At 39.8% G+C, this 1,153,433-nt stretch overlaps 3 protein-coding genes, 5 long non-coding RNA genes and 1 other non-coding gene across 20 annotated transcripts; 4 read left to right on the top strand and 5 right to left on the bottom strand.

The window, feature by feature from the left end:
• Window positions 1-46,538: 46,538 nt before the first annotated feature.
• On the bottom strand, window positions 46,539-57,030 carry LOC134732675 (uncharacterized). Its single transcript, XR_010116102.1, has 3 exons — window positions 56,919-57,030; window positions 55,248-55,346; window positions 46,539-46,930 (listed from the first exon to the last, which is right to left on the bottom strand). It is a non-coding gene; the product is annotated as an uncharacterized lncRNA (long non-coding RNA).
• A 581-nt stretch (window positions 57,031-57,611) lies between these two features.
• Window positions 57,612-84,887, top strand: LOC129463516 (uncharacterized). The gene is made up of 3 exons (XR_008651201.2): window positions 57,612-57,749; window positions 58,769-58,960; window positions 84,838-84,887. It is a non-coding gene; the product is annotated as an uncharacterized lncRNA (long non-coding RNA).
• A 109,264-nt stretch (window positions 84,888-194,151) lies between these two features.
• On the bottom strand, window positions 194,152-234,235 carry RFC3 (replication factor C subunit 3). The gene is made up of 10 exons (XM_063619312.1): window positions 234,055-234,235; window positions 231,075-231,212; window positions 228,367-228,434; window positions 226,479-226,576; window positions 222,344-222,525; window positions 221,506-221,642; window positions 220,999-221,097; window positions 217,055-217,124; window positions 215,944-216,163; window positions 194,152-195,783 (listed from the first exon to the last, which is right to left on the bottom strand). The coding sequence occupies exons 1-9, from the start codon at window positions 234,139-234,141 to the stop codon at window positions 215,972-215,974; spliced, it is 1,071 nt and encodes a 356-aa protein (XP_063475382.1). The 5' UTR covers window positions 234,142-234,235; the 3' UTR covers window positions 194,152-195,783; window positions 215,944-215,971.
• Window positions 222,721-222,831, top strand: LOC129464301 (U5 spliceosomal RNA). Its single transcript, XR_008651528.1, has one exon. It is a non-coding gene; the product is annotated as a U5 spliceosomal RNA (small nuclear RNA).
• Window positions 234,236-369,196: 134,961 nt separating the features above from the next.
• On the top strand, window positions 369,197-931,521 carry STARD13 (StAR related lipid transfer domain containing 13). Of its 5 annotated transcripts, none has more exons than XM_055244120.2 (16): window positions 369,197-369,314; window positions 510,663-510,797; window positions 598,375-598,408; window positions 865,689-865,760; window positions 867,892-867,973; window positions 891,269-891,332; window positions 903,349-904,709; window positions 906,106-906,279; window positions 907,414-907,573; window positions 916,530-916,728; window positions 921,818-922,028; window positions 922,883-922,997; window positions 923,862-924,083; window positions 924,679-924,896; window positions 927,835-928,011; window positions 929,059-931,521. In XM_055244120.2, the coding sequence occupies exons 2-16, from the start codon at window positions 510,768-510,770 to the stop codon at window positions 929,174-929,176; spliced, it is 3,237 nt and encodes a 1,078-aa protein (XP_055100095.2). In that variant the 5' UTR covers window positions 369,197-369,314; window positions 510,663-510,767; the 3' UTR covers window positions 929,177-931,521. The 5 variants fall into 5 exon arrangements, with proteins under 5 accessions (XP_055100095.2, XP_063475373.1, XP_055100094.2 ...); XM_063619303.1 differs by lacking the exon at window positions 369,197-369,314 and adding an exon at window positions 505,858-506,211; XM_055244119.2 differs by lacking the exons at window positions 369,197-369,314; window positions 510,663-510,797; window positions 598,375-598,408 and adding an exon at window positions 683,771-684,141.
• On the bottom strand, window positions 693,633-748,955 carry LOC129463519 (uncharacterized). Of its 4 annotated transcripts, none has more exons than XR_008651205.2 (5): window positions 748,183-748,955; window positions 745,051-745,312; window positions 705,776-705,855; window positions 694,385-694,658; window positions 693,633-694,030 (listed from the first exon to the last, which is right to left on the bottom strand). It is a non-coding gene; the product is annotated as an uncharacterized lncRNA (long non-coding RNA). The 4 variants fall into 4 exon arrangements; XR_008651207.2 differs by having other exon boundaries at window positions 745,171-745,312; XR_008651206.2 differs by lacking the exons at window positions 693,633-694,030; window positions 694,385-694,658; window positions 705,776-705,855 and adding an exon at window positions 708,743-711,680.
• LOC129463518 (uncharacterized) lies at window positions 753,182-763,264 on the bottom strand. Of its 5 annotated transcripts, none has more exons than XR_010116099.1 (7): window positions 763,108-763,246; window positions 760,629-760,753; window positions 758,829-758,992; window positions 756,982-757,238; window positions 755,025-755,220; window positions 754,593-754,789; window positions 753,182-753,656 (listed from the first exon to the last, which is right to left on the bottom strand). It is a non-coding gene; the product is annotated as an uncharacterized lncRNA (long non-coding RNA). The 5 variants fall into 5 exon arrangements; XR_008651202.2 differs by lacking the exon at window positions 763,108-763,246 and adding an exon at window positions 761,799-762,223; XR_010116100.1 differs by lacking the exon at window positions 763,108-763,246 and adding an exon at window positions 761,799-762,223 and having other exon boundaries at window positions 754,609-754,789.
• Window positions 931,522-973,682: 42,161 nt separating the features above from the next.
• Window positions 973,683-1,023,762, bottom strand: KL (klotho). The gene is made up of 5 exons (XM_055244565.2): window positions 1,022,959-1,023,762; window positions 985,601-986,111; window positions 984,562-984,830; window positions 978,076-979,177; window positions 973,683-975,984 (listed from the first exon to the last, which is right to left on the bottom strand). The coding sequence occupies exons 1-5, from the start codon at window positions 1,023,760-1,023,762 to the stop codon at window positions 975,647-975,649; spliced, it is 3,024 nt and encodes a 1,007-aa protein (XP_055100540.1). The 3' UTR covers window positions 973,683-975,646.
• Window positions 984,479-984,939, top strand: LOC129463869 (uncharacterized). Its single transcript, XR_008651318.1, has 2 exons — window positions 984,479-984,632; window positions 984,718-984,939. It is a non-coding gene; the product is annotated as an uncharacterized lncRNA (long non-coding RNA).
• Window positions 1,023,763-1,153,433: the final 129,671 nt, after the last annotated feature.

Below are 1,153,433 nucleotides of genomic sequence, written 5' to 3'. Positions count from 1 at the left end.
TGTGAGGCTGAAGTGAGAAGATTGCTTGAGGCCAGAAGTTCAAGACCAAGCTGCCATAGCAAGACCCCATCTGTACAAAAATAAAATAAAATAAAATAGAATAAAATAAAATAAAATATCCAAGTGTAGTGGTATGCTCTTGTAGTTCCAGCAACTCAGGAGGCTAAGGCAAAAGGATTGCTTAAGCCCAGGAGTTCGAGGCTACAATGTGCCATGATTGTGTCACTGTACTCAAGCCTGGGCAACAGAGCAAGAACCTGTCTCTTCAAATAAATAACTTAATGAATGAATGAATAAATCAATAAATTTTTAAAAGAGGGGGGCTGATGTTTAAAAGATAAACTTCTTTTTATCTGGAAAGTTCACATATGTGAATTGCCAATAAAAAAACAGGTATTAGTGTTTTAGTTTGCTAGCTCTAAAATTATTGTAGGGGACAAAAAACAATCTTCCTTCTGCCCTTCTAAGTTCTCAGCTGGGCTCCATGTAACAAAAAACAGATTAACAAGAAAAAAACAAGTTTCTAATTGTTATTTTATTTATTTTTCTCTAGACAAGGTATAGCTTTGTCACCCATGCTGGAATGCCATGGTGTTATCATAGCTCAGTGCATCCTCAAACTTCTTGGTTCAAGTGATCCTCCCACCTCAGCTTCCTGAGTAGCTGGTACTACAGCATGCACCACCATACTTGATTCATTTTTAAAAATTTTTTGTAGCAACAAGGTATTGCTATATTTCCCAGGCTAAGCTTGAACTCCTGGCCTCAAGTGATCCTCCTGCCTCAGCCTCCCAAAGAGCTAGGATTATAGGCATGAGCCACCACGCCCAGCCAAATGAGTTTATTAAGATGTGTATTATGCATATAACACGTGGGAATGCCCAGAAATGAGTAACTCAAAGCAGTGGCCTAGAACTCTGGCTTACACAGTGTCTTCAACACAGAACAATAAACTTAAAGAGAAATGACAAGGTAAAAGAAAGGGACCCATGTCTCTAGGAACAGTAAATTGTGGAAATGCAAGTATAAAGGAAACTAATGGTAGCTAAAGGCTAAATAGTAAAGTTTATTATGTGGACTGCATTCTGGTATAGTCTCCAGGGTGATTAATTTTGTTCTTCCTGGTAGAGAGAGGAAGGACAGTTTTGTAAATGTAAGCCCTGCTTTGAAGCAAATAAAGGGAGGGCAGGGAGCTTTTCCTATATCTTCTCAATTGTCTCAACTTAAAAAAGTCTTTCTGTCACAGTGGCATATTTCAGGCAGAGTGTCATATTCTGCCACCCTTCACTGCGTTTTTGAACTACAACACTAACACACTTCTATGACAGTCTCTCACCAAATTCTTCTGGCATGTTTTCCAGTGGAGACATTAAAATATTGGAAGAAAGAAAATGAGGCAGGAGGAAGGGAAGAAAAAGGCCCAGAAGAATGTCAGGAACGTTATCAAGAGCTCCAACTTTGCCATCTAAATGTGCCATTTTTAAAATGTTAATCGTATGATGGACCACTTCAGCAGGAGGACTACTGTGAAAATAAGAAGGAAATGTTTGGGGAAAAATGAGTTCCAGGAAATATTCTTCTGCTTCTTGCACATTAAAGAACTCAGACCTACGGGACAATGATATTAAGAAGAGTTGCCTGGCTAGTTATTCAGGCTGTGATTTTGGAGCACGGTAAGCATAGCCTTAGGTGATAATAAACAATAATGAATGAATGTGTGCTCACCAGCAGGCACACAGAGTTGTGCCTTGGCTCGGAATGGAAGGATATGCAAGGGACAGTTGTACAAAGCTAATTTTTCTTTAGGGGATTCATTACAGTACAGCCTGTAATGAATACAATACAATAAATGTGCTCCAAGGAAGCTCTGGGCAGGTGTTAGGAATATTTGTCTTAGCACATCAGTCAAATTCAATTAGCTACTGGTGACCTCATCGCTAATTTGACTACTGTTGGAAAGAAGCTGAATTGTATATGGCAAGTGGGTATTTCCTGAAATGATAAAGCCATCATTCTCAAAGTATGTTCCCTGGACCAGCATCAGGATCACCTGGGAACCTGTTTAAAATAAAAAATGCACACACATACATACATGCCCCTGCTGAAGTAGAAACTCTAGGAATAAGTCCCTACAATCTGTGTTTTCTCATGCCTTCCAGTTGCTTCTTATGCTTGCCAAGGTTTGAGAACTACTGATGCAGAGAATTAAGACTAATTTTGGGCGTATAAGTAATTCCTCTATCTTTTCAACAACATGAATTATATTTGTGTTCTTTGAGATTTTTTTTTTTTACCTTTTTTACCCAAAACTTTCTATCCTCCTTTTCTTCTTTAGTTATATATAAGCATAATTGCTACTTTTTCTGAGAATTACAGCAGAATCCAAGGCACAAGGATAGTCATATGATTAGCCAGATAATAGTGGCACATACTAAGTGGGGCTATTGTTGTCAAGAAGGGTTCCTGGCCAGGGGTGATGGCCTACGCCTGTAATCCCAGCACTTTGGGAGGCCAAAGCACACAGATCACTCGAGGCTAGGAGTTTGAGACCAGCCCGGCCAACATGGTGAAATCTTGTCTCTTCTAAAAATACAAAAATTAAGTTGGATGTGGTGGTACATGCCTGTAACCCCAGCTACTTGGGAGGCTGAGGCAGGAGTATTGCTTGAGCCCAGGAGGCAGAGGTTGCAGTAAGCTGAGATCACACCACTGCACTCCAGCCTGGATGACAGAGTGGGACTCCATCTCAAAAAAAAAAAAAAAAAACAAAGGTTGTGGGGAGAGCCAAGATGACTGAATAGGAGCAGCTCTGGTCTGCAGCTCCCAGCGAGACCAATGCAGAAGGTGGGTGATTTCTGCATTTCCAACTGAGGTACCCAGTTCATCTCACTGGGACTGGTTAGACAGTGGGTGCAGCCCACAGAGGGTGAGCAGAAGCAGAATGGAGCGTTGCCTCACTTGGGAAGTGCAAGGGGTCAAGGAACTCCCTCGCCTAGCCAAGAGAAGTCACGAGGGACTGTGCAATGAGGGACTGTGCTATGAGGGATGGTGCTATCCAGCCCAGATAGTACGCTTTTCCCATGGTTTTTGCAATCCAGAGACCAGGAGATTCCCTCGGGTGCCTACACCACCAGTGCTCTGGATTTCAAGCACAAAACTGGGTGGCAATTTGGACAGACACTGAGCTAGCTGCAGGACTTTTTTTTCATACCCCAGTGGTGTCTGGAACCCCAGTGAGACAGAACCATTCACTCCCCTGGAAAGGGGGCTGAAGTCAGGGAGCCAAGTGATCTTGCTCAGCGGGTCCCACCCCCATGGAGCCCAGCCAGCTAAGATCTACTGGCTTGAAATTCTCACTGCCACCACAGCAGTCTGAAGTCGACCTGGGACACTCAAGCATGATGCAGGGAGGGACGTTCACCATTACTGAGGCTTGAGTAGGCCATTTTCCCCTCACAGTGTAAACAAAGCCACTGGGAAGTTCAGACTGGGTAGAACCCACCACAGCATGGCAAAGCCACTGTAGCCAGACTGCCTCTCTATATTCCTCCTCTCTGAGCAGGGCATCTCTGAAAGAAAGGCAGCAGCCTTAGTCAGGGGCTTATAGATAAAACTCCCATCTCCCTTGGACAGAGCACCTGGGGGAAGGGGTGGCTGTGGGTGAAGCTTCAGCAGACTTTAATGTTCCTGCCTGCCAGCTCTGAAGAGAGCAGTGGATCTCCCAGCACAGCACTTGAGCTCTGCTAATGGACATACTGCCTCCTCAAGTGGGTCCCTGACCCCTGTGCCTCCTGAAATATGGAGCTATGTGAAAAGACCAAACCTATGATTGATTAGTGTACCTGAAAGTAATGGGGAGAATGGAACCGAGTTGGAAAACACACTTCAGGGTATTGTCCAGGAGAATTCCCCAACCAAGCAAGACAGGCCAACATTCAAATCCAGGAAACAGAGAGGACACCACAAAGATACTCCTTGAGAAGAGCAACCCCAAGACACATAATCATCAGATTCATCAAGGTTGAAATGAAAGAAAAAATGTTATGGGCAGCCAGAGAGAAAGGTCAGGTTACCTACAAAGGGAAGCCCTTCAGACTAACATCGGATCTCTCTGCAGAAAACCTACAAGCCAGAAGAGAGTGGGGGCAAATATTCAACATTCTTAAAGAAAAGAGTTTTCAAACCAGAATTTCATATCCAGCCAAACTAAGCTTCATAAACGAAGGAGAAATAAAATCCTTTACAAACAAGCAAATGCTGAGGAATTTTGTCACCACCAGGCCTGCCTTACAAGAACACTTGAAGGAAGCTCTAAATATGGAAAGGAAAAACTGGTACCAGCCACTGCAAAAACATACCAAAATATAGAGGCCAATGACACTGTGAATAAACTGCAACTAATTTGCAAAATAAACAGCTAGCATCATGAAGACAGGATCAAATTCACACATAACAATATTATCCTTAAAGGTAAGTGGGCTAAATGCCCCAATTAAAAGACACAGACTGGCAAATTGGATACAGTCAAGACCCATTGGTATGCTGTATTCAGGAGACGCATCTCACATGCAAAGACACACACAGGCTCAAAATAAAAGGATGGAGGAATACTTACCAAGCAAATGGAAAGCAAAAAAAGCAGGAGTCCCAATCCTAGTCTCTGACAAAACAGAATTTAAACCAACAAAGTCAAAAAAGACAAAGAAGACCAGTACACAATGGTAAAGGGATCAATGCAGCAAGAAGAGCTAACCATCCTAAATATATATGCACCCAATACAGGAGCACTCAGATTCATAAAGCAACTTCTTAGAGACCTACAAAGAGACTTAGACTCCCACACAACAATAGTGGGAAACTTTAATACCCCACTGTCAATATAGACAGATTAACGAGACAGAAAATCAACAAAGATATTTAGGACTTCAACTCAGCTATGGACCAAGAGGACCTAACAGATATCTACAAAACTCTCCACCCCAAATAAACAGAATATACATTCTTCTCAGCACCACATAGCACTTATTCTAAAATTGACCACATAATTGGAAGTAAAACACTCCTCAGCCAAGGCAAAAGAATGGAAATCATAACAAAGAGTCTCTCAGACCACAGTGTAATCAAATCAGGATTTAGAAACTGACTCAAAACTGCACAAGTGTATGGAAACTGAACAACCTGCTCCTGAATGACTACTGGGTAAATAACTATATTAAGGCAGAAATAAACATGTTCTTTGAAAACAATGAGAACAAAGACACAATGTACCAGAATCTCTGGGACACAGCTAAAGTGGTATTTAGAGGGAAATTTATAGCACTAAATGCCCACAGGAAAAAGTGGGAAAGGTCTAAAATCAACACCCTAACATCACAATTAAAAAACTAGAGAAGCAAGAGCAAACAAATTCAAAAGCTAGCGGAAGACAAGAAATAACTAAGATCAGAGTAGAACTGAAGGAGATAGAGACATGAAAAACCCTTCAAAAAATCAATAAATCCAAGAGCTGGTTTTTTGAAAAGATGAACAAAATAGATTGACTTCTAGCCAGACTAATAAAGAAGAAAAGAGAGAAGACTCAAATAGACACAATAAAATGATAAAGGGGTTATCACCACTGATCCCACAGAAATACAAACTACCTTCAGAGAATACTATAAACAACTCTATGCAAATAAACTAGAAAATCTAGAAGAAATGGATAAATTCCTGGACACATACACCCTCCCAAGACTAAACCAGGAAGAAGTCGAATCCCTGAATAGACCAATAACAAGCTCTGAAATTGAGGCAGTAATTAATAGCCTACCAACCAAAAAAGTCCAGGACCAGACGGATTCACAGCCGAATTCTACCAGAGGTACAAAGAGGAGCTGGTACCATTCCTTCTGAAACTATTCCAAACAATAGCAAAAGAGAGACTCCCCCCTAACTCATTTTATAAGGCCAGCATCATCCTGATACCGACACCTGGCAGAGACACAACAACAAAAAAGAAAATTTCAGGCCAATACCCTGATGAATATCAATGCGAAAATCCTCAATAAAATACTGGCAAACTGAATCCAGCAGCACATCAAAAAGCTTATGCACCATGATCAACTTGGCTTCATCCCTGGGATACCAGGCTGGTTCAACATATGCAAGTTAATAAATGTAATCCATCACATAAACAGAACCAATGACAAAAAACACACGATTATCTCAATAGATGCAGAAAGGGCCTTTGATAAAATTCAACACCGCTTCATGCTAAAAACACTAGATAAACTAGGTATTGATGGAACATATCTCAAAATAATAAAAGCTATTTATGGCAAACCCACAGCCAATATCATATCGAATGGGCAAAAGCTGGAAGCATTCCCTCTGAAAACTGGCACAAGACAAGGGCATACTATGCCTTCTCTCACCACTCCTATTCAACATAGTGTTGGAAGTTCTGGCCAGGGCAATCAGGCAAGAGAAAGAAATAAAGAGTATTCAAACAGGAAGGCAGGAAGTCAAATTGTCTCTGTTTGCAGATGACATGATTGCATATTTATAAAACCCCATCGTCTCAGCCCAAAAATTCCTTAAGCTGATAAGCAATTTCAGCAAAGTCTCAGGATACAAAATCAATGTGCAAAGATCACAAGCATTCCTACACACAAATAATAGACAAACAGAGCCAAATCATGAGTGAACTCCCATTCACAATTGCTACAAAGAGAATAAAATACCTAGGAATACAACTTACAAGGGATGTGAAGGACCTCTTCAAGGAGAACTACAAACCACTGCTCAAGGAAATAAGAGAGGACACAAATAAATGGAAAAACATTCCATGCTTATGGATAGGAAGAATCGATGTGAAAATGGCCATGCTGCCCATTCAATGCCATTCCCATCAAACTACCATTGACTTTCTTCACAGAATTAGAAAAAACTACTTTAAATTTTATGTGGAACCAAAACAAGAGCCTGTACAGCCAAGACAATTCTAAGCAAAAAGGACAAAGCTGGAGGCATCAGGCTACCTGACTTCAAACTATACTACAAGGCTACAGTAACCAAAACAGATATATAGACCAATGGAACAGAACAGAGGCCTCAGAAATAACACCACACATCTACAACCATCTGATCTTTGACAAACCTGACAAAAACAAGCAATGGGAAAATGATTTCCTATTTAATAAATGGTGTTGGGAAAATTGGCTAGCCATATGCAGAAAACTGAAACTGGACTCCTTCCTTACACTTTATAGAAAAATTAACTCAAGATGGATTAAAGACTTAAACGTAAAACCTAAAGCCATAAAAACCCTAGAAGAAAACCTAGGCAATACCATTCAGGACATAGACATGGGCAAAGACTTCATGACTAAAACACCAAAAGCAATTGCAACAAAAGCCAAAATTGACAAATGGGATCTAATTAAACTAAAGAGCTTCTTCACAGCAAAAGAAACTATCATCAGAGTGAACAGGCAACCTACAGAATGGGAGAAAATTTTTGCAATCTACCCATCTGACAAGGGTCTAATATCCAGAATCTACAAGGAACTTAAACAAATTTACAAGAAAAGAACAACCCCATCAAAAAGTGGGCAAAGGATATGAACAGACACTTCTCAAAAGAAGACATATATGCAGCCAATAAACATATGAAAAAAAGCTCAATCATATCAAAACCACAATGAGATACCATCTCAGGCCAGTTAGAATGGCAACCACTAAAAAGTCAGGAAACAACAGATGCTGGAGAAGATGTGGAGAAATAGGAATGCTTTTACACTATTGGTGGGAGTGTAAATTAGTTCAACCATTGTGGAAAACAGTATGGTGATTCCTCAAGGATCTAGAACCAGAAATACCATTTGACCCAGCAACCCCATTACTGGGTATGTACCCAAAGGATTATAAATCATTCTACTATAAAGACACTTGGACATATGTGTTTATTGCAGCACTATTTACAATAGCAAAGACTTGGAACCAACCCAAATGCCCATCAATGATAGACTGGATAAAGAAAATGTGGCACATATACACCATCAAATACTGTGCAGCCGTAAAAAAGAATGAGTTCATGTCCTTTGCAGGGAATGGATGAAGCAGGAAATCATCATTTTCAGCAAACTAACACAAGAACAGAAATCCAAACACCACATGTTCTCACTCATAAGTGGGAGCTGAACAATGAGAATGCATGGACATAGGGAGGGGAACATCACACACCAGGGCCTGTCGGGGGCTGGGGGACAAGGGGAGGCATAGCATTAGGAGAAATACCTAATGCATGTGGGGCTTAAAACCTAGATAATGAGTTGATGGGTGCAGCAAACCACCACGACCCATGTATACCTATGTAAAAAACCTTCTGCACATGTATCCCACTATATATATATACTTTATATAATATTTATACTTTATATATATAGTATAAAATCAAAGTAGTTTAGCAAAAACCCAGTCTTCAAGATTGAGATCTGTTATCTTAAATCTGAATTTAAAATATTACTGTTAACCAATAATTTTCTCCCTTTAAAAAAAATATATATTTCCTATCTCTAACTGAACCAGACTAGAAGAAATGATAAACCTGCAGCAATAAACATCCTAGCATCCGGATTGTGGTTTTTCCACTTAGTCTGTGTATGGTATGCTGCTATAGCAAAATCTGTAGTTAGGTAATTTATAAAGAACAGAAATTTATTTTTTCACAGTTCTGGAACTGGGAAGTCTAAGATCAAGGCACCAGGAAGTTTGGTTGTCTGCCAAGGGCTGCTTTCTGCTTTTAAGATGGTACTTCATTGCTGTCCTCCAAAGGGCAGAAACAGTGTCCTCACACACATCTATTCATTTGCTAATTTGTTTATTTAATGAGTGCCCTAGTAAACTTCAGTGTTGACAAATCAGTTTATTTTCTTTTCTCTTACTTTTTCTTTTCTTTTTTAAAGACAAGGTCTCACTCTGTCAACCAGGCTGGAGAGTAATGGTACAATCATGGCCCAATGCAGCCTTGACCTTCTGGGCTCAAGAAATCCTCCCAACTCAGCCTCCAAAGTATGTGGGATTACAGGCATGTGACATCATGCCCAGCTAATTTTTTTTTTTTTTTTTTTGTAGAGACGAGGTCTGGTGATGTTGCCCAGGCTTGTCTCAAACTTGTAGGCTCAACCAGTCCTCCCACCTCAGCATTCCACAGTGTTGGGATTACAGGTATGAGCCACTGTGCCTGGCCTCTCTTACTATTTTTTAAGAACAAAGGCATTATTTACTCACATGGCTGCACATTGGCTTATTTTGTATAACTTTATCGAGATATGATTCACATCCCATGCAATTTACCCATTTAAAATACATCATTCCATATTGTTTAGTAAATTACAGAAATGTGTAACTGTCACTACAATCTCCTATTTTTTAAGGTATCTTTTTCTAGTATTATTTCACTGTCATTGCTTTTTATATATTAAACACATTTTGATATATTTAAAGTATTATTGATTTTGATGCTCAAATTGTTCAATTTCGCCATTGTCCCTTTCCCCCAGGCCTGGCAACCACTGATCTACTTTTTTTTGTTGTTGAGATGGAGTCTCACTCTGTCACCCAGGCTGGAGTGCAGTGGCATGATCCTGGCTCCTTGCAAGCTCCACCTCCCGGGTTCATGCCATTCTCCTGCCTCAGCCTCCCAACTAGCTGGGACTACAGGTGCCCACTACCACACCTGGCTAATTTTTTGTATTTTTAGTACAGGTGGGATTTCATTATGTTAGCCAGGATGGTCTCGATCTCCTGACCTTGGCCTCCCAAAGTGCTGGGATTATAGGCTTGAGCCTAATCTACTTCCTGTCTCTATAGATTTGCCTATTGTGGAGACTTCATATAAATGAAATTATATACTATGTTGCTTTTGCATGAATTCTTTAACTTAGCATAATGTTTTCAAGGTTCATTCTTATTTGTATCATGTATCAGTACTTCATTCCTTTTTATGGCTAATAGTTCATTACATGAATATGCCAGATTTTATGCATCCATTCATAAGTTGCTGGATATTTGGGTTGTTTCTTTTTTTTGACTATAATGAATAATGATGTTATGAACATTTGTGGGTACTTTTTCGCATGGAAACATGTTTTCAGTTGAGTATATACCTAGGATAGGAATTGCCAAGTCATATGGCAATTGTATGTTAACCCTTTTAAGGAACTACCAAAATGTTTGGCAAAGAGATTGTACCACTCTAGAATCCCACCAGCATTATATGAGCATCCCTACACATTCTCACCAACACTTGTTATTGTCTTTGTTTTAATAGCCATCCTGGTGGATGTGATGTGGTATCTCATTGTGGGGTTTTGTTTCTTTTGTTTTATATTTTATTGCTTCTCTGTTGTTCCTGTAGATCACTGTGGTTTTGATATGCATTTCCCTAATGATGTTGCACATCTTTTCTTGTGCTTACTGCCTATTTGTAAATCTTCTTTGTTGATTGAAAAGATTCAAATCCTTTGCTCATTTTTAATTGGGGTATTTGTATTTTTATTATTGAGTTGTAAGAGTTCTAGACACAAGTCCTTTATCATACATATGATTTATAAACATGTTCTCCCATACTGTTGTTCCCTTTTAACTTTCTTGTTGATATTGTTAACAGCATAAAGTTTTATAAATTCTGATGTGTTCCAAAAAAAAAAAAAAAGCATTCCTGACATCGTGATCAGTGGCCTAGCAACTTCTCAGACCACTGGGTCACATGGTCTCTTTCCTCGAACAGACTTCTACTTCCATGCCATGTGGGGCTGCCAGATTTAGCCGATAAAAATATGGGCCACCCAGTTAAATTTGAACTTCAGATAATTAACATTTTTTTTTAGTATAAGTACATCCTAGGCAATGTTTAATATATAGATACTTAAAAATTATTCATTGTTTATCTAAAAATCAAATTTAACTAGGTGGTCTGCATTTTATTTGGCAGCTCTAACTCCAGCCCTCTAACCCAGGGACAATGAACAGCATGAGTAAAGAGAAAGCTCTTTACTCTAAGACTTCAGCACACGTGTACTCTCCCTATGAAGTAACAAAAAGTAAACGGTATCTCTGGCGTTATCCTTCACTCTGAAAAGAATTCACAAATAGGTGGCCCCTGGAGGTGACGTAGTAGATGGTTCCCATCCCCTTCCTTGCCACAGGCTACCCAGTTGGTTTACTCGTTGCCCTGAAGCAAGGCAAGGCTGGGGTGCAGGGTAACTCTCTGTGTGTGCATGCGTGTGTGTGTGTGCATGCTTGAGGTAGAGAAGAAAGTGCTCCAAGGCCATTTTCTACTGTATTATTTGTGGTCAGTTTTTAGAACGCTCAGCTTTCTCAACCGTAAGAAAGGGAATTACCTCATAAGGCTTCTGGTGTCTCAAATAAAATATTTTTGAAAGTGCTTGGTAAACCATGATACAGTAGAAAGTGCATGGGCTTTGGCATCAAATAGACAACAGAATGAATTTCAGTTCAGAGACTTATAAGCTGAGCAAGTTATTTAAATCTCTGAATGAGTTTCCTCATCTGTGAAGCAGGGATAACAACACATACCTCCAACGCTGTTATCTGCAGAAATAATGTATAAAAAGTTTCAGGAAGTAAGGATGCACCACAGACAGTACACGGGCCTATATATTATGGGCTGAAGTTTTGGAACTTTGGGTAGTATAAAACTCAATCTCTTTTCCTGCTCCAGCTTATTAAGTGCCTATGATTTGATTTTAATAAGATCAGGGTCTGATTCTATTCTTTTAAAAGTAATTAAAGCCAGCATAGATTTCTTTTTTTAAATTTGCCACTCAGACTGCAGGATCTGATGCCCTCATTAATGATTTCAAGAACTACTTAGAATGTATTAGAGCAGGGTGGCCAGTTTAAATAATTTACAATCTGCTTAGATTACGCTCTTACATCCAGGATGGAAGAGAGTTTTGGAAGACCTGAGGCTGAGGGTATTTGATTTGAATAAATTAAGCAGGAAAAAAAATCTACATTAATTTGCTATGGAGTAATTGATATAATAATATATATTATTAATTTCCATTTGCAACTGGATTAACTATGTAAATATATACATGCCTTGCAGTGTGTCAGGATGACAGGACAGGTAGGGAAACGATTTCTGGTCCAGTCTACCTGTACAGATTTCTTGAGAATGATGGCCTTAACTATCAAGTTAACTACACAAAGCAATTACGTTGAGTTACCATATTGTATAGACACATGTTTAGCCATTAATTGGCTCATCCTCCTGCATCCAGTCCTCCTGAGTAAAAGGAATTTTGAAAAACAGATTAAGAATTTATGTCAGAGGTATATTCTTTCAGTGGAATCTACTATAAAATGCAATCTTAGAGAAAATCACACCTGACTTGTGGCTAATGAATATTTTCTTTTTCAGGTTCCAATTTTGGAACACTTACCCATTTTAGTTTCGTTTTTTAATGAGTTGCCTTTCATTCAACTCAGCAGGACAAAAAATGTAAACACAATGAGTTCTGAATGTTCAGATGTGAAGGAATTAAAAAACAGGCAGCCACACTACCAAAAACCTCAGTGAAAACTCTACGGAGAGCCCCAGAGTACTCATTAGTCCTTCATGCCACTATGAAGTAATGCAGATTTCAGTCTTGGCAATGCCACTATGTGACTTGAGCCATTTATTTTTCCTACTTTGAATCTTACAGCCTTAATCTAGAGAGTGAGGAAAGTGAAGAATTTGGGGCCTGTATTAGTTCGCTGGTGCTGCCCAACCAAGTACCACTGACTGGGTGGCTTAAACAATGAAAGTATAATTCCTCACCATTGCGGTGGCTACAAATCTGAGATCAAGGTGTCAGTAGGGTTGGTTTCTCCTGAGGCCTCTCTCCTTAGCTTGCAGGTGGCTGCCTTTTCCTTCTGTCTTCTCATGGTCTTTTCCCTGTGTGTGTCTGTATCCTAATCTCCTCTTCTATTGGACTAGGGCCGCCCATGTGACCTCATTTTATCTGAATTACCTCTTGAAAGGTCCTATCTCCATATATAGTCAAGTTTCTGAGGTACTGGGGGTTAGGATTTCAACAAAGGAAAATTTTGCAGACATAATTCAGCCCATAACAGGGTCTGACTCACCCTTCTCTCCAATATCAACTAACCTTGTATTAGTCACTTGTTTCTGATGTAAACAAAGTACCAACACATCCATTCTTACAGTTCTTGTGGTCAGAAGTCTGACATCAAGTGGGCAAAACCAAGTGTTGGCAGGGCTGTGTTCTCTCTGAAGGCTCTAGGGGAGAATCTATTTCCTTGCTTTTCAGAGGCCACACGCATGTGTTGGCTCATGGCCCCTTCTTCCATCTTCAAAGCCAGTAATATGGAACTGAGTCCTTTTCACTCCGCCATCTCTGATTCTTTCTTTTGGTTCCTTCTTCTACTTATGGGGTCGCTTGTCCTTACAGTGGACTGCCTCGAAACTGTATTTGTCTCTAAGAACAGCCATAACAACTTACCACAAACAGGGCAGCTTTAAACAACAGAAATGCATTCTTTCACTGTTCTAAGGCTAGATGTTTATTTATTTTACTTCTTAAAATTTCTTTTATAGAAGGCTAGAAGTTTAAAATCAAGGTGTTGGCAGGCCCAGGCGCTCTCTGAACACCCTAGGGGAGGATTCTTTCATGCCTCTTTCCAAGTACTAGTGGCTGCCAGCAATTTTTGGCATTCTTTGCTTGTAGAAGCATCCCTCTAATCTATGTCTCCATCTGCACATAGCACTCTCCATTTGCGTGTGTTTCTACATCCGAATTCTCCTCTTCTTATGGGAATACAAGTCACATTGGATCCAGGACTCACCTTAGTCCAGTATGACCTCATCTTGCCGTGTTTACATCTACAAAGGCCCTATTTTCAAATAAGGCCACATGCAGGTGGTTTCAGGTGGACATAAATCTGGAAGGAGATACTATTCAACCCAGTACAGCAACCTCAAATTCCATCTGCAGCCTTAATTCCCCTTAGTCATGCAATCTAATATATTCACAGGTTCCACAGATTAGGAGATAGACATCTTGGGGGCTGGGGTGGTGGAGGGATTCTTCTCCTTACCACAAACCTGATAAAGAGATCAGCATTTACTGTATCTCCAAGAAATCTGTATATTTTGTCCCACCTCCTAATGACAGTCCTCCTCTCACTAACCTCTGTTGTACAGTTTTGCAATAAGAGATACAGCCATAATTAGCACCTTGGGGAAATCACTTTCCTCAAGTAGACACTCACATTGCTGCTGTTCAATGTATGAAACTGATCACCAATCCATGATTCCTTAATGGTCTTTTCCTGCTTCTCTCCTGCGTCTCTCCTGCTGCTCTGTGACACTGCTTCTCTCCTGCTGCTCTGTGACACTGCTTCTCTCCTGCTGATTCTCTCCTGCTGTGCTGTGACACTCTTCACTCACCACCTCCATTTTTTTTTTCCCCAAGACAGAGTCTTGCTCTGTCACCCAGGCTGGAGTGCAGTGGTGCAATCTTGGCTCACCACAATCTCCGCCTCCCAAGTTCAAGCGATTCTGGTGCCTCAGCCTCCCAAGTAGCTGAGACTACAGGCACCTACCATACCCAGCTAATTTTTGTATTTTTAGTAGAGACGGGGTTTCACCATGTTGGCCAGGTTGGTTTTGAACTCCTGACTTCAAGTGATCCACCCTCCTTGGCCCCCAAAGTGCTGGGATTACAGGCATGAGCCACTGCGCCCAGTCATCACCTCCATTAATGACATGGCAGAACGTTTACTTTAGTCAGTTCCCTGTGCATAGAATTTCTTATTATTCCCACTTAAACTATTCTAGTTGATCATGAAAAAACCACATATTTCAACTTTTTCTCCTTTAAACTTGCCCTAAGTAGGTAGTAGACCACCTAATTCTGACACACAATCCATACGTTCATTATTCGTAGAAGCTGTCAGAAAATTGCTGCAACTTCTTGACAGTCATCCCATTGAGAGTTGGAGTCTGCATCCCTTCCCCTTGAATCTGAGTGAGTATATGATTGCTTTAGCAGAGTCATATGGAGGTGATCCATGTGAGCCTCACAAGGCTCAGTCATAAAAGGGTATGCCACTTCTGCCTGATTGAGTTGGGATGCCCTTTCTCATGAGGGCCTCTCTCAAAACATTCCCTCTTGGATCTGAGTTCCACGCTTTGAGAAGCCCAAGCCACATACAGAGGCCACACGTAGCTGATTAAGTCTCAAAGTCCCAGCTAAACTCATCTTCAGCCATCCCAGTGCAGGGGCCAGATATGTGAGCGAAAAGGTCTTGGAAGTGGATCCTCCAGCCCGCAGCCATGTGGGTCTTCCCAACTGAGGTTGTGAAGAAAATCTCCTTACTCAATATTTGATTTCTAAAGATGGCTTCTTGACCCCCTTCTGAGGAAGTCTCACTATCTTCTATAAAGATGCATTTCCTTTCTTTGTGGATAAATTTCAACTCATTATACTGAGGGAGGAAAGTCAAACTCAAAAGGGTACATACATAGGCTATCCATGATTCCATTGATATGAAATTTTAGAGCTGACACATTAATCTATGAGAATAGAAATATGATCAGTGGTTACTTGGAGAAACGTTTGTGATTATCTGGGAAGGGTCACAAAGGTGATAAGGAGTTGGAAATAGCCTATATCTTGATAAAGATGTGTTTTAGTCCATTTTCTGTTGCTTATAATAGAACACCTGAAACTGGGTAATTTATAAAGAAAAGGAATTTCTTACAGTTATGAAAACTGAGAAGTCCAAGGTCAAGGAACCACATCTAGTAGGAGCCTCCTTGATGGTGTGGACTCTGAAGTCCTGAGGTGGTGCAGGATATCACCGGGCAGTGGGGCTGAGCATGCCAACATGCTAGCCCAGGTCTCTCTTCTTCTTATAAAGCCACCAGTCCAACTCCCATAATAACCCATTAATCCATTAATCCATGAATAGCTTCATCCATTCATGAGGGCAGAGCTCTGATGATTCAATCATCTCTTAAAGACCCCACCTCTCAATACTGCCACATTAGGGATTAAGTTTCCAACACATGAAATTTGGGGGACATATTCAAACTATGGCAGGCTGTACATTACATGGGGGGGGGTCTACATTTTTAAAATGGATCAAATTATATTTTTAAAATCAGCATATTTCACTGTAAGTAAATTATCCTTCAATTTTAAACACTAAAAAGTATGTAATAGCCTGAAGTCTGAAGTATATAAAATATAAATCATTAGCTTTTATAAAAATACAGTTAGCTTGTAAAGAGTTGGGAGTTTACATGGTTCCCTCTGTTAGCACTGTGCCTCTTGGATTATCAATGGAAATTATGATTTACTGAGATAATTAATAGCTAAGAAATACAAATATTATCCTTTAAAATTTTTTAAATATGTCACTTTGCTCTTCAATCATGAATATAATTCCTGTTCATTGTATAAATGTTAAAAAACATAAAACAGCTTAAAAGCAAAAAACATACGTGATCTCAGTCACAGCCTTCGGGATAAGCAAATGTCTATGTTTTATTAGTATCAATCCAGAAAATTACAGGTGCACATGTTAGTGCGACGATACCACTACCTTCTTGCTATGTGCATATGTGTGAGTAGGGGGAGTGTATATTCAGAGATGTGTACATCAGCACAGCTCCGCAGCCCTGAGAATGCTGTCTAGTCAGGAAACTAATTTCACTCCATCCCACTGTGATCTCTACTTCAAGGGCACTGACGATCATTTTATTATTTGGAATCTGACCCAATGAGCCTTAACTGAACTTCACATTTACCCAACAATTCGGGGTTGATAGGTTTTCATGTCATCAGTTCCTCTTCCACACAAGAAAAATAAAAACATTAAGCTATAATTTTAAGCATCTGGGGGATGAGAGTAAGGGTCGGGAATGACCTCATTGTATCTGGATGACTTCTCACACATTTCCTGTTTCTTGACCACATCAGCTACTCAATTCAACACTACTATGCCTTAGCCAAGTTAATGTTGCATTGATCTTGATTTTTGTGTCCTGATGGTCATTTATGCAGATCATTCAGATAAGAAAGAAAATAATAATTAGTGAGCCCAGACACAAATATTTGATTTTCTAAAATTTTATAATTTACCTTATTGTAAGCCAGTAGCAACACCCTGCCTTAATGCCTGCTTGGTTTCTAAATATACACTCTGATATGATAAATACTGGGTCTACAATGTTAATACAAAATAGATGTGAGTGAAAAGGGATGCTGCTGTGAGAACACTGATGATGGAAATAAAAATTACTACTATAATAAGATGTCACCCATGGTTAACAGGTTAATAAAACACATCTCTTCATTTCAAATTGCATAAAGGCAGAACTTACTTGGATTCTTCCTCAGAATACTAGCAAACAGAGAGTGGGAAACAACATACTGATTTTTAAAATCCTGAATGTGATTAATTGTCCAGCATGTCTACAGAAAATAAAAACCTTAGATTGCACCACTGCACTGCAGCCTGGGCGACAGAGCGAGACTCTGTCTCAAAAAAAGAAAAAAAAAGAAAAGAAAAGAAAAACCTTAGCCATTGCCCACTGATAGTAGAGGAAAAGTAAGATTTAAAAAAATGTTTAGGAAAAGATCCAGTAACTGTGTGCAATGAAATATGAAAGAAAGTTTGGGAATGCCAGATTCACCCTAAAATGAAGAAGAAGGCACTACCTGTTTCATTGATTGTCCTTTTTATGTGTAGTCCAGCTTCCATAAAATCCCTCTAAAATATACTAGATCTAACTTATCCCTCGTCTCTTGTGAAAAGACCAATCCCTTAAACAAAGACTGCTCAGATTTCTTATTTGTAAAGCACACTAATAATACCTGCCCCGTAGGATTGTGCTTAGAGCACATTAATGAATACAATTTATTCAGAAAGTCTTTGTTGAGCCCCTCTGTATGCTTGTACTGTTCTCAGTCCTGAAGGTGTGGTGGTGAGCAAGGCAGATAAGATGCCATCTATATTCTAGAAAGGGCGGATCCGTGAGGAATGTGTTTGTTTGTGAGTAAAAGGATCCTCACCAAATAGTGGCTGCACAGCAGTGCCGGTCTAGAGTGCCTGTAGAGAGGCCTGTAGAGGGCTGTTGAGGTGGTGGCTAAGACTGGGGTGATGGCAGTGGAGATGCATAGGAGATATATCATGGATTAGAGCCAATGGGACTTGCTGATGGACTGGATGCTGGGGATAAAAGGTAGAGAGGATTCACAACTGACTTTTAGATATTTGTCTTGACAATTAATCAAGAAGGACAGAAGAAGGAGGAGGAGGAAGAGAAGAAGGAAAAAGAGAAGGGAAAGGACAGGAAGAAGAGGAGGAGGAGGAGAATGTTGTGTTGTTTCATAGTTTAATGATATTTTATCATTTTAAAAGCATTTCCAACCTATAATGGCACTCAAAATAATTCTGTAGGCAAATAAAACTGTTATCAAGTCAGGAAACCAGATAAATAGCATGCCTCCAATGTTGATGTAATGTAGGTACGTTTATACCACGTCCTGCAAATAGAATATTTGTAAAAAGCATCTAATTTCACTTTTACAGCATCCTATGAAATGAAAATTAATAATCACATTATGAAGATAAATAAACTGAGGCTCAGATAGATTAATTCACTTAATTCACTTGTTCAGCCTTACATAGTGAGTTGGCCATATCAGGATTCTATTCTCGGTCTCCTTAATGTTCTGCCCTCTTTCCAATGACAAGCATGCAAATTCCTAAAGCTTTTTTAAGTTCAATGATGGCATTACTTCCTTCTCTGAGTTAATAAAACCCATCCTTGGAAGGTTACCTGGGGGGAAGGTTGTTACCTTTGGCTGCTTAAAAAGGAGAGAGCAAGGCACTGAAAGAATGGGACATCCATTGAATGGGTCCACCTGGACAGAAGTGTGGTGGGAGAAGAGAAAGGCAGGGACATGAGCTTTAGGACACACTGGACCTAAGGCAGATTGAGACAGAACAAAGATGCTGAGAACCTGAGTGGGTGTGGGGCAGGAGCCAAGGAGCAGTTGTGTGCCCATAGGAAACTAGAGCAGCAACAACCGCTTCTTTTTATATCTCGGGTGAGCTCTGTTTCCATATATAACTAAACGGAAGACTTGGGGTCAAATATCTGAAATAGAGATTTTTTAAACATTCCTAATATGCCTCTGTTCAGAAAAGAAAAAAAAAAAAAAAAAAAAAACTCTGTCTAAACTTTACATTCAGATATACCATGGCCACATGAAAGAAAGCACTTGTGTTGACTTTGCACTGCTCCTGTTGGGTAATACTGCTTTGTAGTCTGTCCCTCCTAGGTCATTCACAACCAAATAACACCCCCCTTCTTTGTGGCTCAGGTTAAATTTCATATTTGCTTAAGAAAAACACAGAATCTTGGGAAATTTTAGCCTATTACACACATTAAGGAGGAACAGTCTATCTGCTTCTTATTTCTGTTAAAATACACACAAACTGCAGTGTGGGCAGCCAATGTTACCCTGGTGATTTCCTTCCCTCTGTTCTCAGCTAAAATTGTGCAAGGCTAATATGAGCACCTGAGTTCTACAAGACAGGACACAATTTAGAAAGGGAAGCTATTAGAGAGCAGGGGAAGGAATGGGGCCTTCCACAGGCTGAATGCTAACCAGATTAAAATGTGTGCAAGGAAATTATACTTATGCATTTTAATCTGAGGCAACTGAGCTGGTGCACATTTTCTTAGCTGAAAGGAATGGCGGAAATGAGCTCATTTGAGGAGTGTGGGGACAGTGGCCTCCACTCTTGCCTTCCCGCGCGGTCCCCTTACATTGCACAGTATCCTGCAGAATGATCATTTTTCTCCATCGTGGAAATAAGAGTTGCTTAAAAGGGCCAGAAGGTACAGCTGATTCCAAGTGAAGCTGACTCAGACTGACGGAGGAAAATGAAAAGTAAATGCAATTTCATTTCAGGTTTCTGAAAGCTATTTACAAGTGAGAGCAAAAAACACCATAGAAATCATGAGCAATGCAGTATGCAGTGTCCCCAAATAGATGATTAAGATGGAATGGAATCACTTAGTGACACCAACTGAATATTCAGGGACTGTCAGGGAGCCAGCCTGGAGGAGCTGAGATGCTGCCAAGCCGAGCGGGCCTGTGTGCCCTGGAAGAGGAGGGGTCTCTCTGCCTCTCCTCTTGGGTAGTTAGTGGTGATGTTGGGCTCCCAGCTTTGAAGCTTCCTAATTCAGACTTTGATTTGGAGGCTCTGCACTAGCCCCTAAAGGCATGAGCCTCTGCATTCCAGAAATCTGATGTCATCCAGGCACAGCTGTGTAGGAATTTTTCTTTTGTGAACCTTCCTTGAGCAATCTGGCTGCTATACCTGGGAGGTAGGAGAGCTTTTCTATGCCTGTCTTCTCTGTGATTATGTGAAAGCTCCTAATTCCAAAAGATTTCATCTACCCAGTAACAACTACCAACCTGCTTCCTTCTACTGTTCAACTTATTACTGTGTTTCCTTAACTCTGAGATGCACATTATTTTCCAGTTTAAAACTCTGAAATTGAGGTAGATCTTACAGTTGATATTGCCAACTGATATCTTGCAATCTATATTGTAGTATTTCTTTCCCACTCTTTTTCTCTAAACAGGGGTGATTGAATAAATACAGTATCCTAGTCAGGAAAAATGAAACTCTGCCTCCAGCCTCTAAAGGCCACAAAGAATGAAATTGACAGAAGTAAGTAGGAAGAGAGTGCCCAGGGCTGAACCCTGATGGTTCTGGGTCAAGTGGCCAAGACAAGTGGAGGTCAAGAGATGTGGCCCTCAGACCTCTACCGGACTATCCGTGCGGGCTCTGCTAATCTGTGACCACGTGGCAATTGTCTTAGAATAAGGGAATCAACCCAAATTTGTCCCTGTTCTTTATGTTGGTTTGTTTTAGCTTTTGCCATCATAGCTATACTAAAAGAATAAGGGTCTTTTTCTACACAAGAGTGGTGAGAAAAGCACTTCCCCTGTTTACTTTTTAATGTCCCTTTTAAATATATGCCCCCAGATGTCTAATATGCACATTCTTCCTGCTGCATAATGTGCCTGAAGCACTGGGTTTGCCAGATGCCTCCCCAAAGGAGCCCAGCATCCACATGCCTACCTCCCCATCGGCCCAGCAATGTCTGTGTCCTTCTGCCCCTTATTTCAGGGCTCTGTTAAGTGATTAAAGCCACTTGGAGAAATAAATGTAGGCAAAAAGGTTAATGGATCATAATATCTGCTTTACTTGGGTATTTGTATTTTAAAGGGTTCTTTGAGAAGTACAGCATCTTAATTAAAAATAATTGACTTTGAATTGAAGGATTTTTCAGGATGCAAGGAAGGATATTTAGGGTAAGAAGGATTTCAAGTACCCATCGAATCCTATCATGTGGGCACACACACACTCTGTCTGAGCCCAAAGGGTCTGGGCATCAAGAAATTTAAAAAGCTACTTATTTGCTCCTGGCATTTTCATCACAGCTTTGGGGATCCTAATAAGAGAAGAGTTAAAAAAAAAAAAAAGAAAGAAAAAGAAACCAGTTTTTCATTTGCAAATTGCTTACCAATTAGTTTTTAATGAACACTTTAGTCTTCTTTCATGATGACACAGGCTGAGGGTATTTACTCAATCTAACTTCTCCTCAGCTTAATGGGAGTATTTGACTAGTCTCTGTAACAGATTCATCAAAACAAATATTTATTCTGCTACTATATGAGAGACACTCTGCCAGTCACTGGGAGAGATTAAGGAATGTATAAGACATGGTCATGTTTTCAAGGCCTTACTATCTAGCTGGAGAGAAAAATTCACATGAGCCAGACAGAGAGCTAAATGACAGACTCAACACAATGACACACGGATGACACAATGGAAATGAATCAGCAAATGCAGCGTTGAGTATTTCGGGAGAAACAGTTTGCATAAAAAGCCCTTGGATGAGCTGAATCTGAAGGATGGTATTTGGGCCACCTGTTATCTTTATTCCCCTGGCGCCCTTATCTCCTTTGGAGAATTTTCCTCTTTCCATTCCATCTGGTTGTGGAAGCTGTGAGTCCCACATGGTATGATACCTGATTCAGCTTAGAGCAGACAGAATTCTTCACCCCTCTGATATAAAGAACGGCTCCAGGCAATACATGACTCAACCTGGGCCAATTGGAGCCCTTCCCTGCATTGACTGATTCACACGCCGGGAGGAGCTGTCCTCTTCTCTTGGGATCTCTAAACAGGGGGCTGTGAAGGTTTTATTGTTAAATGACATTCCTTTCTCATGGAGAAAGCTTCCCTGCACAGTGAAGCTAAAATTCGGGAGAAAACAGAAATGAGAGAAGAAACAGGGATGTTCCTGACATCTTTTGAGCACTTACATGTAGGTCCACCTTCTAGTTTTACAGGCCAATAAATCCCCTCCACATCTTATTCTTCAGACACTTGTATCCACCCCACTTCTGGAGCTCAGTTGTCTTCATGTTAGCCCACGTGATGTGGTCCCAAAGAATCACTAATGTTCGGTTCTTTTTTTTTCCAGTCTTTCATATCTGTGTTTAATTTTCTGTAGCTTCTATTGTTAAGTATTCAGATTCACTGATCTTTTCTTCTGCAGTGTTTAATCTGCAAGAATCCCATCAAATTTTCTTTTCAGATATTACTTTTTTAATATTTAGAAGTTCTATTTGAATCTTTAAAAAATATACATATTCCATTTATCCTCTCAGCATGTTTGTGTTTTTCCCTATACCTTGAATATATGCAGCATATTTATAGTAGCTATTTTTAAATCCTTGTGTGCTAATAATATCATATATGAAATATCCAGGTCTGCTTCTTTTGAATGAACTTTTTTTCCAATTACAAATCATATCTTCCTACTTCTTTACATTCCTGGTAATTTTTATTAAGTGGTAAATCTTGTACATTTAATATTGTTGGACTTTGGCATACAGCTAATTTATTTGGGATCAAGTTTGATTCTTTCAGCACTTTCTTTTAAGCCTTAGTAGGGCAGGTCTAGAGTAGCCTTTTGTTTAGGGCTAATTTAGCCCAATTATTCAGGCAACATCTTCCTGAGTAGTCTACCTGATGCTCTGTGTATTAGGAATCCTGTGTGAATTCTAGAATTATTCTGTCTACTGCTTTCTCTCCCAGCCTCACAGAGTCCTATACCTGTACTTGTACTTGATATTCAGCCTCACAGAGCCGTGTACCTGTACTTGATATTCAGCCTGATAAAGGAAAAACTTTGGCCGAATTAAATTTAAAATGGTTTAATTGAGCAATGAACGATTCGCGAATTGGGCAGCCTCCTGAGCCACAGCAGGCTCAGAGACTCCAGTGCAGCTACGTGGTGAAAGATTTATGGACAGAAAAAGTGACATACAGAAAACGGAGGTGAGGGACAGAAACAGCCGGATTGGCTACAGCTCCACATTTGCCTTATTTGAACATGATTTGAACAGTTAACTACATTTGATTGGCCAAAACTTGGTGACTGGCACAAGTGTAGGGTATAGTCTGTTTACACCTCCACTTGTGATAGTTCACGGTGTACAGAGAAACCTTTAAGCCAAACTTAAAATATGTAAGGAGGCGGCTTTAGGCTAAACTTGATCTAAAAAGCCAAAGATTCCAGAGAACTCTGAAGATTTCCAGGGCACGTCCTCTCTCTTTGTCTGTGTATATGTGTGTGTGTAGCTTTCCCTGCTCTAGGATTCTGTAAATACTGAAAATTCTAACTGCCTGGATTCTGAAGTCTACCTCCTCCACTCGGTAAGACCACTGGGCTTGGCTTGGGTTCCTACCCTGTACTATGCATCGAAACTGCCTTCAAACCTGGACAATTACAGGACTCGGTACATTTACTTCCCTTCTCTTGGAGTCATGGTCCTGCCTCTTGTTCAATGTTTGAAAGTTGTTATGTTCTATATTTTGTTTGGTTTTCTAGTTGGATATGGTGGAAGGCAAATCTCAGAGCACATAATCTTTCACGGATAAAATCAGAACTCCCAAACTCTAATTTTTTAAGTACTTTTTATCAAAACTTTTTTCTTGGCTGGGCGCAGTGGCTCACACCTGTAATCCCAGCACTTTGGGAGGCCAAGGCAGGTGGATCATGAGGTCAGGAGATCGAGACCATCCTGGCTAACATGGTGAAACCCCATCTCTACTAAAAATACAAAAAGTTAGCTGGGTGTAGTGGTGGGTGCCTGTAGTTCCAGCTACTCAGGAGACTGAGGCAGGAGAATGACATGAACCCAGGAGGCAGAGCTTTCAGTGAGCGGAGATCGCACCACTGCACTCCAGCCTGGGTGACAGAGCGAGACTCTGTCTCAAAAAAAAAAAAAACAAAACTTTTTTCTTCAGAAACAATCTATAATTTATACTTAGGAAAAAAATAAGATTGTGCCCAAATATTAACTAGTTTATGCTTATCCCACCCGATTCCTTATTAATATGCCACATCTCCCCACTTTCCTACTTGAACTGATCTCAGGAGCCTCAAGTTATGAAACTTGGTTCATCTGTCAAATGGGGATAATAATAAAAGTTTTCACAGTTTGTGGTGAAGATCAAATGAGATAAGTTATATAAAGCCTGGAATATAATAACTGTTCTGCAAAAGGCAGCTATTAGTACTACTGAATGAATCACAGAAAGTGGAAGTACTGATTTAGATGAGTGAGATGGCAAGATTAGTGGGTCCATTTCCCTAAAAATAAACACAGACAATAACACACAAACACATTTTCAGCATAGTTTCATTTGGTGATAACTTTCAGTCCAACGGGCCTTGTTAACTTCTTTACAAAAGTTCCTCAAGAGTTCAAAGTTTCACTGAAAATGCATACCATTCAGTATTTTCTGTTCTCTAAATCAAATTTCAAAATAATAATTAAAACTAAATATGAGTTGCATAATTGTTATTGCAAAATGATGCCATAAAAGCAACCAGTTCTGGTCATCTGAGTCCTAGGGATGTCGGAGTCTCAGAAGAGAGAGCATGGGAAGAAGGAAGGGTTAGGTTGGTCTTGAAACTGAATGATAAATTATAAAATTTGCACATCTCCTAAATCTTGAAAACAGAAGTAATAAAACTTGGTGTCTGTCTTTTGTAACTATTAAAATGCATTAATTACCTGTGAAACATTTTGTTCTGGATTTTGATTTCAAGATACCATTGCTCTCATTTTGAAATAGCGTTCCCATCAGATATTTGTATTGCTAGACCACAAGTATTCCTCACTCAGGAAATGATCGGTCTCTTTTAAATATTCAGGCCTTTTTATTCCTTTACAGAGCAAAGATTTACTAAGTATCTGCATATTCCAGATACTCTGCTCAGTTCTTTCACATGCTAGATTATTTATATTGTTTTCTTACAACATAGTCATTGCCATTTTATAGTTGAGGAAATTGGGGCCAAGAGAGGGGTTATGCTTTACATAAAATCATACAGCTACTAAGTAAAATTTCTAGAGAAATAGGACTGAGCTATTTATCCTTAAGGAACCCTTTCCTTTAGTTTCAAAAATATCTATTAAAAAATGAGGATGATGCCTCAGTCTCAAAAAGACCATGAAAACACGGGCTATAGTGGCAGATGGATGCCTTTACCAACGGTAAGAGAAATGGGAATGATGCTGCCAGCCCCTGGTGAGCTGAGATCAGTGAATTCACCCAGCATCTGATCCCAGGAAGACGACCTCAGGGGGTACTATGTTGCTTCTTCAAGAAGACTTCTGAAATTTTTCCCAATGTCTAAGGAATTAAAATGTGCTTTAAAGAAAGGGTAAAATTGAAGCATTTGACTTCCTATTTTGCTTCTATTTGCTCAGGAATTTTCCATAGAGGCTTGAACAAAGAATTTACTACAGGGTTTATATATTCATACAAATAACATTATTTCTCTAGAAGACTACACTCTTTGTTCTTTCAGATGCTGGAACATTTCTGTTTCCTCTTGTAGTTGGTTTAAAAGGATTTCAATGCAAATACATGGCAGCAAATATTCTGTAGTCTTCCCAAGCTCTTCCTTATACAATGAGTAAGAAAAAAACTGTGCTCCTGAACTTGGGTTCCCTGTTGCTTCCAGCAGGTGTAGGATTTGCCACTGCCAGAGACAAAACAGCTGCGCAGCATGAGTTCCTGCTGGAGAGATATACATTCTGCCTTCAGCCAAAGTGCGTTGAATTCACTGTGTGCTTTATGACCAGCTTTTCTGATTCTGCTATTGTAAGTTGTGATTTCACCAGCTTTTGCTTTGTTTTGTTTTCCTTTTTGATTTAGTTGAGGGGAAAACTTTTATCCCCCTTGATATGGCTTAGCATCACGGTTTTTGGTACATTGAGGGAGTTTGAAGTAATAGCTGAAAAGATTTCAGGTGTTGATGCCATCAGGGTGTTCTGAGAGGAACTGGTGAGGGAGCAGGGAGCCTGGAAATAGCCCTGCCCTGAAGTCATCCCCCAGGACTGCCCCTTGGTTGCGTGAGCTGTGCTGGAGTGGAAGACCCCATTATGTGGGGAGTCCCTGTATCTGGAGGGACTCTCTGGCAGTAGACCTGTGACCAAAACCACTCAAAGTAGAAACACACAAACTTATGCCTTCTTTCTGTATTTGTCTTAGTCCATTTGTACTGTTTTAACAAACTATCAGAAACTAGGTAATTTATAAAGAAAAGAAATTTATTTCTCACAGTTCCGGAGGCTGGGAAATCCAAGATCAAGGTGCCAGCGGGTTTTGTGTCTGGCGAGGGTCCAGTCTCTGCTTCCAAGATGGCACCTGAATGCTGTGTCCTCGCCTGGTGGAAGGTAAAAGAGCAAAGGCAGGAGAATGTTGTATCCTCACATGAAGGAACAGCAGGAGAGCAAAGAAGGTCCTACACTAGTTCCCTCCAGCCTTTTTATAATGCACTAATCCATTCATGAGGGCAGACGCCTCATGACTTAATCACCTCCCAAATGGCCTCATCTCTTAATACCACCACAGTGGGGGTTAAGTTTCAGCATGAATTTTGAAGAGGACACATTCAAACCATAGCACTATTGTAGGAAGTCAGCAAATACATTTTTATAAAATAAGCACACATTTTTCTTTACCCTTTATAAATTCTGATTCTGCCTGTGCCATGATAAATGATGCCACTGATATCTTCGTGGACTCCAATGGACTCACTTAGCCCACAGACAGACATCCTCTTTCTTCCTATGGTAGACTGTGGAGGCTGTGCTACATTAAGGAAATGGCCCATTGCTTTTTCTGTAAATAGAGTGCAAGTGCCTTTCCTGAACCACTATTGAATGAACATGAATGTTCCTCTTGCCACTCTAGCCATTCCTTTTCTGTCTCCTTTGCTGGTTCAGCCCCATCTCTCTGACCTCTAAATACAGGAGTGCTCCTGGGATCGGTCTTTGGCCTTGTTTTCTTCTCTATCCACACTCATTGTATTGTTGACCTGATCCATCCTCAGGGCTCTGAAGACCACTTAAATAGTGATGCTTCACAGATTAGTATCTTTAGGAGGAAGCTTTTTCATGAACATCAGACTGATATGTTCAATTACTTACTCACATCTCCACTTGGACATCTAATTAACACCCAAACCCTAACATGTACAAAGCTAAGTTCCTGATACTTTCCCCAACCTTTGCTCCTGCAATCCTCTGCAGCTCAGTAAAAGTCACACATGTTCTTCTAGATGCTCAGGTCAAAAGTAGTTAAGACTGACACTATCTTTCTTGCACACCCCATATATTATAAGCCATCAGCAAATCCTGACAACTTAGTCTTCAAAATGTATCCACCACCTGAACCCTTCTTACCAGCTCTACTGCTCCCACCTTAGTCAAGCAACCATCATCTCTCACTTTAATAAGCATGCAGCCTCTTAGTTTATCTCCATGCTTTCATTTTTGTCTATGTCGTTTGTCCAAAACACAGCAACAAGGACAATCTTATTAAAAGGTCAACTAAATCATGCCACTCCTTAGCTCAAGATCTTCTGATGGCTTCTGATCTCATGCAGAGTAACATCCAGAGCCCTTTCCATGAGCTAGAGGGTCCTACACGACCTGCTCTCTTTTCTCCCCATTGCACTTCTGACCTTTTCCCCTACTACGCCTGCTACTATTCCCCTCTCCCTCTGTTCCAGTCCATTAGCCTGTCCTGGTCACTATTTCCACTTCACAGTCATTGCACTTGTCTTTCTCTCTGCCTGCAATGCTCTTCCCCAGATATCATAATGGCTCCAAGTCCTTGCCCCAAGGCTTCATTCACATGTCACCTCACATGGAAATAAAGACCAACCAAATTAGAACAGGCCACAGCTGTTTACTCAGAGCTTGCTATAGCGATGAGGTCAGCCACCATCAACTTTGAGTTCTTCCATTTTGGCAAGAACACAAAGGCAGGCAGAGGAGTGGGAAAGCTTAGTAGTGGAAAAAAGGAAAGGCTTTCCGTACACCGGGATTGGAGGCTGTTGGTGTGGGGAAGCTGTAGGCAGGCTAACTAGGAGTGGGCCTCCCTATGGGATTGGTTAAAGCTGCATATTTGGCTTTCTCTGATTTGTCCTACATTGGAAGGGGGACAAAAATCAGGAAAACTGTCAGTTATTAATCAAGTCCTAGCCAATTGGGGATGATTATTACAGAGGTTATTGTTCAGCTTCCTGGACTGTTACCAAAGATAGTAGTCTGACTTCTTGTAAGTCTGACTCATAGGTGGCAGGTGGGCTTCCTGCGCTGTTTATTGTAGATGTCGATACTGGGGTTGTTTTCTGGGCAGCTTGCTGCAGATTGTGGCCCTGAGTTCTACTTTTTTATGTGGTCTGACCATTGTCCATCTGTATATTCAGTCTTTCACATCTCAGGGAGGCATTCTCTGACAAGCTCACCTAAAATGCCAACTCTCCCCCACTCCCTTACTTTGTGTTTCTCCTTAATATGAGTCACTATCTATATAGCTCATATTTTTCTATTTATCTTATTTATTGTATGCCTCTCCTACTAGAATATAAACTACTTGAGAAAGGGAATTGGGGCTCTTTTAAAAATTATTGTATTCTAATACTTAGACCAGGTCTATCTGGCCCATTATAGAAAGTCAATGACTACTGCTGAAAAGAGCAATGAAACATTTATTAAGAATCTATTATTAAGGAGGAGTTACACCAGTTAATAACTTTACCATGGAAAAATCTGACAGTCACCACGTTAACCAAGTCATCAAGATTAATGTCACCAGGAATGAGTCATACTGATATTATGTACACCTTGATATTAAGTGATGAGATCACCACATCTTTTCTGTGGTTTTCTTCCTCCAAACCCACAGCTACGATCTAATTATAAGAAAAACATTCTTTGGGAGGCCAAGGTGGGTAGCTCACGAGGTCAGGAGATCGAGACCATCCTGGCTAACACAGTGAAACCCCGTTTCTACTGAAAAAAAATACAAAAAATTAGCTGGGTGCGGTGGCGGGTGCCTGTAGTCCCAGCTACTCGGGAGGCTGAGGCAGGAGAATGATGTCAACCTGAGAGGCGGAGCTTGCAGTAAGCTAGGATCATGCCACTGCACTCTAGCCTGGGCAACAGAGCAAGACTACATCTCAAAAAAAAAAAGAAAGAAAGAAAAACATTAAACAAATCCAAATTGTGGCACTTTCTGCAAAATACCTAGCCAGTCCATCCAGTACTCTTCAGAAGTGTCAAAGTCATGGAAGACAAGGAAAGACAGAGAAAGTATCACAGATTGGAGAAGACAGTTAAATGCAATGTGGTGTCCTGGGTTAGATTTTGTAAAAGAAAAATGACACGGTTTTTCCGTAGAACACTGATGAAGTCCAAACAAAATCTACATAATATTGGTTAATAATATATTGTTGGTTAATAATATATTGTACTAGTGTTAATTTCTTACTGTTGATCACTGCATCATGGTTATGTAAGATATGAACATCAGGAAAAGCTGAAAGAATCATATATAGAAACTGTACTGCTGGGCGTGGTGGCTCAAGCCTGTAATCCCAGCACTTTGGGAGGCCAAAGTGGGCAGATCACGAGGTCAGGAGATCCAGACCATCCTGGCTAATCCAGTGAAACCCTGTCTCTACTAAAAATACAAAAAAATTAGTCGGGCGTGGTGGCGGGCGCCTGTAGTCCCAGCTACTCGGGAGGCTGAGGCAGGAGAATGGCATGAACCTGGGAGGCGGAGCTTGCAGTGAGCCGAGATGGCGCCACTGCACTCCAGCCTGGGTGACAGAGCAAGACTCCATCTCAAAAAAAAAAAAAAAGAAAGAAAGAAACTGTACTAATTTTGCAATATTCTATAAATCTAAAATTATTTCAAAATGAAAGATTTTTTAATTAAAAATACTTGAATGAGAGAAAAAGGAGTTACATTAGGAATTGGTAGGGGTATTTCAACTCCACAAAACCATTCCAAATGCCTTTATTAAACATCACAACGCACTGAGCATTGTTGAAAATGCTAGTGATGGAATATCAAATAAAATTAAGGGCCTGACTTACGGTCAGGTAGAAAGAAGGACACTATATGCTAAAGTTGCTGTGATTGGCAACTGGGCGAGAAAAGGCAGAGGCAGAGAGTTTAATTGCATGGAGACAATTGGGTACAAGTAGGGTCAGTATCAGGAGAGGCTTCTTAAAGAAGGTGATGCTTGGGCTGATTCATAAGAGATGAGTGTTTACCTCATGAGGAGGAGCTTGATTGGATGAAGGGAGATGGAAGAGCATGGAGGGCAGTACAGAAGCCCAGAGGTAGGCAAGACAACTTCACCCAGGAAGCATATAAAAGTGAGTGCAGAATACCTCTGACACAGCAATGTCCTCCACCAAGCTGCACTGATTTCTCAAGAGATATTTTCTCTGTTTGTTACACAACTTTAAAATTGATATTTTAGTCTTTTTTTAATTTTGAATTAAACCAATATACTTGAATCTCATCTTTAAAGACAGACGTGTCTAAAAGAATTCCAGTTACTCTTATATTTTGAAGTGTTTGTTCATAATATAAAACTAGCTCATAATTTAAATCCTTATTGTGTTCAGATGGTATTTAATTTTTTGAACGACATTACTGAGGGGCTATTTAGGAAACTTCCCATTGTCGAGGGAGTGAAGTGATATATTTTCTCGAATGGCATTTTTGAATGTGTGGGGTGAGTATAAATTTTGCTGGTTTGTGGTCCCTGGAGCTACCGAAATCTGGTCTGAAGTGTATTGTAAGTATATATTTTAATTTTTTTGTATAATGTCATATTGTGACATCCTGAAAACTCTTTCTGGCTGAGGAGAGACTGCCCTTCTTGGGACTAGCCAATTTTTAAAGATAACAAATAACCTAGCCAGGAGTATGTCTCTGATATACAAACTAATCAATCTAGAGCCATACCTCCTCTATCTGGTTTATCCACCCCAGGAGGCAATATTCCTCTGACTTGATCATCCCAGAGCCAGGTGCCAGGCAACCACAGACCACTGCTATAGCTCAAAGCCCACCAGAACCACCAGAATTATTCAAACGAGCCAATCCTAGACTGTTTGCCCTGCCACAACTTGCATTTCTTTCAGAAACTGAAAACTGTGGCCTATACCTTCCCCTTGCTCCTATTTTCTGCATCCTGAGGACCATGGTGTTTATCCCATGTGGCCGTGTCTGGTGCATGCTGTGCCTCTTGTTCAGTGAGGAACTGTATTAAAAACATTCTTTCAATGGAATTAGGCTCACCATGCTGTCACTCAGTCACCTTAATACGCTAAGACCTGGGCCCAATAAGTAGAGATCATTTATAAATCTCAATGGGATATAGACAACATTTTAACCAACTGAGTTTAATTCTGTTCATTGTTTTTGATTGTTATGGAATGCCAATTGATGCAATGAGAGTAGGCAATTATATCCCTAGTGATGAGAACTGTGAGAGGTGTGAGTTGAGTTAACCCCAGCCTGGTTTGACACAGGTCAGGTGAGCCATCACATAACAGGAGTGTGAAATGCTGGCTGCAAGGTGTATGGATCCTTTCTAGACCTGGGTGGGGGCAATGTGGGGAAGGAGAAACACTTGTACCAAGTGTCACAGAAGCCCTTCCTCTCCTGCTGCCCCATAGATGGGAAATGTTCTGTCAGTTTGTGCACTGCTAATTTGTATACAAGGAGGTCCCCTAATAGTATCAGAACTTCCTGTTTCCTTTGGCTGGAGCATTTGGGGCAATAAAGAACAATTCTCAAGACAAGAATGGAAGGCCACAGGAATTTCTGCTTCTATAGCCTGGTGATTTATTTGCTTTTGTTCTCCTTTGTATATCTCTGAGTTATCTGATCTCTGAGGATTAGAAAGGACATGGGGGCTGGGCATGGTGGCTCATGCTTATAATCCCAACACTTTGGAAAGCCAAGCTGGGTGGATGCCTTGAGCCTAGGACTTGGAGACCAGCCTGGGCAACATGGTGAAACCCCATCTCTACTAAAAATACAAAGAATCAGCTGAGTGTGATAGGGCACACCTGTAATCCCAGCTACTTGGGAGGCTAAGGTGGGAGAATCACTTGAGCCTGGGAAATCAAGGCTGCAGTGAGCCGTGATTGCACCACCGCACTCCAGCCTGGGCAACAGGAGTGAGCCCCTGCACCCCCGCCCCCCCAAAAAGAAAGAAATATAAAACGACCTGGGGGGTCTTAACTTGTGCTTGTATGCATTCTTTCATCCCACATTAATTTATATCCTTCATCAATATCTCAAGTGCTGCAATGATGATCATTTGATCAAGAAAGCAAAAAAAGCCCCTATTGACCTAGAATTTTCTGTAAGTGTCCAGCTAGATTATTATAAGTTATGTATCTTTTCATCACTGACCTTTTCCTTTGATGTTTTACTGAAAATTGGCTTGAGGCTTCAAATCATTTTGTACTGGTTTGAAAAAAAATTTCAAGTAATTAGTTGCAGTTTACCATCTATCAACTGCTATCCCCACTCAAAACAATTCCTCCTGCCCCACAGCCACTCCAATGGACAATGTCTTTCTCTTGGACCAGATGAGTTCTGAAATCCAATCTAGTGTAGCCATTGATTCATTTGGATAGAGAAGACAAGATTGAGAAACAATAAGTTAAAATTCCTGATTAGTGGAAAATCATTTATAAATATATCAGTGCTTTATTATAGTTGTTTAACAGTGGCATACTTAGCATTTTTATAGATTTCTTGAAGTACAACCAACACAGAGTAGACTGTACACATTTAAAGTATACAATTTGATAAGTTTGATATGTATATACACACACCCATAATCCATCACCTCCAAAGTTCCCTTATTCCTCTTTATAATCCCCGCCTCCCACCCCTTTCCACCCACTCCTAACCCCAGGCAACCACTGACCTGTGTTCTGTAACTATAGTTTAATTTACATTCTCTAGAATTTCATTTACATAGAATATATGCAGCATCTGCTCTTTTCTGATGGCTTCTTTTAGCATAATTATTTGGAAATCAACCCAGGTTGTTTTGTGTATCATTCCAACAGTATCCCAGTATACAGATGTATCACAATTTGTTTCTGTTCTGTTTCTATGGTATTGTTTGATTCATTGCTTTAGAAGAAGGGCCAGAATTGAAGTAATTCAAGTTCTGTTTATTTATTTGCATCTTCATAATCCCCGTCCTACTATTGTTTATGTAGAACACATGGTTTAAATGCAGAGACACTAATAAACACGGGGGTTGTACCAAAGCAAGCGTAAAAGATTCAGAGCCATTGTAGGTTAACATGTGTCACTGAGGCTGCAAGGTAAAGACTCTCTGTAAAACAGGAGTTCTCCCAACTAACTTCCACATAGAACACAAGGTTTATTTAAGGCTAAAAAATAAAATGGGCTAATTTGAACTGATGTGTGTGTGTACATGCATGTAAGTATCCACAAGTAACTATAGCAATTGTCTGGAACCTAAACCAACAAAAGCTATTTGGTGGGGGAATATCTTATATCTGACATTACTTAGAATTGCCAACCCATGGTGATAATAGAAAGGAAGCTGATTTTTAGTCACTTTGTTTTTTCTTGTTTTAAAATTCTCTACAGGAAATATACCCCCTTATTACCTGCTTCTGAGGTACAGTACTTCCACAAATCTATTCTCAGTAATAAATAATATACTATTTATTATTTATGAATTATGATACATCTATGGTTTTTAAACATATAATATACTAATAATATCAATATGAATCATTTAAAATTTCCAATATTCAACATTTTTTACATACCAATTGGCAATGTCATGTTTAAACCTAATATATTTATAACTAGTCATACTATAATAGTGATTATAATGGCAAATTTTATTACAGTAGGACTAACAAAGCTCATCTATAATGGTCTTATTATTTAAAGGTATAAACCAGAACACATAACTGCCTTCCTGCATGCCTCAGTGTCCTAAATAAAAGAGAAATAAAGCCAGAAGAAAAGAAAGAGAGCAAGATAGAGAATAAGAATGAGGTAGATATCACTTCTTCCGTCAATTTGCATTGCTGTCATCACAATGAAAATGTGCTGGTCTTTCATTTATATTTTTGTTGAGTGTCTTATTCAAATGAAAAGACTTTCAAATATGTGTAAACTAGAGTTTCTCACAAAAGGTGTTAAAATGTAGATTTTCATAGACATGAAATAAGAAAAGCTTTCTAGCTTCATTAATAGATGTAACTATAATTGCACATTGCCATTGGAATAAGAGGCAAAGTTAGCATCATTCTAACAACACCAAGGATCTGAACAAATCCATAAAGAGAGACTAATGTGACCTAGCCACAAACCAGACATCTAACTCAGCTGGTCAGTTAGTCTACTGGGGTGTCCTGCCTTGATAAATGTTTCCCATCCCAGTGTCTCTCAAATCTGGATTAGATGCACTGCTACATACTCACATAGCATCCTCTATTTTCACTCCTAGAATAAAATTATACAGTTGTATTGCAAAACCCTACTTATTTGTTTTCTTTCTCCAGTAAATATCAAGAACTATCTTCATTCATCAAAGTATCTCTGATGCAATACCTACCATGTAGCAGAGCTCAAAACATTCTTGTTAAGGAGAAAAATAAGTGTCTAACTTTTCACGAAAACAACTGAGCAGATGGTTTGCTATAACCCTTTTCCATGCAGGAAAGGATTTAAAGTGCTTGACTGACTAATGGTGGCTCAGTAATATCATCCTTAAGTCTAAAATAACATACATCACCAATCAGGAGTGCTTAAATCACATCCTACCAAACACTGTCATCACCGATAAATTTTTTTAAGGTCATATCTTTATTGAACTATATCCAGTTTGCTGAAGAAAAAAAAAAATACTGGAGGGAAAACAGATAGAAGGCAAGCTTTCTTTTTTCTTTTATAATTAACCATGAAGAGACACATTTGTTTGCCCAAGCATTCTAAATATTGCCTACAAGGTTTTTGGAATATTTTTCCTTTGAAATCATTTTTAAAAAGAAAAGCATTGCTTCTGAGAGTTATGAAATCTCAAAGGCAGTTACAAATTCATTTATCACTTCAGCGCAGGAAGATAAACAAGGGTATTGAGCAAAGACACTCCATTATGCTGTAGCAGAGCTACATTTTAGCTTTGACTTTGACTTTACTTGAGGATTCTGTGCTAATGGAAACATTGATCTTATTTCCAACATTGCTTTCCAGCATTCTCCTAAGATGCAAATGCCTCTTCAGCTTTTGTATTTGTCCCTAGGCATGGAGAATTAAATCCACCTTGTGGTTATGCATAAACATCACTGCCTATTGAATGCTTTTCTTGACCACCATGCTGATCACACTTCACAGCAGACAGCCAATCATAGCCCTCCTTAAAGTGTGCTGTAATTGTTTATATGTTTGAATAAGTGAACTGTAATATGTGTGAGGTTTCCTTCAACTCACATAGAATTTTCATACATTTGCTTGGATAGAATCAGCTCACAAGAAAATGAATTAGAGCCCTAAAAGCAGGAAATAAATCCAATAGCCTAAAGTAGTTTATACATATTTCTTCTGCCCTTTCAAAGAGAACTTAAAAGAATTCAATCTATCTTTTTTATATTAGGTCAATCTAATCTCTTTTAATTGAATTCAAGATAATTCAACCTAACTCTCTCCATTTACTATTATACTTCTGTTAGACAATTTTCCTCACGTACTTATTTGTTCCTTTAATACATTTTACTTACAGTCTTCCTTTAACCCGCTTAAAAAAGATACTAATACAAATATACTACAGCCCTACTATCAACAAGCTTGAAGCACAGTGAAGACATGCACAAAAACTGCAGTACAAACAGCCTATACAAGTAGACACTTAGACACAGGGTGTTCCACAAGCCTAGAGGAAAGCACAGAAATCTTGCAGATTGTGGGTTGGCTAGGTGTGCTGGCCAGAGAAATCTTCCAACAGGAGCTAATACTTGAGCTGTATCTAAAGGCTGAGTAGGGATTTTCTGTCTGGATAAAGTAGGAAGGGGAATACAGACAAAGAGTATCACATAGGAGGTCTTAGAGAGCACAGTGTGTTTTGAAAACAGGTGAAGCATGTGTCAGGAAAAGTTTGGAAGTTAGCTTGACATGTAACTGGGGACAAAAGCATGAAGGGCCTTGTATCCCTGCTGGGTAGTTTTGAACCTGATCTTATGGGGAATCGATGGTCAATGCAATATTTAAGCACAACTGGGACATATTCAATTTGCATCTTAGAGTGATCACTTTAACATAAACATATAGCAATGTTTTGCAAAGAAAATTTCTAGGGAACTTTGTATATTAAAAGTCATGACTCAAAATTATTTCTGTCAAATAAACTTTGGAAATGATAGGTTAAGCATACTTAACAATTTTTAAGACTTCTCAAAAATCTTTAACTTCCGTATCTTTGTTTTGTTTCTCCAAGAAAAAGAATATGCAACTTTTCCCAAGCCCATTTCATGAAGAAATCTTTGGATTTTTCTCTCACCAAATATCTCATGGGATTAAGGTTCCAAGTAGACACCTTGGAAAATGCAGGTGTATAGGATAAATTGGGGAGTTTCAATGAAGTCAATGAGATCATTTACAAGAATATTATACGAGTTCTATCAGGAGATTAACATTAGTAAGAGATTAGCAGTGGTAAGGGCATGGAAAAAACAAACCAAACGAAGTTCGGTTATAGGAATGGCAAGAAAGGCCACAATGGTCCCAGGCTTGGTCTGGTGACTCACTTTGATCCCTGAGGTATTAACTTCTTAGAGTCTCAGAACTTAACCTGCTGGAACTTTGTTAGAAGGGGCTACTTTAATCCTAAATTTAACATCTCCCTTTTTTTATCATAAGGAAATCGAGTTCCCAATATGACTGATTAGGATCAAGAATCATCAGCTCTCCATGCTTTTCATATTTTCCCTGGAGAAGAGCCAGGATGTGAATATTTATAAACACTGAATAATCACCAAACAAGGTATGTTTGTCTTTGGATTATATTTCTTTGCTGGTATTTGAATAGAGCTCCATGTGACATTTAGGGAATTGATGATGCTCTAATAAAACTAATGAAGTCCACTGTCAAGACTTGCTCTGAAGGAGCTGGAAAGCTGCCTAGCATTTTTATCCTGTCCAGCTGAGCTCCTGCTGATTTCCTGCTCTGCGTTGGGGAGAGAGGGCAGCACATTCCAGGCAAGCCTGACTGAGTTCGCACTGGGCACAATGCTTTTTCTCAGTTCAGTCTATGAGGCACCTAACGTCTTTTGGGAAGGGGATCAAGGGATAATTGTGTATTTTGGCTTTAGTAGAATTGTGCCATGGCTATGCAATTATTCCTTCAAGTGGCCACTTTTAGGAATATTGGGTGCCAAATGATTGCATATTGTTATAGTTTCTATTGTAAATATGTATATGAAAGGGCATTTAAAATCCAGTAGCAAACCACTAGTAAATTTCTGTGATTTTGGTTGAAATGATACACAATCTTTCTTTTTGAGCACAGTGGACACAGAAGGAATATTTTTCGGTGCTCTTCTTCCTGCTCCAAAGAGCCGCATCGACAGACCCATGTCAGTGATCTTACTCACTGGCCGAATAGGACTTTGATCCTGCCACAGTTAAGATCAAAGGGTTGAGATGCCTTTGAAACGACTCTCCACTCATGAATTCCACATTTGAAATATCTTGATGTCATAGTCTCCCGGCTGTTCTCTCTGCTCTGTGTTTTCTGGTAGCTTTCAATTTTCTCTGACAAAAATATTATTTTGCATAGTGTATCCCAGGCAGTTTCATTCATTGGTGGCAGTTTCTGAAGGGTGTTAATTGGAATATAAACCACTTTCCTTGGCTGTTAAAAATTACTGAAGGTCAAAGACAGTCAACTTACTCTATTCTTATGCATTTTCCATTCTGGTAAAAATGTTTGTGACTTACTTTTACTCAAGATTAGTAAGAAGGCAAGGGAACTATTATTGAGACACACCTGATTCACTTCAGGAGCTGCAATCTTCATACTAAAGGACTTAATTTGGTTTCTCATTGGGAAGGAATAAAGGGAGGGAGGGAGAAAAGAAAGGACTGTCTGTAAATGCTGAGAAAGGAAGTATAAGAACTAAGAAGCAAAAACATTCTAGGAAACAGCCCTTGTACACTAGGAAAAACATTTCACACTGTTATTCCATAAACCTTGAATCACTTAATTTTAGTCAATACATTAAAATGAGTATCTTCTCTACTTAGAAAAAATGCTCTTTAAAAAAAACTATCAATTTTTCATCAAAAAAGGTAAAGTCTTTAATTATTTTGAAATGTTTTACTTCATTTTCTGGATGATCATGGCTATACCTAAAAAAGAAACTGAAGCAAATAAGTGAATATTTTCAAAATTTAGCTGTTAATTAAATGGTTACACTTAGGAATGCTTCTCAGCCTCCATAGGTTAAACTTATTCTGGAGTCATTGACAAAAAGTGTGTGTTTCATGACTGAACATTATTCAATACCTGGATTAAATACAGCCTGTCTATAAAAATTTTCCAAGTTCCTAATCTACATAGGGAAAATTGTGCATGACCTATTTTGGGTTTATATTCCACCTGAGAGTATCCATAGATAAATACACAGATAGATATATAGATAGCATTAATTATACTTATTGCAAGACTGAAATGCATGTCTATGTCTATAGGAAACTACCTCTAGATGTTCCAAAACGGCAGGAATGAATCATTCCTACTTCTATCCCCTGTGCCTAAACAGAGCCTAGTACCATAGTAAGTGTTATATATGATAGGTAATTTATTTTTTAAACATGTAGTGAAATAAATGATTAGATATATTTGGTATGATCACAACTGTAAAGTTATCTTTTTATAAATTTTTGTCATAAATTTATAATTTTTACATTAAAAATATTACTACATATATTCCTACATATATTAGTCAATATATTAACACATCTATTAGTCAATACATTACTACATATATTAGTCAATATATTTATACATATATTGGATGTATCAGTCCTCTTTATTGTATGTCTGTTTTCCATCTGGAACCATATGGGGAGAATACATCTTCCTTGAAGGGTCTTTCTATGACTATGACATCAAGATATTTCAAATATCAAGATATTTCAAAGTTTTATCTCCATTAGCATGGAAAAACTGAATCATCTTTCCTCTCCTAAAATACAACACTTACAAATATTCTGAACTATTTTGGACACCTTAACAACATGAATACAAATTCTGAGCACATAAAATGGTGGTTTATTTTCAAATCCAAGCTTTTAAACTTTCAAAGTGTTGAGCTTCTCTCTCATTTCTTGTTTGAAGTAGACTTTAAGAAGGCAGAGTTGTTGAAACAATTAGAAATATTTTTACACTATCAAGGTGTGATATGAATTAAAATTGTTATGCCAAAGAAGCTCCTGAACTGTTTTCCTCTCTTTATATATAGAGAAAATAAGAATAATTTTTTAAAAGCAAAAGAAAATGATGATATCAGGAAAAGACCTGAGAGATTAAGATACACAGAATAGCTAGATAAATATAATAAAAACTTAGTAAAGATGCTGTGAACTGTACTAAGTAATACAGTAGCACTAACCTCATGTGACATTGAACACTTAAAACAGTGTTGTCCAATCTGAGCTGAACAGCAAGTATAAAAATACATATCGGATTCTGAAGATGTAGTGCAAAATAATATAAAATATTTTATTAACAATTGTATTACACTGAAATGGTAATATTTTGGATATATTGGATTAAATGACATATATCCCTTAAAGAACCATAGAATCATATTTTGTAAGTTAAAGGAAAGATGACGTACTTACATCTTAAAATATACATTTATTATTACAATTAATTTCATATATTTCTTTTTCTTCTTTTTAGTGTGGTAATCAGAAAATTTGAAGCTACACGTATAACTCACACTGTATTTCCTTTAAACAGCACTACTGTATAGAATCATTTTTTCTTTTCTAATTTTTGTTTAGTTTAAATTGGTCTTTAATTAAATGGACTTCAGCTTTTAAGCAGCACAGAGGCTTGATATTTTTAAATGCTTTTCTATTATAATATCCTCTGGATACATTAAAAGAAGCACATTTTAAAATTTATTGATAAGTTTGCAAGACAGCATATAAAACACCTACAAGGAGGAAAAAAAAGAAAAATGAGCTGAAAGCAAATGGGTGAGTAATAACCTCCTAACTCGAATCTGTTTCTGTCCTCAGGGGAAGAGGAGAGCTTGGGAGATGAGCCATTTCAGGAGGGCTGGGGTGAAACCAAACCCTGGAGCCACTCAAAATGGAGAAGCTAGAGGTGAGAAGTGCACTAGGTTGGGAGCCACGAAACTGACTATACTACAGTGAAAAAAATAGGCCAGGAAAAAAACCTACCTCCCAGAAAGAAATACCCTTCAAGGAAAATGTATTCTCCCCATATGGTTCCAGATGGAAAACAGACATACAATAAAGAGGACTAATACATTCAATATATGTATTAATATATTGACTAATATATTGACTAATAGATGTGTTAATATATTGACTAATATATGTATTAATATATGTAGTAATATTTTTTATGTAAACATAAATTTATGACAAAAATGTATAAAAATTGACATAAATAAGCCACATTGGGAATTTTTAAAAAGACGACATAATTACAGAGGTAGCAGAGACTATAAAATTCGGAAAGAATACTGTGTACAACTATGTGTCATTAAATTTTAAAGCTCAATTAAAAGATCAGAGGCCTAGCAGGAATAACTTACCAAATCAGGCTCAAAAAGAAATCAAAAGCCTGAAGAATCTTATAATAATTAGATAAATTAAGTCAGTAGTTTAAAACCTTCCCACAAGGAAAGCATCAAGCTGTGAGTCCTTTCCACCTTTTAAGGAATTAATTATTCTAATATTTTACATATTCTTTTAGGGAATTATGAAAAAGGAATCATTTGTAAGTCATTTATGAGATTATATTAACCTTGATCTCAAAACCTGGCAAAGACAGTATGAGAAAGGAAAGTTATGATACAATCTCACTCATTAATCTGCATGTGAAAATTCTAAACAAACTGTTAGCAAATCCAGCAATAAATTTTTCAAAACAAAATCCTCATCAAGTTGAGTTAATGCCAAGACTACATATCCTACAATTTCACTTATATGAAACTCTAGAAAAAGGCAAAACTGCAGTGACAGCAACAGATCAGAGGTCAGCAGGGGTCAGCTATCTGGGAAAAGAATCCATTGCAAGGAACACAGAAACATTACAGGATGTGGGTACCCTGTTTATGGGAGACTTTTCTTGTACACAAAAAAAACTCCTTTACAAAAAGAGACCTAGAGGAAAGATGGAAAGGGCTGCTGCTTGCCAAATCTGGAGAAATTTGAGCAACAAAATAGATATCAATAGCGACAAATTGCAATTCATTGAATAAAATAAGAGCCCATGAGATGATACTGATAATGAATGAATGAGAGAAAGAGAAGAAAAAGCTCTTTTTTGTAGCATAATTTTGACTAATAAATATTGTAGGTGTTATTGAAGTAGAAACCTCAGTATCTTGCAAATACCATTGTTAAAACTGATTGAGACAGGAATCATCAGTGGATGCTAAATCTAGGTGGAAAACACAATCTCAAGCATCTCTCCATGAATTACTTATTAATTATAAAAGAAGAGTTAGTAATTGTACAGTGGAACAATGGGACAGTAACTTAATCAAGTGATCAAAGTTAACATCAACAGTGAGGAGAAAACACATCCTGTCTTTGGACATGAATCTCCAGATGGATGCAATATCATTTATGTCACATTACAACAAAAAACAGGAACTATCATACAATCCCAAATCGAGAGACATTCTATAAAACATCTGGCATACATTCTCCAGAAGCATCAATGTCATTAAAAATAAACAAAGGCTGAGATTTTGTTTCAGAATAAAGGAGAACAAAAATACATCACGAACTAAATGCAATTTTACATCTTAGACTGAATCTTGTACAGAAAAATATGTTATAAAGTACATTTGGAGACAGTTGCTAAATTGGAGTATTGACTCTATAATAGATAAAAATATATCAACATTATATTTTCTGAATTTGACAGCTGAACACTGGTTATACAAACAAATAGCTTTGTTCTTAGGAAATACATAGTGAAGTATTGAAAGGTAAAGGGTCATATGTATGCAACCTACTCTTGAGTGGCCCAAAAATGATAATAAAAATATTTGAGAAACAGAATGCTAAAGCAAATGGGACAAAGTGTCAAAAATTAGTGAATTTGCTAGAGATTACAAGGGATTTCTTCATACCGTTCTTGCAATGTTAAGTTTAAATTTATTTTAAGACAAATTTTTTTAAACTTACAAAGTTTATTATATACTAATATCAAGCAATCTCCAAACCTTATCATTGAATAGAATAACCAAGGTGCAGAATGGCATGCCACTATTTATATAAAATAAGGTGGGTGTGTGTACATATACATTCATACATGCACATACACAGGTACATATTTTCTTGGATATGCACAGACTATCAAAAGATAAAAAGAAATTGGTAACACTCTTGGTCTCTAGAGAGAAAAATTGAAGATGAGAGGGAATCTTCGCTTTACAGCCTTTGATCCTCCGGAAGTTTAAATCATCACTCAATCCAAATAATAAATAAATGGGCAAAGATGTGAGTGTCTGACAAAGCCATATATTGGTAAGAATGTGGAACAGTGACATCTCTCATATACCACTGAAGGAGAACAGAGGAAAGGAAGGTGTGTGTTCATGGGGAGCAGAGACAGCTTTGAGATATGAAGCAACAGGCATGCCAAGCCTCAGGGAACTGTTCCTGTCCGTCAGGTCAGAGTTCTCCCACCTTCAGGTCCTGGGAGACTGGGAGATAAAGGCAAATTTTCATTTATTCATTCGACAAATGCTGTTGTGTGTTTAGACCCAGGGAAGCACAATCAAATCAACAAGAGGCACACGGCCTTCTTCCTTTCTCCTCCTCCATGAACCCTTCTCTATCTCCTCTGTGGGCACTTTATTGTGGCCTGTCTCTGTCCTCAGGGATTTAACCCCATTTTCCTTCTCTTTCCACGCTAGGAATAATGTCTGATATTTTACAAGTCAATGACATCAAGTCCATACATTAAACGTTTTCTGGACATCTCTGTTTACATATTCCATAGCTACTTCTTGAGGAAATAAAACAATTTTGCCAATGCAAGACCCCTCCATACCAATACAGAAGAGAGAGAGAACAATTTAAGACCAAGTAACTATTACCCCAGGCATATGTGCATGTAAAGGTAGCAGGGAAGTATCTACAGTGCCTGTACAGAATTTCACACAAATTTATTTGTAAAAGTAGAAGATAGAACAATTACAGTTCTCTTATCTCCATGAGAGACAAGAAGACACACCTGTTGTGTGTGATTGTCTAGGTATACCCCGTGAGAGGCTTCTAAGTTCATCATGGATGTGTGTGTTTACAGTCTCAAGGGGCGGAAGGCTTATGATCTTGCCTTGTGAAATCCAAGGTCAGATGTTTTATGGGGACCTTAGTGTTTTGAAGGAGATACCCTAAGGAAGAGAACATGGAGGAAGCAGTCACTTCTCTCCTCTTTGCTAAAGAAAATGTGATCATCTTGCACTGACATTTAACAGCTTGATCAGTTTGTCCTTCCATTCCACAAATGAATTATTTCCTAAACTGCAGTCATCTCGTTTGCCTCCAGGGTCAGCCTTCTCCTTCCTCTGAATCCTGTCCCTCAGCATGGCAGTGAATGGCCCTGCCAATCCAACAAGTCTCTGCCCAAGTCACAAATGAAGACATTACCTTTGACTCTTTCGACTCTATTCCAGATTCAAGTCCCCTCTCATATGGCATTAGAAATTCCTGGCATTGTACCTCCTCAATATCTATGAAGTTTGTCTCTTCGCTCTGCCCTCACTGCCCTATGTAATTTGGGCCATAGCACCTCCTTTCTACTCTGGTGTCAAGAGCAGCCCATTCTCTGGCCTCCCTGTTTCCAGGCATGGGCTCCATAGGCGTGAGGGGGGTTGCAGCAAACAGATATGGAAGCAGGAACAATTTGTGTTTATTTCTTTTCATCAAAAGAAAGATTTAATAGAAAATAGAGCCATAAAAAATGATTCTTCAGTGCCCTCCTTGTATTATTTTACCCATTTCTGAACTTCTCCATTTTAGAAATAAAGCATTCTTTATTTTACTCCCTTTTCACATTTTACAACCTATTTCTTCTCTCTCACTTTTCTGTTCCAGGTAACGTTCACCCAAACCCAAATATTAACAAGAATGTAGAATATCCTAAGATAACAGACAGTAATGTGTGGATTTCATTTGGCCAAGTGCCATTCCCTCTGGGGTCACTGTTGGCAGCTTCTATAGAATGGGAAGGTTCATCCTGGTGCAGCAGAGTCCCCAGAATGGACCAAGACATTGGGCTGTGCAGTAAAGACTGCATTGGTGATGAACAATAGATGAGACAGCCTGTAGAATAAGAAAGGAGCTTTCGGGATTTAAGATGTAAAATCAGTTAGTGTGTCGCACATTTGTTTGTCTCTCCACAATTTGCAAAGCCCTTATTAAGAGAGCAGACTTTTTTCCTTGGAAACGAATTTGCCAAAGGCTTGTACAATTGGGAATGCACTGGGGCACTGTTGGAAGGGAGATTTGGGGAAGGGGGTGATGAAGCAGTGAACAGCTATGGATACAAAGGGGAACAGCAGCAAGGCAGGCAACTGGGGAAAAAACGATATGATGACTTGGGCAAATGGCTTGAGCCAGGTTATTTCTCGCTTTGCTCATTTTTTGGCTATGTAAGCAGATGCCTGTGGCTGTGATTTGGTTATTGTTGTTGTTCTTTAATCACTTATGGTTAAAGAACCATTTGGTTTCTGAATTTCAAGCCCTGGTGGGAATTCCTTCAGTGCTCCAAGTGAAGAGAGGAAATTGGGTTGTTGTTTTTTATTTGAATCCTTTAAATCTTATAAGAAAACATGTCATGTAGTTGTAATTTTATGGTGTCATTCATACCGCTATTCTGAAAGCTGTGTTGGTGTTTCCACTGCAAATCAGTCCTTTTATAGGTTGATATCTGTCAGGAAATACTCTAGGGATGGAAATGTGCCACCAACATACTTTTTGGTTCACCTGCCGCAGAGCTTAATTGATATAGCTACTTTTGCTTTTACTCAGTTTTTGTCATTGAAAAAATAGAAATATCAAACATAAATATTTTTAGCCTAACATAAAGCAAAAAACATCCCTTCCTCTGGCACGTGGCACTCTTTTTCATCTTACAGAAAGAGGAAAAACAAGTCCAAGAGTAGTGTGTACACCTGTCACTTGTTCATACAAAAGCCAGGTGAGACCCCAAAGGTGACAAAATTACAAGGTGCTCTGTGAAAACCACCAGCTCTGTCTCTTCAGGACTCCACGCACTGGATCAAAAGTCGGGTTATTTAGCAAGAACAGTAAATATTCTGTGTGTATATTTAATGATGCATCCACCTTTCTCATATTGAAGATATTTTCCTGACCCCTTCCTGGGACTCACGACAGGGGTGCTTCATTTACTCAGCTGCCGCCCTCAATCCTTGTGGGAGGGAGTGTGTGTAAGCGAACAAGGTGGGAACTGGAGTGCATGAGCACTGGCCATTTCAGCGCCGGCGGGATCAAACTCCACTGACTCAGACCCACTACATTCCACCCCTCACAGGAGGGAACTCTTAGGTAAGCAGGTGCAGAAGCTGGAGCAACCTCTTTTGGACACTGACAGGAGCAAACTTCATGCATGCCCTGCAGCAGTGTCCAGGCAGGGTGCCTGCCACTCACAAAGCCCCAGAGGGCATGTCACGGTGCTCTTTTAGCTCTGCTGTTCCCAGGCAGCTTAAGTGTTAACAGCTCATTGGGCTCTTTGCCTTTTCATATGAGGCGGCTGACCTCTGCCAGTGAAGGCAAAGGGCCAGTGTGACAGCCCTCTGCACTCGTGGCTCCCAAGCTTTTGTCCAGCATCAGGGAAAAATGAAGTCACATGATCAAATTGAAGCTGGTAAATGCAGGGGATTTTATTGCCAGTGAAAGTGGCTCTTAGCGGGGAGGGGAGCTGAAAAGAGGATGAGGTATGTGGATAATCTTCCTCTGAAGTCCGGCCATCTTCAGCTGATTCTTCTCTGAAGTTATGCCATCAAGCTGTCCCTCTGAAATCAAGCCCGCTTCTCTCCAACGTCCAACCATAGTCCCTGATGTCCAGCTGCTTCTCCCCTCTGCCAGCTGATTCTGGGGTCTTTATGGGCACAGGATGAGGGGCAGGGTGGGCCATGGGTAGTTTAGGAAAAGGCAACATTCAGGTGGGAAAACAGGGAGAGAAGTTGTCACTTTGGGCCACGGGTTTCAGGCTTTTCAGATTGAGAGCTGAGTTTTGTCAGAGACCTGCCCTTTTCTCCCTAGAATTTCTCTGCCCCTGTCCCTATGAATATGAGAATGTCCTTATGAGTGCTAAGCTCTCCTAATGTCCTATGAAGACATCAGAATCTCATGGATAACTGCTTTTGGTGTTACTCTTTGTTATCTAAAAATATGTTTTTTCCCCTGCTGATACAGATCTTTAATAATAGTGATTTATGATTTAGATGCCTGAAAGCTATTCTAGAAGGAGCTCTGAAAGAAGATTTATTTCACTTGCTTTCATAAACAAGTACTAAACTACTTGGAACTTCAGTTTCCTCATTTGTGAAATGCCAGTAATGATAGGGCTTTAATTTATCTTTATTTTATATAATCTTAAGTAACACCTGTGTATGATAAAGTGAAAAATATTCAAATAGTACATAAGGAGATGCAAAAGGGGGAAACATATCTCTTTTACCCATCTGAATTCTACTTCCACCATTTACCCCCCTCCCTAATCCAGTCTCTTATGAGTCCTTCCAGAGTGATGCCTTGCTGTGTATATTTGTATATATATGTGCATATAAGGATACATGCATACGTATATGTCCTTTTTTTATTCCAGACATTTGCAGAATATTATAGGATTTAAATTAAAAATTAAATTATCCTAGTTCTAATGATTCAATTTCTTCTTTATATTTTACTCTCTTCAGCTCTTATATGCTAAGGAGTCCTGACATTTTTTTTAAGTAGATATCAATCATCTTTTACGTGGGAGGGTGTTTCTTTCACCAAAGAAATAAGTTTCTGAGAGTGTGTCTCTCAAAAATTAGAATAATGCTACACTCTGTGCACACCAATGACACTTGATGAAAACTGTGTAATGACTGAAAATACAGGTAGAAAATATTTTGGTTGTGACATTCTGATGTAGCTTTTTTGAAGGTAGCTACTTTGACTACTAATTTTTAAAATTTTGCATGCCAATATTAATTTTGCACAATTTTTCACACTTGCCAATTTAACATTTTTTCCTCTAGAAGACTCTTCATTATTTTTGATAATGATTTTTATGTCTTTCCAACAACAACCAATTCTCCAACACCAACCAGGTATCCCATAATTCAATTTAATTCTGACATTCACTGCACAGAGATAGAAATGATCCTAAAGGTTAAGGGATCAGTCTCACAGACTGCCCCACTCCAGATGCCAGCTGCAAATGGGAACCCTAGACTACTCACACTTCTGAGCAGCCAGCTACATATTTAGGTGTTTCCGGGACCCCCTCTTGGGTTAGATAACTCACTAGAATGACTTAGAAAAACACTACACTTACACTCATAGTTTTATTTTAAAGGATACAACTCAGAAACGGCCAATGGAAGAGATGGATAGGACAAGGTATGGGGTGAGTTGTGGAGCTCCCATACCCTCTCCGGGCAAGCACCTGGAGGTATTCACCAATTTGGAAGTTCCCCAGATGTCATTGTTTAAGAGTTTCTATGGAGGCTTCATTATGCAGGCATTATGATTAAATCATTGGCCACTGATGATTAAACTCAATCTCTAGCCCTTCTCCTTTTCCCAGAAGTTGAGTGTGGGGCTGAAAGTTCTAACCTTCTAATCACATGGCTCATTTTTCTGGTGAGCCACTTAGAACTTCAGTTTTCTCACTGTGATATGCCAATAACAAGAAAACCTTAATTTTTCTTTATTTTATTTAATCTTAAGGTCATAGCTGCATATGATAAAGAGAAAAAAATTAAAATAGTATGTAAGGAAATACAAAAGGGAAAAATCCCTAATCTGAGTGTAAGACCTCCATCATGAGTAATCTAATTAACCATACAAAAAACAAAAAACAAAAAACACTCTGGCTTGCATGGTGGCTCACTCCTCCAATCCTAGCACTTTGGGATGTCAAGGCAGGAGGATCACTTGAGCCCAGGAGTTTGAGACCAGCCTGGGCAACATGATAAAACTCCATCTCTAAAATAAATAAAAAATAAATTAGCCGGGCATAGTGCTGCATGCTTGTAGTCCCGGCTACTCGAGAGGCTGAGGTGAGAGAAGTGTTTGAGCCCAGGAGTTCTAGGTTGTAGTGAGCCGTGATCATGCCACTGCACTCCAGCCTGGGTGACAGAGTGAGACACTGTCTCAAAAATAAATATATAAATAAATAAATAAATAAATAAATAAATAAAACAGTCATCACTTAGGAAATTTCAAGTGTTAGAAGCTCTGTGATTTTTTAATATCCCACAACCATATTTTTGCTATGACCAATTTTCATTTTCTTTAAGAAAATTATGGAGTTGGTCATTCTCTTAATTTAAAATACCACCAACAGATATCAAATTTATAATCATGCATTGGTCTGGTTTTGGACTAGTAGATTCACCAATTTATTTATCAACTTCTCCACTTAACACTAATAGAATACTATTACTTTTTTAGTATGTTGATACATGATGACAAGTCTTTCCTCTTTTTCAAAATTTTCTTGATTATGTTTACATATTTAGTCTTCCCAATGGGATTTAGAATCAGCTTGACAAATTCCATGAAGAATCTATTGGAATTTGGATTTGAAATGCATTGAATTTATGGATTATTTTAGAGAGACTAGACATTTTTTATTTTATCTTGGTGAAGAGGTATAATATTTTAAACAGAATTCTAAGGTGGCCCCAAGAGTCCTGCCTTATAGTGTACATGCCCTATATAAACCCTATTCTTTGAATACTGGCAAGGCTTGTGCATATGATGGGATTTTACTCCCATGATTATGTTACCACCTGTGGTAAAAGGGATTTTGCAGATGTGGTTAAGGTTCCTGATCAGTTGATCATGAGTTACTAGAAAGGAAGATTATTTGGAGGTGGGCCTGATCTAATCAGGTGAGTCCTTAAAAGAGACAAGAAGCAGCAGCAGGCACTCTTCTGCAGGCCTTGAAGAAATAAATTGCTGTTGTGGGCAGAGGGAAGTCACATGACAAGGAACTGAGGTCAACCTCTATGAGCTGAGTACAGTCTCTGAACTCACAGCTATAAAGAAGACAAAGAACCAGTCGGGCTCAGTGACTCACGCGTGTAATCCCAGCACTTTGGGAGGCCGAGGCGGGTGGATCACCTGATGTCATGGGTTTGAGACCAGCCTGGCCAACATGATGAAACCCCATCTTTACTAAAAATACAAAAATTAGCTGGGTGTGATGGCACGTGTCTGTAATCCCAGCTACTCAGGAGGCTGAGGCAGGAGAATGGCTTGAACCTGGGAGGCAGAGGTTGTAGTGAGCTAAGATTGCACCACTGCCCTCCAGTCTGGGTGACAGAGCAAAACCCCATCTCAAAAAAAAAAAAAGAGAGACAAAGAACCACAAGAATATGAATTTTGGGAATCACCTGAATGTGCTTGGAAGAGAACTCAGAGCTACAGAGGAGAAAACAGCCTGGCCAACACCTAGATGTTAACCCTGTGAAACCCAAGGCAGACAACCCATTTACACCATGCCCTGACTTCTGATCTACTGAACTGTGAAATAAAAATTGGGTGATGTTTTGAGCCACAAAATTCGTGGTAACTTGTTATGGAGCAATAAAAAATAAATACGTATACCTCTAATGTTGGTAGGCACTTCTAAGTTTTTTCCTTAAAATATTTCCATATTTTTTAAATCTATTTTTAAAGTTTTAAAACTTTTATCACTAGTGGGAACGAGATGTTTTTATTTATCATGTAATTAATTAGTGTCACTATAGAAACTAGTGATGTTAACACTCGTGATGTTTTAAGTTATTCTGGTATCTGGCCACCTTGCTAAGCATAATCATCTTATTCAATTCATTTTCTTTTATTCTTGCCAATATTTATACATATTTATTCATTTTCTCATCTTACTGCACTAGCTAGAATTTCTCATATAACATTGAATGTTGTTGATGATAATAGGCTTTCTTTTCTTATTTTATAACCTAAAGGGAGCACACTTAGCTCTTCACCATGAATTTCGATATCAGTTCTGGATTTCTGGTAGACACTTTTTATAATATTAAAGAAATGATCTTCTATGCTACTTTGGAAAAAGGTTGTTTTTCTGTCATTTGAAATCATGGCTAGGCATTCCTTTTTAGCAACTATTGAATGATTTTTTGTGCTCTTTTGATCTGTTAATGTAATGAATTACAATGGTACGTTTCTCATGTTAATGTTTCTTGAATTGACTAAACACTTCTTGGTCTTTTAACACATTGTTAATATTTTATTTTGAATTTTTACATGCACTTTTATAAATTAGAATGGCATAGAGTTTTATTTTGTGGTGCTGAACTACCTAAAATACACGGCTAATGGATTAAAATCTTCAGATATACAAATGTATACTAATTGATTTCTCAACTGTATGAACTTATAAACACAAACACAGATTCACAGTTTAACAGGTAAACCCCATGGGTGCAAACTCAAATGTGTACAGGAACCAGGCAAATATACATAAGTGAAGCCACTTCAGTAGGTCTGTGTACAGTGGACAAGGGCTAGACACTCTGGCAGAGAAGCCCATGATCCATCTAAAGAGAGCAGCCTCCACTTAGGTCCAGGCAATGACTGCTGGCGCAAATGTGACTACAGTGTTGCCAGATCTACCAGATATTTAATTAATTTCTAAGATTTGACCCAAATGAAAAAAGAAAATAAAAAGAAAAACCACCCCCTGGGCCTTGTTTGTAACTTTTGAATTAGGCAATCAATTTTAGGATTAACATAGTCATGCACATAAAAAAAGTATCACTTATTTCTTTAGACAATCAGAATAAGAAGAAAAAAATTATGTCCTGTGAACTTTCCATCAATAAATAGACCAGCAAACATCTTTAATGAGTCCCCAAGAAAGGCAGATTCCTTTAAAAATTAAAGTGCAATTTAAAATGTAAGAAAGCAAAGATGCTTCTGAAAGACAATAAGATCACTGAAGAGTACTTGTTAATCAGATTTTTACGTACAGTGATAAAAACGAACATCTCAAATTACCTCCAGATCTCGTAACTAGCCAAATAAACCTAGACAGGACAATGAATCATTATTTTTTGCCTTAGATGGAAACTATAATTTTCTCTAGGTTAAAAGCACAAAGTTAGAAAGCAGAAAACTTCAGACATTTTTGTAAAACAGAAGCATATCAGCTACATAACTCTTGGTTGATATAAAGTTCACACCTTCCAAAACCAAAAAAAAAAATAATTATACATACTCTCTTGAGATCTATCTTCTGCTTTTACAGGATGTAATTAATATGCAACCCTTGCATCCCTCAGGCATATCTACTTGGGGACAGCCACAATACAGGGCTAGTAACAAAGGCAGTGGTAAGAAAAGGTAAGGAAAAAAGTCTAAGGTTTTGAGTGCCCACCTACATACACTGTCACACCGACACATATACACACAGGGATATCATTGGCAAAGTGGACTCTCAAGTCCCCTTCCTATTCCCTAGAAGAATCACAGAGAGCTCACATATTCAACTGGGCCCCATATTACTTTTCTTGCCGAAGTCTAGAGTGTTGCTCTTCCATCCATTATCATTAATTTGGCACTGAAGCTTCTGTGGATTCTGTGGTCCGCTCAGCTCCTGCTCTGGAGTTTTGTGGAATGGCATTTTGAGAAATGCTATGGCAAAGGTAGGGCCTTTAAAATTATGTCAGCATTGTCTGTTCCGTCTCTGTGGATAATGTGCCTTCCAATGTTACCGAGAGTCCTAGTCCAATGACCTCTTTGTTTTCAGCTATCAGTTGGATTTATTCTGATCCAATAGGTGCATGGTGTAGTAGTTAGAAGATGTCAAGCTGCAGTAACAAATACACCCACACTAGAAACTTCTCTCTTGCTCTTTTTTTTTTTTTCTTTTTGAGACGGAGTTTTGCTCTTTCGCCCAGGCTGGAGTGCCGTGGCGTGATCTAGGCTCACTGCAACTTCTGCTTCCTGGGTTCAACTGATTCTCCTGCCTCAGCCTCCCGAGTAGCTGGGATTACAGGCGCCCACCACCACGCCTGGCTAATTTTTCTGTATTTTTAGTAGAGACGGGGTTTTATCATGTTGGCCAGGCTGGTCTCAAACTCCTGACCTCAGGTGATCCACCAGCCTCGGCCTCCCAAAGTGCTGGGATTACAGGTGTGAGCCACAGCGACCAGCTGAAACTTCTCATTTGTGTGATGAGTCCTGGGCGGCTCAGCTCAACGAGGGCTGTCTGCTTCTTTCACGGCATCAAGCTGGTCATGACCCTGCCTTCTCTGTTGCCTGTCTCCCACAGCCAGCCAAAACGGGAAAAGAGTAATAGAAGAACATGGGTGGAAGATGTTTATGCCAGGCCTAGATACGACAAACGTGACTTCTGCGCACATTCCTTTAGCTATAATTCAGTCACGTGGCCATACCAAACTGTAAAAGAAACCGGGAAATAGGTTCTAGCTGAGTGCTAAGGAAGCTGGCAGCAGAAACAGATGTAGCTAGCAGTCTCGGCTACAGATGGGATGAAATATTATCTAGACCAACAGCTGCTGGGTACCCCATAGAAAAAATAGACCCTCTTTCTCTATAGATTTTTTTTCTCACTTTCCATTTTTGGTAATACTCATCCCACAGGTTAAAGGACCAAAAAGCTGTCTTTCAATATGAGCCACGTATTTCGTATGTTATAGCATTTGGGCGCTTGAAGCCTCTGCCAGTCTCCTGCCTCCCAAACGTAGATCCGTTCCCGCTACATTCAAAGCATGGAGACTACAGAAGAAACTTGACCCATGATCTCTGTCCTTCGGACGTGTATAGTTAAGTTTCCAGAAAAAAGGGAGACTCATTATATTGATAGACAGGATAAAAGTGATCTAAAAGTACACTATTAAATCTCCTCTCGTTATAGAAGAGGAGAAGCAATGTATCACTGGGAAGTTCCTGATTCATCGCCATATGCACAGCATGCATGAGTGGTTTAGGGATAAAGAGAATAAACTGTTGAGGGTTGACTATATTTTTATCAGAAACCAATTTATTAATTGTATAACCAGTGATTTTAGATACAAAAAAAATCTCAGGCCTAGAAAGCTTGTCAGTACGCCATTTTAATTTTTTTCTTTTTTGTCCTCTAATTTTCTCTTGTGACACACTGGATGAGTGAAGAACTCATTAAATTGTATTGCACTTTTCATCTATCTTCCTTCATAAAATAATGAAATCAAAACTGAGAATTACCATGGTTAGAGAAGGGCCTGTGATGAGTGCAGGGAAATGGTTTATGTCTAACAACTATTTAATCAAAGCGTTACCAAGATCCATCTGTAGATTTAAAAGAGATTTTCTTCCAAGTTTTGCTGTATTGAAATGCAGTGCAAAACTCTGCATTAAACCACGAATTCTCCAAATTCAATAAAAGGAAGTGTAAAAAGATATTTTCTTCAAATGCCTCCAGCTGGCCATCTGCCCTAATCACATACAGGCCTCAAAATTGTTTTCTACTGGCAATAATAGGCTCTATAAAGAGTATTACTGTGGAGTGATTTGAGAGACTGTGGAGAGTACTGTGACCTCTCGCCTCGGTGGAGCAGAGCATGCCTGGATGGGAATACAAAGTTAGAAACCAAGAGAGAGGCCGACCGACCCTTTGGTGTGCGGGCTCCTCTTTAGCTGCTATGGCACGATTCTGAAATCTTTCCGAGGAGCAAGGGAGAGCTGATTAGCTGCTGGTCTCCTGCCCTCTGAGGGCAACCCCACACAGCATAGATGGCGGTGCAATGATTGCAATAATTCAACAAAGCAGGAACTTTAAAAATAGCTTACCTTCAGCTGCTGCTCCAATCATGGCATTCACTGTGCAATCCCACGTGGCCACGCTCGGGGCAGCATGGTGGGTGAGCACTGTGAATCTGCACAGAGCTAGGGGAAATAGAGGCAGCGAGGAGTGGGGAATGCAGTGAGGTCCCCATATTAGTCAGATAGTGTTTCTTAACTCCTGCCTTGCTAAGGAAACTGCCCTAGAGCAGCCCAGCCCCTTGCACAGTCCAGATTGATGGCACAGAGGAAAAGGAAACACTTATAGGAGACAGCCTTTTAAAGGAGGGGAGAACACATACCTTGGAATTGAAAAATCTAGGTTCATGACACAGATATGCCCCTCTTACACGCTTCCTGCTACCCCCCAGGGATGCTAAATAAATTACCTCCTTGAGCCCCAGTTCTCTCATCTGTGAAGGAAGAATTACAGCAACATGTACCATTCAGGAATGCAGTGTGGAGTGATTGAGATGTCTTTGAAAGGGCTTTGAAAACAGCAAAATGACATAAATATTATTAAGTGATATTAAAGAACAGAAAAGAAATTCTACACAGAGATCCTAACATGGGGGTCTTATTTCTTTAGGGAGAAATAGCATTATCAAGCAATTTGAGAAAAATGAGCAAGTAGATAAGAAATGTAAAATCATAGGATAATGACAGGAGTGGTTCTCATTTACCTAGGCACAGATGCACACTTGTATATGCATGTTAACTTTTCAAAGTGCATCCTTTAAACAGATACTGGCAACAACTGTGGAATAGAGCAATCCCCGCACCATGCCCCACAATTGTGTCCATAGAACACATTTATTGTGCCATGCCCTGCTGCATAAGCCTGTATGTGTTGTGAGGGGCATGGCATTCTTACAAGGACACAGCGAGGTAGCCGCTGGTATCATTTTCCCTTTAGAGACAGGGAAACTGAGGCTCAGAGAAGCTAAGAAACATGTCTGAGGTCATTTAGGTATTTAGTGCTTCAAGGCAAGCTAAAAACCTAGTGAAACAGCCTACACGACTGTCTCAGTGCAAGAGCTGAGGTTCAGAGACCAAAAGGATTTTCTAAGGTGACTCAACTCATAAATAAAGGAATATTCAATACAAAAACATGAGTCTTTTAACTGCTGGTCCAGTGATCAGAGATAAAATGTTGGAGCGAAGAAGGGTAACAGACTTGCTCTATTTCTTCCCTCAGTTAAACATTTTTAGGTAAAAATGATTGATTAGAAGAGTTAAACATTTACAGTGTTATCTGTATTGACTTGGATAATTTAGGGCCTAAAATTGAAAGTCATGGAAAGATCTGAGTTGTATCAGAAAACTTGGCTGACTAAGATTTATATTGCAGGCACTACCCCTTCTTCCACATTCATCCTCGTTCTTGATTATTCTCTTGTTCTGAAATCTGCTTCTTTTAGGCATTTGGGTTAGCAAATTTTGTCATGAGCCAAAATCCCTGCAGCTTTTCCCCCTTGGTTGTCTTTCCCCCTGGCTAGCCTGTCTCATCTTCTTATCAAATTCCCAGACAAATGCACAGCTAGCTCAGCTCTTATTTCACTGGGACTTAAGAAAACTGTTTCCTTCACAAGAGAAACTTTTTAGCTAATTCCAGAAAAGCCCCTACCCCATCACAAACTAACTCCCCGAGTAGTCAGGGCTGTCACATCTTTTTGTCTGCTAAAGGCAGAGAAGAGAGAATATGAGGGTCCACCTATCTCTCCGTCACAGAGGATGAATGATCTATGCCAGCCTCTCTCCTGCCAAAAATAAATCAGTCACTCTCCACTTGGGTGTCCCTGAGTTGCCATTTCTGCCTGCCATGAGAAAGGGTTCTGCGTCAGTACCGGGAAGACTCAGACTTGTGAGTTGGGAGACAGTGTGCCCTAGCAGAACAAGCACACAGGCTTGGAAACCTGTCAGTAATGGTGCCCACTTGCAGAGGTGCTGAGGGAAACAGGAGACATGATCTACAAGAAATGCTCTTCACTGTTCTGGTCTCAATAGAAGGGGGCTGGGATTGGCCTGAATTCTAACCCACCATTTAATAACTTTGATACCTGAGCATGTCACTTCATTTTTCTGATCTTCAGTGTCTTCTGATTGTTCACTTCAACAGTTAAACATCCAACTGAAGGCCAGAGTTAATTCAACAAATATTCATGAAGTTCCTATGATAAGCAAGATCTATGTTTGCTCCCATCAATACAGCAGTGAGTAAACTGCACCCTCTGGGCTCCAATAGAGATTATGGTCTAGAGACAGGCATCTATAAAAAGGAGGGCTAAATGCTTGACCATAGGGTTATTTTGAGCATTGGATGAGAAAGGGGAAAAACAGTACATAGGCACTCAATGTACATTGTCCCTGTGTTTAATCTGCTGAAATTTGCATATATAACAATCAGGTCAATTTCAATAGCTTCAATAGAGTCTTACCTGAAAGCTTAGTGAGCTCTCCTTATGAGGACCCTCTTATTTAAGAGGATCAAGGACCCTCTTCATAAATTGTACAACATTAAAAACACACCTGAACTTCTGGACTGCGCTTATCCAAGTTGACAAATATGGGAACACCTAATTATCGCATGGTGCTCTCCATTTTCCCTTTGGCATATCGAATCCTTTTGAAATTTGACAAGTAGCTTGGGCTGTTCAGAGGGAAGAAGCTATCAAAGTTCAAAGCAATAATATTCTGGCAGCTAAAATAGGTTGCAGTGACCTCACAATGGCATTTTAGCAATGGCCCTGCAGGAGGCATTCAGTAATGGGCTACTTGGGCTAGACCCTCTCAGCTAAAGGATAGGCCTAGTCCAGTAAAAAATGAAAAAGGAAATAGAGGCAATTTTCCAAGTAATTCAGGAGAAAAGCACTTTCATCTCAACTCTCAAGGTACAGTAATTGGCACAAATCTTTGGGCCCTGGCAGTGGAGACCTGGCCATTGGAACCAAGGTGGAGTCACTCATGCAGGAAACGTGGAGTGTGGGCTGGGAGTGGAGAGGAAATCATGGGGAGGAAGGCACATTCTTGTTTCTCCTAAGGTCTGGATGGGGCTCCACCCACTGCATGGATTTGCCCCTCTTCCAGTTGCATATGACCAACTCAATGCTCCAGTTTTGCTGACAGAACATATCTAGTTATTTTAATTCATACAGCATTTTTCCAGTCATTACTTTCTTCACTTTAAAGTCAGCAATGGAGTTATTTCTGAACCTAGAGAGCAGTGAGCATGCAAAGTCAGAGAGGAGGGCAAACAACTCACAGCAATCATAATAAAAACTCTGCAGGAAAACAGCATCCTCCCTGGGCTGCCAACCAGAATTACATCAAATAATTTTAAAGGAACTAGGAATTTATTGTCATTAGTCTTCCCTCCCTGTGTGTCTCTGGCAGGATGTTTACTTATGGCTCAGCCTGAGTAATTGCACCAATTCATTAAAAATGAATAAATAAAACCCCTACTTGGTGACTGCTTTATCATTCTGAAGCCCAGCCTCCAGGAATAATTTTGCCAAGCTGAACACGGGCAGAAAAGGGAGGTGCTGATACAGTGCCCAGCTCCTGGCTCTGTCTTTTCTGGGATATACACACTCAGTCACTTCAGATAAATCACAAGGAATTGTACTTTAACCAATGAGTAGCATGTTGTATGGGGAAAAGTATGGATTTAGGACACAAGGAGAAGGATGCTAAAAAAAAAAATGACTTCGATTACTGTGTGATTTTTGATAAATTATCCAACCTCTCTGAATTTGAGTTTCTTTACCTACACAATGGCTGTTGATGAGTATTACTTAGTTAACATAAGGGAAGCACATATCACAGGGCTAGAGAAAATATTTGTTCTTAGTAAATGTACCTTCCTTCACATTAGTAAATAGACCTCTTTCTCTTTCCTCTTGTTTTCTAGGGCTTGCTACATAGACCAGAACTACACCAACACGCTTTGATGCTAAAGCAGAATTTGGTACAAGGTGGCTGTAAGTCAGATCTCCTGCTAATTGTGTGAAACTATTTATGTTTATTCATCCAAGCAGCTGGTCTTTTGAGAGAGATGCAACAGACCAAAGAACAAAGACAGAAGCTCCAGAAGCCATGTTAGGTACAGTTTCCCTTAGCTCCTACTCCTCTTTCCTCCACTTCCAAGTAGTTGAGCAGCGTTAAAGCAGAGGTATAACACAGCTCTTATCTTTTTAGTCTCTCAATTTTAGACCCCCCAGTTGGGTTACTGTTAAACAATAAGGTTAACTCTGCAACCTGAGGTGACTTCTTTTATTTGTTTTGCTATTTGTTTATTGTAAGTCAAGTGATGCATATGAAAAAAATGAAAACAATACAGAAAAGTAGTGTGAGGGAGAAAGTGAAAGCCTTCTAAAGACCAACTTCCTTCCCCTTCTGCCAAAATGCTGACCCCATACACACAACAGATTTGGAGCCTGACGTCCAGACTGAGGAAGTGACATATTGAATTGCATGAATTGCGCTTCGTTGGAAGCCAATTTTACCATTCAGAAGAAGCCCAGGGTTGTGATATTTGGTGGGAAACGGTTCTAATGGAAAGTGAATTTTAATCTTTATATTGGCTGAGTCTGCTTGAGGGGACTTGATAGCCACTTCTGTCACTCCTGCATAAACCCGTGTGAATATACCTTTTGGTTCCATTGCAAACAAATTTAGACTCTGTAGAAATTACCAAAGTATTTTTATTATGATATATTAGTTAATAAGGTCTTTCTAACTCCTAAATTTCTTATTACTTTTTTTGAGAGTTACCCAGTAAGAATAATAGCTATCACTTTTTCAACCCACATGATACTCCTCAATTAACTGAAACAGTAAGTTAAATAGTTTTCCAGTCCTTTAAGGATGGTCAGCAAACAACCAAGGTGTTAAAAGAAACTGCTTGAATTCTGTATTTATTATTCACATTTAATGCATACAAAGAAACTCCAGCAATCGTCTTCCTATGGATTTTTCGTTCTCCCTTTTCCCTCTTGGCCATGCTTGTCAACTTCATCCTACTCATGAGATTTCTCCCTAAAGCAAATTCAAAAAGATGAAAAAAAAATCCTACTAAAAAATCATCATTGGTTTTCCATTACTCACAAAAGAAAGTCCAAATGCCTATCATCCAGGCCTCTTTAGCCTGGTCCGATGTACATTTCCAGATTCTTCTTCCCTTAATTGCCTACATGGATGTAGCACAAGTGGGGCTGCTTCCACAACACTCTCCCAGGATCTTTGCCTCTAAGTATGGACTCTGGTGACTTATTCTATCCACTAAGACTGATCTTCACTCATCTGCCTGAGATATCTTATTTATCTGTATCAGAAATAAAAATATTTTTTTAAAAAAACTACAGAAGCAAAGTGACTGTAGCTACTCCTGCTTTGAATGATGGTGTGGGGATAAGATGCGAGATGTAGCATTGGCAACATTCATATTTGAAGAAGACAGTCCTATCAAAGCATTTGAGCTCAGATTAGGAAAACACTGTTTATTTCAAGGTTTTGTGCTGATGAAGTATGCAGTCCTAAAACAGAAATTTCGTGGTTTAGTATAGTCATAAATTACTTAATGGCGAGAATATGTTCTGAGAAATACATTGTTAGGTGATTTCATCATTGTGTAAATATCATAGAGTGTACTTATACAGACCTAGAGGGGAGAGCCCACTATGCACCTAGACTGCATGGCATAGCCCATTGCTCCTAGGCTGCACACCTGCACAGCATGTTGTACTGAATACCGTAGGCAATTGTAACACAATGGTAAGTATAGGTGCATCTAAACATAGAAAAGGTACAGTATACATATGGTATAAAATATAAAACTGATACACCTGTATAGTGCAGGTATATCTAAGTCAGCTTAGAATTGAATTTTGGGTAAGGTCTGTAGTGAATTGTTCTACAAGGCCTGGGAGCCTTTTGTTGTTTTTTGAGAGGCAGCCAAGGTGCAGTGGAAAGGGGAGAGCTTTGAAAGATCAGCAAGGACTTAAGTGGAGAGACTGTCTAGAGAAAGGCCCATTAGGGAATGTGGCTGAAAGACTGTTCATGACAGAGCTGTCTAATATTTCCTGTCACATTACCTGCAGTGTGGTATGTACGGTCAGCCTCTCCACCTTCCCAACATTTTAGTAAAATTTACCCAACTCCCAGCCTACTGTGTGTGTAACTTCAGAAGAGAGAAGGAAGAGTCAGGGGCTGGCCAGCAGGACAACATGGTGTGGAAGGGGAGAGCATGTCCTAGGCAGAGCTGCTCAAGGGACAGCAAGAATGCAGCAGTGGTTGGGACCCCCGTGAATCCCCGGAGTCAACAGAAATGATGGTAGTTTCCCTTTACATATGTAATGGGCATAAACCAGTTTGAGTTAAATCTTAAAAACTCATGATAGTCCTGGAAAACTAAAGGACATGGATCATAAGCAAGAAGGTCATATGTGGGCAAAATATTCACTCCTGAAACTCCAACTGAGAGATCACATTTCCTACAAAGTAAAAACAAAAATTAAGGGATGATGGAAGGAAACAAGAAGAGAGCATGGAAGGAACTGCACAGCTGCAACGAGAAGAGGTGGCAGCTAATAGACACAGTATTTCATGTGATGACCCTGTCAGCATAGCCTGATGAAGCAATGGTGCACTGCCTGCAGCAGCTCCCTTCATAATCCCTGCACTGGGCTTCCTTCCCATCACTCCCCTATCCCCACCCATGTCAGAAAATCCCCAGGCGTAGCAGTCCTTGTTGTCAAGGAGAGGTTTTTGGCCTGGCACAGTGGCCCATGCCTTAATCCCAATGTTTTGGCAAGCCGAGGCAGGATGATCACTTGAGCCCAGGAATTAGAGACCAGCCTGGGCAACATAGTGAGACCCCACCTCTACAAATAAAAAGATAATTAGCTAGGGGTGGTAGTGCATGCCTGTAGTCCCAGCTACTCAGGAGGCTGAGGTGGGAGGATCATTTGAGCCTAGGAGTTTGAGGCTGCAGTGGGCTATGGTTGAGCTACACTGCACTCCAGCCTGGGCAACGGAATGAGACTGTGTCTCTAAAATTATAATAACGATAATAAAAATAACAATAATATGGAGAAGTTTGGGAAGAAGGAGGGGTTCCAGAGCTATAAAAAGTTTCTTGCTGAGGTTGCCCAAATGTATTTTCTCAATGTTCTGCTATTTCAAGAAATGCTCAAAAATTCTATGGATGTTTGCTAAAAGAGAACTTTTGAACTACTGGGCTTCACAATAATGATATTCCATCCATATTTTCCTTCATATAAAGTTGGTATTAAATATGTATTTAGGGACAGGTGACTCCAAAGTCTTAGTTGTGATTACCCTGTGAAGAGTATAATTTTTCTAATCAAAACTGACATTTCAACTTAAAATTGGAATTCTTCTAAATTTTCATATACAGTTTCCCTAAATATTTCTCCATTAAGTTGTTATAGACTATACATTCAATCAGAAATTTCTTTTGACCATTTCTGTGCATTTATCTTTTAAAGTAATATGAGTCTGGAAGCCTAGGATCATAGAGTTCAAAGGGCCCATAGAGATTACCTAGTTGACACCTTTCATTTTATATATGAGGAAATCAATGCCCCAGAGGTAGGGAATTAAATTTTACCCTTCTCACTATATTATTATCTTTGGGCTTAACTAAAAATAATAACCTCTCAAATAGAACCTATAAATTCAAAACCACTCAGTACTTGATACAGTGGTAATTCATGAGGATGATGACAATTTTATTTTTAGCCCCATTCTTCACCCCTCCTTATGGTCACACACTTTGACATGTGACTTTTCAGTTTCTCCCAGGAAAAGGATGGAGAATATTTCCCTGATCCTTCAAGTTTAAGTTTAGCCAAGTGATTTATGCTGTTCAATAAACTGAGGTGGAAGAGACAGTGAGGGAGCCATATGCAAACCCAGACCTTCCAAGGTCTGTGGGTTTCGGCTTGCTGTCTGGGGCCATGCCCATCACAATGAGAAGAACATTTCTTTTCTAAATCATTGATCCAAGGAAGATGAGAGGCACATGAAGCATGGCTATCCCATGCAGCCCACAGATGTGCAGTAAGAAGCTGAGCTGCCAAGCAACTTGGGCTTAAAGTAAAACCACCCAGCCGAGCCCAGCCATCCTGCTGATATATAAAACAGTCATAAATGACGGTGGGTTTAAGCCAGTGAATTTGAGTATACTTTGTTGTGAGCAATAGCAAGCCATACAATGATGACTCATTCATAACCTCCAAATCTATTTTGAAATTATTGTTAACAGCTTTTAATTGCAACATGGCTTATTTTCATTCCATGTTATATACATTCTGGGCTGAATTTTACCCAAAATCAGTTAAAGTGCTGTACTGAGTCATTCCTGTGCTCAAAAACAAATGCTTCAGATTCTTCCGAGTGCCTGAAAAACAAGTTTAAGTTCCTCAGTCTTGCTTTGAGCCTTTGCAGATTAGCTCTCACTGTTTCCTACAGGTTTCCTGCCTTCAGCTGGACCTCCCTGGTGTGTACGTGTATATAAAGTATGGATTTTGGAGTTATGCGTGTGAATTAAAATATTGGGTGTCCTCACTTTATTGTCTTTTAATTTTGGGCAAATTCCTTCACCCCAGCCCCAAGTCTCATTTTACTTGCAACGCAGAGCCAATTACACCTCTATCGTTCAGTTACTACGAAGATCCACCTAGGTGGCATATGGAAAAAACCTGCCTTAGAGCTTAGCTTTAGGCAGGAATGAGGGTAGGGAAAGAAGAGAGAGCAGCTATTCCCCTTTTTCCTTTCTTCCTGCCTCCACTCTTGGAGGGTAATACCCTAAATCCCTGCTCTCTACCTAGGAGAGCATCAATAGTAAAACTCACAGCCTCTCTGATGCCCACGTTCCTCACAGAGGAAAGGGCAATGTTGAATGTTGCTAGAATCTGGCATCCATTGAACCATTCTTTTGGTGGTCATGGTGATGGTGCCTACAGCCAGACCAGGTGCACATTTCCTTTTTCACTCTCAGTATTCTGTCAAACACGAGCCTGTTATTGAGAGGTAACTACTTCACTTCATTTCCTGCCCCTAAATGAATATGTAAGACATTTTGAGGTCCTCCTTCCTCCAGCTGAGTGGACACAGAAGTTTTGAGTCCATTTTGCAGGTCCAGTAGGATTCAGAGTAGAAGGTAAGAAGCTTATTTCAGCCTTGACTCTAAGACATGGTGTCCAATCCAACTCTCTGTTCCATTCAACTACTTTCTTTTGTGTATGATCCACTGGTGAGCACTCAGAGAAGAGGGCTTCCTTTTCCCTCTTCTTTGCATCTCTCTAAATTCAGCCTGTTCAAAATCTAGCTGCAATTGTGGTCTCTGATTCTTTGCCTTGAAACTGCAATAAGCCTAATCTCTCTGTGTAATTCATGTGGCTTTTGTATAATTAGCTACGTTTTCATGTTGACATATTATCTCCTCTTTCAGTTGATTCAGCTGATTCTATATTTACCTTTATCAAGGCTAACATAGCGCCTGTCCCAGGTAAATGTCCACAAAATATTTAACTTATTTATGAATAATCTTTTCATGCCTATTGTCCTATCCAAGAACAGACTATACAGATGAACTTATAAGTGACCCTTGGCTTGGACCAGTAATGTTGGTTTGTTATTTTAACTAATATTAGAATTAAAATCGCTCACCTATTGCACAATGGCCTGTGTTTGCTGCTACCTGTCCACGTTTCTTGGTTCTCTTCTCCATCCCTGTTGCCCTGCCTTCCCTACCTCCCATCACCACCATATAGACGGTACATCTCCAGATCCTGAACTAACATAGTTCTCTGATCACACCTCTTTTTTCCCATCTTCCTTAATCTGCCCTGCCTTTAAGGCAATTTCCCTTAATTGTTGATTTATTTAATTTCGTGGGGCCTATGAATTGACCCTCCAAGCTCTGGTTATTTATTTCTTCTGCTATACTTTCCTTAAGTAGAAAACAAGTAAACCTCTGATTTTTGTTTGTTTGTTTGTTTACAAAGCAACTAAAATTTTGCTAGCTACTAAAATTTAGTAGCAACTTTCTAGTAGACAAAACAGTCTATAGACTTTCGGGTATGTCTATAGACAATCTCTGTACACTGACTAGCTGCTGAATGTAATGCTAGGTAAATATTGACCAGGTTGGATTGCATAGGATTAACATAAACAGTGATTCTTTTGCAAAGAAAGACATGGAAATTGGAACACTAAACTTTAGCAGTTGCCAAATGAAGGGTCTCAGGAATCTGAAATGCCCTCTCCCTGACTCTGTCAAGAGGCTCATACTAATACAAGCACCAAAAAATAAAAATTTCTGTCAAATTGATGTTTGATCTTGTAGACTAGCTTGTGCTTGACCTGCAGTGGTCAGTAGAGCGTGACATTGTAAATGGAGGACAGCAAGAGAGGCTGTGTACCCAAAACCTGAAGCAAAGGCTGTGTTTGGAAAATACAGGATGGAAAAAATATATCACCATGGCAACAAATTACTTTTATATTCACATAAAGCAAAAATAGATCTCTCTCTCTCTCTCTTTCTCTTTCTTCCTCTTTGAGAAGCACATATTTTAACGTGCATGGAAGATTAAAGGTGATATGCAGAAACAGCTGCATGAATATATTTTCATTTTTCTTTATTTAGTTTATACTAATGTTGGTATCAATCTGAAAGGCAGAATTTTGATTTGAAAGTATCTCAGTTTCAGAGAGCAGGAGCAGCTTAGGGGAGAAATGTATAATTTAGTCAAAAGCTCTATTTTGACTTAATATAATGATGGCAGAATTGAACTTATCAAAACAAAATGTTCCTGGCATCAGTCACCAGGAAAAATAATATTCCTTCACGTATTTTTTCTTTCTATTTGAAAAGCCCCAAAATGTTTTGCCCCTCCTTTTAGCTAACAAAGAAGAATTCTTCAGTTTAAATTACATGAAGGTAAATGATATTTTCAGGAGTTACTAGATCAGGTTCTTTTTCTTTAAATTCCCAAGAGTTGTTGCACAGCGTGGTGACTGCTATGGAACATTGGTATTGAGTTTCAGGAGAAATAAGGGTGATAGGATCCAGTTCCCCCCAGCAGAGTTCTTGGATGTCAAGTCCTGATAAATCCCCACCGCCTCCTGTGTCCAAGCTCTCTACTGGCTTAATTGGGTAGCACTAACTTGTCCCAAGACAGTGGGGAGTGAGACCTGTAAGTCAACTAACATAAGGTAGATGTTTTTGATGATACATTTTATCACATTTTGTTTCTCTTAAAACATTATTTTCAACACTTAACGATAATCCTTATTTCCTTTGTGACATCTAAGGAAGATATCTCATAAGTTTCTTCCCAAAGCCAGCAAACTATTTGACCAACCCTGTGAAACCGTCACTTCGCGTAAAACAAAAATGGCCCAATATTAGCAGTTTCATAAGGTTTTAGCTTAGTAGGTATCATATCCACTATAATGGTCATGGGACTACCCCCCAAATCACTGAAGTTATTGATGATTCACTTCAAATTCATCACCATCTTCTTTTTGCTTTCATAGATGAGAGGTGAAAAGCCTTCATGTTTAGCGATCAGTTGTGTTTCTAACCATCTGACTAGGTATAGCCAAATCTAAACTCATTATCACCACTCCCAATCTAGCAAGCTTACTTCTGGAATGTCTGTTTCAGCAATTGGCACTCTCACAGAAAAATCTGGGAGCAATCCTCAATTTCTCTCTCTCTTTCCTTCAGCTCTCAGCACTTACAGTCACTGAGTTTCATCAATTGCAACCTTCCTTTCTCAGCCTCAACAATACTGACTGCTGCTATAATTCAGGACTTTATCACACCTGCATTAGTGCACTAGTCACACAAGTAGTCTCCACACTTGCATCTCCTCATACACAAATTCAAATTCCACTACTGCCAGAGTAACTTTGCAAATATTACAAATCTAAATATCCTTCTCCTCATCAAAAACTTCATGTTTCCCTATTGCCTAAGGATAAACTCTCAATAGCTAATTGTACCCACCTGGGAGCACCACGTACTTTTATTGTTGGCTTCATTGGCTTATCCTGGCTACCATCCCTGGAATAGCTTACCTCACCCTATTCCATCTTGCCCAGCTTGGAAATCCCTAATCATCATTTAAGGCCAAACCCAGGGGCCATGAAAACTTTTGGTGGGAAGAATGAGCTTATTTCATTCGTTTATAGTTTATTTCTATTTCTTCTGCCTACTTATAATCTTCATTTATTTTATTGTAAGTTTTTGGACACTTTCTTATTTATTTACAACAGCTTATTCGATATATTTTGTGAATGTGTTTTTCAATTTTATTTACATTCAGATATCTATAGAATATACTTGTATATATAGTATGGCTTAGGGATCAAACTATTTTTTTCCCAAATAGAGTTACTTGTCCTGAAACCATCTTTTCTTTATTGTTCTGATAAAAGATTTATAGAAATTTTCTAATATTTTTCATTGATTTCCTCTGTCTACATAAATCAAACTACATCATTAATGCTTTAAAATGTTTTTTAGTATTTGATAAAACAAATTCTTACTACTTGCTCTTAACTATCTAAATTTCCTTGACTGTTGTCCTGCATCTTCTCTTCTAAGTAAACTTTAGAATCAGTTTTTCAAATTTCATTTGGGTTTTAATTAGAATTGCTCTCGTGTATAGAGTAATTTGTTGAAAGATAATTATTTCCCCCAGTCAATTTCCTTCAGAAAAGTTAACTGACCATAAATATGTCAGTTCATTTCTGTAGACTGTTATCACTCTGCCTTGGTAACTGTGGCTTTATACCAAGTCTTGCAACCTGGTAGCATAAGAGCTGCAATTTCATACTTGTTTTTCAAGAATGCTCTGACTTTTCTAGCTCACTTGCATTTTTATATACATTTTAGAATCAGCTTTTTAATCACTTCAAAATGCCTTATTAAATTTTGATTGGGATTGTATTGAATTGTTCAACTAATTTGAAGAGAATTGATATTTTGACAAAATTGAGTCTTTCAACCCACAAGTATGTTTCCATTTATTTCAGTCTTCTTAAATGGTTCTTAGTAATGTTTTGTAGTTTTCAGTGTAGAAATCTTGCAGTTGTTAAATTTATTGATTTTTTTCCTCACAGCCCTACATTTTTTAATGCTATTATACATCATGCTTTTAAATTTCATTTATATTTTTATGTGAATAGTTTATAGAAATTCAATTGATATATTCATATGATACAATTTGTCTTCTGTGATCTTGCTGTATTCACTTATTAGTCTTAATGTTTCTTTTGCAGATCTCTCAGGATTTTTTACCAATACAACCATGTGATCTCTGAATAAAGACAGTGTGTGTGTGTATACTGCATATATATGACATATATACATTTATATACTGCATAATGAATTTATACAATGATAAATAATGTAATAATACAATTCATTTTTCTATTTATTTATTCTATTTCTTACTTCATTAGCAAGGACCTCCAGGGCAATTTTGAATAGAAGTGATGAGAATGAAACCCTGTCTAGTTCCTGATTTTAGGGTAAAAGTGTAAACTATTTCACCATTATATATAGTTGTGCTGTATGATTTCTGTAGACATACTTTATGAGACTGAGAATCTTTCATTCTATTACTGATTTTCTGGAAGTTTTTTTTCTTGTATCATGAATGGGAATTGAATGTTTTCATTTTTTTTTCTATACCTCTTGAGATAATAATATAATGATTTCCTTTATCAGTTGTTCAATGAACTATGTTGATTGGTTCTTGAATAATAAACATATTTTGCTTCCTGAGATAAACTTCACTTACAATACTGTATTCTAGGTGTTTAAAAAATATTTTATTCATTATATTTATTATTAAATATTTTAGACATCATATTATAGATTTTAATATTCAATGGTTAAATACTTTAAATATAGTTCAATTTATTAAATTTAACGTGCTAATTATTAAACCTTTTAAATTGATTATACATTCAAATAGTATGGAATACTTATTAAGTATTCTATTTTTATTTTTATTCAAAATACTTTTTAAAATATTTTCCAAGATGTGATTGTTTATATTGCTAAGGATTTTTGCATCTGTATTAATGAGACACATTTGTCTCTCTTTTAAAAATGTCTTTGGTAGTTTTCTAGACAAATAAGAAAATGTTGTTCCTGCCTCTTTAATAATCAGTAGAGTCTGTGGAAGATTGGCATTGTTTCTTTCTTGAATGTTCCTTCGAATTTACCATTAACGCCATCTTTTGGGGACAATTTTAATTAAAATTTCAATGTCTTTAATGGATATGGGGGTATCCAGACTTTTCATTTATTTTTGTATCCATTTCGTGGGAGTTGGTAAATTGCTTTTAAAGGAACTTGTAAGTTTCGTTTATCTAATTTATTGCCATAAATTAGTTCATAATATTTTGTTATTATCATTTTAATATCTAGGGGATCCCTGGTGAAGTCCTCTATTTCATTTCTGATATTGGTAATTGCGTCTTCTCTCTTAGTTTTTTCCTTGATTAATCTTGCTGGGGGTTTATCATTGTTATTAATGTTTGCCAAACCTACTTCTGTTCTTGTAGATTTTGACTTTTGTTTGCTTGTCTTCTCCACTTTTAAAGTGTATTAAATTTGGACCAATAGACAATGATATATTTCTCTATTTAGATATTCTTTAATTTATCTCAATAATGTTTCATAATTTTCTGTGTAGAGATCTTGTGGCCATTAAATTTATTTTGTATTAGTTTTTGTTATTATATGTGGTATCTTTTTTATGATTAAAACTTATTCCTGATGAATTATAGAAATACAAATAATTTGATATTATTAACATATATAAAGTGATGTTGGGAAACTCACTTTTAAATTCTTGGTTTATCTGTAGAATTTTTGGGTTTTCTACAGGCACGATTTTGTGATTTGTGAGTAATAACTTTTATTTCTTTGTTGACAATCTTATACATTTACTATCTTTGCATGCCTTACTGTTTATATTAGAATTTCTAATAAAATACTGAAATAAATGACGTTAGTAGACATGTTTGCCTCATATCAATCTCAAATGGAAAGTATTTACTATTGCACCATTACCGATGATGTTTACTAAAGGTTTTGAGCAGATATTTGTTTTCAAATTGAAGAAATCCCCTTTCCCTCCTAATTTGTCAGAGGAGTTATTTTTGAATAAAAACTTGTAGAAATTAAAAACTTAAATAAAACTTGAGAAGGAGGGAAACTTATGCAAGCGTGGAGAAAGGGTGTTATGTGGAGAGAAAACAGTCCATGCAGGCCCTGGGATGGGAGCACACCTGAGATGTTTGAGGAACAGCAAGAAAACCATGGTTGTTGGAGACACATGGGAATCAAGAGGGAGCAGGAGAACATGATGGAAAAAGGATGGGGATTGGGAAGGACAAGATATGACTTTTGTATTAATACAAGCATTGAGATTTCTCTGTTGCTAATAGGAGTCAAAGATAGGAGGGAGGCAGAAAACCTGAAATCATTCAATACCTCTATTTATAATACTAAAAGAGTCAACATTGCAGAGATGTCCCCAAATTAATCCATAGATTCATTGTAATACTAATAAACATCCCAGCAAGGTTTGAGGGTAGAAATTATAAGCTTATTCTAATATAAATACGAAATTTGAAGACTAGCCAAAATCATCATGAAGAAGACCCATGTGGAAGCACCTCCATTGCCAGAAATCCTTAAAGCAAGGTAATTAAGACAGCACAGTGATGATGCAAGGATGAAAATATGAAAGAATAAGCCAGAAGAAAATGGCCAGAAATAGACCCACACATACAGACATTTGGTTTGTTACAAGAATGCCTCTGCAAGGCTGTAGGAAAACAATGGTCCTTCCAATAACTGGTGTTGAGCCAGGTAGGTATCTGTGTAGGAACCTACTTCATACCATTCCCCAAAGCAATTTTTGATGAATTGAAGTCAAATTAAGAAAGACGGCCGGGCATGGTGGCGCGTGCCTGTAATCCCAGCTACTCAGGAGGCTGAGCAGGTAAATTGCTTGAACCCAGGAGGTGGAGGTTGCAGTGAGCTGAGATCGTACCATTGTACTCCAGCCTGGGCAACAAGAGCAAAACTCCCATCTCAAAAAAAAAAAAAAAAAAGAAAAAGAAAGAAAGGCAAAATCATAAGACTTTTACAAGGCTACATAAGAGAATATCTTTATGACCTTGGGATATGCCAGGGTTTTTTAAAACGGGACAAAAAGCATTAACTATAAAGGTAGAAATTGCCTTTAAATAAGTCATTAAAATAAGAACTTTTGTTCATCGTAAGACACCCTCAAAGACTGAAGCATATATGTATGTATATATAGATATATATAGACAGAGAGACAGAGAGAGAAAATATATATAGTGTATGTATATATCTCCATACAAATGTATATATAATATATATACTTCCATATGTGTGTATATATATACTCTTTAGTCTTTTATATATACATATATATATATTTATATCTCCTAGTACCATTTACCCTTCTATGTGTTTATAACTGATTTGATTTGTATCTTTTCACTGATTTTTTTTCTTCATAGGCTATGGTGTTCAAGGTAGCCTTTTGTTTATAATAGTAATTATTATAATAAATGTGACACTTCTAGTAACATACGAAGCATTCTATTTCATACACTTTTGGATATATTTTTGGATGAGTATACTAAATATGTTCTTTTTACAGCCCTTCATTTGTCAGCAAATTATTAACAATTATTAATACTGGCGTATATTCAACCTCAATAGCTTAAATAACTGAAAAATTATTTTTATTTTTATTTTTATTTTTTTTTTTTTATTTTTATTTTTTTTTGAGACGGAGTCTCGCTCTGTCGCCCAGGCTGGAGTGCAGTGGCGCGATCTCGGCTCACTGCAAGCTCCGCCTCCCGGCTTCACGCCATTCTCCTGCCTCAGCCTCTCCGAGTAGCTGGGACTACAGGCGCCCGCCACCACGCCCGGCTAATTTTTTTTTGTATTTTAAGTAGAGACGGGGTTTCACTGTGGTCTCGATCTCCTGACCTCGTGATCCGCCCGCCTCGGCCTCCCAAAGTGCTGGGATTACAAGCGTGAGCCACCGCGCCCGGCCTGAAAAATTAGTTTTAAATGGCACCTTCAACTCTTGATGTTTTCTTCAGCCAGGTCACTCCTTCTCATAGTCTTCTTTGCTTCTGTCAATCACGAGCAGCACATAGTCTGGTTGAAAGACCACAATGGTCATGCCAATAAAAAATGATCATTAAAATTAAAGGCTTCTGACTTTTTAAAAAATCATCTCTTTCTCTCCCTGCTTTTGACCTCTTCCTGTCCATCGTTACTCCCAAATGGCTGCTGCTTATTGGTTTCTTCTGAGCATAGCTTTGATAAATGGGACAAAATCATCTTTTTCTTTTGCCTCCACTTCCACAATTTGATTAAAATTCTGAAGATTGAATAGGGATTTTTTGAATGACCATCTATCATACACAAGATAACCTTGCTATTAGTAGCAGGGTGAATTCATTTGTTTCCTTTCATTATTATTGCTTGGCTGACTAAATAAAAGCTCTTTGGTTACAAATTGTTCCCTATAGAAAAAAGAAAATCAGGACTTGTTGAAGTAGATAAACTGAGATGATAAATTGTATAGCATGTGATGTGCTTCTCTTTAAAAAATAATAATAATGTGCCTATTTGTGTCATTCAGTCAGCAAAGATTTTTAAATGTTGGCTACGTATCAGGCAACTGAATTATGTGTTGGGAATATAAAGTCAAATAAGACACATTCCTGCCCTCAAGGAACTTACAGTCTAATGAAGAGTTGAAATAAGTACATAAGTGGTTATATTTTACTTTGGTAAAAGATATGATAGAGAAATAATAAATAAATAAGATGGGGCCAGTTAGGAAAGGCTAGATGATGAAAAAGGGGAGTAGAGAGATGTTTCAATCACACTATATATTTTCAAATAGCTAGAAGAGAGGATATTAAATGTTCCCAACACAAGGAAATAATAAATATTTCATATAGTGAAGACGCTGATTACCCTGATCTGATCACTATACATTGCATGTATCAAAACATCATTATGTACTACACAAATATGTACAATTATTATGTGTTGATTTATAAATAAAAATAAAAAACTATTTTCTAAAAACAACAGAGGGGTGGTGGATTCTTGGTAGATGCCACATATAGGACCGTGGTGATGAGTTTATGTCCTAAGATGAGAAGAATGACTATTCTAAAATATCCTATCACTGGATGTTATTAAGAAATGGCTTATATTTTAGAAAATTCTTTTGCTAACAGAGAAAGATGGATTGAAGGGGAGGTCAGACTGGAAACAAAGAAACTGGCTGAAAGATCCAGGTGAGAATAATAAGAGTGTTATACTATGGGTCTGGAAATGGAGAAGCAGGAGGAGCAAAATAGATGTCACAGTAAGTTAGCACAAGATTGTGCTAATTTATTCTAAAATGCTCCTAGGCTTCAGGTTTGCTAGGTGAGGGACATAATAATATGCTGGGAATTGGGGTGGGCATGATACAATCAGTTTCAGACATGAAGAATTTGAAATACCTGTGAGACAACCAAGTGGAAGAATTTAGCAGACTTGAATAAAGACTTGGAATTCACTAGAGTAATCCTGACCAAAAATCTAGGCTTCTGGAGTTATTTGCATGCTGCCTAATAGTTGAAGCCCTGGATATTGATTATGTCACCCAGGAGGGTGTGAAAAGTAAGAAGAGTAGAAAATCAAAATGGGCCCTAGGGAGCATCTGCTGTTAAGGCCTGAGTCAGAGAAAGAGGAACCCCAGAGGACCACAAAGGAACAACCAGAGATGCAGGAGAATCTAGGAGACAGCTATGCCATGGAGATAGGAAGGGGAAAATTAATTCTCAAATATTACACAGGCCAAAAATCACATCTGACTTTCAAACAAAATTATGGACCAATAGGATTGGGGGATGCAACTCATTAGGTTTGGAAGTATTCGGGGTTGCTGAAAAAAGATGTAGAAAAGACGCAATTGATGAGAAAATAGGAAATGGAAGAACAAAAACAACTTGTTCAATTAGGATAGCATGAAACAAATGCAATTCTTTATGCCTGATCATTTGGTAAATTGGATAAAAGCAAAAACATTTTTGATCTTAGAACCATGAGGGAGTCTCAGGGCCTTTGGTGTCCCCGCCCTTTCTCTTTTAGGCAGGTCAGGTATTTTCATATCTACATATAGACACGTTAACTGAGGCTCACAGAGTGATTCATGTGATATTTAGTTAGGTGTAAAAAACATCACCCAATACATCACAATCAGGCCTTTGCCTATCCTTTTACCTCTCCTATCAGAAAAGAAAATACCGTTTACTGGTAATGCTTGGGAGCCTGCGCCATCTTGCTTGTTAAGTTTCAGGCCTCTTTCTTTTTGCATGCAAGCTTTAATTCTGAACTTGGAGAATTTTGAATGAAAACAGCCATATGTGACAAGGGTCATAAATGAATTGTTTATTATATCAATTCCTGGCTGCAGTAGAGACTAGGTTTTGTTGTAGTAAAGTAGCTTTCAAGGCTTTTTTTTTTTTTTTTTTTTTGGTTTCAACAAATCATCTTTTTTTTTTTTAATTATACTTTAAGTTTTAGGGTACATGGGCACAATGTGCAGGTTTGTTACATATGTATCCAAGTGCCATGCTGGTGTGCTGCACCCATTAACTCATCATTTAGCATTAGGTATATCTCCTAATGCTGTCCCTCCCCGCTCCCCCCACCCCACAATAGTCCCCAGAGTGTGATGTTCCCCTTCCTGTGTCCATGAGTTCTCATTGTTCAATTTCCACCTATGAGTGAGAACATGTGGTGTTTGGTTTTTTGTCCTTGAGATAGTTTACTGAGAATGATCGTTTCCAGTTTCATCCATGTCCCTACAAAGGACATGAACTCATCTTTTTTATGGCTGCATAGTATTCCATGGTGTATATGTGCCACATTTTCTTAATCCAGTCTATCGTTGTTGGACATTTGGGTTGGTTCCAACTCTTTGCTATTGTGAATAGTGCCGCAATAAACATACGTGTGCATGTGTCTTTATAGCAGCATGATTTATAGTCCTTTGGGTATATACCCAGTAATGGGATGGCTGGGTCAAATGGTATTTCTAGTTCGAGATCCCTGAGGAATTGCCACACTGACTTCCACAATGGCTGAACTAGTTTACAGTCCCACCAACAGTGTAAAAGTGTTCCTATTTCTCCACATCCTCCCCAGCACCTGTTGTTTCCTGACTTTTTAATGATGGCCATTCTAAATGGTGTGAGATGGTATCTCATTGTGGTTTTGATTTGCATTTCTCTGATGGCCAGTGATGATAAGCATTTTTTCATGTTTTTTGGCTGCATAAATGTCTTCTTTTGAGAAGTGTCTATTCATGTCTGTCACCCACTTTTTGATGGGGTTGTTTGTTTTTTTCTTGTAAATTTCTTTGAGTTCATTGTAGATTCTGGATATTAGCCCTTTGTCAGATGAGTAGGTTGCAAAAATTTTCTCCCATTTTGTAGGTTGCCTGTTCACTCTGATGTCAGTTTCTTTTGCTGTGCAGAAGCTCTTTAGTTTAATTAGATCCCATTTGTCAATTTTGGCTTTTGTTGCCATTGCTTTTGGTGTTTTAGACATGAAGTCCTTGCCCATGCCTATGTCCTGAATGGTATTGCCCAGGTTTTCTTCTAGAGTTTTTATGGTTTTAGGTCTAACATGTAAGTCTTTAATCCATCTTGAATTAATTTTTGTATAAAGTGTAAGGAAGGGATCCAGTTTCAGCTTTCTACATATGGCTAGCCAGTTTTCCCAGCACCATTTATTAAACAGGGAATCCTTATTCCATTGCTTGTTTTTGTCAGGTTTGTCAAAGATCAGATAGTTGTAGATCAAGGCTTTTTTAAAAAAACCAACAGAAACACCCCTTATAGTTAAATAATATAATAGAAACAATATAGAAAATAGCATTCCAGGATATTAAACAATAATATTTATTAATATAAATGTACTTTATAACATATTGAAATTATAGAATATATTTTTTCATTGTATTTTTTAAAGTCACTTCATGAAGTTGTTTCAGTAAACTCAAACAATTTAAAATTGAGATTATATCAGAAAGTTGAAGATAAATGAACCTGCAGCCAATATCTGTCATGGCTCTTGCTTACATAGCTTGGAGAGAGTCCATATTCACACAGATAGGGAGTTGTAAATGGTGATTTTTTTTTTTAAACAACTTGCCTTGCATTATCACAATACTCTCTGCTTATACAGAGGTGGTTAAGGAAGCACTACACAAACATGAATCCATTTGATGGGACAGGATAACACATCAGTTGATTCCAATGTCGAAGTGTGCTATGTAATACATTTTAAGAAGCAAGTTGGTGTTATTTCTGATTTTGAACAGTGAGAATATATTTAAACATAATTTATAGTAAATTTCTGTCAGATCCCTGGAGTACATAATCTTTTGTGTAAAATAAAGCCTATTCAGGTCTTATTACAAGGTCTACTAAGCCAGGGTGGAGCAGTACTTTTTAAAGTAATAGAAATTTTTATAAAACGCTTATTGTTTTTAAATAAAACCTCTATTTCAGAATAGTTTTTTTTTATTTACACTAAAGTTGGAAAGGTAATAGAGCATTCTCATATATACCCCACATCCGATTTTCCTCATTATTAACATCTTCTATTGCTATGATAGATGGACGGCAGTTAATGAACCAAGACTGTGCATTATTATTAGCTAGTCAATATTTATTCACTCATCATGCATTAGTCACCGTGTCGCCTTAAGTTCCTCTTGCTTGCAACAGTTTCTCAGACTTTCCTTGTTTTTGATGACCTTGACAGCTTTGAGGAATACTGGTCAGGTATTTTGCAGAATGTCCCTCACTTGGGATTTGTGATTTTTTTCTCATGATTACATTGGTATTGTGAATTTTTGGAAGGAAGCCCACAGAAGTAAAGTGCCATTCTAATCACATCACAATCAACAGGACTCATCACTATTGCTAACCTTGACCACCTGGGCAAGGTAGTGTTTGTCAGGCTTCTCCTCTATTAAGTTACATGTTTTTTCTCCCTTTTTCGTACTGAACTCTTTGGAAGGAGGCCACCATGTGCAGCCCACACTTAAAAAGTGGAGAGTTATGTTCCATCTTCTTAAGGGCAGAATATGTACAGTAATTATTTGGATTTAGTCTACACGGGGCATTTATTTCCTCTCCCCCTTTTATTTTTCTAACCTTATTTTTATTGCTATATAATTGTTGTACATATTTTGGGGGTACATGTGATATTTTTATACCTGTATACAATGTGTAATGATCAAATCAGGGTAATTGGAATATCCATCACTTCAAACATTTATCTTTGTGATGAGAACATTATGAATCATCTTTTCTAGCTATTTTAAAGTATAAAATACAATGTTGTTAACTATAGTTATCCTACTCTACTAATACTAGAACTTGTTTCTTCTATCTAACTGTATTTTTGTACCTCTTAACCAACTTCACCTCATCTCTGCTCTCCCCGGCTTCCCTTCCCACCTCCGATAACCCCCATTCTACCCTCTGCTTCCATGAGATCCACTTCCACATATGAATGAGAACATACTATATTTGTTTGTGCCTGGCTTATTTCACTTAACATAATGACTTCCAGTTCCATTTATGTTGCTACAAGTTATAGGACTTCATTTTAATATTCCATTTGTATATCTACCACATTTTCTTCATTCATCCATTGATGAATACTTAAGTTGATACCATATCCTGGCTATTGTGAATATTGCTGCACTAAACATGGGAGTGCAGATGTCTCCTCAATGTACTGATTTCCTTTCTTTTGGATGTATACCCAACAGTGGTAGTTCTATTTTCTTTAAGAAACTCCATACTGTTTTTCATAATGCTGTATTAATTTACGTTCCAACCAACACTGTGTAACAGTTTCCTTTTCTCTCCATCCTCAAGAGGATTTATTTTTTGTGGTTTTTAATAATAGCCATTCTAACTGGGGTGAGATGATATCTCGTTGTGGTTTTGATTTACATTTCCCTGATGACTGGTGGTGTCAAGCATTTTTTCATACACCTGTTGCTTATTTGCATGTCTTCTTTTGAGAAATGTCTATTCAGGTCTTTTGACCATTTTTAATTGAATTATTGATAGATTTCTTTATTTCGCTACCAAATTAAGTTCCTTATATATTCTGGTTATTAGTCTGTTCCCAGATGGACAGTTTGTATTCCATAATTTTCTATATCAGTATGAGTTTGTGAATTTTTATTTCATATGTTTATAATCCAATACTTTTTTCACTGGGAACCCTTTCAGCTAGTTCCTATGTTCTTTGGTATACCCCATCATTGTGGGGGTTTTCAACTGCTTTTTGGCACTTTCTTATTTTCTTGCAGCACAAATTAGTCCAAGTTCATCTTGAATATTTCCTGTCCTCGTTCTACAATCAGTCGCTTCTCCAAAGAACCTTGGTTCATTTTATTAGAGAATAATTATCAGAAACCAAAATCTGGGTGCTATGTAGGATCTCTGCTCCCAGAATATCATTGCTTCTAGGCCCCCTTTGCTGACAGGGCAAGAAAATATATTTGTGGATTCTACATGCATATACATTAATTTAAATTAATTTAGTTTTTGTTCAATTCTAGTATACATGTGTAGCGGTTTCAGAATCATTAATCCACATACCTGTTGGGCAACAACTTTATAAGCCACAGTGCAGTGCTTCTGTGTGCTTCTTTCAGCCTTTAGTCTCATAGATTCCAGTCATTGTCAAAGTTACTTAGGTCAGCACCTTTACTCCTATGCCCCTCAGTGAGCTTGTTTCATACATTTGTAATACAGTGAGATAATTTTGCCACATTCTATATTCAATCCTGGGATTTCCAGACCTCTTAAGAGATGTTTAAAGATTTGCATAAATTACTTTTTTTGCTGTAAAGTTCTATGGGTTTTGACAAATAGATATGGCAAGTATCTACCATTACAGTATTATATGGAATAGTTTTACCAGTCTAAAAAAATTCTTTATGCTCAAGTATCTACCGTCACAGTATTATATGGAATAGCTTTATCAGTCTAAAAAAATTCTTTATGCTCATGTACTCAACCCTTTTCCTTTCCCCTGTGAAACTTCTAGCAACCACTCATCCATTTACCATCTCCATAGTTCTGCCTCTTCCATATGGTCATGTAATTGGAATCATATAGTGTGTAGCCTTTTTAGACTAGCTTCTTTCACTTAGCAATATTAATTCAAGATTCATCCATACCTTGGCAGGTTTTATAGCTCAGTCTTTGCATTCTTGAACAGTTTCCACTATATGAGCATACTAGAGTTTGTTCATCAATTCACCTTTGAAGGACGTCTTGGTTACTTTCAGTTTGAGGTGAGTATAAATGAAGTTGCTATAATCATTTATACGAGGTTTTTAAGATTTCAAATCAGTTAAGTAAACATCTAGTAGCATTATGTTGCTGGATTATATGGTAAGACAATGTATAGCTTTACAAGAAACTGCCAAACTGTGTTCTAAAGTGGCTGTACCACTTCTCATTTACACTAGCAATGAATGAGAGTTCCTCTTCTTCCACATCATTGCCATCAATTAGTATTATCAGGGTTTTGTTGTTGTTGTTTTTGTTGTTGTTTTAATTTTAGCAATTCTAAAAGGTATATAGTGATATCTCATTGTTGTTTTAATTTGAAATATGCAAATGATAAATGAAGAGGAACTTTTTATATGTTTATTTGGCCCCTTTATTTCTTCTTCAGTACAGTGTCTATATTTTTGCTCATTTTTTAATTAGTCTGAGCCTTTTTCATTTTTAAAATCTACTCTGATAAATAAAATAATTTGTATAGTTTTCCACTAATTGACACTGCATATTCTTACTTTCTCAAAATTTGGAGAATTGTTCTCAGATGTACTTGAGGTGGTCACTATTCTCTTATTTTGTAAAGTTAGCAAATACAGTCAGGTAAGAATCCTTAATTCATGACAAAAATAAAGACTCAGGGACCATCATTCCATACTGGAGAAGAGGTAGAGGTTAGGTAAGGAAATAGAGTTGTTTAGCAGCAGAGAAAACAGCAGTCTGGGCCCCAAATGCACAAAGATGTGACTGCTTATGGGCTACTTGTGAGAGCCAGGGCAGTGTGTCCACACACAATCAAAGTGAGACTGGAGATGAGCAAGTGGAAAACAATGTTCTTCATTACTACAACAGTTTGCCTTAAGTCAAGTAAATAAAAAGAAAAAAAGAAGCATATCATGTGCTAACTTATTTTCTAGGCACTTTCATGATCATTTCCCCCAAATGAAAGATTTGAAGCTTGTTTTGCTGCCAGGGTGATTTCTGCAGCCAAGGGTGCAAATTCACCAGACCTTGGCCAAAAATCAGTGTCTTCTTTGGATACCCTCAGCTCTGTACTCTTATTAGCCATGTGTGGTACCCACTGTTACCGCAAGTCCTGTATCTCTGCCCTTAGAGCACATGGCCTATGGGAAAGAACAAAATACAGATCTCAATTTCCAGAATTACTATGCTGGAGAGACAATCAGAGGTGCCTTTGAGTCTTCCACTGGGATACAGCCTAGAAACAAAAAGAGAGGTTGCGGGTCACCTGATGTCAGGAGTTGCAGACAAGCCTGGCCAACATGGTAAAACCCCATCTCTACTAAAAATACAAAAATGAGCCAGGCGTGATGGTGCTTTCCTGTAATCCCAGCTACTCAGGAGGCTGAGGCAGGAGAATCGCTTGAACTAAGGAGGCAGAGGTTGCAATGAGCCGAGATTGCACCACTGCACTTCAGCCTGGGCAACAGAGTGAGACACTGTCAAAAAAAAGAAGAAGAAGAAGGAGAAGGAGAAGGAGAAGGAGAAGGAGAAGGAGACGGAGAGGGAGAGGGAGAGGGAGGAGGGGGAGGAGGAGGAGGAGGAGGAGGAGGAGGAGGAGGAGGAGGAGGAGGAGGAGAAGGAGAAGGAGGAGAAGGAGAAGGAGGAGGAGGAGGAGGAGGAGGAGAAGGAGAAGGAGAAGGAGAAGGAGTTGAAAATGACTTTTATAGTCACCAGGTATTACACCCTATGAGACGCAGTCTTCACCCCTCCTTTTAGTATCTCCCACAAAATATGTTTCCAAGCCTCACTCATTGCTAGGTATGCCATACTATCTCCCTTTCCAGATGTGGCTGCAAAAGTAGAGAAGACTGGGCAATATTCAGCGGTTTCAATGAAGGTAGAAATAAATCACCTCCATGACACTGCACTGATTTTTATCTGCTGAGCTTTAGCCATGGACTGTTCCTTCTGCCAGGAATGCTCTCTCTGGTGAGCCATCCAAATGCTGCCATTCTGGGAAAAATCTGAACAAATCTCTCCTCCTTTAAGATGTCTTTCCATAGGGATCTCTCAAATTCCAAAACTTTTATAGAACTTGCAGTTTAACCTTTACTGTAGTCTATTACTTATGTATATATACACACTCACACACACACACACACACACTCTGCAATATTCCATATGTGTTATCTTTGCTCTTTTATGAGACAGCAAGGAGTCTATGACCTTTACAGAGTAAAATAATTTGTGTTATTTTCTATATCATCCTTCAAAGCTGATACGGATTTTACTCACAATAGGCACTAAATGAATAATATTAAGTAAATTTATTCTTAGTATTCAGTCCAGAAATCACTGTGGCCATTCTTATGCCCTTCTGCAAGGTAGGTCCCATAAAGCCTCCTGACATTTTTCTATTTCATGCACTCTTTATGTATACATTTATCAAGTACCTATGACAATGTCATATTATTGTATTATATGTGTAATACATTAGCATCTAATACACTGTGATAGATGCTGGAGATAAAATGATATATAACGTATTGTCCCTTCCCTCAACAAGTTCACAATTTGGGCTTAACGGGCCATAATGTGGTACCAAGTAGAGCTAATATTGCCAGCTACATTTCCAGGCTACCAATTTTATTATGAATCTTGCAGGTAGAGAGTTCGGTGTCCATTTGGAGAAGCACAATGTGAATAGATTGTGACAGGGACTTGCAAACATCTGGTAGACGCAAGCAGAAATGAAAAGCTCTCATTCCTACTCCAAAAGATAAAAATACTTGGTAAAATACAACAAAAAACATATAGTTGAACTTAATAGCAAGAAAGAGGAATCTTCAGGTGCTAAACATGAGAAAAGAACTCCAATCTAGGAGAAGTGGAGTTGTCTATCTTTGAGGACTCAACATACACTGAAGCACCATCCCAGGGCTGGAAGTGGAGGTTGTGGGCCCAGAGATAAGGGAGAAGCTGTAGTTGGACTCTGTGCATAGACATAGACCTCAAGAAGGGACTGTAATAAAGGTAAACTAAGATTTGAATATTTTATACTGTCTTGAGGATTTTGAAAAAAAAGTTCAAAAACATAATTTATAAAACAAATTGAAGTTGGCTACATCAAAAAGTATTACCATTTTTTTTTTTTGCATTTCTGTGATTATTAGTGAGGACAGAGTCCCGCTCTGTTACCCAGGCTGGAGTGCCGTGCTGCGATCTCAGCTCACTGCCAACCTCCGTTGCCCAGGTTCAAGTGATTCTCTTACCTCAGCCTCCAGAGTAGCTAGGACTACAGGTGCACGCCACCATGCCCAGCTAATTTTTTTGTATTTTTATTAGAGATGGGGTTGCACCAAGTTGGTCAGGCTGTTCTTGAACTCCTGACCTCAAGTGATCCACCCGCCTCGACCTCCCAAAGTACTAGGATTACAGGCGTGAGCCACTGCACCTGACCAGGAATGCTATTTTTTAAGTAAACACCAAGAGAAATTCTTACATAACTATTAAAGACACATATATATTTATTGAATCATTACTTATAATTGCAAAATATTAGAAATGATCTAAATGGCCAGCTGCTGAGACATAGATAAATACAACTTGGTATATTCTTGTGATGAAATGCTGCCGAGAAGAACCACAGCCCACTGACTGTTTTTGTCAATAAAGTTTTATTGGAAGACAAACATGCTTCTTCATTCACCTTATAGCCTATGGCTGCTCTTATGCCGTAATGGCAGAATTGAGTAGTTGCGACAGAGACTATGTAGCTCACAAAGCCTAAAATATTTATGATCTGGCCCTTTACAGAAAATGTTTGGTGACTCTTGCGGTAGAGCAATTGAAGATAAATGTTACTGCATGAACAGATTTCAAAAATAATCTTGAGTGAAAATTACAAGTATTCAGAATGATGCACACAATTTATTTGATTCCTATTAATTTGTAAAACAAACAGAACAGCAGTATAAGTTGGTTATAGAAACTTTCTTGGCAAAACTTTTATAAAAACTCAAAGGTAAAAATTTTCATCTAACTCATGATAGTAGTTCCAATTCTGAAGTGAGAAAAGGAAAAAGAACTGAAATGATCACAAAAGAGAGTTCAGCTGGTCTGAAGGTTTTTTTCTTCTGTTTTCTTAAAATACATTTAAAAGAAACTTAAATATATCAACTTTGTTAATTCTGCATACTTGATATTTGTTATATTTTCTCTGTTCTATTCTATATTTTTTTTAATAAAAAAGGGGAAAGATCATCTTAGTAGGTTCCAGAAAGCCTGGATTCTATCTCAGAGATGTCAAGGCTTGGCTCATACCCACCTGGCTGTTGCCATTTAAGTGTACACCAAGCCCCTTCCAACTCCCAGGACTGACATCTCTTTGGCTAGCAGATTTCTCTGGCTTTCTCTGAACCCGATCAGTCTCTGCATATAGTAGGCTGAAGTGTCAAGTATTAATTTCCACTCACCCACAAGACCTTTCTCAATGGCTGAAGAGAGTTGGTGTGTATGCACTCAGCAGGACCAACAGTGAGAGAACCCTGAGGTATGTGTCCTGTGTTGCTTCCCAGAGTTCCCACCCAAAGGAAGTCGGTTGCATACAGTGAGAATGTATTTGATATTATGTCCAGTACTGCCTCTTTTCCCTTTCCCCTACTGGTGTTTCCTGGAATTATTTTCCAACTATTGCACTCAAATTCTTGTCTCAGCATCTGTTTCTTGGGGAATTCAAACTAAGACAGTCATTTACACTTTATAAAATAGGATCACACAGTCGTTTCCTCAAAGATCTAGAAGCAGAAACACCATTTGGTCCAAAAATCCCATTACAGGGTATATGCCCAAAGGGATATAAAGCACTGTGTTTTAAAAATACATGCATGTGTATGTTCATTGCAGCATTATTCTCAATAGCAAAGACATGGAATGGACCCAAATGCCTATCAATGATAGACTGGAAAAAGAAAATATGGCACATATATACCATGGAATACTATGCAGCCATAAAAAGGAATGAGATCATGTCCTTTGCAAGGACATGGATGGAGCTGGAAGTCATTATCCTCAGCAAACTAACACAGGAAAAGAAAACCAAACACCACGTGTTCTCACCTATGAATGATAGTGAATGATGAGAACACATAACATTTAGGGGGAACAACACACACTGGGGTCTGTTGGAGGGTGGAGGGTGGGAGGAGGAAGAGCATCAGGAAGAATGGCTAATGGATGCTGGGCTTAATACCTAGGTTATGGGGTGATCTGTGCAGCAAACAACCATGGCACATGTTTATCTATGTAAAAAACCTGCACATCCGGCACATGTACCCCGGAACATAAATAAAAGTTGAAGGCAAAAAAAAAACCTGACAATAAATAGCCACTTAATATCTTTGGAATAGCTTACATAAAAAGACTGATAATACCAGAAATATGCTCACATATAATTTCTATAGTTATATCTTTGTGAAATAGGTTGGACAGGGCATATAATTTTCTGTTTTACAGGAGAGGAAACTGAGGGCTGAAGAAGTTATCTCCCACCACCACCACCAACAAAAACCAGAACAAATAGAATTTGGACTAAGTTGCAAGACTTCTGACTTTCAGGTCGAATCTTTCTATTGTGTTCTTCTACTTGAGGACATCATTCTCAGCCCTCCATTTCCACTGTGTAAATGTAGGCTATATTAAGAGACCTTGAATCTGTAACAAATGGTGCCACTTTGATTTTATTGTAACTGCCTTGGAAATAGTCACACATGTGTCCTAAGGGGGCTTTGTCTTTGTGTTCAGAGGACTCTGGGGTTTTCCTGAGTGCCAGCTGGTGAAAATGCTTATTTAGTCTACTCTTCGTGAGCAACAAACAAGGTGCAAAGGCTCCCAGTTTCTGTAGGAAAATCGCTGGTGAAACAGACTTTCTTCCAGTCTCCTGTCTCTAAGTCGCCAAGGTTCACCTTCAAAGGGTGGCGTGTCAAGCTTTGTGAACTAATTGCTTTAGCTTTGAGGTGCTGCAGCTTGTTAAAAATTCTTACTCCTTATTGATTCCCTGTGGCTTTTCAAAAAGAAAGGACACTTTTAATCCAGCATGTGAAGAACCTGTGATACAATATCATCAGGAGTTGAAGGCAATCAAAGTCCAGATTTCAAAACCCATTGCTGCAAAATGTTTACTTGTCAGATCTCATTTGTTGACAGTGTTGAAACGTGCGTAATTTCTTGCAAGGCAGACTTTTAAAATGTGAGGACAGGGCAGTAATGAAGAAAATTTGTACGGTGGGTGAACTGTGAGCTGGAGTGTTTGAGCTTGACCTGGTAAAGTCAACACAATGCCGGCATTAGTATTCAGAGGAAATCTCAGCTCCTGTGAACAAGCTGCCATGCAGTCAGTTTGTCAAGATAAAACTTCAGAGCCTTGTTCTGTGTCTCTTCTCTCTAATAACCAGAACTTCCAAGACAACATAAGAGGCAATTTCAAGGATATTGATGACAATCTTCTTTCTGAAAGGGTTGCACTGAATATACTGGCAAAGTGCTTAGTCAAGCACTTTATAATTTACAAAGTGTCCTCTCTGAATTTTGCTGTTCGGTCCGTACAATCATTCCTTGGAGTTGAGAACATTTTTCAACAATGTTGGGTACTAATTATTCTACTGATTATTAAGTACCTTATGCATGGAAAGCACATGGAAAAACTTTTGATTGATTGGCTAAAAACAAGGCAACCTAAGCTTTGGGAAAAGTCTGGCCGTCCTTCATTCTGTGAACTTACTCATTGATCATTTAGTTAAGTTACCATCTAATCCCCATGTTCTTAGCTACATTTGTAAAGAGTAAATGCTGGGCCAGGCATGGTGGCACACCTGTAATCCCAGCACTGTGGGAGGCCGAGGCGGGAGGATCACTTGAGGTCAGGAGTTTGAGACCAGCCTGGCCAACATGGTGAAACCTCGTCTCTACTAAAAATACAAAAATTAGCCAGGTGTAGTGGCGCACACCTGTAATCCCAGCTACTCGGGAGGCTGAGACAGGAGAATCGCTTGAACCCAGGAGGCAGAGGTTTCAGTGAGCTGAGATCGCATCGCTGCACTCCAGCCTAGGCGACAGAGCCAGACTCCATCTCAAAAAAAAGGAGTACATATGCCTATTGCACTAGAGCTGGCTTTAGAGAGGTAAGGTGTTGACTCTAAGTAGTGGTTAAGGGGCACGATCAACTCAAGATAACCCTTCATGGGTGACAATAAAATCATTATACCTTTGTCTTTCTGTAAATTCACATTTTTATCTTAGTCATCATTACCCTAGCAGAGAATTTGTCAAAGTGTATTCCAAAGAGCTTTATGGATGTCAATGGGTATGACTTGTTTTTTAAAATAAAATTAAGGTATCAAGGCCGGGCGCGGTGGCTCACGCTTGTAACCCCAGCACTTTGGGAGGCCGAGGCGGGCGGATCACGAGGTCAGGAGATCGAGACCACGGTGAAACCCCGTCTCTACTAAAAATACAAAAAAAATTAGCCGGGCGTGGTGGCGGGCGCCTGTAGTCCCAGCTACTCGGAGAGGCTGAGGCAGGAGAATGCCGTGAACCCGGGAGGCGGAGCTTGCAGTGAACCGAGATTGCGCCACTGCACTCCAGCCTGGGCGACAGAGCGAGACTCTGTCTCAAAAAAAAAAAAAAAAAAAAATTAAGGTATCAATAAGTATGATTTGCTTTTTAAAATAAAATAAGGTTAGTGGTCAAATAAGTTTGAGAACTGCTTGTTTAAACAAGTTTAAGAATTGCTGGTGTAGGCCAGGTGCAGTGGTTCACACCTGTAATCCCAGCACTTTGAGAGGCCGAGGCGGGTGGATCACTAGGTCAGGAGTTCAAGACCAGCCTGGCCAACATGGTGAAACCCCATCTCTACTAAAAATACAAAAATTAGCTGGGCGTGGTGGCATGTGCCTGTAATCCCTGCTACTTGGGGGCTGAGGCAGGAGAATCGCTTGAACCCAGGAGGCAGAGGTTGCAGTGAGCCAAGACCGCGTCACTGCACTCCAGCCTGGGTGACAAGAGCAAGACTCCATCTCAAAAAAAAAAAAAAAGAAAGAATTGCTGGTTTAAACTAAGTTGAAAATTTCTCAATGGTAGGATTCTGCAGAGCATTTAATGGACTCATATATATTGTACTCTCCAGAAGAGATCATAGATAGTAGTGTTTCTTAAACAAACTTACTCATTAAGCTCCTTTACCTGGATCATCTCAAGGACTGGCACTCCACAGAATACAGTATGGAAAATACTAACTGGGTATTAGAAAAAGATAAAATTTCATTGGCTTCTCTTAATTAGGTCTTTATCCCCATGCTAATAAATTTGGTAACTTTAGTTTATCCCTAATGTTTTCCCTTTTTTTAACTTTTTTTAAAATTTTTTCAGGTAGAGTCTCACTCTTGTCACCCAGTCTGGAGTGCAGTGGTGTGGTCTCAGCTCACTGCAACCTCTATCTCCTGGGCTCTAGTGATCCTCCCACCTCAGCCTCCCGAGTAACTGGGACCACAAGCGGCACCACCACGCCCAGCTAATTTTTTGTATTTTTAGTAGAGACGGGGTTTCGCCATGTTGCCCAGGCTGGTCTTGAATGCCTGAGCTCAAGTGATACGCCTGCCTTGACCTCCCAAAGTGCTGGGATTATAGGTGTGAGCCACCACGCCTGGCCACTTTCCCATTTTTCTATGAAATTTTCCTGGAAAAAAATATAATTTACTTGCATGTTGGTTTGTCCAAGAAATTGAGATCTTGTATCCTTGCTGCTATAGAAATTCATGCCACTCTGCAGGGTTACAAAGTATTGAAGAGGAAAACTGAGAACTCAAAATGCTCATTTCCAACAGTAGTATTTTTCATTGAGTCCATTAAGTTCCTAAGCTGTAATTTGAATGTAATAAAAGTATAATATACATGTCAGACATTTTACTCCCTGACAAACCAATGTGCATAGAAAAAATATTTGTGAGAAAATAGCAGACCAAAGCTAAAGAAGAGAAAGTAACAACATTATTGTATTTCAGGGTGGCATAGGTAGTTGTATTTATTAAATACAAGACAAATAGGTACCAGGAGATGAGTTAGATGTAGGAATACAGATGGAAATAAACTTCCATGGTCCCCATTCATCAAATTTATTGTCCTCTGAGAAAGACACGAGTTCATCTGATCATTACAGAGGAGATGAGTGTTTTGAAGGAGAAGCACAGGGTTTTGTGGATGTGATTAGCAGGTGGACCTAACCAGCACAGTGGGTCAGGGAGGGATTTTCTCAGGAAATGACATTCAGGCTGGAGTCTGAATCTTGAGCTCTGAAGTAGGTGTCAGGACATTCAGAGCAAAGTGGATTATATTTGCAAAATTTCACATGCTAAAAGATGAGAGAAGTCCACTCAGTAGCAAGTTGTTGTTTGGAGGTCCTCAGAATATGTCACAGCTTCTTGATTCCTGCTTACCTGCCTGTAAGAGATATTCACTATCCAATCAATTGTTTATCACAGACCCTACTATGAATGAGATTCCATAGAGGATACAAAGGATGTGTAATACACTTCAAAGTAATTTAAGGCTCAGGAGCAAGCTACGAATGAATGAAGAAAATAAGGCAAAGACAAGTAAATATTCAATGTCATTAAAGAGCACGCGGAATATAAGAGATGGTGGTGAAACTGGGTCAGTCCACTCAATGGGTCAAGTTGAGGCCATATGTCAGGGACACCTGCAAAGCCCTGTCCAGGTGCTTACAGAAAACAGACTCTAGGATATTTCAAAATGTGCTAGGTACATGCTAAAACAGAACCACTGTTTAAATGCTGAAGATAGTTTCTATCTGATAAGAGGTGGTGATCCAATACACCTCTAGAGGACTGTCTTCCCTTCTTAAGTAAAACCCCTTTCCTCGGCCTTTTCATTATAAAAATGCAATAACAATAATATATAGACATCTTATTTAAATCTCATAATACCAGTGTGAGGAACATACCGTCTTACATTGCTTCATGATAGAGATACTTCCTGAAAAATGCACTATAAGGCAATTTTGTCCATGTGTGAACGTCCTTGGGTGTACTTACACAAAGCTACATAGGATAGCCTACTACACGCCTATACTATTTGGTATAGCTCCTAGGCTACAAACCTGTACAGTATGTTACTGTACTGAATACTGTTGGCAATGTTATTTATGTATCTAAACATAAAAAGGTGCAATAAAAATACAGTGTTACAATCTCATAGGACTACCTTGTCATTGACCAAATAGCTCATGACGGTATTATTTTTATCATCCTCACCTTACAGATGTGACTGCAGAGAGGTTTATCAACTTGCCCAAGGCCATATCAAATTTGGGACTATAATCCTCATTTACTAACTCTAGAACCTGCTTCTCTGAGTTTCCTGAAGTAGCTTTGACAAATTATCTCAAACTAGATGCCTTAAAACAAGAGAAATTGATTCATAATTGTAGAGACCAGAAGTTCAAATTGAAGGTGTCAGCAGGGCCAGACTTCCCCCAGAGACTCTAGGGAAGATTGTTTCTTCTCTCTTCCAACTTTTCCAACTTCTGTGGCATCCCTTGGCTTGTGGCCACATCACTCCAATCTCTGCCTCCAGGTTTACACTCCCTCCTAGTTGTCTGTCCTCTTTGTGTTTCTTAAAATAACACATTTCGTTGGATATAGAAACCACCTGTATAAGCCAGGGTGATCTTATCTGAAGACCTTTAACTTAGTTATATTTGCAAATATCCTTTTTCCAAATAAAGTGACATTCAGAGTTTCTAGAGAAGTGGACATAGACCTATATTTTTGGGGATCAACATTCAACCCACTACTCTGCCCTTACCCAAAACATCATACTATTCAATTGGTGATGTGGTCCAGGCAGCTAAAACTACTTTGTGGTACAAATGTAAAAGATTGTCTATGCTGGAGGCAGACAGCCCAGTTAGCATTTAGGGGAAAATGTGTTTTGTCTAAGGAGGAGATGGGGATGATGGGGAAGATGCTATGGTGTTTATTTCCCACTGTGATTCCCATAGCCACAGCTGGTGGGAACATTTTCAAAATCAACCTTGTGAAACTCTGGACAAAAACAGAATGATTTAGGGATCCAGGGCTCAAGTGAGGTGCAAGTTTGGGGACTATGCACTACTTCTGAATGGAATCCACACCCATCTGGCTCACAGAAGAACCACTGTTGTGAATCACATTCTTTTCATTATAGCTGATGATTGATAACTGCTTTTAAAAAGTCTAGGCTTTGGAATACCCATTTTCTATCTCTTCTATTTTTCATGAGCTCTCTAGACATACTGTCGTCTCCTCTGAAAACAATAATGGTATTGCCTCCTTTATAAATACACATTTTACTAGTTCATGTTTCGTGATTTGTCACATTATGTAGATTGTGAGCAGTAACTAGGGTAATGGACATAGCACAGTTGAGCCTCAGAAGAAGGGCTAATTTGTGTACAGTGAGGTCAGCAGCAGGGCAAACAGCCCTAAAGTTACTGCAGCGATTTCATCATTTGAAGGACAACAATGATGGTCAAGACCAGCTTGAAGGTGGAGGGCAGAGGACAGAAGGTGGCTCTTTTCATCACCGCACACTTTAACATGTAGTCCATCGTAAATAAAGTAGATTATCACATTTTTCACATTTCACAAACAAAATTGCCTTTTATTTTGGGTGGTTTATTTCCTCTTTGGTGAGGCTTTCATATCTTTCCTGTGGCTTTCGTATCTTTCCTCCTGCAATCTCAGTGTTGGCCGTGATAACATGTTCACTTTCTCTTCATTAACCATCATTCCACAGAGAGACATGAACACAGAACAGAGACAAGTCAGGGAAGTCCATTACAGAAACAGAGGATGGAGGAAATATCAAACAAAATTAAAATGTCCCTAAGTAAATGCACGCTGCTCTATAGAGCATTTCGAGGTTAGTAATCAGGCATGTGAGTAGGGAAAGGTGTGTCTGGAGTCTCTAAGTTTTGCTCTCACTAACACAGTCTTTCATCGACGGTAATTAATTTGGTGTCCTCACTGCAGAGCGTGATTCTCAGAAACTACAGTATTTTACTGTTTAGGTAGTTTTAAGTTTTATAAATATAACACAAACTGTTCCTACAGACTTGTTTTCTGAATTAAGGTTTTGCTTAAGTAGGCAAGAGCCATCCTGAGCCTTCATGTCTGCCAAGAAATATTAGGTTACACAGAGTCTCCTATTTGACCTTGGCATGTTGTTGGCAATAGCCTTAGATCTTTTTATCTTGTCTCTAGCAAGAAAAGAAAAGAAAAACGAAAACAAAATAAATATCTCAGCTGTTGCAAACTTTATGTTAATTTACTTAATATAATATTGTAATTATAATTGTAAAAGTAATATATACTTACTATGTGTAACTTAAAAATAAAGAAACATGGAGAATAAATTGAAAAATCTGTAATACCACTACTCAGTGGTAACCTGTGGTAATAAGATTTTCATATATTTTTGGTAGTAATATTTTAAATTTATATATGTATATACCATTTATTGAATTCTTGCTATGGGTAGGACTAGTCATTTGACAAAGGATCTCTCATATAAATTCACAAAAATGTTCTATTAGACAAATTCTATTCCTCTGATTTTATAATGACATCCTGATGCCCAGTGAATTTTCAGAGAACCTCAACTAAAAAACAGTAAAAGTGTCACTAGAAGAGTCTAACTCCAAGCCTCATGCTTCTAACCTGTGCTTCATTGTGTCTTATGTATGTATCTATACATACATACCTACATAATACTATTTGGAACTTAGAATCTTTTATCATGATTTTCATGATGGCAATCACAAGCATTTCCCTCTGTTATTAAATATTCCCAGAAAATGTTATTCTGATGGTTGGACAGTATTTTATTGCATGAGCATCTCAGATTGTAATATTGTAATGCACATCAGTGAACATAAATATTTGGCCTCTGATTGGTTCCTTAGGATATGCCCCAGAAGTATATTGTAAAAGCTGTGAATATTTGTCAGACTCTCAACATTTATTCTGAAAGGGTAGGACAGTAGCTTATCCATTATTAAACATTCGTTAAGCCAAAAGCCATTCACTTGGGGTGTGGGGCTGGGGGTTAGGTTGACAGGAAGCAAGAGGAGAGAAAAGAACAGAAAAATGGGGGAAAGCTTCTGCGAAGAAGTAAAGGAGACAGGATGAGCTGGGCCCCTGAGGCACTGATATGTTCATGGCCTGTGTTTTTGATCTCCCTTCTTCGGGAGATCCATCAAATCTTCCTCTACATATCCCCCCTAGTAGCTCTGGCTAATTCTCAAATTAGGATTTGAAGTGGCACGAACAGTCTAGAGAAAGGAGAGGAAGTTTGGGAAAAGGATCCTACAGAGAAAACAGGAAAGTTACCACCTGCCTCTGCAAGCTCTTGCTGCCTGCACTGGCCACGCCATCACTTTGTACAGCCAGAAGAAGGGCTTGCCTGACACTCCCAAGCCACTGTTCATGACTCCTCTGGGGACCATTGCTGATGAGATCACTTTCTTTAAGACAGGTGTGGCCAGATGGTCCCATTCCTTCTCTTTTGCTAAAATTCTTACAGAGGAAAATATTTCACGGTATAGCCTTTATTTGTCAGCCAGGTCATTAATCTTTACTGTCAAATTCACATTATCCTAAGGCTTATTCTTCCACGGGGTTACTGAGATGCAAGCCTTCCCAAGCACTATTTCCAATCTCTGGTCTCTATGTTCTCAGTCACTGATATCTGGCCATGGGCTTTCTGACTGTGCTGTCTTGAGTGTTCCTCTTGTATCTGCAGCCTGCCTCCTAACTGCAGTCCCCTTAATTGTCCCATAAATATGGCCATCCAGAAATGAGTTAGCAGCTTTGCTGTCTGGTATCTTCTTCTCCTTTACCCTGGAAACCTAGGCCTCTGCCCATATGTTTTTCTTTGTGTCCTTTCAAAAGCTAGTAAATGACATCATTTGAGTCATCAAACAAACAATATTGAACAGCTGTGATGTGCCAGCCATTCTGTTATTCTATTTCTGTTTCTAGAAATAGATAAAAGAAGAGGTCATGATTCCTGCCCTCAGGAAATGTTTAGTGAGTCAGAGAAAAATACAAATAAATAATTACAGTAGGTTTGTATAAATAAATTACTAGACATAGGCCCAGGGTAACATAGAGAAGCATCCAAATTAGATTGGGAAGTAACGGAGGCTTTGCCGAGGAAATGGAAGGAGTTCTGAATGATGCACAGATGTGAAGTAGGAGGAGAGGGAGAAAAATGTGTCCGTGGAAGAAATGACAGCAGGGGAGCAAGCAGGGGTCTTTGAGACCATGTGTGTAATAGGCAGGGTGGCCAGATGTAGCAAATAAAAATCCAGAACACCCAGTAAAGTTTGAGTTTCATATAGACAACAAATAATGTTTTACTGGAAGTATAAATACATCCCATTTAATATTTGGAGCATACTTATACTAAACCATTATTTGTGATTTATCTGAGATTCAAACTTAATTGGGTGTCCTGGATTTCGCTGGACCACCCTGAGTTGATAGGGAATGGCTAGTGATGTATGGACTGCAATAAGAAGTGAATAACGGAGTGACCATAGGACAAGGGGGGAGGATCAGATCATGAAGAGCCATTTAAACGTGGCCCCAAAAGCACTAGAGATCATTGGCAGATTTCAGGCAAGCAATAATGATCACATTTGGATGTTCAGGGTCACCTGGGTCTCCATCTGGGGCATGAGTGCAGGAGGCCAGTCTGCTGGGGTGCCCTAGGTGAGAAATAAGGGTGTGTGAATTGAGGCAGTGGGAGAAGGGGAGCCTGCACCTCCCAGGGCTATTTGTCATTCTCCTTCTGTGTACTGATTTTCCAGTGAGGTCCTGACAGTTAACCTATAAGAAGAACTGCCCAAAACACCTTTGATATTGACCAGAAATCTTAGGTGAAGGATGCCCAGTCCTTGTAGGTGAAGAATTCACTGACAGTAGAAGGAAGGTAGGTTAACACTGGCTGCGTGTCAAATGGGCCTAACAAGGCAAATTTAAAAAATAATTACAGTGCATTTTTATACATATAAGGTCAGGCATGGGCTCAAGTTTCTGCAGAGAAGCTAGACTTGGGCAAGACTCTTCAATTATCCTTTGAGGTACCAGAGCCCCTGATCTTATGGAGTGTGCCCAAGGCCATATATCTGTTCAGGTTCAGAGACTGGCCTGAAGACCAGATCTTCTGACTGAGTGCCCTTTCAATACCATCACTTGATTTTTGTTTTTGTTTTTGTTTTGTTGTTTTTTGATTACTGATATAGTTTGTATATTTGTCTCCACCCAAATCCCATGTTGAAATGTAATCCCTAGTATTGGATGTGGGGCCTGGTGGGAGGTGATTGAATCACAGGGGCAGATTTCTCATGAATGGTTTAGCACCATCCCCTCGATGGTGTCCTCACAACAGTGAGTTCGCACGGGAGCTGGTCATTGAAAAGTGTGTGGCATCTCCCCTGACACTCTCTCTCTTGCTCCTGCTTTCACTATGTGACCTACAAGCTCCCACTTTGCTTTCTGTGATGAGTAAAACCTTCCTGAGCTGTCCCCAGAAGCTGAGTGATGCCGGCGCTAAGCTTCCTGTACAGCCTGCAGAACCATGAGCCAATTAAACCTCTTTTCTTTATAAATTACCCAGTCTCAGGAATTTCTCTATAGCAGTGCAAGAATGGCCTGACACAGTTAGCCTAGGTTGACAAAAAACAGCAAATGGGTGCAACGTATAAAGCCATACCTTGGTGGTAGAGGAAGGGGCAGGGTGGGTCATTAGGAGATGAACACTATGTAGTGCCAGAGATCACTGTCTGGTGGAGACCAAAATGGACAAGGCTAACAATAAGCACAATTGGGCCTGAGATAAATGTTCTGGATGTAAACAAATTGCCAGGAGAGCTGAGAGTGGGGAGACTCACTGGGAGTGAGGAGACTGAGAATGATTTCATAGTAAGAATGCAGTTTATGCTGGGGTCTGCAAGATCAGGGGTCTATGGCAAGGGAATCAAGAGGAAGCCAAGAGCTATGAAGTCTTTGCTGTGTTCAACATAGTCATTTGTGTCTAGGTTACAGGGGCCTTGAGGGAAGAACTGGGAATAACGGGTGTTGACGTGTGGAGAGGTAACCATTTGCAGAGTCTTGGAAGCCCTTAATAAGGAGTTTGGCCTGTATTCTGCAGGCATGAGAAGTTATCGAGTTTGTAAGCAGGGAAATAACCTAATCGTAGTTGTGTTTTAGAAGGAGAGCAGAGACCACAGGGTGGAGGTGGCTTACATGTGGGAGGAATTTAACACAAAAGACATTTAAATAAAGTCACTGAAGCAGATCAGGAGTGTTACCAAAGGGCACTCTGTGGATCTCTGGGTCCCTGAGCAGCAACTTGGGGTGAAAGAGGCTCTCAAGCATGTCTGGAGACACAGAATCTTATGTCTTTCTTGTATCTCCGAACCTATTTAAATGCAGAATTTTTTAAAATAATAGTTCTGTGGAACTAATATAAGTGACATTTAAAATAGTTAATAAACAGTAATGAATAAACACCAACTAGTCAGAATGAATGCCAGCATGGCCTTGGAGACCCTCTGCAATACCAGGCATGTCCTAGATCATGGAGGCAAATGGGAAGTGCCAGGTAATGATGGGGGTAGGGCAGCCAGGATGCAGAGGGCAGCCAGGATGCAGAGGGCAGCCAGGATGCTCATGGTATTCATCCCTGCAAGTAAGGTCAAGTTGCTGGTGTCAACATTATGGTGGGTTAAAAACATACTTGACATTCAGAGCTTTCCACAATCTTCCCAGAAGCCACATCAAGCCTTACCTGAAACCAGACATCATCCCACACTCTCTCTATAATAAATAAGATTATTTCCTGTTTCTGAAAAATGCCTTCTGTTTTCCATCTCTATGCTGTTGCATAGAGTACGTTTCCAAAGTATGTTCAGAAAAACTCCAACTCTCGGGGCTGAGACTCATCCAGTTTGATCTGGTACAACCATGTCAGTTGTGAAAATACTGGAACACATCCATCTCAGTTTGAAAAGCTCCACTGGATTATAAGAACAGGAGCAAAGTGCAAATACCTCCAGAAATCCCCACTCACTTGTTTTCCTCACTGCTCCTGGGGCATGGGTCTATGACAATTCAAAAGCTACAGCTGTACTCCCTAGATGGGACCCTGCCATTACACTCCAAAAGGCCTGGCCCATTCCCACCTCAGGGCCTTTGTACCTGACGTTTCTTTTACTTGCGATATTCAATCACCCTCTTCCAGCAGAAAATTCTTCGTGCTCTGGCATTTAATCTGAGACCTATTTTGATGTCTTAACTTCACTCTCACCTCCTCAGAGCATCCCTCTCTGATCTCCCTATCCATGGAACCACCTGCATTTTATTTGTTCTTTCAGTCTATTAATTTCCTTCTTGGCATTTATAATAATTTGGAGTCTGATTTTGTTAGTATGATTTTTTTAAAACTCTCATCTCTACTAGGATATAAGATTTATAAAGACAGGTGCAGCATCTGCCTGGTTCACCATTGTATTCCTAATTTCCTACAGCAGAGTATGGTACAATAGTAAAAGTTCAGGAACAACCTGTAAAAGAAAGAGAAGTAGGCAGACCAGCTGCCACCTGGCCAGCCTGGGAGACTGGCAAGACTGGAGAAGGACTCCAGGCTTTGAGGGGTTGCCCTCCTCTCCCCATCTGTACACCATCCACGGTGTACAGAAGACCTTCACGTCTGACTTCATTGAGTTCTGGGACAATCAATGCAGTGGGCTTGCGCTTGTGCTAAAGACCAGCCATCACAGTGACATATTTGTCTAAGTGAACTTAGAGCTTCCGGGCCTCACAGTTATGTATTTGGCTTTCAAAAGAACTATTCATCCTTTAAAGCAGCAGAATTGGGCCTCATTCTTCCAGGTTACTCCAAAACAAATGGCGCCCATTTCTGTGCACATTGGTAGAATATTCAGTAGTCGTAAGTAGTACTAAACAGGGCAACATGCACACCAACCACACTGCTCTGCATCCTGAGCAACTTCATCCCATGTTTTATTTCGCATTGCCATAATGGTACCTGTTATATTATAAAATTAGGTGACATTACAAAATATAGGTCCTAAATAATCCAATTATGTTTTTCTCCTCTCTGGCATAACTAATACTTTATAACAATAAAGAAGAAAAGAAATGTAGCCTTGATCATCCAATGAGGCTCTGGGAAAATTGATGCAAATAAATTACTATCTTCAGCTTTTTACCATAATTTTTTGACATAGTCTTCGGGATGCTTCAGAATATTAAGAGAAAGAAATAAATAACCTACACATTTATACTCATCTTTGAAACCTGTAAAAAACTCACCAATACAGTTGTATATATACAGAAGCATAACAAAAGGACATGTTTAAATATAGGTAAGTAGATAAATAGATGATAGTTGATGATGATCATGGATAGATAGATGATAGATAATAGATAGTAGGTAAATGTTAGATGATAAATGATGAGATGATGATGGAGAAGATAAATAGATATATACAGACAGACATTAGATCTCTGCATAGATCTAAACATACAGACAGAAGGAAAGGAAAAAAGCGAGATGTACAAGATTATATCCTATTCACAACTAACACACATATACAACTTTACAATTTATTATGTTCTAAATTTTCTCATTTGATTATCAGGACATATGTGTGGATACTTAAAGCAGGGATTATTTTCCTGTTTTACAAACAATCAAAAACAGCCTCACTAGACATCTAGTGCTTTACCCAGCTTCACACAGCTAAGAGTGGGAAGAGCCTCCTGGGACTCCACACTCTCCTTTATGTGTTCTTGATACAGAAGTTCTAAGAAACAAAATCCCTGAACTACATAACAGTCGTGCATTTAAGGTTTGGGCATATGGAAATACTTTTTGGTATGAGATAATGTATTTTATTTGTAGGTTAGAACATCTCCTGTAGCATATGTTTCTAGTTTAGAAGAGTTTAGGGAAATTTATTAGTTTGGGCTTCAGTATTCCTGAGATGATGTACAATTTGCTGTGTTCGTCTGTATTCACAAGCTGCCATCAGGAAATATCTTATAACAACGTGAGCCCAGAAATCACTGCTGTGATTACGTCTGAGATTAAACTAATACTTAGGACTTTAACCTACCCTTCCTAGAAATCCAACCACTAATTTCCAATCCAATGTTCTGATTTTTATGTTTCAATATTTCTGATGTATTTTTAATTAACCTCAGTGCAAGAAAGGAAAATACACTTTAATCTTTTCTCTTTATTTTGTGTCCTCTGTGTGCCTTTCCAAGAGGAGGCAAGATAGAGGGGGATTTTTAACACATTGGTGGACACTGGCAGAGAGGTCTGCATTTATTTAAAGAGTTGAATGGCAAACAAATAGATCAAAGAAGAGGAGAAATAGTAGAGATTTGGTGAATGATACAGTTGTTAAACTTTGTTTTTTTTTTTCTATTTGAAGAATGCTGTAATTTATATTTTGAGAGATGCATTATTAACCAACACTTTATAGATTAGGCTCCTCCTTAAACGTTTGGAAAAGTTGGGGCAGTGATAGAAAGTTGTTTAGGAGATGCTGCATTCTCCTGCACATGGCCTGCACGTGGGCCTCCTGAAGCCCTTGAGACATCTGGGTGGTCCGTGGGGCAAATTTAACTGGTTTAGCCCAGCATCATGAAGTTATTTGGCTGCGAAACCTATTTCTTGAGGAAAACCCGTATTAGCCGTAGAATATACTTTTTTTTTTTTTTTTTTGAGACGGAGTCTCGCTCTGTCGCCCAGGCTGGAGTGCAGTGGCGCAATCTCGGCTCACTGCAAGCTCCGCCTCCCGGGTTCACGCCATTCTCCTGCCTCAGCCTCTCCGAGTAGCTGGGACTACAGGCGCCCGCCACCACGCCCGGCTAATTTTTTGTATTTTTAGTAGAGACGGGGTTTCACCGTAGTCTCGATCTCCTGACCTCGTGATCCGCCCGCCTCGGCCTCCCAAAGTGCTGGGATTACAAGCGTGAGCCACCGCGCCCAGCCAGAATATACTTTAAGCTACTTCTTAAAGTACATTCATGTTTAAGTTCAATCACTTGCTTATGTTTAAATTAGCCAGCTAATTTGATAATTTTAAAACTTACTGGGCAACACTTACGTTGAGCAAAATCAGTGCTTTTGAGAGGCAGGGTAAGGACTAGTCAGGAGGGAGTGAGATCAGGATTAGGTTTATAGTCAAAGTTAATAAAAGATTTATTTCCCTCTCACGCTCTTCCTTCAGGTAACCACCTGTTTATGATGTAGATATACTCTTCCTACCTGACAGCTAGTTGCATTGTAGCAAATTTTTTTAGCTGTTTTCATTCTACTCTTTCACTTGTAGCTTGTACTAGCAGCATAAGGAAAAAAATACCCACAAATATCATTGTTAAGCAGAGTTAAACCTTTTTTTTACAAGTCCTCCATCATTTATCTCTTGCAACGGCTTCCTTAAACTTGGTTAGTTTGTAGAATTTCACACATTAATCTTCCTGTAGCTTGCTTCTGAGAAGGCTTCATTTCTCCTTCTTCACTCTTCTTCATTAACCCTATAATGTTTCTGTCTTGGTAGCTCAGTGATGTAATCATTCTTTCTGAAACCATTTCTAGACACTGGAGGGGAAATTAGCACCATAAGATTTAGAGTTTTTGCCACACACACGGCCATGTAGAGAGGCTGCATGAGAAATAGCCAAACCAAATTGCTGAGCCCCATTCAATTGGTTTGAATCTCAACTTAAGTAAAATGTTTGCTGGAGAGACATCAATATTAAGCTTAGTGATGAATTTTGAAAAGAGGTAACAGTAAGCAATGGGCTTTGCTGTGGATTGAAGGTTTGTGTTCCCCTAAAATTCATATGTTGAAGCCTTTATCCCCAGTGTGATGGTATTTGGAGATGAGGTCTCTGAGAATTAATTAGGTCATGAGGATGGAGCCCTCTTGAGGAGATTAGTGATTTTATAAGGGGATTCAGAGACCTGAGCTCGCTCTCTAATCTCTGCCTTGTGAGGACATAACCAGAAGATGGCTGTCTGTAAACCAGGAGGTGGGTCCTCAGCAGACAACTGATCTGCCAGCACCCTTAATCGTGGACTTCCAGCCTCCAGACTGTGAGAAATAAATGTTTGTTGTTTAAACTACCCAGACTATTGTATTCTGTCATAACTGCCTGAACGAACTAAGACAGGCTTCATGAAAATGGAAGTAGATTGTGATAAGTTGGCCCTATCCTCAAATTTTGCACATAATGGCCTGATTAACCTCAAATCATAGTCAGATTATCATAGTCCAAGCACTGTGAAGGAAGGCCTCTGTGGCCTGGAATACAAAGCTCATGGACATTTGATGAAATGACCATCACTCAGGGGTCTTCTATGTTCTCAAAATGACAAAAATTTACATTTGTGAATGGTGATCTTTTTCCTTACCTACACTTATGAAACTCTAATAATTATGCCCTCTATTAATGTCATGTAAATGTAGATATTCCATCTTTTCCCCCAAAATCTGTTTACTAAAATGTATATTTTGCTTGAGAAACAAAGATAATGAGAGGTTATTCTTTTTTACCTTAACTCTTTACAAGGTTGCTATCAATTTTTTTGGTCAATTATTTTCTGGATTGGGAGCTAGGTGAAAGGAAATTACAAATTTTAAACTATTTTCTTAGTGCCATACTTGACATTCCTTTAAAATCTTGTTTTTAGAACATGCCTGAGGTCTTCTCATCATCTCAGATTTACAGAGTTATGCAACACCTACCTTTTAAACTTAAAAAGGAACAAGTAAAATTCTCCAATTAGTAAAACTCTGCTTAACACTGTATGTATTACCTAACACTTATAATTCTCCAAGTAGGTTTTTAGTTTTATGCTTCTTAAAAATTTATTTTAAAATGTCACGTCAAAATTCCATTCAATTTTTAAGCAAAAAATGAATAGACTAAAGAGAAGTATGAAAAATTAGGGAACTGGGCAAACCAAAAATGTCTGGAAATAGAACTGACTTGTTGCATTTGTTCTCTGTAATTAGATTTCAGTTTCTTCTTTGATTCTCGGGATTCTAGCTGACTTTGGGAATTATGTCATCATGAAGGCTACAACTTTATAGGGATAAAGTTGTAAAATGGCAATCATTTTTGTTCCTCAAGAAATAAGCAAATAAAACAAGATACTGTTTTCCCAACAGTTTTCTTAAGACTATACTTATGACATCTCTAAAATTTAAAAGATTTTTCTACTCACTGTTGAGAAGACGGCTTTAACTTTTCTCATTATCTAGGAGCAACAATTTCAACCACAACATTGCCATTGAGTCACTATTAAAAGGCTTCCAGGAGAAATGACTGGGTTTTCCTTTTATTCACTGTGCTTTTTGTTTTTTAAAGAGTAACACCACACTCCAAAGAGGAATTTTTTTCTTTTATATTTCTCAAAATCCAGCCTAGATCTAGACCGCTAAAAATTCAGAGCAACAGAATATTCCCAAATCCCTCCTACAGGATAATAAGGAACATCCATCCATTCTAAAATAAATACCTTCCAAACAGTCATATAGGAATTGTAAACTATGAGCTAAAATTGTAGATAAATTTTCCCCCAAAATTATATATTTAATTTCTTCTAAACTTTTTCTTCTTTTCAATGTGAGCTAACGACTTCAAAGACAACTGTATGCATGTTTATTCTACACAGTCAAAGAAGAGTTTACTTAGCCAATTTTTTATAAGAGCAGATTTATGGTTTCAAATATGTGAATGTCTCCCCATACGAAGGAATGAAATATCTTCTAGGTAGCTTCTGCGAACAGATCTGCGACCAAGGGCTGGAAATTACAAAGATATTCTGATAGGAATTAAATTGTGATAGGAAAAAAAAATCTTTCCAAGAATTTGCTTAGGAAGATACTTTGGGAGGAGTGAGATCCTGTCCCTCATGATTTTCAAGGAGTGGCCCAAGCAAGAATGCCACACAGGTTTTTCTTGAGTTTTTATTGGAGGCTGGAGAAAAGGGCCATCATCTCCCTTTCAGCTAGGACCAAAACATTCATTTCTCATATCCAAGGTTGTGGTTGTTAAGAGGGTGATTTGAAGAGATCACCGGGGAAAGTAGTGGGATTTCTACTTAGCACCAACTCTGTATGTGAACAATATTCTTTATTCCTACTTACTTAATCAGCTCAACATTCCTGTGAGACAGATATTACAGCAACTGCAGATGAAAACCTGAGATTCAGAACTGGCTAAGATATAGTCTAATAAAATTGAACTTTTTCCCACTTTCCAAAAATTCCTATTTCAGATTCCAAAGTATGTGTTCCTTCTACACATCATATGGTTCTGGTATTCTTTCTCTGCCGTTGCTTCCATTATCAGTAGTCTTCAAGATCAATTTAGAAAGAGATTTAAAGAGTACTGCTTTTAGATAATTTTTCAATAAAAATGAATCCTCAAGGCACATGTCATTCCCTTCTGCTTCTTGGGAGCTGGTTACCATATTTTAATGAGGATTGTGCACTTATGTGTTCAAGTCTATTGACTGCTTGCTGAGAAAAATATTCTCCAAACATAAACAAGCTAAACCATGAGCTCTTTTCTCACTTCAGAATCTCTTGTGGCACCAAGTACAGTGCTTTACATTAGTAGGCATTCAACAAATGAATGTTCAATTGAATCCAATGTTATTCTTGGGAGTGTTTACAACATATGTAAATGGAACAATTACATGCCTTAAAGCCAATGACTGTGAATCTTGACTTCCAATTGATAAGCTATATGCCACCTTGGAATAGTTATTTAAGCTCTCCGGATCAAATTCCTCAGCTATAAGATAATGATAATAATATCTCCCTTTCATGATTATTGTGGAAATTAAAGATAATTTATGCAAAGAATCTAAGCTACTGCTTATCACATAGAAGTCACTTAGTAAATAGCAGCTATTATTATCTTTGATTTGTCAACTTGTTATTATATTAAACACCTGTATGGGTTTGAAACCATAGAGATTTGCCAGTGGTTCTATTAGGTGATTTACTCTAAACCTTTCCTTTATTCCAGAAGGCTGCCTGTGGATACCTTTCGAAAGGTAATTTCTCCATTTAGTCAACTAAGGAAGAAATTTTTCTAAGAAATGTGAGAAAAACAAAATCCCCTTGGTTTAAAAAAAAAAAAGTTATTTACAGCTGGGTGCAGTGGCTCATGCCTGTAATACCAGCACCTTTGAAAGGCCAAGGCCAGCGGATCACAAGGTCCAGAGATGGAGACCATCCTGGCTCACACAGTGAAACCTCGTCTCTACTAAAAATACAAAAAATTAGCCAGGCATGGTGGCATGCACCTGTAGTCCCAGCTACTCGGGAGGCTGAGGCAGGGGAATCGCTTGAACCAGGAGGCAGAGGTTGCAGCGACCCGAGATCATGCCACTGTACTCCAGCCTGGGCAACAGAGCGAGACTCCATCTCAAAAAAAAAAATGTACTTATAGTATACCCGGTGATATGCAAAGAGTACTTAAATGTGACCTCTGCCATTAAGAAACTAACATTCTAGTTAGAATGACAAGACCAAAACCCATTAGAAAAGAAAACCAGAGAGTGATTTACCACCGAAAACTTTTCTATTGATAGGAGCATGACAGAGTTCCAAAAAAAAAAAAAAAAGAAGAGTCATCAGAGTGAGCTGGAGACATCAGGGAAGTCTTCAAGAACTTTGGCAGCCACAGGTAGAAGTTGTATGGCATGGAGAGGAAGAACCACATGAGGAATAAGTGAAGAGAAGAGTAAACATGTAGGTGGAAACCTTGGAAGAGCTTACGGTGAATACCAAATTAGAGGAGGAAATTGGGTGAATGAGATGGGACCATCTTATAGAAATATTTTGGCTATAAAGAGAAGAAACCTAACACTGGATTAGGTTAAAAGAGAGAGAGAGAGAGAGAAGAGAGAGAGAATACATTGGCTCTGTTAAGCAGAAAGTCCAGCTCTTGCTTCAGGCAAGGCTAAATCCAAGACAGAAAAAGATGTTATCAGAGCTATCTCTTCTTCTCTCAGCTCAATTGACCTGTGTGTTGGCCTCATTCTTTCCTAACTACAGACGCTTTCTTTCATGTTGCCAGGGAACATGGCTGGGGCAAGCCCAAATTATCAAGTTAGAAGCTTAGAAATTTTGGTGAAAGGAGTATTTCTTTATTCCACTGGTTTTCTAAATATGGTTTGCAGACCCCTAGAGAGTCTCTAAAACCCTTTTAGGGATCCACAGGTCAACACTATTTTTATAATAATACAAAGACATTTTTTCCTTTTTCATTATATCAATATTTTTACTAATAGTGCAAAATCAACATTAGCTAAAACTGCTAGTGCCTTAGCCAGAGGCACCAAAATTGTACTAGCAGTCATTTTATTCCTTACTGCTACACAGTCACAGTAAAAAATTTTAAAAATCACTTTTATTTAAGAACATCCCTGATGAAACAGTAACAGTTATTAATTTTATCAACTCTAAAATCTAAGTACATGAATTTTTAATATTCTATGGAATTAAATGGGAAGTGCACTGTACTAGATTTCTCCAGAGAAACCAAACCATAACGATGTGTGTGTGTGTATGTGTGTGTGTGTGTGTGTGTGTATATATAGAGAGAGAGAGAGAGGAAGAGAGAGAGAGAGAAAGCAGAGAGAGACAGGCAAGTCCCACGATCTGTAGTCAGAAGCTGGAGAAATTCTCTCCTACCTGGAAAGGTCAGTCTTTTTGTTCTATTCAAGTCTTCAACTTATTGGATAAGGCTCACCCCCATTAGGAAGGACAATCTGCTTTATTCATTCTACCTATTTAAATGTTAATTTCATCCAGAAACACCCTCACAGAAAAACCCAGAACAATATTTGACCAAATATTTGGGCACACTGTGGCCTAATCAAGTTGACACATAAAATTAATCATCACGTGCACCTAAAGCACTTCTACTGCACGCCACAGTACAATCACGTCATAAGGAAAAGCACTAAGCCAAATGTTTGAGTTGCGAGCCACATTTGCATGGAATACTATTTTAATTTGAAAGAATAACCAATACATAAACTATTGTTATTCAGACTTGAGTACGGTGCTTAATGTAAATGATAAATGTTTAGCTTTGTAATTGCTGATTTTGGAAAACATGTGTATTAGTCTGTTCTTAGGCTGCTATAAAGAACTGCCTGAGACTGGGTAATTGATAAAAAAAAGAGGTTTAATTGACTCACAGTTCCGCATCACTGAGGAGGCCTCAGGAAACTTACAATTATGGCAAAAGGCACCTCTTCACAGGGTGACAGGAGAGAGAATGGGTGCAAGCAGGGGAAAATGCCAGGCACTTATAAAACCATCAGATCTCATGAGACTCACTCATTAACATGAGGGCAGCATGGGGGAAACTGCCCCCATGATCCAATTATCTCTACCTGGCCCCACCCTTGACATGTGGGGAAAGGTGAGATTTGGATGGGGACACAGAGATGAACCATATCATTCCACCCCTGGCCCTCCCAAATCTCATGTACTCACATTTCAAAACACAATCATGTCCTTCCAACAGTCCCCCAAAGTCTTAACTCACTCCAGCATTAACCCAAAAGTCCAAGTCCAAAGTCTTACCTGAGACAACACAAGTTGCTTCTGCCTATGAGCCTGCAAAATCAAAAGCAAGTTAATTACTTCCTAGATACAATGGGGGTACAGGCACTGGGTAAATACACCCATTCCAAATGGGAGAAATTGACCAGAACAAAGGGGCTACAGACCCCATGCAAGTCCAAAATCCAATAGGGTAGTCATTAAACCTTAAAGTTTCAAAATGATTTCCTTTAACTCCATGTCTCATATCCGGGTCATGCTGATGCAAGAGGTAGGCTCCCATGGCCTTGGTCAGCTCCACCCTTGTGGCTTTGCAGGGTACAGCCCCTCTGTTGACTGAATTCACAGACTGGCATTGAGTGTCTGAGGCTTTTCCAGGCATGCAGGGCAAGCTGTTGGTAGACTGATAATTCTGGGGTCTGGAGGGCAGTGGCCCTCTTCTCACAGCTCCACTAGGCAGTGCCCTAGTGGGGACTTTGGGGGATCCAAACCCACATTTACTTTTCACACTGCCCTTGCGGAGGTACTCCATGAAGTTTCCACCCATGAAGCAAACTTGTGCCTGAACATCCAAGCATTTCCATACATTCTCTGAAATCTAGGCAGAGGTTCCCCAGCCTCAATTCTTGACTTCTGTGCACCTGGGTAAGCCACCAAGGCTTAAAGCTTGAACTCTCTGAAGCAATGCCCTGAGCTGTACCTTGGCCTCTTTAGCCACAGCTAGAGCTGAAGCAGCTGGGATGCAGGGCACCATGTCCCAAGGCTGCATGGCGCAGGGGGTCCCTGGGCTCAGCCCACAAAACCATTTTTCCCTCTTAGGTCTCTGGATCTGTGATGGAAGGGGCAGCCATGAAGGTCTCTAACATGCCCTGGAGACATTTTCCCCATTGTCTTGGTGATTAACATTTCACTCCTCATTACTTATGCGAATTTCTGCAGCAAACTTGAATTTCTCCCAAGAAAATGGGTTTTTCTTTTCTATCACATCGCCAGGCTGCACATTTTCTGAACTTTTATGTTCTGCTTCCTCTTGAATACTTTGCCACTTAGAAATTTCTTCTGCTAGATACTCTAAATCATCCTTCTCAAGTTCAAAGTTCCACAGATCTCTAGGACAGGGGCAAAATGCCACCAGTGTCTTTGCTAAAACATATCATGAGTTACCTATGCTCCAGTTCCCAAGAGGTTCCTCATCACCTTTTGAGACCACCTCAGCCTGGACTTCATTGTCCATATCACTATCAGCATTTTGACCGAAGCCATTCAGCAAGTCTCTAGGAAGTTCCAAACTTTCTCACATCTTGTTCTGAACTTTCCTACGTTTTCCTGTCTTCTTCTGAGCCCTCTAAACTGTTCCAATTTCTGCCTGTTGCCCAGTTCCAGAGTCGCTTCAACATTTTTGAGTATCATTATAGCAGCACCCCACTCTCAGTACCTATTTACTGTGTTAGTCCATTCTCATGCTGCTATAAAGAACTGCTAGAGACTGGGTAATTTATGAAGAAAAGAGGTTTAATTGACTCATAGTTTTGCATGGCTGAGTAGGCCTCAGGAAACTTAATCATGACAGAAGGCACCTCTTCACAGGGCAGCAGAAGAATAAGTGCAAGCAGGGGAAAATGCCAGATGCTTATAAAACCATCAGATCTCATGAGACTCACTCATTAACATGAGAACAGCATAGGGGAAATCACCCCCATGATCCAATTACCTCTACCTGGTCCTACCCTTGACACATTGACATTTGGGGATTATTACGACTCAAGGTGAGATTTGGGTGGGGACACAGAGCCAAACCATATCAACATATATGTTGCATTATAAGCTTGATGGTACCCCAATTTTCAGATGAGGTCACTGGTGATGTTAGTAAATGTGGTTTAAGACATCATAAGATGAACACGTCATCATTTAGCAGATATGCATATCTTGATGAATGTATACTTTCCAAATAATCAGTGCATTTCCAAATGAAATCATGAACATGTAAAAGATCTGTACAAAGTGCCAACAGATTTTATTATAGCTGAGTACAAAAAGTTCACTGATATGGGTTCAGATTTCACATTGCAACTAACCTTTAAGAAACTGCCACTTGTCAAGTTTTAGTATAGTCTCAAAGAATAATATCCATAATATCTATAAAGACTATTAAAATGATTCTCCCTTTTCCAACTATACATCTGTGAGGCCAGATTTTCTTCATACACTTCATCCATAGCAACATATTTTATGAACTGCATGTGCAGTAGATTTGTTTATTAGGGTAATTATTAAAGAGATTTACAAAAATATAAAACTATGCAATTTTTCTCACAAAATATTTTCATTTTAGAAAAGTTACATGCTTAAAAGTATGTTATTTATGTTAACATGTAAAGGGTTTACTATTTTGTATTTAAATGAAATAATAAATGTATTTATCATTTTTAATTTATAATATGGAAATGTACAGATAGAAGCCACATTAACAAAAGCTCTTTGGAGTCCTCAGTAACTTTAAAGAGTACAAAGAGTTTCTGAAAGAAAAAAGTCTGGAAACTACTGCTGTATACCAATGTCCCTCCAGTAATCCCAGGGCACATTCCAATTAGACTGCCTGAGTCATGTGTCTTGACAGTGGTTGAGCTGGTTTGGATCACGGGAACACTTATTTGATAACGATGGAAGGAAAAAACAGTGCTGTAACAAGTCTCTCCTTAAAATGTGGGGTGTTATTAAAAGAATAATGGGAAAGTGCTACTGGGAAGGCAAACACAGCAATTGTACTCTACAGACAGGGATTCTCCTATTGGCCATTTTAGAAACATTCCCCAAGCAACATGAGATTATCCAAGTGGAGAGAACCAGAGTCAGAGCCATTTCCTAGGCCGACGGAGCAGCGCTCCAGATGAGATACTGAAGGTTTGAACTCAAGTGCTGGCAGTGCGATCAGAAAGCAAAAGGCATATCACAAAGAAACCATAAGATTCTCCATCTGGATATATAGAAGATAAATGGAAAGAGGAAGCAAAGATGACTCCAAGATGTCCTGCCTTAGAAAGGGATACAAATGCGGTGTTTGCAGGTAGCAGGAAGGAGGTACTGTTTAAAATAATAAGTCAAGAATATACCATCTCATTAGGAGTGTTTGCCCTTTCTAAATTCATGTCAGGTTCATCTGAGCATGAACTAGTTGAAACCACATGGTGATTATCAGGCAGTGTATATGCCTAAAGGCATGTAGTGTTATCATTTGCCAATCTCTCTGCTTCCAAGAGAACAGATGGGGTCTGTGGGTCTGTATTTTAATATCACTTGAGAAATTAAAAACATCATAATGCCTCACTGACTCAACTTTAGCGTGAAGAGAGATGCACAGAGCCTCGCTACCCAGACAGGCCATTTTCAGTTCATTGGAGTTTCCTCGAGCTGTGGGCTCAGGCCAAGAGCTCCACTTTGTGCTCCCAGAAGTTAATCCTCTCCTGTCAAGTTTGTTATTATTGTGTTTTTTTTTCTATATATATTTATCTTCCTTAATTTGCAAACTGTATCTAAGAATCAGAATCCCTCGTTAGGATATTTTGAAGTCTCATGAGTTAACATGTATGAAGTGTTAAGTACTATATGAATATGGAAAATCATAAGGACATAACGTTAACCCTAGGGCTCTATTTTTGTATCTTTCTTGCCAATGGTTTTCCCAATCACACTACAGAATTAGAATATAATGGTTAAAATGGAAATAATAGTATGAAAGAATATGAGGCAAAGGCCATAGAGGTGAGCTGGGATCAGAAAGCAGGATATTAATCAACAATGCAGAGAAATGGGAGAAGTCTGATCCACAAGGCAAGAGCTGACAAGGCTAACAGATTAGCCAGGATCTGAGGAGGAAATAGGTCTCAGAAACTCAAGATGAGAGGAAGAATAACAATAACAAAATATATTATGCCTGGGAGCCCTTTGGCTCTGTGACAAGATTTTGATCTTTCTGAGATACTGAGTTAAGTCTTCTGGTTGTTTCCAAGGGGTTAATCTGAAGTTTTTTGTACTAGTTATGGACTGTTGCTGTTGCATTTGCCCCCACTGTTTCCTTGACTATCCAGGGCAATATCTTCTCATCTCTTGGCAAAAAGAAAGGAATACGTGGAAATTTGAGCATGTGCGTGTGGGTGGGGCAATGCAATTACATTCTCAACTGCTAACTTTAGGTGCACAACTGAAGATTCCTGCACCTTGAACTTAAACAAAATGATTTAAATGTATTTTTAAATGGCTGATTACTGGTATTTCTCAAGGGTCAGTCTGTGACTTCACAAAATTCTTATGTTGAAAGATTTTCATCCCGTGTTTAAAACAAGCAGAATAGAGAATGGTGATGGCAAGTGAACCATATAACCAACAGTTTCTAGGGCTTAAACATATGTGTGACTAAATGGGTTCCACATCCTTGCATTCTTTTCTTCACCTAAAAGTAGATGCTCTCAGAGCATTATCAACAGCACACTCATGGTCATCACTCATTGATCAAAGATTTACATTTCAAACATGTAATGAGCAGTGTTAGTAAGGAATTGTTACTTAAATGGCATAGCTGCTCACTTTGTTCAATATTACAAATGTAGGGATTTGCAAAGGATGTGTTTTGGATTGAAATAAATTTAGCACTTTTAATTGCACAAGAAAAAGGATGTCACTTGTCACAGAAAGTAGAAGGGTAGTTTATATATAGAGTTCATAACAACCAAATGAATAGAGGACACAAATACACAAAATACATGATCTTGAACGTCTGCAAACAAATTCCTATCAACCCTTTCTCAGGTTGCAATGTATGAGAATGGATAACCCTGAGAAAGTAAGCAACAAAGTGCTTATGCTCTAGGGCCAAGCAGCTTGGAGTCAAATCTTACCCTCTACCAATACTGACTAGAAGCAGGTTAATTAATTTTGGGGGGCTTTGTAAAAGACATACCCTAAATTGAGAGCCAATGACTCATGCCCTTGTATGTTTACCTCCCCTTGAAAGCTTGCTTCTGCCCAATAGAACCTGTGAATTTGCTTCTAACCAATATAATATGGTAACAGTCAAGGGATTATTCAGATGTCATTAAAGTTCTAATCAGTTGACTTTAATCAAAATAAGAGAATCTCCTTCTGGCTTCAAAAAAGAAGCAAGCCCCCTGTGAGTTCTACAGATTCAAGAGAATAAATTCTGCCAACAGCCATGTGAACTTGGAAGAGGACTACAAGCCTAAGATAGAATTTCAACCCCATCCAACATCTTTTATTTTTGACTGATACATAGTAATTGTACATATGTATAGGGTGCATGTGATATTTGAACACATGCACACAATACATAATGATCAAATCATGGTAATTAGGATATCCTTCACCTCAAATAGTCATCATTTCTTTGTGCTGGAAACATTCCTAATCTTCACTTCTAGACAGCTTTGTGAAACCTTGCAAAAACCATGTAGGTAGGCTCCTGACCATGTAAATGTGAGATAGAAAATATGTATGATGTTTTAAGTCAGTAAGTTTGTGGTAATCTATTAAATAGCAACAGAAAACTAGTACAGGCTTCTATTTCCTGTAGGCTAGAAATAAAAATAGTACATACCTTATGCCATGTTATGAAGTTAAAAGAAGTTAACATATGTAATATGCTTAAAATAGAGACCCTAGGTCTATTTCTGAGGCAAGATGCCTCAGAAACTTGCAGAATCTAAGGCAGGGCTTATCCCTGCCCATCAATGAAAAATGAATACTAAATTAAATTATGAAATGTTATTAATAAGCATACTAGTTCACATGCTATTTTTTGTTAAAGGCCTTGACTAAAATCATGGAAACTACCACATATTGACCTTGACAATCAAAATTACGAAATTCTCCCAATGATTATTGATGGGAGCCACTCCAAGGGTGTTTCCTATGCTTCACTCCATTCATCAAGGCAGAAACAGCTGTGCTTTGTGGCACCTTAGCAGTCAAGGTTTCATCTCATTGGAACAGGCCAACTGCTAAAGGTGGGCACCAGACTTCTCAACATTTTCTCCAGGGAATTTAGAACCATTGGCATTCCAATTCAATCTACTCACTACATCAATTGACTACAAGTATACAGCTAATGTGATAAAAAATATTAAGATATTAATTACCCTATCATTCAAATAGCAGGAGGATCTATGAATTAGTAGCATGTACCCCAAAACAACAATAATGGTGCTGATATTTAATTCTGCTCCTGTATTTTTTATAAACTTATTATGGTATAAAACTACAAGAGTTTAATCAGCTATCACAGGGAGTCTGTAAAAAAGGGTGAAACAATTAAGAAGAGTATGTGAAATATGGATGAGCCCACTGCCATTGATGTTGAAACCCTAAGTGCATAATGTACCTTGAAATAATAGCTAATTATTATATTAAAATGTATTATTATCAAGATCTAAAGTTTTAAGATAACACAATCAGAATATGTTGAAGAAAAAAAACTAAATATTTCCGTTCATCTCAGACTTAACGAAATTCCATGAAACACTGGGAAAGGTTGGGATACTTCTTTGGAGGTTTTCCACCAAATAGCGATTTAAAGTCACATACCACAAAGAGATAGTTACCTTTCCTGAAACAGTAATCATAGTTCAAATAATTGCCAGAATACACTATGATACCAAACTGAAATGCATGTCTTAGCAAATATTACTATAAGAAACATAGCAAATTTGCTGAAGAAACATGTATCAGAGCTAATTATGAATTGTGAGGAGTTTGCCACTGAACAGTTAAAGAAATGCATGGGTTTTGTATATGTTTCAGTTTATAGTACTTGCTAGATTCTTTCAAACTAAAATAAAAGGAGAATTCTGGATTTTTTGAACTTCAGGAAACACTATAAGATGTATTACATAAGATGTGCTAGATTATCTTTTAAAAGAAAATAATTTTTAAAAACAATAGTTATAAAAATTCCATGTAATAGTATCGACTACTATATGGCAGCTTTAAATAAACTTTAAATAGGTTATGAATTCAGTTACATATACAGAACCACAAATGACATTCATTTACTACATCCCTTAGTTGAGTCAGGAAAGCGCAAAATGCTAATGATACCTCAATATGACTAACATCATTGAAAAGACTTTAGAATATAACTTCTGGTTATGCAAACCATAGCTTTCAGTAAAATAATATTCCTTCCAAGTACAACTAGCAAAATCGTGTAAAATTTAAAAAATTCTATTGCAAGCATCATACCAAAAAGCTAGAACTTCAGGTTCAAATATTCCAGACAAAATGGAAGTGCAGAGAAGTAAAACTAAAAATGTTTTCTGCTTTTTCTCTTTGAGGTATTTGCTGATTCATGAACAGGGCAAGACTAGAAGCTAAAAAGGCCAGAAGAATGTGCAGGCCTGCAGGTTGAGAAGCTAGGCAGAACTATCAGCAGTCTCATTGCGTTAGGGAGACAAAAATTTAATTTCAGAGCTCATCAAGGACATGAAGTCCCAGCAAATACCCTGGTTCTCAGATGCAACTTTTGAAGGACAACATCCTGGGAGTAAACTAAAAACAGTCATGGCTTTTAAAACACTACAGTCCAGTCTAGACTCATTTCTATCCCTGATTGGAGTAAGGTGATTTTCCCCTACTCTAACTGCCTACCATAACCTAAAATTAATTATTTCTATGAACATATTCTTCTGGTCATACAAAATGTCTAGCAATAAATTAAAAAGTATGGACTGTTCCTAACACAAAGAAATGATAAAGGCTTGAGGCAATGGATACCCCAATTACCCTGATTTGATTATTATACATTGTATGCCTGTATCAAAGCATCGCATGTACCCCGTAAATATAGACAACCATTATGTACCTGTAAGAATTAAAAATAAAAATTAATAAAATAAAATAATATCTTCAGTCTTCAGGCCATTAGTCATTATTGTTACTAATATTAGTTACTAAAAAACAAAAATAAAAGGCAAAAAAATTACAATGCATACCAACAAGCATTATTAAGAAAATAAAATAGGATATGGAAACAAACCAAGTGATGCAGGCATTAGATTTAACAAACACACACTTTAAAACAACTATAATTAAGGTACAAAAAATGACAAGAGAATTTTAGAGAAAAAGTAGACTATATTTTAAAAATCAAATAGAAATTTTATCTAAAATTGACAATTCAACAGATCATTAGATTGGGCTCACCTGAACAAATGATATTACTGAACAGGAAGATAGAAAATATGCAAATTAAAGGAGAATAAAAACATTTTAAAATGTATAAAACAACATAAGTTATGTATGGGAGCAATACACATGATCAGTGTCCTCAATTGACAACACAAAGAATGAGGTGGAAGCAATATTGAAGAGATGTTTGCCTATAATCTTCAAAATCGGATGGAGGCTGTCAACCCATATATTCAAGAAGTTTCATAAACACTAAGAAGAAAAAAAAAAACCTTAAATCTACACTTAGTCACATAATTGCAAAACTGGTAAACACCAAAGATAGAAAAATCTTAAAGATAGCCAGAGAAAACAGGCAGCTTCGAAGAAAGAAAACAAGATTGGGCTGGTTTATTGACAGAAACAATGGCAGTTAAAAGACAATAAAAGCATGTATTTATGGTGCCAAAAACAAAGTGCCAAACTAGAATAATATAGCACTTGAAAATACCCTTCAGAAACAAAGCTAAAATGAATATGCTGCAGACAAATACAAATTAAGAAAATTCACCATCAGACTTTCCTAAAATAATTACTAAAGGAAATTCCTCAGGCTAAAGGAGAACATTCCTAAACAGAAACACAAAATGCAAGAAGGAATAAAGGGTGGCAGTGTTGTAGAAAAAAACCAGGTTCTTTTTTTTTTTTTTTTTTTTTTTTGAGACGGAGTCTTGCTCTGTCACCCAGGCTGGAGTGCAGTGGCGCAATCTCGGCTCACTGCAAGCTCTGCCTCCCGGGTTCACGCCATTCTCCTGCCTCAGCCTCTCCGAGTAGCTGGGACTACAGGCGCCCGCCACCACGCCCGGCTAATTTTTTTGTGTGTTTTTTAGTAGAGACGGGGTTTCACCGTGGTCTCGATCTCCTGACCTCGTGATCCGCCCGCCTCGGCCTCCCAAAGTGCTGGGATTACAAGCGTGAGCCACCGCGCCCGGCCAAAACCAGGTTCTTGTCATACGACCAGAAAGGATTAGGTGCGCAGAAACATAGAAGGGTGATTAAAGAGGAATGTATTGGGCAAAAAGGAAAAAAAAAAAAAACCTCTCAGGAAAGTGAGATGGAGTCCTGCTAACAGGCCCGCCTCCTCACAGACTGATTCCCAGGTTACTACACCTGCTGAAGAGAACAGGCTCCTCCCCTGCTTAAGGCAGGAATTCCCCATAGCTCCATCCACTTCCCTCAGTGCGCATGTCCAGCTCCCATCCACTGTGGGCATGCCCTGACAAGCCCTGGGCAGGTTTCCTCATCTGCACAAAAGCATCTGATGTAAACACTTGTGGGATGGGTCGGAGATTCTCTGGGGACCCCTTTTTATCTGCCCAGGCATTTGGCTGTCTCAGCAGAAAGTTGTAAATATGTGGATAAGTATAAATTAAAATTGGCTATACAAAACAATAATAGTAACGTGCTACAGAGTTCAAACGGTAATAAAAATATATGATGGCAATAATGTGAGAGGCAGAATGTAGATGAATGGAGTTAAACTATTGTAAGGTTTCTAAACTATTGTAAGGTTTCAGCATGATCAGAGAATTGATTAAAGTAATTTTATTAGACTACAATAAGTCAGGGTAAGCATTAAATAACAATAAAATAAGGTATGACAGACAAGATAATAGAAATTGAAATAAAAACAAAAATATTTTATGACTTCAACAGAAACATTATAGTAAGATAATGGCTATGACAACAGCACGATGAACATACTTGACACACTTGGCATACACAGAATGCTATGCACATCAACTGCAGAATATGCATGCTTTTCACACGCACATGTAACATTTACCAAAATTAGCAACATGCCGGGCTATAAAGCAAATTTTTGAAGAACCAAAACTATCCAGAGAATATTCTCTGCTGAAATCATCCCTATGTGTCTGGCAATGAGGCAATATAATCTTAAATTGTTCCATGGATCAAATTTTTGAACCTGATAGTAAATATAGATATAATAAAATTTGTGGAGTGCAGTTAAAGCCATACTTAGAAAAAAAATTATAACATTTGATTAACATATTAGAACAGAAGAAAGATTCAAAATTAATGATGTGAGAATTCAATTTAGGAATTTAGATAAAAATTCAACAAACTAACTCTCCCCCATAATAAAAAGTAAGGCAGTAGGAAGAAAACAATAAATTAGGAATAAAAATTAATGGAGTAAAGTCCAATTATTCAATACAGAAAATCAGTAACATTAAAGTTTTTTATCAAAGTATTAATAAAATGGATAAACTTTTAGAAAGATGGATCAGAAAAAAATAGAGTGAACATAAATTGCTGATAACAGAAATATACAAAAGAAGCACCCTCTCAGATCTTACAAATATTAAAAAGACAAGAGGAAATTATGACAATTTGGTTCCCTGGGGTGTTTTCTCTGACACCAACAACCTATTCTCTGATTCTCTAGATACTAACTGGGTGTCCAAAACTTCAATCCAATTCTGACACTATCTACCCAGAGTTAGAACAAACTCCATAAAGTAAGGGGCTCGACAGGACAAGACTGCTCCCGCTGCAGACACCAGTTTCAAGCCCTGAGCCACCCGTACTTCTGATCAATCAGCTGTAAAGCAAGTGTTTCCACCACCCCTCCTCGGGTTTAATACTTTGCTAGAGCTGCTCACAGAACTTACTTATTTACACTTTTAAACTTACATTTACTGGTTTATTATAAAGGATACAATGCAGAAAGAACCAAATGGAAGCAATGCACATGGCAAGGTACAGAGCGAGGGAGTCACACAGAGAGAGCCTCCTTACCCTCTTGGGTGCACCACCTTCCAAGCACCTTGGTGTTGAGAGGTGACAGCATGCTGGCAGTCCTCACAGCTCTCGCTTGCTCTCGGTGCCTCCTCTGCCAGGGCTCCCACTTTGGTGGCACTTGAGGAGCCCTTCAGCCCACTGCTGCACTGTGGGAGCCCCTTTCTGGGCTGGCCAAGGCGGGAGCCGGCTCCCTCAGCTTGCAGGGAGGTGTGGAGGGAGAGGCGCGAGCGGGAACCGGGGCTGCGCCTGCGCGCGGCGCTTGCGGGCCGGGTGGAGTTCCGGGTGGAGTTCCGGGTGGAGTTCCGGGTGGAGTTCCGGGTGGAGTTCCGGGTGGAGTTCCGGGTGGAGTTCCGGGTGGAGTTCCGGGTGGGCGTAGGCTTGGCGGGCCCCCTCCACTCGGAGCAGCTGGCTGGCCCTGCCGGCCCTGGGCAATGAGGAGCTTAGCACCTAGGCCAGCGGCTGCGTACTGGGTCCCCCAGCAGTGCCGACCCACCGGCGCTGCGCTCGATTTCTCACCGGACCTTAGCTGCCTTCCCGCGGGGCAGGGCTCGGGACCTGCAGCCCGCCATGCCTGAGCCTTCCACCCCCTCCATGGGCTCCTGTGCGGCCCGAGCCTCCCCGACGAGCGCCACCCCCTGCTCCACGGCGCCCAGTCCCATCGACCACCCAAGGGCTGAGGAGTGCGAGCGCACGGCACGGGACTGGCGGGCAGCTCCACCTGCAGCCCAGGTGCGGGATCCACTGGGTGAAGCCAGCTGGGCTCCTGAGTCTGGTGGAGACGTGGAGAACCTTTATGTCTAGCTCAGGGATTGTAAGCACACCGATCAGCACCCTGTGTCTAGCTCGAGGTTTGTGGATGCACCAATCGACACTCTGTGTCTGGCTGCTCTGGTGGGGCCTTGGAGAACCTTTGTGTCCATACTCTGTATCTAACTGATCTGATGGGGACTTGGAGAACTTTTATGTCTAGCTCAGGGATGGTAAACACACCAATCAGCGCCCTGTCAAAACAGACCACTGGGCTCTATCGATCAGCAGGACGTGGATGGGGCCAGATAAGAGAATAAAAGCAGGCTGCCCGAGGCAGCAGTGGCAACCCGCTCGGGTCCCCTTCCACCTTTGTTCTTTCACTCTTTGCAATAAATCTTGCTACTGCTCACTCTTTGGGTCCACACTGCTTTTATGAGCTGTAACACTCACCGCGAAGGTCTGCAGCTTCACTCCTGAGCCAGCGAGACCAGGAACCCACCAGAAGGAAGAAACTCCGAACACATCCGAACATCAGAAGGCACAAACTCCGGACATGCCGCCTTTAGAACTGTAACACTCACCGCGAGGGTCCGCGGCTTCATTCTTGAAGTCGGTGAGACCAAGAACCCACCAATTCCTGACACAGTGTGTTCACCCACCTGGAAGCTCTCTGAGCCTCACTGTCAAGAGTTTTTACTGAGCCCGATCTCCAGCTCCCTCCCCTCCACTCTTCCCAGAGTGTGGTGGATGTGCCTGAAAGTTCCACCTCTCATGTCATTTCTACCCTGAGTCACCTCATTAGCACAGACTCAGATGGGATGGATAAATTGGACTATATTTAAATTAAGAATATTTGTTCATCAAAATATGTGATTAACCAAGTGAAAAAACAAGCCACAAAATATATATTCATGTATTTTAAAACTACAAATTAATATTATAAAGGTAAAATCCCTTGAGAAAAATAGGCAAAACACCTGAGCATGCCCTTCATGTTGAGGATCTACAGAATCAATACATACATGAGAAGATGCTCAATTTTATTAATCATCATTACAATTAGCATATCAAAACCATTAATATGATACCACTACACATGCACCAGAGTGGTTAAAAAGAAACTAACTGAAAAATCCCAATTGTTGGCAAGAACCTGAAAGATTGAAGAGCTTATTACACTGCCAGTTGGAGTGTAAATTTGTATAATCGCTTTGGAAAACTGTTTTGTTGTAGCTACCAGAGTTGAACACATGCATCCCCAATGACCCAGCTTTCCACTCTTCAGAAGCACTCAACAGAAACGCATACATTTGTCCACCAAAGGATATGCACAAAAATGTTGATAGTAGGTAGCACTGATTGTAATGGCAAAAAAACCTGAAATGTACTGAATCGTGATATATTCATACAATGGCATACTATTTGGCAATGAGAATGAAGTAATCACAAATGTAAGACACAATGTTGACAAAAACAGAAGCAAAATCGTATATACTGTATGATTCCACTTGTATGAGTTTCCAAAACACCAAATAAATGGATTTTTAACACCATAGTGTTAAAAATCAGACAGGACAACATTTTTAACATAGTGTTAAAAATCAGAATGGTGGTTATCCCTGGGAAATGATGTTATGCTTCTTAATCTGTTGCTTCTTCGTGGTTTTTACTTTGTGAAAAATCATCTGGTTGATTATTACGATTTTTATACTTTTCTGAATGTGTGTCAAACTCCAATAAAAAGTTAAAATAGATATTTATCATTTTTAAAAATGGGATAGAGCATATTTCCTTGAGGAAGTGAAGAATATGCCAACATAGTTAATATGTAAACTTGCAATTACTTTATATTTCATGGCTTTGAAGGCATTTTCATTTGCAACTTTTACTTTTTTTTTTTTTTCAGTTGAGCTTTATCTTGAGCAGTGGCTGTGAAAATGCCAGATCCCAGCTACTAGAATATTCCTTAGGACATTTGCAAACATCCTTGGACTTAGTGGGAGGGATTTGAGGGAGAGAAGAAATACGTCTAAACTAAGTCAGACAACAGAAACTGCAGTTCAGCCCATGGCTTGTTTCTCTTCCTGATTGATCTTCTGGATAAGCAAGCGCAATGGGACATTGTCTTGTGACCAAGGGCAGAAAGCAGCCACCCCTCTGACTGTACAGAGAGCTGAGACACTAGGAGAGCCAGATACTCCACAGGCACCCCATAAATGTTAATGGCTAGTGGTTTGGAAAACAATGATAAGAGCTACCTGCCCTGAGGAGCACATTAAAGGAAGAAATTTCATTGCTCTCAGGCAGCCACTTAGCATTTTCCAAGTAGCAAAGTTAATCTAAAATACAATTTCAGTTAGATTAATTTTAGATAAGGAGTTGGGCTACACCTTTTCAAAACTCATTTTCTAAGTTACGTGATTATCTTCTTCTGTGTATTTCTAATCTGTGTTTCTATGTGCATGCTACATGGTAATTTTGCACAGGAGCAAAAAGTACAGGAAAAGTACAGACCAAGAGTCAAAAGACAGAGGCTTTAGTCTCGGACTTGCCACATGCTAGCTAGGTGACCTCAAGCAATTAATTCCTTTGACCTTTCTAGGCCTCAGTAATTCATTGGTAATATAAGAGGTCTCAACTACACAATTTTTTAAAAAATTGTATATATAGTCATGCATCTCTTAATGACAGAGATACATTCTGAGAAATGCAATATTAGGCTATTTCATCATTTTACAACATTGTTGAGTGTACTTACATAAACCTAGATGGTATAGCCTACTATACACCTAACCTTTTGCTCCTAGGCTACAAGCCTGTACAGCATGTCACTGTACTGAATGCTATTGCCAATTGTAACAGAATGGTGAGTATTTGTATATCTAAACATATCTGAACATAGAAAAGGTACGGTGAACATATGGTATTGTAATCTTATGGGGCGACTCTCACATATCTGATCCCTCGCGTATCTGAAACATTATATGGTACATGACTGTATTTAAGATGTACAACCTGATGATTTAGTATACATATACACCATGAAATTATCACCACAATCAAGATAACATAGTCATCACATAGTTTTGCTGCTGCTCTTAATTTTTTGTGGTGAGAACGTATAGGATCTCTCTTAGCAAATTTTAAGTATACAGTATGGTAGAGTTTCCTATGTCAGCTATACAATTTCTAGGGTTTCTTCTAGTGCTAATATTTTCTGTTAACCAAACCTCCAATCCTCTAGCACCTGTATTCATTCTTTATGGATGCCATAACTGTACCAGAAACTGAATGGCTCACAGCAACAGAAGTTTACTGCCTCACAGTTCTGAAGGAAGTCCGAGATCAAGATGTCGGCCGGATTGCTTCCTTTTAAGGACTGTGAGGGGAAATCTGTTCCAGGGCTCTCTCCTGGCTTCTGGTAATTTGCTAGCAATCTTTTATATTCTTTGGGGCTTGTAGATGCTTCACCCCAATCTCTGCTTTTATCCTCACGTGGTGTTTTCCCTGTGTGTGCTTCCAACTCTGTGGACAAATTTTCCTCTTTTTTCAGTCATATTGGATTAGGTCTTATCCTAATAGCCTCACCTTAACTAATTTCATCTTCAAGGACCTTATTTCCAGATAAAGTCACATTCGCAGGTACCGGGGTTTGCAACTTTTATGTATTTTGGGGGGTAAAAAAATTCAACCCATAATAGCATCCATGGTTATAAATAAATAGTAATTTGGTCTAGGAAAATTACTCCATACAAATCCACCCCTGGTATCTTCTGTAAGTCCAATCTAGGGGTTAACGGCCTTGTCTCCCAAAGCCACTGTGCCCACCTGATAGTGACCCTCACCTGCCACCTGGGTTACCTGTTATTATGATCTGCCCATTGATTGCACATCCCAGATTTCATAATAATTACCACCTGTGGCTTCCACACCTTGGGGGCAGTATGCATAAGACCAAGGCTTTCTGCTTCTTCCTGCCTCCTTCACCTGCGCACACACTGCACCTGTCATACCATCGCTCTCATAAGGGAAAGATGAGACCAGCTCAGTGGACCCAGAGCCATACATAGCTCCCAGCATGTCATTCAGGGGACCTGCCCGTGCTGTTCATGCAGCAGCTTGAGCTGTGAAACAACAGTTTAGGCCCAGCACATTTTCCCCTACCAGGTCATTCTAACATAATTATGTAGATTCAGCCATAGATTTAAATTTTGTCAAGTCTTCTTAAGACATTGTTGGTTGGTTGGTTTTTTTGTTTGTTCCTAACAGACCAGGTGAAATGCTAATGCCGTGTCCTCTTCCCACAAAGTCAATCAGAACATGCTCATGAGTGACAGGGTGAGCAAAGGAACAAAAGTTTCAGAAACAAACCAAACAAGGTTTTATATTACATCTTTTTTATTTAAAGGTGAATTATGGTGAAAATCTAAGTTGTCTCATCTTACAAACTTCCATAAATTAGGATCAATGGAAAGTGCTACTATCAGCAATTATGTGAACCACTACAGACAGTAAGTTGATTATGAAAGAAGAAAGCCTAATTTTTAATTAGAAAGAAAACTTCAATTGTGCCCAACACTTGTACTCACAAGTCAGGCATGAAATGACTTCAGATCAGCAGCTATTTAATTTCATCCAATCTCTAGCAAGTAGCCTGGGATATTATTTGCAAGTACAACTTTTTTGCATTATGGAATGAGAGCCCGAATTTCCCAAAGAACAAACATGATGTATTTTTGGCATCACTTCAATGTCAAAGAGACTTTTGGGAATAACTAGGAAGTTGATGGCATTTTTACATTTTCCAGTTACATTTCTAAAACCTCAGTTGTTTCCTCATAATCATTTCCAGAATCTCAATGGAAAGTTTATTTAAAACATTGTCCCTACCCCTTTGACATTTGAAAAAAAAATCTCAAGGCAGAAAACAATATATTATAGCATTTCAAAGGAAAAATTGGCATATTTTTGGAACTTGACATGATCCAGTTATCTGGTAACCAAATAAGACTGTCCAAACAAGGAAGTCAGCCAAAATATCCATAATGTACAGTTTCAGGCAGTCTTCATGACAGGTTCAGCAGGGTGTATCACAATGTGAGCAGACCATCAGGAATGGGGGGATTCGGCCACCCAGGCTGATGGTTCCCATGACGAGAGCACTGGGTATAGGACATGGGGCTTGGGCTGCAGTCAAAGGCTCCCAGGCTCAGAAGAGATGCTTATAGGAGAAAGGCAATACCTTGCATTTAGAAAGAAAAAAATAGTAGGGAGATTACCAAAAACAGATGCTTGGCATAGGAAAACAAAACAAAACAAAAACAAAAAGAAAACCAGACAGACTCAATGGCAGAAAATGAAACACAAAATCAGGGCTAGGCAAGAGGCAAGACTGATGGCTGCCGAGTCCAGGTGGGGTCAGCATAAAGACCAAGGTTATAGTAATAAGCAACTGGGAATCTGGGACAACAGCTATAGAAAGAAGAGACTAGAGACTCCCAGGCCGGGCTGTCAGAGGATCTGGTAGTAACTGATTCAGACCTCCAGCGAAACAAGAGAGGAACCCAAGCCAAGACACACAGTCATCTCAGAGCTTGGAAAGCCCTCTGAGCATTTCTCTTTTTAGTTTCAGTTGCAGTTGCTTCCTTCTCCCTCTTCCTGTCTCATCACGTGCCCTTATCACCTTCTTTCTATCAGTTATTGTCTTTTGTTTTTGTTTTCGTTTTTGAGACAGGGTCTCACTTTGTCACCCATGCTGGAGTGCAGTGGCACAATCTCATCTCACTGCAGCCTCAACCTCCGAGAATCAAGCCATCCTCCCACCTCAGACTCCCAAGTAGCTGGGACTATAAGTGCTCGCCATTGCACCCAGCTTTTTTTTTTTTTTTTTTTTTTGTAGAGATGAGGTCTTGTTATGTTGCCCAGGCTGACATACTCCTGAGCTCACGCCATCCTCCTATATGCTCTTTTCTTTGTCCTTTGGCTCTATTATTAAACATTTAATTTCTCCATCCTTTCTTTCATTTCCCTTTTTTTCCCCACCACCTTCTCCCCTCTCTTTTAGCTCCCCTGCAGTCTCTGTCTGCCTGTCTCTCGCCCTCCCCCATACCATTCATCTCCCTCCCCCAATCCTGCAGTCTCCTGTTACTCTCTCATTAAATTACATATTTCTCTTAATTTAATGTAGTTAGCCAATGAAACTTTAAAACTCCAAATTTTAACTTTAAAAGAACATCTTTAGCTGTTTATATTTCTTTCTCAATAAAAATATAAATGCAAACAAATTATTTTCCTTTTACATGACTTGGGATTTTTTTTTTCCAAACCAGTCAGTGATCCTTAATAGGAGAGGGGAAGAAAAGTTTCTCCCTTCTTATTTTCAATTTCATAAGTCATCATTTGAAAATGGATCACTAACAATGAAATACTTTGTACATTATTAAATTCTATCATCTCGTTGATTTATTATCTTTGTTACACAGAGACAGAGAAGATGAGAATCTAACCTACTATTATAAATGGTAACAATTATATTCACCTAAGCTAGGGTTTTTTAAAACATCACAGTTAAAGGGAATGAGCATCTAATTCAATAACAGCAGCGGCTATAGAAGCCATGATAACAAAAAACAATCACTAAGCCAATAGTATAAGTTCTTGGGATAAATTGTTTCCACGGCACTGACCAGCAGTTCATTTTAACACAATAGGAGCTCACTCCCAAACAATGTAGAACAGGTAAAATGTGGTTATTGCACATTCTTTGTTCACCCAGATCTCTATGTGTTTTCTGACCTCTAATACTAAAATTGCAATTGAGGTCTGTATTCTGCATCATCAGCTTGGCATTAGCAAGCAGGAGAAGAAAAAAGAAAGACAACCACAGATCTGAAGAATGTATTGTTTGCCATAAGCATTTGCATCAATGAAGCTGAGCAGCTGTCTCAAAGCTCTTATGATATCACCATCTGTAACTCAAAGGGAAAAACCAGTATCTCAGATTTTTTTAAAGGGTAAAGAGGGTACAATTGTATTTATTAGGTGTTCAAAAGCTTTGACAAGAGAGGCCTGTCAGATGTTATCAGCATGTGCCAGTTGGCATGCAGATTATGGACATACTGTCCATTTAGGCTGTCAGTCTACAAGTCTCAACCAATGTTTGCAAACATGCACAGCAAAAGCCAGTCATTGTTGTCACAATATCAGGAATATTGCTCAGGGACTGATGTCCTCACTGTTTAAAACTTATATGGCAATATACTTTGCAAGAGAAACAGACATTTCAAGAAAAAATACATAGACTAGCACTGGATGTGGTTTATGCACGTGGACCATACATTATTTTACATGACTATCTTGATAACATAAAAATTTTCCTACTGTTAGGCCGGGCGCGGTGGCTCACGCTTGTAATCCCAGCACTTTGGGAGGCCGAGGTGGGCGGATCACGAGGTCAGGAGATCGAGACCACGGTGAAACCCCGTCTCTACTAAAAATATAAAAAACTCAGCCGGGCGTGGTGGCGGGCGCCTGTAGTCCCAGCTACTCGGAGAGGCTGAGGCAGGAGAATGGCGTGAACCCGGGAGGCGGAGCTTGCAGTGAGCCGAGATCGCGCCACTGCACTCCAGCCTGGGCGGCAGAGCGAGACTCCGCCTCAAAAAAAAAAAAAAAAAAAAAAAAATTTTCCTACTGTTTTTGCTTTAGAGTAATTCTTTCTCTGTACTTTCCCTTCTCTGTTTGATAACCTCAATCCTCATTCCTTCCTTGTGGGCCCAGTTCTACAGTTTCATGGAATTTCTCATATTGCTGATAAAAAGCATTCCATAAAATTCAGCAGACTAACACATTTTAGTACTTGCATGTAATTTTATAATACAGAGATATGAAAGAAGATCCCAATAAATAAAGGCATACAAAAATGGTTTGGGAGGGAAAACTGTTTTATAAAAGATATCAATTCTTCCCAAATATATACTGCAAGACAATTCCAATGAAAGTCACAAAGAGTTTTCTTCTCCTTTTGGAATTTCTGAAAAAATTATTCCAAGGTATATTACGAAGAATAGATAGACAAAAATTACTAACATTTTTTAATGGCATTAAGGAATAATTTCTCTACAGCAAATTAAAATGTGTCCTTTAGCTACGAGAATTAAAACTAATGTGATGCTTGAGCTAGAATAGACAGATGAACAATGGAACAGACTATTGAGATGGTAAATTTCACGCTGGCAGAGTCCACATGTGTTTTATTCATGACTGTTTCATTCATACTGATATCTCTGCAGTGCTTGGAACATAGTAAGCATTGGTAGAATTAATGAACTAGCACAACAAAGGCAATATAAATAGTCTCAGAATACAAATACACACACACAACATATGAGAAAGATTCCACCATCAGTGAATGAAAAACAAATGTGTATTCAAAAAGTGTTGAGAAAATTGTCACTTATGAAAATAATATGCTGTTTTAATCATCACCTCACAGAATACGTGAACAGAATTTGACTTTATAATGAAGGTGTTAAAAAGAATTCATTAAAAAAAGCAAACATAGGTGACTATAAATTTGATCTTTAGATTGCAGGTAGGAGACTCTTAGAGGAAAGGGAGGAGGACTTTCCATGTTTAAAAGTAATGTCAGATATCACAAAGGAAAATGTATTTCCACTACCAGACTTCAGGGCCTCTGTATGGTCATGTACCTTATACACAACACAAACTTCTAAGGCAGTCATTCACAAGGAAATGGCACCCCCTGGAGGTAACATTATATCTTTGTTGGACCCCCACACTGTGACAGTAATTTTGGTCTCCTGTTCGCAAGATTTTAGAATTTACACATCGCATGATATGAGTCTACACCATGGAAAAAGGTAATATCTTGTCTCACACTCAGCCCCCAGATGGCTTAGATCAGTGGTCTCAAGGCGTTGTCCCCAGACCAAAAGCATCAGCATGACTGTATCCACACCAGACCTACAGGGAAACAAAAACTCCAGGGTGGGGACCCGCTCCTGTGTTTAACAGCCCCTCTAGGCAATGCTGTTGTGTGCTAAAGTCTGAGAACCACTGGTTTAGATGAAACGAACTACCATCCACATTACAACTAAATCTACGACTTCTTGGTTCAACTCTACTTTCATCGCCTTTGTGAGCAGCATGTAACATTTTCACACCCAGTGGTCATTTTCTCCCACTGACAGCCCTTCGGCCCATCAGCTCTTGAAAATTCTATGTTGATCTGGATATTCTCACTATGTTGCTTTCTGGGAAATTTTCTACAATTTAATATGTCCAAGATCCAGGATCCATAAATCAAAGGTGAGAACATTAATAGCATCTAAGTCCTACATATCATGTAAAGACACATTGAAACACTTCAACTCTAAATTTGCCCCAATCATAAGCTGCCACTAAAAAAAAATTCTAAGAAAAAGGGAAAGAAGGCCGGGCACGGTGGCTCACGCTTGTAATCCCAGCACTTTGGGAGGCCGAGGTGGGCGGATCACGAGGTCAGGAGATCAAGACCACGATGAAACCCCGTCTCTACCAAAAATACAAAAAAAATTAGCTGGGCGTGGTGGCGGGCGCCTGTAGTCCCAGCTACTCGGAGAGGCTGAGGCAGGAGAATGGCGTGAACCCGGGAGGCGGAGCTTGCAGTGAGCCGAGATTGCGCCACTGCACTCCAGCCTGGGCGACAGAGCGAGACTCTGTCTCAAAAAAAGAAAAAAAAAAAAAGGGGGGAAAGAATGTAATACATCACCTAGACGCCTTAGAAATATATTAAGAAATGATAGATTATGCCAAATGATGGTGACCATTTTCCAAAAGAACTAAAGGAAGAGAGAAAGGCAGGGATCATACTGATTATAACAGGCTTGAGGTTTATCTATCCCTACATTTTGTCCCAAGCTGTTCATTTTATCACCAACATCAATATATACATAATTAGTAAGAAAACTTCCAGATCATCAACAGGAAAGTATTTGAAGGTCAGGAGTTGACAATTCACAGAAGAGGAGATTTAAAGATCTATGTGATGATTAATACTGAGTGTCAACTTGACTGGATCGAAGGATGCAAAGTATTATTCCTGGGTGTGTCCCTGAGGGTGTTGCCAAAGGAGATTAACATTTGAGTCAGTGGACTGAGAAAGACAGACCCATCCTCAATCTGGGTGGGCACCATCTAATCAGCTGCCAGCATGGTTAAAATAAAGCAGGCAGAAGAAGTTGGACAGAGCAGAATTGCTGAGTCTTCCAGCCTCCATCTTTCTCCCGTGCTAGATGCTTCCTGCCCTCAAATATCAGACTTTAGGTTCTTCAGCATTTGAACTCTTGGAGTCACACCAGTGGTTTGCCAGGGGCTCTCAGGCCTTCGGCCACAGACTGAAGGCTGCACTGTCAGCTTTCCTACTTTTGAGGTTTTGGGACTTCAACTGCCTTACTTGCTCCTCAACTTGCAGATGGCCTATTGCGGGACTTCACCTTGTGATCGTGTGAGTCAATACTCCTTAATAAACTCCCCTTTATATATACATCTATCCTATTAGTTCTGTCCCTCTGGAGAACCCTAATACAAGCTGATAGATGAATTAGCTAATAGATGAAAGAATTAAGTCTCTTTAGTAATAAAAGAAAAATAAAGCTATACAATTCAGTATTTATTAAATAGAGATTAGGAAAAACAATAACACTCAATGCTAAAAATATAAGTATCAAATTATCACAAATATTCAAAAGGAAAGTTGGCAAGCTACGTTAAGAACTTTAAAATGCTTAATCTTTCTGACTCGAGAATTTATTCCAGGTCTCTGTTCTAAAGAGATGAACAGAAATACCCACAAAGATTCATAAAAATGTTTACCTTAATTTTATTTCTAATAGCATAAATTGGAAAGGATCCAAGTGTCAAATTATAATAACACAGGGAAAGGTTCAGAAAATTACTTATGAAAATGCAGAATATTGAATTGAAAATATATTATGAGTTCAACTATATAAAATATAATAAAATGTTAGCAGTGTTCGTTTATAGAGAAAATTATAGGTAAGTTTAAATTTTTTCCATATTTCAAAATATTTTGTAATGAATTAAAATGACATGACATTTACCAGAAAAAGAAATTCCTAAGGACATTACATGAATATCACATTTGAAATATTTGGGAGCTATATGAAATTATACGATCTTTCTTAATATCTATAAATCACAATAACCTTTAGTAAGCTTTATCAACATGATTATTCCATTAAATTTAGTGTTAATTAAATCTCTATAAAGTATAGTTTTTCCATTGACTTGCAATATGAAGTCAGCGATGTATTTAGATGGCAAAACTCTTCTATTACCTATAATTAAATTTTTTTAAAGCCCACAAGTGTACTGACTGTGGTTGGAAAAGAAGAGATACATCAAGTACTCTGGCAATATTCTGTGAGCCATCATAGCACTTTCTTCTTCTCTTGACACCTCGTCAACTCTCTAGGATAATTTCCTTATGACTGGGAATGTCTGTCAGACTTCTCTTACCTTTCGTGGTAAATTTACAGTGTCAAAAAGGTAAAAGGTAGTAACATATTTTACCAACAACTAGGTAGCCCTCCTTTAAATCCTTTTAATCTATGGTTTCAAATAAAATCTGAAAAAAAAAGAAAAAATTATTCGTCCATTTCAGAATGGGCAAAGGCAAAATAGATTTTGAAACTTTTTGGCATAATACTGTAGAAAAAAATTGTTTTAAATGGAATCCCAAATCAGGGCCAAAGGTGGGCATATTCTTCTACAAAGAATCCCAATTCTATTTTCTAGGGCAACTAACCCATTTCAGATAGTTTTCACTTCCCCCCCAGACATTGGGTCTCTTCATTCAAACGCAGTATTTGCTGTAACAGACATATACCTGCCTAGTTCACTGAATGGCGTACAACTGATCAACACTGTACAGGTTTAAGCACAGGCAAGTTGCTATTGGACTTGTATTAAGGATGTGGATACAGATGTAAAGCAAACACCAGAGAAAGTATATTCAGTAATCTAGTACACATCCACCTATGCAGCCTCTTCTAGTTAGAGCTGGGAAGAGGCAAGGTGAGCTGATCAATGTAATAAGGCACAGCGAACACATTTAATTTAACGAGCAGCATATTTAACTCACCTCATCATGCCCAATTTTTGTATACCCGTGAATATCAAGCTCAGAGCATGGCATTTCCTCCGAGTGAACTCTCTCTAAGCCTCTGACTTCTGGTTTATGAGAGGTGGGCAATCCTGCCATCACTATACAACTTGATTGGAAAATTTAGGACTCACATTTGTAGCAGGTATCAACCTTTACAACCATGGATACAACTGCATAAATACATAAGTGTATGTCCCTATTTTTGCGTAGTACTTGCATCTCAAGTTGTCATTTCTGCTACTGAGTCACTTTCATGATTGACTTGGTCTTTCTTGGATACCTACTCAGTCTTGTCTCCTCACCCCTTTCCTGAGAGAAGTGGTTGGGAATACTAGGTAAGCCCACGATCCCGACCCTGCCTGCATTCAAATACCAGCAGTTACTTCACTGTGGTGGAAATTTGAACAAATTATTTTACTTCTCTTTTTTCAGATTCACCCTCTGTCAAATGGAGATGATAATAATTGTCACCCACCTTACAGGGCTGTTTGGAAGACTAAATGAGTTATTAGATGTTAACAGTGCCTTGCCCGTGGTAGATGTTAGGAGAATGTTAGCTGCTGTTCTTACTGCTGAATTAAGTCCCTAGAGCTTCTAGTCTACTGTCATATTGGTCTTTCTCATCTGAAACTCCTCCTTGGTATTATAGGGCCACCCACTGCTGATGTAAATCAACCTATTTTTCCCTCAGTGGCCTTTGTTCCAGGCAGGACCACAGAAGACACCCACACACCAGGCCTCTCCTAGTTCCATAGCTCACCCTCAGCCCCTTCTGAATTTACAAGAGTTGCAGCTGTGAAAGTTGTCAGAATCAAAATGGAGTCACTTGTGTCAAACCCTGGCAAAATGGAGCCAGGGCCGTGATGGGAGGGCTCTCACACAGGGCTGGCCCAATAACAAAAACTGTTACAAGAAATTTTTCCAAGCCTTAATTGCTACATGAGTCACACGTAGACAACTAACAGCACAAAGAGAGTTGGCCTCTTAAACAAAAACACTCACCAGATCCACTGTTGTGCAAGCCCGTTCCAAGGAAACAGCCTGCTGTGACTTTAAGATGACAAGTTTTACCTAGCAATGCCACCACTGACCAATCAGAGCTCACCAGCTCCTGGAAGACATCACCAGAACCAATGAATTTTCTTTCACAACAACTTGCATAACCCCCTCTTTCCCCCAATAAAACCCTAACTTTCCCTTTGGTCTTAGGACTTATGAGAGGCCATCCAGGTCTGGGCATGTGCCCCAAATTGCAATTCTATCATTTGTGTATTCCCAAATAAAACCTTTGGCTTAGAGATTAGTCTTTACATTCTTATTTGATACTGATAGATACAACAGTGTCAGACACTCTGCAGTCTCATGTCACTTCAGGATTTCAGGAGATACATGGTGGGGTGGGGTTCATTCCATAGTCTCTTTCTTGGCCTAAAATGCTGCATCATCATTTTCTATTTCCACCCTACTGACATACATACATATATAAGTATATGTGTGTGTGCATGTGTGTGTATGTGTATGTGTATATATATATGTATGTGTGTATATATATATATATATATACACATACTAACTTAATTGTGGTAATCATTTCACTATATATATATATACACACATATATATATAGTGGAATGATTACCACAATTAGGTTAGTTAACACATTTATCACCTCACCCATGACTAAGTTAGTTAACACATCTATCATCTCACCTAGTTATTTTTTTGGCTTTTGTCTTTTGGTGATAACATTTAAGGTCTAATTTCTTAGCAAATTTTAAGTATACAATACAGTATTGTTAACGATAGTCACCATTCTATATATTAGATCTACAAAACTTATAAAGAAAAGTTTCTACTCTCAGAACAACATCTCCCCATTTTCCCTTCAACCCCCAGGCCCTGATAACCACAATTCTACTCTGTTTCTCTTAGTTCAAACTTTTTAGAAGTCAGATTATATATTGTTATTTCTTTGTCTATTTTACTTAGCATCATGCCCTCAAAATTCACCCACGTTGCTGCAAATGTCAGGATTCCTTCCTTTTCCTGGCCAAATAATGTTCCATTATATATATATGAGTGTGTGTCTGTCTATATATATATATATACACAGACACACACATACACACAATGATGGCATACATATATATAATATATATATATATATACACACACATTGATATATATGCCAGTAAATGATGGTGTGTATATATATAACCATTTCTTTATCTGTTCATCTTGCTGACTACATCTGAAGCAAGCTTTTTATATATAGGGCCAAACAGTAAATGTTTCAGGCCTTGCAAGCTTTACCATGTCTATTACAACTACTCAACTTTGTCATTATAGCAGGAAAACAGCTATAATGGCAGTAAGTAAATGGACATGGCTGCTTTCCAGTAAAGCTCAATTTACGAACACAGTCAGCAGGTAGGATTTGACCTGCCAGGCATAGTTTGCCAACCCTGATCGAGAACAGAAACTCATTGAGAATGAAGATTATACCTGAATCTTCTTACACAGATAATTCGCCACCTTCCATTCATAGAAAACCGGTAATGTTTGTATAAAAATAAATAAGTGAAAAAAAGAATAAGTGAATGAATATGCTTCCACCTAATACATCTACACTTGTCTTTTAAAATCAGTTATCTGGCTTTCAGAGGATTTGATTGCATCTTTTAGAGTTTAGGGCTGTAAGCACACTTCCTCCTAGGTTTTCTACAAGTTATATTTAGTCTCTTTTTAATATGATTTTCAAAACCTTGTCAGGGCTGAACCAGAACTCTAAGAAAGCGCTGAGCCCTGGTGCCAGCCCTGACAAAGAAAGCTTTTGGATCTTGGGAAATCGGCTTCCATCAAGCCTTCAGAGATAACTCCAGCTCTAACCCGAAGGAAAACCAAGGAGTCACACAAGTGAATACCACAGACACATGGAACTAAACTTTCTCTGGCAGCCTGGGACACCTTGGGACTTAGAAAGCTCTCCTTGGTGTAGAGGCCAGGAAAGACTAAAGCACCTTCAGATTTTAAAAGGCTGCGAATACCAACTAGGAGTGACAGAGCCAGGTGTCCACAGACCCTGGTTCCTGGCCTCTCATCGTGGCATCAGCCTGCCTCACCTCCTCCTGTGGTTGTCTTTCCCCATTTACAACCCCATCCATAATTTGAGTTGTTGTTCAAGCCGTATGTTCAAAATCCCCAGAATCACAGGGCATCAGCCCTAGTCAATATCACCTCTTCATTCATTCCTGCAAGTGACCATGTGGCCTGAAGACCCCTGGGAACCAGGCCATCCCACTTGTTCTGAATCCACTAGTTTTCGTGTTAATATCCTCACCCCCAACTATGCACCAGCCACACTACAGCCAGGAGCAAGGATGACATTCAAACTGCCAGTCACGGTCTCCAGCCTTTTGTGGCTATTCCTGGCATTTTTGGGGCCCAGCTGCAGATGGATGACCCCCTCCCTGTGTCAATAAACCTAAGTAAAGGAAAGGCTTCAGGGTGCCTGTCTAGGAGCCTTTCTCCTAGCAAGATTGGCTGTCTCTTTGGTCTCTCTCATCTCCTCTCCTAATAGCTAAAAGAACAAAATCAGATTACAGTGCAATAGCTCTATCTTTATGTCACAGAGAATACACATCAAGGGTTATTATTATTTAGTTCTTTAAAAACTGTCATTTTCCAGTCAGAGCGAGGGCTTTTTTGATTCCCTACTTAAGACGAAAGCAACCTCTTTCCTCTTTCTCTACTTTTCCTAACGTGTTCTTAAACTTTAAAAAATGGTCCCGTTTATCAATTCCCTGGGAGTCTACGCTCAATAACATTCCAGTAGTCATTTATTGAACACTTACTGTATGCCAGGCACAATACTAATGGCTTTACATATATCGTAAGTTAATTCCTGCAACCCTAAGAGACACCCACTGTCACCTCTATATTACAAATGAAGAGACTGTGGGCCAGAGAGTTAAGGCATTTGGTTTCATATTCCACAGCCTATAACTGGCTGAACTGGGTTTGAACTCTGGCTCTACAGAGTCCTCATGCCTAATCCCATGGCCTCTCTACTTAACTCTGCCCTTTCCTATGAGTTCCTAGTAATATATTCAAGATTATTTGACTAGCTACTTTTTCATAACAGCACAAACCAGAAAACATATTTTTCCCAAAGGTTTTATGGCAAGATTTTTTTTATTTATTTGAATAACTACCACCAGTCATTATTAACTGTTGTTTGCCCAAAAAAAGACCATTTGAACATTTATTAATAATATCAACAGGTAAATTATCTAAAGTTGTAACATACTTAAAGAATTAACATTCTTGATGATAATTATCACAATATGATGAGATATGACAACTCGTGGTTATTAAGTAAATATGATGATTATCTTGGGTCCTTAAATTGAATATTTCCTGAGCATAGTTTGGAATTCATAGACACAAAAAAGAAAATTCAAATATTTTCTTTCTAGGATGATGGGAAAGTCCTAAAATTAGATTGTGGTGTTGATTGCACAACTCTAAATATACTAAAATTCATTGAATTATACACTTAAAATGGATGTTATGGTATGTAAATTATGTTCCAATAAAGCTGCTTTAAAAAAAAAAAGGAAAGAAAATACAGCAGTAAAAAAAAAAAAAAGCAATGAAGCTGAGGCTTCTAAAGATTGCTCTCTTTCCTAATTCTTGCTTGTGGATGATGCCAGGCACCACTTTAAACAGGTAATAAGTGTCATTTTCACTCCATCTTCCAGCAGACCTCTGGGCAGGTGTTCCTATCCCTGCCTGACAGATGGAAAGAAGAACATGCTGAAGTTTACCTAGACCTGAGAGAAGGAATCAGGAGGCAAAACCAGATTTCTCTGACTGGACTCCAAACACCATGCTGTCTCCTATAATTCCCTTAATTCTATATGCCCATACTACACCTTATTTAAAATTAGATAATTAGTTCAAATCCTTGTCTACTTGGCATTTGAATGAGCAACCCCTTGAGAAACCAAAATGTGTTTGAAGTCTGGAGGAACAGATAAGCAAATCAAAATCTCAAAGAAACCCCAGAGGGTGTCTTTGTTCCCTCCCAGGGCTCCATTCCAGGGTGCACTGGGAGGGTGCTGTGTTGCTGCAAAGTCATCTTGAAAGGCTGCACCATCAGGGATCCTCAGTGGTGTCACCTCAGCCTAAGAAACACAGATGCCAAGCTGCTGATGCTGCAGTTTATGTAACAAATGCAATCTCCTCCCTAAAAACAGCAAATTCATGTCATGAGTGTATGTTTCATGCAGGGGTTGAGACCCTTCCCTAGGAACATGTAGGCACAGGAACTCAAGAAACTGTCTTTTGACCTCTGACTGTGTCCATTTACATTTGTTTTTCCCTTAGTTTGGAACACGCTCCCTAACCCTCTAAGTTGTGTGTCTTCAGTTCTCTCCTTCAAAGCCGTTGCCCTCAGGAAGACTTACTTGACTCTTGGGCAGTCCCAAGCAGGTTACGGAGCCACTGAGTGCTATAGAGCTGGAATTTCACTCCTGACAGCACTTAGCCGCTGCTATAGTAGATGTGAGCTTCATTGCCTAATGAGGAAGGAAACATGTCTGCCACATTCACTCCTGAATTCCCAACAGTTAGTCCAGCACAGGGAAAATAGTAGATGCTCATTAAATAATCACTGAATGAGTGAAGAGCCTAACTTACTTGATACTCAAGATTTCAAATTTTAGTTTTGTTTGGTCTCAGAGAATGCAGTCACCTCTAAATTGTTTAATCTGAGGGGGATGAATATATGCAAACAATTATAACGCCATGTGGTAAGTGCTATAACTGAGGCATATACAAAGTACGTTGGAAACATAAATTTGCTCTCTATATTCACTTTAATTAAAATAAATAAGACTCATAATATGAACCAACTATGTAGTAGGGAAGATTTAGTAAGATAAAGACTCGTTCAGTAAGATAAAGACATGCTACCAATACTTCATGATCCCAAGAAGAAAGATTCTGTACCGGTGTAATGAGCTGAGAAAGTAGCTCTATTATTGCATTAAAAATGTTTGGTTGGCTGGGTGCAGTGGCTCACATCTGTAATCCCAGCACTTTGGGAGGCCAGGGTAGAGGGATCACTTTGAGGCCAAGAGTTTGACATCAGCCTGGGCAACATAGCAACATCCCCCTCAATCTCTACAAAAAAATTTAAGAATTAGCTGAGTGTGGTGGCATGCACCTGTGGTCCCAGCTACTTAGGAGGCTAAGGCAGGAGGATCACTCGAGCCTAGGAGGTCCAGGCTGCAGTGAACCATGGTCCTGCCACTGCACTCCAGCCTGAGAGACAGAGTGAGGACCCTGTTGCAAAAAAAAAAAAAAAAAAAAAAAAAAAAAAGTGTGCTTGTACAAATTCTAAAACCCACACATGCAGGGGTGAACTATTGACTATTGCTCCTAAAGAGCTGTCTCCCCACCCCAACTCAATCATCCAATCAACAGGACGTTTGTTTTGGAAGAATAAATTTCTTGAGAGGGTATGTGGTTGGAAGTTACTGTGATGGAACTTTTTTAATCCTTGTGGAAGATTCTCTTTCCAGGTCAGGCTTGTCCCGGAACATTGCTTTTTCCCCGTAACATGGGGGTGCTGTAAGGATGCTAAAAATTTACTGAGGTTCTGCCAAACATTCTCTCCCTTCAATCCAAACACGTCATTCCAGAAACCCAGGAGTGAGTCCCTGTGAGAGGGTGCAGAAAGGAAGGTTGATTAGGGAGACTTAGGCAGGAACAAGAGTAAAATTTCTAGGGCATCTTTTATATGCCTGCCACCATATGAGCAGTATGACGTGTATAGTTATGCTTCATCTTTAAACAACCCAATGAGGTTATGACTCTCATTTTACACGTGAAGACTACAACCCAGGTTAAGTATGCACAATTAATAAATGATGCATCTAGTATTTTCTCTACGACCGTTTAGACTCAGAGGCTTTCTTCCTCAGCCTGTATCCTCCATGTATATCTGTTTTCCCCCTGAAATCTGCCACCAGGATTAACAAGAAGCAGACATGACTCTTTAATATAATTTTGACATTTTTCAGAAAAGTTACAGCAAAATGACATTTGAAAAGCATACACACAGACATTAAATAATACCAAAAGTTTAAAGCAAGCAGAATATTTTTGAGAATCATCTAGGCATTACATCACTACTTTCAGGAAAAAAAAAAAAAGCAACTGGTTTATTCACTTTTCTAGGTGATCAGTTCACATCTCAAGCATATTGATTCTCGTAACCACAGTACAAATATAATTGGTGTAACAGATTTATCGAGCATCTTAACTTAGAGTAAATGTCTTGTGAGCATATGCATAATAGCTTTCTAGAAGAGGAACTTCAATATCGGCCAAAGAAATAATCACTTACAGAGAAAAAAAGAAATGCATTGAGCAATTCAGCCTAACTACCTTCAGGGTTTCCATGACAACCACAATTAGCACCATTTAAAAACAAAGGATTTGGTGGTGCAGAATAGTAGTCAAATATATGTCTTCTAATTTATTTCTACCAATTAGAAATACAAAAAGATAATTGAAAACACTGCTTTGACTGCGCTCATGCATGTACTGCAGCATTTCTGAATGGGTGAGGCAATCACATCGTTAACATAAACAATATTGATTGTCTGGGATGACTCAGACAAATGTCCTCCAGAAATCTCATCTGATCACTTACCATCACCCCAAATCAATTGCTCTCTATAGAATAAAGAAGAACGGACAAGGTCTTTGTTCCTAAAAGATCAAAAGGTAAAAAGGATTCCCTTGATAAACCTTCATTTTTGACAGGGTGATCACTTCGAATTACAGAGGTTAACTAAAGGCAAATCAAAAGCTGTCAGCATTTCATGATGAGGCCCATAAAAACTTTCTGATCGCCGTTTTCTCTTGACTTTGCTTTAGAGAATGTGGAAATATGGCCACATCAATTCTGAGCATATAAACTTGGCTGTGATTACTGCCTGCCTTTGGCTGAGTCAGCATGAAATCACAGCTCCAGAGTAACGGGATGTGACAGCCTCGGCCTTCCTGTCGGGCTGTTTTTGTCGCAATGCCCTCCACTGTCGGCAAACTGTGTACATCAGCCTTCTTTATTTGGTGCTATTATTTGAGGTTTCTTGCAAGTCACAAGTTGATTTGCTCCCCCGGTTTTTTCCTGTGGACAGGGAGGCGGCAACATTTCTATGTCATTTTGGTAATAATAACAGCTACCTTGTATTAATTACCCAACAGCATTTTGCAAGCATTCTCTCATTTACTCCTTACAACAATGCTATGAGGAAGGTATTATGTTACATGCGCTCATGTTTCTGCTCAAGAGACCTCACTCCAGAGAAGTGACAACCCTGAATCCCACAGCCAGCCAGGGGCCATGAAAGGGTTTGAATCCTAGCAGCCTGGCTCAGGACTGGTACTGTAGCGAAGGTACTCCAGTTGCTGAGGTCAGAAACCCTAGTAATTCTCCAATCCAAATAACTGTTGTTAATAGCGCATATTCCACGCAAACTAAGGCATCTGCAGCATGTCCGTCTGAAATTTATTTTTTTGAGAAAGTATTGCCTTGAGAGGCAGAATGATGCAGTGGAAAGAATAGAGCCACAAGGACCTAGGTTTAAGCACTAGCCCTGTCACTCACCTGCTCAATGAACTTGGGCGAGCCTCTGGACCTTTCTGAATCCAAGTTTCCTCAACTGTAATAGGAACCCTGTAGAGGTGTAGGAAATTCTAGCAATGGCATGTGTTATATACTTAACAGAGAATGGGTACTCTGAAAATGAAGTGGATAATGATTCTGAGTTTCTTAAAACCAGATCCTTCAGATTCATCTCTGACACCGCTTTACTGGCTGCCCCAACAAGTGAAGGTTTTCTGGCTTTTTCTTTTTTTTTTTTAAACAAAATTCAAGTGGATTGTCTGTGTGCTTGGAAAGCCGCTAGTGGAGCAGATGAAAGGGTCTCTTTTCATTTTCAAGTGAGAAAAATCTCACACAGACACCTTTATACAGAGTGTTATCAGGAAAGGTTTGCAATCCCAGAGAGCCTGTCATTTTCTAATGAGGAAATTTTACAGTCATGAAAAGGTCAACTTACATAAAACAAGATGGTTTGAGAAGGAAATGAAATGGTGTCTGAGCCATGACCACCAGGTTGTGCTTTGCCCAGCATGTGGAGGGTTGAGAAAGGGCCTTATGAGGCGTACAGAGAGCAACTGCGGAACCAAAATGGCACTGCTGGCAGCATTAGCTTAACTCTAAGGAAACAGGAGCGCTCTTTAGATCCTAATTTATTTAAAGAGATCCTGAAGAGGCCCTGGAAACAGCAGCGTGTGCTGCAATATTAAAAGGATGCTGCTGAGATTCCGGGTCCTAAAATTAGTTCTTCAGACTAACCATCCTTCCGTGCCTCAGATTATCTTCTGGAAACTAAGGCTCTGGCTTATTTAAAAGTCTGCTCTGTTTCCAATAAAGAGGCCCACGAGAAGCCAGGACACTCTCTGGACTAGCTTACCTACACAAGGGCTATACTTGCATTCTGTGAAATGAGGGGGCTGGCAGGGAAACTGCCTTTGCCTGTGATAGCGTCTTAGGACTCAAGGCCTTTACTGGGGAAGTGTGGATCCTGGATGCCTTGCAATCCATTCACATTTTAAGCAAATGAAAACAGGAGCTTATGTCTAAGATCTCACCCTTCTTTTCTGAGTTTTAAAGTTTCAGGAGCTTGAAATTTAGCACATTAATATTTCTGAAGTCTCCTGCACTCATTTAGAAATTGCATCTTTAATTTTAAAAAAGTCAAAATAACAACTCTGACATATGTTGGGTGTTAAATTATGTCAGTAACCTTGCAAATGTGGGAAGTTATATAAACCAAAAATGCGTTTGGCAAATGTAATTAAAACATTTAATGCACATACATACACGTGCATACACACACATATACACACATATACATATGCATACATGTACATGCACACTCATATGTACACATATACACACATATGTGTACATGCATATAAACATGCCCATGCTTATATATACACACATGCCTACATGTACACAGACACACAGACATCTACGTACATGCATTTGTGCAGCTGCTCCCTGTGAGTGGCCTTGGGGAATCATCACTGGTGCTATTAGCCAAACATCCATAAGTATTATGAGACAATATTTTGCATCATGACATTTCATCTAGTTGAAACCCAGATGGTTGTCAATGCGGAATGCTTTCTACCCAGGTGAAGTCTGACTTTGTGTGATCCAGTCCTCTTTGAGACATCTGTTTCTGTCACCGAAGGCCTACAGTGATTTTTGTCTAAAGTGAAGATTGAATAGAATAATATACAAGCAAAAGGACCATTGGTTTCTTTTTTTCTTTCTTTCCATCTCTAAGGGGATTTTCAAATAATCTTTTTCAGATCCTGGGTCTTAAGGAAAACAGTTTTGGAAATTGCACCTTTCAGTTTATGGCAGATGGTAGGAGTGGTTCCAAAGGTCAGATGTGCACTATACAACATGCAAATGGCAGGCACCTGCACCCCAAGCATCTCCAGCAAGCAAGCATGTTCCTCACAAATGTCTACCCCTGATGAAGCTCTGTCATTTAGAAATATAGTTATTCCCAGCTGGGTATGGTGGCTCACCCCTATAATCCCAGCACTTTGGGTGGCTGAGGCTGGTGGATCACCTGAGGTCAAGAGTTTGAGATCAGCCTGGCCAACATGGCAAAACCCCCATCTCTACCAAAAATACAAAATTAGCCAGGCGTGGTGGAGTGCGCCTGTAGTCCCAGCTACTTGGGAGGCTGAGGTGTGAGAATCACTTGAACCCCAGAGGCAGAGGTTGCAATGAGCCAAGATCGCACCACTGCATTCCAGCCTGAGTGACAGAGACTGTCTCAAAATATATATATATATATATATAGAAATATAGAAATATAATTATTGTCTCACAATGTTAATATGAATCATTATGAATAATTTTAGTCATTGTTTTCTTTTTCAATCACACTAAAATAACAACCACATAATATTTATAAAAGTAGCCACACAGACTTCCATCTCTCCTACCCAGTTCTGACTGTGAAACTATTCTGATATTGGAAATTAGGGTCTAGGAAGTTGAAAGAAAAAGAAAACAAAATTCTGGCGTGGGCATGAGGAACATTATGGAAATCTACCCCAAGGACAGCAGCATTTTCCTTCTTCATTGCTAGTAGATATTCTGATTAGTGGGTATATTTATTTTCTTCTGTAATAATAATTATAACATGCAGAGCATGTTTTCAGATTAAATAAACCTTATGGTCCATGCACTGAACAAGGTTGGAGTTTAATAGGACAAATATATAGAAAGAGATATACACATATATACAGTTGGTAATATCAAGAAAAGGGTGCAAGTGTACTGGCATTTACAAACCTCTTCATTTTATCTCCTGAATTCTCTGTTGGCAGCATCATAATTCCTCCAGTAGCAACTATGACAGCCAAACAAAGGATTAAGGCTGTTTGTCGAAAAGCAGCAGCAGTTGAATTCATAAGCAAGAGAAATTCAATATACTTGTAAATGCCTCTCACAATAGAAAACAAGGGAGATAAAACATGCAGAAACAGAACTATTTATTTCTCTAAGATTACTTGAATTCTAAAAGTAAGTAAGGAAGGCTTTTTATTTGGTGTTTGGAAGGTGCCATCTTGGATTTTGACTACATACAGAACAATTCTTTGTGTTGTTATCATTTAATATATCATAAAAGAATACCAAAATGAGTTGTGGAAGATTGAAAAAAGAATATTCCACTCTTCTAACACAATTATTTTCAGTTTTGTTTGCTCTTTCTCAGTCATTTTCATATTTTATACTTATTCTTTGCATAGCTATAAACATAGAACTGGTGAATTCTTGCAAACTACCTTATTTACGAGATCATAAATTTTGTTCAGATTTCTAAGAAGACTGTAAACATTATAAACAGCTGCATAATGTTATGTAGAATTAATAAATGGGATTGTCATTCTTAATTATTATTTAGCATTGGACATATAATTTGTTTCCAATTTATTCTTATACATAATTCCACAATAAATATCTTCATACTAGCAGCTTTTTTCTTCTGCTGAATTATTTTCTCCACACTAAGTTTCCAAGGAGGTGAGATTCCTGGACTAAATGGCATAATACTTTTTGTGCTTGACTGACAGAGGCATACTGTTTTCTTAAAATATTGTTCCAATTTACCTTGTCATCAGCCATGTGTGTGCACAGGGTGCCCACGTCTACATTTTTCTGGTAGTTCGGACATTTTAGGAGCAAAGTGGAGGAAGAAGGAGAGTATGGAAGAAGGAAGTTTGCATGAAAGGATAATAGTGGATGTTCACTAAATGTTGGTTGGCAGAATGAATGGATAGATAATTACTTTTCAAATGCTCATCTTCCTTGGAAGAAAAAGTAGCCTAGAATAAAGCATTTGTCTAACACAATGAGTGGTTCCATTTTTCTTCCAAAGCTTGACTCAACAGTACAGAAAGCAGTGGCTTCCTATTAGCTTAAAAGTAGAAATAAGATGCTCTTTTCAATGTGATTTATATTATTATAATTGACCATGAACCGCCTTAATATCACTATCATAAGGACAACACACTTTTATCATCACTTCCAATCTTTAACTAAATCCATTTGTAAGGCAATTAGCTGTCTACTATTGATTGGCCATCTGTTTCCCCAGTAATTACATGAGCATATCACTTAGCAACGGGATGCACTCTTCTTTCATATTTTCATAAAATTACATGGTTATGGTTTTAAAGCAAGAAAATAATGAAGTCTTCTGTTATTATAAATACATGTATAGTCACATGTTCTATACACATATATGTGAACGGGTGTGGCTGCCTGCTCCTTTCCTCCCTGCTGCCGTAGTAAACATGGAGGATATTTGCCTTCCTTGGGATATCTCATAACAGCAACAGTAACTACCAGAGATTGAGGGTTCACTATTGACAAACACTGAAACTTGCCAGAATGTCATATACGATATTTCACTTAATCCTTCAGCAGTCCAATAAGCTAGGTGTTTTTATGTCTAACTAGGCAGTGTCATCTCATTTAAAGATAAAGAAACTGAGGCTTAGAGAGAGTGAGTCATTTCCCTAAGGTCATATAAAAAGGGACAGAAATGGGATTTTAAACCAGAATTATCTGCTCAAAAGTCCATGTTCTTAGCTTCTGTGTCCTTTGAGCTTATCACAAAATTAGTTCATTTACTACTCAGGCAACTTGGTGTTTCATGAACAATTTTACTATTATTCCCATGGCTATGAAGAAGAGATTCCGCAGTGCCTCTGGCTTTCTCTCTGAATTCTGGCCTTACATAAGCAGCCCCATCTAGATTTTTCTCTGCTCCTCCTTCCCCCATTCCCCCAGTGGCTAGGCACTCTGAGCTCAGTTAGAGCCTTTTGGGACTGCTTTGAGTGCTGAGAAGCCTCCCAGCTCCTAGGTGGAATCTGATCTCCTTATCCAGGGAGTGTATTCATAAAATAACTAGTTACTAAGTTTATATACATACACTGATACTTTCACTGGCCTGCTTTATGCTGGACAGACACAACTGGGTGACCCACAAACATTTCAAATTCAAATGGTCTAAAGCTAAACTCCTTTGTCTTCTGATCCTCTTTATATCCTCAGGCTCTCCCTCTCCCAGTGTTCCCTGTTTCTGTGAACAGGACTAGTAGACACAGATAGACTCAGTAGCATCTGCTGAGTGCAATTTATCTATGATTTCTCTCTCTCATCCACCCACACACCCAGTTATTAAGCTAATTACCACTCCCATCCTTCCTCTTCCCTTCATCCCTAGGCCACCCTCATAAAAGTCCCCAAGCCGATATTCCTGCACCCACTCTTGGTTACGGCAATCTCTTCTGTGACAGCACTGCAGCGGGAAGGACCTTTCTAAAATCCAATGTCTGATCTTTTTCTCCCCTGCATAAATACTGTATGATCCCACAGCGTTCATAGAATTAACTTTCAATTCCTTTCTCAGGTTCACATGGCCCTTCATATCCGGCTTCTATATGTCTTTCCAGCCCCCTCTCCAGAGATGAATGAATCCCCTATATTCTAGCCACACTGCCTCTCTTCTCATTCCTCAATTACAGCCTCTTCCCTCCAGGCCACTGCCCTGATGTTCCCCAGGCCTCCTTTGCCTAACTACCAGCTCTTTCCAGCTCAGTAACTTCTAACCTCTAGGTAAACTTCTAAAAGGCAATGTGAGAAAAGCTATCAGATTGGGATGGTTAATTTTATATGTCAACTTGAGTGGACCTGGGGTACCCAGACATTTGTGAGAACATTACTCTGGATAAGATTAACATTTGAATCAGTAGACTATGTAAAGCTGATGGCCTTCCCCACTGTGGTGGGCCTCAATTAGTTGAAGACCTGAAGAGAATAACAAATGTTGATCCTCCCACAAGTAAGAGGAAACTCCTGCCTGACTGCCTGAGGTTGGACATCAATCTTTTTCTGCTTTTAAACATTGACTAGAACTTTGGCTCTTCTTGGGTCTTGGACCTTTGGCTTTCAGGTTAGAACTTATGTCATTGGCTCTTCTGGTTCTCAGGCCTTTGGAGTTGAATGGGATCTAAACCATTTGCACTTCTGAATATCCAGCTTGCCCAAACTATAGAGTCTGACACTTCTTGGCCTCCATATTTCTTGAGACAATTCCTCATATTAAAGTGTGTGTGTGTGTGTGTGTGTGTGCATGTGTGTGTATCTCCTGTGAGTTCTTTTTCTCTGGCGAACCCTGACCAATACACAGACTATTATAGAATACAGACTAGCAAACCCTGACAATTGCCCTCCTTCTCTGCAATCATAATAATTCTCCAGCCAATTTTGTGGAGCTGATGATCTCCGTGAGAACTAGGGTTCAAGCTTTCTACATCATAGAGAACCCAGTGAGCTGCCTCTGAAATCATAGATAACCACAGATCTTTTGGCACTAAAGTTAGAATTTCCAAAAATTCTAGGGCTCTATGTCACAAAAGCCTACTCTATGGCTCCTCAGTGTGATGCTCTGGATGATTTCCAAATATTGAAACTCCAAGTCTGCATCATGTCTCTCTCTTCTAATAGGTTGTTCAGAAGACATTATCCTTTTAAAACAACTACCAAACTGATTAATTTAGCACTGTGTTTTGTTTTGTTTTGTTTTTTTCAGATAAATGCAGTGCAAATTATTAATCTTCTTAATGAAAATATTTTGGGGAATTCTTTGAGTAGTTTAATACTTTAATACCCTTTCTGACTTTCAGCATATCCTTAAAAAGAAAATAAAATTTTGTTACCTAGAATTCTTTATTTCGAATACATTGAAGACTTTCTATTACAAAAGATGTCAGGGAGAGGTGACATATAACATGTATATCCTATGAAAAAAAAGAAAGAATTTTTTAAAATATAATGCGCTTATTCCCAAATACTTTTCAAAGGTTTGTAAAAGGCCTTGACTTTAATGTTGAAATGTGACAGAAGAATTATTTCTGATTACATGCTTTCCTTGCTATTTAACAAGGTTTAAATTGGATCACTGATCTAAAATATTCATTTTGAAAATTACTTTACAAAAAATTAAAAGATTAATAGTTGGTGCTTTCAACTGTGGTCTTTAGAGACAGCCAAATGGTATTAAAGCTTGTTGCTCATTGTCTTTTTGTTCTAAATAATATCTATTAGGATGATTAGTACCAATATTTAAATTAACCAAAGAAGCAATTTTAATTCTGTTCTTCTAAAATGAGAATGAATTAAATCCACAAGAAGTTTTTCATTCTAAAATTTTACATAACATTTAAATGATGTCTTCTTCACTAAAGAAAAGTATTTTCAGGTATAGATTTAAGTGTAATTTTTGAAATAAGCTACATTCACAATTCACTTTTCATTTATTTAATTTGTCTTGGGAAGATTTAATTTTTGATGCGTAATAACTTGGGGTAATCAAATATGTTCTAAAATTTATTATTTTTAAGAACAAATGGCAAACACAGCAATCTAGGATTTCTGGTCCTGGTTTAGGTGTATAAAGATTGCAACTCAATTGTTTCCACTTCTAAATAGTCTTCCATTTTCACAATCCAAAAGCAAGGGTTTAGGAATAGAACATATGACCCAAAGTCTCTACCCCACAAATGATTAGAACTAGAACTCAGTAAATGGTTAGCACTACAGTGGTATGTGAGCAATGGAAAAATACAGATCACAGCTAGTGGCAGTGGCTCACGTACGTAATCCCAGCATTCTGAGAGGCTGACGCAAGAGGATCATTCGAGCCCAGTGAACTCCTGGGCAACATAGTGAGACTCTATCACTATAAAAAAAAATTTTTTAATTAGCCAAGCATGGTAGCATACATTTGTAGTCCCAGCTACTTGAGAGGCTGAGGTGGAAAGATCACCTGAACTCGGGACATAGAGGCTGCAATGAACTGCACTCCAGCCTGAATAACAGAGCAAAATCGCTTCTTTGGTTAGTTTAAATATTGGTACCAATCATCCTAATAGATATTATTTAGAACAGAAAGACAAGGAAGAACAAACTTCAATACCATTTGGCTCTCACTACAGACCACAGTTGAAAGCATTAACTATTAATCTTTTAATTTTTTGTGAAGTAATTTTCAAAATGAATATTTTAGATCAGTGATCCAATTTAAACCTTGTTCAACAGCAAGAAAAGCATGTAACAAAAAAATAAAGATCACAAGTGAACCAAGGAAAAGGAGTAGCCCTTTCATAAAAGGGAATATATGCAAATGAAAATAAAAGTCAACAGTTAAACAGACTACAAGATGACGGCTGAATCTATTAAAATATAATTTGAGACTTGCGTCTTCATGGAAAGTGATGATCAGAATAGGTAGTGTCTACATGAATCTTAGAAGTCCATATTTAGTCATATGGAGATTCTGGGTATCTCCCGGAAAGCTGGATCCAATGTTACTGAACCTACAACTGGTCAAACCAACATTCTTACCTTGAAGGTCAGTGGACACAATGACTGGGGACTTTCTTATAAATCGGTTTATTAAACTACCAATCAATCTCTCTTGATTTACTATAAGCCAAATAAATAAGTATCACACACTACAGAATGACTTCCAATTTAGATTCACAGGGAGAATTTTAAGATGCTGTGGCAATAAGAACAGAGCTGAATTACAGCCTAAGAACTATGTTTTGAGGATATGATCAATGTGACACTTACACAAACAGAATCATTAATCAATCAAACAACAGATTAAGTAACACTGTATGCATAGCATTATAAGTGGTGCTAAAATATAAGCCACAATCCCTCAAGGATATTATGATTTTTATGTTAAAAACAGAAGTAATTTGTGAAAACAAAATTCGCTACATGGCACATCATAGAAAACTAAGCACAGAAACAGTTCAGAGAAGAATAGTATCAATATGCCTTTAAGACTTCTTCCTATTAGCACATAAATATGGATTGTCTTACCAGGTCAGACATTTATCAAAGTGGGCTTTCCAGTCACTGTTCTTGGTTTATTTGTTTTTTGTTGTTATTTTTATTTTTTGGAAATGACCAGATTTGGTGAAGAATGTTACTGAATCATTTGAGTTCAATATTAATATAGTCACAGGAAATCCAATAAATAATATTTAGAGTGCACTTACTAGGTGTAAGACACTGAGCTTCATATTGTAGCAATCATCTGTACCATGAACATTGACTATTATAGGGGAAGAGGTTGTGGGAAAACTGCTTCAGCCCTGAAGACCCTACAGTTTCCATAAAACAAGAATGTAGATATTGTTATAAACTCATAGATGAATTATTTTCTTGCCATTTAGATTTTTATTTTATACTTAACAAAAGAGGTCTTTCAGGCTTAGATTTTTGCCTTATGACACTCATGCATGCAATTAAAAAAAAAAGGAGAACAGAAGTGAAAGAAATCAGCAATGATGTTTTTAAGGTAAAGACAATTACAGCACAATTGTCACCTGGCTATCTGTGATTGTAGGCCTATCTTGATTTCAGAGATGTTAAAATGTGAAAAGCAACATAATAACAAATAACATGCACTCGTATACCCAGTAGGTGGCTTAAGATACGGAACAATTTCTAACATCATTGGAGCCACTGGTATATCCCTCTCTGGTCACAGCTCTCTCCTTTCCACCATAGATAATTGCTGCCTTCAATTTTGTATTTATCATTCCATTGTTTTTCTCTACAGTTTTGCTAAGTATGTACCCCAAACAACATATTGTTGGGTCTTATTTTTCAACATACTTAGGCTCTGAGAAGTCTCACCAGCTGTTTAGGCCAGCATTGCCTCCCCAGCCATTTGGCCATGGGGAATGTGTTCAGTGCAACCTCCATTACTTTCTGAGGAAACGGTGTTCTGAGGAAGTCACCTGGGAGACGTGGGCCTGTTAAATGTGGAAGAAATTGCGGCGAGGGAAAGGCGGGCAGGCAGATTGAGGCCAGATTGTGGAAGGGCCTGAATGGCACGTGAGGGAATCTGGACTCTATCCTGACGCTGTCAGAGCCATCTGGTCCATTTTAAAGGATGTGACATGATCTGGCCTTGCTTCGGGAGGGTTCCTCTGACACCAGGAAGATGGATAAATGTGAAGAAAGACTGGAGGTAGGAAAACTAATTAGAAGAGAGTTAACAGTAGCCTAGTGAATGATGATAAGGCTCTGAGATGGGCCAGTGGTAGAGTTAAAAAGAATTTACAGGGGCCAAGGGAGAACACATGTTGGGACACTTACCAAGACTGGTGACAACTGGGAGTGAAAGAAAGATGCTCAGAAGAAAACTCAGGGTTTGAGCTTTGGCAATCAAAAAATGAGTGGTGCCATTAGGAAGAGAAAACAGGAAAGTCAGGCAGAACAACTGATTTTTTAGAAACTATATAGTTTTGAGCATGGAAGAAGATGCAATCATCCATTTAGTCAATATTTTCTAAGTGTCTACCACATGCCAGGAAATGTACTAGAGGCTGGGCATACAGTTATGAGAAAGACAAAGTCCCTAAGGTACAGCAAATAAATAAGAGTTAAAATTGACCATAAACAATTTTAGTATGTTCAAATTCAAACAGCACTTCAGAAATAAGTATTTTAAACAAAGGGATATAAAAGAAGCTGGTACTGAAACAGCCTTGTGGGCACACACACATAAATTCAGGGAAGAAAACGATGTTAGTGTAATAAACATGGATGTTTACAAGACACAGCAGGAAATAGATACCTGTTTCTTTGCATAATTTTGGACACAGGTGCGTAATTGGAAGGCAAAATGAGATACTGAGTTTCTGTTTCAGTCTTGGAAGATAACCAATTAGCATCAGAGTTATCACCAAGGAAAGACAGCACAGGGGCCAAACAAGGGGACTTCAGACCCCAAACCATTTCCCATAAGAGAAAGGTGACATAATGAACTAAACCTAACTAATAATGCTCCAGGGAAAGTAACACTACCGCAGGAAAGGTCTGGGCCAAAACTCAAGGAACAAAACATAGAGGCATTTTCTTGGTTATGCATAAATATGTGAATCCAAGGAAAAATGTTTGAGGACATCTAGGGTACATAGAGTGGTTGCTGGAGCCTGCTTGTGAAACCTATTGTAAAATTTTCAGTTTTATGAGCTAGGTATGAAACACAGATGTTATTTTAAAATAAGTTATATAAACTTACAAGTAAATACATTTCACTTAAAACAAAAGGTAATATACACTCTAAACTTATCACGAGTTATATTACATTGTACTATGACCTATGCTTCTGAGATTTTTTTTACACCTACTGTTTCTGTATGGCGGAAATACTTATAATGGAGTGTGATTGCACATTTCCACCCAACTTCACCTTCAGGGACATCATGTTGCTATCTAGGAGTATTTACACCACAGAAATTGGCAAATGCTACAAATCAGTGTTTGATGCATTGCTGATTGCCTAGACCTGAGAAAGTGACAGAGAACTTTCTCTGTAGTAGGCTGAGCAAGATGGAGAGAGAGTAACTGGGTTTCGGTCAAGAGCTTGGCAGGGGTTGGATTGTGCAGAGCCTTTCAGGCTACAGAAAGGAATCTGGATTTTATTCTTGGTGGAAAAGGGAGTTATAGTAAGGTTGCAAGCTTGTCCAACCGGTGGCCCACATGCCACATGTGGCCCAGGACGGCTTTGAATGCAACCCAAGACAAATTCATAAATTTTCTTAAAACATTACGGGATCTTTTTGCAATTTTTTTTTTTAGCTCATCAGCTATTGTTAGTATATTTTAAGTGTGGCCCAAGACAATTCTTTTCTTCCAATGTGGCCCAGGGGAGCCAAAACACTGGACACCCCTGGAGCAAGGGAATGACAGGATCTAATTTACATCTTTTAAAACTTCCTCTGGTGGTTCTGTGGATAATGGACTGTCAGTTCACAAAAGTAGACATAGAGGGGCTACTATAGCCTTTCAGATGAAAAATAATGTTGGCTTGGACGGGGAAGAGTGTCAACAGCAATTAAGAAGAGTAAATGAATAAGGGGTAAACTTTGGAAGTATAACTGATATGCTTGACATTATATGCAACTAAACTATCTGATATACACAGTATAATATTATTAAACTATAATCATTAAATGCTCTTGAATAAAATAAGGAACAATTATCAATAGGCTTTACTGCCAGATGCAAATCCTTTTTTACCACTGATTTCCATATAATTAATAAGAAGTGACATGGACAATGATCCACTAGTTATTTCACATGGTCCTTCACATGCTAATCCTTATGAGACCTGAAAATCCCATAGTACGTCACCTGCAAAGATAGCCCCATGTTTCTCCACCCACATTCATCCTGCCTTTTCAAATTGCTGATTCTCAAACTATGGCAGGCAGACACTTGCTTCTGATGGAATCACACTGGCTTCAGATAGGGTCAGCGTTATGCTTGAACAAGGAAGAAGACTAATTCTAATAGGACCTATGAATCTCACCATATTCCATCAGCCTCCAAATATATTCTCCTTATTTCTTCACCCACGTCACCCTATCTCCTGCCCATATATTCACCATTTTTTTAACCTGACCTGATATTCCGTCATCAGTGTTATTCCACTGTAGCAGCTTTTGCCTTACGCGTGGGATGGCAGAATAGTAATTTTTAAAATGTACCCATAGCAGGGCAGGAGTCAGAGTCTAGAGTGGAAGTGGATATTTCTCTTCTAGAAATCATCATGCTTTTTTCCAATAAGCAGCTTTAAATGAATTAATTTATCACATTTTAGAAGCTGCAAAAGAGTCTGATCATGAGATTTTGTTTGTTTTTTTGTTTCTTGTTTATTTTTATGTGTTCTTTTTATTTATGCATAATAGACATAGTTTGGGGTACATAAGATAATTTAATACTTTCATGTAAAGATCAAATCAATGTACGTGGGATAGACATCATTTTAAATACTTTTCTTAATGCTAGAAGCATTGGAATTATTCCCTTATAGCTCATGTGAAATGTAAAATAGATTATTATAAACTATAGTCACCCTACTGATCTATCAAACACTAGGTCTTATTTTTTCTATCAGGTCATATATTTGTACCAATTAATTAACTTCTTTTCAACCTTCCTTCCTCTCTATCCTTCCCAGCCTCTGGTAACTGCCAGTCTACTCTCTATCTCCATGATATCCACATTTTTAGCAGACATATGTGAGTGAGAACATGTAATATTTGCCTTTCTGTGCTTGGCTTATCTCATTTAAAATAATGACCTCCAGTTCTATCCATGTTGCTGAAAATGGCAAGATTTTATTTTTTTATGGCTGAATAATATTTCATTGTGTATATATACCACATTTTTTTATCCATTCATCCATCGATGGGCACTTAGGTTGATTCCATTTTTGGTTATTGTAAATAGTGTTGCAATAAACATGAGAATGCAGACATTTCCTCAAAATGTTGATTTACTTTCTTGTGGATACATACCCAGTAGTGGAATTCCTATATCATATAGTAGTTCTATTTTATTTTTGTGAGGAATTTCCATGTTGTTTTCTACAGTGGCTGTACTAATTTACATTTCCACCGACAGTGTATAAGGGGTACCCCCCTCTCTACATCCTCACCAGCATCCATTATTGTCTTTTTGATAAAATTCATTTTAATTGAAGTGAGATGATGTCTCACTGTGATTTTGATTTGCATTTCTCTGATGATTAGTGATGCTGAGCATTTTTTCATATACCTGTTGACCATTTGAAAGTCTTCTTCTGAGACAAGTCTAATCACATTTTTTGTCCATTTTCAATTGGATTATTACATTTATTTATTTATTTTTTTTTTTGCTATTCAGTTGTTTTAGCTTCTTATATGTTCTGGTTATTAATACCTTGTCAGATGGATAGTTTTCAAATATTTTCTCCCATTCTGTGGGTTGTCTCTTTGTTGATTGTTTCTTTTGTTGTGCAGAAGCTTTTTAACTTGATATAATCCCATTTGTCCTTTTTTTGCTTTGGTTGCCTGTGCTTTTGAAGTCTTACACAAACAATCTTTGCCCAGATCAATGTCTTGGAGTGTTTTCCCAGAGTTCTTTTCTACTAGTTTCATATTTCAGGCCTTAAGTTTAATACAGGTCTTTAATACATTTAGTTTTTTTTTTCTATATGGTGATAGACAGAGATAGGAATGTAGTTTCATTCTTCGGCAGATAGTTAACCAGGTTTTTCAGCACCATTTATTGAAGAGACTATCCTTTTTCCATTGTACATTCTTGGAAACTTTGTCAAAGACTAGTTGGCTATAAATGCGTGTATTTATATCTGGGCTCTCTACTCTGTTCCATTGGTCTATGTGTCTGTTTTTACGCCAGTACCATGCTGATTTGGTTACTATAGGTTTGTAGTAAATTTTGAAGTCAAGTAGTGTAATGCCTCCCACTTTGTTCTTTTTTCTTGAGATTGCTTTGGCTGTTTGGAGTCTTTTGTGGTTTCATATATATTTTATAATTGCTTTTTGTATTTCTGTGAAGAATGTCATTGGCATTTTGATAGGGATTGCATTGAGTCTGTACATTTCTTTGAGTAGTATTGTCATTTTAACAAGATTAATTCTTTCAACCCATGAACATGGAATATGTTTTCATTTTTTGCATTCTCTTCCATTTCTTTTATCACTGTTTTACAAGTTTTCTTGTATAGACCTTTCACTTATTCAATTAAATTGATTCCTATGTGTTTTATATTCTTTGTAGCTATTCTAAATAGGATTTCTTTCTTGACTTATTTTTCAGATTGTTTGCCATTGGCATATATAAATACTACTAATTTATGTATGTTGGTTTTGTATCCTGCAACTTTACTGAATTTATTTATCAGCTCTAACAGTTTTTGGTGAAGTCTTTAGGTTTTTCTAAGTATAAGGTCATGTCATCTGTGAACAAGGCTAATTTAACTTCTTTTTCCCAGTTAGGATGCTCTTTATTTTTTTCTCTTGTCTAATTGATCTAGCCAGGACTTCTAGCATTATGTTGAATAAAAGTGGTGAAAGTGGGCATCATTGTCTTTTTGCAGATCTTAAAGGAAAAGCCTTCAATTTTTTCCATTCAGTAAAATGTTATCTGTGGGTTTGTCATATATAGGCTTTATTACCTTGAGGTTTGTTTCTTCTTTACCTAGTTTGATGAGGCTTTTTATTGTAAAAGGATGTTGAATTTTATCAAATGTGTTTTTAGCATCTATTGAAATAATTATATTTTTTAAATCTTTGTCTGTTGATGTGATGTATCACATTTACTGATTTGCGTATGTTGAACCATCCTTGCATCCCTGGGATGAATCCCACTTGATCATGGTGAATGATCTTATTAATGTATTGTTGAATTCAGTTTGCTCATATTTTGTTGAGAATTTTTTTGCCTCTATGTTCATCAGGGATATTGGCCTGTAATTTTGTTCTGTTTTTTTTTTTTTTTTTTTTTTTTTTTTTTTATTCTTATTGTGTCTTCGTCTGGTTTTGTTATCAGGGTAATGCTGGCCTCATAGGAGTTTAAAGTATTTTCTCCTCTTCAATTTTTTGGAAGAGTTTAGTTTGAGTAGAATTGGTGTTAGTTCTTCTTTAAATGTTTGGTAGAATCCAGCAGTGAAGCCACAAGGTCATATACTTTTATTTGATGGGAGACTTTTTATTACAGCTTTGATCTCATTACTTGTTATTGGTTTGTGGAGGTTTTTAATTTCTTCATGGTTCAATCTTGGCAGATTGTATGTGTTCAGGAATTTATTTATTTCTTCCAGCTTTTCCAATTTGTTGGCCTACAGTTGTTCATAATAGCATAACAGTCTCTAAGGATTTTGTGTATTTCTGAGGTCTCAGTTTTTATGACTCCTTTTTCATTTCTGATTTTATTTACCTGGATTTTCTCTCTTTTTTCTTAGTATAGCTAAAGTTTTGCTGATTCCATTGTTCAAAAAACCAACTTTTTGTTTTGTTGATTTTTTGGTATTTTTTTTAGTCCCAACTTCGTTTATTTCTCCTCTGATCTTTATAATTTCTTTTCATCTATTAATTTCAGATTTGATTTGTTCTACCTCCCTAGTACATTGAGGTACATCATTAAGTTGTTTATTTAAAGTCTTTCTACTCTTTTGATATGGGCATAAATTGCTATAAACTTTCCTCTTAACACTGCTTTTTCTGTATCCCATAGATTTTGGTATGTTTTATTTAAATTTGCATTTGTTTCAATAAATTTTTAAATTTCCTTCTTAATTTCTTTATTGAGCCATTGGTTGTTCAGCAGCATGTTGTTTAATGTACACGTTTGTGTAGTTTCCAAAATTCCTCTTGTTAATTGATTTCTTGTTTTATTCCATTGTGATCTGAAAAGATTGACATGGTTTCTACTTTTTTGGATGTGTTGAGGCTTGTTTAATGGTTGAAGATGTGGTTTATTCCAGAGAATATTTTATATGCTGATGAAAAGGATGTGTATTCTGCAGCAGTTGGGTGAAATGTTTTGTAAATATCAGTTAGGCCTATTAGGTTTAGTGTGTAGTTAAACTCTGATGGTTGACTTTTTAAAAACATTTTGTCTGAATGATCTGCCCATTATTACAGTGGAGTATTAAAGTCCCCTACTTCTATTGTATCATAGTCTATTTCTCCCTTAGATCTATTAGTGTTTTTTTAAATTTTTAATGTTTATGAGTACATAGTAGGTATGTATATTTATGGGGTACATAAGATATTTTGATACAGGCAATTATTAATGTTTTTATATATACCTGGGAGCTCTGGTGATGGGTACATAGATATTTATAATTGTTGTATTTTCTTGGTGATTTGACCCCTTTATCATTTTATAGTGAACTCCTTTGCTTCTTTTTACAGTCTTTGATTTGTAGTCTATTTATCTGATATATTATAGATACTTCTGCCTTTTTTTGGTTTCCAGTTGCCTGGAATATCTTCTTCCATTCTTTTACTTTTAGTCTATGTGTGCCTTTATAGATGAAGTGACTTTTTTGAAGGCAGCATACAATTGGGTCTCGTTTTATCCCTTCTGCCACTCTATGCCTTTTAATTGGAGAATTCATTCTATTTACATTAAGTGTTACTATTGATAATTAAGAACTTACTACTGCCATTTTGTTGCTTATTTTCTGGTTGTTTTCTAACTCTTTTCTTTCTCTTTTTTTTTCTTACTCTTTTCCTTTATGGTTAAGTAATTTTTTTCCCTGGCAGTATGTTTTAATTCATTGCTATTTATTTTTAGTGACTCTATTATAGGTTTTTATGTTATAAGTACCATGAGGCTTACCAAAAAAATTTCATATATATAACAAGTTATTTTTAAAGAGTTGACAACTTATCTTGGATCACACAAAAAATAGAAACAAAGAATAGAAACAAAAAAATTCTACAATGTAACTTCGTTCTCCCACATTTTGACTCTTCTTTGTCTCAATTTACATAATTTTATACTGTCTATCTCTTAACTGGTTGCTATAGCTATTATTGTTTTTGACATATTTGTCTTTTGAGTTTCAAACTACAGTTATAAATAGATTGCACACTATAGTTACAGTATTAAGAGTATTCTGGATTTTTACATGTACTTAACTTTACCCATGGGTTTTATATCATCAAATTTTATTTTTGTTTTTCTTTTCTTTTTGTACATTAAGTTTTTTGTTTTCTTTCAGGTTGAAGAACTCTCTTATAATTTCTTTTAAGATAGTTCTACTGGTGGTGAATTCTCCCAGCTTTTGTCTCAATAAGACTTTATCTCTCTTGCATATTTGAAGGATAGCTTTGCTAGATACAGTATTTTTGGATGAGAGGTTTTTTTCATTCAGCACTTTAAAAATGCAGTTTCACTCCCTGCTGGCCTATATAGTTTCCATTGAGAAATCTGTTGCTAGACAAAAAGAGGCTAGATCCTCTTTATAGGTTATTTGCTTTTTTTTTTTTTTCTTTTGAGACAGAGTCTTACTCTGTTGCCCAGGCTGGAGTGCAGCAATGCAATCTCAGCTCACTGCAACCTCTGCCTCCTGAGTTCAGGCGATTTTCATGCCTCAGCCTCCTAAGTAACTGGGGACCATCACTCCTGGCTACTTTTTGTATTTTTAGCAGAATCAGGGTTTCACCATGTTGACCAGGCTGGTCTCAAATTCCTGACCTCAAGTAATCTACCCTTCTTGGTCTCCCAAAGTGCCGGGATTACAGGCATGAGCCACAACACCTGACTAATTTGCTTATTTTCTTTTGCTGCTTTTAGTATCCTCTCTTTGTCCTTGAACATTGAGAGTTTAACTATTATATGCCCTGGGGATAATCTTACTTGGGTTGAAACTATTTGGTGTTCTCTGATGTTCTTATACCTGTATATTTACATCTATTTCAAGATTTGGAAAGTTTTCTTTTTGTTTTAGTTTGAACTATTTTATACTTCTTTTTTTATTAGAATAGAAACGTTTGCAATCAGTCCTTTTTAAAAATTATATATATTATATATATATATATTTCTTAGTTTCAATACCTTTTGGGGTACGAGTGGTTTTTTTTTTTGTTAAGCAGACAAATTGTACAGTGGCAAAGTTAGAGATTGAAGTGAACCTGTCACCTGAGTAGTGTACCTTGTACCCAATATGTAGCTTTTTATTCCTTTCACTCCCACTCTCCCCCATTCTGAGTCTCCAAAGTCCATTATACCACTGTGTATGCCCTTGCATACCCATAGGTCAGTTCTAAATTATAAGTGAGAATATATGGTATTTGGTTTTCCATTCCTAAGTTACTTCACTTTGAATAAGGCCCCCACCTCCATCCAAGTTGCTGCAAAAGACATTATTTTTTGTTCTTTTTTGTAGCTGAGTAGTATTCCATGGTGTATATATACCACATTTTCATTATCCACTCTTTGGTTGATGGGCACTTAGGTTGGTTCCATGTCTTTGCAATTATGAATTGCGCTGAAGTAAACATATGTGTGCAGCTGTCTTTATGATATAAGGACTTTTTCCCCTTGTATAGATATCAAGAAGTGGAATTCCTGGATCAAATGGTAGATCTACTTTTAGAAACTGAGAAATATCAAAACCTTTAAGAAATATCCATACTGTTTCCCATAGAGGTTACACTAATTTACATTCCCACTAGCAGTGTATAAGCGTTCCCTTTTTACCTCATCCATGCCAACATCTACTGTTTTTTGACTTTCTAATAATGGCCATTCTAGCTGGAGTAAGGTGGGATCTCACTTTGGTTTTAATATGCATATCCCTGATGATTAGTGATGTTGAACATTTTTTATATGTTTTTTGGCCATTTGTACATCTTCTTCTGAGAAATGTCTATCATGTACTCTGACCACTTTTTGATGGGGTTATTTGTTTTGCTGATTTGAGTTTCTTATAGATTTTGGACATTAGTCCTTTGTCAGATATATACTTTGTAAGTGTTTTCTCCCACTCTGTGGGTTGTCTGTTTACTTTGATGATTATTTATTTTACTGGGCAGAAGCTTTTTAGTTTAATTAGGTCCCATTAATTTATTTTTGTGTCACATTGGCTTTTAGGGTTCTAATCATGAATCATTTGCCTAGGCCAATACCCTAGAAGTGTTTTTCCTAGGTTTTCTCCTATAATTTTTATGGTTTCAGGTCTTACATTTAAATCCTTGATCCATCTTGAGTTGATTTTTGTATACGATGAGAGATAGGTGTCCGGTTCATTCTTCTACGTGTGAATTATCCAGTGTTCTCACCATTCATTGAATACATGTCCTTTCCCCCATTTATGTTTTTTTAATACTTTGTCAAAGATCAGTTGGTTGTAAGTATTTGGCTTTATTTCTGGGTTCTGTGTTCTATTCCATTGGTCTATGTCTCATTTTTATAGCAGTAACATGCTGTTTTGATTATTATCACCTTGTAGTATAATTTGAAGTTGGGCAATGTGATACTCCCAGATTATCCAAGAACACCTGTGTTCCACTAGCAACCTAGGTTCCAGACAGTCTGCGCTCAGAACCCAAAACTGCCCCAGGCCATAAGCCTTCCTAGTGGTGACAGCAACTGGAGCTTTTAGGCCACACTCCTCCCAGTCAACCAACAAAGCTGGGATATCCAGCTCCTGTACCCTTGGCTGAAGCACACTTCCCACTTGCCCCTCAGTTATGGCCAAGGCTTTGTCTCCACTCGAGATTACATCATGAATCACAGTTGGAAGCTTTTCTCAACCTATGACTGTCACTTGAGTTAGCTGGCAGACTTCCACGAGGTCTCCTGTGAGGTAAGATCAGGAACAACTTCCCTCCATTCCCACTGGAAACTGGAAGTGCATGCAAAGCACATCCTGATGCCACTCCTTCTCATACACTCCCCACCACTCACTAAATCAGCTCCAGTACTGGGTAGGGTTATGGCCCTCCCCCATATCCTGGATTGCCAGGCTACCCAGTGGAGGTCTACATCCCAGAGGCAGCTTATCCCCCTCTCACACTCCGGGGACTTAGAGTTTGTCACCTTGCTCATTGTGTAGGGTGCTGCTTCTTTCAAAGGGTCTGTGGTTTGTTCTTGTGTTGCTTATTGGAAAAAGTTCACAGTGTGAATTTCTACACACTTTTGTCTTTCCAAGTGGAAGAGACATGCTAGCAATGCCTTCAAGCTGCCATCTGGGCCCTTTGGAAAGTTGGTTTTTTGGTTTTTTGGGTTTTTTTTTCCTTTCAGTAACCTTTCTACCCCTTGCTCTTGCTGAACTCCCTCTTGAACAGCAATATTTCTTAGATTTGGCCTTTTGATGTCATTTTCTATATCCTGTAGGTGGTCTTCATTCTTTTTTCTTTTTTCTCTCCTAACCATATTTTCAAATAATCTGTCTTTGAGGTGACTGATTCTTTCTTCTGCTTGATCCATTCTGCTGTTGAGAGCCTCTAATAAATTTTTCAGTTCAGCAAACGTATTTCTCAGTTCCAAAATTTTTGTTTCTTTTTTATTATTATTATTTCAATCTTCATAAAATTAGTCTGATAAATTTCTGCATTGGTTTTCTGTGTTATCTTGGAGATTGCTGAGTTTCCTTACAACTGCTATTTTGAATTCTTGGTCAGAGAGCTCACATATTGCCTTCTCATTGAGGTCAGGCACTGGTTCCTTACTCTGTCTATTGAAGAGGTCATGGTACCCTGCTTGCCCTTTTTTTTTTTTTCTTGTGAAGGTATGTGTATGTCTTTGTATTAAAGAATTAGTTATTTATTTCAGTCTTCTTTGTCTGGATATTTTTGGTTTTATTAGATATATTTTCTGAGAGACTCTTCAGTGCTAGGTTGTTGCTTCCTTTTTGGCTCTTGGTGATTCCTTAATCCAAGGTTCACCTAGGCTCTAGTAAATAATTGGGGTACTACCTGTCCCAAAAGAGGGGATTCCAAAAGGGATATCCTGGCAGTGTGGGAAGGCTGGCTAAGGGTTCATGCCCAGGGGTCCTGTGGAATGTACCTCCAATGGTGTGGTGCTGCTGAACAACCACTCTGATTTGGCATCTCCTTTGTTTAAGTTACAGATCAGAGTTTCCAGGGCTGGGGATGGTAGTCCCACCTCCTTCCCTTCTCTCTGCCTGTCCTCAGTGATATTCTCCCTTCTGGCATTTGACATGCTTTCCATGAGTTAAGGCAGGGACAGGTCTCCTGCCAAGGCTCCCAAGATGGTGGAAAACCTGCTTGTCCACCTTGATCTCACTTTTTTGAGTGTAGAAATTGTGAATGGAGGGAAATATTTTGTGACTTGGTGCTGGACAGGAGGGGCATTGCTGACATAGAAATTCAATTATCTTACAGCCTTCTCAGAGATTTTTCATTTCTCTGTGGCCCCAGGGACTGTCTCCTTTTTGTACTTGAGTTGAGATATTGCTGGTGATAATCTTGGTGCTGTCTATTTGTTTTTTATTTTATCTGAGGGAGTGAGGCCATCTTGCTTCTACACTGCCCTTTTGGAACTGCCTGAAGTTTGAAAGTAAAGAAAAAATGTCCATAAGTGAAAGTGTGATTGGTGGTAATGGCTGGGAGTTGGGAGACCCAAAAACACTAACTTGAGAATTATAGGCCTCAGATGTTTGGATGAGATGAGGTAAAATCTTAAGTGGAAAGACTGATGGGGATATCAAAAAGAAAATAGCGATAGAATGAAGTAGGGAAACAGAAATGAGATGGCACCAATACCCAGCTTTGGAATACTTCCAGTTTTATTTGGAGCAGAAAGAATATAAGATGTTTTCAGGCTGAGGCTGCCTTTCTTTAAGTCTTAAGACCCTCCAGTTTCAGTTGGATGAAACCTTCTATTAACATATGAGGGACCCACATCCCTTATTCTGGCTCCTGGAGCTCTGCCTTTCATGTTCTCTCTTGGATCTTTTCTTCAACTTTCCTCTAATTTTTGTCTCAGTGAAGCTTAGCTTACCTGCTTCATTCAAGGCCTAAGGAACAGCAAATTTCTGTATTTCAGATGTCTCAGCTATTTCTCAAAACTAAATTAATACATTTATAGGATATAAATTGTTATGATGGTGGAGTTACTGGATTTTTAAAACATTCATTTGACTTGCTTGGATAGTTATCTGACCAAATTGGTTATTTTGGTATTAGGTAGATACAGTTGAATAATGTTATTAAATTATATCTAATCTGCTTTTTTTCCAGGTTGAATTGTCCTGATATATTTAAATTCTGTGCCTAGAAATTATTTTCTAAGGTCTCGTTAATTTTCCTTGCATTCCTGTGAAAGTTCTCACAACTATTCTTACTCTTAATATATGGGACATAGGACTTTAAGCACATTTATATGATGCAAATATATATATATATTCTTGATGAATATATGTGTGTTTATGTGATTATATGTGGTATGTGCTTACAAATATATATTTGACATTGTAGAAGTAGAGCATCTGGTATTTTCATCCACATGTTTGATATTATATAGTTGCTATAATCCAACTGGCTGTGTGCTTAGGTCACTTTTGTTGTTGTTGTTCATTGATGGGTGTAATATGCAGAAAATCAAAAGATTTGATGTAATCAAGATAAAATACATCTATCATTTCTCCTTGATCTACCATATTAGATTAGCTTAAAAGGATTTGATTTTATGTAGGACACATTAGTCATTATCCGCTAAGTACCTTCTTGTCTTCAAGTTATTTGCAAATTTATTGAATCAGGGTTTCTGCCAGTATTTTCTTAAGCATCCATGTGAAGGTTACTTGTCTGCTCTGCTTGTTATATGACTCCTGACTTCATTTAGTCCTCTACTGCTGACAGATTTCCCTGTTAACACCTCAAGATAAAACCTTTAGGGAACCTGGCATATGAATAAAAAGAATGCATTAAAACCAGGTTGGTAGAGTTGCTTCTATTATTAGAATTCCTACTATGATTTTCTGCCAGTATTTTGAAGGCATAATGAATGCTTAAAAATACCATTGCCACTCTTAGTTGTATATTTAATCAGGCTTAGCAAGCAAGATTTAAAAGATGCTTAGTTTATTATTTTTTTACAACCACTGAACGTGGTGGAGTCTTCAGTTATTTTAAGTAATGATGACCTAGAAGGACTAAAAAGATAAAAATTATTGAAAATTATAACATTTTTCACCTTGTAAGTGAATTAAATTATATGTAACACAAAGTTTATGTTATTTCATGAGGTATGTGATTGATACCCAATAATATTCTGTCTCCTAGCTATGACATTTGCATTTTTTTAAAATTAGGTTAATTTTACATATTGATATATCTAGAAGAAAGCATGGTATAAAACGAATAGAAATGGATTAAGGAATCCCATTGGCCTAGTTTGAATCTCAGCTGGCCCACCTACAAGCTGTGTGACCTTGGACAAGTAACCTAAGCTCTTAGAGCCAATGTTCATCATCAATAAGACGGTGAAGCCGTCTCAGTTTCATCATCAATAAGATTACCTATCTTAAGACTTTGTAGTAAGCTTAAAGGGGATGATGTAATTAAGCTCAGCACAATGCCTGACACAAACATAGTAAATGATAAATAAACATTAGGGTCCAAAGATTCATAGGTTTTCGGAAGAGAAGTGGGAAACTGCTAAACCGTTTCAGGGCAATTGTTTTGCTCATTTCATGACACTGGGTCAATACAATAGCATCCAAATCACCATTGTGAGGTGTCTGGGATATAATCCCTTCTAGTCTGATGAAGTCAGATTAACATTGCTATTATCAGATAAGGCAGAACTACCCATATAGGGTAGTAATGGCACATACATGAGCTCTGATATTGCTTCTGGGCATGGATGGAAGCAAATTTAGATCATCAGCACAAATGGAAAATTGGTGTAGGCTCTGGCCAAATGACTGAATTCATAAATTAACATCATTTGCTACATAATAGTTCTATTGAGGTGACACATTACCAAGGGTTATGCAAGCCTCAAGTCAAAGCTGGGAGCCTACCCACCCCACACAGTTTACATACTGAACCTCAAAACCCTCAGAGACTTTAACAGGTGGTCGTAAGGCTGCTCCTGACCACAAAGAGAGTCATTATCTCCATTATCACCAATATACTAATAAATACATATATAAAATATATAGGGTCCATGAAGTCAGGACCCTTGAACCTATTGACCACCAATATATCCCTAGCACTCAGAAAAAGAATCTAATCCGTAGTAGGCTATCAAATATCTTTGTTCTCTAGCTTCATCCATGTTGACACAAATGACAGGATGCTACTCTTCTTTATAGCTGAGTAATATTATATTGTATATACATACTGCATTTTAAATAAACCAGGCACAGGCCGACAAATACTGCATGGTTTCATTCATATGTGGCATCTAAAAAGGTTGCTGTCATAAAAGTAGAGAGTAGAATAGTGGTTACCGGAGGCTGGGGAGAGGAGGGAGCCTGGGGTAGGAGGAGAGGGTGGTCAATGGTTGCAAAGTTATACTCAGCAAGGAAGAAAAATTTCTGGTGTTCTATTACATAGTAGGGTGATTATAGCTAATAACAATTTGTGTATATTTCAAGATAGCTAACAAAGAAGATTTTGAAAGTCATTAGCACAAAGAAGTGATAAAGGTTTGAGGCGGTAAACATGCCAACTACCCTGATTTGATCATTATACAATGCACACATGCATTTACACATCACACTACCCTCTAAACATGTACAATTATTATGTGTCAACTATAAAGAAAATGTTAAAAATAAATTTTTAAAAAGGGTATTTGTTTACTAAATTTTCAATTGGCAAATTTTTGAATTATCAACCAGCCTGTGGAGTTATTGAGCTAAAAAAATCTTACTAAAGGTTAAAAAGTAGCCCAGCCCTGTTGGTTCAACACTTACGATTTCTAAATGTTCCTCAAAATATCTGTATATTATTCCTTGCCTTACTAAGCACAGTGTAGTGAACATAACTGCATCGTTCAGTGATGTGTTGGATCACTGAAGCTTTGGGTTATCATGCTAAGTCCAGTCTCATCTTTCAGCTGCAGATACAAATGCAGGAAAAGTAAGAGTTGGAATGAAGAAAGTATGATCTTGTAATACAAATTTAAGATTTTCTTTAAAGGGCCGGGCGCCATGGCTTACGCCTGTAATCCCAGCACTTTGGGAGGCCAAGGTGGGTGGATCACAAGGTCAGGAGATCGAGACCATTCTGTCTAACGTGGTGAAACCCCGTCTCTACTAAAAATACAAAAATTAGCCAGGCATGGTGGTGGGCGCCTGTAGTACCAGCTACTTGGGAGGCTGAGACAGGAGAATGGCGTGAACCCGGGAGGTGGAACTTGCAGCGAGCCAAGTTTGTGCCACTGCACTCCAGCCTGGGTGACAGAGCAAGACTCCATCTCAAAAAAAAAAAAAAAAAAAAAAAAAAAAAAAAATTTTCTTTAAAATAAATATTTACTATCAATGAATGTTTTCATCACAGATCTTTTTTTCTAAATCCCTATCGAGAAAAATATCAGTATTTTCCAGGAATCTGCAATATGAGACCTGGATAATTTTTACGATACAAAATTTTCATTATCACTAACAGTTCTTTTATTCCAGAAACTGTTTGTGAGCATCTATTGTATACACGAATATCATTCATTTTATCCATCCATAGAGTCACGTAGCATTGTGGCTACTCGGCTTCTGCACTTGAGAAATAGAGTCATAGATATTTAACTGCAATTCAATATATCATAAAATTACAATCTTTATAACAATATATAATTACAGGAAACTGTGGTTAACTAGGAGTGACTACTCTGTTTAGAAGGACTTCCCAGAAGAGGCACCATGTGAGGTAAGTCTTGAAGGATGAGTAAGAGTTCACCAAGACCAAGGCCACTGTGTTATAAAACTCCAAGGAGCACCATTCACATTGTATGTAATGGAGCCCCCTGAACTTGTGTGCCAGTGGAAGAAACCCTTTGTATATCAGTTAGGACGCTTTCAGATGCAAGAAAACAGGATACTACAGAAAGTGGCTTAAATAATGATGTTTTTTTTTTCTTTTCTTTTTTCTTTTTTGAGATGGAGTCTTGCTCTGTCGCTCAGGCTAGAGTGCAGTGGCTCACCGCAACCTCTGCCTCCCAGGTTCAAGCGATTCTCCTGCCTCAGCCTCCCAAGTAGCTGGGACTACAGGTGCCCACCACCACGCCCGGCTAATTTTTTGTATTTTTGGTAGAGACAAGTTTTTGCCATGTTAGCCAGGATGGTCTCGGTCTCCTGACCTTGTGATCCACCCACCTCGGCCTCCCAAAGTGCTGGGATTACAGGCGTGAGCCACCGTGTATGGTCCGGTTTTATTTTCTTAAAATCTAGAAAAAATGGTTCTAGGGTAGTTCAGGCATGTGGCTATGTCTATCAGGCTTTTTCCATCATTTCACTTCTGTCCTCAACATGCAGCTTCTATCCTTGGGCCTATCACTGTCTGGTCAAAAGATGATTTCTGAAGTCTCAGGTTTACCACATTCAATTACAAGAAGAGAGTCAGGCAGATGAGAAGACTCTCCTTGAATGTCTTTTTTAAGCTTTTTTTTTTTTTAAGGGAGAAAAAGTCCTCCATGGCAGTCACCCAGAAAATCTACCTGTATGTCTCATTGGCCAGCAGTTATCATATGACCATCATTAGTTGCAAGGGAGAAAGGAAAAGCAAGTAAATAATATCTTTAATCTCAATTGTGCGACTCAGTGTCTACTAGAAGGAAAAAGATGGCTGGTGGAGCTCTGGGGTAGGCAACTCACAGTGACTCCAGACTATTTAAAGGTTAAAAAGGGATTATGACTTTTGGTCTCCAGAACCAAACATTCTGACAAATACTAAGGTTATTTTGTTTGTTTCTTCTAAAACTGCACTTGAGTGTTAATAATTTCTAGTAGATAATTATTTTTCCTTTTACTTTCTCAAGAGTAGTATGCTTCAGCTAAACATTCTGTTTTATTCTATCAAGACACCTCTGAGGTCAGTATAATTATATTTAATTTATATTTGCAGAGGTGGGCCAAGAAGGAGTTAAAGTCAAGCAACACAGCTAGCAAATAATTAAATAATGAAACCTAGATGGCTGGGAGGGGAGGAGGGGGGTAAGGGCTGAGACATTACTTAATGTGTATAATGTACATTATCCAGGTGATGATTACAGTAAAAGCCCAGACTTTATCACTATGCAGTATATGCATGTAACAAAACCGTATTTGTACTCCTTAAAATTATGCAAGTTTGTTTTTTTTTTTAAGAAAGCCTGGAATTGGTTCATGGTATTCTATTAGATCAAGTTTTTTTCTATGATGTCTCAAATATTTATATTTTCATAGTATGATATTATTTTATGATGTGATAATATAATGTGATACCATAATAGAATTCCATACACTAGAATGAAGTTTGATAGTATAACATAGAGTTAAATTCTGCCACGTTTCAAACTGACTAGTGCAGCCCAAGGCCGACTAATCAACTTTGTGGGCATTTTTCATTACAGGCTCAAAGGTAGCTCCGTTCAATAGGGCGGTCTTTGTTCCAGGAGCCCACTGTGCCTCTTCCCAGCATGGTGCAGTGCCTGAGAGAAATAAAAGAGTTGGCTCTCACACTAAGAGGTCGAGGAGTTCAGGAAATGACCTGGGTATGAAAGCAATGGAGCATAGGAAAATGATCTTGAAAAGCAAGAACTGTACATTCCTTGGACTCCTTTCTCTTTTTCTTTCCTCCGGTCTGCATCTGTCCACATGAAATAACAAAATCACCAGCAAGTCAAAAGAACATATTGTGCCAAGAGATAAGATGAGACTTTGGAAACCCATAAGAAGCTCAGATATACTTCAGCCCTGGGGAAAGAGACTGCATGGGCCATTTGAAAACTGAGATGGACTCTGTGCTCAAGATCAATAGATTTAATATTCGATAGAGTGGCTGCGGTCGCCATGGTGAGCAAGCTCTGGATGTAATTACAAGGTTCAGCTGGATGGATTGCTGGGAGAAATGCTTTATGAACAAAACAGGGTTGCTACCCTTACACAGTTCATCTCCAGCATATTTCTGCCAGTCAGAGACAATTCAGAAGACAGTGCATTTGAAGGCATAGTAGAAACGAGAATAACTGGGTCACTTCATTCTGGGGCTTTCAAAGACTGCTCTTCTAAATCAGGCTAGATTCTAAACAGCTCCCAGTATCTATAGCTATAATTCAGGACTGTGGCTAAATGTTTACCTGACCTCATTTCCCAATTTGAAGAATTAGCTATTAGACAAGTGTGAAAATAAAATTTCTCCAAATCAAGCACACTTTGGTCAGCGCAGAACCCAATCAAGTAGAACTCTGTAGCATGCATCTAAAGAATGGGAGATGTCGAGAATAGAGTTTGCCTAAGATGCTATCTTGTATCCTTGAAAACAGTGAGCTGAACAAGGGGTAGAATGTCATGTTTCCGAGTTATAGGTGGTTCAGTACATTTTGATCATGCAAATTATCCATTTGTATAGTTGCTCAATAAATGATGTTTCAGGATAGGCAGTTGAGCTTTTTGACCATGCCATATGCACTCTGAATATTCAGAGATTATTCAAAGGCTACACATTGGTGACAAACCCCAGACATAAAGCAAATGGAGGAGGTGGCTTGTTTTTTTTCTTTTAAGTTCAGGGGTGCAGGTGCAAGTTTGTTACATAGGTAAACTTGTGTCATGTGGATTTGTTACACAGATTATTTCATCACCCAGATATTAAGCCTAGTACCCATTAGTATTGTTTTCCTGATCGCTCTCCTCCCACCCTCCACGCTCTGAAAGGCCTCAGTGTGTATTGTTCCCTCATATGTGTCCATGTGGCTTTTTTAAACATAACTTTTTATTTTTGAAAGAATGGTAACTTCTCATTCCACTGTTAAGAAATAATACAGAGATCCATGTACCCTTTGCCTATTTCTCCCAATGGTAATATCTCACATAATTATAGCACAATGTCACAACCAGGATATTGATAGTGATATGATCCTTCAGCCTCATTCAGATTCCCCCAATTGTTTTATGTGTGTGTGTTTGTGTGTGTGTGTGTGTGTGTAATTTTAGTTATATATAGGTTAATGTAGCTACCACCACAATCAAGATGCAAAACAGTTCCATCACTTCAAGGGTCTGTCATGTTGACTTTGATGTGGCATTTTAATAGCCTGTAAAGGAAAGGTAAGAAATATCTCACTATTTCAATGAAGTGGGAAAAGCAAACTAACAAAAATTATGCAAATTTAAACACTCATTTTCAAGTTCCTTTCATTTTCTATGTCCATATCCTCTCCTAGATTGGACTGCTACAAAACATAATTAATCTGACTTCACAGAGTTCCAATATTTTTGCAGGGTCATTTTAAGGTATATAGTTGGTTGTTAATCAGTTACTTCCATTATAACACACATGACCCATCAATTACATGCCTGGGTATTTATTTTAGAGAAATGAAAAGTTACGTTTGCCCACAAACCTGTCCACAAATATTCACAGCAGCTTTTTATGTAGTTGCCAAAAGTTAGAAGTAACTCACATGTCCTTGAGAGCATGAATGTGTAAACAAACCGGAACATCCATGCAATGGGGTACTACTCAGCAACAGAAAGAAATAAAAATGGATACAAACATCAACTTGGATGGATCTCAAGGGCAATGTGGTAAGTGAAAAGAGCAAATCAAAATATATCCTGTATGATCCCACTTATAAAACATTCTCAAAATGACACAATTAGAATGATGAGAGATTAGTGGTCATTCAAGGTCAGGACTGGGAAGAAAGTGCGAATATAAAAGAAGTTTTATGGAGTTTCTTTGTGGTGATGGAACAGTTGCTGTCTGAGGGCTGCTCTGACAAAAACACAAAAGATTGGGTGGCTTAAACCACAAACATTTACTTCTCACATTTCTGGAAGCTGGGAATTTCCAGATCTAGGAGCCAGCAGGTCCACTGTTGGGTGAGGTCTTGCCTCCTGTTTGTATCCTCACATGGCAGGCATAGAGACAGTGAGAGACAGGAAGCAAACCCTTTTCTGTCTCTTCTCATAAGGGCACTAATCCCATCATGAGGGCTCCACCCTCATAATCTAATCACATTCCAAAGGTCTCACCTCCAAACACCATCACACTGGAGATTAAGGCTTCAACAGATGCATTTGGTGGGTTTGGGAGGACATAAACCTTCAGTCCATAGCAGTTATGCATCCTGACTATGGTGGAAGTTACAAGAATCTACACGTGATACAGTTTTACAGAACTATATACCCCCCTCCCAAACATGTTTGCATATAAAAAACAGGTGAAACTGGAATTAGGTGTATAGTTTAGTTCATAGCACTATGTTATACTGTGCCAGTTTTCAGGTTTTGATAATGCATTATGTTTACATAAGATGCTAACATCAGGGGAAACTGAGAATAGGATACAAAGAAATTATCTGTTCTACTTTCATAGCTTTTTGGTAGTCTAAAATTATTTCAAAATAAAAAATGAAAACAAAACAAAAAAATCCCCCCAATTTCTAGAGAAGTTGGCTAAGATTCAAATAGGTTAAACAATTTACACCTATTTTTAAAACCCTCAAGCCAGTAAAAGGCCAAACTGAGATTTGAGCTCCAGGACTTCTGAGTCCAAATTCAGGGCTCTTTATACCACAATGCTCCTATTAGCCATGCGTTTAGCTTGAGCAGATAAACATTCAAGTGACAGTTGAAGGTCATTTAAGTAGATAGAAGAACATGTTCAAGGTCAGGAGGTAAACAAAAGCAAGGAAAGAAAGCACAAACCATCAAAGCCTGATGGGTAGAGGAAAGCACAGGACTGAGAGAACTGGAGCCATGGAGGGGACAAGAACAGAGACAGAGGGAACGAGAAGGTGTAGGTTGTGAACAGGATATCCTGATTTGAAGATGGAGTGACTCTTGGTGATGATAGACCCTCGAAATAGCCCCCGAGAGGAGATGAGTGGATCCTACTGAAAGTAAAGGTCTGAGTATGAAATGGTCAAGGAATTGCAAGGCCTGAGAGTCAAGTGAGTGGTCCATTGGGATATTCAGGTGAGCCAGAATGATGCAAGAATGTGATGGACAGGAAGATGAAGCTCTATCCCTCCTCACAGTATAAGCATCCTGGGGGTAGGTACTGTGCTTTATTTATCTTTGCTCATCACAGAGCCTACAACAATGCCATGGACTTAGAGCGCCAATGATGTTTGCTGAACTAATGAATGAATATTCTCATGCCCTAAGAACCTGAAACAGTTACTGACTCTTATTTAGACCCTATTTTCCCATGAGGGAGTAGCTTTGGTTGATCAGCATGAACCAAACTAACCATTAAATTCCATCTAAAAATATGTTAATATCGTTTTTCATAACAAAGATGAAACATCTTACTAAATTTTGTTTAAACAGTTATTTTAAGTGTCATATATTATAAAGTAAATATTAACCCATAGAGTTCTGACTATCACTAACATCTTTTTTTTTTTTTTTTTTTTTTATTGAGACTGAGTCTTGCTCTGTCACCTGGGTTGGAGTCCAATGGCTCAATCTCGGCTCACTGCAACATCTGCCTCCCAAGTTCAAGCAATACTCCTGCCTCAGCCTCCCGAGTAGCTGGGACTACAGGCACCCACCACCACATCCAGATAATTTTTGTATTTTTAGTAGAGATGGAGTTTCACTATATTGGCCAGGCTGGTCTCGAACTCCTGACCTTGTGATCTGCCCACCCCTGCCTCCCAAGGTGCTGGGATTACAGGCATGCGCCACCGTGCCCAGCCACTAACATCTTATAATGTGTGCACATCTGTATGCGCACACCTATACACACCCATTTCCATTCAGAGAATTGGAATGTAAGGTGGTATTCAGAGCTGATCTACCATGGTCTCGATTCTAGAGTTGTGCTGTCCAATACAGTAGCCACTAGCACCATGTGGCTGTTGAGATTTAAATTAAATAAAATTTAAATAAAATTAAAAATTCAGTTCCCCGTTTGCACTAGCCACATATCAGAGGCACAATAACAGCCTGTTGCTAATGGTTACCTTATTGGATGGTGCAGATATAGAACGCCTTCATCATCTCAGAAAGTTATATGGAATAGTAGTGCCTAGAGCAACCCACAATGACTCACTAATTCGTCTTTTCTGACCCTTTCCTACCTCCCTCACACCATACTGTCACCTAAGTTTAGTACTCTACTTCTCAATGGGCACCTTACATCCAAAATGCTGCACTTAACATTTATTAGATTACTTTTCAGCACAATTACATAAGCTTTGACTATATTAGAATCCTGTTGTCTTTTACATAAACATATCAGATTTTATGACTATTAATACGTCATAATATGTGTTTAATATGGTAAGAAGTGTGTCAGACAGAATAACAATGCCCCAAAGATGCTATGTCCTAATTCTCAGAACCTATAAATACGTTTTATATTACACGATAAAGGGGAATTGAGGCAGCAGACGGAATCAAGCTTGCTAATCAACTGATCTTGAATGGGAAAGATTGTTCTGGAGTATCCAGGCAGTCCCAATATAATCACAAGGTTCCTTAAAAGTGGAAGAGAAGAGGAAAAGAAAAGTCAGTGTCAGAGTGATGCAATATGCAAAAGACTCAAGCCATGGCTGGCTCTGAAGATGGAAGGGGCCATGACCCTAGAAATGCAGGCCATCTCTGGAAACTGGGAAAGGCAAGAAAACAGATTCTCTCCTAGAATCTCCAAAAAGGAACAGAACCCTGCCAACACCTTGGTTTTAGCTCAAAATCAGCATGGACTTCTACCCTCCAGAACTGTAAAAGATAAGCGACTTTGGGAGGCCGAGGCGGGCGGATCACGAGGTCAGGAGATCGAGACCACGGTGAAACCCCGTCTCTACTAAAAATACAAAAAATTAGCCGGGCGTGGTGGCGGGCGCCTGTAGTCGCAGCTACTTGGAGAGGCTGAGGCAGGAGAATGGCGCGAACCCGGGAGGCAGAGCTTGCAGTGAGCTGAGATCGCGCCACTGCACTCCAGCCTGGGCGACAGAGCGAGACTCTGTCTCAAAAAAAAAAAAAGATAAGCGATACGTAGATTTAAATCGCTAAGTTTGTCAGTAATTTGTTCCAGCAACAGTAGGAATCTAATAGAGAAGTTTCCTAAAAGTCAATATAATTGATGTAACTTTTATTTATTTAATTTAATTTTTTATTTATTTCTTTTTTATTTTGGTAGCTGTGGGGAAGTAGATTGTAAAAGTATTAGTGATACTTTAAGTCTTGGAAGTTTTTTGTTTTAGTTTCTGTTTGTTTTTATTTTTTCCCCTAAGACTTTGAAGCTTCAAGATTGGCCTTGTAAAACTTTGTGGGAGTGAATGGAAGAAAGGTTTGCAGAGGCAGAGAGCAGGCCTTGAGCTGAGTATCCAGGCACAGAGTAGCTAATGTAGTACAGTTGTTTGCCTGGAAACGACTGAGGATAAAATTAGCTAGCCTATTTTGCTTCAGGAAATGGGCAAGGAAATGACATAATCTTTAAGAACAGTAGAAAAGGAAATTCATAATTTATATTAGTGAGTAATTTCATTTATAATAGCAATAATACAATTGTTCTATTGTGTCTAGTCACTGAGATTTATGTTATCAGATGAGTTTTAATCTCCATATGTCATTTTTTTGGTTTAATGTGTTTCTGCAGACAATAAACATAAGAAAATAAAGCACTGAATTTCACATCAAAGTAGTAAACTAGGTCTAATGTATTTGGGATGGGAAGAAATTTGTAGGGACCTATGCTAAAATACAACCTAGAGTTCTCATATGTACCAAAAGATTATGATAATGGTAAGTGCTAAGAAATTACTTCTAAACCTTCTGAAAATTCACACACTCATCGCCTTTTATGCTTGCCTGAAATTTTCACATTATGAACTGACAGGGTTTTCTTGAAGCTTTAAAGGCCAATGTTAAAATGCAACATGGAATTGAAAAAAGTAGGAAAGGCCAAAAATGAATAAACAAAGGAAAGGTTTTGACAGGTGACAGAAGAAACCAAGCAGCAGATAAGCTCATGGAAGCTGGTATGGAAATTATAGACAATTTCTTGGTCAGTTTTTTTCAGCAAATCTATTCTGAATGAACCTGCCAACAGCTCTGAACATCCTGTGTCCACTCTCAGAGCCTCTGAGACCCGCTACATTCCATCTCTTCAGACCCATGTGTCCAGCTGCCTACCACACACCTCAAACTCAACATGTCCCAAACTGAACTGTTCGAATTCCTTTCTACCCCATACCTGCCCCTCATCACATTTTTCCTGACCCAACCATTCAAGCTGGAAAGCTCAGTGATCCTTGAAGTTTTCCTTCTTCCACCCCTCACCATTTCCAGCCCATCACCCAATCCTCACCATCCCTCCTCCTCTGACCTTTAAGGTACACGCACTTCACATCCATTTCCAGAGCTCATTTCCAAAGCTCGTTAATCTCATGGGTTCTTGTGGAAACTGTAATTGGTCCCTCCTAACTAGTCCTGTCAGTGAAAACGATGTATAACCACTGGACATCGCTCAAATTATTTTATTTAAAAATATTTTTGTATGCTTGTTATCTGAAAATCACTGTACAAAGACACGTCCCTTGATATCAAAAAGTTCTAGTGGGATCAGGAACAATAAATAATACAGAATAATAAAAATAACTGCAGTTACTACTTATTGAGCATCTTTTATATTTTTGGCATTGTTACAGATGCATATATTGCCCCTAATAATCATAACAGCCCTACAGGCAGGAATTACACTCATTGTATAGCTGTAGATATGGAAAGCTCAGAGTCAGAGAAGTTACTAACTTGACAAGATCTCACAGTCCTGAGTAGAAACCTGAATTTCTTGAGGGCAGAGGTTGTAATAGTATATATTATATAATATTGTAATAACCTATATTTATAAATATATTTAATATAAACGTATTATAATCCATTATAGTGAAATGTTTATAATCCATTATAACAACATATTCATATATTATATAAACTATATTATATAATAATGTGATAAAACCTTTTCATTTTCTTTTTAATCTCAGAATTTAAAAAATTCAAAGTGCCATATATTATATATTATATATAAACTTATTTTATTATAATCTATTATAAAATGTTTATAATCCATTATAATACAATGTTTATTATATAAACTATTATGTAATAACATAAAAGCTTTTCATTTTTATTAATGCCAGAATAAAAAAAAAATCAGACAAAGTAGTGGCTGGCTTTATAGATAATGACAGTCTAAGTCAGAGGAAAGCTATAGCCTGTAGAATGACATTCATATTCCTTAAACAGCTTCCATATCAAAGTGTCAGATTCTTCCTGTTTATGTTTGTGAGCTCTAATTCTCCTTAATATACCTTGGTCCTATCATCTCTTACTGCTCTTACAAAGAAAATGCATGCAGTTAATGAGATTTTCTCCATAGGAGCACTGTGATCATTTAGTGAAAGAATGTCTGTGGACTGCCTACCACAGAGCCTGACAAAGAGTAGACCCTCTATAAGAAACAGTCAATACAGCATAATGGCTAAGAGAGTGGGCTGCATAATCAGCTTACCTCTACTCCTTAATGCTGTGAGACTTTGGCTAAGTCACTCAACCTCTCTGAACCTCAGTCTTCTCACAGGTAAAAATGTGGCTAATAATAATGCTACCTATATCATGAAGTCCCTATGAATCCAATTGGATGATGCATGTAAGCACTTAGCCTGATTTAGTAAGCCATCAATAAATAGTAGCTTTCAGCTGTTATCTTGCCTCCTCCCCAGGAAAGCAGAATTGCAATAAAAGTGTTATAGTGAAAAGAGAAATCAGTGTCTGCTTTTCATCCACTGCATTTATATAGACACCAGACTTTTTTGTGAAAAGCGCACTGGTTTATCAACTGAACAGAAAGAGAGCAAACCATGGGATTTGGGAGCTCAGAGAGAACATTAGCTGAAATCTAGCTTGATCTGGCCAAGTTCAGAGATAAGACAGAGGTTCATAAAAGAAAATCGACTTTCCAGTGCTGCAAAGCTTATTTAAGGCAAACCCAAGAGGAGATTCCAACCTCTCGTTTATAATCCCATGCTCGTTCAACTACGAAAAAACTATACACATTTTTGGAGGTCAGTTCAATACCTTCTCATGTGTTAGAAATTCTAAAATAAATTGCTAGTCACATTGTTCCCAAATGTCTAAGTGATTATATTAATTTAAATCAACTATCTATGGCTCAGTTTTTTAAAATTCAAGTAAAAGGGAATTTATATACTACTAAACGCATGTTTCCAAATTACTTAAAATGGGTTAAGATAAAAATATGAATACTCTCATTGAATTAAAGTTTTTAAGATTAAGTGAGTTTTATAAAACCACTCAAATTCAGAAAGCAATGAACATTGATTAAAATAAGGATTGTCAACAAAAACTTTGAAAAATAAAGTGAAGATATTAAAGTTAAGTCGGGGTGCTTTTTGCCTTCAGGGAGATTCCATCTGCTAATTCCCTGACAGGACAGACTACGGAAGCGCTTCTCTAGCAGCTGTACCTTCAGCTGTATCACCTGGGAGCTAACTGTTTAAACTGTTTGAATATGCTGAGTATGCTCATTTATTGGGTAACTATTGATCAAAACTTCCTTTACTCCAGGCATAGTGGTAGGAGTGGGAACTGAAATAATAAAATAAAATAAGGTCCTTGTCTTCAAGAATCTTTGGATACAATAGGAGAAGCAGACAAGTGATTAAGAAGCTGCAATCCAGGATAATGGATATCAGTAGTTAACGCTTAGGATAATCAAAATCAATAGCTAACATTTATGAAACACATACTATGTGCCCAGCAATATACTAAACACTTTCAAATTGTTTCACAAAACCCTCTCAGAGGACTGCCATGATTAGCTTCAGGAAACTGAGGCCAGGACTCTGCTCAAAGCCACCAAGATAAAAAGCAGGACTCAAACCTGGGTCAGCTGAGCCCACATCCTGTCTGTAAGTGACAGTTGCTCCATGAGTGATTGACAGGGAACATATAATGTGTAACGGCACCCCCAGGAGAAGCTCCTAACCCAGGCTTGGTGGATCAGTGCCCATTTCCTAGAGGTCCCCTGAGCCTTGAAACCTGAGGTGAATTGGGATCGTGCTGGTTGGAGGAGGGTAAGAAAGACCTTTCAAGTAGGCAAGTGAGCGAAAGAGGACTCGCCTTCCCACTGTCCTAAGGACTGTTATGTGGCCTTCAAGTCCCTTCTTGGTTTGGCCCAGCCTCAACTCTTTATCACTGTCTGCTCATAGGCTTCTGAAAAGTTAAATGGAAAGTTTCACATTTTTCAGTTTCTTTAAAAGACCAAGTTTGCTCTCCCTGCTGGGTCTCTGGGCATGCCATTCTTCTGCCTAGATTACAGCACTACTCCTGGGTAATGCTTAGCCATTCTGCAGGTCTCAGCTTACATATTGTTTCCTTCAGGGAATCTTCCATGAGTTCTCTCCAGGCCCTCCCCAAACTGGCTTTCAGGTCCCTATTATGCACCCTGTGGCCCCCTCTATTTTTGTCATCACGGCAGTAAGTACGCTAATAAATCCACCTTCAAACATCTGCCTTCTCTATGAGACTCCATAACCTCCATTAGCAAGGTTTGTTTTATTCATCACTGTATTCCCAAAGCGTGGCACAATGCCAGGCACATAGTAGGTGCTCAATAATTATTTGTAGAATGAATGAAAAGATCTAAGTGTATGGAGTAACATCCCCATCTTGTGGCCTTTTGGAGGATGCTGGGTAAAGTCTTAATCCCCTGCTGCATTTTCAAGACCAAAAGCACAGGTGGACCTTCAAGATCCTTACTCCACGCACTGGATAACATTGAAAAAAAAAAAAAATGGGATCCTATCTCCAAGTTCAATGTTTCCCATGGTTAGTTAACACAAAGCAGGAGAAATAGTTGGAAGGGAATCAACCTGAATATATGGCTCTAAACAGAAGTGAGGCACTTAAACCAGACAAGCCAGTTGCCTTGTCTACTTCCATTATGGAGCAAAGGGTTTTATTTAGGTTTACCATCTGGAAGGTCATTTTCCAGGTATATATTTCCTCATGGACTGAATCATTCTCAGTTGGATTTACAGCCTACTTCCAACCATAGAGCTCAGATGAAAGGAGAAAGCAGACAGTTTGGAGAGGAAGCACCCAGCTGGTGGCCGGGCATGGTGGCTCATGCCTTTAATCCCACAACTTTGGGAGGCCAAGGCGGTGGATCACTCGAGGTCAGAAGTTTGAGACCAGCTTGGCCAACGTGGCAAAACCCCATCTCCAATAAAAATACAAAAAATTAGCCAGGCGTGGTGGCGCATGCCTGTAATCCCAGCTACTCAGGAGGCTGAGGCAGGAGAATCGCTGGAACCTGGAAGGCAGAGCTTGCAGTTAGCCGAGATTGCACCACTGCACTCCAGCCTGGATAACAGAGTGAGACTTTGTCCCCCCCCCAAAAAAAAAGAAAAGAAAAAGAAAAAAGAAGCCCCCATCTAGTGAGTGGCATTGTTGGCCCAGTGTCCCCATCATGCTGCCTCTGCTGTCACAGTTGCGTTTGTTAATAATTGAGCTATGATTAGTTAGTGTGTGGTAGAATAGAATGATGGCATGTTGTTATTTAGCTCATTTTGTTATGGAATAATCATAATTAGCATGCAACTTCTCTCTTTATGTGTGGTCCAGAAGAGGATGGTGGCGCATAAATTAAAGTTATTCCCAAAGTGGGATGCTTTGAAAATGTTGCAGAGAAAGAGCAATAACATTAAAGTTTTATAGCGAGATTAGAGTTAGAGTGAAAATTTTTATATACAAAAGCATTAAATTTTGACGGACAAGTCTATTCATCCCCAAAATAATAATCTACAACTTCAGAATCTTAGACTATTTAAACAGGAAAGGTGCTTAAAGGAAGACTAACTCTGATTAAAATGAATAAACATTTTTAAAGGACTTTGACCTCCCCAAAGTAATTATTTCAGGCAGTTACCGAAGAATTTCCTGTGAGCCATGAACTAAGCACATCACACAGACTATCCTATTTACCCTCATCAACAACAGGGGCCTGGTAAGTAGGTGTTTTCACACCCATCCTAAAGATGAAGAGATGGAGCAAAAGAGGATGAAGGGTCTTGTTCAAAGTCTCATCGTGAGTAAACGGTGGACCCAAGATTCAAGGCACCAGAATCTAGAGTGCCTGCTTTCATGTCCCTTTGCAAAACCAAAAGTTAAACATACCCTCTCTCTGTCAGTTTGTTACCCTAAAATGTTTTAAAGATGTATTAAAGTTATGGCCTCACTTCTCAGACACTCCATGGATGTCTTCTCTGTCCCTTTGCCCAACAGAAATTTCTGGTGTAATAATAAGCCACAGTGAAGTCAAAACAGCAGAGTATTTGGAGTTGAAAAACAGGCGCTTTGGAATAGTTTAATCTTCCACTTTATCAGGTCACTTAATCTTCCTCGAACTTTTCTAAATCTGTAAAATGGGTGCAACATCTATTTCACACAGCTGCTGAATTTCATGAAATAATATCTTTAAAAGGGCCTGGGACATGAGGATTGCTCGAACATTTGTTGGTTCTGACTCAATGATTGTCCCTGGGCTCCACAACCCCCTCTAAAATTGGCAACACCTCCTCCACCCCACTGCATATAAGAAGCCTGGAGGTGTAGAGTTGGTCACTGAGACATTGGATTGATAGGATAAATTTCTTTGCTAATATTTGAAACATTCTGGAGGACCCTACTAAGTCCAGAGAAATCTTTTCCCTCAATTTTGTCTCCTAAACAAACCAAATCTAGCCCTTTCTAGTCACAGGCCTAGGTTGTTTAGCCCAACTTTAAAAGTTAATTGGCTCTTTAAGCCATCATTGAATGTAGAGGAAACATACAAGCCCAAATGAAAACATTCTTCATTTATTTTTCAGATAGAAGCAATCACCAATGATTCACTCATTCATTCAACACCCTGCAAACATTCAAACATTTATTGAGTGCCTACTATGTATTTTTGGGGGGGTTTTTTGGTTTCTTTTTGGTTTTTTTGTTCTGTTTTGTTTTTTTGTTTGTTTGTTTGTTTTTGAGAGGTAGTTTCACTCTTGTTGCCCAGCCTGGAGTACAGTGGCGCCATCTCAGAGTACCGCAACCTCCACCTCCCAGGTTGAAGTGATTCTCCAGCCTCAGCTTCCTGAGTAGCTGGGATTACAGGCATGTGCCACCATGCCTGGCTAATTTTGTATTTTTAGTAGAGACGGGGTTTCTCCATGTTGATCAGGCTGGTCTCGAACTCCCAACCTCAGGTGATCTGCCTGCCTTGGCCTCCCAAAGTGCTGGGATTACAGGTGTGAGCCACTGCACCCGGCCATTTATTTTTAATAAAATATAATGCCAAGTGTTCAGAATATTTGGAGATTGGTAAAGTTTATATAAGTTGTAAATATTTTTACTCCCTCTTTCAATCATCTCCCAAGAATTAAATTCCAAGAGTGATGATTTACACTGTATGTGAATAGCACAGACGTGTCTGAACTCTCCAAGCTGACGACCTTCCAGCACTAATAAGGCCTTCTCCCCTCCAGTGCCTTTGGTAATGGGCATCTCCCTTTCCAATTCAGCCACTTACATCATATTTAAGATTATGAATAAGTTTTCATTACCGCACACTCTGCCCTTTGTCACAGCCCAGGGACATGAAGTTGAACAAACAAGTAGATATTAGGCAAGTGTTCTCTTATCTCTTGCCACAAAGATAAAAGAAAAAAATTGAAGAAACAAATGAAACCTCCTGTCTGAACATTAATAAAAGAATTAAGAACCAAAAGACTTTGAAATACCATTGTAAACACTGACTACTACTAAATACTACTTGGTACAAGCAGGTATGCTTTAAGAACTCTAACTGAACCACAGTCTCTAACTGAACCAAAATCTTACATGTTTTGCTTTTACTAATCTGTAAAATAGTGGGGATACCGGCCCTTCTGCTCATCCAGAGGTCAGGGAGACTGAGTGGCAAAGGTGCCGAGCCAAGTGAAGAGAATGGCCCCAGTGTTACATAAATGTTACTACATGGTTTAGGCTCCAGAAATCTCTTCTGCCTTCTATATTGTTTGTTTTCAGAGAATGGGAGAGGCGATAATGCAAGGTAGAGGGATGTGGCGAGCAAAATAATGGCCTCCAAAGATGTCCACGTCTTGCTCCCTGGAACCTGTGAATATGTCACCCTACATGATGAGACGAACTGTGCAGATGTGATTAAATGAAACATCTGGAGGTGGGAGATTATCCCAGATTAGCTGGCTGTGGCCAATGTCATCACAAGGGTAGTTGGAAGAGGGCAGCAGGAGGGCAGCAGAGTCGGGAGGTGGGATGATAAAAGCAAGAAGTTGGAGGGATACGAGGAAGGGATCATTAACCAATGACTGCAAAAGGCCTCTGGAAGCTGGAAAAGGCACAGACACGGATTCTTCCCTGGAGCTTCTGGGAGCAACTAGCCTTGCTGACACCTTGACTTTAGCCCAGTGAGAATGACTGCAGACTCTGAGCTCCAGAACAGTAAGAGGATAAATGTGGGTTGTTTTGAGCCACTTGATTTATGGTTATTTGTTATGGCAGCTATGTAAAACTAATGCAAGTACAAAGCTGTGTTCTCTAGTTACAAAGACCAAAGGACTGAAAATCAGAACACTTTGGTTCCAATTTTGTCTCTGACATTACTAGCTGTGTGATTTTAAATAAGTCACACTGCCTCTCTGGGCCTTGATTTACCATATACCAGAGGGCTCCACTAGTTAACTCTTTAGTGCCTTCTAACTCTGAGGGTCTACAGGAGACACAGTGTGAAAAGCACAGAGACACTTAAATCAATATCCTCCTTGTCCTACTGATGATATTCTCAATTTTAATTTATATTCTCCTTCGCCTATTATACCTCAAGCAATGATAAAGCCAGATAATAAATTCCAGACATTGGCACTGAAGACATAGAGGCATATTAAATGCATTTATAAGTCCTGGGATCTGTTTGACGAGTATACAAGATTTTTTTGGAAAAACAAAACAAGAACAAACAAACAAAAAACAATGGTGCTACCTTAGGTAGGTTTATCTTAGAGAAAGACCTTAGTTCTAGCCAGACATATGGGCCGGCTGTTCCACTGCACCCACTGAGTGTTTATCTTCTCCACTCCTGTGCAATAATTTTAATAAAAGTCCTGTAGCAGCCCTCACCCCAGGTGGCGAGCCAGCCCCACCTGTCTCTCTTCCTGACAGACTGTTGAACATGGATGCCTTCCAGAGACAAAAAGTCATTATTCTGCCTTCTCAACCTTTCTGTTTTTGCTCCAGGTAGCTGTTGCAAAATGCTGTATACTTAGAAACATGATGTCAGCTATTTCTTATTTTGCCATCATTGAGATGTCATGTGACTTGAATTTTCCAACAAAATAGATCACTTTTCACACCTGTCCCCATTCTGTACACACAAGAGAAAATTAAACGGATTAAAGGGATCCTGCCAATTTATGTTTCATTTCTTCTGAATAAACAAGCCCACCCAGGCACCTGGCACTGGAAGTGAGCTGAAGACAACCAGGCAATGCTTTGCCCTTCACCAGTTCCATCCAAATGATTTTTTATGAAGCTGAGCTGTTCATTGCTTTCAATCTGTCAGATTTTATCAGGATTTTCACCAAAATCAAAACAGAATCCAAACTATTCCGAGCGCATCTTTAAGAACTAGATTCTAGGTACTTAGCAAATCTGACAGTAGCACACTCATGGTATTTTGTCCATTTGACCAAGGATTGCTCGTTCCCTTTGTGGAACCACCAAACAAGGATAAGCAAGTTAGATTCCTATACTTCTTTCTCCGAGACTTGGAGAGGGTCAGGTTTTTCACACTGACCGTCTTGCTGAACTTGCTCAGCCTCTGAAGGCTTAAGTAATCCAATGGAGGCCTTCTAGAATATGACTTGAAGTTAAGAAGGTCATAGTCATTATTTTAGCATATTAAGACACCGAACATATGCCAGGAAAAGATTAACTCTCACAATGTGAAAAGGTCTGAATAACGAAGTCCTTGTCTCTCTCCCCACTTCCCTGCAGGATTTGAAGCACCCACTTCTCCTTCCCCTTTTCCTCCCAGGCCAGCCCCATCCAGTAGCAAAACTAGATGAGGAAAAGAAAGGCAAAGAACTCACACTGGAGGTGAGACAGAAGGGAGAACTTTGGGAACAGATGGCACAAGAGACATTCAACAATATCTGTCTTTGCAGATAAACATTAATCTTCCTGAAAAGGATTGTATTTTCTATTGATAGAAGTCATTCCATTTTTATATTTTTTAGTTTCTTCTGTGAAAAAAAGCGGTTGAGTAAACAAAACAACGATCATGCCCCCTACCCCTAAAAAAAATATATCTACACAGTTTTTTATACATCTCTCAATTTTTTGTGGTTCCCTGTCCCTAGATGGAAATCAAATGTTATCCATGAATCAGTCTTGTAAAGGTCAAGGCTCTTGGTTACAAGCAATGGAAACCAAATATCACTAACTTAATGAAGCAGAAAAGGCATTTGCCGAAAGGATATTGTGTCATTAACTCAATCAGCAAAAAGGCCAGAGAATCCAGGCTGAGAAAATGGGCAGGACTGGAGTAGAGTGAACAGCAGGGAGCCAGGCACATTTTGTCAGGAAGCCACCTCTGGTGACCACCACTGTTGACAGTAAGAACTCGGTGTCACCACCACCAGACACCTCCTGTTCTTGCCTCCAGGATTTTGACACTAGCCACTGCCCTTGCTGGATTCCACACTTATTCTCAAACTAGCACCCAGAAGCACTTCTCACCTGGCTTTGTATCACTGGAACTTTTGAATATTTAAGCCTAGGCAATGGACACATATTCCAGGAGCAGGGGCCACGGGAAAGGAGTATCTGGCCTTTTTGTTACCTGTGGAGGGTCTTGACTTTGAGTCATCCAGGTTCTTGACATTTTGAACAAGGAATTGGACAATATTCACAAACAAAGCAACAAAACAATGAAGCAACAAGAGCACAGAGCTATTGAAATCAAAGTACACTCCCGTACACTCGACAGAGTGGGAGCAGGCTCCAGCAAGCCACTCAAGAGCACTGGTCACAGAATTTTCTGGGGTTTAAATACCCTTTAGAGGTTTCCTACTGGTTACTTAGTTACATCCTATGTAAATGAAGCAGTGGCCCACAGCCAGTCTGATTAGTTGTGATAGGTGACCAATCAGAGGCTGAAGTGAAGTTACAAGGTTACAAGTGAAGACTTGCCCCATGACCAGCCTGATTGGTTGCAGGAGGGGACCAATCAAAGGTACTTTCCATTTTTCATCTGTGAGGCAGTGCAAAGTCAGTAGCCTCTTATCCTTTTGTAACTTGGGTGTGGAGAGGTGGGGTTTTCCTTCTGATTCAGTTCTAGGAAGTCAGTGTGAATCAGCCTTCGGTTCCCTGCCTCCAGACCCTATTTTCCTGCCTCAATTTCAGCTTCTGTAATGGGAAGTGAGGCCTCCCTTCCACCAAGACTCACATTTTAAAGGTCTCTGCACAAATGGAAGGGAAGGGTGTTGGAGCTTGACTTTCCAAACAATAGCCGATGTCCTGCACAGGTCCATGTATCTTCGTACCTGATATCCATGTAATTCTTCACTTAAAAACACTTATGCCTCGTATGACGCAACGTTTCTTAAGCAATCAAGCCATTTTCAAGCTCTCCCAGCAAAGGAAGGCAACCCTAAGCCTTGTCAGTTACTGCTTCCAGCTCAAAGTCTAAGAGCCCTGAGTGATGTTATTTTCCTCTCTATTTCTGTTGGATTCCACCTTAATATGCTGTAGCCAGTGGCCTGAAATGTAAAGTTAACCAACAAAACTCATTTTTTAAATGGCATAGTAGGGAGTAAGGAAAGACAAAGAAAATTAGTCAAAATATACCAATGTATACATGACATGATAAAGAAGGAAATATGAGTCCTGGGGTTGTAGCTGATAGTTGTGATTTCTCCCCGCTGCTGTACAATTCATTTTCCTTTCATCTTCAGCCAGCAGAATAACTGGTGTGGGGTCTTTAGCTCATGGGTGACACAAACCTTCCTTTCCATCTGGGAGATCACAGCCCTGGTGGGTCTGGCCTGTAGGGGGCAGCTGTAGTTTTTCATTAATTTTTACCACTTGATAAAGTAATAATAAGGATGCTGCCCAGGGAATCATCTACACTCATTTATTGGGTAGTGAGGCCCTATTTCCTCCTGAAAGTCAGAATCAATCATCCCATGATTCTTATTTTCCCCTCTTCTCTCAGAAGCATGAGTGGCTTAAAATGATTAAGCTTACTTTCCAATTCTTCTGAAAACTGTTAGTACATCCTCTGGAAGAAGCATTTGTCCTTGCGGTACTAAAATGACTAACAGAATCATAGGGAGAGAAAGCAAGCTTTATAGGTGGGTCATTAGCTTTACCAGGTAGAGAATCAATTCCCATTTCCAATTTATTATTCCTGGACATGCACATCTCTGAGTATGGAAGAAAGAGTACCGTATTTCAGTTGACAGTTTAGAGTGTATTCTGGATTTTGTAAAATCGGGTACTGGCACTATTATTAAGTATTCCATTGTCCATTGCACTATTCCATAAAGCTAACTGCTTCTAGTGATGGGGATGGGATGAGATCAGGGAACTCCAAGAGTATTAGCATTGCCTTGTTTCTTTCATTGCACTTAAACTTCCAGTTGGCCCTTCCTACTGTAACAGTCCTTCCTTCGTAGGTCAGGAAACTTATGAAGACATTTGCCAATTACTCAGGAAATCTATTCCAATTGTATAGAATATGCACACTTATGTATACATATATAATATTTATATGTTCACATATGTACAAGAACAAATAACCATGTTCAAAAACATGATTATTTACCCTAAACTGGACCTTAATTATTATCTGGCTTTTTAAATACCTGTTCCTCCTGGTAGGCCTTAGTGGAATTTCAGAAATTAGTCTAGATTAGAGCCATTGGAAAATCTTCCCTTGGAATATTTAGGTATTTCCTTTTTCCCAGGGCCCAGTTCCCATGGTAAATCGCTACCAAGAAGGCTTTTAAGGAAAAACCAGTAGGAATATAAAGAGTATCCCCTTGTGACTTTCTATCGGGCTTTTTCAGAGGGGGCTCAGACCTGCCTTTACTCAAGGGGTTCCAGCTTTTTGATGTGGCTCAGGGCTGAGAATTGTATGAGGCACAATGACTCTCCATTACATAAGCTCAAGTCAGGACTCTTTGCAACACCTAGAGATGGTTTTATTTCTTATTTGAATTCATTAAGAAAGCTATAGTGAGCTTCCAATCAAAGAACTCATGATCAATTATCCACCTCAAACTGTATGGATCACACCCTTCCAGCTGACCATGAAGGTAAGCACGCCACGTTACCTCTCCCAAATAACTGCTGTTACTTGCTTGGGTCTCTGGGTCCTTCCCATTGAGTTTATGAGACCATTGCCCCTGCAGCAGTTCCCACTGGCATCTCTGCCTACAGAAAAAACCCCTGGACCACATCTCAAAGGTGCTCACCTCAACAATATATTTGTCAAAGCCTTGGTGAAGACAGTTCCTTCTAAGACCTCTTGGAGGATGTAGTTAGGGGAACCACACTTGATTAGCCAATCAAGAACTATTGTCTCTGGTAGACATAGTCTATGCTACACCAAGTTTCATTTTGTTTTGTTTTTTTGAGATGGAGTCTCGCTCTTGTTGCCCAGGCTGGAGTGCAATGGCGTGATCTTGGCTCACTGCAACGTCCATCTCCTGGGTTCAGGCAATTCTCCTGCCTCAGCCTCCTGAGTAGCTGGGATTACAGGCATGAGCCACCACGCCCGGCTAAATTTTTTTTGTATTTTTGGTAGAGACAGGGTTTCTCCATGTTGGTCAGGCTGGTCTTGAACTCCCGACCTTAGGTGATCCACCCACCTCGGCCTCCCAAAGTGCTGGGATTACAAGTGTGAGCCACCGCACCTGGCCACACTGAGTATTTTCTGACAGATAAAGTTTACTTACTCTACACCTTTGTAGAACCTAGGTTTTATTCAACTAGCCAAGTCAACAATGAGAACTATTTCTTGCTGTTTGGTCTAGCACATCAAATCCAGAATCTCTAGGATGTAAGCCTACAATGATAAATGGGTTGATTTATAATTGATTGATTGATAAATACATTGATCTATAATTATGCTTTTCCCTCCTTGGTAGAGCTTCCTCAGAATTCATTTCCCTGTAGATTTTGCTCATAAGAATTTAGCAAAGTCCTATTACTCTTTTCTTATGCCAGCTTTCTCCACCTAGGTTTGCCTTTGTAATTTCTCAAGCACCAACTCCTCCATCACACACACTCAATCCATGCATTCCCATTCCAGACCTAGAGCTGTCACTAGAGAGGGTGAGCACAAAGGAACAACTTCTTACAAGGCAACTCCCTCAGGCAAAGGTACCATGCAATAAATTCCCCTTACTTTCCCAATTTCCACAATCATTGTAGAAATATTTTTTTCATATTCTTTATAGAACTTTCAGGTGTTTTGAATTGAGAGGATTACTGTGCACTGTGAAACCACTATATCCCTGGAAACCTCTCCAGCAACAACTGATGCTGGTGATCACACTCCTATTTAGAAATCCTCCTTCTATGCTTCTATGTCTTCATTCTTCTAATTTTGGATCTTTGTCCAGTTTCTGACTGTTCCTCACTATTCCAAAATGACTTTTTTCTTCTCTCTTCTATTTCCATAGTTTGAGCTATAATCAATCGATTATTTTCATCAATACATCCCTAGGCTTTACCCCTCTTTACATCTCAAAATTGCCTCTGCAACATCATACGTCCAAGACAGAACTCCCCTTCCTCCTGCATAACTCACCATAGCTCAGGTTAGGTTCCTGGAATCATATTTGAGTTGTCCCCTCCAAATCTCATGCTGAAATGTGATCCCCTATCAAATAGCTCCATAAAGTATCTAAAATCTATCCCATTTCTTAGATTATATCACTTTCTGCTCAACAATTTCCAAAGGCTTCTCATTACCCTAAAGAAAAAAATTCTATAGTTTGAAAACTTGAGACTACTGGTGACCTCCTCAACTTACTCCCAGCCCCATAACTCTCCAAACAGATCTCCAGGTCACCCCTTGACCTCCAGTCACACTCCCCAACATAACCACAAGTTTCCACTCACTCTCATATCCACCCTTCATGAGCTCACTTCAGCATCACTGTTCATGCTATTCCATCTTCCAACTCCTAACCCTCTACTCTCAGCTGAACTAACTAAAGAATCCAAGAACTGAAAGACAGAAGACAGAACAAGAGAAAGAGGATACAACAATTAGATGCCAGTCATGTTCTTGAAAGGATATTCTAGGTAGGCCTAGCCTTTCCATTCTTTGGTTAAGTGATACGGTTGGATGATTGTCCCCTCCAAATCTCATTTTGAAATGTGATCCCCAATGCTACAGGTGGGCCTAGTGGGAGGGGGTGTTTGGGTTAGGGAGGCAGATCCCTTAGGAAGGTCTTGGTGCTGTCCTCAGAGTAATGAATGATTTGTCATTCTATGAGTTCACAGGAGACCTGTTTGTTTAAAGGAGCCTGGCACCTCCTCCCTCGTTCTCTCACTCCCTCTCTCACAATATGATACTCCAGGTCCCCCATCGCCTTCCACCATGAGTGGAAGCTTCCTGAGACCCTCACCAGAAGCCAAGCAGATGGTGACATGTTTGTACAGGCTGCAGAACCAAGAGCCAAAATAAACCTCTTCTCCTTATAAATTATCCAGTCTTACGTATTCCTTTATAGCAGTGCAAATGGACTAATACACTAAGTCAGAGAGAGGAGGGGGCAGAAATGACAAAAACCTCTGGATAGATGTTTGGGAGACTGAGAGTAGAGGAAATCTGTGCCCCATGCCCAGTAGAACTCTGAAAATTGGCAAGATCCCAGGGTTCTCAACCTCACATACAAAGAGCACAGAGTACTTATACAGCAGGGCAGTAACAAATCTGGAACAAGGGACTTAGTGGTTTCATGGAGGGCCTGTGTATCCATGCAGTATCAAGAAAGAGAATGATGTCATTGTACCAGGGAGAAGCCAACCACATGGACAGCATGAACAGACTCTGTACAGAGACAGAGAGAATTCTTACGGTTGGAACCAGGAAGACACAGCAATTACCTGTGTAAAATGACTCAAGACTGATGGGAATGAGAATGGCTCAGCTGATGCAGGTGTGGTTAAATGACACAGACCCACAGAACACATGGCTCCACTCAGTACCTGAATATTGCAAAGCCATGGTGCCTTCTCCCAAACACCCTCCCTCCTTCCATAAATGCAACCTAGGCAGGGTAGGGAAGAGTGGTATGTGCATGAAGATGAACTGTCTGTTACCTAGCAGAGTGAGGACCCCAAAAAGAAATTAAACCCAGAGGCAGAAATAATAAAAACAGTATTTTCTTAACTGCCTGATTTTGTGCATGAGATTCATATCTACGTATGTGCATTGCGTATATATGTATGTATTGTTTTCATTCATTATATTACTAATGCAGTTAAAACTATTGTGATGAAAAATTGTCTATCAGTTAAAAACACTTTGTGACAGTCATTCCAAAGACTGTACTTTCAGGCACAAACATGCTAACCAACTAACCAGCAAAACAGATGCATACATTCTCTGTGGGAAACACTATACGTAAGGACCTCCAGAAAATTATTTTCACAACTTTTCTTAGAAATACATGTAAGAATTAATTTATTATAAATAATAGAATCTGACAGCATTGGGAGGCAATTTGCAAATTCCATTCTATGATCAAACAGTGCAGCTGGAAACTTGGGAAATGGACTAAATAAGATGGCCTTAGAGGTGACTCCAAAACAGCAACCCACATTATATTTTTAGATCCTGATTTTCCTTCTCCTTGTATAATCTGGGAACATTTAAAATGTCAATTGCAGAAAGAGATCAGATCAAAATACTTGAAAATTTAAGACGCAGCTATAGAAGATATGTTTTTCAATATGTATATTAAGATATATGAATATATCAAAATATAGAATGTCAAAAATACATGAATATGTAATACATACATATTACATTTATATGTATATTTTAACCTATAATGTGTCTTGCTTTTAAAATATTTTGATATGTGTGTGTATGAATCAGTGGTAAACATACTGATTTACATAAAATCATTGACAAAAGCAGCTTATTAATGTAGAAAACCAGCAGAAAATAGATGAACGTATCTAATTTAAAGGATGGGAAGCATTAATGGAAAAAGTTGCATAAAGACATTGAAGCTGATTCAAGTCACAGGAAATCTCTAAGCATTTTCTTCAAAAATAACTGTTAAATATATTTCATTGCAATTATACTTCACAACATGTTCATTCTCTGTCCCTATGGGATTCCATTTTGCATAGAACCTAAATAAAGTGTCAGACCAAAAAAAAAAAAAAAACTTTGCTGAGATTGGATTTAATTACCAGACCTAATTTTTCAGTATGACACTCAGCCAAATAACTGAGAGAAAATGCTGACTGGGCTAGAGACCTGAGCGACTTAGCTAAGTGGAAGGGAAAACATTTTTGATTAATTGAAAGGACAAACACTTCATCTTAAAATGTCTAAAGGTGAGACATATAGTATAAATCTATAATGCTGTTCAACAGCATTGTTTTGATAATCCTGTGAATTACTGTATCATCTGAAATTGCAAGAAGCATATTTTCACAGGCAACTTTCTACACCTGAAGTAAAATTTAATGTTTTTTAGAGCTTCCAGAATAGGCATTTCTATTGCTCATAAAAACAATTTCTTACATTTTCAGGGTTAGTTTTACTGCAAAGGGTATTCTGCAGTAAATACCTGTAACTGGTTGCAGTACTTTGGTATGGCAGTGTCAGTACAAAATTGTTAAGTGAAAAATCATTTTGGGAGCCCCTAAGTGGAGGTGTGTATGTTCTCACAGGTTGAACTACCTCCTTACTATTGAAGTGCAGTGATTGTATATGCTATTTCAAATGCAAAAATGTGATCATTTTTCCATTTGTTTTTTTTGAGATGGAGTTTTGCTCTTGTCGCCTAGGCTGGAACAAAGTGGCATGATCTCGGCTCCCTGCAAACTCCACCTCCTGGGTTCAAGCGATTCTCCTGCCTCAGCCTCCTGAATAGCTGCAATTACAGGTGCCCACCACCACACCCAGCTAATTCACCATGGCTAGCTAATTTTTGTATTTTTAGTAGAGACGGAGTTTCAGCATGTTGGCCAGGCTGGTCTCGAACTCCTGACCTCAGGTGATCTGCCTGCCTCGGCCTCCCAAAGTGCTGAGATTACAGGCATGAGCCACACACCCAGCCTCCCTTTTCAAAGTCATCCTGCAATCAGCAACAATTAATATGCTTGTAAAATATAGATCACTTTACTGATATTATTAATTCAACACCGTATTAAAATAAAGTTTATCATCAATGCTCTAAGAAATCTTGAAATTGACATGCAACCTCTATTTTTATATTTTAAAAATCTTTTTCCCCTTAGTACTTTTTAAGGACAACGACATGAAGCTTTAACTAGTATATTTCACTTTTATGCCAACATATTTTAAAATGTTGTGTGATCTGTTCAAATATGTTTCTCAGCTGTGCATGGTGGCTCTTGCCTGTGGTCTCAGCTACTCAGGAGGCTGAGGTGGGAGGATCATCTGAGCCCAGTAGTAGCCTGCAATGAGCTAGGATCATACCACTGCACTCCAGCCTGGGTAACAGAGCAAGACCCAGTAAAAAAAAAAAAAAAAAAATATATATATATATATATACACACACACATATGTATGTATATATATATATACGTATATATATGTGTATATATATATATTTAAGATGTTTCTTAAGTAATGAGAGAGCGGAAAAAAAGGATTTGGCTACTTTAAGACATCTCTGCAGGACTTGCTGGTTTTATGAAAATGAAGTATCGCTAACCAGGAGGAAGTTATTTAAAGGGACATTAATTGGCGGTTGCCAAAGTAACCTCCCCTGATTGGAGGAAAATCATGACAGGGAATCATGCTGCAGTCAGAAATATAACAGGGCTCATTTCCCTTTCTTCTTTCCTTGCCTTTGCCTGCAGGGAAAGAACAAGGAGTTTCTCTCTCCTCATGGCTGCCTGGGACACATGCGGAGTCGATTGTCATGTTAAAAAGCCGAGGGATAGGCAAAAACACATCCAAAGCAGGCAGCCAGAAGGAAGAGGAGTCTGGGGTCCAAGTCACAGGCACACTGGAGGCAACTGGGAATGCCTCCTCTGCAGAGGGGACAAGTAAGGAGCAATATAGTCACTGATTCAAACATCTGGAGCACTCGAAGGTAGATGTCTTTAAATGTGTTTGTGCAGTCATGGAGGGCAAATTCTACCCCTCCAAGCAAGTGAGTGTGTGGTGGCCAAAAGCCTCCATCCTGCTCCTTCCCTTGGTTTTCCTGAGTCCCCATTTTGCTACTTCAGGTTTCTCTCCTGGCTTTTTTCCTTCTCAAAAGAAAAAAAAGTGCAACACGCTTAGTCTCCTCCGGCTGCCAAAACAAAATGCCACAGGCGGAGTGGCTTAAACAACAGAAACATATTTTTCTCATGGTTCTGGAGGCTGCAAGTCCAAGATGCACGTGACTGCAGGGTTGGCTTCTCCTGAGGCCTGTCCCCTTGGCTTGCAGACGACCACCTTCAAGCTGTGTCCTCACATGGTCTTTCATCTATGCATGCTCCTGGTGTCTCTTCCTCATCTTATGAGGTTGCCAGTCCTATTAGATTAGGGCCACACCCTTATGACATCATTCAACCTTAATTACCTCCTGAAAGGCCCTATCTCATATTCATATTGGTGGTTAGGGGTTCAACATATGAATTTGGGGGTGAGGGGCTCATAATTCAGTGCATAACATGCCCAGACAGAAGTGAGTCATTTATCCACCATTACGTATGGGATGGCAACTTTATTTTTTATTTCAAACTGTAAATATATGCACACACATATATATGTGCATCCTAATAATGCTTTATTATAAAAATAATTCATGTTCCTCAGAGGGAAAATTTAGACAACAAAAAATAGGAATTATCCATAGTCTGCCACCCAATCACTGCTAAAATTATGCTCCTTTTCCTCATGACTTTTCTGAGTATATTTCTAAACTCGTCATCTCTATACATAGTCACTTTTATATACTGTTCTCTTCACTCATTAAAATGTTTTGATATTATTTACAATCCTTCAAAATATTTAATGACTTTATACTTTTCACCATAATGTTATGTCTAGTTTTCATTATTGGGCATTTAGACTGATTATCAATTGTCTCTATTATAAGTATGTTGGGTTGGTTTGTTATTAACCAATGCATTTATTATCCCTCAAAATTCTTGTTTTGGCTCGCAATTCTCTTTTAGGCCTTTAGATGTTGCCTTGGGGAAAAGATGATACGCAGATTTAGAGTTCATGCTCAGCTTCCAAGTTTTATGATGGAGTTTTGACTCTCACAGCAAACATGAAGCAGAAGGTCATTTTTGAGTCTCAAAAGCCTGACTTTTGAGTGTCAAATAAAATCATGGTGTATTTGTGGCATTTCGTTTTTACCAGGAACAATAAATTTGAAAGGATGTGAAAACAGTCGACATAGTTCATCCAAAGTCCCAGAAGTCAGGGAGAGAAGGATGCTGTGGCCACATACGACTGAGTGTGCATTCAGCATTTGAGGATGTGTATACTGTATGTTGTGAATGTAGTTTCAAATTCAGGGACTGCGATGCTACAGTTGAAAGAAAAATAGATGTCCAAGAAACAGAATTAGAAAAATAATTTTGGGGATAAATTCTTTCTCTAATCTTTGATAGCCTACCATGTTCATTTCCACTTAAATAGATAAATATCTCATTTTTCCATGGATAGAACAGAGATAGCTAATTGTCCATCTAAATATTTATTTTCCACTTTTTCTCGATAAGGAAAAATTAATCAGTGCAATCACATGCCCCACTGTTCTCCAACCATAGGTATGACCGTGGGACCAAATTCTTGCCATTGAGAAATAAGTAAAAGTGTATCAGGTGCCTCTAGGAAATCTTAAAAGTTTCCATCCTGGAACATGAATGTGATTATCTGGGGCTTCAGCTGCCATCTCAGAACATGAGGACAAGTTCATGCTCCTGGGCTTGTGCAGTGAAGAGTAGGAAGGGGCCTGGTTACCAACAATTTTGCCAAGTTGCCAGACTAGTCCCAGAATTGCTTTTACCTGAGGAAAACACAATTCTGTCATGTTTAATCTACTGTTATTCTTTATTATGGGTTTTTCTGTTATATGCAGCCAAACCTAACCCTACCAAATACGGTGTGGTACCTGCTGATTTGGAATAGCTGAGAATTAAGTATTCTCAAGCTATAGTAGGGGAGCAAGACACAAAACAGAGGACTGTGAAGCTAAAAAGAAACGGAGAAGTCATTTGGCCAAGCTGCTCTATTTTGTAAACTTGATCAACTCTCTCTGGATTAAGGCTGGTCATCCATAAAATAATGTCCACATCTCAGCTTCCGGGATGGTTATGATCTGGTCCCTTCCGCTCCATCCTTATTTCACAATATAGAAATTATCCTCAGGAACTGTCAACTCATGTTAGTATCTTGATAAAACATGCACATCATTTCCCCATGTGTTAATTATGTGCCAGTCCCTCTGTTAAAAATACGCTTTCTCTGCTTAGCCATTTTGCTCAAAAATTCCCTTTTTGATGAAAGCTGTTTACCTCCAAACTCCCAGACAGGATGATCATTTTCTCTTCACGCTGTCTTTAAGATTTATGTGTTTTTATATTATCGGACTCAAACATGTAAATAAAGTCAGCATCTAATGCAATATTATTTATTTCTATATTCCTAGTACCCAGAACAGAAATATACAATAAGTGCTGAACAACTGTTTGTTGAATTGAATCACATTTCACATTAGGAAATTAAGGACTCTGAAAAGGTTACCACACTGGGTTTTAACAGAGCAAAGAGAGCCAAGATTTATATCAAATGTTCAAACGAAAGAGGAAAAAATGAAGCAAAAATATTAATTTTAATGTTAGCCCCACTAACACTCCCCAGTTTTTCATCTTCTTAATTCATTGGGCTTAAACATGAAGCCTATGGTCAGCCAGAGATGCTGATTGCCTTGGGAGAGCATTGCTCCCATCTCCATGAGACCACACTCTGCACTGAGCTCTGCTGGCTTGTGTTTCCTTGAGGTTCCAAGGGCAGGCAGCTTAAATGTCATCCCCAGAAGAATCTGCAGTGAGTCAGAACCATACATTCCATATGTCAGCTTTGAGTCCATTCTGTACGAAGAGCTGAAAATGTATCCCCTATTCTATTTTCTGTCCAAAATTATGTCCAGGCATACTGTCCAAGGTAGCATGTCAGAGATTCTGCAATGAGATTGGACGCTATCTTGAAGATATTCCAATAACCAAACGTCTATAAAGAGACGCCTCTTATTTGAAGACAATTTCCTGCTATTATTAAATTCCAAGGAATAAATTTACATCCAAAGATTAGATTGCTTTACAAGTTTAAGTTCAAAGACATGAAAATCTAAAAGAACTGAAGTTTGAAATAAAATTCTCTTGCCCCATGTATTAAAATTCAAAGTACAAAGTCCACTTACAAAACAAATACCCTTCCCCTTCATATCATCTTTTCCGCGGCTTAGTTGGCAGGATTTGCTGCCTAGGTAGAGTTGAGGTTCCTCCAGTAACCACCTGTCTCTCTCTGGAATGGGTCTGGAGATTCCAAAGCCTCTCACGTCATAGTAATTCAATGCCCAGTCTCTCAGGAGCCTTACTTTTAAAGAATCAAAACAGCTAACAGGACTCACAAAATTACCACACCCCTTTGTCACACTCACCCAATTTAGAAAGCCAATCTTCTACGCATAGGTCAATTATTCCAGGCAAAATTGCATTTCCAGAACCAGGGCTACCAGGATCCCAGTAATCCTGGTATCTGAGAGAAAAGGAAAATCTTTCTGGAGTCAATCTCAACAGGACGTCTCTCATTCAAGACCAATTGTCTGTATTCCATGACTTGCTTACTTAAGCCCAGTGGAAAAATATTCTCCCAGGAATACGTTTATTTTGCATTTACCATTTACAATTACATTTCCATATCAGTTTTTTAACTTTTATTTTAAGTTCAGGTATACATGTGCAGGTTTGTTACATAGGTAAATTTGTGTCATGGGGGTTTGTTGTACAGATTATTTCATCATCCAGGTATTAAGCCTAATACCCATTAGTTATTTTTCCTGATCCTCATCTCCTCCCACCCTCCACCTTCTGGTGGGCCCCAGTGTCTGCTGTTTACCTGTCTGTGTCCATCTGTTCTCTTCATTTAACTCCCACTTATAAATATGAACATGTGGTATTTGGTTTTCTGTTCCTGAATTAGTTTGCTAAAGAAAATGGCCTCCTGCTCCATCCGTGTTGCTGCAAAGGACATTGAGACTGTTTCACTTCCTTATACCATATATGAAAACCAACTCAAGATGGATTAAGACTTAAATGTAAAACCCAAAGCTATAAAAACCCTGGAAGACAACCTACGAAATGCCATTCTGGACATAGGAATGGGCAAAGATCTAACAGCAAAGATGCTAAAAGCAATTGCAACAAAGGCAAAAATTGACAAATGAGATCTAATTAAACTAAAGAGCTTCTGTACAGCAAAAGAAACTATCAGCAAACTAAACAGATAACCTAGAGAATGGTAGAACGTTTTTGCAAACTATGCATCAGACAGAGGTCTAATATCCAGCAACTATAAAAAACTTAAATTTACAAGACAAAAACAAGCTCATTAAAAATGGGCAAAGGACATGAACAGACACTTTTCAAAAGAAGACACACATACAGCCAACAAGCATATGAAAAAAAGTTCAGCATCACCGATCATGAAAGAAATGTAAATCAAAGCCACAATGACATACCATCTCACATCACTCAAAATGGCTATTGTTAAAAAATCAAAAAATAACCAGTGCCAGCAAGGTTGCAGAGAAAAGGGAATGCTTATACACTGCTGATGGGAGAGTAAGTTAGTTCAACCATTGTGGAATGCAGTGTGGCACTTCCTCAAAGACCTAAAAACAGAACTATCATTCCACCAAGCAATCCCATTACTGGTATATACCAAAGGATTATAAATCGTTCTATCATAAAGACACACACACATACGTTCACTGCAGCACTATTCACAATAGCAAAGACATGGAATCAACCTAAATGCCCGTCAATGGTAGAGTGGGTAAAGAAAATAAGACACATAGACACCACTTCTTTACATTTCCATTTTTGTGGGAAAAAAATTCCATCTGTTTCTTGTGTGCTTGCTCAGAGCATTAAGAAATATAAAAGCAGATCAACTTAGAAAAAATGTTAAAAGTTGATTGTGCACACTAAGAACAGTTCTCAAACTGGGAGACTTCAAACTGAAAGTAGTAAGAAGCCTCAAGTAAAGCAGCCACAGTGCAGATTATAAAGCACAAAGGAGGAGTATTTTAACCTTTTTTTTCCTTGCCTGTTGTATATTACCATCCCTTTTAGGGAAGTAGAGTTGTTTAAGCTCATTTGTCTCTAGTCAGTTGTTTTGATTTCAACTGAGCCATGTTCACAAAGCTTACGTTTTGTGTTTCAGTCATGCTTAGAGCTAGCATTATGGGGAAATCAGGATGACCTAAGTTTTGACTACGTGGTTATGGGTAGTTGGCCCTGGGGTATATCTAAACTATGGCCTTGGTTCTTCCTTCTTTTTTAATAGTATCATTTCAGGCATTTCTGTCTCCTTGCAAACTTGAAATAGACAACTGAAATAGCAGCAGCCAGTCCCCAAAATCACTGTGGGTTCTTTCTTCCCATCAAGCATACCCAGAACCTCTATTTCCATTTTCCTATAGAATCTTAGGTTTCTAAGCCCTTGATGGTGCCCTAAATTCAGTCTCTAATCCATGCCACACCTGCACCATCTCTCAGGGGCAGCCGTTCTTAGTCCTGTGCCACAGGGGCTATTTCCACCATCTGTAGCTATGGAACTACTTGGGACATGAAACCCATCTGCTAGGAAAGACGTCTTCATTCATAATTTGTCTTAGCTGAAGAATCACCACTAATAGATTCCTGCACTAAAGCAATTTTGTTGCTTCTGAAATTAAATTTCTGATGCACTGGCATTTAATTTCCCTGTGCTAGTCCCCAACCCCTTTCAAGAAGGCTACTTCAGTTTCTTAACAATTTAGTCTACTTCTTAAACCAGTCCTTTTTCTTCTCTACTCTATATAAGAGCTAATGCTGCCTGCAGGAACTGAGTGGCTCCCTTCCATTTACTTTGTCTTTGCTTTCTGCCCCAGGCAATTATTTTTATAACTACTCTGGATTCATCTGTGAGGTCTACCATAGTAAGAGAGAAGAAATCAACAAGCTCTCTGTTCACTGTTCAGATTTTGTCTACCATATTCTCAATGACATGGATAATCTCCCCAAGAGATTCTTCCATCAGACAGTTAACAAAAACCTGAACTTGGTCTCTGATTGTCACATCTACATTTCTTCATATCTTTCTACTACCTACCATTAAGATCCTAATTTCATAAATTCATCAACTAAGGTCCATAAGTTCTCTCAGAGTAAATGCAATGCTTATATCTCCTCTGTGATGATTGTGTCACACGGAAACTAACATAAGAAATGCTTTGACTATCGCTTATGCATTTTCTAAGTCTGTCCAGATTTCTACAACTCCTTGGTACAGCTGTTCCAGTCTTTAAGTAGTAGTTCCCCAGTTGCTCCAAGTGAGGTCCTGTGGGTTTAGAAAGTCACCTCTCAGTGACTTGGGTTTTCTTGGGGTTATCATCCTAGACTTCTCTCTTGGGTTCCATACACCATTTCCTTGGGTTCCGTACACCATTTATGATTTAGTAACAACAAACATATATTTCCCTCTTTAAAACCAGTTAGAATTTAGGTACCTTTTTCCGCCCCTTGTATGTTGGTCTAGCTCCATTTTCAAAGTACCTTTCTCCCTGTACTCTTTCTTAAAGTGAATAAATAATCTCTTCCTCCAGCCTATCCTGCCTACTTTCCTTTATTTATCTTCCTTTATTTCTGGATTTAATGGAACTGAAGTACCATCTTTTAACCACTTTAGTTTTTTTCTTTTCTTGAGCAAATGGGATAATTGGAGGCAACCAGTTCCAGGCACAGAACACTTTGATATCCTTGTGTTTGGGTTTCTAATAATGTCATTTAGTTGATTTTCTGTCTCAAGGAGATAGCAATTTCTTTCTAATAAGAGTCCACATCTCTTATTTCCTAATTAAGTCTAATGCACATCTATGGTGAAATCACAATTTGGGTCTCAGATAGCAAGTCAGGGTTAGAACTTAAGATATTAATGTATTCAGAGCCAATTTGGGATTCTATAATGGGAGAGGGAGTCTTACAAGTCTGTGGAAATGCCACATGAAAGGTTAGCAGGTGCCTTCACAGCCCTCCTTGATCCTCAAAGAGGTCTTCTCTTGAATCTGGAATACCCAATCTAGATTATCTAGCTGGTCTTGGTACTAACCATGTAGACCTAGAGCCCCTCTAGTGCTCTGTTATACATGCAGAGCTAGTTGCCTTGCAGTTTAAAAGTGGCAAATATTCTTCTGACCACCAATGTTTAAAATGCCTGTAAAACTCTTCTCTACAATGGAATCTTGTCTCTTAGGACAAGGTTGGTCTGTGCATTAAGCTAAAGCAGTCTCTACCTGAAGCACCCAACACAGCTAAAGGACTGTGTCTTATTTTCTCACATGAATTGCATAAGTCATAGGTTGCGGTCACCTGCCAAGCTTAAAATTCCTCATGACAGCCAGAGCTTTCTTCCCAGTCTACAGAAGTTCAAAGCCAAATGCAAACATGTAAACATCTGTTTGGCCTAAAATAAGTCTCTATAAACTATTTTAAGTCTCTTAAACTATTTTAAATAAGTCTCTATAAACTATTTTTAACTATTTATATATTTAAATAAGTATAAACTATTTTAACTATTTTAAGTGTATTATACTCAATACACTTATTCCCTAAAGTCCAAGACCCACATTTGTAGGCCTTGGATGCACAAAAACTTTCTCCTTCCAAACTTTCTCTTTTATTATTATTTCTCAATGTTCCTGGTGAATATACCAAATTTTGAGGTTTCTGAGGGTTACTCCCCAATAAATGGCGCCATTATTCTATACTCTGCTTAGAACAAGTTGAGATCAACAAACAGATTCAAACAGTGGGAAGCCAAAATATAACCTGTTATTGATAGAAATCAGGCCAGAAGACATGGTTTTAGGTGGGGGCAGTGCTAGACTTTAGGCCTCCTTGCAGGCAAGAAGCCTGACTACTTACACGTAGGCTCATTCCCAACAGAACAACAGTTGGAGCCACATCAAGTAGTTTCACTTATTCTTCTCAAAGGTGACAATTAAATAAAATACTCCATCTCTCTAAGAGCTGGATGAATAAAGACAGGCCTGCAGTAACACTATTGAAGCTTACTTCCAGGAAAGAAAGATTAGAAATGGGAAACAATTATTCCTGGATGACAAAAACTTACAAACAGTTAAAATCTTTGCTTATTGGTTTTTATATTGAAAGTAACTTTCCTCAAGATATTTGTGCAATTCTGATAGTGCAATACTCTCATAATTAGTTTTCAATACCATGTTGCACCTCAATTTAATAGATCTCATTTGTGGAGTATCAATGTTTCACAATATCAATGTCAATTCATTTTTTATAAAATTTGATATCTGAAAGCCAATTTTAGAATTCAGTCTTCAACTTCACAGTTTGGGGAATGGATTCATACTTAGGTCTGTTATTTAAATGTCTGGGTATTCTTTTCCCATAAGATTGTAGACCAGATTACTCCCAGCCAAATAGTTTCCTAACGAGCCAGCTGCAGAATGTGTGAAGTAGATCATATGTGTGTGCAATGCTTTAAGAATGACCTTACACAAAAAACAGTCACTGTTTAGATGGGTTATACAGTTGACCCCTGAACAACATGGGTTTGAAGCGCATGGGTCCATTTATATGTGGGTTTTGCCTCTGCCACCCCTGAGAGAGCAAAGCCAACCCCTCCTCCTCGACAGCCTGCTCAACACAAAGACAAAAAGGATGAAGACCTTTATAATGATCCACTTCTACTTAGTAAATATATATTTTTCGATAGTAAATATATTTTTTCTTCCTCGTGACCTTCTTAATAACCTTTTCTTTCCTCTATCTGACTTTATGGTAAGAATGTAATATATATGACATACAAAATACATGTTATCTGAGTATTTCTGTTGTTGGTAAGGCTCTGGTCAACATTAGTCTATTAATAGTTAAGTTTGGAGGAGTCAAAAGTTCTACGTTGATTTTCAACTGTGACGGGTTGGTGCTCCAACCCCCGACGTTGTTCAAGGGTCAACTATATTATAAACTAAGGAATCCAATCTTTATAAGGTAGGAGATGGGGGTAGAGAAAAATTAGTAGATTTTCCCTTGGATGACATGAACAATTCAAAAATCATTTGCATGTATCTCTATGTAACTATAGCAGACGCTTGTATTATGGACCCAATTTATCAACAAAGCATTATGCTATCAAGCCATAAGAATCAATCTAGTTCATGATGTTAATTTCTCATTCCATGGAAGGTTTTGGCTTGCTTTTGAAAGAAATTCATGCTGAATCACGCAATTAGTAAATTTAAGTTTTATACCCTTCCAACTGAATTTATGAGGAAAAAAATCCAAAAGTAATATTAACTACCACTGAATTGTCTTAGTCATGTTTTCTAATTTTGATCAATGTATATTAAGCTTATTGACTTCTTTTCAAAATTAAAAAACAGTTGTGACTCTCATGAGCATCAAGTTTTCAAATTCTTTATTAAAATTATCATGTACAAAACTAACTTAATTCAGTGATGTATTTTAAATATCTGTGCTTTGATCATCATTAAAAACAGCATAAAATGAGAGTTTGTCCTGTAAGTTAACTGTATTTTCAAAACAATACTTATGCTTAGATATACTTTTGCTAATGTTTGTTGTTCTAAGTCAATATATATTGTACTCACTTATGAAACTGACATTTGCAAATTGTTTTGCTATTCTGACAATTTTTCACATAGTAAATATTAATTTTACAAGAACATAATTTATTTCAATTTAAAATCAAAGCCTGATTAAATTTTGATGTTTTGTCACTGTATCAATTTAAAAAATCATCTTTCATACCTAATCATAACCTGTTGTATGATGTTTCATAATGATGTATTAAGCTGTAGTCCTTCAAAATAGATACATTTTATTATAAATTAAAAATATCCTTTACATCTATAAAGAAATATGCATGCTCAATTTTTCTTGAACCATATAACCCTCTCTTACCTCTCATTTTACACCAATTTTGATAAAAGGGTTGGTTATTAGAAAGTTTATTTTTCTCATCTCCACAATTTAAAAACAAACAAAAAAGTGTGTAAAATAATAGCTAAAACTGGTGAGAAATGGAAAATGCATACCTATGTAAAAAAGATAGCCACTCCGCAATTCAAATTAGTAACATAAAGATCAAATTTAATTTTTTAAGAAAATCAAGAAATGTATGTTTTTGAAGGATTTCTATATTTTTAAATATTGACAATTAATAATTGAAAACAATGTGTAAGCTAGCACTATGTAAATCAAAGAAAACAGACAAATGTTAACACGTAATTAATATTCTCAACCCAGGAGCCAGTTGATTGTTGAAACAGAAACCTGAACACATCATAACTCTAATACTTTTTTGTTTGTTGGTTTGTTTTTTTTTTTTTGAGACAGAGACTTACTCTGTAGTCCAGGCTGGAGTGTGGTGGCGCAATCTCGGCTCACTAAAACCTCTGCCTCCCGGTTCAAGTGGTTCTCTTGCCTCAGCCTCCTGAGTAGCTGGGATGACAGACACGCACCACTACTCCCAGCTAATTTTTTGTATTTTTAGTAGAAACAGGGCTTCACCACGTTGGCCAGGCTGGTCTCAAACTCCTTACCTCAACTGATCTGCCAGCCTCGGCCTCCTTTGGGATCACAGGCATAAGCCACTGAGCCTGGCCTACTCTAATACTCTTTAGTGGCATCCTTTCTCACTTAAAAAAAAAAGAACTGCAATTGTCCTACAAGGCTCTATGTCAGTGATGGCCTGGAGAAGGGTTATACCAGCTCACAAGAGCTGACTGTTGTATTTTCCATTGCTAGCTTGAAATTGGCCATGGTGAGAGTGTTTACACCAGAAAAATTGCAAACACTACAAATCAGGACATTTTATTATTGATTTTTTTCCCTAGAGAGCCAGCTGCTAAACATTTACCAGAACACCACTACCCTACATGATCTATCCCACCTCACCTAGATGTTAGCTCAATGTTCTCACCTCATCTTTTGCCACTTTCCCATTTGCCCAACCTACTCCATCAGCATATTCCTTCCTGCTTCAGGTCTTGCATATACTGTTTAGTCTGCCTGGACTATGTAAATTACTGTCTAACACATTCTATGTAAAACAACAAACCAAAATTCTCCACCTCCACAGCACACATGACATACAATATTTTATCAGTTTATCTATCTATCTATCTATCTATCTATCTATCTATCTATCTATCTAATCTATCTATCATCCTGCATTCATCTCTTTGTGATAGGATGTAAACTCCACAAAGGAAACTGATGTCAATTTTGTCCTGCTGTATCTCCAGTACCTTAAAAAAGCCATGGCAAACAGCAGGTGCTCAATAAATATTTTTCTGAACAAATGAATGGATACAAGTTGCCCTTAGTGGTCTAAATCTAAATATTTACATTTCTATCTCTTTTTAATAGAAATCACTTGCCATGTTGAGTATGAAGAATTACCAATTTTTAAATGCACAAATAGCTATATTTTGAATGACAACCATGCTTTTGGTTTAAATCTCTTATGCTCATCTGAGTATGCCTAACCATGAGTCCATCTAGTCTGCCTGTTATGGTTCATTTGATGACAAATACAGGGAGAGATGAAAGCAACATCCATCTACGAGGGATAAAGGCCAGAGCTTGACAAATGACTGTCAAAATGGAGAGAGGGGTCAACTTAAATGGTAAAAGTTCACACCTGGTATCTAGAAGAAAAGTAGTACCCTGACACAAGCAATAAGCTAAGAGAAGTAGCTGGTTTAACTGATGCTGGTGAATTTGTTTTAGATAAACCAAAATTAAAATGGCTGATGGTTGTATTAGGAAAAGCACTTCATGTCTGGACGTGGGAATCATCAACACATGTACTCTTTTTGAACTCAAAACCGAGTTGCCTCATGAACAGAAGTAGAAAGGGGGAAGGAGCATAGGAAAAGACAGATATTAAGCTGGTCATTGAATAAAGAAACTTAGGTAGAACCCCAGATAATCCTCACTGCTGTAGAACATGGAAAAGAATCAGAAAAGATGACATCGAGAAAGGAGCAATGGGAAAGGTCTGGTTTGGGCTGGAAGAGATCAAAAGCTCAGTGTGGAACATGTTCAGTTTGAGATGTCTCTGAAGTATCTGTGAACAAAACTCAGATAGGTGTTTAGATGTATAAATGTGAAATTCAGATAAAGTTTGAGCTCATATAAATGGAGTTAACAGCTAATAGATGGTATATGAAGCCTTGGGCATGTATAAGGTCACCCAGGGAGAGAATCTTATGAGCAGCAGAGAGTCGAGAATAAAGCTATATTCCACATTTGATGGCTTGACAAGAAAAAGCTTGTAAAGTGAACAGTCAAAGACGTAGATGAAAAAATACAAGAGAATATTTGTCTCAGGGAAACCATGGAAAAAGGAGATTCAAGAAAGGGCAACACATATTGCTGAGGTCAATTAAAAGTTCACTGGATACAGAGCAAGAATTCACTGGATGGAGATACACACATACATACATCCCTATCTTTTAGACCAAATTGTATTTTTGAAGTTATAAGAAGGAAAACCAGATTAAAATGGATTGCAAGCTAAGAAAATGTAGGAAATATGAACAGAAAACACTTCAAAAATGTGTAAAGAGTAGAAAGAGAGGGTGCAAGATGAGGATGTGAGATATATGAATGATTTTTTTTTAAAAAAGAGATACTTGACCATATTTATAAAATAATGAGATAGAATTTCTGCTTCTGGTATGGCTGACAATCTTCCAGTAGATAACAACTATAAGCTTTGAACAAACATAAAAAGCAACTGCTGGAGGAGGAGGTGAAGCAAGATGGCCAGATAGAACTCCCTAGAGATTATCCCCGTCCCCCACTGCAGGAACACCAAATTACTACCCACACAAGAAAGCACCTTCGTAAGAACAAGAAACCAGATGAGTGATCACAGTACCTGATTTTAACAGTGTATTAAAGAAAAAGGCACTGTAGAAGGTAGGAAAGACAGTATTGAATTGCCTACACACCCCTCTTTCATCCTCCATCAGCTGCAGCATTGTGCAGAGAGAATTTGTGTAGGCCAGTCATGATGGCTCACGCCTGTAATCCCAGCACTTTGGGAGGCCGAGGCAGGTGGATCACCTGAGGTCAGGAGTTCAAGAGAAGCCCGGCCAACATGGTGAAACCCTGTCTCTACTAAAAATACAAAAATTAGCCGGGCGTGGTGGCGGGTGTCTGTAATCCCAGCTACTCAGGAGAGGGAGGCAGGAGAATCGCTTGAACCTGGGAGGCGGAGGTTGCAGTGAGCCAAGATCACGCCACTGCACTTCAGCACCTGGGCAACAGTGTGAGACTCCGTCAAAAAAAAAAAAAAAAAAAAAAAAAAAAAAAAAAAAAAGAGAATCTGTGTGCATCGGAACTCAGTGCTTCCCTGTTACAGTGGAGAGCAACACAGGGCAGAACCCATAGAGGGAGCATTTAGACCAGCCCAAGCCACAGGGGAATTGTCTATTCCAGTGGGCAGAAATTGAGTTCCAGCTAGCACCATCATCATGGGCTAAAGCACTCTAGAGTCCTAAATAAATTTGAATAGCAGTCTAGGCCACAAGACTGCGATTCCTGGGCAAGCTCTGGTGCTGTACTGTGCTTGAGTCAGCCGACTTGGGATACACAAGACCCAGTGAGACACCAGCCAGGGCAGCCAAGGGAGAGCTTGCATCACCCCTCCTCCAATCCCAGGCAGTACAAATTGCAGCTGCAGGAGAGACTCCTTCCCTCTGCCTGAGAGGGGAGGGAAGAGTAATGAGGACTTTGTCTCGCAACTTGGAGACCTCCTCAGCCACAGTAGGATAGCATACTTGGTAGAGTCCTGAGGGCCTCATTCCAGGCCCTAGCTCCTGGATGACCTTTGTAGACACACCTGGGCCAGAAGGGAACCCGCTGCCTTGAAGGGAAGAACCCAGCTCTGGCAGAATTCATAATCTGCTGACTAAAGAGCCCTTGGGCCTTGAAAAACATCAGTTGTACCCAGGCAGTATTTGCTGTATGTCTTGGGTGAGACTCAGCGATGTTCTGGCTTCAGTTCTGACATAGCACAGTCCCAGTGGTAGTGGCCATAGGCATGCTTGTAACACCTCTCTCCTAGCTCCAGGCAACTCAGCATGGAGAGACAGAAACTCCATTTGTTTGGAGAAAAGGGAAGAGAACAAGAGTCTCTGCTTAGTAATCTAAAAATTCTCTTGTATCTTACCCAAGACCACCAAGGCAGTATCTCTATGAGCCTGCAACAGTCACAGCATTACTGGGGTGCCCCCTAATGCATATATGGCTACAGTAACCAGACTTAGATCACAATACTCAATTCTCTCTGAATACTTGGAATGCCTTCCCAAGAAGGACAGGTATAAACAAGCCCACACTACAATAAATACCTAACTCTTCAATGTCCATACATCTATGAACATCCACAAGCATCAAGGTCATCCAGGAAACATGACCTCACCAAACAAACTACGTAAGGTACCAGTGACCAATCCAGAAGTGACAGAGATATGTGACCTTTCAGACAGAGAATTCCAAATAGCTGTTTTGAGGAAGTGCAATGAAATTCAAGAATAGAGAAGCAAGTCAGAGTCCTATTAGATAAATGTAACAAACACATTGAAATAATTTTTAAAAATCAAGCAGAAATTCTGCAGCTGAAAAATTCAATTGGCCCATTAATAAGTGCATCAGAGCCCTTTAATAACAGAATTGATCAAAAAGAAGAATTAATGAGCTTGAAGACAGGCTATTTGAAAATATACAGTCAGAGGAGACAAAAGAAAAAAGAATAAAAAAGAATAAAGCATGCCTACAAGATGTAGAAAATATCTTCAAGAGGGCATATCTAAGAGTTACTGGCCTTAAAGAAAAGGTAGAGAGGGATATAGAGGTAGAAAGTTTATTCAAATGGATAGTAACAGAGAACTTCCCAAGCCTAGAGAAAGATGTCAATATTCAAGTTCAAGAAAATTACAGAACACCAAGATTTAACCCAAATAAGACTATCTCAAGGCATCTAATAATCAAACTCCCAAAGGTCATGGATAAAGGATCCTAAAAGCAGCAACAGAAAAGAAACAAACAACATACAATGGGGCTCCAATATGTCTGGCAGCAGATTTCACTATGGAAATCTTACAGGCAGGAGAGTGGCATGGCATATTTAAAGTGCTGAAGGAAAATATATTTCATCCTAGACTTATATACTGTGAAAATATCCTTCAAATATTTAAGGAGAAATATAGACTTTCCCAGATAAATAAAAGCTGAGGAATTTCATCAACCCTAGGCCTATCATACAAGTAATGCCAAACGGATTTCTTCACTCTGAAAGAAAAGAATGTTAATGAGAAACAAGAAATCATCTGAAGGTACAAGACTCACTGGCAATAGTAAGTACATAGACAAACACAGAATATTATAACACTGTAATTGTGGTGTGTAAACTATCCATATCTTGAATAGGAAGACTAAAAGATGAACCTATCAAAAATAATAACTTTTCAGAACATAGACAGTATAATAAGATATAAACAGAAATAACAAAAAGTTAAAAAGCAGAAGGGATGAAGTTAAATTGTAGAATTTTTATTAGTTTTCTGTTAGTTTTTGAAATTAGTGTTAAATTGTCATCAGTTTAAAATAATGAGTTATATTATTTGCAAACCTGATAGTAACTTCAAATAAAAAATCCTACAACAGATACACAAACAAGAACAAGCAAGATATTGAAACACACCACTGAGAAAATCATGTAAGTAGGCACGCAAGAAGGAGGGAAGGAAGGCCACAAAACAACCAGAAAACAAATAATAAAATGGTTGTAGAAAAAACAACAGTTAGAGAGAGAAGAACAGCAGAAACTGGAAGGGAGCCAACAACTGGAAGGTGGGCAGAGCACTAGAGTTTTTCATTTTTAGGGCATTTAGCCTGAGGGCAGGCCAGTCATCACTAACATGGGCAGCTAAAACTCTTATGAAAACTTTACTGTCTTACTGGATTAAAGAACCAGAAGACTAGGGGGCAGCCACTGCTGCTAGAAAATGATAGGGGCAATCCTTTAAAAGAGAGAACATGAGAGCTTGAACCCTAATCCTGCAAATACATTCTTCTGTAATCTCTAAAGCCCAGGTCATTCATAACCACTGGATACTATTCACAATTACTCAACAAAGAAGTAGAAAAACATGATTAATTATCAAAAGAAAAAGACAATCAACATAGAACAACCCCACCAAGTGGGAAGCTTAACAAGGAAGATGGGCAGCTTCTCTACTGTATTAGAATACAGGTTGCATAAAAATGTAGATATAGTTAACAGGATGCATACAAATGAGGATATGGTAACATAGGATGCATACAGATTTGGTTTTGGTAGCTAACAAGAAGTTAAAGTTATTTGCTCCAAATTAAGTTTTGAAAAAGGCATTGTGGAGACTTGATCAGAGAAACATATGTTCGTTGGGCAGTGTTGACAGCCCATTTCTTAGTTGGTAGCTGTGAATTTATTAGAGTGGCACCCATGATCAGCTGGATCCAGTTTCTCACCTGCAAAACAAGATCATAATGTCTAGTTCAAAGAGTGTTAGGAGAATTAAATGAGAGAATGCCTGTGAAGAATCTACCATAGTGCCTCACATAAAGGTACTTAATGTTATTCTAGAGAAACTGTGTGAAGTTCTTTCCATGCCTACATCTAGTAATTATTTTGCACAGCTGCTCTTCAGGAAGTTGCTTAAGTTTCCGGTGCTGCTATATTAAAGAGAAGCTAACTTCAGTGGGCAACCAGCTAATTAAATAACTGCAAAAGGCGCATAAGCTACTAAGCCACAAATGTACCATATAGTGTTCGTAAATTGGCATTAGGCTGCAATTTGGATAGGAGCTGCAGTTTGTGGAGACCACTATTTTTGCAAAGCTACAGAGAGGAAAGTAATTTATTGTAAGTCTTGTACACTATAATCAAACTGATAGAGAACATCTTGTGATAATGCTCCAAATTTCCATAGAAATTGTAAACAGGAAAAAAAAACAGGAGCAAATAGCTAGAGAAATCTGTTCATCAATTTGAAAAATATGAGACGACTATGTTTTACTTGGGAACAAGGTACAAAGAAAATTGCTGCCAAGAGTTTTTTTTTTTTTTACTTTTTAAGGAATGTGTTTTGTGATTGAGTGCTATAATTTAGAAATAACATTTAATGTACTATTACTCAATTCTGATAAATCTCATAGTGTAAAACAGCACTTAAAACCACAAGTTTCTGTTGTGATGTATACTGCACAACTATAAATCCCATGAACAAAATTTTAATTTATATAAAACATAAATAGATTTTTAAAGAATGATATAAAACACTGATTCACACATGGAAACCAGGGCCTTAGGTTAGAATCCTAGCTTCAAGACTTATATTGCCACTAACTGTTAATGGGCTTGCCCTCCCACTGTACAACTAGAAAACTGGACAAAACATATAAAGCAACCAATAAGGTCAACTCTACCATCACTCTGGCTTTCTGCCTGGAAGAAAGTGGCTGCGGGGTGGGAAAGAAAAACCTTCCTTCCCACCCTACATTTGGCTGCAGGGTAGGAAGGAAAAACCCAGGTAGAGAACTGTGATAACACTGAGTTGAGGAAAAGGAGCAGAATTCAGAGAGGCTGAGGTGGCTGCCTATGTTGGGCAGAGATCCGGAAAGAAGGGAGTTACAAAGAAAAGCACTCCTACGTAAGAGTTGTCTTGTTATCTTTGGTTGATTACTAACGCACAAGTTGCAGATACAGTCTGGATCCACTGGACAAAGAAGGTTTACATCCTAGGTGGGATGGAGTAGGATGGTGAAAGATTAGATTGTATTACGTTACTCAGAATGACATGCAATTTAAAACTTACAAATTATTTCTGGATTTTTCTTTTTTTTTTTTTTTCCTGAGACGGGCTCTGGCTCTGTGCCCCACGCTGGGGTGCAGTGGCATGATCATAGCCCACTGCAGCTTCAACTTCCTAGATTCAAGTAATCCTCCCACCTCAGCCCCGCTAGCAGCTGGGCCCACAAGCACATATCACTACACCCAGCTAATTTTCTATTTTATCATTTGTAGAGACAGGGTCTCAATATGTTACCCAGATCATCTTGGACTCCTGGTCTAAGCAACTCTCCCGCCTCAGCCTTCCAAAGTGCTGGAATTACAGGCATGGTCACCACACCCGGCCACGTAATATTTTCAAACTGCAGTTGACCATGAGTAACTAAAACCATGGATAAAATAAAAAATGTAAGCTGAATAATTTCCAGAGCTCCCACACGGCTGGAAGATATTTGAGTTCTGGTGACCCAGAATGGTTATACCTCAATGATCTCCAGGCCATGCAGCAGAGACCCCAGAAATACCATGCCCCTATTTTAAAGCAAAATTAGGACTCAAGACTACTCCAGGCCTACTCTAACAAAGTTCACAAACAAGCATGAAAAAGAACAAGCTGATAATCAAATACAGTTGACCCTTGAACAACGCAAGAGCTAAAGGCATAGACCCCTATGCAGTCAAAAACCCCTGTATAACTTTTGACTCCCCCAAAATGTAATTACCAATAGTCTATTGTTGACTGGAAGCCTTACCAATAACACAAAGTCAACTCATTTTGCATATGTCTTATATACTGTATTGTTACAAAAGCTACAGAAAATATTGAGTGATATGGAAGAGAAATTACACCTACAGTACTGTGATACTTCAAGATGAATACACTGTCTGAAATGGAGGGCAACCATAGCTTTAGACCTCAGTCTGTAAAGGTACTTTAAAGCAATTTAACTTTTTCTTACGTCATGACTTTTCTCTTGAGAGCACTTCCAGCAGCACCAGCAACCTCTGTATCGGTCTCATGGTGTTATTCAAGACTTATGTTATTGCACTACACATGGTGAAAGATACTTCAGAATGGCAAGAGGTCACTTTTATTGCAATATGCAATTTACTGGAGAGACAAACTGCTCACTCAGAGATATTAGCACTACATGGCATTTTAAATGAATACAATACTTAAGCTCACTGCAATAGCAACAGGAGGTGGCTACAAAAGTATTATGGCAGCATAGTATGTACTGTAATTTTATGCAGTTATGATTTAATACTGCACTCCCCAACCTTTTTGGCACCAGGGACCAGTTTGTGGAAGACAATTTATCCATGGACTCCAGAAGGCTGGAGGAAGGGGTGGAGGGGGATGAAACTGTTCCATCTCAGATCATCAGGCATTAGAGTCTCATAAGGAGTACATAACCTAGATCCCTCACATGTACAGTTCACAACAGAGTTCCCACTCCTATGAGCATCTAATGCTGCCGCTGATCTGACAGAGGTGGAGTTAAGGTGGTAATAGTCTCTGGTGCTCACTGGTCACTCACCTCCTGCTGTGTGACTCCAGTTCCTAACAGGCCACAGGGGGCTGAGGACCCCTGAATTTTACATTTGTTTACGTTTCTCTTGGCTGTGAATGGCACCATGGATGGTCTGAGTTTGTGAAAGTTTTGATAAATTTTAACTTTTTATAATAGATTTGTATATATTTTATCAGTAAATGATGAAACAGAATAGTAGCTACACACATTTTAGGCATTTATGATGTACCTTTTTAAAATTTTAAAAAATATTCCTAGGTTATGCATTTTTCTATGAGTATTTTCAAATTAAGTCTCAAAAAAATTTTGTTTATTGAAAAAAAATCTACGTATAAATGGATACACACAGTTCAGACTTGTGTAGTTCATGCATCAACTGTAATTGTCTGCCAAGACAAAGTCCAACAGTTTTTTAAAAAAACACAAAAACAGAATTCAGACACTTGATAATGTAACATGACAATGTAATAATGAAACAAACAGAATCCAATCCAAATTAATGCACATACAAAAAGGCAAGAAATCTGACCCACAACCAGGAAAAATATCAGTCAACAGAAACAGATCCAGAAATGACAGATATAATAAGCAGACAGACTTCAAAAGAGCTATTATAAATATGTTCAAAAGATTTAAAAAGAAACATAAAAACAATGAGAAATATAAAAAAGCAGCAAATGAAACTGCCAAAGCTGAAAACTTGAAGGAAACTATTCAAACTGTAGGACAGTGAGAAAAAAGCTAGGAAAAAGAGAGACTCTGTGACTTATGCAACACTACCAAATAGAGATGTAATTAGTCTTAGAGGAGGAGGCAGAAAAATACTCAAAATCAATTTTTTAAAATTTAATAAAATACATAAACCCATAAATCAAGGAGTGCAACAAACCCAAAGTAGTGTAAAGCAAGATGAACACATACACAAATCGCACCAAGACGCATCTTACTCAAACTGCTGGAAACTAGTCATAAAGAGAAGTTGGAAATCTTAAAAGCAGCCACAGTAGCAAAATAAAATTAAAAATATGATGACTACATATCTCTCTTCAGAAACAATACAACCCTGAAGACAAAATACAGATGGGGAAGAAAAACTGTCAAACTACAGTATTTCATCTGTATTTTCTATTTTGAAAACATCTGTATTTTGTCCATTGAAAATGCTTTCCAAAAGGAATGCAAAACAAAGACATTTTTAAGCCAAAAAACTCCTAAGGTAATTCACCAGCAGACCTGCTTCACAAGAAATGATAAACTTTTTCGGGCTTTAAAATAAATGATGCCAGATTGAAATCTGAATCTACAAAAGCAATGAAGAAATGAATCAGTGGATGGCTACTTCTACTAATGGAAACAGGAAGATATTGGGTGATTTCCCACTACAGTTAAGTACAGAAGTGAACAAAATTGTCAAAAAACAACCAATTCAGTATACTGAAGCTTGATTAAAGTCAAACAACAAATTGAAGAATGTCTATTATTTCAAAACTGATCAGCTGCAGGTAAAAATGGCAGCAACATTATGACCCTCTATGCCTGGTGATACAACCATACACCTGTCACTTGGCCAGTAAAAAATGTAGCTTTATAAGTTTAGGGCTGGATGCAGCCAGAGCGGTGGACTTGATTCAAGGTTGGGGCAGGAAAACTCATTGCTTTGCTGGATAAAAATGGCAGACTTGGTTCAAAAAGGATGGGGAAAACCCATACAATTGCTTTGCTAGCCCTAAGTTGCAGGCCTAGTTCATGGCCATTGACAGACAAATCAGAAATTAAACTGAGAGATCCTAGAAGTGGAAGAACCACAGAGGGGTTAAGCTAAGCTCACACATACACCTGACGGATGGCTAAACTAGAAAATAAAAACCAAGGGGGTACTGAGGACTGGTTGCAACCTTGAATGCATTCCTCATTCCACATGTAGTTCAGTTGCCTTGTAGACTCATGATGTCTAAGTATAAACTCTGTTCACATCATTGGTTGGTCACTAAACTACACAGACAGAAGGATAAAGCCAGGCTAAAATAAAAGCAACTGAGCAGAAACATCAGTGACTGCACAATGCGGTGGAGACAAATCACACAGCTGACATCTAAGCAATCCATGAAATATAAAAAAGAAAAACCATCAGGAGGAAAAAACGTCTGAAAAACAAGAGAATCCTAAGTTGCTAAAATATATTACCTGAAACGTCAAGTTTTCAGCCAAAAATTACCCAACAGGGAAAAAAGAGAAAGTGTAACAGTACACAGGAGAAAAAGCAGCCAAAAGAAACTGACTCTGAGTGGAGCCAGATGTTTAACAAATACTTCAAAGCAACTAATACAACTCATAATAATCTGATTCAAGAAACTCAACAAAGCCCAAGTAGGAGAAATAGAAAGAAAACTACATGTAGATATATCATACACTACTAAAAGCCAAAGAAAAAAGAAATACTGAAAACAGCAGAAGAAAATTGGCTCATTATGTAAAAGGAAACAACCTCAAGACTACTGGCTAACTTGTCATCAGAAACAATAGAAATCTGAAGGCAGCAGAATGACATATTCAAAGTGGTAGGGGTTTAAAACACCCAAATCAACCAAGAATTCTATAAATGGTAAACTACATTCCAGAGAAACAAAAACTGAGAAAACTGTTAGCAGACATACGCTATAAGAAATACTCCTACCATGGAAACGCTAATCAAAAGAAAGCTGGAGTGTCTACATATATATTGGAAAAAATAGATTTTCACAGCAAGGAATATTACTAGAAATAAAAAAGGGCATTTCATACACATGATCTTAGCCAAAAGACAGAGAAGCAACTGGGCACTTCATAATGATAAAGGAGTCAATATATCAAGATATAACAATCCTAATATGCAAGTACCTAAGAACGATCTTCAAAATGCATGAAGTCCAAAACAACTGAATTAGATGCATAATTATAGAGGAAGATTTTAATATTTCTCTCAGTAAAAGACTAAAAACTAAGAAAGACAGAGGAGGTGTAAAAATATATTTGGAAAATCCCTAAGGACTTTGGAAATCGAACAACACAATTCCAAGTAATCCGTTGGGTTAAAAAAAAAATCACAAGTGAAATCAGACAAGTTTGAACTAAGTAGAGATGAAAACCTAAAATATCAACATTTGTAGGAGAATGTTAAAAAGCTTAATCAGTACTCAGGGTGAAATTTATAACTTTAAATTATATTAGAAAAGAATAGTCTAAAGTTAATTATCTAAATTTCCAAGTTCATAACCTAGAAAAATAAGTAGAGGGAAAAAGTAGAAGAAAAAGTCATAAAATATAAATGGACAACAACATAGAAAGTCAATACTATAGGAACAACAGGAATTCTCTTATATTGCTGGTAGAAGTGTAAAGTAATACAACTTTAGGAAAGTTTAGCAACTTTTAAAAAGTTAATGTTTACAATATTGTATGCCCAGTCATTGCACTGTTATGTAGTTACTCAAGACAAATAAAAACCTGTCCACAAACAGACTTACATGTAAGTATTCACAGCAACTTTATTCATAATAACCAAACCTGGAAACAAACCAAAGATCCATCAACAAGTGAATAGGCTTTAAAAGTATATATAAAAATACTGAACAATAAACATAAACTAGGTGAAACATTCAACAATATGGATGAATCTCAATAATGAGAGAGAATGAAGTACTACAAAAGAATGCTTACAATATCTGATTCCATTAAATTCTTGAACTGGCAAAACTCATCTATAATGACAAAATCAGTGATCATCTGGGCCAGGGTAGGGATGAACTGACTGCAAAGGGATATGGAGGGAACTTTTTGGGGTGACGGCATCTATACCTTGTTTGGGATCGTTGTTTCACTGGTCAAAAATCAAACTGTACCCTTAAAATGGGTATATTTTATTTGATAAATCATACTTCATAGTAAAGGAATTGTTCGGAGTCTGTTACACAAATTTGCCAAGTAAACCCTTTGGTCCATGAACCGAAATATTTAATTAAAAAGGGCAGAGCTAATGACAAAACACAAAACCTGTTCAAAGAGTAACTACTACAGTAACATACCTTTCTCCAGAACTTCATTCTGAATTTTCTTCAAGAGTCTCAAGTACTTAAATTAGTGAAAACATGCTTATTTCTTAGTACCGACCTAATACTAATCTGAACCACTGAAATAAAAGTTGGAAATCTGCAGCCTCAACAGAAATGGTATCTGCAATTTTGTCCATGCCAAGAATTATGTTTCAGAATGAATTCTTACATTTCCTACAAATATATAATTATTCATTGAGAGAAACTAGAATTAAATATAATGACGTGTCACACAATCATGTTACCTGTGGCAGAAAATGGTCATCTGGATAAATGAAAATAATCTTTGCTTTCTAATGTGTAAATCTCCTTTAGCAGGTGAGAGATTAGATGGAAGAGAGTAGGAGGATCAACAATGAATACTTGAATAACACATGTTTAAAGTAAATTAAAATCATTTCTTAGACTCTAAAGTCTCTAAGTTATGTACAAAACTACACACTTCAATAGTATAGGAGAAATTATTTAACTTAGAGGATGATTAATAGTTCACAGAGAAGTTATTACCAAAAAAACCCACAAATACGACATGATTAAGTACAGTTAATTTACCCACAGCTCTTTTAAAATAAGCTATATGTAAATACTGATACTGAGAAATCTTTGCAAGAATAACTGATAGAAGTCAGAACATCATGCCTTCCAATCCATCCTCCATGAACTTCTTATAAAGTGCCATGAATTTGGCCACAAACGCTTCCAAGTGATAAATGGCTTTGCTACCCAGCTGTAGACGATGTTCATAATAAGCTGCCATTTGGGCCACCTCCCCTTTCAGTTGTCCATCACAATTATGTAACAGTTCTGAGAGAAGGCCCTAAAGAAAAATAATCAGTAATTTAAAAATCATTAATAAAAACAGCTAAGTATGCCTTATTTCTCCCATTCACAGAAAGACTAAAGTTAAACATACTCTCTTTTATATATGTGAGATCTTTAATTTTTTATGTGAATCAACGACCTTCATCCAAGAGAGAAAACTTTGGGTACTTTTTCCGTGACGTAAAAATGTGGTGGGTATCAACCACATTCTAAATTCCAAATATTTAACTGCACAAGGTGCAAGGATATAAGTGTAAGGATGCTTTCTGCAACACTATTTATAATAACAATAATAATTTGTAGACAACCTAAAGTTCCACCAATGGAGGTCATGTTCAGAAAAACTATGATACGGTCACACAACAGAAAACCATTCATCCATTAACAGAACAAAGTAAATCTATACATATGGTCACGACACAACATCCATATTAAAGCGTAGAAAACTGAGAAGTTTTGTGAAACCACATATATACACGTACTTGTTTCTACGTGAATAGAAAAGAGGTCTGTTAAAAGTGGTTACCTTTGTGAAAATGGAAGGGTGGACCTTCACTTTTTTCTTTGTAGCCCCACCCTCCATCATCATCCCTGCACCTTGGTATTTTCTTTACAGCACTTACAACACTCTGAAATTCTCTTACTTCTTTATTTGTTCTCCTTTTCACACCACTAGAATATAACTTCACTTTAGGCAGGCCCTCCTTTCTTTTCTTCAGCATTCCTCTAATAGTGCCTGGCACACAACAGAGGTTCAGTAAATACGTGCAATTAATGAGCTGAAGAGAAAGAGGTGATATCTTGATACTGCAAAAAGCCCTATGATCACACACCCAGTGTCCAAATTTTATAGCAGTAAAAAGTTCAAGATCTGAAATTGGGTTACCTTCATTATTATCTCAGGAGGAATACAATGAGTTAGAAGCTCATACAGCCTTCCACGAACTTCAAGGAGCCTACATAAAACAAAGTAATTGATATTTTGTGAAGAAAATAAGGGGTAATTTTTCTAAGTTCCCACTGTATGGTTTTACTTTATGAATTAACAAACAATCCAATACAGAATTAACTTTATGAACTAACTTTATGAATTAACAAACAATCCAGTAAGAAATAATAACTGTTTCTTAAACAGTTTATCATACTTAGGATAAATATACGGAGGCTTCTCCTAACTTCAGTTTATTTTTGAAACAGAACATTTTCAGAACTCTTTTAAAATGAGACGTCTATATTCAGGGTTCCTAATTATATTGAAATACCATGAAAATACTAGATAGAAATTGAGACTTCATGAATAGCGAGGGTTGAGCTTATTCACACCATGGAATTTAACAAACTTTAATGACATGTCAAGAAATATGTTTTTCTTTTCTCCTGATAGATACCTGAAACATCCAGAAAATGGTCATGAAAAGATGAAAAAGTCAATTACATAGGTGACAAAAGATAATATACACATGAAATGTAATATAATGCCACTGCCTAGATTGCACAGTAAAAAGGCAATATGGAAGGGATACAGAGCTGTCCCTGTCATAAGAGGGGCGGCACAAAGGTTTACAGGTAAGCACGGAAACAGGCTAAGTCAATAGGAACATTCAAACCTCTGAGTCCTTCATTCTAGGCCCATCTCATATTCTAGGGAGGGAAAGGGGAAGAGGAGGGAAATGTACATATGATGTTTTAAAATAGAAAAAACAAAAAAAAAAAAGAGAGAGAGAAAGTTCCAAATATACATATCTAAAAGGGAAAAAACTTCTGAACTTTTACAGTACAGATTTATATATATTTATATATAAAAATATATATTATATATTTAAATATATTTATATATGTGTGTGTATATATATGTGTGTATATATATATATATATATATATATATATATAAAACAGTACAGATGTTCCATACTTCAGATAAATCCAGGTAGTGATTTATAAGAATTCTTAAAAAGCAGAAGTCAATCCTAAGATATCAGGAATATGAAGCCCTGGCACATTAAATCTTAAAAAAAAGTGGGGAAAAAAAAAAGGAACTAGCATTTCTGGGGCACCTGCTATGTGTAACACTTGAGACAAATAATTTAACTCAGTACTTACACTAGCTCATTTATTTCAGATGAAAAAACTAAGGCCCAGATAGTTTAAGTAACTGACAAAACTGACCACAGCAAAGCATGATTTAACACAGATCTATCTTTCTTACTCCAAAGTCCACACCCTTTCCAATGTCTGTGAAAGTATTTAACACCTTAATTCTGTACTAGGTTCACTGCAATACATTATTAATTCCCCACCGCAATGATGCTCTTTTACTGAAACAAACCTGAAGTTCAGAAAGGTCAGGCTTCCATCAAGACTCATGTATTTGAGCCAGCATTTGAATTCAGGCCTGATTCAAAAGCCTGTGATTTCTCTGACATCCCAAGAATAAAACTTGATTATTAAAGCATGAATCATAAAAATAATTTCATATGGTATGAAAGTATTTTAATATATGCATATAGCTTATCTCTGAAAAGTTGATTCAGGATGTAGTTACCTATACAACTGAAGTAACTATACTGTGTGTAGTGCATACATGTTAACACACATCTTGTGTTAGCCTTGAGTTAACTTCTAATATTACTGTTTTACAAAATTAATATATTCTACATTTACCATGTCTGTGTCATTATTTCCTAATAGCTTACAAGTGATTAAGAGTACAAACTCTTCTGTCAGAGAAACATGGGTATCCTAGAACTGTCTCTATTATAATAATGGAATGTCCCTGAACAAGTTACTTAATCTCCATAAAAGTCAGGGTTTTATTTTTTATCTAAAAAGTTAATATTTTTCTCATAGGTGTGTTACACCAATTAAATAACATGGTGTAAGAGCTGACATAATCATTCATGAATTAGCTGCTATTCAAATTAGAAAATTATGACTGTTCTAAGAGAGATCAAATGAAAAATCAAGACCACAAATATTCCAGCAAGACAAAGGAGTCAGAAATCAGAAGTAGTCATTTGCGATTGTGTAGCCCAGTGATCAGAAAGATACCAGACTTCCAGGATTTCTGGCCAGCCCCAAGGCTTTCTGGAATTGAGCAAAATTTCTTTTTATGTAGCACAATGGTATCAATTCCTACAATTGTTAGGTTGAACAGGAAACAGGAGCACCTCTTCTTGCACAAGCTCATTTATAAGCCGTCAAAATGTGTTAGGAAAACCAGAAGAAGTTTGTAATAGCAGCTAGAAGAATTAAGCAAAGGAATAATCAAGTAGTTTTAAAAATGCATGTGATAATTATCAAACATTACAACATCAAGTACCTAAATCCCTTAAAAGTAGGTAAGTTCTACTACTATCAATTTTTCTTCTTTAATATCAGAACAAAAACAAGAAAGTCATCTTCAGTGTAGAAATATTTTATAAAAGTAAAAGGCACCTAAGACATGCTTTATTTGAATTTTATCTCTTTAAACGGTGAGGTCTCTTTATTGATAATCAACATTTTACAAAATAAAATGAACATATTTTTCCTAAAGATGAAGTTTCTTTTCTAATGAGACTACTTATAACATTTGGTACTTCTTGGAGAAAACTATCAATTTCTTCAACTAAAATAATTGAATTCTGAGAATTCAAAGCAAACTTAAATGAAATACTAAGTACTCACTATGTATGATTCACTATCCACCTCCACCAATCTATATGGTAACCAGGGAATACATGTTACAATACTTTTGAAGAATTTCTTACAAAAATTAGAATTCATCAGATGTATCATCAAAAGGAGAAACATGGCATATTCCTCTATTATTTTCATTAGACCAAGGAAGAGTAAGCTCTATTGGTTGCAGTCTATTCAGTCTATAGACTGAACTCAATCTATTCTGAACCCTAAAATGACCAACTACCCTCTGTAAGGTCCAAAGATCATTTCTCAGTTCAGAAAGCCAACAAGGATATGAGACTGTGCTTTAGCCAAGTCTGAGGAAACTTCTCCATACTCTCCAAAGTTAGTGAGCCTTAACATCATCATTGTTTATTTGGAGGAAAGCAAACTGTGTTTCTCAATCAAAGCTGCCATAAGTCAAACAACTAGCGGCTGAGGTATTTTCAGAATGGTCAACCTACCAATAATAGACCTACAGAAGTAATGGAAACAATTTTGCAGCAAATGTGTCAAAAAATACTTCCTGGGTAAAAATGGTATATACACAATGCTATCCTTAGTAGAACGCATGGTCACCTATAAGCACAGGGTTTTTTAGTTTTCAAACCATTAATAACTCTTTTGCTCTTTACAACAAAGGCACAAGTACCCTTGGTGAGGCAATAATAATATCTTCAATATACAAATGAAGATAAAACTCTAAAATGAAGTCATCTGATCAAGAACACTTAGCTAGGAGTTCACGACAAGAACTAGAAGTCTGACTTCTAGTCTGGTGTCTTTCTAGCATGTGATGCATCACCAATTACCAAGTTTTACATTGTCCTTTACTAGAAAGCTACCCACATTATCTGTAGCTTTGGGTTGTATGTTAAGTAATCTGCGATCCTAAAAGGAAAATTAAAATTAATATAAATTCCACTTTTACATGATCACAAGTAAGCCATGATATTACAGCTTAATAAAAGCAATAATATCACACACCAACTATTCTGAACCACTTAATTTCTGAAGTTAAATGCTACATTTTCCTTAAAAGGTTAATACATAGATTCAGGATTTAATTATAATTCAAAATGACATGGTATTAGCATAAAATAGTTAACATGTGTCCCATGACATCTTGATAATGAAACCTTTACTGTCATCATTTTATACTGGTACCTTTGTGGAGTTTGCTGACTGACAATAGCATTTGCAGTCTCCCTCAGATACACCTCCCAATCTGTCTCAGGGATTTCTTGATCTGCAGTAAAAGGATATCTACACGACAAAAAGACAACACAAGAAGTTAAACAGAAGTGTGCTGATGTCCTAAAACAGGAGTCCCCAACCACTGGTGTGTGCTGTTAGGAACCGGGCTGCACAGCAGGAGGTGAGCAGCGGATAGGCCAGCATTATGGCCTGAGTTCCGCCTCCTGTCAGAGCAGTGATGGTATCAGCTTCTCACAGGAGCGCAAACCGTACGGTGAACTGCTTATGCAAGGGATCTAGGTTGCACGCTCCATATGAAAATCGAATGCTTAATAATCTGAGGTAGAACAATTTCATCCTGAAACCATCCCCCACCCCTGCCCAATCCATGGAAAAACTGTCTTCCACAAAACTGGTCCCTGGTGCCAAAAACGTTGGGGGCCGAAGTCCTAGAATGTAACTACCCCTTCCACTCACTGTTGCACTCTGCAGGCTTCACACATAAGCAGGGCTTTTCTGAGATTTCTACAAGACTTCTCTGCAAGTCTATGAGCCAGTTGTGAAGGAAGATTTAGACCTTCCTTCTTGCACACAGTAGATAACACGTGGCAAATCTACAAATAAAATTAACAAAAATGGGCAATCCATTAAAAAGCAGATTAAGATTAATTTCTGTTGATATCTTCCTAGACCTTTATAACTGTATTACTCTCAAAATTCTTATAAGTGAAACTTACACTAAAAGTAACTTACCACTCTGCATCTAACACAATGTTACATATTATCCCTACTTTGCATGAAATCTCCCAAAATCTATTAAAAGCAGGAAAGATATTTAATATGAGGAATCATAATTTTTGCTGATGGCTGTTAAGAATGATAGAGAAAAAATATATCTATGTATATATATTCATATTAATGTTATTTCAAATTAACTTTAATTCCCTTCCTAGGGACTAGGTATTCCCACATCATCTCTGTGTAAAATCTATTTCCTCAATATTCCAGCCTCCTTATAGCCAACTAAATCAGCTTGAGAAAGAAGACAGTAAATAACTAGCCCTTACCTAGTTTAGTAGAATTCATAATACCTACTTGTTCAAGGTAAAGACGGTTTAAAGGGAAAAACACTTTCTATATATTGGCATCTGGTATTTACAACCATACGCTTTGGTTTGTTCATATATTAATGCTTTGCATCCAGGTCTGTAGATGCTTTTGAATTACTGATATGCTTCCCTTCTTTAATAACAAGCATACAGTATTCAGAGAATCTGAACTGATTTATTTTTCAGAAAAGTGTAACTTGACCTACATCTTCAATGCTGGGAGCAGGCACACGAACCGCCAAGCACCTACTACGAATAGGTGGGATCACTTTAGATGTAGAATTGCAGCACAAGATCAATCTGCAGGTAGACATATATTTTTCCATGGTTCTTCGCAAGGCATGCTGAGCATCTTTGGTGAGTTTGTCAACTTCTGTCAATAATACCACTGAGTCAAAGAGAAACAAAATAAACTTTAACTTGAGTTCACTCAAACTTTAACTTGTCTCTTTCTTCCTTCTCATTATCCAGGGTGAAATCCCAAATAATAAGCCTGATATACTACTCTTCCCATTGGCAAAGATAAATTAAAGTTATAAGTATGGTAAAATTACTTTATTTTTTATTTTAAAACGCTACAATCATACTCCAGTTTCTCTTCAGATCATATAAATCTTTCGCCTTTTACTAAAGACTTCTATAGAGAAGAACAGCTCTGAGTTTTTAATATTGTGAGACCTTGCATTGGCAGGGCTAGTAAAAAAAAAAGAATCTATAATCAAACAAGACCAAGAAACACCAGGCTAAATGAAGTTAAAAGGTCACTTTGTAGTAGAAATCATTGCAACCTTTATTTATATGCACTAAAATTTACCAAGACAAGGAAGTACTGTGCTGCATTTCCCCAAAATAACTTTACTCAGCAGCATATTTCTGTGGTACACCTTAATCTAAAATATTAAATTCCAAGGAATAGATTTTGGAAAACAGTGGTGCAAGAGATGTAGGCAACAAGGCATAAACATATCTGGCCACCATAAAGTAAGATTCCATCTGACCACAATCACAGATCAGCCTTAACATAGTTCAGGAATAATGTATAGACAGAAACTGAATCCAGTATTGTATTTTTCATTATATTAACAAATTATTTCTAGAAGATGAACTGGCAGCATGTAGTATTTAGATCTGCCTCATAAAAATAAACAGAACAACTAAAGATTCCAAGACAAAGAACCCATGAACATCATACAGAAACCAGGCAACAAGCTTTACCCAAGAACCCCAAGCATGAGCAAGTGAGAACAAGCAACTAAAACTGGAAAGGCCCACATAGTATCAGCAACGGTGTGGGAGGAAGATTTTGACAGACTTTATGACAGGAAAAGCTCAAAATCGCCCACGGGAACATACTAGAAACCCTGGTGGGGCCAATTTGAAAGCAGCAGTTGGCCAGGCACAGTGGCTCATGCCTGTAATCTGCCTGTAATCCCAACATTTTGGGAGGCTGAGGAAGGCAGATCCCTTGAGCCCAAGAATTCAACACTAGCCTGGGCAACATAGCAAAACCCCACGTCTACAAAAATACAAAACATTGCCGGGCATGGTGGTGTGCGCCTGTAGTCCCAGGAGACTAAAGTGGGAGGATTACTTGAGCCCAGGAGGTCAAGGCTGCAGTAAACTGTGATGGCACCACTGCACTCCAGCTTGTTACAACACAGTGAGATACTGTCTCAAAGAAAGCAGCAGTCTTACCGAGGTGGGAGATTCAACAGAGCCCAATTTATGGGTGAGAGCAAGGGAACCCTGATGCAGTAAGGTTTGACAGAACAGTAGACTCTGAGAATACCAAAATGAAGCTCCCTACTAAGACAATGTTCCAGGTGGCTGTGGCTGGTGCAGTGGCTTATGCCTGTAATCCCAGCACTGTGGGTAGCCGAGCTAGGAGGATGGCCTGAGGACAGGAATTCGAGGCTAAGACAATGCTCCACAACGAGAAGAAATCCCAGACCAAATTGACAACAGGTAAAAGAGAGACAAAGGAAAGAATCCCAATAAAGGTGACAAAAAATAAGATAGGGAATACAGCTCAGAATGCAAGGTCATTTATTTACTTTATTTTTTTATTTTATTTTTTTAGAGACAGGGTCTCACTCTTTCACCCAGGCAGGAGTGCAGTAGCTTGATCATGGCTCACTGTAATCCCAAACTCCTGGGTTCAAGCAATCTTCCCATCTCAGCTCCCAAGTAGCTAAGACTACAGGCATGAGCCTAATTTTTTTTTTTTTTTTCCCTTTGGCAAGACCGGGTGTTGCTGGTCTCAAACTCCTGGCCTCAAGTAAAGTGTCATATATTGTTTGTCACTTTGTAAAAATAATACAAGAGGTAGCTGTAGAGCCCCAGACCTAGAAAAAACTCTCAGGCCTTCCTCTCCTTCCCAAGTACAGGAAAATTCACTTTACTTTTAACAAAATGACCAACACAAAAGGATCATGGCGAAATTTAAACAGTTATGCAAGAAAGACGAGCAGAGGAGCAGAATAACATCTTTATGGATATGAAAGAGTCAAAGTATTTCCTAAACTGTTAATTAATAGTTATTGTTCTTTTTAAGTAACAGTAAGCTTCATGTAAGAATAGGTTAATTCAACTGTAATTGGGTGGTAAAATATTGTTCGTATTTTTAATGACCCTACAACATTTCACTTTTAAAGGTTTGTAATTGCAATTAGGTATTATTAATTTTGATTAAAATTTTAAATTTCAACTAAATTTCTTATAATAACTGATGTTCAACATTTCTCAATATTAATAACAGATTGAGGATAATGGCACAATATTTCCTATATTTACATATACATATCATTATTTTGTATAGTGATGTTTGAAACAGTGACTAAGCAGTACTTGGTAGGCAGAAAACAGCGAATTCAACATGATAAGTGATGTTTACTCTAGAAATGCAGGACAGTTTTGTTTTGCCTTTTGTTAGAGATACAGTCTTGCTCTGTCACCCGGGCTAGAGTACAGTAGTGCAATCACAGCTCACTGCAACCTTGAATTCCTGGGCTTAAGCAATCCTCCTGCTTCAGCCTCCCAAAGCTGGGATTACTAGCATGAGCCACTGTGCCTAGCAAAAGTTTTAATATTAGAAAATTCAGTAATATAACCTATGATATTAATGAACTAAAGAAAAATCATAAAAGCACATTCACGGATGAAAAATAAGCATGAGACAATATTTAACACACATTTATGTTAAAGACACTCAATAAAATAGGAACTTGAGAATATTTTCTTACCATGATCAAATATATATACCTCAGACCAAAATCCAGCAATTAATTATGGGGAAACACTAAGGCTTTCCTTCCAGAGTCATGACATGGACATCTGCTATCTCTATTACTATTAAGCACACTATTGGAGGGTTGGCCAACATAATTAGAGAAGAAAAAGTATTTAGAGCCATAAAAATTGGAAAAAGGAAAAATAATTTACAGATTATATGAATATACATCTAAAAAAAACTCAAAGAAACTATCAAAAGACAATTACAAACAGTAAGAGAATTTAATAACATACCAAGATATAAAAGTAGAATGTTAGTAACTCACATATATAAAACATTCAGAAAATATACGACTCCATATGTAACAGCAAAAAATAAATTCATAAATGTAAATTTATTCTGAAATATGGAGACTGAGGAAAGAAATCAGCTGAGAGTATGTACAGGGAATTCACAAAACAATAAAAATGAGCAATAAACAAAGGAAAAATTTATCACACTCACTAAAGAAGAACAAAACACTATCTTCTCCACTCAAACCGACAAAGATTAAAACGAATTATCTTCAGTGTTGGTAAATGTCACGGAGAAATGAGCACTCCCAAACACTGCTATTGGTAGTATAAATCTATACACTCTTTCAGATAGAGAATTTGGCAAAATACATCAAAAGCATTAAATGATGGCATATTTATTATCACAAAAATTTCACCAGTAAGAATGTATCCATATACATAGAAAAAATGCCTGGAAGGTAAAGTCTAAACTGTTAATAGTAGTTGTCTCTGGATGGTGGGAATATAGCTGATACTATTTTCTTTTTTATCTAAATATTTGATAATGAACATATGACTTGGGTCATAAGAACAGTTATTTTAAAATCATGTAATTTCTGATTTTAAATCACGTATTTTTATTCATCTTGTTCTAAAATATCAAATGGATGGCACAAATAATCCTCTTTCACATAAAATTCAATTCCATTAGACTATAAACTCCCAGGAGCCCAGAGATCATGCTTCTCTCTTTTTCACTTTCATAACTCAAAAAAAAAAAAAAGAGCACTAACGCTAGGCAGCTTCATAAAAAGCAGTCTTTTGATCACCTACCTTTAAAATCCCTTTGAGAGTTTGTTTCAAGTTGCTGTGATTGTGCCACTGTTTTCAACATCTCCTGAATGACTACTCGGTCACTATTTCCAGCATCACTACACAAAACAAAAATAATGGTATATAGTATGCCCTTAATATTGTTATTATAAGGAAAATGTTGAAGTTCTTAAGTGGTCAAAATTTTAATCAAAATTAATATCACCTAACTATAATTATAAGCCCTTTAAAAGTAAAAAGTTTTAGGGTCATTAAAAATACTAACAATATGCCAATTGGATTAACATCACTGAAAACACTAAACATGTTCTTACATTGTTTACTGTTAACATAAAAAGAGCAACTACTAATAATTAGGTAACAGTTTAGCAAATAGTTTGACACTTCCGTACTGACTACAGAAAATTAATACCTAATTATAGCTAATTTCTCAACTATCTATAATTGTTGAAAATACAAAAAATAACTCTTTGAAACAGAAATTCAATCCCTATTCCTCTTCCACATCCCCAAAATAGCAAAGATCTAAGAGAGAACAAAGAGAAGTCTGCTCCCAGCACTAGAATGAAACTGATTCAGAGACTCAGTAAAGCAATGAGATAAACAAATTGAGTTTAAGACACAAAGTCAAAACTCCGTAAACTGATGACTTAGTATAGGTATTGATCTGTCATTTACACCAATATTATTGCTTTGGCACTTCAGTCAAGGACCTCTCAAACCAAGAGAAGTCAATTTAGGCTGAATGAATGTTAATTTCAATCACCCCGAAAGCAATCGGCTTATTCTCCAATTGGTTATCTATGCTTCAGAAGAACTCACAATGAGAAAAACAGGTCAAAGCAGTTAACTTTATTTTCTCAAACAGCCACTAAGTTTTCCCAAGTCACCACTATTATTATAGATCAATATACCTACAGTGTTGCTCTTCCGATCATTTTCCTAGCCAAGAATCCAAAACATTCTCCATTTGTCTCTGGAATTAACACTCCCTTTGTTTCTATGATCAAACCCATTCCCAACAACCTTATTTCTCTTCGTTTTCTTTGAGACGCCTAGAGAAAATAATATTACCTATCTGTTAGGGTTGTTTTAAGGATTAAATGTAGTAATACAGGTAAAGCTTCTTACAAACTGCCTGCTACTGAAAACAACATACACATTAGCTTGTAATGCTATTCCTCCTGCTCCATTCAGTCTCCTCGCTCTCCCTGAAATGGATGTTCACTCTTGCCTCTGTGCCATTGCCCATGTTGAGGATGCCTGACAATATCCTCAATTCTGTTCTCCTTTAAGAACTCATACAGCCCCACCGATCATAGCAGCTTACCCAATTTAGCTCCCAGAATCATTTCTACACCACTTAATACTTAACAGCTATTGCACGAGTTTTCAATGCCTCTCCAACAAGTTCCTAATCTTATTATTGCATGATATAGAGAATAAAGATATTGGTTGGTGAACTATTATAATGCCTCTAATCAAGAAATTTAAACAAAGAGAGTGACAAAGAAAGATTTGGCAACCCAAAGTCAATTTCTGAAATATTTACTCCAAACACTGTAAACTTTTTAGACACACTGCTCATGAATGAGCCAACATAATTAACAAAAATTTACTGACAATACATGTACTGTGTGTGTATCAATGAGCTCCCTAGAGCTAGAAAAGGTAAATATATTGTTGAAAATATTTGACACAGAAGGCAAAACAGGAAGGGCTCTAGGATTCCCATTTCAAGCAGGGCAGCTCCACTTTAATCTGTTTTATAAACTGTGCTTCCACACATATCAATTTATTTCAAAAAAGGGTTTCAATCTTTTAAAAAAAAGAAAGCCCAAAACCAATTTCTCTAAAAATGCTTAATTTCTATATAGTAGTAACTTACCTAGGATTAACTTCAAGGTGGTAGTTACTTGCAATGGTGCTAATTTCAATTTTTTTTTTAGATGGAGTCTGTGGACAAAGATATTTTTAACATTTATTTATTGCCTATTTCCCCACTCTTTTGTATTTTCATTGGTTTTCCTTTTATTATACAAAGTAAAACTCGAGATAACCACCATTCATGTTTTAACTTTGTTAATCCCACTCTTTTCTCAATGTGCAGATAAACATGTTTTTATATAAATTGGGTCAATCACACATCCTGTTTTATTTTGACTACTTTTTTCTTTTCCTTATCTACATAAATCCCCAAACCAAATCTGTATACCACCTGAAATACAGATCATTGCAAAGGATCTGTTCCTTCAGTCTTTTCCATGTTAACACAAAAATAAACATACACAAATATATTTTCATGGAGTGTCAATGTTTCTTGTAAAAAATAAAAATTAAAAAAACCAAATCATACACGTCTCTGTGTTTTGCTTTTCCTACTTTATATATCTTGGCAATCCCTCTCCGACAACTGGCACAGTGTTATAGTCACACAACCAACCTATGGCATGTTCCAAAGCTGGTCATACTGATGGACATTTTGTTTTCTGAACTCAAACAATTCCACAATTAACATCTTTGTACATATGTTGCATATACTGCTTTCATTTCTATGTAAGAGATTCCCAGTTTTCTGGATTGAAGGGAATGTGTTTTCTAACTTTAATATCATACGTGTGTGTATGTGTGTATGTATTGACCAGTCTGCTTCATAAAACAGTTTAATAATTCACTTTTCCACTGGCAACACTCTTCCCCAACATTCCCCATCTACAGTAGGTTTTATCATGCCTTTCAATTTTTCAGTTTGGTGAGTATATAATAGACTCACACTGCTTGACTATCACAAAGGTCAAACATCCTTACATGTGTTTAATGCCACTTATATTTTTCTCCTGTGACTATTTGTTACAGAAGAATCTATTTTTCAGTTTTCTACCAGATTGCCTTTCTGTTGCCAATTTGTAAAAATCTCTTATTTATACAATCCTTTCAAATATTTTGTGACAATCTTTTTCTTTTGATTTTATGTAAAATTTCTATCATAGCAATTTTTCAAATTCATATATCCAGGTATCTACTTTTCTTCTATAGTTTCCATGTTTTCCTACAAAAGGTTTTATTGACCCAGGAGCAATTCATATAGTCTAAAAAATTTTACTCCAAGATATTTAGTGTTTCATTTTCACATTTAAGTCTTTAATTCATCTGGAATTTATCTCTATAAATTGTATGTCATAGGGACTCAACTTTGTTTTCTCTGGATAGATAACTAGCTATGATGACACACTCTGCTGGCTCATCCTCTTCCACTGATTTGAAATAGAACCTCTATCACATTTATAAGCTCTCTTTCCAGTTTCACTTGTCTAATTCTCTATATTCATGCCAATATAATACTGTTTTATTTACAATAGACATACAATATGATTTGCTATATGATAACACAAGCCCTACTTCACTAATCTTTTTTCATAATGACTTAGCTAGTCTCGGAAATGTACTGTTCCATATGGATGGACTTTAAGATCATTTCATACAATTGTAACAACCACTTGAATTTTAATTCGAATTTCATAGAAATTTATAGTGTCACCTGCGGCAAACAGATAATTTAAAATATTAAGCCTCCCATCTGGGAACATGCTGCAACATTCCATTTGATTGGCTGTTTATTGTCCCTCTATAAGATATTAGTTTCTTCTGACACATCTACACCATTTTTGTTAAATTTGTCCCTATATATTTTATAAGAATTTCCACCACAACACACAACCAGCATCTCAAACTCAATGTATCTAAATATATGCTAATCAACACTAGCCTAAAACCCAGTTACCTTCCTGAAGATTCTGTTTATAGCACTACCATCCACACTCAGCATATGATTTTTTCAATGCCTAATATGTAAAGACATTTTACCAGAAGATATGAAGGATATGAAAATGAATATATGTTCTCGACACACAGTCAAAACAATCTTGTCAAAGTAAAAGATGTATAAACTACTACAACCAAAGCAAAACAAAGTAAGTACTATTAAAAGTACAAACTACAAGTTGTAGAAGAAAAGTTAATTCTAATGGGGTAGGAAAAGGAAGGATACATTTCAGCTAGATCTTAAACATCATCCATAATGGAAGAGCATAAAAATGCGCTACATGGTATGAAGCTGGACATCTTGGCAAGGGCAAGATCACAGGAAGCCTCTCAACATCCCAGAGTTGCAGGCCTCCTTTCCCAGTCAGTCAGTTGCCCACTCTTTACCAAGTCACTTGATACCATGTTTAACATTTTTCTCAAAATCATTCTCTTTCTTTCCATCCCCACTACTGCTCTCAGAAAAATGAAGTTTGGAAACCTGAGTTCTAATTTCAGCTAAGACATTATCTTATTAGGTAATCTGAAATTAATCTCACCCTCTACATTTTACCCCAAACCCTCTGTTGCTCTTATTTCCTATCTAACATAAATGGCTTTGCTCTGGTTATAATAGATCCATAATCAGTAGCTCTCAAATCCTGTGCCAAGACTACCTGTGGATTCTTATTTAAATCATACATTAGGAAGCAACTGAGTTGGGGGGACATATATGACCAAGACTGAAAGTCCCTGCTATAAATTACTTTCAGGGCCTCAAAGTGAAATGCTTACTGTGATGGTCTGATGTTCGATTCTCAATTTTTCCACTCCAACACCATAAAGTTCACGTAGAATACACATAATTCTTGTCTTTTTTCCAGCACCTGATGGTCCATACACTAACAGATGAGGAAAGTCACCACACTGAACCTGAAAAAGAAAGAACAAGGCATTTTTCCCTAGTCAAACTGAACTGCTCTAGGTAGAACCAAACTACTTTTTAAGTATCAAATATTTTATGTGTCTACCCATGGAACTCCCAGTTCATGAGTAGATACACCCAAGCTTTTATATATGTGTAAAACTTGGAGTTTCATGGGTAGATATACAAAATATTGTGTATCTTATATATATATATATACTGAAATGTTTACTATTCACCTGACACTAATTTTGTATAACTTATATACGTGACAGCACATGCAAGATACAAAACTAAATGCTAGAAAGCAGGAACTCCCAAACCTGACTACCAGAATCTCCTAGAAAACTTTTTAAAATAAAGGACTGACTGATGAATAGACCCTATTATCCATGAGATTAGGATTCTGTTACTCTGAGATTCATGCCTTTCTTACTTCAGGCTATTAGAAACAGTCCCTGTGATAACAATTCAGTGCATTTGGTTTCTTTGGAAGGTTACTTGTGAGATAAACGAAAACTTCATAGGAGAGTGGGGACGCGAAACAGAGAAAGCAAGGCAGCCAGTAAGAGTGTGTTGTCAAGTTGAATGCCTCTAGGTATCTGTGTTTGATCCTGCTAGGGAAACTCTTAAAGCCAACATAAACACCCACCAGAGTGTTAACCCACCCAAAGGGTGGGGAAGCTACAGTATGATTATCTCTGATGAGTTCTTTCTTGAAGCCTGCTTAGGAAAGTGGATGGGGGAAAAGAAAGAGCATTAATTCCAGGCATTTCAAATCTGCTATGAGTGTCACAGAGAGAAAAGCCCTCAGGCAAAGTACAGATGTACAAAGTTAGAAGTCAGTCAGTCTGTGTGCACTTAAAAGCAAGAGGACTGGGTAGGGCACTAACAGTATCTGCTGATCATGAGTTTTGCAAAAGCTTTTCAGGTGTTTCTGATGATCAGTCTGGTTTGGGAACCAGTGCTATGAAGGCTATAAAGATGAGTGGGTGACAGACCTTAGCCTCAGGAGCGTAAAATCTTGTAAGGGGAAGTTCTGTAAATAACTATTACTGAAAAAATGGAATACGTATCTTAAGAGAAGCGCTTATTACAATGAATTTTAATACTTTGTAAACTCAGCCATCTCTGTCACTGAAAAGTCTCAAGGAAAAGAACTATTCAATCTAACACTGCCTGGAAAATGGCAGGTGTCCCACAGATACTGACTTTGTTTTTTAAACTTCAATCTAATCAAAAATAAGGGTTATGCTTTAAATATTTCATAGTTTGATTAAGCTGCAAATAAAAGAGTAAACAGGTAAACATTTCTTAAAAGCAAATTTAACACATAAGACCATTATATTAAATTGATGTCCAAAATATGCATTGCAAATTCTGTACAACAAAAAGTGGCCACAGAAAATAAAATGTATTCTATGACTAGGAAAACTGAAGACAAAGCTATTGATGGAAAATGTAATTTGTCTATAAATGATGGATACTGCAGTAATTTATTTTAAATTAGTATACATGCAGTATCAATAAAGAGACCAAGAAAAACCTTCAATCTCACAATACTATCAACTAGTTTAATGACTTTCACATGTACAGTCTTTTCTTATTATTTCTTATTTTTAAGAAGCACTTAATTAAATAGTATCTGTAAATCTAAGAAAGGTCGGTAAGGGAAAACCAGGGTATTGGGCAAAAACGTTTCCATCAGCATCATGTATTAATTTGAGGTCCTTAAAAGGAGTGGATAAATGTCTTCCACAGACACTAAATAACTTATTCTCCTAAAGATCCTTCTTTACTCTCTACTCCCTGGAAGATTCAGTTCGTTCTCACAAAATATTGCCATTAGGCACTTTTATCAACTACAACAGACAGAGAGGCATCAGGATAGAGGGGAGAGGATCTTTCACAAAGCTCTAATCTCAGCCAGGCACGGTGGCTCACGCCTGTAATCCCAGCACTTCGGGAGGCCGAGGCAGGTGGATCACCTGAGGTCGGGAGTTCGAGACCAGCCTAGCCAACATGGTGAAACCCCGTCTCTACTAAAAAATACAAAAATTAGCCGGGCGTGGTGGCGGGCGCCTGTAATCCCAGCTACTCGGGAGGCTGAGGCAGGAGAATCGCTTGAACCCGCGAGGCGGAGGTTGCAGTGAGCCGAGACCGCGCCACTGCATTCCAGCCTGGGCGACAAGAGCGCAACTCCGTCTCAAAAACAAAAAACAAAAAACTAATCTCAGGAACGTCCTAATACAATTTATTTGAGAATTAAAATGATCTTTGGAGTAAACACATATTTACAACACTTTACTTGTAAATAACAACACTGACATCGAGAAATCTTAAGCCAGGTAGAAAGTAAATCACATGGTGTCACCTCCGCTCAAAATGCTCCAACGGCTTCTCATCTTATTCTGAGACTGACTGGGTCTGCACCCCCAACTCCATCCCAACACATACACCCATCTCCGATTACCCTTCCCGCTGGTTCACCACTATCGGCTACACCGGCCCCCTGAGGTTCTTAGAATATGCTGTGCACATCCCTGCCTGGGAATTTTGCACTTGCTGTCCCCTCCTGTCTGTTCCACTCTTTGCTCGGATTTATGTATTTATGACTTTTCAATTTCCTTCAAGTCTCGGCTCAGATGCCGCTTCTCAGTGGAGCTTTTCTTGTTTAAAAATACAAGCCCGCCTCCCACACCTTTTCCCCCTTCCCTGTGTTATCTTTCTCCATAGCACTTATCACCTTCCAATGCGGGCAGGAGAAGCACTCACTGCTCCTCAGGGGAGCGCGAAACTCCGAGCCGGGGGGCCTCCCCTCTCCCACGCTCCCGGCCCCCGCGGACTCACCAGATTGCGCAGCTGGGCCGCCTGCTCCTTGTGATAGTCCAGCCGTCCCAAGGAGCAGGGCCGATACTTGTCCACCCAGAGGCTCATGGCAGCTCGAGTTCCCGGGGGCCTACGCTTGAAAGTCCTGCGCGAGCGCGCGTCCTCCCCACAACACAGAGACAAGCTTTCCCGCCAGCTCCAAATCTCGTGACGTCACTACCGGTCGCGGCCACGTAAATGATTTAGGACGGAAAGGCTACGGGGGCTGTGTGCAGACAAAATCAGCCGCCGCGTCGATGCCATCTAGTTCTGAAGTTCGCTGCTTTATTTATTTTTTCTTTGTTCGCACTGTCTATTATATTCTAGAAATTATCAAGCGGAATTGAAAATGTGGTTCTGACCCTCTTGGTTTCACATCCAGATACCTCAGAGGAGACACTTCCTTTCATTTATTCATTCTTTCATTCACTTAATTCATTAAACAAAAATTTACTAAATATCTGCTAGGTGTGGAACTCTGTCCTCGGCACTAGAATATATACATCTCAGGGTTTCACTCACTTGGCAGGTACCCAATAAAGCTTAATTGGATAAATCGCTTGAAAATGTCTGATCTTCACTATCCTTTGTTACTTGTATTCCTCAATATTCTTATTGGATTAGAAGCAAAAGAATCAAGAGCATGGGAAAACTACCGAGATGTGGCCTGTAGGGGAGAAGATATGTGTTTAATATGCATTCTAAGTCTAGAATATTTGACAGCCCTCCAATTAAAATGTGTGGAAGCATCTGAACCCCTCAGGAAAATATTCTGCATATGAAGCTCATATGCAGCTTTTGAAGTTCTCTTCAAATAGTGCCTCTCAAAATGCACTTTACTCATTGTACATAATATTAACTCCTTATTTAATTTATGCTTTTATGTATTATTGAGAACCCTAAGTCCTGCCATTTGATTGCAAGGTCTTACAGGCAGGAAATGATTTCCAAACATACTTAATAACCTTTCACCAAGGTGCCTCTTACTCATTTATTAATCAATAATTTATCATGCTCTTCTATGAATCGTCATATTACATGAATTACTCCTGCAGGTAAGGTATTATCCACACCACCAAGTATAAGATTTAATCCTTGTTCTCGAGACACTTTCTATAATAAGCCTGGAAGGCTTCTGCCTCAGGGCCTTTGCAATTACTGTTTCCTCTTCCTCGACTATGTTTCTCCAGAGTCAGCAGAGTTGGGCCCCTCATTTCCTTCAGGATGTTGGCTCAAGTATTATCTCCTCACTGAGGCTTCCCTGACCACCCTATTTAATATTGCAAAAAAGCTTCATCTTCTTTATGCTTCTCTCCTTTTGAATTGAAATGGAGGAAGTGTTTGAAATGAGAAGGTAAAGGAAATCAGAAGCAGGGATACGGAATTGTGATCTATGTGGATATCATAATCATAAAGAATGATAATGGAAATAAGTACTGAGAGGAAGAAAGAGAAGAACCAAGTGCTAGAATGATCAATGATTTGGCAAGAGTGACCATAAGCATGACAGACAACTTCAATAAGGAGGAGTGGTTGATGGTAGAGGCTGAAGACATGTGCTTCAATGTTGTTTGGGGGTTCTGAGGAAGGAGAAATAGTGTGGTGGCCCAGGAAGTCCAGTTAAATTTGAATTTCAGATAGCTTTTTCATATGTCTATAGCAAAATTTATTACAAATGATTTTTTTCTCGTATAAGTATGTCCCTGGCAATATTTGAAATTGTAATAAATATTGCCGGGGACATACTTACACGAGAAAAAAAATCAGCGTTTATCTGAAATTCAAATGTAACCAGTGCCCTATATTTTATTTAGCAATTTTACTCCAGACTCTTGAATATATGGGATATGAGAAATTGCTACAGAGGAAGTAAAGTCCTCAGGGTTGGTAAACTACAGCTGCAATCACTTTAATGTTTAATGACTCTGGCCCTTAGGTATCTTAGCTCTTTTTTTTTTTTTTTCTTGAGGTGGAGTCCCACTCTGTCCAGCCCAGGCTGGAGTGCAGTGATGTGATCTCGGCTCACTGCAACCTCCGCCTCCTAGGTTCAAGCGATCCTCCCTCCTCAGCCTCCCAAGTAGCTAGGGTTACAGGTGTGCACTACCACGCCCAGCTAATTTTTTGTATTTTTAGTAGAGACAGGGTTTCACCATGTTGACCAGGCTGGTCTCGAACTCCTGAGCTCAGACAAGCCACCTGCCTCGGCCTCCCAAAGTGCTGGGATTGCAGTAGCGAGCCACCACGCCTGGCAATCATATAGTAATTGTAAGTTTAATTTTTTGAGTAACTGCCATACCGTTTTCCACAGTGGCTGCACCACTTTACGTTCCCATGAGCAATGCAAAAAGATTCCAATTTCTCCACATCTTCACCAACCAACAACCTTTTTAAATTTTACTCATTCTGGCAGGTTTATGGAGGAATCTCGTTATGATTTTAATTTCCCTAATGATTAATGATGTTGAGCATCTTATTAATGATTAGAATATTCTTTTGTAAAGTGACTATTCAAATATTTTTGCCTACTTTTATTAGATTGTTTATATTTTTCTTATTAATTTCTTTCCTTTTTATGCATGTATTTTAAATATCTTTTTCCTACATGTGGCTTGGCTTTAATCTCGGTTAATGGTGTCTTTTGATAAATAGAAGTTCTTAAGTTAAATATAGTTCAGCTTATACTGTTTTACAAAATCTTTACCTACTCCAAAGTCTTGAAGATGTTCTTCTGTGAGTTTTTCTTTAAGTTTTATGGTTTTGCGCTCACATTTAGATTTTAAATCCACTGGAATTTATTTTTTTTGTATGCCACTATACAAAAAAATGTCTAAAAGGTCAAGATACATTTTTTTTCCATGTGGATATCCAGTTACACCAGCAGTGTTTATTAAAAAGACCTTTATCGACTGTACTGTAGGGTCACCTTGTCATAAATCATGTGACCTTAAATGTGTGGATTTGTTGCTGAACTCCCTGTTTTGTTCCATCAATCTATTTTTCTATCTATGCACAGGTACCACACTGTCTTGATTACTATAGCCTTATAATAGGTCTTGGTTTCTGGTAGTTTGACTTTTATTCTTATTCAAGATTATCTTTGCCAGTTTTTGTCCTCTGCATTTTCATATAAATGTTAGAATCAGCTTGTTAATATTGCAGAAATCTTGGCTGAGATTCTGTTTGGTATGGCTAGTTACAGGGAGTTAAGTCCATATCTGAACTTTGTGGATTTCACCTTGTTGATCTTCAAAATCATAAAGTATAAATTGTTCCACTTGAGCATATTACATACCACCTATTTTACTTACGCTTTTATATACGCAACTACAATTCTGAAACCAAAAAAAAAATAACTTTACTTTCTGTATGATTTAACTGTGATATATATTTAACACATCTTCAATTACCCTTGCTACCTTCTTAAAAGGTAATATGTTAAAACTGAAAATACTCATTCATAAGCGTTTAAAAGGAAATTTTATTTTAAGTGAAATGGCATGAAAAAAACAATTAAAACTTTAAAAACATAAAATGTGATTAAATATCCTAGGGGCAAAAAGACAGGGCCTTTATTCCTTTGGGTCTTTGTTTCTCTCATCACTGATGTTATTACCATCTTGATGTTTGAAATATGACTAATCTATGGCCTCTGAGAGACAAACCTTGAACACGGGAGACCCCATGGTGGAGCAAAGTGAGAGGATGACCCAGGCGACAAAGACCGAACAAGCTTGGAAAACCACCAGTCCAGGCAGAAGCAGGAGGATTACTGTCTTCAAGAAGATAAAATTAATACCTGATATGCTTGCACATACTGAGATGAGATTTACTCCTATAGAAAAGAGTTTAGTAATAAATTAGGAAGCTGTGTGTTAAACACTAAGTCAAAGACGAAACAAGACAATTACTAATAGCAGAGTACATAAAAGGTACAGAGTTGTTCCTCCGTGTTCACGAGGAATTGATTCCAGAACCTCTGCAGCTCACCAAATCCATGGATGCTCAAATTCCTTATATAAAATGATGTAGTATCTGCATATAGTCTACACACATCATCTTGTATACTTTAAATTATCTCTAAATTACTTACAATAAGTAATGCAAAGAAAATGCTATGTAAATAGTTGTTATTGTTTTTTATTTGTATTATTTATTGTTGGTTTGTTATTTTTTGTTGTTGTTTTCTGAATATTTTCAATCTATGTTTAGTTGACTCTGTGGATGTGGAACTGGGATATATGGAGGGCTAACTACATAAGGAATATATAATACATGAGAAAGGAAATTTTATAGCATATGATATGGCTCAACTGTGAATAATATTTACATAATCCAAATAATGTAAACATTATGGGCTGGGCATGGTGGCTCACATCTGTAATCCTAGCACTTTGGGAGGCCAGGAGTTTGAGACCAGCCTGACCAACATGGTGAAACCCCGTCTCTACTAAAAACACAAAAATTAGCCAGGCAAGGTGGCGTGCGCCTGTAATCCCAACTACTGAGGAGGCAGAGGCAGGAGTATCACTTGAACCAGGAAGGTGGAAGTTGCAGTGAGCCGAGATCGTGCCACTGCATTCCAGCCAGGGTGACAGAGCAAGACTCCGTTTCAAAAAAAAAAAATTATGTATTTCTGTAAGAAGAAATTATAATATAAAAATAGGGGGAAATGAGAGGAAAGGAAGTGTGTACAGTTGTGAGAATGGAATTGTATGAGAGGTGAGACCTCATCTCCATAGAAAGAAATTGACAGCTAAGCAAGCAAAGTCAAGAAGTAGTAGTATTAGCATGTTATTAAGAAACATGGAATTGACACCAGAATACACGTGTGTGCATGCATGCACACACATACACACGTGCACAAAAAGAGTTGAAAGCATTTTCTTGGCCGGGTGCAGTGGCTCACGCCTGTAATTCCAGCACTTTGTGAGGCCAAGGCGGGTGGATCACCTGAGGTTAGGAGTTCAAGACCAGCCTGGCCAACATGGTGAAAACCCTGTCTCTACTAAGAATAAAAAACTAGCCAGACGTGGTGGCGGGCGCCTGTAATCCCAGCTACTCAGGAGGCTGAGGCAGGAGAATCACTTAAACCCAGGAGGCAGAGGTTGCAGTGAGCCAAGATCGTGCCACTGCATTCCAGCCTGGGCGACAGAGTGAGACTTCATCTCAAAAATAAATAAATAAATAAGAATGTGTTTTCTCTGGGAAGCAGACATGAAGTGTCAGGGCAGAGACCAGGGGCAGAGGATGTCATTTTTTACAACAAGACTTGTGGAAATTTTTGACTCTTTTACTTTGATAAAAGTGAAAGGTAAATTAAAAAATTTTAAAAAGATTAATTCAATGTGAATCTGAGGAAAATACTAGTCTCTACTACTGCACATATTAAAGTTATTTATTTCAATGTTCATAACAAGATTTCCAGAGGACCCACCTACCTATTCAAGGAAGTCAGGAAAGATTTTTTTGAGGAAGTAACACTTAGAATGAGGCTGGAGCAGTAGAATAGGCCAGGAAGAGAGATGGAGAGTGTATCTTAGGATAAAGGACCAAAAACAGCATAGTCGTTGAGTGGGGAAATGGCTGGACTTCTACTGAAAGACTTGCAGGACCTGAGAGCAGTGCCCATGGAGGAGGAAGGAGGAGATGGGCTGACAGGCCAATGAAGAGACACGCTGGGCACTCTTCTAGGTTTTAGTAAGGATTTTCTGGTCTTCCTTTGGAGTTTCCTCATGTTATCTCACAGGTAATGTAACAGGATTCAGCCGTTTTTTCCCAGCTTCAACATTCTACAATTCTAAAACTCTGAGCAGTTTTCCCAGGGATTTTGCATGGGATTTTGTAATAAAAATCTCTCTGGCTGGACTCAGGAGAAGGTTCCACCCTGGCCCAGGCTTTGTCCCTGCCTCTTTGATTAACTTTGGGCCAGTCCCTTTTTCTGCTAGGTCTGAAAGGACTCATCGGCAAAATGCAAGGTGGCTCTAGATAACCTCTCCGTGCCCTTCAAGTTCTCACACTATCACTTTGCTATTATTCTCTGTGCCTTTGCCAAAAAGAATACCCAGTTCTTTAAAATATTCGCACTTTTATGTGAAACTCCTACCTTGCCCAGGATCTTTAACAATTGCTTAACATTCCAATTTTGTAGATATTTCTATAAAATGGAATAGCTATACCAATAAATGCTAGTTTTAGCAAATGGGACTTGTAGACAATTGGTCTAAGATGAGGGACCATCAAATATTACTTCAATCACTTTTTTACAAATATATAATTTGATTTCTTTCTCTTAGAAATTAATAATTAAAATGTTAATTTTATTGTAAACTTGATAATTTTAGAAGCATAATGCTTTTATTATACTCAGCAGCTCACTAACTAGTCAATTATTTGATGATTTTTCTGATTCCCATATATCTTCTGCATCCTTTTTTAACGAAATGTTTCTTATAATTATTATTATTACCACTGACCTATATTCTGAAATACTGCAGGCTTTCAGTGTTGTGGAACAATCTGGCTTGATTTAGATGCATCTTTGTTTATTCCGTGGGTAAACTGGACAGGAAAAAGCCATTCACTCACCTCCCGATTACTAGACACCTGATGCCTAGTAATGTGCTTAGCATTGAAAGTAGAAATCAGAGTAAGTTTCATGTACCAATAATAAAAGAACTTTAACTTATATCTCTATTAATAATTAAATGATATAAATTTTTACTCTAGGCATTCAAACTGAAATCTAGTAGGATTAGAACACAGACATGTAGAAATGGAGTCATTTGTGATTTGACAGAATCACAGCAATATGAACATAACAGGACTATTACCACCAGACTTTTCAGTCCACTGTCTCACCACTGAGCCACTGTGCAAGTCCCTGACTGATAAATATTTAACTATTGCTTGTGTTAATGGCTAATGCCAGACACTGAGTAACCACCTCCAAGTTACATTTGCTGCTTTTTCTACAATACTCGAGTTGGAAATTGTTCTACTTTTTTTCTGGTTATAAGGCAACAAATGTCCATTGCAGAAAAATTGAAGGAGAAAAAACAGACAGGTATATATTTATCTATATTTATATTTTTTAATTTATTTTCTGTTTTTTGAGACAAAGTCTCCCTGTGTTGCCCAGGCTGGAGTGCAGTGGCATGATCTCAGCTCACTGCAACCTCTGTCTCCCTGATTCAAGTGATTCTCCTGCCTCAGCCTCCAGAGTAGCTGGGATTACAGGCATGCACCACCACGCCCAGCTAATGTTTTATTTTTAGTAGAGACGGGATTTTGCCATGTTGGCCAGGTTGGTCTCGAACTCTTGACCTCAAGTGATCCACCTGCCTCGGCCTCCCAAAGTGCTGGGATTACAGGCATGAGCCACTGTGCCCGGCACTTTATATTTATATTTTAACCTGCAGAATCTCTAATGGATTCAAGTTAGCTTGAGCCCCGTATTTGCTTATGCATATGATAAAGAAATCTGGGATTCCAGTATCATTGCTATTGGATTTCCAGAGTAAGAAATCACTGAATCTATAATGAATGATTGAATAATGAATATATGTCTATAATGAATATATGATTATTTATATGATGATACATAAAAATGATGAATACATAATTCTATAATGAATCTATGATCATTTTCAAAAATATTTCTGTCCAGAAATCTAGGCACTATACCAAAACAACTTTTGTCTGCTTAAATGGCTGCTACACACTCTATGTTACTTTTTCATTTTGTTGGAATTTGCATAACTATATTGCTCTCTCTGGGATTAAAAGAAAAATTTACTTTTAGATTATCTAAAATCGTATTCCATCAGATTTACACATTGTTCTCTGTCAGTTGTAATATGCCCTTTGTATCAAACTCCCTGCAAAAAGTCAGAACCTGAAGCTTTTAAATCCCTTGGTTTCTATAATTACCTCTTGTTCAGAGTTGCTTTCATAATTTTGCTTGCTTTCATATTTTGTTGCTATTACTGTTTATAACTGCCTCCTACCACATATATAATAGTAACAATACTCTCTCAATCACCTTTCTTCTGTAAAAATTCAGAATAATACATATTTAATTAGGAGATCTCTAAATAGTACCTTTTCTCTGAAAACTATAAAGATTTTGTTTTAAAATATATTTCAATAATGAGTAAGTGAAGACAGTAAGGATCAGAGAAAAGAGTGAAATACAGAAAAGAATTCCAGTCAGCCACAGAAAACTTCAGAACTTAATTATAATGTTCCTCTACAAAAGGGCCACCCTTGAGTACTATCAATGAGTAAATCAGTTTATGCATACCATGAGGGGGATGCAAGATGAATTAGACACAGGCTCTGTTCTCAAGGAGCTTATGGAATGATAAGCATATATGCAAATAACTCTCATGAAAGCAGTAAGTGATAAATGCCTTAATAGAGCTTCAAACATTTTTATAGAGGTTCAAGTTCAATTACAGTTTGACTGACTTGGAAAGGCTTCATGGAGGACCTAGCATTTGAGCTGGGTTTTGAAGGACACATAGGTAGGGTTACAAAAGCCATCCCAAGGGAGGATATTACTGGGGTAGGAGATTGTAATGAGCAAAGACGCAAAGGTGTCAAAACACAGAGCAGGATTTTCTTATGGTAAAAAATATAAATAAAGGAGAAATGGCAGAGAAGATGGGGAAGAACATTTAGGGCAAATGTTAGGATATGTTTAAATGGCAATTTTTAATGAGTTTGCCTTTATGCATACACAAGAAGCCATGGGGGGAATGATATGTCTTCTTGCCCATAGGAAGAGTTTAGTAAATACTTGTTGAATTCAATGGTGACATCTGGTTATAGGAAGATGAAGTGTGTGAATAGACACAAATAAGATATGGGGAGTGAGATATTAAAAATAAAGAGACCTGCCCGAAGATTCACAATTAATAAGAATTGACTGAGATTCCACCCAGAGACTAACTCCAGAGTCCACCTGCTCTAGCACTATGTACACACTGCCTGCCCCTGGCTGTAGTCATACCTCATGATATTGAATACCATGTTCTAAGCACTTCACCTGTGTTATTTTAGCCTCCCAATAATTCTATGAGGTATGTACATCTCTTACAGCTCAAGAAACTGAGGAATAGAGATTTAAAATTGTCTAACAAGTGATGGAGCAAGGATTTTCAACCAAGTCAGTCTCAATTCCAGAACCACTGGGCCGACCTAACCACTGCATACATCCTCTCGGGCTGTGCCCCACGCCTTGACACATCATAGTTCCTGACTCTTACCCACCAGTAATACTGAATGACTTTTGGTTTCCAGGAAACTCCAGCTTGCTTATATTTCCATCCCTTAGTATATGATGTTCCCTCTTCCTTTACTTCCTTTCTGCTCTCCACCCATCCCATACTGTAGTTCCTCTATGACACCTGCCTTGATGCCCCCAAGCAGGCTCAGATGGTTTTTCTTTATGGTTTTTGCATCTTCTACAAACACCTAATATTGCTATTTCTACATTGATTTGTAACCAATTATTTTTTTCCGTTTAGCTTCTTTAGAATATATGTGTCTCTATGCCTTGCTTAATATCAAGAGCTTTTTAGAGACACAGATTCCCAGGCCTTACTCCTGAGGATTTTAATCCAGTGTGTCTAGAATGAAGTGTAGGTATCTGTCTTTTTTAAAACACCACAGCCTTTCTGACCTGTCACACAGTTGGAGAATCACTGCATTATGTTGTCAGGTTCCTTGAGGATCATCTTTACAACCCTAACATCTATTACGGTGCCTAGAACTGTCAGGGCTTAATTCATATTGAACAAACACATGAATAAATGTGGGGTTTGATTGAAATAATAATAATAGAAATAATAGAATAATAGAAATAATAATTGTTTGATTAACAGGAATAGGGAAAACCAGAAGAGGAATTTATTGGGGTATGGAGAAAGTAATGAATCTGGTGTTAGACTTGTTGCATGGAAATATTCAGCAGGAAGCTGAGAATGTGGAAATATTATTTGGGAGATGTAGAAACATTATTTGGGTGAGGTCATGAGTGAGCCTGGGAAGTTGAATACATTTCCCAGTCACCGTACACAGAAAACAGAAATGGACTAATAGTTGAACCTGGGGAATCCCCACATTTAGAGAACATGAAGGATAGAAGAAAATAATACAGCAACTAATACTACCACACCGACTGACAGCAACAATCGTGGTAGTAACAGTAAGCATGAGAGTCACTATTTTAATGGAATACCTAGTCTTTGGAAGTCTTGTTAGGAGGGCTCCATACACATCCACATTAAATCTTCATAGCAAGCCTAGGAGCTAGGTCATTTTTAGTCTTACTTCACAGATGAGAAAACTGAGCTTCAGAGAAGTGGATCAACATGCCCTAAGTCATACACCTCACCATAGTGGAAAGGCTGAGAAGAAGATGCTAGATTTAATGAACTTCAAGGGACCAGTTTGAAAAATATGATAGAGCAGAAACCAGACAATGAAGTGTCTTGGTTGAGTGGACTCTAGAATCTCTGGCACCCCTGCCCCATGTATTCATTCAAAGCCATTATATGTGTTTTGTATAGAAAAAGGGGTCCTCCCAAGACTTGAACAGAGAAATAAAAGCATATAGATAAACTGCAGACAGGAGCATCAAGAGATAACTCTCCTCAAAGAAAGCAAGACCCTAGCATTACAAGTCACAGCCAGGGGGCTGAGAAGGCATTTTCTGAACAGCAGCAAAACATGGTGGAGGTCGTATAACTGAGGAGCCCAAATCCCGGCCCCAAACCTATGTGTGATCTTTCAGGTCCAACCATGGCAATGGCAAACACCTTGGCGGGTAGGTGCCAACAGTGGGGGTGAGGGTGGAGGAGGGAAGCTGGCCTTCCCACACCAAGCTTGGCACACAGGCAGCACATCACAGCCTCTGAAAGGAGCTGAGGTCAAGGCCTCAGGCTTTGGCCGTCCTTTCTCTTATGTATATCCGCCTTGGTAGCCCAGGTGCCTCTATTCAGAGGCATCTTTTGATGGGGAGAGCCTCCAGCCAAGCCCCTCCTCAGGTGCCTCCACTGAAACTTCCTTAATGGGGGTGAGGGGGAGAACCTCGAGGAAACTTTTCTCCACTCTGGCTCAGTACCCCTTCTCCCTTCCCCTGGCTCCTGGGTCCGCTGAGCAGCAGCAGCCTTTGTTGGGGCACCTTTGACAGGGAGACAGTCTGCTTATCTGTGCTGATCCACCGGAGTCCTGCCTAGCAGAATTCCACAGGGAGAAAAGGGACATTTTGGGGAGGGGAGGGCAGAATGTACTTCTGTTTAGCTTCTTGGTGAAATTATGGCAGTAAAGGCTTGACTGGGACTTTCCTGTTGGCTTCTCATCTTCCTCCACGACCCTGACTCCTGGCAGCTCTGCCCTCTCCAGCTCAGCTTAGTCTGATGATAACTTGCTCCCCAAATTTGGAGGATGTATTGCACATTACATGCTCCAAAACACCTAGGAAGCAGCAAGGGGAGCAAAGTTCCAGCTCATGAGGGTGTGGAAGAGAGGTTCCATGAAACACTAGGCTTCTTGTAGCCTATCCAGTGGCATTTGAGTATTATGAGTATAGTGTCATTAATGTATCAATGTGAAAGTGTGACATCTTGAGTCCCACTGTCACATTAGGCTGGAAGACTACCTAGGGCCATACAGCTTGGTCCTAGAAAGGAAAGGGGCCTCCTTACTGCGTCTTCTGGAGTCTCCCTGAATGAAACAGAAGGCTATAGCTTTATTCAGGCTAAAAAAGACGCTGTCCTAGACTCTTAGACTGCTAGGTTGAGCAAAATTGGTTTGCCTTTCAAATGTAAACATCCCAGGGCTTGCTGCTCCAGCTGTTCATCATCATTTGACAGCTCCAGGGGAGTTAAGGCAGTGCTTACTTTCAGTTATCCATGGCTTCTGCGAGGCAGAGCTAGCACGAACAATTAAAAGGTAGAAAAGAGAACCCTTCTCAATCATTTCTCTCAGCCTTCTCCTTAAAAGGAGCAACATTTAAATCATTAGCATTTTGCTTCCTTTCCTGCCTCCCACCACACATCTGGTTGTAGCAATAAGCAGTGACCAGGTGAGTTCTGCAGCCATGTCCATCCCTTTCTTAGGGTAGGTGGCCGAGATCTCCACTCTCACATTCCTGCCTTTGTTACTTCCTATTTCAACCATTTTACAATTTATCGTGCTAAATGTTAAGTGTCTAACAACCTTAACTCTTTTTGTATTTGGCAGGATATGCATAAATAAATACACAGATAATCAATAAATTGCCAATTAAGAAACAAAACAGCAAATAACATGGAAAGGACAAGGGTGTGGGTAATTTACCACCTTGGTAATGATCCCTTTCAGAAACAGGAAAAACATCACCACTTTTGACGGGAGGGGCTCTTCTTCTGATGTGGAACGCTTTTTGTATTTGTTTTTGTTTTTGTTTTTGAGATGGAGTCTTGCTCTGTTGCCCAGGCTGGATGCAGTGGCTCTATCGAGGCTCACTGACTCCCAGGTTTAGGCTATTCTCCTGCCTCAGCCTCCCAATTAGCTGGGATTACAAGCACATGCCACCCTGCCGGGCTAGTTTTTGTATTTTTAGTAGAGACAGGGGTTTCACCACATTGGCCAGGCTGGTCTCAAACTCCTGACCTCAAGTTATCCACCTGCCTCAGCCTCCCGAAGTGCTGGAATTACAAGCTGATGTGGAGTTATTTTTTATTTTTTATTACTTTTTTTTGAGATGGAGTCTTGCTCTGTCGCCAGGTTAGAGTGCGGTGGCACAACCTCGGCTCACTGCAAACTCTTCCTCCCGGGTTCAAGCAATTCCCCTGCCTCAGCCTCCCGAGTAGCTGGGACTACAGGCGCCTGCCATGATGTGGAGTTTTTAAGACCACAATAGTCTGAAATGTCCCTGAATCAAACTAGCCCTCCTCAGAAATGAGCAGGTTGTGACTGGAAATTCAAGAATCTGTCTAGAAAGAACACACTAGAGAAAGTCACTGTTGTTACTATCGTTTGGTTTTGGTTTGGTTTTCTTTTGAAATATACAAAGAATAAGAGCAATGAGAAGGGAAAGTTAAGCAAAAAAAAGCAAAGAAATTTATAAAAGATGGATTCATCCTTCTTATATCTAACAGTTTAACTTAAGAAGCTAATCACATTTGTCCTCGTCTATAAAAATGCCATTTAAAAAATGTATAATTGTTCCCAATTCTTATACGGTTATAGTTAAGGAAAGACCATGAAATGTGCAATGCATCTGTATCCAGTGTGCTTATCTTAGCTTTCATTTGAACAACTTTATTTTTTCTTCTCCTTAGAGCTGCCACAAGTAGGGGTAGAGCCTTTGATTAATGATTATTAATTTAACTAACAAATTAGATTCATTATTAGGTCAAATAAACAGGTAGATATAGCCTGAGGCTCTCCTGTTACTTTGTGTTTCTACACAATGAATTGCAACCTAACAGTACGTAAACAAACCAAAATCTAATGTGGGAGTATATTTTTTCTAACAGATCATAGGGTCTCAGCCAATCACAAGCAGTCAAGCTTCAGCCAGTCACAGGCAGCCAATTGATCAGACCATGTTCAAATGACAAGCACCTAGCTGTAACCAATCAAGCTATTTCTGTATTTTACTTTCTAGTTCAGGCTATAAAAACTCTGCCTGTGTTGCCCAGAAGAGCCCTCTGAGCCTCTTCAGGTTTGAGTACAGCCTGATTCATGAATCGTTTAATGCTCAATGTCTATTAAATTTATCTTGTCTAAAGTTTTCTTTTAACAAGCCATTAATGGAAACAGAAATAAGAAGAAGATAGTTTAAATGGTTTGAAAGGTACACAATGTAAACATAAATGCAGCTATTTAGACATTAAGAATTACAAAGAATTTAGAGAGATTGTAAATCTTTTGACTTATTTTCTACTTAAGATTTCCACATTCTGATTTGCAATTTAGAGATTCATTGTGAAAATTATGAAGTCACCAATTTAAAGATGAAGGTGTACTTTTCTCAGTTTGTATCTTATTAACTAAACAAGACAGAAGATCCTGACCGGTAGGGTGGATGAAAAGATAAACACATTGGTGCTAAATTAAGTTGTTACCTCTTTGTCTCAGCCTTCCTTATCCATCTCATTGAAGGAAAACTCAACAAAGACTTAAGGTATTTTAGGGTTTCTTAGCAAACAAAAGAGTATTTTGTATTGTCTTTGACTTTTAACTTACCTGCTCTGGGTGATCAAATCTAAGAAAAGATACATTTGTTTTAAAGTGGTATTAGTGCCATCAATTCTCATTTTTCCTCTAGAGTGAACATCCGAAGAGTGGATTTTTAAATTTTTTCTGTTTGTTTTGTTGTCACCATCACCTGCCCTCTGCCCTACACCTCCACGTGTCCCTACACAGCAATTACAACCTGAAATGTCATCAGGGGTTGGGCAAGCAAGGGCGTGATCTAAATTTTGAGAGAATAAACAGGAAGAGAACACAGGAGGTTTCTCTTCACCAAAAGCAGGTGGCCCCCCAAGCAGGATGCTGGCCCACTGGTAACAGATCTTCGAGTGTTTTGAGAAAAGCCCCAGTCTGGATTTTTATATCTAATTCCCTGAGAAAATCAATGACACCATGCAGGTCAACAGGACACTTCCACGGTCCAGATTCAGCCTGTACTCCTTGGCTGACTGACTGCTTAAACCTTGTAACATTTCGTTCAAACCTTCTCAGAAAGAGAAGAAACAGTTTTGACTCAAAATTCAAATCATGTAGTATTACGGCTTATTGCTTGATTCTTGAAGGAAATCTTTGGTGCAGGTAAAAGCTGAAACATATGACTAACAGGATGCTGAGGAGGTCATTTTGACTGTCACTAATGCAAATGTCCCCTTTTAGTACCCTGGAGCCTCTGACAGCTGATAAACAATTATCTGAAAGCCTGTCACTCTGGATAACAGGTTAATGGGGCTTTGCTTGTTTTAGTTTTACACAAATGTGTGATATAAGAAAATACATTTATTCATATTTTTCACATTTGAAGATTAACCAAGTTTTTCTATTAATAATACCTTGGCCACAAATGATACTCAAAGATAAAAAGCGAAGCACATCTGACCATTTAATAACTTATTTCCACGATAATCTGTTATATGGAAATCAATTCTCTGTTCCATTCCTGGAATGAAAGGGCTCAAAAATCCCTTTAGTTTCATCTATTTTAAGAGATGCACAATATGTTTTACAGCCAGTAGTTATAATCCTGTGAAATATGAAAGGTTTTTACACAAACAATGTGATTATACAAGTGAAAGTACAAGAATTAGTGGTGACTTCTAACAGAATCTATTACTTTTCTTTCTATTCCTGGTACTCTTTTCTTATGTTTTTACAAATGTTCTAATAGTTCTACATCCCTCTTACTTTCCAATTTAGGAATGATTACATCTTGTAGGAACCACTTACCTATAGAGGGAATTTTGAATTGTCGTGTCCTCTCTTATGATGCTTTCGAATATTAATCATTAGAAATGTAGTTTCAAATGGCAGTCTATTCATCAGCTTGAGGGCACCTCTATTTTTAGGTAGTTTAAAGAGCAATTAGTATCATGAAATTTACTCATAATATTGCTATTAAGTTTTACAAAAAACAAAGTTCCTGCAATTTCTATGTAGCATTTCATTGGTAAAACTAGATGCATTCCAAACAGTGTTTCTTTTTCTGAATAAAACAGCAACTATTCAAATTAGAATATGAATTATTTTATGGCCTACAATTAGCCTGGTTCATCTAATAAAAGAAAGCTAATTTAACAGTAATTTACATTTACAAACACACGTTTTTATAAAATGTTTTATTTAAGAAAACTGAAAACCATGGCCATTAGAGCAAGAATAAAGCAATATTGGCAGGCACTGATATTATGAGACCCTTCTAGGGTAGGAATTCTGCTATGAAAACATATCATAAGCTGGGTGTGGTGGCTTATGCCTGTAATCCCAGCACTTTTTGAGGCTGAGGTGGGCAGATCACCTGAGGTCAGGAGTCCTAGACCAGCCTGGCAAACATGGCGAAAACCTCTCTCTACTAAAAATACAAAAAAAATTAACCAGGGGTAGTGATGCACACCTGTAATTCCAGCTACTCGGGAGGCTGAGGCGGGAGAATCTCTTGAACGCAGGAGGTGGAGGTTGCAGTGAACTGAGATCATGCCACTGTATTCCAGCCTGGGCAACAAGAGTGAAATACCGTCTCAAAAAAAAAAAAAAAAAAAAAAGGAAAGAAAGAAAGGAAAAGAAAACATGTCTTAAAGTGTATAATGGCTCATTAATTACAGAATTTTATATTTCACTTACGTAAGGTAAAAATGAGTGATCCCGAATAGCAGGTGACTCTCCAACATGCAGTCCCACAGAATCACAAGCTCCTTTCAGTCTGCGTCTCTGTCATTTTCACACGTGGTTTCCAGGTGTTGCTCATCTGGAATGGAGTTCAGAACATCCTACCCCAAGATATGGCACCTTGGAATATTGCATATTTTAGGCTGAAGGAATCTGAGAAGTGTCATATGCAGGAAAAACTCCCTGACCTTCCCCTGGAGCAGATAATAAGACCCCCATGTGAGAGATGCCCTCTCCATACCCAGAGAAAAGGAGCAACGTTATCTCTGAAAAAGGAGGGATGCTGAGAGGAATCTGAGTGAATAGGCCTTTGTGAGGTGTCTCCAGATTACTGCTCTTAGTTCATTCCCCTTTTGTCCCATCCCATTTTTCACAACACTCCACTCTTCATCACACCTTGTATAAAAATGCTTAGGCTTAACCTTTTCTTTGGGTCTTCCTTTCCTTGTGAAGGCTCCCGTGTCACAGATAGTGTATATGAAATAAATATGCATGCTTTTCTCCTATTAATCTGTCTTTGCTTTAGTCACAGTCAGTGAACCTAAAGTGGGCAGAGAGAGAAGTTGTGTTTTCCCCTTTCTACACCTGTATCAAGTCAATGGACAGGGAAAAAGCATGGGGGATCGCGTATGGAAAGTTTGTTTGGGCCAGGACTGGTAGTAGCATATATTACATCCCATTGGCTAGACTTAGTGATGTTTCCACACCTAATTCAAATAGAAGTTGGAGAAAATAGTGGGACTACATGTTTTAGAATGAGAGAGAGAGCTTAGAGAGCAGGCAGCCAACCTCTGCCACATCAAATATTTGTGATTATTCATAGAAAGCATGAGCTCTGCAAAGATTTGTTAAGTGCTCCATGAGAAATAAAACAACTAATAGAATACTAGATTTATCATCAGAAAATTCAAGAATGTGCTTGTTTTTTGTTTGTTTGTTTGTTTTGAGAAAGAGCCACACTCTCTCACCCAGGCTGGAGTGCAGTGGTGCCATCTCGGCTGACCGCAACTTCTGCCTGCTGGGTTTAAGCAATTCTCCTGCCTCAGCCTCCCAAGTAGCTGGGATTACAGGTGCCAACCACCACGTCCGGCTAATTTTTGTGTTTTTATTAGAGACGGGGTTTCACCATGTTGGCCAGGCTTGTCTTTAACTCCTGACCTCAAGTGGCCTGCCTGCCTCAGCCTCCCAAATTGCTGGGATTGCAGGCATAAGCCACTGCGCCCCGCCGAATGTGCTCGTTTTAATACATAAGCACTGAATTTTAGTTAACATTAGAATGAACTTAATAGATCATTAGTAAGTAGCCCCTAGTCATATATAAAAGTATGTCTGTATACCCAGTGACCATTTTCTAGAAGAAAGGATTGAATTTTAGACCAAACCTAGCTTTTCTTGAGAGCCCTTGCAATCCAAAAATGAACTAGCAGACAACCATACATGAGAGACACTGACAGTCTGTGCATGAGAGAAAAATGCTTTATCATTAATTGCATTTTTATTGTGCCCGGCACTGTGGAAACACTTTGCCTCCATTGTGGGTAGATATAAATTGTACAGATTAAAAAAACTGAGGTTTGGAGAGGTCAATTAAGGTCACATAAACTAATAGTGGGCAGAACTTGATTGCAAACTGAGGTCCATCTGTCTGTAGAACTCAGGTGCTTAATTACTATATTATCTTGGGCATTCAACTCAAGCATATGTTCACTTCCAAGCATAAATATTCTATTCAGATATCCTATTTTTTTAGGGGCTCCAGAAACACTCCATTGCTTCATTGTCTTGATAATTCTTATCTTCATATAGGTAAATCCTTTTTTTTTTTTTTTTTTGGCATCATTAGCCTTCAGGTTTAGGATAAGCCGGGTGGAAACATTCCCGTTGAGGTGTCAGTAGGGTTGAAAAAGCCATGGTCAGGTAGAACTGAGAAGCCCATTATGCAGGAAATAAACATAGCTTAAAGAAGAAAAACAACATGGGAAGCCCGTAATTGTATCAAGTACAAAATTATGATCTTTTTCCAAGTGGTTTCCTTGGGTGTCCCTCTCTGGCCAAATAACACTAGGTGACGGCCGTACCAAAAGTTGCCTGACACACACTCTCCAGTGCCCGGACAAGACACAAACTGCTCTCCTGGTCTTGCTACTCATTTTCCCTTCTTGTCTCACCTTCATGGGTTTGAAGACAGAATTTAGTCCTCTGTCGTTTCTTGCAGATTAATAAGCCCAATTTCTTTGAAGCAAGATGGAATAATGAAACAAGTTTAAAATCTAATTTCTTGAAGGGTCTAAGCCTTTTTTAAGGTTACTCCATTCTAAATCCTACTGGATGTTCAACCTAGTAAGAAAGACAGGAAGGAAGATCTACAAGGCTTCATAGGAGACTATATTCCCACAAATAATCCTACTTCCTTTGAGCAGACTTCCTCGCCTTTTCTACCTACCAATGCTGGCCTGATGTACATGATGATTTTTGTCTTCTTACATCTACTGCCTCCTTTCCTTTTCCACTCTAGTTCAAATCTTTTTCTTATGTACATAAATTATGTCAATACTTTTAATTGCTCCTCCTATCTCAATTCTTACTACTCTCTGAGCATGTTTTGAATTTTCTATTCATATAATTCTTAGGACTTCAATGACAGCTTCCCAATGTCTGCTGTTCAAAATCCCATCTATCCATTAGGGAACAGTGCAAAGACATCCCCTTTCATAAAACTTGCCCCCTTGGCAAGCTCATGTCTCCTTTGCTTCTTAGGACAATGTCTGTGTAGCCCATGTGGTACTTAACTCATGCAACTTTTTATCATAGTGGTAGACAGTGTGAGGAATGCCTGCTAAGTGCCAGGCATTGCACTAGATGATGCATGGTAGGTCCAGTGATGGAGTAAATGTGGTCCTTTTCTTCTAAGGGTTCACTCTCGAAGGTGGATTCTCAGTGGAGAAGATAGCAAAGAACCAAAAATGAGATAGCAGAGGACCCACACCTGTATTGAGATAGAGATATTTATCCTAGATTCGATTAGCTTAAAGCTTCACTATATCCTTGCTACTCAAAGTGTGGTATCTGGCAACATCTGGGAGCTTGTTAGAAATTCAGAATCTCAGGCCCCACCCCAGCTTCCTGGTCTGTGTTTTAACAATATCCCCAGATGATTTTTATAAACATTAAAGTTCGAGAGACATTATCCTAGGTTAAGAGAGATTCATGTTAGTTCAGGATTATTGTTCTATCTATATAGAATTTACACTTTGTGTGCATGTTTATATCTTTCGTATATATACATAAACAAACTACACAGGCTGTATGTACAGATATGTGTAAATACATATGCATATATATACTTTATAATTATATATATTATTCATTTGTTGGTATAAAAGCAATTCTTTTAAATATTATTTTCTTTCTTTTACATCATAGATTATGAGTTAAATTTTTTCATACTTTTCTAAGGGGAGAGTACCTAAATCAGGTGGACCCACAGACAATTTCAGGTAAGGTTTAGATTCCAGAGAGTCCTATGAATGAAGCAGCATTTTTCACAGAATGAAGCCTGAATTGTAAATGTTCATTTTAGGTTATACCCCCTACTGGTAGAAGCACCAGGAGAGAAGTTGTGAAATGTATCTATAAAGTAGTACCATTTGAGGTGGGTCCTAAGTGATATACATATATGTAAAACCCTCACAGTAAGGCCATAAACATAATGGTAGGAATGATGATGTCCCGAAGTAAATTCGAGTTCTAAGAATGAGAAAAAAGGAAAGATGAGATGTTCAGTAGGCAACTGTGCACGTCTGCCCAAACAGGCACAGCATGAGGGTTGGGGGAGTTGTTAGAAATGACTGGAAAACTAGGCAGGTGCCAGGACAAAAGATCTTTTGCACCATTGTATTCAGATGATGTGATTTGTTTTTGAAAAAAATACAACCTAGAAGTTGTGTGGATGGAGGATGCATTGGAACAAATAGGTGATAAAGCTGGGAGAGCAGTTAGAATGTCTTGTTATGAGATGGCGTGAGCCTTTTCTAAGACAGTGGAACTAAGAGGAGATATTTAAATGAGAGTTACAGAATTGTTACATATGGGGGTGAAGAGAAGTAACTGTCAGGAATATTTCTAGAATTTCTTGTTTAAATGACCGAGTAATAGTAAAGTTATGTACTGAACTCTAAAAGATCAAATGAATTTTAAATATAATAGCTTTTAAATGTTTACTTTGTATATCATAAATTTAATATATAGCCTAAGCCCTTAGTGGATGTTGTAAACACTGAAGAAAATGAACTATCAACCTCCCTTCTCTTCTAATTTCACTTTTTTTTTTAAGAGACATTCTCACTCTGTGGTCCAGGCTGGTCTTGAACTCCTGGGCTCAAGCAATCCCCCCATGCAGCTGGGAACTACAGGTACATTCCACTCTGCCTGGCCCTACTTTATCTTATATTGGTCATTTGAAGTTTAATTTTCATATGACACATTAAAATCAAAATATTACAGCACCACTGAACAAAGAACAGCTATGCCAAGCAATCATTTCAAACAAAATTTACTTTTACTTCCAAAGGAAATGGTTACTAAATGATAACTTTTTTTCTCTAAGAATATTATGTGTTATTAAATGGGACACTAGATTTTCCCTGGGCCCCAAGGTAGCTCAGATTTTTTTTTCCTGAGTCTTGAGTTGTCACTATTGTTCCCTGAAATAAAAGCTTTATTGCAGCAAAGTCTACAGAACCTTTTTTTAAGATCATTCAAAGACTACTTCCCAAAGATACAGATTATAGCGCCCCACAGTGGCCTGCAAAGTAACAAGATGTCTTTTTCTGCAAACTTTTCCATACCACAAAAGAAAGCCTATTTATAACAATATACAACAGTATTTGGACTGGCATAACGAATGACCAGAAACTTGGTAGTGTAAAACAACAGAAAGGTATTCTCTCATGTTTTTTCTGAAGGCCAGAAGTCTGAAATCAAGGTGTGTACTGGGCTGCTTTTTCCGGAGGCTCAGAGAAAGAATCTATTCAATGCCTCTCTCCTAGCTTCCCGTGCTTGCTGGCAATGCAGCATTCTCTGGTGTGTAGAGGCATCACTCCCATCTCTGCCTCTGTCTTCACGTGGTCTCCCTCTCCGTCTTCTCCTCTGTGTCTCTGTATCAAATCTCCCACCCATTTCTCTTACAAGGACACTAGTCATTGGATTTGGGCCCTACTCAAAATCCAGGATCGTCTCGTCTTGGGATCCTTAACTTGATTATATCGGCAAAGACACTGTTTCCAAATAAGGTCACATTCACAAGTACCGGGGTTGGGACATGGACATAATTTGGGGGGCCGGGGAGACACAACGTAACCCTTCACAGCAAGCTTTACTTGTTATTACTTCTAAAGGAAGTAGTTACTAAAACCAAGCTTTTGTGCTGCCCAGGAGGCCAGGGACAATGAGACTGGAACTTGAATTCATTGATCTAACTGTGAACCTAAGAGGAGTAGCAGAGCTCTATTCAGATGAGTGCTTTTCTATCCAGAGTTCTTTCTAAAGTGTCTCTGATGGAGAGACCCCTTTTTATATTTTTTCTACATGCTACATTCTTCTAGTTAAAAATATTTTTTCATTCAATAGTTTAAAATGGGTGAAGTTTTTTAGAATTGTTGAATCATCATTACGCTTTTCTTTCTCTTACAGCAATAAATCAAAGAAAGACAAAACGTTGCCTATTTTGCTTGCCCACTTTTCCTCTCTTCATTACAACTTTATTCACTAGGTGACTTCATCCTGAAAATTTCCACATTTTCAGTTAACTTTTATCTACAGTTTCGAAAGAAGAATCTCTAAACCATAAAAAAGGGCAAAAATTATCTGAAGTTCTTCGATGTATCCATAAAGCAAATGTGTGTATCTGCTTGATAGCTAAATAATGTTAAATGCATCACTAAGACTAAACTTTGATCTTGCATTAAGAATTTTAAAATTCCTTTTGACAGAATTAAAATCCTTTTGACAGAAATTTGAAAGCAATTTGGATGTTAGTAACTTTTGTCTATAGTGCTCTCATTAGTAGCTTACAATAACATGAAACACAATTTTATATTGTAAGCAAATATTGCCAGGCGCAGTGGCTCATGCCTGTAATCCCAATACTTTGGGAGGATGAGGTGGAAACATTGCCTGAGCTTAGGAGTTTGAGACCAGCCTAAGCAACACAGTAGGACCTTGTCTCTACAAAAAATACAAAAATTAGCCAGCCATAGTGGTAGGTGCCTGTGGTCCCAGCTACTCGGGAAGCTGAGGTGAGAGGATGGCTTGAGACTGGGAGGCAGAGGTTGCAGCGAACCAAGATTATGCCACTGAATTCTAGCCTGAGTGAAAGAGCCAGAACCTTTCTCAGAAAAATAAATAAATAAATAATGACTGGTTAAGAATGTGAATAGAAGCCTGGCGCCATGGCTCACACCTGTAATCCCAGCACTTTGGGAGGCCAAGGTGGGCAGATCACCTGAGGTGGGTAGTTCTAGACCAGCCTGACCACCATGGGAAAACCTCGTCTCTAATAAAAATAAAAAAATTAGCAGGGCATGGTGGCACATGCCTGTAATCCCAGCTACTCAGGAGGCTGAGGCAAGAGAATCGCTTGAACCTGGGAGGCGGAGATTTCAATGAGCCAAGATTGTGCCATTGCACTCCAGCCTGGGCAACAAGATAAAAACTCCATCTCAAAAAAAAATAAACAAAAAAGAATGTGAATAGAGATGTTTGAAATATTTGGAAGAATTTAAATGTAGATTCTACCTAACTTTTTTTAAAAAAATTTATTCTTATATTGTATAGTTAAATTCACTCCAAAATAGTCCTTGAGCTATTACCCACTTGAGCTAAGTACTGTTTCAGGATACTATGAACAGACAGACAAGTTCCCTTTTTCGTGGAGATGTCATTCTAGTAGGACAATACAGACAATAAATATGCAGCAGGATAATTTCAGATACTGATGAGTGCAATGAAGATGATAATATAAGATACTGTGATTGAGTGTGACATGAGCGTAGGGTGAGAGATGACTGCTTTAGCTAAAGTAGGTACAGAAGCCCACCCTAAGAGGATGATGTTTGAACTGAAATTGAAGGCTGAAAAGGTACTTTTAATACTGCTAAAATGGCTCAAGTTATTAGGGAAGAAATATTCATCTACTGTCACATGAAGCATAAGCAGTCTAAAGAAAGAAGGAACTATGTCAAGTGGCTTCAGGACAAGATTTGAAGCCAGAAAATTTATTCTGAGCTGATGATTCATCAGTGACCTGATTTCACCTTATTTATTTGGCCAGAAACCAAATGGTATTATTCCAGACTCAGGTCCGTGTTCCTCTACCGAGATGCAATTTTCTCCCATCAATTCTGGCTGCAAGAGAAACATCTCAGCAGCAAATAGCTGGAAGTAAAGGCTGAAACTGAAATTCTACAGAACGCTTTCTCCAACCCACCGTTACTCCCTTTTTTGTACCCACAACCTGTACACAGTTTCACATGTGATCAAGTATTTTGTGGTTCCTGAGGCTTGGAGGGGTGGATCTAGAAAAGCCTGACAGTAATGAGAAGATTGGGAACAGAGCCGGATTTTTAGTAGAGAAGCAGGGAGAGGCATTCCAGTTAATTACCTAGTCTCTCCGTGCTATAAAAAGGTTGCCTGGATAAATCAATTCAGCAGAATACCTACCTTAAAGTTATGGCCAAGTTTTTATTTTGTGTTGGAGATCAAGTTTCTCTTGGAGTCCAAACTAATGGTCATCATTACTAGTATTTATTAGTTCCCTTTCTTCTTTCTGTTTTTTTGTTTTGTTGTGTTGTTGTTGTTGTTGCTTTTGCAGAATCTCACTCTGTCACCCAGGCTGGAGTGTAGTGGTGTGATCTCGGCTCACTGCAACCTCTGCCTCCTGGGTTCAAGTGATTCTCCAGCCTCAGCCTCCCGGTTAGCTGGGACTACAGGTGCGTGCCACCACATCCAGCTAATTTTTTTGCATTTTTAGTAGAGATGGGTTTCACCATGTTGGCCAGGCTGGTCTTGAATTCCTGACCTCAGGTGATCCACCTGCCTCGGCCTCCCACAGTGCTGGGATTACAGGCGTGAGCCACCGCACCCAGCCCACTTTCTCCTTTCTTTTGTAAAATCAAAAACTGAGCTATAATTTACATGCTATAAAATGTGTACAGATCACTCAGTGTTGACAGATGTATACATCTATATAAATGCCACACAATGAAGATATCAACTATTGCCATCACCTTAAGGGTTTTCTTGTGCTTCTTCCCATTCCATTTCTATTCCTCTATCCTCCATTCCAAGAATACTGATCTACTTTCTATTACTATAAATTTTTCATTCCTAGAGATTCATATAAATTTAATAATATAGTATGTGGTACCTTTTTCCTCTTAGCATGATACATGGAGATTTATCAGTGTTGCCTTTGTTCACTGAGAAATATACCATTGTATAGATGTACCACAATTTATCCACTTGCTTCTTGATGGACACTTGGATTGCTTCCAATTATTTGCTAATATGAATAAATATGTTATTAATATTCCAGTACAGGCCATTTGTTTTCACTTTTCTTGAGTAAATATCTGAGAAATTGCTGTGTTGTAAGGTTAAGGGTACGTTAAACTTTGTAAGAGACTTCCAAATAGTTTTCCAAAGTGGTCAAACCATTCTGCATTCTCACCAACAATGTATGAGTGTTCCAGATGCTCTTATCTTTACCAATATTTGGCATTATACATTATATACATATATATATTTACATATATGTATACACACGTATAGCCATTTGATTGGGTGTGTTGTGGTATTGCACTGTGATTTGCATTTTCATTTCTCTAATGACTAAGCATTTTTTCGTGCTTATTGACCATTCATATATCTTCCTTTGTGAAGGGTCTAGTCAAATGTTTTGTGCACTTTAATTGGGTTGATTCTTTTTATTGAATTGTGAGAATTCTTTACATATTGTAGATACAATCCTTTGTGAGATAAATGTATTGTGCCTATTGTCTCCCAATATGCAGTTTGCCCTTTCATTTTATTAATGTTAATTTTCAAAAAGCAGAAGAGTTCCCTTTTCTGTTATGTTGCTATTTTTTACTTGTTTTTTTCTTCTTGTCATCTACCTAATTTGTGAATATTAGAAAACTAAATATACAATTTGCAGTAATATGTATTGCTAAATATTTAATGGTAAAAAAAAAATTGTCCTGTAGCATTGAAGGAATGTTCAATATTCATCACTGCCTGTATTCATTTTATTAGTTTTCTATAGCTGCTGTCACAAATTACCACAAATAGAGCATCTTAGGATGACATATTTATTATTTCATAGATGTGTAGATAAGAAGTCTTATTATAGCATGGTTCAGGTGGTTCAGGTGGTTCAGGTGGTTCTCTGCACACAATAGCTTAAGGCCAAAATCAAGGCATTAGCAGGGCTGCATTCCTTTCTGGAGGCTCTGGAGGTGAATTTTCCTTCAAGTTCATCCAGGTTATTGGCAGAATCCAGCTCACTGTAGTTGTAGAACTCAGGTCCCTGGTGCCTTGCTGGCTGTCGACTAGGGGTCATTCTCAGTTTCTAGGGGCTGTCCACATATCCTGGCACATGACCTCCTTTCAAGCTTACAGTGGTGGGTGGGGCAGGGGGTCTTCCTCAAGGTCTCCAAGGCCCTGAAGAGAACATAAAATTCTGCCTACCATGCTGCGAAACCAATATCTATACTACCAGTGAAGGGAAATAGATCCAGCAACAGTTTGGAACTAGAAATCCTAAGAGTATGTTTACATTAGAAATTGGGACACCAGTCCTATCATAAATAATTACACCAATGTTAAACATTAGCTTATAACTTAAGAGATTGTGGGTGAGGTATAAGTTATAGAGATTCTGCATCAGTAACTTATCAAATTGTCACTTTTTCCCTCTTTTTTAATTACTGTCATATTGGGTATAAGAAAGAAAATTTTTTTCTTTTGCTGTTTTTTCTTTAGCAATTAATTTGAAGGATACTCTAAACAATTATTTATTAATAATTTGTGTCTGGAAATCTACAGCCCTAATGAATCTGAGATGTTTATTGAGAATTTGCTAACACTGGTAATGTAAAGAAATCGTAACAGCCACAGGAACTAAAAGACTACAAATGATTCTTCCTCTTTTACCCTTTCATCCTGTTCTATATCCTTTCACCTATTTGAAGACTGATATAGGATAGTGAAAGGTACAAGAAAATATATATGGTGTTTTCATTGTTAAGTTGCTGTATTAGTTGGCTAAAGCTGCCAAAACAAAATACCACAGACTGGGTAGCTTAAACCACGGACACGTATTTCCAAGTCCAAGATCACGGTGCCAGTGGCATTGTTTTCGTCTGAGGCCTCGCTTCCTGGCTTGCAGATGGGGCCTTGTCGCTGTGTCCTCACATGGCCTTTTCTCTGTGCATGTGTGGAGAGAGAGGGCTCTCTTGTATCTCTTCCTCTTCTTATAGGTATACTAGTTCTATTGTATTAAGGACCCAACCTATGACCTCACTTAACCATTATTACCTGCTTAAAAGCCCTATCTCCAAATATAGTCACATTGGGCATTTGGACTTGAACCTATGAATTCAGGAGGGGACACAATTCAGTCCATAACAATTGCTTTAATGACATTTTTATAATGAACAAATGACAAATTGAGGTTACGGTTAGATTGTGGCCCCTACTCAGATAAAAAGATATGTTGAAGTCCTAACTCTTATAACTTGAAATGAAATCTTATTTGGAAACAGAGACTTTGTAAATTATTTTTCAAGTTGGTTCATGGCCTTTACTTTAATGACAACATAAGGTGGATCTTTAATAATCTATAAGAGTAAATCATTACTAAAAAACTAATTCATATTACTTTTTTATTGTGGTTAAAAAAACACAAAACATGAGATCTACCCTCTCAACAAATTGTTAAATGTGCAAGACATTAGTTAATTATAAACACAATGATGTAGAATAGATCTTTAGACCTTTTTCATCTTGTATAATTTATACCCATTACATAATTCCCTGTTTCCCCAAAGCCCCAGCAATCACATTCAACTTTCTGCTTCTATGATGTGTTAGGCTGTTCTTGCATTGTTATAAATACCTAAGACTGTGTAATTTATAAAGAGAAGAGGTTTAATTGGCTCACTGTTCTGCAGACTGTACAAGCATGATACCAGCATCTGCTTGGCTTCTGAGGAGGCCTCAGAGGAGCTTTTACTCATAGTGAAAGGCAAATGTGGAGGAAGCACATCACAAGACAACAACAGGTGCAAGAGGAAAGGGCAGGTCCCAGACTTTTAAACATTTAGATCTTGTGTGAACTGCACAATAACTCACTTATCACTAAGGAGAGCTAAACCATTCATGAGGGATCTGCTCCAATGATCCAATCACCTTCTACTAGGCCCCACCTCCAACACTGGGAATCACATTTCTACATGAGATTTGGAGGGAACAAACATCCAAACTACATGAGATGAGTTTGACTACTTTGGATGTATCGTGTAAGTGGAAACATGCAATATTTGTCCTTCTGTGACTGGCTTATGTCACTTGCCATACTGTCATCAAGGTTCATCCATGTTGTAGCATATGACAAATGTAATGGTTAATTTGACTGGGCCATGGGATACCTAGACATTTGTCTAAGCATTATTCTGGCTGTGCCTGTGACAGTGTTTCTGAATGAGATTAACATTCGAATCTGCACCCTGGGTAAAAGAGACCACCCTTCCCAATGTGGGTTGGCCTTATCCAATCAATCGAAGACTTGACTAGAACAAAAAGGCTGTTTCTCTTTCTCTCAAGGTAGTTTTTAAATTTTCCTTTTGGTTTCCTCTTTGACTCATTTAAGAATAAATTTCCACATACTTGTGAATTTTCCAGTTTTATTTCTGCAGTTGATTTCTCACTTCATTTTATTGTGTCCAGACAAGATACTTGTTATTATGTCAAACTTCTTAAAAGTGTTTGTTTCATGACCTTACATGGGACATGTCCTGGAGAATATTCCATGTGCTTGTGGTAATGTGTATTCCACTACCATTGAGTGAAATGTCTGTTTGGTTAATTTGGTCTATAGCATTATTCAAGACTTCTGTTTCCATATTGATCTTTGTTCTCAATGTAATATTCATGATGAAAAATGGTGTATTAAAATCTCCTACTATTGTGATACCGTCTTTTTCTCCCTTCAGTTCTGTCAACATTTTCTTTGTATATTAAAGTGCTGTGATATTGCATACATATAGATTTAAGATTTTTATATCCTCCTGCTAAATTGGCACCGTTATCCTTATGTAATGATCTTCTTTTCTCTTGTAACAGTTTACAACTTAAAGTCTATTTCGTCTGATATAAATACTGCCATATCTGCTCTCTTTGGTTACTATTTGCATGGAATTTCTCTTTGCATCCTTTCACTTTTAGCCTACATGTGTCCTTCAACCTAAAGTGGGTCTGTTGTAGACAGCATATAGTTGGACCTTGATGCTAGTCATTCAACTACTATATGTCTTTTAGTTGAAAGTTTAATTTACATTTAAAGTAGTTATTGATACAAAAAACTTATTATAACCATTTAAATTTTTTTGTGTCTGCCTTGTCATTTTTGTCCCTCTTTTTCTCTTGGCTGTCTTCTTTTGCATTTTATTGATTTTTTTAAAGTGCTATTATTGGATTTCTTCCTTATTTCCTTTTGTGCATCTTCTACAGGTATTTTCTTTGTGGTTACCATGGCACTTTCATAAAGCATCATATAGTTGTAACAAACTATTTTAAGTTGATAAAAACTTCCATAGCATATAGAAACTACAATTTTACTTCCTTCTACACACACTGATGTTATTGATGTCACGAATTACATGTTTTTGTATTGTGTATCCATTAGCATACTTTTATAGTTTTATATGCTTTGTCATTTAACTTCTGTACAAGAATTTAAAGTGATTTAGGCACCACTGTTACAGTATTACAGTGCTCAGTATTTGTCTATGTATTTACCTTTATGAATAAGCTTTATACTTTCATATGTTTTTGCATTGCTATTTAGCATCTTTTCATTTCAGCTTGATGATCTCCCTTTAGCATTTCTTGTAAGACTGCTCTAGAAATGATGAACTCTCTCAGCTTTTGTTTATCTGAGGAAGTATTTGTCTCTTTTTACTTTTGAAAGATAGTTTTGGCAGATGTATTCTTGATTGGTAGTATTTTTTCTTTTAGCACTTTGAATGTATTATTCCACTCCTTTCTGGGTTGCATGGTTTCTGCTGAGAAACACACTGGTAGCCTTGTGGGGTTCACTTTATGAAACAAGTTGCTTTTCTCTTGCTATTTTCGAATTCTCTCTTTGTCTTGACTTTTAACAATTTTATTATAATGTATCTAAGAGTGGATTCCTTTGGATTTAGGGATTTAGGCATTTAGGGTGATCCTATTTTAGGTTGTTTGGGTTTTTAAAATCTAAATGTAAATTTCCTTCCTCAGATTTGGCAAGTTTTTAGCCATTATTTCTTTATATAAACTTTCTGTACTTTTCTCTCTCTGTTTTCCTTCTAGGACCCTCATAATGAGTGTGTTAGAAACCCCACAAGTGCTTAGGCTTTCTTAACTCTTTCATTCCTTTTTTCTTTTTCCTCCTCTGACTGGTTAATTTCTAATGACTAGTCTTCAAGTTCACCAATTCTTTCTACTGCTTGATCAGATCTGCTTTTGAATTCATCTAGTGATTTTTTTTTGAGACCAGTTACTGCATTCTTCAGCTCCAAAATTTCTGTTTGGTTATTTTTTACGTTTTCTATTTCTGTGTTGAAATTCTCATTTTGTTTATGCATCATTTTTCTAGGCTCATTGAGCATCTTTATGATGGTTATTTTGAATTATTTGTCATATGATTAATATACCTACATTTCTTTAGGATCAGTTTTTGGAGATCTATTTTGTTTTTTTGATGGGTTATATTCTCTTATTTCTTCATATTTATTGTAACTCTGTGTAGGTATTCATGTATTTGAAAAAAACGGCCACCTCTGCCGGTTCTTATGGACTGGCTTTGTACAGAGAAAGACCTGTACCAGTCAGTCATGCTAGAAATTATGGGGCCTCTTAAATTGTTTTTGTGTGTGTAACTTTTCAGAACGTGTGCTTGTACATTCCTAACTAGGGAGATTTGCCAGTTTCTTTTTTTCATCAGTTTTCAATCTCTTGCTCCCTCTGGTGTCTGTCATTCAGGTATTATTAGCATTGGGTTTTTTAATAATTAATTTTTATTTTTATTTCACTAGTTTTGGGGGTACTTGTGTTTTCTTTTAAAGAACTTACATGGCTAAGTTCTTTATTGATTTCTGAGATTTTGATGCACCCATCACCCAAGCAGTGTAAACTGTACCCCCAATGTGCAGCCTTTTATCCCTCACCTTCCTCCCGTTCTTCCCCTCAGGGTTCCCAAAGTCCATTATATCACTCTTATGCATTTGCATCCTCATAGCTTAGCTCCCAGTTATAAGTGAGAACACACACTATTTGGTTTTTTATTCCTGAGTTACTTCACTTAGAATAATGGCCTCCAGCTCTATCAAAGTTGCCGTAAAAGGCATTATTTTGTTTCTTTTTATGACTGAGTAGTATTTCAGGGTGTATATATACCACATTTTCTTTGTCCACTCTTTGGTCAATGGGCGTTTAGGTTGATTCCATATCTTTGCAATTGCAAATTGGGCTGCTAGAACCATGCATGCACATGTGTCTTTTTCATATAATGACTTGTTTTCCTTTGGGTAGATACCTAATAGTGAAATTGCTGGATTGAATGGTAGTTCTACAGTTAGTTCTTTAAGGAATCCATAGTGGTTGTACTAATTTACATTGCCACCAGCAGTGTTCCCTTTTCATCACATCCACACCAGCAGCTATTGTTTTTTGACTTTTTACTCCTGCTTGTAGGAGTGAGATGATATCTCATTGTGGTTTTAATTTGCATTTCCCTGATAATTCCACTGTTTATACAAAACGTAAATTCTAAATACATCTTCCTCACTTTGTTTTTACACGCATTATCAGGACTAGTAGTTGGCTTTCTTTCAGTCTCTTTTTTTTACAAAGGAGTAAAGTTCTATCATTTCAAAAGAGTAGAGAACAAGAAACCACAGATGCAGCTGTGCTCGGGAGCCAAGTGATCCACTCCCATGTGCTAGCCTCAGCCTGTGTGGTATAAATGTATGCAAATTTCCAACATGTCATCAACCTTTGAGGTCAAAACTACAGTGGCAAATGGTTAATCCATACAGGCCCTGGGTGGGGGTTATAGTAATTAAAGCTAAGCCTTAAATGCCAGTAAACATAGGTGATGGGACTACGTTCAAATTATACCAAGAAACGGATAGTGTAGCGATTTGTGGGATAGCTTTCTAAATTACTTTCATCAAATGATACTGGATTCCTACAAGATAAATCCACCCTGAACATTATTTGGAAGATACCAGCACTCAATATCATGCATTAATACTAATTTCAAATAAAAAATTAAAGAAGGGAAAGTAAGCACATTTTAGAAGAAAATATGTATTATTTAGGAAGTATCTGAATTTATGGAGCAGTTGAAAACATAATGCTTCAAGTGCATTCGAACATAAAAGCAATGATTTCTGCCTCAGTCAGATGTCATCACGAGAAGCCCCCTTTTGGTGTATGTTCTTTATTAGGAAGATTCATCTTCATGCCAATCAATGCCACCAGTTGATTTTAAACTCCATAGTAACAGTATTAACTATTAGGAATATGAAGAGTAGCAATAAAAATAATAATTATAGTAAATGTCTGCTTAGGGAAAATTTTGAGCTCCTTCAGGAGTTTGATTTCTTCTTTGTCTCATGGAGGCAAATTATAATGATTGTTTTGTCAGTTGCTACTGGAGATCTTTTAGCTTCATACCACATCAGCTCAGAGATCCCAAGTCTGTCACTCACTTAATGTTAATTAACCATTTGGGGCCCTGCAGGGAGCTGCTGTTTTCGGATTCCTTCCACTGAATTATATAGAATAAAATTCAGTGTTCCCTTGACACAGTACTCCTTTAATCCCACAATGCTCTGGGGTAATTTTAAATCAGATACATTGAAAAGATATTAACTTTTACAAGAATATTGTACAATTAAAACTATGTATGTAAATCTAAGAGATTGGAGGAGTCTACATATACTGAGTTTCTTATTTAACAATAACTGATGATTTTTATATAATTGAGAATAAATCTTTATCAGGTGATGAGACTCATAGAGGATAATAGGTCAATTATTATGGTAATTTTTAAAATCTCTTCTATCGTATCTTGTAAGCCGGTGAATAGCTGTGTAGAAACAAGAAGAAGTAATATAGGTCAAATGAAAAAAAGAAAAATTTCTAGAAATTCTTCTCTCGTTGGAAGCTCTGTAAAAACAGTGTCTCTCGTGTTTATCACTACTGTGTCTCCTGGCACAGTGTGTGACATGCAGTCACGCAATAAACAACTGTTGAATGAAGGAAAGGCATGATGACTATCACAGAAGATCTTTCTACAGTCATTTTGACATCATCTTACCTTGGTGCTTTTATTTCCATCTGCACATTTTTATTATAGTACGAAATGTTTTTAATGGGTGAAAAAGGATGAGTATAACTGTTTCTCCATTAATTGTACATGGTATTTTGGAACAACATTGTGCTAGGGGTCAGAAAGCTTCTGTTGGGATGGTCCCATTCCTGTCATGATGTGACCTTGAACTACTCAATATGTGCAGTCCAGTTGTCCCATTGACAAAAATGCAGAGAATCACATCTGGCAAGATTTTATTACAGATGAAATTATTTTGATAGCAAAATACAATCATGAAATATGCACACTGGGATTAGTAAGAGAAATATTAAACTATGTTGTGTTTATACAGTACTCTAACATTTTAAAAATTCCTCCATTTTTAATCACCTGATTTGCTGATAACAATACTACCAAAAATGTTTAACTTTTCCATCAAATACAAATATATTAGCCTTGGTCATCTAAAACAAAACATGGGCATTTTCTAAGCTTCATTTAAGTATAATTTATACATCATACAGTTCACCCATTTGAAGTGCAAAATTCGATTTCTTTTGGTAAATTTTCAGTTACAGAATCACCACAATCCAAATTTAGAACATTTTCATTGCCCCCAAAATATCCCTTGTGCCCTCCCCCTTTCTACCTCCAGCTCTCAAAACAGAAAAACAACAAATACTATTTTAGTATAAGTATGTTCCACATGTTGAAAGGGACATACTTACAGTAAAACATTTTTTATTATTTGAAATTCAGATTTAACCAGACATCCTGTATTTTATCTGGCCGTCCTACCAAAACATAGACTCTAAAATAATATTTTAAGAATTGTTTTTGGAAACATGCTTATTCACAATCTCTTTATTGGTAACCCAAAGTATAGTTTTATATGATGGCTGACCAATGACTTATGGTTTTACAATTTTTGCTACATAAATTACCATTGACATAACCAAGGAGATCTACGAAAAACATGTTTCTAAAGAAATTAACCCTCACGTGCTTTTCAGATGTGAATGCAGTTACCAGAGGTCTTCAGGCAGGCGGCCAGGCTTGGTGCTGTGCTGTGATGCTACAAAAGTTTCTGATTTTCTCTGCTGTACCCTGAGGCAGTACATTTTCACTTTTGGCATTCTCTAGGCATTTGTGCATTTTAGAATTAGCTGCAGTGCACTGTATATTTGCCCCATCTAGTGAAGGTGTGCCCCTCACTCAGTGGGGAATCTGTTCAGGGACTAGTACGTGTCAAGCCACATGGAAATCACAAAGAAGAGAGCTCACTCTGCTTTATTCATACGCCATGGTATTGGAGACCTGAGCTCTCAGGCTGCAACTGTTTAGTAGCCAGAGACCCATTTTTTATATCAAATAGAAGGTCAATTGAAACATAAAATTTGGGTTTGGAAGACTACTCTAGATAAATATGAGGTGAAGAAGAAGAATATTCTATCGTGGGTTCTCTTTAGGTTTCAGTTTCTATCACGTGGTGTTTTTTTTTTTTTTTTTTTTTGACGAGTCTTATTCTGTCGCCCAGGCTGGAGTGCAGTGGTGTGATCTCCACTCACGGCCACCTCTGCCTCCCGGATTCAAGCGATTCTCCTGCCTCAGCCTCCAGAGTAGCTGGGAATACAGGCGCCCGCCACCACACTCGGCTAATTTTTGTATTTTTAGTAGAGACGGGGTTTCACCATGTTGGCCAAGCATGTCTCGAACTCCTGGCCTCAGGTGATCAACCCACCTTGACCTCACAAAGTGCTGGGATTACAGGTGTGAGCTACCACACCCGGCTATGTGGTTCTTATTTGTTTCTCTGATTCTACAATCTCAGCCTAGTCATTCAGTCAATCTGTCCACAAATACTTCTTGAGGGTAGGATTTGAGGGTCTCCTCTCTGCTAGCTGGTAGGGTAGGGATACAGAGGTTCAATGATTGTGTGTGTCTAGGTAGCTCAGTGCCTGGCAGCATGGGCACTCAATTCACATGGCAAACTCATGTAGCAGTGAACGAGACAAAACCCGCTCTTGCCTCGATGAGCTTGCAACCCATTCTATTGACCATTCTCAGAAACGTTTTGAAGCTCAGTGGAGAAAAACAGGCTACAATAATCTCAGCAGTCCTACCTTTTCCTCTACTATAGGCTCTTGCTTTCATTGTGAGTACTAAAATCTCTTAATTTCCTATTATTGATCCCTGGCTTGAACGAGAAGCCAAAATACAAAATGCTTCTTCCTAAGCTTAGAAGTAGAAGATACTACTTCAGGCTAGAAGAGTCAGTCATGGTTTCTCTGAAGAGAGGAGAAATGTACAGTTTGCAGAGAAGGCACTGCAAACAAAAACCCAGAGGCAGAAGAGGCTGAAATCAATAAAAATATGATTTTGTGCTAATATGAGGCATAAAGTGCTTTTTAAAATCAGTTGAGCATATGTGTGTGGTTTATTTCTAGGTTCTTGTTCTATCCCATTGATGTATGCATTTATCCCTCTGCCAATACCACACCATCTTGATAACTGCTATATAGTAAATCTTAAAATCAGGTACATTGATTCCTCCAACTTGATTCTTCTTTTTCAAAATCTTCTTACCTATTCTAGGATTTGTGCCTTTCCATAGACATTTTAAAATAAGCTTGTTTTTGTCTATAGAAATCTTGCTGAATTTTGATAGGAATTGAATTAAATTTATAGATTAATCAAAGGCTAAAATGCTTATATATGTACAAAATCAATTTCCCACCTTGAAACCCATGATAAAGTTCCCATATTGACAACACACACACACACACACACACACACACACACACCCCACACACAAATTCTATGACAGTTGGGCATTGTTTTTTCATATAAAGCAAGGAAGACTGCAAAACCCTCTGCAACAGGAGTGACCCTTTAACGCTGGTTCAAATAGGAACTAGAACAAGAAGTGAAGTTCTATAGTGAGATGCAATGCCACATCCTAGGTTGAATGTCAACATAAGGAGCCTCTTATCTCAGCAGGAGGTTACAGCTGATAGGGTGGCCTGACTCACTTTGTGGCGCGTTATCAGTCAACCTGAGCCATAGAAGCTCACTTCTAATTTTCCTCAGACTGAGGAAATAATTTAGAAATGGCAATTTTCTTCATAGGCTTATAATTTTCTTTGCATTACATGGAAATGTCATTTCAATTGGCTTATGATAGAGCAGTGTTTTGACACTTCAAATTCATGAATTAAAACAAAACGAAGCAAAACTTGGACAGTGGCAAAGCAGCACATTACTAAATTTACTGTTACAAACTAATGCAAGCTACTGGCAGCTCAGCTCTATGGCTGTCTAACAATCTTATATGATTAGTATTTTATTTTAAAATAATTACTAGTATTATTCAATATTTAGCTAATATATTCTGTCATAAAAATGGCGTTAGATTTGTGGGAGTGTAAAATGGTGCTGCTGCTATGGAAAACACTATAGAGTTTCCTCTAAAGGTAAAATATAGTATTACTGTATGATCCAGCAATCTTACTTCTGGGTATATATCCAAGGGAATTGAAAGCAGGATCCCAAAGAGATATCTGTATACCTGTGTTCACTGCAGCATTATTCACAACAGCCCAGAGGTAGAAGCAACCCAAATGTCCATCCACAGATGAATGGATAAAAATAATGTGGTATATCCATACAATAGAATATTATGCAGCCTTCACAAAGGATATCCTGTCACACATTACAACCTAAATGAACCTTAAGGATATGATCCTAGATGAAATAAGGCACTTGCAAAAAGACAAGTACTGTATGATTCCATTTATATGAGGTATCTAAGATCCTCAAACTCATCAGAACATAACGTAGAATGATGGTTGCCAGGAGCTGAGGGTAGAGAGAAATGGAGAGTTGTTATTCAATGGGTACAAAGTTTCCCGTTTGCAAGATGAGAAAATTCTGGATATCTGTTACATGACAATGGGAATATAGTTATCACAACTTTACTAACATTTTATGTTATGTGTTTTTTAACATTTTTTTTTAAAAAGGACAAGAGTAGTCATGCTGAGACCAAATACATCCTTACTCATAAGAAAAAAAATTGAAGGTTTAGCTTTTAAAGCTTGTTATCTCCATATAAATGAGTCTTGTTGTAGACTGGACATGGACTATTTCCAAATTTGCATTGGAGATTGATGCTAAATATGCATCACTATGTGCAAAGCTTAAAAGGGAGAATTATTTAAAATAGATTAAATGATGTGGAATAAAACTTCCAAAAGCTGTAATTGAAAGTGTCAGAAACATTAGCTTTGCAACAAGTAACATTTAATCACATAGATTATACAGAAGCATAAATTTTTGTAGGTTGTTTTCTTCAATCAAATTTACATTTTAATCTGCCAAGACTGTTCATCACTTTTGACTGTCTGGTACCAAGCAGCTTGTCAGAACTTATAAATGCAAACTGCCTGCATTAGGAATAGGACTTCTCCTTTAAGAACTAAGATAGTGAAAGTTTAATTAGAATACTTCAAGATCGCAACTGTCTGAGTGTAGTGAGATTAATATAAAGGGCATTTTGTCTATCTGCATTTCTTTAGTTACTGAAATTATAATCATTTAAAAATTATGATCATTTATGCTCACAAAATGGTTTAATTAAGGTTCACTAAAATGTAAAACTGTTCAAAGTTGGACACTTGCAAAATGAGAGTATGACAGGCAATACGCTGTTGCTGTCAGAGGAAGCTGTGAGATGCACATGAGTTCTCTTCAAAGGCTGGATTGGGAGAGGATACTTATGGCCACTTTGGTGGGTCTGCTAAAATGAGAGGGTTCCAAAGAGAAAGAAACCCCATATGTCTGCAGGCCTCAGCAGCTCCCTCAGTGTATGTATTAAATCCCAATTCCTGGTCGGGCACGCTGGCTCACATCTGTGGTTCCAGCACTTTGGGAAGCTGAGGGAGGCAGACTGCCTGAACTCAGGAGTTCGGGACCAGCCTGGGCAACATGGTGAAACCCTGTCTCTACTAAAATACAAAAAATTAGCCAGGCATAGCGGCATGCACCTGTAGTCCCAGCAACTCAGGAGGCTGAGGTAGGAGAACTGCTTGAACCCGGGAGGCAAAGGTTGCAGTGAGCCCACTGCACTCCAGCCTGGGTGACAGAGCAAGATTCTGTCTCAAATAAATAAATAAATAAATAAATAAATCCCAACTCCTCTTCACAGTTGTCCAGGGAATGTATTTTCCCTATGAGCAGAATCTGAAGCAACCCTTCATCTTGATTTTCCCAGTATCACAGAGAGCTGCTATCTCAATAAAATACAACTGTGTGTGCTTGTTAATATCACTGTAACAAACTGTAGTTTGTAGTGTATGTATTTATTTATACTCTGTTTTATGACACAAATGCCATCAGGTACAGTACAAATGTCACAAGGAAGATTAGTTAAGAAATGAGGGTGAATCCATGCAAGCACAGAATCTTCCTAGAATATGCATTTTTGGCCAGCAATGACAGTGACCCAGATAAAAATATTATAATGATTAAACATTTACCAAACCATGAGGATTATACACTTCCCCCAAAACACCTCAATGGGTTTGCATTTGTTTACATGGAGTGACGGAACAGAAGATGTGGCATAAATTGCTCCTGTTGTTATTTGGTGCGTTAGAAAGCAATGCCTTGGGAGTAGCCAGTGAGGAGACCATCACACCACCACTGTAGTGTGACAGGTCCCCCATCAGGTTGCTTAAGGGTGTACATCCACTGCTTGAATTACGAAGGCCAGGCAGTGAGCCAAGACCATGGTGCCCAGCTGAGGAGCAGGTCTCCCTGAGAACCCAAACATCCCAGAATGTAGGTGGGAACATACCAAGGAAAATATTCTCATTGCAAATACGCAGTAAGCAAATAGCCAGAAAATTAGCTTAAAAGCAGCTGAGAGATGGGTGATGGGGGAGATCTCTGGAGTTGTGCTGCTGCCACCCAGGATTGCCCTGTATATAAGTCTTAATAAACTCATCTACTCATCAAGCTGGACTCATCCAAGTCATTCCTTAGTCTCTTGGCCCCTTCCCAGTTTGGAGGTGGGGGGAAATTACAATCCCAGGTTTTTCTCATAACAACCACCAAGCATGCACTGTGAATCTACCACTCATGAGACATCATGTTACTCAGCAAGGAGTCCAAACATAAAGAAAATCATCCCTGTACTCCACACAAAGAAATATATACCCAAGGAATTAGATTAAAGGTGTTATGAAGACTCGAAGAAAGAATAAATTACTTCCTGTTAGAAATGATTTCATATAAAGCCCCACTATTATTTTTACTACTGGGAATCTACCCATATGAGGTCAAAAAATATGGTACTTATGTTTTATGAACATAAAAATGGTAAAAGCTCCTTGAGTCCATGCGAATAATACAGACTGAAAAATCCATTTACTTTAGCCTAAGGGCAGGATAAATGTTATTCATAAGTTGATTACCGTGTGGTGATTGTAAGGGAGACCAGGAGAGCATAATTAGAATGCAGAATTCTTTGTTATTAAACATTGCTCTCTGGTTCCCTGTGCTCAAATGATCCCCTACGGCTCAGATGAGGATGAATGAGTTAACCAGATGGCATCTATCAGTAAAAATATGGCTCAGTCTTGGTAAGAGCAGGCTTGCAGGTGAACATGAGGGTGGTTGAAAATGAATTCAGTCCTGGTTGCCTTGAGTCTAACATGTCTATGGGCCATCCAAATAGAATTGTAGAGGAAGAGATTGAATATTGCCATCCAAACTTCAAAGTGGAGATCTGGATAGGAGACACAGACTTTGGAATACTAAGAATAATTAATGTTGCCACAGTGCAAGTAGATGATATTAAGAGTTTACAGCTGCCAGAAGAGGTGCTGAATTTAAGGAGCCATAGCTTTTGCATGAGGAAGAAAGACAAATGGTTCAAGAGTGGCATGAAGGTCGGGCTCGATGGCTCACACTTATAATCCCAGCACTTTGAGAGGCCAAGGTGAGTGGATCGCTTGAGCCCAGGAGTTTAATATCAGCCTGGGCAACGTGGTGAAACCCCGTTTCTATTAACATACAAAAAATTAGCTGGGCATGGTGGCACACGCCTGGAATCCCAGCTACTTAGGAGGCTAAGACACGAGAATCACTTAAACCCAGGAGGTGGAGGTTGCAGTGAACTGAGATCATGCCACTGCACTCCAGCCTTGGAGACAGAGTGAGACTCAGTCTCAAGAAAAAAAAAAAGAAAAAAAAAGAGTGGCATGGAGAATACAAAGATTACTGAGATTAAATCTCAGCCTGAATCTACTCGAGGCTGGAAGAATAGACCAAATCCATTTAAAAGGGCCAATTAAGATTCTGTGTCTTCAAAGGGATGCCAGCTTTCAGTTCAGGCAAGAGGTGCAAGGGATTATCAACAAAGAAGTTAAAGATGTTGATACTGTCTGGATGTTTGTCTATACCTGAATCTCACATTGAAATGTAATCTCCAGTGCTGGAGGTGGGGCCTGGTGAGAGGTGTTTAGATCATGGAGAGAGATTTCTCATGAATGGCTTGGGCCATCCTTTTGGTGGTAAGTGAGCTCTCAGTCTGAGTTCACACAAGATCTAGTCTTTTAAAAGTGTTTGGCACCTCCTCCCACACACTCTCTCACTTGCTCCCACTTTGCCTTCCGCCATGAGTGAAAGCTCCCTGAGGCCTCCCCAGAAGCTATGCAGATGCTGGCACCATGCTTCCTATACAGCCTGCAGAACCATGAGCCAATTAAATCTCTTTTCCTTATTAATTACCCAGTCTCAGGTATTTATTTATGGCAATGCAAGAACAATTAACACAGATCTCAAAGATTTCATTTACTGTATTAAATGCTCCAAGGTCTCAAAGAGGAAAGTGGGGAATGAAATGGAAGGGAAGAGAAGGAAAATTATATAATGGATTATATAATTTTGAACCAGGTGAAAGAATTCACACAGTGACACGTGGCATGAGATTATGAGAAAGAAAAGAAGCCCAAAGAGCTTATAATACTTTGAAAATAAATGTGAAGCATGGTGGAATTTTCCAACCTTAATATTGCCAAAAGACTTTGGCCCAGCAGGTCCAGTCTAAAAAAAGGCACAGTTCTCTCTGGAAGGAATTGATCATTTTGCTTGATTGAGAGCAGGCCAAGGGACTTGTATCTCAGGTGAGCAACAGTAAGATTAACTTGTTTTCAGGACTCCCACAAACACTAAACACAGCAGCACCCCTCAGTGGATGGGAGACCTCCATAGAAGCCACCAACAGGTGGCATTCATAAAGGTCTGTCACAATGTCAACATTCCCTTCTTTTTCTTCTCCTTTATTTTGTTCTATAATAAATATTTATTGAGAGTTTATAATTCCAAGTAGCTGTCCCGAGGCTTGAAGACACAGAGATAAATAAAGCATATCTGCTGCCCTCCAGATGCTCAGAGCAAAATTATGCTAGTAGTTACATCAATCAAGAAAAATTCTATGAGACAGCCATGAAGACAAACACCTGCAACCTGAATATATCAGAGCCAGTCTGATATCAGACATCAGCTCTTGATGCATAAAAATTTTAATAAAAGTTGAGAAATATCCCTTGGCACCATTCTTCACATATTTCCTACGACTGTTGTTCACTGCTGTCAGTATAACATTGCCAAGATAATCAAGTCAGGAAAGGATAGTGAAAATGATGTCAGTGATAGATTTTAGAAAACATACCTGTGTAAATATTATCCCATTTATTGAATTATCATTGTATATGAGCAGAACTTGCCAGTTCTGTTAGCATCTACTCTGTAGTCTGACCTGTCCTCACCAGGTGAGGAGGATCACTTGTCCTCTATGGAGGCCAGGCCCTTCTACCCCTCATTGTTCATGCCTGCTCTATCCTCCGCCTGCTGTCTTCTCAACTGACAAGTGTCAGTGAAACAGTTCAATCTAAGGGCTGGTTTTGGGTCCCATCACAAAACAGATCCAGCCTCCCCTACTCCTCACGATCCACAGTCACTTCTCACCAAAATCAAGTTCTCACCAGCATATATTGCTCTAGCCTAGCAACTCAATAAGAGGTTTCAGCCCTCATTACCAGGGCACACAGTACATTGCTATAATTTATTCATTACACCTTATTGAGTGCCTGCTAAGACCTGGGAATTCAGCATGAATAAGACATGGTTCCCTTCACTAAAAAACTGAGGAAGGGAAAACAACAAAATATTCTCTGAGAGCTAAAGGGATTGCTTAGAGAGTGAGCATGAGGCATGGACAAAATCATTTTATTTCCTTCTTTCATGGTACAATAAAAGCCTGGAAATAGTTAATAGCTAATGATGTAATCTTTTCTCTATCACCGTTGCCAGAGGAGCCTGGTGACTCTAAATCAAACTCTGTTTGCATAAATATTTAACATGTATAAACATAGCATTCATTCATATAGTAATCATACAAACAGGGACATTCAATTCTGAAACTAGCACATAGGTCTACATTTCCTGCAGATAAGAGGGGATTACTGCATTCTCATCGATCCTGCTTTCCTTCAATTATCATTCTTGTCCTGGTATAGAAACATTTGTAATCATTTCCAAAATATCGGATTTAAAATTTGGAGGCCAAACTGAACACAATATTCTCCAGAGTGAAATATAATAAATGGTTCAACCTAGCCACGGCAAGTAGTAAATAAAGAACCCAGTTCATAGGTTCATGGTACAAAAGATTTAATCATTTATTGTCTAAAATTTACCTTAATTTTTAACCTCTCTTCCATCAGTCCCTGGCATGTGGTAGGTGCTCAGTTACTGTTCATCAAACAAGAATGTGAATGAATGAATTTGTTAGAACAAAACTAAATGTCAGCACGTCCAACTCTCTACCTTTTGCGTTAATCCTCTCTGACAATGAGGCATCCAACTCTTTAAAACGATTCTAGTTTTCCGTTACCTTTAAAAACCATGCCGGACATCTTACTGTAATTGTGGCCAACAAGGAGACCATGCATTCTGGTCTTCCAGTCTAGTCTTGATGTTAAGTATTCTATCCTCTTGTCAGATTGCAAATTACAATTTTTGTATCAGGATCTATGATCACTGTATATAAATTATAGCACTGCTTTTGTCAACCCTAAATAACAAAATTCATAAAATATAATGAAGTTTAGAGTTTAATTTAAACTCAAAGTTTGAGGCTGGCACCCGGGAACATAGATTCAAGTTGCCTGGAATGTATCTTTGGATCAGCAGCAGTTACAAGTGGATTTTTAAGGAAAAAAAAAAAGAGGCAATTCCTAAGTTGTTTACCAAGAACTTACACTAAAATAACATAAGCTGTTGATTGGCTAGTCATTGTTTTTTGGACTACAAATTTCAGGGATATTAAGACAATACATGAGGTAGCTAGTCAGCAACAAAATGCCTTTGAACAATTGCGCCCAGACATGGGTGCAGGGGCCATGACTGAAGTCTCATACTCGTCTCTCTGGATCTGCTAAATTTTGCATACCTTACATAGCTTAGACTGCTCTGAGCTTTTAAACTCTTTTTCTCATTTTCATACCTAGCCTATGCCTATCACTTTTGCTTTCCTTCCTTTCTTTTTCATCTTCTAAAACTTTGGAAGAAAGTCAGGAGAGAAGCTGACTTCATGGGTGAATGCAGCAGATGGCAGGAGAAAGAGATTATCCCACAGCTATCTCGAAAGATAGTTTTTGCAGTGATCCTCTGTAGCACTGAACACGACCTGGCTGTGCAGGGAAATGGGGAAACTACCTGTGGAGCCTCCGGGCCAGGTGCTCTTTTGGAAAAGGGATAAGCCCCAACAACATAAGAGTCCAAGAGTCAGCCCAGAACACCACTCTGTTACTGTATAGTTGCAGTAATGAATGCTGTACTCCCAAGCCATGGTCCTTTTTGAATTCCCCAGTAGGGCAATTCCAGATCGATAGCTGCATACCAGGATACCACATGACTTAAGTCTACGGGCTTTGGCAACATTTGATTTGGAGATGTAGAGTAACAGGGATTATCAAGACATTGCTAATCTGCAGACAATGAACGACACGAAAAGCACCAATTAATTTGAGGATAATTTTAAAGAAATTTCTTTCTACAGTCACCCTGCCATGTGGTTCAGTTCATGTTTTTTAAATACGTGTAAATTGCAAATGAGTTTCCACACGTCTCTATGTCACCTCAGCAGGAGACAAACTCTTCCAGGTTCTTCAGGTTCATTCCAAACAGCCTGAGAGTAATGGTCTCATATCTGAAGTGACAAAAACTAAATTTGCAGCCTGCCTAGGACCTCAAGGTCACACTCCTTGGGAACTCATTTTTTCTTTGAGATATAATCAGGACATATTTTATTCCAAAATTACAACTGTGGACACAGGTTCCAAGAGGTGACAATACTCGTCCAATGTCACTGAGGTAGGTAAAGTACCCAAACTCAACCCACACTTGCTGGTCACGTTATCGGTTCTCTCTCTATTTTCAAACCCAAACTTGTTTCCTATGATCCTCTTGTCTCTCCCAGGAGGAGGGGTTACAAGGATAAGGGCAAATAAAGAAAGATTGCAGGTGAGAATTTCAATTAGAGTGAGAATTTCCTCAAATTTAGAAATACCTAGCCTCTTGAATAAACTAAAATAAAATTCAAATTCTGACATTTTGACCTCTATAAACTTTCTCTTTAAGACAAATCTACACAGTAGGTAGTCAGAGTTTTATAAACATCAGAGGGTTCCGAGCAGATTCTGTCAAAGTATTATTCTTTTTAAACCACCTATTTCCTGGTTTGTAGCACGGTGTTAAAATGATTGATTGGACAAATAAGTTCATCGTGGTTGAGAAAAAGCAACGCTTACTCAGCCGAACCAACTACAAATCATACATCATTTTGTAGCATTACCTCCTTTGCCTGTTGTAAGAAAAGCCAAAATAAATAAAAAATAAAAACCCACGCACCCACAGTTCTTAATGACAACACAGGGAGAAATGGGTGGGTGATTTTTGCATCAATCAAATGCTGCTGTTTTTCTTAGAAAAAATTCTCAACACGAAGGTCTCTGGAACAGTGAGCTGTGGGCTAGATATCTCATTTCTCCTTTCTGGGCTACTTCCAGCAACATTTCCAGTAGTACAAACACATCTTTCATCCTTAATATACTTACAACCGAAGATGAAAAAAGCACCATGCACTGCTACCAAGATACTCACAGCATCTGTCTTGGAAAGCTATTGAAGTAGCTCATGGCTTTAGCCGTGTCATGTAGAAGAGTTTGCAAGTCGGTTTTGTACACATTCATTAAGCACCTATATTTTCAGAGTGTGCAGCAGAAACACAGAGATGAATAAAACTTAACACAGCCCTTATAAATTTTATTTTACACTTGTAGAGATATGAGAGCTAGTCAGGAAGAAGTGACAACCCATTGTGATAAATGCAAGAACAAGTGTGCACCCAAGAGACAGAAAAGAGGTCCTTGGAGGCAGGGTGGTGGTGAGCACCTACTTAGAGAGCTCAGAGGAGGCTACCCAGAGGAGATGACAGCAGAACAGGACTTTGAAGAATCAGTAATTCTCATAAGAAAGAATTTGGCTGCAGGCGGTCTGGGCAGAGGGAGCCACATCCACACTGGCATACAAAGCCAGGAACAGAAGCAGCTGGAGCTTGCTGGAATCTAAAGGAAGAATGCAGGAGGTCAGTTGCAATAAAATGGCAGGGAGACAGGAGGGAGCATTTTTAAAGTGGCATGAAGTACTGAGACCTTTGTTTATGCACGTCTTCCAAAAAGGAGCTAGAGGCAGACATTTTCCCCCAACTAAATATACATACACATTTTTCTCTAAGAAGTCTGTCTGTCAGACTCAAGGTTAGCGTGGCCTAGCAATTAGAGCATTGGCTTAGAGTCAGGCAGATCTGAGTGCAATATCTGATTCTTCCATGTGAATTCTGGCAAGTTACTGTAAACCAAAAAGTGACTGAAGCAGACCTCAATCTATCAGAGGTTTATTTTGCCAAGGTTGAGGATGCACCCAGAAAAAAGCAACACAAGTCACAATAGCATCTATGACCTCTGCTTTTTATAAAGATTTGGGGAACTTCAACATTTAAAGAGGAGAGAGCAAGCGGGAGGGGAAGAACAAAAAGGAGGGGGGTAGGCAATGAGGCAAGTGATTACATTCTAATAAGGCTCTGATTAGCACTCAATGAATCTACATTTTACACATAGAAAGGAGGGAGTGAGGGAATGTCAATTATGAATTCTTCTCGTGGCTCGGTAAATCTACATTTTCCATAAGATAAAGTAAGCATGTGAAATTACAGCTATCTGTTTGGGAACAAAAGGAAGATAGTTTTTGCATGGCTCAGTTACCAAGTTAACTTTCCTTTTAGCATAGTGAGTTTGGGGTCCTGAGATTCTGTTTTTCTTTCACATACTTAAACCTCAATGTTTCCATTTTTCTACCTGTAGGATGATTGCTATGGGAATTAAATAACACGTAGTTACCAGTGTCTGGAGAGTGGTGTCAAAACACAATAACCACTGCTGCTGTTATTATTTTTTATTGGCAGTGTCTTAGCATCATATTCCTTTAGTGTCAATTGAATAAATGAGCCATCTCATTATAAATCCTTCCAACCACGGCCAATGACAAGCAGGTTGGATATCAGCAAGCAAGCAGCACCTCTGGGAGCCTTGAGATGGGCCAAGAAGAGAAACCACAGGATCCTGAAAGTAGAGAGCGTCCTCTTCCCAACTTACCCCATTGCCTGCCTCCAGTGGGAACTGGGCGGAGCAGCCCAGAAGGTTAGAGTTTTCACATAAACTCCTGACTGTGCATATGGAAATGCGGCCTCTCCTATCCTGGGGGCATGCTTGCCTGGGAAATTGGGAGCCAGGGTTGTTAGGTCATCTTCCTTATGCGGCCCTCTGCAAAGGCATTTGGTAAAGCCTTGAGCCTGGACTCCACAGAGCACAATAAAAACAGCTTGATTAGCAAGAGCTGAGAATATTTATTCCCTCCAGAAATATTTTCTTAAACAACCTGAGCTATTTATTCAATCTTGCGTCTTAGAAGCAAATTAGATGTTGAGGTGAAAGTACCCTGATGAGAATATCAGAGCTGATTTCCCACGAAGGAAGGATTTCTTCAGAGTAGAGAAATGGAAATGCCTTAGGCTCCTGTTTCAGTATGAGAATCATATGTTTGTGGATGAGAATCTGTTATCTATGAGATTGCTCTGGAGTTTTTATACTCCTTACTTCCATAACTTCTATTTTGAAAAGATGCCAGTCTTATTAACTAGAGGATACATGGATGTCTGTCAGAGATGAAAATGCCTTTATCACATCTTGAGTACATTCTGCATTGCTAAAATGTATATCTCAGGCCGCCTCTGCCAGTCTTTCCTCATTACATTCTGGGGCAAGGTTTTCCTACTGTCCTCGCAGGCACAAGCTAGAAGCATGAGGCTACTGAGGAAGGCCAAGATCTAACTCCCAACTTCATTAAAGGTAACTAACGAGTTAAATTTCATTGCTTAGCTACCAAGTCTTCACCTCCCTTGTCATAAACAAAGGACAAGATTTTGGGAGTGTTTCATTAGTGTGCAGATCTATCCTCGGCATTGTACAGAAAGCTAAGAATAAACTATACTCTTTACAATTAAGAGTTTTGTAACATTGTTGCAAGAGGGAAGGTCACGGAAATTAGCATGCCAAATCAAGAGCAAACAATAAAATCAAAGTAATGTAGAATAACTGAAATAGGTCAGAATATAAAACAGAGTCTCCTGCTGTGCACCTTAGTATTTCTGAAATCGCAACTATTAATTTTATTTCACTAAGCCTCAGTTTTCTCATCTCTAAGATAGGGGTCAACCTCACAGGAAAGTCATAGGATCAAGCAAGATCACGTATGTAGACGAGTGTTTTGTAAGCTTCAAAGCACCCCCAACGTTAGGTATTATGAGTGCCAAATTCTACAGTATAGACCTGATATTTCCCGTTACGTTTTTCTAACATGATGACCACTGAGTTATCAGTGATATCTAGCTTAGCAGTGTATCATAACACAAGATATAATGGCTGAGTAATGCGGAGAAAATCTATGAAATCTAGAAAATGCATCGCCAAATTGGATTTCTCACTGCATTTAGTCATATTCTTATGATTTCGATTTTGAGTCCCTAAGATACAAAATATTCTTGAGAATTTATGTTAACAACTCAAAATATAACACATCATTTTTTCAAGCTATTATAAATTAGCTATGAACATCATTGTAAGACAATAGCTTTAGAAGATCCCAACTGGCTGCAGTGGCTCACACCTGTAATCCCAGCACTTTGGGAGCCTGAGGCGGGCAGATCGCTTGAGCTCAGGAGTTTGAGACCAGCCTGGGTAACATGGCAAAACCCCATTTTTACAAAAAATACAAAAAATTAGCCAGGCGTGGTGGTGTGTGCTTGTAGTATCAGTTACTCGGGAAGGCTGAGGCAGGAGGATCGCTTGAACTGGGAAGCCCAAGGCTGCAGTGAGTTGTGATTACACCACTGCACTCCGGCCTGGGCGATAGAGTGAGAATTTGTCTCAAATAAATAAAAAATGAAAATCCCAAAACAGAAATATAGGGAGAGTGGTCACATTAAAAACATGATTTGCCCATAAGGATTTTACTTTGTTTCAGGACTATTTTTGAAAAACAGGGTTGATTTTTCAAGTACTGTATAGAGTAATGAAGGATCATGAGCAAGTTTCAAATAAGACCCTAATACTAGTCATGCAGATTTGCACCTGCATCCATTTATACTCAAACGATGCCATTTGCATGCACAAATTGAGTAATTAAGCAGCTAACTACAAGATCAGCAAACGTAAATGCTTATTAGCCCATCAGCAAATTGGTGCTCATAAAAAATTTCCAATCATACCTTATAGTCCAATTTCTTTTCACCTTGCAAATATTGGCAATATTCTTATACTCCCCAAGGTTCCAAGATTTAAAAAACCTTGGGTTTTTAAAAAAAAAAAAGAAAACCTCCCTGAAGTGTTAATTCCCCATGAAGTTTCCAGAGTTTCAAAGATTGAGTTTCCAATATTAGCAAAAATGATTAATTCTCACAAAATACAATGTTGTACAAACATGTGTATAGTGCACACAGGTACATACGTGTATATTATAGCTAGATATACACATACATACATATATATACATACATATACACTATGTTTTTTAATTGAATTTTATTACTAAAATAGATCTTACTACTTTCTCATTTCCTTATTTTTCAGACTATAAAACTAAGAACCAGAATAAGCAAACACCTCTCATTAGTTGTGCAGCTAACTAGGTTTGGTTCTCCTTCTCCTGATTCATTCATGTTAGCTTCTTTCCTCTTAGGGAATAAACTTTCTTCTTGGAAAAGGCAGAATACCTGAATAAGCCAGAAAGTAAAAATCAATATATGCAAACAATTTTCCAAAATTATTCAAATAAATTTTTCCTTCTTATTTTTTAACGAGATAAACAACTTGAAAATCTGATATCATGTGATGGTTGGAACAGAGTTGAGCAGTTAGGGGAACTGGGATTGTCAGACTTTATGGACATGTGGGTCTATAAAATTTCAAATAATGTGTTTTCAGCCTTTATTTTGCCAAGTAAAGATATTTAAATAAAACTACTATAATTCACTAATGTCATAATTTCTAAAAGAAAAAATATTTTCTTACAAAAAAACTGAAAAGATACGATCTCAGAATAAAGGACTATCTTATGAGTCAAATAATTTTAGTTTTATATAAAACTATGTAAATGAAGTTTACATAAACACCATTTTTTCAATCTGTTTTGGGCAACTTAGGATGTTCTTCCACATGTTGAGCCAAAATTGACCTTCCGAAAACTTTCTCCCATTCTCATTTGTGTGTCCCGGAAGAAATGCTAGTACCGGTGTGGTACCAGTTGTGTACAAACAAGTCCAGTGTCAGACCACTGGATTCTTAGACAAGCACAGCATGGTGGCAGAGACAACCAATGTTTATAAAAAGAACCCATGTCCTAAAGGACAAAGAGCAGACCAAAAGATCTAAAAGACATTACTGAGGATTTCAAAACACTTCTGACAAAATTCCATGCCAAAGACCAAATAATAATGCCAAATAATCATGTCACTATGATTTTTAAAGTGATGACAAAAGCAGAACTACTTGAGCACTGTGTCACCTATGAAGTAATTTTACACTTATTATTTAATATATTATTGATTACGTGGGGGACAAAAAATATCTTCTCCTTCTGCTCCAAATGAACTTTTCCTTAAGTTCACTGGCTGTGGCCCCGTAACAAAAGAAAGATTAAAAGATGAAAGCATATGAATTTATTTAATATAAGTTTGACATGACACACAGGAGACTTCATAAGGAAATTAACACCCAATGAAGCAGCTGAACCTGGGGGTTGATTTGCTAGCTTTGATGAAGAGCAGAGTCATGAAGAAATGTGATAAGACAAAGGGTGTGAGTGAACTGGAGGGAACTTGGCAAGGCCTGTTGGTTCAGAGTCCTCTCCATGCCCCTTCGTCTTTGGAGACAGGGATGCTCCTTCACTGTAGGTATAGGGGAGCACCTCTCACTCACAGGAGGGTCTTCTGACCTGCCTCAGGGGAGGAAGCTGGGGGAACTTCAGAAAGTCCTTCCTGCACATGCCGTTTCTCAAATTTTTTCAGCTTAAAACATTCACTATGCCAAGGTGTCATATTTTAGCATAACATGTCCTGAGCCATCACATACATGTATGATAATATTTATGTATATTATTTCTCATATTATTTATGTATATGATTTTACATATTTGATCACTATTTTATGTTTGGAGTCAAATCAGAACAATTGTATAATAAAAATTACAGGATACAATGGATAGAGTTAAGTGTACACTGATAGAGGTAAAGTGAAGTTCATGAGAATCCTCAGATATCATAGATTTTAACCCATGTGTCTTTACTCTTGCTCTTCTTTCTGCCCGAAATGACCTTTATCTCTAGAAATGCATGAAGGGCCTAATTTCCAGGTCTAATTCATTGCTTTTTCAAACTCATCTCGTTTGTGCTTTATACAGAAAAGTATTATTGCACCTACTGTTGGGTTTTGTTTATGTCTGTTTCTGAGTCTCATTAAATATTGTGACCCGCAAAGTGACTTACATACCGTAATTACTCAATAAACTTTTTACATAGGATTATTAAGAGAAGCGCAATATTTTATAGATTTCCTGGAATTATTTCTGGAGGAGCAGCTAAATGTGGACATTTGAATTGTTACCTCAAATCAAATATTGTGAATTGCATAATGCATCATCACCTTCCAAAACAATTTTCCCATTCAATTTTCTATATCTGTCAAGATATGATCGATCCTTCTCCATGCCACGCATGTCTCCTAAAGGGGAGGGGAGGGATATTGCTACATCTCCAGTGCCAGGACAGAGCTTTGCAATTAATAGGCACTCAAAAAGTAATTGTTGAATAAATAAAATCTTAAAACTTTGGGGTATTACTCAAACAGTGTCAACTGTATTGATAATGTTTAGTTTTACGAATGATGAGTACCTGATGTTTGCCATGTTACTTTAAACCATTTTTTGTAAATCTGAAATATTTCAGAAATTTTTTCTTGCGGTAAAAAAGCATAAAATTTACCATCTTAATTTTTTTAGTAAAAGGCAAAATATTTATTCCATCTTATATTAACCATTTTAAAATTTTATTTTATCTTAAAGTTTTTGATATATACATGTGTGGGGTACAAGTGTAATTTTGTTACATGCATAGATTGCATAGCGGTTAAGTCAGGGCTTTTAGGGTATCCATCACCTGAATAATGTACATTGTACTCATGAAGTAATTCCTCATCACTCATCTCCCTCCCACCCCCTCATACTTCTGAGTCTCCATTGTCTGTCATTCCATTCTCTATGTCCAGGTGTACATATCTTTAGTGCATTTTTTATCTTAACCATTTTAAGTGTAGAGTTCAACAGTGTTTACTATATGCACTTTCTTGTGCAACCCATCTCTGGAGCTTTTTCATCTTGCAAACTGACACTCTTTATACCTGATGAATAAACCTTCAGTCACTGGTGACCACCATTCTCCTTTCCATTTCTGAGTCTGATTCTTTTGGATACCTCGTATAAGTGGAATCAGAAACAGAAAGGAGAATGGTGGTCACCAGTGACTTTTTTTTCTTTTTGTGACTGGCTCATTTCGCTTAGCATAATGTCCACAAGTTTCATTCATGTTATAGCATGTGATGAGATTTCCTTCTTTTTTAAAGGCTGAATAATATTCTACTGCATGTATATACCACATTTTTGTAATCCACTCATCCAGCAGTGGACATTTAGGTTGCGTTCACCTCTTGGCTATTATGAATACTGCTACAATAAACACGGTGGGTCAGAATAAAGTTTTTCAAAACCTAAGCTCATCTTTGACTTATGTGTTATCATGTTCTAATTATTTTCTCAATCTTTCTTCTGTCTCTGCCTTCTTTTCTCATTGACATTTCTTTCAATTTGGTTCAGCTACTCACTGCCTCAGATCTGGATTACTAGAACAGTGCGCTAATTTTTCTCTCCCTCTTCCATCTCTTCTTACTTAATCAGTTTTTTACACTGCCCTCCAATTGACGTTCTTAAAACTGCCACATTCATCACATTAATCTCCCAGTGACTCCTCACTCTGGAAGGAAGTAGGGCCTGAATTATAAAGTCCTCATCTTTCAACTTCATCAATGATTCCTCCTAATCTTTGTTTTTACCAGTTGCTAGGGTTCCACTAGGCAGGGAGAGCACAGAGAAGTGGCAGAGGGAGGCCCTGCAGAAAGGGGCAGGTGAGACCAGACATGGTAGCTCATGCCTATAATCTCAGCACTTCTGGAGGCCAAGGAAGGCAGATCACCTGAGGTCAGGAGATTGAGACCAGCCTGGACAACATGACAAGATCCTGTCTCTACTAAAAAAATACAAAAATTAGCCAGGTGTGGTGGAGGGTTTACAAATCCCAGGTACTTGGGAGGCTGAGGCAGGAGAATCACTTGAACCCAGGAGGCAGAGGTTGCAGTGAGCTGAGATTGTGCCACTGCACCACTGCACTCCAGCCTGGGTGACAGAGTGAGACTCCATCTCAAAAAAAAAAAAAAAAAAAAAGGAGGCAGGGGAGGGCAAGTGAGCTACTCCCTCAAGGAAGATGCCAAAGGAATTGTTTAGAAATATCATTTGAGAACCCATTAGGCTGAGATGGCTCCAGCATCCTGGCTTCTTATGTAAGCAATTCAATGTAAACAGTAAAATAAAACTTAAGCTTAACCAATCAGAAACAACCAACTAACCTCTAACTAGGAGGATTCCACTTTAATCAATCAAATGTGTTCTTTAACTTGCTTCTGCAAACACCTCATAAAAGTTTTCCCTGCACACCCGCTCCATGAAGCCCAAACCACTTGAGATTTGGTGCTGCCCAATTCATGAATCACTATCTCCTCAAATAAACTTTAAAATTTCAGTGCACCTAAGTTTATCTTTCAACAAACTGTAGTCAGGATTTTGGGTTCCCAGAGTAAAGCCGGTGAAACACATTTGGGGTGAAAGTTAAAGCAAAAGAGGAGGATGAGCAAAAGGAGTCTCTCTCACACACACATACACAATGACGAAGTAGAGAGTCACAGGACTGGGGATAGAGAACGAAGTCACATCCATTTCCAGTTAGTCAGTCAATATTCCCAGTATAAAACCAAAGGCAAGAAACTAAACCGGCTCATCCAGGAGTCAGGAACAGGGAATTCAGAAGTCTCAGAGAGGGGAGCAAGGTGTGACTGGTTGGCGTGTTCCACCTGCCCTTGTTCATCTGATCCTAACTTGTTTTTAAGTAACTTCTATGCTTTAAACTGCTGACACATTATATTCTTATGTATGTGGTTTTTAAAAGAATAACCAAAAAATCTTCAAATAAATACAGATACATATACATGAATGATCTTTCCCATAATATTAAAAATTCATTCCAAACATAAACTTTAATGCTGCATAATATTCCACCAAATGTATTTAATTAGTCCTCTATTTATTTGCATTTATGTGAATATCTTTGTGCATCATCTGCTTATTTCCAAAAAGGTGGATTCCTAAAAGTAGGCCTATGTGTCAATAGATTCAAACAACTTTGAGATTCTTTACACATATTTTTCAATTTCCCTCATAAATACATACCAATGTACAAGACCTTGGTTCTCTAGTCTTCCTAACTCTGAGCATTGTGAACCACTACTGTATTTACCATCCTAACCTCATGCACAAATAAGATTAGGTAAGAGAGTAAATTTGCACAAAAAAGAACAACCAAGATGAATAAGCAGAACAACTAGCCACAGAGAAAACAGATGTAAATCAGAAGATAGAAGGGAGTTTTAAAATTTCTTGTTGATATCCTCAGAGAAATATAAGAAGATATTGAAGCCATAAAACAAAACTGCAGGCTGCTATCAAAAAGGAGCAATGCTAGAAAAATATATTCCTTGGTAATTAAAAAATATTATTGCCAAAATGAAAAATTTAATAGAAGTACTGAGAAAGATGTGTAAACCTCTCACAAGGTGTAAACCTCTCGTAAGGTAGAGCAAGAGAAAAAAATGGCAGAAGGTTATCATAGATGGTCTGGCCTTTCTGAACACTGAAAATAACAATATAGCTTTCAGACACTGAGCTGGGAGAGAAGGGATGGGAAGGTGAAGTATAAGAATCAAAAATGTCCATCTCTTAAATCAATGGGTGGAGAAAGTTGGCAAAGCAAAGAAGACAGGATAACACATATTACTTAAAGTAGGAAAGGTGTGAAACAAAAGTATCTGTAGACAGGTCTCAGTCAATTTAGAAAGTTTATTTTGCCAAGGTAAAGGACGGACCCGTGACACAGCCTTAGGAGGTCCTGACAACACGTGCCCAAGGTGGTCAGGGTACAGCTTGGTTTTATACATTTTAGTGCAATGGCACAATCGTGGCTCACTGCAACCTCTGCCTCTTGAGTTCAAGCAATTCTTTGCCTCAGCCTCTCAAGGAGCTGGGATTACAGGCGCCCACCACCACGCCCAGCTAATTTTTTTTTTTTTTTTTTGTATTTTCAGTAGAGACGGGGTTTCACCATGTTGGACAGGCTGGTCTTGAACTCCTGACCTCGTGATCCACCCACCTCGGCCTCCCAAACTGCTGGGATTACAGGCATGAGCCACCGCACCTGGCCCAAAAATTCTTGAAGAGAGCCAGAGGCCAAATTCAACAGATGAAATACTTAAAAAGTATTCTCTAGCTTTCTCCCAACACATTATGTATTTGACATGAACATCTGATGATTTGACCCCACCTATCAAAAAAGTCATTCTTTTCTTCTAAGATATTAAGGCCCATAAAATTATTCAACCCCCACAATATTCAGATATACATATTTATTCTATGAATTACTCCTCTGCAGGAAGAAAAATCTTTGCCTGAAACAAACATCTGTTGTCTGCCTATACAAAGCTATTCTCCCATTTGTTCAATTTAGTGAGATCATACATATAGGAACACTTTTTGTTATGCATTTATTATGGTTATCCATATTACAAGCAATGCCCCAGAGTCTCACTGTCCAAAGTATTGAGGAAGAAATTACATTGTGGCTGCCATTGTATTCTAATCACACATATATTTGTATATTTTGGAAGAGTGTTCTCTTGCCTGTTGTCCAGAGGTCTCTTTTTTTATTTAGCCATCTTATTAAGTGAAATGGATAATTTTAAAAAGAATCGCTGTCTGCTAAAAAGAGACTATTCTGGTAGAATGGGAAAGTATGTTGCCTTGAAGAGACAGTATTGCATCCGAAGGCACCTTGCTTTATGCCCCAGGCAGCTTGCAAGTGTTGCCCTCACACAGCATCTCCTCTCTCTCCCATACCTGAGGCACAGACAGAATGAGAGAAAGAGGTGGGGCACGGTGGCTCGCACCTGTAATCCCAGTTCTTGGGGATGCCAAGGCGGGCGGATCACCTGAGATCAGCAGTTTGAGACCAGCCTGGGTTACATGGCAAAACACCATCTCTACTAAAAATACAAAAATTAGCCAGGTGTGTTGGTGGGCACTGTAATCCCAGCTACTTGGAAGACTGAGGCAGAAGAATCGCTTGAACCTGGGAGGCGAGGTTGCAGTGAGCCGAGATCATGCCACTGCACGTCACTGCACTCCAGCCTGGGCAACAGAGCAAGATGACATCTTAAAAGAAAAAAAAAAGAAAATGAGAGAAAGAGAAAAACCTAAGTAATCAGCTCCTCTGCTATTTCAAACAGGTATTTGAAGGTAATCAGAGTTGTTCTAGAAACTATTGATAGCGAAAGGTTCATCTCAGAACCTCCAATGACTACCTCCTCTGCTGCAGGGGCTAAGAAACACAGATGCTTTTCAGTACAGCATCCCTTCTAAGCTTACTCTTACGCTGAATCAAAACTAATGAACTAAATTTACAGAATTGTTTTAAAGAAAAAGTGCACATGTAAGCAATCCAGAGGATCACAAATGCCAGTGAACACGAATCTTTGCTAAGGCATTGGGAAATTCCTTTCTTCTTTGTTTCAAAGACTAAGAGAAGGCTTAGTTCGGAAATGACACTTGAAAAGAATGGCAAAAAGCTTTTGTTGTCATCCCCCTCCTTGTCATCTCATTGACTACACGGCCATTGTTCCTTCCTGGCAGCCAGTGGGAGCCAAGTTTGTTATATAATCTGGAAGACTTTCGAGTGTTTTAGATTAGGTATAGATAGAGGCTAGTTTTTAAAGTGATTTGTTGAGTTTGAGCTTCTCAGCTTCTTTAATATGCCTCTGGAACACAACGGTGCCTGCAGCTAGGTACTAGTAGGTATCAATTAAATTTTACTTCCAGAAAAATTTTAATTAAATGAGAAATATCTGAGAAGAGTGAAATTTGGAATACAGATGTTTCTACCAAAATTGGTACCTAAAGCATTTCAGTCGGCAAATTCCTCTTGGGTTTTTTTGTTTTGGGTATTTTTTTTTTTTTTTTTTTTTTTTTGAGACAGGGTTTCACTCTGTTGCGCAGGCTGGGGTGCAGTGGCACAATCTCAGCTCGCTGCAACCTCCGCTTCCCAGGTTCAAGCAATTCTCCTGCCTCAGCCTCCCAAGTAGCTGGGATTACAGGCACCCGCCACCACGCCCAGCTAATTTTTTGTATTTTTGGTGGAGACGGGATTTTACCATGTAGCCCGGGCTGGTCTCCAACTCCTGACCTCAAGTGATCTGCCCACCTGGGCCTCCGAAAGTGCTAGGATTACAGGCATCAGTCACTGTGCCCAACCAATTTCTTTTGTTTATTCACTGCTCCCCCAGTTAACCCTTTCTCCAAGATCAATAAATTACGGACTCTTTTCACCAGTGTACTCTGGGAATAACTTCACTTACCACAAATGCAGTGCTCTGTGAGTGCTCACCATGATTGAACAAAATGTCAGCAAACCACCTTGTGTCAGTAGACTGAAAAAACAACAATAACAAAAAACTCCTAAACCTACTGCCTGTGTAGCTTTGAGTCATCGTGAATAATTTTAAGAAAATTGGCTAAAATGTCTCTTAAGAGAAGTATGGTATCAAGATGGCAGCAGTAGTACTTTGGTGTCCATTTCTGGGAAATTTCACTTGGGTTACAAAGTTGCACAAGAACTGTGTGGCTATAACCTCATCAATCTCATTTTTGAAAAGAACAGGAAAGCAGCACTTCCATCTTTTTATGGAGTTCTAAGAAGCTATACTATTAAAAAATGGAGAATTTTATATACCAATTCTGGAGAATTTGTCTTGAATCTGTGAGAAATATTATGCTTTAATTTTTAGGACAACAGCATTCTCCTCTGATAATTTTTAATTCTCTCACTACTGTCACTAAAAATAATTTGCATAGAGAGCTTAGGTTCATACTCTATCACTTACTAATGCCCATGCAGGGCAGGAAAAACAATTGCATATTTTAATCCTTTTCTTTTCTAGCCAAAGAAGGAAGGAATGTTTAAGAGAATGGGCTGGAGGCTGGGCGCGGTGGCTCATGCCTGTAATCCCAGCACTTTGGGAGGCCAAGGCAGGGTGGATAACGAGGTCAGGAATTCAAGATCAGCCTGGCCAAGATGGTGAAAGCCCGTTTCTACTAAAAATACAAAAAAAAAAAAAAAAAAAAAAAAAATAGCCGGGCGTGGTGGCAGGCGCCTGTAATCCCAGCTACTCAGGGGGCTGAGGCAGCGAATTGCTTAAACCTGGGAGGTGGAGGTTGCCGTGAGCTGAGATCGCACCACTGCACTCTAGCCTGGGCAACAGAGTGAAATTCCGTCTCAAAAAAAAAAAAAAGGGAATGGGCTGGAGTTGGACTGACCTGGTTCAGCCCATGGTTCTGCAGCTTACAAACTGTGTGATCTTGAGCATGTGACCTAACCTCTTTTTGCCTCAGTTTCCTCATCTTCAAAATGAGGACTGTACTAATACCTATGGTATAGACCAATTGGGAGCTAAACAATATAATACCTGAAAAATGCTTAGCTAGATTCCTGTTCCTACTGTTATCATTTAATCATTTTAAAATTTTTTTCTCATCTGTGAAAAGAGGATAATTATTTTGACTAACTTACCATGTTGATGTGAACATAAGAGGAGATAAAACACTTACCACACAGCTTGGTACCTAATATGCCCTCGATAAATAGTAGTTATAATTTATTACAGTGACTTTTCAATAAAACAGCAGATATAATTCCAAATATGGCTCCTTCCCAATGAACTTCAGAAACACTGCCCTCTAGCGACACATCTTAAACCTCCTCCAAGGTTCCCTCAATTTTAGAAGCTGGTTCTAGCACCATTGTTTCTGGCTTGCTGATGAAATAGTCTCGCCCAGTCCTTTGAAGGTGCACTTCGAAAAGATTGGTCACGGCTGGCCTCTGCTGCGTGCCCCAGGCTCAGGGAGCTGGATACCAAAGGAAAGAAAACACGTTGGAAACATCAGCTCTGTGTGTTCTTGGGTCCTAACAAGCCATTTGCTTCTTTCATGTTGTCTCAACCATGAACACCGTGTTTCCTTAAGCAAAATCAACCTGAATGTTAATGAAAAATCAACACAAAAAAGCACAGCACAAATAATTAGCTAGGGCATTACTTCACAAAGTCACAGGTGGTCAGATCATCTTAGGGGGTAGTTAAAACAGCTGGCCGGGCGCGGTGGCTCACGCCTGTAATCTCAGCAGTTTGGGAGGCCGAGGCGGGCGGATCACGAGGTCAGGAGATCGAGACCATCCTGGCTAACACGGTGAAACCCCGTCTCTACTAAAAATACAAAAAATTAGCCGGGTGTGGTGGCGGGCGCCTGCAGTCCCAGCTACTCGGGAGGCTGAGGCAGGAGAATGGCGTGAACCCGGAAGGCGGAACTTGCAGTGAGCCGAGATCGCGCCACTGCACTCCAGCCTGGGCAACAGAGACTCTGTCTCAAAAGAAAAAAACAAACAAACAAAAAAACAGCTAATAAGGAGCTCAGGCAGTTAAACCCCAGGTCACCTGTAACTGGAGGCCAGAGGAGAAGGAGTGTCTTAGCTAAGCCGCAGTGCACTGGGGTGCTGCCGAGACCACTGAACCCCAGTGGCATTCGTGCGTTTGTGAACTAGAACAGAAATTGCTCCAAAACGTGCTGGGCAGGCTGGCCCTCATCTAAAGAGCAAACGAAGAAAGGTGATAAATAGTGTCCTTTATACCATTCACCTGAGTGTCATCCATAATATTTTTATAGTCTTGCTGCTTTTTGCAGGCAAGCAGATTTGGGGAAATAATTTCTCCAGCTTTAGATATTTAGTGCATTTCCCAGTTTAGTGATGACCTTCAGAATCTTTTGCTTCAATTACCTAGATAATACAAGCAAAATGTCCAACAGTAGAGATATAGAAGGAAGTCAGGCCTCAATTGCCTATATTTCTATTTCTACTTTGTGCTTGACCTTTCAGTACCAGACCCTGGTCTTCAAATCTCGGCCTCGTCTTCATTTCTTCAACAAGCCTCGGTTGACCTCCTTAATGAGGTCGGATTTTCTAGCAATGTTCTCATTGAACCAAGCATCCACTTTCTTAGCACTTACTTACATTACATTATATTTATATGGCTGATTACTTGATTAATGTCTCTTTGGTGCACTTGACTGTAAGCTCCATGAGAGCAGGGGTCCTGTCTGCTTTTCCTAACACTGCATGCCCACACTTAGCATAAGCCTGGCCCAATGCAGATGCTGAATAAATGAAGAAGGGGAAAAATCACTTATTGCTGATATTTAATGACCCCCAAAGCTAAATCTGTTGCTGAACAGAAATGGACGTGGCCTATGCTAAAGGACCTTAGCACCCATTCACTGTTCGTCTGCATGCTGGTTAAAAATGACTTTCTCACACAGATCAGAGGTTCTCTTAGGGGGGAAAATGAGAACTATACTACAAGAAGAGGAAAAGTAATACCTCACTCCTCTTTCTCTCTAAAACCAGATTCCACTTAGGTCTTATGTCAGAAGGTAACAACTTAATCTCCAAAAGTAAACTTTGGATTGGATTTAAATGATCAAAATTCAATTTTATATCTGTGGCATAAAATCAGGTGGGATACAAGTTTTAGAAAAAGGATAAGATGATTTTGCTACTTCCTTCTATATTTCTATTTTGTTGCATGATCATGGTCTTTAAAAAATCATCTTGCACATGAATTTCAATTGAAACAAAACTTCTTATCTGGTTTGGGGAAAAAAGCAAGATGTGAGCACTTCTATGTAATTATGTAAAACAACCTCAGAAAATGTAAAGTCAAATTAGGGTTTTCAAATTAAATAGAAAGATAAGCTTTGTGAGTAGAGGGAAACATTCACTGAGGAGTCTATTTTCCCTTTTAAAGTTAATTAAATATTGTTTTATTTTTTATTTTTTTGAGACAGTCTTGCTCTGTCACCCAGGCTGTAGTGCAGTGGCATGATCTCGGCTCACTGCAACCTCCGCCTTCCAGGTTCACGCGATTCTCCTGCCTCAGCTTCCAGAGTAGCTGGGATTACAGGCGCCCACCACCACACCCGGCTAATTTTTGTATTTTTAGTAGAGACAGGGTTTCACCATTTTGGCCAGGCTTTTCTCAAACTCCTGCCCTTAGGTAATCCACCCACCTCGGCTTCCCCAAGTGCTGGGATTACAGGCGTGAGCCACTGCGCCTGGCCAATTAAATACTGTTTTATGATCTAATACTAAGATAATGGTACATACAGAACAAATTGCTTTCAGGTCAGTACCCAACATACATGGAAGTCAGGTTTCACTGCATTGATAGAGGGAAATGGGAAAATGAGGCACAAAAACATAAAAAGTAACGAAGAGTTTCAAAAAATAATCCTCGTGTCAAGAAAATATCCATTTGTTTCCAGATTATGCATTACAGGATTTCAGTCTTAGGCTCGTCCTTTCAATTTACAACAATAACATTGAGCCAAAGCTACTCTTCTCTGTGTAGTCGAAAATTCATCAAGTATTTTTAAAATGATAACATAGAGTGGAGAAATTAAAAAAATGGCTCTTTTTCTGAAGGCGATTATATTATATTTCTATGAGTAACATGTTACATTTGTTATTGTAAAAAGGAAATGACTTCTTACTCTACAAAAAGAAATTATTTTCAGAATACTTTTGTATAAGAGAATTAATTTGATCTTCTCTCATCGGCGGGTGAAAGGGGACATGGAAACAAACAAACACACACACACATATATATATATATATATATACACTATATATTTAACATTAAACGTTCTGATACAGTGGCATAGTACAGTGTATTTTGGAGGGCTACAGTGGATTATGGAATTTGAAAAACTACTTCCTTCTGCCTGATGAAATATTTGTAATGGAGTCAGGTAAAATTAAGGGGGCAATTAAACATCTGACAGCAATAGTTTTATAGGTTTTGTTTGATTTAAGGAGTACAACGACAGTCAGGTTATCATAATCTAGTGGTTGGAAGTTAGCTTTAAACACTCTGGCAGCCATATCTCCTGAAAAATGTTCTAAATGGGCTCGAAAAGCCATGAGCTAGATAGACTTAGGAGTTTTAGAAAAGAAATCTCTCTCGGTAATCAAGGCAGGACCTTGTACTACACTGAGCCCCATAATATGCTGGTTCCTGAAAGATGAGATTCATGTAATCACTCATGGTCCTTCTTCTTCAGTGTGTTCCTCTGTGAACATACACAGAATGAGAGTTCACTATGGTTCTAGCATTCTATCAGTCTCACATCTTAACATGAGTTCTAAGATCATTGTGCCATCTCAACAGTATGCATTTTATTTCTATTTTTTACTACATTTAAAAAATCTTTATAATGTGATGGGTTTTTGGATACAGTTAGGACTTCTAGGACCCTTATAACCACTGTTTGCTAAGCTGCATATATGTCCAATCTGCCCTTTGAGACTAATGGCCTTAATTACATTACTGATGTACTTTACAGATTAAGTGAAATCACCTCAATATAATGACCTTAGCTCATTCATACCTGGCATGTTCTGAGTAATGTGGTTACTTTCATTTATATGTGAGTGTATATTTTACATTATCATTATCACCACATCTTAGCCCATTAATCCCTAGTGTGGTCTTAGGGAAATAAAAGGAAATATGGGAAGGTTCAGTGCTGATAAAAGAACTGAAATTAAGGTTCCTACAAATGTAATGGTAGACAGATTCCTGTTTCAGAGTCAGATCGACAAAAAATAACTGAGGGAAGAAGATAGAATTGGCATCAAAGAAGTAAAATTACAACTATTTGCTTACCCTACACTGGCAACAACAGTTAAATTTGAGTTCTTTCCAGTTCCCTAAAGGACCAGGCTTTCTCTTGGTTACAATATGCATGGATGTATTCCTAAAAAACTGTATAATCTAAATTTTTACAAGACTAAATGTATCACAAATACACGAAGGAAGTAGTTCTCTTTCCCTCCTAAAAAAAAAATAGATAATGTGACACTCCTATGTCTCTTGTGTCTTGCAGTTAGTTCTATAGTATGTCACAAGGAATTTGTTACTACTAATAGCTAAAGTATCAAGGTTTGTGAATTATTTACTTTAAAAAAATGTTGAGTGTGTGCAAGATTTTCCCTACAATAAAATCACTTTTATTAATTTCCATTTGACCATGCTTCCTTGAGTGAGACAGAAAAGGATGACATTTCAGCCATTATATTGGGAATTGTCTTAATCCATGGCCTAAGTTTGCCAAAACTCAAGTGGTTGATTTGTCAGTGTGCTATTTATAATCATGGTGTGATAATTAAGTGATTGTGATGTTTCACTAGCCCCACACAATTGTTTTCAGTTTTGTCAAGATCTAGGTCTGCTCATGGGGGTGTTGGGTGTGTGCACACCAGCACTCATGTGCATCGAGGTGGAAAAAGAGACTGAAATAAATATTATTAAATAATTACGCACTCTTTAACGTTTTTAAACTCGCAGAATTCTGATACCCAAGAGATGGTTAATTGACCATAAAAATAAGTCTGTGCTTATGCCTATCATACCATCTGATCATTCTACAATTGTAATTGCTTGTTGACCTATCTGTATCTCTTGAGTTCCTTGAGGATGACAACAGTGTCTTACACACAGAACACACCCAATAAATATTTGTTCAGTCAACTTCAATAAACATTATTTTTAAAAATATATAAAATGTGAATTTATACAAAAGCCAAATAGGGAGTCAATTAACTTTACAAATTCCTTGACAGATGTGTGCTTAAAATTATCTTAGAAAAATTCGATTTGAGGAGTCCACCCATTAAATGGACTTTTTTTTAGTTAAAAATTGTTTTATTTTCTTCTTTCTTTCTTTCTTTCTTTCTTTCTTTCTTTCTTTCTTTCTTTCTTTCTTTCTTTCTTTTTTTTGGAGATGAGGGTCTCACTATGTTGACCAGGCTGATATCCAACTACTGGCCCCAAGCGATCCTCCCATCTCGGCCTCCCAAAGTGCTGGGATTACAGGTGTGAGCCACTGCGCCCAGCCGATTCTTTTTTTTTAAGCCAAGCATATTTGTACTTACTCTTAAGGAATTTCAAAGTCTTTACTAACATCAATTCAATTTAATTCAACAAAGTTTGTTGAGTTTCTACTCTGTGCAAGATTTTAGTATATGTGCTAAGAAAACATGATGAACTAGACATACTTCTTATTCTCAAATATCAGATGTGCAAATAAATAATTGTAATATAGCATGAGAAGGGTAGTTATATATATACGCACATATATATACATACATATTTCATATGTATACATACATATATGCAAAATATCCAGTTATAAAGGAGGGAAGATCAAGCCTACTAAGACAAGTTCTGGAAGTTTTCCTGACAGAAATGACTTCTTAGCTGAAGCTTCAGTGATGAATAGTTGGTGATTAATGAGCAAATCACGGGGAAGGAGAAGATAATTATCCTAGGAAGATAGCATAGCGTCACAAGAACAAGCACAGAGACACGGAACATCATGGATGGAGACAGATGTGCCAGGGGAATGTGTTGAAACATGTGGTTAGAGAGGCAGGCAGGTTGCAGATTATGTAGGGCCCACCCAGCATGACATTCTGAGGAGCTAGCACTCAATTCCACAGCCAAGAGTTCTAAGCCTAAAATGAACACAATTAGATTTGTGTTTTTAGAAGTCCACCAATGTGGCAGGAGGATGACCAGAGAATGAGAATTGTCCTGACACTTATTTTACAAATGATAAGGCAGGAACTTTAAATAATGCCAGACAGTGCCACAAGAAATACAGAGAAAGAGGTAGACTTAAGAAAGAGTCATGAAGCAAATCCACAGAACTTGGAGGTGAGTAGTGATGGGGTGGTGATGAGTATTACACCCGGCTATTAGCATCTCATTAACACTTCTTAGATCCCCTAGACAAGTTCTTCTGCACTTCAGCATCTCAAAATCACCTGAGGAGCTGTTTAAAACCTTCAAGCCCAGATGCATGAAGTCAAAAATCTCTGGAAGTGGGAGGCCATGTCATTGTGATTCCAATGTGCAGTCAAGGCTGAGAAGTACTGGTGTAGATGAAGACTCTTTCTCTAAGTTATTTGGGAGGAAAACGAGAGCTTAAGTGTCCCATCCAAAGTCACAGATAATGGGAAATAAAATCCAAGCCTCCCATTTCCCAGCCCAGTGCTCTGACCACCAGATTGAATTACACCTAAGAACATCAGCAGATCATTAACCAGCACTGACGAACCAGGTCCATGACATTTATTCATCCACACTCCTGTGTGCCCAATGCTAGCAGAAACTGACCATACTAAGAGATAGCAGATATTTTACTTCTTGAGATGATGATGTTGGTGATGATGACAAATTGCTTAGAAAAACATAATACTCCTAAATGTAAAGTCAAGGAACATGCAATGCAAGATATAATTAATGCTAGAAGCACTTGCTGAAAGAGCTACAAGGAGTTCAGAAAAAATGAGAGTTAACTCTGGAAAATATCGTTCAAGGAGGAGACAAGACTCAGCAGAATGTAAACTTGACATTATGAGTATTTCAAAAGGCAATGAATGACATTTCATAATCTTTCACTAGCAATCCAATTAATTCTGACAGGTATGCACATAAGTTACTTAGTATTGCTTTTGCTAGGGAAGATTTAGTAGATTCAGAGGGCGCTTATTGCCCTTGCACAACTTTTAGTCATAAATCAAAATGTAGATACAGTCATTTTATTAACAGAAGGATTGGGTCAATTGGAGAAAAAATCCAATTAACAGTGAAGGAAGATGAGTTATTAATAAGTTCATGCAGTTGTGAAGAATACCTTCAAAGTGTTTCTTCACACAGAGTAGATAATCTGTTTAACTGGCATAGTGATAATATTCACTGTGCCTACATGTAAATATCATGAAAGTACAAATTTAATACTCAAGAATTTATCTTGAGAATCTAAAAAGACCAATTTCCTGTAATATTACAATAATTCATCATCCCATAACCATCATTCCTTCATCCCCCTCTCCTTTGTATGTACATTGAACATAGTTTCATCTTTCCTGTGATACTATCCTCATCTTTTGAGTTTTAGATGTCTAGGTACAATCTACTGCCTTGTCCACTCCCACAAATACCCACTCCTGTTGGGGGAATCCATGGTGAGTGGTGAAGAGCATGGACACTGGCCTCGGACTACCTGGGTTCAAATCCTGGCTCTATCATTTACTAGCTAGATGATTTTGAGTAATTTATTCAAAATTATTCAACCTCTGTGTGTTTCAGTTTCTTCATCCCTAAAATGAGAATAATAGTGTCTACCTCAAAAGATTGTGGTGAAGATACTTCCATCAGTTAAGACTTGCAAAGTGCTTATAACAATGCCTGAATACAATATGTACTCAGTAAATATTGGTTATTATTAGAGTGTCCTGTGCTAGCAGGTGTTCAGTCAATATTGCATGGAAGGGTTGTTGAGAGACTGATGCTATAGAAATAAAGTGAAAGATAAAAGCATAACAACATAGACTACAACCAAGAAGTCTTGGTCTTGGCCAGGCGTGGTGGCTCATGCCTGTAATCCCAGCACTTTTGGAGGCCAAGGAGGATGGATCACCTGAGGTCAGGAGTTCAAGACTAGCTTGGCCAACATGACGCAAACACTAAAAGTACAAAAATTATCCAGGTGTGGTGGTGTGCACCTGTAATCCTAGCTACTCAGGAGGCTGAGGCAGAAGAATTGCTTGAACCAGGAAGGTGGAGGTTGCAGTGAGCTGACATCGTGCCACTGCACTCCAGCCTGGGTGACAGAGTGAGACTCTATCTCAAAAAACAAAAAGTCTTAGTCTTTTTCCTGATGAACCTCATACTTGGAGTAAAATTCTAGAGAACTTCTGTAACTTCTCTTTGACTTTTGTAGCTATAAAATAATGATGTTAGTACTTTTTTACCCTCTTCAAACTGACATTAGGATTAATTCTATAATATTTAGTTTGCTGCAAAAGTAATTGTGGTTCAAAAGTAATTTCCTTTTAATGGCAAAAATGGCAATTACTTTTGCACCAACCTAACATTATAGAGTTAATATTTTTGAAACATTTGAAGGTTGTGTTTTACAGGTACAAAATATTATTTTTCTCAATATCTCAATTTCTGTCCAAAGCTTTCCAGAAAGAACAGGGAAGTATTTCTGATGGAATCCTCAAAGAGCTGAATACCACATTCTTTGTTCGACTTGGCAGATTTGGAGCTTCGTGGGTGCTAATTGTCTAATATTAATGCACACAGAGTGAAGACAGATGCAGGCCCTATCAAGAGACTGTGGTGGAAGAACAAAGGATTGTGACAGTGCCTTTTAAGGAAAGTGGCGTTGTCCTGCGCTATCTTTTAAAATGCCCGAATAAACCGGCATATGTCTCATGATATTCTTACCTATGTCAAAGCATTAAATTGATGTCTCGTTGAATTCAAAGGGGTCCCATCCCTAAGCTCAATGTCTTTAAGAGTGATAAACCCAAGGGCTGTGGAAGATATTCAGTGCACAACCCCAGGGAATAAAAATGTATGTCAAACACTGATTTATTAAGTAATTTCTGTGAAAGCTGCACCTAAGTGATACATCGCGGGGGCTGAGTTATTGGCGGAGGACATCCCAGGCCACGTGGAAGCATCCCAAGCTTCTTGAATTTACAACTCGCTGAAAGAAAGAGGGGCAAGAGCTGCTGAGAGAAAACCACCATTCCATTTAGGTGATTTGATAAATTGTGATTTGTGGCAAGCACTCTTTTCAAAGCCACTGTGTTTTGTTTTATGAGTTCTTGCCTTTGCCTGTGACATGGAACCACATGTTCTCTGAGGAGGCTAAGGGAGGGCTGCCGGAGCTCTGTGTCTGCCTCCAGGATGCAGAATGGCCAAGTGCATTTTCCACAGAGTGGCTTCTTCTCCATCAGATCACTGTCACTCTAGCCCCTGATCTAGACCCCAAATCTGTGAAAACGGATATTAAATTATTCCAAATGACAGTTTCTGTATGATTTCACTTCAAAGGCTTTTAAAGCTAAAAGGAGCCTTCGAGATCATGTAGAGACAACCTTCTCATTTTATAGATTAAAAAATGAAGGCTCAGAGAAATGATGAGCCTTGGCCAAGAACACACAGCCAGGCCCTGGTTAAGTCAGGACTGGAATCCAGTGCCTCAGACTTAGACCAACACCCTTCCCCTGCTTGAGCTAATGTCTGCATCACTGAGGTTGGATTATGCTAATGCATACTGCCCTTTGCTTGAGTGCCTGATTTATTACCTAAACACAGATTAGGACATTTGGAAAACTCAAACACACAAACAAACAAACAAAAAACAACAAAGGAGTGATGTGCTAGGCATTGTTGCTTAAAGTTATGGACAAAAAGCCTAAAATGCAGGCTGCTCTTAAATAGGCACAGAATAGGCCAGGTGCAGTGGCTCACACCTGTAATCCCAGCACTTTGAGATGCTGAGGCGGGCAGATAACTTGAGGTCAGGAGGTTGAGACCAGCCTGGCCAAAATGACAAAACCCCAACTCTACTAAAAATACAAAAAAATTAGCTACTCGGGAGGCTGAGGCAGGAGAATCCCTTGAACTCAGGAGGCGGAAGTTGCAGTGAGCCGAGATCGTGCCACTGCACTCCAACCTGGGCAACAGAGCAAGACTCTATCTCTGGCGGCGGGGGGTGGGGGGGGGAGGGGGGGGAAGGCAGAGAATAATATGATTAAATGGGTTGATTAAAAAGTGTTAGTTTTCTTGGGAGATCCAGGCAGGTGGATCACCTGAGGTTAGGAGTTCGAAACCATCCTGGCCAACATGGTGAAACCCCGTCTCTAATAAAAGTACAAAAATTAGCCGGGTATGGTGACAGGCACCTGTAATCCCATCTACTCAGGAGGCTGAGGCAGGAGAATTGCTTGAACCTGGGAGGCGGAGGTTGCGGTGAGCCAAGATCGCACCACTGCACTCCAGCCTGGGTGACAGGAGTGAGATTCCTTCTCAAAAAAAAAAAAAAAAAAAAAAGTGTTAGTTCTCAACCAGGTAACATAGACCATGCTAGAGTGAGCAGTAAACATACTGTTTGCAAAGATTTCCAACTCATTGGCCTTATCTAAAATATTTACAACCTATTTCCAAATCTTGTGTTATTTCACTCACTTTCTTATGATTCAACCAGAAGCACATGCCTAGTCAACCACAAGTATTTCTTTCATGCCAATTATGCACTGTTTAATATAATTCTCAGTGGTAAGCAGAATACCAATTCAAAATTTCAATTGGTTTGAAATACAAATGCAAAATTAGCTGTTAAAAAAGCAACTTTATAATATCCACCTAAGATTAGATGTGTGTCCAACACAGAGTGCTTATTAACATAGAACATTGACTTTGTTTTCTCTCCTTTTTCTTTCCCACTTTCTCTCTATATAAATATTTATGCTCACACACACACACAAACATATCTGTGTAGGTACATATGTATATATAGATATAGCTATTCACATCAAGTCGTATGTGTTTGTGTATATGCATATATATCATATACTAGGGCGTGTGCTTGTGTGTATTGCAATAGTCCCATCAAAGTGGTGAATATATAGGTACACAGACTGAGTACGCTTGGAGTTTAGTACACTGGAGAAATTGATAGATATATACATATGTATATGTGTGTATTTATCTATCTCTCTACCTATCTATAATATCTCCCTTGACCTTGTCTTTGTTCCTGGAGCATAAAGTAGCCAAGGCACCAAAAAGTAAACTTTTCTTTGATTTTGGAATCTTAAATCATTAAAGCTATTCAAAAGCTTGGAAATCTTTGAATGGAATAATCTCCCAACAAATAGTGAATGAAAATGCATGACCAAATGTCATTGCTGTGTAACAGACCACAAAAATAAATCTTGAGTCTAATCAACTTTTATTTAAGTTCACATCTTTCAGCAGCAAGTTCCAGTTTTCCTAAACCATTTGCCTTCTGATGCTTAGAATTACACGAAGCGAGGAGATCGGCTTCATATTCTGCAGGGTGGTCTATTGTAGAGAATGAGAACGGAGCTGTTGCAGTAATGGGAGAAGGCAGCACCTACCTGAACTGCTTCAGAGACTTCAATGTTTGTCTGGACCAATGTTAATATCTGGAATTCAACTGGTAATAAATTATTTATGCGGATCCTTTTAAAACAAACTAAACAAACAGAATCTGTTTTTCCTCATTGCATAAGTAATTTTATAGGGAAAAAAGACTGACTTTCTATTCACTTTCCTGGATTCCATAACTGACTCTTTGAAATAAACTGACAGGCAGATTAACGGGAGAAAAAATATACAAACTTATTAATTTTTAATTTCACGTGCATGGGGATATCACAGGAAAATAACATGAACACCCAAAGAAATGGTGAGGTTTGGGAGCTTGTATACCATCTTAATAGGGGAAGAGGTGTGGGGAGAGGTAGGTCAAGTGGAAGAGAGCAAATGATTTTTGAGAAAGAAGAATGGGCTTTTAGAAGCATAAATATGATAATATGATCACTTGTGACAAAATTTGCCTAGGTGTGGTGTCGATTTCCAGTGTCCCCCTTTTTTTTTTTTTTGAGACAGTGTCTTACTGTGTCACCCAGGCTGGAGTGCAGTGGTACAATCTCCGCTCACTGCAACCTCCGCCTTCCGGGTTCAAGCAATTCTCCCTGCCTCAGTCTCCAAAGTAGCTGGGATTACAGGCACCCACCACCATGCCTAGCTAATTTTTTTTATTTTTTAGTAGAGACAGAGTTTCGCCATGTTGGCCGGGCTGGTCTTGAACACCTGACCTCAGGTGATCCGCCCTGTCCGCTCTTTTAGTAAGTGTCAATCTTCTTCTGTTGATGAAATTCCCAGGGAGGGGATTAATGACAATGGAGTCAGTTTTGAAGGATCTGTCTTCAGGCAGATAGGAGAGTTCAGAGAAAGCCTCTCATTGCATTTGCTGCTTTTCAAGTGCCCTCAGCTCAAAGTAATAAATAGAGTTGTCCCTTGGTACCCCTGGGGATTGGTTCCAGGATCCTTGTGAATACCAAAATTCACCAATGCTCAAGTCGCTTGTATAAAATGGTGTAGTGGCCAAGCACAGTGGCTCATGCCCATAACCCTGGCACTTTGGGAGGCTGGGGCAGGAGGGTCACTTGAGGCCAGGAGTTTGAGATTAGCCTAGGCAACATAGCAAAACCTGATCTGTACAAAAAAATTTTTAAAAACATCTGGACATGGTTGCACATGCCTGGAGTCCCAGCTACTCAGGAGGTTGAGTTGGGGGAGGGTCACTTGAGCCCAGGAGATCATGGTTGCAGGGAGCCATGATTGTGCCACTTTACTCCAGCCTGGGCAACAGAGCAAGACTTCCATCTCTTTTAAAAAAAAACTAAATATACATACACACATTATATATATATATATATACACACACACATATATGTAGGATATTTGCAAATACTATACCATTTTATTATATTTATATATACACATATATACACACACATATATATACGTGTGCATGTGTGCATATATATATATATATGAAATATATGAGTCCCTGGAGAGGGCCCCACCCTGGAGCTGAAAAGCCTAATGCCTTGGTCCAAAGTGAGAGCTTACATCCAGGTTTCCCCATTTGAATGTGCCTTTTCCAGAATCACCCATGGCCCACCCCATAAAAACCCCAGGCTCAGCCAGCAGAGAGGAGGATAAGTAGTTGGATATTGGAGACTATGTTTGGATGTTGGAGAGAAGCAACCTGATTTCAGAGGGACAGCTTGATGGCATAGCTTCGGAAACGAATCTGGCCAGACATGGCTGGACTCCAGGGGAAGATTATCTTCCCACTTTGTCCCCTTTTCAGCTCCCCTTCCCACTAAGAGCCACTTTCACTGGCAATAAATTCCCCTGCGTTTACCATCTTCGGTTCATTCCTGCAACCTCATTCCTTCTGGATGCTGGACAAGATCTTGGGTGCCATGAGTGTAGGTGCAAAGGGCTATCATACTGACCCTCCACTGAGCTGTTAACACTTAAGCCACCCACAGGTGACAAGGCTAAAAGGGCACTGTAACACTCCTTCTGAGTCTACAGGAATCACAGGCACCCCCACCCCCAGATGCCACCACAGAGCTGTTACAGAGTTTGCACTTGCCAGTGCCCAAAAACACTCGCCCTGGCTCCTGCACCTGCTCACCTGCCTGCTCCCCCTCCCATGAGAGGTGGAGTACAGTAGGTCGAGTGAGTAGAGTTTGCTCCTGCCAGTGCCCATGCATTCCAGTTCCTGCCCGTGAAAAGGTCAGGGAAATATCCTGCTTCATTAGGACCCCAAAATCACTACACTGATGGGAAAAGTCAAGCCAGGAACTGCTTAGGGCCAACCTGCCTCCCTTTCTATTCAAAGTCATTCCTATGCTCACTTAGATAAATGCATATCTGACTGCCTCCTTTGGAAAGGCTAATCAGAAACTCAAAAGAATGCAGTCATTTATCTCTCACCTACCTATGACCAGGAAGCTCTCTCCCCACTTTGAGTTGTCCCGCCTTTCCAGATGGAACCAAGGTACATTTTACATATATTGAATGATATCTGGTGCCTCCCTAAAATGTGACTGGACCACCTTGGGCACATGTTGTCAGGACCTCCTGAGACTGTGTCGTGGCTTGCATCCTTAACTTTGCCAAAATAAACTTCCTAGATTGACTGAAACCTGTCTCAGTTATTTTGGGTTAACATGGGTGTGTACGCATACATAGATATATATATATGTATGGTAATAAAATGGTATAGTATTTGCATATAATCTACATACATCCTTCCATATACTTCAAATCACCTCTAGATTAGTTATAATACCTAATACAATGTAAATGTTGCAAAAAGAGTTGTTACAGTATATTAGGTTTTTATTTGTATTTTTTTAATTATTGTTTTTTTGTTGCTGTTTTCTCTTTTTTGAATATGTTTTGACTTAAATTAGCTGAATACTTGGATACGAAACCCATGGATAAAGAGGGCTGACTACATACCACAACAGTATATTCTGGGGTAGTATATCCTGAACTCCTTGACAGTCATACTTTGGGGTGGCATATTCTGGACTCCAATAATACATATTTATTTCCGACTAACATAAGACACTAATAAACAAAAACAGAGAAATAAAAATAACTCATAATCCCATCACCCACAGGTAAATACCATTATGTATATAGTCCCCAGGCCTCATTTCTTTTTTCCTAAGAAGGAAACGTGTACCACATTATATGTTTTATAACCTGCTTTTCTTATTTCTCTCCATATATAGAAATATGCTGCCTTTACAACATTTTCAATATCTGCTCCATATTCCCTTGGAAAGATGTATGCTTTTATTCTACACATCCCCTTATGCTGGACATTCTGTTTAGTTGCAATCTTCTAATAGGATAAGCAATGCTGCATTGAACTTCTTTGTAGGTAAATATTAGGACATATTAATCATTTATGCTTTTCCTTAGGATGTTTTAGAATTGTTGGTTTTAAAATATGCTAATTTTAATCCTTTTGGTATTTCCAACCTGCTTTATTTTTTATTTATTTATTTTTTATTTTATTTATTTATTTATTTTTTTGAGACAGAGTCTCGCTCTGTTGCTCAGGCTGGAGTACAGAGGCGTGATCTCGGCTCACTGCAAGCTCTGCCTCCCGGGTTCACGCCATTCTCCTGCCTCAGCCTCCTGAGTAGCTGGGACTACAGGCACCCGCCACCATGCCTGGCTAATTTTTTGTATTTTTAGTAGAAACGGGGTTTCACCGTATTAGCCAGGATGGTCTCAATCTCCTGACCTCATGATCCGCTTGCCTCAGCCTCCCAAAGTGCTGGGATTACAGGCATGAGCCACCGCGCCCGGCCTCCAACCTGCTTTATTAAAAGGCAATACTAAAGTGAAATCTCACCCATACAGTCTACATACCATCACTCCTCTTTAGCCACTTTCTATTTCACAATGAACTCCTACATTTTCCATACAGCTACTTTGAACTCTAAATAGGTTCATCATTTCTCTCAATACTGCCAATGCTGGTTATTATTATTTTGTTTAATCTTTGGCAATGCAATAGTAGGAATTCAACAGAGGGCATTGCAATATTATAAGTCCTCTTACTAAATGGAGCATTTAATGAGTACTTGCTCCTCCGAATGAGCATCTGTCGTGGGACAAGCCTGTGCTACACGTTGGATATGAAGGTGGATGTGATGTGGTCACTGCCTCCAGGAAGCTTTAGCTTAAGCTAAAGGCATTAAGCTCCCAAGGATGAAGTAGTAGGGGTTTAAGCAGAAGCTGTTTTAAAGAGGCTGAGTGCAAAATGTGTGGTGAGCCACAGGACCATGTGTATTCAAATGTATGCCGTGGGCTGCTGCTGCTGCTGTTTCATATCGCTTGGCACTGCTGAGAAGGCTGGCAGTGAGACTCGTTAAATTTGTAATAAATTGTTCATTTCTGTATAAAGGAACAATGGAACAGCAATTTTTCTTTCCTAATGTTCAGTTACCACTGTCCTTTATGTGAAACGATAACAATGGACTCCCTCCCATCAGCATCTTGGAAACACTCTCCTCCTGTGCAGACCACTGGGCTGTGGTTGTGCAGCAGAGCAGACATGCTCATTTCTGTCGTCAGGTCACCATGTTCCCTGCAGGTGTGTGGCTCATCGTAATCCTCTAAGCTTGCACTTAATGTTTTTTTTTTTGCAAGATTAAAAATGCACGTGTAGCACACATCATTAATCCCCAATGTCAGTTAACTGAACTGTGTGTGTATTTATGCAGCTGCTGACTCCTGAGACACCCACTTGGAAAGAAGACAAAAGTTCTGAATGTACCTTTCTGTAATTCAGTAAACATACAGAGTCCAAATTTTAAAAAAAATAAGGATTTTTAATTCAGCGGCCTTGCCAAGGGGGGCAGTGGCCACAAACACACTTGTTCATGAAAAGATCTATTTCAAGTATTCTCCTGGAAGCAAGAACCAGTATCTGGAATACAGGCAGCATTTGTTCTTTAAAAAAAATTAAAGTTTTACAAGAATGCAATGCTATGTACTCATTAAAAAAAATTACAAGTAGAAAAATCTGGAAAGAATCCATTTTGTGCTGTGTCTTTCCGACTGGAGGTTGTAGGTGGTAGCACCTCCCCTGCCCTGGAGGACTTCCCTGCTCCACCCATCTGCTCTAATCCCATATACTTCCTGCCTGGAATCCTCCTGAAGCTGCTTCCATCTTCTACCCCACTTCCTCTTGCTAAGCAGCATAGTAACTACGGTTCACATCACCTCCACTATGTTCATCATTCTGTGAAGTAAATAAACGTGGAGGAAAGGCCCCATTACAGAAGATGAGGTGCAAAAAGTGCCACCCCAAAATGTGGCACATTGACATACTGAGTGAAGCACGCTGAGGGAAATTGAGAAAACCTCAGAAGCAGGACAGTCTCTCCGACCTTTTCCCACCCCTTCTCCCCTACAGTGGGACATAGAAACTGAAATTCCTCTTGTCCCTCTCTCCCCTGAAGTGGGCCATAAAACCTAGGAAGGTTACCTCTGACCTACTCCCACCCTCCTCCCCTGAAGATTCTCATGTGACAGGTGTCTTGTCCTATAGCTGGAGGGAAGTAATGTCGCACAGAGAGGCCAAGAGGAATCCGAACAAGCGGGCCTTGCCAAGTACCCCCTGCTTATTACCATTTCATCATATCCTTTTGCCTCCAGTCATACTTCTGCATGACTGTCCATAAAAATACACATTTTTCCCTGGGTCTTGGAGTCTTCATTACTGAAGGTGCCTATGTCACTTAAAACTTGCATTAAATAAATGTGTTATGCTTTTCTCTTGCTAATCCTTATTTTGTTATATGGGCCTCAGCCATGAACTGTGAGAGATAAAGAAAAGATACTACATTTTCTCCCCTACATAGATGAGGAAGTTGCAACTCAGCAAGAATCAGTGACTTTCCAAGGTCCCATCTTTTCTGAAGGATGCTCCAGGCACCCTGAGTGCACACGCAGGGAACTGGGAGGCCACAGCTCACTCTGCACCCAAACCTACAGGAAGAAGTTTCTCTAGGAACCAGTCAGGGGCAAGTTGTGGGACTCTTAGCAATAACCTCTGCTGCAGGGTGGAAGCAGCTTCTGCCTGGAAGGCCAGGGGAGTAAGGGAGGCTGAGTGAGTTTCCCCTCTCCACCAACTCGCCCCACTCTGTCACCACAGCTCCAGTTGTCTCTTTCAGTTCTCATGAAGAGCTTCCAGGTACATGTTAGCTTATTCTCATTGTTTATAAAGTCTGAGGTGACAGGAAGTCTGTTGATTGTGAAAGATCAGATCCATAATCATCAAAACATACGTGCCTTGGCGATGTCAGTGTGTGAGAGCAGTACCGTTCTTTCACATATCCTCCTTCTCTAAACCACCCTCTGTTTCACAATGAAGAATTTTCTATATGGCTGGTCTGGACCCTGTATGGGTTCATCATTTCTTGTTTTACCCACTCGGCAAACATTTATGGAGCCATTACTCTGCTGGAGGCTGAGTTTACAAAGAGTCAAATATAGCAACATCTCTATCTCTCCCTTTCCCCCTTCTCTTCCCATGGAGAGCTCACAACATAACAGGTTCTCCAACTTTCTTCTTCCTGGTTGAGCTGAGCCATTGCAAGTCCCAGGCATCCCAGGGCCTTACCTGGGACTCTACACACACTGATGAGTGGGTGGAGGCCGAGTTCTCTGTTGCTGTGGACACTACTCTACGTGGGGCTGTAACACCTGCAGGGAAAAGGGATGGGGTGTCCTGAGTGTTACTGGGCTGAGCCACCTAGGAAGGCTAGAGGCTGGAGAGGAGCCATTTCAGCCTGGGTGGCTGGTGGCATTTGTGGGTAAAACTTGGGTGACCAGCAGTATGCAGAACAAATTGCAGAGAAGAGTCAGCCCTCAGATTTCTGATTTGTTAGCCTGCAAAAAGATGGATAGCTACTCTCACCCCTCGTATTTGTACCTGTAAAATCATTTAACCAGCTGGCTGTCTTCCACACTTTCTCCCTCTCAGTCTCTTTGCTACAGGGAAGCCAACATAGCCTAGAAATGCACCAAGCCCTTCTCAATACTTCCATGGGCTTCTCACCACAGTTAGAATAAAATCCAGCTTTAAACTGGACTACAAGGGCCTGAGTTACTTGGCCCTCAGCCTCCATCCCATCTCCTAACACTCCTCTGTCTCCCTCTCAGCCACTTTGGGTCCTTGCTGCCTTCAAGCACTCCCATCTCATTTTCTTTGTCCAGTTCCTCTTCCCTCTAGATGTTCTTGGTTGGATTTAGAACTCAATTCAGATCTCACCTCTTCAGAGGCTCTTTCTGACCACTACTGTTTAAGATAACACTCCCTGCCTCCCTTTTCCTCTTCCCCTGCTTTTCAAAAATATATTTCACAGATTTATCTCTACCTGATTCTATTCTATACCCATTTATTGTTTGTCTATCATACCCACTAGAATGTAAGCTTCATGAGGGCAGGGGTCTAATCCTAATCACTGTTCTCTCTTCAATGCCCAGGATAGTGCTTTCACAAAGCAGGGGATTGATAAACATATTTTGAATAATTGTGTGAATTAACTAACTTGGAAATGCTGTCAGGCTATATTAAAAAACATAAGTCCACTAACAGATTTGGATTTACACATGTGATCAATTACAGAACAATCCAATGAGCACACGTGCTGAGCTAATCCAGCCACTGATTTTACTTTATCTCCAACTAACCAATTTAATGAGATTGTCTTAGTCTGCATGTGTTTCTATAAAGGAATACCTGAAGCTGGGTAATTTGCAAAGAAAAGAGGTTTATTTGTCCATTGTTCTGCAGGCTGTACAAGAAGCATGGCACCAGCATCGGCATCTGGTGGAGGCCTCAGGCTGCCTCCACTTATGGTGGGAGGTGAGTGCAGAGATCACCTGGTGAGAGAGGAAGCAGAGGGACAGGAAGAAGCCAGGCTCTTTTTAATAACAAGCTCTCATGGGAACTAATAGAGCAGAAACTCACTGATTACCTTGAAGATGGCACCAGGCCATTCATGGGGGATCTGACCTCATGACGCAAAAACTCCAACATTGAGGATTACATTTCAGTCTGAAGTTTGAAGGGTCAAATATCCAAACTATAGAATTAACTAAAACAATACTAGGAAATTAATTAAGTTTTTGACAGATACTAAAAAACATGGCTTACCATGTGCCATGCAATTAAATAATGGCAACTCAATGTGTTGTGGGATGCCAGAATGGCTTCCCTGAGGAAGTAGCATCTAGGCCAAAGTCAAAAGTGTGAGGAGTTATCCAACTTAGGAAGAAGAGATGAGCCTTTCAGGAAGGGAACAGCACATGCAAGGGCCCTGGGGTGGCTTTCAGTTTAGTTTATTGGAGAAAGTGAGAGAAGAGCCTGTGTGGCTAGGTGAAGAGAAGGAGTAAGACAGGAAATGAAGCTGACAAAGCTGGGAAGACCCACACAAGCCTCACACAAGCCCACTGAGAGATGTAAGAAAGGTGACGTGATCAGATTTGCTTTTTTAAACATCTGTTTTTATGTAGGATGGAGGAGAGATTGGAATACGGCAAAACTGGAAACAGGAAGGCCAATTAGGAGGCTACTGAAGTAATTAAGATATCATGATAGTTTGGACTACTGAAGTGATGCCATAGATGGAGAAACACAGTAGATTCCAAAAGTGATTCAGAGATAAAATAGGCTGTGTTGGTGACCAGACCTGAGAGATCAGGGAAGAAGGAGGTATCAGGAATGGTTCCTATCTGTTATGAGTTGAATTATATGCCGTCTCCAAATTCATGTGTTGAGGTTCTAAGTCACATCAAAATGTGACCTTATTTGGAAACAAGGTTGTTGCAGATGTAATTAGTGAAACCAAGATGAGATTATCCTGGAGTATGGGGGGCTCCTAACTTGGTATGGCAGGTACTCTTATGAAGGGGAAATCAGAGCACAGACATGCACACAGGGAGAACACCCCCCCACACATGAAGGTGAAAGCAGAGATAGGAGCGATCTTTACCAGCCAAAGAATGCCAAAAGATTGCCAGCAAACCCCTAGACACTAGGGGAAAGGACTGGAGTAGATTCTAACAGGCCTCAGAAGGACGCAACCTGGCCCACACCTTGATCTTGGACTTGAGGCCTCCAGAGCTAAGAGACAATACATGTCTGTTTTGTGAGTCTATTCAGTTTGGGGTATTTTGTTACAATATCCCTAGTTCAAATGAGTACACTCTCATTTTTCCACACCATGACTCCCCACAGGTTCTATGCTAAAGAACAAGGGACAGGCTGGAGATACCTTTCTTCAACTCCATTACCCCCAAAAGCCCGTCCCTACCAAAGACCTTCAGAAAGATTGAGAAATCAAAGGCACAGAGTAGAGAATAACTCATCTATTCATCCATCCATTTGTCTAGAGATATTCACGCAACTATTCTGTCTTTGGGATCTACACTGTTTCAAGTACTGGATGAAACTTGAAGTATTATCCACTTATATGAAAAAGAGAGGCTGGGCACGGTGGCTCATGCCTGTAATCCCGGCACTTTGGGAGGCCAAGGAGGGTGGATCAAGAGGTCAGGAGCTCAAGACCAGCTTGACCAATATGGGGAAACCCCATCTCTACTAAAAATACAAAAATTAGCCAGGCATGGTGGCACATGCCTGTAATCCCAGCTACTCAGAAGGCTGAGGCAGGAGACTTGCTTGAATCCGGGAGGCAGAGGTTGCAGTGAGCCAAGATCGCACCACTGCACTCCAGCCTGGGCAACAGAGCGAGACTCTGTCTCAAAAAAAAATAAAAAAAACAAAAAATAAAAATAAAAATAAAAATAAACAAAAAAGAGGCCCTTGTTTGAGGGTGGTCAGTAAAATTATAGCCAAACTCTTGAATTCAGATGAACAATAAGAAAATTTGGCTGACCTTCAAAAATGCATTACAAATAGTAAAGGCTATTATTGTGCAAAGAACTTTCCAGAGAATGTGGTAATAATCCCATAGTTTGAATCAGAAGCTGTTTTGCTGGACAGGGCTTTCAATAATACACTTTGGGGAGCAATCTTAAATAATAAAGGCAAGTAGGCAGGGCAGGATGACTTCATTGTTTCCATCTTCATTTTCTCTAAAAGCTCCTTGTGGAGACTTCACTACATGGGTGGCCAAATTACAACCACTGAATCACACAGTGGAAGATGAATCAAAATGTCATGATTGTTCCTTCTACTCCTATTTCTGACTTTTACTTGCCAACCTTATCCTCTGGACATTTTTCTACTTAGCATTTGCAGTTAATCTCCATTTTGCAAAGTTTTCTCTTATCGTCTTTGTGCTTAAACTGCAGGAGTGTTAATTAAGATACAGAAGCTACAGACAGTCCAGGTTCACACATCTTTTGGTGTCACCATAGAAAGTAGGCTTTCAGGTGCAAGCTGCCAAGACATTTGCCCGGTTCCCATGTGTTTTAGTAAGTATTACTTTACATGGTTAGCAGGAAATTAGCAGCAAGATTATCCTCACATATTTTCTTTTGAAATGTGTTTAAGAACTGAGTTTTAGTTTCCTGGCAACTTTTAAATTGCTTCCTAATCTCTTTCTGCAATTTCAAGTGTCTTACTGTATTGGAGGTCAGAGCCAACCCTAGGGTTGCTAATTAGCACAAAGCAATGAATGAGAAAGCTGTGAAAAGGCTGTCCTCTTCTAGCCAAATTGGCTTTTTATCAAATATTCATTGATGTCTGATCAAGCCAAAACAGTCTGCACCTAGGAGAATGTAGACATTGGTCCCATCAGAGGGGACCAAGTGCTTATAGAGCATGGAAACTCAAGCCCGTCTTTATTTTTCTTAGGTTCATCACAGAGGCACAGGGCTCATAAGACACATGGGCCTGCTGTGATACCTCCAAAAATGCCACATCCTGTGGCTCTCATATTGAAATGGTTATTTCTGCCTAGAATTCAACTAGTGCTTGGTTTAAGGGTTTCAGATTGTATAGCACTGTATACAGAACCGTTGAGGCAAGAAATCATTTCTCAGGTAAACTTCTTTTCTGGGAAGACTTTCCACAATCCATTGACCTTTCCATCAAATCCTAGTTCTTTTCTTCTTTAAAATCCTGAGCCTATCAGTCAGATTTCCAGCAACGAAAGTCCTTTTCGTCCTTTTCTTGCCCCCGAATACAAAAATACAGAGATTCATCAGATAGAGGGCATGAGGGAGGCCACAGTCCTCAGTAAGCAAAATGAACAAGAAAAGAGAAAGTTTTGAGTACACAAGTTTTTTAGTTTGATCGCTTTGTTGTTGTGTTGTCTTAAGAACTGAAGAGGCTACAATGAGTTGTTTTTATTTATTTATTTTATTTTATTTTATTATTTTTGAGGCAGAGTTTCACTCTGTCACCCAGGCTGGAGTGCAGTGGCACAATCTCGGCTCACTGCAACCTCTGTCGCCCGAGTTCCAGCAATTCTCCTGACTCAGTCTCCGAGTAGCTGGGATTACAGGTGCCTGCCACCACGCCTGGCTAATTTTTGTATTTTCAGTAAAGACAGGGTTTCACCATGACGGCCAGGCTGGTCTCAAACTCCTGACCTCAAGTAATCCGCTTGTCTCAGCCTCCCAAATTGCTGGGCTACAGGCATGAGCCACCGCATCAGTGAGTTATTTTTAAGTTGAAGAACTACAGATAAGGTACTGTAATTGCTGCATACAGCTGTGGGTTTCAATGTCTGTTAAACTTTCCATTCCCTTCTTCACTTCTCCCAAGCACAGCCAATAAAATAAGTCTCACACTTGTCTCTGGACCCTCATAAGCTAAGGAGGAGGAAGACAGTCAGGATCCTGGAAGCACATGGCCAGCAACATTGAGGTGTATCTGTTTCCTATTGCTGATAGAACAAATTATCACAACTTCAGCAGCTAAAAAAAATACACAATTATTATCTCTCAGTTGTGGGGTTAGAAATCCACATTTACTTGGTTGGTTTCTTTGCTTTCAGTCACACAAGGACAAAACCAAAGTGTCAGCAAGTTAGGCTTTTGATTCAAAAGCTCTGCGGCAGAGTCTGTTTCCAGGCTCACTCAGGTTGCTGGCAGAACTCTGTCCCACCTGGTTGCAGGAAAGAGGTTTGGATTATCTCTCTGGAGATTTGATGCTTCCAATCTCTTTGGCTCTCTCTTTCAACTTCCTGTCTCTTGCTTTCCTCTTCTGCTGCATCTCCTTGACTGACTATTCCACCTTTTTCTTCTGCTTTCCGGGTGAGGTGTCAGAGCCCTGGCACCGGGAAGTGGTCAACTCACGGGTTGGTAAAAGGAATTTACCCACAACAGTATAGGTTTGAAAAAGGAAAGTGTATTAGGAAGAATGTTGCAAAAGGGTGCAGTGGGGTGCCTCGGCGAGAGGACCGAGCGCCCCATGGTGGATTTTCCTCAGGAGCATTTATAGACCTTAAGGCGGGAGCTTAGGGTTGTAAAGTTAGTTTCAGCATGGAATTCCAGAGACATATACAAATTTCAGTTACATATAAAACTTGAAAGAGGCCTGGAATCAGATGCTAACTTTAGATACCAGGGAAATTTGATTACTTCAAAACTCCCAGACAAGGAGTTTTGCCTCCAGGTGTCTTGTTTGATGGCCACCAGGTGGTCTTTGCTCACTTCTAAATTACTCAGATAAGAAGTTTCTGTCTCTGGGGCCCGTTCAATGGTCACCATATGATTTTTGCCCTTCTCATTGCCTTTAAGGGTTTAGGTGATTACAATGGGCATACCTGGATAATCCAGGATAATATCCCTATTTTAAGGTCAGCTGATTAGTAACCTTAATTACATCTGCAACATGTCTTTGAAGCAGTACCTAGATTAGTGTTTGGTTGAATAACCATGGTCTTTCAGAGATAATTTAGAGTCTGCTACTATATAGAATATAATGGGGGCATGACCTTGGGCCATCTGCACATAACACGTTGTTAAACTAATTCTTCTGCTATCTTGGAGTATCAACAGAGGCCTCAAAAATTGAGAACAAAATAGTAGGTGTCAATACCCCAACATGATTTGTTGGAGACATGTTAAATATTACAAGATGCATTTAGTCACCATTAGTCCATCACTTATTCCAGTACAATGAGCCTCGAATTCACTGGTAGTGAGGGCTGTTTGAGAGGGTGTTGTCAGTGTGCTTTGCAGGCTGAGTATACTAGCATGCCCAATGAAGGCGTGTCTGGAGTTGGTCCCTGCCAGTGGGTTCGTGGTCTCGCTGACTTCAAGAATGGAGCTGTGGACTTTCATGATGAGTGTTACAGCTCTTAAAGATGGCATGGACCCATAGAGTGAGGAGTAGTGAGGTTTATTGCGAAGAGCAAAAGGACAAAGCTTCCACAGCATGGAAGGGAACCCAAGCAGGTAACCACTGCTGGCTGGGGTGGCCAGCTTTTATTCCCTTATTTGTCCCCTCCCATGTCCCATTTCTGTCCTGTCAGAATGCCCTTTTTTCAATCCTCCCTGTGATTGGCTACTTTTAGGATCCTGCCAATTGGTGCATTTTACAGAGCGCTGATTGATGCATTTTACAGAGCACTGATTGGTGCATTTTATAATCCTCTTGCTAGCTACAGAGCACTGATTGGTGCATTTTTACAGAGTGCTGATTGGTGCATTTTACAATCCTAGCTACACAATACTGATTGGTGTGTTTTACAATCCTCTTGTAAGACAGAAAAGTTCTCCAAGTCCCCACTCGACCCAGAAAGTCCAGCTGGCATCACCTCTCAAAAGGATGAAGCACGCTTCCTTCTACCTGAAGCTGAGGGAATGGGGTTTCAAGACAGCCACTCAGAGAGCTTGACACTTATTCCCTAGAATTTGAGGACAGCAGAAACAGATATCTGATGCAGGCCTCAAGAGTCAAGGATGTGACTCCCTGGCCTAGTGGAGAGGGAAATTGCCACAGCTATGTAAAGGAATAGACCACTCCAGAGTTTGGTGAAGCAAGGAAAGATGCTTTGGTTTTCCCTACAGCTGATGGTAAACCTATGGGACAGAACAAGTCTTGGGTCTTTTTAAAAGGGTCTGTGCCCAAGATCACCTCCTAAAAGGGAAGAGAAGGCCCAGCAGAGGAAGCCGGTGATTGAGGGTAAAAAGTATCAGCAGCCAGCCAGAGGGGGGAATATAGAGGAATGATCTCCCGTCACTGGGGAGATGGTCTTCAGAGAACCCCTAAGCAGCCCACAAATAATTAGAATTTGGACACTGCCACATTCAGAAAACACCAATACCAGATCACAGCCATATCAGTTAAGGGGAGAAAAAACTACCTTTCTCTCCCATCTTAGGTTCATGGCTGAGGCCCTTATAGACAAAAGACAGATTAACAGGAGAAAAACATACAAATTTATTTAATATAAGTTTTACATGAGGCCAGAGCCTTCATAAGGAAATGAAGACCTAAAGAAATAGGTCATAAAAACAATTAAGTGTTTTTATGCTAAGTTGGATGAGGAGTAGAGAGTCATGTAGAAATATGATAGGGCAAAAAGGGTGTGAGCGAAGGGTAATAAAAGGGAAACTTAGCAAGACTTGTGTCTGCAGATTCCTCCCTGTGTCCCTCTGTCTTCAGAGATTAGGATGTTCCTTTCTCCCCAGGTATAATGAGGACACCTCTCACATGAAGCACGATCTCAGCTCACCGCAGCCTCTCCCTACCGGGTTCAAGTGATTCTCCTGCCTCAGCCTCCCAAGTAGCTGGGATCACAGGGATGCGCCACCACGCCCGGCTAATTTTGTATTTTTAGTAGAGACGGGGTTTTTCCATGTTAGTCAAGCTGGTCTCAAACACTCGACCTCAGGTGATCCACCCTCCTCAGCCTTCTAAAGTGCTGGGATTACAGGCGTGAGCCACCGTGCCTGGCCTCTAGTTTTTAAATACGCAGTCTAAGAAAAGGAGAACAAAATGACTGCTGTAGTTATTTCCAGCAGAGTCATTAGAAAATGAATTGTAGTTTTGTTATTGAGCAAAAGGGGCTCACTGCCCTATGTGCTAGAAGCCAATGCTATGACACAGGGTTTTTGAGAAAAGAAAAGCTTTATAACTTTTTCTAAAAAGCTTTATAACTTTTGAAAAAGAAAAGCTTTGTAACTGTTGAAACCCGTCTTCACGTTACCTTTTCCCATGCCAACGCTACTTTTCTCTATCTGCTAAGAAGTGCAGCTCTACTACTGCAAGCATCCATTTCGGTCTCACTCCCATCCCCAGTGCTAAAGGACTCTCTAAGAGAGAATGTCAGCACAGTTTTGACAGAAACACTCTAACAGTGCTGGATATTCCAGAAAAATTAACTCTGGGCAAAAGAACATTGGCATCAAAGTAAAGCTCAATTTATACACCATGGCAATTTTTGATAGCTATAAACCTGACATGCAAATAGAATATTTTATGGCATAACACTACGTTTACATTAAAGTGCTTTTTAATAGAATATGTAATTTAGAAATATAAAAGTGCATCTTAATTGCCCACAAATGAGATTTTAAAGTACTTAGAAGTATCAAGAATATAAAATGCAAGTGATTAGATAAATTATGCTGTGAAAACTAACACTTAATTCAAATGTCAATAATTAAATAAAGAATAACAGTAGTATTAAGACAAAACTCTGTAAACTGTGCGTAAAGCCTGTCTTGTGACTTTAAGTTATATCTTATATAGGCACATTGTCACTTTTATATTTAATGCTGTCATTGCGCATGGTGTGGGATCATGCAGGTGTGTGTCACAGAGATTTGGGATCGGTAGACACCTTTGTCACTTCTTCATACTCTTCCTCACCCATTATTCAACAAAACATTGCCATTCACAGATCTCTTGACTTTACTCAGCACAGGTCATGCTTTTTCTAATTTGTTCATCACCTTACCAGAACCTGTCTTCCTCTGTTTCACCTGACCAGATCAACAGCTTAAGGTTAAAATCTATGGGGCCTTTCACAGCATCTGTCTCTTGCTTTGGCCCCATCAGGCTCATCAAACTTCCCCACTGCAAACTTTTGCGTCACCATTAAGTTCAAAACGAGTGAGCCAGCAAAATTACAAGCTCACGGACCTGTGGTCCATCCTGGCCACTGGATGTTAATGATGGTTTTAAGTGATGCTATAGAATGATTATATTCAAATAATGTCAATATCTAACGAAACCATGTTGTGCTACAAAGCAAGATTGGGACAACAATTTTAATAAATGCCTCAAAAGAAGACTATAGGGAGCCATGAAAGACAGGAAAACTCAACCTACTTTAGGGGGTCTCAAAAGCTTCTCCGAGGACAGGGCATCCAATCTCAGACCTAGAGGATGAATGAGTTGCCCAGTATGAAGAAAAAGAACATGTTAAGCTTCTAAAGTAAGAAGAAAAATGGAATGAGGAACTAATAGACTAGTAGGGGTGAAGAAAGAGGGGGAAAGAATACTGAGCTAAAGCAAGAGAGGAACAGACGTGGCACATGTCAATTAGGGAGTGGCAAGAGTAAAAGTGAAGAGAGAGTTTCGAGGCCATTATAATAATTGGGGCAGAAATGATGTTGGATTGGACTAGGATGGTGGCAGAAGAAAAGAGAGATGGACACTTAGAAATACACATAACCCTGTTTGATGATCAATTGTATATGGTAGGAAGAGGCATTTATTTCCTACATTGTTGTAGGAAATAATGTATATGGTGGTCCATTTTTAAGACAAAGTGCTTTAAATAGGCTCGGGCCTGCAAACTATGGAAAAACAGGATACATTATGCCCCTGCTTTAATAGCTGGTGCCTGTTTGTCATGGACCCCTTAGTTACCCTCACCTGGACCAAAAAGTTTAGTCTAGAATGAAAGTGTACTAGCCTGCAAAATAGCTGCTTTATCTATTCTTATCAGCTTGCCTGACTACCTGGGTCATAACTCAAGTACTTGTAAAGTCCCGGAGCTGACCATCATTGCAATGCATTATGGGCTGCAACAAAATGCAGCAAGACAACCCTAAAAAAACACCTAAAAGCCCCAACCCAATGACCAATAGGTGACGTCCGGGAAGATTGTAACCCCATAGTACTCAGCCTATGAGGAACGGGGGAAGGGACTTGTGCACTAGGGGATAAATTGCTTGTTGTAACCGTACTGGGTGTGCCTGCCCATCAGACACCCGATCTTGTAAGACCGGTCATTAAAAGTCTCTGCTACTCTCTATATCTCTAAGTCCATTCCTTGGGTTTAGATGGGTGAGCATGTTTCTCACGTTTCTGACCTCCACACTTGGGTAGAGGGCAGCACCATTTACTGTGCTGGTGGTCATTAGGAGAAAATGGAGTTGCTGGGGATGGGAGGAGGAGATGAGTTTTAGGCTTAGTGAAATTGATATTCCTGTGAAGTATCCAAGCCGCAGTGTTGAGTAAACCACTGGCCTGGGGCTCAGATCCAAGATCTGGAGTGGGAATGCAAATTTTATGGTAATTAATTTAAAGACCTTATGAGAAGCCATCAGGAGAGATGAGGTTCCCTAGTGAGAACATATAGAAAGAAATATATTTTTTTTTTAATAAAGAGGGTCTCTGGCCAAGCCTTAAGGGGCTCCAGTACTTAAAAGTTGAGTAGAAGATAACGTGTTAGAAAAACTAGAAATAGTTTTGAAGGATAACTAGTGTGGTACTGTATCCCAAAAGCCAAGGAGATGCAGAGTAGCAAATAAAAGAAGTCATCAGAATAGTCTAATAAGTCAGCACAGGGCGGTGGCCCACACCTGTAATCCCAGCACTTTGGGAGGCCAAAGCTCAGAAGTTCAAGACCAGCCTGGCCAACATGATGAAACCCCATCTCTACTAAAAGTACAAAAAAAATTAGCCGAGCATGATGGTGCACACCTGTAGTCCCAGCTACTCTGGAGGCTGAGGCAGTAGAATCGCTTGAACCTGGGAGGCGAAGGTTGTAATGAGCAGAGATCACGCCACTGCACTCCAGCCTGGGCGATAGAGTGAGACTTGGTCTCAAAGAAGAAGGAAGAGAAGAAAAAAAGAATAGCCTAATAAATCAAATGAAAAAGGACTAAAAACATCTTTATGATTTAGGGACGTGGAGGTCCTCGATGACCTTAGCCAGAGCATTTAGAGAGTGACTAGCATAAGCGTAGAGTTATTAGTGCTTGAGGGCTGAGGAAGCTCAGAGTGTAGACAACTCTTCTGAGTAGAGTGACTAACTGTCCAGTGTTGCCCAAGGCAGTGCTAGTTTGGCCTGTTGTCCTGGAAAAACAGCTCCCTCTTCAAGTCTCCAACGTGGCCTGGTTCAAATGAGAAATTATGCATCACCTATATGAAGGGAAAGGAAAGGGAGGCAGCTGGAGGAGAAATTGGCATGGCATAAAAATCCTGAGCACTGTGATACAGCAGGGTGGCGGCATGGAGCTGTGAGTGAACCCACATTTGAAGGCAGAGAGCCCTAAGTACAATTTTTAGTTCTACCATTTATTGGCTGTGGGAACTTGGTCAGGTTTATTTAAGCTCTCTGAGGCTAAAAGGACTCAAATTTCAGGGTAGAGTAAGGATTTTGTGTAAAGTGCTGACGTATCATGCTCAGCAAATATGAGTTCCCTTCTTTTCATTCCCTCTAATTTGTTCTTTGGCCCATGTTGTAATGGTTCTGCATCGTTTCCTTCCCCACCTTCTACTCCCCACTGCTCCCCTCTTCACCCTCAAGTATGTCACACCCTTTGTGACAGAGGAAGTTCTTATTTCTATGTTTCCAGTGAAGCACTCTGTGTGTGTTAACATGTCTCTCTCTTGAAAATAGTTGGTGACCTTGACTCCCTGCTCCATTATCCTAGCTGGGAAAATGTACTGATGCCCAACTCATTCATGTCAGTACATTTCAACTAGCACTGACTGTCGCCTGCACCCCGTGCTAGAAATGCTGAGAGATTCCACTGAAGTGTATGATATGATTCTTTTTGTCAAGAGCAGTCTCTTTCAGACAGATAACAAACTGTTCATAACATTCTTACTACTTCTATTCCCACTACTTCTGCAGCTCGCCACCATTTATGGAGCACCTTAGATACCCTGGGCTAGGCCTCTAGCATATGTGACTGAAAAGTTTTTAGCTTGTGCAAGGTATTGTTATAATGATTCCATTTTACAAATGAGGAAAACTGAAGTTTTTGTTTTGTTTTGTTTTGTTTTGTTTTTGAGACGGAGTCTCACTCTGTTGCCAGGCTGGAGTGCAGTGGCACAATCTTGGCCCCCTGCAACCTCCGCCTCCCTGGTTCAAGTGATTCTCCTGCCTCAAGTAGCTGGGACTACAGGCACCTGCCACCACGCCCGGCTAATTTTTGTGTTTTTAGTAGAGACGGGGTTTCACCATGTTGGCCAGGATGGTCTCGATCTCTTGACCTCATGATCCACCCGCCTTGGCCTCCCGAAGTGCTGGGATTACAGGCATGAGCCACCGTGCCCGACCGAAAACTGAAGTTTTAAGAGGTTAGGCAAACTGCTCAGAATTGCAGAGCTCAGAAGTATCTAAACTGGAGTCTGAATTTTGATCTATTTGATCCAAAGCCCTTAACCTTTCCATTTCTCAACAAAACAAAAAACAAATGAAATGTCATCTCAACGCTTTACAATTTAGACAATATGCCATTTATAGAGATTGTTTAAAACTTTTCATTAGAAAACACAACAAAATCAATTTATAAAAGGGTAGACTTGACTCTTATCATGGGTCCAGATAAACGGTGCACCATTAAAAAAGTCAAAGTGTGCACTCACTGAGCCAACATTGAGTGCTAGGAGTACCTGCAAAGCCTAGCAGGATTTTGGTCAGGACATTTTTTGCGGGTGACTGTCTAAGATGGGCAATGTGTTCTACCACTTATTAAACTAGAAATGCTCTGCAAGGATTTGATTACAGATTTCCAGAGTCTCTTCCCTCCTCAGCATTGACTGTTTAAAGCAAAATTTCACTTAAATGCCCTTGAAGTCAAGTTGGACAGATTCAGTCCTGCTATATTCCAATAGCTCCATGCTCCCTCGACATGAACTCTCAGCTTTACAAGCACAAACAGGTGCTCAGGGTTCAAAACGACAGAGTTCACCGCAGTTTCCCAATAGCACATTTTTCGTTTTCAGTTCCTGTCTCTAGCACTGAAATGGCACAGCCTTTAGCATGATTTAAAGAGCCTGTTTAGAACCTAGCTGAATAATATTTGACTTTCAACACTGCTGAAAGGATACTTAAAGCACAGACCTGGCAACTGTGTCATCTTCTGCAAATCAAGGTTGATTAATAACAAAATCACCTCGCCCTGGCATCCTGCCTTTCATCTGAGCAAGACCGAAGCTATTCCTGGAAAAAATCCAGCTGTCTTTTGCCACAGTGCTGAGGCATGCCAACCAACACAGCAGGGGCAGGAAGGAAGGACAAAGTTAGCATTTGAGTTTGGGCTGTGGGGAGAGAGGAGACAGGATTGCAACTGGTCCTTAAAAAACCCAGTGTGAAGGTTCTGTACGGTCAGGGCCCAGGGCTGACATCATGGGTGGGGCCCTCATCGTGCTTTCTCTGTCCAGCCAAGCTGGCACCATTTTTATGGGCGAGCCTTCCTTCTGGAAATTGTTGCTATCATGAGTGGGTGTGGTTTCAGGCACTTTTCCCGCCTTTCTCCTGAAAACAAGTAGGTTATTCTTCTACATGAGAGAGTTCAATCTGTGCTCCATGGAAACTTGCCATGGATCTAAGGACTTTTGAAAATGTGGAGTTTAGACTGTGGGAATTTTTGTAGAGGAATTTTTTTCCTTCACAATTTACATGAAGAGGAAAAATATTCTGTCACTACTTTCTCCTAATTTTCACCTCACTGTGTCTTACAGCATTGCTGCCTACCTAAGAACGCTGCAAGAATGTGCTAGAAAGTAGTAAAACCCATGCAAAGAAGATGTTTTGTGTTGTACTTGACATATATTGGACTCACTTGTATTGCAGTGCTTTCAATTAAATGTTTTCTTTCATGGCTCTTATCATATTTGTATCCATCTGGCCATTTGTGTAGCTTTTAATATTTTTCTACCCCACCAATCTGTAAGTTCCTGTGCCGGCAGGGCCGTTACCTGTCAAGGTCACACCGTACAGTTCTAACAGTGATTGTATTTTCTGGCATGTGATTATGTATGTGCATTTCATATGGATATACGCTAACTCTATCCTTCAACCACCAACCCCTCCACAGGCTCAGAACTTTACAACTTGGTTAAGAGTATGGAAAAATATTTAAATCTGGAAAGCTCAATCTTCCAAAAACATTGAAACCTTTTTTAAAAATTGCCTTTAGACATTGAAATTTAAAAAGTTTAAACCCCATCTTTGGACCAAGAAAGAGGAGGTTGGCTTTTCTTGAGCAGACTTACTGATGATCTTGATATAACTAGAAGTGATCTGAGCATTCCAAAGGATGTTGTAGATAAATTTACTATGAGGCAGTAGAGAATTTAAGGCTTGCTACCATCTCCTTGATTTGCATGGTTTTACTTTCAGAACTCGAGCCAGTTGTTGAGTCAGAGATCTGTATTATAGTTATAGTTAAATCACCACTTCATCCAAGAGTGGGTGGCACGTTCCTCCTCAGAATAGAAGAAGCAAACATCAAACTCTATCAGAATGCACAAGTGAACTACTTTACTTAAATATAAATCGGATAGTTTACAGAATTAGAGATTTCAGGCAATGGAAAATCATACTATAAAACTTAGCAAGACAGAGGATAACATTGTTTCTGTTAGAAGTCTGCTATGTTCTAAAAACTTGCAAATGGCAACCTTACTGCTGTGTCCTCATGGAATCTTTTACATGTATATTCTCATTTACTCCTCAGGTCAACTGTTTAAGATGGGGACTATTAATCACATCTTTTCAAGGGAAAAGCCAAGTCTCAGAAAAGTGAAATAACTTAAACTATGGAGCTAGTGTGTAAAGCTCTAATGGAAACACATAATGGCTTAACAGGGGTGATTATATTGACTTTAATTCATTTCTGTCATTTTGTCTTCTTATCACATATATAACACTTCAGCATACAAATAAGAAAAAAAAAACTAGTCTGAAAATTGCCTCTAAAAGCATAATGTTGAAGATTTGGGAAAATAAAACATAGTAGTTAACGTAAAATAGGCACTTGGAAGCAAGAGGTTGCAATTCTAACTCTAAAACGTTTTTCCTGTGTGACACTGTCAGAATCAAGTTAGGACAGGGCTGTGTTATTATGTCCATTTTGTGGATATTCAGCTTCAGTGATTTTTTTTTTTTTTTTTTTTTTTGACAGAGTCTTGCTCTGTCACCCAGGCTGGAATGCAGTGGTGCAATCTCAGCTCACTGCAACCTCCACCTCCCAGGTTCAAGCTATGTTACCATCTATTAGGGACTAAATTGTGTCCCCTCTAAAATTCCATGTGTTGAAGCCCTAACCTTAGGGTGACCATATATGGTCATAAGCTTTTCAAAGAAGTAATTAAGGTTAAGTGAAATCATAAGGGTGGGGTCCTAATCTGATGAGACTGGTCCCCTTATAAGAAGAGGAAGAGACACCAGTGTTCTCTCTGTCTCTCCATGCTTACAGAAAAAAGACCATGTGAGGACACAGCAAGATGGTGACCATTTGCAACCAGAAACCAACCCTACTGGCACCTGGATCTTGGATTTCTATCCTCCAGAACCTATAGAAAATAAACTTCTGTTCTCTTCTTTTCTTTCTTTCTTTCTTCTTTTTTGAGACAGGGTCTCACTCTGTCACTAGGCTGAAGTGCAATGGCACGACCTTGGTTCACTGCAACCTCCACCTCCTGAGTTCAAGCGATTCTCCTGCCTCAGCCTCCCAAGTAGCTGGGATTACAGGTGTAAGCCACCATGCCTGGCTAATTTTTTTGTATTATTAGTAAACATGGGGTTTCACCATGTCGGCCAGGCTGGTCTCGAACTCCTGACTTCAGGTGATCCACCTGCCTTGACCTCCCAAATTACTGGGATTACAGGTGTGAGCCACCTTGCCCAGCCTAAACTTTTGTTCTTTAAGCCTCCCAGTCTGGGGTATTTTTCTGTGGCAGCCCAAGCAGACTAATACACAAGCCAATTAATAAACACTAATACTATCTAAAATTATTCCACCATTCTAGAAAATTATTATTTTTCCATTAACCACAGTCATTGCTTTGTCCTGTGACAAAAAAGCCATGTAGCTGGAAGCCATCTGGGTGGCAGTACAGAATTAAGAGTCACTAGAAATTAAGTCCATACTCTCCCTGGAACTCAAATTCTACCAAAAAATAAATTTTAAGTGAAAGTCTAATGGAAGGAAGAAGAACATTTGGAGCAAGTGTGAAATCAACATTCTGCTCCAGGTAGGCGCCATTTGATAGGGAGTGATCCTGAGTGCAGGGTTGGGGAAAGGGGTGGAACTTTCCTTTGCTCACAGAACTGGGACTAGAAAACAGTGATTAGGAAAGAAGTCAAGTGACTGATAAGTACAGAAATGGAATAGCCCTTGGGAGTTTTTGAGATTGCCTTTGTTTGAAGAAAAGAAGAGCATTTTCTTCATATTGGTATGACAAACATTGTATCTGCCAACTGGTATTTACTGGAAGCCCACCAAGTTCATGATTCACACCTGAACATTCCACATTCTTTAAAATTGTAGTGCACCCTTCATAACTATACATTTAGTATTTTTATAAATTAAATTACAATTTAATTGGAACATACAATATCAAAAAAATTATCCAAAAATTAGAAATATTGCCTAATCAAATGTGCTACTTGTCTGGCCTTCCAAAAGAAAGCACATGAGGAACTAAGAAATAATTTTTTCTTCTTATTTGTAGAGTCTAATTCAAAGTTATTAGCTCAGCACAGTAAACATACGCACTAAAGACTGGGTGAACAATGGCAAATAAACTTTGAAGACCAAAGCCTCTTTTACAACTAAAAGTAACATTACTGAGCTTTCTGCAGGATTTTCTGGGTAAGTTTTTCTGCATGGCCAGCCCCAGCAAGGCCCCGAATGCCCGGTTTGCTACTCTCTAATCTTGTAACTTCTCTTCCCATAATAATGTGTAGCTTGTAAGGCCTCAGCTCAATTTTCCAGATGATTTCAGAGACAAAGAATTGCTGATTTGTTACACTAATCTTGACATTTCAAATTACAACTGAAAACAATCTTCCTTAATTAGTCATGTTCTTTCTGTTGAAAATACCAGATATTTGACATATTTGTTTAGCAAATATTTCGATTTTCTGGTCTTTAAAGTATGGTCTTTCAGTCCCATGTTGATATTCACATATTAAATTTTTAGCTTGCCCCACAGCGAAGATGCAAATATATATGTGCATATGTATATTATATATGTACACATACAGTATATGAATCTACAACCATGCTTGGGGAAAACAATGTATAATATGAATATTATATATATTCATACATATATATATATATAGATTTATATATATGTGAATCTACAACTATACTTGGGGAAAACAAAGACTTTATCCAGGCTCACCCAGAATGGTTATGAGAAAGTGAAACATTCTTTTCTTCCCTTAATAGGCAAATACATAGTTTAAAAGCTACCTCCCCAAATATGGGAGAATCTTTAGAGAAGGTGTTAAATCACAATAGCATTAAATGTACATTTACCATCAAGTCTTTTGCAATAAAAGCTGACATTAAGTTTGTCTCTACAATATTTACTCAAACACTGATTACCCAGGCTTTTATGAATATATGTTTATTTCTGCATTTCCATTTCTCAGCTACCTTTTGTATTTTAAAAATTACATAATTTATAGAAGAAAATTGTAGGCTCATAACAAACAAAAAGGCTTTCGAAATGGCTAGCATTTGCTCCCAGCAGAGAAAGTGAAGGAATAGTTGCTGTATCCTGAGCCACCGCTCCTGGCCCAAGTCTTTGTCCTGCTGAAGTGGTAAATTCTCCCAGAAACACAACACGAGGTGGTGCTGTTGTATTTATACTAAACCAGCTGCCAGCCTGGCCACTTAGGCTGTCGGTTTGATCTGAAAGTGGTAGGTGTGTGCCAAAGGCATGGGTTTTGCATATGTAAATGTTTACAGTGTAGTCCTCCTTTCAGATAAGAAAAGATAAATAGAAGAAGGAAGAAGAGAGTAAGTTTCCCCACACATGGAAGCTTCTGGAGAAACCATCTTAAAAAGAAAAGATAGTGTATGACAGTACAAATGGGTTCCTTTTGTTACTAAATTATAGGAGCATGGAAAGTTAGGGCTAGAAGAGATAAAATATTATCTAGCCCATCTCCCTATCTTCAGACAGGATTTCATTTATAAATTATCAGCCAGTTAAACTTTTTCTTTCGGTTTTAAAATTTTCCAGGGAAGGAGATGCCACTTGCTCCCCCAGCAAATCAACACTCCCTAGTGTTGGGAAACTGTTGTGGACATATGTGCCCCTCCTCTTGTTCTGAATTCAGAGGGCATGGGAAGGATTTGATCAGCAGATGTGCCTAATGAGTGAGAAGCACAAAAAAAAATGGATTACAACTCAGGGCTCTGGATTCCTCTCCCTCACTTGCTTAGCTGGGACAAGGTGGGCCTCAGATTTTGCATCTGGAAAGCAAAGAGATTGGACTAATATCAGTGGTTTCCACAAATGGCTGGATCTCAAAATCACCTGGGAAGCTTTTTAAAAAAACACAGATTCCAGGGCCTCACCTATAAATTTGCTCAGTCAGAAAATCTAGGGCAGGGCCCAGAAATTGAACTTAAAAAAAATCCACAAGAACTGTTTTCCTTGGAAAACATTTTTCTTGTCTGAAGACATGGAAATTAGCTAAAAATATGTAGGCAGGCAGGCAGCCCAGCACAGATCTAATGACTGGTGCGTAGGTACCATTAGATTAAATAACTCTTAAATCCCATTTGATTTTATGATTTTACAGGTATCCTTAAAACAAAAGCCCTTGAAAAACAAAAGTGCATTATCCCAGATGTGAAGAATATCCTCTTGAATTGTATTCCCAATCCTTTGAGTAATCTGTAGTATGGATTTACAGCAAGACGTTTTCTAAATGTTTCAAACCCACGAAATTGAGAAGTCCAGGAATATTATTATAGTAAAGAAAATCCGATAAATTCCTTGCGTTCAGTCCGATGCCTACAAGCCATTCTATTTTCCGGTTACTGTAACTATGAATTAGTTGACAGTTAGGAAAATAGTATTTGGACTCTTTCACTTTCATTTTTATAAAACTGGAAAGTTAAAAAGCTAGTCAAGCACTTGGCCCATGTATAATTAGATAAGTCACATACTGGCAGACTGAGCTGTATAAAAGTTACCTACACAGACAAAAATGTCTCTAAAGTCTCTATGTAAAACTTTGGCTTTCTGACTCTGAGACTGTCTAGTATCAATGTGAAATTCAGTAACAATGCAATTCAGATTCTTATACCTCAAATGTCTCATTTGAAAGAATCAGGTAATTGAAACATCATTTGTTTATTCTCGTTTATAGTATCAAGGTAAATAATTCTGCCTTCCATTTCCCCTTGCTAATGTAATGTGACCTCAATGTTACATGTTACTAAGTAAATCAATTAGGAGATTTGGCCTGTGTATGTGACTCTTGCAAATGGGTAATTACACCAGCAAATAGAAACTTATACACTCTTTGCAAGCCAGTCTTGAAGTCACTTCCAAATAGGTGGTTCTTATTATTTGTACTTTAAGAGCCATTTACAGGTCTAATTAAATTGTTTCTCAAGAATATAAAGATCAATGTTTCCAGCCTCATGAACTGAATATATAAAGAATGCATGAGGCCTAAATTAGCATTTAGTTTATTAAAATAAATCAGTGTTGGAGCTGAAATCCATTAAATGACTTTAAGTAATCTGTCTGTTAAACCTTTCAAACCACCTCTCAAAATCTGGCCCAGCTACCACTATTTATCAGTTACAAATTTCCATGTTCCTCTGCTGCTCAATCATGCTGTACTGAATTGTCTCTGAGATCATGTCTTGTGATTCTCATATAGTAATAACATCTGCATTTCCTGGATTTTCCATGAGCTGTGTCATCCTTTCAAGATTGTTCAAGAACACATTTGTTCCTTTTATCAGAAGGACAGCAGCACTGCAATCTTTTCCTACCAAGAGTCCCAAGCCCCAGTGGATAAAAATAGCCTTGTGTCCTTTGGAATGCTCTGAACCACTTGGGAAAAAGAATGCCTGTCGTCGAATCACTGTCATTTGTAATGTCCTCTCCAAAAGAAAGCCAAGGGGGAAAAAATGCTAGAACTATTTGTGACCTCATGAAATACAAAAGAAAATTTACTTAGAACAATACAGCTTTTCTTTATTGTATAGTCCCCACTTCTTTGAACCACACCAATTTTTGGTACTGAACTTGGTTCTTGTTGTGTACAGGCTCTGAGCATGAGGAAATCAGTTGATGTCTCAGTAGTTGGTGCTCTGATAAGCAGATAACCTGTTTTGAACAAGGTTTGTCTGCTTTCACTGTCATTACCACTGCTGTCTCCCAAGGACTCAGGATGCCTTCTCCCTGGAGACAGAAAACTTCACTCCTTATTTACCCACAACCCCTATTCAGTGTTGTTATTGAACTGTGGACTACAACGAAAGATTGCAATTCTTCACTTGGCTCTGTTTTAGTTTTGTCCTTAGTCAAGGTACCGAACTTCCCTGAGCTAGAGATACCTCATCTATAAAATGGAATTAATGATTCCAAAAGATAAAGCAATCTTTGCTATGGACTAAGTGTTTTTACCCTCCCCCCAACAAATTCATATGTGGAAATCCTAAGCCCTAAGTTGTAGTGATATAGTGACAGTGATATTGACATTATTCAGATTGTACCCACTTATATGCACCCATGTGTGTGTACGTGTGTATGTATTGAGCTCTGTGTTAGTCCATTCTCATACTGCTATAAATAACTTCCTGAGACCGGGTAATTTATAAAGGAAAGAGGTTTAATGGACTCACAGTTCCACATGGCAGGGGAGGCCTCAGGAAACTTACAATCATGGTGGAAGGGGAGGCAGGCATGGCTTACATTGTGGCAGGCAAAAGACAGCCAGCAAGAGCAGGGGAAACTGCCTTATAAAACCACCAGATCTCATGAGAACTCACTCACTATCATGAGAACAGCATGGGGAACGACCCTCATGATCCAGTCACCTCGCTACCTCAACACGTAGGAATTATAGGTCCCTCCTTCAACAAGTGGGGATTACAATTCGAGATGAGATTTGTGTGGGACACAGAGACAAACCATATCAAGCTCCATGCAATTTTAGCACAAGTATAGATTGTGTAGCTAGCCAAGTTACACAATAATTCCATCAGCACAAGGATCCTTCATGCTACCCATTTACAGTCAAATCTACCACCTCTCTCTCCCCCCCAAACTTTAGCAACCATTAATCTGTTTTCCATCTCTATAATTTTATCATTTCAAAAATACTATATAAATGGAATCATTCAGGATGAAACCCTTTGAGACTGGCTTTATTCACTCCGCATACTTCTCTTGGCATCCATCCAAGTTGTTGTGCATATTCGTTTTTTACTGTTACTGTTCCAAATCACCACAAATTTATCTAGTTAAAACAACACACATCTGTCTCACACATTTCTTCTCTTTTTTATTGTTCTCAAAGTCAAAAGTCTGGGAACAGTGTGGCTCAATGGGGCCCTCTGCTTAGAATCTCATAAAGCCTAAAACAAGCTCAGTGTTCCCTCTCAGAGACTTGGGATGAATCCACTTCCATGTTCATTCAGGTTGTTGGACAAGTTCAGTGTCTTGCAGCTGTAGAACAGATGTCCCCATTTCCTTGCTGGTGGTCAGCTGGGAACTAATCTTTGTTCCTAGAGCTTGTCTACATCCTTTTTATACTTTTTTATTTTTTTATTTTTTATTTTTATTTTTTGAGATGGAGTCTCGCTGTCACCCAGGCTGGAGTGCAGTGGCACGATCTCGGCTCACTGCAAGCTCTGCCTCCTGGGTTCATGCCATTCTCCTGCCTCAGCCTCCCGAGTAGCTGGGACTACAGGCGCCCGCCACCGCGCCCAGCTAATTTTTTGTATTTTTAGTAAAGTCGGGGTTTCACCGTGGTGTCGATCTCCTGACCTCGTGATCCACCCGCCTCGGCCTCCCAAAGTGCTGGGATTACAGGCATGAGCCACCGCGCCGGGCCAATCCTTTTTATGCTTAATGTGGTGCACCTCCAGCAATCGCAGATAGGGTACGTCTCATGCGTGGGCTCTCTCTGACTTCTGCTGCATCTCTCCCCGACTCTAGCCACAGAAAATTTTTTGCTTTTAAGAGTTTCTGTGCTTAGACTGAATCAACCTGAAAAGTCCAGAATAATCGGCAAAGACCCTTTTGCCATGTAATAGGGATAGAGAGTATACATCTTTTGTGGGGAGGTGGGAGCATTATTCTGTCTACCACATTGCATGTATCCACAGTTTGTTTCTTTTTTGTCGTTGTTCATTAGTGTGCCATGGTATGCATGTAGAACAATTGGTTCACCCATTTACCCATTGAAGAACATTTCAGCTTTCTCCAGTTTAGGGCTAGTGTGAATAAAGATGCTATGAATATACTTGCACATGGTTTTACGTGAACATAAGTTTTTTTATTTCTCTAGGATACATATTCAGGAGTGCTATTGCTGAGTCATATGGCAAGGACATTTTCAGTTCTATAAGGGGAAACTGCCAAACCATTTTCCAGAGTATCTGTGTCATTTTACATAGCCACCAGCAATGTATGTTTTCATTTGGAAATCTTTTACTTCTTTGGTTATGTTTATTCCTGGGTATTTTATTTTATTTGTAGCTATTGTAAATGGGATTACTTTTTTGGTTTCCTTTTTAGATTATTCAGTGTTGGCATGCAGAAACACTACTGATTTTTTGTTTTTGTTTTTTTCTTCTTTTTTTGACAGAGTCTTGCGCTTTTTCCCAGGCTGGAGTGCAGTGGCGCAATCTCGGCTCACTGCAAGCTCTGCCTCCAGGGTTCACGCCATTCTCCTGCCTCAGCCTTCCAAGTAGCTGGGATCAAAGGCGCCTGCCACCACGCCCGGCTAATTTTTTGTATTTTTTTAGTAGAGACAGGGTTTCACCATGTTAGCCAGGATGGTCTCAATCTCCTGACCTCGTGATCTGCCTGCCTTGGCCTCCCAAAGTGCTGGGATTACAGGCATAAGCCACCGCACCCGGCCCCAACACTACTGATTTTTATATGTTGATTTTGTATCCTGCAACTTTACTGAATTCATCAATTCTAATAGCTTTTGTTAGAGTCCTTAGGTTTTTCTAAATGTAAGAGCGTATCATCTGCAAACAAGGGCAATTTGACTTCTTCTGTTCCAATCTGGATGCCCTTTATTTCTTCCTCTTGTCTGATGGCTCTAGCTAGGACTTCCAGTACTATGTCCAATAGCAGTGGTGAAAGTGGGCATCCTTGTCGTGTTCCAGATCTCAGAGGAAAGGCTTTCAGTTTTTCCCCATTCAGTATGATACTAGCTGTGGATCTGTCATACATGGCTTTTATTGTGTTCAAGTATGTTCCTTCTACACTCAGGTTTTTGAGAGTTTTTATCATGAAGGGATCTTGAATTTTATCAAACATTTTTCAGCATCAATTGAGATGATGTTGATATGCTGTATCACATTTACATATGTTGAACCATCCTTGAACCCCTGGGATAAATCCCTTTTGGTCATGATAAATGATTATTTTAATGTGTTATTGGATTTGGTTTGCTAGTATTTTGTTGAGGATTTTTGCATCTATGTTCATCAGAGATCTTGGCCTTTTGCCTTCTCTTTTTCTGATGTGTTTTTGTCTGGTTTTGGTATCAGGGTAATATTGTCATCAAAGAATGAGTTTAGAAATATTTTCTTCTCTGTTGTTCAGAATAGTTTGAGTAGGATCAGTATTAGTTATTCTTTAATGTTCGGTAAAATTCAGCACTGAAGCTATTGGGTCCGTGGGCTTTTTAATTTTTCTGGGAGATTTTTATTACAGCTTTGGTTTTGTTACTTGTTATTGGTCTATTTAAGTTTTGGATTTCTCCATGGTTCAGTCTTGGTAGGTTGTATGCTTGTAGAAATTTATCCATTTTTCCCAGGCTTCCCAATTTATTGGCATATAGTTGCTCATACTAGTCTCTAATGATTCTTTGAATTTCCATGGTAACAGTTGTAATGTCTCTTTTTTCAGCTCCAATTTTATTTATTTGGCTCTTCTCTCTTTTTTTCTTAGTCTGGCTAAAGGTTTGTTCATTTTATTTATCTTTTCAAACATCCAAATTTGTTTCATTGATCTTTTGTATTTTTTAATTTCAATTTTTTTTTTTTCTGCTCTGATCTTTACTCTTTCTTTTCCTCTACTATTTGGGTTTTCTAGCTCTTTAAGATGCATCATTAAATTGCTTATTTGAAGTTCTTCTACTTTTTTGATGTAGGCACTTGTTGCTATCAACTTTCCTCTTAGTGCTTTTGCTGTATCCCATAGGCTTTGGTATGTTGTGTCTCCATTTCTATTTGTTTAAACAATTTTAAAATTTTTCTTCTTAATTTTTTCATTGACCAATCAGTCATTCAGGAGCATATTGTTTAATTTCCATGTGTTTGTATAGTTTTCAAAATTCCTCTTGTTATTGATTTCTAGTTTTATTTCATTGAGGTCAGAGAAGATACAGAAGACTATTTCAAGTTTTTGGAATTTATTGACTTCTTTTATGGCATAATATATGGTCTATAATTGAGAATAAACTATGTGCTGAGGAGAAGAATGCGTATTCTGTAGCCACTGGATGAAATGTTCTGTAAATATCTATTAGGTCCATTTGTTCTAGAGTGCAGATTAAGTCCAATATTTCCTTGTTGATTTTCTGTCAGATGATCTGTTCAATGCTGAAAGTAAGCTGTTGAAGTCTCCAGCTATTATTGTAATGGAGTCTATCTCTCTCTTTAGCTCTAATAATATTTATATATATAGGTGCTTCAGTGTTGGGTGCATATATATTTACAATTGTTATATCCTCTTGCTGAATTGACCCGTTTATCATTATATAATGACATTTTTAGTCTATTTTACAGTTTTTGTCTTGAAATCTATTTTGTCTTATATAAATATAGCTACTCCTACTCTTTTTTGGATTTCCATTGGCATGGAATATCTTTTTCTATTCTTCTATTTTAGTCTATATGTGTCTCTACCGGGGAAGTATATTTCTTGCAGACAACAGAGAATTGGGTCTTGTTTTTACATTCTATCCATTCAATGATGCTACAACTTTTGATTGGAGAGTTTAGTCCATTTACATGCAATGTTATTGTTGATAAGTAAGGACTGTTACTGCTGTTTTATTTGTTTTCTGGTTGTTTCTGGTTCATTTCTTCCTTCCTTCACTCCTTCCTTCCTTCCTGTATTTCCATTTTAAAAAGTGATTTTATCTCATGGTATGTTTCAATTTCTTGCTTTTTATTTTTTGTGTATCTGTTGCAGGATTTTTAATGTGAGATTACCATGAGGCTTGAACATAACATTGTATAACACATTATTTCAAACTGATGACAACTTAACTCTGATTGCAAAGCAAACACACAGACAAGCAAAGAGAAAAGAGATTATCTATTCAAACTTCTTCATTAGCAGATGAAAAACATTAAATCCACAGACTTATCTTTATCTCTTTCTTGATGTACTATGCTTCTACCCCTTGCTCAGTCAAGAGCCCTTTTCCAAACTACCTCACGCTTTTTGTATCAAAATCAGTCAAGGAAATGTATTGACTTCATTCCTTTATGGTGGTATTTTCTGACAATGACCTTCCTTTAGTCCATTATTTTATGGTTCTTATGCCCCTGCCCAACCCTGTCTCCCTGCTTTTTGTTACTTCTCACCTACTTGTAAGTTATGATCCTTTCTCGTGAGCCTAGTCAGTACTTTTGTTGTAAGACAGTACAGACTCATTTTTTTCTTCTTCATCACTGATTACATATTAGCATATACAAGCATCTTCTTTTTAACAAAACAGCTTTTTTCACAATCCCCACTGAATAGTCAGGAAGAATATACAAAGTCCTAGATCATAACATTGTTTAGAGTGACACAGAAAGAATTCAGAATGTCATTTGGGTTAGATTAGACACAGAGATATCTCTTTATATTCTAAATGCCAGTGTTGCAGTTTCATATTTAGGCAAGTAGTCACTGCAGAAATTTTATGATTAAATGGAATCAAGAAGATTGTCTGAGTATTGCTATTGTTTTCTTATAAGCATGCTGTTTCTAGATTGATCCCCAAAACCAAGACCCACTTTAGGCCTGCTCCTGAAGACTCCCAAAGCACATACAATAAGTAATAAGTTATGTGTGGATGGAATAAATTGGTGCCCTGAATGATGACAGCAAGTAGCCTAAGATCAGATATATGTATTTTTATATTACGGATATCTATAACTCCAAAGATGTTTTTAAAACCTGATCTAAGAGCAACTCAAGGGAGTATGATCAAAAACTTCCCTGGGGCTCAGAATTACTCAAAGAGCTTAACAGAAACTAACATTGAAATTGTGTTGGCAGGCCGGGCGCAGTGGCTCAGGCCTGTAATCCCAGCACTTTGGGAAGTTAAGGCAGGCAGACTGCCTGAGCTCAGGAGTTTGAGACCGTCTGTCCAACTTGGTGAAATCCTGTCTCTACTAAAAATAAAAAAATTAACTGGGCATGGTGATGCACACCTGTAATGCCAGCTACTCAGGAGGCTGAGACAGGAGAATCGCTTGAACCTGGGAGGCAGAAGTTGCAGTGAGCTGAGATCGCACCACCGCACTCCAGCCTGGATGACAGAGCGAGACTCCATCTCAAAAAAAAAAAAAAAAAAAAGAAATTGTGCTGGCATCTAGGAATCTGCATTTTTACAAACTTCTCCAGGTAATTCTGCTCTTCAGTCAAGTAGGAAATCAAAGTCCAGCTACAAAACAAAATAATTAACTTTCTTTCAAAAACTTCTTGTTCTCAATTTATGTTTTGACAACTGGTCTCTATTTTTACTATCTTAAAGTGGGAAGGAGGAGGAGGAGAAGAAGGAGAAGGAGAAGGAGAAGAAGAAGAAGAAAGAAGAAAAAGGCCCTGAATGCCTTCCTAGGTCTCCAATGTGATACTAGTTGATATTACAAAAATTCATTAAAAATAGGACAATACTTCCTATCTGAAGAACTTTTTTCTCTTGTTGCACATTGCACAGCTGTATAGAATCAAGGGTTATGAATTGAAACATTTGACAGCCACAGAGGAGAGAATGTCCCATGATCCACCCAAGCCAAGTAGCATTAAAAGGAGTTTTGTAAGAAATCATTCACTAATTCAATAAATATTTATTTTCTTACATGTTCAATGCACCATTCTACATGTCGTGACCTAATACATATAGTTTTTATCCTAACGGAGGCACAGCCCAGATAAGAATTCGGTTCAATAAGTAAGTAACTGCAAGACAGTGGAAAGTGTGATGCTCGAGGAAGGACAGAGTGCCATAAACATGTACAGCAATGTCTTAGTCAGGAATCATTTGGATGCAAATAACAGAAACCCGCTAACAGTAGCAGAAATTGGTAATTTAACACATGGGTACAGGTAATGCTCACATAACCCAAAGATTAGGAAGTGGAGCTGTAAGGAGGTATGGCGTCTGGTTGTTGTTATTTATCTTCCTGAGGATACATGATCTTGCACATTTTCTTCATTCTGGGCATTTTTTCTCATTCTCTTTAGCCTGGTTTTTAGGTTTATGATTATTAATTCTCCATGCTCCACAATGGCACTCCAACTGAGTTTATCTGTCTTCCAATTTTTAATACTAACTTAAGATGGATTATTAGTTTCCAAACCAAATTCCCAGGAGAGAAGCAGACTGGCCTCTTTCAGCTTTGCACCCATCTGGGCTAAGAAAACACCTCAAATTAGGTCTATTTTAAAGGATGCCTTATAATGATTAGGGGATTCAGGGATAGTATCCTAGATGAAATGGCAACTAACTGAGACTGGATAGAGATAATATTATCAAATCCTATGGGGGAGGGGCATAGCACCTTTGGAGCACTGAAAGAAGTACAGGATAGCTAGAACTTCGAAATGGTGGGAAGAGGGAGGGGACAATAGGTTAGAAGCTGAGGTTGGAGGGGAAAGTAGAAGCCAAATGACAAAGGATCTGGAAGGCCATGCTAAGGGGCTGGGCTCTAGTGAGGTGGTCCTCCTTGATGTAAACTTCAGCAGGAAGAATGTCCCTACTCCTCAAATCACATCCTTCATACAGCTATGCCAGAATATTTAGGTTTGGTTTACGGCCATATGGCTTTCTCTCCTGTCTCTTGCTGTAAGTGTCCTTTTTTGGGCCTTTCCTGGATCTTGCTTGACATGCAAGTACATAGAGTCATGTTTTTTCAATAAATGGAAACATGTTTAATTTATATTACTTTTCTAGTGATGCCCAACATGTCTTTAACTTCTTTGATGTGCACACACAAAATAAAAGCCAAGTCCCTTGGTTGAGCCACATATTTTTATTTCCAGAAAGGGATATAAATAAAATGAAAGATAAACTGGGCATTAGAATAACTTATCTATTTTCACTTTTCTTTAAGATTTGTCCTCAAGCATGACTAGGAAGGTCATAATGTGACAATTTGGAAAATCTCATTTCAAAACAATTTTCCCAAAAATAATAAGGGAAAATAAACACTAAGATAAGGGACACTGACAAAAGAAATGCCAGCTCAATGACTTGAATTTGGCTTTCACAACGCATTTTATGCAGGACATTCCTGTATTTTGAAATGTTTTACGACAATCCCCACTCCAAGCTCATTTGTTAAACCACGCAGTTTTTTCCAGGCTGTTTCTTCACATCCATCAATTGTGGTTCCAGAACTGAAAACCTGTAACTGACTTCCTCCCACTAGTTCCCTCTCTTTCATCTGCTTGAATTTTCCTTTTTGTGTTTCTGATTACACTTTCTCATTTTCAAGATTCAATAAGCCTTGCTTAGAACTAACTGCCTTACTGAATTCCTTTTCCACTAGTTTCCGATCATTTTAATTCTGGACTGCTGAAAGGTCATTTGCTGGAGTCAGACCAGATATTCAACCTATCTCTAAAAACTGACTTGGAAAAAATAAACAAGTTGTGTGACTTTAAATGGCAGCCCCCTTTCTCGGACCCAATGTCATTGATGTCCTTTTCTTTCAGAGGCTTGAGACAAAGGCAAAGTCAGGCTTACGTAGGAAGTTTGCTACTTTGAGACAAATGAGGGTACAGTAGGTGGAGAGGATCCCCTAGAGGACAGCATGTGTGATTGTCACGTCTTTGTTCTCTGAAGCAAATAAACACACCAACTGTGGACTGTTTTCTAAGAGTGTGGTTAAATACACATCTTGGGGGGGCTGAGTGGGTGATTACTCTCTGATTTCTGTCTGACTCCCTGCTTAGGACATAGAAAATAAAAGTTAACTAATTCTCAGGCAAAATGCCATTCTTTTTTCTTGGCGGATCCTAAAGGCCACTGTCTTTAATAATTTAATGTGAAGGGTCAATTCCAGATTAGAAAATATGGTTCTCATTGAAATTTTAACTTGCAAACTTTAAGAATTTGAATTCTAGCAGATACTTTTTTTTTGACTGCTTGACTAAATTTTAAGGCTCTAGTATATTGCAATTTTCCTTAGCAAACTTTCTGGTGCTGGCTCAAATCTATCATTGAGCTGACTTCTACCTAAACTGGCACTTCATGAATAATTCATGCTTATGGAAGTACGAAGTCCATAAAAAATTATTATTTTTTGCTACCGACTTGAATAGCCAAGATACTTGTCATCTCTCAACATTAATTTTTGATGGCTTGTTCCACGAATAACAAAAAATGAAGCCAAAGAGGCTGAAAGGACAATAATAACATCTCTTTTTGTACCTGGAGATATACAACTCCAGTTTTCTCTGACACACAAATTAGCATCTCAGAGAGAAGGAACCGTGGCACCAAGGGATGACAGATCCCAAAATGGTAACACTAAAACCAAAATGCAATGAATATTTTGCCATTAAACAAGATAGGTTCTAAATAGATTAAATGTTTATTAAACTAAATTAATATTTTTAAATAGTTAAAAGATTTAGAACTTAAATCCCAGTAAAATTTCTCAGCAGTTAGAACCAAAAATAAATCCAAGTCCTTATAATTACCTATAAAGATTATAGTTTGCAAAACAAGCCCACTGATTTTTAGAGAAGGGAGAAAGAATAGCCTTAACAATCCTCCACATTTTCTAAACACAATTTTGCATTAAGCAATCTTCTGGACCTACGTGAAACTTATTCATCAGAATATTTGCATTTTTATTTTTTGCTCTTTTTATATATCTTGTGACTATATAATATACCTGATGTCAGAAGAAAATTCTGCTTTGTGTGGTTCACAGCAACTTTTCCCCAGAAGAACTTGCAGGACTTTCTAGATCTAATGTGTATAACCAGCAAGCTTTCTGTTACATTGTAAAGTGGAATAATATGTAAACAACATTAACACCTTTTTCACTCATGCACCCAGCTGTATTTTCATTTCCTTGATTTATTAGATATAGTGTTCACTTTTATGGTCTCCATTGTCTGAAAATAAAAAGACAATATAAAAACACAGAAACAACATTATAGAGTTTTTCTGTCTTCTAGCTTCTTTATTTAATTAAACCAGTGCTAAAATGGATCATTTAACTATTAGCAGCTTCTCGAAAAATATAAATAAATACATAATTTTTTTTCTGTCTTATACTAAGTTGTAGATCTTGTCATGCTGTGATATATACTCTTCTCCAGGGTATGATTAAGGAGTTCCTTCATTAAAAAATTAATTTTTCCAGCGTGAGATCACCAAGATGGTAAAACAGAAAGTAAATCATGGCTGGGTGCAGTGTCTCATGCTTGTAATCCCAGCAGTTTGGGAGGCCAAGGCAGGCAGGTCACTTGAGATCAGTAGTTTGACACCAGTCTGGCCAACATGGTGAAATCCCATCTCTTCTAAAAATACAAAAAATAGCTGGGTGTGGTGGCACACCTGTAATCTCAGCTACCAGGAGGCTGAGGCAGGAGAATCACTTGAACCCAGGAGGCGGAGGTTGCAGTGAGCTGAGATCACACCACTGCACTCCAGCCTGGGTGACAGAGCTAGTCTCCGTCTCAAAAAAAAAAAAAGAAGATAACCCATTTATCGCCCCCAGAATATGAAGAACTGCATACCCATCCACAGTCAAGTCTCTCTATGGGAGCCTCAGGATGTAGGCAGGAGTTTGTGAAATCACAGTGGAGCCCAAGACCTAGGAGAGTTGTTCTGAGACTACAGACTGACACCTAGGTGGCAGATCTACCCTGGCACACTTGTTTCTGGGTTCAAGCCCATAAATAGCCTAGTCTCCCAAGGGGCTTGGTTATAGCTTCATTTAGCTTTGAGTCTACAACCAAAACCATCTGCTCAGGCATCCAGAAGAAATCATGCACACTAATGCCTTGGTGGAAGGAATCGTTGGTTGGCAGACTGACATCAGTCTCAGCAGTGAACCTGAAAATTGTCCTGAGGGGCTGCCCCAGGCTTCCCCAGCTGAGGTCCCAGCTCAGAGCTACAAGAGGACCCAGAGGGAGTCGTAAATCCTCTATCACCTATATATCCCTGCCTCAGGGTTTGAGCCTCCCTGATGGGCTCACCAACCTCTAACCCACAGTGGATCTCAAGGGGACCCAGTGTCAGCTCCAGCCCCTCTCACTGCAGTGAGGGAACTATCCCATCTGTGCTGAGATCTACTGGGAGATATGTAACTACCTGCACCAATGACATGGGCTCTCCAGTCTCTGTCCTACAGCAGATCCTGAGGGCCCAGTCTCAGCTCTGGCCCTTCTTGCTGCAGTCAGGTAACTATCCTGTCTGTGCAGCATCCTGGTAGGAGACAGGTGCCCCTCTGGGACAACAAGACTGGGCTCTCTGGCCTCAGCCTCGTAGCAGATCTTGAAGGGGCCCAGTCTCAGCTCTTGCCACTCTCACTGAAGTTGGGGAACAATCTTATCTGTGCTGAGACCTGCTGGAAAACATCTACCTGTATGGGCAAAAAAGAGATTTTCCAGCCTCTGTTTCACAGGAAACCTTGAGGGGCCCAGTTCAGCTTCAGCCCCTCCCGATGAAATCAGAGAATTATACCATATGTTCAGAGAACTGTTGGAAGATGCATCTTTGTCTAAGCCAATGTAACAAGCATGCCATCCTCCATCCAGAAGAGATTCTGAAGTGGTAAAGTCTCAGCTCTGGCCACTTGTGCTGCAGTTGGGGAACTATCCTATGGTTGAGAGAATTTGCTGGGTGATGCATACCCCTCTGAGACAAAACAAGGCTCTCTAGCCTCTGTCTAACAGCAGATATCAAAGTGGCCCAGTCTCAACTCCAGTCCTTTTCACTGCAGTAAGGGACCCATTTTCTCTCTGCCGAGACCTGCTGGGAGGGATACATGTCTAGGTCACCAGTACAGTCTTCTGGACTCAGGTCCCTAACCAGCACTCCCATACAGCTCCAGTACTTCCCTGGGTCTTTGTCAGGTCCACGTGGGCCAGAAAGCTACATCAATCTTGGAGCCCCTGTGAGACTTGCAACAAGCCTGGACTTAGAATATCTCCAGTGCTGAGACAGCTGCAGTGGTCAAAGTCTTGGGGAACAAAACAGTCAATTGCCCTACAGTCCCTTGAAGGCCCTCTGAAGAAGGACAGACAGAAACAAAGCTAGATTACAAAGACTAAAATAAATACCTGATCCCTCAATGTGCAGACTTTTACAAGCATGAAGAACATTCAGGGAAATATGACCTCACCAAACCGACAAAATAAGGTGCCAGAAGGCCAGGTGTGGTGGCTCATACCTGTAATATCAGCACTTTGGGAGGCCAAAACAGGAGAATTGCTTGAGCCCAGGAGTTTGAGACCAGCCTGGGCAACATAATGAAACCCTATCTCTACAGATAATTAAAAAAATTAGTTGGGTGTTCTGGCATGTGTTGTGGTCCCAGCTACTTGGGAAGCTGAGTCAGGAGGAAACGATATATGTGTAGTTTGCTTTCTAAATAAGTAAATATGCGTGAACAAGGTACCAGTCATAGACACAAATGTAAGAACTAAAATTATAAAACTTTTGGAAGAAAACCTAGGAGCAAATCCTCCTGACTTTGTGTTAGGCAAGGGTTTCTTAGCTATGCCGCCAAAAGTGGCAAAAGTAATAAATAAATGAATAAATTGGACTTCATCAAAACCAAAATATTTTGTGCTTCAAATCATCAAGAAAGTGAAAAAACCACAGAATGGGAGAAAATATTTATAAGTTTTATATATAATAAAAGACTCGTATCCAAACTATGCAAAGAACTCTTAAACTCCGCAATAAAACCACAAAAAACCTATCTTGCAAATGGGCAAAGGATTTGAATAGACATTTCTCCAGAGAAGATACACAAATGGCCACCAAGCGCATGAAAAGAGGCTTACCATCATTATTCACTAGGGAAATGCAATGCAGTGAGATCCCATTCACAGCAACGACGAAACAAAACTTCACACTAAGGGCCGGGCGCGGTGGCTCACGCCTGTAATCCCAGCACTTTGGGAGGCCGAGGCTGGCGGATCACGAGGTCAGGAGATCAAGGTCATTCTGGTTAACACTGTGAAACCCCGTCTCTACCAAAAACACAAAAAATTAGCCGGGCATGGTAGCGGGCACCTGCAGTCCCAGCTACTCGCGAGGCTGAGGCAGGAGAATGGCGTGAACCCGGGAGGCGGAGCTTGCAGTGAGCCGAGATCGCGCCACTGGACTCCAGCCTGGGCGACAGAGCGAGACGCCATCTCAAAAAAAAACACAAAACAAAAACAACAACAACAAAAAACTTTACACTAAGGTGGCTAAATTAAAAAGAGACAGCTAACAAGTGTTGGAAAGGATGCGGAGAAATTGGAAATTTCACATATTGCTGGTGGGAAAATGAAATGGCACAGCTATTTTGGAAAAACAGTTTTGAAGTTTCTCAAACTGTTACACATAGGGTTACTACATGACCCAGCAACTCTCCACTCAGTAAAACCTCAAAAGAATTTAAAACATACGTCCACACAAAACTTTCTCCCTGAATGTTCGTAACATATTCACATTAGCCAGAAAGTGGAAACACCCACATAATCAGTTGGAGGGTACATAAACAAATAGTAATGGAAATTTGTTTGTGGATTAACGGCTGTGCAGTGAAATTTTATTTGGCCCTACAAAGTAATGTGATACCTGTTACAACATGACGAACCTTGAAAAAATTATGCTAAGTGGAAGAAGCCAACACAAAAGTTAATGTATTGTTATGATTCCATTTATATGAAATGTCTGGAATAGGTGAGTTCATAAACACAGAAAGTACAACAGTGATTGCAGGGGTTGGACGGAGGGTGGTATGGGGTAAGACTGCTAATGGACATGGGGTTTCTTTTTGGGTGATGAAAACTTTCTAAAATTAGCAATGATAGATACAAAACCCTATTAATATACTAAAAGCCACTAAATTGTACTCTTTAAAATGATGAGCATTTTGGTATGTGACTTATAATAAAGTAGTTATTTTTACAAGTTGTGAATAAGGAGTCCAGTTTGGGTGGCGGGGAAACAGGGAAGCAGGAATGACAAAGAAGATGTGATCAAATTCTCTGCAGGTCTTAGAATCTGAGATTCTTTTTTTTTTTTTTTTTAGAATGCTGTTTTCATGTTCTATGTTCCTCCACTGGACCTAATTTAATGCATCCAAAGCATAAGAAGAAAGGGTCCTGTTCCCAAGTACCAGGGAAATTGGGCAGTGCTTCCAGAAGACATGAAGAAACCTGCAGCAGGTTCTACTCTGGATTTTGCACAAGATTGTGGTTCAAGTCAAGGTGAACCCCAGAAACTAAGAAAGTCAGTCCACTCAAGGGAAAATGCTCAACTAGGGAGGAGATAAAGTTCATTTCTTCTGTGATTTGATTTTTTTTCCCTTGCAAATAAAAATCACATTCATTCAAAATCAAAGACATTGAATTAGCTGCATAAGAAGTCATGGATAATTTATTAAAGATATAGAATCACACAGATAATGGCAAGTGTTGGTGAGGCATTGGAATAACTGGAATTCTCAAACTTTGCAGATGGGAGTGAAAAATGGTTCAGCCTCTTGGGAAAACAGTTGGGCCTTTTTTTATGAACTTATTCATACACTTAGTGCATGACCCAGCAGCCCTACCTTTAAGTACTTATCTCAGATAAATTAAAACATATATTCACACAATAACTTGTATGTGAATTTTTTAGGGTCTTTATTTCTAATCACCCAAAACTGGAAACAAATATCCTCAGTTGAGGAAAAGATCCCTCACTGAGGAAAAGATAAACAAATTGTACATTTGTACCATGTGATACTATGCACCAGTAAAAAACAATGAACTGATTTCTGCAACAAGGTGGATGAATCTTAAATCCATTTTTCTAAGCGAAAGAAGCCAGACTCAAAGGGTTATATACTTATATAAGATACCACTCATATAAGATTCTTTTAAATACAAAACTACAGGGACAGAAAACATATCAGCACTGGCTAGGGGTTAGGGTGGGAAGAGGGGTTGACTACAAAGTACAAAAGACATTTGGGGCAATGATAGAACCATTCCACATCTTGACTGTGGTGATGGTGACATGGCTGTATACGTTTCTCAAAACTCACAGAAAAATGCATGACTTTTACTACATGTAAATTATACCTTAATACAAATATGGGAAAAAAATTCCAGTGGACTTACTCGCTTTTAAAGACAACATTACTTGATTATGTGGGCCTGGAACAATAAATGAAAGTGTTAGTTTATGATCAAACAAAATGCTGTTAATAAAAAATCTGTGAGATTTCTGAAAACATATATATATTATATATAATATATAACTACATATTTTACACACACACACACACATACTTACATATAACATCTGTAGGTAATTTTTTTTTTTTTGGGACGGAGTCTCGCTCAGCTGCCCAGGCTGGAGGGCAGTGGTGTCATCTCGGCTCACTGCAACCATCTCCTGGGTTCGTGCGATTCTCCCGTCTCAGCCTCTCGAGTAGCTGGGATTACAAGCACCCACCCTCATCCCTGGCTAATTTTTGTATTTTAATAGAGATAGGGTTTCATCATGTTGGCCAGGCTGGTCATGAACTTCTGACCTCAGGTGGTCTGCCCACCTTGGCCTCTCAAAGTGCTAGGATTACAGGCATGAGCCACCATGCCTGGCCTTCTGTAGGTAATTCTAAGTGAATCATCTGGACTTGCTTCAGATAGAGAATAATTTTGGTTAAACTAGGGCTAAAAATGATTTACTGAGTTTTTCCTTTGGATAAACATAATCATTGTACTTAATCAGAAAACGTTATTAATACATTGCTGAGAATGAAGAATCACAAAGATATTTTTGTTTATTTTTATCCCTGTCACAAAATTCTACAAGTCTCTGCAAGCATGTTACCTTTTTAGTTATGTTCCAAGGAAGGAAAAAAAAAACCCGAGGTAGAAATTTTTAGTCCTGAAGTGACATTAGCAAAGATTTCATAAATTTGGGTGACAGATGGTATATGGTATTTATGAGCCCAGTTGTTGAATGCTTACAGAGTGACTCATGTTGTTTATCCAAGGGGAAGAAATGGCATTATCTTGTTTAAAACGTTGCCATGTTGCAGAGAGACTACAAATGTCACTCAACCTTGAGCCTGTCTCCTTTCTGGTTGTATTAGTAATAGGCAAAGTTTCTTTTGTTCAAGTTATTTACCACATCTAAGTCTTTTAATGTAGCTTTTATATGTTGGGCCAAATGTTTATTCCAAATGGAAAACAACTGAATTGTGTTTGCACGAATATGTTTTAACCTATTGTTCGTCATGTGTAGAAAGAGTGTCCGGGCCGGGCGCGGTGGCTCACGCTTGTAATCCCAGCACTTTGGGAGGCCGAGGCAGGCGGATCACGAGGTCAGGAGATCGAGACCACGGTGAAACCCCGTCTCTACTAAAAATACAAAAAATTAGCCAGGCATGGTGGCGGGCGCCTGTAGTCCCAGCTACTCGGAGAGGCTGAGGCAGGAGAATGGCGTGAACCTGGGAGGTGGAGCTTGCAGTGAGCCGAGATTGTGCCACTGCACTCCAGCCTGGGCGACAGAGCGAGACTCCGTCTCAAAAAAAAAAAAAAAAAAAGAGTGTCCGTATACATGGATACATTTATTAAATTTGCTTACATATTGTATTTGGATTTGAGTAAACCAGACTTTTCATGTTTTGGTTTCCCTTAATCAAAAAATAAAATTCTATTAAAGTACAGGGAAAATAAAGAAGCATTTAAAAATTCATGGATTTTGTATAATTGGTAACAATACATGTGGTAGTGTAGCAGAAAAAGAGTTTTAGCAATTCTTAGTCATCACAGTTTGTAGATCAAATATTACATATATGATGATGATGTGATTCAAATTTGGAACTACAGCTGGTGACTGCTGAACGTTGCCTGTGGCTTATGAGATATTTTGGAATAACACTATTACAAGTATTTTGGATGCATTTTTTTTCATTTTCACTATTAGTTTTGATTGCTGAGGCCTGTAACAGATTTAAACTGAGTGGATTACAAGCCTGTAAAGGTAAAGAAGGCAGGGAATTCCCAGATCTAAAGTTTAAGTTTTTGGGAGGAAAAGTGTTCAGATGAAGAGCAAAGATAGCAAGTTTGATGTTCAAGACTGAAATTGGAGCTGAGGTCTTTGGGACATGGGGTTTTTCCCGTCACTCAAGAGTCTGGGCATTTTATTTAAGGAGAATCAAAGTGGAATCCATGCATGTGAATCTGATGGTGGCTCCTCTGGCTGTTCTCGCCCTGCTGTGCAGAGATGAGGTGGTCTGTGGAGAAGCTCTTGGAGCCTGCGGTGGGGAAAACTGCTTTATGGAAATGAGGTTGTCATTCTTTGATAATAGCAAAGATACCCAGATATTTCATGTTTAAAAAACTCCAAACAACAGTAAAATTTGGTTATTTGTCACTACCCTACACTGCTTCAGTTCACTCCAGCATCTTCACAGGAGCTCTCTGCCCTGGCCTGGAGTCAGAGGAAAGAACAGTGTTGCTGGAATCCATGTAGCTGAGGCTCAGCTTGATTTTACCTTCTTTATGGATGCACCCTAGTGTGTGTGAGTATGGCAGCGAACCAAATTCAAAATGAAGGGGAAAAAGCCAATTTGAGAGCCTTATACTAATAAGAACATGTATTATGAGAGATTCCTGGCAAATTGTATTTTATTTCTAAGATGTCACTTCCCCATGGAAGAAAATTGCATAAGGGCTCTAGGTCTGAAATCGAAGGGTTACCACATATTTTTGGATGAAATGTTCTGAATCCCACTCTGTAGAGTCTATTCAGACCAAAGTTAAGGGCCACGTTATTTACCATTTACCACCCAGGCAAGGGAAATCCAGCTTTCTCCTTGGGGCAGCAGATCATGATTTGATGGTGGACCTGCAATATTTGCCATCCTATGGACTGGCATGGTTGATCCAGATTATCTAACTGAATGGATGGGAGTGCCCTTTCTTCCTAAACACTCATGTGGGCACTGCTCAAAGCTGCCTGATACCTGCTAGACCAAAGAAAGGAATCAAAAACCCATTCCATCCCTGAAAAACCAACTAAAGTCAAAGTGTAACAGTTTTAGCTATAATAGTAAGATCAGAATTCTTATTCTGCCATAATCTTAGAAAACCAGGTCAATATCTTGATTGCATCACTAGATTCTGGGTCATGTCTGGTATACGAAGAAAGAGCAGTGTAAGTTCAGTGTGCTCAGGGATTGAGCTCTGCCAAAAGTACCAAGTGAAAAAGAAATTCTACACACTAAGGACTCTTGGGGAAAGAGAATGTTTCTCCCTCACCTAATAAGCGCTGCTTCTCAGGCATGGATAGAAAACAAATATCACCATTTCCTGTTCCATAAAATGAAGATAATATAGGATGTGGAGGAGGATAAACTGGCTGGGTTGATGTATATACACCCTTAGCATGATATATAGCTAATAGTAAGTGTTCAAAAAAGGGTAGCTCTTTCTATTTCATTTTTCTCGTTAATGAAATAGAACACAGCCAACAACTTATTATGGAAAAAAGCATTAGGAATAAAGAAGCAAAGTGTATGTAATTCCTTGCTCTATCTTTTGGCATTTTGTTGACTTCAAAATTAGATGAGTCAATATTAACAGGGTTGCAGAATTATAAAATTTGAGAGTTAAAAGGCACCTTGTTCATCTGCTTATTGGTTTATTGGTACCTAGTATGTATTAGAAATAGAGATGTAAAGATGACTTAGACACTGCCTTGTGCTCCAGGAACATACACTCTAAAAGGAATGACTTGCAAACAATGTTAAAACAAAGAGGAAATACAGTGGAATAGACATGCAAAATGTATTAGGAAAGCATTGGTGATGAAGACTTAACTCACTGAAGAGGTGAAGTCCTGGTTGTTAGGGAAAGCTACCTGGAGTCTATAAATTATGATGGTTGATTTAAGTTTTTATCTACAGCTGGTTAGCGAGGTATGGAATTTGTCCAGTGTCATGATAGGATGGGTTCAGGGCTATTGAGAAGGCCTGGTGAGCTGAGACCAGGAAAGGCCCTACTCAGGAAAGCAAGGAGTAATCCACCCACTTGCAGCTGTTGGCGTCTGTAAGGCAGAATTGAAGATCAAGACAAAATAATATCCAAAGGACAGATATTATCTCAGAAAGTATCAGTACTAGGAATTTCAATCTAGTACATAAGGCACAGGGATTGTGGGAAAATAAATAAATATGAGGTAGTGGTTCTGGGATATCAGTGCACTCACAGCCAGACTCTAGCCAGTGACTGAGGAAACACAACATGAAATTCACCTCCTGGAAAGATCTGAAAAAATTTGAAAGGAAATCCCAGCCCCAGCTAAGAGGGCTGTGGCTTAGCTCAAGCCTTAGAGGGTCACCAGGGTAGATGGCATTGCATGCAGATGTTGTAGTGTCAGGAGCAGGTTGGAGCCCCTGCTAGGTACTGGGCCAACAGTGTAAGAATGCGGAGCAAGTAGGGAAAGCACATACTCTGCAGCTGTCTGTGTGCAAGCTGATGCTCTGGGTGCACCTAATCTCAGCTCTTGATGGTGGTATGGATTAACCAACTGACCGGTTGCTTTCTACTTTACTTCATTTTCAATAAGACTTAAGCTGACAATCAGCATGGCTAAAACCCATAGACCACTCAGATACTGATAGTTTATCCAGAGTTGCTGTTTGAGCTTAGGTTGCATCTCCAGCTTGTATGTAATGGAGACAATTTATGTGGGTGTCTCGTGTATGATGGAGAGACATGTGATGGGAAATTGGGGCACTTGACACTTCTAGGGGATAATGAAGTAGTATCTTGTGAAATCCGATGGTTATGAATACACCTTTAAATCTGAGTTCTTAGAGGCCTAGGTCAAGAATACCCAGAAATTAATAGGCCTACATCAGAGCTTGCACACACTGGAAGCATGACTGATTTCTGCTATTCACGAGCACTCTACCACTTGCCATGCATGGTGTGTCACAGCTACTGTGGGACCAATCTGCCTTCCTGCAGTGGACAGACATTCTCCTCTCCCTCAAGGACATGGAAGATCAGAGAATTTGGCTGAGCCACTCATGGGCTGAGGCTCGCACAATCTCACATACAAACATACTTTTATGCGCCAAAACTGCATACTTGCTCCTGGAATGTGCATGCTGCTGATCATGATTATCAATATTAATACAAACTATTATTTTAGTGACTGCGTCTATGGCAGGTGTGATGCTGAGTATTTTATGAATATTATTTCCAATCTACGTAACAACCTTATGATTGAGGTAGCACTATTAGCTATATATTTTTTTATAAATAAACCATGGCTCATAGAGGTTAAACAAATTTTCCTAGAACATAGAACTGGGAAGGGACTAAGGTTTTGTTCAAATCTACTTCTATTGGATGCAAAGCCAATGCTATCCCCACCACCATCCTGTGTCTATATACCTTTGTCACAGGGCCTACTGCACTTCCAGGCAATTCCTGTTCTGTACCAAGTTGTCATTTAATGAATTTAAAGACATCCTTCATTTTCTGACATATCTAGCAAAAGGAATCAGAAAAAGGAGGGGGAGGTTAAACAGAAAAAGTCCAGTGAAATAGCACATAAAACCCCCTATATATATTATGAATATATACATTACCTGTGTGAGTGGAATGTAAACCAAAAATAAAATTTTGAGGCCCCACCCAACCATCTGAATGGACTCCTTCCTCTCAGTTAGGGCACTCCAAAGTTAACCTGAAGGACGGCTCAGGCCATGACGGGAAGTGGGGGTCAAACATGCCTCCTCATGCCCTCTTCTCTTTTGGAATTCAGGAAAAGCCGACCAGCATTGACATCAACACAGACCTTAAGTAGGATGAGAAATATTTACAATCAATTCTTTTTGAAGCCTGCCACCTGGAGGCTTCATCTGCATGGTGAAACTTTGGTCTCCACAAACTTCTTTAATGCAGACATTCTTCTCTATTGATAAACACTCTTTCAACCAATTGCCAATCAGAAATTGTTTAAATCCACTCATGACCTGGAAGCCCCTACTTTGAGTTGTCCCGTCCTTCCAGATGGAACCAGTGTAAATCTTACATGTATTCATTGATGTCTCATGTCTGCCTAAAATGTATATAACCTAAGTGTACCCGGATCACCTTGGCACATGTCATCAGGACCTCCTGAGGCTGAGTCACGGGGACATTCTTAACCTCAGCAAAATAAACTTTCCAAATTGATTGAGACCTGTTGAGAGGTGAAGCCAGCAGGGCTTCTGGATCAGATGGGGATTTAGAGAACTTTTGCGTCTAGCTAAAGGATTGTAAATGCACCAATCAGCACTCTGTAAATGGACCAATCAGCACTCCGTAAAATCGACCAATCAGCGCTCTGTAAAATTGACCAATCAGCAGGATATGGGCAGGGCCAAATAAGGGAATAAAAGCTGGCCACCTCAGCCAGCCGCGGCAACCCGCTAGGGTCCCCTTCCGCCGTGTGTGAGCTTTGTTCTTTCACTCTAAACAATAAATCTTGCTGCTGCTCACTCTTTGGGTCCGGACTACGTTTATGAGCTGTAACACTCACGGCCAGCGTCTGTGGCTTCACTCCTGAAGTCGGCAAGACCACGAACCCACCTGAAGAAAGAAACTCAGGACACATCTGAACATCTGAAGGAACAAACTCCAGACACACCATCACTGTAACACTCACCACCAGGGTCCGCGGCTTCATTCTTTTTTTTTTTTTTTTTGAGATGGAGTCTCGCTCTGCCGCCCAGGCTGGAGTGCAGTAGTGTGGTCTCTGCTCACTGCAAGCTCCGCCTCCCAGGTTCACGCCATTCTCCTCCTTCAGCCTCCCGAGTAGCTGAGACTACAGGCGCCTGCCACCACACCCAGCTTATTTTTTGTATTTTTAGTAAAGACGGGGTTTCACCGTGTTGGCCAAGATGGTCTTGATCTCCTGACCTCGTGATCCGCCTGCCTCAGCCTCCCAAAGTGCTGGGATTACAGGCGTGATCCACCACGCCTGGCTGGCAGCTTCATTCTTGAAGTCAGCAAAACCAAGAACCTCCGGAAGGAGTCAATTCCGAACACACTGTCTCAGATACTTCTAAGTTCACAGCCAGTTATACATGCACGTACATATTTTATATACACACACTGTCAAAAATTATAAAACTTCAAAAGCACTGGATAATAAGTTGAGGGGCTTAATAAAATTCTGTGGTTCTCTGAAAGCAAAGAAAATGTAATTTTTCACAAGAATGGTCTCAGAAGTAGGTCTCCAAGGCAAGGAATCTTGCCCTACCTTGTTCCTTCAATGCCATTGAGCTGTTGGCGTAGAAATGCAGCCACCATCCCTGGAACAATTTACTTCACAGAGGATTCTACAATACGGGGCAAACCACTATGTAAAACTCAGATGTCTTTTACTTTTTAGAAGTGCCTATCCTGCCAAGGAGAGTATTTACTATTCCCACTTTTGAAAATGTTCCCTTTTTGATGAAAAATGTTCAAAGCTAGGACAAAGCATTCTTAATTGAAATAATTCAGGAAAAAAATAGCTCCGGGTGGTGGGCGTTGAGAAGATGCTTGAAAAACTGCAGAAAAAAAAAAATCCAGAAATACAATTTTAGTATCGTTTTTTCCTATTTTTTTTTTTTTTTTTTTGAGACGGAGTTTCTCTCTTGTTGCCCAGGCTGCAGTGCAGTGGCGCGATCTCGGCTCACTGCAACCTCAGCGTCACCGCACCTCCTCACCACCCCCCACCCCCCGCCCAGGGATCAAGAGATTTTCTTGCCTCAGCCTCCAAAGTAGCTGAGATTACAGGCACGCGCCAACACATCCAGCTAATTTTCGTATTTTTAGTAGAGACGGGGTTTCGCCACGTTGGCCAGCTGACCTCAGGTTGTCCACCCGCCTCGACCTCCCAAAGTGCTAGGATTACAGGCGTGAGCCATCGCGCCCGGCCCTTTCCTGCCCTTTAAAAATCTCTTTGTTGTGTGGCCGAGGCAGCTTTATGGGTTCTTTATGAGAAGTAAGGGGGAAACCTGAATGACTGTTTTCTTGGTAAAAGCTAGAGCTGAGTGCAGATGCAATCTGTTATCACTCAGGGAGCCAGGGCAGAACGATATATTCCATTACATGTCCGCAGCTGCGTGGGATGTAACGGTTTCTGGTGTCAGAGGTGAAGAGCTTCGATTTAAGGGAGACTTCTTGCTGCAAGATTTGCTACAAGGAGTTTGTGAACTTTTTGATATGCGTATTTCCAAGTATGTAAGACCCAGAAATAGAAAATTCCCCACTGGAAAAATTCTCACAGATCATAAACAGCCCAGGAAGGCTAATAGCCGGAAGGGTACTCCTCCCCATCCACCTTTCTCCCACCCTACCCGCAAGACACACACACACACACAAACATCAAATACATATATTTGGGGAAGACAGGAAGTGTATGCTCCAAATATAGAGAGGGCTTGTGCTTATGGTGGGACCTGATTGGATGGACTTCTGTGTTCTCTGTCATTCTGTGAAAGGGATCTTCCTCTTTGACCTCTATCCTATTAAAAATTTGTGTTTTCCTGCTAAAAAATTTTGTTTTCTAGCTTTTCTGAGGAGACAGATTATACGCTTAGCACAGTAAAGATAAATATAGCACTTCCTGAGCCACCGAGGAGAGGAATTTTTTTTTCCTAGAAAATAAACAAACCTGAGTGTGTGTGCAACTGGATTTTTTTTCTTCTCCTAGCTGGAAGGTGTCATGTTTAATGAGTGGCTTTAACCGTTTTTTGTACCCAAATCCACACCTTCATGCCTGTACCTCAAGGCCTCCAAGGAAATGATAATAAGGCAGAAAATACCAGGATGGCAATAATATATGAGATCAGGGATAGGATTCTTTTTCTTATGAAGTCAGGTGAAGTGGTTCTGTCTGAAAGGAAGGACTTCAAAATGTGGGAGGGAAATACAAGGAATTTCAGAAAAATCTGTTGAATTTTTAATAATCTTTCAAATCCCTCTGAGCAGGGAACAAGGTTACTTTGCATCCACAAGGACAGCAACTGCAATCTTCCCAGACCCTAAAATGTTACAGTCAGAACCTTCACTCTGGGCCAGAAGGCCTCTGCAAAACTTCCAGAAGAAAAATCAAAAGTAATTTTAAAAACCTTCAGAGTGAACTGTAACATCCACATCTCCACACAGACTGAGTTTCTGATCATGCAAACAAACACTATTCCACTGTTGACTTCATTTTGGAATCATCAGATTGTTATCTTAATAATAAACAGTTTCAACTAAACCATCTCTTATTCAGATTTTTGCAACAGCCAGTGCAAAAAAGGACACACTCTCTCTACATAGGACAAATACATCTTTCTTAGACTTTAAAAAGAATTTCTTCAAATTGTTTGCAATTAAATACTGTTCAGAACAATACAAGAAACTCTGACCGGGTTCTAGAAATACTGAAAATCAAAACACCAAGAGTGAACCTCTTTGATCTAGGGATTCTACAATTAAAGGTTCTTGAACTATAAAAGATTTATGATCGTTATCAAACATGGCAACAGGTAGAATTTGATCAGAGAAAGCCATACAGATACATCTACTTTTGTAAAATCCAAGGACGAAGGCTTTAATCGGGTGCTGCAGCCATGGAGATGGGAGCTCAGTCTCAAATCCATCTCCCTGACCGACTAAAACTAGGGGTTTATATAGCAAGGAAAGGATGTAACAATGTGTAAGAAAATAGGAGGGGCAAGGAAGCAACCATGATAAATGAGGGGTCAGACATGAGATGCCTGACCCGGTGAGTTTTAGTTCTTTGGCACTTTTTCTGAGAGACCTGAAGGTTGTTTCCTGAGGTAGGAACTCAGATAAAACAAATGTAAGTTTCAAGCTTTAAGACCAGGGGTCAATTTGCAATTAAATATTGTATTTTTATCAAACAAACAATGGCAATGGTCCCCAACCTTTTTGGTGCCAGGGACTAGTTTCATGGAAAACAATTTTTCCATGGTCCAGGGGTGGAGTGGGGGGTTTATGGGGGGGATGGTTTCAGGATGAAACTGTTCAACCTCAGATCCTCAGACATTAGATTCTCATAAGGAGCACACAACCCAGATCCCTCGTGTGCGCATTTCACAGTAGGATTTGTGCTCCTATGAGAATCTAATGCTGCTGCTGATCTGACAGGAGGTGGATTTCAGGCGGTAACACTTGCCCACCCACAGCTCACCACCTCCTTTGTGGTCTGGGTCCTAACAGGCCACCAACCCCTGATCTATAAGATTATTGGGTCAATTTCAAGAAGACACTCCAAGTGTTCAACTTCCAGTGCAGCTCATGGCATCTTCAGAAGGAGCTTTTTCAGGGTCATCACTCTGGAGAGATAAAAGAGTGAGCAAACTAGCTTTTCTGTGTCTGGTGTGTCTTGGACTTTAATAGAGAAGATTAAACTTTTTAGAAGCAATTGTATCTCTCGTAGCTGCAAATAACCTTGAGAGCTCTCTTGAGAGTAAGGATCTCAGCCTTTACTGAGGAGAGATGTTCATTGGCAATGTCAGAGATGTTTTCATGTTTCAGCTATAGGTTTAGTTGTAGTTACACTTAGTTCTACTACCTTAACATCCATGGTAAAAGTTCTGAGTGGGGAACATTATTTCTCCTTGCCCTGAAGACTGGGCCCCATAGGAGGAGAGTGGACAGGCTTCCAAATTCCTTTCCCATCCTGCACCCTTCTTGGTCCCCCCACTGTATCCCTTCCCTCTTGGAGCACTCTTGCTTTGTCTTCTTAGCCCCCAACTTTGCTGGTCAGATGTCCTAAGACCCGCACTTGGCAATCTTGTCTTATCTCTACCCACTCCTTGAAAAAATTTATCCCATGGCTCTGCAATTTAGCAGCTCCTAGATCCCATCCCCACTCTTCTCAACACAACAGTGTGGCTAAGTGGAGGGCCCTGCAGTCACACTGTCTGGGTTCAAAACTCCATCCATCAACTTGCAGACTGTGTGACTTGTACAAGTGACTTAACCTGTCTATGGGCCTCAGTGTCCTCATCAGTAAGATGGTGATGCTGATAGTGCTTGAGGTTATTTTGAGGAATGTGTGCGTTAAATGCATGGAGAACACTTGGAATAGCACTGGGCATATCAGATGTGCTCAGAAATGTTAGTGGCTTTGGCTGCTACTGCTGCTGCTACAATTTAAGACATCTACCTGAATGTCTTGCACGCACCTTGAAACCAGTATTTCTTAATGCAATTGTGAGCCAGGTAGATAATACATTGTGTCATTTAACCCGCACAACAGCTCTCAAAGTAGTATTCCAGTTATCTGACCATCTACCGCTTCATAACAAACAACTCCAAACGTGGTGGCCTTAAACAAAAACCATTTTATTAAGCACATGAATTCCCTGAGTAGGGAATTCCAACCAGCACAGGGAGGGTGGCTGCTTTGTCACCATGTCTGGGACCTCAGCTGGGGGTGATGCAAGCAGCTGGCAGCTGAAATCAACCAGAAGTTTCTTGACCTACATGTCTGGCACCCACAGGGGACTACCTGAGAGTTGGGTTTGGCTGAGACTGTTGACCAGGTCACCCACACGTGGCCTCCCCATGTGACTTGAGCTTCTCAGAGCCTGGCAGCTGGGTTCCAGGAGGTAGCATTCTAATGAAACATCTGGAGAGTAAGAGACAGAAGACAGAAGCTAAAAGACCTTTTACGAGCTAACCTCGAGACAGAGCATTGCTGCTACCATACTTGGTTGGCTAAAGCAATCACAAGCCTGCCCAGGTTCAAGGTTAGGGAAAATAGACTTCACCTTTTATTGGAAGGAGTGTCAACAAATGTATGATCCTTTTAAAAAATTGCTACAGGCAGGTATCATTATGACTATCCCTCAATAATGAAGAAATAGAAGCTTAAATGGATTAATACACAGTAACTTAAGGAAGGTGACATATTTAGAAGGTGGACGAATCCAGATGTGAGCTCAAGATTTTATGTTGAGCATAAGTTTATTCTTATTTATTCTGCTAGGCACTTTACACAGTTTCAATATAAGAACCAATGTCTCTGTTCAATTATTAAAAATTCTCAGCTGTTTACCCTTGAAATATTGCTGATCTGCCAATTCTATTCTCATTTCAAGAATTCACTAATTCTCTCTTTAACTAGATCTCAGTTAAAGACCTTTTTAAATTTGTTTCAAGAATTTCTAATTACTTATTTTTCATATATACCTGTTTATGTTTCCATTCTGCTTATTTTGGCTTTATAATTTTTAAAAGTTTTTAAAGTGAGTTTTATTCCTTTCTCTCTTTTGGAACTCTAAACTCAACTGAAGAACATATCAGAATCCTATTAACTAGAAAGCTCTTGTCAAAATGCATCTCCCTCATTTTCCTCCTTCCTATCCTCCCCTACCCAAACAATAGATTTAGCCAGTTACAGATAGATCCCAGACATGTTTATTTTAGAAGTGCTTCTGAGGTGATAATGATCCACTGCCCATCCATCTTCCCCACCCTCTTTCTGCTGACCCACCCTCAATGCACACACTCCACCCAAGTTTGGGAATCATCACTTTAAAACATAAGTTAAAAAAGTATCATGCATGGTAGGTCTTTATTGTGTGTGTTTGTTTACTACCAATCCATCCCAATACCAAGCAGTGCCATTTCCAATTATACTGGAAATGTGGATTCTTTGGGGTCATATAGAACATACTGCCTGAAATTTGGGGAGACCCAGATACAACCACCACCACCTTCATCCTCAAGTAACTAAGCTATTTCAGAAAAATGGAGGAATTGTGATGGAAAAGCAGAGATTTCGCAGCCCTAAGCAGGACCAAAATGGGATGGGTGCATGGCAGGTATGTTCCAAGGCTCGAAGTTAAGTCAACAGAAAACCCAAACACACTGTTATTCAACAGAGGCCCTAAGTGATCAAGGAATAACTTGAGGCACTGGGCACTAGGAGGAAGAGATACCAGGAGAACAAGAGAAGGTTGTGGAAGGGGCAGTGGTGGGGGAGGGGGAGGAGTTCCTCCTTAAAACAGTTTAACTAATTGGTCATACTGCTACCGGTGGAAGGTGTCCAGGTTCTTGACAACTTGAACAAAGAATTGGACAAAACGGGTAAACAGAACAAGGAAAGAATGAAGCAATACAAGCAGAGATTTATTGAAAATGAAAGTACACTCCACAGGGTTGGAATGGGCCGAGCATAGGGGCTCAAGAGGCCCGTTACAGAATTTTCTGGGGTTTAAATACCCTCTGGAGGTTTCCATGGGTTACCTGGTATATGTAAATGAAGAGGATGTAATTGGAAGATTTCATATAAATTGCTTTTGTTTTTTAAAAAATCAAATCAGGACTGAGCATGGTGGCTGAGGCCTGTAATCCTAGCACTTGGGGAAGCATATGTAAATGAATACATACATAGGAATTCCTATGTAAATGAAGAGGATGAAGTAAAGTTACAAAGTCATTTACTTGGTGTACGCCCTATGTAAATGGTGAGGATATTTCCTATCATCGCTGAAGTGTTTCCGTTTGATTTAGTTCTAGGAAGTCAGTGTGAATCAGCCTTATGTTCCCTGCCTCCAGATCCTATTCTCCTGCCTCAATATTGTTTCTTGGGGGCGGGGGGGCGGTGGGCGGTTCTTACTGCCAATTTATAAGACAATCAGTAGAAAAAAAAATTTGCCGATCACCTTTTAACGTATACTCTGCATTTTAAAAAAGAATTTATTTTTTTTTTTGGAAGAAAGCAAAAGTCAGACAGGTCTCAAAACCTTACATACCCATCCTGAACAGCATTCTTCAATTGATAGCAAATAACTGCTTTTCTAAATTGGACTCAAAATATGACTGGAGATTTTTGCCCTAACTAATATGCAGCGGTGTGCTTCTTTATATAAATCTGATCAATAGATTCACTGATGAAATGTCAACAGGTAATGGTTTTAATCACAAAGAGATTCACTGTAAATTTTTTCTAAATAGCAAGTTTCTTTAATAAAGTATGATTTTTGTTTTTTTGTTTTTTGTTTTTTTTGAGACAGAGTCTCGCTCTGTCGCCCAGGCTGGAGTGTAGCAGCACGATCTCGGCCCACTGCAAGCTCTGCCTCCCGAGTTCACGCCATTCTCCTGCCTTAGCCTCCCAAGTAGCTGGGACTACAGGTGCCCACCACCATGCCCGGCTAATTTTTTTATATTTTTTAGTAGAGACAGGGTTTCACCATGTTAGCCAGGATGGTCTCCATCTCTTGACCTCATGATCTGCCTGCCTCGGCCTCCCAAAGTGCTGGGATTACAGGCATGAGCTACTGCGCCCAGCTGATTTTGTTTTAAAGACAAGGTCTCACTCTGTCACCCAGGCTGGAGTGCAGCGGCGTGATCTTGGCTTACTGTAGCCTCCGCCTCCTTGGCTCAAGCAATCCTCCTGCCTCAGCCCCCCAAGTAGCTAGGACTACAGGTACGCACCACCACGCCTGGCAGATTTTTTGTATTTTTAGTAGAGACAGGGATTCACCATGTTGCCCAGGCTGGTCTCGAACTCCTGAGCTCAAGCGATCTGCCCTCCTTGGCTTCCCAAAGTGCTAGGATTACAGGTGTCAACCACCATGCCCAGTCCTGATTTGATTTTTTAAAAAACAAAAGCAATCTATATGAAATCTTCCAAGAAAACAGTAAATTCACAAAGAACAGTATTCTAACATTTGCTCTTGAATCCATTGTTTAAAAACATTAAGATAATTTATTTTTAGAGTAGTTTTAAGTTTCCAAAAACGTTGAGCAGAAAGCACAGTTCCATATACCCACCTCCCTCACCTTCTCCCCTCCCCACCCCAGGTTTTCCATTAACATCTTGCACTGGTGTGCTACGTTTGTCACAACTGATGGACCAGTGCCAAAACATTATTACTAACAAAAGTCCATAGTTTGCAATAAGGTTGTTCTTTGAGCTGTACACTCTCTGGGTTTTGACAAATGCATAATGACACATATCCACTATCACAATATCACACAGAATACTTTCACCTCCCTAAAAATCTCTGTGCGCCACCTATTCACCCCTCCCTCTCTCCCACTGAACCCCTGGTAACCATTAATATTTTTTACTCTACCTATAGTTTTGCCTTTTCTGGAATGTCATATAGGTGGAATCATATTTACTGTAGCCTTTTCAGACTTGCTTCTTTCGCTCAGCAGTATGCATTGAAGTTTCCTCCACGTCTTTTCGTAGCTTGACAGCTCATTTCGTGTTCAGAATTGGTGGGTTCTTGGTCTCGCTGACTTCAAGAGTGAAGCTGTGGCCCCTCCCCGTGAGTGTTACAGTTCTTAAATGCGGCAGGTCGGGAGTTTTGTTCCTTCACATGTTCAGATGTGTCCGGAGTTTCTTTCTTCTGGTGGGTCTGCGGTCTCACTAACTTCAGGAGTGAAGCTGCAGACCTTCGTGGTGAGTGTTACAGCTCAAAAAGGCAGCATGGACCCAAAACCGGAGCAACAGCAAGATTTACCACAAAGCAAAAGAACAAACCTTTCACAACAGGAAGAGGACTCAAGTGCCCCACCACTGCTAGCTCCAGCAGCCTGTTTTTATTCCCTTATCTGACCCCACCCACATCCTGCTGATTGGTCCATTTTACAGAGTGCTGATTGATCCATTTTACAGAGAGCTGATTGGCCCATTTTACAGAGAGTTGATTGGTCCATTTTGACAGGGTGCTGATTGGTGTGTTTACAAACCTTGAGCTAGACACAGAGTGCTGATTGGTGCATTTACAATCCTTTAGCTAGACACAAAAGTTCTCCAAGTCTCCACTAGATTAGCTAGACACAGAGCACTAATTGGTGCCTTTACAAACCTTGAGCTAGACACAGAGTGCTGATTAGCACCTTTACAATCCTTTAGCTAGACACAAAAGTTCTCCAAGTCCCCACTTGACTTAGGAGCCCAGCTGGCTTGCCTAGTGGATCCCACACCGGGGCCTCGTTGGGCACCACACGCGCACTCCTCAACCCTTAGGTGGTCGATGGGAAATGGGCTCCCCGGAGCAGGGGGCGTGTCCATCAGGGAGGCACTGGAGCCCACAGGGGGACAGGGGGCAAGGGGATCTCAGGCGTGGCAGCTTCAGGTCCCCATCCCTGCCTGGGGGAGGTGGCTGAGGCCCGGGGAGAATTCCAGTGCAGCATGGGCTAGCCAGCAGTGCTGGGGGACCTGGTGTACCCTCCTCAGCTGCTGGCCCAGGTGCTAAGCCGTTCACTGCCGGCGGTGGCGCCGGAGGGCACTCTGAGTTCGGGGCGCAGAGCCTGTGCCCACCCGGAACTCAGGCTGGCCTGCGATGGCTGGCGCAGCCCCAGTTCCCTCCCACGCCTCTCCCTCCAAACCTCCCCGCAAGCAGAGGGAGCCAGCTGCGGCCTTGGCCAGCCCAGAGAGGGGCCCCCACAGCCCAGTGGCGGGCTGAAGGGCTCTTTGACAATGGCCAGATATGGCCACAGTGGACACCAAAGTCGAGGAGGCCCCGAGGGCAAGCGAAGGCTGCTAGCACGTTGTCACCTCTCAATTTCTTTTTATAGCTGAATAATATTCCATTGTATAGATGGACCATAGTTTATTTATCTGTTCACCTACTGATGGACATATTGGTGGCTTCCAAGTTTTGGCAATGGTGAATAAAGCTACTATAAACATTTGTGTGCCTGTAAGTTTTCAATTCATTTGGGTAAATACCAAGGAGAATGATTGCTGGCTCGTATGGTAAGATTGTATTTAGCTTTTTAAGAAACTACCAGGTGGCCCATTTTTTAAGCCTGTCTTTTAGACTTTCTAATGTAGAAGGCATTTTTTACAATTCCCATCCATATACCAAAAAGAAATCAAAATAGAGAACAGAATCAAATAGGTCACCACACATTGCCCATTGAAGAGTAAAAAAGAATAACTGCGGCCGGGCGCGGTGGCTCACGCTTGTAATCCCAGCACTTTGGGAGGCCGAGGCGGGCGGATCACAAGGTCAGGAGATCGAGACCACGGTGAAACCCCGTCTCTACTAAAAAATACAAAAAATTAGCCGGGCGTGGTGGCGGGCGCCTGTAGTCCCAGCTACTCGGAGAGGCTGAGGCAGGAGAATGGCGTGAACCCGGGAGGCGGAGCTTGCAGTGAGCCGAGATCGCGCCACTGCACTCCAGCCTGGGTGACAGAGCGAGACTCCGTCTCAAAAAAAAAAAAAAAAAAGAATAACTGCAACGTCTGTTCTTTCTCAACAAAGGAGATGGTGAAATGGCAACATTGCGACGATGAGAGCACCGCTGGGATAGCTCTTCCCCAAAATCGGCCCCAATGCCCCACAGCTCCCATACTGAGTAGTCCCCTTCCACCTTGAATCTGGGATAGCTTTGGGACCACTTTCACCAACAGAAAGTAGCAGAAGTCATGTTGTGACAATTCCAGGCCTAAGCCTCAAGATGATCTGGCAATTTGTTTAGTACTTTGGGGAAACTTGATCTGCCATGTGAGAAGTCTGGCTATTATGACAGAGAGGCCATGTGGATACGGAGAGTGAGAGGGAAAGGGAGGAGGAGAGGGAGAGACCCTAAGGCCACAGAAAGAGAAAGAGAGGCCTATTTGTCTTAGTATCCCAGCTGAGCCCAGTTGAGCCCATTTTCCTGCCATCCCTGCCAAGGCAAGGACATGCCAGTGAACCTTCTTGAAGGTTCCAGTGCATCAGTCCCCAGCTGCCTACAATGTTAGCAGATAGTATATGGAGCAGGAGAATCATTCACTTGGGCCCAGTCAACCTAAAGAACTGCTGAGATAATAAGACAGACATTTTAGCTACTAAAATTTGGGCTAGTTTACTATTCACCAATGGATAACGGAAACAATCAGCTGCACTGTTTTTCCTTCATTTCTTTATTTCCCTGTATTTGCCAATTTCTCAAGTAGTTATAAAATTTTGTGGTTGAAATAAATGTAATTCAAAAGAAAACTTGCTGATTTTTATTTATTTAATTTTTTTTTATTTTTTTATTTTTTGAGATGGAGTCTTGCTCTGTCGCCCAGGCTGGAGTGCAGTGGCGTGATCTCAGCTCACTGCAAGCTCCCCCTCCTGAGTTCACCCCATTCTCTTGCCTCAGCTTCCCGTGTAGCTGGGACTACAGGCGTCCGCCACCGTGCCCAGCTAATTTTTTGTGTTTTTTTAGTAGAGAAGGGGTTTCACCGTGTTAGCCAGGATGGTCTTGATCTCCTGACCTCGTGATCCGCCGCTTTGGCCTCCCAAAGTGCTGGGATTACAGGCATGAGCCACCGCACCCGGCCGCTTATTTTTATTTTAAAATTTTATTTTAAAATTTGTGGTGGTGGTTGTCTCCAGTGATTTCTATCCACTCTTGTTTTTGGGCCCCCAAAGCCTTCCCAGCAGTGTGTGCTGCTGTGGTCACGGGTTGCCACGTAACTGTTCGTAGCTAAACGGATTCCCTTCACTCCCTCTGTTGCACTTGGGAGAACAACATGAGATGTGAAGGTGGCCAATTTATGTTAACTCTCAGCTGTATGCTAATTATTGACCAAAGCATCCCCACAGATGGCCTTAGGAAACATAAATAAGAATGCCTAGATAGCTCAGATTATGGCATGGTCAGTAAATATTGCAGTGGGGAGCAAGGTTAGTAAATATTGCAATGGGGAAAGTTACAGTGAGCACCGTACAAACTAAAAATCCACAAAGTATAACATTGAAAAAAAAATTATACCTTTGAGAAAATATAATCCTCATAGGAAAAAGCACTGTATCTAAATCTAATTTTTTTCCCAAAAGCTAGCCTTATTAACACATTAATTTCACTCCATATATAATGGACATTGTACCTCTCTCAGTTATTAGCTTTCTGGCTATTTACTAATTTATCCAACCAACATTTCCTAAGTTCTTTACAGGTGCCAAGCATGGACTGTGCTAGAAATAAATGAGAGAGAGAATTTCAGAACACCTGTAGCAATTTACTGTTTAGTGAGGTAGACAGACAAGTGATAAGAAATCAAAATGCAGTTGAAATATTGTAGTAAGATGGACCAAAATAAGAAATAAAGGGTACTCTATGAGAAAGGCAGTGTGAGAGGCTAAGGGAAATTTCCTGGCATGAAAAGATTCAGATTGAAGCCACGTTGTGAGAGATCCAAGGCCAGGCCTAGCGTGCTCTGGGTTTCTGTGCACAGCCTTTGCTGGGTTCACCAGCCAGGGCAAATATTAATTGAGCATTGTTTGCAGGTCTCTGGCCTGGGTTCTCAGTGAGTCAGCACTCTGTTCACTCAACAAGGGTGAATTCCCCACTCACAACATGGGATTTCCCGCCCAGCTGAAGCTCATGCAGTAGCTCAGGAAGAATTGCACTAGTCAGACTGTTCAAACCACAGTTTTTCTAATTTTAGTTTTGCATTTTGACGTAGAAGAGACTCATGCAGTCGCCTTGTTTTGCATAGATCTCCACCCCTGCTGGGACATCTCTCCTGTATTCAGCAAGTCAATGAAACTTTCTTCCCCTCAGTTCCCGAATGCAGCTCCTTGTCATAGCCCTGTTGTACCTTTTGCTTTTACTTTCCATGGTTCAGTCTTGAGATAAGGTAGCAGCACTGCAGTATTTTTCCTATTACTCAAACAGTATTTCCTTTTCTCCCCAGTGGGCCTTTCTCATGCCTTTTTTTCATTTATCAGATTTGAGAATGTTAATGATGCCATGGGTTCCACACCACCCCTTCCAAGGAAGGTCACCCCTTCCACATGAGGTCATCAGTCATGAGGTCATCACCATAAAGAAGAGAAACAAGGGTTCTCAATTTCACTACAAAAGTATTGGGTACAGCTTCTTCATGAAGTCCTACCTTGGCCTCTTAGCATCCCAAAAGACAGTTTCTTTTTTTTGAGAGCCTCGCTCTGCCACCTATGCTGGAGTGCAGTGGCACAGTCTCAGCTCACTGTAACCTCTGCCTCCCTGGCTCAAGCGATTCTCATGCCTCAGTCTCCTGAGTAGCTGGGATTACAGGCACACACCATCACACCCAGCTAATTTTTTTTTTTATTTTTAGTAGAGATGGGGTTTCACCAGGTTGGCCAGGCTGCTCTCAAACTCCTGGCCTCAAGTGATCTGCCTACCTCAACCTCCCAAAATGCTGGGACTACAGGCTTGAGACAGTTTCTTTCAGAGACTAATCTCCTAGGATTATTTTCCACCAGGATGAAACTCAAAATTATGTAGTCCAAAAGTCAAAAAATGATGGCCAGCAGGACAAATTTGAAAGGCAGATAGATTTTATTTGGCATTCACAATGTTTTCAAATATTTTGAGTAAGTTACCCACGTATGAAGTCTAGGAGATCTCACATAAAAATCTGAAAGTCTAGCTTCTTCTAAAACAGCAGACAATGGGACATAATGCAGCCCCCATTCCAACTGCGAATCAGCTATCACCGAGTGACAGCCATGCTTGGACACGTGAGCACATGGTCTCCATCTCCCCTTAGCGCCCACCCAGCGAACTGCACTCTGCACTCCGAGCCCTTGCAGGTAATCAATTTTCCATCCCTAAACTAGTTCAATTCCCTCACTCGACAGAAAAAGCAACTGAGACCCAGGGCTGGGAGCAGTGGCTCATGCCTGTAATCCTAGCACTTTGGGAGGTCGAGGAGGGCTGATTGCCTGAGCTCAGGAGTTCAAGACCAGCTTGGGCAACACGGTGAAACCCCATCTCTACTAAAACACAAAAAATTAGCCAGGCATGGCGGCCTGTGCCTGTAATCCCGGCTACTCTGGAGGCCGAGGCAGGAGAATTCCTTGAACCCAGGTGGCAGAGGTTGCAGTGAGTCTCGATTGCGCCACTGCAGTCCAGCCTGGGCGACAGACTGAGACTCTGTCTCAAAAAAAAAAGAAAAGGAAAGAAACGGACTGAGACCCAGAAATACCCTAAGAGTTCCCTGGGCTGAGAGTTTATTATCTGTACAACCAAAACCAGATCTTGAACAAACACGGGTCTCTTTGCAGCACTTTCTACTTCCAGGTGCTGTCTTTCCCTCTTCTTCACATCTATGACTAACTGCTCACCATGGTGAACTGCTTCAGGCTCCCGTCCCAGCAAGGAGGATAGAATGAACAGCATCAAGCTCTATGCAAACGGTAATCAGGACTTAAGTCTTAACATTTTGATTTTAAGAGGTTTAATTATTTTGACTTGGCTATATATTTTTTCTACCCAATATCCCTTTTCTGTGTCACATTGTAATAGGTGGATAAATACACAGGTGAGAAAGCAACAGGCAGATGTTTTCCTGGTCATTGTATGTCTGTGTCCTGTAAGAAGGTGTGGGCTTCCTCCTCACAGTGACTTCTAGTTACCTTGATGGGGAGAGTCCACTTGAAATATTATGTCAATATCACAGATTGATTTTATAACACAGATGCAGTAGATTTTCATTTTACCCTTGATCCTGGTGGAACATGGTTAGCAAACATTATTTTACATTGTACACTGATAATCATGAACTTCATTCCAATAAAACCTCCTGTCAGCTCTTATACAATAGGCACTTTTCTAGGTGGTGAGATGAAGCTTTATAAATTACTCCCTCTCACTAGCCTGAAACAGTAGTATAATTCCAAAAGATAGCCTTCTCTCTTATCTCAATATGTTGGTGCGCTGTTCATCGTCTTACTTGTACCTCAGGAAGCTAATTAACAGAAGAAAAATTGTCTCTTTTATTTTTAATGAATAAGAGGCACATCTCAGCAAAAGTGTGAAAACCTTCAATTGGCTCGAACATTTTATAACCTTTTTCTTCCCCTAAGGGGTGCCCAGGACCTCACAATGAGGTGCATTGTGAGCCTCATGCCAAGGTTAATTTGGCACCTCTGTCACAAAGAGCATGTGCAGACTCTTGACAGGCTTTCAGGGAAGCCACGTCCCCCATGTGCTCTTCTGGTTTCCTCATTGGTGTTCGGGAAGAGGAGGCTGGACTCCTCCCGGGGAGTGGGGTGCTATGACAGATGAGAATTTCATGCAAGAAAATAAATCCTGCACATTTCATGTACTGCTTTAAACTTAAAGACCTCTTTGGACCTGAAATTGTAAGGTAAGGAGTGCTCAGCCACAATTCTTGAACTTTGAAACTGTGAGTGTAATTTGAGGACGCTCCTTAAAACTCTTTGTTGTTTAATATGAAACTCTAACATGCTGCCTAAACTCCTGCCTTTAGGAATAACAGCTCACTGTCAAACGTGCACGCACAGCTCTGACTTAAAAGGAAAAGACTCACCACTGTTTAAAAAATAAAAAGTCTTCCATAATGAAACGGTCATGTAGATTTGTTGTACTTTTACACATGTGTGGAAGTGTCCAGATGGACTGGGTTTTCTCTCTGCTCTCTGTAAATCAGTATGCTTCCTAAAAATGGGATCAAATTATCCTTGCCGGTTGAAAGTGGGTCTGGGTGCAGGTCCAATCCCATGGAGAGAAAACACCAGTGCAGTTGTAACCAAATGGCAGTCCCAATCTGCAGGACTTTATCCTGAATGTCGCTTGGTGCTTGCTTAGGCATGGGAGGGGATTAAACTCCACTGCTACAACTTTATTGGCACTGCTCTGTAAGATGTGAAAAATCCGTTGGGATCAGGTGTTCGTGTGTACAGGCCAGTTTCCTGTGATTGTGGCAAATTAAATTGGAAAGTTGAAAGTAATTATAGTACATAGGAGCCAGGGATTTATCAGACATAAAAGGAGGTAGAACAAGTTCAACAATATAGAAGGCAATTATTTGTCTAATGTTAACAAAATCCGATCTTCCTGTAGAAATGTACAGGACGTTTTAATGTTTTTGTTCAAGTTTGATCTGCCTCCTAAGGTGGAATACTCGATGCTTTTAGCTAGCTCATTGATCGGTTCCTAAGACGGCATCACTGTATAATATTTCTCTCTCACTGGGGAAAATAAGATGTTGAGTCTTCTTTTTGTGCCCTAGAGAACTTAAAAGAGAAGACGTAGATGATAATCAAGCTGCATCTGTTTTCTTAAATCTTTGTCCACATGTTCCTACTCTCCTCCTTTGCCTTTATCAGATATACAGGGACTAAGTTAATTGTTACTTCCCCTGAGATCTCCAAACCCTCACTGTACCTTTTTCACAGAGAGCACCGATCTGCATCCAGATCTCCCTCCACAAAAAGCAAATCATATTCATGCTCCATATCCTTTCTCATCCCTGATAGGGGCTTATACTTCCATGTAAGTCCCCAGGGCATATTCCCATGACACGGGTTCTCTCCTACCTACATATTGAGTAGGTGAACCCCAAAGAACATCCTACCTAAAATCTGAGGGTGCGGCAGTAGTGGAGTCTTAGCCTGAAAACTCTCTCCTCCGGACATTTTCCTTTCCAGAACTAAGCCGCTGCACCTGACTTTAGGTATTCTCGTGGCTTTTTGCTTTGAACCACATGACTGATTAGCTGCGCACAGATTAGGGTAGGTACTCATTCACTCTTAAGGATTAGAATATTGAAGCTACCTTTGTCCTGGAGGGGAGAAAATTTCCCCAGCAGGCTTGCCATGAGCACTGTGGGGGTCTCTGGAACTGAGAGTGGCTCTCTGAGGGTTTTGCTCTTTCTCCGGTCACTCTGTTTCTTGCTAATCTTGGCACACATTTTAAAAATGGCTCTAGCCGAAAGGTGAAGGTTCCTAAGGAAGGGAAGCTGGGGCTGTTTACTTCATGCAGCCAGGAGACCCAGGATGTAGGCGTGAAGGATAGTAGTGGGCTTGGATTAGCATTCCAGTGTGCCATTGCCTTACTGAAAGAGTTACTTTTTAACTTGACAACATTTCTCCACATCTGCATCCAAATACTATGTATGTGAGGATAAATATTTGAGCAATGTGTTAGTTTCATTAACCAGACACGACGTCAGAGCCATTCTCGGCAATTTCTTTTCTTGTTTTAATAAAATGAAAAGGAATAATGGGGGGGGGGGATCTAAAATATGTTACCGTGTCAATTTAGAAAAAAAATCGCCAGAAAAAAATGTCAAGATTTCTCTATTTCTTTTACTAAAGATGACACTTCCTTTATTGAAAGATTCACTCAGGTTCTGGTGGTTTTCATCTTTGACAGTCTGGGGTCTTTCCCTTGTGGCTGCACTCAGACCCTGATTTCTCAGCATAGGAATGCCTGGGGGACAGTCCCCAAAAGGTAGACAAAGGCACTGGAATTATAAACTCAAGGAATAAGATTATTCCTCTTCATTGGTCTTACTGCTATTCCTATTCATTGGTCTATGCTAAGAACCAAATCCTGATGAAACCACAACATTACAGAGCTCACATTTAAAGAATATGTCATTTGTCTGTGGAGCTAATTAGTTTCCTTTATTTTTATTAGTTTTACTTTTCATTTTTTATTGGATGAATGAAAGGCTGAAGAAATAGCTGAAATTAACTATTATGATTTCATGTCCCATTTGAAGAATATTTCATTGTAGAAATTTTCACTAAGATTAGGTGGGAATGCAATTCTACATGAACAAACATAAAGAGATGCAATTAGACCGTTTTATTTTAAACCCTAAGACAGGGAGGAATATGATATTTAAAGATAATAATTCTGGCCTGGCACGGTGGCTCACGCCTGTAATCCTAGCACTCTGGGAAGCCAAGGTGGGCAGATCATCTGAGGTCAGGAGTCGGAGACCAGCCTGGCCAGCATGGTGAAACCCTGTCTCTACTAAAAATACAAAATTTAGCTGGGCATGTGGTGCATGCCTGCAATTCCAGCTACTCGGGAGGCTGAGGCAGGAGAACTGCTTGAATCCGGGAGGTGGAGGTTGCCATGAGCCAAGATCGCACCACTGCACTCCAGCCTGGGAGACAGAGCGACTCTGTCTCAGAAAAAAAAGAAAAAAAAGGAGAGTAAAAGAGTTAATAATTCTGGGCCTGGCTCAGTGGCTCACACCTGTAATTCCAGGACTTTGGGAGGCCAAGGCAGGCAGATCACGAGGACAGGAGATGACCATCCTGGCTAACGTGGCGAAACCCTGCTTCTACTAAAAATACAAAAATTAGCTGGGTGTGGTGGTGCGTGCCTGTAGTCCCAGCTACTCGGGAGGCTGAGGCAGGAGAATTGCTTGAACCAGGGAGGCAGAGGTTGTAGTGAGCCGAGATTGTGCCACTGCACTCCAGCATGGTGACAGAGTGAGACTCTGTCTTAAAAAGAAAAAAAAAAAAAAGAGTTAATAGTTCTGACTGCTTCCATCTATAGACAAGAAAAAAACTAATGTATATATTCTGTCTTATCTAATGTGGTATACTAGGCAAAATCACGTAAGGTGTGACGTACTACCTATATGCCTGGTGTCAACACTTAGAGGACTCACAAAGAGTTTATTGGCAATTTTTAGGAGCTTTTTGCAACTCTTATGCACCTGCCCTCTCAGATGGCCACAAATGTAGGCCATGAACAGAGGCAAGCAGTACTCACAGCCCTAGAATCACACTGATTTTTAAATAATAGTAAAATAGGTCAAAGGGAAATAACATTGGGAAGCCTCTAAGGATGGAGCAAGAAAATAAGAACATAAGAATATTAAACATGTGTGATATTCTTGAATTGATTCTGTAGAGATGCCAGAGGATGGAGAAGTCAAGCCATTTCCTTGAGAATCAATCAACACAAAACACTTGGAATAAAATGCATGGATAGCATCCTAGCTTCATTTGTCAGTGCTTAGTTCAAGCAGGAGGTTGTCGCCCACTGGGGTCTTTGAACCACTCTAAAAGGAACTTATACATATGCTTAAATTGTCTTAAATTGGCAATATTCTAAAATAGATTATTAAAGGAATGGCTTGTAAGACATCCAAAAGAGATGCCAATGGATCCTAGAATTCAGAACAGATTCACTAAAAAGGAAATTATCAATATGTCATATTGTTTTGTTCTTGTGTTACTAGCCTGTAGATGGATAGCATGTTATTTAGTCGAAAGTAATTTCATCAAAGCAAATTGGTCAACGTGATAAATTGGTTGCAAATAATTATTTCCCATCATTATATATTCAAGTATGGGTGATCAAACATGAAACAGCTTTATAACACTGTATCTTTAAATATTGTTTAACAGTTTTCAGAACTTTTATTTTTGTCATTATGTATAATGAATTCATCTTCAAGTAATTACTTTGTATTGTGAAAAGCTTGAACTAAGGAATTGCTTAGAGGATAAGCTAAGAATTTTTAAAATTTTATTTAGTTCTTTATTTTATTTTAAGTTCTGGGATACATGTGCAGAACGTGCAGGTTTGTTACATACGAATACATGTGCCATGGTGGTTTGCTGCACCCATCAACCCATCATCTAGGTTTTAAGCCCTGCATGCATTAGGTTTTTGTCCTAATGCTCTCCCTCCCCTTGCCCTCACCCCATGACAGGCCCCAATGTGTGATGTTCCCTTCCCTGTGTCCATCTGTTCGCACTGTTCAACTCCCACTTATGAGTGAGAACATGTGGTGTTTGGTTTTCTGTTCCTGTGTTAGTTTGCTGAGAATGTTGGTTTCTAGCTGCATCCATGTCCCTGCAAAGGACATGAACTCATTCCTTTTTATGGCTGCATAGTATTCCTTGGTATATGTGCCACATTTTCTTTATCCAGTCTATCATTGATGGGCATTTGGGTTGGTTCCAAGTCTTTGCTATTGTGAACAGTGCTGCAATAAACATATGTGTGCATGTGTCTTTATAGCAGAATGATTTATAATCCTTTGGGTATATACCCAGTAATGGGATGGCCGGGTCAAACGGTATTTCTAGTTCTAGATCCTTGAGGAATTGCCACACTGTCTTCCACAATGGTTGAACTAACTTAGACTCCCACCAACAGTGTAAAAGGGACAAGCTAAGGATTTAATAATAGGAGCAAATTATTTGAAATTGATAGAGTGTTTGAACTATAATTGTGACTTACGTATTATTTTAGGCTTTTAATTCATTGTTAAATTTAATTGTATTTATTTAATTATTTAATTGTATTTATTTATTTAGAGACAGGATCTTTCTCTGTTTCCCAGGCTGAAGAGCAGTGGCCCAGTCATAGCCCACTGTAACCTGAAATTCCTAGACTCAAGTGATCCTCTTGCCTCAGCCTCCAAAGTAGCTGGGAATAAAAGTATGCACCACCATGCCCAGCTAATTTTTTGTAGACAGGAGGTCATGCTATGTTGTCCAGGCTGGTCTTGAACTCCTGACCTCAACTGTGCCTCCTGCCTCAGCCTCTCAGTGCTGGGATTACAGGTGTGATCATGACCATCCTATTTTAGGATTTTAAAACAACATATATATTTTACTGGAAAATAATGAATGCAAACCAGAAAACCAATTTTAAACATAATCTTATTCAAGAAGGGCTAGCCTATGATTGCACATTAGGGCATGGTAGGCTTCCATATGGAAGATATATTGTCTTTTAACTACCATATGGTGATTTGAAACTATCATAAATTTAAAGCAATCCATCAACTGTTGGACATTTGCATTATTTTAATTAATTGCTGAACAGTTAGATTGTTTCAATTATTCTACATTATAAGCAATGCCTAATAGGAATAACCAGCTGGAAAATAATTAGAAATAAAAAATCAAACTATTGAGGGAAAGCAATATATGCACAAAATATATAGGGTGCAAAATGGGTGGCAATTCAGACCAACTCTGAAAAAATACCTATCAGCATTATTCCCTTTTAACTAGACCGTTGTTTTGACGAAATTATCTTTTTAACCAAATTGCTTTTTGTCAAATTGCTTTTAGGCAAATTGAATTTGGGCAAATTAATGGGAAACAATAGTTCAAAGAAATGCAATAGACAAAATACATTTGAACTTCAGTGGAGCATTTTTGTAAATCCTTCATGGTATCATGGGCGACAAGATGAAGAAATATGGGCCTAGCTAATGCAATTAGGCAGACTAATAACTAGTTGAATGAACATACGTAGAGGGTGCTTATAAGCAACTCGGGAGAGGGGATGTCTGGTGACTTACTAAAAACCTTGTTCTTGGTCCTGTCCTGATAAGCATTTCTATCAGTGTCTTGGATAAATGCATGTTTAGTAAATTTCTGAATATAAAGCCAAAAGGAAGAATGCAGTTATGTGACGACAGCATCAAAATGAAAACAGATCTTAACAGGTTGGAATAATGAGCTCAAGCTACCTAGGTCTAAGTAACTGTGACAAATGTAAGATTATTTATTTTGGTTCATAATCATAAGTGCACAAGCCCTCATTGGAAGAACTTGTACTTATGAAATAAGACTTTAGGATTTTAGTTGATAGTAAATTCCATATGTTATAGACAAAAACATGCAACGTGATCTTTGGTGACATTCTCCAATTATGTTCGTTCAATGAGTTATTAATCTGCCTAGTTGCATTAGCGCTGCCCATATTCTTAATCTCATCTGCAATTGTACCATGAAGGATTTACAAAATGTCCCACTGAAGTTCAATGTGATCTTTGGTGACATTATTAGAAACACAGAGGAGGAATATAAGATACTTGGCATACTATATGCCAAGCCCTGTGCAAGCCATAGCCTGTGTCACAGTCCCATGCCCATGTGGCTTTCCTTGCTTGTGAATACATATGTAATCCTTGAGCTACCCTCAGGATCCTGCAGCCCAAATGATCAGCCAATCCAGATGGTGATTCCAACACTTCCCACTCCAAAAATTCTATTTATTTAAATGTTACTCAGGCATTTGTGGGTAAATATGGAGAAGGTGGTAGTAGTTGGCCTACCAGGGCCGGAACAATCTTCGAATCTGCACAAGTGTAAAGAATAATGATTAGATTTTGTAACAAAGTACATTTGGACAGATAGGGCTCTTGAGGGACATACAAGAGTAGGATAAGAAGAATATCCTCTTCTGGCCGGGTGCGGTGGCTCATGCCTGTAATCTCAGCACTTTGGGAGGCCAAGGTGGATGGATCACGAGGTCAGGAGTTCAAGGTCAGCCTAGCCAAGATGGTGAAACCCAGTCTCTATTAAAAATACAAAAATTAGCCAGGTGTGGTGGCAGGTGCCTGTAATCCCAGCTACTTTGAGGCTGAGGCAGGAGAACTGCTTGAACCCGGGCAGCAGAGGTTGCAGTGAGCTGAGATCACACCACTGCACTCCAGCCTGGGTGACAGCGTGAGATTCTGTGTCAAAAAAAAAAAAAAAGAACATCCTCTTCTTATCATAGCAGTTAGTGAGCATGGGTAAGATTCCAGATGGAGGTGAGCAAGTGGTGGAAGTCCCAAAGGACCACTGGCGATGGTGTGCTACACACCAATGAACCCAGGCATGAGAGGCTGGAGAAAGCATGAGCATACTCTGAAAAGGTTTAAAGACTCAGGAGGGGATGAAAATCAGAGAAACTGGCCTCTTCTGTCTGTCCTGGACGGAACTACATTTATCTACTTAGTAGAGGTTTCTGCATTCCTTTTTTATTTGTTTCTATGAGGGTCATTTCCTGTGTCTGTGTTCCTTTACACCCATCTGCTTCTGTTGATTATAGGCTGAAGGCTGAGTCTTTAGTCCTATTCTGCAAGCCATTCTCAGTAGGATGTGCTTTCCATTGCTCTTAACCTGGTGCAACAGAAAATAAGGCAATACATGGCTATGACTTAGAGCACAAGTTTACATTGTGATCCAGGACCTGCCACTTGACAGTTTTGGGAAATGCATTTAACTTTTCTCTGTCCGTTTCCCCATGGGTAAAAGTAGAGGTAATAATAGTATTACTTGTCAGGGTTGTTAAGACAATGAAATAAAACAATATGTGGTAAACTACTTAGCACAGCTGGACCATTCAATGAAAATTTTAATTGCTATTGTTGCTGTTTTTAGTTAGCCTCTGTGCCAGCTTTCTTCACTCCCTGAAGATGAGCAAACACCAATATAAAGTAGCACGTGATCTTCAGGGCTAGATGCAATTATGAGGACTAGCCAACCATCCCTGTAACAAAAGGTAGGACCCAGTCAGCTTTAACAAAATAGGGCCTTCAGAAGGAAGATGAAGGACTAGCAGTGAGCGTCATCTTTCACTCATCTTCTCACTCAGGGTTCCAGGAGTGTTCTCTTTAGTCTCTATCTGTAATCTACTACCTTGGGCATAGAGATTACCTCTTGGGCACATGGGAGCACAATCCTATTCCTGTTCTGTCACTACTATACAAACAGAAATTCTTCTTTTCTTGGAATTTTAAGGGAATACTATCATAAGCCTCTATGTGCTTGCAATCCAGTTTGACCAACTGTCAACTCATAGCCACCCTCACCCATACTCTCCCACAATGCCCACCATCAGGTTGCTGGTGAAGTGAAACTAAGACATTATCATTTCGTTTATACACATATTCAAGTTTGTATGTTTAATAAAAGACCTAGGACTTGGTTTTAGCAGTTCAATTTTTCCTAGAGGTCCATTTTTTAATGGATATTTGCCATTTTTAATAGATATTTGAAACAATTAGGTAGGTGCAAAGTGTTTTAGTTCAACAACTGATAAAAGAAAAACTTCAGCCGAATTAAATTTAGAACAGTTTAATTGAGCAATGAATGATCCCTGAATTGGGCAGCCTCTTGAACCACAGTAGGCTCAGAGACTCCAGCGTAGCCACATGGTGGAAGAAAATCTATGGACAGAAAAAGGAAAGTGATGTAAAGAAAATGGAAGTGAAGGACAAAAACAACCAGATTGTTTACAACTCAGTGTCTCCTTATTTGAACAGGGTTCAAACACTTGGCTACATTTGATTGGCCAAAACTCAGTGACTGGCACAAGTGTAGGCTATGGCCTGTGTCTGTTTACACCTTCACATGTTGTGGTTCATGATGTACAGAGGAACCATTAGGCTGAACTTAAAATATGTAAGGAGGCAGCTTTAGGCTAACCTTCATTTAACATGACTCTTCAGCATCCATTAAGAGGGATGTTTTTGTAACAGACCACGTGAAAAACATTGTTACCAATGAAGAGTATTCAGGATCTTTTCACATTTTTACATCTCTGAAATTCAGATACATTTTACGACTGACAGCAAGTGATAGTTTAATTGACAGTGTTGTTTTTCTTTCTTAATGATACGTTATCTAATGGTGCATCTCACACACAGAGGATGGTGTCTTAGAAGTGAAGAGATGCAATAGTTGAGAAGATAAATGGACACATTGTCACATACACACAAATGCACCTAAAACTACTTACTTAATTGCCTACATGTGCATCTATATGAACTAGGAAATGAAAGTAATTTAAAGTAAAATGAGTACATGAGTTCTGAGAGAGCAAAGTAGATATTTTCGAACATTTTTCTGAAAAACCAGATGAAAACCATATAGACATTCTATTCCCACAAAGAGATAAAAACCACATAGGCATTCTATTCTCTTCCAACAGGTACAGCAGCCTCCCTACCATGGAGGGTAAAGCTTGAGATTCTCAAGATAATGCTGTTTGTCCCTCAATAACATTTCCGTAGTCAAACTGTCCTTTCCATATCATCGCTGTTGTCTGCACTTATCATCATGTCTTCCAGAAGCTTCTTAAACAGAGATAACAGAAATGGCAACAATGAGCAATGTGGTCAGAGAGGAAAATATATGTGGTTAATAAGACATTTTCAAAAGTGCTAAGTTATATATAAGGGAAACATCTATTCAGTCTACATAATGTTTGGTGAACATTCTTGGGTTATTTGTGGTTAATGGAAGTAAATTCCGTCTTCACAGCATTTGTCCCAAAGTTCGGGACCTAAAATTTATCCATCTATTCATCCATCCACTTTTTAAATATATGTGGTTAATAATACATTTTAGGCCGGGCGTGGGGCTCCCGCCTGTAATCCCAGCACTTTGGGAAGCTGAGGAAGGTGGATCACATGAGGTCAGGGGTTCGAGACCAGCCTGGCCAACATGGTGAAACCCTATCTCTACTAAAAATACAAAAAATTAGCCAGGTGTGGTGGTGGGCACCTGTAATCCCAGCTACTGGGGAGTCTGAGGCAGTAAAATCGCTTGAACCAGGGAGGCGGAGGTTGCGGTGAGCCGAGATCGCGCCACTGCACTCCACAGCCTGGGTGACAGAGCGTAACTCTGTCTCAAAAAATAAATAACCTGGGTGCGGTGGCTCACGCCTGTGATCCTTGCACTTTGGGAGGCTGAGGCGGGCAGATCATGAAGTCAGGAGATCGACACAGTGAAACCCTGTCTCTAACAAAAATACAAAAAAAAATTAGCCAGGCGTGGTGGCATGTGCCTGTAGTCCCAGCTACTCTGGAGGCTGAGGCAGGAGAATGGCGTGAACCTGGGAGGCAGAGCTTGCAGTGAGCCGAGATCATGCCACTGCACTCCAGCCTGGGTGACAGAGCGACACTCTGTCTCAAAAAAACAAAAACAAAAACAAAATTATTTCCAGCCTATGAAAGTAATTTTATATGATAAGTTCTAATCAATGTATTAATAACATTAAAACAGCAATGCAAAATGAATTCAGAGAAACGTTGGCTATTTCTCCTGAGATCCATGGAAGTGATCTAGAAATTTTCCTCCATTTAGAGATTAGGAAGCATGCCATAGCATTCCCAGAGATTCTGTAAGAAGGCTGGGGTCAAAGGAATGTGTAGACATTACCACATGGCCTAGTCTCATGTTAGCAGCAGCTTCTCTTTCTTCAGGGACAAGTCAGAGGTCATTTTGTGCCTCGGTTCATTCCAGGTCCCTGTGGTCAAGCATGGATTCTACTGACACGTGCAGCCCAAGAATTTACACTGAGCCAGCTGAGTGACATTGACTTAGGACCTTCCCCCTTGAGACTCTCATTAACCCAAAGTTACGGCACTGAGGAGAGACCCCGGGAGAGAGTCAGAGCTTGGAGTCCATTTCATTTCTAGCTTAATGTTTCCCTCTTCTCTCATTTAACATCAGCCTTTTCTGAATGGCTGCCTCTGAAAGCCAGAAAGCTTTCAGTTGATTAAACATTAGTTCACTTCATTATTGGAAGAAAAATAGGAAAGTCAAAATAAAGATGCACGTTCTCCTATAAGAGAAAAAATTATCCTTGGTAGTAATTCCTCCATTGTCTGAAATAATCCTATTAGGCATTGTCTTTCCATCAGAATTAACCAGCACAAAGCAACTGGTAGGAGAAGGGAGCTGGTGAAAGAAAATATTGCTGTCATTTAACTGCTCGTCGAGAGAAAACTTAAATGGTCTTATTTCTCAATTAAAGGTACAAGAGTAGCCATTAATTCTTGACCGTAACAAGATTAAATATCTGTGTATTGTTTTTGCTTATGTTCTGTCCTCAACTTGCTAGCCTTCTGCATGTCTTGTTGCATTTGGTCAAAAGTTGATTTGGATTTTTTTAAATTAAATACTTCTTCAGAATATGAAAAATGCCACAGAGCCACTCCTTTGAAAATTTATTGCATAAATTGCATAAAACGTCAAGGGATTCAGGTTTTCTTCAGTTCAGTCACCACTCAACAAGAAAGCATTAGGTAAAACATGATCAAGAACTTCCCTTAAATAAGAAGCAGGACTTTACCTTTGAGTAACCTGGATTCTGTTGTTGGATGCTTCCTTGATAGGCCCCTGACCCTGATATGTTCACCACAGTAACGGGGTCTCCACTTCCTGTGTCCCTCCTTCGTTCTCGTCATTGTGACGTTTGCAATACAGTTTACAAAACGTTTCTCACACAGGACCTCCTTTTATCTTTTCTGTCAGGATGAGTAAGGTAAGTAAAAGAGTCAATAGTTTTTGGCCAGGCATGGTGGCTCACGCCTGTAATCCCAGCACTTTGGGAGGCCAAGGCAGGCGGATCACGAGGTCAGGGGATTGAGACCATCCTGGCTAACACGGTGAAACCTCGTCTCTACTAAAAATACAAAAAATCAGCCGGGTGTGGTGGCGGGCGCCTGTAGTCTCAGCTACTCTGGAGGCTGAGGCAGGAGAATGGCGTAAACCTGCAAGGCGGAGGTTGCAGTGAGCTGAGATTGGGCCACTGCACTCCAGCCTGGATAACTGAGCGAGACTCCATCTCAATAAATAAATAAATAAATAAATAAATGAGTCAATAGTTTTTTTAAGTTTGGTAACTGAAGTTCAAAGCAGGCAACTGACTTGTGTCAATTTCAACAAGAACAAGAAATGAAGCCAAGAGTGAAATAGAAATCTGTGAGATTTCTTCAAGGTGAGAAAGAGCATTGCTAAGTTTCATCACATGCAGCAAGCTGTGAATGCATTAAAAGGCATTTTCACCAAGTCCAAAGACAACACAGTTCTGTAAGTTTTCAGAGAGAAAACCCTCAAGTGAAAAGTACTATTGATGCGGAAACTCTGCTGCCGATGTATTCTGTCAAGCTGTGACACCAAAAACTCAACAACAATTGTAAAAACAAAATAAGTACGTCTGCTACTAAACCCTATTTAGCGTAGTGTTGTATGTGATAGTGGACCACAAAAAGGAAATGGGAAGAGTGAAAAGAGCCTCCCCGAGCAGGTTCACTGGATGGAGTGGAAATGTGAAGTTGAGAATTGAGTATCTCTTCAGCATCCTACGTTTCCCCCCTCAGATCCTGAGTGGCAACTGGAAAGGATTCGTGGTTACTTGGATCTAGGAAAATCCTGTTCTGTCTCTGATGGGACTAAGACAAAGCACTCCTGTTTGTGCAACCCGGCTTGCGTTCCTCCCTCCCTGCAGAGGAAGCATTTGGATGCTTCCCTTCCCCTTGGAAGTTGCCAGCCTTTCTTTAGAGTGATGAGGGCAGAACTGGTCATTATGGAAAGTGTCGGAGGAACGGTGCCACAGCATCAGGTTCAGGCAAGTAAGTCAGAAGCTGAACTCATTAAGAGGCATTTGGAACCCGGTGTTTCTTGTTTTCCTGTTGGAGAAGCTCTGAACTCTGAGAGTGTCCTAATCCCTATCTGAGAGAGCCTTTCTGACTTGCTCCCTCCTGCTCTGCTATCCACCTGACCACTCAGTGTCTATTTTTTTCTGACTGTCATAGAACACTTGGGCAATGTAGAAAACAGTAAAACACAAGTAAAATTCCCTTATAGTCATACTTCCTTATTAGATAACCTCTGTTAACATTTTGTATGTCTTTGTAATTCTTTTCCTACTATTTTAACATAATTGATCCCAAACTAAATATAATCTGCACTACTCTTACTAGCTAAATATATGACAAAGGCATTTCCTTATATTTTTAAAATTCATCATAAACATTGTTTTTATTGATTGCATACTATTACTATTTCAACTTTTTTCATATACAAAATGTAATAAACTATACCCTAGCAGCTAAGCATTTCATTTTCTTAGAGAATTTTTATTTTTCAAAATGCTAATATCATTTTTTGTCAATGATAATTTTTGTCCATAATATTTTTGGATCTTTTAAGGTATCTTTAAATTTTAAAATAGTTTTAAGATTTCTATCATTGAAAGAATATCGTTGACCAGGCACGGTGGCTCATGCCTGTAATCCCAGCACTTTGGGAGGCTGAGGTAGGAGGATCACTTGAGCTCAGGAGGTTGAGGCTGCAATGAGAGATGTTCTCACCACTGCACACTACACTCCAGACTGGGTGACAGAATGAGACCCTATCTCCAAAAAAAAAATGTAATATTTTTTGATATTAGAAAATTATTTCCTAGAAAGGTTGCATCAATTCAAACTATGTTAGCAGTGAATGGGAATAAATACCTCACCTCACTCTCACCAACACTGAATTTGATATGTTCTCAAGACTGTACTAAGTTTATAGAGAAAACAGTGTCTCATTTTAACTTGCATTATTGTTCACTGCTATGGAAACCAAATTTTTTGGGGGAGAGGGTATTCATTAACTTTTTATATTTCCTCCTTGGGAAAATTTTATGTCTCCTTAAACATTTGACCAATGGGGTTGTAGCCGTTTTCAAATTAATGGGTGTCAGCTTTAAAAATTATTTTTAACCTTGTGTGATCTTTTATCTCACGGCAAATAGAGAGGGGGTATAGAGCATGGTGTACTCCCTGCTCCCACAGATTTTTCTTTGTTATCTGCAGTCTGATAAAGAGGGGGAGGTTTGTTTCCAATAGAACTGGATTGGCTTGTGACCAGGGCTTGAAAATGGCAGAACATGAAGTTAAAGCGCAGGTGTTTGATTTGTAGAGAGTCACAGAGAAAATCAGATGTAACTTGCACCTTGACCAGGAGCGCACTGCACCTGGGCCTCCAACAAGGCTGTTTGGGAAAGGGGTGGTAACGTATCCATCCTGGTGGTCTTTCCATTACAACATTTTCAAAACAAAGCACATTTGTACTTCATTTTTATACAACCTGTAAAGGGTCTATATACAATCAAATTAACAAAAGTGTAATGACTCTAAACTGATTGTGAAACCCAGATAGACAGTTTGGTGGTTGGGCAAGAAGCAAATAACTTTTTTTTTTTTTTTTTTTTTTTTTTGAGACAGAGTCTTTCTCTGTCACCCAGGCTGGAGTGCAGTGGCATGATCTCGGCTCACTACAAGCTCCACCTCCCAGGTTCACGCCATTCTTCTGCCTCAGCCTGCCGAGTAGCTGGGATTATAGGCGCCCGCCACCACGCCAGCTAATTTTTTGTATTTTTTAGTAGAGACGGGGTTTCACCGTGTTAGCCAGGATGGTCTCCATCTCCCGACATCGTGATCCGCCCGCCTCGGCCTCCCAGAGTGCTGGGATTACAGGCATGAGCCACCGCGACTGGCCGAAATAAATTACTTTAATGATGACATATTTGTGAACCTATATGTATATTAAAATATAATCATATATATATATATATTTTTTTTGCCAGGAGATCATATTCCTGGTTCTTCCCCTCCTTATCCCTTGCCCTCCCATACGTAGATACACATATATATATACACTCCCCAGTTGATATGGGTTGGCTCTGTGTCTCCACCCAAATCTCACCTTGAATTGTAACAATCCCCATGTGTTAAGGGCAGGACCAGGTGGAGGTAATTCGATCAGGGGAGTGGTTTCTCCCATGCTGTTCTGTTGATAATTAGTGAGTTCTCATGAGATCTGATGGTTTTATAAGCACGTGGCATTTCCCCTGCTGGCACTCATTCTCTCTCTTGCCACCCTGTGAAGAGGTGCCTTCTGCCATGATTGTAAGTTTCCTGACGCCTCCCCAGCCATGCGGAACTGTGAGTCAGTTAAACCTCTTTTCTTAATTACCCAGTTTCAGGTAGCTGTTTATAGCAGTGTGCGAACGGACTCATACACCAGCAGAGTACCTACACACACTACAGTTTTTAGGACTAACAAAATCGAGTGTATGTCAGATCTGCACTTGCCTTCTTACTTCCTCTTCCCTTGGCTGGTCTCACAAATCCTGCATTTCAGGTTAACCACCTGGGACGGTAAACTACCGATGTCTGCTTCTGCTTCCAAAGGAGAACCGCAGTGAAAGGCAAGTCCTCATTATCTCTTGTCCTGTATCCTCGACATTACAATTTATCCTCCAGTTTAGGTCACTGCATATCACCAAGTTCAGCCCCTATCATGATAAGTGGCATTTGTTGGTAATACTATGAGGTCCTATTCTTTGAGTGATGTTCACGGAAGAAATCTAAGGCATAGTGTTTCCAGATATAATACAAGCCACCCAATTAAATGTGAATTTCCAGGTAAATAACAAAGAATATTTCAGTATAAGTATGTTCCAAATGTCACATGGAATCTATTTATAAAAATTTATTTGTTGTTTATCTGAAATTTAACTTTATACGTATGTCCTATGTTTTTCTTTGCTATATTTGGCAACCCTACCAAGAAAGTGAGACCATTAGGAATCTAACAGCACAGGCCAGGCACAATGGTTCACATCTATAATCCCAGCACGTTGGAAGGCCAAGGCAGGAGGATCATTTGAGGCTAGGAGTTCAAGACCAGCCTATGCAACATAGTGAGACTTTGTCTCTACAGAAAATAAAATAAAGAATGTAGCCAGACATGGTGGCTCTCACCTCTATTTCCAGCTACTCAGGAGGCTGAGGTGGGAGGATGACTTGAGCCCAGGAGTTTAAGTCTGCGGTGAGCTATAATTGCACCACAGCTCCAGCCTGGGCAACAGAGGAAAATCACTCCAGCCTGGGCAACAGAGGAAAATCTTGTCTCTTGAAAAACAAACAAACAAACAAACAAACCCATAGTACAAATCAAGTAGTTACTTAGTGTCCTACCTCCGTGACAGTACAGAGAGAACCACCCCCAAATGTTACTATCAAAGGAAATAACTGTACTTCACCAATGGTCTGCACCTGGTCAGTAGCAGCAAGGGAAGGCCAAAGGCAAATAAGTCAGAAAAAACGTAAGATTCGGCAACTTCCCTGCTGACGTGGAATTATTGTAATTAGAGAGATTTTTAACAATTGGAGAAATGTTAACATTTAGAGAAGTTCTAACTGATGGAAATATCTTTTTAAATAGTGAAAACTATGACAACTAACACAGATAGTAGCACTATTTCAGAAAAACAGAATCTCACTTACTCTCATTGACATAACAAAACATGAATTCAGCTAAGAAAACCCCCACAAGTACAAATCAGTAAAAATAAAAACCATGGTTCTTCTTGTGCTGGAGTGTTGTTGGGAAGGCCCTCGTGAGCAGAGCGTAGCTGGCCTGGCCACACCTGCCTACCTGGCCTCTTCTCTCCTCCCTCAGTGTTCCTCTGAGGACCTCTCAACTTTTCAAACTCTCTATTCAAACATGGCATTGGCATCTCTGCAATTTAATGAAGATTGTTATCAAAGAATAGCATGTAAAACCATATCAGGTATGATTTAAGCCCATGAGTAATCAAGATTTAAATCCTTTATTTTGGTTGTAGACATAGTTTCCCAGCTTGTAGCATTAGACAGTTTGAATTTTCTCATAAATGGCATAGTTGAGGGGTAAGGGAGAGACAGTCTGGCTTAGCTCAGAATGTCATTTTCTTGGAGAAAAAACAGCTGCAACTGATGCCTGAAAGATAAATGTTAAAACATGGGCTTCCCCCAAAATATGAGCCTGCTGACTTCATTTAGCATGGGTTTTCCCCACGCACCAAGCAAGCAAGCGAGCAAGCAGTTCTGTAGCAGACACCAGCTGGGTGTCTTCCAACTCAATTCAGTTCTGGTGCTATCTGCTTGGAGAGAGTGTTAGGTCCCATAGGTTCGGGGCTCAGTCCCACAACTGCTCCGACTTCCAATGCCAATCAAAAGCCACAGGTTGGCTGGGTGCAGTGGCTCACGCCTGTAATCCCAGCACTTTGGGAGGCCAGGGCGGGTGGATCACGAGGTCAGGAGATCGAGACCATCCTGGCCAACATGATGAAACTCCATCTCTACTAAAAACACAAAAATTAGCCAAGTGTGGTGGCATATGCCTGTAGTCCCAGCTACTCAGGAGGCTGAGGCAGGAGAGTTGCTTGAACCCAGGAGACAGAGGTTGCAGTGAGCCGAGATGGTGCCACTGCACTCCAGCCTGGGCAACAGAGCAAGACTTCATAAAAAAAAAAAAAAAAAGAAAAAACCCTGGTTGTGACCTGTGCTTCTGACCAACAGGCTATAAATCGGAGTTCACATACCCACCTTTTCATGTTACATTAATTTGCTACAGTGGATCACAGAACTCAGGGAAATGCATTTACCAGTTTATTACAAAGGATATTACAAAAGGACTCAGAAGAACAGATGCATAGGGATATGAGGAAAGGGGCAAAGAGCCTCCATATGCTTCCTGGGCTTGCCACCCTCCAGGAACCGCCACGTGTTCAGCTCTCAGGAGGCTCTCCAAACCCTACCCTCCATGCGTTGTAATGGCAGCTTCATTCTGTAGGCATGATTGATTAAATCACTGCCCACTGGTGATCAAGTCAATCTCTAGCACCTCTCCTCTTCCCAGAGATTGGGGAGTGGAAGTGAAAGTCCCAGCTTTCTCTCTAATCATGCCTTAGTCTTTCCGTGACCAGCCCCCATCCTGAAACTACCTGGGAGCTGCTAGCCATGGTCTTAGCATACTAAAAGACATCACTTTGAAGATTCTAAGAATTTTAGTAGTTGTTTCCAGGAAAGGAGAACGAAGACCAAATATATATTTTGCAATATCACAGTCCCTGGTATCTTCAGCTGGTGAAGGATCATTGGGATGAAAAGTGAAAGGTATGTTGAGAAAAAGATACTCCAGACTAAGAGTCAGAAACTGTCCCTAAATTGACAAGTGATTTAACTCTTTAAAATTTGGATTTCTTATTTACCAGAAGAGGAAAATACTAACTAATCTATCTCAGAGGGGTTATGATATAGAAACAAAAACATTTTGCAAAGTTAAAAGCACCACATAAACAAAACAATCATATTTATACTCACCCATGTTCATGGCATTATTATTCGCAATAGCAAAAATGTGGAAGCAGCTCAAGTGTCTATCAATGGACGAATGGATAAACAAAATGCGGTATGTCCATACAACGGACTGCTCTTCAGCCTTCAAGAGGAAGAAAATCCTGACAAATGCTATAACATGGATGAACCTCGAGGACATTATGCTAAGTGAAATAAGCCAGACACAATAGGACCAAAATTGTAGGATTCCACTTAAACGAGGTACCTACAGTCATCCAATTCAGAGAGACGGCAAGTAGTATGGTGGTTGCCAGGGACTGGAGGAAGGGGCATGGGGAAGTATTATTTAATGGGTACAGTTTGGGATCATGAAAAAGTTCTGGAGACGGCTGATGGTGATGGCTGCATAACAACACAAATGTACTTAATGCCACTAAACTGTACACTTAAAAATAGTTAAAATCGTGTATTTATGTAATGTATATTTTGCCACAGCCAAAAAATACAGTATACACCATAAAATAGGAAATCTACTTTATAGAAAAACACCCATAATTATCAGAAGTAATAGTAGATTTACTAGTGTAAGTGGTAGTATGAATGGGTAGGTTGAAAAAAGCGCTCACATTAATTGGGTTTATGTAGAAGAGTGAGCACAACTACTCACTGACGTACAAAGTGAGGAGGCAAGACCGCCTTTGGACAGTTACATCTAAACACTTTGAAGGATGTTAACGACACTAAAGGAAGTTTATATACCTATGTTATAAGAATAAGTTAAAGAACTACATCCGTTTCTCTATAATTCATCCCAAACATGTCCCTAAGTTCAGGAAAAGCTTAGTATATTTGCATATTTTCTACACTTTGAACTTTAAATCTGCAGTTTCAGATACCAGACTAAGTTAAGTCCTCTGCTGCCTGTAATACCTCCTGTGCTTCCAGTGTTCCCTGATGATTCTGTAAGGTCTGTAAGAACAGGGATCGTGTTGACTCCTTCAACACTGAATACACAGTGCCCAGCACAGGGCCTGGCACTTACTAGATGCTCAACAAGTATTTGTTGAAGGAATCAGGTGTCGGGGGACAAACGGTGGAATCCTATTTTTGTTTTTTGTTTGTTTGTTTTTTTGAGACAGAGTCTCACTGTCTCCCAGGCTGGAGTGCAGTGGCACAATCTCGGCTCACTGCAAGCTTGCCTCCTGGGTTCACGCCATTCTCCTGCCTCAGCCTCCTGAGTAGCTGAGACTACAGGCGCCCGCCACATGCCCAGCTAATTTTTTGTATTTTTTAGTAGAGATGGGGTTTCACTGTGTTAGCCAGGATTGTCTCCATCTCTTGATGTCTTGATCCGCCTGCCTCGGCCTCCCAAAGTGCTGGGATTACAGGCGTGAGCCACCACGCTCAGCCTAGAATCCTATTTTAAGAACATGTTAGAGCACATAGGCTTTGTGATTCTATCGCTCCAGTGGTGGACATGTCCTACCATCTGTAAGCTCAAGATCCTCTGGAGAACTGCAGGATTCAGGGTGCTCTGCTAACAGTACCTGGGGCAGCCACATCAGGAAAGAGTTTGTCCAGCCACAGTTGTCCCTTGCAGGTAAGTTCCAGGGATCTCTGGTTTAGATGAACAGATTTAAGGATCTGAGTATTCTCTTCTCATTAGAAGTTCACCCCCATGGGAATATGAATTTCCATAGGAATCTAAATTATTTTGAGGACTCCCTGTGTTACACATCCATAACAAAATTCTTAGAAAATCCAGGAATGACCCCAATTCCCATTCCTGGTTTAAGATTCTCTGGCAAGTTAGGTCACTCTGGCTCATGTCCCTACTAAAGCTGCCATTAATGTCTACAGGACCAATGAGGAACGAGAGCTAGACCTAGTTTAACCAGACTTATTGGGAGAAACTCACAACCTAATTTTTTATGAGAAGGGTCCATATTTTCAATTTTTTACAATATTTTTAAAGCAAACAAAAAAGTCTGTGAACCAGAAGCTTACCTGAATATATTAAACATCGTAGAAAGCTTTCGAGACTTTTAGATATTTCTTAGATTGATCTTCCCTTTCTTTCCTTTCATTCTTCTTCCATTCCATCTTCTCTTTCCCTCCCTTCTACCCCTTTTCCCTTTCTTCCATCCATAAATATTTATTGAGAAGCTACTATGTCCAATGACTATTTCTAGCACTGGGTACAGAACAGAGAAACCAGACTATATCAAATCAGAGTTTAGATTCTGTTGAGGTAGGAGGGGAGACAGGTAATAATAAATTTTAAAAATCATTAGAATACATAGTGATAATTGCTGTGGAGAAAAATGAAGCCAGAAAGTGGGATAAGGAGTAGGGGAGAAGTTGCCCACTTAAGTAGAAAGGTGGGGAGGGGCCGGGCGCGGTGGCTCATGCTTGTAATCCCAGCACTTTGGGAGGCCGAGGCGGGCGGATCACGAGGTCAGGAGATCCAGACCACGGTGAAACCCCGTCTCTACTAAAAATACAAAAAAATTAGCCGGGCGTGGTGGCGGGCGCCTGTAGTCCCAGCTACTCGGAGAGGCTGAGGCAGGAGAATGGCGTGAACCCGGGAGGCGGAGCTTGCAGTGAGCCGAGATTGTGCCACTGCACTCCAGCCTGGGTGACAGAGCGAGACTCCGTCTCAAAAAAAAAAAAAAAAAAAAAGAAAGGTGGGGAGGACAGCAGGTGCAAAGGCTCATGGCTGGTGTGGACCAGAGTGGTGGCATTGTTAGCTTACTTAAATTCTTTGCCACTGAGAACCTCTGCTTCTAATATTTTTCCCATTTTCAAGCATATTCTTACAAGTTTCTCTGGGGTCAGCTACAATATTTCCCTGAGGATTTCAAACCTGCAATGACAGCAGCAGTTCTGGGAACCAATTCCAGAACCTCCTTCTGGCTGTTGCTATCCTGTGCTCATATAAAACTTTGCCAACAATTTGCATTTGTGAATTCATTCATTGATGCATTTATTAAATATCTACTATGTTCCAGTTACTATATAGAATTCTTGGGAGTCAAAGATGGAAAAGACACAGCCTCTGTTTTCCAAACGGCTTACATCTAGTACTAAGGAACAAAAATTATCATAAATAGGTGAAATAAAGTGTCTCTGGTCCAATAAAAATATATACAAAGGGAATTAAATGAGGGAGTGATCACTCATACCTGGAGAGATTAGGACTGGAATGGACTGGGAGGGGAGAGACTAAAATTAAGAATGCATTAATTTGAGAGCATCACCATGATCCACAAAGTCACCGTTTATTATGGACTTGCCTGTCATTAAATTTTGACTGTAGTATATTGGCCTCCTGGATTGATGTATTGGAGCTGGTCATAGAAAAATACCATCAATTCTTGCCAATAATTATATTTTTCCTCTGAAGGAACTATTCATTGTCTCAGCTCTTATTTCAGTTGCATAATATTTAGCCAGAATTTTAGTCCATGCAATTCAAAAGAAAAGTTTATTATTGTTGTTTATGTCCATCCACTAAGGAATAACATTTACATTAGAGTTAACCTCTCACTAATAATTACTTCTGAATTTAGAAAGACATTAGGAATTAGGTCTGCTTGTCCCATTAAAGTCAATTAAAAGAAAGAAGGATTCTTGGCTTGTATTTCTAAAGCATTCAGATTTGTAAAATGCCATGCAGTTATTTTGTGTATCTGGTTCTTAACACACCTCCAGGGGTGAGGGACGGGACTAGCAGACTCAAAAAACTCAAAAGAGAGAAATAAGTCACACCATGAGTTGCGGCTTGTCAAGGGCCACAGAGCCAGGCACTGGAGAGACAAGACAAGAAGCAGCTAAGTCTGAGGCTGGAGTATTATTCTTTCTATCAAAGACTCCTTCCATTCAGTCAGCTACAGAAGACCCAGTGCTGTGAGAAAATCAGACAGAAGTGTTTCCAAGACTTTCCATGTCTGACTAACCAAGGTAAAATCAGGAACTAACCTAACAGCTTCTGCACCATAGCAGAAGAGTTCGCAGAAACGTACCTGTTTTACTTTTTAATAGATTATATTTTAACACTCTTTATCTTACTCTATTTGAGTTTTTGAGATGTGATTCACATTCTATAAAAGTCACTCTTTTAAAGTGTACAATTCAGTAGTTTCAGTATATTCCCAACATTGTTAAATCACCACCAACAAATTCCAGAGCATTTTCATTATCCCCAAGAAGATGCCAGCCCCCATTAGCAGTCAGCCCCCATTCTCCCCTTCCCCAGGCCCTGGCAACCACTAATCTACTTTCTGTCTCTATAGATTTGCCTATTTTGCACATTTCATATCAATGAAATCATACAGTATGTACCCTTTTGTGTTTCGCTTCTTCACATAGCATAATATTTTCAAGTTTCATCCATGTAGTAGCATGTATCAGTACTTTATGCTTTTTTATGGTTGAGTAATACTTTTATTCTATTTGTCAATTCATCAGATGATGGACATTTGGGTTGTTTACTCTTTGGGCTATTATAAACATGCATGCACATGTTTTCATTTGTCTTCTGTACATACTTAGGAATGGAATTGCTGGGTCATATGGTAACTATGTTTAACTTTTTGAGGAACTTTCCCCAAAGTGGCAGCACCATTTTACATTCTCACTAGCAATGTATGAGGATTCAATTTCTCCTCATGTTCACCAATGCTTGTTATTGTCTGTCTTTTTTATGATAACCATTCTAGTTGCTGTGAAGTGGTATCTCATTGTGGTTTTGATTTGCATGTCCTTAATGATTAATGCTGTTGGAAATCTTTTCATGTGTGGGTTGGCCATTTGTGTATGTTATTTAGGGAGATGTCTATTTAAATCATTTGCCTTTTTTTAAATTGGGTTACTTGTCCCTTTGTGGTAGAGTTGTAAAGATCTTTATATATTCTGGATGTTAATCCCTTATCAGATAAGTGATTTACAAATATCTTCCTCAATTTTGTGGTTTATCTTTCACTTTCTTGATAGTGTCCTCTGCAGCACAAAATTTTTAATTTTTATAAAATCCAATTGATCTTTTTTCTGTTTTGCTGCTTGTACTTTTGGTGTCATATCTAAGAAACTAGTGCCTAATTGGCCACAAAGATTTATTCCTCTACAGTTTGTTCTAAGAGCGTTATAATTTTATCTCCTACATTTAGGTATTTGGTCCATTTCGAGTTAATGTTTGTATGTAATATAAACTAGTTTTCCAACTTCATTCTTTTGCAAATGGATATTCAGTTGTCTCAGCATCATTTGTTGAAAAGGCTATGGTTTCCCCCATTAAATGGCATTGGCATTCTTGTCAAAAATCAACTGACCACAGAGGTATGGGTTTATTTTTGGATTCTGAGTCCTATTCTATATGTCTATGCTTACTGCCTCTACCACACTGTTTTGATTACTGCGAGTTTATAATAAGTTTGGGAAGAGGGGAGTTTGAGTCTTGTAACATTGTTCGTCTTCCTCAAGAGTGTTTTGGCTATTCTGTATCACTTGAATTTCTCTGTGAATTTTAGGATCTGCCTCTCAATTTTTGCAAAGCACATGTCTCAGAATTTGATAGAGTTTACATTGAATCTCTATATCAATTTGAGCAGTATTGCTATCTTAACAATATTAAGTTGTTCAATCCAAGAGGCATGAGATATCTCTCCATTAACATGCATCTTCTTAATCTCTTTTAGTGATGTTTTATAGTTTTTCCACTGTAAAAGTCTGGCACTATTTTTGTTAAATTTATCCTAAGTATTTTCTTCTTTTGATGTTATACCTTATTGTATATTATGGTCATTTTTAATGTATCAAAAATTAGAAATATAAGTAGTATCATTAAGAAACAGATATCACTACCTATTAGATACAGATATTTGACTGACACATTGTCTCATTGAATCTACTCTACAACTTTTGGTAGTTGCTATTACTATTCCCAATCTACAGATAAAGAAACCAAAGCTCAAAGAAGTTAGGGAACTTGCCCAACATTTTTTCTCCTAAGTAGTTTATTGAAATTAAAACCAGATATAACTGACTCATTAATTTCATGTGTATGTCATTAATGAAAATATTTTTGTGCTCCATTATATTGGCTTTGAAGACAATAATGGTTTGGGAATTCATGTGTTTTTATAGCCTATAGAATTACGAAGCTGTTAAGAGTTTTACTTTTTGTACCCATATAAGGAGTAGATTGTGAATAAAAAATTATAGAATAACTTTCAATGATGTTTATTGTTTAGAATCTAGAGATTTTGATTTATTAAAGTCCATGTGTGACTTTATCACATATGCAATCATCAAATTGTGGCTTAAATTCATCTTCACCAAAATTTGAACTTGATACTAAGTTAAACTTAGTATCAAATTATCAAAATTCCCGCCTCTCATTTCTATGTTGTATGAATCTAATTATGCTGAGCTGAAGCTGAGGAGGGAGAATATCTGTACAAATATCATAACCAAAAATTCCCAAATGCTGGGGCATTTTGGTCAGTTCAGTTCAAGAAAGATTTCTTGAGGGCTATGGTTCTGGTTTTCTATTGTTTAGAACAAATATTTGATGGACTGAAACAATAAGCATTTTGTTATAGATCATAATTTTGTGGATCAGGAATTCAGGCAGAGACCAAATGGGCGGTTCTGCTCAACGTGGCACTGCTCAACATGACACTGTTCTTCTGCTCAACATGACACTGTCGTTCATGCAAGTCACTTGTTGATATTCACCAGACAGCTGATCTGGCCTGAAGGGTCCAGGATGGCTTCACTCACATGCCTGATGCCTTGGTGGGGAGAGAGGAAGGTGAGCTCAGCTAGGCCCATTCTCATTTCCTCTCTACTTTTGCCAGCAGAGTGGAAGGACTTCTTGCAGAGTGGTTCAGACTCCTAGAGAAGGGGTGAAAGGTAGCATAATTCCAACATACTCTATCAGGCACAGTAGTCACAGTCTGGCTAATATGCACAAAGAAGGGAACTGGAGCCCACCTCCAGATGAGAGTAACGCCAAGACATTTACAGCTATTGTTAACCAGCCATGAAAATCTTGTGCCAGACATGGCATTAGGCTTTGGGGAAACAGAAATTAAAAAGACACTTTCTCCTTAATCAAACATCTCAAAGTTTAATGAGCTGTTGTTAGAATGATCAAATCATATAATTTATTGCCCAAACTAGATATTTTTAAGAATGAAAGGGGGTGTAAGTAATTATTATGCTTGGATTAGAGGCATGAAGTGGGACTATCCCATGCAACCTGGAATGATGATCGTGCTAGTTTTTGAACACATTGAAATGTAATACTTCAATAGTGATAAAAAGCTTAAATTATTTTTCTTTGATGTCTTACAACTCCTGTAGTGCATAAATTTTCATGTTTTAATGAAAGTGGGTTGGGGAATAATCTGAGACAATAACTGAGATACCTGTGGGAATTAAAAGTAGTTAATTTTTAAAAATCACAATTTTTTATTAAGAAGAACAGATCTCAGATCTGAAATATTATGTTTCTTGCTACATCCCTAACTTTTTAAAGTGTGATAAGGAAGTTGCTTAGTAAAGCTTTGTGATAAAAGCCAGTGTTTGTGGACATGAACAAGCTCAGAATTATCCTTGATATTATCCACCTTGTCTTAGTCCATGAGTGTTGCTATAACAAACCACCCAAGACTGGGTAATTTAGAAACAACAGAAATTTATTTTTCACAGTTCTTGAGGCTGGGAATTCCAAGATCAAGCTGCCAGTAAGATCAGTGTCTGGCAAGGGCCACTCTCTGCTTTTAAGAAGGGCTTCCCCCAGAGGGGATTGACACTGTGTCCTCACATGGTGGAAAGGCAGAAAGGGGGCTCTGGAGATCATGCTAAGCTTTTTATAAGAGGACTTACTGCATTCACAGGGGCAGAGCCCTTGTGGCGTAATCACCTCCCAATAGGCCCACTTATTAACATCATCTCTTTGGGAGTTAAGTTCCAACATAAGAATTTTGGAGGGACACACACATTCAAATCATACCATGCACACCTTCATTTGTGGCTTCTGTTTTATCCCTCCAGGACCAATTACTGAATTTTACTTTTACACAAGTTCTTCTTTAAAGTTTAATAATTCAATTCTCAGATCTCTCTAAGTTAAAGGGCCAAAAGGCTTGTGACTTTAAAAGGGAATGTTTTAAAAATTGGAGTCATGTCACATTCAGGTGTGGGACCAAATAGGCTCTACCGCCAAATAAAAAAGTGACTGTTTGTCACTCTTCATCCCCAGTCAGAAGCAGTTGAGGCTGCAGTTTGTTTTATGTGAGTGTCTGGATTTGGCACTCAAGTGGCTGAGAGTACTTCCTGTGAGCCAGGAAAAAAGGGAATATGAAATTTCCCTGGCCAAATGTTTAGAAGGTATGACAAATACTAAGAATAAAACTTTAGACAAACTATATTTCACAATGACTATTAATTTTTATTTTTTATTAACTGGGATGGTTTTGGTTTTATTTTTATTGCTTCCAACTGTCTTTAAAGTCAGAGTCACTCACAGCAGTGGAATGTGCTGGCTTCTTTCTATTTGCCTGAGAAAAAGATTTTGTTACTTCTTTACCCTAATTACCAAGGTCAACTTTTTTTAATTCAAAAGTTAAATTACCAAGCCCTCATCTCTATTTTAAAGTGTTTTGACATCAAGTGTTTTGAGGAAAGGTAATGGATGGAGATAGTCATTAAACCAATATTTATTTTGAACCTATCATGTGACAGGCTCTGGCTTAGGGTAGGAGATATTACAATGAAAACATGTTGACAAGATCCCATTATGATGTTTATATTCAGTGTAGCCAGCGAAATGACAAACTAGTAAATTATAAACACTAAAAATGCATATTATATTAAGTATCTCTAATGAAATACACAAGATGACGTCATGGAAAGTAACTGGGGAAGGTGGGAAGTAGAAGGTGATTAAGACTAGCAGAGAAGGCCTCTCAAAGAGATCATATTTGAGCTTAGACCTGAAAAATGAGAAACGGAAAGCCAAGAAAAGTCGAGAGAAGTGCGTTTCAGACTGAGAAAACAACAGCTATGAAGGGCCTTTCACCTAGCAGTAAATATGCAATAAACGTGTGTTAGCTAACCCGGGCCAAACTCCCAAAACAAACAAAATACAGTAACCACAATTTTGCTAATTATCTGGACTCTAGAGTATGAAGATCCTAGATAATTTGTTCAAATTTGGTCCAAGTCTCATTTTAAGAGCATCATAGGCTGGGCGCCGTGGCTCACGCCTGTAATCCCAGCACTTTGGGAGGCTGAGGCAGGCGATCACCTGAGGTCGGGAGTTCAAGACCAGCCTGACCAACATGGAGAAACCCCGTCTCTACTAAAAAAAAAACAAAATTAGCCAGGCATGGTGGTGCATGCCTGTAATCCCAGCCACTTGGGAAGACTGAAGCAGGAGAATCGCTTGAACCTGGGAGGCAGAGGTTGTGGTGGGCCGAGATCGCACCATTGTACTCCAGCCTGGGCAACAAGAGCGAAACTCTGTCTCAAAAAAAAAAAAAAAAAAAAAAAGAGAGAGAGAGAAAAGAAAAAAGGAGCATCATAAAACTATTGCTAAGAGAACACAAACTCTTTGGTAAGTAGCTGTGATTTGGGGAAAGCCACTTCTCTTTTAAATTATAAATTGACAAGATTGAACCAGCTGTTCTTTGATGTTTCGAAAGCCCTAAGGGCCTCCTTAATACACAGAGAAGGAAGCTGAGGCCTAGGCAAGGAGGAAAATTCAGGAGGTAACATTGACTTAGAAACTACTGCATGGGAATCCTTTCCATATTGTGCCACATTTCATCCTTCCAATATTCTGGACGAAATAGCAGGATTCCTGTATTCCAAACATGAAAAAGAGTAAAGTAACTTACCTAGTCTGCATAGCTGGTAAGTGGCAGAGCTACGATTTGACCCCAGATCTACTGTACTAGAACCCAAAGTAGTAGGTAAGAGCTTGGACTGCAGAGTCTGAGAGACATGGATTCAAAGCCTCTGCTCATCCAGCTAGTGAACCTCAGTAAGTCAATTAATTTCTCCGAGACTCAGTTTCCACCCTGGAAAATAGAGATCATATTGTCTACCTCTTACCTTCCTTAGTTACCTTCCATAATGTCATCTTGTGTATTTTGTTAGAAAAACTTAATATAATATGCCTTTCTAGTGTTTATAATGTACTTGTTTGTCATGTAGGCTTGTTTGTCATGAGGCTGTTGGAAAGGTTAAAATAAAACTCAGCTTATAAATATGCTTTTGTATCATTTCTCCAAGGATGCACAGCACATAGAAACAGACCTTAAGTCTCCTATATCCTAGAACAGAGCACGTATCATTGTCCTATATGAGATGAGACTATGTTAAAAATGAGTATATTCATTCACTGAATACCTGATTATTTAATTGTATATGATTTGATTATATATGTATTGTATACTTATACACAACAATGTAAATATTGAGGAATGAAAACAATAAAGAGAAGCGTCAGCTTATTTTCCATATATGTCAGAAAAAGCTTTTAGAGCCTATTCTGCCAAACACTAAGGCAGAATTCAGTGGGACCAAAACTTTTGCTAGATCTTTCCCACTTATGGTGTCTCGAATACATAATCACATTATGAACAGGGATTCAACAACCTAGATATGTCAAACTCTTTGCTCAAGGTCCTTCAAGATAGTTTCCAACTAATGGGACTGTCATTGTTAGTATTAAGAAAATAGGATTTAGGTGAGTATTTGAAGAATTTGATCAATTTATGGAGCCAAACTACATGAATCAGTTTAAATATTTTATGTGAGATAGGGAGGAGGCAGGGAGGGGAAGGGGCTGCTGAATGACCTCTGTTGACCTGAACTACTAGACAGTCATTCAGGACAGCGTACTACTGGGAAAAAGGCACAGTGGAAGCTGTTTTCTTAGCCCTAAATATTAAATATATGCTTTTTCTACAATGAAGTAAATTATAGAAATTACTAGTATGATTGAGATAAATGTTTTGGGAGATAAATTTTTTTTGAGTCCCATGGGATGTGGATGTAAAGAAAAACAATTTGAATTTCTGTGCGATTCTACCTTTCTTCCAAGGAGATCAAATCCTTCCACATGCCATCAAACCCTTCTAAGGCAGCTACAGGCAGGGCCCTTTTAAACTGTAGACATCAAAGTTAAGGAGGAACTAGTCCAACATTAGTAAAATGCAGATACATTTTAAGTTAATTTTTGGAACTGGTGGAAGACTTCCTTAAAGGAACATTTCCTTTTAAATTTTTTATTTTGTATTTTAGGTGGGCTGCATACTTCTCTATGTAATTGTTAGATACAAAAGGAGAAACCACTGTGTATGAAGTAATTTCTTTTTATCATTAATTTTTGTACTAATGAATTTTTAAATTTCTCATAAAATATTACTCTTTCAAAAAGATTTTATTTAAAATCTAGCAAATAAATAAAATACTGTATTATGCAACACCTTTCACTTTTTAAAAGAACTTGCATGTAACATTTCACTGATTTGAATTTTGCAGGAATGTAATATCTTAACACTCTCCTCCTATCCTTTTGCCAGAATTTCAGAACAGTTACAGTTGACCTAAATTTCATTTAAAAAAAAAAATCAAACTTGTGTGTGATTTCAAAGCTGCAAAATGACGGCTTTGATGCCTGTGTCTCATCCTTATGGCAAAGCAAAATTCTCTGTGTGACATCACAAACTAGCCAATAACAACTTTATCCCCAGAGACACCATGCCTGACTTTACCTATTGCTGAGGTCTGCTAGAGCTTAGGCAAGTGCTGAGCAGCCCACAGCCATGCTGGGTGGGAATTTGCAGAACTTCCCAGAGTCCTTGGATTCCTTTATACTGAACCCATGAGTGCTTAGTGTCCTCTCCCCCACTTACCTGTGTATATCCCAAGGCAGAATGTTTTTCCCTTTCAGGGACCACTGATAGAAAGGTTCAAACAAACAAAAAGAGCAACAGGATATTTATTTTACCATGTCGCATGTTAAGATCTTATATGAATACCATGGAGATTATTTTCCTTGGCCAAAAAGGAAAATGAGTTGGGTAAGGACTAGTTATAGTCCAGTGTAGTTATTTAATGAAAAAGAACAGGACCTATTTTACAGTCAAAAGCATGCACCTGGGACATGCTCTCTGAGTATGTGCAGTCATTACAGGTTTTACTCTTGCAATTGGACTTAACCGGATTAACTGATTTTGCATTTGCTTTGATAAGCTTTTTGTCCATGTTAAAAACATTACTATCTCTGTGACAATAGCCTGTGTCCCTTATTACTCAGCTGTGTTTTCTGGGTAATATTCTCCAGCTAAAATGTCACAGAATTCTTAACTAGTTGCAATAGTTGGCAGAAGGGAAAGAAAAGGGAAATTCCCTTGGTGATGTTGCTGCTGATACACGCAAATAAGATCCATCCTAAGTGACACCCTGGCTTAAGGAGAAGTTGACCCCCACAGGCATTCCTGTTTTCAAGCTTTTGGACAAATCAAACAGCCCCAAGAGCAAGCTCTGCCACCCCTCTCTAAAGCCACTTGCTTCTATCTTTAAGAGATAGAACTGAGGGCCAACACTTGCTGTACACATGGCTAAACAATCATTTTTTTAACGATAATAAATTCCTAACATGATAATCCCTTTAGACTTTGGCTGCCCAAATTCTACTATAGGTTGGTTATGTGCATGTGCTGCCCTCCTTCCTACTCCATAGTTAAAAGAGCAGCAGCTTACAATGAGGAAAGTGGTATATCCTTGACTCCATGATCTGTTTCTGTGTAACAGAACACGCCTCACTTTTGTGGCTTGAAGACACTATTTACTCACAATTCTGTGGGCAAGCGATTCGGGCTGAGCTCAGCTGGGTGAATCCACCTATAGACACATCATCTGGTAGCTTGGCTGTCTGTGAATTGTCTAAGATGGCCTCACTGATGACAGTTGATGCTGGCTGTTAGTGAGGCCTTTCTCTTGCTGTGGTTTCCAGTCCTCAAGAAGGCTAAGCAAGGCCTTTATACATGGAGGTCTCAGGGCCTGCAGGACGGCCAAAATGAACACTGCAAGACATCCTGTAATGGAGGCTTGTAGATCACCCACCTTCACTTCTGCCACATCTTATCAGTCAATGTAAGTCACGATGCCAGCCAAGGGTCAAGGGGAAGGGAAAGAGACTCCCCCTCTTAGTGGGAGGAAGGGCGAGGTCACATTGCAAGAGACTCCTGCATCCATCTTTGGAAGCAATCTACCACAAAGAACTACTACCAAAGTATTTGTAATAAAACCACAGCAAGATTCTGCCCAGAAAGAAAATTTCCGTGTGTTTTAACTTACTATTTCTGACTTGAAGGTTTTGTACTCTAATGATGCAAGTCTATCACATGCATATTGTTATACTGGAGCCATCTCAACATTTGAGTGTCATTATTCCTAGAAAAGCCCATATTTAAGATCTGTCCGGAGAAACTCCCAGGGGAGGGAGTGGAGCATTTCAGGAGCTTGCTCATTGGTTTAGTTATGCTTTTTTGGAACAGAGACTCACCCACAAGTAGTTGCTAGTGCGTTTTTGTTTTATTTTGTTTTGTCAATTATAGGCTTGGAGTGGAAGAACAGCTGGAAGTAGAAAGCTGTCAGCTCTAGGAACTGACCTCCCTCCCTCTTTCATGGCCCCATGACGCCTCTTCAACTCTCTCTGCCTCTCATCGTATCTCTGTCTCCTCTCTACCAACAAGCGCTTCCTAAACTTCTGTCATCTCTGTATGTGTATGTGAGTGCTGCGTGTCTCCGTGTGTGCACTGTGCAAAGTACCCAACTCATTTTCCTGGCATTCGGGAATCGGGCACCACTCACATCTCTGCCTATGTGATGCCACCCCCGAGGGCCAGGGCCCTTCCTGTTGTAGGTAGCTTTTGCTTGCTTGGACTAACTTTATAATAATTATCTGAATGGACTATTATTTTCTCCATTTTACAGATGAAGAAATTAGGCTAGAAAGATGTTAATGTTGTCCCAAGTCACACACCCAAGAAATGGCCAGACCAGGCCTGAATCCAGTACTGTGGGGCCCCTGGAGCTCACGCTTTTAACCCTCTCCGATTCTCCCGCACTGCCTTGTCTCGCACGTGGGTGGTCCATTCTTGTCCTTAAAGCTTCTCGGCCATGCAGGTTCAGCTCCCATCCTTTTGTAAAAGTTTGCCAATTGGGAATTTCCCTGTTGTTTCATAATTTTAGTTAAATCCTCAAAACTGAAGCTAACAAGTAGGAAGAGTCCTCAATTTTTTAAGGAGAATCTGGAGGAGCCGCCAGATATCTCCTACCTGCAGCCCTTGCTCAGAGGTGTCCAAACTGGAGTTTTGAAGCTTAGCCCATCTCCCCATCCAGCCTCTCTCAGCAGATGTCTAGAATCTCCTGGGGGAAGCAAGGAGGGCATGGAGAGTTCAGTGATGCAAGAGAGTAGTCTGAGTTAGGAGAGTTGTTGGGGAAGTTTAAGAAGTGTGTTAGGCCGGGCGCGGTGGCTCACGCTTGTAATCCCAGCACTTTGGGAAGCTGAGGCGGACGGATCACGAGGTCAGGAGATTGAGACGACAGTGAAACCCCGTCTCTACTAAAAATACAAAAAATTAGCCGGGCGTGGTGGCGGGCGCCTGTAGTCCCAGCTACTCGGAGAGGCTGAGGCAGGAGAATGGCGTGAACCTGGGAGGCAGAGCTTGCAGTGAGCCGAGACTGCGCCACTGCACTCCAACCTGGGCGACAGAGTGAGACTCCGTCTCAAAAAAAAAAAAAAAAAAAAAAGCGTGTTAAACTAAGAGCTGCTCACCAGCCGCTTAGACCAGGTGAGAGAGGCACTGGGGGGAAGTGAGGATGACTGGCACCCCTTCACCAGCTGAAAGTATGCTGACCTGCAAAACCAAACTGAACCGGGTGCGCAGCAGGAGAGTTCCTGACAAAGAACTTTCTCCAAGGCTAATTTCCTTTATTGTATCTCGTGAACAAACTGATCTCAAGTCTATATTTCTCAAGTCACATTCCCAAGATAGCGTCTGGTTGACTCAGCCCTGACTTTATTCTGGGCCACACTATGAGTCTCCAGCCAGTTGTTGGCTTGGCTGCTGGTGCTGAGTGCCCACCCCTAGTCTAGTTGGCTGTGGCCAGGACAGGGTCAAATGGAACCAAGGACAAGGCCTGAAGGTCATTCCTTTTGAAGGTGTGGTGGGCAGGACGCTTCCCTTATGGAGGCAAAACAGGCAAATACGCAGCGTTCTTTTAGGCATCAGGGACTGCTGAAGATTTCTGCAGGAGGAACCAGAGAAGACAGTCAAGCTCTTCCTAAAAGTCCTCCTCCATCTGTGTGTGTGTGTGTGTGTGTGTGCACTATGTAAAGTACTCAACTCATTCACTGGTATTTAAGAGAATCTCAAGGTACAGCAATGCATTTTGTGTTATACATGCACGCATATTTGTGAGAAAGCTGTATGGCTGTCCTTTCCCAAGCAGCTGGAAGCAGTGATCCAGCTCTTGCAGGCCTTCAGTGCAGGGTAATTGCTTAATAAATATTTATTGTGCGATAACTCTGTCCTTTTGTGTGAGTTCACCCTGACCTCTTGCCTCAGTCCAAACCTGGCTTCCTTGATCTCAGCTTTATTTGTTCTGAAGCAAGTAGGGAGGTTTTTTTTTTTTTTTTTTTTTTTGATGTTTGTTTGTTCCCAGCATTCCTCTGCAGTATCTGGGGATCTCACAGCCCCCACTGTCATCCGGCCTTTGAGAAAACACAGGGCGGTAGACAGAGCAGGAGACGCTGGAGTCAGCCAGATGTTACTAAATCCCACCTGCGCCACTTACTGGCTGTGTGACTCAGGGCAGGTTGTTTAAGGCCTCTTGGATGTTTGAGATCAGGAAACTGAATTCCAGAAAATCGAGCAGCTGGATCTTGTAAGCTTCAGCTGATTAACTTGTAAACGGGGCTCCTGGGAGTCACCCCTTGGAATGTTTGGAAGGCTTCAAGAAGAGACAAGTTTCTGCAGGGGGCCTGGAGCCCAGGAAGTGCCTGATCCTTTTGAGTGACCAGACCCACAGCCGTCCCATGTTCCTCTCACAGACTTCTCTCCCTGGCTGGAGCTTTGCTCCAGGCCCACCGACTTTCGCTCAAATTCTGTCTGTCATGGAACTTCTCAATCATCTTTCTTAAATTGACTGCTGAATGCAGCCTTCTCTCTGCATTGCTAATCACATCTCCCTCACTTAAATATTTGTTAAATCCAGGTGTTTATTTTTTGAGCTCCAATTTATTCACATTCCCTGCCTCCCAAGATTTACCCTCTAGACTGTTATCCTTCTCTCCTAGGTAAACATCAGAAAAGATTGTCTCAATCACCCTCATCAATTCATTAATTTAGTGATTCATCCAACTACCCTCTTGCCAGTACTCTATATCAATACAACGTTTTTCAGTAGGGTGATGGGAAAGAAAAGAAGGGAAGGCACAAAGATGAAAAAGACAAATTACTATTTTCAAAGAGACTAGAGTCTAGAATGAGCACCACCATTGGTAGATAATAGTTGTATCTATCATTGTTATGCAATAGTTATAGCTTAAAATTAACACTGAGTCAGTATTTCTTTTTCCTTTTTACATTAGCATGACAAAAATATCACAATCCTGTTCATTTCTATTCTAGTAGTTTGTATGGGACAGAGCAGACCAAAACTTTTGCTACCAAAAGTTATACGATCCAGCTGCTCGATTTTCTGGAATTCAGTTTCCTGATCTCGAACAAATGAGAATAATAATCAGTATATCACAGGCTTCTTCTGGAAATTAAATGAGAGAAAACAGCCATCCAGCATGGTTCCAGGAGTACAGTAGACACTCAATGAAGTATGGGCTTGTTGGGGCTCAGAAAACAATACCCCAAAATGAAGACCTCAGAAGTAGTCTCAGAAGCAAAACTTTTTCTCCGACCTTCTCCTGCCCTCTTGTCTCTCAATCCCATTCTTTCCCAAAGCTAGCCATAGAAACTAGAATCACTCTTCCCCAAGGAGGGTCATAGAAACCAGAACCCTCATTCCCAAAGCTAGCCATAAAACCTCTAAGTTTCCTTCCACCTTTCTGTGTAAAAACTGGCCATAAATAAATTACCTGGGCTGTGTGTGGTGGCTCACACTTGGAATCCCAGCATTCTTTGGGAGGCAAAGGTGGGAGAATCATTTGAGCTCAGGAGTTTGAAAGCAGCGTGGACAACATGGTGAGAACCTGTCTCTGTTTAAGAAAAAGAAAAAAGAAAAGAAATTATCTGACTTACATTGTTTGACTGTAGGCCATAAGAACCCTATTCTAGAGAGCGTCCTGCCCCCATACTCAGAAGGAAGGAATGCGTGCTCATAGAGGCCAAGCAGGATCTAGACACACAGGCCTTGCTGGGTTTCCCCACTCAGTCTATCAGCATTAGATCATACCCTTTGTGTCTAGTCCCATTTCTACACGGCTGTGCATACTTTGTTGAACCTAAGCCTAAAGATGAACAATTCCCCCCGTGTCTTTGGGTCTTCATTCTGAAGGCTCCTGTGTATACACATTAAATAAATGTGTATGCCTTTTCTCCTGTTCATGTGCCTCATGTCAGTGACCTTTGAACCTCAGGAAGGCCAAGAGATCCCTCCCTGCTTCCTTTATATTAGAAAAGGAGGAAAAAAGAAAAACAATTCCTATTCTCCATCAACTATCACTGTTTTTCCCTCCCTTCACTCCTTGATCTGAGATTGGGATCAGTCCCAACCAGGAGATTCTCATATATACTCACTTCCTCTTGGTACCTTAAGAGCTTTCCTCAAATTGTATTTCTGAGCAGGGACATTTATAAGCCTGCATAGAACTGAAAGATCTCCTGTCTGAAGAGTCTCACAAGTAATTGATAGAATGAGATTTATTTGACAAATAACAAAACCATCTGCCAAATCCGTGATTAAATGGCAGGGACTCTGGGTCCCTTGTGCTTAGTGAGGGAAGGAAAGAGGTGGTATGTGTTCAGTGAAACACTCACTGAATGGAACTCCAGGCTGGAGGGAGAGTGAAGAGGGGAGAAAATACAGTCCTTGCTATTTTCCTTAGCTGATTCATAATACATTAACACCCTCATTTACATGGCCTATTAGAAGTTATTTATATTCTAATTACAGGCTATTTGAATATTGCATTTGCAGTCTAATTACAGGGTTTAGGGAAAGCTCATTTGTTTTCAGAAAGGATTCTGTTTAAAGACAAAGATATGGGCAGCTTGCAGATATGGGCAGCTTGCAGAAGCTCTGGGCACACCACAACCTGCTGTGTAGAGATCACAATGAGAAATGGTGCCTAAGACATAGAAATCACTGACACCCTTGTGGACCTGTTAAGGGAAAACTAGGCAGAAGCACAAGGAGAATATCTTTCTCTATTACTGAAAACAGCAACCCATGGTAGATTGTACACCTGCTTTAGGAAGCCAGCAATGTGACTCACTATCCCCAGGCAAATTCCTCTAGAAGGTCTCCTCTCACCCATTGCTCTACCCAATGTCAAGAGAAAAACCCATTGACAAGTACAATTAACAAAGTTTCATTGGGCAACGAATGATTCATGAATCGGGTAGTCCCCACCACCCCCAACTAGAATAGATTCAGAGAGACTCCATGTGGCCATATGATTGGAAAGGATTTATGAACAGAAAAAGGAAAGTGATGTACAGAAAATGGAAGTGAGGTACAGAACAGCTGGATTGATTACAGTTTGGCTTTTGCCTTATCTGAATGCAGTTTGAACAGTTGGCTGCGTTTGGCCAAAAGTTGGTGATTGGCACAGGAGTAAGTGACAGTCTGTTTACACATCCAGTTAGGTTACAGTTCACTACGTACAGAGAAACCATTAATCTGAACTTCAAATATGTAAGGAGGCAGCTTTGGGCTAAACGTAATTTAACACCAGGGAAACTGGATCATTCCCTTCTTTCTGCTTCCATGGTGGTACCCACTAGGAGAATTTTTCTATATTACAATAACTTACTTACATATCCATTTTCTCAACCAATCAGGACTTCCTTGGAGGCAGGACTTTATTTTCCTGCAGACAATAAACTTCACAAGGGCAAAGACCACGGCTGTTCTTGTGCAACTTTGAATCATCCATCTCCCAGACAGCCCGGGCAGATAGCAGATGCTTAAGGCCTGGGACCTGCTTCTCCTTCAGTCCCACATGGCCTTGGTACAAGTATTCCCTTGACTGAATTCCACCCTAATTCTTCTTGAGAGGCCTCTCAGACCACTTGAACTTAAGCAACCTCCTCCTGTTACTCTGCAACTCTTCATCATCTTACCCTTGTTATGGCTTTGCAGCACTGGTCATCATCTGGCATTATCTTATTTGTGCATTTGTTTCTCATTTCTTCCTTTCTTTTCCCCTTATGCTGCAAACTAGTGAGAGCAGAAAACTTTTCACTTTTATTCACTACTTTATCTCCAGCCCCTAGAAAAATGTCTGGTTCACAAATATCTGCTGAAAGAATGAATTTGTAAATTGAGGTCATTAGATGCCAAAAAAAAAAAGATTAGCTAAAAAAAGTACATAAGTGAATGAATGAATAAATAAAACGAAACCACAAGTTTGGTTAGAAGTTTAAAACTAACAGCTTTGAACAAAAAAATTATAAACCAAAAATAAAATTCTAAGACTCCCAAGTGACTGATGGGCCCTCCCCTCAGTCAAGGGCATTCCAAAGTTAATCCAAAAAACTAGTTCAGGACATACTGGGAAGTGGGGGTCAGACATGCCTCATTATACCTTCCTCCCTTTAGAATTCAGGCACAGATGACCAGCACTAACATCAAAACAGAGACCTTAAGACTGATAGAACAGACTTTTTAAGTCTGAAAAGAAACATTTACAATCTATTCTCTCTGAAGCCTGCTACCTGGAGGCTTCATCTGCATAATAAGAACCTTGGTCTCTACAATCCCTTATCTTAACCCAGACACTTTTCTATTGATTTCAGGTCAACTCTTTCAACCAATTGCCAATAAAAAAAATCTTTGAATCTGCCTATGACCTGGAAGGTTCCCCTCCTTCCAGTTGTCCTGCCTTTCTAGAAGGAACCAATGTATATCTTACATGTATTGATTGATGTCTTATGTCTCACTAAAATGTATAAAACCAAGCTGTAGCCCAACCACCTTGGGTACATGTTCTCAGGATCTTCTGAGTCATGGCAAGAGAAGTTGCTGAGCCTCCAAGTCTCTCCTTTGTAGGAGAGCCACGGCTGTGTCATGGGCCATTAGTCACTCATATTTGGCTCAGAATAAATCTCTTCAAATATTTTACAGAGTTTGACTGTTTTCATCAACAGAATAAAAGACAGTATTGGTACTATGATTGAAGCAAATCAAATGACTAAAGAAATCTGGAAAATTGAGTTCAATAGCTGATGTTTTATGAATTTTTTTTAACCTGTTAATAAAGTTGACTCTGTAAAAATTAAAATTCAAAACTCAGACCCATTTATTTTACATTTTATAAGAATTTTACTTAGCAATGTAATTCAAGTCAATTTAACTCCTCTTTTTAAATTATTTCCTTGAAGCAAATTATCTGGGTTAGCATTAATTGTAACTTCCTTGAATTTCTTTCCATAGGATAAAATGTATGAGTTGATTAGAAACTATTTTTCAGTCTTTGACAAGGTAATTATCATAGCCCTTGAATGAGCTGCAAAATAATAAGTGTTAACTGCTAAGAAGCTTGATAGAAAATGCCATGTTAGTTGAAAGTTGGATCACATGTTGGTCTGCAACACAGATTGGTGAGCCCTTGAAATAAGTTCCCAATGAGCACAGAGAGAAATCAAAATAATATTGATATTCCAGATCTTTCCAGTTACACAATGGAAGCAGCATTCTTCAGAGGGCTATGTGTTAAAACATACCCTGTGGCTCTTTATCCTTCTTACCACAAGTGTTGTTCTCATTTACCCCCTAGGCCAGAAGGTAGCACTTTGAGGGTATGGGCCATGGAAATGACTCTTTCAGCTCCTAAGATCAAAATAAATTTTGTTTCCTGTAATATGGTGGTGGAAATGTGGAGGCCTCTTCCTCTCCTTCAGGCCACCCGACTTTGTTGAATGGCTCAGAGTTAAGAACATGGCCAGAGAAGTCCCACTCTCTCCATTTAAAGCCATGCTTCAGTTTACCAGTCGTAAGACCTTGATTAGTCATTTACCTTCTCTCTGTGTCTCAGTGACCCCTCTTTCCAGATGATGACAGTACCTACCACAGAAGTTTGCTGTGGGGATTACATGAAATTATAGTGTCTGGCACATAAAACACTCCAAATAAAGATGAGTAAGGGTATTATTCATTCCTTCAAGGTGCTTTCAAGAGTAGTGCGTTGCCCACAACCTAGATTGAACTCTACTTCCAAAAGGAGGCAAAATCTGAGTTTAGAAAAGATAACACCGCTGACATTATTACATAATAACACTCCAGGGGATTAAAAACAATTCTAAACCTTAGAGGTCTCAGAGGTCCCTGGAACCAGCTCCCTGGTTGTGTAAGTGGTATAACTTGGACCAAGATTGTGATAATCCAACAGGACCATGGATCCAGGGTCCTGATGACCCAGCCAAGGTTTTTGACAAAGGAATATAAAAGTAGCAATAATGCTTTCTTGTTGTGACTCATTTTTTAAAAATAGTTTCTGGGTAAAATAGCAAGTATAAAATAAAAAAGCAAGTGCAATTATCTCCTATTCTTCTGGAGATACAGGAATAGACTTCTGAGAAAATTATCACCTTAGCGTCCAGTTGAGCTTCAGACTTTGAAACAGGAAGAAGGTTTAGAATTTCAATTTCTTGAATAGTTCCATAATTAGGGTAACCAAATTCCCAGTGTTCCTGGGAGAGTCCCAGTTTATGCCTATTGCCCTGTTGTCCCATCGCATTCACACTCCATTTCACTGTCCAAAGTATCCGGGTTTGGGTAATGAATTTTACACGTTCCCTACTCAAAATGCAATCACAGCAAGAGTCATGGCGAGAAAAGTTGCTGAGCCTCCAAGTTTCCCCTTTCTAGAAGAGCAGGGACAAATCCTGTTTCTTGTGTTCTTTAAAATAGAAGACTAAAGAGAAAGCAAGTGTAAGGGGCTACAAGAATCATCACAATCAGCCTTACTACCATATACTGAGCAGCATTTACTATATTTACTGTGAGTGATGATCTCTGCTAAATTCTGCTATGTGCTTTTTTTTTTTTTTTTTTGAGACAGAGTCTTGCTCTGTCGCCCAGGCTGGAGTGCAATGGTATGATCTCGGCTCACTGCAAGCTCCACTTCCTGGGTTCAAGCTATTCTCCTGTCTCAGACTCCTAAGTAACTGGGATTACAAGTGCCCACAACCATGCCCAGCTAATTTTTTTTTTGAGATGGAGTCTCACTCTGTCGCCCAGGCTGGAGTGCAGTGGCGCAATCTTGGCTCACTGCAAGCTCCGCCTCCCGGGTTCACACCATTCTCCTGCCTCAGCCTCCCAAGTAGCTGGGACTACAGGTGCCCGCCACCACACCTGGCTAATTTTTTGTATTTTTAGTAGAGATGGGGTTTCACCACATTGGCCAGGCTGGTCTTGAACTCCTGACCTCAAGTGATCTGCCCCCCTCAGCCTCCCAAAATGCTGGGATTACAGGTGTGAACCACTGCGCCCAGCCTGTGCTAAGTGTTTTTTTTGTTTGTTTGTTTGTTTTGTTTTTGAGACAGAGTCTTGCTCTCTCGCCCAGGCTGGAGTGGTGCAGTGGCGCGATCTCGGCTCACTGCAAGCTCTGCCTCCTGGGTTTACGCCATTCTCCTGCCTCAGCCTCCCAGTAGCTGGGATTACAGGCGCCCACCACCATGCCCGGCTAATTTTTTGTATTTTTAGTAGAGACGGGGTTTCACCGTGTCAGCCAGGATGGTCTCGATCTCCTGACCTCGTGATCCGCCCGCCTCAGCCTCCCAAAGTGCTGGGATTATAGGCATGAGCCACCACGCCAGGCCTGCTAAGTGTTTTTATATCCATTTTCTTACAACTCTTTGAGGGTAGGTATTTAGTTTTCATTTATTAGGGAAACTAAATCAAGGATATAGAGCAGCACATGGTAGAAACCGGGATTTTAACCCTGGGCAGTCTGGTGCGTGGTCAGTGCCCTGCTCTGCTGTGCTGTTCTTTTGTACATCCTGTACATGAAGTGGAGGGTCCACAGAGTGGGCACTTTAAAAGGTTTCTCTGAGCCTAGGGAAGCATTTTCTAAAGCAAACTCAAGAACTGGGTTTACTTCTTAAGTGATCCATATCCACTTTGTTTGGTTCTTTAATATATGGTTTAAAAATGCCTTTAAAAAGACCTGAATGAGTCTCAAATGTTCCTCTTTGGTAGTATCTCCAAAGAAGAGCTGGTGCATAGCTGCCTCTCCCCTGCCTTTCACTGCTGATCTTCCACTGCCAGGCATCTGCAGGGGACATTCTGGGGAAATGACAGAGCCAGAGCCTTTGCAGCCAACACAGAGCATGTCTTCTGGTTCACCACCTCTATCCACCCTTCATTTGCAGCGACACCACTTTCCCTGGAGGCCAATGAATGTTGTTTTTCTCTCTGTCGGTGGGGTAATTCAACCAAGCAAGAGAGAAGTAGGAGAAGAAAGCTATGTGTGTGTGTGTGTGTGTGGTGGCGGGGGAGGGCGGTGTTTATCAAAATGCAACAGTAATTTAAACTATTCAGTTCTGGTACAACATAGAAGCAGTGTAGTGACCTCTCAAGGCTCCTTTCAGGATTTTGGACGTAAGAAAGAAGAATTTTGATGACAAAAAATGGCTTTGAGGTATCTATTCAAATCTAATAACTTCTGCAAAAAGAAAAAAGATAGCTTGGGAATAAAATCTCTTTTAGATGTCTATTTATTTTGTAAATCAAACTTTGAAAACACCCTGGGGCTATGGGTTTAGAAATGGTTCCAAAGTTCTGGGAAACACGCCCTGATGACAATGAGAAATATTCTATGCATTTACTGAACAGCTTCTCCCATTGGATCATGAAGGCATACTTTAACTGTGAGGTAACTGAGGTTGGGTAAGTCAATAATTCATGGGGTGATCTGCTCCTTAAAGAAGTTCTGACATGTCTTTGGCAAAAGTTTTCAGATGCTATGATGCCACTCAGAATTCTTAGCTCAGGGATATAAATCAGGTTGTAACATGAATAAGGTATGTAAGAAATCTTTCCTTCTGTTATAAGGTAAGAGAAAAATGAGGTTATTTAAACAACCCATGTTTATATGATGGCCATCTTTTAATAAAAATTCTTTTCAATACATTAAAAATGATCATTGAATCCTCAAATGTAGTTTTGTCCTCTGATAGACAAAAGAGTAGTGTCTAGACTGTCTGAAGAATCCATGTGACTGAAAGATAAAAACAAATGTGGTCTTGTTGTCATCTCTGTGGCCTTCTGAAAGCCCAGTGTACAGAGGTCACACAGGGAGCCCCAAGAGGGTGGTCAGGAGAGAAAATCAGCCCTCCACTGTGCCTACTCATTTAATAACACCGCCCTGGGCAGAGAGGCAAGACTGGGGGTGCTGTTTGCAGATTCACATCACCTTCTCCCTGTGACCTTAGAAATCATGCTAAATTCTTCCATTCTGCAATTGCCTTTCACATAAAATTGTTGAATAAAAAAACTTGGAACCAGCCTGAGAGGAAAGTACATAATAACATCTGCCTTTTACTTTTTAAACATTATTCAGAAGATGCAATCAAATATAACCTAGTTGTTATGTGCAGTGATTACATTTTAAGAGTTATGCCAATCATTCACGTAGAGCTAAACACAAAAAAGGAAGCTGCAGATGCAATCTGTGAAGGACATTTAGCAGCAAATGTGCATTTTCTTCCACTTTTTTTCCTGCAATTTAATATCCACTAAACTGCAGAGAATGACTAAGTATATATGTATATCTTTAGAAGCCAGTATATGTTGTTTCTTTGTGTTAGGCATACCTGGAGTCAATCTTGTGACTAAGGCAGAGGGGAGATGATCTACAATTCCATTTACAAGAATCTGATATGAGGCTCTAGCATTCATTTAGAACTTCCATTTATGTACCATAAAAAAGAGGATATCAAGTGAATAAAGGAAACCATCAAATCTTTTCTTAGCACTAGGCAGCATTTGGATGACAAGAGGAATTTAGAAGGTGAGGGCTTTCTAAGTGCCCACAAGGGTCAAATGCAGTAAGTGGCATGCTGAATACTACAGCCAATATTATCAAGCACTTTTTATCATTATTATTATTTACAACATACCCCTCTTAGTAGGAATTAAATAAATTTTTGGAGAATTTCAAGATAAGTCCATTTAACAAAATAAAAAATAACAGCCTGATCTAGTGACACTTGTGCCCTTTTGAAGTGATAGCACTGACATTTTCTAGCACTAATGCTATGTTTATTCAGGTCTTGGGTTATCATTTCATTGATCATTATTCAGTTCCATGAATGATCACTGTGCTCTTGAAAGAAATTATGTCTTGCTTATTGCCTCTTAAATAGAAATGAAAAAAAAAAGAATATAGAACATCATGGCATAGTGATCAATCTGTAGAAAAACAAAGAGACTTTATCCTTATAGGAAAGTAGGTAGCCAATCGATTTATTTCCACCTGAAATACATTTTTCTAGCAGAGTAAAACCCACAAATAAGAAGGCTAGAAAATAAAATATATACCAGTGAAGAGAAGTGGTCAAGTTTGGTGATAACTTTGTGAATATCTTTTTTCTACAAAAGCACCAAAAGCTTTTGCTCCCACTTTGATTCCAACCCATTTTCTGAACTTAAGGGATACTTCAGAGCAAAATCCCTTGAATACATCCAAGTTGCTATAAAGACATGTAGGTACAGTATAGACATAGTGGAAAGGAAGTTGGCTTACCAATGATATTCTGAATTTATATCAAACTATAATTATATAATTCTGGAAGAATACCATAGACTCATTCACAAGGTTCTACATAAAATATTGGGTCAAAGTAGTGCTGAATATTGGTGATGAATTGGCTCACTAGGCTAGAATGTACCGGAACATTTTCCATAGGGAGCAAGCAAGAGGAATGGCTCAGGAAATGTGATTTTATGAGAGCTCAAGAGTTCATGTCTTAGCCTACCCTCAATTACTCATATGTGTTCTTTGGCTTTAAGTAAATTGCCTACAGTGTGTTGATTATATGTATTAACTATAGATGGATAGTACCACTATCAACTTGTATCATTGAGCACCATTTGCTAAATAAAGCTAGTAAATGCAAAGTAATGATTCCATTAAATGGCAAAAACTGGCTTCCTTCGACAACACTACGATCAGGAATTTTTATTGTGACCGTTACCTGATAAACTCTATTTAAATTTTTATGATGGGTGATTTTCTTATTTCAAATTAAGTGGAAGTACGTTACCATGAAGCATTCTTTCTTCCCACTATTGTAACCAAAATTTTTAACACAAATTACTTTTATGTGCTCGCCAGATATCATGAAAACATTTTAACCTGATCTCTGAATATGGTATTTTGAATACTAGAAGCTTTTGTATTTACATAGATATTTAAGGAAATAAAGTAAAAAATCATAGCATATATTAATAGCATCTTGTTGTTGTACTCCAGAAATCTAAAATTTCAATTAATCAAATTCAACAAATATAACTATCATAGACATTTGATTAAAATAAACAAACACAAATCTTCTAGGTTATTCCCTAGTTTCAGCACTGTTGAGCCCAAAGCTCATAACTGCATTCGCATGTCTTGTACCATGAGGTATAGGTGTCAGCATTAGGGCCTGGAATGCTCAGCACTTCTGTAATCACCAAGAAGATGAAACCATATCTGTTATACATGATTTACCAATGTAAGAACATGAAGAGACTATTCTAAGTGATTTTAGAAAAGAAAATGGAAATCATACTCTTAAATATCTACCTGGTTTTATGAATACTCTAGACAATTTTGGTTTTAATTCAGCACGATACTTGATTATTTTGAGAACTGGATAAATGGTTTTAGACAGATAGGTGTCAACCTGCCATTTCTTCAGAAGGAAGGAGGGTAACATATTTTGGAAGATCACTGAAAGTACATGTAGTGTTTATAAATCCCTAGTGCTTTTATTAGTCAAAGATTATTGGGTAAGAAAGAGGCTACCAAGTAAGTCTTGTTGTAAGCTCATAAAACTGTGTGATTTATTTAATGCTTTCCAGGGCTGGCCAGAGCACTGATTATTTCCATCAGTATATAATACACACTGGGCTGACAGCAGAACTTGGGATCTAATTTACAAAGACTGAGTTTGTTTACTTTTTAATGCAGGCTCATATCTCAAAGGGATACATAATGAATGCCAATGAGTTAATTATTGCTTAAGAAGATCTGAATCTTTCTACCTCAGTAACTATACCAGTAAGACAAGGACGGGAAACGTGTTAGAAGAGAAAGAAATGTCTTTCTTGCATCTACCACATGAAGGCCAAGGAGATGCTGAGGGAAGGTGAAGGAGGATTAGGATGGTGGGACTCATGGACTCTCGGTACCGAAGGTGTACAAGAAAACTTGTGTTTCAGTAGGTGGCTCTACCGGCTAGCGCATATCCAGCACTATGAAGAACAAGATACAATTCCACAGACTTGGGTCTTTACAAAAATTCTTCCTCTTTATTTAATTTTTCCTACCGGTAACTCTTGGATAAAACTATATTAGCAAGTTAAAGTAGGTATAGGTCACTAGGGACTTGGTGAAATGCGGTTCAGAGCCTAATATTGCATCTTGGAGAATGGCTACGTTGAATCTCTGCACGCAAGGTATGCAATCTACACCTCTGAAGGGAAAATCAGTATGTGGTGGCGGCAGCAGGCCAATTTAGAAGAAGTATCAGCAAATTAATTTTTCCCTAGGCTTAAAGAAAAGCTTTCCTAGGGGCTAGGAAAGTGGTGAAGAGGTAGGAAAGCTGGCCAAAAGAGGGTCCCAGGGGCCTCATTAAAATAGGCAGAGGGAAAGGAGTGTCTGAGGATGCAAAAAAATGAGAGGAGCTGGGACCTAGTGGCTAATGAGGGAGGGACGCAGGGACCAGGAATTTGCAATCTGGATCAGCAGCTGCTTTGCTGAGTCGCTCTGGGAAACACTTCATTTTTCTATTCCTCTTGCACTTTGCTTTAAAGCAAGCTACTACACCTACTTCATAGGGTGGCTGTGAGAAACAGTCCATAAAAGCAAGCTTGAAGACTTTTGTAAATATACAAAAATTATGTAAATGTGAAAGAATAACAAAGACTATCGGAACATATCATATAAATTATATCAGATTCAATAAAAGGCTTTCATTTGCCTTTGACGTGCACTTTATTTTTTTATATTCATAAACCAAATGATATTGAGCTTGTATTACTCATCTAGAAAACTGCAAACTTGAGATTTCTGCCACATTAGAAGTAAATTAAACATTTACAACCGGAGATACTGTTTCAGATAGAAAGGGGTCAGGGAAAGAGGCAATGAGACAATATTGATTTTTTGTCCAGCTATTCCTTGGCTCTTGACAGTTCAAAAAACGATGTTAAAATTCAGCAGTATTTCTTTTCTGTTTGCTTTATATTCTTACACATCTAAAGACACCAGCTTATAGGTTATATGCTTATAACAAGGAATGCCATATAGTCTCATGCATAATTCTCAAATTTATCTCTAACTTAATTTAAAATAGATTTAATCTCAAAACTTAGTGTTTTTTCTAGAACACATGCATATTAATTTCTAGACAAAGTGAAAGCCCAGTAAAAAATCCTTATGAATCATTAGAATATTTATGTTAAGGCCAAGCCACAAATTTGGCTCTATCTAGAAATCTCTAACAAACAAGCTAGAATCTAAAAGACATATGGCTGGCAGCATTGTATTCATTTCTAAACAAGACAACACATAAGAGAAGCTCTTGGCAATTTTATTATTAGTTTAAATGGAGATACACTTTAGAGCTCTCTTCCAGAACAGTCTAAGTAATAGTGTCCACTAATTTCCAGTTAAAGTGTTATTTGTTGATTTGCTAATGAGCTGACATTATTGTTGTCTTACCAATGAAGTATAGTTAAAAGTGAAATCAGGACTTCTAAACTAATATCTGCTTTCCTATGGTGTTTGGCCCGTGGAGTTGGGGTAGCCTCATGTAGAAGAGGAGTTGAACTGGGGACCTGGCCTACAACCCAAGACATACAAGAAGTAGAGCTGTCTATTTATGCAGCTAACACACAGGCCTCTGCCTTCACAGACAATCAAGCTCAACATAGCTAAGAAGCTGCTGGCGACCCTCTTTTTGAAAAGATCCCACAGTAATTGTAATCACGTAACTGCCATCTGCTATTGACCATTGGCACTGAGCAAATATCATCTCATGTAACCCTCACTACCATCGTAGCTATTTCCATTTCCAGTTGACAGAGAATGAAACTCAGGGTTGGAACTGGTGAAGAGTGATGCAACTTTCCCAAGATCAAAAGCCAGTAGGAGACTGATCTGGGATTTGAATGCAGGTCTATCTGATTGAAAAGTCTCTGTTCATCCCCTACAATGCGGTGCCTCCCTGGGGCAGAGGAATGCTCAGCCACATCAGTCATTCCCATCTGCTGTGCCACGGAGGTTCAGGTGCCTATTAGAGCGAAAGAAAGAGTGTATCAGGTGTACCTTCTTCTTAGCCTTTCTACTTCAGTCCTTCAGAGAGATTTGGTTTCTCTAAGGTGTCTCTTGCTTATACAGAATGGATTGAGCTTTGTCAGATTCAATTCTGATTATGTGAGATTCTTGCTGAGTGAAGCCAAAGCTAGTTACTTTAATGCCTATTAGAACAGGTTCCTTACAATGTAATTCTGAGAAAAAGAAGGACCCATTCTGACTCGTATGCATACCTGAACTTGAATTTTGATGTTGGTCACAAGAGTTCTTTCTGACCTGGAGGGAACAAACACGACTGGATGAAAAGTGACTAGGCTAGTTATTAATACTAATGAATAAATTAATTAGTAACAGGTACAGAGCAGAAAGAATAGAGACAGGGCCATCCCTAGTTCAATTTCTGGGATAAATAAAAGAAAAACATTAGAAGTATATGTGTCCATGATGCATGTGGGGTGTGTGTGTGTTTTACAAGAGAGAGAGTCCAGGAATGAAAAAAGATATATTTATCCCAACTCATTACCTTGTTCAATCGAAAGACGATGGTCTTAGAAATAGCCTAAAATTAGGTTGCAGTGAGCTGAGATCGCACCATTGCACTCCAGCCTGGCAAGATAGCGAGACTCCGTCTCAAAAAAAAAAAAAAGAAAAAGAAAAATAAAAAGAAATAGCCTAAAATTATGCAAAATAAATCTAGGCTGATTTACACTATAGTGGTGGGACTTTGTCCAATACCTTCGATGTTCATCTCACTATTGTGGTTGCTGTACGTCAGAAAAGGCAGAAGCCCTACAGTGCAGCCCTGGAGGATGGGCCATAAATAACACATGTACATAAATTCAGGGCTAGGCCAATGGGCAGGCTTGGGTGCTCACATTCAGAAAGGACCACGGAGGCCTCTCCACCTTTTGGACCATGTCCATGGACATGAAGGACAATCTCAACCTATCTTGAGGCAGAAAAGAACATAATTTTTTTTTTTTTTTTGAGATGGAGTCTTGCTCTGTCACCCAGGATAGAATGCAGTGACATGATCTCAGCTCACTGCAACCTCTGCCTCCCAGGTTCAAGTGATTCTCCTGGCTCAGCCTCCTGAGTAGCTGGACTTACAGGTGCCCGCCACCACACCCGGCCAATTTTTGTATTTTTAGTAGAGACAGGGTTTCACCATCTTGGCCAGGCTGGTCTTGAAGTCCTGACCTCGTGATTCACCCACCTCAGCCTCCCGAAGTGCTGGGATTACAGACGTGAGCCACCGTACCCGGCCAAGGACATAATACATATGTTACAGCATAGATGTACCTATCTACAAGTGGAGAGACTAATCCTACCTGGATGTTGAAGACAGTTACCTTACAATACAGCACTATGCTACATACATAGTAACTACTTACATAATGTTTGCTAATGAAAGAATAAATAAATACCCTTTATATCTTTCAAAATATGACTAATTCTGCTACTTGGGAAAGTCAATGCCAAGCTAACACTCTCTAGATTTAAGCAGAAAATATACAATAAAATACTAGCGTTTGTGATTAAAAGCTGGTTTAATGATCTGAAAATGATAAAGGGAACAATGATTGATGAAGACTGAAGCAGGTTTATTCTATTTCCCTTTATGAGAACCAATTTTGTAACTATACTATTCTAAGTTTTATGGATTCGTCAGTCCTGATGGCCATAATTTTTTTTTTTTTTTTTTTTTTGCTAGTGCAGGACAAATCTTGTCTAGTGCAGGACAAATAGGCAAACACATAATCAAAAGTGTAGACTTCTCAACATGGACCCACAGATAGGTGGGCCTCCACATTCCAGATTTGTTATTCTCAATTTGGGATGTGTGTTGGATTCATTCATACTCTTTCTTACAGTAATGACAATGCTCAGCCTGCTGGCATATAGCACCACTTGCAAAGATGAGGAAGGGGAGTGGATGACATGTCTCTTAGGTTGGCTTCCAAGAGTAGATAAAGATTATATAATCCCACTCACAGAAAAATACTTTCCTACACTTTCTAAAATAATATAGTCACTTGCAGTAATAGCTTTCTCTGGAGATGCATGTAATAACAGCTTTATTTTCTTTATTTTGCTTATTTTTATTGGTTTGGTTTTCATTTTATTAGATAGATGGATTAGAGAGATAGATAAGGGAGGTGAAGATTTCACCAACAATTTTCTCAAATATTGGAGGTTCAGCCCATGCATTTGATCATTATGCATTATTATCTTTTCTATAATTAGATTCACGTATAGCTAAAGATGAGGTAGAAATAATAGAATGGTTTGAGAGATGGAGGTCAAGTGTGAGGTACTGAAGGAAGACAAAATATGTGTAGCTGAGAGGATAAAAACATTAGATAGTTTGACTTTGTCCTTACACTAATCTCCCATTCCTCCCTTTCTCCTCCTCTGTCTTTGGAGGGATCACAACTGTTTCTCAAATAGCTACTCTGTGTGTGTATGCATGTGTGCAGATGTGTGTGTGTGTGTTTCTGATGTAGCTATGGTCTATAGACAATGCCAAGAGTCTCTCATATAAAAGTTTTATATTTACATTCATGAGAGGCAGAATAAAAGGCCAAGTCAGAACAGAATAATTTTAAATTGGATTTTCTTAGTGACGCTGGGAGAAATATACATTTAAGAATTCTTTTGTTGGGAGGCCGAGGCACACAGATCACGAGGTCAGGAGAACGAGACCATCCTAGCCAACATGGTGAAACCCCGTCTCTACTAAAAATACAAAAATTAGCCGGGTGTGGTGGCGAGCACCTATAGTCCCAGCTACTCGGGAGGCAGGAGAATCGCATTAACCTGGAAGGTGGAGGTTGCAGTGAGCTGTGATGGTGCCACTGCACTCTAGCCTGGTGACAGAGTGAGACTCCGTCTCAAAAAAAAAAAAAAAAAAAAAGTACCATTAGGTTAATTATCTTTCTAACCAAGAGAATTAACCTAATGTTTAACTGTGCTCTCAAACACTATTGTTGATTTTCTGTGGAAGGCCAGATGCCCAGGTTTCGACTACTTCTTTTTTATTTTATTTATTTATTTATTTTTGAGACAGTCTCATTCCGTTACCAGGCTGGAGTGCAGTGGTGCAATCTCAGCTCACTGCAACCTCTGTCTCCTGGGTTCAAGCGATTCTCCTGCCTCAGCCTCCCGAGTAGCTGGGACTACAGGCATGTGCCACCATGCCCAGCTAATTTTTGTATTTTTAGTAGAGACAGGGTTTCACTATGTTGGCCAGGATGGTCTCAATCTCTTGACCTCATGATCTGCCCGCCTCGGCCTCCCAAAGTGCTGGGATTACAGGCGTGAGCCACCGCACCCGGCCTTGACTACTTCTTAGAGTACTGCCAAGGTCATCCTTCTCCTTCAAGACAGGCTGGGCTTCTACCTCTGCCCTCCTCTCTGAGAAGATGAGTTCTCATTTCTTTCTCAAGCATGAAGAGGCTAAAATATCTCTGACCCTATCCCTCCTCCGCTCACTCTTGTGCCCAGGCTTGCTCTGACCTGATTCTCAGAAAAGGCTCTGCTCTGCCCCTCAGAAGGGACAGGAAGCAAAAGAACTGCCACTGCTGCCCTCAGGATGGCATGTGGGAGGGACTCTACCTCCCACTGCTTCCGAGGTGCCCCAGCCAAATAGGATGACATCCTCCTTGTACAGATTCTGACAGCTTGCAGTTGTTCTGCATGGAAGGAAGTACCACTTTTAGGCACCGACTCCTTGAGCATATTATGAGAGGAGGCAGCTGCAGTGAGGTGGGAAGAACAACTAGTCAGTCACCCACATCTGACACCTGACCAGCTGGGTGGCCTTGGGCAAGTTGCCTTGGATTAAGTTATCTATAACTAATCTAGACAAACTGCTGGCAAGATAGAAACTGTATCCAATTACCTATATCCAAATAATGACTCTCACTTGCTATTTAACAGACATTGTTGAATAGCTATCGTACTGGCCTTAGGAGGCTCAAAGGAAGTAAAAGCTGCATCTGAGTGTCCGTTGTTCTTTCATAAATGTTGGTTGAGTGTGTGCTAGATCTCCAATGCTGGGCAGGACATTGGGTAATTAAAGATGTGAGGAAGACCACTGCCAACTTCAAGGAACTCTTGGTCTAAGGAGATAGGGAAATAAATAAATAAATAAATGCTCACAGTGCTGTTTTCAGCACCATGATGGTGATGAGCACAGATGGGATTCAAGCGCTGAAGAGCACAGAGGCAGTGCCTCACTCTGCCCGCAGCGGGGCCCACAAGTGTCCAAGATCACCCTTACGGACATTTAGTCAGTATCTTAGCAATGCATGCATCAGTGGTTCATTCGTTTTTATTGCTGATTAGTACTGCCTTGTATGAATATACCACAATTTGTTTATCTGTTCTCTTGTTGGAGGACATTTGGGTTGTTACTAGTTTGGGTTGCCTGAGTTTTTTTCCAGCTCGTAACTATTATGAATAAAGTAGCTATGAATATTCTTGAATAAGCCTTTTTGTAGGCGTACATACTCATTTCTAGGAGCAGATTTGCTGGAAGGTGTAGTATGTATGTTAGTTTTACAAAAACACTGCCAAACTTTGCCAAAATGGCTGTAATTTATTTTACATTCTTCAACAACACATGACAACTCCAGTTATTCTACAACTCTCTGATACTGGGAGTACTGTTTTATCAATCTCTTCAACATTCTGCCATTCTAGTCCATGTAAAAGGCTATCTTGGTGTCTTTAACAGCATTTCCCTAATAATGAATGGTGTCGAGCATCTTTTCAAGAGTTTATTGGGTCTTCTTATAGCTTCTATTGTGGTCTTTTTTTTACACTTTTTTTGGTTGTTGATTTGATTGTCTTTTTAGTATATAGACAGGTAGATGTAGATAATTAAATATTTGTATGTATGTACATACATACACAGAAAACAAATATTTTCTTCTGGTCTGTGATTTGCCTTTTCAAAAGCAGACTTTTTTTTTTTTTTTTTTTACTTTCATGAGGTTCAATTTATCATTGTTTTATGTTTAGGGCTTTTTGTGTCTTTTCTAGGCAAATTTCACCCACTTCAAAGTTGAAAAGTATTTTGTATTATTTTTCTACAAAATTTGTGGTTTTAAGTTTTATGTTGGGGTCTCAAAATAATGTTTGTGGATGTTATGACATTGAAAATAGCATTAAAACATTTTATATCTCATTTTCAAGATGTTTCTGCAATATTATTCTTTAAATGTGGTAAATTATCTGATCGATCGCACGGATTGCATTTCTGACATAAAATCCATTTGGTCAATTTATTTTTATTTTATTTTATTTTACTTTTGAGACGGAGTCTCCCTCTGTTGCCTACACTGGAGTGTGTGGCACAATCTCAGCTCACTGCAACCTCCGCCTCCCAGGTTCAAGCAATTCTCCTGCCTCAGCCTCCTGAGTAGCTGGGACTACAGGCGTGTGCCACCACACCCAGCTGATTTTTGTATTTTCTTTCTTTCTTTTTTTTTTTTAGACCGAGTTTTGCTCTGTCGCCAGGCTAGAGTGCTGTGGCGCGATCTCGGCTCACTGCAACCTCTAACTCCCTGATTCAAGGGATTCTCCTGCCTCAGCCTCCCGAGTAGCTGAGACTACAGGCATGCGCCAACACGCCTGGCTAATTTTTTGTATTTTTAGTACAGATGGGGTTTTACCATGTTAGCCAGGATGGTCTCGATCTCCTGACCTCATGATCCACCCGGCTCAGCCTCCCAAAGTGCTGGGATTACAGGCGTGAGCCACCACGCCCGGCCTTTTTTTTTTTTTTTTTTTTTTTGAGACGGAGTCTCGCTCTGTCGCCCAGACTGGAGTGCAAGCTCCACCTCCCGGGTTCACGCCATTCTCCTGCGTCTGCCTCCCGAGTAGCTGGGACTACAGGCGCCTGCTAGCACGCCCGACTAATTTTTTTGTATTTTTAGTAGAGATGGGGCTTCGACATGTTGGCCAGGCTGGTCTTGAGCTCCTGACCTCAGATGATCCACCCGCCTTGGCCTCCCAAAGTGTTAGGATTACAGGCTTGAGCCTGGCCCATTTGGTCAATTTATTATTCTTTTTATACTGTACTGGAGTGATTTACTAGATTAAAGATTTAGATTTTATGTCTATGTTCATGCAGATGGTGATCTTTATTTCTAATGTCTTTGTCAAGTTTTGGTAATAGGGTTATTTTCACCCCATAAATGAGTTGATAAATATTTCCTCTTCCACTATGCTCTGACAACATTTGGTGGAAATGGTTGATTTTTTTTGTTTGTTTTTTATAAGGTTTGATAGAAATTGCAAGTGCAGGCCTCCACGGTGGCTCACACCCATAATCCCAGCATTTTGGGAGACTGAGGCAGGCGGATTACCTGAGGTCAGGAGTTGGTGACCAGCCTGGCCAACATGGTGAAACCCCATCTCTACTAAAAGTACAGAAATTAGCCGGGTGTGGTGGTGGACACCCGTAATCCCAGCTACTCAGGAGGCTGAGGTAGAAGAATCGCTTGAACCCGGGAGGCGGAGGTTGTAGGGAGCCAAGATCAAGACCCTGCACTCCAGCCTGGGCGACAAGAGTGAGACTTCATCCAAAAAAAGAAAAAGGAAAAAGCAAAAAAAATGCAAGTGCAACCATCTGGGCCTGCAGTTTTTCTTTGTGGAAATGTTTTGAATTCTAAATTCAATTCTTTTAATATATATAAGCTTCTCAGATGTTTGATTTTTTTTTAGTGTTTTATTAAGATGAGTTTTTCAAAGAGTTTAATTTTATCTATTATCAAATTTATTAAAAGAAACTTATATTTTCACTATTTTTGGATATGCAGCAATAATTCCTCTGTTACTGCTGATGTTAGTAATTTGTGTTTTCACTTTTTCTTGCTAAGTGCTTACCAATTTTATTATTTTCAAAAAATTGTTTGACTTTATTAATTTTCTTTACACATTTTCTACTTCAGTTTTATATGATCTTTTTATTTTCACTCTTCTACTTTAATTTAGTTTGCTCTTCTTTTTCTACCTCTTAAGATCGGACTTACTGGTTTTACATCTTTTTTTTTAATATAAACATTTAATGTTATAACTTTTCTTCTAAACACTTCTTTTTTTGTTTTGAGACAGAGTCTCGCTCTGCCGCCCAGGCTGGAGTGCAGTGGTGCAATCTCGGCTCACTGCAAGCTCCGCCTCCTGGGTTCACGCCATTCTCCTGCCTCAGCCTCCGGAGTAGCTGGGACTACAGGCGCCCGCCACCACGCCCGGCTAACTTTTTGTATTGTTAGTAGAGACGGAGTTTCACCGTGTTAGCCAGGATGGTGTCGATCTCTTGACCTCGTGATCCACCCGCCTCGGCCTCCCAAAGTGCTGGGATTACAGGCGTGAGCCACCGCGCCCGGCCCTTAAACACTTCTTTAACTTCATGTCACGAATTTTAGCATACTGTATGTTTTCATTATTATTTAATTCAAAATATGTTTTAAGATTTCTAATATTTTCCTTTGGATGTATTCTTTGATCCACAGGTTATACAATGTGTTTTTAAATATCCAACTATTTGTGGCATTTCTATATATTTTATTTTTTATTTTATTTTGTCTATAAAAATATTCGTATATTCTGTTCTATATGTTATATAATTGTTATTTCTATATTGTTTCTTTTTATTTCGAGATGTATTATTTATATATTTTATTGTCATTTATTTTTAATTTAATATTACTCTGTAAGATTTTAAGTGTATGAAATATGTAAAGACAAGGTTTATCTTGGTGAATGCAGCATGTGTACTTGAAAAGAATGCATATTATGGCTGGGCACGGTGGCTTACGCCTGTAATCTCAGCATTTTTGGAGGCTGAGGGGGGTGGATCACCTGAGGTGAGGAGTTTGCGACTAGCCTGACCAATAGGGTGAAACCCTGTCTCTACTAAAAATTCAAAATTTAACCAGGTGTCTTGGTGGGCGCCTGTAATCCTTGCTGCTGGGGAGGCTAAGGCAGGAGAATCACTTGAACCCGGGAGGCGGAGGTTTCAGTGAGCCGAGATAGTGCCACTGCACTCCAGCTTGGGCGACAGAGTGAGACTTTGTCTCAAAAGAAAAGAAAAGAAAAGAAAAAGAATGCATATTCTGCATTTTTGGGTATACTGTTTTTTGAATGTCAATTAGGTCCTGTGGGTTGATAGCATTTTGCAAATTTGCTGTATTCTTTACTGTTTGTGTCTATTTGTCTATTAGTTGTATAAATAACAGAAAGAGGAGTGTTAAAATCTCCAATTATTGTCATGGATTTGATGAAGAACATACCACCCACTCTTTTTTATTTTCTTTGAGACAGAGTTTTGCTCTTGTCGCCCAGGCTGGAGTGTAGTGGCACGATCTCGGCTCACTGCAACCTCCGGCTCCCTAGTTCAAGAGATTTTGCCACCTCAGCCTCTTGAGTAGGTGAGGTGTGCACCACCACGCCCAGCTAATTTTTGTATTTTTTAGTACAGATGAGGTTTAACCACGTCGGCCAGGCTGGTCTCAAGCTCCTGACCTGAAGTGATCGGCCGACCTCGGCCTCCCAAAGTGCTGGATTACAGGCGTGAGCCACTGCAACCGGCCTCTAACATATTTACATCTAATATTATTATCGATATCGTTTGGCTCAAATCTATCTTCCTATTAGTTTTACATTTGTCCCATCTATTTTGTTTGTTTTTTACTCTTCTTACCCTTTTTTCACTACCTTTTTTGTAAAATCAAAAATTTTGAGTATTCTTTTAAAATTCTCTGTTGGCTTTTTATCTACACCTATACTTTCAGCTATCTATCTTTTTAGTGGATGTTCTAAGAAGTACAATAATGTAGTCTTATCAAAAAAACTATTAATTTAAAATTAAATCAATTAAGTTCATTTGAAGTAAAATCAATTATTATACTACTTTACTTAAGAAGCTAAGACAAACATGGGGCGCAAACATGTTTCCTTATCTCAGTTTTCCCTGCTGTTCAATGATGGAAAAATTCATATTTTTTCTCCAGCTTTACAGTATGCTAGAGAACAGAGCCAGTCTAGTTTGCAGTGTCTTTTATTAAAGAGAGTATTATTTTGTCTGGCAAACAAGTAAACTACTTGGAATCTTCCCTGTTCTGTCAAGCTCGGTTTGGTTCTTTGTTAGGGCTGATTGAGTATAGTTTTGTCTTTAGTTCTAAGTTACGTCCCTTATCTGAGGTGTGGTCTTTGCTTATAGGTTGTGGTGCTTTTGGGGTCTGAACGAAATGCCCAAGGTTCTCAGAGATGCTTGCCATACTGACTGTTCCAGAAATCTGTCTTCTAACTTTACATGGCTTCTAGTATTTCATGGTCTTCTCTCAGCCCTGAAGCAATCATTTTCTTTTAGGACTCATGGAATTTTTTCCTCTGAATGCACAGTATATCCCTTGGCCATGAATCCACAAAACACACACGCACAGATTCTTAAGAGTCCCAGCTCTCCTCAGAACCCTCCTTTTCAGTACCCTGCCCTGAGAGTTCCAGATGCTTCTGACGTCTTGCAGTCTGATCTTAGCTTTCTCAGCTCAGCAAAAACACTGCGCACTGCTTGGGCTCTGTCTCCCTGCACTGCAGTTCAAAACATGCCCCCAGCAAGAAGCTAGGACAAACATGGGGCTCATCTGACATTTCCTTACCTCAGTTCCCCTGCTGTTCCATGGTGGAAAGAGTCAGTTTTTTTCTCTCCAGTTTTATGATATGCCAGAGAGCAAATCTGGCAGCAGTAACTGTATCATAGCTAGAAGAGGAAGTCTCACAATTTATTTAATTTGTATCCTCAATATCTGGCTCATAGTAAGGAAGCCATCACTGTAAGATATATGGGGCATGTGTGAATGGATGTATGTACATTTGGATTACTGAAGGGATGGGTAGAAGAAATCTGTTAAGTCTTTTCTCAACATTATTTTTTCTCCTTAGCACTTTTCACAGTCTAACATACTTTATATTTTACCCATTTTAAATTTTGTTTTGTGTTTCACTCCCACTAAAATGCAAGTTCCATGAGGACATGACATTTTGTTTTTTTCACTGATTTATTCAATGACTGACATATAAAAGTTGCTTGATAAATATTTGTTGTTAGAGTTGATTGATAGATTTTTCAGGATGATCTAGCATACATACCATTACAGAAATTCGATAATGAAAGTCTAACAAGTATAAAATCCATTAATGGAGAGTTAATACTTTTATGGGAGAGTCATTTTAGAGTATCCTGTCATTTTTGATTAGCAACTAGAATGCTCACTTCAGCAACACTAATCCTTTTTCTGTTCATCATTTACATATGTGAAGCTTTCTCCTGCCTTAGAAATTTTGCTGTTGCATCTTTGCTTTTTGCAAGGATGGTTCCCTATAACATTCAAAATGCAACTCCAATGTGTCCATTTCAGAGAGGTCTTCCTGCTCTAAAATAGGACCACCTATGCCACATTTCTGTCATAACACCATGCTTTAATTTCTCGAGAGAACATATCCCTCTCTATTTTATGTTTACATATTCATCGTCTTATCTGCCTTCCCAGGTGACAAGCTCTGTGAAAGCTGGAATTTCATGGGGGCTCTTCGAGGTAAAGCCCAGCCCCTATACCAGTGCTTGGTCCTCAGTAGACACTCAAAAAATCTTTCTGGTCATAGGCAGAATTCTAAGATGGCCCGATGATCTCTACCACCTGCTGTTACTACTATGATTATGTTATCCAACATTTCAAAGGTTCTTTGAAGATGTAATTCAGGTTACTAATCAGTTGGGTTAAAGAAAAAAAGATGATATGGGTGAGCTGACCCTAATTATTTGAGTCATTTCAAAGCAGATAATTTTCTTTTGCAGCACAGGAGAAAGTAAAAGAGATTCAAAATACAAGAAGGATTTATTGTAGTACAGTGTAAGTGTAATGTTTCCTGAATATAACATTCTGTTCCTGTGCCCTTGATAGTAATATAAGGGCTAAGTCAAATGCCTCTTTAACTATTAAGTAGTCTCAGATATCACCTCTTTGCTGTGCAGTTTACAAGCACTGATTGCTTATGTACGGGAGGAGGGAACCAAATCTATTGAGTGCCTAATATACACTGTACACGGTACCAGGCACTATTAACTCGTTTAGTCATCACAACCACCTTATAGTGTTATTGAGTCAGCCCATGGTCACAAACTAAGTGATCAAACTATGATTCAGCCCCCAGGCAGTTTAAATTATTTTTAAAAATCAAAACCAAATCAAAACAAAAACCCAGGAAAAGGAGGATAAACTAAGAATAAAAGCACGCAACGCTTATAGTTCCATTTTAAACCATGCTAATGGCACTGATAACATAGGGTGCTGTTCCACCTATTGACAGATGTGCCCTATCTTCACATCTGGATTCATAGTTCCTTAGGGACACTTACTCCCTACCCAAGTCCCCTTGCCTGATCCATTTTCCTTATCACTCAGGTCACAAAAGACACATTATTTCCTCGAGGAAACTTTTCCCGACCTGTCCTTTCTTCCAGACCCATGTGAGATCCTCTTGTTATGGATTCTGATTCAATTAAAATAAAGACTATTTTTCTAGTTATGTATTTTATGATTTAATATATTGATAATTACTTAATTACTACAGCATAAACAAATTTAAGGGCAGAGGCTGTATCTATCTTTTTCAGAAGTGTATCTTCAGAGCCTAACCATGTATGGCTTGTGGTAGGCACAATATAAATACGTAAAGAGAACAAACAAATACCCAAGTGCCTAAGACAGTGTTCGCCATGGGTAGCATGGACTTTTCCCATGCCTTGTCCCCACCATAGCTGAAAATATTTTCTCCTTAGTGACCGAATACATGCATGGGTAGAAGGCTAGATGGATAATTCTCAAAACTCTTCCAGTCTAGATTTCTGAGTTTCACATTCAAAGAATGGAAAATATGCGGAAGAGCAGAAAGTCTTTGTTGTTGTGTATTATCTGCTTCTTGCTGACTACTAAAGCCACCAGCACACTACTGTCCCTAGAGATCTCACTTTAGGTGAGGGTGCTAGAGAGGGTCTTTCTTTCTTCTTTTCTTTCTTTCTTGTTTTATTTTTTCCCTTCTCTTCCCTTCCCTGCTCCCCTTCCCTTCTTCCCTTCTTCTCTTCTTCTCTTCTCCCCATTCCCCTCCCCTTTTCCCTCCCCTCTCCCCTCCCTTTCCCTCCCCTCCTCTTCCCTTCTATTTTTCTCTCTCTCTCTCTTTTTCCCTGTCTTCCTTCCTTTCCTTCTTTTTCTTTTTTAAGCAAATCTAATTCTGTCAAGAAATGTGTCTTTAATACGCTTTGCCTGGATTCCTGGACAGAACTGGTAAATGTTAAATAATACAACACAACATAAATAATACAAATGATACAAATAATGATGGTATGACATTCTCAACATCAAGCTGATTCATTTAAGGACTGGCAACATTAAGCATTATTCCAAAGAAATTAAACACTTGGCGATACTATAGGTATGCAATTAGTATTACTTGGTCTGAATAGTACTTTGAGCCCTTGAGTAATTTATTTTCCCATGTAGTTATTTCCATCTGAGGTTAAATACAAACCACACTGAAAGGCTTCTTTGGGTGCAGAGCGATGCTATTGGAAAGGAACCTGGATGTCATGATGATATCTCTAACACTGGATTTCCACGGCACCATGCTTTGCAGAAGCTTAATTGTGGTGTTGTTTTAAAGACAGATTTGTGCCAAAGATCTGGCATGTTGCAGAGGATGCCAGATGGTCACCCTGGAAAGTTTCTTCTCAGTAACAGGTGGGCTGTTCCATCTCACTATCCAGCCCAAGGCACAACCCAGTTCTGTCTTAGTTCTTTGCTATTCTGGGAGCCAGTTCTCAGCAGAGAAGCACTTTTCCAACAATGGAAAATACTTTTTTTTGTAAATCAGTAGTGCCAAGCACATAGTAAGCACTCAAAGATAATGCTTATGGATCTTTAAGTTTAAAAATCCATTATGTCCAGCCCAATTTTCCTCTGAGTATCAGCAACCAGCTGTCCACATTCAGCATCTCCTCCTGTACCTCTGCTACTTAGGAGCCAAAGCAGAACCATGGCTTCTGCCCCCAATCCCCGACCCTTGCCTTAGGCCAAATCAACTCCCACCCTCAAATCCCCCCCGCCCCCGCCCCGTCTCTTTAAATGACACCACCACCCACTAAATTGCTCCAGGCAAAAACACAGGGGTTTTTGCGGATTGCTTTTGTTCCCTGACAACCCACTTAAATTCATAAGTAAGTTCTGTTGACTCTACCTCCAGAATATATCTCTAACCCTATTCTCTTGTTGATTCAATTGTTGTCCAAGTCAGCATCCTCCCTCTCCTAATTGGCCTCGTTCCCTCTATTCTTGTCCTTTAAAGTCCCTTATGCGCCTGGCAGCTTGGGGGAGCCCTACCATGTCAACTGGATCCTTTCATTCCCCTGACAGTTTTCAAAAACATTTAGAATGAAATCCTACTTGTTGGTCCAGCCATAAGGCCCCGTGTGATCGGTGCCTACCTAAGGAGAACCCTATCTTCTTCCCCTCTTGCACTCACTCACCCCTCCCCAGCCCCATAGCTTTGTCTTTGACCCACTAGCACACTGAGCGAGCACCGGGCTCACGCGCCTGATGCTTGCTGGCCTTGCTGTTTGAAATGTACATCTCCCAGATCTACTTGGGAGCCTCTACTTCTTGAAAATCACAGGTCAGGTCAAACACCACCTTGTCAGATTGTCTGACCTCCTTGGCTCGCAATCACATTACCCTGTTTTATTTTTTTCATGGCACTTGATTATATTTAAAAGTATTATTTGCTCATGTATATGTGTTGCCTGTGTCCCCCACTAATACAGAAGCTCCTCGAGCTCTGAGACTTTGCCAGTCAGTGCAGCACCCCTGACGTGCAGAAGCGTGGACACAGAATCCACCCTCAGTGAACACCTGTGGCCCACCAGCTGGCTGAAAATGCAAGTAGGGTCAACATTGGTCTGAAAGGGACCAGGTAATTTTCTGGGTCCTGAAACTCTGAAACTTTTGAATAGCAATATTTGGCTGCAGTCAATCACAGACGGTGGGAAAGACTCTAATTCCAATTTTCGAAGAAACACACACATACACACACGGAGAATCTATCCATAGAGATACGGTCCATTTAGGCAGCTTTGGGTCCTGCTGGAGCACTGGAGCTCTGATTTTTAAGCGAGCTGGTTGCCAAGGGCTCCACCTCAGGAAGCTGGAGCACAAGGCATCCAAGTGCCCCTCTTCAGCCAGATCAGCTCTGCTTTAATCTGCTTTAATTTTAAAACATTTAATTGGCTTCCACAAAAGGGGATATCTGAAAGCTAGGATCCCTTCACTGGAAAAGAATACAACTGACTATGTTCATGTGCACTTAGAAGTCCCCATCTGAACACCCTAAAACAGAGCTGAGGTGTGTTTCTTTGTCATCTCATGCTTCTCCCCTGCCTTCTGCTCCCACTGTTGCTGCCTGGGTTGAGATCCCCACATCCGCACTTTTGGCCCTAAGAGGACCTGGAAGGTCTTTTGTGTCCTTTCCCACCCCTTCTGATAATCCCTTCCTCACCCTGCTGCTAAATTAACATTTCTCCACCAAGCACAAATCTGAGCTTGTCACTACCGGAGTGGCCCCCAGGTCCACTGAAATCACTTTATGCTCAAAGCCTGTCCTGTCAGGACCTTCATTATCTCACTCCTTCAAGAGCTTGACAGCCTGCAAGCCTCCAGACCAGCCCGCAAGCTTCCAGACCAATGATTCTTGGTTATCCACTCAACATTCACCAAGGCCTGACTTTCTCCTTTCTGGGTGCTTCGCTAAGCCAGGCCATTCCTGCTGCCGTTCGCCCTTCCTCTGGGACTCACCAGCTGGAACTTACCTCTTCTCCCTTCCATTTCCTCATTCCTCACACCACCTTACTGCACCCTCAGGGAGAACTTCTCCCTCTAATTTTGTGCCCACAACTTTGTTTGCACTACTAAGGTGACACTAATCCCACTACTTTGCTCTGTGGACTATAGCTTCAGCCTGTACTCGTGGGGAAAGACAAAATTTAGAGCAGAGTTTCAGGTGTCACTTCAACTCACTACTGTGTAAGCTTAGACTCCCCCTTTCTGAGCCTCATCCACTTTACCTATAAAATAATATGTAATAACATCTTCCTCTCAAAGTTGCTGTGAGTATTGTGATAGATATGAAAACAATTTGGAAACCACACATGCAAAGTATTTTTATTCCTATTGGCTGCTTGAAGGCAGGAACCATCCTATTCATTTTTGACCTAACCTCCATCTCCAGTGCATGCCAGGATGTAGCAGAGCACATTCATTTCAGTATAATTCTGAGAAAAAGAGAAAGGACCCATTCCAACTCAATACCACAATTTGAACTTTGAAGTTGCTCAAAAGAGTTCTTTCAGATCTAAAGAGGAAAAAATGACTGGAAGACGAGACTTTAGGCGACTTATTAACTGTTTTTACTTGCATAACAGATTATTTGGGGGGCCACATGAGCCTTTGACAGGGTATCTGTGAAGTTAGAACAGTCTTCGGTCTTTTGTGTACTCTGAGCAGTCCAGGCGACAGGAGTTTGCCATTCTCTGATATTTTCTGCAACACATTAAACAGAGTCTACTCCATTCTAAATTTGCATGGGGACCAGGAGCCCTTTGAGAGAGAGAGCTTGAGTGAGACCTTGGGTTGACACGTACAGGGCCGTCTGATGGCCAGGGTGAATGGGTATATTCCCAGAAGGGGGATAGATAAGAGAAAAAGGAAACAGGCTCCCTGAAGTGATGCTTCATGGAGAAGTCTTGAAGGATGGTGTGGTTTTTGCAACAAGGTGTGGATGAGGCAGGGAGTAGGGGCTTCCAGGAGACTGTGCCCCTGGCTTTCTTTCCCATCTTGAGCGTGATCACCATGTCTGATGATCAGACCGGTCAGATTGTGCCCTAAACAAAGGCACACACACATAGGAAGGCATCATTCACATTGTAGGTTTGTGCACACTTTCTTCGCAATTTTCTGCCAGAGGAAAGTCAATTGTCTTAAGGACTTGCCTAATTCTTACCAAGGCACTGTTGGAAAGTCAAGTGTCTTAAGGAAGGGGTGACTTTCCTAATTTTTACCAAGGCACTGTTTAGGGTAGGGGAAGCCCTGGCAGGGACCCCTGGAAGAAGAGGGTTGTCTATAGTGGAGAGAACTATCACATTAGGAGCCCAGTAGTTCTACTTAAGTTCAGTATCTTAGTTATTTTAGTCCCTTAGAACCTAACACAGCACCTGGTACATATTTATTCAGTAAATTGGATTGATCAATGCCTATGGGTTTTTAAAGTTTTATCCAGGAGGCATCACAGATCTCATTTGTTCTTTATTCCTTTTCTGTTCTCTTCCCAGACTTGTGGTTTTTTCACAAGGTGATAACATTTTCAGCAAAAAAAATATAAACTTTCCTTCAAGACACAAATTAGAAAATATGGTGGTGTGGTCCCCGGTGAGGAAGCCATCCTTCCAGGCCCAGATTTTCCTGCCCTATCTCCATTTCCAACTTATCATAAATACTTTCCTGACCCCTAAAATGCAGGACCCTGATCAGGTTAGTTAAGAAGTTTTTATTTCAAGCCTGCTGGGCTTTACAAAGGACTGCATTTGACTCTGGGCATGGATTCAAAGTCCTCTTGAATAAATGACCTGCTTGTCTAGCTGTCAAAATGTGGACCTCACTGGCACTCTAAACTATAGCCCTGATTCAAGTTTATGTGCCAGAAACGGAACTTCTGTCTTTCAAATTCAACAAGGTCTTCAGACCATGGCCGCCTTGCACAATATGGACCTGCTATTAGAGCAACTAAGGGTATTTACGGTTTATTCAAGTAATGTAGTGCAAAGAATAGGAGGTTTGAAAGCCTGGCGAGGAGTAGAAGAATTGACTTCCATAAATCTAGGGCCCTAAAAATACCTTTTTTGTTCAAGCGTTGGAAAGAATTTTGTCGACCTTTCTGCTTCACTGGCATTTCTTTACGTTTTCCTGGTAACCAGAGACAAGTTGCACAATCGGTGTGGCATTTGGCTCCTGATTCTGGGGGAGAGGGAGCGCTCTCTGCTCTTTCAGCAGGCCCAGCACAGTGGAGCGCGGAGCATTCAGCACTGGGGGAGCCTGCCAGCAGCTGGCCCTGCCAAACTAAACAGGAATCAGCGCGGACAAAGGGAAGATTATGTGGTGGAAAAAGGATACCCCGAATTAAGGCAGGAAAGCCACGTCAATTATATTTGGAAGCGGTGTCTTTCCCCCGGGTTACAAAGCCATCTCTCTAAGAGCTCTGAGGATGTTGCTGTTTGACCGAAAGCTCACCCACAAAAGATCAGTGGGTGGAGTTCAAACAAAATGCTTTTTCTCTTATGACTTCCTGTGGATCTTGATTATCTCGCCACAAGTCTTTCTGCCACCACTGTGCCCTTCCATGCACGCTAATCACAGCAGGAGGAGGACAGGAACGCGGGCCAGGAGCGCGGATTCGGGGGCGTGAGCAGGCGGCCCTGGCAGGGACTCTCCGCGCAGTGGCCCGCGGTGGGCTGGGCGTGCTGAGCACTGCGTCCCTGCTTCAGTCCTGATCTCAGGGGAAGAAAAACAAAAACAAAACAAAACTCAAACCCACAAAACACCTGGGATTTCCCGGCCACCAGCCCCAGTGAGTGCCCCCACGGGATAAGCTCTTACTGGCTCCTCCTGGTGGCCCCAGGCTGACCTCTGCAAGGTCACTGTTGGGAGTTGAAGGCAAAGCGGCCTGGCCCCCTGCTGGTGATACCCGGGCTGGACTAAGTCTCCTGGGGACACATGGAGGCTCACCGCAGGCGCAGGAGCGGCGCGGGGCTGGGAGAACTGGCAAAGCCACCTGCGGTGCTGTGCCCCAGGAGTCCATGATTCTTCTCTCCTCCTGTCTCCTTTTTCAAAATGCAAAATAAAATGAGGAATTTTATTTTTAACAATAAAAGTAACAAATATATCATCACCAAGATGTTTAGATGTTACTATTACTGGAAACAACTTGCCTTTTTTTCTCCTTAAAGAAGCAAGACTTTGAAGCTACAGTAAGGCCCCACCTTCATCCCTCCCCTCCCCAGAGTGAACCTCCTTAAATTTGTCTCTATTGTTCCCACGTGGTTTTTCTTACTTTTTCCATGCATAGTCTTATTTAAATATGATCTTGCATGGTTTTTAAATTTATGTAAATGATATCTTTTAAATATCTTTTTACAATTTACATTTTGCACTTAACCTTCCACTTTAGGAATTTATCATTGTGAATGTTAGTAAATCTAGCTTTAAGATTGTTTAATAAACTTTTCAATAAAAACAATTATTTTTTAAATCCATTCTGTACAGGAGCATGACTTTTTTCCCCACTTTTTTAAATTACAAAGAATACAATTAGCATGTTTGTACATTTACACTGGCACACATGCCTAGTGTATATGGGAGTAGACCCTAAAGAACCTAGAAGTAGAGGCCGAGCGCGGTGGCTCACGCCTGTGATCCCAGCACTTTGGGAGGCTGATGCAGGCGGATCACCAGGTCAGGAGATCCAGACCATCCTGGCTAAGACAGTGAAACTCCATCTCTACTAAAAATACAAAAAATTAGCCAGGGGTGGTGGCATGCACCTGTAGTCCCAGATACTCGGGAGGCTGAGGCAGGAGAATCACTTGAACCCAGGAGGCGGAGGTTGCAGTGAGCTGAGATTGCGCCACTGCACTCCAGCCTGGGTGATAGAGCGAGGTTCTGTTCAAAAAAAAAAAAAAAAAAAAAAAGAAACAATGATAGCTGACAAACTCACTCATGATTTTAAAGACCATGTTTTTGCTTTTTGTTATTATTTTTATTATTAGTGCATTCTGTAACTTCAGTGCTTTAAAATTAAAAATCAAAATCAACCAAAAATTTCACATATATTGGGACACTTAAAAATGTATAAATCAGTTGCGGTAGGCAAAACAAAAAAAAATCGTCCCCCAAATATCCGCTTTGTAATCCCTGGGACCTGTGAAATGCTAGGTCACGTGACAAAAGGAATTAAGGTAGCAGATGGAATTAAGGCTGCTAATGAGCTGACCTTAAATAAAAAGATTAACCTGGATTATCCAGGTGCACCCAGTGTAAAGGAAAAGGTCCTAAAATGCCTGGGAGAGAGGCAGAAGAAGCGGTCTGAATGATGCAGTGTACCAGGGAGTGCAGAGGGCCTCGAGAAGACTGAAAGGTTAAGGAAGTGAATTCTCCCTGGCGCCTCCAGAAAGGAGCGCAGCTCTGCCATCGCCTGAATTTCAGCCCAATAACACCAGTGTTAGACTTTTGATCTGTAGAACTATAAGACATTTGTGTTAATTTTAAGCCACTAAATTTGTGGTAATTTTTTTACAGCAGCAAAAGAAAACTAATACACCAGTGGAAATTAAAAACTACATAAAATAATAATGTTACATATCAAAGCTTTTGAGATTCTGTTAATGCAGTAATTATAGAAAGTAGACAGCCTTAAAATGCCCATATTGAAAAAAATTTCAGATAATAAAGTATACAACCCAAGAAGTTAGATTAATAACAGAGTAAATACAAAAAATGGAAGAAAAATCATTAAAGGAAAAGCAGAAATTAATGCAATAGTGAAAATAAAGCTAATATTTTTAAGAACTTATAATATCCTGAGAAATGTTCTAAATGTTTTACACGTATTAACCCTTTTCTTTCTTACAATAACCTTATATATAGGTATTATTATTGCCTTTTTTCTTTTTTGAGACAGAGTTTCACTCCTGTTGCCCAGGCTGGAGTGCAATGGTGTGATCTTGGCTCACTGCAACCTCCACCTCCAGGGTCCAAGCGATTTTCCTGTCTCAGCCTCTTAAGTAGCTAGGATTACAGGTGCCCACCACTACGCCCGGCTAATTTTTATTTTTAGTAGAGATGGGGTTTCACCATGTTGGCCAGGCTGGTTTTGAACTCCTGACCTCAGGTGATCCACCCACCTAGGCTTCCCAAAGTGCTGGGATTACAAGCATGAGCCACCGCACTTGGCCTGTTGCCTTTTTTCAGTTGAGGCATCTGAGGCATGAAGAGATTAAGTAACTTGCTCAGCTAGTAAGTAGAGAAATTGGGGCTCAAGCCCATACATCAGACTCTAGAGTCCATGTCCTTAACAAGCACATTAGTCATCTAACTAAACAAAAATGCAATAAAGAGAATCGACATCCCAAAGTTGTTTCTTTCAAGAGACTACTGAAATAGAACTATGGCCTGATATATCTAGAAAAACAGTGGAAATAAACAATATTAGGATTGGTAAAACAACATAACTACCCATCAGTAGCAACGTTTAATATGAAAATATTATGCACGGTACTCTATTAAGAGATTTGAAAACTTTGACAACCAGACGTTTTCCTAGAACAGCGCTATTCAAAGTGTGGTCAGCTGACTGATCAGCAAATTATTTCTTGCCACTCTGCCACGAAGTAAGTACAGAAACTGAGAGTAAGTGCTTAAAACCTGTTAAAGCATTTTTTTTGTTACCCTGCTGCAGCATCCAAGCACATAATTTTGTGTTTTACAAAAGTGTTGGTCTTTGATAAATTTAGAAGCTCTGTCTTAGAAAACTACAACTTAAAACGGACTCAAGAAGAAAGAGTAAATAAAAAATAAAACAAGCCTGGATGCGATGACTTACTCCTGTAGTTCCAACACTTTGGGAGGCTGAGGCAGGAGGATCACTTGAGCCCGGGAGTTTGACAGCAGCCTGAGCAACATTCTGTCTGGATAAAATTTCGTTTTCTTTTTCTTTCTTTTTTTTTGAGACAGGATCTGGCTCTGTCAGCCAGGCTGGAATGCAGTGGTCCTGTCATGGTTCACTGCAACTTGAAACTCCTGAACTCAAGCCATCCTTCCACCTCAGGCTCCCAAGTAGCTGGGACTACAGGCTCACACCACCACACCCAGCTAATTTTTTAATGTTTGGTAGAGATAGGGTCTCACTGTGTTGCCCAGGCTGTCTCAAAATCCTGGACTCAAGCAATCCTCCCTTGGCCTCCCAAAGTGCTAGGATTGCAGGTGAGAGCCACACCACCCAGCCAAATTTGGTATGTCTTTGGGCAAAGATCTGTGAGTAGAAAACTCTCTATATTTTTGTCTGGACTGGTCTATATTTCAACCATACTCATAGTTACTGTTTAGTTAAATACAGAGATCTAGCTTTTTAGACATTTTCTTTTAGCATTTTTTTTTTTTTTTTTTTTTTTTTTTTTTTAAAGACAAAGTCTTGCTCTGTCCCTCAGGCTGGAGTGCAGTGGCACAATCTCAGCTCACTGCAACCTCTGCCTCCCAGATTAAAGTGATTCTCCTGCCTGGGCCTCCTGCATAGCTGAGATTACAGGCACACACCACCACGCCCAGCTAATTTTTGTATTTTTTTAGTAAAGACAGGGTTTTGCTATGTTGGCCAGGCTGGTCTCAAACTCCCAACCTCGGATGATCCTCCTGCCTTGGCCTCCCAAAGTGCTGGAATTACAGGCATGAGGCACTGCACCCAGCCTCTTTTACATTCTTCAGTTATTCTGTTCTTTTCTAGCCTCCAGTATTGCTTTGGAGAAGTTTGCTATTGATAAAATATTTGTTCTTTTTCTTTCTGGTTTCTCCTAAGATCTTCTCCTTGTCTTTGGTGTTCTATAATTTCACTATCATGTGTCTAGAAGCAAACTTCTTTTTATTATGCTTGGCATTAATTGTACTACATGAATCTGAGCATTTATGAATTTCATAAATTTTAGAAATTTCTGCCTCTCAGATCCCTATCATTTCTTTCTGACATTTCTGTTTGACATGTATTGCTGATTTTCATTCTACCCTCCACATTTCTTAACCACTTTGTTTCTTGGTAGTCCATTCTGCATAATATCCTTAGACCTATTTTGCCATTCACAAATTCCTGCTTCAGTTCTGACTTTGTTATTTAATCTGTCAATTTAATTTTTAATATAATGATTCCTTTTTATTTCTCAAAATTTTACTTGGCTTTTTATCTACCTATTTTAATTTACATAATTGTAAGAGTGTCTTATTTCTTTGGGTTTTATTTTTGGTACTTTTAATCCTTTTAAAAATTATTATTTTCTCATCTGCCAGAATGTTACGTTATCTGGAATTTTAGGAACTCTGAATGTGGTATTGCTTTGTCTTCTTTTTCTACTGGTGGATTTTTTTCTTCCTAAAGTTTTTTAAATGGGGTTTGTGGGATCACACACAGGTCTGAGGCTGAAATAACTTCCGTGAGATTTTAACTATGGGAATCCAGTGAAAAATTTTTAAAAATAGTTTTTCAAAAATGTGTTTACTTCTGCTTCCAAAATGTACTCTTACATTTATCACTTGGCTGAGATCAATTTTTTTTAATTGACCAGGTTAGGGGAGTTCCTGATATTTAGAAAGCATCAGTTTGTACTCTAAATCCATAAGGCCCATACTTACGAATTCTCAGAGTAGAATTTTCATGCTTCTACCTGAAGCCTAGCAATGAAGAGAGCAATCTCCTTGTCTTCACCCTGTGCTGTTTTTCTGGCTTACCCTTTTGTTGTGTGTGTATCCCTCATAAGTCCCAGCATTATGTATGTTAGGGGTTAGGAGCTTGTTCAGTTTCAGCCTTCTGTTACCAAAACACCACAGGTCCTGCTGCTTGCCACACAGATAACCAATGCCTGAGACAATGACTATTGCCAAGGAAGAAGGTTTTAATCATGTGCTGCAATGGAGGAAATGGGAGATCAGTCTCAACTCCATCTCCCTGAGGGCTAAAACTTGGGGTTTATATAGCAGGGAAGAAATGCAACAATGTGTAAGAAAACAGGAATTAGGGAGGGGTAAGAAAGCAATCCTAATGAATTAATGGGTCCAGTATCTCATTGTCTGGATGGGGTGATCTGGTGAGTTTTGCTTGTTTGATACTTTGAGAGGCCTGAGGGACCCTTGGCCAGAGGGATCCTTTCCCGAGGAAGGAACTCATAAAACAAATATGTTTCAAGCTTTAAGACCAGAAGGATCAATTTCTATGTTTATCCCAAAACAACTGTCTATGGCAGAGGTCCCTAACCTTTTTGGCAACAGGGCCTAGTTTCATGGAAGACAATTTTTCTACAGCCAGGGGTTGGGAACCATGGGGATGGTTTCAGGATGAAATTGTTTCACCTCATCAGGTATTAGTCAGATTCTCATAAGGAGCACACAACCTAGATTTCCCACATGCACAGTTCACAACAGGGTTCATGCTCCTATGAGAATCTAATGCCATCAATGCTCTGACAGGAGATGGAGCTCAGGCAGTAATGCTTGCTTACCTGTTACTCACCTCCTGCTGTGCCGCCTGGCTCCTAACAGGCCACAGACTGGCCCATGGCCCTGGGTTTGGGGACCCCTAGTCTATGGGACTATTGGATCAGCTTCACCTCCATCTTGAATGTGTCTCAACTGCTGTCCTTAAATTGACATTGACACCTGAATTGGGTTAATAAACTGCCCCCCACCTTCTTAAAGTAGCAAAATCAGGTCGTATCTATGTGCTCTGGCTTTCTTTTCCTGCTTTGCTTTTGAACCTTTTTCTTTCAGTCTTCTGAGCTCTGCTAGGCGTTTTTAAAATGCTTAAAAACATTACTAGGTGTTTTGGTGGCTCATGCCTGTAATCCCAGCACTTTGGGAGGCCAAGGCAGGCGGATCACGAGGTCAGGAGATCGAGACCATCCTGGCTAACACAGTGAAACCCTGTCTCTATTAAAAATACAAAAAATTAGCTGGGCGTGGTTGCACACGCCTGTAGTCCCAGCTATTCGGGAGGCTGAGGCAGGAGAATCGCTTGAACCTGGGAGGCAGAAGTTGCAGCGAGCCGAGATCTTGCCACTGCACTCCAGCCTGGGCGACAAGAGCAAAACTCCATCTCAAAAAAAAAAAAAAAAAAAAAAAAAATTACTAGGTGTTTGTCACAGGAGGTGGTTCAGATTATATCATCCCCAGTATTGCTGAGCCAGGTCCTCCTATTCTCAAGAACAAGTTCCCAAATGCCCACAGCCACAGCAGAAAAAAATATTTTTCCATACGACTGCTTAAAGCCATTCTCTCTGAAAGGAACCTGGGGAAAGTGCTGTCAGTAAACTAGAGATCGCGGCATCTTCAGGAAAATATCCAGGGGCCAACAGTTTTGGGCCCACCGCAACACTGCCCTCCAGGCTGTGCTGTCCTTCACAGGTCTGGGCACACAGTCAGGCCAGGGATCTCTGGAACATGGTGAAAGGAAGGACCAGGTAGGCATGGCGAGGAGCAGCAGAAGTGTGGGGTACTGGAAAGAGATCTGCAGTCAGAACACTCAGGTTTAATCCCAGTCTTGGTGTTTGGGAACTGGGTAACTTTGGGCAAGTCACTTCGCAGAAATTCAGCTTTCTTGTGTGTTAGATTAGGTCAAGGCTTTTTGCTTTTTTAAAAATATGTTTTATTTTGAAATAGTTTTGGATTCACAAGAAGTTGCCAAAAAATAGTACACAGTCCCCATGTACTCCTTTTTTTTTTTTTTTTTTTTATACTTTAGGTTTTAGGGTACATGTGCACAATGTGCAGGTTTGTTACATATGTATCCATGTGCCACGTTGATTTCCTGCACCCATTAACTCATCATTTAGCATTAGGTATATCTCCTAATGCTGTCCCTCCCCCTCCCCCAACCCCACAACAGTCCCCGGAGTGTGATGTTCCCCTTCCTGTGTCCATGAGTTCTATTGTTCAATAGGTGGGAATTGAACAATGAGGTCAAGGCTTTTTGAATACTCCCTCCCATAAAGCATTTTCTTCAAAGAAAGCCTAACATTAAAGCAGATCAAAGTAGAACTGCTCTGCTTGAAGCGGGGAGGGGTATTGCCCCCTGGCTCCCACCCTCTCCTACCCCCAGGAAATCCCTGAGGCACTTCCACAAAGCCCCAGGGCTAGCACAGTTTGATACGCTCAGGTTCACCTTGTAAGGGTTTGATGTGAACCTTCTCTGAGTTGGCATCAAGCAAAACAGCAAAACAGCCAATAAAGAGTCATTGAAAGTGATTGCATTAAAACATGGTTTCTATGAGGACCAAAAAGTACCTTCCAGGTTTCCTAGCAACAGAAATCAAGGTCTGCTGGCCACAGCAGAAAAAAAAAAAAACAAAAAACATTTTTTGAAACCTGGAAGAAAAACGGTTGAATTTAACCCTTATCCTCTATTGTGATGCAACAGTAGAAATGATCATAGGGCAACCGCGTTTTAGCCCTTCCACCTCAAATCTTCCAACCCGTGAGCTGCACGTGTCATCACCCACCAAAAGACAAGAATAGTCGAATTCCCATGTCATTGAAAAATGAAAATAACATTTTCCATTGTTTGATCCAAGTTTTGCTTGAGAAAGGAAAGGGATGAGAGAAGTAATGTGAGCACTTTTCCCTTTCATACCATAGTACGTAGGAGAAGATATGCAAACACAAGTTTTAGGATCTTCTTGGTCTCTTTATTCTTCTTTAAAATGAGCATTATCTCCTCATTTTACAGATTAGAAAAATTTATTCAGAACTTAATAGCCCATCTACAGTCACACACATATGAAATGGCAGAGACAGGAGAAATAAGACTTTTTTTAGAGAGCTGATTTATAATTTTTGTGAAGGTATTGACAGCCATACAGTGTTTCTGGTAAAAAGTGTATATCCCTTTTCTTATTTTTTCCCTACTTTTTACTTTGAAAAAAATTAAGCCTGCATAAATATTAACAAATGGAATAGGAATACCGTATACCTTTCACCAAGATTCACAAATTAACATTTCACCCATTTGCTTTCTTTCTATATATATGTATGTATGTGTTTCTGTGTGTACATACACATGGATCTAAAACAGACAGATATGAATATTTATGTTGTACTATGTAGTTACTGAAGAGCTAACACTTTCTTCTATATAACCAAAATACCATTAACTATTCATAAGAATTAAATACATTGATTACCATTTTACTCAGGCTATATTTAAATTTTTTGATTGTTTTAATACTATCTTTCATAGATTTAAAAAATCCTGGGTCAAATCAAGATTTGCACTTTGCTTTCTGTTGTTGTTGTTTTTGGTCTGTTTGATCACTTTATCAGGAGCAGTATTCTCCCTATTCTGTTTCCCATGACATTCACTTTCTTTGAATCCAGATCAGTGTCTTGAAGAATGTTCCACATTCTAGATGCGTACGATTATTTCTTCATAATTTGATGCAGGCTCTGGTTTTTAGCAAGAAAACTACATAGGTGATATTGAGTACTAATTGCATCCCATCAGGTGGCAAATAAAGTCAGATGGGTTCCCTGTGGGTGAGAGCAAGTTTGATCATGTAGTTTTAAGATGGTGCATGCTGGATCTCTTTGGTATAAACAGACATTTTCCATTTGTAATTCGTAAGTAATATGCATTGAGAAACTCTGTGACCATGTGAACACTCAGTTTCAGAACAACATTTCAGCTAATGGTTGTAATCCATCATTGATCTTAATCTTGCCTTAATCATTTATTCATATCGAGAAGTATAAAATGGGAATTTTGTTTGAGTTATATCAATTCATTCCACATTTATTAGATGGCATTATGTTTACAAAGAAGTCTTTCTCTGTCTCTCCCTCTCACTCTCTCTCTCATAGCGCTAGTTCAGTAGTCACTGTAAACTCTTTAAATTTTGCTGCTTTTGACCTAAATTTCTCCTCAAAAAGGGCTTCTTGTGGAAAATATTTGCTGCTGGCAGGCATGGTAATTTAGGCTCATTTGTCCAAGGTGCCTTCCAGAAGCTTAATGAGGAGGAGGATAGAGGCAATTCACTTCACCTAAGCTCCTAGGAATGAAGTTTTCTTTTATTAATAAGGAAATTGATAAACAAGGTTATTAAGTAACTGATGAAACTGAGAACTGGGAAAAGTGTTAACAAAAGAAATAAAAGGGTAGAGATTGTTTTTAAGGTGTTACTGAGATCCTCAAACTGCTCATTTGATTTCAGGTTAAGAGTTTCAGATGTTCTTTGGAAGCCTCTGAGTTCTATAAAGTAAATAATCTAGTTCCAGTGTTATAAGTATAATTAGTGCAAAGGGAGTTCATGGAACACGTGAAAAGTTTTAAGGCTGGGATGTAAGATTTCTTTACTGACTGCTTTTCAAATAAACTAATGAGGGGAGAAATAACCTTGGTTTGGGTTAGGATGCCTAAAATAAAACCCAGAGCAATATGATATGGTTGAGGCTCTTTCTCAAGGAAGTTTGGAAGAGAAACCAACTGCTGGATGAATTTTTGTTTTAATTGAAGCTCTCACAATTGAAATTCCCTCCTTGTAGATATCACTCCCAAAAGTTTCTTACATCGTGGCAAACCATAAATATTTCTTTAGTGTTATAAAGGAATGAAAGCTCTTGATATGCAGATTTCTCTTGAACATAAATTTTTTAGGAAACATTTAAGGAGAGTCTACTGCCTTCTTGGCACGAATTTACAAGTTAGTGATCCAAAGATGAAAAATGCCCAGCTCCCGCCCCATGGCATCTCCAGAATTTCTGTTTATAAGTTTAGGGACAGTAATTTAGGAGCTAAGGGATTTGTCATGAGGCTGTTTGCATTTCAAGTGAAATTAGTTTTAAGAAGATTATATGTTATAGATTAATTTTTAAAACTAGCAAAGTTTTATGAAGATGTCTTTGCTCATATTTTGCATAAAACTGAGAAAATATCAGTTGTATTAATATTAAAATGGCAGAGAAGAGTTACTGATGGAAATTATGAAAATACTAAAACTTTTTCTCCCATATTGTATTATACCGTTTCTACACTTGCAAATCTTGGTCTAAATAGGAATGATAGATGCATAAACAAATAATTATAATAAAATATAGTGTTAATGGGATAGATTAATTTAAAAAGGGTCATTTAGTACCCAAATAGGGCTAAACGTTCATTTGAGTTACAGCCTAAGAGCACAACCACGAGATTTTCCCTTCAGAGACAGTTGAGAACAGTTTGATTCAGAATTTGATACTTCTTTTTATCCTCAAATTGAATGTTCCTGGAGAACATTCACAACCATCAAACCAGACTCATCTCTTACTGTGCAATACGAGGGAATACTAAGTTCGAAGGGAGCCATATGAGTAGGACATAGGATACCAAATCTCTAGGAGTAGAAGTCAAGAAACAGTCAGACTACTGGCTTCGCAAAAAAGGACAATGACATTAGGGTAGAAGAGACCATGAACACCTTGATGGCTATGTCAGGAATGTCCTAAAGGCTGGGGTCAGGTGGCAAAGATGACATGATTAATAAGCTCTTGAAGAAAATTTTTAGAGCAAATAGCATCATTCAGGCACTCACTTATTTTTCTGTCAGTACAATATATCATAGTTCAAATCTATCAAATAATAGCCATCAACATTTATCCAACTTCTGCCTAATTAGATGTTGCATGTCTTGAAGACAAAAGTGCAATCTTTTTTTTTTTTTTCTTTTTTTGAGACGGAGTTTCCCTCTTGTTGCCCAGACTGGAGTGCGGTGGCACGATCTCGGCTCACCATAACCCCTGCCTCCCAGATTCAAGTGATTCTCCTGCCTCTGCCTCCCGAGTAGCTGGGATTACAGGCACGTGCCCCTACGCCCAGCTAATTTTTGTATTTTTTTTTTTTAGTAGAGATAGGGTTTCTCCATGTTGGTCAGGCTGGTCTGGAACTCCCGACCTCGGGTGATCTGCCTGCCTCAGCCTCCCAAAGTGCTGGGATTAGAGGCGTGAGCCACCGCGCCTGGTCGCAATCTTATTTATCTATATTTCACCAGCACCCACTGCTCTACCCAACACATAGTAGAATAAAGGTTGTATGATGAAATGAGAAAAGTCTTGATAATTCTCTTAACCAAGAATGTAGAAACACATTAGAGTAATGGTTAGTAATAATATAGATGTTGAACAGCAAAAAAAAAAAAAAAAAAAAGAGAGAGAAACCCAAACAATTCCATTTAAAATGGGCAAAGGATTTGAATAGACATTTCTCAAAAGAAAACATATAAATGACCAACAAGTATATGAAAAAAATATTCAGTGTCACTAATCATCAGGAAAATGCCAATCAAAACCACAAGATAGCATCTTGCCCCAATTAGAATGGCTATTGTCAAAAAGACAGGAAATAACAAATGCTGACAAGGATGCAGAGAAAAGGATATTCACACACTGTTGAGAATGTAAATTATAATAATACAGCCATTATGGAAAAAAGCAGGGAGTCTTCTCAAAAAACTAAAACTAGAACAGCAGTACTATGCAGCAATCCCACCACTGGGTATTTATTTAAAGGAAAGGAAATCAGTATATCAACAGATACCTGAACCCCTATAGTTATTGCAGCGTTATTCACAATAGCCAAGATGTGGAACCAACGTAAGTGTTCATCAATGGATGAATAGGTAAAGAAAATGTGATATATATACACAATGGCATACTATTCAGCCACGAAAAAAGAATGAAATCTTGTCATTGCAGGAACATGGTTGGAACTGTAGGTCATTATGTTAGGTGAAATAAGCCAGGCACAGAGACAAATATTGCATGTTCTCACTCATATATAGGAGCTTAAAAAGTTGATCTCATGGAGGTAGAGGGTAGAATTATGGTTATCAGAGAAAGGGAAGGGTCAGGGAATGAAGAGAGGTTGGTTAATGGATAAAACATACAGATAGAAGGAATAATTCTAGTATTTGGTAGCACAGTATAGTAACTGTAGTTAACAATAATTTATTATATGTTTCAAATTTGGCAGAAGATTTGAAATGTTCCCAACACAAAGAAATGATAAATGTTTGAGGTGATAAATGTCCTAAATGCCCTGATTTGATCATTAAACATTGTATGCATATATCAAAATATCACATGTACCCCATAAATATGTATAATTATTATGAATCACTAAATATATATAACGCACGTGTGTGTGTGTGTGTGTATTGATGACATTTCAACTATACCATATATATTGTGGGTACAAGACTTAAACCATGACATAATGGAGAGTGTTAGAATAAGCATTTAATACTTTTTTTTTTTTTTTTTTTTTTTGAGACAGAGTCTCGCTCTTTCACCCAGGCTGGAGTGCAGTGGCGCAATCTCGGCTCACTGCAGGCTCCGCCCCCCGGGGTTCACGCCATTCTCCTGCCTCAGCCTCCTGAGTAGCTGGGACTACAGGCGCCCGCCACCGCGCCCGGCTAATTTTTTGTATTTTTAGTAGAGACGGGGTTTCACCATGTTAGCCAGGATGGTCTCGATCTCCTGACCTCGTGATCCGCCCTCCTCGGCCTCCCAAAGTGCTGGGATTACAGGCGTGAGCCACCGCGCCCGGCCTATTTAATACTTTTTATAAGGATAAAAATATAATTTGATGATTTAACCCTTTCACTTGGGGCGTTTTGCCTATCATAGAAGTGATCAAAACACCAAACAATTAGCCTTTGAAACAAAATGAAACAAATATAACTTTTCAATTCTCTATGCTGAATCTATACCATTACCATACACAAGCAATCCTTAATGACAATAGCCACCAGCTTAATAAATCACAGCTGAGAACAAACTATGAAATCACATATTGGGTAATGATTCCCTGATATCTCCTGGACGTTAGTCAGTTGGTTCATATCTGGAACAGCATCTGATTTCAAACTGAGGCTACAAATCCCCAAGATCCAATACAATTTAAACAGTAAACAGCACAGAAATAAAGAATGGGCTCTTCTTCTAATGCTAAGCTTCAGGACAATTAGCAGAAATCCAGTTAGAAGCTGTGGTTCTTTGTTTGTTTTAACAGAGCTGTCTTGCAATAATTTTTAAGGGAGTATTTTAATGCGTGATTAAATCACAAGATTTAAAACCTAGCCATTTCATAATTGCTAAAAACCATGCCATGCAGACCCAAGACTTTTCCAAATGGCTGATTTATTATTCTGCAATAAACCATAACTTGGTATTTAGTTCCCCTGAGTGAATCCATTCTTTAGGTACACAGTAAGTCATTTTGTAAAAGTAGATTTCATCCATATGTGCACAACCCATGTATCTTAGATTGAAGATTTTCACTTTATTTTTAGAAAGACTTAGGTATAATTTAAATAAGGGTATCTTTTTCTATATTAACACATTTTATAATCTTATAAACTCTGTTCTCATTATAATTTAAATTTTCTCTTTCAAAAAAGCATTTAAGCCTAGTGATCCATTTAATTTTCAACTCCTACTGTCCTTATCTGAAAAACATCGTATTATACCAGTGAGACAATGTGGATTGCTCTAGCTGACATGTTCTCTAGATGGTTCACATAGTTAGGTCTTAGTAGATAGAGTTTTTTGTTTTGTTTTTACTTTCTAATAGGCTGTAATGTACATTTATTTGCCCAAACTTCAACACACATAAGCTGTCTTTTAAAGATAATGAAGTAACCTTCTCTCCTAACCCCAATAACCATGCATTCATTGAAAATCATTTTACTGTTACCTCTGAAGTACATCTATGTGAAGAAGTGGGAATGGTAAAATGTTTTTGTTCAATGTCAGGTCTAAAAGGTAAACCTAAAACAGTTTGGAAGTTTCTCAGAAAATTAAAACTAGAATTACCATATGATCCAGCAATTCTGCTTCTTGATATATATCCCAAAGAAACAAAAGCAGGGATACAATATTTGCGCACCTATGTTCATAGCAGCATTATTCACAATAGCCAAAAGGTAGAAGCAATCCAAGTGTCCATAGACAGAGACACGCATAAAGAAATGCAGTACACACATACAGTGGAACATTATTCAGCCTTAAAAAGGAGGAAATTCAGACATATGCCATAACATGGATGAAACTTAAAGATATTCTCCTCAGTGAACCAGTCACAAAGGACAAGTGCTGCATAATTCTGTTCATAAGGTGCTTAGAGTAGGCAAATTTATAGACAGAAAGTAGACTGGTGTTTGCCAGGGCTGGGGAGAGGCAGGAATGGGGAGTTAGTGTTTAATGGGTTGAGTTTTGGTGTGAGAAGGTAAAAAGTTCTGGATATGGATGATGGTGATGATTGCACAATAACATTAATGTACTTAATGCCACTGAACTGCACACTTTAAAATCATTACAATGATAAATTTTATTATGTATATTTTACCACAATTTTTAGAAAATAATTTTAAAAAGTAACCCAAATATTTTAATAAGGTCTAACAAACTTCAAAGTTCACAGTTTTAGTAGATCATCGTCCTAAATCTTTTGCGAGATCCTGTGATGCAACCAGATACGAGATGATTCATTATGGTAGAAAAAGCCTTGGCAGAGCAGGCCCTCTGAACAAGACCTCTGGTGGCATTTAGCTGGCAGATCCGGCTGAATCCAAAGCCTATAAAATTCCAGCAAGTTTCAGACATAACGGGTATCTTCATGGCTAGATAGAATAACACCATGAGGATTAGAAGTAGGTGCTATTCATTGGAACGCCTGTAATCCCAGCACTTTGGGAGGCCAAGGCAGGAGGATCATGAGGTCAGGAGATAGAGACCATCCTGGCAACATGGTGAAACCCTGTCTCTACTGAAAATACAAAAAATTAGCCAGGCATGGTGGTGGGTGCCTGTAGTCCCAGCTACTTGGGAGGCTGAGGCAGGAGAATGGCGTGAACCCGGGAGACGGAGCTTGCAGTGAGTCAAGATCGTGCCACTGCACTCCAGCCTGAGCGACAGAGCAAGACTCCGTCTCAAAAAAAGAAAACAAAAACAAAACAGAAGTAGGTGCTATTGGAAGAGCTTAGGCAACTGCCACCAGGGGACTATGTCATCTCTAGGTAAGGGAGATGGGGACTGATCCCGTCTCTAGAGAGATGAGATGTCCTGTCAGGTGAATCCTGGCACAGAAATCCAATGTAGATATTGGGACCTGTGTAGGGATGCAGCAATTTGGGAGGGATTGATCTCAGGAACAAGGAGAAACTATTATTGGTATTTAATACCCCGGTCAAAGAATGTGTTTTCTTAGGATTGAGTATGGCCTCTTAATTTTTCCTTATCTAAGGCAAGACTGGCATGGGGCTGAATCTGGGCATACATGTCCTGTGGGTCTCCATTATTCCAGAAAAGAGAGTCTCGAGGTTATGAGTGAAAAAGCTCATAGTAAGTTCTGACAGTTTAAAAGTAAACATCTGGCAGGGCACGGTGGCTCACGCCTGCAATCCCAGCACTTTGGGAGGCCAAGGCAGGGATCACCTGAGGTCAGGAGTTTGAGACCAGCCTGGACAACACGGTGAAACCCCATCTCTACTAAAAACAAAAAAATTAGCTGGGTGTGGTGGCAGGTGCCTGTAATCCCAGCTACTCAGGAGGCTGAGGCAGGAGAATCACTTGAACCCGGGAGGCAGAGGTTGCAGTGAGCAGAGATCCTGCCACTGCACTCCATCCAGCCTGGGTGACAGAGCAAAACTGTGTATCAAAAATAAATAAATAAATAAATAAATAAATAAATAAATATAAACATCTTCCACATCTTCTACTCCATAATCTGGCTGAATTGACATAATTGTCAGCCTTGGCTCATAGAGACACATATATCAGATCCTCAGCCCTGGCATATTGACCTAGTGCATCCATTGAGCATCTCTGGAGCTCTTCCCACCCCTCTCCTAGGTGCCCACCTTCATTCCTGCATCCCAGTGGTCTTCAGCCTCTCCCCATGATATGCTGGGCTCTCATGTCCCTAACCCAGCCCTCCTGCCTTCTTTATAATCTACTCCAGCCTGTTGTCCAGAATTATTTGAGGGAGCTTGGGCTTTAGGTCTACATTACCCTCACTCTGTAGAAGGTACTCAATAAGCATTTGCTAAATTACATTGAAAACTTTCACATCAATTTAAAACTATTTCAACTCATTAAGTTACTCAAATTCTCAGTATATGCTTGTGTCAGAAAATTGGATTGGGAAGGAATCAGGAGTTAGTTCTTAATAAGCCCTATGATCTTAAGCAAGTATTTAACCTCTTTGTTGCACTCCTTATAAAATAAAAGAGTTTTTTAAAAGCCCTCAAAAGGGAACTTTCCAGGCTTATATCTCATTCCTCATTGTGTAAGACTAACTTAGGTCAGGATCACAACTATATATCTGATCTCTGCAGTATCTCATTCTCCTGTAAACAGTTGACTCCTGGCAAGGGCATGAGGCCCTAGAATTCTCTCCCATTGCTGACCTCCTAAGCAATGCAGTGTCTCCTTCTGATCATCTTAGGACTCCAGATCCTCCAGATCTCAGGTCTGAAATAACCTGTTGAGTCTATTTTTTTATGGCTAAAACAAATAAAGATATTATACAATATAGTAACTTGAAAACTGATACAAACTAAAGGATAATTTTTATTCTTTGAATACCAAAGGGGATTTGACTCATATGCACGGAAAACCAAAAACTTACATTTTAAGGAAGAATTTTAAAATCGATCCACTGGACCCAAAGCCAATGTAAAGCAACAAACCATTTGCTTTTGTTGCTTTTAAACTAAAATGACATGAACTAATTCTAATTGCGTTTTGAAGAAAAAAACCCACTTCAGCATGAATGACAAATTGTATGCCAGATTTCAGCTTCCTAAGATTCAAAACCATGTTGCTAAAAAGCAGGTTGCCAACAGATCTTTAATTACTAGCATTAGTGCTGCGGTCATACAAGCCTCTAATAGGTAATGCATAATATGAATATAAAATACATAATTAATATAAAATTCATATTAGAAGAATTTTAATTAATGAGTGAACATCACTATTGCATTAGCTTTGTTGAGTAGGTCAAAGCTTAAAGCTGTCCAAATAATAGATTTTTATGTTTCTTTTTTTTTCCTTCCATATTTCTCAGGGCAAGAAATTAATTTTGTCCTGTTCCAATGTCACCACTAGACCAATGAGTGTCGTGTGTAAACCCTAGCTGCAGGGAGCTCCCCAAATGCACAGCCATGTGTGGCTCCAGAGAAATGAGCAGAATCCCTTTTCTCCAAGGATATGATTATACTGGGATATCAAGTAGATTATTTTTCTCAGAAAATAAGGAATGTTAAATTTGTTGTGATGACAGTGATGAAATGAGGCTTAGAAATAAAATGCCTCTCCCTTCTGTCATGCCTAACTTATGTGGTCATAGATTCCATTTCAATTTAGAAAACTTTCTTGTGCATAATCCGGGGAGTACAATGCTGAAAAAGACAAGAACTTATATTATGGCAGGGGATAAATGATCCCATCAAGATAAGCTGATATATGCATATAACACATGAAAATACACATTTTTTACTGAAAATGAGTTTCCAAACTAGCATTTCATCCTTTTTTTACATGATAAATAAGTTAAAGTTCCAACAGACAGAGTTTTCTTTAATAAATGTGACTTCAGATAATCACTATTAGCTGGACCTTCCTATTGGAAGAGTAAATGGATGCATGAGAACAACAGGCCTGAGTCCTTGCAGACGAGGATTTTGACTGAGCATCTGCCCTTGCCTTGCAGTGAAACTGCAGCTCTTGCATGGGTAAGGTGAGAATATGTAGGAGAATGCTACTGGCAAGAGCCAGGCATGTCTTAAAAATGAAATGAAAGCAAAATTCCAAATGTTATTAGAATATAACAGTTGCATATGTTAAATTTTAAGGGACTCTTTTCCATAGTATTGCTCTGTTATACAAGTATGAGGAGACTTTTAAAAATTGCAGGTTGGAAAATAATAAGTTTAAATTCTCAAAGTGTCTTCAAGATTAGATATGTTAAAAAAAAACCTTTTAAATTCCTTTTTTTAATTATACTTTAACTTGGTATTTAGTTCCCCTGAGTGAATCCATTCTTTAGGTACACAGTAAGTCATTTTGTAAAAGTAGATTTCATCCATATGTGCACAACCCATGTATCTTAGATTGAAGATTTTCACTTTATTTTTAGAAAGACTTAGGTATAACTTAAATAAGGGTATCTTTTTCTATATTAACACGTTTTATAATCTTATAAACTGAAAATGAGTTATAATATCTAGGGTACATGTGCACAACATGCAGGTTTGTTACATATGTATACATGTGCCATGTTGCTGTGCTGCACCCATTAACTCGTCATTTACATTAGGTATATCTCCTAATGCTATTCCTCCCCCCTTCCCCTTCCCCACACCCCATGACAGGCCTTGGTGTGTGATGTTCCCTTTCCTTTGTCCAAGTGTTCTCATTATTCAATTCTCATGTATGGGTGAGAACATGCGGTGTTTGGTTTTTTGTCCTTGCGATAGTTTGCTGAGAATGATGGTTTCCAGCTTCATCCATGTCCCTACAAAGGACATGAACTCATCCTTTTTTATGGATGCATAGTATTCCATGGTGTATATGTGCCACATTTTCTTAATCCAGTCTATCATTGATGGACATTTGGGTTGGTTCCAAGTCTTTGCTATTGTGACTAGTACCGCAATAAACATACGTGTGCATGTTATAGCAGCATGATTTATAATCCTTTGGGTATATACCCAGTAATGGGATGGCTGGGTCAAATGATATTTCTAGTTCTAGGTCCTTGAGGAATCGCCACACTGACTTCCACAATGGTTGAACTAGTTTACAGTCCCACCAACAGTGTAAAAGTGTTCCTATTTCTCCACATCCTCTCCAGCACCTGTTGTCTCCTGACTTTTTAATGATGGCCATTCTAACTGGTGGGAGATGGTATCTCATTGTGGTTTTGATTTGCATTTCTCTGATGGCCAGTAATGATGAGCATTTTTTCTTTAAACCAACAAAGATCAAAAGAGAAAAAGAAGGCCATTATATAATGGTAAAGGGATCAATTCGACAAGAAGAGCTAACTATCCTAAATATCTATGCACCCAATACAGGAGCACCCAGATTCATAAAGCAAATCCTTAGAGACCTACAAAGAGACTTAGACTCTCACACAATAATAATGGGAGACTTTAACACCCCACTGTCAACATTAGACAGATCAACAAGACAGAAAGTTGAAAACGATATCCCGGAATTGAACTCAGCTCTGCACCAAGCAGACCTAATAGACATCTACAGAACTCTCCACCCCAAATCAACAGAATATACATTCTTCACAGCACCACATTGCACTTATTCCAAAATTAACCACATACTTGAAAGTAAAGCACTCCTCAGCAAATGTAAAAGAACAGAAATTATAACAAACTGTCTCTCAGACCACAATGCAATTAACTAGAACTCAGGATTAAGAAACTCACTCAGAACTGCTCAACTACATGGAAACTGAACAACCTGTTCCTGAATGACTACTGCGTACATAACGAAATGAAGGCAGAAATAAAGATGTTCTTCGAAACCCATGAGAACAAAGACACAACATACCAGAATCTCTGGGACACATTTAAAGCAGTGTGTAGAGGGAAATTTATAGCACTAAGTGCCCACAAGAGAAAGCAGGAAAGATCTAAAATGGACACCCTAACATCACAATTAAAAGAACTAGAGAAGCAAGAGCAAACACATTCAAAAGCTAGCAGAAGGCAAGAAATAACTAAGATCAGAGCAGAACTGAAGGAGATAGAGACACAAAAAAAACCTTCAAAAAATCAATGAATCCAGGAGCTGGTTTTTTGAAAAGATCGACAAAATTGATAGACCGCTAGCAAGACTAATAAAGAAGAAAATAGAGAAGAATCAAATAGACGCAATAAAAAATGATAAAGGGGATATCACCACCGATCACAGAAATACAAACTACCATCAGAGAATACTATAAATTCTTTATATGATGATACTAACGTATAAATGATTGGTCAGAAAAGTAGAGCAAACTACCAGATTTAGTTTAGAGATTAGTAAGCAAAGAGGATGGTCTGAAAACTCCCTTTTACTTAAGAAATCATATGTGTCTGTCTCTTACACTAGACTAGCTTATGAGTACTGAAATCACCAGCACTTGGTTTATTGTAGGTGCCCAGAAAATTGCTTGTTGAAAGAATGAGCCTGGATTTCTCTGTATTGTTTCTTACAACTGCATGTGCATCTACAGTGATCTCAAAATTAAAAGTTGAATTTAAAAAATAAAAAAAAAGAAAGAATGAGCCTGTGAGTTAAGTGAGGGGGTGAATAAGTAGTAAGCAAGTGAGTGAGTGAATGAATGAGTGAATAAGGAATGAATGAAGATGTACCAGGAAGTACATTTAACTCTAAAGGAAGTGACCTTTGAACCTCAAATTGAAGATGAGTAAATGTTTCTTAAATCCTGTTTGACATAACATTTGCGATGTGCCCCTTACTTCCAGCCAAGTGCCTTCTCAAGATCCACATTTCAATCATGACAATGATACTAAAAAATAAACAGTCACCTTCTTTATTTTTAAGCAATTCTCTTTGAATCAACTTTTAATTATCCTGAAGGAGGAAACCAGTGGTGCAGATAATCCCCAAATCTCTTTTAGGAATGCATTAGGTGATGGCTTTTTTATAGTTTGCCTTCTAATTATGTTTTGATTAGGTTTATATTATAGTTATTGAGAATTCCCTTACCATAGAGGATAGCAGGTCAGGCAATCCATAAACACTGTGAGTAAAGCACTGAAGTTGGCTGGAACTGACCCATACCTTAATCTAGGACCTTCTATTAGAAATCCATTGTGCTAAGCACTGCAAAATTTCAAAAGGGTTCAAATTTTATTCAGTGGTAATCATTGAGAATCTATTAGAAGGTAGGTACTTTTTTGAGGCCTGTAGATACAAGAAGGAGTAAGATATAGTCTTACACAATGAGGAATGAGATAAAAGCCTGGAATTTCAAGAGACCACTGCATAGCCAGCAAGATGTGCATATGTGACTTTTATCAATACAAAGCAGTATGTGCTAAATGATAAATGGGTAGAGAAGATTTAGGGGAATTCTCTAGAGCAGACTGTCCAATAGAAATATAATATGAAACATATATGTCAATTTAAATTTTCTAATCTTCAATTTAAAAAGGTAAAAAAGGAGATGTTGATTTTAATTATACTTTTTATTTAACCCAATATAGTCAAAATATTATTTCAACATGTGATCAATATAAAAATTGTGAGATTTTTATACACTTCTTTTTAGACTATATCTTCAAAATCTGGTGTGTCATTTACACTGAAAGCACATCTCAGTTCAAACTAGTACATTTCAAGTGTGTAATCACAATTTGTGGCTGAAGACTACCTTGTTGGGAAGCACAATTCTAGAGGTTTGCTTCTCAATTTATAATCTGGATTCAGACGCATTGGCTGGAAAAATGTTAGAAATGCAGAATCTTATGCTCCATCTCAGACCTAATGAATCAAAATCTGCATATTATCAAGATATTCAGGTGATTCCCATGCACATTAAAGCTTCAGAAGCACTGGTCTGGACAAGGAAAAGGTGTGAATGACCATCTGGAGTTAGGAATGCTGAAGGAATGCTTACGGGCCAGCCATGATTAGAATGTGTGAGAGGCTAGAACTTAAGGGTGTATTGATTGTTTATAAGGAATTTGATGAAACTTATTAAATCTGAGTCTCTGTTTCTCAATCTTCAAAATGAGACAAAGCTTGCAGAACTGATCTTAGGAGTAGAGATAAAGAAAGCTCCTTAATGTCTGGCTCCTAGACGTGGGGCTTTACATAATTCCGCTACTGATGGGCCATAGTCAGATGAAGACTCCAATGTTGCACGATTTTAGCTACAAGGGAAATGCCTGAAACTAAGACAATTTTTTTTTTTTTTGAGACAGAGTCTTGCTCTGTCCCCCAGGCTGGAGTGCAATGGCACAATCTTGGCTCGCTGCAACTTCTGCCTCGCAGGTTCAAGCGATTCTCCTGCCTCAGCCTCCCAAGTAGCTGGGATTACAGGCGCCTGCCACCACGCCCAGCTAGTTTTTGTAGTTTTAGTAGTAAGACAGGGTTTCACCATGTTGGTCAGGCTGATCCCGAACTCCTGACCTCAGGTGATCCACCCGCCTAGGCCTCACAAAGTGCTGGGATTACAGGCGTGAGCCACCGTGCTTGGCCAACTGAGAGAAAATTGAATAGGGGTACTCACAAATATGACTGCTGTCACATACCACTATTTTGTATGATTGGCAGGAGTCTCCAATAAGAACCAATGTCAGAACAGGTTCACCCAAGTTAGGATGGGGCAGGGAGTTTCACAGGGATTCACGCAGGTGCTGGGATTCACTTATCAGGGTCATAAGCTTGCTGTGATCACCCCTCATCACAGTATGTTGCAAGACTTTGGTCATATAGTTTAACAAGACATTAACAAGACAGGAAAAGATCAGATCACTGGTCCTTGTGCTTTTTTAACACCTGGCTCTTTCACTAAGTTGGGATGCTGGTTAAGACACCTTACCAGATGTCAAACTATGCTAGCCTGTCTCAGAATATTATCCAGCCATAAGTAATGGTATTGAGAATTGGAAATCCACTAGTATTTTTGTTGGAAGATTAGTGATCCTCCCCTTCTTCTAGAAAGGGCCATGTATCAAGAATGTCAACCATCACCAAAAAGAGGCTGTAGTTATGTAGAGTCATGCGTGGGGACACACCAGAGCTTTGTGAGAAGGCTAGAAGTCAAAGTGGCTAAGTGAAATAAGCAACTTAGCAGGAAAGGGCGATAACCCTGGGATAATGGAAATATCCTGGTTTTGGAGTCTCAGGATCATGAGGTTCTTGTTTTAGCTCTGCCATACTAACTAGAAGTGTTTTCTTAACTCAGAAGTTTAATCTCTTGTGGCCTCAGCTTCTGCATACACAAAAATCAAGGAGCATTGATATGTGAATCTCTTGGGTCATTTCCAGTTGTGTTTTTATTTGATTTTTAAAATTGCATTATATTCTTATTTCAGTAAAACATATATGTATCATAAAATTTACCTTTTTAATCATTCTTAAGTGGCATTAAATACATTCACAATGTTGTGCATCCATTACCATCACCGGTTTCCAGAATTTCATCTGCCCATACTAAAACTTCATACCCATCAAACAGTAACTTTCCCTTCCCTCTGCCCCCAGTTCCTGGAAACTGCTGTTCCTCTCTCTGTATATAAAGTTGCCTACTCAAAGTACTTCATATGAATGAAATCATACAATATTTTCCTTTTATATCTGGCTATGTAACTTAGCATAATATCTTCAAAGTTCATCCATGATGTAAGATGTGTCAGAATTTGAATTTCTCCCCTTTTTATGGCTAAATAATATTCCATTGTATGTATATATGTATGCTACATTATTTTTGTTTTTGAGACAGAGTCTGGCTTTGTCACCCAGGCCAGAGCACAGTGGCACAATCTCACCACACAGTAACCTCCGCTTCCTTGGCTCAAGTGATCCTCCCACCTCGGTATGCCGAGTAGCCAGGACTACAGGCATGTACCACCACACCTGGCTAATATTTGTATTTTTTGTAGAGTCTGGGTTTCACCATGTTGCCCAGGCTAGTCTTGAATTCCTGAGCTCAAGCAATCCACCTGTCTCGGCCTCCCAAAGTGCTGAAATTACAGACATGAGCCACAATACCTGGCCTATAATTTTTTTTTCATTCATTTGTCAATAGACATTATTTCCATCTTTCAGTTATTATGAATAATGATGTTATGAGCATAGATGTACAGATACCTGTTTGTGTCCCTGCCTTTAATTTTTTTAGGGCATATACTGAGAAGTGGAATTGCTAGATCAAATCGTAGTTCTATCTGTAATTTTTTGAGGAACTGCCATACTATTTTCTATAGTGAAAATAATTTTATGCTCCCACAAGCAGTGTGCAAGGGTTCAATTTCTCCATATCTTTGCCAACACTTGTTATCATAAGATTCAGCTGTTTAAAAGTGTGTGATGCCCTCTCTCTTTCTTGCTCCTGCTCTGGCCATGGCACCTCCTTTGCCTTCCACCATGATTGTAAGTTTCCTGAAGCCTCCCCAGAAGCCAAGCAGATGCCAGCATCATGCTTCCTGTACAGCCTGCAGAACCATGAGCCAATTAAACCTCTTTTCTTCATAATTTATAAATTATCCAATCTCAGGTATTTCTTTATAGTAATGTGAGAATGAACTAATACAGAGGGCTACTATCAAAAAGGAAAAGAAGACAAAATAAAATAACAAGTGTTGGCAAAGATATGGAGAAATTGAACCCTTGTGCACTGCTTGTGGGAGCGTAAAATGATACAATCACTATAGAAAATAGTATGGCAGTTCCTCAAAAAATTACAGATAGAATTACGATTTGATCTAGCAATTCCACTTCTGGGCATATGCCCTAAAAAATTGAAGGCAGGGACACAAACAGGTATCTGTACATCTATGCTCATAACATCATTATTCATAATAACTGAAAGGTGGAAATAAATGCCTATTGACAAATGAATGAAAAAGAAGTATCATAGGCCAGGCATCGTGCTGAGCGAGACTCTATCTCAAAAAAAAATTGTTGTGATGATTAGTATTGGTCATGGATAGATTCTTTCTGTTTGGGTACAGTGGCATGTGGTTTGGAGATATGAGTTGCTACAATTCACTGCAATGGTTCCTGAACAGGAGAATTCATGCATCGGCTGATGTTTTTTGGCTTCTGGGACTAACCGTGCCTTATCAAATATCAAGAATGGAAATAAGGAAGTGGACCAAGGTAGTAACTTAAGACTGCCAGCAGCTGACTGAGGCTAGACTAGAAGGACAGAGAAAACCCTGTTGGTCAAAATACAGGGAAAGTGTAGACTAAAATATTGGAGCCACCAAAAAAAAGGTCTAAGATGGAGTTTTGCAAAGACTGGGAAGACGCTGAAAGAAGTGGGAAATGATAAGCATACTTTGGTCCTAAATGAGTATGTCAGTCAGACTTAGTTCGGGAGGATAATCATCCTTGCTTGGCATAAAATTTCAAGTCTCAGGCAGATGAGTTAATCAGGGTTGAAAGGTTCACACCACTAATATCGTTTGTTTCTATGTTCCCTGTTTGGATTACGATAAATCTGTGACTATCACTGAGTTTATGAATTAGTAAAGGTGACTAACGTTGACAGTGTCTGTAAAGTAAGTCTACTGACTTCTACAGCTCATGTCAGTTCTAAGTAGCAAAAGAAAACTCAGAGCAACTGCAATCATTTTCCTAGTGTCATTAGGTCAATAATATTAGTTTTGAACAGCCTTCCAAACATGCAGTTCACAGAGAACCTTTGGGATTGGGACAGCGGATCAGAGGAGATGAGGTGGAGAAAAGTGCCTATGCTCATCCCTAATGTCTTGACTTTCAGGAGAAATTTGGTGGAAGCTGAAATTGGGCAAGCGATATGAGAAATGTGATTCCACTTTTTGTCAAAATCTCATCTCTGTTTTATGTCAATGAGAAACAGATGCATGTTAACAAAGCTCTCTTTGAAAATAAAAATATTTCCCATAGCTTAGTTGAAAATTTTGTGAAAAAGTGGTTAAGTTGATGGCCCATCTTGGGGTCCTCTGGACATTATACCTTATCTGCTGTGTTGTACCAAAGAAAAGTCAAAATATGATTTATGTTCCAGAACAACTCGGGAGGAATTATTATTTTTTTGTGTCAAAGTACTCCAAGGCGGCCGGGCGCGGTGGCTCACGCCTGTAATCCCAGCACTTTGGGAGGCTGAGGCGGGCGGATCACGAGGTCAGGAGATTGAGACCATCCTGGCTAACACGGTGAAACCCCGTCTCTACTAAAAAAATACAAAAAATTAGCCAGGCGCGGTGGCGGGCGCCTGTAGTCCCAGCTACTCAGGAGGCTGAGGCAGGAAAATGGCGTGAACCCGGGAGGCGGAGCTTGCAGTGAGCCGAGATAGCGCCACTGCACTCCGGCCTGGGCAAAAGAGCAAGATTCTGTCTCAAAAAAAAAAAAAAAAAAAGTACTCCAAGGCAAAGGTGATAACAAATATCAAAAATAAATGATTTGATGATGAAGAGCTATGTTTGATTACAACCGTGCTTGGCATGTACATATTAACAGCTATTTGTAGATATACTCACTGCAGTATTTTAAGGACTGTTAGCATGCTCTTAATTCTACCTTCTTCTGTTGGGCACAGAGTACGTCCCAAAACTTGGAGAAGAGAGGGTTTTTTACCCATGTTTGAGGACGCTATGATTTCAAATTTTCAGAGCTACCCACCGTATGATTCCAACTACTCATCTCTACTAGGCAACATAGAGTGAATAAAAGTAAGAACAGGGGTCAGAAACATTCCCAGTTTGCATTCTAACTCTGTCACTTAAGAGGTGTGTAAACTTGGGCAAGTTACTTAGCCTTTTCCATCTTTTTTTTTTTTTTTTTTGAGATGGAGTCTCGCTCTGTTGCTCAGCCTGGAGTGCAGTGACGTGATCTCGGCTCACTGCAAGCTCCGCCTACCGGGTTCATGCCATTCTCCTGCATCAGCCTCCCGAGTAGCTAGGACTACAGGTGCCCGCCACCACGCCCAGCTGATTTTTTTGTATTTTTAGTAGAAACGGGGTTTCACTGTGTTAGCCAGGATGGTCTCGATCTCCTGATCTCGTGATCTGCCCCCCTCAGCCTCCCAAAGTACTGGGATTACAGGTGTGAGCCACCATTTTCATCTTTAATTGTTTATATAATGATAGTTTGCTGTGCTGTTTCATGATAATGCACAGAGTTCCTAGTACATAGTAGATGTTCAATAAATGTAACCTTCTTTTATTGTTTTGTTAAGTTTAGGAGTATATATTCACCCAGTCTTTCATTCTACAAATAACTGCTAATATATACATGCCAAGCACTGTTGTAATGAAACATAGCTCTTCATCAAATAATTTATTTTCGATATTTGTTATCACCTTTGCCTTGAAGTACTTTGACACAAAAAATAATAATTCCTCCCGAGTTGTTCTGGAACATAAATAAGTTACCTGGTATTTATAATATTTACAATATTCATAGCTTAACATTAAGTATGTACAGTCTATGTAAACAGGATGAAGAGTACATAAATTGAAACACCAGTTTTACAATGCAACAAAAATAAAATCCCTCTGAGGACTAACAAATTCAAATGAATGTTGCTGGACAAGTCTTATTTTTATATAGAATGTAATACAGTTAGTCTATTATAATAATTAACTACCAAGACAAATTATAGAGTTGATCTTGGGCCCACTGGGAACTCATTCCATCCTAAAAAAAAATATTGATTTGAAATTCTTTAAACATTTTTATTTAGAATTTTATAGATCTACTATATTTAGATCTGGGAATGTATGTATGGTGGGAAAAGTCTTGGGTGATTGTCTACACAGATTTTCTTCTATAACTGGTATATTTTAGGACCAGAGTTCTAATAAAGGATTGATAAATACTGATTACTGAAATGTTCTGACTATCATCCTCTGTTCTCAAAAGCTAAATTATGGATAAAATAAGCATGAGAAAAAGGCTAATTTTAAAACTAATTGTCCAGAAAATTTTCTCACTGTGGTTAGGACATATTTAATAAATCACATTCTCCTTATTTAAACTGGATTAGCAAATACTGAATTAAACAGAAGAACATAAATATATGTCTTCAAGACAACTGAAACTATAATTTTGTAAGAATATTCCAAATCTTTATGGGTTGGGTTTCTTAAGTAGTCATTTAATTCTTATAGTTTTGATACTTTTTTGTATTTTCCTGGGAGAGAGAAACAAGTATATATGTATGTATGTTTTCTAATTCTGAATAATCACACTATACTAAGTCTATCTTGCTTATAAATAGAGATAAAATGTTTGCCAACCTGGCCTTGAATCATGTAGATTTTTGAATAGATTTTATTTTTTAGAACAGTTTCAAGTTTACAGAAAAATTAAGTGGAAAATACAGAGTTCCTATATACCCTTCTCTTTCTGCTGCCCTCCACAATACTGCTCATTTCCTCTATTATTAACGTCTTTTATTCGTGTGGTACATTTATTAAAATTGATGAGACAATATTGATACATAATTAACTAAAAGTCCATAGTTCATATTAAGGTTTATCCTGTGTCGTGTGTTCTGTGGGTTTTGACAAATATATTATGTACCCACCATTATGGTATTGTACAGAATAGCTTCACCTTCCTAAAAATGCCCTCTCCATTCACTTATTCATCCCTCCTTCCCTCCCCACTAAGCCCATGGCAACCACTGATCTTTTTATTATCTCCATAATTTTGCCTTTTTCAGAATGTTATATAGTTGGAATCATATGGGGTGTAGCCTTTCCAGATCGCCTTTTTTTCACTCGGTAGTATGTATTTAAGGTTCCTCCATGACTTTTTGTGGACTGATAATCATTGAATAATTTTCCATTGTGTGAATTTACCATAGTTTATTAATTCACCTACTGAAGGACATCTTAGTTGCTTCCAAGTTTTGGTAATTCTGAATAAATCTGCTATAAATACTCACATGCAGTTTTTTGTGTAAATATAAGTTTTCAGTTCATTTGGGTTAATGCCAAGGAGTGCTACTGCAGGATCTTATATTAACAGTATGTTTAGTTATGTGAGAAATTGTCAAGCTGTATTCCCAAGCAGCTATACCATTTTGCATTTCCATCGGCAATGAATGAGACCACTTGTTACTCTACATCATTGTCACATTCAGTGTTGTGTTTGTGATTTTAGTCATTCTAATAGATGTGTAGTGGTATTTCATTATTGTTTTAACTTGCAGTTTTCTAAAGATATATGATGTTGGCAATTTCTCACGTATTTATTGGCCATCTGCATGTTTTTTTTTTTTTTTTTGAGACGGAGTCTTGCTCTGTCTCCCAGGCGGGAGTGCAATGGCGCGATCTCGGCTCACTGCAAGCTCCGCCTCCCGGGTTCATGCCATTCTCCTGCCTCAGCCTCCCGAGTAGCTGGGACTACAGGCGCCCGCCAACACGTCCGGCTAATTTTTTGTATTTTTAGTAGAGATGGGGTTTCACTGTGTTAGCCAGGATGGTCTTGATCTCCTGACCTCGTGATCCGCCCGCCTCGGCCTCCCAAAGTGCTGGGATTACAGGCTTGAGCCACCGCGCCCGGCCCATCTGCATGTTTTCTTTAATGAGGTGTCTGTTCAGATTTTTCCCCATTTTAAATTGAGTTGTTTTCTTATTGTTCAGCTTTAAGAGGTTTTTTTGTATATTTTGTATACCAGCCCTTTATCATTTATGTTTATCTATAATATATAAATTATATATATATATGATATTTCAATAGCTTTTTGAGTATAAGTGGTTTTTGGTTACATAGGCGAATTATACAGTAGTGAAATCTGAGATTTTAGTGCACCTGTCACCCTAGTTGTGTACATTGTACTTGATATATAGTTTTTTATCCATCACCCTCCTTCTGAGTCTCCAATCTCCATTATACCACCCTGCATGGTTTTGTGTACCTATAGCTTAGCTCCCACCTATACGTGAGAACATACAGTATTTACTTTTGCATTCCTGAGTCACTTCACTTAAAATAATGGCCTCCAGCTCCACCCAAGTTACTACAAAAGACATTATTTTGTTCTTTCGTGGCTGAGCAGTATTCCATGTGTATATATACCACATTTTCTTTATCCACTGATTGATGGGCACTTAGGTTGATTACACATCTTTGCAATTGTGAACTATACTGCGATAAACATACACATGCAGGTGTCTTTTTGACATAATTGTTTATTTTCCTCTGAATAGATACTCAGTAGTGGGATTGCCAGGTCAAATGGTAGAATTACTTTTAGTTCTCTGAGAAATCTCCATACTATTTTCCAGAGAGGTTGTACTTGTTTACATTCCTCCCAGCAATTTATAAGCATTCCCTCTTCACCACATCCACACCAACATCTATTTTTTTTTGATTTGTTAATAATGACCATTCTGGCTGGAGTAAGGTGGTATCTCATTGTGGTTTTAGTTTGCATTTCCCTGATGATTACTGATGCTGAGCATTTTTTCATATTTTTCTTGGCTATTTATATATCTTCTTTTGAGAATTGTCTATTCATGTCATTTACCCACTTTTTGATGAGACTATTTGTTTTTTCTTGCTGATTTGTTTGAGTTCCTTGTAGATTCTGGATATTAGTCCTTTGTCAGGTGCATAGTTTGCAAATATTTTCTCTCATTGTGGGTTATCTGTTTACTCTGATGATTATTTCTTTTGCTGTGCAGAAGCTTTTTAGTTTAATTAGGTCCTATTTCCTTATTTTTGCTTTCATTGAATTTGATTTTGGGGTCTTAATCATAAATTATTTGCCTAGGCCAGCGTCCAAAGGAGTTTTTTCTAGGTTTTCTTACAGAATTTTTTATGGTTTCACGTCTTAAATTTAAATCTTTAATCCACCTTGAGTTGATTTTTGTCATATGGTGAGAGAGAGAGGGATCCAGTTTCATTCTTCTACATGTGGCTATCCAGTTTTCTCAGCACCATTAATTGAATAAGGTGTCATTTTCCTAATTTATGTGCTCATATGCTTTGTCAAAGATCAGTTGGGTATATTTGACTTTATTTCTAGATTCTATATTCTATTCCATTGATCTATGTATCTACTTTTATACCAATACCATGCCGTTTTGGTTACTGTAGCCTTGTAGTATAATTTGAAGTCTAGTAATGTGATGCCTCCAGATTTGTTCTTTTGTTTAGGATTGCTCTGGCTATTGAAGCTCTTTTTCTATTCCATATGAATTTTAGGATTATTTTCGTCTAATTCTGTGAAAAATGATGTTGGTATTTTAATAGTAATAGTACTGAATCTGTAGATTGCTTTGGGAAGTATGGTCTTTTTTATGATATTTATTCTTCCAATCCATGAGCAAGGGATGTATTTCCATTTGTTTGTGTCATCTGTGATTTATTTCAGCAGTGTTTTGTAGTTCTCCTTGTAGAGACCTTTATATGCTTTTCAAAGATTTTTTTGTCTTGTCTTTTCATTATCTTAACAGCATCTTTCACAAAACGGAAGTTTTGAATTTTTAATGAAGTTCAACTACCAATTTTTCTTTCATGGATTTTGCTTTGGCTTTGTATCTAAAAAGTCATCATCAAATCCAAGGTTACCCAGGTTTTATCCTATGTTATTTTCTAGGAGTTTTATGGGTTTGCATTTTCCATTGAGGGCTATAATCCTTTTCAGATTAATTTTTGTGAAAGATGCAAGGTCCGTGTCTAGATTCATTATTTTGCATGCAGATGTCCAGCATCATTTGTTGAAAAGACTGTCCTTCCTCCATTGAATTGTCTTCACTCTTGTCAAAGATCAGTTGACTATATATGTGTGGGTCTATTTCTGGGCTCTCTATTCCAGAGTTCATTTTGTTAGAAATAACTCCTATTATTCACTAGCTTTTACTTCATAGCATTATTGGTTATTAATAATTCTGTTAATCTTTTCATTCAGATAAAATTTACATACAGGAAAAGGCAGATCCCTTCCCCTTTTAATACCAGATAATACTTGATTTTTTGAGTGCAACAATGTGAAAGAATGGAATTTTATACTATGCTATTTATAGCTGAGGGAAAACCTTTTAAACAGTGAAGGCCTGTCTTAAAGTGAACTTATTTCTCTGTAGAGTAGAGGTGGTCGCTATCATGATTATCAGCAACACGATAAAACACGATGTAGTTGGATTCGACTAAATTTAGTTTGAATCCAAGGTCTGTGCTGCACAAATCTGTAGTACGTTATGAAAATCACTGAATCAAGAATAAGTTTCTGCAGTAAAGACATGGACATAATTAGGCATACTAATTAGGATTGTAGTAATGATTAAATGACAAAAATGTTTTTAAAAGGACTATTGTGAAATGTGAAATCCTAAATAAATGTTAGGTCTTGTGTTTATTGAATCATAAAACTTGAAGGGAGTTTTTTAAAGATCAGTGCATTCTGCTGTCACCAGACAGCTAGTGGCTTTAAACCGGAAACTAAAGCATTAAGTTATTAAAATCACTAAGAATGCCTTTATAAAGACTTCCAGGGAAGAGGATTTTACAAAATTTTATCAAACTGTATTAAGGTCTGTTACTATGAACATACCTTATTATATGGTTTTAAAATGTCTAATTAAATATTGTAATATTTCTAATTAAAATCCCTCACACTGTATCATTTTTATCCTATCTATCTTTAGTGAAAAAACTAAGTTTCCTCTCAAGTTTTGTAACTGAGAAGAAGAATATTTGGGGAATAAATTACTGAGATGGGCATGTGGATGACTGATATGTGGTTTTTGTTTTTCTTATTGAGAAAATTAGCCAATCAAAGGCAGATTAATTTATTAGTTATCAGCCTTCGAGAGAAGCATTAAGCTGGGCATGGTGGCTCACACCTGTAATCTCAACACTTTGGGAGGCTGAGACAGGAAGATTGCTTGAGCCCAGAAGTTTGAGACCAGACTGGGCAATGTAGCAAGACTTTGTCTCTATTAAAAAAAAAAATTACAAGTAGCTGGGCATGGTGGCACACTGCTGTAGTCCCAGCTACTTGGGAGGCTGAGGCAGAAGAATTGCTTAAGCCCAGGAGTTCAAGGCTGCAGTGAGTTATGATGGAGCGACTGCACAGCAGCCTGGGTGACAGAGTAAGACCTTGTTTTAAAAAAAAAAAAAAAAGAGCAGAACCAACAGTAATTTTAAAAATATTTAAACCCAAAATAGCCAATTGGTGTAGAAACTGTGTTTCCTTAACTGGCCTAATTGTATTAATCCACTAGTTCATTAATTCATTCAACAAAGAGTTAATGAGTAATATTGCTCCCTATAAAGCTCCCTCTGGGCTAGTTGTGGTAGTAAAATCAAAATAAATTGAAAAAGATGTGTCACCTCGAGGTCTTTGCAGTTAGAGTCCCATATAGTTTTTTTTTGTTTTTACTACAGCTTATATACATTACATATAATTTCTGAACATTAGGCAAGTGTCTGGCATAGAGGGAGAGAGGCATTGCAAATTTCTTGTACATTAGTCTGTACAAAAAATATCGCAGACTGGGTAATTTATAAAGAAAAAGAGGCTTATTTAGCTCACAGTTCTGCAGGCTGAGTTCAATGGCATAGCCCTGGTTTATCTTGAGGGCTTTTGTGTGGTGCCACAGAGACCAAAGGGGAAGCACACAGGAGCAAAGAAGAGGAAATCTGAGCGGTGTCCTGGCTTTACAGCAACTCACTCTCAAGGAAACTCATCTATTCCCCTAAGAACTAATCCAGTCTCACAAGAGTGAGAACTCATTCACTGCTGCAAGAACAGCAGCAAGCCATTCATGGGGGATCTGACCATACAACCTAAACACCTCCCATAGGCCCCACCTCCCAACATCACCACACCAGAAATCAAGTTTCAACATGAGTTTTGGTGAAAACAACCATATCCAAACCATAGCACTTGGCCGTTTCTATGTCTATTTATTCTTTTCCCTTTCCCCACAAAATGTAAAATTTGGCCAATGTGGGCAGGATATCTGAAAATTGATGAAGTCATTTACATGGTAAAATAATTTGTCCAAATTATATTTTAGACAATTATATTTTAGATAAATTATATCAGGATCTTTGGGGTTCATTTTTACATATTATAGGCATATATGAATATATTTAAAATATGTAGGTATGGCCGGGCACAGTAGTTCAAGCCTGTAATCCCAGCACTTTGGGAGGCTGAGGTAGGCAGGTTACAAGGTCAGGAGTTGGAGACCAGTCTGACCAACATGGTGAAATCCCCGTCTCTACTAAAAATACAAAAATTAGCCAGGTATGGTGGCATGTGCCTGTAATCCCAGCTCCTCAGGAGTCTGGGGCAGGAGAAGCACTTGAACCTGAGAGGCAGAGGTTGCAGTGAGCTGAGATTGCACCTCTGCACTCCAGCTGGGCAAAAGAGTGAGATTCTGTCTCAAAAAAAAAAAATGTAGGTGTATATATCATCACTGTGAAACTGATTTTAGGTTGAGAGTATAACAACAAATTATGCTATTTAAGTCTGCATCCCTAGTAAGTAAACAATTCAAGCAAGTTGTGGACACATTTCAACTATATTTTGTCTCTTTTTCATTTATTTTCCCATATTTCTTCTTCTTCCAAGATAGGATCTTGTTCTGTTACCCAGACTAGAGTGTAGTGGCATGATCATGGCTCACTGCAGCCTCGACATCCCAGACAGTAGTGATTCTCCCTCCTCAGCCTCCCAAGTAGCTGGGACTACAGGAGCCTGTCACCACACCCGGCTAATTTTATTTATTTTTTTTGTAAAGACAGGGTCCCAGTATGTACCCCAGGCTGGTCTCGAACTCCTGGGCTCAAGTAATCCTCCCACCTGGGCCTCCCAAAGTTTTAGGATTACAGGCATGAGCCTGACCTATTTTCTCATATCTCTAAATACAGTGGGGAAAACTTTTTTTAGTCAATCTAATTTGAAAGTACCTATAATATGATAAATACTAGAAATAGTCTAATTGATGTCTAAATCTCCAAAATCCTCCCCATGAGATGATCCATACTTTCACTTACTGTGTTCTCTTATGTGTTAAAAAGTTTGTCGATTTTTATATTCCACATCAATATAACAAACTTGATGGCAGTTTAGGAAGAATAACATTTACTACTGAAGATGTACTCTTACAGTGCTTCACGCTAATTATAGATTTCTGCAGCATACAATGAAGCAAGACACATCTGCATCTCCTCACACTCAGCGCCCCTATACACCTCTCTTCCATTGCTTTCCAAACTTCTGTCATTATTTTAGGCAAGGTTCATGATTTTTGTCACGCTCCTGTATCATCTATACTATTGTTCATTTGTTAAGGACAAGCTTCAAGCTTTCTTTTTAACTTTATCTTCAGCTAGTAACTCTGAAATCATAGTTTTATGTGCTATTTTTGAATATATTATAAAAATACCTGTAAAATTTTTGTTCATGTTCACCAGTGTACACAATATGTTCTGGGAATTAAATGCCTGAAGACAGGGTCACAGGATACTGGTGGTAAGATAAAGGTAACACCCACCGAGAAGGTCCTATGAATCTAGATACTTCTTGAATCCAGTTTCCCCAGTTGAACAAAGGAACAAATAATCGATTTCTTTATAAAATTTAACACTATTATGAGATGATTTATAGATTTTCTGCTTATACTCCCTGGAACATTCTCTGCCTGAATGCCTATTTACTTTAAAACATCTACCAACAAAACCTTAATATCTGTCACCATAATATAGTCTGATTGTTATCAGAAATGTGCAGTGGATTTTCAGGAAAACTAGGTGTTCTTGTACACCCAAGTGTAAGCTTTTGAGCCATGGAATTTGTGTTATCTGCCTAGTCCACCAGGATCCCTAGCCTTATGGAGACTTTAATAATATTGTTACATATTTTATAATGGAATAAATACTTTCATATTTTGCATATATACAGCATCAATACAATGGTGCATGGGCCTCATACTTTTAAGATCTTTAAATAGATAGGTTGGCATGTATGATATCAGATACTTAATTAGAGAACATGTTTTCCATGGACTTCTAATTTTTATGTGAATCCAAATAGTAACACTTTTTTCTATATAGATATCGATTATAATTTATATTTTTAATGTTTATAGTGTATCAGCTGAGATGTTTTCTTAGGTAAATGCATTATCTAGACATCTCAGTAGTTGTCTGGGGCTACAGTAGTCTAGACTGTTCCCGTAATTAGGGAAGGAACCCACATCACCATCACCTTTCATGTAGGGCCCTAAAGGATCACATTTTAACTTGTGAAAGAGATCAGAGGCCACCAAGCCATGATTTCTTAATTGTTATAATAAAGTAGAAATAAGACGTATATCCTGGGTCATCTTGTGCATTAAAGTTGTCCCTTGATGTCCGTGGGGAACTGGTTTTAGGATCCCCTACAGATACAAAATACTGAAGTCTCTTATATTAAATGGCCTAGTATTTTCATTCAACCTATGTGCATCCTTCCATATACTTTAAAACATCTCCAGGTTATTTATGATACCTAATATAATGCCTATACATCACTTAATTCTTGTGGATTCAACATAATACTTGGTGTGTATCCAGTTCCGTTTTTGCTTTTTGTAACTTTGTGGAACTATTTTTCTGAACATTTTTATGGTTGGTTGAATCCATGGAGGTGGAACCCCTTGGATACAGAGGGCTGGCTGCATTTAGAACATAGTATAAAAGATATTTGAAAAAATAGTTTGTGTTCCAATGCCATTTGAAAACATTAGTTGCATTTGATAAAAGAAACACTTCAAACAAATTAAAAGAGTTTGAGTAATGAACAAGTCATGGATTGGGCAGCCTCCAAGCCAGAGCAGGCTCAGAGTCTCCAGTGCAGCCACGTGGTGGAAGAAGATTTATGGACAGAAAAAGGAAAGTGACATATGGAAAATGAAAGTGAGGTACAGAAACAGCTGGATTGATTACATTTTGGTGTTTGCCTTATTTGAACATGGTTCGAACAGTTGGCTACATTTGATTGGCCAAAACTCAGTGATTGGCACAAGTGTAGGCTACAGTCTGTTTACACCTCCACTTGTTATAATTCACCATGTACAGAGAAAAGTTTAGGTTGAACTCAAAATATGTAAGGAGGCAACTTTAGGCATTTAACGCATTATAAGTAAGAAACTTGATTTAACGCATTGTAAGTAAGAAATTCTGGTACCTGGAAAGGGAGACTAGGGACAGTTGATGGTTGACGATTAGGATGCTACTATGCAGGCCGAAAACAAGAAATCTTGCAGGTGCTTGCTTATTGAAGCAAATATATAGTTCTTTATCTCTGTTTCTGGTGTTCAATTTAATTAATATTTACCAGGCTTTGTTGTTTCCCACACACTGCTAACTTAAGGTCCTCAGGACATTGGCCTAGCAAATTCCCTGGTTAATTCTTTCACAGCTATCCTTGCAGTGGGGTTTTCTCAGTACCTCCTCTGCTCTGAGAAGCCCACACACTCTTGAGTCCCAGAAGAGACATGGTTTCAGGTCCTCTTAAATATTCTTCACTTCATAGCATCCAGTTATACATATAGTCAAACAGCAAGCAGTTATTTCTGTGACTGGCAGGCACCTGGTACAAAGCAGACTACATCTCATTCCTGGACCCTGCACAGCACACTCACCTCTTGGAAAGAAGGACAGGATATTGAGCCTGCTCTCCTTCATTAGAAACTGTTCAAGTTTCTTTATCTGATGAACTTGAATATAGAATATAGAATAACTGCTGGCAAGGCAATGATGGGGAAAGAGTGTGGCCTTGCAGGCTCAGAAGACTCAGAAGTATGGACCAAGTCCCTTCCAACACTCTGACTCTTAGACTTGAGGATTTGAGTTATGTAACTAATATATAGCATAAGGTATGCAGAAAAATACAGGCATTATAAATAGCTACTGCATTTAATTTTTAACTATCTACACACTACATATTTTGTTCTCAAAAGCAAAATAAACTCAAAATAAGTTGAATTGAGATACTAATTTTATGGATTGAAAGACCTTCGTTTACTTTGTGAGGAGTTCCTCACTTTGATAATTGTGACAGGGCACAGCATGAATTAAGTTGCCAAGCCAACTTAAAATAAAGGTAATTCTACTTGTCATTCTCAAACAAATGAAATTCATTGTGATGGAATCTCAGTTCTTTGGAGAGCAGGAGATGTCTTCCCCTCAGGAGTCTGACACATGCCCAGTAAATTCAAAACGTGCACAGGAGGAGCCGTCAGACACCAGACTGGGAATTTCTGCCAATCCATAGGACTAGAGTCTTTACCAAAGGATTTCTCCTCAAGGATACCCAAGGTGCAGTGTGATGCCTCCAACTCTCAGGATACCAGATGGTATGAACATGGGAGTACTTGAGGATAATATTCATATTTCCTCCCTCAAGCCGTATCCTTCTGTATATCTTTCAAATCAGAACTTCAAAGAAAAATCCAAAACATATCATAAGCAAAAATCCAACACAATATTTTTTTCTAACCTTGACTAAATAGACTTTGCTGTTGGTAGAGAACTCCATATGTGTGACATGACAGACGCTTCATTTGATCAGTCTGGAAAAGAGTGAAACAGTGATGCTTTTGCACAGCTGCCCCTCCGTTAAACGCATCTAAACCTCAGTCAGGAGCTTTCTTCCGAAGTGAGCAAACTGTCTGTGGACTAACAAAGAAGAAAGATTTGCATTACCAAGACAGTCTCAGTAAACAGGTTGGAAGTAAACCAGAAAAGAGCAAAACTGAACAAAAAGCAATCCACCTAGTAGTGAGTTGTTAGCGAATTACAGTAGGAATGATCCTTATAAATGTTCCAATGATGATTCCTATGCATTTCCAGTTTAAATATAATGCTCTTGCCAAGAAAAGTAAGGGTTAAAAGTTCATTAGTGAATCTTTGAATGGGGGTCAAATGGGTAACATAAATTACAAAGTTTAAATCATCTATGAGTGTCCTGGTATGTTCAAAATTTTGCTTATTAATATCCAAAGCATAAATGGTATGACTACACAACTGATAGAAAAATCAAATCCCCAAATGATCTAACTTGTGCATGAGAATGAGTAGCTAGTTTTTAGAGATTCTGACTTCCTCCCCCATGCTCTTTCATAAATGCCTTTATTGATACACAGTGGCACATGGAAGCCCAGCTTTAAATGGGTCAGATGAGAAACAATATTCATTACTTTAAACTGGATGTACTTAGAATATAGCCACACACTGATATTTCCCTTTGGATCATAATTTTTTTTGTATTTCATTAGTTTTTGTGGTACAGATGGCTTTTGGTTATGTGGATAATAAGTTCTTTAGTGGTGATTTCTGAGATTTTAGTGCACCGGTCACCCAAGCAGTGTACACTGTACCCAATATGTGGTCTTTTATCCCTCATCCTCCTCCCACCCTTCTCCCCAAGTCCCCAAAGTCCATTATATCATTCTCATGCCTTTGCTGGTTAGTAAATTTTTAACACGAACAAGCATAATTCTCCTTATTCATTTTATTTTATCTATACCTTAAGCTATTGATCAAAAGGAAAATTAATATTTGTCTGAAAGTTAATAAACTACTCTGTTACCATTTCATCATAACAATAAGTCAAAAAAGTCAATCAATTACAATTTAAATTAATAATGAAATATTAGTGTAATTACCACTTCCTAACTGATGCGGGTCTTTTTTTTAACTTTCTTTCTTCGGATTGAGATGTTACCTCTATATGCAGAAGATTTCTTTCTGCTCACTTTCACCTCATTTAACATCTTTTCCCTTTAACTTTAAGCCCTAATTATTATATAAGATTATTAAAACCTTAAAATTTCTTAAAGATTGATCTCACAATTGAACATAAAAACCCTCCTCTAATTACAGATTATTTACTTATTTATTTGGAATAGAGCATTTAGCCCAGGCAAGGGGTTAGATAAGGCTTACTGCAGATGAGTTTTTCTTGTTAATTTACATAAGGTCTTCATGTTACAATGGTTACGTATTTTTACAGCTCATATTCAATATTGCCAAACTGCTCTTCGAAGTATTCAACCAATCTACATTTTTATCAACAAGGTATGAGTAGGAGGTAGCCCTGAAATTTACACTGTCCTTATTGCTTTTTCACGAAGAATAACATAGTATAATATCATATACAAGATTATTTGATATCTCTAAACTAGCCATTTAACAGACCATGCATATAAATTAATATCTTCCCACTTCAATACTTAAATTTTCTAGACATAAGCTTAAGTAAACTCTGCCTTGGTGTTATTTGCACTCAGATCGGAATGGCCAGTCTACCCACTGAGAAGTTCTCCTATGAGTCTTCTCCTGTACTGTCATATTTGTGAAGCCACTTTTTAAGAGGGTAATGGTTAGTGGTAGTTTAAAAAAGTATAAGTTTTCTATAGGAAAACTCAGTTGTCTAGCTTACTATGTCATTAGAATAATTCTGTCCAATATAAAGCTCAAATGTATAAGCCTACTTTGAATTTGATGTACACATATAGTTAGTAAATCTTTCTGAAATGTAGGTTAACAAATCTCTCTTGGATAAATACATAGCTAAATGTAAATTCTATAAATTATGTTGAGGCCTTATAAATATACTGAATAAATAACTTTATACCTTTAGTGTGTTCACTGTTTAATCCCTTGTTTATAACCTGGGACTTTCTGATATAATCAACAACCCAAGAAACTAATTCTTAATTATTTAGTGTCCAATGGCAGGCAGAAGCCCTATGCAGTCAGGGAACATCATGGTAACAACACTGGATTAGATGTCAAGTGAAATTAAATTGATAGCTTACCTCTGTTACTACACTATTTCTCCTAAATATTTGATATCCCTGGGACAGATATATTTAAGAGAATCTTTAGAGCTCTTCCTTCCAGCATTTTGTTAACAAATAATTGCCACAGGAGAATGCTAAGTATCTTACAGAATTTTTCAAAAGTCATTTGACCCAAGTAGTCTAGGTAGTACCACATCAGGGTACTCAAGCATCATAAGCATTTCCTCAGTTGATTCCAGGTCTTCCATACCTGTTTGCTACCTCTCCACAAGTCCAAGCAGACTGGTGTCTTTATCTTGATTTACTGTAACTACCAAAGCAAGATAGCAGTAGTCCCTGTAGAAATACACATGGTGATGAAAGGATTTACAGTGCAGAATAAGAAGGAACTACTTCTCAGCGATAATGCCTGTTTGGCAGAGTAAACTTAATTCTCCTGTTATTTTCTCCTCAACACCTAATCCTTTAAAATATATTGACTATTAATTTAAACAACAGAAAAAAAATCCCTAAATACCATTATCCATAAAAACAATCTTTTCATTTTCTAAAGAAGAAAAGCAAACCCACAAACACTTTATTAATGGTGACATATGGCCCAGTGAAGTCCCAAATCATTTACATACAGACTTCTAAGGGAAGCATCAGTGGCTATAATGGAGGATCTTCTGGCATGAAATGGGCAAACAGCATTTTGATCCAGCTATTTTGACATGGAGATGTTTTGAATTAAAACATCTTAAAATTTTTTAATTTGCTTTTAAATTAAAATTACATGCTTAAAATTACAAGTGTTTCAATAAGTATACTGACATAGATGAATTTTTGCGGAAAAGGTATATTACAGAGTGAATTTCATGAAATGAATTTAACTACTAGATGAATTGTCTATTCAATGCACTTGAACCATTTTCACTTTTTGTTCACCTTCATTTTTATCTATCTAAAATGCTCCAATGCTATCATTTTTCTGTAAATTAAATAGGGGTTTGATTCATGGAAAACTTTTTGCCCATATCAAGTTTTATCAATTATAGACAAGAATTATCAACTACAATTCTACCATTATAAATGTGTATGCTTGGCCATTAATTATATGAAATTTCATTGTATATGATCTAAATAGTACCAAGCTTTGATTCTTCTGTCAATCTGTGTTCCACAACAAATGACACCTTGTTACTGTTTTAGTTGGTATAAGTTCTATTTTGTGTTTATTACTTTTACTAAGATCTGATTTTCCCTGGGCCACTGTTGTTTTCACAAAGACGTCATGATTCTTTACTGTCCTCTCGAGGTAAACTTCAGCCATTGTAAGTTTTATTTTGTTGTTTGTTATTTCTATCAGAATATTTGTAATGAATTTTAGACAAAAAAGTTGGGCCTTTGTATTTATTTATTGGAGCAAAGGGTATTTGAGGTGAGTGTGAGTATCTAGTAGGGTCAAAGCATTCTGCTTTAGCAATACGTATTTAAACCAGGACCAAGCGAAGCTTCAACAAAGCTTTGGAGAAAGGCTGATGAGTTGGGTAAAGCACAAGAATTGCACTATGAGAATATTAGAAGAGCATGCTGTGACTTGTTTAAGGTGTAGAGGAGTAAGAAATTACTGAACCATCAAATTAGACACTGGAAAGAAGTGAAAACTGAAGCCAAAATACAATTATTTAGTATGCGTGCTAGAACCTATGTAATATAGTAAGTGATGGCAGGCCTGCTGTAAGCTAGATGAAATAGGAAACTGACTATGGAAGGATGGAATTTAGACACAGCAAGGATCACATAGTAATAGCCTGCACCTGAGAGCAGTGAGCCCCGTACTGCCTAATTCTATAAAAGACTTGCAACTGGGAATCTAGGTTTCTCTGACTTACCAAATTTCTCACTTCTCTCTAATAGATTTCAAGAGGCATGGGAAGCTGGCTGTCTATTCACTGTGTCCTTGATCATGTGATCGTTTACACTTCTTCTTTGCAGGTTTCACAAAAATGAAAATTAGAAAAGCTTTAAAAGATGAGAGAGTATGTTTACCATAGGATGAAGTACTATGATTGTAATGAAAGGGAAAAGTCCTTGCTTATACAGGTTCTTCACAAGTGCCAGAAACTATGCTAGAAAGTAGACTTGTACAGAAAACTAGACTTTGTCTCTGAGTCTCAGGCAGTTAGAGATATAAATAAAGCAGTTCCTTCTTATCAATGGTGCATACATTCCAAGATCCCCAGTGGATGCCTGAAACCACAGGTAGTACCAACCCCTAAATATACTATGTTTTCTTCCTATATGTACATACCTATGATAAAGTTTAATTTATAAATTAGGCAGAGTAAGAGATAACCAACAGTAACTAATAATAAAACAGAATAATTATAACAATCCTGCATACTATGTGAATGTGGCCTCTCCAAATATTTTATTGTACTGTACTCACCCTTTTCCTTGTGATGATTTGAGAAGATAAAATGCTGATGTAATGAGATGAAGTGAGGTGAATGTCACAAGCATCATAAGATAGCATTTAACACTTATGAATTGTTTATTTCTGGAATTCCTCATTTAATATTTTTGAACAATGATTGACCACAGGTAACTGAAACTGTGGAAAGTGAAACTACAGACAAGGGGAAAGCTAGTGGATTAAGTTATTTTACAGATATAGGTAGAAGTGCTTTAAAAGCATAAAGGAGAAAGTAATTAATTAGGCTTGGGAAAGCTTTCCAAAGAAGGTGACATTGATTTCAACCTTGAAGGATGAATAAGTAGGAAGGTGTTCCTTACAGTAGGAAGAGAATAGCCCTAGGATTTGTTGGATCAAGTTCCTGGCCATTGGCTGATGTTAATGCCAGTAATCATGCCCTTCTGTGAGATATGTTTCTTACCTCTTTGGAGGCAGAGTCCTGGGCAAGGTGAGTGATCTGTATGAGCCTATAGGTAATTGATGTTCTTCTCTTAACTTATGGATTAGAAGGCCCAAATTATCCATCAAAATGGTATGGAAAGGTCACAAAATCCATGGTAAATTTGCTTTCCTTCAGGTTTACCAGTGTAGCCCTCTATTTAAAGTTGCCAAATATATTACACATTTTATCAAAATACATATTTTTTCTTTTTAAATTGATTTATATCTTATTAACACATAGTTGTAGATGTTTTTGCAGTGTATGTGATAATTTGATATATTCATATCATCAAATTTGGGTAATTGAGATCTTTATCACCTTAAATATTTGTCTTTTCTTTACTCTAGAAACATTCAAATTGTTCTCTCCTAGCTCTCTAGAAATGTACAATTGATTAATATTAACTGTAGTCACTGTACTGATATTTGTGCCCATTAATCAATCAGTCTTCATTTTTCCCCCTCCCTCTACACTTCCTGGCCTCTGGTAAGCTCCAATCACTCTCTATCTTCATGAAATCCACATTTTTTTAATCTCCCATATGTAAGTGAGAACCTGCAATAGTCATCTTTTTGTGCCTAGCTAATTTCACTAAACATAATGACTTCTGGTTCCAGCCATGGTGCTGAAAATGACAGGATTTCTTTTTTTTTTTTTTTTCTTTTTTTTTTTTTTTTTTGAGATAGAGTCTCTGTCCAGACTGGAGTGCAGTGGCGTGACCTCGGCTCACTGCAACCTCCACCTCCTGGGTTCAAGCCATTCTCCTGCCTCAGCCTCCCGAGTAGCTGGGACTATAGGCGCCCGCCACCACACCCGGCTAATTTTTTTGTATTTTTAGTAGAGACAGGGTTTCACCGTGTTAGCCAGGATGGTCTCGATCTCCTGACCTCATGATCCACCCACTTCAGCCTCCCAAAGTGCTGGGATTACAGGCGTGAGCCACCTCGCCCAGCTGGATTTCATTCTTTTTAAGGCTGAATAATGTTCCTTTTGTAGGTATACATTTTCTTTCTCCATTCATTCATTGATGGACACTTAGGTTGATTCCATATTTTGGCTGTTGTGACTAGTGCTGGAGTAAACATGGAGTGTAGATATCTCTTTGATAAGTTGATTTTTCTTTTGGATACACATCCAGTAGTGAAACTACATATGGTAGTTCTGTTTTTAGCTTTTGGATAAACCTCCATAGTCCTTTCATAGTGACTCTACTAATTTACATTCCTACCAACAGTACACATGGTTCCCCTTTCTCCATACCTCACCAGCATCCATTTTTCGCTGTCTTTTTGATAAAACCATCTAAACTGGGATAACATGATATCTCCTTGTTTTTGATTAGTATTTCTCTGATGATTAGCGATGTTGAGCATTTTAAAATACACCTATTGGCCATTTGTATATCTTATTTTGATACATGTCTGCTCAGATCTTTTCCTTTTTTTTTTTTTTGAAATGGAGTCGCACTCTGTCGCCAGGCTGGAGTGCAATGGCATGATCTCTGTTATGAATTTGAAGAATTAATATTGTTATGACAAGCAGCTCACAGATCCAATTCAACCCCTATCAAAATACCAGTGATATTCTTCACCGCAACCTCTGCCTCCTGGGTTCAAGTGATTCTTCCACCTCAGCCTACCAAGTAGCTGGGATTACAGGTGCACACCACCACACCTGGCTAATTTTGTATTTTTGTAGAGACGGGGTTTCACCATGTTGGCCAGGCTGGTATTGAACTCCTGATCTCAGGTGATCTGCCTGCCTCGGCCTCCCAAAGTGCCGGGATTATAGGCATGAGCCACAGTGCCCAGCCATGCCCTTATTAAATCAGATTTTTCGTGTGTGTGCTACTAAGTTGTTTGAGCTCCTTATATATTCTGGTTACTTATCCCTTGTTGATGGATAGTCCGCAAATATTTTCTCTCATTCTGTAGGTTGTCTCTTCACTTTGATTCTTTCCTTTGCTGTGCAAAAGCTTTTAGGCTGGATGCAATCCCATTTGCCTATTTTTGCTTTTGTTGCCTGTGCTTTTCATGTCTCATACAAAAATGTTTTGCCCAGACTAATGTCCTGAAGCATTTCCCCAAAATTTTCTTCCAGGAGTTTCATAGCATCAGGCTTATATTTGAGTCTTTTATACATTTTTATTTGATATTGGTACATGGTGAAAGATGGGGTCTAGTTTCACTATTTTGTATATGGTTATCCAGTTTTCCCAGCACAATTTACTGTGGAGACTGTTCTTTTGCCATTGTATGTTTTGGTGCTTTTGTTGAAAATGAGTTGGCTCTCAATGCGTGGATTTATATCTGGATCCTCTATTCTGTTCCATTGGTCTATGTATCTGTTTTTATACCACTACCACACTGATTTGGTTACTATAGCTTTATAGTCTATTTTGAAGTCAAGGTAGTGGGTTGCCTCCAGCATTGTTCTTTTTGCTCAGACTTGCTTTGGCTATATGGGGTCTTTGGTGGTTCCATACACATTTTATGATTTTTTTCTATTTCTGTGAAGAGTATCACTGGTATTTTGATAGGGGTTGAATTGGATCTGTGAGCTGCTTGTCATAACAATATTAATTCTTCAAATTCATAAGCATGGAATATCTTTTCATTTTTTTGTGCCCTCTTCAATTTCGTTCATCAGTGTTTTATAGTTTTCCCTGTAGAGATCTTTCGCATCTTTGATTCAATTGATTCCTAGGTAACTTATATCATTTGAGGCCAAAAGCAACACATCTAATTTTTAAAAATCAAACCTTAATAAAAATTACCTTAGCAATATCTTACTACATTAATTCTTAGATCCTCCAACAGCTTATGCTAAACATAATTTTACGTTGGTGGCAAGGGTTTCTTTGGTTGTTTGGCTGTTTTTTTTCCCCCTCAACTAATGCTAGGAAGTTGTCTGTAATATATATAATTTTGCTTTTAATTATTAATTGATATTTTAACATTTTATATAGCATATTTGTAAAAATGTTTTTAATCAACCAATTTAGGTAAGGTCATTCTTTTCCCCCAAAATGACCACCGTTTTGCTATATACACTATTTATTTGACAAACATAGATTGAGGACCTACTTGGTACTTTAGGGCATATGAAGATGAATACGACAGGACCCCTAGACTTTAGAATATTTAGTGGTATGTACATTATTTATTTGAACCTATTTAGAAAATATGCGAAGTTAAAAATATATATATAAATTACCATATAATTTCAGATGAGAAACGGACTTATTATTGTTTGTGGGGGAGTCCAGGAAGGTTTCCTGAAGGAAGTGTCATATGACCTGAGCTTAAGTGTTAGACAGACATTGAACATGGGGGAATGGAAGTTATTCTAGGCAAAGAGAAAAATGTGAGGAAAGTCATATAGGTACAAAGATGTAGGCAGCCAGACTGGAGAATCAACAGAAGTTAAGTCCTTTGAGGACATGGCCATAAAGAAAATTATGGATGATAGAAATAAACTGTTCTAGTTTTTTTAAAGGCAGTAAATAGCTAAAATAAATGTGAAGATTTGACTTTGGATCTTGTAAATTTTGATCCCATATCTTCAAATATTACCACACCATATACATTCAAACAATATTTACAATGGATCTATATCTCACATGAAAAACGGGGCATTTAAATGATGTTCAGAATCAACCAAGTAACATTCAAGAATATAACTCATTCACTATCCTCAGCAATGGAGATGTTATCTCAGATATGAATATTTTGAAAAACATGAAGTGAAATAAGCTGCCAAATTTTAAAAAAGATAACCAGTTCTTTCAGGCTAAGAAAACTGAAGGCCAAAATGTGTTACTTTTTACTTGCGGCTACAGTTTAAGCAGAAAGAAATGACAGCACATTAATCATATTATGTAGTAAAATAATGGCCCTAGGGTGGGGTCATTATAAATGATGACATCTTTGGAACTGTTTGACTAATGCTGTAAATTATCTCTGTGCTGTACTAAGTGTTAGAGTGTAATATTTTTTATATCTCTGGGTTGCAAGGGATTAGCAATACCTTTACAAAGCAACTAATTTAGGAAGATTTAAAATGAAGAGCAGACTGAAGTTATTCATGGCTGTTCATGGTATTAAACTTGATACATTGGCAGAGGCAGTAAAGAATTTCAGGCAGGTACACTGGCACAGATCTTTAAAATCCAATTTGTAACACATATCTAAAGACACAAAGATATTTTTTAAAAAGACAAGAAATGCGATAGAGGAAATGAAACATTTCTAAGTAACACAATGAGAAAGTAAGAAGATAGACTATTCCTAAAAGTGATCACAGGGATCATAGAGTCTATCAAGGAAAAACATCTTCAATTTGGAAGTAAATAGTTGCAGAATGAAAATAATAAAAATTCAAGCAAATAATTTTTATTAGTGTGACCATAAAAACTCCATGTTTTTTGCAAAAATTTTAAGCCCTAGAACAAATCCTATAGACTTGTGTTTTCTTTTTTTTAACCAAAATCAACAATGTTCTGGATTTCCTCTTCATGCAAGGCTAACATCTATCTGTTAGAAATCCAGAATAAAAAATAAAAATCATTCCAAGTTATTTGGATTAATACTTTTATAAGCTTATGAATTTTTATAGAAAACTAAAAGAAATGAAAAGGTTAAAGAGGTAACATAGACAAGATTCTTACACATTTTTACTGCAATGCTGGCAACAGTGGTCTCTGAGAGATATAATACCTTTATAAAGCTTAGTAACGCCAACACTGAAGGCATTTAAAAAATATGCCATCATCAGTCCAAAGAATGTAAGTTGGCTGGCTATTGTCAACAGATTGCAGAATAAAGAGAGATGGAAATAAACCAAACACAAGATTGCATTTAATTATGTGAGGTGTTATTTGAAGGGCTCTGATTTTGTGTGCCTGCAAATCCTTTCAGTTTAACCAAAGCATAACAACAAATACCTGAAACTTACCTGAAAATATCACTGACTTTGAAATATTTTTAAATTAAAGATGGGCAATGAGATGTTTTAAGAATGTAAAAATGGTGGATAACTTGTGAGCTTACAAATGAATTTTTAAGTTATGTATTCTGAAAGGTGGTTTTCTCTGCTCTGTTGCTGCCAAAACCCATTCAAATTCATTTTGCAACAATGTCTACGATGCTGAAACGGCTCCTTTATTGTGACCCACGGGATGCAAGACTGATTATGTACGCTGTCTAGATTTTGAGGTGGCATTTCCTATGTCATTTTGCCATCCTAGATTCTGTTGATAAGGGGAAAAAATGAACCCAAGTTTTTCCCACTTTGAAGACTAATCCTTTTCCCTTTAAAATAATTTACTTCGTTTTCTTAGGATATTATGCTTTCCAGCAGTCCATATAAGGACAGTTTAACTTTTTAAAAAATTTAAACTTACAACCTATGTATTTAAGTTTTCAGACCAATTTGAAGTTCCACTAGATAAAAACAATCGTTTAAAGGTAAGAACTAATGTTGCACTAATATTTAGTATCCTGCTTGTAAGTATAAGACAATAGTGTGGGGTAGCTATGTGGACACCCATAGGGAAAAAATACAAACCATCCTTAAAATATTACCTACCATGTCAGCAACAGTTTTTTTTATTTCATATTAAGCTCTCAGAACCTGAAAATCCAAATGTCTTAGCACAGCTGCTACACTACAAAATACCACAGACTAGATGGCTTAAACAACAGGCATATATCTCATAGTTCCAGAGGCTGGGAAGTCCAAGATCAAGGTGCTAGCACATTTAGTTCTTGGTGAGGGCTCTCTTCCTGCCTTGCTGACTACTTCTTGCTGTATCTTCACATGGCAGAGAAGAAGCTCTAGTGTCTCTTTTCTTTTTTTGAGATGGAGTCTCACTCTGTCGCCCAGGCTGGAGTGCAGTGGCATGATCTCAGCTCACTGCAACGTCCACCTCCCGGGTTCAACAGATTCTCTTGCCTCCACCTCCCAAGTAGCTGGGACTACAGGCGCATGCCACCGTGCCCAGCTAATTTTTTGTATTTTTAGTAGAGATGGGGTTTCACTATGTTGGCCAGGCTGATCTTGAACTCCTGACCTTGTGATCTACCCGCCTTGGCCTCTCAAAATGCTAGGAGTACAAGCATGAGCCACAAAGCCTGGCCTCTTCCTTTTCTTATAAGGACACTAATCTCATCATGGGGGATGTACCCTCACAACCTCATCTAAACCTCATTGCCTCCCAAAGACCCCAAGTCCTAATATCATCACATTGGGAGTTAGGGCTTCTATATATATGAATTTTGGAAAGACATCAATATTTAACACCAACTATATAAAGTTTGAAGTTCCCTTAATTTCTTTATTCTCCAACTTTATTCCAATTCTTTCAAGTCTAAGGTATATCTGAGTTTTATGTATTACATATAAATAGAACTTTTAGTTGAATAAAATAGGTGGTACTTTTGGGAAAACAAAACATAACATTATTAAAAACTCATTATAAATAAATGTAGCAGGTTAATGTAGTTTAGAAAATAATTACATAAAAGTATTAGTCTTCAAAAGCATTTTCCAAACTTTTCCTCTAATTTTTTGACACAGGGAAAATGAAGAAACTGAACAGTCTTTGCTAATCATTTGAATTTTTGGGGGGAAAATAGAGAATTCAAATGACAGATTTGTTAAAAATTGTAATATAAACCTGCCTATCATATGCCTAAAAACATGAAATTGAAAAGTCAACTATTCTTACTTTTAACACTGTATTGTCTTCAATTCTCAGGATATGTACTAATTTCCAGATGAGTGACTTGGTTAGAAAGGGATGACACTGAATCTGAGGATTACTGATGACAAAAAATAAAACTCTAATATTGGGAGAATTCTGTGCATGATAACAGCAGTAGCCTTATATTAGCAGACAGAGTACTACTATAATCATTTTATTATATTTGTCAGAATAAACATTTAGAATTATATGGGAGTCACTTCTTATTGTATTTATAACCATTTTCAGGCCCTAGGATAGCATAACAGAAAGTAGAAAGTGAGAAGAATCAGTGAAACATTAGCTTCTGAGCAGTGTCAAAATTTTTGCCCCTTTTCCTAAAGAAAACTTAGTAATTCCTTTCTATTTCTTTCACTTCTTTCCTTCATTTTTTCTGTATCCTTCTTTCTTTCCCTTCTTTCTCTCTACCATACAGATAGGCTGGTATTTTTTTTTAATTTCAAAAAATAAATACAAATAGTTCAAAGCAAGCTGGGAAAAATACCTTACCAACAGGGCCATATTTTAAAAGAAAGTATATAAATGTGCTTTAGTAAAGATATTATTTTTAAATTTTATTTAACAAGCATTTATTGTCCCTAGTACTTTCTTGTTTTTAAAATATTGACTTATTTAACCTTAACCTGTGAGGCAGATATCACTATTATCATCCCCAATTTCTAGATAAGGAAACTGAGGCATAGAGAGGTATGTACCTTGCAGGTACCTTGCTCACAGTCACAGAACAAGCAAGTGATGGAAAGAAAGATTATGAGTGAAAAAAACCTTGGGAGAATTTGGAAACTATTTTTTTCCTCTTAAAGTATTTTTGTTTCTGTTCTATAAATGAGATTGTATTTCCACCTTTATTACAAAATGACTTTTTACTACATTTGGCTTTTTACAATCTTAAATGGTTTTTATTCTCATGAAATAGTTTATTGGTTTAAATGATATGGCGGCTTACTCCCTTGTGCTTCTCTGTCATTGCCCTTGAGAACGTTCTGATGCACAGAAAATGAAACTCTCACAGCTATAATTTCAAGTTAGGGACCATGGTCATACCAACATCTCGTTCTCCCTAAATTCTCTATGGCCTCTGAGGAAACCTTCTATAGGTATACCTTCCTGCCTCTTAGCAAGGGTTTATACTAAACTCCTGTCTCTTAGCAAGGACTTATACCTTGGCTTACTAAATGAGTGGTGGGAGTGGAAGAGAAAGGATTAAATCACTTCTACAAAGGTCTCACCCTTTCCAAAGTTTCCCATTCTGAGTTTTCAATAAGTAATAAAAACAGTTAAAAAATCATTTACAGAGCACCTTCTATGTAACACATACAGTGATAGTACTAGAAATATCAAGAGAAACAAGATACAATTACTGTCCTGCAGGAAATATGGCAAATAATGAAATACTAAATCTTAGGAAGAATGTAAATTCTTCACAAATTTCAAGAAAGTGAGCAATAATTTCCCTGAATAAGATCATCTAAAAACTAATGGCTGCAAGATTTTTAAAAACGTATTTGTAGAATAACATGAAAATTCAAGAGGAGATTTTTTTCCCAGATTTATACAGGAGTATTATGCTACTTGGAAATAATACTTTCTTGGAAATCATCACAAGTCATTACATTGCCTGGGTGAAGTCTGAATTTAAAAAATCAAGTTCAATGTACATAAGCTTCTAAAACAAAAGCAATACATTATCCTAATTTTAAAGAAGAGAAGGAGGGAGAGAAGGAAGAGGGACTAGAAGAAGGAGAAGAAGTGGGGTGGGGAAACAATATTCTTTCAATCTAAGGGGTTAAAGGAGCAACAGTAAGGATTTCTTTACAGAACACTTCTTGTCTCTTGTGAATTTAGTACACTCAATGGTGCCCTACAGATTGAATGAGAGGTGGAATGATATCATCCAGCTAGGTACTATTTGATGAATCTGCTTTTTTCAAACTGGTGAATCACCAAATGGCTGCTTCAAGTAAAAAGTTGCATGCTTGACTAAACCTCATCTCTACAAAAAATACAAAAATTAGCCAGGCATGATGGTGTGTGCTTGTGGTCCCAGCTACTTGGGAGGCTGAGGTGGGAGGATCGCTTGAACCCAGGAGAAGCCAAGATCACACCACTGCACTCCAGCCTGGAAGACACAGTGAGACCCTGTCTCACACACACACACAAAAAAAGTTGTATGCTTTCCTTACCAAAATGAATTAGGCCCTCCCTAAGTCTCTAATGCATTATTAGGAAGATAATTTAAACATGTGAGAGAAGTTGGTAATCCACCATAAATCCAGAATGTTTAAAATGATTTTTATAAAAGTAAGTTTTAGAATAGGAATAGAAATGTGAAAAGTAGGAGTAAGGAAAAGACAGTGGGCAGTGGCTTATGTCTGTAATCTCAATGCTTTGGGACACTAAGGTGGGAGGGCCACTTGAGGCCAGGAGTTTGAAACCAGCCTGGGCAACTTAGTGAGACCCCCATCACTACAAAAAATAAAAAAGAATTAGCTGGGAAAGGTGGCGCCCCTGTGGTCTCAGTCACTCAGGAGCCTTGGGTGGAGGATTGCTTAAGCCCAAGAATTGGAGGCTGCAGTAAGCTGGAATCACGCCACTGCACTCCAGCCTAAGTGACAGAGTGAGACTCTGTCTCTTTAAAAAGAAATTTTAAAAAAGTGAGAAAGGAAAAGAAAAGAGAGGCGGGAAGGAAATGAATAAGCATTGAAAGCATTCTTCATGAATATCTGAACCCTATTATAAAAAAGAACAATTAAACATCATCTTGATTTTATTTTACCTTACCTTATGAATTTTTCCATAAGAAATCTAATGTATTGAAAGTCCATTACATTGTGCAAAATGCCAGTTTCAACAGTAAACATAACAGCGTTAACCTTTGTGTGTTCCTACTTTGCCAGTTCTTGCTTCACTAGCTAAAGAGCCCTGTGTCTATGAAAGCTCCACAGCCATGGCTCTGCCATTTATTTTTCTGAAGAAGAAATATTATTATCTCCAAACCTGGGGCCTCAGGAATACCACATCAGACTACAAAAATGGGTCAGACTATAAAAATGGGTCTAATACTAACAAGAGATTGAACATCATAGAACAGTGGGCAAAGTCCATTTACCTAACTTATTTCATGTGATTCTCATAATTCTGATGTTAAGTACTAAGACCTTATTATTTCAAGTTTTTAAGTGAAATAACTGAAGTTTGTGGAGGATCAGGGACTTTTCTAGGTTCATTTAACTAGTGTCTAGCAGGACAATGCTCAACCAGTATTTCCTAACTCCAGGTTGTTTACTCTTTCCATTAGATCACCATCCCATTCTCTCAAAAATCGAACTGAGGTTAGGTTAGACTAGAGAGGAACGAACAGCTGTTTGGGATGATCAGCAGCTTAGAGAATAGCATTAGAACTTACAAGAATGCACCCAGGGTATTGAAATTTATTATAAAAACAAACCTCCCAATTACAAAATAATTTCAGAATAAAAAAGGTTTACACCTAATAAGGCCATTCTCTTCTTTCCTAAAAACTTCATGAAAAGTTAATGCAGACAGTTGGAGCCTTTTAGCTCCTCCGCTGGTCTGGCCTCTGACTAAAAATAAGCCCTCTGCCCTGCAGAAGCTTTGTTGAATCCCAGCAAGAGGTTAGAGAAATAGCAGACATGGGCTTAGCTGATTTGATGCTAGGCTAAGAGAAAAATCCAGGCTTAAGGTCTCTGATGTGAAAAAGAGGAATGGATTGAGAGGGCACCTAACACCTAGTTTCAGTTCAGATACTAACTAGTTACATATGACCTTAAACACATTTTGAAACCCTTTATGATTACTTTCTACATCCTTTCTTAGTTATCTCAGAACATGACCTAGTGCGGAGTTTCTGACACTGTGATCCTTAGACTACCAGCCTCAGAATCACCTGGGGGTGTTTGTTGTTAAATGCAGATTCCTGGGCCCTACACCCAGACCTACTAAACAAAAATGCCCTGAGATGAACCCAGGAAAACCAACGTATGCTTTCAAAGTTTGCACGCTTAAAATTTGCCAAACACTAGGAGGGCTTTTGAAATAAATTACACACAATTTTGTTCCTAACCCCAACATTTACTGGAAAATTACCTCACCTTTACCTCTGCGGAGTTTGCAGCCCCAAGCCTTTTCTTCTCAGTCACACTCAGCCAGCTCAACCTCTCTGGACCTCACTTTTCCAACCTCTAAAATGGGTATGACAACATTCAGCACATCGAGTGGATATGAAAAATAAATGAGATTGTGCATTTATATCTTCAATGGGCCTAACAATTTATAACACATAACAAATAATAAATATTAGGTAACTTTACTTTGTAATAACAGGCCTTAGCATAATGATAGCAGATATTTGATACTTACTATACATCATACCTGGCACATTCCATGTATTAATTCATATAACTATCATAATAATCCTATGAAGAAGGCACTATTATTATGCTCAGTTCCTCTAGAGAGGAAAAGTCTGAGGCATGGAAGGTTAGATAACTTGCATAGGGTCACACAGACAGTAGGTGATGGAGTCACAAGCCCTCTAAGCGAATTAGCTACAAAATTGAGAATTTCTCTTTTAGAATCACTGCCACCATCACTGCCTTCAAGAAATACATGGCAGAGCTGCATCCCACTTAGAAGCTATGAAATTGGGGCCAGATTATTTTGATACATACCACATTTTGAGATACATTGCCAAATTAAGAGGCTAAAAAAATTACATCTCCTGAGTATTTAATGTTCCTCCCTATATAAGTATTATACTGTTTTAATTATTACAGCTTTAAAATATGGTTAAATATCTATTAGTATTGATTAGGCCAGATACCCGATGGTGAAGAGAAGATATAATTGAAATTCATAAACTCATGAAAGGGAGAGGCATTTAACATATTCACCAAACTCTTAAGAATAATATAATGATTATGTTAAAAATAGAAATCTTTTTAAAAATTTGCTCTGAATCCTGAAAACTAAACTATAAATTCTAAAATTTTGATATAATTATTGGGAAAATTTTAATTAAAATAATGCTTGCAGCCAGGCACGGTGGCTCACACCTGTAATCCCAGCACTTTGGGAGGCTGAGGCAGGTGGATTATGAGGTCAAGACATCGAGACCATCCTGGCCAACATGGTGAAACCCTGTCTCTACTAAAAATACAAAAATTAGACAGGCGTGGTGGTGGGTGCCTGTAGTCCCAGCTACTTGGGAGGCTGGGGCAGGAGAATCACTTGAGCCCTGGAGGCGAAGGTTGCAGTGAGCCAAGATTGCGCCACTACACTCCATCCTGGCCACAGAGTGAGACTCCATCTCAAAAAAAAAAAAAAAGTGCTTAGTTTTATAATTGCAAATAAATATTTAAAAATTCTACTCAAACTATGATCAAATATAAAATTACTATTGACATATTGGTATATTTCCCATTAATCTCCTCATGAAAAGTTATTTTTGTTTTGCTTATATACTTATACTCACACTATTTATATACATTTATGTCCTATGTCATTTAACATAAAATTTATAAGCATTATTCCTTATAATCACATGCTACTTAAAATTACTTTAATAACTGCATAATATGCCTACTTCTGAGTTGTAAGTTAAACAATTACAACTATGATTATTTTGACTAATCTCCTACCTAGGTGTTTAGGTTGTTTCCAATTTTGTACATTTATGAATGAAACTGGAATTCATATTTGCCTCACCCAGTTTCAGGATTATTTCCATTAAAAAAATTCCCAGAAGTATAATTGCTAGATCAAATGCAACTCTTTATATCAATAAAAATTATTGAATTATCCATTTCAAAATGCTTGGCAATGTATTTTTAATATGTACTAAAAACAAAATGTTTAATTTCTTGAGTATTTTGTTTAATCTTCTATTCCTATATCTATATTTTAGCTAGTAAAGGATAGCTTTAAAATATGGTTCAGTGTCTACCATAGCCTGTGTAATTCATTTCTCTCCCTTTCAAAATATTCTGTGAATTTTTGTGTTTTTAATCTTCCAGATAAACTTTAGAATGATTTTAAGTCAGAAAATCAAACTTTCACTATAATTTTTACTAAAATTGTGTCAAATCTCTAATTTGGAGGTAACTGACATTTCGAAGTATTATTTTTGACATATGGAAACATAGTTTGTCTATTATTTATTTCTATTTTTAATTCTTTCAAAGCTTAATCACTTTTTATTCCTATAGGTCACAAATATTCTTCAGTAAAGGTATTCTTAAAGTTTTGTTGCTATAGTGAATGTGCTTCTCCTTTCATTCATTTCTTAACAGCTTTATTGAGGTATAATTTACATATAAAATTTATAGTTTAAGTATGTAATTCAGTGATTATTTTAGGTAAATGAGTTGTTCACTTGCACCACAATCTAGTCTTAGAATGTTTCCATCACCACAAAAGGATTTTACCTTCTGTTGGTGGTTTCTGATTTATCTGTTACAGTCAAAGAACATACTTAATGTGATTTTATTCCTTTTAAATATATTCAGATGTGTTTTATGTCCTAGAATATGGTCTATTTTGGAGGACAGTCTATGTGTGCTTGTGAGGAATGTGTATTCTGCTTTTGTTTGGTGGATAGAGGTCAGTTAGGTCTAGTCTACTGATTATGTTGTGTAAGCGTTAAGTGATACAAAACATATCCTTGCTAATTTTATATCTACTTGTTCATCAGTTATCGAGATTGGGGTGTTGAAGTCTCCAATTATTATTATCTATATCTGTCTTCAGTTCTGTGATTTATTGCTCCATGTACTTGGGGAAATCTGAGGTATATATATATAACTTTTCTATTTTCCTGTTGAATTAACCCCCTTATTATGAAATGTACCCTTTGTCTCAAGTATTTTATTTATTTTTGTCTCAAAGTGTATTTTGTCTAATATTAGTATATTGACTGAAGGTCTTTAATGGTTACTGTTTGTATGATGTATCATTTTCTATCCTTTTAACTTTCAGACTAAATTTTTGAATCTAAAGTGTGTCTCATGGCAACCTGAGGTGGCTCATGCCTATAATCCCAGCACTTTGGGAGGCCAAGGTGGGTGGATCACCTGAGGTCAGGAGTTCAAGACCAGCCTGGCCAACATGGTGAAACTCTATATCAATAATACAAAAATAAGCCAGGTGTGGTGGTGGGCACCTGTAACCCCAGCTACTCAGGAGGATGAGGCAGGAGAATCACTTGAAACCAGGAGGTGGAGGTTGCTTTGAGCCAAGATCCTGACACTGTACTCCAGCCTGGCTGACAGAGTGAGACTCCGCCTCAAAAAAAAAAAAAAGAAAAAAAGAAAAAGCTTATCTCTTGTGGACAGCAGATAGTTGGATCTTGCTTTTCAAAATCCAGCCCGACAATCTGCCTTTTGGTTGCTGTATTTAATCTATTTACTCATAATGAAATTACATCTTAAGCATCCCTAATCTGAAAATCCAAAATCGAAATTCCCCCAAATCCAAAACTTTTTGAGTGCTGACATGAAGTCACAAGTTGAAAATTCCATACCTGACCTCATGTGATGGATCACAGTCAAAATGCAGATACACATTAAGTTAATGTCTCCAAAGAGACCCTCCCAGTCCCTTTCAGCTGTGAAGTATCTTTTCCACACATGCCCCAGATTTCCTCATGCAGGCACATCCACAAAGGGTAATAAAATGGCACATGTCAGGCAAGACACACCAATGGCAGGTTATCCGTGATGCCCTACATGAGGCCAAGACCTACATGCCTTACTCATTATGTTGTTTTGTTTTGCTTATTCTCTTCTCTGTGATATGCTGTGGAAAATGTAAAAAGATCTGCAGATACCCTTATGAGTAACAGTAGTAAAGAAAAGAGGAAGCATTTATACTTATCTATAGCACAGAAAGTCAAGCTGTTGCAGAAACTGGATGGTGGTCTAAGTGGAAAATGTCTTATAGAAGAGTATAGTGTTGGAGTGACCACCACATATGACCTGAAGAAAGAGAAGGATACATTGTTGAAGTTCTATGCTGAAAGCGATGAACAGAAGTTAATGAAAAATAAAAAAGCAATGCATGGAGTGAAATATGAAGTCCTTGAATGTGTATTGAACGAATGGAACCATCAGTGTCACAGCGAATACATGCCACTTAATGGTATGCTGAACACGAAACTTGCAAAGATCTGTCATGATGAACCGAAAATTGAAGGGAACTGTGAATATTCAACAGGCTAGTTGCAGAAATTTAAGAAAATGCACAGCGTTAAGGTTTTGAAGATTTGTAGTAATGAACCATTTCCTGATCATGAAGCAAGGGAGAAATTCACTGATGAGGTTACCAAGGTCATCACTGATGAAAATCTGATACCAGGACAGGTCTGTAATGCTGATGAAACATCACTGTTTCGGCATTATTGCACCAGAAAAACACTGACTACAGCTGGTGAGACAGCTTCAATAGGAATTAAGGATGCTAAGGACAGAGTAACTGTTCTGGGATGTGCTAATGCATCAGGCATGCATAAAGGTAACCTTGCTATGATAGACAAAAGCTTACATCCTTGTTGTTTTCAAGGAGTAAATTTCTTACCAGTAAATTATTATGCTAACAAAAAAGGCATAGAGCATCAGGGATATCTTTTCTGATTGGTTTCACAAACATTTGGTACTAGTGGCTCTTGCTTGCTGTAGGGAATCTAGACTGAATGATTAATGACTCCAAGATTTTGGTACTGCTTGATAAGGATTCTGCTCATCATCCAGCAGAAATTCTCATCAAAAATGTTTAGGTCATGTATTTTACCCTAATTGTGACTTCATTAATTGATCCATGTGACTAGGGTGTCCTTGGATCAATAAAGAATAAAATATAAAAACAGTTTCTTGATCAGCATGCTAGCAGCAGTGAACAGAGGCATGAGTGTGGAAAGTTTTCAAAAGGAGTTTAGCATGCCAAGAATGCCCATGTTTGGAATACAGTGACAAATACACAGTTGTGCATGCCTGGCACAACCTCTGGGCCATAACTGTGTTCAGTAATGGTGATGAACAAGGTGGTGCCTTTGAAGGTTTCTATATGTCACATGAGAAAAAAAATGATGTCTGACCTCCATACATATACAAAAAAAATACCTTCAAAGTCTGGCAGTAAAATGGAAGAAACAGATGTCACGTAAGTTTTTACCAGCAATAATGCAGCTCTAATTATTCATTCATTGATCCATGGGGAAATAGCCAAAATGTTTCTTAATCAAGGTGATTATGATAATAGTGATGATGAAGATGATGTTAACACTGTGGAAAACGTGCCTATAGATGACATGGTGAAAATGTGTCATGGGCTTATTGAAGGACTACAGCAGTTTATTTAGTATCCCCAGATGGGTTAGAACATGGATTTTTAGATTTTAAAATGCTGGGCTTCACCCTCAGAGTTTCTCATTCAATAGATTTTGGTCAGGGGTCGAGAATGTGTATTTCTAACAAGTTTCCAGGTTATGTTGATATCATCCTGGGGTCCACACTTTACAATTCAATAACCGAGTATACTTATTTTTATGAGAGAATGTGTATTACTTGATTTCAGTTTATTCTCAATTACACAAAAAATAAATGAGGACACTTAATATTTTGAAAACATAAGATGGTAGAATGTGTAGCTATAGCAACACATCTAACTGAACTATTACTCAGTAACCAAAAAAACTCAATACATTCTCCAAAGCAGAAATCAAGATGTCCTTTGCTGAACTGTATGAAGTTTTTGTGTTTTATTTTAATTAACCGACATGCTAAGGACAAACATTTTCTCGAACTTATTTGTTCTATAAATTGTTAACACATAAGTTTAAAAATATTTATGTGGTAATAATTATCAGTCATCTTTTCTTTTGATTACTGACTGCTTTTGTGATTTAAAAAAGTACTTTTCTATCCAGAGATTAGATATTCACCAGCAATTTCCTGATTTTTGATTTTGTCTTTCTTTACATATATCACTTTGTTCTACCTAGAATTTATTTTGATGCATGTATATTTTACTCAATTTTTAACTAAAATAAATACAATTATTTTTATACAGAAAATTCTTTGGGCATATTATATTCAGGGCATTGTAGTAAATACTCTCAGTGTTTATAATTACCTTTGTAAGATGCATATTAAAACAGCAAACATTATTGAATTCTCCAAGTTAGTTTTATTTTATAGCATGAGGTGGTATAATCTTCTTAAGCATTCCTGGAAATATTTAAAAAAAAAATCACAAACGTACCACACATATCTAAAAATCTAAGTGTGCCAACTATATACCTTTGATGTTTCCTGAGAGTCCTGAGTTTGCAAAGTCTTACCTATATAACAACATTCAACTGTGTACAATTTTGTGAATCAGGCATCACATTTTCCACACGAGTCCACTCCACAGAAATGGCTTCAGTCCATTTCATCAAACTGCTATGTTGTGTCAATAAGCTTTCTATGCACTATTCCACTTTTAAGAACTGATGGCCCTTGTACATTTGGGTTTTTTTCAACCAACAGTTGCATGCTAAGAACATCTTCCCAATTCTGTTAGAAGACTGAAGAGGAACTTGGTCAGTTTTTCAGCAGTCAGCCGTGTCCTCTTGTTCTCATTTCTGTTTTCTTCCTCCAAAAAAATCACTTCCCCTACCTTTGGCGCATTTATTTTTCTATGGTATATCACTGCCTAGTATTGGAGTTGTTTTAACTTTTTCCTTCACCTAGCATTACTTATCAACATGATAGTTACATTCCCAAAAACTATATTGTAAAAGAAAGCAGGGATGAAATATTTAAGACCTGATAGGAAAAGCAGGTTTAGGAGATCAGAGTTATAGTGAATCTAAAATAAAGGCTGATGGCTCATTAAATAAATCAACTAATGGCATTTTAAGTATTTTTAAATAGAAAAATTTGGCATTGTTCAATAACTAGTATTCCTTCTTCCTAACAAACTTTTTATTTCCTTAACCTTCTAATCATCTAAGATTCTTAGGAATACGTTTTTGCTTCTTGTGAACAAAAATTGTTAAGAAATATTTTTTCTTGGATCTTCATGAACAGTGCTTTTAAGTTTTATTATTCAATTATCTTATTTAGCTTAGGAAAATTGAAGAAGAAAATGCCAGTGCACTGTGATATAGTCTTAAAATCCTTCTAAATGCATTGTTTTATATTCACAAGAACTTAATGCCAAAGCATAAATGACCACAGCAGAACACTGCTCTACCCTAAAGCTTTCACATCCCAATTCCTTTCCTTTGGCTTATGTTGTCTCAGTTTTCTCTATTTCTCTCAAGGTTACATTACAAAATTATCTATTTACACTTGCTCTTCCATATATTTTACCTCTTCTTCTCAGGGCCCTATGTTTTGTTGTAATTTTAAAAATTATCTTCAAGAAAAATTACCCAATTTTTACAAACATAGTATCCTAAATTCCCACATTTGTGAAAAAAGTACAAATATGTAAATACATATATGTAAAATTTTGTACAGTAGGAATGTTCATTGGGGAAACATTATTGAAACTGACACAAAGTGTTTAACAGAAATTTGCTTAAAGGGATCAAATTTCATCTGGCATAGGAACATATTTAAAACAGTGGGGTTGACAGAATAGCTACATCTGTGTCACCCAACCATCAAGGCTGACAAACTAAATCCAGTTGTTTAGTAAAGTTAATGACTAATTCTGAGCAATACATGGCCAAAAGAATAAGAAAACACTGTATCATAAGAGCTGAAAAACATCTACTGGGAAATGACTATTTTGTGAATACTTAAAAGCCATATAAATGTACTATTATATTTTCATTTTTTCTAAAGTATTATAATTGGCAGGGCTCAAATTAGTATAGTAAAGTTAAATATATTTCAACATTTTATTAAACATTTAAAATATTTTATCCATATCAAGTATCAGGGGCTTAAGATGAGCTATTCCAAAAAAAGTATGATCTACATCAATACTCTCACTTTAAAAGAATTATTATAATTTATCCATACATGAAATATAAACATTATTAGAACATGTATTAGGCTTAAATTGATTACAAATAAAAAATATTAATCTTGCCTGTAATCCCAGCTACTCAGGAGGCTGAGGTAGGAGAATCACTTGAGCCTGGGAGGTGGAAGTTGCAGTAAGTGGAGACTGCACCACTGCACTGCAGCCTGGGCGACAGAGTGAGACTGTCTCCAAAAAAAAAAAAAATTAATCCGACAACACAATAATAAATAAATTTAGCTCATCACAAGGGAGCATGGTCATTAAAATGAGTTTAGCAGAATAGTCAATTCAAACTTATTTCCAAAGACTAACTTAGTATAAATTATAGGTAGTTTGAGATTTAAAATGTGGCAAACCAAAAATAGGACAGTATAAAGGCTAGAGACTCAAATACCAATGAATGACAAAGAAAAATTGGCCCAATACTTAGTCAAAATGTGACTATTAGTACTATTAGGCTAAAATTAAAAGTATTAATAAGTCTATTGATTATAGCAAATAAACCGCCAAAAAGCTCTAACAACTAAGACCCCTTTAACAGCTGAATCAACTTAATTCTTCTTAGACAAATGCTTTTCGCCACAAATATTCATTATACATCCATTTACATATTATGTTCTTAGAAAATAAGAGAAAAAAATCAGAAAAGGAGGCTTCCATATAATAATAGGAATTATTTTTGAAAGAAAATCTGATGTGGGAATCCTAATTACTGTATCAATTTCAAGAATTGGTTGAAAGTAAACTACAGTATCATTTCATAAGAGTGTTTACTGATGAAATTAGCCAGGATAAATTGTAATGTTAACAGCCATAATAAATAAACGTCATAAAATACTAATTACTTTTAGTCAACAAAGTAAGGTTATTTAACAACTGTCTTAGTCCATTTATTTTTCTATAAAGGAATACTTGAGGCTGGGTAATTTATAAAGAAAAGAGGTTTACTTGGCTCACAGTTCTGCAGGCTGTACAAGAAGCATGGTATCAGCAGCTGCTTCTGCTGAGGGCCTCAGGCTGTTTCCACTTGTGGGTGAAGGTGAAGGGGAACCAGCATGTGCAGAGATCACATGGTAAGCGAGGAAGCAAGACAAAGCAGCAAGAAAATCGATAGGAGGGAGGTGCCAGGCTCTTAACAACCAGCTCTGACAGGAACTAATAGAGAACTCACTCATTATCACTAGGAGGGCACCAAGCCCTGTGTCAGGGATCCACCCCCATGCCTGAAAACATCTCCCATTAAGCCCCACCTCCAACACTGGGGATCAAATTTCAACGTGAGATTTGGAGGGATCCAACAAACCAAATGATAGCAATAATGCTCCCAAAATACAGCAGGTATATGAAATATATAGCATTACTAATGAAGTGTGCTTTACATCTTATCTGCCTGCTTCATTAGTGAATTTATTACAATATAGGTTTAAAATAAGGCAAAGAACATTCACCTTTCGGGCCAGGCACAGTGGCTCACGCCTGTAATCCCAGCACTTTGGGAAGCCGAGGCAGGCAGATCACGAGGTCAGGAGATCGAGATCATCCTGGCTAACACGGTGAAATACCGTCTCTACTAAAAATACAAAAAATTAGGCCAGGCGCGGTGGCTCACACCCGTAATCCCAGCACTTTGAGAGGCCGAGGCGGGTGGATCACCTGAGTTCGGGAGTTCGAGACCAGACTGACCAACATGGAGAAAACCAATCTCTACTAAAAAAAGTACAAAATTTTAGCCGGGCATGGTGGCACATGCCTGTAATCCCAGCCACTCAGGAAGGCTGAGGCAGGAGACTCACTTGAACCTGGGAGCAGAGGTTGTGGCGAGCCGAGATCGCACCGTGACACCCCAGCCTGGGCAACAAGAGCAAAACCCCGTCTCAAATACATAAATAAATAAAACAAAAAAATTAGCCAGGTGTGGTAGCACACGCCTGTAGTCCCAGCTACTCAGGAGGTTGAGGCAGGAGAATCGCTTGAACCCGGGAGGCAGAGGTTGCAGTGAGCCGAAATCGGGCCACTGTACTCCAGCCTGGGCGACAGAGCAAGCCTCCATCTCAAAAAAAAAAAAAAAGAAAAAACAACAACAAAAAAACCAAACCATGCACCTTTCCCTGATTTAAATGATTCATCAGTAATTATCCAAATACATGGTACTAGCCTATTAGGGAAATACCATGGTTTTAAGAGAGTTGTTCTCAACCTTTTTTTTCTTCTTTTCATGAAGGCCCATTCAGGCTAGAGGAGCAGAGGGGGGCAAACTTACGTCCAGTAAACAAAATAGCAGTGATTTAAATAAAATTGAGACCAGAAAACCGACTGCTTTCTACATTTTAGGAACTGATTATCATAAACATAAACTTATCTAACAATAACTGTATTTCTGTTTGTGGCAAGCACAAAAGTTACAGTGTGCAGCACACTTTAATCACTGTGTGATTTAATTACTGTGTCAATGAAAGCAGTGGCACAGTCAGAATTTGACAGCATTGAGTAAAGTCCTGCTGAAAAGATGAGACAAGTTCTGAGATGATCATTTTTTATAACGTAAGCACTGTGTACATTTATAAATGGCATGGTGGGGATGGGAGTGGGCTGGGGGTAGAGAATTCCGTAAAACAAGGGAACTTGAGGAAATGCAAAAGACTGAAAAAACCTGGAATCTTCCAAAGGGTAAAATTAGTACGTTTGTTTAAACTATTTTGTCCTTAATTTTAGTCATTTCTAACTTAACAGCTAAAGAACAATTTCTTTATAATAACTGAAATATTTAGTGTACTTGGTATTACAGCACCCTCTATCACATGATCATATACAGAATACATTTCTATGAACTGGTTGCTTTAATCTGTGAACATTTATATAGCTCTCTACTGGTTCTAGGGTTTAGTTTACTACTTCCCATCCACGGAGTCAAAAGTACTATACTAACTTGTGCAGGCTTAGTATCACCAGTGTAATTTAGTACCGTCTCTCCTGCAATAGCAAAAAGCATTATTGACAAAGCAATCCTGAACTCTAAATTATTCCAGGTGTGGTCCTAGTACCAACACCATCAGAATCACCTGAGATTTTATTAGAGCTACACTAATCCAGCTGTATCCCCAGACCTTCCCTCCCAGTTATAACCTCTGGGGTTGAGGCCCAGCCATCTCTTTTAACAAGCCTTCTAGAGAATCTGGATGCATGCTCCAGTTTGAGAACCACTACTATAGGAGAAATACAATCAAAGAGTCAAGTTAACATGTGCTATCTAAATTCTAAAGGAAATTTGTTTCACTGTATATTTTGATCTCCACAGCACCATTCCAATAAAACATTTAAAACAACGCTGTTAGTGCTCCAAGATTACAGGAAAAAAAAGAACTCATTATGAAAGGAAAATGTGTTGATTTTACTAACTTTGGGGGAATTATTTTTCCTTTCTCTGATTATCTAAAAGAAACATGACATGCAAACGGATCTACATTGAGCATTTCTGAGGCTACCTCTCTGAAACTTCCATGGCCTATTTTAAAGCAGATTACTACATTCTGCTTCTCGATGGGTTCCTAACACATACACAACAGGCTTTTACAACAGCGCTTTAATAGGCGAAAGGAAACAAAAGCTTTTACAGCAGAGGCCAATGTAAGCCACAAAGCTCGTGCCATCTTCCTACCAGGCAATTAATACAGGGTCCCAGACCTCAAAGATTAAAGAATTGATATGGGGAAGACTGAGAATGACCCAGCAACAACGCATAAGGAAGCAAAAAATAAAAGGACACTGTTTCTTCTGGACTTCAAACTAGGGAAAGAACCCAGTTTCCGCTCCATTTTGGGTTTGTAAAGCTCCTCCTACAAGCAGCTTCCGCTTCAGAGTCGCCACAAAGTCCCTCCCACGCGGGAACTCGGCGGGGCGGGGCGGAGACTCGGTTCCCTCCCAGTCCAGGGCGGGAGAAAGGAAAGCAGGGGCTGCGGTTTCTCTGGAAGGTTCCGAGAGAAAGGCGCGTGCCACCTCCGCGGGTGGCAGGAGACTCGGCACCAGATGGCGCTGCCGCACCGAGAGCCAGAGCCTGGGCAGCTGGGGAGACGGGAAGAGGCGTCACCGGATCCCTTCCTTTGCGCTCGTTGCCGGAAATGCACGCCGCAACCAGCCTCTGGTCCCGGATATGAAGACTTTTGGAAGGTTCCCTCGTGAGGGCGGGGCCAGAGCCGGAACCGAACGGCTACCGACGGGCCTCGGAGCGGAAACCCGGGGCGGCGCCAGCGGGCCCTCGTTGCTGGTGCACGCGCCTCGTCTTGGTGGGAGTGCGAGGGGCGGGGTCTCGCCGTGCGCTTGCGCACTTTGGGGACGTAGGCGCCGCCTGTGTGTGCGTCTTTTTCCATGTTTGCACGTTTGCTAGGCAGGCAAGGCGGAAGTGGTGGCGTAATGGGTTTTGTTTTAAATCCCGCCCACGGGGTTTGGGTTTCTGGCTGTGAGTCAGGTTTCTGGAAGGCTTTATGGAAAATTAATGATATAAGAGGTAAAACTGGATTTGTACTGTTTTCTTAGTCCTTAGCGATCCAAACGCAGTGTGGGTGCGGTCTCAGTGCTAAGATGGACCCAGCCTTCCCCTCTAAATCTTAGTGAACCGGCTTGATCCTCCGGTCTGTTCATCTTTAAGTGTTTATTCTGAGAAGGTAGGAGTGTCACAAGGAATAAAAAAGGCACGCAAACAAATAAACTACTCGTGTGGAACCAAAAACATTTTAAAATTATTTAAGAAAGCATGTCTTCGTGTTTTTTAAGCTTTTTAGCAAGCGATTCTCTTAAGGAGTTGTCTTAGTTTTTAATTTTTGTCGATACACAGTTTTATATTCTGTTTTGTGGTGTGGCCTTGGTGGTGTGGCCTTGGTCTTTTATCAAATTTTAAAGGAAAGCCTCTTGTGCAGATGTGTTCCAAAGGAAAATTTTGTCATTTTTTCACTTAAATTTTAGAGGACCATAGTAGTTTCTGAAGGTGCGTTGGCTTTGTTTTTAGATGCTGCAAGGAAACAAGTAAGGTGTGTTGCAGAAATAAAATCTGTATGAATCTGCATCCGCTCTGTTTAATTTTAAACTAATTCCAAAAATGTCAGCTGTGCAAAGTGCTCAGTTCTCCTGGAAAATTTCTTCAGCCTTGGTAAACACTTTTATCTGGATTTCAAAGCTCTTTGCAGTCCAGGGCCTATATAAAAACAATACTTGTAAAAGCCAGAGGGAAAGGAATACAGGCGTTTAAGTAGATATTTTGAAAGAAACAGCAGTGGGCCAGAGGATATAAGAAAGATTGTCCGAAATTGCCAAATAAGTGTATTTCATTGTTTTTTGCTAAAACCTTTTGATAGTCTGGGTAGTTGGTACTGGAAAAACGCTGCTGTGATGTGAGGAGTACCATGGCACCTGTTTATGTAAAAGTTAAGGGGATATTGCAATATCATTAAAGATTGGTCAGAAATAGTGCAAGAAGGAGGCAAGATATCCAAAGGGGAAGAAAAGGGGAAAATGTTGGAAGATGCTAGAAAACACGTGAAAGAGGTCAGAGCTGAAGCTGTAATAGGTCTTGAAAGAGTGATCTGGAAGATTGCAACATAGCTTTTAGACCCTAAAATCAAATGTATGGAATATGGAATCAGTTTATTTCATCATTGCATACTTCAGCTTTGGCTATATCCCATTTAGTTGCTTACTTTTTTTTTTTCGACTTTCCCATCTTTCTCTACATCGTATATAACCAACCTTAAATTGGGATTGCTTCATTTTGCTACCATTATACTATTAAGTTACACTAGCATAGCTCTTCACAGTTTAAAGAGTACACATATATTCAGAAATAGTGGCATTGACTCCTTTGCAAGTATCCTCAATTCTTATCCCTCACTTTTAGCACTTGCCCGGCAAAACTCAAACCATGGATGAACTCCTGCATGCGTTTATCTTTTCTGAGCTTGGACCCAGCCTGTTAACTGTTGGGTGGACTAGTGTGATCTCACACCTAAATTGGCTCTGCATATTGATCAGCTCTCCTACTCCTTTGCTCTACTGACTTTTCCCTTTTCTTCTGTAATCCAAATATCTCATTCTTTTCCCTCCTCAAATTATCAACTTCCTTCTCAACTAATGACTTTGCCTCACACTTTATTGAAAAAAGAATTGTGAGCATAAGCCAAGAATTTTTGTATATTCCCACCATCGAATCTATTTGTGTCTGCACTCATCAAACATCCTGGTATAGTAGTCGCCTTTATACATGGTTTTGCTTTCCATAGTTTCGGTTGCTCACTGTCAACCGAGGTCCAAAAATATTTAATGGAAATTTTCAGAAATATAAATTTTAAATTGCTAGAAGTTCTAAGTGGTGTGAAATCTCATGCTGCCCCTCTCTGTGCCTCCCAGAACGTGTATCCTCCCTTTGTTCAGCATCCGCTATCAGAGGTATCAACTATCACCATATCACTGAGCTTGGATTCAAATAATCTGTATTTTCCTTAATAATGTCTCCAAGGCCCAATAGTAGTGATACTGGCAATTTGAATATGCTAAAAGAAGCCTTAATGTGCTTCCTTTAAGTGGAAGGTAAAAGTTCTCGACTTAAGGAATCACGTAAGGTCACTGGGAACCAAGTGGTTGGTAAGAATCAGTCTTCTATCTGTGAAATTATGAAGAAAGAAAAAGAAATTCGTGCATAATATATTTAGGGTAGGGTACTCTCTCAGGTTTCAGGCATCCACTAGGTTCTTGGAACATATCCCCTGAGGCTAAGGGGGAACTACTATAGTTTAAAAGGGTGACAGGTCTTTTTATCAAATGCCAACACTTGCTATTTTTAGTCTTTAGTTTTAGCCATTAAGTGGGTATATGTTCAAAACTTTTGCCCATTTTAAAACTAAGTTGTTTGTAATTGAGTTGTAGGAGTTATTTCCATACTATGCATATGCCTTTTTTGTCGGAGGTATACGTTGTGAATATTTTTCTCCCAGTCTGTGGCCTGCTTTTTCATTTTCTTAATAGTATCTTTTAAAGAGCAGCTTTTGTTTGTAAGTTGTATTTTTGTAGGGATTTGTATATATCCAAATATTCATTGGCATAAAGCTGTTCATAAAATCCTCTCATTTCTAAGATTCACAATATATCTTATTTATGTTTATGATCCACTTAATTTTTAGTATGGCACAATAACAGTTGATAGTCATATTTTTCAGAACAGAAATCCTGTTATTCTGGTAGCATTCGTTAAAAAGATTATCCTTCATTGAATTAACCTTGGCACCTTTATTAAAAATCTGCCGATCTTCTGAATTTCTGTTCTATTCAATTTCATTGATAAATATGTCTGTTCTTAACCCAATCCCACACTGTATTGATTACTGTAGCTTTATACGTCTTGAGATCAGATAGTGGAAGTATTTTTTCCTCAAAATTACTTTGGCCATTCTAAGTCCTTTGCATTTTAATATAAATTTTTAAATTGTCATTTCAATTTCTAAAAACATCTGCTGGGAATTTGAATGGGATTCTGTTAAATTTATTCATCAGCTTGGAGAGAACTGACATCTTAAAAATACTGAGTTTTCCAATCTATGAACATGGCATATATCTCCTTTTATTTTGATCTTTAATTTCTGTTTGTAATTTTCAGCATACAGGTATTGCACATACATTGTTAAGTTTCTTCCTACACATTTCATGGTTTTTATTCTAAGTGTATTTTTTTAGTTTAAGTTTTCAGTTTGTTGAATCATTTTATTTTAGTTCTAGAATTTTCTTATGTATAGATTCTACATCTCTAGTATTAATAAATTCAAGGCCGGGCGCAGTGGCTCACGCCTATAATCCCAGCACTTTGGGAGGCTGAGGCGGGCGGATCACAAGTTCAGGAAATCGAGACCATCCTGGCTAACATGGTGAAACCCCGTCTCTACTAAAAATACAAAAAATTAGCCCGGCGTGGTGGCAGGCATGTGTAGTCCCAGCTACTCAGGAGGCTGAGGCAGGAGAATGGTGTGAACCCGGGAGGCGGAGCTTGCAGTGAGCCGAGATTATAACACTGCACTCCAGCCTGAGCGACAGAGCTAGACTCCGTCTCAAAAAAAAAAAAAAAAAAAAAAAATTAAATAGTTTGTGCCCGTTAACTCCAATATTTGGATCATCTGTGGATCTTGTTTCCATTATCTTTTTCTTCTGTTTCCTGGTATGCCCAGAAATTCTCTATGAAATGTTGTCTTTGTTTATGAAAAAAAAAAAAAAAAATACTGGGCTCTGAGTGGTGTTTTTTACTTTATGGAAGTATTTATAGGATTTACTTTTGCTTCTATTAGGAAGCTAGGCTAAGGGCAGACCACCTTAATCTAATATGGAAGTGAGATTATTTCAAACTGGTTTTCAGACTTGGTTAGGTCTGGTCTATTTCAGGTTCTTTCTTACTCCTGAGGTGACCCTTTCTGTATCCCAGCTAAAAGCCAAGGTGTTAGGCCTTCCCTCTTTCGTGGGCCCTGCACCCCCTATTTTATTTTCTCAATCAGTGGACTCCTGAAAGCAAGCTCTTCTCAGCTTCTCTGCTTCTTAGTTGCCATTATCTGTGTAACTTCTCAGCCTCTGAAACAACTTCCAAATTGATGAATAAGGTAAGGAGAAAAAGAGAGTCAAATATGGGCAGAATTTTCCGCACCCTTCTTTGGGATCTTGCCCTCTCAAGATCCTTTTTGTATTTTACTCAGATTTCCCTAGTTCTTCACAGTTCAGAGGCGGAGTCTATTTTTTAATCTGAGAGTCTTTATGCTAATAAAGATAGGCTCATTTTTCTGAACTAGTGTCAATACTTTTTGTTTCTAAACATCAGAAACAACACAGAAGACATGGAAGTGACTTTCCGTCTTACTTCTAGAGGTGTTTGTGGGGCCTCCTGGCAATGATACCCCCTTGCCACAGATGGGTTCCTAGGCAATGCCCTAGTTCTCTTTAGAGTTGGCCTGACTCTGTCTTCTGTATGGGGAAGCACCCTCTGTTCCTTTTGCTGAGAGATCAGGGTAGTTCTGTTTCCAGGCGAGCTAAACATGACTATGCTGTAGCTGTAAATTCAGTCTGTCACCTTTGGTGCTCTTAAAATACAAGCATATGTTCTAGTCAAGCAAGAAGAAATACATCTTTTCTTTTCTTTTCCCTTTTTTTTTTTTTATGCCAGTGAAGAAATACACACTTCCTGGCCAAGCCCGAGAGTGGATTTGATTTTTTACTGTAATTTCAAGGAATAATTATATAAAACATTGCCCACAGGTCTGTGAGTGTACTGTAGGAAGATCGAATGATCAGGACTTAATCCAAGACCCCTCACTTTCTGCATGGGTGTAATTGAGCAAATTATTTAACTTTTCTGAGCCTCAGTTTCCCTAAAGTGTCAAATAAGATACCTACTTGCCAAGATTGGGTTTTAAAAAGATTGTTTGTAAAATGTCTGATACATAATGGGTTCTTTATTGTTTTTAAAATTATTTATACAAAAAGACAGTTTTAACTTCAAGGGGGAATGTTAGTAATAACTTGTCTGCGTAGCAGCAGTATTTCGGAAGCCACAACATTTCCAGCTTTCTGCTCATCACTTAGTTTGTTTTATTCAGTAAACATTGATTGGACTCCCACTAAATGCTGAATGCTGCACTAGGATGCAAAACCAGCGAAACAATAACCTTTCTCACAGCTATGTAAACAACTTGTTCATTTTATTGAAAGCCATGGTCAGAACTGTTCTGAAAGTTTTCTCATCTATAGTGTTCAAGTCGTGGTATTTGCTCTCTTGCTGCTATTTAATGAATCCTGAAATTGTTTTTGTAATCTAAAATAAAATTTTTACTATGATAAAATAACCTAAAAGAAAATCTGATTAAAAAGTTTATTTACTGTGGAATAAAATTTAAAGCAGCTCTAATATGAATAGCAAGGGAATTTTGTTACTAACAAACCAATAGAACAATATAATGAGGCAGTTTCACTAAGACTGTATGACAAAATGGAACCTGAACTCTGCTCCAGTGTATTAATAATTAGTGTGACTTTTACAGAGATTGGAGGATAGGCTGTCATCAGACATCACAGGGAAGTTCTGTTCAGTAAGCTGGCAGAAGCAATTTCTTCTTTCTTTAAAGAGGAAATCCAGGTGGTTTTACAGTTGAGTGTTCATTAAAAGAGGTATCTACCAGTTTTTCCCTTTTAATTCTGCTGTTCAGATTGTGCTAGCCCAGAGAGAGTTATAAATCCCTTGAATATAGGACATTGGCTTCAATTTTTATTGTCACCTCTCATATACATCCCTAATGTAATTTTTATCCTACCAAGACAGCATAATCATTATGCAGTAAATATGGACTGAGTAATATTACAACATTCTCAGATTCAGGAGACTCTCCCATGATGGGAAAATATATTTCAGAATCAAATACTCTTATTTCCTGAGCTTCGTTTTCTTTATTTTTTTTTATTAGTTTTCATTTTCCTAACTTATAGAATAAACAAATGCAGCTTGGAACAGTTAAAAAGTTTCTTACAGTTATTGATGATAAAACAGTCCAAATGATGTTACAATAAGTTTCATAAATTCCTGGCTTTAAAAATACGTATGATGTAATGGCATGTTAAATAATGGCCAATACAATTTAGTTGTCTTATTTGCCATTTCTGTTTTGCTTCACCATTTTGCCATTTTATTTTCCACCTTTAAGTCTTCAGTACTCTTAACTGTATCGCTGAGGATTGACAATCCTATATATTTAATTTACATGCACACACAGAAAATGAAATGTCACATCTAGAGTAGCTTTCCCATAACCCAGCTCTATTCATGTCCCCAAAATCACTGATGCTCTTATTCCAGATCATGATGAGGACCAACTGGAGTGTTAAGTCTGACCTCTGTGTGTTCTATAAGGGATCACTCAGTCCTTTTCCATTCCAATAATTTAAGTATAGATGTTCGGACTGTCATCTCGCCTTTTATAATATGCTTAGATGGAATCAGTGAAACAAATGTGCCTTTTATTTCCCTGAATGGGGTTATTGTAAAGAAACAAGAAGCCATAAATAAGGGGGCAAAGTTCCCTTTATCCCCAAAACACAAATAGTCACATTTGAGGGCTAGAACATATTTACTTCAGCTTTCGTGATAAGAGAATGAATGTAAGTTTTTTATGTTCAAAATAAAGTTGACCTTGGTGCAAAACAACCAATATGTTCTAAGAACTTTCTCCTCCTTTGGAGCAGGCCTTTGTTATATCTCTAATTAATATAAATAAGTTATTTTGAAAATCAGAACAATTAATTGATGTTTTTCTTTCTCATCTGCTCCTGGAAGTTGTATTTTTAAGTTACTAAAATACAATTTTATCTTTAATTGATTGCCTTTGATTCTCTGTGGTAAAACTTAAAATACAAAATATCTTTTACTTAATTGTATCAATTTGAAATTGTTATAGTTCAAGAATATTTGTATGTAACTCTTCTAAACTTCTTTGAAATCATCAATATTAAGTTTAAATGAAGACTTGGGGCTAAAATTTCCAGTCAGTGCTTTTTTCACTTTTGCTTTTATTTTTGGCTAGTCATATGCAGATTTATGTAATGAAGAAAACCCATTTGGTTCTCCTTTTTTTTTTCTTTTTGAGACAGAGTTTCGCTCTTGTCATCCAGACTGGAGCACAATGGCGTGATCTCGGCTCACTGCAGCCTCAGTCTCCTGGGTTCAAGCGATTCTCCAACCTCAGCCTTCTGAGTAGCTGAGATTACAGGCATGCACAACCACGCCAGGCTAATTTTTGTATTTTTAATAGAGATGAGTTTCACCATGTTGGCCAGGCTGTTTTCGAACTCCTGACCTCAGGTGATCCGCCCGCCTCGGCCTCCTAAAGTGTTAGGATTACAGGCGTGAGCTGGATTCTCTTTATACTAATATATTAATATTTTTAAATAATTTTATTTGCATAGTTAACCTTCAGAAATATAATCTTATAAATTGTTCTCCACTATTACAACATATGGTCTGAAATCATAAGGCTTAAAAGACCATTGTGGCTGTATATGAACATCGTCTTATTATTTCAATTTTTCAATATTTACTATTTGAATTTTAAAAACACATTTGGAGGCAGGCCGGGTGACTCACTCCTATAATTTCAGTGCTTTGGGAGGCAAAAGCAGGAGGATCACTTGAGACCAGGAGTTCAAGACCAGCCTGGTCAATGTAGCGAGACCCTGTCTCTACAAAAACTAAAAAAAATTAGCCAGGTGTAATGGCAAGTGCCTTTAATACCAGCTACTGGGGAGGCTGAAGCAGGAGGATTGCTTTAGCCTGGGAATTTAAGGATTCAGTGAGCTATGATCATGCCAGTGCACTCCAGCCTGGGTGACAGAGCGAGACCCTGTCTCTAAGAAAATAATGATGAAATAAAACCAAACTAAAATAAAACACCTTTGGTGATCAAAGGATACAAAATTTTGGTTAGGCAGGAGGAATGAATTCAGGAGATGTACTGCACAACATGGTGACTACAATCAATACTAATATACTGCATATTGAAAATTGCCGAGAGTAGATTTTAAGTGTTCTCACCACACACACAAAAATAAGTATTTGAGGTCATGCATATGCTAGTTAGCTTGATTTAACCATTTTACAATGTATACATGTTTTAAAACATCATATTGTACACCATAAATATATACAATTTTAATTTGTCAATTAAAAAGTAAATGATAATAAATACATAAAATACCTCTGGTTTTGTTTTTAAAGTTTTAGAAAATGCCAATATAGTTCTATAATTTATCTTGAGAGTTTACAATCACTTTTAGTTTATAAACTTACATTGTCAAGCCCTTAGGCTTTACTGGGGCTGATCTCACTAACCAAAAATGTCTTCGGAAAAATTATTAATATTTAAGAATATTCTTATATTTTGTGTCAATTTTCAAAATGATTGTAGTTTAAAAAAATTTTTTATTGATGTGACAGTCATTAATTAACTTGAACTATTGCCTAAGGATAGTCCTTTATATATGAAAAAAACCTCTTTAAAAAAATTTTTTACAGGATTCTATAAACCTGGAGAGTAATCCTAAGAAAAATTATCAGAAGAAAGGAATTTGTAGAACTAAAACTGCAAACATCCAGAATCTTGATGGTGTGCCAAGCCAAATGTCAACTGGAACTCAACCAAAAACTAAAGTAAGTTTTAGTTTTCTTACATATGCCCCTGGTGTGAGTGTCCTGCCCTGTTCATACCGTGTAATTCACCAAGGTAAAAACAGCACCATGTCCAAAAATTATCTATTTTTCTTGTTTGTTTTTTCAGACTTAACATTAGCATGAACTAGTGTTTCATTACAACATGAGAAAATTTGTAATGAGAACATGTAAAGTTGTTAATATTTATAAAATTAGAAAAAATGCTTTTGCTGAAGGTAAAACGGTTAGTCCATTGTAACCATGGCAGTGGATTGTACACACTTCATCTCTTCATTTTTAGTAAAAACTTATGCTGCAAATGCAAATTTCCTTGAAATATGTTTAAAAAGTCTCCCTGTCAGGTTAGTTTGTCTCCCACTGTTTGGAGATCCAGAAAAGAGGCATAAGAGTAGGAATCATATCTAGGAAACATCAGCTACTAACATTCAATCCACTTTGTTTAGAAAATTGCCTTTGTTCTACCAAGCTGAAAATAATATACAGAGTTTTGTTGTTGCTGCATTTTGGGATATATTTTTAATGAGGAAAAAATTGACCAACCTTTTCTATAGACGTTTTACAACTTTTCATTATATTTATAACTTTTTTGAATCTGTTGGGCAACAGGGGTACCTTAATGGCACCGGTTCCGGGTTCTTCTCCCCTCCTTGACCGGGCACTGTCTGAACCCGCCAAAGGAGGGCCAATCAGAAAGAAGAATCTCCCGCCTTCCCTTGGGCCTGCCCCACGTAGGCCCAAGGGATATAAAACCCAGCACACCAGCAGCCCCCTCCCCTCCCTTCTCCTCTCTTCTCTTCCTTCTCCTTGCGTGGTGCCGCTCCATACCTCCAATAAAGATCTCTTGACCGCGACCGATGTAGTTTGGTCTCCGCCTGGCCCCTTTCAGAATCTTTAAATTTTTTTCACTTTTAAAAAATTGAATCTGAAAGTAGGCCTTCATAAATCCTGACCAGTGTTAGATATAGAAGGATTTTTTTTAATTTATTTTTATTTTTATTTTTGAGATGGAGTCTCGCTCTGTCGCCCAGGCTGGAGTGCAGTGGCGCAATCTCAACTCACTGCAAGCTCCGCCTCCCGGGTTCACACCATTCTCCTGCCTCAGCCTCTCCGAGTAGCTGGGACTACAGGCACCCGCCACCACGCCCGGCTAATTTTTTGTATTTTTAGTAGAGACGGGGTTTCACCGTGGTCTCGATCTCCTGACCTCGTGATCTGCCCGCCTCGGCCTCCCAAAGTGCTGGGATTACAAGCGTGAGCCACCGCTCCCAGCCTAGAAGGATTTTAAGTAATAATTTGCAAGATTGTATACAGTTGTTTATAGTTCTTGATTTTATGATGCCTTGTCTGCTTTACAATGTAAAAAAGTAATAATAATTTTACAAATAAATATGAAAGGCAAACATCATGTGTCCTCCTGACAGTAAACAAGAGAAACTTTAAAAATTACCTAGAAAGGGATAATTTAAGAAATTATCAGCAAGATATGGGCAGGGTTAAGGTAAATCAACAATTCTAAAGTGTTGGTGGCTCAGCAAGATCTTTGGCCTTCACAGAGAAACACAGCCACAACCAAACTTCTGCCTGACAGAGAAGAGGCTCACAGAATAAATAGCCAATTTCTTCCTCCTCCCATCTTCTAACCTCCTCCTGGGACTTCTTGCTGGCTGAATCCATGGAGAAGTCAGGAGGAAAGGAGCTCAGTTGATCCATTCTTTAGAAACTGTGCCCCACAGAACAAGGTGGAAAAAAGCAGAGCGTAGTTTCAGATGGTCAAGTGGAAAATATTCAGCATACGTGATAATAAAATAACATTGTTAACTGCCGTGATTGAGCATGGAGTATGTTCCATGCACAATGCTAAGCTCTTCACACACATTGCCTATTTCATCCTTACAACAGCCCTACAAGGCATTACTACCTTAATTTTCTAGAGAAAAAATCTGATCTTCACAACATGGCAAAGTTACCAGGGTAGCTATTCATGTTGTGCTGAATTTACAAATGAGAAGACCAAGGCCTAGCAAAGGTAGGTGACTTGCCCAAGGGGGCAAAACCAGTACTAAGTCTGGGTCTCCATGCTGTCTGTCACTACTAATACACAAGGGAGCTTTTGTAATGCCTTTATAAAAAGGTAATGCTTATTACCAAGCAAAATAAGGCAATCTGAAAAGGCTACATACTGTATGACTTCAACTGTTAATACATGAAAAAGGCAAACGTAAGAAGACAGTAAAAAATCCGTGGGTGCTGGGGTTAGGTGGAAAGAAGGATAAATAGGCAGAACATGGAAGATTTTGGGGGGAATGAAACTACTGTGTGTGATACTATAATGGTGAATACATGTCATTCTACATTTGTCAAAATGAATATACAATAGAATATACAACACCAACAGTGTACCCTACTGTACAGTATGGGCTTTGTGTAATAATGATGTGTCAGTGGAGGTTTATTATTTGTAACAAATGTACCACTCCAGGGTACAGTGGGCCATGTTGATGATGGGGGTGCTGTGCATGTGTGGAGCAGTTGCCATATGGGAAATGTCCGTACCTTTCTCTTAATTTTGCTGTGAACCTAAAACTGCTCTAAAAAGTGAAGTTTATTTTGTAAAAACATTGCTTTCAGTTAAAAAAAGAAAAATATAGCACATCTTAATTATATTTACTGTGATCCACATTTTGTTTCTTTTTGGTAAAGAATGCCTGATAAATAGTATTAAACTTCTACACAAGAGTTCCTACTTGGAACATTCCTCAGCCCGAGAAGAAAGTATTTATTAGATATTTATTGAGTTTCTTAAAAATTAACAATGAAAGTTAAAAAGGAAAAAGCCATTATCTTTCGTTTAATGCTATAATTCATTGCCTATTGCCTCTTAAGGGAATGTAATTTATTAAAGAGGCATTTGGGACTTGCCTTAGCTGCCTTCCTAATAGTATTTTTTTTCTCTTGTTTCTTTGTTTTTATAGTAAGCTCTTAATTATCCTTGGGTAGATCATTTCTTTCCAAATTAGCTCATTCATGATAGGGACAGAATAACTTTATAAATTATTGTGTAAAAACAAAGGGAATATTTAATTTTCTGGTCCATTCACAAAATCATAATCTGTCAATTCTTAGTGGCACAGAGAGTGGAGAGGAGAAATATATATCCTCAGGTGTTAATACTGACATCTACCTATCCTCTAAACATCTTTTTCTATTACCTGCTTTCACTACCACCATCTATCACAGGCATTCCTTCCAAGAAGGTAAGTTGTAAACAGGCAGCGTGCAAACTGGGGCCCATGTGGCAGAGGAACCTATTTGATGCTGTTCTAGCTGTGAATCTTTAGGGAGATGGACAATAGATTCTGTTTTTCTTGCTGTTTTCCTATTCTAGAGAACAACTTTTAAAGTGTCAACTCACTTCTAATTCTTTCAACTATCATGAACTCAGAAGCTCCCACAGAGAACACTTGCCATTGGCTGAATTTCTGTCAAGATAGAAAACAAATTCTTCGATCTAGTGTACCTTCATTCATCTGACATTATTTTCTTAGTTTCACAGCCTACCCTGCATGACCCTATTTCAGCCATAAATTACCTGATATGTAAAATTCACTGCCCTGTAGAACATGTCTGAGGAACATGTGCTCGTTTCTGAATCTAGGCCTGACTGCCAAACAAGTGACTCTGTGTTCCTGACAAATACTGAGGGCATGGGCTCTCCCAGCTTAAGTCAGTGTTCCCATGGGGCTAGGACTGTGCGTTGGTTGGAGATGAGACAGGTGGGTGATGGGTCCTGAGTAATGCTTATCTATCCTTTCAAGGCCACCTGTGCTCAGTGAACTTCTTAGACTCTAATTGGAGAAGCTAAGTAAGAATGAAGGACTATCTGGAGGCTTTGTAAGAGTTGAGACCTACTGCAGGGGATAGAGATTTGGCGGATGAGCCTGTACTTTAGCTGGAAAAGCCTGTACTTTAGCCATGGAAATACGGGAGAAAAGAAGGCCCCGGTGGTGAGGGCACGGTGGTGGGGGGATCCTCCTGCCTCATGTTACTTCTTCCTCGCCATTATTTCCTGCATGACAATCACATGGATCCCTGCTTGGGATGCACAGTGGGGAAGTTCTGAGGATTTCTGCAAGAACAAAGGGATCAGAAGTGTATGTGAAGCAAATCCTCATGGCAGCAGCTGTGGGGAAGGCAGAATGACCTTGACCACCAGGCTGAGGCAGCACTACCCGAGGGGCAAGCTGAATGTACACAGTGGTCCAGCAGATGGAAGATAGACTGGCCGTTATTGTTTAAAAAGAAAAGTAACGTCTTGGAGAATAAAACACAGTACTTTATATTGTGTTTATGATTAAATTATGATGAACTATTGTAGGCTCTTTAGGTCCGTACGTCTTCTGCAGCTTTGGGGACTGTTTGCCAGAACTAATACCTACTAAGCCATGTCTCTGTAAAACAGCATCTGTCTCAGGAACACAGCCCAGTTGTGTGGGTGAAAATATGCAGTCACAACTGCATGTGGCCACTGCATTCTTTAGGCCCTGACTAGATATATCCACCCATGAAATCACCCCAGCTACCAGCCAGACATATTTCTCCTCTGAATTATTAAAGAAGTACTTTTAAACATGGCATTTCTGAAAAATTCAAGGCTTTCGTTCTGGTTTGTTTTATAGCCTTTACTGATCACACATTTCCTCTGTCTTGAATGGATAACAGCATCGACTATTGTAATAAATTCTCCACTCTGCAGACCTGGGCAGCCCACACCTGTGCCAGAAGTTATGCACCAGATGGCAACTGAAAATGATTGGACATCTATGAGAAGAGGATATTTCGAGAAAATACACATTTACAAGTAAAGCAAGATAAACGTTTTGCAGTGCTCTTAACACATTTGAACAAGTCAGTCTGCAAATATTTATGGAGTGCCTTCTCTGTGTAGACCTTCAATAATTGCTGTTTTTGTGTTGAGTTGGCTCTATGCAGGAAATGGAAATATTACGAATACTTCATCTCTTACAAAAAGATGGGAGAAATAATGATTTCCTAATGTTTCAACGTCTCTCCACTGTTGATTTTCTGTGTTATGAAGTCGAAACAGAGATTAAGGGATTAACAATCAACGATGCTTTCTGTGGCTTTTTAAATTGGTCATTACTAAAAAAGTTATTAAATGACACTTGGTAAAGCACGTCAAGATAGGTATAGGAATCACAGCAATGAGATTTTGCAGTGGGGAAGAAATTGGGTTCAACTCTAAATGCAGCATGGGCAAGTTGGAATTTATAGCCAAGGAGGAGGGTGGAGGCCAGTGGATAAAAAAAATTACCAACTGGGCACAGTGGCTTACACCTGTAATCTCAGCACTTTGGGAGGCCAAGGTGGGTGGATCACTTGAGGTCAGGAGTTCAAGACCAGCCTGACCAACATGGTGATGGGGTTCCATCTTAAAAAAAATAATGAAAAGAAGAGAAAAAAGAAAGAAGGGAGGAAGGAGGGAAGGAAGGAAGGAAAGAGAGAGAGAGAAAGAAAGGAAGGAAGGAAGAAAGAAAGAAAGAAAGAAAGAAAGAAAGAAAGAAAGAAAGAAAGAAAGAAAAAATAAATTACCAAGAGGAAATACCATCAACGGGAGTGAGAGTCTGCCTAAACCCACCCAAGAGGATTCTTGGTGAAGACAGGCCAGGGTAATCAGACATCATCACCTGGGGGCTGGTGATGCATAATGAACCTAATCAGATATTGAGGGGCATCAGGTATGCAGGCTTGTTAAGCTGATTTAGCAGGGTTCTTGCCAAAGTGCTCAGATGGGCCTAGGAGGTTTAGATGTTTGGTCAAGCAGAGAATCTTTGTCATCATGTGCCTTGACCTTAAGTGACTCATGGAAGACAGGACCCATTGGAATGGCCCAGCTCATGGGCAGGAGGATCTGACCAGGTAGTAGAAATAGATTTGGTTCATACACAAATAGCAGAGTCTTACAGTCTGTAAGTCTCCATCTTACAGACTGTAAGTCTGATGGAGTCTAAAGTCTCCATCAAGGTATGCAAAGTGCAGAAGTGACTGTGAATTCTGGCCATAAATATCAGCATCTTGAAGTTCAGGTTCTTTAGTGATAACACAGCTGTTCCTGGAGAGTGAGTGTGACAGGTGAGTTAGCAAACTGTGCCACTTGCCTCTACTCAGCACTATCATCCTTGCCACCCTCCCCAAACAGCTGTCACCTCTTGGGAAATTTCCTTCTCTACAGTTAAGACCGCAGGACCATAAATTGGTGCCCCACCTCCCCTCCCACATTTGCATAACAAAAATGAGGTCTCCTGAATCTTTTTAGTTTTCAAATCATTTTGCTGGAGAAAACCTGAGAGGCAGTTTGGCATAGCTTTTTGAGCTGCGCAAATGTTATCTTGGTGCATTTCAGGAGTAGCCACAGGTAGGCGGCTTTCTAACCCTTCGTATTGAAATTAGATTGCTGTCCTTACTGTTGAGGAATACAAGCAATGAGTCCAAAGTAGAAGGGCAATTCGATGGATAAATTTATACTTTAACACTCTCAGAAGTAACTGCATTTTTAACAGATCCTGTCTTAGCCCAAGTAAATCTGGGATGGGGGTAATTTTGGCAGTGTAACAGTAAAATGAAAGCAAACCAAGTAATGCACAAGAAACTGTTTCAGAAATGGGCGCAACACAGGCTGACTAGCCCTGTCTTAGAAGTCTGTGCTCCTGGAAGTTGTTTCTGCTTTTTCAGAGCCTTTTCCTGCCCCCAACTTCTAGTCTCACTGATTCCCTAAAAGCTTCAAGATTGTTTTTGTTGTTGTTTGTTGTTGTTGTTGTTTGTAAATAATGAGTCCCAGAAGCAGATGTAGAGGATGGAGAAAGAGTGTGGCAGGGAGCAGCCAGTAGGTAGACAGGACACAGAGACAGGGCAGGCGGTTCTCAGTACAGTCTGGTTATTGTGAGGCAGGTTTGTATACATGATGGATTGACAATGGTTTGTTATAAACATGTCTGTGTATGGATTTATTTGTCCGAAAAATATCAGAAGTGTAAAAAGAATGGCAAATCACAATTGCAAGAGTATGTTCAGCTGTTGATGGCAAACGCCTGGAAAATCTACAGCCCCATTGCTCCCTTAGGCTGGATTGATACTGGCTATGAACTTCCTTCAAGAAAAACACAACCGGTTTGGCCATCCATTTTTATTAACTCCACATTATCGGAGGAACCTTTATGCACTCCCTTGAATATCAGGACTAAATTTGTTTCACTCCATGTAGAACTGTCTTACTGGATGTAATTTTCCAGAAAGTCAATTCTGCCTTCAGGGCCAGTAGGAACATCTGTGAATATTCTGCCCCTGTTCTGCCAACTTTGGTTTAAGTCTTCAGACATCATTTTAGGAATAAGGAAAACCAATTTTTTTTTTTTTTTTTTTTTTTTTGATAAGGAGTCTCGCTCTTTCACCTAGGCTGGAGTGCAGCGGCGCGATCTCGGCTCACTGCAGGCTCCGCCCCCGGGGTTCACGCCATTCTCCTGCCTCAGCCTCCCGCGTAGCTGGGACTACAGGTGCCCGCCACCTCGCCCGGCTAATTTTTTTTTTTGTATTTTTAGTAGAGACGGGGTTTCACCGTGTTAGCCAGGATGGTCTCGATCTCCTGACCTCGTGATCCGCCCGCCTCGGCCTCCCAAAGTGCTGGGATTACAGGCGTGAGCCACCGTGCCTGGCCGGAAAACCATTTTTTAAAATTTCTAACGGAATAACTTCAGGACCAGCATACTTGCTATATGAGTAGCATCAAGTTCTTACATCTGTCCTCCAACAAATGAGGGCCAAGGAACTCTTCCTTGGTTGAGGTAGAGGTAGGCAGAAGGAATTGGGTTTTAGCTGTTCAGCGGTGATATTAATGCCCATGAGACAAGAGGGCAGGATGAGCTTGAACAGGGTAGGGGGAGCATTGTGATAAAGACCTATGATGCAAAGTGAAAGTTCAGCATTGCCCATCAAGCTGAGCCCCATAGGTAATTTAAAATATTTTAGCAGCCACTTTAAAAAGAGTAAAAGGAACAGGTATAATTAATTTTAATAGTATATTTTATTGAAACCAGTATATCCCAAATCTTACCATTTTTGACATGTAATCAACACACAAAAATTGCTGACGTATTACTTTTTTCTTCTTCCTCCTTTTTTTTTTTTTTTTTTTTTTCTGAGACAAGGTCTTGCTCTGTTGCCCAGGCTGGAGTACAGTGTTGCAATCATAGCTCACTACAACCTCGAACTACTGGGCTCAAGTGATCTTTGCTCCTCAGCTTTCCAAAATGCTGGGATTACAGGTGTAAGGCACCATGCCTGGCCTGATATGTAACTTTCTTTGGGGGGTTCTAAGTCCTCAAAATCTGGTTTGTATTTTACACTTATGGCACATCTCAATTTGGACTAGCCACATCCCAAGAGCTCAGGAAGCATTTGTGGGCCGTGGACAGAGAAGCTGTAGGTGGTAACCCAAGAGGAAGGACTTTATGATGACCAAAGCCATTTATTATTGTTTAATCAATAAATAGATCATCTTATAGAATCTAAGTCAGAGAGCATTAAAAAGAATAATGAGAAAAAATTAAGCAAATTAACTTTGGATATGGATTCCCAAGAAATAGCCTGGCAAAGGAAGATTTATTTGACCAGGGTAGAGTTTACTGAATAGGCTTCAGGTGCATGTAAGGGGATACTTTTTTTACTTTGAATTAAAATATGATGGTGGAATTCATTCAGAAATGTTCTCAGTGTTCTTAAGTAAGAAAAACAGCTGAAACTGATATGCTTAATTACTGCCCTGGGTTTCAGTAATACTGCAACTATATATGAAATTTCAACTATATAGGAGATTATATATAATTCATTATATTATGAATTATAATGAATTATAGATAATGAATATATATTATGACATAAATATATATATTCATATATATGAATTATATATACATTATATATTATATATAAATTATATATATAACACTTCTAAGAGTGTTACATATACAAAGTTAACATGTGTGCGTATGTGTGTGTATATATATATATAAACTGCTTTGCTAAGAGTGAAAGTCATATGCATGCCTGGGTTACTGTCATTGGCTAACAAAAGGCTATACTGTGGAGATGAGCTATCAGATAAAATCCATCATCACAGGGCATCACTAATTGTCAGAAACTTGCTCCCCAGGTGGGCAACAGAGAATTAGTGGAGATGAGGAAGAGGTGTCTTCCTGTTGGGAGCATCTTAGATTTGTTTTATCAAAACATTTACTACCCATCTCTACAGCCTTCAGCCCATTACTCTCATTATGTATTTAGTGTGAGGACATGTACTGCTCAATAATTAGTTTTTTCCCTCACCGTGGGCTTTCAGTGGCTTCATAAAAGTAATAAATGGTTCTTCTTGGACACCCAAAATAAAGATTGGCAGGCAATTTAAAGTTAAGATTTCCCAGTGGAACCATCTCTACCAACAAGCTCATACACTGACTTCTATATTCTGAGAAATGTTAAAATAAGGCCAAGATTTTTATGGTCCTCACTTTCTAGTCCCCAGAGGCTTTCCTGTCCTTCATTTCTCCTGTGCCGGCCATCTCTGCACTTTCCCTGTTGTGTCTCCTTGGAGAACACAGACAAACGTGGATGCTCCTAAAATCCTTCATTTCAAGAGGCTCTAGGTTTTGCTGAGACAATTGTTTATGAGAGAAAAATTACTTTCTTGGGAAATGGCTTAGGAAGACACAAAAACATTTTTACACCAGAAGACAGCTGAATTATTTGGCAGCATATCTTGTAAATCAGCGCTCTCAGAACCTTGTATAAATAGCCTGCTCTGCAATACTCCATGTAATTATAATAACTCTTCGTTAGAGTAAAGGGTTTTCTCACACATCGGAGCTTTACCACAACCTTGTGAGGGCATTTGAAAGATTCCACTTTTTTGATACAGGAACTGAAGCCAGAACATTTGAATAATTTGGCCAAGGTCACACAGCTGATATTTAACACATCCAGCATCTAGTACTCTGGCCTTTACATCATCTCCTCTTCTACATCTTTTTAAGTGGTGTTTTCCAGGCCACATAACCCGGAAGCGGTAATTGTAAAACCACACGCTTTCCGAGGTGCCACTCCCATTTATTCAAACTCCATCTACAATTTCTGCCCACCAGTTCTAGAAGCCTTGGGTTCTTTTTCTCCCTAGGAATCTTGGTGGGAGTGGGGTGTCGGGCGAGAGGTCCACATATGTCTAAAACTTGGATTTGTAGACTGCATCATGGCAGGCTCCCTTTTTATTTGTTATGACTGTTTGGAATCCATGGTATCATCTGTCACTGTCCATATTGTGGTGCAGCTGAAGCCCTCCAAAGAGCCTGATGCTGCCCCTGTGTTTTGCTCTCTCACTTGCCTGGTCCAGCCAGAGGCTGTTCTAGCATGCAACTGCAAAGGTAACTGCAGAGGAGGACCATGCCCTTGGCCCCGCCCTACCCTCCAGCCTCTATTGTGGCACCTACTGTTAAACACTGCCCTCAACAGAGTCTTTAAGGAAACTGCTCTTTCCACTTTTACTCACTTTCCACCGCCACCCTCTCTCCCGGACCAGCTCACAGAGGCTGAGCCAGATGCAACTGGTAACTAGATAACTAGGTAACAAGCCCAACAATTTCTCCAGCAGCACCCCGTGGCCATCCTTTCTTTCGATGAGTTATTAGGGTCCCTGAGTATCTTTAGATCCTTCAAGCAAACAGACCCTGCTGGGCCTACCCTGCTCCTCCTTCCCACAAGCCAGACACATCTCTCATTTAGATCATTAAGCTAAGACCTCTACAATTCCTCCCAAACACTGTGTCCATTTTCTCCATTACACTTTGTGAACATCTACTGAATCATAGCCAGATTTTTCTGCCTGAACGTCAAGGTGTTTTCCTAACTGTTTATTTAATCTTATTATCTTCCATGCCCCTCCATCTACTGATGTCAGAGAGAATCATGTGTGTAATGGGTATTTTCCATAAATATCAATGGGTTAACTTAGTTAATTACAAGCTACAGGTGACAGATTAGAGGCTGACTTTCTCAGGCATATTTCTAGATATATTTTATTAGAGGTTAAAGTATTTTTCTCTCAATCTACAAAGCTGTTATTTATTATCAGTGTCTTTTTCATCTTGAAAATTCTCTGCCTTGTTATGTTACGTGAATAAAGTTGTTAGCAATGGATTAATGGGGCCTTCATTATTAGTGGGGGAAACAATAATATTAACAGCATAGCACTGTGTTGCTATTAAACCAGAATGCAAGTTGAACAAAAATCTGCTCAGAAGCTCATAATCTAAGAAAGGTTATAGTAATTTAGATCTATTCTATAAAAGCATACACAGAGACTCATAAATACATAATGGCATGGCATGAAAAAAATCTAAACTTTGTGAGCATGAGTGCAAGTATAATAGTTTCATGCGCTACGGAATTTAAAAATTAGTCATGAGAATTGCATCTTCAGAGAGGATATGGCCAGGTTAAAAACAAATCAGCACTCACTTCCTTTTTGGGAAAACTTCAAGAGGGAAATAAGATTTCCAACACCTCTATACTATGAGGAGGAAGAAGTTGAGATTCATGGAAGCCAATGAATCACATATGTCTCTCCTCCCAGATTTGAAATCAATTGAGAAATATGTATAGCTATCAGGAAGTGAGAAAATAAACACTTTATTGCTGATAAAGCTAAATTGGAGACCATGCCTCAGACCCCAAGTGTCTTCTTATTTTCTTCTACTTTTATCCCAAATAGAACTCAGTGATCCCAGGTGAGTCAGCTTGTGTGGGAGAGAGAGGGGCTGAGCAAGGATCATCAAACAGTTCTCGAAGGAGAAAGACAAGGAGAATAAACCTCATATGCCTGGTGACCTTTTACCCTATCTCACTCATCAGATAAGGCAACAGTCAGCACATTTTCTGTAAAGGGCCAGATAGTAAATATTTTAGGCTTTGAGGCCATGTGGTTTTGGTTCCAACCACTCAACTCTGCTGTCGTTGCATGAGAACAGCTGTAGACAATATATAAACAAGTGACTGTAGCTGTTGTTATTATGTTACTAGGGTTGCCATAACAAAGTACCACACATTGGGTGGCTTAACCAGTAGAAATTTATTGTCTTACAGTTCTGGAACTAGAAGCCTGAGATCAAGATATGCACAGGGTTGGTTTCTTCTGAGGACTGGGAGGGAGAATCTGTTCCAGGACTCTCTGGTAGCTTCTAGTGGTTTGCTGGCAATCTGAGCTTACAAGAACCTGGGCTGAAGCTATGGTTAGAGTGAAAAAACGGCCGAGCGCAGTGGCTTATGCCTGTAATCCCAGCACTTTGAGAGTCCGAGGCAGGTGGATCACCTGAGGTCAGCAGTTCAAGACCAGCCTGCTCAACATGGTGAAACCCCGTCTCTACTAAAAATTCAAAAAATTAGCCAGGCGTGATGGCGGGCACCTGTAAACCCAACTACTCAGGAGGCTGAGGCAGGAGAATCGCTTGAACCCAGGAGGCAGAGATTGCAGTGAGCTGAGATCACACCACTGCACTCCAGCCTGAGCGACAAGAACAAAACTCCACCTCAAAAAAAAGAAAAAAAAAAAGTAAAAAAACATATTAAATTTTAAAAGCACCTATCTTTGCTCTAAGGACTCTAACACTTCTCTAAGACTCTTAATCTTGAAAGCTTTTAGTTATGCATTTTAACAGTATTTATTACTTCTCATCTTGTAAGAAAAGCAAGCAAGGCTGATTTGCACTGTAAAATTTTGCTCACGTATAATAGGATTTTTAGGGCATGTAGATATCACTTTAATCAGCAGTCCTCTTTTGGCACTTAATTTCCTAAGATTGATCTTAGTCTTTAGTTTCCAGTGGCTTGCTGTGTAACCTTTATTTACAAGATTTTATGAGTCAACTGTTAATTGGGAAGAGTGGTCTTAAGGGACATGCCACCCCCACCACACTTGCTTCTGGAATACATTCTCCAAAATCTGCTCAAATATCAAGCCACATTACTAAAAACAGCCTTGTGTCTGCTTCCTTATTTCCAAGTCTCCATCCACATTGGCTTCATGGATTTACAATTAAACAAGTGCCTCTGAGCTTTAATTAATGGCCAATTTTTTTTTCTATAAGAGCTGTGAAAAGAGCATTTCTGCATCTTTTGTGAAGCTTCTGTTAAAGACCCGATTTTATTACATGGGGCTAGTGTATAAAGAGCTAGGTTATTAGTTATTTTTAAACTTTAGTGATAGAAACAAGTAATCTCTCCTAACAAAGTATTTCCTTCAATTAAGATAACCATGGTACGGAACTTTTTGATACCCATTTTGCTTTGCCTTTTCAGAAGCTCAGAGACCAGTTTTGTACTTGACTCTAGTGGGGAGACTCAGCCTAGGATTTGCAATACAACTTCCTCTTCCTTCACTTTATTATTTGGATCTTTTAGTTTTTAATTTGCTTTAGTGGTTTCATTACATAGTGCCTTTTATTGCAAAGAGACACAAAAAATTTTTAAATGTAAGTAGGATACAAATAATACATAGTAAATCGTTGGCTCTCATCATCACTTTGTCCAGGGGAATTACCCTCTAATACAGATCTTTGTGACCTTAGCTACCTTTTAATGCCACCTCAGTTTACAGTGACTTTTTGTTTTCCCTACAGATTTTTAAATCAACAATTCCTGTACTGAAATGTTATGTTTGTTAAATAAATAAATACATCTTGTACTGCAGAAATACAGCAGCTTTTTTTTTTTTTTTTTTTTTGAGACAGAGTCTTGCTTTGTTGTTCAGGCTGGAGTACAGTGGTGTGATCTTGGCTCACTGCAACCTCTGCCCCCAGGGTTCAAGCAATTCTCCTGCCTCAGCCTCCCGAGTAACTGGGATTGCAGGTACACTCCACCGTACCTGACTAATTTTTTGTATTTTGAGTAGAGAAGGAGTTTTACCATGTTGGCCAGGCTAGCCTCCAACTCTTGGCTAGTCAAGTCATCCGCCTGCCTCAGCCTCCCAAAGTGCTGAGATTACAGGCATGAGCCACTGCATCTGGCCAACATCAGCATTTAAACAGAAAAAAAAAAAAATTTAGGTGTCAACTCAATTATCTTTGAAAGAATTTAAATGAAATAGAAATTATTTTAATTAGCTATTAGGATTATTTGGCTTGTGAACTCAATTTCATTTCAGTACAAAAATGTATTTATTGACTCAAATAATTTGGAAAACCAGGGCTTATCAGGCCAGCTTTAGATATGACTAGATTTAGAAGTTCAAAATAATTTTCTCTGCTTACTAAACTCGATGTTGGCTGCATTATTGGGCAGGCTTTCCCCACAATGTGGCAAAAATGACCAGCAGCAGTTCCTAGTTTATGTCGTACTGGCAGCTGGAATTTCTAGTAAAAATAAAAATAAGAAGTCAGTTTTTCAATAGCTCCAACAGAAGACCCAGGGAGAGCTTTTATTGGCCTGTCTTTGATCATGTGATCATCCCTGGTTGTGATCACTATGAATGAAAAAATCCAGTACTTTATTGGCCAGGTTTCCATGATGGCAGCCCTAGAGCCAGGAGTCCTAGAGCCCCACCTAAAGCACTTGGACTCAGAATGGGAAAAAGCTCCTAAAGAGATTCTGGGCTGAACAAAACACAGGTTAACTATGTCTCTCATTGTGTTTCCATCCCTTGGCTGCCCAGTATCCATATGAGCATTCTTTCCATTTATAAAATTCTCAAAGTGGCCCTTGCAAATATACCTCTACCGGAAAAATTTCCCTACCTTCACTCTAAAGGGAGACTGTGCTTAGGCTCATCCAGTTACTGCTTTCAACTTCAGTTCCAGAATCTCTAAGTTATGACATTTTTTTTGGTTGGGTCTAAATGTAGCTCATCGTGGCTTGGCAACCTCTGGCTAAAGGATAAATTTAGCACTGCCACTTCACAGTGGTAGAAAGAAACTGCCATCACTGCAATAAAACTTCCATTTGGAAAAGGAGAGAAGGACAACCACTAAAGATTGATCTCAAGTTCGTCACAATGATCTCATGCTGCTGGGCAAAGAGAGCAAGGACTCTCTGACCTGGCAGTGGAGGGAGTTCTTTGTTCAGGAATCTGGCTGGCCCTTCACTGCTTTCTGGGAGGAACTCCCTTTCCTATTGTCCTGCACAGCTATGTGTCAGATGGACACTGGGAAGTTCCCGTTCTAACAGCTAGAACGTTTTAGTTCCTCTTTCCTGTGGGTATGGGTTTGGGCGCTGAAAATTTGCCCTATGAGGTAGGCATTCTCCGGTCTGTTTGCTGAGCCTTCGCATTTCACTGGCAATGCCACAGCCTCTCCTGACAGATTTGTTGGCTGTTGCTCTGTTAATTTCTTGGATACTCCCTACAATGGTAACAAAGCCAGAGCTTTTGTGGAGTCATGGCCCATCGGCCTGATTCCAAACCTCACTGATTCTCCCTCTTAGCAATCAGCCTTCATGCTCTACCCCTCTCCCTAGCCATTTGGGCCTCACGCTTGGAGGCAATGGGCTGAAATCACACAGATCCTAACCCCTCAGTGGTGGAATTCCTAGGGATGGCTTTTGGAGTAGAATTGTACCTGCTCTCTTTGAATGTACAGCAGCAAGTGTTTGGAACCCAGATCCCTAGTTGACCAGGATCCCAATCTCTTTTCCCATTATGTTTCCTGCTTGTACTAAATTTAGCATAGGGCAGAGATTTACACATCCTAAAGGCCAATGGTTATCTGCTGTTGGCCATTTTGGAGTGCCTGGAGCAGGCAGAAAGGATGACTCTTAGGAAGGACCAAATCCCTTTTCCTCTCTCCTTCTGCAACTGCCAGATTAGGCTGAAGGCCATTCCATTCCTGTATGGTCTTACTGAAAGCTAAAAGAAGTAGCCAACACCCTCCAAAATTCTGGCATCTTTTTCCTGATTCCATAAAACTTGACATTTACAGTCCAGTCATGCATTGCATAATGATGTTTCAGTCAACAACAGACTGCATCTATGGTAGTGGTCCCATAAGATTATAATAACATATTTTTACAGTACCTTTTCTATGTTTAGATATGTTTACATACACAAATACTTAACCGTTGTGTTACAGGTGGCTACAGTATTCAGTACAATAGCATGCTGTACAGGTTAGTAGCCTAGGAGCAATAGGCTATATCATATAGCTTAGGTGTGTGGTAGGCTATACCATCTAGGTTTGTATAAGTAAACTCTAGAATGTCCCCACAATGACAAAATTGCCTAACGATGCATTACTCGGAACTTGTTCCTGCTGTTAAGCAACACATGGCTGTATATGATTTGAGTTCTTATACACACTGAGCATCTTTTATCTGGCTGCTTTGCTGTCAACAGCATTTGCCTTTTTCCCTGGAATGGGGGAATCCTCCCTCTCACTTCAGCTTATCCAGTGTCACATTTTAAGGTCTGTCATTTACAACACTCCACTTCCAGCTATCAAATACTGTATTGGTTAGCGTTCACTTCAGTGCAAATAATATAAATTCAGCTTATAAAAGTTTAAATAGAAGAAATTTCTTGGTTTCGCTGACTAGAAAGGCCAAAGATGCAATTGTCTTCAAGCATGTTGGTTACAGAGTTCAGTATTATCAGTACACATTTTTTTCCACTTGTCCCTACTATCTGTGTTGGCTACTCTGTAATTGTTTTTCCACTTGTTAGCAAAGACAGCCACCAGCAGCTCCAGGCTGCATCCGCAGAGTTAGCAACACAACCAAAATTGTAAATACAAATATTCCTTTGTTGGCCTGTCTGAGCCACCTGACCAGTTTTTTAGGAATGTAGTACTATACTTAGTAAGTTCTGCAACACATGCCAACCTCCTCTGGATCCAGAGAGTAGGATCAGCCACTTGCACTGAGAATGGCAGAGGAGTGGTTTTCCTGAAGAAGATGCTAAATCAAAAAGCCTGTATTCCCTACCTTAGGCAAGTGACTTTAAAGTTGGGAGGCAGATACCTAAACATACTTTAGTCTTAGTTACATATTATCATATAAAATTGACCCTTGCACAACATGGGCTGGAACTGCACGGGCCCACTTACATGTGGATTTTCCTCCACCTCTGCCACCCCTGAGACAGCAAGACCAACCCCTCCTCTTCCTCCTCCTCCTCAGCTTACTCAACAAGAAGATGATGAGGATGAAGATTTTGTGATGATCTGCTCCCACTTAATCAATAATAGATATATTTTCTCTTCCTTATGATTTGCTTCAAAAAAATTTCCCTAGCTTACTTTATTGTGAGAATACAGTATATAATACATACAGCATATAAAATATGTGCTTGTCAGCTATTTATGCTATTAGTAAGGAATGCAGTCAACAGTAGGCTGTGTTAGCAGTTAAGTTTTCTTGGGGACTCAGAAGTTATGCTTGGATTTTTGACAGTGTTGGGGGTCAGCACCCCTAACATCTGCCTTGTTCAAGGGTCAATTGTAATTATTGAACACATTCTTTCTATAGCACAGTGATTCTCATACACTTTGGCCTCAAGAGCCCTTTTAACCCTTCAAACGTATTAAGGACCCCAAAGAGCTATTGATATTGTGAGTCCTTAATATAATGTTTACTTTATTAAACATTGAATCAGAAGTTTTAAAATTGTTTCATAATTTTATTTAAAATAACAATAATAATCCCAAAAAGTTAATGTAATTAGAATATTTTAGTGAAACATTACTATATTTTCAAAACAAAAAAAATTATTGAGAAGAGTTTCACATGTAAAAAAAACCCGGTTGCTTCATTATTATTTTTTACACTTTTGCAAATTTCTGTAATATCTGACTTAATAGACAGCAACTGAATTTTTATATCTGCTTCTGCTTTAGTTCATAACTACGTTGTTTGTTTTGGGTGAAAGAGAATCTGGCACTATAGTTACATAGTTGGAAAAAGGAGAAGTATTTATTTTATTTTATTTTATTTTATTTTATTTTATTTTATTTTATTTCATGAGACAGTCTTACTCTGTTGCCCAGGCTGGAGTGCAGTGACAAGGTCATGGCCTTCTGCAGCCTTGACCTCCCAAGCTCAAGCGATCCTCTCACCTGAGCCTCCTAAGTAGCTGGGACTACAGGCACATACCACCACACCTGGCTAATCTGTAGAGACAGGGTCTCACTATGTTGCACAGGCAGGTCTCAAACTCCTGGGTTCAAGGGATCCTCCCACCTTGGCCTCTCAAACTGCTAGAATTACAGGTGAGAGCCACCAAACCTGGGCAAGAAGTATTTTAATAGCCTTTTTAGATAATTGTATATATTCTTTTATACTATACCAAAACTCAACAAGTGGTAATTTCTACATATGTAGAATCTGAACCCATACCAATGAGCTTTTCATATCCTCTTACATTAAAATCCATTGGTCAAATTTGCCCTTCGAATGTATCTTTTACCTATGGATGATATTGTATCAGCATGTCTTGGTTGTTTGGAAAATATTGGTACACTGAGTTATGCAGATCTTCCACTTGTGACACACTTGATTATATGACATCAAAAATACCACATCCATTTGCATCAAAAGCATTTTCAGAAAAGTCTCTAAGTCTTTGGAAGCTGTCAAGCTCATAGTGGTGAACGCAGATTTTCTAAGCTTCCAATTTTCTCTTGAAAGCTGGAATTATGTTGTTGACAAGAAAAATTGTCAGTGATAGGCTCACTTTATTAATTTTTGAGAAAATGTCTGCCAAACACCCACATCTGAGTAAGTATAGTTTGTTAGTTGTTCATTCAAGTAAAAATGGTCCTTCACAAAAAAGTACCTGATTCAACTTGCAACTCAATCACACATGCTTTTCCTCAAGCATTTTCCTTGCAAAATGCAAGGAAAGTGCTTTAATGCTTCTTTCCTGTGTTGTCACACAGAATATTAAAAATATGTACTCAGGCATTGAGATTTAAGAAAACAAATTTTTACTGCTTCATCAAAACCTTCTTAAGTGAAACTTGCACTGTATTTTTCCCCGACAGTGCATGTCACTGAAGAGTACAGTGACTACGGGTACAGTTGGGGGCCACTGCTTTGACTTGTGCTATAACACCAATGATTTTACCCAGCCTTGTTTTTGTACCATTAGTAAATGTTTCAACATGGTGAAAAAGGCAAATGACATCTCAGTAATATAAAGAAAATAATTTTGACCTTGCAAAACCCCAGAAAGGGTCTCAGAGATGCCCAGGACTCTGCAGACCACACTTTGACAACTGTAGCTATAACTTGTAAGAATTGAAATAAATGTATTTAGGGAGGACCCACCATAAAATGACCCATGAGCATGAGGTGCTATTTTGGCTTGGCCATTGTTTTTTATCTGTCATCTTTGTCACTGTAACAATGCATGTCAAACTAGACTTCGAAATACTTTGTTCTAAATTTTCATGAAAGTTGGGGATAAAAAATTTAACAAAAGATGTAGTTAAATCAGAAGACATTGCTCTTTGGCAGAATTGTTTGCCAGACAAATTTGAAAATTGTCTTTTCTTTCGTTTTGTTAAGAATTATTTAAAAGGATAATATTAATGTTTTGGTATTATATTTTATATCTGTGCAAAACCATATATAACTTTTCTGGCTTATAATATTTAATGTCCTACTATATATAAAGATTCATTTTTGTGAAATGACTTTTTTAAAAATGTGAGTTAGGCCGGGCGCTGTGGCTCACGCTTGTAATCCCAGCATTTTGGGAGGCCGAGGCGGGCGGATCACGAGGTCAGGAGATCGAGACCACGGTGAAACCCCGTCTCTACTAAAAATACAAAAAATTAGCCGGGCGTGGTGGCGGGCGCCTGTAGTCCCAGCTACTCGGAGAGGCTGAGGCAGGAGAATGGCGTGAACCCGGGAGGCAGAGCTTGCAGTGAGCCAAGATTGCGCCACTGCACTCCAGCCTGGGCGACAGAGCGAGGCTCCGTCTCAAGAAAAAAAAAAAGTGAGTTAATTCTATATGAATTTTTAATTACTTATTGTATTATATACTGAATTATTTTTTAGTACTAGAGAAACCTGAGGATGGATTCCAGCCATACCAATTACCAACTAATGAATCTTTAATTTTTACCTCCCTTATCCTCAGTTTCCTTATTTGTAGAACATTTGGGACATTTTTCTAAGAATGGTGTAATGGTATAATAAATGTGAAACTTAGTGCTTTGCTGACCACATTGAGGACACTCAATAAATATTTATTTTCTTTCTGCCATCAACTTACTATTCCCAGTCTCTACTTACAAGAGCAACAGGCACTGGGTTGTAAACTCACAGAGTTAGGACAGGGAGTGTTGGGCTCCTTTATTCAGTTCTCACTGCACACCCAAGCTGCTATGAGTTGTACTTGGGAAGCAGGCTTTCTTTCAGGCAGAATAATATGCAGGCTGTAGCTGAAGGACTTTTCTGCAGAAGTAAGACCTTTCCAGCAATGTCTCAAATAGAGCAACTATTGCTGCCATCTTCATGGTGTAATTTATTTTTTATAGGAAGATATGAGGCAGCACGCAGTGGCTCAGGCGTGTAATTCCTGCACATGGGGAGGCCGAGGCAGGTGGTATTCTTTTTATTTTTTATTTATTTATTTTTTTTTTTTGTTATACTTTAAGTTCTAGGGTACATGTGCACAACGTGCAGGTTTGTTACATAGGTATGCAGGTTTGTTACGTAGGTATACATGTGCCATGTTGGTGTGCTGCACCCATCAACTCATCATTTACGTTAGGTATATCTCCTAATGCTATCCCTCCCCACTTCCCCCACCCCACGACAGGCCCTGGTGTGTGATGTTCCCAATCCTGTATCCAAGTATTCTCATTGTTCAGTTCCCACCTGTGAGTGAGAACATGTGGTCTTTGGTTTTCTGGCCTTGCGATAGTTTCCTCAGAATGATGGTTTCCAGTTTCATTCATGTCCCTACAAAGGACATTAACTCATCCTTTTTTATGGCTGCATAGTATTCCATGGTGTATACGGGCCACATTTTCTTAATCCAGTTCACCATTGTTGGACATTTGGGTTGGTTCCAAGTCTTTGCTATTGTGAATAATGCTGCAATAAATATACATGTGCATGTGTCTTTATAGCAGCATGATTTATAATCCTTTGGGTATATACCCGGTAATGAGATGGCTGGGTCAAATGGTATTTCTAGTTCTAGGTCCTTGAGGAATCACCACACTGTTTTCCACAATGGTTGCACTAGTTTACAGTCCCACCAACAGTGTGAAAGTGTTCCTGTTTGTCCACATCCTCTCCAGCACCTGTTGTTTCCTGACTTTTTAATGATGGCCATTCTAACTGGTGTGAGATGGTATCTCACTGTGGTTTTGATTTGCATTTCTCTGATGACCAGTGATGATGAGCATTTCTTCATGTGTCTGTTGGCTGCATAAATGTCTTCTTTTGAGAAGTCTCTGTTCATGTCCTTTGCCCACTTTTTGATGGGATTGTTTGATTTTTTTCTTGTAAATTTGTTTAAGTTTTTTGTACATTCTGGATATTAGCCCTTTGTCAGATGGGTAGATTGTGAAAATTTTCTCCCATTCTGTAGGTTGCCTGTTCACTCTGATGGAAGTAAAGCACTCCTCAGCAAATATAAAAGAACAGAAATTATAACAAACCATCTTTCAGACCACAGTGCAATCAAATTAAAACTCAGGATTAAGAAACTCACTCAAAACCGCTCAACTACATGGCAACTGAACAACCTGCTCCTGAATGACTACTGGGTACATAACGAAATGAAGGCAGAAATAAAGATGTTCGCTGAAACCAATGAGAACAAAGACACAACATACCAGAATCTCTGGGACACATTTAAAGCAGTGTGTAGAGGGAATTTATAGCACTAAATGCCCACAAGAGAAAGCAGGAAAGATCTAAAATTGAAACCCTAACATCACAATTAAAAGAACTAGAGAAGCAAGACAAACACATTCAAAAGCTAGCAGAAGGCAAGAAATAACTAAGATCAGAGCAGAACTGAAGGAGATAGAGACACAAAAAACCCTTCAAAAAATCAAAGAATCCAGGAGCTGGTTTTTTGAAAAGATCAACAAAATTGATAGACCGCTAGCGAGACTAATAAAGAAGAAAAGAGAAGAATCAAATAGACACAATACAAAATGATAAAGGGGATATCACCACTGATCCCACAAAAATACAAACTACCATCAGAGAATACTATAAACACCTCTACATAAATAAACTAGAAAATCTAGAAGAAATGGATAAATCCCTGGACACAGACAACCTCCCAAGACTAAACCAGGAAGAAGTTGAATCCCTAAATAGACCAATAACAGGCTCTGAAATTGAGGCAATAATTAATACCCTACCAACCAAAAAAAGTCCAGGACCAGATGGATCCACAGCCGAATTCTACCAGAGGTACAAAGAGGAGGTGGTACCATTCCTTCCGAAACTATTCCAATCAACAGAAAAAGAGGGAATCCTCCGTAACTCATTTTATGAGGCCAGCATCATCCTGATACCAAAGCCTGGCAGAGTCACAACAAAAAAAGAGAATTTTAGACTAATATCCCTGATGAACATCGATGCGAAAATCCTCAGTAAAATACTAGCAAACCGAATCTAGCAGCACATCAAAAAGCTTATCCACCAGGACCAAGTTGGCTTCATCACTGGGATGCAAGGCTGGTTCCACATATGCCAATCAATAAACGTAATCCATCATATAAACAGAACCAAAGACAAAAACCACATGATTATCTCAATAGATGCAGAAAAGGCCTTTGACAAAATTCAACAGCGCTTCATGCTAAAAACTCTCAACAAACTAGGTATCTCAAAATAATAAGAGCTATTTATGAGAAACCCACAGCCAATATCATACTGAATGGGCAAAAACTGGAAGCATTCCCTTTGAAAACTGGCACAAGACAGGGATGCCCTCTCTCACCACTGCTATTCAACATAGTGTTGGAAGTTCTGGCCAGGGCAATCAGGCAGAAGAAAGAAATAAATTGTATTCAGTTAGGAAAAGAGGAAGTCAAATTGTCCCTGTTTGCAGATGACATGATTGTATATTTAGAAAACCCCATCGTCTCAGCCCAAAATCTCCTTAAGTTGATAAGCAACTTCAGCAAAATCTCAGGATACAAAATCAATGTGCAAAAATCACAAGCATTCCTGTACACCAATAACATACAAACAGAGAGCCAAATCATGAGTGAACTCCCATTCACAATTGCTTCAAAGAGAATAAAATACCTAGGAATCCAACTTTCAAGGAGAACTACAAAACACTGTTCAATGAAATAAAAGAGGACACAAACAAATAGAAGAACATTCCATGCTCATGGATAGGAAGAATCAATATTGTGAAAATGGCCATACTGCCCAAGGTAATTTATAGATTCAATGCCATCCTCATCAAGCTACCAATGACTTTCTTCACAGAATTGGAAACAACTACTTTAAAGTTCATACGGAACCAAAAAAGAGCCTGCATTGCCATGACAATCCTAACCCAAAAGAACAAAGCTGGAGGCATCACGCTATCTGACTTCAAACTATACTACAAGGCTACAGTAATCAAAACAGCGTGGTACTGGTACCAAAACAGGGATATAGACCAATGGAACAGAACAGAGCCCTCAGAAATAATACCACACATCTACAACCATCTGATCTTTGACAAATCTGACAAAAACAAGAAATGGGAAAAGGATTCCCTATTTAATAAATGGTGCTGGGAAAGCTGACTAGCCATAGGTAGAAGGCTGAAACTGGATCCCTTCCTTACACCTTACACAAAAATTAATTCAAGATAGATTAAAGACTTAAATGTTAGATCTGAAACTGTAAAAACTCTAGAAGAAAACCTAGGCAATACCATTCAGGACATAGGCATGGGCAAGGACTTTATAACTAAAACGCCAAAAACAAAGGCAATAAAAGCCAAAATAGACAAATGGGATCAAATTAAACTAAAGAGCTTCTGCACAGTAAAATAAATTACCATCAGAGTGAACAGGGAGGCCAAGGCAGGTGGTTCTCTTGAGGCCAGGAGTTCAAGACCAGCCTGGCCAATGTGGTGAATTTTTATTTTTATAGAAAAATACAAAAGCTAGTCAGGTGTGGTAGTGGGTGCCTGTAATCCCAGCTACTTGGGAGGTTGAGGCAGGAGAATTGCTTGAGCCCGAGAGACAGAGTGACCTGAGATTGTGCCACTGCACTCCAGCCTGAGCAACAGAGCAAAACTCCGTCTCAGAAAAAAAAAAAAAAAAGAGAGAGAGAGGAAAGAAAGGTGATGTGGCAGGGTTTTTTGTTTTTTTTTAGGTTGTTGTTTTTTTTAAGACCATAAATATTTTTCTGATAGTTAATACTGTTTTTCCTTAAAAAGCAAGCATTTCATAATTATTATATGCAGACTGAAGCATTATTTGAGAATCCTTAATACAAGTTGGTTATCTCCGTTGTTTAAATTGAAAAACAGTAAGAGAATCAATGTCTGCATATCATGAGGAGTTAGAAACTGGAGTTATGGTTAGAATTTTCTATCTCACTGCTTTACTTCATTAGTGATGCTGCCCTCATGATAGAATTCCTGCTGTAGTTTGTTCTACTTCAATAATACTTGGCAGCTCTTGATTCCTTTTGCTGCTAAATATATAAACAAAATGTTAGAAGTCATCACAGTCTGAGGCAGAAAGGATTTCATCAAGCACTCAATTGATTGTGTCTGAAGAAATAACAACCCAAAGAGCACCCGAAATGGATTTATTTAGCAGCAAGAAAAATTTTTCATTGCACATCTTTAATACATTCTGTTCAGGTGCATCAAGGCTGATTATTAAAAAAGAACATAGTGAAATGATATGAGACAGGCATCAAATGGCATAGAAAAACTTTTATATGTATAATGATACAGAACTGTAGGAAATTGTCAATCTCATTTTCCTTCTCTGCTGGTTTTCTAGTCCTTAACGTTATTTCAACTATGTTTTTAAAAATTGTACAATTAATTTTAGACGTTAAATAATGTAAGTTAGAATCAACCAATAATTTGATTTGAAAAGATGGCTGGCCAGGATTTCAGCAGGCCTAGGTACTAGTCCTTACTTTCATTCTAAATTTTTCTCAATCCATTGTTATGGACTGAGTGTTCGTGTCCCTCCTTCCCAAATTTATATGTTGAAGCCCCAACCCACAATGTGATGGTATTTGGAGGTGGGGCTTTTGGGAGGTAATTAAGGTAGAGCCTTGAGGGTAGGACTTTCATGATAGGATTAGTATTTTTATAAGAAGAGGAAGCGTGGCCAGGCACAGTGGCACAAGCCTGTAATTCCAGCAGTTTGGGAGGCCAAGGTGGGAGGATTGCTTGAGGCCAGGAGTTCAAGACCAGCCTAGGCAGCACAGCGAACAACAACAACAAAAATTTGCCGGGCACAGCAGCCCGTGCCTATAGTCCCAGCTACTTGGGAGGCTGAGGCTGGAGTATTGCTTCAGCCCAGGAGTTTGAGGCTGCAGTGAGCTATGATTGTGCTACTGCACTCTAGCTTGGGGAATAGAGTAAGACCTTGTCTCTTAAAAAAAAAAAAAGAAGAAGACGAAGAAGAAGAGGAAAAGACTGGAGCTCCTTTTCTCTCTGCCATGTGAGAATATAGCAACAAAGTGGCCATCTGCAACCCAAGGAGAGCTTTCACCAGAGGCCAACCACATTGGCACCTTGATGTTGGACTTCTAGCCTCTGAAACTATAAGAAATAAATTCATGTTATTTAACCAGCCAGTCTTCGGTATTTTGTCATGGCAGCTTAAGTTGACTAATACACTTGTTCAACCCACTCAACTTTTTTCAACCTCAGTTTTATCATTTATAAACATAAGATTATCAGATTAAATAATTTCTGAGGCTCACTCTGTGCTAAAATTTGTTTTTGTTTTTGTTTGTTTGGTTTTTGAGACAGAGTCTTACTCTGCTGCCCAGGCTGGAGTGCAATGGCGTGATCTCGGCTCACTGCTGCTTCTGCCTCCAGGGTTCAAGAGATTCTCCTGCCTCAGCCACCTGGGATTACAGGCATGTGCCACCACACCTGTCTAATTTTTGTATTTCTAATAGAGATGGGGTTTCACCATATTAGCCAGGCTGGTCTTGAACTTTTGACCTCAGGTGATCTGCCTGCCTCGGCCTTCCTAAGTGCTGCAGTGTACTCAAAATAGTTTTGTTGTGGTAGGAAGAATTTGAGACTATTTCAAGATTCCTCTCTCAATATTTCTGAAGCATTGCATATGCAAATATGCAATATTGAAAATATGAAGGAGGTACAATGTATGCCTTCTTTACTATTTTATAACTTGGATCATAGCTGAATGTACTCTTTACTTTTGATTCATTATTATCTTTCTCTGTACCATTTTAGCATTTTTTATTTAATACAAGAAATATTTGTATCTCATCTTGCAGATGTTATTTCAAGTTGTCATTTAATATGTATAATTTGGGCCCATTTAATAATAGCATTTAAACTCATTCAATCTCATTGATTATCTTTTCTACCCAAAGCTAATCTTACGTTTCTTTCATTATATTAGTAGAGGTCCTATTACCTTATCCCTTGCCTATTACAAAAATGCAAATATTTTAAAAAGTCGAATTCATGACCCACTGCAATATTCTGAAATAAAGAGGCTCTAACAATCCCTAATGTAAAGTCATTAGAGGAACTTGAATTTTGATCTATTTAACTCTCACTCATATCATTTCCATTAAAACCTTTTTCATCAACATTGGGATAACACTTTGACCCAGAGTGTACACTTAGCAGAGGAGAATTCCAAGTTCTTATAATTGAAGGTTATCAGTTGTCATGCTGTGCTTCTAACTATTTCATATTGACTTAAGACTCAAGAGTAAATGTGTTATTTTTCTCTGTTTGCAAAGAACTAGATGCTTTTAAAACTTCAATTTAGACACAAGGAAGTATCAGTAGCTTCTAGTTTGTCTCTTTGAAATCAGTTCTTGGTATGACAGTTCTTTTTTATTAGCCACTATTGTAATGTCTTAGATTATGTTATGCTAGTAAAAAGTTGGTTGTTACTGATGCACATGGTGAAGGAACTCATTTCATATTACAGAGTTTTGCATGTCTGTGTTTATCAATTCCCATGATACTAAAGTAACATAGTAGAACCACAAAAGTAATTACGTATTTACGGAATCATTATCCTTTCAGTGTTGCGAGGGTTGTATATGCCAGGACACTCTCACACGTTTAACTCCACCTTCACCAAACCTGATACTCCCTACAATGAGTAGGGCTCACTAGACCTATGAGAAGACACAATGGTACTTGGCACTTGGTGGATGTTGAAAGTACAGTAATAGCTCTAAACAGACAGGGAAAGACTAATAGTGATTTTTTTTTTTTTTTATTATACTTTAGGTTTTAGGGTACATGTGCACAATGTGCAGGTTTGTTACATATGTATCCATGTGCCATGTTGATTTCCTGCACCCATTAACTCGTCATTTAGCATTAGGTATATCTCATAATGCTGTTCCTCCCCACTCCCCCCACCCCACAACAGTCCCCGGAGTGTGATGTTCCCCTTCCTGTGTCCATGAGTTCTCATTGTTCAATTCCCACCTATGAGTGAGATCATGCGGTGTTTGGTTTTTTGTCCTTGCGATAGTTTACTGAGAATGATGTTTTCCAATTTCATCCATGTCCCTACAAAGGACATGAACTCATCATTTTTTATGGCTGCATAGTATTCCATGGTGTATATGTGCCACATTTTCTTAATCCAGTCTATCGTTGTTGGGCATTTGACTAATAGTGATTTTTAAAGCAGATAGTAGATAGAATAAATAAATCAGCTAATTTGGCCACCAAATGAACTTGACAGGTTTGTATATTGAAGAGGAGAGAGAAATAAGTAGAGCAGGGTCAAGATATCTAGGAAGAGTGACTTCGTGATTTAGCTGTGATTTAGAAGTAAAGGCTCATACTACCACCTGTTTACTAAATATTTTTATGAACTTTGGAAAACCTTTCCCACTTCTTTATCAAGATAGAGACTTCCCAAGGCTGACATAATCGTAGCTTCAACTCTGTTTGCTGATAGAGGAAATGAAATTTCAGGCTGAGAACAGCCTTATACACAGTCCTTTAGATGACTGATACTACTCAGAGAACAAAATACACATTCAGTCTTCATGGAAAGGAAGTAGGCTGTGTATTTTTGGTTACATCCTAATATTTAGCACATAACAACAACATACATTTGCACATGGAGGAGCACAGCAGATCATTTTTTTCAGGATGGTAATTAGATTAATGATTTGGGAAACTTAAAGGTCTTGAGATGTGATGGGACTCATCTGAGGTCGTGCTAATTAAGCTAACCCTGTCTTTTATTCTTTTCAAAATTTGGGAGGATCCCCAAGGTCTATTTTCCTTGCCATAAAGAATAACCACAAAGCTGTGAAAATAAGACAAAACAGATTTCTCTTACAAAATTATCTGTTTGTTATATACTTGAGGTTCAGTTGAGAAAAACAGTACTTGTAGGATAATAGCAACAAAACAGAGAGCAGCTTATCACATAGCCAAAATTTATCCGGAAATGGAACTATATAAGGATTTTCAAAACTCAAAGGTCTAATAGAATTTGAAAATTTATCATTTGATGTTGAGACAAAATGGCATACATTTTTTCTTTGTTTAAAAACAGCAATGAATATGTATAAACTGTATCATCACCATCATAATTATCATCATGAAATTTAAAAGTACTCTTCTGTATGTGTCCCTGTTCAAGTGTTATAGAAAAAGAGTTAAACATGGAAGCCATTTGGATGCTTGATACTTGAAAACATACTATATGTGCCAATGCATACAGGTGATTCAGAGGAATTGATATTACACAAATGTCTGACCTAAACAAATATTTATAACATGTATAAGAAGAGAAATTGCGTAATCAAGTGGGATGATAAGTTAGGGAGAGAATTGTATATTAAAAATGATACCACGAGGAAGTTTTTACCATGATTATATTATGGAAACTGACCAATTATTCTAAATAAATTAATAATAATAATAGTAACAATAATAATGAGGCAATGTTAGCTGCAAATGTATTTGCTATTGTAAATACACTTTATTTTTTAATAAAATAAACTGAGTTTATTTTTAATTTATAAAAGAATAAAGTTTATAATTCATATGTAAATTCTATAATGCATACGTAAATTATAAAATTGATATTATAAATTATATTATGTCTATATTATAAATTATATAAGTATTATAAATTATATTTAAATAAGTAGAAATTATAAAATCATAAATTAAAATGATCATACATATATTATAAAAATAAAATTATTTAAATAATTATATAGTTAATATAATTATATATTAACATATTAATTATATGTTAACTATATATAATTATAATTATATTAACTATACATAATTATAATAATCATATATTAACTATATATAATTATAATTTATATTCACTATACATTATAATAATTATATATTAACTATATATAATTAAATAATATAATTATATACAATATATAACTGTATATAATATAATAATTTAATATAACTATATATAATTATAATAATTATATAATTATATGTAATCATATAATTATATATTATAGTATATATAATATATAATTATATATTATAGTATATATAATAGTACATTATAATTGTATGTTAATTATGTAATAATATAATCGTTATATTATACTTGTCTGAATAAAAAATAAATTATATTAAATGTGGAAAGATTATTAGCTCAAGATGAAAATTGATTTAAATCATCCATTATAAAAGAGGTATGGAAAACAGAGAGTAATACAAAACAATTCAAAACCATGCTCCTCTTCCTCCTTACTAGCTTTATTCAAAGAAAATATATACATGGCAAGTATTTGGCAAATATTTCCATCCTGTTTAGAAGATTGGAAATCTGAGACACAAATATTTAAATATTTTACTCAAGACTAATAAGAAAGTAAGTGATCCACATGAAGAAAGTGTTTAAGCTTTCCTATCCTTTAACTTTAGTTCATGCTGCCCCTTGTAAATGTTTATCATTTATCTTCAAGGCTTTCTCGAATAGTACCATGTATAGAGGAGCTCATATTGTTTGATAAGTTAGCATTTTCTTAACAAGTCTCTAATATAAAAGATAAGTTCAAAATTCCACAGTTCCACTGAACCGTCCACTTAAAATAGTTAAGATGATAATTGGCTTAAGTGATGTCCAAGAAAGCGTAATGTGATATAGAGTTCTGAATAGTTTTTTAATTGACAGGTACAATTACAAGAATGGATGAAATTGGGAAGTAAATTGGTTTCTGATATTATTCTCATGTGTTGTGTGTTTTCTGAAGTATTTTTATGGTCTACATGTAGGAGCTAGAAGTATCTGGCATTACTGCACTTGACAGCCAAGCTCACAGTGAGACCGAGAACTAGCGGAAGTGTAGGCAGGAAATGGAGTCACTGAGTCATGTCATGGGAATGCATGTTTAGTGTGCATTGATAACATTCAGATAGACCGCACTGTTGATTTTGGAAGACTTGTCGTGGGAACCCTAAGTAGAGTCTTTTGGGGGTGCATTTGTTTTTATGTTTTCTACTGTGTGTAAGTGGTTTTGACTAGTTATTTCTTTTTTTGGAGCAGCAGCAAAGAAAACCGTGACATCGTGACCTCTATAGAGTGCATCATATAATCTCTCTGTTTGGCAGTTGTCCTAAGTGGCCAACTGGTCATTCTCGTTGTGCTAGCTACATTGAAATTGAAAGAAAAGTATACTGCTCTTTTGGTCAAAAAGCTATTTTCCTGAAGCCTCCATCCAGTTGCATCTGGACTATAATCTTAAGTCAATCCTGTTGACCACTGTTCTATCTTCAGCAATCTTCTCACTGGTAGTAGACAACGACCCAACGCAGTGTGTCAAAAATAAGCTGGGAAAGCCCATGCAGAAAGGGTGGGGGAGGTAGAGCAGGAGAGCATTAAACTCTGATTGTTCTGATTATAATTCCTTTTCACGCCCATTCCATCCTCCAAGTGGTGGTTTATTCATTCAAATCAACAAATATTTATGGGAGGCATGCTAAATGCAAGGTACTGCATTTAGGGGCTAAGGACACAATAATAAATCGTGGCTCTCCTGGAATTTAGACTAGTCAGGTGAGGAAACAATAAACTAAGTAAGTAAAACGTGTAGTGTGCTTGTTAATGGCAATAAGTGCCCCGGGTGGGGGTGGGGTCAAAATACATCAGAAAGGGGATGCCGGGTGGCCGGAGTGAGGGTTTGCAGTTCTAAAATGGTTGTTTGGTGAATGTTGCACGGAGAAGGTGGCATTTAAGTCAAATGGAAAGGAATCGTCTGCTCTCCTTCTACACTAGACCTGGAGTTCAGAAAGAATTGGAGTGCTTTCTGTCCCAGTTTTAAAGGGAACTTGGAAGTGAGCAGCTAACACTGGGTAATCAGATATCTTGATGAACACAGGGTTCCCAAAGTGGTTTTGCCTTTTTGGGTTTACTACTCTGTCTGATGAGAAACCTGCACCAAGTCATTTAGGGTCTCATCAGAAAGGTCATTAAGCTGGCACCAACCTGTGGATTTTTTTCATAGCTGTTTTCCACTCAGCTCTACCTTTGACCTTGAATGCAGCCGGCCACTTTCTGTGAATGTACAAGTTTAAGTGTGGGGTTGAAGAGTTAGAGATTGAGTAAATCCTAGATTTGCATTTTCTTAACTTTAATATTTGTCTTCTTTTGGATATGCATTGTTTTATACAGTTGCTCCAGAAAATAGCTAATTTTTAAAAAATTAATAAACTTTAAATTTTAGAGCAATTTTATGTTTACAGAAAAATTAAGCAGAAAGTACAGCATTCCCAAATACTCCCCATCCCTACAGTTTTCTCTATTATTAACATCTTTCTTTAGATGTTAATATTCTGTATTATTTATTACTAATATTCCCTATTATTTAGATGTTAGTATGCCCTATTATCTGCATTTGCTATGATTGATGAATCAGTATGATACATTATTATGAAGTAAAGCCATTGTTTACATTAGTGTTCACTGTGTTGCATAGTTCTACCGGTTTTGACAAATGCGTAAGCAGCTTTACTGATCACGTGAGATCACTTCTGTGTTCATTCTGGGACTTTGGAGGGGTTGGGATAATTGAATGTGATACATCAGGCCCCAGACAAGATCCCTGAATCTACAGTAGGGGTTGCGTCAGTGTCTGAGGCTTGGTTCCACAAAGAGGCTCTGTTGTGATAATGGGTTTATGGTTCCTAAAAGTCAGGTGATCATGGCAAACTTTTTAGCTGTTCCACCCCTAATCACACACAATGCTGATTCCCTCTGGAAAATTTAACCTGCTTGGAAGTCTGTACATCTCCCAGCACCACAGAACCTTGTTGGACAGGAGGATACTTCAGAAAATCTATGCAGTAAGAGATGCCTGTTCTTTTGTTGTGTCATATTTGAAGCAGTTGAGTAGTCAAAAGTGCACTTAGCATTTGAGTGACTTTGGCAATTTAACCTCTGTGAAACTCAGCTTTCTCATTAAAAAGAGACATAATTGTTACCGGAAAGGGGTCCTGATCCAGACCCCAAGAGAGAGTTCCTGGATCTCGCACAAGAAAGAATTCAGGGTGAGTCCGTAGAGTAAAGTGAAAGCAAGTTTATTAGGAAAGTGAAAAAATAAAAGAATGGCTCCTCCATAGACAGCAGCCCCAACGGCTGCTGGTTGCCCATTTTTGTGGTTATTTCTTGATTATATGTTAAACAGGGGTGGATTATTCATGCTTCCCCTTTTTAGATCATATAGAGTAATTTCCTGACGTTGCCATGGCATCTGTAAAATGTCATGGCCCTGATGGGAGTGTAGCAGTGAGGATGACCAGAGGTGACTCTTATTGCCATCTTGGTTTTGGTAGGTGTTGGCTGGCTTCTTTACTGCAACCTGTTTTATCAGCAAAGTCTTTATGACCTATATCTTGTGCTAACTTCCTATCTTATTCTGTGACTTAGAATGCCTTAACCATCTGGGAATTCAACCCAGTAGGTTTCAACATCATTTTATCCAGCCCCTATTCAAGATGCAGTTGCTCTGGTTCACATGCCTCTGACACAGTACTTAACTCAGAATCAATGAAATAAGCTCTACGAAGTACCTAGATCTAGTAGACATTCAGTAAATGATAACTGTATTATTACAATATCGTCAGGCCTCTGAGCCTAAGCTAAGCCATCATATCCCCTGTGACCTGCACCTATACATCCAGATGGACTGAAGTAACTGAAGAATCACAAAGGAAGTGAAAATGGCCTGTTCCTGCCCTAAGTGTTGACATTACCTTGTGAAATTCCTTCTCCTGGCTCATCCTGGCTCAAAAGCTCCCCCACTGAGCACCTTGTGACCCCTGCCCCTGCCCGCCAGAGAACAACTCCCTTTGACTGTAATTTTCCTTTACCTACCCAAATCCTATAAAACGGCCCCGCCCCATCTCCCTTCGCTGACTCTCTTTTCGGACTCAGCCCACCTGCACCCAGGTGATTAAAAAGCTTTATTGCTCACACAAAGCCTGTTTGGTGGTCTCTTCACATGGATGCGAGTGAAAATATCCAACTCTCATCATTTCACTACCAGAAGTTCTTGCATTTAGGTTCCTCAGAAGAATCCTCTGGGACAATAAATTTTAAACCTTGTTCCTCAGAACTCTACAGCTCCTCATCACATTATGTGATGTTTAATGGAGAAACAGATTACGCTGGACTCTAGATTTCCATTTTATTATTTATTTCTAAGGTTGTAATGTGCAAATAAAGTTTAAAAACCATTTATTTTGAGACAGAGTCTTGCTCTGTCGCCCAGGCTGGAGTGCAGTGGCACAATCTCGGCTCACTGCAAGCTCCGCCTCCTGGGTTCACGCTATTCTCCTGCCTCAGCCTCTCCAAGTAGCTGGGACTACAGGTGCACGCCACCACGCCCGGCTAATTTTTTTGTATTTTTAGTAGAGACAGGGTTTCACCGTGGTCTCGATCTCCTGACCTCGTGATCCGCCCGCCTCGGCCTCCCAAAGTGCTGGGATTACAAGCGTGAGCCATCGCGCCCGGCCTAAACACCATTTTTTAATGAGAAATGGTTTTAGACAGCTATCCTTGATTGTATTTTATAAAGTCTACAACAGAGCAAGGCTATGTTCTTGTACTTTCTTTTCAACCTCCAAGGTCTCACAGATCACTGATGAAATGTACCATATAGACTCTTTGGAATTTTTGCTAAATCCTTTCATTGGATTTTAAGAAGAAAAAAAAACAAAGAAATGAACAAAACAATCATCTTGAGATTTTCCAGATTAGAACATGTTCTGTCCTAATACATGATATGGGATTTCTTTTCTTAATGGACTCCTCCGATCTTAGACAATCAAATCATCAATGTTTTCAATTTTATATTAATGTCTCTTAAGCTAACTCAGCCCTCGCATTCATTTATTCAAAAATACTTGTTGAGTGTCTACTGTGGTGCCAGGTACCAGGAATACCATGGAGAAATGTTTTCCGTTTTATACCTGGCATTTTTCCAAGGTCTGTTATCCTTTCAACAGTTGAGTTCAGCATAGAACTTGCATTTTAATTTTTATTACAAACAGCCTGCCCATCTACCACTGGCACATTCTCTAGCATGTCATAAGCATGTCACATGGCCACACAGTATTGAAACGGGAGACTTCCCTGATTCCCCTTGCAGGATATGATATGGGTATGGCTCGTCTGTTCGGTTGCCCACTGCTCAAACCCCTTGTGAGAGGAGGAGCACACAGATGGGCAGGTGCAAAGGCCAGGGCGAGCACTTCGGGCTCTGGCCCCATGGTAGTGTCTAGTGGTGGGTGCCTGTAACCTCAGTGTTACAAAGGTCTTTCAGCTTGGCCACCCGCAGACGTCTTGTTAATCAGCTCAATGGACCCTCTGCCCTTTCGCAAAGGCAGAGGGCCAGTGTGACAGCTTCCGGTATCCTGAGCTCTTATCCAGTGTCCCGGAAAAATTGGGTCACACACGGACTGGAAGGATGAATGTGAAGTTTTATTGAGTGGTGGAGGTGGCTTTCAGTGGGATGGATGGGAAGCCGGAAGGGCGGGGGCTGGGGGGGATGCAGTGGGAAGGTATCTTCCCCTGGAGTTGGGCCACCTAGTGGCCAGAGGCGAAACTCCTCTTGCACCACCCCCAGCCAAACCTCTCAGCATCCAGATGTTTCTCTCTTTCTCTGCTGCGTTATTCCATTCTCTGTCTGCTTGCCTCTTGTGTCCTCACCTGCTGGTCTGCTCTGGAGCTTAGCGTTTGGGGTTTATATGGGTGCAGGATAGGGGATGTGGCGGACCAAAAAGGAGCGTGGAAACAGGAATATTTGTTCTCATTGAGGGCCATGAGTATCCAGGCTTGAGGGTTGGACCTTTGCCGGGGAACCTCCTTCTTCTACCCGGTATTTCCCTGTCTCTCATCCGTATCAGTATAGTACATACCTACTAGCATCCTTCAATTTGCTATTTCAAATTAATTCCCCAGAGCAAAATAAGCATGTGGAATTCCTTAAAACACATAAAAAAACAAATTTTTGAAATCAGGTTGTAAACTATTGTCATTAATTCCATTTATAATTGTATCAGATAAAATTCTTTTCGTGGTTATTTAAACTTATGTGAAAGTTTAAAAACAATTTACTTAATGAGTAATATTATTTATGTCACAACCATTGCTTGCTTAACATACAGTTCTTCCTTAAGGTCAAGGTTATCGATCCATTTGATTTTTTTCCTTTCAGCAATGTTCCAATTTTGAAAATGATCTCAAAAATGATTTCTATCCCTTTTAGAAGAAGGAATACAATGGGTTACATTTCTGGTCTGGTAATTCTCTGAGAGTCTTCATGCAAATAATGAGAACTAGCAAAATGGGCAGAGATAAAGAAAAGAAAACTTGAAGTGATTAACCCCATGGTGTGTCGCTGTTTCTTGAGCTTTTCAAATGCAAAGGCACCATTGTTCAGATTAATAAAATTAGCACATTCCATTTTGGCCGTAGAAGCTGAATAAGTAAATTACTTCATACTTTCAACTAAACTCTAATTTAAACACTTTGAAAAGAAAGTATAAAAGGAGGTTTAATAGGTACATTGTTTTCAGATGTCTATATCCTGTTTTTTATTAGTTGATTGGACTTGACCCACATAAAAGCAACATTTAACTTCTCTAAGTCATTTATTAGACATTGGTCAGAGAAAGAAAATGAAGAATAATATGATGGCTTCTTAGCTTTTATTATAACTAATAGAAAAATATCTGAATACTGGACCGCTAAATTAATTTTTAACTTGGTTTACCAAGAGACAACTTTTAATAACATAAAAGGCTTTACTATAGTGAGTTGCCTTATGGAAGTTAAAAGAGAAGACAGAAAACTATAAAGTCTGTATGACTACATATAGATTATATAACTTGATGTTTATTTTCCTGAAATGAGACTTGATCTTTTTATTAGCAATTCTAATCAATTGATTAATCATTGACCAGAAGAAGAAAGCTAATAATAAAATATGCTCGTATGAACTAGTTTATTAATAGTGGGGGAAGAGATGTGAATACCTTAGAAAGATATTTAGAAGCTAGAATCATTTAGGCAGGGTGTGAAATTAGAAAGAGATAGAAGAATGAAGTGTGACTCCCAGCAGAGAGTACACAGCAGGAAGAACAAGTCCAGTCAGCAGGGTGTGTTCAACTTGAGTGTAATGAATTTGAGGGTCTTGAGGGTTAACCCAATGGAGGTGATTGTTGGGGAATTAAATATGAGTCTCAAATTCAGGTAAAGAAAATGTGTTAATAAGCATGACTTAAATGCTTTAAATGTGTTAACACAAAGTCATATATGATCACAGCATAGAGAGGGATGAATTCTGTGAATATCAAAGAAGGCTACAGGAGAAGTTTGTATTTGAACTTGAAAGATAGATAGGATTCCAGTAGTTGGAAAGAAGAAAGGATATTCCAGTTTAGGGCAATTTCATGTGCCAAGATTCAAAAGGTTGAAAGTGTTTGTATGATCAGGAAATGTCTGGTAGAAGAAAAAGCATAGAATTCATGAAGATAATGAGTATTCATGCCCAAAAGGAAGATCATTGCCTAGTAATCTTTTGATCTCATTCTTAAAAATCTTCATTCTATTCTCGAGGGGCAATTGGGATCCAGTGAAGATTTTTGAGGAGGAAAGAAATAGATATTGGAAATAATTTGTTGCAGACAGAAGTAATTGGGTTTGATTGTTGATTTTATTTGTGATTGGCACAGAAATACAAATCAAAGATAATATTGAGGCTTCTAAATTGGAAGGGTAGAGTTGATGAAGGTGCAATTAATTAAGAAATAAAGCACCGAGGAGAAGCACGCCTGGATGAGGGGACTCTTGAGCTGAGGCGTGGTAGACCTCTAAGGTGGCCATCTGGATGCAGCTCTGGAATCGTGCTAGTGGAGATGGAGATTTGGCAGCCTGAGTCTTCAAAATCAAGATAACTGTAGTTAGAGGAAGGAGTAATGAGAAAGAAGAAGATTAAGGACAGAACCTTAAGGAATATGTTCACTTAAGGGAGAGGCAGAGGAAGAGGAACTAGAGGGGAAGGCTCAGTGACCACAGACACCCACACAAGAACCAGGAGAGGGCAGTAGCATAGAAGCCAAGGAAGAATGGTATCACCAAGGGAAGGAGAGGATTAGATGCTTTGAAGCTATCCTGGAAGACCAGCACTGAGAGAACAGACCTTTGGAGCTCACAAACACAAGGACATAGCTGAGCAAGAGGTCACAGAGAGAATATTTTTCATTGAGTGATGGGCTGTATGCCAGATTGCAAAAGGTGAAGAAGTGACTCTCAGATGGATCACACACTGCAGCATAAGTATAAGCTTGGTGAAGTTTGTGGATGATAACTAAAAGAGAAAGTAAGATTGAGGAACGTGGCTTTGGAGGGCAAGGCAAGCAATTCATTGAGAAAAATCTTGTGTATTAAGGAGAGTAAGGGCATTGCAATAGACCAAGGTTAACACTTTTGAACAAGGAAGATTATGAAGGTGCCCAAATTAAAAGCATTCTAATGATGTGAGTGCACCGGGATCTCATGAAACTCTCATAACATGCTTCTATCCCTAGCCCAGAGTCTTGGGAATGTCTCTCCCCCTTTTAGAGCATTTATCCTACAGCTTCATTCTGAAACTTTTCCCCTTTCTTTTCTTTTCACAGACTATTCAAAATATACTAATGTCTCCTCATTTATAAGGCATGTAGTCAAAGTAAATTTGTATATTTTTAACTTTTGGATTCTTTTCCATGTCTATGTGTGAGACGATAATTGTGAAAACTGGACTAACTAGATCCCAGGGAAAATGAAAAAAGCATATCTTTTACACATATAATGATAGTAACAAAATCAACAACAATAATAAATACAACTACAGCAACAGCATCAGCAGCTGCTAAGATTTTCCTTACTTTGTGCTAAAAGAGTCCTAAGAGCTTTACATGGATGATTTCATTTGATCTTCACAACAACTTTGTGATGCAGGCTTTATTAATGTCTACATTTTCTAGATGAAGAAACCAAGAAGGCTCAGGGAGGTCAAGTTGCCCAAGGTCATAGAGCTTGGGAGTGCTCAAACAATATGACAGAGACCAATAACCATACTTTCTAAAAGGTCATTTTTTTAATAATAAATGGTTATTCCAGGCTATGGTGAGTTTAGAAAAATGATTTGGCTTGAGTAACTGATTTTCCAATAGAAAATGTCATATTTTCAATGATGCAATATGGCAGGTGGCACAATTTCTTGTGGAGGAAACTTTTTAAAGGTCAAAGAGCAACTGCTCTCCTTATGTCATAAAAGTTCTAACAGGTCACTGTGGAGGTACTGTTTTGAATGCACTGCTTTTCTTTCTGCAGGCAAAAGGCAGGCAGTGTTGAAGTGCAAGAGCTTGTGTTTTGGAAGAGGAGTTGTTAGGGGAGAGGAGTGGCTGTGATGAGGCAAAGAAGTGTGTCAGTAAACAGAATAGTGGAGGACATAAGCCATGCAAATCACATACTGGAGAAAAGCATCAATAAGGAAAGATGAAAAGAGGACAGTAGTGCCCACTTCTCTGTGGTTTCACTCTCCAGGGTTTGAGTTTACAGTGGTACAGTACAATAAGATATTTTCAGAGAGACCACATTCACATAACTTTTATTACAATACCTTGTTTTAATTGTTCTATTTTATAATTAGATATTGTTGTTAATCTCCTACTGTGCCCAATTTATAAGTTAATTTTATCTTAGGTAGGTTCATATAGGAAAAAACATAATTTATATAGGGGTTGGTACTATGCACAATTTCAGGCATCCACTGGGATGCCTGAAATGTATCATTATGTAGGAAAGAAAGAATTTGAAGCTTCCAACTCTGCAGCTGCCCTCTTCTGGGTTCCACTTTAGCCCCTTTACTTTTATTACTTGGCAAGTGTATGGACACTGAGAAACCCATTCACATTCTATTAGTGGCTCTTGAAGGCACTTTAGGAGTCTCTGGGTCCAAATCCCAAGAAATAACTCCAATGTACTTCTTTCCCTAGCGTCACTCTAGGTCAGGGCTGATCTCAAAATGCAGGAGAAAGCAGTTAGGAGCACTCTGACCGTGATTTATAAGCAGTTCAGTCAAGGGTGGTCTACAGTGAATGGTTCCCATCTTCAGCACTCTGAATTGCACACTTTGTGCATTCCACATTTTGATTATCTTCAATTCACCAAAGTACACCTGATAATTAATTCATTTTATTTTCGCTCAGTCTAATTCTTATTTTCTTCTTGCATCTCTGCATGGACCTTCTTTGGCCTTGAAATAATTTGAAATTGAAGGGTTGTATAATTTTCTGACTTCTTGGAGTCTTTTTTGAAAGTCAAAAATATTTTAAAAACAAATGTTTTTGGTAATTTGACTTCTAGTACTATCAATGATGGTACCTTATATTTGTATAGGCATTAATAAAATGCAAAGGTATTGCATATCTATTACCTCATTTTATCTCAATTTCAAGTGATAATGGGGATTCTGTCCCTCTGGAGGATCAGATTCTCAGCTCTTTTTCAGGGAATTAGCAAGGCCCAGCCATTTCCACAATATCTTCATGTAGCGCAAGAAAATTTTCGGGGCTGGAAATTACTTTATAATCTATGTTGTTCTTCTTTAAAACATTAAGTCTTATTTCTTTTCTAATGAGTTTATGCCAACAAAGCATTTTTTTAAGTTTGAGGGCTAAATATTGTTGTTATGTTTTACATATTGACATAATTTCCTAATTTCTTGGAGAGTTTTTTGAAAGTCAGAAATATTTTGAAAACAAATGTTTTATACTTTATTTTTTTTTTTTTTTTTTTTTTTTTTTTTTTTTTTTTTTTTGAGACGGAGTCTCGCTCTGTCGCCCAGGCTAGAGTGCAGTGGCGCGATCTCGGCTCACTGCAAGCTCCGCCTCCCGGGTTCACGCCATTCTCCTGCCTCAGCCTCTCCGAGTAGCTGGGACTACAGGCGCCCGCCACCGCGCCCGGCTAATTTTTTGTATTTTTAGTAGAGACGGGGTTTCACCGTGGTCTCGATCTCCTGACCTCGTGATCCGCCCACCTCGGCCTCCCAAAGTGCTGGGATTACAAGCGTGAGCCACCGTGCCCGGCCAAATGTTTTATACTTTAAACTGGTCTCACTTCAAAGATTTTTGTAACATCATGGAACATTTCACTTTGGTAATTAAAAATGCCTTTGAGTTTCAGAAGAACTAGACAGTAATAAAACTATTAGCTGTCTACTTATTTTTGACATTCACTTAATTCAGGTCAATCTGAATGCATTTCCACTAATTGCGTTTGCAATTTACCAACTAGGAGTTTGAGAGAAAATATTCCTAGGCTTAATTTACAAATCTGTCAAAATAATTGATTTTGAATAATAGAGATCAGTTTCTCAGTATGTGAATCTGCTATTTTCTTCTTCCTGTATTGCAGTAGTTTACTTATTCTAGTTGTTTCAAATATTAGCTGGTAGTGTTAAAGGTTATGAATGATTGGATGAAGTGTCTCCTGAAATTGATGTTTTGAAATTTAGGTGATCTAAGACTTTGAAATTGAGCATAAATTTAGATACTTAATGTATCATCTTATGAAATTACCTTACCTCTATTTCTTGGTTTATCTTCCCTAACTGCTGCTCCCATACTTAGAAATGACTACGTAATCACCTGAGCAACTGATTCATCTTGCTCACTGCTCAGATAGGGCCAATTTATCAAGACAGGGGAACTACAATAGAGAAAGAGTTTAATACACATGGAGCCAGCTAAATAGGAAACTGGAGTTTTATTGCTACTCAAATCAGCCTCCCCCAAACTTTGGAAGTGAGGGTTTTTTAAAGGTAGTTAGGCAGGTCAGGGCTAGGGAATGGATGCTGCTGATTGGTTGAGGATGCACTTGGGTGTCAAAAATGATTTTCCTGCACTGAGTTTGCTTCTGGGTGGGATCTACAGGACAAGTTGAGTCATGAGTCACATGTCCACGTGTATTCATATGGTCTTCAGAAATGCAAAAGTCTGAAAAGACATCTCAAAAGGTCAATTTTAGATTCTACAATAGTCATGTTATTCATAGGAGCAACTGGGGAAGTTACAAATCATGTGACCTCCAGAACAATGGCTGGCAATCATTTAACTATGCCTATATCTTAGCAGAATTCAGGCCCCTTTCATAATTCTAAACTGTGACCATGTTTTAGTTTTATAAAGACAGTTTAGTTTTGGGAAGCGGTATTATCATTTAAACTGTAAACCAAATTTCTCCCAAAGTTGGCTTGGCCCACATCCAGGAATGACCAAGGGCAGTTTGGAGGTTAAAGGCAAGACGGAGTTGGTTTGATTGGGTCTGTTCCACTGTCTTAATTTTCTCACTGTTATAATTTCTGCAAAGGTGGTTTCAACCACATCCTAATTTTATGCAAGTTATTGAACCCACCATATTGGAATTTTTTAATCATAATTTTTACACTTTATATAAGTCTGAAATACTAAGTGACTTTTATTGGGCAAATGTCTCATTACATTTTGTTTTTCTAAGGAAAATCATATACTTTTCATATAGCCATGATTTTGTGGCTGAAACGCCAGTGGTTTGGTCTAGGTCCCATTGCTTGCAGCACAGAAAGCCAATCACAGAGAGTGTGAGTATTGCCAGGGAAGAGGGCTTTTTACTCGGGTGACATCAGCGGAGGAACAGGAGAGATCAGTCTCAAATCCGTCTCTCTGATCAACTGAAATTGGGGGGTTTATATAGTGGGGGAAGAAATGTAACTGCAAGTGTGGGAAAACCACAATTAGGGAGCTGTAAGGAAGCAATCATGATGAATAAGGATTCTGGCGTCTCATTGTCTGAATGGAGTGATCTGGTGAGTTTCCATCCCTTGCCTGAGGGTTGCCTTCCTTAGAATCTCAGATGAGACAAATGTTAAGTTTCAAGTTTTAAGACTGGGAGGGTCAATTTCTACGTATTCAAAAACCTGTAAATATCATTTCTATGTGGAAATTGGGCCAATTTCAATTTTTGGAAATTCTTAAACTTCCTGAGATATGGTGAAAATTATCAATTATTTTCAAATTAGAATTTTCTTCCAACTTCTTTAGTAATTGCTCATTTATTTATTTGGCCCTGACATTAAATAGATCTGTTATGTTCTAATTTTAATTGACTTCTGAGGCTACTTACCACTGTAGGTTTGGACCACATGGTCTTAGGAGATCCACAGCTGTTCTAGATTTTTATCCCTAGTTAAAATTCATTCCAGATTTTATTATCTTAAAGTTCTCTAGGTGGGTTCTTGTTGATTATGTGCCCTCCAACTCCCAAGGATTTGGCAACCTTGACTCACTTTAGAATTTTGTGACTTCCTTGGCAGGTGAAGTTCTATAGGGAAATGCATACTGAAGGTTTTACTGAATTCAAATCCAGACTGTAATCAGGAGGGTGGTCCAGGGTGTCCCCAAATCAATGCAAATCCTTTAGTCAGTGTTATTATTCTCCTCCCTCCTACCTGATTTTCTGCTTCTCTCCTATCTGCTTAATTTTTAAGAAAAGATAGACAGACTTTAAAATACAAACTAATCTGAGGATTTTTCCTGAAAACTTTCTTTGTTAGATTATGGCTAGACTTCAAACTTCAAGTTGGATTCTAATTACATTTTATATATTGGCCTAGTGTACCAAACAAAAGAACAGTTAAAAACATAAAGCCTCCCTTAATCAAGTTTCCCTAATCTTTCCTTACTCACCACATTAAAAGATGCATTTTTAAAAATTGTGCTTTTATCTTTGATAATTATTTATCAACAAATGTCATGTTTATTTTTAAAATTCTAATCAATTATATATTATCAGTAATCAATAATTACAATCAATAATTGTTAAACACGGAAGAAACACTTAGAACCTCATCACAGCATGAAAATTTTAAAGATTAAAAATCTATCTTTATATACTTATTTTTGTTGTAGAAATATAAATTGGTGATCAACAAAATGCTTTTTATTGATTTTCATTACATTAGGATAAAATACTGATGGGCAACGGGAATGGATTTTAAGAAAAGGCACCTGTTAAAAACTGTTAAAACTGTTAAAAACAAGCTTGTTAGTGGATGTTTTCATTTTTTATTGTGAAAATTTTTAAACATAAGCAAGATTAGATGGAAGAGTAGCTATGAACCCTCACGTACCCATTATCTAGCTGCCACAGTTACTGACTCATGCCAATACTGTTTGATGTACACTTCCACCTACATCTCCCTTACCTATATTATTTTGAAGCAAATTCCAGTCGTTGTGTCAATTCATCAGTAAAATTGTAGTATATATCTCTAAAAGATAAGGACATTTTAAAAACATAACCACAATGTCATTGTGATACCTACAATTATCAATAATTTTTAGTATCATCAAATATCCAGTCAATGCTTATATTTCTTTCTTTTCTTTTCTTCTCTTTTTTTTTTTTTTTGAGACGGAGTCTCGCTCTGTAGCCCAGGCTGGAGTGCAGTGGCGCCATCTTGGCTCACTGCAAGCTCTGCCTCTTGGGTTCACGTGATTCTCCTGCCTCAGCCTCCTGAGTAGCTGGGACTACAGGCGCCTGCCACCACGCCCAGCTAATTTTTTGTATTTTTAGTAGAGACAGGGTTTCACGGTGTTAGCCAGGATAGTGCTTATATTTCTAACCCAGATTTTTTAAGTTTGTTTAAGTCAGAGTTCAAATAAAGTCCACACATAAAAATTAGTTATATGGCTCTAAAGTCTTTTAATTTATGGGTTTGACTATTTCTCTCTTTCCACCTACCCCTCCTTCTCTCACATTCACACACAACCTCAAGTTTTCTCTCTCTTTTAATTATTTTTCCTTACTAAATTATTTGTTGAAGAAATTAGATTGTGTTTTCTCTGAAATTTCACACAGACTGGACTTTCATGATTGCATTTAACATATTCCTTTATCCTCTGTGTTTTCTATAAATTGGTAATTGCATCTAAAAGCACAAATAGACTGTGGTTCAATATCTTTAGGTAAAACTACTTCATAAATGGTGCTGCCTTCTTTCATTAAGAGACATCTAATATCTGGTTATTTCTTTTTTGTGATGTTAGCAGCTGGAGCCAATCGATGCCTAGAACCATTATTTCCTCAAGAATTGCAAATGGTAGTACATAGAATTAGTGAAGTATATTTGAATTAATCATTAGTATATTCTAATTAATGATTCTACATTTATTAACTTCTCCCGTCTACTGTTTGGTTATGTCTTGGTACAATTCGTATTGGAAAGGAAGGATTCATGCTTGATTCTTTTCATTTACCATTTTTCAAAATAATGACCTTGTCCATTGAGATCCTCTAGTGGTGAATTATTAGTTGTTATTGCTTTTAGTGTCACTAGAAACTAATGGATTTAAACATATTTGATATGCTTTAAACCATTACTGGTAATATGGTTCTTTTTCTTAAAGTTTCCCATCTTTGGTCAATGAGAGCCTCTTGAAGTTGGATCCTGACCCTAATAAAAAATTACATGACCCCAGTAATTATTAACAGCTTCCTGGATTTTACATATGATAAGACCTTTCAGGATCATCATAAACATTTTCTATTCCTGAAATTAGTCATTTCTCCAAGGAGTTCTCTTTCCTTTTAGTCAAAATGGAATTTTGAAACCACAATTGGGGATTTCATTGCTACTAGACTAGTCATTGTTTCTAAGCCTTTTCATTGGATAGATAGAAGAAATGTACCTGTGTGTATGAATGCATTTTTAAAACAAAATAATCATGAGTTTATATTCATGATTTCAATTTAAATTTAGTACTACAGAGTACTACACTGTACTTCTCTGCTGTAATCATATATCTGTCTTTTCTTTTCCCATAGTGATAATCCTGGTTCTCAAAAAACACTAGGGTTGGTAGAATATCATATAATAGTCATGGTTTTATGCCATGACGTATGCACACGGGTTTCAGAATGATAAAACCAACACTATTACTACCCAACATAAGTACCAGAAACAGTTAATATTCATTTTTGCAAATCACACCAACTTCTTCTCTGTGTGGTTATGTCACCAACTGGATACATATTTAGCTTAATTTAGTTCACTTTTATTTTTTATGGATTTTTAAAAATTTAATATTGTTCTATAATTCTGTAAGATATTAATGGTTCTAAACTCAAATATGTAATACAAAATGAGTCCTAGCTTCTATCTCTATTCCTTCCACCCCATTTCCTTGCTCTTTCAATAGATAGCCATTGAAAACAAGTTCTAGACCATCCTTCTATTGTTGTTTTAAAATTATATATAGCGTATGTGTGTTATAAATACACATACGAGTATTCCTTCTGTCCTAAACTATAATACACTATACAGTCCTTCTCTCCCTCTTGAGCTTTTCATTTAAGAATTGTATTAGTTCGTTCTCACATTGCTGTAAAGAAATACCTAAGATTGGGTAATTTATAAAGAAAAGAGGTTTAATTGGCTCATGGTTCCACAGGCAGCTATACAGGAAGCATGATGCTGGCATCAGCTTGGCTTCTGGGGAGACCTCAGGAGACTTACAATCGTGGCAGAAAGAGAAGGGGGAGCAGGCATCTCACATAGCGAGTGCAGGAACAAGAAGAAGGGAGGTGCTACACACTTTTAAACAACCAGATCTCACGAGAACTCACTATCATGAGAACAGCACCAAGAGAATGGTGCTAAACTATCCATGAGAAATCCACCCCTACGATCTAGTCACCTCCTTCCAGATGCCACCCCCAAAACTGGGGATTACAATTCATCATGAGATCTGGGCGAGGACACATATCCAAAGTATATCAACAATACATCTGAGTCAACTCCATAGCAGTACATAGAGATAATCTTTATTTCTTTGTTCAGGAATGTTTATTTCTTCGTTCAAACACCTTAGCACTCTATGGCATGGATATGCCATAATTTATCCAAGCAGTCCTTTGCTGACATACGTTTGACTCTTTTAGGTCTTTTGTTTTTACAAATAATGCCACAGTGCAGTATGCATCTGTCTTTTTGCATTTTTGTCTCTGCATTTTTGGGAAAGGGAAATGAATGCATTTCTGGATCTAGGGATTAATACACAGGGAGCTCTGCCAGATATTATCAAATTCTTCTTCATAGGGGTTATGCCATGTTTGCATTCCCACCAGCAGTGCATGAAGTGCCTCTTTCCTCTTGCTAAAAGAGAATGCTATTAAAGTTCTGGCATTTTGCTCATCTAATAGATGAGAAATGGAATCTCTGTGTAGTTTTAATATGCATTTATCTTATGAGCAAGACTGATAATCTTTTCATATGTTTAAATGCCATTTGCATTGTGATCTACTTTTCTGTGAATCATTATGTTCATTTCTATAGCCCATTTTTCCACAGAGCTGTTGGATTTTTTCCCTACTTATAAAATCTCTTTATAAATTAGGATATTAATTTTTTGAATGGGATATATTTAACAAATATTATTTCCCAATTTGTAATTTGACCTTTTACTTTATTGTTATTATTATTTGAGACAAGGTCTTCCTCTGTCACCCAGGCTGGAGTATACTGGCATGGTTACATCTCACTGCAGCCTCGACCTCCAGAGCTTAATCAGTCCTCCCACCTCAGCCTCATGAATAGCTGGGACTACGGGTGCATGTCACCATACCTGGATAATTTTTCTATTTTTTGTAGAGATGGGGTTTTGCCATGCTGCCCAGGCTGGTCACAAACTCCTGGGCTCAAGTGATCCTCCTGCCTTGACCTCCCAAAGTGCCTGGATTACAGGCATGAGCCACCATGCCCAGCCTGACCTTTTACTTTACTTTACTTTTTTAAGTGGGTGATGGTAGAAATCAAGATGGATGAAATTTAGATCACATTGGACACATTGAAAAAAAAGTAATGTCAGTTTTATTAAAATATCATATTTATAATACACCAGAATTTGTATCCTTTCTGACCTTTAAGTGCATGTTCAAACATTTTTAATATCAATGTTAAAAAATATATAATGTAAAAAAATATTTTGGGTGATACCCGAGGAAAGAGATTTGAAAAATTTAGGTCCTCAATAGTAATTTTAGTGGTTTGGCACCTACAAAAGAGCCTGGGCAGGTATCAGGAAAAACAATATGACTCTGTGGTGTGAAGGTATTACTCAAACACCAAGGGTTTGGGCTAGGTCCTGTTGCTCACTGCATAGAAAGCCAATCACTGAGACAACAAGCATTGCCAGGGAAGAAGGCTTGATTGGGTGCTGCATTGGATGGGAGATCAGTCTCAGATCCATCTCCCCAGCCAACTAAAATTGGGGGTTTACACAGTGGAAAAGGAATGTAGTTACATGCAGGAAAACACGAATTGGAGGGGCAAGGAATAGGAGTTGGTAAACAGGAAGCAGGTGGTCAGTTAGGAAAACAGGAATTGGAGAGGGGTAAGGAAGCAGTCATGATGAATGAGGGGTCTGAAGTCTTACTGTCTGGATGCAGTGACCTGGAAATTTCAGTTCCTTAACAATCTTGGAAGCCTGATGGTTGGTTTCTTGAGAAAGGAACTCAGATATCTAAGACAAATGTAACTTTCTCAATTGTTAAGACTTGGAGGGTCAATTTCTGCGTTTATTCAAAATAAACTAAAACATAAATTCTATTGGATTATTGGGCTGGTTTCAGTACCTTCTCCCCATTTCTCAATCATGGGGAATCTGGTCATTGATCTTTCTGGCTGTTTCATGTGGGGGAATGGTGTTGTGGAATAATGGGATGAGGAATGGAAATGTGACACCTGTAATTCAGTTGTTGTGTCTAGACTCCAAAAGGAAGAGGATATAAGAAGGCACGTCTGACCTCCCATCCCATCAGGCTGGCAATTCAGTTTTAGTTTTTTCTGGGGTCTCCTTGACCATAAGTAGGTTCACTTAGTCATCATGGAGCTTAGGATTTTATTTTAAGTTTACATTCCTCAGTTCTTTGGCAAGATTTGCCAGAGGCAGCATCAATAGCTAAATTTTTATTTTGTCCCATATTATTGTTGGGTTGATGTGGCTACCTGCCCCAGGTCTATCCTGTCCTTTAATGGGACCCCTGTGGCAAAGTGACTTAGAGTCAAAAGACTTATAGCCAAGTAAACATTTTAGGCCAGACAGGATGGAGATGGGCAGGCACTCATTAACCCTGAAAACTCTTTAAGCATTTTAAGGGCCCAAAACCAAAAGCTGAAAAGTAAGTTTGTAGAATTGAATCCTGGTCTTAGATATTGACTTGTAGCAATTAGCCATACAAAACATAAGCATTTTGTTAAACTCATTTGAATTAAAGAATTTACAGAGGTAACATTTCTTAATTTGTCAGCTGTTTGGGCATTGTGTGCCCATCCTTGATTTGGAATACCTGAACTAATTTTATCTGTCAAAATCGGCTCCTAAAATCTCATGTGCCCACCTCTTTTACAGTAGTCCCTGGACCTCAAAGGATTGAATAGCTTTAATTTCTGGCCCTGTGTCTCACAAAAGCAACTCATTTTGGTGTCACCTTTTCCCAGGTCTGAAGACAAGGTATTGACTGGTGTCAGTGTTCAAGATTTAGCAGGAGTCAGTGTCTTTTTCAGACCCAGAAGTCAAAAGGCTTCATTAATAGGACATTTATTCAAGATGTTAAAAGGCTCAAAATACTTGATCAAAATAGCTAATATGTCACAAATTAAAACACTGTTATTTGGTGTCTACTGGTTATTGCCTGCAGTACTTTAAACCGTTGTATTAAAGTAGTGAGGTTACTTCTTGCACATGTCTAACTGTTAGCATTCTAGTGTCCAAAAGCATCAAAAACACAGGTCCTATGCCAAACTTATCAAAGCAAGATAATTAATTTTTCTCTCCTTCATTACAAAAATGGTAATGGTAAATATCCGTTTTAGAAATTTAGTATGAGGATAAATTATCTCCTTTTACTTAAATAATGTACAACAAAACAGGGACAAAGTAAGAACAAGTGCACAATAATTTCTTTTTAGCTATTTTAAAGAGTGTCACACATTGCTAAGATTGATTCTAGATATAGTGCTGAAAACTAATTAGGTAACTTTTACCACTAGAATCGTTACACCAGTACAACACTTGAAAACATTTTGTTTTTAAATATATATATGAAGGTCCAACAGTGATAAAATGCTTGGGATCAAAGATCACTAAAAATCTCATTTTTTATTATTATTCAATCCAGATGGATTCTACTTAATTATAATAATGGTAAACACAATTAAAGTAATTTGAGGGAAATCCGAGTCAATATAATTTTCTTAAGGACAAGGCCAATCTTTGCTGAGTATGAAAACTTTGTACCCATATCACAATTTTTCTCATTACCTAAAGGAAAAGATCTGAAACCAATAGAAGTTATTGATCAAAATGAATTACCTTAGAAAAAACACCATTTAAACATTTCTACTCTCACCTATTTTTCTTTTTTTTTTTTCTTTTTTTTCTTTTTGAGACAGAGTCTTACTCTGTTGCTAGGCTGGAGTGCAGTGGTGCCATCTCGGCTCACTGCAACCTCCACCTCCTGGGTTCATGCGATTTTCCTGCCTCAGCCTCCTGAGTAGCTGGGACTACAGACACATGCCACCACGCCCAGCTAACTTTTTGTATTTTTGGTAGAAACGGGGTTTCACCATGTTGGCCAGGATGGTCTTGATCTCTTGACCTTGTGATCTGCCCACCTTGGCCTCCCAATGTGCTGGAGTTACAGGCATGACCACTGCGCCCGGCCTACTCTCACCTATTTTTCTAAATAACAAAATAAATAATGTATGATTTATGTTTAGAACTTGTAAAAATAAGTCTTTTATTTTGAGGGAGGAGAACCTTGATGCTCTTGTAGCTCTTTAGATTATCAGAGGTAAGCAAAACCAATCCAGTTTTAAATGGCTGGTATGCTTTATTGTATTTTGGTGGCTTGACAAAGGTAGCTTAGGAAGTTTAGATAAATAGAGCAAATGATGAATTGTTGGAAATGCGTAGGACCCAAAATGAGTATTCACAGAACCAATTACAAGCTTTCCATTAGAAACTAAGAAAATCGATAGTTTAATATAAATATATGTAAGTAGAAATTTTTGTCAATAATAACATATCTTCTTTGGTGCATTTTACATACAGAATTATATATTAACTAGAATTCTTATTCTTAGTGACCTTAAGAATAAACTGATATTCTTTGGGAAGCAAGAAAATCCTGAAACATCTGTCAAATATCAGTATTTTACAGATGAAAACCATTCCACAGTTTTTAGAAACATGTTTCCCCATATCATAATCCTTTCTTAATTGGAAATGACCCAGATATCCAAGGAGCATCAAAAATAATTTTAAGATTTTAAATTATACACAAAGTTTACCTATAAGCACGTATCCCTTTTATATGCACTCATTTATTTTTTAACAGTTTGTCTAGATTTCTTCTGAAAACTGAGATATTAAGCAAAACTTATTATCATTTCAAGTTACTTCCTTGTAAATAATTTTTAATAGCCTATAAATATTAGATATTTACCTAAGCAAGAACCTTAAAGTTAAATGCAGGGGGATTTTTGCCAATAGCTCAGAGGATTCAGCTACTTTTATTAAACCAACAAAAGTAAATGAGTCTTATTTGTCAAGAATGAGTCTTATTTGTCAAGTCTTATTTGTCACACAAATGGAGATTGTTTTAGTTTTGGCTGGGCTTATAGTTTTATAACTTTCTCTTCCAAACTCTGACGTCTCAAAATATCCAGCAGAGACAAATACGAAACCCAGACAAAAGTGTATGCTGCCAATTTCAAAGCATTTTTATGTTAATTTTATCAATAATTTTAAAGCCAGCTGGTATATTAAAGATCTATTCAAGTCACAGGAACTTGAAAAATTCTTGGACTTATTTGTTTAATGTACAAGCATTCTTTCACTTATAAGTCAATTTGTTGCCAGGTAAAAATAATATGTAACATCCAGACACATATATACACATAGAAAGATCCACTAGCTTTTACCTCAGAATTCTAGTCATGAGATAGCAATATAAACTCAGCAGCTTGCAGACATGTTCACATGGTTAAACTCTGTTTGCTCCAATAGGTAATTCAATGAAGGCTGTGTACCAAAATTTTGGGTAAAGCAGTTTCCATGGCAGTTTGATTTTTAAAGGGAATATCTCCCCAGAGTCCAAAGAACACTGGGGCCACACCACAGAAGAACATCATGTACTAAGTAGCTTGACTCTGGTTAGAACAGCAGCATAAAAGCCTGGATACGTGGAACTCCATTTTGCTTTCCCATTTGACCAGAAAATGAGGCCCATGGAGAGGCCAAACTTCTCCAGATTCCAAAGAATACTGGGGTGAGATGGTGTTACAAAAGAATATCAGTTTATCAAATTCTCCCATAACTAGAGGGAACACACACATATAAACAAACAATCACCAAAATGCAATCCAACTGCTGCAACAACAAACAAGTCCCAAGAGTGTCCAAACTCAAACAATTGGGGTGCTTTCCTCTCTCAGTTGGTTGAGCTTGTTTAACCTGCAAACAGAAATTCTTTTGGAATTTCCCAAATTGAGAGGAGCAGATCCTGCCGTCTGGGCCCACAAAAGACACTCACCCATTTGATGCAGATGCAGGTGACAAATGTTAAAAACCATTCTTCCTAGGCAATCAGGAACATGGTTAGGGCTGGCAGTGGCAGGGCCAGAGAGAGACTGAAATTCACCTACAGCTAAAAATGGGTGGACAGCTGCTTAGAAGGGCTTCTGAGACTCTCCTGGCCTATGGCAGTGAAACATAAGCAATGCATTACTGGTCCAGGAACCAAAACCTCTTATTGAAACAGCAGGGGTTTGGTCTGGGTTCATTTCCTATATACACAGAAAGCCAATCACTGAGATGACTGTTGCTAGGGAAGAAGGCTTTATTCAGGTGCTGAAGTCTGTCAACAATACTCTTTACTGGCAATACTCATTGTCTCAGTGACTGCCTTTCTGTGCAGCATGCAACTGGACATACACCAAATTTCCGGTGTTTCAGTAACACATACATGGCTTCAAATGTGATTTCTGACACTTACTAGCTCTGTAAAATTGTGTAAATTACTTGACGGCTTTGAATGTTAGTTCCTTGTTTTTAAGAATGTGGCTGATATTTACTATTCTGGACTTTGTGAGTATTACATGAAGCCCCATTATAGGGCCTTCATAGATGATAGTGCTTCTTATTTTCCAGACACCAGATTCATCTCTCTGAAGCAGGATAGTATCCTACTCCTTTTTTGTATCTCCTGTGTCTAACACCATGCCTGGCACATGAGATGCCCCCACTTGATAAATGATGAATCAACAAGCCAACTAGCAAGTTCAAGGACAACTCAGAATCTTAAGTATTTTATGCCTAATTTTTCTTATAACCTATAGTTTTATTTCAGTGTATGTTTATGAGGCATTACTCCTGATAGAGTTCCTGAGGCCATGTCAGGCCCTTTCAAAGAATACCTAAACTGCCTGAGAGGAGGCTAAATTAGTCTCCCCAGATACCTTTGAATCAGGAAGGAGCCAAAGATATTCTAAAATATAGACATTTTCGCATTCCTCTGGGTCATGGCTGAGACTAAATTGGACCTCAGGCCTAGGGAGAACACACAGGATGAATATTAATTTGTCTGCACATATTCTTTTAAATGTTAGACCTGCTTCTAAGCCATTGTATTTCTTGGGTGTGTTTTTGTTGCATGATAAATTGCTGCATGTTTTGGTGCTCAGTGGTGAACAAGAAAACTGCATTGAGCTCCATAGCTGACATAGGTGCATGTCAGTGATTCTTAGTGCAGCAATTTTGCTCCCTGCCCTCTACCTGCTCTAGGGAACAACTGGCACTGTCTGGAGATATTTTGACTTGTGACAACTCGCAACTGAGGGGAGGGTACTACTAGAACCTAGTTGGTAGAGATCTCTAATGTTGCTAATCATACCACAATGCATGATGAGACAGCCCCCTCCACCACTATGATAAATTTTTCAGCCCCAAATGTCAATAGTGTTAACACTGAGAAACCCCAGTATATGTATTTCTTTTATGATTGAATTTTGAAAAAATAATTATAAAACCTATGATGTACCCTCAAAAATTAAAAATTAAAAAATGAAAAGCATAAACAAGAAAGAAGAAACAAATGGACTGCATGCCTGTATCAAAGCATCTCATGTACCCCATAAATATATAAACCCACGAGGTAACCTCAAAAATTAAAAATAAGATTTTTAAAAAGAAAAATAATTATGAACTGATGACAAAGTTCTAAATAAAAAAGACTTGTTATGAAAAGCAAATTTTTTAAATGGTTAACTTGACACTTGCGCAGATCATACATAGAAAAGAAAGGCACCATCTGTTTGAAAATTTGATGAAAGGCAAGGGGAGTAGACTATGTAATTTCACTCACCAGGCTTTTATTTTATATTAATAAATGAATTCACATATATAGATACTATATCTGTCTCTGCATAATTGGCTTTATATAAAGTACTTATAAAGAAAGAATATTCTTTCTACATATTTCTCCTAATTTCTTATTTCAGCTATCTAGGAAATAGTAAATTTAGTTTAGAAGTATCTATAATGCAGCTTGGCAGTTTAACGCTGCAAATATTTGTGTCCATTTTGAAAGGATCCTTAAACATTTCTCAGGAAGGCCATTTTGTTTTGCTTTAAAAAATAAAAATATGTTTGTCTGCATTGCGGATGGGCATGAAATCAGTTGGCCATGTGACTTTTTTCCCCCAAGGAGCCAAAAAAAAAAAAAACCAGGGAGCCAATATGACTGAACTGTGAATGTATCTACTCTGGTAATCAATTACTTCTGAAACACAGCTATGCAAGTCTTATATTTTAGAATGGAAAGAGCCCTCTGAGGGAGTATTAGGTATTCCTTCCCATTCTGGAAGTAAAACTTGCATTGTAAATGTAGCAAATAAAAAAGAATTGGGAGTTTATTTAAATAGATCTGTGGCTTAGAAGCTGAGGATTAAGCATTGTGAATCAGCCATGCTGTAATGCATTTGCAGGAACTGGCTGCTGCAGCCTGCAAAGCTGGTTTTACATTGTGCAGAAAGACCTTTCCAGCACAACTCACAGCAGATCTCTCTGCTACTCTCTATGTGGCTACATGGCGAGGGCAATTTCATACTCTTTGTCTTTTCCTATGAAAAAAATGAAAGTGTTTTGCTTAAAATCTTATACATATCTTAATATCATTCCAGCAGTAGTTCCTTAAAACCTGCACAGCTCTGGCTACCCATATGCAGAAAGCTGAAACTGGATCCCTTCTTTACACCTTATACAAAAATTAACTCAAGATGGATTAAAGACTTAAATGTAAGACCTAAAACCATAAAAATCCTAGAAGAAAACCTAGGCAATACCATTCAGGACATAGGCATGGGCAAAGACTTCATGACTAAAACACCAAAAGCAATGGCAACAAAAGTCAAAATACACAAATGGGATCTAATCAAACTAAAGAGCTTCTGCACACCAAAATAAACTATCATCAGAGTGAATAGGCAACCTACAGAAAAGGATAAAATTTTTGCAATCTATCCATCCAACAAAGGGCTAGTATCCAGAATCTACAAATAAATTAAACAAATTTACAAGAAAAAAACAACCCCATCAAAAAGTGGGCAAAGGATATGAACAGACACTTCTCGAAAGAAGACATTTATGCAGCCAACAAACATATGAAAAAAGGCTCATCATCACTGGTCATTAGAGAAATGCAAATCAAAACCACAATGAGATACCATCTCACGCCAGTTAGAATGGCGATCATTAAAAAGTCAGGAAACAACAGATGCTGGAGAGGATGTGGAGAAATAGGAATGCTTTTACACTGTTGGTGGGAGTGTAAATTAGTTTAACCATTGTGGGAGACAGTGTGGCAATTCCTCAAGGATCTAGAACTAGAAATACCATCTGACCCAGCAAGCCCATTACTGGGTATATACCCAAAGGATTATAAATCATTCTACTATAAAGACACATGCACACATATGTTTATTGTGGCACTGTTCACAATAGCAAAGACTTGGAACCAACCCAAATGCCCATCAATGATAGACTGGATAAAGAAAATGTGGCACATATTGGATAAAGAAAATGTGGCACATATACACCATGGAATACTATGCAGCCATAGAAAAGGATGAGTTCATGTCCTTTGCAGGGACATGGATGGAGCTGGAAACCATCATTCTCAGCAAACTAACACAGACACAGAAAACCAAACACCGTATGTTCTCACTCTTAAGTGGGAGTTGAACAATGAGAACACATGGACACAGAGAGGGGAACATCACACACTGGGGCCTGTCGGGGAGTGGGGGGGATGGATAGCATTAGGAGAAATACCTAATGTAGATGATGGGTTGATGGGTGCAGCAAACCACCATGGCACATGTATACCTATGCTAAACCTGCACATTTTGTGCATGTACCCCAGAACTTAAAGTATAATAAAAAATTTAAATTAAACAAATAAAAAAAGCTGTACAGCTCATGTCTCATGAACATCCTTTCCCCTTGTCCCTACCCTGCTTGAAGTAGATTATTTGGGATATCTGAGATCAAGTGACCAGGATCTTACTTCTGGTTCTATCATTAGTCTATGTATGAGATTGGACCAATCTTAAATAATGTGTGTCAATTTCCTCTTAATTAAATGGGATAATAATGCCTACTCTCACTATTTCACAGAATTTTTATGAGCAATTAGTACCTTTTTTAATTTTCCTCTCCCTCTCCTCTAATATTATCTCTTTGCCAGTGTCTCTATTTCACAGTTATGTACCCAATACTGTTATGTACCCAGTAGGTACTATGGGAGTACCTGGTAAATATCATTCCTTAAATATTTGTTCAGTGAAATGTAAGTTATTTCAGTTATTTATATTTATTTCTGCCAATACTCAGAGTGAGGGGGATTCCATGTAAACTAGACTTGCAGTGACTTAAAAAGCCAAAATGTTGAATACATCTCTCAAGCGAATCTAAAGGCAGAGAAACCATAGCACCTCAACTTTAATTCTTAAAATTACTGGAGTTCATTTATTATAACGGGAAGTGGCCGTCTAGTGTGAGTTAAGAATGGGACATTGGAATCAGGTAATCCTGGGTTGGGTGCAGGTTCTGAAACTTACTTGTGACATTGCATAAGTTTCCTGAACTATGTAGACTCCAGTTTTGTTTTGTGTAAAAGAGGAATAGTAATAATATCTTCCTTATAGTCTTATTCTTAGGGGAAAAGGAGAGAATTTATGTAAAGTGCTTAGTCCAGTGCTTGATGCATAGTAAGCATGTATATTATGGTAGGCTAGCTGTGGCAACAAGTAGGTCCCCCAAATAAACAACACAACTACAATAGTTTGAGGTATATGTTCTTGGTTAATAGGTGGCTCACTTTTGTGCAATATTCAGGAAGGTAAGTTCCTTTTTTCTAATGGTGCTGCCTTCATCTAGGGCCCTTGCTGTGTCACTTTCTGCTCTCACTCCGTTCGTGAGAAATACTCATATGGAAAAGAAACAACAGAAGGTTACTGTCTTAGTCCATGCTGTGCTTCTAGAAAAGAATACCTGGAACTGGGTAACTTATAATGAATAGAAATTTATTTCTCGAAATTCTGGACGCTGGAAACTTGATCTGGGCAAGATCAAGGCATTAGCATCTGGTGAGAGTCTTCTTGCTTTGCCATCCCATGGCAGAAAGTGGAAGAGCAAAGAGAGGATGAGAGAGAGAGTGAGAGAGGCAGAGGAGGCCAAAGATGGCTGAACTTGTCCTTTTATAAGGAAGCCACTCCTATGATAACAAACCCACTACCATAATGGCATTCATCCACTCATGAGAGAAATAGTCCCCATGACCCAAACACCTTCCATGAAGCCTCACCTCTCAACACCTCCACATTTGAGGTAGAGTTTCTGACTGACACATGAACCTTGGGGGACACATTCAAGCCATAGCAGTTGCTATTACAAGGACTGTCAATAGATTAATTGGATGAAGGGAGCAGTAAAAGGTAAAAGCTAAAGATAAAATGTTTCACATCAGGGGCCTGTAGAGATACCAATTTCTTTAATCATAATCGTACGCAGGAAGATAAGTAGAATGGAAAGAAAAATTTATAAATTCTGATTTAGAATATTGAATTAGATGTCCACAAGAATATCTTCTTGGGAGAGGCTTCTGGACATTTGGAAATGTAGGATTAGAACCGGGGTCCTGGGAAGTTCAGGATGGTAGTAGCTTCTGTGGGAGCCATTCACATAGAACTAATGGTTTTATCCTGTGACTAAATGCAATTGCTAAAAGATGTTGCATCAGTTTTATCTTGCCTTATTCCTGGCACCTTTGCCATGTGGTTTGCTTAAGTAACAAAACTGATTATTCATTAGAATTTCCCAAAATGTGACTGGACCTAAAGAGGACAGCAACTTTCTGTTCTTTCTTCCGTTCTTTCCCTTGAACAGCAATTCAAAAAATGTCCTTAAAGCAAGCCTGGGGATGAGACATAATATCAAATATATATACCATCTATAAAGTGAAGATAATAATGACATCATGAAATTGTTGTGAAGATTAAGATAGGTGGTACAGGTAAAGTGTCTAAGTGGCTGGCACATGGTAGTTCTCTCATCCTATGGACTCATTTCCAATTGGTCACCACGCCATTATTATTATGCCCTTATCCTAAATATGCAACCCAAAGACAACCAACCTAAAAAAAATGTAATAAGTGTCCTCATTTTGCTCTGAAAAGAGACTTAATGCTGTGCTTAGACCAGAGGTCCCCAACCCCTGGGCCATGGACAAATACCAGTCCATGGCCTGTTAGGAACTGCGTCGCACAGCAGGAGGTGAAAGGTGGGCAAATGAGCAAAGCTTCATCTGTATTTATAGCCACTCCCCATCTCTTATATTACCGCCTGAGCTCTGCTGCCTGTCAGATCAGCTGCAGCATTAGATTCTCATAGGAGTGCAAACCCTACTCTGAATTGCGCATGCAAGGGTTTCTAGGTTGTGCCCTCTTTATGAGAATCAAATGCCTGATGACCTGTCACTGTCTCCCGTCACCCCTAGATGGGACCATCTAGTTGCAGGGAAACAAGCTCAGGTCTCCCATTGGTTCTACATTATGGTGAGTTATATAATTATTTTATCACATATTACAATGAGAGAGATGGATTACATCCTATTATTAGGATGTAATAATAATAGAAATAAAGTTAACAATAAATGTAATGTTTTTGAATCCTCCCCAAATCATCCTCACCCCCTCACCCCCACCGTGGTCCTGGTCAGTGGAAAAATTGCCTTCCACACACAAGTTATATCCTTGAGAAAATATTGATTTTTATTTGATATTATGTAGACCACTGGTCAGGAAGAATGCCAAGTATGTGTTTCCCTTCTGGATTGGGGTTGTCTTAAATTTCTTTGGGGCTTTAAAGACTTTTGATTTCACAGGAGCCCTATTCTGACTCTTAAAGTATTTTGTATTCATGTTGCTTTTTGTGCTTGGAAAGCAATTTACAAATAGCAACTAATAACATAAAGTTATGGTATTTTTCTAGGTTAGTTCACTTGTTTTGTTGGGATTTAGTCTATATTTACTGTTTTTTTAACTTCAATCTTTAAACTTTTATGGATGTTAGTATACAAATACATTAAAGTTGAGTAAGATACAATGAAATACAAATAAATAGTAAGCACATTCATTTCATGGGTGTAATATTGAGGATGTAAGTCTGAAATACTTTCTAATTACTGTCTAGGAGCTTAGCATTAAAATATTAGAAGGTCAATGGTTACTGAACTATATGACCATCAAATAGTGTGAAGTCTGGGATTTACCTTGAAATAAGCCAGTAGGGGGCTGAGAGAGAATATTGAAACTAAACTAGTCATATGTTGATATTTATTGAAATAAGAGGTGGATGCAGAGTATTTTATTATACTAGTCTCTACAGTTTTGTCTGTATTTGAATGTTTCAAGTTTTACTCTTTAATATTTTAAATTACTGGAGAGTTAGAGTCCCATCATAACCATATTGTATGTTAATTATACCTCAGCAAAGTTGATTTAAAACATTTATTTTACATTAAAAAATAAAACCTGTAATATGTATCTCTTGTAAAATCATAAATGAGAGAAAATTAGGATATACTGAGCACTGTTTAAGACTGCTCTGTCCTAAACAATGCGAAGTGCTTGTGGTAAGTTTTGTCAACTAATCCTCATACCAGCCACATGAAGTAGGCATTATTAGCACTGCATTTAACAAATGAGAAAACCTAGGCTCAGAGAGATAAGAGTTCCTCAGTGGGGACTCTGGAATCATACAATAAGTGATTGGAGGGTTAGAGTCCCATCACATCATATTATTATATTTATTCATATATATATATGTATATATAATTTTCACTTTTTTGATAATATCTACTACATTAACGAGATAGCATATTTCTAAGGAAATATACTAGTGCATGTATCTCATTAATGTAGTAGACATTATCATTACATGCACTGGTATATTTCTTTAGAAAGATAATATGTAACATACAGTGTAATTGGCAGATGTTTTTTCCTAGCTAATCTGGAATGCTTCTTAGCGTAGTGCATGTCATTTTTCTAGGTAAGCCAGTCAGTCCGTAGTGGAGCAAATGAGGAGATTGATATGAGTTCGGATTACAGAGGAAAGATCCTGTAAGTCCCATCCTGAATGCAATGGTAACCTATCAGGGACTTTTAGGCAATGGGGAGGAACATCATCTGATGTATTTTGAAGATGAATGATAGGAATACCAAAGTAGAAGAAAGAAGACTGGCTGGGCGCGGTGACTCATGCCTGTAATCCCAGCACTTTGGGAGGCCAAGGCAGGTGGATCACGAGCTCAGGAAATCGAGACCATCCTGGCTAACACGGTGAAAAGCCATCTCTACTAAAAATACAAAAAATTAGCTGGGCGTGGTGGTGGGCGCATGTAGTCCCAGCTACTCGGGAGGCTGAGGCAGGAGAATGGCACGAACCCAGGAAGTGGAGCTTGCAGTGAGCTGAGATTGCACCACTACACTCCAGCCTGGGTGACAGAGCGAGACTCCATTTAAAAAAAGAAAGAAGGCCAATTAAGAGACTGCTGTAAGGCGGGCAACAGATCATGGTAAATGGTAGAAAGGAAATAGCAATGAAGATGGTAGAAATAAAGGCTAGAAGAAGAAAGTGGGAGATTTTAGGGGAAGCACAGTTGACAGGACTTGATAATACGTTGACTATATGAACTGAAGGAAAGAGGAATCAAGGAAGCTTCCCAAATTTTGGCTTGAGGCTGTGCTTTTATGGAGATGGGAAAAACCTAAGGTTTTAATGGCACTTGTAGTTTGACTTTCCTGCCGGACTGGCAGTGTCTTGCAGGCAGGCACTACACCTCCTCATGTGGTATCTAGTACATAGCAGGCATTCAACAATTTTTCTTTTTTTCTTTTTTTTTTTGGAGACAGAGTCTCGTTCTGTTGCCCATGGCATGATGTCAGCTCACTGCAACCTCTGCCTCCCGGGTTCAAGAGATTCTCCCACCTCAGCCTCCCAAGTAGCTGGGATTACAAGTGCCCGCCACCACACCCGGCTAATTTTTGTATTTTTAGTAGAGACCAGTTTGTGCCTGGTTGGCCAGGCTGGTCTTGAGCTCTTGACCTCAAGTGATCTGCCCCCTTCAGCCTCCTAAAGTGCTGGGATTACAGGCATGGGCCACTGTTCCCAGCCTCAACACATTTTTTAAACAAATAAAGAAATGCTCAGTATTATTATACAATAATAGCATAAGATTAGTGCAGGTCTCCACTGTTTCAATGGAGGCTTTAAAGGGCAATGAAGCATGGAAACAGATTCCTTCCAAACATGGACCTTTGTGTCATCTCTTATCAAATAAGATTTTGGAGCGACATATGTGTTACAATAATCGACTTGTATAAGTGAGAATATTTTGCTCTTCATTGTACGTATCTTAATGCTTTAATGAAAAATCTTTTAAAAATATTATTGAAACATTCAAATAAAGACCGAACTGTAGAGACTAGTATAATAAAATATCCTTTATCCATCTCCCATTTCAATAAATATCAACATATGACTAGTTTTGTTTCATCAATATTCTCTCTCAGCCCCCTACTGGCTTACTTTGAAGTAAAAATCCCAGACTTCATACTAGTTGATGAGTATATAGTTCAGTCACCATTGGCCTTCTAATGTTTTAATGCTATGCATATCTATATATATATATATATATATTTTTTTTTTTTTTTTTTTGAGACGGAGTCTTGCTTTTGTCACCCAGGCTGGAGTGCAATGGCATGATCTCTGCTCACTGCAACCTCTGCCTCCCGAGTTCAAGCGATTCTCTGGCCTCAGCCTCCTGATAGCTGGGATTACAGGTACACGCCACCATGCCTGGCTAATTTTTGCATTTTTAGTACAAACGGGGTTTTGCCACGTTGGCCAGGCTGGTCTCGAACTCATGACCTCATGATCTACCTGTCTTTGCTTCCCAAAGTGCTGGGATTTCATGCATGAGCCACGGCGCCCAGCCTATGCATATATTTTGACACCCAAAAAGGATAAAGCACTACTTCCCACCAGGTTACATGAAGTGGGGTTAGCACACTCCAGACCTCCAACTATGTTACCCTAGTGAGTTCTGTATAGCTGGTCTCTGCTTTCTCTAACATTTCTTGGCACTTCTGAGGTAGGAGGCAGGACTTGACTCTGGAGGCAGGTCTTGGACCCTGGACCAAATTGAAAACTAGCTAAAGTAGGGACAGGGCAGAAGCAAATTTTCAAAATATACATCCACCAGTGTGCAATGTCAGTTTACCATTACCAAGGCAGCACCTGGAGGCTACGTACCCTTTCCATGGTAACAACTGGGCAACCTGGAAGTTATCACCTTTTTCTAGAAATTTCTGCATAATCTCTTCCTTAATTTGTGTATAATTAAAGGTGGGTATAAATCTGACTGCCGAACTGCCTCTGAGCTGTTCCTCTGGGCACACTGTCTATGGAGTAGCCCTGCTCCACAAAGACCAGTATCCCTGTTGTTGCTGTGCTCTGCCACTTCAATAAAAGTTGCTGTCTAACACCACAGGCTCACCCTTGAATTCTTTCCTGGGCAGAATCAAGAACCTTCCCAAGCTAAGCCCCAATTCGGAGGCTTGCCTACCCTGCATCACTTCCAGAGATTTACAAACTATTTACTTATTCAGTTAGACACCAAATATGTATTGACCGTTTAAATGGAAAGCACTCAACTAGGCATTTTGAGAGATACAGAGGTATATGATGGGACTCTAACCCTCCAACAATTTAAAATATTGCGGCGGTTGATATTGAGTGATCGGGTGTCAACTTGATTGGACTGAATGATGCTAAGTATTGTTCCTGGGTGTGTCCATGAAGGTGTTGCCAAAGGAGATTAACATTTGAGTCAGTGGACTGGGAGAGGTGGACCCACCCTCAATCTGGGTGGGCACCATCTAATCAGCTGCCAGCATGACTCGGATAAGGCAGGTAGAAGAAGGTGGAAGGAGATGACTTCCTGAGTCTTCCCACCTTCATCTTTCTCCCATGCTGGATGCTTCCTTCCCTTGAACGTCAGACTCCAAGCCCTTCAGGTTTTGGACTCTTGGACTTTTACCAGTGGTTTACCAGGGGCTTTCAGGCTTTCAGCCGCAGACTGAAGGCTGTGCTGTTGGCTTCCCTATTTTTGAGGTTTTGGGACTTGGGCTGGCTTCCTTGCCCTTCAGCTTGCAGACGGCCTATCATGGGACTTGACCTTGTGATCGTGTGAGTCAATACTCCTTAACAAACTCCCCTGCATATATACACATTTCCTGTTAGTTCTGTCCCTCTAGAGAACCCTGACTAACACAAATATTAAAGAGTAAAAGCAGCATGCAGACTAATAATGTGGTATATGATCTGTAAAGGGTAAGTGAATGGTACAGAAAGTAAATATTTCAAAGATTGGGGAAAGTGAGCTGTTTGTTTTTGGTCGGGATGAACAAGAAAGACACCGTGGCGGGGGGAGGATTCAAACAAATCTTTAAAGAGTGTTGACATTTTAAAGGTGGACTTCATACCCAGGAAGACGGAGTAACATAAGTGCAAGGCAAATGGCAGAATAAACGAATATATGTAGAGAGAAATGGTTGATAGAATAGAACAGATTGGGCAGAGTGCAGGGTTTGTGAGAGAGAGGTGCGAGGGAGGCTGGAAAGTGTTAATATGGAGAGAAGAAACATTCAAAGTTGTTTCTTCATTGTGGTTGCATGTTTACAATAAAAAAATTGAGAGAAAATCATATAGTTCCATTTTATGGCAAAGCAAACTGTGTGGAGATCCTTGCTAACTAAACTATTCCGGACTTTTGGCCGGGCGCAATGGCTCACGCCTGTAATCCCAGCACTTTGGGAGGCCAAGGCGGGTGGATCACGAGGTCAGGAGATCGAGACCATGCTGGCTAACAAGAGTGTATGGGCAACTTATGTTCTTTAGAGGATAGATTTTTTTTCTGGTTCTACTTGCCATTCTACAAAGTGCATCTATTCCCAGTTTTAAATTTTGCATAAATATGCAGATCATGACAATCAGAAACAAAGAAAAACCAGTATTACAAACATCTTGAATCCCCTGTAAAAAAAAAACCCTACAAGATAAAAAGCCTAAACTATAACCTATTTTTAAGCAAAAAACCATAATAAGCAAGAATACTGTCACAAACTAACAAGTATAAATAATACTTAGGATTCCTAGTGGGCAAAAATACCTCAAGAGAAGCCTCTACTACTATGGAAAAGGCACAAATCTGAAATAAGACCTAATACAAACCTGAGTCCCCACTGAGGAACCCTTATCTGTCTGAGCCTAGGTTTCCTCCTTTGTTAAATTGAGTGCTAATAATGCCTACTTTATGTGGCTCGTATGAGGATTAGATGACAAAACTTAGCACAAGCACTTCGCACTGTTTAGGACAGAGAAGGTGCTCAGTATATCCTAATTTTCTCCCATTTATGATTTTACAAGAGATGCATGTCACAGGCTTTATTGTGTTTAATGTAAAATGAATTTTTAAATCAACTTTGCTGAGGTATAATTAACATACAATAAACTGCACATATTTAAAGTGTACAGTTTGATAAGTTTTAACACATGCCAGCACCCAGGACGCCATCACATAACTAAGATAATGGCCATGTCCAACACAGCAGCAGTTTCCTCACACCCGTTGGTGATCTCTCCTTCCTCACAACTGTCATCCCCAGGCAACCACGGACCAGCTTTCTGTCACAGTACATTAGTTTGCATTTTCTAGAATTTTACAAATATGGAATTATACAGTATGTGCTCTTTTTGTCTTGTTTATTTCACTTATCCTAATTATTTTGAGATTCATGTATGTTGTTGCTTATATCAATAATTCTTTTTATTATAGAGTAGTATCTCATTGTATGAATAGCACACACATTTATATCTTTGAGCAGGCTTAAAGTTGCCAGAATTTCAAAAATGATAATATAGCTTTATAAGAACTGGCAATTTTAGTTGAGTGCAAGAAAGATGTTGTTCATTTTGGTCACCTTTTTTTTTTGTTTTTGAGTTGATTGTACATGATGCTTTAGAAATCTAGAAAAAAATGTAGCATATTAATGACTTTTATTATTTAATTTGGATAAGAATTTCTCTATTCAAGATATGAGTTGTCAGTTATTTTTAAAAATAAGGGGGAAACATGTCAATATTTAAAATTTAAGAAATATGAACAAGACAAAGGAGGCAGTAAAATATCAGCCTAATTCCATGGCCCAGAAACAATCTTTCTTTATTATTTATTTATTTTTTTTTTTTTGAGATGAAGTCTTGCTCTGTCGCCAGGCTGGAGTGCAGTGGCACTATCTCGGCTCACTGCAACCTCCGCCTCCCAGGTTCAAGCGGTTCCTCTGCCTCAGCCTCCTGAGTACCTGGGACTACAGGCGCCTGCCACCACGCCCGGCTATTTTTTTTTTGTATTTTACTAGAGACAGGGTTTCACCATGTTGGCCAGGATGGTCTCGATCTCCTGACCTCGTGATCTGCCTGCCTCGGCCTCCCAAAGTGCTGGGATTACAGATGTGAGCCATCATGCCTGGCCCAATCTTTCTTTTTTGCTGTTGACCTTCATCCCATAATTAGAATCCTCAAAGGAATAAAGAAAGGGGAAAACAGAAAAAAATAGTTGAAGACATAATGGCCTAAATTTTATAAATTGGTTGAAAAAACCCACAAAACTGGAAAGCTCAATGAACTCCGAGTGTAAGAAATTTGAAAATTACACTAAGAAGCACATTATAAAGGAATTACTCAACACTAATAATAAAGAGATCATCTTAGTTCAGCCAGAGGAAGACAGACATATTACATATACAGAGGAACAAAGGTAAGAATGGCATCACATTTTTCTTTGGAATCAATGCAGGCCATTGGAGCAATAAGTCTATGTCCTGAAAAAGAAAGTGTCAAGCTAGAATTCTATATCCAGAAAAAATATATTTCAAATAAACATGAAATAATGACTAGTTTACACATACAAAATAATACAAAATTTAATACCAGAAGACTTGTTCTACAATAAAGGTTAAAGGAAGTCCGTTAGGCAAAAGGAGCATGGTATAATATGGAAGCACGAATCTGCACAACTTGGCAGTTCTTAAAAAGTAAACGCACCTATCATACGATTTCACCTTCCCAGTTCCATGAGAAAAAGAAAATATCTAGACAAAGAATTGTCCACAAATGTTCATAGAAGCTTTTTTGTAATAGCAAAAACCTAGAAACAACCTAAGTGTCCATCAGCAGACAAATGAGTAGACAGATTGTGCTATCTCTGAATAATAGAACACTACTCAATAATAAAGAAGAACAAACTAATTATACATGCAGTAATATGAATGAATGTCAAATGCATTATGTTAAATGAAAGAAGCCAGGAAAAATAGAATAAATGCCATATGATTTTATTTATACAAAATTTTAAAGAATGCAAACTGATCTATAGCGAGAGAAGGCACATGCTTAGTCATTTGGGTGCTGGAGGTGGGAGGGAAAGAAAGAATGGGAGAGGTGGAAAAAGGGCATGAGGAAACTTTTAGAGGGAAGAGATGTTTATTACCTTGATTGTGGTGGTAGTTTCATGGATATAGTACATCAAAACTTATCAAATTGTACACTATATCTATGCAATTTATCTTACATCATTTGTACCTCAATAGGTTGTAAAAAATGAAAAAAAGACAGCAAGATTAAAATAATAATAATAGTCCAGGCACAGTGGCCCATGCCTGTAATCCCAGCACTTTGGGAGGCCGAGGCGGGTGGATCACGCTGGTGGTGTGTGCCTGTAATCCCAGCTACTCAGGAGACTGAGGCAGAATTACTTGAACCTGGGAGGCGGAGGTTGCAGTAAGCCGAGATTGCACCACTGCACTCCAGCCTGGGCAACAGAGCGAGACTCCATCTCCAAAAAAAAAAAAAATAGTAAACATGTTGTGCAGATTGTTCCTCACTCAGAAGTGCCCACAGGAAGAATGGGGTCTGAAATCCAGACACATTTGTCAGTAGCAAGAAGAGGCCTTTTGTAATCCATCTACCGAGAAAGACAGAGAGAAAGAATATATAATTTGTTTCCCAACAGGAATTGCTGGATTCTAATTTACATACAGACCCTGTCTGTGTTAGCAGCAGTCTTGCTGAATCTACATGTTGTCATCATCATATTGTATTATATTTTAATTTTATTTGGAGATAAGAAGAAGCACCTAGTGAGACTAAAAGAATTGCTAAACTTAAAAGTTTCTCTACCCAGGAGAAACCAGATTATAAAAGATTCCTTGCTGAAAACATGAAAAACGCTAAGTAGTTGAATTTGTTATGCTTTTATAAACTACATATTTCTCGGGAGGCTGAGGCAGGAGAATGGCGTGAACACGGGAGGTGGAGCTTGCAGTGAGCCAAGATTGAGCCACGGCACTCCAGCCTGGGTGACAGAGCAAGACTCCATCTCAAAAAAAAAAAAAAAGCTATATATTTCAACTTTAAGTGATACCTTTTAACTTCCTCTTATAAAAGATAAGGAAATGGGCACATTAACACCTTCTTCAACATCCCCTTCTTCGCACTTTTTGAGTTTTGTTTTTATATAATTATTTTGACATTGTCAGAATAAAAACCTAAATAATGGTGTGAATGATAATTATAGAAACTATAACCATGCAAGATGATGGAAATGCTGTGATTCTATATTTAAATGAGTTTGATGCTCACCACCTGTTCTTGTATCATGGCTTTTCCATGTCTTAGTTAAGTTTTCATTTTTTATCTTCCCTTTAGTAGTTTTTGTTATCAAAATCTTTGTATTTTTAAGGAGTTACTGCTATATACCAAATGCTTATGTTACCCTCAAAATTCGTATGTTGAAATCTAACCCCCAATATGATGGTATTAGGAGGTGGGGGCTTTAGGAGGTGATTACGTCATGAGAATGAAACCCTTATGATGGGATCAATACTCTTGTAAAAGAGGCCCCAAAAAGATCCCTGCCCCTTCTGCCTTGTTAGATCATAGCAAAAAGATAAACCGGGAAATGGGCACTCAACAGACACCAATTCTGCCAGCACCTTGATCTTGGACTCTGCAGTCTCCAGGACTGTGAGAAAGTAGTTTGTTTATGAGCCACCCAGTCTATGAGACAGGTGTATTGGATGTTTCCTGAATTCTTGCACTCCTAATATCATCTATGTGTTGTTTTCAGGCTTATAGAATAACTTAAATGGGCAGACAGTTTTTAATTCCAATTCTGTTTCCCCCAAATCTTTGTAAATGAAAGTTCTTTTCTGGCTTTGAGGATTTTCGTCTGGATGCCTGTATGATTCATCCTTTAGAGAGGAATATCAGTGATGCCACTGAAACTTGGCATTGCTTGTATTAGATTTTCTGGAGGACAGTGGGACCCATCAAGCAACAAATAAAGTGGCTGTTTATTTCACAAAAGTTCCGTTACCGATGGAATTATCTTTGTGTTCTGATTGTTGATTGCTTCTTCAGGAAAGCCAATTTTCTGTATGTTGGATTTTCTTCTTCCATATCTATCCTCTTTGCCACAATCATTTGACGTCCTGCTTGCTAAGGAATAACAAGAGCCTAAGGCTTGGGTGGAAATGCACTGGGGCAATTTGTTTTCTTGTCACAAACACTCTGTCACCAAATCTTTTAGTTCCTTTGCCCTGGGGGCAAGTCTTCTCTCACTTTTGGACATATTGGCAAAGTTCTTTGGTGGAGAGCCAGATAGTAAATGTTTTAGGCTTTGAGAACCTTACAGTTTCTGCTTCAACTACTCAACTGTGTCATTGTAGCCTGTTACAAACGGAATTGTTTCCCTCATCTTAGTCCATTCTCACAATTCTGGAGGCTGGGAAGTCCAAGATCAAGGTACAGCAAATTCAGTGCCCGCTTTCTGGTTCATAGATGGCGCCTTGTCCCTGTGTTCCCACATAGTGGAAGGGACAAGGTAGCTTTCTGGTGTATCTTTTACAAAGGCACCGATCCCATTCATAAGGGCTGTGCCATATGGACTGGTGTCCTTAGAAAAAGAGAAGGACACAGGAATGAACACTTACAAGGAGAAAAGGCCATGTGAGGACACAGCAAAAAGGTGGTCATCTGCCAGCCAAGGAAAGAGGCCTCGGGAGAAAACAACACTGCTGATACCTTGGACTTCCCAGCCTCCAGAAATGTAAGAAAATTAATTTCTGGCCGGGTGTGGTGGCTCACACCTATAATCCCAGCACTTTGGGAGGCCGAGGGGGGCAGATCTCTTGAGGCCAGGAGCTCGAGACCAGCCTGGCCAACATGGTGAAACTCCGTGTCTACTAAAAATACAAAAATTAGCTGGGCATGGTGGCTCATGCCTGTAATCCCAGCTACTTGGGAGGCTGAGGCAGGAGAATTGCTTGAACCTGGGAGGCAGAGGTTGCAGTGAGCCGAGATCATGCCATTGCACTCCAGCCTGGGCAACAGAGTGAGTCTCTGTCTCAAAAAAAGAAAAGAAAATTCTGTTGTTTAAGCCAGCCAGTCTGTGATATTTTGTTATGGCAACCCTAGCACGCTGATACATATATAGCCTGAAAGCAGCCATAGACAATACATAAACAAATGCTCAGGGCTGTGTTCCAATAAAACTTTATTCATGGACATTGAAATTTGAATATCATATGACTTTCTTGTCATGAAATATTATTTGTTGTTTTTTATTTTATTTATTGATTTATTCATTTATTTATTTTGTTGAGATGGAGTCTTGCTCTGTCTCCAGGCTGGAGTGCAGTGGTGCAATCTTGGCTCACTGCAACCTCCGTCTCCCAGGTTCAAGTGATTCCCCTGCCTCAGCCTCCCGAGTAGCTGGGACTACAGGTGTGTGCCACCATGCCCAGCTGATTTTTTTTTTTTTTTTTAGTAGAGATGGCGTTTCGCCATGTTGACCAGGATGATCTCAATCTGACCTTATGATCCACCTGCCTCATCCTCCCACAGTACTGGGATTACAGGCATGAGCCACCGTGCCGGGCCGCTTTTTTTTTTTTTTTTTTTAACTATTTAAAATGTAAAAATCATTCCCAGCTCACAACAGAACAAAAATAAGCAATGAGCCAGATTTGGCTGGCAGGCTCTTGTTGTAACTCTTGTTCTAGAAGGCAGTTTGATTCATACTAAAGCCCGGTAAATCACAAGGCTTTGTCTCAAGATCTGATACTTGATTATTCCCTTCTGTCCTTCAGCCTGGCTTCACTTCTGGGTGTAAAAGGTAATATGGGGCATCAGCCTGTCTCAGCCCCACCTCCCCTGACTTCCTTTTGTGTTAGAGAACTACACATAAGGGGACTCCCTGCTTCTCTCAAATTCTCTTAGTACTGGTTTTCCTGGTCAAAGGATCGATGGATAGACTTTCCACTGTTGTGACACTTACTTTTGGAGATGGTTGCATCCTGTTCAGAGTCTGAGGCTTGTGTCTGCTCTCAGCATCCTCCTGTTGGCAGACCTTTCCACCGTAAATGGCTTCTGTGTGTCACAGTCTGTGGTTTAGGCTTATGGCCATATTCTGGTTTTATTGTTGTTGGAGACTTGGGTTTTTTCCTCCTGTTTTCCATTATGTTCCAGGGCTTTAAGCAACTGGGGTGAATTAAAAGTTCCTTTACTTACATATCTTTGGACAAAAGCCAGCCAAATCCTTCTGGACAGTTGGGAATGTGTCTTTTATTCTCTGCCTTCCCAGAGTGTAGGCCAGGGCCTGGTGCAGAGTAAATATCTACTGAGTCACCAGTCTTCTCACTCTTCCTTATTAAACATTTCCTTGCCTCCTCTACTCTCACACATGCTGCCATCATCTCTTCTCTGAATGTCTGCAACAGCCTCCACACTGGCCTCCTCTAATCTGGCCTTGCTCCCCTTCATTCATTTTCTACTTTTAGCAACATGATCTGATTATATCACACATCTGAGCATGCCACTCTCTTGCATAGAACCTTTCAATAGGAGCTCTATATTCTTAGGATAAGCTCTAGAGCCAACCACATAATAGTCATTCAATAAATATCTGTTAAATGAAAGATTGTAGGGAATCAGAAGCCTCAGGTCATAAGAAGGGGCTGAGATAGGCCACTGAGTTATCGTATCTCCTTTGGCAATTTATTAAATCTTTTTTTGCCTCAATTTTTCTGTCTATAAGTAAATGCCTATGGTGATAAAGCAAAAATAAAATAGTGGATGAATATGTTAGTTCATGTCTTCCAAGAGTAGATATGAACATAGGATTAGATGTGCAAGAGATTTCTTAGGGAAGGTAGAAAGGAAAGTTGGGAAGAGCCTCCAGACTGCAGTGGATGCCTGACACCCACGGAAGGAGAGAGAGAAGGAGGGTTCTCAGACCACAATACAGTTCCAAGAAAGTTTAGCCTGATCAGTGGAGAGTCCCAGAGCCAAACCCATTTATAGGAAGTGTCCCACCTCTCACTGGAAACAGTCTGCGTCAGTCCTCCTGCCAAGTTCATTCATCGGGCAGGAGCACCCTGCAGAAGTGTGCTCTTCACATCAGGAGGATGATGGATTGACAGGGGCAGAAGCACCCTGTAGCAAAATATCTGAACAGTGCATTCTTATAGTCTCCACAAGTAGAAAGCCCTTTGAGTTTTTAGGAGATGAGACATTAAGCAAACGCACACACACAAAAATCATCTTTCCATTATTCAAGGACTGTCTGTTTAGCTTGTGGGTCTCACATCATGAACTATCAGTTTTGCTTTTTAAGCCTTTTCTTTCTGCTATGTACCTTTTATCTCTTCACTACTCATCAGCACCTTTGTGCAGAAGTTGCAAGAATAGAGAAGCAACAACTCAGACCATTCTTTTCAAATGTTGAATTAGCAGGGCCCCAAATCCTCCCTGTTACACACTCTTTTTTAAAAACACTTTTCATGTTTGGAGAATGTTTTTATCTTCTTTTTAAAATGGTAGCATGTAGCAATGTGTTTTGTCTAAAAATGATGTTAAACTATGTTTTGATCAATAATAGTTTTAAAGGCCTAGACCTCCATTTACACAGATAAAAGAGTGGCACTATGTTATTATTACTATCTCATATACTTCATCTCTTATTGGGATTTCCTTAAACAACTGGCTTTTCTGTGGCTTTCAAATTCAAAATGAAAAAGGATGCTAAAAAAGAAAAGCCAACATCACCAGTGTTTTCTCTATACTTGAAAGAAAACATGTTCTTAAGAGTCATTTTTATTTCTTAAAGCACATAGGATTTATTCATGAAGTTACTTGAGCTGGTGCCAGAGAAAGGAATAGACCATCCAACATCTGACATTTTCCAGGGCGATGTGTCCAGAACTTGGTGACCCAGTTATTCTCTATTGGCCTATATTCAGCTGAACAAGCCAGGGCCCAAGAGGCATGAGGCTTATGAAGCATAGCATGTTTTGTTGTTGTTTTTGTTTGTTTTGTTTTTAGCCAAAAACTACTCTTATAAAGAAAATGAAGCATTAAATAAAATATGTCACTATAATCTTGTATAATCTTGAAAGCTGGCACTATTGAGCTATGAAAACAAGACTAAAGGCCAAGGCAAATATGCCTATGAAATACTCAAACCCAGTGGGATGTTGCCCAAGGAGGTCTGCCATATGGTAATAGCCAACCCAAGCTCTTGATCTGGATTTCTTGCTACGCACACCTAAAAGTGAGGTGGCGGCTGTGAATACTGAAGGACAAAATTGGAATGTAATAGAATGACCCTTTCCCGTAGTTTCTCTGTTAGGCAATATATTTTAAAGTTAGAGATGAAACCAAATATAATAGTTGAAGAGAAGACATTTTCATGTTGATATACATCGATGTTCCAGGTTACACATTTGTTTATTATGCATAGATTAAGCATATCAGGTGCCCAGTCTAGGCCTCCACGTTATGGATGAGAGATGGTATACAAGTTTTTACATTCTTATGAGGTCTATATTACTACCTCCATTTTATATGTAAGGAATCTAAATTTCAGACAATGAAGAGTTGCCTAAGCGCATGTAACTAATAAGAGTTGGATTCAAGACTCAAACCCAATGTATCTAATTCAGAAACTCAAGTCTTTCTAATATACGATAATGCCTTAGGGAAAACAGAGAGGGAGAAATATTAATTTCTAGTACTCATATTTGCATGAGGACAGAAGACAGGTTTGTGAAATAACTAGGGACTAATTGGAGGCAGTGTTTAAGCGTGAAGCTATAGTCTGAGTACTACAACAGTGCAGCAGAGGAAAACACTGTGTTGCCTCTCAGATGGAAAATAGGTTTCCCCTGACACCCACCCCCACAACTTCCCCCAGCTCCAGCTCCAGCCCTTCCTTATCTGGCCTTCATACCCCAGAGAACTGAGAGTCCCTCCCATGTGTGCCCCGCAACTATCAGCTGCCCACCATGGCCAGACTGTCATTATCCACACCCTCCTCATCTCCTTCTCCAGCAGGCCCCGTGCCCCTGGGTCCATTCCAGAAACACTGTTCCCTTGTATTTTCACCTGTGTTCTTGACTAGCTCCTTCTCCTTAGGCCCTGAACATACTGAGATCTCCTGATCTCCTCTAAATTATGAAAGCCCTCCATCAAACTGCCTCCTAAGGCCAGTACTTTTGCTTCCTTCTATCTTTCTGATTGAGTTTCTTGCAGTTAAATTATTTCCCACTTATTCCTTAATTTATTTTATTCTAATTTCTATCTTCTGGCTCTTGCCAAGGTCACTTCATAATTACCAACTTTCAGCGACTTCAGAGGTATCAATTTTCAATCCTTTTCTATTAACCTATCCCTGCTGGTTAAAGTCTTCCCTTTTTTGTCATATACCATATCACTTTCTTCTCTGGCTGCTCTTCTTCAATTATTACTTCAACTTCACAAATACTATCCTGCCAAGATTTTTGCCTTTACCTCTCTTATTCTCAGTATAACCACACTTCCCTTAAACAATCTCAGCATCTTTTACAGCTGCATCATCACTGATATTCCACATTCCTGAGCTCCAGCTTCTCTATGCAGACCCAACTGAGTGTCTCATAGTCACTTCAAACTCAATGTGTATAAAAGTAAAACTCCTTTTCTCATGCTCCAAACCCCTGTACACCTCCCCTGTTACTCCCTTTGTCAACATGAACCAGGTGCTCACGCCAAAACCTGAAAACCATCCAAGACGCCCTCTCTGTATACATACTCTAGTCCGGGCCCTATGTTTCACCTAGTCATGGTTTATGGCAATAGTCCCCTGACTTGTGTCTGATCTCTTCCTCTCCACCCCCAGTCCGTCCCTCATGTTTCTTCTAGCTTATAAAACTTACATCGCTGGCCATCAGAGAAATGCAAATCAAAACCACAATGAGATACCATCTCACACCAGTTAGAACGGTGATCATTAAAAAGTCAGGAAACAATAGGTGCTGGAGAGGATGTGGAGAAATAGGAACACTTTTACACCGTTAGTGGGACTGTAAACTAGTTCAACCATTGTGGAAGTCAGTGTGGCGATTCCTCAGGGATCTAGAACTAGAAATACCATTTGACCCAGCCATCCCATTACTGGGTATATACCGAAAGGATTATAAATCATGCTGCTATAAAGACACATGCACATGTATGTTTATTGCAGTACTATTCACAATAGCAAAGACTTGGAACCAACCCAAATGTCCAACAATGGTGGACTGGATTAAGAAAATGTGGCACATATACACCATGGAATACTATGCAGCCATAAAAAATGATGAGTTCATGTCCTTTGTAGGCACATGGATGAAGCTGGAAACCATCATTCTCAGCAAACTATTGCAAGGACAAAAAACCAAACACCACATGTTCTCACTCATAGGTGGGAACTGAACAATGAGAACACATGGACACAGGAAGGCGAACATCACACACTGGGGACTGTTGTGGGGTGGGGGGGGGAGGGATAGCATTAGGAGATACACCTAATGTAAATGATGAGTTAATGGGTGCAGCACACCAACATGGCACATGTATACATATGTAACAAACCTGCACATTGTACACATGTATCCTAAAACTTAAAGTATAATAATAATAAATAAATAAAGTTCCATTATCTCTAAAAAAAAAAAAAAACTTACATTTTTAGAGTCCTCATCACCACAGAAATTGTTCTCAACACATTAACATAGTAAAGTATTTTATTATCTAGCCCACGTCTGTCTTTTAAACCCTATCACTTTCCACTCTTTTCTATAACTGATATTTCAGCAATTCCAAAATACCTGCATTTCAGCCAGGCATGAGGGCTCATACCTATAATTCCAGCACTTTAGGAGACAGAGGTGGAAGGATTGCTTGAGCCCAGGAGTTCAACACTGGCCTAGGCAACATAGTGAGACCCCATCTACAAAAAATAAAAAAATTATCCAGGCCTGGTGGCATGTGCCTGAGGTCTCAGCTACTCAGGAGGCAGAGGTGGAAGGATTCCTTGAGCACAGGAGGTCTACACTGCAGTGAGACATGATTGCACCACTGCACTCCAGGCTGGGGAACAGAGCAAGACCCTGTCTCTTTTAAAAAACAAACAAAAACAAAAAACAAACCTCACCTGCATTTCCCCAAACAGCCATGCTTTCTTCTGTTCCTTTCTTTTGTACACGTTGTTTCTTCTTCCAGGAAGTCCCCTCTCCCTGTGTTTTCCCAGTGAGCATATTCTTCAACAGCCATGTTAAATATTACTATCTGTAAACCTCCCCTGATTCTCTACATGATGTCCACTACTTCTGCCTTTTGTGCAACCATTATGTCTTGTATATCTAAACAAAAAACTTACAATCCTACAGGACTATAAGATTGTAACCTTTTTGTTATAGAGCTGTCTTCTAGCCTAGACTGTGATATCATTCAGGGTCCATAACTAAATTTCAATAACACAACAAAAAAAGAAAACTACAGGTTAATATCCCTAATGAACATAGATACAAAAATCCTCAACAAAAATAAGCAAACCAAATTCAGCAGCACATTAAAAATATCATTCACCATAATCAAGTGGAATTCATTTTAGGGATGCAAGGATGGTTCAACACAGGAAAATCAATAAACATGATATATTATGTTAACAGAATGAAGGACAAAAATCATACTATCTCAATAGAAGTATTTGATAAAATTCAACATCTCTTTATGATAAAAACTCTCAACAAATTAGGTATAGAAGGAACATGCCTCGACATAATAAAGGCCATACATAACAAGCTCACAGCCAGCATCATTCTGAAAGGGAAAAAGCTGAAAGTTTCTCTCTAAGATCTGAAACAAGACAAAGGTGCCCACTTTCACCACTTTTATTGAACATAGTCCTGGAAGTCCTAGCTAGAGTAATCAGGTAGAAGAAAGAAATAAAGGGAATCTAAATGGGAAGAGTAGAAATCAAGCTGTCCCTGTTTGCAGATAGCATGATCCTTATATATAGAAAACCCCATACTTCACACAAAAAAACTATTAGAACTGATAAATGAAGTAAAGTTGCAAGATACAAAATCAACATACAAAATCAGTTGTATTTCTATATGCCAATAGTGAAGAACCTGAAAAAGAAATCAAGAAGGCAATACCATTTTCAATAGCTAAAAAAAATTACCTAGGAATAAATTTAACTAATGAAGCAAAAGATATCCACAATTAAAACTACAAAAAAATTGAAGACGCAAAAAATAGAAAGTTATCCTGTGTTCATGGATTGCAATAATTTATATTGTTAAAATGTCCGTACTACTCTAAGCAATCTACAGTTTCAATGCAATTGCTAACAAATTACCAGTGACATTCTTCACAAAAATAGAAAAATCATTCTACAATTTGCATGAAACCACAAAAGATCCTGAATAGCCAAAGAAATATTGTGCAAAAAGAATAAAGCTGGTGACACTAGACTACCTGACTTCAAAATATACTACCAAGTGTCAGTAACCAAAACAACATGGTACTGGCATGAAAACAGACACATAGACTGATGGAACAGAATCAAAAATCCAGAAATAAATCCATAGATCTACAGCCAACTAATTTTTGACAAAGGTGCCAAAAATACAAAATGGGCAAAGGAATGTCTCTTCAATAAATAGTGTTAGGAAAACTGGTTAAACACATGCAGAAGAATGAAACTAGACCCTTTTCTCTCACCATAGACAAACATCAACTCAAGATGAATTAAAAACTTAAATGTAAGACCCCAAACTACAAAACTGCTAAAAGAGAAAACACAGGAGAAAACATCCATGAAAAATATCCTACACCAGGATTTTTTTGGATAAAAACTTCAAAAGCATAGGCAACAAATGCAAGTATAGACAAATGGGATTACATCAACCTACTTTTTTTTTGGCACAGCATTTTAGAACAATAGAACAATCAACAAAGCAAAGAGACAGCATACAGAGTGAGAGAATATATTTACAAACTATGCATTTGATGAGGGGTTAATATCCAAAATATATAGGGAACTGAAACAACTCAATAACAACAACAAAAACTCAATTAAAACATGGGCAAAAGACCTGGCTTTACATTTCTTAAAAGAAGACATACAAATGGCCAAGAAATATATGAAAAAATGCTCAACATTTTTAATCATCAGGGAAATGCAAATATCACTTCATTCTGGTTAGAATGACTATTATCAAAAAGACGAACAGTAACAAATGTTGGTGAAGATGTGGAGAAAAGGGAACACTTACACATTGGTAGGGGAAATGTAAATTAGTTCAGCCATTATGGAAAACAGTATGGTGGTTCCTCAAAAAAATTAATAGAACTACCCTGTACTCCAGCAATTCCACTATTGGGTATATATCCAAAGGACATGGTATCAATGTGTCAAAGAGATATTTGCCCTTTTGTGGTTAGCACAGTACAATTCATAACAGCCAAGGTAAGTAAAGAACCTAAAACCCCTCAGTGGTTGAATGAACTTAAAAATATAGTATATATACACAATAGAATACTATTCAGCCATAAAAAAGAATATTTTGTCACTTGTGGCAACATGGACGAACCTGTTAAATTATATTGAGTGAAATAAGTCAGGAACAGAAAGATGAATACTGCATGTCGTCATTTATATGAAATCTAAAAAAGTTGTTCTCATAGAAGTAGAGAGTAGAATAGTGGTTACCAGAGGATGGGAGTGTAGTGAGGAGGGAGAATAGGAGAATTAACAATAATGTATCATATTTGGAAAAAGTTAGAAGAGAGGGTTTTGAATGTACTCAGTAAAAAGAAATGATAAATATTTAAGGTGCTGGATATGCTATTATAATCTGATTTGCTCATAACACAATGAACACATATCAAGACATCACATATCCCATAAGTATGTACAATTATTATGTATCAATAAAAATTTAATAATAATAACGATAATTTAGTTTAAAAAAGAACTCAATTTTATTCTAATCTAGTCAGATTTTCAACAGCATACATAACCTCTTTCACTAACTTTAAGGTATTCTAAAAATTAATTGTGCTTATTATCTCAATCAGTTAATTCTGTATTATAATAAATTCTGCATTTAACTGCTTTCTAATGGTGTTTATATACATATATATCTTATTTCTCTCTTATTTTCAGAATTAAAGAATTCTAAGGATAAAACTTGTTTGATTTTAAGCTAATTAACACTCCTATCTCTCCATTTTTCACAGATCAATCTATTGGCTTTTCAGTCTGAGCTTCTGTGTGTCTTATTGAGCATCTTAGAGCGTACTATTTATGTTATTACTATCTGGTAACTGTAATCATTAATTTTCAATCCTTCTAACAAAATCTAATGAAAAGTCATATGACACATGTTTTATACTCTTGCACTGATGCTTCCAGATAACATGACATTTTCCAGAGGAATGTGTAAGGAAGTGGTAAGTTAGGGTTAATGAGAGCCAGAGTACAACTCAAGTCTAATGTTCAAGTTGGAGCAGGACACTCAGCAAAGGATCTAAAGGGAAGAACACAAAAAGTCTGAGCAAGTAGGAAAACGGAAGCCCATACTTCAGTTTCATGATTGGGAAAGGGCTAGCCAGAGGCAAGGAGAGCACCTGGAAGCCTCCATCCCTGTCTAGGTGTTGCAGCAGCATCACGCTCAGCTGCTGGCTTGCACACAGGCTTCTGGAAGAACCTGTCTTGGATAGACGGACTAGTCAGTATTTGCTTAGGGCATATAGTTGTACAAGAGACGGAGGTTTTTAGGTCCTTGTGGTTTCTTGCATTTCTAGAAAACTTGCTTCAAATATTTTTCCAGATGCAAAATTCCTTGGATCCTTGTTTTAGAATGAATCTATTAACTAAACTGGATCCAGAAAAAGTCAATAATCAGTTTTGTTTTTCAGAAACTTCACATTAAATTTAATGAATTCCTTTCTTTGTTCATGTATTAATTTCTGGGACTTGGCCCAAATCCTGTATAAAATATACACAGAAAGAGAGAGAACAAGTAGCCTCTTTATGTAAACTAATCAAGAAGGAAATGAAGCCACCCAAATGTGGGCTATGCCATATGTGATCTATGATAAAGAGCAAAACTACAGTCATGTTTTTTTCCTTAAATGTTAACTGTAAAACATAAAGTCCTTTTTATTAGCACCAGATGTCAAGAATGCTTATTAAAATGCTATGGTTTATTAAATAGCATCATTTTAGACTCACTGAACTAGTAAAGACTCATGTTTTTGCATTAGATTAAATGTCTAAAATTCTGTATTACTCCTTCTATTTCAAATATATGAACGCTAATATACATATACCAAAATTTATATTTAGCAACAGAGAGATTTATGTATCATAGGTGAAACTGAAATATTTTTCAGTCCACAAAAGTGGATTTTCATTTTACTCTTATGTATAAAGTTTATTGAGATTTTTATATAGCAATGAAAATAAGTATTACAGATTTCAGATCTATAGGAAATCAGGGAAGGTTAAACAAAAATAAAAAGTATATTTAAAACTCTATCTTTTTTAGTGATTTTGGTTTTTTTTTTTCTTTTTTGCTTTCATCACATAGTTATATGTGAGGAAATTGTGATCTTCCCTATCTCTTCCCTCCTTCTAGCTAAGAGTCAGTACGGCCTTTTCTCAGCCTGAGTCAGGGAAAGAATAGCTTTGATAATTAGACAGAAATCACTATATAGAATTTTTGCAGAAATAGAAAGTTTTGGGAACTTTCCTGCAAGGCCATGCTTGCAATATTTTGAATTCAAATTTAAAGGGAATAGGGAGAATTTAGTATGGCAAATAAGGAACATTATATTTGCATTTTACCTCTTCATCAACTGATAGTTTGGTTAACCTCTTCTTTAAGACTGTCTTGTCAAAATGACACTGCAATTACAGATTACAGTGCTTTGAAATATTTTATTTTCTTTTTTTAAACCCTATACTTTTTATGTATAATTTGTACATGATCTATTGGGTAGCTAACATGAGGAGTGCTATAATTTGGAAGTTTGATGCCTCAAAACTCATGTTGAAATTTAATTTCAATGTTGGAGGTGGGTGTCTAATGGGAGTGTCTGGGTCATAGAGGCAGATCCCTCATGAATAGATTAAAGCCCTCACTGGGGTTGAGGGGTGAGTGAGTTCTCACTTTATTAGTTCTTGTGAAAGCTAGTCATTAAAAAGAGCCTGGCACCTGGCCCCTCTTCTGCTTCCTCTCTCTCCCTGTGATCTCTCTATGTACAAATTCCCCTTTACCTTCAGCCAGGAGTGGAAACAGCCTGAGGTCCTTGCCCAGTTTTGAGCTGTTTGAGGTACCAGAATTGTGAGCCAAATAAACATACATATATATATACATGTGTATATACATATATATATGTGTATATATATATCTTCAGGTATTTCTTTGTAGCAACACGCAAACAAACTAAGACAAGGGTGATTTAGGAAAAGGTTATTTGAGATATAATTCACCTATAACAGCCGGGCGCGGTGGCTCACGCTTGTAATCCCAGCACTTTGGGAGGCCAAGGCGGGTGAATCACGAGGTCAGGAGATCGAGACCATGGTGAAACCCCGTCTCTACTAAAAAATGCAAAAAATTAGCCGGGCGTGGTGGCGGGCGCCTGTAGTCCCAGCTACTCGGAGAGGCTGAGGCAGGAGAATGGCGTGACCCCGGGAGGCGGAGCTTGCAGTGAGCCAAGATCGCGCCACTGCACTCCAGCCTGGGTGCCTGGGTGACAGAGCGAGACTCCGTCTCAAAAATAATAATAATAATAATAATAATAATAATAATAATAATAATTCACCTATAACAAAGTCAGCCATAAATTACTTGGGCCAAACTCAGTGTGTAATACATCCCATACACTTGTCCAAGGAAACTAACTTTCTAGTGGTAATCTAGTGATTAACTTTTTCTACTCATTGTTACTTAGAGATTATCCAGTAATATTCAAATCAAGGTTACCACTGAATATAATCTATTGAGTTTGAAACCAGCAGGTGGGTTCTGAATAAAGTCAAGGGCAGATAATAAAATAGCTTCCATATTTACATAAGAATTTATTTACTCTGGGATTTTTATCTACTGCTTTTGGTTTTAAAGGTTAACATGAAGGCATTAGGAACAAATGGACCCTTTGTTTTTCAGGAGCAGCAGGTGTTGAAACTGCTTTATAGTTTGACTAGTACAATAGTAGTTAATGTATTCATTGACTTGATTGATCATTACAAGCCCTAAGGGACATAGCCTCCCCCAAAAAATTATCTGGATGTTTTTATGGTTACCTAGTGCAGTTCTGTATTTTAATCTGTCATATTTGGCTGTGTGGGCAAAGGATACATTACTGGGTACATTTGTTTCAAAAAACAATTGCATTTTATATCCAGCCTTATCATAAAATAAATACCTGAGATGTTTTTAGACTGTCTGCATGAACATAGATTTATAACTACTATGGCTTTGGAGGTATTACAAAATTAACACTTTCTGGGGGAGCTCAGCAAATGAGGCAAATGACTTTTTAAATTTTTTACTGTTATATTATTATCATTTTTGGAGACAGGATCTCACTCTGCCACCCAGGCTGGAGTGTAGTGGTGCGAACACTGGCTCACTGCAGCCTCAACTTCCTGGGTTCAAGTGATCCTCCTCCCTCAGTCTCTCTAGTGGCTGGGATTACAGACATAAGCCATCACACTGGCTAATCTTTTCTATTTTTTTTTTTGTAGAGACAGGATCTCCTCATGTTTCTCAGGCTGATCTCAAATTCCCTGCCTCAAATAATCCTCCCACCTTGGCCTCCCAAAGTACTGGGATTACAGGCGTGAGCCACTGCACCTGGCCTGCAAATTACCCTTAAATGTACCTCAAAGGAATTTACTGCTAATTAAGAAGGAACTGAAGCCACCCAAATGTGGTTTATGCTATCTGTGGTCTGTGATAAATGACAAAACTACAGTCATGTTTTTTCCATGAGAATTATCCATGAGATAATTCTAATAGTTATCCATGAATTATCCATGAGATAATTCTTAAGTTCTAGGGTTCCTGGCTCTCCAATATAGACCACTTACCTGCTCCAAGCCACCTATACAACAGAAAGGGTCAAGCACCTAGCATAGTGCTAGAAATGTGTGTATCTATATACTGACTAAGCACTCAGCAAATGTTTAGTGAATACAGTACCCAGAGAAAACCCACTGGTGGTCGAGAGACACGTAATCTAACTATACTGACATCAGTGAATAAGTAACATCATTTCACATCTGCTCCAAAGTGTACGCTTCCTTCATATTTATAGAGCTAACTATAATCTCAGGATGGTTAGATGAGTATGAATAATTATCCCCCCAATAGTAGCAGTTTTCTAAAATTATCTATCCATAAGTCACATTTTGGATCTTAGAGATATCTTTTTTTTTTTTTTTTTTGTAACTGAGTCTTGCTCTGTTGCCCAGGCTGTAGTGCAGCGGCACAATCTCGGCTCAGCTCACTGCAGCCTCCACCTCCTGGGTCCAAACGATTCTCCTGCCTCAGCCTCCCAAGTAGCTGGGATTACAGGCGCACATCACCACGCCCAGCTAACTTTTGTATTTTCAGTAGAGACGGGGTTTCATCATGTTGGCCATGCTGGTCTTGAACTCCTGACCTAGTGATCCACCCATCTTGGCCTCCAAGAGTGCTGGGATTACAGGCGTGAGCCATCGCACGTGGCTGAGATATCCTCTTAATGTGTTATATTGCTAAATTCTAAAGAGTTTCTATTTGGATTCCAAACAGAGGGGTTTGAAGTAGGAAGCAGCAGGAGGTTCAACATACAGGGTTGCAATAGAGTGTGTGTTCTAGTAGTTTATTTTTTGTGGGGGGGGACCCTTTTTATTAATTGTTATGAAATTCATGTAACAAAATTTATCATCTTAACCATTTTTTTTTTTTTTTTTTTTTTTTTGAGACGGAGTCTGGCTCTGTCACCCAGGCTGGAGTGCAGTGGCGCAACCTCAGTTTACTGCAAGCTCCGCCTCCCGGGTTCACGCCATTCTTCTGCCTCAGCTTCCCTAGGAGCTGGGACTATAGGCGCCCGCCACCGCACCCGGCTAATTTTTACTGTACTTTTGGTAGAGACGGGGTTTCACCGTGGTCTCGATCTCCTGACCTCGTGATTTGCCTGCCTCAGCCTCCCAAAGTGCTGGGATTACAAGCGTGAGCCACTGCGCCTGGCCCATCCTAACCATTTTTACATGTACAGTTCAGTGGTATTAAGAACATTCAGATTGTTATGCAACCATCACCACCGTCCATCTCCAGAAGTCTTCATCTTATAAAACTGAACTCCGTACCAATTAATCAATAACTCCCTATTCCTTCTTACCCTGGCCCCTGGCATCCTATGATTTTAAATGAAAATTATTATGTTAAAATATTGCTATATAATCCATAAAGAAGAATATGTTCACCATCACATTTATGGATGTTTTACAATTAACGTATTATAGAAAATGGGTGTTATGTATTTATTTTTTGCCTCATCGATTTTCCTGGGAAATGAGGGCCCCTATGCCTCTGCTTCTAATGTTTCATGTACTACTGAAATGGTAGATACATGAGGGGCTTATTTTTAAATATCTCTAACATCTTTGAACTTCAGTAATATTTTTCAAATATTTTTCATTTTTCAAAACATTAACTTTTGTTGCTTTAATTTCAGATAATTAGTTTCTCCTTTTATCTCATCATGATACCTCACACTTGAAATGTTCATATTCTGTATACATTTATATATTTATCAAATTCAAACTCTGCATACCTTTTAAATATTCTACATTTAGGACAAGATAATACTTGGCCATACTTTTGTCAAATATTCTCTCTGGAATTCCTATTTCAGTTGGGTTGCATTGATTTATTTTGAAATCAAGCAATCTGACTTTCAGTTCTTGTGCCAAGGATTATTTATTATTGTTATTATTAATGTATGAGTAGCTCTGTTAGCACTCCATTTCAAGGTGTGGTTGAGAAAGCATACTTTTGTGTTTTGTTTCCTTTTCAAGCCCTGAGGCTTGAATTTTTCGACAGCAATTGCTCTTAGCTCGTAAGTGAGAATTTTTAAACAGCTGAAATGGAAGAATTCTACTGGGTTATTTCTAATTTATGTGATTGTCAGAACATTATTGTATTTAGAAAATAATGCTTAATATTTTATTATATTCAAGTAACACAACTTATTTTACTTTCTAAGTTTACTCTATTTCTTATTCCAGGTCAAATAGTCATTAAATATATTTGCTTCCAGACCAAGTCAGAACCACTGATACTAGTTTAAAAATATGGAGGGATCTTTTCCCCTCTGTGTGTCACAAATGTCTGACGTTGCATCATTTACTGAAATGAAATGAAGTTCATTTATTGGTGTTTATTGTCAAATGATGTCCCTTTAATATGTGAATATCCTTGGGAAAAGTGGATCTTATTGTCACTCATCAACTCTTTTGTGGATTTGCTTTTTCCCAGGGCAAGTATGAGCACAGGCATAGAATATTGGGAGAAACACAAACAATGGGATGGGAAGGAACTGTGGTATCAAGGACAAAGCTTTAACTGCATCATCATTTTGCCTCTTTCCTGACTGATTCTTGTAGAGTACTGTGTACCTGATACCTTGAAAAAGTTAATAAACATAAGCATCTGTTTTTCCGAATTTCCTTCAGAATAATCAACCAATATTTATTGTATACATTTTCTCTGCTACACATGGGGCTCAGGACATCCCCTGAATTTTTGTAATTACTCCTCAAAGCAACCCCATTTTACTGATGAGGAAATGAGGCTTAGAGAAATGTGGTCTCTTTTTTAAGGTCATACAGCTACCAACTGTCTTTCTGATTGCTAAATATATTATCTTAACCACAAAACTGTGTTTATTCTTAGAGTAATGAGGAATCATTGGAGGATTTTAAGAAGGTTGAAGTGATCACATTGATTTTGAAGCAATCACACTGGCTGAGAATAGATTGGAGAGAAATAAGACTAGAATTGGACTAAGAAGTTAGGAAACTATTGCAATTTTCTAGATATTACCTGAATGTTGCCCAGGAGGTGGCAGCAGGGATGAAAAGAAGTAGATGGATTCAAGCAACATTTGGAAGTAGGCTTCAGCAGGATTTAGTGAGGACAGGAAGAAGTCAAGGGTGATCTTTGAGTTTCTGATTTGAGCAAACAGGTAGATGGAAAGACCATTCACCAAGACAGAGGGAACACAGAAAGGGGATCTGTATGTGTGTGTGGACAAGGAGGTGGAGGAGGAGGTGGGAGGGGAGGGGAGGACGTTGAGTTGTGGACACAGAGTTTGAGGTGTCTGATGTGAAATGTCCAAATGCAAATGTGCAATCAACAGTTTGCTCTTGGCCCGTCACGGTGGCTCATGCCTGTAATCCTAGCACTTTGAGAGGCCGACTTGGGTGGATCGCTTGAGTTCAGGAGTTCGAGACCAGCCTGGCCTTGGGTGACAGAGTGAGACTCTATCTTAAAAAAAAAAAAAAAAAAAAAAAAAATTGCTGTTTTCCTAGAACTCAAGGAAAGAGACCTAAGTTGGAGATCTAAATCTGAAGGTTATCAGAATATGGATGGAAAGTAGATGAGATCACCCTGGAAGAAGGTGCAAAGTGAGAAGGGAAGAAGGGCCAGCACCCATCCCTAACAAGACAAAATAAAACTAAAGTAAATGAAATCAGCATATAAGAAGGGCACAGGCAAAAGGAGAGCCGACCAAGAAAATGATAAGGAACAAGCAAAGGGGTGGAAAAGACAGCAGGGACAGCATGGGATTCAGAAGCAGAAGGATAAAGTTTCGGAAGGGGGGAATAGTCAGCTGAGTTAGGGCCTGTGATGTCACTGAGAGACACAGTGAGGCAGGGCCTGGCTTTAGCACTGAGGAGACTATTGGTGGCACCAGGGCCCTGGAGCAGTGGATTAAAACTAGACTTTAGTCTTCCTCTCAGTTACTAAATAGAGACACGGTATCATGTAAATCTTTTTTTTTTTAGCCTCGTTCTGTCGCCCAGGCTGGAGTGCAGTGACACGATCACGGTTCACTGCAACCTCTGCCTCCCAGGCTCGAGAGATCCTCCCACCTCAGCCTTCCAAGTAGCTGAGACTACAGGCACATGCCACCACGCTCAGCTAATTTTAAAATTTTTTTGTAGAGCAGGGGGTCTCACTATGTTGCCCAATCTGGTCTCGAACTCCTCGGCTTAAGCCTGGAACTCCCAGCTAGGCCTGCTGAAATGCTGGGATTACAGACATGAGCCACTGTAAAAGGCCTGTATTGTATAAATCTTTACTTAAGTCAGAGAAAAATAAATTTAATGCATCTTCCCCATGAATGAGTATTTTGATGACTTTTGTGATTCCTGATGATTTGTGTAGTTCCTAAAATCATTCAATCTTCATGCCTCAGTTGGCATTTTATTTTCATTTCTGGAGGCCATTTGGTTCTAATTTTACAATCTTATTTTTTATCTCAAACTCAATATTCTTGACAAAAGTGGTATAATTTTGAGATATTAAGAGTGATACTGTTTTTTTACAGGTGCTCTCTGATAAGAGACCCAAAGAAAGAGCGGGTAAGTCTCCCTGAGAAAATGTTTTCCTGTTTATGTATAAAAGTTGTTTGGAGAGCTTTGCCTCATCCTATAAATTTAAACATGCCATAAGTGTCGCTGAATTATGGATGCAGAGTTGATGGATACAGTATATGTTAAATCAGAATATGACCTGCATTTTGAAAATTGGAAAAGTTCACTGGGTTTTCTCTAGTCCTCATGCAGCCATGCTGGCAAGTTTATCTCCATTTTGTAAAGTTGATTTTACACAGAAAGAAATTGCTTTGCATAACCAGTCTTTATCTTGAAATGTATCTTATAAGTTAAGTAGGAATTAAATAAAAGATTGCACCTTTACTGAAACATCTGCTTCGAAGGTAAGGCCTCTCGAAAATAAGGCATATATATGGGTAGTGATTTATTTGTATAGCTTTTGTATTTGGAAATGTTCTGTATAGATCCGAATACTTGACAGCTTTATTTGTGGAATTTCTTATTTTAATGACTATGTAAACTAACAGCTAACCACTCTTGAATCACCACTTCTTACCAACTCTTTAGCAGCTGTTGTTGTACTTTTCATTTGAACAGTCATTATGGATAAGACATTCTGAAATCTCCACATCAGTCCTCACTTCATATCGTCATTTACATACTTATACATAGAAAAGAACCCCTTCAAAGCCATTTATGTGATTCCACTGTGTGTATTCTTCATATCCTGTAGATAGCGTATTGCTAGACTTGAAAGTTAACACTTTTCTTTGACTTTATATCTTTAAAGTCCGATTTTGAAGTATCTTGACAAATAATGCCTCTAAAAGCAATAGTCTGATGCTACCCTTATCTGCATCGGTGCCAGCATTATTTGCATTATTATACACTCATTTTTCTATAATCTGTTGAGAACCAGTTTCAGTTCATTATTCAGACACCCAAGATCTCAGCTTCACTTGTGCTTAGGATGAGCATTGGATCTCTGGGATATAGTCATCTGCTGTTCTTCCAACTCTTGGGGAGATTTGCAAGGAGGCCTTTATACTGGGCTTCCAGGCAAAAATGACTGGCTAGAACTTTGTCAGGAAAATGTCTTTAGTGAGTGTGCTGGGCCTATCAGCTTTCCCACTAAACAACCAAGCAGAATTTGTTCTTGCCATTCTGAGAAATGCTTGTAGCATCAAATGTGCATAATTTTTGTCCATGACCACTTTTATATTTCGGACTTCAACTATATATAACCCTCAACCACCTGGCAGCTAAGTGGGAAATAAGCACAGACCTCTTTTAAAATCATATGAATGTGTCCAAATAGTAAATTATGACATAAGTAGAACCCTCTGTGCTTCGTCTCTCTTGTTGAAATTCCAACTTGAATTAAAGGAGCTGATACTGCATTTACATCAGCAAAGAATGTGCTTCACTTCAGAAATGACCAAAAAAGGGATTTACACTAATGAGCAGCCTGTGAAGCTTTTAGACAATCAAAGTATTTCCCCTGGAGATTTGATAACTAAAATAATAGGTCTATTTTCTTCATTTCATAAGTATATCCAACTTATTATAGCAAAAGAATATTTTTCACCATGTAAAAGTTACAATCAAGAAAGTAGGAAACAACCGTAGTTGACTTCTGGATGGAAATGACAAGGACTTTTCTAACAAATTAAATCTCTGTGAGGAAGTTCAGCCACGGAGGCTCTGAAGTGGTATAATGGTCCTAGATTGGATGTGGAGCTTACCTGTGGGTCTTCAGGTATCATGCACGAGCGTTCAGTCTACCACAGCCTGAATATTTAGCTGTTTAACCACTCTGTCGTTCAGTGCTTCATTTTGGCAGGGGAAAAAAATCGAATAAGCAAGCAGGCCAGAAAATCTAGAAGAGAGTCAAATCAGTTTTCACATAAATATTTATGGAAAGCACTCTGGGAGAAGGAAATACTGGTGAAGGATATCTGAGAACAATTTTTCTGAACATGTAAATCAAAGGAGAATTATAGAAGCCTAATTCCAATTTCCATGCAGATACAAAGCAGTCCGTAAGTTTGGGTTTTTTAATTACAGTCATCCCCCCTTTTTTAACCTCATCTTTCAAATTAAATCATTAATAATTTAAACTTTTGATGCTCATTCCTTTCTGCTGTTTGTAAAATGTAAAGTCAACTGCCCTCGTTCCTAATTTGGCTTTCCATCATTGCTTCTTGATTGGAACGTCCAAGAGCTTTGCTGTTTTAGCAGAGATATGTAGCAGGACAAGCCTCAGACAAAACTCCTCAGACACCGAGTTAAAGAAGGAAGGGGTTTATTCGGCCAAGGGCATTGGCAAGACTCCTGTCTCAAGAGCCGAGCTCCCCAAGTGAGCAATTCCTGTCCCTTTTAAGGGCTCACAACTCTAAGCGGGTGCGCGTGAGAGGGTCGTGATCGATTGAGCAAGCAGTGGGTACGTGACTGGGAGCTGCATGCACCGGTAATTAGATTGGAACAAAACAGGACAGGGATTTTCACAGTGCTTTTCTATACAATGTCTGTAATGTATAGATAACATAACCGATTAGGTCAGGGGTCGATCTTTAACTACCAGGCCCAGGGTGTGGCGTTGGGCTGTCTGCTTGTGGATTTCATTTCTGCCTTTTAGTTTTTACTTTTTCTTTCTTTGGAGGCAGAAATTGGGCATAAGACAATATGAGGGGTGGTCTCCTCCCTTAATAGAATTTGGTAGTCAGACTGAAGGGGCCCCTCCATATACAAAGATGGAAGGCGGAACGTGATGTAGCAGGAGGATATGACCCTGACCCACTGTTGACCCTTGTGAGGTGATTTTTTCTTGTGTTCTAAAACTGCCTGATTCACATTTTCCTCTGGTCTCAGTCACTGATGGGGGTAAAATGTGAAACCCAAAGTAAAAGAGATTCCAGCAGAAAAGCACAGGCACAATAAGGTGGTTTAAAGGCCGGTCATTATTGCTTTCACTACAGATTAAGAGAGAATGCCACTCTTTTCTAGGCAGTTTAAGCTGTCCACTGGGACCAAAAGATCTCAGCCCAGTGATGAAAGAAACATCTACTGTAGCAACAGTGGAATAATTCCTCCCAGTTTATGCCTATTATGCTGTGGCCTTTATTAGATAAAAATTCACAACAGAAATGAATGTTATATATTATAATATAGTTTGCTTAATGGAATGAAAAATTAATTTATTTTTGAAGAGTAAGTATATACCTAAATATACACATACTATAAAATTAACCCAAGTAGTGATGGTTGACTTAATTTCTTTTTTAATTCCTCTTCTCATTGTATGTATTATCATTTCTTTAAATGTGTAAATAGGAGATTAAAGCCAAATTACTGTGTTGTTCACTGTCAAGAATATTTGAATCTCACATTGATGTACCATTCTTAGTGCACAACATACTGTTCATTTAAAGATTGTAAAAAAATTTTCTTTGGTGTAGAAAACAGTTTTAAAACCTAAGGAAAATAAAATCACATCTGAAGAAATCGTATTTTTTTCTCTGAGTAATGCCACTAGGGCAATAGGGACAACTCTTCTTAGAACAGTTTCAAAAGGCGCTTCACGGACATAGCTGTTCATCCTTCCTCCAAGAGCTATAATTACTTCCCGCCTTCTCAGCTTCACTGTGCTGTGGCATTTTGTTAGGCACATTATCAAGAATAGAAGGATCTGTCAGGAACAGAATTTCACAAGAGTTAGAAGTATAGAGTATGTAGGAAATCAAAAGTACTAGCCAAATCCAATTATTATGAAGAAAATCATGTACTATATGGAGTGTAACTATTCTTCTGTTTCACTAGAATTTAATTGTAGTGACAAATATCTGAGCCGAAGAGATTTTTGGTACCCTTTATCAATTCCAATATGAAATTATAACTTCAATTTAGTTAATTAAGTGTCTGTTGAACATTACTATGTCCCTTGCACTGTGCAAGGCATTAGCAATACAACGATAAAGTGAGATAAAATTATCCCTCCTTCAAGAAGCTTGCCTAAATTAAATTATCTCTCTAGATTTTTCCAGTGAAACCAGAGCCTTTCGAAAAGTAAATTTATAACTATTTCGTGAAATTTACAGTAATTTAGTAAGATTTTTAAATTGTGATTTCCTATGGCTATATAAATAGAGAGACAATTACCGTTCTGTAGTAATACGGCCACATGAGGCAAAAAGAAAGCATCAAAGTGTGCCAAGAAGAACCTTAGTTTTATTTGATTTTAATTGGTGGGAATCTCTATCTTGAAATGCAAGTGCCACATAAAGCTTAAGAGCTTTATAAATCTAGTTAAAATACAATCTTTCCCTCCATAGTTGAGATGTGTCAGCTTATTCCCTTGAAAGTTATTCTGAGTACTTAGTTATAGCTCTTGCAGGCTGCCAACTTAAATACAGACAGGGAAAAGGAGAGTGTTTTCTATCCACCGTTCCTACCTCTCGCAGTGGAATTCATGGACTTCTCCTGGGCAAAATTCCCCAAACATCTACTGAAGAGCCTTGAGTAGCAGAGAAGTCAAGGAAGCTGCCCCACTAACAAATATAAAATTTATATTTGGCCTTAAGATTTCAGGCGACTTCAGCATTGCTGTTCGGTAACTCAGCTTGGCTGTCTCCTTCTCTTGAAACCTAAATGCCACCTGTTTTAAAAATCCTTCTCTGCTCACTCTAGCTGAAGAGGTTGACTCCTTCCCCAACTAGTTCCTATGGCTGCAATCTCCATTTCTTCAGAGCACTTGTCAGAACTTAGAGTTTCCTTCCTTCCTTCCTTCTTTCCTTCCTTCCTTCCTTCCTTCCTTCCTTCCTTCCTTCCTTCCTTCCTTCCTTCCTTCCTTCCTTCCTTCCTTCCCTCCCTCCCTCCCTCCCTTCCTTTCTTCCTTTCCAATAGGCTAGAACGTCCATGTCTTGATCACTCTTTTATCCCTTGCTCCCAATAGACTGCTGCCATACAACAGGTGCTCAAAAACATTTGCTGACTAAATGACTCCTAAACAATAGCTTTTATATTAATAAAGTTAAGTGCCACCAAGAAAAGTATATGGAGCAGGAATTTCTCGTGTTTATCTGGTGGCTTTGTGGCCCTCTTTGCACATTGCCAGATACCCCAGTTTGAAGAGAGTAATTCCAAGATACTAGAGGAATACAGATCCATATTGACTGAGAGCTTTCATGAGCCAAGAAAGCATTATGAGACTTTGACATTCTTTATGTATATTCATTCATTCAGTCCTCAAAATAACCCTATATCATTGGAAGTATTGTCCTCACTTTGTATGTATAAAACAGTAAGGGTCAAAAATGTTAAATTGCTCAATGAGTCTCTAAGTTGGAACTTAAATTGCGTTTTGTTTGATTGTTTGATTTTTCTTTTCTTTTTCTTTTTTTTTTTTTTTTTTTTTTGAGACAGAGTCTTGCTCTATCATCCAGGCTGCAGTGCAGTGGCATGATCTAGGTTCACTACAATCTCTGCATCCTGGGTTCAAGCGATTCTCCTGCCTCAGCCTCCCGAGTGGCTGGGATTACAGGTGCACGCCACCATACCCAGCTAATTTTTGAATTTTTTAATAGAGATGGGGTTTCGCTATGTTGGCCAGGCTGGTCTTGAACTCCTGACCTCAAGTGATCCACCTGCCTTGGCCTCCTAAAGTGTTGGGATTACAGGCATGAGCCACTGAGCCTGGCCTCTTGTTTGATTTCTAAGACTGTGTACCTTTCACTAAACAAATACTCTCCAAAGAATATCGTGGAGGGCTGACTATTGACTAAGTTGCTACTGCTTGTCCATCCACAAACTTCTACTACTGTGTGTGGATTCATAAATTTATTGAGTGGGCACTGTGACTCATTACAAGGAATGCATAGAAGAAAAACAGTGCCTTCCCTGAAGGAACTCATCACAAATGGGGGAAGAGAATAAGGAAATACACAGAGGGGGCAAATACACAGCCATTTTCTATGATATTTCTGCTGTTACTCAGAGGGTGGGCATGACAGGGACACAGGCCATATTTTTAAAATCAAGGAAACATTATTTTTATGATTATAGTTAATGAACCCTCCTTTGAGTGTTCCTTGTAAATACTCAGTGTTCACAAGGGAATGCTCTCTGAAAAACAAAACTAAAGAACGCAAGAGGTGTGATCTCTGTTTTAGCAGAGATGTAATATGGTAGTCATACTGAAGGGGCCCCTCCACATACGCAGATGGAAGGCGGAACGTGACACAGCAGAAGGATATGACCCTGACCCACTGTTGACTCTTGCGGGGTGATTCCTGGTGATTCTTTCTTGTGTTTTAAAACTGCCTGATTCACATTTTCCTCTGGAACCCAGTGTAATGGAGATCGTTGCTATTGTCGCTTCTAGAGAGTCTTTGAAGGAAGCTAGACCTGAACAAATTCTAACTAAAGACAAAGCAGTTCCTGGTTTCTCCCTTTTGAGGTCTTCTGGGAGATAGGAGCAGTTCTTCTAGAGGATGAGAGACCTTGAAAAGATGAGATTATGACCAGAAAGCAGAAAGTAATTGCTATACTTAGTAGGAACTTTGTTGGCAACAGAGAAAGAATATTAGGTTAAAAGAATCCTTCTTTAGTATAATCAATAATTTCTTCAATCAGAAGCACTGAAGCATCAATTTATTTTGTTGTTCAAAGACATTTGTTGTAAATAATAGACGTTTTCTGAAAAACATCCTTTTAATCTTCTCATCTGTTCCATGATTTGAAGGGAAAACAAAAATTGTCTATTCAATAACATGATTTTATCTTATTGTCTGAGGTTTAAAAAATGGGTCTCTCTACTTTTATTTATGGCATATTGTTTTATTTATATGAATTTAATGGTGAAAATAAAGTATTATTTCATATTTTAGATTCTATAGTATGCCTACGTCTTCTAAATCGTTTTGAGATTGATTAATGTTTATTTTTATTGTTCTTGAAACAGCAATCTCTGTAAAAAGTACATTAAAGAAAATACAAACATTAAAAAGCAGCCATAATTTTTGCTTCTGAAAATGCCTTTTATAAGTATGTTATGTGCAAACATATAATCTTGGAAGTACTATTCATACCCTATTATCTGCATTGTGATTTTCACATAAATAAATAGAGTACCATAGAAAATTTTAAATCGCCTATCGTACTGACTGCAGTATTGCTAACAGATAACTTTGAAATACATTAATATCTGGCAACTAATTCAGTCTTTGGAAATACCGGTAGATTTAAATGACTTCTTATAGACTTAGATTGTTTTGTGAAGCTGCCCCATCCCCCAGGCAACCGCATAATTTTCCTGTTGAGAATGTGGACCCTTTCGTGAGGGACTGGTCTAACCTAAAGAGCTGAGCAGATATTAACATTTTTCTAGAAATTAATTATTGAATACTATTCTATTAAATCCTGTTAATTCGTGTTCTAACTTTTTCTAACATCTTTTCTCTAAGAAGAAAAGAAAGATTCCAAAATTATATTAGAATATAGGCACCATCAGAAAAGCTCGCAAGTGACTGTGGGTCCTCTTTTCTCCTCTCTCTCCCAGCATCAGAACCTTCCAACCAGAACCGCCCGTACTGCAAACAAGGCACTACCTCTCCTCCTTTACTTCCCAGCACCTTAACCATGCCTATTTTTCCTTAAGCATATCCTGCTCTTCTATACCTCAGAGACTTGAAGACAAGGTGTTCTTGACTTCTCTACCTGGGTTACTCTGATTCAGATTCACGGGGCCAGATCAGAGGCCAAGTCCTCTGCTGAACTTTCCCTTGATCCCTAAGCAGAGTGCTAGTCACAAGATAATTTGTAATGGCTCCGTCATTGCCCCTGTAACATTCTGTAATTTCTATTGTAAACCCCATGGAGGAAGGTACAACAGTTTACGTTCTTGGTATCCCTGGCCCACCACATGTTAGACCTTTGATATATTTTTTGAATGAATGAAATAATTATTTATATTTATGACCACGCTGTGAGGTAAGCAATATAACTATTATCTTGATTTTACAGAAACTGAGGTTAATAGATTTTAAATGGTGTGTCAAATTTTGCATGTCTATTAACTGGTAGGCAAAAACTAAGACCAACACTTTAATAAAATAAATTTTCTAGCATCTAGTATTGGGTATTGCTTATTGTTTTGCTTTTGTTTTCAGAAAAATTTTCCCATGATTCAATTTTAAGCCTAGTTATTTTCAAAGACATATATTCCACAACAGTGCCATCTAATAGAAATATAAGGTGAACTATGAATGTGAGCCAAATATGTAATTTAAAATTATCCATAAGTTTCATTAATAAAAGAAACAGGTGAAAATAATTTTATTAACATTTTATTTAGCCCAGTGGCTCTAAAATATCATTTTAACATATAACCAAAATAAAAATTATTGAGATTTTGTATTCTTTTTTATAATAAGTATTAAAAATCTGTGGTGTATTTTACACTTAACAGCACATGTTAATTCAGACTAGCCATATTTTTAATTAAACAATGTTTTATCAATGCAGTTCCATGTTACATACATGTGATCATTTAATACATTCATATAATTTGTAAAGAACAAATAGAATAATTGGAATATCCATGACCTTAATTATTTGTCTTGTCTCTATGCTAGAAATATCCAAATTATTCTCTTCTAGCTATTTTGAAATATAGAATAGATTATTGTAAACTATAGCCACACTACTAATCTAGAATAGTAGGTCTTATTTATTTCTTCTAACTCTATATTTGTACCCATTAATCAACTTCTTTTCATCTCCACCTCCCTTCTATCCTTTGTAGCCTCTGGTAATCACCAGTCTATTCTCTGTCTTCAGGAGATCCACTTTTTTAGCTCCCACATGGGTGAGAATGTGCAATATTTGTCTTTCCGTGCTTGGCTTATTTCACTTAAACTAATGACCTCCAGTTCCACCTATGTTACTGAAAATGACAGGATTTTTGTTATGACTGAATAATATTCCATTGCGTATATATACCACATTTCTTTATCCATTTATCCATTGAAGGGCACTTAGGTTGATTCCATATTTTGGCTATGTGAATAGTGCTGTAATAAACATGGGAGTGCAGATATCTTGTCAACATATTGATTTTCATTCTTTTGGATATATATCCAGTGGTGGAATTGATGGATCATATGGTAGCTCTATTTTTAGGCTTTTGAGGAACCTCCATGCTGTTCTCCATAGTGTACTAAATTACATTTCCACCAACCTTATGCACGAATTCTACTTTCTCCACATCCTTGCCCGCATCTGTTATTGTTGCTTGTCTTTTAAAAATGTATTTTAATTTTTAATTTTTCTGGGTATATAGTATGTGTATATATTTATGAGATACATGAGGTACTTTGATACAGGCATGCAATGTGACATAAGCACATCATGGAGAATGGGGTATCCATCCCCTCAAGAATTTATCCTTTGAGTTACAAACAATCAAATTACTTTTCATTTGAAAATGTACAATTAAGGCCGGGCGCAGTGGCTCACGCCTGTAATCCCAGCACTTTGGGAGGCCGAGGTGGGTGGATCACGAGGTCAGGAGATCGAGACCATCCTGGCTAACATGGTGAAACCCCATCTCTACTAAAATTACAAAAAATTAGCCAGGCATAGTGGCGGGCACCTGTAGTCCCAGCTACTCGGGAGGCTGAGGCAGGAGAATCACTTGAACCCGGGAGGCAGAGCTTGCAGTGAGCCGAAATCGCGGCACTGCACTCTAGCCTGGGCAACAGAGCAAGACTCCATCTCAAAAAAAAGTACAATTAAGTTATTATTGACATAAATATACAATTAAGTTATTATGGCACACCCTGTGGCACTATCAAATAGTAGGTCTCATTGATTCTTCCTATATTTTGTATCCATTAATCCTCATTTCCTCCCCTGCCAGCACCCCACTATCCTTGCCAGCCTCTGGTAACCATCCTTCTACTCTCTATGTCCATGAGTTCAATTGTTTTGATTTTTAGATCCCACAAATAAGTGAGAACATGGAACGTTTGTCTCTCTGTACCTGGCTTATTTCACTTAACATAATGATCTCCAGTTCCATCCATGTTGTTGCAAATGGCAGGATCTCATTATTTTTTATGGCTGAATAGTACTCCACTGTGTGTATGTACCATGTTTTCTTTTCTTTTTTTTTTTTTTTTTTTTGAGATGGAGTCTCGCTCTGTCACCCAGGCTGGAGTGCAGTGGCACAATCTCGGCTCACTGCCACCATGCCCGGCTAATTTTTTGTATTTTTAGTAGAGACGGGGTTTCACCACGTTAGCCAGAGTGGTCTTGATCTCCTGACCTCGTGATCTGCCTGCCTTGGCCTCCCAAAGTGCTGGGATTACAGGTGTGAGCCACCGCGCCCAGCCTCCTTTTATATTTTTAATATTAACATCTTATCAGATGCATAGTTTGCCAATGTATTCTATAGTTCTGTGTGTTGTCTTTTTGCTCTGCTCTCTCCTTTACTGTGCACAAACTTTTTAGTTTGGTGTAATCTAATTTCTATATTTGTTTTGTTGCCCATGCTTTTGAGGTTTTATCAAAAGAATCCTTGCATAGACCAATGACATGAAGATTTCCCCTATGTTTTCATTTAGCAGTTTTGTTGTTTTGGGTCTTACATGTAAGTCTTTAATCCATATTAAGTCATTTTGTGTATATAATGATAGATAATGTCTAGTTTTATTCTTCTGCATGTGTTTATCCAGTTTTCCCGGAACCATTCATTGAAGAGGCTATCTTTTCCCATCATATGTTCCTAGTGCCCTTGTCAAAGCAGCGTTGGCTGTGAATGTATGGATTTATGTCTGAGTTCTCTATTCTCTTCCATCGGTCTATGTGTCTATTTTTTTTTTTTTTTTTTTTTTTTGAGACGGAGTTTCAGTGTTGTTGCCCAGGCTGGAGTGCAATGGCACGATCTTGGCTCACCACAACCTCCGCCTCCCAGGTTCAAGTGATTCTCCTGCCCCTGCCTCCCGAGTAGCTGGGATTACAGGCATGTGTCACCATGCCCGGCTAATTTTGTATTTTTAGTAGAGATGGGGTTTCTCCATGTTGGTCAGGCTGGTCTCGAACTCCTGACCTCAGGTGATCTGCCCACCTCGGCCTCCCAAAGTGCTGGGATTACAGGCGTGAGGCACCACGCCCGGCTATGTGTCTATTTTTATGTTATAGACTAGCCACATTTCTAATGCTCAATACCTGTATATAACTACTGGCTACCATTTTGAACAGCACAAGTTGTTGTTTGGTTTGACCCTTGTGAAAAATAGTATTGGGTGAATTTATTTCAAGTGCAAAAAAAAGGGAATATCTTTATGGCATGGCTTGTGAAAACTGGTGAGCCACCAGTGTGGGTTATATTATCTTTCCCTCCTTAAATCCTCTTGACTTAAAATACTTGTAGGGATTATTGGTTTCCTTAATGGATTTAATGAAAGCACTCCTACCATCCTCTGTAATCCAAAATATTATTTTTATGTTTTATATTTGTTAGCACAAAACTGAGTAACATTCTTTTTGGAGGCAGAAAATATGGGCATTTGGGATAGAGAGGCCTGAGTTTGAGTCTAGGTCCCTGTCACTTAACTAGCCTTGTGATTAAGAGCAAGGCACCCATCTGTGTACGTCTCATTTTCCTCGTCTATTAATATGGATAACAACATACCTATTGGGCATAATTATTATTAGTGTTAAATGAGATAATAATAAATGGAAACTTTTAATTTTGGTGCCTGCACATGATCAATACATAGTAGCTATTACTTGCATTGTTATTATTGATAATAATTAGTTCTATACAGAGCTGTCATAACCACCTCTACCTAAAAGTTATATTTACTGAGTACCCAAATCATGCATGACAAAGCATTTTAATGGTGAATACAAGTTCATAAACTGAGAATAGAAGAAGCCAAGGTGTTCTAACTTTATCTAAAATGTCAAAACTCATTCTTTATATGTAATCTTGAGTAAGACACATTCCATTGTCTCAGATAGAAAACATGAAGAATGTTTTGTCATAATAATAGGAGTACTGTAACCCCTTAATACAACACATATTTCATAAACAGTTTTAAAACAAGTAAGTACACTCTACTCTTCTGAAAGGAAATGGACAGATAGCAAATACAAATATTTTCAAAAACCAATATAATGCCTTAAATGTAATAAATAAAAAGAAAAATAATTTATAATTAAATGATAATGTATTTAGTATATAATGCTCAGCTTGACCACATTAGAAGATATAATGAAATAGCCCAATGCTTATAATGAATAGTTTTGGATTTAAAAAAAGTAAGAGCCAGGCACGGTGGCTCACGCCTGTAATCCCAGCACTTTGGGAGGCCGAGGTGGGCGGATCATGAGGTCAGGAGATTGAGACCATCCTGGCTAACACAGTGGAACCCCGTCTCTACTAAAAATACAAAAAACTAGCCAGGCGAGGTGGCGGGCGCCTGTAGTCCCAGCTACTCAGGAGGCTGAGGCAGGAGAATGGCGTGAACCCCGGGGGACGGAGCCTGCAGTGAGCCGAGATCGCGCCACTGCACTCCAGCCTGGGCGACAGCAAGACTCCATCTGGAAAAAATAAAATAAAATAAATAAATAAATAAATAAATAAATAAATAAATAAATAAAGTAAGAATATGAGAAGTGATTTTGCAGAAGAGTTTCAGGTAAGTGAAAGAGTGGAGGTAAGGGGGAATTAGAATTAAACCAGGGCTGAGATGAGTAATAACCGGCAGACTTGTAAGTGTGTGATAGAAGGCAGAATAAAATAACCTTAATTAAAGTCAAGATTAGATGCTAAGACAAGTTGTCACTGTCAATGTGGAGAAAATGAGAAAGTCTGATATTCTTGCAAATGAGCTGGACTTTATTTATGTATGATGTCACAATAATTAATTTTGTGTTATAAAATAGGACAGGATAGAAACAATGCATCACCAAAAATATATATGCATTCTTGAAATTCCACCACGTCAGTGCATACGTTTTGTCTCATATGTAAAGACATTAGAGATCATTTTCTTCCATAGGCCACAGAAAAATAAGGATGGATTAGGAAAAGAAAAATAAAGATGGATTAGGAAAAGGAAGCTTTACTACAAGAAGCTCTAGAGAAGTTGTACAATTTATGGAAGTAGTATTGAAAAGCCTAGATAACCCAAAACTAAATAAATGGTTTAAACATAGACTACCAGAGTCAACATTTTAAAATAATGGCTAAATGAGAATATATATATTTGGACACAGTAAAAACAACAATTACAGTAATTAGAAATGCAGGCTACTTCTGATGTCTTAAACTGGTGGTCCCAATACCATGAATGACATCATCCTTGGTAACATGTCCTGTGATGGTGAACAGCTCTTCACAAAGTTATGAGCAAACTTCACAGTCTTCCCACCATTTCCATGGTAGTGTCATTGCTGGAAAATTGAATATGTATTAAAACCATGTAAAAGCTGCTTTCTGTCTGTATGTAAAATAGAATAAGGGTCTAGTCTCAGAGAAGCTCAGATAATAACTAATGTGGCAGTAGATTTGGCAATCATGTAGAATGCAGGGCACGTCTTCACTGTCCAGTCCTGGTTTTCAGGATTGTCAGAATATGACAACCGGCTACTAAGTTCTAGTGGAAGATCCCAATCATTACAATAAACAGAAATGTACCTCCTTGTTTTTTCCCAAATGCACACATTCTAGAAGGTGTAGCATCTCCCTTGAGAACCATTGTCTTAGAGAGAAAGAGCACCCTGGCCCTTCGGGGCACTAATGTAGCAGCATAACTTAAGGTTGGGGTCCCTCCTGGGATGGGGCTGAGCACACATTTGCTACCTGTTCCTTCAACTATATGGTGCCTACCTTGGCATGCCAGGTCTGACAGTTCCTAAGCACTTCAAATGCTTGCTGGACACTATGCTTGTTGGTGGCTTTGAAAGAAGCTGTTTCCAAGTAGGAGGCAGAGGCAAGGTATTCATGATGCCTCCTCAACTTGTGAAAGAAAGCACCGTGAAATAAACGCATATACACCATTTGAATGGTTTTCCTTTTCACTAAGCTCTTGCATAAAGTGAGGCTACAATTTTTGTTCATCTTCTCAGTTTTAATTAGATTTAAAGTCTTCAAGTATCTATTCTTAGCATCAACATTCACATCAAAATCAGTCTGTCATTCAGTAACAATCAGCAGCTCAGAGTAACAAACTTTCAGATACAGAGTTTTAATTCACTTTTTAAAGTCATCTTTTAATTGTGGAAGCACTTTCTCTGCTGGAAAATTTACCGAAGGCCAGCTTGTCAGACTATGTCTATTCCGAATAACATTGCAAGTTTTCTCAAAGTTAGAGTTGAGCTGCCTAATAAGGTACAAGCTGAATTGGACTTCTACATGTAAAAATACATGCTTACCACTACTGCTATGTCCTTTTTTTGATGAGCACTTCCATGGCTCCTCATTACCCACAGGATGAAATCCAGAAAATTTGTCTGGCCATTAAAGATTCTAAAAAATCGAATTGCCACTCACTGCCCCGGACGCTGCCAGAGAAACCTTACCTTGCTTCCTCCACCAGCCGCCTGCGCTTTTCTTCTCACGGGTGTTGCTTAGGCCAGACACAGGAGACCCTGGGCTTGCAATTGAAACCCTACTTGGTCACTTTAAATGATTTCACTTCCAGGATTTCTTTTTTCATAACTACAAAGCAGAGGGCAATAATGTGCACAGAATGCTTAGCACAGACCCTGGTGCACGATAGTTGTTTTCAAAGTACTAGTTCGTTTCCCCTCCCTTTTAAGGTCTTCATCTCACAATCCTGAAGAGCACTGTCTTTGAAACCAGCCCAAATTCCACCTCTGTAAAAATTTCCCTGAAGATCTCAGCTGGAAGTAATCGTTCATTTATTAGATGGAGATACTGGCGAGAGAAGTTAAATAGCTCAGAACTTTATAATGGGTAATGAAAGAGCACAATTTCAACTTAGGTAGGTGGGCTCTGAGTCTGGGGTTTTTGTTTTTTGGTTGTTTTGGTATAACAGAGTTTTTTTTGTTAAAGATTTTTCTTTATTTGTGTTATTATTATTATACTTTAAGTACTAGAGAACATGTGCACAACGTGCAGGTTTGTTACATAGGTATACATGGGCCATGTTTGTTTGCTGCACCCATCAACTCATCATTTATATTAGGTATTTCTCCTAATGCTATCCCTCCCCCAGCTTGCCACTTCCTGACAGGCCCCAGTGTGTGATATTCCCTGTCCTGTGTCCAAGTGTTCTCATTGTTCAATTCCCACCTGTGAGTGAGAACATGCCGTGTTTGGTTTTCTGTCCTTGTGACAGTTTGCTTAGAATGATGGTTTCCAGGTTCATCCATGTCCCTGCAAAGGATATGAACTTATGTTTTTTTATCGCTGCGTCGTAGTCCATGGTGTATATGTGCCACATTTCTTAATCCAGTCTATCACTGATGAACATTTGGGTTGGTTCCAAGTCTTTGCTATTGTGAATAGTGCCGCAATAAACATGCAAGTGCATGTGTCTTTATAGTAGCATGATTTATAATCCTTTGGATATATATCCAGTAATGGGATCACTGGGTCAAATGGTATTTCTAGTTCTAGATCCTTGAGGAATCGCCACACTGTCTTCCACAATGATTGAAGTAATTTACACTCCCACCAACAGTGTAAAAGCATTCCTATTTCTCCACAACCTTTCCAGCACCTGTTGTTTCCTGACTTTTCAATGATGGCCATTCTAACTGGTGTGAGATGGTATCTCATTGTGGTTTTGATTCGCATTTCTCTGATACCCAGTGGTGATGAGCATTTTTTCATGGGTCTGTTGGCTGCATAAATGTCTTCTTTTGAGAAGTGTCTGTTCATATCTTTTGCCCACTTTTTGATGGGGTTGTTTGATTTTTTTCTTGTAAATTTGTTTAAGTTCTTTGCAGATTCTGGATATTAGCCCTTTGTCAGACGGATAGATTGCAAAAATTTTCTCCCATTCTGTAGGTTGCCTGTTCACTCTGATGGTAGTTTCTTTTGTTGCAGAAGCTCTTTACTTTAATTAGATCCCATTTGTCTATTTTGGCTTTTGCTGCCATTACTTTTGGTGTTTTAGTCATGAAGTGCTTGCTCATGCCTATGTCCTGAATGGTATTGCCTAGGTTTTCTTCTAGAGTTTTTACGGTTTTAGGTCTAACATTTAAGTCTTTAATTCGTCTTGAATTAATTTTTGTATAAAGTGTAAGGAAGGGATCCAATTTCAGCTTTCTGCATATGGCTAGCCAGTTTTCCCAGCACCATTTATTAAATAGGGGATCCTTTCCCCATTTCTTGTTTTTGTCAGGTTTGTCAAAGATCAGATGGTTGTAGATGTGTGGTGTTATTTCTGAGGCCTCTCTTCTGTTCCATTGGTCTATATCTCTGTTTTGGTACCAGTACCATGCTGTTTTGGTTACTGTAGCCTTGTAGCATAGTTCGAAGTCAGGTAGCGTGATGCCTCCAGCCTTGTTCTTTTGGCTTAGGATTGACTTGGCAATGAGGGCTCTTTTTTGGTTCCATATGAAGTTTAAAGTAGTTTTTTCCAATTCTGTGAAGAAAGTCATTGGTAGTTTGATTGGGAATGGCATTGAATCTATAAATTATCTTGGGCAGTATGGCCATTTTCATGATATTGATTCTTCCTGTCCATGAGCATGGAATGTTCTTCCATTTGTTTGTGTCCTCTTTTATTTCGTTGAGCAGTGGTTTGTAGTTCTCCTTGAAGAGATCCTTCACATCCCTTGTAAGTTGGATTCCTAGGTATTTTGTTGTCTTTGTAGCAATTGTGAATGGGACTTCACTCAAGATTTGGCTCTCTGTTTGTCTGTTATTGGTGTGTAGGAAGGTGTGTGATTTTTGCACATTGATTTTGTATCCTGAGACTTTGAGAAAGTTGCTTATCAGCTTAAGGAGGTTTGGGCTGAGATGATGGGGTTTTCTAATTATACAATCATGTCATCTGCAAACAGGGACAGTTTGACTTCCTTTTTTTCTAATTGAATACCCTTTATTTCTTTCTCTTGCCTGATTGCCCTGGCCAGCACTTTCAACACCGTGTTGAATAGGAGTGGTGAGAGAAGGCATCCTTGTCTTGTGCTGGTTTTCAAAGGGAATGCTTCCAGTTTTTGCCCATTCAGTATGATATTGGCTGTGGGTTTGTCATAAATAGCTCTTATTATTTTGAGATATATTCCATCAATACCTAGTTTATTGAGAGTTTTTAGCATGAAGGGATGTTGAATTTTGTCAAAGGCCTTTTCTGCATCTATTGAGATTATCATATTTTTTTGTGGTTGGATCTGTTTATGTGATGTATTACATTTATTGATTGGCATATGTTGAACCAGCCTTGCATCCCACGGATGAAGCCAACTTGATCGTGGTGGATAAGCTTTTTGATATGCTGCTGGATTCAGTTTGCTGGTATTTTATTGAGGATTTTCACATCAATGTTCATCAGGGATGTTGGTCTAAAATTCTCTTTTTTTGTTGTGTCTCTGCCAGGCGTTGGTATCAGGATGACGCTGGCCTCATAAAATGAGTTAGGGGGGATTCCCTCTTTTTCTATTGATTGGAATAGTTTCAGAAGGAATGGTACCAGCTCCTCTTTGTACCTTGGTAGAATTCGGCTGTGAATCCATCTGGTCCTGGACTTTTTTTGGTTGGTAGGTGATTAATTTTTGCCTAAATTTCAGAGCCTATTATTGGTCTACTCAGATATTCTACTTCTTCCTGGTTTAGTCTTGGGAGGGTGTATGTGTCCAGGAATTTATCCATTTCTTCTAGATTTTCTAGTTTATTTATGTAGAGGTTTTTATAGTATTCTCTGATGGTAGTTTGTATTTCTGTGGGATCAGTGGTGATATCCCCTTTATCATTTTTTTATTGTGTCTATTTGATTCTTCTCTCTTTTCTTCTTTATTAGTCTTGCTAGCAGTTTATCAGTTTTGTTGATCTTTTCAAAAAACCTGGATTTATTGATTTTTTGAAGGGTTTTTCGTGTCTCTATCTCCTTCAGTTCTGCTCTGATCTTAGTTATTTCTTGCCTTCTGCTAGCTTTTGAATGTGTTTGCTCTTGCTTCTCTAGTTCTTTTAATTGTAATGTTAGCATGTCGATCTTAGATCTCTTCTGCTTTCTCTTATTTCTCTTTGCAATAAATTTCCCTCTACACACTGCTTTAAATGTGTCCCAGAGATTCTGGTATGTTTTGTCTTTGTTCTCATTGGTTTCAAAGAACATCTTTATTTCTGCCTTCATTTCATTATGTACCCAGTGGTCATTCAGGAGCAGGTTGTTCAGTTTCCATGTAGTTGTGCAGTTTTGAGTGAGTTTCTTAATCCTGAGTTCTTATTTAATTGCACTGTGGTCTGAGAGACAGTTTGTTGTGATTTTTATTCTTTTACATTTGCTGAGGAGTGCTTTACTTGCAAATACGTGGTCAATTTTAGAATAAGTGTGATGTGGTGCTGAGAAGAATGTATATTCTGTTGATTTGGGGTAGAGAGTTCTGTAGATGTCTATTAGGTCTGTTTGGTGCAGAGCTGTGTTCAAGTCCTGAATATCTTTGTTAACCTTCTGTCTCATTGATCTGTCTAATGTTGACAGTGGGGTGTCAAAGTCTCCCATTATTATTGTGTGGGAGTCTAAGTCTCTTTGTAGGTCTCTAAGGACTTGCTTTATAAATCTGGGTGCTCCTGTATTGGGTGCATATATATTTAGGATAGTTAGCTCTTCTTGTTGAGTTGATCTCTTTACCATTATGTAATGGCCTTCTTTGTCTCTTTTGATCTTTGTTGGTTTAAAGTCTGCTTTATCAGAGACTAGGATTGCAACACCTGCTTTTTTTTTTTTTTTTTTTTTTTTTTGCTTTCCATTTGCTTGATAGATCTTCCTCCATCCCTTTATTTTGAGCTTATGTGTGTCTCTGCACATGAGATGGGTCTCTTGAATACAGCACACTGATGGGTCTTGACTCTTTATCCAATTTGCCATTCTGTGTCTTTTAATTGGGGCAGTTAGCCCGTTTACATTTAAGGTTAATATTGTTATGTGTGAATTTGTTCCTGTCATTAAGATGTTAGGTGGTTATTTTGTCCATTAATTGATGCAGTTTCTTCATAGCATCGATGGTCTTTACCATTTGGCATGTTTTTGCAGTGGCTGGTACTGGTTGTTCGTTTCCATGTTTAGTGCGTCCTTCAGGAACTCTTGTAAGGCAGGCCTGGTGGTGACAAAATCTCTCAGCATTTGCTTGTCTGTAAAGGATTTTATTTGTCCTTCACTTATGAAGCTTAGTTTGGCTGGATATGACATTCTGGGTTGGAAATTCTTTTCTTTAAGAATGTAGAATATTGGCCCCCACTCTCTTCTGGCTTGTAGGGTTTCTGCTGAGAGGTCTGTTGTTAGTCTAATGTGCTTCCCTTTGTGGGTAACCAGACCTTTCTCTCTGGCTGCTTTTAAAACTTTTTCCTTCATTTCAACCTTGGTGACTCTGACAATTATGTGTCTTGGGATTGCTCTTCTTGAAGAGTATCTTTCTGGTGTTCTCTGTATTTCCTGAATTTGAATGTTTGCCTGTCTTGCTAGGTTGGGGAAGTTCTCCTGGATAATATCCTGAAGAGTGTTTTCCAACTTGGATCCATTCTCCCCATCACTTTCAGGTACACCAATCAAATGTAGATTTGGTCTTTTCACATAGTCCCATATTTCTTGGAGGCTTTGTTCATTTCTTTTTACTCTTTTTTAATCTAAACTTGTGTTCTTCCTTTATTTCATTAATTTGATCTTCAATCACTGATATCCTTTCTTCCACTTGATTGAATTGGCTATTGAAGCTTGTGCATGTGTCATGAAGTTCTCGTGCCATGGTTTTCAGCTCCATCAGGTCTTTTAAGGTCTTCTCTACACTATTTATTCTAGTTAGTCATTCATCTAACCTTTTTTCAAGGTTTTTAGCTTCCTTGCGATGGGTTAGAACATGTTCCTTTAGCTCGGACAAGTTTGTTATTACCAACTTTCTGAAGCTTACTTCTGTCAACTCGTCACAGTCCTTCTCCATCTAGCTTTGTTCCATTGCTGGCGAGGAGCTGCAATCCTTTGGAGGAGAAGAGGTGCTCTGGTTTTCAGAATTTTCAGCTTTTCTGCTTGGTTTCTCCCCATCTTTGTGGTTTTATGTACCTTTGGTCTTTGATGTTGGTGACCTACAGAAGGGGTTTTGCTATGGATGTCCTTTTTGTTGATGTTGATGCTATTCCTTTCTGTTTGTTAGTTTTCCTTCTAACAGTCAGGTCCCTCAGCTGTAGGTCTGTTGAAGTTTGCTGGAGGTCCACTCCAGACCCTGTTTTCCTGGGTATCACTGGCAGAGGCTGCATAACAGCAAATATTGCAGAACAGCAAATATTGCAGCCTGATCCTTCCTCTGGAAGCTTCGTCCCAGAGGGGCACCCGCCTGTATGAGGTCTCTGTTGGCCCCTACTTGGAGGTGTCTCTCAGTTTGGCTACACGGGGTCAGGGACCCACTTGAGGAGGCAGTCTGTCCATTCTCAGAGCTCAAACACCATGCTGGGAGAACCACTGCTCTCTTCAGAGCTGTCAGACAGGGACGTTTAAACCTGCAGAAGTTTCTGCTGCCTTTTGTTCAGCTATGCCCTGCCCACAGAGGTGGAGTCTATAGAGGTGGTAGGCCTTGCCGAGCTGCAGTGGGCTCCACCCAGTTTGAGCTTCCCTGGCTGCTTTGTTTACCTACTTAAGCCTCAGCAATGGCAGACACCCCTCCCCTTGCCCAGCTGCAGCCTCACAGGTTGATCTCAGACTGCTGTGCTAGCAGTGAGCAAGGCTCCGTGGGCGTGGGACCTGCCGAGCCAGGCATGGGAGAGAATCTCCTGATCTGCTGGTTGCTAAGACCATGGAAAAAGCACAGGATTTGCGTGAATGTATCCCATTTTTCCAGGTACAGTCTGTCACGGCTTCCCTTGGCTAGGAAAGGGAAATCCCCTGACCCCTTGTGCTTCCTGGGTGAGGTGACACCCTGCCCTGCTTTGGCTCACCCTTCATGGGCTGCACTCACTGTCCAACCAATACCAATGAGATGAACCATGTACCTCAGTTGGAAATGCAGAAATCACCCATCCTCTGCATCGATCACGCTGGGAGCTCCACACTGGAGCTGTTCCTATTCGGCCATCTTGGACAAAGATCTATAACAGATTTTTTTAAACAGCCTTATTGAGATATAGTTTACAATTCACCCATTTAAAATGTATAAATCAATAATTTTTAGTATATTCACAGAGTTTTGCTCCTATCGCCATGATCAATATTAGAATATTTTCAGCAGGACAAAAAGGAAATCCCTCACCCATTAGCAGTCAATCCCCATTTCCCCCTCAATCTTACCACCTAGTCCCTGAAAAACCATGAATCTATTTTGTGTCTCTATGGATTTGCCTATTCTGGACATTTTGTATAAACAGGATCTTACAGTATGTGGTCTTTTCAACTAGCTGCTCTCTCAGCATAACATTTTCAAGGCTCATTCATGTTGCAGCATGGATCCATACTTTATTTCTTTTTATTCTGGAATAATATTCCATTGTATGGTCATACTACATAGAGATGATCTGTTCATCAGTTTGTGGACATTTGGGTTGTTCCCACTTTTTGGCTACTGTGAATAATGCCGCTATGAACATTCATCCACTGTTTTTTGTGTGGACATGTATCTATTTCTTGTGGGTATATACTTGCCACAAGAAACAAATTTCTTTCGTTAGTTTTCCTTCTAACAGTCAGGTTAGAAGGAATGCTGGGCCCTGTGGTAATTCTGTGTTTAACCTTTTGAAGAGAAAGCCAAACTATTTCCAAAATTGCTGCACCAGTTTAAATTCCCAGCAGCAATGTATATATGTTCCAATTTCTTGACATCCTCACCAACACTATTATTTGTCTTTTTTATTATAGCCATCCCAGTGGATATGAAATTATTACCTCATTGTGGTTTTGATTGGCATTTTTCTAATGACTAATGATGTCAAGCATCTTTTTCTGTGCCTATTGGTCACTTATGTATCTTCCTTGAAGAAATATCTGTTCAATTCCTCCTTTATGGTCACTTTTTAAAGGCCATTTTAAAATTGGGTTATTTGTCTTTTTAAAATGTTGAAGTATAGCTATTCTTTATATAGTCTTGTATGCAATTCCCTATCAGATATACTATGATTTGCAAATATTTTCTTCCATTCTTAGAGTTGTCTTTTAACTTTCTTGATGATGTCCTTTGGATTACAAATTTTTTAAATGTTCATAAATTCCAATTTATCTGTTTTTTTCTCTTGTTGCTTATATTTTTTAGATTATGTCTAAGAAGGCTTTGCCTAACTTAACCCAAGATCATAGAGATTTATTCCTATGTTTTCTTCTAAGAGTCTTGTAGTTTTAGCATTTACATTTAGGTCTGCAGTCCACTTGGAATTAATTTTTGTGTATGGTCTAGAGAAGGAATCTGACTAATCTTTTGCATGTGAATATCTAGTTCCAGCATCACTTGAAAATACCATTTCCCCCCTGTTGAAATGACACTCTCATTGAAAAAGAACCTGTGATTTAATTTTAAAATAGCCTGTGTTCTTGTCATTTCTACTCCCTGTCCATCAGAAACTACAGACTACATCCTCATCAACTACATTTTCTTCCTCAATCACATTATGCTCCTCTATACTTCCTTGTTATTCTGCACACTTCCGGTCTATCTGGAATACAGTTCCTTATCTCATTTGCCTGCCAAACTCCTACTCAATCTTACCACCCTTATGACTAGCTCAAATGGAATCTACTTTGTCTAGTCTTTGTGGCTTTACCATCAGCACATTATATAGTTTTTGAAAATATTTTACTTTTCTTATTAGATTGATATCTAGTGATTGATAATTCCTCTGCTTTTTCTTTTCTTTTTAATTTTCCCATTTTCTTTCTTCAAACACCTGGCATAGTATCTAGCACAGAGTACACACATGGATATAAATCTATTGAACTGAATTAATGAAAATGGCCTTGGCCAGGAGTTTCAGGGCCTATAAGAAATTCAGAAATATCTTAAAGAAATCAAGCATTCAATAAATATGAAAGGTAATACAAATGAAAACTGCAACCCACAGCAAAAACATGATCATTTTCTTATTCTTCTGATAAATTTCCTAGAGATTTATCATTGCTATAGCACTGTTAAGAGCAGAGAAAGTTAGTGAAAATTTTATAGGCTGATCAAACGTTATGTGAGCTAATGCACTTTTCTAATCTATCTTACAGATTGCGTTAGTAAGAATATTTTTAAATCAATTTTCTTAATGACTATCTCTCGCTTAGTTTTTATAGCTTATTTAAAGAAGATTAAGGATGTTTCAGCTGCAAATCCAGAGGCACTTTGGATGTATAAGCTTTTGGCCTTTATTTTTAAAACTGATTTATAAAGGTGTTTATGAAACCAGCATTATACACAACGATCTGAAATTGAGGTCTGCGGAGTGCTGCAGCAAAAGACAGAGATAAAAATGAAATGAGAGGAAGACACTTTTTCAAAGCTCGTGTTTAATAACAAAAAAAAGAACATCTTCATTTCCTAGTAAAATTTTTCTTTAATTGATGTCCTATGAATTATGGAATAATATATACTTGTAGAAACCAGTAAAACAATATAAAGATATATAAATTATAAGTTAATCATTTCCCTCTTACTCCTACTGCCACTGCCCAGCAACCATGCTTGACAGGTATGGTTTTTTTTGTTTTTGTTTTTGTTTTTGAGACAGAGTCTTGCTCTGTCGCCCAAGCTGGAGTGCAGTGGCGCAATCTCGGCTCAGCGCACTGCAAGCTCCGCCTCCCGGGTTCACGCCATTCTCCTGCCTCAGCCTCCCGAGTAGCTGGGACTATAGGCACCTGCCACCACACCCGGCTAATTTTTTGTATTTTTAGTAGAGACGGGGTTTCACCATGTTAGCCAGGATGGTCTCGATCTCCTGACCTCGTGATTCGCCTGCCTTGGCCTCCCAAAGTGCTGGGATTACAGGTGTGAGCCACCACGCCCAGTGACAGGTATGTTTTTATTCACAATCATCTGTTTTATAGACATTGATATACATACAAATATGTCTCAGATGTCTATTGCCATGTAACAAATTACAGGAAAATGGGGAAGCAGGGGGCTTACTGGCAACCATTTTTACAGGCATTCTACCCCAATGATTCATATCTAGAGGTTGGCTGCTTTGTTGTTTGCTCTTGATGAAATGGAAGCATGCTATAGACATTACTATAAAATGTTTTCTAATAAAACAGGATTAATAATATTGATCCTAATAATTCTATATCCCTTTAGCCATTTTCTCCCATTGATAATGTTTTGCAGAACTAGAGTACAGTATCACAACTAGGATATCGACATGGACACAGTCAAGATAGAGAACATTTCCATCACCACAAGGATCCTCCTGTTCTGTTTTCTGTAGTCACATCCACTTCCCTCCCACCCCCATCTGTCCTTAACTTCTGGCAACTACTAATTCTTTTCTTTCTGTAATTTTTCTTTTCAAAAATGATATATAAATGAAACATACAATATGTAACATTTTAAGATTGGTTTTTTCCCTTCAGTCTAATTCTCTAGAGGTTCATCTAGGTTGTTGCCTGTATCACGCTCATTTCCATTTATAGCTGAATAGTATTCTGTGATGTGGACTCACCAAAGTTTGCTCAACCATTCACCCACTGAAGGACATCCAAGTTGTTTCCAGTGGGACTAGCATCAATAAAGCTGCTATAAATATTCATGTAGAGGTTTTTGTGTGAACATACGTTTTTCTGTGTGATAAATGCACAGGAAAACAATTGCTGGAAGAAATTTCTGAAGTGTTTACCAGATTGACTGTAACATTTTACATTCCTACTAGCAATGTCAGAGGGATATAGTTTCTCTGCATCGTAGCCAGAATTTAGTGTTTTCACTATTTTTAAACTTTAGCCATTTTAATAGGTGTGCTATAATATCTCATTTTGGTTTTAATATGCCTTTCCCTATGGACAATGCTGTTGAGCATCTTCTTATGTATTTCTTTTTTTTTTTTTTTTTTCCCAGAGGGAATCTCACTCTGTCCCTGAGGCTGGAGTGCAGTGGTTCAGTCCTGGCTCACTGCAACCTCTGCCTTCCGGGTTCAAGCGATTCTCCTGCCTCAGCCTCCCGAGTAGCTGGGATTATGGGTGTGTGCCACTGTGTTCAGCTAATTATTGTATTTTTGGTAGAGACAGGGGTTCTACCATGTTGGCCAGGCTGGTCTCGAACTCCTGTCCTCAGGTGATCCACCTGCCTTGACCTCCCAAAGTGCTGGGATTACAGGCATGAGCCACCGCACCTGGCCTCGTGTGCTTATTTTCTGTCTGTACATCCTCTTCAGGGAAATGTCTGCTCATTTCTTTTGCCTATTTTCTAATTGGATTGTGAGGTGTTTTTTGTTGTTGTTGTTTGTATATTTTTACTTTTGAGTTTTGAGTTCTATTATACTCTAGATACCATTCCTTTGTTGGCTATGTGGTTTGGAAATATGGCCTCCCTCTCTGTAGCTTTTCATCCTTTTCACATGAGGTTCACAGAGCAAAAGTTTTTAATTTTAATGTTTGTCAATTTTAAAGAACCAACTCTTTGTTTCATTGGCTTTCTTTATTGTTTTTCTATTTTCAATTCCATCAACTTCTGCTCTCGGTCTTTATTATTTCTTTCTTTCTGCTTGCCTCCAATTTATTTTGCTTTTTTTCCCTAGATCCTTGAGGTAGGATCTTAGATTATTGATTTGAGACTTTTCCTCATTTCTAATGTATGCATTTAGTGTTACAAGTTTCCCTCATGGCTTTAGCTATGTCCCACGAATTTTGATATACTGTATTTTTTCTCATTCTATTTAATGTATGTTTTAAAACTTTTCCTGAGCCTTCTCCTTGAGCCATAGATTATTTAGAAGCGTGTTGTTTAGTTTCCCAGTGTTTGGAGATTTTACCGTTACCTATCCGCTATTAATTTCTAGTTCAACTACATTGTGGTCAGAGAAAACATTTTGTTTTATTTCAGTTGTTTTAAATTTGCCACGGTTTGTTTTACAGCCCAGGAAGAGGCCTCTTCTGCTGTTGTTGAGTGAAGTGTTCTATAAATGTTAATTATATGCTATTAGTTGATGGTGCTGTCAAGTTCTTCTATATCCATGCGCATTTTCTGTCCTCTTGTTCCATCAGTTGTTGAGAAAGTGTTTAACTCCAGTTATAATTGTAGATTTGTCTATTTTTCCTTTTTGTTCTATCAATGTTGCTTCACATATTTTGAAACTCTGGTTTTTGACACATACTCATTTAAGATTACTGTGTCCTCTTGGTGAATTTACCCTTTTACATAGTGTCCTTTTATGACTCTCGTCATTTTTTTGTCACCGTATCCAACTCATTTTCATATTACTATAGTTTTTTCTTTCAACTAATGTTTGTATGGTATATTTTTTCATTATTTTACTTTCAACCTGCCTGTATCGTTATATTTGAAGTATGTTCCTTATAGACAGCATAAAATGGTTCTTTGTAAAAAATCAATTCTTTCAATTTTTGTCTTTAATTAGTATATTTAGATCCCTATGTTCAATGTAATTATTGATGTTAGAGCTTAATTGTGCGATTATAATTTTTGTTTTCCATTTATTCTGTTTTTCTCTTTTCTTTTTCCTACATTCTGTGTGTTACTTGAAAATATTTTAGAATTCATTTTGCTCTTTCTATAGTGTTTTTGAGGGTATCTCTTTGCATAGCTATTTTAGTGGTCGCTCTAGACATGACACCATATTTCTATGACATTGCAGTTTACTGGTGTCATTTTGCTAGTGTGTGAAGTATAGAACACTTATCTTCCTGTACTTCCCTTTCCTCTCCTCCATTTTTATTATGGAAGGTAAAGTCTTTTCTCAATTTACATTTAGAACTTAAATATTTTCTCAGTTTACATTTAGAACCACATCAGACAGTGGCATAAGTTTTGTTTCAACCATCAACGGAATGTGGAAGACACAAGAGGAGAATGAAAGTCTTATCATATTTACCCATATTTTTGGTTAACATGATTTTCCCTCCTTCCTTCTTTCACTATTCCTTTCTGTTTAGAGAATTTCCTTTAGTCATTCTATTGGGGTAGGTTTGCTTTTGGCCAATTCTTTTATTTTTTCTTCATTTGATAATGTCTTTATTTCTCATTTATTTCTGAAGAATATTTTTGCGGATACAGGATCCTGGGTTGACGATCCATTTCTTTCAGCACTTGAAAATTGTTGTTTTTCCATCAAGCCATGAGAAGACATAAGGAAACTTAAGTGAAAGAAGCCAAAGTGAAAAGGCTGCATATTATATGATTCCACCTGTTTGGCAGTCTGGAAAAGGGAAAACTATGGAGACAGTAAAAAGATCAGTACTTCTTTATTTTTTGAAAATTTTCTTTCCAAACAAACCTACCTCTTTCTATGCTTGCCAAAATCAAGAGCTCTCTTAACTTGTTTCTCAGTGGGAGCCTCTTCCCACCTTCCCTTTGTTTCTTGGGAACAGCAGCCTCATCATTGCTGAAGTGCTGCCCACGGAGCAGCCTGCCTTGATGACTGGATCTTATAAAGATCCAGTGGAAAGTCAATAGCAGAAATGCATTTGAGCAGGCTATGGTGTCTCTAGAGAGTGGACAATCAGATGAAATCCCAGTTAAAAACATGGACTCTGAAGTGAATCAGTCCACTTCTGACAAGTAAGAAAGGAAATGGGAGAAAGTACAACAGCAAGGGTGGAAACAGTTTCTGCCTGTTGTCTGTCCCACACATGCCTTTTATTATGGAGAATGGCACTTATTTTCCCTGACAGGAGCTTACTCTGCTAAGGAATTTTCTAAATTTAATTTAAAAGGCTGAAGATGTCTATTAGGTTATATATAATGAAATAAATCATATAGTAAATCTTGCTATGTCCCAATATTGTGAAGAAGTCAAATATTACAAGTCAGAAATGTTGCCATAAAATAGATGAAACCATAGGGACTGTAATGGTAGGATTAACAAATTAAACAGCTTCTTTTAAAAACTGCTTTAAAGCCTAAAAGTTTGCATGGAAATTTTGAGTAGTTGAAATTGGAAAGCCATGATTAGGAAGAAATGTCAAATTTCTAGAAGTTATAATGAAGTGAACCGCATTCTTCCTTTGGCTGATGACTGGTTGTCGTGCTGATGCTTGGGTTGAGGCTGGAAGAGGCCACCTCCTGCACAGCCTGACATTTAGCAGAGACTGAGGAGATTGTCTGCCAGAGGACAGAAACGTTCTGTATGGTTCCAGAAAAAGATGAACGCGGGGCAGTTTGTGATTTCATTATACCATACTGTGTGAGGAGCGCTTAAAAGAGAAAGATGAAATTATTGTGTTGAAAGGGTCTAGTTCTCAGTGCAGACAGTTGGTTTTAACCATCCCTCACAAGTGGTTTCCTTTTGTAGGAGAAGGCCCTTCTCCAACAGGGAAGGGGCCAGGAGGTCAGGCACTCTGGGTGGGTCCTGTGGATGGTGAGAGAAATGACAAGTACTTCTTTGTTACCCAAAATGAGGAGATAAAGCCTGATGGCTGAGAACCTGTAAACATTGGCCTCGTGGTTGGAAATACATTTAGCATCCTAACTTTAATTCTCCTGGGATGTTACTGTGATCAAGCAAGATGTCCCCATTCCATACTATTAACCTCTTTGCTCACAATGAGCCTTTTGAAGAGAGGGTGTATAGCACCTACATTTTTCTGCTTCTGCTTCCACTTATGTGACCATTAGCATCTTCCATGACACCAATAAAATGGTGGTGGTAGATTATCCTAGAAGATTTTCCATAAATCATCTGACAATGACCTAACCTAGTCATCTATCAGAAATATATTCCTACAAAGAAGAGGCACACACAACCACTGATTTTTATTAAGCTTGCATTAAGCACTTACCAGAAGACAGCAATAAATTAGTAATCACCCCAGTGTTTTCCAAGTGAAGTGGCAGATTAGAGGAATTCTGACATGCTATACCAAATATACAGTACGTGGTGTGCAGCACAGACCAGGGGAGGGAGGATAAAGAGATTGCTAAAGAACAAAGACAGGAAAAATTGAACTGGAAGGAGAATGTGCTGGGAAAAGCTGTGACTCTAAAGGTTGACATTTGTGTATAACATAAAGGGAAGTTGAAATACCACAGTGTCTTCCTTTCTTGGTAAGGTATTTGCACTTCCAGTTAAGACTGGTAAATATAAATGAAGAAATCTTATTCCCAGAAGGATGTTAGTGTGTCCTGACCTGTCATGTTCTGAAATGTATTTTCCTCTATTTGGTCAGGCAGGTACTAGGCTAACTTCCACTGCCCATAACCAAGCTCTGAACATAATATCCGAGGTGGGGAGAAATGTACCCTCACATGCCAGGGATTTTTTCTGCCAACAGAGTGGAAAAGGCAGTAGAAAAACATACTTAATACATTTCTCTGCCCTGTTGAATCTCTAATGCATAGCACAAATTTTCACCCAGCAAGAACATTATGCATGATGACACGGAGAAAATCTGCAACCTCTTCTCTCTCATTTGGTAACTTAAGGTCCCTTTTATTTATTCTTTCACTCATGGTACAGTGCTCAAAGCACAGCTGCTAGCACCAAACTGTTTCAGTGTGTACTGTAGCTCCACCACATGCCACCTGGGTGACCTTGAGTAAGTTACTTGACATCTCTGTGCCCTCAGTTTTCTTATCTGTAAAATCGAGACGATGATAGTAGCTGGGTCTTAGAATTTTATACAGAGGAAATGAGGTAACATTTGTAAAGCACTGAGAACAATAGCTGGCACATAGTAAGTGACATATAAATCATACAAAAATGTTTTTGAGGGCCTTTTATTTACCAGACACAGGTCTAGGTATTGGAGATACATAGAGTGTAAATAAAACAAAGTCTTGACTTCATAGAGCTTTCTTTTTAGTGGGGAAACTAGGTGATAAAAACAAGAAAATATGTAATATGAGTTAGGGTGATGGCTGTCATGGAAATATCAAGCAAAAGAGAGGCAGGGAGAGAATGAGGTGCAAAGTGAGGGCTGGTTGCTCTTGGTGGAGGCTGGTTCGAGAAGATCTTTTGGATAAGGTAACATTTGAGCAGAGATGTGAAGGAAGGAGGGAGAAAGCTATCCAGACATCTCAGGAAAGAGAACATTCAAAGCAGAGGGAACATCACTGGCAAATGCCTCAAGGTAAGAGTAAGCCTGGCCTTTTAGATGAAGAGCAAAAACAGCCAGAGAGAGGTGAGGGAGGTGGGACAGGAGGAGAGAGAAGAAATGGGTTGGGATGACATCAGCCATGGCCAAATCTTTTATGCCCAGGAAATGGGCTTAATTCTTTAGTTTAAGGAGAGCATAATAATTAGCTTTTTCCAAGGATATACATTGTTGTACCTTTGTGTCACAAGATTTTAGTTATTTTAAAATAAAGGCATTAAGTAGAAGTAACCCAAGCATCCACCCACAGACAAATGAATAAGCAAAATGTGGTGTATACAAACAATGAAATATTCAGCCTTAAAAAGGAAGAAATTCTGCCACATGCTATAATGTGGATGATCCTTGAGGAGATTATGTTAAAAGATTATGTTAAATGAAATGAACCATTTACAAAAAGATGAATACTCTATGATTCCACTCATAGGAGGTATCTAGAAAAGTCAGATTCATAAAAACAGAAAGTAGAATGGTGGTTACCAGGGGCTGGAGGGGAGAGGAAAGTGGGGAGTTATTGTTTAATGAATATAGAATCTCGCTTTTAGAAAATGAACCATTTCTGGAGATTGATTACACAACCATGTGAGTATACTTAACACCACTGACCCGTACCCTTGAAATGATTACGATGGTCAATTTTATGTTATGCATGTTTACCACAATTACAAATTTAAAAAAATAAAGCTATCACACGGATTCACCTGCATATTACTAACACACAGGAGTAAGGCACAGGCAATGGGTAGAGAATGCCTGCTCTGAGGGTGTACCACAGAGAAAGAGACCACAAGAAACGACAGCCAGGGACAACTCCCATTCTTGAGGCTGGCTTTCATTTCACATTGAGATTAGTAAATGCAAATTACTCAATCAGCTCATGAAAATACATTGCTACAATTATTCCCAAATCCAGACTCTGTGAGAATAGGGGTAACATGAAGGGGCAATGACTTTACTGTAGCTTTGATGGCTTTCTGACAATGGTTTCTTGCTACCACCAATATCCCTGAGTTTGCTTTGCAAGAATTGCCACCACCACCCAGGCAGTTAAGGCAATGTTCTAACTCCCAGGCCAAGCTTTTCTAAGCAGCTCCTGGCTGTGACTTGAGCATGAATGGAGAAAATAACAAGATTCATTTAAGCTCAAAAATAAGGATGCTGAAGACCCTCTGGGATATGTGTGTAGATTATATGCTTTTAAAAATACCTGCTGTGACAAAAAAAAAAACCATAATTTCCATCGAAAATAACACTTTCGAATAGTATGTTTTACAATTATGATTAATTAAGCTGTTCCTACCTACTATTGCCCAGAAAAAAATAAGAAGAAATGGCAAAATAAAAACCAAAACCCAAAATGCAAACAGCAGGAGCAATACTGTGCACGCATTCCATTTTGGTGGGTATTCTACCCTCATGGTACCCAAAGCGCTTTACCTCTCTGACTACAGTTTCATTCAGCCACAAACTGCAAGATGGAACACCTAGGCCTTCCATGCTGAGGGGACAATGACTGTGAACATGGCCAGGGCAGAAAAGGAGCTAGTGACAGGCCTTTACAGCAGACTTGAAGGAGGCCTGCATTTTGGAGACCACCCTGCTGACCATCTGAGTTAGAAATACAGATTCAGAGACCACATGCCTTTAGTCTTTGTAGCCAGAGCATAACAGATTATTTTACATGCGTGCTGCTGGACAGTGGGTTAAACTGGCTAAACTTTTACATTGAGAATCCATATTCTGAGCTGCTGTCTCAAAGAATGAACTACTACATCATTACCTCCGCTCAGTTAAACTGCCAAATTTCCTTGAAGTGAATTTCTGTGTACAGTCAATCCTCCGCATTCACAGACTCAGTATTTGTGAATTCATCTACTTACTAAAATTTACCTGTAACCCCCAAATCAACACTCAGTATGCTTTTACAGTCATTTGTGGACAGGCCCAGAGCAGTGATGCACCTGTGCCCGGCTGAGGTCCCACAAGGCGATGCTCTGCCTTCCTGTTTCAGCTCTCTACTATCAACAAGGGTCCTTTATGGGTCTATTTAGAACCACAGTTTTGCATTTTTGTGCTTTTGTTGGTTATTTCACTGCTTAAAATGGCTCCCAACCAGAGTGCTGAAGTGCTGTCTAGTATTTCTGAGTGCGAGGAGGCTTGGATGTGCCTTACAGAGAAAAGGTAAGTTTTACAGAGAAAATGGAAGTTTTGTTCAGGCATGAGTTACAGTGCTGTTGGCCATGAGTTCAACATTAAACAATCAATAACCTAGATTAAACGAGGCATCCTTAAACAAAAACACACAAAAAAACAAAGTTATGTGTTGATCAGTTAGTTGACTAGAAGCTTGCAGGAATCCTAACTCTGTATTTCTCCTAAGAGCAAGAGCTCCGTACTCTAATTCAGTGTCCACAGCAAATTTATAGAATGTAATCACCATAAATAGTAAGAACTGACGTATTTTGAAAACTCCGAGAAACATTTATGCTACCTAATTAGTAAAACAAGTATAGTATCTAAAACAAGTGGTTTTTTTTCTGCAAAGTATTGTTCTTCCGCTATGTCAGTGGTCAAACATGTTTATATGTATTAAATCACAGCTTGGAAAGCCCTTGTTAGCCTTAGGTAGTATTTCAAATCTGTTTGGTAACAATATAGAGGAGTAGTTAAGACTATGGGTTTTGTTATTAGATAGATTTGGGTTCGTCCTCTTGCTAGTTCTGTGAATGTCATCTTCACGCCGCTTGCTAGATGGACAAGTTGTTTAAGTTGCCTGAAGCTCAATTTTTCTCATATAGATAAAAGGGAATAACAATAGTTCCCATCTTGTAGGACTTCTGTAAGGTCTTAAACAAGATGACACACAAAAATTAATAAACATACTTCTTGGCACGTAGCAGTGCTCTCTACATGTTAGCTATTATCATTACTGTTTTCTGAGTCTAGTTCAATGTAAGATTTGGAGGGAAACTTGTCTCTGAACTGTTCCATGTGGAGTTTGTGGTTGGGATATTTGAGGAAATGGAGGAAGCACAAAATGATGACATAGAATGACAAATTTTGAATCCTTTTCTGTTTACCAACCTTGCTGGGGTGGGCTATGCCCATATCTTTGTATATATCATTCGTTCCACAGATATTTGTTAGCACACGGAACTATGGAATGGAAGGCTGCTATATTACTTATTAACACTTATGTTAATTGTCTAAATCCACTGAGTTAGACCTGGGTCAGTCTATCTGCAAATACATTACAAGGAGGACCATATTTAGATAAGTTCCCTGAAGTGGAAACTACAGACTTCAATGATTCTCAGAGCAGAGATCATGTTGCTCTGTCCTCTGATCTCTCTTGGATTTCTCAAACTAGTGTTCTGAGCCATGTGAGCACAAGGAATGGCTCCTGGCTTCTCCCTGCAGGCCCTGTGTGTGTGAGCACCCACAAGTGAGGGGCTACGAGGGGCTACACACTCAGCCCCACCCAGCAGAACCTGATGCACTTAGCAGCACAGAGGGGCACGTGAAGTGTGGAGGAAAATAAACTCACTAAAGCAGTGGTTCTCAGGTTCTCAGCCTGCTTTCTGGCTTACCCTTCCCAAGGGATATGATAACCTACTGATTAGTACCAGTGACTCAGATGGGCATTAATTCTTAAGGAGGAGGCAGGGATTGTGTGCACTGGGGTGGGGACAGGGGCGTCAGAATTTCTCTGAAGTGAATGTAGTTTGAAAGAGTCCCAGAAGGCTGGGTGTGGTGGCTCACACCTGTAATCCCAGTACTTTGGGAGGCCATGGCGGGCGGATCACTTGAGGCAGGAGTTAGAGACCAGCCTGGCCAACATGGTGAAACCCAATCTCTACTAAAAATACAAAATTAGCTGTGCGTGGTGGCACATGCCTGTAATCCCAGCTCCTCGAGAGGCTGAGGCAGGAGAATCACCTGAACCTGGAAGGCAGAGGTTGCAGTGAGCTGAGACCATGCCACTGCACTCCAGCCTGGGAGACAGAGTGAGACTCTGTCTCAAAAAAAAAAAAAAAAGTCCCAGAGGTGATTCTGACATCCTCCCCCACCACTCCCTTTGGCATGGTGTGACAATTCCTTCTCACATTACTGTCTGGTGAGGGAGAAACTTACATGTTCCTTGTCATTTCACAGAATGTTTGGTTCTAATTCAATGCCCACATGTGGTGTTTTTTCTACCCCAAGATCTTACTTTATTGTTTAGAGTGACTTGTTCTTAGTCATGCCTTTAAGTAGCTTAAGGGACATATCTTAGATTCACTCTCTGGAACACTACCTATTCCAAGTCACCAGCCATGCATTCTAAACAGCAGAAATACTCCTCTATAAAAGCATTCTGCCATTTCTGTTTAAGGCCCTTGATTTCTTCCATTAGTCAGTCTCTCTCTCTCTCTTTTCTAACTTTAACAAAAGAGCATTTTACTTTGCTTTTTCTTGTTTGTGGGAAAACACATCCTGTTTGGATTCTTGCCTGTTAAAAAAAGACTTTAAAAGGCAATAATATGGTTGAGAAGAGATTTATGCCAGCAGAAATCCAGTTGCTGTTTTGACCTCTTTGAATCTGCTTCTTATCAAGATGTCCTTTGTAATACCATATAGTTCCTTCATCTGTATTCTAGGAGCCATTAAGACGTCTTTCCCACTACCCATGAAAAACTTATCTCATTATTATCTATTTCAGCTACGCAAAACCAACGATTATCAGCCTCTTCTGCGTATTACTACTCATCAATAACACTAGCTATTAAACTAATGATGAAAGGTTGCGTATGACTCAAGAGGTCTGAAGAGAAACATGTAATAGAACAGTCCTATTAATAGCACCTAGAGTAATGGAAGAATCTAGAGGAGAAAAAGGATAAAAGTTTGACCAGAATTTATATAGGAGAGTGAACTGCTGAACTGCAATTGATTTTTTTTAACCCATATAGCAAGTGAAGGTTCTGGGTATTTTGATTGCCATTGTGGAATATTTTCTATGTTCATGAGTTTTAGGAGGGAAAAATGCAGAATAATACTGTTTTCTATAACTTGGCACCCAAATGGACTGCAGATTTATTGAGGGACCTTGACCTTAGACAAGATGTCTATTTATGCAAGGATAGTGCTTTGTAATGATGTCATGTTGGGATGCGTACTTAAAGTCATGTCTAGGTTTCACCTCTTATTAATGACAAAATTTATTACAAAGTATTTCCAGCCTATTACATTTCTTTTCAAAAAATACCATGCTATCTACAAGTGAATGAAAAATGAGTCTTCTGAAGTATCAAAATTATTTTTAATATTAGCATGGCTATCCATGATATAAAACAGTTTTTGGGATGATTTATTCACTTGCCTATTTGCCAAACCCTTGGCCTCTGCTCAAATTAACCTAAAAACAATTAGTTTAGGAAACCCTTAACTCCACACAATCATTCCTAAGTGTAAACACAAACTCTGTCATTACTGCTACACCAAGTGTTTTGAACTCTTACAGCTCACAAAGAAGCAAGCCACTGAAACAGGAGAGTTCCCTGATCCCCCTTGCAGGATGTGCGGCAGGGGTGTGGCTTGCCTGTTTGGTCATCGTTGTTGCTCAAACTCCTGACAGGAGGGGGAACGCGCAGATGGGCAGGTACAGGAGCCGGCAGGTACAGGAGCCAGCAGGTACTTTGGGCTCCGCTCCTGCAGTAGTGTCTGGGGTGGGTGCCTGTGGCCCCAGTGTTACAGTGCTCTTTTAGCCTTGCCATCCTCAGACGTCTTAATGTTAACCAGCTCAGTGGACCCTCTGCCTTTTTGCAAGGGCAGAGGGCCAGTGTGACAGCTTTCTGTATCCCGAGCTCTTGCCCAGTGTCCCAGAAGAATCGGGTCACACATGGGCTTGAAGGATGAATGCAGGGTTTTATTGAGTGGTGGAAGTGGCTCTCAGTGGGATGGATGGGGAGCCGGAAGGGGGGATGAAGTGGGAAGATGATATTCCCCTGGAGTTTGGCCATTCAGCAGCTGAACTGCCCTCCGGCCACCCCCAGCTGAACTTCTCTCAGTGTTCAGAAATTCCTCCTCTTCTCTCTTTCTCTGCCATGTTGTTCCACTGTTCATCTGCTTTTCTCCTCATCTCCTTATCTGCTCGTCTGCTCATCTGCTCATCTGCTTCTGGAGCCTGGGGTTTGGGATTTATATGGGTACAGGATAGGGGGATATGGCAGGCCAAAAGGCAACTTTTTGGTCACAGAAACAGAAATGCCTATTCCTACTTAGGGTCAGAGGTCTCCAGGCTTGAGGGTGGGGCCTTTGCCAGGGAACCGCCCTCTTCTAGCCAGTATTTCCATCTCCTGTCCATTCATCACCAAATCATTATTGAAGAGAATGCCCTTACATTGTTTCTGAAGGCTATTTCATATACTGAGTAGTCTTGCTGCTGTAAGAGCTGAAATTTTTATGCTGTGCTCTAACCCTAATTTTATCAAGAACAGAAGAACTACACAGCTTGTTTCTAAAACTATGAAAGATTACTTCTTTCAAATATTCTTTTCTACATTTTTCTGGTGTCGTTGCTATCTTGGTGACAGTGATTGTAAACACCTTCTGTGTGCAAAATATTATGGGAGATGTACAATTTGAATATAAGGGCACTATCCATCTCACTACATATAATTTAATATTTTCATAATTATCCAATATTTATTCACTTTATGAAAACAGATTTATTTGTACTGTCAGGCTTACTATAGGTCTTGATTGCATTTCCAAAAGGGCCTGTCATTTGGCAGCTACAGTTTAATGCTTTTATTCGCAATTTGTAGAAGACATGTAATAACTACTCATCACATTTTGGGATGTCATAAAGGTGGGAAAGACAACAGATGTAAAAGATAATGGAGTAAGATTCAAAAATACTTTGATGTGTTGGAACAAATGGCCTTAAACCCACAAAGATGAAGTTTAATGGGAAAAAATATAAGAGCATGAGAGTCATCTGTGGGCCTTGTTGGCCATGAAAGATAATCAAATATTGGGCTGTGTATTTGTTCAGGTCCTCCAAGAAGCTGACATCAAGATGAAAGTAAATTTGCAAGGATTTTATTGGGGAAAATGTCTGAGAGAGAAAATGGAGAGGGAGCTGGGAAGAGATGGGAGAGCCATCCAGCCTTGATGCAAATCTGATTCCTAGTGAGGACAGACAGGAAGGAAAGTTGGGTAAAAGCACCCTGGACTATCCCAAAGTCTAATGGAAGTCCAGCCAGGCCGCTGGTGTCTTTAAGCCAAAGTTGGCCTAAAGTTGAACAAGTTCTCAGGCTGTCAGTGACAGGCTGCCTTAGGAAGCCTGCGGCAGTTGATCATTGTCTACAAGTGGCTGTTGGGAGGCTTGGCTCTTTGCCCCAGTTTTATGGGTGCAAATGAAACAATGCATTTCAGAGTGTGGCAGCTGGGGCCAATAGTCAAGTAGTTGAAAGTCTGCAAGGTGCATTATCAAGGTACACAGGAGCCAGTGCGTATGTAATTTGGCTTTTCAAAACTCCATCCTAGTTTTCCTTAGAAAATATTTCAGAAAAAAAAGTTTATATACATAATTCAAAACTAAATAAATCTGAGATCCTGAAACTGCAATCCTGTTTTAGGATTTCTGGATTCAAAATAGTTACTGTTCACTGAGAAGATTTTTAAGATAAAGAACGAAATTCTGTTCTTTGATGGAGGGGTGTCCCAGGGATGGAGGGGTGTCATGCACATATATTACTAGGGAATAATGATTGTTTCATATTCCTTTTATTTCAAGGATCTACAGTCATTCTCTTTTTGATGCTTAAACTGCCAACTTTGCCAGTGGGAGCCCTGTTAATGTTGGCTCCTGAGTCATTTTGACATACCACGTTAATCTTTGTTTTTAGCTTGTAGATCTTTTTTTAAAAACCAATTTTACTGAAGTATTATTTACATGTACTGAAATGCACCCATTTTAAGTGTAAAGCTTGATGAGTTTCAACAACTATATCTCCCACATCACAGTCAAGAATAGCCATTGAAGACGGGCTGGGCGCGGTGGCTCACGCCTGTAATCCTAGCACTTTGGGAGGCCGAGGCGGGTGGATCATGACATCAGGAGATCGAGACCACCCTGGCTAACACAGTGAAACCCCGTCTCTACTAAAAATACAAAAAAAAAAATTAGCCGGGCGTGGTGGCGGGCGCCTGTAGTCCCAGCTACCCGGGAGGCTGAGGCAGGAGAATGGTGTGAAACCAGGAGTGGAGGTTACAGTGAGCCAAGATTGCACCACTACACTCCAGCCTGGAGGACAGAGTGAGACTCTGTCTCAAAAAAAAAAAAAAAACATAGTCATTGAAGTGATATCTGTACCCCCATGTTCATTGCAGCATTATTCACCACAGGCAAGATACAGAAACAACCTAAGTGTCCATCAAAGTATAAACGGATAAAGAAAATGTGGCATATATATATATTCACACAATGGAGTATTATTCAGACATAAAAAAGAAAGAAATCTTGCCTTTGTCACAACATAGATGAACTTGGAGGACATTATTCTAAATAAAATAAGCAACACATACGAAGACACTGTGTGCTCTCACCTATATATGGAACTCATAATAGTTGAACTCTGAAGCAGAGAGTAGGATGGTGGTTACCAGGGGATGAGGAGTGGGGGAAATCAGGGAGATGTTAGTCAAAGGGTGCAAACTTTCAGTTACAAGATTGACATGTTCTGGAAATCTAATATACAGCATGGATGATGATGGATGTGTTAAATTTGATTGAAATAATCATTACACAATGTATATGTATATCAAATCATCATGTTATATACCTTGAATGTGTTCAATTTTTATATGCTGGTTAAATGTTTTTAAATTAAAAAATGAATAGTCATCCACAAAATTGCCTTGTATCCCTTTGCAGTCATTGCCCCCTCAATCCCAGCCCTAGGCAATCACTGACCTGTTTTCTTCCACTCTAAATTCCTTCTGCCTATTCTAAAATTTTATATTAATAAATCACATAGAATATATTCTCTTTAATTGATGCTTGATTTGTAAAAACTTATTTTAATGCTTCTTTTTTTTTTTTTTTTTTTTTTTGTTGAGACAGAGTCTCGCTCTGTCGCCCAGGCTGGAGTGCAGTGGTGCAGTCTCGGCTCACTGCAACCTCCACCTCCCGGGTTCATGCCATTCTCCTGCCTCAGCCTCCCAAGTATCTGGCACTACAGGCACCCGCCACCACGCCCAGCTAATTTTTTTTTTTTTTGTATTTTTAGTACAGACGGGGTTTCACTGTGTTAGCCAGGATGGTCTCGATCTCCTGACCTCGTGATCCACCTGCCTCGGCCTCCCAAAGTCCTGGGATTACAGGTGTGAGCCACCGTGCCTGGCCTAATGCTGTAGAGATTAAACTGTATCATTAAAAGTTTAAAAAAATTTGTACCCTTTGACTAACATCTCCCTGATTTCCCCTACTCCCCATCACCTGGTAACCACCATCCTACTCTCTGCTTCAGAGTTCAACTTTTATGGGTTCCATATGTAAGTGAGAGCACACAGTGTCTTTATATGTGTTGCTTATTTCATTTAGAATAATGTCCTCCAAGTTCATCTACGTTATGACAAATGGCAAGATTTCTTTCTTTTTTATGTCTGAATAATACTCCATTGTGTGAATATATGTATGTCACATTTTCTTTATCCATTTATATCCATTAATGTGGTGGTAGCTTGCTCCTTTTTATTGCTTGGGAAATACTTTTTTTCTATGGATAGATTATAATTTGTTCATTTATTCACCTGTTGACAGACTTTTGGGTTGTTTGTAGCTTAAGGCTATTTAAATCTGCTATGAATGTTCACATGAAGGCCTTTGTATGGATATATTTTTCATTTCTCTTGAGCAAATACCAAGGGATGGAATTGTGAGTTATATAGTCATTATGTAAAGAAAACTACCATACTACTTCATAGAGAGCTTGTGTCATTTTAGATTTTCTCCAGCAATGTATGAGGGTTCCAGTTGTGGTATATCCTCACAAACACTGGTGTGCAGTGTTATCTCATTGTGGTTTTAATTTATATTTTCCCGATACTGATGATATTGGGAATCTTTAATGTGCTTACTGATTATTTGCATATCTTCTGTTTTGAAGTTACTGTTCACATCTCTTTTTTGTCCATATTCCTTGTCTTCTTTAAAATTTAGTTGATTTTTTTATATATTCTGGATCAATATCTTCAGATATATGTACTGCAAATATTTTTCCACTCGGTGACTTGGCTTTCTACTTTTTTAACAATGTCTTTCAAAGAATAGAATAATTCCATTTTGATGATGAAGTCCAGTTGAGCAATTTCCATATAGTTCATGTTTTTGTGTCCTAAGAATTCTTTTCCTGCCCTCAAAATCTTGATGATTTTATCCGATGTTGTTTTCTGAAAGTTTTATAGTTTTAGATGATACTTTTGTTCATTTCGTGAATGTTGTAAGGTAGCGTCAAGAATGATTATTTCCCATATAGATATCCAATTATTCTGGGATTAATATTAGCTCTAATTATTACAACAGGACAGACCTAAGGCTGACTGTGAGATTTGTGAGGAATAGCCTCTGTCTCCTCAAAGGAGAGTTAGCAAAAACCAGGGCACCTCCCCTTGACCCTGTAACCACTTCCCCAATTCCTCTTCAATAACAGGCAGTAAAGGAGATCACTTATTGCCCAGTTGACCATACAATTTGGTCAACATATTTGCTATGTTTGCTGCTTCTGTCATCTGAATGTTTATATTGCCCCAAAATTCAAATGCTGAAATCCTTATCCCAAAGATAATAGCATTAGGAGATAGGACCTTTGGGACGTGTTTAGCTCATGGGAGCAGAGCTCTCAGAAGAGGCCAGAGAGAGACCTCTCATCGTTTCCACCAGAGGTTAAATTGAGAATGCTGTCTATGAGGAATTGGGTCAGTCACTGAATCTGCCATTATCTCAGTCTTAGATTGCCCAGCTTCCAGATTGTTAGAAATGCATTTCTGTTATTTATAAGCCACCCAGTCTATGGTATTTTATTATAGCAGTCCTGGCAGACTAATACAGCTACCAATTCCTGTGAATTTCTCTCAAAACCCATTATTTGTCCCATGAGGCCCTTGTCCTTCATTTTCCAGAAAGCTACATCTCTGTCAGCATCCCATATTCCTCACTAAAACTGTCAAACTTTGTGAAGGGCCTGAAATTTTACCCTCCTTGCAAACTAACAAATTAGCCTGCCATAGCTTCAAGATGTTGGCAGAAGATATGAGTCTCCTGGATCAGAGACAAAGGACTTTATTACTCACGGCAATAGCAGAAGCCACAGTGTTGCCATCTGCACTGTCTCCCTGAGCCCCAATTCCCACAGAGCAATACTGGCACATGTAGTGCATTGTGGTTCAAGAGAGAATCCTGAGTTCAGTGAAACTGGAGTTATTATAATGGGCAGTAAGTGTGCCTGCCCCTTGCTCCTGAGAGATACACTAGCTCTATCTGCCATGGCTGTTGGCTATACAAACATCTGTGAAAAAACAATAGTAAAAAATAAATGCAGTCAATGTCTGTTTATAAGTCGTCTGGAAATGTAAGAGAAAAATGGAAAATTGTTGCTCAGTACTCACAGCTCCCCATGTTGTTCTTTCCTGGCTTCATGGAGTTTCTTTCTATGAATCCCAATGGACTCAAGGAGATCCTCTACAGATCTCTGTAGCTTCTTGTCTGCACAGCTCCCTACTCTCCAATTTTCTGGTCTCAAAATTTCAGTCATTTCAGCTTCCCCTTGACCGTCTCCGTCTTCTCAATTTAATATGATTTCTGTGCTTTTGCTGGAGTTCCTCCTCACGGGCCCTCAATTCAGAAAGTGCTTCCAGGCAGAAAGCTGGGGGTGATTATAGGGCTAACCTTATCTATTTCCATTCCCTCAGGGATCCTGTTTCTGTGCTACCTCCTATGCTGTCTGAAAACCAAACAGATATCTCATCAATTTTGTCTGCTTTTTTATTGTTTACAGTGAGATTATGAGTCCAGTATCAATTACACAATTACCAATTCTACCCAAACATGGTAGAATCAGATATCCCCTTTTGTTTGGTTTTCAGAAATTTTGGGGGCAGTTGTTAAAAATCATTAGGCTTTAAGTTGTGTAGACACAGAACTAAAATTAATTACATACTTAAAGTGGGGTAGAATAATATAACAGTTATAGTGAAGCAAAAATGTTTCCTTTTCTATGTGTGCTTTTGTGTAACAGACTGCAGTTTAAAGGTGCCATTTGGGGAGCGAACTGGGTCAGTCTGTCTGCACCAAAGCCAGTAAGGTGAATGAAGAGTCACTAGAAAAGCATTACGGAAGTCCTTTTTTGAAAATACAACTCATTTTTAAACCTTTGAGGAAATGTCAGATTGACTTCTTTCATGTGCTCATCTACTTCTTAGTAAATGTTTTGGTCTTGAAGAGAAGAACATCTTGGTTGGACACCGTGGCTCATGCCTATAATCTCATCACTTGGGGAGGCTGAGGCAGGAGGACCACTTGAGCCCAGGAGTTCAAAACCAACCTGGTCAACATAGTGGCACTCCATCTCTGCAAAAAAATTTTAAAACTAAAAAATTAGCTGACATGGTGGCACATGCCTATAGTCCCAGCTACTCAAGAGGCTGAAGCTGGAAGATCACTTGAACCCAGGAGTTCGAAACCAATCCTGGTCAACACAGTGAGACCTCACCTCTACCAAAAAAAATTTAAAAATAAAAAATTAGCCAGGCATGGTGGTGAGCACCTGTAGTCTCAGCTACTGAGGAGGCTGAGGCAGGAGGATTACTTGAGCACAGGGATTCGAGGCTGCAATGAACCATGATGGCACTGCTACACTCCAGCCTAGGTGACAGAGTGAGACCCCCATCTTTAAAATACAATAAATCAATAAATAAATTTTAAAAAGGAGTACGTATTTCTTCTTTACTAGGTCAGGACTTGCCATCTTTATTAACTATGAAAATAGTTAATAAACTTATTAATAAATAGTTAAGAAAGTTATTAATAGTTAACAAAGTAATAAAATAGTTAATAGTTGGTTTCTAGCATAGTCTCACTTGTTTTGACAGTTAACTCAGGACCAAATTAGTAGAGTGGGAAAAATCAAGGGAAGGGTCTGTCATTCATTTTACCAAGTCTTTTTTCCAAAATCAACCAAACGCAGCATAGTTAGGGTGGTCTGGCTTGTTTCCCACCTCTTCTCATCTTTAGTATTTCATGCATCTTCCTCTTTTATTTCCACTACAACAAGGGTGCATCATTTAAACGCTTGCATTTTATGATCTTATAAAACCAATTAATAGAATTATAAATATTATAAATAGATTCACCCAAAATGGATTTAAGCTGGTACAAAGGTCTTTATTATTCATTCACTAGATGACTAAATTTTTCAGACCACTCTAAAGTCCATTTTACCATAGTTAACAAAACACTACTATAAATTGTCCTTTTAGTATCATTGTCAGTTAATGTCAGAAAATTAATAGATATTTTAAAAATCATCCTTATTTTGAACTGTAAGGTATTATGACTGACAAATAGAGCACAATAACTCTACCAAAGGAAAATCCAGAAGTTGTTTCTCAACCTCTAAACTAAGCTACTCTGCCCACCCATGTGTTAATTACCTTCCCGAAAAATGAAGCTAATCCAGCCACATCACTCCACAGCTTGAAGACTTCTGATGGCTCCCTGAGTCCTGATGGATAAACTAAAACATTTTAGAGAACACAAGGCCCTTTACAATTTCAACCTAGTTCTAACCTTCAACCCCATTCTCTGCTATTGCCTCACCTTAGAACTCGATCACTCTGAAATCACTTTATCAGGTCAGAAGGGCTTTTCACAATTCCATGCCTGCTCTCAGGCCATTGCATCTGTCTACAAATACTCCTCTGAATAACTCTGCCTGCTCTGGCCAGCATTGTGTGGTTTTTCCTTTTCACATCTTTCACACCTCTGTGCCAGTGGAATATACTCGGAATACATCCCTGGCATGTTCTGTACCTTAACCAGCTGGTGCAAGAGAGTCTGGTTAAGATAATTCTCCAAATTTTGATGCTTTAATCTGCTATCATGTTGATCTACAATAAGTCGAATAAGAAGATAATCCCACTTTATAAAAGAAAACTGAGGTTGTGAGACTTTAAGAAACTTGCAAGTACCAAAAGATTGAAGCTATCTACCGATGCCATAACCCATACGCAGCCCACTACACCATGCTGACATTGCTTTTGGTAATCACGTTGCTGCCTTTTTAGCTATGCTAGTCAATTCATTTTTTTTTTTTATCTCCAAATGCTTAATCTAACCTGGGTTTTTGCAACCATTCCTGCTTCCCAGGAATGCCCTACCCTAGAGTTGCCTCTCTTCCCAGCCACAGTCAGCTATTTTGTTTTTAATTTTTCTTATGTGTTAGGTGAGCAATGCTTCATAATATGCAGTAGTGGCTTGTGTAAGCATTGGCAAATAAATTTTTCAAACTACTCTTATCCATAGCCAAGAGCAAACACTTAAGATTTATCTCTGAAAAGCCAGGCCAGCATTTAAATCTGGAGTTCAACAAATGCGTCTTTGTTTCAGTTGATCTTGACATCAGTTATAAAAGTTCTTAGGCATCTGCCAAGAGTCTTTGCCATATTGTACCTTACAAGTAAGAGACAAAGGGCTTTGGAGTAATTAAACAAAGCGCAATTCTACATTTTGTTTACTCAAGACTCTATCCTATATTTTTCATGCCAGCAATACTTAAATGGAAGTTAGTTGAAAGGTGACCCACATGAGGCTTAGAGAATTAGACTCCCAGTCCACACTCAAAAAAGTGTTTCTACCAGTGCATATTAGGGGATATTAAGAAGATATTTCTCTTCTTAATTAGGCAGAATACAATGATGTGATAGAATAAAGGCAGAACTTGATTACCAGGCCGGGCGTGATGGCTCACACCTGTAATCCTAGCACTTTGGGAGGCTGAGGCAGGCAGATCACCTGAGGTCAGGAGTTTGAAACCAGCCTGGTCAACATGGTGAAACCCCTTCTCTACTAAAAGAACAAAAATTAGCTGGGCATGGTGGCACGTACCTGTAGTCCCAGCTACTTGGAAGACTGAGGCAGTAGAGTCACTTGAATCCAGGAAATGGAGGTTGCAGTGAGCAGAGATAGCACCACTGCACTCCAGCGTGGGCGACAGAGTGAGACTCTGTTTCAAAAAAAAGAAGTTGATGACCACATTCATTCCACCTCATCAGATCAAATATGAAGATATGGCCCAATCAACATGGCATCCTTCACATCCAAAGGCAATATGAGTGTCTTCCTCCTCTATAATATTTTCCCATCCACACATCCAGCCTGCTGGGCATGGGGTCACCAGGCATGAACACTTAGCAAAGAACGCACATGGGCAAACACAAAAAGGTTGCAAGAAAAACAAGGTGGAGAAGCAAAGCATATTATAGAACCCCAGGGGCCCTCTGTGCATTTTAACTTCTGATTAATAATTGTGAGCTAGATTATGAATCTGCAGGATGTCTATACAATCCTAAGCAACTCAGCTTCTCTCTCTGTTTCACCACCTACAAAACGAAGAAGTTGAGGGAAGAATTTACACCACAGAATCAAGTAACAGTGCTGCTAAAGCCCTCTGCAGCAATAATATTCTAGGATATTATATCATGAAGCTTTTCCAAAAGGCAGTCCTGTTACTCTTCTCTGAGTTCTTTCCAGAAAATCATAAATATTGCAGATCTTTCTTTGGTATCCCATCAAGAGGCCTCTTCCATGTGGCAGGAAGGTGTTTCCTCTGAAGCAGGGCAAACTCTGAAGGCCATGGGTAGTCCCACTGAGAGATTTCGAGAGATCACAGCCCCACGCAGAGAAGAGTCATCAGTAATGATATGGTGAGCCCCTTTTGACCCACAGCTGACAACATATGGCTTCTGCTCCCCAGCTGATTTCCTGAGCTGTCCTAAGTGTCTTTACCCAAACACTCCTTGTTCCATCATTTATGAAGCCCACCTAATGGTCATTTATAACTGATTCTGTCACATCCATAATAAGCTGCCTAGATGTATTAAGATTCTTAAGAAATGTTTCCAAATTATATGTTAAAGTAATATGTGGTGTGATTGTCTTGTGTATCAGCCTTGTGTATACTGGGGACATTTATCTCATTAAAGCAACACTGCTCTTGCAACCTTGATTTACAGTAATGTTCCTGCTTGCAAAACAAAACACCTTGAGTCCAATTTTAAAACAAATTGCACACATTTTAATCAGCCATGATTTTGGTAAATGCAGTGAATGTTAAAAGACAGAACATATAACACATGATCTGCTTATTTTGAAGGGTTTGGTCTTGCTGATTGTCAATATCGTTGGCTCTGCTTTTCGCTACCTAGAGCACACAATCACAATGTTAAACCTGATCTAAATTGTTTTCCATTTCTTATGATGCAGTCATTTGTTTTAAAATAAAATGAAGTTGTGTATTCTTGGTGAATTTTCTTAACAATAATTAATGACGTTTTCTTGTTGTATTTTGGCGATAACCCAGACTCTGATGTTTTCTAGTCAATAAGAAGGGAAAATCCTTTCTGTGACACACATACTTTAAGAAGTAACCAGCTGAATTATTACAAGAATCCAAGTGCTGCCTGATAAAATCAGTATGTCCTGGAAAAGAAAGACAGAAGTAGGAACTAGTCCACGAAACTGCACCTGAAAATACGATATATAAACTCATCTAGAGGAGAAAAGGCACACAGAGATTTTTAATGATGCATCTAGAGTAGTTTTCCTTCTGGCCCAGTGTGCAAAATGTAAAGAATTCTTGCATCTTAATGACGGATAGGGTTTTCTAGCCACTAGTATGATATTCACCAGAGATAAAGCCTGCATTATTCTCTAAAGGAGCTAGAATGAGAGCTCCCCCTGGACCAGGAATACCAACACTGTCTTCATACTTGACCATAGCATTCCTGACACAAAGTGTGTGTCCTGAGTTATATTTCCAAGAGTGATGATAGATTTGCATTCATTTATTTTTGCCCTCTTATTTCTTCTTTGTAACAAATGATACAAATTTATGAAGAGGTTGGAGCTCCCAGTGCCCTCTGTCATTCTCAAGTAGAACAAAGCTTGTGTTGCAAAACAAGATAGAGCTGGTGCTCTTGGAATTCTTAGTAACTTCTAACAAAGTCAGGTGTTCCAGGGAGCTGGGAAGCAAAACTCAAGTTCTATTAAAACACAGGGTTGATGGTAAACATATCCTAAGGCAATTGACCCATGTCACTCTTGGGCAAAGCAACACAAAAGCCAGAGAACACTCTTTGGTTCAGATTTCAGAACTGAAGTTAATCTCAACAATTCTAGCTCTTATACAATTATCAAAGATGAGAATACTACCTTTTTTTCTTATATTTATTAATAGCTTGCATACATTTGCTCATAAAGTGAGTACTAAAGACATACTTTTAATTGAATTTTCTGGATGTTTTACCTTTTCCAGACCCTAGCATCTTTTCTTCTAATCTAGATTTCACAGGCACCAATGATGGTATGAAATTTTGCTGCTGAAAATGGCCTCCATATCTTTATTTTATCCTTGCACGAAAGAAGGGTGGATCATTCTCATTTCTGTTTCTTCAACTGATATTTTAAAATAAGATGAGAAAATAAGTCAGACTTCTAGCAGTGTAGCTTTAAAAACCCTTTGAATTACTTCCAGACTTGTGAAGATACTGAGGTCAAAATTACAGGATATTCTTGCTTCCTAAGCATAATTACAGATTACCTTACACTCAAACATAATAAATGAAGATAAATGAGATGAAATTAATATAATAAATTCATTTTAATTGCAATTGGCATAATTATTAGATTATATGACCATGTAATATAAGTTTAATGGAAGTAAACTTTTAAATTTTATTTATGCACTTAGGAGTAATTAAATATGAATGAACGATGTGACTATAAGAGAATAATTAATTTCTCAAGTGAATTAATCAAGGGTGTTTTTAAAATGTACTCTGTAGTTTACAATAGAAAAAAGATTGTAAACTCACATTATTGCAGTATAACTGGCCAATAAATAGCTGAAAATGGTAGGTGATGGAGAGGATGCAGTGAGAAGCAATTCGCACCTGGCCTGGCCCAGCTCACTCCCTCACTCCTCCACCAGAAGGCTTCTCTGCTTTCCTCCCACCATAGCTCTCTCAAATGATGGGAAAAAGGACCCCTTTCCCTCCTCAAACTGTTCAATCAGTGGGTTCATTCTTCCTTACATACCAGTTTCACATAACTTATGTACTGGGTGTTATCTTAGGAGGACCACTAACCTCAAGGGGCTGGGCGCGGTGGCTCACGCCTGTAATCCCAGCACTTTGGGAGGCTGAGGCGGGCAGATCACCTGAGGGCAGGAGGTTGAGACCAGACTGGCCAACATGGTGAAATCCCATCTCTACTAAAAATACAAAAAAATTAGCCAGACGTGGTGGTGGGCACCTGTAATCCCAGCTACTCGGGAGGCTGAGGCAGGAGAATTGCTTGAACCTGGGAGGCGGAGGTTGCAGTGAGCCAAGGTTGCACCATAGCACCCCAGCCTGGGCAACAAGAACGAAACTTCATCTCAAAAAAAAAAAGAAAAAAGGAGGACCCCTAACCTCAAGGACTGAAGGATTGATGAGGCAAAGATGTAAAGAGTCAGCGAGGTACTAGGAGCTCAGGACACGGAAGTCACAAGGCGCCAGCAGCAACAATGACGCAATGCTCAATGCCTCCCATATAAGGCTACTGAGATTAGGTTTGATCTTAGAGTCTAGGACAGATCTCAGCCTGCCAATCTGAGTAACGTTGGTGTGGCTGCCAGGCTGCAGGGCAGAGAACCAAGTAGGTAATTTCAGGTCCATAGGCTTGTGCAAGTCAGAGGACAGGGCGTGTCTACAAAGGGGAATTAGCAATGCAGGGCAGCAGCTTACTGACTTCCAAATAGATGACAACGTTCTAGAAGAGATGTGACTTAGCTGAACTCTGAAGCCAGCCTCCTCCTTTGTGGGTATGTACTCAGCTTGGGCCCCAACTTCCATAGGCTTTGAGCAACAATCCCAGCAGCTAAGGAGCTCCTCCAAATCCACACAGAGCTGCCTCTGCAGGGTGCGGCCTTGCGGTTAGACCTGTGCGTGACTGCACTGCCCTGGCCCCTTAACTCTGCTCATCCACTGAGATATTATGCCTCTGCTGGTGGATAAAGGCAAGCACAAACTGGCCCCTTCTAGGCAATCACTCTTGATCTCTGCCCATTTGCTCTAAACCTGGTCGTTTTTGCTCAGTTTTCCTTTAGTTCTCAGAACCTCAGTCTTGATGTCTGTTTTCAGTTCCTACTGTTCACCAAGCCATTAGATTTCTCTGGGGCTTGGTGGACCACAGCTTTCAACCCCTGTTGGCTCTGTTCACCTCCTAATTTTAACGCCTCTGGTGGTTGGGGAAGAGAAACTCTATGTTGCAGTCCCCACCTTATAGAAAGGCACCATTGAACTCTAGCTCCCCTCATACCCTTCACTTTTGTCCTTTTCCCCTTCCCAGCTTCTTAGCCCAGGACACTCATGTGCTTACAGAGGAAAGACTACCATATGGCCGATGCATCTGAAAGCAATAACTTAACTGAGGCATAGCCCGAGAATGACCCTGTGGTCTAGGGAGAGTGTGTGTTTGGAGTCCCAAGCTAAAGAATCTGGGAGCGCAATCTGGAGTTTCACTCCTTATCCATGAAGGACATCTGGACCCCAGACTCATCCTTTGAAACAGAGGCTATCCAGGGGATAGAGGCCCTTGGTGCTGGGTTAATTGGAGGTTGCTACGTGGAAGGTGCTAAGTGAAAATGTTATACTAACATCAGGCTTTTTACCATCAGTAGCGGTTCTCCTGTCCAGCCTGCTGCCACTGCACTGTCCCTGTCTGTAAATTCCCCAATAAACCTTATATCTCATTCACTCTCTCCAGATCTCTTCTTCAACCTCTTGGACTCGTGCCATCCCTATTGGAGTCAATAGGGGTCCAACATAGCAACCACTTAAACACAGAGTGGGGAGTAGAGGAGAGTGCATCCTCGACTGTGGGCTCCTTTGGACCAGTCACCATAGTTTTTTGTTTTGTTTTGTTTTGAATCCCCAGCACTTAGCACAGGGCCAGCAAAAATGGTCACAGACTAGAACGTTTCTGTTCATTGTAACCCCATGATAAAGCACAACCATTTTAGTCAGTTTCACCTGAGATTCCCTACTATTGAGATGAAAACATTATAGACAGCTGGTCTCGATAGCGCACTTCTGTAATCCCAGCAATTTAGGAGCTGAAGTGGGAGGATTGCGTGAGGCCAGAAGTTCAAGAACAGCATGGGCAATATAGCGCAATCCAATCTCTAAAAATAAAAATAAATTAGCTAGGCATAGTGATGCATACCTCTAGTCCTAGCTACTGGAGAGGCTGAAGTGGGAGGATCACTTGAGCCCAGGAGTTCAAGGCTGCAGCGAGCTATAGTTGCACTACTGCATTTCATCCTGGGCAACAGAAACCCCATCTCTAAAGAAAGAAAATTAGGTGACATGTCCCTCCACCTGTCGACCCAACCAAACCAAGATATTAGCAGGCTATGCAGAATTGGCAAAGAAGGTTGTAAAAATCCCTGTCTGTTCTCAGCCCATCAGCCACCTCGAATTTTAAAAAAGGTTAAATTAAGGTAGAAGAGTGAGGAGGGCAGGTCTGTTCTTGGTGGAGCAGTCAATATGCTGGGCTTCCTGTCACCCCAAGTCAGATAAGGGGCCCCCAGGACTCCAGTGCCACAAGAGAACCAGAGAACTTGGCGTATATTTTCTGGACTTTGGAGGGCCCAGGAAATGGTGCCTTCTGGGAACATAAAGGCAAAAGGCTCTGCCTTGGTCTACCTGCCATGATGAGAGAACAGAAAGAGACACTAGGAGGAAACCCCTCCTACTAATGGCAGTGGGCACAGGTCCCTTACTTCCAGGCTGCACGTGGACCCCCGCCAGAGGAGGTCACCCTGAGAACTGCCTGTTGGGACCTGGATGGGGGAGGCCACCACACACCCAGGACTGAGAAAGAAACCCAGCAATGTGCCCTCCTGGAGAAGAATCAGCCTTGGGAATTTACCATACCTGGAGGGTGCCCATATGGAGCTCATGTGACCCGCTAGCTCGGCATCTAAGACATTTTCTCTTCCTGGAGCCCCTGAGGCAGCCAGGGTGATCTAACAAGAGCAGGGTAGGGGAAAAAGGGAAAACTGAAGAGCAAGAAAACCTTGACTCTTGGATCCAATTTGAAGCTTTTTATAATTACAGTGGACTGGATATTTCAATTACGAAAATGAGGTTGTCCTTAGGACCAAATATGACCAGGTTACTTTTAATTAGCTGTGTGAATCAAAGAACCGTGGCACTTGGGTTTTCATCCAGGGTGAGGAACAAATGGTTCACAGGGAGGGTTTCAAGACAAAATGTTGAAAAAGAGAGTGAAGCTGCTTTGTGTTTGCATGCAGTTGAATTCAGCTGATATCAATGTAGCTGATGAATAAATAATGAATTGATGAGCAAATGAATAAACGCAAGCAAGGAAATAATTGCAAATTTAGTATTATTACTCTTATTACTCAATCTGACTCACACATTAGGCATAAGTTTAAGCTTTTTAAATTTTATTTATTTTTATTTAATTTTAATTTTTTTTTTTTTTTTTTGAGACAGAGTCTTGCTCTGCTGCCCAGGCTGGAGTGCAGTGGCACAATCTCGGCTCACTGCAACCCAGATTCAAGTGATTCTCCTGCCTCAGCCTCCCACGTAGCTGGGACTACAGGCATGCACCACCACGCCCAGCTAATTTTTGTACTTTTAGTAGAGACAGGGTTTCACCATGTTGGCCAGGCTGGTCACAAACTCCTAACCTCAGGTGATCCGCCCTCCTCAGCCTCCCAAAGTGCTGGGATTACAGGCATGAGCCACCACGCCCAGCCAAGTTAAGCTTTTAGAATCTAGTTATCTGGTTTACCCTTCTCATTCCCCTTTATCTCTGCTCTTAAACAGGTAAAAATGCTGGTCATTTTTTTTTTTTTTTTTTTTTTTTTTGCCATTCTGGGCAAATACTCTTTTCCTCAGTTACCAGTTCCTCTGGCTTTTGCTTTCCTATTTTTCTGAACAATTTTACTTTTTTCCTGTGCTCACAGTTTAGGGCTGTACCAAATAGGCACTTTGCCTTTTTTTCATTTTGAAAACTTTCTTACTTTGACACTCTATGGATGCATCTAAGAGCAATTTCCCTTTCTGCTTTCTTTTTTTTTTAATATATATATTCCGTACCTTTCTTCCAAACTAAAAATCTGGATTTCCAAGGTGTATTGAAACTATTATCAACCCAGATATGATTCAGGAAAAAGATTATGTATATTCTTTGGAGTCTCTTTCTATTCTCTGCCATCATTTTGGTTCCATATGTAGGCCATCTGCTCTCTGCTGGTTTACCACCCATGCTCTTCCCATGGAGCCCTGGGCACATTTAACTAAGTCCCTCCTTGCTCAGCATGCAGTCTTTTTTGAGGGTCGAGGTGGGTGGAGTAAGAATTAAGGAGATGGGCAGGATATGAGTACCACAGTGGATGAAGAGATCAAAGAGTTTGAGGACTACATTTCTGTAGAACACGGTGGGTGTAATTAACTAAATCATTAGAGTAGTTTCAATACTCTGTACTTTGAGTCCTTATTCTACAATTCAAATTAGTATATTCTATTTTTATGCTAATTCACTGTTGTACTACTCTACTTCCAGGATTATTTACTTTTGTGCTACAGTACATAACTGCCACATTTTAAAGTTCATTGCAGCTTATTAATATTAAATGACATGATTCAAAAGCATTTGCTTCCTCGGGCCAGTGGACACAGAGTACTCTTAAGATGCATTGAAATATGGATTGGTCAGTGTTTAACAAACAGTACTGAGTGGTTTCTGTGATTTAACAGTCAGCTTCCCGGACTCTTAGCTTGGCTGGCAACATGACAGTACTTTAACCATTGGTTTAGAAACCGAAGAGAAGGATTTCCCTTCAACAGTCACCAAGTAGTAAACAGCAGGGTTAAAGCTAAAGGAAGAGGCTACCTAGTTGTTATTATTGGTTGTTAGACTCAAAGCAATGTCACCGTTCCTTTAATCTGAGTACAGCCTGTGATCAGACCTCATTGTACGAGACACTGTCCTTAAGCCTTTGTTATCTTTGCTGTAGAGCTGGGCTAGCCAACCAAGTTGCTCTCCCAGGGATAATTTATCTTGCAGGTGACACATTAAATAGAACCACGCAATCAAAGTTTGAATTCCAGCCTTGTGTTGTCTTGGTTGGTCAGGCTAAATTAATAATCGAACTTGGTGCCCTTGAATGAGCTCCCTGCTGTATACATTTAGCTGGCCAAACCGCCTCCCCTCCTCCGACACTCCACTTCCTCACGGATGAAAACTTCTGGTAGAAAAACAAACTCATAAAGGAGAAAAGTACCAGGTGCATGAGACATGGGGATGACTAGAAAGGGAATGTGCATCTTCGTGTTTCTTTTTTTTTTTTTTTTTTTTTGAGACAGTCTCACTCCGTTGCTCAGACTGGAGTGTAATGGCACAATTTCAGCTCACTGCAACATGTGCCTCCCAGGTTCAAGCAATTCTTCTGCCTCAGCCTCCCAAGTAGCTGGGATTACAGGTGCATGCCACCATGCACAGCTAATTTTTTTGTGTGTGTGTATTTTTAGTAGAGATGGGGTTTTGCCACGTTGGCCAGCCTGGTCTCAAACTTCTGATCTCAGGTGATCCACCTGCCTCAGCCTCCCAAAGTGCTGGGATTACAGGTGTGAGCCACTGCACCCAGCCGCAGCTTTGTATTTCAAATCAAACACTGACTGTGTGCCAGTTACACTGGTCCCTGCAGAAGCCATTGCCAGGCCTTTTTTTTTTGACACAGGGTCTCAGTTTGTTGCCCAGGTGGGAGTTCACTGCAGCCTTGACCTCCTAGCCTCAAGCGATTCTCCCTCCTGGGCCCCCCAAAGTGCTGGGATTACAGGCGTGAGCCACTGTGGCCAGCCTTACTGCCAGATTCTTCTCCGTGTGTAGTATTCCGTGGTAAACGCTGCCTCAAAGGAAGATTAGGCTACCTATGTGGCATGTCTGTGAGAAAAAGAAAGGGAAATAGTGGGAGAAACATGAAATGTCTTATGAGGGAATCTAAATAAATTTTGAAAGTTTGATTTCCAATATTTTATTTTTCAATTTATAATGGAAGCTGTAACTAGATGTTACCCACCATCCCAGACCAGCCCAGACCCACTAGGCCAAAAATATTTAAAGTATGTAAATGCCAATTATGTTGCATATATAAAAGAAGTACTGCCTGGAAGCTAGATATCATGGAATGATACTGAAGGCAGTTAAGTTTACGTTGTTCACTAATTATAATAGTAATAGCTAATATTTATTTAGCTATCAATAGAATAGCTAAATCAAAGGAATACCATTTTTCTATAATGCTTACCAATGGAAGAACATTTATTTCTTATCAGTGTTACCAATGTAATCATGTTTTTCTGTAATTTCAAACATAAGATAGCCTATTTGTTACTAATGGAATCGCATATTTCTATAATTTCAAATGAGGCCTAGGCTGTAGCCCATATATGTAGAGTCTCACAATTTCTACTCTCTTAAATTATGGCCTTTTAGAGTTCTTGAATCCATGTTTATTTGTCTACTTAACATTTGTGTGCTGGATGCTACAATACAATATTGAGCAGAATCAGGGTCCCTGCCTTCATAGATTTCAGAGTCTACTGAAAGGACCAACAGTAAACAAATAACCACATAAATAAACTTAAAATTACAGTTGATATCAGTACTAAGTAGGAAAAGATACATGGCATCCCGAGAGTTGATATCAGTGATCTGCCCAGTGTGGGGAGGGTCTAGGAGAAGTGGCATTTCAGCTGACAGTGGAGAGTAGGAGTTACCTGTGGGGAGGGGACAGGGCACAGCACCACAAAAGCCCTAGATGCCAGGGAGCTTGGGCACAACTTCTATAACCGGATTGACTTAACTTGAAATGTAATTTGCTCAGAAGAAATTAAAATTAAAATTCAGGGCAAGTGACCTGAAGTTACCCAACAGAACGCAGAACATCAGATAATTCCACTAAGAACATTCAATTCCGCGTGACTCAGCGCTTGCAAGGTACGCCATGCTTCATTTATGATGGCAGCGTAGCCTGGTCTCCTGGTCTATGCATTAGCGCTAGGAGCCAAGAAGATCTTCAGCTTATGGAGTTCATGTGATCATGCCCATCTTTTGTGGCCATGGACAAGTCAGTTCCGTCTCTGTAGGAAACTTAAAGACAAGCCCTAGAGGGGCAGCTGTGGGAAATTATTGGATGGTATTTTGACTTTGATGTATCATTATGCAAAACCATATCGAGGAATGAATTTTTCATATTCCAAGAAATAATATTGAAAACACTTGAAAGTAATTAAAGAAGCAGATCCTTAATATACGATCAAGGAATTTTTTATCTTTTAATTTATTTTTATGTTTTTTTTTTATTTTTGAGAGGGAGTCTTACTCTGTCACCCAGGCTGGAGTGCAGTGGCACGATCTCGGCTCACTGCAACCTCTGCCTCCTGGGTTCAAGCGATTCTCCTGCCTCAGGCTCCCGGGTAGCTGAGATTACAGGCGCCCGCCACCACGCCTGGCTAATTTTTGTGTTTTAGTACAGAGGGGGTTTCATCATGTTGGTCAGGCTGGTCTCTAACTCCTGACCTCAAATGGTCAGCCCACCTCGGCCTCCCAGAGTGCTGAGATTACAGGCATGAGCCACCGCGCCTGGCCAAGGAATTATAATTTCTAAAATTCTATGAGCGTTTTCTTCTGAGTGCTTTTCTGAATATGTAATGTACATGCCCATATGTATATAGCCTCTCCTGGGTCACACCCCTATTGCCTATTAGCATAAGTCAACTGTGAAGTGTTTCATAGGCGTTTTGTAGGGGGTGGGGAGCAAAAAAATTCAATGGTTAAATAAATTTAATGAAGACTGGAGTAAGCAAATAGGCTTTCTTACTGCCAAAGTGGTCAAAGTGTTTAATATTTTTATATTAGTCTAAATTGTAAAATTCTGATAAGGTAATATAATATTTGGCATCTACTAAATTTATTTTCTCAGAGGACATTTTTTCCCTCAACTATACGTTCCTCAGAACATAGCATTCCTATATACTCATAGAGGTGATCTAAAATGAGAAAAAAGGCAGTCAGTGATATTTTTGCTTCTAGAATTTGTTCCTACCTCATTGCCTTTGTGACTATGTCTACAATTCTGGGCCAGGCCTGTAAGACCATTCACTGTCTGGACTCAATCCAATTCTGTCTGCCATGCTGTGCCCCCCTTGCCCCTGCACTTTCCTCTCCAGACACAGTGACCTTCTCCTTCTCCCTCACCCTGAACACACCCCCCTTCCCCACCTGAACCTGGCACGGGTACCCTCTGGTTGGAAAGGCCCGGCCTGCTCTCCACCTCTCTCTGCCCAAGCCCTACTTTGGCTTGTCAATTGCCTGTTTATTCTTCAAGGTTCAAATAGCTTCTTTGGGAACTTTGTTCTTTCTTCTCTGACAGCATTAACACCATTGTATTCTCTTGCATCTGTTTACCAGATCCTTTCCTGCCTCCCCCTTTGACTAATTTCTTGCTTCAGGGCCAGGGCAGAGAAAGTGCTCTCGTTTGCATACAGTCTTACCTAAGAGAGCACACAGGAAACGTCTACACCAACTGGATGAACTTGAATTTGTGTGTGTGTGTGTGTGTGTGTGTGTGTGTGTGATGGTAGGGGTATTCTCCACCGGTTTTTTTTGTTTTTTTTTTTTTGAGACAAAATCCCTCTCAGTTGCCCAGGCCGGAGTGCAGTGGCGCAATCTCAGCTCACTGCAACCTCCGGCTCCCGGGCTGAAGCCATTCTCCTGCCTCAGCTTCCTGAGTAGCTGGGACTACAGGCACCCGCCACCACGCCCGGCTAATTTTTGTATTTTTAGTAGAGACAGGGTTTCACCATGTTGGCCAGATTGGTCTTGAATTCACCACGTTGGTAAGGCTAGTCTTGAACTCCTCACCTCAGGTGATCCGCCCGCCTCAGCTTCCCAAAGTGCTGGGATTACAGGCATGAGCTACTGTGCCTGGCCTCCACATTTTAAGTAAAATAAATAAGTCAAACTATAAAACATCTGTCTGATAAGTAACTCTTCTCTGTCTCGCATGCATTTATTTTATCACACTTATCAGAGTATTAAAATTATGTGTTTTTATGAGTCATGTCTGAGAACATTGTCCTTGAGTGCAGGGACCTTATCATATTCATTTTTCATCCCTAGCACTTAGCATAGATCTTGGCATTTAGTAAATGTCCAATAAATGATGCTCAAATTAAATGGAATCAAATCTTGCTCAGCTCTTTGCTGCCTTGTCACAATAAAGTGACTAAGCAAGCATGTGAACCCTGGGATCAGAATGCCAGGTGTGAATCCCAGCTCGTCACCTGCTGTGTGACCTTGGGGAAGTTAACTGAACTGTTTTGTTCTCTGTTTCCTTATCTGTAAAAGAGGATGTGAATATTGTCCACCTCCTGGGCCTGTTGTGAAGATTAAACTTATCTATATTTGCATCCATTTCTACATCAGTATTATCTATTTATTTTAATTATACAAAGTGTCTTTCTCATGCCTTCCCAGTGAGAGAACAGGCAATTAAATGTTGTGATATACAAACAGAAAACCTCCTACCCTTCTAAGTCCTATTAAATGTCAAATCAGAGATGGGGTCATGTCAATAAAGGAATTACGAGAACAAACATGAAAGTATAATTTACATTATGCATTATAATCCTTCCAATTAAAACCCCCATTGTAAAAGGATCTGATTTCTAACCTTTTAAATATTGTTATATGGCTTTTATGAAAAATTCTGCGAATGTCAGGAAAAAAAACTATAGGGTGTGTTTTGAATGTGGACTATTTTACAAGGTGCTTTCAAACATATGATAGGATATCTTAGTCAATCATCATAAGAGCCCTCTAAGGAAAATCAGATCCAGTTTTATAGTCCATTTGAGGTGATGATACAAAAAAATGACAGTTAAGATCAAGTACAGTACATGTCAAATCATGTTTCTTGCTTTTTTGTTTTGAGATAGGGTCTTACTCTGTTGTCCAGGCTGGAGTGCAGTGGCGTGATCTCAGCTCACCGCAGCCTCGACCTCCCAGGCTCAAGGGATCCTCTCACCTCAACCTCCCTGGTAGCTGGGACCACAGGCAAATGCCATCACACCTGGCTAATTTTTGTCTTTTTGGTAGAGACGGGGCTCCACCATGTTGCCCAGGCTGATCTGGAACTCCTGGGCTCAAGCGATCTGCCTGCCTCAGCTTCCCAAAGTCCTAGGATTACAGGTGTGAGCCACCACGCCCAGCCTATGTTTCTTTTTTTTTTTTTTTTTTTTTTGAGTCGGAATCTCACTCTGTCACCCAGGCTGGAGTGCAGTGGTGCCATCTCGGCTCACTGCAACCTCTGCCTCCCGGGTTCAAGCAATTCTCCTGCCTCAGCCTCCCGAGTAGCTGGGACTACAGGCGCCCGCTACCACACTCGGTTAAGTTTTTGTATTTTTAGCAGAGATGGGGGTTTCACCATATTGGCCAGGCTGGTCTCAAACTCCTGACCTCGTGATCCACCCGCCTCGGCCTCTCAAAGTGCTGGGATTACAGGTGTGAGCCACCGCGCCCGGCCACACCCGGCCTATGTTTCTAATAAGAAGTGCAGGTTTTCAGAGAATGGAATTATTCCTGAGAACCACAGCAAGTCAAGGTGTAGTGGAGGAGATGGGGCTCCAGGTGGGCCTTGGAAGGTAAGATTCATGCAGATGGGAAGAGGAGAAAGGACATGAGGACGGGGAGAGCAAAGGTGCAGAGGGTGGAAAGCATTTGGTATGTTTGGGGTGACAGCTCGCTGTGTGGCACAGTGGAGATCCGGCCTGGCCTTGGGAGTGGAGCCGGCTGGTCTCAGTAGGGAGTGGGGGTGCTGAAATGCCAAGGCTTGCTTGCTTTGCCAGTTTTAAGTTTAACCACCCACTTCCCTGAGAACACCACTGGCTAACTTCTGCATGATTTACAAGTATGATAACCAAGGAAAGTCTGGAGACCCCCCTTTAAAATAAACTTGGCTCAGTTGCTTCACTGGACAAATAGTAACTAACACCAGCATTGTCCCAGGGCTGTAAAAGTAGCCATCCAGCCACTAAGAAATTACCAAACATTCCTACCAGAATTGTATTGGCTATTGTGAATGGCTTTAATAACAGGACCTTGTTCATTTGGTTTTTAGATAGGTTATTACTGATTTACCCATTCAATCAATTCCTGTTTTCCTCTGCTGGGTGTAAAAACTGCTCCCAGCCCCAACCTCTGGGTTTAGGAGAAGGAAAAAATGAAAAAGGACTACATTATCACCCAGAAGGTGATCACATACCTTCCTGCTCTAAGTGTAGGCTTTTCTCTTGTGATATGGATTATCCAGGAATATTATATCATCTTCCCCAAAAGCATTAAAAATAGGATGCATTCTCATCCTCTGTAAGTGGAGCTTGCGTGGTCGTGTGTGTGTGTGTGTGTGTGTGTGTGGTGTGTCCTGGGGGAGATGAGAGTATAAGCGGGGGTGGGGGAGAATAATTTAAATGCTCTGCTAAGATTTCATTTAGTCCCATGAGTCTACGATAACATTTTTCTATCATCATGCAAAGATCAATAGAATTAATAAGAATAATAACAGTTGTAGTACCGACAATTCTGGATAGATAAAAGAGCCTTGACCTTCCAGAGAAAATCCAGTATTTTTTCCATTCAGTATCGTTAAAGTCACACACATACCTCTTACTACCTTCAGTCTTTTTCCCAGATGTCTCTTCACATTCGAAAGAAGGACACAAAGTAAAATTAAATGTTTTTTTTTACCAGAACGTGGCTCTTGTTTGCTACTTCAGATTTTTAAAGCAGACAGGCATTATCTATAACCCATCCTCAGGGTAAACCTGTGAGAAAAAATATGTACTCATTATTGATGGAAAAGGAGATGCTTATAGCTTTTGCTTAATTTTGTTCCAAGCCTCTAGGAGCAATAACAACAAAATGGTTGTTTTTACTAACAATAGAAAAAAATAGCATAAAATACATAAAACTATCTAAGAATAAATCGGACACCTTAAGAGTCTCAATAAGTTTTTCTTATGTGCTGAATACCATGTAGCATCTTATTGACCAACCCTCAAGACATGTTCATTCCTTCCCAAAGCCAACCCTCCTTTTCCCCATAGTGGCCCCAGGCCTGTCTCCTAGAACTCTCAGCAGCATTTGGTATTGTTACCTGGAGGGCCCTTGACCTCCCTGCGTCCTTGGCTGTCATAGAGCAGTGTCCTGGTGCTTCTTTCACTTCCCTAACTTCTCCTTCTCAGGCTTATTGGCTCCTCATTGTGTCCCCTAAGCCTAGGCACTGCCCAAGGTCTCTTCTTTCTTTGGTCTCTGTCAGGGAGATATCTCACCCAATCCCAAAGCTTCATCCTTCCATAAAAATCCATATCTATATCTAAATTGTCAGCTTCCTCCCTTTCAAATTCTAATCCTTTTTTTTTTTATATAGATGGGGTCTGGCTATGTTGGCCAGGATAGAGCGTGGTGGGTATTCACAGGTTCAATCACAGCTCACTGCAGCCATGAACTTCCAGGCTCAAGGGATCCTCCAACCTGAGCCTCCTGATTAGCTGGGACTATTAGGTGCCTGGCTAATCCTTCATTCTTGATTTTGTGCTTGACACTGCCCCAGCTGTAATTCTTGCACCTTCAACCTGCTGCCTTCCCATTTCCTCCTCCACCCCACTTCTAGAATGTGTAAGTACCCACTAAGTCATAAACTCCAGGAGGACAAGGCTTTTTGTTGTTGTCATTTTTACTTAAACGTAGGTATCCTCAGCACTTTAGAACAGTACCTGGCATATAATTGACATTTGGAAAATACTGAATGAATGAATGAATGGCTATCACTTCATCTCTACCCACTACAAACCAGCCTAACTCATCTTTATGTCCTGTTCGTCACCTGTGCTTAAAGCTAGGGTGTAGCTTTACACGTTAAGCTTACATTAAGTAATGTGGTCAAAACCATATTAAGTAATACGGTTTAAGTAATATGGTCAAACCATACTTAAGTAATATGGTCAAACCATATTTCTTTTCTATTACTTAAGTATGGTTTGACCATATTACTTAATATTAAGTACATTAAGTAATATGGTCAAAACCAGTCAAGTATGGTCAAGTATGTTTTGACCATATTACTTAATATTAAGTATATAAAGTAATGTGGTCAAAACCAGTCATATTACTTAATCAGCCAAACCGGGGCATTTTTTGGTGTGAAAGGGGGCTGATATGGTTGGCTGTGTCCCCACCCTGCTAATAAAAACATACCTGAGACTGGGGAATTCATTTTGAATTGTAGTTCCCGCAATCTCCACATGACATGGGAGAGATCCAGCAGGAGGTAATTGACTCATGGGAGTGGTCACCTCCACGCTGTTCTCATGATAGTGAGTTCTCACGAAATCTGATGGTTTTATAAGGGGCTTTTCCCACTCTTTGCTCAGCATTTCTCCTTGCTGCTGCCATGTGAAGAAGGACGTGTTTACTTCCCCTTCCTCCATTATTCTAAGTTTCCTGAGGCTTTACCCAGCCCTGTTGAACTGTGAGTCAATTAAACCTCTTGCCTTTATAAATTACCCAGTCTCAGGTATGATTTTATTAGCAGGGTGAGAATGGACTAATAAAGGGGCATTACAAATAATTATGCTGGGATGACAGGCATAAACTTAACCTGATTGAATGCTTCCCTAATCGTTAGCATTTTTTACTTTTCCTCCTCATCTATTCCATTGCATTGTCAGCTGCCAAGACACACATCTGCCTTTGCACTGTCCCCTCACTTAGTCTTCCCTTTGCATTCTCACCCCTACTTGTCTGTTCAGGCTTTGGCGCATCTAAACTGGTTTCTATTAACAGCCTCTTGACTGGTCCCCCGAGCCTAACCAGTCACCCCAGTGTCTGTCTCTGCCCATTCTATTGCCACCTACACATGGCTGCTGGATTAATCTTCCCAAGGGATAGCACCAGGAATACAATTTCTCTACCCAGAAGAGTTTCACTGGTTCTTCACTAATTCTGAAACACATACAAACTTGCAGCTTTTAAAACCTTTAATCTTGGGCCAGTCTAATTTGTAGGTATGGATACTCAAGACACGAGTACTAAGAGTGGAATTGGCATCACCATTTCTAATAGGGGGCCTATTAGCAATAAAGAATTTAGGATTGCATATTAGACCTATAGAATCAGAGTCTATAATTTAGCAAGATTACCCAGTGATCTGTATAAACATTAAAGTTTGACAAACACTGCTCTACACTGTAGTCTAACAAGGAGAAATCACGGCTCTAAAATCACCCCCAAGATTTTAGCTTCCATGCTTTGTTTGTATGGGTCACTTTTTGTAGGATACCTGCCCCCACCATCTCTATTCAGTAAAATTGCATTAATCTTCCAAAGATGAACTCCGGCAACTATATACTCCATGAAAAACTTTCCTGTAACCACTAAATATTATCTTTGCATCCTCTGAACACCACAGTATTTAATTTCTAGTGGCTTGTCACTATCTCCCTTACCTTGAATTACAGATATTCTAGTACTAATTTTATACACACACTCATCTCCTCCTTCCATTGTTAGCACAATATGGGTAGTAACGTTTTTATTGTGATAAAATATACATAACCTAAAATTTACCATTTTAACCATTTTAAGTATATAGTTCTTTGGCATTCAGCACATTTATGTTGTTATGTAACCATCACCACTATCCATCTCCAGAACTTTTTCATTATCCCAAATTAAAACTTGTACTCATTAAACATCAAATTCCCATTCCCTCGCCCCTGGAAACCACCATTTCTACTTTTTGTCTGTATGAATTTGACAACTCTAAGTACCTCATACAAGTGGAATCATGTATTATTTTCCTTTTATGACTAGCTTATTTCACTTAGCATAATGTCTTCAAGGTTTATCAATCTTGTAACATGCACCAGAATTTCCTTCCTTTTAAAGGTTGAATAATATTTTACTGTAGGTATATACCACATTTTGCTTAATCATTCATCTATTGATGGATATTTGGGTTTCTTCCACATTTTGGTTCTTGTGCATAATGCAGTTATGGATATGGGTGTAAATATCTGTTCGAATCCCTGATTTCAATTATGTGGGGTATATATTCAGAAGTGGAATTGCTGGATCATATGGCAATTCATTTTTAATTATTTGAGCAACCTTCATACTGTTTTCCACAGTGGCTTTGCCATTCTACATTCCTGCCAGCAGTGTGAAGATTCCAATTTCTCTACATTCTCACTAACACTTATTTTCTATGTGTGTGTGTGTGTGTTTTTTTCTTAAATAGTGTCCTAATGGTATAGGTCTGAGATGGTATCTCATTGTAGTTTTGATTCACATTTCCCTACTGATTGAAGATATTGAGCATCTTTTCATGTGCTTATTGGCCATTTGTATATCTTAGTGGCAGAAATATCTATTCAAATTCTTTGCCCATTTTTTAATTGGGTTGCTTGCTATTGTTGAGTTTTAGGGATTCTTCATATGTGCTGAATATTAACCCTTATTAGATATGTAACTTGCAAATATTTCCTCCCATATTGGCTTTTTTTCTCTGCAGTGTGCTTTCTTATTGGAACTGTTCAAAGAACAAATGAACTGAACTATAGTGCTTTCAAATGGTATCTAATCAATATTTAGATTTTTAAATTTGAGTTGTTAAACGATGCTTAATTAATGATTTATCACTGTGCTTAAATTTATGATGAAACCTGACTAAATGTAAATTAACTTTGCTTTAAAATTATTTTGGTCAAATCCAGTGAGATCGGGGAATGCCAAATATAATTGTGAACATTTTCAGACTTGAGATCTGTTTGGGGTGCACAAAGGAAGCTTCAAAACATAGACTGACAATGCCCCATCATTGTCCTTAGATTTAAAATCTTAACACTTACACAGGGAGGCTTTGAATATTTCTTGCTAGCATATGGCAAGAAAGAGATTAGAAATTATTTGTAGTGCAATCGGAGAAACGTTTAAATTCCTATTTGGTTAGGGGTTGTAGCATAATAAAAGTCAAATGAAAAATAGAAAGTAGCTCTGAAAGAAATAAACTTTCAGAGAAGTAAGGATGTTTATAAAAATTCAGAATGTACCCTGAAGCATGACCCCTGTTGGTCTTAACGTAATCAAATTCATCATTGATATGGCAGTAGCAAATGACAAAAGCTAGTGGACATTTGTGGGGTAATAAAAACAAAAGGATAGTAAGTTATTTATTTTTTCTGAATTGTATTATTTGGCTAATTTACAGGCCAAGAAAACTACTAATAATAGCCATAACAATCCTGTCTCAGTTTTACTTTCTCACACTCTGGCCTTTTTGCTTTGTGATTTATTTTTAGCTCAAGAACTTTCTACCACAAACTATCATTAGGCCACAGAGTCACATTGGTTGTATAGGGCTATAACCATGTGCCTTCTGTGGAATAGTTTGAGAATTCGGTCGGTTCATATTTGAAAGGATTACATAAAACTTCTTTGAATAATTAGCACAGCATCCCAACAAAGGGTTGGTTGATTTTTTTCCAAGGAAAGGTCAGACAAGAGAAAGTCATTCAGAAGGCATACGAGATTGCTTTCCTGGGGTCATTTTCATTCTGACTTATGAAACAACTTCAAAGACATGAGTCAATCACTTAGTATTTTTTGGTACAAAACATTACTACTGAGTAACTGTAGTTCAATGACAACATCTTCACTGGATTAACATAAATGAGAGCTAATAATGGTGCATTCATGCACATATGTAGGTGTAGTCAAAGGGTATGTGTGAGGACATTAGCCGGGGTCATACTTAGCCCCTCATTATGACTTCCTATTTACTCAACCCCTGACTTTATGATGAATGATCCATTTGGAATGAACTTTTTGTGCCCTTTCAGATATATAGAGGTTACATATGTCCCCCGACTGCTTACGTCTAATACTTTAAACTTTTTTCTGGCTTTTGTAGACTTATTCACTAACCTTTGTTTTGAAGTGATTTGTCTGAATGCTTACATTAAAAGGGGTTACACATGAATAGGGAGTCAGAGTGGGGAATCCATAGGCCCTCACACTTCTTTCTGATTGGTTGCTTGGTAAGTCGAAAATGTGGCAGGTGTTTCTGAGATGCAATCAATTCTTTCAAATTTCTGTCTGAGCTTTAATTGGAATTCAAACAGAAATAAATTTCATGATGACATTTTCCTAATTTCAGTTCTGAAATAGAAGAAATATGGTATTGTATAAAAACCTTGAATTGAAAAATGAGGAGTTCATGCATTAGGTATAAAACATGTACTGTAATTATATAACTTTAGAAAAGAGACCTCAGAGAGTCTCCGTTTTATTTCTCACTTTACAAATGAGAAAGCAAATGAGAGCTAGTGAGTTTAAGGGACCAACCGAACATTCTCTAGCTCATCAATGGCAGAGCAAGGATGAGAACTCAGGGAGCAGGAGGGAACTCAGTGCAGTGTCCTTTTTACTATTGCATATCACCTTCCTTCAGTGAGTCCTTTTCAGAAGCAGCATATTAATCAATTCTTGCCTTTTTAATTAGACAAACCCTGTGCAAAGATGAAATTAAAAAATCCTTTCTTTATTATATGTTGGAATTTTTCTTAACCTTCACCATGAAAAAACAATGCTTAAAATAGCAAATATATTTGGCAAGGTGACAAAATGCTGTCTAGTATGAAATCCTTAATGGCATCAGTCTAAAATTCACAATAGTTGACAACTTCATACGCAGACCCAAAGAGGGTCCACTTTCTCGGTGGTTTTTCAGAAAGGACATAGTGTCTAACAGATGTTTAACCAGAGCAGATATGGAAAGAAAAAACAAGTGCTGACCTTTTCTAGAGCATACTTTCAGATGTTAGTAAAGGTGAGAGTAGACAAGACTTGGATAGCATTTCAGAGTATCTCTTTGCTGAGATGGTCGAAGCATTGACATTGAAGGAGGAAAGAGAACGAAATCCTTTCTTTTATTGAGGAGGAGCCCCATGTAAAATTTCTGTGAGCATAATTCATACCAGTTTATTTAGAGATGAAGTGAATTGATCTTGTTTGTGAGACAGATTTTTAGACGAAACTAATTATTTCTTTGAAATTATTATTTCTATACTTAAAGAAAATATGTCAAAGTGGCTGGGAGCGGTTGCTCACACCTGTAATCTCAGCACTTTGGGAGGCCGAGGCAGGAGGATCACCTGAGGTCAGGAGTTCAAGACCAGGGTGGCCAACATGGTGAAACCCGTCTCTACTAGAAATACAAAAAAGAATTAGCCAGATGTGGTGGTGGGCAGCTGTAATCCCAGCCACTTGGGAGGCTGAGGCAGGAGAATTGCTTGAACCTGGGAGGCAGAGGTTGCAGTCAGCCAAGGTTGCGCCACTAGACTCCAGCCTGGGAGACAGAATGGGACTCTGTCTCAAAAAAAAAAAAAAAAAAAAAGAAAAGAAAAGAAAATATGTCAAAGGAAAGCAGAGTGACATTCAGAAAATACAATTTTGTTTTACATAAGAATGCTGCAAAATACCAGGATACTGATTAAATTATAACCAAGCACCAAATAAATCCTAGAATATTTTTTAAATGATATTAGCAGTGTGGGCGTGTATTTCTTCCTCTGAAACTAATTGTACCGTGAAAACCATTGTTCCCTATTCTCCAGACCCTGCTGAGAGTGAGAGATGTATGGAAATTCAGCAAAAGTGGCCCATAAATATCAAAATTAATTCATTCCAGGAATTCATTTGATTCTGGGAGGATCAAATCATTTATTTGATTCTAGAAGGATCAAAGGTGGTTAGTGTAGCTGTTTACAATAGATTCAGTTTAAAAAGCTCCCAGTGATTGATGGTTATATGTGCCAGGCCCTGTTCTAAGTACTTTATAAATATGATCTTATTTAATCTTTGCAAAAGTCCTATGAGGCAGGGAAAATTATTGTCCCCATTTTACAGATGAGAAAGCAGAAACACTAGAGAAGCTATAACTTGTTCCAGCAAATAGCAGAGCTCAACTGGAAAACGTCTAGGATAAAGGCCATGAAGAATATGCTTACGTATTTTATCATGTAGCTTCCAGTTATTTCTAATATTTTAAGCTATCATGATAATTTATCTTTTGAACGTAACACTAGAAACATCTGGAGAAATTAATGTTAAAAAATTAAAAGCTTATGAATTGATCGATGTTTCTTGAATCACTTAACAGATGTTTACTGAGGGGCAACTGTGAGCCAAGCCCAGGGATTTTCTATTTTGTTGATGATAAGTATCTCTCAAATCAAGGGAAATTTCTTCCAACTGCCTTCAAAAAAAAAGCTGTATGTAAAAAATATATGTAATGCATGTATATGTGAATGTATGAACATGTATCTGCATTTTTAAACAAATAGAAAGTGAGCTTTCAGATCCTTTGTACAAGCCTAAAACAAGTGACATTTGATTAGAAGAAAAATACGTTCTCAAGTTGATTTCCATTTGCCTTGAACTACTAGATCTGTTTCCACACCATTAACTTTGCTCAGGACAGACAAATAAGGATCCATTAGAAAACGTTCTTAACTTAAATGTAAGCTTTTTTGAAGTGGGCATTATTTTTTTGGTAACTAACGTCAAGTGCACTGAAATGGAATAAAGATGGTGATTTTTCAAGGTATTTGAAGGGAGAAAGCCTCAGCAAGAGTGGTATGCATTTTCACTGCAAAAGGCCAAATTTAATTTGGCAGTGGAGATCGAGGAGCAGGTAAGATTTCATCTGTGTCAGCAGAAAAAGGAAACAACAGAGGCACCTGCCAAATGTCTCAATTCTTTCAGAGGCTGACAAGGGTGGGAGGAGGCTACTTCTGAATTGGTCTAGGATGCCTGATGAGGGTAAACAGAAGTAAGGATGTTACCCCACTTGTAGAGTGGCGGGATAAAATGCAGAACAATACAGACACCAGTGCATTTTATGAGATATATAGGGAAAAATTATTTGTTTGTTTATTTGATATTCAAATTGAACTAGGCACCTTGTGTGTCTGTTTGCTAAATCTGGTAGCCCCACTCACTTCCCAAGTCTGCAGCTCACCCAGGCTCCAAGCTACTGGTGGCTTCCATGGTCTTGGTCAGAGATGCCAGTAGGGGATATAAATGTGTTGTGCTGGAATCTCTAACAAGGAATATAGGAAGGGCCTTCCAGAAGAGTTTCCTGGAGGCCGGAAACTCCTGCCTGCCTAACCCCATGGGAGACACACTAAATGTTGGGCTGGCTCCTCCGAGTGCTGCTGGGAGGAGGGTTAATTGGCCTGCCTCATATCCGCAGCCACCACCTTGTTTCTGTCCAGACTCTCATTCTCAAAGCTTTCCTTGTCTACATTCTTATTTAAGACCCTTCACAGCCCAGGCCCTTTTGTTCCTATGTTGCTATCTCCAGCACCAAGCACAGAGCACAGGATATGGTAGATGTCCAGTAAATGTTTCCTGAACTTGATGTTTTCAAAGGTGGTGGTGGTGGTGCTGCTGCTGCTGCTGCTGCTGTTTCTTGCTGAAAACAGTAAGGAGGAAACAGGGATAAATTGTTCCATCCTAGTCACTCATTATTTTTCTTAATTTTTGAAAGCCCATAATGAAAGACAGAGCTGCATGCATATAATGCTTTTATACTATGTGCCCAACACAATGTCTGGTACATAGAAGGTACCCAACAAATATTTGTTGAGTGAGTGAATGTTAATTATGGCATTTGAGTATAAAGAGAGCTGGCATAGATCTATCTACGATTCTCAGGAGTACCATTTCACTGAAAGAGCTTTTCTATGTTATAGGCACTGGGCCAGGATCGAGGAGGGAGGCTGGTTAGATGTGACCTAGCTTGGGACATATTGAGAAGAGTTGGTGGGGGTTTTAAGGAGGAAGTGGAGGCAGATATGAGTCATGGGGTTTACTCCCCTGAGATAAGAGGTGTTTGAAGTAAAGGGGAGAGACTGGGGTACAAGCAGCACCAAACAGCAGTAATAAGAAAGAGAAAGAGGAAGGAAACCCCAAACCACATTATCGGGAAGCTGGGGAGAGTTCTTATAGTTACTGGGCCTTTGGAACACTTTTTCCAAATGGCCACATATCTGGCCATGACAGATGTAAATTAATATGCACCATTTGTGAGAGATTACTAAATCCTGAAATCCACCTAAAACAACACACTTTCTTAAATGTAGTTCAATTTGAAATCCTTATCACACTCCACTACAATATTGGATATGGGCAGGAAAAAAATACTTTCAGTGAGAACTGAGTTTTCCCCAAAATTGCCTCTAATTGATTTACATCATATAATAAGATAAAGGCAAGCTAGATAGGCAGCCTGATGCCATCTTACTTTGGGGTGCTTTTCTCAGGAGGATGAAAGCAGAAATAGACCGGCTTAAAGCAAATCTAACAATGGGACACTCAGGAATTAAACAAATAGCTATGAAACCATAAGGAGCTTACTGCTGGGAGTTCTGATACATGAGGGATGTTTTATTGTTGTTTTTACTATCTAAAAATTTTTTTGTCCTTCTTTTTTTTTGAAAGCTACTCACCTTTGGGAAGTGATAGTTTTAATCTTTTTTCTCCTTACTGCAGTTAACTGGATCGCAGATATCACAGACTGAATTTAATTGAAGCCAGCTTGTATGTGTCATTGATTAACTGTTTAAGGCAGAGAACTGTCTGCAGCTTTCAAAACTCAGCTTGAAGTTTTTAACCAAATGTGTGCTTTATTAGAGATAAATTGAAAGAAGATCTGGAAACAGCTGGAAACATTCTTCTTTTATGTCTAACATACATTTTGTAAAAGAAAAGTAGTCAAAAATTTAGTCATTTGAACTATGATAAAGCTAATCTCTGACCTGATAAAAAATGTGCTTTTCCCTTGTCCTTGATATATTATCTCCATAGCGACAGAAGGACCGTGAGTGTGCATGCTGTTAATGCTGCCATTAATCACTTGGCTATATACTGATTTTAATGTATTTTTAAGGCAGACTTAGACTACCAGATACTTAAGTGGTATTCTCTCACAGGCCGTGGGTAACCTCCTGTCATATGACTCAAAATCCCTCATAGAAAATAAACTTTTAGCTTGAATCCAAAAGGTTAGCTTTCATAAGAGTTCATCTTTGAACCCCCAGCAATAAGCTCCTTTCACTAAATGTTGATATGATATCCGGCCTATCAAATGAAATCAGTGTTTGATGTTTATGAAACTCGTAGGACTGTACAAACGTGCTATTTTATAAGGCATTAATCCAGAGGTCCAATAATATGTATAGTGAAGTTTATCTTGACAGGTAGATCAACTCATTGCTAAGTGAAATAGCCGGACAATACTATCCTTGTTACTGAGCTGCAGGTGTTTAAAGAGCTTAGTGAACTAAGGGGGAAACTTCCCAGCATCATGTGGCAGGAATGAATGGTAGGGAAGGAAGCAAAGCTTGGTTAGTTGGTTAGGCAGGTGTTTAGAAAATTTAAAAGGGAAAATAGAAATTTAAAATCCAAAGCAGGTACCCGATTAAGTTTTTATGGCCTTACTAGAAATAATAAAAGAGCTAAGGTTAGAAACAGGAAGATGAAGTTATTTCTTTCTAAATAATCTTTTTTAGAATAATAAAGTGAAAGTTTTGGAGATAACCTCGCTCTGAAAATTTATGGTGTCCAGATTACAGGGAACTTCAGTTATCTAAAAACAAACATACTGGCTATCAGCCTCAGAAATATTTATTAAATCCCTCCAGGGTCTGTGACAGAGTTCTATCCTTGATCCTGTCTTTCTTAAGCTAACTGTAATAGAATGGCAAGATGTATTATTTGCAAGCATTTTTGACAATAGTAGTCCAGTGATATATACATATAAGTGATATATTCATTGACATACTGAGCAAGTATAAGCCATTCTGTATCTATGATACTATACCTAGAAAAAAATTCTATGTAATTTTTGATATATATATCAAAAGTGATATATATATCACTTTTAGTGATAAAAGTCTCTAACTAGCATTATTAAGAAAACACTTGCCTAAAATTTTAAAAAGAAAACTATCAATGGATATATTTTTGGTATGCTAATAATACCTTAATAAATATATTTAAAAACATGAGGGTGGCACAAAAAATAAAAGCATTGAAAAGAAATTAGGAAAAGAACAGAAAGGGATTTGTGAGCAGCAGCAATTAATGGCTCAAGTGAAAACTACTATGTTTTATAATTGTACCAAGAAAACCATGCTGAGTAGAGAGAAGACAATCCGAGCAAAATGTTTTACTGTTCCAACACCTGACCTGCAATGAATTTATAGTTCATGGGTGAGGGTTACAGTGAGCATGATTTATTCTTCAAGGTATTAAAACCTGAAGAATTGTATTTAGTATTTAACTCTCCCACTATTCATCCACAAAGCCCTTTGATGAAATCATGGCATTTTATCTGCTAGATAATCTTGTGTTCACCCTTGGCTTCTACTACCTAAGGGTCAAGGAGGGAAATCTCAAGTCTTGCTACTCACCTTATCTTCCCTGGCAAGGATCCCTTCCCCAGCCCCGACTGTCACCGTCCAGCATACAGAGGTGTTCAAATACACAGTTTAACCTTATAACTGTGCAGTGAATGCAGAGGCACCAGCTGTGTACTGTTGATGCACATGAGAAGCATACCTTTATTTTGCCTAGTTCCCTTTGCTCGATTAAAGGCTCTAAAAAAATCTTCTAGCACCTCCTGTTCCCAATTCCTGTTACTTTCTAGATTTCTCTATTAGGAGCCTCAAGGCTGTGGATGTTTGTTTGGTCCACCTCTTCCCACCCTTCCCCACAGACCCCCCCTGCCCCATTCCCTTCAGCATCCCTTTCTTACCCTCATCTCCTAGGAACCCAGGACCTTTACTGCTTGAGGCTCAGGTGAGCCGCAGTCCGTTCATTTTGTGATCATCTCACATCAATGTGGAAGGTGCCCAGCTGATTCGACTCCAGAGTTTTTACCCCTTGCAGTCACCTCTCTCCAGAGTAAATTTCCGCAGTTTCTGTTCCTACTCCAGCCCTTTAATATGTTGTATTTGAGCCCCTTTCTGTTCTCCTGGTTTCATGTAACTGCTACCTTTCTTTTCTCATGCATACCCTATAGTTTTTCTCCTGTTTCTTTTTTTTTTTGAGACGGAGTCTCGCTGTCTCCCAGGCTGGAGTGCAGTGGCGCGACCTCGGCTCACTGCAGGCTTCGCCTCCCAGGTTCACGCCACTCTCCTGCCTCAGCCTACCACGTAGCTGGGACTACAGGCGCCTGCCACCATGCCTGGCTAATTTTTTTGTATTTTTAGTAGAGACGGAGTTTCACCGTGTGAGCCAGGATGGTCTCGATCTCCTGACCTCGTGATCCGCCCGCCTTGGCCTCCCAAAGAGTTGGGATTACAGGCGTGAGCCACCGTGCCCGGCCTCCTCTTTTTCTTAATCGTTATTCTATTCTCCTTTAAAACCACACACACCTTGCCCACAAGGAAGTCGTATTTTTCCCCTAGATGGGACATTTAAAAAAATATTGTTTTCCCATTCAGACACACAACAAACTCGCACGTTAAACTGATGATGAACTCTTAAATATTAAGAGTAACCCATTTCATTTTTATTATATTTTAAAAATACTGATGACTGTGCATTTATCTTTTCGCAAAGAACATTCCAAACTCCAACTCTGGTTTGAGTGGAGTGAAGATTTTATTTTATTATGTTTTTAAATTTCATTTTTTGTTGAGAAGGAGCCTCATGATGTTGCTTAGGTTGGTCTCAAACTCTAGGCCTCAAGCAATCCTTCTGGCTTGGCCTCCCAAAATGCTATGATTACAGGCTTGAGTCACTGTGCCTGGCTGAGGGAGGGGGTTAATCTATGATAGCATTAGTTTTATCAAGTGTAAACTGTAGATTTGGTGGGGGGAGAACCTTAAGTAATGTTTTAAAGTAATCAGCTCGATCAAATATTCCAAAACATTGTTCATCACATTCACCCATAATGCATGGCTATTGTGAAATTTCCTGTAATTCATGGCTAGTTAATCAATTGTGACTTAATAGTTATATGTTTGTATGTACATTTTCTATCTTTTTAATGGATTAATGCTAAATATTTCAACATTTGGAAGGGTAACACATAGGCATACCTAGCTTCTCTAGCCCACTCTGCAGCCCCAGTTTTCAATTCTTAATTCATTCAGTAAATATATATTGAGCATTTACTATGTTCTGAGCACTGCATTCACTGCTAGGGATGCAGACATTAAAAATCCACTTCCTACCCTCGGGAGGGTTATAATCCAATGTAGGAATAAAACTGTTACTTTGTGGGGCTTAGGTGTAACTTTAGAAAAGAAGAGTCAGTGTGCTCCAGGCAGGAGAACACATGCAAAGGCACTGAGGCAGAGAGTGTGGTGCATTTAAGGAATTGCCAGTTCCTCTATTTCTTCTGTGAGTATCTGACAAGTATTTGTGTTGAGAGTAAGAGGAAGAAAGTGTACCAGGGCCTTGAGGACAGTGATGAAGATTTAAGCTAACCACTGTGACTGTTTCTGGAAAACAGGAACCAGACCCTGCTAGAGACATGGCAAAGATTTTGCTGATAATTCTCACCCCATTGGCATCATGTCATCAGTCTGTGCAGTTCTGGAACTTCATTGACAGTGTGTGGTGGCCCACATATAAGACTAGATAGAGGGGTTTTGCCAGACAGGCACGGAATAACTAAGAAATAAAATAGCTCTGTGTGTACATGCGTGTGTGTACTGAGAAAGTGTTTGAAAGTCTGGTTCATGGAGCTTAACCCAAGGCATGATGTCAAGGAAAAGGACTGATTAAGTAAAGGAAAAGCAAAAGCAAAGATCACGAGACAAGATGAGGAATGCTAAAAGGATACAAGGTCCATATAGAAACTAAAATAAAGGTTCAAGATTCTGGAAGCACAGTGGTAGTGACTTGGCCCAGCGTGTGTCCCTGGGAGTAGAAGGGTGAAGTGGAGTGCAGACAAAGGTCCTGGAGGTGTGAGTTGAAATATTTAAGCTCTTTAGGTGATGCAGGACATACTCTTCTAGGATTGATAATTTCCGCTGATGGCACTAGCTTTCTTGGCAAATGACGTGTGATTCGTTGAGCATCTACTGTGTATCAAACACTGCTCTAGGTGCTGGGAATCAGTGTCTGGAAAGAAAGACAAGGTCCTTGCTCTTATGGAATTTACAATCTAGTGAAGGGGCAAGTCAAGCAAGGAATAAAAAATAATCACAAAATATTATGTGGACATATGTTCTGGTCAGAGTTTAGTGAAGTTTGATCTTAAAATGGTCAGGAAAGGCTTCCAAAGAGGGGACAGCTACGCTAAGACCTAAAAGTTAAGAAAATCAAATTCAAAACCTTTGTTGTGGTGGTGGTTGTCGTTGTTGTTGTTGAGATCACCATGTGCCAAGCAATGTTCCAGGAACAGGGGATGCAAAGAGAGATAAAACAGAGGCCCAGGGTTGCACAAATAAAATAGAGCTATCAATAAAATCAATTAAATCCAAAAGATTTCCCAGGACTCCAAAGATGGATTTGAACTTGTAGTTTTCCCTTATTGATATGGTTTGGATGTTTGTCCCCTCCAAATCTTATGTGGAAATGTGATTCCCAGTGTTGGAGGTGGAGCCTGGTGGGAGGTGAATGGATCATGAGGACAGATCACTCATGAATAGTTTAGCACCATCCCTTTGGTGATGAGTGAGTTCTCAGTCAGTTCACACAAGAGCCGGTTGTCCCTCACCCTTGCTCTTGCTCTTGCCATGTGATCCTTCTGCCCCCTTCCCCTTCCACCATGATTGTAAGCTTCCTGAGGCCCTCACCAGAAGCCAAGAAGGTGTTGGTGCCACACTTGTACAGCCTGCAGAACAACGAGCCAATTAAATCTATTTTCTTTATAAATTACCCAGCTTCAGGTATTTCTTTATAGTGACACAAAAATGGCCTAACACACTAAGTAATATCAGACATTTTAATTTTAAATGGTACTTGCAAAATAAAGTATAAAAATAATTGCAACAAATATATTATTAGCAATGAATGACCACTACTGAAGTGATATAGAAAATATAGTATTTTCTCATATGGAAGGTAAATGCAGTTGACCCTTTGATATAGTTTTGCTCTGTGTCCCCACCCAAATCTCATGTTGAATTGTAACTCCCAGTGTTGGGGGGGACCTGGTAGGAGGTGCTTGAATCATGGGGGTGGATTTCCCCCTTGCTGTCCTCACGATAGTGAGTGAGTTCTCATGAGATCTGGTTGTTTCAAAGTGTGTAGCGATTCCCCCTTCGCTCTCTCTCTCCTCTCCACCATGGTAACATGTGCTTGCTTCTCCTTTGCCTCTTGCCATAATTGTAAGTTCCCTGAGGCCTCCCAGCCATGCTTCCTGTACAGCCTGCAGAACTGTGAGTCAATTAAACCTCTTTTCTTTATCAATTAGCCAGTCTCGGGTAGTTCTTTATAGCAGTGTGAGAATGGACTAATACATCCCTGAACGATGCAGGAGTTATGGGGACCAGGTCCTCCTACTCCCCCAAGCTACAGTCAAAAATCCAAGTATGACTTTTGACTCCCCAGAAACTTAACTACGAATAGCCTACTGTTAACTTGGAAGCCTTATCATTAGTATAAACCATTGGTTAACGCACGTTTTGTTATGTTACATGTATTATATATTATATTCTTTCAATAAAGTAAGCTAGAGAAGATATATTCACTGTTCATTAAGTGCAAGTGGATCATCACAAAGGTCTTCATTCTCATTGTCTTCACGTTGAGTAAGCTGATGAGAGGAAGAAGAAAAGAGGGTTGGTCTTCCTGTCTCGGAGGGCAGAGGAAGAAGTAGAGGAGGTGGAAGGGGAGGCAGGCACACTCAGTGTAACTGTTTTTGAAAAAAAATCCAGGCCGGGCACGGTGGTTCACGCCTGTAATCCCAGGACTTTGTGAGGCAGAGGCAGGTGGATCACGAGGTCAGGAGATCGAGATCATCCTGGCTAACGTGGTGAAACCCCATCTCTACTAAAAATACAAAAAAAAAAAAAAAATTAGCCCGGCGTGGTGGTGTGCGCCTGTAGTCCCAGCTGCTGGGGAGGCTGAGGCAGGAGAATGGTGTGAACCCGGGAGGCAGAGCTTGCAGTGAGCCGAGATCGCACCACTGCACTCCAGCCTGGGTGACAGAGCAAGACTCCGTCTAAAAAAAAAAAAAAAAAAAAAAAATCCACATACAAGTGGACCCATGCAGTTCAATCCTATATTGTTCAAGGATCAACTATATGTCCTTTTGTGTAGACAGAAGGAAAATGTATATTAAATAAGAAAAGTAATTTCCATTGCCCCAGATACTCTTAAAACTAATAACTCTCCTTTATTAACCATGTTATCATAAGGCACTCACAGGAAGACACTTAAAGTTTAAAAAAATCGACTGCCGGCCGGGAGCAGTGGCTCACGCCTGTAATCCCAGCACTTTGGGAGGCCTAGGTGCATGGGTCACGAGGTCAGGAGATGGAGACCAGCCTGGCTAACACGGTGAAACCCTGTCTCTACTAAAAATACAAAAAACTAGCCGGGCATGGTGGCAGGTGCCTATAGTCCCAGCTACTTGGGAGGCTGAGGCAGGAGAATAGCTGGAACCTGGGAGGCGGGATTTGCAGTGAGCCGAGATCGCGCCATTGCACTACAGCCTGGGGGACAGAGTGAGACTCCGTCTCAGACAAAAAAAAAAATCGACTGCCTTTGAACTACTTTTGTTGAAGAAAGAGGGAATTACATCTTCAGGCTCCCCCATTTTTAAAACATCATAAATTGAAAGACACTTTGTTTAAACTCCTAAGAGTTCTGTTACTGATAACAAGGAAATGTTGCAGGACATTGGCAGAACCCAGTCTGTGTCCTCATAACCCCTTGTTTATCTGAAAGAATCAGAGACTAGTTATTTTGAAGTAATCATTCCCTTAAAATGGGCTCAGTCTTAGAAATCATTTTAGATAACCAGACTTTTTCCAAGGGCTTAATGATAGATTTAAATATAAGTTAACTCTAGATTACTTTAAAGAATGAAATAGGTTTAATCTCATTGCTGATGGAGAAGACATGTCTATACTGATCATAATATATTGTCTGACAACCTCCAAAATTCTACAAACTAGCAGGGAAATAGCCTATCAAGTTAAAGGGACAACTTTGGCCATTATACTATGGCCTCGGAAGAATGGCAATGGCAAGGGAGCTGTGGGGGGAAGAGGATGAGACTGGATTTTTTTTTTTTTTTTTTTTTTTGAGATGGAGTCTTACTCTGTTGCCCAGGCTGGAATGCAATGGCGTGATCTCAGCTTACTGCAACTTCCACCTTCCGGGTTCAAACAATTCTCCTGCCTCAGCCTCCCGAGTAGCTGGGATTACAGGTGTATGCCATCACACTCGGTTAATTTTTGTATTTTTAGTAGAGATGGGGTTTCACCATGTTGGCCAGGCTGGTCTCGAACTCCTAACCTCAAGTGATCTACCCACCTTGGCCTCGCAAAGACTGGATTTAAAGATGGATGGTAAACATTTGAGTCTTGGTTCCGCATCTTATTAGCTGATGATCTTGATCAAATCATATAACTTTTCTGAATTTGTTTCCCTGCCTGTTTTGTTTTGTTTTTCTAAGGAGTAGCTGCTGGCCTCATGCGCTTGTTACATTAAATAATGCTTATAAGACTCATTATCCTAGGTAGTGCTAAACTACAGCAAGGTCTTATTAATGATGAAATTCCTAAAGAAAATGACATACCTACACAGATTAATTAACAAAGTGGGAGTTAGTACTGAGATATCTCCAAAAGATTTTCCTCTAGAATGTGGAACACATGCTGCCTGTCTTTAGAGATGCCAAAGCTTTGTTCAATACATATTTGTGGAATAAATATAATTGGAATAGAGGGTTACCCCATGGAAGGTGACAAGGGTCCCAGCCCCTTCCAAGTGTCCACACCAGTAAACATACTTAATCAGCCTTGATTTATGTCAGCAGTTGGAACACAACTAGGGCCACCAGGAGAAACCTGTGTCACTCTAGGAATAAAGATCTATGTTGAGTAAATGTCTTTTTATGCATGCAAGTAGGAAATATACTTGCCCCATATGCAGATTTTCCCTAAACTTTCCTATTATTTACAATACCTTTCATTTTGATGACACTTTGAATTATAAAACACTCTCACATATAGTTTAAGTATGAGCAGGGTAGGTAGAACAAAGAGTTATTTGCTGCATTTGACAGATAAGGAAGCCTAGGTTTAGAGATATTAAATAGCTTCTATCTCTCCTACACCTTATCATTCCCAGAGCTAAGATGTGGAACCCATTCTCGTACCTCCCACATCCAGTGCTAGTTTATAGTTCTCATTAGTGACTTCTTGCTGTTTAGCATGAGGCTATTCAGAATTTGGCTGGACTGGAATCTCATGAGAATTGCAGAAATGGTTTAGGCAAAATAGTAACAACAACAACAATAGCAATTAAAATGTAATGAATGCTCATTATATGCCAGGCATCATTCTAAATATTTTGCATGTATTACTGCATTTGATCCTTGCCAAAAATCCTCTGAGGGAAGCATTATTATAATCCCCATTTTATAGATGCTGAGGCTGAGGAACTCAGAAAATGGGTAACTTATGGAGATTACATGGCTAGTAGGTGCGGAGCCATGGTATGAACCTAGCTAGCTACCTCCTCTGTCTGTGCCATCAGCCACTTCCCTGTACTGCCTATGGGAACTGGGGACTGGCTTTCACTGCTCTTCAGATGATGTGTTCATTCACCTTAAGAAGCTCAGTAGCAATGGAAGAATGCTTCACAGTGTATGTTTGAGGTCTCAAACTACTCTATGAATACTAAGACAGTCATAACAAATTACCTAAATCAATATGCTAATGCGAGGTTGTGTGGTAAGCTAAATTACTTACTCAAGCTTTATAAAACAGACAGTCTGAAGGATAGCACAGGTGATGTCAAGATGATTTCAATCACTGGAAACATCTTCAATCCAATGGCCTGTGAATGCCATCAGGTCTCCCATATGGTAATCATGGTCCCCCAGAATGTACATGAAAATATAGAAAGGAATTGTGATATTTGTAAAGTTGATGACTATGATATGACATTGAGCCTGAAGATTCAAAGCATTTACCAGTCTACATCAGGAAAATATGAAACACAGCCAAAGTTATTAATTGGCAATGCAGAGCTTACAGCTAACACTAAATTTTGCTTCCAAGAAAGTGTGGAGCCTGATGCTTTTTTAATTAACAGAACAAAACCCGAAAAGCAATCAAAATTGTTAGCATTCAAAGACTGGCAGATTCAGAGCATGGCAATGGGACACACAGATAGACCAGTCAGGGCAGGCACAGATTGGTGACTGTGAAACAAGGACCCAGCTTGAAAAGTCAGCTTCTCCAGAACTTTCAGCAGCACTTTTAAAATGAGGAAATAAGTAATACGAGATTGCATTTCACAATCTCCAACAACATGTCCCTGAAATGGAGCCTGAAGGGTACACCAAAGGAAGAGTTGCTACATCCCATCTCTCCTGGGAAGGGAACATGCAGGGAGAAGAGTTGCGAGAGCTCTTCACTCTTCTACCCTGCAGCAAAGGAAAATGGGTCTTCTCAGGGAAGGCATTTCCCCAGAGCAAAGCTGCAAGCAACATGAAATAATGCACCATGACTATGGGTTCTTGGCGAAGGATTCCTGGCCTGGTACAGTTGGAAATTGGGCTCTATTCTCAAGCAAAGGGTTCCAACAAAAAAATACTGCAGCAAGCAGACCGTGGAATGTGCTTCTCCACTCTTCCATAGGGGGTGATGGCACAGAATCAGAGTTGAACATGGGAGGGAAGTGGAAGGGATAAAAATGTAATGGAATTGCAGAGTTGTTGGCATTCAGATGCGTAGGTGGTGGGTGGCAAGTCCTGCTTATTGCCTGTGGTTGTGAGAGGCAATGGTGATGGGTCTTATTACATAGCAGTAAGAGAAGGAGAAAAATATATATATTTTTTCATTTGTCAAAGTTATTTATCACAGGATTATTTGTAATTTCAGAAATTTTGGGAAAAATGTCCAAAATTATGAAAGCTTTAAAATAAATTACAGTGTGTTTATCCCACAGAATTTTATATATTCATTAAAAACTATATTTTAAAGGAAAATACATTGGAAAAATGCTCAAAATCTACTGCTTAGTGAAAAAAATAAAAAAATTGGTATAAAAATTCTTCCAAGTTTTTTTAATATGCAAGGAAAAAACTAAAAAGGAAAATTTTCAAATGTTATCAGCTCTCTTTGGTAATATTACAGGTACTTTTAATGTTTCTATTACAATTTTTGTGTTAAAAAACTATAATTATCAGTATATATTACCTCTATATTTAAAATTAATAAATATTATATAAGAAAAGAGTGATAATTAATGAGAATGAAGCAATATCACCATAAGCATCCTTAAAATTTACATTTATCCTAAGGAGCAGATCCTAGTGGTAACCAGTCATTTAAAACTATAGGAATAGTCATTCAGTCAGTAAATGATCTTATTCCTACTATGTGCTGTTTACTGAAAAAGGTACAAGGGGTTGAGAAATAAAAGTTCTGTACTAGTCCTACCTGGAGGAACTCAGGACTGCAGAGACAGCTGAGAAGGAACAGGTAAGGACACTGAACTCTGGCTCTTTGATAAGTGCTCCTCTGGCAGTATCCCCAAAGCACGGCAGAAACACAGTGGAAGAGGAATCCATCCAGCCACTGGGATTTGTAGAAGGATTAAGGAGGAGGTGACATCTGAGTACATCTGAGTTGAATCTCAAAGGATGAGTGAAGAAGAAAAAAATTAGGGTAAGGGCATTCAAGCACAGCTCATGTATAAAGACGTAGAGTGCAGTGCGACCAAGAGCTTTCAAATGGGACTCTTTTTATACTGAAATTCAGGGAAGAGAAAGAGAAAACCTGAACTAAATCAGTTACTCAGGAGATAGAGAAGTGGGGGAAGATTGAAGCAGCATAGGATGTATGGAGGAGTTTCAGATGTCTTCTAGATTTCTCTCTCAGTAACTGGATGGGTGGTAGCACCAGGTGGCTCACATGGGAAATAGAGATGAAAGAGCAGGTTTGGAAGGAAAGTTTTGGAGATACCCATCAGGAAGGGAAATAATACATGGCCCTAGAGTAGAATCATTCATTTACTCTACAAGTATTTACTGATCATGACTGTCTGGGGCTGTTTTAGGCACTGAGGGTGCACAAGCAAGTAAGACCGACAGGGCCTCAGCTCTTACGGAGCTCACAGTCTTCCTGGGAGACCGACCACAAACAAACAAACACAATGCCTGGAAGTGGAAGTGCTATAAGGAAAACTAAACTGGATGTCATGAGAAGGAGCGATTTTGGTTGGGTGTCAGGGAAGGCTTCTTGAAAGGGCTCAGGATAGATTTGGGCTAGGACAGTAATATAATTATAATAGTATTGTTGTTGGGAGCATAGGTTAGGTCCTTTCTATGTGCCAAATGGATTATTTCATTTAATCCACAATGCAATCGTCTAGGGAGGTACTATTGAGAGGCAGAAACATATGCAGAATCAAACGGGATGCTGCTTTTAGCCACACTCTTAACCACATATACTTTCTATCTATAGCCCGTCAGGCCTTTAGAAGGACCATGTGAGGCCGTCTGTGAAAAGGAGGAACCAAGGGGAGGGTGTCGCCTGACAGCCACGAGACAAGCCTGTGTCAGAGGAAGGAAATGGGCTGCAGTGTCCAATGGTCCATGCACCCTGGAAAGGACAACAATAACTGGAACACGTCGTTAGATTTAGCAACCAGATGATTATTGGTGACCTTGGCAAGATCATGTTCATTGAGGAAGGGAGGAAGCCCAGATTGCAGTGTTGACAGGGAAAGACTTCTCTTCCCAGGGACACAGGCTAGAGGCAGTGGGCTTTAGGATGGCTGCTGTTGTTTTAGTTTTGGTTTGTTTGAAAGCAGGGTGAGACTGGAGGGTTGAGCCTATAGAGAGGCAGAGATTGAGGGTCTGTGAGGGAGAGGAAATAACCAATGTAGCAAAGTACCTGTCGGGACAAGAAGGGAAAGAAAGCCCAACACAGGTGAGGGACATGGTCTCAGGCTGGAAGAGCAAACCTCCTCCACTGCGATGGGAGGGAAGAGAGTAAGCAAGAAGGGAGGTAGGGCTAGGGGGTTACCTGAGTTGTTTCCTCTGAAATAGGTAATATTTTCATCTGGTGAAGGCCCCACAGGGGATGCTACCTAAGGTTTAGCTTTGAAACAGATCTTGGGGAGTATGAGAGCGGATGCTGTACAGATGACTCCAAGTAGCCCTAGGGTTCCTGTTGAGGTTGGAACGCTTGGCATTTGTGGAGGCTCCATCTGCACAGCTGTGTGGTTTCTTCCAACAGGGCCAGCAGCCGGGGCTGGCAGACAGCTGGGCCATGCTGGGTGGCACACACTGCTCAGCCGGCACCTGTTCCAGGCAGATCATTTCCGTCTTTCATCTGGCTTCTCTTGGACAGTCCTCAATTCATGGGCCATCCGACAGCCAGAACTAAACAAATGTGCAATTCCAGAATTTAGTCTTCAAATTAGTCATTTAAGGAAAACTCCTAATCAATGGCATCTGAATATAAAAATATGTGCTAGAATAGAAAGTAGTAGGGGCCCACACTCTTGAGAGCCAAATGATCACTGAAATAGCTTGAATGGTTATGTTCTGTTCCCGTGTATATAATGTTAAAACTACTGCCTCTGTTTGATTCAACAAGAGGTCCCTTCTAAAAGTCAAATACACAGCTTTCCTGGGCATGTAATTGTTAAACATTTTGTTGTTACACTGTATAGCAGCCACTTTAAGATAACAGGAGTCTTGTTCTTTGCAGAGCATTTTGTTACCTCTACATACATACAAAGCAGAGGATGGAATCAAAAGGGTATTTGGCTTCGGTCCAGAAAGCAATCTGGATTAGTCTATATAACTGGCTGTCACAGTTTCAAGTCCATTTCTGATCCATGACTTATTGCTTCATAACTGACTATTTCAAAGGTTTACCAGGATGCTACAAAAAAAAAAGTATCTCATTACTTTCTAGCTCATTCTGAGGTATGTTTCACTAGTTAACATTTTTAAATATTTAAAGTAACAAAATAAGACAATAAAGACTATTTCTTACCATCATCCCTGTCATTCCCATTTTCTACCAACAAGATAAACTGATGGAGGGAATATTTACTAGAAGTGTAGCAGAAGTGTAGAGGGAATACTTTAGGTAGAGGTTAGTTTGCATTCCCTAAGTCAGTAGCAATTTGTATAATAGAGGAAGGACTGAATACTTTTAATTTTCAAACTTCCTGTGGAGCATCTGGAATTAAAATGAATATCTGATTAAATTTTGGTTCTTATGTGGCAGCTTGGTACAAAGACATTTAAAAAGAAATGAGATTCAAGCAATTTTGCAGATTCAATAATTCAGAAATTCCTTTTGAAAAATTTGTTCCCCTCCCCAAACCTGAGATGTAAGGCATTAATTAGTTAAATGTTGTCACAGTTACTTTCCTGGAAGACCTCAAAGCACTTCAGAAACAAAACTTTGTGAACTGCAGGACACCCTGAGGCCTGAGACAGTATTGTCTTCTCCTTATGAATGAGCTGAAGTCCAGGAAGTGGGCTTGGACTTCAGTGATGATGTATTTCTTAAACAGCCAATACATTTCCTTCTTTCCTTCAGGAATCAGAGTTAATTTCTAACTACAAGCCTACTTTAAGTTTTTGGCTAAAGTACCTTAAAATTCTTCTATTTTCATATTTCACTTCTTCATAATACCTACTTCTTTAACTGCATACAGATTGTAATGCTTTCTCAAAGTATGCAAATCTATTTTAGGTAGGTTCCTTATGGTTTGACCCGAATATTTTAAAGTTGTTTTCCTCCTCATAACGGCTATGCAATGGAAATAATATTTTGACCCTTCAAACCGTATTAATTTGATTGTAGTTTGCAGCCAGATAATTATTTCATTGAAGAAATCAGGAAGGATTAACATAATGTTCAGAACATCAATATTGAACATCAAAAGAATGTCAACCAAACCGAGTAGCTGACTTCAAGTAACTTGAATTCAGGGAAACTGGGATGAGTTATGCTCTCACTGTGGCATATATAAATTTTTGTTGCTGTTGTAGTTGTGAAGGTGGTAGTTTCTGAAACTGAAAAATAAAGGAAAGTATCAAGAAATAGGAGGAGTATGGTCCAGCCCCTGATTTCTGGGTAAAACTGGAAAAGAAGCTGGAAGCTCCTTGAGTCGGGGGCCGTGGGGACCAGGCTGTCAGGTTGGGCGAGGGAGGGAAGGGGAAGCGCGCTCCTGGAAGGAGTGGGGCGCGAGGCAGCCTGGGGGAGGGTAGGGGAGGGAGGGGAGTGGAGGAGCGCCCAGCGGAGGGGAGGAGGGGAGGAGAAGGAAAGTGGGAAAGGAGTAGAGGAGTTGGCGAGCGCAGAGGTTAACCTAGCGCGGCGCTCCTGGTGGCCAGGCATCCCGGTCCTCGCGCGTGGCGCAGCCTCCCAGCCCCGGACCGACCCATGTCGCGCCCGCATTGGGTCGCGGGACCCCGGCGGGAGTGCCGCGTCCGTCCTCTCCAGTCGCCGGGAGTCTGAGTCGCGGGCCACGCGGGAGTGGCGGTGGAGAGCCCGCCGGTCGTTATGAGGACGGATCTAAAATGACCAGCAAACGGAAACCTTGCCAAACGCAGCTCAGGAGATCCATCAGTGAGCAGTTGCGGGACTCCACGGCCAGAGCCTGGGATCTGCTGTGGAAGAACGTCCGGGAGAGGCGGCTGGCAGGTCAGTGCCCGGGAGACGCCGGGACACACGGGGGCGGGGGAGGCGCCGGCTGCATAGCCCGCCCGGGCCCGCCGCCCTCCTCTGCCCTGGGCTCCTGGGCATGAGTTTCAGAGCCCAAGACCCGGGCGAGCGGGCTGCGGGCACCACCCTCCCTGGGCCGGGCCCCGAGCGCCCTCCCGCCGCACCTCCCGGTGGGTGTGGGCTCCGTGCCGGACGCGCGCGCTGACAGCCCGGCCTGGTGCTCCATGCTGGCGGGCCGCGGGACAGGGGTTACCTGGAGGGGCTGCCCCCGCGCGGCCTTTTCGTCTAGGCTGTCCCCTGCTCCGCCGCCATCCCATTCCACCCCAGTGAGTAAGTGCCCAGACCAAGTGGCCCTTCGTGAGGGCTGCCCCTTCCCAACTTCGCCTTCTCCACGTGGGACACATCCACTGAGTGAGCGGGAGGGAGAGTGAATGCAAGGCAAGGAGCACGTCCAAAGCGCCGCAGACCAGCTGCTCGAGGGTAGAGGGGAGGATGTGACGGGAGACAGGTGGACGGTAGTTGGTGCAGGTAGCTGGCTGGCAGTCCGCAGGCCCTGCCAGCTGTGAAAGCAGGCTTTCCTCCCTTTGAGGTTGCAAGGAAGGGCCTCCCTTTGGGACTCCATTGCCCACGAATCAGAGCAAGAGAGGAAGTGATTGTTTTGAGCCAGGAGGTCCTTAAGAATCTTTGCTTGGATCAGAAGGCCGCCCTCCCCTTAGTACCTCTCCCAGTGTCACACTGCCCCTTGCTGCTTCTGTGCATGCTCCATGGAGCCCTCTTTCTGTAGGGCCAAGGATGCAGTGGGCGGTCCAGCCATCTCAGAGCCTTCACTGGGAGCTTTAGGACCCTTTAGTCACTGCCTCATGCCTGCCCCAATAGGGGAAAGTGGCCAGACTCCACAGCACATTTCCAGGGCAGTGCAGGGTTTAGGGCCCCATTCACCAACATGTTAGCTGCTGGCAGATGCTTCGGGGACTGGGGGAAGCATGATTGGAAGGGCCCCTGAGGTGACCCTGAGGCAAGTCTCTGGACCTTGTTGCCTCTGTCCTCTCCAGGACTATCTCTTGAGCTGGGCAGTGACTACCACATGAGGCAGAAGAAGGTTCTAGAGAAGAAGGTCTGATGCCTAGGCAGAAGGAAAGGACACCACTGGTGAAGTGGGAGATTTAACCTTCTTTGAACTCCTCCCTTTTTTCCTTACTTGAACTGTAAAGCAAGTGGTTTGCTAGATGTTCTGCCCTTAAACCCATGCACCCACATCCCTCATCAGCCTGAAAGCATTCTGGGGAAGATGCCCAAAGTCTATTGCACCTTGAGAGAAGGTCGCTAGCAAGCTAAATTAGAAGTGGAGATTATGGATGATTCCAACACTCAATGTTGTAAGCATACAATGTTCATTCCACATTTTCTCTCCAACACAGTGGCCACATTTAGTGTGCACACAAGAAATAAACAGACTTTTTTGGTTTGGACCCAGAAATAAATTGTGGTAACCCAGCAGTTTTGACTGTTGATGTTTAAAAACCTGTACATGCACTGTAGACCTCAATTAATAACAATTAATAACTTTCCCTGTTATGCTAAATTGTATATTCTACATGATCGATGGTGTTAGAGAAATTTTTGTGGTCTAGTAAACTTTTGTTGCTTCATAACTTCAGAATGCTTACTGCAAATGTCTCTTTCATAGCTTCTGTTATTTACGTTTGTTAAGTTTGTTAAATCAATGGGTCCTCAGGAAACAAGAAGTCATTCCAGGAGGCCTGCCAAGACTGTGCTGGGTTTTTATAGAACCTGAGACCAAAGATGACTGCAGCTCTGTCTTTTTCAAGAAGAGATCTGGGAAGGAAGAGAGTGTCATGTAAAGACTTAAAGCTATTAAGACTGTCCAGGAAAGTCATATTGACATGAATTTTACATTGCAGTTAAGGTGGTGAATGGAAAAAGTTTTAATCCTGGGAAATAAACTGTAGATAGAGACTTTAAGATCGTGAATATATAGAAGGCTAAAAGTGGTTTCAGAATGGGAACTATAAGAGTGCTCTCAAGAGTAGTGCAATTATTTTTTAAAATAGCGGTATGAGGTTTGAAAATGTTTAATCAGAATATTAATACCTGCTTACCCGTAATCTGCTTACCACTCTGCTCACAGTGGATGCCAGCAGGTTATTCAGCTGGGACCAAAAATCCTCTGTGAGGCCGACTTCAACTTCTCCTTCTCTAAGCAAGCTGGGATGCCTGCCACAAAACCAGGCCAACTCCATGAAGGCGCTTTTAGATGCAAATTGATTTTCTTGGTTTTTCTTGCTAAGGTAGCTAAAATATGGAACTTTGGCCATGAGACACTGAAATACTTAAGTTATTAATGTTGGCATCAATTCTAGGTGAAAATGTTCTTCATTTGTAAAAGTGTTCTTTGTATGGTTCAGTTCACAGTACCAGAATAACCAACCATAGTCATGCATCACTTTACAATGAGGATACAGTCTAAGAAATGCATTGTTATGTGATTTCATTGGTTGAGTGAACCAAGGGTAAGTCATAGAATGTATTTACGGAAACCTGGATGGTATAGCCTACTACACACCTAGGCTATATGGTATGGCCTATTTCTCCTAGGTTACAAACCTCTAGAGCATATTACTGTACTAAATACTGTAGGCAATTGTAACACAATGGCAAGTATTTGTGTCTCTAAACACATCTAAAAGGAAAGGGTATAGCAGCCAGGCATGGTGGCTTATGCCTGTAATCTCAGCACTTTGGGAGGCCAAGGCGGGCAGATCACTTGAGGACAGGAGTTCGAGACCAGCCTGGCCAACATAGTGAAACCCTATCTCTACTAAAACAAACAAACAAACAAACTAACAAATTATCCAGGTGTGGTGGCACACATGTGTAATCCAAGCTGCATGGGAGGCTGAGGCATGAGAATCATTTGAACCCAGGAAGCAGAGGTTACAGAGAGCCAAGATTGTGCCACTGCACTCCAGCCTAGGTAATAGAGCGAGACTCTGTCTCAAAAAAAGAAATAGAAAGGGTACGCTAAAAACATGGCATTGTAAGCTTATGGGACCACTGTCATATATGCAGTCCAGTTTGTCATTGACTGAAACGTTGTTGCGTGGTGTATAACTGTATACGAATACGCCCCAAGAGGGCATCTGTTCTGTCAACAGATGATATTAGGCTGTTGGCTTATTTTCTGTCTTGCTTTTATATCTTTTTTTATCAAGTAAGCTTAGTGCTGGAACTTCTTTAACTTGCCTAAAATTTTCTTCTTACTATACTTAGTCAATGGAACAGTGTTCAAAGTGCTTTATAATTAACTTGTATTTGTGGCCAGGTGCAGTGGCTCATGCCTGTAATCCTACTACTTTGGGAGGCTGAGGCAGGTGGATCACCTGAGGTCAGAAGTTCAAGACAGCCTGGCCAACATAGTGAAACCCCATCTCTACTAAAAAAAATAAATACAAAAAAATTAGCCTGGTGTGGTGGCATGCACCTGTAGTCCCAGCTACTCAGGAGGCTGAGGCAGGAGAATTGCTTGAACCCAGGAGGCAGAGGTTGCAGTGAGTGAGATTGCACCACCGCACCCCAGCCTAGGTGACAGAGCAAGACTCCGTCTCAAAAAAAATAAAAAATAAAATTAAATAAAAAATATAAAAATAAAAAATAAATAAATAAACCTGTATTTGCTATTTAGGGCATTCTGAAGGTATTTGATTCTTCCTTTTGCTTTTTTCCATCCCAAGGAAGGAAATCCTTTTTCTAACTCACTCTTATTTCTCTTCATGAAAAGCTGTCTTGTCAACTGAACAGATAGACAAAAAGAAGTAGAGCTGTTTAAGCATATTAAAGCCTATGGGTTTCTGTGCCATGTGACCATATTTAGGAAGGAGGGGATCATACATACTTGAAAAATGCCAAACCAAACAAAACAAAACCAATTACTATCCTAGAGTTTCTGGGGCCTGGGGAGGTTAGCTGAGTGGTTTTGTCTTAGGGTCTCTCATAAGATGGCCTTCAAGCTGGCAGCTGGGGTGGCAGTCATCTGAAGGCTTGATTGGGGCTGATGGATCTGCTTCCAAGCTCGCTCACCTAGTTGTTGGCAAGCCTTGGTTTCTCTCTGGCTGTTGGCTGGAAGCTTCAATTTCTTGCCCTGTGTGCCTGACACACAATATGGCAGAGATCTGAGAGAAGAGAGCATGCACTCAAGACAGAAATTGCAGTGTTTGTAACCTGATCTCAGAAGTGACATATCATGTTGCAGGGAACTGACTACACACGAAGTGGCTACCAGGAGGTGGGGATGATTGAGGGCCAACCTGGAGGCTGGGTACCACAGGTACAAAAGCATTTGAGACTGTCCTTAGCAAATGCCAGGTCAAATCTGAAATCTTCCTAACAAGGAAGCCCCAAAGCAAGACCTTTTTTTTTGTTTGAACAAATAGCCTGGGAAAAGCATTTCTTAACGTAGGTCACAGTGACACAAATAATGAAACCAATGGAAAGATAAGATATGAATGATGTTCAAATATATTCACTTCATTGCAAAAATATGAAAAGGAGTTACTGTTAAAGAACTTATATTGGGAGCTCTTATTGGGCTTTCCAATTCTGCGTCAGTTGCTAAATTTCCACTAGATTGTGGAATTGTTGTCAATGCATACTTCTTAATTTTCTAAAATTATGCTGCTCATGGGGCCCAGCAAGTTTTTCTCACTGTCATCTCAGTATCCATTATTACAATAATGATGGTAATTGTTTAGTTGTTAGTGTTCAAAGCAGGATTCAAATTCAGGTCATCAGAAGTCAAAAGCCATCTGTGCCTAGTTCCTATTGTACCACGTGACCTCCTCCCTGGACTTTGTGGAGACCTGTGGACCCCCAAATCCTTTCTAAGACCCTCTGTCACTTGCAGTTCAATTACAAAAGAACAACAAAAAGAACTGGAAAAGTACTCTTTCTTCCCTCCTGGAGTAACAGGAGGGTTAAGCACCTAAAGTAGCTTGTCCCCTAAGCATTCCATTGCACTCTTTAGTGTATGGGCTTATAGGGATTTGAAACAAACAAACAGCCATACATCTAGCTTGTCAGGGCCCCTCTGTGGTTCATTCTGCCCACAACAATTGGGAGAGCTACAAGAATGAGATGCTGTTGTAAACCCTACATGCACAGCAGGTTTCTTCAAGGTGGGAGAGTGACAGGTTATTTTGGCTTCCCCAGTTCCCTAATCAACCACTGCTGGTGACAATTCTAAACTTTTATGGCATCATTAAATTCTTTAGGCAGAAGCACACCCGTTAGCTTTTGGTGTTTGTAAGCAGCTTGAATTACTTTTTAGCTGTTAAAGTCTAAGAACATTCAAATGACTTTCTAAAGCTTTCTGCTTCTCTGCTTTAAAACCCTACTCTATTTTAATGGAAATGTAATCCATATGTTTGATTCCATTATACTCATATAACAATATTTAGGTAGCCTGTGAGCTAATTGATGTCTAAGTCTTTTGATCTTCTTTATAGTCGCATTTAAAATCATTTATCATAGACACAGGAAGTTATATTGCTGCCAAAAATATTCTGACTTAAAACAGTGAAAAGTTCAAGTTTTGTTAGAAACATTAATTCCACCAAATTTCCGTGAGTTCTTGTCATGTTAAAACAGGTTCATTCATTCTCAAAGTCAACAGTAGCATCCTGTGAAGTGATATAAACACAAGATTGGGACTTCAATGCAAAGCAAGATCAAGAATAAAACATGAGCCACAAAAACTTCCTCATTAAAATCTAAATGTGTTCTATAATATCAAAAGTACAGGATGATACTCACCTCTTCTTTTCATGTGTTTTGTATCTGTTTTGTCATCACTTTTCTGTGAAGAATTGACCACTCTATTCTGTCAGCATTGTTTGTTTGTTTTTTAAACATCTTTTGAGATGGTACTACGTTTAGATGCTATTTATATTAACAATAACAAAAAAACATCGAAGTCAAGAAAATATACAATTGAAATTAGAAAAGAAGAGCACATCACTTATATCAGGGTTGTCAACTTTAGCCACATAGACTCATTTGGAGCCTTTCAGAAGTACTAATTCTCTGACCTCCTCGCGGAGATTCTGATTCAATTCAGATGAGGTCTGGGTATCCATATTTTTAAAAGCCCTGCAGAAGATTTCACTGTGCAATCCAGATTGAGAACCACTGACTTACCTTAATTCCCACATAATAACTTGCAGAACTCTGGGGCTGATACAGGGTTATATTCTAAGCCCTAAGAAAAGTTTTGCTTAATTGAGGTCAGAAGGAACTTGTCATATCACAGGGACAGAAGAAAAAAGATCAGTGGTGCCTGGAGAATAATGAAATAGATGGTAAGAGTGGATGTCAGAAGCGTAGACAGAGGGTCAGGTTGTAAGATAAGGTTAGGCTTTGTTGCCAGGAAAAGAAGTTTTGATTTGGTTCTACAGGAGATAAGAACAAAGGGCTTCAAGCAGAGGAGTGACAAGACCTGAATAAATTACTACCAGTGATGGTCTAGGTGAGAGATAAACAGAGACATGGACTAGGGTGATAGTGATAGAAATGGAGAGAAAGGAACAGATTTGGAGTATGTCTTGAAATAGAGACAATAACAGGTTGGTTGTTGGAAGCTAGGGAGAGGGACTACTAGATTTGTTTTTTTTGTTTTTTTGTTTTTTTAAGACAGGGTCTCATTCTGTTGCCCAGTCTGGAGTACAGTGGTGGAATCATGGCTCAGTGCAGCCTCGACCTTGAAGGCTCAAGCATCCCCCCACATCAGCCTTCTGAGTAGCTGGGGCTACAGGCTTGCATCACCACTCCTGGCTAATTTTTGCATTTTTGTAGAGATGGGATTTCTTCATGTTGCCCAGACCAGTCTGGTCTCAAACTCCTGGGCTCAAACAGTGTTCCCACCTCCGCCTCCCAAGGTGCTGGGATGATAGGCATGAGCCACCGAGCCCAGTCAGATTTTTTTTTTGAATTAATAATTTTTAAAATTATTTTATTATTATACTTTAAGTTTTAGGGTTTTGATCTGAGCAGCTAAGTGGAGTGTAGCAATGTTGGCCAAGATGAGGATAACTGGCAGATTTGCATGGGAGAGAAAAAGGACTGAAAGGTTCTCTGTTGGCTCCATCAGCTTTGGAATGCCTGCTAGACATCTAAAAGTAAAAGTCAAAAAATTGGATGCATAAGTATCGGCTTTGTAGGCAAGTCAGAGCCAGAGATATAATGTGGGAATAATTGGCATATGACTACTTTATAAAACTTTGGAACTGGGTGGAGCTACTTAGAAGAGATTGCAGATAAGGGGAAGCGGCCAAGGGCCAAGTCCTGGGGGGCTCTTTGGTTAGAGTGCAATATTTGGACATAAATATGTCCATATGCATGTACTATTAGTACATACGCACGTACTAAATTTTCAGGAAAATAGAGAGCAACATTATTTCTAAATTCAACATTCTTCTATCACAATAGTACTGCTATATTGAATAATCTTTTGCGATAGAGTTACAAATTTGGTCCTAGAACTGTTGATGAACAAAAATAATCATTGATGGGCATGGTGGCTCATGCCTCTGTGCTCGCAGCTACTCAGGAGGCTGAGGCGGGAAGATAGCTCTTGCCCAGGAATTCAAAGATGCAGTGAGCTATGATCACGCCACTGCCCTTCACCTAATCAAATGCCTTTTTAATTTAAAAATTGTATTGCAGGGTAAAAAAGCAAACAAACAAACTTGTTTTTCAGGAAAATACTTCTCAAGTTGCCTGCATATGCGCAAAAAAGAAAAACACAGTTTATTAAATAAAAAATGGTTTTAGCATGAGCACTTCTCTGGTTACTATAACTGGTTGGGCCTACGTATAATGGGGTAAGAGCTTTACTTTTGGCAGGACTTGGCCAGTATCCTGATACCCAGGAATAGTCTGATCAAACAGAGCTTAGCTCATAGGAAAGGCTCCGCATATTGATTCTTCCAATATAGCATCCATTTACTGATCTTTAAGGGTTATGCTTTGCCCGTGACACCACTGGTTAAGGTAAAATTTTTCAGAGGATATAAATAGATAACCAATGTCTTAAATGTTTGTATTTGTGGCCCGGCACAGTGGCTCATGCCTGTAATCCCAGCACTTAGGGAAGCCATGGCGGGCAGATCCCTTGAGGTCAAGAGTTTAAGACTAGCCTGGCCAACATGGTGAAACCTCGTATCTACTAAAAATACAAAAATTAGCCGGGTGTGGTGGGGGCATGCCTGTAATTCCAGCTACTCCGGAGGCTGAGGCAGGAGAATCACTTGAACCCAAGAGGAGGAGGTTGCAGTGAGCTGAGATTGTACCAGTGCACTCCAGCCTGGGCCACAGAGCTTCCATCTCAAAAAAAAAAAAGTTTGCATTGGTAAAGTGTGTATGTTAACCTTGGCCTAACCTATCTGCCATATGCTGGCCCACCCTGGGGGGCAATACAGTGTCCTCCTTGAATTGGAACAAAGAAAGACCATATTCATTAATTGCTGGTGGCTGCTCTGAATAAGAGGCACAAGCCCAGCTGGTTCGCTGAAATTTCTTTCTTTTTCTTTTTCTTTTTTTTTTTTTTTGTTTTTTTGAGATGGAGTCTCTCTCTGTTGCCCAGGCTGGAGTGCAGTGGCGCGATCTTGGCTCACTGCAACCTCCACCTCCCGAGTTCAAGCGATTCTCCTGCTTCAGCCTCCCGAGTAGCTGGAACTACAGGCACATGCCACCGCGCCCGGCTAATTTTTTTGTATTTTCAGTAGAGACGGGATTTCACCATGTTAGCTAGGATGGTCTTGATATCCTGACCTTGTGATCCGCCCACCTCGGCCTCTCAAAGTGCTGGGATTACAGGCTTGAGGCACCGCGCCATGCCGTTCACTGAAATTTCTTGAGAGGACCACAGAATATGATTTTTTGTAAGCCACCAACTTGATCATTTAGACATAGAGCATGTCCAATGAAATTAATATCTACTTCTCTTTTGTGTTTTTTACATCTTATGTTGAACAAAGCAGCTTATGGAGAAAATTTTGCTTTAAGACTTTGTAAAGTTTCCTAGGGGTTTATCCAACAGTATATTTCTATCCTGTCCTTTTGCAAGTTTAGCGAGCTTGCAAAATGAAAATAAAAGTGTTTTAAAAGTCTTACAACATTTCTGGGCTTTTTTCAGAGTCCTTGAATGTTTAGTCTTAAAACAGTTGAGTTGAAGGACAAACATTTTTGTCATGTTTTAGTTAGTCCATAAGTATTGAGCCATGAAATAGCATCCTTGTCAAAGCATGTTGGGACAGTAGTGCAGGATATTAATTCAGTACCATGGTTGTATCTTGGTGAGGCACATAAATTTTACTACACTGCCCAAATCACTTAACTCATCTATCTGACCAGAAATGAAGCAGCTTCCAGAAATTGCACAAGCGCAGTATAGAATGTACCATGACTACACAATATTTTATTTGCAAATCTGCTGTGTCAAGACATATTACATTCTCAGGCAGTATCTTTCTGTAGTAACATTTTTTTCCAAAATACAATTTTCAGAATCTTATGTTTCTGTTTTTTTGTACAATAGAGGCTTTATTATCTATAGTGCATCATGGCATATTGTGTTTGTTGAATGCTCCTTTCTCCTTCCTGTATAGGAAATTCAATGAACAAGAGAGACAATTATGCAATCCATAAAAATTCATACATTTACTTGCAATGATATTAAACTGGAAGGTCTTATGCTTCTTATTCTCTCTGCATCTGGATAAAATGGAAACATTTTCAAATTTCTTGAAGCATCTTTGAAAGTGTTTTTCCACACCGGGAAACAGGGAGACAGTCTCTACAAAAAATAAAGAAAATTAGCTGAGCATGGTGTCACGTGTCTGTCCTAGCTACTCCTACTTGGGAGGCTGAGGTGGGAAGATTGCTTGAGCCCTGGAAGTCGAGGCTGCAGTGAGCCATGATTGCACCACTGCACTCCAACTTGGGTGACAGTGCGAGAACCTATCTCAAAAAAAAAAAAGTGTTTTCCCATTGGAAATAAATGTTTATTATTAGAAGAACAATCTAAAAGTATGAATGTTTGAATATCATAAAAAGCATAACAAGTTATGCTAATCTACCGCTTTGTGGGAGCATACATGTTGTCACAATGACACTACAGAGATGGCAAGATAGTGCTTCCCTCCCTTACCTGATGTTGAGTTGTATTCATCACAGAACTCTTAATAACCAATTAGGAAACAATGATGGATTGCACCTTTCCTGGCCACAAGGTGTTGTCCTCATAGTCTTGGTCATAAATTGTATTTTCCTTTTTTTTTTTTTTTTTTGAGACGGAGTCTTGCTGGTCTTGAACTCCTGACTTTGTGATCCACCTGCCTTGGCCTCCCAAAGTGCTGGGATTACAGGCATGAGCCACCGTGCCCGGCCATTGTGTCTTTCTTTTAGTGCCAAGAAAAGATTTCCTAAGCAGTAGATATAAAAGAGAACCTATTGTTAGAACGAACATAAGTCGAAAAAGCTTTTGCATATTTCAAGTATTATCTTATAGAAGGTTTTATTCTTTCTAGACAGAAAGAAGAGAGGCTTTGTGCTAAGTGTTTGATTTCTAGCTCTTACATCTAAAACAAAGCAAAGACAAATGAAAAGTGTATGTGTAGCCTTTAGAGTAGCACCATAAGGGTGGGAAAGGGCTAGAAGCTATTCGGGATATCATACGTATAAAATCAAAACTGTATAATGGGTATTAACATCTGTGAAATTAGCATCAGTTTAGTCATACGGTGACATAAATATTTGTCACAACTACAGTGCTAGAAGCATAGATTGTACAGTGTCTTACATGCATGTCCTTTAACTTTTGGTTCCTATAACTGTGTAGTAGAGGGGTAGCGCTGGTGGTATTAGGGCATGATGGAAGATGACTGGCACAGCATCACGATCTAGTGGTTAAGAACAGCTACTGGAGTCAAAGCTACATGAGTTTGAATCCTGCCTCCACCAGTTAAACCAGTGGGCCTTTGGGCAAGATAATTAATCTCAATGTTTCTCAGTTGCTTCATCTTTAAAGGGGAGGACAAGGATAGTACTTACCTTAGAGGGTTGTTATGAGGATTAAATGAGTTAATACTTGCAAAGAACTTAGCACAGTGTCTGGCCCATAATAAACCCTACGTAAGGGATTATTGAAGACAACATACATATAAGTAGGGAATAGAGGAGCAGAGACATGTGTTCCTGATAAAGGAGATCCTTTAAACCCCACCTGAAACCACCCATTTCCTTCACTTCTAGATTCATATGTTTTCTTCCTGTATCTTTTTTTTTTTTTTTTTTTTTTTTTGAGACGGAGTCTTGTTCTGTCGCCCAGGCTGGAGTACAGTGGTGCAATCTCGGCTCACTGCAAGCTCTGCCTCCTGGGTTCAAGCAATTCTCCTGCCTCAGCCTCCCCGAGTAGCTGGGACTACAGGCACGTGCCACCACACCTGACTAATTTTTTGTATTTTTAGTAGAGACGGGGTTTCACCATGTTAGCCAGGATGGTCTCGATCTCCTGTATTTTATAAACTCATTCTAGATCCCATGTCCAGGGATTTCCAAGTACTAAGACATTCAACTCACCCTCCTTGCTCTGACTGGGATTTTTAAAAAAATCAAATGCCAAATATATTGTTAGCATGGCTGGCAGCATCTCGTATCGATCCATTAGTGTTATATCATGAATCTTTCATTATACTAACATTTTGTCTTTCTGAAAGACTGTCAACTATGATTTCATCATCAAAATCACCATCAGCTGTAGAGCTATGCAAATGAGAATTCATCTGCATGCTTTTGGCCTAAATGGAATTTGATGGAGACCTAATTAAAATGAGAGAAATTGGACTAGATAATCTCTAAGGTCCCATTTAACTTTAAAGATCCATGAGTCCATAAAACTAGACCGTGAGTCTAAAAGAACCTTAATGTCCTCAGTCTTTTAGTACCTTTTCTGTCTGGATTTCATGGGTTGGTCTGATAGTTGAGAGAAAGGGCAGAAGCCCATAAGTGTACCCTAGGAAACCTACCAGTGTCACTCCCATGAAGCTTTGGCTACTTAGCAACTTATACCAGCAACTTATAACTGGTACCTTCTGCTACTGGAACTACGTCTACCAGAATTGAAGAAGGGACAAGAGGGGACAAGTCAGGAGTCCAGAGCCTGCAAACTCCTCTAAAATCTCAACAGTCTTTGCACCACACTCTGGCAGGGCTGACTGCAGGGTCATGTGACCTCTGCAGTCACACAGGGCCCCATGCATAGAAGGGCCCCTCATTTGGTTTAATGTTCTGCGGTTACCATCTTGAAATTTTTAATAATTATTGAATAGAGGGCCCACATTTTCATTTTGTCCTGGACCCTGCAAATGATGTAGCTGGTCCTGCACTCAGGGGAAGCCAGTTCTTGTAGAGCCATGACTTGCTTTGTGAATTCACCTTCATTGGTGACTTGGTGTTATATACGTAAGACAACAGCCATGTGTAAATCACTGAAAGGACCTTGGAAACAGTCCCTTGAGTATCTACAATCTACAGTCCACATCCTCTGTGTCCCTTGCTTTTGGGGAAGGTGAACCCCCAAAAAAGAAAGTGTGTTTGTTTTATTTTATTGTTTATTGATTCTGACAACAGCATTATAAAGTAACGCAATAGTATGACCCTTGATGTTTGCAGAGTTACTGATATAGTGATTGTATTTCCTTATGACATATATTGAAGCAAATATTTTAATTAGTTTTTTACAAAGTATTGTGGTACTGAGGAATAATAGGAAATTGGGACAAGGTACAATTCTTGATATGATAGACTTGCAGATCTTTTTTTTAAATGTCTTAATTAAGCTGTTTTTTAATTAAATATTTACAATGCTCATAATAGATTAGTTCATTAAACCACTACTATTAAAACCATTAAAGCTCTTTCTTGTGTAGGTTTCACCTAGGGTACTTACTCAGAAGAGGAAATTAGGAGAGGTAGTCATAAAGCCTATCCTTTATCATCGGGGTTTTATATCTGCCGACATTTTATTCTGTCATTATTCCCATTTGTCTCTGGGAAGAACACTAAAGCCGACTGGTGTCTAGTCTTATAAAATTGCATAGGTTAAATCCTCCTTTGCTAATGCAAATGTAAATATTTTACATTAAACCTTGTAAAATATATACACATATATGTATATATATATTTCTTTTGTTTAAAAGTTATTATTTAATGTGAAGTATTATGTTGGTGCAAAAATAATTGCGGTCTTTGCCATTAGTTTCAATGGCAAAAACCACAATTACTTTTGCACCAACCTGATATTTCTGGGCAACTGAAAATAAGAGTGCATGCATGCGTTTTCACTTGCTCTTAGGCTACTTCGTCCAATAATATATTTGAGTAGTTCTGAACAGGAACACAAGTAAGGAGATTTTTTTTTTTTTTTTTTTTTTTCTGATACAGGGTCTTGCTCTGTCACCCAGGCTGGAGTGCAGTGGTGTGACCTTAGTTCACTGAAGCCTCAACTTCTGTGGCTCAAGCCATCCTCCCACCTCAGCCTCCCAAGTAGCTGGGACTACAGATGCATGCTACAATGCCCAGCTAATTTTTTAAAATTTTTTGAAGAGACAGAGTCTCGCCATGTTGCCTGGGCTGGCCTCAAACTCTCCAGCTCAAGCAATCCTTCCACCTCGGCCTCCCCAAATGTTGAGATTACAGGTGTGAGCCACCGAACATGGCCAGCAGGCAGAGTATAATCAGCCACTTCTAGGCCATGTTGTAAGAAAGTGGACCTGTCTTTGACAGCAGGGTCCTGGCACCCAAGTGGACACAGGTGATGGTCCCGTAACAGTGGCTTGATTACCCTGTTTTGTGTGTCTAATCTGAACACAGGGAAGTATAAGATGTGTAAGCAGCTTTATCAAAGAGTTATAACAAGTTTTACTTTTCAGATACAAAATGCTGAATTTGTATAAATAAATTAAACCTTAATAGCACAGTCATTAGTCTTCAGAAATTTAAGCTATAAGATCACTCTGGAGAAGCCCTCCTGTATCCATACTTGAATATAATGATTTACTTCTGTCTCTGTTTACCCTTAAACCACAAGCTCATCCAGGGAAAGGGTAATGTCTTATTCATTGCAGACGTGCCAGCTGCCCTAGCATGTAGCTTGTATACAGGAGGTGTTGAGTGAATGAATGAATGAATGAATGATATTTTAACATTAACAGCTACCCAGTATTGGACTCTATTGTATTCCTGGCACTGTGCTAAGGACTCCATGCATGTTCTTATTTAATGCCCAGGCTTCTCAGCAGGTACTACCAGGGTCACTGTTAGCACAAACAGCACCTTGCTGTGATTTAGAAAATTCACATCAGTCCTCTCTGGGATGATGAATTAGAAAAAGATGCATCTTCTGTGACAATGCAGCCCCGTAGTTGTGTGGCTTGGCGAATGTAGCCGGGGCTGAATTTCAGCCTCCACACACCTCGTTGGTTGCTTGCTGTGTGTATGGCACAGACTACATAATGGTACGTGTTGACTATGCTTACCATTACTAACCTACTTTAGGCGGAAGAAACCTCCAAGGCTGGGAGAGGTTAAGTGGCATGTGCAAGGCACATACCCACTACTTGTAGCTATGTAGGTTTGAGACAGCGGCATGACTCTCATGACTTATGAAACCCCAGTGACTGCAGGACCCCCACCCTAATCACAGTCTAGCACTTAGGAAGGCATCACAGTTCATGGGTGTCATAGTGTCAGCATGGAACCATTTTTGGAGTCCTGCCCTACTGTTGCCTCACACAGGGCGTCACAGAGGGAGCTGGCTGTGGCATTCCAGCATCCCAGAGTCTCCATGATAACGATGGGGATTAATGGTGATCCTGAATTTTTCTCTAGCGCTTTACAGCTAAGTGTTAGTCTATGAATGTAATATAACAGTGGTTTAAAATCAACAGATTGTAACAAAAGTCCCTCACAGGAGACAAAGCTGGTGCCTTGATCTCTATTGCATTAATGAGACAAATGAGAATAGGAAACATCATGTGGCTTCCCAGGGCTCCATGGCAGGGGCATGGCAGGGGGATTGAGTCCAGGCTCCTACTCCAGTGCTGACCATTCCCGTCACTTTCCTGCTGCCCAGTGTGAGCTCTGCCCTGTCCAGGTCAGTCAGCTGCTGTTACCTCCACCCAGCCAGTGACACCCAAACCTCACGGAGCATCGGAACTACCAGAAAAGCTTTTTAAAATACAGGCTATATTTTAAAATGTGTGAGTGTGTGGTGTGTGTGTGCGCTGCTGGAGGGTGGGGGGTGTAGGAGTGTGTGTGTATTTATTTCATAGCAACCTTTCCAGGTGTTTGTTTATCGCCTGCCTGGTGCTGTTATTGGAAATGGCTCTAAACTCTCATGGCTATTTCAGGCTCATGGCTTGTGCCATGGAATGTCTTCCAGGTCAGATATCTTTATCTCTCTCTCTGCCTACCTAGATCCTGCCCATTTTTAAAAAGCTGGCTCAAGCCCTTCGTGGTTTCCTTGCCAATTCCATTCTAGTGATGCCCACTCCCACCTCTTGAGGGTCTCTCCTTCTGTGTCTTGGGGGTGAGAGGGCAGGAGGACCAGCCCTGGCGAGGGTCCACTCTGTATCAGGCCCTGGTTAAGGGTTTTTCCATATGTCATCCTTCCATGACACTGAGGTCTCGATCATTATTTTAAAGATGAGGTAAGTGAAGGAACTTGGCCAAGTTCAGTGCAGGTAGTAAAGTGCAGACCGGAGTCTCATCTGGCTTCAAGTTTCCCCCTTTTCCATCCACTCTGCTGAGTATTTCAATCTGGTCCTTGTCTCACCAGCAAGATTTCTTTTGTACTAGAATAGAGAAACTTCGTCTTGCATTAAAAAAGTCTTTCACACTCTGCTGTATAATCCACATAGTAAAATAACCTAATTGTTGAGGAAGTACAGGAATGGATGTCTTCTCTTATTCTCTTGCAAATCAGTGCCTAGCAAACTTCTAAAAGGTGGATTGTTGTTGATAGATTATAAGATATTTTTTTCTTCAAGCTTTTTAATATGACAAGGGAATTCCAGCCAATATTTTTACCTCTTCTTTCTTTTCAGTCATGAAGTATTAGAGCACATGGATGTCTTATAGATGATCTTGTCCAAGTCATTCATTTTAGAAGAGTTGATGGAACTTCAGAGAGGTTAAATTCACCTGTTGCAGGTCACCTATCTCCTTAGTGACAAGTTTGAGATTACAGCCCAACTTCAAGTCACACTGACTCTTGTGATTATAAGTGAAATCATACTTGGCCACTCATTCCTGAGCAAGATGCCTGTTTCTGAAATTAGTCCCCAGAGTACCAACTTTTCAAAAGAAAAGATGGTACCTTACTTACCTTCAAGAGCAAAGCCTTTCTCATGTTTCATAAGTGTTTCTTGGCAGCCTAACTGACTCAGTGACTGATTAAAGGAAAGACTGAAGGACATGAAAGGCATTGACTTGCTCCCTCCTAAGTGACTTCCTCCTCAGTTTACCTCTGATGACCCCAAACCCCACCTGTCCTGCCATGATCCCACCCTCAGGTGTTTGGTGCACCTGTCAGCTTTGTAGATTTGTGCCAGATAAACTCCTACCCTCCAGCCTCCTTCTAAGATGGAATTGGAAATTTTCATTTTACAGCTAAAGGAACCTAATACTGCTGTTGTTATTGCATGTTGGAGGGAGGAGGGAAATAGAGAAGGCATAGTTTAAATTTACTTTTTATTTTACTTTTTGAGACTGAGTCTCACTCTGTTGCCCAGGTTGGAGTGCAGTGGCACCATCTTGGCTCACTGCAACCTCTGCCTCCCAGGTTCAAGCTATTGTCATGCCTCAGCCTCCTGAGTAGCTGGGATTTGGTGCCCGCCACCAAGCCCAGCTAATTTTTGTATTTTTAGTAGAGACGGGGTTTCACCATGTTGGCCAGGCTGGCCTCGAACTGCTGACCTCAAGGCATCTGCCCATCTTGGCCTCCCAAAGTGCTGGGATTACAAGCGTGAGCCACCGCGCCCAGCCAGCATAGTTGAAATTTAAAAATATATTTGTCATCTGTTTAAAGTGGAAATGTCCCTTTTGGCCACTTAAAATTATTATTATTATTATTATCATATTATTATTATTATAGAGCTTGAGAAAAAATGAGTTTCTTGAGTAATTTCTCAAATTATATGATTTTATTTTTACAAAGACTGCAAGGTTCTCATTCACTTAATTTATTCAACAAATATTTCTTAAGGACCCACTATGCTAAACACTCACACCACTGGGGATTCAGTGTTGAACACAACTGACAAAATCAGCAGCCTTACTGAGCTTCTATTCAAGTGGTGGAGACAATAATAATTATATGTAAGTGTTGTAATTAACATATCATGAAGAAAAAACAAAAAATGTAGAGAAGCTGGGGACTGAAAGGGGGTGCTATTTGGGATACAATGAACAGAAAAGGTGTCTCAGGTGGTGTGGGCTGCTCTGACAGAATATCATAGACTGGTGGCTTAAACCGCAGACATTTATTTCTCAGAGTTCTGGAGGCTGGAAGTCCGAGATCAGGGTGCCAGCATGGTTGGATTCTAAAAAGGACCATTTTGCAGTCTGCAGACAACTTTTTTCTGGTTGTATCCCCACATGGCAGAAAGAGTGAGAAATCTCTCTGTGGTCCCTTTTATAAGGCCACTAATCCCATTCACCAGAGCTCTGCTCTCATGACCTAATTACCTCCTAAAAGCCCCATCTCCCAGTACCATCAAATTGGGGGTTGGGACTTCAACATATGAAATTTGAGGGGACACAGACATTCAGTTCGTTGCAAAAGAGCTCTCTGGAGAAGTGGTGTTGAAGCAAGGACATTCAGAGATCTGGGAGAAAGAATGTTCTAGGCAGAAGGAAAAGGACAGGAATGAGTCCTGAAGCAGGAGCCTGTGGAAGTGTCTGTGGATAGGTGGGGAGGTGGGTGGGGCTGGAATGCAGTGAGTTACAGGGAGAGGTTTAGGGAATGGGGTCGACAGGTAGCCAGCTCCTCTGCAGCCTTATGCCTGGGAAAGAGTATGGATATGCTTTGGGGTATGATTTGCTGTGAGCAATTTACCTGGTTTATGATGTAAAATGTGGAAGGAAAAGACAATACGGGCCAAGAGTGGAAGCAGTGAGACCTTTTACAGGCCGCCTTGATTATTCAAATTTAGTTAATGTCTCAATTATACAAAAAATACTTAGTTGCTAATTATGTAAAGACCATCATATAATTAAGAGGAAGGAGCAAATACTCTCTGGCCCTTGGTTTTTTTATGCAATTGGGAGAAATTAGCTACATTCATTCATCCATGAAAAACATTTATTGAAGTGAACATCGTATGTCAGACACTCTGCTGTGCTCTGCGCTGAAAAAAGATGAAAAAGACCCTAATTTTAACTAGCACTCAAGGAACTTAGGACAAGTATGGTAGTAGAAGAATGAAGAAGAGGCCGGGTGCGGTGGCTCACGCCTGTAATCGCAGCACTTTGGAAGCCTGAGGCAGGTGGATCACCTAAGGTCAGGAGTTCGAGACCAGCCCAACCAACATGGTGAAACCCGTTCTCTACTAAAAAAAAAAACACAAAATCAGCTGGGCATGGTGGCGCATGCCTGTAATCCCAGCTACTTGGGAAGCTGAGGCAGGAGAATCACTTGAACCTGGGAGGCGGGGATTGCAGTGAGCCGAGATTGCACCATTGCACTCCAGCCTGGACAAAAAAGAGCAAAACTCCGCCTCAAAACAAAACAAGAAAATAAGAACGAAGATGTAGGGAGAGATCAGAGGGTGGAGTGGCTTGTCACAGAGGAGGTCTCTGAGTTGAGCCTTAAAGGAGAGAAATTACACTGGAAGGAGAAGGAAGTACAGAGCACAGGCAAAGAAACAGATGCACAGAGCAGCATGAGGAATTATTTGATGTTGCTTGGGACCTGAGGTGCAAGAAAAAGAGCCAGTGAAGAGAAGACTAGCAAGGGGGCTCAGAGCCAGATGAGGAGCTTGCAAACCTCATCCTTTGGTGCTCTATCGGATAGTCTGCAAATTATTTTCTGACTCCAGGATGATAAAAATATGTGAATCCATTTTCTTTTCTCTCTCATGAGCATCACAAGCCCTGTTTATTTTTATATCCATTCTGTCTAAATTACTTTGCTCTACAACTTTATAGCATAATCATGAGAGCCTCTTTTCTTGCATGGATATTGCAAAGAGCATGAGGTCCTCCATGGCTTTTAAAGATGGCTTTTGTTGAATTAGCAGAACCTATCAGAGATCCTGGAAATTCCGGGTTTCCAGTCTCTGGGGGCGTCTTCACTCCAAGCCTTGGTGCCCTTACTTGGATTTGCAAGTTTAGAGTTAAAGTAAGTGTCAGAAGTACATGTGGTGATTACAGAGACTTTGTAGCCAATAATTTTCATAGTGGAACTAATATCACTTCTTGACCTATTTTTTTCAGAGGACTTTTGCGTAATAGTTACTTTAGAAGCACCCTCTTGAAAAGAAATCTGAAATGGATGTCAAAGGCTATATTTATTTGTTCATAGCATTTCTTGATGACCTGCTTCATGCAAGATTTCAAAGAGCTCACAACTATTAATGACTACTTAAAACTCTTAATATCCAAAATATATAAGGAACTCATACAAATCAATACCAGAAATACAAATAACTGGATTAAAAAATGGGCAAAGGACCAAAAGAGACACTTCTCAAAAAAAGGAAATTCAGAATGCCAATAAACATATGAAAAGGTGCTCCACATCTGTAATTATCAGGTAAATGCAGGTGAAAACCGTAATGAGATATCACTTCATACCTTTTAGGGTGACTATTGTAAAAAAGATAAAAGATAACAAATGTTGGCAAAGATGTGGAGAAAGTAGAACCCTTGTTCACTGTTGTTAGGAATATAACTTTATACAACTATTATGGAAAAAGTAGGAAGGTTCCCCCAAAATTCAAAATGGAACATATGATCAAGCAGTCCTACAGGATTGTAAAGAGCTCTCTGCACTCCCATGTTCACTGCAGCATTTTGCACGATAGTCAACATATGGAAACAACCTAAATGTCCTGCTGTGAACAGATAAAGAAAATGCGATTTGGGCTAGGCACGGTGTAATCCCAGCACTTTGGGAGGCTGATGGGGGCGGATCACTTGAGGTTAGGAGTTCAAGACCAGCCTGGCCAACATGGTGAAACCGTGTCTCTACTAAAAATACAAAAATTAGCCGAGCATGGTGGCAGGTGCCTGTAATCCCAGCTACTCAGGAGGCTGAGGCAGGAGGATCACTGGAACCCAGGAGGTGGAGGTTGCAGTGAGCCGAGATTGCATCACTGCACTATAGCCTGTGTGACAGAGCCAGATTCTGTCTCAATAAAAAAAAAAAGAAAAAGAAAGTGATTTTATACAATCACACACACACACACACACACACACACAATGGAATATTATTCAGGTTTAAAAAAGAAGAAAATCCTGTCATTTGTGACAACATGGATGAAGCTGGAGGAAGTTATGCTAAGCAAAATAGTATGCAAGACACAGAAAGAGAAATACTGCATGATCTCCCTTTTATGTAGAATCTAAAATAGTCAAAGTAGAAAGTAGGATGGTGGTTGCCTGGAGTGGGACAGAGGGGAAAATGGAGTAATATTGGTCAAAGGGTGCCAAATGGTAATTATATACAGGGAATAGATATGTTAATTAGTTGAAATGTGATAGTCATTTCACAATGTATATGAAAACATCCCATTGTACACCTTAAATATATACAATTTTTTATATGTCATAAAAACTAAATTGGCACAAAATAAAGAATTTAAAAAACAAAAAAATCCTGTAATTCCATGACTTTAGTATATTTACAGAATGATTTTAGGAGTACATAATTTAAAAGGTTTCACAAAATTTCATTAAAAATTTTTGAGTTATTTGATTATGTATAAGTTCAACCTCTCATGGAAAGCTGAATTTATTTAACATACTGACTAGAGGCAAGAAAATAAGAAGCCAGCAGAAAAGTATTAATTCATGGTGCAGAACTTGAGAATCTGCATTGAACAGCTGCACCGTAACACTCAGCCTTTTTGTTCATATGAAGTTGCTCTCTGGAATCCTCAGATATCTGTGGTTGCCTGAGGGCTCTTCAAATGTCACCAGGGCAACAACAAAGTAACACACATGAAGCAGGCCCTCTGTGGCATTCTTTATGAAAACCATTGAATTAAATTATTGCATAACAAATCATCTGCATATGAAAGGCAGTGAACTGTTAGAGAACCCAGCTGAAAACAATGCTGAATTTGATGCCTACCTCCACTGATAACTCACTGGCACCCTTAGAACTCTTGTTGTGACTCAAGGGCCCCTATTTGGCGTGTGGGGAATATTAATACAGTATTTATAAGACCACAAAGGAATTATGAGCTAAATTAGAGAGATGGTTGTGCTGCTTAGAGAAAAACTTCCATGTATCCCACGACCTCATCCCTCTTACCCTTTCTTGGTCAATCTTTCAAAAAGAATAATGCATTTCCCGCACTCTGGTTGAAATGATTGCTTGCCATCATGGAGATTCTAGAAAAACCAACAATAGTTAGCAGTGATGGAGTCCTTGCTATGTTTTAGCACAGAGACTGTGCTAAGCACTTCTCCTGCATTATTTTATTTCATTCTAGTGGCCCATAGGGTTAGTACTATTAACATATCCATTTTATAATGAGGACATTTTGACTCTAAAATGTTAGCTGATTCTTGGCCTGGGTTCTCAAAGCTAAAGAGTACTCTGAAGTAAACATTAAGAACAACATGATCTGTTTCCAGAGCCCTCAAACCTCTGAACATATTGGTTTAGCACAAACTACTTCATATCACAGTCTCTATCACCATTATACCTGGATCCTGCTTAATCTAGAAGCCATAGATGGAAATTGTTATTGTTGGAAAAACAATTTTCACACTCAAGTGTATTAATTCAAGAATCCTATGGAGAGACAGTATATGAAAAACAAATGACATATAATGTTTTAGGTATGATTAAGCCAAAATAAGACAGACTTTAAAAATATACATAGACTGAAATATTTACATCCAAATGATATTAGTGGCCTACCACCTTATCTCAGCAACACTTGAAGCCCTTCTTGGGAATTGTCAACTTTTGAACAGCACAAGAAAACAAGTCTCCTCTTTGTTCTGGTTTCCGTTTTGGATTCCTGAAGATCAATCACCTTCTTTTCATCAGGTTTGACCATGAAAAACTTAACTATTTTAAAGAGCAAATCCATTTTCAAAGTGCATAAATGTAGCACCTTTACCATGTATTTAAAAGGACAAATTTCACCCTCTTTTTAAATTATATTTATTTACTTGCAATGTAAAAAATAATGTTGATTATAAAAATCACCAAAAGGACCAGCACAATGGCTCATGCCTGTAATCCCAGTGCTATCCGAGGCTTAAGCCAGAGGATCCCTTGAGGCCAGGAGTTCAAGACCAACCTGGGCAACATAGCAAGACCCCATCTCTACAAAAAATTTAATAAATTAGCCAGATGTGGTGGCCCATGCCTGTAGTCCCAGCTACTTGGGAAGCTGAGGCAGAAGGATCGCTTGAGCCCAGGAGTTTGAGGCTGCAGCGAGCTATGATTGTGCCACTGCACTCCAGCCTGGGTGACAGTGAGTCCCTGTCTCTAAAAATTAAAAAAAAGAAAAGTAAATATAAATGCAAAATAAAAATTACCAAATATAATCATCACATACGTCTAAAGCGTACTCAAAATAGCATTTGGAAAATATTTCGAGCTGGCCAGCATTTAAAAAGTAAATATCATCTCTCAAGAGAACTTATTTAATGGAGACAGAAGACATGTAGGTATTACATGTATACTTTAAATGGTAACATTGGCTTATCATCACATTTCTAGTGTGGTATTCTAAGATTGAAGCACTAATTGTGGATAAATGTACAACTAATTCTTAGGTGCACCATTTTTTTCAAGGGAAATTAAAATAACTACAGCTTTTTGCGTGCTAACCATGTGCCAGGCACACTTGTGATTGAAATTAATACATAAAACAGCCCTGGAAGGTCAGAATTATGCTCAGTTTTCATAGCATACAACCACAGTTCACGCAGGCTTAGGAACTTGAACGAAGTCACATGGCTCAGGCATGTGACCATGAAGTGTCCAAGATGGAAGAACAGCACGGTTATTGCTGCTTAAAGGGGAATAAACATGTACAACAAATTATAAGAGCACCACTTGAGTGTGAATGGATTACTAGAACTGAAGTGAGATATATTCTTAACCTAATACATAAGATACCTATGTGAAAGCATTAGAAGCAGTCATTTTTTTTTTTTTTTTTTTTTTTTTTTTTGAGACGGAGTCTCGCTCTGTTGCCCAGGCTGGAGTGCAGTGGCGCGATCTCGGCTCACTGCAAGCTCCGCCTCCCGGGTTCACGCCATTCTCCTGCCTCAGCCTCTCCGAGTAGCTGGGACTACAGGCGCCCGCCACCACGCCCGGCTAATTTTTTGTATTTTAAGTAGAGACGGGGTTTCACTGTGGTCTCGATCTCCTGACCTCGTGATCCGCCCGCCTCGGCCTCCCAAAGTGCTGAGAAGCAGTCATTTTATTAATTCCCAAGTTTTAGTACAAAAGAATCACTTTGAGGTGTTTTCCAGTATACCTAATAAATAATCCACCTGTCAGAAAATCAGATTGAACAGATGGGGATCCAGGAACCTGCATTTTTAAGAACCATTTCAGGGAATTGTGAGGCTGTTGATGTGTGAACCCCACTTTGAAAACACCATTATATCACTCAGCAGATGCTCTGAATGCAGTTTCCTTTTCCCCCCCTTAATGTCGGAGTACAGGAAGAAACCAAAGACAATAGTTTAAAACAGGGAACTTAGTACATAGGGTGTTGTGTTTGGTTTACATTACTTTATTGACATACACTAAAAGAAAATTTCATTTCAAATTTAGCTTCTTACCTTGATGGACTCTTTGTAAAACTCTAGTGTACAAAAGTGATGTTTAACTAAGTGAAAACAGCTCTGGCAGAAATCTCTGGCTGATAAATCTCTTTAGGGCTTTCCTAGCATAGGGAGTGGGTGAGGAAGGCCAGGTGGGGAAGAGGGGATTTCCTGTTTATTTGTGCTACCTATTTAAAATGATTCTCTACATCCTGTAATTTTTACAGTTGTTCTGAAAGGAAGCGCTGATTTTTAACTCCATTGAAGTGCAGTGCTTGTGTTTCTGGAGGAGAGAGAGAGGGAGATGGGGATAAATCACCTCTGCACATTTCGCCGATTGATGAATTATATATTCTTTCAGCTTCACTTTTCTACTCCTTTTTTTTTTTTTTTTTTTTTTTTTTTTCTGAGACGGAGTCTTGCTCTGTCGCCCAGGCTGGAGGGCAGTGGCACTGTCTGGGCTCACTGCAAGCTCCCCCTCCCAGGTTCACGCCATTCTCCTGCCTCAGCCTCCCGAGTAGCTGGGACTACAGGCGCCAGCCACCAGGCCCGGCTAATTTTTTGTAGAGACGGGGTTTCACCGTGTTAGCCAGGATGGGCTCGATCTCCTGACCTCGTGATCCGTCCGCCTCTGCCTCCCAAAGTGCTGGGATTACAGGCGTGAGCCACCGCGCCCGGCCACTTTTCTGCTTCTTAGTAACAGAGACAATGTTGGGCTTCACAGGACTCAGGATGACTTTCTAAGGTGATTTGGGGATGCAGTGTGTGCATTTTTTTACTCTTTTTTTAAAAAATCTTTTCTTTGCCTTTGGAGTGTAACATTTGGATAGTTTTATTCAGCCCATAATAGGACCAAGGGAAGGGGATAAAAAAAAATTCTTTAAAGTACCTCAGATAAAAAGGTTTTGTGACGAAAAGGACTCAAAATCCTAGGTTATACCAAGACTTTATGTTCATTTTGAATTTTCTTTATTCATTTCTTTCCTCTCTGTATAGAATAATCAGGAGATATTGGTGGGCAGAACTGTTGGTTGATAACAGGAAGCAGAGTATCTGAGAAAGGCCCTCATCCTATTTCCTTTTGCAGCTACTGAGGCCTCACATACCAGCCATTTTAGGATTTGGTGAAGGCTAGAGAAGAGTTAAACTGAGCCTTCACTTACTCAGCATCAGTAGGAAGTAGTGTTGGCTACACTAAAAACACTGTTGTGCCAGTGAGGTTTTGGGGGAAAAACGAGAAACTGCCTGTGATATGCAAGCAAACTGTGACAAACTTTTTGATGTGTAGGTTCTGAAGCTTTTCAGTTTACTTCCTCAAAAGATAATATAAACATATACATATATATACACACACACACATGCACAATATAGCATATATACTTTTGATATACATGAAAGAGAAAAGATGAGTGGCAGTAAAATAGAGATTCCAGGGTTTGTAAACACAGGGCAATAGAAATGACATTTCCGGTATAGTCTAGAGGAGCAGCACCCATTTTCAGAAAGGAAGATGTTAGGGATAAACTTGACAAGGATGTAGAAGACCAACATATCACAATCAATCTGCAGGCATTTGTTACGGCCTTCCATGTAGTCAGAAAACACAGGCAGTCTTTTTATAGATGATGAAAGTAGAGTTTTCTTGATTCGGGATAATCTAAATATTGTAGTCCTTCAAAAACATACAAATTCTAAAAATCGAAGATAACATCTCTTCATTAACATTGGGTGAAAAACAGAAAGCAATGAAGTCCATGGGGGGATATAAAAGACATGAAACACTAAACACCCCTTACCCTGATATTTTCAAATTGTTTTTTAAAATAGAAAAGCAGTTATAACTACCTTGACTTTGAAGCTCAAACTCTAATTTTCTATTTGACATCAGCTGTTGGTTTTGTTGTGTTCAATAGTGTTGGGTCATAAAGATACACGATTACAAAATCCATTTAGAACTTTTAATTCTGGATAAAATAAATCCAGTTTCTAAGTTCAGTATCAGCCCTCACTCCTGGCATAAGGAGCTTTTGTTATGTAGGACTTGAGGAATGCCCCAGCTGGGGAAATGCCAGTTAATAGATTCAGACAGATGGATTTTGATGAGAGTCTGCACCGTTCACACCCCTTAGCAAATGTTTTCAAATATTCTCAAGTAACACACTTAACTTGAAAACAAATATGGATTTGCTTACTTTAGAGTCAATAGTAATTATTACTATGAGTAGTGTATAAAAATATCTGCTCTGTTTTTGCATCTTAGAGTGCTAAATTTATATGTCACATTATAACTTTAGACCTTTTACTGCCTTCTACATACAGAGAAAACATACTTTGAATTTAAAACCAGGCTTTGGCAGAAAATTATTTCAGCTGTTGCAGAATATTGCATTTTTTTTCTTAACCTCTCCCTGCCCAAAGTCAGAGTGATCATCAGCTGTGGAAATAGCCTTATGAAATCCCCAAGAGGAATGCAAGATCCTGAGAGTGTCTTTCGTGTTTTTGCTTCCCTCAGTAGAGACTGTGAAACCAGACCAAAAGGGAATAACACCAGAATAGAAATTAGACTGGACCAAGGAGCAAGATGGCATTTCTTACCTGCGCCATTTTGTGGAGCCCAGTGGTATTTTATGAGCATGATGCATATTTCTGGCTATGTTTTTTTTTCCAGAATCCATTTTCTTCTGGCATTAAGTTAATTGAAGGCCAGAGAATGAAGTTTAAAGTATAGGAAAATGGGAAAGCAGAAGATCATAGACAGTGCTTTGTTTGAGGTAGTAAAATGAGAATGTACGTACCATGTATGTACTATTACATTGAGTGTCTTTTATGGGCAAGGCACTTTGCTGGGTGCTGGGAATTCAGCTGAAAAACAACTCTCATAAAACTTGCCTGCCGTCTAGGGGGTAGATCACACTTATGCGACAAACTGCCCATGTAATTATTTAATTACAGTTGTGGGAAGGGCTGAGTGGGAGAAGGGTGCAATCAGAGTATGGCAGGGAGGCTAACAGCATCTGTAGGTTAGAGAATGCTTCATTGAGGATTAGCTTTTGAGCTGAGTTCTGGAGGGTAGTGTAAATTCCGTAGGAGAAAGGGTTAGGAAGGGCGTACAAGGCAGTGGGAACAGCATATGCAAAGGCTCAGAATCAGGCAAGCACTTGGACCAGAGCAGGGATTGGAGGCACCTGATCTGGCTGGAGCTCGGAGAATCAGTGGGAGCCAGGCTGGCAGGCACTGTTAACACAGTGTGGCGCAACCCTGGTAGGGGCCTCGTGACATTACGTCCTGTGCTGCCCAACATGGTGGCTCTGGTTGGCACTACTCATTTTCTGGCCGGAGGAAGAAATATTGAGATTTCAAATTTCTTCTCTTATCCTGTTACAGTTCTTATCTGTGTGTCTATCTCCATATTTAGATGTCTATAAAAAAGAAAAAAAGAATGTTTTTAAAAATTTCTCCTAAGAAAATCATACTACTGCCTGTTCATAATGCCCTGCCAATTTTAATTAATTCAACATCCACAGGGACATTGTTTAGGTTGTACATCTTTAAAAAACTGGGCTATTAATTTAAATTAGTAGAAAGGAGAACTCGATTGCATGATTGTAGCAAATATCGACTTGGGTTTTTAAAGATAGAAGTCTCTTCTTTTTAACTTCTGAAGGCCTGGCTTATCAAGAGAAAAATAAATTTTCGCTGTGTACCAAAATAGAAGGCTTTCCAGATCCTATTTCTGAATAGCTGAATAATGTGTCTGCAGCTTTTTACGTCACATCTGTGCGTGCAACAGCTGTTAGGTCATTCCTGCAACTCCAGCATTTGTTCATATTTTCAGATGTTCAACATTTTTATGAGCAGATGTAAGATTTTAAGTTTCATTTGGAGAAAACATGCCTTTCCTACTTGCAAAATATAATTTCTGGTTCATTTGTTAGGAAATGAAAATATCAGATACATTTTTTAATGTACTTATGCTGGATTTAACTTCTCAGCTAAACGGCGTGGAGAGCGGTACAAACAACAGGGAAAACAGAGAGCTCCTTGAGCCTGTAGGACAAGATTTACTGATCGCATTGTTTGGAAGGCTCATGTTGCTAAGACTTTGGGCTATTTGTACATCATGTACATTCTGAGGACATCCAAGCCATTCTTATTGATTGTCATCATCAGATTTGAAAAGTTATATAACTGAAGGTATCAGATACAAGGGTGAGTAGTTGCAGTATATGACATTGGTAAACGAAATCGATTTGGAAATGAGCTATAATACTTGTTAGCAGTTACATAGATGCGAATCTCAACACTGTGATTAATGAGCTGTGAATTGATAGTATCTGCTGAACACTACTTTATTCAGAACATTGTTTCACTCACAAGTCATAGCAGAAGAATTCAAAAAAACTAGAGGAGGCAGACTTTTCTTTGTATTAGATAGTAGTTTAGCCTGATGCACAAATTATGCATTCTTGATAATACTGAAAAAGTAACAAAATTTTCCAAAAATTGCGAATGAATGCTCTGCAAACTGAGTGTGTAAGTGCTGAAAGAATAGAGAAGAAAACAAACTCGTATGAGCAAGGATCACTTACGGAACTCTTCTCAGAGGAGATGAATTTGGGCTTGGGTGGAGAGAGAAATAAGAAATGTGGACTGATGTTCAGCAATAAGATCCAAGAGCAGGAAAGCCCAGTTCTTTGATGCTACCACCTCCTAGCTGTGTGGCTTTAGGCAAGATACTTTACCACTGGACCTCAGTTTTCTCACCTATAGGAGCTAATAATCATTTTTGAATGAGTATTAAATAAGATAATATATGTAAGAGAACGATGGCACAGAGTCAGTGCTTAAAGTGTTGGCTTTTATTATTTATTGTCTTTTTTTTTTTTTTTTCCTGAGACAATCTCTCTCTGTTGCTCTGGTTGGAGTGCAGTGGCATGATCTCAGCTCACTGCAACCTCCGTCTCCCAGGTTCAAGCGATTCTCGTGCCTCAGCCTTCCGAGTAGCTGGGATTACAAGCACCCGCCATCATGTTCAGCTAATTTTTGTATTTTTAGTAGAGATGGGGTTTCACCATGTTGGCCAGGCAGGTCTCAAACTCCTGACCTCAGGTGATCCGCCGGCCTTGGCCTCCTAAAGTGCTGGGGTTACCTCAGGTGAGCCACTGCGCCTGGCCTATTTATTGTTATTATTCATTAATAGAAATTACAGAAATCAGGGTTACTAGGTGGAGGGAATGCTGTCTACAAAAGAACAAAGGGGGCGACAAATCTGTCTCAGAAATATTCAGTCAGTTTTAAGCCACAATAATGTTATTTCTAGCAAACGCAGTACATTCAGTGTTATTTTAAACACACAATATTGAATGATCTCCTTAAAGTTGACCGTGTGACTTTTAATAGTCTCTGAAATCTAGAAATCATTTAAATACATCCAGAACTCATGGCTAACCTTCAATTATATGTTTATAGTGAAAGAATGAGCTTGTGTTTACTTGCATAGAGGGAGGGTGTGACAACTTCTACTGAAAATGTGTCAATACAGTTTTCCATTTAGAATGGTACACATGGGAGGTTGATTTTTTTTGTTTTCTAGAGATGGGGTCTCCCTATGTTGCCCAAGCTGGTCTCAGATTCCTGGCCTCAAGCGGTCCTCCCCTCCTCAGTCTCCAGTGTAGCTCAGAGTACCAGTGCAAGACACCATACCTGGCCAATCATTTTATTCATTTAAAAAATACCTGTGGGTAGAAATATGATTTAGAGAAATATACGTAAAGTATATAATCTAAGTATATTTTGAAAAATTGCAGGTTCTGAAAAAATCATCTGAGTACACCTGAGAGGAGGACTGAAAACATAGGGGTCATCTTCAGAAGAATTTCAAATGCCATTTTCCATGCTAGTTAGCTAGCTAGCGAATCCCTCCACATAATACATACTACAGAGCTGATCCCATCAAATTTCCAAACCATTTTCTTACGCTAGTTAGCTAATCCCTCCACATACTACTCCTAGAGACTCTGCAATGCCTTGATGTCAGCACAGTCCCCTGGAATCCTGGAGTGTGGTCTCTGGGAAGGAAGAAAAGGGCCCTAGCGTTTGAACTGGACAGCCCTCAGCTCCTGACTCAAGTCACTCAATAGTTCCAACTCTGTATTCTCCTGTAAAATAGCTACCTTTAGACTTTCTGTAAGGAGCAGGAGAAATAACATTTGCAAAAGTGACAAAACACATCTCTATCTGCAATGTAGACATTCATTCTAGCAGTAGCCAAAGGCTATGATCACCTTTGCTTTGTTTTCATCCTTTATGAGTGTACTCTATAATTAGTGCTTTCAATATACACACTCACTTAACATTTACAACGGTAGGCAATCCTATTACCCAATTTTACAGAGGACGATGTTGAGATGGAGTGAGGTGAAATAACTTGTCTAAGAGCAGGCGTTTAGCAAGCAGCCAAGCAGGGCTTTGAACTTGGATGGTATGGTTCCATGTCATGCCATAGAGCCTCATCTATATCCAAAATACAGCAAGGAGTACACAAGTATGCATCTGGTTCCTTTTAGGATTTTGTCCAAGTATTAAGTTTTTGTACAGGCTTATAAATGTTGAGCTATGAAACTAAAGGTGCCTTAGAGATCATCTATGAGTCCAACCCCTTATTTTGCAAGTCATCACTAAGGACTCGACAGGATGAATGATTGACCCACACCAAGACAGAGATCTTCGTGACAGAGATGTGGCAGGTCTCCTGATTCAGTGCTTGTCCCATTTCACTGTGTAACTTCTCTAGCTTTACAAGAGATAATTTAACAGATTGTTAAAATCACATTCATTTTAAAATAAATTTTTAGATAAAATTCACATAAAATTCACCCTTATAAAATGCACACTTCAGTGGTTTTTAGTATATTCACAAATTTGTGCAACCATCATCACTATTTAATTCCAGAATATTTTTATCACCACAGAAAGCAACCCATGCCTATTAGCAATTACACTCTATTTCCCCTCCCTCCAATGCTTAGCAACTTTCTGTCTCTGTGAATTCATCTTTTCTGCACATTTCATATACATAGAATCATAAAATAGGTGGCCTTTGGTGTCTGGCATCTTTCACTTAGCATGTTTTCAAGGTCCATCCATATTGTAACATGCATCAGTACTTCATTCCTTTTTATTACTGAATATTCCATTGTATGGATATGCTACATTTTGTTTATCTGTTGAAGACAACATTTGGGTTGTCTTCACATTTTAGCTACGATGAATAGCGCTGTGAGCATTCACATACAATTTTTCTATAAACAAATGTTTTTAATTTTCTTAGGTATAGATCTATGAGTGGAATTGCTTGGTCATTGGTAACTCTGTGTCTAACTTCTTGAGGAACTGCCAAATGGTTTTCCAAAGTGGTTGCACCATTTTATATTCCTGCCAGCAACAGGTTCCAATTTCTCTACTCCTAGTCAACACTTGTTATTGTCCAACTTTTTTTATTGTAATTATCCTAGTGGTTGTGAAATGGTATCTCATCGTGGTTTTGACTTGCATACTCTTAATGACTAATGATACTGAGCATCTTTTCATGTGCATTTGTATATCTTCTTTGGGAAGATGTATATTCAAATCTCTGACCATTCTTAATTTTTTTTGTCTTTTTATCATTGATTTGTAAGAGTTCTTTTTATTTCTGGATACTAGACTCTTATCAGATATACATGATTTGCAAGTATTTTTTCCCATTCTGTGGGTTGTCTCTTCAGTTTCTTGATAGTGTTCTTTAAAGTTCAAGTTTTTAATTTTAATGAATTCCAATTAATCTATTTTTCTTTGATTGCTTATTGCTTTACATGTCATTTCTAAAAAATGATATCTAGTCCAAGGTCATGAATGTTTTCTTGTAAGAGTTTTATAGCTTTAACTCTTACACTTAGGGCTTTGATTCATTTTGAGTTAATTTGTGTGTATGGTATAAGGTAGGGGTTTAACTTCATTCTTTTGCATGTGGATATCTAATTGCCCCAAAACCATTTGCTGAAAAGACTGTTTTTTCTTCACTGAATTTTCTTGGTATCCTGTTGACACATTCATTCTTATATTAAAATAAATACCTATTCTCTGTGAGTCAGAATGAGTGAGTCAATTGTAAGTTTGTTGTATTGCTTTTAAAACTGAGTGGATCATAAAAATATCTCTGTTGTTTCATCTATAAACTGAGGGTGACACTACTTTTTGGTAGCATACTTTAAGGTGTAAAATATCTTGCTGAAGGCAGAGGGCTAGATCATATTACCTCCCAATAGATTGGACACTAGCCTTAATTGTAAACCTCTAATTGATGCCAATGTGGTTGAAAGCCTTTTGAGTCTGACCAACGTAGATCCAAATCTTGACTCCATTACTTACTAACTGCATGACCTTGAGCAAGTTAGTTCTTTACCTGGGAATTGGTTTATTGTGAAGATTGAATAGGATAATGTATAAAAATATTTAACAAAGTTACTCAGATTTATTCATTCATTTATTCATCCATCCATCCTTTCATTCTGGAAGAACTTACTGAGTGCTTATAAAATGCTAAGATAAATTAAACAAAGTCCCTGCTCTCATAGAGTTTACTTTGTCCTGGGGACACAGATAATAAGCAAATAAATCAATAAATTTATAACATAGTATCAAGTAGAGATAAGTATATGAGAAGAAAAATCAAGCAGATTTTACACAATAGAAAGTGAGTGTAGGGTTCTTATAGATAAGATATTGAGGAAGACTTCTCAAGGATGGTGATATTTGAGGAGAGATCTAGATGAAATGAGGTAATTGGCCTCTTAGATCAGGGGGATGAGTGTTCCAGACAAAGAGAAACTGGAGAATTGACAGTAAAGGGCAAGAATGAAAGCAGGGCTCTTGCAGTAGTCAGTAGGTGAGAGAATAGTGCTTGAAACAGGAAGTAATGAGACATGGTGTGATTGGAGTGCATTTGAAGGGAAGACCATCAGGTGTTGCTTGTAGGATGCTTCATTGTTGGATGACTCTTCAAGATTTAGTTTAAGAAACTGGATGAATGAAGATGCTATTAAATGAGTTGGAGAAGCCTGGGGAAGAGCATGTTGGGTTGGATGGGCACAGAGTTCTCTTTGGGACATATTAGAGATTCAAGTGGAGAGCACAAGCCACTACGATACAAGTCTGGAGTTCAGATGAGAGATGGGAGTTTTAGAATGATCCAGGATATATTTAGTGTTTAAAGTCAGGAATGTATGAGATCACCCAGTAAATGAATGTATACAGAGAAGAGAGGAGGACAAGGAATGAGCCCTGAGGCACCACCACCTCAGAGGTCAGCAAGGGAAGAATGTCTCAATGGAGACTGAGGTGGCAGGAAAATCAGGAAAGCCTGATGTCCCAGAAGACAACTGAAGACAAAATTTCAGGAAGGAGAGACTGATCACAAGTGTCAAAAACTTCTGAGAGGTCAAGAAAGAAAATGGCCAAGAAATTATCATTAATTTGTCAAGACAGATGTCACTGGCACCCTTGATGAATGCGGTTGCACAGGAGTGGTGGGGACAAACGCCTGATGGAGGGGGTTCAGGATAGAGAGGGAGATGAAGAAATGAATGCAGTGGTTAAGTCCTAGCAAAGTGCTGTAGTACGTGCTCAAGAAATATCATTAAAGCATATAATTGGACATCTAATTCAGAGGCAGCACAATAGCTTGGAAAGAGCACAAGCTTTGAGTTCAGCTCCTAGCAATATCACCTACTTGCTGTGTGATAGCAGGCAAATCACTTCCTGAGTCTCTGGGCCTTATTTTCCCACATTTATAAAATAGAGATTTTAATACCAATCACACAACATTGCCATGAAGATTATAGATAACGAATAACCCATCCTGGGACAGCTTCTGGCATGTGATAGTCACATTACAAAGTGGAAATCTTATATTACTAAATTTATTTATTTACTAATCAGAACGAAGATTGCTTATTTCTACATTGCTTAATGTAGATGAATCCATAGGCATTGTAACCAGATGACTGGGAACACTTCACAAAACAGGAGGGAGTCATTTCTGTGTTTTGAAGGCTGAATGGAAGCTTTTTTGGTAAAGAAGAAGTGAAGGCATATTTCTGATAGAGGAAACCACATGTGAGAGATAACACATGTGTCAGAAGGCTGCCTAAAGGGAATTAGAGAAGATTAGGTTGGAGAGGAAGGCAGAAGGTAGAGTGTGAAGCCCCTTATAAACCATGCTAAAGTAAATGTGATCTTTATATAATCTTTAAAAGATAAATTGTACATCACGACAGTGATTTCCATTTTATTATCAGAGCTCAATGCTTCCATAGATCTGAGTTTTAGAGCAGCCACACTTACCAGCTAGAAGAACCGCTTGATAAGTAGAATGCACAACAACACAATAACCCCTGTGTGCACCTTAAAGGTAAATTTACAACATTTTGGGAGCATCAACCACTGCTCCCAAAATGCTGGTTCCTGGATAGCAGTCAGATAAAACTCGTGATTACATATGAAAAAAATGTTGTGTAGGATTTCCAACTGACATTTTTGTTTATTATGAGATTTTGACCTTTTTACTTTTTGATGTTTAAAATATCATTTACTTTAATGAAATGATGGTGGTGATGTTGAATGCTTTGACCTAGCAAAATTAAAAGGTAGTTAAACTCTAGTGTTACTCTTGAACTTTCTTTTGAAATTATTCTCATCTGTAAAATCCTAAGGTCTGGGATCTTCTGTTTTAAGGTACATGAAACCTGATGTCTAAATATTGGTTCACTCAATTAAGAAGGCATCACAAAGAGTTTCTATTTACCATTGCTGTCAGTGGATGCTAACTCTGCCAGTTAAGGGTCTTAAGGGTTTTCTCACTCTGGGGGCGGCCATTCAAACGTCCCTAAAGAAAGTTTCTATATACGCACAAAAATGTAAGGTCTGTTATATGCAAATAAATTCACAGCTGTGCTCTTTAATTTTGAATCCCAACCTCTATTGAAAGAGATTGACCAGATGCTCAGATCAGAGCATGCTGAATATTCCTGCTAATCTTTCTTTCTTCAGTGGAAGGATTTGATGAATTTGATGAAGTGGAAAAGTGAGATTTTGCCCGGAGCTTTCATGTGCTAAATCAAATTTCTATAGTTTTTACTTCACATTTGTGCTACAAAGACAGGTATCTGAGGGGAACTGTGTTTTAATGAGCGTAAGCTCATTTTAGTTTACATTACTGAAGATGAGCATCTGTCTGTTCCTTGACAAAATATTTTGCAAAGTGTTTTCTGTTATTTCTCTCCAAGGATGTTACAGAGGACACACATCATCCAGATCTTATGTACATTATAACTTCCAATGAAAAAGTGCACTCTTCCTAACTTTTTTTAAAAAAAGTGTTTGTGCGTCATTTGTTTTGGCTTTGTCTCATTCTATAACCTAAATAATTCTTAGTCAACCACATGTACTCTCCATAGATTATATTATCAGGTACAGAGATGACAAAATACATCACTTCCAGTCTTAAGAACTTGATTGCTAGATATTAAATAGGTGGAATAAAGCACCAGTGCAAGCTAGTACTGGGGAAGGAACCCAGCTATGGTGTTCTAACAGACGTGGGTTTGAATTCTGGCTCTACTGCTTGGTTTTCTGGTCATTTCTTTGTCTGTAGCATAGGGATAATAACACTGACCTCATTAGGTGCTCGGTTGTATTATTGTTTGTTATAAGAATTAAATGAGACATTGGTTTCATTCACTTATCAAATATTTATGAAAAGTCTGCTATATGCATAAAAAATACTTAACAAAGAGCCTAGAATATGGTATTTAATCGCGGTTGCAATTATTTTGGCTTTTCTTCCATGTCTTGATTCAGATAACTGGCCTTCTGCTATAATCCCTTATGCCAAAGTCCTTATCTTGATAACACATCTAAGCATTTTGCCACTGCCCATGACATTCCTACCACCGTGGCTGTAGTCCTGCTCCAAATCACTATTGGTGCCCAGGAGTAACTGTTGACTCTTGCCTGCTTTGTCTGTTGCCCTTGAGTTAGCCATCATTGGGTTTTGCCCACTATGGAGTTTCTCTGATGCCACTATCTCTGCTGGACTTTGGGTACCTATCCAGTTCTTATCCCTCAGCTTGGGCTTGGCCTGACATCTACCATTAGATTTGCTCTTATCTCATTCCTTGGAGAGGGGTCTCTCTCCAGGTGCCAGCCCTTACCGATATTCCTCCTAATGTCACAGTTAACTACGCCACATCTAACTCTAAGGATTCATGCACTGATGGCAGGGTTGAGTTACTGATGGCAGTTACAGGTGGCATGTGACCACAGCCATGTGTGTGATGGAGATACACGGAAAAGGATGAAAGTACTTAACTATCATATCAAAAATATAATTATAGAAAAGATGGAGATTGGCCCAAAGAAGATCAGAGAGTATTTTAAGGGGATGCAACATGGTATCTGTAAATGCTTGGGAAAAAACGATGATGAGTTGTTTTGCTAGGCAAAAGTAAGAGGTTTCAAAAAAGGTCAGGTAGCTATGAAGTCAGTCAGCTAAAGAGAGTTTATTGATTGCCCTAGAGTAAGAGGACTTGGATTAAAGTATTGGCTCTGCTATTTATTATCATTATGATCTTAGTCATTTCTAGTCTGTCAACATCAGTTGTATTACTCATTTAATAAAGTGAAGGAGTGGAATTGTGCTACATGCAGCTGAAAAACATCAGCTTGGGGTTCCGTGGGAGCCAACAAATTAGAGAAAGGTGGAGTTGGGACAAGTAGATTGTGGAATGCTCTCCAGAAAAGAGGATTCTCAAGAGAATGTTTAGATCTAGGTAGAAATTCACCAGAGAATGGAGAAAAGGGAAGATGCTCTGGCAAGGGTCAGCATCATATGCGAACTTTCAGGCATGAAAGATTAGCAAGTTGGAAAAGAAAGAATTAGGACCATGGATCCCAAATCAGGGTGCCTGAAGGACATACAAATGGAAATATTCAATGGGATTGGTGGCTTCTGCTTATTGAGTTCCTGTTAATTTTTAATTAATAAAGCAAGCATTTATTAGTGCTTCACTGTAATAAAATTTCCCCTTGGATAACACATTTTTTTCATTCCAAATATCCTGTTTACTAAAAGCAGATATCTACAGCAATGCACTCATGATAAATTTAAAAAAATTCCCGTCAGTAATCCTTTAAATCACATTTACTTTTACTGGATGCTTATACAATTTCTGTTTGTGTGTGTCCCCAACAATCTACAGTCTTTCATATCCAACAGCAAAATTGGCCATTTTCTGAAGAGATTAAAAGCAAATTATGGGCTTGGATTCAAAACTTCAGTTCCACTAACTAGGATCTAAATGTTTTGGAACTCATCACAGTTGGCTTAGAATTGTTATTACCTAGGAAGAATGTTATTACTTAGGAAAAGAGTTCAGGTAGAACCCTGGCAAATCTGGCTCAACAAATGGACCGTGTTTCATGGAATTTTTGTTGTTTATTATTACAAATGTTGTTGTTACTTTGATCTGAATAAGATGTTCTAAAATAAAATTTGTCTCTGTGTCCAACAACAGGTCCTGGCATATTCAATCAGCAGAGTTTCTGTTTGTTTTGATTTGCAGAGGAAAGCTGTGTTGCCACATGTCTACTCAAATAAATTAACACCACCATCTACACTGACTCGTTTAGAAGGAGCAAGTCCACAAAGCGAAAATTATAATATATATTAGAAAGTATTCATGCCAAACACATTGAGAATGAACAAATGCCTCATTTTTCTCCTTGTTTTAATGATACCATCTTTTGACTTTTACCTGCATCCCGAGTCAAGCACAAATGTGGAAATGTAGAGTCATGCAAAATGAGAGGATGGGGGGGTGAGGGCAGAAAAGGCAGGAGAAAAGGGGATGAGCAGGAAAGGCATGGCTTAGTTTCTCTAGATAGGAATATAGGCACAAAACACCCCTGACAAGGGAATTTCAACTTGAAAGACTATCTTCCCCAGCTAGGTGGCATCTAGAACCCAGGATTGCCATTCAGAGAAAAGGAAAAAGAAAATAAGAGGAATAGGAACATAACGTTTTGTCCCTAGGACACAATGACTTGTTTCTCTTTAATAAATGCATGGGTTTAAATATGGAACCTTGTATTTTATAGTCAAAGCAAATGAAACCCTAAGATAAACAGTAAAAATGTTTGTTGATTACATGTTACCGCAGCTTTTATGTATATTGTGTAAAACAAAACGGGTATTTCATGAAATGCTTCAAGCACAACTTTCTGAGGAAAAACAACCATTTGTTCTGACACGAACTGCATACCCAATAGGAGACAAATCATGTAACATTAATTTTTTTTTTCTTATAGAAACAGCATTAAGTGTTTTTTGGGAATTGAAAGAATTACACTTTCCCCCACCTACCCGCCCCCCACTTTAACATAGAACTTACTGGATAATCCACATGCAAGAAAAGCATCTCTTGCCTACCAGGGTGCTTCCCACCTATGTTGAGAACAGGACTTGGCCCTGCCCTTGGCCTCATCTCCTCTCACGGCTGCCTGCCTCCTCTGAGCCATGAGTTCTTGAATGTCTCAGCCTTTGTGCTTTCATCTCTGTATCCCAGAACCAAAAAGGAGCCCACTAAATATTTTGTTTTGACTCAATGAACAGAGAGATGGATAACTTCAGACTACAAGTGATGAAATATGTAAATAAGATTACAACTAAAATGTATAGTTTACAAAACACTTTTAATGATCTGATTTATACTCAAAATCATGGTATAAGGTAAACATCTCCTATCTGCATTTTGCAAATAAAGTAACAGAAGCTCAGAGAGATTACGTAGGCTTCCCAAGAGCACAGCTGATGAAGTTGGTGAGTTGGGATTTGAACCCAGTTCTTTCCTAAAAATCCATGTCATATGCCATAAAATGATGTTTTGGTCAACAATGGACCACATATATGATAGTGTTTCCATAAGATTATAATGGAGCTGCCCTATGCAGGTGCACTCTTTTTATCTTTTTATTTTTATTTTTATTTTTTTGAGACAGGGTCTCACTCTGTTGCCCAGGCTGGAGTGCAGTGGTGCAATCATGAGTCACAGCAGCCTTGACCTCTGTGGCTCAAGAAATCATTCCACCTTAGCCTCCCGAGTAGCTGGGACCACAGGTGCATGCTACCTCACCCAACTACTTTTTTTTTTTTTAAGAAATGGCATCTTATTATGTTGCCCAGGCGGGTCTCAAACTTCTGGGCTTAAGTGATCCTCCTGCCTTGACCTTCCAAAGTGCTGGGATCAAAGGGGTGAGCCACCTCACCCAGCCTATCTTTTATACTGTATTTTTACTGTACCTTTTCTATATCTAGATGGACTTAAATACACAAATACTTACCATTGGGTTACAGTTGCCTGCAGTATTCAGTACAGTAACATGCTGTGCAGGTTTGTAGCCTAGGAGCAATAGGCCATACCAGATAGCCTGCGTGTGTCGTAGGTTCTACCATCTAGGTTTGTTTGCAAACTGTGATGCTTGCACAATGATGAAATCGCCTAAGGACACATTTCTAAGAACATGTCCCCATCATTAAGTGATGCATGACTACTTTCTACTACATCCTGCTGCCTCTGAGAAGTATTATACACAATGAGTAGAAGGCGAAAAGGTTATATATTAAAATTCAATATATATATTGAATTTTATTCAAGGTGAATAAGAAAGCAGTCTATTTTCAAAAAGTTCAGAATATTAATGACATTTCATGAATGCCCACATTCATTTAGTTTGTAATTTTTTTATAATAAAGGAGAAGAACCAGCAATGCAAGTTTTATATTGCAAGAGAGTTGGCAGTGTTTTATTAACCTTCCTGCTCAGTTGCCTTCAATGATATAATTACTGCTATTTATCAGTCTGTGCAGTTTTCCTGAATTACAGCCTAGAGTTGTGTAACTTTCACTTATAAAGAAGGAGGCTGGAGGGTGCAAAATATTCTATTGTAATCCTATGAAAATATTTTGTAAAATATGTTTCCCTTTTGCAATCCATAATTATTTCTTTTCCTGCAGTCTTATCTTAAACTCATTGACAGCCGGAAGAACCACCAGCACCTTTGCTAGCAAAGGGGGAATTAGGGCCATCAATGCATCCAGGAGGGTGTCAGCAACGTGGTCTCCCAAGAACCAAGTGAGCAACAGCTGCCTGCTGCCGTCTAACTTGCAGTTGAAAAGAATTCAGTGTGGCCCTGTATTCCTAACTGTCCAAACACTGGGAAGAAGAAAGCCTTTGCAAGTCATTGTTCTCTATATATACATCCACTTTCTCCTCTTAGGAGAGCATGATGTCAATAGACCCTACATAAAAGTTGTAAAAAATGAATCAGAGATAGCTCATTCACGGAGCTAGATCTGTGAATATATCCTTCAAATAGATTCCTTCAAATGTGATTCCATATGAAGGAAAAACACACAGGAACAGTTGGGTCAGAGCTTAAGAACACATATTTTCCCCATCCCCAATCCCTCTCTTGGAGGTAAACCTTTGACTCAAAAGAGACTCTTTCTGTACCATACATTCATTCCCAGTGGAGAATATCAGTATTTCCTGCTGTCTTTTCTGCTATAGTATTATGTGCAGTCTAAGAAACATTGCAAATTCTACATAACTGTGGCAAATGTCCTGAGTGGGACTAGGAAATCGTGAACACAGGGCAGTTGCTACAGATTACCAGTGCTTTATAGGGTTCTCATTCAGTGTACAGTATTTGAATGAAACAGTAGTTGAATACGGCTGTTCTCTCTGCTCTCTCCTCCATGCAAATCTTCTGCCTCAATGGCGAACTCTGTGCTTTGAAAGTGTTACCATTGCACCAGCTTCTCTCCTGCCTTCTCTTGGTCTTGACCTTCATCCTGAGACATTAGTTGGTCAGGTGTCTCCTTGCATAGAGCTAAGAGCTGACACACAACTCCAGTTTTCATTATCACCCTGATTGTGAAGGCTTTGACTTCCCTACTTCCAGCTCTGCTGCTTTCTCTGGGCCCTAGATATATTGCTTGCATCTACGACTCTCTAATTTCACTTCAAACTCATTATGAGTTCAGAGAAGGAAGAGTGGTTGTATCATCCCAGGAGGGCTCATGGAGGAGGCAGGGCTGGAGCTGTCATGTTAGGTTTTTCTCTGTCAAAACCTGGCTAGAGCTTTTATATTAAGAAAATATATTGAGTTATTGGAATTTAGTGTCATGCCTTGTACATATCCAGTGTTTCTCATTAAATCTGAATTGCTCATCTGAGGTCACTAATAAGTCCACAGAAAGTTGTGCTTGTTAGAGAATCACAGAATAATGTAGTTTATGGGAGAGCCTACTAAGAGGCAAAGTGCCCATCAGGTTCATTGGGGCTGTTGCTGACCTCAGAGCTTGGAAGAGGCTCATAGCATGCACTTACTGTGGGCAGACAATGATCAGGTATGCTATGGGAGGAAATGGGTATTCCCATGAGACAAATCATGCTTTGTCAAGACATCTGACTAGAAATTAGAAAATAGGCTGGGCATGGTGGCTCATGCTTGTAATCCCAGCTCTTTGGGAGGCCAAGGCAGGTGGTGAGGTCAGGAGTTCGAGACCAGGCTGACCAACATGGTGAAACGTTGTCTCTACGAAAAATACAAAAATTAGCTGGACGCAGTGGCGGGTACCTGTAATCCCAGCTACTCAGTAGTCTGAGGCAGGAGAACCACTTGAACCCAGGAGGTAAGGGTTTCAGTGAGCTGAGATCATGCCATTGCTCTCCAGCCTGGGCGATAAGAGCGAAACTCCAACTCAAAAAAAAAAAAAAGAAAAGAAAAAGAAATTAGAAAAATAAAATAAACAAGTAATTAGTGGGGTTCAAGTTTAGCTCATGGAAGAAATGCAGATACGCATATTGATAGATCCTTTTCTAACACTTAAAAAAATATATATATATATATACTATAAACCCTATACTTGTGTCCATTTCAGGCATACTAGCCTCAAAACAGTCTTCACCTCTATTTTTGCCATGCACTGTCTGTATACCACTTATATGTAAAGGAACATTTTAGTTAGAAGAAATAGTCAAAGGAAGAAGTAAGCAACAGCTAATTGGGAAACAGACATTCTAAAACCATGATGATGATCATTTTCAGAGGAGATAGCTGTGATTTAATTGTTCTTTTTCCAGAAACTACCAGTGGAGTGTTTTGCCAGGTGTCCTGAAGCAAATGCTACTACAAAGCTCCACGTGGAGCAGGACTCCTGTCTCTCCAAATATAGCCCCTTTGTGTTGAAGGCCAAGAAATCCAATGATGGAATGAAACAATGGAATTCTGCCCAGAAACTTTTGTAAATAATGATCCCTTTGATAAAAATTGACTAGTAAGGAAACCACAATTGCTCTTTTAGTAGTAATTGTTTAAGATATTTGATTATAAATGAACAACACATGGTAGTCTGTGACCAAGACGATTCTCATTTATTTTTTAAATTTAATTTAATTTTATTTTAAGTTCCAGGATACATGTGTAGGATATGTAGATTTGTTATACGGGTAAATGTGTACCATGGAGGTTTGCTGCACCTATGAACCCATCACCTAGGTATTAAGCCCCACATGCATTAGCTATTTATCCTGATGCTCTCCCTTCCCTCTCCCCCACTCCCTGACAGGCCCCACTGTGTGTTGTTTCCTTCCCTGTGTCCATGTGTTCTCATTGTCCAGCTCCCACTCATAAGTGAGAGCATGCTGTGTTTGGTTTTCTGTTCCTGCATAGTTTGCTGAGGATAATGTCTTCCAGCTCCATCCATGTCCCTGCAAAGGACATGATCTCGTTTCTTTTTATGGCTGCATAGTATTCCATGGTGTATATGTACCACATTTTCTTTATCCGTTGTATCATTGATGGACATTTGGGTTAATTCCATGTCTTTGCTATTGTGAACAGTGCTGCAGTGAACATACACGTGCGTGTATCTTTATAACAGAATGATTCATATTCCAATGGGATTGCTCAGTCAAATGGTAGTTCTGCTTTTAGGTCTTTGAGGAATTGCCACACTGTCTTCCACAATGATTGAACTAATTTGCATCCCCACTGACAGTGTAAAGGCATTTCTTTTCTTCTGCAATCTCACCAACATCTGTTGTTTCTTGACTTTTTAATAATTGCTATTCTGAATGGCATGAGATGGTATCTCATTGTGGTTTTGATTTGCATTTCTTTAAGGATCAGTGATGCTGAGCTTTTTTTCATGTTTGCTGGCAGCATAAATGTCTTCTTTTGAGAAATGTCTGTTCATGTCCTTTGCCCACTTTTTTCTTCTTTCTTTTTTTCTGTTTCTTTTTTGAGAAGGAGTCTCACTCTGTCGCACAGGCTGCAGTGCAGTGGCACAATCTTGGCGCACTACAACCTCCACCTCCTGGGTTTGAGTGATTCTCCTGCCACAGCCTCCCGAGTAGCTGGGGCTGCAGGCATGTACCACCACTCCTGGCTAATTTTTGTATTTTTAGTAGAGTCAGAGTTTCACCATGTTGGCCAGGCTGGTCTCAAACTCCTGACCTCAAGTGATCCACCCACCTTGGCCTCCCAAAATGCTGGGATTACAGGCGTAAGCCACCATGCCTAGCCCTTTGCTCACTTTTTAGTGGGATTGTTTGTTTTTTTCTTGTAAATTTGTTTAAGTGCCTTGTAGATTCTGGATATTAGACCTTTGTCAGATGGATAGATTGCAAAAATTTTCTCCCATTCTGTAGTTTGTCTGGTCACTTTGATGATAGTTTATTTTGCTGTGCAGAAGCTGTTTAGTTTAATTAGATACCATTTGTTAATTTTTGCTTTTGTTGCAATTGCTTTTGATGTTTTTGTCATGAAATCTTTGCCCATGGCTATGTCTTGAATGTTATTGCCCAGATTTTCTTCTAGGGTTTTTATAGTTTTGGGTTTTACATTTAAGTATTTAATTCATATTGAGTTAATTTTTGTATAAGATGTAAGGAAGGGGTTCGGTATTAATTTTCTGCATATAGCTAGTCAGTTTTCCCAGCACCATTTATTAAATAGGGAATCCTTTCCCTGTTGCCTGTTTTTGTCAGCTTTGTTGAAGATCAGATGGTTGTAGATGTGCAGTCTTATTTCTGGGATCTTTATCCTGTTCCATTGGTCTATGTATCTGTTTTTGTACCAGTACCATGCTGTTTTGGTTACTGTAGCCTTGTAGTATAGTTTGAAGTCAGGTAGCTTGATGTCTCCAGCTTTGTTCTTTCTGCTTAGGATTGTCTTCACTATACATGCTCTTTTAAAATACAAATTTTAAAGCAGTTTTTTCTAATTCTGTGAAGAATGTCAATGGTAGTTTAATGGGAATAGCATTGAATCTATAAATTACTTTAAGCAGTATGGCCATTTTTACAATATTGATTAGAAGATTCTCATTTTTATGTGTGCTTCCCAAAGGAAGAAGTGATGGGTATAAGATAAGCACAGAAGGATTAATATAAAATCTGTGATCTTAACACACATCTCAGACATTAGTAGATATAAGATCTACCTCCAAGATGTAGATGGAGAGAACGTGTGCCAACTTTTAAACCGGATCATAAGCCTCCCCAAATACCTTACTGCTTATCCTCCACATGATGGCAAGTCCTGCCTGCAAGTTTCCGTAGAACCCTGTGCTTTAACATGTCTTAAGACTTACAGAGGGTATTATAATTGCCGTTATTTCTTGTCTACTCCAGGCAGGGAGAGTCTATGCCCTTTGTTTCTTTATGCTCAGTATTTAGTATAGATCATAGCACATAGTAGGTACTTGCTAATAATAAACGAATCTTGATTCAGAAGGTATATGCTTATTCTGTATAAAGTGTCCTGCTAGTTACCGTGGAGGACATGGAGATGTAAAAGATATGAGACTCTACCTAATCCAAGATTTATCTCCAGGCTTATATGGAACACTTCTGCTTAACTCATTCTGAATCTTTATCTGTCAGTTCTTCGTGTGCTTAGTGACTGCAGTAAAGTAAGTGCTCATTAAATGTATGGTGATGGAATGGAGAAATGTACCTACCTGGCAGTCTTGATTAATTTGACATCAAAAGCTTGGGACTGCTGTGGCTCATGCCTATAATCCCAGTACTTTGGGAGCCTGGGGCACGAAGATCACTTGAAGCCAGGTGTTCAAGACCAGCCTGAGCAACACAGTGAGACCTCATCTCTACAACAACAACAACAAAAGCTTGGGGCTAATAGCTCTCACTGTATGAATGAAATCCTCCAACCTCTCACAGGCTGTTTCCTTAGCCAGTTGTGTTCCACACTCTTAATATTTAACTGCAGCATGAGATCCCCGAAGCAGGTACTAACTATATGGATTTTGTTCACCATTGCATTCGCAGCCTCAAACCCATGGTGGATGATCAGTAAATCTTTGCCAGATGAATGAAGTTGTTAATGTTTCCTTTTTAGCCTATATAGAGGAGATGCTAAAAGTAAACAAATAGCTATGATGGAAAATAAAGAGTTAAAGAGAAGTAAAACAAAGTGTTTTTGGGGGTTCACTTGTGGGCAAGCCAATGTCTTGTGGGGGTACAATATACTTATAAATAAAATGTATCAATTTTTATATTATTTAGGGTAGATCTTAGAATTTCAGAAGGTGTGGCTATCAGGGAGGACATTAACTTATATATTTTTAAAACTCATACATTAAAGTTACAGAATTCTTTGATTCAGAGATGTGGAGCTTAAAAATTACATAGAATTCTTATCTTTATGTCCACAGGGAAAATCCAGTATTTTAAGGGGTTTTTATTACATGGAATGTTGACAGATGTTTCTTTTCAAGATTTAGAAGGGAAGGGCTTCCAAATTTAATTATATGAAATTAATGTAAAGCACAAAAACACATTCCTACAAGAGTTTAAAGTGTTTTGGTTTCTGAAAATAGACCCTATGTCTTTTCAGAACTAAAAGCCATCTAAATGAATAAAATCTTTAAGAAAAATAATTTTACCTTTAACAATAATTATATTTAATATATGATGTAAAGAAAATAGAAACTATCAAAGCAATTCCTAAAACATTTGCTAACCATGTAGACATCTATGGCTCAGTAACAAGATCTAAAACCTCAGAAGTAAAGGCCTTCGGCCTGTGCTGTGTCTACAGTGAGTGGATTTCACAACGTGGGAAAGTCCACACAGTTCTCTTCCTTGTTGATGAAAAAATGAGCTACATTAGAAAATTGCCTTTCAGTGTGCCAAGTCATCTGCAAATCTTGTTAAAATGTAGGCTCTGATTGAGTAGGTCTGGGGTGGGGACTGAGATTCTGCATTTCCAACAAGCTTCTGGTGATGTCACACTGCTGGTTCTTGACCTCACCTTGAGTAATATAGAATTTGAAGTCTCCTAAGAGTCCTGCTGCCCCAGGGTCCTAGGTGAGGTTTCCCAGGTTCTAGTATGAAGAGCTTGTCATCAGATATCAACTGGGATGATGGTTCAACTACAGAAGGTGTCTATAAGACCTTCTCACTGAGGGTGCACAGTGCTTTTCATTCCTTTACCACTTCAGCTTGAAGGAATAATCTCCCTGATTGTCTTTGGCATACGGCCTACTCCCTTCATCTCCCCCTGTTTAAGTGCCAGAATATAGTGGTACTTAAATTCCAGTATATAACAGAATATACCTTGTGTGACTTCAGGCTCTTTGAGGAACCTGGTCAGTAGTTGTTACATCATCTGTCAATCAAAACTTCTGATAATTTACTGAGCCCTACCATATGTCAGAGGCTCCCTGTATAATGCAAGGTATGTGTCACTATCATTTATTTTGCAGATGAGGACACTGAAGCTAAGACAGATAAAGTGAAATCTAGGGTCACCCAGCCATGAAGAGGAGCCAGGTTTTGAATCATAGTCTCACTGGTGCCCAAGCTTTGGTTTTTCTGATATACCACACCACCTCTCTGAGGGAGACACTAGGCTGGATCAAGAGAAAGGTTCAAAGATGTGCATGGGATATTGTGGGTTTCAAGAGCAATAAGAGATGACAAAAAAGCAACACAGAGTGAACGGCCCAATGACTATGCCAGAAGTGAGTCTCGTGGGAACGTGGAGGAAAGAGGAGGTGGCGTACACAGGAGGGGCCTGGGAAGGTGTCCTAGAGAAGGGGGCCTCTGAGTCAGGTCTTGAAAAATGAGTGGGAATTGAAGGAGTGAGGAGAGAGCCTCATAGGCTGTGAGAGCAGGGGTGGACTCTCCTTCCAAACATGAGTGATTTCAAAGGTCTTTAAGGTGACAACAAGAAAGGCTACCATGATGGGCCTTTAATGCCAGACTGAAGAATCTGGACATTGTCCTTTTACCAGTGGGGGAAGCTCTTGATATTTTAAAATAGTATCAGAATGATATTGCAGAAGGAACAATATATCAGAACTATACTTTAGGAGATTAATCTGACAGCTATATATGCAAACAACTAGAGCAGGAAGACAGGAGGTTAGTTTCCTCATCTGTAAATTGAAGAAAAAACAGTAACTACCTCATAGGTTTGTTTGTAGAATTAGATGAGATAAAGCCAGGCACAGCAACTCATGCCTGTAATTCCAACATTTTGGGAGGCCGAGGTGGGAGGATTGCTTGAGTGAAGGAGTTCAAGACCAGAGTGGGCAACATGGCCAAAAATACAAACATTAGCTGGGTATGGTGGGGGTGGCACACGCCTGTGGTCCCAGCTACTTGGGAGGCTGAAGTGGGAAGATCACCTGGGCCCAGGGAGGTCAAGGCTTCAGTGAGCCATGATCACTCCACTGCACTCCAGTCTGGGCAACAGAGTGAGACCTTGTATCAAAAAAAAGAAAAATTAAATTAAATGTAAAAATTTGAAAGAAAAGAATTAGGTGAGATATATGTATGTAAAGCCCTTAGAATAGTGTCTGACACATACATGTTCAAAAACGTGAGCTATCATTACTTCAGCACTCTAGTCATGACGGTGAATGAGCCCAAATTCTGTATTTATTTACATTTAACAAATATTATTGTCAGTTCATTTTAGAGTCTCTTAGTACAGTTCCAGGCCATGGAAGTTACTCAGCATCAGGTAGTGTTGCTGTTATCATCATTATTTCCCTCTTGCACTCTTCCTCCGGATAGGTGTGAATTTGTTTCATCTCTTCTCTGACTTTAATTATTATCAGGTGGTACAATGACTTTCCTTTGCCTTAATGTTGCCTCGTTGCTTGTATCAGTCCTGCCTCCTTTAATTCTACTCCGATTATCACATGAGAAGCCTTTCTGAACATGCTTCCTGCCGGCAGGCACAAGTATATGAAGGAAGGGCTATAATTCTGAGAAAAATTTAAGAAGAAATGGGCGAGTCCAGTCTTTCTAAGAAAAAGAAACTCAAGGTGGAGGCCGGGTGTGGTGGCTCACACCTGTAATCCCAGCACTTTGGGAGGCCGAGGCGGGTGGATCACGAGGTCAGGAGATCGAGACCATCCTGGCTAACACAATGAAACCCTGTCTCTACTAAAAATGCAAAAATATTAGCTGGGCGTGGTGGCGGGCACCTGTAGTCCCAGCTACTCAGGAGGCTGAGGCAGGAGAATGGCGTGAACCCGGGAGGCAGAGCTTGCAGTGAGCCAAGATCGTACCACTGCACTCCAGCCTGGGCAACAGAGCGAGATTCCATCTCAAAACAAAACAAAACAACAACAACAAAAAAAACAAAAAAAAACCAAAGAAAAAGAAACTCAAGGTGGAAATTTCCTGCAGAAGAACTTGATTGGGAATGGCATTTGGTGTATACCAGCAGCTTTGAGTCGTCATACATTAGCCCCCTCTATACACAAAGACTTAACATAATGAAGTAAAAGGCATATTAGACATCATTAATTAGGACAGAAAGTCATATCCAGAAGAAGAGAGAGAAGACAGGAGGCAACACGGAGGAAGAGGAATAAAGTAACCATCAGGGCACTGGTCCTCATGCTCCATCTGTGCTGAGTAATCAGATGCCCTTGTGCAATTCACACATGCCAAGTGAAAATACCATCCTTCCTACCTGTCTTTCACCCAGCATTTCATTCTATCAAAGTTTATTGTCCATTTCTATGTACCAGGCACTGGACTAAATGCTGTGATACAATAATAAGCAGAAAGACACATGGTCCCTACCTTCATGGATTGTACAAGCTAGGGGAATAGACAGATATCAATCAAATAATCATGTCCCCAAAATATCACAATGCAAGTATGACAGAGACTACAATGGAGATGTACAGGGTGCTGCTTAGGAAGATGGAAAGCATCCTTTAGGAAATGAGTGTTGAGCAGTGTTCATTACGCCACTGCAGGGATGGTTAGCATTTTAGCTCAGTACGAGGGAAGTGCATGTTCAAAGCCTCTGGAAGGCAAAGGCCAATGTCCCTAGAATACAGAGACCAAGAAGGACGCTGTGAATTTGAGGCTGCAAGAGGAAGTAGGAGCAAACCCAATTAGGGACCTGCGGGCCCTTTTAAAAGGTTGATTTAAAGGCTAATTTCCATAATCAATAAAATGAAGGGCTTATATTTATAACTTTTAAATCTTTGAAAACTATACTAAACAAATAGAAGGCAATTTTGTTATCATCATGAGTATTGTCTTTCTGAGTTATACTAAGAGAATTTTACCAAGTAACATTACATAGCTTTAAAATAAGCATTTTATGTAAAGTAAGCATTTATTTCACTCAAGGAATCAACGAACAAGGTTGGACTGATCATGCAGTCATAAAATACTCTCCAGAGAAAAGTCTAGGCATCCACCCTTTTAGTACATACGAAGTTGGTGATTTCACAGACTCATAAACTCTTAGTTTGGAAGGGACCTTCCCCGCTAACCTACGACATTTCTGATTCAGTTGACCACATAAAATGGAAAACATCTAGCTATGGAAGGAGGCCTATTCTATCTCTATACTTTGAACTTGCTTCAAAGTTCTCACCCCTATTTTTGGTCAAAACCTGCAGGATGAAGTGATGGGAAAGAGAGCACTAATATTACGATATCTAAGTGCTTCATATACATAAGCTAATTTAACACTTACAACAGCTTTATGAGGCGTAACTTCAATTTTATAGATGAGGAAACTGAGATGCAGAAAAATGAACTAATTTGATTTGTCCAAGCTTATGTAGTTAATAAATAAATAACAGAGCCTGACTTTGGTTAAAAGTTAACTCGACTCCAAAGCCACATTTCTAGGTGTTCTTGAACCATACTTTAAAGCCATTGAAAAAATATTTTGAGTGTTCCAGCATCCTTTGAATATCTGGTGAAATCTAAAAGCCTCATGTTCTAGAAAAGTGAATATACACCCAACATATTGCATGCATGCAGTTGTAGGGTTCCAGTGGCCCATCTATCACAAGTTAATAACTTTCAAGTTACTATGTTCATTGGTTAAATCTTAAGCTTTATTACGACAGAGATGATGTCTGTTTTATGCATTGATGCATTCCAAGCACCAAGAACTTTGCCTGGCACAGAGTAGGCATTCATGAAATCATTGTTAAATGAAAGCGATTCCAAATGCTGGGCCCATTCATCTAGCTCCTTAGAACACAATGGTAAAAGGACAGTACAGATGGAGTGCCTCTATGCAGAATTCAACAAAACCACGGGATAACTTCCCAAATCTGAGCACACAGGACCTCAAGGGACCTCCCAGGCCCAGGGAGGTTTGAGAAATTATGGGCCAAATTTTGTTTTGTTGTGTTTCATTTTGTTTTGCTTTTTTACTTTAAAGTCACTTCCTCTTCCTCTATCCTGAGAAAAGAATGATGTCTTTAATAGTTCCTTTTAAAATTTGAACTCGAGGTGCATTAGTAGAAATAGCACTTCTGAGTAATTTCTTAGGAAGTGTTTGGATAAAAATTGTTTAGGCTGCTTTATGCAAATGGTTCCTAGTGTCACCATTGTGTTATTTAAGTAGATTTTGCTCATTGTTGTGAGACTAGAGCTTTACTATGCCTAAGTGTATAGTCATGCATTGCTTAATGATGGGGACATGTTCTGAGAAATTCATTATTCGGTGATTTTGTTGTTGTGTGAACATTATAGAATGTACTCACACAAATCCTACAACACACCTAGGCTATATGGGGTGGCCTATTGCTACTAGGCTACAAACCTGCACAGCATGTTATTGTACTGAATTCTGCAGGCAATTGTAACACAATGGTAGGCATTTATGTATCTAAACATATCTAAGCATAGAAAAAGTACAGTAAACATATGCTATTATAATCTTATGGGACCACTGTCATTAAGCAAAACATTGTCATGTGGTGTAAGACTGTATTTTTAAAGCTGAAGTAAATATCAGCTCTTAAGAAAATATTGTAAGGCTGTTCTATGGAATTTATCTCAGGTTTTAAAACGAGGGATAGCTATAAAGAGAGTTTCCTACGTCTGGAGATTGGATCTGTGCAGTGGACAGCTCTTGCCATGCCCATTCAATCTTTCTCCAAAAGGCTACATGCAAGAAAGGATACAAAATCCTTTTTTCAACTAGTTTGCTTTTGCTTGGCTTAGATTCTGATCTAGTTGACTCAAATAATAGAAAAGGAATTGATAATCTTATAGACTTGGTCTGTTTATATATATTCATACGAGATGTGTGTATGTGTGCATATATACATATATATGCACATATACTTATAAACCATTTTTTTTAAGATATGGAAAGAGAGTCCCTAAGAAGCTAAATGACTTATATAGTAAGTGGTAAAGGTGGTGCGTTATTTGGTGTTTTGTGGCAGGAGGGTGGTATGACTGCAGTGGTCTCCTGAGAAGCTGAACATTCTGTGGCATTAAGTGTAGATGTGGTTGGGCACAGTGCCTCATGCCTGTAATCCCAGCACTTTGGGAGGCCGAGGTGGGTGGATCATTTGAGGTCAGGAGTTCTAGACCAGCCTGACCAACATGGTGAAACCCTGTCTCTACTAAAAATACAAAAAAACAAAAAATTAGCTGAGCATGGTGGCTATGCCTGTAGTCCCAGCTACTTGGGAGGCTAAGGCAGGAGAATCGCTTGAACCCGGGAGGCAGAGGTTGCAGTGAGCTGAGATGGCGCCACTGCACTCCAGCCTGGGTGACTAAGTGAGACTCTGTCTCAAAAAAAAAAAAAGTGTAGATGAGATGGGGCCAGACTAGAAACACAGATACAAGTAAAACTCAGGGTGCTCCAGGCAGGAGGGCAGGTCCTTGTGTGCAGGACACATCATGTAATAAGGAATGGATATGAGAGGCATTTTGAAAGAGGAATCAGTAAACTTTTTTTGTTTTCTCTTTCTCAGATGAAATTATTTTGAACACTGGAGTTTTGCATAACTGTATTAGACACTGGGGAGTTTAAGCCATGTAAGACCGTATCTGTCATCGTTGTGCAGATTTTTTTTGTCTCTCTGTCTTCCATCTGCAATACACAGAGGCAACTGGAAATAAGCTAAGACTGAGGTTCCTTCTCCATACCCCTATCATAAATCATTGGTTAGGCTTGATCCCCTAGACATACAATAGAATATTTTAAAAATGGAGATTTAAGAATTATCACCCATCATTTCAACATCCTAAAAATGGTCATGATTATCTTTTTAGTGCAGTTTCTTCTAAACTTTTTTTTACCATGCTTTTTTTTTTTTTAATTTTCAAAACGTAATCATAGTCTATACCACACAATTTTGGTCTTACATTTTCTCACATACAACAATGCACTGGCTGATTAACGGAGTGCTGGGACTGGATTTTCCAAGGCAAGCCATATTAATAAACAAGCCAAGGCCAAGGACAGCCCTTGAGACTCCCAAAGTCAGGGAATGAAAGAGGGAGTTTTAAGGTCATTGAAGATTGTGAGGAGCTTTTGATACAAAAGATAGCAAGTTCTATCTTTCTGTGCATCAAATACATTTTTGGTGCTCAGTAAATATTCTCTTGTGATTGATTAGTGTTGAGGCATTTTGGTGGGGCCACTAAGGAGAAGGTAACCATGCCTGGCTATCTGTGTTATACCAGATCTGTTTAAACAGGTCTGAACTATAAGACACAGTGTGATTATGGTGGTGCTCTGGGAGATTGGCCGGAGGCCACTGCGTGCTGTGATAAGCATCACGCTGTAAAGATAAATGGTTAAAAAATCTCAGGAGTCTGTATCTTCATGCATACACACATATTCTCTAATGGGAAAGAACTCCTCTAGAAAGTCTATACAAAACAGGCACAAAAATAAATGAACCTGGAGGACATTATGCTAAGTGCAATCAGCCAGACAGAGAAAGACCAATGCCGCATGATCTCATTTACATGTGGAATTTTAAAAAGTTGAACTCGGCAGGGCGCAGTGGCTCACACCTGTAATCCCAGCACTTTGGGAGGCCGAGGCAGGTGGATCACCTGAGGTCAGGAGTTTGAGATCAGCCTGGCCAACATGGTGAAACCCCGTCTCTACTAAAAATACAAAAATTAGCTGGGCATGGTGGTGGGCTCCTGTAATACCAGCTACTCGGGAGGCTGAGGCAGGAGAATTGCTTGAATCTGGGAGGCGGAGGTTGCAGTGAGCTGAGATTACACCATTGCACTCCAGTCTGGATGACAAGAGCAAAACTCCGTCTCAAAAAAAAAAAAAAGTTGAACTCACAGAAGCAGAGGGTAGAATGGTGGGTGCCAGGGGCTGGGGGCCCAGGGACAGGGGATGTGGAATGGGGAGATGCTAAGTTCTGGGGATTTAATGTACAGGATGGTGACTATAATTAATAAGACTCGAGGCCGGGCGCGGTGGCTCACGCTTGTAATCCCAGCACTTTGGGAGGCCGAGGCGGGCGGATCACGAGGTCAGGAGATCGAGACCATGGTGAAACCCCGTCTCTACTAAAAATACAAAAAATTAGCCGGGCGTGTTGGCGGGCGCCTGTAGTCCCAGCTACTCGGAGAGGCTGAGGCAGGAGAATGGCGTGAACCCGGGAGGTGGAGTTTGCAGTGAGCCGAGACTGCGCCACTGCACTCCAGTCTGGGTGACGGAGCGAGACTCCGTCTCAAAAAAAAAAAAAAAAAAAAATTAATAAGACTCTATTGAATACTTGACAAGGGAGTAGATCTCAGCTGTCACCACACACATACACGTGTCACTATGTGAGGTGTTGTATCATGCTGATTTTTAAATTTTAAAATATTTAATTGACTGATAAAGATTGTATATCTTCAAGGTATGCAAGATGATTTGAGATAGAGATACATTGTATGATGATTCCTGCAGTGGAATTAACACACCCATCACCATTCATGCTGTCCCTGAGATCCCCTATGTCATGGTGTTTTTTTTTTTTTGAGATGAAGTCTTGCTCTGTCACCCAGGCTGGAGTGCAGTGGCGCCATCTCAGCTCACTACAAACTCTGTCTCCTGGGTTCAAGCGATTCTTGTGCCTCAACCTCCTGAGCAGCTGAGATTACAGGCATACGCCACCATGCCCGGCTAATTTTCTTTTTTTTTAAGTAGAGACGGGGTTTTGCCATGTTGGCCAGGCTGGTCTCAAACTCCTGACCTTCTTGACCTCAGGTGATCCACCCACCTTGGCATCCCAAAGTGCTGGGATTATAAGCGTGAACCACTGTGCTCGGCTTGTCATGGTGATTTGAATACTAATGTATCTTATTAATTGAAGGAGGGGTATCACATAGGAAAGTATTTATGCATTTTTGTCTCTTCATGGGCATCTTTTCCCCCATACAGTCTTCCTAGCCTTCTCGCCCAGGTATGCATCCGTCTAGGCACCTGCACCACCTTTCTGCCATGCAGAATGCCTCTATTTTGTTCTGACTTAGTCGTCTCTCCTCTGCTCCCCCCAGGCACCCTCTGCACACCTCTGTCGTAGCACCAGCAACACAGTCCTATAATTGTAACTGTCCTCCTCTTTTGCCATGATAAATTATTGTTGAGAAGAGAGACAGTGTCTTATTCTTCTCTGTACCATCAGAGTCTAGCCCTGTACCTGGCATGAAGAATACATTAGAAATATTTGAATAAGAAAGGCTAAAGGAAATGATAAGGTGAGTTAGGGACTTTGTCTCTGTTGATGACAAACAAGATGCCAGAAAAAAATCTTCTTATTACACCAGGATCACTTTTGGTTAAATTATTTCTCTTAACTCAAAAGAGGAGCCTCCCCTTGCTGCCCTGCCATTACCCTAAAATGTGTCTTCCAGTCACTTCAGAGCTACATGAGACCTAAATCTAGACCTCTAGGGATATTTTGCTACTCTCTCAAATTTGTAATGCTCTTCTCTTTATAGGATTTTTAAAATGTTGCTACTCTTCTCTGCACCACTTTCAAGTACAGATTGATGGTCTTATATTAGGAATATGGAAGGAAAGCATTCTATCATATTTTTCATATTTTTTGGTATACTGAGCTGGATTTATCCAAGAAGGCATATCTAAGAAATGCAATTGCATTATTCCTCCCATGCCTTTATTCCTCCACAGTTGTGGGCCATACTCAATTCCCAACTGCTGCTTGACACCATGAAGAAAGGGATTATATATAAGAATGGAGACAGAATCCAGGGCAACAGGTCAGCAGACAATCATAATAATGGTGTGCCTCTCACTGGGTAATCCCAAATATTTACAAAACAGATGATCAGAAGATTTTCCAAAGGATTCATCATAGGATTTCTTCAATGAGCAAGTGTTCATTTCATATTCAAATTATAATTTGAGTCAACATTAAGAAAATATATTCACTGCTGTTCAAGATGGGAGGAGGTTATAGAATCCTACCTGAAGTAAATGAAGGTAATCCTCTAAGTGCTGACAAATTCTACCTAAAAGACTAAAAATTCCCTTCTAGTAATCTAAGCAATTCATTGAAAATAAAAATAAGCAATTGCTTTTATTTTCATTGAGGACAAAAATAAGTAGGTTCTAGAAAATACTAGATAGTAAATTTGTTAAAATCTCCAGTAAAATTATTGAATGAACTATTAAAGAGATATGTATGAGCATGAAGGAACAGAGACGGTTGATAACCCAGATGCAATTTGAGTCCACGAAGAGCAAATGAAGCTACATGAACACAGTCTCCCACTTTGGTAAGGTGGCAAGACTGGTCCATCAGAGGAAGGCCATAGACACAGTCGGTGGGTGATCAACTCAGAAGATTCTGCCATCGTATCCCTATGGAAAAAATATAGGCTAGAAAAGAAGGCAGCTTGGAACACTGCATCTGGTTGGATAGCTGTTCCCACAAAATACAGACCAGTGGACTGAAGTCTCTCACAAGAGGTATCTGTAGGGTCAGCTGAATGTAGCTGGCTCAGTGCTGCTGTACTGTTTAGTTAAAGGCATGGCAAGCATGCCTATACAATTTGTAACTGATACAAAGATAAGGTAGATATTACTAAAGTTTTCTTATGCCCTTTATCCCCTCTTTGTGGAGCAAGAGGTTTGCTCATCCCTCCAGGCTCCCTAATTTTCACAAGGGACCTTAAACTGTCCTGTTTGGTGGTCAAAGCATATACTTTTGTCACTAGCCAACAAAGTGAAATACATGTATTTGCGTTAGTCAGGGTTCTCTAGAGGCAAAGAATTAATAGGATAGATAGATATAAAGGGAAATTTATTAAGTATTAACCCACTCAATCACAGAGTCCCACAGTTGGCTGTCTGCAAGCTGAGGAGCAAGGAGAGCCAGTCTGAGGCCCAAAACTGAAGAACTTGGAGTCCAATGTTTGTGGGCAGGAAGCATCCAGCACGGGAGAAAGATGTAGGCTGGGAGGCTAGGCCAGTCTCACCTTTCACATTTTTCTGCCTGCTTTATTTCTAGCCATGCTGGCAGCTGATTAGATGGTGCACACCCAGATTAAGGGTGGGTCTGCCTTCCCAACCCACTAGATCAAATGTTAATCTCCTTTGGCAACATCCTTGCAGACACACCCAGGATCAATATTTTGTATCCTTAAATCCAATCAAGTTGACATTCAGTATTAACCATCACAGTATTTAAAGCTCTTCCCAGAGAATAAAACCTAGAATTATCTGCTGTCCAATCCTTGTTCAATCCAAGTTGTATCATCAGCAACAAGAATAATACCTATAATGATTGCCTAAAAAAATATGCATCTATTCCTCTAGACATTCTAAATTTTATCATTGGGGAAATTCATATAATCATTTATTCAATTATTTATTCAATCAATTTGTTCAACCAGTCGCTACTGATGTCCTCCTACTCTGTGCCAGGACTTACAGTAGGCATCAAGTATAGAATGTGAATGAAATAGACACAGACCACCCAAAGCAGTCTACTGGAAAAAATTAGCAACACACAGGTCCATGAGCAAATACATATGTAATTATAAATTGGGAGAGGGGCTACAGGAACCACTAAGGGGATACTGCCTTCACTTAGAGGAAGTCAGCAGGGATGGCTTGCCTGAGGATGCATCAGTTAAGCTCATACTTGGAGGCTGAGAAAGAGCCAGCCATGGGAAGGCTCCATGCAACACTGCAGCTGAGGAGTAGCACGTGAAGAAAGGCAACTGAGGCAGCAAGGTGGAGGAGGCTAACAGGGAGCTGGAGTTGATAGGGGAGGGGTTGGCAGGGACTGGATTGTGCAGGACCTGGTGGGCCAAGTAAGGAGTTTGATTTTCATTCTCGGTGCAATGGAAAACTCTAGAATATTTTAAGCTGGAAAGTGCTGACATGGTCTGAGACATGGTTTAAAAGATCACAGACAATAGCATACTTGAACCATGGTTTTCGAAGACCCTCACAGAAATTACTTTCCCTAAATAATGCTTGTTATATTATTGTTGACAGTGAAGGATACAGTTAAGAAACTGTGAACTAAATTTTGCTACCATATCCAATATTTTTGAGGGTGCTGATTTTTTTTTTTTTTTTTTTGAAACCGGGTCTTGCTCTGTTGCCCAGGCTGGAATGCAGTGGCACACTCATGGCTTACTGCAGCCTTGACCTCCCAGGCTCAAGTCATCCTCCTACCTCAGCCTTCCAAGTAGATGGGACTACAGGTGCTCATAACAATGCCTGGCTAAGTTTCGTAATTTTTTTTTTTTTTTTTTTTTTTTGTGGAGATGGGTTTTTGCCATGTTGCCCAGGCTGGTCTCAAACTCCTGAGCTCAGGTGATCCACCCAAAGTGCTGGGATTACAGGCGTGCTGATTCTTTACGAGGGCCTGGGAAAATCTTCCCTGGGGTCAGCATACCTCGTGATCTGTATTTATCTTGACCATTGTTTTGTTTTTCATCTTACGGATATGTTGAATTTTGTAACTGGTCTGTTTGCTTTGTCAGAGAGGCATCTTAAGCCACATTCTCACCCACTTCCAGCAAATGCTTGCATATCTATGCATGGATTTTACCCCCAGCTTTATTATTTTCCTGCCCTTACTTTACCTTTCCCCCAAATTCAGTTAGTTGTTTATTTTTTACTTTTATAATATTGGGGTGGGGGTTGTTAGCTACTAGAAATAACAAGGCAGAAATAAATAGCTGAGGAGAAAGTCAGGAATTGAATAAAACTCAACTGCTGCGATAAGTTTAAAGACATATTCTTAAGTTCAAAAGATCATTTGGTAAGTAAAGAACAGAGAACAGTCACGTAACAGCAGATTTTATGAAAATACAAAAGTAGCATCCAGCTATTTATGCACTTAGATATATATGATCTAATATATGTGCTTATATATGATCTAAAACACTTAGATCATATATAATAAACAGCATGAGGCAATAGAGATAGCCTCTAGCCTCCCACACTTCACTTAACATGGGGTATAGTGGTAAATTTCTTTTCTGTCTTCCCTGGCAGATAGTCCCTTGAGAACAGGGGCCACATCATACTCACCTTTGTATCTACTATACTTACTGCCCTGTTTTTCAGGCATCCAATGTTAACTTTATGAATGAGTGAATATAGATTATAAAAAATAAAGCCTCCCATAATCTCAGACTGCATCAGCAAAAGTACAATGCCCTGAATGCAGGAAATATGCACACAATGTACCATATAGTACTGTGCTTGGCCAAGTCTAGAGCTCTAAGCTTAGAGTAGATACCCACATATTTTTAAAGGGATACTGACAGACTGGAGCAGATCCAAAAGAGAGCAGTCAGCTGGATGAATGGCTAAAGTCATGTGGTTCGATGGAAAAAAATGTGAGACTACACAAAAACATTCCTATAAAGGCTTTTGACAAACATCTGAAGGACAATCTTGTGGAAGGAAGCATAGATTTGTCCTGCCTGATTCAAAATGGCAGAGTCAGAGCTAGTGAATGGAAATTAAAAGGGAGAACATTCTTCAATAGCTTGGGGTCCTCTGTGAGATAATACACTCTGTATGTGCAGGCAGAGAATTAACTCAACTACTGTAGTAGTTGACTGGTTGCATTAGAAAATGTTTAATATTCCTTCTAAATTCAAGATGTCAAAACTTTCTGCCTGTAGTAGTTGCAATAACAAATGCATTCCATATGAACATGTAACAACCCAATCTAATTAATGTGCCACATAACAATGGTTTACAGGTATTAATATGACTGGTAAGACTAAAGAGCTTTGTGTTAGTCATGAAAGTGTTTCTGAAAGTGTTTCTGGAGGCAGTAGGTTTTAACTGAGCCTCTTGCGTGGAAGAGAAGGGAATCACACAATTCCAGATCTGTTAAACAACTGAGAAAATGAAAGAATTCTGGTTTGGCTGGAGTTCGTGGGTGTAGTAATGGTCCCAGGACAGGACAGACCAGGTTACTGTCATATGGGCTGGAGCTGATGGTTGCATCCCCAGGGAATGGCATATGGGGAGAGCATATGCTCCTGGAGGCCCATAGATGGGAATGCACCAGACAGTAGGGAGGGCTGAGAGACGAAGTAAAAGAAATCTATTACCACTTACAAGTGCTTGCGGCAGGATCTGGACTCCAGATGAGAGCCGTGGTCTGGAGCTAGGAAAGCTGATCTGGGCCAAGCTCTTTCATGGAGTCCTGATCACAGCTGCCAGTGTTAGTGTCACCGGCTTGTCTGCACTGGGCATGGGACATGGGGTGCATGCAGATTGGGAAAGTTAATTGGCACAGAGTTGGGCACACACATCACAAATCCATCAGTGAAAATCCCCAAACGCTGGCCTTCAGAGCCCACAGGAAGGCTTTGACATCAACCCACAATCTGGGTTCACGTAATTTCGAAAGCAGCCTTCCAAATCAGCCCTGCATTTTTCCGCCTGCCACTTGTATCTCAAACATTTTCCCGGTTGGCAGAACTACCTTGGCTCCCTCTGAACAGACTGACGAGGAGGCTGGAATGTGTGTGAAGGAGTAGAAAGGGCAGCAGACAGTGAGCCATTCCTGGCTTCTGTAAAAGCACTCCTTAGCGTTCTGCCCTGTGTATACAAGATTCCATTGAGCGCTAATCTGGGATCATCTATCAAAATACTTGAAAATTCCAAATACCAAAAGTTTTGCTTAGAGGTCAAATTTCAGAGTTTTGACTGTATTTGGAGTGTTTGCATTGACAGTGAATGCTATGAGAAACTCAAGGCATACGCAGCATTAGCCGTGAGGACAGACAGAATGCAGAGAATAAACTACCCTGGAAAGGACTGGTAAAGAGGGTCAAGCTGAGCTGCCTATTCATTTGAGGGTGGGGGGGGAGGTGAGTCTCTAGTCCTCACCTATGGGTTACTCCTAAGAGGGCTTGTGGCTTCTATTGATTGATTAAGGGCTCTGGGGTCTGTACTTCTTACTTGAAGACACCAACTCTCAATCACCACGGGATTTTAGCCGCCCCATACCCATATTTCCATGTAGGCATTCCAGTATCACAGGTAGTTAAAGAGGATTAGGATGATTTTCAGGCTCTTCTTCCAAAATGCTCTCCCCTTTCCAATTTCTGGAGTGCCTTTTCCGTGCCGTGTTTTTCCTTCCCTGTCTCTCCTGTGTAATAGCGGAAAGAGTGAAAATAGCATCAGCTTGGAGATGCACAAAGGCTCTGCACTTGCTTGCTATGTGACTTCTGTGAATCTTAGCCTCCTTTCCATCCAATCAGATACCTCCAGTGATAGCTGTGGAGATTAATGTTAAAAAACATAAAATGTGAAGCCATGAAGGCTTCAGGCCCGGCACATAGTAGGTGCTCAATGCTGTTCCCTTCTCTCCTCTTTCCTTTCCCTTCTCTTTTGCTGTCTTTGGTTCCCAGTAACCATCTGTTTATCTCATTCCTGAAATAGTCTGACTGAAGATCACAATTGATGAGCAGATTAGGAGGGAAGAAAAGTAGGTGAAAACTGAACACAAGTGCCATCTGTTTTCCTCATTTTTAAAGGAATTAGAGAGGAAGAGATATGGTGTCAGTCTTGGAAGACGCTTGTGATTTGGGCACTCTCTCCCTCTTTGATTCCATAGGACTTAATGCACTCACTGGAGAAGAGGACCAGCTCTCTCAGTTGCCTGTAAAGGAAAAGCCAGAGAGAGAACTAGCCATTTCTTCATTCTAATACAATAGACCTGTCTACCCCAGTGGTAATTCTTCTAACACGGGAACTAAATGATCACAAAAAAGAATTTATTTAAAAAGTACAAGTTTCATAGCAATGGTGATAAATTAGCAAAAAACAAGGTACTAATGACATGCTAATGAGAAAATAATGTTACATATTTGCTTTAAATATAGTACCTTGGAAATACAAAATGACAAAAACATGGTGAGCAGGTACATGAATTTATAGATACTACTTGAACTATGAAATAAAACTTTAGCGGCCCTGTATATGCGTACAGAAAACCAAATGTTGATATGTGATCCTTCCTAGAGCCCCTTATTAAAATGCTGGCTGATTTTTTGAAAAAATGAGGCTTCATTTTAAGTTGGCTTTTTTTTAAATTAGGGAATTAAAAATTCCTTTTTTTTTTTAAAAAAAAAAAAAAAGAAGTAGGGCCAGGTGTGATGGGTCACGCCTGTAATCCTACCTCTTTGGGAAGCTGAGGCAGGAGAAACGCTGGAAGCCAGGAGTTTGCCATCAGCTTAGGAAGCAAAGAGAGACCCCATCGCTACAACTTTTTTTTTTTTTTTTTTTAATTGGCCAGGTGTGATGGTGTGCACCTGGAGTCTCAGCTACTTGAGAGACTGAGGCAAGAGAATCACTTGAGCCCAGGAGTTGGAGACTACAGTGAACTATGATTGCGCCACTGCAATCCAGCCTGGGAGACAGAGTGAGGCCCATCTTTAAAAAAAAAAAATAAGTTCAATCCTTGCTCTTTATTGCCAAGATTATTTTGATGAAATACTATATATAGTCATAAATACAAACTTATGATCTTCATGTTTTCAGAACCAGACACCCCAGAACTTTCAACACATTCATGACTATGCAAAAAGGAGACAATGTAAGTTTTATTGTCGTTGTTATTGTTTTATCTAGTAACCTCGCCTTGACACACTGCAATCCTTCTCAGGAAGAATCATTCCACTTGTTTTTGTAATAGAATGCAGCCAAGTCAGCAATGAACTGCAAGTTTGGCATTGGAAATGGCCGGTCTAACTTTCAGTGCTATCCAAAGCTATAAAAAGCTACGTATTTCTTCCTCACCGTTACCTTTTTACCTTTTCCTCACCTTTACTTGGTTTCTCAGAACATGTTCAATGTTCTCAAGTCCCATGCTCCCCTCTTCTTTCTCTCTCCACCCTCCTTCCATTCTCTCCCAGTAGAAAAGTGATAACCACCAAGTGTCTGCCTTGAACAAAAAGTTATGACATAGATGCTCCCAATGTTGGACCATCAAGCCGAAAGCATGTGCCCAAAGCAGCTGATACAAGCACCTCAATCGGACGGCCACCAGTGCGGACTGAGCTGGGCTCATGAACCTTCCAGGCAGCCAACTTTGCAATATGGTGCTCGGCCTTTCTCCATTCACATCCACGCTTCTGCCGAGCAGTTCGTTAGGTCTCAGATCCCTTTCACCTTCCACAAACGATGCTATGGAACAGAAAAACTGCTGCTCAAATCCTAAATAAGAATGGAAAGTGCACAATATGGCCCCATAGGTCTTTCTTTCCCTTCCTGCCATGAAGCCAACCTGAAAACAAAGACATGCTGACTCTTGTGTAACCATCCGAAGAGGTTGACAATTACCAACTACGTGAGATAGTAAGCAATTGTCACATGCTGGGCCACAGAGATCGTGCTTAACTTGTTTATTCACATAGTGGGGCAGTTACGCAAGACGCAAGACAGCTGCTTCTCAGAATCAGGCTAGCAACAATTCCCTCAGGGAAAGTTGTTAAGGCTAATGGGCCTCAGAGAGCCAGAGTAAGAAGAATCAAAGTCCTAATTTAAATCCTGTTAAACTTTTAATTTGGAAATAATTTAGAAATAATTTCTCATTATTAGACTATAAGTTCCCAGCCAGGCTATGTTTCAGTCAGCCAAATGTAGAAGCAACTTGGTCATGTATTTTTTTTATCAAAGAACTGTATTCATTCAGCCCCAGGCTCAGAATTCGACAACATGTTTTCTGTGGACTTTTTCTCTTCAGATCGAACAGTGTTAAAGAAGAAAAACAGGGAAAATTATAATGACATATATATACATATATACACTCAGATATGGCCAAACTGAATTACTAGCAGTTTGCTTAAACCATATACTCTGGTTCTGGATCTGCACACATGGGTAGCTAGAGTCTCTTGCAAAGCCCTCCCCAGCCTCTGCCTATCAGAATTCCCCCCATTTTAAAAAGCCTATCCAAATGTCTCTTTCTCTGTCTGGCTTGCAATCATCACCCCAGTCAAAAATAATATTGCTTACCTAGCATTGTGTTTGCGTCCTTTTTGAGACATATATATGGCCTCATGTTAGAAGCTTTTGTTTAACTTCTCAGTGGGTCCTTAGCAGGTTGATGACAGTATCTTTGAAGTATCTTTGCAACTTCTGCAGTGATTCTTGTCTTAAATGATTCAGTGTCTTAAATGTGATAGGCACTTTCTAAGTGTTTTACCTCTGGATGATTAAAAATTGGGGAAGTAGGGAAATCAAAGAGGAACGGATGCTTAATACGTAACGCCTGTGTACTTTGCCTCTCTGCATCTTATCTGTAAGAGCCCTCCAATTCCCATCACGTGAGGGTCAGGATCTGTGATGTAGTCACTCCTGGTGTGAAAGCCCTTGAAGTTTATTTTTCACTGGAAAAGTTTTTATTTGAGTTGTTACTTCATAACGAAGGTGGTGGCTTACGCTCAGCTGTTGATGCTTGTTTGAAGTAGCTTTTGTTTTGTTTTGTTTTTTAAATTTAAGAGATTTATCAGGTCCATCTTTTACCTGGCTGCAGCTGCCCTGTAGAAAGCGAAGGAGCTTTCTCTAACTTTGACAGCCTGAAAAGTTTCCTGAGCCCTGGACTTGTTTGTCTTCTACTGGTTTTGCCCTTCCCTCTCTCTTTTTCTTTTAACTCCTTTAGTGAGGGCTGCTTTTGGGTGCTTCGTCAGCTCTGAGGCACGTCAAATACGTGTATTTTGCTTTCAGCATTGTGTGAGGGACCCTGGCGGCTGGAACTGCCTCCGGACGGGGCTCAGGGCTGACTGCGAACGTTCCCATTTTCCTCTGTTCCTCTCATTGGTTGCCGAGGTCACGTGAGGGCCCCGGGGGTTGGAATTCTGAGTTGTGGCTTTGGCACTCCTCTTTCTTTTTAAAAATCGCTGGGTCTGTTGAGCTGTCCTGGGCTGGGTGCCTTGCTCTTTGACTGAGACTGGAGACAGACGGGAACAGCCACAGGCAGACTGAGGTGGCAATAGGAAATCTGCCGAGATGTTCAGTCAGGTGCCCAGGACCCCAGCCTCAGGCTGCTACTACCTAAATTCCATGACACCTGAGGGCCAGGAGATGTACTTGCGATTTGATCAGACTACAAGACGCTCTCCTTACAGGATGAGCCGGATTCTAGCACGCCATCAGCTAGTGACTAAAATTCAACAAGGTGAGTGGCCGGCAGTGGAAGGCTGTTGCTCATTCTGATTTCTGTTGGCTCTATTTCATGCTAACCCAGTTTTTTTTGTTTGTTTGTTTCCACTTTATAACATATGGATTTCTATGCCACACTACCCGTAACTTTGAAAAATAACTTTAGGCTGCAGTTTTCAGCAAACAGGACAGTCCTCAGCTGCCACATAGCTCAACATAAAGTGCACAAAAAACTTCACGGTGGGACAGTGAATCATAAATTCCCAAACTGACGTGTGTCTACAGAACAGATGAGAACTGTTACTCAGTGTGTATCTTAGGAGCTTTTCTGCAGTTTCCTCACACTCCGTCACATTTAGAATGTGGACACTTGTTTATTTCATTAGGGAGGAGGCAAGGGACTAATGTCCACCCTGCCCGGAGTATTTCGAACATCCTTAGTGAAGAGGAGGAAAGCAAGAATTTTGTTCTAAAGGCCACCAGGCTAAGCACTAGAATCGCATTCTCTTCCTGTTTGTATGTTTATATCAGCAGTTGCCACAGATGTGTTAATATTGTTTTCCTGGTAAAGAATTAAGGTGTTCGTTCATCTCAAAACAAATCCCTTAACCTGCACACAAAACTCCAGCTTCCTAATGCAAAGAGAAGAGAATATTGATTATAAGCTGCTTGATATTCTTTTTATTCTCAGCCCCCCAAAATACCAGCCTGGAAGTCTGGACATTACCAAAATTTACCAGTCTCAAAAAAAAAAAATTTAAAACATGCTCCTTATAGGGTATATCAGTAGAAAGTAGAAAGATGAACGTTCCTAAGAAGCCCCTAACACACACGTTTACAGTCAGTTAATGATCACCCTCCTCCTAGACTACAAAAAAGAAATTATTATATTGGTGCTAAATAAGTTAACCAGGAATTTTTAGAGCCTTTATAAAAATACAGTTTCCACTTAAATAAATAAGTTTAAGATTATATTGAATATTAGAGAGGAAGTTGGGGTTTCTAATCATGAAAATCTTATTGTAATGTTTCCAAAAAGAACAATATGTATTCTAGTGGGCAGCATTTGATGAGATTGTTTCCTTGGAAATTAGGATTTGTTTGTAAAGGTTCAGGAACTAGTTATGTGTGAAGGATGCTGGTCCTTCCTACGTGCTGGTCTGATTTCAGGAAGGATATTATGTCATTCCATAAACTCTGTGTGCAGGTCTTGATTGAATAGAAACAAAAGTAATTATTTCCCTGTGGCTAGATTTAAAAATACTTTAGACTTAGAATAAAAACCAGCTCCACTTTGGTTTTAGAAATTTCTGACAATGGTGCCTTTCCAAATGCCATCATCTTTATGAACACCAAGGCTTAATGATGCGCTATCATCTACAAGATATAAATGTTTCTCAGCATGCATATCATATTAGAAATATTGCATAGAACTAGCTGAAATTGCTTTGCAAACCTCCTTAGATGTATTTACAATAATTGATTTTATTTAAATATTATTTATGTTCTTTTTGGAATGAGGGTTATTTTTCCATTCAAGATTTGAAGTTGTGAACACATGCGCTATCATTGAACGTGCCCTGTCACACAGACATATGGGCACCCTCAGTTTATGTTTCATTTTTGTCTAATTAGATAATTTGAGAATTCCCTCTTTTTTATACTGGGCAATGGAGTGTTTGAAGTCAATGAATGCCTAACACTTAAAACTGACAGTTAAGATCACAGGGAAGCAACAAAGATTTCCAACAGTCTTGTGATTCAGAAATCATTATGTGTTAACATCATACAACTCTTTAGTAAGACAATGAGAAAGCAATGCGAAACAATTTTATTGAGTTTACTGTATTAGAAGATTGGTTTACTGTAATAGCAGAGAATGTGGATTAAACAGTTACAGTGTACCAAAATCATTGTAGTTAATTTTTTTTATTATGCCCATTTTACAGATGAGAAAACAGAGGCACACAGAGTTCAAGCATCTTATCCAAGGTCACCCAGTAGGAACTGATAATTGAATACAGCTTGACAGTCCATGCTCTGCAATACACTAGACTATTTTTTAGTTTTTATAATGAGTGCTAAAGTACTGAACCTATGATTGAGTTTTGGATTATATAATATACTAGAGACTTTTTAGACTTTTCTACTCAGGATACAGCAATACACTATATTATAGGACCAGAATAGGTCACTCAGTATGAAATTTCCTGTCAAGTTATATTTCTCTAGTGGAAGCAAAGTGCTAAATGTTTTATTCTCTTTAAACAGTCACTACCCAATAACACAGCATGTCAAGTTATTTTACTAACAGCTTTGTTTTCTTTTTGTTTTTGAGACAGAGTCTTACTCTGTCGCTGAGGCTGGAGTGCAGTGGTGTGATCATAGTTCACTGCAGCGTTGACCTCCTGGGCTCAAGTGATCCTTCCACCTCAGCCTCCTCAGTAGCTGAGACTTACAGGAGTGTGCCACCATGCCTGGCTAATTTTTAAAACTTTTTTATAGAGACAGGGTCTCACTATATTGCACAGGCTGGTCTCAAACTCCTGGGCTCAAGTGATCTTCCTACCTCAGACTCACAAAGTGCGGGGATTACAGATGTGAGCCATTGTGCCCTGCCACTAAGAGCTTTTAATCATTCCATTAATCATGTGCAAATAAAATTAATGACAGCATTATTTTCTGTAGTTTACAGGTTAGTATCTTAAACTGAGAGCCACATCACTAAAATTGTTTGCATTATTCTGCTTTAGATCTTTAAGATTTAGAATTATGTTAATTTGATTTAAGACATCATTACTTATAATTTCTCATGGTTGTTGGGAACAGTGGAAACGAGTAAGTTGCTCCCCACTGACCTCATTATAGTGAGATAATCATTGAATGGCGTGCACATGATTCAATAGCAGATACACTCATGGGGAGGAAAAACAAAGAGGAGAAATAAAGGAATCTTTGATGATGCATAGAATCAGAATTCATTACCCAAACCCAGGATGAATCTAAACTTGCTCATCTTAGGGTACACATCAAAACATACATGCATCATTTCTCTAGCCTGTTTTTTAGTTCTGGGGTTGCAATTCCATTTCAAAAGAGATAAGATGTTTAAAAGAGGGTGTTGTTTTGCAGAGTGAAAGTTTATCGTAAGTCATACTGCCCATAATCCCTACCCCACATTCTTGCTTGAATCAATAGGGAAATTGTTGTAGAGAGAGAGAATGGAAATAATAATGGTCCTTATTTGCCTCACTGACTGGTGCTTGGGAGTGGATAGGAGAGAGGATGCTGGGGGTGGTGGAAGACCATGTGAGGCCAAGGAAAGGGAGAATTGGACTTTTTTCTAATTTTTTTTATTGTGGTAAAATACACAATACATCATTTTTTCCATCTTAACCATTTTTAAATGTATGGTTTGGTGGTATTTAATACATTCATAATTCATAATATCCAACCATCACCACCATCCATCTCCAGAACTCTTTTCATCTTCAAAACTGAAACTCCATACCCATTAAACAAGAATTCCTCATTCCTCCCTCCTCTCGGCCTTTGGCAACTACCATTCAACTTTCTGTCTCTATGAATTTGACTACTTTAAGTACCTCATGTAAGTGAAATCATACAGTGATTCACGTTGTGTGACTGGTTTATTTCACTTTGTACAATGTCTTTGAGGTTCATCCATGTTATAGCACGTGGCAGGATTGCCTTCCTTTTTAAGGCTGGATAATATTCCATTGTATATTTATACTACATTTCACTTTCTGGTTTTTTATTAGTAGCTATCTTAATGGGTTTGAGGTGGGAGAATTGGATTTCTGTGTCATTATTTGATGGTTTTGATTTATTGGTTCTACGTCATTATTTGGTGGTTTTGATTTAGTGCAACATGATGGATGCACCATGTTTAAAGTCTACATACACACACACACACACACACACACACACATTTGGAAAACCCAAATATAAGTAGAAACATAAATGTGATTATTTGCTTTGTGAAAGAACTTATCACACTATTACACTTTTTATTTTATTTTAAATGCTTAGAAAACAGCATAATCCAGATTGCAGTCAAGTCCGCTGAAGTAGGATAAGGAGACAGGCATCCAGGCTCTGTATAGATGCTCCTTCGCTCCTTTACAGCGTTGAGTTCCAGAGCTTCACTGGACCTTTGGTTTTCGATGAGAAAATGAAGTGGATGGACTATGATTGCTCAAGTTTATTCTGTGTCTCATGTTCTGGAATTCTTTCTGTGGTTAAGTCAGCAACTCTTTGAACAGGATTGTAGAAAGCAGGGGAACATAAACCTAACATGCTAGAACCTAAAAAGGCAACAGAGCGGCTTTATTGTGTGGAATATATCAGTGGCTTACAATTGTTCTACAGTTTCTCAAGGAAATGGTAAAGTGGAAATGAGGTTTTTGTTCTACCTCTGTGACTAATTTGTTGTGTGATCTGAGAGAAGTCACAGCTTCTCTAGACCTTTTTCCCTTCTTCCATTAAATAAAGGGTTTGGATTAAAGAATCTCTGAAGTTCCCATCATCTCTACATTCTAGGATTCTGCAATCGCAGGTATTACCTTAAGACAAAGTCAATGCATATTTACATTTTTCTTATTACGTCATTCAGCATATACCAGACATGCTTCCTTGAAACCTGTGTAATGCTTTCATTAATATCGATGTAATAGGAATGTTAGGAAGTTCAGTATGGTGGACTATTTAAATGTCAGTATAACTATAATTATACAGAAACTTTGTAAACACCTTTCTTTCTCCAAAATCCAGGCCTGTAAAGTGGAATTGTCTTGATGCCTGACCTATAGCAAGGATTGCAGGGACTGAAGGAAGTCTGTGTTTGTGCCTCTTACCTCACAATACAACCTCTTTCTTTTCTTGATAGAAAATGTGGAACGTAGAAAGTTTCACTACCAAGAAAGTAGTGAAAGTTAGACTGTCATCTGAGTTGCCATTCTATCTGAGGCTATTTTTAAGTAGCTATGGCACCTGATTTGAACTCAACTAGAGTGGGATATACTGCCTTTTAAAAATTTCCCCAGAGAATGCCAGTGGGCATGAATGATGTATTCCCCCTCATTACTGTGTCAAAAGGCATCTTGGGAATTTGCCCAACCTAAGTGGTGAACGTGGCCCATCCCCATGGCCCATACCCCCAGCAACTGGGTAATGTCAGCCTAAATTAAACAATCATTTGTTCTTTTGGAATTGCCCTTTCTATATGTTTAGTACTTTCTTACCCGACTACTTTCAAACCTGGAGGGTGAATGCACTGGCAGAAAGACAGATGGAACACAGGAAGCAGGCTGAGAATGCATCCGTCATGTATTGCTCAAGTTCTGTCTGTTTGTTTTTTTTTTTTAAGAGTGGCAACTGTCATAAATTCACATTTCATGAATCAGAGCCTCTTTCTACTCAGTGCTGGTGTTTGGAGGGCCTGTACAGAAAGGATACCGTTTAACCAAAATTACAGGAAAATCTGCTAAGTGAATTAAAATTAACTAACTTTGAATAACATTTTAAAAATTACTACATAGTAAAACTAAAAGAAGTCAAGAAATGAGTACTGGGAGGAAATTAACAAAAGGACAATATGCTTGTAAACATATAAAACTTGAGAGTTTAACCAAATTGTAGGTTCAATAGCTACACATCCTTGCTTTATAACTCACACATTGACCAGGGTGGCCAATCCATTGGAGTTGCCTGGAGCAGCACATGACACAGTAGCACAGGGTGTACAGAGATGGGTATTTGCCTTGTGCCTTCTTCTGTGCCAGTCGTCCAGGAGTTACTCTGTTGGCAGAATGTTGAAACTTCTGTTGTTCAGATGCAGACAGTTGCCAAATATGGATTCTGTAACTTTAGCTTAAGTAAAAAAAGATTCATTTTTTTAAATGTCTTTCCCTCTCCCACCTTCCCCAATCATCAGTACATTAGTTCTTAGCAAATTTTAGACAATGGTCAACTCTTATAATGCAAAATTCCTCACTTCATTAGCAAATTAATCATGGACACAGAAACACAAGTTAAAAAAAACAGTCATTACTAGTCGTCTTAACAGTATCAATTGATGACTCAAAACAGATTTAAAAAGAGAACAAATGATAAGTGGGTTTTGGCAAAACTCTTATATAAAAGGACATAAATAGATGGAGATTTAGTGGAGACATGTCATTAACAAGAATACACACCTTCTCTGTGTTTCATTAGCTATGACATCAGCGTAGTGAGGCGATCAAGAAGACTTAGGAAGACGGGACACCTGACCATGAACTGCACACCAGATATTTGAATGAACTAAAGACCACATAAAAAATATTTGCTGTCTCCCTTGGAGCAATTGAAATATGATTTTGGTATGGGGAAAGATGCTATATATTAATTTACATTCCACCTCATTACCTAGAGGATTTGAGGTCATTTATAGAAGAATATATAACTAAAGATTGCAAAAAGATAAATCTGATGAAAAGAGAAATGTTGGCCAATTAATGAGGTAAAACTAGGAAGATATATTACATGGAAATATAACATGTAAGGCCTTGAATAATTATCAAAAATGGGCTGCAAATTTGGCTTGAGCTTCCCTGATCTAAGTGAAGAGGAAAACGAAACCAAGGGAAGTTTTTCCCTGTTCTTAAGGTAGGAACTTACCAGCCAAGCTTTTCCTGGGACTTGCTCTTTGGGAGAATTTTCTCCCAAGAACTTGACCTATGAGAGGAATTTCTCATACAAATCTCATAAAGGGAACACTGCAAGCTATAGTGAATGGTGCCTTCGACCATGCCTGCTGTGAATTCAGTAGTGAGTCTCATTTCTTATAACATCCTGCAGTGGAAGTGGGGGTGTCACAATAAATTATAGTCCAGTAGAAATATTTGGGTGTGGGTGGGTGGGTAGGTAAAAACAAGAGGTCAGGTATGCAGTCTTCAGATTCTCTGTCTTAACGTAGAAATAGCATGGAGATTATCCACAGGCAATTTCTGTAAGTCTGCTTCACAGAACACTAGGCCCATTAGACAGACATTCAAGGGAGAAAACATTTCTGTGGTTAAGTCATTTTTGGAAATGCTACATTCCCTTTCCCTTGGAAATTCAGACTTATGAAAGGCTCAGGAAAATCTTGCACAAAGTAGTTTAACTGTGTTTAAACTGGTATATTTCATCTTGAAACCACTTTTCACAGGATACTGGGAAGTCACATATTGCAAAACCAGCTTTCCCTGGGGAACACATTTTGGAAATGCTGATCTAGGACAGTATGTGGCCTACGCTTCCTTTAGATAATTCTCTCGAATATACTTCTTGCATAGATTTGGCAGTAGATACTTTGAAGTTGTGTTTTGGAGAGTAACACTGCAAGTATTCTATGTTTTCCAAAAAGGCCAGCCACAAATACTTTAAAAGTCAACTGAGTAAAGGCCAGATGACCATCTTTTTATGAAAATTAACAACCACACAAAGATTCTATCTTGGGTAGGCAGAACAGAAAGCTGAGTCGGTATATGGGCAGAGTTAATAATTATAACATCAAGAATACAACCATTCGTCAAATAACTCTACAAGATAGGTACTGTTGAGCCAGAAGGAAGAAATTATTGCCTTCTAGCTCTGGCTTTGTCTTACCATAATGTAGTTGAAGTCCTCGGTGAGGTCCAAATTGTTCTAACATTAATGTAGCTAATTCAGGATATTCCATTACTGCTGGGAAGTAGAGTCACTGCCCCACAGGAAAGAAGCAAGAAACTCTTCAGAAGTCTCAGATTCTCCTTTGCCGTAGGTGACATGGGAAATGGACTCACTGAAGCTCAGGCACTGATGGGCGGCTCCGAGAATTTCCGAATTCATGGTCCAAAAATATCTTTGGTTATATAAAGGCTCTCCTAGTATGACAGAAAGAAGTGAATGAAGTAAAATTATGTAGATAATTCTAATTAGTAAAATCTGCTTGCTTTAGTGATGGAGACAACTTATCAATTTCCAGGAAGTCTACAAATATATTCTTCAGATGTTTTTCCTCCTGCTGGCAAAGAGATACACATTAGCATTCACATTATGAATGACGCTTCTGGACAGAAATCACACAACATCCAAAAGCTCCAACAGAATGCATAGAGAATTACCATACTGCCTAGCCCAAGCCGCCACACTGTGAAGTCACACAAGACCATGGTGGTTATTCTGGACTGGTACAGTCTAGGGCAGGACTGAGTACCATGAAAATTTATATACTACTGTTTGAAAAGACATGAATTCTCTCTCTCTCTTTTTTTTTTCAGAAGCTTAGGATCTAAAATAATCTAAATGGAGAACTTGGAAAATAACTTCAAAATTACAGAAAATGCTAATGCTGTTAGCAAAAGAAAATCAATAGAAATAGATCTACAGTGTCTGGCTAGACTGTCAAATGATTTTCCTCACACAGCATAGGAATCCTGAGAATTTTAAAGGTCTGACAGAGGCAGAGCTGACTAAAATACAAATGATTTGTGTTGCTTTGCCTCCTAACAGTTGGATAAAACACAAGGGTGAAACAATGCAGAGAAATTGGAAAGGAACTTGGCAGTCACCAAGTACCTAATTTACATGTCAGGATTTCGAGCTGAAGTAGGCATTCTCTTCCTGCATTCAACTCTCCCCTTCCTGCTTAATTCTGAAAATCATACATATGGATGGCAGGAAGCTTTGATTAGTATTCAATCTCTATGAGTGAACAGTAGCATTTCATATACATTTATATTCACCAAACGACACACTGGATACAAAAAGTATGTATAGTCATAAAATCACGTTTTCCTCTGAGAGTTATACTACCCTAAAGTTACGTATAATATGTAAAATTATTATAAGAAATAAGAACGATTCACAAATCCTGCAGTAATGATATTCCAACCATTCTCACTCAAATAGACTGGAGTTCTTATTTGAGAAAATTAAAGAATCTTCTCCAGATGCTTTGAGGGACACAACACATTTCCCACTACGTGCATTTCTCAAAATAGAGCACGAAATCCACTGCAAGGCCCTTACTGTCTGGACTTCTGTAAACCCATGCATTATGTTTAATAGTTCTTAATCATCAAACCACCTTCATCTTTACCATTGGTCTCTTTCAGATAGGAAAGTCTACTGACCTCCTTCCCTGAAAATGTGGATCCTCATATTAGCATTCCATTCCACTTGCTGTACTTTTAGGTGGAAGATCTAAGGCGGACAAAGCTGCTTAAATATTTTTATCACTGACTTTCTAGAAGAAGGAGGAAAAAATCTTGGCAAGAAGAAGGGAAATCAGTCTTGCAGAATATCTTGAAGAAGCCTGCAAAGGAATTCCACTGACTGTGTTCATTATCTATTGGTCCCAATACTGAGTGGAATTTTTATGTGTTATCACTGGCCAGGGTGGCCAATCCACTGGAGTTGCCTGGAGCAGCACATGACACAGTAGCACGGGGTGTACAGAGATGGGTATTTACCTTGTGCCTTCTTCTGTGCCAATCTTCCAGGAGTTACTCTGTTGGCAGAATGTTGAAACTTCTGTTGTTCTTAGGAGCAAATAATTGAAACATGTTGGTTGAATTTCAAGACATCTTTTCTTCTTTTTTTCAAATAGCCCTGTGATTACAGATAGCCTTGATTCCTGTGGAATCAAGAATGTCTTAGGGATGTTGTCCATCAACCCAAACGACAAACTTCTATAACTCTAATTTAGAGCATTTTCAGGGCTTTGCAGTCATGTACACTTGAATTTGAACTCTAGCTCTACGTCATCCCCATGGAGTGACCTTGGACGAGTCACTTAATGTTTCTTAGCTTTTGTTCCCCTGTGGGTAAAATGGCATTAAAAGAGCAACTGTCTCAGAGTTATTGCAAGGATTAAATGAGAGACTATAATTAAACACAGATCACAGTGTCTGGCACATACTAAGTGCTCAATTTCAGACAAAACGATTATTAAACATCCATGTACATATGACCCTTCAAACTGCTGCATCATCAACTGAAGAGTAAATTATGTTTGAGTAAGTTACACACTCTGTAACATGTTTACTACGGCAGACATACATAATGCCACATTTTTTGTGTGTGTCCTCAGGTCTTCCAGAAAATTTGAAACAAAAGAGGTTTTTTTTCTTAAACCGTAATGAAAACCATTGCCTTTTCCAATTGTGGTTTCCTGTGGACACCAGTTGCTCTCTCTCAAGTTGCCCTGAACTGGCCTGAAATGGTAGGTTTAGGCCAAGCTTCAAGTCTTATAGATAAATAGTGAAGCGCGTTGAACTTTACCTTGTAGCAGTGAAAGAGACAGTTCTTGGCAGGAAGTGTTCCTAGCTCTCGGGATCACTTGGTGGTAAATGCTAAGTTGAGAGGGCAGGAGTGCTGGAGGAAAGGGGCTGTGCCTCATTAAACTGAAGGGCTGGGAGGTTCTTGGTGGGGGTAAGGGGGTGGGAATGAAGTCTGAGGCAAGCATCATTAATTGGTAATAGATGGGATATTTGGGTTTAAAACTGTATTCCTTAGAACCCAAATATCCGTTTAACAGCCATCTTTTCAAAGCAATCCAATATCTACTTTTGATCCTCCAGTGATGGCAGCAGGAGGCCACCAAACCCAGGTTGGGGTGATCTTAGATAAGTCACCTAAGTCTTCCGGATCTACATTTTCTCTTCTATCATGTGAGGGGTGAAAGGATCAATCTGTAACTGAGGTTCTGGAAAGCCAATTTGCACAAAGGCTAGTGCTACATTGTGCTACATTCATCATGGAAAACAATTTAAAAATTATAAAACATGCTAATGCTTTGAATGACTGTCTTAGTTTGCTGGGGCTGCAGTAATAAAGTACCAGAGACTGGATGACTTAATCCCAAAAATATGTTTCACAGTTCTGGAGGTTGGAAGTTGAGAACAAGGTGCCGGCAGGGTTGGTTCCTTTGGAGGCCTCTCCCCTGGGCTTGCTGACAGCTGCCTTCTTGCTATCTTCACCTGGTCTTCCTTCTGGGTGTGTCTGTGTCTTAATCTCCCCTTGTAAAGACACCAGTCGTATTGCATTGGGGCCCATCCATATGATCTACTTTTATCTTAATGATCTCTTTAAGGGCCCTATCTTCAAATATACTCACACTCTAAGGTATTGGGATCAAGGACTTCAACACATGAATTTTAGGGAGATGCAATTCGGCCCCTCTTACATGAATCAAATATTTATTTCCCAATTTTATTTGTTACATCAAAAAAAAAATGAGAGATTGATTTTTATGATATGCCTCTGCTTACCGGCATTGTGCTGGTTGCTTCCATGTTTTTGTCTTATTCAATACTCATAACAGCCCTCTCTTGAAGATCGATATTAGTATCTACCTGTTTTCAGCATAGGATACTGAGAAAACATTCATCATAAGCTGAAAGAAAATGAATGAAAGAATAAGAGTATATCTTTAAAAAAATCTCAACTCCTCTCTCAAATTCTTGTGATTTTTCTAAACTGAGGTTAACTTTGAGATTTTTGTTAATTTTGTAAACCTTTCCAGTTTTACATGTCTTTGTGGAGAGAAACAGAAAAAAAGTGCCATAAAATGCATGTAAATTTTCTAATGCCCACTTGACAACTTAAAAACTAAGCTCTCGTACTAATTCAAACAAATTATTTAAGAAACTATAATTGCCCATTTCCTCTAAGGATTTCATTCCTTTTGATTGAGGAATATTCTTCATATTTATTGAATCCTTCAGCTATGAAAGACTGCCTACAAATCTGATCACTATCAATTTGTTGCAATTTATTCTTAGAGTTTAATGGACTAAAATCTTAACAATTAAACATTGTAGATTCTTTTGCTTTATTGATTTTATGGAATATGTATACTCTTAAGTCCCCCTCTATTTAGAAATTCCTTCAGAAAGAATAGAAACATCCTTTAGTACAGTCTTATACATCATAAGTTACATGTTAATCTTGAGCCTTGCAAAAACCTTGTTTTGTAGAATGAAATATTGGCTGTCTGCATATGGTATCTTGGAAACCCTGAAAAACGACTGTCATATTAATGCTTTCACTGGTGTAGTGCATGACACTTTGTGGAGCAATTCCACATGCATTGTCATTTTGAAGACAGGTGTCCAATGAAATTATAGTCTTGTATTAGGAATCTCTGTCCTCTGAAAATCTTTCAGAGAACTGAAAAATGCATAGACAAGTTTTCCTACTTTGACATGTTTCTGATTTCATTTTCCTGAATCATTCCTTTGGAATTGAGTTTTGTTGTATGTAAAAACACATTTGTCCAAGAAGGCGCTATCAATAAGTGGAGACTGACTTGATATAATAAGGAAACTTGGCGACATGCAGCTGCAATTGTAAAACATTAACTAGTAAAAGAGAGATTGTTTCAGAGTCCAGTTTTCCCTCCTCCCCAACTCCCATTTAGAGTAAAATTACTTCCTTACCTCCCAATTGATAATTGCATTTCTACCAAAGCCATTATATTTCTGTTGGTTTCTCATGGGTTTCTTCTGTCACTTTTGCCTCTTTCTCTGTCTTTGGTTACCTTAGCAGAGCTGGCCCTGGACACTGTAGCTTCCATTCTGTGAGGTTTATTGCTTTGTTCGATAATGCCAGGAATGACGTTGAGTTGAGACAAGTTCTTTTCAGATCATTAACTGTCAGTCACCTTTCCTTTAGGCTGCTTGAGTCTGTGCAGCTGCACCCAGAGACCCAGGCAAGCCACGCCTCTGGCCACGGGAGAATATTTCCACTGAATCATCCATGAAAAGACTCAGGGTTTGTCATGGATAGGCAGGTTGTCAGCAGAGTTTATTAGCCTTTAAGATGTACTTAGATGAAATATTTGGGTCTGGATTGGTCGTTTGACTTTTATATTTCTCACCACAATATTGAGCCTTTGAAATGTTTACATTTTAAAAAGTAGTAACAATATACTCACGCAGGTTGAGTAACCCTAATCAGAAAATTCAAAGTCTGAAACGCTTCAGAATTTGAAACTTCTTGAGCACTGACATGATATTCAAAGGAAATGCCCATTGGAGTATTTTGGATTTCAGATTTGGGGATTAAGGATGCTTAACTGGTATAATGCAAATATTCCAAAATTTTTAGACATCTCAAGTCCGGAACCCTTCTGGTGCCAAGCATTTCAGATAAGGGTTACTAAACCTGTAGCTACTTTTGTTGAGGACCCACTATGATGTACCAAGAACTATTTTCAGCACTACCTATATTATTATTTTATTTAATTTTCATAAAGACCTGAGAGTTAAGTTTACTCATCTGGAAAATAAACATAGTAAGACCTAACCGATGAGTAAACAAATTCTCCAGGAGTTAAATAAACTTTCCCAAAGTCACACAGTGAGTGGGAGGTGGAACAGAGCTTTGAACTCAAGTCTGGACGATCTGGGAGCCCACGTTATTCTTGACTGTGCAACCCTGTCATCTTCATAATTATAGGTAGGCGTGTTTACGTGGAACCAAGAAGTTTTTTTTTATTTGTATGTTTTACGCTTTTTTTCCCATCATTATAGACCTGGTTGGTTCTCCCTTCCTCACCAACCCCTCACGTTGCTGGAGGACCTCATTGTGCCACCAGCAGCAAAGTCGCGTGCCCATCCTGTACTAACTACCCTCCCACTCCCCTCTTGAGGGCTGGCTGCTCTTTATCAAGAACTCTGCTTCCAAAGTAAATGTCCAAGGCATCAGGATTCCCAAGGGCAGGATCCAGCATGGTGCCTAACCTACCTGAGGTTCCTAAGTTCCTACCTAAGGAATAGGCGTCACAGAAAGTATGGAGTCTTCTACCTGCAACCTCCTTTCTCTACTTCCAACCCTTCAGAATGCTGCCCTTCTTCCTAGAAAGTGCTGGGGTGGGATGCCCTTTCTCCCCCAAGTTTTCCCGGGGCTCCTGGGGCCCACAGAACTCAGGGCCTCTTGTGACTTCACAGTGGACCTTTTCTGACGCTAGGGAGTACAAGGAGTGAAGTGGGAATTGGGTAAGACCTGTGTTGTTCTCTAGACAGTGGATCTGGAACTCAGCCATCCTCTAGTGCAAGAAAAGTGTGTATTAAAGGAGGGTCCACATTTTCAGAGAGAAGTCTTGGGTGGAGATTTTTTTCTTCCAGATTTTACAATTCTGTCCTCAGTCATAGCTGAGGCCTGTAGACCAGAATAGTTACAGTTGTACCCTGCACTTGCAGCTAGTGAACAGTAGCCAGTCAGAAAAAAGTATCAATGTTCTGCCAACTTCTGGTGTTTGTGAAATTTTGCCAGAAGCAAAACAGGATCAAAAATAATAAACAGACCTCCTCCCTGGCTTCTTGACTGCTATTTACATAAAGAGATTGATGAACTGACTGTGCTTGTGGGAGTGTGCAGGGAAGGGAATTTTTAAGGAGAAAAGGTTAATTTTGGGGTCCTTGGTTGCATGTGATTTGAGGTTTTCTTCACTAATTGGGTTTCCAGAGACAACCTTTACTATAGATGGTGTTGCTTCTCCATTATAAGCAGCCTAAACTATGGATAAGACAACGTGACACATGGATTACATGCAGCTATAAAACTTCCACAGGGAAAGAAAATGAACCTTGAAAACAAAGGAATAATATGAGCCTTAAGTAGAACACTTATGTTCCCAGTAGAGGGAGAGACCTAGTTTGTATGGCAAGTTTGGGAAATCTGGGTACAGGAGGCCTGGGTTCTCAAGCACGTTTGTCCTAACATGGTAGTCATCGATATTTTTATTAACCTCTCATGCCTCAGTTTTTGAATCTATGAAATGGAAATAATATTAGCTCCTGCTATTCTGTAATATAATTGAGGAAAAAGTAATCAATGTGAAATCAATTCAAATGGAAGGCATGGTGCCCTGTTCTGGAGTGCCTGAGAGATGCTGGCATCTGTTAGGGGTCACTAAACTTGCCTGCATACAGGTGCCATATAAAGCCAGACCCAGCTCTTTGCTGTCCTCAGTTGCACCAAAATATAACCGTATTTGCTTCTCTTCCTTGAATAATAATTCATATCACTCCTCAAGAATATGGGAATAATGTGCCACTCTGTGGATTTTTTGTTTTGTCTTGTTTGAGACTGAGTCTCACTCTGCTGCCCAGGCTAGAGTGCAATGGCATGATCTCAGCTCACCGCAACCTCTGCCTCTCAGGTTCAATCAATTCTCCTGCCTCAGCCTCCCAAGTAGCTGGGATTACAGGCACCTGCCACCATGCCCAGCTAATTTTTGTATTTTTAGTAGAGATGGGTTTTCACCAGATTGACCAGGCTGGTCTCGAACTCCTGATCTTAGATGATCCACCCGCCTCGGCCTCCCAAAGTGCTGGGATTTCAGGCGTGAACCACTGTGTCCAGCGTTGTTTTGTTTTTATTCGGTTCACAAATGGGCAACATCTACTTGACTAATTCTCAGCTTTACTTTAAATCTTCTTTTTATATATTTGATGCACTGTGAGCAAATATATATAATTAATTAGGGTCATTTCAAACTCTAGTTTTCCTTCTTATTTTTCTTTTTTCTCATTTTTCACCTTCATTCTGAGGTGTCAAGAATTATATTTTGTATTTTTACTCAGCTAATAAATATTGTTTCACCTTTAATAATTTCCCATCAGCAGGAGGAGAATAAAACCTCTTAAAGTGAAAGGTACTGTGTCATAGACTGAAGGACAATGACAAGTCCAAGTGTCATAAGTCATAGCTTTCAAAGTTATGAATTTCCAAATGTCAGTTGGGCTTACTGCCTAAGGCCATGATTTTGTGTGGCTGGCTATTCCTAGGCAGAAGAGCCTGGTGTGGGTGTCTAGCTGGAGGCTTCCAAGTACTTATTGTGGTCTTAGCGGGCTGTTTGACTCTGAAGAGACTTAAGGACCCCGATGTCACACCACCCACATTGTCTGATGAGGGATGCATGGTGCTCCCCTGCCATCCTACATAGCACAGCCTGAGCTGGAAAGTATTAGGAAAGTAGGGTGAAAGTTGCTGGAAACACACACTGTATAAACATATTCCTTAATGTGTTTGAGTTTTGTTTGATAGTTTTGATATCAGTATTATTTTGTTTGCTTTAAATATCTGAGTACGCTGACGATGGTAGTTTTTAGGGAAAAGGGTAGTTACTAAGCTGATACTTATGTGAAAGTCTTCAAAAATTGGTAAGCACCCTACCCATTTGGTCGTTATTTGGAAAGTCTGGGTATCCTGACTTTTTTTTATCTCCTGAGTGGAGCTTGAGGGGAATGTGAATGAGGAAAGAAGGCGCTTATGTGGCGGAGGAGTACCCAGCTCATGGAATGGCTTGTCAAAATTTTTGGCTCCAACAAAAACTTAGACTCTCCATTGACTTCTTCCTTACACAAGAAGGTGAGACTAACTTCTCGTGCCTCCAAACTTCCCGGCAGCCTTTGGTTTAGCAGAACACATTTCTTGTTTATAGCTGGCTCTGCTCAGTAAACCACCACTTAAATAAATTACCATGTTTTGTGATTGATGCTAATAATCTGACATGGAGTTATTAAGACTTCAGAACCTTGATTTATTAGAGAAAGAATCTTTCAGACGTTTCTTTTGTTTGGCTCTGAGAAGCTGTACATTTTCTGAAACTTGTAGAGGCCATGTTCATTGCTCTAAATCATGGCTTTGGCATTAGCTGGACCTAGGTTCAAATCTTAGTTCCAGCACTGATGCGCTGTGTGACCTTGGGTAAGTTCCAGGAACTCTATAAGCCTATTTCCTCGTCTAAAATGGGAATAATAATAATAACAGCATCTTCTGCCTACAGTTGTTTTAAGAATGAAGTGTTCTCATGCCTGCAAAGTGCTTATCACAGAGCTCGGCTCTTACTTAGGGCTCAATGTGTATTACTTTAAAGGGAAAACAAAAGAGGATATTAACCATCAGCAACACGGCCAGTTCTGCTATGGATGAAGTACTTATGGGGAAGATGAAAATACCTGAGCTTAGATAAATACATAAAGTGGAAGCTACAGAACAGCCACAATCCTAGTGGATCTGAAATGAGTGTTTAAAGTATCCTCAGAGGAAGAAAAAGTATGACAAGGGCAGCTTAGAAACTGTGCAATTTTAGCAGGGAGTTTTCTGACCAAATGTATTTACCTTTGAAAGCAGATAGCTATCGAACTCTTGGTATGATAGATAATAAGTTTTGTCCTTAAACAAATGAGACCAACCCCCAGAAGTCCAGTGTATGAACTTCATCTCTGGCATGAAGTTGACAGAAGTGTGTCTAACCTTTGATAATGCCTACTCTTAATATTTCAAGTCCAACTTCCGAGAACAAAGCACAGAATCTTTCAGACATTCGCCTTAGGAGTACAGCTAACTGGGAACTAATAATACACAGTCCCAACTCCTCTCATAAGATGTGGTAAGATAAGCCCAGAAGAAGCCTGGGACAGCACCCTTCACCCCACCCTCTAATTTGCAGCCTCCTCCACAGCTGAGAAGAAAGAGACGGCCCAGCAGCAGAGACAACATATCTTCCATGGCCAGAATCCCCTTGGCTTCTTGTCAAAGACAGCCTTTTAAGTCTTCTGATCTGACTACATTTTGCCAAACTCAAAACATTGGATCTTGAATTTGTTGTAACCCCACTGGCTTACAGAAAATGAAGTGCATTTATTGTCTTCTATTTCTGTACAGGGGAAACTAGTCTTTCACTCACTCACTCACTCGCTCACTCACAAGGTTGTTTGTAAAATAGCTGCTCTGTGTCAGGTGCTCTCAGGTCCTTGGGATATAACAATGCATTCAAATACAGTCACACCAGAGTTTGATGGGTGGACCTTAAACAGGCTCTGAGGAATGTGTGGGGATGGACATCTGTGTAGGGAGAGTGGAGACACAGTGGAAGGTTTCAGTTCTCATGATAACTGTTGGGTTGTTGTTTTTGTTGTTGTTGTTGTTTTAAGGTTTATTGTTCCATTGCTTCAGCTTCTATCCCTTTGTCAGAAAGTGTCCATGCCTGTCATTACTGGGGGGTTGAGGGAGGATTTCTTGTTAGCTGTCTGGGGAATCATGAGGTTATGACTTCATCAGTTTTTGCCCTTTTATGTGTCTTCCTGCGAATTTGAATAGGTGGTCCAGTCCGGGAACATGGAACCCTCTCCCTTTTCTGAAAGTGTACTGTCCTTGAAAAACCAGGGCCCACCCGCTACAGAGAGTTTAGCTGTGTGCTGACACTGCTGCACTTGAGTTTGTGTTCCACCTGGAAGGATTACGATAAGATAGTGGTAAATTTCTCATGAATTCAACTTTAGTAACATAGCAGTAACTTATCACAAATATTTAAGACAGACTATATTTCAGAAACAGAGACCACTTTTTCTGCATCAGCTCTTCTATTGGAGAACCTAGCCTTGTCAATATCTCAACAAATATTTGTTCAAAGCCGATTGCATGCAAGATCTTTTCTGGGATTGCATATGATGCAAAAATTATATAAAACATGATCACTCCCTTCAAGGAGATTATAAGTAAGTGTGATAAGACATAGAAACTGTCATAAATATTGACAATTCAAGGGAGCGTATGGCTTAGTGACTGACAGGCTATCAAAACAGGCACTCAGAAGTATGTGTAAGCAACAGACTGGTGAGGTAAAGAGGGAAGACCACTGGGCCTGAGCCATGGGAAGAAGCTGTGTTTCCACCGGGCAAAATCGCAGAGAGTTGTCCTAAGCAGGGCAACAGAATGAGTGGAAAAGTATGACTTGAGCAATGAAGAATGTAGTCCAAATTCAGTGACATGTGGAGGTTATAGGAAATACAGATGATAAGGTTGGCAAAAAAGTTTGAGGCCAGACTGCAGTGAGTTTGAAATTTATTTGATAGGTAATAGGGAGCTCCTGAGGGCTTTTAGGTAGAGCAGAAATAGGACAAAAAGAGCAGCCTAGAAAGATGAATAGATAAACATGGGTTTGAAGTGGCCAGACTGAATGTAGAGAGGTAGTCATCGTGGTTGAGCATGTATTTTGTGCAGGCCCTGCCTAAACATGATCAATAATTATGTCATATAATCCTCAGAAGAGGAAGTACCATTGATGTTCCCATTTTAAAGATTAAGAAATGAAAACCCAGAGAGGTTAAAGTCACTTGTTCCAGTTAAACCCAAATAACTAGCGGAGCCAGGAAGTGAACCCAAGGCTGTCTATTGTTGTCGTGTTCTGCCACAGCTCCAGGCTTCTCCTTAGAGTGGTTGTTGCTTCTGCTGCTGCTGCAGTTACAGTGACTACTCAGAAAAATACCATGAGGGATGAGGATCTTAACTATGGTGATAAAGAAATTATAAATACAAGAGATAGCTCCATAACTTTTCAGGATGGAAAATATTTATATGCCTTATAAAATTTTTATGGTTACAATTCCTAACATATCTCTTCATGTCCTCTCCCCACTCCCCATGATAAGAACCCATTAATTTGAATTTATTACTGTACCTTCTGCTTGAGATTTTTATTCTACTTCAAGACACCTCTTCAGTGATTTGTGTCATCAGTAATTCTAACTCAGTAAAGTCTGGGTCACCTTACAACAGAAATTTCACTGGAACCATATACATTTTCTTCCTGCTTTTGGCATGACTAAAAATGTATTGAAAAGGGATAAATACAATAAACTACTAACACTGAATGAATTTAATATGAGTGGTAAGGAGATTTGAATTTTAAACTGCTAACATTATAGTTAGCTTGAACTATTTCATATTTTATAATTCTTAGAGTAAAATTTGCCTAAATACAACATAATTTAGTGCCTGATTTTAGAAATGTGAATAAACCAAAACACTAGTTAAATTGGTACATGTTGTCTGAAATAGCTGTAAACCCCAAGATTAATTTGTAAAGAAACTCAATAAACAAATGTCCCTATAGGACACCTGTTCGTATTGTTTACACCAAATTTCTAAGTGGTCTGTCAGCATCTTATCAAGAAGGAGATTTTCAGATGTGAACTCTTCCAGAAGTAAAGATGTTTAAATATTTAATGAAGTAGGAAATCGCACATATTTCCCTCAGGCAGCTGCCCCACTGATACTGAATAAAAAATACTCATATATTAGAGTATTTTATAAGAGCTATTAATATAGAGTTTAACTTCTCCACCTGAATTATAGTTCAGATTCTGAATCTAGCTGCGGGTTAAATCCAAATTAAATGAGATGAGTAAGGAAGCTTCAGGAAACAGAGTTTGTGTGCTTCAAGGAGGAATAAGCCACCTCGGAGAACTGGCTTACTCTGAAAATGCGCAAATGATCCTGAATGATCTCTGTGTTCGTTAGCACCCCTGCACACGTTCTACCGTTCTCTCAGTGCACTCTAGTCTCTTGACTCCTGTTTGGAAAGCAATATTTCACCATTTTCCTCAAATCCAGGCCACTTTTATTTTTCTTCATCAAGACGGGTTGTCTCTAGGGGTCAAGATGGGCAGAGGTTATGTTGAGTCAGCAAAGACTCTCTACTTGGCAGGTCATGATCACACCCATTCCCGTGACTTCTCTCAACATGCAAGAACTAGAGGTCACTGCCCAGCCTCTGAGTCAATGCCAGGTTGTTCTCTAGAATAGGCTGCTCCTGACCCAGTAACCAGCTCCGGAAGTTTCCAGGCTTCTCAAAGGAGCCTTCTTCTTTGAAGGCTCCCACTTAGTGTTCTTGTCCCATATTTATATGTCAATGGAATTCTCTCTTTCCTGCTGATCAAGCCATTCTGTTCATAGGTGGCATGGAAGAGGTCACAACCTCTGCAACCCTTCTATGTGTCAAGAAAGACCTCTAGACTCTGCTGATGAAATACATGACCCTAATTGCCTCTCCATGCCAATAGCAGACTCATTCCCTGGCTGTTTCTGACATTACCACCAGCTGAGCTAAACCAACAGGACCCAAGTTCCTCAGGGAGCACATTGTTTGGGCAATTAGTGGTTGAGCTCCATGGAAGTGTGTTCCATGACTGTTGCTATGTAACAAACTGCCCCAAACTTGGTATTAAACAACCATGTTATTATGCTCATGGATTCTGTGGGTCAGGAGTTTGGAAAAGACACGGTGGAAATGGCTTGTCTCTGTTCTTTGATGACTGTGACATAGGCTGGCAAGACCTGCGGGCTATGCCTGGCTCAGTGACTGGGCTCCAGGAACATCCGAAGCCTCGGGCACTTGCATGACTGACAGTGGATGCTGCCTCTCGGTCAGGACCTCAGTGAGACTGGCAGCTGGTGCATCTACATGTGTCCATGTGGTTGCCCAGGCTTCCTTCTTCCCCACATGGAGACTGCATCCCAAGAGTGACCAAGGCAAGGTGTGTGACTTTTTATGACCTAGTCTTGAAAGTTGCCTCGTCACTTTTTCTGTATTCTATTAGCCAACATAGCCATAAAGGTCTGCTCAGGTTCAAGAAGAGCAGACCCATTATTCGATGGGAGGCGTGTCAAAGAATTTGCAGATATAAAAAAAAATATGTTTGACACATTCAGTAATGCTAAGTTCCTGTCATTTTTTCTGGCATGTGGCTGGCACCTAACTGATTCATTTGACTGAATGCTCCAACTAGAATCATCACGCGATGTTCTTTTGTCCCCACCATGAAGAGAGTGCCCGGGTGACATTCCATGTATGCCAGCTGCATTGCACTAATTCTTTGGTTGTGACTGTGTGAATAGTTGCAGGCATCATTCTGTGCAGTTTCAAATACATTAGGCTCATTTAAGCCCCTACAAACCCCGTGAAACAGGAAAGAAGAACATACTCCTGCTCCCTTCCCAAGATTAAAACAAAATCTAGAATCTCTAAGCAAGGCCAATTGGTACTCAATTTTATCCCAAACCTGGTTTTCCACCAAAAGTTCTCTCATTTCATTTATAGCTGTTTACTTTGCTGCTCCTAAATCCTTGGTAGAATTAAAGTTTCTGGGTAATGTTTTATTAAACATTTAAAGGAGAGGGCACTCCTTTACAGCAGAGGCTTGCAAGCAGGTGCAATTTTGCCCTCCAGGGAACATTTGGTAATATCTGGAGATACTTTTGATGATCACAACTAGGGGGTGGGTGCTGCTGGCATCTAGTGGGCAGAGGCCAGTGATGCTGCTGAACTTCCTGTAATGTACGGGATGCCCCCCCCCCACACACACACCAAAGAATTATGTGGCCCAAAATAGTGCCACTGTTGAGAAACGCTACTTTACAGGGGGTTTTATAATCCTTCTAATAAAACGAGGAAACTGGGGTTCAGAGAAGCTGAGTGACTTGCTTAAGATTCTACGACTAGGAAGTGATGAGCCAGAATGTAGACTCTCATCTTGAGATCTTCGGTCTCATGTCTTTATTTCCAATGGTACTTGAGCTGACCTTGCCACCTGCCTGTAGAGAGAGGACTTGGAGTGGGGAGTGGGTATTCTTGCTTTCCTGGAATTCTGGGCATCCACCACACCCATCTAATGAGCAGAAGTCACTGGGATGGACATTGTGCTCCTGCAGTTTTCTTTACTCATTAGGATCCAGGGGCAGGGCTTACATGAGCAGAGTGAAGATTTCAGTAAGGCCTAGGTGGGAACTGGACTCTAACCTCCTAGATTGAGACTTGTAAATAACAACTGAAAAACTAGAGCACAGGGTGTGTGTGTGTTTGTGTGTGTGGGGGGGTTCTGGGTGTGTGGGAGGGAAGTAAGATCTTATCCCACAACAATAAGCAAACAGCTAATTACTTGTAATTTTGGAGATAATTGTTTTCTCCTCCTGCAAACATGCCAAACAGGAAATTAATTTAAACCCCAGAAAGTTCGAATCATCCGCAGATTGTCAGGAAAGAAACACTCATTATCCCCTTAGAGCCCCCATCATATCTAACAGGCAGGCTGAAAAGTGCAGCTGCAGCACAGGGCTGCCACCTCTGTGCGAGGTCCCCCCACTCTCTGGTGGCTGGAGAATAACAGGATGGAGCCTCTAGCAGAGGCAGGCCCCAAGCAGGCAGATGGGGCCCAGCTTCCCACTGACACCTGATTCATGCCACCTGATGCAGAATGTCTCACTGCGAGTCATCCTTGCTGATAGACCCATTCATCACTTTGAATTCCATGTCAGTGCAAGAGCTGGCTTCATTCGGCCTTGGATAAATGAGTCTTCAGGTAACAGATGACAGTTAAAATGTCAGGCAAATGTTATCTCCAGTGAAAGACTTGGCTGTGCCCGCTTAGTCTGTTTTGATTCTCAGCTTAAGGCAGTCTCTCTTCACTTCTAAGAGGGATGATGAACACAATCCAGATTGTTCATTTAGATGAAGCATCTTCCTCCTCCTAACTTCTCACTGCTGGTGGGCCCGAGTTCACCAGGGAAAGCCTTCTAGGGTTGAGCAACAGAACAAAAAGGAATGGGCTGCCCTGCCTTCCGAACCCAAGCAACCCGTGCATACAGTGTTTTAACTGTTCTGGAAAGAATGAAGCATTCATAAGCCCTTCCATTTTCAAGAAAAAAATTTCCTGTGACATTTTAATCCCCTTTTGTGCTGGAGAATTTTTAGAGTTTTCTCCTGCCAGTCATCTCAAATGTTTTGTATCTTTCCCTTTTAGCTGAATTGCATATTATGAGCCATGACCCACAATAAAAAATAATGCCACTGTTATTGAATGAAAGTCTCGTTCTTTGGGTTATTCTGGGCTATGGGGTCAGCATATAAATGCTGACCTCTGAAAGTCCAAAGATGTTATCTAGTTGAGGCTTATGCTGGGAGAACAAAAATGAGCTGTGAGATGAAAATGACCACCTGGGATCTCCAATTTAGTTTATGTTTCCATGAAATAGTTTCTATAAATGATATGAGTGGGTGCCACTGCATTTTTTCTAAAAGGAGAGCTGGCTTATTTCTGAGATCTCTTGTCTGTGTATGGAATTTTTGTAGATACTCTCTATCTAAATTGGGATTCTCAGTCTCCCCACTATTGACATTTGGGGGCCAGGTAAATGTTTTTTGTGCGGGCTGTCCTATGCGTTGTGGGATGCTAAGAGGCATCCATAGTTTTTACCTCTGGATACCAGAAGAGATCCAACCCACAAGTTGTGAAAACTAAGCATGTCTCCAGACATTGCCCTGTGTTCTCAGGGGAGCAAAAATCCCTCCAAATGAGAACCATTGATCTAGATAAAAATAAGGATCTCTAGATAGATACAAATGAATTCATTCCTTTGTTCAATCTTTTAACAAATGTCTCTTAAATGCCTTCTGTGTACCAGAGTCTTCTTTGAAGATTGTAAATTGAGAGATGACTAGATCATAGTTATTGCCCTATAGGGACTTGGAGAGAAGACAGGCATGAATCTAAATAATTACACCAGGAATGCCCTCTAATGAAGATGGGAAGGACGTGGCTTAAGAGTTCAGAGGAAGAAGTGTTAACTCTTCTTGAAGGTATCAGATTTCCTGAAAATTCTGATTCTCCATTTATTCAGGAAGCACTTATGTTTTCAAGGGAAAAAAATCCTGTTTATTAAGATATTACACTAGAGAGAGTTTCAAAGTCAAACTTATGAATTCTTTTATGTAAATGTTTTGGTAAGGTAAATTTTGGTTTCAAATGTAGATAAAAGAAGTCCCAATATCTAGATATTAGTTGATGTACAAAACATATACATGAAAGGCTCTGAATGAATGGATTGGGTAATAGCGGTTCAAAGGGCTGAGTGAGCCCTGAGCTTGGACAGTGTCCAGGCTCTGTCTTAGGAAAGTGTCTGCCATGCTTTGAAGTCACAATTTTGAACCTTTGTTCACAGTAACAGACAAAAGTGGATGTTTACACTTCCTGGGGCTTCAGATTTGATGACCTCCCCCGTAAAATGTGGAGGGCAGTAAGATGAAACAGAAATAGACCTGCCTCCACTGTTGAAGCAGCGTTGGCAGTGGCTGCCCACTGTGAGCTGCAGTGAGCACAGCTCCCAGACCACCAGCTGGAAATCCACCCCTTTCTCTTTCATTGCAAATAAGTGTGAAAGATGCTATGATAAGGTTTTGAATCTATGGCAAATGTATATTTGAAATCCTTTGTATGTTTTAACTGTGTGGGAGGTACTGTAATGTAATCATGAAGAACACTAGCTGGAAAGTTAGAAAGACCCGGCTTAAAACCCAGGCTCCACCAGGCCTAGATGTTTGACCATGGACCAGTTATCTAACCCCATGCTGCCTTTGTAGAAATTAGACTAATACTTCCCACCTCAAAGGATTGTTATGAGTTAATTATAGGACATATCTTAACTGTCTATTTTTTTTTTGGAGATGGAATCTCACTTTCTCACCCAGGCTGGAGTGCAGTAGCACGATCTCGGCTCACTGCAACCTCCACCTCCTGAGTTCAAGCAATTATCCTGCCTTAGCGTCCTGAGTAGCAGGTCCCTCCCATGACATGTGGGAATTGTAGGAGCTACAGTTCAAGATGAGATTTGGGTAGGGATACAGCCAAACTATATTAAAATGGAAGGTCATCATTGCCTAGGAAGGGCCTGCATTAATAGATACAAGTCAAGCTTTTAATTTGCTTTCAGTTCAGGTTAAATTTGGAATATTGGTAATGATTTTTAAATTCAAGCAAGCGTATTATCACTTTTTGGCGATTTCCTAGGCCCAACTGAACCATAAACAGAGGATTCCTTTGCCCTTGATCTTTTGAGACCTAATAAAAATGCACAAACCACATTCAGTGCTCTCTTTGCATGACAACTACGTAGATGTGATGGAGTCTGGCAATGTCAAAAGAAAGGAAGCATCCTCTACCCAGGGTTGAGATTGCATCAGATGATGGGAACTGACACCAAAGCCAGTGTGAAGTTAAGAGTGGAGGCATTGCTGAGAGTCCCATTTTGAAGAGGTCCTTTTTATTCACGTGCACATTCTTGCCCAATATCCTCCTTATTGATACATGCTTCTCTATTAATTTTTAATTTCTACCAAAATCTCAGAAAGAAGATACTGTCAGTCCCTATGAAAACAAGGACTGTAACAATCTCACCAGTTTGTTTCTCAAAAGATAATTTTTCTCATCCATTCCTGCATTTATTCATTCAGCATTTATTCACCACCTGTTAGATGCTGGGCAAGACAAGATGTGGGCCCCGCCCTCCAGGGGCTTCCATTCTAGTGGGGGCAGGGGAGGAAGGGAGGGAGGTAGAGCGGTAATGATAGTACCGGACAGAAGTACAAGAGTAGGCATTAGTGCAGGATCCAAGGGGAGCTCCAGAATCCATACTAAATGCTTAGGGAAGGCTTCCAAGATTAGGCAATGTTCCTGTTGACTTTTGAAGGAGACAGCCCAGCAAAGATAGAACAGAAAGATGTTGTTTTCCAACAGTATGGCACAACACTTGAAGAACAGAAAGACACTTATAGGAGAAAGATCTCATGTGCTGTAGTCAAGCACAGTGAGAGAGCATGGTCTGTTCTAGGAAGAGCAAATTAAGGAGAAACCCTGTTTCTGTATGGAAGCAAAGGCCTAGATAGGTCACTGTGGCTCCAGAGTTGACCATGCATTGCAGAATTCCATCGCACTGATCCCTGTTATCCTTCTCCAAATCAGCCTGACCATAAAAGGGTTTGTGGCTCTATTTAGTCCTTGTGTAAGAAAAACGACACATAAAGACTTAATTGAAAATAATTGCAAGAATGGTTCTCGGAAATATTCCACTACTCTGCATTTAGAAATAGCCTGAAATGTTTTGTAATCCATCCGCGTGCCTTCCAGCTAGAGAGCGTGTAAACAATACACACTGAAAAGGCCATTCTTTTTTTTTTTCTTTCTTTCTTCCTAATCTCCAGCATTGACGATTGCATGGTGTCTTGTGTGTTTCTGGTCTTCATAGCCATTAAACTATTTCTAAGTTGAATCGAAATCCAATTGAAACCTGTTCTTTCTTGCTCTTCTTCTATTGAGAACACAGAACAACTGCTCTCTAGCACATCTATTTTTTTAGGAAAATCGTTATGGAAGCATTCACTCCAGTCACATAATATGGGTGGGCAATTGCTTTCTTTAACTACGCCAGATAAAAGATGACCCCCAATTCTCCATGGCAACCAGAATCATTGACGATCAAGCCAGAGGAAGATGCTTTGTGTAAATTGTGTAGCTAGAAGGAGATTTGCAAATGAGGGGACTCTCACTGGCTTAACCCAAGAAGCTGATAAAGGGGAGCTGTCCATTTAAAATGCATCAGAGCCTTACCACATTCATATAAAACAAAATGACTAAATGAAGCAGCTGGAAGATTATAGTGCGTTTTAATTATCTTTTAATAGCCAAAGGGCTCTTGCCAACACATGCTGATAACCTGTCACTTGTTATGTGTCATATAATCTCCATTTATGGGTCTCAGCTGTTACAAATTGAAAATATATTTACAGTGATGATCTTTTCTTGTTAAATGCAAATTCCCAGAAATGTTCAAACTGCAAGGTATCCTCACAGCTTTGTTTCTGCTACCCTGTTGTGTGGAACTGAAAAGGCTGGTAATACTAAACAAATAATAATAACCAACCTCCTTCTTGTTCATAATTTATGACTCTCATTATGAGTATAATAATCCCAATTCTTAAAAAGTAAGGGTAAAATAATTCCTGAGGCTCGGAGATTATATTTCTGAAATTGCTTACAAATCCTTTTTTAATGGTAATCCACATTTTTTTTCAAATCTGCCTGCCGCCTTCTCCTCCTCCTTAGGTGTATCCATCTCAAATGTCTTCGGACTCCAGGGCTCCAAGGCAGCTGCTGTGATGTCATTCATATTCCCTCTATATTCCCTAGATAGATAGGTAAAGATACAGGTATAGATATAGATAACACTTTTATATACCATGCTTGGCATTCAGTACATATGGGATCAAATGAGAAAAAGTCTTGCAAAGTTGCTGACCCCTCCTACTTGTCTTCTTGCCTTGACCTCACTGGTATCTCATTTCTCTGCTTCTCTTGATTATTTTTACCGATGTCCTTGGTAGCAGCTCTTATTCCTCTGCCCAGCTCTGTGTTTCCCAAGATTTAGTTCCCATTTATGGTCTTATTACCAAATTTACATGGATAATTCCCAGATCTACATCTTCAGGTCAGACTTTGCACATTTTTTCCAGTTCTATATGTCAAATGGCAGTAATTGGACATCTTTAATTATATAGTCATGATTACTTCCAATCAACAAGTTTAACAACTGAATATGTTAATTTTGTGTCTGAAAACTTTTCCTGTTTTGTTTAGAGCTTCATTTGCTCTGCCTATCCTCTTGATAAGAAACTTAGTGTTATTTTGTAGCTTTTGTATCTGTATGTAGTGAGTCTGTAAGGACTACCTTCGAGATCTGGCATAAGGATTAAATTATTCTTTATTTCCACTGCAAACATCGTGGTTCAAATACAGAAACTTGTCTATTTACTTTCAACTTTGAAAATTTAATATATAAACAAATTATACTTTATTGAAATCTTCATCAGTCCTGCTCATCACCTACAGATGGGGTTAGCAGCAATGAGTCAACATTTTTGTTTCTGCCATCTTGTTTGTTAACATGCTTGTCTCGTTTAAGCTTGACTAGGAAGGGCTTTTGCAGTCATTTTGAAGTGACTCTGGTTTGTTAAATGCAAAGCAGTAACCGTTCAGAATTTAAAAGCAGTTCAAAGTTCTATTAAGAAAAAAATACCCCTATGATTTCCATGGAAACAAAAGCAGATGTTTCAAAAAATTTTTAAAGAGAAGAAAATGTGCTGCATTGTGGACTTGGGATGAATAGTTTGCTAGCTGCTGAACTGTCAATGCGCTGATGGGTTCTGAAGGAACAGGAGTAAATTATAGAACAAGTGAAAACTGTGGGGCTGGGTACCTGGCGATCACTTGCAAGAGGGGAGGAAGTGAGGTGGACACAATGGCAACACTGCTGACTGTAGGGCTGGAGGAGCAGCCTCTTAGCCACCAGGGCCAGCAGGAGCCCTCTCAGGAAGGCCGAGCCAGTGAGGGTGCAGCTAATGAAATGCACATCATTGACCCAGGATCATTTCTTAGTTCCCATGCCTGTAAAAATCTGCACATCAGAGTGGTCACAGCCCAGGGCTGGTGACAGGTTCAAGGCATGTTCAGAATTTCGGACACCACGAAGCCAAATTTGAAAATTCATTCTGAAGATGAATCCTTTTTTATTGTTGAGTGTATACTTGGCTCCTTTAGTATTTCAGTAGGCTTAGTTAATGAACACATTTGGAAAGTGGTCAGATGAAGATAATCAACTGATGTATGTATATTTATGCTTTATACTTGATATAAAAATTGACCTGCATACATGTGCTCTTTCTTCAGTGCTTATGAAGACTCTTATACTACCTGTAGACCATCATGATGTGTGTCAGTTTGGGGAAACATGAGCAGAAGGGCCAGTAATTAGTGTTAGCTCCTCAACTCAGAGTAGATAGAACTCCTGGAGGTCTCTTCCCTGCACAGTTGCAAGCAAGGGTTGGTGTCTTTGCCATGAGCCGTCCCCTCCCTGCCCTGGAGGGAGTGTGGCAGAAATGAAGTTAAGGATGGAAATCTCTTTATGCACAACCGTTGCTTCTTGGGGAGGAACAGGCATTTTGGGGCTCACTCTGTTTCAGTCTGATTTTTTTCTGCCTCTATCAGCCTCAGTAGGTATGGCCTTTGTAATAAGAAGAGAGGACACATCTCTGTGAAAAAACTTACCATCAAGGCACACTGTACTATGAAAACCCTCCCTTCCCATTCACCACCACATCTACTAGGCTGGGGGAGGGTGGACAGGGGTATGGTTGATGGCAACAGGGTGTGCAGGCCCTGGAGGATGGAGTTTGGCCCAGTTGTGGGCGGTTCTCTTTAGAGAGGGTGGTGCTGGATAAATAGTTTACTTAGCTTTGATAATAATAGTGAAAATCCCTCTCATCATCCTAAAGGTGAGGATTTATCCATCTCTTATCATAAGCCAAGAAGAGTTGTGACACTGGGGTCCCTCTGAGTAGTATGAATGATACACACATCAGCTTACACATCTGTATGAGGCTTTCAACTTTGTTGTATTCACAGTGAAATGGGAGAGTTCCCTGGTCCCGCTCGTAGGACGTGCAACAAGGGTGTGGATCACCTGCTTGGTCTCTGAGGCTGATCAAACCTCTGAGGGGAGGGGGAGCACACAGATGGACAGGTATAGGAGCCCAAGTGGGCGTGTGTTACAGTGTGCCCTTTTAGCCCTGCTGTCCGCAGATGGCGTGAGTGTTATCCAGCTCAGTGGACCCTCTGCCTTTTCGCAAGGGCAGAGGGCCAGTGTGACAGCTTTCTGTATCCTGAGCTCTTGTCCAGCGTCCTGGAAGAATCAAATCACACACAGACTTGAAGGATGAATGTGGGAGTTTTATTGAGTGGTGGAGGTGGCTCTCAGTGGGATGGATGGGGAGCCAAAGAGAGGATGGAGTGGGAACATGATCTTCCCTTGAAGCCTGGCCGTCCAGCAGCCAAACTCCTCCCTGACTACCCCCAGCCAAACTCATTTCGGCATTCAGACATCCCTCCTCTTCTCTCTTTCTCTGCCATGTCATTCCACAGTTCGTGTGCTTGTCTCCTCACCTACACGTCTGCTTCTGGAGCCTGGGTTTCGGGATTTATATGGGTACAGGATAGGGGGGCATGGCAGGCCAAAAGGACATGAAAACAGAAATGCTGTTCCCACTTAGGGCTGTGGGTCTTCAGGCTTGACGGTAGGGCCTTTGTCAGGGAATCACCCCCTGGTATCCAATATTTCCCTGCCTCCTGTCCATATCAACAGAATACTTTCAAATGCTAGAATATGCGCAACAGCTATGAAGGGATTGAGAGACCTAAAACAATACTCAACAAATCAGCAATAATGACAACTCAGCACAGCGACACTGTCTCACAGCGCCTGTAAAGGTGCTCACCTGTGTCACAGGCACGTGTTCTCTCTCCAACACTGTTAAGCCTATTGTCCTGACTACCCCTTGGCATATCCACTCTGTTGAGGTGTACAAATTATCGTCTTTGCCGCTGACTTGACCTCATGCTGTGCCTCTGACCTCAGTCCGCTTTGCCAGCCACTGCCCCATCAGCCTAGTGTCCTGTGTGCTGGGGACCAACCAGCCCACTTTGTCTGAGATTCGATGGTTTCCAGAGACATTAGGCTTTCAGTGTTAAAATGAGGATCATTCCAGGCAAAGCAGGATGGCTGGTCACCCTATGTGTGACAGACTATGCATCCCAATAGTGCATATATTCAATTGCAGCACTAATACGTTTTATAATTTGATCACCAATTGACAGCACACCTGGACAGGGTGTTCCCTCATGGTCTGTGGCAGGCCTGTTGAAAAACCTTCATTTGTTTTGTTCATTGCTCATCAAATTTGTTTCCATTCAAGAGAGGCCTTTATTTTTATCCCATTCAGTCTAGGCATCATCTTTAGATAGTACTATTTTGAAAGTTCAATTTCAGGCTTTGATGATAAGCTTATAAATCAGAGCTACCCTTGACATAAATCAGTAGAATCAACCCCATACATTGAAGGGGGTCACCATGGTCTCAGGGGCCACATGAAGCAGACACAGCTGTACAGCTGTCAGCAGAGGTGGCCGAGAAGGCATCCTTGGCCTTCACAAGGAGGTCCCCCTCACCCAGCAGTGCTGCAGCTAGAGTCCAACAGCATGCTTAATCTTATAAATATATGCTGTGGCGCTTGTTGTAGGTGGAGCCTTCATTTAGTGCTCAACTTAAGTTCTGTATGGATAATTGTGTTCTTTGGGGTAATTGTGTTTTTCCTGGATGAAGCATGTACTGCAGATATTATTTCCAGGCATGTTTATGCTGTCCATTGGCTTAATATAGTTTTTAAAATGGTCTGTGTGTTAACACCTATTCTTAATTGCCAGAATTTGAGCTCAAGGGCAAGAATAGTGAACATCACACCACAAATCCATGTTTGAAGGAGGAATACAGCACCTGTCTTTCTACCGAGGTCTAAGAAGTCTTTTAGGAAGTCCAGCTCTACATAGTCATTGCCTTAAGACCATAAAAACTATCCTTTTAGCAGGACTACAATGATGGTAGGCAAAGGACACACACGGTGTTCTGGAGGCATAAAGGTAGGGCTCTTTTCTGGTTCATGGAAATACCACATGATAGTAGGATCTAGGTATCATGGGAAAATTGTTTGGTGGTGACCTTCTTCTATGTCCCTAAAATAATCCAAAAAAACGGAAAATGACTGGGTCAGATCATCTGTGACGTGGGCCCAAGGTCAGTACCTGAGGGAAGCTCGCTTGGTGGGTGATGTGCTCACTGTCTTCTTTAACCCACCGGCTCTGTAACATTCTCAGGCAAAGGCAACACATTTTCATCCTTTACAACCCTCATCATACCACCTACTGGCACTGTAAAACTTCTGCAACTTGCATCAAATCCAATTTTATTGGAAAAGTACTTTCAGATACAAATCTTGCTAAATGATTTGATGTGGGAAAAGTTAGAAAAATGTCTAAGCAAACGTTCTCCTGGATGCAGTCTTCAATCGTGCGATTTCGAGCAATGCTTCCGTAATTCAAGTGAAACACACACCTGCTGGGTCAATACTATTGATAGTGACAAAATTGGTTTCCCTCTGACAGCTTCAACATTATGTTGGAAACCCTGCATGTGTAGATCTTAAAGATTGAGATTTATAAAGTGAGAACTGTTCGAAGCTGAAACTGATTGTTCAGTCCATTTGAAAATATGCAGAAGGGAGGGACCTGAATACGGCCCATAGAGTGAAAATCTTCTCCGTCACTCACTGTGGTTAGAAACAAATGACAGAGGGCTGTTGTGCAGCTATTTCAGTATTGTAAGTGGAACATCTAGCACTCTTTTATCAGTGCTCCCAGGGCAGCCTCTTGAGGCCCTTGGGCCATCCCAGCCTCACCATGTTCTCCTCTCCACGTTGTCAAAAATAGGCAGGACGTAGGAGTGTGGCAACCGGAGAGGGATTAAAGGCAGGGAGTTCCAAATAAAGGGCAGCCTCTGAGCTATAAAAGCTACTCACAATTTTGGATACATCATATATGTAACCAGAATAAATTGAACTAGGAGATGATGATGTTTCCTTTTTAGTGCCAGAGGGCCATTTATCATGTAGGAAATATTTAATGTAGTAATGATAGGAATATCTTATTTAATATATGATTATTTTTATCTCTATTTCATATCTCTAGCCTTTCAGGATGAATAAATTCTTATCGTTTTGATTTTCAGCCTTTACCAGAACTCTGAAGAAGTAAGGTTTTGCTAGTTTGTCTGTTTTGGAAAGGAAGGGAATTTACTTTGAAATTGTGTTCAGGATTAGATGTTACTCATTTAATGTAAGTAGCAGCCTTACTTGACAAGCTAAATGGGGTGGTAAATCTGAGCTTTGCAGAGAGTAGACTTTTAAAATTCCCATCTAACATTAAAAATGTATTTCATTATAGCTTACCATCAAGGGAGGAACTAACCCAACATATAGATATGCCCATACTTTACACAAACAGCCAATTAGACATATGTATTTTCTTTTGACGAAAAGAGAAGCTTTTGAAATGCAAACATGTGCATCCACTTACTAAGAGTCTACCAGCCTCTTATGTGGGACTGACATAATGATGTCTTGTGCACTTCCTCTTTTAAAATACAAAAATAAATGACACTGAGACCAAAAGCTCTGCAAATTAGTGGCTATTCAGGCTTGATAACTGTGCTGAATGCACATGGTTTTCTGATGACGGCCACAGCTGGGGGATGAATCATCCTAACCTGGCAGACTGTTTTAGTAAACCTTTCATTTTAATGAAGTGATTCACTTGGAGAGAGGGGCAATGCAGTGAGCATAAGGCCCAGATACTTCCTTCAGCAGCCCGAAATGGCTCAGAGCCACAGAATCTTGTCATTTGATCATCCTGGCAGCCTTGGGAGTGAAAGAATCCCAGGCGGCCTTTCAACCTCAGTGGGTCCTACCTCCTGTAGACCAGATGTTTGTGCAGCATCATCTCCCCTCATGCTCACAACAGTCCTGTGAGGTTGGTTTTATGATATTTGATAAATAAAAACATGAGGCTCAGAGAAGTTAAATAACTTACAACTCAGGCATCTTAGATTCTACACTGTATGTGTAGCTGCTCCTTGATCTTATCTTGTTCTCTCTTCTTCCTCTACCTATAATGTCTCCCTTCCCTTCCCTTCCTTATCCTATTCCCATTTCTCCCCTCCTTCTATGCTTTCACTTATTCAAAGCATATTGAGCTTCTACACCGTGCCATGCCCTATGATAAATGCCAGGATCCAGTAATGAACAAGACAGACATAAGTCTTGTCCTCATACAGTTTATGGTCTAGCAAACAAGAACAGATGTGCGTTCAAATAGAGACTAAGGAACATGGGAGGAGGGGCAAGATATCTGGAAGGGATGCTTCACAGGAAGATCACAAGTGTATTGGTTGACAGATAGACTGAGAATATTTAAAGATTTCACCAGGATGGGTCAATGGGCCAAAATCACTGGTTGAAATTACACAGGAATAAATGTAAATCTGCCATTTTATATTATATAAATACAGAACTGGGACCATATGACTTCATAGGGTTCCAAGTGATGTTTAAAGCCTCAGCAATATGAAATAATGCCTTTAAAAGGATGCAGTCTTAGGCTATATCTGTACCAGCATGGGTTTCTGAATGACGTTGCTTGTAATTTCATGTCACATCTGCAACTCTCTGCAGTGCTTTCTTATTTTAAGGGAGATATTGGTTACAAGACAGTGAATACTGTTTTTGAGAGAATAAAATTCTCCAGAATTATGTATTTCCCTTGGTAGAAGGTGAGAGACACACACTTAATTCTAATTCATTCCTCTCCCCTAATGAGCTTTCCTATAGGGAACTTTTGGCTTGATAGATATGAACTAGGAGGAGATAATTGGCCCCCCAAAGTAACTGACTTTCCTTAACAATACCTAGCAATGTCTACTGCTCAGAATTTTCAGAGAATTATTTTCCAGATTTTTTTATTGTTGTTGCTATTTTAGTCTGATTGAGGAAACAAAATAAGGGTGTGTAAAGCTGCTGTAAAAGAACATAATTAGTTTATGCTGGGGGCTGGGCACAGTGGCTCACGCCTGTAATCCCAACACTTGGAAGGCTGAGACAGGAGGATCACTTGAGCCTGGGAGTTCAAGACCAGCCTGAGCAATGTAGTGAGACCTGATCTCTATAAAAAATCAAAAAAATTAGGCAAGCATGGTGGCAAATGCCTGTAGTCCCAGCTACCCAGGAGGCTGAGGTGGGACTATTGTTTAAGCCTGGGAGGTAGAGGTTGCAGTGAGCCGAGATGGCGCCACTGCACTCTAGCCTGGGTGACAGAGTAAGACCCTGGTCTCTAACAAAATAAATAAATAAATAAAATAACAGATAATTGGTTTATGATGGCATTAGGAAGAAATGAAAGGGAGACAGTTTGAGGAAGTGGAAAGGATACTGTCATTGGAATTAAACATGCAGATTTAAATATCAACTATACCTGTATTAATTGATACAGACAGGTTACTTAACATTCTCTGAGGCTTAGTTTCCTTCATTGCAAAATGGTATACAGATATCTGCATTGTAAGATTGTTGCAGCGATTAGAAATAATATTGGCAAATTCATGACCAAAAAGCTTGGCACGTTGTAGGTGGCTAAGGAAACCTTGAGAAAAGAAATCATTCAAAGAAAGGAGGTGGAGTCAAAGACAAATTCTTGGAAGAAATGCTTTTTTAGATTCATACTTAAGAAATCATAGACATAGACTGAATATTAAGAAACCCATTACAGACGTAAGAAACAGTGACAAAATGAAGAAGTAAGGTCAAGGCCTTGTGTAGATGCTATTGTGTTTTCTTTTTGGTCAACTGAGTCATCATGCGTTAGTGTGTTCTCTTAGGATTGGAATTTATTGACAGCTGCTTGTGGCCAGTGATAACCTCTGTGTGTCTGTTGATTTCCCTGCTTCGAAATCCTCCTACCATTTCGGAAATGATGTTATAGTGTTCCCAACTTTTTTTTTTCTCATTTTAATGTATAAAGCTAGCAGTCATTCCAATGTCGTGTAGCATGTCACCTATTTTTCGTGAAGCACATTTGCAATGGCTGCCTTTAAAATATAATACTCATTTATCTTCCTTTATCAGAAATATCTGACAAGGGGACAAGGAGTTTTGTTTTCTTTTCTCTTCTTTAGTAGAAATGATTTCTCAACTTATTAGTGAAAAGCAGCTTATTTAAAATTTATTGTTTTAAAGAAAACTAGATGATATGTTCAACTTGCCACCCTAAAATCTAAGACCAGGGAGCATCAAGCTCATTCAATAAATACAACTAATAATTTAAAATATTATGTAATCCAGGTGTTTTGGGAACACCCAAACACTGAATAAGGGAAAGGATAATGGTGAGAAAGAAATAAAGTGACTGGAGAAGTGGAGGAAGAAGAAAAATCAAAACATGGGAAACAAAAGGAGAAAGAGATGGGAGGAATACAAAAAAAAAAAGAAGATAAATGAAGGAGAAAAGAAAGACAAAAAAACAGGGAAGAAGAATAGAGGGATGGGGGAGCAGTGTGGAGTGGGGGTCACTATACCTAAGGCCAGAGGCCCTGCTGCTCCTTCCCCACCCACCATTCAAGTCTTGGCCCCAACTGGTAGGTAACACTAGAAGCTACAGCTCACAAATCTCTTAATGCTCTCACGTGCCCAGGATCACCATAGACTTCCAGTTTTAAGTAGTGACTAAAAATTCCTTTGTTATTAAAAGTCTATTAAGTTACATTCCTTTATTCTTCCTTTTTTATCTTCTTCTTTTTTTTTAGAGAGAGACGTTCTCACTCTGTCGCCCAGACTGGAGTGCAGTGGCACGATTACAGCTCACCACAGCTGGTTGCCACCACACCCAGCTAATTTTTTATTTTTTGTAGAAATGAAGTCTCACTATGTTGCCCAGGCTGGTCTTGAACTCCCGGACTCAAGCAATCCTCCTGTCTTGGCCTCCCAAAGTGCTAGGATTACAGGCGTGAGCCACCATGCCCAGCCTTCCTCTTCTTCTTCTTAATGATAGCCCTGACTCATTCAAAAGTCAAGACCATAATAGAAATGTAAGTTTAAAATGTTATATGGCCATTTATTCAAAATTAATATTTTTAGCCTCATTGGGTCTTAAAGTGCAGTAATATAAGGACCCCCCAGAAGATGATGTAAATCACCTACATGAAAAGCCCTTTGTGTCAGTGGTCCCTAACCTTGTTAGCACGTCAGAATCACCTGGCCAGTCATGAAAACCTGGGGTGTCTGGGCACCTCAACTGAGAGTGGTTTGAATCGGGGTCTCAGCACCCGTTATTTTGTAAGCACCTTGGGTGATGGGAAGTTCAGCCAGTGCTGAGAATTGTGCCTTTTGGGCAATAGCAGTAGAATGAGTGAATCATGGTTCCAGCACTTACAAGTGAGGGCCATTCATATACATATATAACTGGGATATCTATTACATAGCAAATTGAAAAGCTGTATATACAATAGATATGTAATATATTTGATATTGTACTTGATATTATATTTGATGTCTGTTATATATACAGCAAATTGCAAAAATATATGATAGAAATATATATCTAATATAATGTGTATTATGCACCCTGAAACATGTTATGAAAAGACTAGCTCCAAAAAATGAAAGGGCACTGGTCATGTGGAGCAGTTGTCCTGGCGATGGTGTTGCATAGACCTCATGTTGAATTCGTGTCTGCTTGTCCGTCATCTGAGCACAGTGCTCATCACATTGCCCCCATCACCTGCTGAATTGAATACTAAGTCCCCACTCAGAGTGTCCCTCCTTTCTGACTCTCTGCCGCCTTGTATCTTGGCTCCAGACAAACCAAGCCACACTTTCTCTTCTGGACATTTTCCAGCCGTTCCTTTATTTATTTATTTATTTATTTATTTATTTATTTATTTATTTATCTATCTGAGACAGAGTATCACTCTGTCACCCAGGCTGGAGTGCAGTGGTATGATCTTGGCTCACTGCAACCTCTGGTTCCTGGGTTCAAGCCATTCTCCTGCCTCAGCCTCCCAAGTAGCTAGGACTACAGGCACGTGTCACCACACTCGGCTAATTTTTGTATTTTTAGTAGAGACGGGGTTTCACCATGTTGGCCAGGCTGGTCTCAAGCTCCTGACCTCAGGCGATCCACCTGCCTTGGCCTCCCAAAGTGCTGGGATTACAGGCATGAGCCACCACACCCAGCCCAGCCATTCCTTTAAACTGAACCAATCTATAACTCTCTCCATAACCACACCCTTGTCACTGTCTTTTGAAATTTTATCCATCCTTCAAGGTCTTCTTCCAAGAAGCAATCTTAATTCTCTTGCCAACAGATAATTCTTTTTGCTTTTGAAATCCCACCGCATAGTGTTTTATTCTCTCCTCTCTCCCTGTCTCTTAGTTTTTTTTTTTATGGTCATCAATATTTTTATTATTTTATTTGTCTAATAAGCTCAGTGAAGGTTTAGAATATCTTCTATATCTTTGGATCTTCTGTTGTATCTGCCTAGCACAGTGTTTTGCACAGAAAGTGCCCAACAAATATTTATTCAATAGAATTAATAAAATTTTTAAAAAGATGTTGATAGGGGTATAAAACCCATAAAACCCATTGAAATATGAAACTTAAATTTAAGCAGCTGTGATTGTTGAAACAAATGGCTGGTTTTAGAAGATACTTTTCTGTTCCTAGACATACAGACTTAGACAAAGGTACAGCCCTGAGAAGCTCAGATGGACTAGAGATGTGTGTGTGCCTGTCTGGGGTACATTAGGTGCATAGAAAGTGAATGAATAGGTAACGTTCTAGCCAACCCTGACTTAATGACTAGCGCTTTCCTCTTGTGTGAAGCAACACAGCCACTTATTCATCTTAAGTCACTTCTCCTTATCTCTCTTTGATGCGCATGTCTTAAATTTTAACCCTGGGATTTATTATCTTTTGCTTCAAGAGACAGACAAAGCATTTATGTCTATGAACACAGTGCAGTTGCCCTTCTACCCACACACTAAAAAATGAATTAAAAAATTGCCAAGCTTGAGCTTATTCATTACAATGTTTCTCTAGATAACAGGCCCACCCCATCACTTCCTGCACCCTCCAAATATCCTTACTTGTACAGTGAATAAAATGTAATTGTTGTCCTTAGGCTATCTCATTCTTCTGCTCACAGTAACCATGAGCATGCATTTAAAAGTAGAATCTGGCCTCTTGAGTTTACCAGTTAATTTAATCAACTCCCTATAAATTACTTTAAAAAAAGGTTGGGGGAGAATGAAAGAAAAGAAAATCTATTTTAGAAACAAAAATGTATCTGTGCAGCTTTGTTTGCTCATGTAAGACAAAGGATCTTTCCAATAGGACAGAATGACAGTTCCACTTATCTTGGCTGCACAGAAATTAGATCAGTAACATATTTTCTGTTGAAGAAGAAACCTTATCTTAGTGGCTCCATTTCATAATCAATCATCTGCATTTCAGTCCTGCCCCTTCTCACAAGCAGGGAACATTATACAATTTGTATGTTTCAATTAGTTTGCCATAAAAAATGAGTAGCTCGAGGGCATTAGTTTATTACTGGTATCCAGCCATGTTTTCTTTCGCTAAATGACATTCTGAAAGCCTCCATTCTGAGCATAATCACCTTAAGGTACCCACAGAATGTGGCCCCAAATGATTCAATTACAGCTAGAAGTTGTTCTCTTCCCAAAGCACAAGTCTTTTGCATTCACAGGATATTTTTTCTTTCATAAACATTCCTGCAAGAATGTAAGTGCAGATGAAGATTGTGTTCTCTCTTCTTCTTGTCTTTTTTCTGTTTACTCTGATTTTATAAAATGCAGTGTCATGTCTTAGGGCAAATTATCCTCAGTTTGCCAGCAAGTGAGTTTATAAATTATTTTATTCAAATGAGAAAATTTTCCCCTAGAACCAATAGTAAAGGATGGTGAGTTTCCTGCTGACCCACAATGATGTATTTAACTCACAGTGAAACTCAGCTCTGCAGTTTTAATAGTTTCCTTTTATTTGTAAGAGCAAAGGAGCCTATGTTTCTAATAATTTGACATGTCTGGGACTGTCCCTGACATTTGACTGTTTTTTCCTCCTTGCCAGTGTTAAGCAGATTCTTTCTTCCTCACTTCAGAGACAGCTTAATGTGTTGTGTTTGGATGTAGGGATGTGTCAGTTTTCTATTGCTACATGACAACCCAATCCAAATTTAATGGCTGAAAACAACAGTCATTTATTGGTTCACAGTTCTGTATGTTGGCAATTTGGGCAGGGCTCAGCTGGTGAGTTCTTCTGCTGGTTTCTCCTTTCTTATGCAGTTACAATTCATTGGCAACTTGATGGCGTTTTGTGGCCTAATAGTGTCTCCCTCAGATGTCTCGTGGTTGGTTTCAGCTGTCAGCTCGGCCTTTCTCTACATGTGGTCTCTTATCCTCAAGGAGGCTAGCCTGGGCTTCTTGTCTCAGAGCTCCAAGAGGGTAAGCCTAAAAGCTGGAAGACCTCGTCAGCCCTAGGGTCATAAGTTACACATCACTTCTGCTTGATTTGTTGGTCAAAACAAGTTGCATGGCCAAACCCAGATTTGAGGGCTCTTCTTGATAAGAGGAGCAGCAAGGCTAAATTTCAAAGAGATACAGGGATGTGAGGAATTATCACAGCAGCAGTCTATGTAAAAAGTCTGCTAGAGGACTGGTGGGGTGAGTGATGAGAGGTGACAAGTGGTGAAAGGAGTGAGAGGGTGACTGATAACTTTGAAGTTCAGAGGACCTGGATTCTGGTGTCACTTTACTATTTCCCAGTAGTGTGACCTTGGAAAAATTATTAACCTATCCAAGCTTTAGTTTCCTATCTCTTCAGACTAATTCCTCATCCACAGAGAACTTACTAACTCTCCTCCTTCACCTCCCGCATCCTGATTTTCAGCTTTCATGGTATCGGCATTCCCAGATGAAGGTACAAGTTGACCATCCCTAATCCAAAACTCCAAAATCTGAAATGCTCCAGTGAGCATTTCATTTGAGCGTCATGTTGGCATTCAAAATCTTTCAGATTTTGGAGCATTTTGGATAATGCAAATATTAAAAAAAAAAAAGAGCCAGAATCTGAAACACTTCTGGTTCCAAGCCTTTCAGGTAAGGGATGCTTAACCTCTATTCCCATCCAAATAAGTGCCCAAGTTAGGGACCTGGAAGCCATACACTCCCTTGCTCTCATCTCACTCTTAGCCATTGGTTCCTGCTTTCCACCTTTAAACCAGTGCTTAAATACCTTACAGGTGCCAGACCTGGGCTTAACAGGTAAACGAGGCTGACATAGTTCCAAGGAACTTGCACTCCACTGATAATATGAGAATCTCCAAGTTCTATGAAGGAAACAGAATGTTGTGAGAAACAGTAAGGGCCCCGGGGACCCTGTTTTTGCCCACCCATCTCCATGGCCCCCCGCTGAGTCCAAGACACCATTATCCCTGGCCTGTCACAAGTGTCTCAGCCACACGGACTGTCTGTCCTTTATGATTCATCCTTCACACTGTTGCTAGAGGTATCATTTTCGAGAAAAAAAATTAATTCCATACTTGAAAATCCCTATGACCCATAGGATTAAAATCTGAACTCCTTAAGGTGGCATAAGAGGCCCTTCACTCTTGGCTGTGGTGTAGCCCTTCACACACCCAGGTACTCTTCACCCTGAGGAGCTACACTCCTCACAGGTTGTGGGATTGGTCATACACTGGCAGCAATCTGTGCCTTCACTATAGGAAAGTCTTTATTCTGAAATGCCTCTCTTTGGCCTACCATTCCCCCTTCCACACTCCAACATTTCTATTTGCTTTTGTACTTTAGAGCTTTAGAACATGTAAGTGCTCAATAAATGTTGAATGAATGTTTGTGGTATTTAAAGGAGGGGTAGCTGAGTATGGTTGTGTCCACCAAAGAGTACCATGAGGAAGAAGAGGAGGTACACTGTGCTATGGAGTGGGCGCTAGGGATGGAATGAAGGGGCCTTCCTTGGCCAAACAGCAATAGGGTGGAAATAGGAATTCCTGTAGCCACATCATCCAGGAAGGAAACTTGTGATGGAGAGGTGTTTTCTGAGGCTGAATGCATGCTTGCAGGAGCCAGCAGTTTGAAAAAGACTGGGACTGTTTTTGTTGTACAGTGAGAAGTAATATATACCTGCTAACTTAGAGGAAGCTCTAAGAACAGAAAAACAGACAAAGACACACCAGCTAAGCCTCCAAATATATCAGACTCAATACATAGTAAAGAAAAGGTGTTTTGAAAATAGTTTTAACCATAAAACTATGAACTCCATACTTTTTAATTAAATTTTATTTTCCATTTATACATACATGACTGAAATTGCCTAGAAAAATACCTTTGATTCAGAACTAAAACTGCTTTATCATAGCTTTTGTTGTAGTTTAACATTAGTAACAATTACGGTTTTATTCTATTGTGTTGAATACCCAAGTTATTTCTTAGCTAGATTTTAAACATTCACTAGGTTCCTTTTACTCTTTCCATTGTGTCTGTCTTTATTGACCTCCATTAGTGCTAAGAATTAACTTAGATATACTTTCTATGAATTGACGTCTGTTTTGACACTTAATAGATTGTAGAAATCAATGGCCTTAAAATAGTTTACAAAACAATTTCATACCCATAAGCTCATGGAATCCTCACAACAAATTCAGAAATATGACAGAACACAGTTTACTCATTTATAATACAGTCTTAATAATGGCACCCTACACAAGACATCCAACTTGGGAAGTGATAAATGAAAGTATCTCTGTTTGCAGATGACATGATCTTATATGTAGAAAACCATAAAGACTCCACCAAAAAATGGTTAGAACTAACAAGCAAATTCAGCAAACCTGCATGATACAAAACCACATGCAAACATCAGTTGCATTGCTATACATGAACAATTATCAATCTGAAAATGAAATTAAGAAAACATTACTACTTACAATACTATCAAAAGGAAATAAGGATACTTAAGGATAACCTTAAGGATCCTTAAGGATAAAATCCTTAAAGATAAACATAAGGATCCTTAAGGATAAAATACTTAAGGATAAACTTAACCAAAAAGGCAAAAGACTTGTACATTGAAAACTGCAGACATTGCTGAAAGAAATTAAAGACACAAGTAAATGGAAGGACATCTCATACCATGGATTAGAAGACAATATTGTTAAAATGTTTATACTACTCAAAGTGATCTAGAGATCCACTGCAATACCTATCAAAATCCCAATGGGATTTTTTATTTTGCAGAAGTAGAAAAAAATTCTAAAATGGATGTGGGATCTCAAAGGATCCTGAATAGCCAAAACAATCTTGAAAAAGAAGCACAAAGTTGGAGGCTTCATACTTCCTGATTTCAAACATATTACTAAGCTTCAGTAATCAAAACAGTATGTTACCAGCATAAAGATAGACATATGGAACAATGGAACAGAATAGAGAGCCAAGAAACAAACCCTTGTGTATACAGTCAGATGATCTTCAATGAGCTCATCAAGACTACATAATGAGAAAATGACAGTCTCCTCAATAAATGGGAAAACTGGATACTTATTTCAGTGAATGAAGTTGGATCCTTGCCTTATGCCACACAAAAAAAAAACTCAAAATGGATAAAATATCTGAATGTAAGACCTGAAAACTATAAAATTTCTAGAAGGAAACAGGAGAAAAGCTTAATGACATTGGATTTGCAAAAATTTATTTGATATGACATGCAAAACACAGGCAGCAAAGCAAAAATAGACAAATGGGACTACATCAAACTTAAAAACTTCTGCACAGCAAAGGAAACTGTCAAGAGTGAAAAACCAACCTATGAAATGGAAGAAAATATATGCAAACCATACATCAGATAAATGGTTAATATCTAGAATATACAGGAACTTCTACAACTTAACAACAACAACACAAACAAATTGCCTGATTTAAAAACATGGGCAAAAGACTTGAATAGATATTTCTTCAAAGAAGATATGCAAATGGCCAAGAAGCATATGAAAAGATGCTTGGTATCACTAATTGTCAGGAAAATGCAAATAAAAACCACAATGAGATATCACCTCATGGGGTGGTCATTATCAAAAACAAACAAACAAACAAACAACAAAAAAAGTCTTGGCAATGATGTGGAGAAATTGGAACACTTGTATATTATTGATGGGAATATAAAACAGTGCAGCTGCTATGGAAAACAGAATGGAGGTTCCTAAAAAGATTGTAAATAGAATTGTCATATGATCCAGCAATTCTACTTCTTAGTATATCTCTAAAAGGATTGAAGCCAAGAGTTCAAAGAGATTTGCACCCCAAGTTCATTGTTGTCTTAGTCACACTAGCCAAGAGGTAAAACAACCTAAATGTCCATTGATGATGAGTGAAAGCATGAAGAAAATATGGTATATACATAAAGTAGAATACTACTTAGCCTTAAAAAAGAAGGAAATCTTGTTATATGCTACAACATGTGTGAGCCTTGAGGTCATCATGGTAAGTGAAGTAAGCCAATCACAAAAACATAAATTTGACATGATTCCACTTCTATGAGGTATCCAAAGAAGTCAAACTCATAGTCACAGAAAGTATAATGATGATTGTCAGTGGCTGGGGGGAGGGGAAATGGGGAGGTTGTTGCTTAATTGGTATAGAATTCCAGTTTTGCAAGATGAAAAAGACCTGGAGACCCATTACACAATAATGTACATAGAGAAAACACTAATGTGTTACCTCTTAACACATTAAGAAGTTATTTTTTATCACTTAAAAATGGTTAAGATGGTAAATTTTATGTTGTGTTTTTTTACCACAATAAAAAAAATGCTACCTCATGGGGATATCATAGGATTACAGAGATAATGTATATAAAGCACTTGACTCATTACATGCACTTCCACATTAGCTATTATTATTGCTACAAATTAATCAACTCAAGCCTAAGGATGATAAGTGACTTTCTCAAGGTTCCACAACTACTAAATGTCAGCACTGGACCATCAAGTCAGGTTTTCTCACTCTAGAGCTCATAGATTTTCTACTGTTCCTTGCTTCCTAAAACTGAAACTTTCTTTCATATGGCAAAAATTTACACCCTGGGATCCCCAACCAAAATTTCAAAATCACTAGTCTGTTTCTTACTAAACATACGTATAAAATAGATGATATACTTTTAAGGCTATGCTGCTTTTCTAATGTAAACTTTTTTATCACTCACTTTACTTTTTGGGGGATATATATTCATTTTCCCCAAATCTTTCACGTTATTTGACCCCATCCTTATTCCAATCTCTTGGGCAGCCGTTCTTAGTCCATTATAGTGCCTTAGGACAAGCAGATCTTTAGATTTTAACTATTAAATAAATCTTTAGTCTTGAAATCTGGCTTTGCCATTGAAACTAGCCAGGGAGTTGAACCAACAAAGAAAATACCTAAGGGAGTGAGGATTATGTCTGTTGTGTTCAATGTTGAATTCTCAGGGCTTTATGTGGTGCTGTATTAATGGATGAGTCAGTAAAAGAAAGGTAAGTGCTATCTGAAAGAGAGTCTTAGATTATCTGAGCTGGAAAGTAATCCAAGGTCACCTATAACTACTCAGTGGAAGAGCTTGTCCCAAAACATATTTCTACTTAATACTATTCCACTCCTAAGTGATACTCAGTTACTCTGTGTGGTTTACATAAGATGTGTTCTTGAAAGACATAATTTTGTCTATCTCTTTTTATAAGGACACTAATGAAACATTTCTTTAGACAGTGATGAAACAGTTCTTTGAATCTAACATATTCTTGGTTTTTGTCACCAGATAAAATGTTTCATTTGATTCTAAGCCATGAAGACTCTTTTCAACCCAATTGGTATAGTTTAAAGGCAAAAATCATTTCAAAGGAAATACGGTGTTTCTCAGAGCATCAGTAGAGATTGTGTCAAGCTTTTCCTTAAAATTTTTTGACAAGTGTAGTCAAATGGGTGTAGGGGATGGTGGTGAGGGGGGAGATGGGAAGTTTTTAATCAAGGGATCACACTGATGAGTGGTATGATCCAGAAATGTCTTTTCTAGCACCAAAGTTACGATTAACTGGAGAAGCAAGATGCTGGAGGCAGGAAGACCAGAAAAATAGTTCATTGCAATAGTTCATGTGGGAAGTGAGACTACTGCAAAACAGGTCAATGGCAGAAACAAAAAGGAGGAATAAGATGTTATAAATTGAGGCTCGTTTACATTCTCAACGGCAGGGCCCAAGTCTTACACCTGCAGCACTAACACAATGCCTTCTTGCTGGCAGGGACTCAATCTATAGATGTTGTATGAATTTATGAACCGATTGAAAGTGAGGCCAAGGAAAAACAGGGATTACAACATGATTTCATTATTTAATTTTTTTTCCTAGTTAGGTAAGAGTGGTAGCTCCTTTAAGAAGTTAGAAATCTGGAACTAGGACTTTGAAAGAGGACAAGAGTGAAGTTCCAGGAGAGGCGCTGAGTGCAGAAAGAGATTAGGATATGACTAGGAGAAAGCTGAATTCCTTGACATGGACGAGATTGTAGAGGGCTGGTTTAGGAAGAAAAGAGAAAAGGTTAATGTGTAGATCTTTGGGGAAAGTATGTATATAAGAAGAGGAAGAAAGAAGAAAATCAAGCAGTGAAAACCAAAAGTAATTCCATAAGGGTATATATCCAAGGGAAGAAGGAGTTTCAGGAAGGAATCAGTGGTCAAAAACTATCAAACTCTGAAGAAGAGACTGAAATGTTTAAAAGAAAGGAATGAATTTATACCAACTGCAGAAGATGGCCGTAATTTAATTTCTAAAATTAATGCATTCAGTAACGCAATAACATTGAAGAAAGCTATTGAGTAGCTATTGTGAGCCAGAGTGGTTGTAATGCACTGTCCTCACTGTCCTCAAGGGATCGAGGACCAGTTGATTCCTGCTGTCACCTCAAGGTCAAGCATTGAAACCATCCCAGCATCAGAGGACTCAAGATAATAAAGATTGCCCTTCCCCTGTATCCACATAGATGCACTTTCCTGACCGGCTTCCTTATGCTCAGCATTAGACCACCATCTTGCTAAGGAAAGAGGGGGATGCCAAGGAAGATTGTTGCTGAAAGCTTCTGATTTAGCACTCCGAAGTTTGGAAATCTTTGCATATGTACAAAGGCTTAAGGGGATTAACCAGGATGAAAAACTGAGGTCCGCTATTCAGCACAGGAGATTTTCCTCAAAATCTCTAACACTGACGCAGCCATGCATTTCCGCCGAACCCAGGGGCCTCCTCGCACCTCATCCTTCCTTATTCCTCTCCACAGAAACACTAACAAGGTGTTTGAGGAGGGTCCTGCTTGCTGCCAAGTCAGAAGAGAATGCAAATCAGATTCCTGCCAAAGATTTTGGATCATGCCTTACTGGCCAGCCATAAATTCTGTCTTCGGAAAGGAATGATATGATTCATTCTCAGCGATCTGAAGCATTCAATAATAGAGTGATTCAAGCTTTAAAAATCAAAAGGCACTTCGGGTTCCCCAAAATGCCAAAGAGAAAGCACAAATTACTCACAATTTGTAATAAAAACAGTACATTTTCATAATTTTAAGAGGCTAGAATGAGCTTTAAGACAGCAAGATATGTGCATTATGTATTTATGTAAACTGATTTGGGGGGGTGGATTTTTTGCCCCCAGTTGGGGCATTTCTGTACCTTCTCATTCAGACTCTGAGATTAGCCTGATGTTCATTTACCAACGGAACATCCACCCGCCCAAGCACACCTGCTGCTCTTAGGACATGAGCTGCTAATGCAATGTTTCTTAAATGTGCACATGCATTAGAATCACCAGGAGGCCTGGCCAAAGCACAGATCACTGTGCCCCACCCACAGAGTTTCTGATTCAGGAAGTCTGGAGGGGACCCAAGAATTTGCATTTGGAGTAAGTTCTCATGTCAGAGGTTTCCAGAGTTCCTTGGCTCCTGGTGTCCTCAAGGCCTCAGTAGTTTTTGCACAGTGCCCTTCGACAGGGCCACCAGACTTTTCTGGTAACTCTGTTTCTAGGCCAAAAGAAATACCTAACAGTTGCATTTATTAAGTACATAGACTGAAACACCTGGAGAAGTATTTATGTCCTAACAACTTAGCAGCTATTTTTAAAAACACCCTTAAATTGAAAGAAAAATAATATTTTATTTCATTAATAATAACCACAATTACTTAATAACGAGATGTCTGCATGGGCTGGATGCTGCACAATTTCTCAAACCTGGGAATCAGATGAGCTATTGCCAGCCTTATTTCCTATTCCACGTTGATTTTCACATAGCACCTGCTTTTTATCACAGCATCTGCCAAAAATCCAGCTAGATACGGCCTCATGGAAAGGAATGTTGTTGACAGGACCTCATGTTGAAAGCGTGAACTACTTTGGACTAGTAGTTTGCTCAGTGTCTGACAGATGTCCAGTGTTGCTTGTGAGCCTCTCAAGAATTTAAAAAATATCCTAAGGCTCCTGTGTGAGTTTGCTACAGTGCCCCGGAGTGCCCTGGTGCACACTGGGGCAACTGGGGACTAAAGCATTCCTGATGCTAGTTTGAAGACGCCACTTTGAAAACCACTGTACTAATGGCTTCAAGAGACCAGAGGAAGGAGTTTTCTGAACATTTTTACATTTTCTGTGATAATACATAAGATGCTTAAAATAGTGAAAAGGAAGAAATGCAGATAAATACATACAAATTCACCACTAATGGCTTTTTATTTCTATAGCAGAAGAACTGGATATGGAAGAAATCAGAGAAGGAATAAAGATATCAAAAGGAGTTGTGTGCCATCATTGTTACGAATAATTTACAAAGCAATTTTTTATAACCTTTTAAAGTCATAACTAATTAAACCTGGCAATCCCAGTGAGCTAGGTAACAATTATTTTCCATGCTTTACACACAGGAAACTGATATGTAAGATTAGGTGACTTGCCTCAGGCCAAAGAGAGGTAGATTTGTTGGAGGCAGGATGCTAAAATCACAGTATTTTTGCTTTCATCAAAAAAAGTCACAAGAAACTGGACTATCATTTCATAACATTAAAAAAGTCCCTCAAACTTCATAGTTAATTTTCACGAAAATCATGTAAGGTGGGTGAACATTGAGTAGCACCATTTTACTAATGAGAACTCCATGGCCAGTTGTGGCCTTGTGCGAGGGGAATGCCAGTGAAGCATTTGAGGGAGCCCATGAGTGGAAGACAGAAGATGGCATGATGAGTGTGAAGACACAGAGTTACAGGGAGAGGAAGGCTGGTTCTTACCTTTAAAAATAGCTGGGACTCCATTCCTGTATTCTCAGGAGCATTTTCTCAAAAGAACAAAATTCAAAGTCACTTGAGGACAAAGGGGCAGAAAACTCAGCTTATGCCAGAAAAGCAGGTACCAGTCAGTAGTTCTCCAATTCGAGGGATAGATGTTCTGCATCAGTTTGATGAAATCATACTTCATTGGGGGCTGGAACCAGGAGGCTCAAGAGAGTCTATTCAGACGCAGCCAGCCTAGCATATTTTTCTATTTGTACATATGCTTATAAGCCACATATGTACACAAATATGGTCATACATATCTTTAGCTCATCCACAGTGCCCAGGACAGTGAGGGCCTGGTACATTTGATGCAGGATTTTTCTTGGCCCCTTCAACAGACTCCTAGAAGGGGCACCCCACCTATTCGGTCTGCCATGCTCAACCCCTTGCAGGAGGGAGCACATGAGCAAGCAAGTGCAGGATCCGGCTGGCTGCTCTGGCTGCTGACACAGGAGCAACTTCTGTGCAGGGCCTGCATCCAGACCAGGTGTGTCACCTTGAGGGGAATGCAGCAACACCCAGGTAAGGATGACCCTAGGTAAGGATGCAACCCTAAAGCCCCAGAGGGGGGGTTACAGTGTTCCTTTAGTTCTGCCATCAGCAGACTTGTATTAACAGCTCAGTTGGCCCCTTGCCTCATTGTGTGGGGTGGCTGCTCTGCCAGCAAAGGGCAAAGGGCTGGTGTTACAGCCTTTCTGGGTACCCAGATTTGATGGGTCCTGAGCTCTTGTCCAGCATCCAAGACAAAGGAGATCATGTGAACAATTGAAGGATGGTGAAGGCGGAGAATTTTTATTGAGCGATGAAAATGGCTCTGGGTGGAGAGGGGAGCTGGAGAAGGGACAGGAAGGGCAGGTCGTCTTCCCTGAAGTCAGGTTGTCCCCTCCTTGCAGTCAGGCTGTCGTCTCCTCTGATGACTGAGTCTGGGGTCTTTATAAGCACAGGATGGGGAGTGCATACTGATTGGTTTGTGAGTATGCAAAAAAGGTTAAAGTGAAGATACCACTCAAAAGTGGGCCTGACAGTGTAGAAAAACAATTAGGAAAGGGTAGGTATATGTAAAATAGATGAAGGGTGGGGATCCATCAGAGGAAAGTGCAACAAACAGGAAGAGAAGCTCTCAATCCAATCCGAGGATTTAACTTGTAGCTTGACTTTCAGGCTTTAAACTCTCTTTGGCTTGGAGGTGGAGTTTCACCCGGTACCTGCCCCTATCTGCTGAGGCATTTGGCTGCCTCCTGTCACTGTCACATTGAGCAGTGCTTGATATGTTACTGAAGTGCCAGGGGTTTGGTCTAGGTCTTGCTGTTCTCAGCACAGAATGTCAATCACTGAGACAACAAGTATTGCCACAGAAGAAGGCTTTAATCAGGTACTGCAGCCAAGGAGAATGGGAGATGTAGTCTCAAATCCATCTCAATAATGGACTAAAATTGGGAGGTTTATACAGGAAATCAGGGAATTATGGAGGAACAAGGAAGCTATCATGATGGATGAGGGGTCTTGTATCTCATTGTCTGGATGTAGTGATTGAGTGAGTTTCATTCCCTTGCCTGAGGGTTGATTTCCTGAGGAAGGCACTCAGAACAGACAAATGTAAGTTTCTAGTTTTAATTCAGAGGGTCAATTTCTATGTTTATTCAAAAACATGCAAATATCATTTCTATGGGACAATTGGGCTGGTTTCAGATACACGTCATCAAAGTTTTTGGAGCATGACTGCAAGATTCTGGAGGAGAAGAGAAGAGAGATTATAAATTGAGTGATTGTGTTTTCACCTGTCCTGGAATATATAAGATTTAATACACTAACCAGTGATCTAGATGACTAAACAGAGTACAGTAGTCCCTCTGCATCTTAGGGTTCTTCCCCACTTGTGAGTCAACAAATCCCAGATAAAAATATTTGAAAAAAAATTAAAAATAAAAGAACAGTACAACAATAAAAAAAATTTTAAATACAAGAATTATTTACATAGCTTATTTATTTATTTATTTATTTTTGAAGACAGAGTCTTGCTCTGTCACTGAGGCTGGAGTGCAGTGGCGTGATCTCGGCTCACTGCAACCTCCACCTCCCGGGTTCAAGTGATCCTCCTGCTTCAGCCTACCAAGTAGCTGGGATTACAGGCACACACCACCATGCCCAACTAATTTTTGTATTTTTAGTATAGACAGGGTTTCACCATGTTGGCCAGGCTGGTCTCGAACTCCTGACCTAAGGTGATCCACCCATCTTGGCCTCCCAAAGTGCTTGGATTACAGGCATGGGCCACCATGCCTGGCCTATTTACATTGAAGCAAGTATTACATGTAATCTAAAGATGATTTAAAATATATGGGGGACGTGCTCGGCTACATGCAAATACTATGCCATTTTATATCAGGGACTTGAGCATCTACAGATTTTAGAATGGGTGAGGGGGGCCTGGAACCAATCCCCTGTGGATACCAAGGGATGACTCTATATACTAAAATGACACTGAATCATGAAGCTGTTAAAATCTTCGAAGTTTCAGGTAAACCTCAGTCATCTGGAAAAGTTATGGGAATGCCCCAGGTCTGCAGTCAGAAACAGAGTCTGCAGTTTGTGCCCCAGCTTTCTCCTGCTGGCCATGTGACCAAGGCCATTCTTTAACAGTTAGTTTTCTAAGATGTGGGTCTAAATAGAGCTCCAAAGTGAGATGGTAAATGTGAACGCTTGCCACAAGTTTTTATTATGTTCCCTTCAACTCAAGATGATGTGCACGGCCCAAACCACAACTCCCCCAAATCTGCCCCTCCTCCAGTCCCTCATTCATAATACAGGGTTCTCTAATGCCCTAGCCTGCAGGGCAGTGAGGCTGGCCTGGGTAAGCCTTCATGTGTATTCTAGGAGTCCCAGGACTACAAAGCACCAGAGCTCATACACAGTCTAAAGAAAGCCACTGAGCCACCACCCAAGTGCCAGGCCTGAGCCTCGTCTCCCTGGTGCCTTGTGCAATGTGTGGCACAGTGAGAGCCTGGCCCTGCTGTCCTGAAAATCTTCACCCTGTCCAGGGCCTTATGCACCGATGGCTGCCAAGTCAGCAGTTGAGGGCCTGACCAGCCCCTCATCTCCACTCCCAGCCCATTGCCATTGAGACTGTCTTCACTGTGTCTCACCCTTGAGATAAATTCGAAGTTATAACTGTCCTTTATCACTCACTCAGCCAACTGAGGAGTGTCCTGAGATGCAGGACTTTAAGTTTTAAAACTGGGATGGTAGGTCTTCCTATATATAGCCCAACTTAAACTCTATCTCCTTCTAAGCTAGTGTCCCAATCTCTCCAGTTGGAAATAAGTATTATCTTCTCTCTTCTTTATATGCCCACAACATTCTGACTATGCCCGTATCTCGGCACTTTGCAGGTATTAGAGTTCTTTCCCAAGTGTTTTTGCTTCCTTCACCAGGTTCTTAGCATCTTGCAGTTATGGTTCTTCCATCCTCCTCAGTGCCTCGCTGGCACTTTGCACATCAAGGGTACTTAAGAGTACTTTGCATAAACTGAACAAATTAATCATTCAAACATAAAATGAGTAAAGACCGAACTTACGCGTCATAATGGACTAAGTAACAGTGTTTTAGAAGAGATAATGTGATTCTCAGATGAATCAACATGAGGATAACAGGAAATAGGCTGAGATCTCAGCAAAAGAGAATTCTTGTGCCTCAGACAGCAGCCCTTGACCGGAAAGGGTGATGAAAAAAAGGGGATATAGCTTACAAAAGAAGATTATGAAAGCTCCACTCTCAAAATCGTTCAACAGTGTCCCAGCATTCATGGATGTTTGTTTAAAATGAAGATTTTTCTGAAATAAAGGGCTGGGCAAAGTAATGTTGGAGGCGGTGTTCAGGCAGGCCGCCTCCAGGAAACCCAGGGTGCCAGGATGAGTATTCTCCCTATTTCTACCAGAGCAGCCATGCCTCTTCTTTCTAACCAAGGTAGGATGTGCATGTACCGGCTTTTTCCTGTCCAAGTTGTGACTGTTTAGGTTTAGAAGTCAAGAGCGTGACAGTAAAACTAACTAGCTGCAGATGATGATCTTATGTTGCAGCTGAATACTTTTCCAATACAGGATTTATCTGGGGACATAAGACTCAGTGAATTACCATTTGCCATGGTCTTCACTGGAGAACGAGGGCTCCAATCTCCTTCTTCCCCATGTGGACTGACCATCTGCTCCCAATAATTGCAAATTCACTTCCAGGCCTCATAAAGTCTCCCTGTGTTCTTGCTTGTCTTTGAAATGCCTCAGGCAACTGCTCTTCTCTCCAATGAAGCAGCCACAACAGCTGTGGGATTCACTAGGGTTTGTCTCTGCTCCATTTCTGGCAGCAGGCAACCACCACTAAGCCACTCTCCAAAAAAGCCTGCAAATTGTAAACCCATTAAGGTTTAACTCCTGGGGGACAACAAAGAGAACTGCCTTTGAATGTGAGCTCTGTGTGCCTCACTGAGGCTTCTGGCACAGGGGCTTGTCCTCAGGGCCAGGGTGATGCGTAGGGAAAGTTACAAGCTTCTGAGGGAATATTTTCACAGGTTTTCCAAACAAAGGGTTCTTTCTTCCAACCCCATACAACTCTCTTCTGATTGCTAATTAACCAAAGCTAGTGAAAAACAGGCCATTTCTGTAAATAGACTAGAAGTAGTGTGTGTGTGTGTGTGTGGTGTGTGTGCACGCGTGCACTCGTTTGTCCATGCCTGGCACGGGTGATGTGACTTTTAATATTTCTCGTTTTTGTTTGTGTTTGTTCAAGCAGACCATGAAATGAATGAAAGTCTGTTTTGAGTTCAACAAGAGATAAAGGGATGTTACAGGGCATCTTGTACTTCTGGTAATTTTTCCAGTGCTCACGCAGTCTTGCAGTTGTCCTGGCAAATCGAATATGTTAAGTGTTTTGCTTTAAGTTGCCTTCTTTCCTCTTAAGTTGAGAGTTACCACAGTCTTCACCATAGAGTCGGTTTTGGTCTGTGTCATCTCAGTGTCCTGGCCATATCTCAACTGTCTTCCCCTGTTTACTTCCATGGAGTCGCTATTTAGGAAGTCCCTTCTCAGTCCATCTGCCTTAAATCACTGCATTGTTTACTTTCCCACCAAGGAGGTTTCCCTCCATTGGTTGCATGCCTTTTAGATTGAGTATGCATTTGAAGATCTAGAAGCCCATACAGACTGCTGGCAATTTTTATTCAGGCTGCTTCACCACTTGGTGCAAGTATTCCACCTAGTCAAAGCTTGCCAGAGTCTGATGGCCTTTTGGAATGGTTGCTGAAGCCTTCAAAACCCCACTTCTTTTAACTTTGCTTTTGTGGTTACATATGAGTAGTTTCATAAGTTTTGCAATTTGGTATCTTGGAGTTTTGAAACAGTGTTGCATTTTCATTATTTTATCCACAAGCATGATACTTACTGTGAGGTTATGTACCAATTAGATCCTTGTCTTACTCGTGTCTAATCAATATTTCTTATTTGTTTTAATTCTGGCCTTTTTGGTTATCAGACGCTACGTGATGGGGGGAAAAAGCTCTTCACAGGCCTCTAGTGGACACGTAGTGGAACTGCAGAAATCTTGTATTCAAGGGTGTAAAACGGTGGTGTGACCCATGTCCGAATTAGCAATCACAAACATGTTATTCATTTAGTATTTAATTTAAAGATAAATAGTATGCTTGGAAGCAAGGAAGACAGGGATACTGGTGAAATCAAACTCTTGGTTGACTAACCACAGAATATGACCAGATTGTCCTCTGTCGCCTGTTGTCCTCTGAACTGAGTTTCTTTTTTCACTAAGGATTCCACGCAGTCTCTGTTTTATAACAGGAGCTCAATTTTAACTTCCAAAAAAAAAAAAAAAATGTAAATGAACTGTACTCTTAATTCATTTTTTATCAATAATTTTTAGGAAGAATGCCTGATATTTTAATAGATTCATAGTTTAAATAAGAAACAATAAGTATAAATGTTTCTTCTCAAAAGAGTTGCAAATAATATGTCTCTATAAAGAAATACATGGGGGAGTAATGTGGTCCAGAGGCAACCTCAGCCTTCTCCAGAGGCTGCAATCCACCAGAATCCACTGGGGCTCCCTCCCAGCCTTCAGTGATTTTCCATGAGCACTCCATGTACTCTTCGTGCTTCTGTGCCGTGCTTTTATGTTGCCTTTGCCTGAAATAACTCCTCCTTTCCACCGCTTCCCCACCTGGCAAAATTCTTCATATCCTTACAAATCCAAGTCAAATGTTCTTTTTTATTTGCATCTCCCTTCCCCCACCACACAACAGTTAAAAACTGCTCTGCGTTGTTTCGTTTTACTATCGCACTTTTGTAAAGGGCCTGTCTCTTTCTGCGGATGGGCTTCGAGCTTCTCACATGTTGTTAGGATGGAGTTGTGCTTTGCAATATTCTCCTCAACACTTTATCCTCAGTACCTAACACAGCTCCTGGCATCTAGTAAAGACTTTTTCAATTAACTGATACTCCTTATGGTGCTCGTCCTACGAAAAAATGGGAGTGAGGGAAGTGCGCCTCATTTTGTCTTTGGTATCTAGGTTTGCATCCAGCATCTTGCCTCCCTGTTGTTCCCCTCCGTAGTCATGTCCAAGTTAAAGGGGTCCTAATCCCCTAAATTACCTTTTTCAGGGTATTTGGAATATAAACCTTATCTCAGATTTAAAATGAAATGTTTCGCCCTAGTGTTAAACAAGAACAGGAATTTCAAGCAATTAGGCTGATGAGAGAGTTGTTTGGGGGAATGGAATGCCTAACTCTAAATATAGAGCTAATGACTGTCTCTTTTCCCTAAGAATTGGACTAGCTTCACTATTTGTAGAGGGAGCTTCCATGCCTCCTTTTAGATTTAACTTACGAAGTATTTTCAAGGTATTGACGTGGAAAGTAGTTCTGGAACAAATTAGGTATCTGTTTAAATCCACATAGGGTTGAACTACCTGGGATCGTATTTTAGATATCCATGAGGACAATGAGATTCTGATGAGTTCATCACTGCCAGCAGACCTTGAACTAAGATAGAAAAGACTGAGGATGGAACTTTAAGGGAATGGCTTTATGGCTAGAGATCTGATGTTACTTCACGTTAGAGGGCTGAGCAAAGCTCGCAGGTTGTAGATGAGACCAATTCAAAGCAACTGGTCACTGAGGCATTTTGTTATGGCCATTTAAAGGTTAGGAATGAAGTTTGCTTTGCTGAAAATACTCAGTTTGGTTTTGCTTAATTTTCTTTGGGGCAGAGGTTCTTAATCTGGTGACTTCTCTTTAAAACTTCAGAAATTATAAGAACAAATGAATATACTTATGCCATATGTTCAATGGAGAGAAATGTGTTAAGATCCCTAAAAATCTTTAAAAACAGTTAAGAAGTACTGTTTTAAGAGAAAGATAGATGTTTTATAGTACGAGTCAAGTTAATAGACTTTTTACCTAAATATTGCTTGGACTAGCCTGAACATTACATTTTCATATATTGTCTAATTGTCTGTTTATGAAATGTTCTTATCTGAATAATAGAAGTAAATTTGAGGCCGGGCGTGGTGGCCCATGCCTGTAATCCCAGCACTTTGGGAGGTCGAGGTGGGCAGATCACCTGAGATCAGGAGTTCGAGACCAGCCTAGCCAACATGGTGAAACCCTGTCTCTACTAAAAATAAAAAAATTAGCCAGGCATGGTGGTGCATGCCTATAATCCCAGCTACTCAGGAGGCCGAGGCAGGAGAATTGCTTGAACCCAGGAGGTGGAGGTTGCAGTGAGCCAAGATTGTGCCACTGAACTCCAGCCTGGGCGACAAAACAATATTAATCTAAAAAAAAAAAAAAAGAACTAAATTTGAAAGCTATTGTTCAAATATCCTAACACTTATGGCAATAGCTGGCAGTAGACTTTTACTAAAGACTTCCTGTACTTTTATGAGGCAAAAATGAAGGAATGGTTAGTTGGGGCAAAAGAACAACTTATTTATAAAAGAATGAAAAAGCACAAATAAAGTTTGTCTCTAAGAAGAAACTGCTTGGAGCTTGCATTAGTTTGCTCAGGCTGCCATAACAAAATGCCATAGACTGAGTGGCTTAAATAACAGAAATTTATTTTCTCACAGTTCTGGAGGATGGAAGTGTGATATCAGCATGCCAGCATGGTTGGGTTCTGGTGAGGGCTCTCTCCCTGGCTTGCAGACGGCCGCCTTCTTGCTGTGTCCTCACATGGTGGAGGGAGGGCAAGCTCTCTGATGTCTCTTCTTATAAGGACTTAACTAACCCCATCATGAAGGCCCTACCTCATCTAACCCTAATTGCCTCCAAAAGATCCCATCTTTAAGGATGCAGTCACACTGGGGATTAAGGCTTTAACATATGAATTTGAGGAGGAGACACACCTCAGTCCATATCAGAGCTTAACCCATTTTGTGCAAGTGTTACTTCAGTTATGTAGTTTTCTAAATTTGTAATTAAATGTTACCACTAGAAGAAAATCACATATTAATACAAAGAGTTTTTTTAATTAAGGAAAAGATTAAAAGATTTAAAGAGCACAAGGCAGTATTTTATGAAACATAAAAAATATATCAAAGATCATTGTGCCAAGGAAATGAGAAAGCTAGGTGTTTAATACCTCTGCGTTTATGATACAGTGATACTTCGCTTATCCAAAATTCAGCTCTGTGGTAGCATGAGCTATATAGAAAAGACCTAAAAACAAGCAGCATAAATATTATGTACCAAAGCTCTTCTGTTTTATTCATAGGACGGTTCCTGGCATCTTTACAACTTGGTTTATTTACTCTTACTTTACACATAATTCTAACAAGCTTTGTTTCTAGGACTTTAGAGAATTAAAAAATAAAAGAAGGAAGAGGGGGCTGCAGATGTACAGATGGCAGACAGAAGTGGCGACTGACTTGTTGATAGCAATAGAGGAGAAGAAAATAACTGTAAAAACCAATCTGGCTCAAAGACCCTGCACAGCTGCTTGAGGTCAGGAATGGCCCTATTTCCCATGTATTTCCCACTTTCTGGCATAGCACTTGGTATATGTTTGTTGAATGAATGAATGTTTTATTTGGTACCAAAGACATCACAGTACAGTGTCTGATATTCATAATGTTGATCTTCAGTGATTAAGAATATATTAAATTATTTATGTATATTCTGTTTAGAAAGAAAGAAATGTATCAATTTTTAAAATATTGTCATCCAAAAAAGTTATTTTTTTAAGTTCAGATATTCTAATGTTATATTTGTAGGTACACACACACACACACACACAAAATCCTGTTATCCTGAAATACCTCATTCCAGAAATATTCAGGTTTTACTGTCATTTGTTCCTGAAAAGAATGGGATGATGTAGGCAACTGTCCAACTGCTGAATCAAAGGTCAGGTAAGCCACATATCTACACAGTGGAGAAGACTTGGTTATGCTTAGAAAAGCATAGTTATGAGAGGAAAATGTACAAAGATGGTGATGTTTTACATCTCATTTGTGTTCTAGTCAATATTGCTGATGTTGTTTTCTGAAGGAACAGAGACCCATTCAAACTGGCTGAAGTACTAATGGTAGATGTAGTAGTCAATTAGCTATTGACAAAATATTCTAATGTAACTCTTTGGCATGTGGTGAGATTATATTTCCTCTTTGATATGAGGCATGGCTATGTGACTAGATTTGGCTGCTGAAATGTGAGTAAAAGTGACATGAGTCACATCCAGGTAGAAGCTTTAAAAGCCAGTGTGTGACTGCCATGTTTCCTTCCTGTAACTGTGGTGAGACTGTTGAGACGAAGTCTCCATCACCCTGTGTCCTGGAGGGAGTAATATGGGCTGAGCCCCACTGCCAACCCTTAGTGGCCACAAAGAGTGGTAAGTACACTTGTGTTGTGTGAAGCCGCTGAGATTTGTTGTTACTGAAGCATAACTTAACCTATCCTGACCAATACAGACTTTATTGTAAAGATACAGTACTATTCCCCAAATCTAAGACTAGGAAAGAAAATACAGCTGGGGCTTGTGGCAACTGAAATGAAATCCTAAAAAGATAAGAGCATTATCTCCATCCTATGGCTACCTGGTGTTTCCTACCTTTGCTTCTCTCCACAAGTTGTGTATTACTCTTAACTAGTCAAGCTGCTATCTCACCCTGCACTTTATCAAGTGTAACTGCTCTCTTTTCTCCCTACCAGGGATTCAAACTGTTTTGGGTCAGCCAATTCAGGTTCCCCAGAGTAGGAATCTATTAGCTCAATCAAGCCTATATGAGGGCCTCTTGGATCAGGTGTCCTCCCCTTCTGTAATCAACTGTGGCCATCACTCAGCAAACCTGTGATCTAGGGAATTCCTAAAGCTAGGGAGAATAATGGTTAATAATTAGTGATCATTTAATATGTAGTAGGCACTGTTCTAAGTGCTTAATTGTGTGAACTTATTTGCTCTGGCAACCACCATAGGACATAAGTATTATTATTATTATTCTCATTTTATAAATATATAAACTGAGGCACAAAGAAACTAAGTAAATTGCTCAGGGCATACTGACAAGAACGGTAGAGGCAGGATTTGAACACAAGGCAGTGTGGCTCCAGAGCCCACACTTGTAACTACTATACATAGAAATATATATATATATATATATATATATATATATATATATATATAGAGAGAGAGAGAGAGAGAGAGAGAGAGATGGAGTTTTGCTCTTGTTACCCAGGCTGGAGTGCAGTGGCACAATCTCAGCTCACTGCAACCTCCACCTCCCAGGTTCAAGCAATTCTCCTGCCTCAGCCTCCCGAGTATCTGGGATTACAGGCTCCCACCACCTCACCCGGCTAATTTTTGTATGTTTAGTAGAGACGGGGTTTCACTGCATTGGCCAGGCTGGTATCGAACTCCTGACCCCAGGTGATCCACCCACGTTGGCCTCCCAAAGTGCTGGGATTACAGGCATGAGCCACCGTGCCTGGCCATAATTGTATTTTTAAGCGTATTTCACCTATACAACCAGAAGTGTCTTACATATGAGCTTCTAAAATGTCTCCAGGTTGCTTTCAGTTTTGTTTTGTGACAGCAGTATAAAAACATCATTCTCAAAGGACCAAAGTGGGACTTCTCTATAGCCATGTATTGCCTGAGCTGTTGTCCTCAGATAACTCATTACCATCTTTCTCCAGACTCTCAGACCTGCCAGCACAGGCTGGGTAATCTAGGGCAAGTTGGATGACTTCCACCAAAGTTGTTCAGCTGACTATCAGATCTTAACTAAATTAATAGGTGGTCTGTTTTCAGAAATGAAATTCTGCAGTGATCCTGAGTAGCAAATGGATTCCGAACCCTTCTTTTCCTTTGAAACTTATTGTATTTACCAATCACTTAATTTATCAGCACTTCACAGGCCAGTGGTCCAACACGAAATTAATCCAGTCTTAGGAAAAGTCAGCCTGGGAACAAATAAGAATTACAGCAGTTAGTCACGAGGACATGTTTCTTCTGTTTTCTCTGTGACATTATTTGTTACAAAAAGGAATTTTGAACATTTTGCGGGTTGCTGAACATTTCAAATGGTTGAGAATATTTAGGGCCTTGCCATTTACACGTTATGTGGATAGAACATATAGCTATCTTATTTCTGCTTCATCTCTAACATAGAGGACTGTGAAGAAAAAGAAAAATGGAAACCCAGGAGAAGTAGACATGATGTGTGTTGTAGGAAAAGGCAACAGAAGGTGCTTTGGGAAATGTTCTCTATCTGCTAATATTATACATTGGATGCTTATGTAGATTGCACAGGTTCTGGAATTCAGAAGGCCCCAGAGCTTGGCTTAATGTTCTGCTGTTGCTGTCTTGAAATTATTAATAATTTGTAAAATTGTAGCAAAATACACATAACATAAAGTTTGCCATCTCCATCGCTTTTAAGCATACAGTGCAGTAGTGCTAAATCTATTCACGTTCTTTTGCAATCAATCTCCAGATCTTTTTTCACCTTGCAAAACTGAAACTCTATGCCCATTAAACAACTCTCCAATCTCCATTCCGCAACCCCTGGCATCCACCATCTGACTTTCTGTTTCAATGAGTTTGACTTCTCTAGGTACCTCATGCAGTGTATCTTTCTGTGACTGGCATTTTTCACTTAGCCTAATGTCCTCAAGCTTCACTCATGTTGTAGCATAGGTCAGAATGCCCCCCCACCTTTTTTTTTTTTTTTTTTTTTTTTGAGATGGGGTCTCGCTTTGTTGCCAGGCTGGAGTGCAGTGGTGCGATCTCGGCTCACTGCAACCTCTGCCTCCCGGGTTCAAGCAATTCTCCTGTCTCAGCCTCCTGAGTAGCTAGGACTACAGGTGTGCATCACCACACCCAGCTAATTTTTGTATTTTTAGTTGAGACAGGGTTTCACCATGTTGGCCAGGATGGTCTCAATCTCTTGACATTGTGATCCACATGCCTTGGCCTCCCAAAGTGCTGGGATTACAGGTGGGAGCCACTGCACCCAGCCTAATGCCCTTGCTTTTTAAAGCTGAGTAATATTTCATTGTATGTATATACCACATTTTTTTATCCATGCATCTGATGGGTACTTGGGTTGCTTCTACCTTTTGGGTATTGAGAATAATGCTGCTATGCATGCGAGTCTACAAATATCTTTTTGAGACAGCAGTTATCAATAATTTTTTGGCAAGAGGCCTGTGTTTTCATTTTGCACTGGGATCCACAAGTCTTATAGCCAGTGCTGCATGGAGGAATGGGATGAGAGTGAGCTGGAGACCCAAGGAGGAGCTGAGTTGGCCGATCAGAGGAACAGTAGGAGGGGTCCACTCAGATGACCAGCAGGAACCCAACTCAGAGGGAAGAGGGGGATGCATGTCAAAGTAAGACTGATGCTTTTGTGCTACTGTCAGTTTGCAGTTCTCATAAGTTGCAAAAGTTTATGATGATATTAGTCTGCCTTAAAAAGCAAGGAAATGTTTACCGTGCTACAACATGGGTGAACCTTGAGGACATTATACTAAGTGAAATAAGCCAATCACAAATGGATGAACACTTACATGAGGCAACTAGAGAAGTCAAACTCATAGAGACAGAAAATCCAACAGTGGTTTCCAGGGGCTGGCGAATAGGGAAAGGGGGAGTTGTTGTTCAGTGGATACAGAGTTTCAGTTTTGCAAGATGAAAAAGTTCTGCAGATTGGTTGCATAAATATATATTTAATGCTACTGAAATGTACACTCAAAAATTGTTAACATGGTAAAATTTTTGTTAGGTTTATTTCACCACAATTTTTTTTTTAAGTTGATGACGAGTGTTTTCATTTCAGTAGTCCATCTACTATTGAATACTCTTCCAGGGCTTGTCTATATGGATATGGGGGAAAGTTAACTATTGTAATGAATGTAAGGACTATTGTGAACTCCTCTAACTGCTCCAATGATATTCAGTAAATCTCTCATCTGTTCTTGCAACTCTCTATAACTTTGTATCCCTCCATTCATTTTATAGAAGGCAAACATTTTCTGTTAATATAAAACTGCTATTCTTTTGTTGTTCTGAATTATGGAAATAATTAATGACATAGTGTAATCCATTAGAATCAGAACGTGGATGACTTTCAGTCACCTGTTTTCTGGAGATATCAAATATTAAATGCAGCCTTTTATTTTATTATTTATTTATTTATTTATTTTTTGAGATGGAATCTTGCTCTGTCGCCCAGGCTGGAGTGTAGTGGCACAATCTCGGCTCACTGCAACCTCCGCCTCCCGGGTTCAAGCAATTCTTCTGCCTCAGCCTCCCAAGTGGCTGGGACTACAGGCGCCTGCCACCACAACCGGCTAATTTTTTGTATTTTTAGTAGAGACGAGGTTTCACTATGTTGGCTAGGCTGGTCTCGAACTCCTGACCTCATGATCTGCCTGCCTCAGCCTCCCAAAGTACTGGGATTACATGCGTGAGCCACCACACCTGGCCTAAATGCAGTCATTTTTGTAAGGGATCATCTTCACCCTTATAGCTAATATCCATTGTCTACAACCAGCTGATACTCATTCTCTAGAATCTAAAATAATAAATAATTAGAGTTGTTTCCATGAATTTCAGATGAATGTATTTCATGACCCTGAGGAAATTCTTTCCCTTATTATTGTGTAAAGTTTGCTAGCCATTCAGTTTGCTATATCAGCTAGTTGTCACGTGTGTTCCCCATTTGTATGATTCAGGTGTTTTACATTTGAATGCCTATTATGTGCCAGCAGTGTTCTAGCCACTGAAGATATATCAATGTCCAAAGCAGAAAAACATCCCTGCCTCATCAAGTTTTTAATCCGGGAAAATACAGGCATTAAAAGCCAAAAAGTGAGCAACCAGTGTGAAGGTGAAATGTGCTGTGGAAGAAAAAAGTTAAAGCAGGAACAGGCATCTGATTGTAACTTTTTGATAAGGTGCTGTTGGAATATCATGGAAAAGCTGTTCCTCTACCCATCAGTATTTCAGTCTGGAATCTGCAGTTGCCTATTTTTATACTTTTCTTCTCTCTTTTTTTTTTTGTTTGTTTTTAGAGACAGGATTTTGCTTTGTCGCCCATGGTGGAGTACAGTGCTGTGATCATAGCTCACTGCAACCTCAAACTCCTGGGCTCAAGATCCTCCTGCCTCGGCCTCCCAAGTAGCTAGGACTACAGGCATGCACCACGGTGCCCAGGGGTCTTGCTATGTTGTCCATGCTGGACTTAAACTCCTGGCCTCAAGTGATCCTCTCGCCTCTGCATCCCAAAGTGTTAGGATGACAGCTGTGAGCCACTGCACCTGACCTATTTTTTTTTTTTTTTTTTTTTTTTGAGATGGAGTCTCACTCTGTCGCCCAGGCTGGAGTGCAGTGGTGTGATCTCAGCTCACTGCAAGCTCCGCCTCCTGCATCCAACCTATTTTTATACTTGTTTCATTTTGCACTGGGATCCACAAATCATGTAACCAGTCCTGCATGGGGGAGCAGGATGAGAGTCAGCTGGAGCTCTAAGGAGGAGCTGAGATGGTCAAGCAGAGGAGCAGCAAGAGGGGTCCCCTCAGGATCAGCAGGAACCCAACTCAAAGGGAAGAAAGGGACACACATCAAAGAAAGACTGGTGTCTTTGCAGTACTTTTCCCTGCTCTGCAGTCATGCCCTGGAACTGTGGCGTACTGCATGGTGACCATCTCCCTCAGTCCATGGAAAGTTACTTTTATTTATTTATTCTGAGATTTATCCACCCCTTAGCATCTTACATAGTACTCTGTATTATATTTCACAATAGATATAGTAAACACGATTGTTATATTTTTAAAATTAGAAAGGGAAGATGCCCTGTAGATTTCCAGGGCCCTTATTTGTAGAGTCATCCAAGTTTTAGGTTTACCTTTAGGTTCTCCTTTAGAAGAAATAATCTTACAGGTATTCTCGGTTTTTTCAGTGCCATGTTGTTCAGCATAACCAAGCATAGAATGATGTGACCTAATTCCTATTTATCACAAAGTGTCCTTCCCTGTCTTTTTAATATCAAAATCTTAATGCTGAGTTTCACAAATATATAAACTACCATCTGTTCTTTACAGACAACTGAATGAAAGATACGTTACAGTAATGCCATCTGAATTTATATAGTACTCTGCTGTGTTAAGATATGGCAGCATTTCTTATAATGTTCTATTTAACAAGGAGGTTAAACAGGTTCCTATGAGTCAGACGAATGAAGTGAAATAGGCATCACAATGTAGGAATAGTGTGGGCTTTGGAATTACATGCTTTGGAGTGAGAACTAGATTTGAATACTGTCGTACCAGACCCCTGTTCACTTCAGTAGAGATGGCACCAGGTTCCAGAGGCTGAAGGGGAGACTTAGAGTCAGCAAATGAGACATAGGGTTTATTGAGAGGAACTTACATGCAGAGTGTTCCAGCGGTGGCAGGCTGGACAGGAGCACTGAGACCACCTTCAGAAAGCATGCAATTTATGTAGCATTTTCACTTACTCTTCACCTGGAAACCTTCACTTAACCCAAAACAAAGGGCCTGACTCCCCAGGGCAGCCCACATTCCATGGGACAGGCCATGGGCTCAGATGTTCCTCATAGATAAGGAATGAATCTCTGGTTGGCCACTCCTGGATTCCTTAGCTTGGAACTCCGAACACACATTCCTCTTAAACCATAGGGTAACTCTCAGGGTGTTGCTCAAGTTAAGCTGTTGCTGTCAGGTATGTCTGCCATACAGTAAAAAGTTGGCTACTTCCATGTGACTTTTGATACCATTGAAATCTATGAGCTTTAGTTTTCTCCTCTGTAAAGTGGAATAAAATGAGATGTGTGTGAATTTGTGTGTGTGTGTGTGTGTGTGTAATATAGTCTGCTCCAAGCTTTGCCATTAAGTAGACACTCAGTAAATGTTCATTTCCCTTGTCTTTCTCTTTTAAAATAAATCACTTGCCTGATTTACCTGTCCTGCTAGACTGACGGCTTCCTGTTGGAAAGAACTGTGCTTTGTTTATCCTCGCCCCAGCAGAGACTCTGGGCTTGTAGTTTTTTCAGTAAAGCTGCATTTAAAAAACAATTTTAAGCTTAACTTTTAAAATATTTTTCATGAAGGTGTTTATTTCTGGCTTGGTGCATTCTTCCCAGAAGGGGCATCACTCTCCTCCCTTGCTCTCTTGGAGGTTTTATCTTGTATCTTCTTGTTTTGGAAGGGCTTTCTGATGCCAGCCCAGTGAGCTCATGCAGCGTTAAGTGGAGAAGGCCAGGCTGCATGGTCCTCCTTGACCTGAGAAGATCTAAGGCCCCCTTCCCCTATGTGCTTGCACCACACGTGCAGTCAGACGTCACAGCAGCCACTCTGGCTTCTTGCCCATGAAATAAATGCTCTCAGTCTGACGAGAGACGTATTTGACAGGAGCAGATTGGATGGAGAGGGTTTTGAAGAGGCCAAGCAGTGGAGGTGAAAGGCAGGAGGCAGGAGGTGCTCACACCGTGGAGTCACAAGGGTGGGGCAGCCTCCTCACTCATCCCCAAGTGGCACGTCAGTACTTAGTTGGTACATGCCATCAAAAACAATGAGCTGCAAGAGTAGAAATGTCTTTCAAATTTCATGTCCTGTGGGCTATGATAGGTGTCATATGGTGTCATGCCAGATCCGTATTGACTCCAGTAGGGATAGTACCGTGTCCAGAGGCCAAAGAAGAGACCTGGAGCCAGCCAACAAGACATAGGGTTTATTGGGGGGACTTACATATGGGGCAGTCCAGTGATAGACTACACAGGAAGACCACTACTGTTTATAAAAAGCATGCAGTTATATAGCATTTTTACTTAGCACCCTCCACCTAGCAACCTCTGTTTAACCCAAAACCAAAGGCCTTGATTCCCTGTATGGCCTGTGTTCCAAGGGATGGGCCAGGGATTCGAATGTCCCTCATGGATAAGAAGTGAAACTCCAGGTTGGCCACTCTCAGATTCCTTAGCTTGGGACTCCAAACACACATGCTTCTTAGACGATGCTGTCATTCTCAGGGCATGCTTCAGTTATGGTTGTCAGGTGCCTCTCCTATACATATGGTCAAATGTTACCAACCATATATTTATTTAAATTTTTTATTGCCATAGGTTTTTGGAGAATAGGCGGTGTTTGATTACATGAGTAAGTTCCTTAGTGGTGATTTGTGAGATTTTGGTGCACCTGTCACCCTAGCAGTATATACTAAACCCAATTTGCAGTCTTTTATCCCTCGCCTCCTTCCCACCCTTTCCCCCAGAATCCCCAAAGTCCATTCTGTCATTCTTATGCCTTTGCATCCTCATAGCTCAGCTCCCACTTATAAGTAAGAATATATGATGTTTGGTTTTCCATTCCTGAGTTACTTCACTTAGATTAATAGTCTCTAATCCCACCCAGGTTGCTGTGAATGCCGTTAATTCATTCCTTTTATGGATGAGTAGTATTCTATCATATATATATATACCACAGTTTCTTTATCCACTCATTGATTGATCGGCATTTGGGTTGGTTCCACATTTTTGCAGTTGCGAATTTTGCTGCTATAAACATGCATGTGCAAGTATCTTTTTTGTATAATGACTTCTTTTCCTCTCGGTAGATACCCAGTAGTGGGATTGCTGGGTCAAATGGCAGTTCTACTTTTAGTTCCTTAAGGAATCTCCACACTGTTTTCCAGAGTGGTTGTATTAGTTTACATTCCCACCAGCAGCATAAAAGTGTTCCCTTTTCATCGCATCCACGCCAACATCTATTTATTTTTTATTTTTTTTATTATGGCCATTCTTGCAAGAGTAAGGTAGAATCACATTGTGGTTTTAAGATTTGCATTCCCTGATCATTAGTGATGTTGAGCATTTTTGTGTATGTTTGTTGGCCATTTGTATATCTTCTTTTGAGAATTGTCTATTCATGTCTTCAGCCCACTTTTTGGTGGGATTGTTTATTTTTTCTTGCTAACTTGTTTGAGTTTGTTGTAGATTCTGGATATTAGCCCTTTGTCAGATGTATGGATTGTGAAGATTTTCTTCCACTCTGATACCAACCATATTTTTGATCACAAAAAGTTTCCTGTTCTATCTATGGTTTTAAAATGGCCTGCACTCAAATACTTCAGGGAAATGACACTCTGCCTTCCTTTTAAGACACCTAGAAAATGAGATTTCTCTGCTTGTTCTAGTCCCCACTCCAGTAACTCTTAAATCACATTTAAGCCATGAAGCGGCCACATCTCCAGGTGATAGAAGTGACCTTAAATATGATGAGAATTATTATGTCCAAGCATCCTGGATCCAAACTCTGAACTACATCATAATCAAAAGAACAGAGTAAAAAAAGTTTTTAGTGTAAAAAAATAAGTCATTTGCTATATTACAAAGTGAAAGAATGTTTATAGGTTATGAGGGGACACTGTTTGGAGAGTTACAAGAGGTTGAAATAGGAGGTAGATCTTCACTGTTTTTGCTTTGTTTTGTAGAAGTAAAGCACTTGTTAGCCTTGGGGGGTTAAGACCGGCTGGGCAGAGCAGAGCCCAAGCTGCAAGCATGGGGACTTCAGCATGACTCCAACAAGGCAGAAACATGTCTGCAGATGAAACCTCAGGTCTTTTAAGGAAGAATCCTTATGTGAAAGCAAGATCCCAGCAGTCAGAGACTAGCAGGCTCAGTGAGAGGTGCTTATTTTTCCCCCCAATACTCATTCTATTCCTGAATTTTCTGATGCACTTACCTCTAAGCTGGGCAAAGCATTTTCTTGTTCACTAAATAAATTCTTTTGCAAGGAGCAACAGTCTATGTGTCTGAGGGGAAAAACTACAGTAGAACCTAATGCTTGCAAAGGACTTAAACAAGATTCTGTTTCCCTGGAAACCAAGTCCTTTCCTGCTGGTTGTACACAGTTTTTGCAGGAGGACCTGTGAAAGGAGATCAGTAGCATCTGAATCTCTTGTCAGTGATGGCCCCCTTGAAACTCAGAATGTCTGTGGTGTTTTGAAACACATCCTGGTTGTTTTAAAAACTCATACACTGCACAGCACTGGGAATATTTGGTTTCAGCTACCATTACAGGGGATGTGTGTGTGTGTATGTGCGCATGTGTGTGTGTCTGCACGTGTGTGTATCTGCGTGTGTGTGTTTGTGTGTAAGGTGATGGAAAAGAAAATCTGGGATTTATTAAAAGCTAAGGTCTTTAATAAGTTCTGAAGTCACTGAAAGGTTGTGGAGCTGGCAGATGCACTTATCACTCGGCGCGGATATTCCTGCATTTGGATTACTGGGAGCATTATAGTAGAGCAGCTAATCTTTTGTGGCCAGTGCTGCTTGCCTGTGTTGATAAGTGTGATTAACAACTTTAAAAGTCAAATACGTTAGCAAATGCCTTATAGCTGCCAGGAATGCTTGCGGCCACCCACGCTTTGCAGCAAAATGAGAAGTCAGTCTCAGGAGCTTAGGATTCCTAGACCTTTTAGATAAGTATGCCTCCAAGTTTGGTTTTTAAGTTTATTTCAACCCAATCATATAAAGTTATGTTAGAAAGCAGTCGGACATAAAACCAAAAAATGAAGAATGTGCTTTTTGTTTATGAGGTTTAAAGAGATGATGTTTATTACACTTTCAGAATCCTCTTTAAGTCTGCTTTCTCCTTAAATTTCAAAGTGAACTTTAAAAGAGATGCTAGATTTTTAAAATATTTCATCGCACAGTCGCTTGTGGTGCGAACCCCGAATGAAAGTGAAAACTCCCGTGTATATACGATTTGGGTGAGGCCGGGAGAGGTGAGGTAATCTTCAAAATAGTGGAAGAGATCCAGTTTAGAAAGTGATCACCCTGCCTTGCCACATGACCTGGGGCTTTGTTCTTTCCAAACTGCAGCTTCCTTGTTGATGCCCATTAGCATCTTAATTAAAGCAGGCCCTGTGCTAAGTGTTATACCAAGGATTTCTGGATTTCTCTGCCCAGGATTAAAGATACCACCATTGAAAATTTAAAGTATAAGCTTTGATATACAGGTCAAAGGTTAGTAGACAGTTGGGGTGAAAGGACAAGATAAGCACAGAATGAGGGTAATCAGTCCTGAAGAACAGCAGTTCCAGTTGCAAGAGGCAAATCCAATCTTGTCTTGCCATGAGCACAATGCATGAAATTGGCTTGCCCCAGCAGGTAGTTTATGCTTTCTGCCTCATTGTTGACTTTCCCTGGTCTGCGGCTGTTGAATGCCAGAACTTCACATACTTTCTCTACCTCCAGAGAGCCAGAGTAGGTTCCATTCCTTGGCAACAGAAACAAAGAGCAGACTCTCTGGAACATCAGACTTGTAGGAAAGATGCTGATGTGATGGAGATTTTGTTTATCCCTTATGTCCTTCTGAGCCTCTCTTGTGAACATAGTTAATTTTGTACTACATGATTTTGTTTTCTCTGTTTTCAATACAACTCCCCAGTGCACGGTTGACTCTTTGCCGACAAGATTTTTTTTCTCCCCCATTTCTCTCCCTCTCCTTTTGGGTAATATAAGCCAGAGTGTATAACTCTTAGAATTTTACAAATATTGAAATAGAAATCCTATATGTGCAGTGAAATGTCCACAGAGATAAGGCATTGCCGACATTTTCAAACTGTACCTGATGTGGAATGAAATTCTTAGCATTGGAATTTTATGTACCCAGCTGGCATTACTGTTACAGTTCATTGTCAGAGCACTCATGTTACAGATGTGCTGTCTGATTTTTCTTATGGAATCTTTTTAGATAAAGGGAGTTCAAAAAATCAGGGTCAATAACTCAACTAGCAAGCACATTGCCTTGATTTGCTTCATAACAAGAACGTAGCAGAGATAAGGGGTATGTTGCCTTGATCTAAAAACATGATGGTTTGACAAAACTTTCCTTTTTAAACAATACTTGCTAACAAAAAGGTGAAAATGTGCACTTTATAAGGAAGGGTAACTTTTTTCTCAGAAAAAGAAAGGCAATTTAATAATAGCAGAAATTAGATGACAGATTGTCACACCTGTTTAGGAATGTAAAATTCTGGAAAGGGATTTGCGAAGAGATTGTTTTTCAAACACACTATAAACATGAGTTTGTTTGGTTCTCCACATTACCTGGAATGCTTGCGAGTGAAGTTGAGTTGGAGGCATATGTAGTAGCCTGAGAACCTGAGAACCGCAAGTTGTGACTTGAAAATAGGCTCCATGACCCTAGAGACTGGAAAGTCCCAGAGCCCTCCTCATGCGCATCTGCACCTGCCCACACCTGCCTGCAGGACCCCTGAGGATTAATACATGTCGCTGCTCATGTAGGCTCTGGGTGCCTGTGTGCCCAAGCAACTCAGTGTCCAAATCTGAAAGGTTGACATTTCTATTGCTGTAAATAAGAATAATTCAACAGTAGAAAGTGGCTTTATTTTCTGCTTAAAATGGGAGTAGAAAACAAGGCAGGCATGCTCTGGATATCTGTGCATATGCTAAAGGAACAGTTGGTCATGAAGTAAGAGACTTAAATTCTACTTAATAAATGTTTTCATTTGTGAGTTTGTGCGGGTTCACTCACCCATCTTTTCTACCACGCTGCTCGGGTTGTAAGGCTGTTGGAGAGGTACAGAGGGACAAATCTGTCAGCTTCAGGGGGACAGGTGAGCCACTCAAAAAGGCACGCTTCTGACGCCATTCTGGAGTGGTGCTGGTTCCTTGGTCTGGTCCCCTGAAACCACACTTTTGACTACAATAGTCACTGGGGTTCCACTGAGCTAATTTGTTATTAGCTTTCTAATTTGTTTATTTGAAAATCTCCAAGACATATTGTCCAATGAACAGGGTAAGTCTGAGAATAATACATATATTATGATTCTGTTTCAGTGAAAAACAATTCTTATGGGTGTATAACATGGGTGTATATGTACAAGTATGTATAGACATATGTGTATATTTTACATACATAAGATATATGTATGAATATGTGTCATGCACACACACACACACACACACACAGAGTCAGCTCTCTCTGTCCATGGATTCCAAATCTGTAGATTCAACTGGGAATTGAAAAAATGTTATTTTAAAAATTGTGTCTTATTGAACATGTACAGACTTCTTTCCCTCGCCATTATCCCCTCAACAATATACAGTAGAACAGCTGTGTACATAGCATTTACACTGTGCTAGGTATGATAAGTAATTTAGTGATGATTTAAGGTATACAAGAGGATGTATGTAGGTTAAATGCAAATACTATCCCACTTTGAATCAGGGACTTGAGAATCTGTGGATTTTGATATCTGTGGGGATCCTGGAACCAATGCCCCTTGGTGTCTGATATCACAGATATCAAAACCCACACATATAACAAGCGTGTGATATATGCATAACAAGTTTGGAAGGATACACACCAAACTGTTAATAGTGACTACTTTCAAGGAGACAAGGGAAATTTGAAGTTAGGAATAAAAACGGACTTTTACTTTTTTAGGCTATGCTTCTGCATTGTTTAAATATTTTCAATGAGCATTATTTGGTATCATTAAAATATTTTAAAAAGATATTTTAAATAATATTTTTATTTTAATATCTTTCATGTTTTATGTAATATTTTTATTTTAAAATATTTTTAAAATAATATATTAAAAGATTTTTTATTAGCTACTAGAGTGTGTTAGATATTCTTTGATTTCACTTTGTGAAGTTAAAAATAATTTACTAAAAAGGAATGATCCAGTCCTATACAATAACTATATTTTCATATTTATAATATTCATAGCATAATGCAAATAATGTAGAGTGCATTTCCAGTGGGTTTTTGTTTTCTCATTCCTTTATGTCAAGAAATTGGTGAATTTCTTGGTATCCAAGATCTAAACCAAAATATATGACCAAAAGAAACAGAGAAATGGTAACAACAGGGCTTGAAACGGCCAATTCTGATGTGGAGGTGCCCTCTTTAGAATGCCAGCTAAACTGTTGGTCTACCAGATTTTGAATGGTTGATTAGATGCTAGCAGCATCTGCAGGATAGCTTAACCTAAGTGTTAAATAACACACGATATCGCACCCTATTTGCTCAAGTATTTCAAATTGCAGGCATTAATACAATTAGCAGTTCTTACAGAGAATTCTCAATTTCTTGATTTGTGGTTAATCAAAGTCAATCTTTTAAGTGTAGTCATAATCACCTATATTTTAAATCACCTGTGTTTTATTCCATTCTAACTATGGAATGATAGTATGTATTGAATGCTTATGCTAAGCTCTGGGGCAAGCATTTTACGTACATTAACGCATTAAATCTGTACAACAACCCTAAGATGTGTACCAGTATTATCTATTCAACAATGAGAGACTGCAGGCAACTTGTTCAGATTCACACAGCTTGTACCGTCAGAGCTAAGATTAGAATTCAGGCATTTGGGCATTAAGTGCAGTTTTTGTATTGCACAGTAAGGGGAGCACACTCTTATCCATGAAGTCATACTGCCCTCACTAGCTGTGAAATACTGTTCTTCATTTACTCTTGCAGGAATTTGCAAATTGTCTGCAACCTGTTACTTTGTAAGGGTTCCTCCCTCGATGTGCAGTAAGTTCTGCTTCCTCAGTGTGCTCAGTGTGCTCTCCTCTCTGCAGAGCTGATGTTTAATAGTCAGACCTGGCTCTTTGCAAAAAAGAAAACAAAGTTCCCAAGGAGCCATATTCATTGCCTCTAGGATCCTTCCTACCTTGCCCCTTCAAAGAACACCGTGGCTGTTGTCGACCCCAGCGTCTGCTGTTGAAGCTGCACACCCACTCTGTGCATGAAACTGGACTCTTTTTTTTTTTTTAAGACAGGATCTTGGTCTATCACTGAGCTGGAATGCAGTGGCATGATCACAGCTCACTGCAGTCTCTACCTCCTAGGCTCAAGTGATCCTCACACCTCAGCCTCCCCAGTAGCTAAAACTCCAGGTGCATGCTGCCACACCTAGCTAATTTTTAATTTTTTTGTAGAGACAGGGTGTCTCTGTGTTGCCTAGGCTGGTCTTGAGCTCCTGGGCTGAAGTGATCCTCCCACCTCGGCCTCCCAAAGTGTTGGGAGTGCAGGCGTGAGCCACTACAGCTGGTCTTGGACTCTGCTTCTTGTATATGGTCATTCAAGATGTCCTGTCATTGAAAAGAAAGGGAATGATGATTGAAATATTGGTCCCTCACTTAAGGATGGCAGGACTGAGGACCGGCAGATCTGTCCTAATTGTTGTTGCTGTGTTCAGTTTATGAACTTTCACTGCACTTACACCTAGATACTGCTTGGAATGGTTAATTGGCTTCTTAGGCCCTGGAATTTGGAAAAAAAAAAAGAGAGAGAGAGAGAGAAGATTCAGAAATCATGCTTTTTGCTTTGCCATCTGGTATGATTCTTAAAGGCATTTTTAGGTCCCCAATATGGGTAGTGTTGCTGTTTGTTCCTTTCCAATCCTCATTGGCTCAGGCACACAGGTTCTGGGCTTTTGATTATGAAATTGATCAAGGCTGGATGAGGCAGATTTCTGGCACCTTTGAGTCAGTGGTTGTGGGCAGAGACACCATATACATTTGCGTAGGTTGTACACTGCACAGCTCTAGGTTGTCCTGGTCATGGGGAACGCAGGTGCCAATATGGAGGTACCACATAAGTCCTGAGGTCCCCACCCATGCACATTCCGCTCTCCAATATTTTCCTTCCTTTGCCATAAATTGAATCCCTGTCTAAAACTTCTCTTCTAGGCATACTTCCTGACCACTAGCAATCTGGTGCCTATCACCAACATGTTACAACAATTGTCTTGTTGCTGTATGTGTATTTTAAATGGCTGCAAAAATATTTCACTATGTGGCCGTACCATAATTTATTTGTAAGTTCCCTATTGGTGAGCACTGAGGTAATTTGCAATCTTTCGCAATGACAAATGCTGAAATTAAAACTTGACTGTGTGTACACCTGTCTGCAAATACTTCCAGGAAAAGTTCCTCAAGATGGGATTTCCTAAGACATATCTCCCTTGACTAGCATGTCTTTCTGGTTGCCTCTAGCACTCTTCCTGTTTTCAACCTGTCCTCCTAGTTCAGCCTTCATGACCTCTTGCTGAAATAATTGCCATGGACTCCTGAGTGGAGCCGTCTGCCTACGCTTCCCTTTAGAATCCATCCTTAACGTGGTTTCTAGATCTCACTGCTCAGACTGTGTTACACTTGTGCTCTAAAACCCCCAAGGGTTCACAATTGCTGCCTGAGCTGGTATGAACTCCCTGTACCCTCTCCTAGCATCCAAGGCCATCCCATATATGGTTCCGCCCTATCTTTGGTGACTCATTTGCTTGATTTCCCCCACGTGTTCCCTGTACTTCAGCAGCACCAGAAGGTTCCTGAGTCCCTGAGCTTGCCTTGCCTCCTGTTTCTTTGGGTGCCTTAGAGCTCACTCCCTACTTGGAAGTGTCCTTCTCTCTCCAGGGTCCTCCCTCGTCTCTGCCTGTGTGCCCTCATGCTACCACCCCGTCATGTTTTCTAGATTCTCCCACTCCCCAACCTAGAATCCTTCCACCTCCCGCTGTCCTCATAGCCTGCTTTAGGTTATAATTTCATTTCATGTACCCTTGCAGACCACCTGTGCCAGAGAGAGCTGGCAGCATGCAACCTCTGAAGCAGCTAGCATGGAATGTCTTGCACATTTTAGGAGGTTTTTTTAAAAGGATTTATTAGATAAGATCTTTGCAATTGACAAATTCTCTTACCCAAAATTGGCATAATCCTTTAGCTTGGGGAGAAGAGATCACACACATGAAAACTATTATGAAAGTAGTGAATTTCCCAATATATTTAGTCAAGAGCACAGAGGCTTATTGGCAGTGAGGTGCCAGGCAGGGTAGGAGCAGGAGCAGCCCCTATAATCTGCCTTTCCTGGGCGGGGCAGGGTCACAGATGCCTGTCACACAGCCTGCGTGGAGCAGGGCCTGCTGGATTGGAAAGCTGACTTCTGGCCAGCTACAGCAAGCAAAGACTTGCAACACCATGTGGGAAGAATTGACCCTAACAATCCATGTGCTTTCATTAAAGGGATGTTTACAAACATCCTGGTTCTTGACTCAAGTTCATTGTCACAGAATGACGTTCTCATGGAGGAAGTGGGAAAGGGGTGGAGTTGAGGGGTGAGTGTAGAAAGCTGGACGAAATCAGGGGACCCTGAACAAAATCTCTCGTGTTACTTTTCAGTTACTCAGAAAGCCTCTCTCCCTACAAATCTCTACAAGGTTGAGACACACAGGCACTCTCAACCTTGAAGTATCTGATTTTACAACTTCAGACTCAGGCTTCTCACAATACTCTATACTCCCTCTCTTAGAGTGAGTACCTCTTATCTAGTTCAAGGTCTCATTCATTCTCTTATTTGACAGACACCAATTGCGTGTGTTCTTGCCTTTAAGGAGCTCGCTGACTAATGGCAGATGCCAATTCTAGGGTTCTATTGAGTGAGAGTGGAAAGAGAACTAAGGTATCAAACTTTTGCTACTCAGCCCCACTCTGCCCTATGCTTACTTTGTATTCTCCCTCACTGTGGAGTTCAAACATTTAAAATCTGAGTGACTGTTATCCTCAGCATGCACTGTATACTCTGCACGTTGCTCCCGGAATCCTTTTATCTTTAGCTCTCCTTATCACAGGCAGTGGTAGTTTGGTATCATCCTCTGCCAGATTAAACATGTATATTTATTTAATATTCTCTCTGTTGTTGAAAATAACAATACGAATGTTGCATAATAACAACAAAGTTCTTTATCATCTTCATTTGATCTGCTGTCATCTGTGAGGTCTCCAGAGCATACTCTGTGCCTTCCATGTTTGAGGACACTGCCAAGAAATAAAACTGAGACTGGAATCCAGATCCTCTGACTGTGAATCCTAGTACAGTATTCCAATATATAGCCTTAGTTTAGGAACACTCACTTTTTCTATTCATAGTAAACGTGTGGCCTCCACTCACTGATAAGGTGAGATTACCATTGAGCATGCAGAGTACGAAAGTCTACAATGCATTGTTTGTCGTGCTCACTTACAGAGCAGACTGATTGTTCCACAGTCACCTGTTCAATCCCACTTGGTAGCAGTTAACCCAGAGAAGAAATTACCTCTCATCTGGAACCTGAAATGCATCCCATGCATTCTCCTGATTCACCAAGTTCATTGGCAGTGTAAATACCAGCAAATCCTGTTGCCAACTGAGGGTGTAATGTCATCAGAATGTGAAGGATGACCTGAGTTTTTTAAGGATACAAAATTAAATGTGCACTAGTTTTGTTATATCCTATTTTGGCACTTTCTCCTTTTCCATTTTCCCCTTGGAATTGGTTTGCACAATTTTAACAGATTAAAAATTATTTATGGGTGTGTGTGTGTGTGTGTGTGTGTGTGTATGTGTGTGTTTCAGTCATGGGCATCTTCTTTTGAGTCTTATTAGGCATGGAAAAACCTAAGCTTGGTTTAAAACACTTCCTCCCTTCCTGTGAAGTTTTAGGCTAACTTAAAATGGGATGTGTTATATAAGGAAGGCACCTGACACTAGCGGTGGGGGTGCCTAGGCGAAGGAGCGCCCCTCTTGGTTTGCGATAGACTGGCAGTGTTTCCTCTGGTATGTGCCAGAGCGGCAGAGCCAGTTTTAAAAAGAGGATTTATAGGAAATCCAGCTGTGAGTTTTCATTTTTTTCTCTTAGAGCTGGAGGCGGGGCCAAAACCAACCTCAAACCAGGCACACCATTGATCAGGCTAGAATGATGTGGACCAGTCTCACAGGCAGCAGCCAAGCACAGAGGAAATATTAGCTGGCAGAGATAACGAAGAGAAAACACTCGGTGACAGATGCACCATCTGTCAGTTTCTGAGGAGCAGTTTTCAAGAAAGCTGAAAATGAATTGAAGAAGAGAGGGGTTTTGTTTGAAAGGTACAGCACAGCCTAAGGACAATTTTAAACAAAGTAAGTTTGTGTTCCATAGAAAAAGAGGTTGCGGTGGTGGGAAAGACAACAGTTACTTCCTATGTAGATTGTGAGTTTTGTCATTGATATAAAAAGTTTTCTTTGTAGTGGACTTGATATTTACAACATTCTATTAACAAGAACTTGATTTAAAATTAAAAAGCAGAGACTGTCATTTTGGCTACTCTAGAAACATTTGCAAGTTACAGTTAGATTTATTTTACTTTTATTTAATCTCAGAGAGAATTGTTTTTATCTCAGACTAGAGATATAGATAAGGCCTGCCTGCCTGCCTGCCTGCCTTCCTTCCTTCCTTCCTTCCTTCCTTCCTTCTCTCTCTATTTATAACAATGGGCAAAATTATTTGTATCTTTCCTCAAAGGCAGTTTATTAAGAAAGCAACCCACCTTTCAGATTGACGAGGTTGGCAGTAAATACTTTGTATTAAGACGCTTAATTCCATGGGCTACGTTACTTAAATAGCTATGAATATGACCTGGACTTCCTACGAGCCTTCCAAATAATGTTATTGGTGTTGACATCATTTTTAAAGGAAGCTGCTTCTGGATCTTCTGTAGTTTATCTTTCTCAAAAAGTCTGTTACCCTCCTTCAGAACATAAACTACCATATGAAACAATCCTGCTATTTATGTTTAATACATTTTCCAACGGCTTCGTTTTCAAAGTTGGACTTGGGCTGTTGGTAATGGTATGTTACCTCTAAGTGGTTTGCGTTCGATGTCATATGTCGCATGTCTTATTAGGCCAGGATTTGTCCAATTCCAAGGGGATCTAAAGCAGTGATTGAGAATGATAAGATTCTATGAGCGATAGCACAAAGTTTTCAAGGGGCTCACAGGAGCTCCTTTATTGGAAAAAGTCAATTCTCTTACAATTTACACAGGCGGAAAGGGACTTATTTTGCATCTGCGTTAGCAGGCTGTCTAGTCCAAACCAGAAGTGGAAGCGCTGGCTGTAAACTCGCCAAAGTAGAAACCACTCAGTGTTATGGCCCAATATGGATGTCAGAGCCCTGGAGCATGTGTGGGAAAATGGCCACAGGCCAACGTCTGGAATCATTTATCTTCCGGTAGAGCCAAGAGGACAACTGTTTTATGCGTTTTGCAGAAATCCTTGCTGATTGATTTCATTTACATAGAGCTGGTGCAGAGACTGATGGTGAGGACAACTATAAATGGGAGAGAAATATTGATCTATTTCTGCTTCTCCTGACATCCTGGTCTCATTAGTGTTCTTAGCACCTTTGAATGAGATTATGCCGTTACTGACAGCCATATGGTTTCTATGGGGTTCTTTCCACGCGTCTCATAAGAAATGTGACGTCTTTTCTTATTGGGGAAATCAGAAACTGAAAGTTGAAGATTTTGTTGTCCTGTCTTTTCATTAGCTTAGCCTGTTTCCTACAGTCTAAATGTGAAAAATGAGAGGAAGGAAATATCAGTAGACAGAGTTCTTTGTATACTCCGTGCAACCTATGTAGTCATTTAGAGATGTGCGTCTGATACTCTTTGTGAAATACTGGAACATACTATTGTTGATGTGTAGATTCATATCTGCATGTGAAGGAATCATCCATGCCAACCAGTATGTTCTGCATGAGCTAAACTCACATATGCTGACACATGCTGACATGTGACAAGGTAGCATCCGGATCTGTTTTTCTAATGTGTAAAAGAATTTTGCCAACTTCTGACAGTACCCCCGTCAGACCTTATGGAGACGTTTTTAATTTATTTCAACGACCAAGGTAACAGTCAGAAGCCTTGGATTTCAGACACTACCCTTATGCTGCCTAATTTTGTGACCTTGAGGAAGATAATTAACCTTTTGATAAATCTATTTCACTGCTTACAAATATAGTGAATAATTATAGCCATTTTTGTCTCCCAGAGACATTTCAAATGTCAGTAAGACATTTATAATGCAACTTGTGCTATTAGCTTTTGGTACGTATGCCATTAATGAAATTGCCTCCACTCTCTTAGACAGAACTTCTGCATTACACTGAAAAAGCTGAAAACTTTAGCCTTTTAAAGTTAAAACAAAATTAAAAACAAAATTCTATAATCTTATGTAGTAGTACTTTTGTTTATAGGAGGCTGCTCTTGAAGGTATTTGCATCTATTTTTTTCTCTTCGTAGAATAATTATTTGATTTCCTCATCAAGATTCTCAGCATTGTGTAAGACTAGTCATTTCCTCAAACAGGTTGAAGTTTTAAAAATCGGGCTAAAATTGGTGTGATGCTGCTTTGATTTAGTATGGTTGAATATATGTAATTTTTAAACTTCCTAATGTAAAGAAAATGGATAATAGTGCAGATTAAGGTACCTAATATTTTCTCACATTTTATAGATACATAAATATACCATACAAATAAATATGTGCTAATCTTCATATATATACACACACACATGCACTTCGTCTTTCAAAATAATCCAGTAAAACTGATAGCATAGCAGCATATAAGATACTAAAAGATAGGAGTGATTAGTGTGTTTTCATTTTAAATCCTTTTCATTTTACATGATGAAAATGATCGCAGCTTAGTGTAGTGCAAAGGACATCAGAAGCCAGACCTGCCAGTCTCAGCTGCCAGTACAGAGATTCTAAAGGCCACCACGCATCCTGTTCTGTGAACACAGGTGCGTGGTGGCCCCTAGAATCTCAAAGCGTGGCAGCCTTGGGAGCCACACCATTCAAGTGTGCTCTTCTGCTGCAGTGTGGGAATCGGAATGTGTGCCTTACCGTAGCACGAGGTGGTTGGGAGGTTCATATGACATAATGTGCATGAAAATGCTTTGGAAACTTTCAGGCCATTTAAAGTCACTAATTGAACTTCAACAACTTCTTTGCTCCTGGAATATTCCTTTCTTCCCTTTCTTAATAAATTCTGCCCATCATTCAAAGGCTTCTCTTAGCTCTTTTTTGATCTCCTCAAAGGTTTCTTTGGAGGCCCCAGAGTCCCTCTCAGAAAGAGGAAGTGAGCAAATTTTGCCACCCATGTCCCTCCTGCCTGACCCACCAGATGACTTCATTATTACACCCCATGTTTTCACACCTCCACGCTCTGCCCAGTTCTGTCCCTGTGCTCCACTAAATATTTTCTCTACCACTTGCCAACATCCTCCTCCTCCTCCAAAGCTACCTTAAACATCACTTGCCTTTGAAACCTTCCCCACCACCATTCCTCCACAGAGCTAGAGCCTTTCTTCATTCATGGTTCCAAACTTCGAATCAAGGCTTTATCTTGTTCTACTTCATTCTTTATTTACACATCTTCCTTCCTCCCTAGGCTCCACAAAGACAGGCCAGGTACCATGCTGCTTTGACTCCCTGGTGCTTGCCGTAGTTTCTCATGTCTGGTTGGTGTTCAAGTAATGTTTGTCAAGTGAATGAGAAAGTCAGTCTTTCCATACCATTTCTTTGTGGGGTCCTGTCATTACACATCTTCTGGGACAGAACCCTGGTACCCATTTGTGTGTCTGGAATAAATTGTCCCTTATAGCATAACACCAGATAGCCTGTTGTCAGCTGGGAACCTGAGATTCCAAGAATGCAAAACCTTACATCTAATCACCATCAGATTAACTATTAACCTACTAGTCCTATCTGAATCCTACTAATCATAGTTAGGTAACTAAACATTAAAACTATCATCCAACTGTCTCTATTCTGAGAGAGCCTTGGCATATCTGTGACTAGCTGTGTTTTAAAAAGAAAATCTGACCATCTTTTTGAAAGGCAGTTTGGCAGCATTTATCAAGATCCTCTGATCCAATAATTCTCCTAGGAAATTATCCTAACGAAATGGTTTCATAAAAATGTAGACAAAGCTTTCCGAACAAAGATGTTCAGCATGATGTTATTTGTAAATAATATGAAAAATGGCAAATAAGCGACCAGTGTTACTTTTATAATCAAATAAAAATTCTTAAGAATCCAAAGGTTTCCTGACAGATTATGTACGAATTATGTTGACCATAAGGCCTCCATTTTTAGGTTCTTTACACAGAATCAAGGATATACTTGGAGCAATCAAGTTGAGCGACTACTTTTTTACTACTCTCCCTTCTTTTTAAATTTAGAAATTGTTGAAAATAAGGTAACCTTTGAGGCCAGAATTTGAAAATTCTTTGACAGAACAATAATCTGAGTATCAGAAGGGGCCTAGAAGGCCTGCCTCAACCATTTTCATTTAAAAATTGACTGCATGGAGAGCTGGAGATTCAAACTGGTTTAACTTTGCTCTTTAGCTGAGGTTTAAAACAGTTAAAAAGAAAATTTGAGTCTACTTGTTCAAATACTATGAAGAAAGCTATGTAAATTGTGGAAGTTTTTTGGCAATCTCTCATTTAATCTCTTTTTACATGGAATAACTGGCAGAGGTAAAGCCATGTTATCATAGTATATTCTACATGTTACATCGGGATAAACCACAAGAATACCAGAAATAATCACTGACCAAAATAGGTTCATGTAGTCGGTTGAACACGGGATTTGATGGGGCCATGCCACTGAGATACACCATCCATCACCACATCTGTGCTCAGTGTGGGAGGGTTTCTGTTTCCAATTCTTGGAATAATACTTAAAGTGCATCCCCAAGCATAATGCCACCCCCTGAAGCTCTTGGTACAGGGGCCAGAGCTAAGGATTGCTAGTGGGCAGGAACATTTCCATCTCATCCCAAAAGTGCAGAGAAGCACATTGCTTCTTTAAGCATGTTTCTATTTTTTTATTTTTTTATTTATTATTTATTTATTTATTTTTGAGACGGAGTCTGGCTCCGTCACCCAAGCTGGAGTGCAGTGGCAAGACCTCGGCTCACTGCCAGCTCTGCCTCCCAGGTTCACGCCATTCTCCCACCTCAGCTTCCCGAGTAGCTGGGACCACAGGTGCCCGCCACCATGCCCGGCTAATTTTTTGTATTTTTTTTTTTTTTAGTAGAGACGGGGTTTCACCGTGTTAGCCAGGATGGTCTGGATCTCCTGACCTCGTGATCTGCCCACCTCGGCCTCCCAAAGTGCTGGGATTACAGGCGTGAGCCACCACGCCCGGCCCTTTAAGCATGTTTCTAAATGGTCCTGTTCAGTTGTGTTCCACGTGCAACAACACAAAAGGTGGGTGCAAGTCCTCTGCTTCAGAGAGTTCACTGTTTAAAAGGTGAAGGAGTGCCAACTTCCAAAGTGAATAGAAACACAGTAATACACATACGGGTAAGCCCCCAGTAGGGCAACAGCCAAGCATACATGCAATGTCAGTGGTGGCAGGTTAGGGGTGGAAGGAGCAGGGGGAAGTGGAGTCCTGAGAAATTCACTACAGGGAACTTAAGTGTTAATGACCAGGAGAGCACCTTGAAGTGGTCCCGTTGTTGGTGACGCTTTGGAAGACTGAAGCAGCCTTCATGGGGCTGGCACGGTAGCTCCTGCCTTGCCAAGGGCTTCCACATACAGAAGGTGGGTGGCACAGGGATGAATAGGTCATTTACCTGAGCTTGAGCTGAGCCAGGCTGGTTAGGGGAGCTGGATGTGAATGACAGAGCAAGCTGCTGGCTGAAGAAAGCTTCACTATCCTCCAGCCCCAGGAACCCTTAGGGGATGGCAGGGAAGGGCATGAGCTCTGTCAGCAACCACAGGGCTAGAAGGGGGCATGTGCAGTTACCTTCAGCCTCTGTGGGGCCTCCCCAAAGACCTGTTTATTCTGCACTCAGCAAAGGGAAAGAGGATCCTGTCTGAATTTGTTGCTCATGGGCCCAGATTTCACACATGGTCTACTGCCTCAGCGAAGATTATGCCATAAAAACTTCTTGGAATTATTGGTTCTCTACTCCCCAAAGGAAAACAGTGATTTAGAACAGTCTCCTGAGAACCGCTGTTCTTCTCACATGTGCTTATTATCCTGTATCCTGGGCCGTTGGTACCAGGCCCGGCCAATGACTGGCTGTATATACATTACGAGACATGCCTAAGGAGGAGAAACCCAGCAAGCAGATGAGATAGAATTTCTTAAACTAACCATAAATTACTCCATGAAAAGAACCCTTATGTAACACTGAGGCATCCTGATTAGTGTTCTTTGGGCCTTGCAATTACCTGAATGAAACCACAAAATAGTTAAACAACAATATTGGGAACTCAGTTTCAATAAAAGCTGTTTATATTTAGCTGAGTATCAAACTCCAAAATAAGTGACCTCCCTGTGCCAGGCATTCTAGCAGAGCAGAAGTTATTTTTATCTTTAGAGTTTCTTGTAAAGTCTTCTGCTTCATGTTAGCTTAAATTATAGCTTTATGTTTCTTTTCAGTTTTGGTGACATTCACTTATTTGGTGTTGGTGTATTACTTCTACAAAGGACCTAAATGCTTATCTCACTACAGTTCTCCTCCTCCAGAACGCACAGCTAGTGACATTGTATACTTAATGCCAACAAACATTTATTGAGCATCTACTCTGTGAAAGGAACTATGAAAAGGAGACAGGCCTATAATGTCTTCTCAAGAATATTACAATCACGTCTTGGGGACAGATACGGACGCAATTCAAGAAAAAATGATTTTTGTTGTAATCAGAGGCTTAAGGCAATGTACTATGGAGCACATATTTAAATCCAATTCGAAGAATGGAAAAGCTTTATGCATGATATGAAATGTGGCCTGGAAACATCAACAGATTTCAGTAGAAGGTAAAGTAGGAAACAGATGCTCAAGATCAAAGGACGTATGTTTAGAAACACAAAGACTTTAAAGTGTGTAATGTGTTTAAAAATAGATGAGTGAACCTCAGCGTGACTATACCCTAGGATGTATGGAGAGATCACTGCACTGGGAAATGCGATTGGAAAGGGAGACAGGAGCTAGAACTTTTTAAGGGTTTTAGATGCTATTTAATAAATCACGTGTAGTTACTGACAAATTATGAGGAAGGTGGCGATTTTCAACTTGTAATTTAGGATGAATATTTTGGTAGAAAGTGCATTAGAAAAGATGCAGTAGCACCATTTATAGGTCCATTGCAATAACCCACCTGTTCATTTATTAAGTATACATTCATTAGCTATCTACTGTGTGCCAGGCCCAATTTTAGACTATAGAGACACAGGAATGAGCAAAACAGGAAAACAAAGTTTCCTGGCTCGTGGAGCTTATGCTCTAGTGGGGAAGACAGAGAGTGAATAGCATAAATAAATGAACTATGTTTATTTTAGTGATAACTGATAAAGAGAAGGAATAAAACAGGGAAAGAGGGTATGGAGGTGAGGCAGAAGGGTTAATTTCTGTACATTTTGCAATATATATTCAAGGTAATTAAGGAAGGCCTATTGGAGAAGGAACTTGAGGGAAGACCTGAAGGAAGGAGGCTTTAGGCAGGGTCTCTAAACGTCTGGAGTAAGCCTGTGTCAAGCAGAGGAGACAGATAGGGCCAAGGCTCTGATGCTGGGTGAGCCTGGGATGCTCACGAGTCGAGTAGTGAGTTGGGCGGTGTGGGCAGAAGAGGGAAAAGGAGAGAAACAAAGCATCCCTTAGTGACTGTGGGCTTGGTTAATAAAGAATAAGTCAAATACAACTTAGGTTTTTTTCCTGGATGGCTTAGGTCGACATATTTGGTGTTGAAATAGCTTTTCTTTTGTTTTGTTTTTTTGAGACAGAGTCTCACTGTCGCCCAGGCTGGAGTGCAGTGGCGCGATCTCGGCTCACTGCAACCTCCGCCTCCTGGGTTCAAGCGATTCTCCTGCCTCAGCCTCCAAGTAGCTAGGACTACAGGCGTGTGCCACCATGCCTGGCTAATTTTTTGTATTTTTAGTAGAGACAGGGTTTTATCATGTTAGTCAGGATGGTCTTGAACTCCTGACCTCATGATCCACCCATCTCAGCCTCCTAAAGTGCTGGGATTACAGGCGTGAGCCACCGCGCCAGGCCTGAAACAGCTTTTGTAAGATAGCCTTGGTGACCTCATTAAAGAAGAAGGGAAGTCAGCTAAGAATTAGCAGCCAGGGATTAGGACTGGGGATTGGAATTCAGTGGCAACGTTTTGGATTAGCTCCTGGGAGGAACAGGAAAAGGATCTAACTAATATAAGGACGGATGAGCAGGGTGTTGGCTCTACCGTAGCTTGCTGATCCATCAGGCAAGCATACATTAGCACTTACTGCGTCAGCAGCAGCACTATGTCGAATGCTGGGTGGACCGAAGTGGAATCGACTCACTGACGGACAGGAAAGAGAATATTTATAAATATATAAAGTTTGTTCCTTCATCAGATCGGAGAGAATGAGATAGCATAAATATTTAACTCTGACAATAAGCCCACTTGTGATACAAACAAGTTTTATTGGGCTGACTCTTAAGAGGTCTATTAAACACACACACACACACACACACACACACACACACACACACACACACAACTCTCTTCCTCTGTCTATAGAGATAACTCAATTCGCACCAAATAGCTATATTCTTCCAATAATTAACCCCCCCTAAATCTGTCTATAGAACTGAGTTTTCAACCAGTACGCTTACAGGGTACCTCATGTGGGGTATGAGTGTGCTCTGAATTGGTAATAGGTGTACTGAAAATATTGACCTCCTCAGTCTTGGGCTGGCTGAGCAGGACCTGGGGCGTCCAAAGGCTTGAGCTTCCCCTAGCCTAGTAGCTTATCCCAGCATGTAGTACAAACACAACGTGTGTGCCGTGTGTGCCGTGTGTGCCATGTGTGAAAGAGGCTGGGAAGCAGGCAGTGTGGCCACTCTATATTCATTTCCCCAGCACAGTGGCCCCAGCCTTTGTTGAATATACACTCATATCAGTAACAAAATCTTGAGCAGTACTCCCAATATATCTATCTTTATGTATTTTATAAGTTATACGCAGTTCTACTGTCATTAATATCTCAAGTCATAAAGGCCAAAGTTCATCAGTAATTATTTAAATCTCTATTTCAAATTGTCTTCCAGACAATTTTACACTAGTTCAGTTGGCTTCTCGTCTGGTCTAAATCTATGTTCATCATTGTTGCCTTGTAGAAGTGACTGTTAACATGGCCAGTACTAGGAGTAAGAGAATTTCAGCTTTGTCTCTTTCTTTTTGGCTACTCGTTGCTGGTAATTAATATTTTCTCTTTGTGGTTCCTCTGCAAGAATCTTTTTAAGTTGCCTCTCCATTCTGTTAGGTTTAGTTTGGCTAAAGATAAACAATGTAGCTCATAGTCTCTCAATCAAGTCCATGTCGGCTGCTGCACATCATGATGTAGGGCAGTACGGAAAGCAAGCGTGGAGGGAAGATTGCTGGGGTCAATCTTCTCTACTGTACAATCGCCACCCTCCCTCCCAGAAACCACCAGCAGGCTGGCAGCTCCAGTGAGGGCACCACCTATCATATCCTGATATTGCATACTGGCGTAACAATTTATTTCTTTAAAAATATTTATTTTATTTTTATTTATTATTATTATTATTTTTTGAGACAGAGTCTTGCTTCATTGCCCAGGTTGGAGAGTGGTGGCACAATCTCAGCTCACTTTGCCCCCCAGGTTCCAGGGATTCTTGTGCCTCAGCCTCCTGAGTAGCTGGGATTTACAGGCATGGGTCACCACGCCCAGCTAATTTTTGTAGTCTTAGTAGAGTCAGGGTTTCACCATGTTGGCCAGGCTGGTCTTGAACTCCTGACCTCAAGTGAACCACCCACCTCGGCCTCCCAAAGTGCTGGGATTACAGGCGTGAGCCACCACGCCCAGCCTAATTCTTTAAAAGTATTTTAGAATATTTTAATACAATATTTTAAACACAGATTAAACATTTCTCATATAATCATCTGAACCCTATTTTGGAGAGCATTGTTCTTGTGTCCTCTGAGTGTCTATTACCTCCCTTCTTAACCCAATGGAGAAAGCTTTTTGTTGTTATGTGTGTCCCATCTGCCAACCACAGTACAGAGCATCTCATTTCATCCTCACGGCCACCCTTTGAGGGAGAAAGATTGTCTCCATTTTACAGATGAAAAAACTGAGGCTCAGAGGGTTTATTAACTTGTACAAGTTGGCATTGCTTGTAAGAAAGAGAGACAGATTTGAAACATATGATCTTTCCCATCTTAACTACCGCCTTCCTTCACTTAGGGCTTGGGGTAATTTCCGTTCTTGTGTCTAAAGAACTAAGTCCTAGAAAATAATGAATTTTCAGATCTCAAGACACGCTTTACGATAATACCGTCGTGGGTGCTACATGTCGGCTTCCTGGCTAAAATTTCAGCATCGTTATGGCTGGTTTCTGTCCATGCGGCAAATCTGGTTGCTATGGTATCCTTCACAGAGAAAAATATTTGTCAGCTCCAGGTGGCTGGAACACCACACAGGCTTACTGATGGTGAGAATACAAGCAATGATTCAGTGAATTACAGGATAGTCTCCTGAGAGGAAAATGTGGTCCCCGGGGACTTTGATGAAGTAGCCTAGAGATGTTCACTTTGTATTTTTCCCGCTACGAAACTTCAACTTTAGTCGGTTGAGTTACAGAGACAGTGGCTAAATCTGCAAAGATGTCAGTAACAGGGGATTACTGAAACAGCGTTCCTTCCTGTGAGGGAACATATATTGCATTAAAATAAATGAATGTGTTGACGTAGTAAAATTAAATTGTCATATCCAAAGTAGTGGCAGATTAGGCATTTTAATTGTTGGTCATTGATTTAAATCATCTCCTGAGTCAGAATGTACTCTCATTGAACATGATTACATCCAGATAATGTTTTCTTCCAGTAAGAGGGAAAGAACAAAGGAAAATAAATAAAACACAGTTCACTAGAATCTCATAAAAGTTCTTGCACAAGAAGTGAAGTAGCATGGGAAAATATGCGTTCTTTTACAAAAACAAGTTTTTCCTTGAAGTCACTGCAAGATTGCTGTTCACATAACATATTGGTATGTGTATATGTTTATACAAGAGGGGGCTGCAGCCCCAGGAAAACGTAAATTAAAATCTCTATGGTAGCTGTGGTCATTTTAAAGAATGACTAACAGCATATATAATCTCCTTTCAAAAAAACAGTGAGTTGTTCATTTCTGATTTTTTTAAAAATCCATTTTCACTTTCTCCAAAGAAGCCCATAGTTGAGGGTTGAGAATCATTTTTCTTTTCATCTTAATTCTTCACTATTTTGAATTTGTTTTATATTCTGCCCAATACAAGCAAAGCATTATAGCATTGAGAAGTTTTCTATTAAAAAACATGACAAATTATATCTAGTTTCTATTAAAGCAATTTCATTCTGTGCTAAATACCTTAAAATACAATGTTTAAGTATAAACTTACTTTTACATCAAAAACAAATGCTGATTAACCTTTTAAAAATATTCTTACCATGAAAGAATCTACATTTACAAGATATGTAAATTGGGGATTTTTTTTTTTAAGTTTCAGTCAAAATATTTTTTTAATGAAAACGTTAGTCTCCTTAGTAAACTGAATTTCATAGCAGAATGTTTCCATAGTGAATATTAACCGTCTCTCCTTACTTAAATTATTTACCAAAATTCATTTAATACACAATTTTAAAGTTTTTTTTGAAGTGAAGTATATTTATGGTTCAAATATCATCAAACAAAAATATGGTATTAGGCATGGGCTATGTTCATTGCCTTCTTCATGTGGCTTTTCTGCTAAGTTTAATCCATTGAATCTAAGTCCAGATTGAGGCAAGAAGAGCTAGAAGAGTATGCATCTACCTAGCAAACACTCTGTCTTTCTTTTTCCCTGTATAAGTGAAATAAGCTCTAACACTCCTTGAGTCTCTGGGATCATTCTGGACTAGTTTGTAACAGGAAAAAAACAACATGAAAACCTCAGCTTAAAGGGCCTTTTTTTGCTTCAGCTCTAAAAGAAAAAAAAAAATGCATAATCCTATTACACTTAGTTATCAGCGCCCTTTGAAATCCTGACTACCTTGATAATCACCATGGAGCCATGTAGCACTTAGCTGGTAGAGAGCTAAATTCAATTAATAGTACAGATGACTGGATAAACCTCCTCATTTATTCTGCTGATCTCTACAATTTCTCTCTCCTGTCCTCCAAGTTAAGATCTTTTTTGTTTTGTTGTTTTGTTTTCCTGCTGCAAATACCATGTCACAGCCAACAAAAACACCACAGCAAGGCAGCTCTGAGCAGCATGGCTTTGAGGAAAGATGAGAGGCATTGGGCTTCTATATGTCCAGGTTTGAATCCTGACACTGTCGCTGGCTATGTTCTAAGCTTCCAGTTGCTCATCTCCAAAATGGCAACAGTAATGTCTACCCGAGTGTCATGAGGGTGAGAGATAATACAGTAAAGAGCCTTGAGCTGTGCTCTGTCTGCGTGTTTGTCCAACAACAACCTATTATGCTACGTTTTCATTGTTACTGTTTCTCACCTCTTAAAAAACTCTTAAAGACCATTCTGACTGGAAATAGTGTTCCCTCCTAGAACCTTCTGCAAGGAGTCAAGATCTTTGATGGTTCAACTTTTCCTTCTCCTTCTAATCACTAACAACTTTCGTTTTCATTAAGCCGTGCTTATAGATGATCTCCTTTCTTACTCCTCATTCTACATGGTGCAGTGGTGAACATGTGTATTTAGTGGCTGATTAAAGTATGAATAAATAAATGAAGAAATTATGTGAGGAATTGTTTGTCCTTTCTTCAGTTGCATTTTTATTTATAATTTATACCCTCCTTCTTTTAAAAAGATGTTTTAAAAGCTTTGCCATTTTCTCATCCACTTATTCCCATTTAGTTATGGATGAGGGCTAGAATTTGAGCAAAAGCCGTGATTTGAGTTATAGCATCCCATATGTGACTTTGGGCACCTCATTGAACCTCCTTGATCCTAGTTTCTTCCTCCATAAGATGGGAATGGTAATACTTTTTTTTTTTTTTTGAGACAGAGTTTCGCTCTTGTTGCCCACGCTGGAGTGCAATGGTGCAATCTCGGCTCACCGCAACCTCTGCCTCCGGGGTTCAAGCGATTGTCCTGCCTCAGCCTCCCAAGTAGCTGGGATTACAGGCATGTGCCACCACACCCAGCTAATTTTGTATTTTTAGTATAGTCAGCATTTCTCCATTTTAGTCAGGTTGGTCTTGAACTCCCGACCTCAGGTGATCTGCCCACCTCGGCCTCCCAAATTGTTGAGATTACAGGCATAAGCCACTGCGTCCCACTGGGAATGGTAATACCTTTTTAAAAGCTCTTGTGAGGATTAAGTGAGCCATTGCACATAAAGCATTTAGCATCACACCTGACACCTGATATCAACAATAACAATGCAGATATCTTTAAGCAGAATATTTGAATGGCATATGCATATGAGAATTAGAAAAACAGTTGAATGGCTTTCACAGGTCCTATAAACTTTCCTCGTACAACTTATATCAGGGCAAATACTCCTGAATATGCATTAAAAAACCTGCAGCATTCTCACAAATTCAACAAATTCCAGTAACAACTGTGGATGATTATGATTAACTAATTAAGGAATAAGAGAAGGAAAGTTGTCGATGTACTGTTTTAGCTTCTAAGTAGCATATTCCCTGTTTAGTAAGTACTGCAATTAGAGCCAATGTTTATTTCCAAACTACAAAATGCAAAAAGCTCTAGAAATGTTTTTTTGTTTTTTCAGTACTATTTCATGAATTGCCAACAAGTTTTACCATGCCCCTGTGTGCCTAACACCGGGTTAATTGCTAAGGGAACTGCCAAAAAACAGAGACTCCAGCTCACAGACTCCTGTAACCTGATTTCAGAGAATGCCATCCAAGGCCATGTGCACCAAGGGCCAGATTGCCCGGCTGATTTGCAGGCTGGCTGCAGTCTGAGGCCATTTCTCCAGCCGTTTTAATAACTGTCTTACAATAACTGACTGCCTTGCAAAATGCAGTTTTATTTATCTCCCAATATCAGAATCCTGCTTGCCTTCTCATTTGTATTAGAATTGGATTACAAAACAGGGAGAAATCAACATGTTACCTTTAAGAATAAAATTGAAAATGAACAATCAGTTGAGGTTGACGTCAGGGACAAAGACATTGCTGAGGCTGTGGTCTCGGATGTTTAGCTAGCTGTGTCGGAGACCACAATATGAAATTTATAAACCATTTGGATTAGAGCTCATCAACCATGCTTTCCTAGCAACGAAGTGCAAGGGCAATCTTAACTTTCCTACAATGTTCATGTGGATTTTTCTGGATTCAGTTAGCACGGGTGTGGCTTTTGTCTGTAATCACATAGCCAGGACATCCGTGTGTGGTTGACCTTCTCTAGAGTCCCGTGACATTGTTCCAAAGAGACATTAATGTCACTGACTTCAACACAACATTTCATCTCAGAAATCACAGGATTGTAGAGCATTAAAAGCATTACAAGACTCTAAAAGAGCCCTCATTTTACTGGTGAGAAGATTAAAATCAGATAGGGTAAAGTTTTGTGCCCAAGGTCACACAACTAGCTAGCCACGTTGTTAATAAACCTTTCAGTAACAATAATAGATGGGGTCTGTGACCAACCAAGTATTAAATCGTTTTTTAAAAATTAAAAGCATTCAGAAGTTACTTAACTTACCATCTAATAATCCATAGTGGGCCAATCATAAAATCTGCCCAAAGAAAAATACACTTAAAAAGCTGAAAACCGCGTAGTTTTCGACATGACCTTACTTTAGTAATTGTTTATGTTGTAACTTATTAAAATAAACATACCTTGTAAATTGTTTACAAAATCCCGACATCTTTTTGGAAACAAGTATAATAAGGCATTGCAGTAATACTTGGTATTTTGTTTGTGTATTTTTGTATGCTGATATTTTGGGGTTTTTTTGAATGCTGGTATTTCTAAGACTGTGTAATTTATATTGAGTACTTTAATAAACGGGTGTAGTGGCCGGGCACAGTGGCTCACGCCTGTAATCCCAGCACTTTGGGAGGCCAAGGCCGGTGGATCACAAGGTCAGGAGTTCGAGACCAGCCTGGCCAACATGGTGAAACTCCATCTCTACTAAAATACAAAATTTAGCCAGGCGTGGTGGTATGTGCCTGTAATCCCAGCTACTCAGGAGGCTGAGACAGGAGAATTGCTTGAACCCTGGAAGCGGAGGTTGCAGTGAGCCAAGATTGTGCCATTGCACTCCAGCCTGGGCAATAGAGTGAGACTTGGTCTCAAAAAAAAAAAAAAAGAAAGAAAAGAAAAAGAAATGGGTGCAATATTCCAACAGTATATCATTTATTTTTCGTCTCTCGTGGTGGTGCTAAGAACCACATGCTTAAAAACCCTTGGGGTTTTGTTTTCATGCCTGTCTCAGGAAATCCTTAAAATATATTTTATTATTCTTTTTGAGACAGGGTCTTGCTATGAGACCCTGGCTGGAGTACAGTGATAGGATCATAGCTTACTGCAGCCTCTACCTGCCGGGCTCAAACAATCCTCCCACTTCAGCCTCCCAAGTAACTGAAGCCACATCTGGGCTAAATTTTTTTCATTTTTTTTTTTTTGTAGAGACAGAGTTTCATTGTGTTCTTGAACTCCTGGGCTCAAGGGACCCTCCCTCATTGGCCTTCCAAAGTGCTAGGATTACAGGCGTGAGCCATCGCACCCAGCCTATCCTTAAAATATTTTTAACTAAACCAGATTTAGGGTAAAATAAAGCCCAAATTGGTATTCACTAGCCATGATAGACCTTTAGTCATCGATTAACGTGAACTTACTGGGTGATTATAGGGTATCTAGTATAATGAGAAGGTTGTTTTGTCCCAAAGGGGATCAGGAAGCTAAATTTTAAAATAACATAAATCTAGAGTTAAGTTTGGGATCATTATTTTTACAATAGTATATAAAATGGCTTAGAGTGGGTTGCAGTTGAAAGTAAGATGCTGTTTCAGGTGGTACATTTCGATCAGTGACTTCTGCTGAGCTCCTGCTAGAAACTGGGATCACCCAGGCGAGTATAAACATAGGGAGGACACGGGGCAGAGGACCATTTTGTACATGAGAGAGTAACTGAGTCAAGCAGAAAACTGTACTTAGATGAAATTGAGAAAGGTGTTGAAGTTTCTGATTAGAGAAATAGCTGTGAACTGGGCCCTGTCCCACAACAAGGGCACCCATATAGAACAGGAAGGGCACACAAACAGGTTCCTTCTTTGTGGGAGGGAGGTTCATACACAACAGCAAGATGACCAGCTAGAAGTGTCCAGAAGTACTCCTGCTAGCCTATGAAGGTGCCAATGGAAGGACTGAATTTGTTTAGGAACTTTGAAAGGACGAATACCATAGAGTCCCTTCCCTTTCCTCCTGCTTCCCCTCCTTCCTCCTTTCCTCCCTTCCTGCCCTCCCTCCTGCATCTTTTCCTGACTTCCTTCCTGCCATTCCTACTTCCTCCTTTCCTTCTTTCTTATAACTGAAAGTTGGTTATATCTAGCCGTTAAATACTAGTTTTAAAAGATACAGCCACTTTGGAGATTCCAACCAAATTATAAACATGCTTTCTATCACCTCTCAAAAAATACTAAAGTAATAAAAAAAATCTTTCTTTGTAGTTCTTCCTTATGGTTTTATATGAAGCATCGAGCTATTCATGATATTACTTTTAAGCAATTAAAACAAATAAAATATGTTTATTGCGGCACTATTCACAATAGCAAAGAGTTGGAACCAACCCAAATGTCCAACAACAATAGACTGGATTAAGAAAATGTGGCACATATACACCATGGAATACTATGCAGCCATAAAAAATGGTGAGTTCATGTCCTTTGTAGGGACATGGATGAAACTGGAAAACATCATTCTCAGTAAACTATCGCAAGGACAAAAAACCAAACACCGCATGTTCTCACTCATAGGTGGGAATTGAACAATGAGAACTCATGGACACAGGAAGGGGAACATCACACTCCGGGGACTGTTGTGGGGTGGGGGGAGGGGGGAGGGACAGCATTAGGAGATATACCTAATGCTAAATGACGAGTTAATGGGTGCAGGAAATCAACATGGCAGATGGATACATATGTAACAAACCTGCACATCGTGCACATGTACCCTAAAACCTAAAGTATAATAAAAAAAAGATAAAAAAATTAAAAAAAATAAAATAAAATAAAATAAAATAAAAAATAAAAATAAAAAAACAAAAAAACAAATAAAATAAAATATTTCTAAATGACAAAAGAAAAGCAAAAATACAAGGTGTGAGAGTCATTGACTTATACCTGACAGACACTAAGTGTCTGTCTAATAAACAATAACAATTAGCTTAAAAAGGAAACACCAAATGTCACTTCACAGCTTAAGCCTAGAAAGCAAAGTTAGCCAGAAAATAATTACAAAAGTCTAAGGGATTTCATGAGTTTTGTTATTAAGGCAAAGTGTCTTTTCGTTTGTCATTTTCACCAACTAATCTGACAGATTTTTTATGAAGAAAGCACAGAGCTAGAAAATTGTACCCATCCGGTCAGTACCTGCTCAGAGGATCTGCCATTAAAGTCCAGATCACCCCAAACTGCTTTTTAAATGCATTTGATTTTCTAAAAGTGGCGAGCAGTGAAACAAACCTATTCAGTCAATTGAAATAGTTATTTTGGGGAGAAAATTGAATCGTTTTCGAAAGAAGCTGTTTCGCTCTCTTAGTGCGGTGAGTATTGAAAGTTGGATGGTTTCCATGAAAACAAAAATGGACATAAAAGACAAAAGAGTTTGTGAGTGATATTTAGAGTGAAGTTGACTATGTGTGCATGTGGGTGGGTGTGAGAGTGTAGCAGCAGATCATAATCGGAAATTTTTCTCAGAATTAACTCTCTGTGTCCATTTTAATTTTTTTGTATGACTCATTCAATATTCACTATTCCCATAAATATTGGCCATACACCTACTCTTTTCCAGGCATATGTGGCCACTGGGGGTTAAAGAAGGTTGAGATTCCTGTCTCTAAAGTGTTTATCATGATAACCAACTAAAAGTTTGTTTCCTACTCACATTGAGGGCAGAAGATATTGCTTCACTTCCAGGCCTACTGAAGTTCCGTCACCTCCACATGAAGTTTCTAGATCACCTGGGCACTGAAACATCTGCTGTGGCTAAAGAAGGAGAGCCGGTGGCAGGTCACATGGTAGATTCACCCGCCTGCCTTTGGCCAGTGCTCTTTCCCATGGCCCAACAACCAGGAAGGCTAGAATCAGAGTCCACTCAAGGGTCTATCCCATAGTCAGCCAGGTTTTGCCACAACATTATTTAAAGAGGCTTCGTTTAGGTTGGGTGCCGTGGCTCATGTCTACAATCCCAGCACTTTGGGAGGGCCGAGGTGGGCAGATCACTTGAGGTCGGGAGTTTGAGACCAGGCTAGCCAACATAGAGAAACCCTGTCTCTACTAAAAAATACAAAAATTAGCCGGGTGTGGTGGCACACGCCTGTAATCCCAGCTACTTGAGAGGCTGAGGCACGAGAATCACTTGAACCTGGGAGGCGGAGGTTACAGTGAGCTGAGATCGTGCCACTGCACTCCAGCCTGGGTGACAGATCAAGACCATCTCACAAACAAAATAAATAAATAAATAATTTTTTTTTAAAAGATGCTTCATTTAATTTTTTTTTTTACCATAGGAAAATATCCTTTTATTAAAATCTGATCTGGAAAGCTAAGACTCATGCACTACATTTAATTAATGAATGGTTAGTGACAAAGATAGAAGTCTCAGTAAAATGCATGCCCATCCAAGCCCTTTCTTTTTAACAGGTCTCAGGTTTGCCCAATCAGACTTTTCATAAACGTAAGATTGATGAATTTGCTTTTTATTTCTTTCACTCTCCACCCTTTCTGAAGTTGCAAATAAGCAGTAGAAAGTCCATAAGCAGATTCTGGAGGTAAATCAAGTATTAACTAATGCACAACTCAGGTCATGACTGTGACAGCAGTGATTATCTCAAAAAAATCAAAACTGGGCAGTTCTCAGCAACTCCTTGTCTGACCCAGATAGAGCGGGACGCTTCCACCTCTTTCCCTGCCTTCCCGGCAACCCTCTCCCTCTGTCATTCTCTTCACATCCCCCAGGTCAATGCTCTTAAACAGAAACGGAAGTTAAGCCACAAGGTTAGAGGACAGGAAGTGACTCAATGATTCCCTGGGGGTCAGGTGTCTGGGTAGTGAGAGAAAGAAGGGAGAGAGAATTCCAGATTAGAAAAGTAGCCCAGATGCGAGAGTGATCAGGGCTGGAATTTCAGAAACGACAATGACATCGGCATTAGTGGTACTCCTCCACTCTCCTACACAAGCATTTAAGAGCGTTGCTGTGAACTACTTCCCACCTATTTTCTTGGCATGCCTAGGAACGCGGGGCTTTCTGGCAGATTTAATGGGTAGTTTGGTGGTGTCTGGATTGTGCTAATAGAAGCTATTATACCAAAAAGAATTTTAAAAACCTAGAATTTAGTAAACTTAAGGTTTTTTTGGTTTTGTTTTGTTTTGTTTTGCTATTTTGAGACTGTTAATCTCAAATACTCTAAATTTGCTGATTTCATTATTATGTTAGGACATAAGTGAGATAATGAAGTGGATAATTAATGACATACTCTTTAGGATGTAAATAAAAACCACACTCCACAGAGAAAAGAAGTACCGTAACGCTTAAAGGAGGTCACGAACCTTAGTACCTGCATTATACAAGAGGATCGTTTTTGTATCAAGGAAAAGGAAGGAAGTCTCTTAGAATCATCATCTTTGCTGCTCAACAGTTTGCTAGTCAACTGTGGAATGTTTTAAAACTGTATTTATGGTCTTAAAGGGCATGTAAGAAAATATTTGGAAATTTCAAGCAAAAGATTAACCACTGGAATTATGATATAAATCGCACTGTTTCTTTATGAGAGGAGAGCTCTGTTCGCTACTAAAAGACTCTGTTGAGAATGTGAATGAGTGGAACGTACCCCACCTTACATTTTAGTCCTCTTTAGGGGTTTGATTCATTAGAAAGTGTGTGGTTCTTTCTATTCCAAACAGAATCCTTTTCTCTGGGACTTTATTTTAAGGCTGTGATGCAAATCCTTGGTGTTCCTTTTTAATGGGAATGAAAACAATGAGGAAAGGAAGTGTGGAGGCTTGGAATCTCAGCTGAGGCTTCGCAGGTCACTGGGGAGCAGTGAGGTTCCTCTCCACTGTTAGCAACTGGAAACATGAGAGAGGACTATCATCTGCTCCTTGCTCTGAATTTCTTTGAACCTCCGTGCTGGAACCCTCCTCAGTCCTCCATGCAAACGTTAACCAAGCCCCTTTGTGGTGCTTGGTGCCGCGCTGGTGCAGAGAATGCAAAGACACTGTCTGTGGTGGGAAACAGAAAAGCAGAGTGAACCAGACATTCCAGCGCCAGGGTAAGTGCTGGATCAGAAGGGCATGTGGGTACAAAGGACAGACCTTTGTGAACTTGTTCCTTAGCCTTGCATGGCCTCAGTGGCAGTGGTCAGGTGGTCTGGAAGGACATGGCGGAGAAGATAAAACTAGAGTTGGGAATCAGAGAGGCAGAGAGGAAAAGAATTGACTAGTCGCATAAAGCAGAAGAAGAATGTCATTCTAGACAGAGGGAAAAATGCCTATAGGGAACAGAGGATGGGAGTTGGAGGGTCAATTTTAGGAAACTTTGAGTTGTTTAGCACCATTGCCAACTATCAGGGATGTGGGAAGTTGAGACACAGAAGAATATATCAGGGACCCACGCTGAGCTTAAGAATTTCATAGTGTCCTTGGAAATTTGGATTTTTCTTTGAAGAGATTTGAGAACCATGGAGAATTCTAAGCAAAGGAGAGAGTGATCAGACTTGGGTTTTGTCTCTGAAGTTATCTTTGCATGATTTTGGTAGCACTCCTAAAAAAATGCATAAATTGCCTTCAAAACATAAGATGTCCTGCTATTTTATGGAAATATATTCAAGAAAGTCTTTATTTTCCAGCACTTCATGTTGCTGAGCAGAGATTCTTCCTTCATCCCATGATCTTAAGCTTAGCCAACATCAGCCACTGATGGCCTGTGTGTGTGTCTCAGTTCTTTAAGGGCAGATACCTGGGTCCATCATAAATGTCTAGAGTGGAGTCAGAATTTACCTGAACCCCACATTTTCTGGCATACATGGAGGCTGCTGTTGAAAATAAATAGATCATCTTTCTGAAAATGAGATTTATCTTTTAAATTTACACCTGAGCCTCTTTAACAAGGCAGCATGGCCAAGAGTGTTTAGAAGCTACAGGGCAGTGCATTTTCTTGGAGCATAGATTTTCCTCAAATTTGAAGGAAAGCTTTGTCGCATTAAAGAAAGTATGGGCGTGTTATATTCCAACTACACATAGGAGGAAATAAATAAATCCATTGGAAGTATCTGTTTATTTTCTTTTCCCATTTGGGTACATCAGTGGAAATTGTGAAAAGTATTCATTTTGGTTAATAATAATAGCTCCAATTTTTAAGTGCCTGCTCTGTGTCAAATTACATAATTCATTTTGTTTAACAAATGTGAACATAACGTCAAGTTCAAATCCCTGTGACAGAGACCAGGATTGCAGCAGTAAACTAAATGCTTTTCCTTGTTCTGGAGTTTCTCACATCCTTGAAATGACTCTGAAGAGTATATATAATGTTGTGCACATTTTGCAATGAGGAAACTGAGGCTTTGAGATGTAATGAGACTTGCTCAGGGACCCATAGAGTAAACCCACGCTCAGCCAGCTCCCCGTGGCCACCTTCCTCTCTGAAAGATTTTTTTAAAATTCCAACTTACTGTCTCTTTCCCCTTATCTGTTCTCACCTTTACTTTATCCACTAGAGACATCCATTTCAGAACCTAGATCTGTCCACTTTTCTTTCTCTGAAAATCAACAATGGCCATCAACCATCAGCAGCAGCAGCAGCAGTGCCCATATACAAGCTTGTTTGTATCTTCATTCTTAACAACAGCCACGGCAACCCCAACCACCGCACACCTGTCCCTACTGTTTTCAAATTCACTGAGCTCACACTGTAACTCTAAAAGAGGTAGAAGTCACAGTTACATCTAACAGGACAAGTAAGAATTCAAGATGGCCAGAGATCATAGAGTGGAGGTGGCTATAATTATCAGAAGGGTTCAGGAAAGGTTTGTTGGAGGAGGTGTCCAACAAGCTACACCTTCAGGAAGGAGAAGTTTAAAGTAGAGAGAAAGGCTTTATAGGCAGGCCCGACTAGTTCAGTGCCCCAAAAAACTCATCCCATTACATCATATATTTTTCCTCTGCTCCTGAGAACCAGCATAGTCATAGCTGAATGTGGTTACGTTTCAAGGGAAGGGAGGCATTACTGAACTGTAATTAAAAGCATCCCCACATCTCCAATTCCCCAGGAATGCTGTCTTGGACTGGCTGGATGATTCCCTTGGAGGTGTGAATGGGGCAGCCTGGGGGAATTGGGTTTCCTCCAGGGCATATTCAGGGAGATTTCGGATGGTCCTGACTGGACCAGGCCTCATTCCTGCTCATAAGGTGACCTAATCCTTTGTTCATCACCGGAACTGCCCTCCTTCTCCCAAGTTCCTCCAGATTGGAGATGACTCCCCTCACCGAATCTGACTTCCCAGCCCTATTCCAAACTCACATTTGGAAGACTTCTAAGCTTCATGAGATTTCTTGTTATTGATTAGGGCTGAGGCCTGACATTCAGCCCAACCACAGCCCCAGCAACAGTAGCATCAGACTTCTCAAATAGAGTGGAACAGAAAGCTATGAAAGCCTGGCATGTGCCCTTTGGCCTCTTTACATCAGACCAGGAGAGGAAAAAGAGAGCAGGAGAGCTTTTTCAGGGGGCAGAAGTTTCCTTTGCCAAAGATCTTTGACCAGCAGCAACGTGCAAGTCCTTTGCAGGGAATAAATCAACGGGCTGCAGTCCGCTCTGGCTTGAGATTTATGCCGAGCAAGAAAGTCGCGCTCAGCTCCTCCTTAATTCAGCATGTCTTGAGCACATGCTGAGCTCCAAGCCCTCTGCTAGGCACTAGTGGTACAAAGAGTAAATACAGCAACCTCTGCCCTCGAAGAGCTGTGGTCTAATGGGGGAGAGAGATGTGTAACAAGAACATTTCCATATAATCTAAGGACCATAATGAATGTGTGGAAGTCCAGAGAAGAGCCAAGCTAACCTGGGATACAGGAGATGATGTCTTCGCTAAATCTTGATAGAGATAAATGTGAGCAAGTCAGGAGGTAAACAGGGACAGAAATGTGACAGACGGAGGGGAAACAGTGTAAGCGCAAGCGTGGGATATGCAACAGCGGCCTGGGACTGGGGATCTCCAGGCAGCTTCATGTGACTGCACATGAGCCACAGAAGCACACAGAGGCCAGGCAGGGAGTCACTGTTGGCCGTGGTGATGGGCTGGTACTTTATTCTGCAGGTGACAGGGAGACGTGAAGGAGTTTGAAAGAGAATGAGCATAGTTTCACATTAGAGATTCAAGGACAAAATGAGGGTCTAAACCAAGCTCGTCCAGCCCATGGCCCCAGGCCGCATGCAGCCCAGGATGGCTTTGAATGCGGCCCAACACAAATTTGTAAATTTTCTTAAAACATTTTGAGATTTTTTTTTGTAATTTTTTTTTTTTTTAGCTCATCAGCTATGGTTAGTGTTAGTGTATTTTATGTGTGGCCCAAGACAATTCTTCTTATTCCAATGTGGTCCAGGGAAGCCAAAAGATTGGACACTTCTGTTAAACCAAGTCCAGGAGACAGAGGTGGGGAGGAGGGTAGGAGTTTAAGAAATATATTTGAGTCAAATTCAGCAGGTTGTGTAGTGAGAATATGGGGACTGGAAGAGAGAGAATGAATCTAAGAAGACCCTCAAGTGTCAGACTCGTAGAACTGTGTTCCATTTTTACATTAATATATTTTACCAGATGCATCTCATACAACTGAGTGTTACCTAGACAGTATTTTAAACAGGTGATGAAGTCAGTGGATATGACTATTAATTCTGAATAGGAAAGCATAGAACAGAAAAATGTCAGATCTCCTTGCATACATAAAGTGCAACTATTGTTTTATGAAACTTTGTTTCAGTCTATGTGTGTATGATGTGTGTACATGCATGGGTGTGTGCATGTTCACAACTATATGAAGTTTATTTCTGACTAAAGATTGTGATCAAAATATTTGAAAGTCCTGGGATATTCTTTTTCAATGGTTATGATTGATTATTCTCAGGTATGACTGACTATGCCTCAGTCAGGTTAAGATGATCTTAAAAAGCGAGACTGATTCTTTTGTGGGAAAACAGGGAAATCTTTTCTCACTACTCTTCTTCTAAGACTAAATCTCTCATTACTCTATGCACTTGGAACTCCTAAAGATTCCATCCAGAGAGAAAGAGAAAGATTGGAGCCAGCAGAAGCAACAATCCTAGTCAGTGCCAGGACAATGTCAAACGCCCCACCCTTCAGAAAACAGTAGCAATATCGAGATACACAGACGTTGCTGCCCATGAATAGCCATGTCCCTCAGAGGCAGAATCAGAACTAGAAGAATAATGTTACCTTATTTTCATAAGGGGCTTACAGTTTGCAAAGGACTTTCACAATACATTTTCCCATATGTACAACAGCCTTGTGAGTTTGGAAGAACCTGAATATCTGAGAGATGTTTTGGGTATTTATTGGCCTTCAGATCTATAAATATTTTCCTCTTATAGTCATTCACCCATTCAGTCAACATACTAAATGATAGCCATTTACAAGACTCTACGCTAAGAACATGAGATGTAAAGATGCAATCTGGTTTCCAATCTGGTAATGTGTACCTGCAATGTCAAAATTTAAGAGGATACAAAATCCACATATTTATTTAAGGATGTTTGCAGTTTTACCTAGGACATATTTACAGAATGCATGTGCATGAATATATGTGTGTGTGTGTATGTGTGTGTGTGTGAAAGGCAGAGAGATGGAATATCTATGTCTCCAAATTCCAAAGTCAAAAATTGATAGCCCACGGGGAACAGAGCAGGGCAAAGCTGATACGCTTTAGGCCTACAAGGGGCGTAGTGTTATCTTCTTCTTGAGCTAAAGGAGAGCAGAATAAACACACACATTTGATGAAAGCCATGTAACCTCAGGAAAAACAAAAAAACACACAACAATGTTTGCATACAAAGGGTTTCCCAGGCCTCTCAATTATATCTAAAAACCCCAGGTAAAGAACTCTCAGTTTATGCACTAAATTGAGCAAGATAGACTTCATCTCAATTTTTTAAAAAATTATGTGTTGATATTTACTTGTTCCTTATTTTGGAGAAGCAAAAGTTTCGAGGACGGATTTCTAAATTTTCCATTTGGCACTAGGTATAATTCAAGCAGTCATGGAACATTAATTGTAATCATTATATGCATAAGAGCAACACTTCCTTTGTTTTTAAATGTAAATGTATTCAAGTATTTGAAAGGTATTTGAATTACTTTCCCTGTCACCTCCTCACAAAGCAGATCCCAGAATATACACCTAGCATGTTTTTCATAGTGAGAATGACCTTAGGAAGCCGACCTGGGAGATTCATGACCTCTTGAGATCAATGACCTTGGACTCCACATTAACCCACAACTTCTCCCAGTCATTAGTCCACAGGAAGCCCATATCCCTTGCTCACAATTTACTTACTTGTTGAGATTTTTTCTCATAACATGGAAAAATAATCTTCTGAAGGCATTTCCCTTAATGAAGCCCACATGTCTGATACAGATTTCTTTCCCAAGGTCCTGGAGTGTTTGGTTATGTTTTAACACATCTTTGCCCTTGAGATCCCCACATATCAGGCATGTGATTGCTAATATTTTACTTATTAACTGGTAAGCACATTGTAAACCATAATCGCAAGACTGTCTTCCCCAGCCTGGTGTTTATATCCTAAAAGTAACAGCCTCTTAGGAGAAGGCTCTTACTGCCATTATCCTAAGGTGTCATATTTCTGAATGTGTCCAAATGTCACATATCCAAAGTGTCACATCTCATTTATGACTCTCATTACATCTTGTTAAAGAGCACTGCATTGTGTGAAGCATGGCTTACAGCTTCATTTAACAGAAAGAGTATCATGAAACAGTCTGTGGATTGCAAAAAATGAATTGCATGTTAGATACTTGTCATGTAAGAATCTCCAGGCAGGTTGATGGGTGCCATGTGACCCCAAGGACTTCCTGCAGGCACAGAGGGAGGAGCATGAGATTCTACTTCCAAGAAGGCAGTGAGTTCTCAGCTCCTAATTCATCTAGGGGGAGAAGATGGGTTGTTTATGGCAGAACCATGTGGCTAACCTTCTTCTGCCTTCTTCTGAATCTCACCTCAACTGCAAGGCTTTTCCTGGTCACCTTATCCAAAATGCCCCCTCCTGCTCTGAGACCTGGAGGATAATGTCCTGTTCTGCAGGGCTTTTGCTTTCTTTGGTTGTGGTAGTGCCTGGATGGGTCTTTGTCTATCCCTGCTTGGTTTAGAGACCCGCAGGGTAGGACCCACTGCCCACAGCCTTGCATTCACCTGCGGTGCCTACCAGCAGGCTTTCACAACAGGGGCACCCAGCAGGTGTCTGTTAAGTAAATACGTAAAGACAAATGCCTTCCACTTCTGAATGCCAAATGAAGAGAGCTGAGAGAAAAGAATCAGAGACCATCCATCAGATCCACTATTTTCTAATACGGGAAAGTAACATAAGCACCTCTGCCCTAGTAATAGTAACAAATACTGTGCTCCAGGTACTTTACAGAAATGCAATCATTTAATCTTTACAGCAACCCTCTGGGGTAGGTACTCTTGTTTATTCCAATTCTATATATGAAGAAACTGAGATATGCTAGAATTAACCTACCCAGGGTCACACAGGTAATGAGAGGTGAATCCAGAATTTTGGACTCACTTCTAACTGCTTGATGCCGTATTTACCCCTCTTGTGCCCATTTAGTTCAATTATGCCCTCAAATAAAGGAGTATTTTCTAAAAACATTGACAGGTTCTTTTCAAAAAGTTAATCTGTAAAAGTAAGTATATGTATTCAATAAGAGTAGAAACTTGAGCTTTATTCCAGAAACAGATATGCCATTAGTTAAGAACAAAATGAAATTAGAATGTATCTTCATTGTAAACTCTCTTTAAAGCGATAACATGAACCCTGTACAAAAATAGTCTTGTCTTAAAGAGTTGCTCTTTTGGCAAATTTGCTAGTTTTACAAATTTGGATCATGTTTTGCTTTTGATTATTTGAAGAATTTTGGGAGTCACATAGACTCTAGATATTCATTTAGTCATTAAAACAAGATGTGGAGATTTTCTTTATTTGGTCTACTTTGTTTTGTTTTCTGAGTACAACCTTGAAACTTCAGCAACCAGGAAATACCAAGTTATTACATAAAGTAAAATATATCTTTGAAATTGTCTAAATACATATGCAGAAGGTCAAAGACAAGTGAAACAGCTGTTACATAAAATCTCCACTTTCCAGATACCTAAGACATTCAAGAAGGAAGAGGTGGCAATACGGTCCAGGACCTTAGTTTTGAATTTCCTGTTAGTTTAAGATATCCCTGTAGCATCATTTAAACATAGTTCTGGTACATGAATAAACTTCCATTTGGAATTTCCTTTTTGAAGTCTGCTGAGAATATAAATCAAAACCATATGAGATGTGTCTTAATCCAGAATGTGAAATAACATGAGAAATGTCAACCCAGAAGTAGTCCGTGAAATACGTTCACCAGGATGCATGTTCTGGTGTAATTCTTTATTTAGAATGAAAGCCTCCAGAGAACTGGATTTATTATTTTTAACCCATGATTATGGCAGCCTGAATTGATGAAGGAAGATACTTTTTAAAGTAATGTCAGTAGAAATGTTATTCAAGCCACCTAGAATGTTTGAGAAGGACATCTGTTGACATAAAAAGATGTTCAAAATGCATTGTCGAGTGCAAAAGCAGATTCCGGTTTTATTTAAAGATTATGTAAAATAGATAGTATACTTAGCCTAGATACATGAATACATCTTCATAATAAGAGAACAAGAGATGTTATGCCAACAAAATATTGATCAATCTCTAGGTGGTAGAATTATGGCAATATCTTCCTTCGTTCCTTTCTTTCCTTCCTTCCTTCCTTTTTCCCTTCCTTTTTTTCTTCCTTCCTCCCTCCCTCCCTTTCTTCCTCCTTCCTCCCTTCCTCCATTACTTTCGTTTTCTTTTTGGTTATATTTTTGCTTAGTAACAGAAAATTGAAATCATTTATTTGATTTTCAAATAATAAGCATAGTGCCTTCATTTGACAGCCTTCTTGTTTATCATATGGCTTGACATGAATGCTGCTAAAATCCAGTGATATCCCTAGCTCAGCTGGTCCTTGAGTTGACTTTGACAGATTTGCCAGCCTTGCGGTATGCCAGAATTGTGTAACTAGCATCACCAAAATCTTACAATAGAGCCCATTTGCTGGTACTTTAGTCATGAAAGGTTGGTTGCGTTTTTAAATGGCTGATTTGGTTTGTGTTTTTTCCTTCTATTAGTACATTAGCCTTGATTTGATTTGTGTGTGTAAGTTTTTCAAATCTTAGGTTTAGATTTTGCTACTCTTACAATCAGATTTCATTTAGGAATTTTAAGCCGCTTTTATCTCTCATTCAAATCTGTTCTTACAGAAAATGATCTTTTTATACCTGAATTCAGTGAGTATTTGGCAGGCAGATTAGCCAAGACCGTCACTGACTTTATTAGTAAAAGTTGTCATATTCCCCAAAGCTAGCCAGGGAATTAAATTCTATTCATATTAGACAAGGTAGCCACCTGGACCTCTGTTTAGAAATAGATGTATCTTTACATAGCATGTACTTCTGCTGTTTCCTACTTTGTTTTTAAACATCAAATGGGACGATCCTCAATTAAGATTTTGTGACGATAATTATAAAGGCCCAAAGAATTCTTTAAAATTTGAAGTTATCTGCTATACAATTTTAAATATTCCAGAATTTGTAAACTTCTATTATATTAAACTTTTAAAACATTTTATAGTTGATGTAACTTTTTTAACTTTTTGGATTACATTTGTGGCATGTTTATGGGATGCCTCAATTAACTTTAATCTCAGTATGCCATGTGTTTAGATTGTAGCATGATACAAGTCATTGATGCATCACTGTGCCTGATGAAAAAAAGGGAGTCGCAGCATAGGAATTAAGTTTCTTAAGTCTTCAGTGGAGAACTTCATCTCTTCCGTCTCAAATCAAGTAAAGCTATTTCAAATACCTGAACTCATTTTAAATTTCCTTCTATAAGGAATATATACTGTCAATATCTATTAACGAACTGCAAATGAAAATCCCGTAGAGAGCAGACTTTTAAGCTCAGCAGTATCTTTGGCCTTGAAGAGCACAGGGAAAAATGAATCAATCGATAGCTGTAAACCTAGTAACAATTTCATTTCTTGAATGTAATCTTTATTCCTGGAATGACTGATGCATGTTTAGAAAATCATTCACACCGCCAATGCCGTTGCCTACGTTCAGCAGACAAGTAGAAAGGGTTCCAGAAAACTGGCAAAGACATGTTGAAAAATCCCAGTAAATATTTTATTTACACTCTGAGCCAGTGCCAAGGAATTTTTTAAGAAAATACATACAATATCAAGTTTTCATGTATACTCAGATAATAGGATTATACTTGAGCTGTGGAAATCTTTTCCTGGAATTAAATTAAGCAAAAATTTTGATTTGATTGATCCAGATATGACAGTTGCTGAGAAGTTACATGCAGAAAGCCTTGCAAAGGGAGTCAGAAGCCTCAGCCAAGCTATATCTATCTTGCCATGTCAACCCCAAAAGGAGCAAAGGAATTGAAAAGGGCCTGCAGAAGTATTGGAGTGACTTTATCCTAACAGAATCTGTGCTCCTTCTTTCGCCTACACGGCAAGGTTCTCCCCTGCTATCATGAAATCTTCTTGGGTAATTGGAGTACCAAGAGCTAAAAAAGAGTTGAGCAAATCAAACAGCAGATAACCTCTTACAAGCATAGACATTCAGAAATGTCTGAAAACATACAGGAGGAGTTTGCGTCCCTAAAAACATGCATTTTTTTTAACATTTAAAAAACAAAAGTCTTAAAGCAATGTAGGATGGAAGAGTGCCTGTCAAAAGCTAAGAAACCTGACTTCCTAGTGGTGGCGGGATCTGTCCAAAGCGGTTGTTCTTCCCCAGGCAAGAAATCATCAGCATGACGCAGAGTGAGTACCCACAGGCCCTTCTGATACTGGTCATTTGGCCAATTTTGTGGAAGTTGGAGCTCGGCTCTGAGAACCAATATCAAGACAGCAACCTGGACTCTTGTTCTCCACCTTTCCTACAGAAGCTGGAGAAACTGAATTAGAGAAAGAGAGACAATCTGCAGAATCTCATGCACTTGTCCCAAGAAGGGTTACTGAAGACTCTTCTGGCTTGGTGGGTCAACATGGAGGTGTTTTGGCCAATGCTTGCAAATTATGATGCTCTCTCTAATTGTCTGGTCAACTCTGTGTTCCCTGCCTTGCATTTCAGTTGCTTAACTGACTCCATCTTGAAGAATCTCTTGGGATTTAGTGGTAGGCAGTGGCTCCACAACTTCAAAAAGCTGGGGATGTATGCATGCAGCCTCCCTGAGAAATACCACAAGCGCCTGATTGGAACAATCTGTACCAAATGAAAGAGGAGAATAAAGAACTACTCTGCTTCATGGAAAACTTGAGTCAAAACAATCTGGTCAGAAACTATTTGGCTGGGAGAGCATCTATTTTCTGCTTTCTTTTTCTCTCAGATTGACTGGGGTTTGGGGATTGCAAACTTTTTTTCTTTTTAAATACTATTGGGAATACAGGCATGGAAAATATATTTCTGATGAGTTTCCTCATTCACTTGCAACGGAACTTTTGATCTTCTGTGGTGCAAATGTGTATATGAGCACACATTCACACACATGGATGCATGTGAGGATTGTTTACAACATTTTTTGGAATTCATACACATCATGCACTCTAGGCAGAGAAGCAGAATTCGGAGCAGAAATGATTACTGAGACTGTGTGCATCTCTACACCACACTAACAGACATGCAACAACAGTTTCAGGTTGACATAAAGGTCCATAGTGCCTTCCATATGCCTCATCTATACAGTGAATAGCTGGCAGCTGTGTTACATTAGCTTATGCTAGATTATGCCACTTGAACAAATTGCCCCTCAAGTTGTAGTGGCATAAAACAAGTGTATTTATTGCTTATATTACATGTCAGCAGCTGGTCTCCTGTGTCTCTGCCCCCAGGGTCATCATTCCAACACCTAGGCTGAAGGAATATCTCTTAGCCTCATGGTAAAGGGAAAAGAACAGGAAGGCTGGTTGGGTTAGGGGATGGCTCTTGAGATGTTTTTCTGAAACTAGCACAGGTCATGTCTGTTCACATTTAATTGGCCAAGGTGGGTCATATGGCCGAGCATGACATTAGTGAGGTGGGAAGGGTATGCCTCCTAGTTGCAGGAGCACTGCACATGGCAGCTAGAAAGGGCAGGGGGTCACTGTGGGCATACAAAGAAAAAAAATGCATAAGTGCGTATGACTATATAGTATATGTATGTTAATTATATATTTAAGGCTAATTAAAAATTAACAGTAAATGTGTATCATGTATTTGATTTACATATATGTCATATGTCGTAATATCTATGGTTTCCCCAACCAGGCTGAAAAAGACTGGTTAAAAATAACCCTTGAGTGACGCGGAATAAACCTACTTAGGTTTATTCTCTGCTTAGGTAGAGAATTTGCTCGATCTTCTTTCACTCTAATAGGAATTAAGTGACTAGATTTGCTATGAATCCAGCTTCCAGAAGATATTTCAAGGCCTAGGAAATGAGGCTTATGTGTAGAATTGGTGAGGGAATTTTATGTCTCAACACGTCTCTCATTCTTGCATTTGGGAAAGAAGTCCACATAAACAGAGCTGAGAGTCTCTGTCTTGACTGAGTACAGGTAGGTGTGACCACTCTATACGGGTCTTCCAGGTTTCTTCTTCCTATTGTTGTATACTTGCTGACAGTCAGATATTTTATTGCACATCAAGGAAAAGATTGCCTCAAATTATGGATAGATAAAGTGGGTGTTTATAAGTTGATCCACTATTTTGAATATTCAGTGATTAATAATCTCAAATTCATTCCAAATCACCTGTATTTTAGTTCCTCTTAGTAACTTAGAAAATCATGGAAAGAAAATGTTATGAATATCAGGAAAAAATTATATTTGGTATACATTTAAGGTCTTTTACATATCAAAATAACATATAATTTTAAAAGTGCAAAAAGATATTTCCTGACGCCATAACATGGGATGTAAATCAAAGTCTGCTACTACTAAAAATCTGGCATTCCTTCCTGTATCTGTGACTAAGGTTATAAAGCCCTCCTGGCAGGATTATGGTGGTAGTGTATGGTTCTATGTGATATTAATGATTGCATCATTGGTATCCATATATAGATGGGATGGATACCCTGGCATTGATTTTAACAAAACTGGCTTAACGTATGGGCAGAGAAACACACCTTCAATAAACAGGGACTTCACTAGAGAAATTCTGTCTGAAGACAAAGGAGTCATTCTCCTGAAGTAGTAAAGTTACTAATGAAGCTACCTTAGCCATATAAATTATCCTAAGCCAACAACCACAAGCCCGTTGAAATGTTAACACCTTAGATATACTTTAATAGTGATAATTGCATCCACTGCAGGCATCTTGTGGGGGCTGAGTCATCCTTCTATGCTGGTACCCATAGTCTTTTAGAAACAGGGTGCCCACCAAATAGGCCAGTTTAAGGGAAAAGACAAAACACTCTTCTCAAGCCTACTTTCTTAAATCCCATGATGATCACACTCTTTCTTTTCCTTACTTCTCTTAAGTACTTTCAATGAACATTTAAAAAAGAAGACCTATTTAAATTGGAGCCAGTTTGTCCATAGAAATTCAAGGAGACTTGTAGGAACAACATAAGTACATGAGCTCGTATGTAATGATTTCATAAACTGTCCACAATAGAACAGATTCTTTCTAGCCAGCTACGTTTCTGATGTTAATAAATTTTAATTTGGCCCTCATTTGAATTTTTGGTCATTTAGAAAGGATACCCAATACCTTTCAGTGAGCTATGGAAAAAAATTTGCTATGCTGAGAAAAATGTAAAACAAAATGTATGTACTTAAAATGCTTAGCCAAGAGAGCACTCTGTGCCCAAGCACGCTAGAAGCACGCTAGACACACCAGCTTAAAAATACAATGAGGTTGTAACGTGAGATGAGGCCTGCAAACCTGGGCAGCAAATTTGCTGTGCTCACTATGTTTCCTGACTTGCCTGAGGTCCTACAGAGCCTTGTCCACAGACTGTCTGTAGCTAAGAGACTACATTAAAGAAACAGCTTGTACATCTCTTTTAACTCCCATAGACTTCCAGCCTTCTCCACCATCAGTCTACATTGGTGAGGTCCTATTGAACTCTTTTCTCTTGGCCACCTTGATGTTATAATCTTCCTAAGGGAAATGCAATTGGCAGTATTCAAAAATCAAATCTTTAAAAAATAAGCGTCATTCTCAAAACAAAGTAAATTTCCCGTTTTTTCACAAATAAGATCATTATATGAGAAAATATTCGCAATGCATTCTTATGTGAAAAAAGCAGTCAACAAAAGATAGCGTAGTACTGTTTTGACAGATAACATATATAAAATTAGGTGTTCATAATGGGGCAAGAGTTGACTTTTTTCATTCATTGTGACTTTCTCTATTAGGAAGTTTTCAACATTGGGCATGTATAATTAAGAAACATGATAATATGTTGTGAAAACCCACATCGGCCGTGGTTTGTTTCCATGTTCTCATTCCCATGTTAGTGGGTGCCTCCCCAGGTGCTAGCAAGAGCTTCCCTCTGCTGGGTTTGTCTGAGGATAGTGGCCACATCATGCTCAAAGCATGTATAAGGCAACTGAGGCGAAGCCAGTGACTTTGCCTTAAATGGAATCGCAGATATATGGCTGAAGAGCACGGGTAGCACCACACGATCCACTGAACTTACTGAGTAAACCAGTGAAAAGGTTTGCTAGACCAGGCTACCAGCGGAAACGCTGGATATCTCCCTTTTCAACCAATTGATTTCAGCCCCCAAATGACTATTGGTTTAAGGTACCAAAGCTCCTCAGTCTCCTTAGACTAACAGGGGTGGGGTGCTCTTAAGAATCAGGTCACCTTATGTGGGTGGTGGTGATAGGGCTAGGGTGTGTGCTTGGAGGCAAGAGGCGTCAGCCCTACATAAACCTATGCACATAGAAGAGGCTCCTTGCAGAAAGAGGTTCCGTTATCAGAAGATGTAGGGAAGGATGTTGGACGGGCAAAAATAGATACCTGCCAGATAGTAAAATGAAATAATTATTACATAGAATAGTTACAAAAATTCCATTGAAATCCTTTCATAATACCAAGCTGAATGGATTGGATTTTCACCAGCAAAGCAGCACTGTAACCTCCATAGAGGTTGGTGGGCCCTTCTGTCCAGGGCCACTCTCTGGTTTCACTCCACACTCAGGTTTTCCATGAGACAGCTGCAGTGAGCTGATGCTTTGCCTTGCAGCCCTGGAGCTGCTACAGGGGCAGGTAAGGGTAGCAAATGGAGAACAAATAAAACTGTCAAAATGTGATTTTAATAGATCTTAATGCTTTTACATAATATTATGCTGGCTAGCAAGAGCACAATAAAAAAGAGTTTTTCACACTTTTCTCCTCAATGTCATTTGAATCTCATTAGGTAGATCTTTGTGAAATGATGGCACTGGCAATAATGATTCGTTTTTAATTCTCCAGTCATTTTGGCCACTGGAAGCGCCTGGGGAAAAGCATTAGTATTTGGCTAATTGGTATTAGTAGGGACCATGAAGAATTAATAAAAATTGTAAGACTTTTTTTACCCTCCCCCCCTCAATTGGATGGGCAAACTCAGATTTGATAGGGGTTAATTATGCCAGATTATTTTGTTTGTTTTGTCACTAGCTGGTAAATGAGAGTTGGCTTTGTCCTTAAATTGAGGTATCAAGATGTTAGGACTGCAGCTAGGGTGGGGGAATATGAAATGAGGGTGTGTGTTTGAGAGACATTTGGGCAAACAGAATGGCAAGTTGGGTATAGGAAATGATGCTACACCTCGAGGAGTCACCTGCCATGGCTGGGACAGGGCTGCTTCTAATTTATGATATTTACTCGTTGCAGTTTTGTTGTCATTTGACCCTGAGGCCTAAAAGCTTAAGCGTCTGCCCATTAAAACAAACAAAAAAAATCATCTTATTTGAATGATTGATTTATCTGGGTTCTGGTTAAAATTTGGTTTTTCATGTATGTATCTGAAAAGGATTTCAGTTCGTTATCCGTGTTGCTGTCATAAAAAATGAAATGCAGTTATTATCTCAGGAGCCTTTTAAATAAAATTTCCCTGGCTAGCTTCAGCCCCATTCCACTGTCCAACCAGAATTTTAAGTTCCAAAAGCAGTGTTGTTTTCAAAATTTTTAAATTTTTCATTTTTGTGGGGACATAGTAGGCATATGTATATATTTATGGGGTACATGAGGTATTTTGATACAGGTGTGCAATGTGAACTCCTTACATTATGGAGAATAGGGTATTCATCCCCTCGGGCATTTATTCTTTGTGTTACAAACAATCCAATTATACTCTTTTAGTTATTTAAAAATGTACAAATAAGTTATTACTGACCGTAGTCACCCTGTTAAATAGTAGGTCTTATTCATTCCTTCTAATTTTTTTTGTACCCATTAATGATCCCCACCTCCCCTCTAGCCCCCACTACCCTTCTCAGCCTCTGGTAACCATCCTTCTAATCTCTACGTCCATGAGTTCAATTATTTTGATTTTTAGATCCCACAAATTAGTGAAAACACATGATGTTCCAAAGGGAGTTTTCTAGAAGGATTCCTGGCTGCCCACTTCTTCTCCACCATGTTATCCTTTTCATCTTCAGGATCTGAGCTCACCACATTCCCTGGGCTGGAGGGGTGCGAACTCTTTCATAGATCACTTCCCACTCTCTGTCTTTGAGCTTTCTAGGCTGCAGAGCCCCTGTCTTGTGGGTCTTCCCCATTTGTTCTTCATGGCCTGGCTCTCTGGGACTCTCTTGCTGAACACTACATTTTCATTGTAGTAAAGGTAATAATAAAACAGAAAAAGGCATAAGATTCATGTAATGCCAAGAGAAAATATAGTATTCTGTGCTTCTCTCCAAGACTTGCTGACTCATAATTAGGTTTAGAGCATGTCTAGAAATTAGGTGTTTTCTCGTTACTACCCACTGTATTATATGGAAGCGGGAAGCAAATCTGAAGCTTGAAAATCTGTTAGGCAGCACTTTATCCATGACTCAGTAGCAACTCACCACATTTTCTACGCGTTACAGATAGAATGTATGTTTTCCTATTTCCTCTGAAATACTTGTGTGGTTATCAAAGTAGAAACCTTCAAATACAGACTCTCAACTGGGTACTAAATAGAACTTTTGAGCAATGCGATAATTGCCTTTTGTAACTTTCCAGAGGAAAGCCCAAGTTAGCCCATGCAGCACAATTCAGTGAAGCTGTGTTTTGAACAGCAGTTGTGGATCGCAGAGACTCCTTTTCTGATAGAAATGCTTTCAATAGCTTTTCTTTCCAGCTTGGTTCCCGGATGTTTCTGAACCATGTGTCCGTGGCAGGAATGGGTACATGGTAGGAACATGCTGGTCACACTTAAGTGGAAAACCCTCACACCGGAGACAAATCTCAAGCTTTTGAAATCGTCAGTCCCTGGAGTAACAGTAGATTAGGGGATGTCAGAAAAGGCAGGCGTTCCGGGGCAGGAGCTGCCATAGGCTCTGTTTCCCTGGATTTAATGACAAAGATCAATCTAGATTTAACCAGATCTGTGGAACTAGACAGTGGGGTTTTGCTCTTCCTGGTGATGCCTGAGTAAGATCTGGCCTTTGGTCTATTTTCCTAACATATACCAAATAGCCCTGGCACATCAAACATCTTACTGCATAGACACTGAGCTTTCAATGTTGAGGTACAATCGCAGGCCCAGGGTGATGTTAGTGTAGATCATTTCTGTGCAGTGATCCCAAGAACACCCTGTGCACTCCAGCTTTGGCTGTGGGGAAAAATTAGCATCATAGTAAATGGAAATACAATGACCTGACAGGGACCCATCCTAACAGCGGAGGAAAGGGCCTTGGTAAAGACTCGTGATAATAGGCTGTTTAATTTTGTTTGGAGAAACTGGACTTTCAACAGATGAACTTCTTTCCCCTTGGATTCATATTTGTCTAACAGAATTGTGGTTGGGAAATGATCCAGGATTCACAAGGTCAAAAAGTGACCTGGTTCACATACTGTAGACTCCTCCTATCTCACTCCACAGCCTCCCCAGGCAGGTGGTCCGGTGGGCTGTTGGTGCATCCACACCAGAAATGGTCGCCCAAGGGACATATCAACCTCTTGGGCTTGGCCCTCAGAGGTTCTGGCAGGCCCATGAAACTCAAGTCTCAATTCCAAATAATCAACTTTCCTCTTCTATGCCGCACTCTACAGCTTGAAATCATTCCAATGTGCTTGATTAATGAACATTTTGTTATAATGCATGGGGAATTAAGGCTATTAGTGAAATTTTTAAAACAATAATACACTGGATTTTTGTAATACATTTTTTTCATGAGAAAATACATTTTCATATGCAATCTAGTTGTAGTCTTTCTTAAAATTATCCCAAGAGTGAAAGAATAAAGGAATGTTGAATAAACATTTTTAGCCTAATCTTTGGAACTTAAAAAAAAAATTCCATTAAAAAAAAAGCATTGTAAAGAAGAATGTCCTCTTTCCCCCTAGTGCCCTGGTTCCCTGGTGTATAAATAAGACATTTTTCCCTGCCTGAAACTCAGCCTTTGTGTTCTGTTATCTGTGGTTTTGTTATTATCCACATACTTATGGATCTACATTGAAGATTATCTTAGTAGACACATAACAAGGCCCTTTGTATTACCCGCTCATTTTCCACCCACTCCTGGGTAAGCCTACTTATGCAGACTTACCTGGAACAATTTTGCTTTGTAATAACTTGCACAAAGCTCACCAGTGTCTCCATGATTAAGAAGGCAGAGTACTAGGGTGCGGCTCTGGGACTCACAATTTTCTCTCTCTTGTGTTTTTCAGAAATTGAGGCGAAAGAAGCATGTGACTGGCTCCGTGCTGCTGGGTTCCCGCAATACGCTCAGTTATATGAGGGTACGTCAGCCCTTCCCTTCGCTCTTACACAGAGAATAAATCCAAAATGAACTACATGTATCCTGTGGTGTGTTTTGACTTCCAGATTTTTTTTTCTCGCCCATTTTGCTTCACTTTCTTTTCCCTCAGCCTTTTTGCTATGCCCAGGGGTTATCCTGATACCGATTTAGAAATGAGTATCACTTCCCAGGCCCACTTTACTTTCTGCTTCCCACTACTAATTCCCGTCTCTTTACCACAAACCCCAACTCGACGTTTTCCTTCCAGCTTTCTGCCATCAGCAGCTTTTCTGCACTTCCTTCTTTTTTTCCTTGTTTTTCCTTTACTACTCTCACTTTTCTTGAAATCACAATGAACTCACTGTTAATAAACTTCCTAGAAGTCACAAAATTAATTGTCCTGAGATTTCTGTTTAATTCTGTTTACTTTATATGAAAAATATTAAGCCATAACATGAATCAGATGTTATTCTTCCGAGTTTTAGGTAAGGTGTTTTATTGCTAGCATTATACTTCCTTTCATTGATTCTTTTTTTTTTTTTTTTTTTTTTTTTTTTTGAGATAGAGTCTGGCTCTGCCTGGAGTGCAGTGGTACAATCTCCACTCGCTGCAACCTCCACCTCCTGGGTTCAAGGAATTTCCTGCCTCAGCCTCCCAAGAAATTGAGATTACAGGCGGGCACCACCACGCCTGGCCAATTTTTGTATTTTTAGTAGAGACGGGGTTTCACCACATGGGTCAGGCTGGTCTCGAACTCCTGACCTCAAGTGATTTGCCCACCTCGGCCTCCCAAAGTGCTGAGATTGCAGGTGTGAGCCACTGCCCAGCCTTTTCATTGATTCTTTAATTGACAGTTAATAGACATAGTCATGTCCCTTATATCTAAAATTATAACCAAAGCGTTTAACTTCTTCTCAGATTGTCCTTATCTAGTAGTGAACTAGTCAGGACCCCAAAAATGAGCAGATGGCAGGCTCAAGGCCATTTGCAGAGGATTTATTTCTAACAGTGCTCATTGCAAAGGTGCAGGCAGGACAGGGGGTGGCCACGAGGAACAGTGCACAGTGCAAGAGCCCAGGGCTTGTAGTGGCACAGCTGTCACTACCGTGAGCCCAAAGGGACAGGCCAAGGAAGAGAGTGCCAGAGCCCAGGAGGAGAGAGGAACCTCAAACCAGACCCTAGGAAGGAGCGCAGCTGGCAAGAGGCAGCTTTCCATGAAAAAAATCACAAGTATCTCCCTCCCTCCCTCACTAGCCAAGCAAGACAGCTTCACTCTGGAACCATCTGTAAGTCACTCACATGATTTTATTTTCACCAGAAGGGGAATTATTTCTGTTTCCAACTCACACGAAGATTTAGATACCCTTGGATTTATCATGATTGGCAAGGTGTAGACAGCACAAAATACAAGATGAGATAAAGGAAAAAGTGGCAAGACAATGATAGTGACCCAGCATGGTTAGATTTGGCTATGCCCTCCATTCCAATGAGCCGCAGATTGCTACCTCCATGAACAAGGTACCCAGAATTCACACCATGTTCTAAATATTGCCTGTGACCTTCAAAGCTGGCATGAATTGTTTATTGGAGAGAAGTAGTGTTCAAATTATTCTTTTTGGATAGAATCAATTTGAGTATTTTGCCGATACTCCAGAGTGATAAAGATTTTGCTACTAAAAAAAAATTTCAGATGATAGAACTTTGGGTATTTTTGGAAATTTCCTTTCTGAAGGAAAAAAGAGTCTGCTGAATTAAGTATTTCATGAAACCATCAAGACAGACGCCAGTGACCTACATGTTAGGTGGATGGTGAAAGCACAAAAGCTCTTCTCTGAGGCCACATCCACCTAAGACTGTAATAAGGATGAGCTAGAAAAATGCAGGCACTTAGTGTTCAATCCCATCCAAGGTCAAGCACTTTACTATCCTCATATTTCACACTTATATTGTACTCCGAAAAGCATTTACAGTGATAGCAATTGTTTGCTCTCTTAAACATTCCCAGCAATGATGATGGGCAGTCACTGCTATTAAAATCAGTGGCTTTTACAGACCTTAAAGGTCTGAATATGTTGGTGCTCATTCAGATAAAACAAAGTACATCAACTTCTTTGTCTCTCTTTCTCTCTCAGATTCGCAATTTCCCATCAACATTGTGGCTGTCAAGAATGATCATGATTTCCTTGAAAAGGACCTTGTAGAACCTCTTTGCAGGTAAACCATGTGAAGTATTTTTGTTTCTTTCCACTGTTCGGTCTGCAGCAGGCATCACTATACTGAAGGGCGAGTTCAGCTATTCGGCAAGTATTAATTGAGTGCCTACCGTGTGCCTGACCCAGGTGCAGGTTCTAAATGTACTACTTTTAATGAGCATGATCAGTTTGTGTTTTCAAGGAGCTTAAATCCTAGTAGGGGCCTTTGGACACTAGATTAGGAAAATGACAGAGAAAGGAGAGAGAGAGAGTGAGAAAAAGGAAGAAGGAGGGGGAAGTTTATTTCAGAGAGTGTAAATGCCATGGCCAAGCTAAAACAACATGGGGATGTAGACGGTGATCGGGGGGCATGGATGGGTCAGTGAAGGGAAGCGACATGAGCAGGCTCAGCACGTGTGGTCAGGGAAGGCTCTGAAAAACTACGAGTATGTCAAACTTGACTGTATTTTTTGCAAAGTCAAGTGTGATTATCTCCTCAAACTCGTATGTAAAAACTCAAGTAATTGTAGCACCAAACTGGCCTATTTAAGCTATTATGTTGTGATAGATAGTATAAGGAGACAAAGATGTATATATGGATAATTTCTTCCCCTTAAAACAATGTATTATCTTGTTGAAGAAACTCAGCTGAAGAAATGAGGTATGAATACCTGAACAAATAACAATTATAATTTGGGTAATAATAAAAGATCCAGGAGAAGCTATAATCCTGAAGAATTAAATGCTGCCTGAGAGGTGGTGTGTGTCTGTAGGAATTTGAAGTTTCATAACTAAAGCCCTGAAGGGAGGTCAGAGCTGAAGATAAGGATTAGTTATGGGAGATGAGTCATTTTACCAAGGCCATACAGCTGGTTTAGGGCCAAAATGACCTTAAAACCCAGTATTCCTAATGCTAAATCCAATGTTTTTTCTAGTATATTCTGCATTTGACATAAATAATGTAGTAGTTTAAAGGGAAAGTAATGATTAGCAAAACTTACAAAGACAGGAGAGATCAACGCACATTAGTGTGTAAATTACCTAATTCTAGGCTTGCTGAATCTTCAGACATATATACATAATATATTTTTGTGTCACAAACCAGTCACTCTGTGTTTTCTATATGAAGAGAAAATAGATTTGTGTTAAGAAATGATCTCTGAATGTTCAAGAAAATAAGACTATGGGCTTGCTTACATGGGTGGAAGAGCAAAGAACTCTTCAAATCATAAATGACAGGACCAAGCTATTTGGACGAGAAAACAAACAAACTCAAAATGCCATTTATGAGAGCTTATGAAGTGAATGGATGATTTGGTTGTGATTCTGTAAAGGTAATGAATTGGAAAAACAGTGTTTCCTCTTCTGTATGTCTAAGGTACACACCAAGCAGGAACAGATTCCTCCTCATAAGCATTCACTCCACTCAGAGCCATGCAGCTGGCACTTCGTCCTGAGTTTTCTCTCTCAGTTTTAACCACGTATTTTTTGCTAGTTGGCTTTTATTTAACATTTGAAAAATTATATATTATTTTTTCCCATTGAATTTTTGAAACGTTTTCATTAAGTTGAGGTATAACATATATATATACATATATATATATATTTTTTTTTTTTTTGAGACAGAGTCTTGTTCTGTTCCCAGGCTGGAGTGCAGTGGTGCAATCTCAGTTCACTGCAAGCTTTACCTCCTGGGTTCAAATGATTCTCCTGCCATAGCCTCTGGAGTAGCTGGGACTACAGGCACATGCCACTACACCTGGCTAATTTTTGCATTTTTAGTAGAGACGGGGTTTCACCATGTTGGCCAGGCTGGTCTCAAACTCCTCCTGGCCTCAAGTGATCCACTCATCTCAGCCTCCCAAAGTGCTGGGATTACAGGTGTGAGCCACTGAGCCCAGCTGAGGTATAACATATTGATATGGTTTGGCTCTGTGTTCCTACCCAAATCTTATCTTGAATTGTATTCCCATAATTCCCACGTGTTACTGGAGGGACCCAGTGGGAGATAACTTGAATCCTGGGGGTGGTTTCCTCCATACTGTTCTCATTGTAGTGAATATGTCTCATGAGATCTGATGGTTTTATCAGATCTTTCCGCTTTTGCATCTTCCTCATTTTCTCTTGCCATCACCATGTAAGAAGGGCCTTTTGCCTCCCGCCATGATTCTGAGGCCTCCCCAGCCATGTGGAACTGTAAGTCCAATTAAACCTCTTTTTCTTCCCAGTCTTGGGTATGTCTTTATCAGCAGTGTGAAAATGGACTAATACAGTAAATTGGTACCAGGAGTGGGGTGTTGCTGAAAAGATACCTGAAAATGTGGATCCAACTTTGCAACTGGGTATCAGGCAGAAGTTGGAAGAGTGTGGAAGGCTCAGAAGAAGACAGGAAAATGTGGGAAAGTTTGGAACCTCCTAGAAACTTGTTGAATGGCTTTCAAAAAAAAAAAATGCCAATAGTGATATGAATAATAAAGTCCAGGTTGAGGTGGTCTCAGATGGAGATGAGGAACTTCTTGGGAACAGGAGCAAAGGTGACTCTTATTATGTTTTAGCAAAGAGACTGGTGGCATTTTGCTCCTGCCCTTGAGAGAGACGATTTAGGGTATCTGGCAGAAGAAATTTCTAAGCAGCAAACAAAGCATTCAAGAGGTGACTTGGGTGCTGTTAAAGGCATTCCATTTTAAAAAGGAAACAGAGCATAAAAGTTCAGAAAATTTGTAGCCTGACGATGCAGTAGAAAAGAAAAACACATTTTTTGAGGAGAACTTCAAGCTGGCTGAAGAAATTTGCATAAGTAACCAGGAGCCAAATGGTAATCCCCAAGACAGTGGGGAAAATGTCTCCAGGACATGTCATAGGTCTTCACTGCAGTCCCTCCCATCATAGATCTGGAAGCCTAGGAGGAAAAACTGGTTTCATGGGCCAGGCCCAGGGTCCTCATCTGTTTGCAGCCTAGGCACTTGGTGCCCTGTGTCTTGGCTGCTCCAGCCATTGCTAAAAGGAAGAGGCCAAGGTACAGCTTGGCCCATGGTTTCAGAGGGTGCAAGCCCCAAACCTTGGTAGCTTCCACATGGTGTTGAGCCTGCGGGTGCACAGAAGTCAAGAGTTGAGGTTTGGGAACCTCCATCTAGATCGCAGAAGATGTGTGGAAACACCTGGATGCCCAGGCAAAAGTTGGCTACAGGGGAGGGGCTCTCCTGGAGAACCTCTGCTAGGGCAATGCAGAAGGGAAATGTGGGGTTGGAGCCCCCACAGAGTCCCTACTGGGGCACTGCCTAGTGGAGCTGTGAGAAGAGAGCCACCATCCTCCAGACCCCAGAATGGTAGATCCACTGACAGCTTGCACTGTGCAACTGGAAAAGCCACAGACACTTAACGCCAGCCCATAAAAGCCAGGAGGGGGGCTATACCCTGCAAAGCCATAGGGGTGGAGCTGCCCAAGACCATGAGAACCCACTTCTTGCATCAGGGTGACCTGGATGTGAGACATGGAGTCAAAGGAGATCATTTTGGAGCTTTAGAATTTGACTCCCCCACTGGATTTTGGACTTGCATGGTCCCTGTAACCCCTTTGTTTTGGCCAATTTCTCCCATTTGGAATGGGTGTATTTACCCAATACATGTACCCCCATTATATCTAGGAAGTAACTGGCTTGCTTTTGATTTTACAGGCTTATAGGCAGAAGGGACTTGCCTTGTCTCATATGAGACTTTGGACTGTGAACTTTTGGGTTAATACTGAAATGAGTTAAGACTTTGGGGGACTGTTGGGAAGGCATGATTGGTTTTGAAATGTGAGGACATGAGATTTGGAGGGGCAAGAGGTGGAATGATATGGTTTGGCCCTGTGTCCCCACCCAAATCTCATCTTGAATTGTATTCCCATAATTCCCACATGTTATAGGAGGGACCTGGTGGGAGATAATTTGAATCATGGGGGTGGTTTCCCCCATACTGTTCTTGTGGTAGTGAGTAAGTCTCAAAAGATCTGATGGTTTTATCAGGGGTTTCCGCTTTTGCATCTTCCTCATTTTCTCTTGTCACTGCCATGTAAGAAGGGCCTTTTGACTATTTTCAGTGAATAGATCTTTGAGCATTGACAAATGCCTCCAAGTTGTTATAACCACCACCACACTCAACATATAGAGCAGACCAGGTGTTGTGGCTCATGCCTGTAATCCCAACACTTTGGGAGGCTGAGGTGGGTGGATCTCTTGGGCCCAGGAGTTTGAGACCAGCCTGGGCAACACAGTGAGACACCATCCCTACCAAAAATACAAAAATTAGCTGGGCATGGTGGCACACATCTGTAGTTCTAGCTACTTGGGAGGCTGGGATGGGAGGATCGCTTGAGCCCAAAAGGCAGAGGTTGCAGTGAGCCAGGGTTGTCCCACTGCACTCCAGCCTAGGTAATAGAGCAGGACTCTGTCTCCAAAAAAAAAAAAACATATAAAACAGTATCATCACTCCCAAAATTTCCGTATTCCTCTTGTCAGCAGCTTCTACTCCTACTCCCAAACTCTAGCAAACCACTGATTTATTTTTTGTACCTATAGTCTTGCCAAAATATCATACAAATGAAATCAAACAGCATGTAGCCTTTTTAGTATGGCTTCTTTCACTTGTTATAAAATAATAAAAATTCATTTATGTTGCTATGTGTTTTAATAGTTCATTGCTTTCCATTTCTGAATAGTCTTCCGTTGTATGGTTGCCCTACAGTTGTTCATCCATTTGCCAGTTGAAGAACATTTGGTTGTTGCCAGTTTGGGTGATTATAAACCCACTGTAAACATTCATATTCAAGTTTTTGTATGAGCATTTAAGTTTTTATTTCTTTGATGTAAAATCCTAGGAATGGGATCGTGGGGTCTATATGATAAGTTTATTTTAACTTTATAATTAGCTACCAAATTTTTCCAAAGTGAAATACTATCTTGTACTCCCATTGACAAAAGTTTGAGAGTCCGTACTGCTCCACATCTTTGTTAGTACTTAGTGTTGTCAGTTTTTGTTTTGCTTTTAGACATTTTAATAGGTGTCTGGTATTAATTCATTTGCACTTTCTTAATGACTAATAACATTCAACATGTGCTTACTTACCATCCATTCATCTTCTTTTATAAAATATCTATTCAACTCTTTTGACCATTTTTAATTGTATTGTTTTTCTTATTGTTGAGTTTTGAGAGTTTGGGTATGTCCTAGATATAGGTCCTTTGTCAGAAATGTGTTTTGTAAATATTTTCTGCCAGGCTGTAGCTTGCATTTTCAGTCTCTTAACAGTGTCTTTCACAGAATAAAAGTTTTTAATTTTTCTGAAGTCCAATTTTACCTATTTTCGTTTATGCTTTTAATGTCATATCTAAGAAATCTTTGCCTAACATAAGGTCACAACTATTTACCCTATGTTTTCTTCTGGAAGTTTCATAGATTTGTGTTTTATATTTAGGTCTATGATCCATTTTTAGTTTATTTTTGTAGAAAGTACAAGGTATGAGTCAAGATTTACTTTTTGCATATCAATGTCCAATCATTTCAGATCAATATTGAAAAGGCTATACTGTCTTTACTGAATTGCCTTTGACCATGTATGTATAAGTCTATTTCTAGACTCTTTATTCTGACCCTATTTATCTATGTGTCTGTTCTTTCATCAATGTGACGCTGTCTTGATTGCTTAGGTAAGTCCTGGAATGCAATAGTCTGAGTTCTTTAACTTTGTTCTTCTTTGTCTGCTTTGGCTGTTCTAGTGCCTCTGACTTTCCATATACATTTTACAAAGAGTTTATTGATATTTATTTTAAAAATCCTAAAGGGGTTTTGATTTGGATTTGTGGAATCTCTGTATCAGTTTGTTCAGAATTGATATCTCAACAATATTTAGTCTTTGTGTTAATAAACACAGTATATGTCTCTATTTAGGTCTCCTTTGATTTTTTTTCAAGAGTGATTTGTAGTTTTAAGCATATGAGTGGTTCATATTGATAGTATCTAAGAATTTCATGTTTGTGATGTTACTGTAAATGACACAGTGTTTTAATGTTTGTCTTCAGTTGCCCATTGCCAGTATACAATTTTTTGTATATTGTCTTTGTATCCTGCAATCTTTCTAAAACTCACTCATGAGTTCTAGTAGCTTTGTAGTAGTTTCCTGAAGATTTTATGTCTATAATGTTAATGAAAAAGATACATTTTAAACCAAGAATAAAAATTCTATTGCATATTTTAAAATCAGGATTGCAAGGACAAAGATTGTCTCTGATTATGGAGTTCTATTTACAGGATGATATAGGTGGCTTAGCAGGCCAAGCTTTGAATCTCAAACATGTGGGTGTTGAATCCTTATCCACTTGCTGCTGCATGTGATCTGAGATGCCTTGCCTACGTTATGGGCTTTTCCATCAAAGTCTATGCTTTAACAACAGAAAACGTCTTTCAGACATATCATAGGGATGAGCAAGTACAATTAATGTGAAATCATTTAGAGATATAAAGTTCAAGATAATAATACTAGTGTCATCCAGAAAAATCAGGAAGTCTTCTCTTGTAGAGCACATGACCTGTCATGATATAGCCCGTAGCAGGATTCGTCCGTACATACCCACAAAGGCATTACCACATCACCGTGGAATAGGGCTGCAGTGCTAGACACCACAGTGCTCCTGATAAGGGCCCGGCTTGTATAAAAATGGTTAGAGTGGCAGGAAGTTGTTATAACTGGAATAATTCTTATGGCAGCTATGTCTCCAAAAATATTATGAAGCAAGAAAAACATTTGGCTGGAGGTGTGCGAACTGAGATTCTCGGGGCGTAGGAGCTGTGTGTAGAACAGAGGCCAAAGGAGTTGTCATACCCGGGGTGGATCAAAGGAAGAAGCAGAGGAGGTAGACAGATGGAGGTGGCTTGGCTACAAAGAAGTGTGGAGTTTCTTTCCCTTCCTCTTGAGATCCACCAAGACACAGATTTCCAGCTTTGCAAAAGCAGAAAGCAGGCAGAAGGAAGATCTCCAGTCCGAGGGGAATGGCAGCACTTTTAAAACTTTGAGATTGATGAGTGGTTAACTAGACCCTCAACCACTGCCATGGTAAGTCATGATGGATGCAGTGAGGGGTTGTGATTTTCTTTGTTTTCTTCCTTGTGCACCAAAGACACAGAGATGGAGCTGGTCTCTTGTTTTATTTTTAAAGCTTTGTGGGCTCTACATTTCATGTATGTATTTGAAATGCTGAGCTAGTGCAGATCATAAACCGAATCACAGCCGGAGGGCAGGCAGCTTCTGCCAGGTAGACAAATGAAGACGGGAGAGTCAAAACGCTCCCGCAAGTGTTAGCCATGACAAGAATTCCACTCACCTTTGGTGTTCTGCAAGCATCTCTCCTGTGTAGATAGATAGTGAATGCCCTAGGTCCCAATTTACTCTTGAAGAGTTGTTAAACAGTGTTACCTTTTTTGATTGGCTTGGAAATATATATTGTACTAAGGATACGTCTGGCAGGGAGGACCAAGGCCTGGCTCTGAGGCTCTGAATATGTAAATGTGTAGCTTTCTCTTGCTCTCTCTCTCTCTCTTTCTCTCTAGCTCTCATTTTAGGCCCCAGAAACTAGACATGTTTGCTGTCTTTGCAGAAGGTGTGACCTCCAGAATGACAACCATGTCTCACTGTTGCTCCAGCAAGGCTGCATAGTAGACACTCCATAAATGTTTGTCCCTGTAAGTCAGGAAAGTGCCGTTTTTATTATTGTAACCACCACAGTTGTAATTGTATTCTGATGTTTTTTATTGAATTCTTAATTGAAAATTATTTTCTCCTGTGAGTCATGAGAAGCTACTTGGAAATCTAAGTACCTAGGTGAGCTCACTGAAACTGTAACTTTATCAGAATGTAGGGATAGCCAAGGTGTTAAAATAGTTCACAGAGTTTGTAACCTTTAGGACAAATTGCAGTAAACCAAAGCTCCTGACTGAACTATTTTAAAGGAGAAGTACTATGTGAAATTTGCATTTTGGTTTGCAGTATTTGCTCAGGCTGCGACATACAGCCCTGATGCTCAAGATGATCTCTGAATTTCTTTTTTTGTTTGTTTGTTTTTAGACAGAGTCTCACTCTGTCACCCAGGCTGGAGTGCAGTGGTGCAATCTCAGCTCACTACAACCTCCACCTCACAAGTTCAAGCAATTCTACTGCCTCAGCCTCCCAACTATCTGGGATTACAGGCACCCACCACCACGCCCAGCTGCATTTTTTGTATTTTTATTAGAGATGGGGTTTCTCCATGTTGGCCAGGCTGGTTTCGAACTTGTGACCTCAAGTGATTCTCCCGACTCGGCCTCACAAAATGCTAGGATTACAGGCATGAGCAACCATGCCTGGCCATCTCTGAATTTCTAATTCAATGTTAGGCCAGTAAGCCATTTGCATAATTTGTGTTTTTTAATAAATATTAATTAATTATAGCACATGCAAAACAAGGGCATTCACCTTGTTTGATAGAGCTAAGGAATTGGTTAGGATTATACAGTATAGGTATCATTGCCCTTAGTATTTAAAAGGATAATAAATAATGATTTTCACATGGGGCAGGGGTGGGGCTTGGAAGGTAGTGTTGACAAAAATGGTATCTACAATTTCTCTATACATACAAAGGCCCATACTTGATTTGAGTATGTTAAATAACATTAATAATATTAAATAATTAAAGTCTTTATGAATATTGATATTTTAAATATTTTTCCTTTTAGAATATTTATCACAGAAAATGTACAGTATTACATTTCAAATTATTATGTCATATAATAAATAATAAGTGACAATTAACTGAGTTCTTGGGCAAGTCATAGGGAGAAGGATATGGGGGTTACGTGATCACCACAGTCACTTCCACCTTTAAAATCTTGAGTCTATAAATAAATACAGATCCCAATAAATAGTTATTTTATTTCTTTAAAACACTTACAAAGTGCTTATTATATACCAGGCACTGCATTTAAGCATATTACAAATATTTACTCATTAAATTCTCATGGTAACACTATAAGATAGGCTCCTTTTGATTTTAAGCTCTTCAGCATTCTTGTCTGTAAAGATGGGCTCTTAACATCATTCCCCCTTTACAGAGGAGGAAACTGAGAAACAGAGGGGTAAAAGAATGTGCCCACTAACAGCGAATAAGTGGTAGCAGGAATTACCCAGACAAGAACACATCACATTTGGATGGGCTCGTTTGAACTTTTAGTTTTTTTTAAAAAAAAACTAAATTAATGTGCAGAAAAGGCATCTTCCCCCTTCCCCACCCCACACTACGAACCCCACTGCAATCTTAGTGTTGCCAGTGTAGCCATTTCAGGTTCCTGTCTTTGCCACACAAAAGAATTTGAAAGCAAGACCAAAGTGAAAATGTAGCAGATTTATTGTAGCGCAAAAGCAAGAACACACTCGAGAGGAACGGGGACATGCTCAAAAGAAGGAGCCGCACCCAACATGGCCAGGGCTCACGTACTAGATGAATAGGTGTAATGAAGGCATGGAATATTCTATACTAAGGGAATGGGTTTTCCAGGAAATTGATGGGCAGTTTTCGGAATTGGAGTGCCACCCTTTTATTGACTAAGTATTGTTAATCCGGAACCGCCATGGCGTTAGGTGAGTGATAGGAGTGGGATGCCCTTCCCCATGGAAATTTTATGGTAATGGGGGCATAATGCAGCCAAGGGTTGGCAGTCATTCATTTGCATAATTTGTGTTTTTAAATATATACTAATTAATTGTAGCATGTATCTATTGCATTTAACCCATTGTGGCCAGTTTCTTCTTTGTTACATTCTTATCTGTGCCTAAAGCAGGATGGCTGCTGTCTGTCTTTATTGGTACAGCCTGTTGTAACCATTCCTTTCCACTAGGAAGTGGATTCTTGTATTAACCTGTTTGGCCCTATGTGTATTGCCTTTAGCTTCCTGCAAGTAATCACGTCTGTTCTCTGGCTAGCTGTCTGCCTCACTAGTCTATAGAGTTTGGGGACAGGCTTGAGGTATAGTCAGGAAGAGACATAATAGGTTCAAAGATAGGGGATTTTGCTAGTATATATTATTTTGTATAAAAAATGATTTTATATATTTTTTAATGGCCTCTTTTGTGACCTTTTTCAACCAGGTACTCAGGATGACTTTTATATGCCTAAGCTTTCAGGAAGAATGTGTAAGAAGATACAAAATCAGAGAAGAGATTGAGGGAAAGAGAGAGACTTTATATTCTTGTTATTCACTTCTCTCTATATATTTTAGGTGTTTGTATTGCATTATTAAAAACACTAGCAATGTTTTAAAAAAATGCCTTGCCTTGCCAGATGCTAATGGCTAACATTTAGTGAGTTCATTATGCATGAAGTTGTGTGCTAAGCTCTTTATGTTGATCTCACTTAATTTTCATAAAAGCCTATGAATAACAGGTGTTGTTCAGAATTGAGGGTGAGCAGAATCCTCCTGGTTTGAGCAGCTGGGTGGTAGAGATACCCTTCCCTAAGGTGGGGAACAACCATGAAGGAGGAGCGAGTCAGGAGGGAAGATAGGGTGGGCTTAGGTGTTGGGTGGGTGAGGTGCCAATGTCCAGTGTGCAGTAGGGTGCCCGGCCCCGAGCTGGGGATGGAGATGTGAAGTCACTAGCGTGTGAGGAGGAAGGCCCTGAGAGTACATGAGGTCACCCAGGGACAGCTGAGACAGTGAGGAGAGGACTAAGAGTGGATGCCGGGGAATCCTCTCTACGGGCAGGCAGGGGAAGGGGAAGGAAAGAAGCCCCCTCAGTGTGAGTGAGGGGTGGGCTCCTGAGCAGCCAGTTCCTGCCAGGCTGCTTTGCTCAGCCTTCAGTTCTTGACCCTCTCTCAGAAATCGCTAGTCATGACCCTCACTTGAACCTGGACCAGTTCTCACTAGAAAAATTATCTGGATCTGATGCAATTGTTGTTAACAGTTATAATAAAAAGCTAAAGACACCCCACTAGATTTTCCAATACAAGCACGTGTGAATATAAAATTGGTCTGAAATTCCACAAACTAAACAGGTCCAAGAAAACCTGGACTTTTGTGTGTGTGTGTTAAGTTCTTTCCCCTGGGCCGCTTTGGCCATCATTTTTTATTAAATAGCCAAGAGAGCCTGTGCTCTTCCTTGAAGTCCTGATGATTAAAGCACATAGCTTATTTACATTTATTTTCTTGCACAAGCTAAATGAAATTCACACAGTTCCACATAGATATCATGTCCCTGGACAGCATACATATACTTAATTTTCTTTGTACAGCTAGAGCCCTCAATGTTTAACTGCTTTTCTTCGACGCCTCAACTAATGTCCAGGGACAGTTGTTTTGGGGTTTATGGGCTGGAACAGAGGTCAGTATTCCTGCTGCAGCCTGACCACTTGGCAGAACATCAGAGGGAAAAGCTGAGCAGAGTTGTGGCCTTCCCTGGCTGCGTGGTGGCACGGTGACACCACCTGCTGACTTCTGACTGTCCTCTTTCTTTTTCCTGCCCCCTGCTCCCAGTGTGCCTGACACCCTCCCTGTGGATGGCCTGTAATTGTTGAAAGGCCCCACCCTCATGGAGTTAAATACCAGAATTGCCTCTTTGGCATTAGTGTATCCACCTCTGGCTCTCCAGAATCTGCGTTTTCCAACAGTCTGCCAGCATGGAGACCTTTCCCATGCCCTGCAGCTATAGCCCGAGGAGGAAGAGCTGCTCCCTGACTTGCCTTTGATCCCTAGGTTAAGAACACATCCTCAGTGACTTAGGTTCCTGAATGTCTTGGAGGGCCCCACCCAGAACACTCCCCAGCAGGCAGGGCTAGGATATACATAGGAGCCTGGGTGAGAAGTTCAGGCTGCTAGGCTTTAATCAGAATTGTCTGTAAGAGTTGAACTCATCATGCCCCCGGTTATTATTTCTCTCAAGCCTTTGGCAGGAATATTAGAAGTATCTCAGGAAACTGGTCATTAAATCAGCACGAGAGACTTCATGACCAGTCTAAAGTCTGACAGTTTAGATGTCAAATGGGAATCTAAACTACAAAGGAGAGAGTCCTATTGTTTCCCATACATCTGTAGGCAGAGGGCCGCTGGGTGTCTCCCCAGGCTTCTGGTTCAGCGGGAGTCAAAGGCCCCTGCTGGCCTGGGCCCGGGCACCTCCCAGCCACCCTGCAATACTCAGGGCACACAGGCTGCTTAACATCCCTCCTGGCACACAGTTGCCCAGCGTTTCTCTGGTCCTTCTTCCTGGTCCCTCTGTTCCTGCACTCCTGGCCATCCTCCCAGGCCCTGGGCATCCCTCTCTGGCTCTTTTCCTGTGTGCCCAGGAAGTCCGTGCACAGCTCAATTTTCTGCTGACCACCGCCTTACTTCCATTATGGTCTGCTGACCATGCAAGGGACTTTCTACCAACTTCCAAGTGCTCAACAGTGGGGACGGCATCTTAGTCAGTGGTATATCATGGGTGCTTGGTGTCACATGGCCTTGTACTGAGCAGGACTTCCATAAACATTTGTTAAATTGAACTGGAACCTGGATAAAAACAGCCTGTCAGTTCTCAAATTACTTTATTGCATCTTCATGTTAGAGAAGACTATGTGGTGGTAAATTCTTCACTTTCTCCTCAAAATAACCTAAATCATCCTCCTTCTTAGCTAGACATTTTGAAAGAATGTCCATGCCTTTCCTAATACTGCCCTCATGAACTGTTCAATCCAGAAAGTGTTTTTCGGCTTTATCACTTACTCTCTCTTAAAGATTTGATACAGCCACCCAATTACTCCCTCCTTTTTTTAATGCTCATTCTGTTATAGGCCACGGGCTTTTTGGCTCCCCGTGTAATATGGGAATTAACACAGGGCCAGGCAGATCTCCCAGACTAGGCTTTTATTTCAGGGCTTGTGCTGGAGCACAAGGGAGAGAGCAGAGTCCCAAGGATCCTCCAGCTAGTTCCCCAAAAAGAGCTGGGAGGGATTATTTTATTAGGCAGAGAATTGACATCGAAGGAGGTATGTGGGCTGGGCTGGGCAAAGCCCATGATGGGTAGGGGATGAGTAGGTCACGATGGTTATCTTGAGTAATGGGCCACCTTGAGGTCTGGCTGGAGGCAACGAGGCTGTACATTAGTTGTTCCGCATTCCTTTCTGAGGTGGGACACTGCAACCTTGGTTCAGTGTTGGGTTTCCCAAGGCCAGTTCCTGGAATTCTTTAAGTAAAAGGCAGGGTAAAACTTTATAAGAGCGCAGAAGAATGGCTATTTTTTTTTTTTTTTTTTTGTATGACTGAAGCCTCGGGGTTAGCAGGTATAGTGTCAGCAAAGTAGTAGCATGGGTTTTGAGAAGAGAAGAAGAAAAAAGTGGAAAAAACATGTGAAGGAGGAGCCACTCACCACTCCCATTCTATCTCAATTCCAGGTTCCTAGGACACCATCTTCAGCTAGTTGTCGTCGACTCCTGCATCTCTGACTGTGCCTTCCCTGAACCTGGCTCCCTTCCTTGGCCCATGCCTTAACTACTGGAATTCTCCAGAGTTCTGAATTTCCCCTGGATGATTGACTTTAATTATTATGTATCTTCTGTGTATATCATCCATATGTGAATCATTCCCAAGTGGGTCTGAATGTGACAGGGCCCCTGAAATTTAACATATCCAAACATGAGCTCATGATCTCCCCCATATCCTACCTCCCTGTCGACTTCCCTAGTTCCCTGTTCTCTGTGTTTAACAGCATGTTCAGGAAAGTCTGAAATCTGGGAGTCATCTTCTGTTTCTGCCTCTCTGCAGCTTCCACATCAACCAATGGCCGAGTCTCTGTCTTCACCCAGACATCCCATTCTCACTCCCTTTTTGCATCTCTCTGCCATCTCTCCCCTGGACTATTAGAACCATGTTGTAATTGTTTCTCTTTAGTTCCTTCTCCATCCTGCTGCCAGTTACATTTCTAACATACAAATCTATGTTACGCTCCTGTCTAAATCCTTCAATAGCTCCTCATTGCACCGGATTGCTCCTAACATCTTCATTTGAATCCTTTGTGATCTAGCCCCTGCCTGCTTGTCCAGGCTTATCCCTCGATATGGTTTGAATGTCTGTCCCCTCCAAATCTCACATTGGAATTCAATTCCCACTGTTGGAGTTGGGGCCTGGTGGGAGGTGTTGGCTCATGAAGGCAGATCCCTCATGAAAGGGTTAGTGTCATCTTCCTGGTGTTGAATTCTCTCTCGGTTAGTTCACGTGAGATCTAGTTATTTAAAAGAGCCTGGAACCTCCCCCTTTTCTATCTCTCCCTCCTGCTCTCACCGTGTGGTATGCACGCTCCCTCTTCACCTTCTGCTGTCATGGTTAGATTCCTGAGGCCTCACCAGAAGCAGAGGCCAACACCGTGCTTCTTGTACAGCCTGCAGAGCCATGAACCAAATTAAACTTCTTTTCTTTATAAATCAACCCAGTCTCAGGTATTCCTTAATAGCAATGAAAACAGACTAACACCCCTTTTCATATATTTGCAATTCCTGGATTATACCCTGCTATTTTGTGCCTATTTTTTTTCCTGTAATTCTCCTTGCCTAGGCAGTAAATTTCTCTTAATCCATCATATGTATGCTCAAATATTACCTCCTCTGGGAGGTGTTGTCCCTATGCTCTCAGAAAGTGAGTAGCTTCTTCTCTTTTTAATCATGTTTCTATCCCACATGGGCCCATGAGATTCTCAAGGGCAGGGACCATATCTTTTTAAATACTGTATTCCCAGCACCTAACTTATTCCTGGTACACAGCGCACTGTCGGATGAACGAATCTTGGCTTCTTCTCTTCTTGTTGACTTTCCCATTAGAACCTCAAGTTTCACTCTTAAAATGAGACTACTATTTCCCATTTGCTAGCGTTTTAGCCCTTCTCAAGGATTCTGAAGGCAACAGTAAAAATTAACAGGTTGTGGCAACAGTACTATTGTCTTCTGAAAGGGTCAAACTGCTGTGTTTAGGTTAACACATGAATCCAGTTTGCTCAAAACATGAAGAGGACAGGCTTCATCATGTGCCATGGGTTTTCTCTTCCCATGGAGAAAGTAGAGAGGGGATGGAAACAACTGTTTATTGAATAGCCTGTGCTGGGTACATGACATAAGCTCTCATTTCCCAGGCCCTCCTATAATTTTTCTTAAGTAGACAGGAGCAGATAAATCACTTGGCAAAAAGAAGTTCTAGCTTGGCTGCTCACTAATGTGTGGCTGCCTTGAGCATATGGTCCCCTCAGAGACTTTATCTTCTCATCTGAAAATAAAAGCATCAGTCCAAGTGGTCCCTAGCGTTGTCCAGGATCTAATGTTTCCTTAGCAAACATTAGCTGAATGGATTGGCTCTGAGCCACGGCCTGTACTAGGCATTAAGAATGCAAATAAATGCAACTCATAGCCTGTCATACTCAGTGGTGGAGAATAATTCTGCTCTCCTGACTATACAAGGTCTATTGTAACTACTTAAAGTCAATCACTGATTGGACCTATGTAAACAAAGCATCCTCAGTTCAAAAAGAAAAGCCTACCAAGCCTATCACGTATAAAACTTCCTTCTAGGATTTATGGGGATTAGAAGAAGAATAAATTATGGTCCCTGTCTCAATCAAGGCTCTAATCCAATGGAGGACACACTGTTCATGCCGCAAATACATTCTATAATTGAAATTTTCATCCATGCAGGAGTTTTCCAAGCAGCTAGTATTAGACGAACTCGGATTATCTGAAGGATTTTATAGTACTTATGATTAAGTTAAACGGAAGCAGATACTCGGGCTAAATATTTGTCCTAAATGCAGATTGGCTTCACTTACACGAGAACTTTGCAGTGGTTTTGATAAAGTGTGATGGATACTTCCACTGCGACATATTCTTTCACTTGAGGCAGTCAGATCTTAAAGAGGCGTTTGCATCTGTCAGGGATATGTTTCATCCAATTTGTATTCTTACAGAATCTAGCCATTGTTTATTTTACCTTGTGTAAGCCAAATCACAGGCCAATGCTATACCATGATGGGAAATATGTACCCAGTTTCAGACAACCATAGACTGTTTTCCCCTTTGGCTTGTGGCAAGATTCAGAAGGAAGATTTGGATGGTTGTTTGAAATCTACCTGAAATGTCTAAGATGTCTTCAAGGATGATGACTTTGTTAGTAGGAATGGCAACTAGTGAGCAAGTAAACCAAGAACAGAAGACATATAGATAATTTTACATCAGTAATTTCAAAGTCTAAAAAATGAAATTGTTTTAAATGAATAAAAAAAGACTTCATTTTTAAAAATTGACTTTGTTTCTTAGAGAATTTTTAGGTTCACAACAAAACTGAGCAGAAACTACAGAGAGTTTTCATATATAGCCTGTTCCCACACAGGCACACCCCCCGCCCCCTCACTGTCAACATCCCCCACCAGACTGGTATATTTTCTAGAATCAATGAACCTCCATTGACATATCATCATCACCCAAATTCTCCGTAGTGTACATTAGGGTTCACACTTGGTGTTATATATATTCTGTGGGTTTTGGCAAATGCATCCACTGTTATAGGATCATAGAGAGTAGCTGCATTGCCCTAAAAATCCTCTGTGTTCCACCTTTCCACTCCTCCTCTCCCCAACCCCTGGCAACCACTGATCTTTTCACTATCTCCATAGTTTTGCCTCTTTTAGAATGCCATATAATTGGGATCATAGAGGATATAGCCTTCTCATATTGGCTTCTTTCACTTAGGAATATGTACTTCAGTTTCTTCCGTGTCTTTTCATGGCTTGATGGCTCACCTCTTTTTACTGGTGAATAACATTCTATTGCCCTCATGGACCACAGTTTATCCATTCACCTGACATCTCAGTTGTTTTAAAGTTTTGAAAATTATGAAAAAGCTACTATAAATACCGATGTGCAGGTTTTCACGTGGATGTAAGTTTTCCATTCATTTGAGTAAATGCCTAGAAGAGCAATTGCTCGAGTATATGATAAAAGTGTGTTTGGCAGTAAGAAACTGCCCACTGTCTTCCAAAGTGGCCATACCATTTGTCATTCCCAAAAGCAACGAATGAGAGTTTCTGTTGCTCCACATTCCCATCAGCATTTAGTGTTGTCAGTGTTTTAGATTTTTACCTTAGGTATGTGGTGGTATCTCATGGATGTTTTAGTTTGCAATTCCCTAATGACATGTGATGTTGAACACCTTTTTAAAGGCTTGTTTACCATATGTTCATCTCCTTTAGTGAGGTGTCCCTTCAGATGTTTTGCCCTTTTTTTAATTGGGCTGTTTGTTTCCTTATTGTTGAGTTTTAAGGGTTCTTTATATATTTTAGCTAATAGTCCTTTAACAGAGATATCTTTTGCAAATATGCTCTCCCTGTATGTAGCTTGTCTTCTCTTTCTCTTGAAAGTGTTTTTCTCTGAAAGAACTAAGTAGAAGTATTGAATTTTAATGAAGTCTGGTTTATCAGTTATTTCTTTTATGGACCAGGCCTGTGGTGTTGAATCTAAAACGTCATCACTTTATTCAAAGTCACCTAGATTTTCTCCTGTGTTATCTTTTTGGAATTGTATAGCTTTGTGTTTACACTTAGGTCTATGATTCATTTTGAATTAATTTTTGTGATAGTATAAGGTCTGTGTATAGACTAAATTTTTTTTTGCATTTGAATATCCACTTGTTGCAACAGCATTTGTTGAAAGACTACCTTTTATCCATTGTATTGCCTTTGCCCCTTTATAAATGTAAGTTGACTCTATTTGTGTGAGTCTGTTTTGGGTTCCTCATTCTGCTCCATTTATCTCTTTGTCTATTCTTTCACCAGTACCATACTATCATGGTTACTATGGCTTCATAGGAAGTCTTGAATTTGGATAGTGTCAGTCCTCCAGTTTTGCCCCTTCATTATTGTGTTGGTTATTCTGAGTCTGCTGTTCCTTTATATAAATTTTAGAATCAATTTGCTGATATCCACTGTTTTGGTTTTTTGTTTGTTTGTTTGTTTAAAACTGGACATTTTAAATATTGTAATATGGCACCTCTCGAAATCAGATCTTCTCTTCCCAGGGTGGTTATTGTTGCTATCTGTTTAATGAATATCTGGAACTAATTCTCCAAAGTCTGTATCCCTTCTTGTATCCACTGAAGTATCTACTCAGTTAATTTAGTAATCAGCAAATGTCTTAGATACCTTCAACCAATCCCTAAGTCTTTGCTGACGGGCTCTTTGTGCATGTTACAATATGGCTTCAACGCTCCAGCAGGCAGTTGATAACTCTGCCTTAGCCTTGACTTCCTGCTTGTGCAGATCATCAAGGTCAGCTAAAGGTGGAAGATTAGGGCCAGCTCAGGTCTTTCCTGGGTATACACACAGTTCTGCACATATACTTGGCCTTCTAGATTCCTAGGAATACATTGGAACTTTTCTAAGTCCCGTATGGACATCTCATTCTCCCAGCTATTCTTTTTAAGCTTTTTGGTTAGCATCTTGTTTGGCTGAACTGTTATTACCATTTCAGGCAACTGCCATGTTCACTAATTACTACCGACTGTCTTTGACAAACACCCTGGGTATAAGCTAGTTTCAGTGATGATTTGAGTCAGGTTAAATAAAGATAAGCCCTGTGAATGGGGGTTTTCAGGGAATTCCCAGACAGCTCAGATAATGACAATTCTTTAGTAATGGAGTTTTGGGGAAGCTCAAACACATTCTTCCCTCTCCAGTGGATGCAAGGCTACTAGTTTTCACAGCTGCTTTGACGGTGATGCTGTTGATTTTCAAAGCTCCTGAAAAGCTGGGGAAAAGGGCATAGGAATAGGGTGGGTTTGAATGTCACAAAGCTCACTGTCCTTACATATGTTTAACCATTTTTCTTAAATAGACACTTAGTGTTACTTAGTTTGTTGAAAGCCCATATCAATTTACAGCTTTCTTAAAAAGTCGATTTTGATAATATTTGCCAGTACTTTTGTTGATTTTATGAAGATGTGGGGTTTTCGAGGTTTTTACTTAACCTTTTTCACTGATGTCACTCGCTTGCATTATTTTTTATTCAGCTTTATCTAAATATAATTTATATTCAAAAAAATCACCAAAGTATACAATTTGATTAATTTTGTGAAATGTACAGTTATGTAACTATCACCACAATCATGACATAAAACTTTATTTTTTCAGCTACAGGGTCCTACTGTGTCATCCAGGCTGGAGTGCAGTGGCGTGGTCTCAGCTCACTGCAGCCTTGACCTCCCAGGCTCAAGCGATCCTCTCACTTCAGCCTCCTATGTAGCTAGGACTACAGGCACGTGCCATCATGCCCAGCTAATTTTTTTTTTTTTTTTTTTTGAGATGGAGTTTCACTCTGTCACCCAGGCTGTAGTGCAATGGCGCGATCTCCGCTCGCTGCAACCTCCACCTCCCGGGTTCAAGCAATTCTCCTGCCTCAGCGTCCTGAGTAGCTGGGATTACAGGCATGTGCCACCACACCTGGCTAATTTTGTATTTTTAGTAGAAATGGGGTTTTACCATGTTGGTCAGGCTGGTCTTGAACTCCTGACCTCAGGTGATCCACCCGCCTCGGCCTCCCAAAGTGCTGGGATTACAGGCGTAAGCCACCACACCCGGCTTAATTTTTATACATATTTTTTGTAGCGACAGGGCCTCTCCATGTTGCCCAGGCTGGTCTCAAACTCCTGGGCTCAAGCGATCTGCCCACCTTGGCCTCCCAAAGTTCTGGGACGACAGGCATGAGCCACCATGCCCAGCCATGACACAGAACATTTTTGTGACCTCAAAAAGTCCCCCAGTGCCGGCATTTGGCAACCACTCATCTGTTTCCTGTTACTATAGTTTTGTCTTGCCTGAAATTTTTTTGATGAGTGGAATCCTGTAGTGTATGCTCTTTGCGTCTAGGTTCTTTTACTTAGCATAATGACTCTGAGATTCATGCATAGTGTTGTATGTATCAATAGTTAGTGCCTTGAATTGTTGAGTATTCCATTGTATGGATATACCACAATTTTTATATCCATTTACCAGCTGATGGACATTTGGGCCATTTCTACTTTTTGGCTATCTTATGATTAAAGCTGCTAGGAATATTCAAGTACAAACCTTTTTACAGCAAAAAAAAAAAATTATAAAAAGTATAAATCTTTTTGTGGACATATGATTTCTTTTATCTTGCATAAGTAGCTGAGAGTGGAATTGCTAGATCAAGTGCTAAAAATATATCTAATTTTATAAGAGACTGCCAAACTGTTTTCCAAAGAGACGGTACCCTTTTGGAAGTTTCAGTAGTTCTGAATCCTTGCTAATACTTAATGTTGTCAGCGTTTTTACTTTAGGCATTCTGTTGTGTAGTGGTGTCTCGTTATGATTTTAATTTGCATTTCTTTCATGACTGATGATATTGAACATCTTTTCATGTCTTCTCTTAGAAGTATCTGTTCGAATATTCTGCCCATTTGAAAAATCAGGTTGTTTGACTTGTTACTGAGTTTAAGAATTCTTTAGGTGTTCTGTATATGAGTCCTTTATCAAATACATGTTTTGCAACTACTTTCTCCAAGTAGAGAAGCAATTTGTAAGGTACAGGCAAACATCTGAGTTTAGGGGCAATAAAAGGACCCAGAGCTACAAAGTCAAATCTACTTAGAGTCTTCAGCTTTAGAAAATAACAAATAAACTTCCTACATGTGTCAGAAAGTATAAAGCATATTCGAGTCTGTGGTATATAGAAGATGAATCCTTTGATGTCTTGTGTGTATGTCATAGATCAAAAGCTTTTCCACAGAAAAGCAGAATGGAGTGTTTTGTTTGTGCTTCCAAACCATAATGGAAGAACAAGTTCACTAGATAAGTTCATTTGATAAATAACAGGCAATCCTTCCCTAAACAAACCTGTTACAGAGCCACCAAATGTGCAGTATCAACCATTTTTTTCTCACTTCACACCCGCTCTTAGGTAGACATGCTAACACATGTGGAACAGACCAAAGAGACAGGCTGAGAACCTGCCAAAGATGGTCTCAGACGAGATGATGAGCTTCCAACTCAGCATTGCCTGGTATATCTGACACTAATGAATGTGTAGTCAGAGGGTACATTGGAGATGGCTGAAAATGAAGAGAGTCTTTAAACATATTTCAGTCAGTGAGCGACGTGAGAAAAAGTTGAGTAATAGAACTGGTTTCAGTGTAAAGTTTTAGAACTGGTAGTGAAACCAATTAGGAGGCTGATGCCTGACTCTTGATAAACAGTGACAGGAGACTGAATTAGGGCCAAAGGAGAGGCAAGACTTCAAAGACATCATAGAGGTATAATTGACAGGATTTGGTGATCAATGAATGTAGATTGTGAAGGAGTAGAGCCTCAAGATGACATTATTTTCTAGTTTGGGTGGCCCATTGGTGATGCTCTTAGTCAAGACAAGACAGTAAGTAGGAGAAACAGGTTTTGAAGAGAATGCAAAATGTGACTCTGGCCTCAAATGAGATGCCTGGGCTGGAGACAGAGGACTGGGTATCATTCGAGTCTAATTTATGTTAAGATTCTTCAGTAAGGCCATGGAGAGTAAAAAAGGATGGACCTCAGTCTGAATTCTAACAAAAAAAATTAATAGTTAAGAGGCAAGCACTGCTTGGTGGCAGGAAGGAGATAGTGTCCAGAGAGATGAGATAATTCATAATCTTGAATGTCAAGGATGAAAAGAATTTCAAGGAATGATGGGTACTAATTTGTTACTATTGCTATTAATAGGTCTTTGCTAAAAAGAAGTCATTGAATTTGATGGTTAGAAATTCATTGGTCAAAACTGGAAACGAGCTGGGCGCAGTGGCTCACGCCTGTAATCCCAGCACTTTGGGAGGCCGAGGTGGGTGGATCACGAGGTCAGGAGATCGAGACCATCCTGGCCAACATGGTGAAACCCCATCTCTATTAAAAATACAAAAATTAGCCTGTGTGGTGGTGTGCACCTGTAGTCCCAGCTACTCAGGAGGCTGAGGCAGGAGAATTGCTTGAGCCTGGGAGTCAGAGGTTGCAGTGAGCCGAGATTGTGACACTGCACTCCAGCCTGGACCACAGAGTGAGACTCCGTCTCGAACAAACAAACAAACAAATAAAAGAAACGACTGGAAACAGCTCAAATGTCCATCAGCAAGAGAATAGGTAACCCAATTGTGTGTCTTCATACTCAGCAACTAAGCTGAATGATTACTGGTATACTCAACAACATGAGTCAATCTCACAAACGTTGTGTTGAATGAAAAAACAGTCACTCAAAAAATACATACTATATAATTCTACTTACACAATGACCGAGAAGAAGCAAAACTAATCTATGGATGATAGAAGTCATAAAGAGGGTCTGGGCACAGTGGCTCATGCCTGTAATCCCAATGAAATGAAAGAAATGCTGGGTAACATCTTTGAGAGTCCAGCTGAGGGTGAAAATCAAAATGTATTTATTAGCATATGTTGCGATGATGGAACGTCATGACCGAGTGGCTTAAACAACAGAAATTTATTTTCTCACAGTTCCGGAGGCTGGAAAGTTCAAGATCAAGGTGCTGGCAGGGTTTGGCTCCTGGTAAGGTCCTGTGACCTGTAGATGTCTGCCTTCTCACTGTGTCCTCACATGCAGAGAGAGGGAGGGAGCTCTCTGGTATCTCTTCTTACAAGGACACTAATCCTCTGGGATCAGAGCTCCTCCCTGGTGACTCCTTTACCCTTAATCACTTATTTACTCCAAATCAATCATGTTGGGCATTCACATATGTGAATGGAGGGCTTCAATATATGCGTTTTGGAGCGACATAGTTAGCCTATAGCGTGTATAATTCAGCACTGTAATGTGAGTTATTTTCCACCTATACCCAACCATCTGAGATCAGGAGAGAAGATACATGGTTGTGTTGATCCATATTTGGAGGTTAACAGGATAGACTTGATGCAAGGTCAAGGTGGCAAATGATTGGAGGGGTTAGTGAAAGTATGGCTAAAATGATCGGCCATGGATTCCGAGAACAGTGGAAAGAGAAGCCAGAAAAGGGCTGGGTTTAGATTAGGGAAAAGGCAGGGATTGGTAGGCTTAGTGGTAGAGTCCTCGCAGGTCAGGAGGCTGGAGCACAAATGGGAACTACTTTATAGCATACCTTCTGTGGGTGCAGTGCTGTCTTGGGACATAATTGGTTGTTCCTGCAATTTCAACTTTACTGGAAATAAAGGAGGATTATCAAACTGGAGAGATTTAAATTCATTAGTGAAAGTAATCATCACATTTTTCTTTCCTTTTAGACGACTAAATACGTTGAACAAGTGTGCCTCAATGAAACTTGATGTGAATTGCCAAAGGAAAAAGGTAAGTGCCCACATCTTAGTAAGAATGTGGCTATGCCAGTGAATGCCAGGAGTTTGAGACCAATCTGAGCAACATAGTGAGACCCTTGTGTCTACAAAAAAATAATAATAATAAATTAGCTGGGCACAGTGGCTTGTGCCTGTAGTCCCAGCTATTGAGAGGCTGAGTTGGGGGCATTGCTTGAACCCAGAAGGTTGAGGCTGCAGTGAGCCATGATCATGCCACTGCACTTCAGCCTAGGTGACACAGTGAGACCCTGTCTCCAAAAACAAAAAAGCAACATGAACCTAAGCAAAATTTTGAAATGCCTGACCATCTATGTGTATTCTCCATGTCCCATTTCATCATAACCACCTAAATAAGTCTATTATAAACTAAGACTGAAATCTATTTGTTTTACCATTTCATTTTGCTTTCTTTTTTTATTAGAGGGTTTGCGTAAAGATGTAAAATATCTCAGTGCTTTATGGTGATCTTTCAGAAGTGTCTGTTGTAAATGTCAACCCCTTATTAGACTCAAATGCTTCACAGCAGTGAGTAGATTAAAAGTTCAGAAAGGATCTGGGGGTCCATGGTGAGTGACTTCTGGCTCATTTTTTCCAGTAGTGTTTTATTTCATGCACGTGTCAAGATGCCTCCACTATCAGGCAGATTCAGTTGGTAATGTATGAGGGGGCCCGGGGACAGTGTGACAAGATCCTGACCTCTGGCTCATCTTCCACCGTTCTCCCCACCGTGCACTTCTCTCTAGCCACAAGGAATTTGGTTCAGTCCGAAAAGTCACTAAGCTCCCTCCCCATCACAGGGCTTGCCACGTGCTGCGTCCTCTTTATGGATAAGACTAGAGATTTGAGTTTTGAAATAAAGCTGTACTTTATTGAATATGTACTGTTTTCTAGGAACTAAATTATGTACTTACCACACGTTATCTCGTTTAATCCGTTGAGATGAGGCTTCTCTGTTTTCTATATAAGGAAGGTAAATCTTGAACAGGCTAGGTCATGGCCCACGATCTTGCAGCTAGCGGCGGAGCAGGGTCTCTACCTCGGAGGTGTCTGACTCCAAAACCAAGGCTCCTAGCCAAAGTGCTGTGCAGCCTCTCTTTTTCACCGGATTGATTCTTTTAAGGAAATTCAGAATTAGGATCCTTAACTACTTTTTTCATTTAACATCTCCACTACGTAGCAACTCAAGCCTCTGTGTATTTTGAAGGATCAGAGAAAACATCTTTGAATCAAAAGAAAGTGTTCTTGGCCAGTTGTGGTGGCTCACACCTGTAATCCCAGCACTTTGGGATCCCAAGACAGGTGGATCATCTGAGGTCAGGAGTTCGAGACCAGCCTGACTAACATGGTGAAACCTGTCTCTACTAAAAATACAAAAATTAGCTGGGCATGGTGGCACATGCCTGTAGTCCCAGCTACTCAGGAGGCTGAGGCAGGAGAATCACTTGAACCCGGGAGGCGGAGGTTGCAGTGCGCTGAGATCATGCCACTGCACTCCAGCCTGACAGAGAGAGACTCCGCCTCAAAAAAAAAAAGGAAGTGTTTTTATCCTGGTCTACACAGAGAAATGATTAAAGCCAAAGGATTTTAAGTTACTCCTTAGTAACCTAATCTTTAAAAATAACTTTAATCTGAATTTCTGCTCTAAAATAACACCAAAAAAAAAATCAAATGAATTTTGCTGGACCTCACCTTAAAAACAATTTGGGATTTGAGCTGGGAACCAAAGATTTAAGCTGAGGAGGTAAAATAGTGAAAAACAATATCCAGAGAAATATTAAAACATGAGCAGTTTGTCCAGGCCAAAGACAAATTAAAAATGTGGGAATAAACCTCCCAACAGCTGTCTGACTGAATAGACCCCTTGAGAAGCATACATACTATTTGAAGCATGAGGGTCAGATGTTATTTTGATTGGAACACATGGTTCTTATTAAACTGAACACAGCCAGGCCTGTGTGTCTAAAGTGTGGGTCCTCAAATGGCTGGTCTATACAGCTGCCTATACCGACCATTAGCTGCACTGCATCATAAAAGAAAATGCCAAAAACTAATGACATGAGTTGTTTCCACACAGTGGAGTGATTGGATTTTTCCCCTGTCACCAGCTTTTCAAAACCCACAGGCGAGATGGGCTTGAATAACATTTGTTTGGTTCTTTGTGCGTTACCTTCACAAAAGCTCCTCTGTAAATTGGTCACTTCGTTTTTCTGACCTTAATGTAGTCTTTATATCGCATCTAGTGGCACACACCCTTAAAGCCCCTGCTTAGCTATAGGCCTCAGAATGCATGCACTTGAACAAAATATTGCTTTTCACATTGTAAATTAGAGAGTCATGGCCTGAATTTTCAAATAAATAATGCTGACATGTGGTCTCCACCTACTTATGAATCTCAATAATGACCAGAATCCATGGCCAGATTGAAGCAACCACTCAGGAGAGACTGTGTTGTGATACCCGTTTCTGTGATCTTCCTCTTACACAAGCCATAGGCTTTATTTAATCCTTTATCTTACTGTGAAAAAATAGAAAAAAAAAATGAATAGGAGCTAAGACTAGGCCAAATGATCACAAATAGAAAAGGAGACTCGAGAATCGAGCACCCCGTGAAAAGCTTCAGGCAACTTCAGAATTTATTTATTTGGAAGAAAAATAAGGCAGCAGCATTTCCTCTAGGTATGTCCCCATGTTAAGCCATCCAAGAAATAGAAATAGAATCCCCACCTCCAATCTGCAGAGTCCCAGCCTTATTTAATTCTGCAGAAAGTCATCCCCAAGTAGCTAAACTGTCTGGGGTCACAATTATTGTACCTTGCGACTGCCGGACCTATGAAAGGGTTGCAGGTGCTGGCTCAGCAGTTTGTAGAGAGAGCAAAAGCTAACACAGGGCTTCCTCCCCGCCAGGCACTATTCCTTGTCCTTAACTCCGTGTCACAGATGCAGAAATTGAAGGGCTTGGCACTTGCCCAAAGCCACACAGAAATAGCAGAGGCAGGACTTGAATCCAGGTAATCTGGCACTGGACTGCTACTCCTCACTTTTCAGAGGTATTCAGAGACAAACTGGAGCCTAGGTGAGCCTCTAGCCCTTGGCCTGAGACCTGCAAGGGTATCACGTTTCCTCAGCAATACATCCAATTCACTGCGTGTATTGTTTTTATAAGAGGCATGGTTCTTGCCATCTGTACTGAAGTCCACAATTTATTTATTGTCTTCATGGCAATTGTGTTTAATCCTGTAGATTTTTGTGGACTGACACAAGGAAGAAAGTGAAAAGTCCACAAGTAGGTGATGATGATGATGAAGGCTTTTTCATGCCTGGCTAGCCATACACCTTTCTTATACATGAAATGCCACTTCCAAAGCACTGGGAGAAATGACATCACCCCTACCCTCCCACAATACAGTTTCTAACTGTTTTGCAGAAGAGAAAAGGGATCCTTTAAGGATTTTAGATGACCTTCCCTGCCTCTGTAAGAGTCAGGTGGAGGAGTATTCTCGAGCTTAGCTGTACACCTCACTGGAAGACTAGCATCCCAGCCAAGAGCATTTCAGGAGACAGGACACCAGCACTTCTGCTGCCTGCAGCTCGGCCTCTCCACTCCCGCGGCATTCCCAGCGGCCCATTCCTGCTTCCAAACAGGCAGGCCCGGCCACGTAGCTGCAGTTAACGTCTAAATTTCTATGTGACTATGGATGACTTGCCTTTTGCAGCTGTGGATTTGTGGGGGTTCCTGTTTCCAGTGTAAAGATATGGCCAAACTCCATCTTTTAAAAAAAGCCCTTCTTTATGGAATGTCTGGTTGGCATCTGTCTCTGAGGAATATATAATTTCAGTGAAGAATGTTCTCATTTTTAGAAAAAAAAAAAAAGCCAAACAGCGGAGACTCATCTAAATTAAAAACACCAAGGCACACACAAAGTAGCTTTTCTCGGGAAAATGTTTCTTCCTCATTATTACCTAGAAAATTCATGCCTGCTCCATGATGACATTGAAATCCCCTGATTAAAGTGTTTATGTGATTCAGCTTCTATTCAAAGTAAAAGCCAGAGACTGAAGACTCCAATTAGGCTGTTTATTAAATGAGGAAAGAGAAGGACACATATCCACATGGGACTCTTACCTTTCCTCTTACCTAGGAATATGTCTCAAGAGTGAAAGAGCAGCTTCCAAAGAAGGTTCTGGTTGAAGTTACAATTTTAATAAGGCTCTCTGAAATAATGACCAAAGGTGGAAGGCAACACAGAAACCATGACTAATTGCCACCTTGCAGCCAGCACCTCCTGGCCTGGATGCCGTTGGCATTTCACAGGCACTGCAGCTGTTGACAAGGGACCCGGCCCCCACCCCACCCCTACTTCCCACTCCCTTGCACATCCCCGCATCTCCCACCAAATGAGACACCTCCTGGCAACTCCAAAGAGCAGTCAGATGAGAGAAAGTCCATCATTCACTTGGCCGGAGAGTATTAACAGCCTTGAATTGCAAATAATTACGTGCGAATGTCCTAAAACTGTAGGATATTTGAGTTGGAAGGATCTTTGGTCTTATTTTCCAACCTCCCACTCACTCACTGCAGGATTTGCTTCTTAGAGCATCCCTCTCCCTCACAATTTGCTGAGCCACCGTTTATTATAAGCTTCTCAACATGACAAGCTCTTCACATGGCAAGGCAATTTATTTTACTCTACCGACCAGAAAGGCCTTCCATATGATAAGCTAGGAGCTGATTCCTTCTAAACTGGCCCATCTGATCCTAGCTTTTTTCCCTGGTGAAGCACAGAATATGGATCTCCCCATTCACTCAGAAGCCCTTTAGCTCTGTCCTCCAGAACAGGAATCAGCACACTTCTGCAACTGCTTTCATAAATAAAGTTTTATTGGATCAATAGCTACGCCCATTCATTTCACAACAATGGCAGAGCTGAGTAGGTGAGAGAGAGAGACCTTATGGTGCATACACCTAAAATATTTATGATATAGCCCTATATGCAAAACGTTTTCAGACCCTTGCTCAATCTAGAACAGTTTCTCAACTGTCAGTGGTGAATGACTGGTTTTCTTATTTTATTTTTTTCCAGTCTGCCACAGACTAAGATACTTTTGTAAAATTCAATACAAATGAATTATTAGAAATATTAATTTTAACAAATTATAGAAAATACAAGCCTTAATGTTTTATTGTTAGGCTCAACTGACACAAAGGCGAGCACCGATAAATATAATCAAAACAAATATAACAGGAAATAATGATGCAGGATTTTTCTCAGCCCCACTTCGTCAGCTGGAAACTTCTGTGCCTGGCAGTGGCCTCTGCTTCTTTGTTCCTGTCACCCTGCTCTGTGGCCTGTGGCTCCCTGGCTGACCCAGCCCTGCCGCTGCTTCTTGGCGCCAGTGAAAGGAGGGCTGCAGCTTACAACCCCTTTTGACCCCACTGTTCAGTGGGTCCCAGGTTCTTGTCCCGCATCAAAGAAGAATGCGGTTATGCTGACAATTAAAGGGTGAGGAGGGTGGAGAAGAATTTTATTGAGTGACACAACAGCTCTCAGTGGAGAGGGGATGCAAGTGTGGTCCCGAAGTCGGGTGGTTTTCTCCCCTAGTGTGGCTGGATCTGGGCTTTTATAGGCTCAGAATGGGGGAGTGCCTGCTGATTGGTTTGTGAGTGTGCAAAAAAGCTAAAAGAAAGACACCAATCAAAGGTGGGCATGACAGTGTAAAAAACCAATTAGGGAAAGGTAGGTATATGTAAAATAGATGAAGGGTGAGGATCAATCAGAGGAAAGCATGCCAAATGGAAAGAGAGGTTCTCAATCCAGTCTGTGGATTTGTAGCTTGGCTTTCAGCCTTCAGACTATCTTTGGCTTGAAGGTGGGGTTTCACCAGGAAGCTGCCCCTATTTGCCTAGGCATTTGACTGCCTCCTGCTGCTATCAATAGAAAAGAATTATAAAAACTGTTCAGATTTTTATTGAAAGTGTGCGTATATGTGATTAATACAAAGAATCACAATTGTGCTCATACCATTTTTGTTGTTCATCTGTCATAACTGAACAAAAAGTTTACTTTGAAACAGAAATCCCCCAAATTAAATGCCTATATGCACACTTTGAACAAACACTTTGACTGCAAATGTATAAGATATATATAATTTTTTTTTTGAGGTAGAGTCTCACTCCATCACCCAGGCTAGAGTGCAGTGGTGCAAACTCGGCTCACTGCAACCTCCGCCTCTGGGGTTCAAGCGATCTCCTCCCTCAGCCTCCCGAGTAGCTGTGACTGTAGGCATGCACCACCATACCACGCTAATTTCTGTATTTTTAGTAGCAACGGGTTTCACCATGTTGGTCAGGCTGGTCTCAAACTCCGGATCTCAGGTGATCCGTTTGCCTCGGCCTTCCAAAGTGCTGGGATTACAGGTGTGAGCCACCATGCCTGGCCATAAGATTTTTAATGTGACAACAAGTTTCTTCTTTGTTATCTAAGTTAAGTGGGATTGATAACAATGCTACTCATGGGTAATAATGTATATCTAAAATTCTTTTGTTTGAGTACCAGTCATCGTAGGGAAACTAGTGAAGAAAGGTTTTTTAAGGCAAGTTAAAAGTTTAGGGTATTCCTTTTCACTGACTACTTTAGGGTATTCCATTCACCTTTTATTCAAAATGATGTAAGTGATGCTGTGTTTCCAAAATTCATCTTCAGTTCTTCATCTCTAGCCAATTCTTATAATTATAAATTTATAAATGTAAATTACCTGTGAAGCAATGGATTCTGTACATTATACACTTTGAGTTATGGTAAGCAAACTAACCTTGAATTGGCACTTGTTGTAAATCAGATCGACCACACACCAGTACCATGCTGCTGTCACTCATAGGACTCACCGTGTGAATTTGACTACACCCAAACTGGTCTCTACCCTGTTTAGTGAGACAAATCCACTGATTGTGAGCTCAGATAGCACAGACTTTTAAAATGGTGACAAATGGTTTTAATGCTTGCTCTCAATTTCTGTATCTACCTCATTAAAGACCAAGTTTGGGGACTGGCAGCCCCCTGACCACACTCTGAGTAGCACTGTCTAAAGTTCCTCATTTCTAAATCAAGCTATTAGTTCTCTCAGTTGTCCACCCCAGGAGGTTGTGGTTCTTAGATCCTTGGCCATTCTGATTACTCTTCTCTAGAAATGTACCCCTTAAAATGTGGGGTGCTTAGAAAGAACCCATTGTTCCTGATATATGTGACCAGTGCAGAATGCAGTGGGCACTGACCTTTTGAGTCTTGGGATCTATGCTCTGGTCATGCATCCTAAGGTTGGTGTCTTTGTTCAGTAGCCATATTACATGGTTAAGTCACATTAAGCTTACATCTGCCAGAACTCTCAAGTCTATTAATAGCAGGAAGGGCTGTTGAACTATGTTCGTTTTATCCTGCACATCCTGTAGTTGATTTTTGAAGTTAGAGTCATTATATTTTACTTTTATGAAATTTTATCTTATTAACAGGTCATCCTTCACTTCTGTTAAGCTCTACACGCTTCTCAGTATTGCTATTCTCTAGCAACAATAACTAGTTTCATCTACCACTTTAGGGTTTATATGGTGTTGTCACATAGAGTCCCATTTGGTTCTGTTGATAAATCATGCTAGATGTGCATTATTATTGTTTTCATTTTACAACTCAGAAATCTGAGTCTTAAAGAACCCTTAGCACATAGCCTTATACCATCTTTACAGTTTGAAAACATGAGTTCCGGCCCTTTCAAGTAACCCTTAAAATGATCATAACCTTGAGACATGCTTCCTTCAGTTATTTACAGTCTTTTAGTCACACGCTTTAGAGGAGTTACTCAATCAGTTACTAACAAAACTCTCTGTAGCAAGCTTGTCCAACCCATGGCTCATGGGCTATATGCGGCCCACGACAGCTCTGGATGTTCCCCAACACAAATTCATAAACTTTCTTAAAACATTATGAGTTTTTTTGGCCATTTTTTAAAGCTCATCAGCTATCATTAGTGTTAGTGTGTGTTATGTGTGGCCCAAGACAATTCTTCTTCTTCCAATATGGCCCAAGGAAGCCAAAAGATTGGACCCCCCCTGTGTAGCATCTAGCTAGTGAGCCATATTGTCCACAACATGGGAACTTATTTTCAGTTGTCTTGCTGAAATTCTGATGTTGCATGTCCCTGGTACATCCATGGTTTCTGAGACAGGAGAATAAAGTTAGTTTGATGTATTCTTTTCTTTATAAACACATCTGACTCCTAGAGATTTCCATTTTGCGTTTCTAAATAATCACAAACTATTTATTGTTAACCTCAAAAAAATTATCAAACAGATGAAATCTGATAATCTCTTTTAAACAATCAGTACACTTCCATAAATACCACTGGAGAGTCTGAAATGTGCCTGATGCTCTGCTGGGTCCCAAGTGCGTAAAAAAAACTTAAACTCTACTGCAATGTGTTTTTCATACTGCAGATCATGGCCGCTTTGTAGGTTGTCAAGTGACAACCTTTAAAAAAACAACATTGAAAAAAATAAAAAAAAAAAATAGACTAAACTAGACGAAAAAGTATCAGAATACAAACAAACAAGGATAATTACTTAAGCATAACTTTTTTTTTTGCTTTAGTATAGTCTGTATGCGTGCCCTGAGTTGTGATGGAAAATATATTTTTTGTTGTATGTCACTATCAAATAGTTTGAAATATCCATCATTAGTGGAAGAAACAGACACAACCATTTCAATACCCTTTGGGACGTACCATGGTCATTGTAGACACAGGGTGCCAAAGAAGAATGGTCGTTTTTTTTCTTTGTTGCATTTTGTTTTCTATTGCTTTGGTTTTTGTTTGTTTGCTTTGGTTCAAACAACCTAAATACTGCAAAATTTCCCTGAGCTGTTTTCCTTTTTTCCTAGGAGTTTGCCACTTTTTCACATGCCTTAGTTGGGCTGTAAATATCTTCCTGTTGGCCAAAGTGAGTATAATAAGCTCTTAGAGACCAGCAGACAGGTCCAGGCTTTCCCTTGCCAGGCCACAGTGCCCAGCTTGGCATGTGTTCTTAACCTAAATAAAGGAGTCCCTATCCAACTAGTATGTGGTGTGCTGGCATCATAACCAGGTTTGAGAGAGGTAGTTGGGGCCAACACTAAATGTTGTAGTTTCTGTTTTAAAATATCTGTATTTTCTTTAAAGTCATATCCTTTTTTTTTTTTTTTGTCTTCTCAAAAACTGTCTGCTAAAAGGGCTTTTTCACAGTCCTTATTTAATATCAACTTCTCACTAGCTTCCTAAAATGCAATACAAAAATCCAATAAGTTCAACGTTCAGCCTATCATGGCACCTTGTGTATAAATGACCCTCATATGTCAGTTTTTATTATATCGATCACAGGAAAAGAGGGAGTAGAAAGTACTAGTAGGAAAGTATATTTTGAGTCATCATTCTGGAGTCTTGCCCTTTTTCCACTTGTACAATTATAACTTTCTAAACTCTTTCATCAGAGCTTTATACAACTTTTTTGAAACTCAAAGCTCATTTTTGACTGTGGTCTCAAGCTGTAGAATTCTTTTTTGTTTCTTTTTGTTTCCTTTTTTTAAGAGACAGGGTCTTGATATGTTGCCCAGGCTGGACTCAAACTCCTGGACTCGAAAGACCCTTCCACCTCAGACTCCCAAGTAGCTGAGATTACAGGCGTGAGCCACTGTATTAGTCCATTTTTCACGCTGCTGATAAAGACATACCTGAGACTGGGTTATTTATAAGTAAAAAGAGGTTTAATGGACTCACAGTTTCATGTCTCACAATCATGGTGGAAGGCCAAAGGTACATCTTACATGGCGGCAGACAAGAGAGAATGAGAGCCGAGCAAAAGGGGTTTCCCCTTATAAAACCATCAGATCTCATGAGACTTATTCACTACCACAAGAACAGCATGGGGGAACCACCCCCACGATTCAATTATCTCCCACTGAGTCCCTCCCATAACACATCAACACATGGGAATTATGAGAGCTACAATTCAAGATTAGATTTTGGTGGGAACACAACCAAAGCATATCAGCCACAGCACCTGACTTCTAAGCCATAGAATTCTTTTCTGTACCTTGGCTTTGTACTTGCTTTCACTTTAAACTCGAATGTTCAAGTTTGTCATTTAGTCAAACCTACAGAGAAACTAGAATTTTAAAGGAATAAACAAGAATAGGAAGATCCCCACAATGATTAACTGCATCTGCTTATGTTTCCTTAAAAACAATACACTGCAAGGTTAAAGGGAGTTAAAGTGGACGCTAGATACATAAAAAGATTGGTAGGCAATTAAACAAACGTTGAAAGATACAAATAAGCAAATACCTCTCAGTGAGGGACTGCTGAATGCACTACCTTCTTTATTCCCTTCAGCAAACCTATGAGGCAAGACCCGCTTCAATCTTAAAAGTGACAGAAACTTACTTTAGAGAGGGTAAGTAGCCTGTGGACAGTCACCTAGCTCTGAACTGGTATCACTGACACTTGGAACCAGGTCTTAAAACTGAACACCCAAGTAGAGTAAAATAAATTTAATTCAATTCACAAAAAATAAGCAATTATTATGTCCTTGGCATTGGAGAGGCTATACATATGAATAAATATGTTTATATGAATAATGAAACAGAGAAACACAGGTTCTGCTCTTTTTTATTTTTTTGAGATAGGGTCTCACTTTGTTGCTGTGGCTGGGGTGCAGTGGTGCCATCACGGCTCACTACAGCAGGCCTGGCTCTTGATGTCTTGATGACTTTACCTGTAACAACTGAGAGCGGAGTCTCTCAAGCAGAAGGCTTCTAAGCTAAAAAAAAAAAAAAAAACAAAAAAAAAACATATGATTCTATTTGGACTACACTGTGGAAAGCTATTTCGATGGGGAAGATGCTGGAGACAGGGTTTCTCCCACATTTTTACTGTAACAGATCCAGAGAGAGGTGGCAAGGCCTACACGAAGAGAATGAGAGTGAAATTACGAATGAGGGAACAGATTTCAAAATCAGTTCAGAATTAGGTTTGGTGATGTGCTTGGTGAGGATGAAGCAGGACCTGATGATTCATTTTATTTCAGAAGGAAATTATATGCTCCAGGTCAAGGTCTGTGCTGGACCCAAGGCTATGCAAAGCTAAACCAGGCCATCTCTGACCTCAGGGAATGCAGATGCTGCTCTCTCAGGGGCTGCAAATTCAGGCAGAAACCAGACACCTAGAGTCAATGTGTGAGGCGCAGAGTGTAAGACAGTGCCAAGCCGCAGGGACCCACTGCAGCCACACAGATGTGTGCGTCCTGCCAACGGCATTCTGACTCGGAGTTGATTCAACAGAAGAAGACTGCTCATGCAGAGTAGCCGGATTGGATCACAAATAGCGAACTCCAGAATGGCTCCCTCATCCCTACTTAAAGAAATTCAGTGGGTCATTTTGCTGTTACCTTATCTGGGGAATACAAGATAAGAATCAAGTGCAGGGGACTAAAATAAGGAGTGTCAGCTTTGAGATATACTGAAGTTAAGATTCAGAAGAGGCAAGCTGGAAATATGGTCCCCGGGGCTCAGTGAAGAGGTTTCTGGAAAGAAGTGCCTTTTATGGCAGAGTTGAGTTCCTTTGTGAAAAAGAAGACTGCAGGTGCTTTATATTTAGACCGTCTAGTCTGATGTAATTATACCTTCTTTATAATCAGTCAGGGAAAACTTCTTAGAGAGGAAGGAAGGAAGCATTCAAAACCTCTTTGAAAATGGGAAGGAAGAAAGCTTGGCAAGTTGAGAAGAATCTTCTGGCCACTGGGAGGAAGGGTATGTACAAGACAGTGCAAGTGGTGGAAGGACAGCTTAGAGGTGCCCAAGCAGCTCACACCTGTGCATGGGAGGACAGAGGGGAGGGAGGTGGAGGACCACACAGGGCTGCCCTCAGCGCACCCAGAGTTCCTGCCTCAGCCACGCTGTCTGCTAATGGGCATTTTCCTTGGTGTTCTGCAGGGTGACGACTCCGATGAGGAAGATCTTTGTATCAGCAACAAATGGACTTTCCAAAGAACCAGTCGCAGGTGGTCTCGTGTGGACGACCTCTACACACTGCTCCCTCGAGGAGACAGAAATGGGTCACCGGGTGGCACGGGGATGAGGAACACGACCAGCAGTGAGAGCGTCCTCACAGACCTGAGCGAGCCTGAGGTCTGCTCCATTCACAGCGAAAGCAGCGGAGGCAGCGACAGTCGCAGCCAGCCAGGCCAGTGCTGTACAGACAGCCCGGTCATGCTGGATGCCCCACTGGTCAGCAGCAGCCTCCCGCAGTCCCCCAGAGACATCCTCAACCACCCCTTCCACCCCAAGAATGAGAAGCCCACGAGGGCTAGGGCCAAATCATTTTTGAAACGCATGGAAACACTCCGAGGGAAGGGAGCCCATGGGAGGCATAAGGGGTCAGGGCGGACAGGTGGCCTGGTGATCAGCGGGCCCATGTTGCAGCAGGAGCCAGAGTCCTTTAAGGCCATGCAGTGCATCCAAATACCAAATGGAGATCTCCGGAATTCGCCGCCCCCGGCCTGCAGAAAAGGGCTCCCATGCTCTGGCGAGTCGAGTGGCGAGAGCAGCCCATCGGAGCACAGCAGCAGCGGGGTGAGCACGCCCTGCCTGAAGGAACGCAAGTGCCACGAGGCCAACAAGCGCGGGGGCATGTACTTGGAGGACCTGGATGTGCTGGCGGGGACAGCACTGCCGGATGCAGGGGACCAAAGCCGTATGCATGAGTTTCACTCCCAAGAGAATTTGGTGGTGCATATTCCCAAGGATCACAAACCAGGAACATTCCCCAAGGCACTTTCTATTGAAAGCCTCTCTCCCACAGATAGTAGCAATGGGGTTAACTGGAGGACCGGTAGCATCTCCCTGGGCAGAGAGCAGGTCCCTGGTGCCAGGGAGCCCCGGCTCATGGCGTCCTGTCACAGAGCCAGCCGAGTCAGTATCTATGACAATGTCCCTGGCTCCCATCTATATGCCAGCACAGGAGATCTTTTGGACTTGGAGAAAGATGACCTTTTCCCTCACTTGGATGACATTCTGCAGCATGTCAATGGGCTCCAGGAGGTAGTGGATGACTGGTCCAAAGATGTCTTGCCTGAACTGCAAACTCATGATACGTTGGTCGGGGAACCTGGCTTATCCCCCTTTCCGTCTCCTAATCAGATCACCTTAGATTTTGAAGGGAACTCTGTCTCAGAAGGTCGGACGACACCCAGTGATGTGGAAAGAGATGTAACATCTCTTAATGAATCTGAGCCTCCTGGGGTCAGAGACAGGAGGGATTCTGGTGTAGGGGCCTCTCTGACCAGGCCAAACAGGTAGGTGGCATGCATTTGTGAAATGATTTTTCATCCATTTCATAGTAATTGTGTTCTGTTTATTTTTTAACAAACATATACAGAGTACTTACTAAATGCCTGCCTCTGTTCTAAGTGATTTATGTGATTAGGAATTATTTGAACAGAAGTATGACTTCTGTACAGGTATCATGGTGATTGAATCCATGTTAACTCATATTTATTTGTGCTTATCCTTTATTTTGATCTTAGTTTTATCCAAAAATATTTTGAGCTTCTTATGTGCAAAGCATTATACCGGGCACCATATGCAGGGAATCCTGGATAACCAAGACCCAGTTCCTAGGCACCAACTCTTCCCCTGACCTTCCTGTGATGCATTCATCAAAATGTCTCTTCCCCAAATTTTACACTTTTTTTTGCTCCTATAAGAAATGTCTGAGGTCTGAGATGTGTACTCTGCAAGTTTGTTTTTGCTTTAAAGTGCCAATTACAAAGTACATAAAAGCTGACCTACAAAGACCGTTTCAGAAGCACCATAGAAAAATGGCCCTGGGAGGCCCAAACTGGTAGAAACAATACCACTGTGTGTGCTGCTGGGTTTCTGGTTGAGGCAAGGGTGTGTCTTGGGGCTCAGTGATGTGTCACCTCTGTACCTCTCATCTTCAGGCTCCATCTCAATACTGAGCAAGAGTTAGAGTATAGACACATGGAAGACAATGAGAAAATTTTCTACAGCCCTAGACATTCAACAGCTCTCTCTGTCTCTCTCTCTGTCTCTGTCTCTTGCTCCCTGTCTGTATCTCTCTCTTTCTCTCTGTCTATATCACTCTACCTCTGTCTGTCCTGTCTATATTGCGCTATCTCTGTCTTCCCTCTCTCTGTCTCTTGCTCTCTCTGTCTATATCTTTCTATCTCTGTCTGTCTCTCCATCCTCTGCCTCTGTATCTCTATCTTTGTCTCATCTCTCCATCTGTCCATCTATGTCTGTCTCTCTTTTTTCTATCTCTCTCTCTGCTCTCTCTGGTTCTATCTATATCTCCCTGTCTCCATCTCTTTCCTCTCTTTCTGTTTCTCTCTCTCTCTCTTTCACACACACACGCACTCACTCACACACAGTCTCAGCTGCTCTCAACACTTTGGGAACAAATTTGGAATAAACAAACATAATATTTCCTCTATCATTTATTTAAACCCCTAATAAAATGGATAATAAGACTTTTTCCAGATTTATCTGACTTGGAAAAATCATGTCCTATGTTTGTTCTGCACACTTGTGTCTTCTGTTCCATTTGCTGTGCGATTTTCTTTGCTCAGATGCTATCTTGATTAGCTGCGTGTACATTGGTGATGTCCCGTGTTTCCCGCTACCAAGTGCACTTTGTGACTGGCTTCTCTGATGGTCTCTCTGGTAAAGGCGACTCCGATGGAACAGTTTCCAGCTGTCGCACCAGCCCCGGCCGGCCCCAGCATCACCCCACATCAGCAGCCAGACGGCCAACCAGCTGAGCCTGCTCCAGCGCTTCTCGCTGCTTCGCCTCACGGCCATCATGGAGAAGCACTCCATGTCCAACAAGCACGGCTGGACGTGGTGCGTAGCACATTCACCTAGGAGGGGATCCTTGCTCTAGAGCTAAGTGTGTGATTGCAAAAGCTTCCATGTTTACTTTATGATTTCTGAAGAACCCATTCATTGCCTTCACTGATGTTCTCCTGGACATAAGGCATGAGCTCTGCTGTAGCCTCGATGCGACGGACCCTACAGGAAACATTGCTCTATTTGTAGCTCTCAGTTGGTTTCCAAGGAAGGCAGTCAGGCTCCAAGAAAGGAAAAAAAGACAAGTAAAGGGTGCTTAATTGTGAACAGAGGAAATAAAAATAAACTTGCCATAAATTAATCCTGGCAGTTTGCGCAGAAACAGCTGTCACTTGTACCTTCTGGCCTGATGCAAAGCTTACCACTTAGAGCATTGATTCATTCAGAGAGCATTTAATTCTTCAAATACATTTCTGCTTTTATTTCATTGGCAAATAAAAACAAGAATATGCAATAAACCTTGTAATAAGGAATTGACAGAAGCATATGTTAGAACTTGAATGTGGACCTATTATAGATGATTTGGTGGATTTGAAAAAACACAAAATGTGTCAGTAATTGTTCTATGTTTTATATTATGCATATAAAAAAATCAATGGGGCTTTTATAAAATATTTTAGAAGGTTATAAATTCATGGTCAAATCAATATATGCTTGTGTATTAAAATGTCCTTTGAAAACTACAACTAGCTCTAGAAAAGTAAGGATAGAGCCAAGAAATATTGTTCTTCTTTTCTCCCTTCCTTTTCTTCCAACCCCAGCCAGATTTCTTCTTCCTCTTGTAATTTTTAAATTTGTTTTGTTTTCTTGGAAACTTTTAAGTGTTCAGCACTTAAGAAATAAGTCTATCACAATTAAATTGGAAAGTTGTCCACTTGACCTGAAAACAGAGCTACAAATACATTCTGGTAACGTGACTCATGCTGTTTAGTAGCTAGAGATAGCACGCAGGCAAGGGCCGCACAGAGCACAGCCATGTCCTGTGATTAATGCAGAGAGAATGTTGAGTTCACCCCGCGTCTGTTGGGTATTCCAACAAAAGCTTGGCTTCCCTCATGCTTGCTTCCAGAGCCTCTCCCCACAGTGTGCCCCAGCAGGCTTGCATGACCTGGTTTCTGTGAATTCTAGGTCAGTTCCAAAGTTCATGAAGAGGATGAAAGTTCCCGACTACAAAGACAAGGCTGTCTTTGGCGTTCCCCTCATAGTCCACGTCCAAAGAACGGGACAGCCCCTGCCTCAAAGTATTCAGCAAGCACTGAGATATCTACGCAGCAACTGCCTCGATCAGGTAGGGCTGTAACCCCCCCGCTGCTGCCCCACCGCCCCCAACCATGGGACTGGATTGATGGGATGTCAGACTGAGTCAGATCTGCGCAATATCAGGCAAGACATGCCTTACCAAAAATAAAAGGCATTGTGACCTTTATGTGGCAATATTTAATTTGAACAAGACACGTCCTATTTGAGGATGTTTCCTCATTGGCAACTTAAATGATGACCTGGAGTGACTGCAGAAAGTTGATGTTAATAGTTTGTTCCTGTGATGTCTAATTTGCAATCCCTAACAACTAGAGTTAAGCTATGTACTGCATTTCCTTTGTAACTATTATTTCATTGCCACCATTGATTTCACACTGTTCTTTTATTCCTATTATTTTTGAAAAAGCATTAGGTTTTTCATGACTCCTTTTATTAATTCTTTTTTTTTTCCTTTGAAGCAGCATCACGACCAGGAAAACTTAAATCAAAGACAGATTTATTTACATCTTTTAAAAATGTGCAAGTAAAATATGAACAAAAGTATCAGCTAAGTCAAATATCCCCTCATTTTATAGAGTTGATTCAACGCTCAAGCTAAACAAAATATTCAGAGATTTTCTGCCTCCAAGACTGTTGAGGCCCACCATAATGGCGGACTGTGATTAAATCCAGAGTGCTGTCTGTCCTGTAGTTTACAAAACAAAGGCTTTGCTCCCCCAAATTAACACCCATTAGCTTCTTAGACATTCTGTCCAAAATAAAAGTTGTGTTCTTGATTGATAAATTGCAACCCCGAATAGTGGGTGTATTTCCAGGCAGCTGTTCTGTAATAGTCTCTGTTCATCATACTTTTTGATGCCATGCAGAGAATTTGCACCAACCTAAGATTATTTGTACTTTTTATTGATTTACCCTGGTCCTTGGACTCAGTGGGCAGGAATGAGCTGGCTAGTGATGCTTGTAGAGACTCCAAAACTGAGACCACACTGAGAATCAGGCTGGTCTCTTGGTGAACCAGAAATCAATTTTCAGTGCAGAAAAATAGAAGTAACTTCTTCATTTGAAGTTGTCTTTGACTGAACTGAATGTGTGTTCCCCTTTGTCCCTCCTCACGTTTAATTTAGAGAATCTGCACATAACATTTTTCTGTATTTGGATGTCATCGCGGAGGGTGGGATGGCTGCTGTCGTTGTTGTGATGATGGCTGTTTAGTTTTGAGAAATGGCCTTAATAGCTTGCCTCTTATTCCCCAGAAATCAGGGTGACAGGCTACTTTTCTAGGGTTCTCTTCTTTGGCAGATGCCCCAACATGAATTGACTTGTGAATCACATCCCAATAGAATCAGCCAATGAATCTGGTTACTTAAGCATACATTTTAATTTTTTTTTTAATCTTAGAGGTTTTACTGAGAATACACATTATTCAAAGTTAATGTCCTAAAGATGTTTTACTGAGAAAAGTTTTTAGAGAGGTGGGCTCTGGTGAATATTTGGGGAAGCCCACTCTAGTCTCTATTCCAATGCTAAAAGTATTGCAACCATGTCATTTGGCATAGAACTTTGTGGCCTCAATTGTACGTTTGTTGTTGGTTTGTGGGTACAGGCCCAAGATTGTATTTTGTTAAGACACATGTTTTTCCAAGCATCTCAGTTTCTGTAAGGGTACGTATCAAACTCACCTCCCTCTTGGCACTCTTAGAGACTTTGGCTTTGCCCTTTACCAAGTACAGAGAATATCTTGCTCCAAGTGCATGGCCAGCTAATGCTTATCAGCAAAAGCTCCATTAAAAGAAAACAGTGTTCAGGAATGCCTAAAGGAAGTGCGACTTATCTATGTCACTAGTTCAATAAAAATAACCTCTCTTGACCACCTGGCATGTTTCAAGCAATTGTATTATGTGTTCTGCATTAATTGCCTCATTTAATCCCACATCCACCCTTGAATGGTGTTATCCCCAGTTCACTATGGTGGAGCCAACACTTGCTTGCAAATCTAACCCCACAGTCCAAGTTCTTAACCACTGTACTCTGCGGCTGCTTATTATAATGGCTTTTCCCCCATGGACTTTGGGGTGATGCCATCTCTAGCATTGAGGAGTGGCCCATACAACTCATTGATGAATTAATTCAGTGTCAAGATTTTGTAGTCGATGCTGGTCGTTAAGTCATGTAATGTGGTTTCTGTGACAAGGGGAGAAAAAACATTTTTCTCTGGCTGCAGCATCTGAAAGCATCGTGTTTCTTTTGGATAACTGGCCTGTTTTTTAATACTATGGACACCAAACTCATTCATTTGGGTGTGTTTTCCTCACTGTATTGGCTGCTAGAAAGTCTGGAGCCAAATATGTGTTCTGTCTGTAGTAGTAAATCTATGTAATTTTTTGGCATTAATTTTATGCATCAACCTGATTCCTAGTTTCATCCACCCTTTTCTGTCTTTATTTTCCTTTTGCTGTAATTTTCTTATCTTTTATCCTTAATTGAATTGTATCTTATTATATTTCATAGATTACTGTAAGTCCCCTTAAATTCTTTCTTGAACAAGAGTGGGTATAAATAAATGAAATGTAATTCCACTATTCCATTCAGAGCTGAGTCTTTAGTGTAGGCTATAAACCATTCCTGCCCCCCCGTAGCTTCTGAATAATGTGCAGTGCCAATATCATTGCTGTTAGTGGGGCCAGTCTCTCTTTAGAAGCAAAAGCCTTATCAGTAGAGAGAAAGACACAGGGCACCAAAACCTCTTCCACCCCTGTGTCCATCTCAGGTCAATTTTTTAAATCTGGGAGAACTCCAAGATGAAAAACAGTGTGCCGGCAAAGGCTTGGAGGAAGAAGACTCATTTCAAGACATAAATACTGATTCTAAATGTAATTAAAATGAATAGAGCCACGCATCTCTTGTGTCAGTCACATGGGAGAATCTGTAGGACATCGAAGGGACTTTCACCACAGCCAGTCACCACCTTATAATGCGCCCAGTCCTGGCAGGGTTTCCAGCCTTGGAATGTCCCTCCCTTTCCTTGTCAACGTGGTGTGGGAAGCACGCAGAGACCACCTCTCTGGCTCCTTTGAAAAAGGAAGGTGGTAATAGGAAGGAAAAGAGGAGAACTAGAGAAACATAAGGAATCAAAACCTGGCTTTTCTGGAGATTTCAGGGCAAGCAAGAGCTGGTAAAAGCAAATCAATCAGAAAAGCGAGGGGAAAAGAGTGAAAAGGAAGGAGAGCAACACCAAACGAATGTTCTTTCTTCACCAACGGCACTTCCGTGGAATTGAAAAGATGCCAGTCTGCCCAAGGCCTGGAGATCTCAGCCTCAAAGCTGCAGAAGACGAGAACATCCACAAATATCCCCCTTCTATGCCACATTTTAATAGAAAGCACCACCCCATACTCTCCCAAGGCATTGCCCCGAGTCTCAGGCAGGAGGCTTCCTGCAGTGCGATGGCCCCTTCTCCCCATGCCACACACTAGCCTGGCATATAAGCACACATTGCAGTTGACCCTGCCCCACAGAGCCTGAAACATTGCCAGCCTTTTGCCTTCCACACTCCCGCATGCACAGCAGTTTCTATATGATGCAACAGAGTGTCCATGTTTGCCCTTGCAGCTGGCTGTGGGTGAGATGAGGAAGTTTAGCCTTCAATTATGAACCATTTGTATTCAGACATAGTAGTGTGTGAGACGAGCCTTGCTTTGTTGTCTGAGCTTTTATTTCTGCCCTAAATCAACTGTGCACAGAATAGGTTATACCTATTCCTGATGAATATGAAGTCACTGCAGTGAGAGGCTGAACCTGCAATGCTCAAAATAAGAATCTGCCGCATACTCTTCTTATGAATCTTTCTCTTTCTGAAGAAAACCAACCTTCCTTCATTAGCTGAGCACATTTCTAAAGAAGAGGAAATGGAAGTCCTGATAAACATCATTAAGTCCCGAAAAAGATTAGCATAAACAGGATGCCAAGAGGGAGATTTAATATTATTCAGATGGAATTTGAATTCTAATGCACCACTCATGCTCAGCCTCTCCTCCTAATAGAGCAATAAGTTTTAAAAGCCTAATCATGCTGGGGAGACCCTTAGTACTCAGTACACGTGTCCCTGGCCCCGCTGCCTGTTTGTCACTTTTCCTGTTGCCTGCCTCAGATAAAGTGAGCAGTGCTCTGCAGCTATCCAGTGAAATTATCCTTGAGTCCTTGCTTTTTTTTTTTTTTTTTTGAGATGGAGTCTTCCTCTGTCACCCAGGCTGGAGTGCAGAGGCACGATCTCAGCTCACTGCAACCTCCACCTCCTGGGTTCAAGTGATTCTCCTGCCTCGGCCTCCCGAGTAGCTGGGATTTACAGGCATGCACCACCATACCCAGCTAATTTTTGTATTTTTAATAGAGATAGGGTTTCACCATGTTGGCCAGGCTGGTCTTGAACTCCTGACCTCAGGTGATCCACCTGCCTCGTCCTCCCTAAGTGCTGGGATTACAGGCATGAGCCACCATGCCCAGCTGAGTCCTTGCTCTTTTATAGCCAGGTTTTTAGGTGAAAAACAAAAGAGAGAAGACAGGAAAACTAGACCAAGGGGACACTCATCACTCCCCTTTTATCTTCAAAAGGAAATGAGAGATCACACACAAGAGAGATGCTTATAAAATGAACTCCGCATTGCTGACGGCCATTCTGCTCTTTCTCAAGAGGGTGGCTGGGCTGAGCTTTAACAGTAGATGACAGCAGGACCTGTTATGCCATTTGTGGGCCAGTGAAAAGAGAAAATGTGGGATCGCTTGTTCATAAGTCATTGAGAATTTCAAAACCAAGACAGCAGAGCATTAAACTAAGTGTGTGAGACCCTGTGTCACAGCCCAGGCTGCCTGCCCATGGGTGACAGACACAAAAGTGAAGGAAAAACATTATGGGATCTTCCTCATAATGAAGCTGAGGGAGCTGGGGCTGTTGCCTGCCCATCTACTGTGATCAAAAGGATGAGCAACAGGGCAGGTACGGTGGCTCACACTTATAATCCTAACATTTTGGGAGGCCACGGCGGGCAGATCACTTGAGCTCAGGAGTTTGAGGCCAGCCTGGCCAACATGGTGAAACACCATCTCTGAAAATACAAAAATTAGGCCGGGCGCAGTGGCTCACGCCTGTAATCCCAGCACTTTGGGAGGCCGAGGCCGGTGAATCACCTGAGGTCAGGAGTTCTAGACCAGCCTGGCCAACATGGTAAAACCCTGTCTCTACTAAAAATACAAAAGTTAGCCAGGCGTGGTGGCGGGTGCCTGTAATCCTAGCTACTCAGAGGGCTGAGGCAAGAGAATTGCTTGAACCCAGGAGGCAGAGGTTGCAGTGAGCTGCGATCGTGCCATCGCACTCCAACCTGGGGGATAAGAGCGAGACTTTGTTTCCAAAAAAAAAAAAAATTAGTTGGGCATGGTGGTGCGCACCTGTAATCCTAGCTACTCGGGAGGCTGTGGTGGGAGAATCACTTGAACCCAGGAGATAGAGGTTGTGGTGAGCTGAGATCATGCCACTGCACTCCAGCCCTGGTAGACACAGTGAGACTCTGTCTCAGAAAAAAGGATGAACAACGGGTTTCTTCGGTTCTCCATTTTTTATGTGGAAAACTATCTCTTGTCAAAAATTCAGATCAAATCCTTGCTTTGGAAATTTTTTTTTTTTTTTGAGATGGAATCTGGCTCTGTTGCCCAGGCTGGAGTGCAGTGGCACAATCTCAGCTCACTGCAACCTCTGCCTCCCAGGTTCAAGACATTCTCCCACCTCAGCCTTCTGAGTAGCTAGGATTACAGGCACCCACCACCACGCCTGGCTAATTTTTGTATTTTTTAGTAGAGACGAAGTTTTGCCATGTTGGCCAGGCTAGTCTCAAACTCCTGACCTCAGACAATCCAACCACCTCGGCCTCCCAAAGTGCTGGGATTACAGGCGTGAGCCACCATGCTCGGCCAAAACTTTCTGAAGAAGAAATGATTATTGGAAACCACTTGTTGCCGTCACCATGTTTCTCTATGAGGATCAAGAGGGGAAGCTCTTCTTCTGGTCTCAGGATCTCTCTATGCCTTAGAAAGACCATCTTCTACTCACTGTGCCCAGTGGCTTTCCACAGCAACCACTGGAAGCCCCATCCCAAAATGGCTTAAATGAAAGGAAATTCATGGTCTCACAAAACACAAACAAAAAGTCAGGAAATAGGCCAGCCATGGTGGCTCACACCTGTAATGCCAGCACTTTGGGAGGCCGAGGTGGGTGGATCACTTGAGGTCAGGAGCTCAAGACCAGCCTGGACAATGTGGCAAAATCCTGTCTCTACTAAAAAAATATAAAAATTAGCTGGATATGGTGGTAGGCGCCTGTAATGCCAGCTACTTAGTAGGCTGAGGCAGGAGAATCACTTGAATGCGCCACTGCACTCCAGCCTGGGTGACAGAGCGAGACTCCGTCTCAAAAAAAAAAAAAAAGTCGGGAAATAGAACAATTCCAGGGTTAGCTCAATCATCAGTTCATCAATAGCTTTGAAGAGAGATTCTTTCCATCTTTCCCTTTTGCCATCTTCAGCTACTATAACTGAAATCTGATTTGAGACCACCTTTTCGTTATTAGGTTTACGAAAGAAAATTTTCCTGCTGTACTTCCAACAAAAATCCACAGAAACCAAAATACATATATATGTCTATATTTCCCATGTCCTCTAGAAGACAAGGGCAGGGCAGGAAGGCTATTGTCAGAATTTGAGGCAGCACAAATAAATCCCTGACAACCCTCTAGACATCCTAAGATCTCAGTCAGAACAAGCAGCTCAGAGCCCACAGCTGGAGAGGTCCAGACATGTCTAAAATAATTAAAATAACAATATTTGCTGAAATGAGAAAGAAATTTGGAAACTGAACAATACAAAGATAGCATCTCTGGGATGTGTGTGTGCACGCACGTGACTGTGTGCCCAGAAACGGCCCGCAAGACACGGTGGACAAAAGACGAACGTGCTCGACAATTTAAACAGAAACACTGTCTGCTTTATTCTTTTTATAGATCTTGATCAATATTTCTCTGCTGTTAAAAAAATAGGAATTCTTCTCAAATGGAATAATACCTGCTCATATGAGGATAAATATTTGTGAGTCACACTGAAGTATTTACCTTCAGGGCATCTCGATTCTGAGAACTCTCGTACAGCACAGCCAGCCCTGTGGCGTGCACAGTCCTGGGCCTCCTTCCAAAATCAGAAAAGCAGAAGATGTAAACAAATCGGAGATGGATCTCACCCCAATAATCACTCACCTGACATCTTGAATTTTTTTCTCTTTTGACAGTACATGCTTTCTTTCCATGCCCTTTGATGAAATTTGGAGTTGTTGCCAGTTGAAGGAAGATAAATATTGTCTAGATCCTTTGTGGGGAATCACCTAAGTATGGCAAAACTGTGCATTTTCTAGATATTCCAAACTTTAAGAATAAAAAACAAAGTAACTCATATTTTAAGTGACAATATTATCAGCCTGAATATCCTGATGTGTGGGATTAGAGCGATAAGCCTTGGAATGCAAAGAAATATTACTAAGAATTCTGTTTTTATGGCCACAAAAAGTGGCAGTGTATAATTTCCCCTGTGATCCATTCAGCTGACATATACAAAAACCTGAGCATGCTCTAATGGCTTGGAATCCTTCCCTTGCTGTTACCACAATTTAAAAGAATGAGGACTGCTCTCCCTTTGTTGCAGCAATCAGGAAAGCCTTTGTCACATACCCGAACTTGGGTGGAGGCCGGCCTGGCACACAGAGCCATCCGTAAGACGACCTATATTAGGCATTCCTCCAGGTATAGGGAGGAAGAGCAGTGGCTGACACTAGTGGCCACTGTCTACCTGACCAGCCACTCAGGAAGGTTCTACCTTGCTTTGCAGAAGTGGGCCAATCCATGAGCCACTGGGGAATGAGAGCTGTGGAAATTGAGGGTTGAAGCAAATCAACTCCCTATAGGCATTTAAAAAATAGCAGACATATTATTTCACTCTAAGCCAGGGTGCCCAGAAAAGTTCAATTCCTTTTTGGATAGCGGCTAAGTCCAGCACAGGACGTTCCTCTAGAGGGCCTAGAACTTAACCTGCCCAACCATTGCAGGATCTTCATTCTTGCCGGGCTCTGCTCTGCCTCACTCATTCTCATTAGGGCCACTCTGTCCTTGATGCCTTAATGCTCCATTTATTCATCAAGTAGGGGAGGAGTCTAGGCTCTAAGATGAAAAAGGCATGATATGACAATATCTTGAGGTCTGAAAAAAAAGCCACCTGGGAATCATTCTCACTAGAGCCATAGCTTATAGCGTAAAAACAAACAGGAAGATAAGTAAGTGCCAAGAATTCCAAAGAAGAAAAAGTAAATAAATCCCTTAAATCAAAATATGTACTTATGATATTATTCTGTTTCATGAACATATTCCCCATAAAACTCTCCCCTGCAGGGACAGTGGATATGGCTGTTTATCTGGGATTCTTTCATCCACCACCCACATTGTTTTCACCAAACCTCCCGTTGACCAGACTTTCTGAAAACCCCATGGCAATGTAAACCCTAAAGGGCAGGGAATTTTATCTGCTCTGCTCACTAATGACACCTAGGAACTCTAAGCATGCCTGATACGCAGTGGTTACTTAATCACTACTTGTTGAATAAATGAATAAAATAATTATAACATCTGCAGTGTGATAAGATGGAACAGGTCGCAAAGCACATGCACATCTATTTCCTCACTTACTCTCCACAGTAATCCTGTGAGGTGGGGTTTTATTCTTATCTTCATTTCATAGGAGAGGAAGACAGTGTTCAGCTACTGCCTAAAGTAGCTATACTAATAGTTCAGCATGTACTAATTGGGAAGCAATTCCAGCCCATCCAGTTCCCGTCCCATGCTTCCTTCTCCTCCTCACAACCAAGTGTGGCCTGGCTGACACATCCCTATGGCTTTGTTTCAGGTGGGTCTTTTTCGCAAGTCAGGAGTGAAGTCTCGAATCCATGCCCTACGCCAAATGAATGAGAACTTCCCTGAGAACGTCAACTATGAAGACCAGTCTGCTTATGATGTGGCGGATATGGTGAAACAGTTCTTCCGGGACCTCCCTGAGCCTCTTTTCACCAACAAGCTCAGCGAGACCTTTCTCCATATCTATCAGTGTAAGTGGAAATAATGAGATTGGTGTTCTTGTGGGCATCCTTCCACTTTAATGAAAATAATTCCCTATAGATTGAGTTTTAATTATATGAATAATACATCAATCCATAAAGATGTATGTAATCCTGCTCTCCTCTACGGAAGTAACTTTTGCTCAAAGTTTGATATGGAAATCCACAGGCCATTTTTTTATGCATTTGAAAATACCTTTTTGACATCAAATTATTCCTTCTCAAAAGAGTTTTGTGTACGATCTAAAACAAACTTTCAATACATTTACAAAAATTTAAAATGAAAAAGGGACACAATAGAAGTTGTTTCATATATAGATATTTATTAAAACTTCTTTAGTTTTTTAAAAAAGTAAGCATTTCTTTGGGATATAGGAAATTCAAAGTGATACGAATTAAAATGACAGGAAATAAAAACAAATGTATTTTAGCACAAAGTATCTTCATTGGTGAAAAGTAAGCAAACCAAATCAAGTCTTAAGCTTAAATAAACTTATTTATATTTTCACTTGGATTTTTTTTAATGTTAAGTTCTCAGCAAAGCCTTTATAATTAAAATAATCCCTGAAAATAACAATTGTTGATTAAGAAGCATATCCTACTATAAGTGGTTGCAATGGGGGTATTAGAAATAAACATGTGGGCTGGGCATGGTGGCTCACGCCTGTAATCCCAGCACTTTGGGAGGCTGAGGTGGTTGGATTGTCTGAGGTCAGGAGTTCAAGACCAGCCTGGCCAACATGGTGAAACCCCATCTCTACTAAAAGATACAAAAATTAGCCAGGCATGGTGGCGGATGCCTGAAATCCCAGCTACTCAGGAGGCTGAGGCAGGAGAATCGCTTGAACCCAGGAGGTGGAGGTTGCAGTGAGTGGAGATTGCGCCACTGCACTCTGGCCTAGATGACAGAGCAAGACTCCATCTCAGAAAAAAAAGAAGGGAATTAAACACGTGACTCTTTGCTAGATATGACAATGTTAATATTATGAATTATTTTGATGGTCCAGATCCCAATTCTTGGGGGAAAAGAAGCCATTTGGCCCATGGACTTTGAGTTTTGAGTTTTCAGCAAAATATGCCTGAAATGGACCTTGACATGGACTTGATCCATTTTGAAGAATATTCGTGCTATAGAGAATTCTATATAAAATGTGTTTAAGGAGTCCATGATACTGCAAACTCGGGAAGGATTATAATCAGAGCCACTTGGGAAAACAGATGAAGGTGGCAACCCACTAAGTAAATATTAGTTTTTCAAAGTAAGTAGGTTAAGTTAAGTTAATGGTACAAGTTGCTAGAGCCCAAACAGGGAGTTCTTGATGTTGTTGCTGTGAGAGGTTGAACTGCATTTTTCAATTAAGTCTCCCTTATGGTTTGGAAGTATCAGATATGAGTCTTTACATTTAATCAGTTCTTGGGTTAAAGTTGATACTAGTCTAAGGCTAAAGCCACATCACTTTCAAGAAATAAATGTCTTTGGCCCTTTCTGAGTCACAAGCAAGAAGCCGGATCAAAGCAGGCTTTATTTTAGCTGAGCAAATATTTACAGAGCACGACTTCTGTCCCGGGCACTGTGCTGAGCATGGCGGAGCATATGGATGGATGAGACTGACTTTCTGATCTTAATGATCTTAAAATTGAGAGAGATGAGGCATGAATATAAATAACTCCAACACAATAAAGTTGGAGAAGTTCCATAGAAAGGTTACAAAGAAAAGTCCAAGGAGGGAGAGATGAAGAATGAGGGCTTCACGGAGGAAGTGACAACTGAAGGCTGAGATATGTGAGGAACACGTTTTGGGTACCCGCTCTGCAGATAGCATAAGCAGATGTCAGGAGAGCCCAGTGTATTCATCTGGCTTGCATGTATGGCAAACATACAAAGTGACACCAAATGACACTGAAAAACGACGCTGGGGCCATAAAGGAAGGACATTGAATATTAGGACAAGGAGTGTATGCTTGATTCATTAAGCACTGGGGAACCGTCGGGTGTTGTTGAGGGACTTACCAGTTACAGTGTTCTCAGCTGTAAAGACAGAACCAAATATCCAATGGACAATTGTTTAAACAGTAAGTACATTTTATTATCTCACATAATTCCAGAGTTGGGTATCCCGCAGCTCAGTGATGCCAGGGCTAAAGTCAGCCTCCGTTGGCTTTCCCTTTAAGGTCACAATATAATTGTCACAACTTGTAATTATGACGTCTTCACAAAATCACAGACAAGAAGAGAGTGACCGCGCTTCTCTTTGGCCATGTATCTCTTTTTATCAGGGTCATACATCTTACAGAAGCTCTCAGCATTTTTCTTGGTCCCCTCAGGCAGAAGTGGTTTACAGCTTCCCCCTTAAGCCAAACACTGGAAAGAAGACCTGGGTCACCAGTTTTGGTTTAGGGCAGCATGGTTCATCCCTGGGTCTGAGGGAGGGACCCATTTCCCTGAGTATATTGCAGCTCACACCTGAGCAGAACATGTGTTTTCTTAATGAGGAAGAAGGGAAGAATGGATATTGAGTTGAGCAGGTGGCCAGCCTTGTATCCGCCACAGGGAGCAAGTCCATCAGCACTGTGTCATTGACCCAGGAATCTGGAAGTGGTGCTCAAGAGGCACTGAACTGGACGAGCATGGAGGCTCAGGGAGTCAGCATACTAATCAAGGTTCTGAATTACCTGCAGGGACTTCCAGCAGTGAGACTGGAGAGAAGACATTCCACGCATAGACCCTAGAGTCAACGTTTCCAAACTGCTACTGTGGCAGAGAGGAACGGTTCCTCCGCCAGTTCTCCAGAGAAGTTCTGTTTTCAGCTATGCCACTTCTTGGGTTTTTGTCAAATGATGAACTAAATTGGAATGTTGGATGGGTAATGAAAATATTTGAGTCCTACCCATCCGGAGGAGGGAGAAGGATAGAGGAGTCGAAGACAACCATAAGGCTTTAAGGCCTGATGATTGAAAGAATGTGGAAATTGGAGGGGAGAAGAGTTCAGAATCCACAGGATTCTCAATTTGAGGTGCCAGGATCCCCCATATGATTGCAAATTATCCACACTTAGAAATTCAGACCTAGAATCATCCCCTTAGAGCCAGGAAAGGGGCAGGACCCGCAGCAGCGTGGTATGTAACAGAAAGCTAAAAGAGCATAGGATCCAAAACAAATGCTGAATTTAGGTATTTGAAGCATTTTTAGTAAATATTAATAACAATAATGGACAGGAAGTATTTTCTGAGGGATAAAAGAACAAGTGGATAGAAAGGAAATTGAGACAACATATAGAGATGACAGGCAACTCTTCAAAAATGATGGCTGGGAACAAATGTCGGCATGGAAAAGAAGCTTAGTAATCTAAAGTTAAACCATGTATACACGCTGGACACCTTACCTACAGCAGCATACTTAAAACAATTCCGCAGCTCCAGCAGAATTTGTAACACCTGTCACAAGCTTCAGATCATTAGTACCATCTGTTTCTGCTCCACCCTAAGTGAGAGTAAGAAAACGGGTTCACTCTAATTTTAACAAAATGGCTCTTCTCTGTAAACCCCAGGTATATCTTGTGCCAGTACACAATGGACATAGTGGGAGTGGGGACAGGTTTCAGACCACTGAAGGCATGCTCGGGCTTTTCCAGGAGCTTGGATTTGCTAATCAGGGCCAGAGTGTGGTCAGCCCTGGGATGTGACATCATGCCTCCTGCATGAGAATGCAGGCGAATCCAGCATCGATAGCCCCCCAGGACCACAAAGCCTGGGGCCAGCCAGGATCCCCTCAGAAGGTCACACCTCAGCCCTTCTAGAACAGCCAGCTCTGAGTTTGTTTTTATCATGCACTCCTGCCAGTAGCAAATATCTGAATGTGTATTTATGTTTAGTAATATAAATATACTGGATATACTCTAATGTACTATGCACATTATAAAGCACACCCAGTCAGTATTTTTAATGGGTAAGAGAAAAGATAAACACACGTGGGAGCGCTAATGATTTCTTCTCACACCTCAAGAGACTGTCAGGAGCACACCTCCCCACCCCTTGAGAATGCAGACACCCTATTGTGGAGGCTCCTGCTCCAGAACATGGCATTTTAAGAAAGACAACAGTGTTGACAGAAGAGAGCTCCTGATGGTGTCTTCCACAGTGGGAGGACTAAAGTGATCATGAAACAAACACAGCCACGGGTGGGAGCAGCAAAAGGCAGCACCTATCACTCATTTGGTGTGATTTCCATTCAGTTCACCTCATATTGTTGGAACCAATTCCCTGGTAAGCCTGCATAACAAGTACCCACCACCACAAGGACCACCCTCAAGGGTAATGGCACTGAGAAAGGCCAGACATCCCCCATAACCTAGGGCTGCCTGGTTCTTCTTCTCCAAACGCAGCCTCCATTTCCATAAACCCCAAGATTATGGAACAGGTGATGCTGGGTCTCCACATGAAGTCAATAGCAGGCATCCTGCAGAGCAAGTCCTGGGGGATTTGTAGGAAAAAGGAAGATGTACAGGCTTCCCCTCGAGCAGCTGGCCCTCTAGGAATGAGGTCAGAGGTCCCACCAGCTCAACACCACTCCCGGTGAATTGTGCAGCACTGGCATCATGGCCTGGCTGGCAGGGGTGGAGAAAGGCAAGGCGAGGCTACTGTTTCCTAACCCAGTGGTTTTCAAACCATGTCCCACGGAGCCTTGGGCATCCTGAGAGGGGCTTCCCAAGCTGTCTGTCAGGGAGGATGGGCAAGAGGGATGCCAGGTTGACAGAGTCCTAATCACCAACTTCACCCAGAAGCCTTCTGAAAGCAGATGAGTGGGTTGATTGCTCAGAATACAGAAAACCAGGATGGTGGTGCCCCTTTCTAAACCCTGCTTGGCCATTGAGACTGTGGGATCCAGAGTTCAATTGCAAGGGTTGGGACTCAGCTCTGCCTCCCATGAGCTGCGAGGCCTCAGCAATTACTGACTTCTTTGTGCCTTTCCTGCTGTTCTGGTTGTTGTTGTTGATGATGACTCTGGGAGCTTACACAATGCTTCCCAGCTGGCTCTTTCTATGTCTGCTCCTCCAATGACCTGGCATCCACTTTTCCTCAGATGTCTCCAAAGAGCAGCGGCTGCAGGCCGTGCAGGCTGCCATCCTGCTACTGGCCGATGAGAATAGGGAGGTCCTGCAGACGCTCTTGTGTTTCCTGAACGACGTCGTCAACTTGGTGGAAGAGAATCAGATGACGCCCATGAACCTGGCAGTGTGTCTGGCCCCCTCCCTCTTTCATCTTAATTTGTTGAAGAAAGAAAGCTCTCCACGGTGGGTTTTTTTCTCAGTAACAACAGTAATCCCAAAGCAGGCATTCCCACAGTTCATAAGACTGGATGGATGGATGGAGGGATGGATGGATGGATGGATAGATAGATATGAATGGATATATTGATAGACAGATTATAGATAGGTAGGTAGATAGATTGATGATAGGTAGATGATAGATTGATAGATAGTTGATACATAGATGATAGATGACAGCTAAATAGATAGATGATAGATAAATAGATGGTAGGTGGCAAAAAGAGATAAATAGATGATTGATAGGTAGATAATAGAGATACATAATAGATAGATAATAGATTATAGATAGATAAAATGTGTCTCATGCTACATTTCAACTTCAGGATTTGTCAACACTCTTTTCATAATCAGAAAATCTTGTGAGGCACCCTAATTCACGGGGCTCAGAGTCATAGAATTATTGAGCTAGCATTGAAGAATGCCAGTTGTGATCCAGAAAGCTTGAGTTTTGTGTTGTCTGTGTGAGTGAGGAGGAAAACATACACAAAGTAGTACTTTGCAATTTTTAAAAGGCTATATTTAAGACCAAAGCACAGTAGCTTGCAGTTAAGGGGTTTCAAACTTTGGAAAAACAGATTAATTTTGTCCCCTGCTGTTCTTCCTGCCCTTTAGTTTTCCAAGATTTTTCCTTGTGAACTGTCAGACTGTTAGCCTGATTCAGATATCTAAGATATGTGATCATTGTTTTTATTTGGAAATGCAAACGCCTGGGATCTGGATAGCATCTGGGTATAAACAGAAAACAAAAGGGATGAGTTTGGTACTGTGACAAGCTCGTTGGTGTGGGATCTGCTTAGCACACTCACATTCAATTACAGAGTCATACAGAAGAAATATGCCACCGGGAAGCCAGATCAAAAGGACCTCAACGAGAATCTGGCAGCAGCTCAGGGGCTCGCGCACATGATCATGGAATGCGACAGACTTTTTGAGGTGAGCAAAAGGCTCGAACCTCCGCCTCCCTAGTAGCTCTTGGAACTAGATAAGACGCTTGGGATTGTTGCTACATTTATGGTTTCTATCTGTTTGTTCCTGATTTTATAATGACAATAGTATATGCTATAGCTCTGGTGTTTGCTTCCAAGAAAGCTGAGGAGCTAGCTATACAATTGAGGCTTTGATAAAGACACTTGGGATTACCATACTGACGGTTTTATGCAAACAGTTGCATCACCTGCCATTGTCAGGTTCAAGGCCAGTCAGCCAATTATGTTCTATTTGATTTTACCTTGGGGCTTGATTAGGTTAAACATCTGTGTGAGTGTGTGTATGATACTGAGGAATCTTTGTTGCTAAGAACCAATGACAGCTTATGTCAGATATGTAAAAGAAGTAAGTGACCTAGACTTGTGGCATACTTTTGTGATAGAATTGGCATTTGTCAATGGGAAAAGTGTGCTAAAAAAGTAAAGCCATTCCCAAGTCATGTTTGATGTTTCCCTTCACAAGTCTATCTGTTTTAAGTCTTATTCATAGTGGGTAAAGTTGTCTGAGCCCGTATTTTGCCAAACTGAATAAAAAGACATTAAAGGTAAAATAAAAGGGAAATGGAAAGAATAAAAGGGAAGTCATTGCAATGTTTTGAATAATAAATACAGCCTCAGAAACATGTTTGTATTTCCTGACTTTAGGAAGGCCCCTCCCGGCCTTGGCAGTGATCTTAGAAAAACATCTCTGGCCGTGTGGCCCTCGGCCCGTGGCTCACAGCCGGGTTGTGGGTGAAATGGCTTTGCTTTCTCTGAGTCTCGGCGTTTCTTTGGCTCAGTGTGTTGCCCTTTCGTGCATCCGTTGGTCTAGGTTCCACACGAGTTGGTGGCCCAGTCTCGTAACTCGTATGTGGAGGCTGAGATCCACGTGCCAACCCTGGAAGAATTGGGGACGCAGCTGGAGGAGAGTGGGGCAACTTTCCACACTTACCTGAACCATCTCATCCAGGGCCTCCAGAAAGAAGCCAAGGAGAAGTTCAAAGGATGGGTCACGTGCTCCAGCACGGACAATACAGATCTTGCTTTCAAAAAGGTAATCTCAGAGGATGGAAAAAGATCACCCCCACAAAGCCACAGCTAACAATCAGACATTTGTTTTTGCATTGAAAACAGCTGCTGTGTCCACAGGGCTTGGCACACACACGGACAGTTAAGGCACATGAGCCATTTAAAGAACTCAATCCAGATATCTGTTGCCTATAATCAGAGAGTAAACTACGGAGCCGGACAGCTGGATCCCGGTCCCGTCTCTACCCCGTAGCTGTGTCATGTTGGGCAAGTCACACACCTCTCTGTGCCTCAGTTTTCCCATCTGTGAAATGGACATTGTAAGAGTACTACTGTCGGAGGAAGGCTAACTTAAAAACCAAATGGCTTAGAATAGTGCCTGGCACACAGTAACCACCGGGTGTGTTGGTGATTCTTATTTTTATCATCATTATTAGTCTTTTAAGCTTAAGGACTAAAATGTTAAACCTGAGGTATGTAGCATCACTCTCAATTTACATAATCAGTGATGGTTTTTGAACACCCAGCAAGGTATGATAGAAAAACTAAAAGCCCAAACAAAAAATGTTGGACCCATATCCCAGACAGCCTCTTCAGCCTCTGACGTTGTCTTTCCCAAGGTGGGCGACGGGAACCCGCTGAAGCTGTGGAAGGCTTCTGTAGAGGTGGAAGCGCCCCCCTCGGTGGTCCTGAACCGCGTGCTGAGAGAGCGCCACCTGTGGGACGAGGACTTTGTGCAGTGGAAGGTTGTGGAAACTCTAGACAGGCAAACAGAGATCTACCAGTACGTGCTGAACAGCATGGCTCCCCATCCTTCCAGAGACTTCGTGGTTCTCAGGTGAGCCTGACTCTAGGGTTTATGATGTTCTGTTCCAAAGGCAGCACGCGAGCTGTAGATGTGAGCACTTCCTGGTATCTCCCACCAAAGTCCAGCCTCCACAGGGAACACTAAGCCAGCTCTTGTTTCCCTCAGTGACATCTCAGTTTTCTGTGTTGACGCCCGACTTCCTGTGTCTTTTCACCCAGCCTACAGCTCTGCCTGGGCTCTCTGATTGCCCCCCTCCTTGTGGAGCACACAGTTTATTAGGCCATAAATATTATTCATTTCCTCAGAGCAGACGGCCCAGAAAAGCTGCTGTTTGTCCAGTTGCACTTTCTGCCAAATTATGCAAATGGATCTGACTGGCTTTTCTTCTGATTTTGTTTTTCTCCCCTGGGAAAGTGTGTGTAACTCTCAAGACTGGAGTAGGTTTGACTTCAGAACTCATCTGTATAACTTCAGATGCTCATAGCTAGTTACCATGCTCAGAAACCTTGGCACTGCCCTGGAGGTCCAGAAAAGCTTGTTGATTCTGTGTCTGCCATGGAAATATTGCTTCTGATTGATATAAGGGTTGAGTTCCAGACCCCTGCTCTCGGGGTTTGGAAGGGGATGCTCAACCAATGATAGAAAGTTTGCACAGTAGAGATGCAGTATTGCATCAGCCAGAACAGAAATCAAGGGTACTAAAGAACCTGAATAGAAGATAATTAGATCAATATATCATTTTTTATTGAAAATCTTGGCAAACCCTGTCTCATGTCACAGATCAGCAGTGTAAAAGGAACCTATTGTGAAACTCCCAAATGTATATTTAAAACACTTTCTTTATGAAACCAGTTTTGATGGCAAACTAAAGGTTACTTTTCACATGAGCTCTTTCTGACTTTGGAATTGGCCCATGGAACCTTGACTTTTAAAGGTCAATTTTCCCTAAATATATGTATTTATCTCTGCTTCCTTGGGATCCTGGTGGAGAATACAGGCAGTTTATAAGGGTGGCATATTACCAAAGTTATTAGGACATTAGTCATCTGGTGGAATTAAACTTCATGCTTTCACTCCACAAGTGGAAAGTTGAATAGCTGTTGCAGGATGGCTGCCATAGGAATTGGGCCATGCCATAGCATGCCTCCTCCCTCCCTCCAGAGGAGGCTGAGGGCCTGAGTCTGTGTGTAGAACCTCCCTCCTTCCATCCATCCGGCAACCCCACCAGCCTGCTATTTATCAGTGCTTCGTTCCATCACGACCACGTGCCAGGCACTGTGACAGGCTCTGGGTATGCCCAGGGAATGCAGCAAACCACTCTTCTGCTCTCTTGGGATTTGTATTTCATGGGGAAAATCCATAAAAAATAAGAAAGGGAGATGGGCTTACTTATCCTGGGAGGAATAAGATAGGGAGATAGTAAAGGATGGAATTTTAAATAGAATGGTCAGGGCGGGGTCTCGCTGCACTGATTTTGATCCAAGACTTGAAGAAGCGGAGTGGACCATGTGGCCCTGAAGGAGAAGAGGTGCAGGCCTCCACGGGCTAACAGTGAACCAGATCTGGTTCCCAACAACAGGAATTCCTTATATGTAGGATACAAGGAGGCAGAAGGTGAGGAGTGTGGTGAGGAGGCACGGGGCTGAGATGCCTCCTGTCTTCAGAGCATCTTCCAGTCTAGGGTAGCACGTATGAGGCTGGTCACCTTTCAGGATTGCTGCATTTGTCTCTCATGTCACACCCATTGCTAGCTCCTCGGGAGCTTCCGCTGAGAGTTGCTGGAGATTCTCCCATTTATCCCGACAAATCTCTACAACTTCCAGTCGTCACGATTTATCACATCGTCGTTCATGAAAAGAGTAGTCACAGCATGGAAGTCGCTGAGCATTTGTGTGGGGCTTGGTTATTCCCAAGTTCTTGTCAAGCACATATCACCGTTTCTCTTCCTGGTGTAGGAGGACAGGGTGAAGTCATGGAGGAGATGACTCAGGAAGGGAATAGAATTTGTTGAGTAAATCATGGGAATTTTAATAATACAATCTATTATGATAGATCCCTGGGGTAGAAAGGGAAGTTAGAGGTTGTTACAGAGATGTTCGCATAGCTCCTGACTCCCATCCACAACCTTTCTTCAAGGGGTAGCCACCTCTGCTTGAATAGCTCCAGGAACAGGGAACTCACCGCCTCCCAGGGCAGCCCATTTCATTTCCCAACAGTGCACATTATTAGACAGTGCTTCACTGTTGCACAGAAATGTACCTTCCTATCTCTGCCTTCTGGAGTCAAATCAAACATATTCATTTCTTCTCCCACTCAAGAGCCACTCAAGTATATGAAGACAATAAGCCGGCCCATATATATTTCCTTTCCTTCAAGCTAAGCGTACCAGTTCACTCCTCCCTGAGCATGCCCTCCTCCAGGAAGCCTTCTCCATATTCCTCCCACAGCCCCCCTCCATGTGATCCCAGAGCCCTCCATGCATAACCGTATCAATGCATTTACCTCAGTGCTTTTAGAATTCTGTTTAGAATGTCAGTTTTTTACCTCCTGGGCTGTGTATATCTTTATGTCCTTGGTGGCTTCTCAGAGCCTGGGATAGCTATCTGCTTAATTGATGTCTGCTGAATGAATCCAATGAGTGAGTTCTAATTCCTAAACTATAAAACCACCTCTTCGAGAATGGGCAGGAGCCTCTGCAGCCGAGCAGAGCTGGGGGTTCCAAATGCAGATCTGAAAGCTGTAAGACTATTTCTGGCCTCAAAGTCCCAGGGCTGAGATCCTTGCTTTGAAATTCTCTGTAGAAACTTTACACAAGCTTATGAAAGCCATTAGCTTAATCCAAGTCACTAGCATTGGAATCTGAGCCCAGGTTGTTGGCAGGAAAATATAAACACAAACCTTAACTCTGTGTTCAGGTTCTTCTTCCTCCCTCAGTCATGACTCTGATGTGTGGATTGTTTTGCTACAGGACCTGGAAAACGGATTTGCCCAAAGGAATGTGTACCCTGCTGTCCCTCTCTGTGGAGCATGAGGAAGCCCAGCTCCTGGGTGGCGTGCGAGCAGTGGTGATGGACTCACAGTACTTGATAGAACCGTGTGGCTCTGGCAAGTCGAGACTGACTCACGTCTGCAGGATAGACCTGAAGTAAGTGCTGACTCCCCTAATGGCAGGCTCAGATCTTGGGAGTCTCAGCTTGTACGGCACATCCAGCAGGGATGTCACTCTGATTTCTTATTTCACTGTATTTGTTTCCTCATTGCCATTAGTGTGCTTTCATAGGTGGCTATGTATGCCTCCCCTCTGTCTTTCCCCCTTTCCTGAAATTCTGACATTTCTCCTGCACCTCTTTGTCTTTCTTTATTTTCTGTTTTATGCCCACTTATATTTCTGTCTTTCTCCCATGAAACACACACCAGCAACAGAGCCTGACACATAGTAGGTACTCAGTAAATCAGAGTTCCCTTCTTTTGTGTTTCTTTTTGAAACAAGGTCTCGCTCTGTCACCCAGGCTGGAGTGCAGTGGCACCATCAGGGCTCACTGCAACCTCCACCTCCCGGGCTCAGGTGATCCTCCCTCCTCAGCCTGCCCAGTAGCTGGGACTACAGCTGCCCACCACCACACTCAGCTAATTTTTGTATGTTTTTGTAGAGTCAGGGCCTCGCCATGTTGGCCAGGCTGGTCTCGAACTCCCAACCTCAGGCGATCCACCCACCTCAGCCTCCCAAAGTGCTGGGACTACAGACATGAGCCACCGTGCCCAACCGTGTATTTCTTTTATGCCTGTCCCCTTTTGCTGCTCCCTCTGGCAGTTCTTTGAGAAGAAAATAACTTACATCCAACCCCTTCAAGGCATGCATGATGCTAAACCCAGCTCTTGGTCTGGGTAGACAAAACGGAGTTTTCACAGTAAATTCTGGATTTCATCGGAATCTTTTCACTTTACCCCAAGATGTTGGTATAATTTTAAAGCACCTGATGAGTACTGAAATGACAGCATGAATATTTAGCAGCCAGGACATTTTCAAGGCCCCTGATGGCAGAATGAGGTCCTGAGCCCCTCAAGGCAGCAGCCTGAGCTGTCTGCAGGTGGACTGGTCATCAGGGCCCAAGGGCAGCCCTGTCCACCATGACTAATTGCTGTGATTTGGAAAAAAACTTTCCCACTTCCTTTCTGATTTCTTTCCCCACAGAGGTCACTCCCCAGAATGGTACAGCAAAGGCTTTGGACATCTGTGTGCAGCAGAAGTTGCTAGGATTAGAAACTCTTTCCAGCCCCTCATTGCTGAGGGCCCCGAAACTAAAATCTGAGTTTTCCCCAGTGTGACATCAAACTCAGGGAAGAGGAAACTAAAGTAACGAGTGTGGCAGAGAGTGTGCATGTGAGAAAGCGAGAGAAAGAGGAACTGAAGGACGTGGCTAATGCCTAAAAATGGAAACGTTAAGAAATTGGAATGTTGGAGATGCAAGAATTTCCAAGAACTTTCTTAGCCTTCCTGGAGATGGCTACATCCCTACTAATATAATTTTAAAATGAGAACATTTATATATATTACTTAAAATTAAATGGATTATTCCTTGTGCATTGCCTAATTTGCTATTTAAAGGCTTCTAAGAAGCATATACTTAACTGTAAATAAATGTATGTATAGCATATGTACATATGTGTGTATATCTCCATCTTTACTGTATATATGTAAAATACCAATTTTATATAGAATTGTGTGTTTTGAAAAGGACCGTGTCTGACTCAGTGAGTCCGTTCCTCACATAGTTCTTTCCAAGTGGCTCTGGGCCCCATCTCTCCACTGTCCTGTAAGCTGTGCAGAACCTGCTGCTAACACCAAGGTGTGAACATGCCCTGACGCCTAACCAAAGATTAGTTAACCAAAGGAAAATAACACTAAAGGAGACTTACGTGTTGATGCTTTGTTTCTGTTATTCAAAAACTTCGAGTGGAGTTCTGGGATAAAGCAAGGAAATAATAATTACTCCTCCTTAAAGCAAACGAGGGGGTGAGAAGTCATTACCAAATTTAAGGCTAGATGAGGAGTTGCCACTGGGCCCAGTGAGATGGAATTTCAGTGAGATATGGACCACCGGAGTCAGTGAGAGTGACTGAAACAGAAGCGATACCTCTCACTCCCATGCCCACCACCACAGACGCCAAATCAAGATGAATATCATAGCCTTTACTTATTCACAGCCAAAGGGAGCCCCTGTGTTGTCTCAAGTTTTTATAAATATATTTCGTAATGTTATTAAATGTCATTCTATTTGACCAGTGGCCTATTTGGTCACAGTTAATTGGTGTTTCCTTATTGCACTGAATTCAACTCCAGACACCATACAAAGGGAGATGATGGCCATTCCGTTCATATCCTAGATCATTACAGCTTCAGGGAATTCATATTTTGCTATGTGTAGGATACTCTTAAAATGTAATTCATTAAACTTTTACAATCTGAAAGACAGGGTTTTTAACTAACATAAGACCAAAACTATGTTCTTTGGTTAGTTTTAGAAAGTATAATCGGGTTTATTAATTCTTAAGTGTTTCTTCACTAGCCAGTCCAAGCTACCTACCTATGCATTTGTCCCAACCTTATTTATTATTGTACAGACTAAGCAAATTGACTCCCTTTAGCCAACTGCTAATGGATCGAATGTGCTTTTTATTGTAATTCAACAGCTATGGAGAGAAAGATAACTTATTGTGTGTTTGATTTCAGGGAGAGAGATTTTCTTTGGTCATTCATAATAGAGATTGATATGATTTAGCAACTGGTGTTGGAGAAAAAAAGAAAAGCAAATGAGCGTTTTCAGGTTTTTTTTTATTATATGCATTTATATAACGTTTCTGTGATCAGCAATGTGCAATTATTTTATTGAGAGGAATAAAAAAGCTTTCTATGAGTTTGGTATGGTGCGAGGAAAATCTTACAGTTTGAATTATGACCTAGAAATTTTTCATTCCCATGTCTACCTAAGAAGGTAGCAGCAAATCCATAATTTACCTTTTGGGCAATGCTTTGTGAGCAAATCAAAGTCACTTCTGCCATAGCATCTTGAATTTAACCATATATGCCAGATTATATGCATCAACAAGATCACCAGTGAAGTTTAATCTAGCTAAACACTGGTCGTGCTCCTGAGATGGGATCCTATGTGTTTGGAAAACGTGATAGGCACACAAGGATGAGTGGCTTTGTATCACCCAGAGAGGTGCTTGTCCAGATTTCACATGCACATGAATTGCCTGGGGATCTTGTGAAACTGCAGACTCTGCTCCAAATAATCTGGGCTGGGCCTGAGATTCTGCATTTCTAAGGAGTGTCAGGGATGCCTATGTTGCTGGCCTAAAACCACACTCACTCAGAAACAAGGACCTAGAAGATCCCTAAAACAGAGTAATAACAAATGTGATTGTATTTCTGATTCTCCCTCTCTTCGAATTATCTGATATTTTTGTTTTTGTGCACATAGTAATCATATCACCGCTGTCTAACAACACAGTGCATCTTTTTAAAAAAAGGAAAAGGGAAAAAAAGGAGAAAAAAACGATGCATCAAGCTTGTTTGTCAAATACCACAGTATTTTATTCATTGTTATCTTGCCAATGGAAATAAAGTATGATATTGCATTTAAATATTATATTTATACCTCATGTATATTTTTACCTCAATTGTTAGTATCAATCATCAATTGTAAATAAATAATTGCCAAGGTAAATAAATTTATATATATTAAATATTTCCTATTTTCTGTAAAATAGATGTTGATGTTCATGCTTCATCTTTAAATGGAAAATTTGCTTCATGAGGAAGATTTCTCCCAAGATAGCCTGCCATGACTTTGACTCCTTGGTACCGTCTGTAGTCAATACTGTCATCAAATACAAGGAAGTTGTTGTCAACAGACATTCACTATCAGGCTGGGTGCCTTAACCTGGATCTAAGGGATTAAAGTGATGGCTGGGGAATTTTTTTCTTAAATTTCATTGTCCTTAAATCTGGAAGTTATAAAAACATATTAATAATATTTTTATCAAAGGTTTAGTAAACTCTTTAGCTACATTTTGTTTTTTAGTTAAGTGGACAAGAAATCAAGATTTGATGAAATGACTTACAGCTGCACTACTAGACCATGAAAAGTAGCCACATATGATTCGAAATCTCTTCCCTTCTACCCTTGAAATCTGAGCTTCACTTCTAAATATCAGCAGAGATAGCCCTTAAGAAAGCCGGGGCTCTCAAACATTCTCAGGCACAGGCTTACAAAGCCACAGAAGTCCAGAAGACCATATGCCGCTACAAAAGTTGTCCCAACTCTGCTCTCTTCTTATCTCATGCACACCTTCCCCTGTTACTTGCAAGTTTTGCTTTCATAGTAGGCAAAGGGGGAATTCAATGGCGCTTTTTCTCTTCTACATGAAAGAAAAGAATGTGATGGTCATTCTAGCAGCCACAGGCTACAGACGTCCTGAGAGTATGGATCATATGAATTTAAAGGTGATTCTTGCTAATTACTCTGATCTCATCACCATATATGTATCAAAACATGCAATGACTATGTACCCCACAAATATGTACAATTATTATTTGTCAACTAAAAGAATTTTGAAAAGGAAAAAAAGTTTTTTACATTATTCCAAACACTCTTCATGAAATTCTTAGACATAAAATTGTTCCACCTGTGTCTTTTGATATTTGGTTACAGAAAAACTGGACATATGGTTCCTTCTCAGGAAGATAAATGTAAAGGTTTAAAACAGACCCCAACCAAATGGAGTGTCACATTCTGACACGAAGGCAAAATCAATGTGTGCTGACTGCACAAGCCGTGAATAAACACCTGACCTTGCGACACTGGAATGTTGCAAAGTCATGAAGTTTAAACAACTGATGATGTACAATTTTTGACATTCCATATACATAGGCAGACTATATCCCTTGTAAGTTTTCTTAAAGACAGTGTTTATTTTCATTTTAATAATCCCATTCATCAGCCTCCTAGATGTCACCTAGTTTATATCCTTCTGGTGCACAGCTGAGGCTCAAAATTCCCAGTAATATTGTATCTCTGCAGAAAACTTGCTTGCATAAGACTTTTATTCACTCAGCACACATTTATTCAACAGTGAATAGGAGTGGGACACAAGTAGGCAGGGGTGTTAATACAAAGAAGACATAATGTGGGGCACAAACTGTGATATACAGTCAATTTTCAGTGTTTGTGGTAGTTCCTTTCTATAAAGTTGTTGTGAACACTGAATTAGTGAATACTGAACCACTGCTTCTAGGAGAAATACAGGATTAGGTCCCTGTGAGCCTCAGGTCACAACATTTTTGTCAACCCATCACTACATAACCTTGTTTTATTGTGTTTCTGTTTAAGACATCTTATTTAATATATAGTTCTTGTAAGTTCGTTATCTGCAGTATTTCTTTATAATAAAACCCTAGCAGAGAAGGATTTAACATTTCCCCGATGCTGGGTAACGTAACTGTAAATTTCTTGGGCTTTCAGCCTCTCAACAGTGCTCTTTTTACTACACTTTAAAAATCAGTTGTCATTTTATGAATCCATAAATTTAGCTGTTTTTCCGTCTTTTCCATAGCTTCTTCATGCACTATAAATGTCACTTCAGCACTTTCCAGAACAGCCTCATGTACATATTGGTGAACTTCCTTTTCTGGATGTACTACATTGTTGATTTATTAACATTGAACTCACACCAATAGCCCTATAACTCGAGCATGAACGAAGCTCATCTAACATATTTTCTCCATGAGGCATACTCCCAGCCTTCTTGTACTTAGGAACATTAGACAGCACTTTAGTGCAACATCTGGGGGTCATTTGAAAAGTGAAATTACCACCCAAAAGCACAACAATTTGAAAAAAGATGGCAATTAATAGACTGTAAAAAGGGCACGTTTATAGTATGTGAGCCGAAACAAGAAGGGAGCGAGCACACTGACCTCAGCTGGGAATGTGCATTCACATCAGTGACTCCCATTTGTTGACACTCTGAAAATGCCCAAAAATGACCATAAAAATCACTGCATGTATTGATCTGAGGGTTACAAATAAATGTTAGTGAGTAGATGAATTCACAAATGTAGAATCCACAAATAATGAGAAGGGTCTATACATACAACACCCAGTGACAGATTACTATGAATTCTACAAGAGCCCAGGGGAGTCAAAGGACAGGACGTCTCACCTGAGCTGGAAGAGCTTGGACTTTATCTGTTGAACAAACTAGAGCCAAGAGGCAGAGAAATGAACTCGCACTAGTTTTGCTGAAAGAGATTTAAAATGGACTTGGAATCCATTAAAACAGACTTGGAGTATTAACAGTAAAACAGACTTGGACTTAAGACAGACTTGGAGCATTACTAGGCACCGGAGCAGGGTTGTAAAGTTACACCTATCTTTGCCAGTGTTCCTCACCCCTTTTGTTTCCACATTAGATGTGTTAGAGGTGTCTCACCACCTACCCTTCCTGAGCTGAAACTAATCCATGATAACTTCCCTTTCTTTTCATTTTATAACTCACTCCTTTCCCCTATTTAATGTAGAATATTTAGGAAAACTTGGCATTCATTTGATTAACCTCAGAGAAGATACTTTTAAAACCAAAATAACACCTTTGATGCCACACATGACCCAGAGAGAACCAGATCAGTCTAGGTGTTACATGATCCTAAGATGCCAAGAGCTGATAAGATGAGATTACTGGTGAGATCCCCAAGGACAACCCCAAATCAACAGGAAAGGTTGGGTTGCCAGGCTCATGCCTCCCTCTCTTGTTATCATGCCCATTGCTTGTCATAGGAGGTAGGCTTATCCCAGGGATGAGTGAGTGCTAAGCCCGAACCACTCCTCACTGCCAGAGGAAGTCTTTAATCGGAAGAAGTTAAGCTTGAGTTGTCAGTTTGCCTCTGCCCACAACTCCAGCATGGCCAAGACATGGAATTAAAATCCTGCCCACAGGCCAGACTAGTCTGTCCTTTCCTGGCTAGCGTGGGCACCTGAGGGTGCAAAGGAGATGCTTTGGGTTGGTAACCTGAATGACTAGTGGTTTTGTTGAGGATGGACTGGCATGATGAAGGGCAGAGTGATCTGTGAATCCAATTAAAAGACTGTTGTAACAGTCTAGGTGAAAAATGCTTGTGGGCAAAGAAGTGGACAGCTTTTAAAACATATTTCAGAGCTATAATAGAACTAATAAGATCTATATACTAGCTTGTTTTGAAACAGTGGGGGAAAGGAATTATCTCAAAATGACTCTGGATCTTCTAGCTTGCAATATCTTTGTGGTAAATTATTTAACTGATATAGGGACAAAGAAGAGGAGAAGCAGATTCAGGGGGGCAGCAGAGCAGGGAGAGAGCCAGGTTAGAAAGAATGGCCAAATGAGCTCTGATCACACAATGCTTGTGGTGACTGTGAACCATCCAGGTGGAGATGCCCAGCAGCATCTGGGCATATAGGTCTGTGATGGTTAATTTGGTGTCAACTTTAGTAGACTATGGGGTGCCCAGATTAAACATGGTTTCTGGGTATATCTGTGAGGGTGTTTCCAGATGAGATTAGCATTTGAGTAGACAGAGTCAGTAAAGTATAGCTGATCCTTGAACAGCACAGGTTTGAACTGTGTGGGTTCACTTATATGTGGATTCTTTTCGACAAGTATATTGTAAAAATTTTTGAAGATTTGTAACAATTTGGAAAAACTCACAGATAAACCATGTAGCCTAGAAATATTTAAAAAGTTAGGTATTCGTGAATTCATAAAATATATGTAGATACCAGTTTATGTTATCATTTTCTAACATAAAATATATACCAATAAATTATTAAAGGTTATAATTTATCAAAACGTGCACACAAACACAGACTTACATGGTGTCATTTCCAATTGAGAGAAATGTAAACATAAAGATGCAATATTAAATCACAACTGCATAAAATTAATTGTAGTACATAATATACTACTGTAATAATTTCATAGCCACCTCTTTTTGCTATTTCAGTGAGCTCAAGTGTTGCAAGAACTGCTTAAAGTTCCACGTGATGCTCATCATCTCCATGTGAGTGGTTTATCTCTCCAGTAAATTGCATATCACAATAAAAAGTAATCTCTTGCAGTTCTTAAGTGTTTTTCACTGTGCAACATTGTAAACCTTGACTAACACCAGGGGACCCATTCGAAGTACCACTGGTGATGCTGGAAGTGCTCCAAAGAAGCAGAGAAAAGTCATGACATTCCAAGAAAAAGTTGAATTTCTTGTTATGTACCATAAATTAAGGTCTGCAGCTGTGGGTGCCCATCATTTGAAGATAAATGAATCCAGTGAAAGGACCATTGTGAAAACAAAGAAAGAAAAGAAAAAAAAGAAAAGGGAATTCATGAAGTTGTGGCTGCAGCTATACCAGCAAGACATGAAAATCTTAGCACTTTTAGTGAAATACCTTTTAATCATGTATTGAAAATGTAGCTTTTATGTGTGTGCAGGATTGCTACAAGAAAGACATACCTACAGGCTTTAATATAATTTGAGGAAAAGCAAAGTTATTATATGATAACTTAAAATAAATGAAGGCAAAGGATCTAAACCTGGAGAATTTAATGGCAGCAAAGGATGGTTTGATAATTTTAGAAAAAAGTTTGGCTTAGAAAATGTCATGATAAGAAGATAGGCAGCTTCTGCTGACCAAGAGGCAGCAGATGAGTTCCCAGATGTCATTAAGAAAATCATTGAGAAGAAAGGATATCTGCCTGAACAGGTTTTTGATGCAGATGAAAGTGCTCTATTAAGGAGAAAAATAATGCAATGGAATTTATTAATATTATTAAGAAAGACAAATAAGCACCAGAATTTAATGCAGGAAGGGATAGGCTAACTCTATTGTTTTGGCAAATGCACTTGGGTTTATGACCAGGATTTCCCATATCTATAAAGCTGCTAACTTCAAGTCTTGAAGAGAAATGATAAACATTAGCTGCCAGCATTTTGGTTGTAAACAAGGCCTAGTCAAGAAGAACTGTTTTAGTGGATTGGTACCACTAATGCTTTGTCATGAAGTCAGAAGTAACTTACCAGTAAGGGATTGCCATTTAAAGTTCTTTTGATATTAGACAATGCCCCTGGCCACCCAGAACCACAATGAGTTCAACACTGAAGGCATCAAAATGTGTCTACTTGCCCTCAAACACAGTGTCTCTAATTCAGCCTCTAGATCAGGGGGTCATAAGGACCCTTAAGGCTCATTAAACATGGTACTATATGGAAAGGACCATCAATTCTATATAAGAAAACCCCTCTAGAGAGAACATCATGAAAATCTGGAAGTATTACACCATTTAAGATGTCTTTGTTGTTCCAGAAAAGGCCATGAAATACATCAAGCTCAAAACAATAAATTCCTGTTGGAGAAAACAGTGTCCAGATGTTGTGCATGACTTCACAGGGTTTATGACAGAGCCAATCAAGGAAATCATGAATGAGATTGAGAATATGGCAAAACAAAAAGGTGAGGGGGGTGGTGAAGGGTTTCAAAATCTTGGATTAGTTCAAGAGCTAACAGACACCACACAAGAGGAATTAACAGCAGATGACTTGATGGAGATGAGTGCTTCCAAGCCAGCTGATGAGGAAGGAGACATAGAAGCAGCAACAGAAAATAAATGCATACAGACAACCTAGCAGAGAGTTCTGCTTATTTAAGGCTGCTTTTGACTTCTTTTGCAAGATGGACCCTTCTGTGAAATGGTCACTGAAACTAAAGCAAATGGTGGAAGAAGGATTGATACCATATAGAAACATTTTTAGAGAAGTGAAAACGCAAAAAAAAAGTCAAATAGAAGTCATTATGTATTTTCATAAAGTTATATTGAGTGTGCCAGTCTCTCTTACCTCCTCTTGCACTTTCTCCACTTCTTCCACCTCTGCCACCCCTGAGACAGCAAGACCAACCCCTCCTCCTCCTCAGTCTACTCAATGTGAAGATGGTGAGGATGAAGACCTTTATGATGATCCATCACCACTAAATGAATCGTAGATACATTTTCTCTTCCTTATGACTTTCTTAACATTTTGTTTTCTCTAGCTTACTTTATTTTAAGAATACAGTATGTAATACATATAATACAAAATATTTGTTGATTGTCTATTTATGTTATTGGTAAAGCTTCCAGTCCATGGTAGGCTGTTAGTAGTTCAGTTCTGGAGGAGTCTACATGCAAATTTTCAACCGTGCAGGGCGTTGGATGCCTCCAACTCCCACATTGTTCAAGGGTCAACTGTAAATTACTCTCCCCAATGCGGTTGAGCAACTTGCAAACCACGGAGGGCCCTAATAAAACAAAGGCAGAGGAAGGAGAAATTTGCCCATTTTTTCCTCACTCACTACTTGAGCTGGGATGTCTCACGCCATCTTCTCCTGCCTCAGACTGGGATCTACATCACTGGCTTTCCACGGGCTTCCAGACTCAGACCAAATTACAACCCCAGTTTTCTTGGATCTCCAGCTTGGTGACAGCAGGTCATGGGGCTTCTCCATCTCCATAATCATGTCAGCTAATTCCTCATAATAAATCTCCACATATATCTCCTATTTGTTCTGTTTCTCTAGAGAACCCTAACTAATATAAGGTCTGAAACCCAAGGAAATGATCGGTGCCCAAGGCTGGGGGTATATCACTTTACTTACTTAAGTGGTGTCATTCCTGACCATGTACTTAATGATCCAGTGATGCCCAGCCACCCCTTCATGTCCCCAGTGACTACATTGACCTCCCTATCTGGTGGGTCATAGATCACTGATAGCTTAACTCTCCCGCTAGGCTATAGACTTTTAAGGGCATGGATCATGCCTCAATTAACTTGGAAACTTCATCTGTTAGGACCCTTTTTGCTGCATCATTCTATAAGTGTTTGTTAAAATGAACCAGTTTGTTAAACAGGACATAACAATGATAGAAGTTGCAAACCTCTAGATTTCATTCTTTTTGTGCCTGAATAGGATTCTGTTGCCTATATATACATTTTCTTTATCTAGTAATCCACTGACAGACAGGTTGATTCCATATCTTGAATATTGTGAATAGTGCTGCAATAAAAATGGGGGTACAGATGTCTCCTCAATATGCTGATTTTATTTCCTTCAGATATATACCCAGCTATTGACAGATCATATGGTAGGTATATTTTTAGTTTTTTGAGGAACCTCCATATTGTTTGCAATGGTTGCTGGACTAATTTACATCCCTACTAACAGTGTATGAGCATTCATCTTTCTCAGCATCCTTGACAGCATTTGTTATTTTCTTTTTGATAATAGCCATTTTCACTGGGATGAGATGATATCTCATTGTGGTTTTGATTTGCATTTCCCTGATGATGGGAAGACAAATATCGCATGTCCTCACTCATATGTGGGAGCTAAACAGTGAATCTCATGGAGGTAGAGAGTAGAATGGTGCTTGCCAGAGGCTAGGAAGGGTGTGGAGGGAGGGAGAGACAAAGAGAGATTGGTTAATGTGTAAAAAAACACAGTTAGATAGAATAAGTTCTAGTGTTCAATAGCACAGTAGGGTGACTGTAGTTAACAAGATTTTATAGTATATTTCAAAATGGCTGGAAGAGAAGATTTGGAATGTCTCTAACACAAAGAAGTGATAAATGTTTGAGGTGATGGATATGCTAATTATCCTTATTTGATCATTACACATTATATACAGGTTTTAAAATATCACATACAGGACAGGAACAGTGGCTCACGCCTGTAATCCCAGCACTTTGGTAGGCCAAGGTGGGCAGATCACTTGAGGTCAGGAGTTCGAGACCAGCCTGGCCAACATGGTGAAACCCTGTCTCTACTAAAAATACAAAAATTAGCCGGGTATGGTGGCGGGCACCTGTAATCCCAGCTACTTGGGAGGCTGAGACAGGAGAATTGCTTGAACCCAGGAGGCAGAAGTTGCAGTGAGCCAAGATTGCACCACTGCACTCTAGGCTAGATGACAGAGCAAGACTCCATTTCAAAAACAAAACAAAACAAAAATCACATATACCCCATAAATAGGTACAATTATTATGCACCAATAAAGAAATTGTTTTAAAATGACAGAAGCCATAGAAAGGAAGCCGTAAGCCAGGGACACTGTGAAGAGTACTCTAAAGCTAACAAAATCACTTCTATTTTGGATTTTGACTACTTTGACCCTCCCCATTGTACAGAAGATGGAGAAATAGCTTGATATGGTTTAGATATTTGTCCATCCCCTCCAAATCTCATGTTGAAATGTAATCCCCAGGTTTGGAAGTAAGGCCTGGGGATAAGTGTTTGGCTTGGTGCCCTCCTCACAGTAATAAGTGAGCTCTCACTCTGAGTTCATATCAGATCTGGTTGTTTAAAAGTGTGTGGCACCTCTCCCGCCCTTCTGTCTTGCTCCCTTTCTCTTGCTTCCACTCTTGCCATGTGATACACGGCTCGCCCTATACTTTCTTCCGTGATTGGACGCTTCCTGTGGCCCTCACCAAAAGCTGAGCAGATGTCAGCACCACACTTCCTGTATAGCCTGCAGAACCGTGAGCCAATCCAACCTGTTTCCTTTAGAAATTAGCCCGTCTCAGGTATTTCTTTATGGCAACACAAGAATGGACTAACACACAGCTGGTCTCTAGAACTGTGATTGTTTCTGAAACTAGCACATGCTGAACACCTGTTTACAACAAACAGGAACATTTGCTTCCTTCACGTATTCAATAAACATGTATGAAGCACTCATTACGTGCTAGATACTTATCTCAGGCATTCTGTGAATAAAAAGATGAATAAAATGAGTGAATAAAACAGACAAAATTCCCTGTTCACATGGAGCTTATGATCTAGTGTAGAAAGCAGCCAAAAAAAAACCTAAATAAATAATTGACCAGGTAAGTTATATAGGAAAACAAAAACAAAAGGAAAGAGATGGGCAATGGGAGATTTGCAGTTTTGGGTAAGATGGTGAGGAAACACCCTACAGAGATCCCATTCAAAACTACACCCTGTCAGGGTTTTCATTTCCTTCCACTCCACTCAAATTGCTAAAACTGCACTGGTGGGAATTATCAGTTAATCAATTTGCTGATCACCTATGTCTTGTGAAGAAAAAGAAGTTCAGCAACTTAGACACATGCGTCCTCTGAGAACTGTCCTTGCTGATGAAGGACGGCCACATCTTCCCAGGCAGTCAGAAAGCAGGGCCAGCAAGGGATGCCCAGACGTGAGAACACCACATGTCCCAGGCCACTCCATTTAATTGTTATGCCTAATGATAATGGGGCAAGTCATTGGTTGTCCTGATTTCCAGAAATTAGCACGTCCCAATGGCCACCAGATACTTCAGAGAGTTCTCAAGATGAGCACTTCTCGTGTGCCCAGGAGCAGGCCCTGTGGATCAGCTTTGCTGTCCTCATCACCCACCCCGTCACCACTGCCCCTGCTGCCAATGACCCTGTCAGCTCACTGCCTGCTGGGCATATCTCCCTTCTTCTCTCTCAGCACCGACCAGGCTTTGAGAGGAGACCTGATTCTCCCCTTGACATCTCTCTATGGAGCTGGTCTGAGTAGGTAGGTATGTTAAATCCCCATAGCACACCTGAGACTAGGCCGTCACTGCTAATAAGACTCAACTAACACACTAGGGCAAAGTAGAAGTGGAGCATAACTTAAAGCTGCTAAGAGGCTCTTATCTATCCAGCCTGCCCTGCCATCACCTCTATCAGCCCATCCTCCATGCTGCGAAGGAGTGAGCATCTTCACCTTGAAGCAAGGGCCCCAGTGATCCCAAGCCCACCTCACTCTAAGGCAGAGTCCCCCCCGTGTCTTCATAATGTGAGAAACATAGAATGTGATGGCAGGAAAAATGTATCAATTCACCTTAGGAGAAGAGCTACTTCCATCTACTTATCTATAGGGTGTGGCTGGACCCTCTGATTCCAGAAAATAATCACACAATGGACTTGCGTTGATTCATTTCCCTAAATTCAGTTATCTCATAGGAAACACCACCCCCTGGTTTCCTACGGGCATAGTCGGAAAGCCAGCAGCCACCAGCCCTGCAAAAGTGGGTAGTACTTGTGGCTTCACTGCCTTCCCTTTCTGGGACCTTATCCTCCCAGCAAGGTAGAGCAAGTTTCTCTTTAGTACCACCCTGTTCCAGAACCCCGTTTCTGTGTGTATCAGTCATCTCACCTGCTGAAACACTGACTGATAACATTTTAATATGAATGAGTTTCAGACAGAACTATTTCACTACATATTTGCATAATTAAGCCTTTTATCTCTTTATTGGGAATCAGAGGCTTTGTCTCCTGTTACATGGATTTCAGGCATCAGCAGGTAGGTGGAAGCTATTTTTGGAACAATGAACAGCCTGAAATTATATGACAACATACAAAAGCCTAAACGTGAGAGTCGACCTGACCTTGCCTTCTAAGATGATTAGGCTGGGCAGAAGGGTTTCTGCCTGCACATGTCCCTCCTTCTCCTGGGAGGGTGGGGAGCTGCGCATTTCCAGGACAGTCTGAGGAGGAGAGATTTGTCTTGAATTCAGAAGAGCTCCTCCTGGCAGCCTTGCTGACATGACCCTTCCTTCACCTTGTTCCTCTTCTTGTATTCCCTTAAAGCTGCCCAAATCTCACCTTTTCTTGTGGAAGAATCCCTAATGCCTTTGTGTTTCGGATTTCCAAGCCCATCAAGCATTTACTGAAGAAATGCCCAAGATTGTGTGTGGTATACACTTTGAGTGAATACCGTAATGCACAGCTTTGTCAGAAACTTCCTGCCCAAGGAAGACCTCAGAGAATGCCCACATCACCTGGCAGAGGTGACAGCCCAGGGAGAAGGAAGCACATCTCTAAACAGACACAAGTTGAAGATGTTGTATGAGGAAGCACCCAACCAGGGTGCACTGGACCAAAATATAGAACAACTGGATTTTTGTGCTATTGCTTGGTTTTCCTTGTGGTCCTCCAATTTCTCTGTTGCTACCTCATCTACATATTAAAGTAAGAGGAAACAGGCCTAACAATCAATCCTACGATGAGTAGTTAGAAGCCACAGATAAAGAGTCCTGTCTTCCCTGGAGACAGGCAATTCAAAATTACTTGGGAGAAATACACTATCCAGTCATCTGAAATTAAATATGTTCTCTAAAGAACAGCCACTAGCGGGAAACACCATCATCCATCACTGGGCCCTGCTGGAGCCTCTGTCTGTGTGGCTGAGCCTGGGGCGGCACACAAAAGAAACACAGGCTCCAGAACCATGTTTCTCTTCTAGAACCACATAAAACAGAATGCTCAACTCAAAAGAAATTGGAAATGGCAAATGAGCAAATGAGGGCACATTTTTATTTCATTTTCTGCCAGTTTTCAGGGATTCCAGTATAAGCCCACTAGGGTATGCACACAACAAAAAAGACATCAGCAAACCCAATGCAAACATCAAACCAGCTATGCAGCATTTCAAACAAAATGCAGCCATTATTTGACTGCATTGCTCAATTTTCAGAAAGCCTGTGGCTGTCCTAATCTTCCCATAAATCTCAAAGTTCATATTTTTAAGTCCTCTAGTCCTCATAACTAGATTACTGTTCAGGGCTCAGATTATTGCAAAGCAGGCATCAAGCAGGATACTTTTGCATAAAACAAAAGGATTTTAAACACTAGTACACACAGCAACAGCTGCTGCTTGGTAGAACTGAATGGGAATGGGAGAGGGGCCTTCTTCCTCTGAGAAGATAGAAAAACACTCTGTAATTTTTGTTCAAGGATTTGGGAGTATAAAACAAACAGCTCGTTGTGTTCCCACATTCCATAGTCAAGATGTTCTGCAGAGATTGGAACTAAACTGCTCAAAGTGACATCAGGAACTATGTAAATCAGGAGGAGAGCCTCTCTGGGGCTATAAATCTCAGGACAAGGTTAAGGTCATAACCCCAGAACAAGGGAATTCAGACCCCTCTTCTGAGAGACCGAGGGCTGAATACTTGCATACTGCTGGACAATAAGAAAATCCTACCAGCAGCAAGCAGGCATGGCAGTTTCTCAATGAATTTTCCAAGTGGAAATCTGTGGCTCAGTGAGGGAGAACCATGGTGAACCAGAACTTCAGATCTAGTATGTTTGTACACATTAGGGGAATTTTTTGAGGCCCTGAATGCTATCAGCTCTTTGTCTTCCTGCCTCAGATCATTACCTACCATACATGGAACAAAATCTCCATTAAGGAAAAAGTGAGCAGACAGCAACAATTCCACGCTGACATGGTCTGTCTCTGTGTCCCCACCCAAATCTCATCTTGAATTGTAATTGCAATTGTAATCCCCAAGTGTTGGGGGAGGGAACTCGTGGGAGGTGACTGAATCATGGGGGTGGTTCCCCTGTGCTTTTCTCGTGATAGGGAGTGAGTTCTCATGAGATCTCATGGTTTTGTGAGGGGCTTTTGCCCCCAATTTCTCTGCACTTTTCTTCATTCTTCATTCTTCCCCTTCCTGCCGCCATGTGATTTATCATGATTGTTAATTTCCTGAGGCCTCCCCAGCCCTGCTGAGCTGTGAGTCAATTAAACCTCTTTCCTTTATAAATGACCCAGTCTTGGTTATGTCTTTATTAGCAGCATGAGAACAAATACCTGCTATATACCAGGGAATTTTCTTATCTATATATAGACACATACGTACACACATGTATATGTACACATATAATTTGATATTATATACAATTTATGTATCAGTCCTCACAACTCCATACTATTTGTATTTTTTAAAAGAGTAAATTGAGGCACAGAAAAGATGAGAGACTTCCCTGAAATCATCACTCAACTGGGACTGAACTCCAGGCAATGTGGTATTTGCTCTGCTGCTGACTTTAGTGAGGAGGGCTTCTCTATGGCAGGACAATGAGATAAACCATCCACAGTGGAACTCAGGAAGACCCAGGGCAGAATTAGGCTGAATGGATCTTCTAGAGAGTGAAATGAGGAATGTAATTGCAAAGAATCTCCATCATGAAGAAAACACTAAGGGCCAGGAGCCTGCACAGCATGACTTGTGATGAGTGCCAGCCTTAAAAAGGTGATGGGGCACATTTGCGGGGACATCTTCCACTTCTTATTCAGCCATGCAACTTCTGCCCTCCCCAGCACCCCACTGGGAGAGAGAAGATGCTAAGGTGATTCACTGGGGTTCATGGCATTGTTTGCACAGCACATTATTAGCACAGCATTGCCAGGTGTCACACATAGTGTAGCTCCTGTGGGCACACAGCTGGGCCAGTGAGTAGAGCCTCATGTACGGATGAATCTGCCATCCCAGCCCTCTGGCCCATGCAAGCTGAGGAGTGAAAGACTACTTGCCTTTTGCTGCAGTTCTCTGACATTTGCACAGCTATTAATAGAGATGTCTTTTGACTCCATTCTGCTATTGTTCCTGTGCATAGAGATTCTTTAGAGCTTAGTGGGAAGGACTGATAAGAGGTGATCAAGATTTCGGCATTTTGGGGTCCCTGACAATAATATCTAACGGCACTAAATTATGTCTTCTTTCTTGAAAATTGGGCAGAATACCAAGTACAAATGCAAAAGATGGGCATAGCCTCTAAGAGTGACCTCAGGATGCCTGAAGCCCAAAAATGCATTGAGGTTTTCAGAGACATTCTGAGGATGCAAAACATTTTTTAAATAATAAAATTAGACTTTTAAAAGCTGTATTTATGCAAGAATAAACAGAAGGAAGGAATAGGCTTCTACTTGATACAATGTCAATAGAAGACAAAAGGAAGGAAAAATTATTTCTTATTTATAGCATTCTCATCTTTCCAGCCACAAAAATCTCCCCTCCTAAAAACATGTAGAAAAAACGTAATGGTTAAGAGGAAGTGGTGTTTTAAAAATACATCCAAAATTTATTTGATGCTCCCCTCTTCAAGAGGTGGCGCTTAATTTTCCTTCCCTTAAGTGTGGGCTTTATTTAGTGACTTGCTTAACAATAGAATACGGCAGAAATAACTGAGAGTGATTCCAAGGGTGGGTTTTCATTTCTCCTGGTTGGATACCTACGAGTGGAATGGCTGGACCATATGGTACATTTTTGCTTAACTTTTTAAAGAACCGCCAAACTATTTTCCAAAGTGGCTGCATTATTTTACACCCCCTCCAGCAATGTGTGAGGATTCAACTTTCTCCAAATCCGCCCCAACTCGTGTTATTGTCAGTCTTCTGGATTAGAGCCTCTCGGTGGGTGTGAAGTGCCTTCTCAATATCCTTCACAGTTCTAAACTTTAGGCAAAAATAAAATTTCCAAGTGATCACATTAAATGATAGAATTCAATTAACTCAAGTTCTGGTTCTTCCTCTTTACAATCACTATGTTGTCCCTGTTTATTTCAAATTGACAGTTTTAAAAAATCACAGGGATTGGAAACTGGAATTGAATTATGCCCAGAGCAAAATAGAATAATTGCAAACTTTGACTTAGTCTTACTTACTCTTGAAACAAACTCATGTAGCTGAGTCTGCTTGTGTCAAGGACTGACTATGAGGAGGAGGTTTTCTAAATTAACCTCCTTGTTGGCTTTTGAAATGTTTATTAAATAATCAATAATAAAATATGCTAATTTGAAGTTTACATGTTTTCTATCACAACTGAGCAGTGACTGCAGCAATTCATTACAACTTAGGACAATAAACTATTTTACTGAGGAAGAATAATTTGTCACTAAATTATTTAGAATTGCCAGCTCATAGTGATAATAAAAGGCAGTTCAAAGTTTAGTCGGTGTTCTTAACGTTTTTAAGTGATCTCAGGTGAGGCAATAATGAACCCTTCCTGCTCATGCCCCAGACAGATGCTCCCACCCCCTTTGTGGTACCCCAGCCCAAGACCATCCCCTCACCCCTGGAGGAAGCTGTGAGCATGTGGGAAAGCTGTGGCTTCTTACTGACTGGTATGTTTTTTAAACCGGAGGAATTGCAATGGTTTAATTATCACCTTTATAAATTGCCAAGGGACACTGGCCATTTGGCAAGTGGTTTCTTATAAAGCAATGAGGGGAGATGGAGAGCATCTTCCTGCTCCTGCCTCCTCAACCCTCTTCTGAAATCCACTTGGGCCTGGGCTTATCCTTATTTGTGCTCTATCTTGTTTTTATAGATTCCCCCTGTGAATGAAGAAGAGAATGTGCTAAATGAACACACCTTCAATGTGATCTGATCATCAATAAATTTAATCAAGGAGAACAGAAGAGAAGCAGGTGAACGCATTCCAGTACTGACCAGGGTAGGGGTCAGGGACACTAGGGCATCCCTCATACTTAAGCATGCAAATGCAGTAAACCTTTGAGAGGCACACACGGGGGCTGAGCAAAAAAGTGCAGTTACCTCGAAATGACAGGACGACTCTCAGTTCAGAATGACGGGAAGTTAGTTCCATAACACCACAAAGAATGTTCTGCCACAGGGGCAGATGGTCAGTCTTGGAACCGCAGGAAAGGACAAGAGGCGAAAGTTGAAATGCCCACCTGAGACCTGCCTGGGCCATAGGCTTCCAGAGCCTGGTTCCCTGTCCGTGCAGCTCTCTGGGGAAACAGAGGCCACAGGCGTCTCACCCTTGCCTCATTTAATTCTGTGCTCACTGGGCAACTGTCTGATTGTGATTTTGCTCCCACACTGGGAGGCTCATAGAGAGAAAATGTGTGTGCAGGCTCCAAAACTGTTTCTGGATCTCAGAGCAGAGCAGCAGGTATAGTCGGGGCGGAGGGGACTGGGGGGTAGACAGATGAACAAAACCAGGGCCTCCATACATGGGGCTTCCAGGTCACAGAAAGCATTCTTCCAGCCCCGCCTCCACCCCAGTGCCTCCCTCCAAGTCATCAGGCAATACCTTAGCCAGGCCACAAGTAGTTTTAAAGAATGTCTCTTTCCAACTATATTGAATATTTGCATGATTGGACATTCTCAAAAAAAGGAGCCCATAAGGAAGGCAGAGTCCTCAAGAATGGACATCCGAGGGCACACGCCAAGCTCCAGCAAAGGGACTCGTGAACACGAGTGCTGGTGGAAACCACAACCTCAAAATCCAGCTATTTTCAAAGAACTTGTGCTCAGAGCATCATCATGCAAATTAAAATTGTGGTAGCCGTTCTTCTTATTGGTGCATTAACATCTCTGAAATTTAGATGAAGAAGGGGGTCACACAAAGTGGCAAAATTCACCAGGGAGTCTATTGTTGTTATTGCTTAATGTGGCCATTCTCCCAGAAATTACTTTCCCATAATCACCCGTCTCTACAGGAACAGAGCTGTTCTGAGCAGCATGCTAAGCACAGTTTCTGAGAAGCCCAAAACCTCAGAAAGACTGTTTTTATTTTAGAGGACAAACTATGAAAAGTTTTTTCTCAAACGTTCCATCTTGAACCTCCACTTTTCCACATTAGGTAAGTATCAAAGTGATTCAATGAATCATTTTCTGTTCCCAATACCAAAAGAAAGTTCATCTCAGTGTAAAGGCAAGCAAGGATGGAGTTTGATATGAGAGCATTTATTGAAGAAAAGGCTGCAGCACTCCACGTGAAGTGAAAGGAATGAGCCCTAAGACCTCTCCTACCCTCCCGTTAGCTTGGAGAACACTTAATTTGCACTCAAAGGTCTGTATCAAGGGTCATTTAAAAGCTATACTTGCTTTAATGGTTAGTTAAGGTAACAGCGGATTTAAATGAACCATGTGATGTATCAGTGAGGAGAGATGGTCTTCAAAGATCATGAGACTTTTGTCAAGGAATCCTAGCAGATAATGGCCCAACAGGAGAGAGAAAATCGGGAAGAGGGTTGACTCAAGGTAAAGTAGCCTGGAGAAGTAGCAGCACTCCCTGCAGCCCCTCTTTAGTTCCCAAGTGAGTTACATGACCCCTGAAAAGTCTGGAAGATTTGGTTTTAGGGTTTTATTGGTATTCTCAGTAACAAGTGATCACATAAAGCCTTTTACAGTCACAGATCCCTGCTTCCCTTCTTAATGTGCTAAAACTCCAGGAATTAAGGGAAATGTAGCAAATCAGAAGTTCAATTGTATAGATTGCTCTTTTTTGATTCATTAAAGGACTTTAACATGATGAAGCCGGTATAATAATTGGCAGATATATTAAACTGCCTGGCAAAATGGCTGTACAGCGGTCTCTTCGTTTCTATGGCACGAACACAACCTGACGAATGGCGCGCTCAAGAACATGGAGCTCCTGTATCTATTTAACAGGCTGGAAAGATGAAAAAAATTCTCCCAGTGTGCCCAGTGGAAAATTATTGCTGGCAGGAGATAGTAGCTACAGGAACAAAAAGGTAGGAAGTCAGGTCTGATGAAAATGAGCTGAAAGCTCCCCTAGCGCCAGCCCAGCGTTCTTTTTAGATTTTCTATTCCACAAAGAGAACATAAAAGGGGATCTTAGCATATATGCTGGTTTTTAAAATAATTCCGTTCCCTCCCTCCCTCTTCTTTCTTTTGTTTCCTTCCTTCCTTCTTCCCTTCCCTTCCTCCTTCCTTTCTTTCTCCTTTCCTTCCTTGTCTTCCTTCTTTCCTTTTCCTCTTTCCTTCCTTCCTTTAACTCTATAACTCTAACTCTTCCCTTTTCTTCCTTCCTCCCATTCTTCTTTCCCTCCCTTACTCCTTCCTTCCAACCATACTAAGTACTCCATGTTAACAACCTAATGTTGTAGACAGACACATACACCCACTAATATACATATACAAATACCTATGTATATACATAGTTTTGTCATTGTCTATTAATATTAGTCACAGAAATGCAGTGTTATACATTTTTCTGCACCTAGATTTTTCTTAGTAATACAGCAAGGAAATCCTAACCAACTGAACTGGTTTTGCAGTAATTTATTGTTTTTAAGGGCTGCATAATATTTTATGATAAAGATGGATTAAAGCATCCCCCTATTTATGAGGATTCACCTTGTTTCAGAATTTTAATTGTATGAATAATGCTATAATGAACATTGTATATATATATTCTTATGAAATTATATCATTATGTATTTCTATTATTTAGCACAGCTTCCCAGGAATGAAACTGGTTCAAACACAAGTGTAGTGAATTTTTATTTTGAAAAATGAAGATACAGCCATACTGCAATTTAAAAATGGCTTTAACAATTCACATTTCATTTGCAAAGGATGACAACACATTTTCCTCTGCATTCTTACCTCTAAAGAGAGTGATAGTGTTATCATTCTATTATTTTTTTGTTAATTACATGGTTATAAAGGGACACGAATTTGCATTTCCTTAAGCACTAATAATTTTGACATCTATATGTTTATGGCCATTGTATATACTTTTGGGTAAATTATCCATTTACGTCTACTTTATATTATTTGTTGCTTATTAGAAAGAACTCTTGGTGTTTAAAGATGTTAACTTTCATCTATCATCTGTGATGCAAATGTATTTTTAACTATAATTTCTCATTGACCTCGTTTCAATCTCCTACAGATTTTGGTTTCTTGTCTTGGTTAAGAAGTCTCTACAAACCCTAAACTGTATGTATAGGCTCCTAGACTTTCTTCTGAAAATTCATCCATTCATTCATTTATCTATTCATTTATTTATTTTTACACTGAAGTCTTCAGTTCCCTGGAATTTATTTGTCTATATTCTGAGAGACAAGTGCCCATTTCTGTCTGCTCCCGGATGGAGAGTCAGCACCTTCCTTCTCACTCTGAATTGAAATAGCAACTTCATAATATATTAAATTTGCATATATTTTGGAAGCTAGTTGGAAGGTCTGCTATTCACTCTAACATGTTTATTTATTTCAAAAACCGTGACTTATGTATTTGATTATAGTGACTTTGCAGTGTGTTTTAATATCTACACTCACTATTCTTTTCATACATTTTATTCTTGGGCATTTAATTTTCTATATAAACTTTAAGATCACTTAATATTATTTGGAAATGGTGTGATTCTAATTGGAATTGCAATATATAGCGCAATAATATACATCAATATTACATACGTTATATACATATTGATGTATATAATGAAATTGGGGAGATCTAACATTTAAATTATTTTCAGTCTACACATCTAAAAACTTAGTATACCTCTAGAACTTAGTATGCTGTTCCATTTGTTTGAGTTTTGTTCTCAGGACTTTAGTTTTCTTCACACAGGGTTTCTTTGCATTGTATTGCAGCCATGAATTAATTTTTTCCATTTCCATGTCAGATGACTTTTGCTGTTGATTATTACATGTGCGTATTTTATATGTCCCCATTTTATCAAATTATCTCATCAACTCAAATACTTTTTTTCTTAAGTCTGTTGGGTTTTTCAGGAATACAATAATATTATCGACAAAAATAGAGTTTTAATCTTTCTTTTCCAATGTTTATATAAATCGTTATTTTTAAATTTTTATTTTATTATTTTTAAAATTTTATTTTAAAATTTTATTTAGGGTCTTGCTATGTTGCCCAGTCTGGACTCGAACTTCTCAGCTCACAGGATCCTCCCGCCTCAGCCTTCTGAGTAGCTGGGACTATAGGCAGGCATGCCCCTCCGCTCCTGGCATTGACAAATTATTTTACTGCCTTTTCCCACTGCATTTGCTAGAACCTCTAAGACAATAGTAATGGTAAGATCAAACATTCATATCTGATTCCTGATAACAATTGAAGTGATTTTAGTGTTTTGTTGTTTAAAATAATGTTTGCTTAGTTTTGTAGTTTTTGTCATAGTTTTTTGTTTTTTTTTGTTTGTTTGTTTTTTAAATGGAGTCACGCTCTGTCGCCCTGGCTGGAATGCAATGGCTCAATCTCGGCTCCTGGGTTCAAGTGATCCCCCCACCACACCCTCCCGAGTACCTGGGATTACAGGTGCGCACCACCATGCCTGGCTAATGTTTGTATTTTTAGTAGAGACGGGATTTCACCATGTTGGCCAGGCTGGTCTCAAACTCCTGACCCCAAGTTGTCCACCCACTCCAGCCTCCCACAGTGCTGGCATTACAAGCGTGAGCCATTGTGCCCGGCCCATAAGTTAAAAAGGCTCCTCATGTACATCTTTTCATAAATTTGTTAAGAATAGCTGCTGGGTTTTTATCAAAATGGCTTTTCAGCATCGATTGATATGTTTATTTTTCTGCTCTAATATGTTGATTTAATGAATTATATTGCTGGATTTCCTGAAACCCATATAACCTTGCATTTTTGCAATAAACTCTACTTGGCCATAGCATATTGGTCTGTTAATACATTTTGAGATTGCTCAAGTTAAAATCACATTTAGAGTGTTTTTGCATCTAATAGATGGCATTGATCTTCTTGCAGTATCCTCATAGGGTTTTAGTAATAAGATTGGCTTTACAAATACATTGAGAACTTGTCTATCATCTTCTATAGTCTTAAATAGTTTAAATCACATCAGAATTGCCCATTCTTTAAGGTTAGTGTTCAGCTATCAAATTATTCAATGCTGTTAACTTTTTCAATAACACATTTTAATAACTTTTCTAATCTCTTCTTGAGTATTCAGTCTACTCAAGTTTTCTACTGCTTCACTCTATGTTAATAATTTGTATTTTCCTAGGAAATATCAATGTTGTCTAGGTTTCCAAGGTATCTTGCTGAGATTAAAGTTTTTGTATGTGGTCAAATACCTGATCAACTATTTTTGTAAATATTACATGGACAATTAAAAACTGCATGTTCTTTAGTAGTCACACATTGTATTAAATAAACAGAAACATATTGAATCCACTTTGTACTAGATATTCAGGATGGGCTCAGGATAAATAGGTCAACTTTCTCCCTGTCTCCCTTGGCCCATCACCAAACTCTTGTATAATGGCTTTCACCACATCTGTCTCTATTGGCTGGGTAACTCCTGTTCCTATTGGCTGGGTAACTCCTGTTCCTATTGGCTGGGTAACTCCTGTTTATGCTTAGGTCTCAGGTTCATGCCACTTCCTTCAGGAAATCCTCCTTAATACCCTAGACTAGGTTGGGGAACAGTGTCATCACGCACAGAACTTTTCTTTCGTGGCACTTGTCTCATTTGTAATAATACAGTTATTTGTCTAACTAATAGAGTAATGTCTTTCTCTCCTATTACCTAGTAAACTCCAAGGATGGAATAATGTCAGGTTTATCTTAACCTCAAAACATAGTAGAACATGGTAGTGTACCTGGCACATAGTAGGCAAGCAAAAATGCTTCTTACATGAATGACTGAACGAATGAATGAACAAATGGTCTGTTAATCAGAGGAAATATAAATTTGGAAACTGTCACTGGCAATTTTCCACCACGTGGTTGGAAAGTCAGCCTGACGACTGCTGAAACAGACATGTAAGAAAAAGCTGAGTTGAGACACGGAAGAAAACAAAATTTCCTGGCCCACAAGACTATATCAATCTCCACTGAAAGCTTAAATCAGAAGCCCAATTACATCCCATTCCACAGTTTTGTCAGACCTGATGTAGCTTTATAACTCCACTTTTTGTTAAAGCTAAAAACAATAGATTTCTTTAGTCTTTGTCTAATGCTTCTTTTCTGTTTCAGGATCCCATCGGGGATATCACATAGCATTTAATCATCGTGTCTCTTGGGCTGTTCTTGGCGCTGCCAGTTTCTCGGACTCTGCTTGTTTTTGATGACCTCATCATATTTATGTGCTTTATTTGATTCTGTCTCACTTGATGTTTACTTTGTGTTCACTTTGGTTTACTTTGTTGTCTCTTCTCCTTCCTTTTGTTGTTTTAACTAGTTTTCAAAAGTTTCTTGTTATTATCATTTTCCTTTTGATAATATTGTTATTCTACTATAATTTCCTATTCTACAAATGTCCCCTCTCTCTAGAAACTCATAAGAAAGCACATATTCCTGTTTTATAATTTAACTAAACAATATGTAACTTATTTCTGTCACCAAGTTCATCTATCCCAATTAGAATATTTTCACTTCTCTATTCTTCTCCGCTCTACCTTTACCCAGATCAGAATAAAATCTTGTAAGTGCTTTGCTTCATTTCACTTTATTCTTCCTTCACCCCTAACTTCTAGTTTTTTCTAAAGTAGCTTAGTATTTCATTCCAGATTACTAGAATTGCCTGGTCAGGCGCAGTGGTGGCTCAGTCCTGTAACCCCAGCACTTTGGGAGGTCGAGGCAGGAATATTGCTTGAGCTCAGGAATTGAGACAACATAGCGACACCCCCATCTCCAAAAAAATAATCAAAAAATGAGGCAGGAGGTTAGTTTGAGCCCAAGAGGTCAAGGCTGCAATGAGCCATGATTGCACCATTGTGCTCCTGCCTGGGTGATGGAGTGAGACTCTGTCTCAAAAAAAAAAAAAAAAAAGAAAGAAAAAAAGAGAATTGCCTTTTCTAGTTTCAGAATTCTCATTTAGGGTCTACTACTGTCATTGGATTTAATTATATGTGCACTGCTGACAACTGTTTCCTTTCCGCCTCATGTGCTCCTGTCTTTGCTGGTGGGGTTGGTGGTACTGGGGGGAGGGTAGTACTATGGTACTGTTTGCTTAGTCTTCCTCTAGCAGTTTCCCCTAACCCAGCTGCATAAGCAACTTACTCTGAACCAACTCTGAAACTCAGCACACGCACACCTTCCTCCTTCCCAAAAGGCCGACGGCATCCTGAGTGGGACTAAGGATCTCAGGTTGCAGCCCTTTTCTCTCAATAGTCAGGTGCCTCTCCCCGATTTCATGTCAGGTGTTGCACATGAAACACTGAATGACACTCTGATTCTCTAAGTCACTGGTTGTTTCTGTCTAGAAGTTTATCATATTTTCTTTTTATTCTTGAAATTTAAGAATTTGCCAGACCACCTTCAGTGACTGGGTTTGTTGTTGTTTTTTGTTTTTGTTTTTCTCATCCCTTCTGCTTGGAACTTGGTGAATAGTGTTAATGTGCACATTCAGGTTGTTCTTAATCTCAGACATTTTCTTCTTTTATGAGTTTAACAATTGCCTCTTCTCCAACTGTAGCTTTTCTCTCTGGATCTTCTTTTATTCACATGTTAGTTTGTCCAAGAGATATTCTCCAAAACCCTATTATTTTCTCACATGATGGTCTTCTGCTTGTACTTATGCTCTGTGTGTGTGTGTGTGTGTGTGTGTGTGTGTTTTCAAGACAGAGTCTCGCTCTGTCGCCCATGATGCTGGAGTGCAGTGGCACAATCTCGGCTCACTGCAACCTCCACCTCCTGGGTTCAAGCGATTCTCCTGCCTCAGCCTCCCCAGTAGCTGGGACTACAGGCACGTGCCACCACGCCTGGCTAATTTTGTTTTTGTATTTTTAGTAGAGACAGGGTTTCACCATGTTAGCCAGGATGGCCTCGATCTCCTGACCTTGTGATCCTCCCACCTCAGCCTCCCAAAGTGCTGGGATTACAGACAATGAGCCACCACGCCCAGCCTGCTCTGTGTTTTTAAATATTAGCTCCAGTTCAACTTCTAGGCTGTAATTGCAAGTCTCCACAGTGACTGCTACTCTCCTTCAATTCATTTACCAGCATTTTTAGCTCAAAACTCGTGCAGAAGAAAGTCTTTTAAAAACATAACTGGCACTCTTATGTGTTTAAGTTTGAATCCATTCATTTAAAGGTTTGCCCAGTGTGTTCTACATGTTTTTCCCCTCTGAGCTCTAGGACCCAGGTCTCGCTCTTGGAATCCCTCAGATGATGCCATGGAATGGTGCTTCTCAAATGTGGTCTGCAGATCCCTGGAGGTCCCTGGGACACTTCCAGGGGGGTCTACAAGATCAAAACAACTTTCGTAATAATACTAGCATGTTATTTGCCTTTTCCACAGTGTTGACATTTGCCTTAATGACACAAAAGCAATGGTAGGTAAAACTGCTGATTCCTTAGCACAAATCAAAGCAGTGTCACAAAAATGCATCAGCTGTCATTGTACACCTCACAACCACATCTGGAGAAAGTGAAGAATGAAAGACTTGCGTCGTTTGTAAAGGTCATTGTAATAAAAGGCAACTCTGGGGTCACCTCCAGCATGGGGGATCCCGGGCTGTCATCTCCCTCTCCCTAATAGACCAGCTCGAATTCTGGAGAAAGACAAGAGGAGGAAAAGAAAAACACTCATAAAACATACCAGTACTTTTTACAAGAGTAAGGACTGAGAAAAAGAAAAAAATTTACTCCTCAGCTTTCCTTCATCTTTAATGTCATCCAACACCTTATGTGCTGCTTTGGCAACCGAAAAACAAGCTCAGATTGTTTCTAAACCAAGGCACGGCCTGGACAGATGCCGGGAGGCAACACCTGATCCCTCTGATTCAGGACACGTGCTCAACCCAACTCTGAGCTGACTATTTTCTCTGCTTCATGCCTGTATTCTTCATCAGGGTGAAGGAAGCATGAACTCTTGCTAGAGAACCATAGTCTCCTTTCTTCTAGTAATATAATTTCCTTCTGGGAGCAGGGCTGGATAAATAATTTGCAAGACCCAATGCAAAAAGGAAATGAAGACCTCTTGGGAAAAAAAAAAAACAAAAAACAGAAAAAAAGTGCTATAAAAGGTAATAAAATATAAGAATTTTTCCTTTAAAAATATCTTGTTCCAAGCTGGGTGCGGTGGCTCATGCCTGTAATCCTAGCACTTTGGGAGGCTGAGGTGAGGGGATCACCTGAGGTCAGAAGTTCAAGACCAGCCTGGCCAACATGGTGAAACCTTGCCTCTACTAAAAATACAAAAATTAGCCAAGTTTGGTGGTGCATGCCTGTAATCCCAGCTACTTGGGAGGCTGAGGCAGGAGAATCACTTGAACCTGGGAGGCAGGGGTTGCAGTGAGCTGAGATTATGCCATTGCACTCCAGCCTGAGCTACAGAGTGAGACTCTGTCTCAAAAAAAAAAAAAAAAAAAAAAACAACAACAACAAAAAATCTTGTTCCAAAAAAAGTAATAGGAGTAATAGTGATATATGAATAGCAACATAAACATACATATTTGCAAAATAATATTTTGGTGTTACAATCTTATGTAATGTAATAAGTGATTGTATTCTATTAATGTGGTATCTTGATTTGATTGTGAGATTTTTCTAGCTTACTTGTCTAGAAATATATTAGATTGTCAACATCTATACATTTAGCAACTTTATTTTTAATAGATGTATATAATGAAAAGCAATATCAATCACTTTTGCAGATGCAAGATTACAAACAATTTTTGGATAATTTTTAATTTTGAGAAGGATCTTCCTAGGTATGTAACTGTAACTGGAGCTATTAAGAGTATGTTATTGGTTGTGAACACATTACTGGGATTATTTCAGAATATTATATTGGGATAAGTTTCTGATAAATTATATCAAAATGTAAATTTTGTTACATCTAGATTCTTGCAGAACAATTTTTCTAAAAGATTTATCTCTGTACGAATCAGTTTTATGTAAGTCTGAAGTTAACTTTAAATATGAATTTATACTGTGTTACATAATGTTCTTTTGTTGTTGTTGTTGTTGTTGCTTTCTGTTCAGTTTTTCTGGGCCAGGGTCTCACTCTGTTGCCCAGGCTGGAGTGCAGTGGTATGATCTTAGCCCACCACAACCTCCACCTCCCAGGTTCAACCAATTCTCCTGTCTCACCCTTCCAAGTAGCTGGGATTATAGGCATGTGCCACCACACCCGGCTAATTTTTGTATTTTTAGTATAGAGGAGGTTTCACCATGTTGGCCAGGCTGGTCTTGAACTCCTGGCCTCCAGTGATGTGCCTACCTCGGCTCCCAAAGTGCTGGGATTACAGGTGTGAGCCACCGTGCCTGGCCAATACGATATTATATAATGTTATTTTAATGTTGCCTCTGAAATTTCCTGTAATTTTACTATAACTTATGGAGCTGCCATTGCCACCTCTGCTGCTGCTGCTGCTGTTACAGATGCTGGGCTGGCCACCCCCTCAGAAACCCACCGTACCTTGGACTTCCCTGAGGCACGCACATGAGACCTGGCCAACCGCTGTGTATGCACCCTGCCCACCTGCCCTGGGCTGCTGCTCACCACACCCATCCATGTGTGCACTGCTGCCTGGTATATCCCCTCCGCCTAAGGCAGTCTACACTGGCCCACAGACATCATCACAAAACACAAATCCAAAGAGGAAGTCATATTAAGAATTTCAAGGCACCTCTCCTCCTCCAAAGGAACGCAGCTCCTCACCAGCAATGGAACAAAGCTGGACGGAGAATGACTTTGACGAGTTGAGAGAAGAAGGCTTCAGATGATCAAACTACTCCGAGCTACAGGAGGAAACTCAAACCAATGGCAAAGAAGTTAAAAACTTTGAAAAAAAATTAGACGAATGGATACCTAGAATAACCAATGCAGAGAAGTCCTTAAAGGAGCTGATGGAGCTGAAAGCCAAGGCTCGAGAACTACGTGAAGAATGCAGAAGCCTCAGGAGCCGATGCGATCAACTGGAAGAAAGGGTATCAGTGATGGAAGACAAAATGAATGAAATGAAGCAAGAAGGGAAGTTTAGAGAAAAAAGAATAAAAAGAAACGAACAAAGCCTCCAAGAGATATGGGACTATGTGAAAAGACCAAATCTACATCTGATTAGTGTACCTGAAAGTGACGGGGAGAATGAAACCAAGTTGGAAAACACTCTGCAGGATATTATCGAGGAGAACTTCCCCGATCTAGCAAGGCAGGCCAACATTCAGATTCAGGAAATACAGAGGATGCCACAAAGATACTCCTCGAGAAGAGCAACTCCAAGACACATAATTGTCAGATTCACCAAAGTTGAAATGAAGGAAAAAATGTTAAGGGCAGCCAGAGAGAAAGGTCGGGTTACCCACAAAGGGAAGTCCATCAGACTAACAGCAGACCTCTCGGCAGAAACTCTACAAGCCAGAAGAGAGTGGGGGCCAATATTCAACATTCTTAAAGAAAAGAATTTTCAATCCAGAATTTCATATCCAGCCAAACTAAGCTTCATAAGTGAAGGAGAAATAAAATCCTTTACAGACAAGCAAATACTGAGAGATTTTGTCACCACCAGGCCTGCCCTAAAAGAGCTCCTGAAGGAAGCACTAAACATGGAAAGGAACAACCAGTACCAGCCACTGCAAAAACATGCCAAAATGTAAAGACCATCAAGGCTAGGAAGAAACTGCATCAACTAGTGAGCAAAATAATCAGCTAACATCATAATGACAGGACCAAATTCACACATAACAATATTAACTTTAAATGTAAATGGGCTAAATGATCCAATTAAAAGACACAGATTGGCAAACTGGATAAAGAGTCAAGACCCATCAGTGTGCTGTATTCAGGAGACCCATCTCACATGCAGAGACACATATAGGCTCAAAATAAAGGGATGGAGGAAGATCTACCAAGCAAATGGAAAACAGAAAAAGGCAGGGGTTGCAATCCTAGTCTCTGATAAAACAGGCTTTAAACCAACAAAGATCGAAAGAGACAAAGAAGGCCTTTACATAATCGTAAAGGGATCAATTCAACAAGAAGAGCTAACTATCCTAAATATATATGCACCCAATACAGGAGCACCCAGATTCATAAAGCAAGTCCTTAGTGACCTACAAAGAGACTTAGACTCCGACACAATAATAATGGGAGACTTTAACACCCCACTGTCAACATTAGACAGATCAACAAGACAGAAAGTTAATAAGGAAGGATATCCAGGACTTGAACTCAGCTCTGCACCAAGCGGACCTAATAGACATCTACAGAACTCTCCACCCCAAATCAACAGAATATACATTTTTTCAGCACTGCACCACACCTATTCCAAAATTGACCACATAGTTGGAAGTAAAGCTCTCCTCAGCAAATGTAAAAGAACAGAAATTATAACAAACTGTCTCTCAGACCACAGTGCAATCAAACTAGAACTCAGGATTAAGAAACTCACTCAAAACCACGCAACTACATGGAAACTGAACAACCTGCTCCTGAATGACTACTGGGTACATAATGAAATGAAGGCAGAAATAAAGATGTTCTTTGAAACCAACGAGAACAAAGACACAACATACCAGAATCTCTGGGACACATTCAAAGCAGTGTGTAGAGGGAAATTTATAGCACTAAATGCCCACAAGAGAAAGCAGGAAAGATCCAAAATTGACACCCTAACATCACAATTAAAAGAACTAGAAAAGCAAGAGCAAACACATTCAAAAGCTAGCAGAAGGCAAGAAATAACTAAAATCAGAGCAGAACTGAGGGAAATAGAGACACAAAAAACCCTTCAAAAAATTAATGAATCCAGGAGCTGGTTTTTTGAAAAGATCAACAAAATTGATAGACTGCTAGCAAGACTAATAAAGAAGAAAAGAGAGAAGAATCAAGTAGATGCAATAAAAAATGATAAAGGGGATATCACCACTGATCCCACAGAAATACAAACTACCATCAGAGAATACTACAAACACGTCTATGCAAATAAACTAGAAAATCTAGAAGAAATGGATAAATTCCTGGACACATACACCCTCCCAAGACTAAACCAGGAAGAAGTTGAATCTCTGAATAGACCAATAACAGGTTCTGAAATTGTGGCAATAATCAATAGCTTACCAACCAAAAAGAGTCCAGGACCAGATGGATTCACAGCCGAATTCTACCAGAGGTACAAGGAGGAGCTGGTACCATTCCTTCTGAAACTATTCCAATCAATAGAAAAAGAGGGAATTCTCCCTAACTCATTTTATGAGGCCAGCATCATCCTGATACCAAAGCCTGGCAGAGACACAACCAAAAAAGAGAATTTTAGACCAATATCGTTGATGAACATTGAAGCAAAAATCCTCAATGAAATACTGGCAAACCAAATCCAGCAGCACATCAAAAAGCTTATCCACCATGATCAAGTGGGCTTCATCCCTGGGATGCAAGACTGGTTCAACATACGCAAATCAATAAATGTAATCCAGCATATAAACAGAACCAAAGACAAAAACCACATGATTATCTCAATAGATGCAGAAAAGGCCTTTGACAAAATTCAGCAACACTTCATGCTAAAAACTCTCAATAAATTAGGTATTGATGGGACGTATCTCAAAATAATAAGAGCTATCTATGACAAACCCACAGCCAATATCATACTGAATAGGCAAAAACTGGAAGCATTCCCTTTGAAAACTGGCACAAGACAGGGATGCCCTCTCTCACCACTCCTATTCAACATAGTGTTGAAAGTTCTGGCCAGGGCAATTAGGCAGGAGCAGGAAATAAAGGGTATTCAATTAGGAAAAGAGGAAGTCAAATTGTCCCTGTTTGCAGATGACATGATTGTATATCTAGAAAACCCCATTGTCTCAGCCCAAAATCTCCTTAAGCTGATAAGCAACTTCAGCAAAGTCTCAGGATACAAAATCAATGTACAAAAATCACAAGCATTCTTATATGCCAATAACAGACAAACAGAGAGCCAAATCATGAGTGAACTACCATTCACAATTGCTTCAAAGAGAATAAAATACCTAGGAATCCAACTTACAAGGGATGTGAAGGACCTCTTCAAGGAGAACTACAAACCACTGCTCAATGAAATAAAAGAGGATACAAACAAATGGAAGAACATTCCATGCTCATGGGTAGGAAGAATCAATATCATGAAAATGTCCATACTGCCCAAGGTAATTTATAGATTCAATGACATCCCCATCAAGCTACCAATGACTTTCTTCACAGAATTGGAAAAAACTACTTTAAAGTTCATATGGAACCAAAAAAGAGCCCGCATCGCCAAGTCAATCCTAAGCCAAAAGAACAAAACCGGAGGCATCACACTATTTGACTTCAAACTATACTACAAGGCTACAGTAACCAAAACAGCATGGTATTGGTACCAAAACAGAGATATAGATCAATGGAACAGAACAGAGCCCTCAGAAATAATGCCACACGTCTACAACCATCTGATCTTTGGCAAACCTGACAAAAACAAGCAATGGGGAAAGGATTCCCTATTTAATAAATGGTGCTGGGAAAACTGGCTAGCCATATGTAGAAAGCTGAAATTGGATCCCTTCCTTACACCTTACACAAAAATTAATTCAAGATGGATTAAAGACTTACATGTTAGACCTAAAACCATAAAAATCCTAGACGAAAACCTAGGCAATACCATTCAGGACATAGGCAAGGGCAAGGGCTTCATGTCTAAAACACCAAAAGCAATGGCAACAAAAGCCAAAATTGACAAATGAAATCTAATTAAACTAAAGGGCTTCTGCACAGCAAAAGAAACTACCATCAGAGTAAACAGGCAACCTACAAAATGGGAGAAAATTTTTGCAACCTACTCATCTGACAAAGGGCTAATATCCAGAATCTACAATGAACTCAAACAAATTTACAAGAAAAAAACAAACGACCCCATCAAAAAGTGGGTGAAGGGTATGAACAGACACTTCTCAAAAGAAGACATTTATGCAGCCAAAAAACACATGAAAAAGTGCTCATCATCACTGGACATCAGAGAAATGAAAATCGAAACCACAATGAGATACCATCTCGCACCAGTTAGAATGGCCATCATTAAAAAGTCAGGAAACAACAGGTGCTGGAGAGGATGTGGAGAAATAGGAACACTTTTACACTGTTGGTGGGACTGTAAACTAGTTAAACCATTGTGGAAGTCAGTGTGGCGATTCCTCAGGGATCTAGAACTAGAAATACCATTTGACCCAGCCATCCCATTACTGGGTATATACCCAAAGGATTATAAATCATGCTGCTATAAAGACACATGCACACGTATGTTTATTGTGGCACTATTCACAATAGCAAAGACTTGGAACCAACCCAAATGTCCAACAATGATAGACTGGATTAAGAAAATGTGGCACATATACACCATGGAATACTATGCAGCCATAAAAAATGATGAGTTCATGTCCTTCGTAGGGACATGGATGAAACTGGAAACCATCATTCTCAGCAAACTATCGCAAGGAAAAAAAACCAAACACCACATGTTTTCACTCATAGGTGGGAATTGAACAATGAGAACACATGGACACAGGAAGGGGAACGTCACACTCCGGGGACTGTTGTGGGGTGGGGGGAGGGGGGAGAGATAGCATTAGGAGATATACCTAATGCTAAATGACGAGTTAATGGGTGCAGCACACCAACATGGCACATGTATACATACGTAACAAACCTGCACATTGTGCACATGTACCCTAAAACGTAAAGTATAATAATAATAAAATTAAAAAAACAAAAAGAATTTTAAGATGGTCACAGAAGAACATTAAGCTATGCAATTACGCAGGTGACACTGCCATGAAGCCAGCCCTGCCTGGGAGCCCGGGCATAGAGCAGTGGTAATTTCTGCTTTCCCAGCCACTAGTCACTAGTGGTTTGAATTGAAGTGTTTAATGCACTTTGTATTGCCAAGCTAGTAAGTAATTTGTCTTATCAATCTTCGGTTACAGTCTCTCCTCCTAGAAACAGTAAAGGCTTTGTATGGCTTTCTAAGCCAGCAATTGTCTGTCCTCTTTGTAAATGAGTTGGCTGTCTTTCCTAGGAAACCAATCTGAACATAGCTTTGAATAGTCACTAATGACTTAAATTAGTTGCTGGGTCTTTCTGAGTCCTTAATTTTCTCCAAGAGTTATTAGCTCAGGCATAGAGAAACACCAGACTTATCTAGCCACTGAAATCACCACGGCCATAAATGCAGTTCACAGCGTAATTCAGAGTGCAAGTTCTGGAGCAATCCTGCCTATTTAAATCCTATTTCTACTTCACCTTTCCTACTGCAAGCCTTTGGCATAAGCTATGGTTTGAATGGATCCCCTCCAAAATTCAGGTGTTGCCAGTATGATAGTATTAAGATTAGGCCATGAGAGCTTCTTCCTCATTAACGGGATTAAGGCCTTTATAAAAGAGGCTTCACATAGCATTCTGCTAGTTCACTCTCTTTGCCCTCTACCTTCTACCATGTGAGTACGCAGCAAGAAGGCCCTCATCAGATGCTGCCACCTTGATCTTAGACTTCCGGCCTCCATTACTGTGAGAAATAAATTTCTGTTGTTAATTTGCTCAGTCTGTGGTCTTGTGTTATAGCAGCACAGACTAAAACAGCATGTTATTCACTTCTGTATACTTGTTTTCTTGTCTTTAAAATGAAGATAATGGAATATCTTCAAACATAAGGCTTGATAAGTGTTTATTACACTCCAGTTCTAAATAAATGGGGTTCAACCTCTTAGCGTACAGCAGTCATGTTCCTAAGAAGACAAAATGCTAGCTTTGACTTGCATAACTCTTTTCTATTAGATGTAAAGGATGTTTACTATTGCTTTCTGAAGGGGTCTGCAAAACAGCAGAAATGGGAACCCAATTCAGCAAGGCCATTACAAAAGTACAGCTGGGTAAAGCCTGCTGCAGAATCAGCTGAGGGTGTGTGTGTGTGTGTGTGTGTGTAGGTAGGTAGGTATGTGTGTGAAGAAAAGGCTCTGGGTCTGCCTATGATCTACCCTGTGCTTACATGAAAGAAGGCCTTGGGTGTCCATGTATATATCACCAACAAATACATGCAGTTTTCATTTGATTACTGGAATTGCTTCCTCTTGTTTACCTGTCAACTGTCAGAAGAGCTCCAGTGAGACAACACAGATAAGTAACACAGAAGAGCACCTCCTCTTACCCATACAAGACAAAAAGCAGGCATTTTTTGAGTGTTTTGTTTTGTTTTAAGTGAGATGAGGCTTTTCAAACCTACCTTATGTAATATTTGGTCATGGATTTGAAGTACAGGCCAACAGGAAGGTTCTGTAAAAAAGAATTAGAATTTAAAAAGAAATTCACATTGAAGTTTCATCAGCTTTGCTAGTATGGACTAAAAGGTTAATTCAGGTTAATTCATCAACCCTATATGCCAATAGAAAGGCATGTTAAAATTAATTTCTTCCTGACAGACTTTATAAAATATATGTGTGACCTGTTACAAGGAAATCAAGTCATCAAAAATGATGAAGTTGTAACGTTTTGTTAAATTCTCCCATGAGATTTGTATTAGAATATCTGCAGGTGTCTCTGGCTCTAAAAGAGTGGCCTGTAGAATCATCATGAAGCTTTGGTCCTACCCATTCCCCTGTCTCCACGGGCCTACGCCTGTTCTGCCCCCCACCCAGGACGAGGCCTGGCTGTCCAAGGTTGCCCCATAGAGTGCTTATCCCACTTTTTGTTGCCTTCTCCACCAGCTGTATTAAGATCTGATGAAAAGCTGAACAAGGAAAAGAGAAACCACGTTGGGATTCAAACCACAGAGGGAATGTTATACACAGAATTGGTTATGTGGTGGGTAATGGAATTGCTAAGAAGCCAACCAGGGATGATAAGGAAACACTAAGAGTAGCAACAGTAGGAAGCTACTACTTCCCCTGGGCTACAGGATGACAGAGGACAGAGGATGTGTTACTGAGCTCCCAGGAGTCAGGGTCATCTGGCAGAGCCTGGCAGTCTCATCCGGTGAGACTGGAGCCATGAAAGAGATTCAGGGCTCCATCTCAGACCAATTAAATTGGAATCCCTGCCATCAGTGGTTTTTAAAACTTCCCAAGTGATTCCAAAGCGCGGCCAAGACTGAGAGCCGCTGCTTCGAGTGCCTAGGCAGAATCTGCATTGCCAGATCGACTCTGTCCCAGACTGAGCAGACATGGGGAGAAGAGCTGTGGCCATGCCATCACCCAAGGTCCAGAAGCAGGGACCAAATGTACCAACACATCAGAAAACCAACCGTTCTCAGGGATCTTTGAAGAAATAACCAAGAACCGGATTTGACTTATAGAACTTTTCTTCATAAGTGACTTCTTAGTAATTGCTCTATGAAAGAATTATTTTAAAGAGCCATACTTTTGCTTAATGTATATTGAAAGAAGTGATTAAATATAACACTGTATGCCACTTACAGTAAACCAGTATTATCTAGCACAATCGATGAAAACGTCATTTTGCATATATATAAATTGACTGGAGTAGGATATCCTGCTTAATAACTCTATTAACTTGCACATATTAAGTGTGTGTTAATTATTTGTTGAATGAACTAATCATCAAAGGAAGATTAATGTACAATGTGATATTACTGTGATTTTTATTGTTTTAATTCCTTGAAAATTGATAATCTATGATAATACATATAATGAATCTTTTAACGAGAAACAAACATCTTCATATGGTCTTTTTTTAAAACTGGCCGAGAAGGCCTTTCAAGATTTTGTACAGCCCTGGGGTAATCACCATGAACACCAATTATCATCATGAATATTGTTAAAGAGAAGTGTGATTGGCAAAATGCCAGATAACAGAGTTCAATTGAGCCCCAGGTTACTGGAAAAACAGTTAACTCCTTTTAAAGAACCACCTGTAATAAATTTCTATGCCCTTTTCACTGGGCGTTTGTTCATACAAGAAATGCTTATTAGGCAGTTAACATGTGTCCTGGGGAGTAACAAGGCAAATAAGGTCGTTGCCTCAGAGCACTTTATAATCAAATGGAAGGGATTAAACAATCACACAAGTCCCATAGGAGGTGATAGGTGCTAATTCTAATGTTTAGTGAGGTTTGGGGATGACCAGGCCAGGGGACGTGAGAGGAGAGGTCTGAGAACAAATACCAACCAGCTGGGAGTAGGATGCAAAGATGCTGCTGGAAGAGGGAAGTGACCTAATCAAAATGGTGCTTGCCGTAAGGCTTTTGATTCAGTTATTCTTCTAACATGTTAAAAATAATAAGAAAAAAGCAGATAATTTTGTCATTTTTTTCAAACCAGAAAACCAGTTAGAGATTATTGGAAAATTCTATGCAAAGAGTGCAAAGAGGAAAATTGCAGCAAGTACCCAGATGAAGGGTGGATGCTGCAAATACCACAGTGAAAAGAATCCACAGAATTTCACACCTGAATGTCTCCAAGGGTTGATTGGGGTAAATTAGGGAAACAGAAAGGAAGAGCTAATTAGAAAGGCAGGATAATGAACACTGCCTTTCAGATCTATCTCGTTGAAGGCTGAATAGACATCCAACAAGAGACATCCACCATGAATGCACTAAACAATTCACAGTTTACAAAGTAGTTTTGCTATGATACTGTGTAACCTGTATGCAGAAATAAAACACTCGTGTCACTCATATTCCAAAATATTTTGAACAGAAGTATGAATTTCTTGGTTAACACAATATTCTTAAAGGCCTTCAAAAATAGCAGCGCAAGTCACCTGTATGTGCATCAAACATGTACAGTTTCCACTTCACTTTCACACACACACAAAAAATAATCACAATGGTGACGATGATGTCATCCAGGCTTTTAGGTTTATGTTGAAGAAAACTAGATTCAGTGGCCATCACGTGATGTGAGTGATGAGCCTGGCTTGGCACAGTGTAGATTTGTGCTTCACTGTCAAGGGTTGGAGAGAACAGAGACAATGGAGAGTCTCTTTTGCAATTCTATTGCAATTGGGTTGGTAAGAACTGTGGGTGGTAAAAACCCACAGTTTTCTTCATAAGCATGATAGCATTTCATTCTTCTTTTTTCTCTATCTCTTTAGTGGCCACAGAAGTGGATTCAGTGTGAGAGAGAAGCCAGATGATAACAATTTACATCTGGACAATGCTTTTACATTGACAAACTACGTTCTCATATGACATGAACACCCTGAAGCTTTCGAATAGCCCTGGAAGGTGGCTGCATTACAAATGGATGCACGAAACACAGGAAAGAAATGACAATTAAACCTAGGTCTCACGATGTCTCCAGGTGAGAAAGAGCAGGTCTATGACAGGCTCAGAGAGTTTGTTCCAGAACTATTATTTTTTTCAGACTTCAACCAGCCCAACACAGCAATCTCCCTTCAAGACTAGCTTCGTTCTGTCTTCATTCAACATATATTTTAAAATATATTTTTAATGATAAAAAAGTTCCAATAAATTTAAAACATCTGTCTCCTAATTCACATCTTGTCTATGTTATCAGTAAACATGCACATAATATTATGTGCATCATCATACAGATCTGCTGTTTTTCATTTTTGTTATCTCATATTGAATATACATCACTAGAAGATGTTTGAGCACATACGATGTTTTCAGTATAAGGCTCTTGATTTAGTTACTCTTCCAAAATGTTAAAAATAAGAAAAAAAAAAGCGGATAATTTTGTCTTTTTTTCATGATTTTTTATATTAAAGTTATTTCCAATTTTAAAAAGTATGGTCATTTAGACTTTGAAGTCTGTTTTAAAAATTTTAAATTTTAGTCATCTGCACCTAAAAGGTCTGTTTCACAGAAAACCAAACACTGCATGTTCTCACTTCTAAGTGGGGGCTGAATGATAAGAACACATGGACACACTGCGGGAGCAACACACACTGGGGGCCCGTCAGGGGTGGGGCAAGGGGAGGGAAAGCATTAGGAAGAATAGCTAATGCTGATCTGTCCAGCAAACCAACGTGGCACATATTTTCCTATGTAACAAACAGGCACATCCTGCATGTGTACCCCGGAACTTAAAATATTAAAAAACAGGTCTATTTCAAACAATGATTATGCATTTAAAGTGAGAATTTGTTTGTTAGGACATCATGTCTTAAGGTTTTAATTGTGACAACCTTAAATCAGTACCTCTTTGCCATCCATGGCACTTGCTGCATTCTGACACTTTCTATGATACCATTTCAGTAACAACAGACTAATAGTTCTTTTCTCTGTGTCTCTTGTTATCCCTATTAGAACAAATTATATCCCTCAGTCAACCACAGAGGGCCCTTAGCCCCTTGCTACTCACACTGTGGTCCACAGAAGAGCAGCATCATGGGCACTCCTGGGAGGCTGTTAGAAATGCAAACCCTTGGGCCCATCCTAGACCTCCAGAATCAGAACTGGCATTTGACTAAGATCCCCAGGTGACTCATATGTGTGTTAAAGTCAGCGACGCACTGATTAGATCACCGGTTCTCAATTTCAGCTTCCCATTGCAATCACCTGGGAGCTAGCTCCACTGCCCCCCAGAAAAACTGACTTCATTTAGTCTGAGGAATTTTTTCAATCCCAGGCGATTCTGATGTGTAATCAAGGTAGAAAAGCATTGGTCCTGATTAACTCCCTCTTTTTATAGACAAGAAAACAATGAGGCCCAGTGGGTTAAGGTGACTTGCTCTGGGTTATAAAGCACATTTGCAAGTGGAACTAGAAAATGGAGGATCTCTACCTGGTTTAAGTACCAGATACCTAATTGGTACCAATTTGGAATAAATATAAGAGCTTTCTCCTCCACAATGTAAGAGCCTGCTCCGCCCAAAACCTGGGTCCAGGGCCTCTGTTGTTGTTCCTGGAAGCTGGCATGTTACTGCCTTGCCCTTCCACTCCACTTTCTCAACCCAGGCATGTTCTGACTTTCTGGACACACTTGAATTCGTTGCCTACAGTTCTCCTCTATCCTTTGCTTTCCTCCCCTCCTCCACTGGGCCCGCTCCCACAAGCCCTGAAACCATCCCCAGCCTTTTCAGCCTCTTTGTACACGACCTTCCTCGTATCCTGGAGGAACACTCCCTGAGCTTTCCCTCCAACGGCTGGCTTCTCCTTCAACAGTCCTCTTGATGCAAGCTGGAAATGCTTCACTCCTAAGCCCTCGAATTCCGACATTCCTATTTCTCGTTCAATTGCCTGTGCACTGGTCTTTCTCGCCTTCTTATATTCACTGGATCTGCCCTTGACTACACCCTTCCACAAAGCCCCGTTGTTCTCCATGAACAGGGTGTCAGAATCACTCGGGAGTGATCCCTTACCAAGCCATGGGTGCTGCCGCCATCTTCCCCCAAAGGCACTTTCGAAAGCATGGGCTGGGAGGGGAAAAGGCCTGGTCATCTGCATTTGGGCAGCACATCCCAGAGCATGCAGATTCAGAGGTACTACTCCACTCTGGGGCTCTCCCCAAGGCTGCAAGCCCATTACCTAATTTCTGGTTTCCCTCAGCTCCTTCCTCTCTGTCTGAGTGAACCAATGCAGCCATGTTGCCAACACTGCTGGAATCTTGCAGCTCATCCTGTCAACTTGATGGTCATAGTAACCCCACACTGTGTTTGTTTTGGTGGATTGTTAGGCCCATAACAGGCACAGTTAAAATAAGGACATTTAAAATGGTACCAACTTGGAATAAAAGTTGGTTCAATCTCATCTTGTCTTTTACTAATAAAATATCTCTATCTGACCCATCCATCTTCCTCTAATTATATCTCTGTTGTGTCCTCTCTGGCTTACCACTACTGCCCCCTGTTGATTGAAATGTTGTATTTTGAAGCCTTGGGGCTACTTACCAGAGACTCATGGTACTCATAATTTAAAGGGGAAAAAATATGGTTATAAAACCAGTATGTCTTAAATGCAATACTGTGACCTTGGAACAGTATAGAATTTGCCATCTAACATCTTGGATATAAATTATCCAAAGCTTTGATTCACATGAAAAACCAACTGAAATGTCTTAGGCAAAATTTATGGTCACGGCCATAATTAGACAACAACTGGTACAATATTGAAAGGAAATTGAATTTTACAAACTGATCGATTCAGATTTTAAACAGAAAAAAAGATCAGTCTATTCCAGCAGTTTATTAAGGAATAATCTTTCCGTTGAAGATAATGTATACAAAATAAATTAGGTCACTTAACATTAATTCATTTTACCATAAAATAAACATATTGAAAAATTATACTAAAATCAGAAAGTCTACCAGAGATTTTTGAATCTCATAAAAATTAGTTAATGGGCCTTCAATGATTTGCCAACCAAATAACAAATATACACATTTTAATGTTTTGTCTGTGTCATTAGATTATTTCAAAAGAGCAGATGGTACAACATATTGATACAGAAATATCTTCTGCCAAATTATCTTCAGAATTCTATCAATCCAACATTTGTAAAATTTGAATCCAAGAAGATAATTTGGTATTATTAAGTAAATGCGGGGCTTCATTTTTCTAAATTTAGTTTTACCAAGGATATTCTATGAAAATATATATTCAAAGTCACAAATAAAATAACTAGAAGGCTTCAGGATGAATCATTTTGACTGTAATAGTCCCTAGTTTTACATTATTGAGCTCAAAATAGCTGATCAACAAGAAATCACATGCACATTAAGAGTAAGTTGTATGAGTCTAGGAAAAAAATAATGTCTGGGGTAGATACCCAAGGTATTGAATATCTCCTGTGTCCAGCACTGTGCTAAGATAGACACTCCCATTTCAAAGATGAGGAAACTGAGGTTCACCAAGGATTGCGTTACCCAAAACTACCCAACTGTAAGGTCATTTTGAGCCTGGTCTTGTTCTTTTTTCTCTGCCTTTTTATCTCAATAATATGTAGGTTGAAATTGTTTTCTTCTCTAACACAATGGGTAAAAAAAAAAACCAAAAAAACAAAAAGCAGAGATCGGGGGACTTGAGTAGTAGTCACCAAGTCCTTTCTGGTGTGCAGAAATCATGTAAAACAAGATTTCACCATATTGTAGGTGTCCTGTCACCATTATTAGTGGCATTTCCACCCTTTGCTCAAGGTTCCCTGTGGGTTTTCTTGACCTCTTTCTCCTTGATATCAGACAATGGGTGTTTAACCACAAAGATATGAAAAAAAAGGTTCCAGGAAATGTCCTGCAACCAACAAAACTCCAACAGTATTTAGTGGTTATAAAAATGGAAAAATGCAATGGGTCTGAGGGGAAAAGCTACACATTCTAGGAAACTAAGTATTTGGAGATGACATAAAGGGTTCCTCTAAAATACTGTTTTTGTTTACAGATAAAGAACTCAGCCTGAGACAGAAAGATTACTGACTAGTTGAAAGACATGTGGATAAGGAAGACAAAAAGTTACAACCTTTCACTTAGTGATTTGTCTGGAGGCGATAGTTTAGGACAGCCGTAAGTTTTACTGCCTCTCCACCTAGTAAGACAGGTTATCATTCCTTCCTCTGAATATATAGGATGGGGCTGTGTGGCATCTAACACATCGCCATTGCTGGCTGACAGTTGAACTCTATTAAACCAGTCTCTGGGCACAGGTGATGGCAGTGAGCTAATTCTGCTTATCATTTATTCCGTCATTCATTCCTACATGTATTCAATTAATCAACATTTGTTGAACAATATCATGTAAGATACTGTGCTAAAAACACTGTAAAAAATATACCAGGCAAGGCATGGCCTCTGCCTTCCCCTCTAGAACTGATGTCCTCCCGTCCAGGATGGCAACATGCTCCCAATTAACATGTTCCTTTCCAAGTGCAAATGTCCAGCAGCATTGCTCAATATTAAATATTAAATGGAGATGCTATAGAACAATCTAATTACTTAGTACCGAAATTACTTAGTACCAAAAAAAAAAATTTAGAATATCTCAATAATGTGTATATCAGTTACAAGTTGAAAATACAATATTTTGGATATACTGAAAGAATAAAATATATTATTAAAATGTATCTCTTCTATGCCTTTTTATTTTTTAATATGACTACTAGAATATTTAAAATGAAATACATGGCTTGCGTTATTGTATCTGTTGAACAGCACTGTCATAAATAATTTAAAGGAAAACTTCCAAGGCTCTAATAGATTCTTATTATTATTTCATAGACAGGTCTCATTCTGTTCCCCAAGTTGGAGTGCAATGGCATGAGCATAGTTCACTGCAGCCTCGACCTCCTGAGTTCAAGCGATCCTCCCACCTCAACCTCCCGAGTAGCTGGGACTACAGGTGCACACCACCACGCCCGGCTAATTTTTAGAAGTTTTTGTAGAGACGGGTCTCACTATGTTGCCCAGGCTGGTCTCAAATTTCTAGCCTCAATTGATCCTCCTGCCTTGGCCTCCCAAAGTGTGGGGATTACAGGCATGAGCCAACAGGACCCAGCCAGATTCTGATTATTGACTGTGGAAGTCAAAGATAAAATGATGTGTCACTAATGAAACTGGAAAACCGTCCTTCCAAACCAGGGCAAAATGAACGGGGGATAAAAGTCCACAGGGCGAATACAAGTGTATAAGAAACAGCCCAGACACACCGGGGGACCACAAGTGGGCCACTTAGCGCCCCTGTAGAATTGGCCCTCAATGGAAGAAGAGGTGTAGGCATTCTGGAGAATGGTTTCTGTATTATATGTACACCAGAATTCATGAGAGGAAGGCATCAGAGAAGAAGACTAGAGTGAAAAGAACGCGGTGCTCTGAGATGAGGTGGAGAAATGAGTGCACTTCGCCCCACGGGGCCAGGAAGTCCCCGCCTCCAGCGCCGCCGCCTAGTGTCCCAGGGCTGATCCTAGAGGTGCCCTCCCTCTTCTCTTTCACCCCGAGCCACCTGCGAAGTTGTACCCGACTCAGAGTCAGCATGAGGCAGGCATTAGAAGGTAACTGGATGGTTCTCAGAGGTCGCTTCTCTTCGCTGCTTTGGCTTCTGTTTTGTCCTTTTCAGCTCTTATGTATTTCGCTGTCTCATCTCAAATTCTCTCTGCTCCACACATGGCCTAGCCTGGGCCGACCTCCCACCCCTACTATCTTCCAGCCGCGTGGGTCAGGCCTCTTGCAGTCACACCCATTTCTCCACTGCTCCCATCACATCTTATGTAGTTTAGTCAACTCAAGTTTTTTTTAATTAAAAAAAAATTAGCTAGCAACCACTGATATGATTATGAAAGAAGGCAAAAAGTTGCAGGCAGATTTATTATTAATATAATACTTTATCAAGGAGCAGAATTACTTCTCTTTACAGTCAAGGAAATTAAAGTAAATGTAGCAACAAAATTATTTTTAAACAACGTTCATCAACATTAATTAATAAGAAACTAGTCTAACAACATTAATTAATAAGAAACTAGTCTAACAAACGGGAACGGTTAAATAAGTTGTGATACATTCCTGTGGTGGAATACTCAACAACTATTAAAAATCATGCTTTTGAAGACTAATAATGACAAAGGAAAGTTTCATAATAAAAATTAATAAAGATACTAACTATATACAATATGATCTGACTATGTAAAATAAAATACATAGGAAATGTTAATAGTGGCTATTTCTGGGTTCTGAGATTATAGATAATTTTTATTTTTTCTTTGCATATAGTTTCTGTGTTTTAAAAGTTTTTACAATGAACATATATTACTCTTATAATCAGAAAAATATATACATAAAATAAACTTGATTCTCTAGCATCCAATTTTAATAAGTCCAGTTTAAAATGAATATCACCAAAAGCTTATCTTTCATGAAAAAATCATACTACCTCTAAAGATGATATATTATATAGTACAGTATATTATTATACACTATGACCCTGTGTCAGTGAGGTTAGTAATGCCTGTTATGACATTGGTTTATCTTGCCTGATACAACATTGACTTATCTATAAAACAACTCCAGTGTAATAGAGAGACTTCCCTATCTGAAAATCAGCAAGACTTATTTAAGGGGCATTAAAGGATGAGACCTAATTAGCCCTTTCTAGATATCACTAGCATGTTTCAGCGTGAAAGTTCAAAGTAAAACTAGTTCAAAGCTACTTCCACAGAAGTAGCAGCAAAAACATAAAATAGACCTCAGAGATCACAGAAACAAATCCAGTGTTATTCAGACCAGATTGCTTTTGAACCTAAGAATTTGTAAAACTATCAATTCAAAGAAATTACAGTACAGCTAAAGGATAGAAAGTAGTGTCACTGTTCATAGAATGAGTGATTATTTCATCCTTATTCTCTAGGGAAAGGTCGTGTCATTCATTCCAAGTTCTGCTCAAAAATGGTGTATAATGAAATTAATCATAATGTTGCACATAATAAGCACTTTTTCCTCCTTTCCTCCACCTAGAGCCACTGCCGTATACTGTATTTCACAATTGCTTTATGCTTCCTGAAGAGCCCAATATCACAGGATTCATGTTTATTTTTCCGCAGATACTTATCAAAAGTTTCCTATGTGCAAGGCCCTCAACAAGGTGCCAGTGAGACAGATCCCTCAGGGACCCAGGGTTTAGACAGGACCTCAAAAATCATATAAAATATACATTTCCATAATTTGCTCTCTAAATATGTCATTAACCACATACATAAATTAATACTAGTATTTGATAGAAGCATTGCTTTCGACAGGAACATTCCAGCCTAGGGCCCTCTGTCGTCTCTCCTGTATCTGCCATCTTCTTTTTCATAGGAAACTAGATTTGACAGAGGGGAAGCCACTAGGCATTATTATGGCAGCTGAGAAACGGTTACTTGGTACGTAACTTTCTATTCGAACTCTTGCAATTATTACTTCCAGAAAAACATTAAATTTAGAAGTGGGTGCAGATGAAAATACTCCTAATCTTGTCATTCAAATTTCTGCACAAATGTTGCACTGCTGTGGTTCCTATTTTTCATGCTTTCGTTAGTGTGTTACAGAAATTATAGTGCCTGTCAGTTTTTTAATCACCCAAAAAGAGAACAAAGTCTGGCACTATTCACATTATTCGATATTTTACGATCACCTATGCCCATTTCAAAACTTCTCTCATTAGCCACAAAAACGTTTTCTAGAAGTCAGATGTATGAAATTTACAGTTTCACAGCACTTAGAGGTGCAAATGGTTAACAGCTGATGTGTCTGCATAATTATTTCAAAATGAATGAATAGGAAAATGTTCAGAACTATTTGTAACTTCTTCTGCCTTTCTTCGAGTAGTAAAATATAAGGGAGAGAGAAATAATAAAAGCAAAAAATAGAAAAGCTATGAAAGCCAGTAAAGACTTTCGGGTGTGAAAAAAACTGCACTCAGTACACATGGTGAATTCTTCTGGACAAAATCTTTCCAGAGTTTCTGGGCCCAGGAAACCATTGCTGTCAATAATTTTCCTGTAATGTTTCACGGATGCCTTGGGCTCAAACTGATCTGCAGCGTAACGATAGAGGCCAAACCTCGGAGCTGTGCGATCGTTAAACGAATAAGCAAAGTATCCGCAAAGATTGATACCATCCAGTACGTGGGCTGGAAAAACAAAAGGATAGGAGAGTAGTTATTACGTATTTTGCACACAACACATCACTTTTTTTTTTTTTTTTTTTTTGAGACAGAATCTTGCTCTGTCACACAGGCTGGAGTGCAATGGCGCCATCTTGGCTCACTGCAACCTCCGCCTCCCAGGTTCAAGAGATTCTCCTGCCTCAGCCTCCTGAGTAGCTGGGACTACAGGTGAGAACCACCACACCTGGCAAATTTTTGTATTTTTTTTTTTTAGTAGAGATGGGATTTCGCCACGTTGGCCAGGATGGTCTCGATTTCTTGACCTTGTGATCCGCCTGCCTCGGCCTCCCAAAGTGCTGAGATTACAGGCGTGAGTCACCATGCCCGGCCACTTTTACATAGCCTTCCCACTGGGAAGTTTTTGATACCATTTAATACAACTTCAGACTCAATTAGATTTCATCAGAAAAGGCTTTATTTTATGTAAAGCCAAATAGGCAAATTATCAAGACAAATATTGAGCTGCATTTAGCAGGGTTGAAACCCAGGGGTTAATTGGATCAGGTCTGCCTGTCCTGCTTGCTTTTGGTCACTTGCTTTGTGTGTGTGTGTGTGTGTGTGTGTGTGTGTGTTTTTCCTTTTTCCATGAAGCTGAAGGTTGTCCCACTGTATGCTGAAACTTAACCTTCACTGGCTACTTTATAGATGACATTCATAGGTTACCAATGCAATGGTCACTTCAGTTGTTTTTCCAAGAACTTGGGGCACCTCCTGTCCAGTTCAAACTAGTTAAGACCACTGACCCTTCCACTGGGCCTGCACAAGTACCTAGGAGGTGGTCTTTTGATGTCAGAGGGCCCAAAACTCTACCCTCAGATCATGCTAACACCACCATTTTCTGTACATGTGTCCAACCTGTTACTTCATTTTCCACCCCCGCCAATCACTCTTCACCATGCCTTAGACCACCCATTCCCTAACCCATACATATTCCTAAGCCTTGTCTTCAGAGAGGCAGGATTGGAAGTTATTCTCCCACCCCCTCGCTTGGTCCCCTTATGAATAAATCTTTTCTCTTTTGCAAAACCTGTGTCACAGTGATTGATTTACTACACGGAGAGGACAAATCTGGACCTGGTTGGTAACTGGTTGTTTTACATAATTCAATCTACTATGATATACTTGGGTTAAATCTTTTTTGTTGTTGTTGAGATGGAGTCTTTTGCTCTGTCACCCAGGCTGGAGTGCAATGGCGCAATCTTGGCTCACTGCAGCCTCCACCTCCCGAGTTCAAGTGATTCTTCTGCCTCAGCCTCCTGAGTAGCTGAGATTACAGGCGTGCATCACTACACCTGGCTAATTTTTGTATTTTTAGTAGAGACGGGGTTTCACCACGTTGGTCAGGCTGGTCTTGAACTCCTGATCTCAGATGATCCACCCACCTCAGCCTCCCAAAGTGCTGGGATTACAGGCATGAGCCATTGTGCTTGGCCTTTTTTTTTTTTTATTTTTATTTTTTAAATAGTGTCTTGCTCTGTCACCCAGGCCAGAATGCAGTGCTGTGATCATGACTCACTGCAGCTGGACCTCCCAAGCTCAAGCAATCCTCCCGCCTTGCCTCCCAAGTAGCTGAATCTGCAGGCATATGCCACCGTGCCCAGCTAATTTTTGTGGTTTTTAGTAGAGACAAGGTCTCACTATGTTGCCCAGGCTGGTCTCAAACTTCTAGGCTCAAGCAATCCTCCTGCCTTGGCCTCCCAAAATGCTGGGATTACAGGTGTGAGCCACCATGCCCAGCAAGGTTAAATCTTTATGTACTGCTTTATGTACATGAAACAGTTAAGACTGCTGTGGAGCCATCCAAGATGGAAGACAAGAATCTACGTTTGCATAGATCCAGAGTAGGGGCTAGGGATATCTGGTCTTCTACTTTTAGCTACACTCCTTTATCCTTGGGAAAATGCTAGATATCTCTTGGACTGTTTCAGTGAGGCACAAAATGGATAGCCCTCCATTCCAAGGGTGACAGTGTGTGTTGATGTTGGAGATTTAATCAAGTGTCGTGCCCTCTGGTGACATAACCTTCAGCAGATTGCCGCAGCTGGTGCTCCTTACCTTTGAGAGCTTCGTTTATGTAATTCTGCATATAATACACCCTCAGCTGGTCGTCCTCAGCATGCAGCCCGTCATCGATTCCGTTGGATATTATGTACATGGGGAGGTCTCCGTACTTGAACTTCAGCCAGTTGAGCACTTTGCGCAACCCCCAGGGCACTATCGCCACCTGACTGGGGGAGTTGAGCCACGTGATGTCGGTCATTTCCTGCACTTCTAGGTAATCATTGTATTTTACTGGATCTTCTTTTTCCGAGTCTACAAGGATGGTGGTATAATGGCTTAAAGCCAAAAAGTCAAAGGTACCCTGGATTAGCTTTTTTTCATCTTCAGTGAAATAAGGAAGAAGAAAATTGTTTCTTTGGTTCAGCCAGTCCCTCATCACCCATGGATAATCTCCAGAGCCGAAAATGGGCTCAGCCAGCCAGCCAATGTCAAATTCCAAAACTCTCTCGGCCACCTCTTTGTCCTTTTGGGAGAAAGGGCAGGCAGGTTCTATCCAATCAGCCTGCAAGGCTATGGATATTTTCCCATTCTGAGCATGCCTAAACTTTTCATTGTACACATGCCAAGCCAGGGCATGGGCCTTCAGAAGGTTGTGGCCGGCACTGTATGTCATGTTCCTTGTATATGGCTCATTCATCGTTATCCAAAGCTTGACGTGATGGCCGAGCTCTTGAAAGCACAGTCGGGCATACTCTGCAAACGCCAGGGCAGTGTAGGGGTTCTCCCAGGCACCCTGTCTGGCCAGGAGGTGTGGCAGTCCTTGGTTCGGGGCCATAGGCTGCCACAGGGCCACCACCGGGGTGATGTTGACACGGACAAGCTCGCTGGCCATGCAGCGATAGTACTGCAGGATGGTGTGGTTCACCTGGGACTGGTTACCCAGAGGGACAATCAGGGCCCAGTCCAGGGAGAAGCGAAAATGTGTGACGTGCATTTCCTGGAGTAAAGCGATCTGGGGCTGGATGGCAGCAAAGTCAACACAGTAGGGTTTCCTCTTCTTGGTCACAACCCCATCCACTTTAATAAGCCTTTTACTGTGGTGGACATCCCACAGGTAAACATTCAGGTCGGTAAACTGAGACAGAGTGGTATCTACCTGTGAAGGGCAGAGTAAACATTAGTGTCACCTGGACAGTCCTGAGGAAGTAATTCAAAGCAATTATTTCGCAAAACTAGCCAGAATATGAGCAAAAATAGAAGCCTTTCTAGCTGAGAATGTGAACTATTTTTCATAAATTGTCAGCTCCTGAGGAAGACAATATTCCACTTTCTGATATGCACACTCGCTTTACCCATAGTTCTAACTCTTCAACTGTTTCTTTAATGTGACTCCCAAAAGTCTGGATTTAGTCACTTCAGATGACAAATCCTAATGAGTCTTGCACACTACTGGTCGGTGTTATGTAAGCAGAGTATTTTTGGGTGTTTTTCTTTTAATATAAGAAATCACTAATGGCATGAGGCTTTCAAATTAAAAAAGAAAAAAAAGAAAAAAACTAGATGAAAAAGAGAAAAAACTTAAAATGTGAGTGAGTTGGCCAGGTGTGGTGGCTCATGCCTATAATCCCAGCAATTTGAGAGGCCGAGGCAGGAGGATCACTTGAGGCCAGGAGTTGGAGACCAGCTGGGGCAACATGTCAAAACCCCATCTTAGCCCAGCATGGTGGCACGGGCCTGTAGTCCTAGTTGCTCGGGAGGTTGAGGTGTGAGGATCACCTAAGCCTGGGAGGTCAAGGCTGCAGTAAGTCATGATCACATCACTGTACATCAGCCTCAATGACAGAGCAAGATCTTGTCTCAAAAAAAAAAGATTTAAAAAACTGAGTGAGTTAAGTAAGAAAATGAAAAGATATTTATAATTAAATTGTGCTTAAAATTACGTTCTAAATTGAGGTTTGCTATAGGTAGAGGAAGTGCTAAATAAACATAACTCTTGCCTTTTGTTGGGTTTAGGGTCAGTGACAGAATTTAACAAATTCAATCTGACTGATGGTAGGAAGTCCGAGAGAGAGGCCGGGCACAGTGGCTCATGCCTGTAATCCCAGCACTTTGCGGGGCCGAGGGGGGCAGATCATGAGATCAGGAGTTCGAAACCAGCCTGACCAACATGGTGAAACCCCATCTCTACTAAAAATACAAAAAGTAGCCAGGTGTGGCGGTGCACACCTGTAATCCCAGCTACTCAGGAAGCTGAGGCAGGAGAATCACTTGAACCCGGGAGGCAGAGGTTGCAGTGAGCCGGGATCGTGCCACTGCACTCCAGCCTGAGTGACAGAGCAAGACTTCATCTCAAAAAAAAAAAAAAAAAAGAAAGAAAGAAAAGAAAGTCCAAGGAGGGAGAATGTGGAAGGAAAGAACAATATTGTCATCCACCCATAGTGGAATTTTTAACATAGTTAAAAAATTTTTCTAAATTATTCTTCTGTAACAATGATGATGATTATCGTTCTCAATCATATGCTATAAAATCCTCCCAAATAAAAATTTAAAAAAAGTATTTAGGAAAAGTGGGCAAATTATAAAATTAAAATCACAAAATCATTCCTTCATGTGTCTGCTGTGGAAGGAATGCAAAGTGAAAAATCCAGCTGGAAGATCTATCTGGACCCCAAGTCTGTGTTTCCCTCTGAAATAATCCTGTTAGAACAAGTTCCTTGGTCTGATGCTCTGTATAAAGGCAGGGGTCAGAAACCATAGCAGAGGTTTTGTTACATTTTACGGGCCTATTGCAAATGCACTGCTATTTCTCTGGAGAGGTAAGTGTGTTTATAAAGAAAAGTCATTAAAAACAGCATGTCAAAGGGAAATTGCCTTTTCTGGAGAATTGTCCCTTGCAGAACACCCACACATGCATTTCCCCTAATGCTGTGGGAATGCTGTCAGAAGTATTTTTCCACTGTGATGCACCCCACAAATCATGTTTCCTTAGCTTTGAAGGAGAGAATATTTGCACGCTCTTTCGAAGTGTTCAGAGTTTGAAGGAATTTTTTGGATTATTTTTATAGAGCTCTGAGTTGACTAAATTCATAACTTTTTTTTTTACCATGATTGTTCCAAAACAACAGCTTTTATTCAGTCCATCTGAAAACAAATATGAAAGACTAGGGTATCGTTTCTGGAGGAAAAAAAATGTTTCTTGAAAATACAGGACAGGCCGGGCATGGTGGCTCACACCTGTAATCCCAGCACTTTGGGAGGCCGAGGTGGGTGGATCCCGAGGTCAGGAGATCGAGCCCATCCTGGCTAACACGGTGAAACCCCATCTCTACTAAAAATACAAAAAATTAGCCAGGCACGGTGGCGGGCACCTGTAGTCCCAGCTACTCAGGAGGCTGAGGCAGGAGAATGGCATGACCTCAGGAGGCGGAGCTTGCAGTGAGCTGAGATCGCGCCACTGCACTCTAGCCTGGACGACAGAGCAAGACTCTGTCAAAAAAAAAAAGAAAATACAGGACATTTGGGGCAAAATTCCACCTAACCTCCATTAATTTGTTAACTAAGATTTTACTAAAAAAATAAAATAGTAAAGTTGGACCTTTCAGAAGGAATGGCTATTAAAACATGTATTTAGTATGTTATGGGAGAAACTTTCTCCTAACAGGGACCAAAGTTAAAGAGGCTCTATGTCCTCACTACATAGTGAGTTCAATATTTATATTAAATATGAGCATCCGTGGTTATGGGAAAACAAACCTCTCAGCCGAGAAAGTGGGTCCAAGTAAAATGACAATCCACGTGATGAGCCTAAAGTCAGGTTGTGTGCTTCTTAGGATATTATTTTTCAAGTTGTTCAGGTGAAATGCATGCCTCAAACACTGAAAGTCTGACATACTAGCCAGGAGGGAAAAGATGAAGTTCAGTGGTTTAAAAATCACTTCTCAGGACTTTAATATAATGTCTTAAAGCTGTACAGTACTGTTTGTAAGTGAAAACACACACACCTCAGAAGTGACAAAGAACTCATTTTGACTATATCAGTTAGGGAGTTAGCTTGAGAAGGGTACTGTCAATGTAACACAAAGCCTGAGATGAAAACCAGAAGAAGAAAATAGCAATTGCAGCCTTTCCCCACCAGAGAGCTTCCAGAGAAGCTCCCATCTGCTGTGGGTTTGAGAGTGACTTAATTTTGTGTTTGTTGGGTTCTGCACAGGAGGAGACTCTGCCAGGAGGAGGGGTGGGGTCCCCAAGCTGATGAGGAAAAAAGGACCGTGTGATCTGAGAGAGAGACCTCTGGGGCCAATTAGTGGCTGACCTTAGGTCAGATTCTAAAACAATAGCTTCTAGAGTGTAGTAGGAAAAGGAATTATCTCCCATCTCCCTTGCTATTCACTGCTATTCTTATTGCTTCTGACCAGCGTTTTCTCTTCTCCCTCAAGGAAATAGGATGTACCCTTAAGGCTTTCTCACTACTCACCAATTCCCAAAGCCAGCTCACAGCCCCTGGATGAGGAACAGAGCAGGAGAAGTACGGCTCCCTCCGACACCGACACCCCCACCCTTGTTCTGCATTCGTTCCCACGATCTGCACAGCAATGCTGGCTGGGAGATTGCGCCGCATACAAAGGACTGAACCTGCAGACTCAGGCTGCTATCAGAGATCCGTGCTCAGCAGGGAGCAGGCAGAAGGTCAAGAGATAGAACAAGGACCAGGGACCATCCGATCTATCCCCAACCACAGTAAAGAAGAGGAGGAAGGAGGGTGCGGAGGTCTTCTTCCCTTTCTCCTTCTCCCCTTCTTCCTCACCAGCCTCACTTCTCCCACCTCAGATCCTCTCTGAACCCCACAGTGGAATCCACTCTGAGGAGGGAAATTAGGATAAGGAGATTTCAAATATCAGGAGGCTGGGAGAGAAGGAGAGAGTTGGAGCAGGGCAGAAAATTGCACATTGAGCAGGAGGGAGCTCAGAAGCCTTTCTCCTGGGCTCACATATCCTGGCATAAAAGATGACACATCCAGTTTTTTGTTTTTTTGTTTTTTTGTTTTTTTAAGAGACGGAGTCTTGCTCTGTTGCCCAGGCTGGAGTGCAGTGGCACAATCTCGGCTCACTGCAAGCTCCGCCTCCTGGGTTCACGCCATTCTCCTGCCCCAGCCTCCAGAGTAGCTGGGACTACAGGCACCCGCCACCACGCCTGGCTAATTTTTTTTTTTTTTTTTTGTATTTTTAGTAGAGACGGGGTTTCACTGTGTTAGCCAGGATGGTCTCGATCTCCTGACCTCATGATCCACCTGCCTTGGCCTCCCAAAGTGCTGGGATTACAGGCATGAGTCAGTCATCTTTTAAATGGAAGGTGAGGGTTTAAGTCTGAGACTGCCTGTAAAATGAACTGGATGGTCTGAAAAAGAAGAATAATCCCAACCAGCAAAATATGTATTAAGGATAGTGTTAATTTATTTCCTTATAAATAAAAGATTTCAACTGGATATTTACAAGAAAACAGCAACCCATTTCACATTCTTCCAAGTGTTTCCTTTCAAGCTGTGATTTGCAGAGCCAGTGACTTGGCTACCATAACCCAACATGTCAAAGCCAACTGCTTGTCTATGGACACTGAACTCTGTCTCTGTCTTGAGGGCTATTTTCACACTTGGGACTCTATCAGCAGCAATCCCCCAGCCCCGCCCTTGTTACTTACCACCTTGCCCGCTTCACTCCATTGCATCATTTGTGCCTACATTGTTTTCGCTCAGTAGACTGCTTTGCTCCTTTGAAAGCAAAGGTTGCCCTTACTCATCTCAGTATACCTTCTACCTGGACTCCCCTTAACCAAGCAACCCGAGCAACTAACACAAGGCTTCGGACACACTAGACATCCACTAAGTGCTTACCAGAGTATTCAGTCAAATGCTGGAAAACAAGTCCCTTCAAAATTTGGGAAATCGAAAAGAATGCTAAGGGCTTACTACTGAGAAGATGCTCAATAAATATTGGTTGATCATTCTGAAGAAATTTCATATCATTTCAATGACTATTGCTAAAAAAGACATTCTGACCAGTGAATCATTGGATTTAGGGTTTACTTTCTTAGGGTATTTCTGCACAATTGTGGAGCCCACAGCTGTGCCTCTGGAGGACTCTGCCTAATGTTCCTGCCTCAGTCTCAGCAGCACCACTGAAACTCGGAGGCTTTGGAGTTCTGCGTTAGATCCTGTTCATGAAAAAACTCAACTGCCTTAAAAAGGATCAAAAACCACAGTATGAAAAGAAAGTGTTTTATCTTTTTACTGTCTTAATCGGATCTTAAATATTGATATGCTTTAAATTTATTTCTCTTTGGATCTAACTTAAACAAGATGAAGATTGGAAGAGTTTTGGAGAGAAGGGTGCAGCATTCCAAATTCTGCCCTTAGTGTGCTCATAAGGAATTGTTTTTGGCTCAAAGAACGGACAATGTACCATGACAATCAGCCTAGGAAGGAAGCACTACTTACTAGTGATAGGGCTTGGTGAGACTGCTGATTGGTTTTGTCAGCTGACTTACTTGAATGTAGTTGTCAACAACTCCCCAAGCAAAGTCACAGGGAAATGTCCCTTCTAGAGGCTGATTTTCAGGTAAAGGAGGGAAGCCATTTTTCTCTATCAGCTTTTGGTAGAACAAGGCTGAAGACTTTGGCAACAACGTCTTGTCCTGGCTTAGAAAGTCAACATAGAAGAGTCCACGCCTGATGCTGTAACCTCTGTGCCACTCGAAACCATCCATGAGGGACCACGCGGTGTACCCGATGACATCCACCCCATCCAGCTTGATGGCTGCAAAGGGAAGAGAGGACAAGAGCAACATGACCCTTCGCTGGGCACTTGCATCATGGTTCAAGAGCAGCTGAGTGTTTCCTACTAAAATAAATAGAGTGTAATGCTTCTTGTTTGGTAAGCCAATGATTTTTCTTCTTGACAAAAGACTCTAATCAAACCTATATAACTCTACAAATAAATGCCCTCAAAATCAGCCTATCTAATATGTTTTTTGGATTTCTGAGCACCTTGACAAAATAGTTCGTTATTTATAATAGATATTCTACAGGGCTGGAAAGATGTCTTGTTCCACTTTCCATCCTAGACACGCAGCTTCGTGTCTGATGCAATAAATAAATAAATGAAGGCTTTAAAAGCATGATCTATTTATACTATTTTCTCTAGGAAACATGGACATTCCTTTTTCTTTAAAGTGTTTTATTCAACCAAAATAACAAAAACTGAAAAACATGTGCAGAGAGCTAGATATCCTGGGATTTGTTTTATGTTCAATTTAATCTAAAAATCTAGATTAATAACTTAAAGTTAAGTAATTACAAATATTATAACCAGTTTCTCATTTACAAATGGGTTTTTAAAAATTAATTCAAGTTCCTCAAGACTCCAAATGAGAAAGGTGTTACATGAATGCATTCCTACTATTGCCAAAATGAAAGTCTCCATTAGGATTTAAAAATATAAATTCACGTCGTTTATGTTAGATAATCTTAGAGATTTTTTTTCCAAAAGATTTTGGCAGGAAATGAGAACTTTACCCACAATCACACCTTTTAAGGTTTCCATGATGAACTTTTTGAGGTAATACATATATTTGGCATCATCTCTCTTGGTGGTCCCTGAGACAAACCAGCCATTTTCCACAATAAATATTTGAGGATGGTTATATTCAAGGTCAATCCAGGAAAGCAGTTGCCTCAGGTTGGGAGATTCCAATTGGCGGAATTTCATGTGAGGGTCCAAAAGTTGGAAGCTCAAGGTGGGTCCAAAGGAAAGGGCAAAAAAGTCAGCAGTTCCTTTGATGAACTTTTTCTCAGATTCAGTAAAATCAGGCAGAATAGATGAAAGGTTATTCTTCATGCTCTCGGGATAGTCACCATCAATAAATACGGGTTTGGCAAACCAGCCTAGTACGAAGTCCAGAGATTTTTGACATTCTTTGATGCTGTGGTCAGTCATTCTTCGAGGATTGATCCAGTGAGAGCTTAGGGCAATGGACACCTGACCTCCCTGAGTGGGATGGAAAGAAGTATTGTAGAGATGCCAGACTTTGGCATGAGCCTATGAAGAGAAAAACCATGGCAAATTTATGTCTAGTTGTGAGGAGAAATGCAATATAATACTTGAATCCCCAACTCAAATTATATCTGTTTCTCATCAAGCCTAACTTAATGACTAACAATATAAATCAGCTAGAACCAATAAATTATTTCAAAGGTAGGTCACCCCACAGTGAGGTGCTACCAGGACTAGAGTTATTTCCATTGGTTTTTAGCAGTCAGTGGAAAAATGTAAATTCCTTGGGTTGAGTGTGTAGTTATCCACATTTTGAAAAGCTAATGAAATAAAAGCATTTGTTATAATATCTTACTATTTAATTGACTTTGGATTATGTACTTTTTAATTTACGGGTTTCGCGAAAAGAGCCAATGCTACATCTGTGATCACACCAGGAATTTCTAAATAGGATTATATTTTTTATCCTGAGACTGGGAGTTTTCAAAATGACTCAGGTCGTTGGAATTAATTTACTGTTTCATAGTCATCTCTCGTAGCTAAAATTCTAACAAGCAATCTTCATTCTTCCCAAGAAGAATCAGTACAATAAATTAAGGAACCCACTCCAGTATCTAACCTTGGCCTACCCTCCAGAACTCTGGGACAGTTCTGGTTTCCCACAGACCCAGGGTGCTAGGTCCAAGCCAAGGGCAAAAAACAGCAAAATACAGCTGCAAGGAAATCAGTTGTCCATTGTTAGCATGCAGCCAGGAGTTTCACACGGCAGTGAAAAGGGCTTTGCATCCATAAAACCAACTTTATGCTCCCATAAATTCTTACTGACTTCTAATATCTTATTTTCATTTGTTTCCTTTTTATTTACAAAGAAGAGTGAAAATTATAGGGTTTTTTTCTCCCCTCCTTGAAGTGAGTTTCTCTTTCCCTTTGGATTCCTTGATTTACTCTCCCTATTTTCCTACAAATACAAGTGTTGTTTATCAGCCTTTATTCCCCTAACATATCCTCTTTGAAAACTCCATTCGAATTCTCTGTTTGACTCCGTATATTCTCCAAAATGATCATGCCAATTTTCATTCCACTCCCTGGGCCTGCAGAAACTCCTTTGTTCATTGAGCCAAACAGCCTCTTCAACATATCCTAAATATTCCTCTCGTGGTTCATTTCAGTACAGGCATCCAAGAATGGCCTCATCAACATTCTTATGGGTTCAGCCAAACATTTCAATGGAATAAGATAGTTTATGGCTAACTTTTCTTTTTAGTTTCTTGGTGAACATATCTACTATGTTTCATTTCACTAAATGTATTTTTTCACGACCTGAAGCAGCTATCTATATGCTAAGAAGGAAATGGAACATCAAATGTTGATCAAAAGAATAGTGGCACTTGCTTATGTGGTCTAAGAAACCAGGGTCTTAATCGTGCCACACTTCTGTTAGTTTTATGACGTCTCCTACCCTTCTCCATCTTCCCCATCACACCTCCCTAGGCCTCCCTTCCTCGTTGAAAGGAAACCTCATGACGTTAACAGTTAAACGAGGCTGGGATGATGGCTCATGCCTGCAATCCCAGCACTTTGGGAGGCCGAAATCCCAGCACATTGGGAGAATCCCTTGATACCAGTTCACAAGTAGCCTGCGCAAATAGTGAGACCCCATTTCTACCAAAAAATCAAAAACTTAACTGGGCATGGTGGTGTGTGCCTGTAGTCCCAGCTACCAGGGAGGCTGAGGCAGGAGGATCACTTGAGCCCAGGAGATCCAGGCTTCAGTGAGCCATGTTCACACCACTGATCTCCAGCCCAGGTGACAGAGAAAGATGTGTCTCACAAAACAAAAACAAACAAATAAACACAACAGTTAAACATAAAATCCATCGAGCAGTCCAGGCTAGTACTCAGCAATGAACCTCTTGAGACCAAAAACCAGGGGACTTTCCTAATTTGACCCCATTTGAGGCCTATGAACAGTCATGTCCTAAATCTACCAGGCATCTTTCTGTAGAATAAGTGCTGAACAGGGAGTGCAAGAGTGAAAGCAAACAAAGAATGTATTAATCTCGGTCAGATTTGCAGGTAGCTGAAGTCATACAATGGCATTTTTTATAATTATAGACCACTCTTCTAACCTTGAGGACTTTAACAAGGCTCAGAGGAGGAGGTTTAGCAAGGACATGATAAATGACCTGGGCCATAAGGAAAGACATATATGGTCTCTGACGGCAGATAAAGTTCCTGCTCCATCACTCTTTTTTTTTGTTTTAAGACTGGGTCTCACTCTGTCACCCTGGCTGGAGTGAAGTGGTGTGATCATGGCTCACTGCAGCCTCTACCTCCCAGGCTCAAGCAATCGTCCCACTTCAACTTTCCAAGTAACTGGGCAGGCACCTGGCTAATTTTTTTTGTTTGTTTTTAGTAGAGATGAAGTCTTGCTGTGTTGCCCTGGCTGGTCTTAAACTCCTGGGGTCAAGCGATACTCAGCCTCCCACCTCAGCCTCCCAAAGTGCTGAGATTACAGGCATGAGCCACCGCACCTGGCCTTTGTTACTCTTGAGTTGGCCACATTCCTTAATCTGAGCAGGTAAATCTAACTTTCCTGTGCCTCACAGGACCGTTGTGAGGATTGAATGAGACAATTCATGTAAAACTCCTGATGCAGAGTTCGCAACAGTAGGATCTCCATGAATGCTTATCCCTTCTCTCTCCAGAGGATGAACAAACCAAAAGGAAGAATATTGCAGGTGGAGGAAACAACCCCTGCTAAGGAATTCAGCCCACAGTAGTGATGTGATGTACTGATAAAACTTGGGTTTGGAGTAGAAGAGACTTAGGTTTAGATTCCCTACTCCTCTAACCATGACCGGTGTGAACCTCACTTACTGCTCTGTACAAGTGGGAATGACATCTATTGTCCCATAGGGACAAATGAGAATGTCTTTTAAGTAGTTGATTATTTCACAGAGGAATAAATGTGCAGCATTAGAAAGCATTTCAGATATCATTTGGATTAACTGCTCACCTCATGCCAAAACCGTGTTGAATCTTATTTGATTACTCTTTACAGCATCCCAACTTGGTGGTCATCCCAGGCACGGCACCGTCTCTAAGAAATTGCTGCAACCCCATGGACCCCCCATACTGTGCTGCATGCCCCTCCTCTGGGCACCAAGAGTCTCACACATACTTCTCTCATATCATTTACTGCAGATAATGAGGGGCATCCCTCCCCAGACTGAGCTCCCTGTGGAGTTCCCTCACTCCCTCCCTGGCACACGAAGGCCCCCATTGTCAGTTAAACTGAGTTGAACCAGCTTCACCACCTCTTCATGAGCCAGTTCACTCCCTTTGCAGATGGTACATTTGACAGATTAAATATTATGAGGCAGAGTGTGGGAAGGTCACTATTTAGGACGTTGCAACAACTAAGGATGATTAACAGGGAGATGGTTACATATGGTCTTGAAATGCTTTCTAATTATTCCTGGTATGTTAATCTTAGAGGCTTGTTGTCTTAAGATTGGGATTTAACAAAGTTATTGACAAAGACTCAGTGAAGTTATTAACTGTATGGCCAAGAACATTCATCTAAATACTATTTTTAATAGCCAAACATTGAAAACAATTGAAATGTCTAATATTCAAATATGTTTACAATGTATGAATGTTTTAATACATGATAGTATAACTAAAGAAATACCGTTATTCAAGATAATGCAAAAGAATATCTATTAACATGTAAAAATGTTTCTAAAATACTAACTGAACAGAAAAAGGTTATAAAACAGCAAGTAGAGTTTAGTAGCATTTTGATCTGGAGGGATTTATAACTTGTTAAAATCTGTTTTACGGCAGGATTGTGGGTGGTATAATTCACTTCATTTTCCTCATCTATGTATTTTTTTCATTTCCTGCCATAAACATGTATTGCTCTAGAGATCAAAAAAATAAAATTCAAAAAGGGAAAATGGCTCATAGCAGTTGGATGGCAGGTCTGCTTGATGGTTATTAAAAGTCTCTGCTTCATCTAACCCTGCCTACCTGTTCTCCAACTTGCCCTATTGTCTCTGCCTGAAATCCAAGTCCCAGGCACATTGAACCCCACTTGAAGTTCTAAGATTCTCTAGGCTTCCATGTTTTTGTAGGTGCAGCTCTCTAAGGTATGTTTTACCTATTCCCAGTTCCTTCACCCTTACACCCACTTTAAAATTCAGCTTAGACGTTGCCACCTCCTGGAAGCATTCCTTGACATCTTCCCTCTCCCTAGCACTGATTAAATGTCTGTTCTATGTGTTTCTATGACAGTCCTCTATCCAAGACCTTAACCATATATTATTGCATTTATTTAAGTGTCTGGATTGTAGGTGTTTTGAAGGCATTGAGTCTTTTATCTCTCAGATTCTAGCAAAGTCTCTGCAACAGAGCCAGTATTCAATAAACAGATCTAGAGGAATGAAGGCTGGCACTAAGAACCAGATCAAAGGGTCTAGGACAGAAGCAACATTTTTCTGGGCTGAAGCAGGAAAACTCTCTCATAAGCTACTCTGGTTCTTATTTTGCTTCCAAGACCATGAAAGACAGAGAATTTTCAGGCACATACCATTAAAAAAAATAAATTAGAAGGAATTTTATATGGCAGGACTCTGAGAATAATACCATATTATCTCATAATGTGCTGATGATCCACTTTGGGGTATAAGTCTCTCCGGTATGTGATGCCCTCCTTGCTTCCTTCTTACCTTCCATTTAGATTTTGAAACATGGAGTCTGAAAAAAATCTAGGAGAAAAATGGATCTGGAATTCCTTCCTACTAACTAGCTAGTAGCCCCAAATTTTGGAAGTTGAGGAAAATAATTTTGGAAGTCGAGGAAAATACTCTGAATTCCACAGAACATATAGACATTTTCTCTTTGGCTAAATTATAAGCTCCCTGTCATTTGCCTATTCGTATCCCTCACAGAACCCAACACAAAGTTTCACACAAATAAGCTGCTTTTAAATGGTGGGTGGAAGGAAACAGGTGACGAACTTCAGGTCCACTCCAGCTTTCTGCCTTGGGTTGTGTTCTAGGTATGGTTGAGGCAAATGAAGCCCACACAATACACAGCAGTATCACTGAGCTGAAAAGGCAGAAAGCAATGATGAGGACTCTGAAGCAGGTCAACATCCAGGAGAGAAGAAATCTACACAAAGGAAGGACCCAGAAGTCTGCATGAGATTTCCCAAGGATCCTTGGCTGTCCATGCACAGGACAAGATTTTGTGAGGCTCAGCAAAGAGAAGCAGCCACAGGTCTGGGAGATGAATACCAAAGGTTGGGTAGATCTGGAAAATATTGCATTTCAGAATAGCCAGAGTAGAAAAATGCAGCTGAGCACTTCAGGCATCCAGCTGAAACTCAGGAAGGTCATTACCTGAGAAGTAAGAACAAAGCTGGAATAGACCAGCTCTAACAAAGACTAAAGCCACATGAAGTAAATCTGGTAACTTAACTTCTTGGCAGAACTAAATACAACACCCTTTAAAAAGAGACAATATTGACCAGGCTCCCTATAATGTCTCATTCATAGCACACAGAGCATAATAAAAATCTACTAGATATGTGAAAAAGCAGGAATATGAAACCCTTAAGTAAGGGAAAAAAAAAGAAGTATTCAAAATCAACAGAAGCCAAGATGTCCCAGATATTGGGATTAGCAGAGGACTTTAAAATAGCTATTATAAATATTTTCAAGGATTTCAAAGAAAAGATAGATATAATGAACAAATGGAGAATAACAACAGAGAAACAACAACTGAAGAAAACATGAAAATTCTAGAACTGAAAAGCGAAACAAACAAATTTTTGAATGGGATTAACAATATTAATTCTAAATAGAATAATAAGAATAAATAATGTAATCCCTAAAACTCACAAAAATATTAAAAGGTTTCTCTAAAAAGTCAATAAAATAAGAAAAATGAATTACCAAAAAATCTGATTTATCCAAAAGATGCAGAAATAAAGAACAAAAAACAAATGGAAGAAAAAGAAAATAGCAGGATTGTAAACATAGACCCAAACATATCAATAAATATTCAAATACACATGGACTAAATATTCCAAGTACAAGACAGATGCTATGAAAGCAGATTTTAGGGGCTGGGTGCAGTGGCTCAAGCCTGTAATCCCAGCACTTTGGGAGGCCAAGGCAGGTGGATCATGAGATCAGGAGTTCAAGACCAGCCTGACCAATATGGTGAAACCCCATCTCTACTAAAAATACAGGCACCTATAATCCCCGCTACTTGGGAGGCTGAGACAGGAGAATTGCTTGAACCTGGGAAGTGGAGGTTGCAGTGAGCCGAGATCGTGCCACTGCACTCCAGCCTGGGCAACAGAGCGAGACTCCATCTCAAAAAAAAAAGAAAGTAGATTTTAGAAAAGTAAGTTTCAATTACATTCTGTGTGCAAGAAATATACTATAAATATAAAGTGATCATGTAAAAGAAAAAGAATGGAAAGAGACATATGCAAATGGACAGCATTAAAAATCTGGCATGGTTATATGAATAACAAAATGGAGGCTTTGAACATCACTATAATTCAACTAAAGCTAACAGACATATATATTAATAGAACATGCCACCCACCTAAAAAAAGCAGAAAACACATTTTTCTCAAGTGCACATGATACATTTTCCAGGATAGATCATATGTTAGGCCAGAAAATAAGTCTTAATAAATTTTAAACTGTTGAGATCATAAAAAGTATTGTTTCTTACCACAGTGAAATGAAACTAGAAATCAATAACAAAAGGAAAACTAGAAAATTCACAAATATGTGGAAATTGTTAACACACTCAAACAAGCAATGAGTCAATGAAGAAATCACAAGGTAGATTAGCAAAAACTTAAATGTGTATATAAACAACTAACTGAACATATAACATACCAATACTTATAAATTGCAGCTAAAGCAATGCTCAGAGGAAATTTTACAGCTTTAAATGCCTACAACAAAAAAAAAAACAAGATATATCTCAATAACTTAGCCTTCCACCTTAAGAAAATAAAAAAGAAGAGCCAACTAAACTCATAGCTAACAGAATAAAGGAACTAATAAAAATTAGAATGGATATACACAAAATACAGAGTAGAAAAATTATAGAATCAACAAAATCAAAAGTTGGTTCTTTGAAAAAAATCAACAAAACTGATGAAACTTTAGCAAGACTGACTAGAGAAAAAAAGAGAAAAGAAGCAAATTAATGCAATCATAAAAGAAAGTGGTAACTGACCTTTTCTATATATCATTTCTATAATAAAAAGGATTACAAGAGAACATTATGAACATTTGGATGCCAACAAAATTAGATAGCAGAGATGACCTGGCCAAATTCCCGGAAGCACACATATTACCAAAAGTGGCTAAGGAAAAAATATAAAATCTAATCTAGGTGTAAAAGAGATTGAATTAGTAATCAAAAACTTTTAAACTAAGAAAAGCCCACGACTAGTGGCTTTAATAGTGAATTGTACCAAATATTTAAAGAAGAATTAACATGACTCTTTTCAAGCTCTTCAAAAAATAGGAAAAGAAAGAACACTTCCTAACTTAGCCTATGTGGCCAGCATTATCTTGATGCCAAAGCCAGATAAAGCCATCACAAGAAAATAATAGTTACAGATCAATATCCCTTATGAATATAGATGCAAAAGAATGCAACCAAATACTAACAAAACAAATCCAGCAGCATATTTTAAGAATTATACAGCACAATCAACTAGTATTTATTCTAGGAATGCAAAGATGGGTAAACATAAAAAAAAAATCATTGTAATGCATCACATCAATAGAGTAAAGGGGGAGAAAACCCATATGATCATCTCAATTAATGCAAGAAAAGCATTTTACAAAAATCTGAAAGTCTTTCATAATAAAAACACTCAGAAAACTAGGACTAGAAAGGAACTTCCTCAACATGATTAAGAAAAGCATTTATGGGCCGGGCACAGTGGCTCATGCCTGTAATCCCAGCACTTTGGGAGGCTGAGGCGGGCAGATCACCTGAGGTCAGGAGTTCGAGAGCAGCCTGACCAACATGGAGAAACCCCGTCTCTACTAAAAATACAAAATTAGCCGATGTGGTGGCAGGCACCTGTAATCCCAGCTACTCTGCAGGCTGAGGCAGGAGAATCGCTTGAACCCGGGAGGCAGAGGTTGTGATGAGCCATTGCACTCCAGCCCAGGCAACAAGAGTGAAACTCCGTCTCAAACAAAAAAACAAACAAACAAAAAATTATGAAAATCCACAGCCAACATTATAGTGAAAGGCTGAGAGCTTCCCCCCTAACATCAGGATGGAAAGGAAGATGCCTGCTTTCACTGTTGCTCTCTAACATTGTACTAGAAGTTCTTGCCAGAGCAATTAGGAAAGAAAAAACTATCCAAGTTAGAAAAGAAGTAAAACTATCCCTATTCACAGATAACATGATTCTACATACGGAAAATCCTGAAGAATCCACAAAAATCTATTGCAAAAAATAAACGATTTCAGCAAAATTGCAAGGTACAAGATCAACACACGATAGTCAGTTGTATTTCTGTACAATAGCAATGAACAGTCCAAACAGAAAATTAAGAAAACAATTCCATTTATAATAAATTCCAAAGGAATAAAATATACACAGGAGTACATTTAAACACTTTCACCATTTCTATTTAAATTGTACTGGAGGTCCTAGCCAGTGCAGTAAGGCAAATAAAAACATAAAAGGCATGTTGATTGAAAAGGGAAAAACAAACAAACAAAAAAACAAATTTTGTTGTTCATTAAAAACATGACTGTCTATGTAGAAATCCTAAGGGATTAAAAAAAAACAGAAAAGGTATTAAAACGAACAAGTTAATTTAGCAACTTGGCAGAATACAATATCAATACAAAAATCAGCTGCATTTGGCCAGGAGCAGTGGCTCACGCCCATAGTCCCAGCTACTTGGGAGGCTGAGGTGAGAGGATCCCTTGAGCCCAGGAGTTCAAGGCTGCAGTGAGAGCTGATCACGCCACTGCACTCCAGCCTGGGTGACAAAGTAAGCCTCTGTCTCAAAAAAAAAAAAAAAAAAAAAAAAAAATCAATTGCATTTATATATGAACAGAAAACAAACGGAAAATAAATTTTAAATACAATGCCACTTACAGTGGTAGCAAAACCGTAAAATACTTACGAAATAATTTAACAAAAGATGTGCAAGTTTACTACAATTATAACACATTGCTAACAGAAATTAAAGAATATGTAAATAAAGAATGAGATACCATTTTCATGGATTGGAAGAGTCAATATTGTTATCAGATTTCCCCAGATTGACCTATTGAATCAACACCATCTCATCCAGAATCCCAATAAACTTTTTGTAGAAATGAACAAGTTGATTCTAAAATATATATAATAAGAACATAAAACAGCTAAAATAACTAGAAAAAGGAAAAACACAGTTGAAACATTCACACTACCTGATTTCAAGACTTATTATAAAGCTATAATTATTTAATATAGTGTGATATTGGCATAAGGATAGACAAATACATCAAAGGAGCAGAACAGAAAATTCCAAAATAAACCCACAGCCAAATGATTTCTAACGAATGCGTCAAAGCAATTATGTGGCAACAGGAAAGACGTTTCAACAAATGATCTTTGACAACCGGAAAAGCGTATGAAAAAATTAAACCCCAATCTTGCATAAAAATTTGAGACAGATCATAGGTCCAAAGCTGAAAGCTAAAACCGTAAAACGTATAGAGCAAAATGTAAGAGAATAGTCTCTTTATCTTGGAGTAGGAAAATACTTCTTAGAACACAGAAAGCACTATATAAATATACATACATTAAAATATCTCCCCTCAGTATGTGATTGGCCTTTACATTTTGCTAACATTTGATGGGCAGGTTTTAATTTTGATGTAGTCCAATTTCTCAGTTTTGTTTATGATTAGTATATAATTGACAAAATAATTATACCTGAAATAAATACGTAAGCCTACCTACCTATCAGTAGTAAAAGAAAAATAACTCCCCTTCCCACCATGAGCAAAATATTTGAACAGATAATTCACAAGAGAATCTTCACCAATGCTCAATAAACACATAGAAACGTCCTCAGCATCAACACTATCAGGAAAATGCAAATTAGAACCCCAGTGAGCACTCACACCCACTAAGATGCCTACAATTAAAAATACTAACAACAGGCTGGGTACAGTGACTCACGCCTATAATCCCAGCAATTTGGGAGGCTGAGGCGGGCGAATCACTTGAAGCCAGGAGTTCGAGACCAGCCTGAGCAACACGGTGAAACCCCATCTCTACTAAAAATACAAAAATTAGCTGGGCGTGGTGGCACGCCTCTGTAGTCCTAGCTACTTGGGAGGCTGAGGCATGAAAATCCCTTGAACCTGGGAGGCAGAGGTTGCAGTGAGCCGAAATCACACCATTGTATGCCTGGGCAACACAGTGAGATGCTGCCTCAAAAAAAAAAAAAGAAAAAAGAAAAAAAAAAAAAAGACTACCAAGAAATTCTGGCAAGGATGTAAAACAACTGAAAATTTCATACATTGATGGTGGGAGTATAAATAGTACCACCACTTTGGAAAACTATTTGACAGTTTCTTATAAAATTAAACATAGATTTTCTCTATAATCTAGCAAGTTCATACCTAGGTATTTACCAAGAGAAATGACAACATAAGACCCCCAAAAAACTTGTACAATATTAAGATAAAACTTACAAATTGATATGTTCAAAGATGCTGGCCGGGCACAGTGGCTCACGACTGTAATCCCAGCACTTTGGGAGGCTGAGGTGGGTGGATCACCTGAGGTCAGGACTTCAAGACCAGCCTGACCAACATGGTAAAACCCCATCTCTACTAAAAATACAAAACTTAGCCGGGTGTGGTGGCACATGCCTGTAATCCCAGCTACTCGGAAGGCTGAGGCAGAAGAATCGCTTGGACCCAGGTGGCAGAAGCTGCAGTGAGCTGAGATCGCTGCCACTGCACTCCAGCCTGGGGAACAAGAGCGAAACCCCGTCTCAATTTAAAAAAAAAAAAAAAATGCTTATAGTAGCTTAAATCGCAATAGCAGAAAACTGAAAACAACACAAATGTCCATTCACAGGAGAATGTATAAACAGTGTGGTTTGTTTATACAATGGAATACTACTCATTAATGCAAAGAGTGAACTACTGTTCTATGCAGTAATATGGATTAATCTCAAAAAGATTGTGTAGATTGAAAGAACTCAGACACAGAGTACATTCACGGAGTTGTTTGATTCCATTTACATAAAGTCCTAAAATCAGTCCATGGTGATGGGAATCACAACAGCGGTTTCCTACGGAGGTGAGAATTGATTAGAAGTCACAAGCAAACTTTCTGGGGTGATGAGAATATTCTATATCTTTACTTGGATATTTGTTACAGATATCCACACACATACAGATGTATGTAGTCATCAAAATTCATCAAATTGCTTTTAAAATACGTGCATCAATTTTAAAGATCTATAGATTAATAAATATATAATGGATTAATATCTTAGTCATTGGCGAAGCTATTCAGGTATAGAAATATAATTACCTACAATTTATGTGGCAAGAGAATACTGATTTTCTCCAAAACATAAATTCATCTTTGAAACTACTACAGTAATCTGTTAGTTAAAAAAAAAAAATTATTTAGCTTTTAATTACAGGGATCATATTCATTCGACAAATATTACACTAGGCACTTTTCTAGGGGATTCAAAATATGATCCTGTTCTTATGGAGCTTACATTCTTGGGAGGAAGAGAGAGAACAAATGAAAATAAAGCAGAGAAAGGATAGAAGGTAACAGGGATTGCGATGGGAAGGCAGTTTAGATAGGAAAGTCTTCTTCAAGGAAGCATTGTCTGAGGATCTTTAACAGAAAAAGTGAAGAATGCTAAAAAAGACTGGGACCTGAGATGGGGGTGTGTGGATGGAGCAGAGAACCGGGAGGACTGGGCAGAGGTGGTAGAGCGTACGGGAAGGGCATTCCAGGCAGAGTTGAGCAAGTGATGAGAGCATAGACTCAGCCAGGCTTTCCTAATTCTGCCCCCTTATTAGCTGTGGGACCTTGGGCAAATTATCTAAAGTCTGTGCCTCTATTTCCTCATCTGTAAAGTAGAGATAGTAATAGCACCTCATGGTTATATCCTTGTGAGGATTAACTAAGTCAATACGTGGAAAGCACTTAGAATTGTAAATGCTATGTAAGTGTTTCTTATTCAAATGTTGTAGTAATGTTTGATTGGTAAGTTCAAAGATACTTACAGTATTAGGTTGGTGCCAAAGTAATTGCAGTTTTTGCCATTACTTTTTAAATGGCAAAAACTGCAATTACTTTGGCACCAACCCAATAGCTTTAATCACAACAGCAAAAAAACTGAAAACAACATAAATATCCATTTACAGGAGAATGTATGAACAGTGTGGTCTGTTAGTACGATGGAATATTACTCCCTGTTTCCTTGTGACTCCTAATCAATTCTCAACATAGGAGACCACTGTTGTCATTCCCAGTACATAGAGTGATTGTGGGACTTTATGTAAATGGAATCAAACAACTATGTAAATGTACTCATTGTGTCTGGGTAATGATTGATAAGTTTCCAAAAATCAGTGGCTACTACGTGGAGAATAGGATATAGGAGGACAAAATGGGAGCAAGGATACCAGCTAGACAGCTATTGCAATGGTCCAGGCAAAAGATCATGGTGGTTTGGACCAAAAAAGATAGTAACAAGTGGCTAGATTTAGGCTATCACTGAAGGCAGAATCTGTAGAACTTGCTGATGAATTGGATGCTACATGTGGCATGTGAGGAGGGGAAGAGGAATCAAGGAACTCAAAGAAAACAAAAAATAAGGAGTTGGGGAAGGGAAGGGATCAAGTTCTGTTTAGGTCACAAATCTAGCTTTCAATGAAGACGCCTGGTACTCAGCTGAGTACCGGAAGCTGAAGTTGGAGAAGACATGGATGGTATCACCAATCACCCAAATATGTTTCAGGGGTAATACTGAATGGACCGCTTTTTGTTATCTACCATTCCTTAGATTTTTTAAAAATTAAAATGGAATAATTCTTAAAGGATTAATTTAATCCTACAAATAATCTTAATTAAATGGACTGATACCAATGGTGGAAGAAATTAAATGCAGCCCATAAGCAGAAAATAATTCAAATAGCTCATTTATGTCTTCTCCCTATCTAAGAAAAGGGCCCTCCAGATGTTACTTTAGTTCTGAATTAAAGGTGCACGCTTTCAAAAAGGTCAAAGGATTGAAAAAATTTTAGAAGGCACTAGAGATTTATTTTCTTTTTCTTTCTGGCACCCTATTACCTCAACTTCAAGAAGAGTATCGGGATTACATTTCTGAGGACTTCCTTAAAAGTCACTGCTACTGTGTGGTGTTTACATAAGCATGCCAACTAGCCTGATGTTTGTGTCCGTAGACCAAATTATTTCTCTTATTTCTATCAGCACTATGGTTTATAAGCTGCAGTTCCTTAAGACAGAATTTCAAACAGCCTCCCACAAAACAACCACCTAATGGAACATATAAATAATTTCCCAAAAATAACTATCTACAACTTTATCCACGAAAAACAGCCAGTAGTCTCTGTGTGCAGTTCCTTAAAAGTTGCTCAGGATTTCGCCTATGTAAGGGGGCTCATATCTGCTTTCCCTGACACCCAGTTAGGCGAATATATGTGAACAGGCGGCAGCTTGGCACCCCTACCTGCTTTGGACTTCTTAGCAAATCAAATAAGTTGCATTTCTAGCTCTGAGCACCAAGCCTTACAGCCTTCTACAAAGTAACAGGAAGACCAGTAGAATCTCATATAAATGTAAACAGCATCACTTCCCAGCCTACCTGTTTTGCTACAGCCAGGTCAGTTTCTCATTACTCCTCATCCAGGGCTGCACCTACGTTGGATGCCAACCTACTAGCCCTGAAGTTGCATTCTACTTTTCCTTCATATCCATATCCCTTTCTGCCTTCTGTTTTGGACTTGCCTCTTCTAAGTAGTTCCTAATGAACCCCACTTACTCTTAATACTATCTTCCCCAATTATTAACTGAAAATTCTCACTTCTTCCAAATTTGGCTCAATTCCCATCTCCCTGTGAAGTCTTGTTTGGCTCCCCAAATGCATTTAGGCATTCCTTTCCCAATGCACCCCACCCACAAGCAGGAGTAAATACCATGCTTCTTCATAGTTCTCCCTAAGTTGGTGGCTCTTCACCAAGATTATATTATACTCTCCCACAACAGTAAAGTTGAATGGAAACAACTTGAACATCCAATAATGTGGAATTATTCATTCATTTATCCTTTCACTCAAATATTTATTAAGTAACTACTATGGGCCATTTATAATTCTTAAATTAGTTGAAACAACCTAAAGGGCTAACAATAGGGATTAGTTAAAATAACCCAGGAATAAGACATTAAAAGAAATAAATTATTAGCAACAAATGATCAATGCTGATAAATAAATTATGATTTATTAATTTTATGAGCAATAAACGATCACCATGGACAAATATAGCTTATTAAATTACAGACTATAGTTAGCTATAGATAGACCATGTACAGTATTACCTAATTTTGGAATCATATGTACAGATATAAAATAAATATACATAAGACAGGATTTTAAAGGATTTGTACAGAGATAGCAGTTACAGTCTCTATTGAGTAGGACTATGGGCATTTATTATGTTCTTCTGCTTCTCTGATTTTCTGACTTTTATGTAACGAAATATGTATTGCTTTTTGAATAAGAAAACACAAATTTTGTAAAACTGGAATTTTCAATTTTGGAAAACTTTCTAGTTCAAATTATTTACTATATCGTTTTTCTAAGTTGATGATGTCTGCTCTGCTTGTTTAGCTGTTTTCATTTTTTCCCCCACAGGATGGATGGCATAGATTGTTCCAACTAATTCAGTCACTCACTTTTCAATGATTACTTATTGATTTCCTAATCTCCTATTGTTATACCTTTCAGTCATTCCAATTTCTGAAAAAATTGTTAGAAATGTTTTAAAAATTCCTGGCATACCAAAATTATTAATACTGGGAAGTCTAGTAACTGGGATTTATTTTTCACCAAATGGTCTAGTTGATTAAATTATTCTCCACCAAAATGTTTTTGACCATGTTGCATTTCATCAAATCATCTGGAACTCTCCCAAAAAAACTGTAAGATCCAAATAATTCAGCCAAACAACTGGACTGTCTTTTCTAGCCTGTGCCACCTCTGGGGCAGATGGGTTAGGGGAAAAGAGTCTTTAAAATATCCCCCCATAGTGGAATCTGGCTCGTGCTTAGGGAGGGAAATGGAGTGTCTAAGCATGGAAACTATGATTAAAGGAACAGATATAAGAATTTACCCCATGTGTTGTGAAAATGATGATATCAACCTAATTAGGCTACAGGATTAATAGTTTGTGGCTTTTAGAAAATAAGATTACAATAGACAGTATGGGGCCAGAATATGAAAAGTTTTGAATGTAAAGTTATTTGGATTTGACAGAATAGGTCACAATAGATTAGCATAAATTTCTGAGACAGTGATGATCAGTCATATGCTCAAAATCATCCATTGCAGAATGCATTAACATATGAACAGCTGGATGTGAAAATTGGCAGGATACTGCCAAAATGCAGATACAGTTAAGGTTCTGGACAAAGGTGGTGACTATCGAAAAGCAAAACAACAGGGCAATCTAAGAGATGTTTGGAAGTGCAGAATAAAAAGAGCATGGTGCATTAGTTACACATTGCTCACATGCTCATGAAGAAATATTATTCGTGAGCTGGGTTGGGCTCCACTGAACATGTCTTCCGCTCTGGTCTCATCTGGTTGATCTAGGATGGTGTTGGCTGGGACAAATGGGCCAGATTGGTTCTGCCCCACGTGTCTCATCCTCCAGTGGACTAGCTTGGGCATTTTCTCATGGCAATTGCAGAGAAGCAAGAGACAAAGCAGAAACTAATAAGCACTTTCTCGGTGTTTGCCAGCATTATGATTGTTGGCTAAAGCAAGTCACATGGAGACAGCCAGAGGAGTCAAAGGAGATGCTGAATGGACACCTAGAGGACACTGCAAAGTTACATGACAAAGGGCATGGATACAATGAAGAGAGGACATTGGGGCTTTTAACTCAATCAGTCTACATCACATTGTAACTCACTAGACCTAGGCATTAAAAAATAAAGTATTAAAGTTGACAGCTCATGCACAGTACACAGCTAGACCAAAAAATAAGTCAGTCTGGAAAGGTGAAGATATTGCTTGCTTTCTCGCTGGATCTACAGGTTCAAAAATCTTTGTTGGTTTTTTAAAAAGTGACCGGTTTTGTAGATGGCATAATTCTCATGCCCAGACATTTATTTAGTCATTTATTCAACAAATATTATCCAACACCTATTATATGTTGGATACATAAGTGCTAAGAATACAGAAATGAGCAAAATCTCAAGCTTAGATGTATGCCATTACTTACTACATATTAACACTGATAGAAAAACTGACCCGCAATGTTCCCCGAGACACAGTCTAAAGGAAGATATACGATTCCTATATTAAGACCTTTTCACAAGCCCCCAAACATTAGTATATTCAGTGTCATAGCATTTTGCTTTCAAACCTTTGTTAAATCTTCAAGGTAAAGTCTACTGCTGTATATGATTGCTAACCTTTTATTTTACTCTAAGAACTAAGTTTGAGATTAGATGTCCTTTAGAAATCACATGAAATTATGACATATGCTACTTTTGAGAAATAGACAATAAGGTCAATAATAGATTTATTTTATTTTGTTTTACTGTGGTAAAACATACACAACCTAAAATTTACTCTTTTAATTTTTCAGTGTACAGTTTGATAATTGTTTTAGTAAGCATCTATTATGAACTATCATACTGGGTTCTAGAGATACTAAACATAAATAAGGTAAAACACCTGCTGTCATGAAATTTTTACCATTATCCACTGATTTTACAGGAAATCTATAAAAGTAAAAGAATACTGTTTTATCTTCTTGTACTTCAAGTTGAATGACCCAAGCCAGGCCAATGAGATACCTTCCCTGAGATTGTTTTGCTGGAATAGAGGCATGTGACTCTCCTATATTAGGAGAGGAAGTGAATCTGGAGTTGCTGACATGGGAAGGGACTCTCTGGGATGATAAAAGCCAAACTGACCCAAGCATAAGTGCATGTGCGTATGTCTGTGTGTGTTTCTGTGTGTGTGTGTGGTGTGGTGTGGTGTGGTGTGGTGTGTGTGCATGTGTGTGGTATGTATGTGGTATGTGTATGTGTGTGTGGTGTGTGTGCATGTGTGTATGTCTGTGTGTGTTTCTGTGTGTGTGTGTGGTGTGGTGTGGTGTGGTGTGTGTGCATGTGTGTGGTATGTATGTGGTATGTGTATGTGTGTGTGGTGTGTGTGCATGTGTTTAGTGAGGGAGAAAGGGAACCCTCCTTGACAGTAATGGTTACTTTCAAGCCAAATACAGTTGTTAAAATCTAAAGTCCCTGGAGTTCTTCCTCAATTCTTTGTCCTTGTCATAAAGTCCCTTTTCTTCCTTAAGCTAGTTTTAGTTAGGGTTGGTCAAATGTAAATATAGAGTTCCTTAATACAAATATAACCAAACTTGAGATTCTATAAGAATCCACTTAGTTAAAGGTACATTGTAACAACCAGGCAAGATAAAGGTCAGGGTAGTTTTTGAAAATCATGTAATTTTGGAGTTTTGTTACTTAAGATTGTTTTCTCTGGATTTTTCCAAAGTAGGTGACAATAAAGAGCTTATTTATTTGTATTTAAATAAAAACTTCCTTCAAATGAAATAAAAAAGATTTCATAACTCACACTGGGTAAATACATCAATAAATCAGAGATTGAGCTTCTTGCTTCATTAATTTATCTGTACAGAACTAATCAACATTAGTTAAATCATTCTATTCAATACTAAATCATGCTACTGTGAAAATCATTCCAAGTCATCGACGCTAGGTCGTTAACAAAATATCCAGCTTGTGACCAGAATCCATCTAACCCATTAATCACAGAATTATTACTGGAGACACAGAGGGGTTCCAATTCCTGGTTTTTGTATCTCTGTTTTTCTAATAGCAACAAAATGAGAACCATGAGGAAACAGGTAGGGAGGCATAGGCTAGATGAGAAAAAAGAGACAAGAATATAAGGAACTCAGATAAGTGATGTTTTCCACAAGGTCAGCAAAAGTATTCCATGGTTCATCAGTCAAATAGGATATTTTCAGTAAACATCTATTACTATAATTGCCAATAATTCCACAATACCCTCATGAAAGAGCTACTCTCCAATATCAACAAAACTGAGACAAGCAGTTTTTCCTCTATAATGGTCACTTCTATTTTCTAAACATTCTACTTCTGCCTCCTTATCTAATTCTCCTGCTTTAAGTTATCAACAGCAGATGCCAACAGACTGTCCTTGAGACTTTAACAGGCTCATTTATAGCTCTTTGCTTTTGAAATAACTCAATTCATCTTGCAGTAGAGAACACTTTTCACCCAAAGAAAAAGTGGCATGTGAGTGTGTGAGGATTTCTACATCATTGAACAGGATACAATTACAGGAAAATGAAATATGCTTTAAGGAGTGGTGGATAGCAGAAAGTCATCGGCCTGCTCTTTCCCCCTTCTTTTCCATTTGCCTTTTTGTGGTAGCAGGTTCGACATGGTCTTAAGTCAAAGTTTTTCATAATACAAATTCCACTTGTGAAATCAACCTATGAGTAGCCTCAGCAATTTTGAAAATCAAAATAGAAGAGATTAGGAAATATCACAGTGCACTGCCTATAATAATGGTAAGTTTTTTCTGTGAAAATTTTGTTTCAATGGTGTATATTCAACATGGAAAATGCCTTTCTTACTGTGGGTCAAGATTAAAAAAGTTTGGAAGTCACCGGTCTAAGTGGAGGGGGATTTTCATTCCAGAAGTATTTATTGAGCACCTAATGCGTGCCTGGCATGATTCTAGCACTTTGGGGCACAACAGGGAACAAATCAAAGAAAAACCTCTGCCCTCACGGAGATTCCATTTTAGCAGGAGGAGCGACAATCAACAACAAACATAATAAATGTAAATTATAAAGAATGTTCTAAGGCAGTAAGTGCTATGAAGAAAATAGAGTGAGGTAAGGGAGGCCTGGAGTGCCACGGAGAGGAGATACATTTTATTTTATTTTATTTTTTTGGTGGCACTCACAAGAGTCTTTATTTTCCTTTCATTAAGTGTGTTGTGATTTTCATCTTTTCATTTACATCTCTACAGAACAAAATCCGTTTGTGTCCCTATTAGGCAAGAATCCTTCCCATCGCTGTCAGTTTTCTACAAGTTAAAAACTACCCTTACAGAATTTAAAATGCCCTAATCCATGGTAAGTAGCAAACTGAACAAAGGTGCACTGCCTTCTGCACCCCCAGAGAATGAGGATAGGAGAATGGGATTAACCAGGCAGGCCTGCCTGAGGCCTCAGCCCAGATGGACACCAATAATCCTGCCTCATTTCCAAGTCTAGGAAATTTTTCTGTACAGTCTCCCTTTGTGATCATAAATAATCTCCAAAGATTATATTTTATCACACAGAAAAACCTGGTTTCCTTGAGCTTTAGCCAGATTCATTTACAAATGTTTGACAAGGGGTGTTAATTAACACTCTATAAGCCTCTTGGCTCTACAGTGTACAGCATATTAAATTCAAAGAAACAGCTTCTGTCTGGGGATTTCATAAGGAATCTCAGATTGTCTTTTCAAAAGAAGGCAATCTGAGGGTGTGTGTTCATCTTTTTTAAAAAAAATTGCTTTTATACTAGAGAGTTTGTGTTTGTCTGTTTTTATCTTTTTAAAAAAATGCTCTTATTGGTTCTTCTATTCAGAAGCTAAAAAAACAAGCCCAATAAATTCATTATCACACAGTTTCATCCACAGCACCTGTAAATTTGGTGACTTCCTGTCTCCTCGAGGCCCCCAGAAGTAGTCTTCTCCGCTGCTCGTAAAGTGGGTTGCAGGAAGTAGAGAAGACTAGTTCCGGGGGCCTCCAGGAGACAGGAAGTCACCAAATGGGGGTGGTTAGGGGTGTGCCTCCTTTGAGAAGGAGCTTGTGACCATAGACTTAAGGAAAGTGAAGGGTTGGTTCTGTGGCAATGGGGGTAGGGCAGGTTGGGAAGAACTTTCCAGGCAGGGAGAAGAGTAAGAAAAAATAATGCCCCAAGGCACAAATGCAAGACCTTCAGGGTGGCTGGATGGCGTGGGGCAGCGGGGCAGGAGTCAGAGTTGAGACAAAATGTGTTGAAACACCTGTGAGAGTATTTCCAGAACAGGGAACTGCAGCGTTAACTGCTGCTTGCTCCCCTATGACGAAAGGGAAATTTTTAAAACGGCAAGGCTTAAACGTGAAAGGAAAAGATAAAAAGCTTTTTAATCAAATTGTAAATGACGTGGTTTTTCACTCTCCCATCTCCCGTATTTCTCACTGAGTAGCAGTAAACACAGGAAACAGCCACGCATAAGTTATACTGTAACTCCTCTTAAGGGATCCTCTGATTTCTTTCATTTTTCGGAAATGAGAATTGTGAAGGAAGAAAAAAGAGAGATCTGAATCGAAATGCACTTTTTCAGGACTGCTATTTGAGTTATCATGTAATGATTATTTCATTAAGCAAATATTTACTCAATAGACAAATTATTATGCTGGGCATCGTGAGGGGTCAAACATAGGTATACAGAATAATTACAGTATAAGTCTGAAAGTGAAAACGCCAGAAGATGGATTTTTTTTTTTTAAATGCAATGGCGATTCAGAGGAAGGAAAGATTCTTTCTTGCTGAGGGAAATCAAGGAAGTCTTCCTGTAGGAGGTAGTTTCTAAACCTTATATTGAAAGATGTAGATCCTGGAGAGACGGAAAAAGGCATTCCAGGCAGATCACTGTGAGCTGGAAAGCCAGTGATGCTGTGGCAAAATGTATTTTCTACAGAAAATAGATGGATATCTCCCATGCCCCATGATATTTTACGATGTAACCTGGCTATTCCTCCTATTAGCGGACCTATGGACCCTCCGCCTTGAATCTGTGGGCATGTGACTGCTCTGATAGAAATGAAGCTACATGATATCAAGAATAAGTAAAAAGAAGAAGAAGAAGAAAAAGAAGTCCATACCACTTCCTCCTAGTTCTCTTGGGATGCTTGCCGGGAGGGAGGCTAGCTTCCATGTACAGAGGCTACTAATCTGAGACCACTTGTGTAAGCGAGGCCAATAGAGATGCTCTGGTCCACAGCCAGGCTCAGCTGCCGATCACATGTGTGAGCCGTCTTGCATGCCCCACCCCGTTCAAGCTTCAGATGACTGTGGACCAGAGGAAAACTGCATGGGTGAGCCCTTCCCTAATCCTTACCCATAAGTTTGGAAACCAAATAAAATGGTTATTTAAAGCCATTAAGTCTGGGGGTATTACATAGAAATACTAATGGGAACAGATGTATCTGGGTTAGTGTTTTTGTAATGATGTAATCATGACCCTCTCAGATGTTAATTAAAGTTAAAGACATTAGTGGCAAGTCACGACTAACATTCTTGTCCATTTCAGATGCTGATGTGGACGAGGATGGTCTAGGCATTTGCTAGCACACCCCTAGAGGTAACCTGTGCAATGCGGGAGGCAGCCTGGAGTCATGGAATGTACACTGGGAATAGGGGTTCAGAAAACCGAGTTTTGACCCCAGCTCTGATCCTTGGTACCCACAGGAAAGTCAGCTAAACTCTCTGGGTCTCTCAATGAATTTACCTGCCCCAAAATACAAAAAAAAAAAAAAGGACTCTAGAAATTATCAAGCATTATCCAGTGGTATGGGTTTTTTAAATTACTTTAAATTAGTGAATGTATTTATATAGTTTAAAATCAAATAGTACCAAAGGCTTATCATGAAAACAGTAAGCATCTCCCCCAATCCCGTCTCTAACCCCCACTCCTGCTCCCTGCTGGCAACCTTTTAGCTCTTTCTTCACGTAATAACCATCATATTTCTAAATACTATGCTATTGTGAAATTCAATAATTCATTAGGATAATGAGGAGTTAGCTCTTTTACATGCCACATTTTCTTCCCTTATTTTCCCAAATGTCTATTCTTATTTAAATCATTGTTAGTATTTACATGAAGGTTCCTATATAAATGTTTGTTTTAGAGCCAAATCGGGCACTATAACATTTCTCTTTTCTGAACAGCTTTTAATTTTCCCTTGAATAAATAATGACCTCATTATTAAGCTTGTGGAATATTCTATATGTGATTTTTTCAATGTGTTAGTGATTCTGTATCATGTTTTCTACGATAGTATCTATTTGTTGAGTCTACTTTTTCACCCAGAGCTCTTCCTTCCCTGCTAGAACCTTCCAGCCTCCAAGTCCAGTTTGGACTAGATGCTGTCAAGAGCTGCTCTCATCCTCGGAGTTTCCTTTATTTCTTATGGATTGAAACCATACTTTTTCTATATCCTATTTCTTCCTGTGTGTTTACTACAATTTTGCTGGTGCACATCTTCCATTAGCTTTTTAGGAAACATGACATTGAAGGTGAGCTTTCAGTACCCTTACATGTCTGTACATTCATTGAGCTAGGAACTCAGTTGGTTCTTTAAAGCTAAAAGCTCATGTTCTTCAGTTCTGGGGCATTTTATTATATTATTTCTTTACAAATTTCCTGACCTCTATTTCCTTATTCTCTCTTTCCAGAACTTCTATTGGTCTGATGTTGGATCTTTATGAATATCCTTTAAATCTTTTTCCCTTTCAAAAATATTTTCTATTTCTTTATCATCTTGTACTACTTTTACGGCATTGCTTTGACCTCACTTTTCAAACATTTTACTAAATATTTTGTTTTAACTATTGTGTTATTGATGTTCAAGAATTTTTTTATATGTTCTGATTGTTCCTGTTTCAGTTTGTGTGTTTAATTTCCTGCATAATTTATTTTCCCTGGTTTGCTTTTCTGTTTATTTTATTCTGTTTCATGTTGCTAGCTTTCCTCAAATGTCTTTCACCAGCATTGTTACCCCTTGCCCTTCTATTGTACCTGCTCCCTTTTAAGCCTGGGTTCCTGATTATTGCAGGAGACAAGACTCCTGATGTCGGGAGTCTGCATGCCATTCCAAATTCATCATCTCCAAGTGTGGTCTAGCAAAATAATTTGCACTTATGATCATGGAACAGCCATCAGTTACTTTGAGAGATTATAGAAAATAAGGTGCTTGAAAAATGAAAATTTTCTCAACTTTTAAAGGGAAGATAATATGAATTTCAGAAACAATAGACTCGAGCAAAATTAGGTAACAGTTAACAAAAACGCATCAGTACTGTCGAAGGGAAGATAACTAGGAGACAACATGGATGCCTAGAATAAATTTACCAAACTTAGCTCAGATAATTTTTATTGTATTATGTGGTGCTATTATTTGAATGCTCACCCCTCCAAAACTCATGTTGAAATTTAATTGCCATTGTAACAGTATTAAGCGATACCTTTAAGAGGTCTCACTTTAGGCCAATTAGGCAATGAGGTCTCTGTCCTCATCAATGAATTAATGCTGTTATCACAGAAGCATTAATTGAGGAAGCCCTCAATTTCCAATAGCCTCTCAGCAGAAACTTCCCCAGGGAAGTCACATTAGCCTCCAATATTTTGGGGGGACACACTTCTGGAATCTCCCCCATTCTGTGCTGGCTGATCTTAGTCTGCTGCACATCTGACATCATGGGTCTACAGTTCATCATCCTTTTCCTGGGTTAGACCTGCTCTTTCTGCATCTCAGGAATGGGTTCCTTATAAAAGGATGAGTTCAGCCTCCTTTTGTCTCTCTCTTGCGCTCTCACCTTCCACCATGGGAGAAAGCAGCAAGAAGTCTCTCACCAGATGCCAGAGCTTTGCCCTTGGACTTCCCAGCCAACAGAACTGTGAGGAAATAAATTCCTTTAAAAAAAAAATAGGGCTGGGCGCAGTGGCTCACGCCTGTAATCCCAGCACTTCGGGAGGCCGAGGTGGGTGGATCACAAGGTCAGGAGATCGAGACTATCCTGACTAACACAGTGAAACCCCATCTCTACTAAAAATACAAAAAATTAGCCAGGCATGGTGGCGGGTGCCTGTAGTCCCAGCTACTCGGGAGGCTGAGGCAGGAGAATGGTGTGAACCTGGGAGGCGGAGCTTGGAGTGAGCCAAGATTGTGCCACTGCACTCCAGCCTGGGCGACACAGCAAGACTCTGTCTCAAAAATAAATAAATAAATAAATAATCTAGTCTCAGCTACTCTTATAGCTGTACAAAATGAACTAAGACATATAGCGTATCTGAGAACACAGTAGTCATCTCTGTATGTAATAATTTTGACAGTTGCTAAACATTTTTGTGACATTCTTAGGGTCAAAAAGAAGAGTGCAAATAAGATAGTACTGTTGCCACTTGAAAAAATATATTTTAAGAGTATTCATTGGTTCAACAAAAACTTACTGCTTGCTTATTAAGTATCAAATACTGGTCAATGTTTGAAACATTGATTCATGGGACAGATTGACTTGAGAGAAGGTGACTAACAATATCCCACAAGGTTTATTCATAACCTTATTTCTTTTTAACTTGTCATCATCAAAGGGATGAAAACTCACAAAGGCATTAATCTAAAACTTTGAAAATTCTCCAAAACTTGAATCCAAAAGAGCTCTACAGAGTGTAATGCTATAAATATGTGCTATAACTAGCAAAATTAATATTTAAAGTGATGGAAAAATATTTATGTCTTTTTTAAATTAAAAATACAAGTAATATATGTTCATGGTTTAAAATGTCAAAACAACTTACAAGAAAAATCACAGTTCCCTGTCCTACACTGCCCTACAATTCCCCCAGTTCTCCTTTCTAGAGGCAACCACTTTTGACTCTTAAGACTTTTTCTTTTGGAATTTACATCTCCACACATCCACACTTCAGAAAGTATCCACTGACTTCCTATTATACTAGATGAGGGTTTGGCTCTCTTACACAGCCAATTTAGTTATACAATAGTTTTGGGTTTAACCGACATTTGGTATTGACATTATTCTGCCAACATGAATATCATTCACAGTTGGACCTTGTAATGTAGTAAGACTATTTTTGTTTTCTTTGAAGTTCATAATTGCATTGCTTTTTCATTTGCTCTGTTTTCTTTGGAACTGTGACTAATTCTTCCCTCAATTTCCAATAGCCTCTCAGCAGAAACTTCCCCAGGGAAGTCACATTGGCCTCCAATATTTTGGGGGGACACACTTCTGGAATCTTCCCCATTCTGTGCTGGCTGATCTTAGTCTGCTGCACATCTGATATCATGGGTCTACAGTTCATCATCCTTTTCCTGGGTTAGACCTGCTCTTTCACAGATCCCATGTCTTCCTCCTTGTCTTCCTCATGTTATGTGGCGGTTACCCTCCAATAACTTCCTGAGAAAGGGTTTATGGAAGATTTATTTTTTGGGAGTTTGACTCTCATGAATGATTGACAGTTTAGATAAGTAGCAAATTCTAGGCTGGAAATAATTTTCATTCCCTTCCCTGAAGGGCACTCCTCACTAGTCTTTGTGATGGCCAAGAAATGCACTGCTCAGTGTTCCCGCTATAAGGAGCACAGTTGACTGAGGCTATCAGTTGCTACCCCTTTGAATCTACCATTGCAGTTGATCCTAAAATCATGTTTCTCATCGGCTACTCCCAGATGACTAAACATGGCAGGGGAACTAATGCAGGCCCATTTCAGCAAGATGTGGACTCCGCCAATGGGCAACATTGGCTCAAGGAGTCCCCATCAGCCTATGCCTGGGTTGTTCTGAGACCCACAGTGCCAAGTGAAACTCTTACCAGCCCATCCTTCTTCCTGCCCACTCTCCTTCACATTTGTTGGACACACATCACGATCCAAAGGTTCAATGCCTCCCCTAGCTCCTTCCCCTTTATCCTCCACAATTCTTTCCCCAATAAATTTCTTGTACATCTGATCCTATCTTGACATTTACTTCTTTCAGGACTCAAACTAACACAAGAGGGGTTGGGAAACCAGCTCATTCACCTTCTGGGAAGCAAAGAGAATGCCATTCTGAGTGTTGTGTAGGGGCAGATAGTCCCCTTGCACAAATGGTGCCTCAATTGCTAAATATTTCAACAGCAGTAACCTGGGGAAATATCCTGGAGGAGAATGCCATTGTAGGTGCAATAATTTAGGCATTCCCTGCCTACGAGGAGATGGAATTGAATGCTTTCTGGTATACTGTATTGAGACTCTACAGAGAGATAATGAGAAACTGAGGGCCAATAACAAACAGTTAAAGGCTCAATATAAGAGCCAGAGCCTTCTCTCCTGCAGTGGAAGAGTAGAGAAACTTAGCAGCAGGCCTAGGACCTGATAGACTTGCAGAGATTTAGGGATGTTTAAATGCTCAGCCAAGGCAGATCAGTTATGCCAAGGTCAAGGCCTCGGTTGAGGAAAACTTGGAATATTTGGAGCTTACAGAGATGACCCATTCTTCCCTAGTAAGAGATAGCACTTCTTTATGCTGAAGAGACCTCTCCCCTAAAAAGCAACAGGTGCACCCCTCAGGAGCTGACCGGGCACTAACTAGGATTAAATCCTAGCATAACCCACCTGGAGACAGCTGGGCCTGATAGAGAAGAAAAGATATCATATCCCAACATTGCTTCAAGATTGAGCATGCACTGCAAATCCTGAGGAGCAGCACTGGGGTCCTTGACAAAAGAACTGGAACTTAACACAGGACAAGAAATAATTCATTATCTAGGGAACACTTTCTCCAGAAGTATGTTTTCACGATCCAGCAAGGACCCCAGGAGACGCGGTAAAGTTGCTGCTAGGGTGGCTCTGAGAAGCCTGTAAAAAGGAATGCCCAATGCTGAGCAGGCGGAAATGCCTGACATTTTGCCCTAACAGCTGATAAAAGAATCAAGAAGCAGAGAGAAGCTGGCATGCAAGAACCAGTATATTATGTGAGGTCAAACAACCCACCAGAGGACAGTGTTTCCCAGAAGTCCCAAGTAGGGAGACAGAGCATTCACTGCACCATCAGGAATATGCTCATGGGGGTGCCAATCTCACCGAGACATTCAGTGGGGGGCACCGCTCTCCAGGCCAGGGCTGCTGGTAGCAGAGGTGTCACAGAGTTGGGCTTGTTGCCGCCCACGGGGACGGTCAGATGTTGAAGTTACAGAGGCCAGATAGTGAGTGGTGCTTAACTGCCAGAAGTCAGGGAGTTGTAAAGATGGTTCACAGAGCATGGCTACATAAAAAGTGATGACCCCTTGTATAGTTCCCCAACTTAGCCAATTTTCCAAGCTACAATTCACTGACTGAAGAGGTGCCTAGGTCCCTAGGAGCCAGGACCCTGCAATAACACAGAGGTGTGACCCCACCCCCCACCACCGCCAACCGTTCTTCCCATTCAATATGAAAATGCATGTTCTCCAGCTACAGGAAATTTTCTGGAATTACTTCATTATTTCCTTTCCTTTTATGTCAGTTACCTATTGCTGTGAAATAGACCACCCCCAATTTAGAGAACTAAACTAATAAGAATTTATTTTTTTCCTCTTGCTGCTGTGAGTTAATGGGGTTTGGCTGGGCAAATCCAGTCTTGAGTATGTAGCCAGGGAAGGGACACTGCAAGGCAAAAGGCACTGGCAGGGAGAATGAAGGACAGAGGCTAGAGAGAGCCCAGTCCCACCCATGAACTACACAGTAATCTTTACATACTTATTCATACAGAAGAGACATACCATGGGCTGCCTTTTAATAATCATACATCAACATTTTAATAACCAATTAGTATTCCACTGTATAAGCGTACCAATATTCCTCTAACTGATTACCTTAACACATTTAGTTGACATCCAGGTTTAAAGAATAAACCACCATCTGCGGTAAACTTCCTCTTATCTTTGCACATTGAAGATGAAATTTAATAAGATTGAAAGTTTGAAAATAAACTACAAAAGAGATGACAGGGATGTTTGGCTTCACAGCAATTCACAAGGTGGGGGAAAAAACCTGAGAGGTTTTAGCTGACTGCAAACTAATTTGAGTCCACGGTAAGGTGACAGCCAAAATTGTTAATGCAATCTTGGACGGCATGAACAAAATTCAATGTCTAACAAGAAATGTAATCACTGAAGTCTACTCTGAACACCTGGGGCACTGCTTGGTTCTGCACAGCAAATGTTAAGAGAGGCCTTGGAAATTCCCAGGCTTTCTTCTTCAGCTCCTCATCCTTTCCCACCTGACGCTTCAGCCATTCAAAAGACCTCATGCTGTGGTGGGCATGGCCACACTGTCTCACCTGCACTGACTTTGCAAGGGATGTTTCCTAGAAGGGCACAATGCCCTTCTCACTTTGTGTGCCCAGCAAGCCACACCCAGCAGCAGGGCCCACTACCTATTTTTGTAAATAAAGTTTTATTGAAACACAGCTGTGCCCATTCATTAACACATTGCCCATGGCTGCATTCATGCTGCAACCACAGAACTGTGTACTAGTTGCAACTGACACTGTAGGATCTGCGAAGTCTAAAACTTAGCCCTCTACAGAAAAAGATTGCCAGCCTCTGATCTTACAAGGATTGCTTTCCCTGACTGCTTCCGTACTACCTCCCCAAAACGCTAACCTATCTCTCCTTTCTTGAAGTAGGTACCTAAGCAGGTACTTATTTCTCTTAAGGCATTTATACATTTTACTGTAATTATTTGACAGTTACCTCTCCCCTACTAATCTGTGACATGAGGGCAGGAATCTTACCTTATCCCTCTTTTTGTGGCAACCTAAGTGAGACCTACCACCCTAAACCCCAGCCACTCTCCTAGAGCAAGGGGCAGCCCTGCAGAATCAGAGAGAAGCCTTTGTCTTCTGACAGTGCAGAGACTTGGAAATGGCAGCTCTGGCCAGGAAGGAGTAAGAAGTCCCCCTAGGTTGGGAGCCCCCTCACAGCCCACGCCAGGTGGATGGGAGGAACCTGAATCTCTCGTGCAGCCCAAGCAGTGTACTTTTGGTGAGCGAGGTCCACGCTGAGTTGCGTTTGACGGCACACAATTTCTGGGAGGTAGCTGAGCCAGGAGTAAGAGGCCCCTACCACTGTCCCCGCACCTGTGCAGGGCTGGCATAAAGGCCTGATGGGAACAAGGGGACACAGGTCACTATGGAAGAACTTGGGACACTGAAGAGAGGAAAAGGCAGAGGAAAGAGGACCACATGATGAGAAATCCAAAGAGAAGAGAGGACAGGCGGGGAGGAGCAGCATCCCCAAGAGGCTCTGACAGGGCAACGGGCTTGCCTCCCATGCCCCCATCCTCCCCTGCAGCTTTGCAGCCGTCCTCTGGACCCTCACGAAAAGAGCCCTACAAATATGCCTCCTTCGGGAGCCAGGGCTCTGGACTCTCTACAGGGTCTGGCGCAGGGAGAACTCCAACCACTCTTCCTCAGTGCTCTGCACCCATCAGCAGGACAATGGTGATGGATGATGAGACAGAGGCAGGTCCCACAGACAACGCTAAACCCTCCCCGCTGGGGAGATAGGTCGACTTTCCCCTCTCCTCTCCTCCACCTTATCCTCAAACGTCAGAAGACAGAGGCACCTGTTCAAAGGTTACATTCATATTCTCAGAATTCAACATTGCAACTGCCTGCCACAGGGTAAGCTCTCAAGAAATGTTCCTGACTAAATGTCCAGTCACCTCCATGTCTTCTTGGAGCAGACATTAGCATGAAGGAGAAAATTCTAGGAAGAACGAAACATACCGGTCTTTTCAAATATGTGAAAGATGTCAAAAAGTGACTTGCTTTATTCTTTGAGATTTAGGAAGGCAAAGAGACAGTCACGGAGGAGTCCTGTGCAGCAGCAGGTTCAATATGAGAGAGAAAATCAAGGGGGTAACTTGAGTGGAACTGAGTTCCTCCTGCTTCAAAGCGTCAAGCAAAAGCTAGCTGACCCCAGGAGAGCCACTGTAAGGAGTTCGTCCTGGGGAGAAGTGTAACCTGGGATTTTCCAAATTCCTTCTGATTCTAACATTCTAATTATCAAATAAAAGTGCACTTATAGATATGGAAATAACATTTGCTTAACCATTATATTTAAAATTAATGTACATCACGGCTTTCAGTTTGAGTATTTTATCAAGCTATAATGGTACCGGTTCATGGATGACGTGACATCTGTACTTCAAACAAAAAATATTAATAAAAAATCTATTGAAACTGGGGCCACAAAAGTTCAATCAATATTTATCTTTGGTTTAGTCAATATATAAAGTTATATCAGTCATAAACTTTAGTATGTATCTTTTAACCACCAAGCTGGATCCAGAAAAGTACTTGATAATATGTTTTATGTAAAATAGGTTATTTCAAAAATGATTTGATAGTTTTTGGTCAAATGCTATTGAAATAATTTCAAAGAAGAGGCAAATTAAGTAGTTAAGTGAGGCTACCATGCCTAATGCATTTGTTTGATTCCTTCTAAACAGCTCAAGAGGACCATTTCTCAAGTATTTTGCTATTATTACTATTATTATTAATAAATTTATAGCTCACTTTTGTAGACCTTTTTGTATTTTTTCAAAACACATTGACATATATAAGGTGCTTTTAATTCTCACAATATGCCTGGGAGTTAGGCAATGTGGTAGAGCCTGCTGGTTATCCTAAACGATCTGTTCCCATCTGATTTCAACATAATAGAATCATTCACTGAGCACACAGCTCCTCAGGGGACAATTATTTGCAGACTCCTTTTGACCATGTGACTGAGTTCTGCCCAAGGGACAGTGATAGGTGCAGCTTCCAGGTCAGGCACTTGAGAGGCCACCTTTTCCCTCTTCCTCTCTTTTGCCTCTTCCTCTCTTTTCCTGTCCACTGGATGAAATTGGGATATTATGTGCTCTGGAAATCAACAAAGGTCACATACGTATCTGCCTAGGAAAATCTTCACTGTTCTTCCTCACTCTTTAAAACTCCTTCCCAGATACTGTGTGAGAGCAGACTGCAAGAGCAATATTCCATTTACAAGAAAGAAAATGGACACGTTGAAACCAGAAACATGTATTTTACCTCTCCACTTATGCCTTCATTAAAAATTGTATTTCTTTCCTCCGTGCCAAGCACTGAGATAAGCACTACAAATCTTAAAATAAATGTGATAGCTAGTCTGTGCTCTTAAGAGAGCCACAGCTGAGTAAATGATCTATTCTACCTGTGGTTATTGCAAAATGAAAATATTTGAGTCAAGTCTCTGAAGGGTAAGCAAGAGTTTACCCCAAGACAAAGAGGGGAAAAAGGCATCCTTCAGGTTATCTTCGTACTCAGAATACATCAAAATAGAGCATATAAAAGTCACATTCTGCTTATCTGTTTAAATACAGATTTCAAGTATAACTTTGCATTTCTGGAGAAGATGTGGATCTCGGACAATTCAATAAGCTGTGTGTTTTTACTCACCTATTATTACTTGTCCTCCCAGTAAGCATGTATTCTATTCTCCTCCTACACCTAAAATTTCCTTTATGCCTTAAAAAGATAACATTCATTGAAAGAAAGACAACTTTTGCACAAATTAATTATAATAAAATTCTAGTTTAGAGCGATGATATTTTTGAGAATATAATTCAGAAGGCTTCTACGTGCAAAAGCCGTGATTGCTACATATTCAGCTGGCACAGTGAAGTGTTCATTCATTTTGCACCTGAGAAGTGCACATTGACATTATTTGAATGCATAGTTTACATTTTCCTTCTTTTCTTCAACTCAAAATAATTGGCATTGTTAAAACACTGCTATGATTTTGAAATGATTTGATTAATTCTTTTCCTATTTTAAAATTTTTTCTTGGACTTGACCGTAACCTTCAAAAAACAATGTGTTCAAAAAGGAGTGATTCGAGCTGTTTGGGAGATATTTTTACTATTTCTGACTAAATGCACTATTGAATTCAGTAGTATTCTAAAATTTATATTAACTTTCAATCCAGTTGATTATTCTAGTTACATACCAAATACATTTTTTTGAGATGGAGTTTCACTCTTGTTGCTCAAGGTGGAGTGCAATGGTGCGATCTCAGCTCACTGCAACCTCTGCCTCCCATGTTCAAACGATTCTCCTGCCTCAGCCTCCCAAGTAGCTGGGATTACAGGCACCTGCCACCACGCCAGGTGAATTTTTTCTATTTTTAGCAGAGACGGGGTTTCACCATGTTGGCCAGGCTGGTCTCAAACTCCTGATCTCAGGTGATCTACCCGCCTCAGCCTCCCAAAGTGCTGGGATTACAGGTGTGAGCCACTGCGCCCAGCCCCAAATACATTTTAATGAAAGGAAAACTTGTAAAGTATTTCTCAAAAGTGCATAGTATATGTAATTTGAGCATATATACAGTAGACAAATTGCTTATACTAATTACTTGGGGAATAAAAATTCAGTCAGCTAACAAAGCCCCTTCCAATATATACTCCTAAAGCTGGCCAGGAGACTTTACCACCTGCTCTTATTCTGAAAACTTCTTCATACTGCTGCATGGGGACTACAGATGGCTTTTAACTGGACATTTTCACAATGGAATCACACATTTGATGATGAACCTTAAATTTTCACTGCAGATATCAGAGTCTGCAACGTTATGTTTACCTATTTTTCCTTATCAGGTTAGGATTTGGTAGTCTCTGTTACATTGGAAAGTGGTTAGAAAGACAGACAAGGAGAGAAAATTCTAGTAGCATGAGTTTATAAAGGTGAAATCAGGCTATTCAGTAAACCAGAAGCCACCTGCTGAGCACCAAGGGAGGGCAAGATGCCATTTTCAGAGATATAGATGAAGTGAACAGGATTACCCCAGCTAGTGAAGGGGTAAAAAGGAGACAAATGGTTAAATAAAGGGAAGAGCGTGGGAGGAGGCATCTGAGCAAAGCGAAGTCCTGTGCGGGATGCCATAGAAGGAAGAGATGGCATTCAGGCATGGGGCCCAAGGGAGCGTGTGAGCTGGCTCCAGAAGAACAGGTGGGATTTGAAAAAGCAAGGACTCTGTCTTGTCCACACATAATGTCACCCCGTAGAGCATGCATCATGGCACACTGCAGGCGGCAAGGCAGAAGCAAGAACCCCAGCAGTGAGGCTCTTCCCATTACCCAGGGAAGGTTGGATGGTGTCTTGCACCTCCATCATAGTCACAGATAAGGGGAGAAGTGGTTTGATTCTGGATACATCCTGAAGGTAGGTAGAGCTGCAGGATTTGTTGATGAATTAGAAACAAGACATGAAAAAGGGGAGTAGTTAAGATTCGGGGTCCAACAACTGGAAGAGTAAAGTCATAATAGAGAAGGGGAAGCAGGGGTTTGGTTTGGGATGTGACACGCCCATTAAAGATCCTCGTGGAGAAGGCAGTTGTCTATGCAAGTCTGATGCTCGGGGAAACCTGGGTGAAGACTCAAAAGCTCCAGTCATCGGGATGCAGCGGTATTCAAAGCAATGGCCTGGAGTGAATCTAGACAGAGCCCTGAGCCCTCCACTACTTACAGGCAAGGTGAGGAGGAACAAGCAAAGGAGACTAAGAGGGAATCGCCAGGGAGCTGAAAGGAGAAGCAAGGGAGAGCTAGGGCCTGAAATCCAAGTTGAGGAAGGATTGAAGAGACACGAAGTGATGGCTTCAACAAACACTGCAGACAGATGGGCTGAGAACTGCACACTCACGCTAATGCTCAACAATGCCCAGATCAGTATTTCCTAGCCCTACTTCCTTATGTGAAAGAAGTCTTTTTCACAGGTTCCCTGCACAAATGTTTGCAAGAATCTCAGGCAGTGAGGGGAGTCGAAGGTGGGGAATGGGAGCACGTGTATTTCCAACTTGATTCTAATCCTCTTAGAACCCATATACAGAACAAAGACTCAGAGGCACTGCTGGGGCTGAACTCCCCAACTACAGTCGCCAGTGCTGATTTCAGGGGACATCAAGAACTTTCTTTCAAGAGCTGTGAAGGCTGAGCAGTTGGTCTTCAAGTCCGAGAGAAAAGGTGTGTCCTCCTGGATTACACTCAAATGAGCAAAGCAGCCTGAGCTCCAAGCTCTCTGTAGGAGACCTCTCTCTCTCTCTCTCTCTCCTCCTCTGCTCTCCTCCCCTCTCCCCTCTCCTCTCTCCCATCTCCTCTCTCTCTCCTCCTCTGCTCTCCTCCCCTCTCCCCTCTCCTCTCTCTCTCTCTCACACACACACATACCATTTTTGCCAAGGCTAACTCCGTATGAGGAACCCACAAAGAACATCAAGACCTCCATTCTGAGCAGGGCCTCCATTATTTGTCCTGCTGTTTGTTTGTTCTGCCTCCTGTCCTCCAGACCATCGATGATTCTTGACTGTCTAGGAGGGGGTCAAGCTTCCCATCATCCCAGGGGATCTCCTTAACCCATTTGTGAATTAGTGGAAACACAAAGGGAGTGAGGGAAGGGTGCTAGCCAGTCTTTATCCTTCACCAGCATCAGATCCCGGAACACAACTGGCCCCTACGTCTGTACAGCAGCAATATCTAAGCCCCAGCTAAAATGCACTGTTAGCAAAATCTGCAAAATGTTTTATATTTTTCAGGTAAGCTCAAACGTTTCTATCCTCCCTTCCCCCAACCCCCATATACACACCAAGAAAGGTCATTGAAAACAGAATGAAAGTATCTCATACAACAAAATTAATTCAAGATACTTTCTTTGACAATGGGAACTCGCTTCTAAATAAGATACAAGAATGACTAAACACCAAACCGAAAGGAATTTAAAAGCAAAATTAATACTTTACACCAACTAACAGTTTCTTTGCAACATCAGCAAAATCGAACATTCACCTGTTACTAATTTCCCTAAATACAAAGTCCACTGCATTTCTAGGAAGGATGGTTAGTGTTTGTCAAATTTTTTGTGTAAGCGTTGAAAAATATAACTGAGAAGTTAATCAGAGGGCTATGAGTGGGCACAAAGATCTAACATGTTGATTACCTAAAACACCAGAGCACCAGAGAGCACGCAAGTCTTTATCTTACAATAAAATGATCCTATAAGCCACTATAATAACAACTGACTACTTTGTATACGCGAGTTTATCCTAGGGACTCTAAAAATAGAACTTGTAGGATTTAAATCTAAAGTAAAGATTTTATGAGCATGATCTATTAGATCCTCCAGCTGATCCATTTATTTGCTTCCAGTATGAACTGATAACTTGCTTATGTTTTCTTCAAAAAGTGAGACCATTCTTCCCATAGTTTTTCTATCACCAGCCACACACTGGTGGTCTTTAGGGTTTTTCAGTTCCATAAAAGGATTGAAAAAGTGTAAGAATCACTGCTCTAAAACATCCTTATGAAAAGACATACATAAGTATGAAATCACAAAAATCACAACGTGTTTCCAAACAAACCCAACGTTCTTTTATGGCCAGTAGTAGCAAACAGGTTTTGTGGAACTGACATAAAATCTAATTTAGCCATTATTACAACATTACCAGCAGCTCAGAGCACTAAGTCACCTCAATAACCCTGTACTGCTCTGCCCATATTATCTATGGCTTTAATTAAAAGTGTTTAGAAATGGTTTTCATACTGACTTTGTTCAGAATATGTGGCTGAATTCTAAATTTAAAAATAGGTCCTCCCAGTAGGCCCACAAGTCATCAAAATTGGGTACCAAAAGTTGTACATTTAAACACTTTTATTAAAATGTTTATACATGTACATAAAATATTTTATTGTGACACAAAACTCTGTACAAAGTGTACTAACAACTGACATGATTATAAATGAATCCCCAAAACAATGGTGCCTAAATTTGGACACTAAGGAGAAAACAATGGTGCCTAAATTTGAACACCAAGGAGAAAAAAGGAGGAAGAAATACTTGAGACAAGCTTACCATGGCATATCAATATTTCCTGCTGTCAAAATTAATAAAATATTTTGCACAGAGGTGTTACAATTAATTTTATCAGGCTAACAACGTCATAAGTGAGGAACCCTTTCAACTGTAGAGAGCACTGTGGAAATACAGATGTGGTAGAACAATCCATATCACCCTGCAGTTGTTTCTGTGTTTCTATGACTAGCTTTGTTTGAGATTGTATAAAGTGGTCTTCACACCCCTGGTGAGTAAGATTGGTGGATGCAGTTCCCTGCCCTACCGCAGAAGGGACCTCCAAACACAATTTAAATCTGACTCTCGGGGAGTTGTGTTTTGACACTCACAACAGTGTGAACTTGTGCCACAAGCAAGACAGATCTTATTGGATTAACACTGAACTCGTGACATCTCCAGAGAGTAATGCGATCCGTGCGGCTTAAGAACAAACGTGTTTCTTTCATCCACCCTGCTCATTCTCTCCCTGTAGTTACTCCTAGCAAATCCTCCCCGCCCTCACCTCTAGGAATTCCTCTACACCCAGAGAAAGGAGTTTCTTTCCTCACTGCGGAAACCTATCCCCGCTTCCTTTCCACAGATGGACTCCAAGGGGCACTCACTCGTGTGTCCACTAAGGGATTTCTCTCCTAATTCCACGCCTTCCAAGGGAAGTCAGAACTGCTCAGTTTCCCCCTGGTGACCACATACACGTGTCCAAGTGAAGCCTCGTCTGGAGGAGACTCAGTTCCCACACGTCCCCCTGGCCCCTGCGGCGGCCCTCTGTCTCCCCTGCGTGGCCCTCCGCCTGGCCCCTCGCACTCACCAGGAGGAGGTTGTGCGCCACCAGGTACCCGAGCCGCGGGCTGCCCCGGATGCCGGGGGCCAGGCGCCCGGTGGCGTAGCCGTGCCAGGCCACCACGTAGGGGTTGTCGATGGTGATCCAGTACTTGACCTGACCGCCGAAGTGGCGGAAGCAGAGCTCCGCGTAATCCCTGAAGTGGTCGGCCAGGGCGCGGTTAGCCCAGCCGCCGTAGGCGTCCTGCAGGCGCTGGGGCAGGTCCCAGTGGTACAGGGTGACCACCGGCTGCACGCCCAGCTCCCGTAGCCGCTCCAGCAGGCGCCGGTAGTAGCGCAGCCCCTCGCGGTTGGGGACGCCCGCGCTGCCATTGGGGAGCACCCGCGCCCACGAGATGGAGAAGCGGTAGTGGGTGACCCCGAGCTCGCGCAGCGCCTCCGTGTCGCGGAAGACGTTGTTGTAGCTGTCGCCAGCCACGTCCCCGGTGGCGCCCGACGGCAGACTGGCGTTCCGGGAGTCTCCCGGGGGTGCCAGGGGGTGGTGGGTGAAGGTGTCCCAGATGGACGCACCCTTGCCGTGCTGCTGCCAGCCGCCCTCGGTCTGGTAGGCGGCGCTGCCCGCGGCCCAGAGGAAGCCGTCGGGGAAGGTGCCCTGGAAGAGGCCCGCGGCCTCGGGGGCGGGAGGCCGCGCGAAACGGGCCCAGGTCTGCGCGCCGTCGCCCGGCTCCGCGCGCAGGCGGCGGCCGCCCAGGGCCAGCAGCACCAGCAGCAGCGACAGCGACGGCGACGGCGGCGGCGGCCGCGGGCGGCGCGGCGGGGCGCTGGCGGGCATGCTGCGCGGGAGCCAGGCGCCGGGACCCGCGCCGCGCCCCTTTATGCCCGCGCCCCGCCGCGCCCGCCCGCCCCCGCCGGCGCGCCCACCCCCGCTCCCCGGCGGGCTCCGCTGGCAATAATTACCTGCGAGCCGGGCCTGCCTCCGCCCTGGCACTGGGGGCGGGGGCGGGGGCGCGGAGGGCGAGGGGTCCCCGGGAGGGGCGCGGCAGCGGGCAAGGTGCGGCAGGCGTCGCTCGCGGACGTCGGGGAAAGGCACCTGTTTCTCCCAGCTCCCGGGAGCCGCGCAGGACGTTTCGTGGACGCTCAGGTTCATTCACTTTGCCTGCCGCGCGTCCTCTGAGAGCAGCCCTGGAGCGGCTTCGTCTGGGAGAAAAGGCGCCGACCAACTTTCTCCGACTTGGGCGCGGGATCCTGCCGGGCCCTGGCGGAGGGCGCCGTTGGGGAAGCACCTGCTCTCACTTTTCTCCCACTCGGAGGCCCAGAGAAGCTCCCGGCTGGACATTGCTGGAGCCAATTAGGGACTGGCCGAAATCCTAGAGGGACGGCCAGGTGGGACAGCCGAGGGGGAACTTCGCCGTGTGCTGGAAGGGATTCCCCCTTAGGTGAGATGCTCGCCGGGAGACGCGCCCACCCGCGCCCCTCTTTCGAGGAAGACAAAGTCGATTTATGGGTTGCGTTGGGACTGGGGTTTTGCTCTCCCTTTTACTGTTACCTTTTAATCATCTCAGACCAGCACTCTATCTTTGATTAGATCTCTCAGAATTCCCTGGTGAACTTCAAATCACAGTTGTTGATTGTTCTCCTGAAAAACCAAACACCAAGTTTCCAATTTTGAGTAAATCTCATTCACCTTTATTATCCTTTGGCATCTGTGTTAGCTTTCGGCTCTGACTTAGCAGGTAATCTGTGCAAAGTTGTGCGCACAGGCCTGCTGGAGCGGGAGGTCCCTGGGTCCCACATTTGCCATCTGAGCTGTGGAGGGAAAAAAGAGGGGGGATTCAGCCGGAACACCCATTCCCATCCTCTACAATACAATGGAGCCATGACGTTTTTCCTGTTGCCAAAGAGCCCTTTTGACAGAAGTTGCAGAGCCACGGTGTCCATTTGGATGTGGGTAGATAGGATTGTGGATGACCGAGATACAGTTGGTGGAGACTGAGAAGGTCTAGGCTCCACCTTTGTGATTTGGGGCAGGAAACCTCTGTAAGCCTAAGTTTCCTCGTCTATAAAATAGGGATGTCCTGTCTGCCCCGCCGCCTCAGAGGCTTGTGAAGTCCAGTGAAAAACTGCGCAAAGGTGACTCAAAAACAGAAAGCCCAGACAAGTGAAGGATCTTGCTAATATCCCTACCTCCCTACCCGGTAAGTCGTGCCTTAGTTTCCTCACCCCTACACGTGTGTTGAATGACCAAGATCCTCACAGAGCTGCATCCATTCTCCCCCAGTGATCTATCTTCCCTGCATTATTTCATACAAATTTAAAGGCAATAACATTTTATATGTTGCAGATGAAGGTGCTTTTATTAATTCCCCTGAAATAGAAGCACAAATTTATTCCAGTATTTTATGAAATATTCCCAACTCCAGCTAGCATATATTATCATGATTAGTAAGATTAAGTCTTCAGATTGAAACAGACTTACTGCCATTCTGTTAAATGTAGTATTTCCATTTTTTCAATAAATACGAAATAGCAAACTATGACACTTCAGCAATTTTAAAAAATCACAGCACACAACTTCACTGTCACACTGTCTTCCAGCTAAATTTAAAAAGCTACGTCTACATGGAGTATCACATTTCCCTTCTAGAACTGAAGATTGGAGTGTCTGTTGGGTTGTAGCTTGTTAAGTTTCAATTAGAAATGCTTCATGGGTCTCATGGAAAATCGCTTAAGCTAAGTATTCATTTATTGATGTATGGTCTGTTTGCTCAGGGCAGATTTTATCTATTGCTATTTTTACTTCACCAGCAGCATTTTTTAAATTTTAAAGCAGTGATTAAAAAGCAGGACCAAGTTAACTAAACGTTTCACATTTGAAATTTGTCTATCACATAGGCACATGCATAAAGCTTTAAGCATTCCAAGACATGTTCCCAGATGATTGTTCATTTAACCCAACGATAAAGATTGCATGATGATTAAACTTTATTTCCAGAACTTTCTGTTTATTAAGGTTCTGTTCACGGTTACTAAGTTCTGGGTTCCACAAGTGTGAATAACTGCTACTGCTGCTTCTTTTTTTTTTTTTTTTTTTTTTTTTTTTTTGAGACGGAGTCTCACTCTGTCGCCCAGGCTGGAGTGCAGTGGCATGATCTCCGCTCACTGCAACCTCCGCCTCCCAGGTTCAAGTGATTCTCCTGTCTCAGCCCCCCTAGTAGCTGGGATTATAGGGGCGCACCACCACACCTGGCTAATTTTTGTATTTTTAGTAGAGACGGGGTTTCACCATGCTGACCAGGCTGGTCTCGAACTCCTGACCTCTTGTGATCCACCCGCCTTGGCCTCCTAAAATGCTGGGATTACAGGTGTGAGCCACCGTGCCTGGCCTAGTGCTGCTTCTTATTTATTTTGGCTTTATTTTGGTTTTTATTTTTTACAGCCACCTTCAAACATCTGAAACTTGGGTTTCAAATGCAAATAAGAGATTAATTACTTGCTGTGCTTTCAACAAGAAGGTGAAGTTATTGATGCATCAAAGAAAAGGACATTGTAAATTTATTTACTGGCTTTGATTTTGGTGACAATTTCAACACTAAAAGTGGTCAACAATCTGATCAACTTTTCCTCCATTCTCCACATTCCTTCATCCAGTGCCCTTTAACACCAATAGAGCAGAAGGAGATGCACTGATTCACATGCACCCAAACACAACACCAACCCCACAAGCTCTCGGCTGACCAGTCACAGACATCACCTTCTATGGGCAGATTTTTATTTCACTGAGCTACAACTACGGGCAAGGCAATGATGAACTGTGTGGAGACTTCAAAACATAGAGGACAACCTCTGCCCTCAAAGACAACATCCAACTGAAGAAAGGATCAAGAAAGATGAAAATAAATAAGTTGTTTGATTATGCTGTGTTAATAAATGACTCCTAGAATAATTGTTAAAGAAATTCAGAGGAAGAAGAAATTGCCCAATTTTGAGTTGTTTGGAAAAGTTTAACAGAAAAATATGACAATATCTGGGGTTTAAAGAGTAAAACTCGCACAAAGACCTGGAGGGAAGGAATCAAGAGATGCAAACACTGAAGAAAAAAATATTCCTAGTGTATTTGTGGTGAAAAGAAAGGGTTTTTGTGTGCAAGGAAGTAATGGACCAAAATGCGGTCGTCCCAGCGCCTAGAATCATGCTGAGCACAAAACAAGTATTTGTTTAATGAGCAAATGAAAGTAGAGTTTCATTTGTCCAGTTAACAAAATACACAAGTATTCCCTGCCCTCCTCTTTTTAAAATTAATTAATTAATTAATTTTTAACTGACAAACAATTATATATGTTTTCATGTACAGCATGTTATTTTAAAATATGTACACATTTGTAGCATGGCTAAATTGAGCTAATAAACATATGTATTACCTCACATACTTATTTTTTTGTGTGTGGTAAGAAGACTTAAAATCTGGCCGGGCGCGGTGGCTCACACCTGTAATCCCAGCACTTTGGGAGGCCAAGGCAGGTGGACCACCTAAGGTCAGGAGTTCGAGACCAGGCTGGCCAACATGGTGAAACCCCTGTCTCTACTAAAAATACAAAAATTCACCAACATGGTGGCAGGCACCTGTAATCCCAGCTACTCAGGAGGCTGAGGCAGGAGAATCACTTGAACCCGGGAGGTGGAGGTTGCAGTGAGCTGAGATCACACCACTGCACTCCAGCTTGAGCAACAGAGCAAGACTCTGTTTCAAAAAAGGAAAAAGAAAAGAAAAAAGAAAAGGAAAGAAAGAAAGAAAAAGAAAGAAAGAAAGAAAGAAAGAAAGAAAGAAAGAAAGAGAAAAAAGAATACTTAAAATCTACTCTCTTAGAGATTTTCAAAAATACAATATATTGTTATTAACTACAGCACCATGTGGCACTATAGATCTCTTGGCTTATTCCTCCATCTAATTGAAATTTTGCATCCTTCGAGCAATATCTCCCCACCCCTCCACTCCCACATCTCATCTTTTGGCAACCATCGTTCTCCTCTCTGCTTCCGTGAGTTCAACTTTTTCAGACTCCACATATAACTGAGATCATACAGTATTTGTCTTTCTGTGCCTGGCTTATTTCATTTAACATAATGCCCTCCAGGTTTATCCATGTCATCACAAATGACAGAATTTCCTTTTTTTGTAAGGCTGACTAGTATTCCATAGTGGATATATGCCACATTTTCTTTATCCATTTGTTTGTTCATGGATACTTAGATTGAATCATTATCTTGGCTATTGTGAACGGTAATACAGTAAACACGGCAATGCACATATTCCTTCCGCATACTGATCTCATTTCCTTTGGATATATACCCGTAATAGGAATTAGGAATGCTGAGTCATATGGTGATTCTTTTTCTTTAAAACCTGGTCTCACTCTGTCCCCCAGGCTGGAGTGCAATGGCACAATCTCAACTCACTGCAGTCTCAAGTCCCTAGGGCTCAAGCAATCCTGCCACCTCAGTCTCCCCAAGTAGCTGGGACTACAGGCATATACCACCATGCCTGGCTAATTTTTCTATTTTTTGTAGAGATGAGGTTTTGCCATGTTGCCAAGGCTGATCTCAAACTCCTGGGCTCAAGCAATCTGTCCACCTTGGCCTCCCAAAGTGCTGGGATTACAGGCATGAGCCACCATGCCTGGCCATGGTGGTTCTATTTTTAAATTTTTGGGTGAACCTCTATATTGTTTTTCATAATGGCTATATTAATTTACGTTCCCACCAATGGCATACAAGGACTTTCTTTTTTCTCTATCTTGTCAACACTTGCTATCTTTCATCTTTTTTTTATAATAACCATTGTAACTAGGGTGAGGTGATATCTCATTGTGGTTTTAATATGCATTTGCCTGATGATTAGTGATGTTGAGAATTTTTTTCACAGATTTGGCCATTTGTATGTCTCCTTTTGAGAAATGTCTACTCAGATCCTTTGCCCATTCTTTAATTGGGTTATTTGCTTTCTTGCTATTGAGTTGTTTGAGTTGCTTATATATTTTGGATATTAAACCCCTTATCAGATGCATGGTTTGCAATTCTGTAGGCTGTCTCTTCAATCTATTGATTGTTTCCTTGGCTGTGCTTTTCGTCCTCTTCTACCCATCTCCCTGCTCGTTACTCTGCTCCAGCCACACTGGCCTCTTAGTTGTCCTTGGAACAAACCAAACTTATTCCCAGCTTTGGCATCTTTAACTTTCCCTGCCCCATCTCTGGAATGCTCTTCATGGAACCACTTGCCTCCCCTCAGTCAGCTCCCAGACAAAAAGCATATCCTTAACCTTCTCTGATCTCTCTGTCCAAAGTAGTTACCCCAGTTCTTCTCAACGACAGTATCCTGTTTTAGTTGTCTCATAGAGCCTATGGCTGTCTCAAATTATCTTGTTCATTTACTTGTTTATTTCCTTTACTTCCCATAAGAATGTAAACTCCATAGTAATGGACATATGGCCTTTTCTTTGCGATATCTCCAGTACCTAGGAGATGGTACCCCTCCACTGTAGTTGCTCTCTACGTATTTGTGGAATGAAGGAGTGGATGAATGAACCCATTGGTAAGGGATGGATTGCCCTTCCTCGGGGCCAAAACAGTATGTTGAGGATTCTAAAGCCACAACCTGGCTTAGGAAAAGAGCCTGTGATTGATTAGTAATGACTGCTCTGAGCACAGAAAGGGAAAGTGGTCATAACAAAACCATATTTGACATCCTACATGGGACTACGGTAGGCCATGGCCCAAGCCTACTGTACTGAAAAACCTCAGGAAGAAATGATGTTAAAACAATAAACAGAACACAAAACTATGTAACTGTGAATAGCTTACGTGCCAACATTCCCCAGTTCTCCCAGTACACCTCTAACAAACCCAAAAGGGTTAAGAAGGATTAACACTGGAGTTCTGAGCTTCTCTGATCTAGCAAATTCCTCATTCCACAGAGATTTCCAGAATGACCAAATACCAGGCGCACCTTTGTGAAGAAATAGGGAGGCATCAGAGAGCCACTTCCACCCACTAGTATCCTCATTCTTCTTATTTGCAAGCAAGAGAAATGTGGAAGTGATTTACATTCCAAGATTTGAAGTCCAAACCTGTAAGCGCCCAACTCAACTCAGGAACCACTGAGGGTTTTTAACTAGTGAAGTTACAATGGCAAATTGCAGTATGCCTCAACTTATTTTAAGACAGAGACAATATTGATTAACCAATCTATTGATTGGCAGTGACAGGCAGGATTAATTAAAAGAGGAGATGCTAGAACCTGAAAGACCACTCTGAAAACAACTACAGTAACCTGGCTAATAAGTTAAGGAAGGCTTATGCCTAGCATGGTGAAAATTGTAAAGAAAAGGAAGGGAAAGATTTAAGGCAATTCAAAAAAAGACTGATTGAACATAAGAGAGAAGACGAAAGACTAAAAGATGATTTTAATGTTATGAGCTTAATCAAAAATAAAAATGATAAGACTATAGATATATTTAAGTACATTCAGAGGTATAACTAATTTGAGCAAAAGATAAATTCAATGTTAAATATATTGAATTTGAAGTGTCACTCAAAGATATAAGTAAAGATATCAACCATATAATGGAACTATAGAATTGAAGCCAGGAGGCAGTTACAGCCTGGGGATTTGGACCAGAAATGTTGATACGAGGCTAGCAGATAAGATGAGGGTATTAAAAAAGGAACAACTGAGAGCCAAGGACTGAGTCTTGGCGAATGTCTCCATTGAGTTGGATGGGTGGGGTAGAGGAAGAAAGGAGTCCAAACAAAGTGAGCCCACAGAGGAGTTCCAGAAGTCCCAGGATGAAGTGCTTTTCAAACTTAGGAGATGAGTATTTTTAAAAGGGGAAATGATGAAACTTGTTGAGAAAAGACAATTGACCCAGAAGTTAGTTCATTTGGTGACTTTGGAGACAGATTTTTAGTTGTAATGGGGACTAAAGCCAGATTACAATGTAAGTCATTAATGAGAGTCTGTGGGTGGCAAGAAAACAAAGGCCACAGATGTACACTTCTCTGAGAAGTTTGCCAGTGAAAGGAGTGAGAAAGAATGTCACTTGTAGAGTTAGCAGAGTTCAGAGAAAATTTTTTCAAGATGGGGAACTCTGTACATATTTTTGTGCTGAGAATGAAAGGTTAAGGAAAATGAGAATTGGGAGTTTCGAGGGGAAGATGAAGCAAAATAGCTTAACTAGCACCAGCTGTGATCTAAAGTAGCTGATTGTAGACTTTTAGTGTCCCAAGATATTAAACCTGGAACCAGTAAGAAGACCAGAAAAACAAGAGGATGCAGCTGGAATGCTGTCATGGTGCAGAAGGGAATATAAGCCAGTGCATCAGGGATGCTGGACAAAAAGCTACTAAAAAGGCAACAAAAAGGAGGTCCAAAAAGACATTAAGACAATTGCAAATAGGTTCTCAGGAAGATATAGATCTGCAGAGCTCCCTGGAGCGAAATTAGACTGTGGAGCCACTAGATTCAATTTTTGTTGCTTCTGCATCCTGGGAAATCTGACTGTTCCCGGGTGGCTGCATCTCTTCCAAGTGGAGCAGGAAGTCAAGAGCTTGGATCCTGCACTCGCCATCACCTTCCATGTCCTCCTAAGTAATACCCTGCCTCCATAGCCTGACGTTGATTTGTACACTAACTAAACATGCCCTGACACAAGGCTTCTGTCTGGAAGCTGGGAATAGGCTCATCGGGGACACGGGGCATTGAATTGCTGGAGTCAAGATGTTTCTGTTCCCTTCATCTCTCAAAAATTTCCCCAAATACAATGAGGAGAATGACAGACACATCTATTTTCAATGAAACTGAGAGGGGTCAGCATATGGAAAGGAAATGAATATGAATTGCTGGTAAGTAAGTTAGCTGAGGGACATATGAATAAGAAGCAAGATGATTTACCCGACATCCCTCCAGAAAGAATCAAGATCTGAGATACTAAGTCAAGAAAGGAGGAGATGGAGGCCTTAAAAATACGAGGTGGGCAAAGTAAATACCCAAGTCTCCAATATGGTGAAAGAGAAATGCAAAATTCAGACTCACTAAAAGACTAAGATCCAATCACAGGACTATAGAATGATTCCCATTTCCCCACACCTTATCACTCCCCACCTAACCACCACATCAGTAGGGCTTCTGTATAATAACAGGGAAATACAGCTAAAGCTTCAGATCCTATTTAAGAAGAAGTCTCTGGGGAAGCCCAAAAACAATATGAGAGACAAAAACAAGGACAGTAAAGGCAATTTTAGCTTCTGATACCACAGCTATAATAAACAAACACAACCTAACTCCTATCCAGATAAACATAAGCCTCACACTTTTGGGCTTGTCTACCTGGTTCATTTTATCTGATACATCATGTGTAACCTTCAGCCAAAAATTACAAAACATGCTAAAAGGCCAAAAAAAAAAAAAAAAAAAAGAAAGCAAGAAAGAACTCAGTGTGAAGAGACAATGCAAGCATCAGAACCAGACTCAGAAATATGTTTTTTTAAAAAATAGGTAAGCACTTCTCCAGGGAGGGAATAAGTTGTGTGATAAAGGAAACATTATTATAATACACTACTTGGCTCAGCTGTGAATGAAATTTACATACTTATGCTTAATGTGAATGTAATAGACACTTCTGATTATAACTCTGTTGGGCAGTTGCATGAATGATTCAAGAGAACATGAGGCATGCATTCTATTTTAAAATGTGAAGGTGAAATGTCAAATGAATGAAAAAAATAGCTAAAAGAGTTGAAAGGGTTAAAACCAAAGGATTGATTATTTTTGAATTAACCTTTCAACATTGTTTGACTTTTTAACTTGGGTGTAAGTTAAAGGAAGTACATGTCAATAAGTCTTAGTTCAAAGTGCAAAAGGATTATATCTTCCTAAGAGGAGAAAGGAAGAGAGGTGGGAAGAGCTACCGACAGATTCAGCAACAGAGATGAAGGTATAGGCAAATATATTTTGAGGTGAGAGGCTGACTGGGGTTGAGGCAAATAACAGGAAACTTAAAACTAATGATTTATATTTTCTTGTAGAATAAAAGATTAAGTCAACCGCTGAAAGTAAGCAAGCTGAGTGAGTATGAAGAAAGCAAAAGAGCCTATAGTGAATTTCCTGAATCGTCAACAAAAGGGTATTGAAGCATCACTGAACAGCAGGATTGAAGCTGCACAGCATGCCTTGTTGAAGTAACTGTCTATATAAACCATATTTATTTCAAATACTTTAAACACTATTTCAAGTTGTCTATGTGCTGGTGTTTAAAACCCACAATTTTGGGACCTATTTCTAACTTAGATAACAAAACAGCTATACTTTTCTTTCACATAATACAAAGGCAAATTTGCTGTTTCTTTGAATACGGTCAGTCTCTTTTGTTGATTAAGGACTAAGGTCAATGGTTCAGAATTTGGATGGCCCAATTAGCATTTGTTGAGCTCATTCTCACAGATTGCCATTCTTGCTGACCGCAGGCTTGAAATTGGTGTCCTGAGTCATCAGGGCCACTGGTTGGAATAATACGTGAATTAATTAATCAGACTGTATCACTAGCATAGAAAATAGCAAAAAACACATCCCTCTGCAAATGTGACTAATAAAGCTTGGGTGTTAGGGTCTGAACCCCTGACCAAGTGTCAGCAGAGCTGCCTACAAATCCTCACCCCTATGGTATTGATATTGTGCCTGTGCCATTTTTGTCATCTCTCCCTAAAGAGAGACGCGGAAGATCTTATTTTTTCAGCGAGAACCTCCTATGTGGCCCAGCGTTTCAATCTTTATAATTTCCTTCCTAACCTGTGGATCTTGTTGATTCTGGCTTGGTGAGGAGTTTCTTCTTCCTCTTGTCTGCTATCCTCATCTCCTAAACCTTGGCCCTTCATTCCTTTCTCTCCTGACATCCTTCTTCTGAGAACTCAACTACTCCTGGTTTCAACTGTGAGAGTGATTCACACACTTTAAATCTTTCCAGGCATGACCTCATCCCACACCTTCAGTGCCTGCCTGGTGTCTCCTCTGGGAAATTTCAAGGCTGCATCTCAAAGTCAATACATTTACATTGGCAAAGCACACCATCAAAGAATTAACACAAGAACAATCAGACAAAGTATAAATATGAAAAATATTCAGCACCATTAGTGATAAAAGAAATGAAAATTGTGCAAAAGTAGTTCAGAAAATAGTGGAAAGAAGAATGAAGGAGGAGAGTACACTGATATAATTAAAGCAATCTATTCCTAAAATAAGAATAGTGAAAAAGCAGTAAAATATATTAGGATGTACAAAAACAACTCGAGATACATATGGTAATTTAGCATAAGCTAAAATGTGGGGAAAGGCTGATTTTTTTTAAGACTGGGGAAAATGGTCATTCATGCAGAAAAAAAGAAATTTAAATTCCAAATTCACATGATACTAACAACATATTTCTAATAAGTAACAAAAATGTTTAAATGCATTAAATACTAGAAAAATGTAGAATATTTTTATAATCTTATAGTAAAGAAAGCCTCTCCCAGCATGAAGCAAAACCAGATAAAAAGGCTGACAAAGTTAACTGTAATTAAAGATACTATTAATAGAATTAAACACGAGTGACGGACAGGGAAGAAAATATTTGTGAAGGGCTAATATGTAAAACCTATAAAGAGTTCCTGTAATTAAAAGATGAAAGACAATCCACTCTCTGTGAAACTCATCAAAAGATATGAACAGGCAAGCCACAAAGAAAAAAACAAAAATGTCCAACAGACACAAGCAAAAAAGAACTACCCAAGTGATAAAGAACAAAAGAAAAAATTTTAAAGAGAGAGATAGCATTTTTTATCCAAAAATGGAAAATTTTTTTTAACATTTAGTGTTAGAGTACAGAAAGATGTGTATTTATATAATAGTGGTGAAAATGTTAATCTGACAACTTTGGCGGAGAGTAATTTATCATTATCTGGAGAAAATACACATACCCATGCATTATGTTTCAGAAATTCTACTTCAAGGACTGTCCTACAACAGTCACAGCAAATGTCTACGGATATTTGTGCACAAATGCACACTGTATCACTGTTTGTAATAACAAACAACAGGGAAACCTCCAATGTCTATCAATAGGGGAAAATTCAATCAATAATGTTACAAGTTTAGATTTTCCCCAGAAAAATCTCCTAGTTGAAGATATAGCAAAAGCTTATCTCTGAGGCATGGAAATAGAGGGGAGAATTTGCTTCCTCTTCCTTTAATTTTTACTTTATAAATACTAACTCCTCGTCCCTTACCCCTAAGGAGAAAAAGAAAAAGAAATAGAAAGAAAAATGTGGGCCAAATAATCACATCGGGATTAACTCAGTTTTGTAGTCCCAGAGGGGGCAGATGTCAACAGAGATTGATGCTATCTGCATGAAAACAATCACTGGTCTCACTAACTTTTCTTTTCCAACTCTATCTCCCAGAGGAAGTATTTAGTGTAATATGTAGGGAAATTCCAAACTGGAGCCCACAGTCTTACAAAGGCAATGTCAAAAAAGAAAGAATAGGGTTAAGGAGTAGATGGGAGTCACAGAGCCAGGGAAGGAAGGGGAAAGAGAAGCCAGGTTTCAGTAAACATTTCCAGTGCACATCCAGTTCCTCTTGGTAACGATGGCATCCAGCACTTGGCGGCAACAAGAGGGAGTGGCTTCCTGTTCCTGGAAGCTCAGCCCCTATTGTGTTTTGAAAAGCATCCCAACCGTTCTATGAGAAACCTAATATCTGTTAATAAACAAATCCCTTTTCTGCTAAGGCAGCCAGAACGGGTTCTTTCATTTGTGTCTAACAGTGACCAATATACTAACCATATGGTTCTATCCAGCCTGGTACTCCAACTTAATTAAAAACAGCATCTTAGACCTAGAAGAAAGCTTAGGAGTCGTATGATCTGAACTCTCACCCATGTAGGAGTCTTCTCTAAACCCCTTATCCCTCTGCCTAAACATTTCCCATAACGGGGAAACCACTGCCTGGTAAAGTGTCTGTACCATTGTTGGACAGTTACAACAGATCAAATATGATTCCTTTTATAGAATCTGCTTCATGGTACCACCCACTAGAGGGTCTTAGTTCTGTCCCCAGGAGCCACAGCGAGCATCTAGCTCAGAGGGGCATTTCATGTGGTTTGAAAGAAGCACGTGTCAGTCCTTCACTCTGCAAAGTGCTCAGTGTATATTGGAAGAATACATTAATGAATGTGTATCATCTCCTCTTAGGTGCTGTAGCAACTACAATATGATCGAGCTTGTAATTGCACCTTCTTATAAAACCCATTCTTCCAATTCCCCCTCCTCCAACTTAGGAATCCTGAAGAATAGACACCCAGCCCTGCCCTCTAGGGCTGCAGGGATCTAGAGGCCTGCACAGCACCCTTGGGGAAGGTATTAGTGGATTTTAATGATCAGTGCCAAGAGGGTAATATAGTGGCAAGGGCTGCAAGGTGTTTTGAAATTTGAGATGCCTGAAAAGCAGAAATAGGCAGTGCAGTGGGAGCTGTCGTTAGCTCATGCTGTACAGCAAGCTGATGGAAGCCCCATGGAGGGAGAGATTACAAGGAACAGTGTAGGAGAGCTGACGTGGAGCTGTGTCATCAGATTGGGGTGAAGGGTGCTGTACAACCCAGATCCTCTGGGGACATTAACCACTAGAATGCCAGGTGTGAAGACAGTCTGGCCTGAACTAGAATTAAATTTACAGCAAGCAGGACAAAGCCTGAAATTTATTTACTATTCCAATGGGTAGAAACAAAGGATTTGTTCATTCATTCATTCAACAAATATTTACTGATCACCTATTATAGTGGGCAGATTAATGCCCTATTATCTCCCAAAAGATATCCACCCTCTGGAATCTGTGGATATGGCAAAAGGTAGAAAGGGACTTTGCAGAGGTGATTGAATTAAGGATCTGGAGAAAGGGTGATTGTTCTGCATTATCTGGGTGAGTCCAGTGTAATCACAGGGGTCCTTAGAGAGAAAGAGGCAGGAGAGTCAGAGCTAGAGACGAAGATGTGATCATGGTAGCAGAGGTCACAGTGATGTGCAGCCACAAGCCAAGGAATGCAGGCAGACTCAAAAGGTGGAAAAGGTAAGACGACCAACTTTTCCTGAGCGCTTCAACAAGAAACGCAGCCATGCCCAGGGATTTTAGCCCAGGAAAGCTGAGTTTCAGGTTTCTGACCTCTAGAACTGTAAGATAATAGATTCGGGTTGTTTTGGACACTAAGTTCCTGGTAAATGTTATAGAGCTTAGAGGAAACTAATTACATCTGCTATGTGCCAGGCATAGTACTGAGCATTTGGCATAGAGCAGTGAAGAAAATAAACAAAGTTCCTACCCTCATGTCATTTACATTCTAGTGAAAAGGAGACAAAAACAAACAATGGGCATATTAAGTCAATTATTTAATATTTAGTATGTTGGAGGTGATATGTGCTATAGGAGAAAATGGAGCCAGGACAGAGAGGGCTATAGAGGGCTAAGGGGGAGCAGGTGCAATTTTAACGAGGGCAGCCAGCATGGGCTTCATTGAGAAGGGAGCATTTCAGCAGAGACCTGAAGGACGTGAGAGAGCGAACCATGAAGATATACACCAGACAAAGGGGCAGCAGATGCATGGGGCCTCCATTCAGAGTTGCCTGACACCTTGAGGATGGGCAAGGAGGCTGTGGAGGCCAGCAGAGAACGTGGGCTCTCACTGAGTGCAATGGGAAGCCGCTGGAGGGCTGCGCAGAGGAGCGCCCTGAGCTCAGGTCCTTTCTTTTTTTTTTTTTTTTTTTGGAGACAGAGTCTCGCTCTGTCGCCCAGGCTAGAGTGCAGTGGCATGGTCTTGGCTCACTACAAGAGCTCAGGTCCTTTCTAAAGGATTCCTTTGTCTGCTGTGTTGTAAACATGGCAGGTGGGGGTGGGGAACAGGGCAGTAGCTATGGAAGTGGTGAGAAGGGGCCCAATTCTGGGTCTATTTGGAAAGTAGAACCAAAGGAGTTTCTGATAGATTCGATGTGGGGGTGAGAAAGAGGAGTAAAGGATGACGCCCGAGTTCAATGAGGAGCATGGGGTTAAGCCGGAATGTATAATATAGAGCTGCTTGTTAACGTCCCACTTAAGAAGTTCAAGGTATTTCCGCAACCATTAAACATGTAAATAAGATACCTTTTTTGCCATTCAAAAAACATAAAAGAGAACATTTTTGTCCTTATAGATTGCTGCCTTCTCACTGTGTGCCCACATGACAGAGAGAGACAGACAGACAGAGAGAGAGAGAAATGGCTCTTTCCTGTGTCCTCTGATTAGGGCACCAATCCCATTATGAGGTTCTACCCTCAGACCTCATTACCTCCCAAATGCCCCACCTCCAAATAACATCATATTGGGGATTAGGATTTCAACACGAATTTGGAAGGAGGGGGCAGAGTGGGGAAGGGACACACAAACATTTAGTCCCCAGCAGGCCTTAAATCGGCAAAGTGTCAGTTAAAGTTTAGAGGAAAAGATACTCTTATGCTGCTTATATTAATAACAGCAACAATCCAGGGACCTAAATAATGTCGATGTTTATTTCTCATTCACACAGTGGTTCAGGGAAGGGCAACCCAAGGTTTGTGGTGGTTCTGTCACACCCAGCATGTTTCCAAGGCCCCTCCACCTGTGGTCATTTCTCAGGCAGCAACCAGGGGAAAGAGAATGGCCAGGGTAATCTCCTTAAGAGAAGGACCTAGAAGCAGCACACGTCCCTTCCCACACACCTGATGATCCAACACAAAGTCCTGTGGTCACACAAGACTATGAGGGGCTGGGAAATTAATGTGCAACTGGAGAAGCAAGGGCCAGCTCAGGGCCCAGCTCCCCTTTTGTTGGGGTGGCGGCTACGTTTGCAGGTGCTATCACCTGAGGAAAGGGGGAGGACGGGTATGGGGGGGGAGGTCAGCAGCCTCCCCAGGGACATTCCTGGGAGGACACCTGGTGTAGCCTATCTCAAGAGCAACTGGGCAATATGGGTTGAAAATCTTAAAATGTTAAATCGCAGTTTCATTTCCAATTAACCTAAAGAAATAATCATGTGGAAATGCCGTGTGTCTTGACTGTTCCAATGTCAGCATCTGGGTTGTGATGTACAACAATCGTGCAAGATATTACCATTAGGAGAAACCGGACAGAGGGAACAGGAGATCTCTCTTTCATCTCTTACAACTGCATGTGTATCTATAATTATCTCAAAATCAAAAGTTCAATTTAAAAAAGAGAAAAAATCACGAATGTGAACATTTAGCTACAAAACTAGCAATTGCAAAAGAATTGAATGGAGAAAAAGAACCAAAACAACCTGTCTCCAATAAGGGAGGGTCAGTACAACGAATTGTGAACACGATAAACTGCTCTGTGGTTGTTCAAAACGGCATTGTAGTAGGCTCTGAATGACAAAGATTTACAACATAGCAAGTGTTTTTTAAAAAAGCAGATCATGGAATTTTAGGTAAAAAATTTCTCCAATTTATGCTTTAGCACACACACACACACACACACACACACCCCCATATATAGTTAGAAATAGATATACCAAGATTTTACCTCTAATGATTTTTTCTCATTTCCCTATATTTTCTAATGTAAGAACACAATGAGTGTGTGTTGCTTTTATGAATAAGAATATTTTTTCAAAAATGAAAAATATTAAAATGTTAATAAATTGAATATTTTAATATTGATATTTAAAATATTAAATTTATTTAAAATTAAAATATTTAATAAATTATTTTAAAGTATTAAAAATATTAAAAATTATTAAAATATTTAAAAATTATTAAATTTGCCTACAAATTTAGCTTTCCTGTTCATCTCCTTCTTTCTTACAGTGGTGCTAATATTCTCCCATCTCCAAGCGTAACACCAGGGCGTCATCTTTCATTCTTCTGCTCCCCTCCCTGCCATGTGCAATGATCAGATCATGTTGGTTCTTTTCGTGAAACACCTCTTATATTTGTCCCTTCCTTCTTTGCACACCTCTACTCTCAGGTTCAAGCTCTCTAAGTATTGCAAGGGCCTCCCACATGGCTTTCCTGCCTTCATTCTTGCCCCACTCCGGGCTTCTCGTGAACCCTCTGAAACCTTGTTTGTGATCCTGCTTGAAAAGGCCTTAAGGAACTTCCTTACATAAAGGTGAGAGTGCAAGCTCTTTATCTTAGCATTGAGGCCCCTGTTCCATCTGGCCCAATCTGCTGTCCCAAGGGTGAGGAGAGAAGCAACTTCTCAGACATCTCCACTCCCAGCTCCACTGAGAAGTTTTCCCCAGCAGCAGAATGCCACTTCCTAGGTCATGGATGGAGAATTAGGATCAGGATAACACTTTTACTCATATATGACTCATTTAGTCACTTTTCCAAGGGCAGAAGTTGAGTTTCAAAGAATAAACATATCTCAAAGCATAATAGCAAAATGTGAAAGTAGGCACTCAAGGAGAGAAATGAAAAGGAAAATACCCAAGGAACACTAAAGGAAAGCAGAGGTCGGAGCCAGGCATACTCGCTCACACCCGTAATCCCTACACTTTGGGAGGCCAAGGTGGGCAGATCACTTGAGGCCACGAGTTCAAGACCAGCCTGGTTAACATGGCAAAACCCCATCTCTATTAAAACACAAAAATTAGCCAGGCATGGTGGCACATGCCTGTAATCCCAGCTACTTGGGAGGCTGAGGCAGGAGAATTGCTTGAACCAGGGCGGCAGAGGCTGCAGTGAGCAGAGACTGTGCCACTGCACTTCAGCCTGGGTGACACAGTGAAACTTTGTCTTGAAAATAAAAAATAAAAAAATAGGAAAGCAGAGGTTGGGCGGGAGTCCCCCTTGTTTCTCATTGCCTCTTCCAGGCACTGATTTCTTCATCTTCCCGGCAACCCCCAGGATTTTAAAGAATGGTAGCATCTGCTGCTCCTGCCTCTTACAACCACATAAACTCCTCCTCAGTCACTGAAGACTTTAGCACCTGGCATGGCCCTTACCTCTCCCACTACTTCTGTCACTTGTGTGATGATCTCAATATTCATGCAAACTCTGTCTCCAACACTCTGGCCCCTCAGTTCATCTCTAATGAGCCTGGCCTCTAGCCTGCTTTTTCCAGACTCCCATGTCATACCCTGGACTTTGTCATCATCAGTAACTGCATTACTTCTGGAATCTCAGCTTCAAGCATTCTGCTATCTAATCACCAGCTCTCACTTTTCCATTGTATTCCCTCTAGCACTTCCGGGAAACACTTCTCCAACCCAACTAGGATTGATAACCCCTACTACCTTGCGACTGTCTGTCGTCCCCACCCTGCTCATGGCCCCATTCTCTCCTTAAAAAGCTTAGATTCCTTTATCTACCATTATAATCACTGTCTTGCATTTATTCTCAGTGAACTTACCCCTCTCCCTTCCAAATACTAGCCTGGCAAAACCCCAGTCCTAGTTAAATTCAACTCTACCTACTCCTCTTCTACCCCTGAACAGCTGGACAGGGCTAGAGACAACACCACCATGCCGATGGTCTCACTTAAATTCATTACCACAAGTCACAGATGTGCCATCAGCACAACCCAAACCACCCTGCATGATTCCTGTGTCCTCTCTCCCACTTCCTAATTTACACCTTCTCTTTTCTCAAACTCCAATCCTTCCTCTCCCACCCCTGCTCTCAGATGCTGACCTGGCTGCATACTTCATTGAGAAGACAAAAGTGTTCGAAAATAAATTCCACAACCTCCCACCATAAATCTACCCACCTTCATGCAGCAGTGTTTCTGTAGTCTGCCTTTCGTCTTAGGAAACTGCCCTGCCCCTATCTACGGTCAACCCTCTTCTTGTTGCTGGATTCTCCATCCCATTCCCTCTTGATAATCAAGAGCTCCCCTCTTGAAATGATCTCTCTGTTCCATTATCATTCTTTCCCTCTCTGCTGGAAGACCATTTCCATCAGTATACACACATACAAACTTGGGGGCATCATGTGGGAGTGACACCACATCCCCTATATCACCTCCAGCTGCCACTCTCTTAGCAGCGAATCTCCTTGACAAAATGATCTATGTTCTCTGTCTCCAATTCCTCTTTCTGTTCTTTTTCTCTATTAAATTTAAAATACCTTTATATGCAATATTTGATTTGTGGTAATGAATACAATTGACTCTTGAACAATGTAGGGAATAGGGGCACCAACCCCCTGTGCAGTCAAAAGTCCACATTTAATTTTTAACTCCTTAAAAATTGAATTACTAATAGCCTGCTGTTGACCAGAAGCCTTACTGATATCATAAACAGTGGTGGATTAACACGTATTTGGTATGTCATATGTATTAAATACTGTATTTTTACAGTAAAGTAAGCTAGAGAAAAGAAAATGTTATTAAGAAAACCATAAGGAAGAGAAAATAGATTGGCTATTCATGAAGTAGAAGAGGATCATCATAAAGATCTTCATCCTCGTCATCTTCACATTGAGTAGGCTGAGGATGAGGAGGAAAAGGAGGTTGGGTCTTGCTGTCTCGGGGTGAGGCAGAGGAAAATTTGCATGTAAATAGACCAACATGTTGTTCAAGCGTCAACAGTATGTGAATTATATATGTAAGATGTAACATATACTAATCCAATGAATGCCTGTGACCCTATCACTCAAACTAAGAACCGAAAGATTACCAATGTCTTCACTTTCCTCCGTGAGTTCCTCCTTTATCTAATCAGGCTATCTCCCAAAAAGACAACCTCATTCTCTCTTGAAACCATCCCAATCATGCTTTTAGTCAACACCCTAAAGTCACCACTGTGGAGATGGTGAATAATCTGTATGTATTAAATCCAATGGTTAATTCTGAGTCTTCAATTTAATTAATCTCTCAGTAGCATTTAACATAGCTTACTGCTCTCTCCTTCTTTATGAAAAACATATTTGAATCCAAAAACCCTGAAATCATCAGTGATTTTCTCCCCTTTGCATCCCTAATCTTCCAATCCATCAGCAAACCCTGTTGGCTCTACTTTCACAATGCATTCCCAAATCTGATGGTGCTCACCACGCTCACCGCATCACCCTCCTCCCAGCCACCCTTAGCTATGTTCTAGACTATGCAACCACCTCATTGATCTCTCTACTTCCATTCTGGCTCTTTGATTCCTCAAGCAACAGCCAGAGTGATCCTTTCAAAATGTCAAATTAATTATTTTCCTATTCAGTATCCCCCAGTGGCTTTCCATCATAGAGAAATTCTGAATCCTTCATGTGACCTGCAATATCCTATAAGATCTAGACCTTGCCATCCTCTTAGACTTCATCTCCTGTCATTCCTCTTTCATGCCATATGAACATTCAGAATCTTCCTTAAGCAGATCAGGCATGACCTTGACCCAGGTCATTGGTAATCGCTAACCCTCTGCCCAAAAATGCTCATCTGTAAATATCTACACAGATTGTTTCTTCACTACATTCAAGTCTTAAGTGTCACCACAAAAAGAGTCCTCCCTTGGCCACAAAACTTCAAATAGCATCCCTCACCTCATCACTATCTACCCACTTACGGTGACTTGGTTTTCTTTATCTTGTGTTATACCTGCCATTATATTATACAGCAGGTCTTCAAATAACGTCATTTCTTTCAATGTCGTTTTGTAATAATGTTGATGAGAAAAACAAAAACATGGATTCCCAGCCAGGGTCACTGTCTGTGTGGAGTTTGCATGTCTCCCATGTCTGCGTGCATTTTCTTTGGGTACTCTAGGTTCCTCCCACATCTCAAAAATGTTACATGAGATTAATAGCTGTGTCTAAATGGTCCCTGTAAGTGAGTGTGCCCTGCAACGAATGGGATGGCATCCTGTCCAGGGCTGGGTCCTGTCTTGCACCCTGAGCTGCCAGGAAAGTCTTTGGCCACTGGCAACTCTGAAATGGAATAAGCAGGTTGGAAAATAAGTGAATAAATTGAAACTTATTGTCAAATAAAAATTTGCAAAGTCTTCAACAATCATACAAATGCACAAGAATAAATGGTGCAGTACAAAGGTGCTCCATGAGCCCACCAGATCTGGGATTACCTTTGAACTGTGTGGTGGCACAAGGTGCTCCTCATAATTTTCAGTTTCCAAACATTTATTCCTTGATTTAATCTACCACCACTCCAACAGCCATCACTCACTGATTCACTTAAAGTGGGGTAAATATCCTATTTGTATTTGTTAATCTTTCTTAAATCTATGTAAGGCTCACATTCATTTCAATGTGTAATATAGAAGTGTTTTGACATTTATTTCAAAATTCGTGATCAGAAATGTGCTGTAAAAACTTAATTCTTTCTTATATCAATTACCCTGTGGTAAAATTGGTTTCGATTTATGTCGTCATTTCCCTTAAAGTAGCAGTTTCCAAGACCCTATCAACAATGTTAAGTGAGGACTCAGTGTACATTCATATGTTTCTCTGTATGTTGTCTGTCTCATCCTGACAGAATTTAGGTTTCATGAGAGAGACTGAAATGCTCAGTGCTGAGTCCTGTTTCTTCCCCAGTGGTGCTTGGCACAGAATAGGCACCTAAATATTTCTAGAATGAATGACTTGAGAAACCAGAACAAATCTCTGTGCCAACACGACCAAAGATCCTGATGACTACTCAATGTAAATGTCTCACCATATTTCTGCAAATAGACCATCACTACTTGTGAGACACCAATTTTTAAGGAAGTATATACAAGATGTGGATAGTTGTCAATTAGTGGTTAAAATTTCATGTTCAAAGAAAGTCCTAATGGAATTAAGAGGATAGCACATAATAAGCTAAGAATACAGTATTGTGAGCTGCTAATAAAACAATGGCCTTTTGGTAGAGGAGGGGAGATGGAAAGTTGATTGATGGGTACAAATACATGGTTCCACAGAAGAAATAAGACCTAGTGTTAGATCAGTAGGGTGACTATAGTCTACAATAACCTATTGCACATTTCAAAATAGCTAGAAGAAAAGAATTCAAATGGTTCTAGCGTAAAGAACAGACAAATACTTGGCCAGGCATGGTGGCTCATGCCTGTGTCATCAGCACTTTGGAAGACCAAGGCGGGTGGCTCACCTGAGGTTAGATATTCAAGACCAGCCTGGTCAACATGGTGAAACCCCATCTCTACCAAAAAATACAAAAAAAAAACCAGTCAGGCATGGTGGTGCATGCCTGTAATCCCAGCTACTCAGGAGGCTGAGGCAGGAGAATTGGTTGAACCTGGGGAGCCGAGATTGCACCATTGCACACCAGCCTAGGCGACAAGAGCGAAACTCTGTCAAAAAAAAAGAAGAGAGAAAAAAGAAAGAAAGACGAAAGAAAGAAAAAGAAAGAAAGAAAGAAAGAAAGAAAGAAAGAAAGAAAGAAAGAAAGAGAAAGAAAGAAGGGAGGGAGGGAGGGAGGGAGGAAGGAAGGAAGAGAGAGAGAGAGAAAGAAAGAAAGAAGAAAGAAAGAAAGAAAGAAAGAAAGAAAGAAAGAAAGAAAGAAAGAAAGAAAGAAAGGAAGGAAGGAAGGAAGGAAGGAAGGAAGGAAGGAAGGAAGGAAGAAAGAAAGAAAGAAAAGAACAAATATTTAAGGTGATGGATATCCCAAGTACACTAATTTGATCTTTGCAAATTATATGAATGTATTAAATTATCACACGTACCCTGCAATTATGTGCATCTATTATGGATCCACTAAAAAAGTCAGTTAAGTGCGGGGTAGGGGGAAAAGCAATGGCCTTTCATTCTGTGTCTGGGTTTTGTCTCTCCAAGGATTCACAGCTTTCTTATGAAGTTAGGGCAGTGATTAGAGAAGAGTTACAAGGCAATGAATGGACCGTTGAGCATCAGTCCAACCTAGCTCTGGCCAAACGTGCCAGTGGCACTCATGCTGGAGCCAAGGGTTGGTGCTAGACCTAGACCAATAGGCTGCTGGGCCCCCACTGAGAGGATCCTGGAAGATAGGGCACGCTAAACCATTCCTTCCTTAAAAGTTCTGTTGATTTTCAAGAGTGTAAAATCTTAAAAAAAAAAAATGATTCCAATGGCTTCTTAAAATTATTTTTCAGAAACTTGATAAAAATGAAGAATATCTCAAGAGACTTAATATTGTATTTCCTCCAGAATTGAATACTGGCGGGAAGTGAGAGCAGGGCATTGCACTGAGTAGACTTTCTCCACTGCTTTGGCCACAGCAGCCACTAGATCCTATTGTTCTTGGTCTTTTTGTCAGCTGCAGCCTTTCCTGGGTCATGTTGCACAACATGAGGAAGGGGGACTGCTTCCATTAGCTGACCTCTCGCTTTAGCTACAAAAGCCCCCTCAGAGAAAGCTTGCCCAATGATGGGCTTCTCCTTTCTCTCCATTTGCCACTGGGATGGCCAAGTTGGTGGTAACGTCCCATATTGTCCAGCAAAGGAACTCCTTAAAGTGCTCCAGTGTGTTCTGTGAGGACTAGAAAAGATGTTGACAAATCAGAAGCACATACAGCTTATCATCTGATCGAGGAAACAAGATATGTCCTCAACAAGACAGAAAACACAAGCAGGCCATGCATGGTGGCTCACACCTGGAATCCCAACATTTTGGGAGGCCAGGGTGGGAAGATCTCATGAAGCCAGGAGTTTGAGACCAGCCTGGGTAACAAAGGGAGACCCCATTTCTAACAAAAATAAAAACAAAAATAAAATTTAAAAATTAGCCTGGCATGGTGGCACACACCTGTAGTCTCAGCTACCTGGGAGGCTGGGGCAGGAGAATTGTTTGAGCCCAGGAGTTTGACGTTACAGTGAGCTATAACTGGGCCTCTGCACTCCAGCCTGGGCAACAAAGCAAGACCCCGTCTCTAAAATAATAATAATAATAACTGGCCAGGCGTGATGGCATTTGCCTGTGGTCCCAGGTACTCCATGCCACTACCCTCTATCCCAGGCGACAGATCGAGACCCTGTCTCTAAAGAAAGAGAAGAAGAAAACACAAGCAAGCCTGTACTAATATAACATGCACTGCAACAGAGAGAGAGGGAATGAAAAGCTAGTGGGAAATAGAAGAACTGGATGGCCTTGTTCCAGAAGCTTCACTTGTGAGAAGCCAGTCCCAAAAGTACATAAGTTTATGACCCAGAGAAAGTGTCTTGATGCAGAATTTCCCCCAGAAGAAAGTGGTGAGGAAAGGAAACTCGTGGAAATAAAAGTAAGAGAGGGTCATGTTGAGGATTACAGGCCAGAATGTCTACCTGCCCTCGCTGACGGCCATAATGACCACACAGGCTGATCATTCATTCTGCCTGGTTATAAGGAAATCAAATCAGAATCAAGGGAACAAAGTGAATTGATTAAAGAATTGAGTGCATACTTTTAAAAAACTAAGTAATTTATTTTAAGATGCACTTAATAATTACTAAACGCCCTCAAAAATTTACCAAAAAAAGTAGAAAAAGTTAGCTAATTGCCTGGGTTTTGACGATTAAAGTTTTCTATAAACATCTCCACTTAGATTTGCCATCACCATTTCACAATTTGATTCCAGACGGCCCTCAGAGTCTTTTAATTAATTTTGCCTACTTTATATTAAAACTGATTATGTGTAAAATTTTCATATTTGATTCAACTTTTTTTGCAGATGTTTGTTACTATATAATTACCACATCTGTGTTTGACAACTTTGTTTTAAAAGAAACTACCCAACATGCTCATTTTCCAACATGACATCTCCATATACCTATATTTTCCCCACTATGCCAAATCCAGATGACTCACACTTATTTGCCAGATTTTATTAACCTAGATTTTCTAGTCTCTGATATGGATCCCACTTGGAATCTAATTATTAAATTAATATGTTTTTGAAAGTGGCTTTAAATACTTAAATGAACATAGCAGAAATATAATGTATATGAAAAAAGAAACTGATTAGTCTTAAGAAATATTTGCTAAATTGGACGAGCATAAGGTGTGCCCAGCATGAAAAACTGTATGATGATTTAAAATTATAAAGTTTGCTACTGACTATTAACACAACTATGTGAGCAGTTCTAAATGCAGCCAAAGCTGCCACCTGGGCTGGAGTGCAGTGGTGTGGAGTAGCTGGGACCGCAGGCACATGCCACCACACCTGGCTAATTATCATTATTATTATTATTTTTTTTTTAGAGACTGGGTCTTGCTTAGTTGCCCAAGCTGGAGTGCAGCAGCCCAATCCTAGTTCACTATAACCTCGAATTCCTGGGCTCAAGACATTCTCCTGCCTCAGCCTCCCAGATAGCTGGAACTACAGGTGCACGCCACCACACCAGGCTAATTTTTTCACTTTATTTTTGTTTTTATTTTTGAGGAAATGGATTCTCCCTGTGTTACATCTTTTCGTTCTCTTTCTGTAATACCCATCATTCATTCAGCAAATATCTATGAAATACCTGTTATGTGTCTGGCAACTGAGAAAGGTGCTAGATGGAGACAAATAAAGTGAAGCCCAAAGTGTAAGCTCTACCAGTGACGCAAAGGACAACCCCATCTTCTTCTTCAAAACCCCATTTAGCCTCCCAAGGGCAGCTAGGCAACCTTCTCCACTGCTGATAGTTTCACCTCTATGAGCCTCTCTGAAGTAACAGAATGCAGCCTGGCCACACGGATGGATGTGCTTGATTCCTCTCTCCTATCCCCATTTAAACATGTCCCCAACTGAGCTCCTGAGAGTTCCTTCACAACCCATTTTATCCCCAACCCAGACAGTAGCAGCTCCCTCCTTCCAGTAGCCCAGGCCAAAAGTCTTCCAGTCGTCCTTGCCTTTTTACTTCTCAGACCACAAATGCAATCACTCATGAAATCTTTTTGACTCTACATTCAAAACATATCCAGAATCCAAGCACTTATCACCACCTCCCCTGCCAATACCCTGGTCCAAGCCACCATGCCCTCTCTCCTGGTCACTGCAGTGCTGTCCCTCCTCACTGGTCTTCCTGCTCTGCCCCTGCCCTCAGGCAATCTGTTCCTAACCTTCTCGGAGGAGAGGGAGCAGCATTCCCAACCTAAAATTGCAACTTCTCACTCCAACACTTTCTGTTGCTCTTTCCTGCCTTATTTTTATCCATTGCACTTAATCAATACCTACATGCCACAAATCAACTCATCTTGTTTAGTGATGGGCTTCCCCACGGGAATGCATATTCCATGAAGGCAGGAATTTTTCTGTTTCCTTTCCTACCCTTTGTAGCTACCTTGCCTGACACACGGTAGCTACTGAATAAATAGACCTGTGTGTGTTATGAGGATCTTGTGTGCTTGGTGGACTGCTTTGCTTCCTGGCTCAATCGCTTAACTATCTGTGTAACCCTAGAAAGTTTCTCAACCTCTCTGAGCCTCACCTGCAAAATGGAGATAGTAATAGCAACCTTACAGGGCTGAAGGGGAAATTTAACAGGATACTCTATTGTTGGGAGATTTAAAGATGATGAAAGATAAAATACAGTAATGGATCAGATTTTGTTCTCCAAAAGATAGGTTGAAGTCCTAACCCTTAGTACCTCAGAATGTGATCATATTTGGAAATAGGATCATTGCAGTTGTAATTTGTTAAGATGAGGTCATACTGGAGTAGTTAGACCCTTCATCCAATATGACCGCTGTCCTTATAAGGAGAGAAGAAGAGACAGACACACGGGGAAAAAGACCATGTGATGACGGAAGCAGAGATTGGAGCCATGCAGCTGCAAGCCAAGGACCGCCAATGATTGCTAAGAGCCATCCAATGCCAGGTAAAGGCAACAAAGGGTTCCACCCAGAACCTCAGAGGGGGCGGGCCCTGCTGACACCTTGATTTCAGAATTACAGCCTCTAGAACTGTGAGCGCATAAACTTTTGTTGTTTAAGCCACCCAGTTTGTGGTACTTTGTTATGGCGGCCCTGGGAACTAATACAGATGCCAGTCATGATTTTACTCCAAAACCAGTTTATCCTCTGGCTTCCCTGGGTCCATTATTGTGACCTTTAACCCCACAGTTATCCAAGCTGAAAACACCTTCAAAGTATCATAGGACTTTCCTGATGACATTAGTTGAATTGATAAATAGTGACTCCACAAACTTTACTGAGTGCTTAAAATGAGTTTTTCCCTGACCTGTGGCAATGCCCAGGCCAAGCCCTTACCCTCAAGGGGCTGGGGGTGCTGGTGGTCATGGATGGAGGAAGAGACAGCAAACAATAACCAAATGTCATGTGTGCCAACCTAGGGGTGCAAATGAGAAGTTTGGGCAAATGATTCCAAAGGTTCTTTCCAGCAGTCATTATTTCATGACTCACTCCTTCCTGCAGCACTCATTAGCATGTACTTTCCTGGGAAATATTTCATGCTACTATTTAGTACAACTTAACTCTTGTATTATTTAATTTTTTATAAATTCTAATCTTGTATCCCAAACTAGATTTGTAGTTTCTTATGGAAAAATCTGTTGTTAAATGTTTTGCTTTTCCTACACCACTGTCTAAGGAATGGGAACTCAGTCACTGTGTGTTCGTTCATTATGAATGTCAATTACTTTCAAATAAAGAGGTACGCAGGTATCCTCTCCTCTTCATGTTTTATCTTCCCTATATACTAAATTTTGGTGATGCAAAGTCATTTATGTCCAGAGAGGCTACTGACAGGATGGACTCCCTTTTTCTGATAATTTCTTTATAAACTTAAGCCTTTTAAAATAAGGTACTAATTAGTATAGGAGCATACTACTATTAATTGAAAAAGAGAAGGTTACAAAGTAGTATACACAAAATATATCCAAATTTTAATAGAGAACATGTGAGAGATGAAGAAATATGTAATTGGAACATTGCAGATGTTACCAGTCTACAGTTATGCTGTCACACTGGTATTTCTCTGCCAAAGTTTCTGTTCTTGCTTCCAACCTGCAGATGAGGAATCTGCAACTCTCCTTTAAGAGTCCTTCCAAAAGGGACCTTCACATGTGCTCACAACTCTTGGGTGTAGTCACTGCATGGCTTCCAGCATGTTCTCCTCCTCCTGCTTCCCAGACCTTGCCCACTGTTGGTGAAGCATGTGAAGGACTGGTAACGCCCAGCAGGGAGATGCCAATGTCTGCCCTCAGTGGGCTCCATCCCTGAAACCACAGTACTTTTCTCTGTGTGGTAAGATTATAAGTTATTTTAATTTTTTCTTTGTTCTTTTGATATTTTCCAAATTTTCTAGATTATTCGTTTTATCACCTGAAAAAAAAAGGAAGTGAAAACATCTGCAACAAATTTGCAAGATAGCCAAGCCAAGCAGCTGCTATTGTGAACAGCTGCAGAAGAAGTCAGAGAGCAGAATGAAAAAATCATAGGGTGAAGGTGGTGGTCATTGCATTGCAAAGTTGATACACATAAAATGCTGCCGGATATCTCAGGTAAGTTCTAGGAAGTACCAGAATCTGCCAGGGCCGCATCATTGTTTTAAATCATTAAGAGTGGAGAACACAAAGTGAAACTGACTCTTGATTGGCATGTTGCCTGACAAGATTCAAGATTCACAAAGTCATTTATTTCAGGGTAAAAAAAAAATGTAAGCCATTTATGTGTACCAATAGCTTTGGAATTGACCAAAACCTCATAGGCAAAGCCATAGGAATCATCACAGGCAGCCTAAGGAAAACATCTGCTGAATAGAGGAAGTTGACCAGAAACTTAATAAGACATCAGACCGTGTTACAAAGAGAACACAGAGTATCAGTGTGGAAAAACTGAGAGTGTTGCATGCATTAATGAGCAACTTATTCTCACTGCCTTTGGTGGGAGCACTCTGTCAATAGCAGTGGCTGAAGCATCAAAGGCAAGAGGAGGCAAGTCGAATTTTAGAATAATCATAGTTTATGAAAAAAGTGGCAAAACTAATTTTAATGTGACTTTTAAATTAAAGATAATGTGTTCATATAAGGTGAGTATGAGTCACATTTGTTTTATGCCTCCCTAGAAAATGGGCACCAAGATATTGAGGCTGTGATGTATATATTAAATAATAATAATTCAGCAAGGATAAGTGAGTTTGCTTTAAAAGGTATAGATGACAGTTTCCAAAGATGCATGTACATAAAATTATGTGCAGTAGAGACAGGAATTCCCTGTAGTACAAGAAAGAACATAATTGTACCTGATAAGACAATAAAGATATTTACTTTAAACCTGATAGGAAATAAAACATTTTTTCCAGTATATACTCTGTCACATTCACTATTTGGGCAATTGTTATGGAAAGCCACTTACTGAAACAAAAATATAAAGAAATTTAAAACTCATTTTAATAAAAGCATTTTTCTACAAACACCCAAAAAAGAATAAAAACTATGAAGATGATTACTCCATATGTACAAAAATTCTAGCAGCTTAGATTCCAAGTGCATTTCCTTAAATTGTGTTATATTGCAAAACAAAAAAGGAATGAGGTAAAAAAGAACAGATGTGTCCAAGAGAAGAAATAATCTCGAGAAACTGGAAGAACATATTGATCTGCATTTTAAAGTAGCCATCTAAGGAAAACAGATAATTTCATATTTTAATTTTCTTTTTTGCTCATCAAATCTGATATAAATATCATCTCCTGCATACAGTAATCTCACATCTATAAAATATTCATGTAGCAGCATTAAGAGGGAATCTCCAAGAATTTAGTATGAGTGAGAATCTAGAACACTTTAAGCCTAAAGTGCTTTCCCATGTAGGAAGCACTTGAGATAGTCACCTAATTCAGAGCTCATTCTTAATCTGGGCCAGCATGCCCCAGAAGAGGCACCTTGCTGAGCTCAGCACAACTCCACTGCTCCCTCCAGCCCCAGTCCTCCTGGGAGTCCTTCTCTCCTCAGCCTCCTCAATTTTTATTTACAGGACCTAGGGCAATGCCTTTCAGACTTGATTTTAGGTGAAGACTCCTTTTTCTCAAAAGGAGCCTTTTCTATTCATTCCTGAACCACTGAAATACACCTGAATGGATGGGCAGAGCACAGACCCCAGCCCCTTCTCACTGCCAGAGGCGCCCAGAAGGATTCTAGGAGCAAAGCTGGAATGACCTTGGCCCAGGGCAATGAGCTAGACTTGGGAGTCAGTTATTAATTGACTTGAAGTTTAGTGGATAGTTTGTAGGATAAGAAGAATACGTTTCCCCTGACTTCCTTAATTCTCGAATGTTCTAAAGTTCTGTAAATCCAGCCAGAGCCCCCAGTTTCTGTCTCTAAACCATCCACCCTGCTTGCAGCCCTTTTGCGTGTATCTGACTGGTCACCTCTCCCCCACCATGGCCGTCCCACATCTTCACCCAAGGCTGCCTAGTGGACAGCTAATTTTTTTTCAGGGACCTTGTCTATATAAACAATGTGATTTTTCGTGTATTATAAAATGCATGGGCTCATGTGAGGTATAGAGATTTATCATGAAGACTTAGAACAATGGGTAGAGAAAAGGCACTTATTTGTACTCATTTCTTGTCCAGTCAGTACTTGTGAAGAGTCACAATCCTGGGTCTTATGTGAGTGAGTTACCTCAAATTAGCATCATTCTGGTGTCCCAATGATGTCCCATGATCCAAGAAAAAATTATCATGGCAGACAGCAAAGGGTATTCACTTGAGGGGCTGCTTTCCTGTAGTACCCCAAGTTAGCCCCATGGGCGCGAGTCTCCGAGCTCCTTGGTCATCTGGAAAATCCCTTATGTGGGGAATGGGGTTGAGTTTTGGAGAGCGACCAAAAGGGGAGAACCATGGGACCCACAAGAGTCCAATCAGGGCTCACGAGCCCCACCCAAAGAGCCACTGCAGCCTCTCCCAGGCACCAGAAGGGTGACCTTAGACATTTTTGAGGAAGTTGCTTCAAAGGGCATTGAAGTGTTGCCAGGTCCGAGCAAGCACTTGCGTGTTCCGGTCTAAGACAGTACCACCCTCCTCATTCTCTTTCAAATGTCTGACCCATTTCTGATTCTCTCTCTCAATAATAATCCAGACCACGGCAGTCCAATAGGAATAGAAAGTGAGCCACATATATAACTTTAAATTTACTAGTAGCTGAATTTTTAAAATGTAAGAAGAAACAGGTGAAATTACTTCTTATAATATGTTCTATTTCACCCAAGGTAGAGTCAATATTCATTGTCCACTGATTCTGTATTCGCAAATTCATCTACTCACAAAAATGTGCTTGTAACCCCAAAATCAATACCTGCAGCGTTTGTGTGTTCATTTGCCGACATGCAGAGTGGTGAAAAGCTTGAGTCGCCCGACATGCACGCTCCCAGCTGAGGTCCAGCAAGGCGGCGCGCTGCCTCTTGCTTCAACTCTCGTGCTGTAAGCAAGCGTCCTTTTTAGAGTCTAGGTAGTGCCATGTTTTCTACATTTTTGTGCTCCTTTTTAGTCTCTGAGCATAGTGCTGAAGTGCTGTCCGAGATTCCTAAGCTGTGAAGGTTCCTAAGCACAAGAAGGCTGTGATGTACCTTATGGAGAAAATACATGTGTTGGAGAAGCTTCATTCGGGCATGAGTTATAGTACTGTTGGCTGGGAGTTCAGTGTTAATAAATCAACCAGATAGATTAAATAAGTTGTCTTTAAACAGAAACATGAAAAACAAGGTTACATGTTGATCAGTTGATGAAAATGTTGTGACAGAGGCTTGCTGTAGGAACCTAGCCTTGTATTTCCTCTTGGAGTGATGGGTAAGTATTCACTAATTCAGTGTTCACAGTGACTTGATAGAACATAATTCACTGCCTGAAAAAGTGAAAATAGATTGCATCATCACTTCAACAAGTAAGTAATACATACAATTATTAAGGAGACATATTACATTTTTTTGTACAAGTCTTTAAAGCATGATGTGCATTTTGCAGCTAGAGCACGTCTCCTGCAAATTGGCCACATTTAAAGTGCTCAGTAGTCACCTGTGGTGAGCAGCTACCGTACTGGGCAGTAAATATCTAGCCTAAGACTCCGCAAAGGCATCAAAGCCACCAGGCAGAGCTCCTCGCCCACTGCCAGCCACACAGCTGTCCCTCCACAGGGCTCTAGACCTCTTCCTTGCCCTCTCTCCAGGGAAGCTGCCCCCAGCACTGTCTTTCCCTCTTGTATCTGTTTTGTCTCTCCACTGGCTGTTCATTCTCAGCATATAAATGTATTTGTCTTCCAGTTTTAAAACACAAAGAAAGAAACAAGGGACCTTAGGCGTTGTTTCAGCTTTCACGCACACAGCGCTTCTGAGCGTCATTCCTCTGACGTGCCATTTGTGTATCCATCCGTTATCTTCCCTGGATAGCCTCACGGCAGTGGGCATTTTTCTATTTACATTTCATTCAATCAGTAAATATTTACTGTATCAAACATCTTCTATGCACCTGGCACTGTGACAGGCCCGAGGATACTGTGATGAGCAAACCCAGAAGTGCCTGTGCCCTGGTGAAACCTACCGACCAATGGGCGAGTCAGACATTCAAATAAACCCTCAAGTAAATGAGTAAGTTCAAGCTGTGATAAGCACTGGGAAGGAGCACATGGGGTCTGAGAACTTGGAACAAGGACATCTGATCTAGTTTGGGGGATCGGACTTCCCCAAAACTGGAATGTTGAGCGGAATCAGAATTAATCCACCAGAGTCTAAGATCAACCCACCAAAGTGAAACCTTCAAGAATGAAGAGAGTTTATTTCATCACTGAATCTCCAGCACCTACATCAGTGCCTGGCATGTAGTAGGTCCTCAATAAATATTTATGAGCAAATGGATTAACTATGCAAAAAACAAAGAGAGAAAAAAAGGCAGAAGAGAGGCAGAGAGAGCATCCTGATGATACTAGGAAAATAGCATGTGCAAAGATCCTGTGGCAGGAGGCAGCATGATACATACAAGAGACTCACAGGCCAGTGTGGAAGGGCAAAGAGAGTAAGAGAGAGGGTGGAATGAAATGAGGCTAGGAAGATGGGGAGGAGCATACCATGAATGCTTCACTGCCACCTTAAAGATCTTTTTCTTCAACTTAAGAGACACTGATTTTTAAGGGGGGGAGAGGAACAAGGAATGGCATGAACAGAGTTGACTTCAATGTAGAGAATGAGGAGGAGAGCTCAGCAGACCAGAGAGTCCTGTCAAGAAATAGATGGCCAGGCACGGTGGCTCACGCCTGTTATTCCAGCACTTTGGGAGCCCGAGGTAGGTGAATTGCTTGAGGTCGGAAGTTCAATACCAGCCTGGCCATCATGGTGAAACTCCATCTCTACTAAAAATGCAGAAGAATCAGCCAGGCATGGTGGCACGCACCTGTAATCCCAGCTACTCAGGAGGCTGAGGCACGAGGATCGCTTGAGCCAGGGAAGTGGAGGTTGCAGTGAGCTGAGATCATGCCACTGCACTCCAGTCTGGGTGACAGAGCAAAACTGTCTAAAAAAAAAAAAAAGAAAAAGAAAAAGAAAAGAAAGAAAGAAAAGATAATGACAGTAGCTCCAAGTGGGATGGTGGCTAAAGATGGGAGAAAGTGATAAATTTCAGAAATATATAAAAAATAAAACCAACAAGAGTTTTGGAAGTGACTGGCTAAGAGAAGTGGCAGAGAGAGACGCCAAAGATGACCACTTAGTGTCTGAGTTGTGCCAAGTAGATGGATGGTGGGGCATAGTCAGAGAAAAAAATGGAAAGAAGAACAATAGTTTTAGGGGATGAATCATGAGTTTAGTTTTGAAGGTGTTGGGTTTGTGATATCTTTGAGACAGTCAAGCAGTAATAACAGTGCTGAGTTTGGAATTCAAAGAAGTCCCAGGTAAAAATATGAATTTGGAAGCTATGGTGTAAAATCGTCATTAAGGCCCAGTATCTGGCACATGGTAGGTGTTTAATAAATATTTGTTTAATGAGTGATTTGGGTGGGGAAGGGCCTAAGAATTTGTTTTATTAGAACGCGTGGAGTTCATAGTAAGTAGGAAATATCTTAAACAGAAATATCTAAGTATACCTCTAAAGTTTTATTTTCCATAGAAGGTTAACTGTACAAATAATTTAAATAACATTTAATCTTCTCCAAATCCATAACATTATTTTATGTTACAGCTTATTTTAAATTATATTTCTTGGTTTTTAATGGTTTCTGGCATCACTTGAGATAAAAGTTACACTGAAGATAGAATCTCATTTATTATATATCAGTTTATCTTGTCATCTAAGCATTTAGAAAATACTTTTCTCCAGCAATTAATTTTCATTTTTCTCTCTGTTCTTGTGGCACATGCAATTTCCTATCTAAAGTTATAAAGTCTCATTATCTTGTCTTCACAAATCAAATTAGGCTCATATATCACCAGAAAGAACATATTCAAACAAAGTGTCTGGAAAAAGTAGAGCCTTAAGAAATGTTTATTAAATAGAATTGAGTTGAGACACCACAGGTATTTTTCCCTTTTGTTTTACTTACTTGTTTATTCCTTTTGATCCTTGCAACCAGTCCCTTTCCCCTTCCCTCATCAAACATTCTAGTGCAATTTAAAAAATTCTGGGCATGAATTCCTTTGAAATGTGCGTTTGTTGTTTTGTGTGGATTTATTTTTAATTCATATAAATGGAAATATGATACATATCTCAAACTGATTCTTACTGTTTTTGAGGCAGCACTGTAATTTTAAGGTCGCTCCATGTTGCTATATGGAAATTGAATCTACTGCTTCTAACCACGGCATGGTTTTCCATGGCTACTCACCCCTCACCTTCTACCCATCCTGATGGTGGACATCGGATTGCCTCCACAACCTGTTGCCACCGACAGCCTGCAACCAACACCCTTGCACATGTTCCCTTATGAGCCTATAGTGAGAATATCCAATGGAGCACCGTAGGGTGGAATGACTCCACTTAGTTGAACTGAGTGGTGTCACTACTTCCCAGATGTCTGTCCCACTCTATTCTCCCACCAGCAGGCAAAAGGGTGCCAAACTTCACATCCTTTCCAACATGAGGCATCAGCCAGCTCTCTGACTATGGCCAAATTAATGGGTACAAAGGGATATTTCATCATTGAATTGCATTTCTCTTATTAATAATATTTTTGAGCATCTCTTCATATGTTTATTCATACAGAGTGTTTTCTGTAAACTGTCTCTCGTTTACATTGACCATTGTTCTGGTAGGGTATCTTGTGGTTGTTGATATGCAGCAGCAAGCTCCTTGGTATATTCCAGATATTAATCTCTTGTCAGGTTTAGACATTACAAATATCTTACCCCTTTGTGTCACCTGTGATCTATGGGACTACGAATAGTTTATGTTTATCTTATTATTTTATCTTGATTTTTTTTTTTTTTTTGAGACAGAGTCTTGCTCTGTCTCCCAGGCTGGAGTGCAGTGGCGCAATCTTGGCTCACTGCAACCTCTGCCTCCCTGGTTCATGCCATTGTCCTGCTTCAGCCTCCCGAGTAGCTGGGACTACAGGTGCCTGTCACCACGCCAGGCTAAGTTGTGTATTTTTAGTAGAGACGGGGTTTCACCATATTAGCCAGGATGGTCTCGAACTCCTGACCTCGTCATCCACCCACCTCAGCCTCCCAAAGTGCTGGGATTACAGGCATGAGCCACCGCACCTGGCCTCTGGAATTATTAAATCTAATAAGATAAACACAAACTTTGCCAAGAGTAAAACTTGTATTTTCTGTGATGCTTTTTCCTTCTCTTTAATTAAACTAGTTAACATAATTGGTGCACATAGGACAGTCTGACATAGATTAAGCAGTCAATGCATGTCATTCTTATCATTGCTGTAATTTCAGTGTATGTTTCTCATATCTCGTAGGAAATTATCTCATATGACCTAAACAGCATAGCTGCCTTATGATATACTTAAATGATTCAAATGAAGGTCACTGTGCTTTCCTTCTCAGTGAAGATGTTTCAGAGTTACTTAATGATATTATTGGAAGTGAAGAAAAAATAAGAGAAACATGGACCACAGTTCACTACACTCACTCGTGTATGATCTTTAAGGACCTGGGGGTTATTTATAGATGACACAGAAATTACAGGATCTTTAAACTTTTAGAAAGACTGGATGCCGTATGGAAGAATTTCAGTTTCTCTGGAATTATTTTCATTGCTTTCCTTTCTTTCATTGTCACACTTCTGTGTCACTTTATGGTGGCCTTCTATTTCCTTACTCTGGATGGTGAGAGTCACTTTCATGTTAAGGAAGCTCACAGGTGACGTGATCCTTTCCTCCTTTGGAAACCCCAGGTAAATACTGTCACAATTCAATTTCTGGAAACACAGCCTGTCAAGGAGGCCTGAGGTACCTAGAGGAAGCTCTTCCCACAGGCGTTGCTAGCGCTAACCCGTGCCTCCCGGTCAGAACTCCGAGGTCGTAGCATGCCCTGCTCTGCACCTTCTCTATCGTGATAGAAACACTTGCAGTCATAGGGGAGTCGGGGAAGGTGTCAAACAGAGATGATGACAGACATGCGTGTGTGCTTCTGTGAACCGCAGCAGGGTCATATCACCCTGGGCCTTCTGACCATCCCATTGCAGGCTCAAACGGATGTGGGCGCAGAACAAAGGGCTTTTTAAAAAGTATTTTTTCAAAGACTTACTTCAATTAATTAAATGTAAACAAGCAAATAAATCGGTTGTGATGTCAACGTCAGGAAATTATTTTGCACCTAGATTTTCTACCTAATTTCCTGTTTCTATAATTCTTGAGATATTGTAATTCAGCAGGAGAGTAGTATCTGATATATATATATATGATATGATATATATATATAATTTTTTATTAATAATTTCATTTACCAGAACGGTTTTCTTCTCCATGCTGCTTCCTTATATACACAGACACAGACACAGACACACACACACACACACACACACACAATGTCAGCAGACATCCGAAAGTAAATTTTCCCTTTACATTTGGAGAATGTCATATGGAAGTTGAGAGATTTGTTAGCATAAGTAGCTAAATAGCTTTCATCTAAACAATAGTTACTTCTCAATTCTTTTCCACATGTCATTAATACCATTTTGTCTAACAAATTTTTAACCACAAGATATTAAAACAATTCTATTTTCTTCACAGTGATGCAGTGCGATGCCATTCACATTGACGATTTTTTTCCTCAAGGTTGCACATGTAACCATTCCCTTAGAAGTAAGCATGACTTACCTCCTTTTAATCCAAAAAAAGAAACTGCTCTGAACAGCTAAATGGGGCATTAGTGCTTTTTAAATGATTTTCAGTGTTTTCTTTTTCCAGATTAGAGCACTGTTACCTTATGAATCAAAACATGAAAGAAAGGGTTCAACGTTAGCAGTGAACTTTGTTTTAACACATTGATTATGTTTTCTTAGTGGTTTTGTCAACTTCAGCCATCTGTTGCCAAACTGTGAGGACCACGTATTTCTGTGTAAGTGAAGGAGCGATCCATCTAACCATCATGTGTGCAAGACTAACTACCTAAAAATCTGTAAGAATGGATCAAAGTCAAACCGAAGTCAGAAAACTAACATTTAGCAACTGTCTTAGAAGTGTCTTTGCAAACATCTTTACAGTACGTTATTTGTACTGTGTGACTGGGAATAACCATGAGACTGAATAGATACATTCAGCCTTGTTTAATCTAAATATTCCTTCATGGGTTCTTCAGCCTGTCTCTACTCTACAAATGGAATCTTATGTTGAGCAATGAGCTAGGCCAACCGAGTCTCACCCTCAATCCACAAGCTCATAGTTGGGGCCACTGGAATTCAGTGCTTGACTTAGGGAAAAAATATTGTGAAGACTATGAAGTGTAGCTTCATCAGTTCCCACCTCCTCTTTTACAGGAAATGACCTCAACAACTAACTCATCAGATAAAGTTAACAAATTAACTGTACCACCCACCCTTCTGCAACTTAAGGAGTGTCTTTTTAAAAAAATAAGATGCTTTCACCCAAAGGAATGCACGAATGGAAGCATTTCTAATAGTAGGGCTTCTTTGTAAAGAACGAGGATTTCGCTCCTTTGCACTTGCTCACCCTGGCTGCTTGCTTTGTTCGCAGTTAAATGCTTGGTGCTTGGTGCCTCAGGGTCACACTCAACTTTTGAATGCCTTTTCTAGCTCTTCCCCCATGCTCTGCCAAGAGGCCGGATGCCTGTCTATCCCATCTCATCAGCCATGGCTGTTCTAGAAAATTCATTTCTTTGTTTATAAGAGTTTATAAGAAAGGCTGCTTCAGACCTCCAGGTGGTAACAGCTTCCTGTTGATGCTAGTTCCTTGAGGATCTTACTATGCCTGGTTAATTCCCTTTATTCTGCCTACACTTCCGTAAATAGTCACTTTTGGGTTAAACTCTTTTGAGTAGAATTCCCTTTCTTGCTAGAAGCCCAACTGAAATAGAAGATGACATCTATTTTTTAATAGCTACATAGAATAAATTGTCTTAATTTCCCACTAAAGAAAAAAGAAAGCAAAACACTAATCTGAGTTCACCTTACAAAATGTATGAATTCACTGAAGAAAGGAAATGTAAATCTAGGAAAGGAGCTCTATTAGTCATGAGTCTCCAGAGAAACAGAACCAATAGGATGTATATGTGTGTGTATACACACGCATACACACACACACACATACACGCACACACAACACACACAGAAACACACACAACACACACAGACACACACACCACACACAGACACACACACAACACACACACATACACACAACACACACACAGAAACACACACACGTGCACACCTACAACACACACAGAAACACACAATACACAGACACATACACCACACACACACAGAAACACACACAGACACACACACAGAAACACAGACACATATGCACACACAACACACACAGAAACACATACAACACACACACAGACACACAAACATACGTACACACACAACACACACACAGACATGCCTCACAACACACACAGAAACAGACACACACATACGTGCACACACAACACACACATTCACAGAAACACACACAGAAACACACACAGACACACACACAGAAACACAGACACATATGCACACACAACACACACAGAAACACACACAGACACACGCACACACACACACACAGCAAGCCAGAGAGAGAAATTTATTATAAGGAATTGGCTCACATAATTACGGAAGCTGACAAGCCCACCATCTGTAGTGTGGGCAGCAGCACTGGAGACCCAGGAGAGCTGGGGTGCACGTAAAGTCCAAAGGCAGCCTGCTGGAGAAGTCCCCCTCTCTGGGAGACGCAGGTCTTATTGTTCTATTCAGGACTGCAGCTGATTGAATGAGGCCCACCCCCACTATGGAGGGCAATCTGCTGGACCTAAAGTTCACTGAATTAAATGATAATCTCATTCAAAAGTACCTTCTAAGTCGACACATAAAATTAACCATCTCCAGAACCTAGATAATTCAATAACTATACAGAGATCCTCAATGATCCGGGGTAATTGGACTGATAAAGAACTATTTTTAGTGTTGTTACGCTACATAGCATCTTAAATTTAGCTACCAGTTTCCTCTGCTTTTGATCACATGGGGACACATTTTCTTTCTTGATCATTTCATTTGCCAAGACCTGTGGAAAAGAAGTGTTTTCTTGTTCATCTGAGTACAAGGAAACACAAACATAAAACACCAAAAAAATAGATGTACTCTTTTATATTTGTACCCCTTAAATAGCTCAAGCCAAGTGCCTCTTGACGTTTATGAGTGCCTGGCTCTGGAGTTAAGTGTCATTGTCCTTGCACACGCAGTAGACAACACAGGGCATGTGGCATGTGTGAGTGTGGGTGTCCAGCCCCTGCAAGGCTCCATTCAGTGAGGTTTGGGGCAGGTGAAATGTGCTCTCTCAAGCTCACTAACCATCAGGACAAACATGTACTTTATACTCTAAGTTTATTGTTCAGATGAGGCCCAATGCTTTTAATCTTTGTAATTAAAGAGGCAAGAATGTGTTTTTAATCTTCTGAGTCAAATTTTCTTTTATTTCTTAGGCAGAAAATGACGATTCCCCAAAATCTGCATAGACAAAGAAACTAATGACTCATGTAGAAAACTACATTATGGGACTCTAGGGGCTGTGCAAGGGGTTGGTGGGTAATGGGAAACTTCATTTAAGAGAGAGAAAATGGTTCTCAATTTTAAAAGAAGATCTACATATGAATAGAAATCTCTTCCCTAATTTTTTTTCCACGGTGGCATCCTTTGTTTTAATAGGATTCTGAATACAGTGTGAGGCGTCCTATTATTTTCCATAGCCAAAGCATTGCGTCATGAGTGGCAAAGCGTTTCTTCCACTGAAATGGAATTGATGTTGGCATACTATTTTCTATTAAGAAAATGTTTATTATGTTTATGTTTATTATGCCAGCTCTTTTATACCCACAGGAAGAGAGGCAGGAACATTTAACAGTTACTTTCTGGGGCTCCAAGGCCACAGAGGGGGTTTCATGGGGTAGGGCAGGCAGTGTCATGATGTTCCCCCTTCTCTCCAGTGGGGCAACTAACTGTTTGTGAAAACACCAATGGATAACACAAATAGCAACACACTGATGTGTTACCAACTTGAAAGGGACTGAGATATAGACCCCGTCACGTTGACAAGGCCTGAACTTCCCATGCCAATCCATCCCTGGACTGAAAACCAGAGAAAACGGCACTGCTGAGATCAATGAAATGTCCAGTAACTTTTCCCCAGGGCAGAAGGCCAGCTTGCCTCACAGTTTTATAACAAAAAAGAGGCTGCATCACAAAAGATATACTACAGGCTGGGCGCAGTCACTCATGCCTATAATCCCAGCACTTTCGGAGGCCGAGGCAGGCCGATCATTTGAGGTCAGGAGTTCGAGACCAGCCTGGTCAACATGGTGAAACCCTGTCTCTACTAAAAATACAAAAAATTAACCAGATGTGGTGGCACACTGCTACAATCCCACCTACTCGGGAGGCTGAGGCAGGAGAATCGCTTGAACCCGGGAGGAGGAGGTTGCAGTGAGTTGAGATTGTGCCACTGCACTCCAGCCTGGGTGACAGAGCAAAGCTCCGTCTCAAAAAAAAAAAAAAAAAAAAAAAAAAAAAAAAAAAAAAAAAAAAAAAAAAAAAAAAAAGACATGCTCCAAATATAAAATGCCACAGCTGCTGTAGAAAACAGTATGGCACTTCCTCAAAGAAATTAAACATAGAATTATCTATGATCCAGCCATTCCACTTCTAGGTATACACACAAAGGAATTGAAAGCAGGGTCTCGAAGAGATAACTGGTACACCTATGTTCCCAGCAGCATTATAGTCGCAATAGCCAAGAGGCAGAAGCAACCCAAGTGTCCATCAGTGGATTAATGGATACGCAGAATTCGGCATATACTCACTATGTAATTATTATTCCTGCCTTAAAGAGAAGGGAATTTTGACACACATTGCAACATGGATGAACTTTGAGGACATTATGCTATGTGAAATAAACGAGACACAAAAGGGTAAATATTATATAATTCTATTACATGAAGTACCTAGAGTAGTCAAATTCATACAGACAGAAAATAGAACGGTGGTTCCAGGGCCTGGGGGTAGAGGATAGGAAATGGGGCATTAGCATTTAATGAGTACAGAGTTTTGGTTTGGAATGATGAAAAGTTCTGGAAATGGATGTTGGTGATGGTGGCACAACATGATGAATGCACTTAATGCCACTAAATTGTGCATCCAAAAATGGTTAAAATGGTAACTTTTATTTTATGTCTATTTTAGCAGGATTAAAAAAAAAGATATGCTCCAAGGGAACCCTCATTCCTGCCCATACAGAGAAGCTGCTAGCTCTGTTACCCCCCAAAAGTTAAAAATCTAAAAATCTTGAAACTGGGCTCCGTAAGGGCCCCACATTGAGGGACTATGCTTCACATAGGCACACTAGAGTTATCTGTAAAATAACTGTATTGTATTCATTCTAATCCATAACATGATTTTAATCATCCTCAATGAATTCTATTGTTGTCCTCGTGAAATCTCAAGCAGAGACTCTTCCCAGCAGGGAAGAGATGAGGACAGGTCAATCCTGATGACTGTTGCACTCAAAACTCTGGACTCAGGTTTGACAGTCCAGAGTTGTACCCTCTAGGGAAAGATGCCCTGGACACATTTACCTCTGTCCATGAGTACTATACATTTCAACAGTAACTAGCCCCAAAGGAAAGCACTAGCGATTAACACTAAAATTTTTAAAGTTAACACAACATAGTCTTACATAGTCTTATTTTGTAAGTACTGTAGTTCCATTAAAAATCGTAGCAAGATTCAGGAATAATATTCTTGTGTTTGGGTCCACTGGCACCAGAGACAATAGCCATGTGCATGCATGCATGCTTCAATAGCTACAAAGAAAAGATTTGGTTGGTCTCTAGGTGGCCTGTTTATACAACACTGCAAGCACCAGAAGCCAAGAAATAATTGTCCTTGTGTTCCAAAAACTATCATACTTAGCCATAGCAAATTCGAGAACCACATCTTTCAGTTGTGTCCAATTCAGCCGCCTGCTTACAGGTACACTTTATCAATTCCCTAAGACAAACTTTTCTCCTCTCTGAAGTCAGGATTCTTAACACAAGAAACTACTGGTTAGGGATCCTCTATTAATAGCATAATATTATGAAAAATGCTATGTAGTGGATGGAAAAGAAAACCCAAGTCAGACAAAATGCATGTTAGCTTTTATCAACAGTTTATGGATGAAATCCAATAAATCACTGACTGGGATTTTTATTTTCCATTCCACCTGAGGTCAGGAGTTCGAGACCAGCCTGGCCAACATGGTGAAACCCTATCTCTACTAAAAATAGAAAAATTAGCTGGGCGTGGTGGCGGGTGCCTTTAATCCCATCTACTAGGGAGGCTGAGGCAGGAGAATTGCTTGAACCCGGGAGGTGGAGGTTGCAGTGAGCAAAGATCGAGCTACCGCACTCCAGCCTGGGCGATAGAGTGAGACTCTGGCTCAAAAAACAAAAATCAAAACTTTTTCATATCCTAATTTCTTTTAGGCTTAATTAAATTTATTTCTGGTCCCTAGAATGTGACTATGCCTTTAGGTGAGCTATTCAATCAACTTCTTTTCATTCATGCATAATTTGATCTGATTTAAAATTGATTGTCATCTAATTAATCAGACCTAGATAGTGATTCGAGTTCATTCATAAACTAACGCTGCTGAGTTCACCTATTTGGATTCCATATATCCAGGGATTACTCAAATGGCTTGAGTATGATAATTTAATTTGCTGATGCTAAGACTAGAAAATTGTTCCCAGTAAGCTGAAGTCAGGGTTTGTTTTGTTTTATTTTGTTTTCTCATAGGTCCCTTATAAATTATTTTTTCCAATTTCCCAGTCAAAAGGCTGAACCCACTTATTACAGTGAATGTCTAGACCAGGCGTCTCCAATCTTTTGGCATCCCTGGGCCACACTGGAAGAAGAATTTTGTTGGGCCCCACATAAAATACACTAACACTAATGATAGCAGATGAGCTAAAAAAAATATCACAAGAAAATCTCATAATGCTGGCTGGGCGTGGTGGCTCATACCTGTAATCCCAGCACTTTGGAAGGCCAAGGCAGGTGGATCACCTGAGGTCTGGAGTTCAAGACCAGCCTGGCTAACAGGGCAAAGCCCCATCTCTACTAGAAATACAAAAATTAGCTGGGCGTGGTGGTGTGTGCCTGTAATCCCAGCTACTTGGGAGGCTGAGGCAGGAGAATCGCCTGAACCTGGGAGGCAGAAGTTGCAGTGAGCCGAGATCATGCCACTGCACTCCAGCCTAGGCGACAGAGTGAGACTGTCTCAAAAGAAAAATGTTTTAAAACAGTTATGAATTTGTGTTGGGCTGCATTAGAAGCCATCCTGGGCTGCATGCAGCTCACAGGCCATGGGTTGGATGAGCTTGGTCTAGACCATCATAATAGCCAGCACTGAGCCCCTAGGAGTGCCACCCTGTCAGTTCTGAATTCCTCAAACAATTATTACCTAAAACCAAAATATGTTATGGTCATTCATGTTAATGGTTTAAAATCCCATTTGGGAAGTTATGCCTTAATGCCATGTTCTGGTTTGCTATCTATGTTTTCTTTGACTTTTTATTTTACATTTGGTCAAGAATTCTGTTTAGAGAATTAGAGCTACAGAATGCAGTATTTCAAAGTAACTTCTACACACCTGATTACTTTACATCAAAAATGGATATTGGTTACTTTTTGGGCACCGGGCACTGGATGAGGCTGTGAGGATTCATGGAGAGCAACAGCCAACATGGTCCTCAGACCTGTGAGAGACACTGCCCTCAGGCCAAGGGCAAAAGATATGCTTAGGGATTAATTCTTTGAAAGGTGATAAACAAGGCCCTTTCCCTTTTCACAATTTTCATAAAGTTGTAGAAGATATATCATTTCCTTCATCCATGACCCTATATAATTAAAATATCCTAATGAATGCTGAGGAAATGACAACTGAATTCTCCAAGTGAAATTTTTCTTCCAAGAATCAATAACCCCTCATTTCTTTCACTCCATATATTCCAGTCACTCATTCTATATTCTGGAATTCCTATCAGAAGAATCAGCATGTTTTGTTCCACAATTTGGAATATCAAAACCTCCCTTGAATAAGATTTCTGTGTAGAAATATACAGCAAGGCATGTGTGTGTGCCTTTATTGTAACTTGAAGTTACAATAAAGACGCCATTCTTGCCATCCTCAGGTTGGCCCAACCTGTAAGGACTGAGCCTGGCCCACTGCCCTGACTCATACAGGCCAATGATTTGGGACTCCTGATGGGCCCTTCTGAGCAGCCAAATCTTCTCTCACCTTGAACACATTTGCTGGAGTCAAATATTGCTCAAGTTTTATGATCACAGTGTGTGCAGAATGAAAATGATAGAAAGAAAGAGAAAGGAGGGAGGGAGGGAGCAAAGAGGGGAGTCACAAAGTGGCTGAGGCCGAAAAGAGAAACCTAAGCAAAAGTAGGTAGACCAGAAGTTCAAAAACTGTGACTGCAGGAAAGGTGCGGAATTACTGCTGCCGGAAGATGCTGGAAGCTTTGTTCCTTCTCCACCACTCCATCCTACTGAAGTTCACAATCACAGGTTCACTAGCAATCTCTTCCTAGCAACAGTTTCCTACTGGCCATGAAGTCATTCATCAGACACCTGTTAAATACCTTCTAGGCCCAGGTGTGGTGTCAAGCACTTTGATCCTTATTCCTTAATCCCCACAACAGCCCTACGGGGTAGACGGGAACCATGTAGCCCTGTGCTTCACACAGTGGAAATACTTGACAAATAATTGTTGGAACACTGCATGTTCTCACTTATAAGTGGGAGCCAAGCTCTGGGTATGCAAAGGCATGCAGGTTAGTATAGTGGACACTGGAGACTCAGAGCAGGGAGGGATAAAAAGCTACATATTGGGTACAATATACACTACTCCTGTGATGGGTACACTAAACTTTCAGACTTCACTACTATAGAATTCATCCATGTAATTAAAAACCACTTGTACCCCTAAAGCTACTGAAATTTAAAAAAGTATTAAACAAATGTTTGTTGAATAAGTAGTTTCAATCAAATAGAAAACATGCTGTGATAGGGTACACTGGGGATTCCATGGGAGCTACTAAGAGGAGTATCGGAGCACTCCTTTCGGAGGGCACAAATTATTTTACCTCTCTTTTCCCAGTGTCTCGCACTGAGGGCAGCAGCCAGTGTTTGTTGAATGAATGAGTGAGTGTATGGATAAATTAAAACTAAGCAAAGCTACCCATAGATAGGCAAATCAGATTCTGTTTCAAATCTTTATTTGGGAGTTTATAATTACAAGAATTCTTTCTTTAAGGCAGATTTCAACTCTGATTATATTGCCATTGCTGTGCCTGAATAAAACATCACAAATCCGTTCTTCTTAAAAACAAATTTGAATCTAATCTGTTAAACAGAACCAGCTTTCAGCAGATTTTTTGTCTTCTCCCCTGCTGCTCTATATCCTGTGTCCACAAACAATGGATGAAAAGGGAAAAAATTCAGTTTAAAATATTTTCCTTGCACAGAAGAAAAAAAGCCAAAACGGAAACTTAGTGTGTTTTGCCCGACTCATTCTGGGGAGAGTTGATGGAATTGGCTATTTTTGCATTTATATACTCACAGCCTTATGTTTCTTGATAGTTTTTGTCTCCCTCCCATCAGAATCATCACAAAGTTCTTTACCAATTATACAGCAAAGAAATTATATCATTATATAATGCCACAGATTGTGACAATTCAATGTTAAATAGCAGCCTAACATACTGAAAAGTGTAACAGGAAGGAAAAACATTAACAAATGAGCTCATCTAGCTTATTATAGGAAGCAGGGCTTCAAAGTTCCCATTCTGCAGCAACAGCAGCAGCAAACATCAGCTAAGAGGGATGGGTGGATCGAGCACACGCGTAGCAAACAAGAACCTTAAAATCGGCAGGCTGTGGGCAAACTGAAGTTTCATTTTCTGCGTAGCTGACTCAGTCCAGCATGGACTTAGCTTTCCCCTCAAAAGTCGTCTGAGGTCATCAGACTCTGTTAATTTTCTCCTAGTATTCCATTAAAGAATTAGAGGCAGGCAAGAAGTCAAATTTGTAGAATTCGTTATGAAACTGTTGTCTGCTGATGGTGATGGTGCGGGCCTTCCTTGCTCACTGTTAACATGGTTTCTGGCATTTGAAAGCAGGGAAATGTGCTCATCAGACTGGAATTTTTTTATTTCCATACATGGCTGATTTGCAGGGGGAAGGGGGAACCCGTTCTATTACAGAGGTATATTCTGCAAAATACATCTGATGTGTTTCGCAGACACTTTTTACTCTTTAATGCTTGGTGGTCTTTGATTTGCTACTTGAATTCCATCAACTTCTAACACAGACTTTGGTCTCTTCTGTGACACTGGCTGCACATGGTTGGATGAAATAGTTAAAGAGACCATATCTAAAAGGAAGACAGCCAAAGCTTCTAAGCACAGGAAGCCAGATTCCCTGCAATAAGCCAGATTTGGGGCCAGATATTTTCCATCCAAAATCATGAAGCAGGTATCGCTGCTCCATTTTATGGGAGAAAAAAAAAAAAAAAAACCTCTGAGACTTCAAGAGATTAAGTCAACATTTTACAAACTGTGGTTCGTACAGTTCATGAATCTGAATCACCTGGAAAACTTGTAAAATGCAGTTCTCTGGGCCTCACCATAAAACAACTCAATCAGAATATCTAGGGTGGGGCCCTGGAATATGATTTTAGCAAGTCCAAGTGGTTCTCACATACCAAGGTCTTATTGGATGAGCAATGTACCCAGAGTCACCCTTCTAGGAAGGGGTGGAGACAGGATTCCCACTTAGGTCTGTGGACTCCAAAGCCTGTATTTTTGCTGTTTCTGAGCTCCCTTCTAACATTCTAACATGTTATGAATATAATCAACTTAAAATATCATAGTAATAATAATAATAGTTTTTTATTGAATACTTAGTGTGGCAGGCCAAAGAATACTTAACACACACTATCCCAGTGAGCCTCTCAACACCCTACTGGGGTCAGAATTATTACTTTATTATTACCTATTTTGCATATGTGGAAACTTAAGTTAGAGAAGTTATTTTAATCCTTAGCCATCTGTAGCCAAGGTAGTGTTAAGAATTACTTTCAGGAGGCTGTTTGATTTAGTCAAAATAAAGGATTTCTATGCAAATGAAGCTTTAAGATAAATGCCTTTGTTCTCCCTCCCACATTGACAGCCCCTCCTAAACCCATCCAGTGTGGAAATTCTGGAGACTGCACTGGTCTTACTGGAAAGCCTAAGTTCTTAACCATTATTCAGTGCTGTTTCACACATTGAACACCCGTTTCTTTTTAGTGTAATTATTTCATTTCATTTTAATCCCATCGAATGCTTGTGGAGCATCCTAAGTGCTGAGCCTGTAGGAGATGGGAAGGCCAATTAGACAGAACTTTGCATGCCTAAACCTCACCACCTTAGGAGATAGGGAAATAGAGACCATAAGTAGTGTAATCAAGATCACAAAACACAAGAAAAGAACAAAGAGGGAATGGCTCATTTTAACTAGGAGAACAGGAGCCCACACTCCTATCCACTACATCTACCTGTTAACAAATGACCACGAGATCAATGGAGGAAGGAAAAAGGAGAAAAATGTACTTTCTGAATAACAACCTGCAGACTGGGGAAATGTAGCTTCCAGGGAAATAAAAAACACGTCTCTAAAGCGAAGAAAACAGTGGCACTTAAGGCTTCCAGGGTCTGTCTTACACGCATATTTCTCAGGTTTGGGAAATGCCTATGAATATTTATGGAGAAAGTAAAGCATGCACAGTGACTTAACATATATGTATCATATATTTCATGTTCACTTTGGGGCAGGCTCTTAACATTAAAATGAGGAGGAATTCCGCTCATTTATGTCAGAAGGTGAACTACAGCACGCAGAGACCCTTTATGTGCAGTCTGTAAGCTGGCTGGAACCAGCTTAGGGTCTATAGCTGCTTTTCAGGAAAGAATGTTCGTAAGAGCATTCTCCTGCCCAATCGGTGCTGCTGGCAGGACCCCTAAGATAGGGGTGTCAGTTAGGCAATGTTTTCCTACAAGGGGTTTCTGCCCAACTGTAGGGGCTAGGCGCAGTGGCTCATGCCTGTAATCCTAGCACTTTCGGAGGCTGAGGTGGGCAGATCACTTGAGGCCAGGAGTTCGAGACCAGCCTGGCCAACATGGTGAAACCCCAAAAATACAAAAAATTAGCCAGGCGTGGTGGTGCAACTGTAATCCCAGCTACTCGGGAGGCTGAGGCAGGAGAATCGCTTGAACCCAGAAGGCGGAGGTTGTAGTGAGCTGAGATCGTGCCACTGCACTCCAGCCTGGGTGACAGAGCCAGACTCCATCTCAAAAAAAAAAAAAAGAGTTTCTGCCTAACAGTAGGAAGAAAGTCTTATGACAGTTAACAAACCTCGTGGTGGTTAACAAGGTGGGAGAATGTGAGCAAACCCTTCTCCCTGCTGTGGCCACTTAATTTCCCCTCGAGAGGCTCACGGTAGCCACAGAGAGTCTGCCTCATCTGCCAACTGGCATACAATGCTGAGATGCCTTTCTCACCACCATTATCCCTCTCCCAAAGCTCTCTGGAAAGATGGCTACAGACCGGCTATCAGGAAGGGCAAGTGGCAGTTGCCTGAGACCAAGCTCAGACACTGAGAATGCGCTGGGAGGGCTTGCGGGGAGCTGTGCGTGAAGTTTTGCCCTGCTCAGAAGGGCAGTCTGTGACCCCTTTCCTGGAGGACTCTGACTCCCATTTGAGAAAAACTGCAACATGTGACACCATTCCTCTATTTCCATAAAATATCACAATTATTACATAAACCTAAAGCTTAAATTGCTGTCCATGCATCAGAATATGCGAAACAGTCTGCATTATCTATATGTGCAATGCTAAATAAAAATTGCAGGAGGCCACTGTTTCAGGCTAAACTCCTGCACTACGCCCCAGTAGACCAGACTCCATCAAAATGGAGTCACCTCAGCTGAAGTTCCATGTCACCAAACCCACACTAAGCTGTTAACTGACCTTCCTGACCTTCTGAGGAAACGAGAGTGAGAGCAAGAGAGAGAAAGAGAGAGACAGAGAGAATATCCCAAACAAGCCAGTTTACAGCTTCAATCATCATGATTACGAAGTTTCTCTGCTTTAATCCTTAAACAAAAAAGGTAGTCTGAAGTAGCCTGATGTTAACTAATCAGTTACTTTTCTATTCTTCTGTCTCTCTGTCCCCACCTTCCAAGAAAAATAACTTTGAAAGGACTAATATTTTATTCTTTGTTCCTTGCTTCTGCTTTCTTCAGCTCTCCTCTGTCAATAAAGCCAATCTCTGCTCAGCTCATCAGAACTCATTCTATTTTATGGGATGAAGTATTGCCTGATTGTAGAATTGCAATGAAGCCAGTTGAAATCTCTAAATTTGTTATAATTTTGTCCTTTGACAGCAACATACAGAATAATACTTATATACCTAAATTTTAAAAGTGTAATGCCTGACTTTGAGCACTGGTAGATATTATCCAAAGTTTCCTCTACAGAGAAATAACCTCTCAATGTTCTCATGTAACCAATTTTGTTACAATAAAGAAAAAAATGTTGGTTTAAAAAAAATGCTTCTCTTATTAGTCCTAGCTCACTGTGAACAGGCCATCTGGTCAGACACCATTTTTTGCTGTCAGCATTTCTTAAGACCTTTGCTTTATCTTCCTTCCACTGTTCGTTTCTTTCTTTTGTGTCTTCTTCTGCCCAGGGTTTATGGCAGGGAACACCACCCAGACAAATGGGTGGGGGGTCTGCAATCTTCTTCCAGAACTTACTGATTTCTACCTGCTCATCATCTTGAACCCTTAGGCTCAAAGCTATCCTCCTGCTTTACCCTCCTGAGTAACTGGGACTAAAGGTATGCACCAACATTCCTGGCTACCCAAAAAAAAACTTTTAGAGATAGGGTCTCATTATGTTTCTCAGGCTGGTCTCAAACTGCTGGCTCAAGTGATCCTCCCACATCAGACCCCCGAGTAGCTGGGATTACAGGCACGAGCCACCACACCTGGCCAACCTTGCACTTTTATGTTATGGAGATAGCTTCTTTCCTTAAGCCTCATGAACCAACCTCTCCTAGCTTCCAACTTTTCTTCTGCAGCTTCCCCACCTCTTTCAGCCTTCATAGAATTGAAGAGTTGGGACCTTGCTCTGGATTAGGTCTTGGCTTAAGGGAATGTTGTGGCTGGTTTCATCCTCTATGCAGACCACTCAAACTTTCTCCATATCAGCCATACAACTGTTGTGTGTGTTCAACAGAGTAGCACTTTTCACTTCCTTCAAGAACATTTTCTGAAAAAAAAAAAAAAAAAAAAAAAAAAAAGGCATGGAGAAAAGTGGAAAGTGGATCAGCAAGTGCTGATGTAGAAGCTGAAGCAAGTTATCCAGAAGATCTAGCTAAGATAATGTGTGAAAGTGGTTACAGTAAACCACAGATTTTCATGTAGACCACATTCTAGGCCATAAAAAAACACCTTAACAAATTTAAAAATTAGAAATGATATAATGTCTGTTATCGGGCCACAATGACAATCAAACTAGAAATCAATAAAAGAAAGCCAGAAAATCTCAAAATACTTGGGCAGTGAATAACACACTTCTTAAAAACACACGAATTAAAGAAGAAATCTCAAGATCAGCTTTAAAATAGTTTGTTTATTTATTTATTTATATATATTTTTGGACATAGTCTCACTCTGTTTCCTAGGCTGGAGCACAGTGGCATGATCTCTGCTCACTGCCACCTCCATCTCCTGGGTTCAGGTGATTCTTGTGCCTCAGCCTCCCAAGTAGCTGGTACTACAGGTGCATGCCACCACAGCTGACTAATTTTTTGTGTTTTTAGTAGATATGGGGTTTCACCATGTTGGCCAGGCTGTTCTCGAACTCCTGGCCTCAAGTGATCCACCCACCCCAGCCTCCCAAATTGCTGGGATTACAGGCGTGAGTCACCATGCCCAGCCTAAAATATATGAACTAAATTAAAATAAAAATGCAACTTTTCAAAATGTATGGGATGCAGCAAAAGTAGTGCCTAGTAGGAAATTCATAGCATTGAACACATACATTAAAAAAGAAATATCTGACATCAATAATATAAGCTGCCACCATAAGAAACAAGACAAAGAAGAGTAAATTAAATCTAAAGCAAGCACAAGGAAAAATAATAATAAAATTAAAGCAGAAATCACTGAAATTGAAAACAGGAAATCAATAGAGAAAATCAACAAAAACTAAAGCTGATTCTTTGAAAAGATCAGTAAAATAGATAAGCCTTTGGCCAGACTAATTTTAAAAAAAGCGAGAGAGGACACAAATTACTAGCATCGGAAATGAAATAGGAGACATCATTGCAGACTCCATGGACATTAAAAGGATAGAAAATGAATATTATGAACAGCTCTATGCCCACAAATTTGGTAACCTAGATGAAATGAACCAATTCCTGAAAGACGATTTGTCAAAAATCACACGAGAAGAAATAGACAATCTGGATAAGCCAATACCTACTAAAGAAATCGAATCAATAATTAATAATCTTCTAAAATAGGCAGCTCCAGGCTCAGATAGGCTCACTGATGAATTCTACCAAATATTTAAGGAAAAAGGTATATCAGGCCTCTGCAACGTCTTTCAGAATACAAAAGCACAAGTAGTACTTCCTAACTCATTCTGTGGGGCCAGAATTACCCGAATGCTAAAACCAGACAAAGACATTATAAGGAAAGAAAACTACAGACTATTATCTCTCATGAACATAGATGCAGAAATCCTCGACAAATTACTGGCAAATTGAATTCCAACAATGCATTTAAAAAATTATACAGCATGACCAAATGGGATTTATTCCAAGTATGCAAGGCTGGTTCAATATTTGAAAATTAATGTAATCCACCAAATCAGCAAGCTAAAGAAGATGAATCATATGGTTGTTATATCAGTAATATATAACTGTATTAATAAATACATATACATACATATTTCATACTTTATATCAATAGATGCAGAAAAAGCATTTGAAAAAATCCAATATCCACTCATGATTAAAACTCTAAGCAAACTAGGAATAGAGGGGAACTCTCTCAACCTGATTAAGGGCATTTACAAAAAAAACCTGCAGTGAACCTCATACTCAATTATGAGAAACTAGTGCTAAAATCAGAAGCAAGGCAAGAATGTCTCTTCTCATCATTCCTTTTCAATATCATGCTAAGCAAATAAAAGGTATACTGCTTGTAAAGGAAGAAATAAAACTATCTTTGTTCACAGATGACATGATTATCTATGTAGAAAATCTGAAATAATTTTAAATGATAAACACTTACAGCAAGGTCACAGGATACAAGGTTATTATACAAGTCAATTGTTTTCCTACAAAGTAGAAATTGAAATTAAAATACAATAAAATAGTAGAATTTGATATTTAAAGTGCAATATCATTTACATTAGCACTCACAAAAATAAAATACATACTAAAATAGGTGTAAATCTAAATATGTTCAAAATCTATATGAGAAAACTTACAAAATGCTAATGAAAGAAGTCAAACAACAACTAAATAAATGGAGAAATATTCCATATTGGTGGATAAGAAGGCACCATATCATCAAGATGTCAGTTTTTTCCCAACTTGATCTGTAGATTCAATGTAATACCAATCAATATCCCAGCAAGTTATTTTGCGGATATTGACAAATTAATTCTAAAGTTCATACAGAAAAGAAAAAGACCCAGAATAGCCAACACAATATTAAAAGAGTAGAAGAAATTCAGAGGACTGACACTACCTGACTTTAGTACTTTCTGTAAAGTAATCAAGACAGTAATCAAGACAGTGTGGTGTTGCCAAAAGAACAGACAAATATATTAATTGAAAAGAATAGAGATCCCAGAAATATACTTACACAAAGAGGGTTAACTGATCTTTGACAAAGGAGTAAAGGCCATATAATGGAGTAAACATAGTCTTTTCAAGTAGTGGTACTGGAATAACTGGACATCCACATGCAAAAAATAAATCTAAACACACACCTTATACTCTTCACAATAATTAACTCAAAATGGATCACAGACATAAATGCAAAATTTAAAAATATAAAACTTCTGAAGATAACATAGAAGAAACTTTAGATGGCTTCGAATATGGCAATAACTCTTCAGATACAACACCAAAGGTATGTTTTATGAAAGACATAATAAATGATCTGGACTTCATTAAAATTAAAATCTTCTGTCCTGTGAAAGACACTGTCAAAAGAATGAGAAGACAAGTGAAAGAATAAGAGAAAATGTTTGCAAAAGGCATATATGATAAAGAACCATTATCCAAAATATAAGAACTCTTAAAATTCCGACAATAAGAAAACAATCTAATTTAGAAATGGACAAAAGATCTGAACAGACACCTCACCAAAGCTGTACAGATGGCAAATAAGCATATGAAAAGATGCTCAACATCTTATGCCATTAGGGAATTACAAATTAAAACAACAAGATACACTACACAACGGTTAAAATGGTGAAAATCAAAACCACTGACAACAACAAATGCTCGTGAGGACGTGGGACAACAACAACTCTCATTCATTGTTGGTGGCACTGCAAAATGGTACAGCCACTTCAGAACACAGTTGGGCAGTTGCTTACTGCAAAATATACTCAACACATGATCAAGCAATTGTGCTCAGTAGTATTTTTCCAAATGAGTTCAAAAGTTATGTCCACACAAAAACCTGCTCATGGAATACCATGTGATCCAGCAATTTCACTTGTGGGTAAATACACCCAAAGGATTGAAAGCAGAGTGTCTTGTCAAGGAATAAGTCATGCAAGAAGAAGAAGGAGAAGGAGAAGGAGAAGGAGAAGGAGAAGGAGAAGGAGAAGGAGGAGAAGAAAGGAAGGAAAAAAAGAAAGAAAGAAAGAAAGAAAGAAAGAAAGAAAGAAAGAAAGAGAGAGAGAGAGAGAGAGAGAGAGAGAGAAAGAAAGAAAGAAAGAAAGAAAGAAAGAAAGAAAGAAAGAAAGAAAGAAAGAAGAAGGAAGAAGAAGAAGAGGAGGAGGAGGAGGAGGAAGGGGAAGAGGAAGGGGAAGGGAAGGAGGAGGAAGAGGAAATATTTGTGCACACTCGCGTTCACAGCAACATTCACAATAGCTAAAATATGGAAGTAATACAAGTGTCTATCCACAAATTAATAGATAAACAAAAAGTGGTGTACACACACAGTGAAATATTATTCAGTTTTCAAAAGGCAGGAAATTTTGATACATGCTACAACATGAAAAACCGTGAGGACATTATGCTAAGGGAAATAAGCCAGTCAGAAAACAACAAATACTATATGATTCCACTTATATAAGGTACGTAGAGTAGTCAAAATCACAGAGACAGAAAGAATGGTAGTTTCCAGGGACTGGAAGGAGTAAGGAATGGGGAGTTATTGTTTAATAGATACAGAGTTTCAGTTTTACAAAATGAAAAGAGTTCTGGAGACTGATGGCAGTCATCATTGTACAAGAATGTACTTAATACCACTGAACTGTATACTTAAAAATGGTTAAAATGGTAAATTTTATGTTATGTGCATTTTGCCACAATAAGAAAATTTTAACCTGTACACGGATATTTATAGAAGCTTTATTCATAATTTCCTTGGAAGGCAACCAGCATGTCTTTCAATCAGTGAATGGATACATAAGCTGTGGTCCATCCAGACAATGGGATATTATTCAGTGCTAAAAAGAAATAAACTATCAAGCCAAGAAAAGACATGGAGAAATCTTAAATATAATACATATTACTAAATGAAAGAAGCCAGTCTGAAAAGGCTACATATTCCAACTATATGACATTCTGGGAAAGGCAAAACTATGGATACGGTAAAAAAATAAAAATAAAAAAATCATTGGTTTCCAGGGATTAATGGGGAGTGGCAGATGAATAGGTAAAGCACAGAGGATCTGGAAGGCAGGGAAATTACAGTGTATGATACTATAATGGTGAATATATGTCATTATACATTTGTCAAAAAACCATAAAATGGCCGGGCACAGTGCCTCACACTTATAATCCTCAGCAGGAGGATTGCTTAATGCCAGGAGTTCAAGGCCAACCTGGGCAACACAGCAAGACCCTATCTCTACAAAACATTTTTTAAACATTTTCCAGGCATGGTGGTGCATGCCTGCAGTCCTACCTACTCTCAGGAGGCTGAGAGAGGAAGAGCTCTTCAACCCTGGAGTTTGAGGTTACAGTGAGCTACAATCGTGCCACTGCACTCCAGCCTAGGCAACAAAGACCCTGTCTCAAAAAAAAAAAAAAAAAAAAAAAACAAAAAAAAAACCATAAAATGTACAGCAAGAGTGGAACCAAATGTAAACTATGGACTTTGGGTGATGATGTGCCAATGTAGGTTCGTCAGTTGGGATGAATGTACCACTCTGGTGGGGGATGTTGATAACATGGAGGCTGTGCAGATATGGGGCAGGTGTGCAGGTACATGAGACATTTCTATGCCTTCCTCTCAATTTTGCTGTGAACCTAAAACTGCTCTAAAAATAAAACATAAATGAGAAATAGAGTAAATGCTGTACCTAGAAAGTTAAGAACTATTTTGCCCTGGTTCTCTTGAATCTATTTGTAGCAATTCACTACATTGCCCACCCATTCCTGCTTGAAACTCTCCTGCCTTGGTTTTTTGTAACATCCTACTCCAATTCTCTGCCTCGCTCTTTTCGTGTGCCTTCTTTGTCTTTATTCCTTGTTTTGAGACTTGCTGTAGGCACACCCCTCGAAAGTTCCTAGTCATGTCTCTCTACACGCTAACTTCCTCAGGGAACACATCAGCTCTCAGTTTCCAGCTACAACGGCTGCTGTGTTTGACGACTCCCAAGTCAACCACTCAGCTCTGAACTGTCACCAGAACCCACAACCAAATGCCCGCCAGGTGCTCCTCATGGAATACCTCCTGTCATCTGGAACTTGCCACATCTCAAGTTCATTGCTTTATTTTCAAAGCCAGCATCTATTCCTGCCAAGAAACACATTTCCCTCTCTGTCTCCTAGGCTTACAGCCATCTTTGATTCCTCCTTCTTTCCTGATCTCCATATGCCATCAGCCACCAAGTTCTGTGGACTCTTCCATCTGTTTCCTAGTTTGCAACCCCACAGTCACCACTAGAAGACAGGCCCTCTCTGTCTTCTGTCAGGCATTTTGCAGGCACCTCCCAATTTCTAGTCTCTCCTCTCTTCATCCATGCTTTAATCTGCAATGAGATCTATCTTCTGAGGTATCTTTTTGTGCAATGTCCCTCTGCAACTGGAAGCCTATTTTGGATTCCTGTGTTGAGCTGAATTGCCCACAATGGTCTCTTCCCACCATGGAATCCCTCAAAATCCATCACTTAGACCTCTCATTTGGCATCTACCACATCCTGCCTTATATTTGCAGTTATCTTCTTACCTGTGTCTGCACTCCCTTAACTAGACTTTAATGGCAGAATGAGTGTTTCTGGGCTGAAAATGCCCACAAATAGAGTAAGACCCCAACCAGCAACACTCCAGGGGCCCTGGCAGCTCTTTTGCTTCCCAGTGACTGTAAAAAGCTGTTGACAGAGCACTCTCACATGCATTCACAAGGAGGAATCAAATGTGAGGTCACAAAAGACTCATCCGTCCAGAGGAGGCCATTGGCCATATCAACTATTGTCTCTGTCATCAATTGCTGCTCATCTATTTCTTCACGTCCCACACAGCCCTGTTTCGATTTCTTAACGCATTACTCTCTCCACGCCTTGATGTCTGTTCCATCCTGGCACAGCTAACGAGTGCACGCTTGACAGCCTGCATTTGATTTTTTTGCTAAGTCTCCGTCTCCTTCCATGTCCTGTTGCTGTGCCACTCCTGCCATCAGCCTTGTGTTCATGTAATTCTGTTCCATTGGTATCCACTTTCCTCACCCCTAAACATCTGAGCTATAGATTGTGAACTTTTACTACGTTTTAAAATAAACAGATGTACACCCCCAAGCAAAAAGCTGTCCACTCGTTCTAAAGAAAGACTTCCTTTCCCTGGGCAGATAGCTTCAGCATATAGAGGAAATATTTCTAATCTAAATTCCAATTTAAAGACCTTGTCTCCCAAGCAGTTATCCCTCTCCCAGAGGTGCTGGTCTCCTGGATAGCTTTCACTTTGTGAGCCCATGTATCTGTATGTACGTCCTCATCATCTCAACTGATAAACGCTTGTTCTCTGAGGACACATCAAGGTGAGAAATCTCATCTTCACCTCACTGCAAATTCCAGTTATCCAGCTCCACTCCTCCCCAGATTGGGAAGCCATCCAGAATGCAGACATCACATTCCATCACAGAGCAGCCCAGGAGACCTCCCCTCCTGCCCTCTCCTGGGTTCAGCTATAACATGGGTCATCCCTACACTTGAGTGGAGTTGGTCCATCTCTATTGGGCAAGGAAATCCCTAGTAGAATTTCACATCTTGTTGGGCTGCTAGCCATACTCAATTTCACACACTTCAATTTTAGACATCCAGAAACCCTGAAGTAATGCAATCTTCTCTCACAGAAAGAAGGAAAATATGAGCACATGTTGTGCTGGGCCTGCTCAGAGTTTCAGCAGCAGCACCAGCAAGCCAGGGAGCATGGAGCACCCTGTCTGGGATGTGAGCAGCAGTCCCATGTCAACCTTCCGGGCCCAGCAGAATGCTCTGACTCTCTTCAGCAGTCTCTCTGCCCTGGGCACCCACAGTGCAAGATTTGTTTGTTTATTTTTTGAGAGGGTGTCTCGCTCTGTTGCCCAGGCTGGAGTTCAGTGGTGCAATCTTGGCTCACTGCAACCTCTGCCTCTCAAGTTCAAGCAATTCTCCCGCTTCAGCCTCCCTAGTAGTAGCTGGGACTACAGGCATGTGCCACCATGCCCGGCTAATTTTTTATTTTTAGTAGAGATAGGGTTTCAGCATGTTGGCCAGGCTGGTCTCAAACTCCTGACCTCAGATGACCCTCCCACCTCAGCCTCCCAAAATGCTGGTATTACAGGTGTGAGCTACCACACCTAGCCACAGTTATTTGTTAAAAGTACTTCTGTCACTCCCTCAGTCCCCCATAGCTGTTTGGCATCCACCCAGACCTGCAGAGCTCTATTAGTTTCACTCTTTTCTGAGCCCCTCTAAATTCATCCTTAAATGGGTATCTCTCATATTCAGATACACAGACGGCATACCTGGTCACTTCCAAATGACAACTGCTTCCAAACACGCATACTGGTAGCTCACTGTCCGTGAACTTGCCATGTCATTTCTAAATAGCATAATCAATTGTCTCTTACCTCTGAACTTGTGGGCCTCCTCTTCAGAGCTCCACCTGGTTTCCCAGTGTCCTCCCAGGGCTGGGGGTGTGAACTGTGGCCACTCCTGCTGCCTCCACTGGCCAGCTTGTTCTAGGTTCCTGGTTGGTCTCTGGTCTGACCCTTTGGCTGTGGGGGCTTCAAAAATGCCAACTCTGTAGTCATGATCACCTATCTATCTAATGTCCACACACACGCACACACACACACACACACACACACACACACACACACATACACGCCCTTCAGAATATGGGGTTAGAAGGACCTCAAGCAGTTATCTGAGTCATCTCCCAGCCTTTGTTTATGCGTTCATTCATTCAGTTATTAAACAAACAGTATTTATTCTACATGACACCAAACCCTGAGGGTTCAAGAAACAATGCAACTAAGCCCCTTAATGTGGTAGACACCTGTTGTTTGATTTTGTGGTTTCTTTGTCTTTTTGTTGTAGTATGCATCCCCGCTTTGCTGACAGTAGCTCCTGGGTTTTCTTTTGTGAGCCACTTGTCCCCCATTCATAGGCTACAGAGTTTCAAAGAGGCCTGCCCTTTCCCCACCCCCAGCCCACAGTGAGGGATGGACATGACGCCCGGTAGTTCTGACCAATCAGAAGCACAGTGACTGACCTAGGACGGTGCTTCTCAAATATTTTAGTCTCAGGACCCCTTTTTACTCTAAAACAAGATTGTGGACTCAAGAGTTTTTGACCATGTGAATTATATTTATAAATATTTACCATATTTGAAATTTAAACCGAGGAAAGTTTTAAATATTTCTTTATTGTGCTAACCCAATAGTCACATGAATGAGGTAGCCAAAGGGCAGGGATGGAGGTCAGGCATGGACCCAACAGCATGGTCGCCCTCTCACCAAGGCTGATCTGGCTACTGCCCGTGCTGAAGGAAACCCTGCCTGCAACACAAATCAACACCAGGCTCCAATACGGCAACTTCCCTCAAGGAAACCAACCAGCCCCTTGGTGGAAAATGGCCATATGGGGCCCCTTTTATGTTGGAAGTGGTGGTAATTCATTTCAGCAGAACTGACGACATTCTGATATGGGTTTGCCTTTCTTGCTTGCAGGGCCCTAGCCAGCACTACTACCTGAAGACTCCAGAGTGTTTGATCCACATTCTCACATCCCATGTAACATTGTGCCCACATAGCATCAACAGCCTTACTTTACAGCACAGGAGGTGAGACAGCAGCCCCACGACCATGAGACCCACTGGTATCTCACATCCCATCCAGCCCTGAAGCTGCTGGCCTAACAGATGGACAGAAATATCTGCCAAAGGCACAGATGAGGAGCCAATGAGGATGCGATGCCCTGCACGGACAGGGTGCACCCTGCAACACACAGTTTGCATGCTAAGCCAGTGAGCAGCATATAGCACATGGGTCCAGGAAACAACAGGTGGGAGCAGGAATGGCCCAACTTATCATCTTGTAGAAAAGTTTTGCCTCTGGTTCCTGTACCTCTAAGCTCCATAGGTTAACAGTTTCTGGCTCTAACTTCCATAGGTTAACAGTTTCTTAACTGATGGACACAGTGAGAAGCCCACTGAACTTTCAGCTATGGCTGCCACTGGGCACTCAGGCTCTTTATGCCAAGGGACCAGCAGACAAGAAGAAGATCTCCATTCTGACAGAGACAATAGACCTTGATCATCAGGAGGAAGTCAAGTTGCTGTTACAAATAGGAGCAAGAAGAAATATGTTTGGTACCCAGGTGAACCTACTGGGCCTCCCCAATCCTGGCCAATTGTACAGTACTTGGACAAGTGCAACACCCATGGCCTTAGAAGTGAACGCAAACATGTGCTTGCATAGCTCAGGGATGAAGGTCTGGGTCTCTCCACCAAGTAAGCACAAGCAGAGGGGAATCCAGAATGAGAAATAGAGGAGGGAGATGATGAGGCAGTTGCAGCCTCAAGTCCAACTACAGCGGTGGCGACTGTGGCTCCCTCCACCAACATTCCTGTTCTAAGCTTTCCCCAGGAGAAGGGGTGCACCAGAGAGCTGAAGGGCCTCTTCCCAGTACCTAGATGAAGGAAAAGGCTCCAAAAGGGGGAAAATGTGAGCTGTCGTGGAGACTGTGCTGCCTAACAAGGGCCCCTGCCTAAGGATGGAAGGATTCATTCACCCAGCTGTTAGGAAGATTATCTGATAATAGGTCTTAGCTGTAACCATCTTCAAGAATGACTTTGACTAAAGAGAGCTGCCTCACCCAAGATCACACCCCTTTCCACGGAAGCCTGCATCCAATGACAGATCCACCTTGGGGACAACTCGGAAAGGCCATCCCAGCTTTAGTGCTCCCTGTGGGGTGAGCTGAGATCTTGTTGTGACTTCATTGCTGCCCCAATTCTCCCTCTTCCCGATCCTGCTTCCTTCCCTTTCCCCACAGACATCCATCCTAAGAATGCTCCCCAATCCTTTTCCTGCACACAAATCTCCATCTCAGGATCTGCCTCCCAAGGGGAACCCAACCTGCAATGGTACCCCCAGCCCCAGGTGGGCCAGCTGCAAGGTGAGCCACCTGCACTGCTCTGCACACTTCAGCCTAGCCCAGACGACTAAAGGCAGCATTCAGGCGCCTGTGACACTAACTCCAGAAGACTTTAACTAACACTAACACCCACTGGACACTTTCCTTGAAAGATATGCATGTGATAAGTTTCAAAGGGTTGTTAGCAAATAAGATGTGAGCAGAGAGAACATTGTGGAAGATGATTCAGGAACTTCCGGTGTTGGTGGTGTCATGGATGAGCAATGCTTTTAACCATGATGGTCCAATTAAAAGGAGAAAAGTGGGTTGGGAGAAAAGATGGGCTTGATTTTGGATTTTGGACCAGCTGAGGCTGAAATGGTGGGGGATATCCAAGTGAAGATATCTACAAGGCAATTGGAAATTTAAAAACATCACGTGGTAGTTTGCCTCCAGTCCCTGCACTTCTGAGCTCTGTAGGGTCACAGGTTCTGACTCTCAAAGGGGGCTACTTCTACTGCTGCACACAGCAAGAGTCCCACTGAACTTCCACTGACAGCTGCCACCCAGGCACTTTGGGCTCCTTATGCCAAGAGACCAGGAGGCAAGAGTAGGCTCATCATCGTGGTAAGGACTGAGGATTAGGATTTGAAGGACTTTCTAACGTACGGGATGGTGGAAACCATAGTCCTGGATGAGAAAACCCAAGAGAATTGCAAGAGAGTTGATAGTCCATTTGTCTTCCAAAATCCCCTGCATGAGGAGATGGCAATGCTCTTCTCTTGGCAGCAGTTCCTGATGTGTCACAATCCTCAGCTTCTGGAAGTGTTTCATTCTTTAGAGCCCAAATCCCTCATGAGCTAGTGAACTTGTTTCTTCTCTGGTTCTAAGTTATATAAAACACTTTGCATTCTTAATAATATTAAACTCCCCCAACCTTTCAGGATAAAATAATCTCCTATCCCTTCATTTTTTTCCTCCGCAAGAAGAAAATTTTATTGTAACAAACAGACCTAGATAAGTTAAAAATTAATTACAGGAGACTACTTCAGAATTCCAGGAACCAGTGAAGCTTAACAGGCCACATGCCCACCCTGGATGACCTTAGCTTTTTTTTTTTTTTTTTTTTTTTTTTTCCTAGCTGATGTTCTAGTCAACAACCACCACAGATGATGAACTTTTCCCAGGAACATGCTTTGCAGAATGTTTGCATGGTTTTATTTCAAACTTGAAAAAGAAGATTATGTGATCTCTTAAAAACAAAAGTTAAGCTTCTTCAGTAGAAAGCTGGTCTGGTCCTCTTTGTAAGAACTATGAACTGTATCTGGATGAATTTGAAGCAATGCAAGGGTAGTGGTTTATCTGTCACCATAGAGGAGACCAAATGCTGAACTAGAGGCTGGATTCAAACCCCAGCGCTCACCCTAAGTGTGTGACCTGAGTCACCCTTGTTGGTGTGCGTTGCTTACTTTTAAAATGAAAGGATTAAGCTAAATCACCACTGTGGTCTCTTGAAGTCAGCAATTCTAGGCTGTGATGTGTTTCCTTATGGTTTCATATTTCCATGTAAGCTTCCTAAGCCAATCATAAATCCTTTAGGGCAGACACATGGAAGTGATTTCTCCCTTTTCCCCTCATGTAACAGAACACATTTGTAAATGACAGTGGTCCTCAAACATAGCTGGATTTAAAAATCACCTGCAGTGATTTGAGATCGGTTATAGCTGCTGATTTACAGATCACTTGCCCAGGTATTTGGATTTGGTCTAGAATCAGGCCCAAGAATGTGCATGTGGAACACATTTCCCAGGTGATTTGAATGCAAATTGGTCCAGCAACCATATTTGAGAAACGTTATTGTGCATAGCGGGTACAAAATACACATTGAATGACTAACAATGATTCTGATACCCCTCATTCTTCCCATCGTAGGCCACGGTTTATTTTCTGAATGAGGTTCTTCAATATTGCCATCTTTTAAAGCTTCAGAAAGCATTTCCTGGCCGGGCGCGGTGGCTCACGCCTGTAATCCCAGCACTTTGGGAGGCCGAGGTGGGCGGATCACGAGGTCAGGAGATTGAGACCATCCTGGCTAACACGGTGAAACCCCGTCTCTACTAAAAATACAAAAAATTAGGCGGGCGTGGCGGTGGGTGCCTGTAGTCCCAGCTACTTGGGAGGCTGAGGCAGGAGAATGGCGGGAACCCGGGAGGCGGAGCTTGCAGTGAGCCGAGATCGCGCCACTGCACTCCAGCCTGGGCAACAGAGCCAGACTCTGTCTCACAAAAAAAAAAAAAAACATTTCCTTACAATGAATTGTTGATGGTGCTGATTATTTGAATGGGTAGATGATTTTTATTTACTCTGATTTGTTGTTCTCGTTTTTCTTATACTGTCAAGGACTAGAAATGTAAAATTAACTTTCAATAGCTAAATAATATAACTTTCTCTCGTTTTTCATTCTCTAAAACATACTGACAAGTCAGAGAAGCACATTTTAAAGGACAGCTAATATGTGTTCATTTATTTTATTTTCAGTAATGCTTCGGAAAAAGAAAAATGCAATAAAATAAAATTATTTTATTTATCGGGTGTTTTCAAAATTAAGTTAGAAAATGTTTTCCTGTTGCCTTTAGGTGACTGGTTTTTTGTTTGTTTGTTTTGGGTTCTTTTGTTGTTTGCTTGAAAACTCAAATTTGGAAATACTGTTCCAATGCAAAATTTTCTAGCACCAAATTTGCTTATTATTTATTTATTTAATTTTGAGATGGAGTTTTGCCCTTGTCGCCCATGCTGGAGCGCAGTGGCGTGATCTCGGCTCACTGCAACCTTCGCCTCCCGGGTTCAAGAGATTCTCCCACCTCAGCCTCCCAAGTAGCTGTGATTACAGGTGCCCGCCATCACACCTGGCTAATTTTTGTATTTTTAGTAGAGACCGGGTTTCGCCATGTTGGGGAGGCTGGTCTCAAACTCCTGACCTCAGGTGATCCGCCTGCCTCAGCCTCACAAAGTGCTGGGATTACAAGGGTGAGCCGCCGTGCTCGGCCAATTTGCTAATACTTTAAAGTCTAGCTTGTCACAGCCATGGCTCCCACGCCAGCACTGGGGAACCCCTGTCCGTGGATAAACTGCTCCCAAAAGACTAAGGAGGAGCTGGATGAGGGCGACCACAGGGAGTCAGATGAGACCCTGTCGGAGAGGCTATGGGGCCTGAAGGAGATGTTCCGGAGAGGGGCCAGTCCGAGGGCAGAGCCACTTTCCATCTTTCCGCTCTTCGTGGCTGAAAAAATGTACTGGTTTTCCAGGGCAGCCTTGTGGATTGGAACCGCTTTCTTCATGATTCTGGTTCTTGTTGTCATCTCTGAGACAGAGAAGTTGCAAATGGGGCAACCGCAGCAGCAGCAGCGGCGGCAGATACGTCTCCGGCGCCACACGGCTGTCCAGAGGAATGCCAAAGGCCCTCCTTCACTTCCTGGAAAGATCTAGATGGTGACTGCTATATTTGAGCTGTCTCGGTGGGAGAATTTTAAATTCAATAGTGTTTGAATTCCTGATTATTTTGATTTTTTTTTTTTTTAACTTTGGTACATGGGTTTATCTAAACCTGGTGGAGAGAATTCTCCTCACATTGTCTCACAAAAAGAGCTTAACTCGCAACTGTGCTCTCCACGCTCTCCTGACTTACTTCTGTCCTCACTCTGATGCCAGAGTGCAGCCATGCAGTGGTTATTCCAGCCCTGGCCACCACCTCCCCCACCCCCCAACTCCTTTCAATCAATTGCTCCTAACTGGAAGATTTCCTCACTATCTGATTGTGAGGTAGCAACTGATGCTAGTGGAAGGGTGGTACCCCGACCATTAACAACTGCTTTAAAAAGAGAGAGAGAGAGAAGGGCGTGTATACACTATGAAACACACAAAATGCATTACAATCGTAGCGTAAAGCAGCCACTGTGAGTCCTTCTGTATGTTGGACAGGAGGGAGGCCAGCTGCAGCTTTAGCCACGGGACGAGGGCTGTGAAGGACAGGAATGCGAGCTCATTTCCTCTGCACATTTTGTCCATTAGACCTGTATGTGTAAATAATAATAATAATAAAGCCAGTGCTCACTTTTTGTACTTAAATATTAAAAATGACTTCCAACTGAAAGTGAAAATAAATAAATCAAGTATAGCTTGTAAAGCAGTGTTCGGATTTTCGCAGCACTAGAATGTTCTGCATGTAAAGGGAATAGTCGTCATAGGAGACAGGACGGATGGTTGAGGCACTGCCTGGATAGAGCATATTCCAGACCACGTGGCATGAATTGAGCCCAGGCCACCGTGGGAGCTTCAGCTAGGTGCTTGCTTCCATTCATTCTCCACTTGAGGCCAGAGAAACCAGACTTTGGGGACTCAAGGGGAAAGGGTGGGAAGGGAGTGAGGGATAAAATACTACAAACTGGGTGCAGTGTATACTGCTCGAGTAATGATGGGTGCACCAAAATCTCACAAATCACCACTAAAGAACTTACTCATGTAACCAAACACCACCTGCTCCCCAATAACCTATGGAAATAACAAATTTTTAAGAAAGAAAAAAACATAAATCTGCCTACACCCCTGTTCTGGGCCAAACTGTGTCCCCCTCCCCACCCCACCCCACCCAAAAAAAAAAAAAAATGTGTATGTTGTAGTCTAGTACCTCAGAGTATGAGTGCATTTGAAAATAAGGCCTTGAAAGAGGTGGTTAAGTTAAAATAAGGGCATTACGTGGGCCTTAATCCAATCTGATAGGTGCCTTATAAAAAGAGAGACACTCGGGGGGTGCACGCACAGAGGAACTACATCGAGGGAGCACCAGGCAGAGAGAAGACAGCCAAGGAGAGAGGCCTCGGGAGAGCCCACGCTGCCAACACCTTGATCTTGGCCTTCCAGGCTCCTGACTTTTAAGCCACCCAGTCTATAGTATTTTATTATGGCAGCCAGAGCAAACTAGTACAGTCTCTCTCTCTCTTTCTCTCTGTCTCTCTCTCTCTCTCTCTCTCTCTCTTCCTCATATACCTCCTATGTGCACTGCCACTCTTCCTTAGAAACTTCCAGGTCTCCCATTTCCCTTAAGACAGAGGCCCCAACCTAGACACCTGCCAGGCCACCATCTCTGTCCCCCAGCCACGACTGTCTTCCTGTGACAGATCCCTCACTCCTGAGCACTGTGAATTACTCCTTCCTCCACTCCCCTCCCCTAGTCAACTTCCACCACCCTTGGGTACCAGCACAAATGCCACTCCTTCAGGAACACCATTCTGGACACCTTCACTGCAGCACCCTTTTCTACCGTAAGCTCTCATCAGCCCCGCACATTTCCTTCATGGTACACACAGAGTTTTGGGGTTTTTTAAACTTTTATGTGAATTTATTTATTTCATTCATGTCTGTCTCCCCATTTCAACGTGGTCTCTAAGAGGGCATGGACTTGTCTGTTTCGTTCCCTGGGAATAGAGTTCTCAGGGCCTCTCATAGGGGCTGGCAAAGAGCGGGCACTCAACCAATAATTGTTGAATCAATGAATGACTGTGACTTACACCCACTGCTGGGCATGGGGAAATGGATGGGTCGGAAGGTACAAAGAAAGGGGCAACTAATGCAACTCTACGTGAAGGAGGGAGCTCAGTCAGTGGCATGAAAGCCAACGCTAGAAACATCTGTTTGCAAAATGATCCTCAATTACCAGAACTAGCAAATACTGACTCTGCTTCCTCTCCTGGTATAGACACTGAGCACTCCACCCTGAGCTGGGTGATGGGAGCCCCTGCATTAGCCACGCAAGGCACAGCCTGTGACATTGACTTTGAAACTGTTTCCTGTTACCTCTTTCCTGTCTAAAGTCAAGGTTGTCCAGCACTCCCCACCCTTTGGCATCCTTTCACCACTTACTTGCCTTCCAGCTATTTGTTCTCCCAGCCCTCCCCTTTCTCCTTAGGAAGCAAGTTTTCTCTTCACCTTGTCATTATTCTCAAACCTGGCAGAACATCACAATCATATGGAGGCATTTTTCATAACAACATTCCTGGGCCCAGTCTCCAAAGATTCTGAAGTTCACCCAGCAAAGAAAATATAGTCTGTTGCCATCTGCTCTGAAGTGATAAGCCATACTCTCTTGGACTAGCTTAGTGTTACAGTGAATTTATTTGAGTGGTTAAACTAGCTTAATTGTTTCCCAAATATTAGCCTAGGGATATCAAATTTGATAAACACAGTGCGAGGTCCTAATTGTATGATAACAATAAACATTAGTATTGTGGCTTACAGTTGACAGCATGCCTTCTCAGCCTTCTTCTTCTATGATTCTCCCCATCTGTGAAGGCAAGGAAGGGCATAACCATGATCCCTCCTTATGGGCAAGAAAACCTTGATGAATTACTTGCCCAGGCTACACATTAGAAATGGCAGTAGGGCCAAGGTCAAACTTCTAAGTCCATGGAGCAGAAATGTGTCACCACCCAACACCCACAGCCTTTGTCTCTGCCATTAAACCCGCTACCTAATGCTTTCTGAATACCAAGTTAAAGCTATTGATGCTAAATCAACGTGGACTAATTGACACAGTTTTAATAATTCTTTCCTGAATGTCTACCATATACCGGGCACTCTTCTAGAAACTGGAGACGTAGAGTAAACTAACAGATCAAGCCTCTACCCCCAAAGTGTGTGCTGCTTTCTGACAGCCAGGGCCCCTTTCTGGATGCCCAAGTAGTCATGGCGGTCATGAAATGGATGCTATAAACATCTCTTTCAAAAAGGATTTCTTGAAATAGGTTGTCCTGAGGCTAATACACAAAAAATACTCATTACCACTTAAGCCAAATAACCAGAAACATTTCTAAAGCATAGCTTTACAACTCTTTTGTAACTCTATAGGAAAATAACTATAAGACCAAAAGACTCAGGAGGATTTATTTTGTTAAATTTCTAGACCACTTGCCACCAGGGTACCTTGTCAGCCCCTTCACCTCTCCCAGCCTCAATCTCCTTAGGTACCTAAAGTTAGAATTACAATAGCGTCCACCCCGTCACGTTATTGGAAAGAACAAGAGTTAATCTCCAAAGCACCCAAGACAATGTCTGGCACACAGTAAGCCGGTCTCTGAACCCTTATTATTTCCATGCCAGCCATGTGCAGAAGGCATTTCTCTTCACCTATTAATGCTGGATTTCATTTTATCTTCTACTCATCATGTACTCTGAGGTTGCCTTTCTGCCTTTCCTGAGACTCACAATCACTTCCAATTTAATATCCACCATGAATTTAATTAAAGTTCTATTAGCATCTACCTCTTCTAGACCATTAATGAGGCTGTTAGATAAAATGCAATAAAGATCCCTGGAGCAGCCCAGCAGACATTGCTATCAATCATTGTTTACCTCTTTCAGTTCATGCTCATACTTCATGGCCATTCCTATCCATTTCCTCACTTTGAAAATAAAAGTAGTAACAGTTACTTCAAAGAATTGTGGCAAGGATTCCAAGAGGTTCTGTACCGTGGTGTCAAGCATCACTTCAAACCTCACTGCTGCTGGGGAAAAAGAATAGGTTACATCAGCAGGGAGTTTTCCAGAGAACAGAGTGGCCTCCAATGCTGAGATTCAGTGAGTCTGCCAATTTTTGCTACCTTTGATGGTTTGAATTTAAACAACACTCTAATCACAAATAATATCTTAAAAAGCAGAAGTACCTGTGGGATCCTCTAACCCAATTTCTGATTCTAATCAGTAAGCCTCTAAAGCCTTGCTACTCAAAATATGATTTCTGGATCAGAAGTCTGTTAGGAAGACAGAATCTTGAGCTTCACCTCACCTAAGGATCTACTTTTTGGCATGATGATTTATATGTTCATTGAAGTTTAAGAATCATTGCCCTACTTAATAGCCTTTACAGGTGATCTGAGACTCAATAGCTTAACAAAGCCATGATGTGTGTGAGTGAGAGTGTGTGTGTGTGTGTGTTTGTGTGTGTGTGTGTGTGTGTGTGTAGGCGATGATACCCAGGCATTAGAACATTCAAATTTAATAATATCCTAAAACTTCTTCCCAAAAGCAATAAACCTTAGAAAGAGCTACTCTAAAAATAAAAAGATAGCTCACATACTGGTAAGTTATCACCTTATTCATTTTGACCTTGAAACAATCCTCTTGATTCGTTCCCCCCACCCCCGCCCTTTTCTGTTCTCTGGGCAACTTGATTTTCCGTTTGTTTTCTAGTTCCTAATTGGAAAATCAGGCACTGCCATGCCAGGAAAGATTAATATTTATCTCATTTTCAACCCAGTCTCTGAATAGGTGGATGTTTACGTGGCAACCAGGACCTATATGAAGTGGTGGGGTGCCTGGAGACCTGTGCATATAGGGGCTTGTAAAACTATGAGTCTAAAGTTCAACCAAAACCAGGGGCAGAGTACGGTCTAGGTTCACTTTTGTTTCCACTTTTTGCACTGCCCTCTGAAAGTTAAAGACTGGCCTGAAGACCCAAAAGATGCCACTGCTTTTTAGTGGTTTTACTGGAAAAATATTCAGGGAAGCATGGAATCCTCTCCTCAATTTCTTTAAGCCTTTTTACAGGCTCATTCCCTGCAAGATGACAACCATAGACTTCCCCTATTCTGAATCCCTCTAAATTCCATTTTGTCTTGAATGTTTAAAAAATCCTATCATTCAAAATCATTACCAGTTTCCCAACTAGCACAGACCATGAGCACAGACCATGTCACATATACCTTTGGAAAGACACCAAAGGACACCTAGAGCCATTAAGGAACTGCGTGTGTTAGGGACTTGGGCTTCCTGAGACATATTCCTCAAACATGAAATGGAACTAGCAATAGGTTTACTGTGAGAATTTAAAAAGAAAAAAAAAGTGAATACACAGAAAGTGCTCAATCAGCTCAATAAACACCATTGATTGCTGGACCACAGAAATCAGATGAACCCATATTACCACGTGCCCATCTCTCCTCCCATGGGGAAGCAAGCAGGCAGTAGAATGGCCACCATCAGCATGAAATATAGTCCTGGTTTCCTAGGCATTTGTCAGTTAATTTCTTCGTGTCTCTAACGATTTGTATGTCTGTAAGGAACCCTGAAAATGATCATAGAGAGCTGGCTTAATGAAAAGTGGGAAATGCCTAATGTAACAAAAATGACACATTTTCATATTCCTCTTCCCTGAAATGGATGAAATTTCTCTCCAAGGTTTAGGTTCCTTCCTGTATGAGAAGAGCATTTGAACATTTCAGGGAGGGAGGGATGGAGGGAGACTAGATACCCGATGCAGACAGTGAAGTGAATGAAATCAAGATAATTAGATGCTGCTGAAATACCTACATGTCTTCTAAAAACCAGGAGAAAACACCGATCAGATGTGGCTGACAGATTGCATCTTGTTGCCTAGCACTGGTCTGAAGTGACTGGGAGTTGCTAGGCAACCCATCCTCCTGGGCTTGGTGATCCAAGAAACACTAGACAGATGCTTTTCCTCTGCTATCCTGCTGCCCCTCACAATTTTCTCATCTGTGAGATTCACACCTGATTAATGTTTCCCCTGGACTTTTTTTTCCATTTGGATTGGGTGCTGCGACGTGCAGGTTTGCCTGTGCTCAAGCGAGCCTGGCTGCCTACTTAAAGAACGCCTTGCGGCAAAAAACAAATGATCCTCTAAAGATTAAACTACATTGAGATTGAAGCCTGAACTGTTGATGTAGGGCAGGAATCTGAACCATTTCTTGTAGAAATTATCAAATTACCATCTGCGTCAAAGGCGGATTGGTCTGGTACTGATTGGAGTGCCCTGGACCAAATATCAAAGTCACTCAAGTTTATTCTTACCACCCTAAATAATTTGAGCGAGAGGGAAAGTACTTTTCCAAAGCAGGGAGCTTTCTCTAACTGCTCACAGGTTTACCACACTTTCCAGCAAATCTGCTTAGCTCCTATGAAAGAGCCAAGTGTAAATATGAATGACTGATAATAGCTTACTCTTACCCTAGCCTACCCTTTCCAGCAGTATTTACATTATTAGGATGCAAGGTAGAATTTCAGGAAGGAAGTAGAGAAAAAAAATGTTTCTTCCTCCTTTCTTTCCTCATTTCCTCTCTGTTTAACATAAATTGTAACAAAAAAGTGGCAATCTACTAATAATATTTAACATTTAGCTGGGCTCATCTCATACTATTTCCTACTCTCCTGGGACTTCTGGTGACAAAAGATGTTAACATATTCAAGCTAGTATTGTTGATCATACACTATTAAAAAGGGTGATCTTCTCTAGTTTAGCCAGGTCTCTGGTTTATTGGAGCTTTCTGGGTTAATGGGATGGTGATTTTCATTCTGAGTGTGGCATTGCTATTTCTCCCCTTCCATTTATTTGGTGTTTATAACCTTTCAAAATGTTTTCACATCCATTATCCTACTGTTGCTATGATGCATGGGAGTTAATTACAATGCTTTAGAAGGAAACCGCAGAGCATAGTGGGAATGAATTTTACTCCACAAACTCAGGTGTAAAAGACATAGTACTCTATTTAGAGCAGCTTAATTCTGAATTGAGGCCTCATCCCGGTGGTTTGGAAGAAAATTCAGCATCACTCATGATAGCCCTAGATGCAAGAGGCTTAAGAAATGACTGTGAAACAGAGAAAGGGTCCTTTACCTCCAGTTCATAGCAGCTGCGACTGTATTCTCTGATCTCAGCTCATGTGATCCCTTGAAGTTCGTGCTTTTTCATGCAACAGGTGAGGCACAGAATCTGCATCATGGAGCCCATACTCCTTGACCACCCACGAGCCATTTCCTCTGAGGATCATGCCACTCCTCCACCCTCTCATGTGTCCCCTCCTGTCCTGGAGGTGTCATCTATCCTTTCTGTCCCCACTGTGCCCTGCCTCCATCAATCTTGAGTTATGTCTTCGGTGGCTTAGATTTTTTTTTTAAAACAGGAGCAATTATTTTCAACTTGTTCTTTTTAGTCCTGCAAAAATCCCTGAGATAAGGAGAAATAACAAAAGGTACCACTATCTGTTTGAAACTGTGGGGTGGTGGAGAGGGAAACAGAACATAAATATACATTAAAAGTCTAACAAATATATTCAGCCTTATAAAGGAAGCAAATCCTGACACACGCTACAACATGGATGAACCTTGAGGATACTATGCTAAATGAAATAAGCCAGCCACGAAAACATAAATACTGTATGATTCCCCTGATATGAAGTATCTAGAGTAGTCATATTCATAAAAGCAGAAAGTAAGATGATGGTTGCCAAGGGCTAGGGCAAGAGGGAATGGAGAATTGTTGTTTAACGGGTACACAGTTTTAGTTTTGCGAGTCAAGCTCTTGGAGTGGGAAAGAGAAGCTGTCCTCCAAGAACTAGGACAAGGACTCTCTTTTCATTCTATTTCTGTTATGCTTTTGTCCTTACCACTAAAACAACTCTTATTAAGGCCCATTAAGGCCTACATCTTGCTAAAGACATCATTCAATTCACTGTCTGTTCTTGCTTGCTCTCTCAGTGGCATTCAGCAAGGTCAACCACTGTCTCTTTCTTGAATGCCGCCTTGTCTAGGCTACACATTCATCTGCTTCTCTCCCACCTCCTACGCTCCTACGTATCATTCTCCATCTCTTATGTTATCACACCCTCCTACACCAAACCTCTAAATGTCCCACTGACCCCAGCTTTCTGGTCTTGGTCTTCATCTCAATCCATATTCTTCCCTCAGGTGATTATATACTCTGTTGACTCTTAAATGTGTGTTTCTAGCCCTGAACTCTTCCATCAGATCCAGACTTTACACCCAACTGCCTACTTAACATATTGTCTTAGGAAGTCCAATGAGCATCTCAAAATGAATATGACTAAAACATATTCATTTTCTCCCCTACATCTGCCATCTATCCCCACCCTAAACCTTATCTAGCTTGAGAAATGGCACCACTCTCTAGCTGATCAGTCCAAAAACCTAGGCAGCATCCCTGATTCCTCTCTTTTCCTGGTGCTCAATATCCAACCCATTAATAGTCTCATCAGCTCTATCTGTAAAGTAGATCCCAAATCTGATAAGCGATCCCATTTCTCCCCATCTCCAAGGGCATGACCCTAACCCAACATTCATTATCTTGCAACTGGATTTCTGCAACAGCCCCTGGCTCCACATGCCCCTAGTCTATCTTCCCATAGCAGCCACATGATCTTTATAAATAAGACCATGTCACTTCTCTGCTTAATATGATAATTGCAGTTATCATAAAATTCACACTGTCTTACCCCAACCTAGACCTAGAGGGCCTGCATGACCAGCCTGCTGCCTCCTCTGTAATTCACCTGCCTCCAGCTCCCACCCACACACTAAGCTCCAGCCACCTGGGGTGCTTTCAGTCCTCGAACCTGCCAGCCTCACTATCCTCCAGGGCCTTAGCATCAGATACTCACTCTGCCTGGAACCCTCTTCCTGTCCCCTCACATGGCTGTCTCTTCTCACCATTCAGCACTCTACTTGCTCAGAGAATCTTCCTGGGTTCCAGTTAAATCCTCCTCCCTAGTCAGTCAACTTCACATGGCCCTGTTTTATCCATAGCACCTTTCAGCATATGAAATGAGCTTATTTATCTACCAATAGACTATCATATTCCTGTATAGAAAGTAGACTTAATGACAGTAGGATTGTTTTGTTGTTGAACTTGTTCCCTCCATATCCCCTGAAACTATACCTGGTCTTGTTGACTTCCCCCTTAAGCCAGTGGCCCCCAAACCTGGCTTCTCATCAGAATCGCCAGAGATGCTATTAAAAAGAGAGATCCCATGTGACTTTTATCTCAATAGGGCTGTTAAAAAATATATATAGCACTCTGGGTCCTACCCAAGGATGAAGGGTGATGGGGCCTAGAAATCTCTGTTATTTTTGTGGTTGTTGTTGTTTAGATGGAGTCACACTCTGTCTCCCAGGCTGGAGTCCAATGGCGTGATCTCTGCTCACTGCAACATCTGCCTCCCGGGTTCAAGCAATTCTCCTGCCTCAGCCTCCTGAGTAGCTGGGTCTACAGATGCCCACCACCAAGCCCAGCTAAGTTTTGTATTTCTAGTAAATACAGGGTTTCACTGTGTTGGTCAGGCTGGTCTCAAACTCCTGACCTCCTGCCTTGGCCTCCCAAAGTCTCTGGTTTTAACACCCTCCCATATGGTCAGCCAGACACCATGAGTGTGTGACGGCCATCACATTAGGCCACAACCCTTTGAAGAGGGTCTTGAGATCTTGGAAGGACTTTTGAAAGATAAAGGAATCTGTATGAAGTTGCACTGTGCCCAGGACATGGGTGGAGAGGGGAGCCCAAGTTAAGAATAAGAGAGCTAGGTGAAGGCAACGAAGGAAACCACTGTTCAACAAGAAGCCATGGGCCAAAAACAAGAACAGCAACCAGAAACTCATTTCAGTTAGGCTAAACGAAATTCCTATTTCAAAGGGAAAGATAGTTGTTTTCTCAATACTTGGGATCCTCTACCCGGTTCAAGGACTAGGATCCAGAGCCAGGTCTTTGCTCAAGAAGGGCCAGCAGCTCACAGATCATGGGCTCTGGGCTGCTCTCAGGAGAGCTGGCCCTTCCACCATTTCTCAGGGTGTCCCCATCAGACTACTTTTCCTAGGGCACAGGCCTTGGAGAGCAGCAGACACCCTGTGGGAAGCTCTTGCCCCGACGCACTGTCTCCTCTGATACTATAGTATCCCGGAGATCCTCACGTTGGCCCAAGTAGCCCACAACTTCATATTCTTACTAACAGCGGTCCCAGACTCCTCCTTTCACAGGCTATCAGAGCCAAAAACAGACATTATGGAGCACTGGTCTCTCCCCTGACTGTGACACCTGAGAAGTTTGGGAACCCCAGGACCCTCTAGAACCACAAGCTTAGAGAACAACTAGGCGGCTTAGCAACCTCCTGCACCTCTGTAGAGATGCTGGAGACTTTGAGGGCAGAAATGGAAGTGGGGCAGATTTTAGGCATCTCACAGTCCCCCAGGGTCCTGAGCTCTTGGGAATGCCTTGATCACTCTTCTCCATTCAGGAGAAGAGAGACCATCCTCCCTACTCATCTAGGCTAGCAACTCGCTGAGCTTTTTGTTTTGCTTTGTTTTATGTTACTGAAACATACATAACATAAATTTACCATTTTAATCCTTTTTAAGAATACAATTCAGTGGCAGTAAGCACATTCACATTGTTGTGTAGCCATCACTAGCATTCATTTCCAGAGCTTTTTCATCATGTGGAACTGAAACTCTGTACCCAGTAAGTAACCGCCCATTCTCCCCTCCCTTAGCCTCTGGTGACTTCTGTTCTGCTTTCTGTCCCTATGGATTTGCCTGTTCTAAGTACCTCATATCAGTGGGATCAGACAGTTTTTGTTCTTTTGTCCAGCTAATTTCACTTAGCACAATGTCCTCAAGGTTCATCATGCATCAGAATTTTATTTGTTTTAAGACCGTATAATATTCTGTTGCATGTATAGACCATATTTTCTTTATCCATTCATCTATTGATGGACTCTTGAGTTACTTCTTTTTTTTCGGCTCCTGTGAATAATGCTGCTATGAATATAGGTGTACAAATAACTCCTTAAGATCCTGCATTCAATTCTTTTTATACCCGAAAGTGAAATTGCTGGATCATATGAGAATTTTATTTTTAATTTTTCTATGGAAAACAGTATAGAGCTTCCTTGAAAAGTTAAAAATAGCAGCTGTACCATTTTACATTATCACCAACAGTGCACAAGAGTTCTAATTTCTCCATATTCCCAACAATACTTGTTATTTCTGGGTTTTTTATATACCAGCCATCCTAATGGGTATGAGGTGGCATCTCACTCATAGGTCTTGATTTGAATTTCCCTGATGATTAGTGACTTTTTTTTTTTTGAGATGGAGTTTTGTTTTGTCGTCCAGGCTGGAGTGCAGTGGTATAATCTCAGCTCACTGCAACCTCCACCTCCAGGGTTTAAGCGATTCTCCAGCCTCAGCCTCCCAAGTAGCTGGGACTACAGGCACCCACCACTATGCACAGCTAATTTTTGTATTTTCAGTAGAGACAAGGTTTCACCATGTTGGCCAGGCTGGTCTTGAACCCCTGACCTCAGGCGATCCACCCGCCTCGGCCTCCCAAAGTGCTGGGATTACAGGCTTGAGCCACCACGCCCAGCCCGATTAGTGATTTTTGAACAGATTGTGAACAGATGTGATTACTTGGCCATTTGCTTATCTTCCTTGGAGAAACGTCTATTCAAGTCCTTTACCCATTTTTGAATTGGGTTGTTTGTGTTTTTGTTTGAGTTGTAGGAGTTCCTTATGTATCCCAGATATTAACTCCTTATCAGATACACGATTTGGAAATATTTTCTCCTCTTCTGTGGGTTGTCGTTTTACTCTCTTAATAGTGTTCTTTGATGTACAAAGGTTTTGATTTTGATGAAGTCCAATTTATCTATTTTCTCTTTTTCTGCCTGTCTTTGGTGTCATATCCAAAAAATCATCACCAAATCCAATGTCATGAAGCTTCTTACCTTCCACATTTTCTACAGTTTCAGCTCTTATGTTTAGACCTTGGATTTATTTTGAGGTAATTTTTGTACATGTTGTAATGTAAGGGTCCAGCTTCATTCTTTTGCATGTGAAGATTCATTTCCCCAACACCATTTGCTGAAAAGACCATCGTTTCCCTCATTGAATGGTCTTAGCAAGCTTTTTGAAAATTAATGGATCATATATGTCACTGACCATATCTAACCCCGAAATAACAGCACATCACTCCTACAATGTGTATAGTACCTGCTATGTTCCTAGCAGTTTGCTAAGAATAAATGAAGAAAATACAGTTGCAAGGAGCTCAGAATCACACAGAGGAGCTCAGACAGGAAACTGAATAACCACAGTGTGAGGCAGATTGTGATATGAGCACCAACAAAACCCTGGGGGACCCAGAGGGAAGCACAGTTCAATCCAGCAAGGAAGATGTGAGAAGTTTTCAAAGCTTGGTGGCATGGGAGCTCTACCTTGGCAAATGGATGGGATTTCCACATGTAGAAGCTGGATGAGGGGCAGCAATTTCAGATGAAGAGCGCAGCATAAGAAAGTGCCCAGAGGTGGGAAATTGCAGAAGATTGGCTTTGGCTGAAACATGGTGTGTATGCAGTTGGAAACTGTATAGGAAGAAGGAGAGGTAAGAATGCCCCTCTCCAGCATCTCCGACATCTGCTGATTTGCAGGCCCAGGGGAGACTGGGATTATAAGTACGACTCGGGATATATAGGGAGGGAAAGAGATGTGGGCTGGGTTTCTACATCCTCTCCCTAAAGGGTAAGCATGGCTGTTGGGTCTCCACAACAGTCTACAGAGTGATGTCTCAAACTCAGGACCAAAGTCCTGTCCTTAAATATGTCTCTTCCTCAGGACTACCAGAGGCAGGCAAAGCACAATCTAGCCTAAAACTAGAAGCAAGCAAAGCAAGATTTAGCCCTAAACCAGAAGCAGGCAAAGCAAGATGTGGCTTAAAATTGCAGGCCACTAACTAGTTAAAGCCCCTTGATCCCCAAATGCTGGCTCTGGCCAAGGTCTCTGCTGGGGCAGAGCACAGACAGCTGGGCCCAGGGGCCGAGCAGTCCCTGGTTGTGATCTGTGTGGTCTGGCCTGGAGCCAGCCAGCCGGCAAGAGGCCGATCCACTCATGAGGATACAGACAGCCTCTCAGAAGCCTCAGTGCCAAATACAGGAAACAGTTGATGAAGAGTGAAAGAAGCGACCGCAAAATGCTGTTTCCTTGGAGAGTCAGCAAAGTTCAAAAAAGGAACAGTTCCTAGGCTGGGCCACTCAGCGTGGGGCTTGGAGACTGGAGAGGGAAGGAATGGGAGGAGTGGCTATGAGCCCCTGTGGGATTGTGGCACATGCATAATTCCTCGGAGGGACCCTGGCCCTTTGGTCCAGGCTGGCATTTTTCCAACGTTTATGACCATAACCTAGAGTAAGAAATATACTTTACATCATGACTCAGTAGATATATACGTATACCTAATGGAAATAAACATTTCATAAAACAATGCCTTATCCTTAATAGATAGGACGCACTCGGATACTTTCTTTCCTGGTCTATTCTGTTGATTTAAAATTCTGGTTGCAACCCACTAAATTAATTTCACAAGGTACCAAGGGGTTACAATCCACAGTTTGAAAAAGACTAACCTAAACCCATCTGAAGGAGGTGTCGGGCTTTTTGGGAGATGGAATACAAAAAACATTTAACATTTCACAGGACTTAGGCTAATCAATTTCACCCAAATCTCACATGGAATGTGTTGCAGAAGTGGGATTCAACATTCAACAGTCCTCAAATCCAGATATGTAAATCTCAGGGCTTGCTCTATTAATTCAGGGCCTGTGGACCAAGCTATTAATGACAATCGCCTTGATCCCATGAGGCCTTCATTCATTCATTCATTTAGTAAACATGCATGGAGCATCTACCATGGGCCAGGTTCTCTATACTTGGTGCTGGGAATTCCGAGATTAGCAACACAGAATGCCTGAGTTTAAGGAGCCCACATCCCACAAAGGATGCTTTAGATACTTCTGGCTGCAAGCAACAGAAGACTCACAACAAAATGATTGAAACCATAAGGACATTAATCATCTCACATGGTAAAATGTACTGAAGATTGGCAGTTCCAGAGTTGCTGCACTCAACAATTTAACAGCATCAGCTCTTGGCCAGGGCTCTCTGCATCCTTCCATTCTGCCATCCCAGCATGTTGGCCACTTCTTTAGTGGCCACAAGATGCTGCAGCTCCAGATAACACACTTCACAGAGCCAACATCAGAGACATTTAAAGGACCGGTTCTTCTCTTGCATCTTTTTTTTTTTTTTTTTTTTTTTGAGATGGAGTCTCACACTGTCTCCTAGGCTGGAGTGCAATGGCGTAATCTTGGCTCACGGCAACCTCCGTCTACTGGGCTCAAGCGATTCTTCTGCCTCAGCCTCCCAATTAGCAGAGATTACAGGCGTGCACCACCACACCAGGCTAATTTTTTTGTATTTTTAGTAGAGACGTAGTTTCACTGTGTTAGCCAGGCTGGTCTCGATTTCCTGACCTCATGATCTGCCCACCTCGGCCTCCCAAAGTGCTAGGATTACAGGCATGAGCCATCATGCCTGGCCTCTTGTATCTCTTTTTTTAAAGGAAGGAGTCTTAACCTAAAAATCATCTAGCTTCCTGGAAGTGTGGACCTCACACTGGCAGTATCTAGTTCTGCCTCCCCTGGGGAGACATCCAGACACTCAGGCCCACCCTAGACTTACACAATCGCAATCTGCCTTGTCCCTGATTCCCAGGCGACTCATCATAAGCCAGAAGTGCCTCACACTGTCAACCTGAAATCAGTTACTGGCAGGCAAACCACAACTGCCATGATTGGCTTGGGCTCATCAAGATACATCCCCCAGGAGCTGAAATGAAGGCCCAGCCTTCCTTGAAGCTGGTTACCCGAACAACATCAAGATTCCATCAGTAAGAGAGAAGGGGCATTAGTCTTGAAAAGCAGCAGCCTGGCAGCCAATGGAGGAGGCAAAATGGGGTTGGATGGAGCTCCTTCAAACCACCACTGCCAGAAAACTATCATTGTTTGATATGTCTGGTGGTTCCCTGGAAGACCACTCCTAAGGCTGTCTCTTTTGATCTCACTCAGAGCTCACCTAGTGCAGGATAGCCTTTTCCCTGGGAAATTGTTTAAAACAATTAGAGGAAACTGTTAAATATCTTGGCTGCTTGAGGCAGTGGATCTTAGGAGTGCAACCAGCAGGCTAAGCAAAAAGCTTAACAGGAAAAACTGGAGAATTAGATGTCCACAGCAGGCTTAAAAAAAACTCTGATAGATTCCTGGAAGGTCATGTGCATGTGTAATGCTGTGCATATGCCAAGGGCTGTGTTCTCAGACTGGAGAAGGACCTAAGCTTTCACACTTTTGTTTGACTCTGAGGTTTTGCATAACCAGGAATTGAAATCTAAGACAGAAGTATAAACTGCCTAGCTGAGCAATAAAGGCCTGCCCTAACATGCACACAGAGCCCCTCAACAACTACTAGAAGCTTACTGGTTCAAAGAATCTACTAAAATCTCTGTCCAATCTGAAAAAAAAAAAAAAAAGAAAGAAGGGATGGGGAAAGGGAAAGGTTTCTAATAGGCAGCAAACAATGTGTGCAGCAGGGAAGCAGACACATAAGCAGGTGACTTGCAAAATAGTGCAAAACATGCTATAATTGAGATAGCAGATGTGCCATAAGAGCCCCAAGAATTGACTAACTGCCTTGGGGTGCTGAAGGAAATTTTACAGAAGAGGTGATATTTGCTGAAGGTCTTGAAGGATGAATAGGAGCTTTCCAGCCAATAATGGGATGAAGTGTATTCCAAGCAAAATGAATAGTATGTGCAGGGACAAATAGTGTTTGGAGCATACTTCCCTTCTGCAGCTCTGTGAAATCCTCCTGGGGTCATGATACCATCATTATCAGCTCAATGTGACTGGCATATTGGATGTGTTGGGAGACAGAGGATGTGCCAGGAGACACAGCTGGAGAAGTTGGGAGTTAGGCTGTGATATTCTTCAGAGGGGCAATGCTGTCTTCAATTTCATAGGACCTCCACCCCTAACCGGCTCTTTACTTAGAAGGTGTTTCCCAGGAATGTTAACTGTCTCACGCAAATCAAGCCACTTAAACCCTCTGTCCTGGGCATTGCACTCATGAGAGACAACAAAGACATTCCTCCATCTTTCAACCCAATCTGAGGTTTACTCTTACATCCTGCCGAACCAGGATAGAAAGTAGACAACACTGTCCATCAAACACAGTCCTCCTGAATCTCAGCTTCCTCTCTTCATCCCTGGTAGAGAGCAGGCAATTGGAGAACATAGAAGATTGGGAACCTGGATATAGAATGACTCCCCGTCTCAAAAGTGATATTGAATTGGGTAGATGGGCAAGGGGAATGGGGCCTTTTACATCCTCTAATATTATCCAAATGCTTAAACTAAGTCTTCAGTTAGTCTTCCAGAAATTGACCCCTCCCCAAAATAGCCCACCTTTCTCAAGGCTGGGTCTATATTTGGAAGCACACCAGTTTCAAACTGTTGAAAATGTTTAGAAACCAGTTTTCACTGAAACTGCTTCATCTAACAAAGCAGAGACTCAAACTCTGCTGCTGAGGAATGTAGGTGCCCTGAGACCGCTCTAATCCCTGCCCATGTCCCTAAATCAAATAATGATCAGCTCTTTCCTGATTCACAGAGGTTTGTGGAGGGAATAGTTTTCTTTGCCCAGAATTATTTTCTTAAACACTTCTCATGGGTTATTATTCTTTATCTATAATGATTCTGCATCAAAATATATATTCCATACTTTTTAAATTTGACATTTCAAATGTTCATGATGTCTTGCAAATGTCCTCCTGATTTCCAGATGCAGCCTCAGCAGAACACATCTTGGATGCATGCATAACCATCCGCCAACCAAAGCATCCCCCACAGGGGAATCGTCTAAACATGATCTATTTGCAATATGTGGGTATGTAACAACGTGTAAGAAGCTGTAAACATAGTTATATTTCCCACAAGCAGAATTTTTATTCTGTAGTGGGCTATATTTCAGGTCCTTAAGTTTTTCGTCCAACAAATGTACAACTAAATTCTAAGTCAGCTTATGGAGTATATTATGGGTGAGTATGGGGAATTAATATTGAATAAGATGCCAGCAATTATGCCAGTCACATTTTACACACAATTTCATTCAGTCTTCAACATACAAAGTAGACATTATTTTTCTCATTTTTCTTCTAAGGAAAAGTTTCAGGGAGGGTATCTTGCTCAAGACTGTACAATCCAGTGAGCAGCCAGCCAATGTCTGAACCAAAGTCTTTGGCTTCACAGTGCCTGTTAATAATAAGTAGAGCATATTCTGCATATACCACCTTGCCACTATGAATTCTATTCAAAAAGGTTATCAACACAATTTTAGCCCGTTGAGTGAAAATTGCAATTTGAACGACACTATGCTAGATGATGAAGATATAAAAACAATTAAGACACAGCACTGTTGGGCCTGGAAGCACCCACAATCTGGTGGTGGAACTGTGGAAAGAAGGCAGGAAGCCATGAGGCAGAATACGATAAATCCTATTCAAAGGCACAAGATGTTCATCCTGCCAGGAACGTTTTCCCACGTTCACACTGTAGTGAGCTCCCTGCTCTTTTAAAGCCCAGGGCCACCTACTCTGAGAAGCCAACCTGAAATCCCTCACAGGCACCGTATCCTCTGCTTCTATCGCATCTGCACAATCTCTTTATCCTACTGTATTAGCTATGTTCATGACATGCCTGTCTTCTGCATCAGACTTCGTTTTGTTTTTCAAAAATGATGGTTATCTGACTATAACATCAGTCATTTTTTTTTTTAAGAGACGGGGTCGGCCGGGCACGGTGGCTCACGCTTGTAATCCCAGCACTTTGGGAGGCCAAGGTGGGCGGATCACGAGGTCAGCAGATCAAGACCACAGTGAAACCCCGTCTCTACTAAAAATACAAAAAATTAGCCGGGCGTGGTGACAGGCGCCTGTAGTCCCAGCTACTCGGAGAGGCTGAGGCAGGAGAATGGCGTGAACCTGGGAGGCGGAGCTTGCAGTGAGCCGAGATTGCGCCACTGCACTCCAGCCTGGGTGACAGAGCGAGACATCGTCTCAAAAAAAAAAAAAAAAAAAAAAAAGAGACGGGGTCTCCGTCTGTTGCCCAGGCTGGAGTGAACTGTACTTTCTTAAAGACCAGAGTTGATCAGCTGGTTAGATCATGTGATCCTACCCAAATATCAAGTTCACTGGGAAAAGTAATTCCCCACAGAGAAAGAAAGAGGGTTCCCAGGTCAAGGCCACACTCAAAGCTTAGCTGTCCTACAAGACCTCAAGATCCATTTATAGAAGCATGTGAAGTGAGCTCCTCAATGAAGTTGTCCCACTTTTATCTTTAAATAACCTATACAGAACACTTTTATACTGCTGGCGGGAATGTAAGCTAGTATAACCACTATGGAAAACAGTGTGGAGATTCCCTGAAGAACTAAAAGTACAACTATCATTTGATACTTGATTATATTTGAAGTCGTTATATGAAAAAGATACATCAACATGCATGTTTATAGCAGCACAATTTGCAATTGCAAAAATATGGAACCAGCCAAATGCCCATCAATCAACAAGTGGATAAACTGTGGTATGTATATATACCATGGAATACTACTCAGCCATAAAAAAGGAATGAAATAATGGCATTGCAGCAACCTTGATGGAATTGGAGACCATTATTCTAAGTGAAGTAATCACAGGAATGGAAAAACAAACATCGTATGTTCTCACTCGTAAGTGGGAGCTAAGCTATGAGGATGTAAAGGCATAAGAGTGATAAAATGGACTGCGGACTTGGGAGAAAAGGTGGGAGGGGGTGAGGGATAAAAGACGGCACACTGGGTTCTGCTTTGGTGGTGCATACACCAAAATCTCAGAAATCACCACTGAAGAACTTATTCATGTAATCAAACACCACGTGTTCCCCAAAAACCTATTGAAATAATAATAATAATAAAAAACCCTCTACACCTAGCACCTGCTTGGTACATAGCAGGTGCTCAATACACATTTATTAAATGAATAATTAATAAATGAATTACAAAACGGCATAATCTTCCATTTTGAATACGTACTTAAGAGAGGGATTATATGGTGGACTGGAGGATTTTCTCATTTGTAAAGAACATTATGTTAGCTTTTTTTCCAAGTTGAAAATAAATTAAAAATGGGAACAAATTAACTCACTTTGGAACTTGGAACATGGATCTAAAGTTATGCTCCAGAGGCAAATTTCCTCATTGTTTTTCGGCCTTGTTTCTGGACTTCATAATGTTCCCTGTTTCTGTCACTCTACAGAGAGGCACACACAGGATTGCTGAGGATTCCCAGCAAGGAGTCCAGATCCACTAAGTCCATCAGGTCCAATGCAGGACTCAGTCCTCAGCATCGTCCTGGAGTGTTGCCTGTCCAGTCTCATCTAGCATTACACTACAGTTCTTACTACCTTACACTGTGTTTGCTTATCTTCTGTAGTGTCTGAAAGGCCATAGAGCTTATCTTCTTAGCTATCTACAAAGCTCCTAAAAGCAAAACCTGTCTTCTACTTGTTTTTAATTCACTAGAGCAAATGTGGCTAACATCAGCAAGAGCAAGTACAGATACCCAATAAACATTATTGTATGACTAACAATATCTCACATTTTATTGGAAATTCTTATGAACGAATATTAATGTACTTAATGTCATTTGAGCTTTAGACTAACAAGGTACACAAGGTTGATACTTCATTTTGTAGATGAAGAGGCAGAAACACAGAAAATAAAAATGATTTGTCCAGAATAAAAAAGAAAAAGAAAACCAGGAAAATCCACTAAATTTGAATTTCAGACCAAAAAGAATTTTTAGCATAAGTTTGGCACTACGCTCCACTGCCAAAATGCATGGGACATAATTATACCAAAAATTATTCATTACTTACCAGAAATTCACACTGAGTGGGTGGTCAGTGTTTTCTCTAGCAACCCTAGCTCAAGGTCATATGATTTGTTAGTGTCGAGGCAAGGGGCAATTATTTCATCATGATTAAAATGTTGACATGCTCACGTTAGTCTACATTTAAACAGAAAACTAACCAGTGGAGGTCAGGAAAAACATGAGTTGAAACGATAACAACCTGGGCAATAAAGGTTATCACAATTTCGAAGCTCTCTAGGAATAAAACAATTAAGCATAAAGTAAATACCAGAAGATATATTATGAGACATTTTAAATTCAGTGAGTGTTCCAGCTTGAGCCCAAGATGGAACATAGGCAATCCAGCAAACTCGTGGGGCCAGCCCCAGGAGAACCTGTTTTCCAAAAGATTTGAGAGTCCCAGGCAGAGTGATAACAAGTATTTATTGTTTGCCCACCCTGCAGTGATACAGAGCTAAACAAGACAAGTATGGCCTCTGCCTTCACAGAACAGAAAGCCTAACGGTAAAAAATCCCCCTTAAGGAACCAAGACAAGAGAAGCATCCACTTGGCCAGGTAATCAGACCTCAGAACCAGAGGAGAACGGCTGTTTTGAGTCCAGCAGTGTTTGTCCTGTGGACTATCCTATGTCTATCTTCATAGACTGCATCCCAGGAACAGAAAGGCTGCAAGGAGCATGAGAGAGAGGCTTCCTTGCAGCCTCTATCATCGAGAGCACTAGCCGCCTGCATTCCCCATGGCTCACAGAGCGTAAGATGAACTAGATGGGGACATTTTCACCCTTCCCCACACCTCTTCCTCAGGCTTCAACATGGAAGAGAAGGGAGACATGGCAAAGCTATTAGGGGAGTGATCACTCAGGAATACACACATGAAACCCCAGGAACACTGAAACCTGCCTTGAGGGAACTTTGCCAAGGCAGGAGGTGCTGTCAGTAGGTGAGGGCACTAGCTGATCTATCGGTGTTGATATGACCCCCATCAGTGCCACTGATGAGTCTTGGGAGACCTGGCTACACGAGGCAGCTAATTGCACTTGGTTGTCAGTCATTGCACTGTGGAATGTCACCATGTCCATTTCAACCTTGACATTACCATGTGGCAGCATACCCGGGCTTCTTAACCTTATCTTCCTGAATTTACGCCCAGTGGTTTAAAGTGCTTAAAGCATTTTTCATCATTCTAATACCAGTCATCCTAATTTTTACTCAGCTCTTTAAATACCTTGGCAAGCACATTAAAGGACAAGATGAAATATTAAATTTTCCCAAGATAAGACAACCTCCCAGTGCATAATTCTATATTGCAACAAGCCCTTTACAGAGAAATGTGAGAGAACTTTGAAATTAAATGTAACCAATTCTATCTTATGGCTCATCTAATGAGCTGCTTGGAACTTCACGTTTTCCTTTGCCACTGACACATCTGCCAAGTGATTAAAGGTGCTTTTTGAGTAGCAGAACGAGTGCAATACCTAAGACTTTCCTTAGGAACAAACATAATAAACCCAGGGTAGAGCATATTTTACTTGCTAGTGTTTTACAGGGAGAAAAAAAATATATTTTATCACACAACAAGAATGTGTTGATTCACCCTAAACTTACAGATTATGCAAAAACATAAAGTCCTTTCCTCATCTATAAAGTGGGGTTAATAGTTTCTTAGTCATGGCAACATTCTAGTTCCAGTCATTCTTTTTTGGATATTTATTTCATTTCATTCTATTTCTTTCTATAAATGTCTCTAAACATTTTCACTAACTCAGCTTACCCTTAGGTATAAAATAGTCAAAGTTGCAGTAAAATATACCTTTTTCATATTAGCACAATTTTTTAGATTTTTTAGTTAAAAAGTACCTCAACTAAGTTTCTGAATCTTGCCTCCTACCCCCCAATTCTCTTTATCTTTCAAAAGCCACATGTCTTTTATGAGCTACAGCTCATGAGTTGAACCTTGGATCTGTCATACTTTCAGTGACAACATTCCCCTCTCTCACTCTCCAATAGCCACCACCTCTCTGAACTTCCTCTGCCTTTTGTAAGTCTGCATGCATGATGTCCTATCATATGTCCCCCCTTGTTCTAATTACCTTCTCAAATTTTCTCTTGGCAAATACCTCAGCTTTTAGCAGTAAGTTCACATATAAGGAAATAAGAGAGGACACAAACAACTGGAAAAACATTCCATACTCATGGATAGGAAGAATCAATATTGTGAAAATGGCCATACTGCCCAAAGTAATTTGTAGAGTCAATGCTATCCCCATCAAGCTACCATTGACTTGCTACTTTAAATTTCATATGGAACCAAAAAAACTACTTTAAATTTCATATGGAACCAATAAAGAGCCTGTATAGCCAAGACAATCATAAGCAAAAAGAACAAAGCTGGGGGCATCATGCTATCTGACTTCAAACTACACTAAAGGCTACAGTAACCAAAACAGCATGGTACTGGTACCAAAACAGATATATAGACCAATGAACAGAACAGAGGCCTCAGAAATAATGCCACACATCTACAACCATCTGATATTTGACAAACCTGACAAAAACAAGCAATGGAGAAAGGATTCCCTGTATAATAAATGATGTTGGGAAAACTGGCAGAAAACTGAAACTGGACCATTTCCTTACACCTTATACAAAAATTAACTCAAAATGGATTAAAGACTTAAAAGTAAGACCTAAAACCATAAAAACCCTAGAAGAAAACATAGGCAATACCATTCAGGACATAGGCATGGGCAAAGACTTCATGACTAAAACACCAAAAGCAATGTCAACAAAAGCCGAAATTAACAAATGGGATCTGATTAAACTAAAGAGTTTCTGCACAGCAAAAGAAACTAGTGACAGGCAACCTACAGAATGGGAGAAAAATTTTGCAATCTATCCAACTGACAAAGGGCTAATATCCAGAATCTACAAGGAACTTAAGCAAATTTACAAGAAAAAAACAAACACATCAAAAAGTGGGCAAGGGATATGAACAGACACTTCTCAAAAGAAGACATTTATGCAGCCAACAAACATATTTTAAAAAGCTCATCATCACTGGTCATTAGAGAAATGCAAATCAAAACCACAGTGAGATACCATCTCACACCAGTTAGAATGGTGATCATTAAAAAGTCAGAAGACAACAGATACTGGAGAGGATGTGGACAAATAGGAATGCTTTTACACCATTGGTGGGAGGTAAATTAGTTCAACCATTGTGGAAGACAGTGTGGCGATTCCTCCAGGATCCAGAACCAGAAATACCATTTGACCCAGCCATCCCATTACTGGGTATATATCCAAAGAATTATAAGTCATTCTACTATAAAGACACATGTACACATATGTTTATTGCAGCACTGTTCACAATAGCAAAGACTTGGGACCAACCCAAATGCCCATCAATGATAGACTGGATAAAGAAAATGTGGCATGTGTACACCATGGAATACTATGCAGCCATAAAAAGAGGATGAGTTTATGTCCTTTGCAGGGACATGGATGAAGCTGGAAACTATCATTCTCAACAAACTAACGCAGGAACAGAAAACCAAACACCACATGTTCTCATTCATAAGTGGGAGTTGAACAGTGAGAACACATGGACACAGGGAGGGGAACATCACACTCCGAGGCCTGTTGGAGCGTGGGGGGCTAGGGGAGGGATAACATTAGGAGAAATACCTAATGGAGATGATAGGTTGATGGGTACAGCAAACCACCATGGCAAGTCTGTACCTATGTAACATACCTCCACATTCTGCACATGTATCCCAGAACTTAAAGTATAAAAGAAAAAAAAGAAAGTAAATAAAATAATGAAAAAGACATAGCATGTAAACAGTAAGCATAAGAAAGAAAGATGGAGAGGCTCTATTAATATCAGACAAAATAGACTTTAATACAAGAAAGCTTTCCAGAGACAGGAAAATTTTAAGATACAACAATTATAAATTTATATACACCTAATAACAGAACTCCACAATATATAAAGCAAAAGCTGACGAAACTGAAATAGACAAAAGAGTTCAAGAGTCTCACAGTCCTCTTTCAGTAATAGATAGAACAAGGAGACAGGAAATCAGTAAAACTATAGAAAACTTGAATAAAACTACTAATCAACTTGATCAAATTGACGTGTATTGACATTCTACCTAACAACAGTAGGATTGTCAAGTGCACATGCAGCTTTCATCAAGATAGACTATATACCAGGCCAAAAAATAAATCACAATAAAAGCTTTAAAAATGAATTCATACAGCACATGTTTATTGACCCACAACAGAATAAAATTAGAGTGCAATAACAGAAATATTTTTTAATTCCCAGATATTTGGAAATTAAGTATTACATTTTTAAATAACCCATGGGTCAGAGAAAGAAATGGCAAAACAACTCAGAAGGTATTTCTAGCTAAATGAAAATGAAAATGCTAGAAATTAAAATTTATGTTAGTTAGCTAAAGCAATGTTGAGATGAAAATTTATAGTTTCAAATGCTTATATTAGAAATGAAAAAAGGCTTGAAATCAGTTATGATTTTCCTTCAGGAAGCTAGAAAAGGAACCAATTAAGTTCAAAACAAGTAAAAGCAAAAGGGTCAAAAATAAGTAAAATAAAAATTAGACAAATGATGGAGAAAATTAATGAAACCAAAAGTAGCTCTTTAAAAAGATCAATAAAAGTGATATATATCTAGCTATATTGATTAAGAACAAAGAGAAAACACACAAATTACCAACATCAGGAATGAAGGAGAGGACGTTACCACAGATCCTACAGACATTAAAAAGAGAACAGGCAAATTATCATGAACTAATTTATGCCAATAAACACAACTGTATTAATGAAATGGACAAAGTCTTTGGAAGACACAAATAACCAAAACTGACTCAGGACAAAATAGAAAAACTGACTAGCCCTATATTAATTTTTCAAACTTGAAATTGTCATTTTAAAACTTTTGCATTAAAAAATGCATGCCCAGAGTGCCTCACAAACGAATTCTAAGAAATATTTTAAAAAAGAAATAATGCCAATCTTACACAAACCCTTTGAGAATATATAGGAGAAGGGAATACTTTTTCTATTAGTTTTCTGAGGCTGCTGTAATAAAATGCCACAAACTGGGTGGCTTAAAAAAATGGAAATGTATTCCCTCACAGTTCTGAAGTCCTGAAGTCCAAAATCAACATCACTGGGCCAAAATCAAGATGTAGGCAGAGCCACATTCCCTCTAGCAGGTCTGGGGAAGAAGCCTTCTTTTGCCTCTTCCAGCTGCTGGTGGTTGCTGGCATTCCTCTGCTTCTGGCCTCATTAATACAAACTATGTCTCCTTGATTACGTTGCCTTCTCTTCTGTGTGCCTTCTCCTCTTCCGTCTGTGTGAAATCTCCCTCTGCCTCCATCTTACAAGGACACTTCTGATTGTGTTTACAGACAACCTTGATAATTCAAGATAATCTTGTATCAAGAACTTTAACTTAATCATATCTGCAAAACTTTTTATCCATAAAGGTAATGTTTAGAGACTCTGGGGACTTGGGGCATGGACAAATCTTTGGGGCTATTATTTAGCTTACCACACTTCCCAACTTATTTTATAAACCCAATGTTCCAATACCAAAAGCATTCAAAAATATCAAAAGAAAACAATATCACTCATAAACTTAGATACAAAAATTCTTAAAATATATTAGCAAATCAAATTCTGCAACAAATGCAAAGAATAATACGTTAAATTTGAGTAAGTTTTATGTCAGGAATGGTTGATTTAACATCTGAAAATCAATATAATTCATCATACTAATACAGTAAAGTAGGAAAAACTACGATCTTCTCAATAGATGCAAAAAATTGTATTTAACAAAATTGAACAGTCATTCATGATAAAAATTCTAATCAAACTGGAAAGAGAGGGAAAGTTCTCTAATTTGATAAATAGAATTTGTGAAGATCCTACAACTCATATCATACTTGATGGTGAAACACTGCATGTTTTCTACTTAAGATCAGTAACCAGGCAAGGATTTTTGCTCCCCCTGCTTCTATGCCACATTTTACTCAAAGTCCTAGTCAACGCATTTGGCAAGAAAGGGAAATAAAGGCATGTAGTTTGGAAAGGAAGAAATTAATCTGTCTATATTTTTAAATAAACTATTATTGATATGTATGTATAAAATCCCAAAGAACATAAAAAATGCTGCCAGAAATAATAAGCGAATTTAGTAAGGTCACAGGAATCAGATGACTATGCAAAAATCAATTACATTTCTGGTCGGACACGGTGGCTCACACCTGTAATCCCAGTACTTTGGGAGGAGGGTGGATCCCTTGAGCTCCGGAGTTCAAGACCAGCCTGGGCAACATGGTGAAACCCCATCTCTACAAAAAATACAAGAATTAGCCAGGTGTGGTAGCACACGCCTGTAGTCATAGCAACTTGAAGGGCTGAGGCGAGAGGATAGCTTGAGCCTGAGAGGTTAAGGCTACAGTGAGCCAAGATGATGCCACTGCACTCTAGCCTGGGCGACAGAGTGAGATTCTGTCTCAAAGAAAAAAAAAATCAATTACATTTCTAAATACCAGAAACAACTAGAAAAAAAAATTTTTTAAGATTCATTTATAATAAAAAAAAATTCTTAGGAATGAATTGGATCAAACATATGCAATATCTTTACATTAATAACTATGAAATATTACTGAGACAAATTAAAGAAGACATAAATAAATGGATAAATACACCATATCTGTGGACTAGAAAATTCAGTCTTGTTAAGAAGCCATTTCTCCTCAAATTGACCTATAGATTCAATGCAACCTTAATCAAAATCCCAGCAGACTTATTTGTAGAAAGTCACGAGTTGATTCTAAAATGTATTTGAGAGTGCAAAAGACCTAGAATAACCAGAATATTTTGAAAAGGAACAAAGGAAATTACTGATCTCAAACTTTCTATAAAGCTACATTAATCAGGACAATGTGGTATTGGCATAAAGGTAGACATATGAATCAATGGTACAGAAATAGAGTCCAGAAATAGATCCACACTTATATGATCAATTTCTTTACAAAGATGCTAGGGTAACTCAATAGGGAAAGGATAGTATTTTTAATACGTGATGCTAGAAAATTGGATATCTGTATGGGGGAAAAAATGAACCTTGACTCTTACCTCACACCATGCATAAAAATTAATTTGAACTGGATCATAAACCTAAACGTAAAAGCTAAAGTAGGATATAATCTTTGTTTTTGTTTTGTTGTTGTTGTTAATTTTTAATTTGTTTATTTCAGAGACAGGGACTCACCCTACTGCCCAGGGTGGAATGCAGTAGTGCAATATGTCACTGTAGCCTCAAGCTCCTGGGGTCAAGCAATCCTCCCGCCTCATAATCCAAAGTAGGACTACAGGTGCATGCCTCCACACCAGCTAATATTTTTACTTTTTGTAGAGACAGAGGCTTGCTATGTTGTCCAGGTTTATCTTGAACTCCTGGCCTCAAGTGAACCTTCCACCTTGGCCTCCCAAAGTGTTGGAATTATAGGCATGAGCCACCACATCCGGCCCAGGCAAGCTTTGTGACCTTAAGGTAGACAATGATTACTTAGATATAACACGCACACAAAAATACAAACCATAGAAATTGAATAGTAAAAATTGAATACTCTGGACTTCACCAAAATAAAACACTTCGGCTTATTAAATGGTATCGTTAAGAAAATGAAAATGCAAGTCACAAAATGGGAGGAAATTTTTGTAAAACATATCGGCAAAGGATTTGAACTCAGAATATCTCAAGAATTCTACAACATGACAATAAGTAGATGAACAACTCAATTAAAAATTGAACTAAAGATTGAATGGAGACTTCACAAAAAAGGTCATACTAATGGACAATGAGTACATGAAAAGATGCTCAGCATCACTAGCTATCAGAGATGTGAATATTTAAACCATGAGACACCTCCAGCCACACATTAGAATAGCTAAAATTAAAATAAATGGCAATATCAAGTACTGGGGAGGATTTAAAGCAACTGTAAATTTCATGCACTGTTGGTGGAATAGCAAAATGCTACAGCCACTTTGGCAGACAGTTGATAGTTTCCTATAAAATTAAACATCCCATATGACCTAGAAATTCCATTTCAAGGTATTTACCCAAGAGAAATAAAAGCATATGTGCACACACTGTACGTGAATGTCTATAGCATCACTATTAATTATAGCTCCAAGCTGAAAACAATTCAAATGTCTATCAACTGGCAAATGAAATTCTATTCAGAAATATAAAAGAGCAAACTACGAATATACATATGATACTAAATAAATCTTAAAAACATTATGCAAGGGGAAATAAGCCAGACACAAAAGGCTGTATACTATATGAGTCTATTTTTATGTAACTCAATAAAAGGCAAAAAACCTACGACAGAAAGCAAATCAGTGATTGTCTGAGGCCAGAGAGGGAGGTCAGGGTTGCCCGCAATGTTAGGGTGATAGAAATGTTCCATATGTCGATTATGGTGGTGGCTACATGGATACAAATTAGCCAAAGCTTCTTAGACCATACACTCAAAATGAGCAAATTTTACTGTATGTAAATTATACCTCATATAACATAATAAATATAATAAAGCTGTTAAAAATAAATAAAATATACACATACATATGCACAAAAATGAACCCAATCAGTAACCACAGTGGCTATCACTTATTCAATGTATATTAGATGACAGCTACTTCACATGCATTATCTGTAACCTCACAGCTTTGCAAGATAGGTATGAAACCTACTTTCCAGATGAAAAAATAAAATATAATAAGCTGAGCTGCAGAGATGTTCAGTGACTTGCACACAGTCACACAGCTGGTAGGTGGCTGAGTCAGTGTTCGAATGCAGGTTGGTGTGTCTGCTGCTTATGCCCATTTCACTGTCTGTCCCCTGGTTTGGGGAAGCCAGAGTGGCAACAGGACAGCCCTGGGGAGCCTCAGGCCTATAGCCTGAGGCCCTGCCTTGAATGCAGTCAGAACGTAAGGAAGCTGCAGTCTTTATCTGCCAGGCAGCTTATTGAGACCCCAGAGATGGAAACCTTGGAGAATATTTGTTTTTCCTTGAGCAGTACACAGGGAATGTATGTGCTTAATCTTCCATTAACTTACTGTCCAAATTCTGCAGCCTGTGTCTCATCTGTCGCAGCAAAAGCTGACAAGACAATTGGAATGCCAGCATCATGAAACGTCCCTGAATTCTTGTGGGGAGATAGAAAGACTACCGTTTAGACACAAGAGTGAGGACTAGTGCTTTAGCATCAAACAGAACACCTTCTCTAAGTGCCACAGGCACTGCAACTGTGATTCTCCCCTTGCTGTGATCTTTTTTCTGCGACAGGAGCGATTCACATTCTAGAGCTGAAACTCCTGTAATCATAGCAACCACTAGCTGAGCGTTTGCTATGTGGTTCACACTTCGCACCCATTATCTTATTTATTCAACACAACCAGTCTGTGAAGTACACACAACTATTAGTTCAGTCTTACAGATGAACTGAGTCTCAGAAAGATTAAGATTTCCACCAGGTGTCCAGCCTCCTCCACATGGCTAAGTGCTTTAGGGAAAATGGGCCCCAGCTCCAGCCCTAAGCAGTGTATCAAGATAAGTTTAAGCCAATTGTGGTAGCTCCTTTTCCCTTCCAGGGTGAGGCTTGGGCAGAGGCAGTTCTGGCCAATGAGACAGGAAAGGAAGTTGGCTGAAGGGATTCTGGAAAAGTTTTCTTGCTAATGCAATGAGAACTTGAGAAGAAATACTTGGAGAATAAAACATTTTTGCATTTCTGCTCCATGTCTGGGTCCATGGCAGCCACCTTGGGACCAAGAGGAGATCCCAGCTGGCATGCTGAGGATGGTAGAACCACACAGGAGAGAAAGAAAATGCTGGGCCTCTGAAGATGCTGCTGAATTTCTGAATAACCAGCCATGCAACTGGCCATATTATTTAAGAGCACTGTGTCTGGATTTTTTGTTACTTGCAGCCTAAAGCATCCTATCTGGTTTCATCTTTGCTCTCTGCACTTTGAGAAGCACCTAATAAAATTAGGCTGTGAAGTTTGTCCTGGCTTTGCTCATTTATTAAGACAATCTGGGTTGCACTGTGATTTTGGACTAATGGTTTGTGATATCATTGGCACTGTTTGTACTCTTCCTGGTATTTCTAACATTCTGGAGCTTTGATGAGCTGCTTACGGAAGGGAATCAAATGCTGTGGACTTCAGCCAGCACTATACTGGTGACTCTGTCCTTTTGTCTGCTTCAGGCCCCAGGTGCTCTCTTCCACATGCCAGCCCCACATCCCTACACCCCACAACCTAGGGTCCTGTGGCTGTCAGGATTTATCAACTAATCCCTATTTAGGTATTCACTGATCAATAATGTGTTTAAGGTGTGAAGCTTTCCAGAGATTTTGTATTTTGCAAGTAATGTCCAAAATTAGAAAGAAAAAAAAAAGCTGAACCCAAAAGAATCAAACTGAGGTGCCAGCCCCTGTATGAGCAACCAAGAAAAACGTCCATACAGATCAAACTCCTTAGGACTTGTTCTCATCTTCCATCCTTAAAGGTCTCTGGGTAACCCCATTTTGTTTCTCCAACTTCAATTCTTTTGGTTTCTTCTTTTTAAATTTCTTTTCTTTTAGGGACAGGGTCTCACTCTGTCATCCAAGCTGGAGTTCAGTGGTACCATGATAGCTCACTACAGCCTCAAACTCCTGGGTTCAAGTGATCTTCCTGTCTCAGCCTCCCAAGTAGGCAGGACTACAGGCACGTACCATCATGCCAAACTAATTTAAAAAAAAAAAAATTTATTATTGTAGAGACTTGGTCTTGCTATCCTGGCCTGGCTGGTGTTGAATTCCTAGACTCAAGTCATCTTCCTGCCTCGGCCCCCTCAAAGTGCTGGGATTACAGCATGAGCCACCATGCCCAACTCACTTGTATCTTAACCAGCTGTTTTCTTGGTGCTAATGGCCCTGCCCCATGAGAGTAAGGCTTCTTAAATCTTTTTGAATCTTGAACTTCTGTCTTCATCTAGTCTCCCCACCTTACTTCACTTCCACTGGCACCTACTAACTCCCACTTTCCACAGTCCTGATAAAAATAATAGACCACTGGGGGCAGGTGAGCAGCCTCTTGAGTCACTTTATTGGCATGGTGGCCAAGATCTTCTAAGACTGTCTTCTCTAGAAGCAGCTTAGCTTGAATTACACCATGCCTTGGGGGACTGTAGCTGCAAGCTGCATCTAGATAGTGGGACTGTTCTAGACTCAAGAGGAAAAAACAATCTCAGCTGGTGCAATTTGTCTCACTTTGATTTTGTCCCTGTGCTGCATTCCCAAAGGCACCAGCATCTCCAGCTTAGCAAAAATGCAGCTGATGGAATTTTTCAACGTTGACTTGGCCTTGATGTGGCCCTGCTCCTGCTTACTGTCTGCCATCACTCAGTTTACTTTTCTATATACTGCGTGTCACTACAGCAGAGGCTTCTACCACCCTTCCTTAGCAACAGAAATCTGATCTTATTGGCGATGTCAATATTACCAGCTAAAATACTACATTGTTCAGCCCCCTTAGCATGGAATATGGCCATGTCACCAAGATCTGCCTTGCCTCAGCCTGGGTTCCCAAGAAAACAGAACCTGACATAAAACTATATGTGCTACTAATTTGTTGGGGAATGCAATCCCAGGAAAGCAGAGGTGAGGGACAGGGGAAGTAAGGCAGGGGAGGAGAGAGACCCTATATGAAGATATGCTACTAAGCTGGACAGTGCAACTGACTGCTTAATTTCACGGGGCCCTGTCCCAAAAGGCAAATGAACTGCTGGAGATGGGGGCCGGAGGGCAGAAGAGCTTATCTCATTCACACTGACCGCTCTCATCTCCCCTTAGCCAAAGTTCCGCCTGTGAAGCAATAATTCATCTGCATTTCTGGATCATGCTTGCATGGGTGTCATGTGGACTCTGTGGTTCCTCAGGTCTCAGCAGCAATGGGGAAGCCTTGGAACAAGATATGCAGGACGCAGGCAGGAGGCAAGGTACTGTCGGGCTGGATCAGAGTTCATGCAGGGGTGACTGAGTGGCCAAGGGCCACAGAGGTGGGTGAGGTCAACAAAAGGCCAGTGAGAGTCGTCTGGAACATGGCCAGTGATGGGGTGTGACTTCTGGAAAGTTTTTTTTAAAGAAGAGCAGCCCCTCTTTCTCCTGCTTCCTCCCTGGAATGGAGACATGATGGCTGCTGAAGCTCCTTCCATCTTGCACCATGAGGTAAGTTTGAGGATGAAAGGCAGCGACCAAAGATGAAGAGCAAGAAGTCTCAAGGAGCCTGGGTCCTTGGCACTGCACAGCGCCACTGGGCTCATGTCATCATCCATCCTTCTAATATGGCAGAAAAAATAAGCTTCTAATTTGCTTAAGGGACTCTCGTTGGGTGTCTGTCACTAGTAGCTGAATGCAATATCTAAACGATGCAATCACTGTCTGAAAACATCTTTTTTTGTTTCTCTTTTTTAACCTATGGGCAAATAAAATAACATAAGCCCTTCTTTAAGAGAGGAAAATATGAAATCAGACACCATTTGAACAGAGTCAGCTTTAATGAAACGATGAAGCAAATCACTTGGAGTTAAAGTGCTTTTGTTTATTCCAGTGCTATGCTATAAAATGCCTTGCTCTGTGCTGATAAGGAAGCTGAATTAGTGGCTTGGTGAACTAAACAATTTGAAAAAACGATTTGCTAACTAATCAGATTGAGGCAAAGGGCTCAAGTCACATAAATTTGACTCTTCTCTTTCCTCCCTCATAAGTCAGAGGTTCCTTCCCTGCTATCAAATGCAAAGAGATAACGGCCCTCTTACAAAATTATTTTACTACAAAGCCCATCTTTATCCTATTAAAATGTATGCTTCCTGTGTTTATGGAGGTCAAAGTTTGCGAAACAATGTTTGAGTTAATAGTGGGAAATCAGGAAACATGGCGAATGTAAGTTTAGGGATAACATAGGAATTTAACTTAATGTTCATTGTTGTGTACATAAATAGCTTAAAATGAACTCACTATTTTTCTTTCCCATTTCCTGTCTTCAGTTGAGTTGTTTGTTTTGTACTTACTACACAAATTATAGTTGAACTTTTGATATTTTAAGGAAGCTGTTACTATGTATTAAATGAGCGCTGCAGTTATTTTAACAAGCTGGAATCAAATAATAATGCACCTGACAGGTTGGAAACCCACGTCTATGTGATATTTCATTCTTCCACACTACTTCAGCATCCCCCTACAGAAAAGCCCTCATATTTGTATAGAAAATCGCCCTCAACCCCCAAGAATGTGCATTCCCTTAGAGGATACCTCTAATCAACTGTTACAATTTTTTCCCATAGGGCCTTCCCACAGATTCACCATTCTTCTCAATACAGAGCTCAGGGTGGTATTCACCAATCAACTGGCATTTCCATGAAAGATGACACCTATTTTCCATCCCTGATACACCCGTGTATGTGTATGTGTGTTTTTAAATCATTAAATTATAAACTTCAAAAGAGAGACATGAGAATACATCCATCTTACCTCACTAAAACTTGTTACCTGAGGCTGGGTGCAGTGACTCACACCTGTAATCCCAGCACTTTGGAAGGCTGAGGCTGGAGGATTGATTGAGGCCAGGAGTTCAAGACCAGCCTGGGCAAAATAGTGAGGGCCCATCTCTACAAAAAAAAAATTAAAAATTAGCCAAGTGTGGTGGCATTCACCCGTAGTCTTAGCTACCCAAGAGGCTGAGGTGGGAGGATCGCTTCAGCCCAGGAGGCCGAGGCTGCAGTGAGCCATGATAGCAACACCGCACTGCAGCCTGGGTGACAGAGAAAGATCCTGTCTCTTAAAAAATAATTTTTTTTAACCTGACTTATCAGAAGATGATCCAGCTAACCCATCAGTACTTACGAACAAGTTCTATAGAAATATCCATCTCCAGGGGTCTCTATTGTGCCCCTCAGCCCAGTCCGTAGCTGATGACTGTCCATTGACTCTAAGGCGGAGTCCACACCCACCATAATTGTATGCAACTCCTAACATATTTGTTCACAAGGTTATTCAAAATGTAATGTGTTTATGCATAAATAGCCATGGCCAGGAATCATACTTGTCCTGTGAAATGCTTACCTAAGGAGCTCAGGCCTAAGTTTTATCAGTAAGGAAACCCTTGTAATCTTGGATGGAATATCCAAGAAGCTAAGAGGCCCATTTTTATTTTGTCATAGCAAAGAGTTGCCCTGTAAAATAGGAGAACAGATTACATTTTAGGGCCAACCTTCTGCGGTCATGCCCATAGAACACAAAATGTAAGCAAACTGGCAGTGTTGCCAGGCCTCCAACAGCAGAGGTCCCTCAGTGTTCTGAAAGTGATTGATTTCAATCTTTCTGTAGTTCTTCGTCAAGCTTCAGTTTGTTATTGTGGTTGGTGTTTCTCTAAGTGTATAATATCTTTCCAGGGCAGGAGTGGTTTAACTCAACAGTATGTTCCAGGATCTAGTCACAAAAATGAAATCTACAAATATATCAGCATTTGACCCTGGAATGGATACAAAAGGGTCAGGGAGCCTCCTGGAGTCCATTAGGATCTGATTGTCCCCAGCCCCCAATCCACTTCATACATCAGTAAACAGGTCCCAAACAGACAAGTCAGTGCCCACTCAGGGTCTCCTGACTCAATAGATTCTAAGTGCTTTCCAAGATACTTCTCATGTTTTTAAAATGAGGTATAAATTGAATAAAAATCTCAATGGGCCTTTTCTAGTTTTAACTTCATGTGTGCTGCTTTAACTTGGAAAGAATTTCTTTCCTCCTATTTGAGTCTTTGAAACTAGAAACATAGGGAGTAATTCCCAAGTTTTCCAGGAAAAAATGCGATTCGAGAAGGGGTTGTATGTATTATCTTCAGCATATGAGAATGTACACAACACATATTAAACATATGCATACAAAATACACACTAACACACTCACAATTATTGTAAATAATTATACACTATGTTTTCATATTTTATATATGCATGTGGCTGTATATGAATATCTGAGCTTTTTTAAAATGTCAGAACACAGATTTTTGGTCATCTTTTTGGCATTGGAAAGGGGCATTTGGCTCAGCCTGAAGGTAAGGCTGGTCCTCCCCAGGGTGAGATGCAAACCTCTTCCTTGAAAACTGCACTTGACCAGAGTGCAAAACCTGCAGCCACTCAGTCTTCACACAGGTGGAATTGTTCTTCCCTCTCCCAGCGACGTCTGCAAAATGAGCGCCAGGCCCCTGAGCACCACCATGCCTGCCACCCCCATGGGCCCTTCCTCCTCCCCACAGGGCCCTCAGGACACTCCTAAGTCAAGAGAAGATCCCTGAACACCTCGCAGGGAAGTGGGGAGGCACAGTTCAGGACACAGCCTACCGTCTGCATCTGATAATATTGGGTGGCATGCAGGCCGTGGTTATAAAGCACGTGAGACAAGCCAGCACACCAGGGTCTTCACCTTTAGTCCTAAAGCCAATCATCCTCTAAAAGGGGACCCTCGTTCCCTGAGAGACTGCTTGTCCTTGTTTAGTCCTGGTATTAACTGAGGTCTGACTGCTGGGAAGCCACGTGTTCTCACGCCAGGCTAGCTCGCGTTCAGTATGGCTTCCCTCCTCCAGCCGTGGACTGAATCAGCTAATTATTTCCCATCATAAGCTACCCACTGTGGTTGGCCAGGGGTCCTGGCTTGACTAGAGGAGAAAACGAGAGGGCCTCCCAAACCCTTAGGGTATATCCATGAAACCTCTTCCCCCAACAGGGGACATAAAGGGAGAAACATCCACAATGGCTCTTGATCCCTTCAGGACCCCTCCGCACCCCACGGAAAAAAAGTTGCTGCAACGTTTGTAAAGTCTCTTCCCTTCAGAGGAACTGCCTTCGGACACTAATAATTTATGCATCATTCTGTTTGCAAACACATGGTTAAATAAACACACCAAAAGTGAGAATTAGAGCAAGAGAGACAGCCCCAACCCCCCCAACCTCCCACCCCCACACCCCCACCGAACCCCCTTGTCTGGAATTCTGGCTTCTTGTCTTATTTGTTATTCTTAATAAAAAATTACTCACAGGAAGAGTGAATACCAAGACCCTCCCCTTGGGGTGGTTTTAGTACTTTTTTAATTTGACAGATAAAGCAGTAATTCAAGAGAGAGCTGAGCAGTTTCGATTCCCTCACCCACTTTATTGATTCATAATAGTATTCGCATTTACACAGTTCATGGTATTCTGAAATCATTTGTAAGCCCTTAGTTGTTATCATCCCTCAAGGGTCACCTTGCTTTGTAAGCCAACAAACACCACTGTAGACAGGAAGTGAATAATTTAAAGGGATAGAGTGAGTCAGAAACAGAATCAGGAACAGGAATTTTGTCAATTTTAAAATTCTGGGGCCATCTTTTATGTAGACTTGGAAGGAGAGTCAGAGTAGTAACTGGGTGGGGAGGTGACAAGCATGTGACTCTTTATAGTTAGGATGACAAACTTCCAGCAAAATTATGAATTTTGCCTCACTGTGAATCATTCATTCATTTATTCAGCAACCATGGGCTGGGCACCTCCTCTGCACCAACTACTGTGTTAAACACTAAAAATGCAAAAGTGCATAGTCTAATAAAAGAAAGAGGCATGAAGTCAGAATGACTATGAAGTAAGCTCAGTACCTGCTACAAGGCAGGAAAGAAGCTCCCCATCTATCCTCTTTTATTGAGTGCATCATTAGCCCAGTGCATGCCATGTTCTCATCACAGTTCACTTTGCAGACTCTAGGCATATGGGGGAAAAAATGTTTTTAAGGAAAATAAGTGATGATGTCCCTGGCTAAGTTTGGTATAACTTAGATCTGTGCCTGCATATTCCAAACAAGAAGGCTAGTGTGGTAAGGGCTTACAAAGGATGGTGGCAGCCAGAAAGGAATCGGAGTAGACTCGAGGGGACTCTGCAGATTGTAGGAGAGAGCCATGTGGATGTCTGGGCAGTGATAAGGAGTGGGGGGAGTCAAGTTGGAATCCACAGGACTTGCTTGAGGATTGGGATGTGGCTGTGAGAGAAAGGGAGGAACCACTTGAGTCCTTTGCCAACCCTGCCTCTTCTGCCCAACTTTAGGATATGGAAAGGGCCGTGGGTTTCTCCTCTTCTCCACCCACACACTCTCTAGAGGTGATTCCATCTTATCTCAAGCTTTAAGTACTACCTGTGTTCCAAACTGAGACCTGAATGCCTTCTTGATAGCTCCATTTGGATACATAATAGTCCACCTCAAATACAATATGCTCAGATAGAACTCTTAACCACTGGTCCTCACCCCACCATGAAGCCTCCTCCTATAGCCTCCCCTGTGTTTGTTAGAGAGGCCCTATATACATGGTGAAGAGCACAGAGTTCTGCATATAGCCTGTCTGAGTTCAAATCCCAGCTCAGCCACTTGCTGGTTGTCAGACATTAGACAATTTGCTTAACATCTCTGTGATTCAACTGTAGAATGGAGGGATAGTAACGGAACCTGCATGCTATGGTCTGAATGTTTATGTCCCCCAAAATTTCCTTTGTTGCAATCCTGCCTTCCAAGGGGATGGTATTAGGAGACGGAATCTTTGGAACATGATTAGGGCATGAGGACAGAGCCCTCATAACCAGGATTAATGTCCTTATAAAAGAAACTCCAGAGAACTTGTTTCCCCTTTTACCATGCGAGGACACAGTAAAGGCACCATCTATGAACCAGAAAGCAAGCCCTCAGCAGACACGAAATCCACTTCCAGCCTCTGGACTTCCCAGCCTCCAGAGCTGTCAGTATACATTTCTGTTGTTTATAAGCCATCTCCTGTCTATGGTATTTTTGTATAGTTGCCTGAACATGCTGAAACACTACATCATGGCATGGTTGTGAGGATCCAATGATTTAATCTTTACAAACTACTCAGAACAGTGGCTGGCACATGGTGAAGCCCAGTGTATTTTTTACTATGTTTATGCCACTATGCCCGGTTGCTCATGCTCTGAAATCATCCTTGAAATACCATTCACTCAAAAAAAAAAAAAAAAAAGAGGTTTGTCCAATAAAAGTAAAATTATGTCTCAAGAGGGCTACATCCATTATGTAATTATTATCTAGTTATGTGAGATAGGGCAATGGAAAAAGCATGTTATTTGGAATCAGATAAAAACTGATTCCAAATCTTCCTTCTACTGCTTACAAGCTGGTGTCCTTGGAAAGCTATTTAAAATTTCTAAGCCTCAGAATTCTCATACTTAAAATAGGAAAAATATTCTGTACCCTTCAAGGTTCTTGTAAACTTTAAATAGCATAATGTATATAAAGCTTCAGCTCAGTGCCAGATAATAGCTACTATTATTAAGATCAAGAATTTGGCTTTCTGAGCCTCAAAGTAGTCTTGTGGCATCAAAAAAAAAAAAAAAAAAAGGAAACAATTGACAACAGATTCCTCTCTAACAGATCCATTGGTCATTTGGGAAAACAAAAAGGCAAAAGCCTTTTGGGAAGCCCCACAATGCTACCAGAGCGAGGAGGCAGCCTGGGACTGTGACATGAGCCAAGGTAAGGGTGGCGTGGGAGACAGTCAAGCCTCTGATTACAGGTGCCATTTCTCCGGGGTCACCTTAGTCATCAGCCCAGACCCCAGGGCCAGGGCACACTGTGAGCCCATTTTCAACTGTCTGCCTCCAGTTCTCAAGAGCAGAACAAAACCATTAGTGTTTAATATTTAAATGAAAACCTTTTATTATCAGTCACTTTAAGCCCCAGTGATGATTATTAAAACATAATGGGTAGGGTCTTATTTTTAAAGCTTGATTTTTAATGACAGAGATAGAAATCAGAACTAAAAAACGATTGAGCTCCCTTGTTCTCTAGAGATGGTTCTTTCTTCGGGTCAGAGCCTTGGGGAGATTTCCTGGCTCCTCTAAAAGCTGGGGCTGCCTTTCTCACCCCAGAAATCTGTCTCTTTACATATGTAGGCAGAAGAGTGTCCCCAGGAAGAACCTGGACACTTCCCACATGGCACACTAGGCTGACTTCCCACATGTGGGAACTCAGGGCCACGGCCAGGGTAAGAAGCCAGTGCTGCTACCAGCCACCAGCCACCAGCCCTAGCTCCTGAGCCATGGGACATCTGACCTGGCCTGTGGCAGTTGACTCCAGGTACAGGGTCCCAGGTACTTGGAACAAGCTCATATTTTTATGGCTCGTCACTTCTGGGGGGTTTTGTGAAGTTGGTTGATTCTTCTTTATTTACTAGGACAACAGAGCCTGCTCCACACAATGGAACCAGAGGTGGATGAGGACTGAAGGAGGAAGAGGACAAGGCAGGGGGCCTGGCCCAGCCTCTTCACTCCGCTGACCCTTGCAGGTGTCAGTTCAAAGTCCTGAGTGGAGCTCCCGGATGACTGCACAACCAGGGGCCGAGCAGATTAGCCAACTCCAGTGGAGCAGGCTAGAGACCTATAACTGGGAGCGGGGGGAATCCCTTGAATTATAAAATCAAAAAATATAAAATTCCAGGCCAGGCATGGTGCCTCATGCCTGTAATTCCAACACTTTAGGAGGCCAAAGTAGGAGAATTGCTTGAGCTCAGGAGTTTGAGACCATCCTGGGCAACCCCATCTCTACCAAATAGATAATATAGGTAATATATGTATAACTTATATATATAAATATTATATATGTTATAACTGTATTCCTAGGAGTTATATATATTACATATAGTTTTAGATATATAATTCTATATATAGAGCTACATATATATTTTATATATATAAGTTTATATATTATATATAACTCCTAGGAATATAGTTATAACATATGTACAGTTGTTATAACATGTATATGGAATACAGCTATAACATATATAAATATATAACGTATATTACTATATATGTTATCTATCTGTAAATACTATCTATATATTACTATATATGTTATCTATCTGTAAATATTATCTATATAGAGCTATATATATGTAACTATATTTTATATATATACATAACTCCTAGGAATACATTTATAACACATATGTATAAATATAATATATAGTTTTATATATATATAACTGCTAGGAATACAGTTTAATAAGTCATGTGCATGACATGTAAAGAAAATAAGAAAGTTCTATCGAGAAACATAAGATGTTTGACTGCAGGGAAAACTACATCCTCTTTTTTAACATGTACTATATATTGTAAAAATAACAATTCTTTGAAATAAAACAAAATTTAATGCAAATCCAAATCAAAAATCATTTGTGACTTCTTTCTTTGTTATGGAAAAAAATTTATTTCAAATTTCTTCTGAATGAATAAACATGCATAAATAGCCAGGCAAAATAATGAGAGAGCATTTGTCCTATTGGATATTATAAGCATACAAGTGTAAACATTAAACCATTATATAATAACAGAAAACCCAATACTACAGAATCCATAATCCAGAAACAGACTCATATGTGTGTGAGAACTTGATATATGATCAAGGTGGACTATCAAGAAAATGAGTTGGAAAAACTGACTAGTCATTTGGAAAAAATAGAAATGACATATCTCTATGCCAAATTAAACTTCAGAAGGAGCAAATATCTAGACATAAAAATACACATTTTAATTAAAGTACTAAAATAAAACTTAGGTAATTGACTTATAATCTTAGCACACAACTTTTTAGACGGTCACTTGACCCTATGTATTAATATTTTAAAGTTTGAATCAATGATTCCATTCATGGGATTTTTTTTTTCCCCCGAGGCCATAATGGGTCAAGGTGATAGAGAAAGATATACAAGGATGGTCATTAAGCATTTTTGTAATGGTGAAAAATTGGAAACAACTTAAATGTTGATTAAATAAATTATAGCATACCCATACAATGAAACCCAAACAGCCAATTAGAATAATGATATATCACCACACTGATACTCCATTGCCTGAGCACTGTTGGTAGGAAAGGCTGCTCCTGCTACAGCCCTGACAGCAGTTTATGTCTGTGCCTGCTGATCCATCCTCACCAACACCAGGGGGTGTTGTTCACATGCTTGTTATCTAGAGCTGTCCTTTCTGCCCATCAACAGACAGTTCTGCCCATGGGCACGGGCCATCGGTCTCAACTACGCATGGTTTGCCCTGTAATGCCCTCCAAATAACCATCTGAAAAGATTGATAGTCTATAGCAGAGGACCTGCGGCACCTGATCCACAGACCAGACACTTAGGAAGCTTCTTTGTCCTCCTGGAAGTGCAGGCAAAGTTTTGGTGTTCATCAAATGAGTGATCAATGACAGGCTATCACATCTACTGCAAAAACATATGGCACTTCCCTCACCACCTCCACAGTGGGCTGTGAAAATTAATTGAGTTCAGGCTGTCAAAAACTTAAGCTGCTACATGAAATGCAAAATCATTAAGCTTCAGAGATTGTAACATTCTGCTTGTGGCCTTGGGACTGAAACACCAGATGTCGTGCCCAGTAATGACTTCACTTTTCATCCAACTTCAACAACTCAAGATTGAGAGCATTTTGGGTTTTGACCTTGCACTGCTATACCGAGATTCAGCAGAAGTTAACTACCCCCAAGACTCCCTCCAGAGAACTGGGACCTCAGGATCATCTTCAACACCTTCACACAGAGTACGGAGACAAAACCCTTGCCACATAGATCCCCCACGCCACAATACCAGGTGGAGATGCACCATTGCTTGAGTTGGTGAGTGATGAGGGCCATTGTTTGTGTTATCTGAGGGCTGTGGAGGACAGAGAATTAGGTAAGTTCATTTAGAACTAACTAGAACACTTTTCAAAAATCTCAGCGTGGGGCATAGTTAAGACACGTATTTCAGAGTAATCATCTCCAAATGAGTGATTTTTGTTTTCTTGCTTATTTCCTGATTTACTTGAGTTGTCCTGGCTCAAGGAATAAAGAAGGCATTTATACAATAAAAGTGGGGTGAGTCACCCTTTCTAACCTTTAAGATTGGTTTTCAAACTTAAAAATTCTTGTAGGTCCACCAAGAAAGTTGCCATAGAAGCCTGAAGTTACGACGGCTTATAAGGAAGTGGTTATTGATTATGACGGATGAAGAAAGTGTAAGCTGCCTATGTTTCATTCAGACTCAGACTAGGTCTGGTTAGAGAAGTCAATTAAAAGGAGGAAAAGATGAGGAATTTCTGCAAAAATAAATTCAAGGGTCAACTAGCAGTGGATAAAGACACAACTATGATCTCTGTGACTTCTTTCCTCTTTTATTTGACATTTGTTCACTTCCCCATGATAAAGAAAATAGACACACGGTATGCTGGAAAGAAAACTAAAGCTATTTCTCTAATTAAGTCCACTAACCTCGGAAGGAAGACTGAAGTGTTTTTGTGGCTTCAACAGAAAAATGATAGTAGCTGCTAAGACAGAAACTACTTGGAAAGACTATTGACTTTAGATTCAGAGAAAACTAATAAGGAAAAGTTAAAGATTGATGAGAAAGGTATAAAATGTGCTACGAGAATTTTTTCTAAAATTCACGTTTAAAAAAACGAGTTTATAATGGATTTTAGGTTAAATTCCTTTCATAAAGGGTTACATGTTTCCTGACTATGTATAAGAAATTCATGAATGTGACTCTAAGAGACATGAATAAAAGGACCCACATGTCTTTTGCCCTGTGATGGCCTGCCTAAATTGCAGGGCTATAAAAAGGAAAACCACCTTTAAAAGCTTCAACCCTAAGTTGACTTTATCTTACAGAAGAAAGAATTTCATGTGTATGCTAAAATATATACATATAGCATAGAATGTATATATAATTTCCTGATAAAATCTTCTGTTTTAGTGTACTTGCATCTGGGTACATAACCTCCCCACATCTCTTTGGTATTCTTATTTGTTCTGCTTTTCCATTTTACATATTTTCCTCAAGTGCCAAACATTAATAAAATTGCTAACAATGATTATTTTTCCTTCACTAATACGTCCCTTTGAGCCTGTTTCCCCAGAAACAAATAACTAGGGACAACCTACCCTTTGCTGACACATGAGAATCCTATAATTGCAGACAGGAACAAAGATTCTAAAGGAAGTCTTTGTCTTCAGTTCTTAGATTATTGTCCCCTATCTTCTAGCCCTCCTCTCATCCCCATTCATCTGACCCCAGTTTTGTTGTGACAGATTGTTATAATAATGACAGTGAATCATGGCTTTCTGGGTCTATGTCCCTTTGATCCTTCCATTAAAAGATGGAGTCTATTTCTCCACCTCTTGAATCTGGAAGGTCCTTGAAACCCACTTGGACCGATAGAATGTAGCAGAAGTAGCATCGTGCAAGTTCTAGAGGCTAGGTCTTAGGACCCTGAGACCACCATGCTGTGAAGAAGTCCATTCCGGTCTATTGGAAGATAAGAGACCATGTGAAAAAGAACAGAGACACCCCATCCCACAGTCAGCATCGTCTGCTGACAGTAAGTGATACCATCTTAGACCCTCAGCCCCAAACTCCCAGGTGACGACAGCCAAGTAAGTGAGTTCAGGCAAGACAAGTAACAGAGCCATCCGGATTTCCAGCCCTAAGGATCATCAGAGATCATGAATCACTGTGCTTTTTAAGCCACTCCGTTTTAGGGTGGCTTGTTATACAGCAATTGATAACTGATACATCCTCCAAGAAACTATGTCTTGCAGAAAGAGTTCTACAAAAGGATGAGAAATAAACCATAATTTAACCTCCTTCCTTTGATCTACTCCCACCCCGCGTGCACATTCTCCTGCAGCCTACATTCTGGAAACATGCCATTAAACATTCATTCTTTGGAGGAGCCTTTGTTCTGGCCTGTCTCTTACATTATTGAAGAATTCCCTCTTATGTTCATTTTTCTGCCTGTTAACAAATGTTTGAGGGAGGGAAGAAGTAAGATGGCTTAAGTTGAACTCGCAGAAGGCAGATGCAAGATACTCAAACATCGTTTTGTATATTCCCAGGATAAAGCCCTGAACAGTAGGCACTGAATAAACCTTACTTGAAGATAGCAATAAAAGGGAAGGCCACCATCAAAGACATTGGATCACAATCTTATTCAGGACATGCAAATCATCATGTATTTTGTCTTAAAAACCAAAATCTTTTAAAGATCAGAACAGCCAGAGGCAGAAACAAGATTGGGTTGTAATATTTTAAGGCTACAGCAAGATGTACATCAAATAGATTCTGCTACATTTTCAGCAAACTCCCTTCTCAAATATGAAGTACATTAGTAATTTGCTGTGAGGGGGAAAGCAAATCATAACAGCATCTTGATGTAAGAGGAAAGTATACTTATGGGGAAAGTGCCGGATGTTTCTTTCAGTGAGGAACTAAGTACAGGATTCAGAATTCCCAGGATTTGAAAGTTGTGCTGCAGAAGCACCAGTTAGAACTGAAAATCTCCTGGGTTCCTTTAATAATACCACAAAACAAAATGAATTAAAATTCTGAGAGGATTCTTCTGAGCAAATTCATGTTTCATAGAACAAAAGTCAAACATGCACAGCTTCCACCTAAATTCACCAGATTGTGCTGCACACGTGGTGAATAATTCAAAAGTAACAGACAAGTGATTTTTGTTAACTTTATGGCCTTAGTTCGTTTTTTGTTTTGTTTTGTTTTGTTTTGTTTTGGGGGTGTTTGTTTGTTTGTTTGTTTTTTGAGATGGAGTTTTGCTCTTGTTGCCCAGGCTGGAGTACAGTGGCGCGATCTCAGCTCATTGCAACCTCCACCTCCCGGGTTCAAGTGGTTCTCCTGCCTCAGCCTCCCAAGTAGCTGGGATTACAGGCATCTGCCACCATGCCCTGCTAATTTTTTGTATTTTTAGTAGAGACAGGTTTCCACCATGTTGGGCAGGCTGGTCACAAACTCCTGACCTCAGGTGATCCACTTGCTTCGGCCTCCCAAAGTGCTGGGATTACAGGCAGGAGCCACGGCGCCCAGCCCTATGGCCTTGGTTCCTTATCAGTCTACTAGACTTTGAATGCTAAACCAAACAAGGAGGTCATACAAACATCTAGAAGCAGTATTCAAATGTAGACCACTATTGAAATCAGCTTAGTCCGGTTGAAATCAACTCCAAGTTTAAATGACCTGAGTCAGGAAATTATTTTGGGTAGCATTTCCCAGCAAGGTGGTCTGATGAGTGAGATTTGCTGTTATTATGTTGTTGGTGCTGCTGTTACTGGTTTATATTTTTTGTTTTATTTTGTTTGGTTGTGTTTGGTTTGGTTTAGTTTGGTTTGGTTTGGGGGTTTCTTTCAGTTGGTCTTAATGTTCAGAATTTTTTCTGTGCTGCTGCCAGATGTTAAGTGATAGTTGGCTCCCCGACAGCCTGCATTCTGAAAAATAATAAAACATAGGCCACCAGAGGTGTAAAATAAATAAAAACCACAAAACCAAGTTTATTAACTTTCCAGGCAAGGAAGCACACACTAGTAAAGAAATTCACTGAATAGTTAGCAGAGAGGGGGAAAGTTAGGGATTTTTCAATCTAGAAAATGAGGGCTCACAGATTAGGGTTTGAACACCAGCATTGCAGGTGGCCCCAGTGAACCCAAAGGCCTGAACCCAATTGGCTCAAACAAATCCAGTCATTCATTGGTCAAGCAAGAGTCTTTGGTTGGGCCTGTAGGGGTTTGGTGTTTGGGTCCATTTCAGCTGCTTGGAATGGGTTAGGAGGAGACACAATGTTGATTTTGATGTCTCCTAGGGCAAACGTGGCTGACAGTGGACATTTTTGCCTTGACAACTCCATCTGCTCCTCCTCTATGAAAGCTCCATCCAGGGCTGGACGTGGTGGCTCACGCCTGTAATCAACACTTTGGGAGGCCAAGGCAGGTGGATGCCCTGAGGTCAGGAGTTTGAGACCAGCCTGGCCAACATGGTGAATCCCAGTCTCTAGCAAAAATACAAAAATAGCCAGGCATGGTGGCGCGTGCCTGTAATCCCAGCTACTTGGGAGGCTGAGGCACGAGAATTGCTTGAACCCAGGAGGCGGAGGTTGCAGTGAGCCGAGATCATGCCATTGCACTCCAGCCTGGGCAACAAGAGTGAAACTTTGTCTCAAAAAAAAAAAAAAAAAGAAAGCTCCATCTATGACAAGGGTGTGCATTTGGTGATTTGTCTCCCTTTGTAGTCTTAAGCTCAGTGTTCTGGAATTTGGCAGTCATCTTTGGTAAATGTAAAACATGTCTACAAACGAATGCAGTTCACATGTTCAAGGGGTCTCCACTGCCCTGCCCTGGTTCTGCTCTAGAATTAGCCCTTCTTCCAAATTCCACTTTTATCCAACATGCCAGGATCCTAGCTTTAAAATTCTCTTTGAACAGCAAATAGTAGCTGGTAAAAAATGCTTTTGTACGATTACGTCAGACAATTGTGACCCCCTCAGAGCAATCGAGTTCCCCAGAATTCTTGGTAGATTTTAGGAATATTGATGTGCAAATGTCAAAGAATGCTTTCACAATGTAGCAGATGATGGAGAAAGGGGGGGTGGGATGATAAAGAAGAGAGAATAGAAGGTAGGAGGAAAGGGAAGAAAAAGAGCTTAATGAATACCATTGTGGTGAAGCCCAAAGAGAGATGAAAGAAAAATGGTATGGGAGAAAAATGACAGCATTGAATAAACCTAACTGAGCCAGGGCCGTATGTGACCAGAAGGCCAGAGAGAAACAGCAGCAGCTGGAGAAGGCTGCAAAGCTAAGCAAGTTCATTTTGCACAGTCCAGGCAGGAAAATGCTGTTGGCTAGAACAGAAAATAACGTGATTTTTCCCCCTGCTGATGCTTCTCTGGGGTCCTGCCAAGGCTCTGTTCTGCAGAATCAAAAACTAGACTAATTTATTCAGATGTGTTCCCTTCGTTCTCTCCCTAGAATGGTGTTAAACCTGCCCAGGATACCAGAAATTTCTGTGAATTTGGATGACAAGGCCTTAGCCAGCATATTTCTCTCCCTCCCACAACACCTGCTGCTGAAGAGGAAGCATTTGCCCCTTGCATGCAAATCATTTTTTGTAAATGAGGCATCTAACGAGCACTCTCATGGAAGTACCCTAGAGCAGGTAACACTTACATGAAGCACAAACTCAAAAATGAAAAAGAAACTCATTATTTGCAAGCCCAGAGCTAAGCATTTGCTATAAAACCACTATTCTCAATCTTTTCCTTGAACGTAGTTAATAGTTCTCCAAAATCCTCTGTGAATATTTGCCCAGCTGTGGCACCCAGGGCCCTTACTGTAGGTTCAGAATCAATGTTAGAGCTGTAAAAACCTTACAGATCGTCCAGGTACATGCCTTCTTCTCTCTGAAGAGGACATTGCAGCCAAGAGAGTTGTGCAAATTTCTCAGGGTTACACTACTAATTAGGAAGAGGTCTCCTAATTCTCAGTACAACATTCATTTCACTGCTCTATGACACACATCCTAACTTATCACCCACACTCTCTCCTGCACCTTCATCATGTCCCTTGCCACTAAAGAATTCGTTTTTCTGCCACAACAGAAGATCTAACAGACAGTGGTTAAAACCATAAAGATAATTCCTGTTTCCTAGGTGAGAGGCTGGATGTAGGTGGCCCCAGGATTTGTCTGCTGCTCAACGATGTGATCAAGAATTCAGGCTTTTCTCATCCCTCTGTCTGGGCACCCACAGTGTGCAAATCCTTCATCTTTGAACCTGTGATTTCATGGTGACTGGATGGCTTCCACAGTTCCAGGCATTATGTAGCCATGCCAGTGCCCAGGCAGAAAAGAAAGGGATGGGCAGAAAAGGACTTTGCTTTTGGATCAGGGAGGAAAATCTTTTCCAGAAATAAGATTTCCTTTTATTTCTCCTTGGCCAAAACTAGATTCTGTGGTCATCCCTAGCTGAAAGAAAACCTAAGAGAGAAATTATCTGGCAAATGGTAACATTGTCATCATTAAAAAAAAAACAGGGTTATGTCACAAGGAAGAAAGGTGTGTGGCTGATTAGGCAAGTATATCAGTTAACTACACAAAAAAGACACCAGAGAAAATCATCTCTAAATATGCTGAGTTAATTCAGGAATAGAGATAAGACTATAATCTGGAATGCAAGAAATGGCAAGCCACCAATGCATTCAGTGAGGGAAGGGTAAGGGGACTTTTATTAGCAAAAAAACAGATTTACACAAGCTGCTTAGAAACAGAGTTCATTGGTTCCAGAGGTTTGAAGCCAGAGTTCTCTTCAATTCATTGGTGGAGTTGTCATTACCGGGCAAGTGTTCTTTCAAGAACATGTTATGTGAATTACCGCAGTTCTAAAGAATGTCTGGTGATGAACCTTATCAAAGCAGGAGATGCATGAAGGACTCCAAAGGTTTTTGGAAAGTCACTGGAAATAGTTCTTACCCAGACACATAAGCATGAGCCTCCTCTCCATCTGGCCTTCCAGCTCTATTTTGCCTGGGTCTGACAAAAGTGATTTCATCCTAGTATCTGCAACTCTCACACTAACAACGTGAAACAAACCTCCTCCAAAACTCTGTGGTTTAAAACAGCACCCATTTCTCTGAGTGTTTCTCCGGGACATGGAGGTCAGCTGATACCACTGAGCTCAGTCGGATGGTTCTGCTGCTCTCAGCTGAATTTGTTCAGAGAACTATAGATCACCAGGACATCCACACAGAGCTAGACTCTGCTCCACATGTCCCTCCTCCTTCTGGACCAGCAGGCTACTGAGGAATGCTCTTATCATGGCAATGGCCCAGACACAGGAGTGCAAGCAGGATCATAGAGGGCCGCCTACGGTCTAGACTCATGACCAGGACACTGTCATCTGCCATCTCATTCTATCAGCCAAAGCTAGTTGTATGGCCAAACCCGAAATCAGGGCTGGAGAAACCTACTAGTGGGAGGAGGTGCAAAGTCACATGGCACAGAGTGTGGGTCCAAGGAAAAGTGAGGCTGTGGCCCTGCATAGTGACTAATGCCTGTAATTCCAGCATTTTGGGAGGCCAAGGTGGAAGGATTGCTTGAGCCCAAAAGTTTGAGACTAGCCTGAGCGACATGGTAAAACCCTGTCTCTACAAAAAATAGAAAAATTATCTGGATGTGGTGGTGTGCCCTTCTAGTACAGGCTGCTCAGGAGGCTGAAGTGGGAGGATCACCTGAGCCCAGGAATTGGAGGCTGCAGTGAGCTATGATCATCACTACACTCCAGCCTGGTGACACAGGGAGACCCTGTCTCTCAAAGAAAAGAAAAAGAAAAGTGATGATGTGGGGCCAGTGATACGATCTGGCTCACTAAGCAATCAACGCTGTGTGCTCCACTTTTTTTCATTCACTCCCAATCACCCTCCCCAACCACACTCACTGTGCTTTCCTTTTGCCTCCTTCTCTACTCTCCTCCACCACCTCTATCACCATTTTTTGGCTATTTCTCTGTTCACAGTGGGGTGGCCATGGAAGTTCTTGGTGGAGAGTGAGTGGATGTGGGATATAGGGTGCTGTCAGCACTAAGTGGGGTGCTCCATGGCCCCTGCAACCAGGAGCAGTGTTCCCACCCAGCAGTGGAGCTCTGCCTCCCAACATGTATAGGGACAGTAGGAGGTGCGTGACCTCAACGCGGCTCCTCCCAGACTCGGGCCTGAGCCAATCCTGCTGGTGTTTCCACCATGGAGCCTGCCAGAGGCCTCAGGAATCTTACATGACTGTGCCTAAATGCAAATGGCCAAGGAGGCTTTTCAGACACAGTCTCTGTTTATCTGAAGGCCCTTTGGCAGTGCTGCCGTCCCAAAGCCCCGACTCATGACCCAAACCTTGGATTAAATCCGCGCTTCATTCCTTTCTCAGTGTGCATTTCAAGCAAGCACTCATGAGGAAGTCATCTTTGGCCTGCTTTATAGGCTTCACTCTCCGAAAAACAAATTGATACTGAATGCAGCCTGCTCGCCATTTGCTGACTTGCCAATTTTAAAGAGTGTATTGTCTAACGAATACATTAGTAGTGTGTCTGTGTTTTCAACAGAAATGGTGGAAATTTATTGAGGAAGACCTTCAGAGTGAGGATGGATTCCTGATGAGCCCTATGAACCAGCTGGATTGATGATCCTAGCTCTAGTCACTCCTCTCCTCCTTCCTTGGTTCAGTTTTTCTTGCCATAACCTCATGTTCACAACTACTAAAGGGAACAAAGTCTTCTCAGCCCCAAACACAGGCTGCCTCTGCCAAGCCACGCAGGCGATGAGCAGACACACCACACCAGGGAACACATTTGGAACTTTTTTCTGTTCCATTTCCCTTTGATGGCAAAGGATGGCCTTTGACACCAAACTACTGGAGGCTCCATCTGAGCAGAGGCTGGCTTTAGATGGCTATTCAATTAAAACGAGAAGAGGCAGTGGGGCTGTCATGAGGATGTTCTTCAGTGGAAGCCAGGGGACCTGGATTCCAACCCCCATTCCTTCTGTCCCCAGAGGTGAGACCTCAAGCTTGTCATTCATCCTCTGTGAGCTTTTGTTTCATCATCAACATACAGGCTTCCAGACAGGGAAAGATCCTCAACATTCATTTTTTACATGACTGGCCAGATGAGCAGTGCCTTGAGGCATAAGCCACGCAAATGTCTTCACTTTGTAAAGTTGAGCAACGCGGCTCTGAAGAGCACTGCTGGTGCTTGAATGTGTCCAGCACTGGGCATTCTCCACACCTAATCAAACCTGGTATAATTCATTCTACTCTGTGTGGAGAAAGCACAGCAAAGTCTATAAGTAGTCAAGACATTGTGAGATAGTCTTTTTAGCAAATAGGTCGGTAAAATCAATCACTAGTTTGTTTCAATGGCTGGTGCCATTCTGGGACAGCTCATGGAGGCTCAAAGACCGGGGCTATTGAGAAAGACCAACAAGGTCTTCTCTGATGGGGTTTATGTTCTAATAGTGGGATGTGTGCCATTAACAAGCAATTAAATAGATGCTAATTTCAACTAGTAATAAGTTTATGAGAACTGGAACAGTGCTATGGACTGAACTGTTTCCCCCCAAGGTTCTATGTTGAAGCCCTAATCCCACTGTGATGATATTTGGAGATTGGGCCTTTGGGAGGTGATCAGAGTTAGATGAGGGCCCTTGTGATGGGATTAGTGCCCTCATAAGAAAAGACACAAAAGAGCTTGCTCTTTCTCTGGCATTTAAGAACACAGCAAGAAGGCAGTCATCTACAAGCCAGGATGAGAATCTTCACCAGGGATCCAAACTAGCCAGCACCTTGATCTTGGACTTTGAAGCCTCCAGAACTGTGAGAAAAATAAGTTCCTGTTGGGTAAGCCACCCAGTCTGTGGTATTTTTTTATGGCAGCCTGAGCTGACTAATACAAACAGAATTATTTTATAGAGAGTATATGGGCATAGGAAAAGTCTCACTGAAGAAGAGGTTTTGAGCTGATACCTGAAAGACAAGGAGGAGCTGAGCATGCAAAGATTTGGGGGTAAAATATTCCAGCCAGGAAGAGAAACAGAAAGTGCAAAGGCCCTGGGGCTTCAGGAATGATCCAGATGTTTTAGAACAAAACCAGGCAGTGGGGCTGGAGCATAGAGACAGGAGAAGAGTGTTAAGAGAAATAAACAAAAGTCGGATTACTTAGGCTTATAAGGAGAGAATATTTCTGGAAGGATACATAAGAAACTGTTAACTGTGGTTACTTCTAGAAGATGGAATGGTGGATAGGATCAGGAGACAAATAGAAAATTTTATTTTTTGCTATCCACCTCCTGACCATTTGAATTTTTAGATCTTATATTAATTTTATAATAAACAAATGTTTATCATATGCTCAAATACAAGGTGACCCCAATACCAGAGGATCCTGCTTTTAAATAAAAATACCTAAAAAATAAGTGTTTTGGCTAACTCAAATACACAACCCTTAGGGGTGTAGCAAAAATAGTCAAATATCTGCTTAACATATTTAATGAACTACTCATACTGTTTTTTAAATATTGCTTTTTCTCATCTCTCATTTATGCAACAACTTTATCCAAACTTTTATATTTCTTGATCATCAGGGTCAGTTTCTAACAAATGACTTTCGAGTCATCTAAGAATTTTCTGAGTAGATTAACTTCCAGTAATATGTGTTGCTTGACGCATGGCACTGTCAGAGGGGATTTATCCCAGGCCTCAAGTAGCCATTCACATTATGTTAGGAGAGAGACTTTCATTTTTGTTTTTTTAATCATATAGGTGCACGTGGTAGGAAAAATGATGGCCCCCCAAAGATGTCCACGTGCTAATCCCCAGAACCTGTGAATATGTTAGGTTACATAGCATAGCGGAATTAAGGTAGCAGATGGAATTAAGGTTGCTAATCAGCTGACCCTAAAATATGGAGATTATCCTGGATCATCCAGATACATCTAATGTAATCACAGGGGTTCTTAAATGTGGAAGAGACTGCAGAAGGGTAGGTCACAGTAATGTGATACGAGAATGACCCAACCTACTCTGAAGATGGAAGAGACGGCCGTGAGCCAAGCGTGCAACCTCTAGGAGCTGGAAAAGGCAAGAAAAGGGATTCTTCCATAGAAACCCCAGAGGGAACGCAGCCCTCTGGACACCTTGATTTTAGCCCAGTGAGATGCTTTTTGGACTTCTAAGCTCCAGAACTGGGAGACTAATAAGTCGGAGTTGTTTTAAGCCGTTGCGTTTGAAGTAATTTGTTACAGCAACCATGAAAATAGAGTAATGCAATGCATAATCTTGATAATAGACTAACACAATGCATAATCTTGACGTTCTTGATTTTCTCAGTGGAACCACATCCTATATCACTCTACTAAGTAATTTTTTTTTTTTTTTTTTGAGACAGAGTCCTGCTCTGTCACCCAGGCTGGAGGGCAGTGGTGTGATCTGGGCTCACTACAGCCTCCACCTCCCAGGTTTAAGCAATTCTCCTGCCTCAGCCTCCCAAGTATCTGGGACTACAATTGTGCGCCACCAAGCCCAACTAATTTTTGTATTTTTGATAGAGATGGGGTTTCGCCATGCTGGCCAGGCTGGTCTCAAACTCCTGACCTCAAGTGATCCGCCGGCCTCGGCCTCCCAAAGTGCTGAAATTACAGGTGTAAGCCACTGTGCCGGGCCTCTAAGTGATCTTTAAAGGGCTTACTTGAAACAATACTGAAGACAGGCTATTATGAAGCCATTCCTCCTAGGATCAATCGGTAAAATTTATTTAATCTCTCTCCAGCTCTCATTCTATCAGATGACTCATATGTGCCTAAAACTAGAATTAAAGGAGGTTATATTGGGCTAATGCTCTTTTCAACAAAGAAGAGAAAAGGTTGTTGTTCACAATTATATAATTGAGTATATGCCCTGAAATATAAGAAACTTTTCGTATAAGTGACTCTTTTCTGAGGATAATTGTGAGGGCAAATCTTACTTCTAGCAATTTTTGTTTATATAATATTATAGCATAATTTAAATAGAAATGTTTTGGGCCCACCAGACTGCCATCCTTGTTCCTCTCTAGCCTGCTGACCCTGCCTTTCTTAATATATATCAATTGAATTGCAGTGCTACCCTCGGTTTACCAACATCTCTGATTGGAGTATCACTGCTTTCCCTCCCAGGAAACCCTGGACTCCTTAGGCTACCGGTTATACCTACAGCTGAGGTAGCTTTGCCTCAGCCACTCAGGAAACAAAGGCTTATTTTACACACTGCTTCTGAGATGAGGGGACCGCTCACCCTCCACTAGCATCTCCATCATTTCTTCCCAGGAGGTCTGTTTCTGTGCATTTTTCCACTGACGCACACAACAGAAGCAGCTGGCAACTTCTCTCAAGTCAGAGAAGAACCCACATTTAATTTCTGGTGGGCCACCTTCTGGTTGGCCAGCTGTGCATAGTGTAAGAATTATTTACAAATAACTTTGTTCCCTCCTCTTGACTGTAAGTTACTGGATGTTGGGTGCAGTGTGTCTCCCTTTCCTATCAATAATATTTATCGTGTTCTAGATACTTTTGAATACATTATTTCATTTTATCCTTACAGCCACCATGGAATATAAGAACTAATATCCCACATTTTATAGATAAGGGAGAGGAAGTTCAACTGAAGTTCAAAGAAGAGAAATAGCTTGTACATAAAAGCACATGGTCAGTAAGTAACAGAGCCCAGATCTGAATCAAAGTTTGTCTTACTCCACAATCAACTCTCATTGTATGTTTGAAGGTGCTATGCTAAGAAAAAGAAGGAAATGAATTACATGATCCCAGGCATCTTGTGCTTGTTATGTACAGAATTTAGCTCAGGATGCTTGGTATGTGTTGGTTTGAACTGTAAGAAATTGCCATTTTGTAGATTAAAAATAGTCATATCTTAGAAATGTTTATGGCCACAGTGGAAAGTCTGTTGAATTGGAATGAATAGTAGTCATTAGGTTACAGGGGCTTTGTAGTCTGACTAGCCGGGTTCAAATCCTTCCTCTGCCACTTGCTAGCTGATCTTGGGCAAGTTATGTGACCTCTCTGGGTCTTGGTTTTGTCATCTATAAAGTGCGGATAATAATATTATCTACCTCATAGGGGTGTTGTGAGGATAAAAGGGGTTACTATTTGTAAATCACTAAATAGGCTGCATGACACACAATAAGTACTTCATAATAAATATTAGCTATTGGCATTACTGCTGCTACTCATCCTCCTATGAGCTATTGGCATTAGTTTATAGGAGTGAACTAATTCTACATTTGGGGAGTTGTGGTAGCTGGGAGAGGGGTAGGGGTGGTAGAGAACAGGAAAGGATAGCTGAGCCAAGAGAATGACAAGCTGTAGGACGAGGACATTTATTATGACTTCCTTGACCATTTCCCTAACTACCTTCTCGGCCCCAGAGAGTAAGGCTGGAAGAGAGAATTCCCATTTGACCCTTCTTTCTTGGCCCCACCTCTAGAGACCTAGGAAGTTTCTTTCTTGCCTCTCCTTTAGCTCTTATCTGATCTTACTTGAGCACAACAAAGACAACTTGACCAGCATGAGGAAGCAGAGCTCGCAGGGAATGGGCGTTTGCACTGAGGACCTTTGGGAAGACTACTGCAAAGCCGCTTGCCTCACCCTCTCAATTTGCAAAAGCTCGGAGGCTGGGGCACCTGCCCAGGTGCCAGGACTGGGAAGACTGGTGGGGAAAAGAAGCTGCTTCATCATTTACCAGTGCAAGACCAGACAAGAGCAACATGGATTCGCCTCCTGGGGCTGCTTTAACAAATCACCACAAACTGAGTGGCTTTAAACCACAGAAATGTACCTTCTCACATTAGAGAGGCCAGGCTCTCTCTAATGGCTCTAAGGACAGCTTCCATTCCCCTTCCTAGCTTCTGATGGTTGCTGGTGGTAGTGGAATGGTGTGTGTGTGTGTGTGTGTGTGTGTGTGTGTGTGTGTGTGTGTGTGTGTCTGTGTCCCTGTTTTATCTTCCTATAAGGACACCAGTCATTGAATTACAGTCTATCCTCCTATAGTATGACTTTGTCTTAATTTAACTAATTACATCTGATCTGCAAAGACCCCATTTCCAAATAAGGTCACATTTCTTTTTTAGTCCTTGTAAATTGACAAATTATAATTTTATAATATACTAATGGAGTACAATATGATGTTATAATACTGGTATGCAATGTGGAATGATTAAGTCAAGCTAGTTAACATATTCATCACCTCAGGTATTCATTTTTTGTGGTGAGAACATTTGAAATTTACTTTTAGCAAGTTTGAAATACACATTATTATTAACTATAGCCACAATGCTGTGCAATAGACCTATTAAACTTATTCCTCCTCTCTAGCCGAAACTTTGTAGCCTTTGACCAGCATATCCACATTCTCCTAAACCTGCAGCCTCTGGGAACCACCATTCTACCCTCTGCTTCTATAAGCCCAACTGTTTTAGATTCCATATATAAGTAAGAACATGCAGCATTTGTTGTTCTCTACCTGGCTTATTTCATATAGCATAAGGTCCTCCAAGTCCATTTATGTTGTGACAAGTGATAGAATTTCCTTCTTCTTTAAGACTATCATTCTATTATGTCTATACACCATATTGTCTTTATCCATTCCTCCATTGATGGACGCTTACATTGTTTTCACATCTTGGCTATTGTGAAGAGTGCTTCAAAAAACATGCGAGTGCAGATGTCTCTTTGACATTTTGATTTCAAATCCCCAAATCAGGTCACATTCTGAGATCCTGGCTGGGCATGAATTTTGGGGGAATACTATTCAACTCAGTACACACGACAAACATAAAACACAGTGTGGATTTTCCAGCTGCTTCTTGCTCCTTAGAATGAACACTGCAGTGTGAATCAGGCCTCAATTCAGAGGGGGCAAAAGAGTGTGAGAGGTGGAAAAACCCTGGAAGACAAACAGAAACTGCAATGACAAGGGCCACAGTAATGCCATTTGTCAGGAGCCACATGCTAAGAACAAAGGCAGAGGAAAAGCGGGAAAACAGGCAATGAAATCTATGTCCAAACTGAGAGGTGTGTACACAGGAGCTGAGTGAAGACTCCTGGAAGAACCAGAAATGAGAAGCTACAAGAATGGTGCTTAATATAAGGATGGCCATTCATTTATTCATGCATTCATCTGCTCATTCATTCATTATGTGTCAAGTACATCCTCATATTAAGTACCACCTTCCACCGCCATTACTAGGCACTGAGGTAACAGAGACCAGTTGCTACCTAATGGAATTGTGTCTGTCTTGGTGTCCTTGTTCTCTAGCTGGAGGGTGAGAGGAGACATCGAAACATAACAAATAGTCCCAGCAATGCTTGATAGTACAAATGTAAAAATATATCTTGGACATAGAGGTTCACAGACCTCAAGCCTGTATGCTATCCATATGAGGGGCTGGTAAGCTGGCATGAAATTGAACCCCTGTGGAATTTATGGAAGAAACTCCCTCTTTGGCAGGGTGTGGCTGCTCATATCTGTAATACTAGCACTTGGGGAGGCTAAGGAGGGAGGATCACTTGAGCCCAGGAATTCAAGGCCAGCTTAGGCAACATAGCAAGATCCTGTCTCTAAACAATAAAATATTAAAAAATTAGCTAGGCATGATGGCATGCGCCTGTGATCCTAGCTACTCAAGAGGCTGATGCGGGAAGATGGCTTGAGCCCAGGAGTTAGGCCAGAGGTTGCAATGAGCTCTGATTGCACCACTGCGCTTCAGCCTCACTCAAAAAAGAAGAAGGGGAAGAAGAAGAAGAAGAAGGAGAAGGGGAAGGCGAAGGAGAAGAGGAGGAGGAGGAGGAAGGAGAAGGAGGAAGAAGAAGAAAAAGAGGAAGAAGGAGGAGGAGGAGGAAGAAGAAGAAAGAAAGAAAGGAAAAGAGAAATCTCTTTTCAGTCCATTAAAAGCTCATTCCCCCAGCAAGGCCTATTACAGTACATCTGTTTACATACCCATCTTCCTCACTATAGTGTGATCCTCTCTCCAAAGAGCAGGGGCACTCCCTTATCCCTGATTCCCTGACAGATCCTAGCAGAGCATGGGGCCCACAGCTAGCAATCATGATGCACCTATGAAGACTGTTTCATAAAAGAAAATGTGGCATCAAATAAGGCTTGCTTTGGTCAATGAAATGCAAGCAGATTGACATTTCATTTTCCAGCATAGGCTTTAAGAGTTAGTGCACAATTTGTCACATTCTCTTTTTTCCCTCTGCAGTGTTGACCACCTGTTTCAGATGGTGGTTATTTCATCAGCCTGGGTCCCTGAGAGAGGAGAGCCCCCAGATGTCTTGTGATGGACAAGTCATATGCGTGAGAAATAAGCCTTTGTGTAATAAACCACTAAGATTTGGGATTATTTGTAATCACAGCCAAAGCTATTCTACATGACTCATCTGCCAATGTACTCTTGTGAGTTGAGTTGCTTTTCTGAATAGAGGTGAAGGCTTTTACTAAGCCATTAATTGCACTCTATTTAGTTCACAAAACATTTATCAGTCACTCACTATAAACAGAGTACTATACTAAGAGCTAGGGTCACAGAAATGATTAAGATACAGTCTGTCCTCATGGAATTCCCAGTCCAAGGAGTAAGGCAGTAATGTTCCTGTATGGCTGTATAGGATGTTAAAATAAAGAAATATTTTTATATAATTGGGAAATAGCACTGCCCCAAGATGCCTAGATGTCTCCTCCATTCTGCCTCAGCTACCCCAAACCCTCCTTGTGCACCCCATCCGCTGCCCAGAAATGCACACACACACACACACACGTGTGTTTATTCATTTTCTGTGTGCATTATTATGCATACCTTAGACCTGACAACCCTTCACTTCTAATTATCATGCAACATGGTAAGTCCTCCAATGGGGCATTGTTCTGCCTGTTCTTCCTTTACATGTAGAATGAATTTTTGCCCCCACCATATCATCCAAACTTGTGCCATGGTACCACTAACATTTTATTACTTTTCCTTATTTCCTTGCCTGTCTTTCCCTCTAGATCTAGTGTGTTCCATGAGGTTGGGAATTATGTTTTATTCATCTCTGTACAGCACGTGGCACAAAGTATCACAAATAAGATGGCTCTGGGTTTGTGGGGGAAGAGTGGCCAGGACAGAGGCAAAGAGAGGAATGAATCCTCCAGAACACCAACAATCACAGAGTGGAAAGACAAAGAGGAGGCAGCGAAGGGGACCAAGAAGAAACAGAGAGAGAAATAGGAGGAGAAGTAGGAGATGGAGTTGCAGAAAGACCAAGAGAGAGGGAGCAGGGACAGGCCAGTGCCCCACAGCAGGTGCAGCAGAGATGCCCGTCAGGTAGAGGGTTGAAGGTAGGCAGGGGAAGCCGGTGTTAGGGACATCAGATTGACGCTAGGAAGAGCAGTTTAGTCATTAGTTGGGAAGGAGGGTGGGGATCCAGATGACAACTGGATGAAAAGTGAATGAGAGGTGAGACGGTGGAGACAGTGAAAGTTTGGTGCTAAAGTAGGGAAAACAGCCAGTCAAGAAGTGAGAGAAGGGAAGGCTGAGGGAGACATTTCTGCAGAATAAGAGAAACCTGAATGCATCTCGTGCCATTTGTACACCCGACCCAGACTGTAGACTTCCATGAGATGGTCAGGATTGGGGTAGGGTCTGGACATGAGAACAACACACACTTTGCCTGCATTTGGGGCTCAGATTCACAGCCTTAGTCCTGTTGGTCTCCGGCTCAGATGAACACATTTCTGAGCTCCTGGTTTCCTCTTCCAGGATGCTCATCTAGGAGGAAGAAAAAAACTCAGCTTCGGAGAGCTGCATCTGCAGTGTCGCTGATTGGTCTCAGATCTAGGGGCTCCCATGCCTTAACCATAATGATAGCTCCATAGTTAACTCTGCTCGTGTTTCTGCCCAGCTTTCACAAAACCAACACTGCCTTACTTCTGCATCTCATATCTGTATTTATGGGGTTGTAATAAATGCAATTTTTCCAGTCATGACAACAAAATGTTCCTTAATATTCTCAAATATTCCTTTTTAAATATCTCCTCTTCTGGATCCTTTGGTTCTTTAAAACTCTCGAAGTCCCTGGAGCAGGTGCATTCTCTCTGGAGACACTGGAGGCAGGGGGGAAACTTCTGAAAGAGAACTGCCCTGAGTTAGGGGTTATGTGCTCTGTCTTTAAGTTCCTTGGCTGACAAACCTCCTGTTTTTGAGGAAATGCTTCAGTCAGTTTTCTCCAAACAGCCTAGAATTAGTCATTTCTTCCCATTTAAGATGACATACTATTAAAGCAATCTCCTAAGTGAGTAGTGAAATTATTCAGATAGAACCACTGTGATAACACATTATAGGCATGTTACTTAGCAACCAAAGAATATAGGCACTCTTAAAAATAAGACGGAAAAGTGAGGAGACATATTTCATTCAAAACCAGTTTTACAATGATCCATAAAAGCCACCAGAAAATCACTGTAATGAATAAGGTAATGGCAACAAGATTCACTTTAATTACGTATTTAGACATCATGCCCAACCTCTTCAACAAGTGTCAGTAGGAAGATGAGCAGTGACCCGTCTTTCGCAGCAGAACTGCCCGTGAGTGGCCAGAGACACGGTTCCGTGAGGTGCAGCCAGGGTGGAGTTTCCAATCGCCTCCTGGCCTTCTTCTCAGCATCCTCATCTCAGTCTATACCTGACTCTTCCCACTGTCACCTCTACCACCACCCTCTACCACCATGGGTGGGCCTGCCTCGCTGGATCTCACTCAGCCCAGGTACTGTGGAGTGAGTCTGTGGCTACCATCACACCCCAGAGTAGCCAGGGAGCTCCTTGGGTCAGAGGCCAACAATGTAGGCCTTGGACAGCTGCTTTACTAGTGGTGCCCTGGTTCAAAAGGGAAAATAAGAACACAGCGTGAGGCATGCATAATACAGCCAACGGGCAGACAGCTCAAAGCTCATGCCTCGCTGGTAGGAGGCTAGGAATGTCAAGCATTCAGGGGCATGTGTGTGTGTGTGTGTGTGTGTGTGTCTGTGTGTGTGTGAATATAACGGATTAAAAACCTACTCTGTGCTAGACGTTATAATACTAAATGCATTTTACTCTAATCCTCTCAATAGCCTAGCAAAACAAACACTTTTACACCTGTTAAAATTTTCTTTTCTTTTAAATAATTATAGATTCACAAGATTACAGAGGAACGTGCAGGGAAGATCTGCCCACAAGTCGCCTGCTCCCAATGCTGAAATCTTACACAACCGTAGCACAATAGCGCAGGCAAGAAATTAACATGGTATGGCCCATAAACCTTATTTAGATTTCACTGGTTATGTACACATTGGCCACACAGAAATCCAAAATCCCAGTGTGGGGCACCTGTTAGAGCAGGGCCTAAGGAAAGTCAGTGTTGGAAACAGCTGTGGCCCAGGTCCATGGAATTGGAGGGCCAATGGGGCTGTGGACCTATCTGGTAGCTCCATCCCCAAATCCAGATGTACTGTACAGCAGAAATAGGTATAACAGAGTAACTAGCAAAATCTCTACACTCATTTCCTAACTTGTTGAGTGCAGGCTAAATTATGGTAGGAAGAATCAAGCGGAAACCCCAGCAACTATCCTCTCCCCAGTGCTCACTCTCAGCCAACGTAGAAAAGCAAAGGCAAAACACATATCTGGAGGGATTGAGAGATTAGTGCCACCATCAAAGCCCCGAGAGACAAAGTGATGGTGGTTCCCATCACATCCCTAATTTATCACACTTTTGCCTAAAACAAAGGTCAGTTGGGTTGTGAAGAATGACCACAGATTATCAGAAACAAAATCCGATGATGATAATGACAATCAAAGCTGCAGTTTGATTTGTAGCATCTTTACTGTCAGGGCCAACATTTACTATTACCTGACCCCTGACCCTCAGGACTAAGTCAGCTTTTATATCTACATAGCTTGGAGGGATTGTGATGAGCTTGATATCTCACAGAGCATCATGCTGGTCCATTATACTGACAACATTATGCTAATTGGTCTTATGATCAGATCATATTAAGGATCCTAGATGCCTAAGGAGACATGTGCATGCCAAAGTCCGGGAGATAATTCCCTGTGGAACTTCACGTGGGCCTGTAATATTGAAGTTTCTAGGGGTCCAGTGGAGTGCGGTGTGGCGGGACTTCCCTCTAAAATAAGAGCCAAGTTGCTGCACTTTTCACCAACTACCACAAAGAAGGCATGATGCTTGGTGGCCCTCTTTTGTTTGGGGAGGAACTCTATGGCAAGTATGAGTATGTGCAATTACAGTTCATTTGCCAGGAAAACCATAAGGCTGACAGTTTAGAGCTTAGCGGAAATCAAAAAAGGATTCTTCAGCAGGTTGATGCTCTGGTGCAAAGCTGCCCTGCCACTTAAACCTTACTACCAACAGACCCAATGGTACAGAAAGTGTCTGTGGAGCTCCACTGAGGTAGCTGGCAAGCCCCAAATGCTCTCCTCTGCTGACAACTATTCTCCATCCTAAAAGCAGCCGATGTCTGGCTGCTGGGCCCTGGTAGAGGCTTTATGCTTCACCAGGGTATACCAACTTGACTGTGCAACCCAACCGTCCATCATAAATTAAATTCGCCAAACCACCAAGTCAGACATGTACAGCAACATTCCATTACAAATTGGAAGTGGTATATAGGAGACCAAGCCCAAGCAGGTCCAGAAAGCACGCACAAACTGCACCAACAGCTGCCTCTCACTGCCATGACTCCAGCAGCCACTGCTCCACCATCTCACCCTTATCCATACCTGTGACCTCAGGGTGAGTCCCCTATGTCCAGTTAGCAGGAAAAGATAAAGCGCAGGCCTCATCTACAAATGGAACCTCATGGTGTGCAGGCATGAGCCAGATGTAGATGGCTTTAGCACTACACTTTTAAAGATGGCCCTGAAAGGCAGTGATGAAGGCAAATTATCCTGGTGGGCAGAACTTCAAGTGGTATATCTAGTCTTCTGCTTCATGCGGAAGGAAAAATGGCCTGGGATACAAATCTGTAATGACTCATAGGCAACAGCTAATGGCTTGGCTGCTTGCTCACAGACTTGGAAAGAATTGAAAAATTAGTGACAAGGAAGTCTAGGATAGAGACACATAGGTGGCTCTTTTAGAATGAGCGTGTAACACAAAGATGTTTACGGCTCATGTATATGTCGGCCAGAGACACTCCTACCAGAGGAATGTCCTAGTAGCCAGGTGGAAAAGAGAGCCCATTCAAAGCCTGTCAGTCAGCCACTCCAGGGCCTGCTCCATGGAGGCTGTGCGTGCTCCACAGCATGATCTTCCTTCACCATGTCTGATCTGGCCACCACGACTCCAGGGTACCCAATCCCCCAAACTCAGAGGCTAACATTGAGTCCCCAGTATGGCACGATCCCCTGGAAAAAACAGTCAGTGCCTTGGGGAAAGAATAACATTTTGTCTTCACATGAACAGATACATTAAAAATGTGAATTTGCCTCCCATCTCAGCACTTCCACCGACACCTATTCTTGGATGTAAAGAATGTTTTGTCAGCCAGGCACATGCTTGTAATCCCAGCTACTTGTGAGGCTGAGGCAGGAGAATTGCTTGAACCAGGGAGCCAAAGGTTGCACTGAGCCAAGATGGCACCACTGCATTCCAGCATGGGCAACAGAGCAAGACTCCATCTCAAAAAAAAAAAAAAAAAAAAAAAGAAAAGAAAAGAAAGGAATGCATTGTCCATTTTTAAATGCGTAAATATTTCAGCCCTAGTATTTTTTAAAGACTTGTTATTTGCCTCTATTTTTCCACCACTATTTCTACAAGATAAAACTCATTAAATACATTGTCTCCATGATTATTAGCAAGGTTTCACCAAAGGTAGGGGCTGCAAATCAAAGACCTTCTTTCAACACAGAATGTAGACTTACAATTAAAGTAAAAACTTCATCAAAGAGTTCTTCCTGTAATTCAATATATTCTAAGGCGCAATTATAGTAACTCAAAATCAAATTTTAAATATAGTTTGAATTCTCATTGTTTAATTTCTTGTGTTTTTCTCTTGCCTTTTATAGAGGTGAATTCTAATGCCTTCCCAGGCAAGCTTTTCTCTCAATAATTACAATTCACCAACAACTTCAAAAGCTGAAGATTTTGGTGTGTCATCCTTTGAATACAATAATTAAAAACTTCCAGCTGATTTTAAACAAACTATAACCCAAATTTATCAGAAACATAAATAGAAAATTCAATGCCCTTGTAGAACACAAAGGTTAGTTTACACAGTCATTCTTCAAAGGCTTAAGCATAACTGAACTCTGGCTCATAGTCGGCAGTGAAGAGAGAAAGCATCATCTTTTTAAAAAAAAAGGTACAAAAGAAAATGTTATAGCTCAAATACTGCAACCGTGATAAAGTGTAAATATTTGTAAATTTTGACAACAACAGCTTCTGTTTTGGTTAGTAAAATGTTTTAGCTTGTTTGAATAAAATTATAATCGTGTGTATAAAAATTAATCACAGATTTATGCCTCATAGGCTCTTATTTTAGTGAAAACACTGCTTGGACCACAATACTTGGTCCTACCAAAACTTGTATTTGTCATTATCACCATAAATATAACTAATTTTATAACTATAAATATCTCTAATATCATACTTTATTTATAATAACTTTATTACAATAATGTTCCCTTCAAAGAGTGAACTCCCAAAAGCTTTATTTTGATTCCATGAAGCAGATGAAAAACACAAACATTATTGGAATTAACTAACTTCAGTTTGAAGACCCTAAGGACATTGATCTGAATCCATCTTCATTTACCTGTTTACAAAGTTCTGCTAAGGTCATGAAAATATAAATAGCTATCATTTCACTTTCTATAAATGAATGAGAAAATTTGGAATTTCAAATGAGGAAGATTAGCTTAGAAGACTAGTTATTTGATCTAAATGAAAAGTCATGATTAATCGAGTAATGTGTAAAAGCACCCTCTGCAACTGCAGGTGCTAAATTGTCATCTTTAGGCACAGTCTTCTTAAAATAACTACCAATTTCAAAGCAGATGCTGAAGCTTCTTCATGAGATTTTTGTCTTCTCTTTTTATGTAGTCAGTGAGGCAGAATAGGGTCTGGAGACAGGGAGCACTTCAGCCTTTGAATGGTCACCAGCCCAGTCTTTATTTGCACAGGGGGTAACTTCACTGCAGCCTCCAATTGGTCACAGGCCAAGTCTTCATTTGCATAGAGTATAGCTTCACTTCAGCCTCTGATTTGTCACAGGCCAAGCCTTCACTTCAGCCTCCAACTGGCGGCAGGCCAAGTCTTCATTTAAACAGGGAGTAGGCCGGGCGCGGTGGCTCACGCTTGTAATCCCAGCACTTTGGGAGGCCGAGGCGGGTGGATCACGAGGTCAGGAGATCGAGACCACGGTGAAACCCCGTCTCTACTAAAAATACAAAAAAATTAGCCGGGCGTGGTGGCGGGCGCCTGTAGTCCCAGCTGCTCGGAGAGGCTGAGGCAGGAGAATGGCGTGAACCCGGGAGGCGGAGCTTGCAGTGAGCCGAGATTGCGCCACTGCACTCCAGCCTGGGCGACAGAGCAAGACTCCGTCTCAAAAAAAAAAAAAAAAAAAAAACAGGGAGTAATAGGAAATCTCTAAAGGGTACTTAAACCCCAGAAAATTTGCAACTGGGGCTCTTGAGCTTCTTGCTTCAACCAGCTCCTGCTCTGTGGA

This window comes from Symphalangus syndactylus, chromosome 15 (genome assembly GCF_028878055.3).
Source record: "Symphalangus syndactylus isolate Jambi chromosome 15, NHGRI_mSymSyn1-v2.1_pri, whole genome shotgun sequence".
NCBI classification, from domain to species: Eukaryota; Metazoa; Chordata; class Mammalia; order Primates; family Hylobatidae; genus Symphalangus; species Symphalangus syndactylus.
Note: the sequence above shows the minus strand (reverse complement) of the source record. Positions and strands in the feature narration are given on the sequence as shown.

Coding starts and splice junctions, on each gene's coding strand:
- KL (XM_055244565.2), bottom strand. CDS start 1,023,762: ATGCCCGCCAGCGCCCCGCCGCGCCGCCCGCGGCCGCCGCCGCCGTCG. Junction 986,112..1,022,958: donor TGGCGCACAACCTCCTCCTG/GTGAGTGCGAGG, acceptor TTCTCTTCATAG/GCTCATGCCAAAGTCTGGCA. Junction 979,178..984,561: donor TTGTTGACAACTACATTCAA/GTAAGTCAGCTG, acceptor TGCCCTTCACAG/GTAGATACCACTCTGTCTCA.
- RFC3 (XM_063619312.1), bottom strand. CDS start 234,141: ATGAGCCTCTGGGTGGACAAGTATCGGCCCTGCTCCTTGGGACGGCTG. Junction 226,577..228,366: donor CACCTTGAAGTTAATCCTAG/GTAAGTTACTAC, acceptor TGTTTTGTGTAG/TGATGCTGGAAATAGTGACC. Junction 222,526..226,478: donor CTCTCAAAGGGATTTTAAAG/GTAGGTGATCAA, acceptor TCTTTGACTCAG/TGGTATTATTGACAGAAGTT.
- STARD13 (XM_063619303.1), top strand. Junction 598,409..865,688: donor GAGACCCAAAGAAAGAGCGG/GTAAGTCTCCCT, acceptor TGTGTTTTTCAG/AAATTGAGGCGAAAGAAGCA. Junction 924,084..924,678: donor CAGATCTTGCTTTCAAAAAG/GTAATCTCAGAG, acceptor GTCTTTCCCAAG/GTGGGCGACGGGAACCCGCT.